Source organism: Bos grunniens, chromosome 8 (genome assembly GCF_055505025.1).
Source record: "Bos grunniens cultivar Pamir isolate PY7600 chromosome 8, Bosgru_T2T1.0, whole genome shotgun sequence".
Lineage (NCBI taxonomy): Eukaryota > Metazoa > Chordata > Mammalia > Artiodactyla > Bovidae > Bos > Bos grunniens.
Genome location: NC_141172.1, coordinates 2,502,886 through 3,524,818, shown reverse-complemented (window position 1 = coordinate 3,524,818; position 1,021,933 = coordinate 2,502,886). Strand labels below are relative to the sequence as shown.

At 39.2% G+C, this 1,021,933-nt stretch overlaps 1 protein-coding gene and 1 non-coding gene across 4 annotated transcripts; one reads left to right on the top strand and one right to left on the bottom strand.

Moving 5' to 3' along the window:
- Window positions 1-300,720: 300,720 nt before the first annotated feature.
- Window positions 300,721-788,588, bottom strand: LOC147366557 (polypeptide N-acetylgalactosaminyltransferase-like 6). 3 transcript variants are annotated; one of them, XM_086414644.1, is made up of 5 exons: window positions 788,254-788,588; window positions 595,606-595,714; window positions 481,297-481,435; window positions 448,418-448,584; window positions 300,721-300,919 (listed from the first exon to the last, which is right to left on the bottom strand). In XM_086414644.1, the coding sequence occupies exons 1-5, from the start codon at window positions 788,410-788,412 to the stop codon at window positions 300,813-300,815; spliced, it is 681 nt and encodes a 226-aa protein (XP_086270770.1). In that variant the 5' UTR covers window positions 788,413-788,588; the 3' UTR covers window positions 300,721-300,812. The 3 variants fall into 3 exon arrangements, with proteins under 3 accessions (XP_086270770.1, XP_086270773.1, XP_086270771.1); XM_086414647.1 differs by lacking the exon at window positions 300,721-300,919 and adding an exon at window positions 444,333-444,572; XM_086414645.1 differs by lacking the exon at window positions 300,721-300,919 and having other exon boundaries at window positions 448,368-448,584.
- A 14,629-nt stretch (window positions 788,589-803,217) lies between these two features.
- Window positions 803,218-803,325, top strand: LOC147366556 (U6 spliceosomal RNA). The gene has a single exon (XR_015132237.1). It is a non-coding gene; the product is annotated as a U6 spliceosomal RNA (small nuclear RNA).
- The last annotated feature ends 218,608 nt before the right edge of the window (window positions 803,326-1,021,933 follow it).

Here is a 1,021,933-nt window from a genome sequence, read left to right as displayed (position 1 = left end):
TCATTGTTAGATGATTACTACAATCAAAGAAATGAACACATCTATTACCTCATAATGGAGAAGGCAATGGCACCCCACTCCAGTACTCTTGCCTGGAAAACCCCATGGACGGAGGAGCCTGGTGGGCTGCAGTCCATGGGGTCGCTAAAAGTCGGGCACGACTGAGTGACTTCACTTTCACTTTTCATCTTCATGCCTTGGAGAAGGAAATAGCAACCCACTCCAGTGTTCTTGCCTGGAGAATCCCAGGAACGGGGGAGCCTGGTGGGCTGCCGTCTATGGGGTCACATAGAGTCAGACACGACTGAAGTGACTTAGCAGCAGCAGCAGCAGCAGCAGCAGCAGCAGCAGCAGCATTACCTCATAATCATTACAATTTTTTTTTTTTTTTGCGGTAAGAACATAAGATCTAGTCTCTTAGCAAATTTCAAATCTCTAAAACCAGGTTATTAACTATTCTGTGTTGGTGTTCTTATCTATACCAACTGGGACAGCTGTCAAAATTGAATAACACAACAGATAGCAACTATGCACAGGAGTTAATAAAGATGAAAATAGTAGATCCAGTAATAGAGTCAGGATAGTTAGTAGTTGCAACCAGATCATGGTAGAGAAAAATGACATATTCACAGAAACAGAATCTAGAAACATAAAGGCAAGAATACTGGAGTGGGTGAAAAGAATCAAAAGATATATAATCCATTATTACGTGTGAACTTTCCTCAAAATTCAGATTTTGTCCATAACTGGAGGTGGCACTAGTGCTAAAGAGCCCGCCTGCCGATGCAGTAAGAGATGCAGGGTTCAGTCCCTGGGTTGGGAAGCTCCCTTGGAGGAGAGCATGGCAACCCACTCCAGTATTCTTGTCTGGAGAATCTCGTGTTCAGAGGAGGTTGGCGGGCTACAGTCCATTGGGTCACAAAGAGTCATACACGACTGAAGCAACTTAGCAACAAAGCCTATATGTCCACAAAACCAACATTGTTTACTGTCTGTGCTTTTACTGAAACCATTTTCTAACTCCCTTTTGAGACTGAAAAACCACCTGTTTCTCCATGAGAGAATGTGCTCCCATTCAGTTCAGTTCATTCGCTCAGTCGTGTCCGACTCTTTGTGACCCCATGAATTGCAGCATGCCAGGCCTCGCTGTCCATCACCAACTCCCAGAGTTCACTCAAACTCATGTCCATCGAATCGGTGATGCTATCCAGTCATCTCATCCTCTGTCGTCCCCTTCTCCTCCTGTCCCCAATCCCACCCAGCATCAGGGTCTTTTCCAATGAATCAACTCTTCGCATCAGGTGGCCAAAATATTGGAGTTTCAGCTTCAGCATCAGTCCCTCCAATGAACACCCAGGACTGATCTCCTTTAGGATGGACTGGTTGGATCTCCTTGCAGTCCATGGGACTCTCAAGAGTCTTCTCCAACACCACAGTTCAAAAGCATCAATTCGTCGGCGCTTAGCTTTCTTCACAATACAACTTTCACATCCACACATGACCACTGGAAAAACCATTCGACCTAGAATTAAAGACCCCTCTCAGGAACGAACTCAGGGGACTTGAAAGTGATACCACAGAAGAGCACAGCAGGAAAGAGAAGAAGCCGAAACTAACAAAACACTGTAGAGCCACTATGTGCTCTGCTCTGCTCGGTCACTCACTGTGTCTGACTCTGTGTGACCCCGTGGACTGTAGCTCACCAGGCTCCTCTGTCCATGGGATTCTCCAGGCAAGAATACTGGAGTGGGTTGCCATGCCCTCCTCCAGGGGATCTTCTTGACCCAGGGATCGAACCCCAGTCTCCTCCATTGAAGGTGGATTCCTTACCATCTGAGCCATCAGAGGAAGCTCCTATGACTGTACCATTAACTCCTTAGAGACAGAACCAGGAGCTACTGTTTGCTGCCCTACTCTGCCCTTAAATTTGAGCATGATGGAGGCACAATAAATAGCTGTTAAAGTGAACTGCTTGAGTCATTCCTCCCCCTTTCCCCTCTTCCCTTTCTTGAAGGTGAAGATGTCCTCAAAAAAGTGGCAAGAGAAGTAAAGAGTGCTATTAAAAATCAAGGAGTGTTGAATTGGGTCAAAGGCCAACACAATCACAAGTCTCCACATGTTAAAATGTTATACAATTAACCCTAAATAACTCTCACTATGTGAAGAGCAATTAACACACATCGACTAGTCATTAAACATGGATGTAGAAAAATGTTCTCTTCTGAAGAGCTGATTAATTTCATGGAGCAGTAAACTTGGAGACTTTTTTTTTTTTTAGTTATTTGTTGGAAAAATCAGCTTTTTTTCAGAGATAGACACTTAATTAGCTAGAGCAAGTGATTATCTCCAAGAAAATAACAAGCTGATCCTGTGAGCCAAACCATTGCTTGCATAGGTTATATTTAGCACTTCAGGTGTTTAATTGAACTCTGAAGTAGAACCAGAATGGGACGGGTGTAACTGACTATGCCCATCATATTTGGCATAGTCAACAGCACCTTTTCAGCTCATCCTCTTAAACTCAAAACCATTAGCAGCTCCTCCCACCCCCAGCCCAGTTACCTAATATCTATTAACTTTGAAATTAAGGGTCACATTTGAGAGCCTATGTTTGATGCAAGTGGTTCTTTATGACTAAATTCTAAGCAGTTGCTCACATAGAAATCACTCAAGAGAAAACAGAAAGTGACCAAAGATATAAAAACACAATGCGTGTCAATGTGTGAAATGATGCTGGCAGCCGCCTCATTCTGTCAGTTCCAGGCTGAGGGGTGCCCATCAACTTTATGAGTCAGATGGAGAGCAGGGCCTGTTAGGATAACATATGAATAACCCATATTTTTAAGGACATTCTTTGTGTTTCACATAATAAAGCAGAACCAAGGAGAAAATTACTTGCTCAGTTTGCCTGAGACCAAAATACAGTACGAATCAGTTACCTGGGTGATGGGATGTCGGACCCAGAGAGTGGTACTCATCAGCCCTTTGAAGAGTCCAGTCACAGGTGGTTGAGTTTTCACATCCTTAGAGCAACAAATATTTATGGCCAAGACCATTTTGTGTTGCTTTGTGACTTTTTTTTTTTTTTTGACTAGGAATGTGGGAATGAGAAGTCATTTTTTCCTCTCTCAGAGACAGCAATATGTAATTTAAAATAAGACTGGCAAGGAATTAAAGTTGGCTATGTCCTTCTTCATCTCTCTCCACATTTTATAAATGTCCTTGTATATTTTTTTTGTTAATTACTTGATTAGGAAGTCTTTTCAAAAATCAAATACTTTACATGGCTAAGTAGTAAAATTTTAATTTAAAAGTATCAGACCATGACTTAATTTTAACTTAAAATGAGCCTCCTGGGCTAAGCAAGTTCTACTTTTTTTCTGGGTCACAAACTATCATATACTTTCCTATTTAAAAACATTACTTCAGGCCAATCTAAAATTTCTCTCTCTCTTTCTACTTCTTAGAGCTAAGTATCTAACTTGAGATTTTAAACTTCAGCTGCTATTAAGGAATCCGGTTTGAGGATGGACGGTCTTTCTTCTTTTGGGATGCACATGCCTCAGGGTTCAGAGGGAGAAAGCACTAAAAATTAAGAAAGTGGAGTTGGAGAATGTTCCCCCAGGGCTCAGTGATTCCTTACTCATATTTTTATCTGCCCGGTACTGAGCACAGTGCCTTCAATGTAATGAAAACTCAGGAAATATTTGTGGAATTAAAAAAAAAAAGGAATTTGAGCATGTGCCATATATTAGTTGGGTGGCCTTGGGCCACACACTTAACCTCTTGCACTTCAGTTCTGATTTTTTTTTTTTTTTTTAATCTGCAAAATGATGATCTTTGAATTACATGGGCTGTTAAATTCTGCCAAGTTTTAGCATTATATAATTCTGTAATAATTTAACTTGGCCATAACAAAAAAGAAATGACTGCTGAACTGGCAAAAAACACACAAAATCCTCAACTAAAAGGTTTCTTTTTAAAAATTATTCTAGAATGTAGTCTTTCCAAGAACCCACCTGCCAATGCAGGAAACGTGAGAGATGTGGGTTCGATCCCTGGGTTGGGAAGATCCCCTGGAGAAAAGAGTGGTGACCTACTCCAGTGTTCTTGCCTGGAGAATCTTATGGACAGAGGAGCCTGGCAGGCTACAGTCCCTAGAGACTCAAAGAGTTGGTCGTGCCTGAGCAACTTGGCATGCACACGGTCTCCCGAAGCATCAATACACAGCTGCCTGGCCCTTGGTGGACCATTTAAATGAGTGCTGTGTTCATTTACTCAGAAGAAAATTCATATAAAGCTGTATCTTGAGGTAGATTATCTTTGGTAACTCTCAAAATGAGTATTTTTATGAAATAGGAAAGTAGTATCTTGGTAAATGAGTATTACTGTGCAGGTCAGCCTTCAATAACAGCAAGAAATGAGCAGACCTTTATTTTTATGGTTGCTAAATCATGCTGAGCTAAATTCAACAGAAAATCAGGCAGCGGGAGGACCGATAGTGCTGAACCCTCAGTTAGTAGACCTAAACAGGATTGTATTCTAATTGTCCAAGGAGTTCTCAAAGGCAAGTCAAGCTTCTGTCAGCCAGCCCTCACACACTCAAGTTCCTGAAAGCAACTAAAAAGTAAAATATTTTCATTGTAATAAAGCTGTAACGTGCCCTGGTGTCTAAAATTGCTGCCCTTGTTCAGTCGCTAACTACTGTCCTGCTCTTTGCGACCTCATGGACTGCAGCAACCAGGCTCCTCTGTCCTCAACTATCTCCCAGACTTTACTCAAATTCATGTCCATTGAGTTGGTGATGCTATCTTAAATTACCTCCAGTCAATTAAAAAAACACCCATAATGATTTTTTTTTGCCTTCCTTGTGATCAGTTAAAGACATGAAATAAATCCTATGACATTTTACACTCACAAGGATATTTTGAGATTAATTAAAATGATATGAGTGAAGTATTATAAATTATGGAAATTATTATAAAATATTAGAATAAAAATTAAAACTAACATGTTACTTTTTTAGTTGTTTAGTATTCTCTGTCATACTATGCATGGTAGCAATATGACCTGTAATTCCTATGACAACCCAATGATAAGATAACTTTTCTCTCCATTTATTATAAAACTGAGTTTTTGTGAACTTTGTACACTCATAGTTACATAATCAGTAAGGCAATGCCAAAGAATGCTCAAACTACCGCAGAATTGCACTCATCTTACATGCTAATAAAGTAATGCTCAAAATTCTTCAAGCCAGGCTTCAACAGTATGTGAACCATGAACATTCCAGATGTTCAAGCTGGATTTAGAAAAGGCAGAGGAACCAGAGATCAAATTGCCAACATCCATTGGATCATTGAAAAACCAAGAGTTCTAGAAAAATATCTATTTCTGCTTTATTGACTATGCCAAAGCCTTTGATTCATGAGCCACAACAAACTCTGGAAAATTCTTAAAGAGATGGGAATACCAGACCACCTGACCTGCCTCTTGAGAAATCTGTATGCAGGTCAGGAAGCAACAGTTAGAACTGGACATGTAACAACAGACTGGTTCCAAATAGGAAAAGGAGTTCGTCAAGGCTGTATTATATTGTCATCCTGCTTATTTAACTTAATATGCAGAGTACATCATGAGAAATGCTGGGCTGGATGAAGCACAAGCTGGAATCAAGATTGTCAGGAGAATTTCAATGACCTCAGATATGCAGATGACACCACCCTTATGGCAGAAAGCGAAGAAGAACTAAAGAGCCTCTTGATGAAAGTTAAAGAGGAGAGTGAAAAAGTTAGCTTAAAACTCAACATTCAGAAAAGTAAGATCATGGCATCTGGTCCCATCACTTCATGACAAATAGATAGGGAAACAGTGGAAACAATGACAGACTTTATTTTCTGGGGCTCCAAAATCACTGCACATGGTGACTGCAGCCATGAAAAGTTACAACCAACCTGCTGCTGTTGCTACTGCTGCTAAGTCACTTCAGTCGTGTCCGACTCTGTGCGACCCCATAGACTGCAGCCCACCAGGCTTCCCCATCCCTGGGATTCTCCAGGCAAGAACATTGGAGTGGGTTGCCATTTCCTTCTGCAATGCATGAAAGTGAAAAGTGAACGTGAAATTGCTCAGTCGTGTTCGACTCTTCACGACCCCATGGACTGTAGCCTACCAAGCTCCTCTGTCCATGGGATTTTCTAGGCAAAAGTACTGGAGTGGGGTGCCATTGCCTTCTCTGATGACCAACCTAGATAGCATATTAAAAAGCAGAGACATTACTTTGCCAACAAAGGTCCGTCTAGTCAAGGCTATGGTTTTTCCAATGGTCATGCATGGATGTGAGAGTTGGACTATAAAGAAAGCTGATCACCAAAGAATTGATGCTTTTGTAATGTGGTGTTGGAGAAGACTCTTGAGAGTCCCTAGGACTGCATGGAGATCCAACCAATCCATCCTGAAAGAAATCAGTCCTGAATATTCCTTGGAAGGACTGATGCTGAAGCTGAAACTTCAATACTTTGGCCACCTGATGGGAAGAACTGACTCATTAGAAAAGACCCTGATGCTGGGAAAGATTGAAGACAGGAGGAGAAGGGGATGACAGAAGATGAGATGGTTGGATGGCATCAATGACTCAATGGACATGAGTTTGAGTAAACTCTGGGAGTTGGTGATGGACAGGGTGGCCAGGTGTGTTGCAGTCCATGGGGTTGCAAAGAGTTGGACATGACTGAATGACTGAATTGAACTGAACTGAAGTTCTAGAGTCATGATTTGAACTGGGTCTGTAGGACTCCAAAACTCAATACACAAGACAACTTTATTAAAATGAAAATGAACTCTTTGGACAATTAGAATACAGTCTTGTCCAGGTCTGCTCGTGAGAATTCAGACTTCCTGGACCTCTTCCAAAGCTCAAGCCAAGCAGCCAACATAAAATTTAGGGGAAATCTTTATTTTTCTTAATTATTTCATTAGAGAGTAACAGGAAAGTTAAACTCATCATCTTGCACCATGTGGGTGAAACAACAGAAGTTGAATGAACTAGAGGAAAGAAACCAGTTATCACCATTTGGAGCCTTGATCTCAGGAATCATGACCCTCACACATGTTTCTACACAGCCAGGTGTTCATGGTGTCAGATTCATACTCAATGGTGCAACACTCCAAATAACATATTTTTGATTTTTCACTCTCTAGTACTGACTGTATATTTTCTTCCATTAAAAATTATTTTTAATTGTAGGATGATTATTTTATTCTATTGTAATGGTTTTTGCCATACATCATCCTGAAAATGGTCATAGGTATACATATGTCCCCTTCCTTTTATATCCCTCTGCCACTCCTCTGGGTTGTCACAGAGCACCAGCTTTGGGTTCGCTGCATCAAATGATGGATTTTGAATATCTCAGAACATCTTAATGCTCAATATCCAATAATAGATCTAAAGTTATATGATAAAATTTATTCCTACCACCGTTCCCCCCCCCCCCGAATATTTTAGACTTTAATGCCACCACTTTCTGAGTCTGTGTTCTCAAATGCAGGACATCAGTCCAGTGTGGACTGAACTTCAGGCTTCCCAGCTGCCCTTGAACGTCATACCTGTGGCTCCACCCTGCAGACCCTCTCAGGTTGGAAACTGCAACCTGCAAGGTGTCCTGCACTCCCCTGGCTTATTTTTGTGCTGTGTGTGCTCAGGCACTTCAGTCGTGTCCAACTCTTTTGTGACCCCATGGAGTGTAGCCCACCAGACTGCTCTGTTCATGGGATTCTCCAGGAAATAATACTGGAGTGGGTTGCCATTCCCTCCTCCAGGGGATTTTCCCAACCCAGGGATCGAACCCAACTCTCTTTCATCTCCTGCATTGGTAGGTGGGTTCGTTTCCACTAGTGCCACCTGGGAAGCTTATTTTCGCTTCCCTTTGAATCGTGTGATGAATGTCTTGAAGTGGGGTCAGAGGGGAAGGCGGAGGCAGCCTTTGAGTGGGAAATTTTTCCTGTTGCTTTAGATGGGGCACTCTACTATCAGAAGAGAGAAAGGACACTTTTATGGCTGAGAGAGGCCAACAAACAGCAAAGCTAATTTGAAGCTGTGCAGCTGATTAGGAATGAAGTAAACCTAGCAGAAGATAAACCTATACTCTTTACCTTATGGACCAGGGTTCTGCCAGCCAAGGTGGGTGTGTCTGAAGTCTCCTTACAGTAATGATGAAAGGACTGCGGTTTTACTCTCAGCTTTTAAATGAAACCTCTCCATGGCCTAATCTCTGCCCGCCACTTGATCCTTCTCTTTTCAGGACCTTTGATGATGACACCCTCCAATTACATGGTTTCTATTGGTAGCATCCTCAGAAACCACTTGAGACTCCAGTGCTGGGAGTGTCTCTCATTAGACAGTTAGCTCAACAAAGAAGGTTTCTGTAACCTTTACCATTTAAAATGGAGCCCTGGGACTCTTGTGAACAGTCATATTCAATTCATTTTTCAAAATAGAATTCATTCAATTCCATTCCCTTCATGTTCCCGGTGGAGGATGTAGTACTGAGAAATGTATCAGTGGCAGTAATTCTCAGGGGCGGAATGGTTTGTCTCATATCTGCCCCCCTCCCCCACCACCCCCACCTCCCTTTGGTTTCTAGAGAGAGACTTAAACTTACACATGTGCCTTCACTCTCTAAATCCCATTTAAATGACCCAAAACACATGAGGGCAAAAATTGGGCAGGGAGAAAGTTTATCTCATCAATAGGTCCCAATCTTTGAGGGATTTTGGTTTCAGAAGAAGACATTGTGATTTCCTGGGGGAGGGGGATGTTGGGGAAGGGTCTACATCAGGTAATTCAGCACTGGCAAAGGGCTGGGGAGAGGGGCTTTCCTAAGAAGCTAGACACAGTGTTTCCTGAAATGGTCCTGCCTGCATGCGTGCATGCTCAGTCGTGTCCGACTCTTTGCGACCTGATGGACTGTGGCCTGCCAGGCTCCTCTGTCCATGGTTTTCTTCAGGCAAGAATACTGGAGTGTGTTGGCATTTCCTTCTCTAGGGGATCTTCCCAACCCAGGGATCCAACCTGGGTTACCTGCATTGTAGACAGATTCTTTACCATCTGTGCCACCAGGGAAGCCAATGCAATTTCTAAATTCTAATAATAAAGAAAATAAAATTCAAATGCTTTCAAATAAGGAGGGCTACCCCCACAGTCCATCCACATTGAAAAGTGTCTCTCATTAGACAGTTAGCTCAACAAAGAAGGTTTCTCTAAACTTGACCATTTAAAGTGGAGCCCTGGAACTCTTGTAGACAAGAGTGGATGGACTTGGGAGGGTACCCTGGGAGGGCTACCCCCCTAGTCTATCCACATTGAAAAGACAATCAACCAGATGTCAGATTTCTCATCCCTAAAACTAAATTCCAGAAAGAAATAGAATATTTATATGGTTTTCTGAGGCAAGTGAAGCATGACTCCATTTCAATATCTAAACAAACTCTCATGTGAATGCAAAGGAAGTTTAAACTTGGACATGGAAGAATTCAGAAACACATTATTCATTGTGTGTTTTTTTCCAAACAAAAAATTCTTGAGGAGGTATTGCAAACAACAAATGAATCAGAATAAAAGAGCTCAAGAAAAGAGGAAACAGTTGTGAGCGAGAAATGCATGACTTATTGTTAAGTCTAATCATGGCTGAGTTTGTACACACAAATTCCATATATTAAGAATGAGTTCAAAAAATGAGAGTTGGATTGGAAGACTCAATATAGTGAAAATGAGTATACTACCCAAAGCAATCTATAGATTCAATGCAATCCCTATCAAGCTACCAATGGTATTTTTCACAGAGCTAGAACAAATAATTTCACAATTTGTATGGAAATACAAAAAACCTCGAATAGCCAAAGCAATCTTGAAAAAGAAGAATGGAACTGGAGGAATCAACCTGCCTGACTTCAGGCCCTACTACAAAGCCACAGTCATCAAGACAGTATGGTACTTGCACAAAGACAGAAATATAGATCAATGGAACATAGAAAGCCCAGAGATAAACCCACACACCTATGGACACCTTATCTTTGACAAAGGAGGCAAGAATATACAATGGAGAAAAGACAATCTCTTTAACAAGTGGTGCTGGGAAAACTGGTCAACCACTTTTAAAAGAATGAAACTAGAACACTTTCTAACACCATACACAGAAATAAACTCAAAATGGATTAAAGATCTCAACATAAGACCAGAAACTATAAAACTCCTAGAGGAGAACATAGGCAAAACACTCTCCGACATAAATCACAGCAGGATCCTCTATGACCCACCTCCCAGAATATTGGAAATAAAAGCAAAAATAAACAAATGGGATCTAATTAAAATTAAAAGCTTCTGTACAACAAAAGATACTATAAGCAAGGTGAAAAGACAGCCTTCAGAATGGGAGAAAATAATAGCAAATGAAGCAACTGACAAACAACTAATCTCAAAAATATACAAGCAACTCCTGCAGCTCAATTCCAGAAAAATAAACGACCCAATCACAAAATGGGCCAAGGAACTAAATAGACATTTCTCCAAAGAAGACATATAGATGGCTAACAAACACATGAAAAGATGCTCAACATCACTCATTATCAGAGAAATGCAAATCAAAACCACAATGAGGTACCATTTTACGCCAGTCAGAGTGGCTGTGATCCAAAAGCCTCCAAGCAATAACTGCTGGAGAGGATGTGGAGAAAAGGGAACCCTCTTACACTGTTGGTGGGAATGCAAACTAGTACAGCCACTATGGAGAACAGTGTGGAGATTCCTTAAAAAACTGGAAATAGAACTGCCATACGAGCCAGCAATCCTACTGCTGGGCATACACACTGAGGAAACCAGAAGGGAAAGAGACATGTGTACCCCAATGTTCATCGCAGCACTGTTTATAATAGCCAGGACATGGAAGCAACCTAGATGTCCATCAGCAGATGAATGGATAAGAAAGCTGTGGTACATATACACAATGGAGTATTACTCAGCCATTAAAAAGAATGCATTTGAATCAGTTCTAATGAGGTGGATGAAACTGGAGCCTATTATAGAGAGTGAAGTAAGCCAGAAAGAAAAACACCAATACAGTATACTAACGCATATATATGGAATTTAGAAAGATGGTAACGATAACCCTGTATGCAAGACAGCAAAATAGACACAGATGTATAGAACAGTCTTTTGGACTCTGTGGGAAAGGGAGTGGGGGGATGATTTTGGAGAAAGGCATTAAAATATGTATAATATCATATAAGAAACAAATCGCCAGTCCAGTTTCGGTGCAGGATACAGGAAGCTTGGGGCTGGTGCACTGGGGTGACCCAGAGGGATGGTATGGGGAGGGAGGTGGGAGGGGGTTCAGGATTGGGAACACGTGTACACCCGTGGTGGATTCATGTTGATGTATGGCAAAACCAATACAATATTGTAAAGTAAAAAAATAAATAAATAAAATAAATAAATTAAAAAAATGAGAGTTGTAAAATAAAATTACTAAACCTTAGGGTATAAAATTATTAGTTGTTAAAATAAAAATCAACAAAACCTGAGTGTGTGGGAAGGGGGCAGTTGTTAAAAATTTGAGCTTAAATTATAGCCTGGGAGGTAAAAGGGAATACATGTGTGTGTAGATGTCAGTCGTGTACATCTGTTTGCAACCCCATGGACTGTAGCCCACTGAGTTCCTCTGTCCACAGGATTTCCCAGGCAAGAATGCTGGAGTGGGTTGCCATTCCCTTCTCCAGGGGATCTTTCGGACCCAGCAGTTGAGCCTGTGTCTCCTGTGTTGGCAGGTAGATTCTTTTCCACTATACCACTTGGGAAGCCCTATAAGGGTGTGGGTACTATTTAATTCTTTATGCTGATAGGTAAGTATATATATTCAAATGTTTGTTAAAAACACAAAGAAAGTCATTATATTTTTATATTTGTAAAGTAGAATACAAATAGAAACTGTAAAATCACATGAAAATAATGATATTCATTCATTCATTCATTCAGTAAATCGCTTTTGAGTACACTGAGTTCCACGTGCTGTGATTTATGGTGAGGAAGGTAGACATGCTCCCTGCCTTCAAAAAGGTTACCATCTAGCATGAGCAAAGGCGTGAGTTAATAGTTGATTTTGGTCATGCCAGGTTATCTCAGGAACTTAGCTTATCAGTCATGCAAGCTACATGTTTGCTTCAGGTACATTGACGTTTCTGATTTAGGTTTCCTATTGACTATGAAACCACAAGTATACTGACAACCATGACAGAAAAAGAATGGCAAACCATGTTTTGGTTCTCCAAGCTTCCACCCCAAAATGACCCGGGGCCTTCCTGGTCATGTTTCACTAGCCAGAGCATCACTTGCCCAGATCCAACTTCAGGGGGACAGGAGAGGACAGTCCTTCAAGATGCGAGGGAAAAGACTTGGAAATGTTTGCTTGTTAGCAATAGTGATGGCTGCATAGAACTAAATGCTGTTTACCTTTTTTTCTTTTTACTTTTTTCCTAAAGCTTTATTGAAGATTAATTTATATAACATAAAATTCATCAGTTTAAATGTGCTGTGTGATGTGTGTCTGTTTGCTTAGTCACTAAGTCGTCTCCAACTGTTTGCAACCCTATGGACTGTAGCTGGCCAGGCTCCTCTGTACATGGACTTCTCCAGGCAAGAATACTGGAGTGGGTTGCCATTTCCTCCTCCAGGGATCTTCTTGACTCAGGGATTGAACCCACATCTCATGTGTCTCCTGCATTGCAGGCAGATTCTTTACCCGCTGAACCATCAGAGAAGCTCATAAAATAAAATTCACCAATTTAAATGTGCCTTGTGATGAGCGTTGACAAATGCATACATCCATGTATCTACCACCACAATCAAAATATAGAACAGTTCCATCATTCAAAAAATTCTCTCAGGGCTCTTTATAGTCTCCACCCTTCCATAGAAATGCTCAGATTTCAGCTCCAATGTTCCATCCACAGTAAAACAATTTTTTTTGGTCCCTGAAGCCAGTCGTTTCTCAGTTTAACATGAATGTGAATCACCTGGAGGAGTTGCTAACAGGCAGGTTTGGGTGGGGCCAGAGATCCTTTTTTCCTAACTAGCTCCCAGGCTGTGTCAATGCTGCTGGTCTGCATGTCTCACTCTGCAGCCAGGTTTCAGAGGACTCAGTGCCTCTGTTCTACTCTGGCGAACAACCGGGTATCCTTTAGAGCACTGCTCTTAGTTTGTGTGTGTATGCCAGCTAAATTGCTTCCATGGGGTTTCCCAGGCCAGAATACTGGAGTGGACTGCCCTCCCTCTCTCCAGGAGATCTTCCCGACCCAGGGATTGAACCCGCGTCTTCTGTGTCTCCTACATTGGTCGGTGGGTTCTTCACCACTAGCGCCTCCTTGTAATTAAACCTTCATCCACATGATTATTTGAGCATACACTTCTCAGACTCTGAGTTCCACCACACCAGGGACTATGTATTATCTCCGTGTGATGAAGGTGTTTGATAAATATCAGCTGGACTTAAAAATGGCTGCTTTCTCAGATTTCTAGGGGTTGTTCCTCCTTCTAGGCAAGTCCCAGGAGCACAGGAACTTTGCTGGAGTTTGGCAGTTTTCAGCCCTGGAATCAGCATGCACTCTTTGGAAGGTGGTGTTGTCTGAATGTATACGTCTCCCCAAGTTCATATGTTGAAACAAAATGCCTTAATGTGATGCTGCGAGGAGGCGGGGCTTTGGGAGGGTCACAAGCATGGGGGTGGAGCCCTCGTCAGGGATTAACTCTTTCATAAAAGATACCGGAGAATGGCTCCCTCTTTTTTCCCTGTGCCGACGCAGCAAGAGGTTGGCCATTGGTGACCTAGAGGATCTTCACTCGCAACCCAACTGCTGATATAGCATCTCCGACATGCAGCCTTCAGGACTGTGAGTGATACATTGCTGTTCTTTATAAGCCACCCAGTCTGCGGGATTTTGTTAATAGTAACCTGAGCGGACTGGGCCGTTGCGGGGAGGTGGGACGCTTTGGGGAAGGGTCCTCCTCAGAGCTCTACCTGCAGGGTGGCTGTGTATTTGCATGTGTTTATAAGGACCGTTCCTTTTGGTGTGCTAACATGTCACAAACGTCAGCTAAGATATTTGGCGAAAGCAGTAATTGGTCTATGAGTGCAGCTGGGTTCCCATGTTTTATATTTCTAAGGCTCGCCTGGTCATTTCCAATGCTGTCAATTACTCACTGTATTAGGGGGAGTTCTGTCGGGAAATGGAGCTTACAGACTGTGAAGGCTTCCCTGGTGGCTCAGCTGGTAAAGAATTTGCCCACAGTGAGGGAGACCTGGGTTCGATCCCTGGGTTGGGAAGATCCCCTGGAGAAGGGAATGGCATCCCACTCCAGTATTCCTGCCTGGGAAATCCCATGGCCAGAGGAGCCTGGCGGGCTACAGTTCATGGAGTCGCAAAGAGTTGGACACGACTGAGCAACTTTCATTTTCACTTTTCACTTTCATGTGTGTGTAAGAGAGGGATTTATTTTAGGGCACTGGTTCATGAGTTTGTGGAAGCTTGGTAAATCCACAATCTGATGGCTGGGAGACTCAGCGAAGAGTTACAGATGGACTCCAGAGATGGCCAGTCAGCTGCGTGGGCTCATTCTTACTCAGGTAAGGTTGGTCTTTGTTCTAGAAGTTCAGCTAATTGGATGAGGTTCATCCATGTTACAAGGGCAATGTGCTTTACTCACAGTCCACCGATTTAAATGTTAACCACCTTTACAGAAACATCTAGAATAATGTTGGACTAAATATCTAGGCACCGTGCCCTGGCATCCTGAAGTTGACTCATAAAATTAGCCCTCTCCCTCACCTTTTGCATATTTAAGGATTCCAGTCTCCCTGGTAATAGTAACTACCTTCATAAACCAGTTTGGAAATCTCTAAATTAGGTCAGTTTAGTATTCACTTGCGTCTTGAGTTCATTTAGCACTGTTATTGGCACTTATTTCAAACAGCCAGCACCCCCGGCTCAGAGGGACGAGGATAAGCTAATTACCATCTTATTTTAAGTAGTATGCATATTTCTCCCTTCCTCTCATGTGCCTTTTAATTTTCTGCTGTAATTTATAGCATGCTAATGAGGGGTTCTGATGATAAATGTGAATGCCAAGAGTGCTCAAGGAGAAGGGGGCAGTTACTAGACCCGGAACTTTGGGTGCTGGTGGCTCCCTTCACAAGCCTCTGCAGGGTCCCTGTGCTCTCTCTGACTTGTGAATGACTAGTAGCTGCTGAAACTCAGGGTCTGTGAGTCAACCCTGCAGAGGGCAGGCTGCTGAGCAAAGTGTGAGGACGTTGGGATCACGGCGACCCTCACTTCTTCGGTGAGAGCACTGCACCTCTGGAGGTGAGATTCCTTCCTTGAGGTCCATGTCTCAGGTGACAGCTGTGAGGAGCGATGCTAAGGACCTTGGAAGGGCATGAAACCTCATGCCTTTGGCCTCTGGAGGGAGAGAAGCATATGCCTCCTTGTCTAAAGCTTTGGTTCTGTGATGTGATGGAAGTGTGGTCCAACATTAAACCTGGAAGATGTTCCCGAGGTCCTTCCTGTCATACGACATCCCAGGGCAAGAGGATGGCATCCGTGTCGGGGACCAAATGTGATGGAAGAGGAGAGGCAGGGGTGGTTTTCATAATGCTCAAAATCTGTAGTCTTGTGTAGTTGGAAACCTGCTTGGTGATTTTGGCTTGGTTCATGAAACAGGCGTTTAAACAAACAACATGTTTGATAGCAGCATATTGCTGCCTGTTCCTTAATATGTTGAAGGGAGGAAGAAAAGGAGGGCTGAGGCTCAAGGAACTGGGAACAGACTAGTCTGGGGGTGACTTCATGGGTCTTGTGTGAACATCAGTCAGGAAACAGGTAGAGAAGCAGAACTAATTGGAGAAATATAGATTTAGAGATGTGTTGCAAGGAATTGGCTTGTGCACTTGTTGGGGTTGGTGACAAGGGTCCAAAATCTGCAGGGCAGCCCTCAGGGAGGACAGGCTAAGGACTCCTGGAGGCGGGTGGACACTGTTGTCCAAGGGTGGACTTTCTTCTCCAGGGAAGTTTCCACTCTATTAAGGTCTTTAGACTGACTGACCCTGACCCACTCAGATTATCTGAGACAATCACCTGTACTCAATTAATATCACTTTGTTATGGACTAGGATCACTTCTACAAAACACCTTCACAGTGGCATCTTAGATTATAATGTATGGCCTGGAGTGACTGAGGACTGTTGTTGCCTAGCCAAGTCGACACTTCAAAAATAGTGTTAAAAAAAAGCTTGACATTTAAAGATGCAAAACTGAGATTTATGCTTCGGGTTTCTTCCTTTGTGAACTGAGAAAATTAGAGTGTCTGCTTCATAGGATTTGTATGTGGCTGGGATGTGATTCTGTTATCTAATACATCTATGCTGTTTACAATGTCACACAATAGCATTTTATGAATATTTGGAATTGTTATTTATTAAACACCTTCTGTTTCTCCCAGTCATCCTCCTCTTAATTATTGAATTGCATGGTCATGTCAAGTCTTCTAAACATGAGTTGTGTGGGTTTGTTTTTTAAGGTGAAAAGCAAGCAGAATTTAAATGACTTGTCACTGACATATCTGCTGTAGGTCATGTAACCAGGGCTAAAAGCCATGTTTGTTCTGTTCTGTTCTGGTGCTTTTTATAGCTGAGATGACTGTGTCACCGTCAGTGCATCTGCCATTTGCAATATGAGATTTGCCAGAACTTTTAAATCATCTTTATATAGACTCAAACCTATATGACAAAACCCAAAGGTTAGCTGGAGTCACCCTGTCCTTTTAGATTTCAGTGCAATTTGCTTCAAACTCCCATCCAAGTATGGTGGAAAACTGGGTGCCCTTCCTTTTTCATTGGGGATTCTCAAGAGGCGGTTCCTGGCTTTGATGTCCTTTTTCTTTTCCCAAGTTGGAAAGGCAGGCTCCTTCGCATGGTGCCCACCAGGACACTTCTGAGTTCAGCCAGCTTTGTGGAATGGTAGCACAGTGCTTTTCACCTATTCAGGTCACAGTTTCCCTTGATCTAGGGGTCCCCAACCTCCAGGATCTTATGAATGATGATCTGAGGTGGAGCTGATGTAATAATAGTAGAAATGTAAGGCATTTGAATCATCCCCAAACCAGCCCCCCATGCCCATCCACGGGAAAATTGTCTTTCATGGAACCAGTTCCTGGTGCCAAAAAGGTTGGGGACCCATGCAAATCTGCTCTTCCCTCAGACTTCATCAAATGTGGCTTTGACTTTCTTTCTTCCACCTCTGCTAGCCTCTCTCTTGCTCGGCCATGCCCTCATGCTCCAGTTAGTGCTTCTGCAGGCTCGTGACCCTGTCTTGGAGGGAGGTGACAGCTGGGTGCTGGGAGTTATCCAGTGGTTACCGACTCGAGTTCTTGCGATCCTTAGTAAGCTGGTAAGACCAGGTGAGAAATTCAGGCACTTCTTTGCTGGGACCCTTGCTCACTCCATTGGGGTCGGAGAGTGAGCTCCCTTGGGTGGGGTGAGCCTGGGGGTGGATCAGTGGTCTGACCAGAGGGGTGACTTAGGTGCTCTGCCCGCCCCCTTGGTGGTGCTGCACGCAGGGTGCTGTGTCACCCCTCAAAAGTGACATTTGGGGTTTTGGTCTCTTTATATCTCATTGTCCATAATTCATCCCCACTACACATCACACAGTTATTTTTAGTTCCTCTGTTGTTTCTTTGTATCTGTTGCTCAGGCAGATGCTTGTCCAGTTACAAGTATTGCAGCAGAGAGTCCCAGGTCCCACCCTGTGTCAGCTCCACCCTCTCCCTAACGTACAGTTCTCCCAAATTCCCCAATGCTGTATTTTCTAAGCAAAGCCAATTCTCTTCTTCAGTTCAGTTCAGTTCAGTTCAGTCGCTCAGTCGTGTCCATCTCTTTGTGACCCCATGAATCACAGCACGCCAGGCCTCCTTGTCCATCACCAACTCCCGGAGTTCACCCAGACTCACGTCCATCGAGTCAGTGATGCCATCCAGCCATCTCATCCTCTATTGTCCCCTTCTCCTCCTGACCCCAATCCCTCCCAGCATCAGAGTCTTTTCCAATGAGTCAACTCTTCGCATGAGGTGGCCAAAGTACTGGAGTTTCAGCTTTAGCATCATTCCTTCCAAAGAAATCCCAGGGCTGATCTCCTTCAGAATGGACTGATTGGATCTCCTTGCAGTCCAAGGGACTCTCAAGTGTCTTCTCCAACACCATACTTCAAAAGCATCAATTCTTCGGCGTTCAGCCTTCTTCACAGTCCAACTCTCACATCCATACATGACCACTGGAAAAACCATAACCTTGACTAGATGAACATTTGTTGGCAAAGTAATGTCTCTGCTTTTGAATATGCTATCTAGGTTGGTCATAACTTTCCTTCCAAGGAGTAAGTGTCTTTTAATTTCATGGCTGCAGTCACCATCTGCAGTGATTTTGGAGCCCAGAAAAATAAAGTCTGACACTGTTTCCACTGTTTCCCCATTTATTTCCCATGAAGTGATGGGACCTGAAACTTTAAAAAAAACTTCCTATTCTAATTATAACAAGCCCAAGAGATTTCACTTTCAGACAATACTCGTATTAAAGTATTTGGGGGGGGGGGATGATTTGGGAGAATGGTATTGAAACGTGTATAATATCATATAAGAAACAAATCGCCAGTCCAGGTTTGATGCAGGATACAGGATACATGGGCTGGTGCACTGGGATGACCCAGAGGGATGGGGAGGGAGGTGGTGGGGGTTCAGGATTGGGAACACGTGTACACCCATGGCAGATTCATGTTGATGTATGGCAAAGCCAATACAATATTGTAAAGTAATTAGCCTCTAATTAAAATAAATAAATTAAAAAAAATAAAGTATGGATGTTTTTACTATGCCTTTCAAAAGCAAAAAAGAAAAACCAACAACTCACAAAGATTGATGGGTTTAAAATAAAAACAAAACCTAACATCTATGGTTTTGACTTATTTGACTTCTTGCCTCTACCTTTCACTGACCTTTAGAAGATGGATTTCTTGTATGCTGTGTAACTGCCCTTCTGTGGAATCAACATTAATTATCAGGAGCCACAACCAGACCCCCTCAGGATGGGTTATCTGGGACCAAAGTGTAATGACCGACTCTGATCCTGGGTGGCACTGGTGCTAGGTATAAGTCAGCAGAGTAGGTTTTGTGTGTGTTTCAAGAAGCTTGAAGAAACAGAAAGGAAAGACTGGGTGGCCTGCCATTCATAATTAAAAACTCCATAGTAACATCAACCATTCTCATTTAACTCAATAACACTGTTTTATGGATCTGTCTGTGCTTATAACTAACTTGTGGAGCAAAGACATGCCTCCCCACTCACTACAGAGCACAGTGTACCCCTGCTCAAGTCTCAAAAGGAAAAAGAGCTGTGAACCTCCCCCATGTTATTTTTTAGAATTAAGAGTGGAACTTTGAGGAATGCTTAGGGCCTCAGGCTTGCACTTCAGATCTCTTATTTAAAAATAATTAATAGTCCATTGGTCACTAGTGGTCCATCTGGGCTAACCGGCATAGTGAAGTAGTAAGATACTTTGTGATAGAATTCCAGTTGAGCTATTCCAAATCCTGAAAGATGATGCTGTGAAAGTGCTGCACTCAATATGCCAGCACATTTGGAAAACTCAGCAGTGGCCACAGGACGGGAAAAGGTAAGTTTCATTCCAATCCCAAAGAAAGGTAATGCCAAAGAATGCTCAAACTACCGCACAATTGCACTCATCTCACACGCTAGTAAAGTAATACTCAAAATTCTCCAAGGCTTCAGCAATATGTGAACTGTGAACTTCCTGATGTTCAAGCTGGTTTTAGAAAAGGTAGAGGAACCAGAAATCAAATTGCCAACATCCGCTGGATCATGGAAAAAGCAAGAGAGTTCCAGAAAAACATCTATTTCTGCTTTATTGACTATGCCAAAGCCTTTGACTGTGTGGATCACAATAAACTGTGGAAAATTCTTCAAGAGATGGGAATACCAGACCACCTGATCTGCCTCTTGAGAAATTTGTATGCAGGTCAGGAAGCAACAGTTAGAACTGGACATGGAACAACAGACTGGTTCCAAATAGGAAAAGGAGTACGTCAAGGCTGTATATTGTCACCCTGCTTATTTAACTTCTGTGCAGAGTACATCATGAGAAACACTGGACTGGAAGAAACACAAGCTGGAATCAAGATTGCTGGGAGAAATATCAATAACCTCAGATATGCAGATGACACCACCCTTATGGCAGAAAGTGAAGAGGAACTCAAAAGCCTCTTGATGAAAGTGAAAGAGGAGAGTGAAAAAGTTGGCTTAAAGCTTAACATTCAGAAAACGAAGATCATGGCATCCGGTCCCATCACTTCATGGGAAATAGATGGGGAAACAGTGGAAACAGTGTCAGACTTTATTTTTCTGGGCTCCAAAATCACTGCAGATGGTGACTGCAGCCATGAAATTAAAAGACGCTTACTCCTTGGAAGGAAAGTTATGACCAACCTAGATAGCATATTGAAAAGCAGAGACATTACTTTGCCAACAAAGGTCCATCTAGTCAAGGCTACGGTTTTTCCAGTGGTCATGTATGGATGTGAGAGTTGGACTGTGAAGAAGGCTGAGTGCCAAAGTATTGATGCTTTTGAAGTGTGGTGTTGGAGAAGACTCTTGAGAGTCCCTTGGACTGCAAAGAGATCCAACCAGTCCTTTCTGAAGGAGATCAGCCCTGGGATTTCTTTGGAAGGAATGATGCTAAAGCTGAAACTCCAATACTTTGGCCACCTCATGCGAAGAGTTGACTCGTTGGAAAAGACTCTGATGCTGGGAGGGATTGGGGTCAGGAGGAGAAGGGGATGACAGAGGATGAGATGGCTGGATGGCATCACTGACTCGATGGACATTAGTCTGCGTAAACTCCGGGAGTTGGTGATGGACAAGGAGGCCTGGCGTGCTGTGATTCATGGGGTTGCAAAGAGTTGGACACGACTGAGTGACTGATCTGATCTGAAGATACTTTGTCTTCCTCTCAGAGACAGAGTGTCTGTTCATTGAACACAAGGTGCAGAGTAATGCTTACGAAGCTGGGAGGTGTGTCTAGGAAGGGGCTCCTCTGAATCTCCTCTGTCCTCTGAATCATTCATTCACTCCACTAGTGTCTTAAGTGTGGATATTATTTGCTCAGTTTCGTCAAGGAGAAGACCCAATGCACCTACATGGTGCATTTTTAATACTGTGTATCCTACCATCTAGTTTTGACTTCTTGTTCAGTTGCTAAGTCGCGTCCTATTCTTTGCAACCCTGTGGACTGCAGTACTCCGGGTTTCCCTGTCCTTCACTATCTCCCAGAGTTTGCTCAAACTCATGTCCATTGAGTTGGTGATACTATCTAACCATCTCATCTTCTGTTACCCCCTTCTCCTCCTGCCCTCAATCTTTCCCAGCATCAGGGTCTTTTCCAGTGAGTTGGCTTTTCCCATCAGTGGCCAAAGTATTGGAGCTTCAGCAACAATCCTTCCAATCAGTATTCAGGACTGATTTCCTTTAGGATTGACTGGTTTGATCTTCTAAGTGACTCTCAAGACTCTTCTCCAGCACCACAATTTGAAAGCATCAGTTAGTTTTTGACTAATGGCTAATGAATCCACAGTAAAATCAGCAAATGGTTACAGTTCTTTCTTTTTCTGACATTTTTTTCTTCCTCCTCCTTTTTCTCTTTGAGGAAAGGAGCTAATTGCAATTATTTCCTCTAGTGAAATTTGAAACCAGTTTCCCTACCCAGTGTTAGAAAAATGCAGATGCTGATACACTTTCAAAAGTTGTTTGATAAGAATAAAATGTTTAGAAAGTATATGCTGGAAAATGGGATTTCCAAGAATATATAGTTCTAAAAGTATGATGCAGAAGATTTGACACATGTTTGGAATATTATTTTTGAAGCTTCCTCTTTTTATAAGAGAGAAAGAAAATATATGTTAACGTGCTTTGGGGCAGAAGACATTAGATTTTGTAGTGTCAGTCTGTCTTGTAACCTTGAACAAGTTATGTACTCTAAGCCTGATCTATAAAAAGAAGATAATAAATATGCTTACTCAGAGGATGGATGTGAGGAGTAAGGATCAGTTAAAGCATTTATTATAATTTCTGATGGATAGTAGGCACTAAATAAATGCTCACTCCTAATAGGCTGATGAGAATAGCTCACAGTAGAAGGGTCATTGGATTTGATAGCTGTGAGAATGACCCAAATTAAGAAGTATAGACATGGGGATGTTAAGAAGTCATTGTCTTAAAAACACATACATACACCACAACCCTGAATTCTTCCATGGTAGTTGGAACTAAAGAGTTTTGTTTTTTTTTTTAAGCTAATAGGAAATGATTTCTGATGGTATTAAATAAAAGCAAATACAATGTTTTCTTCAAATTCCTATTGTTAAATAAAACCAAATAAAAACCTACAGTTTGCAATATATCTATTATAGAATGGTATTGATGGTCATAGCATTATGAAAATAATGCTCTTCAACGTAGGCTGCCCAAGTGTAAGGTCTGTCCCTTACTAGACATTTCACTTGGGAAAATTGCTTAAGCTCACAATATCTTATTGTATTCATCTATAAAATGGGTATAATTATAGAATGTAGTCTATGGAGACATTATGACAAATAGTTACAGACTCTGAAACATTTATAAATAAAACATTCAATATGTGTTTTAATAGGCACTATAATCCTATATTATTTGGCTTCAGTATCAGAAACAAGAGAAGGGAAAACTGTTGTGATTTTTATTCCCAACTTTGCTTCAGACCCTGCATGATTAAATGGTTTGCTTGTTTTCCTAAAGTCAGTGACAGCTCTGCTTGACATAGTCTGCTGATCAGCAGAGTCAGACAGTAGTGATAGCTCACATGAATGGGGGAGTTCAGCCTGCAGTTCAGAATATTTTAATGTCAGATTGCTCTTGTAGAATTTCTAAAATTTCTAAATGGCTGGCACTGAAGATTCTGCAAGGAAACTGATCAGAGAATTCAATATCAGTAAAAAAAATTTTATTTCAATGAAATTTGATCTAAATAAGAAAAAAAAAAATAGTCTAGTAAGATAATACCTAAAGTAGAAAGTTCAGTACTACAGCTCATGGGAAGAGTGAGCTGAAGTTCAGAATGATTTCACCATGAGAGAACTCTAGGAAGATTTATTTTTGATTTGTTTTCTGCAAGAAGATAATGGTTCAGCTGAAAACAAGAGCTTACCCCTCAAAATTAAACATAATTCTATCTATAGTAACCACCACAGAGCCACTGGGTAAATCAGAACAAAGCAGAGAGTCAGTTACCTGCACCTCCTCTTCTAAAAATGGGTATTTATTCTTGAATTGAATCATAGAAAAAGCAAGAGAATCCCAGAAAAACATCTATTTATGCTTCATTGACTACACGAAAGCCTTTGACAGTGTGGACCACAACAAACTGTGGAAAATTCTTCAAGAGATGGGAATACCAGGCCACCTCACCTGCCTCCTGAGAAATCTGTATGCAGGTCAAGAAGCAACATTTAGAACCAGACATGGCACAATGGACTGGTTCCAATTTGGGAAAGGACTACGTCAAGGCTGGATATTGTCACCCACTTATTTAACTTATATGCAGAGTACATCCTGAGAAATGCTGACTGGATGAACCACAAGCTGAAATAAAGATTGCTGGGTGGAATATCAGTAACCTCAGCTATAGGGATGGCACCACCCTTATGGTAGAAAGCAAAGAGGAACTAAAGAGCTTCTTGATGAACGTGAAAGAGGAAAGTGAACGTGAACTCAACATTCAGAAAACTAAGATCATGGCATCCGGTCCAATCACTTCATGGCAAATAAATGGGGAAACAATGGAAACAGAGACTTTATTTTTGGGGGCTCCAAAATCACTGCAGATGGTGACTGCAGCCATGAAATTAAAAGGCACTTGTTCCTTGGAAGAAAAGCTATGACCAATCTAGACATCATATTAAAAAGCAGAGACATTACTGACAAAGAACCATCTAGTCAAAGCTATGGTTTTTCCGTTAGCCAGGTATGCATGGAAGAGTTGGACAATAAAGAAATATGAATGCTAAAGAATTGATGCTTTTGAACCGTGGTGTTGGAGAAGACTGTTGAGAGTCCCTTGGACAGCAAGATCAAACCAGTCATTCCTAAAGGAAATCAGTCCTGAATATTCATGGGAATGACTGAAGCTGAAGCTGCAATACTTTGGCCACCTGATGTGAAGAACTGACTAATTGGAAAAGACCCTGATGCTGGGAAAGATTGAAGGCCAGAGAAGAAGGGGATGACAGAGAATGAGATGGTTGGATGGCATCACCGACTCAATGGACATGAGTTTGAACACACTCTGTGAGTTGGTGATGGACAGGGAAGCCTGGCGTGCTGCAGTCCATGGGGACTGTCCATCTACAAAGAGTTGGTCACGACTGAGCAACTGAATTGAACTGATGAGGACATGTTGAAATGAATGGAAATCTAAACCTTTATCTACCCTCATGAAAATCCATGCTCTGAAACAGAGGCCGATGTTTTTTAACTGAATGTAAGGAATTCTTCATCCTCTGGTGCACATCTGTGCCCACAGGTTCTCCTATAGCACTGTCACACTTGATCCTGGGGCTGTGAACCCAATGCCTCTCTTGGAACAGCTCTTTCTCACCCAAGGTCATTCACATATGCTGTCTTTCCCAGAAAGATTTCTCTTCCTTTAATTTCAAACAATTGTAACACGTCCTTCAAGTCTCAGCAAAAGAATCCCATTTCAACAGACACTTTTCTTAACCCAGCACCACAGTCTAGGATCCTCTGTTTTACTTTTAAACCATGCCTTCTTTTTTTGAGGAAACATTTTGGAATTGTGATTGACCTCCACACCTCTAAAAAGTTTGGGGATTGATGTTGACTGTTGTAAAATTCATATGATAGGTCACAGATGGAATCTGGAGACAGAAGGAAAAATAGTCCTGATTGTTAGCCTAAGGACCTTCCTTCAGCATAATGTAGGTGGCTTCTCCAGCAGTCCTGTGAAATACAGAGAAATGTTTTAACTTCTGTCTTTCCTAGATTCTAAGACTCAGTGTGGGAGGGTCTGTTTTAGAGTTGCTCTGGGTCTAGACAGAAGCTTTGCTCTTCAGGGAAGGATTTGCTTTGGTTTTGGGCTTCCCTGGTGGGCTACAGTCCATGGAGTCACAGAGAGTTGGACACCACTACACAGCAACAACTATGCACACAAACACCACATATATTAACAACAACAACAACAACAACAAAAATATATATATAGTAAAATTGAAACCCTTTTCTTTCTTCTTCATGAAAAAGTACCTATTCATATCACAGTTCACATTAGAATGCCATACTTGCTTCCATGCTAGAGTCTAACTACCTACATTTCTTCAGATGCAATCAGAACTTATTTGCTTAATGTAGCTCATCTCTTTATTTTATATTTTGATGATCATTTCTCATTTCTCTGCTTTCTTGTATTCTCTGGCAATCCTGCCATTCAAAGGCAATTCTCTACATTCTACTCTAAATGTCCATTGTTGTCTGTGACATTAGAAAGCATCTCTTTACATTCCCTCCACATTGTAGGCATCTATTCAGATTTATTTTTCTATAGCATCCTGAGCTTTTGAAGCTTATAATGATTGAACTGTATTTGTTCTGTTGAAATTTTTATTCTTGGAACTTTCTTTTTCCTGACGTATTCTTGTTTAATAGATGGAATGACCTCCTTGATTTTATTAAAGGCAATCAGAAATTCTGTTATAGTCTACTTCATTAAAAAAATATTACTTTGAGGAATTAGATTTTCTTCTAGGCCCTTGGATAGTTCTTTTAAGCTGTATGGTTTTGGGCTTTGCTTTTTCAGTAGTGACAATCTGGCTTCTTGCTGTTTATATATTCAGTTGATAACTTTAAAAAATTATCTTTATTGTGGTTTGTTATTGTTTAGTCCCTCAGTCATGTCCAACTCTTTCCTACCCCATGGACTTTGGCCTCCCAGGTTTTTCTGTCCATGGGATTTCCCAGGCAACAATACTGGAGTGGGTCACCATTCCCTTCTCCAGGGAAGCTTCCTGATCCAGGGATTGAACCTGGGTCTCCCGCATTGCAGGTGGATTCTTTACTGCTGGGCCACAAAGTCACACAATATAAAACATACTATTTTAGCCATATTTAACTGTACAGTTCAGTGGTGTTAAGTAAATTCACATTGTGCAAATGTCACCATCATCCATCTCCTGGACTTTTTACCTTCCTAAACTGTGACTCTGTCCCCATTAAACACCAACTCCCCATTCCCCCTCCCTACCACTCTACCAATGTACTTTCTGACTCTATGAATTTGACTATTCTAGATACCTCATACAAGTGGAAACAAACAGTATTTGTCTGCAACTAGGTGTACTGGAATTAATTTTTAAGGTTAACTTAATATATGTTTTTATAGATTGGACCCAGGAAAATACTCAATAGAGTAACTCAAGTGGTCTCTTTGAAAGCAGAATACTTTCCTGAGCACTGTCAGTGGGGACAGGTTTGGAGAGGGGAGCAGGGGTGTCCCCTTAACCCTGCTGGCCCTGATCTGAATATGAGTTGGGTGAACCCAAATGGGCTCAGAGATAAACATCAAGACAGAGCTTCGGTTTAGAGTATGAAAACTTTAAGTTTGAGACTTAATCATGGGAATCATGAGGTTTTTTTTTTTTTTTTTTTTGACTTTATATAATTTCTTTTTAAAGTCATTTTTATTGCAGTATAGTTGCTTTAAAATGTTGTTAGTTTCTGCTGTGCAGCAGAGTAAATGAGCTATCAGTTCAGTTCAGGCACTCAGTCATGTCTGACTCTTTGCGACCCCATGGACCACAGCACGCCAGGCTTCCCTGTCCATCACCAACTCCTGGAGATTACTCAGACTCATGTCCACCAAGTTGGTGATGCCATACAACTATCTCATTCTCTGTCATCCCCTTCTTCTCCCACCTTCAATCTTTCCCAGCATCAGGGTTTTTTCAAATAAGTCAGTTCTTCCCATCAGGTGACCAAAGTATAGGAGTTTCAGCTTCAACATCAGTCCTTCCAATGAATATTCAGGACTGATTTCCTTCAGGATGGACTGGTTGGATCTCCTTGCAGTCCAAGGGACTCTCAAGAGTCTTCTCCAACCACAGTTCAAAAGCATCAATTCTTCAGCACTCAGCTTTCTTTATATAGTCCAACTCTTACATCCATGCATGCCTACTGGAAAAACAATAGCTTTGACTAGATGGACCTTTGTTGGCAAAGTAATGTCTCTGCTTCTTAATATGCTGTCTAGTTTAGTCATAACTTTTCTTCCAAGGAGCAAGTGTCTTTTAATTTCATGGCTGTAGTCATCATTTGCAGTGATTTTGGAGCCCCCCAAAATAAAGTCTGTCACTGTTTCCATTGTTTCCTCATGTATTTGCCATGAAGGGATGGAACCAGATGCCATGATCTTAGTTTCCTAAATGTTGTTTTAAGCCAACTTTTTCACTCTCCTCTTGTATTCTCATCAAGAAACTCTTTAGTTTTTCTTTGCTTTCTGCCATAAGCGTGGTGTGATTTGCATATCTGAGGTTATTGATATTTCTTTCAGCAATTTTGATTCCAGCTCATGCTTCATCCAGTCCAGAATTTCTCATGATGTACTCTGTATATAAGTTAAATAAGCAGGGTGGAAATATACAGCCTTGATGTACTCCTTTCCCTATTTGGAACCAGTCTATTGTTCCATGTCTAGTTCTGACTGTTGCTTCTTGACCTGCATACACATTTCTCAGAAGGCAGGTGAGGTGGTCTGGTATTCCCATCTCTTTAAGAATTTTCCACAGTTTGCTGTGATCCACACAGTCAAAGGCTTTGGCATAGTCAATAAAACAGAAATAGATGTTTTTCTAGAACTCTCCTGCTTTTTTGATGATCCAATGGATGTTGGCAATTTGATCTCTGGTTCCTCTGCCTTTTCTAAATCTAGCTTGAACATCTGGAAGTTCACAGTTCACATATTGCTGAAGCCTGGCTTAGAGAATTTTGAGCATTACTTTACTAGCATGTGAGATGAGTGTAATTGTGTGGTAGTTTGCACATTCTTTGGCATTGCCTTTCTTTGGGATTGGAATGAAACTGACCTTTTCCAGTCCTGTGGGCACTGCTGAGTTTTCCAAATTTGCTGGCATATTGAGTGCATCACTTTCACAAGATCATATTTTAGGATTTGAAATAGCTCAACTAGCTTTGTTCATAGTGATGCTTCCTAAGGCTCACTTGACTTTGCATTCCAGGATGTCTGGCTCTAGGTGAGTGATCACACCATCGTGATTATCTGGGTCATGAAAATCTTTTTTGTACAGTTCTTCTGTGTCTTCTTGCAACCTCTTCTTAATATCTTCTGCTTCTGTTAGGTCCATACCATTTCTGTCCTTTATTGAGCCCATCTTTGCATGAAATATACCCTTGGTATCTCTGATTTTCTTGAAGAGATCTCTAGTCTTTCCTATTCTATTGTTTTCCTCTATTTCTTTGCATTTATCACTTAGGAAGGCTTTCTTATTTTTGGAACTCTGCATTCAAATGGGTGTATCTTTCCTTTTCTCCTTTTCTCAGCTATTTGTAAGGCCTCCTCAGACAGCCATTTTGCCTTTTTGCATTTCTTTTTCTTGGGGTTGGTCTTGATCACTGCCGCCTGTACAATGTCACACAGCAGGAATGCTCTACAAATGTCTTTACTTCTGTGGCAGGTCTCAGGCTAGACAGTAAGTTGTGTCGGCGTGCTTTGTACAGAACCTGACTGGTGCCTAGTAAAGCAGTTTACCTAAAAGCCTTTAATTTATAAAATAAAAATATATACAATATGGTCAAATATATGTTCATCCTGGCAATAGTATGTATGTGCATGCTCAGTTGCTCAGTCATGTCCGACTCTTTGTGACTCCATGGACTGTAGCTCTCTAGGCAAGAATGCTGGAGTGGGTAGCCATTTACTTCTCCAATAAGACCATCCTGTTTTGCCAAATAAATGTTTCATTTTGTTAACTTAAAAACATAGATTCTTAGCAATACATTTGAAATAACCACACATCTACTCTCAGTATTTAATTCATGTAGTGCAGTTATGACCAACCTAGATGGCATATTCAAAAGCAGAGACATTACTTTGCCAACGAAGGTCCATCTAGTCAAGGCTATGGTTTTTCCTGTGGTCATGTATGGATGTGAGAGTTGGACTGTGAAGAAAACTGAGCGCCGAAGAATTGATGATTTTGAACTATGGTGTTGGAGAAGACTCTTGAGAGTCCCTTGGACTGCAAGGAGATCCAACCAGTCCATTCTGAAGGAGATCAGCCCTGGGATTTCTTTGGAAGGAATGATGCTAAAGCTGAAACTCCAGTACTTTGGCCACCTCATGCGAAGAGTTGACTCATTGGACAAGACTCTGATGCTGGGAGGGATTGAGGGCAGGAGGAGAAGGGGACGACAGAGGGTGAGATGGCTGGATGGCATCACTGACTTGATGGACGTGAGTCTGGGTGAACTCCGGGAGTTGGTGATGGACAGGGAGGCCTGGTGTGCTGCGATTCATGGGGTTGCAAAGAGTCGGACACGACTGAGCGACTGAACTAAGTGCATATAATTATATAAATCACTTAATAGATAAAGCAATACTTTACAAGAACTGCATTGTTTCTAATTATCCAGGAAACAATTATAGGCATTCTTCAGACACATACAACGCTACAGTTTCTTTATCACCTCTGAGCCATTTGTGAATTTTTTAAACAAAGAACACATCATCACTGGATAATTAGTTAAGTCACTTTTTTTTATTAAGGCAGTTTTCTTTTTAAAATGAATTTTATGTTTGTTTCCTCAACCTAATCAGTTAGTTTAATGCTTTGAATGTTGTCTCTAAAGGTTTCATTTATGATTGCATTCAACCTGGGAGCTGGAAGGCTGCACACCCACCCATGACTACTATAATCCATGTGAAATTGCTTTACACTCTTCCCCCGGCCCTTTTTATAAAACACACTTCTTTAAGTGACACTTGAGCATCTCAAACTGCCATTCATTGAGGTTTTCTTCTCTGTTTGTTCAGAATAAACTAATTTGAGAATGTGACTTGTAACATAAACTTTGGATTTGAATACAAGTTAACACCTTCTGTCAAGTTTTCTGGGGCAAAAAGATGTAGCTCATATTAAAGCACAGGGTAAAAATAAACATTTGGTGCACCTGAAAAATGGGTGTCAAATTGCTCTTAGAAAATTGCCAATCACTCAATTAGAACTTGGAGCTGTAATTTCCATCTTCTTTGGCCGGCTAAGCTAAGTGCAGCCACAATGTGTAAATCTGATTTTCCAGGGATGAGGGGAAAAGTAAAGGCCAGGCCCCCAGTAAAGACAAAAAGTTAATGACCAGTGACTTGGAAAAGAATGACCTAATTCTGTTGGTTATTTACCAGAGGACATCTTGAAGTAGGCAAGAGGAAAGGGCAGAATTCAAATATCAGTGGAAGACAGCATGCATGTCAGCTGAGGAGGACAAGCATTTGTCTGTTCTGTATGCTTAGCTTGTAGCATCGTCCTCCACGATGATTCAGCATGTAGGTATAGTTTACTGAATGAACAGAGACACAGGATTCCAATAAGTTCACATTCTTTCAGAGTTAAAATGATTTTAATCCTAGCTTTAAGACTATTCTAATACTAATTGTAAAATTGTTTGGAATCCTCGTTTAAATCTTAGTCCTAGTTTTATGAGTCACACGACTTAGATGGGCTAAACTTTAATCTTTCCACGTATAAACTGAAAACTTTGACTTATATTCTTAGGATTTTGTGAAATAAAACACATAAATGACATATAACATTTTAAACTTATCCTCACTGATAAATGACAACTCATTTTCCAACTGAATTTCTGAAACTTGACTGATCAGTGTGATAGCCTCATGCTTCTTAATGTCAATTAGCAGCAACTAGGTCACTTAGAAAAGACCCTGATGCTGGGAAAGATTGAGGGCAGGAGGAGAAGGGGGCGACAGAGGATGAGATGATTGGATGGCATCACTGACTCAATGGACATGAGTTTGAGCAAGCTCCAGAAGTTAGTGATGGATAGGGAAGGCTGGCATGCTGCAGTCCATGGGGTCACAAAGAGTTGGACAGGATTTAGTGACTGAAGAGCAACAATGTGACTTAGTAACTCAGCTCCTAGAAGTCAGTGAGTCAGCCAGTTTGCCTGTAGTAACCCAGCTACACAGATGGCTATCAGTCCCTAGACACACCCACTTCCAGAAATTCACCAATCTCAGAGCAAGAACTTCCCCAACCCAGTAAGATAAGCTGTTTGCTCATAAACAGTCTCATAGTCTTTGCCTGACAAGAGGTGACCATAGCCTTTGTTTCAGATATTGAACAATGGGCATTTCCCTGACAAGTGTATGACATCTAGGGTACATTCAATAAATAATCCTGTTGCTGCTTCTGTGCATCAAGATTACTTTTCAGTAATCAGGGAAAAAACACTTCCTTGAAAAAAGGATCAGGAAGAAGTGATCTGGGTTTTTGTTTTTTTTTTTTCATGAGTCAGTTTGTGAAATCTTTGTTATATATCCTGGAACTGTGGTGGAAAAAGGGGTGCTCAGCATTATTATCATTGTTTAGTCACTGAATCTACAGTTAAAAGTCAGACAACTCTCCTGAGTTAATACACACAAGATGATGATGTCCGTGGTTCAGGCTACTGAAACGCATATATGGAACAATTTTTGTTGTGTTTGTTCAGTTGCTCAGTCGTGTGACCCCATGGACTATAGTTCTCCAGGCTCCTCTGTCCATGGGATTTCCCAGGCAAGTATATGGGAGTGGGTTGCCATTTCCTTCTCCAGGGGCTCTTCCTGACCCAGGAATGGAACTCACATCTCTTGCATTGGCAGGTGGATTCTCTACCAGTGAGCCACCAGGGAAGCCCACCAGCTTTATTAGCTTTTAGGCAATGCATTTGAAGTTATACAGCTAGAGGAACCATGAAGCTCTAGCAGACCAGACAGGTTTGCTGAGAAATCAGTTTGTAAAACAGGAGGAATGCTTCACTTCTGAAATATTAGAGTGAGGCTCAGCATGGAATGGAAGACCCACCACTTTTACCAGGGCATGGAGAGAAGTGTATACACGGAGTCTCCTCCCCTGCCCTAACCTCTCCCACCTGCCAGTGGTGATGTGAAGAGGATGAGTAGAAATTCAAGAAACCTTTGGCATGTGATGAAATTAATGAAGACTCCGAGTCATTTTGTAATCAGACCTGAGGTTTAGCTGTGATCCGTTTCTTTTATATTACATTTTAGGGAACATACTGCAAAGCCAGAGGGAATTTCTGATTCTGCTCTGCCACCTGAAGCCCCGCACCAGACATGATTCTTGTAAAACCTACCTGGCACTTTAGGTCTGGGTGGAAGTGGGTAAAACTGGGAATAATTGAAAATGATTAACCCTGAATACCCAGATGGCCCCTGAGAATACCTTGTGTTGTGATTAAACAAGGGTTAAGTCCAGCCAGAGATCCTGGAATGTGAAGCCAAGTGGGCCTTAGGAAGTATCACTATGAACAAAGCTAGTGGAGGTGATGGAATTCCAGTTGAGCTATTCCAAATCCTAAAAGATAATGCTGTGAAAGTGCTGCAGTCACTATGCCGCAAATTTGGAAAACTTAGCAGTGGCCACAGGACTGGAAAAGGTCAGTTTTCATTCCAATCTCAAAGAAACACAATGCCAAAGAATATTCAAACTACTGCACAATTGCACTCATCTCAAACATTAGCGAAGTAATGCTCAAAATTCTCCAAGCCAGGCTTCAACAGTACATGAACTGTGAACTTCCAGATGTTCAAGCTGGATTTAGAAAAGGCAGAGGAACCAGAGATCAAATTGCCAACATCCGCTGGATCATGGAAAAAGCAAGAGAGTTCCAGAAAAACATCTACTTCTGCTTTATTGAATATGTCAAAGCCTTTGACTGTGTGAATCGCAGCAAACTGTGGAAAATTCTTAAAGAGATGGGAATACCAGACCACTTCACCTGCCTCCTGAAAAATCTGTATGCAGGTCAGGAAGCAACAGTTAGAACTGGACATGGAACAACAGACTGGTTCCAAATCGAGAAAGAAGTACGTCAAGGCTGTATATTTTCACCCTGCTTATTTAACTAATATGCAGAGTACATCATGAGAAACACTGGGCCGGAAGAAGCTCAAGCTGCAATCAAGATTGCCGGGAGAAATATCAATAACCTCAGATATGCAGATGACACCACCCGTATGGCAGAAAGTGAAGAACAAAAGAGCCTCTTGATAATAGTGAAAGAGGAGAGTGAAAAGTTGGCTTAAAACTCAACATTCAGAAAACTAAGATCATGGCATCCAATCCCATCACTTCATGGGAAATAGATGGGGAAACAGTGGAAACAGTGACAGCCTTTATTTTGGAGGGCTCCAAAATCACTGCCGATGGTGACTGCAGCCATGAAATTAAAAGACACTTGCTCCTTGGAGGAAAAGTTACGACCCCTAGACAGCATGTTAAAATGTGGAGACATTACTTTGAGAACAAAGGTCCATCTAGTCAAGGCTATGGTTTTTCCAGTGGTCATGTATGGATGTGAGAGTTGGACTGTGAAGAAAGCTGAGCACCAAAGAATTGATGCTTTTGAACTGTGGTGTTGGAGAAGACTCTTGAGAGTCCCTTGGACTGCAAGGAGATCCAACCAGTCCATCCTAAAGGAAATAAGTCCTGAATATTCATTGGAAGGACTGATGCTGAAGCTGAAGTTCCAATGCTTTGGCCACCTGATGTGAAGAACTGACTCATTGGAAATGACCTAATGCTGGCAAAGATTGAAGGCAGGAAGACAAGGGGATGACAGAGGATGAGATGGTTGGATGGCATCACTGATTTGATGTACATGAGTTTGAGCAAGCTCTGGGAATTTGTGATGGACCGGGAAGCCTGGTGTGCTGCAGTCCATGGGGTTACATGGGGTCGCAAAGAGTAGGACACAACTGAGGAACTGAAGTGAACTGAAATTCCTCCTGACTTGGCCCCACCGGTGAAGCCTCTTCAGGGTGGGTTTAGAGCTCTGGTTTCATCCTTACATATCATTGTGCTAGTAAGAGATCACTCAAAATTCTGATTTTCATTGTCATCCTTACTCCCCAAGGGATAAGTTAACTTGAATTGATTTTGAATACTCATGAAGAGTAATTCTTCTTTGTAATTTTCTCATGTCAAGATTTGTATTTACTAGAAAGGTTCTTTTGTTGGAAGTCTAAAATGGCAATTTGAATTCCTAATTATTAATAGCATGTTGTGAAACAGTGATTGATTTAAGCTATCAACATAGTATTTCACAGCTTTATTTGTTGAAGAGCAATTTGTAGAATTTTTTCTTCTGAAAGACAGTTGTTCTGATATTTGAAAGTCTATGAAGACAGTTTATAAAAGAAATGACTTTATTACAAGCATGTTAGTATATGTATGGTAAAATCAACTAAAATATTCATTAAATATGCATAACATAAAATTAAACATAAAGAAAAATATGGTACTTTATAAAGAAAAAACAGAGCTGGATACAAGGACAATAAATAAAAATCAACTATTTCTATAAGTTAGCAACAAGTAGAAAAGAAAACAAACACCATTCACAATGTTGTTAAAATATAACTATTTAGGAATAAATACAAAAGTTATGATGTCCTCTATACTTGTTAACTACAAGACATTGCTGAGACAAAGTAAAGATATAAATATGTTTATAGTTTAGAGAGGACTACCAGTTATCCCCAAAGCTATCTATAGGTTTAATACAGTCAAAACCAAGCCTTTTAAAATTTTGCAGAATATGAAAAGGTGTTTTGAAAATTTATAATGATATACCTAGAGTGGCCATGACAGTCTTGAAAGATAAAAAATAAATTGGAGGGTTTAAATTGCAACATATAATGATGGTATAAATTTATAGATACTAAGACTTGTGGTACTGGAGCAGATAAATAGTATTCTACTGGAATGGCACTCGTGTAGCATGTTTGCCTTTTCTTCCTCCTTTCCTTCCTTCCTTCAAGTATAGTTGATTTCAGTATATTATCAGTTTCAGGTGTACAGCAATGTGATTTAGTTTATATACATATATAATATTCTTTTTCAGATTTTTTTTCCCATATCAGTTCAGCTCAGTTGCTCAGTTGTGTCTGACTCCTTGTGGCCCCATGATCTGCAGCATGTCAAGCTTCCCTGTCCATCACCAACTCCTGGAGTTTGCTCAAACTCATGTCCATCGAGTTGGTGATGCCATCCAATCATCTCATTCTCTGTCACCCCCTTCTCCTCCTCCCTTCAGTCTTTCCCAGCATCAGGACCTTTTCCAATAAGTCAGTTCTTTGCATCAGGTGGCCAAAGGATTGGATCTTCAGCTTTAGCATCAGTCCTTCCAGTGAGTATTCAGGACTGATTTCCTTTAGGATTAACTGGTTTGATCTCCTTGTTGTCCAAGGGACACTCAAGAGTCTTCTCCAACACCACAGTTCAAAAGCATCAGTTCTTTGGCATTCAGCTTTCTTTATAGTCCAACTCTCACATTCATACATGACTACTGGAAAACCCATAGCTTTGACTAGATGGACCTTTGTTGGCAAAGTAATAATATTGTATTACAACCTAAGTAGAGTTCCCTGTGCTATATACTAGGTCCTTGCTGATTATCTATATATATATATAATATCTCTCTATGTATATAGAGGGATGTGTGTGCATGCTCAGTCATGTCCAACTCTTTGTGACCCATGGACTGTAGCCTGCCAGGCTCTTATGTCCATGAAATTTTCCAGGCAAGAAAACTGGAGTGGTTTGCTATTTCCTACTCAGGTGATTTTTGGACCCAGGGATCAAACCCAGGTCTATTGCATCTCTTGCATTGGCAGGCAGATTGTTTACAATTGTTCCACTTATGAGGCAGCATTTTATATATAGTAGTGTGTATATGTTAATATCAAAGTCCTAATTTATCCTTCTCTACACTTTCTCCTTTGGTAACCATAAGTTTGTTTTCTATGTCTGTGGATCTATTACTCTTCTGTATATAAGTTCAGCTGTATCATTTTTAAGATTCCATGTATAAGGGATGCCATACAGTATTTGCCCTTCTCTGTCTGGCTTACCTCATTTAGTATGGTAATCTTTAGTTCCATTCATGTTGCTGCAAATGGAGGGCTGTGTAACCAGTTGTGTAACACATATGTACCACATCTTCATCATCCATTCCTGTGTTGATGGACATTTTAGGTTGTTTCCATGTCATAGCTGCTATAAATATTTCACTGTAAATAGTGAACATTGGAGTGCATTGTATCCTTTTGGACCGTGTTTTCCTCTGGATATATGCCCAGGAGTGGGATGGCTGAATCATATGGTAGCTCTACTTTTAGTTTCTTAAGGAGCCTTCTTACTGTTGTCCATAGGGGCTGTTACCAACTAATAGTCCCACCAACAGTGCAGGAGAGTTCCCTTCTCTCCACACCCTCTGTAGCATTTGTTATTTGTAGACATTTTAATGATCAGCATTCTGATCAGTGTGAGGTGATGACCTCATTGTGGTTTTGATTTGCAATTCTCTAATAATTAGTGATGTTGAGCATCTTTTCATGTGCTTTTGGCCCTGTGTATGTCTTCTTTAGAGAAATGTCTGTTTAGATCTTCTGCCCATTTTTTGATCAGACTGTTTTTTAGATTTTGAGTTATATGAGCTGTTGGTATATTTTGGAAATTTAGCCCTTGTCAGTTGCATCATTTGCAAAAATATTTTCTCCTATTTTGTAGTTTTTTTTTTGTTGTGTTTATGGCTTCCTTTGCTGTGCAAAACCTTTTACGTTCAATTAGATCCCATTCGTTTGTTTTTGTGTTTATTTCCATTACTTTAGGAAATGGTTGCAAAAGGATATTCCTGCAAGTTTTGTTTGAGTTTTCATTTTTAATGATTCAAATGAAGCCACAAACGAGCGTAATTTACATGTGTCCTCACTGTAGGCTGTCTTCTTATCCAGATATTCTGTGTACATGTGTTGTACCAATAAACTACTTTCACAGTTTTAATCCTGTATTATTTCCTTTACTTTTTTGTGCGTCAGTAGGGGAAAAATAAGCTGGAATCCCTCAAAAAAGTGGAATTGAACATATGGGACAGGTTAGAGTTAGAAAATACTCCCACTTATAGAGTCACAGCATTTTCAAAAACAGATGCTACTCTTTCTTTAAGAAAAGATAACCTTCTCAAAAAGTAACCCTGGGTCAATTAGGCATCTTTATAGAAAGAAATATGCCTGGATTTCTACTTTATATAATATGCAAATTATTTACAGATCATAATCCTACCTAAGTGTTAAAAGCAAAACAATACAGTTTGTATATGAAAACATAAGACAATATCTTCATGATCTTTGGGTAAAATTTTTTTCTTCAAAACAGTTTGGAGATATTTACAAAGATTGCATATCAGCATACCTTTCCATTCTAAACAGCAGGACCTTGTTTTGTATCTGCTCTAAATGTAATAGTCTGCATCTGCTGCTGCTCTGCTGCTGCAAAGTCGCTTCAGTTGTGGCCGACTCTGTGTGACCCCATAGACGGCAGCCCACCAGGCTCCCCCGTCCCTGGGATTCTCAAGGCAAGAACACTGGAGTGGGTTGCCATTTCCTTCTCCAGTGCATGAAAGTGAAAAGTGAAAGTGAAGTCGCTCAGTTGTGTTCGACTCTTAGCGACCCCATGGACTGCAGCCTTCCAGGCTCCTCCATCCATGGGATTTTCCAGGCAAGAGTACTGGAGTGGGGTGCCATTGCTTTCTACCAACCCTAAATTCCCAGTCCATTGTTCTCCCTCATCTCCTCCCACTCCTGGCAACCAAAAGTCTGTTCTCTGTGAGTCTGTTTGTTTTGTAAACAATTTTATTTGTGTGATATTTTAGATTCCACGTGTAAGTGGTATTTGTCTTTCTGGTTTACTGCACTTAGTATGATAATCTCTAAGTCCATCTATGTTGTTGCAAACGGCATTAGTTTGTTTTTTATGGCTAAATAATATTCCCTTGTATATACGTATCACATCTTCTTTATCCATGTCTCTGATGGACATTTAGGTTGTTTCCATGTGTTGGCTATTGTGAATAGTGCTGCTATGAAAACAGGGGTACATGTGTTTTTTTGAATTAGAGCTTTGTCTGGGTATACGGCCAAGAGTGGGATTGCTGGACCATATCGTAGTTCTATTTTTAGTTCTCTGAGGAACCTACATACTGTTTACCATAGTGGCTGCACCAACTTGCATACCTACCATCATTGTAGGAGGTGAGCAGCACACTTTACAACTAGGAAGATCACTTCAGGATTGGTGCTCAGGAGAAATGTTTACCAAATGATGTGTGCAGGAATGTTTACAGCAACACTGTCTTATTACAGTGTTAACCTAGAAAGAACCCAAATGTCCATCAACAATATGAAAATAAGTGGTGGTGTATCTATAGTGTGGGCTAGTGCAGATCAAAGAATGAATGAACTCTAATTATACGCGATAATATGAATAAATATTACAAAGAATAGTAAACAAATGTGCCAGACACTAAAGAGTACACACATGATTATATATATAAAACATACAAACACATGAAACTGGGATTGGAAGTCAGGATAGTGGTTATCTGTGGGGTTGGGGGAAGGAGTGGTTGGACAATGACTTTGGTGAAACCTCTGGTATGCTGGTCATATTCTGATTCTTGATCTGAGTCATAGTTTCATGAATATATTCATTTTGTGAAAAATTCATCAAACAGTAAATACATGATTTTCACTTTTATCTGTATGTATATATTCTTTAAAAGTTTACTTAAAGGCAATGTCTCCTAAATTACCATATTCTATTTAAATTCTTTTCAGATTTTAACATGATTAATGCAACAGATGTGCCCCTATAATTAATTAAATCATACTTGCAATCAAAGTTATTTGCTTATTGATTTATGTGATCATTTTCAAGATGCTTTATCTTCATTTGCCATTGACCTTCAATTGACAGAGACCTCAAACACTTCAGTTTGGGTGACTGTTCCTCCCCAATTCTGTATCATGAGGCTCCACATGAATATTATGTACTGCATCAGCAGTAATTTGTTTTTTTGAAAAGAATCTTTTAAAAATATTTTAAATAGCAAAATTTATCTATTGTATAAAGTTGGATTATTATATAACTATTAATTTTTTTTCCTAAGCAAGATGTATAGGATGATTCAGTGAAATTTTGCTGGTTGGAGTGGGCAACAGAAGTTATATAATTTGCCTTTGTATTAAGAAATAAATGACCTAAGGCTCAAGAAAATAAAATGCATGAAACTTGTTATTCATTTTCTCATATATTCATATATTTATTGAGCATCTATGTAGTCTTAGACACTTCCTTAGGCACTGGATATATTGATGAAGATGAATAAAATCCATGCACTATGGAACTGGAAAAGTGATTCCAGGCTTTTTGGAAGACAAGAATAAATATAATGAAATAAATTAGGTAGTGATAAATGGGAATCAGTGCCAGGAACAGTGGGAAAGTCCAGGTTGAAGGTGATGGGGTGGGGTTGGCAGAGCTCAGGGGCAGTATTTAATAGAATTGTCAGTAAAGGTCTCATTGGTGTGAGATATTAGTGAAGTCTGGAAGAAATGGATGAAACTAGCTATGCAGATATCTGAGAAAAGAGCTGTAGGGAGAAAGTAGCCAGCACAAAGGCACTAAACCAGAGCATGGCTGGGGTGTTTGAGAAATAGGGGGAGACCAGTTTGGCTGAAGTTGTATGAACCAGTATGAGAACAGAAGTTGGTCAGAGTTACCGGGCATGGAGTATAGCCCAGACCATGCAGGGCCTTGTAGTCCATTATAGGAACTTCTGCTTTTATTTGGAATGTGCAGCCATCGAAGGGTCTTGAGCAGACCCTAAGGCAGTCTGGCTTATGTCTGAAAAGAATCACTCTAACTTACATGATGATAACAGAAACTAAAGAGGCAAGTGCAGAGAGAGGGCACCTCTTAGGAAGGCACTGCAGGAATCCAGGCAGGGGGTGATGGGAGCTCAGTTCATGATGGTAGTTGTGAAGAGGAAGATAAAAGAGGTTGACAGAGGATGAGATGGTGGGATGGCATCACTGATATAATGGACATGAACTTGGGCAAACTCCGGGAGATGGTGAGGGACAGGGAAGCCTGATGTGCTACAGGCTATGGAGTCATAGAGTTGGATACGGTTTGGTGACTGAACAACAAAAAATGTTTTGAAACTAGAGTCACATGATTAGGAAGTGGGTGGAATGGAGGTGGGCTATTAAAGGGAGGGTCAAGACTGATAACAAGATGGTTGTGTGTGTGTGTTTATTTTTTTTAACCAGGGCAATAACAAGGTGGTAGAGTGGAGCAAATGAGACCTGACACGGAGCAGGTTGTGATGGCTGCCAGTGGAGCAGCTTTCAGACAGACTTTAGGGATTCTGTTTTGGACATGATGACTCTGAGCTGTTTCTAAGATACTCAAATAGTGCTGTCCTGACTATTGAATATATGAATCTGGACTTCAGGAGAGAAGCCTGGATCAGAGATAAAGATTTTGGAGTTACCATATCTTCTGAGCAGAATTGTGCCCTGCTCCCAATTTATATGTTGAAGCCCTAACTGCTAGTACTCAGAATTATGACTGCATTCCTAAGTGATGAATACCAAGAACGCTTTTTGTTCTAATGTTTGGTCTTCAGCCCTGTGCCTGATGCAAAGCTCCTAAGCCTCTTTTCGTATCCTAGGTGACAGTAGTGTCTTTTGTTTGAATGAGGTGACTTTGGGTGGGCTCCTGCATGGGGGCTGGTCCCCAGAAAGAACAAGATATGGTTAGAAGTTCTGAATTTTCAGCCCCTCCTCTTCATTCCCTGGAGAGGGGAGAGGGGCTATAAATGGAGTTAATAATGGATCATGCCTACTTGAGGATGCCCTGAAAAAATCCCAATAGTATGGGGTTCAGAGAGCTTCCAGGTCAGTGAATGTTTCTAGTACCAGGAGAGTGATGCACCCCAATTCCACAGGGACAGAAGCCCCCAACCTTGAAACCGTTCCAGACCTAGTCCTGTTGGTCTCTTCATCTGTGTTCTTTATCGTTTGTTCTTGTTTAGTCACGCAGTGGTGTCCGACTCAGCGACCCCATGGACTGTAACCCACCAGTCCTCTGTCCATGGGATTCTCCAGGTAAGAATACTGGAGTGGGTTGCCATTTCCTTCTCCAGGGGATCTTCCCAATCTAGGGATAGAACCCACATCTCCTGTACTAGCAACTTGATTCTTTTGCTGAGCCACCAGGGAAGGCCTTGTTCTTTATCATAGCCTTTGACGGACTGGTAAACTTAAATGTTTTCCTGAGTTCTGTGAGCCACTCTAGCAAATCATCAAAGCCGTTGGGGAGGAGGTCACTGGAACCTCCAGTTTGTAGCCAAGTCAGATGGAAGTAATGGGTAACCTGGAGACCTGAGACCCACCATTGGCATCGTCAGTGGAGGAGTCTTACAGGACTGAGTCCTTTCCCTGAGGGGTCTGTGCCATCTTTGTAGACAGTGTCAGGATGGAGTTAGATTGCAGTACACCCAGCTGGTGTCCCAACTTTCTTGATATGGAAAAACCTGCATGCGCACACACACTATCTGAAGCATTCTGAGTGTGGTAATAGTGTCAGTCAAGGAGACACAGAGGCAGAAGAACTGAGTTTTTGTTTTTTTTTTTTCCCCTGCACACAAACCTAAACAGTGCTACTTAAGGCCATGGAGAGATTACTTCTAGTGGATTCAGGAATGTGTGTAGAAATACAGCCAGATACAGAGCTTAAGATTTCTTTCTGCCTTTTTTAAAAACTTTTAATTTTGTATTGGAGTATAGCCAGTTAACAGCATTGTGTAGTTTCAGGTGGACAGCAGAGGGATTCAGCCATCTATACACATTATCCATTCTCCTCCACACTCCCCTCCCATCCAGGCTGCCACATAACATTGAGCAGTGCTATACAATAGTCCTTATTGGTTATCTGTTTTAAATATAGCAGTGTATACATGTCAGATTTCTGATGATACAGTAAGTCATGTTGCTTTTTAATCTGCCCTTGAGATGAATGTTCATGCAGTCTGCGAGGATGCCCAGTGGTGTTAAATGACTGTATTGTTTCATCACTTTGTAAAATTTATTGATATGTTTTTAATTTGACAGGCAGTCTTATTGAATACTTGGGAAAATTAAATACCCATGCTTTCATTTTAATAAACTATAAATTGCTTAGGGACCCCATGGACTGCAGCCTTCCAGGCTCCTCCATCCATGGGATTTTCCAGGCAAGAGTACTGGAGTGGGGTGCCATCGCCTTCTCCTAGAAATGCAATACCCCTATAGATAATGTCTTAAAGTAAATTTCTCATAGCATTTTATACTATTTACAAATATCTCAATTGTGTGATTCTTATTTGACATGATTCTATGATTCTATACAAAGTTTTGAATCCTTGATTACCAAAATTTACTAAGCTTAGGATGAAATAATAATAGCCTAGGAAGAGTTAATAATAGCATAATAAATATTTGTGAATACTTATATGAAAAAATTAGCCATTAATTAATGGAGAAAATAAATCTTTTCAAGAACATTTAAGACTATATATTCAGTTTTTTGGTGTTAGGATCCAATAATTTTTCGGAAATATATTCTACTAGTTCAAGTACCCCTGACAAATCTGAATCAAAGCATATTTATGTTACTACTTTCTTAACCATCTAATATCTGAAAGGTTTACCAGGGTTGGGAAAAGTTAAATATTAGGAAGAAGGGGAAAAAAGTCTTATGTTCTTCAATAAATGTCTTTCAGAATAAATAAAAGTCATCTTTTATCCCATACTCAAGAATCCTCTTACGTGAACACATTTTTTACCAGGAGCACTTGGCTAAGAAGTATGTTAGTTTCCTATTGCTGTGGTAACAAATTGCCATAAATTTATGTCTTAAAGCCATACAAACTTATTTTCTTACAGTTATGGAAGCTGGAGATCCAAAATGGGTTGGCAGGGCTGTGTCCCTTCTAGAGGCTGTATGGTGGAATTCATTCCCTTGCTTTTCCTACATTCTAGAGGCTGCCTGCTCTTGTCTTCTGGTTCCCCATCACTCTGACTTTTGCTTCCATCACCCCATTGCCTTCCCTGACCCTGACCTCTTCAGTTCAGTTCAGTTGCTCAGTCATACCCAACTCTTTGAGACCCCATGGACTGCAGCATGCCAGGCTTCCCTGTCCATCATCAGCTCCCAGAGTTTACTCAAACTCAAGCCCATGGAGTTGGTGATGCCACCCAACCATCTCATCCTCTGCCGTCCCCTTCTCCTCCTGCCATTAATCTTTCCCAGCATCAGGATCTTTTCCAATGAGTCAGTTCTTCACATCAGGTGGCAAAATATTGGAGTTTCAGCTTCAGCATCAGTCCTTCCAATGAATATTCAGGACTGATTTCCTTTAGGATTGACTGGTTGGATCTTCTTGCAGTCCAAGGGACTCTCAAAGAATCTTCCCTCTTATAAGGGCTCTTGTGATTGCCTGGAGCCTATCTGAGTAATCTAGGCTAATCTCATCTCAAGATCCTTAACAAAATCATCTTTATAAAGTCCCTTTGGGGGACTTCCTGGTGGTCCAGTGGTTAGGACTTCATCCTCCAATGCAGGGGGTGTGGGTTTGATCTCTGGTTGGGGAGCTAGGATCCCACATGCCTTGGAACCGAAAAAACAATAAAACCCATAAAAATAAAAGCAATATTGTAACAAATTCAATAAAGACTTCCAAACTGGTCCACAACAAAAAAATCTTGGAAAAAAAATTCCCTTTGCTTTCTAAGGCATATTCACAAATTCCCAAGAACTATGACATGGACATCTTTGGTGTCTGAGGCATTATCAGTCAGTACAAATTCTAACAAGTATCTGTTTTCAGTTGTTTACTGAATAAGATGGTGTGTAGTTATCAATGATTAAAACATTGTCATTGTTAAGCTTTCTCATTGATAGCAGACTTATCACTATCAATCACTTCCAATGATAGGATGATTTATGCAATAGTGAATTTGATGTTAATGTAGTATCATGAAGTTCTGCATAAGAGCAAGTGGTGGCTGATAAGTTAGTGACTCTATGATGCCTTAGTCCTTAGGGTCTCCATGCCAGGAAAAGGATTGAGTCCTGAGTGAACGTTGTATTGGGTGAAGACAGTACTTGAAAGGTGGGCTGAAAAATTCTTTTCGAAAAATGTGAAATTCATGTTTTTTACACCAATGCTGGTGTTAGAAGTATAGGTTCCTCAGATACACTATATGATTAGGGAGTAATTTTGTATGTTTATCGTATCTAATCATTTTACAGGGCATTTTATCAAGTGGAGGGACATTCAGGGAGGAGAGTGGCATAAAAATTAAGCAATCAAGTCATGTGAATAATCAGAGAACATTTTCACATATAGGAAATTACTGAATATGTGAGTGATTGAGGAAGAGTTTTCTTTTCAAACGTTGGGGTTGACCAACAAGTTCATTTGGGTACTTCATTTCAGTAACTTCTTATGGAAAAACATGAATGAACTTATTAGCCAACACAATATTTGAAAAGTTGAAGTTAAAGGGGGAAGACAGACAGCTAAATTGGTCAAAGTTAAGATGAGTAGATCTTGTCTTTATTAAACCCCAAACACTAAATCTCAAGATTTGTCTCAATTGATAGGATTTTGATTGTAGTAATAATCCTAACATTACATTTACATTCCAGAAATTTAAACTGAGACAGTTCAAAATACTTATTTGGAGTCCATCTTAAGTGACTAGGGGGATTCTCTAGTAGCTCAGCTGGTAAGGAATCTGCCTGCAATACAGGAGATCCCAGTTCGATTCCTGGAAGATACACAGGAAAAGGGATAGGCTACCCACTCCAGTATTCTTGGTATTCCCTGGTGGCTCAGCTGGTGAAGAATCCCACCTGCAGTGCGGGAGACCTGGGTTCAATACTTGGGTTGGGAAGGTCCCCTGGAGAAGGGAATGGCTATCCACTCCAGTATTCTGGCCTGGACACTTCCATGGACTATATGGTCCATGGGGTTGCAAAGAGTCGGACACAACTGAGTGACTTTCACTTTCACTTTAAGTGAATAGATCACAGTATATTTGAGAAATAATCCAAAAAAACTGATAGCTATAGCAACTGATCTAGATAACATCGATCGAGTTGAACACTTAACCCAAATATCCAAAAATATTTCTTTGAGATAAGCAGATAAATAATGTTCGAAATTTTTAAAAAAATCTTTTTTTTAGTACATTCTAATGTGTGGAATTGATTTATTAGTGCTTCATGATGATTGAGGCAGACATTTTACAATTCATGCAAAATTACAGTTTTGACTTCTAGGAGTTAGCATCCTAAAATAATGACATAGATGTTTATAATACTCTTGCTGCTGCTGCTGCTGCTAAGTCGCTTCAGTTGTGTCCGACTCTGTGCGACCCCATAGACAGCAGCCGATCAGGCTCCACTGTCCCTGGGATTTTCCAGGCAAGAACACTGGAGCGGGTTGTCATTTCCTTCTCCAATGCATGAGAGTGAAAAGTGAAAGTGAAGTGGCTCAGTCGTGTCCGACTCTTCGAGACCCCATGGACTGCAGCCTACCAGGCTCTTCTGTCCATGGGATTTTCCAGGCAAGAGTACTGGAGTGGGGTGCCATTGCCTTCTCTGATGATACTCTTAAAAGAAAGCAAATTGATATTGCTCATTAACTTTGTTAGCCATTTTTTAAAATGATGTTGATGGAGAAGGTAGCCCTTTGAATGCAATACATCTAGTGTCCAGAGATTTTCTTTCAGTGCCTTTTGTGATTTTGCAATAACCTCTGCTATTGCATACATTGTAATGTAGTGTGTTACAATGACTTCTCTAGATTTTAATATAGTCATTGTACTATGAACTCTTTATCCATGAAAGTGTTAGCCATTGGGTAATGTTCGAGTCTTTGTGACCGCATGGACTGTAGCCCGCCAGGTTCTTCTGTTCATGGAAGGGGAGTGGCATAACCAGACATTCTGGGTTTGCAAGTGAAAATGGAAATCTGGATTTTTTAAAATATAAAAAGTGGCCAATATTTAAAAATTGGAAATGTGTGGTCCATAAAAATATCTGTCTCTAAGTCATGTTTCACTTGCAGGCAGCCTGTCTTGTGTTAGGTCGTAAACCCTTTTCCTATGGGCAGGAAGGAAAATTTCCAGGTGAGAAGCATAAAGTGAAGCATAAAGTCTGTGTAATGATTTCCCAAGTCCAGAGAACAGATACCTTTTTTTTTTTTTTTTTGGACTGGAGGGATCCTGTTGCAAAGCACTGGAGGTGAATATAGGGTGTAGTTGGTAGTGAGATTGGGGAAGGCTAGGTTAGACAAGTTATCAGGTTTAAGACTCTTTTGCCTGAAGAGTGATCTGGAATTGAATGATTTAACACCCATGGAGGGTGGTGAAGCTGCTTGGCTTGACCAAGAAGAAAATGAGGACAACCAGAAAAGGAAAGAGGAATGCTAGCTTTCAATGGGAATAAAATGACAGGCAGGAGATGGCTTTGGATATGTTGGGGGTCAGGAAGGGACAGTCAAGGGCTCAGATCGTCTCCCCATTGTTCACTGGGAACTCTGCCGTTAGACTCCAGGAAAGACCTGGGCAGGCCTGCAGCTAACCTGTGATATGTTATAAAATCCACAACAGTGGTAGAGGTGAATTCTAGAGCAGTTCTCCTCAGAAAAAGTGGCACCATCTAAGTAGTAATTCTGTATGAGGAAAGAAACCCAAGAGTCACTGCTGGAACCAGTATAAAGTACTAAAAAAAAAAAAAAAATAGGGTCACAGGAAAATGTCAAAACCTTTTTACCAGAGAATCCACAAAAATGTACGGTGATGTACCAGCAAGAGGACTGAATGCCAGGTTGCTGATGACACTCTGGGCTTCCCCCATCCTCTTAACCAAGAACAGGATTGGCTGAGCCTGCAGATCTGGTAAGGTGATTCCAGGACTTTATACTGGATGGCTGCTCTGGGCTGGAAAATAAGCAGGCTAGTAAACACTCTCATCTCCTAGAAAATACCAGAGGGCAGCAGCCATGTATGTACACGGATGGTGACAACTGTTTGGGCCACCGTTTTCAGATCTCCAGCGTGGTTTGGTATGACTACTGGAGACACAGAACTTCACATTTGTGAGGCCAGTGGATGATGGTCAGTAGAGCTACAGGTTATTGAAATACCCTTTGTTCACATAAACTACAGTTGGGTCTCACTGTTAACAAATATGTTTATAGAATAGTATCTTTGACCAAACTTCTGACAGTGGGGTGCATTATTAAGTCTTCAATGTTTGCAACTGTATACCTATGTCACCTTGAGGACCCATAGAATACATTGATGGGAAAAATGATAAGCAAATTAATAAAGCTTTAATTCACAAAGACGAGAGGCTGTTGCAGTGAGGACTCCACTGTATGAACGCTGCTGCTGTTCCCTTGTTGAGGCACTTTTCCTGTGAGAATTTCCATTTCCTGCCCACAACTAGTTAGCAATATTGATGGCTCTTCACTGAGCTAATTAAGGAATAATCGGGAAAATGCATTTTTCCACAACTTTTTGCTCCTAACATGCTGAAAACCAAATTTTCCTGGAAATAACACACTATGTAATATTTCAGTCATTAAAAAATAATCTTCCAACTCATCCCACCTTCCCCTTCCCCCAGGTCCACCTGTCTGTTCTCTATGTGTCTCTATTCTTGCCCTAGAAATAGGTTCGTCTATAAAGCACAGGGAGCTCAGCTGAGGGCTCTGTGGTCACCTCGAGGGGTGGGAACGGGGGATGGGAGGGAGGGGATATATGTATACATGTTGTACAGCAGAAATGAACACAATACTACAAAAGCAACTATATTCCAATAAGTAAAGGTGCCACATGAGCATTTTTCTTCCTTAAGGTGGTGATGACCATGCTATATGAAAATAAACAACTTGAGGGTGTAGAACAGTTTTTAAAAACTCAGAATGCTTGGATAAACTTCACATGTCCTGATCTTAAAATACAGGAAAAATTTGAACAGAGAAAACTGCACAGAACTCTTCTTGCATTCATAATCATTCTTTATTTATCAAATAGGAAATGCTTAGTTAAATATAGGATAAATACTTAATGTAATACTTAAAAGCTAATTAAAAGGCAATTCCTAAGGTTGTATAGTAATAGAAAAAATACCCTAATAAAGAACATAGATAGGATAATAATTATAACTAAGTAACCCTAGGGAGACAGTGTACTCCAAAAGGCTATGAATGTTTATATCAGGGGAAGGTGATAATGAATCCTTCCTTTTCTTTTGCTTAATGATCAAAGGATCAATCCAAGAAGAAGATATAACAATTATAAATATATATGCATCCAACATGGGAGTGCCGCAATATGTAAGACAAATGCTAACAAGTATGAAAGGAGAAATTAACATTAACACAATAATAGTGGGAGACTTTAATACCCTACTCACACCTACGGATAGATCAACTAAACAGAAAATTAACAAGGAAACACAAACTTTAAACGATACAATAGACCAGTTAGACCTAATTGATATCTATAGGACATTTCATCCCAAAACAATGAATTTCACCTTTTTCTCAAGCACACATGGAACCTTCTCCAGGATAGATCACATCCTGGGCCATAAATCTAGCCTTGGTAAATTCAAAAAATAGAAATCATTCCAAGCATCTTTTCTGACCACAATGCAGTAAGATTAGATCTCAATTACAGGAGAAAAACTATTAAAAATTCCAACATATGAAGGCTGAACAACACGCTGCTGAATAACCAACAAATCACAGAAGAAATCAAAAAAGAAATCAAAATTTGCATAGAAACTAATGAAAATGAAAACACAACAACCCAAAACCTGTGGGACACTTTAAAAGCAATCCTAAGGGGAAAGTTCATAGCAATACAGGCATACCTCAAGAAACAAGGAAAAAGTCAAATAAATAACCTAACTCTACACCTAAAGCAACTAGAAAAGGAAGAAATGAAGAACCCCAGGGTTAGTAGAAGGAAAGAAATCTTAAAAATTAGGGCAGAAATAAATGCAGAAGAAACAAAAGAGACCATAGCAAAAATCAACAAAGCCAAAAGCTGGTTCTTTGAAAGGATAAATAAAATTGACAAACCATTAGCCAGACTCATCAAGAAACAAAGGGAGAAAAATCAAATCAATAAAATTAAAAATGAAAATGGAGAGATCACAACAGACAACACAAATACAAAGGATCATAAGAGACTACTATCAACAATTATATGCCAATAAAATGGACAACGTGGAAGAAATGGACAAATTCTTAGAAAAGTACAACTTTCCAAAACTGGACCAGGAAGAAATAGAAAATCTTAACAGATCCATCACAAGCACAGAAATTGAAACTGTAATCAAAAATCTTCCAGCAAACAAAAGCCCAGGTCCAGACGGCTTCACAGCTAAATTCTACCAAAACTTTAGAGAAGAGCTAACACCTATCCTACTCAAACTCTTCCAGAAAATTGCAGAGGAAGGTAAACTTCCAAACTCATTTTATGAGGCCACCATCACCCTAATACCAAAACCTGACAAAGATGCCACAAAAAAAGAAAACTACAGGCCAATATCATTGATGAACATAGATGCAAAAATCCTTAACAAAATACTAGCAATCAGAATCCAACAACACATTAAAAAGATCATACACCATGAACAAGTGGGCTTTATCCCAGGGATGCAAGGATTCTTCAATATCCGCAAATCAATCAATGTAATACACCACATTAACAAATTGAAAAATAAAAACCATATGATTATCTCAATAGATGCAGAGAAAGCCCTTGACAAAATTCAACATCCATTTATGATAAAAACTCTCCAGAAAGCAGGAATAGAAGGAACATACCTCAACATAATAAAAGCTATATATGACAAACCCACAGCAAACATTATCCTCAATGGTGAAAAATTGAAAGCATTTCCTCTAAAGTCAGGAACAAGACAAGGGTGCCCACTTTTACCATTACTATTCAACATAGTTTTGGAAGTTTTGGCCACAGCAATCAGAGCAGAAAAAGAAATAAAAGGAATCCAAATTGGAAAAGAAGAAGTAAAACTCTCACTATTTGCAGATGACATGATCCTCTACATAGAAAACCCTAAAGACTCCACCAGAAAATTACTAGAACTAATCAATGATTATAGTAAAGTTGCAGGATATAAAATCAACACACAGAAATCCCTTGCATTCCTATACACTAATAATGAGAACACAGAAAGAGAAATTAAGGAAACAATTCCATTCACCATTGCAACGGAAAGAATAAAATACTTAGGAATATATCTACCTAAAGAAACTAAAGACCTATATATAGAAAACTATAAAACACTGGTGAAAGAAATCAAAGAGGACACTAATAGATGGAGAAATATACCATGTTCATGGATTGGAAGAATCAATATAGTGAAAATGAGTATACTACCCAAAGCAATTTGTAGATTCAGTGCAATCCCTATCAAGCTACCAACGGTATTCTTCACAGAGCTAGAACAAATAATTCCACAATTTGTATGGAAATACAAAAATCCTCGAATAGCCAAAGCTATCTTGAGAAAGAAGAATGGAACTGGAGGAATCAACCTACCTGACTTCAGGCTCTATTACAAAGCCACAGTTATCAAGACAGTATGGTACTGGCACAAAGACAGAAATATTGATCAATGGAACAAAATGGAAAGCCCAGAGATAAATCCAAGCGCATATGGACACCTTATCTTTGACAAAGGAGGCAAGAATATACAATGGATTAAAGACAATCTCTTTAACAAGTGGTGCTGGGAAAACTGGTCAACCACTTGTAAAAGAATGAAACTAGAACACTTTCTAACACCATACACAGAAATAAACTCAAAATGGATTAAAGATCTAAATGTAAGACCAGAAACTATAAAACTCCTAGAGGAGAACATAGGCAAAACACTCTCCGACATACATCACAGCAGGATCCTCTATGACCCACCTCCCAGAATATTGGAAATAAAAGCAAAAATAAACAAATGGGACTTAATTAAACTTAAAAGCTTCTGCACATCAAAGGAAACTATCAGCAAGGTGAAAAAGCAGCCTTCAGAATGGGAGAAAATAATAGCAAATGAAGCAACTGACAAACAACTAATCTCAAAAATATACAAGCAACTCTTCCAGCTCAACTCCAGAAAAATAAATGACCCAATCAAAAAATGGGCCAAAGAACTAAATAGACATTTCTCCAAAGAAGACATACAGATGGCTAACAAACACATGAAAAGATGCTTAACATCACTCATTATCAGAGAAATGCAAATCAAAACCATTATGAGGTACCATTTAATGCCAGTCAGAATGGCTGCGATCCAAAAGTCTACAAGCAATAAATGCTGAAGAGGGTGTGGAGAAAAGGGAACCCTCTTACACTGTTGGTGGGAATGCAAACTAGTACAGCCACTATGGAGAACAGTGTGGAGATTCCTTAAAAAAACTGGAAATAGAACTGCCTTATGATCCAGCAATCCCACTGCTGGGCATACACGCTGAGGAAACCAGAAGGGAAAGAGACACGTGTACCCCAATGTTCATCGCAGCACTGTTTATAATAGCCAGGACATGGAAGCAACCTAGATGTCCATGAGCAGATGAATGGATAAGAAAGCTGTGGTACATATACATGATGGAGTATTACTCAACCATTAAAAAGGCTACATTTGAATCAGTTCTAATGAGATGGATGAAACTGGAGCCTATTATACAGAGTGCAGTAAGCCAGAAAGAAAAACACCAATACAGTATACTAATGCATATATATGGAATTTAGAAAGATGGTAACAATAACCCTGTGTACGAGACAGCAAAAGAGACACTGATGTATAGAACAGTCTTATGGACTCTGTGGGAGAGGGAGAGGGTGGGGAGATTTGGGAGAATGGCATTGAAACATGTATAATATCATGTATGAAACAAGTCGCCAGTCCGGGTTTGATGCACGGTACTGGATGCTTGGGGCTGGTGCACTGGGACGACCCAGAGGGAGGGTATGGGGAGGGAGGAGGGAGGAGGGTTCAGGATGGGGAACACAGGTATATCTGTGGCAGATTCATTTCGATATTTGCCAAAACTAATACAATGTTGTAAAGATTAAAAATAAAATAAAATTAAAAAAAAATAATGCTGATCACCCTTTGGATAATATGAAATTATTAAAAAACTGCTGTAGAAACTTCAGAAATTATATAAATTTATAAAGAAAAACATCACCTGAAAGTCATAGAAAACCATTTCTGTAATTTGATTCTCTTCTTTTTTTTAGTGCCCTACTATAGCATTTTTACATCACTGCTGCTGCCGCTTCTGCTGCTGCTACTAAGTCACTTCAGTCGTGTCTGACTCTGTGTGACCCCATAGATGGCAGCCCACCAGGCTCCCCCATCCCTGGGATTCTCCAGGCAAGAACACTGGAGTGGGTTGCCATTTCCTTCTCCAATGAATGAAAGTAAAAAGTGAAAGTGAAGTCAATCAGTCATGTCCGACCCTTAGCGACCCCATGGACTGCAGCCTACCAGGCTCCTCCGTCCATGGGATTCTCCAGGCAAGAGTACTGGAGTGGGGTGCCATTGCCTTCTCCGGGTTAATATCTAAATCCATTCAAATCCTGAATGTTAATGAATGTATAATTCCATCATAGAATGCCCTATATATCTGGATACTTAAAATATTCAAAACATTGACTTAGATTTATAGAAGTGAGTTAAGGATTTCGGTATGTTTCCTTATCATTGTGACTTTCAGAATTTTTCAGTTTTTTTTTGGAAAGATGTATTTGCTTCTCAAATGACCTCTGCTTTTCATATTTGGGTGCACATTTTATTTGCATGGTACAATAAGGAAAACAGATTCCACTGGAATCCAAGGAGGGAGACTTGAAATGAATAGTACTTATTTTGCTTCACAAAAATATCACCTACAGATGAGTTTTAGAAAAAAAAACTTTCCTGGAATTTTACTTCGGTGAAATGATTGACTAGATACAATTTTTTGTTAGCAAAACATTAGAACTATATCGTTCATAGAAGAAAAGGTAGTTAAACCATGATGTTGGTCCTTAGAAAAACATAAGGGCTGATATTAGTGTACATATATCACTGCTTGTGTACATTAGTGTATTGCATATAATATATGTATTATGCATACTGTGGATAGTATAAAGTATTGACATTAGTGTATATGTGAAAAATTTATCTTTTTAGATATCTTCAAAATATCAAAAAATTACTATACATTCAAACAGTCCAAACTCTTTTGCAGTCAGTACTTGTTATATGCTTAAAGAACTTTATTTTCTGTTGGTTAACATTTCATTTACATGATAACTCTATGCAAATATCAATTAAATTTTGCATACAGGTTTTATATATGTATTGCCTCTCTGTATGTTGCAATTAGGGCCTATTAGTTTTCCAAATAATTGTATTTTCTCTTGGTCAACTTTTTTACATATTCTATTCAAATATCAATTGTATTTTCTATTCCGTATATATACACAAATTTAGATAATCTTGTTTTGGTTTAATTAGATGAAGCCTTTCTTACTGAGTTGGAGCTATATTTTCAAAGTAGAGCTATATTAAAGCATAAATATTAATTAAAAAAATGTGGCAATTGGATGACTATCTTAAATACAAATAGCCATGAAGAGGATGTTTATTTCAGTGGCTCAGAGACCGAACTGTTGTAAAGCTGGGTTTTCCCCCAGTTTCTGTGGCAGTGTGATTGGCAGACGTGCAGATATAGCATCTGCTTGATGATACTGCCCCAGAGCGACTGATGGATGTAATTATGATTTCTAGATGGAAAAATGTTCTAGAGATTATCTGTTAGGGAAAGATAAAGTGTATATTGATATCCTTACCCGATACAACCTTGGTTTGAATTTTAGATTTCTTAGATACATTAAAATAAAATAAGATGGAAATAAGATTTCAAAATTCCCCAAGCAACTAAACCATTTAAACAAAACTAAATCTAGCTCATTTCATGAACATGAGTGAAACTTAGGTTATTTCTTATAAATATCTCTGATAGTTTTTTTTTTTTAAACTTATGTTCCTGAAATAATCACTTATCAATCTCCACCATCTGAAAGTCTGACTGTAATAATAAATCATTGTAAGGCTGGACAATTTCCTCATTTTCACATTATATGTCAGCCTGTGATGTCATGCCTCTGAGCTTCATGCCAGTTTTGGGATGTCATCTTTCTGTTCATGAACAATTTATTTCTCCCAGGGCAAACTATTCATATATCTGAACTTCTGTTTTGTTATATTTTCACTGGAAAACCCCGGTCTTACTTGGTTTGATTCTTTGGCCTCAGGTCCAAGACTTTTTTTTTTTAATTTATTTTGTTGAGTCCTTTTAGCTATTTAACTGTCAGACTTTCTCTATTTAAATGTCTGCAAACCTGCAGAAGACTGACAGTAAGTAAACTGAATTGAGAAAAAGAGAGGCTGTTTGCAGACTGAATAAAAAAGAGAAAAAGAAAAACAGCTTCCTATTTGGGAGAAAATTTCAGAGATAAAATACATTCTGCCTGAGGAGGATATCTCAATAATAGTGATGTTTTGAACCCTACATTCTCTAGCTAGCTGCAGAAAATCATGTGTAAAGACGAGATGGTCAGCAAAGGAGGTCTTTCAGCACATTGCTAAAAACAGTCCCTGAGGAGTATAATTTTAAATGATCCTCTAATGTGACAAGCACATTTTTTAATGATTTTCTCATTCTGAATCCATAAAACATAAGTCAGAGAGTGTCATAATAAATACAGGCTGAGCAAGAATTGATTTCCCAGGTGCACAGAATTTATTGAATAGGAAATGTTTTACATCAGTGTCAAAATCCCCACTGCTCCTGCTTCACTTATATCCACATCCACGGGGAATAAAAACATTCTTTTCATTGATATGATCATCCATCAAAGCATTGATGGTCTATCAGCAGCAAAGATTTTAATGGTAGAAAGCCCCAAGTTTAACACTGATAATTGCTGAATTTTCAATGTTGGACTTTTTAATCACAGACCAAAATGTAATTAGAAGCTTTAATCAGAAACAAAGGTAGTAAACCTTGATTGCCACACAGAGGCTATGGTCTCAAAATGTATTTTGCTGGAGTGCTTTTTTTTTTTTTTTTAAAGAAAAAAAAGTGCTATAATTTCTTTATGATGTCATTAGTTACTGCTGTACCATGAAGAGAATCAGTTAAATGTGTACATACATCCCCTCCCTCATGGGCCTCCCTTCTACCCCCCAACCCCACCTATTAAGAGTATTAATAACAAATAACAAATAACAAATAATCTCATATCTCAATTCAATTCATATGCTCACATCAAAGTCTGTGCTTTTAGAGCCACAAAACTAACAAGATTTATTAATGTTTAGTGATAAGCAATATTTGCCCATAAATTATAACTTTATTCTTTTAGGAATTTTAGAAATCCTTCAAATTATGACTTTTGTGGAAAAGTAAATCAGTTTGTTTTTTACCCTGTACTGAAAAACTTGCTTCTTATGGATCACTACAAGTTAACAGAACAAAACAAAACACACACTCCATTGCACACATAGCGATACTCACAGTGTTTCTGAACAGAAAGCAGTGATTGTGGAGGAGGGTAAGTGTCTGTGTGCAGGGGAGGGATTGGGTAGATGAGAAGGGTCACACTTCTCTTGGTGGGTCTAAGAATCTTTGTGGCATAAAGAAATGGAAGCAGTCTAAATGTTTGTCAACAGAGGAATGGATAAAGAAGATGTAGTCCATATATACAGTGGAATATAACCGAGTCATTACAAAGAATGAAATATGACATTTTAGCAATATGGATGGACCTAGAGATTGTCCTACTGCGTGAAGTAAGTCAGAGTAAGAGAGATATCCTATGTGGATTCTAAAAAGAAATGATACAGATGAACTTATTTACAACATAAATAGACTCACAGACTTAGAGAATGAACTTACAGTTGCCGGGGGGTGGGGGGAAAGGGATAGTTAGGGAATTTGGGATGGATGTGAACACACTGCTATATTTTAAATGGATAACCACAGCTACCTACTGCACAGTACAGGGAACTCTGCTCAATGTTATCTGATGGCCTGGATGGGAGGGGAGTTTGGGGAGAATGGATATATCTATATGTATAGCTGAGTCCCTTCCCTGTTCACATGAAACTTATCACATTGTTAATTGGCTATATGCCAATATACAATAAAAAGTTAAAAAAATCTTTGTGGCATATATTACGGTAGGGGGAAACACCTTCTGATGCTCTAGGTCAGTGACATTAGAAAACTGGACCAAATAAGTTTTTTTTTTTTTTTTAATTCAAGGATTTTTAAAAAGCATTTTATCCCTAAGAACTGGCAAGAATGGTTTTTATTCTCTGCTTAGGACATTTACTTGGTTATGGAATCTGTTTTCTTTTTTTTTTTCCTTTTATTTTTTAACTTTACAATATTGTATTGGTTTTGCCATATATCAACATGAATCTGCCACAGGTATACACGTGCTCCCCATCCTGAACCCTCCTCCCTCCTCCCTCCCCGTACCATCCCTCTGGGTCGTCCCAGTGCACCAGCCCCAAGCATCCAGTATCATGCATCGAACCTGGACTGGCAACTCGTTTCACATATGATATTATACATATTTCACTGCCATTCTCCCAACTCATCCCACCCTCTCCCTCTCCCACAGAGTCCAAAAGACTGTTCTATACATCAGTGTCTCTTTTGCTGTCTCATATTAAAGATTGAAAAGCTTCCAAAAGCCTCACTTTGGAAGCATTGTGTACAACAGAGAATGGTATTAACCATGAAGCATGGAGTACAGGTGTTCACACAGAGATGCTGACAGTATCCACGGTCAGGGCTGGACAGTGTTTGCCTTGCTAGCGGCTGTGCTGCTGCTGCTGCTGCTAAGTCGCTCAGTCGTGTCCGACTCTGTGCGACCACATAGATGGCAGCCCACCAGGCTCCCCCGTCCCTGGGATTCTCCAGGCAAGAACACTGGGGTGGATTACCATTTCCTCCTCCAATGCATGAAAGTGAAAAGTGAAAGTGAAGTCGCTCAGTCGTGTCCGACTCTTAGCAACCCCATGGACTGCAGCCTACCAGGCTCCTCCATCCATGGGATTTTCCAGGCAAGAGTACTGGAGTGGGGTGCCATTGCCAGCAGCTGTGGAGACCATCAGTTCCCCCACAAAGAGCACCAGTTTGGTTGAAGAAAGGTTCAGGGCAAAGAGTCAAGTTCTTGTGGTATGTTCTCAAACAGAAGAGATGGTTCGCATACACTATGCAGAACAGAGGAAGCACCCAAACTCAGTAACTGTAAATTATTTCCCTAAAGAGGTTAGAGTGTTTTCAAGTTTCCCTTGAAATGGTCAGCTATCTGAAGATAGTCTCTGGGTCTTGCTCACCACGTCGTGTTTGCGGTAGTCTAGTTAGCGTGCTTTCTGACTTGGAGCAGGTCCTGCACGATCATGTTGGAGTGAATACATGTGCAGTCCACAGCAATGTTAAAATTCATATGGGAAATGAAGGCTTGGATCTTGACCTGAGGCATCGCTGACAAGTCAGCATCAGTTCAAATGAGACTTGAGACTCACCTACGTGGAATCCAGACCTTTCACAGTAAATCATAATGCACTGCACTAGAAAACACAAGTGTACACACACTCACAGTGTAACTCCCTCAGTTGGCTTTATCGCTACCCCTGGTGGCTCAGTGGTAAGGAATACACTTGCTGTGCAGCAGACACAGGAGACACGGATTCGTTCCCTGGGTTGGAAAGATCCCCTGGAGAAGGAAATGACCATCCACTCCAATATTCTTGCCTGGAGAATCCCATGGACAGAGGTGCCTGGTGGTCTACAGTCCATGGGGTCACAAAGAGTGAGACATGGCTGAAGTGACTTAGCAACACTTGCAGTGTAATTTCATAGGTATTTACAGACAGACTCAGTATTATTGGATGCGGACAGGGGATGTCAGTGATGAATTAGAATATATTAAAAATACTATCATGCGATGTAATTGCTTTCATTTGCAGTGTAGTAGACATGTGCCTGTATCCTTGATGGAGGCCTTCCCTCCCTGAGAAAGAAATGACTCTTCATCTTCAAGGGATCAACTCTAGAGCCAATGCTTATACTATGTGGGTTTCAGCCTTGGTCAGTTGCTCTTTTAGGATTTGAAACTGGGACCCCCAGAAGTAATAAGCCTATACAGATTCCCCATCCACAGATTGTTCAAGAACTGGAGGAAAACATCTTTTGCCAGGTGGCTGGAAAGCAGAGAAAGCTGTTCTCAGCCAAGAAAACAAAGTAATTATGCCACAAGAGACAGAAATGTGAAATCAGGAGACTAGAAAAACAGAGGGTGCCTTTCCTTACAGCATCTGTGTAAAATTTCTCTACATTTGATCATGCATCTCCCTTGGCCCACTCAAGAAAAATTTCTGATAGTCTGTCCATCTGTTCATCTGTCTACATCTATGCTTTTGCTGCTTCCCAGGTGGCGCTGGTGGTAAAGAACCTGCCTGCCAATGTAGGACACGTGAGACTGGAGTTTGATCCCTGGGTTGGGAAGATCCCCTGAAGTAGGAAATGGCAACCCACTCCAGTATTCTTGTCTGGAGAATCGTGTGGACAAAGGAGCCTGGCGGGCTATAGTCCATGGGGTTGCAAAGAGTCAGACACGACTGAGCACACGTGCATGCTTAAGCTCAAAGACTATGTCCTTGTAAGCAAAGGGGTACTGGTTAACCAAATGACACATGCAGATTCTTAAAATAGGAATCATATTTCTGATGATATTGGCTAATTTCCATAAAGTATGGATTCCCCTGCAGGGCTACCTAGGAAATTTTGGAAACAGTATTTTAAATTTATAGAGTCTGTGATGAACTCTAATTATCTATAGTTATTTTGCTATAGATAGATGAAATAAAATACATGTGAAAATGTAATTGCTGAGTAAAATGTCTCATGAATAAGATTTGAGAAATAATGGTAAGGTCAGAATTATCTGGAGGATTGACAGTATTAAAGACTGGCTTAAACTGGACCTAGGTCCAATCTGAAATAATGAAAAAATATGCCTTCCAGACTCATATCCAGTTTGCACAGAATGCTAGAATAATTGAAAGGCTTTATGTGAGTGGACACCCCTGGAAAACACACTGTCTTCCAATTTGGTCCTGGTGGAAACCAGTTAGATTTACTGTGAGAAACTTGGAATGTTACTTAGGTTTTCCTATAGAAAAAGAAAAGAATTGAAGAGCTGAATACAATCATACCAAATAGACAGATTGCAAAGTATGACCTTAAGTTTGTTCTTTTTGATAATGACATTATTCTGCACCTTGTTGGATACCTTGAACATTAACATTCAAATCATTTAATCAGAACATAGCCATCCTGGCCTCCAGATGGTTTCCATTTTCTCTTATCTCTTCATCTTTCTTTTCCTCCTTCCCTTCTTCCCTCCTGTTATTCCTTCTTTTTTTCAATATAAGTTTTAATTTTTATGAAAACCACATACGTGTGGTTATACTCTGTGTACAGGTGTGCTGCAGTTCCTGAGATTGCAAAGAGTTGAACATGACTTAGCGACTGAACAGCAACAGGTAGCTTAAAGAGGAAATAGTGAGGCTTCCCCGATGGCTCAATGGGTAAACAACCCACCTGCCAATACAGGAGACACAACAGACTCGAATTTGATCCCTGGGTCGGGAAGATCCCCTGGAGGAGGAAATGGCAACCCACTCCAGTATTCTTGCCTGGAGAATTCCATGGACAGAGGATGCTGGCTGGCTATGGTCCATGGGTTTGCGAAGAGTCAGGCACAACTGAGGGACTAACACTTTATTCAAGAGCATAGGTACATTTTACTGTTCAGCCTAAAAAATCTTGTCAGTTGTCTACATCTTCTCCCCATCAAACCAATCTTGAAGAAACCTCTTACAGAGTCTGCAGAACTGCAGCATGTGAGCTGGTTCCTTTGGTACCCATCGCACCCTGTCCTCTGGGCATCTCCCTTCACTCTCACCCTGGGCATTTCTTTTGACTGTTTCCTCAGTGTGCTCTCCTATTCAGAGAGCTCATGCATTCCATTTTTCTGATTTATCTTCCTAGTTTCAGAGGGGCACGTTGTCCAGCAGCTTTCTGGAACAGTGTTTGTGAAAAATAGCTGAGAATTTGTGGATCTGAAAATGTCTTTATCTTACCCATACAGCTGACAGGTAATTGGCATAGAATTTTAAGTGGGAGATGACTCTTCTTTAGAATGATCTTGTAGTTCCCAATGTTGTTCTTGACAAATCTGGAAGTCTCTCCAAGTCCTTTGTATGTGATCCATTTACTTCCTTCAATGAAAGCTGATATAATTTTCTCTTTGGCTCTTCTGAAATGTTAAGATGATGTGTATTGGAGTGAGTCTGTGTCCATTTACTGTCTTGGGCATTTGATGGGTTCTTTTATTTGGAAAGTTTAGCTGTGGAAAATTCTAAATTACTGTGTACACAACTGTTTGCACCATCTCCTCTTTCTTGAGTCCCTATTATTGGAATGTCTGGAACTTTGGGCTATTCTCATTATGTTTTGTCCCCTTATTTTCTTTTTTCCTTCTTGCTCTTATTTTTGGGGATACTTTATATTTTTCCCCCCTAAAATTTCCATTGAGTTTCCCATTTTAAATATTACTTTTTAAATTTCTAGGATATCCTTTTTATTCTCTGGACATCTTTTTTTTTTTTTTTTTAATTGCTTTCACAGCCTCCCTTGATTTTTTTCTTTTTTAAAGTTTTGATTGGAGGATATTGTGTTGGCTTCTGCCATACAATGATGTGAATTAGCCACAAGTACACACATGTTCTGTCCCTCCTGAAACTCCCACAAACCCCTCCCGCATCCCATCCCAACCCTCTAGGTTGTCATTAGAGCTGAACTCCCTGTGCTATACAGCAACTTCCCATTAGCTACCTATTTTACACATTCTAGTATGTACAGGTCACTGCTACTCTCTCAGTTCATTCACCCTCTCTTTTCCCCACTGTGTCCAAAGTTTGTTCTCTTTGTCTCTATTCCTGCCCTGCATGTGGTTTCATCTATACAGTTTTTCTAGATTCCATATATATGTGTAATATACAAAACTTGCTTTTCTCTTTTTTACATACTTCACTCTGTATAACAGGTTATTGGTTCAGCCACCTTATCAGAACTGACTGAAATGTGTTCCTTTTTATGGGTGAGTAATATTCCAGTGTGTGTGTGTGTGTGTGTGTGTGTATACCACAAGTTCTTTTTCCATCTGCTGATGGACATCTAAAACTAACCAATCTAATCACATGGACCACAGCCTTGTCTAACTCAATGAAACTATAAGCCATGCCGTGTAGGGCCACCCAAGATGGACGGATCATGGTGGAGAGTTCTGACAAAATGTGGTCCACTGGAGAAGGGAATGGCAAACCACTTCAGTATTCTTGCCTTGAGAACCCCATGAACAGTATGAAAAGGCAAAAAGATAGGACACTGAAAGATGAACTCTCCAGGTCAGTTGGTGCCCAGTAGGCTACTGGAGATCAGTGGAGAAATAACTCCAGAAAGAATGACAAGATGGAGCCAAAGCAAAAAAAAAAAAAAAAAAACACCCAGTTGTTTATGTGACTGGTGATGGGAGCGAGGTCTGATGCTATAAAGAGCAATATTGCATAGGAAGCTGGAATGTTAGGTCCATGCATCAAGGTAAATTGGAAGTGGTCAAACAGGAGATGGCAAGAGTGAACATCAACATTTTAGGAATCAGCAAACTAAAATGGACTGGAATGGGTGAATTTAACTCAGATGACCAATATATATATTACTGTGGACAAGAATCCCTTAGAAGAAATGGAATAGCCATCATGATCAACAAGAGTCGGAAATGCAGTACTTGGATGCAATCTCAAAAATAACAGAATGATCTCTGTTCATTTCCAAGGCAAACCATTCAACATCATAGGAATCCAAGCCTATGCCCCAACTAGTAATGCTGAAGAAGCTGGAGTTGAACAGTTCTGTGAAGACCTACAAGATCTTTTAGAACTAACACCCCAAAAAGATGTCCTTTTCATTATAGGGGACTGGATGCAAAAGTAGGAAGTCAAGAAACACTTGGAGTAACAGGCAAATTTGGCCTTGGAGTACAGAATGATGCAGGGCAAAGAGTTTTGCCAAGAGAATGCACTAGTCATAGCAAACACCCTCTTCCAACAACACAAGAGAAGACTCTACACATGGACATCACCAGATAGTCAACACCGAAATCAGATTGATTATATTCTTTTGATTATATTGATTCTATTGATTATAATGATTCTATTGATTATATTCTGCAGCCAAAAATGGAGAAGCTCTATCCAGTCAGCAAAAACAAGACTTAAATTGAAGAAAGTAGGGAAAACCACTAGAATATATTCAGGCATTACCTAAATCAAATCCCTTATGATTATGCAGTGGGACTAAGAAATAGATTTAAGGGACTAGATGTGATAGAGTACCTGATGAACTATGGACAGAGGATCGTGACACTGTACAGGAGACAGGGATCAAAACCATCCCCAAGAAAAAGAAATGCAAAAAAGCAAAATGGCTGTCTGAGGAGGCCTTACAAATAGCTGTGAAAAGGGAAGTGAAAAGCAAAGGAGAAGGAAAGATATGCCCATTTGAATGCAGAGTTCCAAAGAATACCAAGGAGAGATAAAAGCCTTCCTTAGTGATCATTGCAAAGAAATAGAGGAAAACAATAGAATGGGAATGACTAGAGATCTCTTCAAGAAAATCAGAGATACCAAGGGAATATTTCATGCAAAAATGGGCACAATAAAGGACAGAAATGGTATGGACCTAACAGAAGCAGAAGATATTAAGAAGAGCTGGCAAGAATACACAGAAGAACTGTACAAAAAAGATCTTCATGACCTAGATATTCATGATGGTGTGATCACACACCTAGAGCCAGACTCCTGGAATGGAATGTCACGTGGGCCTTAGGAAGCATCACTATGAACATAGCTAGTGGAGGTGATGGAATTCCAGTTGAGCTACTTCAAATCCTAAAAGATGATGCTGTGAAAGTGCTGTACTCAATATGCCAGCAAATTTGGGAAACAACGGTGGCCAGAAGATAGGAAAAAGTCAGTTTTCATTCCAATCCCAAAGAAAGGCAATGCCAAAGAATGCTCAAACTCAAATGAGTGCACAATTGCACTCATCTCACACACACGCTAGCAAAGGAATAAAAATTCTCCAAGCCAGGCTCCAGCAATACGTGAACTGTGAACTACCAGATGTTCAAGCTGGTTTTAGAAAAGGCAGAGGAACCAGAGATCAAATTGCCAACATCCGCTGGATCATTGAAAAAGCAAGAGAGTTCCAGAAAAACATCTTTATTGACTGCTTTATTGACTAAGCCAAAGACTTTTACTGTGTGGATCACAGTAAACTGTGGAAAATTGAAGAGATGGGAATACCAGACCATCTGACCTGCCTCTTGAGTAATTGTATACAGGTCAGGAAGCAACAGTTAGAACTGGACATGGGACAACAGACTTGTTCCAAATAGGAAAAAGAATATGTCAAGGCTGTATATTGTCACCCTGCTTATTTAACTTATATGCAGAGTACATCATGAGAAACACTGGGCTGGATGAACCACAAGCTGGAATCAAGGTTGCCAGGAGGAATATCAATAACCTCAGATATGCAGATGACACCACCCTTATGGCAGAAAGTGAAGAACTAAAGAGCCTGTTGATGAAAGTGAAAGAGAAGAGTGAAAAAGTTGGCTTAAAGCTCAACATTCAGAAAACGAAGATTATGGCATCCTGTCCCATCCCTTCATGACAAGTACATGGGGAAACAGTGGAAACAGTGGCAGACTTTATTTTCTTGGGCTCCAAAATCACTACAGATGGTGACTGCAGCCATGAAATTAAAAGATGTGTGCTCTTTGGAAGGAAAGTTATGACCAACCTAGATAGCATATTGAAAAGCAGAGACATTACTTTGCCAACAAAGGTCCGTCTAGTCAAAGCTGTGGTTTTTCAGTTAGTCATGTATGGATGTGAGAGTTGGACCATAAAGGAAGCTGAGCACCAAAGAATTGATGCTTTTGAACTGTGGTGTTGGAGAAGACTCTTGAGAGTCCCTTGGACTGCAAGGAGATCTAACCAGTCCATCCTAAAGGAAATTAGTCCTGAATATTCATTGAAAAGACTGATGTTGAAGCTGGAACTGTAATACTTTGGCCACCTGATGCAAGGACCTGACTTATTTGAAAAGATCCTGATGCTAGGAAAGATTGAAGGTGGGAGGAGAAGGTGATGACAGAGAATGAGATGGTTGGATGGCATTATCATCTCAATGGACAAGAGTTTGAGTAAACTCCAGGAGTTGGTGATAATAGGGAGGCCTGGCATGCTGCAGTCCATGGGGTCACAAAGAGTTGGACACGACTGAGCAACTGAACTGACTGACTGATGAATTGACTGAATGATGACATTCTGTGTCCTGGCTATTGTAAATAGTACTGCTATGAACATTTGGGTACATGTGTGTTTTTCAATTATGGTTTTCTCATTGTAGATGCCCAGTAGTGGGATTGCTGGGTTATATGGTAGTTTTATTCCTAGTTGTGTTTTTTTTTTAAGTAGTCTGCATACTGTTCTCCATAATGGCTGTATCAATTTACATTCCCACTAACAGTGCAAGAATGTTCTCTTTTCTCCACATCCTCTACAGCATGTATTGTTTCTAGATTTTTTGATGATGATCATTCTGACTGATGTGAGGTGATAACCTCATTGTAGTTTTGATTTGCATTTCTCCTATAATGAATGAGGTTGAAGGTCTTTTCATGTGTTTGTTGACTATCTGTATGTTTTTGGAGAACTGTCTGCTTAGGTCTTCCACTCTTGATTGGGTTGTTTCTTTTTCTGGTATTGAGCTTGAGGTGCATAAGGTGCTTGTATATTTTGGAGATTAATCCTTTGTCAGTTGTTTCATTTGCAATTATTTTCTCCCATTGGGAGGGTTGTCTTTTCATCTTGTTTATATTTTCCTTTGCTATGCAAAAGCTTTTAAGTTTAATTAGATCCCACTTGTTTATTTTTGTTTTAATTTCTATTACTCTGGGAGGTGGGTGAAAGAGGATCTTGCTGTGACTTATGTCAAGGATTGTTATGCCTATATTTTCCTCTAAGAGTTTTATAGTTTCTGGCCTTATATTTAGGTATTTAATCCATTTTGAGTTTATCTTTGTGTGTGGTATTAGGAAGTGTTCTAATTTCATTCTTTATATGTTGACATCTTTTTTATGGCATGTGTTCTTGTTTATACAATATCTTTTCTTGCCTCTTCTTTGAAGATATGAGATTGTTTTTAGTTTTTTCCTCTGGATTCAGTCAGTTCAGTCACTCAGTTGGGTCCTCCTCTTTATGACCCCATGGACTGCAGCATGCCAGGCCTCCCTGTCCAACACCAACTCCCAGAGCTTGCTCAAACTCATGTCCATCAAGTAAATGATGTCATCCACCCATCTCATCCTCTGTTGTCCCCTTCTTCTCCTGCCTTCGATCTTTCCCAGCGTCAGAGTCTTTTCCAGTGAGTCAGTTCTTCACATCAGGTAGGCAAAGTATTGGAGCCTCAGCATCAGTCCTGCCAATGAATATTCAGGGTTGATTTCCTTTAGAATTGGCTGTTTTGATGTCCTTACATTCGAAGGGGCTCTCAAGAGTCTTCTCCAACACCACAGTTCAAAACATCAGTTTCTTTTCTAAAGAAAGCTGAGTGCTTTCTTTAGAAAAGATATTGTTTTAGTTTTCCTTTGATCTCTACATTTCATGCTAGAGACATCCTGTGAATTTCTGCCATTCCTACATGTCTGCTAATGTTAACAGAGGGTGAATGGAAGTTCTGAGCAAATGGGTGGAGCTTTTCAACTTTAAGCTTCACTGTAAGACATCTGTCTCACTTGTTTATGGGCTGAGATGGTGACACGAATGTGTTTAAGTTCTTTCCTGGATGTGCCGGGTTTTCAAAAAATGACTCATACTTCTTCTGTCAGAAGGACAATGGGCTGATGATCAGAGTTCTGGGAACCTCACAGATACGCCAGCTGAGGTTCTCAGCCTCCAGTAGGTGCACCTTTATCTTACATTTCTCTCTTCGGTACATTTCCCTGCCTTGAACTCTGCCTGATTCCCACCAATGCAGAGATCTTCTGTGGTCCTGTCATCAAGGAAAATAATATTTAGCCACAGTCATAGTTGAGAGCAGTAGAATGGAATGCAGGAGGGGCTCCAGGGAACTCGTTTTTTTGTTGTTGTTCAGTTGTTATGTCCAACTCTTTGCGACCCCATGGACTGCAGCACACCAGGCTTTGTTATCCTCAACTATCTCTTGGGAGTTTGCTCAAGTTCATGTCCATTGAGTGGGTGATTCCATCCTTATTTTATATTCTGCCTTATTTCAATCTCTGTCTCCTTTACCATCATCTTCAGAGAGAACTCCAAGTTTCTAATTTCTGAGACTTTTGAGCATTCTGAAGTAACATACCAGTTGCTTCTTGGCTTTCTCAACTGCTAGTTTACAATTTACTTTCCAGGGTCCCTAGGCTTCCCTGGTGGTTCAGATGGTAAAGAATCCACTTGCAATGCAAGAGACCTGAGCTCGATCCCTGGGTTGGGAAGATCCTCTGGAGAAGGGAATGGCAACCCACTCCAGTGTTCTTGCCTGAAGAATTCCATGGTCAGAGGAGCCCAGCAGGGTACAGTCCATGGGGTCACAAACAACTGAGCGACTAACACTTACTTTCCTTTTCTGGGGTCCAGATTCTGTTACCACTAACTTATCTGTTCCCAGATTCCACCCTTCGGTTGTTATTGTTGTTTCATAAGACTTTGTCAGCTCATGGCTAAAATATTTTTGTGTAGAGTTTATGTGAGGTATATAGACAACCAAGCAAAATGCACTGCCTGTATTTAGTTTGTCATATCTCCTTTTACTCCTCACTTCTTAAATCTTAAATATTTTTTGCCACACAGGACATATCTGGGTTTTGTGTTTTAACACAATCTGATGGTCTTTCTTCCTTGATAAGAATATCCAACCATTTACATTTAGTGTAATGATGGAATCTGTGTTCAGCACTTATTTTCTTAGTTTTGTTTGCTGGTTTGAATAGTTTACTGTTTATCCCACTTTCCTTTTTGTTAATAGTTGTGTGATTCCGGGAAAGATTGAAGGCAGGAGGAGAAGGGGACGATAGAGGATAAGATGGTTGGATGGCATCACCGACTCAATGGACATGAGTTTGAGCAAGCTCTGGGAGTTGATGATGGACAGGGAAGCCATCACCGCCAAGGGCCTCATTTTATTATTGTTGTTCAGTCGCTAAGTCATGTCCAACTCTTTGCGACCCCAGCACACCAGGCAGCTCTGCAGCACACCAGGCTTTGTTGTCCTCAACTATCTCCTGGGAGTTTGCTCAAATTAATGTCCATTATGTGCTGCAGTCCACGGGGTTGCAAAGAGTCAGACATGACTGAGCAACTGAACTGAACCATACTTTTTGATTACATTATCTCCTGATGATCTTTCCCTTCCCTACTCTGTTAAGCAGAATAATCTGTTGTCTGTGAGGGAGTTAACTCTTTGTCCCTGGTGGCTCAGATAGTAAAGAATTCACCTGCAATATGGGAGACCTGGGTTGGGAAGATCCCATGGAGAAGGGAACAGTTACCCACTCCTGTATTCTTGCTTGGAGAATTCCATGGATATGGTCACAAAGAGTTGGACATAACTGAAGCCACTGAGCACACACATTCTCTTTTGAGATAAAATTTGTGAATGTGAATGATATGGGCTTCTCTGGTGGCTCAGACAGTAAAGAATCTTCTTGCAACACAGGAGACCTGGGTTTGACTCCTGGGTCAGTAAGATCTCCTGGAGGAGGAAATGGCAACCCACTCCAGTATTCTTGCCTGGAGAATCCCATGGACAGAGGAACCTGGTGGGCTGTGGTCCATGGGATCGCATAGAGTCAGACATGACAGAAGTGACTTCACACCATGCATGTGAATGGTATACTTTCTGATGTATCTTGGTTATTCCAAATCACCTTTCATTTGTTTTCACAGGTGATGTTTATCTTGGTTTTAATACAGGAATCCCTGGTTTTAGGTTCTGATATTATTTTTTCTTTGTAACTTTTTTTTTCTTTATAGAAGTTTATAATATTCTACGTTTATTTTTAGAATAAGAGAATATTACTAAGATTTGCTTGGATCATTTCTTCTCTTGTCAATGTAATGGGAAACTCAGAAAAAACAGAGTTTACTCATTTTGTTCAAAGCCCACTGGTGCTGGTGGTAAAGAATCCACCTGCCAGTGCAGTAGATGCTGAAGTGTGTTCAATCCCTGGGTCAGGAAGATCCCCTGGAGGGAGGCGTGGCAACCCAGTCCAGAATTCTTGCCTGGACAATCCCATGGACAGAGAAGCCTGGCAGGCTACAGTCCATGGGGTCACACAAAGTTGGACACAGTTGTTCCCCTAACACTTTCACACTTTTATTCCAAAATATCTCCACTGAATATATAGCTACCATCTCAAACTCAAAATTTCTAAGAACTAGTAGGCTGATTTATTCTCTGATAAAAAGTACTCATTTCTATTTGAGACTAGTATTCGTTCTTTGGCTTTTCCCTATTTTCTTTTCCTCACATCTAATCAGACCCCTGGGGCCATCTTGACCTTCTTCCTCTCCTGCCTATTTCCTCTCATCCTTCTTCCTTCCCTCTTCTTCCACTTCAGTCACACTAGCTACAACCTTCAATATTTCTTGCTGAAATAGAGCTTTATAACAGTATCCTTGTTTTCATTTTTCCTTATTCTGTTCTTCCCTTTAATCTAGTTGCCATATTTCACCATTCACTTTAGCACGTTGAATAACTCATTATTGCCTACTGAGTTACACTAAATGTCATTGGTATAACCATGTATCTTCAGTATAACAGTCCCACAGCAATGCCTTCCCAAGTCTTGTCTTTCATATCTCCATTCCTCGGGCTCTGTGCTGCAGCCAAGTGGGATCTCTCAGGCTACTCCATACATGCCAAGGATTCACAAACTTTAGCTTGTCACCTCTGTACACAAATCTTGACTTTCAAAGGCCAGTTGTCTCTACTTATGTTTTGTAAATGACAATGTCTATACCAGTATTTTTTTCAGATTCCCCATATATGGGTTAATACATGAAGTTTGTTTTTCTCTTTCTGACTTACTTCACTCTGTATGACAGCTTCTAGGTCCATCCACATCTGTACAAATGACCCAATTTTGTTCCTTTTTATGGCTAGGTTAATACTGGATTGTGAGAACAAATGTCTGGATACCAAGGGGGAAAGTCAGGGAGATGGGCCAAGAGATTGGGACTGACTTGTATACACTGCTATATACAAAAGAGATAACTGATGAGAACCTATAGCACAGGGAACTCAGTGCTCTGTGTTGTGACTAAACACAATTTTTGGTCACAGTTCTGTGGTGACCACAATTTTGTGGTGACCAAAATTGGAAGGAAATACAGAAAAGAGGGGACGCATGTATGCTTGTAGCTGATTCACTTTTTTGCACAGTGGAAACTAGCACAACATTGTAAAGAAACTGTACTCCAATAAAAATTAAGAAAAAATAAGGCCAGTTTGCTCTCTTCTATGTTCTCCCAAGTTTGCAGCATAACATGGATTCTTAAGACAATTTTTAAAAGGAGATTTTGCCTTACACTGGACTGAAGAAAGCTGAGCACCAAAGACTTGATGCTTTAGAACTGTGGTGTTGGAGAAGACTCTTGAGAGTCTTCTGGAGCCTATCATACAGAGTGAAGTAAGCCAGAAAGAAAAACACCAATACAGTATACTAATGCATATATATGGAATTTAGAAAGATGGTAACAATAACCCTGTATACAAGACAGCAAAAGAGACACTGATGTATAGAACAGTCTTTTGGACTCTGTGGGAGAGGGAGGGTGGGATGATTTGGGAGAATGGCATTGAAACATGTATAATATTATATATGAAACAAGTCGCCAGTCCAGGTTCAATGTACGATACTGGATGCTTGGGGCTGGTGCACTGGGACGACCCAGAGGGAGGGTATGGGGAGGGAGGAGGGAGGAGGGGTCAGGATGGGGAACACATGTATACCTGTGGCTGATCATTTTGATGTATGGCAAAACCACTACAATATTGTAAAGTTAAAAAAAAAAGAAAAAAAAAATAAACTGATTACTTTTGGACACCCCCCCAAAAAAAAGACGACGACTTGAGAGTCTTGCGAGGAGATCCAATCAGTCCATCCTAAAGGAGATCAGTCCTGGGTGTTCATTGGAAGGACTGATGCTGAAGCTGAAACTCCAATACTTTGGCCACCTCATGCGAAGAGCTGACTCATTTGAAAAGACCCTGATGCTGGGAAAGATTGAGGGCAGGAGGAGAAGGGGACGACAGAGGATGAGATGGCTGGATGGCATCACCGACTCGATGGACATGAGTCTTGAGTGAACTCCAGGAGTTGGTGATGGATAGGGAGGCCTGGCGTGCTGTGATTCATGGGGTTGCAAAGGGTAGGACTGGACTGAGGGACTGAACTGACTGAGAGAAATAAATGTATCTATTTATATGTATCATCACAACTGATACATTGTATATTTGTCCAGTGTATCAGTCATTTATTTTTACCTCTGCTTAGTGAAACATGTCAGAGCTCTGTACACAGTAGGTAATTGATGAACACTTTGGGAAATGGGAAAGTGCTCAGCCTCATGTGGGAGAGAGGATTTTAAGTTAAATAAAGTTGGGACTTTGATTTCTCGACTTTCTTGAGCCTAAAGAACAGGGAGCCTGAGGTTTATAGCTTTTTCATTTTATTCTCTCCTTTAAGGAGATAGAAAAGATTTTTTTCTCTCAGAAACTGTAACACAGTCAAAAGTTCAGGGAACACTGCTGTAAAAGCAGTTACCTTCATGTGTTCACAGCCATTTCTCATTGTTTCATGACGGCTAGAGTCTGATGTATTGATTGGAGGCCAGAAGAAGTTTACACAGTTAACAGTGTACATGAGATTGCAGTGTGAAGCTTGTCACCACTTAGAGCAGGTTTCAGGTACCTCAGAAGCATCCATGGTTAGATCAAGTAGTACATGCTAGATAGATAATAGGCTGTGAGTAGACACCTGAGGTCCCAGGAAACATCCTTATAAACTAGAGCAAGCTATTGTACCCATTGGTGCCTCAGTTTCCTCACGTCTGAAATATAATAGGAACAAGGAAATATAACTCCAAGTATTACTATTAGAGTTAAATCAGAAAATATACACAAAAAGAGGATGGGTAGCATGATGGTCAACAACACTGATCTGGCAATCAGAATTAGGTTAGACTCTTTCATTTGTTAATAGAAGTGTAATTAGGAACACAGTTCCACCACCTTTCTGACCACCATTAGTCATACTGAACATTCATGGCATTTTGTACCTTATTCATAGCATCGATCAAATTCTAATTTCTTTTATATTTATTTGTACATTTATGTCCCCAATCAATTGTAATCTTTCCCTCCTTGAAGCTTTCTTTCAACACTTGGAGTGTTATTTGTGACATTTATTACATTCTAATTTCTTTTTCAGTTTTTTTACTACACACTTATTCATCTTCCTGGGTGGCTGGAATCTTGAAAGCAGGCTTTAAAAAACTTCATCTTTTATTCAGTACCTAATACAGTGTCTTCCAAATGGTCACTACCCAGAGAAGAATGGATAAATCAGGTCAAATTGTAATGAAGTGAACTTGGCAAAGTTAAGACCAGATGGATGCATGCGCTGGACAAGGCTTTGGGAGACCCAGGGGTCATTCTCTTCTGGTGTGTTACTGGGGGACGGAGCTGTCTTGGTGCCCATCTGCTCCTGATCTAGGGGGGCTGACTAAAAGAGTAGAAAGGAAGCACGCGAGAGAGAAAAGAGGTAACAAACTCAAAAGCGAAAGTGGACCAAGGCTGGATGAATGAGCCTGTATGTTTATTTTCTACATATTCTATGTTAAGGATAGAGAACTCAGAGATATTTTTAAAATTTTTATCTTATATTGGGGCATTTGTTGTTGTTGTTTAGTTGCTAAGTCATGTCAGACTCTTTGTGACCCCATAAACTGTCGCCACCAGGCCCCTCTGTCCATGGAATTCTCCAGGCAGGAATATTGCAGTGGGTTGGCATTCCATTCTCCAGGGGATTTTCCTAACCCAGGGACTGAACCTGGGTCTCCTGCATTGCAGGTGGACTTTTTACCACTGAGCCACCAGGGAAGCCCATATTGAGGTATAGTGGATTAATAAAGTTGTGATTGGGATATCGTTGATTGATAAAGTTGTGATAGGTTCAGGTGTATAGCAGAGTGATTCAGTTATGTGTGTGTGTGTGTGTACATATTCTTTTTCAAATTTTTTCCCATTTAGGTTATTACAGAGTACTAAGCAGAGTTACCTGTGCTATACAGTCATTCTTTGTTGGATATCCCATTTTAAATACCTCTATGTATACATGTCCATCCCAGACTCCTAATTTATCCCTCCCCCACCCTTTCCCTGGTAACCGTAAATTTATTCTCTGTGAGTTTGTTTCTGTTTTGTAAATAGGTTCATTTGTATTATTTTTTTTTAGATCCCACATACAAATGATACGATATTTGCCTTTCTCTGTCTGATTTACTTAGTGTGATAATCACTAGTTGCATCCATGTTGCTGCAAATGGCATTATTGCATTCTTTTAAACGGATGATCAATATCCCATTCTGTATATGTACCGTGTCTTCATCCATTCATCTGCCAATGGACATTTAGGTTACTTTAGTATCTTGGCTATTGTGAATAGTGCTGCTATGAACGTTGGGATGTGTATATCTTTTTGAATTATGGTCTTCTCCAGATATATGCCCAGGAGTAGGATCCCTGTATCACATGGAAGCTCCAATTTTAGCTTTTTAAGGACCCTTCATACTGTTCAAACAGATAGTTTTGCTGTCTTTGTTTAAGATGTTCCATGCTCTTATGTGAACAAAATTTTTAATAACAAAAAACAGTCAAATTGATGGATCACTTGTTTGAGGTTTCTCCAAAGTTGCCCAAATTGCAAAACTATTTAAAGAATTTATTATTTGGAAGTAAAGCAAAGTGAAATCTCGGTTTTCTCCCCTTCCTAAGTCTTCTCCATCTCTACCTTTCTGACGACAGTTTCTATTCTAGAGCTTGTTCAACAAAAAGAGTTGCATCCCTTGGTTCAGGAGCACCCTCTCCTGACAAGGGCTATCATGACAAGTGAGGTCAGTAGAGGGTTCTGCAGTTGATGTTCTGTCTCCACTGATAATCGACATGGAGCTGGATGGTGAGAAAGTCTTACAGGAAGTCTGCAAGGTCATCTGTTTTACACATGGTAATATACATGTTTCAGTGCTATTCTCTCAAATCATCCCACCCTCGCCTTCTCCCACTGAGTCCAAAAGTCTGTTCTTTACATTTGTGTCTCCTTTGCTGCCTTGCATGCAGGATTGTCATTACCGTCTTTCTAAATTCCATATATGTGTGTTAATATACAGTATTTGTCTTTTTCTGACTTCACTCTGTATAACAGGCTCCAGTTTCATCCACCTCATTAGGACTGACTCAATGTGTTCCTTTTAATAGCTGAGTATTCTGTTCTGTATATGTACCACAACTTCCTTATCCATTCAGTGTTGATGTATGGCAAAAACCATCACAATATTGTAATTATCCTCCAATTAAAATAAATTAAATTTTAAAAAGTCTACAAGGGGCCAGAGTTTGACTCAGGAACCTGAAGTAGAAGACTGAGCCTTCATCAAGGGAATAGTGTCTGTGGCCATGTCCTGGAACAGGTTCTGATATTTGCAGAGACTTCAGAGTTCACTCAATAAACAGGAAGAGTGTGAAATTCTCATTTAAAGGCCAGGAATAGGGAAAACTCTCATTCAACAAAATCTTCAATTAGCGACTTCACTTTCACTTTTCACTTTCATGCATTGGAGAAGGAAATGGCAGCCCACTCCAGTGTTCTTGCCTGGAGAATCCCAGGGACAGAGGAGCCTGGTGGGCTGCCGTCTATGGGGTCGCACAGAGTCGGACACGACTGAAGCGACTTAGCAGCAGCAGCAGCATATAACCACTGGAGAAAGTTAGGTGGAGAGAGAACTATTTTTAGCTTCTGTAACAATCTTTAATGTGATGTTAGGGACTTCCCTGGTGGCCCAGGATTTAGGCTTCACCTTCCAATGTAGGGATGCAGGTTTGATCCCCAGTCTGGGAACTAAGATCCCACATGCCTTGGGGCCAAAAAACCAAAACATAAAAACCAAAAGCAATACTGGGACAAATTCAATAGAGACTTTAAACATGGTCCACAGCAAAAATAAATAAATATTGATATTAAAGTTTGTATGATGAAAAGTCGCCAATATAATTCTGTCTTCCTGTGCTCACATGATATGAACTTTTGCCCTGTTAGCATAAACAGTATTTCCACATGCGTTCCCTACTAAATACAGCACTATAACCCTAGAAGTTATAATCTGAGCTATCATAAGCTACACAGAATGAAAAAACACAAACATTTAAAAACATTTTTTGGAGTGTTGTGCAGTGTGATTTATTTTAGAAATCACCATTTGAAAATATACTGTAGGTCTCCCCAAGTGTTTCAGTCCATTAGGCAAGATTTTTCATGTTAATGAATCATTGTCACCCTCGATTATTGTCATGGTCATCAAGTTATGTCAGACTCTTTTCAAGCCCATGGGTTGTAGCCCACCATGGGTTTTCCTCTGTCCATGGGTTTTCCCAGGCAAGAACACTGAACTGGGTTGCTGTTTCCTTCTTCAGAGGCTCTTTCTGACCCAGGGATTGGACCTGAGTTTCCCGCATTGGCACACTGGTTCCAGACCACTGAGCCACCTGGGAAGCTCAATGAATCACCCCCCATGGTTAAAAATAACACAAAACAAATCCTTTCGTACTAGAAGTTTTCTCCGTTTCTTCCTTTTCTTTAATCCTCTCTGTGCATTGCACATAAATTATTATATAGTTTTAGGTAATTTTAGCAAAATTTATATAAACCATGAACAATCCTAGTATTTTCTTTTCAGTAAGTGTGGACTAGAACATGAAGGATATCATAGTGCCTTTGAAAAAAATATACCCAGGGTAATGGCATGTTATTATGAAAGGAAAAGGTGACTTTGAAGAGGCCAGTGACATGTTTACAACTGCAGCCCAGAGGTGTCTCCTGGAAAGTAGAAATAATTGCCTACACATAGGAGAGAGTTTTCTTTGCTCTTTCAGTGGCATCATCATTTGACAAAAAGATTTCCTTTGACATGTGCACCTCATAGTTTGGATGCCTAAGAAAAAGATGAAGCTCACACAGGAATTTGTATCCAAAGTATATGTGTGTGTATAGACATTCCAGGAATGGTTATGTTATCTGACAGTCATTCAGACTTGCAACTTCACTTCAGAGCTCAACCAACCAGACAGTAGAAAACAAAGCTGACAGAAGATATCCAGAGCAGCCTCAAGAATGTCAGCCCTCAATAACCACAAAAATGAGATGAGGTTTTTTGAAATATGATAGTGTTGTATTAGCCTTAGACCTGAAACTTTACACACTTGAAAGCCTATGACAAAGTTCCCAGTCAGTGGTTCTTTCTGAAGATATGAACACACTGTTTGGGGAAAAACCCTCAATTTGATATTTTAGAAAGAATGATGGGATTGACAGAAATGAAAAGACATTTATTTATGCAAATAAGTGCCCAGATGAATAGCGAAGTAGGGCTTCCTAGGTGGTGCAGTGGTAAAGAATCTGCCTGCAATGCAGGAGATGCAGGAGATGTGGGTTTGATCCCTGGGTCGATAAGATCCCCTGGAGGAAGAAATGGCAACCCACTCCAGTACTCTTGCCCAGAGAATCCCGTGGACAGTGGAGCCTGGCCGGCTACAGTCCATGGGGTCACAAAAGAGTCAGACATGATTTAAATAAACAACAGCAGTTCTAGGACAGCATTACCTGTGAACACATGGAAGTTTCTACCCACGATTCACAGTGGACAGATGTGCTGTTTGTCAACCTGGCACCAAGGTGAGAGGATGTAGGACAGAATACTGCTTTCCTGTGGACTGGACCACTGAAGGGGAACTGCTGTTATAATTCAGCCCCAGTCTGCATTTATCTCTAAACCTCTTTTTAATCTCTAGTATCTTTAAACAATGTCTTGCTTTTCCTGACTTCTTACTTATAGCCTGAAGAGAGAGTAAGATTTACTAAGCCATTCAAAAATGAATCCATTGGTAATTTGGATATTATTCAAAAACAGATCAAAATGAACATTTTTTTAGGTGTAGAGCATGGGGAAAACCAATGAAATATACATGCAAATGATAGCAGTTATGAGGATCTTACATATAATTGTTTAAATCATACTCAGGTGTTCAGGAGGGCTTGTTCGCTGTGACTTTCACTGTCCCATAGAGGAAATTCAGAGGGGTTTCTTCTCTGCTAAATGTATTATCAAAGAAAACACTGAATGGTTCCAGGGCATTCACTAGACCATGTCACTGGGCGCTGGAACATGATTGAAAATAGGATAAATAGTTGTGATGAAGGTAAACTATGGTCAGTGGAACATGAGTAAGAACAGACAGTTGTCATGAAAGCAAACTATGCCTTGATTCCTTGCGTGTTTTCTTTAGAATCTCCTTTTTAAAGAAAATGTATATTTACTTTACTTACTTGGCAGCACCTGGTCTTGGTTGAAGCACGCAGGCTTGTTGATCTTTGCTGCAGCAGGCAGCATCGTTAGTTATCGTGAGAGCTCTTAGTGGTGGCATGTGGGATCTGGTTCCCTGACCAGGGATTGAACCTGGGCTCCTTGCATTGGGAGCAAGGGGTCTTAGACACTGGACCACCAGGGAAGTTCCTCTTCAGAATCTCTTTTCATCATCATCAAATATATAGCATCCCGACACTTTCCCTACCATCGCACTCGTGTTCAATCATGTTTAACCCTTTGCCACCCCATGGACCATAGCCTGCCAGGCTCCTCTGTTCATGGGATTCTCCAAACAAGAATAATGAAGTGAGTTGACATTTTCTTCTCCAGGGGATCTTCCTGACCCACGGATTGAGCCTGGGTCCTTGCATAGGCAGGCAGATTCTTTATCACTGAGCCACCTGGGAATCCCTTCCCTACCATATCATAGCAGAAAATGAGATGTCCCAGGCACTCAGCATTTATAGAGAAGTCTGCTGTTGGCTCATGTGACAGCCCAGGGACACTGCCTGTTCCAAACCCATCCTTTTGGCTACCGGGGACAATGGGATTCATTATATTAGTTTTACTTCTATATTTGTGACACTTGTAACCCCACCAGGGTGCCTGAAGGGTGCAGAAAGCCTGCCAATTGAATTCACTCAGAGGGTATATTAAGATTGGATGCAAATACCTCATAATAAAAAGGGTTTTTGTTTATCCATTTATTATTCTGTTTACCCATTTGCCTGGCTTCATTCTCTGTGTATATGCCTGACTTGGGGATCTTTGGAGAAAGAAGGGCAGATGTAAGACTTGGTTCCAGATGGAAAGATGAATAATTGATCTAGAGGTGCATGTGGGAACAACTTGTTCAGGCCATGTGCATCCCAGCCTTACGGTAGCAGTAGAGGGGTTGTTAGGCAAAAATGGAATTACTGACTTCTTATAGTATTTTGTACTTACTTGATCTCTTGTTTGCTGTTAAAAGATGTCTTCATATTTGTTTGATCATCTGAAGGTTATACCCACTTTGGGGGTTATATTTCAATTCAAGTTAAAACACATTTTTTCTTTTGCATATCTATTATGTCTGGGAGCCCAGACAGGATCTAGGGAAAGTCAAGGATGAGTAAATCAGTCACCTTTAAAGCTCACTATATAGTAGCCTCATTATCTGAGTTCTTTCATTCTTGAGATGCTGTTATAAATGTTATTACAAAAGACCTTATTGTTAAAAACGCATGCCAATTCTCTTTCTCCTGTCTCTTCATCAAGTACAGAATTCATACACACACAATCTGTACCCAAACAATATAATCACAGACACACACACACACATCTATCAGTTATTCCTATCATCCATGTTGTGGCTTTCCTGGTGGTTCAGACAGTAAAGAATCTACCTGCAATGCAGGAAACCTGGATTCAATCCCTGGGTCAGGAAGAGCCTCTGGAGAAGGGAATGACAGTGCACTCCAGTATTGCCTGGAGAATTCCACGGACAGAGGAGCCTGGCGGGTTACAGTCCTTGGGGTCACAAAGAGTCGAACATGACTGAGTGACTAACACATCATCCATGTAACTCCATATAATGGTGTAACTCTATGTATCTGTCTGTCTATCATCTATGTGCCTACTTACTGATTCAGGACAACCCAATCCAGCAGATAGCTATGTCTCAGTCTCACCAAAAGGAGGAAATATTTTACCTTCCCTTCTACTAAACAGCCAGGAACTTTGAGACTTGGAGGCCTCAGTTATTGTTTCCTGAGAGTGAATATTAAGAGGTCTCATCGGGGAGCACTGAGCTGAGCTTCCTGTGCTTCATAGCAGGTTCTAGACGGGTGGGATGGAAGGGATGGGAGGGAGGCCCATGAGGGAGGGGATGTATGTGCACTACAGCTGATTCACTTCATTGTACAGCAGGGACTAACACAATAGGGTAAAGCAATTATATTAAAAAAAAAAAAAAAGATGTCTCCTGATTGAAATACTAGAGTCTTGGAGAACAACTCTTCTTTCTTGCTGAGGAAAAAAAAAAGGATGTTATGGAAGGCTGGTGGGTTCCCTGAAACACTGGATCCTGTTCATGAAAAGAAACTTGCAAAGATTCAGGGTACTGAGGGATGTGGTGTCTGGTTGACAAGGGATGGACTCTGAGACCCTCCATCTGGGATGCCCTGGGAGCATCCTCAGTGACAAAGACTGGGTCAGAGGACATGGAAGTCATGATTGAGGGCTGCCCACCTTCAACTGAAACACTGGGATTTGTCAAGAACAAGTAAGGATGAGAAACGTGTTGTCCTGGAGACCAGATGTTTCCTGATCTTTCCAGTCTTTGTGCTTCTCCAGATCTTCTCATAGAACTCCAGGAGTGGTAGGGGAAGGAAGTTTTGCAAAAAGACAGAGACTGACAATTTTGCTGCTTGGGAATGGAACCAAATACAATTTTATTTGGGAAAATAAATGTGATTTTTCTCAGATCAAAGTCTCATGAAACAAATGTGTACCAATTAGGCAAACATAGATTCATATGTGATAGAAAGCTCTACATAGAATATCAGTGACACTTTGATAAATAGGCAGGAACAAATAAAAACAAATGGGTGTTATTAAAAAAAGAAAAGAAAAACTTGGTTACAACAGAAAGAAGGGTTGAGTGACAGATTAAATAAGGAACATTTTCTCAACTACCTGTAATTAACTGAAATTTCTTGTCCTCTAATGTAGGAGGCTCATGTCTGACTTTCCAAATCTTTATAAAAGGCCAAATATCGATGTTACCAGTTATGAGCAGAGGATGGTAGCAGAGTGCTCTTCTTAAAGTTTGATCCAGACACTGGATCAAAATTCAGGCACTTTATATTTTTAAGCTGTTTCTGATACATAAACTCATTTTTCATGACATATTTTAGGTCTTTATTTAAAGAAATGAAGATGAGTCTCCAGTGTCAGCCAGTGGTATTTGTTTTTATTTTTTGCTACTTTTGTTTTATTTTATTGAAGTATATAGCTGGCTTACAATGTTGTTAATTTCTGTTGTACAGCAAAGTGACCCAGTTTTATACACACACACACACACACACAGTTTTTAATATTCTTTTCCATTATGGTTTATCACAGGATATTGAAAATAGTTTCCCATGCTATGCGATAGGACCTCATTGTTTATTCATCCTGTATATAATAGCCAGTGATATTGTATGGCTGTATTAAAGGATCAGAAATTGTCTGATTTTACTCAATGCTCAGGCATTGCCTTACTTTTGGGAAACTGATTATTTTAGATCCTCATATCTTGTTAAAAAACCTGTGGCGTGAATCTGAGTGTGGGGGGTTAAACAGTTCTGCAGCGGAGGTTACAAGTCAGACTGACTTGTTATATAGCATATTTTCAGTCCTCCTTAAGGGATTAATAACTGTCAGTAGCCTTGGGAGAGTTGCAGACTGGATTTATAGCATTAGCATTCTCGCCATCCATCATAAAACTAATTGTAAAGAGCAGGGTGATAAATAGAATGAAGCTCGCTGCTTTCATTTGGAGGAGAACTTAATAGAAAGAGCATCTTCAGTTTATAAAATTAGCTTCATTGATATGGATGATACACTTAGGGGAGTAAGTGGGTGGTGGTTTAAAAAGATGCCACCTTCTCATGTTGGCAACTAAAACACATCTTTTCCTCAGAGTGTTGTCTCAGCTTTTTCTAGGTGGAAGCAAGGGGAGGGGAGCTGTTATAGAAAAGAGCAGAACTGTGTTACAGAAAAGAGCAAAAGAGGTGTTTTTAATGAAAGAGCTAAACATGAGAAGGTGTGTTGTGTAAAAAGAACAGAGGTGTGTCTCACCTTCTCTCTTGTGAAGGAAGAATGTGGGTCACTGTGAGAAGTGAGCCAAGCTTTGGAGTTATCTGTTTTCACGGGTGATCTCATTTCCTAGCAGCATGCGGTGAGGGGTCCTAGCTTGGCCCAGACCTGGCCAGTCCTGGCAGCTGAGCTGACACCCGGCCCAGCGGTCCTGGCCCAGTGACTGAAAGGCTTCCCAGGCCCTCCGGGCAGAATGCTCTGTGGCGTGGGCCAAAACGCTCCTGAGAAACTAACTGCTTTTCACTGCAGTTTTGAAAACACACGTTCCCTCCGGAATACCTTTTTAAAAATAAAATTCTGCTCATGGTTGACCTCACCTTTTTTTTTGTTGAACCAAACCCATTAATCAAACATATCCCAGAGGTGGCTAATGATCTTTCAGAATTCTAATAGAAGCAGAAAGTCAAGGACGGTACAAATTGATCCACATCATCTGCCTTGTTAGGTTGACAATGCAGGCAGCACTTCCTGCATCTTCTAAGAACAAGAGCCTACCTGATTAGCAGAGGTCTGATGTCTCAACAACCAGGGTTTTATGTACCTGTCTATGGTTCAATAAAATCAGCGCTGTATTTTGTAGAAAGTACTACGTGGTACGTCTTTCCTGAATGTTACTAAATTTTCCTTTCTAATATTTGAAAATGCTTCCCTGGTGGCTCAGATGGTAAAGAATCTGCCTGCAATTTGGGAGACCCAGGGTCTCGATCTCTGGGTTGGAAAATCCCCTGAAGAAGGGAATGGCTACCCACTCCAGTATTCTTGTCTGGGGAATCCCATGGACAGAGGAGCCTGGTGGGGCTACAGGCTATAGTCCATGGGGTTGCAAAGAGTTGGACGTGACTGAGCAGCTAACACACACATACATACATGTCAAACTATACAATACAACCTATTTGTATTGTTGTGAAAAATACATTGTTCTGCTAGACCTCAATGATTAAGAATTTGTGTCTCTTTACTGTATTGAACTTTTAATATGGTAGCTGTTAGCTGAAACACAGGAATAATGAGAAGTGATGGTTAATGGTCTGAACAGCTCTGATGAACCACAGTCTAAGTTCAAGCTTCATCCCTGGGTATTTGGAGCCTTAGAATTTAGCTCTTCAATAGATCCAAGAAAGATGAATATACTAAAATAGGCAGAGAAATTTTCTTCTACAGAAAATTGGATTCAGATCCTCTGTGATCTACTTATCATTGCTTTAAATAGTTAAAAAAGAATGTGAGGGGTGGGGAGAGGAGGGAGGGGAGAGAAGTGGAGAGAAGGAGATTCAAGGATCTTAAAAGGTGGGATATCTAGGTTTTTACTGAACATGGGAAATTTGTTTACAGTTCAGACTTAATCATAGGGAAGCACTAGGGATAAATCATATATTCTTGGCAGTTGTAATGAAATTCCTTTAGAGAGAGTCCAGCTTAGTTGAGAATAAACTCTGATAAAGTTGCTGCTTGGGACGAACTGGTGTTGGGAGGGATCCTAGTTTTCCCGCAGAAAGAGAAAAAAGTTACCCCGAGGAGTGGAGGAGAAGAGCAGTGGGGCCAAAGTGAACCTTGTTCCCGTTCAGGGCTTCCGTGCACTGTTTTTGGCGTGGTGTTTAAGTATTCTGAAAACATGATGCCCCAACCTCAAGAATGGTGTAATAATTACAAAGCCTATATTTTGTCAATAGTAAGTCTAGACTTTGGTTCTATGAGTAAGATCTCACTTCTGTGATCTGTTTTTTTTTTTTTTAAGTTAATTAATTTTTGGCTGTGCTGGGTGTTCATCGCCGTGCAGGCCTTTTCTCTAGTGTAGGGGCTACTTTGTGGGTGCCGTGTGAGGGCTTCTCATTGTGCTGGCTTCTCTTGTTGCAGAGCAGAGGCTCAGTAGTTGTGGTACCTGGGGCTTAGCTGCTCTGCGGCACGTGGTATCTTCCTGGACCAGGGATCGAACCCATGTCCCCTGCATTGACAGGCAGATTCTCTACCACTGAGCCACCAGAGGAACTCTCACTTTTGTGATTTTTTTTAAAGTATAAACCAAATCATGACTTAGGCGTTCCCTCAAAATTCTCTCCCAGGTTCTTCCATGACACCTAGAATAAAATCTGTCTCTTACGGTTTTCAAGGCCTTGGAGGACCTAGCTCTTGCCTGTTAAACACATCCAGTCATCCCTGCTTCCTGCTGTTCCCCCTTGCTCTCCTTTTGGATAAAACCCCCCTCTTTGCACAAGGCTTCCCTGGTGGCTCAGACGGTAAAGAAAATGCCTACAGTGCAGGAGACCCATGTTTGATCCCTGGGTCAGGAAAATCCCCTGGAGAAGCCAGTGGCAACCCATTCAGTATTCTTGCATGGAAAATTCTGTGGACAAAGGAGCCCAGTGGGCTACAGTCCGCACTAGACTCTGTATCCCCATGCCCCCCTCCCCAGCCCCCTACTCCCAGGCCCTGGCATCTACTACTATACTTTCTGACTCTGTGAACTTGACTATTCTAGGATCCTCACATAAGTGGAATCAAACAGTATTTGCACTAATGTATATTGGAATGCACTCTTAAGGTTAATGTATGCCCTACAGACAGACTGGACCTTTTTTCCCCTCGTTCTATATGGTAGGTTCTCATTCGTTCTCTATTTCATACATAGTAGTGTATATATGTCAGTCTCAATCTCACAATTCACCGCCCCCCATTCATTTTTCATTTTATTGTCTTTCCCCTCATTCTGTCTGTCTCTTGTCCTAGGAAATAAGCCTTATATACATAGGGGGCTTCTTCTGCCATCTATGTGGATTTCCCTGCCTGGCATAGCGTCTGGTACCCATGGAAGATGGATACCTGTGGACTAGCTCTACAAAGGCTCTATTCCATCCAGGAAGCACCAGGGGTGAGACTGCAGCATTGCCGTCGCTGTGGGGAGGGGACGTGCTGGGCACTGGAAGGCCAGGGAGCCTGGGACCGCCATCCTTCTTCTAGAGAAGCTCTGCCTGTTGTCATTTTACATATTAGCCTTCCTGATAATATTTCAACTAAGCAAAGTATTGTGAAGCTTAAAAAATGCTTAAAAGTCACTGAGAATAGATGAAGAATTCCCTTTTACCAATGCAGCCACTCTGGAGAACAGTATGAGATTTCTTTAAAAAGTAGGAACAAACTACCATGTGGCCCAGCAATCCCAGTACCCCGAGGAAATAATAACTCAAAAAGACACATATACCACAAAGTCCATGCGGCACTATTTACAATAGCCAAGACATGGAAGCAACCTAGATGTCCATCAACAAATGAATGGATAAAGAAGACGAGGAACACATGCACAGTGGAATATTACTCAGCCATAAAGAGGAGGAACGCATTCAAGTCAGTTCTGGTGAGGTGGATGAACCTAGAGCCTGTTATAGACACTGAAGTAAGTCAGAAAGAGAAAAACAAGTGTCCTATATTAATGCATATATTATATATGGAATCTAGGAAAATAGTACTGATGAACCTATTTGCAAGGCAGCAATAGACACTCAGACATGGAGAACAGGCTTATGAACACAGCAGGGGCAGGAGATGGTGGGACGAATTGAGAGAGTAACACTGAAATAAATACATTGCCATGTGTAAAATAGCTAATGAGAAGTTGCTATTTGTCACAGGGGACTCTGTGACAAACTAGAGGGGTGGGATGACGTGGGAGGGAGGGGACATGTGTATACCTACGGCTGACTCATGTTGATGTATGGTGGAAACCCATGCAACATTGTAGAGCAACTAACCTCCAATTGGGAAAAAAAAAAATAGTACCTACCTCACTCACACAAAAAAATTCCTGTTTGCATCTGATATGGTTTTAGTGACAACTATCATTTTATTATGAGTGTATCCTTAACTGAGGGAAAAATGAGGAAAAGGACAGCTAAATTTTAACACTGGAAAAACTCCTGTATGAAAGACTCCTTGTCGGTGGCCCCATTTAACCCCAGCCAGTTGTTTCTCATGAGGCTGAGGAGTGAGGTCATCCCTTCTCAGGGTCCTAAGTAGGTAGGGATGCCCAAAATGCTTTGCCAACATGCCTTAAGAGTAGCTTGCAGGAGGAATTTTGGGCAAGCTAGCTTTAACTGCGGAGAAGGCAATGGCACCCCACTCCAGTACTCTTGCCTGGAAAATCCCATGAATGGAGGAGCCTGGTGGGCTTCAGTCCATGGGGTTGCTAAGAGTCGGACACGACTGAGCGACTTCACTTTCACTTTTCACTTTCATGCACTGGAGAAGGAAATGGCAACCACTCCAGTGTTCTTGCCTGGAGAATCCCAGGGACAGCGGAGCCTGGTGGGCTGCTGTTTATGGAGTCACACAGGGTCGGACATGACCGAAGTCACTTAGCAGCAGCAGCAGCAGCAGCTTTAACTGACAGCGCTTCCTCTTGCCTTTATGTTAGCCTAGTGCACTGGTTTCCTGTGCTCAAACCATCCTTGCATTTTTGTTGTTGTTGCTGTAGACTTTATGCATGTGAAATCAGTGAAGGTTTTCTTAAATCACTGTTAATTGTGTCCGCTGCACCCTTATACAAATTCACACATGCACACGACCTCTATTTCCCTGAAGCATTGTAAGTTTGATCGCGTTTTTTCTGTTTACTGATAAACTAAAGCCCCAAGGAGTTGAGCGTTTTGGCTTCCCAGGTTGTGCTCGTGGTAAAGAACCCTCCTGCCAATGCAACAAACATAAGGGATTTGGGTTTGATCCCTGGGTGGGGAAGATCCCATGGAGAAGGAAATGGCAACACATTGCAGTATTCTTTACTGGAGAATCTCATGGACAGAGGATCCTGGTGGACTACAGTCCATGAGGTTGCAAAGAGCTGGACATGAGTGAAGTGACTTAGCACACTCGTGCCCACTCTCAACTTTCTCCATCTCTCCTGCTCTCTCCCCATGACATAACCATCACTGTGCATGCTAGGTCACTTCCATCGTGTCTAACTCTTTGCTACCTCATGGACCGTAGCTCACCAGGCTCCTCTGTTCATAGGATTTCACTGGCAAGAATACTGGAGTGGGTTGCCGTACCGTCCTCCAGGGGATCTTCCTGATCCAGGGATTGAAACTGTGTCTCTCTCTTAAGTCTCCTGCATTGGCAGGCAGGGTCTTTACCACACTGGTGAAAGCCTATTTTGTCCAAGGCATTTTACACACATTCTAGGGAAGGCAGAATCCTTATCCTCTCAAGTTTAAAAACATGAGATTGGAAATTAGAGAGAAGATGTTAATTGTCTGTGGGCAACCAGAGGCTCCATCTTCATCTCGGGCATACCTGCCAACATCGTGGGGAAACTGAAGATGATAAGGGACCTTAGGAGAGGTGAAGAGACGATAAAAGAATAGGTGCATGGATGGGACACTATTACACTGCAGTCGAGACTGAAGCCTTCCTGCTGCTTCCAAGAAGCCTGAAAACCAAGATGCAGACAGTTCGGCTTCGAGCTGGGCATGTCTTACTTGGCATTGCCTTGGTATCGGTTCTGCTCTGACAGAAAACGATGGGCTGCCAAAGTGTGCCAAGCTGTGTTGCAAGAAGAGGTTAAAACTGTTTGTGCTAAAACGGGCTATGGACAGTAGGCCTTCAGCTTGAAAAGAAAAGTAACTCCCCTGAAGGAGTGGACACTTCCTGGCAATTTTGTATGGAGATGGAGGAGGGAAAACCTCAATAGACATGATTTCGGAAGAGCTGTATCATCTATTCCTAAAGCCAGGATTAGATCATAATGTAGTCTCAAAATATAACAAAAAAAAACAAACACCCATTTTCCTCTTATTTTCTTCCTTTGTTCATTCATTCAGTCGCTAAGTTGTATCTGACTCTGTGACCCCATGGACAGTAGCCCACCAGGCTCCTCTGTCCATGGGCTTCTCCAGGCAAGAATACTGGAGTGGTTTGCTATTTCCTCCTCCAGTGGATCTTGCTGTCCCAGGGATCAAATCCAGGCTTCCTGCATTGGCATTCGGATTCTTTATTGTCTGAGCCACCAGAGAAGCCCTATATTCCTCCAGGTGATCACAAATGTGTCTGAGGCATCAGTGTCATTTGTAGGTTGGTGCTTCCCAAATCTGGGCCATGATTCCCTCCCTTAGCTATGACCCATGTATGACATCCAGGTATGTCCACCAGGGGAGCCACTGCTTCCTCAAACTGAAAGTATATACCAAATTGGTTCTCCCTAAGTGTTATCCTCCATGGCAACCTGCTCCACTATTCTTGCCTGTGGAGTATCTGTGGACAGAGGAGCCTGGGTCTATAGTCCATAGGGTCACAAAGAGTCGGATATGATAAAGTGACATAGCACACACGCACAGAATGTGTTCCTCCACTGACGTCTCCTAGAGGAATAAACAGCATCATGATCATGCTGATGTCCATGCTAATCTCCTCTTCCAAGCCCCCAAAGTGGCCAGTTCTATGGATGATAACCTTCTAATACTGGATTTCTGTGTCTAGTCAGCAGCACTGACAGTGAGCTAGACCCTGGCCATCTCTCACTTCCTTGACCGCTGCTATAGCCTCTCTCTCTCTTTTTTTTAAATCTAAGTTTTTATTTTATGTTGGAGTATAGCCAAACAATGTTATGATAGTTTTAGGTGAACAGGGAAGGGACTCAGCCATACATATACATGTATCCACTCTCCCCCAAATGCCCCCGTCCCATTTAGGCTGCCACATAACACCGAGAAGAGTTCTCTGTGCTAGACAGTAGGTCCCTGTTGCCTGTGCACACGTCCATTCCAAACTCCCTATCTCTTCTTTCCTGTGTCCACATTCTGGTCACTCTGACCCAGTATACTCTTACTAGCTATTGTTCTGAAATCTCTAAAACTATCATTTCTTACCTTAAACACACAGGCTATTTCCCCATCTTTCATAGGATCCTTTGTATACTCAAACTTTTATCATGAGTCACCAGGCCAGTCCCAGCCTGGCCTTTCCTGACTCGCTCCCAAGTCCTCTTTCCACTTCACAGCTGGTGTTTCAGCCACATTAAACTGTCAGTCTTATCCCGAACTCCCGCTCTCCCTTCGCCCTCTTCCTGCCCTTGCACTCGATGTTTGCTTTGCCAGGAATGTCCTGCCTTCTCCCTTCTATCTGGAGACCTCCTGGAAGTCCTCAACAGGAAGTTAAAGTTACTCCCCCAGGTCATTCAGATTTTGTAGTGCATTGTTATCTTTTGTTACAGCATCTACCTCCCGCCATTACTCTGATTCCTTGTCAAGGTAACATCCTTTTCTTCATTATCTCCCCAAAAAGACTGTCATTATGTGTAGAAAAGACAGATAATCCATAAATGTTTGTTGAGTATTGGTGTGGATAGATATGGGTGAAGCATGTTTAGGGAGATACAAGAACACAAACCTTCTTCTTCTATCTTCAATATTAAAATGGCTATCCAAAAATACGAACAACAACAAAAAAGAAAACATAATGTAAGCCTTCTTAAAGCTACACAGTAGTCATACTTTTCCAATAATTAAGTACCATATCATACAAATCTGTATTCCCGTTCACCCCCTATGGAAAGCGGAAAGGCCACTACCCAGGCTTGATCCACAGATACTCAAGGTACCATCAGGGACTTTGGTACAATCCATCCTGCCTATAACATGCTTTTATCCCATTTTTTTCAAATTTACTTTCTTTTTGAATGAAGTTGTGCTTTTATGGTTACAAAGTGTCTGATTTCTCACTGTCCAAATTTCCTGAAGAGAATTATTTGCAAACAAAAAGATGGGGTCTGTGGTCCTCCTACTGGGAGGACTTCAGAAAGAGCAAAGGTGTTTGCTTCTCAGAATCATTATTGGAGATGAATGTGTGGGGTCTAGAGCAAAAATGCTCTTTTAACTTAAAAATATCTTAGAAACTGCAGCTATTCACTCATATGGAGACTGAAGCTCTTGAGGGTGGTGATTTAGTTGCTAAGTTGTGTCTGACTCTTATGACCCCATGGACTGTAGGCTGCCAGGCTCCTTTGTCCGTGAGATTTTCTAGGCAAGAATACTGGAGTGGGCTGCCGTTCCCTTCTTCAGGGGATATTCTGACCCAGGGATCCAACTTGTGTCTTCCTGCATTGGAAGACAGATTCTTTATGACTGAGCCACCACAAAAGCCCAGTGAAGCTTCTCAGGACTCTCAAATTGTGAGTGTGTGTGCTAAGTCGATTCAGTCGTGTCCGACTCTTTTCGACCCCAGGCTTCTCTGTCCTTGAGATTCTCCAGCAAGAATACTGGAGTGGGTTGCCATTCCTTTCTCCAGGGGATCTTCCTGGCCCAGGGATTGAACTCATGTCCCTTATGTCTCCTGCATTGCAGGCAGGCAGGTTCTTTAACACTAGCACCAACTGGGAAGCTCTAAAGATGAGGGAAAGAGACCAAATTGTTAAGCTAGAGTTTACAGAAGATCAAGAAAATCTTCACCAGAAAATGATGAACTTGTCTGGAAAATTGTTCATATTTCAAAGGTTAAAGCTATGTAGCTGGTATTCAATCATATCTTAATTTTGTTCCCTTTAAATTTAAAATCAGCATATTACCATGCAATAAAGAAGTTCCAATTTCACGGGCCCTAAAGATCATTTTTACACAGGATATAATTTTTCTTTAAATATCTTCGGCAAATGAATGTATTTCTGCTTAAATTCTTCTGAGATAATGTCTTTTTTTTTTTTTTTTCCATTGACCTAAGTCTGTTTCCTTCTTGGGCAGCTCTAGTTAGTATTTTTAGTATTTAATTTTTTTAATACTAAGCCTAAATATTCCTGTTTAGTGGAGCTTTCCATGTGGCACAGTGTATATTTTTAAATATATATTATATATTTTTAATATATATTTAGTGTAGTAGATAGCATACGTATATCAATATATATGGGGCTTCCCCAGTGGCTAAGTGGTAAAGAATTCACCTGCAATGCAGAAGACAAAGGTTCAATCCTTGGGTCAGGAAGATTCCCTGGAGAAGGAAATGGCAACCCACTCCAGTATTCTTGCCTAAGAAATCCTATGGACTGAGGACCTTGGCGGGCTACAGTTCACGGGGTCGTAGAAGAATCAGACATAACTGAGCCAACTAAACAACAACAAAAATCAATATATATATACCCTTGAGCAACTTAAAGCGAGTCTGCTCTTTTTGCTTTAGCCCTTAGAATTTTGAAAGAAAGTTATCCTGTTTCCCATTCATCTTCTGTTCTCCAGTTTCCATACCTTTCATCCTATAGCAGCATGAAGAATGATAGAAATCTCATTATGGTAATCTTTCTTGACAGAGCATGATGTTGCTAATTCACCACGCGGCGGGACAAGAATTTGGCTTTTATATATAGTGCTAATGAGGCACTTATCTTGACCATCTACAAGGTCCGCTTATTCTTTCAAAGGGGGACCTATATTTATAAGATTTTCAGGGACCAGGTGATGCATTCTGTGGTTACAGAACAGAAAAACCAGTAAGTGCAAACAAGGTCTGCATCTTACTTTCCTTCCTGGTCCTGGTGAGTTCTGTAGGCAATCCAAGTCGTCACAGTGTGTTAACTAGAGAAAGGTGATGACAGAGAAATGCCATCAGAAGCCAAGCACCACTATATAGAAATCAGGTAAATGTGAAAAAGTATATCTTCATAGTAAACTGACAGAAAAGGTTTGGTGTGACTATGGTGTAGGAGGATAAAATCCTATAAATTCCATCTCCTTTAATATTGTTGCTATTCAGTCACTAAGTCATTGCTGACTCTTTTTGACCCCAGGAACTATATATAGCATGCCAGACTCCTCAGTTATATTATAAATTATATCATTATATTATGATGTAATTAATATTATTTGTCATTCTTCGTGTTAAGGTAAAATTTCCCTTCTGATAGTTTTAAGTTTGTTTACATTGTTGTTTGTTATTTTCCAGAGCTCTTTTTTTAATTGTTATGAAATATAGTTGATTTATAATCTTGTGTTAGTTTCAGTGAAGTGATTCAATAATACATGTGTTTTTTTTTGTATAAACATATATATTCTTCTTTATATTCTCTCCCATTATAGGTTATTAGAAGATATTGAGTTCCCTGTGGTATACAGTAGGTCCTTGTTGGTTATCTGTTTTAAATATACTGCTGCTGCTGCTGCTAAGTCGCTTCAGTCATGTCCGACTCTGTGCAACCCCATAGACCGCAGCCCGCCAGGCTCCCCCGTCCCTGGGATTCTCCAGGCAAGAACACTGGAGTGGCTTGCCATTTCCTTCTCCAATGCATGAAAGTATACTAGTGTGTATATTTTAATCCTAAACTTCTAATTTATCTCTCTCCTCTCCTCCCCTTCGGTAACCATGGTGTTTTCTACCTCTGTGAGTCTATTTCTGTTTTGTAAATAAGCACATTTGTTTTTTTTTTTTTTTTTTACATTTCACATATTAGAAATGTATTTCTCTTTGTCTTACTTTATTTAGTATGATCATCTCTAGGTCTATAAATGTTGCTGCAAATGGCAATATATTTCATTCTTTTATATGGCTGAGTAGTATCCCATTGTGTGTATCCCATATATACACACACGCACCACATCTCCTTTATCCATTCATCTGTCAGTTGACATTGAGGTTGCTTCTGTGTCTTGGCTATTGTAAATAGTGCTGCTATGAACACTGGGGTGCATGTACCTTTTTGAATTAGGTTTTCTCTGTATATATGTCCAGGAGTGGGGTTGCTCAATTATATGGTAACTCTATCTTTAGTTTTTCAAGGACCCTGCACACTGTTCTCCATAGTGGCTGTTACCAATTTACATTTCCATCAGCAGTGTAGGAGGATTTTCTTCTCTCCATACCCTCTCCAGCATTTATTGTTTGTAGGCTTTCAGAGATTTTCTTATCACTGGCAAATTGTCCAAAAGAAAGCAATTTGCTTTAACAGGGATTATTGCTGGTTTGGGCCATGTCTTTGTTAACAGCCTTAAGTATGCTTGGCCCACCTCTGGGTAGTTGTTCAGTTACCCCGTGCACTGCAGCACGCCAGGCTTCCCTGTCCTTCATCATCTCCTGGAGATTGCTCAAACTCATGCTCATTGAGTCAGTGATGCCATCCACCCGTCTCATTGTCTGTCGTCCTCTTCTCTTCCTCCCTTCAATCTTTCCCAGCATTAAGGCCTTTTCTAATGAGTTGGCTCTTAGCATCAGGTGGCCAAAGTAGTGGAGCTTCAGCATCAGTCCTTCCAATGAATATTCAGGGTTGATTTCCTTTAGGAATGACTGCTGTGGTCTCCTTGCAGTCCAAGGGACTGTCAAGCGTCTTCTCCAACACCACAGTTCAAAAGCATCAATTCTTTGGCACTCAGCCTTCTTTCTGGTCCAACTCTCACATCCATACATGACTACTGGAAAAATCATAATTTTGACTAGATGGACTTTTGTTGGCAAATTAATGTCTCTGCTTTTTAATATGCTGTCTAGGTTGGTCATAGCCTTTCTTCCAAGGAGCAAGCGTCTTTTAATTTCATGGCTGCAGTCACCATCTGCAGTGATTTTGGAGCCCCAAAAAATAAACTCTGTCACTGTTTCCATTGTTTCCCCATCTATTTGTCATGAAGTGATGGGACCAGATGCCATGATCTTAGATAAAATTCTAAGTCAATTTTACTGAAGACTAACTTATATACAGTAAATTACCCTCCACATGAAATGTGGGCTTGTATAATCACCATGGTTATATAGTTATACATGGTTGTACAGTCAAATGAAGACTGTAAAACACTTTCATCACTCTAACAAGAAGCCTCTTGTTCATAACAATCAACATCCTGATCCTTGGCTCAACAGTCATAGCCCTACAAAAAGTCTACAAAAGTCATAGGCCCTCGCCACCATTATCTACTTTCTGACACTATATATTAGGTCTGTTTATCTAGAGTTTTGTTTAAATGCAGTCAAACAATGTGTCTGATTTCCTTAGCATAATGGTTTAATAATTTTGATGTTTATCAACACAGTTCCATGTATCAGCAGTTTGTTTCTTTATATTACTGAGTTGTATTCTGTCCCATGAAAATACCACAGTTTATTTTTTCACATTTGAGTATTTGGATTGTTCTATTTGGGGCTATAATGGACAAAAGTACAGGAAACCATTGAGTCTTAGTATTTGTGTATATACATATTGCCATATCTCTTGGGTAAATATTTGTGAGTCTATTTGCTAAACCACAGAGTAAGTATATACAGTATTTAACTTTCTAGAAGAAACTGCCTAGGTTTTTCCCAAAGAGGGTGCAAAATTTTTATATTCCTATGGACAATGTGGAGAGTTGCAGTTGCTCCACATCTTTGCTAACACTGGCTACTGTGAGTCCTTTTAAATTAAGTCTTTCCAATATTGGAATGGCTACCCACTCCAATATTCTTGCCTGGAGAACCCCATGGATAGAGGAGCCCCGGCAGGATAAGTCCATAGGATTGCAAAGAGTTGGACACAACTGAGCATCTAATTGATGAATGTGTGCATATTGACATCTTCTTGTGGTATTAATACCTTTCCTCACTGACTCATAATGGAGGAGGGTATCTTGTCATATGCTTATTGGCCATTTGTATGTCTTCTTTGTGGAGCATCTGAACAAATCTTTGCCCCATACTTAGTTATTTTTCTCCTAATCTAAGAATTCTTTATATATTATGAATTCAAGGATTTAGTTGTGTATATTTTTTACTAATTTTTCCCAAGTGTGTCTCTCTTTCTTTTGAGAAAATTGTTTCTTTTCAAGAGCAGATTTAAATTTTTTTTAAAAAGGCATCATTAATATATTATGAAATATACTGTGTTAAACACTTTTATGTTTTTAAATGACTTAAACAATAGAATGGGAAAGACTAGAGATCTCTTCAAGAAAATTAGAGATATCTAGGGAACATTTTATGCAAAGATGCCCTCAATAAAGGACAGAGATGCTAGGGACCTAACAGAAACAGAAGATATTAAGAAGAGGTTGCAAGAATACATAGAAGAACTGTACAAAAAAGATCTTCACGACCCAGATAATCATGATGGTGTGATCACTCACCTAGAGCCAGACATCCTGGAATGGGAAGTCAAGTGGGCCTTAGGAAGAATCACTATGAACAAAGCTAGTGGAGGTGATGGAATTCCAGTTGAGCTATTTCACATCCTGAAAGATGATTCTGTAAAAGTGCTGCACTCAATATGCCAGCACATTTGGAAAACTCAGCAGTGGCCATAGGACTGGAAAAGGTCAGTTTCATTCCAATACCAAGGAAAGGCAATGCCAAAGAATGCTCAAATTACCCCACAATTGCACTCATCCCACACCCTAGCAAATGTAATGCTCAAAAATTCCAAGCCAGGCTTCAACAGTACGTGAACCATGAACTTCCAGATGTTCAAGCTGGATTTAGAAAAGGCAGAGGAACCAGAGATCAAATTGCTAACATTCGTTGGAATATCAAAAATGCAAGAGTTCAAGAAAATCATCTATTTCTGCTTTATTCACCATGCCAAAGTCTCTGTGTGGATCACAACAAATGGTGAAAAATTCTTCAAGAGATGGGATTACCAGACCATCTGACCTGCCTCTTGAGAAATCTGTATGCAGGTCAGGAAGCAACAGTTAGAAATGGACATGGAACAACAGACTGGTTCCAAATAGGGAAAGGATACGTCAAGGCTGTATATTGTCACCCTGCTTATTTAACTTATATGCAGTGTGGATCATTCAAATGCCAGACTGGATGAAGCACAAGCTGGAGTCAAGATTGCTGGGAGAAATATCAATAACCTCAGATATGCAGATGACACCACCCTTATGGCAGAAAGTGAAGAAGAACTAAAGATGAAAGTGATGAAAGTGAAAGAGGAGAGTGAAAAAGTTGGCTTAAAACTCAACATTCAGTAAACTAAGATCATGGCATCTGGTCCCATCACCTCATGGCATATGGATGGGGAAACAATGGAAACAGTGAGAAACTTTATTTTCTTGGGCTTCAAAATCACTGTAGATGGTGACTGCAGTCATGAAATTAAAAGAAGAAAAGGTATGACCAACCTAGACAGCATGTTAAAAAACAGAGACATTACTTTGCCAGCAAAGTCTGTCTAATCAAAGCTATGGTTTTTCCAGTAGTCATGTATGAATGTGAGAGTTGGACTATAAAGAAAGCTGAGCACCGAAGAATTGATGCTTTAAAACTGTGGTATTGGAGAACACTCTTGAGAGTCCCTTGGACCGCAAGGAGATCCAACCAGTCCATCCTAAAGGAGATCAGTCCTGGGTGTTCATTGGAAGGGACTGATGCTGAAGCTGAAACTGCAATTCTTTGGCCACCTGATGCGAAGAGCTGAGTTATTGGAAAAAACCCTGATGCTGGGAATGATTGAGGGTGGGGGCAGAACGGGATGATAGAAGATGAGATGGTTGGATAGTATCACTGACTGGATGGAGATGAGTTTGAGTAAACTCTGGGAATTTATGATGGACAGGCAAGCCTGGCATGCTGCAGTCCATGGGATGAGAAAGAGTTTGACATGACTGAGCAATTGAACTGAACTAAAGCTTTGTACAGTTCTTCTGTGTATTCTTGCCACCTCTTCTTAATATCTTCTGCTTCTGTTAGGTCCATACCATTTCTGTCCTTTATCAAGCCCATCTTTGCATGAAATGTTCCCTTGGTATCTCTAATTTGTTTCAAGAGATCTCTAGTCTTTCCCATTCTGTTGTTTTCCTCTATTTCTTTGCATTGATCGCTGAGGAAAGCTTTCTTATCTCTCCTTGCTATTCTTTTGAATTCTCCATTCAGATATTCACGATGGTGTGATCACTCACCTAGAGCCAGACATCCTGGAATGTGAAGTAAAGTGGGTCTTAGAAAGCATCACTACGAACAAAGCTAGCGGAGGTGATGAAATTCTAGTTGAGCTATTTCACATCCTAAAAGATAATGCTGAGAAAGGGCTTCACTCAATATGCCAGCAAATTTGGAAAACTCAGCAGTGGCCACAGGACTGGAAAAGGTCAGTCTTCATTCCAATCCCAAAGAAAGGTAATGCCAAAGAATGCTCAAACTACTGCACAATTGCACTCATCTCACTTGCTAGTAAAGTAATGCTCAAAATTATCCAAGCCAGGCTTCAGCAATACATGAACTATGAACTTACAGATGTTCAAGCGGGTTTTAGAAAAGGCAGAGGAACCAGAGATCAAATTGCCAACATCTGCTGGATCATCAAAAAAGCAAGAGAGTTCCAGAAAAACATCTATTTCTGTTTTATTGACTATGCCAAAGTCTTTGACCATTTGGATCACAATAAACTGTGGAAAATTCTTAAAGAGATGGGAATATCATACCACTTCACCTGCCTCCTGAGAAATCTGTATGCAGGTCAGGAAAACAGTTGGAACTGGACATGGAACAACAGACTGGTTCCAAATAGGAAAAGGAGTACGTCAAGGCTGTATATTGTCGCCCTGCTTATTTGACTTATATGCGGAGTACATCATGAGAAACGCTGGGCTGGAGGAAGCACAAACTGGTATCAAGATTGCTGGGAGAAATATCAATAACCTCAGATATGCAGATGACACCACCCTTATGGCAGAAAGTGAAGAGGAACTAAAAAGCCTCTGATGAAAGTGAAAGAGGAGAGTGAAAAAGTTGGCTTAAAGCTCAACATTCAGAAAACTAAGATCATGGCATCTGGTCCCATCACTTCATGGGAAATAGATGGGGAAACAGTGGAAACAGTGTCAGACTTTATTTTCTTTGGGCTCCAAAATCACTGCAGATGGTGACTGCAGCCATGAAATTAAAAGACGCTTACTCCTTGGAAGGAAAGTTATGACCAACCTAGATAGCATATTCAAAAGCAGAGACATTACTTTGCCAAGAAAGGTCCATCTACTCAAGGCTATGGTTTTTCCAGTGATCATGTATGGATGTGAGAGTTGGACTGTGAAGAAGGTTGAGCACCGAAGAATTGATGCTTTTGAACTGTGGTGTTGAGAAGACTCTTGAGAGTCCTTTGGACTGCAAGGAGATCCAACCAGTCCATTCTGAAGAACATCAGCCCTGGGATTTCTTTGTAAGTAATGATGCTAAAGCTGAAACTCCACTACTTTGGCCACCTCATGCAAAGAGTTGACTCATTGGAAAAGACTCTGATGCTGGGAGGGATTGGGGGCAGGAGGAGAAGGGGACGACGGAGGATGAGATGGTTGGATGGCATCACCGACTCGATGGTCGTGAGTTTGTGTGAACTCCAGGAGTTGGTGATGGAGAGGGAGGCCTGGCGTGCTGCGATTCATGGGGTTGCAGAGTCGGACACGACTTAGTGAGTGAACTGAACTGATTGGCCAAAAAGTTTGCCAGCTGAACAAAACTTTTGGCCAACACAATATATTCATGAGGAAAATTGGAGTGTTACTTACTTATAATGTTTTTGCCTAGTTTTAGAATCAAGGATAACGTTGGTCTTCTAAAATGAGTGGGAAGCAGTAAAATGTATAGCAACTATTGTAAAATGGGAGGGGCCTTATTTTAGGTGTACTGATACAAGACACTACTTCCAAATAAACTGTGATAAATCAAAGAGCTGTATTTAAAGTTTAAAACTATAAAAGTAAACAAAATTGAAGAGTTCATAAATCAATAGAAAAGACAATATGAAAACACTCAATCTGCAAGAAGTTAGGGAAAGAGAAGGGAATAAAGAACAGCTGGATCAAAGAGAGAATGTTAAGAGGGTAGTTTTAAACTAAACCAGACTGAATTTTATATTAAATGAAAATTGTCCAAATACTCCCATTAAAAGAGATTATCTGATTGGACACAAGAAAGAAAAAAAAAGCAACAAAAAAAAGTCTATAAGAATTGTACTTTAATGTAACAGATGCAAAAAGATTCGACATACAAAAAGCAAATCCTAAGAAAGCCAGAGTATTTATATTAATATCAAGCATAGTGGACTTTAGAATAAAAAATATCAGCTGACATAAATAAGAATATTTCATAATGATGAAAGGTCAATTAATCAAGGAGACATAACAATTCTAAATGTGTGTGTATGTAATAACACAACTTGAATACACATAAGAAAAATAAAACAACAGAAGCAAAAGAAAAAACTGGTAAATACACAGTTATAATTGAAGATGACATCCTCTTGTATCAGTCCTTCATAGAGAAATAGGCAAAAAATTTAATGATACAGAATATTTGAATAATAGCATCAACCTTCTTGATCTGTCTTAAAGTTGTTTTTTGCCAATTGCATCTTTCTGGTTTTAATCCTATTAACTAATGTTCTTCTTGACTATAAATCACAATTTACTGTATCTTCACATTTCTAATAATTTTTTAATTGGATGGATATTATGCTTTTCACATTGACAAGTATCTTAATTTTTTTGTCTTCCTTTACCAAGGAGCAGGTTTTGTTCTGGCAGATATTTAAGTCACTCGGGGACCATCTTGACATTTTCAAGGCTGATTTTTAAGCTTTAATATAGTCAGTTTGGAGTTGCCTTTGCAACTCCTTGACATGTCTGTCCTAATGCCTGCATTTTTAATGAGGTTTTATCCACTTCAGTTGGCCAAGTGCGAATATCTCTTATGCCTCTGCCATCTTGGCAATTGTTCCCCTGACTGAGCCCTAGAATTAATAGTTGCTGTTTGCTTAGAATTAAGTTGTTTTTAAATTTTCTATTGGAGTATCGTTCATTGACAATGTTGTGGTAGTTTCAGGTGTATACCAAAGTGATCCAGTTATACATATACATGTGTCTATTCTTTTTCAAAATTTCCCATTTAGGTTACTACAGAGCATTGAGCAGAGTTCCTGTGCTATGTAGTAGGTTCTTCTTGATTGTCCATTTTAAATACAGCAGTGTGTACATGTCAATTCCAAACTTCCATTCTATCCCTTCCGCCCACCTTCCCCCCTGGTAACCAGAAGTCCTTTGTGTAAGTCAGTGAATCTGTTTCTGTTTTGTAAATAATCATTTGTATCATTTTTTAAGATCCAACACATAAGCGATATCATATGGTATTTGTCTTTCTCTGTCTGACTTACTATGATAATCTCCAGGCCCATCTGTGTTGCTGCAAATGGCATTCTTTTTTATGACTGAGTAATATTCCATTGTATGTATATTCCAAATCTTCTCTATCCACTCATCTGTTCATGGTTATTTAGGTTGCTTCCTTGTCTTGGCTATTGTAAACAGTGCTGCCATGAACACTGGGGTGCATGTATTGTTTTGAACCACGATTTTCTCTGGATAAATGTCCAGGATTGGGATTGTAGAGTCATATGTTAGTTTTTTAATATATGTATATCAGCTGACTATTTGGCAAAATACTCACAAGAACCTCTATGCGGATTCTGGGGGGCTTTTCTCTGCACAGTTGTTTCTTTTTCTCCTTAGATATCAGTCACTTTGATCTCCTTTAACCCTGATCCATCTTCCTTCAGTCCAGCAAACCTGTACTGTATCAGGATCTCCCTTTCCTTCACTGTGGTTCTAAATGGGCTTCTAGGCAGAAAACAATGAGCTCACCCCATTAGTCCCTTTTTCAGGATCACAGCTCTGGGCTGCCTGTTTCCATTATTGAAACTCTTTCATGTATTTGTCCAGTTCTCTAGGTTTTATTTTTAAATGGCAGAAAGATAAAGCTAGTATTAGTTACTCTATCATGGCTATAAACCAAATGTATTTCAATAGGAAAACAACTTTTTAATGATATTTCCCATCATATACCACTTTGTTTTACTGGAAAAAAATAGGGTGGTCAAATTTTTAAAACATCTCTCCTAAGGCATTAGAGCCAGGAAAGAATTTAGAAATTTATCTCTTAACCATAAGAAAAAATTTAGACACTATATTTTAGAGCTGTTTTAAATAGGTTAACAGCATAATTAGCAGGAATATAGGTAGTTTTTCAATATATCCCTACCTGCACACATGCATAGCCTCTTCCATTATCAACCTCCCCACCAGACGGTATGTTTCTTAGAACTGATGAACCTACATGGACACACCATACTCTCCTGAAGTCTGCAGTTTGCTTTAGGGTTGACTCCTGGTGTTGAATAGTGCATGGGTTTAGATGAGTGTACAATGCAGGGATCCATCATTATAGTATCATACCATATATTTTTTGCTGCCCTGTAAGTCCTCTGTGCCCTGCCTATTCAACCCTTTTCTCACTGCTGGTAGCCACCTGATCTTTTTATTGTTTGCAGAATTTTGCCTTCCCTATTATGTCATATGGAGAAGGCAATGGCACCCCACTCCAGTACTCTTGCCTGGAAAATCCCATGGATGGAGGGGCCTGGTAGGCTGCAGACCATGGGGTCGCTAAGAGTCGGGCACGACTGAGCAGCTTCACTTTCACTTTTCATTTTCATGCATTGGAGAAGGCAATGGCAACCCACTCCAGTGTTCTTGCCTGGAGAATCCCAGGCATGGGGGAGCCTGGTGGGCTGCCGTCTATGGGGTCGCACAGAGTCGGACACGACTGAAGCAACCTAGCAGCAGCAGCAGCAGCAGCAGCAGGATGTCATATACTTGGAATCTTACATTATTTAGTATCTTCAGAGCTTTCACTTAGAAATATGTGTTTGTTTACTCCATGTGTTTTCATGGCTTGATAGTCTAATTCTTTTTAGCCCTAATGGGAATACTCCATTATTTGGATGTAAGGTTCCCTCGTGGCTCAGCAGTAAAGAATCCACCTGCAATGCAGGAGCCGCAGGAGATGTGGGTTCGATCCTTGGGTCAGAAAGACCCCCTGGAGGAGAAAATGGCAACCCACTCCAGTATTCTTGCTTGGGAAATTCCATGGACAGAGGAGCCTGGCAGGCTACGGTCCATGGGGTCACAGAGAGTCCGACACAGCTTAGCAAGTAAACAACAACAACAGTCTGGATGTAACACAGTTTATCTATTTGTTCACATACTGCAGGCCATTGTAGTTGCCTCCAGGCTTTGACCATTATGAAGAAAGCTGCTACAAACACAGATATTTGTGTGGACATAAGTTTTCAACTCGTTTGAGTAAATACCAGGGAGTAGGATTGCTGGGTAGTGCGGTAAGAGTGCGTTTAGTTTTTCTAAGAAACTGCCAACCATCTTCCAAAGTGGCTGCTCCTGTTTGTAGCCCCACCAGCAGTGAATGAGACTTCCTGTTGCTCCACAGTTTTGCCAGCATTTGGTGTGGTTAGCATTCTCAGAACTGTTCATTCTGATTGCAGTAGAGTGGTGTCTTACTATGTTTTACTTTGCATTTCCCTGATGACATATGACTGGAGCATCTTTTATGTGCTTATTTACCATCTGTATATCTTCGTTGGTTAAGTGTCTGTTAAGGGTGTTGCCTATTTTTTTTTTGTTTGTTTGTTTACACAGGTAGTTTGTTTTCTTACTATTGACTTTGAGTTCTTTGTATATTTCACCTAACAGTCTTTTATCCAATGTGTCTTTTTCCCTGTTGATTTTGTTGTTTTCAAATTTTGCCTTGTATTGTCCCAAACTTTTAATAGAAATTTCTTTCAGAAAAGGAAAAAGAGATTTCTTTTTAGAGACACTTTAATTAGCTGCTAAACTGGGTGAGAAGGAACACATCCATTATAGGCAGTGGCTAAATGGGGAAGTAATGTTTTCTAGCTTAGTGATGCCACGCTCAGATAAACCACACCTGCGCTTCTGAGAGGAGCAGAGTTAATGATCCTCCTTGCGGGCACCAGACACACTTGCCAGATGGTAGGGCTACAGTGAGCTTTACAGAAGAGAAATAGTGAAAATGCTAAGAAAGGAAAAACGTTCTCAAGAAGTCATAACTGTATCTTAAAATTTTTAAAGATCAGTATATGATTGGATTGGGCTTCCCCTTGTGGCTCAGCTGGTAAAGAATCTGCCTGCAATGCGGGAGACCTGGGTTCGATTCCTGCATCGGGAAGATACCCTGGAGAAGGGAAAGGCTACCTACTCCAGTATACTGGCCTGGAGAATTCCAGGAACTATATAGTCCATAGGTTGCAAAGACTCGAAACTTTCACTTTCATACAATTGGACTAATATTTAGATGATTAGTGGAGATAAATTGTTGTTCGTTAGTGATAGAATATGGAACAACAAGAGTTTTATTCTTAACTCAGCTGTACTCCAAATTTCTTTACCAAGTTAGGCCATCCAAACCATCTTGTCTAATTTTTCTTTTGCACATGAGAGTCCTTTTTTTTTAAGAACCCCCACGTGTTGAGAGTTTTACATTTTGTAAGGATGATTTGTTGTCGTTCAGTTGCTCATTCGTGTCCAACTCTTTGCGATCCCATGGACTGCAGAATGCCAGGATTCCCTGTCCTTCCTTCTCTCCCGGAGCTTGCTCAAACTCATATCCATTGGGTCGATGATGCCATCCAACCATCTCATCCTCTGTCACCCTCTTTTCCTCCTTCCCTCAATCTTTCCCAGCATCAGGGTCTTTTCCAATGAATCAGTTATTTGCATCAGGGGCCAAAGTATTGGAGCTTCAGCTTCAGCACCAGTCCTTCCCGTGAATGTTCAGGGTTGATTTCCTTTAGGATTGACTGGTTTGATGTTCTTGTGATGCACCAGTGATGTAACATGATACATGATGCCAAAATAAGGTTTCCATTGCACTGTATTAATTACATAAAATCTGCATTTATAAAGGAGCAGTACATAATTTGTTTGGTCTAGTAGCACAGAAACCACAGATCCACTGGAATTAACCGGCTTGCCAGAGATGGTGTGTTCATGAGCCCCATGTACTAAGGTTAATTGGGCCCATGGTTTTAAGAGAATTTCCAGGACTTCAAATTCAATACATACTTATTTTCTAAAATCGCCCATTCCCACTGCTGGGCATACACACTGAGGAAACCAGAAGGGAAAGAGACACGTGTACCCCAATGTTCATTGCAGCACTGTTTATAATAGCCAGGACATGGAAGCAACCTAGATGTCCATCAGCAGATGAATGGATAAGAAAGCTGTGGTACATATACACAATGAAGTATTACTCAGCCATTAAAAAGAATACATTTGAATCAGTTCTAATGAGGTGGATGAAACTGGAGCCTGTTATACAGAGTGAAGTAAGCCAGAAGGAAAAACACCAATACAGTATACTAATGCATATATATGGAATTTAGAAAGATGATAACAATAACCCGGTGTACGAGACAGCAAAAGAGACACTGATGTATGGAACAGTCTTATGGACTCTGTGGGGGAGGGAGAGGGTGGGAAGATTTGGGAGAATGGCATTGAAACATGTAAAATATCATGTATGAAACGAGATGCCAGTCCAGGTTCAATGCACAATACTGGATGCTTGGGGCTAGTGCACTGGGACGACCCAGAGGCATGGTATGGGGAGGGAGGAGGGAGGAGGGTTCAGGATGGGGAGCACATGTATACCTGTGATGGATTCATTTTGATATTTGGCAAAACAAATACAATTATGTAAAGTTTAAAAATAAAATAAAATAAAAAAATAAAATAAAATAAAATATCCATTATAAAAAAAAAAAAAAATAAAATCGCCCATTTAGGATGCACAGCAGTTGTTAGATGGCTACCTTTCGCAAATGTCATTCTGCATTACAAAAGAAAGGTGTGGTTTTTATTCTTCCTTACGATTCATGCTTCTCTGGTGGCTCAGATGGTAAAGCGTGTGCCTATGATGCAGGAGATCTGGGGTCAATCCCTGGGTGGGGAAGATCTCCTGGAGAAGGCAACGGCAACCCACTCCATTCTTGCCTGGAAAATCCCATGGATAGAGGAACCTGGTAGGCTACAGTCCATGGGGTTGCAAAGAGTCAGACACAACTGAGCGACTTCACTTTCACCAGTGCGTGCTAAGTCACTTCAGTCATGTCTGACTCTTTGCAACCCCATGGACTGTAGCCTGCCAGATTGTCCATGGGGATTCTCCAGGCAAGAATTCTAGAGTGGGTTGCCATGCTATCCTCCAGGGGATCTTCCCCACCCAGGGATCAAACCTGTGTCTCTTATGTCTCCTGCATTGGCAGGTGGATTCAGCTCAGCCTTAAAGAATCCATCTGCCAGTGTAGGAGACATGGGTTCAATCCCTGGGTGGGGAAGATCCCCTGGAGGGGGGAATGGCAATCCACTCCAGTATTCTAGCATGAAAAATCCATGGATGACTCAGTTCAACACAATGTTAGTTGAAAAACTTGAGTCTTACTGTGATACAACATTAAAAAAGGATCAATTTGAAATGTTGATAAAGTGAATAATGTTAATGACTGAGTAATATATTTTTGTTGCAGGTAGTAGGATAAACAATAGGCTTATAAGCAAAAAATTTATAAGGATATTGGAATCAAAAGCATAAGTAAGGAAGAAGAAAAAACTGTGAGATTTCTGATTGATTTTAAAAAAGAATTTGTCCAAGTATTTATTTTTTAAAAGGATGGTAGGTATCCAATTATTTAAAACTATTGAAACCCCTCCATGAAACTTAGAAATACTGGTGGCTCAGATGGTAAAGAATCTGCCTGCCATGCAGGAGACCCGGGTTTGATCCTTGGGTCAGGAAGATCCCACAGATAAGGAAATGCCAACCCACTCCAGTATGCTTGCCTGGGAAATCCCATGGACAGAGGAGCCTGGTGGGCTACAGTCCATGGCTTTGCAGAAGAGTCGGAAATGACTTAGTGACTAAAACTTGAAGGAATAAATGCTGAGTGCTGCAGGAGACAGAGCGTTTAGCTGTTGATTGTTCACTCTGTGTCTCTTACAAGTGAAAGGGCCAAACTAGCCTTGGGCTCTGCATGATGGGTTTCTGGCTACTTAGCGCGGTAATCAAGAGCCTGGCATGCACGGTGCAGCCCACAGCCTATTTCTCATGGCAGCTATCTTCCACATCCTCATTCTACTTTGCCGTTGGATGTGAGCCACTTGGAATTTGGAAAGCAAGAAATAATTATGAGTGTTACAGAGAGGTCACTTGTTTCAAACTTCTAAGGAAAAAAAAGAAGGGTGTGTCATTTGATTTTCCTCCCAACCCTGGGGTCGAATCCAGGTCTCCCACATTGCAAGCAGATTCTTTACCATCTGAGTCACCAGGGAAACCCAAGAAAGTGTTAGTTGTTCAGTTGTATCTGACTCTCTGCAATTCCATTGACCATAGCCTGCCAGGCTCCTCTGTCGATGGGATTTTCCAGGCAAGAATACTGGAGTGAGTAGCCATCCCTTCTTGAGGGGATCTTTCTGACCCAGGGATCGAACCCAGGTCTTATGCACAGCAAGCAGATTCTTTACCATCTGAGCCACCAGGGAAGCCCCAAGAAAAGTATAGAGATGTCACTTGTTTCAAACTTCTAGGGAAAAAAGACAGGTGTCTCAGCTGATGTTTCAAGGAAAAAAAAAACAGCCACAGTCGGTATGTCTGGACCACACATTTTAGAATTTTGCTGTTTTCAAATCTGTTTAGCTTAGCCAAAGCAGATGGTCTGTTTGTTTCAAAGAAGAAGCAGCTTTTCTATTGTTTAAATTATATATTGTGCAGCCAGAGATCATTTTTTCGTGCAATCAGGCCAGGGAATTTGCCTTCTGTTCCTAAATACCAAAGGTGGTGATGTCATGACAGATGTGATTATTTGACAATGGAAGAAAATGCTATGGAGACAGAACATTTGAAGCAGCAAAATTTTCTCCAACATTCACAACTGAAATGTGACCCAAATATCCTACCTTAAAATAAAATAAAGACAGCAGCATTCAAACTAGGACTCTGATTGCCTGGGGCTTTCGTAAGTTTTGTGGAGGAAGGGGACATGTTAATAGAACAGTAAAGAATGATCAGATGCTTTTTGTGTGGCTTAATTAGCGTCTCTGCACTGAAGCAGTCTTATTGATAGTCTAGTGTTCTCTGAATGTGTGCTGAAAGGCTTCAAAGCCCTGTCTCCATGCTATGTTTTCAACAAATTAAACTTGACTGAATGTGGATATCCCCTTGTTGTGAGGTCTCAGTGACTCAAATTGCGGGCACTGGTTTATTTAGATGATCAAATCCTTCCTGACCAGAATTTTACTTCATAGAAAACTTGAACTCTGGCCTGCACTGTAATTGCTACATAGTTTTCCCCCAAAGCAAGATAATGTAAGCTCTCTTCTACCTCTAGCAAAGCACAAATAACTATTATTGAATGGCACGGAAGATGCTGAGCCTGAAGTGTTTCCTAATGTATGTCTCCAGGGTTGGTAAGAAACAAAAAGAACAACTATATTAACTCCAGTATAGAGATAACAAGGATTTTGATTAGTAACAGGCTTCACTACAGTAACTTGGTATAATGTAATTTGTAGAATCGGATGACAAGCAATCATGTTACAATAAAGAAAACTGGATAAGAGTGTGCAGAGAACGGAGGCAGTGTCACACCCCAGCAGTGGCCCTGGTGACAAATTCATTACTTTTGAGATTCCTGCCCATGTGGATGGATGCTAATGGGGCAGTACCTTAGAACGTGAATAAAATCAGGCAATATTTGAGTAGCTAATAATCTCATTCATTTTGCTAAATGGTTAGCATTGACTTAAGCAATTAATTTTTGGAGTTTTCACACAAGGTTAAAAGAGGATAATTTTTGCAAATTATACATTTGCTCCAATTGCTGTTTTTCATTTTATGAAAGAGCAATGTCAGTACTGAAAAAATAAAACCCAATTCAGTGATAATTATGTAAATTTTGCCTCAAATAAAAGTACTCAACTGAAAAATAATTCTGTAGAAATTTGAATAACAATATGTTCTATATATGTTTACTTGTTATTCCCCAAACCTACACACACATAATGAGGTAGGTAGGTAGCTAGGTAGAAAGGTAGGTAGCTAGGTAGAAAGATGGATGGCATTTTGATGGGACATGGAAAAACTAATTTGCAGTCGATTCATCACTAAAGACATTTATGAACTCTGCTGTTACCTTCCTTTCATGCACTTTATTAGCCTAAATGTATACTTTAAATATGGGCTTCCCTGGTGTCTCAGAATCCACCTGTGATGCAGGAGATGTGGGTTCGATCCCTGGGTTGGGAAGCTCCCTGGAGGAGGAAATGGCAACCTGCTCCAGTATTCTTGCCTGGAGAACTGCATGGACAGAGGAGCCTGGTGGGTTACAGTCCATGGCGTTGCAAAGAGTCAGACATGGCTGAGCAACTAAACAGCAACAGCATGCTCTATATTTCTCTCTTAGCTAGGCTTTCTCTCTGTTGGTCTGGACCAGAGGAATGTCTAGATAGGGAGTATGTATACAGGGTTTTTTAAATGTGGTCTTTCACCAGATTGAATCATTGATTCCTATTCACAGGCCTTCGTATGTCAGTGGTATGAGGCCAGGGTCCCCAAGGACTTCAGGAGAAGTAGGTACGCTTAGTTTATAATGACTCATGTTTCTTAAAAGTCTCACTTAAAAAGGTATGAAAATGGGCATTTCTAACACTGTCCTGTGATTTCTCCATGGAATATTGTTTATCCCAAACCCACAAATAGTCAAAAAATGGTATTTCCCCAGTGATATGAAATATATATGTCTGCTTTGATTTATAATATAAATAAACTGGATTTATATCTGATTTTTAAAATCTGGATAAAATTAAAACATAATATGGATTTCCCAGGTAGTGCAGTGATAAAGAATCTGCCTGCCAGTGCAGGAGGCACAAGAGATGTGGGTTTAATCCCTGGGTCAGGAAGAGCCCCTGGAGGAGGAAATGTCAACCCACTCTGGTATCCTTGCCTGGGAAATCCCATGGACAGAGAAGCCTGGCCAGCTACTGTCTATGGGGTCACAAAGAGCTGGACGTGACTTAGCAACTAAATACAACAACAACAAAAAACCCACAAGAGGCTGTTTTTAAAAGTAATCATGTTTTGAGATCCTTTGGCAAATAAAATTATTCTTTAATATGTAAGAAGATATACTAAATTGAATAGGACTGTGGAAAAGAAAATTGAAATCTATAAAATTCTGAAATTTACATAGATAGTAAATATTTAGCATCAAAGTAGAACTAGGATTTAACACTTTACACTTGAAAAACTAGTTTTGAGCAAAAGTATTACAGTAAAGACTTTCTCAGACATTATGGAGGTCTTGCCATAAAAGTGATAAAGATGATGTACAAATATGTCATAGAAGAGTTACCATGAGTGGAGATAAAGAAATAGTCATTGATATAAGTTAAAATGTCTGACTCCTAACATTAAACACTTAAAGGTTTTTTTTTTTCTTTTAATGGAGTAAAATCTCGCTTTACCAAACACTTTCTGCTGCCATGCTGCTGCTAAGTTGCTTCAGTCATGTCCGACTCTGTGCGACCCCATAGACGGCAGCCCATCAGGCTCCCCCGTCCCTGGGATTCTCCAGGCAAGAACACTGGAGTGGATTGCCATTTCCTTCTCCAATGCATGAAAGTGAAAAGTGAAAATGAAGTCGCTCAGTCGTGCCCGACTCTTAGCAACCCCATGGACTGCAGCCTACCAGGCTCCTCCGTCCATGGGATTTTCCAGGCAAGAGTACTGGAGTGCGGTGCCATTGCCTTCTCCGTTCTGCTGCCATAGTAGGCAGGATATTCATCTACCTCAGAGTGGTGTCACTTCAGTTTCTCTTAAGAGCTGTTTCAAGGATGGTGAAATAATGCACGGGAGGCTTAGGGATCAGTGCGTCTGCCATTTGATAGAATGTATAAGTTATTATCTACCAGGAATCTCACATCATATTAACATTCACGTACATTATCTGATATGTTGCTTAGTTGTTCAGTCATGTCCGACTCTGCAATCCCATGGACTATCGCCCACCAGGCTCCTCTGTCCATGGGATTCTCCAGGCACAAATACTGGAGTGGGTAGCCATTCCCTTCTCCAGGGGATCTCCCCAACCCGGGGATTGAACCTGTGTCTCCCACATTGGCAGGTGGGTTCTTTACCACTAGTGCCACCTGGGAAGCCCAGATTGTAATGCAGAAGAGACCACAATTGAAGAAGGAGTGCCCTCCCTCCCAGAGAATGAAGGATTGTCTTGCAAAGGGTCTTGCTGCCCCTTCAGGGTGCAGGGTTTCCTAGGAATCTTTTGTCTAACAGACACCATTCCCAGCCCCCTTGCACCTATGGGACTACTATTCAACTGCAAAATAAAGAGTGAAGTGTCCTGAATCATTTCCAAGTCAAAGAGTTGAGAAGTGGTACACGATGGAGGTGATGGAGTCATGAGACGGAAGAGGCATTGGTTCCGACAAGCAAGTAACTTGCCACTGGGAAATGAATTTTCTGTCAATCAGGAAAACTGGTTTGGGACTTTATATGAATGAGAAATGAATGTCTATCAGATTGGCCATTATATACTTGGAGATTTAAGACAGTGGTCAATATCACTGTCATGCTAAGTATCATATCATTTTTCAAGAACCAAAAGGGGATTATTTAAACAAAGGGTATTCAGATTTGATGGTCTTACTCTATTGTTTTTATTGTGTTAGTTGCTCAGTCGTGTCTGACTCTTTGCGACCCCATGGACCATAGTCGGCCAGACTCCTCTGTTCATGGAATTCTCCAGGCAAGAATACTGGAGTGGGTAGCCATTCCCTTCTCCAGGGGATCTTCCTGACCCAGGAATTGAACCCATATCTCCCACATTGTAGGCACATTGTTTACTGTCCGAGCCCCCAGGGAAGCCCCTTGCTCTATTAGGTAGTGAAATAACAATGCTTAAGGGTTTCTGAGAAAAGCTACCAATCAGGGTGTATCTGGCTGAGTTTTAATGCTAGCAACCTTACAGTTTTCACTGACACTTTCTTGGGGGGGCTTCTCTTAGGTGTCCACAGCGAGCCATGATTATGAGGTCTTTGTGATGAATCTCTGCCACATGCTATTTTATTTTTGAAATAAAAAAATAATAGACAAAATTGGCTGTGACAGGAGAATCTTGGTGAGAACTAGAATAAGTCTACTCTAACTGAAGGCATAGCAGATTATCTGAAAATTTCATCATAACATTTATTTACAGACCTAGCAATTTTTAACTTTTGGATATTAATGTGTGTGCTAAATTGCTTCCGTTGTGTCTGATTCTGTGTGACCCCATGGACTGCAGCCCGCCAGGCTCCTCTGTCCATGGGATTCTCCAGGCAAGAACACTGGAGTGGGTTGCTGTGCCCTCCAGGGGATCTGCCCAACAAAGATCAAACCCATGTTTCTTATGTCTCCTGCACTGGCAGGCGGGTTCTTTACCACCAGGGCATACTTTATTAAAAACTGTATTATTGTGATTCTTTATGAAATCATGTACTGAGAACAGTGACTTCCTAAAAGTCAACTTTGATTTCTCAACGTTAAGCAACAATAACAAAGAATGAGGCTAAATCCTGGTTAAACCTATTACAGCAGAGGCGTACCTTCACAGTGGTCCTCCGTGAGCAGCAATAGAAATTACACTGCTTTTTCTGAAACACTGACTGACTGTTTAGCTGTTTCAAGAAGCCAAGACATCCTGGAATTGTTTCAGCTGTCAGTTTTCAAAATGCCTTGCTAATGTGAATCTCTCTTTCCACACATTCGTGAAGCATTTCATGACGCAGTCATAGCAAACAAGAGACCACAGATTTCCCCGTACACATATCATGCACTATTGGATCAAACATCATTTGTAATATTATTGGATTCCACAGGAGCTATTATGACTCCCTTTTGTCAGGAAAGCATTGAGTTTTCCCAAGCAGAAATAAGTCTTGCAGCTCTTCATTTGCATTTCAGAAACCTCATTTCCAGGCATTTACTCTTTGTAAGTAAACAGATGGATTTTAAATATTAAAAACCCATTTGGTATGACTGCAAACTTAACCGCCTACATTCCCCCCATTACAGAATCTTTGGGTGTGAAATTGAAAAGTAAATTATACTGTGTTCAGTCTGAACAGAGTTCATTGAGAGCTTTGTCTTTGTTAAATTGAGGGGGAGATTTATTTATGGACAGAGACCCCAAAAGGACCACCTTGCAGGCTAGATACTGACCCCAAATCACTAAGTGGTAACTGAAATTGATTTCAGAGAATGTAATTTGGGGACATCTGAGAATACCTTTTTTCCATGGGTCTGCTACAGGCATGGACATGATAAATGAGTGGCAAAAGCCACGTGGGTTTCCCTCTTGTGAGCGTCCCCAAAGGGGCATGTGGATCCACAGCCCATCTGCTAAGGTCTCCCCCTGCTGCCATTTCAGCAAAAGTTTGTTGAGAAGTTTTTGATGGGAAGTCAGCCAATTCTGATGGTTTATTGCCTTTTTAAAAGGCAGCACATGGGCACCTGGGTCATATTTTCCCCATTAACCAACTGTTAGGTCAGAAAATAGAGATGAGTGATTGGAGGTGGAGGCGAGTGAGCAACTGGAGTTGAGACAGGTTTAAACAAAACACCTGTTTTGTGCAAAGATGCATTACTAAGTAGCAAGAAGGACAGGTGCCATGGGCCTCCAGGTTCCCTTCCTCCAGTGCTCTTTGGCTTAGAAGGGCAGATCTGATTGCACTATTAGATGGCAGACATTTCATCTAGAGTTACACAGGGTAAAAAATGTGTCTGTTACACACATTCTCAGAAGCAGTAAATTTTGCAAAAGAGACAGTACAATTAGAGAAAGAGAGATCGTGGGCAGTGACGCACAGAAAGGCATTCAGAGTTAATAAAATGGGACAGGAAGCAATGTCACACTAAGACATGCATTTAAACTAATCTGCAAATTATCTGGAAACATAGTAAAGAGATATAGGAAAATATTCTGTTGCATACCACCAGAATTGAGTGGCATGCATTTAATTTTTCAGACTGCAGAGTTTAGATTCATGAATAAACTGCTGTTTTTTTCAGTGAGAGCCAAGTTTCTCTTTCTGGGAGGTAAACACGCAGACCATGACTACAGATTCATTGGTGGCTGGCTCAGTTATTTAACCTCTCTGAGCCTCTGCATCCTGGGTCTCAAATGATGCCTCTTTTCCCCTAAAAAAGATTGTGAGATTGTTGTAAATTATCTAAGAGGTTGATTGGGAACTCAATCAATGCCCAATTTACCTTTCCCTGTGAAGTGATCATATACCAATAAAATAGCCTTAAATTAAAAATAAAGCAGAAGCATTAAGTTCAAGTTTTTCAGTTTTTAAGAACTGGTAAAATTTATATACACACAGGTAAAAAAAATCTAAGGTGTATCCACTTTTGGGAGCTTAGAACTAGCTGCCGTCTATGGGGTCACACAGAGTCGGACACGACTGAAGCGACTTAGCAGCAGCAGTGTTGGTTTGACTAGCCTTGACAATTAGAAAGAAATGAAGAATTTTTCCCTGCTCAGTTTAGTATTACTCACTGGGTGCCTAAATGTAAGACAAACACAGGTGATTAAAGTTCCATGAAGATTTTTAAATAGGCCAGAAAGAAGGTATAACTTTCTAAATTAGATAAAATAGCCAAATGTCTAGACGGAATCTTTAACTCTTTTATTTACAAGTAATACATATTTCAAATCATGCCCATATTATATTCACTTAGAAATAATGCTTTTTCTAATATATCTGCATTTCAATACAAACTCCTGTCTACTTTCTAGATCACTCTCTTTGCTGTGATGAGAACTATAGAGTTACAATTTTCTAGAGCTGGTCATCAAACCTGTCTCAGTAGTTAGAGATACAGAACTTTTAGGTTCCCTGTATATCAGGGCTCCCCTGATGGCTCGGATGGTAAAGAATCTGCCTGCCAGTGCAGTAGACCTGACTTTGATCCCTGGGTCAGCAAGATCCCCTGGAGGAGGAAATGACAACCCACTCCAGTATTCTTGCCTGGAGAATCCAGGGACAGAGGAGCCTGGGGGGCTATAGTCCATGGGGTCACAGAGTCAGAAGTGACTTAGTGACATCCCTGAAAGTGTACTCCCACATATTTGGAGAGTAGTTTTTGCTGAACTTTTTGGTAGCATTCATTTATGACTTACGCATTGTAGCCACTTACTGTTTTGCTGTCTAGAGTGATCTCTGAGAAGATCATTATAAAGACACCCAACATGAAGGCAACCTTATAGTTTTCACTGACACTTTCTTGGGGGGGCTTCTCTTAGGTGTCCACAGCGAGCCATGATTATGAGGTCTTTGTGATGAATCTCTGCCACATGCTATTCTATTTTTGAAATAAAAAAATAATAGACAAAATTGGCTGTGACAGGAGAATCTTGGTGAGAACTAGAATAAGTCTACTCTAGTCTACCTTTTGGGAGCAGCAGGGGAGGGTACTACTATTTTGCATTTGGACACAGAGGGCAGCAAGGAACTTCTTAAAAAAAAAAAAAAACACCAATGTATCCTCCCCCCTGCATAAGCATTTTCACTATGCTGGGTTGCTTGGTCGGCCAAAGTCTATTAGTATCAACCCAATCTTTGGTTTCCTTGTCAATCAGTTATTCACCTAAATATCCAGTAAATACCTTTTGAGGACCTACTATATGGACCAACCAAACCTCAAGTAGTTCATGATCTACAAGGAAATGAGAATTGGGTAATTATAATTTCTTGGATAAATGCCATAGTCAAGCACGGGCTTAGTGATCAGTCTATGTGTGTGTGTGCATGTTCAGTCATGTCCAACTCTCTGTGACCCCGTGAACTGTTGCCTGCCAGGCTCCTCTCTCCATGGGATTCTTCAGGTAGGAATACTGGAGTGGATTGCCATTTCCTTCTCCAAGGAATCTTCCTGATCCAGGGATTGAACTCGAGTCTCTTACATTTCTTGCATTGGCAGGCAGATTCTTTACCAACTGCGCCACCTGGGAATGATGGCGATAGGTAATAAAATGCAGTTTTGTGTGTGTGGACTTGATGCATGTGCACACACATGCACACGTTCATACTCTTGCACACACATGAGAGTGGGTGGTGAGAGCAGTCATGTTTCACAGAAAGCTTCTTGGAGGAGGCATTGCTTGAACCAGGCCTGGGAAGATAAAGGGGAAACCATGAGCTGGAACAAAGTGGGTGTGGAAGGTCTGAGCAGGGTACATGTGCTACTGAGAGATGCCAACTCCTGTTACCATTGAATGTAGGGTGTGTTTGGGTGGTGATGACGTCAGGTGAGAAAAGTTGGTAGGACACCACTTGAAGAACACTTATGAGTCACAGGAATTCTGATTCTCTCCTAAACAGGGAGCCATCACTAATGGAATGTGGCAAGATCAGATAAGGTCTATGTTTAACAGAGATTGCTCAGCTATGTTGTGAAGGAAGGACAGGAAGGGGTGGAACTGGGATGAGGAGATCATGTCACAAGTCAGGGATGTATGTGCTGTGTCTTTGTTGTTTCTATAGCAACCTCAAAGCCAGCGGTCCTTTAACATTCATCTCCTAAGTAGCATTTGCACAGCTCAGGGCAAGGTCCAGATGCTCGAGCCTCCATCATCTCTGTTAGTGTTGTTATGAGAACATGAGACTTCACAGGTTTCTTTCAGATTTTTCACAGAACACAGATATTTCTGCACCTACACACATTCTGTTCTGCACCTGCACACATTCTTTTTTTTTTTTTTTTAATTTCTAAGCCTATAGATGTTACACTAATTTTTCACTTGAGAGAGATAACCTTGTAGCTTATTAAAATAAATTTCTCCACTATACATTACATTATACTATATTTATGTTACAATCTATGTTGCATGACAAACCTAGAGAGCCTGTTAAGAAACAGATACATCATTTTGCTGACAAGGGTCTGTATAGTGATAGCATGATGGTTTTTCTAGTCGTCATGTACAGATGTTAAGAGTTGTACTCTAAAGAAGGCTGAGCTCCAAAGAATTGATGCTTTTGAATTTTGGTGCTGGAGAAGACTCTTCAGAGTCCCTTTGACAGCAAGGAGATCAAATCAATCAATCCTAAAGGAAATCAACCCTGAATATTCATTGGAAGGACTGATGTTGAAGCTCCAATACTTTGGCCACCTGATGTGAAGAGCCAACTCATGGAAAAGACCCTGATGCTGGGAAATATTGAGGGCAGGAGGAGAAAAGGATGAGTTGTTTGGATGGCATCACCAACCCAATGGACATGAGTTTGAGCAAACTCCAGGAGATGATGAGGGACAGGGAAGCTTGGCATGCTGTAGTCCATGAGGTCGCAGAGAGTCAGACAGGACTTAGCAACTAAACAACAACAACAAAAATATCTTATATTGTAAAATGACCTTGTTAATTTCCATACAAAGTGTTGTGAGGTCTGCCTTCCAAATTTGAAGGTCAAATTTGCAGCAAGGAATCAAGAGATGTTTTTAGGCTGACATTTGATCTCCCCAGAGTGGACATCCATTCACAGGATAGGAGAGCAACTTAGCCTCCATGCTCAAGTACTGTCTGTTGTTAAGTTCATATAACATCCCTGCACAATAGCAAGTGCTTAAACACTCTTTTAAACAATCACTGTCTTAAAAGTGCATTCTTTTCTGATTTAAACAAGGATGCAGAATGAATTAAGCAGTTTGAAGTTTCTTTTGGACTAATCTCATTGGTTTAGTCACCATTCCTGACAGCTAAACTGTGTTCATGCCTTCCTCCCCACCACCCTCAATGTCTTCCTAGAGATTCTCCAAAATACCCTGCAACAACTTCAGCCTGAGCTCTTTCAATAACTATTCAGAGTTGATTTCCTTTAGGATTGACTGGTTTGATCTCCTTGCTGTCCAAGGGACTCTCAAGAGTTTTCTCTAGCACCGAAGTTTGAAAGCTCAATTAGCATCTCAGTGATAATTCCCACACTTATATTCCCAGCTCAAATTTACCTTCTGAGCTCCTGAATCGTAAATCCAGCTACAGATTCACTTGGATGATTTTCTGTTCCTCAATCTCATCTCATTCAAAAAGGAATTCATTATTTCTCCTCCGAAACCAGTGCCAGTTCAATGTTCCCTATTTTCATAAATAGCTCCCCTTAAATCTATTGCTAAAAACCTGAAATCTGGTAGTCTTTCTTGACAGCTCTGTCCATTTCATCACAGCAAATGAATCTCTTAATATTCCTTATCTGTCCCTTCTCTTCAAATGGAGTCACCACCCTGTAGGAGCACTTTTTAATTAGGCAGTTTCTATGTGATATTTTCCCACCTTTGTCTGTTTGGAATGAAAAATATTGCAGTCATAGCAGTAGACAAAGGATCATGTAGCCATCAAGTCTCTACATTGCTCCCCGCCCCCAAATGCACCCTGAAGAGACTCAGGATGAATAATAGGATGCTGTCCCAGAGAGCTGAGGTGTACTTCAAGGGAATGATTTCAGTCATCCTGACTCTTGTATCTTCCCATTAGTCGAAAATCACTAAATTTCTTAACTTGAGATGTCTGGTTTTCTTTAATTAATGGTAATCTGTTGATGTTATAATTACTTGATCTTTGTTGCAAAAACTCTTACATATCCTGGCTCCTCCCTTACCTCTTGGGAGCAGCACCTCAGACCTCTCTGAGATACTGTGTCTCAGGTTTATGCATGCTAAGTCACTCCAGTTGTGTCTAACTCTTTGTGACCCCATGGACTGTAGCCTGCCAGGCTCCTCTGTCCATGAGATTCTCCAGACAGCAATACTGGAGTGGGTATCCATTTCCTCTCCAGAGGACATTCCCAACCCATGGATCAAACCCATGTCTCTGCATCTCCTGCATTGGCAGGTAGATTCTTTAACACTGTGTCACCTGGCTAGCCCAGAACTTTGGAGAAATCTTCTCTAAATCTCCTCAACAAGCTAACGTTTTCTAGTGGTATTTCCACAGATCCTTCATATCAATTATTCATATTTTATTGCAATTATTTGTCTCTGTTCTCCTTTCACTCTATGTTTTAGCTTATCTCTCATTTCCTCCTATATCCTAGGTCCTTACACAGATTCAGGTCCTTCAACAAACATTTGCTAAACATGAATAAACAAATGTTATTAGTCATTAAAATTTTCTACAGTTGTTACAAGAGAGCATATAAGGAGAACAGTTTCTGTTAGAGACAATGGAAGTTTTTCAGAAAGAATGGACCCTAAAAACAGATGAAAATGAAATGTAATGTTTCAACACAATCTAAAAGGAGTTAAGAAAATGGTAGTATGGAAGAACAGCATAAATCACAATAATAAAGACCCACAGCTGAGATCATCAGACAAGAGGTAGATGTGGGAAGAGAGGTGGCAGAAAGGATTAGACTTGGAAAATCTCATTTCAGAAACAAAGACTAAATTTGCAAGAAAACAGATGGATGAAAAACTGGAAAGTTTGCTTTAAATTTTTCTGTGCTTCCATGCTGGATAATTTCTTCCACTCTGTCTTGTTCTTGGGTTGTTGATGAGGTTACCAGTTAAGGGTCCTAGAATTGAGCATCAGTTCAGTTCAGTCGTTCAGTCATGTCCAACTCTTTTTTGCAAGCCCATGAACCGCAGCATACCAGGCCTCCCTGTGCATCACCAACTCCTGGAGTCCACCCAAACCCATACCCATTGAGTCAGTGATGCCATCCAACCATCTCATCCTCTGTCATCCCCTTCTCCTCCTGCCCTCAATCTTTCCCGGCATCAGGGTCTTTTCCAATGAGTCAGCTCTTTGCATGAAGTGGCCAAAGTATTGGAGTTTCAGCCTCAACATCAGTCCTTCCAATGAACACCCAGGACTGATCTCCTTTAGGATGGACTGGTTGGATCTCCTTGCAGTCCAAGGGACTCTCAAGAGTCTTCTCCAACACCACAGTTTAAAAGCATCCATTCTTCAGCGCTCAGCCTTCTTTATGGTCCAACTCTTACATCCATACATGACCAGTGGGAAAACCATAGCTCTGTATTTGGACCTTTGTTGGCAAAGAGATGTCTCTGCTTTTTAATATGCTGTCGAGGTTTGTCATAGCTTTTCTTCCAAGGGGCAAGTGTCTTTTAATTTCATGGCTGCAGCCACCATCTGCAGTGATTTTGAAGCCCAAGAAAATAAAGTCTGTCACTGTTTTCATTGTTTCTCTGAATATTTAATTTGTTATATCATCAGAAATGTGGATAAAATCTTCAAGTTGAACAAAGTTTGAGTATATACTGAGGCTATATTATGTAAAATAACCTGGTGTGAAGTTCACACTCAACCTGCCTGATTTGCCTCTAAATCATGAAAAGTAGCAAAACTTCTTGATATCACTGCACAAACAGATTTCTGTCTCTACTGAGGAGTACATAATGTGTACACAATTGCACTCCTCTCACACACTAGTAAAGTAATGCTCAAAATTCTCCAAGCCAGGCTTCAGCAATACGTGAACCGTGAACTTCCTGATGTACAAGCTGGTTTTAGAAAAGGCATAAGAACAAGAGATCAAATTGCCAACATCTGCTGGATCATGGAAAAAGCAAGAGAGTTCCAGAAAAACATCTATTTCTGCTTTATTGGCTATGTCAAAGCCTTTGACTGTGTGGATAACAATAAACTGTGGAAAATTCTGAAAGAGACGGGAATACCAGACCACCTGACCTGCCTCTTGAGAAACCTATATGCAGGTCAGGATGCAACAGTTAGAACTGGACATGGAACAACAGACTGGTTCCAAATAGGAAAAGGAGTACGTCAAGGCTATATATTGTCATCCTGCTTATTTAACTTATATTCAGAGTACATCATGAGAAATGCTGGACTGGAAGAAGCACAAGCTGGAATCAAGATTGCTGGGAGAAATATCAATAACCTCAGATATGCAGATGACATCACCCTTATGGCAGAAAGTGAGGACCTAGAGAGCCTCTTGATGAAAGTGAAAGAGGAGAGTGAAAAAGTTGGCTTAAAGCTCAACATTCAGAAAACGAAGATCATGGCATCTGGTCCCATCACTTCATAGGAAATAGATGGGGAAACAGTGGTAACAGTGTCAGACTTTATTTTTTGGGGCTCCAAAATCACTGCAGATGGTGATTGCAGCCATGAAATTAAAAGATGCTTACTCCTTGGAAGGAAAGTTATGACCAACCTAGATAGCATATTGAAAAGCAGAGACATTACTTTGCCAACAAAGGTCCATCTAGTCAAGGCTATGGTTTTTCCAGTGATCATGTATGGATATGAGAGTTAGACTGTGAAGAAAGCTGAGCACTGAAGAACTGATGCTTTTGAACTGTGGTGTTGGAGAAGACTCTTGAGAGTCCCTTGGACTGCAAGGAGGTCCAACTAGTCCATCCTAAAGGAGATCAGTCCTGGGTGTTCATTGGAAGAACTGATGCTAAAGCTGAAACTCCCATCCTTTGGTCACCTCATGCGAAGAGTTGGCTCATTGGAAAAGACTCTGATGCTGGGAGGGATTGGGGGCAGGAGGAGAAGGAGACGACAGAGGATGAGATGGCTGGATGGCATCTCCGATTCAATGGACATGAGTTTGAGTGAACTCCGGGAGTTGGTGATGGACAGGGAGGCCTGGCGTGCTGTGATTCATGGGATCGCAAAGAGTCGGACACGACTGAGTGATTGAACTGAACTGAACTGAACATAATGTGAATGTGCTGAAGTTAAAATTTTCCCCACCAAGAAAAAGTTCACTTTCTAATCAGCATCTCTGTGAAAATGCTAGTTGTTAAGTTTTACAAAATCATATCCTCACATTCAAGTCAGTTGATTTTCTATAACTGGGTGTAAAATCAAGTCATCAGCAGTTTTCTGAAGAATGCTAAGGAACATGTGTATAACTTCCTTGTCATTCAAGGAGATACCTTTGATTACAGTGTTTCAAAACCTCAGTCATCATTTGCCTTAATTAAAACAGGCTCATGGAAGTTTGCATTTCTTTGTCACTAATATGTAATCACCATATCCATAAGGAGAATCAGAGGGACTAACCCAGTATAGATACTGGTTAAGTGAGAATGTAAAAATGTGCTGGTTTATAATAAAATTAATTTAAAATTTTGTGGAGAAAAATGATTCTTTAAGGATTTTGTGAAGTCATGGAGTGTCAGAGGAAATCTAGCCATCAGGTCATTCAATAAGTGAGCTCTTTGTCAGAGTAAATAATTAAACACATAGACATATTTCTTGTATAAAAACCACCCAAGTTACCCTTGCTATTGCAAACATGAAGGGATGAATTTGAGGCAGTATCTAGAGACATTTCTATTCTTTGGGCATGGTGGTGCTAGTGTTAAAAAACCTGCCTGCCAATGCAGGAGACTTAGGAGATGTGGGTTTGATCACTGGATATGAAAGATCCCCTGGAGGAGGGCATGGCAACCCATTTCAGTATTCTGGCCTGGAGAATCCCCATGGACAGAGGAGCCTGGTGGGGTACAGCCCATGGGATCACAGTCAGACAGGACTGAAGTGACTTTGCATGCATGCAAAAACTGAAACATAGTAGCAGTATTTAAACATATATTGGTGGTTCTAATACTATATCATATGCTGCTTTTGAGACCAGAAGCCTGGGCTGAAAAACATATATCTTGTGTTTTATTCTTATGTTATTTAATAGAAAAATGCCATGTCCAGAGCCGCCTGGTAAATCTGAAATCAAGTGTGGTGAAAAGACCCCATTATTTCAATAACTGGTAATTTAGCAACTGCACAAAAGGTTTTAGTTTTATAAGTGAACAGGCACTAGGAATAAAATCATGTTTAGCTTTTGTGAGAAATCACCATTTTTTTCCTTATAAAAGACACAATCAGCCATTCTATGACATCGGAATTTTTACGACGTATTGTATTGAGTGTGTGTGTGTATGTATGCGGTCAGTCACTCAGTTGTGTCTGATTCTTTACAACCCCATGGACTTGTAGCCCAGCAGGCTCCTCTGTTCATGGGATTCTCCAGGCAAGAATACTGGAGTGGGTTGCCTTTTCCTTATCCAGGGGAATCTTCCTGACCCAGGGATCAAACCTGTCTCCTGCATTGCGTAGGATTCTTTATTACTGAGCCACTGAGGAAGCCCCAGGATATGGAATGAGGGTGGACAGTGTTTTACAGTAGCATCACCTGTGTCAGTTTCAGTCTCTTCAGAAGAAAATGTGTTCAAAGGGATATTATCTAGGAGGATATACCTAGGATATGTATCTAGGATAATAGTATGTCTAGGATAATATTACCTATCATCTATCTTCTTTCTGTAGAAAGAAGAAAGCTCCATAAAATTAGAGGGCAATGCTTCTATCTTTGCCATGCTCTCGCTACGGCTTTCTTCCCCAGGAACTAAAAGAGCAGCATATTATTTGTAACATGGCAGACTCCTGTATCCTGTGTCAGTGGCTGTGATTATTTTGGGAGGAGGGGAGGGGTTTGTATGGATTGATTGATCTTGACTGACATTTTCTAATACCTGTGACTTTTTGTAATCCTTAGGATCTGAGCTCATGAGAGGAGACGGACTCCTGGTGCCTGGCATGGCTTAACTCACGGGTTCATCTCCTGAACTGAGACCACACGAAGGCAGAGGCAGCCTGCATTTGCTTGGGTCACGTGGCAAGCAGAAGTCTCCATTATGAAATGTCCTTGGTCATTCAGTCCCTAAGTTGTGTACCTGCGACCCCATGGACTGCAGTTAAATAAGCAGGGTGACAGTATACAGCCCTGACATACTTCTCTCCCAATTTTGGGGATCCATGTAAACAGCCACCAGGAGAAACCACCAAAGGAGGATAAAGTTAACCACAGACCACCACCAACCAAAGGAAAACCATGGTCCACATACTGGAAAACCAGAGAAAGGCATTCGAGATTACAAAATGAAACTCAAAAAGGATGAGGTCTTTGGGGACCTCTTCATTTGGGGGCTTCCCTGGTGGCTCAGACAGTAAAGAATCTGCCTGCAATGCAGGAGACCCAGGTTTGATTCCTGGCTCGGGAAGATCCCCTGGAGAAGGGAATGGCTTCCCACTCTTGCCTGGAGAATTCCATGGATGGAGGAACCTGGCGGGCTGCAGTCCATGAGATCACAAAGAGGCAGATATGACTGTGTGACTAACTTTCACTTTTCACTTTCATTTAAAGAGAACAGTTGTATATTTGGCAGTCATTGTGTGCAGATCAATTTTCTGAAAACAGAAGCAGATCAGTGTAAGATGGGTTGCTATTTCGAACGCAGGAGAGGAAACATACAAAGGGATCACTGAAATGCATAATTTCATGTCTTTTGGATTTTGAATCCCTGTCACTAAATTTCATGATCTCTTAACTTATTCTCAGAAACCTAGTTTTCAGAGTTGATTGTGGTGAAAGCCCACCCAAAATGACTTTCCTATGGAAACGGTTGTCTATTTCCTTGGGAAGAGAGATTAAAATATTCATTCAACAGTTGTTTTAGATGACCCAGGAAAATTAGACTTGTCCAAATCATCCAGCTGTTAGAAATGGCCTTTCTGGAGCCTGAGGAAATAGCCCTTCCTACTGGCCTTCTGTGGTCCTGGCGTTGTCTCCAGCCACTGACTGGACATACAGGCGGATTGACAGGCCATCGCCAGTGACAAGACTGTGATGCACGCTGTTCTCTGCTTTGCTCAGGTGTGCTCTCCAGCCCACTCTTTACCTGTGTGTCCCTGAGGCAAGGGTGCTCTGACCCGCCAAACCCATACTGACAACCAGCCACTTTAAATTCCATGTACGAAACTTCTGTTCTGTCACTGCATCTGTGGCTATCCTGAACTTTTCCTCAATCTCCTTGGACAACAATTTCTTCATGAAGCCTTTTTGTAGTAATACAATTTATAATAGAAACCATTTTAAAAATTGTATTGACATATACTTGATTTACAGTGTTGTGTTGATTTCTAACCTATAGCAAAATGATTCAGTTATACATATGGTTTCCCTTGTGGTTTATCATAAGATTTTAAATATAGTTCCCCTGTATATATGCACATAAACAACAGTAGGACCTTGTTTTTTATCCATCCTATATGTAATAACTTGCCTTTGCTAATCCCAAACTCCTAGTCCTCCCCTTGCACACCCTCTTCTCTCCCTTGGCACCACAATTCCCTTCTGTATCTGTGAGTCTGTTTTTGTTTGTTAGAAAATTCATTTGTCATATTTTAGATTCCACATATAAGTGATATCATATGATATCTATCTTTCTCTGACTTCATTCAGTATGATACTCTCTAGATGTATCCATGTTGCTGCAAATGGCATTATTTCATTTTTTTTCTATGGCTGAGTAATATTCCATTGTATATATGTACCACATCTTTGTCCAATCATCTGTCAATGGACATTTAGATGGTGTCCATGTCTTGGCTATTGTGAACAGTGTACTATTGAACATTGGGGTGCATGTAGCTTTCTTTTCTAATTAGAGTTTTGTCTGGATATATGCGCAGGAGAGGGATTGCTGGATTAGACACCAACTCTATTTTTAGTGTTTTGAGGACACGTCATACAGTTTAGACTCTATTTCCTAAGTCTAGAATGTATCGGGTATTTTATTCAGTGCTTCATGGTGTATTATTTCACCCCCTCAATGATTCGACGAAGCAGATGTTTTTACTCATATCTTACAGATAAGGTTAAAACTCAGAGAAGCTCGGTCACCTATGTGTAATCATTGTATGTACTCAGTTCAGTCATGTCTGACTCTTTGCGACCCCATGGACTGTAGTCTGCCAGGCTCCTCTGTTTATGGGATTCTCCAGGTAAGAATACTGGAGTGGGTTGCCATTTCCTCCTTCAGGGGATCTTCCTGACTCAGGAATCGAACCCAAGTCTCCTGCGTTGCAGGCAGATTCTTTACTGCTGAGCCAAAAGCATTATAGTAAGGCTCCAACAGTTTTAAGATAATAAGAAATGTCACAGAGGTCAACACGAATGACACAGTATAAAACTTTGTAAAGGGAGAGGACAGTCTGAACCAGACGTGTAAGTCCTAAAAAGGGAACCCTCAGGAGGCAACCTGAGTATCTTCCACAAACATCACCCTCCAGCCTTAGCAACAGCAACAGAAAGGAACACGTTTGTTCAGCTTGTCGGGAGAGGGTAAAGGCAATAGCAATAAACTGAACGTTTCATGGGAGACTTTCTCCAAAACGCTCTATGGACAAATAAAGTAACTGGAATAACCTCCCTCACTCCCCATCACCCAGTACCAGGAGCAAGTTAACCCACGCCATAAACTATAAAGATAGAGGTGAGTGCAGTATGTATTGGATGTCACTGAAGAAATTTGTATTTTAAAGTTCTGCTTGTTTCCACATTTATTTGGCTAGTGTATATCTTTTTGGTTTCTGAAATGTTAATGGCAAACTGAGTTTAAATTGCTAAACCAAAAAGCCAAGAGATACCCTGAAAAGACTACAGTTACATATACATAGAAATTCAGAGAATTGGAATCCTGCAAGAGAGCATGTTGTAATTTTAAAATCCTAGTGAGTATATATCTTAAAGTATTAGGTGTTTTTTTTTTTTTTTTTTTTTTTTTAATAATGTAGACCATGGAAAACTCAGCAGTGGCCACAGGACTGGAAAAGGTCAGTTTTCATTCCAATCCCAAAGAAAGGCAATGCCAAAGAATGCTCAAACTACCGCACAATTGCACTCATCTCACACACTAGTAAAGTAATGCTCAAAATTCTCCAAGCCAGGCTTCAGCAATACATGAACCGTGAACTTTCAGATGTTCAAGCTGGTTTTAGAAAAGGCAGAGGAACCAGAGATAAATTTGCCAACATTTGGTGGATCATTGAAAAAAACAAGAGAGTTCCAGAAAAACATCTATTTCTGCTTTATTCACCATGCCAAAGCCTTTGACTGTGTGGATAACAGTAAACTGTGGAAAATTCTGAAAGAGATGGGAATACCAGACCACCTGACCTGCCTCTTGAGAAACCTATATGCAGGTCAGGATGCAACAGTTAGAACTGGACATGAAACAACAGACTGGTTCCAAATAGGAAAAGGAGTACGTCAAGGCTGTATATTGTCACCCTGCTTATTTAACTTATATACAGAGTACATCATGAGAAACACTGGACTGGAAGAAACACAAGCTGGAATCAAGATTGCCGGGAGAAATATCAATAACATCAGATAAGCAGATGATACCACCCTTATGGCAGAAAGCAAAGAAGAACTAAAAAGCCTCTTGTTGAAAGTGAAAGAGGAAAGTGAAAAAGTTGGCTTAAAACTCAACATTCAGAAAACTAAGGTCATGGCATCTGGTCCCATCACTTCATGCCAAATGGATGGGGAAACAATGGAAACAGTGAGAAACTTTATTTTTGGGGGCTCCAAAATCACTGCAGATGGTGACTGCAGCCATGAAATTAAAAGACGCTTACTCCTTGGAAGGAAAGTTATGACCAACCCGAACAGCATATTCAAAAGCAGAGACATTACTCTGCCAACAAAGGTCCATCTCGTCAAGGCTATGGTTTTTCCCGTGGTCATGTATGGATGTGAGGGTTGGACTATAAAGAAAGCTGAGTGCTGAAGCATGGATGCTTTTGAACTGTGATGTTGGAGAAGACTCTTGAGAGTCCCTTGGACTGCAAGGAGATCCAACCAGTCCATCCTAAAGAGATCAGTCCTGGGTGTTCATTGGAAGGACTGATGATGAAGCTGAAGCTCCAGTACTTTGGCCACCTGATGTGAAGAGCTGACTCATTGGAGAAGACTCTAATGCTGGGAGGGATTGAGGGCAGGAGGAGAAGGGGACGACAGAGGATGAGATGGTTGGATGGCATCACCGACTCAATGGACATGGGTTTGGGTGGACTCCAGGAGTTGGTGATGGACAGGAAGGCCTGGCATGCTGTGGTTCATGGGGTCGCAAAGAGTCGGACATGACTGAGCGACTGAACTGAACTGAACTGAGGATCATAAGAGCACACAGCTATCATTAAAAAATGGAGAAAAATTAACAAAACGTCTGCCTAGTTCTTCTTTTCAAATCTTCTAAAACAGGAGTACTTAATTAAATGAGTAAACATGTTGTTGTTAAGTTGTTCAGTCACATCCCACTCTTTGGGACCCCATGGACTGCAGCACGCCAGGCTAGTTTGTCCTTCACTATCTCCCAAAGTTTGCTCAAAGTCATGTCCATTGAGTCTGTGATGCCATCCAGCCATCTCATCCTCTGTCGTCCTCTTCTGCTCCTGCCCCCAATCCCTTCCAGCATCGGGGTCTTTTCCAGTGAGGCAGCTCCTCGCATCAGGGGCCAGAGTAAATACATCAGCCTTGACTAGAACTACCAGTAGTGAGCTTCCCTGGTTGTTCAGTGGGAAAGAATCTGCCTACCAAAGCAGGAGACAGGATTCAACCCCTAGGTCGGGAAGATCCCCTGGAGGAGGATGTGGCAACCCACTCCAGTATTCTTGCCTCTGAAATCCATGGACAAAGGAACTTGGTGGGCTGCAGTCCATGGGGGTCACCGAAGAGTCAGACACAATGGAGCATGCACGCATGCACCAGTAATGGAAACCATATTTACTGATTCTCCGTGAGTATGTGTGTCTATTTAGTTTCATCATTTTAAAGCAGGCAGTCTAGTTGTACACTGTAGATTAATTGAACACTAATCAGAACAGACAAGCACTCTTTAACAAGAGTCTACAGAACTGGAAAGTTCTGTGTTTCCATAGATTAAGTCACAATGTCATTGATAATGATGTGTACTGTGAAGGAACCACTGCGTGGTTAAAAACCATTGTAAAAGTAGGTCAGCCTACAAAAGAACATCTTTCCCTCTACCCAAGACCTTGCTTAATTTAAGTGGGGTAACACACTCCTGACACCACAAAATTCAGTTCTGATGGTCACACATCATGTCAGGGTTCCTTGAATCTAGGTATCTGTTAGAAACAAAAACCCCTTCTCAACAGCGCATGGCACTGAGAATGGAGACCACAGATGCCAGTTTCAGGTTTGTGGGACCTGCCACCAGCAACTCTGCATCACCTTGAAACTCATTTTTGTAATTCTGATGAATTAAGTGACATAAAATGACATCCAAGCACTCACGGGAATAAATTGACAAAATGTGAAATGCTCAGTCCTTGTTTGGAGAAGCATTTTCTAAATGAGGTAGTGTCTTTAAGAGGTAGTGTGGTTAAAACAGGTTACTACTTTAAAAGTTGTAACAGAGGCACAGCTGGAAATTTGTGTCAGGAAACTATGTAATCAAAATCACAGATCGTGATTTGGCAACCGGGGCAATGCTTTGTTGTTGTTGTTGGTTAGTTGCTAAGTTGTTTCTGGCTCTTAAGACCCCATGGGCTGTAACCCACCAGGTTCCTCTATCCATGGGATTCTCTAAGCAAAGATACTGGTGTGAGTAGCCATTTCCTTCTCCAGGGTATCTTCCCGACCCAGGAATCGAACCCCAGTCTCCTACATTGGAAGGCAGATTCTTTGCCACTGAGCTACCAGGGCAATGCTACAGCCATCATATTAGAAAAGGCAACAATAAGCTGAGAAAGTGTTAGTTGCTCAGTCATGTCTGACTGTTTGTGACCCCACGAACTGTAGCCTGCCATGCTTCTCTGTCCATGGAATTCTCCAGGCAAGAATATTGGAGTGGGTTACCTTTTCCTTCTCCAAGGGGTCTTCCCAACCCAGGGATTGAACCTGAATCTTCCGCATTGACAGGCAGATTCTTTACCACTGAGCCACTTGGGAAGCCCCAGTAAGCTGAGGTTTTACTAACATTTTGAAACAGATCCAGATGTCATGGCAGTTTGGGAGTCTCTCATAGCAGCAGGGAGGCAGGAGGATTTTGTGGAAAGCTCAGTGTGTGGGTTTGGAGTCCAATTTCTTTTCAGATATCTCTGTCTTTGCTGGTCAGGTGAACAGGACAGTCTTCTTAAATTCTCTGGGCTGGTTTCCTTATTTATACAAGTAAGACTATCTCACAGGACCAGAAGGGACTGGTGATGGTTGATGTGAATTAGCTACATGAAAGTACATACCCCTCAAATTCCATAAGTAACAGATGGGCGTTTCACTATGATTGTGAAATATCTGACTTACAATAGAACAATAAAAATGAGGTGTTACTGCTACTACTATTGGTTGCCAGAAGCAAAACTCATTAAAAGTGGATAAGCTTGAATCTAAAAACAAGTAAAGGTGATGCTAAATTTAATGACAACTTCAAAAATATTTCTGGAGTTAATTAGTAATAGTATATGCTGCATGCTTAATAAATATTTCATGAATGAAGACTTGAATTGGCAAGGCTAGGAATCCGCTAAGGAGTTTTTCTTCCCCACGCCCGAGTCTGCACTTGTTATGAGTGAGGTGTGGGCGCACACAGTGGTGATGGCCCCCTGCCCCCAGTATCGTGTCCTCTCCATAGTGCAAGTCATCAGAAAAAAGAGGACTCTTTCCATGCAAAGTGTGTATGGTTATACACGTGTACACCTCTTCAGTAATCTGCAGTACTGAAAACACGTCCACACAAAAGTCTGTACACTCACACTGCTATATTTTGAATGGATAACCAACAAGGGCCACTGCAGAGCACAGGGACCTCTGTGGCAGCCTGGATGGGAGGGGGTTGAGCAGAGAATGGATGCATATGTATGGCTGAGTCCCTTGGCTGTTCACAGGAAACTATCACATCATTCTTTGGCTGTACTCTAGTATAAAATGGGCTTCCCTGACAGCTCAGTGAGTAAAGAATCCACCTGCAGTGCAGGAGACCCCAGTTTGATTCCTGGTTCAGGAAGATCCCCTGGAGAAGGGATAGGCTACCAACTCCAGTATTCTTGGGCTTCCCTTGTGGCTCAGCTGGTAACGAATCTGCCTGCAATGTGGGAGACCTGGGTTTGATTCCTGGGTTGGAAAGATCCCCTGGAGAAGGGGAAGGCTACCCACTCCAGTATTCTGGCCTGGGCAATTCCATGAACTGTATAGTCCATGGGGTCGCAAAGAGTGGAACATGACTGAGCAACTTTCACTTTCAGTATAAAATAAAAAGTTTTTAAAAATTTGTAAAGCTCTTATGTTTAAAAGAAAAAAATATAGTATTTTTTCATGTAAACACCAAGTAGTAGAAACAGAAATAGGAGATGCATAGTTCCGTATATTTTAGATAAAATGCAAAGAGGGTAGATGGATTCAGCTATTCTTTTCCCTGCTGTTCAATTATAATTTATATCTGTTGGATCTAACCTCATCACTGAAACATGAGTCTGTAAATCTGTTAAGCTACTTAGTTTCTTTTTGTTGAAAGCTGTTTCAGTTTTGATACTGCTATTTATTAGTTTTATTTCTCCTTTATAGCCATCATTCTCTCTTAATTTTATTTTTGCATATTGTTTATTAAAGGCTTTTCCTTTTGTCTGCTATAAATTTCCTAATAACTATCACAGCATTGTTGATTGGCTATATTCCAATATAAATTTTTAAAAAAATATTGAAAGAGGGAGCAATTATGATATTTTAAAAGTAAACTTATCTTTTTCCCCCAGAGCTACTTCTCGTTAGACATGTGAAATTGTATTGTGAGTGTGAGAGGTGGTATGGTGGTGGAAAGCATGGGAAGCCTACATTTCAGTAAAGGAGAGGCTGTGTCCTCTGCTCTGGTAGCTCAGTTTCAGGACCATCCTTGGAATGTGAGTATTCCTTAAACTAATCATGCCGGCTTACTTTCATAAGGTATTATTGGCTGCAATCCTGAAACTGAGGTTGTTTCAATAGTGCTGGATTATGCACTGAATAAAACATTTTACATTCTTGAAAATGTGACGTGTATCGTCCCAGTCCCCAGGCATTCTTGAGGACCATGGCTTATCCACATGTGAGTTTCCATCCTGAGAATAGCATGGAAACATATGCATTACCGTGTGTAAAACAGATAGCCAGTGAACTTTCTGCAAAGGTTCTGCACATACCTTTATCTGAGGCTGAGTCTCGGATAGGTCAACACTCAGAAGAGGACTCGATGGAGGCGAAGCCTAGAGGGAAGCTTAGCTAATGTTTCCTACAGATTACCATACCACTTAATTGTTTATTATAATAATTTAGTGAAATAATTCTTTTTTAAAGATTGTTTTTGATGGGGAATTTTTTTTAAGTCTCTGTTGAATTTGTTACAATATTGCTTCTATCATTTATGCTGGGGTTTTTTGGCCACAAGTCATACAGCATCTTTGCTCCCCTACCAGGGATCGAACTCCCATGCCCTGCTTTGAAGACAAAGCCTTAATCATCGGACTGCCAGGGAGGTGCCACAATGGCTTCAAGCCCTTAGCTATGAGACATTCAGCAATAGTTTTCTCAATAGTTGATAGAAATATGAATCTATGTCTTCAAAAACCTAATTGAATATTTATGAGAATCACTCACACAATGTTGATAAGTAGGGAATCCAAACTTTTCTTACATTCTAATGACCTTTACAAACTTTTGTGAGGAAAAAAGAATTTTGGCCAGTAGCAACACAATCCGAACATGGTTATTTTTGTTTATTTCACTGTGTCAACAGTAAAGCCTAGTAGTTTGATGAGTGTGCATTCATGCAGAAGAGGGAAAAGGCCACATTTGCATGGAAATTTAATTTATAATTGTTTTTATTTTTCATCAATGCTTAGTGAATTGCATCTAAAAGGAGACTTTTTTTTCCTTTTAAGGAGAATCAAATTTGACAAATAACCTATCTGGATAAACACTTCCAGTGATTTTTAATGGTAATTAAACTCTGCTCTATTGAGTGATATAATGGGGTAAAACGAAAACATCAGCTTCAACTTGAGTAGTTCTGGGATATTAGTAAGGAGAGGTAGAGAGACTTGTGTCATCGGACCTGGTTTACTCATTAACCAGAGTTAAGACGAAACCCAATTAGAAAGATTAAATTCAAGAAACTGAAGACTTAGTAATCAGGGAAAGAGCAACCAGTCCAACACACCTTGACTTTAGCAAGGTTTTGATAAAACTTAGACTAATACCTATGAATAAAGTGTGGTAACTTTTCTGTAACACCTTATGGAAAAACCTGAGTGAACTTTTTGGCCAATCCAAGAAAACAGCTCATGAGTTTTTCAGACAAACTATTAGGAAAACCTGGAACCGCAGCATGCATCACAGACCAGAAACAAGGAAATGAGGATAATTTGGAAAAGAGTAATTGGCTTGCCATGTTGCACCTTAGATTATACAGAGACAGAGGAGTTTAAGGGGTGACAGGAAAGGCTTTGAGAGTCACATGGAAGAGACTTTCTCAGACACTTTTACCTAGAGAGCTATGATGATCTTCAAGAGTGAGAGGAAGAATACACAGCAGAGATTTAGTCTTCAGGGTCTGAGGTCAGACTTGAATCTCAGGTACATGCACTTAATTATTAATACGGTCTGTCCCTGGTTAAGTTACAGAACTACTCTGAGTCCTAGTTCCTTATCTATAAAAGGGGATTGATAATCATTCTTTCCTGATTGTGTTTTAGAGTTCAGTACAGCAATCCACATAAAGCCCTTAGCATTCTGGCTGTGTAGAATGCTCGCCATCATTGACATTATTACCTTTTAGAAGCATCACATGGAGGGGATGTGGAGACTAGATGCCAGGAAGGCTATACTGTGGACAGAAATTGTGTCTGTGGGTCCATATTGAACAGAGAGCACAGACTGGCAGGGAGATGGGGCTGCAGAGAACAGAGGTGACGGATTTGGCGGCATCTAATGACTGGTTGCTGGGCTTCTCTGGTGGCTCAGACAGTAAAGAATCTGCCTGCTACTGCAGCAGATGCGGGTTTCATCCCTGGGTGGGAAAGATCCCCTGGAGGAGGAAATGGCAACTGACTCCAGTCTCCTTGCCTGGGAAATTCCACAGACAGAGGAGCCTGGTGGGATACAGTCCATGGGGTCACAGAGAGTCAGACACAGCTTAGTGACTGCGTAGCAAGAACATGATGACTGGTCAGCAAGGTACATACAGTGTTAGCCACGGTCACCATTCAGTCCAGGAGAGATAAGCGCAGGTCAGTCCAGAGATTCAGCCAGTGTTTGTGGAACAGGGCGAGAATCCATAGGAATTTTGACAGTCAGAGAGAAGAGCCAGTTCAAGGGGGTGGAGGTAGGATGCTGATGGATGAGCCATGTAGAGCAGAGAGAGGCCGTGAGAGAGCCAGGGACTGCAAACATGCCTGAGAAACTAATGCTGTCTGTGGGTGAATAAAAGGCCTGGCACGCTGCTTCCAAGAAACAGATGATGACAGTGTTTTATTAGAGGCCATAAAAACCTGTCCCATAATTTTTTTCACGTGGTCCTGAATTATTTAAAGGAGGCCTCCATAATATATAAAAGAAACATGATGGACGTTTTGTCTTCAGTCCAACAATAATAGTGGTTCTACCTTTCCCCCAACTATTTTGAGTTTCTTTTAAAAAAAACATTTGATTGGAGTGTAGTTGTTTTACAGTGTTGTGTTAGTTTCTGTTGCATACACATATACATATACACATGTTGTTGTTGTTCAGTCATGTCTGACTCTTTACGACTTGTGGACTCTAGCATGCCAGGCCTCCCTCTCCCTCACCGTCTCCCAGAGTTTGCCCAAGTTTATGTTCATTGCATCAGTGATGCCATCCAGTCATCTCATCCTCTGAAGCTCTCTTTTTATTCTTCCCTCAGTCTTTCCCAGCATCAGGAACTTTTCCCATGAGTCAGCTCTTAGCATCAGATGACCAAAATCCTGGAGCTTCAGCACCAGTCCTTCTGGTGAATATTCAGGGTTGATCTCCCTTAAGATTGACTGGTTTGGTCTCCTTGCAGTCCAAGGGACTTTCAGGAGTTTTGTCCAGCACCACAGTTCAAAGGCATCAATTCTTAGGTGCTCTGCCTTCTTTACAGTCCAGCTCTCACAACCACGCGTGACCACTGGGAAGACTGTAGCCTTCACTATACAGACCTTTTTTTTGGCAGAATAACGTCTCTGCTTTTCAACACACTGTCTCAGTTTGTCATCACTTTCCTGCCAAGAAGCAATCATCTTCTGATTTCATGGCTGCAGTCACCATCCACAGTGATTTTGGAGCCCAAGAAGAGGAAGTCTCTCACTACTTCCACCTTTCCCCCTTCTATTTGCCGTGCAGTAATGGGGCTGGATGCCATGATCTTAGTTTTTTCATTTTAGTATTTAGTCTTAAGCTGGCTCTTTCACTCTCCTCCTTCACCTTCATCAAGAGGCTCTTTTTTTCACTTTCTGCAGTTAGAGTGGTATCATCTGCATATCTGAGGTTGTTGATATTTCCTGCCTATCTTGATTCCAGCTTTTAACTCATCCAGCCTGGCATTTCTCATGATGTGCTCAGCATATAGGTTAAATAGACAGGATGACAGCAGACAGCCCTGTCCTACTCCTTTCTCAATCTTGAACCAATCAGTCATTCCCTACAGAGTTCTAACTGTTGCTTCTTGATCTACATACAGGTTTCTCAGGAGACAGGTAAGATGGTTTGGTAAACCCATTTCTCTAAGAGCTTTCCACAGCTTGTCATGATCCACACAGTCAAAGGTTTTAGCATAGTCAGTGAAACAGAGACAAATGTTTTTCTGAAATTCCCTTGCTTTTTCTATAATCCAGCAGATGTTGGCAAATATATACACATGTACATATATCCCCTCTGTTGGATTTCACTTGGGCTTCCCTGGTGGTTCAGTGGTAAAGAACCAGTCTATCAATGCAGGAAATGCAGGAGACACGGGTTTGGTCCCTGGGTCGGGAAGAGCCCCTGGAGGAGGAAATGGCAACCCACTCCAGTATTCTTGCCTGGAGAATCGAATGGACAGAGGAGCCTGGCCGACTACAGTCCATGGGTCACAAAGAATCAGGCATGACTGAGCACACACGCATGCACTTCCCATTTGGGCCACCACAGAGCACTGAATAGTGCTCCCCGTGCTGAATGGTGGGTTCTCATTAGCTAGCTGTTTTATATGCAATTGGGATTAGCATATGCTGAGTTTCTTGAATTCAGTGGAAGCCTTTTAAGCCCGAGGGATTGAAATACTAAGAAAATACTGCTCTTCTTGGCTCATTCCTCCCATCCTGCTTAACCCTGACTCTTCCTTCCATCAGGGGCATTTTTAAGACCTGGGCTGGCAACATCTGCTGGTTTTGGATCACCCACTTCCTTTTGGAAACCACAGCAGTCTCTTATCCTTTTTTAATTGTGTGGCATCAGTTGTAATACCTTCTCTTTCATTCCTAATTTTTTAAATAAGAATTCATTTTTAATTGATTGCTCTACAATATTGATTTGATTTCTGTCATATATCAACATGAATTAACCATAGGTGTACATATGCCCCTCCGTCTTGAATTTTCCTCCCATCTCCCAGCCATTCCCAACCCTCTCGGTTATTACAGAGCCCCAGTCATTTCTAACTTTATGTGAGTGTTCTTTCTTTTTGCCTTGTGCCAGATAAATGTTCGTCCATTTTGTTGATCACTTCAGAAGACAAACTCCTAGTTTTATTGGCTTTTTCTGTCCTTTTTCCTGGTCTCTATTTCATATTTCTGCTCTGATCTTTATTATTTCCATCTTCATGCTAAATTCCAGCTTGATGTGTTCCTTTCTAGTTCCTTGGGGTGAAACATTAACTTATGTGTCTGAGAACTTTCTTCTTTGTTACTGCATTTATTACTACAAATTTCCCCTCTTAGTAGTGCTTTTGCCATGTGTCATAAGTTTGGTTATGTTGTGTTTTTGTTTTCAACAAAGAAATTTTCTAATTTCCCCTTTTGGGAATGTTCTTTTGCCTATTGGTTGTTCAGGTATGGATTGTTTAGTTTCCACATATTTGTGAATTTATCAGTTTTTCTTCTTTTGTTGATTTAGTTTCATTCTGTTGTGATTAGAAAAGTCAGCTGGTATGATTTCAATATTCTTAAGTTTGTTGAAACTTGTAATTTATCCTGAAGAATGTCCTGTATGTACTGAAGAATGTATTCTGTTACCTTTGCATGGGATGTTCAGTAGATGTCTGTCAAGTACATTTTGTCTGTGATAATGAAAGTGAAAGCGCTAGTCACTTAATCATGTCTGACTCTTTGTGACCCCATGGACTGTAGCCCACCAGGTTCCTCTGTCCATGGGTTTCTGCAGGAAAGAACACTGGAGTGGGTTACCATGACTCCTCCAGGGGAGCTTCCCAACCCAGGGATCGAACCCTCGCCTCCTGCATTGCCAGGCAGATTCTTTACCATCTGAGCCACCAGGGAGACCCACATTTGTCTACAGCATTGCTCAAAATAAATAAATAAACTGCGTGGGGCAGCAGGATGCTTCTGGAGGTGACGGATATGTTAATTATCTTGGCTATGGTGATAGTTGTACAGGTGATTACAAATGCCTACACTCATCAAATTGTATACTTTAAATATGTGCAGTTTCATGCACATCTGTTATACCTCACTACAGCTGTTTCATAGAAAAAGAAGGAGGAATTGGCAAGGACAAAAGTACCCCGCAACAGCTGATGCCAGGGGACCAGAATAATTACAGAGCTGCAGGCGATGGCCGTTTGCCACCATTCATGTGTAGGACTTCCTAGCAGGTGATGCCAGGGTGAAATATGCACAAAACATTTTCTTTGGTGGGGGGAGGGTGCCAAGGAATAGCAACTTTATTTGCAAATCCAGCAGACCGAAAAGATGGTGGACTTGTATCCCAGAAAACTATTTTTTTTTAACTTTTTATTCTGTATTGTGGTATCACTGATTAACAACTTTGTGATAGTTTCAGGTGAATAGCAAAGGGGCTCAGCCACACATATACATGGATCCATTCTCCCCCAAACTCCCCTCCCCTCCAGGCTGCCACATAACATTGAGCAGAGTTCCCTGTGCTGTACAGTAGGTCCTTGTTGGTTATCCATTTTAAATGTAGCAGTGTGTACATGTCCATCCCTAACTATCCCTTCCCACCATCCTTCCACCTGGCAACCATAAGTTCATTCTCTAAGTCTGTGAGTCTATTTCTGTTGTCCCTTGTGGTTCAGCTATTAAAGAATTCGCCTGCAGTGTGGGACACCTGGGTTTGATCCCTGGGTTGGGAAGGGAAAGGCTACCCACTCCAGTATTCTGTCCTAGAGAATTCCATGGACTGTTTGGGGTCGCAAAAGAGTCAGACATGACTGAGCGACTTTCACTTTCAAGTTTGATTAAGTAAAAATTATGGGGGAAAAAAATGACCGATAGTATAGATGTAAGTGTAGCTGGGGGTGTGAAGAGGGCAGAGCAGGTTCTTAGCTGAACCAGAAAATAAGGATGAGGGAGGAAAAATGAGCTGAGAGTACTTCCTCTTGGCCATACCTCCTTATGTTGCCAGGTTGCTGGGTTTAAGACCCTAATTTATTAGGTCGTCAGTATTTTCCTCCACATATTTGACTATGTTATGAATAGAAATTGTAAGCAATTTTATTTCAATTTTATTGTGGGACCTTCCCACCAACCTCTAGTCTGTTATTTTAAGCAGTTCCCTTTAGGATGAAAAAAACTCCCTGAAGCTTGTCTTTTCATCTACACAGATGACTTTCAAGGATGTTCTCAAATCCACCAAAGAAACTCCTGTCTGATTTAATTCAGAGAACCTTTGTTCTACACAATTGGCTTGTTTTGTTCTTTTGGTTACTAAGAATGATGGGATTGACTTGGTTTACTGTTTTAAGTCTTTACTGAATTTGTTACAATACTGCTTCTGTTTTAAGTTCTGTGTTTTTTTTTTTTTTTTGCTGCAAGTCATGGGGGAATTTTAGATCCCCAACCAGAGATCTATCAAATCTCCCGCTGCGTTGGAAGGTGAAGTCTTAACCACTGGACCACCAGGGAAGTCCCTGACTTTTTATTCTTTACAGTGCTGTCAAATGTCAAACTTACCAGAAGCAAAAACAAAGGTTGTCATGAGAGTATACTTGCCTCCACTTGGCCTAAATTTATTTTCATTCAACTTTTAATTTATACTAACCTGCTTATTAACTCCTGAGAAATCGGTATGCAGGTCAAGAAGCAACAGTTAGAACTGGACACGTAACAACAGACTGGTTCCAAATTGGGAAAGGAGTACGTCAAGGTTGTATATTGTCACCCTGATTATTTAACTAACATGCACAGTATATCATGAGAAATGCCAGGCTGGATGAAGCACAAGCTGGAATCAAGATTGCCAGAAGAAATATCAATAACCTCAGATATGCAGATGACACCACCCTTACGACAGAAAGCAAAGAAGAACTAAAGAGCCTCTTGATGAAAGTGAAAGAGGAGAGTGAAAAAGTTGGCTTAAAACTCAACATTCAGAAAACTAAGATCATGGCATCCAGTCCCATGACTTCATGGCAAATAGATGGGGAAACAATGGAAACAGTGACAGACTTTATTTTTTGGGGCTCCAAAATCACTGCAGATGGTGACTGCAGTCATGAAATTAAAAACACTTGCTCCTTGGAAGAAAAGCTATGACCAACCTAGACAACATATTAAAAAGCAGAGACATTACTTTGGCAAAAAGTAGTCATGTATGGATGTGAGAGTTGGACTATAAAGAAAGCTGAGTGCTGAAGAATGGATGCTTTTGAACTGTGCTGTTGGAGAAGACTCTTGAGAGTCCCTTGGACTGCAAGGAGATCCAACCAGTCCATCCTAAAGGAGATTGGTAGCTGAAGCTCCAATCCTTTGGCCACCTGATGTGAAGAACTGACTCATTGGAAAAGACCTTGATGCTGGGAAAGATTGAGGGCAGGAAGAGAAGGTGGTGACAGAGGGTAAGGTGGTTGGATGGCATCACCAACTCAATGGACATGAGTTTGAGCAAGCTTCTGGGAGTTGGTGATGGACAAGGAAGCCTGACATGCTGCAGTCCATGGGGTCGCAAAGAGTCGGACACGACGGAACGACTGAACTGAAGTGAACTGAACTTGCTTGTTTTGAACATCTTTCTAATTTGCTTTAATATCCATCTGGAAAATAGTGGGAGTAAAACTGAGTAAAACTTTTTTCCGGCTTTTTATTTTTTTAATTTATGTCTTGATTGGAAGATAATTGGTTTACAATGTTGTGTTGGTTTCTGCCATACAGCAACGTGAATCTCTCATAATTACACATATATCAGCTCCCTCTCTGTTGAGCTTCCCTCTCCCCTACCCGTCCCATCCCTCTAAATCATCACAGAGCACCAGGCCGGGCTCCTTGTGCTGTAGAGCAGCTTCCCACTAGGTGTCTGTTTTACCCGTGGTGGTGTGTATATGTCAGTGACTCTCTCAATTTGTCCCACCCTCTCCTTCCCCCACTGTGTCCCCATGTCCATTTTCTATGTCTGCATCTCCATTCCTTCCCTGCAGATAGAGTCATCAACACCATTTTTCTAGATTCCATATACATGTGTTAATGTACAATATTTGTTTTTCTGACATTATTCTCAATGGTGAAAAACTGACAGCATTTGCTCTAAGATCAGGAACAAGACGAGGGTGCCTACTCTCACCAAGGTTATTCAGTATAGTTTTGGAAGTCCTGGGCATGGCAATCCGAGTGAAACTTTAGGTAATAAATTCACTTAGTGTTCAGTTTCTGTATTTCTTTCTTGCTCAGTGGTCACATATATGAAATCTTTTTCCCACTGGATAGACTTTATAGATAAATGGGAAAGATGTGCTATATTAGCTATTTCTCTCTCCTTTTTTCCCCTCTGCACTGTCACTGAACCATGTATGGGTTAAAAACAACTGCTCAGAAATATATAGTATGTTTCCTTTGGGAATATCAAATTAATTCTGTAATTTAGTATTAATTACTTGTCTGTATTACCAACAGAAATCAGAACTCTCCATAAAGGAAAGAACCATGAGATTTTCTTAAAGAATGAAAATATAATGACTCTTTTAAAACTACAGGGTGATAGACAATGTGGTCTAACAATAGAAAATAAAACTTAATGAAGCAGAGTTAACCACAAGGGAATCTAAATATCATCAGAGAAAAACAAATAGATTATAGTATTAAGAACAAGATTATAATCACAAGACAAACACATTTGCAAATATTGAGGAAGTCCAAAATGAAGTAGATCTGTAGAGACTTTGTTCCTCTCTCATCATGTGAAATATATAGATGCTTTCCACTTCCAAGACAGCAAATGGTTAGGGACTGAGGTAAATTCAATCATGGAAGCATATTCGAAGGGATGAGCCTCTGTAAATATTTTCAATTTTATTCTGCTATCCTCATTTGCCAATGGCATAGCTAGAACTCTAAGTCATAAATTCAGAATTATATTTTCCTCAAAACATGAAAAATGGAGGTCTGACTGTTGTAGTAGTGATTGTTGACAACACACAGCCATGCCTTGAGATGAAAACTAATGCTTATTTTACTTTCTTTTCTTAACTTAGTTTCTTTTCTTTTCTTTTTTTGTTTCTGTATTGCTCCTTACCCTAACTCTGCCCCAGCCTTTTTGCTTTTCCTATATTAGACAACTTCCACCCTTGGGACACTTCCCTCTTCCTGGAAGGCTCTTCACCCCACCCCATCTCCTTGGCTTCTTCTCTTTCTACTTTCAAGTCGTTGCTCAGGTGACACCTTCCTGGTGAGACCTTTCCTGATGCATCGTTTTTTAAAAAATTAATTTATTTTTAATTGGAGGATAATTGCTTTACAATATTGTGTTGATTTCTGCCATACATCAACATGGTATACATACGTCCCCCCTTCACCTTGAATCCCCCTCCCACCCCTCTAGGTTTTCACAGAGCACAGGTTCCAGTTCCCTGAGTCATACAGAGAATGCCCACTGGCTCTCTCTTTTACATGTGGCGATGCATATGTTTCCATGCTCCTCTCTCGGTTCATCCCTCCCTCTCCTTCCCCACTGTGTCCACAAGTCTGTTTTCTATGTCTTCCTCTCCAATGCTGCCTGCAAATAAGTTCATCAGTAACATCTTTCTAGATTCTAAATACATAGTTTCAAAACTTCCTGGTGCATAAGATGCATTGAACACTATCAAATTTAAGTGTAGAAACTAAGAATGATAGTAAAAAATGATGATAAATAGTAGTAAAAAGAAATTTTAAAGACTTAATAAATAGCCAAAATATCTTACAGGCTATGTTAACTGTAATATTCTTCAAAATGGAAGAATCATAAATTAAATAAAAAACCTCAAGATTTTCTAAAGACGTATTTACCTTCTGACACTTTAACATAAATGATAATTAAGCCTTAAAAGCTTCTGTGGTAGACCAAGTCATTTCATATATTTCTTGGTGACCTTTTGTTACCCTGAAGAGTTTGATGTTCATCTTTTAGGCAGTAGCAGTGGTACATTATATTTTCCTTTCCGAAGGATCATGCTAGTCATTTCTCTGTTACCCTCAGCATTTGGTAAAGCAAGACATTTGTGAATTCACTCATCATGTTTGGTAGCCAGCCCCTCCTCTTTATCCACCACCAGCTGAGTTTAGATGCTAGTCATCACTTCTGGGTGATGGCGAGGATGTCCAGGAAGTATTACAGCATCCAGTCCTGCAGCATGAGAGTCTGTCTCCAGCTAAACCCCAGGATGACCTTTCTAAAATGAAAACACAGGACCTCCCTGATGACTCAGTGGTTCAGAATCTGCCTGCCAATGCAGGAGACACAGGTGTGATTCCTGGTCCTTGAAGATTCCACATGCCACAGAGCAACTAACCCTGTGAGTTCTAGAGCCCCCGAGCCACAACTCCGGAAGTCCACGCAGCCTGGAGCCCATGCTCCATGACAAGAGAAGCCCCCAAAATGAGAATCCCGAGCCCCGCAACTAGAGAAAGCTTGCACACAGCAATGAAGACCCAGCATAGCCAAAAATAAATAATTTGAAAAAATAAAGTGAAAACAAAATCTGGAACAGGCATTACCTAGAGGTAGAGCAGAGATAATGGGTCAGCCCACTCACTACCTGTAACCCACCATAACATCCTTCTCTGCATACTATAGCAGCTGGAGTTAAAACCCTGCATTAGTCAGACTGCTTCAGCTATAGAGTAGCATGCTTAGGGTAGATTTCTCCAATTAGATGTGCATAGTCAAGGCTTTGATTTGTGACTGAATTTGATGCGAAGAAGAAAAACTGCCTTTTTGTAAGATAAAGACGTGGATGATCTATCCAGATTAGCATGATGATGGAGCAGGGACACGCGCTGGTGAATTCCTGAATTGGCAGAGTATTTCTTGAGGAAGCAGAATTCTTGATCAAGGCAGACAGAATACTTTTCCAGAGTTGGTAGTTGTGGTGGAAAATTCTTGACTGCAGCTTTCTGATCATGACAGAGGCTTGAATTCTCTTAAGTTGGGAAATAATTCCTGGAATGTAACATCTAGCATGTTTCTTCATACTAACCCTATAATCTAAATAAATCCTTTTGAGCTTAAACTATCTAGAATGGATTATTCTGTCTTCAATAGAAACCCCAGACTTTGATGGACATAATCACAGTCTGAGGGTGGGCAATGCATCTGGAAAAAAAGTCTGAGATGAAGTATGTAACCTGGTTATGTTTCAGGGCAGCAAGTTTCATTATCTTTAGAAGTTGGGGCACTGGTATTCCATGTCTCACAGGACTAAATATTTACTAATTTTTTCAACTTGACATTATCTGTAATGAAATGTGTACTGAAAGGAAGTCTTGGCCAGAAAGAATGGCTATCAATGTAAACAGGATATAGGGCATAAGGTAGAGACATAGGAGATACAAGGCTGGCCAATTGTAACTACATTGGAGAATGTAAAGAAAAAGGTGACAGAATCCACATGTCATACAAACTCATCCAGAGAAACATGGATTTTCATGCCTACCCAGAAGGAGTAGCATATTATTTGTTCTAGCATAAGGATAGTGTAGTTGAAAACTAAAAGTGGAATCTTGGTGTATCTTTATTAAAATGCAGTGCCAGTTGAATGCACAGTCGTAATGTGCTTCTTATGTGAAAGTTAGAGTGTAGATTAGGAGAGCATATGGCCCTTGGTTTTGAAGTGGTGATGATTACACAGATGACAGCCCACTGAAGGCTGTCTCTGAAACTCCAAGAGACTGTCTCCAAGTGACAAAACTTTGAGCAGTGTATCCGATCATGTACTTTATGTGTTTGATGACACAGATGTGCACTGATCCGCACGTGGCAGCTAAATATTTGGTTGGTAGGTCATGGTCTTGCAGGCAACAAAAGGAGATTTGGGGAAATGTTACTTGGAGGTCTTTTTAGAATAGGCCAAGAGTGCAAGGTTGTTAGGAGCCTGAGTGCTTAGCAAAAGATTCTCTTTTACAAAAGATTTTAATAATCAGAAGCATCAAATGATGCCCTCTGTGGATGCCACTTCTTTCTGAAGTCGCCTCTGTGCTTGCTCAATGGCACACCAACAAGTTGACCGCCATGGTGGTAATGGAAATATAGAAAGACATAAGGGTGTGAAATGCCCTCTTGCTTGTGTTAGGGTATTTCTGGCTGCTGCTCTTCTGGCCATTCCTCTGTTGACTGCCCAAGCTGCACACACAGAAGCCTAGGCCAAACCCAAGTAGAATTCCATTCTTTGGTGGGAGGAAAAGCTCTCAGCTTAATGGGCACAGGACAATGCCGCTCAACTTGGTAGAGTCTGAAAGGGGCGGTGACTTGTCCTCACTGGCACAGGCACATATTTGAGGTGGGCTGGCCTTCCAGCTTGCCACTTTTCTTCAGAGCCTCTTCTTCAGCTTCCTACTCATGCCTGTGATAGCCACATATTATAGGAAAGTGAAAGGGAAGTCGCTCAGTCATTTCTGACTCTTTGCAACCCCATGGACTGTAGCCTATCAGCCTCTCCATCCATGGGATTTTCCAGGCAAGAGTGTTGGAGTGAACTGCCATTTCCTTCTCCAGGGGATCTTCCTGACCCAGGAAACGAACCTGGGTCTCCCACATTGCAGGCAGACGCTTTATCTTCTGAGCCATCAGGGAAGCCCGCATACTATAGGAACCTTACCAAAAACAGAAAGACATAGTTGTGTATATATATGTCCATCCCAATCTCCCAACTAATGAGACCCTGCTGTGTAGCACAGGGAACTCTACTCAGTGCCCTGTGGTGACCTAAGGGGAAGGATCAGATACATGATACCTCTTCTCTAAGGACGAGGATACATGGGACAGGGAGTTAAGGGGTTAGAGTAGGACTAACACTTCTCACTGTGACTAAGAATCATTATAGATGGGTAGTTGATTCCATGCTTTTGAATGGAATCTGCTATGAAATTGTCTGAGAATCACAGACTGACCATCTAATATCTGTGCAAGTTACTTAACATCTGTGTGTCTTAGTATCTAAGGGGATCATAATAGTACTGTGGGTTAAATAAATCAGCATGTGTCAGTCACGTTGGAGACTACCCAACTCTACCTGAACATTGCTGTTGTTCCGTTGCTAAGCTACGTCCGACTCTGCAACCCCATGGACTGCAGCACACCAGCCTCCTCTGTCCTCCACTGTCTCTCAGAGTTTGCTTAACCTCATGTCCATTGAGTTGATGATGCTATCTAATCATCTCACCCTCTACTGCCCACTTTTCCTCCTGCCCTCGATCTTTCCCAGTGTCAGGATCTTTTCCAATGAGGCAGGGGGAGGGGCAGGAAGGGAAATGTACAAGGGAGCTCCTATGGGTCATGCATGAGAGCTTCCCAGGAAAATTCAAAAGATCAGGGAATCAAGCTAATTGATGCTTTAGCACAATTAACATCATCAAGTGCCTTAGTTGAAGGTTGGGAGGGCAGAATATTTTGGTTTCATGTTAGTTTTCCTATTTAATTCTTATTAAAATTCCGAGAGGATAATTACTATCCTATTCCCTTTACAGATAAGGAAACTGAGGTTCATAACATGTGATTTTCTTAGGGTCACCAAGCTGTGAAATAGTCCAGTGGAAATCAGAATCACAGTTTGCTTGACCTCACTGCTAGGGAATGTTACCAATTCAGATAATTTAACACTTATACTTTGCATTAATATTCATGTTGGTAATGGAGCATTTGGGGCTATTCTACAGAGTTTACTAATTAAAATAATTCTCTAACACAGTGGCTCCCAAAGTTTGCCTCAGACTGAATTTTCTGGGTAGCTATAAAAAATAGTAATGCCTGAGTATCACCCCAAGAGATTTTTTTTTTTTTTTGGTGTGGTGTGCAGCCTGAATGGGCTTCCCAGGTGGCTCAGTGGCAAAGAACACGCCTGCCAATGCAGGAGATGCAGGTTTGATCCCTGGGTTGGGAAGATCCTCTCAAGAAGGGAATGGCAACCCACTCCAGTATTCTTGCCTGGAGAATCCCATGGACAGAGGAGCCTGGTTGGCTACAGTCCATGAGGTTTTAGAGTTGGACACGACTTGGTGACTAAGCGCACAGACACACAGCCTGAATACTGGAACTTTAAAAGTTTTTCCAGGTGATTCTAAAATGTGACAAGTTTTGAGATCCAATGAAATAGTGTGTTGATGGAGGGAATGGAATAGCTTTTCTTTTCAAAATACTTTTCTGACTGAGAATTATGGCCAGCCTGCCTAGAGAGATGGTCTATACTGGCTAGAAGAATGGGGGCAGAGAGGAGTCTAAATGAAATGACTACTCAATAATAATAATAATGACTACTCAATAACTGGTAAATGACTGGAAGAAATAATACTCAACACGTGGTAGGCATTGCATAAGACTTGTTGGTTGAGCAAATTAGTCCATGGTGCTAGAAGTCTTCAACTCGCCTCCCTTAATTGACAACAATGAATCCAGTTAAAGAACAGAGGGTAGGAATTAGGACCCCAGATTTAGGACCCAGGTTGCCAGGGTTCAGACCTGTCTCCTTCCACTTCTTAGCTCTGTGAACTTGGCATGTGTTTTCACCTCATCTGTAAAATAAAGGTAATACTAGTATTACCTTCTGATGAAGCAATCAAACATATTTACTTCATGAAGTTGTTGTGAAAATAAAAAGAGGTAAAGACTTGGAGATTGGGGAGGCAGCATAGAAGAGCTTATTTCATTTCAATTATTTACATGTGAAAATCGTGGCAACTTTCCCTCTATAAGGACTTAAAGTCTGTAAAAAATTTTAAATTTCCTATTTTATTTTTACTAGTCATTTTATCATCACTTGATTCTATCATGTGTATAATCCCATCTTTTAAAAAATCTTACAAAGTACATATGCATTTAGTAAACTTTTTGTCTACATCACCCACCCTGAAACCCTGAAATCTGAAATACTTAATGATTTAAGTATTTCATTAAATACTTTTAATGACAAATTTTATTATCCTGAAACATCAACAGATAAACTTCTGAACAAGATAGTTTTCCTACCTCATGGTCTAAATTATAACCTATCTTGCTTCCCACTGATGAAGTATCAAGAAATGGTCATGAATTTATTTAAGCAAAAAGTGTGAAAGTGCAAGCACATGCCAAAATCACTGTTATGGGCAAAAAATATAAAATAAATTTTAAAGAAAAAAAGCTGACAATTTCTATATTTTCTTTTATTACAGTAATTTTAACTGAGAAAAAGTAAAATCAAAAATGAAAAACCAAAGAGAATAATTAAAAATTAACTTATACTGCAGTTATCAAGGGATAGTCTCAGAGATTCTGTGAGAGAATTCTATATAAATATACAGGATGGCTCAATGTTGATTTAAGTTTATTTGCACTCGTTTTTCTCTTCAATTCCAGCTACCTGCAGATGCTACCAATCACAACTTTGGTTCTTTTAAACAAAGTGTTAGTGTCAGAAAGGAGTCTTGAGGATGTCACAGATGTACTGACTGAGTCTGAAATTTTGATGGCTGCATTTCTGTACGATTGCACCATGAAATTAAAAGACGCTTACTCCTTGGAAGGAAAGTTATGACCAACCTATATAGCATATTCAAAAGCAGAGACATTTCTTTGCCAACAAAGGTTCGTCTAGTCAAGGCTATGGTTTTTCCTGTGGTCATATATGGATGTGAGAGTTGGACTGTGAAGAAGGCTGAGCACCGAAGAATTGATGCTTTTGAACTGTGGTGTTGGAGAAGACTCTTGAGAGTCCCTTGGACTGCAAGGAGATCCAACCAGTCCATTCTGAAGATCAGCCCTGGGATTTCTTTGGAAGGAATGATGCTAAAGCTGAAACTCCAGTACTTTGGCCACCTCATGCGAAGAGTTGACTCATTGGAAAAGACCCTGATGCTAGGATTGGGGGCAGGAGGAGAAGGGGACGACAGAGGATGAGATGGCTGGATGGCATCACTGACTTGATGGACGTGGGTTTGGGTGAACTCTGGGAGTTGGTGATGGACAGGGAGGCCTGACGTGCTGTGATTCATGGGGTCACAAAGAGTCAGACACGACTGAGCCACTGAACTGAACTGAACTGAAGTATCCTAATAAAGTTTCTCTAAAATCAGGATGTGAGTTGAATGTTAATTGCAAGTTGGAAAATATACATTTACTGATTCTAGATAAGTATGGTATTCATAATCTTATCCTTTACTATATTTGAATATCAAAATTTACTTATGTGAATGAAGCAGAATGTACTTCTGAGTAATAAACTGGCATCAAGTACATAACATCTTACATGGGGCCATTTTAGGAACAGGTGATGAAAGAAAGAAATGGCTACCACTGTCATGACTGTATATTCCTTAAAAATCAGTGTGATTAGGTTTGGGTAGAATTTTAAAAATTTGATCACTTATAACAATTATTTTTATCCATTTTAAGAAAAATATCAAGCTTAGATATCTGAAAGCATTTCAATTAATTGGTACTGCTAGATTCAGTGACAAGAGTAAAGACCTATAACTTCCTAGAAAATGCAAAAATATTATTACTATTTTAAATCATATTTTCCTAGGCTCCAAACTCACTGCAGATGGTGATTGCTGCCATGAAATTAAAAGACACTTGCTCCTTGGGAAGAAAGCTATGATAAACCTAGACAGCATATTAAAAAGCAGAGACATCATTTTGCTGACCAAGGTCTATAGAGTATAAAAGCTATGGTTTTTCCAGTAGTCATGTGTGGATGTGAGAGTTGGACTATAAAGAAAGCTGAGCGCAGAAGAATTGATGCTTTCAAACTGTGGTGCTGGAAAAGACTTTTGAGAGTCCCTTGGGTGGCAAGGAGATCAGTCCTTAATATTCATTGGAAGGACTGATGCTGAAGCTGAAACTCTAATACTTTGGTCAGCTGATGAGAAGAACTGACTCATTGGAAAAGATCCTGATTCTGGGAAAGATTGAGGGCAGGAGGAGAAGGGGATGACACAGGACAAGATGATTGGATGGCATCACCGACTCAATGGATGTGAGTTTGAGCAAATCCTGGGAGATAGTAAAGGACAGGGGAGCCTGGTGTGCTGCAGTCCATGGGGTCGCCAAGAGTCAGACATGACTTAGGGACTGAACAACAACAAAGATTCTAAGGAACATTATTCATATTCACAGATTATGAGAATTTACGGTAATATTATAGAAATCATCATCCAGATTGTGATGTTCTCATGAGAAGAATGACAATTTAGCAGCACCCTAACTTTGAAAGACATTGGATTTTGGAACAGCAGCAGAGTTTATCTGCTCATTCATCCATTTGAAAATTTAGCCCAGTCAACCACATAAAAGTAAAAGGTCTCCACAGAACTATATAATTTCATCACCTGTGCCCTCAAACTGCTTTAAATTCACCATCATCTTCATCACCTTAATTATAATCTAAGGGAATTTATATAATTTGTTTAGCTCTACAATCTCACTCAGCAGGTAAAGAATCTGCCTGAAATGCAGGAGACACAGGAGATATAGGTTCAGTCCCTGGGTTGGGAAAATCTCCTGGAGGAGACAATGACAATCCAGTATTCCTGCCTGAAAAATCCAATGAACAGAGGTGCCTGATGGGCTACAGTCCATGGGGTCACAAAGAGTCAGACATGACTGAGTAACTAAGCAAGCATGATCTCAAGCCATTTAGGATTTCTCCATTGCAAAAGCATTGACCAGAGAAATAGTGTAAAAGGGTAGAATTTAGAAACATTTCCAAATCCCTCCCCAACTCTAAATATTATTATAGGAAACACAAATGTGTGTCATAGTTTTAATCAAATTCTCTTCTTGGCAACTGAGAGATGACATTACAACCTCTTTTCCATTTATTTTCATATTGAAGTCTAATTTGCATGCAGTGAAATCCCTGATTATGTTAATATGTAGAGAGATTAATGAGTTCTGACAAATATGTACCATCATTTAATATAAGATTTTCTTTCAAAAATTGTTTTCTTGACCTTTGGAATAATTCAGAATATATACATGACAAAAAGGCAAAGACTGCTTGGTTTCCATCATCGTTTAGTCCTTGCCTGTTACAGAACTCCATGTGAATGAGGTTTTGTTTAGCAAAGTGTTTGTAAGATCCGTCCATGTTATGCTGTGTTTCAGTCCTTTTACACGGTCTAGGTAGCACTGCGTTATGCAAACATACCGTGATTTCTTTATCCACTCTTCCACTTTTGATTACTTAGGTTGTGTCTAGTTTGGGTGGAGAAGGCAATGGCAACCCACTCGTGTTCTTGCCTGCAGAATCCCAGGGATGGGGGAGCCTGGTGGGCTGCACAGTCTATGGGGTCGCACAGAGTCGGACACGACTGAAGCGACTTAGCAGCAGCAGCAGTCTAGTTTGGGGTTTTTATAACTAAAGCTGCTAAAAGAGCATTCTAGTGCAAATCCCCCCCCCCCCCCATAGATATCTATCTTCATTTTGATAAATATCTAGAAGTGGATTTTCTGGGTCATAGGGTAGATACATGCTTAACACTTTTAAAAAACCTGCTAGGTTGGTTTTATTTTTTTCTTCAATGTAATTATACCATTTTATACTCCCACCAATAATAAGTGAGGAGTTCCATTGCTTCAAATCATTGTCAGCAATAAACACTGTAAGTTTTTGTAGTTTGGACTGTTCTGGTATGTGTGTGGTGGTATCTCATTATGGTTTTAATCTGCAATTTCCTGATGACTAGTGGTATTACATAAATTTTCTTGTTTTTAGATCCTCTATATACCTTTTTTGTGAAGTTTCTACTTGAGTCTTTAGTCCATTGTTCTTATTATTCTGTACAAGTCTTTTATCTTTTTATTATTGAGTTCACAGAATTCTTTATATACTCAGGATAACAATCTTTCATGAGATAGGGATGCTACAAACATTTTTCTCCTAGTCTGTGCTGTGCATTTCCATTTTGTTAATGGCACCTCTGGATGGACAGGCATTTGTAAAATTGGGATACAGTTGCCATACAATGTTGCATTAGTGTCTGTTGTACAGTAGAGTGAATCAGCTATGTGTATACATATATTCCAGGAAGCAACAGTTAGAACTGAACATGGAACAACAGATGGGTTACAAATAGGAAAAGGAGTACGTTAAGGCTGTATATTGTCACCCTGTTTATTTAACTTCTATGCAGAGAATATCATGAGAAACGCTGGACTGGAAGAAACACAAGCTGGAATCAAGATTGCCAGGAGAAATATCAATAACCTCAGATATGCAGATGACACCACCCTTGTGGCAGAAAGTGAAGAGGAACTCAGAAGTCTCTTGATAAAAGTGAAAGTGGAGAGTGAAAAAGTTGGCTTAAAGCTCAACATTCAGAAAACGAAGATCATGGCATCCGGTCCCATCACTTCATGGGAAATAGATGGGGAAACAGTGGAAACAGTGTCAGACTTTATTTTTTGGGGCTCCAAAATCACTGCAGATGGTGACTGCAGCCATGAAATTAAAAGACATTTACTCCTTGGAAGGAAAGTTATGACCAACCTAGATGGCATATTCAAAAGCAGAGACATTACTTTGCCAACAAAGGTTCGTCTAGTCAAGGCTATGGTTTTTCCTGTGGTTGTGTATGGATGTGAGAGTTGGACTGTGAAGAAGGCTGAGCACCGAAGAATTGATGCTTTTGAACTGTGGTGTTGGAGAAGACTCTTGAGAGTCCCTTGGACTGCAAGGAGATCCAACCAGTCCATTCTGAAGGAGATCAGTCCTGGGTCTTCTTTGGAAGGAATGATGCTAAAGCTGAAACTCCAGTACTTTGGCCACCTCATGGGAAGAGTTGACTCATTGGAAAAGACTCTGATGCTGGGAGGGATTGGAGGCAGGAGGAGAAGGGGATGACAGAGGATGAGATGGCTGGATGGCATCACTGACTCAATGGACATGAATCTGAGTGAACTCCGGGAGTCGGTGATGGACAGGGAGGCCTGGCGTGCTGCAATTCATGGGGTCGCAAAGAGTCAGATATGACTGAGCGACTGATCTGATCTGATCTGATCCCCTCCTCTTTGGCCCTCCCTCCCATCCCACTCTTCGAGGTCACCTCAGAGCTCTCTTTTTCTGAAGAGTCTTCTCCAGCACTACATTTAGAAAGGGTCTTCTCTCAAGAGTCTTCTCTAGCACCACAGGCTATCAGGCTATACTAATGCTAAAAAATGATGTTCATTTATTGAGTAAGTACAAAACAGAAGACGTTTTAGGAAACCTGTGGCAGTAGTTGACTTGATGGGCCAGTGCTCTTCTCCTGAGCTCTTGTGGAGGGTAGAGCTGCCAGATAAACATGCAGAATAGCCAGTTACATTTGAATTGCAGATATGCAAATAGATTTTTTTAGTATGTTTCATGAAATATTGGGAGTGTACTTATAATAAAAATTTGGCAAATTTGCCTTGGAGTACAGAATGAAGCAGGGCAAAGGCTAATAGACTTTTGCCAAGAGAATGCACTGGTCAAATCAAACACCCTCTTCCAACACCACGAGAAGACACTACACATGGACATCACCAGATGGCTAACACCAGTCAGACTGATTATATTCTCTGTAGTCAAAGATGGAGAAGCTCTACACAGTCAGCAAAAACAAGACCAGGAGCTAACTGGCTCAGATCATGAACTCCTTATTGCCAAATTCAGACTTAAATTGAAGAAAGTGGGGAAAATCACTAGACCATTCAGATATCACCTAAGTCAAATCCCTTATGATTATACAGTGGAAGTGAGAAATATATTTAAGGGACTAGATCTGACAAACAGAGTGCCTGAAGAACTATGGATGGAGGTTCATGACATTGTACAGGAGACAGGGATCAAGACCATCCCCAAGAAAAAGAAATGCAAAAAAGCAAAATGGCTGTCTGAGGAGGCCTTACAAAGAGCTGTGAAAAGAAGAGAAGCAAAAAGCAAAGGAGAAAAGGAAGAAAGAAAGAAAGAAAGTGAAGTCGCTCAATCGTGTCCAACTCTTTGCAACCCCATGGACACCAGGCTCCTCCATCCACGGGATTTTCTAGGCAAGAGTACTGAAGTGGGTTGCCATTTCCTTCTCCAGGGAACTTCCCGACCCAGGGATCAAACCCAGGTCTCCCACATTGTAGACAGACGCTTCACTGTCTGAGCCACCAGATGGAGACAGGGATCAAAACCATCCCCAAGAAAAAGAGATGCAAAAAAGCAAAATAGCTGCCTGAGGAGGCCTTACAAATAGCTGTGAAGAGAAGAGAAGCAAAAAGCAAAGGAGAAAAGAAAAGATATAGCCATTTGAATGCAGAGTTCCAAAGAATAGCAAGTAGAGATAAGAAAGCCTTCCTCAGTGATCATGCAAAGAAATAGAGGAAAATAATAGAATGGGAAAGACTAGATATCTCTTCATGAAAATTAGAGATACGAAGGGAACATTTCATGCAAAGATGGGCTCAATAAAGGACATAAATGGTATGGACCTAACAGAGGCAGAAGATATTAAGAAGAGGTGGCAAGAATACACAGAAGAACTGTACAAAAAACATCTTCATGACCCAGATAATCACAATGGTGTGATCACTCACCTAGAGTCAGACATCCTGGAATATAAAGCCAAGTGGGCCTTAGGAAGCATCACTACAAACAAAGCTAGTGGAGATGACGGAATTCCAGTTGAGCTATTTCAAATCCTGAAAGATGATGCTGTGAAAGTGCTGCACTCAATATGCCAGCAAATTTGGAAAACTCAGCAGTGGCCACAGGACTGGAAAATGTCAGTTTTCATTCAAATCCCAAAGAAAGGCAGTGCCAAAGAATCCTCAAACTACTGCACAATTGCACTCATCTCACATGCTAGCAAAGTAATGCTCAAAATTCTCCAAGCCAGGCTTCAGCAATATGTGTACCGTGAAATTCAAATGTTCCAGGTGGATCTAGAAAAGGCAGAGGAACCAGAGATCAAATCGCCAACTTCTGCTGGATCATCAAAAAAGCAAGAGAGTTCCAGAAAAATATCTATTTCTGTTTTATTGACTATGCCAAAGCCTTTGACGGCGTGGATCACAATAAACTGTGGAGAATTCTGAAAGAGATGAGAATACCAGGCCACCTGACCTGCCTCTTGAGAAACCTATATGCAGATCAGGAAGCAACAGTTAGAACTGGACAAGAAACAACAGACTGGTTCCAAATAGGAAATTGAGTATGCCAAGGCTGTATATTATCACCCTGCTTATTTAACTAATATGCAGAGTACATCATGAGAAATGCTGGGCTGGATAAAGCACAAGCTGGAATCAAGATTGCTGGGAGAAATATCAATAACCTCAGATAGGCAGATGACACCACCCTTAGGGCAGAAAGTGAGGACCTAGAGAGCCTCTTGATGAAAGTGAAAGAGGAGAGTGAAAAAGTTGGATTAAAACTCAACATTCAGAAAACTAAGATCATGGCATCCTGTCCCATCACTTCATGGGAAATAGATGGGGAAACAGTGGAAACAGTGTCAGACTTTGTTTTTTGGGGCTCCAAAATCACTGCAGATTGTGATTGCAGCCATGAAATTAAAAGACGCTTACTCGTAGAATTTTGGATCACAGCCATTCTGACTGGTGTGAAATGGTACCTCATAGTGGTTTTGATTTGCATTTCTCTGATAATGAGTGATGTTGACCATCTTTTCATGTGTTTGTTAGCCATCTGTATGTCTTCTTTGGAGAAATGTCTATTTATTTCTTTGGCCCATTTTTTGATTGGGTCATTTATTTTTCTGGAATTGAGCTGTAGGATTGCTTGTATAATTTTGAGATTAGTTGTTTGTTGGTTGCTTCATTTGCTATTATTTTCTTCCATTCTGAAGGCTGTCTTTTCACTTGTTTATAGTTTCCTTTGTTGTGCAGAAGCTTTTAAGCTTAATTAGGTCCCATTTGTAATAAATGCTGGAGAGGGTGTGAAGAAAAGGGAACCCTCTTACACTGTTGGTGGGAATGCAAACTAATACAGCCACTATGGAGAACATGTGGAGATTCCTTGAAAAACTGGAAATAGAATTTCCTTATGACCCAGCAATCCCATTGCTGGGCATACACACTGAGGAAACCAGAACTGAAAGATACACATGTACCCCAATGTTCATCACAGCACTGTTTATAATAGCCAGGACATGGAAGCAACCTAGATGTCCACGAGCAGATGTATGGATAAGAAAGCTGTGGTACATATACACAATGGAGTATTACTCAGCCATTAAAAAGAATACATTTGAATCAGTTCTAATGAGGTGGATGAAACTGGAGCCTATTATACAGAGTGAAGTAAACCAGAAAGAAAAACACCAATACAGTATACTAATGCATATATATGGAATTTAGAAAGATGGTAACAATAACCCTGTATGCAAGACAGCAAAAGAGACACTGATGTATGTATAGAACAGTCTTTTGGACTCTGTAGGAGAGGGAGAGGGTGGGGAGATTTGGGAGAATGGCATTGAAACATGTATAATATCACATATGAAATGAGTCGCCAGTCCAGGTTCGATGCACGATACTGGATGCTTGGGGCTGGTGCACTGGGACGACCCAGAGGGATGGTATGGGAAGGGAGGAGGGAGGAGGGTTCAGGATGGGGAGCATGTGTATACCTGTGGTGGATTCATGTTGATATATGGCAAAACCAATACAATATTGTAAAGTTAAATAATTAAAAAAAAAAAAGCATTAGAAAAAAAAAAAAAGACGCTTACTCCTTGGAAGGAAAGTTATGACCAACCTAGACAGCATATTCAAAAGCAGAGACATTACTTTGCCAACAAAGTTCCATGTAGTCAAAGCTATGGTTTTTCCAGTAGTCATGTGTGGATGTGAGAGTTGGACTATAAAGAAGGCTGGGCGCTGAAGAATTGATGCTTTTGAACTGTGGTGTTGGAGAAGACTCTTGAGAGTCCCTTGGACTGCAAAGAGATCCAACCAATCCATTGTGAAGGAAATCAGTCCTGAATATTCATTGGAAGGACTGATCCTGAAGCTGAAACTCCAGTACTTTGGCCACCCAATGCAAAGAACTGGCTCATTTGAAAAGACCCTGATGCTGGGAAAGATGAGGTCAGGAGGAGCAGGGGACAACAGAGGATGAGATGGTTGGATGGTATCACCTATTCAATGGTCATGAGCTTCGGTAGACTCCAGGAGTTGGTGATGGACAGGGAGGCCTGGCGTGCTACAGTCCATGGGGTCGCAAAACTTTGGAGACAACTGAGCGACTGATCTGACTGACTGACTTATACAAAAGTGTTACTCTGAAATTCCAATTTAACAGGATGTCTCTTATGTTTACCTGTCGAACTAGGCAACCTTAGTTAGAGGGATAGGTGTGTGTCTAGTACATGGGGAGAGAGCTTTTACTCTTTGACCTAAGACATCTGTATCTTTAGGGTGAGCGTATGTCCCCTCTGCTGAAAGGTGATCCTACCAAGGAGAATAACATTGTGTTCATTAAAATGTTTAAAGATGTTCTAAGGCTATTTTGCACTCAAGTCTCCTTGGAATGGTGAAGTGCCTTATTATACTACATTACTATTGTAAGCATCAAGAAGGGATGGAGTGCAAGATGAAAATAATGCAGTAGTCTATATTAAAGCACATTTAAGTTTAAAATCATGGGATGAAACTTAATTAAGTGCCAGAAGGTATATTAACATAAATGTTGAGTTTGCAAACTTAAATACACAAAAGTGAAAATGTCTAGACACTAAAAGTTCCCTGGCAACATTAACTCACCTACATCATGCACCGTGCATAATAAAATTAACATTTAGCAGCCAGAAATGTCGTTTAGAGCACAAAATATGTGCAATTCAAGATCATTAACATTTTCCATATTTTCATACTTATTTCAAAGGTTCACTATTCTCATTAAACTAATGTAGAAAAAATTACTCAGTCTCAGAGTTAAAAATCATTTTAAAACATATTTGTTTATTTCACAGTGTTTCATTAGAGTCCTAATCAACCTGGGTTGCATTCTGTTATAGCAACACAGGAAAAAATCATTTTTACATCAAGAAAATGTTAAGTATAGTATAAATCTTCAGTGTACATGTCTTTAAATTATTGCAAACTTGCTCTCACTATAGATGTTATTCTAAAAATATATCTGTATGTATTATTCTAGTATAATTCCTGGTATTTTAATAAAACCTGGGGATTGTTTATAGCATGGTGAACCTGCCAACTTATTTCATCTCCCTGCACCTCAAATTCTTCCTCTGTAGAAGCAATCTAATAATAGTACTTGGTTCATAGTGGTGCCATGACAATTAAATCAGTTACTATCTGTAAAATGATGGCAGTGAAGAATGGTACGTGGCTATTGTTGTTGTTTAGTTGCTAAGCAGTGTTGGACTCTTTTGGGACCATGTGATAACTACAGCCTGCCAGGCTCCTCTGTTCATGGGATTTCCCAGGCAATAATACTGGAGAGGGTTGCCATTTCCTTCTCCACGGGATCTTCCTGACCCAGGGATCAAACCTGTGTCTCCTGCATTGCCAGGTGAATTCTTTATAAAGAGCTAAAACATCATAGTGTTTATAAATAGCAAGATTCCAGATAAATAGGTACAAGGAGATTTTATATCACCATTCTTAGACTTCTACAGTAAAAATACTAAGACAACTGAAAGAATGTTAGTGAGTCTATAATATTTCAACATTTAAAGGCATCCTTTAAGCTTACAGTTTAGAGCAAAATAAATCTGTTGATTGTTCAGGCTAAAAAAAAAAATTCTCTAATGAGTGTTCTTGACTAGTAAAATATGAAAAAACTATTCAAATTTATTAGTAAAAATTGGGGGAAAAGCCATGAAAATTAGTTGTTTTTGCAGGTGTATGATAGAATATAAACTGAATCAGACTGGCAATAGCAAGTGCTGGTAAGAGTCTGCAGCCAAAGGAATCATCAAAGGTTGCTGGTATGAATGTCAATTGCTACAACCATTTGGAACAACTGTTTGGCAACTGTTGCCTCCTAAATTTGACACAGCTACATCCTGTAATTTTGCAATTCCAGAAATGCATGTACTTGTGCACCCAAAGAAATTACAGGGTGATCACAGCAGCAGTACTCAGCATAGCTAAGAACTGGAAACCACCCAAATTTCTGTCCACAGTAGAACTAATTGGACAAATTGTGGAATAGTCATACAATGAATTCCTGTAGAGAAATGAGAATTAAGGTGTGACAGCAGTGCTCACAACATGGATGATCTTCACGATGTTTAGCAAACTGTATAACAAAAGAGCATACATAGTGTGAATCCCATAATAAGAAGCTTAATATGGGGAAATTTAGTGTAGTGTGTTTTAAATGAAAATATTTCTTTTCCTGGATGTTGGTTACCACATGATGATTCATTGAGATGAAATCTTATCATTTGACCACTCTTCTGTATATATTACACTTCAGTTAAAATAATTTTTTAATTCAGAAAAGGATTTTAATTGGAGATGCAAAAAAGTACTGTGACCTCTATTGTTAATATGTCTAGTTCCCTGTGTTGTTGTTGTTTAGTCGCTAAGTAGTGTCTGACTCTTTGCAACCCCAAGAACTGCAGAACGCCAGGCTTCCCTGTACACCGCTATCTCCCAGAGATGCTCAAACTCATGTCCATTGAGTCAGGGACGCTATCTAACCATCTTACCTTTGTTGCCCCGCTCTCCAGTCCTACCCTCAGTCTTTGCCAGCATCAGGGTCATTTCCACAGTGTTGGCTCTTTTCATCAGGTGGCCAAAGTTGATTTCCTTTAGGACTGACTGGTTTAATCTCCTCTCCAAGGGAGTCTTAAGATTCCCCAGCACCATAGTTCAAAAGCATCAGTTCTTCAGTGCTCAACCTTCTTAATGATATAATTCTCACATCTGTACACAACTATTGGAAAAAGTATAGCTTTAACTCTATAGACCTTTGTCAGCAAAGTGATGTCTCTGCTTTTTAATATGCTGTCGAGGTATGTCATAGCTTTCCTTCCAAGGAGAAAGCATCATTTAATTTCATGGCTGCTGTCACTAGCCACAGTGATTTTGGAGCCCAAGAAAATAAAATCTGTCACTGTTTCCACTTTTTCCCCTTATATTTACCATGATATGATGGGACTGGATGCCATGATCTTAGTTTTTGAATGTTGTTTTAAGCTACCTTTTCCACTCTCCTTTTTCACTAGACCCCTATAGGATGCTTAAAAACAACAACAACAACATCCATTTAGGAAAGAACAAAATGATCCTAATTGACATCTTTGCCATACCAATTTGTCAAAATAATTCATTAGAAGTGGAAGAAAGATATGTAGTGCATTGATGAGAAATATAGGGTCTTCCCTGGTGGCTCAGAATCTGCCTGCAATGCAGGAGACCTGGGTTTGACCCCTGGGTTGGGAAGATCCCCTGGGGAAGGGAACGGCTACCCACTCCAGTATTCTTGCCTGTAGAATTCCATGGACAGACCATGGGTTTGCAATGAGTTGGACATGACTCAGCAACTACGAATGAGGTAAGTCTAATTTTTAAATACTTTCAGTTTTAGAATGATCCAAAGGTGAATCAGAATGGAGACTTGAAAACTGCAATTGGAAAGAGAGAAACTTGGGAATGGACCATTAGAGGTCATGACATTTAGAACAAGGGCAGGACAGACATAAGAAGCTGAGCTCAAGCTGCTCCTTTGGGAAACCAAGGCAACAGCAGAGCTTCTAAGGATATCTCAGAGCTGTGCTGCAATGTCTTCCATTCTAAGTGTATTTCATTTAATATTACACTGTATAGTCAGGAAAATATTGTTAATAGAAGCACATAACTTGTATTAGTGAAAATTTGGGCTTCTCGGGTGGCACTACTGGTAAAGCACCTGCCTACCAATGTAGAATTCATGGGTTAGATCTCTGAGTCAGGGAGATCTGGAGGAGAGCACGACAACCCACTCCAGTGTTCTTGCCTGGACAGAGGAGCCTGGTGAACTATATCCACGGGAGTTGCAAAGAGCTGGACATGACCTAGTGACTGAGCATGAACATCTTGATATATACACAACTGTTCAATAATTGTTAATGATAGAAAACGATGGAAAATACATGCTGACCTCAGCGAAGGCAGTCTACTCTTTTGAGAAATGTGCCGACAACACTTGGTTTGCACACTAAAACACACTTGTTTCATACGCTTTACTGGTGTTGTGTATTTAATCCAAGATAATAAAACCTTGAGGAAGGAAGTTTGTTAATGATGGAAGGAAGTTAATGATGCAACTTCACCCAGAAGTTACAGTGACATTTGCCTTACCGCTCATGTGATTGAGGGGAAAAGGATAGAGGGTTTTTTTGTTTTGTTTTGTTTTGTTTTTTACTTTAAAAATTGAGTCTTTAGATTAACTTGGACACCTAAGTTTTTCAGAAAGGGGTGCCTGATAGATTTAGAAATACATCTCATGAAATACTTCATACAAAAGAGAAGTTGATATATTTTGGTCCTACAAACTTATTTTATCATTCAATATTGATATTAAACAAACAAAACAATTACGAATTACGGGCTTCATTATTTCTAGTAAATGAAAACATCAGTGTCTTCTGGAATAAAGATTGTATGATAGAAAACCTTCAATATTAACTTCTCTTTTCTTGAATATTTAAAGGGCAATATTTCCTTGTTGTTGTTTAGTTGCTAAGTCCTGTCCAACTCTTTGCAACCCCATGAACTACAGCATGTCAGGCTTCTCTGTCCTTCACTCTCTCCCAGAATTTGCTCAATTTGCTCTTGTCCATTGAGTTGGTGATGCCATCCAACCATCTCATCCTCTATCGTCCCCTTCTCCTTCTGCCTTCAGTCTTTCTCAGTGTCAGGGTCTTTTCCAATGAGTCGGCTCTTTGCATTAGGTGACCAAAGTACTGGAGCTTCCACTTGAGCATCAGTCCTTCCCATGAAAATTCAGGGTTGATTTCCTTTAGGATGGACTGTTTTGATCTCCTTGCAGTCCAAGAGACTCTTAAAAGTCTTCTCCAGCACCACACTTTAAACGCATCAATTTTTGGTGCTCAGCCTTCTTTACAGTCCAACTCTCATATCTGTACATGAGTACTGAAAAAATCTTGGCTTTGACTCAATGGACTTTTATTTGTAAAGTGGTATCTCTGCTTTTTAATACACTGTCTAGGTCGGTCATAGCTTTTCTTCCAAGGAGCTAGCAATATTTCTAGGTTAACAGAAAAAAATACTTTTACTTTGTTAACCCCAAAAGCTATTGTCCTTTGAACACCAAGAATCTTGGGCTATAGACCTTAATTACTTAGCTCCAGAAATTCTAAACAAAACAGTTTCAGATACCAAAGGAGACTGAATCTCCAGCTCCAGACATTGCATTTTGTTAAAAATACATGAAATATGGAGCTGAGCATTGGTGACCAATTTCTTTAAATGAGCTGTGAACTGTACTGGAAAAAAAAAAGACACATATTTATTGAGTTCCCAAGCTAGATTATTCAATGGAGATTTATTCCTGCTAGAATATCATAATGGAAAATAGCCAGGCTAAATTAGGAAAATTCATGCTGCTGCACAACTCATTTATTCAATAATCATTTATCTCTTTAGAAAAAAGTATTTACATAGTGAGATAATTTGACTTAGGTTATAAGACTTCCTTCTTTCCATTTTCCTTTTTATTTATACACCTGATATACCAGCTTCTGTTATTTAAACTCTTATATATTTGAATTTCTCCTATCATTCCTGCATTAAATATTAGGTACAAAGCAATTCCACTGTTTACCCTATACATATCAGCCTCATTGACATCCTAGTAGAATCACTTGAAAATCCTCAAGCTATTGTAGCTTATTTGTGTATTAAGGTACACATAAAGTGCTGGAAGGAAGACCTGGTGCCCTGAGTTCAGCAGAAGATGGTTCCTGTTAATGCAGTTCTCCCAAACAGCATTCCCACCACTGAATTACTGCTCCCAAATGAGCCTGTCACTGGACCCTCTGGTGTCAACAAACATTGATTAAAAATGGAAACTCAGACTTATGATCATATCCTCCATGCTTTTTTTTTTAATTTGGCATTGAATTTTAAATCATATTTAAGTGAGGAAAATAAACATATTTGAAATATAAAGAGCACACAGTACTGAAAAAACCCTTGGTCTTAAAACTAATTTCAGGGTATAGGTTCCTTCCCAAAACAAAATAAATTAAAAAAAAATTAGACTCTGTATTATTTAAATAATCAAAAATTATACTTTTTTCAAGTCTGAGTTTTCTGGAGACTTAAAAAAATAAGAATATATTATATTGAATTGTATCAACCCATTAAATGAGGTGGGTCCAATTTGATTCTGATGAAAAACAAATAGAAATTAGATCTATTGTTAAAAAAATGAAAATCCAGGTGGATTTATGATCTCTAAAAAATTATAAAGAGTATTAGAAAAAATACAGGATAAAATAGTTTTATAATTTTGAGCAAAGTCTTCTTTAGCAAGAACCAAAATCCAGACACCACACATCCTTGCTACTCACCATATAGACTGTAGACCAGTGGTGTGCACATCTCCTGGGAGCTTATTAGAAATATAGAGTCTCAGGCTTCACCCCAGGACCTGTGCTTCAACTGAGCCCCCAAGTGATCTGTATGCACAGTACTCACTGCTTGTCAACTCAGTCTGTATATTGGCATCGCCTGGGGGACTGTGCTCCACGGTCACCCCAAACAAGTGAACTTGAACCTGTGCTTGGGGGGTAAGGGGCAGGCTGCAAGTCTCATTATGAAGGCTCCACCATGATCGTAATCTGTAGCATGAACTGAGAATCCCTGCTCTTGAGAAAAACATGAATAATGGACTCACTGATGCTTGAATAAACTTAAAAGGAGGAAGGAAGATGGTGACAAAATATTTGTAACGTATGTATAACAGAGCACTGATTTTCATAAAATGCAAAGGAATTCTTTAAATGAATGATGCAAAGGCTCATAGCCCAGTCAGCATAACTAGTCGCTGATCAGGTTCTGAGCCTTCACAGAGGAGTAAACACAAGTCCCTAACAAACTTCTAACAGATGTCAGCCTCCTTAGTCATGAGGAAGCTCTGACTTTATACAATAGTGATATCCTGTATTCTCCCAAACTGACGGGCTAAAATGGAAAGAATTGATGGCATCCTTTATTGCTTTCCAGGTGGCACTAGTGGTAAAGGATCCACCTGCCAATGCAGAAGACATGGGTTCAATTCCTGGGTCAGGAAGATCCCCTGGAGAAGGAAATGGCAACCTACTCCAGTATGCTTGCCTGGGAAATTCCATGGACAGAGGATCCTGCCAGAGTACAGTCCATGGGGTTGCAAAGAGTTGGACACAACTGAGCACACAGCACATCCTTTGTTGGGAAGGGGACAAGAAAGTGGGAACTCTCACAATACGGATGGGAAGAGAACCAGTATCTCCCTTTCAGAAGGCAAATGGACAAGACCTTCCCATATTTTAAGTGTTCAGATGATGAGTAACAACAATTACCTCTTGGGATCTTTACAACTCCAAATATTCATACAGTTGTATAATGTGTATCTGGGATGGAGGAAAAAAATTGAGGCAAACCCACATGTTCATCACTAATGTTAATTATGGCAAAACTGTACTATGGCCATCTGGATGTCTTCCTTGGAGAAATGTCTGTTTAGGTCTTCTACCATTTTTTTTTTTTTAATTGGGTTGTTTGCTTTTTTGATATTGAGCTGCATGAACTGCTTGTATATTTTGGAGATTAATCTGTCAGTTGCTTCGTTCTCAAATATTTTTTCCCACTCTGAGGGTTGTCTTTTCATCTTGTTTACAGTCTCCTTTGCTATGCAAAAGCTTTTAAGATTCACTAGGTCCTACTTCTTTATTTTTGTTTTCATTACTCTAGGAAGTGAGTCATGGAAGATAACTAGAGCCTACTATATAGCACAGGGAACTCTACTCCATGCTCTGTGGTGACCTACATGGGAGGGAAATCCAGAGGGGAGGGGATATATGCATACATATGGCTGATTCACTTTACCATCCAGCAGAAACTAGCACAGCATTGTAGAGCAACAATACCCCAAGGGCTGGGCAGTGGGGACTGTACTGTGGGAAACTCTTTAGTAATTAAGGGAATGTATAAGTCTAATGTTACTGACACAGAAAGATATTTATGACAAATCATTGAATTAAGAGAGCAATTTATAAATTTCACATTTCTCTTTTTATTTCACATTTCTCTTTTTCTTTCTGCATTCTGTTTACACATGGTATCCATAGATGGAAAGTCTGGCGGAATACTTACCAAATTGTTATTATCCATGTCTTCTGCAGTGGAAGGTGAAATGGTGGGCCAGGTACCCTCATTCCCAACATTTACACCACGGTCTGTCTGATTGCTAGCCTGCCTTTAATACCTCTGTACTTAAAAATACATCTACATTATTGCTTAGATAGTTGATTACTCAGAAGTAGCTTGTACACATGGCTGGAGAAGGTGATGCAGGAGACTGGGGTTTGATCCCTGGATCGGGAAAATCTGAGTGGCATGTCTAAGGTCAAAGAAGTGAAATTAAACCACAAAAAATACATGAGGTAGCAGATATTCTCATGGAGAGACTGAGGCCAGCAAGTTTAAGCTGCATCACAGCAGAGTGGGACTGGGGTTAGAGTGTTGGGGAGAGATAGGTGTGCAAAACTCATGTGAGTTACCCCCTACAGAGTACTCATCAGCCTTGAAACTAGTCATAATGCCCACTTTAATAATAGCATGAATTTTTAAGAATTATTCGGGGATCATATATGTTTTATTTTTTCCAATAATCTTGTTATTTTTTTTTTTTTTTTGATCACACCATGAGGCTTGTGGGATCTTAATTTCCTGACCAGGGATCGAACCCATGCCCCTCACCACATTGGAAGTCTGGAGTCTTAAACACTGGACCTTCAGGGAAGTCCAATAGTATAAATTTTAAAACATCAGTGATTTCCAGGGTGTGGGGTTGGGAGAAAGATCTGACCGCAAAGAGGCATGAAGAAAATTCTTTCCATGATAAGAATATTCTATATCTCAGTTTTGAGGGGGGGGGGGTGGTTACATGACTAAGCATTTGTCAAAATTCCTAGAGCTATACTATTTACAAAGAGGAAATTGAAATCAATGTACTTGGCTTTAGAAATAAAATACCGAGACAGCAAAAGAGACAGTGATGTATAGAACAATCTTATGGACTCTGTGGGAGAGGGAGAGGGTGGGAAGATTTGAGAGAATGGCATTGAAACATGTAAAATATCACGTATGAAACGAGATGCCAGTCCAGGTTCGATGCACGATACTGGATGCTTGGGGCTAGTGCACTGGGACGACCCAGAGGGATGGTATGGGGAGGGAGAAAGGAGGAGGGTTTAGGATCGGGAACACATGTATACCTGCGGTGGATTCATTTTGATATTTGGCAAAACTAAGACAATTATGTAAAGTTTAAAAATTAAATAAAATTAAAAATAATAAAAACAACAACAGCAACAACAAAACTTCTACCTCATAGTTCAATATCTACTTAGTAAGTTGATATAACCTGAAAGGATTGAATGTTAATATTTTATACTATAAAACTTATTTTAAAAACAGTATGCCTAAATTCAGGCTTCCCTCATAGCTCAGTTGGTAAAGAGTCTGCCTGTAATGCAGGAGACCCCGGTTTGATTCCTGAGTCAGGACGATCCCCTGGAGAAAGGCTCATTATTACATTATTAGTGAAATTCCCCAGTGATTAGAACTCTGTGCTTCCACTGCAGGGGGCATGGGTTTGATCTCTGGTTGGGAAACTAAGATCCTGCAAGCCATGTGGTATGGCAAAAAAACACAAACAGATGTAATAACATTATTGGGAAAAATACCAAAAATATATGTACATGAAGATACAGAGGTCTTTGGATTTTCTCATTATTGACAGATGTAACAGTTTTTTTGATACTAGTTCCTGGAGACACTTGGCAAACTAAGTCTCAATATAAACAGAAATATGAATAATAATATGTATTGTATTTTTAAAATATGTTCTTCTGTATTAGCAAGGCAGTGTGGACTTAGGAAAGGATGTTATAAATAGAAACGCAATCATTGAATTTTTACTTTGTTTAAATTTATAGAGACTGAAATTGCATTTTCCTGGATAACGGTGTCTCAAGGATCACTAAAATGTAATTTAAACTTCAGATGACACCAAAATTAAACCAGGTACCAGGTATTTTGGCTTAAAATCATTTGTGAACACTGACAGTGGGCATTCTTGTAAAAATCTTGTTAATATCACTGTCCTGACTTTCATTCTCTTAAATAAACAATTTGTCCATGAATAGCCCATTTTATTATGTAAATGTGCAGTGATTTCCATCAATAGACACAGGTCACCTCAAGTGCTAGAGGTCTCGTACTTGCAGATTTTATGTTTATCTTTTATGAAGTTTATTGCTAAACTCTAAGAGCTCTGGAAAAATTAAAATATTTCCCCAAGGAAGTTCTAAGGTCGGAGCATATTTCTGTTGCGCCTTTCTGGATGATGATGCATTCAAAACCAAAACCACCAGAAGTTGCTTATGGGGCTTCCAAAAGAATGATTCTTTAGGAGTGATTTGACTTGGGGTCCTCACATCCTCTGTGGATGAATACAGCAGCCATTTCCCCTGTGTTATCTAGGGCAGACAGACAAAGTCATTATTTCCAAGACAGCAGGACAAGCCCTATCCCAAGTGACTGTTAATCCCCTGTAACCTGCACTGCACAGGAGCTCTTTACTGCCAGAACATCAAGCCAACTTCAAGGGCAAGGGCACTTGAGAATGACAGATGAGCTTCTGGGAAGGCTGACTTAGCTCAGTGGGGAGCTGGCTTAAATACCAAGAGGCAACGCAGAAATACAGATTTCCCCAGATGAAAAGTGATTCTTCTATCTTCGTTGTGAAGGAGACAAAGAGCTATAGGGTCACAGACATTAGCACTAGAGATTTTTATAGCTCAGTTGAATAAAAAATGTCATAGAGAGATCAGATCACATTATTAGTTCTGGAGAAAGAAAAAAAGACGGAAAGTATAAGTGAGACTGCCTTCAGGATGAAATAAGAAGTGATACAAAGAGAGCTGAGTTACTCCTAAACTTTTCATGTGATGGTCGGGGAATAAACATAGAAACCAATGAATCAGTTCATATATATCAATGCATACATATGTATGTATGTATGTGTGTGTGTGTATATATATATATATAATCCCACTGACAGAACTTATAATTGAAAGGTACTCCTCAGATCTTTATTCTTTGATGAAGTACTTTTTATTGTTGTTGTTCTATCACTAAGTCATATCTGACTCTTTGTGACCCCACGGACTGCAGCATGCCAGGCTTCCCTGTCCCTCACTGTCTCCCGGAGCTTGCTCAAACTCACGTCCATATTACTTGTGTCACTGAGTTGGTGATACCATCCAACCATCTCATGCTCTGTTGCCCGCTTCTTCTGCCTTCAATCTTTCCCAGCATCCTGGTCTTTTCCGACGAGTTGGCTCTTTGTATCAGGTGGCCAAAGAATTGGAGCCTCAGCATCAGTCCTTCCAAAGAGCAGTCAGGGTTGATTTCCTTTAGGATAGACTGGTTTGATCTGCTTGCTGTCCAGGTCACTCTCAAGAGTCTTCTTCAGCATCACAGTTTGAAAGCATCAATTTTTTTGTGCTCAAGTCTTCTTTACAGACTGACTCTCAAATCCATACATGAGACTTATAGAGAAGAGCGTGAGGACTTGTATTTTGAAAAGCAAGCTGAGTTTGAGAAAAGTTTACTCATAATAAATGAACAGCCACAGGGAGGCATCTTTAGTCTGGCATAATGAAGAGAGAGCTGGCTCAGACAGCAGCTTCTGACAGGTCTGAACTGAAGTCCTGGTCTCAGTCCTGTCAATACTGGTACCAAGTCTGGGTTTGACTTGGGGGCTGTCATGAGGGTATGGTGGCCATGGACCCCCCCCCCCCACAAAGCTAGTATCTGAGCTGCTGCTTACACTCCCACCCATGAGAGGCAACTAAATCCAAATGGAACACATGTGACCAGGTTGGCAAGAGCTAAACCCCATCGACGTTCCCTAATGGATGGCTTTCCTATGGAAGTTGCCTTGGTTCCTAGATGAGTCAAGTGCATGCAGACAAGAAGCAGATTGCGGTTGCCAGGAGTCAGGGGTGCAGGACAGGGAGGTTCAGTTTTGAAAGATGAAAAGTATTTCTGGATGTGGTAATGGTTGCACAGCCGTGTGAGTGTATTTAATCCCAATGAATGGTACTTTTAAAAATGGTTAAGATGGTAAATGTTATGTTATGTGTATTTTACCACAATTTGAAAAAAAACTGCTGAAGTTGAGTTGAAAAGTCTATAAAGCCCTGTGATTTAAATGAAGACTCTTACTTTTTAAAAAATTTATAGAAGTATATTTTATGTTGAAGCTGAAACTCCAATATTTTGGCCACCTGATGTGAAGAGCTGACTTATTTGAAAAGACCCTGATGCTGGGAAATATTGAGGGCAGGAGAAGGGGACGACAGAAGATGAAATGGTTGGATGGCATCACCGACTCAATGGACATGGTTTGGGTGGACTGTGGGAGCTGGTGATGGACAGGGAGGCCTGGTGTGCTGCAGTTCATGGGGTTGCAAAGAATTGGTCATGACTGAGGGACTGAATTGAACTGAACTGATTATGTTATAGGCGTACAACAACGTGAATCACTATTTTCAAGGTCACACTCTATAGTTATAAAATATTGACTATAGTCCCTGTGTCATACAATATATCCTGGTAGCTTATTTTGTACACAGTAGTTTCTCTTAACCCCTGACCCCATGTTGCCCCTCGCCCTTCCCTGTCCCCACTGGTAACTACTGATTTGTTCTCTAGTAATCAGTAGTTTGTTTCTATATCTGTCAGTCTGTTTCTTTTTTGTTTTATTGACTCAGTTCAGTCACTCAGTCATGTCCAACTCTGTGTGACCCCATGGACTGCAGCATGCCAGGCCTCCCTGTCCATCACCAACTGCTGGAGCTTCCTCAAACTCATGTCCATCAAGTCAGCGATGCCATCCAACCATCTCATCCTCTGTCATCCCCTTCTCCTCCTCTGTCATCCCCTTCTCCTCCAGCCTTCAATCTTTCCCAGCATCAGGGTCTTGACTAGTTCGTTTAATGTTTTAGATTTCACATGTAGGTGATATCATACAGGATTTCCTTTCTCTTTTGGACTTACTCCATTAGCATAATATTCTCTAAGTCCATCCCTGATGTTGTAAAAGGCAAGATTTCATTCTTTTTTAAGGCTGAATAATATTCCACTGTATATATGTATCACGTCTTCTTAATCTATTCATCTGTTAATGGACACTTAGGTTGCTTCCGTATCTTGGCTATTGTAATTAATGCTGCTGTGAGCATTGAGGTGTATGTATCTTTCAGAATTAGCATTGTCATTTTTTTCAGATATATACCTAGGAGTGGAATTTTTGGGTCATATGGCAGTTCTATTTTTAGTTTTCTGAGAAACCTCCATACTGTCTCCACAGTGGCTGCAACAATTTACATTCCTACTAGCACTGTAGGAGGGTTCCCCTTTCTCCATGTCCTCGCCAACACTTGCTTTACTGTTCTTTTTGCTGATAACCATTCTTACAGATGTGAGGTGCTTTGTCATTGTGATTTAGATTTTCATTTCCCTAATGATTAAAAAAAAAAAAAAGCCATGCCATGTGGGGCCACCCAAGACGGACAGGTCATGGTGGAGAGGTCTGACAGAATGTGGTCCACTGGAGAAGGGAATGGCAAATCACTTCACTATTCTTGCCTTGAGAACCCCATGAACAGTATGAAAAGGCAAAATGATAGGATACTGAAAGGAACTCACCAGGTCAGTATATGATCAGTATGCTACAGGAGATCAGTGGAGAAATAACTCCAGAAAGAATGAAGGGATGGATCCAAACCAAAATCAATACCCAGTTGTGGATATGACTGGTGATAGAGGCAAGGTCCAATGCTGTAAAGAGCAATATTGCATAGGAACCTGGAATGTTAGGTCCATGAATCAAAGCAAATTGGAAGTGATAAAACAGGAGATGGCAAGAGTGAATGTCGACATTCTAGGAATCAGCGAACTAAAACGGACTGGAATGGGTGAATTTAACTCAGATGACCATTATATCTACTACTGTGGGCAGGAATCCCTAAGAAGAAATGGAGTAGCCATCATAGTCAACAAAAGAGTCCAAAATGCAGTACTTGGATGCAATCTAAAAAATGACTGAATGATCTCTGTTTGTTTCCAAGGCAAACCATTCAATATCACGGTGATCCAAGCCTACGTCCCAACCAGTAATGCTGAAGAAGCTGAAGTTGAATGGTTCTATGAAGACCTACAAGACCTTTTAGAACTAATACCCAAAAAAGATGTCCTTTTCATTATAGGGGACTGGAATGCAAAAGTAGGAAGTCAAGAAACACCTGGAATAACAGGCAAATTTGGCCTTGGAGTACACAATGAAGCAGAGCAAAGGCTAATAGAGTTTAGCCAAGAGAATGTACTGGTCATAGCAAGCACCCTCTTCCAACAACACAAGAGAAGACTCTACGCATGGACATCACCAGATGGTCAACACCGAAATCAGATTGATTATATTCTTTGCAGCCAAAGATGGAGAAGCTCTATACAGTCAGCAAAACAAGACCAGGAACTGACTGTGGCTCAGATCATGAACTCCTTATTACCAAATTCAGACTTAAATTGAAGAAAGTAGGGAAAACCACTAGACCATTCAGGTATGACCTAAATCAAATCCCTTATGATTATACAGTGGAAGTGAGAAATAGATTTAAGGGACTAGATCTGATAGATAGAGTGTCTGATGAACTATGGACTGAGGTTTGTGACATCATATAGGAGACAGGGATCAAGATCATCCACAAGAAAAAGAAATGCAAAAAAGCAACATGGTTGTCTGGGGAGGCCTTACAAAAAGCTGTGAAAAGAAGAGAAGCGAAAAGCAAAGGAGAAAAGGAAAGATATAAGCATCTGAATGCAGAGTTTCAAAGAATAGCAAGGAGAGATAAGAAAGCCTTCCTCAGCGATCAGTGCAAAGAAATAGAGGAGAACAACAGAATTGGAAAGACTGGAGATCTCTTCAAGAAAATTAGAGATACCAAGGGAACATTTCATGCAAAGATGAGCTCGATAAAGGACAGATATAGTATGGACCTAACAGAAGCAGAAGATATTAAGAAGAGGTGGCAAGAATACACAGAAGAACTATACAAAAAAGATCTTCATGACCCAGGTAATCATAATGGTGTGATCACTCACCTAGAGCCAGACATCCTGGAATGTGAAGTCAAGTGGGCTTTAGAAAGCATCACTACAAACAAAGCAAGTGGAGGTGATGGAATTCCAGTTGAGCTCTTTCAAATACGGAAAGATGATGCTGTCAAAGTGCTGCACTCAATATGCCAGCAAATTTGGAAAACTCAGCAGCGGCCACAAGACTGGAAAAGGTCAGTTTTCATTCCAATCCCAAAGAAATGCAATGCCAAAGAATGCTCAAACTACCACACAATTGTACTCATCTCACACACTAGTAAAGTAATGCTCAAAATTGTCCAAGCCAGGCTTCAGCAATACGTGAACCGCGAACTTCCAGATTTTCAGGCTGATATTAGAAAAGGCAGAGGAACCAGAGATCAAATTGCCAACATCCGCTGGATCATCAGAAAAGCAAGAGAGTTCCAGAAAAACATCTATTTCTGCTTTATTGACTATGCCAAAGCCTTGCCTGTGTGGATCACAATAAACTGTGGAGAATTCTGAAAGAGATGGGAATACCAGACCACTTGACCTGCCTCTTGAGAAACCTATTTGCAGGTCAGGAAGCAACAGTTAGAACTGGACATGGAACAACAGACTGGTTCCAAATAGGAAAAGGAGTACGTTAAGGCTGTATATTATCACCCTGCTTATTTAACTTACATGCAGAGTACATCATGAGAAACGCTGGGCTGGAAGAAACACAAGCTGGAATCAAGATTCCTGGGAGAAATATCAATAACCTCAGATATGCAGATGATACCACCCTTATGGCAGAAAATGAAGAGGAACTCAAAAACCTCTTGATGAAAGTGAAAGAGGAGAGTGAAAAAGTTGGCTTAAAGCTCAACACTCATAAAAGCAAGATCATGGCATCTGGTCCTATCACTTCATGGGAAATAGATGGGGAAACAGTGGAAACAGTGTCAGACTTAATTTTTTGGGGCTCCGAAATCACTGCACATGGTGATTGCAGCCATGAAATTAAAAGATGCTTACTCCTTGGAAGCAAAGTTACGACCAACTTAGATAGCATGTTAAAAGCAGAGATATTACTTTGCCAACAAAGGTCCGTCTATTCAAGGCTATGGTTTTTCCAGTGGTCATGTATGGATGTGAGAATTGGACTGTGAAGAAAGCTGAGCACTGAAAAATTGATGCTTTTGAACTGTGGTGTTGGAGAAGACTCTTGAGAGTCCCTTGGACTGCATGGAGATCCAATCAGTCCATCCTAAAGGAAACCAATCCATGGTGTTCTTTGGAAGGACTGATGCTGAGGCTGAAACTCCAATCCTTTGGCCACCTCATGCGAAGAGTTGACTCATTGGAAAAGACTCTGATGCTGGAGGGATTGGGGGCAGGAGGAGAAGGGGATGACAAGGATGAGATGGCTGGATGGCATCACTGACTTGATGCACATGAGTTTGGGTGAACTCCTGGAGTTGGTGATGGACAGGGAGGCCTGGCGTGCTGTGATTCATGGGGTCACAAAGAGTCAAACACGACTGAGTGACTGACCTAAACTGAATGATAAAAAAAGGAAGAAGTAAAAATGTCAACAATTTGCAGATGATATCATACTATATATAGAAAATCCTAAAAGTGCTACCAGAAAGCTACTAGAGCTCATCAGTGACTTCAGTAAAACCTCAGGATACAAAGTTAATATACAGAAATCTGTTGCACTTCTTATACATTAACAGCAAACTGTCTGAAAGAGAAATTAACACATTTTTGACTGGAGACATATTACAGCCAGTCACTACTTTCTGCAAAAATCCCCTGGTCAATAATGTGTTAAGGAAACAATCCCATTTTGCATTCCATCAAAAAAAGACCAGTATTCAGAAAACTATGAGATGCAGATGAAAGAAACTGAAGATGACACAAACAGATGGAAAGATACACCAGGTTATGGATAGGAAGAATTAATATTGTTAAAATGACCATATTATCCTAGGTAATCTATAGATTCAGTGCACTCCCTAGAAAATTTCACAAAATTGAAGCCTCCTACTTTTTTTTTTCTTTTTATATCAGTTTTTATTTGTTGCTATACAATGTTGTTAGTTTCTACTGTACAGAAAATGAATTAGCCATACATATCCATATATATCCCTTCATTTTCTGGACTTCTTTCCCATTCATGTCACCACAGTACATTAAGTAGGGTTTCCTGTGCAATATAGTAGATTCTCATTAGTTACCTATTTTATACATAGTATCCATGTGTCAATCCCAATCTTCCAATTCGTCCCAACCCCTGCTCCCTCTTGCTATCCATATATTTGTTCTCTACATCTGTGTTTCTATTTATGCTTTGCAAATAAGGTCACTTATACCATTTTTCTAGATTCCATATGTATGTTAATATGCAATATGTTTTTCTCTTCTGATTTACTTCACTCAGTATAACATTCTCTAGGTCCATCCATGTTGCTATAAATGGCATTATTTCATTCTTTTTAATGGATGAGGAATATTCCGTTATATAGATGTACCGTTTCTTTATCCATTCCTCTGTTGATGGGCACTTAGGTTGGTTCCATGTCTTGGCTATTGTAGACAGTGCTTCTATGAACATTGGGGTACATGTATCTTTTTGAATTATGGTTTTCTCAATTGGTGCTAGTGGTAAAGAAGCCACCTGCCAATGCAGGAGACATAAGAGATATGGGTTCAATCCCTGGGTAGCGGAGATCCCCTGGAGAAGGGAATGGCAACGTACTCCAGCCAGTATTCTTGCTTGGAAAATCCTATGGACAGAGGAGCCTGGCAGGTTATAATCCATAGTGTCACAAAGAGTCGGACACAACTGAAGCAACTTAGTATGTGTGCTGGGTATATACCCAGGAGAGGGATTGCTGGATCATATGAAGCCTCCTACTTTTAACACACTTTTAAGGAATTCATTTGTTCAAAACAAACCTTGTTGAACTTCACAAAATATGTGTGAAGGAAACAGGAAAGAAAGAGATCTGGCTGGGAGCTACCCCCAGAAAGCAGTTCTCACCCAGGTTGCTGTATTAGACGGATGCTGGAGGTCAGAGGCAGCAGCAATTATGGGCTCTGCAGTCATCTTTCAGGAGGAAGAAATCCTGTTGTTGTTTTATCAACATTGTTTCCTTCCAGCTAGCATAGATGTTGGAACATGGTCAGGTCTCAATAAAATTTTGCTATATGAATAAGTAGATTTGTCCTATGGTGGAACATGGCTCTGTTAAGGGCCTGCAATTTTCTAATCTAATCACGTTAGAAAGGACCTGTGTCCTGTGGAGATGTGGGACTAAATCGCTCTGTTTCTGTGAGACTCGTTTCATCATCCACAGAATGTCCACCCTCCACGACCACTCTCAAGGTTGTCACATTATATGTGTGTGTGTGGGTCTGTGTGTTTCTGGGCACATATAAAGATGCATTTAAGACATCTAGAAAACCCAGAAAACCTCTCCACAAAGGTGATGGTGGTGGTTTAGTCACTATGTTGTGTCCGACTCTTTGTGAGCCTGTGGACTGCAGCCCACCAGGCTCCTCTGTCCGTGGGATTCTCCAGACAAGAATACTGGAGTGGGTTGCCATTTCCTCCTCCAGGGGATCTTCCCAACCCAGGGATCGAACCCACATCTCAAACCCAAGTCTCTTTGATTTTAGGCAGATTCTTTATAGCTGAGCCTCCAGGTAATCCCTGGTTCCGTGTCCTTATGAATATACATTTGAAACATATACTTTAAATAATGTATTATAAGGACATTATGCCTCCTTAGGGCTTCCTGGTGGCTCAGATAGTAAAGAATCTGCCTGCAATGCAGGAGACCTGGGTTCCATCCCTGGGCCTCAATAGACATACACCTCATTTCACACATTATAGGTACTGAATACATAGTGAGTACTATTATTTCTTCCTGTTGCTATTGTAACAAGCTTATTTTAAACCAGTGTGATATAGATCTTGTCTCGTTCTTTTTGTTTATTGGAGTTTTTTTTTTTTTTTTTTTAATAATGTTGTGTTAGTTTCTGCTGTTCCGTGAAGCGAATCAGCTATATGTATACATACATATTGTCCTTCTTGGACCTCCGTTCCCTGCCCCCCAACCATTCCACCCCTCACATTCCACCCCTCACAGAAACCAAGCTGAGCTCCGTGCTATACAGCAAGTTTCCGGTAGCTATTTTGCACGTGGTAGTCTATATATGTTAATGCTCCGCTCCCAGTTTATCCCAGCCTCTCCTTTCCCAGCCTTTGTCCACAGGGCTGCTCTCTACCTCAGCATGTCTATTCCTGCCCTGCAAATAGGTTCATCTGTACAACTTACTTAGCTTGTTATGAAAAGGCTTGGTCCTTCTGCCACTCTTATGCAGTCTGCAGGTTTATCCCTGATCTATAAACAGTTTAGGGTCACAGCTCTAATGATAAACCTGCAGAGTGAATACAGGTCAACATGTACACCAATTCACTGATGTCTTCACTCGTCCACCTGCCACCCTTCTACCAAAGGCCCACTGTGTGCTGGCCTCCACGCTACGATCTAAGTGGTCCTGCTCTCCAGGTGTTTAACCTGAGGAAAGAAACACAAAGGCAGAAGACTGTGGTTAGAAGTTCAGGCTTTCATCTCTGGAATAAGGGAGGGGTCAGAGTTGTGGAGTCCTCCGATTCCAGGGTTGTCTGGGAGCTCAGTGCACAGGCTGCAGAGATCCATACAGGCTTCTTCAGCTGGCATATAGCGGAACTATGGGGGTTAACTGGGCAGATTTCTTTCCAAATGGAGAGCAGAGAGGCTGGGAGGTTATAACTTCTATCTTCTGGCACAAAGTTAGTAGCACTTTGGTTCACTTGCTTTCGCTCCTCCCACACATCATCCTGTTTCTCCTTCACAGCTCCCATGAGTAGTATGATAAATTACATAGTGATGTACAGAAGGGAACTTGGTAGCCTCAGGTACTGTGAACCTCCATGACATTGTCGTATTCCCTAACTGGGTCCTCATTACTTCCCCAGTTGTATACTTAGTAATGGCTGTGGTATCCATGTAACACTTATTTTTTCAAACTAAAATTATTATAAATTGCATTATCAATATTGAAGCATTTTAAAAACTATGTACTGTAGGAAGAAAGAATTCAAGATGGAAATGCAGGTTCAGCAAAGACATATCATACATACGTAAGTGGCAGACCATACAGGCACGCATAAATCTTGTCTCCCTCTGTGACTATACATTTACTGATAGAAGTGTTGGGGATAAATCTGGAGGACTTTTGCATGAGTATAATTCATGATTCAATGAACAAAAATCAAAATCTCAGGAATGCAAAACTTCAAGAATCCCTTGAGTAGTATGTAACAGATTTCTAGCTAGATTTCACAGGCCTCTGATTGTATGTGTTGAGGTTTTATTGCTTCACAGTACGATTCCACAGCTACGGCTTACCTCCTCACTGCACATTTGGTAGAGCCAAGATGTTTGAAGAATCATTAAGATCTGTGCATGTCAGAAAAGCAAAAATAACCTGATTTTATTGAAAGTAGGTCACATTTTAAAAAATAACAGAAGGATCTTCTGGGGAAAATATTTGCATTTTTCATAAATCCTCTTCTTAGATGAAGAGGGAGATAAAACATATGTATGGTAGGAGAAGGAGAGAATATAAGGTGAAAGTGTCAGCCACTCAGTTGTGTCTGACTCTTTGCCACCGTGTGGACTATAGCCCACCAGGCTCCTCTGTCCATGGGATTCTCCAGGCGAGAATACTGGAGTGGGTTGCCATTTCCTCCTCCAGGGGATCTTCCCAACCTGAAGATCAAACCCAGGTCTCCTGCATTGCAGGTAAATTATTTACCATTTGAGCCACCAGGCAAGTCCCAGAGAATGAAAACTACTCCTTTAAAAGGTATTCTGCTCACCCATCCAACTGTCCTCCCCCGAGGCACAGTCCCAGCTGTGTGGGATGACAAGTGAGTCTGAATGTGGACTGTGGCAGGTGGTATGGACTGTGTGGGGATATGAGGTGGTCAGAGAGGAAGAGAACACTGAAGACTAGTTGTGTCTGATTTTGCCAGGCTCCTCCGTCCATGGGGATTCTCCAGGAAAGAAGACTGGAGTGAGTTGCCATTTCCTACTCCAGGGGATCTTCCCAACCCAGGGATCAGACTGGCATCTCCTGCATGCAGGCAGATTCTGTACCACTAACATCACCTGGGAAGCCCCACACAGGGAGCCATCATGTGAAAACTTAACATAGTGATGATACTAATAACCTTGCATTAGGATTGAGATTGGATCAGGAAAACCAGAGAGGGCAAGAGGCAAGGAGAGAGAATGGATCTCAATCCAGTTCCAGAAAACCTTCCTCCTGAGTCCTGTGGAGGAAGAAACCAGCCTTGACTGTCAGGAGCCACGTGAAACAGCAGCTTCCAAGAGCTATTGGAGGGGATGGCAACATGGGCACAACTCCCTGGAGCTAGGAATGCCGTCTCCTGGAGGGGCGCGCCTGGCTGTACCCCTAGGTGGAGAGTCATGCCTGCTTGTATGTACTTCCACTTATGTATGTGTGACAGATCCCTAATGAACTTGCATTTCCGTCTTGAATTCTTTCTTTTTCCAGTGTATACATTTTAAAATGCTTCCATATTGGTAATATGATTTATAATAATTTTAGCTTTAAAAAATGTGTTAAGTGGATAGCACAGTCATTACCCTTACTCACCTGAATCTGTTTTTTGCATAAAAATAGGAATAGAAAATAACAAAAGGAAGGTGGTTTTATCATTTTCACAGGGTGGTGAGAATCCAAAAAAATGTATACATGCTAGCACTTTGTAACATGCAAAATTCTTTACAAGTGCAAAGTAATAGTATCATCTGGGCAATGTATTACCCTCACCTGCAGCCTCTCCCTTAATGTCTTTCTGACAGAATGGGGAAGCAGGCGGCACACTTCTGGATAGCTTCTCCGTTTCGAGTATTGGTGGTGTGGACAGTGTCAAGGAAAACAGAAAAATAAGAGGGTTAGTTCTACCCGTGAGAGATGAGGGAGGAGACCCTTGCCAACCCATCTCTCTGTCCCCTGCCTTTCCTAAGAGCATCTTCTCTGTCTCTTTGAAATGTGTCCAAATCTTTTCCAAAGCTAAATAAGCCTCTTGTCAGCTTCAAGACCCAGGAATGTCTTTATCAGGGATCTGAAAAATAGTTCTTGAAAATGCAATCATGGGAAGGATAAGGCCCTCAACATTCCAGATTCCTTGAAGGCAGAAGCCTAGCCTTGAAGAACAGCTAGCTCTGTAACTGCCTCCTGTAATAAAGAGGTGGAAAGGTGACTTTTCCTTTATATAAAGTCAAGTGGCTAACACCAGTGGTCACCCCATCTACCAAGCAGATTTAGAATGAGCTGTGTGTATGCCAAATAGTACTGTCATATCTTGAACGCTCATTACTGTCCATCCTGAGAACTTGATATAATGGATCACACCTGTTGACCACGTTGCTATTCCTTGATGGAGTTACATTCCAATAAACCCATCATGAACTGAATATCATAAATTAATATCATTAATTCTAAAATGCAATGAGTACACCTAACATACAGAACATCACAGCTTAGCCCAGCCTACCTTAAATGTGCTCAGAACATTTATGTTAGCCTCTAGCCATGCAAAATTAACTACCACAAAGCCTATTTTATCATGAAGTGTTGAATATCATCTGTAATTTATTGAATTTTGTACTGGAAGTGAGAAATAGAATGGTGGTAGGTGATTCAGCTGTTGACCCTCATGATTGTCGGGCTGTGGGAGCTGCCCAACATCACAAGAGTATTATACCCTGGATCACCAGCTGAGGAAAAGGGCAAAATCTAGAATTCACAGTATGGTTTCTAGTAAATGTGCAGTACTTTTACACGGTAAAGTCAAAAAACTGTAAGTGAAACCACTGAGTCCTGTACTGTCTGTGTAATAAAAGGGTGGGATTTCTGTCTTTGACTCTCCTTTGAGACTTGCCTTGGTGCCCATCACATTCTGATTTAATAGTTATCCAAGAGAAAAACTGTTTTGTTCCCTCCCACCTTTGTGGAGGAGGGTTCCCTGGTGCCTCAGGGATAAGGAATCCACCTGAAATCTAGGAGACATGGGTTCGAGGCACTAATCCCTGGGTCAGGAAGATCCCCTGGAGAAGGAAATGGCAACACACTCCAGTCTTCATGCCTGGAGAATCCCATGGACAGAGGAGCCCCGGGCTACAGTCCATGGGGTTGCACAGAGTCAGACACGACTTAGTGACTAAACCTCCACCATCTTTGTGGAGAGGTTTTCTGAGTTTAAAGGAGATTTTGTTTTTAATTCTCTTTCCCGGCAATAGCATAGTGTTTAATATCATGGAGTGGTACTGGGCTGCCTGGGTTGAGGGGCCTAGTATTTATTTTCGCCCCCAAATTCACAGTGCAGCATGTGGGATCTTAGTTCCCTGACCAGGGACCAAAGCCCTCTGCGTTGGAAGTAGAGTCTTAACCACTGGAGCACTGGGGAAGTCTCATATACTGGGTAGGTCTAAGTCATAGCTCTTGCCATGACTCGCTATATGATCATTGCCAAGTCACCTAACAGCTCTCTACCCAAGGTCGTGGATTTCTAAAATGAAGATACTGACATCCAGCTCACAGTGATAGCATAAGAATTATTAATAAATGGGATGATACCTATCAAGCATTTTAAACAGTACTTGGGACCATGGATAGAACGTATGGCTTAGTTATCAATGTATCTCCAATTATGGCACATGGTTTATTTAGTTATGACTGTGGTAGGCTAATTCAACTGTTTATGAAATTTCAGAATTTGAAAGGACATCAGGAATTGTCAGATCTAACTTCTTTCCTAATAGTGAAATTATTGGAAGAAGTTTGTGCGGTTGGGCTGAGCTGGGAATGATGCATCATCTTCTGACACCAGCCCAGGCCTGCCACCCTCCTTTTCTCTGGTGGTTTGTTGCAAGCTGACATAGGGTTGAAAACACTGAAGTAGAGAGGCTGATCTTTCCCTTCCACGTGTGCTCAGTTACTAAGTTTTGTCCGACTCTGTGCAACCCCATTGACTGTAGCCCGCCAGGCTTCTCTGTCCATGGCATTTCCCAGGCAAGAATACTGGAGTGGGTTACCATTTCCTCCTCCAGAGGATCTCCCCCACCTGGACATCACACCTATGTCTCTTGCCTCTTTTGCACTGGCAGGCAGATTCTTTAGCAGTAGTGCCAATATTTTTCCAGATTAGCAGAATTATGCTGAGTGAAGAGAAAAAGAATGTTGAAACATAAAAAAAAAATCCATCCCACTCACCCTTGCTTTTTTCCATGTCAACAGCAGTTGGTGGAAATTTAGTAGCAGATCTATATAAATCAATTGATTGCTAATAATAATGATCATATATATTGATAAGGGTGGTGGTGCAGTTGATGGGGATAAGTTGCAGTGATTAGAAAGTACTCCTGGAAAGAAAGACAAAGAATCATTTATGTACAGTTTTCCTAGTTTGGGAACCTTCACCAATATCCATTACAGATTATCTTTCTGACCCTGATGATATAGTTCTGGTGAATCTAAGGATCTCTGAATGAAGTCGTTTAGGTAATATTTCCCCTCTCCTTTGAGCTTTTTCAGGTACAAAAAAAATCTTCCCTGGATTACACCTTTAATTCTTTTTTTGAAAGTTGGACTAGAAATTGCTTTAAAAAATTATTTTAGTTTCTGCTGTACAACAATATGAATCAGCTGTGTGTATACATATATATATATATATATCCCCTGCCTCTTGTGTCTCCTTCCCACTCCCCCATCCCACCCCTCTGTGTCATCACAGAACACCAAGCTGAGCTCCCTGTGCTGTTCAGCACGTTCACACTAGCTCTCTGTTGTACACAATTAGTGTATATGTGTCGATGCTACTGTCTTTATTCGCCTCACTCTCTCCTTTCTCTACAGTGTCCACAAATCCATTCTCTACATCTGCATCTCTATTCTTGCCCTACAAAGAGGCTCATATGTACCGTTTTTCTAGATTCCACATATATGCATTAATATATATTTTTCTCTTTCTGATTTACTTCTCTCTGTGTGACAGACTCTAGGTCCATCCACGTCTATACAAGTAACCCATTTTCATCCCTTTTTGTGGTTGAGTAATATTCCATTTAAGCTGAAACTCCAATACTTTGGCCTCCTCATGGGAAGAGTTGACTAATCATTGGAAAAGACCCTGATGCTGGGAGGGATTGAGGGCAGGAGGAGAAGGGGACGACAGAGGATGAGATGGCTGGATGGCATCACCGACTCGATGGACGTGAGTTTGAGTGAACTCCAGGAGTTGGTGATAGACAGGGAGGCCTGGCTTACTGTGATTCATTGGGTCGCCAAGAGTCGGACACGACTGAGCGACTGATCTGATCTGATCTGAACATTAGGGTGCACGTGTCTGTTTGAATTATGGTTTTCTCAGGGTATATGCCTGTGTAATTCTGTTCCATCTTTGGGGCCTCTAAGACAGCTTTCATTGATTCCTTTTCACATAACAATACTTTTGGGTGTTTTTAACTTCTATGACTATTATTGTAATTTATATAGACATCATATATTGGAGAAGGAAATGGCAACCTACTCTAGTGTTCTTGCCTGGAGAATCCCGGGGACTGGGGAGCCTGGTGGGCTGCCGTTTCTGGGGTCGCACAGAGTTGGACACTACTGAAGCGACTTAGCAGCAGCAGCAGCAGCATCTTTATATGGTCCCCTACATCCCAAATTTCATAGTCCAGCTTGTGGAATGATAATTCTGACTTTCACTCTTAGAAGGGAAGTATAGTTCCATCTATACTTTGAGTTCTGGACCTTACTTTGACTCTTTGAAGTTTTATATGATATCTAGATCTATATCCATATCCATATGTACCTATATTACTCTCAGTAGAAACCGATGGCATTGAATATCTGTTCCTTAAATTATTCCACTGACACTTCAGAACCACCTTGAGGAGATGCTTTTCTCCATCTGGGCGTCTTCTGCTCACCATGGTTTGAAGTCTTGCTGTTTGTTCTGTTTCATTTTTCTTAGGTATCTAAATGTAGCCAGTGATATAATGTTAATCCTTTTTCCTTGAAGGTCTATGTCTTGCATGTTTGTTACCGTTTTCATCTCTACTGCTGCCCCTCATTCTGATGTGAGTAATCTGCATCTCCTGCAGAGTCTTCTCATTTATTTCCCTGACTTGGTCCTCCCCAGCCCTAAACTGGTCCATGAACCATTTACTGACCACTTATTCAATCCCTGGGTTGGGAAGACCCCCTGGAGAAGGAAATGGCAACCCACTCCAGTACTCTTGCCTGGATAACCCCATGAACATAGGAGCCTGGTGAGCTACAGTCCATGGGGTTGTAAAGTCAGACACAACTGAGGTTATTTAGCACAACACAGCATGTGTCAATGAGGCTTTCTAGAAAAAGTTGTATAAAATAATCAGTGGCCCCTTTTGCTTATATATAGCCCCTTTGGGGTCCTTGTCAAGGTCTTCTACTATCTTGGTTCCAATAGGTTTGTATGATCTGATTTCCATTATTTTCTGAAACACAGTAGCCTCAGTATATTCAGACTTTTTATTGTTGTTTCCTTTTCAGAACTCTCCAATACAGATTGTTCATGACTAATCTTACATCCTGTATAACAACAGCAAAACCCACACAAACACACTATCTGTTACTAGTACACTGAATTGTAACCCTGTTGATGAGTCAAAATCTCATAATTGTTCAGGGTTCAACCTGAGTGCCACCTCTCCCATGAAGCCTTCTGTGAGTGTTCCATGAGTGCTGAAACTGTTCAAGAACATTCTGTGAAGGAATTAGGGAGATATTTCTGTCTTAAAATTTTCCAGAATATGGTCTTTGCTGATTGATTCATATACAATAACACATTTTAAAAACCAAAGTACTGAAATATTTGTATCAAATATGTATTGTCTTCTCTAAAATCATTCAGGAAACTATATAATGATATGGCTATTGTTCAAATGCTTCCCTGGTGGCTAACTGGTAAAGAACCTGCCTACCAATACAAGAGATGCAGGTTCAGTCCTTGGGTTGAGAAGATCCCGTGAAGGAAATAGCAACGCACTCCAGTATTCTTGCCTGGGAAATCCCATGGACAGAGGAGCCTGGGGAACTATATAGTTCATGGAGTTGCAAAAAAGTTGGACACAACTGAGTGACTAAACAACAAAAACAAATTGTTCAAACACATATCATTTTAATATTGTGAGTGATAAAAATCATCTCTTGAGAATGGATAAGATCTTTGAGCACAATGACAGTAATTCATAGTTACATCTGTGGAACATAGGTGATTGGCTTGGCTGACACATTTCTGCAGGGTAAAACAAAGTGTCATGCTGAAGCAATGAGTTTATTTAGCTAATTTTTTGCAGAAATTTTAGACCAGCTCCAAAGCTGAATTCTGAGTGGCAGAGTCGCTGGAACGAATAAACTATTTCTATATGCCTAGTTAGAAGAGGATTCTTCCTCATCCCCGGGCTGGCAGTACCACTGTGCACTCCGTGGGTCACCCAGCAAGGCTGGGACTTTTAGATTCAGGTCCTGAGTAAAGCCTTTGGCAGAGGTCCCCATCCTGGGCATCATTCACCCACCGGCTTCTGGTGGGAGCCGAGGCAGGGCGAAGACTGGCTTGACTGGGTCGGGCCAGCCAGCCACTGTCCCCTGACAAGGGAGTCAGGTGGGAGGATGTGTCAGCCTGTGGGTGGCAAGCACCAGGTTGGGGGCCAGGGTCCCCAGGGCCTGCAAGGGTCTGTACCTGTTTAGAAAGTATACTGAGGCATGAGGGGTATAAACAGCCAGTAAAAAACTGCCATCACTGGTACCAGTGGAAGAAAGGAAAATGTTTATGTTTTAATTGAAAAAACAATTTTAGGAATCCCTTTTTCTTGTCTTTTGATGAAAGAGTCTTATATTTTTGTTTTGCACTGGGCAAGACAAGTGAGGTAACTGGTTCTGCTTTAATCATTACTGTTAAGTGGCTTTCCAGGAATTCACTAGTTTTTTTTTTGGTAGATTTTTACCCATTTGGACTAATCTCGTCGCTATTATATTTGGCTCTCAGTTAAGAACCTGATGACTGATGGTAATATATATTTTTTAAAAAGAGAGAAAAGAAAAAATACAAAAGCACATGAGAAACAAAACACAGCACTTAATGTGTGCGTTAGTTGCTCGGTCTTGTCTGACTCTTTGCGACCCCATGGACTGTAGCTCCCCAGGCTCCTCTGTCCATGGAATTCTCCAGGCAAGAAATACTGGAGTGGGTTGCCATTCCCTTCTCCAGGGATCTTCCCAACCCAGGGATTGAACCTGGGTCTTCTGCATTGCAGGCAGATTCTTTACTGTCTGGACCATGAAGCAACTGGTAGTATAGGGAAATATTTTGGGTATTCTGAGTACTTCAAGAGCAGTTGAAATGATCACTCTCAGAAAGTTTTGCTTAAACTGTGTTAGTTGTCAAGACTGTTTGAGGCTGACCTCTGAGAAAGCAACAAATAAACAGATTGCTTAGGAATCACAGACGTGTTTACATACACATTAGATAGAATGTTCCAATAGACAGAATAATCCTGAATTCTGAAAAAAAACTACATTGTAGAGATTCTAAGAATCCATTCATGCTAATAGTGTTAAAGAAGTCTATCATATTGACTAAGAAAGAAGCAGACAGATTCTCATAAGCTAAATTGCATACCAGCTGTCAAACTAAAGTAACATGTTAGCTCCAGTTTTCAAAGTCAGTTCTTTACTCATAGATAATTTTAGTGAATTAGGACAGGAATGTGAGTTTTTTTCTTTTTAAATTTATTAATTTTTAATTGAAGAATCATTAATTTACAGTAATTGTGTTGGTTTCTGCCAAACATCAACATGAATCAGCCATAGGTATACCAATGTCTTCTCCATCTTGAACCTCGCTCCCACCTTCCTCTTCATCCCACCCCCTAGGTTGTTCCAGAGCCCTAGTTTGAGTTCCCTGAGTCAGACAGCAAGTTCCATTGACTATCTATTTTACATATGGTAATGTATGTTTCCACGTTACTCTCTGCATACATCCCACCCTCTCCTTCCTCCCCCCACCCCATGTCCATAAGTCTTTTCTCTATGTCGTTGTCCCCATTGCTGCCCTGCAAATAATTTCATCAGTGCCATCCTTCTAGATTTCATATACTTATGCATATACAATTTTTGTTTTTCTCTTTCTGACATACTTCACTCTCTATAATAGGCTCTAATTTCATCCACATCATTAGAAGTGAATCACAAGCCTTCCTTTTTATGGCTGAGTAATATGCATTTGGAAAACTCAGCAGTGGCCATAGAACTGGAAAAGGTCAGTTTTCATTCCAATCCCAAAGAAAGGCAATGCCAAAGAATGCTCCAACTACCACACAATTGCACTCATCTCACATGCTAGTAAGGTAATGCTCAAAATTCTCCAAGCCAGGCTTCAACAAAAACCGTGAACTTCCAGATGTTCAAGCTGGGTTTAGAAAAGGCAGATGAACCAGAGATCAAATTGCCAACATCTGCTGGATCATCAAAAAAGCAAGAGAGTTCCAGAAAAACATCTGTTTCTGCTTTATCGACTATGCCAAAGCCTTTGACTGTGTGGATCACAATAAACTGTGGAAAATTCTTCAAGAGATGGGAATACTAACCACCTGACCTGCTTCCTGAAAAATCTGTATGCAGGTCAGGAAGCAACAGTTAGAACTGGACATGCAACAACAGACTGGTTCCAAATAGGAAAAGGAGTACATCAAGGCTGTATATTGTCACCCTGCTTATTTAACTTATATGCAGAGTACATCATAAGAAACACTGGGCTGGAAGAAGCACAAGCTGGAATCAAGATTGCTGGGAGAAATATCAATAACCTCAGATATCCAGATGACACCACCCTTATGACAGACTCTGAAGAAGAACTAAAGAGCCTCTTGATGAAAGTGAAAGAGTAGGGTGAAAAAGTTGGCTTAAAACTCAACATTCCAAAAACTAAGATCATGGCATCTGGTTCCTTCACTTCATGGCAAATAGAGGGGAAAACATTGGAAACAGTGAGACTTTGTTTTGGGGCTCCAAAATTACTGCAGATGGTGACTGCTGCCATGAAATTAAAAGACACTTGCTCCTTGGAAGAAAAGTTATGACCAATCTAGACAGTATGTCAAAAAGCAGAGACATTACTTTACCAACAAAGGTCTGTCTAGTTAAAGCTATGGTTTTTCCAGTAGTCATGTATGGATGTGAGAGTTGGACAGTAAAGAAAGCTGAGTGCCGAAGAATTGATGCTTTTGAACTGTGGTGTTGGAGAAGACTCTTGAGAGTCCCTAGGACAGCAAGAATATCAAACCAGTCCTGATTTTCTTTGAAAGGATTGACGCTGAAGCTGAAGCTCCAGTAATTTGACCAACTTATGGGAAGAACTGACTAATTGGAAAAGACCCTGATGCTGGGAAATATTGAAGGTGGGAGGAGAAGGGGACGGCAGAGAACGAGATGATTGATTGGATGGTATCACTGACTTGATGGACATGAGTTTAAGCAAGCTCTGGGAGTTGGTGATGGACAGGGAAGTCTGGTGTGCTGCAGTCCATGGGGTTGCAAAGAGTCAGACATGACTGAGCGACTGAACTGAATATTCCATTGTGTAAAAGTATCACAGTTTCTTTATCCATTCATCTAGGACATCTAGATGGACATCTAGGCTGTTTCCATGTCCTAGCTATTGTAATAATGCTGCCATTAACATTGGGGTACATGTGTCTTTTTCAATTTCAGTTTCCTCAGGGTATTTGCCTCACTGCTGGGATTGCTGGGTCACATGGTGGTTTGGGGCTTCCCTGGTGGCTCAGAGAGTCAAGAATCTGCCTGCAATGTGGAAGACCTGGGTTTGGAACATCCTCTGGTGAAGGGAATGGCAACCCACTCCAGTATTCTTGCCTGGAGAATTCCACGGACAGAGGAACCTGGAGGTCTATATAGTCCATGGGGCTGCAAAGAATCAGACATGACTGAGCGACTTTTACTCACTCACATGGTGGTTTTATTCCTAGTTTTTTAAAGCATCTCCACACTGTCTTCTATAGTGGTTGTATTGATTTACACAGGAATGTGATTTAATTGATCTGGTTATTTTTCCTTAGGCTTCCCAGGTGGCAGTGGTAAAGAATATGCCTGACAATGTTGGATATGTGGGTTCAATCCCTGGGTTGGGAAGATCCCCTGGAGTAGACAATGGCAACCCACTCCCATATTCTTCCCTGGGAAATCCTATGGACAGAGGAACCTAGCAGGCTACAGTCCATGGGGTAGTAGAAGAGGCAGACACGACTGAGTGACTGTGGACTCATGCACATCCTTGTCCTTAGGAAAGTTGACTCTGCAGAAAACGTGACATGACCAGAGTTTTAAGACTTGCAAACTTCCTCTAGCAGATAGGGTTCTCTGAAAATGTGCAACCCTCTGGCCAGAACAGAAAGAAATCACATAGCTCTTTCAGTTGTGAAGCAGCTAATGAAAGCTGGAAGAAGAGTCTGGTTTTTGATTCCATGCTGCACTTTTCAGTGCTGTGGAGAGAGCCCACACAGACGGCCATTAGCCTTTTCATTTACTCTTGCATGACCCTTTTTTTTTTTTTTGCTGGCTGCTACAGCTCCACTCTGCTCTGAAGAGTGCCTTCTCCACAGACAATTGCAGTAAGTGGTGTTCCTGAGAAACAGTTGGAACTCTCACTGAAATATAATGGAATTTCTAAAAACCTATCAAGGTCTCTCATGCCATTTCTGGGCTCTTCTAGTGTTTAAAGTCTATTGATGACCATTGGTATTCGTTTAAATACAGACTAGCCAAGTGGTTGATGCCCACAAACCAAGGGCTTCCTGTATCTAAAATTGTGATGAGGTTTTTTTTTTTTTGGTCATCATCAGACTTACATTCTGTTCCTCCTCATTTGTGCCACACAGCAGGTGTGATTACAGGTATTTAGATTTTCTAGGAAAATCGTTTACATTCAGAAAACTTTTATAAGTTCGCTAACATGTTATCTTTCCTTAAAGCAAGATACTTTCATGACATTAGAAAGGATGTTTTCATAAAATTGTCAATATTATTTCTATTTGTAGAGAGTAAATCTATACATTTTTTTCTTAAGTTCCCATTGTTTCATTTATACTTAAAGAAGGAAACATACCGTATATAATTGAGACACCGAGATTATTATCAACAACAGGAAGCTACGTGTGTGCTCAGTCATGTTCGACTCTTTGGGACCCCATGGACCATAGCCCGCCAGGCTCTTCTGTCCATGGGATTTCCCAGGCAAGAATACTGGAGTATGTTGCCATTTCCATCTCCAACTGGAAGCAATGGATGCTTTATAATAAAAAAAAAAATTTAAGGCCATCTTAAGCATTGAATCTTCTGATATCCATGAGGAAACACTAGTATTCTTATTTACAAAAAACTGTGATTCAGAAAAATAAAGGCCATCTGTCATAGAACACAGGGATAGGAAGTAGTAGGTAGAATGTAACACTTTAGTTTGTCTTATTAAAAGCCAAGAATTGATGACTTAGAAACATAGTTATAGATTAGCAGCATTAATTACATAATAAAGGTAAGACGACATCTACATGCTAGAGGCAGAATCAAAATACAGAATGAAATAAGTCAGAAGAGAAAAAGAAGAAAACTGTACATGCTTGTATGTATGTGGAATCTAGAAACATGGCACAGAGGAACCTATTTGCAGGGCAGGAGTAGAGACACAGATGTAGAGAATTGACGTGGGTATACAGAGGGGAAGGGGAGGCTGAAACCAACTGGGAGAGCAGCATTGACACGAAGAGACTACCTAATGTGTAAAGCAGCTAGCTAGTGGGACGCTGCTGTGCAGTCCAGGAAGCACAACTCAGTCCTGGGGGGAAGAAGTGTCAAGATGGAGGGGATATATTCATGGTTTTGGTTGGTGATTTAGTTGCTAAGTTGTGTCTGACTCTTATGACCCCGTGGACTGTAGCCTGCCAGACTCCTCTGTCCATGGGATTTCCCAGGCAAGAATACTGGAGCAGCTTGCCATTTCCTTCTCCAGGGGATCTTCCTGAACCAGGGGTTGAACCTGTGTCTCGTTCCTGCTTTGCAAGTGGTTTCTTTTCCACTGAGCCACCTGGGAAGCCCAGATATATGTATCCATATAGCTGATTCACATATTATACAGCAGGAACTAACACAACAACATTGTAAAACAACTATACTTTAAAAAGAAAAGAATGGTCTTGGACCAGAGAGGATAGGCAGATGAATTTTCCCTTAATACATAAAGTGAATATTTGGTCAAGATAGAGAAGCATTTTGTGTAGGTGACCTGCAAAGGGCTGAGGCTCTGAAGATTAATTCTGGGAGGAGGCATATCTTGGACTGGGCGCCTTTGCCTGGGGGGTTGTTTTGATTCTGTGATATCAGTTAGGACAGGATGGACATGGTGGTCGAGTGTGGGGTGAGCTCTGGGCTAACGGAATTGTTTTAGGTGGGAAATCCACACTTCGCTCCAGCGTCTCTAGTCCAGTGACCTGGCATATGGAGGGAGTTGGGGTTTCCAGTCCTGTATGTGTGCTGCCTCTTTCTCTGGACACGCAGGACCAAAGACAAAGAAATCCTTCAATTTCTTGTGAGAGCAATATATATTTTAGAAACCTAATTATTAGAGGGTACATTTTGCAAGAAGAAAAGTGCTGTCAAAACATTCTGTGATATCACACATACACACACATCTCTTTTATTTAAAAACTAACTGGTAAGCATCACACAGAATGAAAACAACAATGTCATCAACAGGTCTTACATTACTGATCATTATTTAACAGTATCATGGTCTAAGTCATATGGAGAGTAACTTAATAGTTATCAAACAGTCAACAGAGAAAATGTTATTTAAAATGTCTAAACTAAACCACTGTGAAAGTGAAAGTGAAGTCGCTCAGTCGTGTCCGACTCTTTGCGACCTCATGGACCGTAGCCTACCAGGCTCCGTGGTCCATGGGATTTTCCAGGCTAGAATACTGGAGTGGGCTGCCATTTCCTTCTCCAGGGGATCTTCCCAACCCAGGGACTGAACCCGGGTCTTCTGCATTGCAGACAGACGCTTTACCGTCTGAGCCACTGTAATATACCACATATATTTTTAAAATTAATTAATTTATTTTAACTGGGGAGGCTAACTACTTTACAATTTTGTGGTGGTCTTTGCCATACATTGACATGAATCAGCCATGGGTGTACATGTGTCCCCCCATCCTGAACCCCTCTCCAACCTCCCTCCCTACCCCATCCCTCTGAGTTGTCCTAGAGCACCAGCTCTGAGTGCCCTGCTTCATGCAACCTAGATGTCCATCAGCAGACAAATGGATAAGGAGGTTGTGTACCACATATATTTCAATGAAATATACCAGGTATATTCAAAATCGCTCAGTTTAGAAATGCTATCGTTTAGATTAGTGATGTACTCAGCTGCTAAGTTGTCTGACTTTTTGTGACCCCATGCACTGTAACCCGCCAAGCTCCTCTATGGGATTTTCCAGACTAGAATACTAGAGTAGGTTGCCATTTCCTTCTCCATAGATTACTGATATCTCCAGCTAAATATGTATTTTTTTTTCCCATTTCCTCACTCAGTGTTGGGCATGCAGTAGACGCTTAACCAGTACTCAAGTCAACAGGTATTACTTATCTACATTACTATCTGAATGTCATACGAATGAAAGGCCATTAGACTTAAAATTTAAAATGTGGGTTAAAATCCTGTCTCTGCTGTTTGTTAGATATGAGCCTTTGGATAAACACTTAAAAATCTCTGAGGCACGATTTCCTTACCTTCAACATGAGGATAAAAGAATATTTAGGGTGCAGGGTTCTTGTGATGATTAGATATTACTTCTCTTAAGTATGTGAAGGTGCCCAGTATCGTAAAGGAGTCAGAATAGGATTTCTGTAAATCTTTATTAAGAACACAGTAAAACAGAAAGCATAAAAGGCTTAAATTTCAAAAACATTTTCAATTCTGTACACATATCACTTTCTAAAACATGACAGTTTTTCAGCAAATTCTTAAAAAGAAAAAAAAAGTGGATTGGCGGAATGTTTGTTTGGGTTTTTGGCCAACCCCATACGACATGGTAACCTTTTCTTTGTGGTGAGCTTGATATAATTTGTATTGTGTCACCTTTTGTCCTTCCTCACATGCTGTTACCAATGACTAAAAGCTGAATCCTGGAAATGAGAGCAAACCTAAATTCAGCTTCCACAAAGTGTTGGTCTATGAGTCAAAAATCAGAAAATGGTTTTGTTCTTTTTGAACTTTGAAATTAAAAGATTTCTAGTAAAGAAGGACCAGAGCTCTGAATCTTATAGCTGATTGAACACTTTGTACTTTCACAATTAGGTACTATCTATAAATTATTTCAATACCACGTGCCTGTTTGGTTTAAATGAACATTGACGATTAAAATCATATACAATTATATCAGAGAAATGTAAATTTAGTAACTGAATAGAAATTTGAGTTTTCTTTTAATTAACTAGAAATCTATGAACATTTAGTACCAGGCTAAACTGCTGATGACAGAAATAGCAATCCCACTGCTAATAGGCTGATATATCCAATTTGTGGAAAATAATAAAGTTATTGTCTAAGGCTCCTTGAAAAAGCCTGAAACTTGTTCAAACACAGTGGACATTTATAAGAAAAATAGGAGAAAGGTAGCAAACCTCTGTTTTGGATTTGCCCTAGAATTATAACTTATTAAATCAGATACAGAAATGAATTGGTTTTAAATGCCCAAGATTAAAGTGTTGCAATGGACTCTTAAAGGCAAGAAGGCTATAAAAGCAACTCACAATGTGATTGTATGAAAAGCAGTGTCGTGCATTGAGAGGAGAACATTGCACGGGCTTCCCACGCCCTGAGAAGCTGTGCTTGTGTTGTGGTTGTTTAGTCACTAAGTTGTGTCTGACTCTGTGGCCCTACGGACTGTGGCCCTATGGACTGTAACCCTCCAGGCCCCTTCTGTCCATGGATTTCCTAGGCAAGAATACCAGGGTGGGTTGCATTTCCATCTCTGGGGGATCTTTCTGGACCAGGGATCGAATCCACATCTCCAGCATTGGCATCTGGATTCTTTACCAATGAGCTATCTGGGAAGCCTGAGAACATGCACAGGCTACTTAATAGATGACACAGAATCACCATGGTCCTCATTCACTTGGCTAGCAAATCTGCCATCATCTCCTAGGACGTATCTACATATCTGTTATGGTCAACTGTCTTTCAGTCTTTACCAGGTCAATTATGCAAACATAATTTATAAGAATTGTAAGCAGATCAGTCAATATGCTAGTGGCAATCAACATATTCCCTCTAACCCAGGGTCAGCGCCCACAATCAGTTCCCTCCCACCCTGGACCCTTGCATCAATAGAAGGAAAATGTTCTCTGTAGGATCAGAATTCTAAATAAGATGTGTCTCCATCAAAAAGTACTTTACATGCACAAGTATCCCCACTAAGATCTTATTATGATTCTTCCTTTTACCTCACATACAAAGAAATTACTTTAAAATTACCTAATTTGCCTTGCATGTCACTCTTACACTGCTGTAATTCAGACTTGTGGTTATTTCTGTCTATAATTACACAGCAGCAAAAGGAAGGGTTAGACATCCATCATAACCCTTGTGAAATCATGAACATAAGACAATGGAAGCTTCCTGTAGTGACTGCATGCATCCGGGTGCCATCACTGACAAAATAATGCAGTGTTGGCTCTGGATTCTAGTGACGTTTTACTATAAAGTGAAGCCAGATCTCTCTCCTTGTCAGGCCAGCTTACCAAAGTGCTGGCTCATGCATAGGGCAAGGTAGGGGTGGAAGGATTCTGGTTGAGTGGAAGGATGGGGCTGAGAAGGGAGAAAGTGAGAAGTGGTGAGGGACCTAACTTCCTTGAATATATGCTGTGCTGTGCCTAGTTGCTCAGCCACGTCCTACTCTTTGCCACCCCATGGACTGTAGCCCAATAGGCTCCTCTGTCCATGGGATTCTCCAGGCAAGAATACTGGAGTGGGTTGTTATGCCCTCCTCCAGGGGATCTTCTCAACCCAGGATTGAACCCAGGTCTCCCACATTGCAGGCAGATTCTTTACTTTTGAGCCACAAGGGAAGCCCATAATAAAGACAGATAAATACAGAGCAAAGCATGCAGAAACAGGATTCTGGATAAAAACCCTTACAAGAAATTCTGCTTAACTTCTACACAGGCCACAGCCTTCACTTCTCCACATGTTGGCATGGGGTTGGGTTAAAATCTTCTCCTTTTAGATTCCTTTAAAACCTGGAAATAAAAATGCCATGTGTGACCTAGCAATCCCACTACTGGGAATTGACCCTGAGAAATCCATAATTGAAAAAGCTGCATGCACCCCAGTGGTCATTGCAGCACTATTTAAAATGGCCAGGACATGGACACAACCTATATTCTACGACAGATGAATGGATGAAGACGATGTGGTGCATATATATGACATATATACACATATACAATTAGCCATAAAAAAGGAAAAAATTCTGAGTCAGTTGAACTCAGGTTGATGAACCTAGAGCCTGTTATATGAGTGAAGCAAGTCTGAAAAAGAAAATCAAATATCATGTATTAATGCATATATATATATATATGTATAGAATCTGGAAAAATGGAGATGCAGACATAGAGAATGGACTTTTTGACACAGCAGGGGGAAAAGAGCGTGAGACAAATTGAGAGAGTAATATTGACATATGTGCACAGTGGTGGTGGTGGTTTAGTAGCTAAGTTATGTCTGACTCTTGCGACCCTATGAACTATAAAGCCTGCCAGGCTCTTCTCCGTCCATGGGATTCTCCAAGCAAGAATACTGGAGTGGGTTGCCATGCACTACCATGTGTAAAATAGCTAGCTAGCAGGAAGACGCTGTATAGCACATGGAGCTCAGCTTGCTTCTCTGCGATGAAATGGACAGGGGGTGGTGGGAGGGCCGGGCTCAAGAGGGAGGTGATACATGTATGCATATGGCTGGATCACGTTGTTGTCTAGCAGAAACCAACACAGCATTGTAAAGCAACTATCCTCCAATTAAAATTTTAAAAAGAAAAGGTTTCTGTTGAAAAACCAAAGACTTATTTAAAACAAGTTAAAGCAAACCTTGCTAACAGGTTCACATAGTATTTTCATGTGAATGTATACAGTATGTATGTGTATTAGTCCTTCAGCATGTCTGACTCTTTGTGACCCAATGGACTGTAGCCCGCCAGGCTCCTCTATCCATGGGATTCTCCAGGTAAGAATACTGTGTGTAACTATTCCCTTCTCCAGGGGATATTCCTGACCCAGTGGTCAAACTCAGGTCTCCTGCACTGCAGGCAGATTCTTTACCATCTGAGCCTCCAGAGAAGCCTGTAAATATGTAGATGGTCTTATCTAAATAGATGTGGAGGACTTAAGCCATCATAGTTAAAAGGGAGGAGCCAGGGTGGACTGCCAGAGCTTGTCCCAGCTCCACCACTTACTTATGTTGTGACCTTCAGGATACTCTTAAAATTGTCTGATTCTCAATTGCCTCTGTTGGGCTTCAATTATGAGATGGGACTATTAAAACATCTTTGCTTATAGAGTTACAGTGAAGCGGTACAAGAAGCCCCAATAATGAGTAATATTGAACCTGTCAATGACTGTGCTGAGTTCAGCAGGATTTTACTTAGGAAAAAAGTAATAAATAAATAAAAACTAAATATGACATATCTTACAACATAAATTTTTACATACATAAAAGATATAAATGTGTATTTGGTATTTATTGAAGATAATATTACAACTTACTGTTAAAAATAATGAGTTATTGATGAGTTAGTTTCTGCCAAGCAGAGAATTCTTACTAAACTGCACACAACATAGCATCAAGGTAATAATACTTCTGTTCAGTACTGCAACAAATTTAAGAAAAAGAAATGCATAAGAACGTGAAAGGAACAACTAAGACATTATTTGCGAAATTGATAGATGGCTTGCTATGTAATCAGAAAATCCTAAACAATCCAAACCTGAACTATTATAATTCTTAGAAGTAAAATGCTGGATGCAAGCTCAATATATAAAAATCAATTGTTTGTATTCCAGAGACTAGTAATTTAAAAATTAAAAAAGTTTCCAAGCCCACTATCCATAATAGCATCAAGTCTAGCAAAATTTTACAAATAAAGAAGACATAAACAAAATGAATGCTGTGCTTACAGATCAGGAGATTCAATACTATAAAGATGTCAAGTTTCTCCAAATAGGTTTTGGGGCTTGAAAAGGTGCTCTTAAAATATTTGTGTGGACACATAAATGGTCCTTCCTCAGTGATCAATGCAAAGAAATAGAGGAAAACAATAGAATGGGAAAGACTAGAGATCTCTTCAAGAAAATCAGAGATACCAAGGGAACATTTCATGCAAAGATGGGTTCAATAAAGGACAGAAATGGTATAGACCTAACAGAAGCAGAAGATACTAAGATGAGGTGGCAAGAATACACAGAAGAACTGTATAAAAAATATTTTAATGACCCAGATAGCCATGATTGTGTATTACTCACTTAGAGCCAGACATCCAGGAATGGGAAGTCAAGTGGGCCTAAGGAAGCATCACTATGAACAAAGAGTGTGGAGGTGATGGAATTCCAGTTGAGCTATTTCAAATCCTAAAAGATGATACTGTGAAAGTGCTGCATTCAATATGCCAGCAAATTTGGAAAACTCAGCAGTGGCCACAGGACTGGAAAAGGTCAGTGTTCATTCCAACCCCAAAGAAAGGCAGTGCCAAAGAATACTCAAACTACCACACAATTGCATTCATCTCACATACTAGCAAAGTAATGCTCAAAATCCTCCAAGCCAGGCTTCAACAGTACATGAACCAAGAACTTCTAGATGATCAAGCTGGATTTATAAAAGGCAGAGCAACCAGAGATCAAATTGCCAACATCCACTGGATCATAGAGAAAGCAAGAGAGTTCAGAAAAACATCTAAGTTTGCTTCACTGACTATACTAAAGCCTTTGACTGTGTTGATCACAACAAACTGTGGTATATTCTTAGAGACAGGAATACCAGACCACCTTACCTAATTCTCTCCTGAAAAATTTATATGCAGGTCAAGAAACAACAGTTAGAACTGGACATGGAATAACAGACTTGTTTCAAATTGTGAAAGGAGTATATCAAGGCTGTATATTGTCACCCTGCTTATTTAACTTATATGCAGAGTACACCATGGGAAATGCTGGTCTGGATGAAACACAAGCTGGAATCAAGATTGCTGGGAGAAATATCAATAACCTCAGATATGCAGATGACACCACCATTATGGCAGAAAGTGAAGAAGAACTAAAGGGCCTCTTGATGAAAGTGAAAGAGAAGAGTGAAAAAGTTGGCTTAAAGTTCAACATTCAGAAAACTAGGATCATGGCATCTGGTCCCATCACTTCATGGCAAATAGATGGATTAACAATGGAAACAGTGACAGAGTTTATTTTTTGGGGCTCCGAAATCACTGCTGATGGTGACTGCAGCCATGAAATGAAAAGAAGCTTGCTCCTTGGGAGAAAAGCTATGATCAACCTAGATAGCATATTCAAAAGCATAGACATTACTTAACTATAAAACTCCTAGAGGAGAACATAGGCAAAACACTCTCCGACATACATCACAGCAGGATCCTCTATGACCCACCTCCCAGAATATTGGAAATAAAAGCAAAAATAAACAAATGGGACCTAATTAAACTTAAAAGCTTCTGCACAACAAAGGAAACTATCAGCAAGGTGAAAAGGCAGCCTTCAGAATGGGAGAAAACAATAGCAAATGAAGCAACTGACAAACAACTAATCTCAAAAATATACAAGCAACTCCTATAGCTCAACTCCAGAAAAATAAATGACCCAATCAAAAAATGGGCCAAAGAACTAAATAGACATTTCTCCAAAGAAGACATACAGATGGCTAACAAACACATGAAAAGATGCTCAACATCACTCATTATCAGAGAAATGCAAATCAAAACCACTATGAGGTACCATTTCACGCCAGTCAGAATGGCTGTGATCCAAAAGTCTACAAGCAATAAATGCTGGAGAGGGTGTGGAGAAAAGGGAACCCTCTTACACTGTTGGTGGGAATGCAAACTAGTACAGCCACTATGGAGAACAGTGTGGAGATTCCTTAAAAAACTGGAAATAGAACTGCCTTATGATCCAGCAATCCCACTGCTGGGCATACACACTGAGGAAACCAGAAGGGAAAGAGACACGTGTACCCCAATGTTCATCGCAGCACTGTTTATAGTAGCCAGGACATGGAAGCAAGCTAGATGTCCATGAGCAGATGAATGGATAAGAAAGCAGTGGTACATATACACAATGGAGTATTACTCAGCCATTAAAAAGAATTCATTTGAATCAGTTCTAATGAGGTGGATGAAACTGGAGCCTATTATGCAGAGTGAAGTAAGCCAGAAAGAAAAACACCAATACAGTATACTAACGCATATATATGGAATTTAGAAAGATGGTAACAATAACCCTGTGTACGAGACAGCAAAAGAGACACTGATGTATAGATCAGTCTTATGGACTCTGTGGGAGAGGGAGAGGGTGGGGAGATTTGGGAGAATGGCATTGAAACATGTATAATATCATGTATGAAACGAGTCACCAGTCCAGGTTCGATGCACGATACTGGATCCTTGGGGCTGGTGCACTGGGATGACCCAGAGGGAGGGTATGAGGAGGGAGGAGGGAGGAAGGTTCAGGATGGGGAACACAGGTATACCTGTGGCGGATTCATTTCGATATTTGGCAAAACTAATACAATATTGTAAAGTTTAAAAATAAAATAAAATTAAAAAAAATAAGCTACAAAACAAACAAAACAAAAGCAGAGACATTACTTTGCCAACAAAGGTCCATCTAGTCAAGGCTATGGTTTTTCCAGTAGTCATGTATGGATGTGAGAGTTGGACTATAAAGAAAGCTGAGCACCGAAGAATTGATGCTTTTGAACTGTGGTGCTGGAGAAGACTCTTGAGAGTCCCTCGGACTGCGAGGAAATCAACCAGTCCATCCTAAAGGAGATCAGTCCTGGGTGTTCACTGGAAGGACTGATGATGAAGCTGAAGCTCCAATACTTCGGCCACCTGATATGAAGAACTGAGTCACTGGAAATAGTATGGTATAGTCACTGGAGTATACAGTCCATGGAATTCTCTAGGCCAGAATACTAGAGTGGTAGACTTTCCCTTCTCCAGGGATCTTCCCAATCCAGGAATCGAACCCCGGTCTCCACATTGCAGGTGGATTCTTTACCAGCTGAGCATAAGGGAAGCCCAAGAATACTGGAGTGGGTAGCCTATCCCTTCTCCAGAAGATCTTCCCTACCCAGGAATAGAACCAGGGTCTCCTGCACTGCAGGCAGATTCTTTACCAACTGAGCTATCAGGGAAAGTGTCATAGTAGCACTATTTACAATATTCCCAAACTGGGAAATCTAATAATCTCTATAAATTGAAGGAAGAACAAGTGCACTGTGTGATATTCATTCAATGAAATGCTACCCAGTAATAAATGAGTAAAATACAGCTATTCACAAGCAATATGTTGAGCAAAACTTTTCCAATAGGGTAGTACAGTTACTGTGTAACTTCATTTATATAAAGTCTAAAAAAAGGCAAAACTAAATGATAGATTTGAGGCATGTTAACTTATGTGGTAAAATGATAAATAAAACTAAGGATTTACTTGCCATAGGACTCAGATTGCTTTGAGCAGAGTGAGTGGCAGTGACTTGTGTGGTCAGAAGTAGGTGTTCAAAGTGGTGCCCTGGTGCTGCTTCTTGCCCTGGGTGGTGTTCCCCTAAGAATTCTTTTTATGATAAATTATGGAATGGAATATTTTGGCCACCTGCTGTGAAGAGCTGTCTCCATGGCAAAGACCCTGATGATGGGAAAGGCTGAGGGCAGGAGGAAAAAGAGGCAACAGAGGAGGAGATGATTGGATAGCATCACGGACTCAATGGATGTGAGTCTGGGCAAACTCCACAAAATAGTGGAGGACACAGGAGCCTGGCGTGCTGCAGTCCATGGAGTGGCAGAGTCAGACAGGACTTAGTGACTAAACAAGTGTATTTGCACATCATTCTGAATGTATATTATATATATTTTTAAATTTTTATTGGAATATAGTTAATTAACAATCTTAGTTTAAAGTGTAAACCAAAGTAGATCAGCTATATATACACATATATCTACTCTTTTTAAAGATTCTTTTCCTATATAGGTCATGAATGCATATTATATTTTGCAGTACTAAGAATCTTAAAGAAAATGATGTAAAGATGAGTTGGAGAATGTGCAGAGATACCAAGAAAGGGCTGTGCTATGGGCACGACTGTGTCCTTCCTGGATTTATACATTGACATCCTAACTTCCTAATCCCTAATGTCAGGGTATTTGCAGATGGAGACTTTGGGAGGTCATTAGGTTTAGATAGGGTCCTGAGGGTGGGGACCTCATGGCAGGATTATTGCCTTCATGAGACGAGACACCAGAGGGTTTGGTGCTGCCCCTCTCTGCCATCTGAGGACACAGTGAGGAAGCACCATCTCTAAGCCAGGAAAAGAGAAATCCCAGAGACTGAGCCCTCCCAGAACCCTGACCTCGGACTGTCCTGTCTCTGGACTGTGAGAAACCAAGGTCTGTCGTTTGAACCACCTGCATTGTCTTATGGCAGCCCCAGCCGCCTAGTACAGACTGTGAGAAGATAACTGCAATACTCAGGCCATATGACAGCCTCAAGTCTAGAAGAGAAAAAGAATGTTTACAAAACCAGTAAGAAAAAGATGAACGATGCCATCAAATGATGGAGTGAAGGCACTTCACAAAAGAGAGTATATCAATGGCCAATGAAAATGTAAAGTTGTACTTAAACGGATTAGTCATCAGGAATATAAATTAAAACACACTACCACGTGTGAAATGAATGGCTAGTGGGGAGCTGCTGTGTAGCACAGGGAGCCCCGCTCAGCGCTCCGTGATGACCTAGAGGGTGGGATGGGGGTGGGTGAGAGGGAGGCTCAAGAGGGAGGGGATACATGTATGGTGGTGGGGGTGTAGTCGCTAAGTCGTGTCCGACTCTTGCGACCCCATGCACTGTAGTCCACCAGGCTCCTCTGTCCCTGGGATTTCCCAGGCAAGAACACTAGAGTGGGTTGCCATGTCCTTCTCCAGCGGATCTTTCCAACCCAGGGATTGAACCCATGTCTCCTGCATTGAAGGAGGATTCTTTACCTCTGAGCCACCAGGGAAGCCTGGACACATGTATACATACAGCCGATTCACTTCAGTGTACAGCAGAAAGGAACACAGCATTGTACAGCAATGATACTCCAATAAAAAATGCCATGTTATAGCTCTGTACTTCTATTAGGAGGCCTAATTAAAAAAAAGTACTGCAAGGACTGGAAACAGTAGGACACTAATAAACTATGAGTGTGCTTGGAAATTGTTTCAAACACTTTTTAAAATTGATTTGACATTATGTTCCTATCTTATATTCTATGTTATGGCCCAGCAATTCCAATGTTAGATAGGTATTCGACAAACATGTATTAACCTATGAACGAGAGACAGGCACAAGGTTATTTTCAACAGCATTATTTATAATAATCTCCAAGCAGGAACCACATACAGACGCATCACTAGTCACAGTCCCGACCCATACCATGTGTGGGGTCCAGGGCCAGAGTACAAGCAGAGATGTGATGCACTCCGTGTCTAAGAAGTTAAAAGCTAAAAATTTTAAAAGCTAAAATCAAGATACCAAGTGGTGTTAGTTTTTATTGCTGTGGAACAAATTACCACAAAGTTAGTGGCTTAAAAACTAGTTCAGAGTGTTGCAATCAGAAGTCTGGATTGATATGCATGGACTCAGTCTCACTGGCCTGATACCAACTGTTGCTGGGGTCATGTTTCTTTTAAGGGAATCAGGGTTGTGCAAACTCACTGGTCATTAGCATAATTTGTTTCCTTGAGGATGCAGGACTGAGGTCCTGTGTCCTGCTGATTGTCAGCCTGGGCTGTTCTCAGCCCCCAGAGGTGGGTCACCACGTGTCCTGCTCCTTCAAGCCTGCATCGTGTTTCAGGTCCTTCTTGTATTCTGAATCTCTGACTTCTTTTTCTGCAACCAGCCAGAGAAAACTCTCTGCTTATGTGATGGGCAGGCCCACCTCGTTAACCTCCTCCTCATAAGGTGAACTGTGTGCTGTGTAACAAAAATGAGTTTAGGCAGTAAAATCCACATCGACAGCCCCAGGGTTACACAGTGAGTGTACACCAGAGGCGAGGGAAGGATGGGGCATCTGATCCTGCACACGACAGTCTGTCCTTCGGCCCCCAAAGATTCATGTACCTTCCAAATGTAAAATGTAATCATCACCTCCCCAGAATCCCCAAATTTTCATCAAGTTGCTGTATCCATTTGAATCCAAAATCTCATCAGTGTAATAGTCTAAAATCTCATTATCTAAATCATCTAAACCAGGTATGGATGAAGCTCCTGGGTATAGTCTGTTGAATTAAGGATCACTCCTGGGATACACTTACTCTTCCTCTTTAGACCATAAAGTGAAATAGATAACCTACATTCCTCCCGTACTCAGCATGCAATGATGAGATAGGAGTAGTTAAAACGGAATGAAAAAGCAAAAAGTAAAAGGAATTCATTGGTCCAAGGCATTTTGTTTTTGAGATGTATTAAATTGTTTTGACTGTGCTGGGTCTTCACTGCTGCGCGGGGGCTCCTCTCTAGTTGTGGTGTGCAGGCTTCTCCTTGCAGGGGCCTCTCTTCTTGCAGGGCACAGACTCCAGTTGCATGAGCTTTAGCAGCTCCAACAGGTGGGCTACAGAGCATGTTGCTTGGTGTCATGCAGGATCTTCCAGACCAGGATTGAACCAGTGTCCCCTGAATTGCAAGGTGGATTCTTAACCCCTGGACCCCCAGGAAAGCTTCTCAAGGCTGTTGTCAAATGCAGCCTGCTCACCTCTAGCCCTTGTCCTTTGATTAGGTGTCAAGGTCTGCTAATTCTGTGTCTCTCAGCTCTGTTGTCTCATTCTTGGCTGCTGATTCTTCCATCTGAGTAGTTCTTCTGTTTCCATAACACTCAGCACATGTTTGCTGCTGAGCAGTTTACTTCACCTGCTAGTATTATCTGTATCCTTTTCAGCCCACGTCTGTCAGTATTTATGCTGACATAATATTCTCCAGAACTATATAAACCTTGCATGGATTTCGCTGGTTTTCATTCTGTTAAGCAAAGATATCTCCACAGCTATTTTAAAGATAATTCATTCTTTATCTTTGGCTTCTGCTGAGATGTCTGAAGAGCAAAGCCCTTGTTTCCTAAGAAGTAGCTCTCTAGGTTCTGTGTCTCCAGTTCTGTGAGACACACCCTTAACTCTAGAGACAACAGTACATAGGATTGAATACCCTGATCTTTGATTTTTCTCAAGTTTTACCAGAAGGTCATATAGTCATGGAGAATTCCATGGACTCTATCCATGGGGTTGCAAAGAGCTGGACATGACTGAGCAACTTTCACTTTCATACAGTCATAGTCTTGGCTTTTTCTCTGTGCATGCTCTCTGAATCAATCTCATCGTTTCTGTCTGTTTTCCTTTTGAATAATATATATTCCCTCACATCACTAACTATACCTATGCCATTAACTGTACATGTATCCTCAGTCACTCAGTTGTGTCTGCCTCTTTTGGGACCCCATGGACTGTAGCCCACCAGGCTCCTCTGTCCATGGGATTCTCCAGGTAAGAATACTGGTGTGGGTTGCCATTTCCTCCTCCAGGGGATCTTCCTGACCCAGGGATCCAACCCACATCTACTAAACTGGCAGATGGATTTTTTACCGTTGCTCAACCTGGGAAGCCAGCAGTTAACTGTGCTGCCCTATGCTAAAACCTGATTATGGGAGTAAAATCCATCACGTCCATGAGGATTACACCAGGCAAGGACACCAGGGTGTGATGGGAAGTAATGGAGTCACCTTAGAGTTCCGCCTCCCAGGTATAGTGTTCAGAAACAGATCCCGTCCTTGCCCTGCTGCCCTCGAGTCTCTGAAGCCTCAGGACGGTCTGAGCAGGTGCTGTTCCTGCTCAGGAATGGGGAGTGCTGCTGGGCAGTAGATGCCAAAACACACCTTGTACACTCAGTAAAATAGTGTTTAGCTTCCCTGATGGCTCAGATAGAAAAGAATCTGCCTGCAATGTAAGAGACCCTGGGCTCGATCCCTGGGTTGGGAAGATCCCCTGGAGGAGGGTATCACAACCCACTCCAGTACTCTTGCCTGGAGAATCCCATGGACAGAGGAGCCTGGTGAGCCACAGTCCATAGGGCCGCAGAGTGTCAGCATTAATTCTGAGCATTAATTCCGATTGAGCACTGAATCTGATTCTGATTCTGATGTCTGTGTGTGTGCTAAGTTGCTTCAGTCATGTCCGACTCTTTGTGACCCTGTGGATTGTAACCCACCAGTCAGGCTCCGGTGGTCGCCCAGTAGGTGGTGGTCTAATATCTAAGTGATAAAATTGCAAATAAAAGCAAGAATTTATTATCATGAATTCCAGATAGCAGTTACCTGATGAAATGGGTAGAGAAGTATTCCTTCTTAGAAGCAGTCAAGAGAGGGATTGAGAATGCTGTAATGTTCTTTGTTTTCTTTTTTAAAAAAGTGTGTTTCTCCTAGGTTATGAACTTACAGAGAGGGGAGAGAGTGAGAAGGAGGGAGAGGGATAGAGAGAGTGTGTGTATGTGTGTCTGTATGTTATATGTGTATGTGTGTGTATGTCCATGCGCACGTGATTTTTTTCCCTATTTTTTTGGTTGCACCATGAGGCTGAGTGAATTTAGTTCCCTGACCAGGGACTGAACCTGGGCCCTCAGCACTGAGAGCTCTGAGTGCTTACCACTGGACAACTAGGGAAGTCCCTTTAGTATTTAACTTCTTGACCTAGGCAGTAGTTATATAAGCATTAGGTATACAATAAGTATTTGCTGCTGCTGCTGCTGCTGCTAAGTTGCTTCAGTCGTGTCTGACTCTGTGCGACCTCATAGATGGCAGCCCACTAGGCTCCCCTGTCCCTGGGATTCTCCAGGCAAGAACACTGGAGTGGCTTGCCATTTCCTTCTCCAATGCATGAAAGTGAAAAGTGAAAGTGAAGTTGCTCAGTCGTGTCCAACTCTTCCTGACCCCTTGGACTGCAGCCTAAGTTATTTAGCTGGACACAAAACAAAACTTCTATACTGTTCTGTACCCATGTGTCATAGTAAGAAAGGTTAAGTCATATAATTGGAGAAGGAAATGGTAACCCCCTCCAGTATGCTTGTTTGGAGAATCCCGTGGACAGAGGAGCCTGGCAGGCCACGCTCCATGGCGTTGCAGAAGAGTATGACACGACTTAACGACTAAAAAAATCATATAATGAATTTAAAAAATACATTGTAAATGACAAATGATTTGGTAATGAATCACACCGAATTAAAACTCTCATTCTCATAATTAGGTTGATTATAGTCAAACAAACTGTATCCCTGTGACTGGAGGAAAAAGATAAACCTCTAAAGAGAATAATAAGTTACAAATTAAGAGAATGCAAGTTTTAAGGTATTCTGATAAAATTATGCTTGTGTCTTTTAATAATGACTTTTTCATGAAAAAGTAATTCAAATGCAATTTCGTTAGTGTTTCTGTAAAAATCTTTCTCTGTAGAAGTATATTTGTTATGGTTTTAATCATCTTTTTTTGATACATTTAATCAACATTTCATTTGTGACACAGAGAACTGTTTTTTTTTTTTCCCCCTGAAAAGTCTGTTTATTTTAAAAAGAAGAATTCCCTGTGTTGGGTCTAACTGCATATTTGAATTATCTGATTTAACATAACATGTACAGCTGAGTCTCAGGGACACTTCATTTAAGTCCTTTTGGGGAAGTCCCATAGAAATGAAATGCCAGTTTTAAAATTCTGTTACACCCCACATGGTATAATTGTCCTCCTATAAATGCTAATGAGTACGATCACATAGAGAGGACTTCATTGAAATTTTTTATCTTCTACTACACTGACTGTGCCTTATAATTTAATTTCACTTTATTTCAGTCCCAGATAAAATGAAGAATTCTATTGTCTGCTTCGCTGCCATTTCTCTTGATATTTCAAATATATTTAATTATACAAGGTCACATCTGAAGAGATAAAACTCTGGAGAGCATGCAAATGAACTGTCCTCTATGGGATCACTTATGAATTCTTTATGACCCTAGAATTACATGATGTGTTATTATCCTAAAGTGACACAGGATGTCTTACTTCTTGTCTTGCCCATTCTTGAAATAAAACTGGAGTATTAAAGAAAACTAATGACTCTGAGAATTGGCTACTCCGGAGGGTACAGTTTTTCGTTACTCATGCTTTGTAAGTGACAGGGCGCAGCAGGAAAGCAGTGAGAATATGCTGGTTACAATGGAGACTAGATTTATGGGTTTTCTTTTATGACAGGGTATTAAAGACTATGGCAGATTGTAGCAGCTGTTTGCAACGTGTGAGAGATGCCCAAGATCTGTTTATGAAAAATGTTTCCTACTGTTTTTTTTTAACCTTCTCAACATTTTTAAAAATTATTTTTTTATTGGAGTATAGTTTCTTTGCAATGCTGTGTTAGTTTCTATTGTATAGGAAAATGAATCAGCTCTACATATACACACATCCCCACCCTTTTGGACTTCTTCCCATTCAGGTCACCACAGAGCACTGAGTAGAGTGCCCTGTGCTATACAGTAGGTTCTCATTAATCATCTATTTTATACACAGTATCAATGGTGTATATATATTTCAATCCCAATCTTCCCATTCTTCCCACCCTCCCATCACCAACTATTACTGAGAAAACTTTATGGATCATTCAAGTGCTGAGAGGCTCTTTGCAGATGGTCTTTGAAAACTGCAACAATGCCATATACAACATAGCTCTTTCAGAGCTTAGTATTCACATCGTAAATACTGAATGATGAATAAAATGTGCCATCTCTTTATGCTTTGGTCTATGCCATACATTTGGTATATGCTTTACATTCTTATTCCATGTATTACAATCAATATTTCTCTATTCTTAGCAAACAGCTTCCTTGAAACTATATGGACTTTGAGAAAAATTACAGTCTTGCAAATGAAGGCAACACCTTTTCAGTTTTCTTTTTCTCTATACTCCTACAGCTTTCAGTTTTTTATGCTTGTTTGGGAAAGAAATTAATTTTCAGCTAATAACTTCTTAATGGAACTTTCACTCAAAATGAATGTTTGAAAATAACACTTTGCTGCTTCGGTGTGTTTGTGCGGGTGTGTTTGTAAATATAGGTAAATAGAACATCTGTAAAATATCTCTATTGGACAGCAAGTTAGACTATTTCACAATAAAGGAAGTAATTGGATCTATAATATGACCAAATATAGGAATACCTTAGTTGAATTTACACATTAGAGTACTGAACATTCATTCACCAAACTACTACTGCTTCCTAAGAAAAAGTTTAATTTTGAAATCAATATGAAACTCTGACTATGCAGAGTTGGCAGTTTTGTTTTTTACAAAACTAAAAGTACTCTTGACCTATGTTGTAGCAATCATTCTCTCTGATATTTACTCAGAGTGGAAAATGCATGTCCACATAAAAACCTGCACACAGATATTTGTAGCAGCTTTATTCATAATTGCCAAAACTTGGAAGTAGCCAAGATGTCCTTTAGTAAGTAAGTGGTACATCCAGACATTGGAATATTATTCAGAGCTAAAAAGAAATGAGCTATAAAACCATGGAAATACATGGAGGAAACTTAAATGCATATGACTAGGTGAAAGAAGGGAATCTGAAAGTGTATATACCAAATGATTCCAACTATAGGACATTCTGTAAAAGGCAAGTCAGGGGGACAGTAAAAAGATTAGGGGTTGAGGGATCTTTGAGTGATGATCATGTGCCACTTTGGTTCATCAGTTGTAACAAATGTATTATCTGGTAGAGAATGTTGATTGTAGGAGATGCTACTGATATATACGGGGTAGAGGACCCACGGAAAATCTGCACCTTTCCCTCAATTATGCTGTGAGCCTAAAATTGTTCTAGGTACATAATGACTTAACAACAACAGCAAACCCCCTGCATTTAGGGTAGGATAAAGGTAAGTTTTCATTCCAATCCCAAAGAAAGGCAATGCCAAAGAACGCTCAAACTACCACACAATTGCACTCATCTCACACGCTAGCAAAGTAATGCTCAAAATTCTCCAAGCCAGGCTTCAGCAATACCTGAACCATGAACTTCCAGATGTTCAAGTTGGTTTTAGAAAAGGCAGAGGAACCAGAGACCAAATTGCCAACATCCACTGGATCATCGAAAAAGCAAGAGAGTTCCAGAAAAACATCTATTTCTGTTTTATTGACTATGCCAAAGCCTTTGACTATGTGGATCACAATAAACTGTGGAAAATTCTGAAAGAGATGGGCGTACCAGATCATCTGACCTGCCTCTTGAGAAACCTATATGCAGGTCAGGAATCAGCAGTCAGAACTGGACATGCAACAACAGACTGGTTCCAAATAGGAAAAGAGTACATCAAGGCTGTATATTGTTACCCTGCTTATTTAACTTATATGCAGAGTACATCATAAGAAACACTGGGCTGGAAGAAGCACAAGCTGGAATCAAGATTGCTGGGAGAAATATCAATAACCTCAGATATGCAGATGACACCACCCTTATAGTAGAGAGTGAAGAGGAACTAAAAAGCCTCTTGATGAAAGTGAAAGAGGAAAGTGAAAAAGTTGGCTTAAAGCTCAACATTCAGAAAACTAAGATCATGGCATCTGGTCCCATCACTTCATGGGAAATAGATGGGGAAACAGTGGAAACACTGTCAGACTTTATTTTTTGGGGCTCGAAAATCACTGCAGATGGTGATTGCAGCCATGAAATTAAAAGACGCTTACTCCTTGGAAGGAAAGTTATGACCAATCTAGATAGCATATTCTTTTTTTTTTTTTTTTTAATTTTCTTTTCGGAGACCAGAGAACAACTGACACACAACAAATACACCCTGGAACCAGGAGACGACTCACCTCCTGGACGGTACGGGAAGGCCTTGGGACAAAAACCTCCGTCTCCTAGATAGCATATTCAAAAGCAGAGATATTACTTTGCCAACAAAGGTCCATCTAGTCAAGGCTACGGTTTTTCCAGTGGTCATGTATGCATGTGAGAGTTGGACTGTGAAGAAATCTGAGCACCGAAGAATTGATGTTTTTGAAGTGTGGTGTTGGAGAAGACTCTTGAGAGTCCCTTGGACTGCAAGGAGATCCAACCAGTCCATCCTAAAGGAGATCAGTCCTGGGTATTCATTGGAAGGACAGATGCTGAGGCTGAAACTCCCATACTTTGCCACCTCATTTGAAGAGCTGAGTCATTGGAAAAGACCCTGATGCTGGGGGAGATTGGGAGCAGGAGAAGGGGACAGCAGAGGATGAGATGGGATGGCATTGCCAACTCGATGGACATGAGTTTGGGTAAACTCTGGGAGTTGGTGATGGACAGGGAGGCCTAGCGTGCTGTGGTTCAAGGGGTCACAAAGAGTGGGCCACAACTGAGTGACTGAACTGAACTGAACTGAATGTTCACAAAAGGGGTTTCCTGGTGGCTCAGATGGTAAAGAATCCTTCTACAGTGCAGGAGACTCAAGTTCAACCTGTGGATCAGGAAGATCCCCCAGAGGTGGGCATGTCAGCCCACTCCAGTATTCTTGCCTGGAGAATTCCATGGACAGAGGAGCTTGGCGAGGTACAGTCCATGGAGTCACAAAGAGTTGGACATGACTGAGTGACTAAGCACTCATGCAGTGTTCACAGAATGCAGTTTATTTTATATTGGTGGTGGTGGTTTAGTTACTAATTCACATCTGACTCTTGCGACCTCATGGACTGTAGCCCACCAGGCTCCTCTATCTATGGGATTTCCCAGGCAAGCATACTTGAGTGGGTTGCCAATTCCTTCTCCAGGGGATCTTCCCGACCCAGGGGTCAAACCAGGGTCTCCTACACTGGCAGGCGATCTCCTGCATTGCAGGCAGATTCTTTACTGACTAAAAATATCCGGAAAGGCCATAGTTGATATTAAATGGATGTAAGTAATAATTCACTTTATTGGTATTCAGAGTAATTTCCATGAACAATAGTCCAGAGAGGACTGTGTATAAAAAGAAAAAAAAAACAGAATTAAAATGAAAAAAATTGCTCTCTCCATATGTCCATTTTAATTATTTCAGAAATGCAGTGTACAATACAACTAAGAATGTAGCATGGCCATGTGAAGAAAGGAAACAATATTAAGAGATCTGTGTGCTGGTCCTTGCTGTGACATTGAGACACTGACATTGACTTCTTGTACTATTAGATTATTCATCACAAATGAGAATGACACAGCCTGCATTGTTTTTGTAGAGTTTATGTGAGATGATGTTTTTTATATCATTTTAGATTAATAATACTCCATGCATAAAACATTACTATTAATAGACACACATCATTAATTTTATTGTATTTTGCTTTATGATGCTTTTCAGATTTTCCATTTTCTAAATTTTTTAAAATATAAATTTATTTATTTTAATTGGAGGTTAATTACTTTACAATATTGTATTGCTTTGGCCATACATGAACATGAATCCGCCATGGGTATACACGTGTCCCCATCCTGAACCCCCTCCCACCTCCCTCCCCGACCATCGGGTTTGTGGCAACCGTGCATGGAGGAAGTCTATTGTTGCCATTTTCCCAGTAGCATTGGTTTACTTTGTGCCACATTTTGCTAGTTCCTGGAATATTTCAAACCCTCTGCCAGCAAAAAGATTAGTTTGCTGAAGGCTCAGATGGTGGTTAGCAGTGAAATACTTTTTGATTAAGGTGCAGGCTATTTAAAAATACATAATGCTATTGCACACTTACTAGACAATAGGGTAAATGTAACTTTTATATGCACTAGGAAACCAACACCTTTGCAACTGGCTTTATTGCAGTGGTCTGGAATTGAACCTGCAGTCTCTTTGAGGTCTTCCAGTAACAGGTCACTTTAAAAGTGAAATATTTCTCTAAAGGGTTATAACTTAAGTCTTTATGAGTTCACACTGTAATTATCAGCTAATCTTTTCACTGAAAAGTTTGGTTCAAGGAGAAGGCTTACCCTTGATGTTCTTGTGATAACATCATAATTTAGGAGGACTATTAGAGTGAAGTTTCTATTTTCTAGCTGTGACATTTCCTAAAGTTCTTAAATTTATTACTTTGCTTGACAGGTCATCAAGTACTGAACCATATAAAAATCACTTTACCAAACAGGAGGGGAAAAAAAGCGGCGGGAAAAAGCAGTGGGGACATTTGACAATCTAAGACTGGCAAGGAACCCAAGTCAAATTAAGTCTATTTTACCCAGTGCTTCTTTAAAAATTAGTTTAAATATAGCCATAATTATTCAAGTTAAATGAAATACAGATCAAGACAGAGAGCTAACATATCTTTTTAAATGGAAGAGACCATGCAATTCATAGAAAAAGGTTGGGGAGAGAAAGAAAGGACAAAGAAAACATTCATTTTTCATTAATGGCTAATGCATTCACTGGTGAGATGCCACAAGTACTGTTAGTAATACATTTTCCTCACTGACCTTCAAGAAGTTTGGTCAGCTACTAGTTAGGGAAAGTAGTTACGCACGACTTTGTTCTGAGCTATGTTGCTCCTTGTTTTTGGTAGAACCTATGTTATTTCTGCTTATTTGCCACTGCTATAAGGAAAGTGGCCTTTTTCAAAAAATGTTTTTCTTCGGAGGAGTCAGTAAAGTGTGTGTGTCTGTGTATGTGTACATGTCCTAAAATACATGATTGAAACATCACGTTGTGAGAGGCCCTGGTACTTGCTCATATATTTCACCGTAACCGACCCTGAGCTTCAGGTGGGACTGTAGGTTCTCTGGGCTTCCCAGGTGGCTCAGACGGTGAAGAATCTGCCTGCCAATGCATGAGACATGGGATCAATCCCTGGGCTGGGAAGATCCCCTGGAGAAGGAAATGTCAATCCACTGCAGTATTCCTGCCTGGAGAATCCCTGGACTGAGGCGTCTGGCGGACAGTCCATGGGGTCACAGAGAGTCGGACACGGCTGAGTGACTGAACAACAACGAGGTAGGCTCTTCGCCACGGACTGTGAAGGCCATTGTCTGCTTTGCTCTCCACCACTCTTCCAGGACCATAAAAGTGCTCAGTATGCACTGTGTGCTCAATAAATATTTGCTGTTTGTGTGAACAAATGAGGGTCATTATTGTAAGAGTTAAAAAAATAACCGTGGATCGAGTAGCAAGTGCGTAATTACTGACATGGTCCTGGAAGAAGTAATGAAAATTAAACCCAGAATTAAAATAGACATGAGAAGGAAAGGATGTATGTGTGAGCTGTTCATTTTGTAAAAGCAACACTACCTGGAAAACATTTCTGTGTGGGGCTGAAGACTGTAACATGCATTTAGACACGTGTTAATCAGGATGGCCTAGAAGCCCCATTGTCCTAAAGAACCTCGGAGAAGCAGTCTTTATGTTCAATAAATAATTAGTTGGTCACTGGTGGTCTGCATGGCCTTTCCTAACATCTTAAATTTGCAGACAGGAAAATAGACACTGGAGACTATGACATTTTTTTGCTACACGCAATCTTACTTCTAAGATAATGCAATAAGCAGAGCAGAATGAATGTACATTAGTTACTTCATCTCCTGTTATATTATCCTCTCATACAGTGACTTTATTTTTATATGGATTTTTAAATCACTTTCAGAAGACTTCAGCAATTGTTTAGGTAATCATTTTAAAAGTTGACCTATGAGAAGTTCTAATGAGTTATAAATTTAAAAATGTGTTTCATGGATAAATATCTGACCTGAAAAATCTGAGACTGAAAAATCAAGGATGTCCTGAGGAAGACCTGAATTATTGTAATTAACAGAGAAGAGGATGGAGAGCAAGAGAGCAAGTAAGCTTTGGACTCTCCAGAAATGACACATAATCTGTATTATGTTGTACTTCCTCAGATTTTCAGAAAATCAGGAAAATCTTGCATTTTGTCAGTACAGGTTAGAAAACGATATATGCTGTTTTCCTAAAACACAGGAGATGCTTAAGAATTCATTAAATCAGGCCCACACATATCTCCTTTAAGGCCAAATTATTTACCCAGGAACTTTTGCTTCAACTTATTCACTTTGACTTGCTAGTTTTTATGTATTGCTGAAATGTTTCTGTAAGAATTAAGAAAGAAAATAGATTAAATAGTGATCGAGTTCTTTCTGTTTCTTACCAGTTTCCCTGAGATTTTATGATCCTATGGGTTAGAAATTATTAATAAATCTCCAGGATCACTTGGTGACTCAAATTTTATTATTTAAAAAAATCAATATTCATACATAGTCTTATAAAGATTTTATGAGTATATCAGGGAAGAATATTTGACATTGAAACTATTCTGGAAAACTCAACAAATGTGGATGCCTCTAGGAATCACCTATAGGATTTATGACTATAGTGGGTAAAGAATCCACTTGCAATGCAGGAAACACAGGTTCAGTTCCTGGGTTGGGAAGATCCTCTGGAGAGGAAATGGCAACCCACTCCAGTATTCTTGCTTGGGAAATTCCATGGACAGAGAAGCCTGGCGGGCTACTGTCCAAAGAGTCACAAAGAGTTGAACACAACTGAATGACTAAGCATGCATGCCTGTGTGTGTGCACGCGCACACACACACACACACGCAGCCTTTCACTTTAACCTTGGCATACATTTAGATCAATAGGAAGACTAAAATGGTTGTGAAAGTAGGGATTTAGATAAGTTGTGGATTTACCTTTTTTACGTTTTCCTTTATCTGCTGCAGCCTGGAAATTGATTTTGTTATTAAAAAAAATTGATATTAAAAAACCCTTTATAATCCATTTGCCCTCAGAAATTTCTAATCTCAGTAGCAAATATTAAAAACAAGTTGTTTTGGCACAGCAGTCACTTCAGCTATGATGGAGAGCTGATGCATTCTGCTTGAGTCACCCACACGATTGCCCATGCTCTGACTCTGAAAAGAATACATATATTCTACAAACTAAATGGCAGGGGATTTTTCTTTTTAAATCCCAGGTTGAGCAGGTGGTAAAATATCTATGGACAGTGAAAGCCATTAATAGAGAATAAATGAGAACCCCATGAACTCATTTTACAATGACTTGCCCAGTTGTACCAGTTTCTAATGGGTTAAAAAAGGAATAGCATTAACCTTCATATTCCTGCAGACACAGCCTCTATATAAGTCTATTCATAGGTGACTGGTGAATCTTAAAAGATCAAAATATTAACCAAAATTTTATTGTTGAAGTCATGATTGGCACGTGTGATGCTTCTAGTGTGAAAGCAAAGGTTAAACGACCCTTTCTTTCTTTTTCTTTAAAGTTTATCGAGGCATAGCTGATTTATAATGTTGTGTTTCGTTTCTTCTGTACAGCAAAGTGAGTCAGTTACACAGAAAGCAAACATTCTTTTTTAAGATTCATCTCCACTATGGTTTGTCACAGGATATCGCATGTAGTTCCCTGTGCTGTGCATGAGGACCTTCTTCTTATCCACTCTCTGTATAGTAGTTTGCCTCTGCTAATCCCAAACTCCCAATCCATCCCTCCCCCACCCTCCACCCCTTGGCACCAACACATCTGTTCATCGGTGAGTCTGTTTTAGTTTCCTTAATAGTTTCATTTGTGGCATATTTTAGAGTCCACGTGTAAGTGATATCATATAGCATTTGTCTCTTTCTGACTTCTCTTAGTATGATAATCTCTGGATCCATCCATGTTACTGCAAATGGCATTCTTTCATGCTTTTTGGTGACTGAGTAATATTCCATTGTACCTGTGCACCACAACTTCTGTATCCATTCATCTGTCAGTGGACATTTAGGTCGCTTCCATGTCTTGGCTATTGTAAACAGTGATGTTACGAAGAGAGGGGTGCATGTATCTTTTATAATTATATAAACTCCTATTTCTTATCAGCCACTGTATGGACAGCTGAAATGAGATGTGGGTTGTATGACCCTAATGTAACTTTCTTTGACGATTTCAGCTTAGGTAAAATATACATAACATTCAGTGAACCATCTTAGACATTTTAAGTGTACAGTTCTTTAGTGATGAGTATACTTGTGTTGCAGTACAACCAATCTTTAGAACTTTTTCATCTTGGAAAATGAGGCCTATACCCTTCAAATAGCAACCCACCACTCCCCATCTTCACCCCTGACAATCATCATTTGTCTATGAATTTAACTATCCTTTACCTCCTATGAGGAGAACCATATATGTCCTTCTGTGACTGGCTTATGTCACTTAGCATAATATCCTCAAGGTTCATCCACACTGCATTGCATATCCGAATCCTCTCCCTTTTAAAGGCTGGATTTTAAAGGCTCCACTGTCTTTACAGACCATATTTTGTTTATCCAGTCCTCTGTCAGTGATCACTTGTGCTGCTTCCAACTCGGCTACTGTGATAAATGTTGCCATGAGCATGGGTGTACAAATCTCTTTGAAACCTTGCTTTTAATTCTTTGGGCTACGTACTCAGAAGTGGAATTGTTTGATTATATAGCAATTCTGTTTTTAAATTTTTGAGGAACCACCATACTGTTCCCTTATGTAATTCTCCATATGTAATTTTTATATCTTTTGAGTGAGAACGAAGTGTAGAAAAATCTGCATAAGGAATGCAGAATCCTTCTAAGATATTTGTAGGGAAGCATTGTATAAAACAGGACTTTGGGAGTAATTTCCAACATGTGTTGTTTTTAAGTCACTCAGTCATGTCCAACTCTGCAACCCCATAGTACAGCACGATAGGCTTCCCTGTCCTTCACCATCTCCTGGAGTTTGCTCAACTCATGTCTATTGAGTTGGTGATGCCATCCAACCATTTCAGCCTCTGTCACCCCTTTCTCCTCCTGCCTTCAATCTTTCCCAGCGTCAGGGTCTTTTCCAGTGAGTCAGCTTTTTGCATCAGGTGGCCAAAGTATTGGAGCATCAGCTTCAGTATCAGTTCTTCCAATGAATATTCAGGGTTGATTTCCTTTAGGATTGACTGGCTTGTAGTCCAAGGAACTCTCAAGGGTCTTATCCAACACCACAGTTCAAAAGCATCAGTTCTTCATCTCTCAGTATTATGGTCCAGCTCTCACATCTGTACATGACTACTGGAAAAAAACATAGCTTCAACTATATGGATCTTTGTCCAACATGTCAGGAGCCATGAAAATTGAAACCCAATGGGAATTTCTAAGTAAATGTTGCATTTAGCTTAAATGGGGAGCTGGTTATCCATACATCTGTGCTTCCAAGAAGGGCCCCTGGGAATTCTGATTCAGTAGGTCTAGTTGGGATTCAGGAATGTGTTTTTAACAAATATTCATGTAACTTGGATGCTGCCTAGACACTAAATAGCTATGTACACAACTAATAATTAGACAGTGACTTTCACATTTGTCAGGTTAAAATTTTAGTAAAAATCTATTATCTGCTATGAGAACAATGTGTCAAAGTAATGGGTACATTGAAGTGATTAAAGCAAACATTACATTTCTCTGCATGCATATCACAATGTTAGTGGACAAGAGAATATAATACAAAAAAATATATGTATGTGTATTTCCATGTATTATCACAAATTGAGAGCTAGGAGCTCATTAGCTCCCCCAGTGGTCGGTGAGGGTAGTGCATGGAGGCACGTTTTTGACCAGGGAGACCAGCTGTAGTGGCTACTGTGCTGTCATCCAAAGCCGACTATTGTTAAAACCAGAAGCAACTGAGTTTTTTTGAGCTGACAAGATAACGCTTTTCTCCCTCACTATAAATGAAGGCTGTGAGCAAAGTTTGGTTTAACTTGAAAGACAATTAGAGCTTCGTATGTCTACATCTTGGGCTTCCTATGTGGCACTAGTGGTAAACAACCTGCCTGCCAGTGCGGGAGACGTAAGAGCCGTGGGTTGGACCCCTGGGTGGGGAAGATCCCCTAGAGGAGGGAATGGCAACCCACTCCAGTATTCTTGCCTGGTAATCCCATGGACAGGGGAGCCTGGTGGGCTGCAGTCCATGGGGTCTCAAAGAGCTGGACATGACTGAAGGTACTTAGCACGCAGGACACATATCTACATCTATCGTTGTTTAAGAGTCATCTCTCCAACTCATTCAATATTAATGAGAAATGCTGCTGTATGTCTATTCCATCAACATTTCTTCGCAAAGGATTTTTCTATACTATTCCTTCCATTTTATTTTTTTCTTAAGCATTTCTCCACTAGCAGAAATTATGCTTGTGGCCTGGGGTGATTTTGAAAATACACAAGCAAGGACCCCAGCCCAGCTCATATTGGTGTGTACTGGCTATGAGTCAGCCCTGATTGCTCCTCATTTTGCTGAAAAGAGCATCTTGGAGACCACCAGTGACCAACTAATTATTTATTGAACATAAAGACTGCTTCTCTGAGGTTCTTAGGACAGTGGGGCTTCTAGGCCATCCTGATTAACACGTGTCTAAATGCATATTACAGTCTTCAGCCCCACACAGAAATGTTTTCCGGGTAGTGTTGCTCTTACAAAATGAACAGCTCACACATACATCCTTTCCTTCCCATGTCTATTTTAGTTCTGGGTTTAATTTTTATTACTTCTTCCAGGACCATGTCAGTAATTACGCACTTGCTACTCTATCCATGGTTGTTTTTTTAACTCTTACAATAATGCCCCTCATTTGTTCACTCAAACAGCAAATATTTATTGAGCACACAGTGCATACTGAGCACTTTTCTGGTGCTGGAGGAGTGGTGGGGAACACGACAGACAATGGCCTTGCTTTACAAAACCTGCAGTTTAGTAAGATGTCTTATCATTTAACCAACAAACTAAAAAATACAATTATGATAGGCAGGCAGAAAGTTAAAACAGTGGAGTGAAAGTGATGTCATAACTGGGTAGCTGAGCAGCAAAGTTGTCTAGTGGGATGTGATCATTAATGAGGACTTAAAAACTATTCACAACCTAAAAATTGAGAGTACGATTTTATTCAGTGGGAATTTTTAGAACTTCAAGTCAGGGAGGCAGCATTTCAAGTAACCCTGAGAGAACTGCTCCAATGTGGTGGGGAGGAGCCACACCATATAGGAGTTTTGCAACAAAGGGCAGGTGGTCATAACATCAAAAGATAATTATTAATTAAAAAAACACAGATATCCCAAGTTAAGGAATTTAGCGCTTTTCTGTGTATGGGAAGATGCAAGAACCTGGGCTCACTGAAGTCATTCCTTTCACATGCACCTCAGCTGTCTGGGGCCAGTGTGCCCTGTTTTCACCCCTGAGTTCCTCAGGGCTCACAGTGAGGAGTGGCTGCAGTCTGATGGCCAATATAGGGCAGGTATTCTTCCCTTCCTGAGCTCCCTCAGGGGTCACCAGCTCACCATCCATGGTGGCTGCGGTCACTGATGACTGTGACAACCTTTGTCTACTGATATGGCAGGAAATATTCCATTTCTCCATTTCTCATTAAGCTGAGAGCTGAGAGAATGGCCTTATCTTGCTCTCCAGGAAGAATGTCCCTTGGAGAGGAGACCATTTATGCAGTGGCCCCAGAGAAGAACAAGCTGGGTTCATGTGAGGACCCAGAAGACCCCTGACTGATGGTGAGGAGGGTAGAAGCAGATGAGATCAGAGCAGGAGAAGGAGCTGGATAATGCAGTGCTTAGGGGATGGGGCAAGGGCTTGGGTTTTCAGTGCATTTTGAAGTTAAGAGGTGACTTTAATCAGGGAAATGCATAGAAAAAAATCTTATTGGATGCTTCTTGCTGCTGCGTGGATAACTGACTGCATGCCAAATTGCTTCAGTTGTGTCCAACTCTTTATGACCCCATGGAACATAGTCCACTGAGCTCCTCTGTACATTCTTCAGGCAAGAATACTGGAGCTGGTTGCCATTCCCTTCTCCAGGGGATCTTCCCAACTCATGGATCAAACCCACCTCTCTTACATCTCCAGCATTTGCAAGAAGGGTCTTTACCACAAGCATCACCAGATGAGCAAAAGGGGAAGCAGAGTTTGGCCAGGATTCTGTCCGTCATCCAGGGTACAGATATGATTGGCATGGTGACAGTGATGGGGTTCATGGGTGAGCATTTAGGGTGTTTCAGATGTAGAGTCAGCAAGACTTGCTGATAAAGTAGTTTTAAGCAGAGCTCTGGAACTGTCTTCCCTGCTGCAGTTGTGTTTTGTTGCCGAGTCCCTCCATTGTCTGGCTCAGCCATTTGTGTGAACCTGAACTTGAGTACAGACTTCAACGTGCCTAGCCTTTCAGACAGCACTGGCTCACCTCGTTTCCTGTACAGCTGCTTTTCTCAGAATCTGAGCTCTTTCAGGCCAGGCACACAGTTTGTCCCTGTATTCACACTGTGTAGAAAACACCCAGGACAGATGGTGATTCTAATTCTGGATTAGAGAGCTTCCCTAGTGGCTGAGATGGTTAAGAATTCACCTGCAATGCAGGAGACTGGGGTTTGATTGCTGGGTCGGGAAGATACCATGGAGAAGGGCATGGCAACCCACTCCAGTATTCCTGCCTGGAGAATCCCATGGACACAGGAGCCTGGTGGGCCTCAGTCCAGTTCAGTCCAGTTCATTTTAGTTTCTCAGTTGTGTCTGACTGTTTGCAATGCCATGGACTGCAGCACGCCAGGCCTCCCTGTCCAACACCAACCACCGGAGTTTACTCAAACTCATGTCTATTGAGTCAGTGATGCCATCCAACCATTGCATCCTCTGTTGACTTCTCCTCCGGCCTTCAATCTTTCCCAGCATCAGGGCCTTTTCAAATGAGCCAGTTCATCTCATCAGGTGGCCAAATATTAGAGTTTCAGCTTCAGCATCAGTCCTTCCAATGAATATTCAGGACTGATTTCTTTTAGGATGGACTGGTTGGATCTCTTTGCAATCCAGGGAGCTCTCAAGAGTCTTCTCCAACACCACAGTTCAAAAGCATCAATTCTTCAGCATTCAGCTTTCTTTATAGTCCAACTCTCACATTTATACATGACTACTAGAAAAACCATAGCTTTGATTAGATGGACCTTTGTCAGCAAAGTCTTTGCTTTTTAATATACTGTCTAGGTTGGTCATAACTTTTCTTCTGAGGAGCAAGCATCTTATAATTTTATGACTGCATTCACCATCTGCAGTGATTTTGGAGCCCCCAAAATAAAGTCTATCACTGTTTCCCCATCTATTTCCCATGAAGTGATGGGACCAGATGCCATGATCTTAAGTTTTCTGAATGTTGAGTTTTAAGCCAACTTTTTCACCCTACTCTTTCACTTTCATCAAGAGGCTCTTTAGTTCTTCTTCATTGTCTGCCATAAGGGTGGTGTCATCTGCATATCTGAGGCTATTGAGATTTCTCCCAGCAATCTTGATTCCAGGTTATGCTTCTTCCAGCCCAGCATTTCTCAATATGTACTCTGCATATAAGTTAAGTAAGCAGGGTGACAACATACAGCCTTGATGTACTCCTTTCCCAATTTGGAACCAGTCTGTTGTTTCATGTCCAGTTCTAACTTTTGCTTCCTGACATGCATGTAGGTTTCTCAAGAGGCAGGTCAAGTGATCTGGTAGGCCCATCTCTTTCAGAATTTTCCACAGTTTATTGTGATCCACACAAAGACTTTGACATAGTCAATAAAGCAGAAATAGATGTTTTTTGGAACTCTCTTGCTTTTTTCAATGATCCAACGGATGTTGGCAATTTGATCTCTGGTTCCTCTGCCTTTTGTAAATCTAGCTTGAGCATCTGGAAGTTCATGGCTCATGTACTGTTGAAGCCTGACTTGGAGAATTTTGAGCATTACTTTACTAGTGTGTGAGATGAGTGCAATTGTGTGGTAGTTTGAGCATTCTTTGACATTGCCTTTCTTTGGGATTGGAATGAACACTGACCTTTTCCAGTCCTGTGGCCACTGCTGGGTTTTCCAAATTTGCTGGCATCTTGAGTGCAGCACTTTCACAGCATCATCTTTTAGAATTTGAAAGAGCTCAACTGGAATTCCATCATCTCTTCTAGCTTTGTTCGTAGTGATGCTTCCTATGGCCCTCTTGACTTTGCATTCCAGGATGTCTGTCTCCAGGTGAGTGATCATATGGGTTGCAAAGAGTTGGACACGAGTGAGCAAGTAACACTTTCACTTCACTTTCAAACAGCAGAGGGAGAATAAAGTTGACCAGGGAGCAGAGTACTTGAAAGATTCCATGCCCTGCTCTGGGGGAATAATTTCAGTGTCTGAGGAAAATAATTTTACACCCAGGAGCATTTTAAATGTGGAGTGGCACTAGCTAAAATAATTCCACCCTAGGCCGTGGTGGAATTTGATGGAGTCATACTAATTCTAAAGGTATATGCCTCCTCCTAGAGAAAAAAAGTGAATCTTTGCAAGTGTTTTCTTGAAGTAATGACACCTGGGGTGGCCACTCTGTCTGAATATTGAAAGTCCTAATCATTACCTGTCTGTACATTATTGTGAATTCACAACACAAAGCATTGGAGTGGTCACTTCTTAATTGTCTGCTGTAACCAGCTCATGGTAACAGAATTATTTTTCAAGCTCCTCAAACATTTGAGATATGGGAAATAAGTTATTAACCCAAAATGCACAGTTTGAAAATGATGTTATAATCATTTAGAAAAAAAATTTCATCTTTCTTGTCTTTCCCCAAACCCATATTACCAGCATTGTCCTCAGACAAAAATTCATGCCTGTTCTCATTTAGCAAGATAGGTTAAAAAAGAAAAAAAAAGAATGTAAATGAAAGAATAGAAGCATAAATTCAATTATTAAACTTAACTGTACATCCAGGTGTCATGTCCAAAGTTTCCCTATTCTCTGTGGGGATATACACATTTACAAGCTGCGAGAAAGGAGATAAAATACTATTTAGTAGGTGTGACTTGAATTGTGTGTGTCAAGCTCAGAGTAGAGTGCTGTGTGTTGTAATTTTAAGGGCAAATACATGTGGAAAGTAAGGGACAAGACTTCCCTCCACTTCCTTTTCTTAGAGCATATACTTTAGAAAACTTGTAAATCCTTTCTCTGCCTTTCTGAAATGTATGCACATCTTTTTAAAAATGAAAGGAACCTGTTGTCAACATGATGACCTGATGTCTTTCTCAAGAAAGCCTGGAGAGCCATCTCTGAAAGGTACACCTCATGGCTGACAACGGCCCATCTCCCAGGTATGTGGGAGGATATGAGCTTATGTTTGAACATGCCTTTCTCCAAACTCCCTTCCACAAAGTATGTTCTACAGGTCGAACACTTTGTGCTGCTACTCCAAGGAAAAGTGTGATTAAGTTTTAACTATGTAGGACCTGGATTAGTTGAGCAATGAGCTGATGAGCAGGATATGTTAGAACAACAGAATTCGATCTGCTTGAAAATTAAGGTCTGCATTACTTATCTCTCTGAGTAGATCAGTACCAAGGGATGAGCAAGTTTTATAATTGCAATTCTTTTGCTTTTCTTACTTCATCTTAATTATAATGTTGCATGTTTCTTTTATTTAATATAGCCTTTATTATGCCCCTTTATTTTCCCTTTTGAATTCTGTGCAATTTAAGTTTAAGAACCTCAGTTCGGTGACAGAAAGTGAAGATATTAGTCGCTTAGTCGTGTCCGATTTTTCAACACCATGGACTGTAGCCTGCCAGATTCCTCTGTCCACGGGATTCTCCAGGCAAGAATACTGGAGTGGGTTGCTGCTTCCTCCTTCAGGGTATCTTCCCAACACAGGGATTGAACCCCAGCTCTCCTGCATTGCAGGAGCCGCCAGCAAAGTACTTCAAAAAGAATACAATAGATGAGATTTTGCAAGATTTGTGTCTGCACTTGGACTCTATTGCCCTTAAACCAGTTTCCCCTTTGACAACAGAATTTTCAATGGACATCACTTGCACACTCTGGGGCAGTCTTTCTTGCCTCAAGCACTTTGTTAAAACTGCCTCTTAATGCTGGTAGTTTTCTGTTCAGAATACCATTTTGGTGGTGTTATAGCTACAGATACAGATAAAGTGTGCCTGTATATAGATAGTTGAATTCACTTCTGGGACAATTTGAGACTTCTGAGAATTCCACAATAGTGCATAATGTCCTTAAAGTATCTGTGTTGATTCTACACATTAAAAATTGTATAATGTGCTGATCAGAAACATGGATTTCTCACATAATGTATACAGTAAGAGCATATGCAGAGATGCGTAGCTTGTAATCTTGGGCTTACAGAAGCCTAATTGGAAATTTGGATTCATTCTGAAAAAAGACTTGATGGTCTATGTATCTGTCAGTAGTGCTGAACAATGATATCTCATGGTCTTCTATAAGCATGCTATATTCTCTAGGTATATCTTACATGGGGTGCCAAAACTGATGCTGAAATCTCAGTTTCTCTGTGCACCATTGCCAAATTGAATCTCAGAGACAGAATTTTGGATGAAGTAGGAAAAAAATAGCTTTATTGCTTTGCCATGCCTAGGCGGAAACAGTGGGTTCCTGCCTTGAAAAACTGTGTGTCCCCACCCTGGAGGATTTGATGAGGAGTTTTATAAAAATGCTTCACAAGGGTGGACTTGATGACAAGGTTAGGGAATCTCCAAGGCTTAATGTGGTCTCCTAATCTTGAGATTCTCTGGTCCCTTTAATCTCGCCTCAGGTGGTTTCTTGGCCCTTGTTTAAGCAACTGTTTGCATCTGCCTTTGGGGACTTAGGGAAGGTCATGGAGGCTAGGGTCTTGCCTACAAAAAAGGAGGAAAAGGGGGCATCGCTCAATTTCAATTTCATTTTTATGATTCATTTTAAGTTATCTATGTAAATTTCAAATGTGGAAAAAAAAAATCACCACCTTCATTCCCACCAACATCATTTTCATACCCCCTACCACCATTTTCTGTACTGCTTATTTGACTCAAACACAGTGAGCTCTGTTGCAGGGGAATGGCTATCTATATTATTTTCTTTTAATTACACCCTGTGATGTTTTATAGCATACTAGGATGGAGAAGGAAATGGCAACCCACTCCAGTGTTCTTGCCTGGAGAATCCCAGGGACAGGGGAGCCTCGTGGGCTACTGTCTATGGGGTCGCAGAGAGTCAGACATGACTGAAGCGACTTAGCAGCAGCAGCAGCAGGATGGTGTTTCGGAGAAGGCAATGACACCTCACTCCAGTACCCTTGCCTGGAGAATCCAGGTGGAGGATAGAGGAGCCTGGTAGGCTGCGGTCCACTGGGTCACTAGAAGTCGGACACGACTGAGCGACTTTGCTTTCACTTTTCACTTTCATGCATTGGAGAAGGAAATGGCAACCCACTCCAGTGTTCTTGCCTGGAGAATCCCTGGTGGGCTGCCGTCCATGGGGTCGCATAGAGTCGGACACGACTGAAGTGACTTAGCAGCACCAGCAGGATGGTGTTTGCTTTATCCTTTATCAATTTTTAAGAACTCATGGTCCTATATTGTTAATGTTGTTCGAATATTATTTAAGGAGGAACATTTTATGGTCATTCAATTGCTTGGAAAAAATTAAGAAGGCACCAAAATCAGGATGAGTGAATTCAAGTAAATAGGTGTAAGTGTTATGATGAACTATGTGGATTCTCTTGCTATAATTAGACTATTTGAGCAGTGTGTGGGCCACGTCCCTTTTAAATATTTAATAGGATATTTTACTTCCATTTTGTTGTTGTTCAGTCCCTAAGTCCTGTCCAACTCTTTGCAACCCCATGGACTTCAGCATGCCAGGCTTCCATGTCCTTTACTATCTCGTGGAGTCTGCTCTAATTTATGTCCATTGAGTCAGTGATGCTATCTAACCGTTTCATCTTCTGTCATCCCCTTCTCCTTTGCCCTCAATCTTTCCCAGCATCAGGGTCTTTTCCAATGAATTAGCTTTTTGCATCAGGTGGCCAAAGTATTGGAGCTTCAGCTTGAGCATGTCCTTCCAATGAATATTTAGGGTTGATTTCCTTCAGAATTAACTGGTTGATCTCTTTATAGTCCAAAGGACTCTCAAGAATCTTCTCTCACATCACAATTCAAAAGCATCAGTTCTTCAGCACTCAGCCTTCTTTATGGTCCAAATCTCACATCCATACATGACCACTGGAAAAACCATAGCTTTGATTATACAGACCTTTGTCAGCAAAGTGATGTCTCTGCTTTTTAATATGCTGTCTAGGTTTGTCATAGCTTTTCTTCCAAGGAGCAAGTGTCTTTTAATTTCATGGCTTCAGTCCATCTGCAGTGATTTTTGAGCACAAGAAAATAAAGTCTGTCACTGTTTCCACTTTTTCTCTATTTGCCATGAAATAATGGGACCAGAAGCTAGCTTTTTCACTCTACTCTCTCACTTTCATCAAGAGGCTCTTTAGTTCCTCTTTACTTTCTGCCATTAGAGTGGTGTCATCTGCATATCTGAGGTTGTTGCTATTTCTCCCAGCAATCTTAATTCCAGTTTGTGATTCACCCAGCCTGGCATTTCACATGATGTACTCCAGAAGTTAAATAATCAAGGTGACAGTACACAGCTTTGTCATATTCCTTGCTCAGGTTTTAACTCGTCCATTGTTTAATGTCTGGTTGTAACTGTTGATTCTTGACCAGCATACAGGTTTCTCAGGAGACAGGTAAGGTGGTCTGGTATTCTCATCTCTAAGAGTTTTCCACAGTTTGTTGTGATTCACTTTTGTTTCCATACATTTTCCTTAAAGGCTAATGGCCAATTACTTTTTCTTGAGGTTAAACTAGGAAATAAATAAGAACGAAATAGCCATTCTTGGGAAAGAGTTGTATTAAGTTTTGATGACCTCTTCCCAAACAAGTTAAAGTAATGCCACATCATGACAATGTGTTTAAGGAGTTTTGACTTTTAATGTCATAGTCTCTTATCTTTGTGATCCAAGCAGCCTTTTTTGTGTCTTGATTCCATTTGTATACCTGGAAATTTTAAGCATTTAAAACAGTGGTCCCCAATCTTTTTGGTACTAGGGCTCAGTTTCCTAGAAGACTATGGAGGGCATGGAGGGTGGTTTCAGATGATTCAAACACATTACATGTATTGTGGACTTTATTTCTGTTATTATTATTATTATATCAGTTCTATCTTGGGGCATCAGGGATTAGATCCCAGAGGTTGGGCATCCCCTAAAAGATTAACTAGGATTTCTGTAATATTTAGTTCATTATATTACCTCATAAATATTTATAAGCTTTCCATGAAATGCACACCTCTAAGAGGATGGATCTTGGGTCTCTACTGAAAGAGCAGAGAGACCCTGCTTGTCCTGACCCCCTGAAGACTCTCACTGTGCTCTGGGGAAAGCAGAGTTTGTACCATACTGTGTACAAACTGTAGAGAAGGCAATGGCACCCCACTCCAATACTCTTGCCTGGCAAATCCCATGGACAGAGGAGCCTGGTAGGCTGCAGTCCATGGGGTCGCTAGGAGTCGGACACGACTGAGTGACTTCACTTTGACTTTTCACTTTCATGCATTGGAGGAGGAAATGGCAACCCACTCCAGTGTTCTTGCCTGGAGAATCCCAGGGACGGGGGAGCCTGGTGGGCTGCCGTCTATGGGGTCGCACAGAGTCAGACATGACTGAAGCGACTTAGCAGCAGCAGCATGTACAAACTATGGAAAGTTTGTACCATAGGAGGCCAACAATCAACATGAAAACACATTGAGTTCTTCTGAATACAGTGTAAGTGCTCAAGAGCTGTTTTTGTCTTCATGACACATTGTTTCTCCTCATTAAACCATGTTGCTTTCTGGAAAAGTCACCATGTCTAAACTGAGCACTTCCCATTCTTCAGTTCACATAGCTTAGTCCACGGTCATGGCGCTTCAGGGTAGAGAGTTTGTCTTGCACTAAAACTCAGCTTCTTCAAGGCGTACTTCCAATTTTCATTATCCCTTAAATGAAGAGTGAACCAGATGAAGGAAAGTGTCCTTAAACATGATTCTAAGTTATGATTTGAGAAACAACTAATTTTACTCAATGTCTATTTTAATTACCACTTGATGTTGGCGTAAACCAACCAAACTAAAACTCAAATCATAAAGAGATGCCTCATGAAAACTGTCAGAGCACTGGAATAATTTACCTGTCTGTTTTCTATCCCAGTAGTTCCTGAATCTATAAGGCAAACATAAAATAATACTGAGTTTTTTAAAGGCACATCTGAATGAAGTAGATTTAGTAATAGGCGAGTTGGAGTTGTGAGAAGTTTCGGATTGAGTTTAACACAGTAGCCCACGTTACACAAGACTGACATAAAGCTGTAATTTATGATACAAATATTTTAACAAGTCACTAGCGTAAATAACCCACTCCAGTACTCTTGCCTGGAAAATCCAATGGGCGGAGGAGCCTGGTAGGCTGCAGTCCACGGGGTCGCTAAGAGCTGGACATGACTTGACTTTCACTTTTCACTTTCATGCATTGGAGAAGGAAATGGCAACCCACTCCAGTGTTCTTGCCTGGAGAATCCCAGGGACGGGGGAGCCTGGTGGGTTGCTGTCTATGGGGTTGCAGAGTCGGACATGACTGAAGTGACTTAGCAGCAGCAGCAGCATAAATAACAGGAAGGAGTATGTACATGCTCTGTTTATAAGGTATTCATTATGGTATATTGTGTAGCTGACTTACATAACACACGTGTTTATCCATTATGTGTATAAAATACATTTTAACTAATAAGACTCTTTAATAAGAAGTGGGTGGCTTATTAGTCATTTGGAAATTAGAAATTTTTATATTATTTACTGTTTTTAAGATGCTAATTCTCTGACTGGTGCTTCTTTTAAAACTACAATTGTATCTGTGTCCAGATATGTCATTATATTAAGATAATGTGGTAAGACAGCTCTGGCAGTTACAGCTACTGTAGTGCATGCATGCATGCTCAGTCGCTTCAGTCATGTCTTATATTAATGTGTTTTGGGATAATAGTTAAATTAAGAATTAAGGCAAATTAAAACTTTATTAGTTACATCTGGTTTTGCTTATTTAAGTAAATTATGGCTATGAGGTCTGTGGACGGAGAACAAGTGCCAACACATTATGCCTTCAGCTTTGCTCTTCTTGTTCAAGGTTTCATTGGCTACTCAGTGTCTTTTGTGGCTAGCTCCATATAAATCTTAGGATTTTTTTTTTCTATTTTTGTGTGAAAATTGGCACTGGAATTTTGATAGGTATTGCCTTGACTCTATAGATGGCTTTGCGAAATATAGACAGTTTTTAAAAAAATTTATTTGCTTTTAATGGAAGGATAATTGCTTTGCAATATTGCTTTGGTTTCTGCCACGTATTAACATGAATTAGCCATAGGTCGGAGAAGGCAACGGCACCCCACTCCAGTACTCTTGCCTAGAAAATCCCGTGGATGGAGGAGCCTGGTGGGCTGCAGTCCATGGGGTAGTGAAGAGTCGGACACGACTCAGCGACTTCCCTTTCACTTTTCACTTTCATGCATTGGAGAAGGAAATGGCAACCCACTCCAGTGTTCTTGCCTAGAGAATCCTGGGGATGGGGGAGCCTGGTGGGCTGCCATCTATGGGGTCGCACAGAGTTGGACACAACTGAAGTGAGTTAGCAGCAGTAGCAGCAGCAGTACATATGTTGCCTCCCTCTTAAACCTCTCCCAGCCCTCTAATTTTTGAGTTCCTTGAGTCATACAGCAAATTCCCACTGGCTGTCTGTTTTATATATGGTAGTGCATATGCTTCATGCTACACTCTCTGTTCATCTAACCCTCACCTTCCCCCACCACTCGTGTCCACAAATTGTTCTCTATGTCTCATCTCCATTGCTGCCCTGAAAATAGGTTCATTAGCAGATTCCATATATATGCGTTAATGTACAACATTTGTTTTTCTCTTTCTGAGTAACTTCCCTCTGTATAATAGGCTCTAGGTTCATCCACCTCATTAGAACTGACACAAACGCATTCCTTTTTATGGCTGAATAGTCTTGTGTATACTTAGATTGTGTATATGTACCACGATTTTTGTATCCATTCATCTGTCGACGGACGTCTAGGTTGCTTCTGTGTCCTAGCTATTGTAAATACTGCTGGATTGAATGTTTGCGGTGCTAGTGTCTTTTCTCAGTTTTGGTTTCCACAGGGTGTATGCCTAGAAGTGGGATTGCTAGGTTGTATGGTACTTTTATATGGAAAACAGGATGAAGATTCCTTAAAAAACTGGACATTTTAACACTATTAATTCTTACAAGCCAAGAACAAAAGCTCTCTCTCCATTGGTTTCCCTTTTCCTCCATTTCTTCCATTAATGTCTTTCTCAATATCTCTGCCTCTCAGACAGACCAGCAACCTTGGCATCGCCTGAAAGCTGCTTAGAAGGTCAGACTCACAGGTTCTTCTCCAGATCCACCAGATCAGAATTTGCCTTTTAATAAGATGCCCCTGGATTATTAGTCTGTCTGCACATTAATATTTGAAACACAGAGGATTCAAGGTGTTTGCCCACCATCTGCCTCCGATTTCAGGATCTGAAGCTCTGTTTTATCTTCCAAGAGAGGAAATGATAGAGAGCTAGATGACCCGCACAGGAGACCATGTTCCCTAGAGGCCCTGTCGAGGGTGAGGGGCCTGAGGTTACGGGGACCCAAAGATGTGGTGGCAGAGGGAGAGGGCCTGAGAGAGGGTTTGGAGACCTCACATACGTGGACAGTTCTGTTCACTGAGCTGGACAGTCTCTTGTTAACCAGCTGATGGTAACCGTTTCTAATGTTGATTTTTCTTTTGCGCTTCAACCATAATGGGTACAGAGCTGGATAAACAATTTGTCTGTACAAAGTTTCATCCAAACCACCATCCTGCCTCTTGACCAGTGACCTTACAACTATTCTTTTTTACTTTATTAATTTCATTTTTATTTTATATAGGATTTTTGTCAAACTTAATCAGTTTTAAATGATTAACTCATAATTACCATCTGAAAACAAAATTCCCTTTCAACTAATGGTTCTCATTCTACCTACAGTTCAACTTTCCTTTTTGTCTACAGTATAGCCATATTTCATTTTACAGGATCTGAAATAAACAATTAAGACAAACTAGTTTCCAGTCTGCTCTCAAATGATGCCTATAAAGGGTAGATCAAGTTTTTAAGTTTACATAAAACCATACTAAACCAATTTATCATTAAAAAATACAAGTCTTCATAACCTGTTCATTCCATTCTATTTAGACAGCAACACTAACAAAATTCTTAATGCACCCCCCACCACCTGTAAGTCTTTCCCTCTGCTATCATTTTGACACTGAAAAAAGAATTATAAAAATGTAGCATCATAATTATATTCCTAATTAGAATCAGTATGTCTATTTCTGTATCTTTAACACTTAGTATCACTTAAGTTGGGCTTCCCTGTGGCTCAGATGGTAACACATTTGCCTGCAATGAGGGACACCTGGGTTTGATCCCTGGGTTGGGAAGATCCCCTGGAGGAGGGCATGGCAACCTACCTCAGTATTCTTGTCTGGAAAATCCCTGTGGATGGAGGAGCCTGTCGGGCTACAGTCCATGGGATCGCAAAGTGTTGGACACAACTGAAGTTACTTAGCATAGCACATCACTGAAGTTATTTTCCTTTGGTTAAAAAATCGCTCAAGTAGAAAAGTGGTCTCATTCATATTAAGATGGTTTACACAAAACTGTAAAATGTGTATAATAAACTGTCTTTTGGAAACTAGATTTGTCCTTTGATTTCTCCATATTTGTAGAAGGAGTCTGTACTTCTTTTTTTTTTCTAATTTTATTTTATTTTTAAACTTTACATAATTGTATTAGTTTTGCCAAATATCAAAATGAATCCGCCACAGGTATACATGTGTTCCCCATCCCGAACCCTCCTCCCTCCTCCCTCCCCATACCATCCCCCTGGGCCGTCCCAGTGCACCAGCCCCAAGCATCCAGCATCGTGCATCGAACCTGGACTGGCAACTAGTTTCCTACATGATATTTTACATGTTTAATTGCCATTCTCCCAAATCTTCCCACCCTCTCCCTCTCCCACAGAGTCCATAAGACTGTTCTATACATCAGTGTCTCTTTTGCTGTCTCGTACACCGGGTTATTGTTACCATCTTTCTAAATTCCATATATATGCGTTAGTATACTGTATTTATGTTTTTCCTTCTGGCTTACTTCACTGTGTATAATAGGCTCCAGTTTCATCCACCTCATTAGAACTGATTCAAATGTATTCTTTTTAATGGCTGAGTAATACTCCATTGTGTATATGTACCACAGCTTACTTATCCATTCATCTGCTGATGGGCATCTAGGTTGCTTCCATGTCTTGGCTATTATAAACAGTGCTGTGATGAACATTGGGGTACACGTGTCTCTTTCCCTTCTGGTTTCCTCAGTGTGTATGCCCAGCAGTGGGGTTGCTGGATCATAAGGCAGTTCTATTTCCAGTTTTTTAAGGAATCTCCACACTGTTCTGCATAGTGGCTGTACTACTTTGCATCCCCACCAACAGTGTAAGAGGGTTCCCTTTTCTCCACACCCTCTCCAGCATTTATTATTTGTAGACTTTTGGATCGCAGCCATTCTGACTGGTGTGAAATGGTACCTCATAGTGGTTTTGATTTGCATTTCTCTGATAATGAGTGATGTTGAGCATCTTTTCATGTGTTTGTTAGCCATCTGTATGTCTTCTTTGGAGAAATGTCTATTTAGTTCTTTGGCCCATTTTTTGATTGGGTCATTTATTTTTCTGGAGTTGAGCTGGAGGAGTTGCTTGTATATTTTTGAGATTAGTTGTTTGTCGGTTGCTTCATTTGCTATTATTTTCTCCCATTCTGAAGGCTGTCTTTTCACCTTGCTAATAGTTTCCTTTGATGTGAAGAAGCTTTTAAGGTTAATTAGGTCCCATTTGTTTATTTTTGCTTTTATTTCCAATATTCTGGGAGGTGGGTCATAGAGGATCCTGCTGTGATGTATGTCAGAGAGTGTTTTGCCTATGTTCTCCTCTAGGAGTTTTATAGTTTCTGGTCTTACGTTGAGATCTTTAATCCATTTTGAGTTTATTTTTGTGTATGGTGTTAGAAAGTGGTCCAGTTTCATTCTTTTACAAGTGGTTGACCAGTTTTCCCAGCACCACTTGTTAAAGAGATTGTCTTTAATCCATTGTATATTCTTGCCTCCTTTGTCAAAGATAAGGTGTCCATATGTGCGTGGATTTATCTCTGGGCTTTCTATTTTATTCCATTGATCAATATTTCTGTCTTTGTGCCAGTACCATACTGTCTTGATAACTGTGGCTTTGTAGTAGAGCCTGAAGTCAGGTAGGTTGATTCCTCCAGTTCCATTCTTCTTTCTCAAGATCGCTTTGGCTATTCGAGGTTTTTTGTATTTCCATACAAATTGTGAAATTATTTGTTCTAGCTCTGTGAAGAATACCGTTGGTAGCTTGATAGGGATTGCATTGAATCTATAAATTGCTTTGGGTAGTATACTCATTTTCACTATATTGATTCTTCCAATCCATGAACATGGTATATTTCTCCATCTATTAGTGTCCTCTTTGATTTCTTTCACCAGTGTTTTATAGTTTTCTATATATAGGTCTTTAGTTTCTTTAGGTAGATATATTCCTAAGTATTTTATTCTTTCTGTTGCAATGGTGAATGGAATTGTTTCCTTAATTTCTCTTTCTGTTTTCTCATTATTAGTGTATAGGAATGCAAAGGATTTCTGTGTGTTGATTTTATATCCTGCAACTTTACTATAGTCATTGATTATTTCTAGTAATTTTCTGGTGGAATCTTTAGGGTTTTCTATGTAGAGGATCATGTCATCTGCAAATAGTGAGAGTTTTACTTCTTCTTTTCCAATACTTGAGGAGATAATAGTGGAAAACTTCCCTAAAATGGGGAAGGAAATAATCACCAAAGTACAAGAAACCCAGAGAGTCCCAAACAGGATAAACCCAAGGAGAAACACCCCAAGACACATATTAATCAAATTAACAAAGATCAAACACAAAGAACAAATATTAAAAGCAGCAAGGGAAAAACAACAAATAACACACAAGGGAATTCCCATAAGGATAACAGCTGATCTTTCAATAGAAACTCTTCAAGCCAGGAGGGAATGGCAAGACATACTTAAAATGATGAAAGAAAATAACCTACAGCCCAGATTATTGTACCCAGCAAGGATCTCATTCAAGTATGAAGGAGAAATCAAAAGCTTTTCAGACAAGCAAAAGCTGAGAGAATTCTGCACCACCAAACCAGCTCTCCAACAAATACTAAAGGATATTCTCTAGACAGGAAACACAGAAAGGGTGTATAAACTCGAACCCAAAACAACTAAGTAAATGGCAACGGGATCATACTTATCAGTAATTACCTTAAACGTAAATGGGTTGAATGCCCCAACCAAAAGACAAAGACTGGCTGAATGGATACAAAAACAAGACCCCTACATATGTTGTCTATAAGAGACCCACCTTAAAACAGGGGACACATACAGACTGAAAGTGAAGGGCTGGAAAAAGATTTTCCATGCAAATAGGGACCAAAAGAAAGCAGGAGTAGCAATACTCATATCAGATAAAATAGACTTTAAAACAAAGGCTGTGAAGAGAGACAAAGAAGGTCACTACATAATGATCAAAGGATCAATCCAAGAAGAAGGTATAACAATTATAAATATATATGCACCCAACACGGGAGCACCACAGTACGTAAGACAAATGCTAACAAGTATGAAAGGAGAAATTAACAATAACACAATAATAGTGGGAGACTTTAATACCCCACTTACACCTATGGATAGATCAACTAAACAGAAAATTAACAAGGAAACACAAACTTTAAACGATACAATAGACCAGTTAGACCTAATTGATATCTATAGGACATTTCATCCCAAAACAATGAATTTCACCTTTTTCTCAAGCGCACATGGAACCTTCTCCAGGATAGATCACATCCTGGGCCATAAAGCTAGCCTTGGTAAATTCAAAAAAATAGAAATCATTCCAAGCATTTTTTCTGACCACAATGCAGTAAGATTAGATCTCAATTACAGGAGAAAAACTATTAAAAATTCCAACATATGGAGGCTGAACAACACACTGCTGAATAACCAACAAATCACAGAAGAAATCAAAAAAGAAATCAAAATTTGCATAGAAACGAATGAAAATGAAAACACAACAACCCAAAACCTGTGGGACACGGTAAAAGCAGTCCTAAGGGGAAAGTTCATAGCAATACAGGCACACCTCAAGAAACAAGAAAAAAGTCAAATAAATAACCTAACTCTACACCTAAAGCAACTAGAAAAGGAAGAAATGAAGAACCCCAGGGTTAGTAGTAGGAAAGAAATCTTAAAAATTAGAGCAGAAATAAATGCAAAAGAAACAAAAGAGACCATAGCAAAAATCAACAAAACCAAAAGCTGGTTCTTTGAAAGGATAAATAAAATTGACAAACCATTAGCCAGACTGATCAAGAAACAAAGGGAGAAAAATCAAATCAACAAAATTAGAAACGAAAATGGAGAGATCACAACAGACAACACAGAAATACAAAGGATCATAAGAGACTACTATCAACAATTATATGCCAATAAAATGGACAACGTGGAAGAAATGGACAAATTCTTAGAAAAGTACAACTTTCCAAAACTGGACCAGGAAGAAATAGAAAATCTTAACAGACCCATCACAAGCATGGAAATTGAAACTGAGTCTGTACTTCTTACTGCAAGGCAGTCTCTATTATGTCTTCTCTTTGACGTGTCCTCCATGTGAACAGCATGTGTTTGGAGCATTAGTTTGATTATTATGTTTATTTTCATTTTAATAAATGTGGCTAACTTTTTAAAAAAAATAAACTAAGGCACTGTCCTTCAGTCTTCGGTATAAAATGTACTCTTAATATGTTAAACTCATGAGAATTATGACCTTGGTGCATCACCATTTGTGTGGTAGGGTTAGTAGTTGTAACTCTTGGTTGCTAAATTGAGATGTCCTTATTTAAGCAACCATTCTTTGAGTCTCTTTCTTCTTCATAGTTTTGCCTGTTATCTTACCTCTGCCCATGTTTTAGCCTTTTCTCATATATTTCTAGATAGATGGATAGATCTTATATAGATCTATCTATCCATCTATCTAGATATATATATACAGTCCATTGGGTCACAAAGAGTTGGACATGACTGAAGCAACTTAATAACACACACACACACATATATATAGAAGTATAGTTGACTTACAATACTGTCTTAATTTCTGGTATACAGCAAGGTGACTCAGTCATACATATATATATTCTTTTACATCCTCTTTTCAATTGTGACTTATCACAGGATAGTGAATATAGTTCCCTGTGCTAGACAGTAGGACCTTGCCATTTATCCATCCTATCAGAGCCTTTTCTTGGTTTCTGGTTCTTATTCTAGGGCATGTAAGCATGCTTAACATGTTCTTCTGTAAACATCTGTTAGGCCTCAGCTTTGATGCCTCCACTTCCATTATCTGGGTTTCCTTGGATTTGTCTGTCTTCTTTGGTTTTCAGTCCCCAGCTGCATAACTCCCAGGACCCTCTGTGAGTGGTGCTGGGTGAGGTGTAAGGAGAGGGTTCTGAGAAAAGACTTTGTTATTTGGCTAAATGTTATGTGGTCAAAAGAAAATGTCATTTAGAGTATAGAAAACAAACTTTCATTTGTATCCTGACCCCTGAGACTTATATCTTGGTATCTGGTTTGATTTACTTAAATCTCAGCTTTTACTCCTATATAATGAAGCTGTAAATACTTTCATGAATATTATAGAACTTAAAAAGGTAATATATTTCAGAGCTTTGAGTAGTGCTGGAAAAAAAGAGAAGATGGTCAACAAATTTTATTTTCACCTTCCAGTTTTTGTACAAGTGGTAGTGCTTTGCTCTATACAAAGTAGAGGGTTTGATTCTATGGGATAAGTGGTGATGGTTTAGTAGCCAAGTTGTGTCTGACTCTTTTGTGACTCCCATGGACTGTAGCCCACCAGGCTCCTCTGTCCATAAGATTTCTCAGGCAAGAATACTGGAGTTGGTTGGCATTCCCTTCTCCAGGGAATCTTCCTGATCCAGGAACAAAACACACGTCTCCTGCATTGCAAGCAGTTTCTTTACTGACTGAGCCACAAGGTAAGATATTTTAACTATTTTCCCTGTGAAAAAGCTATGCTAGGAATACATAGCTTCCTGCATACATACAGAATATGAAAGTTAAAAATACAGAAAAAACTAAACTTTAACAAGGAAGAATTTCAGAATAAGGGAGAGATTTGAAGTGATCCAAACAGTAAGCTGAATCTTCAAAAGGTGAGTGAGAACTTGTCAGAAGGACTGAGGTTAAATGAGGAGGTTGCAAGAGAAGATGGCTTTGCCCTAAGAAAGAGCATTCTAACTGAGGATTCATTGACCTGCAGGCTATTAAGAGCCATAGCACAGGTTCTAAGATTAAGCTAAAAACTGTATTTCTAGCAATACTTTCAGGAAAATTTCTAAACAGAGGGTATGGACCAAAATGCACCACAGAACCCACTGTCTATTGAGTGAAACTTGCTGATAAGCACCCATGAGAAAGAGTTGTGGATCTGTTTCAGAAAGTTTTCTCTGAGGTCAGATTTTTTTTCTCTGAGTTAAGGTTGTGAATAATTTCTAGCCATACACCACATTTTTCTCACTTAAGGGTGGTACCATATAAGTGTTGGGATAATTGGTCATATCAGTTTAGGAACAGAATCTATAATCTCTGCGAAGGAAAACCCAGTTGTGCAATGCAACTGTCCTTTCAAATGAAAGTACTTTCCTCTTTGTAGACACAACCTTTCTCTGACACAAAAACTAATATCTTTTACTCAGTTTCCTTAGTCAAGCTTCCAAAGTAGTACCTTTGTTGAGTTTTTGAGATACTTTCTATTGAGGAGAGTAATCCATTGTATCTTTCAAAGTATCCTTTACATTTGAGTTAGTAGGAAACAGAAAATATTTCTTGCAAATATATCTAAGTTTCAATCATTTAAGACCTATTGAGAAATCTTAATATATATAGAAATTGACCAGACTCTAAACCAAAGAAATAAAATCAAATAATCATTAGCTCTGAGTATATATGACATTCTCTAAATAATAAGTTTGACATTCTTTTAAATATTATATATAAAATGTTCTGACATTGATTACCTCTTACTAGTAAACATGAATTAAAATCAAATATAAATGCCTGCAAGTTGTGACAGACTTTATTTCTTTGGGCTCTAAAATCACTGCAGATGGTGACTGCTGCCATGAAATTAAAAGACGCTTGCTCCTTGGAAGGAAAGTTATGACCAACCTAGACAGCATGTTAAAAAGCAGAGCCATTAATTTGCCTACGGAGGGCCATCTAGTCAAAGCTATGATTTTTCAAGTAGTCATGTATGGATGTGAGAGTTGGACTATAAAGAAAGTTGAGCAGTGAAGAATTGATGCTTTTGAACTGTGGTGTTGGAGAAGACTCTTGAGAGTAAGACTCTTGGATTACAAGGGGATCCAACCAGTCCATCCTAAAGGAAATCAGTCCTGAATATTCATTGGCAGGACTGATGCTGAAGCTGAAACTCCAATACTTTGACCACCTGATGTGAAGAACTGACTCATTTGGAAAGACCCTGATGCTGGGAAAGATTGAAGGTAGGAGGAAAAGGGGATGACAGAGGATGAGATGTTTGGATGGCATCAGCAACTCAATGGATGTTGGTGATGGACAGGGAGGCCTGGTGTGCTGCAGTCCATGGAGTTGCAAAGAGTTGGACACAACTGAGCAACTGAACTGAACCTAAGAATTCACATTTAAAGTTATAATATTTCAAAACAAAATGCATGGTGATGTTTGGCAATGTAAAAACAATAAACTGGACAAAAAGGGATCATCTCCAGATTAGGGAAGTGAGAGAGATGTTAAAACCCATGTCTGTTCTCTACACCTGAATCTCTATTCCTGCCCTGGTTGGGGAAGGCAAGGTGAGATGAATTGGAAGATTGGGATTGACATATATAGATTACCATGTGTAAGATGGGCTTCCCTGGTGGATCAGATAGTAAAGAATCTGCCTGTGATATGGTTTCATCCCTGGGTCAAGAAGATCCCCTGGAGAAAGGAATGGCTACCCACTCTAGTATTCTTGTCTGGAGAATCCCATGGACAGAGGAGCCTGCCAGCCTCTAGTCCATCGGGCCCAGACAGACAGATACAACTTAGCGACTAAATGACAATTCCAAACACTGCCCTGTTATTCATGGGTCCCATCATATGCGTAGCTGTTTTCACCCAGGGATGGTGAATAGGGTAGCCAATGTTCCTGATGCTTCAGTTAAGAAAGAGATGCCTCATCCAGTGCCTACAACAGGAAGCTGGCTGTTCTGTGTGGCGCTATGACTGGCAAAGTCCAGGAGATTAATTTGTTGTATCCAGCAGCCCACATCTTAAACACATTTCTGTGGCTCGTCATTCAGAAGATGGCCTTGCTGAGACTTCACTGGACAGTAACCTGGCCTTTGGGGTCTTCATTCTGTCATCTTGAATCAGTTTACACAGTCTTTGCTGTTTTACTATAGTGGAGCTTACTTACACTCTAAACTAGACTGATTTCTAAGATTAAGAACAAGAGAAAAAAAATTTCAGGAAATGAAGCTCCATAGATTCCACTGTTCCCTATATTTTCTATCAGAGGATACTAAGAAAAGTTCGCATATTATGGATGTTCCCTTTTCAGTTCAGTTCAGTCACTCAGTCGTGTCAGACTCTTTGCGACCCCATGAACTGCAGCACACCAGGCCTCCCTGTCCATCACCAACTCCTAGAGTTTACCCAAACCCATGTCCAGTGAGTCAATGATGCCATGCAACCATCTCATCCTCTGTCATCCCCTTCTCCTTTGCCCTCAATCTTTCACAGCATCAGGATCTTTTCCAATGAGTCAACTCTTCGCATCAGGTGGCCAAAGTATTGGAGTTTCAGCTTCAGCATCAGTCCTTCCAATGAACACCCAGGACTGATCTCCTTTAGGATGGACTGGTTGCATCTCCTTGCAGTCCAAGGGACTCTCAAGAGTCTTCTCCAACACCACAGTTCAAAAGCATCAATTCTTTGGTGCTCAGCTTTCTTTGTAGTCCAACTCTCACACCCATACGTGACTACTGGAAAAACCATAGCCTTGACTAGATGGACTTTTGTTGGCAAAGTAATGTCTCTGCTTTTTAATATGTTCTCTAGGTTGGTCATAACTTTCCTTCCAAGGAGCAAGCATCTTTTAATTTCATGGCTGCAATCACCATCCACAGTGATTTTGGAGCCCAGAAAAATAAAGTCAGCCACTGTTAGCCTTTAGCCTTTCTAAATAAAAAATTATTCTGAAGTTCTGGGAAGTCTAAGAGCCATCAGAGCTGGCATGATTCATCATGGAGGGGGGAGGGTATACCTGGCAGCTGCATAGAAGTGGGACTATTTCTGACCCTTTGTCGTCTCTTACTTGGGATGGAAATGGTTAGGAATGACATCATCTAGTTATAATCCTATTAGCTTATCAATGCCAGGAAATCTGACCTCACTTGATAGATTCACTTTCCTTCTTTCTTTTTATAGTTGATTGATAATGTGTTAATTTCAGGTATATAGCAAAGTATATATACCTGTATATACACATATACACAGACACACATATAATTTAACACATAAATATATAACTGAATATATATGTATAACTTAATATGTATGTATATAAAAATAAATTACTTTTCTTTATTTCTGAAATTAACACATTGTTAATATATAAATTCTTTTCAGATTCTTTCCCATTATAGTTTGTCACAGATATCGAATATAGTTCCTTGTGCTACACAGCAGGACCTCGTTGTTTATTTCTTTTATATATAGCAGTTCAATTCAGTTCAGTCGCTCAGTCGTGTCCGACTCTTTGCGACCCCATGAATCGCAGCATGCCAGGCCTCCCTGTCCATCACCAACCCCCGGAGTTCACCTAGACTCATGTCCATCGAGTCAGTGATGCCATCCAGCCATCTCATCTTCTGTCGTCCCTTTCTCCTCCTGCCCCCAATCCCTCCCAGCATCAGAGTCTTTTCTAATGAGTCAACTCTTCGCATGAGGTGGCCAAAGTACTGGAGTTTCAGCTTTAGCATCATATATAGCAGTATGTATATGTTAATCCCAAGCTCCTAATTTATCCCTCTCCCCCATCTTTTCACTTTGGTAACCATAAGTTTGCTTTCTATGTCTGTAAGTCTATTTCTGTTTTGTAAATAATTTCATTTGTATCATGTTATAGATTCCACTTGTAAGTGGTATCATATGGTGCATGTCTTTCTCTGACTTAGTGTGATAATCTCTGGGTCCATGCTTGTTGCAACAAATAGCATTATTTCCTTCTTTTTTTATGGCTGAGTAATATTTCATTGTTATATATGTACCACATTATCTTTATTTATTCATCTGTCAGTGAACATTTGGGTTGTTTCTATGTCTTGGCTATTGTAAACTGTGCTACTATGAACACTGGAGTCCATGTATATTTTTCAATTATGTTTTTCTCCAGATATTTTCCCTGGAGTGGAACTGCAGGATCATACACTAGTTCTATTTTTAATTTTCAGAGAAACCTCCATACTGTTTTCCATAGTGGCTACACTAATTTATTGTACCAGACCTTCTTAATGAGAAAATAATTGCAGACTTTCTCTTCTTTCCTTAACTCTCTAGTACTTGCCCACTTAACCCTCCACCCATCAACTTACATTTTTCATTAAAAAAAAAAAAAAAATTGGCATAAGAGGACCATGCCATCTTCCCACTACTAGTTCCACAGCCTGAGTCATGGGTATACCAGGTATTATTTCTCATAAAGACAGGAGGCCAGGGGACTGGCCTCCATCCCCCCATTTCTTCTCAGGATGCTCCCCCTTGTTCCTTTTGGAGGAAGGCCCTGTAGTATTGCTCTTCTGCAACCAATATCTCTTCCTCTCCAAGTCATTGCATCTGTATCCTAAACATGTCTTGCTGCTGCTGCTAAGTCGCTTCAGTCGTATCTGACTCTGTGCGACCCCATAGACGGAAGCCCACCAGGCTCCCCAGTCCCTGGGACTCTCCAGGCAAGAACACTGGAGTGGGTTGCCATTTCCTTCTCCAATGCATGAAAGTGAAACGTGAAAGTGAAGTCGCTCAGTCATGTCTGACTCTTGGCGACCCCATGGACTGCATCCTACCAGGCTCCTCCTTCCATGGGCTTCTCCAGGCGAGAGTACTGGAGTGGGGTTCCATTGCCTTCTTGGATATTTATAGATATAGCCAATTTACTTTGTTGTACAGGGGAAATTAACACAGTGTTGTAAAGCAGCTACACTCCACTTTAAACAATAGGTTTTGAGAGGCAGGGTTTCAGTAATTGTCTGTGCTCAGGTGTCTATGAAGCAAGCTTTTTAAGTGGCTGTGGTGCATGGCTTTGTCAGGTATCCTAAAAGTCTTGGATTACACTAAAAAAGTTATTTATGGAATTAGTTAATACATAATAAGCAGTGTCCAGTTTCAAATGAATTATGGTATAGAGAAAATTTAAAATGCTGGAGACAAATAGCATGCCATCTTGTGCTACACTATCTTGTTTTTAAGGCTATTCCCTTCAGCAGTCTCCCACTCTCTATGGTGACAGTTTAAAAGGTACCTTAGAACATTGACTTCAATTACTCAATTTTCCCTCTGTGTACTCTTCTTCACAACAGCTGACTTTATCTTCTTTACAGAGAAAATAAAGCCTCAACATTCCATCACACTATTCCCCCACAAGAAAGTGCTCAAATCTCAGACAGCTTTCATCATGTTTCTCCCCCTACCTAAAGCCAGTCTCCTGCCTGTGCTCTGAGACAGGCCTCCTCTTGCTGCCTCCCTCATCCCCACTCCCATCTATGTCTTCAGCTTGGCTTTTCTGTTCAGCCCTCCCAGGAGCACTTCCGGCTGCTCTGGTCTCTCCAGTCTCTGAAACAAGGACTCAAAACCTCCCCCTGACCTTGTGATCTCCTCTAGTTATCTCATACATCCCCCTTTCACAGAAAACACCTCAGAGAAGCCATTCATTTATTTTCCTCACTTTCTATTGAGAATTCAACCCATCACAGGGTAGATTCTGCATTCATCACCTCATTGAATCTGCATCCAGGTCATTAAGTCCAGTGAATGCATTTCAGGGGCTATGGGTAGGTGTCTTGGGAGCGGTTTACCATTAGCTGGCCATTCTTCTGAAAATAGTTTTCTCTTGACTTTTGTGAATTCTCACACACTTAGTTTTTATCTTTCCTGTTGTCATTCCTTTTTTATTTTCTTTGCCTGCTTTTTCTGCATCATAACCACCCTGAAATGTTGTTTTGTCTCCAAGTTTTGCATAGGTCATCTCCTTTCAAATACTCCTGCAAAATGATCTCCCCCATCCTCAAAGTTTTAATAAACAATGGTATGTTAACTCAAACATTGTTACTGCTGCTAAATCACTTCAGTCCTGTCCGACTCTGTGCGACCCCATAGACGGCAGCCCACCAGGCTCCCCCATCCCTGGGTTTGTTGCTACATTCAATCTAATTCTCCTTAGTGATTGTCAGCATTGTGCAAGATTCTATTTAAGTAATTAAAGTTGATGGTTTCCATCCACTTGAAATGGAAAAACTGCTCTTCAAACTAGTTTCACTAACAATCCATAATCTTGGAAAATGGCATAACTATTTGCTCAGTATCTTCTTTGAAAATCCAAGTCTCTGATTTCTCTTTCCATATTTGTCCCAGCCAATCAGTTTCAAGTTCCAATCAATCAGTCCTACCTCCAAAATATTATGTCTGTCTGTTTTCTCCTGCTCCATGGTTACTGTCTAGTCCAAGATATTTTCAGTGCTTTCCTTAGTTATTAAGCAGTCTTCTAAAGACCATCCTACTTTCATTTTTTGCTTAAATAAAATTGTCATTCTAATGCCAAAATCATTCAACTGTCAATGAAACTTCAATGGCTTCCAATGTTCCAGGAGGTAATAATTTCAAATGTTACATGGATTATAAAGCTTGGGTGATCTGACCCTGCTTAGCTATACAGCATCATGCATGCCTTCAAACCATTCAACAAACCTTATTCTCTACTATCGTCATGGTGAAAACTACACTCTATTCTTCTGGGCAATCTCTTGACTCAAGCAGTTTCATCACACAAGCCATCCCCTTGCCTGGTACGCCTCTCGTCTCACACATTTCCTGATGGAATGTCTGCTTCAGACACGGGACATTGTGTCTTTGTCACTGTGTCACCATCACTTTGCACATGCATAGCACACAATTACCAAACAATAAGATTCGGTGAGTCTATAGAGCTGCTTCCCCTCCACCATGACTTCTATTGTGTTAAGGAGGATTGTGTGTGTGCTCAGCCCAGTCTGACTCTTTGTGACCCCATGGACTGTAGCCTGCCAGGCTCCTCTGTCCATAGGATCCTCCAGGCAAGAATACTGGAGTGGGTTGCCATTTCCTTCTCCAGGGATTAAGTAGGATTAGATCGCAAATATTCTGTATGGAACACTTCATCTGACCCACGTAATATGTAAGTATTTTATACATTACTTGATCATTATTTAACTTGATCATTTAAACAACTCTAGTATTATAACTTTCATTTTAGAATTAGGGAAATCAATCACAGACCACCTGAATAATTTTTCCCACAGCTGCACAGTTGATGCAGATCAGAAATGACACAAAGTTTTTCACCTGAAAGGCTGAATTCTGAAAAATCCCACTATACTATAAACATAAATTATAATTTTTTGAATTTGAAATGCAAAATTTCTTGCTAGTATCCTTTCAATTATATTGGGAAATTCATTGAAGTTTCTTTAAATTGTCAAAAATTTTTTTTTTACACAAAAGTGACATTTAAGACCATTGTGTATATCAAAATTCATCTCTCTTTCCACTTGGCTGCAGCCAAAATAACATACGGTGAAAAACTATTTCTGAGGTTGATAGAAGCCTGTTAGCTACAACCTCTGCTTTCATTTTCTGTCCTTCAAAAAAAATCTCCTTGGTATTATTGATTGCTTTTATAAGTCAATAGTAGAATTGTGCACTCAGATATAATATTTATAAAAGTCAAATCACATTAATATACTTTACATATGAGAGTTCCATCTAAAATTCATTTGATTATTCTAGGGGAGCCTGACTTTAAAACATTCATTTCATAAAAGGATTTTGCTGGTTAAGAAAAGAAAATGTTAAAAACATAACCACCATGATTGAATACATTATGTAAGCAAAGCTAGAATGTTAACTTTGTCAATGAATAGACTGTGTTTCTGCATTATTAGCACCATGCCTGAGATGTTATAAGCACTCAGTCAGTATTTGCGGAATAAAGAAAATAATGAAATTTTGGTCTTTTAGAATAAAATAAACTCTCTTTCCTCAAATATGAGTAGGATGCTCTAATGACAAAGGTTCTAACATCGGAACACTTAAAACATTGGAACACTACCCTGGCACATAGATCTTCATTTTTAATTTTCCATATTTCTTTTGAGAGACACCAGTGCCATCATCATGTTACTTCTGCATGTTGACACAGAACATTTCTCTTAATAATTAGTAATTGCATTCCTATTTCAACTGTCTTAAAAGTCTTTAAAGTAGAGGATGCATGCATGCATACTAAGTCGCTTCAGCCATGTCTGACTCTTTGTGACCCCATGGAGTGTAGCCCACCAGGCTTCTCTGTCCATAGGATTCTCCAGGCCAGAATACTGGAGTGGGTTGCCATTCCCTTCTCCAGCAATTGAACCTGGGTCTTTTATGTCTCCTGCATTGGTACGCAGGTTCTTTACCACTAGCGCCACCTAAGGATATCTATCTATCTATATGTACATATATATATTTTAAAAATTCAAACTTTTTTTCCCCCTATCATCCAAGCTCCAGGTTGAGTTATCTCTAACTGGGCAGAAATCTTCTTTGGACTCACTGGTCTCACATCTATGACTGGGAATCAACTATCACAATAAGCATCATACTCATGAGAGCAGTCAGAGATGCTCTCCTTCTGGGCTGCCTCCAGGATTCTCATTTCTTGTCTCATATACTTTTGTAATTCAGATCATCAACACCAATGGGGAATAATAACCCATCAGGAGGATTTGCCATATCTACACAGAGGAGCATAGATTCAGGTAACAGGTGGGAACAGGAAAACAATCACCTCAGTGCCACACAGCTAATATCAGGCAGGAAGAAGACATTGCACAACAAAATGTTTTGTGTGCATTCCTGTTGAAATTGCTGGTCTTTCCACCTTGAGAAGATTGACACTGTAATTCCCAAGTTTTAAGAACTCATCTGTAAAAGTGAGTTCTACGAATTTAATTTTGCATTGGAAGTGCTCACTGTGGTTACAATTAGTGTTTTATTTTAGTTCTTTTTGCAAGAGGCACATTTTACTTATCTTCCTAACACTCTCCCTGGGAATTATTGTGGAAGTCTTTTGAATGTGATACCTTTTTCTGAATCTTATTTCTTTAGTGATACACACTGAAATATTTACAGAGAAGATTATATGCTGTCCGGGATATGTTTAAAAATAATATGGGGGGAGAAGTGGATAAGAATATAGATGAGACTTTGAGCTAATAATGGTTGAAGCTGAGAGTGATGGGTGTACAGGGATTCTTGCTACTTTTGCACATGTTTAAATTTTCCACCACAGAGGAGCTAATGCTGGAAAGCTCTCTCATTAAGTATCAACAGGCTTTTCTTCTGTTTCAACATTGATCTCAACATTTCTAACTACCTTTAAGAAGGTATTATATAAAAACACATATATCTAATTCTTGAGAGTTGGTATAGAACCCAGACATACAAATCTAGAGGGTCTGTATTAGTCTTGGACACTAGCGTATGTGTGTGCTAAGTTATTTCAGCCATGTCCGACTCTATGTGACCACATGGACTTTAGACTGCCAGGCTCCTCTGTTCATGGGATTCTTCAGGCAATAATACTGAGTGGGTTGCTATATACTCCTTCAGGGGATCTTCCCAACCCAGGGATTGAACCTGTGGCTCCTGCCTTGGCAGGTGGATTGTTTACCTCTGACCCACTGAACGAAGCTCCCTGAGCTCTAGACTTTACTTCAAGTGATTGTCCTTAGAATCTACAATCAGCCATTCATAACGTAATTATTTTTATTTTACTGCATCAGCATCTGTCTCCTTCCTTTTTTGCTTGACTCATTAAATAAATCATTATAAAATAAGGGCTAAATGGAAATAGACCATTCATACAGTCTATCTGTGTAGCATAAATTGAAGGCAACCAGGCCTTTAATGATTTAATTAATCATATGTGAATGGTAATTCTTATGAAATAATGTTAGAATCAAACCCCATACCCACCAGAGACACTCAGAGGACTCAAACAAACCTTGTGTGCACCAGGACCCAGAGACCCCACAGAGATTGAGACAAACTGTGTTTGAGTGTCTCCTACAGAGGTACAGGTCAAGAGTGGACTGCTGCAGGGGCTCTGGGTGCAGCAGACCTGGGTATGGCATAAGCCCTCTTGGAGAAGGTCACCATTAACCCCACCATAGAGCTGCCAGAACTTACACAGGACTGGAAACAGACTCTTTGAGGGCACAAACAAAACCTTGTGTGTACCAGGACCCAGGAGAAAGGAGCAGTGATCCCACAACAAACTGACCCAGACTTGGCCATGAGTGTCCAGGAGTCTCTGGTGGAGACATGGGTCGGCAGTGGCCTGCTACAGGGTTGGGAACACTATGTGCAGCAGTGCATGCATGGGACATTTTGAAGGAGGTCACCTTTATCTTCATTACCTCCACCATCGTTTGGCCTCAGGTCAAATAACAAGGAGGGAACACAGCCCCAACCATCAACAGAAAATTGGATTAAAGATTTACTGAGCATGGCCCTGCCCATCAGAACAAGACCCAGTTTCCTGCTCAGTAGGTCTCTCCCATCAGGAAGCTTCCATAAGCCTCTTATCCTTCTCCATCAGAAGGCAGACAGAATGAAAACCACAATCACAGAAAACTAACCAATCTGATCACATGGACCACAGCCTTGTCTAGCGCAATGAAACTAGGAGCCATGCCATGTAGGGCCACCCAAGATGGACATATCACAGTGGAGAGTTTTGACAAAACGTGGTATACTGGAGAAGGGAATGACAAACTACTTCAGTATTCTTGTCTTGAGAACCCCAGGAACAGTTCAGTTCAGTCACCCAGTTGTGTTCAACTCTTTGCAACCCCATGAATCACAGAACGCCAGGCCTCTCTGTCCATCACCAACTCCCAGAGTTCACTCAGACTCACATCCATCGAGTCAGTAATGCCATCCAGCCACCTCATCCTCTGTCATCCCCTTTTCCTCCTGCCCCCAATCCCTCCCAGCATCAGAGTCTTTTCCAATGAGTCAACTCTTCACATGAGGTGGCCAAAGTACTGGAGTTTCAGCTTTAGCATCATTCCTTCCAAAGAAATCCCAGGCCTGATCTCCTTCAGAATGGATTGGTTGGATCTCCTTGCAGTCCAAGGGACTCTCAAAAGTCTTCTCCAACACCACAGTTCAAAAGCATCAATTCTTCAGCACTCAGCTTTCTTCACAGTCCAACTCAAACATCCATACATGACCACAGGAAAAACCATAGCCTTGACTAGATGGACCTTTGTTGGCAAAGTAATGTATCTGCTTTTCAATATGCTATCTAGGTTGGTCATAACTTTTCTTCCAAGGAGTAAGCGTTCTTTTAATTTCATGGTTGCAGTCACCATCTGCAGTGATTTTGGAGTCCCCAAAAATAAAGTCTGACACTGTTTCCCCATCAATTTCCCATGAAGTGATGGGACCAGATGCCATGATCTTCATTTCTGAATGTTGAGCTTTAAGCCAACTCTTTCACTCTCCACTTTCACTTTCATCAAGAGGCTTTTTAGTTCACCTCACTTCACTTCAGGAACAGTATGAGAAGGCAAAAAGATAGGACACTGAAAGATGAACTCCCCAGGTCAGTAGGTGCCCAATATGCTATGAGAGATCAGTGGAGAAATAACTCCAGAAAGAATGAAGAGATGGAGCAAAAGCAGAAAACAACATTCAGTTGTGAATGTGAGTGATGATAGAAGCAAGGTCCGATGCTGTAAAAAGCAACTACTGCATAGGCAAATTGGTAGTGGTCAAACAGGAAATGGCAAGAGTGAACACTGACATTTTAGGAATCAGCAAACTAAAATGGACTGGAATGGGTTCATTTAACTCAGGTGACCATTATATCTATACTGTGGGCAAGAATCCCTTAGAAGAAATGGAGTAGCCATCACAGTCAACAATAGAGTCCAAAATGCAGTACTTGAAAGCACTCTCAAAAATAACAGAATGATCTCTGTTCACATCCAAGGCAAACCATTCAACATCACAGTAATCCCAGTCTATGCCCCGACAAGTAATGCAGAAGAACCAGAAGTTGAATGGTTCTGTGAAGACGTACAAGACCTTCTGGAACTAACATGCAAAAAAAAGATATCCTTAAAAAAAATATATATATATATCCTTTTCATTATAGGGGACTGGAATGCAAAAATAGGAAGTCAAGAAACATCTGGAGTAACAGGCAAATTTGACCTTGGTACAGAGGGTACAGAATGAATCAGGGCAAAGGCTAATAGAGTTTTGCTAAAAGAACACACTGGTCATAGCAAACACCCTCTTCCAACAATACAAGAGAAGACTCTGCACATGTCAACACCAAAATCAGATTGATTATATTCTTTGCAGCCAAAGATAGAGAAGCTCTATACAGTCAGCAAAAGCAAGACTGGGAGCTGACTGTGGCCCAGATCATGAACTCCTCATTGCAAAATTCAGACTTAAATTGAAGAAAGTAGGGAAAACCACTAGACCATTCAGGTAAGACCTAAATTGCATACAGTGGAAGTCACAAATAGACTCAAGTGATTAGATCTGATAGAATGCCTAAGAACTATTGACAGAGTTTCGTGACATTGTACAGGAGGCAGTGATCAAGATCACCCCTAGAAAAAGAAATGCAAAAAGGCAAAATGGTTGTCTGATGAGGCCTTACAAATAGCTGTGAAAAGAAGAAAAGCAAAAGGCAAAGGAGAGGACGAAAGATATATCTATTTGAATGCAGAGTTGAAAAGAATAGCAAGGAGAGATAAGAAAGCCTTCCTCAGTGATATATGCAAAGAAAAAGAGAAAAACAATAGAATGGGAAAGACTAGTGATCTCTTCAAGAAAATTAGAGATACCAAGGGAATATTTCATGCAAAGATGGGAACAATAAAAGACAGAAATGGTATGGACCTAAGAGAAGCAGAAGATATTAAGAAGAGATGGCAAGACTACACAGAAGAACTATACAAAAAAGATCTTCACGACCCAGATAACCACGATGGTGTGATCACTCACCGAGAGCCAGACATCCTGGAATGTGAAGTTAAGTGGGCCTTAGGAAGCATTACTACGAACAAAACTGGTGGAAGTGATGAAATTCCAGTTGAGCTATTTCAAATCCTAAAGGATGATGCTGTGAAAGTGCTGCACTCAATATGCCAGCAAATTTGGAAAACTCAGCAGTGGCCATGGGACTGGAAAGGGTCAGTTTTCATTCTAATCCCATAGAAAGGCAATGCCAAAGAATGCTCAAACTACCGCACAACTGCAGTCATCTCAAACACTAGCAAAGAAATGCTCAAAATTCTCTAAGCCCGTCTTCAGCAATATGTGAACCGTGGATTTCCAGATGTTCAAGCTGGTTTTAGAAAAGGCAGAGGAACGAGAGATCAAATTTCCAATGTCTGTTGGATCATCAAAAAAGCAAGAGAGTTCCAGAAAAACATCTACTTTTGCTTTAGTGACTATGCAAAAGCCTTTGACTGTGTGGCTCACAATAAACCGTAGAAAATTCTGAAAGAGATGGGAATACCAGACCACCTCACCTGCCTCCTGAGAAATCTGTATACAGGTCAAGAAGCAACAGTAAGAACTGGACATGGAACAACAGACTGGTTCCAAATTGGGAAAGAAGTGAAGGTTGTATATTGTCACCCTGCTTATTTAACTTATATGCAGAGTGCATCATGAGAAATGCTGGACTGGATGAAGCACACGATGGAATATAGATTGCTGGAAGAAATATTAATAACCTCAGATATGCAGATGACACCACCCTTATGGCAGAAAGTGAAGAGGAACTAAAAAGCCTCTTGATGAAAGTGAAAGAGGAGAGTGAAAAAGTTGGCTTAAAACTCAACATTCAGAAAACTAAGATCATGGCATCTTGTCCCATCACTTCATGGCAAATATAAGGGGAAACAGTGGAAATAGTGACTGACTTTATTTTCTTGGGCTCGAAAATCACTGCAGATGGTGACTGCAGCCATGAAATTAAAAGACACTTCTTCCTTGAAGGAAAAGTTATGACCAACCTAGATAACATATTAAAAAGTAGAAACATTACTTTGCCAACAAAGTTCTGTCTTGTCAAAACTATGGTTTTTCTAGTAGTTGTATGGATGTGCGAGTTGGACTATAAAGAAAGCTGAGCACCAAAGAATTGATGCTTTTGAATTGTGGTGTTGGAGAAGACTCTTGAGAGTCCCTTGGACTGCAAGGAGATCAAACCTGTCCATCCTAAAGGAGATCATCCCTGAATATTCATTGGAAGGACTGATGCTGAAGCCGAAACTCCAATACTTAAGCACCTGATGCAAAGAACTGACTCATTTGAAAAGACCCTGATGCTGGGAAAGATTGCGGGCAGGAGGAAAAGAGGGATGACAGAGTTGAATTGTGATCACCAACTCAATGGACATAAGTTTGAGTAAGGTCTGGTGGTTGGTGATGGACAGGGAAGCCTGGCATACTGCTGTCCATGGCATCACAAAGAGTTGGATACAACTAGGCCACTGAATTGAATATTATAGTATTATTAGAAGAGTACTAAATTACTCTCAGAGAAGGCAATGGCACCCCACTCCAGCACTCTTGCCTGGAAAATCCCATGGATGGAGGAGCCTGGTGGGCTGCAGTCCATGGGGTCGCTAAGAGTCAGACGCGACTGAGCGACTTCACATTCACTTTTCACTTTCATGCACTGGAGAAGGAAATGGCAACCCACTCCAGTGTTCTTGCCTGGAAAATCCCAGGGATGGGGGAGCCTTGTGGGCTGCAGTCTATGGGGTCGCACAGAGTCGGACACTACTGAAGTGACTTAGCAGCAGCAGCAGCAAACTACTCTAAGAATTGAGAGATTTGAGTTCAACTGTTTCCACATTAATATTAACATTTTTTCCCTTCTGACTTCTCACATATCAAACACAATTCCAGTAGCTTAGCTGATCTCACATGTATGTTTTTTATGAAGTTTCAGGCTAGTTGGGGCCCATAGCAGCCCTTGTCATACTCACAACTCTATTTCTAGCTCCTATGAGAGTGCCCGGCATCTGAGAAACTTGAGTGCTTCATAAATATTATGAATGAATGAGATACTAAATTCTTAGAAGATACTCTTCAGGCATCTTATTAGCTTTGTTGTATAATCTTATCCTTTTAGAAAACCCATAAAAAGTAGATTTTTTTTTAATGGAGTAAATATACTCCAATTGAAGTACATACATAGTTGCTTTACAATGTTGTGTTAGTTTCTGCTGTTGACAAGGGAGCTGATCAAACATACATATGCACAACCCCTCCTTCGTGGACCTCCCTCCCCACTCGCACACCTTTAGGTCATCACAGAGCACCAGGCTGAGCTCCCTGTGCTGTACAGCACTTTCCCAGTAGGTATTTACACAGGGTGGTGTATATATTCAATCCCAGTTTCCCAATTCACCCCACCCTCCCTGGGTTTGCACATCCATTTTCTATGTCTACACCTCTGTTCCTACCCTGCTATTAATAATAGGTTCATCTGTACCATTTTTCTAGATTCCATATATACACATTGATGTATGGTATTTGTTTTCTCTTTCTGACTGACTTCACTCTGTATGACAGACTCTATTCTGTCTACCTACGAGACTCACCAAAGATGCTGAACTTCTCAGACTCGACACAGAATCTCAGGTTCTGTGCACTAGTTTTCTTAACCAGTAAAAGAACCATAAGAATTGTTTTTATAAACAGCACAGAGAATTGTTGTTAAAATTAAATGAGACAATGTATTTGAATATCTCATTGTAAACTAGGAGCGACAATTCTCCATGCACACAGTAGGCGTATCTGTTAGTTCTAATTATTATACACTGTACGTGATGCCTGCAACAAGGAAGATGAGAATGAACCCCTGAATCCATGCCACCTCTGTAGGTAGGTGTTCCCAGGAAATTCAGTAGGCCCATCAGGCCTCCAGAATATACTGTGAAGGGTGTAAGGTACCCTATATAATACTCTAGGATACTTTCAGGCTTTCAAATGCTGCACATTTCTTCCATTAATTTCGTATTACAATTCTTACATAAACCAGTTTTTCAGGTTTGAACTCAGAGTTCAGTTTTCCTTTCCATTCTTTCTACTCCAGACTCATGATGTTGTCCACCCTTCCCCATTACATCTCTGTTTTGCTAGTAGCTCAGATGGTAAAGCATCCGCCTGCCATGCAGGAGACCTGGGCTCCACCCCTGGGGCGGGAAGATCCCCTGGAGAAGGAAATGGCAGCCCACTCCAGCATTCTTGTCTGGAGAATCCCATGGGCTCCTCTCTACAGTCTATAGGGTTGCAAAGACTTGGACACAACTGAGTGATTAACACACACACGCACACAGAGTGCAACCTTACAACCAGTAAGATATGCAAACACAGAAGACTTGAGTTCCAATTTCGAACTCCAATAGGCTATTTCTCCCAGAGGCTGCTTCAGTCTTTCTCAGTGGGAAGGCAGAGAGCTTATGTATTATTCATCCATTTAAAACCCTGTGGCAAGCCCCCTATGGAGAGCGTTCAGTAATTGGTCTCCAGATGCTGCTGGTAGGAAGCACTCTAAAAGTCCTTAAACATCCCAGGAACCAGTTTTTCAGGTTTGAACTCAGATTTCAGTTTTCCTTTCCATTCTTTCTATTCCAGACTCATGATGTTGTCCACCCTGCCCCATTACATCTCTGCTTTGCTGGGTGCGGGTATCAGAAGCAGCAGCAGCTTGCATACCTATACGTTCATCCCTTTCCTTGGGTATGTCATTATTTTGCATCTACTGTAAAGCATGGTTAAATATATATGCAAATGACTAAAATAGCATCCTGCAAAATTGCTAAGTGCTATATTACTTAATGTAAGTACAGTATGACCAATTGTTCCAACCACAAAATCAGTGGACATTAGCAATAAAATGGTCAATGGTTTTAATTTTTTTTCTGCAAAACATAATCCTGGTTGAGCAAGTACTTAAAGAATATAGGGAAGTTACTCAACACTGAAATAGATACTCACTGTTTCATCACATATTATACTTTAGAGACATAATGCTAGGAATTTTACTGAAATGAACAAAGATGTACAAGTTAATATATAATGAAAGTAGTATTTTTGAAAGTCCTTACTGATAAAATAATTCCTGATTCTGGATAAAATGAAACATGGATATGTCTCTTTATTTTGCAAACTCCTATTCATTGCTCTGTCTGTATATGCACATACATACACATTGATGACTATGCAGGTTTACGGATCCGTATATACGTGTGTGTCCATAAATCTGGGGCTTCCCAGGTGGCACTACTGGTAAATAACCTACCTACAAATGCAGGAGACATAAGATACATGGGTGTGATCCCTGAGTTGAGAAGACCCCCTGGAGGAGGGCATGGCAACCCACTCCAGTATTCTTGCCTGGAGAAGTCCCATGAACAGAGGAGCCTGGCAGGCTACAGTCCTTAGGGTCACAAAGAGTCAGACATGACTGAACACATAGCTATCAATACCTACGTTTAAGTGAAGTAAATACACTTACTTCCCTGAAATTCTCCAGTCTGTTTTCCTCAGGTTATGTTTAATACTTATTCTTTCTCTAGGTGTTTGCTAATGCTGTTTATATCTGTTGTGTTGTGAGTATATTCATATATACATACACATATTACAAAAACACAATGGTAATTTCTAATGGGCATCAGGAATATTTAGAAGTGCCATCTTGGTGGACTGTGTCCTAAACTTACAATCTTGCCTCTTTCCTTTTATCCACAGAGAACTCCATGTCTCCATTAAGACACCTTCAGAAGACATAAGATGCAATCCCTTGGCTTCTCAAGTATGGAATGCTTACTCACTGTGCTGGCTCTAAAATACATCTGTAAATTCTTTGACACCATTTTTCTTCAAGGGGTGGGGTTTATGTCCCCTGTCTTGAATCCAAGCCAGGCTGGGACTGCTTAGGAGATGGCATAATAGAAGAAATGCTAATAAAATAAAGGACATGCACCTTCTTTTTGGTATTTTTGGGACACTTGCCTTTTGATTTCTGAGATGCCAGATGAGATGCCTGATTAGCCTGAGCTTGCCAGGTCCTGAAGTTAGGTCCCAGATATAAGCTATACTTATGTGTCCTCAGATGTTTGAACAAAGATGCTGTCAAAGGCATTCAGTCCCCAGGCATGTAGTCACCTTCCACCACCAACTTCCCAAGCAAGTCCCCAGCCATCATGTAGCAGAAAAAAGCCATCCATCCTGACCTGTCAGAATCCCTGATCACAAAACACACAGGCAAAATAAGTTTTGGAGAGACTCATTTTGCTTTAGTAGTCATTAGAACACGGAGTAGTCTTTGTTTTAATGAATCTTATCTCTTCTAAGTCTGGGACAAGAGCAAATGAGTGTGACTATTCCTGTGATGTGCTGGTGTGAAGGTCTATTGAGGACAGCCCTAGACACTTGCATTCTTTGGGGCTCCCTCTGTGGTCTGAGGTTCCAAGTGTGCATTTTCATGATAACCTTGAAGACACAGTGATAGTTTGTATCATTATTCAAAAAAGTAAATAAAGATTAGCATTTGGGAATAAGCAGGCAAAGATGATGCCACTTGGCAGCCTTTCTCTGTCTGTTCTGTATTGTATTCTTCTAATGATTCTATAGTAAAACTTAATTCTGCTGAACTCTGGGATGAGGATGTTCCAACTATGTAGGGCTGAGACATGAACACCCTCCAGGTAACTGTTGCCTTACAGATAGTTATTGTATTTTTCACATATGATTCTTTGCTTCAATTATCTAATATATGTCTAATACTAAAGTGACCTCTTACGTATCAGGAAATGAGCTATCGAAAAGTGAGTCATCTGCATAGAGAACAAATATTTGGATACCAAGGTAGAGGTGAATTGGAAGAGTGGGACTGACATATATACACTATTGGTACTATGTGCTGAATAGATAACTAATGGGTGAACCTACGGTACAGCACAGGGAACTCTACTTAATGCTCTGTGGAGACCTAAATGGGAAGGAACTCCAAAAAAGAGGGGATATATGTATACGTAGAGCTGATTCATTTTGCTGTACAATAGAAACTAACACAACATTGTAAAACAATTACCCTCCAATAAAAAGTAATTTAAAAAGCATAAAGAGGCATTCCCTAATGTTTTACCTTCTACAATGTTCTTTGGTATTTATTCTCAAGTTTTATTTCTGAAGCTTCCCTGGTTGCTCATATGGTAAAGCGTCTGCCTGCAATGTGGGAGAGCCAATCCCTGGGTTGGGAAGATCCCCTGGAGAAGGAAATGGCAACCCACTCCAATACCCTTGCCTGGAAAATCCCATGGAGTGAGGAGCCTGGTAGGCTACAGTCCATGGGGTCACAAAGAGTCAGACACAACTGAACGACTTCGCTTTCTTTCTTTTTTATTTCATCTGCTACTATACTATCTGAACTACCAGATAGAATAATTCAGGTGAAGAATCTGCCTGCAATGCAGGAAACCCATGTTCAATCCCTGGGTCAGAAAGACCCCATGGAGAAGGGGATGGCAAACCCCTGAAGTATTCTTACCTGGAGAATTCTGTGGTCAAAGGAACCTGGCCAGCTACAGTCCATGCGATCACAAAAAGTCGGACCAGACTGAGCCACTAACATTTTCACTTTTCACTTTCATTATAGCTATTATAGCTATTTATTCCTGAACTTTTATTTGAAAAATATATACTCACTCCAGACTCAGCTCCTCAAGTATACAACTGGACTTGGTCTGATCATTAATACAGGTGCCAGCCTTGCATTAAATTAGAAATGTATACATAATATTAAACAAATTCATCTTATTTATAGAAATAAGTGATTTACACAGCTTGCCAGGCTCAGAAAAATTGACATTGGAACATACAGCTTTAGACAGCTTGAAACATGTCTTTTCTACTCTGGTGGGAGTAGTCTGTTTATCCACAAGCATCTTGAATGTACTGCAAGAAAGTTTGGTCTATTTTGCTAAATGTCCTGCAAATGGTTTTGAGAGGAAAACTTGGGGCATCTTTTTGTTATGCATAAGCGCGTCTCAGCAGGTCCTCAGCAAGAAAGCAGAAGGCTACTATTAAAGGAAAAATTGTGCATGACAGAGGAAATATGGGGAGGATACATAAGCTATTTTGAATACAAAATCAGTCTAGCAGACAGAAAAAGTGATGAGGGCTTGTCTACCATGTCATCACAGCAGTGATCTGGGCTGAGACAAGAGCCATCTAACAGTCTCTTGTAGCAAAAGAGTCATGTCAGCAAGACTGGCATCGTGAACATTTTTATGCCCTGCCCTAGCCTTCTTCTCTAGATAGCATAATTGGAAGAGGTTTTAAAGAACTTGGAAATTTGATGTTGAGTGATACCAGTGTAACTTTCCCATTTCGTATTTATATCCAAGCATATCTTACCCAGTTTTTTCTCATGTGTCAACAATCTAAGAAGCTTAACAAATTAACTGAGGGCCAACCAGAGACTCTGACAGTTCTTCCTGCTCATTCACACTCCTTCATCCTGGCTTTCTTTTTTTTCCTTCTTACATAAATCATTTCCTCATACACCCCTAAGTCTGCACAAATATAACAAAGTGAATCTACATATAAGCCATACTTTCCCTTGCTACTAGGATCTTTGTCTTTATTTCCTATAAATCAAAGTGAAAAGACAGAAAGAAAAAAAACTGAGGTATTCAGTCTCCTCTACTAAAATCTCCAGAGTACACAACATAACTTTATCACTTACTCTGAGCAGCTAGGATGCTTCCTGGTACTTAATACTTGCCATAAAGCAGTTGGTTAAAAATTGAAACAGAATTTCTGGTTTCCAGAACAACTATGATTAACTTGCAAAGGGCTTTAGTTGATAAAGTAGACCATGTGCAAAAACAGATGGGCCATGTGAGCAAAGATAATGGAATGCTAAGAAAGAATAAAAAAGAAATGCTAAGAATTAAAACACTTTAACAGATACAAAGAATGCTTTTGATGGGCTTTTTAGTAGACTAGATACAGTTGAGGAAAGAATCTCTGAACTTAAGGATATATCAATAGAGCCTCACAAAACTGAAAAGCTAAGAGAACAAAAGCTTGAAAGAAAACAATATCCAACTATGAGACAACTCTAAAAGGTATAATATGTTCATATGGGAATAGAAGAAATAGAAGAAGTATAAAAAGGAACAGAAGAAATCTTTGAAACAAGAAAGACTGAAAAGTTTACCCCAATTAATAGTGTGTGTGTATATGCTCAATTTTGTCCAACTCTTTGAGACTCCATTACTGTAGCTTGCCACCAGCCTCGTCTGTCCATGGCATTTCCCAGGCAAGAATATTGGAGGGGATTGCCGTTTACTTCTACAGTGGATCTTGCAAATCCAAGGATCAAACCTGTGTCTCTGTGTCTCTTGAGTCAGACACCAAACCACAGATCCGGGAGGCACAGAGAATACCAAGAATATAAAGGCCAACAATATTTACCTAGGCATTTAATTTTCAAAGTACAGAAAACCAAAGACAGAATATTCTGAAAGAAGCCAGAGGGAGAAAAATACATTACTTAGAGTCAAAGGTAAAACTTACATCTGACTCCTCCTTAGAAACTCAATGGTCTTCCCTGGTGGCTCTGTGATAAAGAATCTGCCTGCAATATGGGTGACCAGGGTTTGGTCCCTGGGTCGGGAAGATTCCCTGGAGAAGGGAATGGCAACCCACTCCAGTATTCTTGCCTGGAGAATCCCATGTTCAGAGGAACCCAGGTTACATTTTATGGGGTCATGAAGAGTCGGACATGACTGAGCAACTAACACTTTCACTAGAAAATAAACAAGTGAAAAGAGAGTGCAGTGGCATATTTAATTTGTTGTGAGGAAAAACCACACCAAACCAGAAATCTGTAAAATTACCCTTCAAAAATGAAGAATAAATAGTAAAGTTTCTTAAAAATTGAGGAGCTGGGTTGCCAGTAGACCTGCCTTGTGACATATGTCAAAAAGAGATTAAAGAAAGTGAAAGTGTTAAACACTCAGTGTCTGACTCTGTGTGGACCCCAGGGACTGGGACCTGCCAGGCTCCTCTGTCCATGGGGTTCTCCAGACAAGAATACTAGAGTGGGTTGCCATTGCCTTTTCCAGGGGATCTTCCCAACTCAAGGATTAAACCCAGGTCTCCTACACTGCAGGTGGATTCTTTACCACTGAGCCACCTGGGAAGCCCCTAATGTGAGCACCTTGGTGGCATGAGACACTCCCTTGGTCTCTCCTCTCCCATCCATCTACAACCAACAGAACAGCCACAGCTTGACAGAGGTGCCTCTGTGCAATGCACCCGGACACCAGAGATTGCACACATCTATAGGTGTAAATGTGGGGGGACTGGAACCCCTAGAGGAGTCAGAGCTGGGGGAACAGTGGGGGCAGGGCCTGTGATGCCAGAGCTGCTGAGCCACAGCCCCAGAGAACCCAGGAGCATCAGGGGACTCTGCCCACATGGCTCAGGTCCCCTGGCTGCCACAGTGACCACAGTCACTAGTGGCGGCCACAGATCTTGTGGCCCCAGCCCGTCAGATTCCTCTGTCCATGGGACTTCCTAGGCAAGAACATTGGAGTGAGTTGCTATTCCCTTCTCCAGGGGACCTTCCTGACCCAGGGATTGAACCGGGTCTCCTGCATTGTAGGCAGATTCTTTACCATCTGAGTCACAGGGAAGCCCTCTAGCTACAGAGGTGCCCACAACTCCAGCTTCCTGCCCTCAATGGCAGTGACTACAAATATGATGCTCTCAGATATGGCAGAGGCACCTGGGATCCTGGCCCCCCTTCAACCTTCTCCTCCATCAGCTGCTGTGGACACTGAGAACCAGGAGACCCCAGACGCAGCAGAACTGCCCACAAGCCAGGTGCCCCAGGTGGCAATGCCAGCAACAGCAAGGCACCAGCTATCCCAAGAGGCACAGGCGATGGAAACAAGGGCACAGGGCACCATCTCTCACAGAGATGGTAGAGGGTAGCAAGTATAGACTCGAATATAACCATAGGTAACTCACGTAGTAGATTTCCTGGTTGCTCAAATGGTAAAGGTAAGGAATCTGGCTGCAATGAAGGAGACCTGGGTTTGATTCCTGAGTCTGGATGATCCCCTGGAGGAGGGCATGGCAACCCACTCCAGTATTCCTGTGTGGAGAATCACATCGACATAGGAGTCTGGTGGGCCACAGTCTATCAGTTGCAGAGTCAGACACAACTGAGCAACTAACACTTTGGGGCTTCCTAGGTGGCACCAGTGATAAAGAACCCATCTGCCAATGCAGGGGACATAAGAGCATGGGTCAATCCCTGGATTGGGAAGATTCCCCTGGAGGAGGGCATGGCAACCCACTCCAATATTCTTGCCTGGAGAATCCCATGGACAGAGGCACTTGGCAGGCTACCGTCCATAGGTCACAAAGAATCAGACATGACTGAAGGGACTTAGCATGCATGCAACTTACATAAGTGCAAACAAAAGCTTGTTCCATAGTGCCCCACCATCCCAAAGGAAAACAAAAGAATCACCTTTAATTACTAGCCTGTTGAATCATTAAAATTGAGTAGGTAAAAAAAGCTTCACCTAAAGAGGAAAGATATTTGCTACTTCACATGTTCTGGCAAAGGAATAACTCATCAAATACTATTTAGAAAACATGGTAACACAGATTAACAAAATGACAGTTCTCCATAAACCAAACTTACAGTCACAGAATACTGCAATCAATCGAACTGATAGAGAATTCAAAATAGCTGTCATGAAGAAACTCATGACCTGTACAGAAACACAGGAAGGAAGTTCAGTGAGCTCAGAACTGAAAATAAGAGAAATATTTTACCAAGGAGACTGGAAATCTGAAAAAGAAACTAATTCTGGAGCTGAAGAACTCAATAAATGGGATAAGGACCACAACAGGGAGAGCACTGGACTCAGAGCAGACCATGTGGAAGAGAGAATTAGTGAGCCTTAAGATAGAAATCTAGAAATGATATGTTAAAATGAGGAAATTCTATGAGCTATTGGACTCTTTTAGGAAGGGCAATGTTTAGGTAATGGGAATATCGGAGAAGGAACAGAGAAGGGAACAAGAAGTTTATTGAAATAAACAGTAGTTAAGAAATTCCCAAACATGAGGAAGGAACTAGATATTCATGAAGCTAAAGAATACTAAATGTGGTGGTGTTGTTCAGTCGCTAAGTGTGTCCGACTCTTTGTGACCCCATGGGCTGTAGCATGCAAAGCTTCCCTGTCCTCCACTATCTCCCAGAATTTGCTCAATACTTCATTACAAAAGGATGTAACACAAAAAGATGCTCTCCAAGACAAATGCAAAAAGATGTTCTGTAAGACACTGTATATTAAAACTGTTAAAGGCAGCCAGGAAAAAACGGGTGGTAACCCATAAAGTTACCTTCATTAGACTCTTGCGAGATGGTTCAGCAGAAACTAAAGCCAGGAGATAGTGGAATGACATGATCAAAATAGTAAAAGATAACAACTGTCAAGCAAGAATACTTTATACAGAAAAGTTCTCATTCACACATGAAAGATAAATAAAGGCTTTCTCAGACAAAGAGAAACTGAGCAAATTCTAGGCCAATCAACTCTAGGCTTGTCTTACAAGAAATGTTAAAACGATGTTTTCCACCTGAAATGAAAAGACCTAAGTACACAAAACTCTGGGTAAGGTGATAAATGGGCATATAGAATCAGAACAATCCAACTCTGTATCAGAATAAATTGTTAACCAACTATAGACTAAAGGTTAAAGGAATTAAAGCAGTAAAAATAACTATAGGTACTTCAGTTTAGTAAGGAAACAACAAAAGGGATAATTTGAGAAAACAAAAGTCAAAAGGGGAAGAGAAAAAACAGAATCCATATAGGTAAATGAAGATAAAATAGTCATTTTTCTGCTGTTAGCATTAGCATCTTATTTATGAGACATTTTATACAAACCTCATGGTAACCACAAATCTAGAGCATAGACCCAAAACATAAAGAGGAGACTGAAAAAAAAAATCATAAAAACCCAAAACTAAAATGGTAGATAGAAATACAAGGAAATGAAAATAGACATATACAGTAACCAGAAAACAAAAGATAAAAAGACAGTATAGGATCCTCATTTATTAGTGATCACCCTAAATGCAAACAGAATGAATAAACCAAAAGACAGAATAGCTGGATGGATTAAAAAACAAACCTAACTATATGTTGCCTACTGCTGCTGCTGCTGCTGCTAAGTCGCTTCAGTCGTGTCCGACTCTGTGCGACCCCATAGATGGCAGCCCACCCGGCTCCCCCATCCCTGGGATTCTCCAAGCAAGAACACTGGAGTGGGTTGCCATTTTCTTCTCCAATGCATGAAAGTGAAAAGTGAAAGTGAAGTTGCTCAGTCGTGCCCAACTCTTAGCGACCCCATGGACCTCAGCCCACCAGGCTCATCCATCCATGGGATTTTCCAGGCAAGAGCACTCGAGTGGGTTGCCATTGCCTTCTCCATATGTTGCCTACAGGAGACTCATTACAGCTCTAGAGACAAACATAGGCTCAAAGTGAAGGAGTAGAGGACGATTCTCCAACCAAATAGCAGTCAGAAGAAAGTGGAAATATATGTACTCATCAGACAAAGTAGACTTCAAGCTAAAAAAGGTGACAAAAGAGAAAGATTGACAGTATATAGTGTTAAAGGGGTTAATTCATCAAGAAGACATAGCAGTTATTAATATATAGCACCTAACAGAGGAGAACCAAAATATAGAAAGTAATCATTAGCAGTCCTAAAGGGAGAAATTTGATAACAACACCTTACTAGCAGGGAATGTTAATACTCTACTTATGTCCTTATGTCAATGGATAGATCTTCTAGACAGAAAGTCAATGAGGAAACAGTGTACTTAAATGAAACATTAGACAAGATGGACAGAATAGATTTATACAGAATATTCCATCCAGATGAAGCAGAATACAAATTCTTCTCAAGTGCACATGAAACTTTCTCAAGGACAGATCATATGTTGGGACACAAAATAAGTCTCAATTAAATTTTACAAGACTGGAATCATATGAAGTATCATTTACAATCACGATGATATGAAACTGGAAATCAGCTACAAGTTAAAAGCTGGGAAAATCACAGATAGATGGTGACTAAACAACATGCTATTGAAAAAGTACTGGGCGATGGGAAAATGCCTTAAGACATGACAGTGAAACACACTGAGATCTGTGGAAGGCAGCAAAAGCAGTACTATAGGGAAGTTCCCAGAAGCACAGGCTCACCTCAAGAACAAGAAAAAGTCTCAAATGACCAACTTAACCCTGCACCAAAAAGAACTAGGAGAAGAACAAATAAAGCCTAAAGCCAGTGCTGCTGCTGCTGCTAAGTCACTTCAGTCATGTCCGACTCTGTGCGACCCCATAGACGGCAGCCCACCTGGCTCTTCTGTCCCTGGGATTCTCCAGGCAAGAACACTGGAGTGGGTTGCCATTTCCTTCTCCAATGCATGAAGGCCAGTAGAAGGAGGGAAATAATTAAGAACGTAATGTAAATAAATGAAATAGAGACTTAAAGACAATAGGAAAAATCAAAATAAGGACTGGTTCTTTGGAAAGATAAAACTGGTAAGACATTAGTAGATTCACCGAGGGAAAAAAAATGAGTGCTCAGATAAATAAGTCAGAAATGAAAGAGAAGAAATTACAACCAATCACAGAAACACAAAGAAGGTTATAAGAGAATACTATGGATAGCTATGTGTCAACAGAATACATAACCTAGAAGAGATGCATAAATTCTTACAATCATAAAACATTCCAAGACTGAATTATACAGATAGTGAAGGACAGAGGAGGCTGGTGTGCTGCAGTCCACAGGGTTGCAAAGAGTCAACATGACTTAGTGACTAAACAACAACAAAAAGACTGAATTATGAATAGAGAATCTGCATAGACTGATCACAATAAAGGAAGTTGAACCAGTAAACAAAACCTTCCCACCAAATAATACTCTAAGACCATATGGCGTCATGGGTGAATTCTACCAGACATTCAAAGGCGATGTAAAACATGCTTTACACAGTCTTCCAAAAAAAATTGAAGAGGAGGGGGAAACACTTCCTCACTCATTCTACGAGGCCAATGTTACTCTGATATCAAAACCAGACTGGGACAATACACACACACACACTTACTGGACAGTATCTTTATGGACATAGATGCCAGAATCCTTGTTAAAATATTATTAACAGCAAACTAAATACAACTACATTTAAAAAATCATATACCAAGATCAAGTGGGATTTATTTCAGGAATTCAAGATAGATATTCAATATCTGCAAGTAAATCAACATGATACATAATATTAAGAAAATGAAAGATAAAATCATAACATCATCTCAATATCTGCAGAAAATCATTTGACAAGATTCAACCCCATTTATGATAAAAACACAATAAAATGGATATAGAAGGAATGTACCTTAACATAGTAAAGGCCACACATGACAAATCCTCAGATAGTATCACACTCAGTGGTGAAAACCTGAAAGCTATCCTCGAAGACAGGGACAAGATAAAGATGCCAACTCTTGCCGCTTCTATTCAGCATGGTATTGGAATGCCTAGTTACAGCAATCAGATAAGAAAGAAATATAAAGTATAAAGACATCCACATTAGAAGGGAAGTAAAACTGTCACTTTTGCAGGTAACATGATTTTCTATATAGAAAATCCTAAAGACTTCACCAAAAAACCCTTTAGAACTAATAAACTAAATAATTAGAATAAATAAACACAATAAATTTGCAGAACACAATCATATATAAAACTTGGTTGCATTTCTATACACTAACAATGAACTAGTAAGAGAAATTTTAAAAAAGTCCCTTTTACAATTGCAAAAACAAAAAACAAAAAAACCTAAGAATAAACATAGCCAAGGAAGTAAAAGAAAAGAACGCTAAAAAAAGCATGACATTTTTGAAAGAAACTGAAGATGAAACAAAGAAATGGAAAGATATTTCATGTTACTGGATTAGAAGAATTAATATTGTTAAAATGTCTATATTATCAAAACAAGTTAAATCAATGCAATTCCTATCAAAATACCAATGGTATTTTTTCACAGAAATAGAACAAAAGCTTCCTTAAATTTATATAGAACCATAAAAGATCCCAATTATCTCCAGCCATCCTGAGAATAAAGAACAAAACTGGCATTATCAAACTCCCATATTTCAAAGTATTCTAATTATACTACAGAGTTTTAGTAAAGCAGCATGGTATTGGCAGAAAAAGACACAGATAATTGGAAGAGAATTGAGAGCCTAGAAATAAACCCACACACAGGGGCTATTCATTTATGACAAAGGAGCAAAGAACATGTGATGGAGAAAGGATAGTCTCTTCAATAAATGATTCTGGGAAAACTCAACAGCCACACGAAAGAAACTATATATAGTTTATATATATATGTATATGTAAACATAATACATATATGTATAGATATATATGCACATATATACATTATATGTATATATCAAGAAATGACGAATGTGGAAAACAGGGCATAGTCTTCCACTGTTGGTGGAAATGTAAATTGGTGCACATTAGGGTACACAAAATTTAAGACTAGAACTGCCATATGGTCTAGCTATGCCACTTTTGCGTAATTATCAAAAGAACACAAAAACACTAATTCAAAAAGATATATGAACTGGTATGCTCATCACAGCAGTGGTAGAGAAATAATGAAGGCGGAATAATGAAGTGAATTAGTTATACACATGCATGAGGCATGCACACACATACAAATTATTAGTCAGTCATAAAAAAAGATGAAATCTTACCACCTTTGAAAACATGGATGGACCTTGAGGGTATGATAGTAAGTGAAATAAGTTAAACAGAAAAAAAAATGTGATTTCACTCATATGTGAACTATTAAAAAGATAACAAAACAAATGAACATCCCAGACCAAACCAAAAAGAAAGCACGTAATACCACATAACACAGAGAACAGAGTAGTGGTTACCAGAAGGGGAGAGCTGGGGAAGAGCAGATTAGTAAAAGTAGTCAACTGCATGATGATGGTAGAAAGTAAGCTTCTGATGGTGTACACACTGCAGTGTTTACAGAAGTCAGTGTGCGATGGACACATGAAACGGAAGTTATAAATCAGGGTTACCTCAATAAAAAATACATACAGAGAAAAATGCTTTAGAGGATTCTTCAGAGAATATAATATAGAAGTTTGGATCTACATAAAGAAAGGAAGGAGGAATAAGTGAAGCTAAAATAAAAACTTTTACATTATCTTATTAATTGATTTAACAGATAACTACTTAAAGTAATAACAGTGTCATATATTTGATTGTTTATGCTTATGTATTATATAAAAGTACTTGTGTGTATGTATTCAGTTCAGTTCAGTCGCTCAGTCGTGTCCGACTCTTTGCGACCCCATGAATCGCAGCACGCCATGCCTCCCTGTCCATCACCAACTCCCGGAGTTCACTCAGACTCATGTCCATCAAGTCAGTGATGCCATCCAGCCATCTCATCCTCTGTCGTCCCCTTCTCCTCCTGCCCCCCATCCCTCCCAGCATCATATATATACATATGCTTATGTATATAAGTGAATGAATGACATTAGTAATACAAAGGACAATAGGGAGGAATTAAGATTATTTTCTTTTTATAAGGTACTCACACAACCCCTGAAGTAGTATAGTGTTATTTGAAATTGAACTTCATTTAACTGTAAATGAATATCGGGAACTCTAGGGCAAACATGAACAAAAGTTACAAAAAAACACAAAAAAGACTAAAGTGCTAGGACAGGAATGAACATGGATGCATATAAAATGCTTAATTAAAATAACAGAAGTCCAAAAGAGAAGAAGAGAAAAACAGGGAAAAAGAGCAAGGTCAATAAATAGAAGACAGTAATAAATATGCTAAATGTTTACTCAACTATATTAGTAATTACTCTGAATGTCAATGATCTAAATGCTTCAATTAGAAGACAGAGATTGTCAGAGCGAATCAAGAAAAACGAACAATTATATGTGGACTAAAAAACAAACACACTTTAAATGTAAAGACACACATAGATAAGAAGTAAATGGATGGAGAACATGTACCATACTAACACTTGCCATAAAAGCAGCAAGAGCTGTATTGATTTCAGAAAGAGCAGGCTTCAAAGTAGGTAAAGTTATCAGAGAAGAGAAAAGCTTTGTGTAATGATAAAGGCGTCAAGTATCCAAGGAGTCAAGATCTCAACTGCGTCTGTGCCTAAAAAGTGTCTGTTTGAGGCAAATGTAAAAGAACTTCAGCAAGAAATATGATTCCACTGGGGTCATTGAAGATGTCAGCACCCCTCCATCAGAAAACAGAAATTCCAGCAGCAGAATTTCAATAAGAACATAGTTAACTCAACAGCACCATCAGTCATCTGGGTATGATTGCCATCTCTAGACTGCTTCATCCAACCACAGCAGAACACACATGGAACATTCACTAAGATAGAACATATTCTGGGTTATAAAACACACTTTAACAGGTTTAAAACAATAGAGATTATTTAATGTCTCCTGTCAGACCATAGTGGAATGAAACTACAGAGTCATTAACAGAAAGATACCTGAGAAATCCCCAAATGGAAAAGATTAGGCAACATGCTCCTAAATAACACATCAGTCCAAAAAGAAATCCCAAGAGAAATTAAAAGATATTTTGAACTAACTCAAAATGAAAATGTAACTTATGAAAATTCGTGGGATGCAGCAAAAGCAGTGCTTGTTGGGAAATTTACAGCATTGAAAGCATGTATCAGAAAAGAAAAAAAAAATAATTACAAATCAATCATTTATGTATTCACCTTAGGAAACTGGAAAAATAAGAGTCAATTAAATCCAGAGTAATCAGAGGAAAAGAAACAATAATTAGAGTAGAAAAAAAGACAAATTACTAATATTAGAAATGAAAGAAGGGACATTTTCAAGCAACTGTATCTCACACATTTGTTAATGTAGATGAAAGGACCATTTCCTTGAAAGTCATAATTTTCCAAAACTTAAAGAAGAAGAAATAGACAATAGGCTTATCTTCATTAAATAAATTGAATAAATAATGCCCTTCCAAAGAAGAATGTACCAGGTCCATATGGGTTCACTATGAATTCTATAAAACATTTAAGGGAGAAATTTTAACATTTCTCCATAATCTCAGAGGCTAGAAACAGCTGTAATAATTCCTTATATTCCCAGAATATCAAAACTAGACAAAGATGTTACAAGAAAACTAGAGATCAATATATCTTTCATATATATCAATGAAGAATCTTCAACAAAATATTAGCAAATAAAATCAAATAATGTATAAAAAGAATTATACCCTATGACCATGTGGGATTTGTTCCAGGTATGCAAGACTTTAGTTTCAACATTTGAAAATAAATTAATGTAATCCATTACATGATCAAACTAAAATAGAAAAATCACATGATCATATGAATAGCTGCAGAAAAAAATACAAGACAAAATCCAATACCCGTTTATGATAAAAACTCTTAGTATACTAGGACTCGAGGGAAAATGTCTTCAACTTGATAAAGAATATTTGTAATAAACCTACAGCTAATATAGTACTTAATTGTGTAAAACTAAAATCTTTCCTACTAAGATCACATAAAAGGCAAAGATGTCCCCTTTCACCACTCCTTTTCAATATCCTACTGGAAGTTCTAGATAATGCAATAAGACTAAAAAAAGAGGAAATATTGGGAAGGAAAAGAATCATGGTTTTGTTCACAAGTAAAATGATAATTGTCCACATAGAAAATATGAAAGAGTTAACAAAAGAACCCCAGGAACTGATAAGCAATTACAGGAAGGTTGCAGAATATGTTAATATACAAAAGTCAATCATTTTCCTACATACCTGAAATGAACGCATGGAATTTGAACTTAAAAACACAGTACTTGTTATATTAGCATCATCCAAAACATTAGGTATAAATTTAATAAAATGTAGAAATCTACATGAGATAAGCTATGAAATTGATGAATGAAATCAAAGGTGAACTAAATAAACGGAGACATTCCATGTTCATAGACAGGACGTGTCCAAGTGTTGAGATGACAGTTCTTCCCAAGATTATCTATAGATTCACTTAAGTATCAATAAAAATTCCAGCTAATTATTTTGTTGGTATCAACAAAATGATTTTAAAGTTTACCTAGAGGGGCAAAAGATCCAAAGTAGCTAGCTCAATATTAAATAAGAATAAAGTTGTAGAACGGACACAATCTGACTTCAAGGCTTACCATAAAGCTATAGTAATTAAATCAGTATGGTATTGGTGAAAGAATAGACAAATAGGTCAATAGAATAGAAAGCCCCAAAATAGACTCCCATAAATGTAGTCAACTAATCTTGATGAAGAAGCAAAAATAATGCAGTGGACAAAGACAGTCTTTTCAGGTGCTGGAACAACTAGACAACCACATACAGAAGAAATGAATCCAGACAGATACCTTGCATCCTTCACAAAAATTAACTCAAAATGCATCATAGACCTAGATGTAAAAAGTAAAACTAAAAAACTCATAGATTATAATATCACAGAAAACCTAAATGATCTGGTGTGTTAACAACTTATTAGACACAAGACCAAAGGCACGATCCTGTAGAGAAATAATTGATAAGCTAGATGTCATTAACAGAGAAGGCAATGGCAACCTCTCCAGTACTCTTGCCTGGAAAATCCCATGGACGGAGGAGCCTGGTAGGCTGCAGTCCATGGGGTTGCAAAGAGTTGGACACGACTGAAGCGACTTAGCAGGAGCAGCAGATGTCATTAAAAGTAAAATCTCTTATATTTTAATGACACTATTGAGAGAATGAGAAGACAAGACATAGGCTTGGAGACAATATTTGCAAAAGACATATGTTATAAAAGACTATTATCTGAAGTATACGAAGAATGCTTAAAATTTGAGAGTAAGAAAATAAACAACCCAATTTAAAAAATGATGTAAAGGCATGAACTGACACTTCAGCAAAGAAGATAGAGATGGGAAATAAGAATATGAAAAGAAGCTCCACATCATATATCATCAGAGAAATGCAAACTTAGAAAAAAATGGGATACCACTACATACTATCAGAATCAAGTTCAGAATACTAACCAAATTTCAAAATACTGATAACACCAAATGCTTGTGAGGATGTGAAACAACTGGAATTATCATACGGTGCAGGTGGAAATGCTAATGCTACAGATACTAGGAAGACAGTTTGATAGTTTCTTAAATAATTAAACATACTCTTACCATAAAACCCAGTAATCCTACTTCTCTTTGGTATTTACCCAAAGGAGCTGAAAACTTATGTCCATGCTGCACAAAGATGTCTATAGAAGCTTTATTCCTAATTGTCAAAACTTGAAAGCAACCAAGATGTCCTTCAATAGGGAGATATTGTAATATACCCAGAAATGGAATATTATACAGCACTTCTGTCAAGCCATGAAATGACATAGAGGAAGCTTCAGTGCATATTACTCAGTGAAAGTAGCCAATATTAATAGGTTATATACTATATGATTCCAACTATATGACATTCTTTTTTTTTAAATTTTATTTTATTTTTAAACTTTACATAATTGTATTAGTTTTGCCAAATATCAAAATGAATCCACCACAGGTATACATGTATTCCCCATCCTGAACCCTCCTCCCTCCTCCCTCCCCATACCATCCCTCTGGGTTGTCCCAGTGCACTAGCCCCAAGCATCCAGTATCGTGCATCGAATCTGGACTGGCATCTCGTTTCCTGAAGAGGTAAAACTATGTAGGCAGTAAAAAGACCAGTGGTGGCCAGGGGCTGGTATGAGGGTGTGAGGTGGGAAGGGATGAATTAGCAGAACACAGAATTTTTAGGGTGGTCAAATTATGCCATAATGATTATATGTCACTATGTTGTTATTTAGTCTTACTAAGTTGTGTTCGACCCTTGGCTCCTCTGTCCACAGGATTTCCCGGGCAAGAATACTGGAGCCGGTTGCCATGTCTTCCTCCAGGGGATCTTCTTGGATCAGTGATCAAACCTATGTCACTTGCATTGGCAGGCAGATTCTTTACCACTGTGCCAAAGAATTGATGCTTTTGAATTGTGGTGTTGGAGAAGACTCTTGAGAGCCCCTTGGACTGCAAGGAGATCCAACCAGTCCATCCTAAAGGAAATCTTTCCTGAATATTCATTGGAAGGACTGATGCTGAAGCTGAAACTCTGATGCTTTGGCCACCTGATGTGAAGAGCTGACTATTGGAAAAGACCCTGATGCTGGGAAAGACTGAAAGCAGGAGGAGAAGGGAATGACAGAGGATGAGATGCTTAAATGGCATCACCAACTCGATGGACTTGAGTTTGAAGTTTGAGCAAGTTCTGGGAGTTGGTGATGGACAGGGAGGCCTGGCATGCTGCAGTCCATGGGGTTGCAAAGAGTCAGACATGACTGAGCGACTGAACTGGCTGGCTGACCAGGAGAAGGCTGTATGTCACTATACATTTGTCCAAACCCAAAGAATACACAAAGCAAGAGTGAACCCTAAGTTAACATATGGACTCTGGGTGATTACACCATGTGCATGTAGGTTCATCAACTGTGACAAATGTACCACTGCCTGCAGATGTTGAAATGGAAGAGGCTGTGCACTGGGGGAGTAGGGATATGTGGGAAATCTATGTATGTTCCTTTCGATTAATTTTGCTTCAAACCTTAAACTACTCTAAAAAATAAAGTCAATTTAAAATGGAAATAACTTTAATCAATGATAAATACAAGATAGAGCATTACTGGGCCTTCCATGGATCATCTTCCATGCTTCTATGACATGGATAATTCCCATTATAATCCCCTTGTTGCAAAATAGACAGTGTACAGCAGTGCTTCAGTGAGCACTCCTTTACTGCTCAGAAACACTACTTTTGCTGCATAAAAACTTCAGAAGCAATTCTGACATGAAAGTAAATTGTAGCATATACAGTTTAAAGGTATAAAGGAAAGAGAATGCTTGTACTTAACAATGATGACCCAGCACACAGTCATTTTTTCAGGTCTCTTCCTGCAGTACCTATCTTAACTTGAATGTCAATTCATTTATAGCAGGAGGAGATGGTTATAAGAAGGTTGGGGCATAAATTTTTACACATATATTGTGTACTTAATATTTGATCAATTAATTAAAATCTAATTTGCAATGGAGTTGTCATTCCCATGATAAATCTGAATACATGAGTATCTCTAACACTTTCTTGATCAAAGATATGTTACACTGAGAGCACACACATATGTACATGTGTAGAAATGTAGAAAACAGACATTTCCTGAAACAACACTTCTGGTATGTGTTTTTTCCCCCTATCTTATTATTATATTTAAAAAATACTGATTCTGAATCAAAAGGTTGAGTTTTGGTTTCTCACTCATAATCTGAAAAACACTATTCTAGATAAATGGCAGCCCATTTCAGTATTCTTGTCTGGGAAATGCCATGGACAGAGAAAGTCTGGTGGGCTACAGCCTATGAGCTTGCAAACAAGAGTGGGATATGGCTTAGTGACTAAACGACAACAAGTACTGCACAATATTGTCATTGGTACTAGGACAGTTATTTGGAAAACTATCTGTCCTCATAAATAAAAACACTGATGCAATAGAATCAATTCCATAATATGTCTTTCCTAATTATACCATTTTCACATTAAAAATGCAGATCCTTTTAAAAATAACACCTCTTAATTTTAAAGATAAATTCATTAATAAAATATAACTCTGAAAACCGCATATATACCAACAAAATTTTTAAAATTTATTTTATTAAAGTATAGTTGATTTACAATGTTAATTTCTACTCTACAGCAAAGTGATTCAGTTATATATATATATATATATATATATATACACACATATATACACATTATTTTTCATATTCTTTTCCATTATGGTTTATTATAAGTATTGAATATAGTTCCCTGTGCTATACAGTAAGACCTTGTTGTTTATCCATCCTATATATAATAATTTGCCTGTGCTAATTCCAAACTCCCAATCCATTTCTTTCCCACCCCACCATCCCCCCCTTTTTAAATTTTATTTATTTAATTGAAGTCACTTCACAACACTGTGGTGGCCCCTACCACACACTGACATGAATCAGCCACAGGTGCACATGTGCCCCCTATCCTGAACCCCCTTCCTACCTCCCCACCCCATCCCTCTGTGTTGTCCCAGAGCACTGGCTTTGAGTGCCCTGCTTCATGCATTGAACTTGCACTGGTCATCTATTTTACATATGGTAATATACATGTTTCAATGCTATTCTCTTATATCATCCCACCCTCGCCTTCTCCCACATAGTCCAATAGTCTGTTCTTTACATCTGTGTCTCTTTTGCTGTCTTGCATATAGGATCATTGTTACCATCTTTCTAAATTCCATATATATGCATTAATATACTGTATTGGTGTTTCTCTTTCCGACTTACTTCACTCTGTATAATAGACTCCAGTTTCATCCACTTTGTTAGAACTGACTCAAATACATTCTTTTATATAGCTGAGTAATATTCCATTGTGTATATGTAGCACAACGTCCTTATCCATTCATCTGCCGATAGACATCTAGGTTGCTTCCATGTCCTAGCTATTGTAAACAGTGCTGCAATGAACATTTAGGTACATATGCCTCTTTCAATTTTTGTTTCCTTGGTGTGTATGCCCAGGAGTGGGATTGCTGGGTCGTACGCCAGTTCTATTTCAGTTTTTTAAGGACTCTCCACACTCTTCTCCATAGTGGCTGTACCAGTTTGCATTCCCACCAACAGTGTAAGAGGGTTCCCTTTTCCCATACCCTCTCCAGCATTTATTGTTTGTAGACTTTTTGATGGCAACCATTCTGACCAGTATGAGATGATACCTCATTGTGGTTTTGATTTGCAGTTCTCTAATAATGAGTGATTACCAACAATTTTTACTTGACACAAGTACATATAAAAATTTTGCTGTGAAGCAAAATTATACTTTTCCTCCAAAACAGGGTTATATTGAGTTAAATTTATAATTCTGTCCCTAGCTAAAAATGTCCTCAGATTAACACGTTGAGTTTCTGTTTTATTCTGGGGAAACTGAGCTAATTCCTGACATTTTTCTAAAGAGATAACAAATGTAATCACTAAGAACTCTTTAGAGAAAGCTTTACTAGAAATAATTATTTCTTAGTAGTCATGTACAGATCTAAGAGTTAGACATTAAAAAGACTGAGGCCTGAAGAATTGATACCTTGGAACTGTGGTGCTGGAGAAGACTCTTGAGAATCCTGTGGATAGCAAGAAAATGAAACCAGTCAATCCTAAAGAAAATCAGTCCTGCATATTTATTGGAAGGACTGATGCTGAAGCTGAAGGCCGAATACTTTGGCTACCCAATGTGAAGAGCTGACTCATTGGAAAAGATGCTAATGCTGGGAAAGACTGAAGGTAGGAGGATTAGGGGATGACAGAGGATGAGTTGGTTGTATGGCATCACTGACTCAATGGACATGAGTTTGAGCAAGCTCCGGGAGTTGGTGATGGACAGGGAGGCCTGGCGTGCCGTGGTCCATGGGGTGGCCAGGAGTAAGACATGACTGAGTGACTGAACTGAACTGAACTGAAAATCTCAAAGTGTTAGTCACTTAGTCATGTCCAACTCTTTGCGACCCCATGGACTGCACCCTGCTAGGCTCCTCTGTCCATGGGATTTTCCAGGCAAGAATATTGGAATGGGTTGCCATTTCTTTCTCCAGAGTATCTTTCTGACCCAGAGATCAGATCTGGGTCTCCTGCTTGGCAGACAGATTCTTTACCCTCTGAGCCACCAGGCCTGCTCTAGCCATCTTTATATTTTATGTACATATTAAAAAATAATGTAACCATACCATTTTAACAATGTGATATAATCCAGGTATTTTATCAGTTGGAACAAACATTCTGCCTTGTTAATCTAGTTGCACAGTGATTGTTTTTTTTTCTGTTTCTTTCTGATGGAAAATCCAAGAACACATTTTCTGCTTCGGTAATCATCTCAAGCATCTCTCTAGTTTTTGCCTTTGTTCATGCTCAGTCGCTCAGTCGTGTATTACTCTTTGCAACCCCAGAGACTGTAGCCTGCCAGGCTCCTCTGTCAAAGGGATTTCCCAGGCAAGAATACTAGAATGAGTTGTCATTTCCTTCTCCAGGATATCTTCTCGACCCAGTGACCAGACCTGAGTCTCCTGCTTGGCAGGTAGGTTCTTACCACTGAGCCACTATTTTTCACATTTATAGGGCCAAATTCACTGTGGATTGTCAGAGCTTCATGAGACACAGGACACATGGTATTCTGGTTGGTCATATAATGGTGACAAGGTTGGTTATAGGGTGACAGAGGAACTCAGTCCAATAATGTATTTCAGAAGCAGTGTATTATGCAGACAACACTTCTCTCAAGCATGGACAGTATCAAACCTGAGACTGTCAATCGTATATGTCTATCACATTATATACTGAATCCCCAATTTATCCATGTGTCACACAGGTACTGTCTAAGGACCTACCACTTCTGCAAACTTGCTGTATTTTTTGGCATTACAATTATAGTATTAATTCATTAAATATAATCAGTGTAGTGTCTGAGTTCAAGTAAACTTTGCCAAAGGCAAACTGGCATGAAAATATTTTCTTATTCACCACTCTCCACAGAATAAATCTAAGGGTCAACTGCACACATTATCCAAAGGCTATTAACCAATCAACTAAACTTCAATTAAAAAAAGAAACTGATGTGAATGAATCCTTTGATAGAAACATGATGCTATTTCCCTGAGTAGAGCCATCTCAACTTGGGTCTTCTCTGATGGCTGATCGTATTCTAAACATATACAGACTCTGAACCAACTGTGGCACAAGAAAGTCTACTCAATGCTCTATGGTGACCTAAATGGGAAGGAAATCCAAAAAGGAGGGGATATCTGTATATGTATAGCTGATTCACTTTGCTATACAATTAAAACTAACAGAACATTGTAAAGCAGATAAACTCCAAAAACAATTTCTTAAAAATACATAGTACTGTGAAAAAACAAAAACCAAAAATTGGGAATGTACTTTCAATGTATAATTCACATGTACTTCAAAGAATGACTGGATAAACAACCTGTGATACATTTATACAATGGAATTTTAACTGACCATAAAAAGACTGATTTATCTATCTATCTATCTATATATGTAAAAACTAGGATGGCTCTTTAGAGCATTATGAAAAAAATGAAACTGTTATCCACACAGCACACAGTAGTGTCTGACTCTTTACAACCCCGTGGACTATAGACCACCAGGCTCCTCTGTCCATGAAATTCTCCAGGCAAGAATACTGCAGTGGATAGTCATTCCCTTCTTCAGGGAATTTTCCTGACCCAGGGATTGAACCCAGGTCTCCTGCATTGCAGGCTTAGAAGGTAAAGATTCTTTACCTTCTAAGCCACCAGGAAAAGCCCAAGGGCCTTATGCTAAGTAAAAAATAAAACCCAATCTCAAAGGAATTAAAAAAAAAAAACAACTTCTATCTAATCTAAAATTCTAAGTCCAGGGTTCAGTGAAATTCAGGCAAATTCCCATGAACCAATTTGCTAAGGAGAATATATAAATATATTCCTGTCTCTACCTTGAAAATGTGGAAAAAGCAAACTTCACACACCATACTTTATAACCCTCTGGAAAAATTCCTGCCTGATTGCCTTTCTGGATGCCCAATACTGCACCTGTCAACTGCAATCTGATTTTTTTTCTTTTTATTTTTTTGCTGCCAAGCCTGTCTCTGTCTGAATCACTATCCCTGAGAAATCAAAACCCCTGAGAATAAAGATTGAAGGGAATCATGAGATATGTCCAGTTATCTGAACACATCTTAAGTAATTTACCATGAGCCATCATATATAAGGGAAAGTTTTTTTTTTTTTCCTCAGAGACGAGACAACCATGACTGGAAAGTGGCTTGGTCATCATCTTGGTTCCTAAAATGAAAACACCATCTGAAAATACATTAAGGACAAATAAGCAATTTTGTAGATGTGCAGATGGATGTGACACAGTCTTTCTATTAATAAATCACAACATTTCATGGCTTTCATTTAACCATTCCTTTTTTTGCCCTTCACTGACTCCAGAATGAAGGCGATCAATAAATAAGATTACACTCAGCACCTCATACAGTTTTTATTTACCAGTCGGGGGCACCGCCATCCAGTTATGGTGTGAGATTGGCTGAACATTTATTACCATTTTTTTCCCCCAAATTATTCAGATGAAATTTTTGGAAGTTCGTTTGGTAGAAGCAATCAGCACTGCGTGGATGTAAATTGGTTTTGAGCTAGACAATGCAATGCAGTGCTCGAGATACAGTGTCCAAAACAAAATAGCTATGTTTTAATTTTTGATTTAATGATAGACCAATGACCTAAGGGAGAAAAATTCATTCATTTCATGAGAATTCAGAGAACACTATAAAACAAGAATGATTCATGAAAAAAGTCCACAATTGCCACAATCTTTTTCTAATAATTATTTTCATCCAGGTGACAGAAATACTGGTAAGTATAAAGTGTTGTGGAAATTCCAATATTTCCTATCCGACTCTTTACTCTTATATCTGAAGCCAACAACAAAAATAACAAAAGTCTCAATGTCAGAATTAATGTCCAGTAATGTACATATCACTGATTTTAGTTCATTCTGTACATTTAGTGTATGCCAAGATTTTGGCCATGAAATTTAAAAGATGCTTGCTACTGGGAAGAAAAGTTATGACCAACCTAGACAGCATATTAAAAAGCAGAGACATTACTTTTCCAACAAAGGTCCATCTAGTCAAAGCTATGGGTTTTCCAGTAGTCATGTGTGGATGTGAGAGTTGGACTATAAAGAAGGCTGAGCGCGAAAGAATTGATGCCTTTGAACTGTGGTGTTGGAGAAGACTCTTGAGAGTTCCTTGGACTGCAAGGAGATCCAACCAGTCCATCCTGAAGGAAATCAGTCCTGAATATTCTTTGGAAGGACTGATGTTGAAGCTGAAACTCTGATACTTTGGCCACCTGATGCAAAGAATTGACTGATTTGAAAAGACCCTGATGCTGGGACAGATTGAGGGCAGGAGGAGAAGGGGACAGCAGAGGATGAGATGGCTGGATGGCATCACTGATTCAATGGACATGAATTTGAGTAAACTCTGGGAGTTGGTGATGGACAGGGAGGCCTGGCATGCTGCAGTCCATGGGGTTGCAAAGAGTTGGACAGGACTGAGCAACTGAACTGAACTGAACTGAAGGATCTTGGCATAAGGCAGATAATATCAAGGGCAAAACAGTCTAGGGACACTGTCCTTGAAGAGCTTTTATTTTTATCATCATTATTATTGGTTGCTTGGCATGTGGGGTTTTTGTTCCCTGACTAGGGATCAAAACCATACTCCTTGCAGTGGAAGTGAGGGGTCTTAACCACTGGATCACCAGGGAAGTCCCAAAGAGCTTACATTTTAGTACAAAAATAGTGGGGGTGGGGATAGAACCCCACTATTCATCAGAAAACCTGATGAAATTGTGGAGTACATTATACTGCTATATAAAAAATGAAGCATGAGGCAGGAAATCAAGAGTTGGGGGCTATGATTGTTGAGGCAGCTCCTAAATGCAGCAGGGTGGCCAGAGGAGACTTTGTTGAGTAAGTGAGATCTGAGTGATGGTTCCAGGAGTATGTGGGGAGAGGCAAGCAGATACCTGAGGAAAGAGCTGGAAGAGAGTATGGTTGATTCATTCAAAGACAGCCATTAAGCTAGTGTGCAGGTGCAGAGCTCATGGAGGATGGAGGGGATGCCAGCAGATGAGCTCAAAGAAGAAATATCTCCAGGCCATTGTGAGGATTCCAGCTTTTGCTCTGAGTAAAATGGAAACCACTGCACAGCTCTGTACAGACCAGTGACACGATCTGACCTTCTGACTTACACACAAGGATTAACCTGGCTGCTCTATTGCAAATAGACACTAGCAAAACAGCCATAGAAGCAGTTGCTGAATGGATCCAGAGTTCAGGAGAGAAGTTGAGAATGGATGTCTCTATCAGGGAGTCACCAGCATGATGAGAGATGCTGAATGTGCTCAGAAAGGGAGTCTTTCAAACAGAAGGGGAGAAAAAGCCCAAGTTTAAGTCCTGAAGCACTTACCTCCACATGAAGAACAAGGGGGAGAATAGGAAATAGCAAAAGACCAAGAAGCAACTAATGACATAAAAGGAAAACTAAGACTGTTGGATATTCTGGAAACTCTGTGAAGAAAGTATACCTTGGAGGAGAAACTTGTTGATTGCATACATCATGACTGTGAAAGTTGCTTGTGAAGGTTGCTTAAGAAAGATGAGTAATAAGAAGTGACCAAATTAAAGTTACTGTTTTTACAATAGGCATGCACATGTATAGATGTGAGAGTTGGGCCATAAAGAAGGTTGAGCACCAAAGGATTGATGCTTTCAAATTGTGGTGCTGGAGAAGACTCTTGGAAGTCCCTTGGACTGCAAGGAGATCCAGCCACTTAATCTGAAAGGAAATAGTCCTGAATATTCCCTGGAAGGACTGATGCTAAAGCTCCAATACTTTGGCCACCTGATGCAAAGAGCTGACTCATTGGAAAATACCCTGATGCTGGGATAGATTGAGGCAGGAGGAGAAGGGGATGGCAGAAAATGAGAGAGTTAGGTAGCATCACTGACTCAATGGACATGAATCTGAGCAAACTCTGGGAGATAGTGAAGGACAGGGGAGCTTGGCATGCTGCAGTCCAGGGGTCACAGAGACAGATGACACTTAGTGACTGAACAATGACAACAAATTGGCTTGAGTACCATGGAGGTCATGGGTGGTCTTGATGGAGAAGTTTCAGGGGGGTGGTGAGATAGCAGTACTTTGAAGAGTGTGAAATAAAATTAACATTTTATGGCAAGACAAGAAACATTTAAAGAGAAAAAAATTCTCTGCCCTTTGTTTTTCTCTCTCCCCTCTACTGTGCATCAAATATCTACATTATGCATCAACCAAACCTCCCCCATTGGCAGAAACACCTGCTCAGCCATAAAGAGCAGCATTCTAGCATCAGAAAGACAGCTCCCTAAAGACAGCATTCCTTCCTGATCCCTTAAGGTGTCACATGGTGCTTACATCTGGATTATGTAAACTGTCAATAATACATCATTGAATGTACAGCCCCGTGTCTCAAAAAGTTTATATAACTGTGCTTTGACTTCCAACAGGAGGCCTAGTTCTTGGAGCTTTCTGGTTTGCTGTTCTTGGGTTTTAATCCTCAAATTTGTCTTGAAAAAATTTTCCATTTCTTCCCCAAATGAACTATTGATAAGTTTTCATCAACAGGAGATAGCAGTAGAAGAAGAATTAGTTGTAAAACCACAGAAATATATTATCTCACAGTTCTGAAGTCTAGAAGTCTAAACCCAAGGTGTTGGACAGGAACCTTCCCGGCCTCTTCCAGCTCCTGGGAGCCACAGGCCTTCCTGGGTTTATGTCAGCGTGAATCTAACCTCCACCTCTGTCTGTGCATGGCCATCTTCCCTCTTTGTCTGCGTCAAAGCTTCCTTTAACATATAAGGACACTAGTCATCTTACAATAAAGAAAAATGGTATAGTTGGATTTATTTGCAAAACAGAAATAGAGACACAGATGTAGAGAATGAATGTATGGACACCAAGTGGGGGAAGTGGGAGTGGGGTGAATTGGGAGACTGGGATTGACACGTACACTCTATTGATGCAATGTATAAAATAGAGCACCAGTGAAAACCTACTGTAGAGCACAAGGAACTCTACTTAACTCTCTGTGGTGACCTAAATGGGAAGGGAATCCAAAAAAGAGGGGATATATGTATATGTATGGCTGACTCACCTTGCTGTACAACAGAAACTGACACAATATTCCAAAGCAACTATGCCCCAATAAACATTAATTTAAAAAAGATCAACCGTACACCAGTATCAGCTCATCTTGCTATGCGTGTGCTAAGTCACTTCAGTTGTGTCTGACTCTTTGCAACCTCACAGACCATAGTCCACCAGGGTCCTCTGTCCATGGGATTTCCCAGGCAGGAATACTGGAGTGGGTTGCCATTTCCTTCTCCAGGGGATCTTCTTAACCCAGGGATAGAACCCAGGTCTCCTGCATTGCAGGTGGATTCTTTACCACTGAGCCACCTGGAAAGCCCAATCACTCACTAAAATAAGGGATTATTGTTATTATACTTCTCACTGCCTCCTTTTCTGTGGCTCTCTGAATTTGTAATACCACACATAGCACAGAGATACATGATAACATTATAATAGATCAACAGACTAAATTATGAATTATCATATACACAATCCTCTATCCCTCTCAACTTTCATGCAGTTTGCTTACTTACAGTTTATGACTAATATTGTGATTTATAATAAGATATATGTATACTCTTTTTGAGGCTTCCTAGGTGGTTCAGCGGTATAGAATCCTCCTGCCAACAAAAAAAGATGAGGGTTTGATCCCTGGGTCAGGAAGAGCCCCTGGAGTAGTAAATGACAACCCACTCCATTATTCTTGCCTGGAGAAGCCCATGGACAGAGGAACCTGGTAAATAGCATCAGAGCTGAATTTAATTGTAGGACAGATAATTGGTGTGTAAACACTGCTTGGCATATAAACACTCCACGCCTTGTAAATGGAGGCAGAGTCTGAATAAGCAATTGTAGACAAATCTACCAGATGCAGGTTTTAGACCAGGAGTCTTCATGACTTAGACTTCCAGTTGGTGCTACTGGTAAAGAACCCTCCGACCAATGCAGGAGACCTAAGAGATACGGGTTTGATCCCTGGGTTGAGAAGATTCACTGGAGAAGGTCATGGCAACCCACTCCAGTATTCTTGCCTGGAGAATCCCATGGACAGAAGAGCCTGGCAGGCTACTGGCTACCGTCCATGGAGTTGTGAAGAGTCGGACACAACTGATGCAAATTAGCATGCATGCTTCATGACCTATACCTTTGAATTTTTAAAGCCTACTAAAAAGTTAGATGGACCAGCCCTGAATTTTTTCACCTCTCCTTGTCCATTTCCCTAGGACTATGACTGTTACATTGTGGGGTATAAGGAAGATGGAAGAAGAAAAATTAGGATTTTTGACTGACTAAATGAATAACATGGAAATTAAGCGAGCCAAGTGAAAATTAGGCAATTTTCATCACTTTTGAAATCAGCAGGAATGCACTTAAAGACGTACCATAATAAAACTCTTAAAAATACTTGGATTCTGAGCATGGTAAACAAAACTTCATCTTGATATATCAAGTTAATTCTTCTTGAATCACTGTTAGTTTAATTTTTAGCATTTCAATGCATATTTGAGATAATAGAGAAGAGAAATGGTTTAGACATTGGAGGCATTCAACTGTGACTCTAAGGTATAATTTGCAGATATTCACATGGTTTTTAGATAAAGATCTGTCATAAAGAACAAAAAGGAAAAGAGAGAACCATTACTAAAAAGAACTGTAGAAACACACAAGGGAGATAAAACATTTAAAGAGAAAGTCATGTGACACAGGGGAACATTTTAATTACAGTGGCATCAATAAACTCTGCATAACCTTGCAGGGAAAATATTACAACATGAACAGACCAAGTAGGAAGAAATTAAATCTCTAGGAGAGAGCAGAAAGGCTATCTTTTCTAAGGCTACTGCTTTGCAGCACAGATGAAAGCCTCTATTTGAATTTCAATAAAGTAGTTCCGGGAACCCTACTTGGTGCTCTGTGGTGACCTAAATGGGAAGAAAATCCAAAAGGCGGGATGTATGAGTATGTACAGCTGATTCACGTTGCTGCCCTGCAGAAACTAAGACAACATTGTAAACCAACTACGCTCCAATAAGGGCTTCCAGGTGGCTCATGGGTAAAGAATCTGCCTGCCAATGCAGGAGATGCAGGTTTGACGCCGGGGTAGAAAATATTCTCTGGAGAAAGGCAAGGCAACCCACTCCAGAATTCTTGCTTAGGGAATTCCATGGAGAGAGGAGTCTGAGGGACTACAGTCCATGGCATCTCAAACAGTCAGACACGACTGGGTGACTAAACAACAAGCACACACTAGCTATAGGCGAGCTCTGGAGCCTGGTTTTGAGTACCTGTGTGTGTGCTATTGGGAGGGTAACAGGCAGGAAGGCCAGGGGTCTCCAAGTGGAGGAAATAGGAGGCAAGTGTCAGACATTTGTACCTCTCTCTTAAGTGGCAGGAGGAAACAAGTGTTAGATTTTTCCCCCTTCTCTATATAAATTTAAAAGGAGGTTTCTCTTAAAATTCTGTGCTGCCATGATGACACCTAGCTCCACCTAAACTTAACTTTTCTCCAACCTTGAGCTAACCATTGCGTTTTTTTTTTTTTTTTTATGGAAATGATTATCTTAAGCAATGTTAATGATCTATGTATTTACGCTAGACTATATCTTCAAGTCAGTTTTACCTAAGACTCAGAACCAACTTGACAAACCAGTATGTTTTACTCATGCAAATATTCTCTTAAGCTATGTTAGTGAGACTGTCTTTGCTTGGAAACATGCCTTTTTTCAAGATTCATGTCAATTGTTTTATGGCCCAGGACAACTCACCATGTGCTAATGTTATCTCAAAATGCATGTTGTGGGTGAGGAGCCTGGTACCAGTCTCTGAGTTTTGAGACATTTCCTTTCTCCAATTAGCAGACTGCTAGTAGCTCTATAACATCTGGCTAAAGACTAGCAGGGGGGCACTTTTTCTGCCCCCTTCTGATGCTTATGTCAGAAGCTTTCTCTATCTCTTTTATACTTTAATAAAACTTTATTACACAAAAGTTCAGAGTGATCAAGCCTTGTCCTCTCCTGCAGAGGCCAAGAATCTTGGCATCTTTCGTGGTTCAGCAACAACCTTTCATGTTGGGGGTTCATCCGGGATTCTTCAGGACAAGGTAAGGATGCTTGGAGCTCTAGTTCTTTGTCCTCCTAGCAAGCATATTTTCTGCTGTACTTTACTAACTATACTGTGTGCTTCTGTGAATGAATGACACGACCTGCGTGAAACAAGTGAGGAGCCCTGCTCTGCGGTTCCATGGTAACCTCATATGGCTTATGGCTGAAACCTGTCCAGGAATTATGCTGACCTGCCAAGCCCAAGAGACACCCAACATCCCTGCGAAGGGAGCAGCCAGAGATGGACAAAGCGTGTGGAGCAATCTCTCCTTTCTTGGTCAAACTTTCCTGTCTCTTTGACCATTTCATAACTTCTTGGGAATTAAAACTGCTAACCTAATCTGTTGAATTATAGACTTTCAAGGGACTTGTGATCTATGCTGTTACTGTGTACTGTTACTTAGGTCCCAAACTTGGATTAGTAGTCAGGAAGTGCCTAACCTGGCTAGGAGTCGAAAGTTTGGAAGCTAGATGGAGCTCTAGATCCAAGAGCATCTCTCAGGTTAAAGGTTACTCAGGAAGTACAGTGGGCTTCTCCCTTTGGTAATGCTAGCTCTTAGTGGACCAGAGGAGGCTCTCCAATGGCTTTTGTCCCAATTCCTTAGATATTCTTTCTGTAGAATCTGTGAGAATGAACTGGAAGGACTGGCCCTAATAACTAGAGGACAAAAATCACTTTTTCCTCACTGGCCAGCCCTTCACCATCTCTTTTACTGTCTCTGATACTTGTGTGGTGACACTTGGAAGGAACATCTTAGTTTTATGTTTGTACTGGTCTTATTGTGGTCAGGAATATACTCAGGATCATGCACAGGCACTCAGGAGATGAATGTTTCTCCCAGCAGTCTTAGCTTGGGAGGCATTCTGGAAGGTTACTCTGATTACACCCCAGGTGGCATCAGAAGCAAGCAAGGTTTTAATGGTGAGGAACTGGACATCAGTCTGGGATGCCATCAGGTCTACCCCTGGTACATCTTCACCCTGCCTCAGTGGCAGAGCTGGGAGGGACGAGTATGGTATCTGTCAGTAAGGGACAGACTAAGGCCGACCAGGGAAGGAAAGCTTTGGTGTAAAGTGTGTCTACACCCCCATCTAGGGCAGGGAGGGATGCTTCTAGTAGAAAGAGGGCACTGGTCGCTTTTTTTCCTCTCTTACAGATGGGAGCTAACAATTCTAGCCTCACTCCTTTGAACTGTATCCTGAAAAACTGGGATAGATTTGATCCCCAGAGCTTAAAGAAGACATGTCTGATTTTCCTCTGTGATCCTGCATGGCCACGGTATCCACTGGAGGACGGAAAACGGTGGCCGGTTGGAGGGTCTCTTAATTATAATACTGTTTTACAATTAGACCTGTCCTGTAGAAAACAAGGGAAATGGGTAGAAGTAGCATACATGTTGCCCTTTTTCTCTCTGTGAGACACGCTAGACTTATGTCCTAAGGGTATAGATTTGGGTGTGAAACCTTCAGCTCCCACCATTCTCCTACTTTGCCCCCATACTTGGGGCTCCAAACTGAGCAAACTAAAAGTCAGGGAACTCCCCCAGGAAGGGTTGTCTCAGTCTCAGTAGATTTTCAAACAGTCCCAATTGTGGTCGAGATGATTATATATATATATATATATATATATTAGAATACCTTAAAACAGTATTATAATTAAGAAATATGTATATATATAGAAGCCTTTATGGGACTAACTTTACTTTATGACCTTATTTGGAGAGATGTATGTCCTGGGACAAATGCTAACTCCTGACTGGAGAACTCGAGTTTTGGGGAAAGTGGTTACCTATAGAAATGAATGGCTTGGTAAGGAATCAGTAGAGAAGAGAGAGGATGAGATAACTGCCCTCCCCACTGGGAATCAGGCAGTCCCAACTATAGAACCAGATTGGGACTATAACACGGCTAAAGGAAGATGGGATCAGAGTCATTTTGTCAGATGTATTCTTGAAGGACTCAGGCAAGTGTGTGCTAAGACTTTAAACTATGCCAAATCCGTAAACATAGAACAGGAAGAGAAGGAAACTCCTGGTAAATTCTTAGATAGACTGAGAGAAGCCCTTTGCAGATTCACTGAGATTGATCCTGAAAGTGAAGAGGGAAGAGTGATCTCAAAAGATAGATTTCTAACTCAGTCAGCTCCAGATATCAGCTGTAAGCTATTAAAACAGGCATATGGACCAAATCAGACTTTAAATAATCTGTTGCAACTGGCTCAAACAGTCTATTATGGGAGACAATATGAGGAAAAGAAAGACAACGGAACAGGCAGAAGCCCTTGTAATGGCTGTCAGAACCATTCTTAAACAGCCTGAGAAAAATGCCCAGAGGGACCCAAGTGAAAAGAGATGGGCTTGCTATTACTGTGGAAAGGAGGGGCACCTCAAGCTGGATTGCCCTCAGGAATCTAAGCTGCCCCCAGCTCTGTGTCTGGTCTGCAAGGGACCACACTGGAGGAGAGACTGCTCCCAGAGGCATAGGTTTCAGAAGTTGGACTCTCAAGACAATCAGGACTGAAGGTGCCCAGGGGTCCCCACACAAGCTCCCATCCTAATTACATCTGAGGAACCCCGGGCATTAATAACTGTGAGAGGTGGGGGGGAATCAATTGATTTCCTTCTGGACACTGAGGCAACTTACTCTGTGCTTACTGAAGCCCCACTTTCTTCCTGATCTGCTTCCATAATGTGACTGTCTGGATGAGCCAAATGTTATTATTTCAGTCATCCTCTAAGCTACAACTGGGACTCTGTGCTATTTTCACATGAGCTTCTGATTGTGCCAGAGTCTCCCTCACCCCTTTTGGGGAGGGATATACTGAGCAAGGCCCATGGCTCTGTTTTCATGAATATGGAGCCCTCCTTTTATCTCCCTTTAATTGAACAAAATATAAATCCTAGAGTATGGGCTGATGGAAAATCTGTGGGTCGAACACAGATGCTATTCCTGTAGTTGTTAAGCTCAAAGACCCACATGTATTTCCACAAAAAAGCAGTATTCTCTGAAACCTGAGATTAAGGAAGGGTTGGAACCCATCATTGTGAATTCAAAGGAGCAGGGGCTATTAATTCCCTGTAACAGTCCATGCAAGACTCCTATTTTGGGTATAAAGAAATCAAATGGTAAATGGAGACTAGTCCAAGATTTACGTATAATAAATGAGGTGGTAGTTCCTTTACACCCCGTGGTGCCTAATCCTTGTACTCTACTGTCTGAAATTCTCGAATGAGCCAAATATTTTTCAGTTTGCTTTCTAGAATTAAACCTATGTTAAATCATCCTCTACCTATGATTTGAAGACAATTGAGAGGATTTTTTGGAATCACAGGCTACTGCCTCATTTGGATTCTGGGTTATGGGGAACTTGCCCAGCCTTTATATAAACTTATAAGTGAAATTCAGCAGGCCTAAACCGACAAGCTGGTTTGGTCTCCAGATACTCAAAAAGCTTTTAAGGCTCTTCAGACTGTTCTCCTGCAAGCTCCTGCTTTGAGCTTGCCCACAGGGTCAGAATGTAATTTGTTTGTCACTGAAAGAAAAGGTATGGCCTTGGGAGTTTTGACACAACCCCGAGGGCCTCACCAGCAGCCTATAGGAGTGGAATGTTAAACTCTAAGGTTAATATTTGGATGACAGACAGTAGGCTTCTTAAATATCAGTCATTGTTGTTAAAAGGACCAGTAACTAAGCTTAAAGTTTGTGGAAACTTAAATCCTGCCACTTTCCTTCCTGAGAAGGAAAATGAAACACCTGATCACGATTGTTCCCAATTTCAGACTTTAAACTATGCAGGTCAGGGAGATCTGATGGATACCCCCTTAGACAATCCTGACATGGAAATATTTACAAATGGCAGTTCTTTTGTTTGAGATGGGAATCATAAAGCAGGTTATGCCATGGTGACGGCTGAACAGATTTTAGAAGCAAAATCTCTCCCCCAGTGAACAAGTGCTCAACTAGCAGAGCTTGTGGCTCTGACCTGAGCTCTAGAATTAAGCAAAGGGCAGCGAGTAAATATCTACACTGATTCTAAGTATGCTTATTTGACTTTACATGCTCGTGCTGCAATATGGAAAGAAAGTTTAAAATGGCAACTGGAGAACCTATTAAGCATTTCAGAGAGACTGAGAGACTTTTAACTGCTGTGTATTGTCCTAAAGAAATAGCTATTATGCATTGCAAAGGGCACAGCAGGGATGGGAGTAAAGTAGCTGAAGGTAATCAGCTGGCTGACTGTCAAGCCAGAAAAGCGGCACTTTAGGAAACCCTTTCACTGCAGACGCCTTTGATCTGGACAGGTCCTGTGGAACAGGAAAAACCACAATATAACTGAGGACGAATTAGAAAGATATGAGAAAAGAGGAACAAAGATTACTGAAAAAGCATGGTTACAGTCCGAGAATGGACGATTCCTGAAAATGCTCAGTGGAAAATTCTTAAGTGTTTACACCAGAGCTTTCATTTAGGTGTTGAGAGTACTTACCAGATGGCTTCTCACTTGTTTGACGGTAAAAATGTAATGAAAACTTTAAAGAACATTATCACAAGATGTGAGGTTTGTCAGAAAAATAACCCAAAGACAGAAAAGCCAGCAAAATCTGTATTACAATGAAGTGGAAAATATCCTGGAGAGGATGGGAAAATTGATTTTACTCATATGCCAAAAGCTAATGGGTATTCTTGCTTACAAGTTTGTGTGGATACTTTTACTGGATGGATTGAGGCTTTTCCCTGTCGTAGTGAGCAGACTAAGGAGGTTATAAGAATTTTAATCCATGAAATTATTCCCAGGGTTGGGCTGCCATGGAGCCTTCAGAATGACAATGGGTCAGCCTTTAAACCTGCTGTAACTCAGTGGGTGTCAAAAGCTGTAGGAATAGAATATCACTTACATTGTTCCTGGAGACCCCAAGCTAATGACATCATCAAAAGACATCTGCACAAATTAACTCAAGAGATGCAGGACAATTGGATTAAAGTTCTACCCATAGCTTTAATGAGGTCTTGAACTGCCCCCAGAAAGGAGGGATTATCCCCCTTTGAATGTTTTTATGGGAGGCCTTTCTTACACACAGACATTGTTATAGACATTGTTACAGATATTCCCTGAAGCCTTGGAATTAACTAATTATGTAACTCGACTTTCAACTTTTCAAAAGGTACATTAATTTGCCCAAGGTCAGAAACAAGGTTAATTGGGCAAATGGGAGGTGACTCCTGACCCAGCCTCTGAGTCAAGCAAGCATCTATTTGAGCCAGGAACTGAGGTCCTGATAAAAACATTGGGATCTGGGGGCCACCTCCCTGGGAAGGCCCTTACCAGGTTATTCTTTCTTCTCCCACAGCTGTCAAAGTGCCAGGAATTGATTCGTGGTTACATCACACTTGAGTTGAGAGGGGCACCCTGACCAGAACTTAGTGAAATCATTTTATGTCTTTACTTTCTGTGCTCTGACTTTGTACTTTCCAGATGGGCCTGATAATCTATGTAAGCCTGCTTGTGTTGACTCCAAAAATCTTGAGTCTGCCATTTGATCCTCAAGACAATGCCTTCCTGTCCTGGGATCACTCCTACACTGCATTCCATAATCTGTCTAACTGCTGGGTCTGTGGAGCCCTCCCCTCTTCATCAGTGGAGGGCTTCCCATGGTGGACATCTCCACTTCAAGGAAAAGACTTTCTCCAAGTCTGTGAATACCTTCAACAATAGCAATTATAAGTGATGCCTCTTCATAATCTGATGACATCTAACAGTCCTAAAATGGACTGGTGCAACACTTGTACCTTAACTATGGACATAATGTGACTTTTAACTTTGCTGATTGTTCTGTTTCTGCTATTTGCTCCCTGCATCTGTAACTGTGTAACTGGATTTGTTTCTAGTTGCATGAAGGCTTTAAGTTACAATTCGTTGCTCAAACTCCTGTGACTGCAACAGCTTCCTCTAACTACACTTGGGGCCCCTGGATCGGAGACCCTCAATATGAGGGTTAGGAGAGTATGTTGCCTGACCAATTCAATGCCCTGTATCAGCTTGGAAGCGGTTACAGAATGAGAACGATGCCCCTTTCCCTAGGCAACATAATTCTCCTGAAAGAAAAGCAGGGAATGAGAGGGTAACTGGCAGGAAGGCCAGGGGTCTCCAAATGGAGGAAATAGGAGTCAAGTGTCAGATATTTGTATCTCTCTCTTAAGTGGCAGGAGGAAACAAGTGTTAGATTTTTTCCCCTTCTCTATGTTCTTGCCTGGAGAATCCCAGGGATGGGGGACCCTGGTGGGCTGCCGTCTATGGGGTCGCACAGGGTTGGACACGACTGAAGCGATTTAGCAGCAGCAGCAGCAGCATACAAATTTAAAAGGAGGTATCTCTTAAAATTCTGTGTTGCCATGATGACACCTAGCTCTACCTAAACTTTTCTCAAACCTTGAGCTAACCATTGCGTTTTTCTTATGGAAATGATTGTCTTAAGCCATGTTAATGAACTATATATTTAGCCTAGACTATGTCGTCAAGTCAGTTCCGCCTAAGACTCAGAACCAACTTGACAAGCCAGTATGTTTTACTCATGCAAATATTCTCTTAAGCTATAATAATGAGACTATGTCTTTGCCTGGAAACATGCCTTTTTTCAAGATTCATGTCAATAGTTTTATGGCCCAGGACAGCTCACCTTGTCCAATGTTATCTCAAAATGCATGCTGTGGGCGAAGGGCCTGGTGCCAGTCTCTGAGTTTTGAGACATTTCCTTTCTCCAATTAGCAGCCTGCTAGTACCTCTATGCACCCCACTCCAGTACTCTTGCCTGGAAAATCCCATGGACGGAGGAGCCTGGTAGGCTGCAGTCCATGGTGTCATGAAGAGTTGGACACGACTGAGCGACTTCTCTTTCACTTTTCACTTTCATGCATTGGAGAAGGAAATGGCAACTCACTTCAGTGTTCTTGCCTGGGGAATCTCAGGGATGGCAGAGCTTGGTGGGCTGCCGTCTATGGGGTCACACAGAGTCAGACACAACTGAAGCGACTTAGCAGCAGCAGCAGCAGCTCTATAACATCCAGCTAAAGATTGGCAGGGGGGCCCCCTTCTGATGCTTATGTCAGAAGCGCTCTCTATCTCTTTTATATTTTAATAAAATTTTACTACACAAAAGTTCTGAGTGATCAAGCCTCGTCACTGGCCCCGGATGGAATTCCTCTCCTCTGGAGGCCAAGAATTTGAGCATCTTTCACAGATTAGCAACAACCTTTCACTATGTCACTTCAGTTGTGTCTGATTCTTTGTGACCTCATGTAGCCTTTCAGGCTCCCTCCATATATTGGACACTCCTCTGAGTACTTTTCTGAATATTGTGTACTCTGAATACTGTATCCTTTTCTGAATACTGGAGTGGGTTGCTGTGCCTTCCTCCAGGAGATCTTCCCGACCCAGGGATTGAACCCACCTCCTTTAAGTCTCCTGCACTGGCATGTGGATCTTCACCACTGAGCCACCTGGTTTTGAGTACAAGCATCACTGAATCTCTGGGCCTCATTTTCCTCTTCTGGGATATGAGGACAGTGATGCCCCCTCTCTTGCAAGGTTAGCATGAGGATGGAATTAGGCATATTTAGCATATTTCCATTTAAGGGCTTCCCTGGTGGCTCATTAGTAAAGAATGTGCCTGCCAATGTAGGAGATGTAGGTTCAGTTTCTGTGTGGAGAATATCCCCTGGAGAAGGGAATGGCAACCGACTCCAGTATTCTTGCCTGGAGAATTCCAAGGACAGAGGAGCCTGGCAAGCTACAGTTCATGGGGTTGCAAAGAGTCAGACACGACTGACTGTGCACAGCATAGCATACTGCCCATCACCTAGTGAATGTTGAATAAATGGTAGCTCTTTTGTGTGTGTCCTGGGCACTGTGCCATGCCTGGACCTCTGTGGTGCTGCATGGCTTCACAGTGCTTTAAATAGAGAAGCAATCTTTCTTGTCCTCATGACTGCCTGCCATTTTTGAAAAGCAGGCACCTTTCTCTAGCATTTTACAGCTGTGCTACGTGTCTTAAAGGTGGGCTTTGAAAAGCCTGACAGTGATTGTCAAGCCAGCTCTTTTCATTCTCCAGCAGGTGCCCAGGTAGCTTGGGGTCAAACACCTGCCATTCATCATCCTCCAGTGAAATTTAAAATCAAGGATTGCTTTTTCTTATTGTGAAAAAAGAATATGGAGAAGAAAGAATGATAAGTGATTTAAACATAGGCAAACATTAGAGAATCACCAATTATTTTCAATGTGTGCTTCAAAATAGGAGCAACTTGTTTCTGACTGTCACTATTTGAGGGTGCATATGGGCTGAAATACAAATATCTCTTTACTTGAACATTGGCGGTGCTTGTTAAGGCAGCAAATCTCCCTGACTTCCAACGTGGTCTACTTTTGGATCCAGGCATCTTTTCTATCTCTTTTCAACATGTGCCTCCCAATTAAATCGGAGAAAGTGATGGTACCCCACTCCAGTACTCTTGCTTGGAAAGTCCCATGGATGGAGGAGCCTGGTAGGTTGCAGTCCATGGGGTCACGAAGAGTCGGACACACTGAGTGACTTCACTTTCACTTTTCACTTTCATGCATTGGAGAAGGAAATGGCAACTACTCCAGTGTTCTTGCCTGGAGAATTCCAGGGACGGGGTGCCTGGCGGGTTGCCATCTATGGGGTCGCACGGAGTGGGGACACGACTGAAGCGACTTAGCAGCAGCAGCAGCAGCAGTCTTTATAGTCTTTTCCTTTCATCTTCTCAAGACCGCTCCCCTCCCATCTCCAAGTGGGTCCTTTGTCAGGAGAGGGTCAGAGGTGAACAGTACTGACCAGCAGAGTTTACAGAATTTACAGGCTGACCTATAAATTCCCTGCCATTCTGAGGCTGAAGTCTCAGAGGAAGAAAGTCATTTCATAAGTACTTTCTAAAATGAGCAGCCTTGTCTTTGCCAGGAATCCCCACTGGGTCTTCTCTCCCATCAGCAGGAGACTAACGTGGTGTCGCTTTTCTGCACACAGACGGCTTAATAAAACACAAGCCTGTGTCCCACAACAAGGGAAGCCAGCACAAGAAGTCTGTGCACATAACTACAGAGAGGAGACCCCAATCGCACGAATAAAAGAAAGCCCTTCAGCAGCAACAAAGACCTAGCACAGTTAAATAATAGCATAAACTAAAAAAAATAATCAAAAATACTTAAAAAGATGATATAATAATACTATTTACAAAGTACATGTTTAAAAACATACTTAATACTTTCTGATGTGAAAGTAAAAGTGAAAGTGTTAGTTGCTGAGTCATATCTGACTCATTGTGACCCCATGCACTGTAGCCTGCCAAGCTCCTTTGTCTATAGAAGTCTCTAGGCCAGAATACTGGAGTGGGTTGCCATTTTCTGCAGGGGATCTTCCCGACCTAGGGACTGAACCCAGGTCTCCCTCACCGCAGGCAGATTCTTTACCATCTGAGCCACCAGGGTGGACAAACAAAACATAGCCCTACTAGATGCCTCTTTATCTTCCATCACTCAGAATTCCCAGCAGTGTATAAAACAATAGAACTTTGGAAGGGTGTTTCACTGTTGGTGAAAACACAGGAACATGGAGTTCAGCAATTAATCTTGGATCACAGTATTAGAAAATGTAAAAGGCTGCTGTTTCTTAAATAGTGTTCAGAAAGTATAATGTGATTGTGAAAGACTGGTTTCCCAGATGGCATCGATTCTTTTTCCAAATTCACATTTGAAAGCCATGGATACAAGGAGGGGTAGGGTTGATTTCCCCACTCCCCTTGGACGCGCTTTGGTCAACAGAACATGGTACAAGTGACCTGTGTCACTCGCAGGTCCCTAGGAGTACGTGCATACTTCTCCATGCTTTCTTTTTATTTTTTAAAGTTTTACTGGAGTGTAGTTGCTTTAGAATATTATGTTAGGTTCTGCTGTACAGCAAAGTGAATCAGCTATGCATTTCCATATATCCCCACTTTTTTGGGATTTCCCTCCCATTTAGGTGACCACATAGCATTGAATAGATTCCCTTGTGCTATATTGTAGGTTCTTATTAATTTTCTATTTTATACATAGTATCAAAAATATGGGGATTATATATGTCAGTCCCAATGCCCCAATTCACTCCACCCTGTCTTTTCCCCCTTGGTGTCCATAATCTCCAAAATATAAAAACAACTCATGCAATTCAATGTCAAAAAAATAAACAACACAATAAAAAAATAAGCAGAAGACCTAGAGAGACATTTCTCTGAAGAAGACACGCAAATGGCCAAGAAGCATATGAAAAGGTGCTCAACATCACTATTAGAGAAATGCAAATCAATACTTCAGGGAGTTGTCTCCTCATACCCATCATCAAAAAATCTACAAACAATAAATGCTGGAGAGGGTGTGGAGAAAAGGAAACTCTCCCACACTATTGGTGGGAATGTAAATTGGTACAGTGTTTATGGAGAATAGTATGGAGATGTGAAACTATACTGAAATCAATTATACCATTACTAAGGCACACTAGTGCAATCTCCAAAAAAACATAAGTGCAAATTTCACAAGATTCAAGACTTTCTGCTGGAGGTTTATAAACACACTGAGCTGGGAAAAAGAAAAGACACAAGATAAATCAATGCACAGTTAAAACACTGGCTATCTAAAGGCTCACAGGAAAATGTGAAGGGAACATTGTCTTAGGCAATGCTCGGTTCATATCCTACTGGTTTTGTTAACATAGTGAAAACAATGCATAGTCCAATCTGAGCTCCGAGTAGGTAAAAGAATCTTGAATTTTCTTCAGATGTACCAGCTGATGGATCAGTGACGTGTGTCCATGTGTGTGTGCATGCGCGCGGGCATGCACATGTGCACTCAGTCATGTCTGACACTCTGTGGCCCCATGAACCATAGCCCGTCAGTCCATGGAATTCTTCAGGCAAGCATATTGGAGTGGGTCACCCTCTCCTTGTCCAGGGGATCTTCCTGACCCAGGGGTTGAACTCACGTCCTTTGTGTCTCCTGCATTGGCAGATGGATTTTTTTACCACTGTGCCACCTGGGAAGTCCAATATTTATGTGTACAGGCTTAATTTAGTAGCTGTTTTTCAACTCTGAAGCAAATGTGAAATGGAAAACAAAAGGCCAATGCTTTTACAAAGCACCTACATTTATTTGTAATCTTTGTAGTCAATAAACCTCAGGTAACAGTGTACTATATTTGCCAACTCCAGCCTAGCTGCAAATCATGAGATATAAGACTATAAATAAAGAAAGTAAATAAAGATATTCCATTCATTAGGTATTGACTTTTCCAGAAATCACTTTACCACTAATATAACAGCTGTTTTTAAGTAACTGCTACTGCTGCTGCTAAGTCGCTTCAGTCGTGTCCGACTCTGTGCGACCCCATAGACAGCAGCCCATCAGGCTCCCCCATCCCTGGGATTCTCCAGGCAAGAACACTGGAGTGGGTTGTCATTTCCTTCTCCAATGCATAAAAGTGAAAAGTGAAAGTGAGGTCGCTCAGTCGTGTCCGACTCTTTGCAACCCCATGGACTGCAGCCTACCAGGCTCCTCTGTCCATGGGATTTGCCAGGCAAGAGTACTGGAGTGGGGTGCCATTGCCTTCTAGCGGAAGTTAATAGAATCATGTTGAAGTGAAGTGAAAGTCGTTCAGTTTTGTCTGACTTTTTGTGACCCCATGGATTATAACAGTCCATGGAATTCTCCAGGCCAGAATACTGGAATGTGTAGCCTTTCCCTTCTCCAGGGGATCTTCTCAACTCAAGGACTGAACCCAGGTCTCCCGCATTGCAGGCAGATTCTTACCAGCTAAGCCACAAGGGAAGCCCAAGTATACTGGAGTGGGTAGCCTATCCCTTCTCCAGGGTATCTTCCTGACCCAGTAATTGAACCAGGGTCTCCTGCATGGCAGGTGGATTCTTTATCAACTGAACTGTCAGGGAAGCTGGTACTTATGATACTCAAAAGAATCACATCACTTTAATATATTTTCAAACATAAATTCTACATTTATATGCAGAATTTAATTTAATTTATATGTAGCCTTTAATATATATATATATATATTTTTTTTTTAACCTCAAAATAAGTGTCTGTTGGTATGCTGTGTTCTGGTTTTGTTTCAGCTATGAAATTAGTCTGTGGCATCTTTTGTGAGATTATCCTAAACTAGTAAAGGAAAAGCAGTAGTTTCACTGTTCATTCAAAATCTTACTAACAATTATGAAAGCTGTGTTTTTTGCTGTAATCTTGTGGTGAAAAAAACATTCAATGATTATATGTTTGTTACAGAAGTATGTCAAGAAATGAAGAGGACACTAGGAACACAGAACCATTTTGAAAAAGATTGATTTGTAAGAGGGCAAACAAAACTACACAAATGTAAAAGGTATAATTTTGAGAAAAAACAGCAAAGTATTTACAAAATTATGCTAAAAACTATGATATGTAACTAGTGCAATTTACTTGATATTTGTTTATACTGAAGGTTGTTAATAAACTATGTACTTACTATGGTTTCCTTAAACTAAGGATAAAAATGTATATACCACCCAGGTATATTCACTAGAGGTCAAGAACACACCTGCCAATGCAGAAGACATAAGAAGTTCAGGTTTGATCCCTGGGTCAGGAAGATCCCTTGGAGGAGGGCACTGCAACCCACTCTGCTATTCTCATCTAGAGAATCCCATGGACAGACGAGCCTGGTAGGCTACAAGCCATAGCTTTGCAGAATTGGACACGACCGAAGTGACTTAGCACACAAAAATTATTTTATATGCGGAATTTTAAGTTTTAATTAGAAATATATATTGGAACCTTGGAGGATGTTATTTAGTTGCTCAGTCCTGTCTGACTCTTTGTGACCCCATGGACTGTAGCCCACCAGGCTCCTCTGTGCATGGGATTCTCCAGACAAGAATACTGGAGTGGTTTGGCATGCCCTCCTCCAGGAGATCTTCCTTACACATAATAAATGCTGAATGCTAACCACCACTACTACTATTATTATGATGATGATGATGATCTTTGGTCTATGACCCCTGATTTTCCTATCCGTGATGATCCCCAGGCTTGGAAAAGCAGCTTTCCATCTCTTTAGAAGAGGATGATGTGCACGTATACTCAGCACTCCATAATCCCTTAGCCATGCAGTAGCCCTTAAGAGTAACCATATTAAATAGACATTTCTCCAAAGAAGATACACAGATGGCCAACAAACACATGAAAAGATGCTCAACATCACTAATCATTAGAGAAATGCAAATCAAAACTACAATGAGTTGTCACCTCACACCGATTAGAATGGCCATCATCAAAAAATCTACAAACAATAAATACTGGGGTGAGTGTGGAGAAATTGTTTCTGGGAATGGAAATTGGTACAACCACTATGGAGAACACTATGGCGGTTCCTTAAAAGCCCCCACAGAACTACCCCATCAGTCAGTCAGTTCATTCGCTCAGTTGTGTCCGACTCTTTGCGACCCCATGAATTGCAGCATGCCAGGCCTCCCTGTCCATCACCAACTCCCAGAGTTCACTCAGACTCACATCCGTTGAATCAGTGATGCCATCCAGCGATCTCATCCTCTATCGTCCCCTTGTCCTCCTGCCCCCAATCCCTCCCAGCATCAGAGTCTTTTCCAATGAGTCAACTCTTCGCATGAGGTGGCCAAAGTACTGGAGTTTCAGCTTTAGCATCATTCCTTCCAAAGAAATCCCAGGGCTGAGCTCCTTCAGAATGGACTGGTTGGATCTCCTTGCAGTCCAAGGGACTCTCAAGAGTCTTCTCCAACACCACAGTTCAAAAGCATCAGTTCTTCGGCACTCAGCCTTCTTCACAGTCCAACTCTCACATCCATACATGACCACTGGAAAAACCATAGCCTTGACTAGACGGACTTTGTTGGCAAAGTAATGTCTCTGATTTCAATATGCTATCTACTCCCTATAGAACTACCATATGATCTGACAATCCCTTTCTTGGGCATGTATCCTGAGAAAACCATATTATTTCAAAAAGACACATATACCCCAATGTTCATTGCAGTACTATTTACAATAGCTGGACATGGAAGCAATCTAAATGTCCATCAACAAATGAATGGATAAAGAAACAGTGGTACATATATACAATGGACTATTACTCAGCCATAAAAAAGCAATGAAATTGGGTAATTTGTAGAGATGTGGATGGACCTAGAGTTTATCATACAGAGTGAAATAAGTTAGAAGGAGAAAGACAAATATTGTATGTTGATGTGATATGATATATATATATGTGTGTGTGTGTGTGTGTGTGTATGTATGCATGTATGTATCTATCTATCTATCTCATAGGGGGCTTCCCTGGTGGCTCAGATAGTAAAGAATCTGTCTATAATGCCGGAGACCTGGGTTTGAACCCTGGGTTGGGAAGATCCCCTGGAGGAGGGTATGGCAACGCACTCCAGTATTCTTGCTTGGAGAATTCCATGAACAGAGGAGCCTGGCGGGCTACAGTCCATGGGGTCGCAAAGAGTCAGACATGACTGAGCAACCAAGCACGTCACAGCATATATATCATATATCAAATATATATATAATCTAGAAAAATGGTACAAATGAACCATTTCATTTGTAGGGCAGGGCAGGAATAGAGATGCAGACATAGAGATAGCAAATACAGACATGCTGAGGGGAATGAAAGGGTTTGATGACCTAGAGGGGTGGAATGGGGAGTGGGTGGGAGGGAGTTAAGGTGGGGGATATACATATATATATATAGCAGATTCACTTCATTGTGCAGCAGAAACCAACACAACATCTTAAAGCGATTATGCTCCAATAAAATATAAAATGTACTAATTGTACATGAACATGCAGCTTCAATGTGGTACAAATTTGCTCTAAAACTAATATGCTGTTGATAATAAACAGTAAACATTTAACTAAGAAAAAAAAGTATTATTTACAGATCAGTGATGGTTGGGAGCTAATGTTATATAATACATAAATGTAAAAAATGAAAGAGTATGATAAGATTTATCAGAGCATCATCATGTAACAGCTGTGAAATGATTATCCACAGATTGCTTATATATTAAAATGTTATCTCTTAGGGGAAACCTTTCCCAATATTGTTGACTAAATTTCTTCTGGTTAAACATTCTAATAGCAGCCTTTAATTCTCCTCATAGCCCTTGTCACACTGTGATTAGAAAGTCATAATGCTATTGAGTGTGTGTGTGTGTTAGTTGCTCAGTCATGTCTGATTCTTTGTGACCCGTCTGCCTATGGGATTCTCCAGGCAGGAATATTGGAGTGGTTTGCCATGCCTTCCCTCCAGGGGATCTTCCTAACCCAGAGGTCTAACCCAGGTCTCCTGTTTTGCAGGCAGATTTTTTACCACGAGCCACCAGAGGGAAATTTTTTGAGATCAGGGACACGTCTTCTGCCATGTCCCCACAATCTAGTACAATACATGTTTGAAGCAGGGGGACACATGAAAAGACCAGTAACATCGGACACTACATTTGCAAAGCACAACTGATTTCTTGCTTTTATTCAAAGTACATAATTCACTTTTTTCTTATGCTACCTACATAGCAGCTTGTTGTTGTCATTTGTTGTATAGTCACTAGTTGTGTCCAACTCTTTGTGACCCCATGGACTGTAGCCCACCAGGTTCCTCTGTCCCTGGGATTCTCCAGGCAGAGTACTGGAGTGGGTAGCCATTCCCTTCTTCAGGGGATCTTCCCACAGTCAGTTTAGGCATCACAATTATAACAACCCTGGCACCTCCTCTTTAAGATGCTGCCTACAAGTCTTCCTTCAGGTTTTTCTCAGGATTTAATTTTCATCTCTCTTTCTATGTAATGTTGATTTTTAGACTGTAGTCTTGTGCTATCTTGGGAAGAGGTCCCCACCCCCATTTTATTTTTTCTCCCTCCTGCTCTAGAAACAGCAAGAAAATGCATTTTACACTCTTTTCCTACTTCAATCAGTAATTGAAGTTACAGTCTTTTCAGCTCCTGTGTTTTTTGACACAGCTCTCACTATCTATCTCTCTGAACAGAAGGTACAAAACAAACTGTAAGGAAAATAATTGAAACAGAACTACATCAGAGTTCAGATGTCATAAGGTGATGTATTAGGATAGTTAGCATAACAAAGTTGGTGTGTATGGTTAGCCCTAATATTTTGTAAACTTTGACAAAGACAAGATTACTCACTCTTCTCAAAGGTGTCCTGTTACCCCCATCCCTCACCAGAACATTTTCCTTATTTAAGGTGCTTTCCTTTTCCGGCTTGCCTGGTCGCTCAGTCTGTAAAGAATTTGCCTGCAATGTAGGAGACCCTGCTATGTAGGTTTGATCCCTGGGTTGGGAAGATCCCCTGGAGAAGAAAATGACAACCCACTCCAGTATTCTTGCCTGGCAAATCGCATGGACAGAGGAGCCTGACAGGCTATAGTCCAGGAGGTCATGAGTCAAATATGCCACACCTTTTCTGGAATAATCTTTCTCTAAATTTCTCCTTCTTGAAATCTCATCTACTATTTAAGGGTGGAAGCAGTTATACACCACTTTACCTTTTCTTTCCCCTTCACATTTTAAATGCAATTCCACCCAGTCAACTGGTCAACAAGGATTTCCTGAACAACTGGTTTTGGGGTACTGTGCACAGTTTTAGTGATAACATAATGAGCAAAATAGAGTCTGGTACCCATGAAGCCATGAGCCCCGAGGTTACATGATACATTAAATGTTATATTATCTCCAATAAGCAGCTCTGTTGGTGGCCCCACACAGATAAAATCATTTGTCTGGCACACTAGCTAAAGAGCAAAAGATATACTGAAGATGAAAAAGCAACATAGCTAATTAAATCTGGAGAGCTTGGCTACTCAATAGAAGAAAATGTCCCTGGAGAGAGTACCTTGCCCCAGTAGGTGGACGGTGGTCTAGTACCAGTCCTTTGGGCTTGGAGTTAAGCTTCACCTGCCTCCCTTGGAACAGAGCCCCAGAGCCTGGCAAGTAAGCCAGGTAGTCAGTCTGACCTTCCTGGGGAAGAAAATGACAGCTCACTCCAGTGTTCTTGCCTGAGAAATCTCAGAGAGAGAGGAGCCTGGCAGGCTACAGTCCATGGGGACACGAAAGAGACAGACACAAGAAGTGTTGAAACAAGCCAGCCTAAACAAGAAGTCAGGAAATCAGCTTTGCACCAAAATAGCTTCAAGGAGAGTCAGTTGCACATTTACAGTTAAAATAATCAAAAATAAATAAAACAATCACTATTTCAAGCACAGTTCTTCTTTAATGAAAGCTTTAGTCTTTCTCATTCATTTTTGTAAAAAATTCTGTCTTATTTCTCTCTAATTTTATATTCCTTTATTAGGTCAATTAGCATTCACAGGAAGTGGTGAAGTGATAGTACTAACAGGTCCATATCGCACACTGCACATTCCATAATCACCTGATTTCTTAGGAGAATCTAGCTGCCAACACATTTCTTAGTATTCTTTTTCTTCTAGAAATTTTGGACTTATTAGTAAAGACAATAGATTTTATAAATTTACCTATAAAAAGCCTTAGAGGGGATATTTGTACTAACCCTTCAAGAATTATTACACATCAATAGCTACATTGTATGTAAGACAAATCATTTCCTTCATCATTTCAGTTTAGTTCAGTTGCTCAGTTGTATCCAACTCTTTGCAATCCCAAGGACTGCATCATGCCAGGCTTCCCCCATCCTCTGTCACCCCCTTCTCCTCCTACCCTCAATTTTTTCTAGCATCAGGGTCTTTTCCAGTGAGTCAGGCCTTTCCATCAGGTGGTCAAAGTATTGGAGCTTAGCTTCAGCATCACAGTTCAGACTTACATCTTAGAGTCTGAAGCATGAGGTTCAGAGAGGGCGGAAGCAGCATGCTGGGGCAGAGCTGGGAGGAGCACCCAGATATTCAGTTGGCTCCTGGTCTTTTCTGTTTCCCTTTTGCTGCTATTTTTTTGTGTTTTTAAATGTGTTTCACCTTCACATTAAAAAAAAATGCCTTTCCTTATGACCTATATGTATAGGTGAGATGGTTGTATGGCATCACTGACTCAATGGGCATGAGTTTGAACAAACTCCAGGAGACGGTGAAGGACAGGGAAACTCGGTGTGCTGCAGTCTATAGGGTCTCAAAAACTTGGACGCGACTGAACAATGATAGCATTACCTATATGTATAACTTTATCTTTTCTAAAGACAGGTTTTCACCACCCACCTCATAGCTTCCTTAGTGTAGCTGCTATGACAATGAATTTTAATTATATTTGTGGATCCAAGGACAGTTCTGTCAGCAAAGTACACACTCATGGGTCATGTTTGCAGAGTTTGTTCTGAAGGACTCAATCCAAAAGGCTTGAGCTTGTATTTTTTTTTCCAGGGTTATTAAAATTTGTTGAACAAATTTTAAACCTTGGATGTCATATGTTATCAGAACATAGACGTCTATCTTACTCTATAGCATTTTTGCTTTAATTGTTTAAATTATGGTAAATACATATAAGATAAAAGTAAGGGATACCTATAGTCTAAAACTCAAAAAGTGAATGGATCACAAGCTTAAAATCCTCTAAATCTTCTTTGAGCTCTGGTCCAGGCTTCCCTGGTGGCTCCATGGTAAAAAAATCCACTTCCAATGTGAGAGAGCGGGGTTCAATTCCTGGGTTGGAAAGATCCCTGGAGGAGGAAACGGCAACACATTCAGTATTCCTGCTGGGTAATCCCAAGGACAGAGGAGTCTGGCAGGCTATAGTCCATGGGGTCACAAAGAGTTAGACATGACTAGTGACTGAGCATGCAGGCAAGCACACACGTACATGTACTTTACATTTCCACTTGTGTGTCTGAAAAGCTCCTTAAACTTCACCAGACTCATTATCTTACCTCCAAAGCTTCTCCTCTTCCAGTGTTTCCCATTTCAATGAACCGTGCAAGCATCCATCAGGTTGTTCAACTATTTCCCAACTCTGTTACCTTCTTCCTGTTTCTACCCACTGCTCCCCTAGTCCAAGCTACCATCAATCATATCTTTCTGGGGTGACTAAGAACCCCTCCTAATTGCTCCTCCTTTATGTATGCATATGTTTTTAAGTTGATTGCTGGTGACTTTTTTCAAGGTAGATGAAAACATTGTTAACATATAAATGATATACATATATCATGCATCTATGCCTTGATCTGTGATCCAGATGTTACGATGCTATGCTCTCCTCCCTTTGACTGCCCCCCTCCCTCACCCATACAATGCTGACTGAGTCCCAATCCACCTGTACCTTACAGGCTAAGGAAGTCAGATCCCCAGCTGCCTCCTCCTCACTGCCCTTCTCCTGGAGCCAGTCCTCCCCACATCTCCTCCATCTTTAGACTCTCTGCCCAGGACTCACACTATGTAACACTTTCTGTCCAATCAGAGATCTAAAGGTCTTGCCTATAAAGATTACATCAGTCCCTGTGGCCTGCTTATAAGAGCCAGGAACTAGGATAAATAATTTAATATATGACCATTTGTTTTGGATTAGTAACTGCTCTGGGAAACCCTTAGTTCAATTCTTCCCTTCATCTTCCAGGAACATTCAAAATCCCATTTGGAAGAAACAAGTGGAATTAGCAAATCTTGTGTATTATATCAGTTTAAGAGCTCTGTGTCTATTTCTCAGAAGATAATATTTAAATAATACATGAAATGAAACATGCAAGCTGGCTAAATCACCATGATAAATCTTTCTAGAAATCAACGCTTGATTGCCAATTTAATATTGCCAATATGAAAGTGTGATCTGACTCTAGAATCTGCAGCAGATTCATTGGGTGCTTACTCTATGCCAAGCAGAGCGAAGGTGCTAGGAATTCTGTGGGAGACAGAGTCCCTAACATCAGAATGCACATTATCACAGGGAAAGAAAGACTATAAGTGCTAAATAAATATACAGCATAATTTCAGGTACTAATAAGAGCTATATACAAGAGGAAAAAAGACTAAAAGGAAAGAGAATAAGTAGAGTCTAGTATTCTAGTTAGGAAAAACCTCTGAGAGAAGATAATATTTGGTTGGGAGTAGTCCGGTACTCTGCCCTGGAAAATCTCATGGGCGGAGGAACCTGGTAGGCTGCAGTCCATAGGGTCGCTAAGAGTTGGAAATGACTGAGTGACTTCACTTTCACTTTTCACTTTCATGCGTTGGAGCAGAAAATGGCAACCCACTCCAGTGTTCTTGCCTGGAGAATCCCAGGGATGGGGGAGCCTGGTGGGCTTCTGTCTATGGGGTCGCACAGAGTCGGACATGACTGAAGTGACTTAGGAGCAGCAGCAGCAGCAGAACCATAATAGGGTTTCCCTGGTGGCTCAGTGGTAAGGAATCCACCTGCCAATGCAGAAGATGTGGGTTCAATCCTGGGTTGGGAAGATCACCCTGGAGAAGGAAATGGCAACCCACTCTAGTATTCTTGTATAGGAGATGCCTTGGACAGAGGAGCCTGGCAGGCTACAGTCCATGGAGTCGCAAAAGAGTCAGACTCGACTGAGTGAACAATAGCAACAGAATCACAAAAAGGAGGCTGCTGCTGCTGCTGCTGCTGCTAAGTTGCTTCAGTCGTGTCCGACTTTGTGCGACCCCACAGAGGGCAGCCCACCAAGCTTCCCCGTCCCTGGGATTCTCCAGGCAAGAACACTGGAGTGGGTTGCCATTTCCTCTTCCAATACATGAAAGTGAAAAGTGAAAGTGAAGACGCTCAGTTGTGTCCTACTCTTTGCGACCCCATGGACTGCAATCTACGAGGCTCCTCCGTCCATGGGATTTTCCAGGCAAGCGTACTGGAGTAGGGTGCCATTGCCTTCTCCGCAAAAAGGAGGCAGTCTGGCAATTTCTCAGGAAAGAATGTTCCAGGCAAAATGACTAGAAAATTTAATGTCATAGTCAAGAATGAGCATTGTTCATCCAAAAGATGAAAAGATACCTACATGGCTGGCACTGTTTCCAATGATAGAGATATGGAAAGAGAGTGCAGAGGAAGACAGGGAACACAAAGCAATGGTCACTCACCTGCACTTTCATTTCATCACAATGGGAAGCCACGGGAGTCAAAAGTGGAAATAACATGACCTTATATATGAGGAAAAGGCAATGGCACCCCACTCCAGTACTCTTGCCTGGAAAATCCTATGGACAGAGGAGCCTGGTGGGCTGCAGTCCATGGGGTCGCCAAGAGTCGGACACGACTGAGTGACTTCACTTTCACTTTTCACTTTCATGCATTGGAGATGGAAATGGCAATCCACTCCAGTGTTCTTGCCTGGAGAATCCCAGGGACGGTGAAGCCTGGTGGGCTGCCATCTATGGGGTCGCACAGAGTCGGACACGACTGACGTGACTTAGCAGCATATATGATGAGACACATCTCTTGGCTCCTATATGCAGGACTGAAATGGACAGAGCCTAAAGCAGAGGAAAGGAGTTAAAGTGCAATGTTCTTATAATAACTCGTGAAAGATGGATCCTATTAGGGGAGATGGTGAAAACTGTGGGAGTTAACTGATGGACTACGAAAAATGGAAGCGAAAGAGTGAGACTGAGGATCATTGATCTCAGCAATCAATGGAGGTGGTTCTACCTAATACACTAAGGAAGACTTAGGGCATAGGGGAAAGCATATTAGGCTTCGACACCCAATTGGAGATGCTGATCAGGGCTGAGAGGGCTCTGGGCTGAAGAGTTTAGTACAGGAGTCATCCATGTATGCATAGTATTTAAAAGACATGGGTAGGGATGATGGCTTCCCCAGTGGCTCAGTGGGTAAAGAATCTGGCTGCAATGAAGGATACTCAGTTTCGATCCCTGGGTCAGAAAGATCTCCTGCAGGAGGGCATGCAACTCACTCCAGTATTCTTGCCTAGAGGATCCTATGGGCAGAGGAGCCTGGTGAGCTACAGTCCAAAGGGTTGCAAAGAATCAGACACAGCTGAACACAGCACATAGGGATGAGGTTTACCAAGAAGGAAGCTTAAGTCAAAAATAAAAGAGAATAGAGGGGAAAATATTTGCTCGTGGCAACATTTAGAAGTCAAGTAGGATGGAAGCAAGGAAAAAGGATGAAGAATTGTCACTTAGGGAGAAGGAAAACCAAGAGATTAGAGATTTATGAACCTAGTGGTGTGAATGTTTCTGACATTAAGTTGGTATTCAACCAGGTCAGTTAGTGTTGGAGTTCAAGGATGATGAGGATGGAAAACTGCCCATTGACACTGGCAAAATGTGAGATGTAAGTAATCTTCAAGGAGGTATTCCACTGGGCTGGTGAGAATGGGAACTTGCTTGGAGGTAAAGAGATGTCAGTAGCTAGTACTGATGACTTTTTAAAAGGAAATTTTGCTGTGAAAATGAGCTCTACATGTTCAATACAGTGGTATTTGTAGCAGCATCAAAGTGTTTTAAAATTAGATGGTATTAAGACATGTTTAGGATACAGATGCAATGACTGGTAGAGGAAGAGATACTGGTTGCAGAAAAGCAATACTACAGGACCTTCTTCCAAAAGGAATAAGGGGGAGCATCCTGAGAAGAAATGGGGGTATGGAGGCCAGTCCACTCTCCTGTCTCTATGAGAAAAACCAGTATACCCATGAATGTGAAGCTCAGGCTGTGGAACTAATAGTGCGAAGATGGCATGGTCCTCTTATGATGAGTTTTTTTTATTTTTCTTTCTTTTTTTTTTTATGAAAAGTAAGTTGATGGGTGGAGGACTCAGTTGCCAAGTACTAGAGATTTAAGGAAAGGAGAGAAAGTCTGAGATTATCTTCTCATTAAGAGGCTCTGGTGCAATAAAATTAGTATAGCCACTTTGAAAAACAGTAGGAAGTTTCCTTTAAAAATTAAAAATAGAACTGTAATATGATCCAGAAAGTCCACTCCTGGAAAAATCTATGGAGAAAAAAACCATAATTCAAAAATATACATGCGCCCCAATGTTCACAGCAGCACTATTTACAACAGTCAAGACAAGTAAGCAACCTAAATGTTCATTGACACATAAGTGGATAAAGACGATGTGGTGCAGATATACAATGAAATATTACTCAACCATGGAAAAGAATAAAATAATGCAAATCTGTAGCAACAAGGATGGACCTAGATGTTATCATACTGAGTGAAGTTAGACAAACATCGTCTTATACCACTTACAGGTGGAATCTAAAAAATGATACAAATGAAATTATTTACGAAAGAGAAATAGACTTACAGACATAGAAAATGAACTGATGGTTACAATAGTGAAAAGGTGGGGATGAGGGATATGTTAGAAGTTTGGGATTAATATATCAGATCAGATCAGATCAGATCAGTCGCTCACTCGTGTTCGACTCTTTGCGACCCCATGAATCGCAGCACGCCAGGCCTCCCTGTCCATCACCAACTCCCGGAGTTCACCCAGACTCACGTCCATCGAGTCAGTGATGCCATCCAGCCACCTCATCCTCTGTTGTCCCCTTCTCCTCCTGCCCCCAATCCCTCCCTGCATTAGAGTCTTTTCCAATGAGTCAACTCTTCGCATGAGGTGGCCAAAGTAGTGGAGTTTCAGCTTTAGCATCATTTCTTCCAAAGAAATCCCAGGGCTGATCTCCTTCAGAATGGACTGGTTGGATCTCCTTGAAGTCCAAGGGACTCTCAAGAGTCTTCTCCAACACCACAGTTCAAAAGCATCAATTCTTCGATGCTCAGCCTTCTTCACAGTCCAACTCTCACATCCATACGTGACCACTGGAAAAACCATAGCCTTGACTAGACAAACGTTTGTAGGCAAAGTAATGTCTCTGCTTTTGAATATGCTATCTAGGTTGGTCATAACCTTCCTTCCAAGGAGTAAGCGTCTTTTAATTTCATGGCTGCAGTCACCATCTGTAGTGATTTTGGAGCCCAGAAAAATAAAGTCTGACACTGTTTCTACTGTTTCCCCATCTATTTCCCATGAAGTGGTGGGACCGGATGCCATGATCTTCGTTTTCTGAATGTTGAACTTTAAGCCAACTTTTTCACTCTCCACTTTCACTTTCATCAAGAGGCTTTTGAGTTCCTCTTCACTTTCTGCCATAAGGGTAGTATCATCTGCATATCTGAGGTTATTGATATTTCTCCCTGCAATCTTGATTCCAGTTTGTGTTTCTTCCAGTCCAGCGTTTCTCATGATGTACTCTGCATATAAGTTAAATAAACAGGGTGACAATATATAGCCTTGAGGAACTCCTTTTCCTATTTGGAACCAGTCTGTTGTTCCATGTCCAGTTCTAACTGTTGCTTCCTGATCTGCATACAGATTTCTCAAGAGGCAGATCAGGTTGTCTGCTATTCCCATCTCTTTCAGAATTTTCCACAGTTTATCGTGATCCATACAGTTAAAGGCTTTGGCATAGTCGATAAAGCAGAAATAGATGTTTTTCTGGAACTCTCTTGCTTTTTCTATGATCCAGCGGATGTTGGCAATTTGATCTCTGGTTCCTCTGCCTTTTCTAAAACCAGCTTGAACATCAGGAAGTTCACGGTTCACATATTGCTGAAGCCTGGCTTGGAGAATTTTGAGCATTACTTTACTAGCGCGTGAGATGAGTACAATTGTGCAGTAGTTTGAGCATTCTTTGGCATTGCCTTTCTTTGGGATTGGAATGAAAACTGATCTTTTCCAGTCCTGTGGCCTGCTGAGTTTTCCAAATTTGCTGGCATATTGAGTGCAGCACTTTCACAGCATCATCTTTCAGGATTTGGAATAGCTCAACTGGAATTCCATCACCTCCACTAGCTTTGTTCGTAGTGATGGTTTCTAAGGCCCACTTGACTTCACATTCCAGGATGTCTGGCTCTAGGTCAGTGATCACACCATTGTGATTATCTGGGTCGTGAAGATATTTTTTGTACAGTTCTTCTGTGTATTCTTGCCATCTCTTCTTAATATCTTCTGCTTCTGTTAGGTCCATACCATTTCTGTCCTTTATCAAGCTCATCTTTTCATGAAATGTTCCTTTGGTATCTCTGATTTTCTTGAAGAGATCCCTAATCTTTCCCATTCTCTTTTTTTCCTGTATTTCTTTGCATAGTAGCAGTTGTAGGGTTAGTCGCTCAGTCACGTCAGACTCTTTGAGACACCATACTGCTATATATAAAAGAGCTAAACAACAAGGTCCTACTGTGTAGCATAAGGAACTATATTCAATATCTTGTAACTAACAATAATGGGGAATAACCTGAAAATAATTTATATATTAATAATGTGTTCATTACAGGTATACAGAAATGTGATTCAGTTTTTATTGTTTAGTTGCTGAGTCATGTCTGACTCTTTGCAACCCCATGGACTGTAGCATGCCAGGCTTCCCTGTCCTTCACTGTCTCCTGGAGCTTGCTCAAACTCATGTCCATTGAGTCAGTGATGCCATCTAACCATCTCACCCTCTGTCGTCCCCTTCTTCTCCTGCCTTCAATCTTTCCCAACATCAGGGTCTTTTCAAATGAGTCAGCTCTTCGCATCAGGTGGCCAAAGATTGGAGCTTCAACCTCAGCATCAGTCTTTCCAATAAATATTCAGGACAGATTTCCTTTAGGATTGGCTGGTTGGATCTCTTTAGAGTCCAAGGGACTTTCAAGAGTCTTCTCCAACAGCACAGTTCAAAAGCATCAATTTTTTGGCACTCAGCTTTCTTTATAGTCCAACCCTCACATCCATACATGACTACTGGAAAAAACATAGCTTTGACTAGATGGGCCTTTGTTGGCAAAGTGTTGTCTCTGCTTTTTAATATGCTGTCTAGGCTGGTCATAGCTTTTCTTCCAAAAAGCAAATGTCATTTAATTTCATGGCTACAGTCATCATCTACAGTGATTTTGGAGCCCAAGAAAATAGAATCTGTCACTGCTTCCATTGTTTCCCCATGTATTTGCCATGAAGTGATGGGACCAGATGCCATGATCTTAGTTTTCTGAATTTTAAGCCAGTTTTATGAATTTTAATTTGAGTTTTAAGCCAGCTTTCTCACTCTCCTCTTTCACTTTCATCAAGAGACTCTTTAGTTCCTCTTCACTTTCTGCCATAAGGGTGGTGTCATCTGCATATCTGAGGTTATCAATATTTCTCCCCACAATCTTGATTCCAGCTTGTGCTTCATCGAGCCCAGCATTTCACATGATGCATTCTGCATATAAGTTAAATAAACAGGGTGACAATATACAGCCTTGACGTACTCCTTTTCCCAATTTGGAACCAGTCTGTTGTTCCATGTCTGGTTCTAACTGTTGCTTTTTGATCTGCATACAGATTTATCATGAGGCAGGTAAGGTAGTCTAGTTTCCTATCTCTTTAAGAATTTTCCACAGTTTTTGTGATCCACACAGCCAAAGTTTGTTTATTTGGCATAGTCAATAAAGAGAAGTATATGTTTTTCTGGAATTCTCTTGCTTTCCAGAAAGTATATTCATATATTAAATTATATATATATATATAATTATACATTTATATGTTAAATTATATATATATATGTTTGTGTGTATTAATATACACATGTATATGAATAGCTTTGCTATACACCTGTAATTAACAACATTATCAATCAACTATAAAAAGAGGGAAAGTGAATTTAAGTAAGATTTAAGTCAGATTTCCTATCATTGATAAGTTAATAGGATCATAACTAGATGATGTCATTTCTAATCATTTCTGAGCCAAGTAAGTAATAGAATTTGAACTTCTGGAAGACAACATATTCCTAAGTTGAAGCCTGTACTTAAAAGAAATAAAATGCATTCCTTTCTAAACATTTGAAGTATTTATTTAACCCTAGTTCTGGTAATAAAATAATCTATGGACTTTACATGAAGTCTGGGCTCTGACTCACACCAACCAATATATAGTTTCCTTGGTCTTTATCAGGAAAAAATCTATAAAATTATTGATAGCAAGGCTTTTTGAACTCAAGACATCATGATGTATAAGACCATTTTCACTGAACTCTTGACCCTGGCCATAAATGCATGAGTATCTCCATTTACTTCATAAAGTGATCATATTACACCTTTGAAAGATATTTATTAAGATAAGTGGGCTTCCTCTCTGCTAGTGTTAAGCCAGGTACATCCACACTGAGTTTTTTATACAATTGCTCCTTCACTCCTTCTGGCTCTACAGGGAAATGTAAAATTTGGACCTACAAGAGATGCCCAATACGCTGGCTACTTAAGAAAGTGAATTAGATGTAATTATGTGCGCATCGCCTTTAAAATTGCAAAGCTACAGAGCTGAAGAGTGACACTTGATTCAGGTCTCCCTTTCAGGGCAGGATGTGAGTGGATAATTGACACTTGAAACAGTAATTCTGCAGAGGCAGAAGAGGGGCCACTGCTGGCAGGCAGGGCTGAAAAACGTTTCTGTCAAACAGTGTCTCAAGTGTGGTGTCTTCTGGAAAGCCTGCTCCTGCTCTTTGAACCACGCATTTGACTTCTGTCCTAGCTTCCTTTCCAGCCCACTATTTACAGCACATTCAGCATCATGTTGGCCGTATCTAAGCATAATCCTTTCTCTTCCTTCAAATCATAAGATCCTTCAAGGGTAAGACTTAGTCTCACTCTTTGTGTTTCCAGAACCTGATGCAGGCAACAACCCATAGTCTGTATTCAGAAAGTGTGGTGGTGGATTAGTCACTAAGTCGTGTCTGACTCTGCGACCCCATAGACTGTAGCCTGCCAGCCTGCTCTGTCCACGGGGTTTCCCAGGCAAGCATACTGGAGTGGGTTGCCATTCCCTTCTCCAGGGCATCTTTCTGATTCAGGGATTGGCCCTGGGTCTCCTGCATTGCATGTGGATTCTTTACCACTGAGTACCTGGGAAGCCCATATCCAGTAAGTGTGGGAGGAGTGAATTCAAAACTTCCCCTGTGGGCAAAATGGTGTTGTTGAATAAAACAGCAGGAAAGCTGGAGATTGCCATCACCCAGGAGCCAGTTAGAATAATCCTGACCTGCACAGGGTACTGGGCACAGCTGTAAGACAGTAGGCTTCTTCTGGAAGAGAAAAGACTTCTCCCCAGGCTGGGTCTTGACACTTCCCAAAGGGTTATAAGATGCTTGTCCTGTATGGCAAAGAGCAAGACTATCGCATGCGTGTGTGCTCAGCCACTCAGTTGTGTCCTACTCTTTTGTGACCTCAGAGATTGTAGCCCATCAGTCTCTTCTGTCTATCGGATTTCCCCGGCAAGGATACTGGAGTGGGTTGACATTTCCTCTTTCAGGGGATCTTTAAGACTACTACACAGCCATCAATTCTCCCCAGTCTGCAACAGTGAAGCTCCACAGTTTTCATGATAAACTTAGTGGGGTCCACAAAGCCTGTCCCTCCATTTCCAGCTTGACATCCCCCCAGCCCTCTGTTACATGAAGTCCTCCACTAAGTACAGCACTACTGCATTTGCCCAACATACTAGAACATATAGAATAGTAATAATACACCAAGTATTACTAAAACACTAATCACCCCCAAAGTTAGAGTTATACGTCTCTTTCTAAGCAACTGTTGTAACACTCACTTTATTAGTAACCAACATTCTAAAGGCATTAATCTGTGTTTAAATTGACCCTAAACTCTTTAATGAAGAGACAGGAAAGAACAGAGAGATGTTCACAGCTTATGGGCTTTCCTGGTGGCTCAGTGCAGGTGACACAGGTTCGATCCTTGATCCAGGAAGATCCCAGATGCTGCAGAGCTTCTAAGCCTGTGTACAACAACTATCAAGGCTATGCTCTAAAGCCTGTAAGCCAGAGCTACCGAAGCCATGTGCCCTAGAGTCCCTGCTCTGCTACAGGGGAAACCACTGCAATGTGAAGCCTGTGTAGCATAACTAGAGAGGAAACCCCACTCTCTGCAACAAGAGAAAGCCCATGCACAGCAACAAAGACCCAATGCAAACAAAAATGAAATATTTTTTTAATGTGTAGCTTTCATCGTGGTATGCCTTCTGTTTATTAACTTTGTACAAAATTGAGAAAGTAATGGCTATGTCTTTGGGATAGTTTGGAATAAAGTGAAATCATGTATGTCAAATGCACTTAAGTATGGATTGATTTCTGGTACACAAGAATTCAAAATTTTCATGTACCTTTACTCCTATTATTTTGGTTTTTATTATGATAGAAGGTACCCTACTATCCACCTCATGTGAAGAGTTGACTCATTGGAAAAGACTCTGATGCTGGGAGGGATTGGGGGCAAGAGGAGAAGGGGATGGCAGAGGATGAGATGGCTGGATGGCATCCTGACTCGATGGACGTGAGTCTGAGTGAACTCCGGGAGTTGGTGATGGACAGGGAAGCCTGGTGTGCTGCAATTCATGAGGTCGCAAAGAGTCGGACATGACTGAGCGACTGAACTGATACTACAGTTTTAACTTAATGTCTTCTACATTGAAGTTGAGTGTGGGGATACCATCTTATTCCCTTTTATATGCCAATTCTGAGTTTGCTTGACACGTGACAGACACTCTGCTTTTGCAGATTTAATAAACACATTAAGATAGCAGCACGATATGTGCATTTAGCCTTCTTCATCTCTTTTGCTAATATATGTTTTCATACCTTGAGTGGCAGAAAACCATTCATCATCTTCTCTACGTATAACAAAGGAGAAAGAAAATATACACTTGCTTTAAATAACTTACAGTTCACTAAGAAAAGTATAACAAGCTAGATATCCTTAGCTCCTGATGAAATTATAAAATCAGGAGAGAAGAAAGCAGAAATATCTAAGGAAACTCCTGAACAACTAGTGTTTTAGGAAAGAAAAAATACTTATATTCATAAGGTCATCTTTCTAGATAGACAAAATTCCCATGGAAGAACAAAACAAGCCAGATTTTAAGTTTGATGTATTAATTGATCTTTTTTTCCTAAAAAGATGGCTTATACTAACAATTGTGTGAATGTCTGTCTGTGGATGGTTTCTTAAAAAAAAATATTTTATTTATCTTGTCTGGCAAGAATGAAACATGAAATGGTTGAATGTGTTTAGGTTTAGAACATACTAATTAGAATAAGGACTTCCTTGGTAGCTCAGCTGGTAGAGAATCTTCCTGCAATGCAGGAGACCCCAGTTCAGTTCCTGGGGGAAGATCCTCCAGAGAAAAGATAGGCTACCCACTCCAGTATTCTTGGGCTTCCCTAGTGGCTCAGCTGGTAAAGAATCCACCGGCAATGTGAGAGACCTGGGTTTCATCCCTGGGTTGGGAAGATCCCCTGGAGAAGGGAAAGGCTACCTACTCCTGTTTGTATACATGATGTGATAAATTTTTGTTTTCAACTGCTGTTTGTCCTGCTCTCTCTCTCTCTTTTTTTTTTTCCAATTCTGCATCGCTAAACTTAAAAGTCACGGCCAGATAAACACTCTTTAGAAACAGAAACTGTCTTTTCATGGGTATCTTTAGGCACCAATGAGTCAATTAAGTGAGGTTCAGCTATGGATGTTGCTGCTTCAGTGAAGAGGAAGCAGTGAAAAGAAGGTCCTAGCTTTTCCTATCTCAGGTAAGACAAACGTTTCTATGAGAGGACGAGGCTGAGGCTTCTCTGGTTTGTATCCTGCTCATTCGTGTGATATTCCGACAGAATTGACTTGCTGACTTCTCCTCCAATTGGCAGCCTAATGGCAGGGTTATAGCCATGCCTCAGTTCTCAACCACATCTATCTTGTGGCCACACTCCAGGACAGGAAGAGCATCCTGGCTTTGGACCAAACATGAAGTCTAACAAGATAAGTTTTTCATACCCTTAGTTCATTTTCATTCTAAAACTCTTCTAATAAACATGTTCAGGATTTAAGTACATGGAAGCTATTAAAGACTCACTTTGCTGATGTGACTGAATTTGGGAGGACTAGGGTGAAGTGTTTTCTCTGCCTCATTTCTCTAACTAGCTGAAAAACTCCATGGAAAAATAGCTGCTCATATGACTATTTTCTTTCTCCCACATTTTCAACAAGATTTTTCTAGAATGGTTTGTCTTCTAGGACATAAAACTCATAGGATGGTACAGCAACTTTTCAAGGACTTGTATGCAGGTCAGGAAGCAACAGTTAGAACTGGACATGGAACAACAGACTGGTTCCAAATAGGAAAAGGAGTATGTCAAGGCTGTATATTGTCACCCTGCTTATTTAACTTATATGCAGAGTACATCATGAGAAACGCTGGACTTGAAGAAGCAAAAGCTGGAATCAAGATTGCATGGAGAAATATCAATAACCTCAGATATGCAGATGACACCACCCTTATGGCAGAAAGTGAAGAGGAACTAAAAAGCCTCTTGATGAAGGTGAAAGATGAGAGTGAAAAAGTTGGCTTAAAACTCAACATTGAGAAAACGAAGATCATGGCATCTGGTCCCACCACTTCATGGGAAATAGATGGGGAAACAGTGAAAACAGTGTCAGACTTTATTTTCTTGGGCTCCAAAATCACTGCAGATGGTGACTACAGCCATGAAATTAAAAGATGCTTACTCTTTGGAAGGAAAGTTATGACCAACCTAGACAGCATATTGAAAGGCAAAGACATTACTTTGCCAACAAAGGTCTGTCTAGTCAAGGCTATGGTTTTTCCAGTGGTCATGTATGGATGTGAGAGTTGGACTGTGAAGAAAGCTGAGTGCCGAAGAATTGATGCCTTTAAACTGTGGTGTTGGAGAAAACTCTTGAGAGTCCCTTGGACTGCAAGGAGATCCAACCAGTCCATTCTCAAGGAGCTCAGCCCTGGGATTTCTTTGGAAGGAATGATGCTAAAGCTGAAACTCCAGTACTTTGGCCACCTCATGGGAAGAGTTGACTCATTGGAAAAGACTCTAATGCTGGGAGGGATTGGGGGCAGGAGTAGAAGGGGACGGCTGCCAGGGACCAGCCCCGGCTGATCCAGGGTATTCGAAGGAGAGACGGCGTAGGCGAAGATCAGGAAACAATTGCTTAATTAAATGTTAATTAAGGATATAAAGAGTAATAGAATGAGGATAGCTCAGTAAAATTCAGTGAAGAAAAGAGGCTGAAATAAGGATAGCTCAGTGAGGAAATTCAGTGGAGAAAAGAGGCTGAATAATTCAGCCAGAAGGTAAGAGAAAGAACGACATGGTGAGACCAAGTTTCAGTGAACAAGGCCCGCACTTTATTTCCCAAAGTAGTTTTTATACCTTAAGTTATGCATAGAGGATAATGGGGGAAGGGGTAGAGTCAGGCAGCAAGCCAGGCTTTCTTCCTGCAAACTTATCATATGCAAAAGCTTAGGTGATTTGCATCATCTTCTGGCCCAGAGGCCTGTTAACATTTTAAGACTCTTCAGAAAACTTATTTTTCTCTAAAGGTGATAAGTCAAGCGCCACCCTCCAAAAGCATTAGATAAAGTTGCATTCCTACAGAGCAAAGGTGTGGTGGGCTATAACAAGAAAAAGAATTAACTCAACGGTCCCAGGTTACAAACATTAAAGCTACTACTTACACCCATTATATTAATCAATACACTGCCAGGGACACAGCAGGTAAGGGATATGGAAACTTAGCAGCAAACATTGGCCCAACAAGTGAAAATCCCTTCACCAATACAATTTCTAATCAATCTTTTAACTACTCAACAGAATCTGTGTTTAGACAGTTTAGAACATCTCCTGCCTCTCACAGTTGGGAGGCTCTGAACAATCACATGTGGCCGGAAAAACCTATTCAGGCAGGCTAGAGGATTTCCAAAGGAGTTTGTAGGTTAAACACTGTCACACCCAGGAATTATTAACTGGAGCTGTAAGCTAACTCTTTTTCAGAGAGGTAGTGGGGGACAGCCCCCCGTAAAGTCAGAGGTGTAGGTGAAAGCACAAAGCAGAAAGTAGGCAGACTCTGGTTTTGGGGGTATATGCTCGAGAATTTCCAGGGGGACTCCTGAAGCTCGATCCCGCCTTTGCGTATGCCGAGCCTCCTTCCTCATGACCTTTGTCATGGGCGGAGTTCCTCACGCTGGCTACCGGCAGTGATAGAATTCCAGTTGAGCTATTCCAGATCCTGAAAGATGATGCTGTGGAAAGTGCTGCACTCAATATGCAATATGCACTCAATATGCAATATGCCGGCTCCCGGCATCTCCCCCTTTTTTATTTCTTAAAACAGCCAGATGCAGCTCAGTCGCGAGCTTTTGAATGTTCTGCCAAAGAATCCTGACAATACAAGGAAGAATGATTATGAGAAGCAAAATTAGAACTAAAGATATTAGACAGAATGTTTTTTTCCAGAAATAAAGTTAGAGAAGGTGTGAAATAAGTCATTAGCTGCTCCAGCGGTAGTAAAATCCAGTCGAGAGTGTTCCAGGGTCTGTATTTGATTATGAAGTTTCCCTAAGTCCAGGCCAATGTCAGAGCTGTTCCAAACACCTGAAATATGATTTGTAATTTTTTTTTCATTTATAATCTGCCTCGTTTACTTTTAAAGATATCACGCATATCCATCGGTAATCAGCGTGGCATGACAGAGCCATTTTCACTTTTAAAGCCTGTAACTCAGTCCCAATATGCATTATTGCCTCTTCTAAGGCGTCTACTCTCATCTCCAATTTTCTATCTATAACTTCCTGTGTTGCTAGACTTAAAGAGACATTTTTAGACATAGCATCAACATATTGGGCAGTATGCACTTGTTGAGATGGCTGGATGGCATCACTGACTTGATGGACATGAGTCTGAGTTAACTCCTGGAGTTGGTGATGGACAGGAAGGCCTGGCGTGCTGCGGTTCAAGGGGTCACAAAGAGTCGGACGTGAATGAGTGACTGAATTGAACTGAACTGACTGCTCTAGTAACATTCTTGTATGTGTTAGTTGCTTAATCGTGTCTGAATCTATGCATTTCCATGGACTGTAGCCCACCAGGCTCCTCTGTTCATGGGATTCTCCAGGCAAGAATGATGGATTGGGTTACCATTCCCTTCTCCAGAGACTCTTCTCAACCCAGGGATTGAATTCGGGTTTCCCACATTGCAGGCAGATTCTTTAGTGTCTGAGCTACCAGGGAAGGTCACCAGAGAAGTAACATTCTTAGTCTTTTCAAGAAATAGCCGGATCCCAGGCATAAATATATCTGTATTTTATACTATGTGAGTTCAAATTTGCAAGCCAAATGGTGTTAAGGAGATTTCTTAGTTTCAAAAAAAGCTTTCCAGCTCAGAAACAACCAATTTACACCAAGTCCTTTGCACTTCTTCAAGCTGCTAGACAGTGTGTCAGGGTCATAGCCTGGTCTTACCGTAGATAATTACTGGCAGTTGCAGAGTTGGAAATGGCAACCCACTCCAGTATTCTTGCCTGGGAAATCCCATGGACAGAAGAGCCTGGTGGGCTACAGTCCATGGGGTCACAAAGTGTCAGACACGGCTGAGCACGCACACACACACACACACACACACACACACACACAGTGTTGAAAAAGATGGAATCATGAAGTTGTAAAACAACTACAGCACTTTTCATACTTGTGTCAACATTTGAGTTGACAATAGTGTTTTCTCCATTTTGCCTTCTCAGCGAGGGTACCATTAGATCACTTACAGAATAATATATGGTTTAAGCTGAGAAATCATAACCCCAAACAACAATCATCCAGAATTTCACAAATAGCATCTAAGAATTCAGATCTAGTTTGCTCATCTCAGACTTCAATGTACAGAAAACAGTTCCTTCATGTCTCTCTCTTCCTTGCCATCTCCATGACCACTTCTTTACTTAGTGATTGTCTCTTACTCTTTCTCTCCTGGACTGGGCCAACCTTCTAACTGGTATCATCTCTCTAAAACCTGTGCTCTACAAAGCTACCCAAGTGATCTATCTATTCCAATTTTATTAAAGACTTAAATTGAGGACCTGAAACTATAAAACTTCTAGAATAAAACATGGAGGGTAAGTTCTTTGACGTTAGACTTTGCAATGATTTTTTTTTTTTTTAATTTGACACCAACAGCAAAGGCAACAAAAGCAAAAACAAGTAGGAATACATCAAACTAAAAAAGCTACTTAAGAATTTATTTACAGGGCAGCAATGCAGAAGCAGACACAGAGAGCAGATTTATGGACATGGGGAGAGGGGAGGAGAAGGTAGAAAGACTAACATGGAAACTTACATTACCATATGTAAAATAGATACCCAACAGGAATTTGCTGCATGGCTCAGGAAACTCAAACAAAGGCTCTGTATCAACCTAGAGGGGTGGAATGGGGAGGGGGATGGGAGGGAGTTTCAGAAAGGAGGGGATATGTGTATACCTATGGCAGATCCAAAGCAAAGAAATAGAGGAAAACAACAGAATGGGAAAGACTAGGGATCTCTTCAAGAAAATCAGAGATACCAAAGGAATATTTCATGCAAAGATAAGCTCGATAAAGGACAGAAATGGTATGGACCTAAGAGAAGCAGAAGATAAGAAGAGATGGCAAGAATACACAGAAGAACTGTACAAAAAAGATCTTCATGACCCAGATAATCACGATGGTGTGATCACTGACCTAGAGCCAGACATCCTGGAATGTGAAGTCAAGTGGGCCTTAGAAAGCATCACTACGAACAAAACTAGTGGAGGTGATAGAATTCCAGTTGAGCTATTCCAAATCCTGAAAGATGATTCTGTGAAAGTGCTGCACTCAATATGCCAGCAAATTTGGAAAACTCAGCAGGCCACAGGACTGGAAAAGGTCAGTTTGCATTCCAATCCCAAAGAAAGGCAATGCCAAAGAATGCTCAAACTACCGACAATTGCACTCATCTCACACGCTAGTAAAGTAATGCTCAAAAGTCTCCAAGCCAGGCTTCAGCAATATGTGAACCGTGAACTTCCTGATGTTCAAGCTGGCTTTAGAAAAGGCAAAGGAACCAGAGATCAAATTGCCAACATCCGCTGGATCATGGAAAAAGCAAGAGAGTTCCAGAAAAACATCTATTTTTGCTTTATTGACTATGCCAAAGCCTTTGACTGTGTGGATCACAATAAACTGTGGAAAATTCTGAAAGAGATGGGAATAGCAGACCACCTGATCTGTCTCTTGAGAAATTTGTATGCAGATCAGGAAGCAACAGTTAGAACTGGACATGGAACAACAGACTGGTTCCAAACAGGAAAAGGAGTCCGTCAAGGCTGTATATTGTCACCCTGTTTATTTAACTTATATGCAGAGTACATCATGAGAAACGCTGGACTGGAAGAAACACAAGCTGGAATCAAGATTGCCGGGAGAAATATCAATAACCTCAGACATGCAGATGACACCACCCTTATGGCAGAAAGTGAAGAGGAACTCAAAAGCCTCTTGAAAGTGAAAGTGGAGAGTGAAAAAGTTGGCTTAAAGCTCAACATTCAGAAAACGAAGATCATGGCATCCGGTCCCATCACTTCATGGGAAATAGATGGGGAAACAGTGGAAACAGTGTCAGACTTTATTTTTCTGGGCTCCAAAATCACTACAGATGATGACTGCAGCCATGAAATTAAAAGACGCTTACTCCTTGGAAGGAAAGTTACGACCAACCTAGATAGCATATTGAAAAGCAGAGACATTACTTTGCTAACAAAGGTTCGTCTAGTCAAGGCTATGGTTTTTCCTGTGGTCATGTATGGTTGTGAGAGTTGGACTGTGAAGAAGGCTGAGCACCGAAAAATTGATGCTTTTGAACTGTGGTGTTGGAGAAGACTCTTGAGAGTCCCTTTTACTGCAAGGAGATCCAACCAGTCCATTCTGAAGGAGATCAGCCCTGGGATTTCTTTGGAAGGAATGATGCTAAAGCTGAAACTCCAGTACTTTGGCTACCTCATGTGAAGAGTTGACTCATTGGAAAAGACTCTGATGCTGGGAGGCATTGGGGGCAGAAGGAGAAAGGGACGACAGAGGATGAGATGGCTGGATGACATCACTGACTCAATGGACGTGAGTCTGGGTGAACTCCAGGAGTTGGTGACGGACAGGGAGGCCTGGCATCCTGCGATTCATGGGGTCGCAAAGAGTCAGACATGACTGAGCGACTGATCTGATCTGATGGCAGATTCATGTTGAGATGTGACAGAAAAGAACAAAATTCTGTAAAGCAATTATCCTTCAATAAAATAAATAAATAAAGCTACTGCATAGCAAGGAAACCATCAACAAAACAAAAAGACAATCTATGGAGTGGAAGAAATACTTGTATATCTGACAAGGGGTTAATATCCATAATATATATTAAAAACGTGGGCAGAACTGAATGGACATTTTTTTCAGAGAAGACATACAAATAGCCAATAGGTACATGAAAATGTGTTCAACATCACTAATCATCAGGGAAATGCAAATCAAACCATGATGAGATAGCACCTCATACCTGTTAGAGTAAGTTCAGTTCAGTCGCTCAGTCACGTCTGACTCTTTGCGACCCCATGAACCACAGCACGCCAGGCCTCCCTGTCCATCACCAACTCCCAGAGTTCACCCGGACTCACGTCCATCGAGTCAGTGATGCCATCCAGCCATCTCATCCTCTGTCGTCCCCTTCTCCTCCTGTCCCCAATCCCTCCCAGCATCAGAGTCTTTTCCAATGAGTCAGATCTTCGTGTGAGGTGGCCAAAGTACTGGAGTTTCAGCTTTAGCATCATTCCTTCCAAAGAAATCCCAGGGCTGATCTCCTTCAGAATGGACTGGTTGGATCTCCTTGCAGTCCAAGGGACTCTCAAGAGTCTTCTCCAACACCACAGTTCAAAAGCATCAATTCTTCGGTGCTCAGCCTTCTTCACAGTCCAACTCTCACATCCATATATAACCACAGGAAAAACCATAGCCTTGACTAGACGGGCCTTTGTTGGCAAAGCAATGTCTCTGCTTTTGAATATGCTATCTAGATTGGTCATACTTTCTTTCCAAGGAGTAAGCGTCTTTTATTTTCATGGCTGCAGTCACCATCTGCAGTGATTTTGGAGCCATGTTAGATTAGCCATCATCAAAAAGAGAAATGTGCTGATGAACGCATGTACACTTTTGGTGGCAGTGTAAATTGGTACAACCACAATGGAAAACAATATGTATGTTCCTCAACAAATAGAACTACAGCATAATCCACCAATTCCAATTCTGGGTTTATATATCCAAAGGAAATGAAGACAGGACCTAAAAGAAATACTTGTACTCCCATGCTCACTGAAGTGTTTTTCACAATAGCCAAGATATGGAAAACAATGAACATGTCCATCAAAGGATGAATGGATAAAGAAAATGTGGCATATATAAATAGCCCTTCTTTACACACACAAAGAAACTACAAAATTCACTGGCATTTGTGGAAACACGGACAGACCATGAGGACATTATGTAAGTGAAATAAGCTAGACAGAGAGAGAGAATCACTCCATGGTATCACTTCTGTATTTAATTTACTAATATATATGGATCATTCCTGGTGATTTTTTTCCTGTTTCGTATTTCACAATGTTTAACTTTTCTACAATACTTTGAATGTAGTACTACTTCACAATCAGGATAAGAAAGTCCAACACATATTATGTTTTAGAAGTATGTCAGAAACCTGCAGTCATCCATAAGGACTCAAACTTTGCCTCAAACAGAAGCTAGCCCTTTCTATGATTATAGGAGGTGCTCTAAATCATGCACTGTCAGGAAACAATACTTGACAAGGCTCCTCTATGTCAGCCTCTGCATTTCTTTAACATTACTGGTTGTTTTTCACATTAAAAACCCCATTACTGGCATATACCTTGAGGAAACCATAATTCAAAAAAACAAAACAAAACAAAACAAAACAAAAACCACACACATGCACTCCAAAGTTCACTGAAGCACTATGTGTAATAGTTAGGACATAGAGACCACCTAAATGTCTATCAACAGAGATGAACGGAAAAAGAAGATGTAGTATATATATATATATATATACACACACACTCACACACACACACACACACACACACACAATGGAGTATTACTCAGCCATAAAAAGAAATAAAATTGGGTCATTTGTAGAGATGTGGATGGACCTAGAGTCTGTCATACAGAATGAAGAAAGAGAAAAACAGATGTCATATATTAACACATATATATGGAATCTAGAAGAATGGTACAACTTATTTGCAGGGCAGCAGTAGAGACACAAACATAGAGAACATGGGGTCTAGGGGGAGGAGAGGGTGGGATGACCTGCGAGACTAGCAGTGACACATATACGCTATCATGTGTGAAACAGATAGCTAATGGGAACCTGCTGTGTAGCACAGGGAGCTCAGCTCGGTGCTCAGTGGTGACCTAGAGGGGTGGGATGGGAGGTCCAAGAGGGAGGGGACGCATGTATATATACATATATCCAATTTATATTGTTGCACAGCAACTAACACAACATTGTAAAATAATTCTACTCCAATAAAAAAATAGGTTACTTCGAAATTCCCTGCCATTGATTGAAAGAACAATTTTGATGCTTCTTAATGGCAGAGACCATGTCATGTTGATATTTATATCACAAGCACCCAACATAATACTTAAATTATAGAAGAGTCCTGAAATCTATCTAGACTACATGGATGAGTTGATATTCTGGCTATGTTCTCACTCTAAAGCTGGTGGGATATCTAATGTGGGGTGACACAACTAAATTGTGGTATTAAATACTGAGACGGATTATTTTCAACTTTATGCTGAGTTGCTAAAGATCACAGAGTACAAGGAATCTTTTAAATAAATGCTTATTGAGCACTGTTGGGTTATTAAAGTACTACAAACTGATTCTAAACCCATTCAGAAACATGTACTAGCTAAAATACCCCTGATAAGTTTGGCTGTAGAGGACAAGTCTATGCTAGCTGTGCAGGATATTAAAATATATTTTAAGTTTATATTAATTAAAACAATGTTATTCAGTGATAAGACAACAGACTCTGTATGATTTCAATACCTCTAGACCATGAAATTTTGCACCTTGTTTTATGTTCTTGGATATGTTCCAGTGTCTCCTAGTTTATAGTCTATGGGAACCTGAATAGAATTTGTATCCTACTGTTTTGTGAAAATTGTATAAACTTTAATTATGTTGAATTGGTTCATGGTGCTTTTCAGGTCTACTATATTCTTCTTTTCTGTATATTTATTCTATTAGTTTTTGAGAGTTTGATATTGAAACTCCAACTCAGAATCAATCTATTTAAGTTTGGATGGCATCAACAACTCAATGGACATGAGTCTGAGTAAACTCCGGAAGATAGTGAAGGACAGGGAAGCTTGGCATGCTACAATCTATGGGGTCGCAAAGAGTCAGACATGACTTAGTGAACAATATCGACTTAATAAAAATGATTGTAATATATAGTGGAACTCTATGTTCTGTATTTTCCAAGTCACCTGTAACTGTGTTATCTAACTTTCATAATTAAAAAAAAGAGATACAAACAAGTGCTACTGATTCAAGGATGCAAACCAGTTCAGCCATTAACCTGCACACATGGGGATTACTGTATGGCAGTATTTACAGTAAGTGAAGAAAAGATGAATAACTGATACTGCCCTAGCTCAGTAGCCATTGGAAGCAAAAATAAACTTGGATCCAAACATCCCACTGTATATAAACCTAAATTAGAAGATATTTTCATTGTTAACAAGCCATAAAATATGAGAAGAAAACTTGGAAACAATTTTAGATCTTAGGATGAGAAGTCATTTCTAAACAGGACTTGAGATAACCAAACTGTGACCTATATTGATAAATGAAACTAAAAATATAAAAATTCATGCATTGACATCATTCAAATGACAAACTGATATGGGATCTTTTAATTTGTAGCATACAAGGGCCTAATTTTAATACAAAAGCCCATGTAAATCAGTAGGAAAGAGATTAATAACAACATTTTTAAATGAATCAGGATATGAATACCTAATGAGTCATGTAAAATTAATATAATTGGCTCCTAAACAATATGCTCATCAAGCTTAATATTAAGGGAAACATAAACCCAAACAACTTGGTACCTTTAAAAAATCTGTCTTGGTAAACATCTTATCCTGATAGCATATTTACTGAGGAGTTGTGAGATACAGCACTACCTCTTCTTGTGCTGAGGGCTTCAAACACTGATTTTCCTGATGCTAAGGATATAGTATTAAAAAATTCCACAAAATCCATATTTTTGGAGCGTAACATCTAAAGGATCAGACAGACCACAAAAAGGTCAGTAAGTCTGATATACTGTATATTTGATAGTCCAAAAGGGCATATTGATTTCTAAGAGGAGGCTGTTACATTTTTAAACAGGTGATAAGACAGGTCTCAATGAGTGTTAACATTTAATAAAAGCACTAAAGAGACAGGGAGAAAGCCACGTGGATAACAGAAGAGGGTTCAAGGCAGAGGAAACAGTAAGTGCAGGTGCTCTGAGAAGTTTATCTGACATATAAAGGGAATATCAGAGAAGATGGTGTAGCTACTGTTGAGTAAATAACTACACAGTAGATCATTATGAGATACGGTCATTGAGACACCAGGAGTAGATAATGTTGCAAATCATTTCAATGACTTTACAACTATGAAAAGACATATAGGGTATGGAGAAATGGCTTACTTTAAAAAGTATCACTTTGGCCATAAAGGGTCCAAGACAAAGCAGCGAGGGTCAGTTAGTGAGCTACAATAAAGATAATGTGAGAGAGGACACAGCTTAGTCCATGGAGATGTGGAGGAGGTGGAGAGTCATGTTCCAATCTCAGATATTTGCTGTTGTTGTTCAGTTGCTATATAGTGTCCAACTCTTTGTGACCCCAGGGACTGCAGCACACCAGGCTCCTCTGTCCTCCACTGTCTCCGGGAGTTTGTTCAAATTCATGTCCATTGAGTTGCTGATGCTATCTAACCATCTCATCCTCTGACGCTCCCTTCTCCTTTTGCCTTCAATCTTCCCCAGCATCAGGGTCTTTTCCAATGAATCAGTTCTTTACATCAGGTGGTCAAAGGATTGGAGCTTCAGCTTCAGCATCAGTCCTTCCAGTGAATATTCAGGGTTGTTTTCCCTTAGGATGGACTGATTTGATCTTGCACTTCAAACGACTCTTAAGAGTCTTCTCCAGCACCACAATTCAAAAGCATCAACTTCTTTGGCACTCAGCCGTTCTTATGGTCCAATTCTCACATCCATACATGACTACTGGAGAAACCATAGCTTTGACTATATGGACCTTTGTTGGAAAAATTATGTCTCTGCTTTTTAATACACTGTGTAGTTTTTTTCATATCTTTCCTTCAAATAAGAAAAATTTATTTTGTTTTTCTGTTTGTTTTAAATATTTTTTATTTTTGATGTGCACCATTTTTAAAGTTTTTATTGAACTCATTACAGTATTGCTTCTATTTTATGTTTATTTATTTATTGACTTTGACCATGAGGCATATGGGATCTTATCTCCCTGACCAAGGATTGAACCCCCACCCCCTGCATTCGAAGGTAAAATCTCAACCACTGGCCCAAGAGGAAAGCCCCTCAGATATATTTTGATAGTGAAGCTGGAAGAATTCCTGAGAAATCAAAAGTGGAATTAAAAATAATACAGATACCTCATCAAATAATATCTACAGAAGGCAAATATGTATACGAAAAGATGCTTCATAGCATATTTTGTTGGAAGATTTGCAAATTAAAACAAGATACAGCTATATTTCTATTTCTGCTTTATTTAATATGTCAAAGCCTTTGACTGTATGGATCACAATAAACTATGGGAAATTCTTAAAGCGATGGGAATAGCAGATCACCCAACCTGCATCTTGAGAAACCTGTATGCAGGTCAGGAAGCAACAGTTAGAACTGGACATGGAACAATAGACTGGTTCCAAATAGGAAAAGGAGTATGTCAAGGCTGTATATTGTTACCCTGTTTATTTAACTTATATGCAGAGTACATCAGAGAAATCCTGGACTGGAAGAAGCACAAGCTGGAATAAAGCTTGCCGGGAGAAATATCAATAACCTCAGATATGCAGATGATACCACCCTTATGGCAGAAAGTGAAGAGGAACTAAAGAGCCTCTTGATGAAGGTGAAAGAGGAGAGTGAAAAAGTTGGCTTACAGCTCAACATTCAGAAAACAAAGATCATGGCATCTGGTTCCATCACGTCATGGCAAATAGATGGGGAAACAGTGCCTGACTTTATTTTTTAGGGCTCCAAAATGACTGCAGATGGTGATCACAGCCATGAAATTAAAAGACGCTTACTCCTTGGAAGGAAAGTTATGACCAACCTAGATAACATATTAAAAAGCAGAGACATTACTTTGTCAACAAATGTCTGTCTAGTCAAGGCTATGTTTTTTCCAGTAGTCATGTATGGATGTGAGAGTTGAGTACATTAATTTAAGAAAGTTGAGCGCCAAAGAATTGATGCTTTTGAACTATGGTGATGGAGAAGACTCTTGAGAGTCCCTTGGACGGCAAGGGGGTCCAACCAGTCCATCCTAAAGGAATTCGGTCCTAGGTGTTCATTGGAAGGACTGATGTTGAAGCTAAAACTCCAATGCTTTGGGTACCTGATGTGAAGAATTGACTCATTTGAAAAGACCCTGATTCTGGGAAAGATTGAAGGTGGGAGGAGAAGGGGACAACAGAGGATGAGATGGCTGGATGGCATTACTGACTCAATGGACATGAGTTTTGGTAAACTCCGGGAGTTAGTGATGGACAGGGAGGCCTGGCGTGCTACAGCTCATGGGGTCGCAAAGAGTCGGACGCGGCTGAGTGACTGAACTGAACTGCACTGAACAGCTATATACTTATTATTAGAATGGCCAAAATAATGACAACACCAAATGCTGACAAAGATAAGGAGGAACAAGAACTCTTCTTCACTGCTGATGGGAAACAAAATGGAACAGCCAGCTTAGAAGACAGTTTCTTACAAAACTAAATATGGTTAAACCTTATGATCCAACAATTATGTTCCTTGGTGTTTACACAAAGGAATTAAAAACTTAAATCCACACAAAAACCTGCACATGGATATCTTTACCCCTTTTAAATTGCCAAAACATGGAAACAACCTAGATGCCATTCAGTAGGATATAAAATATGATACATCTAAACAATGGAATGTTATTCAGTGGTAAAAAGAAATGAGCTATCACACCATGAGGAGACATGGAGGAAATTCAAATATTTATAACTAAGTGAATGATGCCAGCCTTAGAAGTTTCACTACTGTAATGATTTCAACTCCATGACATATGGAAAAGGTAAAACTATAGACACAGTAAAATGATCAGTGATTGATAAGGTTTATTGAGGAGGAAGGAATGAATTGGCAGAGCATGAGGATTTTGGGGGCATTTTAATATTTCTGTATGATAGTATAATGATGAATGTGTGTCACTATACATTTATCCAAACCCACAGAATTCACAACACTAAGAGCGAACCATAAAGTAAACCATGGACTTGGGGTGAAAATGACATGTCAGTGCAGGTTCATTGATTGAAAAATGATACTGTCTTATGCAAGATGCTCGTAGTGGAGGAAACCATGGGTGTTTGGAGGCAGGGAGTATTATGAGACCTCTGTACTTCTCAACTTTTGTGTGAAATTAAAACTACTCTCTAATTTAAAAAATTATTTTAAAAGTGGAAGGGAGAAGTTAGAGATGAAATTACATTTTTTCAACTCAGTATTCAACCACCGGACACGTGGAGATTTACTATAATAGACTTGGAGAAGCAACAGGCAACCCACTCTAGTATTCTTGCCTGGAAAATCAAGAATACTAAATCAAGAAATGGATATTAAAGCCTGGTGGGCTACAGCCCATGGGGTTGCAAAGAGTCGTATATGACTTAGTAACTAAATAGTAACAACAACTGAAGTAGACAAGGCTGTGGAAGAATGGAGATTTTTTTTCCTGATCTGTGTATTTGTTTTGTTTGGATTGGTTTAATTTGGTTTGGAAAAGGGAAGAGCAGAATTCTGGAATTTGCATATATTAAACTTTAGATTCACATTAGAAATCCAAGTAGAGATGTAGTCAATTGGAAATATAATTCTGAAGTCCAAAAGACTGCTCAGGACTGGATGTGAAAGCTTGAAATCACTGAATATATGTCTCATTCGAAGCCACGAACTGGATGTGATCAATAAGGGCATAAGTATAAATAAGAGGACAGCCAACAACTGAGCATTGGAAAACACTGAAAGGAAAAATTTAGAGAGGCAGGAGAACCAGAAAAAGGAGAGTGAGTGGTAAAGCCAGTGAATTACCAGGAATGCAAACACAGTATGTGTCTACAATCAACTGAAAATCATGTTTTCAGGATGATGGAATAATGTGTGCCCAGAGGTGCTGTGAGGTCAGACAATGATGAGAACAGGGTGGTGGGCACTGGATGAATCACATGGGGGTCACTGTTGACCTCAACAAGAAAAATCCTTGTGGAGTGGAGCAAAAATCTGATGAGGGCAGGTTGAGAAATATGGAAGAGAAAATTTAACAAATTTTACTGTGAAGCACTATGGCACTGAGCTCAGTTGTGTCCAACTTTCTGTGGCCCCATGGATTGTAGCCCTCCATTCTCCTCTGTCCATGGCATTCCCCAGGCAAGAGTACTGGACTAGGCCATTTCCCACTCTAGGGGATCTCCCAACCCACGTCTCTTGTGTCTCCTGTATTGGCAGGTGGATTCTTTATCAATACTGCTACATGGGAAATCTTTCACTGTTCAGGGGAGAGAGTACTTGATGGCAACTGGGTGGAGAAAGGTGATCAAGAGGGGGTTTTGTAAAATGGGGATTATAAAAGCATGCTGTCATAGTGATGGGGCAATCCGGTTGGGAGGGATTTATCATAAAAAGAATGAGGACAGATTTGCAGATTCAATGTCCCTGAGAGGTCACAGGGAAGGGCTTGGCCTCAGTCAGGAGCAGGAATAACCAACAACAGTCATAGAGGAGAAGGTGGAGAATGTGGGCAAAGATGTAGATGGGTGTGTAGACAGGAAAGCATGCAGAAATTGTTTTCTGGTTCCCCTAATTTTCTCAGCGAGTAAGAAGCAAAGATATAGCCTGAGAGTGAGCTAGTGGGGAAAGCAGAGCTGCAGGGGAGGAGAGGATGAGGGATAAAGTAGTGGCGAAGGAAATGAGAGAGTGATTGCTCTATGCCAGGGGTAACTTATGCTCCATTTGAACTCAGCGATCATGAATTTAAAATAAGACCTGTCAACAAGGTCAGGAGGTTTTCCTTGCTACTTTTAGCTGCACTGACAAAGATGCAGAGTGAGCAAAAGCTGGATTTAAGAAGTGCTGGGGTTTTGTAAAGTGAATATATTATTAATTGAGAGAAGTGGTTAAGTCTGTATAGAAATGAAAATACACAATGAGGGGCCAAAGAAATGAAGTAGGGGGACACAGTAGTGGTGATGTGACTGGGGCCAGTGTTTACGAAAATGTATTAGAAGCAATACACTCTTGGCTTTAATGAGGACCACATATTATTGAAATTAGGGTATTACATGAGGTGAGCTGGAGAGTAGGGGTTGATGGTTGCAAATGACGTTATTTGAAGTTTGCAGTTACAGATAATGATAAGGTGTATACCGAGAGCATGGCTGGAAGAGTGTCTGAGTGGGAATGGAGGTCAAGTTTGCCTGGAGAACAGAAATCAGAAAACTAGAGAACAGGACATTTAAGGAAGTTTAAAAGATCATCCTTACAGATATCAAAATTACTAGAAAATCTGGAAGACGTATTACTAAAGACACATCAGTGAATCACAAGCTAAAATGTCTCAGTAAAGAAACAAGTGATTTCAGGGCCAAAGAAGACTACACTAAGTAGGGACAGTGGGAGCAGCTCCTTGGGAATGCAACATTCAATGCTAAGGACTTCCGTGGACCATGGAGAGAGAAGTATCTAGAAGCAGGGTCTTTTGAAGATGGTGGTTCAGGTGTTTTTTACACAAAGATTGGTGGGGTTGCTGGGAGGGAAGTGGAACAGTGAAAGAAGGAAGTCCTACAAGATATCTCAGAATCCTAAAGCCTGGAAATGACAAAATCCTGGAAAAATTCATACAAGGGTCTGTGTGATTTAGTATGATGATCACATACTAGCCAGAGAAGCCAACCTTTTGAAGACTAGCTTTTAGTAGCAGAAAAATGTGATATGACTACTGAAAATGAGAAGACATCTGGTTCCCTGGGACTGAGGAAGTCAACTGAAGTCTTTGGCTAATGGGGCAAGAGGACAGATTTTGTTTGGGAAGTATAGTAAAGATGATCTCCCCCCCCACACCCCCGCCCTTTTCCCCTTTTCTTTACCTTTCCACTTGCCTTGGAATATCCTTTGGGCTGAGAGGGAAATCCCACCCTAGTTCAGTCTTACCACTTCCTGGGATCTTACACCACTGACCTTCACAATTACACAGTTTCACATATTCATGTCACATTACTGCCAAGATTTGAGTGCTGCGTCCTCCTCAATTTAAAGCAAGTGATGAACCATTGTGCATGTTTCAGAACTCAGCTTGCCTTTCTTTGTTCAGTTGTAAGCACCGTGCTGTAATGGCCTCGAGCAAACTTAAAAAGGCCTTACATGAATGAGACCAGGCACAAATGAAGATAAACTGTGACATCACTGGTATCAAAGATTAGCACAGTTAGTAATGGTTACTCAGGGGAAGGAGGTGCACATTGACTGGAACGTCATAAATGAAATATCTGGGCTGCTGGAACTGCTTTTTTTTGATTTTGGTTGTGGTTTCACGAGGGCATGGATCTTCCCTGATGGCTCAGTGGGTGAAGAATCCGCTTAAAATTCAGGAGACACAGGAGAGGTATGTTTGATTCCTGGGTCAAGAAGATCCTCTGTACTAGGAACTGGCAACCTGCTATAGTATTCATGCCTGGAGAATCCCACAGACAGAGGAGCCTGGCGGGCTACAGTCTGTAGAGATGCAAAGAGTCGGACATGACTAAGTGACTCATTTTTTTAGCCACAAGTGTATACATATGCAGAGTCATAAATCTCTTGCAAATTAGATTAGTGTAGCTTTTTTGTATGTGTGTTTTTGGCTACACTGTCTTTTCACTGTGGCATGCAGAATCTTCAGTGTGACATGTGGGATGAACTCTTAGTTGGAGCATGGGAATCTTAGTTCCCTGACCAGGGACGGAACCCAGGCCCCCGGGATTGGGAACGCAGACTCTTAGCCACTGACCACTAGGGAAGTCCCTAGATTGGTTGGGTTTATTGTTTCAAAATAAATTACTGAAAATAATTGTAGGTAGCTGAAAAAGATACCTGGGAAGCAGTGCAGTAGGGCAGTTGAATGACAAATAGATCTCATAAAATGTACCTTCTTCCCGTCACCCCCGCATGAGACACATAAGTGCCAATGGAAAGAGAAAAGGAGGAGCCTGGGGACAACAAGCTGAACATTGATTATTGGGAGGCATACTAACAACTCTTCAAATACTTCAACAGCAGTACCAACATACCTGCCATGAGGAGGAGAGAGGAAGCCTGTTTTCCTTACAGTCTCTGGAATGCAGTGAGACCAGTGTGAGGAATCCAGAAGAAAACAGTTTCACCTCTTATAAGGAAGGCTGTCATAAAAAATATTAACTGTCCATGGATAAAGTGATTTCTCATTTGGGTATTGATATTTTTTACTTTAAAATAAAATAAAGGATTAAAATCCATTTTAATAGAAGGATAATTGCTTTACAGTATTGTGTTGGTTTCTGACAAATATAACCATGAATCAGCCATGGGTATACATATGTCCCCTCCCTCTTGAGCCTCCCTCTCACCTCCCTCTCCACTGTACCCCCTCTAGGTTGCTACAGAGCCCCAGTTTGGGTTCCCTGAGTTACACGGCAAATTCCCATTGGCTATCTATTTTACATATGGTAGTGTATATTTCTTACTGATTTTCTCCAAATAATCTTCAGAATTCTGAGTTAATGAGTGATGGGGATTCCTGTGACTGAAGCCGGGTCTGGAGATGTGTCAGCCTTCCCATCTCCAAATGAGTCCTGGGGGACCACTTTGATCTGCTGGGCAACTCTCTACTATAAAGTTGCAAGAGCCATTCAAACATCTGATTATACTTGAACTAGATGGTTCTTAAGATCAATCGTATCTTCTATTCTACTGAGCATAAAGCTTGAAGATGAAAACCTTTTGATTGTTGAAAGCATGGTGATTGCAATGTTCCTCATTTTCTGGTGTATATGTATTCTGTATGGTATTAAAAGATGCTATAGCATTCTAGTTCAGGATGTTTGCCTTGAATGGAATGGGCAGTTTAGAATTATATATACAGCTTGAGATCTTCTAGTAACTATAGAGACATAACAGAAAGAGATGATCATGTACCTCCCTGGATAACTAAACTCCTGGCAGATTAATAAAATGCCTATGCAGAGGAAGACTGACAGGGTCACAACCCCACTGCCACAGTTAAACAGCCTGGTACCGTGGCATTGAACTCAAGGCTTTTTTTTTTTTCCTCCACACAAACCAAAAGGAGACCTTCATGTCAAATGTGAAATGATGGAAAGATAATCCTCAAGTCAAATGTCAAGTTTAGATGAAAACTTTGGTGCAACTACAATATACTTTTATAACAGTTCTTCAGACTCTGAAAGCACTTTTTGAAAGCTCATACTACTTTCATTTATAGCTCTCTTGAAAAAAGAATGGAATAGCGTATTTGCTGGCTGTATCTTTAGATGATTTTCTGTCTAGATTAAAAGCCACTAGTGACATCACATATAAAATATTTAATATAGTGCATGGCAATGCAAATAATAATTATGAATGTTATGCATTCTTGGGTCTATGCTAGGTTCTGGGGAAAATCCTTTCCTAAATCATATTATACTTCAGGAGTGAGACAGACCCATTAGCATCACGATGGAAAGTGATGGAGTTATAATGACCTTGTTCAGTTTCATGGCTTCCATTACCTGCTTTTGGCTGATGGTCCTACTTTCTCTCTATTATAACTCTCACTCATGAATGCCTCACAAATTGCACTGCAGAACCGCAAGTATTAAAAAGTTCTATCTGGATTTTCAGCAGCATCTTCAAGATAGCATTTCTGGCCCAAGCGCACACTTTCTTTCCCCATCTGCTCTTCAGGAAATTTGCTGATTCATTGCTTGTATTAGTTTTTAGTTGATAAATGATACTAGTGGACACCCAAGTCATTCTCTGGGCAATAGAGAACCACCCAAGAGTTTTGAGCAGGGAGTTAATTTGAAATTAGGGTATAGATGGAATTTAAGGTTTTAGAGAGATATATTGGAGGTGGAGAACAATCAGGAGCTTTTATAATAAATAATGCAATTTCAGTAAATATCAGGGAACAAGAAGAATTCTCTGAGCAAGGATTGAAGTAGTTAATTAATTGTTACTCTCTTTGTATGAAGGAACAAATGTACAAAATAAATATTATATTTATAAAGGATATTTGTAAATAGGTGCTGTGCTATGCTAAGTTGCTTCAGTCTTGTTTGACTCTTTGTGACCCTATGGACTGTGGTCCACAGGCTCCTTTGTCCATGGGATTCTCCAGGCAAGAATACTGAAGTGGGTTGCCATGCCCTCCTCCAGGGGATCTTCCTGACCCAGCAATTGAACCCGTGTCTCTTACATCTCCTACACTGTCAGGCAGGCTCTTTATGTCTAAATCCCTTTGTAAAACTAGACCTTGCACGTAGAACTTTGTTATAACAAACAATGCTTAAAAGATGAACAGAACAAAAAATAATTTGGAAGAAAAATATAAATGTGAAAACAAAGATCAGGGGAGATGAGAACACAGAAATGAGATGAAATATGCAGAGAACAGTGAAATTCAAGGCACTCAACCATTGGCTCAACTTGTCTGTGGTCGTAAGTTTGCTCTGTTATTTCAGAAAAATTTTCTTGCCAATAAATAATTCTTTTTTCTTTGTGATTGCAACTACTATCACTTGTTTCTGGGTTTTTCCTTTCTCTTCTGCTACTTTAGGTATTTGCTGAAACAGGAAAGCAAATTGTTCTCAATGTAATTGAAATAGGCAGGGGAAAAGAAAGAATGAAATCTGTTGCCCATCAAAAAGATGTTAGGAAATCCTTAGATTTGTTTTATATGTCATTTAGTCTTTTAAGAGTTCTCTTAATGTTTTATTATGTATTATTAATTATAATAAATAATGATTTATTTATTATTATTTCCTTTATTTAATAATTCACATCTAAATGGAATAGTCAGTAACTTAACTCTTGTGCAGACACTTTCAGCTTAAAGGGAGAAGGGTAATGTACCACTATCTTTCACTTTTAGAGACATCTTTTTGGTGGTAGATAACTATTGTGACCTTATCACTTTTTGACCAGATTCAAACACTTTTGAGAGTGTTAGTCGCTTAATCGTGTCCAAATCTTTGCAACCCCATGGACTATAGCCTGCCAGGATCTTCTGTCCGTGGGATTTCCCAGGTAAGAATACTGGAGTGGGTTGCCATTTCCTTCTCCTTGAGAGTATAAAAACATGCATTTTAATTATTTCAGACAACAAGCTAAACCAGATCTCTCTAGGCAAACAGGAACCTATCACCTATAATTAATACATTCCCAGGCTACTATTATTTTTATCACAAAATAATAAAGGACATAGAAGAGGGCAGCAGAGGATGAGATAGTTAGATCGCATCACTGACTCAATGGACATTAATTTTAGCAAATTCTGGGAGATGGTGAGGAACAGGGAAGCCTGCTATGCTAGAATCCATGGGGTCGCCAAGAGTCAGACATGACTAAGTGACTGAACGACAACAAATGGAAGAATATAAGAAAGTCTGATGAAATATGTAGTCAGTTTTTCGCATATATTATTATAAGCGATAATTATTAAGAGTTGAATGATAATATGATAAACCTGTCTGTTCTTAATTTCCGATGACTCAAGGATTCCTTTTGAGGTGTGGTAGAGGTAGATATGAGTGCCTGGTTCAGTTGTGCTGAGCTGGGAAATGAAAGTGAAAGTATTCCCAGTCATGTCAGACCCTGCAACTCCATGGACTGTAGCCCTCCAGGCTCCTCTGTCCATGCGGTTCTCCAGGCAAGAATACTGGAGTGGGTTGCCGTTCCCTCCTCCAGGGGATCTTCCCAACCCAGAAATCGAACCTGGGTCTCCTGCATTGCAGGCAGATTCTTTACTGGCTGAGCCACCAGGGAAGCTTCTCTGCAGCTTCTTAAAGAACTCATGTGCTGCCCCCACCCAAGGCACACTGTTGCCGGATAGGATAACCAGGCTGCTGTCCTGTGGAGTCATCAACAGTGTCCTGTGCTCCTTACAAGAAAAGGAGCAGTGCCTGAAAGTTCCCTCTGCTTCAACTGTACAGAGTCAATAGGACTTTAAACTCCCAAGGGAATAAACACTAAACTGCCATATTAAAGTGACTGCATAATATTGGTTTTTCCTTTTTAAAAAGCTCATTAGGCATTTATGAGCATTTGCTAGTACTTTTACTTGTTTGTACTTGTACTATATATTTTTGCAATGTCAGTTACATGGTGAAATTATTCCTGAAACCAATAATAAAATCTGTTTAGTTGGAGAGTTATTTTTTTAAAAAGTAGTAGTCAAATTCTAAATACAAGCCAATGAATATTTTTTATCTGAATTTCTAAAGTAATCTTAATTCCCTTAGCACCAATATTATATACAGTACTTGTACATATTTGTATATATGTATATATACTTACATGCTAATATAATTTTCCTAATTAGGAAATTTATATACCCATTTTGTGATACCATCAAGAAAATTATTAAACATAGATTATCAAAAGCAGAAAATAATTGCATAAATAAGTCAATTATTTTGATTAGATTGTCAGCATCTTCAATTAAAAATTCCAGAAAATTCTTCATGACACTACATCTAATATTAGTAACATTTCTGATTGGAATGCATCATAAATAGTGGTTCTGTTCATCAGTCATTGGTATAATTAAGCTACATATATTCATTAAATGTGGATCCAATAGCAGTTGTGGTATACAGGAATATATAAAGTGGGACTACAAAGCATCCTGGCTCTTACTGATTTTATTTTATTTTATCAACCCTGTGATCTAAACTTCAAAATACAGGTAAAAATAAAAGTAAAATGCAACAACTTCTTCTACAAATATATATATATATTTTTTTTTCTTCATGGTACCAGAATGCTTCTCCATAATGTTATTTAATTAAGTCTGTTTTGTGGAAGAAGCATAAGATAACAGTAATTTAACATTAATAAGGTAAATTGTAGTAACAGAGGTCTAGTTTTAATGCTATTCTCTGTTTCATCTCAAACATTATTCACTCTACTATTAACTAGTTTTAGCATTATTAAATTAACATTACCAGTAGTTTTAACACTACTAAAACTTAGAGATACTGGTGTGTGTTGACATTCACATGTCATAATATATAAAAAGTATGAACTGATTAATTTCCTCATTTGAGTCTGATCATTATAGTAACTCAGATTCCAGTTGAAATTATCTTTTTCTTCTTTGAAATTCAGAAATAAAACTTTGATAATTTGGTTTTATAGTCTTGACCCTTCGTCAGGTCATATTTCATCAGGTCAGTTTTTACAGCTGATGCTTTGTGTTAATCAAACAGCACAGAGCACCTCTCTCTCCCTTTCGTCTTTCCTTCATCCCTCCCTCCTCTCCCACTGTTTCTCTCTCTCCCCCTCTATTCTCCCTGCCTCTTCCTACCACCCCCCTTCTCTATCTTACTGTAGCATCTTTAACGCTTGGACATTTCCCATGTCAAATCCATGAAATTCCTTTCTCATTTCCCATTTCTAAGAACTAGTTTCATAAAAGGCTAATTTTACAACTAGCTACCTTTAACACTTTTTCCGCTCTTACTCACAGCCCATTTTTTTCTCAAATTAATTATATTCCTAAATCTATAAAATAAAAATCTCATGTCTATCAGGTTTTCCACCAACATCTTGCTTATTTTTTAAAAATGTTTCAAGTAGTTACGTGAATGGTATGGGTTTCTATAATAGGCAAATGCATGATACTCTTCTCACACATCTGTAGTTATTTATGGATAATATATTATTTAATCATACATTTAAAAACACAGTCTTTTCATCAAGTATACTTGCTCCTAATTTTCTTATATTACAGTATATTATGTAGATATACTGTTATAAAATTTTACAAATGTCATAGAGAATGTCTTCTTTCTGTCTCCTCCTTAATTAAGCCAAGTTAAAAATTTATACCTTAGCATGGGTGCTCAGATGTGTCTGACTTCTTGTGACCCCATGGGCTATAGCCCACCAGCCTCTTCTGTCCATGGGATTCTCCAGTCAAGAATACTGATGTGGGCTGCCATTTCCTCCTCCAGGGGGTCTTCCCAACCTGGGGATCAAACCCAGGTCTCTTGCATTGGCAGCTGGATTCTTTACCACTGAGCCACCTGGGAAGCCCTTATCGTGGGTGCTGGGATAAAATTCTAAATTAAGCCGACTTGATTGAGGCTACTTGTTCAAGAGATTCTGATATGAACACCACATGCAGGAACAAGAAAATCCTGGAATTTATATAAGATGTCAAGTATTGGATCTGAGAGAGGGTCTGTAACACACGTGCTTCAGTTTTCAGCTACTGCTGAGTGTGTGATTTGGGGGGATTTGAACTAGGTTCTAAGCCTTCAGCACCTTCCCTACATCTCCATTTCAGTCCTTCAAACCAAAACAAGGCATTTTTTGAAGAGCTTGCATCACAGAAAACATGTGGTAGGATACATGGAGGAAAAATGATACATGACAAATTTTGAAAAAGATAAAATGGCAAATGCATTTTTCAGGACTGGTGGAACAAATCATCTCCTAAGAGAACAGGAGAATATGCTGGGTTAGCACTTACTTGCCCTTTCTTTTTATTTTTTAATTTTATTTTATTTTTAAACTTTACAATATTGTATTGGTTTTGCCAAATATCAAAATGAATCCGCCACAGGTCTACATGTATTCCCCATCTTGAATTCTCCTCCCTCCTCCCTCCCCATACCATCCCTCTGGGTCGTCCCAGTGCACCAGACCCAAGCATCCAGTATCGTGCATTGAACCTGGACTGGTGACTCGTTCCATATATGATATTATACGCATTTCAATGCCATTCTCCCAAATCATCCCACCCTCTCCCTCTCCCACAGAGTCCAAAAGACTGTTCTACTCATCAGCGTCTCTTTTGCTGTCTCGTACACAGGGTTATTGTTACCATCTTTTTAAATTCCATATATATATGCATTAGTATACTGTATTGGTGGTTTTCTTTCTGGCTTAATTCACTCTGTATAATAGGCTCCAGTTTCATCCACCTCATTGTGTATATGTCCACAGCTTTCTTATCCATTCATCTGTTGATGGACATCTAGGTTGCTTCCATGTCCTGGCTATTATAAACAGTGCTGCGATGAACATTGGGGTACACGTGTCTCTTTCCCTTCTGGTTTCCTCAGTATGTATGCCCAGCAGTGGGATTGCTGGATCATAAGGCAGTTCTATTTCCAGTTTTTTAAGGAGTCTCCACACTGTTCTCCATAGTGACTGTACTAGTTTGCATTCCCACCAACAGTGTACGAGGGTTCCCTTTTCTCCACACCCTCTCCAGCATTTATTGCTTGTAGACTTTTGGATCACAGCCATTCTGACTGGCGTGAAATGGTACCTCATAGTGGTTTTGATTTGCATTTCTCTGATAATGAGTGATGCTGAGCATCTTTTCATGTGTTTGTTAGCCATCTGTATGTCTTCTTTGGAGAAATGTCTATTTAGTTCTTTGGCCCATTTTTTGATTGGGTCATTTATTTTTCTGGAGTTGAGCTGTAGGAGTTGCTTGTATTTTTTTGAGATTAGTTGCTTGTCAGTTGCTTCATTTGCTATTATTTTCTCCCATTCTGAAGGCTGTCTTTTCACCTTGCTAATAGTTTCCTTTGATGTGCAGAAGCTTTTAAAGTTAATTAGGTCCCATTTGTTTATTTTTGCTTTTATTTCCAATATTCTGGGAGGTGGGTCATAGAGGATCCTGCTGTGATGTATGTCAGAGAGTGTTTTGCCTATGGTGTCCTCTAGGAGTTTTATAGTTTCTGGTCTTACGTTTAGATCTTTAATCAATTTTGAGTTTATTTTGCGTTAGAAAGTGCTCTAGTTTCATTCTTTTAAAGTGGTTGACCAGATTTCCCAGCACCACTTGTTAAAGAGATTGTCTTTAATCCATTGTATATTCTTGCCTCCTTTGTCAAAGATAAGGTGTCCATATGTGTGTGGATTTATCTCTGGGCTTTCTATTTTGTTCCATTGATCTATATTTCTGTCTTTGTGCCAGTACCATACTGTCTTGATGACTGTGGCTTTGTAGTAGAGCCTGAAGTCAGGTAGGTTGATTCTTCCAGTTCCATTCTTCTTTCTCAAGATAGCTTTGGCTATTCGAGGTTTTTTGTATTTCCATACAAATTGTGAAATTATTTGTTCTAGCTCTGTGAAGAATACCATTGGTAGCTTGATAGGATTGCATTGAATCTATAAATTGCTTTGCATAGTATATTCATTTTCACTATATTGATTCTTCCAATCCATGAACATGGTATATTTCTCCATCTATTAGTGTCCTCTTTGATTTCTTTCACAAGTGTTTTATAGTTTTCTATATATAGGTCTTTAGTTTCTTTAGGTAGATATATTCCTAAGTATTTTATTCTTTTCACTGCAATGGTGAATGGAATTGTTTCCTTAATTTCTCTTTCTGTTTTCTCATTATTAGTATATAGGAATGCAAGGGATTTCTGTGTGTTGATTTTATATCCTGCAACTTTACTATAATCATTGATTAGTTCTAGTAATTTTCTGGTGGAGTCTTTAGGGTTTTCTATGTAGAGGATCATGTCATCTGCAAACAGTCAGAGTTTTACTTCTTCTTTTCCAAATTGGATTCCTTTTATTTCTTTTTCTGCTCTGATTGCTGTGGCCAAAACTTCCAAAACTACATTAAATAGTAATGGTGAAAGTGGGCACCCTTGTCTTGTTCCTGACTTTAGGGGAAATGCTTTCAATTTTTCACCATTGAGGATAATGTTTGCTGTGGGTTTGTCATATATAGCTTTAATTATGTTGAGGTATGTTCCTTCTATTCCTGCTTTCTGGGGAGTTTTTATCATAAATGGATATTGAATTTTGTCAAAGGCTTTCTCTGTATCTATTGAGATAATCATATGGTTTTTATTTTTCAATTTTTTAATGTGGTGTATTACATTGACTGATTTGCGGATATTGAAGAATCCTTGCATCCCTGGGATAAAGCCCACTTGGTCATGGTGTATGATCTTTTTAATGTGTTGTTGGATTCTGATTGCTAGAATTTTGTTAAGGATTTTTGCATCTATGTTCATCATGATATTGGGCTGTAGTTTTCTTTTTTTGTGGGATCTTTGTCAGGTTTTGGTATTAGGGTGATGGTGGCCTCATAGAATGAGTTTGGAAGTTTACCTTCCTCTGCAATTTTCTGGAAGAGTTTGAGCAGGATAGGTGTTAGCTCTTCTCTAAATTTTTGGTAGAATTCAGCTGTGAAGCCGTCTGGACCTGGGCTTTTGTTTGCTAGAAGATTTCTGATTACAGTTTCAATTTCTGTGCTTCTGATGGGTCTGTTAAGATTTTCTATTTCTTCCTGGTCCAGTTTTGGAAAGTTGTACTTTTCTAAGAATTTGTCCATTTCTTCCACGTTGTCCATTTTATTGGCATATAATTGTTGATAGTAGTCTCTTATGATCCTTTGTATTTCTGTGTTGTCTGTTGTGATCTCTCCATTTTCATTTCTAATTTTATTGATTTGATTTTTCTCCCTTTGTTTCTTGATGAGTCTGGCTAATGGTTTGTCAATTTTATTTATCCTTTCAAAGAACCAGCTTTTGGCTTTGTTGATTTTTGCTATGGTCTCTTTTGTTTCTTTTGCATTTATTTCTGCTCTAATTTTTAAGATTTATTTCCTTCTACTGACCCTGGGGTTCTTCATTTCTTCCTTTTCTAGTTGCTTTAGGTGTAGAGTTAGGTTATTTATTTGACTTTTTTCTTGTTTCTTGAGGTATGCCTGTATTGCTATCAACTTTCCTCTTAGGACTGCTTTTACAGTGTCCCACAGGTTTTGGGTTGTTGTCTTTTCATTTTCATTCATTCCTATGCAAATTTTGATTTCTTTTTTGATTTCTTCTGTGATTTGTTGGTTATTCAGCCGCGTGTTGTTCAGCCTCCATATGTTGGAATTTTTAATAGTTTTTCTTCTGTAATTGAGATCTAATCTTAGTGCATTGTGGTCAGAAAAGATGCTTGGAATGATTTCTATTGTTTTGAATTTACCAAGGCTAGATTTTTGGCCCAGGAAGTGATCTATCCTGGAGAAGGTTCCATGTGCGCTTGAGAAAAAGGTGAAATTCATTGTTTGGGGATGAAATGTCCTATAGATATCAATTAGGTCTAACTGGTCTATCGTTTAAAGTTTGTGTTTCCTTGTTAATTTTCTGTTTAGTTGATCTATCCATAGGTGTGAGTGGGGTATTAAAGTCTCCCACTATGATTGTGTTATTGTTAATTTCTCCTTTCATACTTGTTAGCATTTGTCTTACATATTGCAGTGCTCCCGTGTAGGGTGCATATATATTTATAATTGTTATATCTTCTTCTTGGATTGATCCTTTGATCATTATGTAGTGACCTTCTTTGTCTCTTTTCACAGCCTTTGTTTTAAAGTCTAATTTATCTGATACGAGTATTGCTACTCCTGCTTCCTTTTGGTCCCTATTTGCATGGAAAATCTTTTTCCAGCCCTTCACTTTCAGTCTGTATGTGTCCCCTGTTTTGAGGTGGGTCTCTTGTACACAACATATGTAGGGGTCTTATTTTTGTATCCATTCAGCCAGTCTTTGTCTTTTGCTTGGGGCATTCAACCCATTTACGTTTAAGGTAATTACTGATAAGTATGATCCCGTTGCCATTTACTTTATTGTCTTGGGTTTGAATTTATACACCATTTTTGTGTTTCCTGTCTAGAGAATATCCTTTAGTATTTGTTGGAGAGCTGGTTTGGTGGTGCTGAATTTCTCAGCTTTTGTTTGTCTGTAAAGCTTTTGATTTCTCCTTCATATTTGAATGAGATCCTTGCTGGGGACAATAATCTGGGCTGTAGGTTATTTTCTTTCATCACTTTGAGTATGTCTTGCCATTCCCTCCTGGCTTTAAGAGTTTCTATTGAAGGATCAGCTGTTATCCTTATGGGGATTCCCTTGTGTGTTATTTGTTGTTTTTCCCTTGGTGCTTTTAATATTTGTTCTTTGTGTTTGATCTTTGTTAATTTGATTAATATGTGTCTTGGGGTGTTTCGCCTTGGGTTTATCCTGTTTGGGACTCTCTGGGTTTCTTGGACTTGGGTGATTATTTCCTTCCCCATTTTAGGGAAGTTTTCAACTATTATCTCCTCAAGTATTTTCTCATGGTCCTTCTTTTTCTCTTCTTCTTCTGAGACCCCTATGATTCGAATGTTGTAGTGTTTAATATTGTCCTGGAGGTCTCTGAGATTGTCATTTCTTTTAATTCGTTTTTTTTTTTCCCTCTCTGATTCATTTATTTCTACCATTCTATCTTCTAATTCACTAATCCTATCTTCTGCCTCTGTTATTCTACTATTTGTTGCCTCCAGAGTGATTTTGATTTCATTTATTGCATTATTCATTATATATTGACTCTTTTTTATTTCTTCTAGGTCCTTGTTAAACCTTTCTTGCATCTTCTCAATCCTTGTCTCCAGGCTATTTATCTGTGATTCCATTTTGATTTCAAGATTTTGGAACAATTTCACTATCATTATTTGGAATTCTTTATCAGGTAGATTCCCTATCTCTTCCTCTTTTGTTTGGTTTGGTGGGCATTTATCCTGTTCCTTTATCTGCTGGGTATTCCTCTGTCTCTTCATCTTGTTTAAATTGATGAGTTTGGGGTGTCCTTTCTGTATTCTGGCAGTTTGTAGAGTTCTCTTTATTATGGCGTTTCCTCGCTGTTTGTGGGTTTGTATAGATGGCTTGTCAAGGTTTCTTGGTTAGGGAAGCTTGTGTTGGTGTTCTGGTGGGTGGAGCTGGATTTCTTCTCTTTGGAGTGCAATGAAGTGTCCCATAGTGAGTTATGAGATGTCTATGTTTTGGGGTGACTTTGGGCAGCCTGGATCTTGGAGCTCAGGGATGTGTTCCTGTGTTGCTGGAGAATTTGCTTGGTATGTCTTGTCCTGGAACTTTTTGGCTCTTGTGTGGTGCTTGGTTTCAGTGTATGTATGGAGGCGTTTGATGAGCTCCTGTCAATTAATGATCCCTGGAGTCAGGAGTTCCCTGGAGTCAGGGTTTGGACTTAAGCCTCCTGCTTCCAGTTATTGGTCTTATTTTTACAGTAGTTTCAAAACTTCTCCTTCTATACAGCACCATTGATAAAACATCTACATTAAAGATGAAAAGTTTCTCCACTGTGAGGGTCACCCAGAGAGGTTCACAGCATTACATGGAGAAAAGAAGAGGGAGGAGGGAGTTAGAGGTGACTCGAATGAGATGAGGTGGTATCAATAGAGGAGAGAGTGGGCTAGCCAGTAATCTCTTCCTTATATGCACTCCACAACTGGACCACTCAGAGATGTTCACAGAGTTATACAGAGAAGAGAAGAAGGAAGAAGGAAACAGAGGTGGCTAGGAGGATGAAAGGGGGAAATGAAAAGGAGGGAGACAGATCCAGCCAGTAATCAGTTCCCTAAGTGTTCTCCACCGTCTGGAACACACAGAAATTCACAGAGTTGGGTAGAGTAGAGAGGGGTTAGGGAGGAGACACAGGCGACCCTGTGGAGAAAAAGGAGAGTCCAAAGGGAGAGAGAGCAGTCAAGCCAGTAATCTCGCTCCCTAGTGAAAAATGGGTACTGAAGATTGGGTTCTTAAAGGTACAAAATTGGTAACAAATACATAAAAGCAAAAATTAAAAATCTAGAGTAGAGTTTGGAATTTCAAAAATATAATGTTTAAGAAAAGAAGAAGGAAAAGAAAGAGAGAAACAAACAAACAAAACCAAAAAAAGTTGCAAAAATTATAAAGAAAATATAGGTACAAAATTGATAACAAATACCAAAAAGCAAAAGTTAAACATCTAGAGTAGAGTTTGGAAATTCAAATGGAATGTTAAAAAAAAAAAAAGAAAAAGAAAGAGAGAAAAAACAAACAAACAAAAATAAACAAAGTCACAAAAATTATAAAGAAAATATAGGTACAAAATTGATAACAAATACCAAAAAGCATAAATTAAAAATCTAGAGTAGTTTGGAATTTCAGATATACAATGTTATATAAAAGAATAAGAGAAAGAAAGAGGAAAAAAAAAAAAGTAGCAAAAAGTATAAAAAAAAATACAGGTACAAAATTGATAACAAATACCAAAAAGCTAAAATTAAAAATCTAGAGTAGAGATTGGAATTTCAAAAATACAGTGTTAAAGAAAAGAAGGAAAAAAAAAAAAACAAGGTAACAAAAATTATAAAAATATATATATGAATTTTGCTTAAAAAAATTAGGGTCTTCTTTTTTTTTCTTTTTGCAAAGTAATAGTAGGTTATAAAAGTGGAAATTAAAGGAATAATAGAGGACTTAAAATTTTTTTCAAAAATTAAAAAAAAAAGAAAGAAAGAATGATCATAAAAATAGTAAAAATATATCTAGGACTTTCTCTGGTTTTGTTGTGAGTATTGTGGGGTCAGTTCATTTTTGGCTAGTTCCTTGGTCCGACTTATATTTCTCAAGATCTATAGGCCCCTTCCTATGTAGTCGGTACTAACCACAGGGTTTAATCTATTGCCTGTAGCTTCCAAGGCGGTTCCCTCTGTTATAGCTTCTTCTGTTTGCTGGACTCTTCAGTGTCTGGTTTCTGCCCTGACACAAAGGGGACGGTGGAGGACACTTTTTTTTTTTTTAGGCTCACTTGTTCAGTCGCGCTGTGGGGAGGGAGGGAGGGACACTGCAAACAAGTAACACTGGCGTGTGCTCCCAGTGCCTCAGCCACACTGGGCCTGCCCCCACTCACGGCGCGTGTAGCCTCCCTGCCCACACTGCTCAGGCTCTAGGTTGCTCCACCGGGAACCATCCATGGCCGGCCCTGGGCTGCATGCACCTCCCAGGTCTAAGCCGCTCAGGTTCAGGCACTCGGGTACTCCTCAGAGGCGCAGACTCAGTTGGGCCTGCGTTTTGTGCCCTTCCCAGGTCCGAGCAGCTCAGGTGATGAGGTGTTTGGCGAGCACGATTGCTGCGACTTATCTCCTTCCTGCCGCTGGGTTATCTAGGTGTACAACCGGTGCACCTTCTCAGGTGGATGTTGACCGTCCAGACCCCCAAGAAGTTTTAGTTAGCAAAAAAGCCTGCTTACAGTTTTATAGATAATGTCTCTCTGGGGCTGCGATTGCCCCCTTCCGGCTCTGGCTGCCTGTCACCAGAGGGGGATGGTCTGTAGCCGGCTATCTCTGTTCAGTCCTTTGTTCCGTGCGTGGGCCTGGCGGTGTCTTAGGTTAGGGCTGGCTTTTCGCATGGTAGATATCCCAGTCTGATTTGCTAGCCCAAATTATTTTGCTCAGATAGCGCTTGGGGTATTCAGGCCAGTTCCTTACTCTAAGCGATGCAGCCCATGCAGCGCCTCCCTGTCCAGCCCCCACTTGCTAATGGCGGATGCAGGTGTCTGCGCTGCTTCTCCGCTGGGGGAGTTACCATAGGGCTCGCAATCTGCAGGTTTTAATTGTTTATTTATTTTTCCTCCCTGTTATGTTGCCCTCTGTGCTTCCAAGGCTCGGCACAGATTTGGCAGTGAGAAGGTTTCCTGGTGTTTGGAAACTTCTCTCTTTTTAAGACTCCCTTCCCGGGACGGAACACCGTCCCTCCCTCTTTTGTCTCTTTTTTTGTCTTTTATATTTTTTCCTACCTCCTTTCGAAGACTTGGGTTGCTTTTCTGGGTGCCTGATGTCCTCCGCCAGCATTCAGAAGTTGTTTTGTGGAATTTACTTGGCATTTAAATGTTCTTTTGATGAATTTGTGGGGGAGAAAGTGTTCTCCCCATTCTACTCCTCTGCCATCTTAGCTCCTCCCCACTTACTTGCCCTTAAATGGGACATATTTGTGGACCAATTGCAATGCACTTATATTTGGGTGCTATTTTATTAGGGAGTTTGTAATATTAATAAATTACATATTATTTTATTTCTATTCTGTATTTTAATCTCTCTCAAAGAAGAATTTATAGGCTACCTAAGCAAATGGTCATTGATCCCCTGTTTTTTTTTTTAACCTTTTTGTGTTTTTTATACACATCTATATATACCAGTTTAAACACTCTGCTACTCATTTTCACAAAGAGATCTATCCACTGTATACGTATTTATTCCTTCTTATTTTTCCCCTAAAAGCTGTTCAGGAAAGTTATTCTTAACAAGATGTAAAAACATAGATGTTTCATATTGTGACATTTCAAAAAGTACCTAATACCAATGATCCATTGTAACCAAAATCACCATCATATAATAAATGATGAAGTAATTCACCCTAAAGCCATTTTCTGAGGGACTTACTTGACTTAAAGAAGCCTTTGACAAATCTTGACAACAAATTGATTGATAGCCAGGTGAGGTGGATTCTGGCTTCCACTTTCTTGAGGAAGACCTTCACTCTGCTCTTTTCAAAAGGACCAAACTTTACTGGTAGATAATAAATGCATTTTTCACACAAAACATTCATAATAATCATGGCATGTTATCTTTTCCCAAGAGTATCTGTTAAGGTGAAATTCTTCCCTTTAATTTCAAATACAGACATGATATTTTAATACTAAGTAAAATGGACAGTGCTGTCAAAGGAGATGAGGAGAAAAACAATATTCAGCTGTGTCCAACTCTTTGCACCCTATGGACTGTAACCTGCAAAGCTCCTTTATCCATGGGATTCTCCAGGCAAGAATACTCCTCCAGTGGATCTTCCTGACCCAGGGATCGAATGCTTGTCTCATGTCTCCTGCGTTGCAGGTGGATTCTTTACCGCTAGGGTAAAATGGCATGCAACTAGGGTAAAATTGTCACAGCATGCGTGTAATGATAGAGACTGTGAAGTATACTGTTACAATTCATTCTGAGACTTTACCCTAAACAAATCTCTCTTTTAAAATAGGTCATTAACCCCTGTTCAGCATCAAGGCATGTGAAAGCTTCATCATTTGTGCTTTGGATTCCATGACACTTTTTAAACATTGTTGAACATCACTTATGTTTTTAATACAGAGAAGTCTATTGTAATCATGTGTTTGACAAGTAAAAGTCTGTGTTTCTTCTTTAGTATGTTTCCCTTTTCTCTCTCTCTTGGAAACTTTGTATTTTATGAAGTTTAAAAAGAGAACTAGTTGAGAATGACTTATTTCAAGCTATGAAATGGATTCATGTTGATGTACGGCAAAAACAATACAACATTGTAAAGTAATTAACCTCCAATTAAAATAAATAAATTTATATTAAAATACTATGAAATGAGATACTATGAAATGTCAGTTAATTCTAATTAACTGAATTAGATTCAGTTAATTTAGGCATTATTACATACAATCAGTTATACATAAAATACAGTATTTTGATACACATTATTTAGCCAACAGAATTCCCCAGTCTTCCATACTTAGGAACTGGCTAAGGAATATCTCTGTGCTGGCCCAATGTGACTTTCTCTTCTGTTGTCAGGTTCTGCTGATCTTCCTCTGGGTGCTCTATGCTTTCCTCTCTTTTGCCTACTTGCATTGGAAAGTTGTTTCCATTTTCTGATGCTTTGCTACTGTTTGTAGCGAAACATTGTCTTTGTATCAGCAATAGATGAATGTTGAATATATGGCTGGATCCTACCTTTAGTTCAGTTCAGATCAGTCGTTCAGTCGAGTTCAGTGGTTCAGTCGTGTCCGACTCTTTGTGACCTCATGAATCACAGCACGCCAGGCCTCCCTGTCCATCACCAACTCCCGGAGTTTACTCAAAATCATATCCATCGAGTCGGTGATGCCATCCAGCCATCTCATCCTCTGTCGTCCCCTTCTCCTCCTGCCCCAATCCCTCCCAGCATCAGAATCTTTTCCAATGAGTCAACTCTTTGCATGAGGTGGCCAAAGTACTAGAGTTTCAGCTTTAGCATCGTTCCTTCCAAAGAACACCCAGGACTGATCTCCTTCAGGATGGACTGGTTGAATCTCCTTGCAGTCCAAGGGACTTTCAGGAGTCTTCTCCAACACCACAGTTCAAAAGCTTCAATTCTTTGGTGCTCAGCTTTCTTCACAGTCCAACTCTCACATCCATCCATGACCACTGGAAAAACCATAGCCTTGACTAGAGGGACCTTTGTTGGCAAAGTAATGTCTCTGCTTTTCAATATGCTATCTAGGTTGTTCATAACTTTCCTTCCAAGGAATAAGTGTCTTTTAACTTCATGGCTGCAATCAGATCCTACCTTAGCTATGTTCTTAAGAAAGCTTTTTTTTTTCTTTTTTCCATCTGTACTTTGTACATGGTAGTCACTTGCCGTGACTATAAACTTATTTTTTCTATTTGCATGGATCTGAAGTTCTGTTCCATGTCACTCTTGCTAGGATGCCTCTGTGTGTTCTGCCTCTCTAGTTTTCATATTTCACTGTCCCTTCAAATCATGGCACAGACGTGAGATTTTTAACTATTGTTTTCCTGGGGATACTCTTCAGAGCCTGAATGCAAGCTGAAAGCCAGTCTCCTTTGTGGCTGCCATGAGCCCTGTGTGACATAAGGGGAAACACTTGACAAGGCAGTGTAAGCATCAACACTTTTGGCATTTTTTGAAAATTGGGGTATAGTTGCTTTATGATGTTGTATTGGTATCTGCTCTACACCACTGTGAATCAGCTATGTGTACACATCTGTCCCCTCCCTCGTACCTCCATTCACTCCCCGCCATCCTACCCCTTTCCCTTCTAGGTCACCACAGAGCACCAAGCTGAGCTCCCTGTGCAATACAGCAGGTTCCCACTAGCTCTCTCTTATACACATGGTTGTTATACTTGTCAATCCATCTCCCAGTTCATCCCATCTTCCCTTTCCCCGCACCATGTCCACACATCTGTTCTTCCCCTCTGAGTCTCTATTCCTGTCCTGCAAATAGGCTCATCAGTACCATCTTTATAGATTCCACACATATACATTAACAAATGATATTTGTTTTTTCTCTTTCTGACTTAGCTCACTCAGTATGAGAGTCTCTAGGTCCAACCATGTCTCTACATATACACAGTGGAATATTACTCAGTCATTAAAAGGAATGATGTTGGGTCATTTGTTTTAGCATCTTAAACACACTCTGCTCTGGACTACAGTTTCACTAATGTTACCTAATATTAAGATTTTAACAATTAGCTGTGGTATTATTGTCCTCATTTAGTAGTTAAAGAAAGTATGTCTCAGAGAAGCCGTGTCACATTTCCAGCACAGTTACAAAGCTCCCGTGTACAAGATACTAAGACAGAGATGAGTAAGACAGGATCCCACCCCACAGGGAATGGTCTTTAAGTTCAGTTCCTGCTTCTTTCTATTGTATTAGAATGCTGTAAAAGGAAGAGACAAAGTAGTTTATTCTACAGTGTTTCTTTAAAACATTTAACACATATCACACCAGTCCATCCTAAAGGAGACCAGTCCTGGGTGTTCATTGTAAGGACTCATGCTGAGGCTGAAATTCCAATACTTTGGCCACCTTGTGCAAAGAGTTGACTCATTGGAAAAGACCGTGATGCTGGGATGGATGGGGGGCAGGAGGAGAAGGGGACGACAGGATGAGATGGCTGGATGGCATCACCGACTCGATGCACATGAGTCTGGGTGAACTCCAGGAGTTGGTGATGGACAGGGAGACCTGGCGTGTTGCAATTCATGGGGTTGCAAAGAGTCGGACATGACTGAGTAACTGAACTGAACTGAACTGTGTGATAAACAAAATTCTCATGCATCTTTTAATGTCAATTAAAATCCAAAATAAATCAATTAAAAGCCAATCAGGGTAAGAATAAGAAAAATATCACTTTTGTTTCAAAGTATTACTTTGTTTTCAAATTATGTATTTTTGGGAGTCTGCACATTCTTTTTTAATTAACAATTTTTCTGCTTCAGAGTGTTTTCAGATTGTCATCTAACACATATATAAAATCATTTTATGACCAAGATCACTTCTTTTAGTAGAATTGCATTATCTTCAATATTATTGACATTAAATATGCATAATTTAATGTTACTAGAAGCTACTTAACTGATTGACTACTTAATGAGCTCTTTGATCCGAGTTGAAAACAAATCCCTACATTTATTTCCATTGATAATTTCCATGTCTCTTCATCCCATGAACTTCAAAGGTATTTGCTCTTATTTTGACAAGGTATATCCTGAGATAGACAGAGCCTCAGTTGTACTTATTCAAATTATATATAAAATCTGGAGTGACCCAAAAGGCTTGTGACAATTTTATTTGTGTGTGTGTGTGTATTTGTGTGTGTGTGTGTTCTCTTTCTCAGTGTGTACCATTAGGAAGAATGAACTCATTCAATAATTCAATGTAATTTCACTCCATTAAGTACAAAAGCTAATGATGATTCACCACCCATGTTATACTCAACCTATTCGGGTGGCTATAACAAAAATCCTGTGCATACTGAATAATTTATAAGCAGACACATTTTTTTTTTTTTTCTCACACTTCTGGAGCCTGGGAAGTCCAAGATCAAGGCAGCACAGATTTGGTGTCTGGCGAGAACTGCTTCCTAGACCAGTTATCTTTTTCTGTATAACCCCACAGGACTGAAGGAGGAAGGGAGCCCTCTGGGTCACCTTAAGGGCACTAATATCATCCATGAGGGCTTCCCAGGTAGTGCTAGTGGTAAATAATCTGCCTGTCAATGTAGAAGACACAGGTTCGATCCCTGGGCCAGGAAGATCCCCTGGAGAAGGAAATGGCTACCCACTCCAGTATTGTTGCCTGGACAATTCCATGGACAGAGGAGCCTGGTGGGCTACAGTCCATAGGGTTGCAAAAAGTTAGACATGACTGAATTGACTTAGCACACTTGGCACACTTAGAAAATATAGTTGATTTACATTGTTGCATTAATTTCTGCTGTATACAAAGTGATTCATATACATATATATATATATATGAATATATTGCTTTTTCATATTCTTTTCTATTATGGTTTATCACAGAATATTGAATATAGTTCCCTGTGCTACACAGCAGAACATTTTGAAGTTCCGACTACCTGTTTCTTGCTACAAAAACTCCTATATATCCTGGCTCCTCCCTTACCTCTTTGGACCAGTCCCTCAGAGAGATATGAGAGTCTGCCTCCTGTGCTTAAGTCCCCAGGAATCCCACTAAATAAAACATAAATCTCAACTTTCAGACTGCGTATTTATTTTTCAGTTGTCAGCACTAGGTAATGCCCTAAGCAATCAGTACACATGAGTGAATAAGCCAGAGATGTCTACCTTTACAGAGCTTATATTTTAGTGGGGGAGAAAGGAGATAAAAGCATAACAAACAACTAAATATGTGACATATAAGGCAGTGAAGATGCTAAAATAAACAGAGGGTGATGGTATAGCTCAGGATACAAATTTAAATGAATGGTCAGAATCAATGGCTGAGAGGGGTAAACAGTCATTACAGGGACATCCATGGGAAGAGCATTTCAGAAGGGACCCCATGTTGCTGACAAGGCAGGGGTGTTGGGGGGCATTACAAGAGATATGGTCAAGGAGTGAACAAGAAGAGGCTGTGTGGACCACCAAGGGACCTTTGCTGCTACTGCTACTGCTAAGCTGCTTCGATCCTGTCCGACTCTGTGCGACCCCATAGAGGGCAGCCCACCAGGCTCCCCCATTCCTGGGATTCTCCAGGCAAGAACACTTTTGCCATTTTTTGTTCTTTGAGAAATGGGGAGTCATTGTAGGGTTTGAAGTGAAAGAATGCTATGATGTAACATATCTTATGGATCTGTTTTGTCCACTAGAACGGACTGGAGCAGTGGAAGCATTCAAGTTCCGAGACCAGATAAAACGATCTATAATAATCCAGGGAGAGAATGATAGTGTGGACTACAGTTTTGGATTATGAAGGTAGAAACAAATGGATCTCTGGAAAACTTAGATATGGAATATATAAAAGAGAGGAGAGGAAGACAGGTTCAAGGATTTTTACATGACTACTCCCTATGGGAAGAGGGAGCAGCTGTGAACCAAGATGGGAAATGCTGTGGCTGAGTAGTTTCAGGGGGGAAAATCCGGAATTCAGCCTTGGGCATGTTGAGTTGAAAGCCCATTAAATATATAATCAGAGATGATACACTAGTTATTGGAAACATAAGTTTGGATTTTGGGAGAAGATTGGAGCTAGAGATAAAAGTTAGGAATCTGTCATTCAGTTGGCACTTAAAGGCAACAGACTGAATTAGATCACTAAGGGAGTGCAGATGAAGATTAGAAGACCAAGAACAAAATCTAATGATCAAAAAATCTCAGAGAGTAGGATAACCCAGAAAGGGAATATAGAATGAAAAACTCAGGAACACGGGGCATTTTTGCAACTGGAAGGAAGTGTGTTAGTCAAAGGATGTTGACAGATCAACTAAATTGCAGACTGAGCATTATTTTAGGATTTAGCAAAATGAGGTCACTGATACCCTTGTCGAGAGCAGATGAAAAGGCAGTGACAGTGAAGAGGACAGAAGGAGAGGTAATGGAGGCAGAGGATTAAGACAACTTGTTGCACAGAGTTGATGCAAAAGGTAGCAAAGAATGAGGCGGGGAAATTAATGATCATCCTATTAGTTTATCATGATAGCAAAGGAAGGGCTATTTTAGAAATACTTTAGAAGTACAAAGTATTTGCACAAAATGCACAAACTACAAACATAGTATTTCACGAATTTAAATAGTGAATGACCTTTCGTTCTCAGTAGCCACTGGCTAACAGGAAGCTGTGAAAGGAGGGAACGTTTGAAGTCATCTAATTTTTTTGAATTAAAAACACACTTTTTCAAAGCTAGAAAAAGGTTCAGAAACAGCCCTTTTTTTCTTTTTACTCTATTATCTCTGCCTTTGAAATAACAACAAAGAATGGATTTACAGCATGACAATAGTTTTATACATGTCTAGGGGCAAAAATCCAGGAACAGCAGGGGGCAATATAATTCTCTCTTATTTGGAGATTAAATGTCAGGAACAGAAACCAGTACCTCATTATTTCAACAGATTTTTATTGCTAATCCTTCATGGAGAAATAGTGAAAACATCCCCAAGAATTAAAAAAAAATTCCCTTATGGAGACCTAAAATTTTATATATGTATAATATACACAACTTAAAAAAGAAGTTATTTTAAACTATCCTCCAAAATATTTAAATTCATGCATGCTATATGTTTATATCTATATAAATTTATATCTGTAAATTACTTTTACCTATTTTGGTAGCCCTTTTCTACATCTCATTTTTTCTCTTTTAGCTATTAAAATATTTATATGATATTTCTAGAAATCATATAATTTTATCTATGTGATTAATTACCCATATATTGTAACATATACTGTAACACAATTTAAAGGCCAGAGTTTATAGCCATTAATGATTGAGCAACTTCATGCCAGGAACCATTTTAATTTATATCAATTATCTATTAATTTCATTCATTCTTCATAAAAACTTCCTGGGTGGAAACTCATTATTTTTATTTTAGAAATGAGAAACCAAATTTAGAGGGATAAGTAACTCAGTTGGGGTTATACAGCATCACTCATTCTTTCAATAAATAGGTTTAGAGATACACTTGTCATTTTAAAGACCAACAAAACTTTATTACAATGTTTATATGATATTAAATTATATCATTGCCTGGGCTCATATTCCCTAAGGAGTAGTTACATTTTAATCACAAATATTTACACATAAAATACTCATTGTATAATTGATCTATGCAATGGCTATCTTACACATTCATATCAGTTAGTTCTTCCCATATAAAAATATTTCAAAATTCTTGCTAGAAATGTTTACTATTCTCCTCTTCCAATCTGGGCCATTTGGGATATAGTATCTATGGAACATTTGAAGCCTCTGTGGTGCTAAGGCTCATGGCAAATGTCCCCAGAAAGGAGGCAAGGCTGGTTCAATTTCCTCCAACTTTGCTTTGCAACCTATTATTGCCTATGTATCACTGTGTGGTTACATTTATACTAAATAACTTCAAACGTGCATGCCTGTGTGGTGCTTCTGCAGAATATACTGTACTGTGAGCTGCAAGCAAACATTAGGAGTTACTGCTTCTATTACATGTTTTTTTTTTTTTTTTTTTTTTAATGGAGTTGCACAGAATGTATGATGGTTCTGCACTGTGAATCATTTTTTCTCAGTTGTTCTCCAAAGTAGAAGGTGAATCTTCTTGTCAACCTAGGCTTAAATGACTCTCCTATTACAACATTCATGCATCTGTTTTTTGCTGTTGTTGTTGTTTTCCCCCAGAAAAAGCACTTCACTCATCACAAAGCGCCTGGACAGTGAAAACCCAATAAAGACAGAAAAGTACACAGTCCCAGCCTATTGCCTAGTAAAACAGAGAACCTACTTGTAACAGGTCACTGCAGAGAACTAGAGGCGTGTGGCACTAGTGGAGTCTGCGTGCTAATGCAGGAAAAGCAAGAGACGTGGGTTTGATTCCTGAGTCAGGAGGATACTCTAGAGGAGGGCATGGCAACCCACTCCGGGATCCTTGCCTGGAGAATCCCATGGACTGAGGAGCCTGGAGGGCTACAGTCCATGGGGTCGCAAAGAGTCAGACATGACTGAAGCAACTTAGCATAGAGATGTGTAAATTAATATATAAAGGAAAAATATCTAGAGTTTAGGCCTTAATTAAGGACATATTACAATTCACATCTCTATTTTTCACACAAAATTATAAATTTCTTAAGAGCAAAGCCATTGTCTTATTGTTAGCAATGGCTGGAATCAAATAGAAGCAGAATAAAAGTTTTCTTAAAGATATTTTTGAATTTTTATGCCATGAGGACATAAAATCCAGAGGTAACAAAAACATGCACAACAAGTAAGCAAATAAACCTTGACTCCAGAAACAGATATCTCAGTTTGCGGTCTCAGTCTAGACAACCATTTGCCATTTAGCCGTAATGCTAAGACATCACCTTTGAGAAAGAGCTAGAAACACAAAACCTCCTTCATGCCCTTTGTATTAGGCAGTATAATGATGTCTATTAGAATACATCTACTTCTCACACCTGAATGAATTTTAGCTATACTCTGAATTCTTTTTTGTGGGCTTCATAACACCTCAAGAGTCACTTCAAATTTTTTATACACAGTGACTTAAATGTATGAAACTTTTTCATTATTATATTAAATGTTGCAAAGACATTATCAAATACACATTGTTGGGATTTTCCTGGTCGATAAGTGGCTAAGACTCTGTGCTCCCAATGCAGGGGACCCAGGTTTAATCCCTGATCAGCCAACTAGATCCCCCAAGCCACAACTAAGAGTTTGCACGCCACAACTAAAGATGCCATATGCCACAGTGAAGATCGAAGATTCCATATAAGACAACCGAGGCGTGGCACAGTCAAATGAAAACACATACTGTCTTAGCCAGAGGGGTGGAACACGGAGTTTAAGAAGGAAGGGGCATGTACATACCTAGAGCTGATTCATGTTGAGATATGGCAGAAACCAACACAATACTGTAAAATAATTCTCCTTCCACTAAAAATAAATATGTTTTAAAAAGAAAAAATACATATTGTCCTTAAGAACTTTTGGCTCTTGAGTCTCCAATAAATCATAAGTAAGTAACTTAACCATATTTAATTGAACAATTCCTATGTGCCATGCACTTCAGCTCATCGATTCCCACACATGATCACATTTCATTCTCAAGACAAAATTATGACCTAAATGCTATTGTCATCAAGTTAGGCAGCCAGAAAGAGTTGGGCCCAGGAATGGGGCCCGAGCTTGTCTGACCTCAAAGTCTGGTCCTCAGTCATTGGATATCAGATAAAATATTAGGGTGACGTTTTGGAAGAAATGTTCACTGTACATGGAATTCATGTCCTTGAATAACCACAAGTTATAAGATACACACACAGATGCAAAAGTACACATTTACATGTATATACACACCACCCTCAACATCCCTCCAACATTAGGAACAAAATCCTCAAGGCAGAAAAGGACAGTTGATTCCGCAGTAAAACCCATGATATGAGAACACCCACGATATGGGAACAAACTGAATAACAACAAAAATTTCCCACTGATGATTCATCTTGTAAAAATTTGCCACTTGTCTATTTTGATTATCTTTTCAATAATTAGACAGGATCCTATCATAGACAGGTCACCCTAAATTAAAAATGAGCTTGATTCTAGACAGTGATGATGGGAATTCGAAATCTTTGTGTGATACAATTCTAATGTTGACATAGTTTTCCTCTTTTTTCAGTTCAGTTCAGTTCCTCAGTTGTGTCTGACTCTGTGACCCCATGGACTGCAGCACGCCGGGCTTCCCTGTCCATTGCCAGCTCCTGGAGCTCCTTTGTCACATGGATGTATTTCTTTAGTCCATATATCAAGGTTTAATGGAGATATAATATTCATGGATTATTGTATTGGATGTTATGCCAGTCAGCTATTGCCACAATCACAGAAACCACTCCAAAGTGCTGAGAATACAACAGCAAGAATTTATCCTCTTGGTTACAGTCCGCAAGTTGACTGCAGTTTGAATGATCCAGGCTGGACTAGGCCTTCTTTGCCTCGGGCTGTGAGTTGCCTGGGCTGGGCCCCCGGGTGTAGGATGGATTCTGATCTGCTCCATCTGTGGAGCATTTTCTACTCCAGGGCATAATCCTGGCCCAGGGACTGAACCTGCATTTCTTGTGTCTCCTGCATTGGTAGGCAAATTCTTTGCCACTAGCACCACCTGGGAAGCTCCAATATATGAAATGCAACATTTATTTCAATTCAAGACGGTGGAAACTTTGTGGTAGGGTCATAGCTATTGTTGTCTGTTTGCCTCTGGCCACTAAACTGATAAAGATGACTGTAAACTATACAACTATTGGATGAGGGAGATCAACAATGCTCATTCAACTTCAAACTGCTGGCTACATCTGAAATTGCAGAGCTACTTATAAAGTAGCAACAACAGCAACAAACATAAGGCAGCCCCAAAAAACTCGAATAACTTCTTACTCCTGCCTCAGTCTTCCCTACAGCATCAGTGAGAAACTTTCTCTTCATGGGTCAAATGCATAGACATGGTTTTTATCACTGCCGTAGCATTATATAGAACAAGAAAAGGAATGGCTAACAACCAATAGAAAAAAAAACTGTAAGTTTCCATTTGGTGTTTTCTTCCCAAGGATGGCGAACTGCATACAGAAATCTAGGGACAACCGTCAAGTACCAGACAAACTCTTGAAGATTGAAAAATTATGGTTCAAAGTGTGTATGGGGAGGGATGAATTGGGAGATTGGGAATGATGTATATATACTACTGATACTAGGTATAAAATAGATAACTAATGAGAATGACTAGCTCAGGGAACTCTACTCAGTGTTCTGTGGTGACCTAAATGGGAAGGAAATCCAAAAAGAGGGAATATATGTATGCATAATACAGCAGAAACTTACACAACATTGTAAAGCAAGTATATGCCAATAAAAATTAAGAAGCGTGCACACACACACACACATACACACACACAGAACATAGTTGAACTGTATAAACTGAACTCAAACGTCTCTGACAGCACATCTCTGATAGATACGATGTTACTGTAATATGTGGAATGGTCCTATTGCTGTATTTCATGCAGCACAGTCATGACATCATCCTCAGTGATGATCATTCTCTAAGGAAGTCACATTGGCAGCATAGATGAAGAGAGGAATGTGTTAGCCCTTAAGTAAAATGGGTAAGAAACACACACATAATTTATGGGGGATCCTTGCAGGCTCAAAGAATCTGCCTGCAATGTACAAGACCCGGGTTTGACCCCTGGGTTGGGAAGATCCCCTGAAGAAGGGAATGGAAACCCACTCGAGTATTCTTGCCTGGAGAATTCCATGAACAGAGGAACCTGGTGGGCAGCAGAGCATGGGGTCACAGAGAGTCAGACATGACTGAGCAGCTAACACTATGCATTCATTATTCATTATTCTAGTCTAGTACAAAACAATCCATACGGCTATCTTTGGTTTACTCCCAAGCTTGCTTCCTACCCCGTGTCTTTTCCCATGAGCTTGTAAATGGTTCATGTCTGGATTCAATTTTCAGTTTGAAGGCTACCAATGACAGTTAATAGAAAAATATGACTATTTTCAAAAATAAGAAACTGGGCTTTGAAAATATTTTCAGCTAATTTTATGACTAAAATATCTATAAATTATTTTCTTTAAATGAATTTTTGGGAGAACACAGCTTTTTAGGAAATCATAGCCTCCAATGTGAGCCTAAAGTTTACACATATTATTAAAATGAAACTGAGCTTAATAAAACTTGTCTAAGGGGGCTTTAAAAATGTGAAGCTTTTTTATGCCTGGGTATGGGATATAATTATTTCTAATTTGATTTATCAAGATATTTTTATATCTCTGCTCAATTGGAAACTATTCTTTAGCTCCTTGTGTACAAAAAAAGTGATGCTACAATTGATTGCCATTTTATTACTTGCAGTTGTTCAGTCGTTAAGTCCTGTCTGATTCTTTGCAACCCCATGGACTGCAGCACGCCAGTCTCCTCTGTTCTCCACTATCTCCCAGAGTTCGCTCAAATTAATGTTCACCGAGTTGGTGATGCCATCTAACCATCTCATCCTCTGCCACTCCCTTCTTTTATTGACTTCAGTCTTCCCCATCATCGGGGTCTTTTCCAATGAGTCAGCTCTTTGCATCATGTGGCCAAAGTATTGGAGCTTTAGGTTCAGCTTCAGTCCTTTCAGTGAATATTCAGGGTTGATTTTCTTTAGGATTGAATGGCTTGCTCTCCTTGGTGTCCAGGGGACTCTCAAAAATCTTCTCCAGCACCACAACTTGAAAGCATCAATTTTTCAATGCTCATTCTTCTTTATGGTCCAACCTCATAAATAAAGCTTATATTTTAATTAATTCTGTCTTTTTATATGGATCTTTAAAGCTGATTTACCTCATTGTTTGGAGCAAAGCAAACATCCATTCAATACTGACTAATCTAGAATCCTGGCTAGTAATTGTGAAAAAACATATTTTGGGGATCGTTTAGCCCAGAATATCAATTTACAGATGAGGAAACTGAGACGAAAAACAGTAATCAACCTACCTAAGGAGCAGATACATGTTAGAAAAATCCAACACACAAACCCAGATTTTCAGACTTTAAATTTACCATTTTTTAACCTTAGTAAAACAATTAACTGTCAGTTTCTGCTTCACAGAAATTTTGCAAAATGTAATTTCTATTATATAATGGAAATATACTGTCATTATTCAATACATAACCTTGAAACTTGAATTATATGTAAACATTAAAGTTAAATGCAAAGAACTGACTCATTGGAAAAGACCCTGATGCTGCGAAAGATTGAAGGCAGGAGGAGAAGGGGATGACAGAGGATGAGATGGTTGGATGGCATCACCGACTCAATGCACATGAGTTTGAGTAAACTCCAGGAGATGGTGAAGGACAGGGAGGCCTGGTGTGCTACAGACCACGGGGTCATAAAGAGTCAGACATATCTTAGCTGCTGTACAACTTTAAATGACAAAATTAAATGACATCATTTAAACATTTATTCAGGTAGAACTAAAGCACCATGGTTTAGAAGATTCCCAGAAATCTCTTTCGACTGACATCCTGATTCTACTGCTTGAATTAAGAAAGGTATACAAATGGACTTTCTTATCTCATTGGAGTAACATGATCTAAATGGTCAAAGCAATTCTAGATCTTAGAAACAGTAGTGCAGGATAAAAATGGGGGGAGATAATACAGAGAAGATGTAAGAGCCAGTCATATTTTGAAAGTCTAGGCAGTTCTTGAAGTTCTGTATGAGCAGTATGTCTATAATCCAAAAAGGCCGTCTGAATGACAGAGATTAGTCATATGGACAGAGACCACAGACCTCCAAAGAAGAAGCATCATCTATCTTAACAAGGATAGTAGATTGGAATCAATAAAATTTCTTTATATTTGGGAAAAAAAGCTTTATATAAAGGGACCTGGCAACAAACTGAAATCTTATGTCTAATGTTGCGTATATTTTTTCTTAGGAAATGAGGGCCTCGGAAATCTTTCATTGAATAGTCAAGTGGGTCTTTGAAACAGACAAACAGAACTGCTATGTTAGAAAAGTATTATTTGATTAAGAAAGGAGATTATTTCACAGAAAGGTAACAGAAGAAGAATCACATATGATCAGAAATGACCAAGATTTTAGGTAATATTTCCTAGTTTTCTCACTGTGTTCTATACTTCACATAGAAAGCCAATTATGATAAAAGTTAGATTTACACAATGTTTTCCTATTGATTGATTACCTGGGGCTATTTTTACTCATGAAATTACAATCAGTGGCTGTAAACAATTCTAGGCTTATAAACCATGGACTGAGACCTTTCTAAGGAAATACACAACAGAAGCTTATGAATTTTATGAAACAATTATCCAGTTACCACGGAAGCCTTTAGCCTCAGTGAAATAAGACAATAAGAAAGAGAAATTAAATGTGAAAGGAGACTCCTTTCTAAATTAAATGTTTCATGTCTCCGGAGGCATCAGCTGCTCTCAGACCACATTTACATGACTATAATGATCTCTGCTTTTTAAGGTTTACTTCTTTAATCAAAATTTTCATTAGAGGGAAGATGTTCATTCACAGTTAAATCTCATTATGTGATTTTTTACATATTTAAGTCCAGCATTAACTAAAATTCTCTTCATTCAGATGAGGGCTTTCCAGTGACTCAGTGGTAAAGAATCCATCTGCAATAAAGAAGACACCTGTTCGATCCTTGGGTCTGGAAGAGCCCCTGCAGGGGGAAATGGCAACCCCCTCCAGTATTCTTGCCTGGGAAATCCCATGGACAGCAGAGCTGATGGACTACAATCCATGGGGTTGCAAAAGAGTCAGACACAACACACTAACTAAACAATAGCAGCAATCACTTAGACCAGTAAAAATTATTTAAAAAAAAAAAAAAAAAAACTGAACTGTGGTTGGCACATATATATGTCCTAGATTTTGGTTATTATTATTAAAAAAATTGAATACTTTCACTTAATTTACACAAATATGTATTCTTAGGGGCTTCCCAAATAGCTCAGTTGGTAAAGAATCTGCCTGCAATGCAGGAGACCCCAGTTTGATTCCTCAGTTGGGAAGATTCACTGGAGAAGGGATAAGCTACCCCATCCAGTATTCTTGGGTTTCCCTTGTGGCTTGGCTGGTAAAGAATCCACCTGCAATGCAGGAGACCTGGGTTTGATCCCTGGGTCGGGAAGATCCTATGGAGAAGGGAAAGGCTACCCCCTCCAGTATTTTGGCCTGGAGAATTCCATGGACTGTATGGTCCATGGGGTTGCAAAGAGTCAGACATGACTGAGCGAATGTCACATTCTTAGTTCATGAGGAGTGTAAAACTGAATACAATAAGGATCACTGTGTTGGTGTAGCTCTAAAATACCCTCTTAACTGAAAAAATACTTTACTACACTATTTTTTTTCTTTTTTTATTATTGTTTAGTCAACTCTTTGTGACCCCATGGGCTGTAGCCTTCCAGGCTCCTCTGTCCATGGTATTTTCCAGGATTTTATATATATATAGGTGAGAAAGAGATACATATATCTAGATGTCAACCATAATTTTTTGAATAGTTAGACCCCATGTGAATCTATTTTGAGGACTGCTACTACTTTTGGACAATTCTGAAATGCAACTGTCTTTTCCTCACCTCAGACTGAAGCTAGAGGTGTTAGAAGAATCCCCATTAATTAAGCCATTTCTCCTCTTTTCCCTGATGTTTTGTTATCCTAGACTCAAAACATCTGAAAATCTTCTAAAGCAAAAATTGTTCCATCTTTTACAGAATTTTTTTCCTGTATTTTTGCAGAGTCTCATACAGATGATGATGCAGAGGAATGTGGCAAAGACAAAAATGCTTATAAAATAATACATGAGGGTCCCTTTCTTTAGAGCAGTACTTTGGCTTAGGTTTGGGCCCCATAGTCAGTTTGGGGCAATGAGCGGGAACATTTAATCCAGGAGTCATGTGGTGGCAAGAGATGATGACACCACCATCAGAGTGCTCTCTGAGGATTACATGGAATAGAACACGCCACTGGGCTGTGCTGGGCAGGCCCCATCAGAGGAAGTAAAATTTCTGTTGTGATACGCTACTGAGACTTTGGTTCTAAAATTAGAGCTTTTATTAGGCTCTAATTTTTTTAGAACCTAATAAAATTCCTCAAAAGCATTGCATGGCTTTAGCAATTGGACCACGGGCTGTGAATAAATTGCTTTTGAATTCTAGAAAACTGGTGAGCCATGTGATCCCATGGCAACATATTTGGTCCAAATGTTGTCTGTAATAACTCTGAAGGTGGAATCTTCAATTCTGGGGGAGGAGGATGAAAAGAGAACTTCAGTAGTGTGTGTATATATATATATATATATATATATATATATATATATATATAAGGTGTAACTGAACGTGTTTGGCAAGGTATTACAAGAAAGAATTGGATAGTCATCAAGCCTCAATGAAAGGAAACTGAGAGATCAGAAATTTGGGAACTTTCAAAATTAGAAAAGATAAGTTGTAAAAAACAGAAAAAACATCTATTTCTGCTTTATTGCCTATGCCAAAGCCTTTGACTGTGTGGATCCCAATAAACTGTGGAAAATTCTGAAAGAGATGGGAATATCACACCATCTGACCTGCCTTTTGAGAAATCTGTATGCAGGTCAGGAAACAACAGTTAGAACTGGACATGGAACAACAGAATGGTTCCAAATAGGAAGAGGAGTATGTCAAGGCTATATATTGCCACCCTGCTTATTTAACTTACATGCAGAGTACATCATGAGAAACACTGGGCTAGAGGAAGCACAAGCTGGAGTCAAGATCACCGGGAGAAATATCAATAATCTCAGATATGCAGATGACACTACCTTTATGGCAGAGAATGAAGAGGAACTAAAGAGCCTCTTGGTGAAAGTGAAAAGGGAGAGTGAAAAAGTTAGCTTAAAGCTCAACATTCAGAAAACTGAGATCATGGCATCCGGTCCCATTACTTCATGGCAAATAGATGGGGAAACAGTGACAGACTTTACTTTCTTGGGCTCCAAAATCACTGCAGATGGTGATTGCAGCCATGAAATTAAAAGATGCTTACTCCTTGCAAGAAAAGTTATGGACAACCTAGACAGCATATTAAAAAGCAGAGACGTTACTTTGCCAACAAAGGTCCATGTAGTCAAGGCTATGGTTTTTCCAGTAGTCATGTATGGATGTGAGAGTTGGACTATAAAGAAGGCTGAGTTCCGAAGAATTGATGCTTTTGAGCTATGGTGTTGGAGAAGACTCTTGAGAGTCCCTTGGACTGAAAGGAGATCCAACCAGTCAATCATAAAGGAAATCAGTCCTGAATATTCATTGGAAGGACTGATGTTGAAGCTGAAACTCCAATACTTTGATCACATGATGTAAAGAACTGACTCATTAGAAAAGACCCTGATGCTGGGAAAGATTGAAAGCAGGAGGAGAAGAGGATGACAGAGGATAAGATGGTTGGATAGCATCACTGACTCAATGGACATGAGTTTGAGTAAACTCCAGGAGTTGGTGATGGACAGGGAGGCCTGGTGTGCTGCAGTCCATGGGGTTGCAAAGAATCAGACATGACTGAGCAACTGAACTGACTGAAGTTTTAAAAGACTTCAATCAGCAAAGGTCCAATAATACCTTTACATTGATTAAAACATCTCAAGCTAAAGGCCAGTTTTAATGCTATGGGACACAATTAAAAAAACATTCTCTATTGATTAAAAAGCACCTCAGGGTGAAATCAGATTATGGCTAATGTATTCCTACCTAATAGCATAAGTGAGAAAGTTAGATATGGAGTAAAAGAGAAATCTGACCACTTTTAGGCAACTTTTAGATCCGGGTGTAGTTATTGGCAATTGGATGTGTCTGAATTAAAATGAATCCAAAGCCTACTGAGTATGTGATCAGTTTGTTTTCAAATAAGCCAAAAAAGCATGTCAAGAAAGATTCAGATTACCCCTAACCTCCCATGTGCCAAGTCAGTGCTGAGAACACAACCAACCTCCTCTGAGATCAAGGAGCATCTAAAATATGATGACCCATGTGAAGGCAGAGGCCAGGAAGAATAATGGGCATCAAACTTCATCCTAGAGAGTGAAGTCGATGATCAGAAATCCAAATTTCTTGTCACTACAAGGTAGGGGATTTTCACTATATCTAGTCAGAATTCCAGTGTTTTCACAGACCAGGGACTAACATATTTCTCATTATTCCCCACTCTTTCTTTTATTGCAGCATAGATGGTTCTTAATATTGTAGTTTCGGATGTACAGTAAAGATATTACTTTTATATATGCATGCATATTAAACATATAAATATTGCACTTACACACACATAAATATTTATATAATATATATTTGTATAATGTATATATTTTTCATATTTTTTTCTTTATAGTTTATTCTAAGATATTGAATATAGTTTCCAGTACTACAGGGTCTAATTTATCCTCACCTCCACTTTTTACCTTTGGTTACCATAAGGTTTTTTTCTATGTCTGTGAGTCTATGTTTATTTATAAATAAGTTCATTTGTATCACATATTAGATTCAACCTGTAAGTGATATAACATGGTATTTGTCCTTCTCTCTCTGACTTACTTCACTTAAGGATGATAATCTCTAAGTCTATCCATATTGTGGCAATGGCATTAATTGATTCTTTCTATGGTTTAGTCGGAGAAGGCGATGGCACCCCACTCCAGTACTTTTGCTTGGAAAATCCCAGGGACGGGGGAGCCTGGTGGGCTGCCGTCTCTGGGTCGCACAGAGTCGGACATGACTGAAGCGACTTAGCAGCAGCAGCAGCAGCAGCAGCATGGTTTAATAATATACCATCATGTGTATGTACCACATCTTTATCCACTCATCTGTTGATGAACATTTTTTTTTTCTCAAAATGAATTTCATAGAAGTTAAAATTAGAGAATTATAGGCAAAAAAAAAAAAAACACATAAAGGTGAACTTCAGTGAACAAATATCTATAGACATATGAGCCTCTTGACCATGGAAAAGCATTCATTTGACCCTGACATTTGAGATTTTTAATTGAACAGCTGCTCTAACACATACAGAAAATCTACACACTACCAATATTTTCACATATATTTACTTTTGAACAGCATAACATTAATGCCCACTTAATTTGTATGTTGGAGAAGGCAATGACACCCCACTCCAGTACTCTTGCCTGGAAAACCCCATGGACGGAGGAGCCTGGTAGGCTGCAGTCCATGGGGTCGCTAAGAGTTAGACACGACTGAACAACTTCACTTTCACTTTTCACTTTCATGCATTGGAGAAGGAAATGGCAACCCACTCCAGTGTTCTTGCCTGGAGAATCCCAGGGACGGGGGAGCCTAGTGGGCTGCCATCTATGGGGTCGCACAGAGTCGGACACAACTGAAGCGACTTAGCAGCAGCAGCATCAATCTGTATGTATCCCACATAAATGCGCACACACACACACACACACACACACACACACACACCCGGTGTGGCATGTGTGGGCAGGCAATGGCAACCAACTCCAGTATTCCTTCCGAGAGAATTTCGTGGACAGAGGAGCCTGGTGGGTTTCAGCAGTTCATGGGACTGCAAAGAGTTGGACACGACTGAGTGACTAATATACACCCATATATATATGCAATGTGTGTATTATATACAATGTGTTTATTATGTTATCAAAACTTCCCTGCCATGCAATTGCTTGTAGTTCATGTTTATCCTTTTCATGATCATAAACCTTGGAAAGGATATTGTCCATTTCCATTAATCCTTCTTTTTCTCTCTTAGAGTACTAAGAATTGGAAAAGATAGAGTGACTTCTTCACTGAAAAACAAACACACTCACACAAACACACACTATTCAGTACTGGAAATGAGATAGGGTAACTGAATGAATCTTAACTAGGAAGGAGAATAATGACCAAGACATGGAAGTAACCCAAATGTCTAAACAAAAGGAGATATTAAAGTCACTACAAGGTGATTGTAAGCTGGGCTAGGTGTGTGCCTATTTCTACGGGACCTTCTTTGGGGAGATACTACATGCTTTCCCTGTGTGAGAGAACAGGAGTAAGTGGGAGTGAAATATATAATAGAGTAGCCTAGGGCAGAGATACAAGTTCTCACCAAGTATTCAGTAGGATTTCCTACAGTTTCCAGTTTAACATGAGGGTAGGTTTGGGCTTCCCAGCTGGTGCTAGTGGTAAAGAATCTGCCTGCCAATGCAGGAGATATAAGAGACGTGGGCTCAATCCCTGGGTCACGAAGATCCTTTGGAGAAGGAAATGGCAACCCACTCCAGTATTCTTTCCTGGAAAATCCCATGGATAGAGGAGCCTGGTGGGCTATAGTCCATGGGGTGGCAAAGAGTCAGACATGACTGAAGCAACTTAGCACACAGGGCAGAAACAAAAGTGCTCACCAGATATTCTATGGGTTTTCCTTCAGTTTTCAGTTTAACATGAGAGTAGGTTTGGCCAATGGGTTATGGGTGGAGACAAAACCTATCAATTTAAGACCCTGATAAGTATAATGTAAGAGAAAACATCCTCTCTATTCATCTCTTCTGAATTCTTACTTCATAGAGATACTCTGTGGTGTCTTGGAATACAAATTTAGTGATGGGAGTAGGTATTCTTTCTATTCCATGCTCCCTTTCTGCAGTTATACATCAGCCCCTCTTTTTGTGCTGGCAAAGAAGATGGATCTCAGGGTACGTTTGAGGAAGTCACATATGAAAACTTTCATGGAGTTAAGCAAATAAGGCAATGTTTTCCTCCTTTTTGGTTATGGGATTCAATTTTCTGTATTTTCCAATTTTCATAAAGCTACCCCATTTTCCAATAGTTTAGCATCTTTCCTACCGCTGACAATAAACCTACAAATCAATCTTGCAGATGAAACCCAATAGAAACCTAAACCAAATTACACTTCCTTCTATATCAAAAGAAAATCTACATTGAATATTTAACATCCCTCTGGCAACGTCTTTCATTATATGAAATATATTATGTTTTGGGCTTCCCTGGTGGTCTAGTGGTTAAGAATCCACCTTGCAATGCCGGGGACACAAGTTTGATCCCTGGTCCAGGAAGATCCCACATGCCACAGAGCAACTAAGCCTGTACACCACTACCGAGCTTGTGCTCTGGAGCCTGCAAGCCTCAGCGACTGCAGTCTGTGCACCTAGAGCCCATGTTCCACAATAAGAGAAGCCAGGGCAATGAGAAGTCTGTGCACTGCAGCTAGAGGGTAGTCCCCAGTCTCTGCAACTAGAGAAAGCCCTTGCAGCACTGAAGACCTAGCACAATCAAAAGAATAAAAGTATTTTTTTTAAAGAAACTTTTTAGGTTTAGAGGTATAATTGTTTTATACTTATTTCAAATATGCATTTATACACACCTATAAATTAGAAATCTATGCAATATAGAACATACTGGAGTGTGTTGTCATTTCCTACTCCAGGGGATCTTCCTGACTCAGGGATCGAACCTGGGTCTCCTGCATTGCAGGCAGATTCTTCATCATCTGAGCCATCAGGGAAGCCCAGAAAATACACTGACACATTTTAGATTATGGCAATTCTGAGTGCAAAGTAGGAAAGACAGCATCACTCCTATTCTTATCAATGAGAAAGTTAAAGTCAAGAGCCAGGAAAGACAAAGGCATTAAGTATTCCATGTATTAGGATCACTAGTTTGGGGACTTTGATCTCAGTGGATTAAAAAATCTGCCTGCAATGCGGGAGGCCTGGTTTCGATCCCTGGGTTGGGAAGATCCCCTGGAGGACGGCATGGCCATCCCCTCCAGTATTCTTGTCTGGAGAATCCCATGGAGAGAGGAGCCTGGAGGGCTACAATCCATGAGGTCACAAGGAGTCAGACATGACTGAGTGACTAAGCAAACCGCAGAATTCTATCACTCTGGTTTACTTTAACAAAATTTTACTTAGCAGAAATTTAGATGCATTTTGAGAAAAAATGGGAATGAGAAATAATAAATACTTAAAAATAACCTGAAAATGAACTAATATGTTTGAAATATACAGGGCTTTTCTGTGATTCACTGTCTAAATAAACAGGTTCATTAGGTTCCTTCACAGCTCAGGAAATTATAGAGATGAAGCCTCCATCTTTTGCGCAGGAGGTGAAAAAAAGTCCTACTTTTTATATTGTTAGACACTTGGGGAAACATTAGAAAATAAAGATAAATGGATAGGGGGTCTTAAAAAAATGCCCGTGAAATTTTTCTGATATGTCAGGCAAACCAAATGCAATTGAATGTGTGTAATTTATCGAGCACTTTGGAAATACAGAGCAGTTTTCCTTTTGGAGTAATCTATATAATCTCTATAAGGCATAGGAATGTAATTCCAGCTTTACAGATAGAAAGAGAAACTAATGCAAAGAAGATAAATTACTCCCTTTAATGTCAGGGAGAGTTACTGGCGTGCACATTTTCGGTCAGAGTAAAAGCCCTAATTCCTACCCCTAATCTCAATTCATGCAGCCGCATAGAAATACACTTGGCTTTAAAACAGCCCCTTTTGCATCTCTTTTCATTTTTTTTCTGAAAATCTACAGGGGAATATCTGTTATCACGGCATATACTTATGAACAATTGCTTTCAAGTATTACACATTCCTAGACACAATTTTTATGTTAAGTTAGAATTGCCTCCAGGGAAATGTTATCATTTGGTTGCCAGGGTGTAAATGCAATTCAAAAGCAAGATTATGTGATCCAAGGTGCTGCTCCATATGTTCTGGAGAGTCTATACATAGTAGCCCAGCCTGTATTTTTTTCCACCCCTTTTTTCAGCAGAACAGCCTGTTCTTTGGGGCAGCATCAACCTTGACCCAGGCGATGAACTCTGTGGAAGGCAGTCGGGATTTCCCATGCTGTGCTCTGCCAGCCTGTGTGTGTATTTGAGGTGCTCAGTTGCTTCTGACTCTTTGTGACCCCATGGACTGTAGCCCACCAGGATCCTCTGTCTATGGGATTCTCCAAGCAAGAGTACTGGAGTGGTAGCCATTCCCTTCTCTAGGGTATTTTCCTGATCTGGGGTGATCTTCCTGACCCATGTCTCCTGCACTACAGGCAGATTCTTTACCTTGAGCCACCAGGGAAGCCCTGTAAAGTTATAGAATAGTTGATTTAGAGAGTTCACAAGCAAAAGAGAATTTTCTGCCAAATAGTGAAGAACTAGATTGGTGTAATATGGACTTGTATTATTATTATTCATTTTATATTGTGTCCCATATATGACTTCATTTGGGAAAAGGAAAATTTAGGTACTGTTTTCAAACTATGCTGTAGAAAACTACCACAAAGCTCCCTAACCAACAATATATGAATGTCTAGAATTGTATAATCATAGTCTTAGATTTTACTATATCATGATTTCATAATATTGTTATTCTTACAGTAATTTAAGATATAGCACATTCTGAATCATTTTAGTGATGTCTTTACAACAGACTATACTATAGAGCCTGTGTTTGCATTATATTCCTTTATATAATTAAGGGGCATCTAGTAATGCTTTAGAATGATATCATTTAACATTGATGTGTTAGCAAACGTGTCTGGTTACCTTCATCAACGCATCTTAATGACAAAATGGCTCATTTCACAGCTTTGCTCACATATAATTTAACTTCTTATAATGAAAAAGCTCTTTTTGGAAACTGTTTCTTCAATTAAAAGATAATTTCATGAAAATAGCTACACAGCCTATGGAATGTGGCCCTGAGGAAATGATAAAAATCTGTTTGTGACATGTTTCAGATTACTCAGATGCTGTCTTAGTATATAGATGGATAGATGGGCAGGCAGGCAGACAGATCCTTCCCTTCCACTGAACTGATGCAAGTAAATGAAACTCTAGCAAGGTAAACAAAGCGAAGGTCAGTAACTATAGAGAACACCACATTATCCTACATCCTTGTTTCTGAACAGGCTTTTTCCTCTGCTTGTTTTCACCTCTGTGCACAGCACAAAAGTCAGCCCACTCTTTCTCACTTGTTCTGCAGTCAAAATACTTATTGGGAAAATCAGTGGCCTCCTATGACCCTAGATCTCAGTTGGGATTGCTAGATCTACACACAGGTGGGATTTTGTGGGTGAGACTGAGGCTTCCCAGGCCTGAAACTCCCATAGGTATATGATTTCCAGAAAACAGATTCAATTCTGTCTACCTCCTGTAAGTACATGACTTCTGGAAAACAGATTCAGTGCTGTCTACCCATATGAGAAGAGAGGGGAAGAGAAGGCTATTTTCTAGGTCACATGTTACAAAACAAAACAAAAAAAAAACCTCCTTTCTTCCTTTGCTCCAGCACATATAATTGTCTTCTATTGTTATTATTTAGTCGTTAAGTTGCGTCGGACTCTTTGCAACCCTAATAATTGTACTCTGTCCATGGGATTCTCCAGGCAAGAATACTAGTGTGGGTTGCCATTTGCTCCTCCAGGGGGTCTTCTCAACCCGGGTATCGAACTCACAACTCCTGCATCTCCTGCACTGGCAGGTGGGTTTTACCACTGAGCCACCTGGGAAGCCCATCTGCCCTGATCTTTTAATCTAAAATATATTTCAAGTTCTCCATTCTCTGGTTGCTTGTTCTTCTTTTTTGTTAGTATCAAGATGCCAAATGCTGTATTTTCCTTATTGAACTTGTTTACTTTCTATTCCTCCTTCAAATAGAAGCTGCAGGAGGGTGGGTTTGGGATTACTTTTTCACAACTGTATATCCAGAAAGCAGCTGGCACACAGGAGGCCTTCTATAAGTACATGCTGAGTGAACAGATGACACTGTTTCTCCAAGCTTCTCAGTTTGGGTCCCCTAGAACCTGGTATGTCCCAGGTAGAATGAAGGTGAGATGAGTTTTTGACCTTCCTCTCCCCAGGGAAGTCAGAGTCTTTACCAAGGAGATCAAACCAGTCAATCCTAAAGGAAATCAGTCCTGAATATTAATTGGAAGGAATGATGTTGAACCTCCAGTACTTTGGTCACCTGATGTGAAGAGTCGATTCATTGGAAAACACCTTGATGCTGGGAAAGATTGAAGGCAGGAGGAGAAAGGGGTGGCAGAGGATGAGATAGTGGGATGGCATTACTGGCTCAAAGGACATGAATCTAAGCAAACTCTGGGAAATGCGGAAGGACAAGGAAGCCTGGTGTGCTGCAGTTCATGGGGTCGCAAAGAGTTGGATGCGACTTAATGACTGAACAACAACTCTGTATTTCAATGTGGTGAACATTTTTCTTTCAATATGTGCTATAATGTGAAAAACATTAGAAAGGATTGATAAACTCCACCAACATCTAATTTTTAACTTCTGTTTTTATTCAGAACATATAAAAGAATTTCACTGAAAACCTTTTTTAGGTGGGGGAATATATCACAATTATTATTACCCAAAGGAAAATAAATGACTCATTTGGAGTTTATTCTGAAAGCCCCAACCAGATTCCAAATGAATACTAATGTGGTAATTGTATTACCAGCTTCCTCTGGTATTCATAAACTACTCCAAGTCTGCATTAGTGGTTTATGACATCAGCAAAAGCAGCTAATTTAATCATGCTTTTTTTTCCCTCCAGTAAAGAGGCATGTATCATGCTCCATAATAAGAGCATTTCCCATCGGGCCTGCATAAATCTTCACTGATCTCTTACGACGTTAAAATTCCTACGATCCTAATGTAATGACTTCATCCGCAGATACTCATCACGTTTGCTAACTAAACATATTCATAGACACTTATGAAAGATAAGTCGCTAAAATTCAGAAAATAATTAAAATAGGCTTTCCTTTAATTTCAGTCTGGCAGAATTCATTTAATCAGGAGTTACTTTGTATCTGTTCACAATCTGTGACCTTTCAACCCCCAGGGTCTCTTCTGATGTAGTTCTTTGCTCTTTTCATTCATTTTTGTTCTTGTTAAGTGGCTAAGTCATTTCAAACTCTTTGCAACACCACAAACTGCAGTACCACCAGGCTTCTCTGTCCTTCACGATCTCCTGGAATTTTCTCAAACTCATGTCCATTGAGTTGGTAATGCCACTCAACCATCTCATCCTCTGCTGCCCGCTTCTCTTCCTGCCCTCAATCCTTCCCAGAATCGGGGTCTTTTCCATCAGGTGGCCAAAGTATTGGAGCTTCAGCACCAGTCCTTCCAATGAATATTTAGGGTTGATTTCCTTTAGGATCGACTGGTTTGATCTCCTTGCTGTCCAAGGAACTCTCCAGAGTCTTCTCCAGTACCACAGTTCAAAAGCATCAATTCTTCACCATTCAGGGATGGCTGCTGTGATATTATATTACAATAAAGATATTTTATTTCCTATAGACTTTGTCAGTTTGAGGGTGGGAAGGAAAATCACTGTGTCACATCATTAAGGCATCCAAAAAATAAAGTGAGACATAAAAGGGCCAATAAAAAAATACAGTTAACTGATGATGCTTTAATTTCCATACATTCAAAAATGAACTTAACAAAGCAACAGTGCATTGGTACATGTTTTTTTTGCTGCTGCTGTTGTTGGTAGTGGTGTCGTTTTTGAGATCGCCAAAGTTAAATTTCTAATAACTTCTGTTTGGAAAACTATTTCATCTGGGCTTCCCAGGTGGCTCAGTCATAAAAAATCCACCTGCAAATCCAGGAGACACGGGTTCAGTTCCTGATTCAGGAAGATCTCACATGCTGCGGAGCAACTAAGCCCGTGTGCCACAACTACTGAGCCTGTGCTACAGAGCCTGGGAGCCAAAACAACCAAAGCCTGTGTGCCCTAGAGCCCATGCTCTGCAACAAGAGAGCCCCCTTCAACGAGAAGCCTGCACGCTGCAACCAGAGAAAAGCCCACACGGCAGTGAAGAGCCAGTACAGACAACAAGTGAAGAAATACAATTAAAGAAAAAACATGTTTTAAAAAAATCGGAGACAATAGGAGTTGATTCATTTAGACTTGAAACAACTTAGGTAATTAGTGAGTCATTTGCTGTGTAACACTGATATCACAATCGAAATCTCTAGGCCATAAAATGCTATTGTGTAGCCTTCTTTACCTAGAGAGTTGTAATATTTTGAGACTTTGTTTTAGAGCAACAGCCAAGATAATATGCCTGCTCTATTTCCTAAATTTATTTCTATTCAGGTGTTGCATTAAGGAGATTGATTATTAAACAAATGTAAATGTATTTAACCCTATAGAACTTTACTCTTAAAAATGGTTAAGATGGTAACTTTTATACTTTACCACAGTTGAAAAAATAAAATTATTTTTTATAGTAAAAAATATAAGCATTATATTATATATTAGTTCTCTCCATGTGTGCATGCTAAGTTGCTTCGGTCATGTCTGACTCTGTGTGACTCCATAGACTGTAGCTGGCCAGGCTCCTCTATTTACGGGATTGCCCAGGCAAGAATAGTGGAGTGCCTTGCCATTCTCTTCTCCAGGGGATCTTCCCAACTCAGGGATCCTGCACTGAAGGTGGATTCTTTACTACTGAGCCACCAGGGAAGCCCATCAAACAATTTCAGTTCAGTTTAGTCACTCAGTCGTATCTGACTCTTTAGGACCCCATGAATCACAGCACACCAGGCATCCCTGTCCATCACCAACTCCCAGAGTTCACTCAGACTCACGTCCATCGAGTCAGTGATGCCATCCAGGCATCTCATCCTCTGTCATCCCACCATCTCATCCTCTGTCATCCTCTTCTCCTCCTGCCCCCAATCCCTCCCAGCAACAGAGTCTTTTCCAATGAGTCAACACTTCTCATGAGGTGGTCAAAGTACTAGAGTTTCAGCTTTAGCATCATTCCTTCCAAAGAAATCCCAGGGCTGATCTCCTTCAGAATGGACTGGTTGGATCTCCTTGCAGTCCAAGGGACTCCCAAGAGTCTTCTCCAACACCACAGTTCAAAAGCATCAATTCTTCAGCACTCAGCCTTCTTCACAGTCCAAATCTCACATCCATACATGACCACAGGAAAAACCATAGCCTTGACTAGACAGACTTTTGTTGGCAAACTAATGTCTCTGCTTTTGAATATGCTATCTAGGTTGGTCATAACTTTTCTTTCAAGGAGTAAGCGTCTTTTAATTTCATGGCTGCAGTCACCATCTGCAGTGATTTTGGAGCCCCAAAAATAAAGTCTGACACTGTTTCCACTGTTTCCCCATCTATTTCCCATGAAGTGATGGGATAGGATGCCATGATCTTCGTTTTCTGAATGTTGAGCTTTAAGCCAACTTTTTCACTCTCCGCTTTCACTTTCAACAAGAGGCTTTTTAGTTCCTCTTCACTTTATGCCAGCAAATTTGGAAAACTCAGCAGTGGCCACAGGACTGGAAAAGGTCAGTTTTCATTCCAATCCCAAAGAAAGGCAATGCCAAAGAATGCTCAAACTACCGCACAATTGCACTCATCTCACATGCTAGTAAAGTAATGCTCAAAATTCTCCAAGCCAGGCTTCAGCAATACGTGAACCATGAACTTCCAGATGTTCAAGCTGGTTTTAGAAAAGGCAGAGGAACCAGAGATCAAATGGCCAACATCCGCTGGATCATCAAAAAAGCAAGAGAGTTCCAGAAAAACATCTATTTCTGTTTTATTGACTATGCCAAAGCCTTTGACTGTGTGGATCACAATAAACTGTGGAAATTCTTCAAGAGATGGGAATACCAGACCACCTGACCTGCCTCTTGAGAAATCTGTATGCATGTCAGGAAGCAACAGTTCAAACTGGACATGGAACAACAGACTGGTTCCAAATAGGAAAAGGAGTATGTCAAGGCTGTATATTGTCTCTCTGCTTATTTAACTTATATGCAGAGTACAATATGAGAAACACTGGACTGGAAGAAACACAAGCTGGAATCAAGATTGCTGGGAGAAATATCAAACAATTTACCTGTATTCAAAAAAGTTAATATCATCTTTAAAAATTTACAAATTCCAACACATTCAGAAAATGTGTATTGGAATATGGAACACACCCTCAAATAAAATATTTCTCCTTTGTATTTTACAGTAAATTTGCCGACTGCAGCCTACCAGGCTCCTCCGTCCATGGGATTTTCTGGGCAAGAGTACTGGAGTGAGGTGCCATTGCCTTCTCTGAAAGTATTGTCCATAGTAGGATATAATCAGAGAACTTCTCAATTTTGATATTCGAAGAGTCAGTGTTACCTAAATTCAGAATTGCATGCTTGTAACTGTAGGTACATTGATACTGGATACCAACTCATATGCATTAATAATACTAAGCAAAACAGAATAAAAAATAAATAACCTATAAAATGCTATTGTTGTTTAGTGTAAATTGCATACAAGTGTGTCCAGAAAAAGCAATTAGACATTTGACAATCAAGTCTAAAATTTATTACTATTTATTCTAAGTTCTTTGAGGCATATATTGATAACAATGACAGTAAATCTGTTACTAAACTTTGTGTAACTGTTGACACTTGTAGCTAGTAGAAGCCTGCATAGTAACCACATGTTAATCAGTGTATCTCACTAGTATCTAAACTGCCAGGCTACAACAAACATTGGCTTAGTCTTCAGTTGAAAGGCTTTCTGGGAAAAATTATTGAGATCTGATCATCACATGTATTAAAAGTATTTATGACCACTGTTAGTTTCATGTATTATTTTTCAACTAGACATATCAGGATTTAGAAGCTCCTTCTTGTAAGACACTATTTTAGAACTGAAAATATGCAATGTCTTTTATTCATACTAGCCAAAAGGTAACTGGTGTCTAATGTTCGCTGTTATAAATGCAATGGCTGGTCCCTAAAGATTGTCACTGGCAAAGATAAACTTCTGGATTAGGGAAATGTTTGATGTGGACCTTTAAATAAAAAATAACCTAACAGTGTTGAGACAACAAAGTGGTAGCTGTGAACAAGAGGACCACCTGAACAAAGGTTTCCATCATGCCATTCTATCCACAGTTTCCACTAAAGTAGTATAGAGAAATAGATCCTCATCTATGGTACTAATACCATCCATTTAATTCAACACAAGATTAGTCAGTCAGTTCAGTCGCTCAGTCGTATCCCACTCTTTGCAATCCCATGAATCGTGGCATGCCAGGCCTCCCTGTCCATCACCAACTCCCAGAGTCCACCCAGACCCATGTCCATTGAGTCGGTGATGCCATCCAGCCATCTCATCCTCTGTCGTCCCCTTCTCCTTCTGCCCCCAATCCCTCCCAGCATCAGGGTCTTTTCCAATGAGTCAACTCTTCCCATCAGGTGGCCAAAGTATTAGAGTTTCAGCTTTAGCATCAATCCTTCCAATGAACACCCAGGACTGATCTCCTTTAGGATGGATTGGTTGGATCTCCTTGCAGTCCAAGGGACTCTCAAGAATCTTCTCCAACACTGTAGCTCAAAAGCATCAATTTTTCAGCACTCAGCTTTCTTTATAGTCTAACTCTCACATCCATACATGACTACTGGAGAAACCATAGCCTCGACTAGACAGACCTTTGTTGGCAAAGCTATGTCTCTGCTTTTTAATATGCTATCTAGGGTGATTATAACTTTCCTTCCAAGTAGTAAGCGTCTTTTAATGTCATGGCTGCAATCACCATCTGCAGTGATTTTGGAGCCTTAAAAAATAAAGTCAGCCACTGTTTCCACTGTTTCCCCATCTATTTGCCATGACGTGATGGGACCAGATTCTATGATCTTAGTTTTCTGAATGTTGAGCTTTAAGCTAACTTTTTCTCTCTCCTTTTCACCTTCATCAAGAGGCTCTTTAGTTCTTCTCACTTTCTGCCATAAGGGTGGTATCATCTGCATATCTGAGGTTATTGATATTTCTCCCAGAAATCTTGATTCCAGCTTGTGCTTCTTCCAGCCCAGCGTTTCTCATGGTATACTCTGCATATAAGTTAAATAAGCAGGGTGACAATATACAGCCTTGATGTACTTCTTTTCCTATTTGGACCCAGTCTGTTGTGCCATGTCCAGTTCTAATTGTTGCTTCCTGACCTGCATATAGGTTTCTCAAGAGGCAGGTCAGGTGGTCTGGTATTCCCATCTCTTGAAGAATTTTCCACAGTTTGTTGTGACCCACACAGTCAAAGGCTTCGGCATAGTCAATAAAGCAGAAATAGATATTTTTCTGGAACTCTCTTGCTTTTTTGATGATCCAGCGGATGTTGGCAATTTGATCTCTGGTTCCTCTGCCTTTTCTAAAACCAGCTTGAACATCTGGAAGTTCACAGTTCACGTAGTGCTGAAGCCTGGCTTGGAGAATTTTAAGAATTACTTTACTAGCATGTGAGATGAGTGCAATTGTGCAGTAGTTTGAGCATTCTTTGGCATTGCCTTTCTTTGGGATTGGAATGAAAACTGACCTTTTCCAGTCCTGTGGCCACGGCCAAATTTTCCAAATTTGTTGGCATATTGAGTGCAGCACTTTCACAGTGTCATCTTTCAGGATTTGGAATAGCTCAACTGGAATTCCATCACCTCCACAAGCCTTGTTTGTAGTGATGCTTCCTAAGACCCACTTGACTTCACATTCCAGGATGTCTGGCTCTTGAATAGCTGGGTCGTGAAGATCTTTTTTGTACAGTTCTTCTGTGTATTCTTGCCACCTCTTCTTAATATCATCTGCTTTTGTTAGGTCCATACCATTTCTGTCCTTTATTGAGCCCATCTTTGCATGACATATTTTCTTGGTATCTCTAATTTTCTTGAAGAGATCTCTAGTCTTTCCCATTCTGTTGTTTTCCTCTATTTCTTGGCATTGATCACTGATGAAGGCTTTCTTATCCCCCTTTGCTATTCGTTGGAACTCTACATTCAAATGGGTATATCTTTACTTTTCTCCTTTGCTTTTCCCTTCCCTTCTTTTCACAGCTATTTGTAAGGCCTCCTCAGACAGCCATTTTGCTTTGTTGCATTTCTTTTTCTTGGGGATGGTCTTGATTCCTGCCTCCTGTACAATGTCACAAGATTAGTGCTTGCCTCAAATATTTTAGGGGCTTCCCTGGTGTCTCAGTGGTAAAGATTCCACCTGCCAAGGCAGGAGGCATCATTCCATTTCTGGGTCGGGAAGATCTTCTGGAGAAGGAAATCCAACCCACTCCAGTATTCTTGCCTGGGAAATTCCATGGACAGAGGAGCCTGGAGGGCTACAGTCCATGGAGTCACAAAGAGTCAGAAGACTGACTTAGCAACTAAACAACAATAAATATTTATGGTGTCATGGTAGACCATATAGATGCAATCTGTTAAAGTTAGAAGGAAATCAGAGGCTAAATAATATGTGTATGGAAAATAATATGGGTGTATGCACATATGTGCATATATGAGTGGAGATACTTTTGTCTTGAATATATAATGTATATATTTTATGCAATTAATATATATCAATCACACACATAAAATATATAGTAAAATGTATCTATTTGCATACACACATACATATATTTTTAATTTATTTGGCTAATATACTTGTTTTGACTGTACTGTAATATAATATATGCTCAGTCATGTCTGGCTCTTTGCAACACCATGGACTGTAGCCCACCAGGCTCCTTTGTCTATGAGATTCTCCAGGCAAGAATACTGGTGTGGGCTGCCATTTCCTCCTCCAGAGGATCTTCCTGACCCAGGGTTTGAACCTGAGTCTCCTGCACTGACAGGCAAATGCTTTTTCACTGAGCCACCAGGGAAGCCCCTTTTGACTGGGACACCTTCAAATCTTAAACACAGTCCTTTTTCATTTCTCATGTCTGTACTATGTTATATGCTGTATCTCTATCTGTGTGGGAATAAATCCCATGGACAAAGCAGCCTGGAGGGCTACAATCCATGGGGTCACAAAGAGTCAGACACGACTGATAACTGAGCACACATGCATCAGTGTAGAGAGGACAAGTGTAACATCATTCTTATTTTTTTTTCAAATATTAAAAATGTTTTGTTGACATAGATCATTTTTAAAGTCTTTATTGAATTTGTTGCAATATTGCTTCTGTTTTATGTTTTTGTTTTTTGGTCACGAGGCATATGGGATCTTGTCTTCCTGATCAGGGATCAAACCTGCATCCCCTGCACTGGAAGGCAAAGTCTTAACCACTGGATCACTAGGACAGTTGCCCATTCCTAATTTAGACAGACAGTTCATATAGGAGACAAATGGTAGCATTCAAGTGGATTCTAAATAACAGTTTTTGTCCTAATGGAATACATTTTCACTATTCACACATAATAATATATATTCAAGGTTCAGTAAAAATAAGGGATGCCAAAAAACATTTTCAAGGTGGCATTTTACCTAAATTTCCAAATGCTGCAACAAGCAAGAAGAAAAACTGGCTACGATTTATATATTAGCAGCAAGGAAGAGAATTTCCTAAATTGGTTTCCTATATGTTTTCCACAATTTCAATAAGCCTTTAAAAACATCTAGCAAAATAATACACTGAAAAATCACTGTACATAGAATAAAGACTTGAGTTTACATAGTAATCTTGAAAAAAATCACATTTTAGTCTACCTGCTGCTTATAAATTATAGGGTAGCAGAGTTATCTTGTAGAGTTTGGCTAAACAGGCCTGTTTCTCTTTATTGAAGCTAATTCTACATATAACAAAATGTAGTATGTGTTTTAATGATGGAATGGTTACTTTAGACTCTTAATAAAGTCAAATATAATTATTCAATACATAATGTCAATGAACTTTGTGTCTAAATCACATAGAGTAAATATTCATTTTATGTTTTGATGTGTAGATATAATTCCAAAATAAATTCATAAAACGTAATATGACCTATCTTTTTCCCCAATACAAGGCTCCATATCTTACAAAGAGCTATTCAAATAGATGCTAAAAATTCAAACCTGTGAAGTGTTGTTATTTATAAGATGACAGAAATGCCAATGCAAGAAATGCTACATTTGCACAGAGTCGACATGAATATGTCTGTGGCACTGTACCACAGAATGTCCCATGTACCTGAAGAATTTTTCCATCTCCATGAATTTTTTATCACTTAGTTGAACTTAATTCACTGTCATGACTTTCAAATAAATGTTGCTATCCATGTGGACCGAAGCACTAATCACTGGTCTACTGTTAAACACTTGGTTTACCTACTCATACCCTAAATTGAATTATTTCATCTTATAAAGTTCATATTCAATAATATGATAAATAGTCATGCCCATGAAAATTAAAAGGTTGATTAGAAGCACGAGGACAGGTACATCAGTACCATCCTTCTAGATTCCATGCTGCTAAGTCACTTCAGTTGTGTCTGACTCTGCGACCCCATAGACGGCAGCCCACCAGGCTCCCCCGTCCCTGGGATTCTCCAGGCAAGAACACTGGAGTGGGTTGCCATTTCCTTCTCCAATGCATGAAAGTGAAAAGTGAAAGTGAAGTCGCTCAGTCGTGTGCGACTCTTCGCAACCCCATGGACTGCAGCCTACCCGGCTTCTCCGTCCATGGGATTTTCCAGGCAAGAGTACTGGAGTGGGGTGCCATTGCCTTCTCCATTAGATTCCATATATGTGTGTTAATATGTGATATTTGTTTTTCTCTTTCTGACTTACTTCACTCTATGTAACAGACTCTAGGTTCATCCAATTCACTAGGACTAACTCAAATGCATTCTTTTTAATGGCTGAGTAGTATTCCAGACATAGAGAACAGATTTATTGACAAGGGTAGGGAGAAGAGGGAGAGGGTGAAATGAATATAGTAGCATGGAAGGATATTCACTGACATATAAAAACAGATAGTGATAGGAATTAGCTCTATGACTCAAGGAACTCAAACTGGGGCTATAATACTCTAGAGGGGTGGGAATGAGCATGAGGTGGGAGGAAGATTCAAGAGGGAGGGGACATATGTATACCTATGGTTAATTCATGTTGATGTATTACAGAAATCAAGCCAATACTGTAAAGCAATCACCAATCAATTAAAAATAAATATTAAAAAAAGAAGCACAAGGACAGAGTAATAACAAAGTGTGACTGTAAGTAGAACAGGGCCTGTGCTATGCTGTGCTGTACTTAGTTGTGTCCGACTCTTTAAGACCCCATGGACTGTAGTCCGCCAGGCTCCCTGTCCATGGGGATTCTCCAGGCAAGAATACTGGGGTGGGTATTCATGCCATCCTCCAGGGGGTCTTACCAACCCAGGAATAGAACTGGGGTCTCCTTCATTGCAGGTGGATTCTTCACCAGCTGAGCTACCAGGGAAGCCCAGAAGAGAGCCTCAGTTCAGTTCAGTTGAGTTGCTCAGTCATGTTCAATTCTTTGCGACCCCATGGACTGCAGCACGCCAGGCCTCCCTGTCAGTCACCAACACTCGGAGTTTATTCAAACTCATATCCACTGAGTTAGTGATGCCATCCAACCATCTCATCCTCTGTCATTCACTTCTCCTCCCACCTTCAATCTTTCCCAGCATAAGGGTCTTTTCAAATGAGTCAACTATTCCTATCAGGTTTCAGAGTCAACATCAGTTCTCCCAATGAATATTCAGGACTGATTTCCTTTAGGATGCACTGGTTGGATCTCCTTGCAGTCCAAGGTATTCTCAAGAGTCTTCTCCAACACCACAGTTCAAAAGCATCAATTCTTCAGCGCTCAGCTTTCTTTATAGTCCAACTCTCACATCCATACAGACTACTGGAAAAACCATAGCCTTGACTAGATGGACCTTTGTTGGCAAAGCTATGTCTTTGCTTTTTAATATGCTGTCTAGGTTAGTCATAACTTTCCTTCCAAGGAGTAAGCATCTTTTAATTTCATGGCTGCAATCATCATCTGCAGTGATTTTGGAGCCCTAAAAAATAAAGTCAGCCACTGTTTCCACTGTTTCCTCATCTATTTCCCATGAAGTGATGGGATCGGATGCCATGATCCTAGTTTTCTGAATGTTGAGCTTTAAGCTAACTTTTTCACTTTCTGCTTTCACTTTCATCAAGAGGCTCTTTAGTTCTTCTTCACTTTCTGCCATAAGGGTTGTGTCATCTGCATATCTGAGGTTACTGATATTTTTCCCAGCAATCTTGATTACAGCTTGTCCTTCCTCCAGCCCAGCATTTCTCATGATTTACTCTGCATATAAGTGAAACAAGCAGGATGACAATATACAGCCTTGACATACTCCTTTTCCTATTTGGAACCAGTTTGTTGTTCCATGTCCAGTTCTGACTGCTGATTCTTGACCCACAGACAGGTTTCTCAAGAGGCAGGTAAGGTGGTATGGTATTCCCATCTTTTCAGAATTTTCCAGTTTATTGTGGTCCACACAGTCAAAGGCTTTGGCATAGTCAATAAAGCAGAAATATATGTTTTTCTGGAACTCTCTTGCTTTTTTGATGATCCAGCAGATGTTGGCATTTTGACCTCCAGTTCATCTGCCTTTTTAAAACCAGCTTGCACATCTGGAAGTTCATGGTTCATATATTGTTGAAGCCTGGCTTGGAGAATTTTGAGCATTACTTTACTAGCAGCTGTGCAATAGTTTGAGTATCCTTTGGAATTGTCTTTCTTAGGGCCTGGAATGAAAATTGACCTTTTCCAGTCCTGTGGCCACTGCTGAGTTTTCCAAATTTGCTGGCATATTGAGTGCAGCACTATCACAGTATCATCTTTTAGGATTTGAAATAGCTCAACTGGAATTCCATCACCTCCACTAGCTTTGTTCGTAGTGATGGTTTCTAAGGCCCACTTGACTTCACATTCCAGGATGTCTGGCTCTAGGTGAGTGATCAAACCACTGTGATTATCTGGGTCATGAGGATTTTTTTGTACAGTTCTTCTGTATATTCTTGTCTCCTCTTCTTAATATCCTCTGCTTCTGTTAGGTTCATACTATTTCTGTCCTTTATTGAATGGAATACTGAATGGCAAACCACTTCATTATTCTTGCCTTGATAACCCCAAGAACAGTATGAAAGGCAAAAAGATAAGACACTGAAAGATGAACTCCCCAGGTCAGTAGGTGCCAAATACGCTACTGGAGATTAGTGGCGAAATAACTCAAGAAAAAATGAAAAGAAGGAGTCAAAGCAAAAACAACACCCAGTTGTGGATGTGACTGTTGACAGAAGCAAGGTCCAATGCTGTAAAGAGCAATATTGCATAGAAATCTGGAATGTTAGGTCCATGAATCAAGGCAAACTGGAAGTGGTCAAACAGGAGATGGCAAGAGTGAATGTCGACATTTTATGAATCAGCAAACTAAAACGGACTGGAATGGGTAAATTAAACTCAGATGACAATTATATCTACTACTGTAGGCAAGAATCCCTTGGAAGAAATGGAGTAGCCATCATAGTCAATAAAAGAGTCTGAAATGCAGTACTTGGATGCAATCTCAAAAATGACAGAATGATCTCTGTTCGTTTCCATGGCAAACCATTCAATATCATGGTGATCCAGATTATGCCCCCACCAGTAATGCTAAAGAAGCTGAAGTTGATGGTTCTATGAAGACTTACAAGATCTTCTAGAACTAACACCCAAAAAAGACATCCTGTTCATTATAGGGGACTGGAGTGCAAAAGTAGGAAGTCAAGAAACATCTGGATTAACAGGAAAATTTGGCCTTGGAGTACAGAATGAAGCAGGGCAAAGGCTAATAGAGTTTTACCAAGAGAATGCAATGGTCATAGCAAACACCCTCTTCCAACAACCCAAGGGAAGACTCTACATATGGACATCACCAGATGGTCAACACCGAAATCAGATTGATTATATTCTTTGCAGCCATAGAGAAACTCTATACAGTCAGCAAAAGCAACACCGGGAACTGACTGTGGCTCAGATAATGAACTCCTCATTGCCAAATTCAGACTTAAATTGAAGAAAGTAGGGAAAACCACTAGACCATTCAGGTGTGACCTAAATCAAATCCCTTATGATTATACAGTAGAAGTGAGAAATAGATTTAAGGGCCTAGATCTGATAGATAGAGTGCCTGATGAACTATGGATGGAGGTTCATGACATTGTACAGGAGACAGGGATCAAGACCATCCCCCCAAAAAAGAAATGCAAAAAAGCAAAATGGCTGTCTGAGGAGGCCTTACAAATAGCTGTGAAAAGAAGAGAAGCAAAAAGCAAAGGAGAAAAGGAAAGATAAACCCATCTGAATGCAGAGTTCCAAAGAATAGCAAGGAGAGATAAGAAAGACTTCCTCAGTGATCAGTGCAAAGAAATAGAGGAAAACAATAGAATGGGAAAGTCTCTTCAAGAAAATTAGAGATACCAAGGGAATATTTCATGCAAAGAATAGAGCCTACAACTGTATAATTAAATCATGTGCATTTCAGAAGACCCTGAAGGAGGTCAAGCCAGTCAATCTTAAAGGAAGTGAACCCTGAATATTCACTGGAAGGACTGATGCTGAAACTGAATGTGAAGAGAGAACTCATTGGAAAAGACCCTGATGCTGGGAAAGATTGAGGCCAGGAGGAGGAGAGGGCAGCAACAGAGAATGAGAGGGTTTGATGGCATCAGCACTCAATGCACATGAGAGTGAGCAAGCTCTGGGAGACAGTGAAAGGGAAGACAGGGGTGCTGCAATCCAAGGGGTCACAGTCAGACATGACTTAGTGACTGAACAACAACAGAAGACCCTGAGAAGTCTTGAAAACTCCACACACTTTGCTGTAATGGCCATGTAATGCTAAAAATTTAAACACATAAATCTTAAGTAGAATTGACCTATTTAAAGAGGCTTTCCAGAAAGACAGTGATAAATATCAGAGTATCCCATAATTACCATTGGGAGGGGATAGAGGACAAAATAAATTGGGGAGTTTACCTAAACTAATAGACATGTGCGTACAGACTAGGTCACTTCATTCATGTCCAACTCTTGGCAACCCCATGGACTGTAGCCTACCAGTCTCCCTTTTTCATAGGATCTCCCAGGCAAAAATACTGGAGTGGGTTGCCATGCCCTCCACCAGGGGATCTTCCAGACCCAGAGGTCAGGGATCAAACCCAAGTCTCTGTGGGTCCTCCATTGAGGATGGATTTTTTTTATAGCTGAGCCACCAGGGAAGCCTGCCATAGACACAAAAGGTACTAATATTTGGATCTCATAAACTCTGGGAAAAGAAGGAATTTTTACAGTTCAAATGATCTAATTTTTTTTTAAATATTATTTTTTATATGCAATTTGAAAAGTATTGATCTTTAAGGTGGCCACAAAGTAAGGTGTAAAATTGGATAAGGGCCATACTATTGGGCAATCTGACATTAGTTTTAACTAAGAGTAGTGAACCAGCCATCAGAACATGAATATCCTCTGTTTTGCTCTGCTATTAAAGAGTGACAAGTATTTGAATATCTCATTTTTCCTACTTGTACCTCAGTTTCTTCACCTATAAAACTTTCTGAGGTTTCTAAGCTATACATTTCAAATCAAATGATAAAGTTTCTATGCTTTGGACTTAAGGAATCAGGAATAAGTATCTGATATTTTACTCCATTTTTAATGTTTTCTCTTGAAGACAATGTGTTTTGTTATGCTAATGAAATAAAGCAGTTAGTTCCCAGGTGGGAAATTGTGTATGACTTATTTGTATATGTAACGATCACTTGTGAATATGTTTTACTTAAAATTTCCAGTTAGTATGCATACACATTTTTGAAAACAGTTTATCTTCTAAAATCTATTTTTGACTTGATCATTTTAGTTCTTTAAAAATATGTATTCTTTTTAAGGTACTGATATCCCTGAGCCTACAATTAAACTTCTCATTTACTTCTGATTGCCTTTATTAGGAAAGAGAATAGAGGTGTTTGGAGATCAGAGACTAGATCTAGATTTGTTGTGTGTGTATTAGTTGCTCAATTATGTTCTACTCTTTGAAACTCCATGGACATAACTTACCAGGCTCCTCTGTCTATGGAATTCTCCAGGCAAAAATACTAGTGTTGGTTGCCATGCCATCCTTCAGGGGATCTTCCTGACCCAAGGATCAAACCAGCATCTCTGGCAACTCCTGCACTGGTAGGCAGATTCTTTCCCAACTGTACCACCTTGGAAGCCCCAGATTTATTGAAGACACAGCAACTTAAAATCCAGGAACACCAATTTAGAAAGTGAAATATGTGATATTTGAAAGTGCTTAGAGAATTAACGAGTGTAACTTGTTAGCTGTAGACACAGTACTACCAATATCTCTGGGAGGGGCCTTTCTCCATCAGACTAAAAATTTATGAAGCAAAGTACTTAACTTTTAGCAATTCTAGAAAAGTCTGCACCTTTAAGCTCTATTTTAGGACAAGCACAGAGAAGTAAAACTCTGTGATAATCAGTGAAATCAATAAAATGAAATGATGAGGGGATGAAGGTGTTCTGGGCTACAGAAAAGACATGATGGTCATCACATGACCAACTCATACTCAACTGGGCAAGTTAACTTAATAAAATCCAGCTGCATGGGATAGGGGCCACTTCAAAACACAAGGGATGGGTATTGCTATCTGAAATAGAAGGAAAAACCCTGTCCAGACACAAGGATTCAAGGCAACACCAAGCTCTCTGTAGTTACTGAACTTTGCTTTGTTAACCTTGCAAGAGTTTAATTTACTTGCATCACTTCAACATAAGGGAAGGATATAAACGCTTCTCAGGTGTCTCAAGTGGTAAAGAATCCACCTGCCAATGCAGGAGATACAGGTTCAGTCTCTGGGCCGGGAAGATCCTCTGGAGGAGGAAATGGCAACCCACTCCAGTTTTCTTGCCTGGGAAATCCCCATGGACAGAGGAGCCTGGTGAGCTACAGTCCATGGAGTCGCCAGTCAGGCATGACTGCGTGACTGAGAACATGCGTGAGCATGCTTAGTTGGTCAGTTGTGTCTGACTCTGTGACCCTGGGCTGTATCCTGCCAGGCTCCTCTGTCCATGGCGGTTCTCCAGGTAAGAATACTGGAAAGGGTTGCCATGCCCACCTCCAGATAAATATATATGTGTATATATATGTGTGTGTGTGTGTGTGTGTGTGTGTGTGTGTAAGTATATATACATATATTTTCCCCCCTTTCTCATTTTATATATTTCTAAAGTCAGAGATTTCATTTGGATGCTGAATGTCAGAATTCAGTTGTCCTGTAAGGCTTAGCATCTAACGGCCCCTTGTCAAATGAGGTTTCCAGGGCACACCTGGTATAATGAAGCCTAACAAGGCTTTCCAAACCATTTTGCTTTGCTCTAAAAATGTCTTTGAATTCTTTTTAAAAATTTGCCCAAATCGAAATCAAACACCATTTTCTTAGTAATTACACATCGAAGGATGTAATCACTGCAGCCTTCTGAAACAGCGACCAGAAGCCTGGTTTTGGGCACTTTTCCACAGTTGCTTTTGTTAATGTGCTAATGAGCCATTGTGACAATGGCGCCAACCCAGCATTTGCACTTACAATAAATTTACTGCAAGAACACTGCTGTTTGTAATTAGCTCTTCATTACACAATCAGGCTGATTTAGAGAAATTCTCATATGATTTGCTCAGCAAATGAAGCAATATAATTACACCTCACTTCAAATCAACAAATTATACCGCTATTTGCAATTGGCTATATTATGTACTATTAGTGCCTGGGCAATTGTAGGCCTGTTGCTTCTCTTAACACTTGAAAGTAAGCCTAATTAGAGCCCTGCTTATTTCTGTAAATGTGAGGTTGGCTACATAATGGTCACAATTTTTATAATTAAAGAGGAAACCCAAGATTGATGTTCAGAATATTTCAGATTAAGTTCAAGCCTTGGCCATTGAAGGCTCTTATGATAGAAATCAGAAACTGAAAATATAACAGGATGGAATGAAACTTTTGAAACCAAATTATTTCCTATACAGAGCACATGAGAAGTGAGGAAGATTTAAACTGGGTGAAAGCACAGTAAGTGCTATCCATCCAGTCGTGTAGTTCTTAACTGCAGATATGTATTCTTGATGTGCTCAGTCCCTCAGTTGTGTCCGGCTATTTGCAACCCCATGCACTGTAGCCTGGCAGGCTTCTCTGTCCGTGGGATTTTCCAGTCAAGAACAGAGGCGTGGGTTGCAAATTCCATCTCCAAGTGTTGATATGAATCAGCTATTATAATGGCTCCCGTTAGTGCCGTTTTCTCATTGGGTTTCTACTGTACTCATTAGTCGTTGTAACCAGTGAAGAGGGGAGTAGTAAGAGTTTTAAAGAAGGTTGACAGATTTAGTAAATAAAAACACAGTGGAGTGGGGTGGGAGGGAGGCTCAAGAAGGAGGGGATATATATATTCATATAGCTGATTCATGTGCCCATTGCATGCAAAGATGGGCTCAATAAAGGACAGAAATGGTACGGACTTAACAGAAGCAGAAGGTATTAAGAAGAGATGGCAAGAATACACAGAAGAACTGTATAAAAAAGATCTTCATGACTCAAATAACCACAATGGTGTGATCACTCAATTAGAGCCAGATATCCTGGAATGGGAAGTTAAGGGGGCCTTAGGAAGCATCAGGATGAACAAAGCTAGTGGAGGTGATGGAATTCCCAGTTGAGCTATTTCAAATCCTAAAAAATGATGCTATGAAAGTGCTGCACTCAACATGCCAGCAAATTTGGAAAACTCAGCAATGGCCACAGGACTGGAAAAGGTCAGTTTTCATTTCAATCCCAAAGAAAGGCAATGCCAAAGAATATTCAAACTATTGCACAAAATTGCAATCATCTCACACGCTAGCAACGAAATGCTCAAAATTCTCCAGGCGAGGCTTCAACAGTATGTGAACTGGGAACTTCCAGATGTTCAAGCTGGATTTAGAAAAGGCAGAGGAACCAGAGATTGAATTGCCAACACCTGTTGGATTATTGAAACTGCAAGAGAGTTCCAGAAAAACATCTACTTCTGCTTTACTGACTACACCAAAGCCTTTGACTTTAAGAATGACAGCAAACTGTGGAAAATTCTTCAGGAGATGGGACTACCATACCACCTTACCTGCCTCCTGAGAAATCTGTATGTAGGTCAAGAAGAAACAGTTTTGAACCAGATTAGAACAATGGACAGATTCCAAATTGGTAAAGGAGTATGTGAAGGCTTTATATTGTTACCCTGCTTATTTAACTTCTATGCAGAGTACATCAGGTGAAATACCAGGCTGGATGAAGTAAAGCTGGAAAGATCACAGGGAGATATAACCTCAGATATGTAGATGATAACACCCTATGGCAGAAATTGAAGAGGAACTAAAGAGCCTCTTGATGAAAGTGACAGAAGAGAGTAAAAAGCTGGCTTAAAACTCAACATTCAAAAAATGGAGATTATGGAATCTGGTCCCACCACTTCATGGCAAATAAATGAGGAAACAATGGAAACTGTGACAGACTTTATTTTCTTAGGCTCCAAAATCACTGCAGATGGTGACTACAGCCATGAACATTTTTCGTTTTGTATATTTTATGTATTTATTTATATTTAATTAATTAATTAATTTTAATTGGTGGCTAATTACTTTACAATATTGTAGTGGTTTTTGCCATACATTCACATGAATCGGCCATGGGTGTACATGTGTTCCCTGTCCTGAACCCCCCTCCCACCTCCCTCTCTATCCCATTCCTCAGGGTCATCCCAGTGTACCAGCCCTGAGCACCCTGTCTCATGGATCGAACCTGGACTGGCGATCTGTTTCACATATGATAATATACATGTTTCAGTGCTATTCTCTCAAATCATCCCACCCTCGCCTTCTCCCACAGAGTCCAAACGACTGTTCTATATATTTGTGTCTCTTTTGCTGTCTCACATATAGGGGTATCGTTACCATTTTTAGAAAGATGATAACAATAACCCTGTGTACGAGACAGCAAAAGAGACACTATGTATAGAACAGTCTTATGGACTCTGTGGGAGAGGGAGAGGGTGGGAAGATTTGGGAGAATGGCATTGAAACATGTAAAATATCATGTATGAAATGAGTCGCCAGTCCAGGTTCAATGCACGATACTGGATGCTTGGGGCTAGTGCACTGGGACGACCCAGAGGGATGGTATGGGGAGGGAGGAGGGAGGAGGGTTCAGGATGGGGAACACATGTATACCTGTGGCGGATTCATTTTGATATTTGGCAAAGCTAATACAATTATGTAAAGTTTAAAAATAAAATAAAATTAAAAAAAAAATAAATTCTCTATATATATGCGTTAGTACACTGTATTGGTTTTTTGCAGCCATGAAATTAAAAGACACTTTCTCCTTAGTGAAAAAGCTATGACCAACCTAGATAGCATATTAAACAGCAGAGACATTACTTTGCTGACAAAGGTCTATATAGTCAAAGGTATGTTTTTTCCAGTAGTCATGTATGGATATGAGAGTTGGACCATAAAGAAAGCTGAGTGCTGATGAATTGATGCTTTTGAACTGTGGTCTTGAAGACTCTTGAGAGTCCCTTGGACTGCAAGGGGATCAAACCAGTCAATTGTAAAGGAAATCAGTCCTGAATATTCATTGGAAGGACTGATGCTGAAGCTGAAACTCCAATATCTTGGCCACCTGATGTGAATAACTTACTCATTGAAAAGACCCTGATTCTGGGAAAGGTTGAAGGCAGGAGGAGAAGGGGACAACAGAGGATGAGATGGTTGGATGGCATCACCAACTCAATGGACATGGGTTTGAGCAAGCTCTGTGAGCTGGTGATGGACAGGGAATCCTGGCATGTTGCAGTCCATTGGGTTGCAAAGAGTCTGGCATGACTGAGTGACTGAATTGAAGTGATAGCTGTATCACTTTGTTGTATAGCAGAAATTGATGCAACATTGTAACGAAACTATACTTCAAAAAAAATTAATACCCTACAATAAGTGATAATGGAAAAGAATATTTAAAAAGAATGTATGTGTATGCTGCACTTAGTCGTGTCTGACTCTTTGTGACCTTATGAACTGTTGCCCACCAGGCTCCTCTGTTCCTGGGAATTCACCAGGCAACAATACTGGAGTGGTTTACCATGCCTACGGAAGCCCAAAAATACTGAACCTGTCCCTTCTCTGGGGGATCTTCCCAACCCAGTACTCGAACCAGGGTCTCCTGCATTGCAGGTGGATTCTTTACCAGCTGAGCTACCAGAGAAGCCCAAAAGAATGTATGTATGTATGTTGTGTATATGTATGTGTATATACATATATATGTATAATTTAATCACTTTGCTGTATAATAGGAATTGATAACACTGTAAATGAACCCTACAGTAAAAATATATGAGGAGAAAATATAACCATACAGAACTATATACAATAACTATCCAAAATAGTTAATTCTCCAAAAGATAATGTACCAAGATAATTATTGTCAATGAGTCAGTAAGGTTTGGTGAGTACCTCTCCACTGTTTATACTTTTTTAAATGAAAGACATCACTTCATTTCTACTTTCCCAATATTTGCCATTTAAAGAAGAGTTTCAGCAACAGTTAATGAATAAATTAATAAATGAAAGAAGATTTCTTGATTAAACTTTTTTTTAATAGAGTCTTCTACAATATACTTAATTCCCATTCCAAGGGCCATTGCCTCAGAAATCCAATGTAGAGTCCTCTTTCTATCAATGTATGTAACTCTTCAAAGTGTGTGTGTGTGTGTGTGTGTGCGCGCATGCAAGCATGCCCTTTAATTATGTTATTATAATTAATTGAAAGACATCACTTCATTTATATTTTCCCAATATTTGCCATTTAAAGAAGAGTATCAGCAACAGTTAATGAAGAAATCAATAAACGAAATTTGGGCCATTGCCTTAGAAATCCAATGTAGAGTATGTATTCTATCAAGGTATGCATCTCGTCAAGGAGTGTGTGTGTGTGTGTGTGCCCTTAAATTATTTATGTTTTTATCTACTTTAAGGGATGGTGTGGTGTATATTATACACCTTCATAATATTTAGTTTTATTGTATTTTCATGAAATCTAGCAGTTTTATGATACTTTTGGTGAAAGTTAAGAAAAGAGATCTATATCTTTGTCAAGTCTGAAACTATTCTATTTTGAAATGCTATTTGGTGAAGCAGTTCATGAAAGATTTAAAGCTCCTTAAATGTACTCAGTAAGATTCGTTCATGATACAAATGACCAAATACATCTGTCTTCTCTTCTCCCCACTGCCTAGACGGTCCCTCATGCCCAAAGGGAGCAACTGTAGATAAGATTAATGGTTGACAAGGCCCCCTGCCAAAGTTTCAGAATCAGAGGTTAGTTGAGCTGGGATGGGAGGCCCCATTCTGTTGGTTTCTGATGCCCTCGGCATTGAGGTGAGGAGGAAATTTGGAGGTCCAATCTGATCATAAGCCCACTGCTAGGTTGACTCTGAGATGGTTCTCTGATTGGACGCTGTGAAATGAACAATGCCATGCCTGTGAACCCTACAGACACAAGCTTTATCATTCGTATTTTTAAGAGTGTTGCAGTGTCTCATTCCTTTTTACAAATTATTGTATGACAATGACAAGTGAAGATGCTTTTGGCTTCCCTGGTGGCTCATTCTTTCAGTGGTAAAGAATCCGCCTGCCATGCCAGAGACTTGGGTCTGATCCCTGGGCTGGGAAGATCCCCTGGAGAAGGAAATGGTGACCCAGTCTAGCATTCTTGCCTGGAGAATCCCATGGACAGAGGAGCCTGGCAGGTTACAGTTCATGGGGTCCCAAAGGAGTTGGAAGTGACTAGGCAACTAAAAACCAACAGTGAAGATCCTTTATACCACTAGACCCTAGACAGTTAATTCCAAAAGAGCAGTTGTCTGAGCTTTAGTGTTGCAGAATTCAGCTAAAGTTTGAATTATAATGACCTGACATATTTTCTGAGATCCACTAACTTGAGGTTATTCATTTTTGTACCTACTAAAAATCATGTCTTTAAATTTATTCCTCTCTTCCCTCAACTTCTGCATTTAAGAAGAGGATCAACAACAATGATTAATTAGTCAACATCTTCTAATAATTTGTAAAAAAGGAATGAAATTGTGTAATACTCTTCAAAATAAGAATTACAAAGTTAAAGCTGCTTATTGAAATATCATCAGAGCAAACCGAATGGCCAAGTAGCTCAGTGTTAGTAAGTGTGTTCCTCCTGCTTTGTAAAAGATTTTTTGTTAATTTGTATTCTTACAATGCCAAGGAGGAGTGACGTTTCTTTTCATCAGGTTAGTCAAGAAATCTTTTTTATATAATTAAAAAAGAACTGTCTTGTTGAAATCCTTCTTATCTCTATTTTACTGAAGAGGTTCAGTAATATTTGGACAAAATAGGATATTTGTCTTTAAAAATTGTATTCTCTACTTCCCAACAAAGGCAGCTTTGGATTTTAAATTATGCTTTGATTGTATTTTGATAGTGGAAATTATGTTACTGAAAGGTAGCTTTGCCGTTGACCTCATGGAGAGATTTTCTGTGTTATCTTTTAAAATGACATGTTTATAAATCATTCTGTAGTGAGCAAGGAGACTACCCATTGGACATAGATGCAATTTCTAGAATATAAGGGGAAATCATTTTAGTAATCACAGGGGTAACATCACAGAATTAAGTTTATTGTATTAAGCCAGGCAAACATCACAGAACAAAGCCTGAGACTCCTTAAATAGAGCAGAGAAAAAAAGTGATTCTTTCTGCAGATACACAGATGGCAATGAAATGGTATATTTTATGAAAAAAAAAAATTCATGTGAAGTAAAAGTATCATGAATAAGATTTTTATTAATCCAGATAAGAAGTATGGTGAACAGAGATTTTGATATTTGGAAATTCTTTCTTCGGGGAGGGTGGTCCCCTGTCTATAATAAGAGTTAATCTCTTTTCCATTTCCCTAGATGCCAGGGAAAGCCTACTGCTAATATTCAATAGCTTAAAAGTGCTTCACTATAATTTATCTTCACAACTAAATAAAAATTCTAACTATATATCATCATGTCGATTTCCGTGGGTCTGTTTCTATGGCTATGCTTCATACTTACACTGTAATTTAGTACAGCCATAAATGTAGTAAAACAACCTGCATGAAAGCACAGTTTATATGTCAAACTGTGTTAAAGGAGTGTATATACTTCATTAACCAGGTCATCGTTTTATGAAGAGACAAGGAAAAATAAAACTGACTTTAAAGTTATTTTCAAAAAGGACAGAAAGTACAAAACAGAAATTAGTTCTTTTTCTACCTCAGAAGCACTTGCACTGAAATTTTATATACTGAGAAACATGCTTGAGGAGAATAAAACGTGCTTCAGGCTTGCTCAGACTCATGTCCATCGAGTTGGTGATGCCATCTAAACATCTCATCCTCTGCTCGCCCCTTCTCCTGCTGCCTTCGATCTTGCCAGCATCAGGGTCTTTTCTAATGACTCAGTTCTTCACAATAGATGGTCAAAGTACTGGAGCTTCAGTCCTTCCAATGAATATTCAGAACTGATTTACTTTACAATTGACTAGTTTGATCTCCTTACAGTCCAAGGGACTCTCAAGAGTCTTCGACACCCAGATCAAAAGCATCAATTCTGCAGTATTCAGCTTTCATTATGGTTCAGCTCTCACATCCATACATGACTACTGGTAGAACGATAGCTTCGACTAGATGGAAGCAAGAGTCTTTTCATTTCATGGACGTAGTCACCATCTGCAGTGATTTTGAAGCCCAAGAAAATGAAGTGCACTTTATGGCACCGTTCTGCCATAAGGGTGGTGTCATCTGCATATCTGAGGTTATTGATATTTCTCCTAGTAATCTTGATTCCCGCTTGTGCTTCTTCCAGCCCAGCATTTCTCATGATGTACTCTGCATAGAAGTTAAATAAGCAGGGTGACAATATACAGCCTTGACGTACTGTTTTCCTATTTGGAACCAGTCTGTTGTTCCATGTTCAGTTCTAACTGTTGCTTCCTGACCTGCATACAGATTTCTCAAGAGGCAGGTCAGGTGGTCTGGTATTCTAATCTCTTTCAGAATTTTCCACAGTTTATTGTGATCCACACAGTCAAAGGCTTTGGCGTAGTCAGTAAAGCAGAAATAGATGTTTTTCTGGAACTCTCTTGCTTTTTCAATGATCCAGAGGATGTTGGCCATTTGATCTCTGGTTCCTCTGCCTTTTCTAAAACCAGCTTGAACATCTGGAAGTTCATGATTCACATATTGCTGAAGCCTGGCTTGGAGAATTTTGAGTATTACTTTACTAGTGTGTGAGATGAGTGTAATTGTGCAGTAGTTTGAGCATTCTTTGCCATTGTTTTTCTTAGGTACTGGAATGAAAACTGACCTTTTCCAGTTCTGTGGCCACTGCTGAGTTTTCCAAATTTGCTGACATATCGAGTGCAGCACTTTCACAGCGTCATCTTTGAGGATTTGAAATAGCTCAACTGGAATTCCATCACCTTCACTAGCTTTGTTTGTAGTGATGCTTTCTAAGGCCCACGTGACTTCACATTCCAGGACGTCTGGCTCTAGGTGAGTTATCACACCGTCATGGTTATCTGGGTCATCAAGATCTTTTCTGTACAGTTCTTCTATGTGTTCTTGCCACCTCTTCTTAATATCTTCTGCTTCTGTTAGGTCCATACCATCTCTGTCCTTTATTGAGCCCATTTTTGCATGAAATGTTCTCTTGGTATCTATAATTTTCTTGAAGAGATCTCTAGTCTTTCCCATTCTGTTGTTTTCCTCTACTTCTTTGCACTGATCACTGAGGAAGGCTTTCTTATCTCTCCTTGCTATTCTTTGGAACTCTGTGTTCAAATGGGTATATCTTTGCTTTTCTCCTTTGCTTTTTGCTTCTCTTCTTTTTACAACTATTTGTAAGGCCTCCTCAGACATCATTTTGCTTTCTAGCATTTCTTTTTCTTGGGGATGGTCTTGATTCCTATCTCCTGTACAATGTCACGAACCTCTGTTCATAGCTCATCAGACACTCTCTATATCAATTTAGTCCCTTAAATCTATTTCTCACTTCCAAGGTAGAATCATAAGGGATTTGATTTAGGTCGTACCTGAATGTTCCAGTGGTTTTCCCTACTTTCTTCAATTTAAGTCTGAATTTGGCAATAAAGAGTTCATAATCTGAGCCACAGTCAGCTCCCAGTCTTGCTTTTGCTGACTGTATAGAGCTTTTCTATTTTGGGCTGCAAAGAATATAATCAATCTGATTTCAGTGTTGACCATCTGGTGATGTCCACCTGTAGAGTCTTCTCTTGTGTTGTTGGAAGAGGGTGTTTGCTCTGACCAGTGTTCATATGGGTCAGCAGTGGGCTGCCATGGGGACAGGGGCTCTGGGTGCAGCAGACCTGGGTATGGCATAAGCCCTATTGGAGGAGGTCACCATTAACCCCACCATAGAGCTGCCAGAACTCACACAGGACTGGGGAATAGACTCTTGGAGAGCACAAACAGAACCTTGTGCACTAGGACCCAGGAAAAAGGAGCTGTGACCTGACAAGTGACTGACCCAGACTTTCCTGTGAGTGTCCAGGAGTCTCCAGTGGAGGTGTGGGTCAGTGGTGGCCTGCTGCAGGGTTGGGGGCACTGAGTGTAGCAGTACATGCATGGGATCTTTTGAAGGAGGTCATCATTATCTTCATTACTTCCACCATAGTTTGGCCCCAGGTAAATAGCAGGGAGGGAACACAGCTCCACCCATCAATAAAAAATTGTTTTAAAGATTTACTGAGCATATCCCTGCCCATCAGAACAAGACCCACTTCCCCCTCAGTCAGTCTCTCCCATCAGGAAGCTTCCATAAGCCTCTTATCTTTCTCCATCAGAGGGCAGACAGACTGAAAACCACAATCACAGAAAACTAACCAATCTAATCACATGGACCATGGCCTTATCTAATTCAATGAAACTATGAGCCATGCCGTGTAGGGCCACCCAAGACAGACGGGTCACGGTGGAGAGTTCTGATAAACTGTGGTCCACTGGAGTAGGGAATGGCAAACCAGTATTCTTGCCTTGAGACCCCACGAACAGTATGAAAAGGCAAAAAGATGGGACACTGAAAGATGAACTCCCCAGGTTGACAGGTGCCCGATATGCTACTGGAGATCAGTGGAGAAATAACTCAAGAAAGAATGAAGGGATGGAGTCAAAGCAAAAACAACAGCCAGTTGTGAATGAGACTGGTGATGGAAGGTCCAATGCTGTAAAGAGCAATATTGCATAGGAACCTGGAATGTTAGGTCCATGAATCAAAGCAAATTGGAAGTGATCAAACAGGAGATGGCAGGAGTGAATATCGACATTCTAGGAATCAGCCAACTAAAGTGTACCAGAATGGGTGAATTTAACTTAGATGACCACTATATCTACTACTGTGGGCAAGAATCCCTTAGAAGAAATGGAGTAGTCATCATAGTCAACAAGAGAGTCCAAAATGCAGTACTTGGATGCAATCTCAAAAATGACAGAATGATCTCTGTTCATTTCCAAGGCAAACCATTCAATATCACAGTAATCTAAGTCTATGCCCCAACCAGTGATGCTGAAGAAGCTGAAGTTGAATGGTTCTATGAAGATCTACAAGATCTTTTAGAATTAACACCCCGAAAATTACCAGGGAAGCCCTTAAGTATCTATGTGAAGATTTAATACATTCTTGGTCAAGATGAATAAAATATGCCTTCATTTAAGTACCAAGCCTTGATTTTTCAACTATTGTCTAGGCTATTTTACTAGTGATGAGAAATTCATTGATTTAGTTAAAAGTTTAACTTTTCTCCATAGTAAGTAGCAATAGCATATGGCTACAGTGGGGAGACATACCTGGGACCACTTCTATTTGAAGTAGAAACAGATCACAGATAATATTTAACAATTTTTAAGAAAGATGCATTTATTTAAATACATATATTTATTTATTTAAATAGATACATTTTTGGATGTAGTATGGGGTTCTGAAATTGATTTATTGGGTCTCTAAGTTGCTAATATGAGTGCACACTACTCACTGGATTCTGCAAAATTTATGAAATTAAGAGAAGAAAATAAAATCCCAGATGATTAATGAAGATTCAGCTTGTACTAAAAGCACACATCACACAAATCAAGATGTTCCCTCTTTTCTCTGTGCACTTGCAATTTTTTTTTAGTAAAAATGTATGGATTAAAACAGAAATTTGGGGAAAATAGCCAGAAATAAAAACCCATGTAATCCTTTGACAGAATTAAGAGCTATTAACTTTTTGCAATATATATACTTGTATACCTCATCGGAGAAGGCAATGGCACCCCACTCCAGTACTCTTGCTTGGAAAATCCCATGGATGGAGAAACCTGGTGGGCTGCAGTCCATGGGGTCACGAAGAGTCGGACACGACTGAGCAACTTCACTTTCACTTTTCACTTTCATGCATTGGAGAAGGAAATGGCAACCCATTCCAGTGTTCTTGCCTGGAGAATCCCAGGGACGGGGGAGCTTGGTGGGCTGCCGTCTATGGGGTCGCACAGAGTCGGACGTGACTGAAGCGACTTAGCAGCAGGGGCGGCATGTTAAAATGGTACAGATAGAATTTACTCTTGTAAATTCTAGTTTGCCTTGATTCATGGACCTAACATTCCAGGTTCCTATGCAATATTACTCTTTACAGCATTGGACCTTCCATCACCAGTCTCATCCACAACTGGCTGTTGTTTTTGCTTTGACTCCAGAGTCGGACATGACTGAAGTGAATTAGCAGCAGCAGCATACTTCTTTATATATATGTGTGAATTGTATTTATAAATTATATTAATAAATACCTATACATGTATATATACATGAACAATAATTTATTGTGCATACATATAATCTATACATGTGTATGTATATATATGTATATATACATATTATGTATGCATATAAGTATATATACATAATATGCATGTATATCTATATATGCATATATATGCCTATATATATACATAAACAATAAATATTTATTATTTATGTATGGTGGTGGTGGTGGTGGTTTAGTCGCTAAGTTGTGTCTGACTCTTATGACTCCATGGACTGTAGCCTGCCAGGCTCCTCTTTCCATGGGGATTCTCTAGGCAAGAATACTAGAGTGGGTTGCCATTTCCTTCTCCAGGGGATCTTCCCGACCCAGCAATCGAACCCAGGTCTCCTGCATTGTCAGGCAGATTCTTTACCAACTGAGCTACAAGGGAAGCCCCTTGTTTATGTATATATACATATAAATTTATGTAAAATAAATATGTATTGATATTTCTATACGTGTGTATGCATATATACACATCTACAATAAAGAATTATATATACATGTGCTGCTGCTGCTAAGTTGCTTCAGTCATGTCCAACTCTGTGTGACCCCATAGATGGCAGCCCACCAGGCTCCCCACCCCACCGTCCCTGGGATTTTCCAGGCAAGAACACTGGAGCGGTTGCCATTTCCTTCTCCAATGCATGAAAGTGAAAAGTGAAAGTGAAGTCGCTCAGTCGTGTCTGACTCTTAGTGACCCCATGGACTGCAGCCTACCAGGCTTCTCTGTGCATGGGATTTTTCCAGGCAAGAGTACTGGAGTAGGGTGCCATTGCCTTCTCCGATATATACATGTACAGATATTTAAATATATCTCTATATATATATGCTTATGTACATTATACATGTATAATGATATGTATATCATTAATACAATTCCCTTGTTTAATTTGTGATGATATAAGTAATTATTCTATATTACCTCCACATATTCCAGGGACAAAGGAGCCTGGTGGGCTGCCATCTATTGGGTCGCACAGAGCCAGACACGACTGAAATGACTTAGCAGCAGCAGCACCAGAAAACAATATCTACTTCACATGATCTACTACTCAGCAGACAGATTTAAACATATGTTGAAGGCATTCAAAAGGTAGTAGTTATATATATGTGTATGTTTTGTATGTAAATATATATACATATGTATGTAACACATTTTTTATATATTAATTTGTATACGATTTTTCAAAAAAGCATGGAAAAAAGCATCACAAGATAATTAAAAAACTGGATTTTCTTTTGCTAAGTTTAGAACTGATTACTTTGAATAGATGGAATATTACCATCTTTTCAGTATTTGTGTGCTGTGCTCAAAGTTGCTTCAGTCATGTCTGACTCTGTGACCCTAAGCACTGTATGCCATATGTATGGACCCATATAGGCTGCATGCCAGGCTCCTCTTCCATGGGATACTCCAGGTAAGAATACTGGAGTGGGTTGAGATGCCCTCCTTCAGGGGATCTTCCCAACCCAGGAATTGAACTCATGTCTCTTATGTCTCCTGCATTGGCAGGAAGGTTCTTTACCCACTAGTGCCACCTGGAAAGATTTTCAGTATTTAAAGTTTCTAAATAGCTCTCCCATTATTAGTGTATAGGGATGCAAGGGATTTCTGTGTGTTGATTTTATATCCTGCAACTTCACTATAGTCATTGATTAGTTCTAGTAATTTTCTGGTGGAGTCTTTAGGGTTTTCTATGTAGAGGATCATGTCATCTGCAAACAGTGAGAGTTTTACTTCTTCTTTTCCAATTTGGATTCCTTTTATTTCTTTTTCTGCTCTGATTGCTGTGGCCAAAACTTCCAAAACTATGTTGAATAGTAATGGTGAAAGTGGGCACCCTTGTCTTGTTCCTGACTTTAGAGGAAATGCTTTCAATTTTTCACCATTGAGGATAATGTTTGCTGTGGGTTTGTCATATATAGCTTTTATTATGTTGAGGTATGTTCCTTCTATTCCTGCTTTCTGGAGAGTTTTTATCATAAATGGGTGTTGGATTTTGTCAAAGGCTTTCTCTGCATCTATTGAGATAATCATATGGTTTTTATTTTTCAATTTGTTAATGTGGTGTATTACATTGATTGATTTGCAGATATTGAAGAATCCTTGCATCCCTGGGATAAAGCCCACTTGGTCATGGTGTATGATCTTTTTAATGTGTTGTTGGATTCTGATTGCTAGAATTTTGTTAAGGATTTTTGCATCTATGTTCATCAGTTCAGTTCATTCATATGCAAAAAGCAAAAAGAAGAAGAAGAAGAAGAAACGTTGACAGGGCAATGATAAAAATCCCTCAAAAACATTTATGAAATCAAGCCTAGGAACACAAATTAATATTAACTATATTTCTATGCCATTGAGGATAATCCTAGAAAATTATCTTTATGGATTTAATACATTTTTTCAACTGATGTACTGACCCCTAGTTTTTGGAATTTCCAGTTGTTTCCAATTATCACTATCATAGAAAACACACACACACACACACATATATATAATTATTTACTTGATCACAGCAAGGAATACAATCTCTTTGCCTTCCTACCTTAAGTTTCTTTCTTTATATCAAAACACAATTTAAGTAATAAACAGATAACTAAAGGTTAATCTCATCTGGAGAGGACAGTGCCAGGATCTAATGTATCAAATCTAGTAACACTCCCCCACACCTGAATGGGATCACAATCAATGCCTCATCTGCCATTTCTCCCACAAATGCCATTTAAATATTTATTAATTTTATTCATAAAAGATTAGTACCCCTGAAGTCTCATTATTTGACAGCTCACTTTCCCACCAGTCTTCAGAATCCCTTCTTAAGCTGACACTGACTAATAACTTTCAATAAGTATTAACTCTGGCCATGCTGGCACTCTCATCTCAGACTTCCAGCAAAAGAACTGTGAGAAATGAATTTCTACTGTTGCTAAGCCACCCAGCTTATGGTATATCTGTTACAGCAGCCCAAGTGGACTAGGGTAACATGTAAATAGAAAGACTTCTGAAGAGTTTATATTAACTATATCAAACTTATGAAATGCAATATTTTTTAATGATCACACGTCTGTAGAATTTCTCTCACAGGGACACTTATATACATCTATGTACATTCCCATCTTGAGAGTCCTTTGGACTATAATGAGATCAATCCAGTCCATCCTAAAGGAAATGAGTCCCGAAGATTCATTGGAAGGACTAATGCTGAAGCTGAAGCTCCAATACTTTGGCCACCTGATGCGATGAACTGACTCATTGGAAAAGACCCTGATGCTGGGAAAGACTGAAGGTGGGAGGAGAAGGGGATGGCAGAGGATGAGATGGTTGGATGGCATCACCGACTTAATGGATATGAATTTGGGCAAACTCCAGGAAATAGTGGAGAACAGAGGAACCTGGCTTGCTGCAGTTCATGGGGCTGCAAAGAGTGGAACACAACTTAGCAATTGAAAAACACTCCCATCATTTGTTAATTCCATCTCAAATGTTACATCTTTATGCTTACCAAAGTTTTCTTACTTCAACTGTTAGTAATTATATAGTAAGTATCATGGCAGAAAAAAAAATCAGCCTTAAAATATGATGTTGAAAGATCGATTATTTTTAAATGTTAATTTAAATGTTATTATTTTTAAATTAATAAAGAACACTTTTAATTTCCAAATGAAGAATCTTTTGTTACTAATTCAGAAAGTAAGTGGACAAAATGGACTGAATTACATCTTTAACTACTGCATTAAATAAAAGGCTCAAGATTAAAATTTTTAATTAGAATTAAAAATAAAGCAGCATTTGTGCAATTCTGTGAATACTTTCTATTTTTTCATTCAATTCACAACAATGTATTCCTACTGAAAATCCTCACACTTCCTAGATGTTGGGACTACACTTTTGTTGAGCCAGAGTCAAAGGATCCAGGTGAGTAGTTTTATTGAGAATTAATCTTAAGAAAGGAGAAAAGCCACTGGGTTTGGGCACTGGGTAGGAATCATCTCTTGTTTTCAGGAAACCCTTACCTAATTTGAGGTACCATAAAAACTACTGGAGGGCACAGGTATTCTCTGGGTTTACTGGTCAAGAAAAAGGTTGGGAGCCCATGCATTTATGACGTATAAAAGATATACTGCTTCTGCTGCTAAGTTTCTTCAATCATATCCAACTCTTTGTGACCCCATGGACTGTAGCCCACTAGGCTCCTCTGCCAATGGAATTCTCCAGGCGAGAATACTGGAGTGGGTTGCCATGTCCTTCTCCAGGGGATCTTCCCGACCCAGGGGTTGAAACCACGTCTCTTGTGTCTCCTGTATTGGCAGGTGGGTTCTTTACCACCAGCAACACCTGGGAGGCCCCATTAAATGCCATGACCCTCACATTAGCCTATGTGAGTAAAAGAAACAACAATTTTCATAGTTATAATTCACTTTCATTAAACTGCTTGAAAATAATTTTCAACAAAAAGGAAAAAGCACAGGATTTTTTTTTTTTTTTTTTAGTGGCAACTAAATTATGGAACTAATGTAAAATTGTGGCAAGGAGACATCTTTATAGAGTTCTGAAAATCAGATAACCTGTATATTGATTTTTATTGTAGTAACAATGACCAACCAACAACCTTCACCTCCTAAATCTGACTCTATTTTTCACTGAATTTTTATGTGTAGTTTCTCTACTGAAAAGATTTCATAATGAAAAAAACTAGAATAAAGTATACATACTTATCAAATTTTTTATACCTACCATGTGGGACACTGAATTTACAACTACAGTAGAAATTGAAGTCTAAAGATAATATGAAGTTCTCTTAATTTTTTGAGTTCTCAGCAGAGACCTGAATAAATTGGCATTAGTATATAAACAGAATAACTAAGGATATCCCAGGAGTGAAAATTAAATACCCAAGAAAGTAAATACAATCAAATCAGTCAGGCAATCATCACCCTTCACTGAATGCAGCAGGATCACTGATGGGGTTATCATGGAGAAATCTCATCTGCCTATTAATCTATTAATCCATAGATCACCTTTGTACCACCCAAATATTTTGGCATTACATATAGCCATATAAGGACTTTTGCCTATCAAACATTTTCAGTTAAGAAAAAGTAGGATTTCTTTTCAGAAGACTCTATATTTCATCATCCAATATATCTTTAATGAACAATGATGCTCCTTGAAAGTAGAAGTGAGGTTATTCATCTGCTGCTCCGGTTGTTAGAAGCTCACAGGTACCTGTTTTTTTTTTAAGGGAAAACTTGTCCTGGCAATAACAATGCCTGGGTCCCAGGGAAGCCTTAGATGTCAACCAGAAGGATGAGGATAGGCTGTCTCTGAAGAACTGAGGGACTGATACTTGGAGGAGTGATGTCATCCAGCTCTTCAAAGTGCTTCTCCTGTTATTCTTCTCAAGTTTTTTCTCTTAGGAACCAGATATTTAACATGCTGTATGACAAAATCATGTTGCCTCTTCTGAGATTGTGGCACAAATACTTATCCTCATTTGATACAAGAGTAAACAGAAGTAGAGAGAATTGTATGTGTTTTCCCAAAGCCAATAAGCCACCAGCAGAGATTCAAATCCACACAATCTGGCACTAGAGCCGGAGATCTTTACAGCATATAATTTTGTTCCTATAAGAGCTGGAGACACAGGTGTTTCACAGAAATCCTTTCATTATCCAGGTAAGTTTCTGTCCCCAAAAACCTTTCATCTGGAGCAACATTTTCTTCCTTTAATAACTGAGTATTTCTAAGGACATTTGTTTCTACCTCTTCCCTAAGAGAAACTGAGGATCTGAAATTATGGATATTTTAAATTATTGAATTGTCTTCATAGCATGACTAAAATAGCCAGTGAAATTCTGATACAAAATTCTTTGTGAAAAAAAGCATTTTAATTCTTTAAGATAAAATATCTGTTGATTACTGTTAATCAAAACTATGCTTTTTTCAGTAGTCATGCATGGATGTGAGAGTTGGATCATAAAGAAAGCTGAGTGCCAAAGAATTGATGCTTTTGAACTGTGGTGCTGGAGAAGACTCTTGAGGGTCTCTTGGACAGCAAGCAAATCAAACAAGTCAATCCTAAAAGAAATCAGTCCTGAATACTCATGGGAAGGACTGATACTGAAGCTGAAGCTTCAATACTTTGGCAACCTATGCGAAAGCTGACTCATTGGAAAAGATGCTGATACTGGGAAAGACTGAGGGCAGGAGGAGAAGGAGGTGGCAGAGGATGAAAAAGTTAGACAACATCACCAACTCAAAGAATATGAGCAAACTCCAGGAGACAGTGAAGGACAAGGAAGCCTGGCTTGCTGCAGTGCAGAGGGTGGCAAAGAGTCAGACATGACTTAATGACTGAACAGTCACAACAGTGTTAGTTTTTGCCATTAGTATGTTCTTTTGATCAACATTGAAAATCAATTGGCAAGGGAGTTCATTTAAGTTCCTTTGAGACTTTGCTGGTAAGGTTCTGGAAACATTGCATATTTCATCTACTAGTAATGTATGCACCACTTGATGACTCAGGATTAAGTCTTTCTGACATTTCCTTAGGGTTGACAATCTAGAACTAACACATCATGGGTAGTTTGAGAGTAAGTATTTGCAAATTACGTTTGTCAGAAATTATTCCCGTCATGTGCCAGCAGTTCTATAGTGGTCCAAAGCTACACCAACGTTGAATGTATTAAAATTTGAGGACTGTGATGGTTTTTTTAACCTAGCCTATAAGTTACATATTTTAAAATAACATGCATAATAATTTAATGGGTTTAAGATGTTTAAGAAATATTGACTTGTGATACAGTTAACCATTCTTCCTCTCTATTTTGCAAGTAAAATATTTTACCTTATTCTGTGTATTTTAGGTTTCAACTTATACTTGTTTAAGATGGCCAAGATTTCTGGTTGGCATACCCTGTTTATAATCAGAGCTCTTAGGAGCCTCAGAGTAAAACCTTTTTGTATTTCCCACTTCTCTGTAATAATTCAACACTGCTAATTACCCTTTCTGCTTTATGTCTCCCACTTGAATAAAGTATTACATTTGAAGTCTTCAAGTCATAATTAGTTATATTTATTCTTTTCCCTAAATAATACTGCTTTTGTTCTGGTTACTAACATCTAAAAAGTCTACAGTTGCACTGCATTTCACGTGAACATCTGAGAGTATGTTAAAACCATTATATGGAAATCAGGATATTACAAAGTTGGCAAAATAAACTTTCAAGATATTAGACTGCAGTCCCTAAAAATATTTCATGCTATTTTCTCCTGGTTAAAGGACATGGTAACCTTTATTTTGCTAAAGTAAATTTAACTAGCAAGGGATAATAAAATCTAGACAACAAAGAATGTTTTGATCAGCCATTACTAGAATTCAGCCACAGTACATGTGTTAGGAAATATATCATTAGCTCGTTCTAAGCAGTCTGTCATACATTGTGAATCTGTCACTAAATTGAACTTAAATAGTGAAATAGGAGCATAAGAAGCAGTAATTGTTTAAGAAAAACAAAACTATAAAGCGGTATTTTTTAAAATGTGTGAACTAAAGCTATATTCTTTCCTTTTTTCTTTTGGTAATACCTTAGTTTCTATTGCCCCCCCAAATGCTCCACTCAATTAAATTTATATATTATTATGATAAACTATTGCTGGATGGCATCACTGACTCAATGGACGTGAGTCTGAGTGAACTCCAGGAGTTGGTGATGGACAGGGAGGCCTGGCGTGCTGCGATTCATGGGGTTACAGAGTTGGACATGACTGAGCGACTGAACTGAACTGAACTGATAAGGTATATAAATAACCATAGAGGTACAATTTCACTTTGTTAAATCCTATTATTCAAGCCAACAGTCATTTCAACCCTTTTGCTACTTTTTAATAAGTATACCTTTTGAAATAAAGTTGCAGACTGCCATACAGGATTCAGTAATTTCAGCTACCCACTTCCTACCTCAGAAGTAGCCAATAGGCTGAGTCCAGATGTCAACATTAACTTATATCCTATATATATCTATTCATTTTAACTGTGGCTGTTACAGAAGCAAAATCTCTTATTGGTCTTTGACTTTGATTATAGTTAATATTCAATTTGTAATGTTTTAATAGATATGCATACTCTTCATTTTTATAATACAGCTTGAGAGAATCTACCTATTAGTTTTTTAGAAATAGATTGTTTTGATAAAATGCATCATGGCAATACATTTTTTTTTACTATTTTATTGATTTATATTATATCTTTTTCATCTCTTTTGTTCTGTTGCCATTTTTAAACATTTTGAGTTGGACACGGCTAACCAATTTGATCCAAATTGAGAAAGTTTAAACATTTTTTCTTAGCAATTTTTATTATTAATAGACTCATGAGGATATTTAAAGATATTAAAATGCCAATAAATGAGGTGCAAATATCTTACTCCATATGACCCTAAAGGACTTTATATGAACACAAAATAGGTTATAAGTCATGGATCCTTAAATTGTCTAATATAATCATACATTTCTGAAATTTGAATTTGGAGGATGATTAACCACAATCTTTGAATCATTAGAGATTAGGATAATCAACAAAATATCATCCACACAAAAACACATGCAAATGTTCACAAGCTTTCTGGTTGCTTACTTTTTATTTTATTTATTTATTTATTTTTATTTTAAATTTTATTTTATTTTTAAACTTTACAAAATTGTATTAGTTTTGCCAAATATCAAAATGAATCCACCACAGGTATACATGTGTTCCCCATCCTGAACCCTCCTCCCTCCTCCCTCCCCATATCATCCCTCTGGGTCGTTCCAGTGCACTAGCCCCAAGCATCCAGTATTGTGCATCGAACCTGGACTGGCATCTCATTTCTTACATGATATTTTACATGTTTCAATGTCATTCTCCCAAATCTTCCCACCGTCTCCCTCTCCCACAGAGTCCATAAGACTGTTCTATACATCAGTGTCTCTTTTGCTGTCTCGTATACAGGGTTATTGTTACCATCTTTCTAAATTCCATATATATGCATTAGTATACTGTATTGGTGTTTTTCTTTCTGGCTTACTTCACTCTGTATAATAGGCTCCAGTTTCATCCACCTCATTAGAACTGATTCAAATGTATTTTTTTAATGGCTGAGTAATACTCCACTTTGTATATGTACCACAGCTTTCTTATCCATTCATCTGATGATGGACATCTAGGTTGCTTCCTTGTCCTGGCTATTATAAACAGTGCTGCGATGAACATTGGGGTACACGTGTCTCTTTCCCTTCTGGTTTCCTCAGTGTGTATGCCCAGCAGTGGGATTGCTGGATCATAAGGCAGTTCTATTTCCAGTTTTTTAAGGAATCTCCACACTGTTCTCCACAGTGACTGTACTAGTTTGCATTCCCACCAACAGTGTAAGAGGGTTCCCTTTTCTCCACACCCTCTCCAGCATTTATTGCTTGTAGACTTTTGGATCGTAGCCATTCTGACTGGCGTGAAATGGTACCTCATGGTGGTTTTGATTTGCATTTTTCTGATAATCAGTGATGTTGAGCATCTTTTCATGTGTTTGTTAGCCATCTGTATGTCTTCTTTGGAGAAATGTCTATTTAGTTCTTTGGCCCATTTTTTGATTGGGTCATTTATTTTTCTGGAGTTGAGCTGTAGGAGTTGCTTGTATATTTTTGAGATTAGTTGTTTGTCAGTTGCTTCATTTGCTATTATTTTCTCCCATTCTGAAGGCTGTCTTTTCACCTTGCTAATAGTTTCCTTTGATGTGCAGAAGCTTTTAAGTTTAATTAGGTCCCATTTGTTTATTTTTGCTTTTATTTCCAATATTCTGGGAGGTGGGTCATAAAGGATCCTGCTGTGATTTATGTCAGAGAGTGTTTTGCCTATGTTCTCCTCTAGCAGTTTTATAGTTTCTGGTCTTACTTGTAGATCTTTAATCCATTTTGAGTTTGTTTTTGTGTATGGTGTTAGAAAGTGTTCTAGTTTCATTCTTTTACAAGTGGTTGACCAGATTTCCCAGCACCACTTGTTAAAGAGATTGTCTTTAATCCATTGTATATTCTTGCCTCCTTTGTCAAAGATAAGGTGTCCATATGTGCGTGGATTTATCTCTGGGCTTTCTATTTTGTTCCATTGATCTATATTTCTGTCTTTGTGCCAGTACCATACTGTCTTGATGACTGTGGCTTTGTAGTAGAGCCTGAAGTCAGGTAGGTTGATTCCTCCAGTTCCATTCTTCTTTCTCAAGATCGCTTTGGCTATTCGAGGTTTTTTTGTATTTCCATACAAATTGGGAAATTATTTGTTCTAGCTCTGTGAAGAATACCGTTGGTAGCTTGATAGGGATTGCATTGAATCTATAAATTGCTTTGGGTAGTATACTCATTTTCACTATATTGATTCTTCCAATCCATGAACATGGTATATTTCTCTATTAGTGTCCTCTTTGATTTCTTTCACCAGTGTTTTATAGTTTTATATATATAGGTCTTTAGTTTCTTTAGGTAGATATATTCCTAAGTATTTTATTCTTTTCGTTGCAATGGTCAATGGAATTGTTTCCGTAATTTCTCTTTCAGTTTTCTCATTATTAGTGTATAGGAATGCAAGGGATTTCTGTGTGTTGATTTTATATTCAGCACCACCAAACCAGCTCTCCAACAAATACTAAAGGATATTCTCTAGACAGGAAACACAAAAACGGTGTATAAATTCAAACCCAAAACAATAAAGTAAATGGCAACGGGATCATACTTATCAATAATTACCTTAAACGTAAAAGGGTTGCATGCCCCAACCAAAAGACAAAGACTGGCTGAATGGATACAAAAACAAGACCCCTACATATGCTGTCTACAAGAGACTCACCTCAAAACAGGGGACACATACAGACTGAAAGTGAAGGGCTGGAAAAAGATTTTCCATGCAAATAGGGACCAAAAGAAAGCAGGAGTAGCAATACTCATATCAGATAAAATAGACTTTAAAACAAAGGCTGTATACCTGTGGTGGATTCATTTTGATATTCGGCAAAACTAATACAATTATGTAAAGTTTAAAAATAAAATAAAATAAAAAATAAATAAAACAAAGGCTGTGAATGGTCACTACATAATGGTCAAAGGATCAATCCAAGAAGAAGATATAACAATTATAAATATATATGCACCCTACACGGGAGCACAGCAGTACATAAGACAAATGCTAACAAGTATGAAAGGGGAAATTAACAATAACACAATAATAGTGGGAGACTTTAATACCCCACCCACACCTATGGATAGATCAACTAAACAGAAAATTAACAAGGAAACACAAACTTTAAATGATACAATAGACCAGTTAGACCTAATTGATATCTATAGGACATTTCATCCCAAAACAATGAATTTCACCTTTTTCTCAAGTGCACATGGAACCTTCTCCAGGATAGATCATATCCTGGGCCATAAATCTAGCCTTGGTAAATTCAAAAAAATAGAAATCATTCCAAGCATCTTTTCTGACCACAATGCAGTAAGATTAGATCTCAATTACAGGAGAAAAACTATTTAAAATTCCAACATATGGAGGCTGAAAAACACGCTGCTGAATAACCAACAAATCACAGAAGAAATCAAAAAAGAAATCAAAATTTGCATAGAAACAAGTGAAAATGAAAACACAACAACCCAAAACTTGCGGGACACTGTAAAAGCAGTCCTAAGGGGAAAATTCATAGCAATACAGGCATACCTCAAGAAACAAGAAAAAAGTCAAATAAATAACCTAACTGTATACCTGAAGCAACTAGAAAAGGAAGAAATGAAGAACCCCAGGGTTAGTAGAAGGAAAGAAATCTTAAAAATTAGGGCAGATGGTAACAATAACCCGGTGTACGAGACAGCAAAAGAGACACTGATGTATAGAACAGTCTTATGGACTCTGTGGGAGAGGGAGAGGGAGAGGGTGGGAAGATTTGGGAGAATGACATTGAAACATGTAAAATATCATGTAAGAAACGAGTTGTCAGTCCAGGTTCGATGCACGATACCAGATGCTTGGGGCTAATGCACTGGGACGACCCAGTGGGATGGTATGGGGAGGGAGGAGGGAGGAGGGTTCAGGATGGGGAACACATGTATACCTGTGGCGGATTCATTTTGATATTTGGCAAAACTAATACAATTATGTAAAGTTTAAAAATAAAATCAATCAATGCAAAAAAAAAAAAAATAAAAAAAAATAAAAAAACTCTATGTACTATTCAAAAAAAAAAATAAAATTAGGGCAGAAATAAATGCAAAAGAAACAAAAGAGACCATAGCAAAAATCAACAAAGCCAAAAGCTGGTTCTTTGAAAGGATAAATAAAATTGACAAACCATTAGCCAGACTCATCAAGAAACAAAGGGAGAAAAATCAAATCAATAAAATTAGAAATGAAAATGGAGAGATCACAACAGACAACACAGAAATACAAAGGATCATAAGAGACTACTATCAACAATTATATGCCAATAAAATGGACAACGTGGAAGAAATGGACAAATGCTTAGAAAAGTACAACTTTCCAAAACTGGACCAGGAAGAAATAGAAAATCTTAACAGACCCATCACAAGCACGGAAATTGAAATTGTAATCAGAAATCTTCCAGCAAACAAAAGCCCAGGTCCAGACGGCTTCACAGCTGAATTCTACCAAAAATTTAGAGAAGAGCTAATACCTATCCTGCTCAAACTCTTCCAGAAAATTGCAGAGGAAAGTAAACTTCCAAACTCATTCTATGAGGCCACTATCACCCTAATACCAAAACCTGACAAAGATCCCACAAAAATAGAAAACTACAGGCCAATATCACTGATGAACATAGATGCAAAAATCCTAAACAAAATTCTAGCAATCAGAATCCAACAACACATTAAAAAGATCATACACCATGACCAAGTGGGCTTTATCCCAGGGATGCAAGGATTCTTCAATATCCGCAAATCAATTAATGTAATACACCACATTAACAAATTGAAAAACAAAAACCATACGATTATCTCAATAGATGCAGAGAAAGCCTTTGACAAAATTCAACACCCATTAATGTAAAAACTCTCCAGAAAGCAGGAATAGAAGGAACATACCTCAACATAATAAAAGCTATATATGACAAACCCACAGCAAATATTATCCTCAATGGTGAAAAATTGAAAGCATTTCCTCTAAAGTCAGGAACAAGACAAGGGTGCCCACTTTCACCATTACTATTCAACATAGTTTTGGAAGTTTTGGCCACAGCAATCAGAGCAGAAAAAGAAATAAAAGGAATCCAAATTGGAAAAGAAGAAGTAAAACTCTCACTGTTTGCAGATGACATGATCCTCTACATAGAAAACCCTAAAGACTCCACCAGAAAATTACTAGAACTAATCAATGGTTGCTTATTTTTAATAGCACTCCAGTGTTCTTGCCTGGAGAATCCTAGGGACGGAGGAGCCTGGTGGGCTGACGTCTATGGGGTCGCACAGAGTCGGACATGACTGAAGCGACTTAGCAGCAGCAGTAGCAATAGAGGTAATGATGTAATTTTTGCATGATGTGCCACTTAAGTGTGATACAACTGATTTTTCCCCCTTAAGCAGGAAAGTAAAACTAGTGTTTGCAAAATTAATTAGATGTTCCATATGAGATGCAAGTGATTTCTTTGTAGATTATTTTAGTCAAAATAATGGTCTTATTACTAGAACAAAAGCACCTCTTCTAATAGGCTGAATATGAATTTCATAAAGCACTCTAATGGGGACAGTATACACTAATAAAGCAAATTGGAGTCAGGCTGAAGCAGATAAAATGTTAACACCAAACCTCAGTAAAATAAACTAGTTTCTATTTGCCTTCTGCATATTTAATGACTTTTACAAGCTGAAGTAAATACTTCATACAGAAGTCATGCTTATTTAATATTTTCCATAAACCTTTCCTACCAGTTTTCTTTATTCTTTCACAAAAAGTTTTCTGTAGATCATATAAAATTCTGTGGAAAATTCTGAAAGAGATGGGACTACCTGACCACCTGACCTGCCTCTTGAGAAATCTATATGCAGGTCAGAAAGCAACAGTTGGAACTGGACATGGAACAACAGACTGGTTCCAAATAGGAAAAGGAGTAGGTTAAGGCTGTATATTTTTACCCTGCTTATTTAACTTATATGCAGAGTACATCATGAGAAATACTGGGCTGGAAGAAGCAGAAGCTGGAATCAAGATTGCCAGGAGAAATATCAATAACCTCAGATATACAGATGACACCACCATTATGGCAGAAAGTGAAGAGGAACTAAAAAGCTTCTTGATGAAAGTGAAAGAGGAGAGTGAAAAAGTTGGCTTAAAGCTCAACATTCAGAAAACAAAGATCATGGCATCTGGTCCTATCACTTCATGGGAAATAGATCGGGAAACAGTGGAAACAGTGTCAGACTTTAATTCTTTGGGCTCTAAAATCACTGCAGGTGGTGACTGCAGCCATGAAATTAAAAGATGCTTGCTCCTTGGAAGGAAAGTTATGACCAACGTAGATAGCATATTGAAAAGCAGAGACATTACTTTGCCAACAAAGGTCCCTCTAGTCAAGGCTGTGGTTTTTCCACTGGTCTTGTGTGGATGTGAGAGTTGGACTGTGAACAAAGCTGAGCACCAAAGAATTGATGCTTGTGAACTGTGGTGTTGGAGAAGACTCTTGAGAGTCCCTTGGACTGCAAGGAGATCCACCCAGTCCATCCTAAAGGAGATCAGTCCTGGGTGTTCATTGGAAGGACTGATGCTAAAGCTGAAACTTCAATACTCATTGGAAAAGGCCCTGATGCTGGGAGGGATTGGGGGCTGGAGGAGAAGGGGATGATAGAGAGTGAGATGGCTGGATGGCATCACTGACTCAGTGGACATGGGTCTGGGTGGACTCCTTGAGTTGGTGATGGACAGGGAGGCCTGGCATGCTGTGATTCATGGGGTCGCGAAGAGTCGGACATGACTGAGCAACTGAACTGAACTGAACTGAAGTGAGTATCTCTGAAATGAAAACAAGAAATGAGTCAAATATTCAAGGATCCAACACATTATATCCTGTTACTTCAAAGTGACTAATGTGGTTGTGTTTCTAAAACAAAGGAACAAATAGCAACAATGGCACACTAATATAACACTCCATCTTCATAAAATTCTTCCACTGCACTCAAGAATCTTAGAATCAAGTGGCTGAAGTCATGAGCTCTAGAGCAAGTAAAACTGAGGTTTAATACTCACCTGTAATGTTAAAGTGGATAGGATTCCTTTACATGTTGAATGGTGTTAGCAGATCAACACTGAGATTTGCTGGGAGCAGTAAAAAGAAAGCACATTAAAATGGTGGTTACTGTGGTTTTGTTTGACATGTAAAGGAATGACTACACTCCATGATAGATGGTGTGACTGCTTTAAAGCAGGTACTTTTGTATTAGAGCTTCCAAACTGTAATGAAAATGTGTTTGCAAGGACAAGGAGAATGTTTGTGCTAAAAATATAAGTTTGAAAAACAAACAGAAATAGAAATGGGGAGAAATGTTGGAGGATGACAAAACAGTATGAAAAAAGGAAAGGGGTTGGTTGTTTAGTCCCTAAGTCCTGGCTGACTCTTCTGCGACCCCATGGACTGTAGCTCACCAGGCTCCCCTGTCCATGGGGTTTCCCAGGCATGGGTGGGATGCCATTTCCTTCTTCAGGGTATCTTTCTGACCCAGGGATTGAACCTGAGTCTCCTGCACTGGCAAGAGGATTCTTTACCATCAAGCTACAGGGAAAGTCCTCTAAGGAAAAGGGTAAGAAAATGAAGAATGGAGTAATAATGGGAGAGCATTTTAGTTTACATCAACAAAGGAAATGTAAGCTTGGGAGACTAGGGGGAGAGAAAGAGATATGGTCTTAGAATATTGAAGAAATAATGATCAAGATGTTCCAAAGGGATGAAAAACATCAATCAACATATACAAGAAGCTAAGTAAACTAAATAAGATAAACTCAAAGAGAGCCACAGGTAGACATATCATAGTCAAACTACTGAAAGACAAAAAGAGGATACTGGACACAGCAAGAAAAACAATGACTCGTTGGATACAGGCGTCTTCAATAAGCTGGTGATTTTTCAGAAAACATGGAATTCAGAACATGGAGGGATGCCATATTCAAAATGCTGAAAGAAAACTTGTTAGGAAGTTTATAATCAGAAAATCTACTTTTCGAAAATGAAGGAGAGGACTTATTTCCCTGGTGGTCCAACGGTTGAGAATCCACCTGCCAATGCAGGGGATACAGGTTTGGTCCCTGATCCAGAAAGATTCCACATGCCACAGGGCAACTAAGGCATGCATTACTACTACCGTGCCCGTGTGCCACAGCTACTGGAGCCTGCATGCCTAAAGCCTGTGCCACGAGGGAAGCCACTGCAATGAGCAGCCTGCAAACCACACTGGAGAGGTGCCCTGCTTGCTGCAACTAGAGAAAGTCCACACGCAGCAATGAAGACCCAGCAAAGTCAGAAATAAATACACTCTTTAAAAATGGAGAAATTGAGATGTTCTCAGATAAACAAAATTAGAGAATTCATTGCTGGCACACCTGCCTTCTAGGAAAGTCTAAATGAAATAGTTCTGGTTGAAAGGAAAGGACAATACACATAAAACATAGATTCACATGAAGAAATAAGCCTACTATTAAAGATAATTACATAGGTAAAAGCAAAAATAACATAAAGTTTTGTAACTCTTATTTTCCTATCTGACTTAAAAGGCACTGAATAAAACTGTAATTGTAAAACAGCACTGATCAACTTACAACTTATAAAAACTATAATTTGTGTGAAACAAAAATACAAAGCAGAGGTAGCAAGAACAAAGATATAGTAAATTTTTTGTTTACTATTGAAATTAACTTGATGTGAATGTAAGTGAGATTGGAAATTGCTTTCAGTTCACTGTAACTGTGAGGATAACCACTAGGAAAAAAATACATTTGTATATGTGTATAAACAGATCATGAAAGTATTCAATTAGTACACTAAAAATTATATATATTGATATAATTCAAAAGAAGGCAATAGTGGAAGAAAAGAGGGGCAAAAAGGCAAAACATTTTTGAAAAATACCACACGACAAATTCCAGCTTATCAGTAAAGACATTAAATGTACATTGACTGAATCCTCCAATCAAATGCCAGAAATAACAATGGCTTTAAAAAACAGCCAACAATATGCTAAAATTACACACTGAAAATCCAAAGGCACAGTACGTTCAAAGCATAAGGATGGAAAAAGACATATTGTTTAATCAGTGAACAAAAGAGAGCCAGCCAGTAGTATTTTAATACCAAAACCAAAGGCATCATAAGAAAAGTATGGACTGACATCTCTTATAGACGCAAAATTCTCAACAAAGTACTAACAAACCAAATCCAGCAATATGTAAGTTGGACTGTATAACACTGCTGCTGCTAAGTCACTTCAGTCATGTCGGACTCTGTGCGACCCCACCAGGCTCCTCCGTCCCTGGGATTCCACTACCAAGTGTTTATTATCTAAGGAATGCAGGGTTGGCTTAACCGTCAAAAATCAACTAGATTCATGCATATATCAATAAAAGACAAAAGCCACATGACCTTTTAAACACATGTAGAGACAGCATTTGATAAATACATCATCCTTTCATAGCAAAGGCTTTCTAGACATAAGGATTAAAAGAAAATGTCCTCAATTTGATGAAGGGCATCTACCACAGCTTAAGAAACTTAGACATATAAGGAATAAAGACTACATTCTTTCCATCTTAGATGAGGACAAGGTAAGGATGTATATATTGCTTTTTACTGAACTTTATACTGGAGACAATCAGGTAAGGAAAGCAAGTAAAAGGTATTCAGATTGGCAAGGAAGAGGTAAATTAATCTCTAATTGTAGATGACATATTCCTATATACAGAAAATCTTATGAAACTCACATAAAATTACAACTAATAATCAATTTCATATTTTCACCCCCACTTCTGGCAACCACCAATCTGTTCTCTGTAGTTACAGGCTTGGTTAGTTTGTATGCTTATTTGTTTATCTATATATGATTATACAAATATGAAAAATCATATAACATTTTCCCTTTATCATCATTCTATTTTACTTATCATAATGCCATTGTGGTGCATCTATATTGTGGCAAATGGTAAAGTTTCATTCTTCCTAATGGATAAATCATATTTCATTGTGTATGTGTATACCATAATTTCTTTATCTGTTTATTTATTGGTGTACAGTGTAGGTTGTTCCCATATCTTGGCTAATGCTACAGTGAACATGGATGCATATCATTTTTTCAAGTTGCTGCAATTTTTTCTGATAAATACCCAAAAGAAAATAGGAGTACTACTGCTGGATGATATAGAACTTCTGTTTGCAGTTTTTTTGAGGAACTTCCATACTGTTTTCCATAGTGGCTGCACCAATTCACATTCCCACCAACAGTGTACAAGGGCTCCCTTTTCTCCACATCCTTGCCAACATTTGCTATTTGTAGACCTTTTGATGATAGTCAGTTTAATAGATATGAGGTGATATCTCACTGTGGTTTTGATTTTCATTTTCCTGATAACTAATGAAATAGAACATCTTTTCATGTACCTATTAGCCATCCGTATGGTCTACTTTGTAGAAATGCCTATTCAGTTCCTCTCCTCAGTTTTAAACGGAATTTTTTTTTTTTTTTTGCCATTAATTTGTATGAGTTCTTTGCTTGTCTTGGATATGTATGTCTAGTCAGTTTCAGCAAGGTTGAAGAATACAAAATCAACATATAAAATCAATTGTACTTTTATATATCAGCAATAAACTGTGAAAATGAAATTAAGAAAACAACTCCATTTATAATAGCATCAAAAATAAAACAAGTAGAAATAAATTTAATAATACTTCAAGGCTTGTACAATGAAAATTATAAAACATTAGTGAATAAACTACAGAAAGCCTAAATAAACAGAAAGATATTCATGTTCATGGAGTAGAGCACTTACTGCTTTTCAGATGGTAATATCCTCTAAATTTGACCTATGGGTTCAATAATCTTAATTTTAAAAACTCAGCTGCATTCTTTTAGAAATGGAAAAGCTGATCCTAGAAGACATATGCTGCTAAGTCACTTCAGTTGTGTCCGACTCTGTGCGACCCTATAGAGGGCAGCCCACCAGGTTTCCCCGTCCCTGGGATTCTCCAGGCAAGAACACTGGAGTGGGTTGCCATTTCCTTCTCCAATGCATGAAAGTGAAAAGTGAAAGGCTCCTCTGTCCATGGAATTTTCCAGGCAAGAGTACTGGAGTGTGGTGCCATTGCCTTCTCTGAAAGACATATGAGAATGTTATAGATCCAGAAGAGCAAAAATATTTAAAAAGAAAATCAAAGCTGGAAGACACATTTCCTGATTTCAGAATTTACTACAAAATTACATTAATCAATATGCTGTATACTGCATGCTGCTTCTGCTGCTAAGTTGCTTCAGTCGTGTCTGACTCTGTGTGACCCCATAGACAGCAGCCCACCAGGCTCCTCTGTCCGTGGGATTCTCCAGGCAAGAATACTGGAGTGGGTTGTCATTTCCTCCTTCAATGCATGCCTGCATGCTAAGTCGCTTCAGTTGTGTCCAACTCTGTGCCACCCCATGGACAGCAGCCCACCAGGCTCCTATGTCCACAGGATTCTCCAGGCAAGAATACTGGAGTGGGTTGCCATAACGATGAACAAATAGATAAATGGAATAGAACTGGGAGTCTGGAAACGCTCTTATAATTTTTGGTTATTTGATTTCAGATATGGATACCTAAAATCATCTATATGGCGCTAGTGGTAAAGAACCCGCTTGCCAGTTCAGGAGACTCCAGTTTGCTCCCTGGGTTGGGAAGGTCCCCTAAAGGATGAAACAGTAACACACTCTAGTATTCTTGCCTGGAGAGTCCCATGGACAGAGGAGCCTGGAGGGCTAAAGTCCATTGGGGTCGCAGAGTCGGACATGACTGAAGCCACTTAGCACACACACATATGGATGCTTAGATAATGGCATGAGGACAAAAATAGTCTTCTTAACAGCTTGTTCTGGGACAAGTGGGATATTCATTTGGAAAGAATAAATCTGGACCCCTTCCTTACACAGTATGCCAAAATTAGCACAAAAGGGATCAAAACAAAGGTAAAAGCTAAAAACATAGAAATTTAGAAGAGAGAAGCTCTGAGAAGTTTTCTAATCTTCCATTAGGCAGTATAGTTTGATGTGACACCAAAAGCACTAGAGACGATAAAGAAAAGGAGAAAAAAATATATCTGACTTCATTAAAATTAGAAACTTCTGTGTTTCAAAGGAATATCAAGAAAATGAAAAGGTAGTCCACACAAAGGGAGCATATACATGTAAATTATATATTTGATATCACACTTGTATTCAGAATATGGTAAAATCACTATATTTCAACAATGAAAACATCAAATTTAAAAAAAAGCCAGCATGGGATTTAAGTTTATATTTATTCAAAAAGGACAGACAAAATGCAAACAAACACATTCACTATTCACTGTGAAAGTCATTCAGTCATGCCTGACTCTGTGATCCCATGGACTGTAGCCCACCAGGCTATGTCCATAGAATTGTCTAGGCAAGAATACTGGAGTGGGTTCTCATGCCCTCCTACAGGGGATCTTCCCAACCCAGGGGTTGAACCCAGGTCGCCGTCATTGGAGGTGAATTCTTTACCATCTGAGCCACAAGGGAAGCCTCATTATTTACTGCTAAGTCACTTCAGTCGTGTCCGACTCTGTGCGACCCCACAGACGACAGCCCACCAGGCTCCGCCATCCCTAGGATTCTCCAGGCAAGAACACTGGAGTGGGTTGCCATTTCCTTCTCCAATGCATGAAAGTCAAAAGTGAAAGTGAAGTCGCTCAGTCGCGTTCGACCCTCAGCGACCCCATGGACTGTAGCCCACCAGGATCCTCGGTCCATGGGATTTTCCAGGCAAGAGTACTGGAGTACGGTGCAACTGCCTTCTATTATTTACTGGTGCTGCTGCTAAGTCACTTCAGTGGTGTCCGACTCTGTGTGACGCCATGGACGGCAGCCTACCAGGCTCGGTGTCCCTGGTTCTCCAGGCGAGAACACTGGAGTGGGTTGCCATTTCCGCCTCCAATGCATGAAAGTGAAAAGCGAAAGTGAAGTCGCTCAGTCATGTCTGACTCTCAGCGACCCCATGGACTGCAGCCTACCAGGCTCCTCCATCCACGGGATTTTCCAGGCAAGAGTACTGGACTGGGGTGCCATTGCCTTCGCCATTATTTACTAGGGAAATCCAAATCAAAACCTCAATAAGACACCACTTCTTATGCAATAGAATGACTAAAATGTAAAAAAAAAAGACAATAACAAGTGAGGGTAAGAATGTGGAGAAATGGGAATCCTCAAAAATTACTTATAGATTATAAAATTACACAGCCGTTTTGCAGAGTAGTTTGGTAATTCCTCCAAATGTTAGACGCATATATAGCCCAGCAATTGGACTCCTAGATATATACTTAATAGTAATGAAAACATGCTGATCCTGATAATAACTTGTACATGAATGTTCACAGCTGCATTATTGATAAAAATTGATCAATTGATGAATATACTGTGATGTATTCCTAATGTGAAATGTTATTAATTATAAAAAATACATGCTACGACATGAATGAAACTATAAATGTTATAAAAAAAAGAAAGAATTCAGCCACAAAACCCATGTATTATTATCTCATTTTATTTATATAAAATGTCCAGGATAAGCAAATACAGAGACAGAAGGCTCTGATAAGCTGAGATTTATCTAGTCAATGGGATTTACCAGTGGTGTGATTATTACAAATGAAAAGCTTTTCCTAAAGAGACAAAAGGTAGATTAATGGTTACCAGGATTTGAGGGGAGGTAGGAATGGAGAATGACTGTTAATGGATACAGGGTTTGGGGGGAGATGTTGATGAAGATACTCTGAAAATTGAATAGTGATGATGGTTATACAACTTTAAACATCATAAGAAAAAATAAAGAAACACCAAAGAAAGGCAATGCTAAAGAATGCTCAAACTACCGCACAATTACACTCATCTCACATGCTAGTAAAGTAATGCTCAAAATTCTCCAAGCCAGGCTTCAGCAATATGTGAACTGTGAAGTTCCTGATGTTCAAGCTGGTTTTAGAAAAGGCAGAGGAACCAGAGACCAAATTGCCAACATCTGCTGGATCATGGAAAAAGCAAGAGAGTTCCAGAAAAACATCTATTTCTGCTTTATTGACTATGCCAAAGCCTTTGACTGTGTGGATCACAATAAACTGTGGAAAAGTCTGAAAGAGATGGGAATACCAGACCACCTGATCTGCCTCTTGAGAAATTTGTATGCAGGTCAGGAAGCAACAGTTAGAACTGGACATGGAACAACAGACTGGTTCCAAATAGGAAAAGGAGTTCATCAAGGCTGTATATTGTCATCCTGTTTATTTAACTTATATGCAGAGTACATCATGAGAAACTCTGGACTGGAAGAAACACAAGCTGGAATCAAGATTGCCAGGAAAAATATCAATAACCTCAGATATGTGGATGACATCACCCTTATGGCAGAAAGTGAAGAGGAACTCAAAAGCCTCTTGATGAAAGTGAAAATGGAGAGTGAAAAAGTTGCCTTAAAGCTCAACATTCAGAAAACGAAGATCATGGCATCCGGTCCCATCACTTCATGGGAAATAGATGGGGAAACAGTGGAAACAGTGTCAGACTTTATTTTGGGGGGCTCCAAAATCACTGCAGATGGTGACTGCAGCCATGAAATTAAAAGATGCTTACTCCTTGGAAGGAAAGTTATGACCAACCTAGATAGCATATTCAAAAGCAGAGATGTTACTTTGCCAACAAAGGTTCGTCTAGTTAAGGCTATGGTTTTTCCAGTGGTCATGTATGGATGTGAGAGTTGGACTGTGAAGAAGGCTGAGCACCGAAGAATTGATGCTTTTGAACTGTGGTGTTGGAGAAGACTCTTGAGAGTCCCTTGGACTGCAAGGAGATCCAACCAGTCCCTTCTGAAGGAGATCAGCCCTGGGATTTCTTTGGAAGGAATGATGCTAAAGCTGAAACTCCAGTACTTTGGCCACCTCATGTGAAGAGTTGACTCATTGGAAAAGACTCTGATGCTGGGAGGGATTGGGGGCAGGAGGAGAAGGGGATGACAGAGGATGAGATGGCTGGATGGCATCACTGACTCGATGGATGTGAGTCTCAGTGAACTCCAGGAGTTGGTGATGGACAGGGAGGCCTGGCGTGCTGTGATTCATGGGGTCTCAAAGAGTCAGACACGACTGAGCGACTGATCTGATCTGATCTGATCTGAACTTGTGTATTTTAGTATGGTCAATTTTATGGTATATGAATTATGTATCAATAAAGCATTCTTTAAAAAAGGAAATAATTTTAAAGGAAAGAAACAGTTATCTTTTTTCCAAAGAGCACATCTTCTTTGTCCAAAATTCTTAGAAAAAGTGAAAAAAAAAGATAAAAATAAAGAGTAATATCCATGGGGAACTTTGAGGTTTATCAAATTCCATTTACATTACTGTTTACATTAGAATGTCTTCAGCAAATTATGTGAATTCATAAAGTTTCCTTAACAGAGGGTAGTTAAGTTAAATCTATAGTTCAAAGTATGACAGGAACATAAGCTATTAATGTTCAGATTTGTCAGATTATCTCTTCACCTTAACTGTTACAAAGGTGAATTTATTTTCATATACATAAAAACTTTATTCTCATTAACATCTACTGCAAAAAGGAAAAAGAATAAACAATTTGACAAGTTGAAAATCAACAAAAAAAACAAAATTGCTTTAGGATGAGATGTACTAAATGTCTTCATTGTGGGAAAAAAAAAACAACAAAAAAAGACCAGCCCAAACACTGGAATGTAACCATTTTAGACTGTCACTTAGTTTTCTTTCATTGTAAATTACATGGAATATATTTTACAGATTCCAATTGCATTTTTAAAACTTTAAGAGAATAGCTTTACTTTGTTCTGAAATCTCAATAAAATAACTTATGTTAATGGATGCATATTGGAGAGTGTCAATGTTCCTATTTTTTCCCTATTAAACTAAATGCACATCTTTGGCCACTAAAAAGGAAAAAAAAATGTATAAACTACAAGTAAAATTCTAACAAAATAATATCCATCTTATACTGACTCGTTCCAGTGCTGAACACTGAAAGGGTTTAGAAAAAATCATCAAAAAGACCAACATAAAATATTTAATAAATGATCTTTTATAATCGACTTGATGTAAGTAAAGGATAAACATCAACTTTATCTAGTTTATAAATGCACAGTCTCTCAAGGAGATATATTTTTTAAAATGTCATGGAAAATACATATGCTTTAGAAATCAATATGTAGGTATTGTGAGTTTTTCAATTATTATATTAATTATTGTTAATTAGTATATCACGATTATTATCATGATATTATATCACAATTATTATAAATCATTATAGAATATCACAATTATTATTTTCTTCAATAATTATATTAATTGCTAATAATTCAATAATTTATTACCAAGCATTAGGCCCTTATAACCAAAGACAAACTTCTAGAGTAGAAATTATAAATTATAAGAGTTTTTCTTCATTTGAATAAAAAGTTACAAAAAGCAACCCAACCAAATATTCTTGTAATTTATTTCAAAGAGATTTCATTTAAATTTCCACAAGTCACTGGTATTTCCACTCAGTTCAATTTGGTCATTCAGTTGTGTTCAGCTCTTGCAACCCATGGACCCCAAGCATGCCAGGCTTCCCTGTCCATCACCAACTCACAGAGCTTACTCAAGCTCATGTCCATCGAGTCGGTGATGCCATCTAACCATCTTATTCTCTGTCATCCCCTTCTCTTCCCACCTTCAATCTTACCCAGCATCAGAGTCTTTTCAAATGAGTTAGTTCTTCACATCAGGTGGCCAAAGCATTGGAGTTTCAGCTTCAGCAGTCCTTCCAATGAATGTTCAGGACTGATTTCCTTTATGATTGACTGGTTTGATCTCCTTGTAGTCTAAGGGACTCTCAAGAGTCTTCTCCAACACCATAGTTCAAAAGCATCAATTCTCTGGTGCTCAGTTTTCTTTATGGTCCAACTCTCACATCCATACATGACTACTGGAAAAACCATAGCTTTGACTAGACAAATGTCTTTGCTTTTTAGTATGCTGTCTACGTTGGTCATAACTTTTCTTCCAAGGAGCAAGTGTCTTTTATTTTTTTATTATTTTTTTTAAATTTAAATTTATTTATTTCAATTGGAGGCTAATTACTTTACAATATTGTATTGGTTTTTTAATGTCATGGCTGCAGTCACCATATGCATTGATTTTGGAGCCTCCCAAAATAAAGTCTGTCACTGTTTCCATTGTTTCTCCATCTATTTGCCATGAAGTAATGAGACCGGATGCCATGATCTTAGGTTTTTGAATGTTGAGTTTTAAGCCAGCTTTTTCACTCTCTTCTTTCACTTTTATCAAGAGGCTTTTTAGTTTTTCTTTGCTTTCTGCCATAAGGGTATTTCAATTACTGCCTGTTAATTTGTATATAATATATTTAATATAAATGCATGATCGTGCTATTTAATTCATTAATTGACATTAATCTTGTGTCAAATATTTGCAAACTAAACAGGCCATCTTTCCTCGTCTCAGCACCCTGGAGTGCTGGCTGCATTCTTATACTCATTTGTGAGGAAAATAAAATAGGGGCTCAGTCCGGTTCTCTTTTTGACTCTAGTTTGCAGCTTCTAAACATTAGTATCTACTCCCTGGAACTGTGCTCCAGCTCTGGAACTGCCAAGTGTTTCTTTCCTGCAACAAGAATTATTTAAGAACCATAACTGCAGTATTAGAACTTTACATCAGAGTATATAGCACCATATACAGTTGGGAACCTCCCCTGGAGAAAGAAATGGAAACCACTCCAGTATTCTTGCCTAGAGAATCCCATGGACAGAGGAGCCTGGTGGGCTACTGTCCATGGGGTCACAAAGAGTCAGGCACACTGAAGGACTGAGCATGCACACACATGTGTGCACACGCACACACATACATGCATTTCTGTGTTACTGAGTCATGAATTCGTGTCTGACTCTTTGTGACCTCATGGACTGCAGCACTCCAGGCATCCGTGTCCCTTACTATTGCCCTAAGTTTGCTCAAACTCATGTCTGCTGAGTGGGTGATGCCATCCAACAATCTCATCCTCTGTCATTCCCCTTCTCCTCCTGCCCTCAATCTTTCCTAAAATCAGAGTCTTTTCCAATGGGTTGCCTCTTTACAGAAGGTGGCCAAAGTATTGGAGCTTCAGCATTAGTCCTTCTAGTGACTATTCAGGGTTGATTTCCTTTAGGATGGACTGATTTGTTCTTGCTTGCACACACTTATGTGGCCCTTTTGGTGAAGGGTGACTGAAAAAGTAGTTCACAACACTTACAACATCTCTGCTCTTCTATAAGAACCTGGTTATCATAATTATAAACCTTTTTGTAGACCTATTTAAAAAATTTATTGCAAGATATTTGCTTTACAATAATGTAAAGTAGTACTTGCATACGATATAAGATATTTAATAATTCCTGATGTAGTGCAAAACCAATGCAAGCCTTCCTGATAATTTTATACCCCTCCTATTTACAGACATTATTTTGCTGGTATTCTCCCTCGCTTATTTAACTTCTATGCAGAGTACATCATGAGAAATGCTGGACTGGAAGAAACACAAGCTGGAATCAAGATTGCCAGGAGAAATATCAATAACCTCAGATATGCAGATAACACCACCCTTATGGCAGAAAGTGAAGAGGAACTAAAAAGCCTCTTGATGAAACTGAAAGAGGAAAGTGAAAATGTTGGCTTAAAGCTCAACATTCAGAAAACGAAGATCATGGCATTTGGTCCCATCACTTCATGGGAAATAGATGGGGAAACAGTGACAGACTTTATTTTTTTGGGCTCCAAAATCACTGCAGATGGTGACTGCAGCCATGAAATTAAAAGACGCTTACTCCTTGGAAGGAAAGTTATGACCAAACTAGATAGCATATTCAAATGCACAGACATTATTTTGCCAAAAAACGTCCATCTAGGCAAGGCTATGGTTTTTCCAGTGGTCATGTGTGGATGCGAGAGTTGGACTATGAAGAAAGCTGAACACCAAAGAATTGATGCTTTTGAACTGTGGTGTTGGAGAAGACTCTTGAGAGTCCCTTGGACTGCTAGGAGATCCAACCAGTCCACTCTAAAGGAGATCAGTCCTGGGTGTTCTTTGGAAGGAATGATGCTAAAGCTGAAACTCCAGTACTTTGCACCTCATGTGAAGAGTTGACTCATTGGAAAAGACTCTGATGCTGGGTGGGATTGGGGGCAGGAGGAAAAGGGGATGACAGAGGATGAGATGGCTGGATGGATCACCAACTTGATGGACGTGAGTTCGAGTGAACTCCAGGAGTTGGTGATGGACAGGGAGGCCTGGCATGCTGTGATTCATGGGGTCACAAAGAGTCACACATGACTGAGTGACTGAACTGACTGAACTGATTCTCCCCTGCAAAAAAATTTTTAAAATAAAAATAAAATAATTTTCTTCAGATATATTTTTGCTATCATTTTATGTCCTCAGCTAATATAAAAAAATAAACTAGAACCTTTATTAATTAATGGAACAGTGATGGTGTTGACAAAAAGTGTTAAAAGCCTGAAATTTTATAAATTTAAATTTTAACCTTCTCATGTATTCATGAGACATATACATATTCATGTCTTAGAAGGTGAAATGAAATTTCTTTGGAAGAAAATATGTATAACTATACATGTATTTACATAGTATAACTATACTATATAAGATTTACATAGTATTCTATACTATTCATTCAGGAGATTTTCTTCTGTCCATTTGTAGAAGTACAAAATGAGAAACCTATCTGCATTAACATGTCCATTAAAATCAAAGGTTTAGCACAGCCCTTACTCTCATTTCTTGCATATAAGTCAGGACATTGAAATAACTTCTTAAAAACTATCAGTGAATGAGATGAACAAAGTTTTATTCTCATTGGAGCACTATTCTTTCACACAGTTTAACACAGTTTCCCACTGGAGATCTGATGCAAACATACAAAGGAGAACAAGCTTACACTGATATGAATATCATCTCAAGAAAACTTGCTCTTATGGGGGAGATTCATTATCTGGTAATTGTATCAGGGTCTAACCAATGCCTGAGGTGTACAACTTCTACTTCGTTCTGTCTCAATAAATCCTCAGGTGCACCCACACAGATGAAAATACTCCCCCACCAGAAGCCCTTTTTAAGCTTGCAGTCTGGTCAGCCTGGTGAGAAAATCGCCAGCATATCTGTTGGCCAACAAACAGAAAGCAATCCCAGAGCTGTCCACATGAACAGAATTGTGCTCCCTGCCTCTGTTCTCTCTCTCCCAATGAAATCGATCCATAAAAACGGCACGCTGCAACTCACGGGGTGTTAATTTTAAAGCCTATACCTCAGAAACTCATGGGGTGTTAGTTTTAAAGCCCAAACCTCAGAAAATTCTAATTCGTCAGTTGAGACTACTTCCTGTACCAAATGGACACCTGAAAACTTTATGTCTCTTCTATTCATCAATCAGCTAACATCTGAAGCTGGGGAGGAGTTAATATGTTTTTTTAATCCTAAGCAAAGAAGAAAAAGGGCTTCCCAAGTGGCGCTGGTGGTAAAGAACCTGCCTTCGGGACTTAAGAAGGGCATGGCAACTCACTCCAGGATTCTTGCCTGGAGAATCCCATGGAGAGAACAACTTGGCGGGATATAATTGATAGGGCCACAAAGAGTCAGGCATGGCTGACTAAGCACAGCACAACACAGTGAACAAAACAGTAAGACACCAATTAGATTTGAAATTTTTACCTGAAATTCAAATTTAAACAGCAAACAGTTTTTATTTTGTCAGCCAAAATAAAAACATGAATTAGAAACACTATCTAAAAACACTACCTAAAAACACTTATTAGAAAACAATATATATGTACTTTCTATATGACCTTTAGTAAATAGAGACAATAAAAAGTGGATGACAAATTAGAAAACTTTCCATAAACCATGTTGCTGCGGCTGCTGCTAAGTCGCTTCAGTTGTGTCTGACTCTGTGCGATCCCATAGATGGCAGCCCACCAGGCCCCGCCGTCCCTGGGATTCTCCAGGCAAGAACACTGGAGTGGGTTGCCATTTCCTCCTCCGATGCATGAAAGTGAAAAGTGAAAGTGAAGTCCCTCAGTTGTGTCCGACTCTCAGCAACGCCATGGATTGCAGCCTACCAGGCTCCTCTGTCCATGGGGTTTTCCAGGCAAGAGTACTGGAGTGGGGTGCTATTGCCTTCTCCCTCCATAAACCATAGCCATCGCCAAAACACACGCTATCAAATTCTCTGTCTCCTACCCTCCACCAGCCAGTGTTAAGTTGAAACAAATACAGATGAATTGCTGCTTTTTCTGCAGTGACATAAGGCTTATTCTAGATTTTGACAGGGCCTGCATAGAACAGAACTCTTAATGGAAGCTGAAATTGTCTTCAATTATACCCAGTGTCTAAAGGTGGGTCAGCCTGGCTTTTTAAGCTCTTAAAATATCTCTGATTTCTGTCAGGGTTACCAAATTAATAGGACTCCATGAACTTTTGTCCTTACTTAAACGTTAAAACTTAGAAGAAAGAACTACATACTGTATGACTTTTTAAAAAGATTTCACATGTTAGGTTTCCAGATGAATTCTGAAGTTTATGCCTAAGAAGGAATTTGAAGAAAATCAAGACGAGGGTAGAAATTGAAGCTCACTGCAACCATGAGGGTTGAGGATGTTATGGTTTTACTTCTAAAATGAAGGGGGACTTTTTCATCCATGATATGTTCATTTGTTTGGCAAATGTTAATTAAGAATCCTCTCTTCTGTATTTCAGCCATTGGGGATGTAGTGTGATGAACCTGAATCTGCCCTCAGAGCTGACTCTCTAATGTGAGGACAGAGACCATAAGCATTCTAATTGTTCTTCACAACTTTAAAATGTCATATAGGACACGTTATAACTTGTAGCACTATGTCTATGGGATTTCCCGGATAAGAATACCAGAATGGGTTGCATTTCCTTCTCCAGGGAATCTTCCCAACCCAGGGATTGAACCTGAGTCTCCTGTATGACAGGCAGATTCTTTACCACTAAGCCACCAGGGAAGCTCAAAATAATTAATACCATATCTTAAATTACTTACAAACTCTCTAAAATGAGAATAACTTCATAAGTCATGAGCTTGTTACTTTTGGAGATAACTGTTGGAAGGAAGCATTTTGTCACCAGAAGCTCCATTATCTTTAACAGATATTGCTATATGAAGTGGCAAAGTCTTCTATTTTGTGGACTCTCAATCATTTTAATTAGCTAAAGGGGGTGAAGACATAAATTCTACTAATAGCTGAACCTATTTTTCATATGTTTACTTTTGAAGACAAGAATGGTTTCTTTTCCCAGGGATAAGCGTATGAATGAATACACAGGCTAGTCCAATCCATAATACTTTTATGACTATGGGCTAGACTCAGACATTAAAAAAATAAACATGATAATCCCCTTCTTCAAGGAGCTCACCAGTTTGTAGTGGGGAAAGACAGAAATGCTCATCCAAATAATGTGGAAATTGATATTAATGGAGAAAATTACAACAGTAAAGAGGAATATTCCTTAACGGGAGGTGCCAACACCGTTATGGGCTTCTCTGTGCCGTGCACTAAGTATTTTAGATATATTCGCTTTAATTCTTAAGACTTCTCAATGAGATGGGTACTACTAACTTCATTTTACTACTAGGAAAATTGAGTCACAGGATTTTGAAGTTGTTGATTATTTTAAAGTAATCCTTTCTAGGCCTCTCAAATAGTAATGTTACAGTGAAAAGGAAAAAGAGGAAGGAGTTTTATTTCCCTTTCCTGAGAATAAATAAGATAGAACAGTGAGCAGGCCTAAACATTCACAGTTTTTACTTTAACACTTCCTCATCTGTCATCTGTAACTAGGTTTGCTTTTCTGCCCCCTAACTCTGCATAAGCTACATTTTGCAATTATTATCCTTTGAAAGTGTTAGTCACATTTGACTCTTTGTGACCCCATGGACTGTAGCCCACCAGGCTTCTCTGTCCATGGGATTCTCCAAGCAAGAATACTGGAGTGGGTTGCCATTTCCTCCTCCAGAGGATCTTCCCAACCCAGGAATAAGACCCTGGTCTGTATTGCAGGCAGATTCTTTACTGTTTGAGTCACCTGGGAAGCCTAGGTGACTTCAACTCTATGCTAATTACATCCTGGATCTAGTGCTCACCTTTATAGCACTCTCTCTGCAAACCATCTCTTGCATTTTTCTCTTTTTACATATCAGAAAGAAAGGGCAGGGCCACTGGACTGTTGGACTCAATTCCTGGGTTACTGACATCAGTCTACGGCTGTTCTTGAAACAACGCAAGAGAAAGAAGAATACAGGATTCTTACACCTTTGTTCCTCATCACCTACTCCTGACTGGGAGCCCTCATCTTATATAAGCCTCTAGGCTCCTCATGGGGTAGGGAGGGGACAGTTCTTGAGGCATGAGCTGACTATGTTCCCCCCTCCACCAGCTGGGAATTAAAGCCACCTTTCTGTTTCCTCCAAATTTTTCTCCATGTTTTTTATTCAGCTTCGGTGGGCAGAGAAAGCCAAGATTTTGGCCAACAACAGTAAGTGGCCCACCCTGACATGGGAGGGCTTCAAGGCAAGTGGGCTGAAGGTGTAATATTAGTCTTAAAGGATTAGTCAAAATAGGGGTGCAGAAGCAAGGGACGTTTTATGGAGATACATTTAAGGTCAAGAAAGTAGGACTGAAAACATGTCAGAGGTGACTTATCTACACTATGTAGAAGGAAAACCTGCCATTTTGGTTTTTCAATGGAAACAACTGGAAGATAGAATTCAGAGAAGGTGAGTAGAGAAGTCAAGAACACAGAATCTCTTGAAAAAGAGTGGACTCCAAGGGGCAGGCTAGGGTGGGGTCCACAGAAAGCAAAGGAGAGTTTTTTTTAAAAAAGTGATTGGCAACGTTTTGGTGGTAATAAAAGTCATTTTGATAATGAGTGATGGATTTCAGTGGGACAAACCTGGAGACAGAACAAGTCAGAAGGTGCACTGCAGTAAGTTAATTATAGCTACTTTGAGTGGATTTTTTTTTTTTTTTTTCTGGTTGTGCTTGAGGTTTGAGGGATCTCAGTTCTCCAGTCAGGGATTGAATCCAGACCATGACAGTGAAAGCTCAGACTCCTAACTACAATGCAACCAAGAGTGTAAGGAGTGTAAGGAGACCAAACTAGTCCAACCTAAAGGAAATCAACCCTGAGTATTCATTGGAAGGACTGATTCTGAAGATGAAGCTCCAATACTTTTGGCCACCTGATGTGAAGAGCCGACTCACTGGAAAAGATCCTGATGTTGAGAAAGACTGAGGGCGGGAGGAGAAGGGGGCAACAGGGAATGAGATGGTTGGATGGCATCACTGACTCGGTGGGCATGAGTCTGTGCAAACTCCAGGAGATAGTGAAGGACAGGGAAGCCTGGTGTGCTGCAGTTCATGGGTTGCAAAGAGTCAGACACAAGTGTATAGCAACAAAAATTTGAACTAAACTACTCCATTTCCTAGATTTATATAATCAGAATAAATAATTAAATTCTAAAATAACTAATCTACTTTAATTATCCAAACCTCATATGAGGAGCTCCTTGGACTCTGTATTACTCAGAATTACAATTTTCAATGGTACTATTCAGCTTCAGAGTCATCCTGATGAAAACACAGTGATCCCAGAAACCCCTAAAGGTAGTGTGTTTGTCCTTTGTTGAAGTTTAGGTAATTTTTCCACCAACTTGTTGCCACTATTCTAAGTTTATAGCTTTAAAGAAAAGAAATAATTACCTGTTTAAATATATTTTAATCATCTCTGAAGCAAAGATATTAATTCTGTACCCAAAACTGTTGGAGATAGAATCGGTAGCCATCTAGTTCAATTTCAACATTTATAGAAAAGACAATAACAGCCTAAATTATTAAGTGCCTAGTTATACCCACCAAAGTTATACTTGCTTTATATGCAGAAACTCTACCTCCCAATGAGTACATGACAAGTGAGATAAATAGCTTGTTTATGGTGACAACATCAGTAAAAGTAAAGCCACAATTCATACCTACAACCATGCCCAAAGCACCTACTTAACCACCCCTCTCATGACAGAGAAGGGAAGGAGGAGATGCTGGCTGATGTGACTAGTTTGTTATTAGAGTGGAGCACAGCCCAGGGCCCTTCCTTAGACACTGCGCCCCATTTTCTGCCCCTTCTGACTCACTGTCTATAAAATGAGAGAATTAACCTCATTTTCTGACACTGAAAATGAATAGAAGATGTTGATATTATTCACCATGCAATGTCTTGGCAACAGCTTAACCTAGGGTCCACTTTAGACCAAGTGTAGAACCATAATCCTGAGAAGGCACTGGTACCCTACTCCAGTACTCTTGTCTGGAAAATCCTATGGACGGAGGAGCCTGGTAGGCTGCAGTCCATGGGGTCACAAAGAGTTGAACATGAATGAGCAACTTCACTTTCACTTTTCACTTTCATGCATTGGAGAAGGAAATGGCAACCCACTCAAGTGTTCTTGCCTGGAGAATCCCAGGGATGGAGGAGCCTGGTAGGCTGCAGTCTATGGGGTCGCACAGAGTCGGACATGACTGAAGTGACTTAGCAACAGCAGCCGCAGCACCATAATCTGTAAGCATCTCCCTAACACCAGAAGGAATGAAGCCCAGCACTGATGTGAGAGCATGGATAACTTGGATTTCAGCTCCCTTACAGCTTTTCTCTGATCCTAAAAGGGACAGGCGCTTAAAGTACTTGAACAGATCAATCACTGTATCTGTTACCAGTGATGTCCTGTAATTAACATCTCTCACCAGGGAAGAGCCTTGACCAGGCCAGATCATCTCAGAAGCTCAACCTACCTGTACCCAAAACTGTTGGAGATAGAACAGTTACATATACTATATATAACAGTTATATAGTAAATTTATATATAAATATAAATATATATATTTATATATAAAATAAATATTTTTATTTTATTTATTTTTATATTTATTAAATATAAATAAATATAAATATTTATATATTATATATATTTTATATAAAGCTATATAAAATATATAATATATTATATATGTTTACTATATATAAAGTTATATATAGAATATATAACAGTTATATAGTAAATTTGCATTTACTATAAAATATTAACTATTCTGTAGTACAGACTTGGTGTTTCCCCTAAAATTAGCAACATAACCCTTTTTTAATTCTGAAAGAGGTAAAAACAAATTTTAGAGATGATAGGTAAAGAGTCCAAAATTGTGGTTAAAAATCTGCAGCTAAAAGGGAGACAAAGAAATTAAAAAGCCCACGAAAAACAGAACAAAAGGAAAATCTGCAGCCTGGAGCTTTGGGGGGAAAACATGCCCAGCAAGCCACTTTCCTAACTGGTCTTGCATACACACGCTCTTTGACACGGGGCAAAACAAACTGGACTCCCAGGACCGCTTGGGGGAGGGAACAGGGATATAAAAAGAAAGACCTTAAAGGGGGGACCACTCCTATGGCGTTGGTCCGCTCTCACATCTGGGGAGTGTGTTTTTTCATGTCACTTGTTTAATAAATCCTGCCTGAGTGAGATTTCTGCTCTGTCGGATTTTTTTAATATATATTTATTTTTAATTGGTTGATGATTGGTTTACAATATTGGTTTGATTTCTGTCCTACATCAACATGAATTGACCATAGGTATACATATGTCCCCTCCCTCTTGAATCTCCCTTGTTTTGTTTATTATGACAAGACAAAGACAGAGGAAGAGGACCATGCCCGACATAGAAATTAAGCAGTCAGCATTCCTAAAACTTGAAACATATGTTTGCCATGCTATATTCATTTTCTTAATGATGTTACACACTGCCCTTAATGATCAGGTGTCTAAATATGAAACCATGGAGTCGGTTCATTCCTTTCAAAGATACGGAGAGACAGAGTAAGGCAATTAGGGAAGCTGAAAATATTGAATGCAGCCTTCTATTCAGGGCTTGAAAGAAACTGCCTCTGGCCTACAGAAGAGTTCACTCTGTGATACCCGGGTTTGATCTGAATAATTACACACAGCAGATGTGCCTTTGGGTCAACAGTCTGATACGAAGGAATCACATCTTCATTGAAAGTATTCATGGCTATTCTCTTTCAAGTTCTACCAATGAGTAATACTTTACGATTTTTACCACGAGCAGTGCAATCACAGACAGTTCTGAAGTAGGTTATAAGGTCAAGTGCAATAGTCCTTTTGATTTCAGACCCCAAGTTTTCCTAACTGGAGTCTTCTTCATGGTTCCTCCATGCTGGATGATACAATTTTTGGAATCATTCATCAGTTCCCTGATCTCTAGTCAATGTGGCCTTATTTGATTAACTATACTTTCTGTTCAGTTCAGTTTAGTTCAGTAGCTCAGTTGTGTCCAACTCTTTGCAACCCCATGGACTGCAGCATGCCAGGCTTCCCTGTCCATCACCAACTCCCAGAGCTTGCTCAAACTCATGTCCATTGAGTCAGTGATGCCATCCAACCATCTCATCCTCTGTTGTCCCCTTCTCCTCCCCCCTTCAAACTATACTCTACACTATTGAAATCATCATGTCACTGCAGATGAGTATGTAGTTTCCAGATTACCAGATGGTTAAACTCAAGGTTGTCATCATTAAGGGCACCTTATTTATCAGTCCTACTTGCTTGCCAGGTACGAGAAAGCGTTTCTGCAGAAAGAAAGTGTGTGGCTAAGAAAACGTCACTGATGAGCTTTCAGTGTTTCCCATTGGTTGACTGATTGCTACTAACAAGTTACAGATATTTAAATGAAGGAAGGTCTGGTTTTTACCTCCCGGAATCTTTGCCCATCAGAATGACTTCTCTTTTTGATTCATAATTCTTATGCAATGAGGGACTGATTGCAATTTACAAGATGATCATGTCACCTATGGTCTTAGGTAGGATGCCAGGACTGCCAAGCTGTCTGGGTCTCTTTAGGGCTTCATACTGAGGTATAGCGACCTCAAGTAAAGGAAAACATAAAGACTATGGCCAGCAAAAATGACAGTTTCAGGGATTCCAGGGAGCTTAGCATACCACCAACACTTATCTTATTAGGGCATCTCCTATTCAGCCTTCTCCTCCTGCCTTCAATCTTTCCCAGCATCAGGGTCTTTTCCAATGAGTCAGTTCTTTGCATCAGGTGGCCAAAGTATTGGAGCTTCAGCTTCAGTATTAGTCCTTCCAATGAACATTCAGGACTGATTTCCTTTAGAATGGACTGCAGTATCTCCTTGCAGTTCAGGGGACTCTGAAGAGTCTTCTCCAGCTTTTAAGTAATACTACTGCTTAGCAGTGTTACTTAAAAAGCATGGCTGCAATTCCTTTAAAAAAAACACTTTTCCAAAATATCATAAACAAGTGCACTGAACTTTGGAACCTGAAACGTGCCTTTTTACAGATATAAACTCTACATTTATCAGACTCCAGTCTCGGGAAGTTATTTCCTTCATCATCATTTCATGAAGATTTTTCACGGTTAAAAGATAAATTTTGTAATTTCTCCAAGCTCATGGCAATCACTTAGACCTTCAAGCTTGAACTTATTTGAAGCAGTCATGGATTTTCCTGCTCTCTTCCTCTCTATAGCAAGTGACTTATTTTTCCAAACCTTTCAGATTAGAGATAATTTTTTTTTTTGAAAGGGAAAAAATAGTGAAATCATAGCTTGATGTTTCTATAATCTAGGGGTACATCAATCCTTTCTAAGATCCCTAGACCTGAAGTGGCAGAGCTGAGACTGGGATTCAAGACTCTTCACACATAGGCTGTTATCTGCTTGCTATATTTCTATCTGCCCCAATGACTCCATGATTTTATAATCCTCAACACTGTAAAATAAATAGATAGCTTTTCTCCACAGAACCTTTCATTTATTTTCTAAGTGTTTCAAGTGAACAAAACTAAAAGAAAAAAAAGTGCCCAATCTGAAAGAAATCAATTGCTTAAATGTTATTTCAAATTTGTGGTCTATCTCCATTAGGTTGGCGGTAGCCTTAATCTATCCTGCGTGCTTGTGCTCAGTGGCTTCAGTCATGTCTGACTCTTTACAACCCTATGGACTGTAGCCTGCCAGGCTCCTATGTCCCCAGGCAAGAACACTGCAGAGGGTTGCCATGCCCTCTTCCAAGGGGATCTTCCCAATCCAGAGATCTAACCCCTGTCTCTTATGACTCCTGAACTGGCAAGAAAATTCTTTACCACTAATGCCACGTGGGAAGCCCAATTTATCCTGTAGAAATATGCAAAGTCAAAATGATAAGCTACAGAGTTCAAGTTTATTCAAGGTGTAAAATTAAGCTTTCCTGGGTCACTGTCCCACTACAATGTAGGGGTCAGAGTTTTCTGGGCTATGAGGCAGCCACTAGGTTTTCAAGTGGCTTGTGGATACATATTCCACACAGAGCTTTAGGAGATAAAACAGAAAAAATGAAAAAAAAAAAAAAGGATGTTTTCATTAGTATTCAATCCCATACTAGATATTTGCTCAGGCATCCCCACCCCCCACGCCCCCCCACCCACCCCTGCCGCCCCACCCCCACCCCCAACAGCTTCTCAGTCCCAGAAAGACTCTCACTTTCTGGAATATTTTACACCAGTGTGCCCCTCCCTACCCTGCAGCAATCTCAAGAGTGTTCTAGTTTCTGTGAAGTGAGGCAGACTAAATTCGCAACAATATATCCAGAGTGAAGGCAGACTTAAACGATCTACAAGGACCAGCCTAGAGCCCATTTACTTACCTCAATAAATTCTACTATGAATCATCCTGAGAAGAAATATTAAGCATATCTATGTTTTAAGACCTATGTTATCACTTTTTGACCCTCTCAGTGTTAGAAACATTCTTTTCTCCAGGAGGAAAGACCTGATTGGCCCTCCTGCAAGGCTATAAGGCCATTTGGACACTGGGATTTGTGCATTTGAGTCATCATTTTTCTCAAAAATTCTCCATTCTACTGTGTGTGTGTACACAGTGAAATGGTTTTTATCATGATCCTGAACCTAAGGTGAAAATGTGTAATAAATTAGATTCAATTATCTACAGTGTCTATGTAACTGTAGCACAGCTTTATCAAATTACAGGTACTTATCAGAATGATTCTAGTTTCTCAGAATTAGACATATGAGAAAACTGCAGAGGAGAGGAATCCAGGCTCCCTAAGCGGAAACATTATCCATTTGAGGTTAATGTAACATTTATGTCTGCATATAAAGTTGCCCTCATGTGTGACCTAGGATGTCACCTCCCTGAGTCTCCACTTACTCATCTATAAAACTTAGATGTATAAAATTTTGTAAAGTTTTAGACAAAAGTACCAGATCCCCTGCCATTTCTTTCATCTCAAAGATCCTACCTGCAGTCTGAAATTAAAAGACACTTGCTCCTTGGAAGAAAAGCTATGACAAACCTAGACAGTGTATTAAAAAGCAGAGACATCACTTTCCCAACAACCATCTTAGTCAGAGCTATGCTTTCTCCAGTAGTCATGTACAGATGAGAGAGCTGGACCATAAAGAAGGCTGAGCACTGAAGAATTGATGCTTTCAAACCGTGGTGCTGGAGAGGACTCTAGAGAGTCCCTTGGACAGCAAGGAGATCAAATCAGTCAATCCAAAAAGAAACAAACTGAATGGTCATTGGAAGGACTGAGGCTGAAGTTGAAGCAACAATATTTTGGCCACCTAATTCAAAGACTCACTGTAAAAGACTCTTCCATAAAAGACTCACCAATTCACTGTAAAAGATTCTTGAGTGCAGGAGGAGAAGGGGGCGACAGAGGTTGAGATGGTTGGATAGCATCACCGACTCAATGGAGATGAATTTGAGCAAATTCTGGGAGATGGTGAAGGACAGGGAAGCCTGGTGTGCTACACTCCATTGGGTTGCAAACAGTCAGACACGAATGAGTGAATGAACAATAGCAACACTACGGAATTGTTCCTTAGTGGATGTAAATGATTTAATTTTTGTTAGAGAATTTTGATAAAATGTGTTTCATATATATTGATGCATTTGATGTCTAAAACTTGCCACCTCATCAAAAACCTTGAGTGATGAGAGACTGATAATTCTCTAAGGAACTGTTATAAGTCAAGATAAAGAAGGCATTATTTTCAGTTTTTTTGCACTGTGTCAATGCACTGAGCTTTTCTTTTTTAATCAAGAGCAGAGGGATATTGAGATATCAAAAAAGAACTGTTTTAAATACCAATTTTTTTTTTTTTTATTAAAGCTCACTAGCTGAGGTTTGCTGACAAGGGGAATAATCATACAATATAAGCTTTTATTTCATCAGAGAAAGTCATGCCTACCCAAGACCTGAAGCCCAGGATCCAGAAAATGGTTTCAAATGAGTAACAACCCTACTCAAAACAGCTGTCTGCGAGGAAAATAAATGGGATTTAATCTGCCATAAAATGGATTGTGCAATTTATTTTTTCTTGAGGAAATCATGCCTTGTGACATCAGTGAGCTGTAACAGTTTTGCTTTGAAAAGAAGCATCCTATTCTTTGCCAAACCTATATTAATTCACCCACATGGAGTTTTCATCCAGAAAAAGCAACTGGAAAGCTAGAGGGGCTTACCCACACCCACCGCCTGAGGGTGGGAATTGCCCTTTTCTGTCTTTAAAAGTCCTGATTTAAAACATGAGCCCTAAATAATTATTCAGTTCAGAGAGAGGTTTTAAGATGGTTCCCTATGAAAGTTGAAATACATTAAATTATATATTAATGTTCTACAAAAAATGACAATGTTCAATTAATTGACAATGATTTACAAAGTTATGTATTAATGTTCTAGAAAAGATGACATTAATGTTCTATAATGACAATCTCATACACCTTAAACTAACATTAAAAAGATAATAAAACTATGAAAGAGCAAATGCTAGTTATAAAAGTGACAATTAGATGAGATGTATCATTATTTTAAATAAAAATAATTTTAAATGCTTAAAGCCAATGAATAGAGGAAATACAAATACTTATAAATCTCAAATGGACTAAATTTTCTGTATAGCATTTTTAAAGATCTCACAGGAGTTACATTATTTTTAATTTATTTCATTTAATTAAATACACAGAATATTTTAAGTGATAAAGAAAAAGAAAGCAATAATAAAATTTTTCAACTGTGAAATATGCTTTAATATTTAGTACCTAACTACAGCCTAACTAGCCAATCAAACTTAAGTGTGCCTCTTCATTCTATTACATGTTTTCCAAAATACTTATTTTTGGTGCCCAAAATTCATCTAGAACTGGTCCATTCTGACACTCTAGTCTCAAATTCTACATTAGAACATTTAAAAAACAGTTTTTAATTAACACTACATAAAATGCCTATTAGTATGAAAGTCTCAGCAAATTTATTTTTATTCAGTTAAATATGTTTTACTCGAAGTGAACTGAAATAAATTTCATCAAATTTGATATATTATGAGTTTATTTAGAAGACAGACAAATGTAATCCCCAAAGTTCTGAACCTTCTCACTTCAGTTCAGTTGCTCAGTTGAGTCTGACTCTTTGTGACCCCAGGAACCGCAGCACGCCAGGCCTCCTTGTCCATCACCAACTCCCAGAGTCCACCCAAACCCATGTCCATTGAGTCGGTGATGCCATCCAACCATCTCAGCCTCTGTTGTCCCCTTCTCCTTCTGCCCTTAATCTTTCCCAGCATCAGGGTCTTTTCAAATGAGTCGGCTCTTCACATCAGGTGGCCAAAGTATTGGCGTTTCAGATTCAACGTCAGTCCTTCCAATGAACACCCAGGACTGATCTCCTTTAGGATGGACTAGTTGGATCTCCTTGCAGTCCAAGGGACTCTCAAGAGTCTTCTCCAACACCACAGTTCAAAAGCATCAATCCTTTGGTGCTCAGCTTTCTTTGTAGTCCAATGCAAACATCCATACATGACCACAGGAAAAACCATAGCCTTGACTAGATGGACCTTTGTTGGCAAAGTAATGTCTCTGCTTTTTAATATGCTATCTAGGTTGGCCATAACTTTCCTTCCAAGAAGTAAGCATCTTTTAATTTCATGGTTGCAGTCACCATCTGCAGTGATTTTGGAGCCCAGAAAAATTAAGTCTGTCACTGATTCCACTGTTTCCCCATCTATTTGCCATGAAGGGATGGGACTGGATGCCATGATCTTAATGAATGGTGAGCTTTAACCAACTTTTTCACTCTCTTCTTTCACTTTCATCAAAAGGCTCTTTAGTTCTTCTTCACTTTCTGCCATAAGGGTTGTGTCATCTGCATATCTGAGATTATTGATATTTCTCCTGGCAATCTTGATTCCAGCTTGTGCTTCATCCAGCCCAGCGTTTCTCATGATGTACTCTGCATAGACGTTAAATAAGCAGAGTGAGAATATACAGCCTTGACGTACTCCTTTTCCTATTTGGACCCAGTCTGTTGTTCCATGTTCAAACTGTTGCTTTCTGACCTGCATCTAGGTTTCTCAAGAGGCAGGTCAGGTGGTGTGGTATTCCCATCTCTTTCAGAATTCAAAGTTTGTTGTGATCCACACAATCAAAGGCTTTAGTATAGTCAATAAAGCAGAAATAGATGTTTTTTCCTGAAACTTTCTTGCTTTTTTGATGATCCAGCAGATGTTTGCAATTTGATCTCTGGTTCCTCTGCCTTTTCTAAAACCAGCTTGAATCTTCTAGTGCCAGTCATATAAAGACTAATTCATGAACCAATTCATCAAGAATAACACACATGCCTTTATAGTATCCTCATCTGCAAAATAAGTACCTACTTAAAATAATTTGTCTCTACCTGAATAAAGAAAGCATTCCAATGGTCATCATGAGGGTCGTGATCCTCATGAGCATTTGTAACCCTCAGGAAAAATCCCCAAAGCTGGAGGTGTTATTTACTTGCTCAACCGAAGAAAAGAGAGCAACAAGATGCTAGTCTGAATTTTACAATAAAGATGGGGCTCAGCAAGGACACATACCTCTTATTAATGTGTCAGATATGTCCTTAGTTTACATAGGCATTTATATCATGTGAGACTGTATTTTAATTTAAAGGAAAGAGAAAGAGAGAGACTTGCTCCTTGGAAGGAAAGCTATGACAAACCTAGATATCATATTAAAAAGCAGAGGCATCACTTGGCCATTCTTGTAGTCAAAGCTATGATTTCTCCAGGAGTCATGTATGGATGTGAGAGCTGGGTCATAAAGAAGGCTATGTGCCAAAGAATTGATGTTTTTTAATTGTGGTGTTGGAGAAGTCTCTCAAGAGTCTCTTGGACTGCAAGGAGATAAAACCAGTCAATCCTAAAAGAAATCAACTCTGAATATTCATTGGAAGAACTGATGCTGAAGCTTCAAATACTTTGGTCACCTGATGTGAAGAGCTAACTCATTGGAAAAGACCCTGATACTGGGAAAGACTGAGAGCAGGAGGAGAAGGGGGTGACAGAGGATGAGATGGTTGCATGGCATCACCCACTCAATGCACATGAGTTCGAGCAAACTCTGGGAGATACTGAAGGATAGGGAAGCCTGGCATGCTGCAGTCCATGTAGTCACAGAGAGGCAGACATGACTCAACAACTGAACAACAAACAGGATGAGAAATCCTACAAGTACTTTGTCTTCCAAGACAGATTATATTAAAGCATATTCTGCCCTTGATGAGTAGGACTCTTATTTTATGAATACAAATAGACTTTTTATGACTTGATTTTGTGTTTTAGAATTTACAAAACACACCCCTTAGACCCTGATGTGGGGAAACATTGAAGGCAGGAGGAGAAGGGTATAACAGAGGATAAGATGGTTGGATGACATTATGGACTCAATGGATATTAGTTTGAGCAAATTCCAGGAGACAGAGAAGGACAGAGGAGCCTGGCATGCTGTAGTCCATGGGGTCACAAAGAGTTGGACACAACTTAGTGAATAGGACAACTCTTTAGAAATTGCCATGCTGGTTTTCCTCTGATACTGATAACATGCAACTGTTTTACATTCATATTCATGCCCCAGAAAACAGTACCTCTCTATACTCTGGACACACTTTCAATGATAAATGCTAAATAACCACTAAAACAGAACTGTCATTATATAGCATGATATGCAAATATCAGAAATCAATATTCTTTCTTTCAATTCTATAGCAGATGATAAAAAATTTCTAAATAGAAAAGAATGCAATTGAATTTTATAACATTTTCTCAGTTCCTGCTACTTATTAGCTTTTAATATTATATTTTGACTTTAAAATGCAATTACCTTTCAACTTAAAATCTGAATAATAAATCGAAACAATTTCAAGATTCATTTACTGTGACCGGCGCTCAATAAATCTGAGACATAAAAATGGCTTGTCTTGCAGTCTCATAGACTATCTGACAGAAAACCAGCACACATGCATTTTTGTTGACTGTCATCTCTGAATGTTTATATGCGCTTAATGTTAGTGTCTTATTATGTAAAATAGAAGTGCATTACCATATTTCATCTATTTACAGTCTTCTCATGCCGATGATATCTTTCAACTTTGCATAGTTGTAAAACTTGTGCCTACTGATTTGTCTGATTATGGCAACTTCCCTTAATGGTATAACAGGAGAGTATTTGAGTAAAATAGAATCTGAAATTCAAGAATTCAAGACTTGTCAATACCATTTGTAAAATGACTTAAATATTTTCAGTATTTTAAAGATTTATAGACACTTTTATCTATGTGAAGAATCTAAGATTTTGATGGTAATAGGGACCTTAAAGAAACTGCATGTGTGTGTATATATGGCTATACACATACATATGGTATTTGAATTTGACAAGAAAATTTTTAAATGGCTTCAAAGCAAAATAGACCTGCAAAATATTGGAAGGCATATTTGTATAACAAAGAATGAACTTTGGCTGGGGAGGAACAACAGCAGTAACCTGACATTCAATATAAAATTGTTGTAAAATGAGTCCATAAGAAGGCAGAGGAAATGTCTGCAGATTTGTGAAAATTTCAACATTTTTTCAAATAAATGTACTCACAAATGTTCCATCAAATAATGTAGAGGTAATACTATAGAATTCCCATCCCAAATGTCCCGTTATAAATTTATAAATCCACCATCAATTAAATGCTAAATAATAAGAACAAATAGAAAAATGTATGTCATAATAGTATGGATAAGAAACAGGTTTTTTAAGTTATTTATGCAGCTATATTACTCACTGAAGCGTTAGTCCCAGTTCTGAGACACATGACCAATATTCTGAAACCTTGATTTTCACAACAGGGACATGTAGATTTTGTTGGAATGAAGATTCTGGTATGTCTGGGTGGAGCCTGGGGGTCTGCCAGGATGACAAGTGTCAGTCTCAGTTCTGAGACACGTGACCGTTATTCTGAAACCTTGATTTTCACAACAGTGACATGTAGATTTTATTGGAATGAAGATTCTGATATGTCTGGGTGGAGCCTGGGAGTCTTCCAGGCTGACAAGTCTCAATGTGATCCTGATGTTGCGGGTCCAAGGACCACACTTTTTGAGGAGTGAGGACCTATGCTTTCTGGGGAAGAGTAAACTGGATTTCATTAAGGTTGCTAATTTTGCTAAGATAGGAAGGATGGTTTCAAGCTTCTGCTTTTCTTTCTAACTAGAATATGGAGAATGACAGGTGTTTGTGAATCTCAAACACTGAGTTCCCTTCTTTTTCTGTCCAGGAAGTTTGAAACAAGCAGGCACCAGAGTGTCTGTGAGTGTGTGCGTGCACGCGCACACGCGTGTATGCGCACACGTGTGCGTAACTATGTATGTATGTCTGTGCACAATATCCAGGCACAGCAGCGCCCCACCTCTGCCCACCCCCGTGTTAAGGGAAGTATGTCAGCAACTCTCCTGCGAGTTCCCTTGGTTTGAACTTGAATTCATCTAAGCGCACCAAGTTCAGAGAATTGTCAGGTTCAAATATGCCCCGTCTCTGAGGCTAAGCTGCAGCTTAGTTCACACATTTCAACATTTTCCATGTAGATGCCGCAAAGGTTGCCTGGAATTTGGAGATAAGCCTAGGATTAGTCCTGCTTTAAAGTCATCATGAAGCCTTGTTAGAGGCCTCAAGTTAAGTTGTTAAATGTATTTCTGAGAGCTTACTAGAAAAAAAAAAAAAAAAATGCTAACTTTGGTGAGCTTCAGACAGCAAAAACTGTGTTGGCTTTGAAATTTTACCTGCAGGCCTACACCTTCCTGTTTTTATAAACAGCAGGCTTACATTCTGAGGCTAAAACAATACTCTGTTTACCAAGCCCACAGCAGAAAATATCTAAACCAAGAAGTGCTCACATGTTCCTTTTTTTTTTTTTTTTTTAAAGCATTTTGATAACTAAGTCAACTGGATAAATCCAAGCTGATTTTTAAAAATCACTTTGCAATATTTATAACAATTCTATAATTTGAAAATACTTTATCATTTTTCTCTATTGCTATGAAACCAGTTTTAAAGAATTCACAATCAGAATGATTCTGGAACTATAAATTCCAAGGGATATTACAGTCATGCTATTAACATGGCTACCATGTTGGCTCTGTTTTTTCAAATGTAGCTGTTCTATTGACCTGGAAGACATAAAATAGAAAGCAGTAATGTTTGATTAAGTCTTACCAAAATATTATCACCCATAGCTAAAGGACATTAGAGAATCAGAAGAGCTGTAGGGCAAAGGTGTTAAAATGCATACTAAACAAACCTGGAGCTAGAATGTATTTCTGAAAATAAACATGAAGTGTAATGTTTCAGAAATAATTTCTTGAAGGAGAACAAAACATCCCCTATATTTTCTTGTGCTTTATAATTTGTCTAGAATACTTGATTTTTAAAGAATTGATGGGGAAAAAAACCTTCTGATTTCTGAGTTATACCAAAAAAATCATAAAGTATAATAGCTTTTAAAAATATGGATATAAATCGTATCTAACTAATAAACAGGGAAAACTTCTTTGTCTTTGAGGCCCTGTAAATATGAGATGGCTGGGGATATTTTCCTCCTCTTCTAATAGTAAAAAAAGTCCTGAATGAGTTTTGATGAACATTAAGGTCACAGACATAATTTAGGAAGATAATATGCTCTATTTATCCTCTTTGTGTTGAAATTCTAAAATTTATATTTTTTTCTTCAATATGTGTAAAACTACCTGCTTATTGGTAAAACTTTTTTTTTTAATGTTAATGCAGTACTAATTTTTCTACCATGTTATAAATGACTACAGTTTGCCTTCATATGCCTTCTATGAAGGTAGGACTCTGATTGCACCTGGGGATGGTGGGGGGACAGATAGATGTGTGGGTGGACGGATGGACAGACAGACAGAATGATTGATTGATTCAATCTCGGAAAAATGACTTGATTAAATTGAGAGGATCGCCTCACAAAAGTATGGAGAATGTTGATGCTGTTTTTCAGGACAGTATTTGTTGAGGAGTAGCCAGAAACTGAAAACAGTTGCTGTCCTATGGAGCACAGTTCCTTTATCAGCCAAGGAGGTCTCCATCACAGTCTCCCTGAATAGCTTAGATAACTAAGTGTCATTTATCCACATTTGTTAAAGAAATTTGAGACACCAAGAGGTTCATTTACCCCAAATCATACAGTTCATTGTCAGCATGAGGATTCTAACCTGTGTTTATTATGTTGATTTTCTAGATTTCTCACAATTCAGAAAGTGACAGTGATGCTTTTAAACACCAATATTTTATCAGATGAGATTCTGTAATGGGAAACAAAAATTTGAAAGGAAGGTTTCTCCTATTGCATACACCAGGGATGGCCACAAACCCTAACATTCTACCAGATGGGATTCTGTAATCTGAAACAACAATTTGAAAGGAAGGTCTGTCCTATTTCATAACCTTTAGAATTATGATATAATATAAAATATTTTTAAGGTATTTTTATCATGTCTTTCAAAGTTTACTCCTACACATATCATCAGACTTGTGAAATGAAAAGCAATATTTCCTAAAACTTCCCCTTTTGAAAGTTTAATGATTATAAAATAATACTTTCCACTTGATCACTCCCAGAAATAGAATAACTAAAGGAAAGATGTACGAAAGCATTAAAATAGTTGTTAGGGGAAGCACACTGACTGAAACCTCCAGGCACCACAGTAACCATTTACATGAGTTATTTTACAATAGGAGGTCTTGGTAAGGAACATGGAACTAAAAAGCCACCACCAACCAGAAGAGTTAGGGAAAGGTTAAAGAGAGACCCCGCATGTCTGACCACCTCCCAGAATCCTTCTTGCTGGCATCCATCTTGGCCGAACAACGCATTGCACCACTGGGAAGGACTCTGAGTCAGAATGATTGGCTAAAGACAACCTGGAAACTAATCCCATCACCATAAAGCCCAAGGCTGCAAGCCATGTGACAGAGCTGTTCTATTTAAGCTATTGCTTCCCCTCACACACCCCCTAGCCCCTGGGCGCCCTTTCCCAATAAAATCTCTTGCTTTACCAGCACATGTGTTCCTCGGACTATTTATTTCCGAGTGTTAGACAAGAGCCCAGTTTCAGACCCTGGAAGGGGTCCCCCTTTCTGCAACATAATGATTCTCCTTAAAAATGTCTGCTAGGAAAGTCAAAATCACCACCATACTCCCAGCTAATACTATTTGTGTTGTTTCACTTCATGAAAAGCAATGACATTGACCATTCTGAACACACTTCCTTTCCAGGAACATGCTATGTAGAAGGGATTGTCCATTAGAGTCGCTACTACACAGAGATTCAAAAATCAAGACCACTCTTTTCTCCCTCTTCAAGGAGGGAGAAAGCACCTTTCTCTTTGGAAAGCACCTTTGAGAAATATTCAACAAAAAAATTCTCTGCAAACCACGATCTACTGCTAGTGAGTGTCTCCTCTCTATTACCCTCAGGTCAAAATTCTGTTTTTGGACACACTTTACCAAGACAAAGCTAATTATGTAGAAAATTCTCTACAGATACACTATCTTATTTCTCTTGGTACCAGTCAACCAAAAAATACCATTTATTTGGTGATGTACCTACCATCCCAGATCTTTACTCCCTTTTTCATTCTTTTATTTAAAAGCAAAGTTTTAGCTTTAACACATGAAATGTGCATTTTTACCCTGAGGTAATAATGACCACTTTGAAACAAGTAGCCTCAATTAAAATAAAAAAAAGAATCTTCTGTGTTATTTAAATTAATTTTAATGAGTGCATTTAATTTTAAGTACTTCTTAGATACTTATTTAACACATATTTACCTAAGAAATGCAAGGCAAAAGGTACTTTGAAATCAACCTGAATTACCAAGTTGGTAGTTTAGTATTTAACAGAACAACAGACAACTTTCTTTTGTCACATAAACTTCAACACATACAAATAGACCACGAATCCTGAATCAGTATTTGAAGTGAATCATTGCAGACAAAAATATTACAGAAACCTCAAAGCTAACACACCAAGTGGTTTTACTTTTATAGAATTTTTAAGTACTATGAAGAATAGTTTTCTGTGTGCAAATGAAATTTCCCAAACTGCAATGAATTCATAGAAACTCAAGATGCATTCTCTTGTAAGACGTAGGAAAAATAAACTTGTTTACTGCCATTCTTAAACACACACAGTATAGTTAAACCAAACTCCTTCATACAAAGAAACAGAAGGTAGATGAATATCTTTAGGAAAAGTTTCTGCCTATCAGCCAAGATAGAAAGATTTTACTTATCCTGTAATATTAACAATTCCTGTATTTAAAGCAAATATGATTTATCAAATCCTAAACTCAAGAAACTTTCTATAATCATATTCCCCTGACTTACGAACCAAATTGTGTTCATCAGAATAGTAAAAAACAGTAAAATGATGCTAAATTTTCTAATACTCTGCACTCCGGGCCTTTATGCTGTTATTGTTCAGATACAATAAAATAGCTAAAATCGCCAAGTCAAAATATTTCTTTGTGTTACTTACCATTTCCAGTATTTATGAAATAACAGAAGCACAGCCTGGAGAAACCATCTTGCTAGTAAACAACAGAGCAGATCTTTTTCAGAAATGGAAACAGGTTTTACGGTTCTACTGGAATATATCACCATTCATATGTACTCACCATATTTCACAGTGTTTTTTTCTAAAGCTGAAGATAGAACTTAAGATATTCTGCCAACACCTATCTAATTCACAACAGAAATGCAATGTAAATTTCTTACAGATACCCCAAATGATGCCAATAACTTATCCATTTCATTTTGCATTTGGCCAACATTTTACAAAATCACAACAGCACAGCATAGACAAAACTTCATAATCACCTTTCAGATAGAATCAGCAAGAAGCCATTGTAATAATCCTCTGCCTTATTTTAAAAGCCTGTAACAATTATGCAGGTGATAACAGAATCACATAAAATGGTATCAATAGTGACTTACCTCTATCACTGAAGTCATCAACCAGGATGATTTCTGCGATCAGACTCTCTGGGGTTCGGTTGATGATGCTGTGTATGGTCCGGAGGAGGGAAGTCCAGCCTTCGTTATGGAATGGGATAATGATGCTGGTGTTCGGCAGCCTTTCCAGGTACATCTTGTGCTTACAGCTGGAGTTGAAAGAGGAGGGCAAGGCTATGTTAGATGCAAAAAGGTAGTACATTTTATATTGTCATTGACTCACTGTGTTATCAGACAACAGTGAAAATTAGACTTTGCCCTGGTGTGCTGCGATTCATGGGGTCACAAAGAGTCGGACAAGACTGAGCAACTGATCTGATCTGATCTGAACGATTTCCCAGCCATAGCTTCTACATCATTATAGCTACTCTACCCATTTTGGGGATTTATTAATGATTCCCTTTCACATCCACTCTCTTTTTTGTTTTTCTGAATGTGTCAATTTCACATTTATTCAGTTACAGATAATGTGTCTTGACTCAACAAGGTTAAATAATAAGAAGCTCTGTTGGACTATAAAACCAGATGAATAGTTTATTCCAGTGATTCCGAGTTGATTTTGCCGTAATTTCCTCAGCCCTCCTTTGTATATTGACTTCATATGTGCTTTTCTATACCAGTGGCTCAAAAAGAAGGTAAGAATTGCACTGAAATGTCATGGTCTTCTTAATATATATTTTCTCTATTGCAATCTAATAGTAATGAGGACAAATTTTATGTATTAACATCATTTCCATTGAGGAAGTGGTTAATGTTTGGGTGGATTTCTGGGAAGTTTTGGAAGTTTAACTTCTGTAATATTTATGCCCAAATAATCAGTTAAAGTTGGGTTATGTCTCCATGGCTGGCAGTGTTTAAGGCTCTAGGGGAGAAAAGAAACTTAAAGTGAAAGAAGTGAAAATTTAATCTTAAATAATCACATACTGATGCAACCTCATGGTGAGATTCAAATCATGACACTATGACCTTCCTTATGAGAACTATACAGATCTCATATTTCTGTTATCACTGTGAAGTAATCTGAGATGCCAAATAGGAAGTAGGTCTTAACTCTGGGCATAGTTGCAAGCAATTTAGTATATGTCATGGCTATGCTTTCAATATTCTTGATTTATTTAAGTAATTTATAAATAGGGCAGAAAACTGGGTCTCAAATCTCATTTAATTTTTAGTTTAGCATTGGTCATATTTGCCCAAGCTTTATGAAGGATAATGAATTCACTTGTTGGTGAAACATTTGAGTTACTTTAAAAATAATACAGAGTGAAATTTTAATCAATTATCAAAATTCAGTGATTTTCCTTATATGGACTACCTGAAGACAAAAGGGAGAGCAAAAATCTGGAAACAGACACAGTTTCTGCTTAAAAGCAAGAACATCTAATAATTTGTCTTTTGCCAGAAATGGCTACTGTTTAATTTACGAGAAAACAAAGCAAAGTATAAATTTTGAAGCATGCATAGATTCTACCAGTATGCATAGAAACATACCAGAATATTCAAGACATTACCTACAATATGTTTTTAGTCAATTACTTCAATACTTTATTTTACTATGATCTCACTAGGATAACTTAAATATCACTGTGGATATAAAATAGATCTTGTCTTACAGCTTCAGATAATAGAATATTAGTATAATGTAATTATGGAGAAGGCAATGGCACCCCACTCCAGTACTCTTGCCTGGAAAAACCATGGACGGAGAAACCTGGTGGGCTGCAGTCCATGGGGTTGCTAAGACTCGGACACGACTGAGCGATTTCACTTTCACTTTTCACTTTCATGCATTGGAGAAGGAAATGGCAATCCACTCCAGTGTTCTTGCCTGGAGAATCCCAGGGACAGGGGAGTCTGGTGGGCTGCCATCTATGAGGTCATACAGAGTTGGACACGACTGAAGTGACACAGCAGCAGGATGCAATTAAAGAAAAAAATTAATTATCCTGGAAGTTATAATAAAATGACATATTTTAGACAAATAATTTAAATATAAAATGTAGACATTTCTTTCTATTTTGTCACTTTATTATTACTTTATTTGATCTCAGATTTTTTAAATTGTAAAAATATTTATAAAAATGGTAGATTTCGATGTTTTCAAATACAATTGAGAGAACTAGGAAAAAAACCATCAAATTGATACCATGAAATGGGCATAAAAGCCCTATAAAAGACATGCTCTTTAAAGAACCAGGGCTTCCCTGGTGGCTCAGTGGTAAAGAATCCGCCTGCAATGCAGGAGACCCATGTTTGATCTCTGGGTCAGGAAGATACCCTGGAGGAGGGAATGGCAATCCATTTCAGTATTCTGACCAGGAGAACTCTATGGATAGAGAAGCCTGGCAGGTTAAAGTTCATGGGGTCACAGTCAAACAGGACTGAGTGACTTTCACAAAGGAACATATTCCTTTAGGGATAACACAAAATTATTTTAAAGAGCAATATATGAAACATATGTGTCAGTGATTTCCAAGAGCATAGTGAGATGGGTGCTTTCACATATAATGAACAAAGATGGAAAAGAGTGCTAAAGGAATTCAGTGCATCTTGTCATAATTACAGAGTTACCCATTCAACAAAGCCAGAGACCTGAGACAAAGGTGTTTTCCTATATCAACATTCAGTTCAGTTCAGTTCAGTCACTCAGTCATGCCCGACTCTTTGTGACCCCATGGACTGCAGGATGCCAGGCTCCCCTGTCCATCACCAACTCCGGGAGCTCACTCAAAATCATGTCCATTAAGTCAGTGATGCCATCCAACCATCTCATACTCTGTCATCCCCTTCTCCTCCTGCCTTCAATCTTGCCCAGTATCAGGGTCTTTTCCAGTCAGTCAGTACTTCACATCAGGTGGCCAACGAATTGGAGCTCCATTTGAATACAGAGTTCCAAAGATTAGCAAGGAGAGATAAAAAACCTTCCTCTGCAATCAATGCAAAGAAATAGAAGAAAACAATAGAATGGGGAAGACAAGAGATCTCTTCAAGAAAATTAGAGATGCCAAGGGAACATTTCATGCAAAGATGGGCTCAATAAAGGACAGAAATGGTAGGGACCTAACAGAAGCAGAAGATATTAAGAAGAGGTGGCAAGAATACACAGAAGAACTGTACAAAAAAGATCTTCACGACCCAGATAATCATGATGGTGTGATCACTCACACTCACCTAGAGCCAGGCATCCTGGAATGTGAAGTCAAGTGGGCCTTAGGAAACATCACTATGAACAAAGCTAGTGGAGGTGATGGAATTCCAGTTGAGCTATTTCAAATCCTGAAAGATGATGCTGTGAAAGTGCTGCACTCAATATGCCAGCAAATTTGGAAAACTCAGCAGTGGCCACAGGCCTGGGAAAGGTCAGTTTTCATTCCAATCCCAAAGAAAAGCAATGCCAAAGAATGCTCAAACTATTGCACAATTGCACTCGTCTCACACGCTAGTAAAGTAATGCTCAAAATTCTCCAAGCCAGGCTTCAGCAATACATGAACCATGAACTTCCATATGTTCAAGCTGGTTTTAGAAAAGGCAGAGGAACCAGAGATCAAATGGCCAACATCCTCTGGATCATTGAAAAAGCAAGAGAGTTCCAGAAAAACATCTATTTCTGCTTTATTGACTATTCCAAAGCCTTTGATTGTGTGGATCACAATAAACTGCAAAAATTTTGAAAGAGATGGAAATACCAGACCACCTGACCTGTCTCTTGAGAAATCTGTATGCAGGTCAGGATGCAACAGTTAGAGCTGGACATGGAACAACAGACTGGTTCCAAATAGGAAAAGAAGTATGTCAAGGCTGTATATTGTCACCCTGCTTATTTAACTTATATGCAGAGTACATCATGAGAAACGCTGGGCTGGAAGAAGCACAAGCTGGAATCAAGATTGCCAGAAGAAATATCAGTAACCACAAATATGCAGATGACACCACCCTTATGGTAGAAAGTTAAGAAGAACTAAAGAGCCTCTTGATGAAAGTGAAAGAGGAGAGTGAAAAAGTTGGCTTAAAGCTCAACATTCAGAAAATGAAGATCATGGCATCCAGTCCCATCACTTCATGCAAATAAATTGGGAAACAGTGGAAACAGTGGCTGAATTTATTTTTCTGGGCTCCAAAATCACTGCAGATGGTGACTGCAGCCATGAAATTAAAAGACGCTTACTCCTTGGAAGGAAAGTTATGACCAACTTAGACAGCATGTTAAAAAGCAGAGACATTACTTTGTCAACAAACGTCCATATAGTCAAGGCTATTGTTTTTCCAGTAGTCATGTATGGATGTGACAGTTGGACTGTGAAGAAAGCTGAACACCAAAGAATTGATGCTTTTGAACTGTGGTGTTGGAGAAGACTCTTGAGAGTCTCTTGGACTTCAAGGAGATCCAACCTGTCCATCTTAAAGGAGATCAGTCCTGGGTGTTCATTGGAAGGACTGATGTTTAAGCTGAAACTCCAATACTTTTGCCACCTGATGTGAAAAGCTGACTCATTTGAAAAGACCCTTATGTTGGGAAAGATTGAGGGCAGGAGGAGAAGGGGACAAAAGAGGATGAGATGGTTGGATGGCGTCACTGACTCAATGGACATGGGTTTGGGTGGACTCCAGGAGTTGGTGATAAATAGGGAGGCCTAGCGTGCTGTGGTTCATGGGGTCACAAAGAGTCAGACACGACTGAGTGACTGAACTCAACCGAACTGAACTTCAGTATCAGTCCTTCCAATGAATATTCAGGATTGATTTATTTTACGATTGATTGGTTGGATCTCCTTGCAGTCCAAGGGACTCTCCCAAGTCTTATCCAACACCTCAGTTCAAGAGCATCAACTCTTTGGCGCTCACCTTTTTTTATGGTCCAACTGTCATATGCATACATGACTACTGGAAAAACCATAGCTTTAACTATACAGGACTTTGTTGGTAAAGTAATGTCTCTGTTTTTTTTTTTTTAATATGCTGTCTATGTTGGTCATAGCTTTTCTTCCAAGGAGCAAGTGTCTTTAATTTCATGGCTCCAATCACCATCTGCTGTGATTTTGGAGCCCCAGAAAATAAAATCTGTCACTGTTTCCATTGTCTCCCTATCTATTTGCCATGAAGTGATGGGATGGGATGCCATGATCTTAGTTTTTTGAATGTTGATTTTGTATTATCCTGAATATTGATATTCAGGATATCAATATATAAAAACATCAAATATCAATATATCAAAATATCAAAACATCATACCTAACAATGCTCTGGGAATGTAACTGATATTCCCAAGAGGAAAATTATTCTTTTAACATTTAGAGGAGATATTGTACACATTGCTTGCTTGTTTTTTAAATAAAAACTGTATTCAGACCAATACACTATAGCAGGGTTCCCAACCCCTGGGCCATGGATCAGTTCATGTTAGGAACCAGGCTGCACAGCAGGAGATGAGCAGTAGGCAAGTGAAGCTTCTTTTGTATTTATGGCTTCTCCCTAATGTTTGCATGACCTTCTGAGCTCTACCTCCTCTCAGATCAGCAGTGGCATTAGGTTCTCATAGGAGCATGGACCCTACTATTCCTGAATCATCCCAAAACTATCTCCCTGATCTCATCCATGGAAAAATTGTCTTCCACGAGACTAATCTCTGGTGTCAAAAAGGTTGGGGACCGCAAAGCAATCAATAGGCTTTGGGATTTAAATATATGTTTAACAGCTATATATAATCCATTAAGAAAAATAGGCAGACTTGTGAGGATGGAAGACTGATCATGGGCAAAAAAAGCCTTTGCTCATAAAAATATTTTAAGTAATTTCTATATAAGGGATGTGAAAATATCTTTCTGTTCATTTGTGTGTTCAGTTCACAGTGATTTGCTATTGGCTTACTCTTAGCCAGGATGCAAAGTGGAGATAAAGAATGAATCGCAGTTTCTGACTTTAAGATATTTATGTTATAATAGGAGATACAGATTGGTAAAGGGCAAAGATTTAAAGGGGAATTGATATGCAGACGTTTCAAGCATTTGAGAGTGGGGCCCCTAAATCAATTCATAAAGTAACTTCAATGCAAGTGAGAGTTAAAAGGGGCCTGCAAAAGACCAACTTGAGATATATTTAGGAAAATAATTGACATGACTTAGTAACTGTCTAGGAGAAACAGTTATGGAGGACCCCCACGTTTTGGACATAGGCAACTGATGTATGAAATACAGATGGAGGTAAGAACACAGTGCGTGAGGGACATTTGAGGGCTCCAAGATTTGAGGGTAAAGATGAATTCAATTTTGACCACATGAACTCTGAAGTGTCTAAATGATATCGAGTTGAACATGAAAACAGATCCTTTGCTCCCTGTCCTGCTTGCTCATTTCTGTTCTCTTCCAGCCTTTAAAGACCCTAATTCTTTCAATTCTAGTATATGAGAGACAGCAAAAGAGACACAGATGTAAAGAACAGACTGTTGGGCTCTGTGGGAGAAGGCGAGGGTGGGATGATTTGAGAGAATAGCATTGAAACATGTATATTATCCTATGTGAAATAGAACGTCAGTCCAGGTTCAATGTGAGACAGGGTGCTCAGGGCTGGTGCACTGGGATGACCCTGAGGGATGGGATGGGGAGGGAGGTGGGAGGGAGGGTCAGGATGGGGAACACATGTACATCCAGGGCTGATTCATGTCAATGTATGGCAAAGATCACCACAATATTGTAAAATAACTAGCCTCCAATTAAAATAATTAAAAAAGACCCTAATTCTAGGAACGAGATTAACTCAGCAACTCAACCTAACTCCTGACTTACGCTCTCCTGAATGCACACTATGCCTTGTCTAACCTGCTGATTCTTTTCCTAGAGAAAAAGAGGTAAGGATGAAGAATAAACTAGCTAAAAAATGACTAGCTCTCTACCCCAGCAGCCCCTTTAGCAACCCAGCAGGCAGATCACGCAGGCAAGATAACATCAGAAGAGATGTTCACGCAATGGAGAATGATCAGAACCCAACATCCTGCTCTGATAAATTCACTGAGATTCTTCCCCATTTCCCCCTTTAAAACTGGTCGTGGCCAAGCAGAATCTTCAGAGTTGGTCTCTGGACAAATCCACCTTCTCCTCAGATTGTTGGCTTTTCTGATTAAAGCATATTTCCTGTCTATTCACACTTGCCTCTCAAATGACCGGCTTTTGAGCAACTGAACCTGAGTTCAGTAACAAACACAGGAGTGATATATGACATACACAATTAGCTGTCTATGTATGTACATGTGTGTGTATGTGTATCTATCCATCATCTATGTGTCTGCTACCTATCATCTATATATTATATAACTATTTATCATCTATCATCCATGCATCTATCCATCTATCCATCCATCCATTCATCTATCATCCCTCTATCTATCCGTTTATCTAACATCCATCCATCTATCTATCCATCTATTTATCATCTATCTATCTATAGTTCAAATAAAGATCTGATTTACTGGAAGCACAAGTTGATGAGTAACAGCTCCAGGACTAATGCCAGAGCATCAACACTGTCTCTATAGCATCACCATCCTAGAACTTGCCAAGTTGGCCTTACCATAAGTACCAGCAGACAGTCAACCGAGTGCTTTCTCTCATCTCTGATAAAAGGCAAATCAAAAGTTCAGAGGCAAATTGGTTCCCCAGTCAATGAAGCTGGGGAAAAAGCAGGTCTCTAATGAAGCATCTCTGAGGTGTTTTCTGTATCATTGCCATGGTTTTCCAGCAAGATGGAGCCTCAGGTGCCCACAGGGATAAGCATCAGGATGGGGATCTTTGACTGGCTGATTTCCCTTCCCTGTCTTACCTCTTCACCCTCCTTGCCCAGGTATACTCTGTGATTGTCTCTTTAAAACTACTGCAGTCAAATTGTGTCTGAGAGTCTACTTTAGGGGAAACCAAGCTGAAACAATCAGCCTGCCAATGCAGGAGACACAGAAGACTTGGGGTTGATCCCTGGGTCAGGAACATCCCCTGGAGGAGGAAATGGAAACTCACTCTAGTATTCTTGTCTGGAGAATTCCATGGACAGAGGAGCCTGGCAGGCTACAGTCCATGGGGTCACAAAGAGTTGGACATGACTGAGCATACACCCACATTACATTAAAAATAGCCTTAATCTAATAAGTAGACTATTAGTAACAAAGTTACCTTCTTTACATAGATGCCTGTAATTTTTTTCAATGAGACTAAACTCACTCATTATAAGTATTCCTCAAATATTGAAAAATCACATTTTATACATTAGAGTATTGAGGTTTAAATGTGGCTTTGCCACTTGTGTGAAAATGGGTCAGTTATTTAACTTCTATAAGACTAGTTTTCTCATGTGTAACAATATAGAAGCCAAAAATGATAATTTATTCATAATTTGTGAAAGAGAATTAAATTAGATAATCCATACAAAGCACTCAGTACAGTATTATATTTGATTATAGCTTTTTAAAATTACATGTTGCTGTTATTGTTGCTTTAAATTTTTTTTTTTTTGATGAGGAATTGAATTTGTTCTCATATTGCTTCTTTTTCGTGTTTTGGTTGTTTGGCCATGAGGAATGTGGGATCTTAGTTCCCGGCCAGATATCGAACCCACATCCCCTACATCGGAAGGTGAAGTCTCAACCACTGGATCATCAGGAAAGTCTGTCGTTGCCTTAACAGTTGTCATTTTACTGTCAAGTCCTCTGTGAAAGATGCTAGGAAACAAGGAGAGACACGAACTGCGTGAGAGGAAGTGAGAGACACATGATACAAAGATGAATAAATTACAGTTTCCTCCCTTAAGGATTCACAGACCAGTGGACAGATACATTAAATGATTAGACTCAAATGAGACAAGGGGCATAATAGACGGCACAGAGGCACTGAAGAGCCCGCAGGAAGTATGACCAACTTTATCTGAAAGAACTAGGGATGTCTTTATAGATGAGTCTGTATGTGGAAAACAAGTCATGGAGGATCTTGAAAGTGATTCTAAGAAATCTGGACATTAGCCTACAGTCAATATGAAGTATTTCTCATACTGTTAATGATGGGGAAGACAGGATAATATTTATAATTCCTCTGACATCTGGGTAAATGATGCATTGAGACAGCAAAGATGAAAGGAAGAAAGTTTAGAGATTGAAATAGCTTGGGCAAAAATAATGAGGGTGCTGATCTGATTTTTACTCTAAGGAAAGCCAGCCTGTTTGTGGTGGTGCCTGAACTGATTAAATTATATTTAGTCATCCCAGCATTTAAGCTGCTCCAAAGGAAATTGAATTCACTCTCAAAGTCAGCCATTGTATTGGCCAAGCTATTGTTCAGATCACCACTTCTCATTATTACTAGAAATATTGAAGCATATCCAGAATTTTATTAAGAATCTGCAACCTGTGTATTTTAGATTTAACTTCAAGTCAAGCTGGGAATGGGAATTTTGTGAAATAAGAAGACAATGTGGTAATATGGAACTGTGTTGAAGAAATAAGTAAAATGAAGTCAGACACAATTTATATGTTTATGGATAGGTAGCAAATTTATGAAAAGAAAATAGGGATAGTTTAAAACTGTTGTATTAAGTGTATAGGACTACGGGTGAAAATGCATGCTGTTATTGCATTTCATAGTATGTATTATTTTAAAATAAGCCTTTTCATAAAATTAACTTGGAGAGTAATAATGGTTCAGAAATGAGGACATCTCTTCAAGCAATACTTTATCTAAGTGAATGGAAAAACAAATCTTTAAATTTAAATGTACCAAAGAGACAAAAGAAATAAATTCTTAAGCTACTTGTGAGAAACAACAAATCTTAAAGGCATTTAAAAAAGTTGATTAAAAACCAGTCGGTAAACATCCTGCTAAACCATTCACAACAATGAAAATAAAACTGAATAGAATATTTCTCACACTCTTCTGTTTCCACAAACAGAGCATATATGTTTTCTGAAATTCACTATTGACATTTAATAACAGGGTGATTTAAAGATATATTTAGTTTAACAATATTCTTTATTATAAACATACTTAACCACCATTCTTTTACAATTACATTAATTTATCTTTGCAATTTCACTGGTTTCACAAAAGGTGGTTCTTTCACAAATAGGAATAAGCCAATTAAAAAAAAATTAGAGATATGTGATTTAAGTACCTGACTTATTTGTGATTTTTTTTTTTGTCTGAAAGAGATATTTTACTGTTCATTCAACAATATAAACCTTTATACTTTGTTTAGGTAAACTTGCATTTAAGATTCTCAAAGCCTTCATATTTTCCTTACCATCATCTAAACACACTTTCTCATGCCTAAGGCTGATTACATAATATTTTGGAGATGCCATTCTATCACTGGCTTTTTAAGACATCTTTATATTAATCCAATCCATTAAATTATATAAATACTGTAATATTTTAAAGTGAGGTAGGCAATTACTGCATTAGATCAAAAATTTTTGTGAGATATGTAATCTATTATCCACAAATACTTCTGGAAGTAAGCCATTTAATAATATGTATAAAGAAATACCTATGACAAAAATTTATGACAAATTATCATTTGAATACAGACTCTAAGAAGGCCTGGACCACTGAACCCCTGGGCTGTCTGAACCACTAGATTACACTAGTAGGGGAAGGAAAGAAGTAGACGTTGTGCCCCTATATCTAATATTTCTTTATTAGTTTTGTATATTTTAATAAAAACAGAGAGCTTTGCAACTTCCAGCTAATATTATTTCTGGCTAAGATTATCACTGGGATTTCTCCTTTTAACCAAGATGGGGTAACATGGTGGGGGGTGGGGGGCTTCCCAGATGGCTCAGTGGTAAAGAATCCACCTGACAACGCAGGAGACACAGGAGACCAGGGTTTCATCCATGAGTCTGGAAGATCCCCTGGAAGAGGAAATGGCAACCCACTCCAGTATTGCTGCTTGGGAAATTCCACGTACAAAGGAAACCTGGTGGGCTACAGTCCATGGGGTCATAAACAGCTGGAAATGACTGAGTACAAGCACAGTGGAGTAACATAGCATACCTATTCTTCCACTTGACCACCTGAACAACCATATGAAAATATGAAACAATGGTTTTCAAGACATGGGCAAAAAAATATAGAAATTATTCAGAGAGGAAGCAAACATGTCCCTCTGCTTATACACCAGAGTGAAATTCTAGGCAATGCTGAAGTTAGGAGAAACTCAGGTATACCCAGGTGATTTCCTTAAATGGTAGAGATGAAGCCAACAATCTAGAGTTATCAAAGTATGTAAGAGTTCGCAGGAAAGAACGGTATAGAAAGAAAACCTAGGCAGTCTACAGTGTTCCCTTGAATCTTCAGCAGAGAAGAAGATTCTTCACTGGTCACGTATGGATGAGAGAGTTGGACTGTGAAGAAGGCTGAGCACCGAAGAATTGATGCTTTTGAACTGTGGTGTTGGAGAAGACTTTTGAGAGTCCCTTGGACTGCATGGAGATCCAACCAGTCCATTCTGAAGGAGATCAGCCCTGGGATTTCTTTGGAAGGAATGATGCTAAAGCTGAAACTCCAGTACTTTGGCCACTTCATGCGAAGAGTGGACTCATTGGAAAAGACTCTGATGCTGGGAGGGATTAGGGGCAGGAGGAGAAGGGGACGACAGAGGATGAGATGGCTGGATGGCATCACTGACTCGATGGATGTGAGTCTGAGTGAACTCTGGGAGTTGGTGATGGACAGGGAGGCCTGGCATGCTGCAATTCATAGGGTCTCAAAGAGTCAGACATGACTGAGTGACTGAACTGAACTGACTGATACTAATAAGTTTCATTATCATTCCATTTGAAATACTTTTTAATTTCTATGATTCTACATTTGACCTGTGGGTTATTCATAAATGTATTATTTGATTTCTAAATATTTGCAACTCTTCTGCATATATTATTTTTTATTGTTTTTAATTTAGTTTGATGTGAGGACATTCAGGATTAATTCAATCTATTGAAATTTATTAAGAGTTGTTTATGCATAGATGTAGATCTAGTTGGATAAACATTCCATGTGCAACTGAAAAAAAATTATTATACAATTATTGAATATTGGATTCAAAAAATGTAAGTAAATTAAGTCAGTTAATTGATTTTATACAAACACACATATCTCTCAAGTGAAACATGTAACACTTGGGACATTTTTCATGTAATGCTAAATGTGCTATTAGTAATGATAGTAATAAAGAGGCAAGCAGTTATACTTAGGGTTTCCTTTAGGGCCCACATTCTATATGGTTAAGATTTTATTCTGTTTTGTAACGGTAGTGAAAATTCTCTGAAATGGAAATAAAGAGTGTGTCTACCCAGTTGTAGTCAGTTTCACTAGGATCAGTCGATTTCACTACTTCTATGTGAGAGGGAAACCACTGCATAATGCTGCAGATTGTTTGACCTCATGCATTAATGCGTACATGCTCTGTCATGTCCCGCTCTTTGCTAACACATGGACTGTAGCCCATCAGGCTCCTCTGCCCATGGGCTTCTCCAGGCAAGAATACTGGAGTGGGTAGCCACTTCAAATGCAATTTTGTTGTGTTGTAGGTTTTTTGTACCGTTAGACCATCTTTGGATATATATATACAAATGCCAGTTTTCAGCACCTTGGACACACCCTGAATTAAAAAATTCATTACCTCACTCTATCAAAAACCTGTAAAATGTCTTTACTGATAGATGACAATTCAGACAATTTTGTGAAGTCTGTTTTAAACAGATTTCCTAAACAAGATGATCAAAATAGCTAAGTGTATCGTTGCTAGTAAACTACAATTTTTTTTTTTAAATTTTATCAAAGGAACCATTCATGTTCAGAAAGGAGAGAGAGCCTCTTTATTTTCTTTGAGCTTTTTGCCACTGTATAATTTCTTGCAAAGCCATTTTGGTTCAGCTAAATTTCTCTCATCCTCATTCTCAATTGCTACAGAATAAAATGTCAACTGGCATCTGGCTACTGACAAGCAGACCATATAGCATATTTGTATAAGTCATTTTCAAGCAACCAATTTACATAGTAATTGTTTTAATGTCAGCTTATTCAATTTTCAATGGCTGGCTTTAGTCACACTGTTTTTCTTTTCTAATCTTGCCATGCCAGTTGGGTTTGATAAAGCAGTGATAACTGGTAATTTATTTGCCTTTGGCAGGCCTGGAAAATTAGATTGGATTGTTGAATATATGTGTATTTGAAGGTACAGGAGGGTAATCACTGTTTATTAATTTATTTGGGAACTTTTAAAAAATTTATTTTTTCATTGAAGGATAATTGCATTACAGAATTTTGTTGTTTTCTGTCAAACATCAACATGAATCAGCCATAAGGAACTTATTTTACAAATTAATAATTTATATGGTACTATGATTACTACTTTAATATAATATGATGTCTTATGTCTGTACTAAGGAATAAAAAGAGTTTGTTCATGTAGCCGTGTGTTTACTGTAGCTCTGAGGCAGAAACATAATGACCACAGAAGGGAGAGCGACAGTGGAGGGCAGAGAGGGGCAGAAACCAACAGGGAGTCTGGTAAGTATTTTAGACAGAAGGGAGGATTAATGATCAGCCCTGGTTTTCAAGGCTCACTCTGTTGAATGTATTGGACAGGAACAATAGAGAGTGTGTGAGGTCTAGATATGAGGTTATCCTAGGATTTCACTTCTGAGATGAGGGGCTTCCCTGGTGGTCCAGTGGTCAAGACTTGGCCTTCCAATGCAAGGAGTGAAGGTTTGATCCCTGGCCAGGGAACTAAGATCCCACAGCAAAAAATCAAAACATAAAACATAAGCAATATTGTAACAAATTCAGTAAAGACTTTAAAAATGGTCTCTACTTAAAAAAAAAAAAAAAAAAAGGAGAGAGATAGATATGATGGTGGATGTAGCTGAGTCCCAGGGAAGGGATGCCTTCTAGACTTTGGCTCTGTATTTTAGAGATGGAATTAACAGGCTTTGGTGGATGAGGTTGGCAAAGAGAGTAAATAAAATAATGAAACTGAGGGCCAGTACAGAGCATCATTGAGCTGTAACATCCAGTCATCATGGAGCATCAGTGAACTGTAACAGCTAGTCATCAGATAATGAGGATTTGTTTGCAGAAGAGACAGAAAGGCACTGGGAGGAAATGTCACCATGTTTCCTTTCTAAGAAACAGACACAAAAACACTGAAAAATGCGAGGAGGGCCCAACTGTCAAACTGCGCTGGAATGTTTCACAAGACAAAGTGTAAAAATATTGGGTTTTGGCAACATGGAAGGCAATAGTGACTTTGGCAAGAAAAATGTGGGTGGGATTCTAGTGTCTGGAGTCAAATTAAGACTCCGAAGAGTGGGTGGAAGCTGAGGAAATCAATCTATTAGAAGCTGGGGTGGACTGCTGGAGGGAAATACTAGTTAAAGTGATTTTACAGATATGGAAGTAGAGATGTTTTTATCATATGATTAAACTTAAGCCAGAATAATGGACAAAATATTTTTAAACATTAAAACTAAACTCTTCCCTTCCGCATAGAATAAAAGCAATTCTTTCCACAGTAGGAGTTCCAGAGTTTTAAAGGAATTTTATCAGAAAACAAATGTTTATATTACTGAAAGAGTTAAACTTCACACATACACACATACAATTGGTACTTATCACAACACACCGGTTATAGAACATTAGGGATAAAGACTTATTACACTGATTCAGATGATAAGGTCTAATGGAGTAATCAGTTGCTTGATTTGGTAAAAACTACTCCAGTGTTCTTGCCTGGAGAGTCCCAGGGACAGGGAGCCTGGTGGGCTGCCGTTTATGGGGTCGCACAGAGTCGGACACGACTAAAGCGACTTAGCATAGCATAGCATACGAGTAAAGTCACTCCAGTACTCTTGCCTGGAAAATCCCATGGATGGAGGAGCCTCGTAGGCTGCAGTCATGGGGCCGCTAAGAGTCTGACATGACTGAGCAACTTCACTTTCACTTTTCACTTTCATGCATTGGAGAAGCAAATGGCAACCCACTCCAGTGTTCTTGCCTGGAGAATACCAGGGATGGGGCAGCCTGGTGGGCTGCCGTCTATGGGGTCTCACAGAGTCGGACACGACTGAAGCACCTTAGCAGCAGCAGGAGTAAAGTACTGGAGAAGGAAATGGCAACCCACTCCAGTGTTCTTGCCTGGAGAATCCCAGGGACGGGGAAGCCTGGTGGGCTGCTCTCTGTGGGGTCGCACAGAGTCAGACACGACTGAAGCGACTTAGCAGCAGGAGCAGGAGTAAATTACATTATTTGACTAGGAGAAAACTGAAGTGATTTATTATTTTTTTCAAAGAGCTTTACTGAGATATATTTCACATAACATCCAATTCATTTGTTGCATCAGGTCAAGTGTACAATTCATGGATTTTTACTTTATTTACAGATATGTGTAACCATTATCACAACAGATTTTAGAATATATTCATCAACTTGAAAACAAGTCTCATGGAAGTTCCTTAAAAAAATAAAAACAAAAATACTGTTTAATTCAGTGATTCTATTACTGGGCATATACCCCGAGAAAACCATAATTCAAAAAGACACATGTAGCCCACTGTTCACAGCTGCATTATTTACAATAGCCAGGACATAGAAGCAACCTAAATGGCCAACCACAGATGAATAGATAAAGAAGATGTGCTACATGTATACAATGGAATGTTAGCAAAAGGAATAAAATTAGGTCATTTGTAGAGATGCGAATGGACCTAGAATCTGTCATGCAGAGTGAAGTAAGTAAAAAAATAAAAGAGAAAAAGATCATTAACACACATATATATAGACTCTTGAAAAATGGGACAGATAAACCTATTTCTAGGACAGGAATGGAGAGGCAAATGTAGAAAATGTATCTAATGGACTTGTGGACACTGTGGCAGAAGGGGCAGGTGGAATGAATTGGGAGAGTAGGATTGTCATACAGACACTACGATGAGTAAAACAGATGGCTACTGGGAAGCTTCTGTAGAGCACAGGGAGCTCCGCTCAGTGCTCTGTGATGACAGAGGGCTGGGATGGTGGGAGGGTACCGGGGAGGTCCAAGGGGGAGGGGACACATGTATACTTAAAGCTGATTCACTTCATTGTACAGCAGAAACTCATACAACATTGTAAAGCAATTATACTCCAATTAAAAAAAAAATCTCATAGCCTTAGTTATAACTACCCTGATTTTTGTCCACTCATAGCCCTAGAGAACCACTATTTACACATTCTGTTTCTCAGATTTTTCTATTGTGGACATTCATGCAGACAGAAGCATATATTATATGGATTTTTTTTCACTTAGCATACTGTTTTCAAGGTTAACCAAGTGAAGTAAAGTCGCTCAGTCATGTCCGACTCTTTGTGACCCCATGGACTGTAGTCACCCAGACTCCTCTGTCCATGGGATTCTCCAGAATACTGGAGTGGGTTGCCATTTCCTTCTCCAGGAGATCTTCCCGTCCCAGGGATTTAACCCAGGTCTCCTGCATTGCAGGCAGACACTTTACCATCTGAGCCACCAGGGAAGTCCAAAGATGTAGCATTTATAAGTATTCTGTTCCTTTTTATGACTGAATCATCTTCCACGATACCACTTCAGTTCAGTTCAGTTCAATTCAGTTGCTCAGTCATGTCCAGCTCTTTGCAACCCCATGGACTGCAGCACTGTGCAGCTTCCCTGTCCATTACCAACTCCTGGAGCTTGTTCACACTCATATCCATCGAGTCAGTGATGCCACCCAACCATCTCATCCTCTGTTGTCCTCTTTTCCTCCTTCAATCTTGTCCTCTTTTCCTCCTGCCTTCAATCATTGGTCTTTTCCAATGATTCAGTTCTTCCCATCTGGTGGCCAAAGAATTGGAGCTTCAGCTTTAGCATCAGTCCTTTCAATGAATATTCAGGACTGATTTCATTTAGGATGGACTCGTGCATCTCCTTGTAATCCAAGGGACTCTCAAAAGTCTTCTCCAGCACCACAGTTCGAAAGCATCAATTCTTCGGCCATGGGGTCCCAAAGAGTTGTACATGACAGAGATGCCATGATCTTAGTTTTTCTGAATGTTAAGTTTTAAGCCAACTTTTTTCACTCTCCTCTTTCACTTTCATCAAGAGACTCTTTAGTTATTCTTTGCTTTCTGCCACAAGGGTGATGTCATCTTCGTATCGAGGTTACTACTGATAGCCTCTCCCTTCTCCAAAGGATCTTCATAACCCAGGGATCGAAAACAGGTCTCCTCCATTACAGGCAGATTCTTTACCAGCTGAGCCACAAGGAAAGCCCATGATATGACTTACAATGTTTTACTTAACCAGTGACTTACTGATAAACAGCTGGGTTGTTGCCACCTTTTGACTATTATGAATAATGCTCCTATAAACATTCATATGTGACTTCTGTGTAGACATGTTTTCATTTCCCTTTGGTGTATTCTTGATGGTAGAATTTCTGGGTCATATGGTAACTGTGCTTAATTGTTAGAGGAACTGCAAGCATATTTTCTAATGCACTCACACTACTTTACATTCCCACTGTTAGCGTACAAGGGTCCTACTTTCTCCACATCATCACCAACATTTATTATTTGACTTCTTAGGTGGCGCTAGTGGTAAAGAATCTGCCTGCCATTGCAGGAAACACAAAAGACTCGGGTTTGATCCCTGGGTCAAGAAGATTCTCTGGAGGAGGAAATGGCAACCCATACCACTCTTCTTGCCTGGAGAATCCCATGGACAGAGAGCCTGGAGGCTAGTCTATGTGGTCACAGAGTGTCGCACATGACACTGAGCAACAAGCACACACAGTGGCTGTGAAGTAGTAACTCATTTTTGTTTGGATACGTATTTCCCAGATGACTGGGCTTCCCTGTGGCTCAGACAATAAAGAATCCACCTGCAGTGCAGGAGACCTGGGTTCGATCCCTGGGTTGGGAAGATCCCCTGGAGAAGGGAATGACAACACACTTCAGTACTCTTGCCTGGAGAGTTCCAAGGACACAGGAGCCTGAGGGTTACAGTCCATGGGGTCACAAAGAGTTGGACACAACTGATCGACTAACACTTTCTTCTTTTTTTTCCTAGATGACTAAAGGCATTGAGCATTTTTCATGGATGTATTGGCTGTTTCCATATCTTCCATGAAGAAATGAGTATTCAGATCATATGCCTATAGTTTAACTGGGTCATTGGTCTTTTTATTATTAAATTATAAGTTTTTATATATTCTAGATACAAATTTCTTATCAGACACACAATTTGCAAATATTTCTCCACTACTGTGGGTTGTCATTTTGCATTCTTGATGGTGTCCTTTAAAGCATAAAAGTTTGATGCATTAATTTTGACAAAGGTCAATTTATCTATTTCTTTTGTTCCTTATGCTTTTGGCATGATGCACAAGAACATGCTCAGTCATTCAGCTGTGTCAGACTCTTTGCAACCCCATGGTCTGTAGCCCACCAGCACAGGCAAGAATACTGGAGAGGAGTGCTATTTCCTCCTCCTGGGGATCTTCCTGACCCTGAGATTGAACCCCTCTCTTGTGTCTCCTGCATTGCAGGTGGATTCTTTACCCTAATCTGAGCCATCAGAAAAGCCTTTATCAAATCATAGGTCATGATGATTTACTTCTGTGTTTTCTTCTGAGGTCATTGATACGTTTTATGCTCACCTTCTGTGGTAGTTGGTAAAGAATCTGCCTGCAAAGAGGGAGACCTGGGTTCGTTCCCTGGATTGTAAAGATCCCTGGAGAAGGGAAAGGCTACCACTCCAGTATTCTGGCCTGGAGAATTCCATGGACTATATAGTCCATGGGATCACAAAGAGTAGGACAGGACTGAGTGATTTTCACTTTCACTTTCTTTTTTTTGTGGTCTGAGTTAAGGGTCCAACATCTTTCTTTTACATGTGGTCTCCTGGTTGTCCAAGTACCATTTGTTTAGAAGATTATTTGTTCCACATTGAACGGTTTTGGCACCCTTGTCAAAAAATCAATTTGTCCAGGACATATGGAACTATTTCTGGACTCTCAATTATACTCTATTCATCTATATATCTATCCACATACTACACTGTATTGATTACTGTTGACATGCAATAAATTTGAAATCAGGAATTGTGTGTTATCCCATTTGTTTGCTGTTCTTCAGGATTGTCCTGGCTATGCTGGGTCCCTTGCAATTTCACATGAATTTTAGAATCAGCTTGTCAACTTCTAAAGAGAAGTCATCTGGGATTTGTATGAGAATTTCTCTCAATCTATAGCTCAGCTTTGAGTGTCCTGCTGAGTTAATATTAACTCTTCTGATTCACAAATATGGGATGCTTCTTCATCTCTTCCCTTTCATTCCACAATGTTTTGTAGTTTTCAAAGTATACGTTTCACATCTCGTTGTTCAGTTAATTCCTAAATATTTTATTCATTTTGATTTTATGGGGAATTGCTTTCTTTAAAGCTATGATCAGATTATTCACTGCAAGTGTATAAAAATAAAATGATTTTCATATATTGGTGTTATACCTGAGTACCTTGCTGACATTGCTTATTTGTTCTCTTAGCTTTCTCAGTGGATTCCCTATGGTTTTCTATATAACATTATGTCATCTGCCAATAGAGAAGTTGTAACTCTTCTTTTCTAATTTGGATCACTTTCCCTCTTTTTCTTGCCCAACTGTCTCAACTATAATCTATAGTACAGTGTTAAGTAGAAGCAGTGAGCCCAAATATTCATTTCACCTCATCATCTCAGGAGCAATGTATCCAGTCTTTCATCACTAACACTGATGCTGGCTTTTTAAAAATGGCCGATTATTCTACATTTCTTAAATAAATAAGCTGAATTATTAATCACTACCTCTTATCTCATTAAGTGAGATAAGAGTGATTAAGTGAGTGGAAATATAATAGTGTTAGTCACCCAGTCATGTCTGACTCTTTGCAACCCCCATGGACTGTAGCCCACAAGGACCCTCTGTCTATGGAATTCTCCAGGCAACAATACTGGAATGGGTTGTCATTTCCTTCTCCAGAAGATCTTCCTTACCCAGGGATTGAACCTGGGTCTCCAGAACTACAGGCATATTCTTTACTGTCTGAGGCACCAGGGAAGCCTGGAAACATAATAAAGAGGGAACAAATTTAGAATTCCTATAGTAAGATTAATCTTACTAAATCAGATCAGATCAGATCAGATCAGTCGCTCAGTCGTGTCCGACTCTTTGCGACCCCATGAATCGCAGCACACCAGGCCTCCCTGCCCATCACCAACTCCCGGAGTTCACTCAGACTCACGTCCATCGAGTCAGTGATGCCATCCAGCCATCTCATCCTCTGTCATCCCCTTCTCCTCTTGCCCCCAATCCCTCCCAGCATCAGAGTCTTTTCCAGTGAGTCAACTCTTTGCATGAGGTGGCCAAAGTACTGGAGTTTCAGCTTTAGCATCATGGCTTCCAAAGAAATCCCAGGGCTGATCTCCTTCAGAATGGACTGGTTGGATCTCCTTGCAGTCTAAGGGACTCACAAGAGTCTTCTCCAACACCACAGTTCAAAAGCATCAATTCTTCGGTGCTCAGCCTTCTTCACAGTCCAACTCTCACATCCATACATGACCACAGGAAAAACCATAGCCTTGACTAGACAAACCTTTGTTGGCAAAGTAATGTCTTTGCTTTTGAATATGCTATCTAGGTTGGTCATAACTTTCCTTCCAAAGAATAAGCGTCTTTTAATTTCATGGCTGCAGTCACCATCTGCAGTGATCTTACTGAAAAGAATGCATCATTACATCAAATTTCCATTTTTCTTAAAGGAATTAAAATTGAGAATCTATTTCTGCTTCACAAACTTCTGCCAACTTTTTAATCATCTTTATCATGGTTTAAGATAGCAAAGGACATACTTTGAAACTTAACAGATGTGATTCTGACGATGGCTTATTTTTTGTTTTGTTTTTCTGGATTTTCTCTGGATTTTTTTCTGTATTTATTCAATACCTAACAAATAATTAATATTTGTCATGTGATCAACATTACATTATGGGCTGATGATAGAAGAAAATCAAAGTTTTATTGTCAGGGAGCCATTGTTCCAGTGGAAGGCACTGTCCAAAATTTCCAATTCAAAATACAGTGTTAGTTACTCAGTTGTGTCTGACTCTTTGTGACCCTGTGGATTGTAACTTACCAGGCTTTTCTATCCATGGGATTTCCCAGGCAAGAATACTGGAGTGGGTTGCCATTTTCTTCTCCAGAGGATCTTTCTGACCCAGGGATTGAACCCAGGTCTCTTGCATTGCAAGCATATTCTTTACCATTGGAGCCACCAGGGAAGCCCCATAATACAATAGAATAAGTCTAAATACTGTGTATGTGCAATGTCCTATGAGAGTAACTAAAATCATCTGGCAAGCTGGTATCAAAGTAAATGAGATTAATTTTTCAAAAGAGAGCATTTTAAAATAAATAAATTGTATTAATTTGAAAGACTGTAAAAAAATTAGAGATAACTTTGAAATATACAATAGTTGCTAATCAAGAAATGAGAGCACTTCCTTTGATGGCTCAGCTGGTAGAGTGGAGGATTGTAGTATATCCCAGTATAGTCATCCTTAGGTCACTGGTTTGATACTGGGTTGGAGGAAGAGTTAATGTTTTACTAACACAACATTGCCAATCAATTATACTCCAATAAAAATTATTTTAAAAAGCTTTTCATATGGAAAAAGGAAATGAGTGTACTTCAAGCATCTGTGACTTTAGAGTTTCACACTGAAGTTTCTATATGAATATCTTAATTTGTAAGTATATAACACAAGCAAGTAGGCATGGGATATCTACATAGACTCTGTTCTGCATGTTTTTTTTTTCTTTTATTTATCTTAACATCATTATCAAACAGTAGACCAATACGGAAGTTATCATTATAAAAAACAGCTTTAGGCCTTTGCCTGTCATCATTTTAATAATTCTGATATTAACCATGTCTATGATGTAAGACAGGTTTCCCTGGTGGCTCAGTGGTAAAGGATCTGCCTGTCAAGCAGGATATGCCAGATACTCAGGTCTGATCCCTGCATTGGGAAGACCTCTGGGAGAAGGGAATAGGTATACCCTCCAGTATTCTTGCCTAGGAAATCCCATGAACAAGGAGCCTGGTGGGCTACAGTCCAGGGGGTCACAGAGAGTTGGATACAACTTAGCCAGTAAGCAACAACACATGATATGACACCATTTCTTTTGTTCAGTTATGGGAAAATCCCCATATCTAAACACTGTAACTCTTTCATCATTCAAATGCTGAAAAACAATAATCTCCTAAGACTGACTCCAAGATCAACTCTGATCTAGTTTGATGTCAAACTTCCAAAAATTAGTTGCACTTCTGTGAGTTCAATATTTTCTACTTTCCCAGTGAAAATTTAAAATTTGGATGACTTTATAGTCACACTAATCTGAAATACTGACTTTGTTACCAAGGTCACACATAACAGAAATAACTGCCTGAGTTTGAAGCACATTAGTATTTCCTAGTGATGTATTCACCACCACCGGTTCTAGAGACTGACTTTAGCAGTAGTGCCATGAAAGTTTGCAGTGATGACTGCATAGTGAAAACCCAGCAGTTTAACATTTATCTAAGTATGATTTTTCTGTATCACTGATATGGTAATGCAATCTCATATTTAGCTATTAGTCTTTTTAGTAAATGTGTTCCATTTGGAGCCTTATATATTGACACTTGAGGGTAACAAAATTACATACAATTAGAATTAAAAATACATATAATATAATCCTATGAATGTCTTCCCCAATGGCTCAGGTGGTAAAGGCTCTGCCTGCAATGTGGGATTTTGGGGAGATCCCCTGGAGAAGGGAATGGTAATCCACTCCAGTATTCTTGACTGGAAAATCCCATGGACAGAGGAGCCTGGCAGCTGCAATTCATGGGGTCGCAAAAAGTCAGACATGACTGAGAGACTAACACAATCCTATGAATATATATATATATTTATGACTGAAATAAAGGTCCCATAAATGACAGTAATGACCAATCATGAATTTGTACTTGATTTTCTAGTTTCTTTCTATAATTTAAAAAGCAATTACAGATTCATATTGATGTATGGCAGAAGCCAACACAATATTGTAAAACAATTAACCTCCAATTAAAAATAAATAAAAGTAAAAAGCAATTATGGGGACTTCCCTGGTAGTCCAGCGATTAAGACTTTGCATTCCAGTGCAGGGGGTATGGGTTTGATCCCTGGTTGGGGATCTTAAGTTCCCACATGCCTGTGGCCAAAAAATCAAAAACATAAAATCAAAGCAATATTGTAATATATTCAATAAAGATATAAAAAAATAGTTTGCATAAGAAAAAAACCTTTAATAAAAAAAGCAATTACATTTTGGTTGGGTCTTAATAAACTAATATATTGCAACTCATTGTAATTTCAACTTTTATATTTTTACCATAATTTGAAGCAGAATAACACAGTAATAAGCAACTAGGTTTTAGAGTTTGAGAACTCCGGTTTGGAGTCAAACGTACAATTGTGAGCAATGTTTACATTGAAAACGTTACAAGACATATTTAGGTCATGTCTAGAAGTTTTTGTGTGTGTGCACAACTTTCCCAAGGCCAGTCTTTCAGACCCCATGCCCTGTGTTCTCCTCTTTCCTCCTTTCAAAGCATCTGCTTTATGAGCTGTCATTCACTCCAAAGATTAAATGTCTGACAACTCTTCAACTGTTCTCTCTCCCTGGAGGATTTCACTTCAATACTAGAACATTGTCAGTTACACTGATAAAAACTCTCCCATGTCTTTCAGGCTTTATTCAGTGGGAGAGATCCTTGTGTACATTTTCACTGTATTCTATCAAGGCTTTTCTTTCATGACCCTTAGAAACATACTAATGTGCTAATAGCTACGCTAGTTTGCATGAGGCCTCTATCAAAATTTACAATTAAAATAAAAGTCTCTCAGTTGTGTACATCTCTTTGCAACGCCATGGACTGCAGCCCTTCAGGCTCCCCTGTCCATGGGATTTCCCAGGCAAGAATACTAGAGTGCCATTTCCTTCTCCAGGGGATCTTACAAGATCAGGGATCGGAATCACATCTCCTGCATTGGCAGGCAGGTTCTTTAGCATGGAGTCACCAGAGAAGTCCAACAGAAATTAATTTTTTAAAAGTGAAGTGCAATAAAACAAAACCGAATGACCGTTTTGAAAGGTTATTTCCTATCTGTTGATCCTGGTCATTCCTTTCTCAATATAAATTGTTCTTTTTTTTTTTTTTTTTTTCTTTTTCCAATCATGTTTTGACACATCCTAGGCTAGAGTAGCATTTGACTCAAAGGACACATTTCCTGCCTCTCTGGTGACAGCACTTTCACGTGATTGGAGGGCACAAGTCTTTTAGCGAAACTTGCTTCAGAATTCACTTGTCAACTTGTTGAAAGAAAACAATCAACTTCAGGAAAAAACCATAATGAAAACATGAAAAGAAGCCAGTGCCTTCTCAAATTTTCTTTTGAATGTGAATGTTCAGAGTAGCTTTATTTATCGTAGCTCCAAACTGGAAGCAAACCAAATGTCCGTGGACTGGTGACTAGATAACAATCCATATGACAGGATTTTACTCAGTAATAAAGGGACAAACTACTGATATGTGCAACAACAGGGATTAATCTCAAAGACACTGTGCTAAATGAAAGATGCCAGACACAAAAAGCTACATGTTGCATGATTCTATTTGTAGAATATTCTAGAAAAGGCAAAAATTTAGGGACAGAAGTCAGATGACTGCTGGTTGAGGGATAGAAGAAGGGGAGATTTCTTGCAAAGGGGACATGGGGAACTTTGGGGGTGAATGAAATGTTTGATGTCTCAATTTTAGTGATGGTTACCCGGTTCTACATATTTGTCAACAACTCCCCAACTTTTAAGTAGCCTTGAATCTATGAAATTTTAAGAAAATCCTTGCACACTGTTATACGGTTAACCTCAAACATCTCTGTGAATAAATTCTAGCATTCAATAGCTCAGAGTTACAGCAGCCAAATCATATTTTTCTATTTCATGTGAAATTAAATATCATTCTATCACTTTCACTGCACTGTAGTTAAAATAAACTGGACACACATAATTATTTTTCCTAATAAACTCAAGAAGACTCTTGAGAGTCCCTTGGACTGCAAAGAGATCAAACTAGTCAATCCTAAAGGAAGTCAACCCTGAATATTCATTGGAAGGACTGATGTTGAAACTGAAGCTCCAATATATTGGCCACCTGATGTGAAGACCCTGCTCATTTTAACAGACCTTGATGCTGGGAAAGATTGAGGGCAGGAGGAGAAGAGGACCATAGAGGATGAGATGGTTGGATGGCATCACCGACTCAAAGGACGTGAGTCTGAGCAAACTCTGAGAGTTAGTGAAGGACAGGGAAGCCTGGCATGCTGCAGTCCATGGGGTTGCAAAGAGTCAGAATAGTGACTAAATAGCAAGAAAATAAACTCAAAGTTGACTCACAAAATTTAATTATATTTACAATTTATATTTTCAAATTGTAATTCACTTGATCTCTTTATATTTTATCTCCTCATGATATGAATGGAAAAGGAAAGGAATCAGAGGGATAACCATCAGAAGAAAAAGAAATAACTGAATGGATCACAGTAAACCTGGCACCAATTTTAAATATCTTAAATACTCAGAGAAAAAAAGCTAGCACCCTGTTAGTAAACTGGATATGTAGAAATTCAAAATGACCATTGCTTGGTTCAGCACACAGTCCAAGTCAAGATACTTAACTCTTCAGTCATTATTATGCAATATAAATTACTCAAAATATGTATATATACAGAATCAACCTTTCTTCTTGTATACAAAGTATTGATCAACACTCTGCCCAGGTCATCCAGGGGAGGGGGAGGTTGTTTCCTTCCATAAATGGTCCCAGCTGTTAGAGAAGTACCCTGCCTCTCTCCATCCTCCCACACATCCCCTCTAGGAGAAAGAAAGTCACAAGATTGCTGAATTAGTTATGAATCTTATGCTTGGCTCAGCTTCTGCTTCAGTTTTCTGCATGGGAACCCACTGTGGTGCACAGATCAGACATCTCTTTCTGCTCCTGAGGCCCTAAGCTCTACAGCTGTCATCTGTGCTCAGTCGTGTTCGACTCTGTGCGACCCCATGGACCGTAGTCCACCAGGCTCCTCTGTCCAGGGGATTATTCAGGCAAGAATACTGGAGTGGGTTGCCATGACCTCCTTCAGGGGAATCTTCCTGACCCAGGGGTCAAACCCAGGTCTCTTGCACTGCAGGCAGATTCTTTACCACTGAGCCACCAGGGAAACTCACAATTGTCCTGGGATTGTCAACAATGTCAGTGACTGGAAGGCTGAATGCACGTCCTTCTGGAATTTGGTATTAGGAACTGCACTTGTCCCAGGTCTAAACCACACCCACCAATAAATCCGGTCAGTAATAAAGATAACAGTTTACTTGCAAACCACTTCTGGGACAGTCTCTCCACTGGTTCTGAAATTATACAGGGAACACAGTTAGGATAGGAAGCCTGATACAAACGCAACACTGCTGAAAGCAATCACACTATGATACCATGACAAGAAGTGTTAAAAATTCCTCTAAGTTTTCTCAAGAGATGCGATCTCTCAGAATTTTCTCCTCAAATCCAGTATCTTGCTTGTTATCAAAGGCATGAAGCCAAAACCTCCTTATCTTGACATATAGGTTAAAGGAAAAGGAAAGACACAATTCAGAGTAGAACTATATGCATGTGTGTATGCTCAGTCTCTCAGTTGTGTCTGACTCTTTGCAACCCCATGGAGCCTGCCAGGCTCCTCTGTCTATGCGATTTTCCAGGCGAGAATACTGGAGTGGGTTGCCCTGCCCTCTTCCAGGGGATCTTCCTGACCTATGGGTCAAATCCATGTCTCCTGCATTGGCAGGTCAATTATTTACTGCTAAGCCATCTGGGAAGCCTCAAAGTAGAACTACTTTAATTCAAAATATCTCACCTACTCAGGCACATTATAAGTACACTATAATTAATGTGGATGCATGTGGAATGTGTATCATGATATTTTCATCACAGCAAGAAATGAAACCTTACATAAATGATGTGTTTACCTGAATTCTCTGCAAAGCTGACCTCAACTCTCCTATTATACCTCCTAACTCGATATGTGTTCTCTGGTGGCTCAGATGGTAAAGCATCTGCCTGCAACGCAGGAGACCTGAGTTCGATCCCTGGGTCAGGAAGACTCCTGGAGAAATGGCAACCCACCCCAGAATTCTTGCCTGGGAAATCCCATGGACAGAGTAGCCTGGTGGGCTACAGTACATGGGGTCACAAGGAGTCAGGCATGACGGAGCAACTAACACACTATGTATCCTAATCTAATGTACTTCCTCTTCCCTCACGTGTAATTTCTTGTTACATACGTTAATTTTAGCATGGTATGGAAGACTTGTGGTAACTGCTAACACATGCATTCATATCCAGGGAGTAATATTTGCTTAAATATTCTTCAATTTTATCTTGCTAACAATTAACTCATGTATACGTTTATCAGTTTCTTTTCTATGCAGGCCATCCTTCCATGATTGCCTTTTTCCTTATTTTATATGTACTGTGTACTGTAAATGTATGTTTTAGAGTCAAAATAAGATGTTCTATATCATGTAAAGTTGTGACATTCAAATGGGTTACTGAATAAAAAGGAAATGCACAATCAAAATATAAGTGGCAATATGGTTGCCAGGGGGCAAGGATCAGGAGAAGGGATAGTCAGGGAATTTGGGATGGACATGGACACATTGCTATATTTGAAACGGATAACCAACAAGGACCTACTGTATCACATGGAACTCTGCTCAATGTTATGTGGCAATCTAGGTGGGAGAGGCATTTGCGGGGAATGGTTACACGCATATGGCCCTCCACTATGCACCTGAAAATGTTAAACATTTGTTAATCTGCTATACTCTAATATATAGCAGATTATGCTGCTGCTAAGTCGCTTCAGTCGTGTCAGACTCTGTGCGACCCCATAGACAGCAGCCCACCAGGCTCCTCTGTCCATGGGATACTCCAGGCAAGAACACTGGAGTGGGTTGCCATTTCCTCCTCCAGTGCATGAAAGTGAAAAGTCAAAGTGAAGTCGCTCAGTTGTGTCCGACTCCTAGCGACCCCATGGACTGCAGCCCACCAGGCTCCTCTGTCCATGGGATTTTCCAAGCAAGAGTACTGGGGTGGGTTGCCATTTCCTCCTCCAATGCATAAAAGTGAAAAGTCAAAGTGAAGTTGCTCAGTCATGTCCAACTCCTAGCGACCCCATGGACTGCAGCCCACCAGGCTCCTCTGTCCATGGGATTTTCCAAGCAAGAGTACTGGGGTGGGGTGCCATTGCCTTCTCCAATAGCATATTATAGTGCTATATTATAGAGGTGGAGAAAAACTAAAGTCTGTAAAATGAAGCCAGGCCAGCCAGTGACTGCCATATGCCATGCAGAAGCTCTCATTGTAAAGTTCTTATGGACATTGCATTAGGTACAGTGGGAAGATGCTCTAATGACAGGGGAAACTCAGGTTTCTCTCAGATTGATCCCAAGTACAGATGAAGAAGCAACAGTTAGAACCAGACATGGGGAAAACAGACTGGTTTTAAATTCGAAAAGGAGTACAACAAGGCTGTATATTGTCACCCTGCTTATTTAATATATGCAGAGTACATCATGTGAAATGCCAGGCTGGATGAAGCACAAGATGGAATCAAGATTGCTGGGAGAAATATCAATAACCTCATGTATGGAGATAACATGACCCTTTTGGTAGAAACCAAAGAGGAACTAAAGAGTCTCTTGATGGAGATGAAAGAGGAGAGTGAAAAAGCTGGCTTAACATTCAAATAATGAAGATAATGGCATCTGGTCCCATCACTTCATGGCAAATATATGGGGAAACAATGGAAACAGTGACAGGCTTTATTTTTTGGGGCTCCAAATTCACTGCAGATGGTGACTGCAGCCATGAAATTAAAAGATGCTTGCTTCTCGGAAGAAAAGCTATAACAAACCTAGCTGCTGCTGCTGCTGCTAAGTCACTTCAGTCATGTTTGACTCTGTGCGACCCGTGAGATGACAGCCCACCAGGCTCCCATGTCCCTGGGATTCTCCAGGCAGGAACACTGTAGTGAGTTGCCATTTCCTTCTCCAATGCATGAAAGTGAAAAGTGAAAGTGAAGTCGCTCAGTCGTGTCTGACTCTTAGCAACCCCATGGACTGCAGCCTACCAGGCTCTTCTATCCATGGAGAGCGTATTAAAAAGCAGAGACATTACTTTGCCAACAAAGGTCCATCTAGTCAAAGCTATGGTGTTTCCAGTAGTCATGCATGGATGTGAGAGTTGGATTATAAAGAAAGCTGAGTGTCAAAGAATTGATGCTTTTGAACTGTGGTGAGGGAGAAGCTCTTGAGAGTCCCTTGGACTGCAAGGAGATCCAACCAGTCCATCCTAAAGGAAATCAATCCTGAATATTCACTGGGAGGACTGATGCTGAAGCTGAAGCTCCAATACTTTGGCCATTTGATGCAAAGAACTGACTCACTGGAAAAGACTCTGATGCTGAAAAAGATTGAAGGCAGGAGGAGAAGGGGAGGACAGAGGATGAGATGGTTGGATGGCATCACTGACTCGATGGACATGAGTTTGAGCAAGCTCCAGGAGTTGGTGATAGACAGGGAAGCCTGGCATGCTGCAGTCCATGGGGTTGCAAAGAGTCAGACATGACTGAGTGACTGAACTAAACTGATTACTGGAGTAGTGAAACAATGATGCCAAAGAATATGTTCAGTTTTATGCTAGTGAAGAAGTAAATAACAGGACAAATAAAAGTGCTGTCCGGATTGGGATTTCTGTTATAATCCATGTTCTAAATAGTTCTAGTCTTCACAGTAGACTAGATTTGTGCACTACGCATGTCGCAACACCTAGAATTATGAAACTTTTTGAGAACATGAGCAGGAATAGAGCACAAGCAAATAGACAGAGAGTGATCTATAGTGTAGAACAGTGGATTTAGAACCACAATGATCTGTTTTGGAATGAAGATCTAGTTCAACAAAATTGCAAGACAATATTCCCTGATATTTTGCATTGCAAAATCCTAAGACACACAAAAAATAAACTCTGAGTAGTTGGATAAACTCAGCCAGTAGTTGGAATTGGTTGACTGCAAATGCAGTTTCTTAGACCTGTTACATTTGACTAGATAAGTCATACAGATTCTGCATTCTCTTCCATAGATTCTGTTCATATAAACAAAATACGGTCCATAACCTATAGCTTTGTTAAATTGAAAACACTGGAATCTGTGTCCAGCTGCTTTCCCATTTTCAAGGATAGAGTTGCGTCATATGCTCTTGTAGTTATCTGTGCCTATATTTTGAGAAGCATAGCCAAGGTCAAAAGCACAGGACTTTAAACAGTAGGATCCCTGTAAGACTTTGTTTGGTTTCCAGATTCCAGCAGGTGGTACCTTGACAAAACCAGAGGCGGCATCTCACCTCCCCTCCCGCCTAGGTGAGAGCCATGCACAGGACTGAGCAAGGAGATGAGCTCTCCTGTATCTCACTCTTAACGTTTGCCTGGCATGCTTCTGCAATCTTCTGTTAAGATAGTTTGTTTTCCCTTTTTGTTATTATTTTACTAGATTACTGTCCTATTAGACATTCAAGCCTCAGGAAATAAGAATACCATCACATACCATGTTTTAGCGACATTCTTCATCCCTAACACTTAAAAAATACCTTCCAATACTGTAAACATAGTAGTTCTGATAAAATTTTCAAAATGTCTTGTTTTCCATTTTTCCATTTTCTTTTCCATTATTGCCTAGGAATGTCTCTTCTCAAAAGGTAGTAGTTACCCTAAAAATACACTCTATGCAAAGAATGAGAATATCAACCTTCTTTTGACTTCAATGATTTCCTACACTGTTTCCATCTGCAAATCTTTCCACTTGCATAAACATAAAAAGATTGGAAGTGTGGGGGCGGGGGAGGAGGTGGATGGAAATTATGCTCTGAGGATATTATGCCAACAATGCAATTTAATGCATCTTTGATGGTGGGCAATTAGGTATTAAAATTTCTCATAACTAGAAACATTCTTGGTCAGTAGAAATTACCATAGATAATTTCAGGTGACAAGGGAATAATTTTGCTAGATAGAAGGCCTAGACAGTACAGAAAGCATTCAGTTTAGGGGAAAATTAATTTTTTCTTCACATGAATCCTTTGGTTAACCATATTAGAAAATGCAATTTCACATAAAACTGAAGGAGAAAACTGTTAAGTTTTTATATTTTAAAATAAAATCAATAAAGACAGAATATAGCAAAGCAACTAACAAACAGTTGTCCAAACCAGAATTCACTGATTTTTTGTTCCTAAAGGGCTAACTGCTTTTGCACACAGCTTTATTTAACGTACATTATTGGTTTAATTTAGAGTCCTAGTCTTAAGGATGCCCTTAATCTTCTCTGATTTTTTTTTCTTTCACACCAGTGTTTCTAAAGGAGAACAAAATGCTGAGGTCAATATATTAGTTGGATAGATTTATCAAGTATGCAGGACAACACCACTGCTCCAAATTCTGATCACAGTCATGTTCTTGGCATACTTTGGGCATTGCATATGCTAAACAAGAAAATTGTAACAGACTAGAAAAAAGGTACTCTAAGCAAGGTCAGGATTAGCCAAGGGTGGACAGAGAGAAGGCTTTCCTCCAACTGTAGGTAATAGTCTCCTTGTTTCCACTGAGACTCTAATATTTAGCTTCAATTCAGTAAAAGCTGAATGCACTGTCAACTGACAAGCCACAAGCAATTCCTAAGTGACGGGAGTAACCAACCATTCCCTCGAGATGATGGATGTGTTCACTTCAGGCATTTTCTATAGAAAATGTAACGATAATGCACTGATAACGGCTGACATGAGAAGGCAGTCAGTCCAAGGCATGCACCAGTAGGCAATTCTAACAGCGCTAATCACTAAGGAAAATGTACACATCATACCCTATGTGATCAAAGGCAAAGGGACAGATGTCATCTGAGAGCATTTCAATGTAAACGGAGATCATACCACCAACTCAATAATGAAAATGGGTATTAAGCTTCTGAGCATCAAGAGTTGATCTTTTGGAATTTTAGAGGCTGTTTCAGGTTAAATAAAAAATACCTAAGATTATGTTGGTTGTTTTATATATAGTAATGAATATAGCACCAACTCCTAATTTATCTCTCCACACCCTTTCCCCTTTGGTAACTATAAGTTTCATTAAGAAAAAGCATCTGAAAAATAGTATACAGATAAAAAATGTATATATATAGATGTATAGCAAAGTAATTTGTCATATACATATATGCTATCCATCTGAAGCTATACGTGTAAATATAGACCATTTGTTGTTCAGTCGCTGAGTAATGTCTGACTCTTTTTGGACTCCATGGACTACAGCACATTAGGCTTCCCTGTCATTCACTGTCTCCTGGAGTTTGCTCAAATTCAATTCCATTGAGTCGATGATGCCACAGCAAATTAATTCAGTCACTGAAGCTAACACAACATTGTAAGTTATCTATACCTCAATAAAACCCCCCAAACCCAAAAGTATATATAAAATAATGGAATATAAATGGCTTCTATAAAATTAATAGGTAAAGTTTTTAATTGTATAACTCACGATTATATACACAAAACATAATGAATCAAAAGAGACAAGGGACACCACCCTGCACATGGGCAAGTGGACACTCACTTGGCGTGCCGGATGTCTGGCAGGGACCTCTCTAGAGCAATGTTGTTGCTGACAAAAATATTGAAACCATTTTCCCTGTAAGCTGAGTCGTCGTGGTCCTCCTCAGTGAGGGGGTAAGGTTTTCCGTGTTCACCTTTCCCTATCAGGAGAAAAGAAAAAGGGATAAGTGTCTGCCTAAAAACCATTTCCACTTCTAGAGCAGATAATAGGATGTGAATGTGTTTCTTTAGTCTCTCTTGTTATTATGCTCCAGAGAACGCTCCAGCAGCAAGATTTTATCAAATCATTATTTTATTTCATTTAGAGAAATGAAACATACTCATAATAAAAATAAGCAACACAGAAGTACAATCTCACCTCTCAGCGAAAACCACAGCTAAGAGCTTAAACATTTCTATGAAGACATATATACTGATAATATACATACTGCCTTATAATTTGATTTTATCAAACATAATTGAATTTTTTTTCTTTTAAATTTTATTTTTAAACTTTACATAATTGTATTAGTTTTGCCAAATATCAAAATGAATCCGCCACAGGCATACATGTGTTCCCCATCCTGAATCCTCCTCCCTCCTCCCTCCCCACACCATCCCTCTGGGTCGAATTTAAAAAAAGGCAATACTTCATTTACTTCTGATGGTTGACATTAGTCCATAGCCTTCCAATTTATAGTATTTGGTCAAAATATATTTCTAGGTTATTTTCAACTTTCTATATTGTTGCTGCTGCTAAGTCGCTTCAGTCGTGTCGGATTCTGTGCAGCCCCATAGATGGCAGCCCACCAGACTCCACCATCCCTGGGATTCTCCAGGCAAGAATACTGGAGTGGATGACCCAGAGGGATGGTACAGGGAGGGAGGTGGGAGGGGGGTTCAGGATGAGGAACACGTGTACACCCATGGTGGATTCATATGGATGTATGGTAAAACCAATACAATATTGTGAAGTAATTAGCCTCCAATTAAAATAAATAAATTTAAATTAAAAAAAAAAAAAGAATACTGGAGTGGGTTGCCATTTCCTTCTCCAATGCATGAAAGTGAAAAGTGAAAATGAAGTTGCTCAGTCATGTCCGACTCTTAGCAACCCCATGGACTGCAGCCTACCAGGCTCCTCTGGCCATGGGATTCTCCAGGCAAGAGTACTGGAGTGGGTTGCCAGTGCCTTCTCCATTCTATATTGTAAACAATCTTAATAAACATATTTGCTTGCTTAAGATTCCTAGGTATGTATACTTGGAAGAGGGAGGATAATTCTTGCAAATAAAGTTTCCAGAATATCTTTAGAGTTAGTAGATAGTTTTCTAACATCCCCAGAAGCATTACAGAATATTTTGAAATTTGCTGGTAAAAATACAGATTATTCAAACTTTAATTTCCCTTCTCTTGAGTAATAACAAAATTAATTTATATATATTTATCATCTGTATTTCTTACATTTTAAAACAGATTTTCAGAGATTTTTACAAGACAATCTGCATTTAAGAGCAATTTACATATTATGTTTGCTAAAGCTTTTTTAAGAACCCATGTTGTAAATATTTTCTAGGTTTATTTCATTTAAATCTAAGGCTTCTGTTTTCTGGTTCAGCCTGGAAGGAGCTTGGAAAGTTCCTTTCTGTACTAACAGCAGATAAAAAGCTGAACAGACTCAACAACACTTTATGGATGCAGAAGAGAGGAGTAGACACAGGAGAGGAGAGACAGATGGGGAAGCAGGAGCCCAGGCTTACCAGAGCAAGACTCATAAGCAGAAATGCCAGGAACCAGTTGTCCAGGGTAAGAAATCTGAACTGTAATTGACAAATTGCTGGAGACTCAGAGCAGGCAAGCCTGAGAGGTAAAAGGTCTCCGAGGATTCAGTCATAGAGAGGCTCCAATTTTATTGTGACATTTATCTCCAGGAGCTCAACAAAGCTCCCAGAGTAGATACCAGAGAAAAATTCTCTTGTGTTCTTGGCAGGAGGAAGATAGAAGAAACCATTTTGAAATATACCTGGTTCTTCCCATCAACAAGGCCTGCCCTCTGGGGAACCTAGTTAACAGAGCTCACCTGCTCAGGTGTATCCTGCTGAGCATAACGGACCTAAGAGAAGGAAACTCCTGACTTGAGCCATGGTAACCATCCTGCCCAACCAAAGTGGGGAGGAAAATCCTGAATGCCCTCCCACACACCTCTACATCACATCATGAAAGGCGTGTTTACAGCAGTTTCTTTTACCAAGTACATCATGTCCAGCTTTCACGGAAAACGAAAAATCACAGGGGATGTCAAAAAGGCAAAAAAAAAAGTCACAATATGAAGAAAGTAAGCATCAGAATTGAGCTTCTCGAGGTAAGAATACTGAAATGGTTTGACATTCCCTATTCCAGTGGACCATGTTTCATCAGAGATAAAAATAGTCAATCCTAAAGGAAAGAACCCTGAATATTCATTGGAAGGACTGATGCTGAAGCTGAAGCTCCAATACTTTGGCCATCTGATGGGAAGAGATAAATCATTAGAAAAGATACTGATGCTAGGAAAGATTGTAGGCAGGAGGAGGAGGCAGTGGAGGATGAGATGGTTGGATGGCATCACTGACTCAATGGATATGAATTTGAGCAAACTCTGGGAGACAGTGGAGGACATGGAAGCCTGGAGTGCTGTGCAGTCCATGGGGTTGCAAAGAGCTGGATATGACTCAGTGATTGAACAACAAGCATCAGAATGAGACACAGCAAGAATTGTGGAATGATCAGGCCAGGAGTTGAAAACAACTATGATTAATATGCTAAGGATCTAATGGACAAAGTAGACAGCATGCAAGAACAGATGGGCCATATAAACAGAGAGCTAAGAATTCTATGAAAGAACAAAATATAGACGCTAGTGATAAAAAAAGAAAAAACTTAACAGAAATTAAGAATGCTTTTGATGGATTCCTCGTAGATGAGTACAGCTGAGGAAAGATCCTTTGAGCCAGAGGATTTAACAATAGAAACATCAAAATCCAAAGAGTGAACAGAACAAAAACTTGAGGAATAGAATATCCAAATACTGTGGTATTACTACAGAAGGTGTAACATAAACCCAATGGGAGGGCTTCCCAGGTGGCTCAGTGGTAAAGAGCACACCTGCTCATGCAGGAGACATGGGAGATGCAGGTTTGATCCCTGGGTGAGCAAGATTCCTTGGAGGAAGAAATGACAACCCACTCCATTATTCTTGCCTGGAGAATCCCATGGACAGAGGAACCTGGCAGGCTACAGCACAGAAAATTGATACCTGATAATATCTGAAAAGACAATGACAGAGAATTTCCCCAAATGAATGTCAGACTCCAAACCACAAATCCCTGAAGATCAGGGTACACCTTACAGGCCAACTACCAAAACACTACACTGAAGCATATTATTTTCAAAATGAAGAAAATCAAAGGTAAAGAAAAAAATTTGAAAGAAAACAAGAGGAACAGTTTTGTAACCTATAGAGGAACAAAAATAAAATTTTATCCAACTTCTCTCCAGAAGCCACAGAAGCGAGAAGAGAGTGGAGTGAAATATTATATTGACAATTAAAGAACTGAGCAAAAAAAAAAAAAAAAAAACCTACCCACCTAGAACTCCATCTTCTGTGAAACCACCCTTCAAAAGTGAAGGAGAAATAAAGGCCATCTCAGACAAGCAAAAATGGAAGGAATTTGTTTCTATTAGACCTGCCTTGTGAGAAACATTAAAAAGTTCCATAAGGAGAAGGACAATGATATAGGTTATAAATGTGGATCTACATAAAACAAGAGCATTGAAGAAAGAATAAAGGAAGGTAAAATAAAAAATAAAGCCTTTTAATTTTTCTTATTCTTAATAGAAGTTTGTTCAAAGTAGAATATTAACAATGTAATAGATTATATATGTTTATATATTATATTATTTCTGTGTTCATTATATAGACACACATATGCTTATGAAAAGTGGAACAGAGGATAGCAATGATACAAGACATAGAAGGAAGGAATTAAAAATTAGGATCATTTTATGATTTTAAGGCATAACACTCCAGTTAAAATGCTGTAGTTTTATTTATAAGTGGAGTTGCATTAGCTGTAAATGTCCTGCAAACTCTAGGGCAATCACTAAAAAAAGTTACAAAGAAGCACAGCCGTCTGAGTCCATGTTATCTCAATTTTAAATTGATAGAGAAACAAGAAACTGTCAAGTGAGTTAACAACATTGTACTTTCTGTATATGAAATTGATATTTAAATAACACTTTTCTCCATTGATGTTTTTAAACAATGTTCAGCTCAGTTCAGTTAAGTCACTCAGTTGTGTCTGACTTTTCGCGACCCCAAGGACTGCAGCACACTAGGCCTCCCTGTCCATCACCAACTCCCAGAGTTTACTCAAACTCATGTCCACTGAGTCGGTGATGCCATCCAACCATCTCATCCTCTGTCATCCCCTTTTCCTCCTGCCTTCAACCTTTCTCAGCATCCAGGTCTTTTCAAATGAGTCAGTTCTTCACATCAGGTGGCCAAAGTATTAGAGTTTCAGCTTCATCATCAGTCTTCCCAATGAATATTCAGGACTGGTTTCCTTTAGGATGGACTGATTGGATCTCCTTGCTGTCCAAGGGACTCTCAAGAGTCCTCCAACACCACAGTTCAGAAGTAAGTAGCTGGAATATACCAGTATCAATATGTTCTTGTGATCACTTCAGCCCAAGAAAGCTGTGTAGTGTTTTAAAAATTGTAAAAATTATTGTGATGATTCATTTAGCAAAAAGAGTTGGACAGAAGTCTTTTCCTATGTATCAAAACTTGTTTATAACTTTGTCATCTATGTGCCTAGAAAAAAAGTAAATAAATTTCTTTAGTTGAAAAAAAAAGAAGCATAACTGGTATACTAAGAAGTGGAGAAAAATGGTATCATATAAAATGCTCAGTTCAAAGCACAAAAGACAGAGAAGTATAAGACAAACAAGGAACAAGGATGACAAACAGAAAACAGCAATGAATAAGGTAGAGATTAGTGAAAACTATATCAGTAATCACTGTGAATGTCAATGGCTTAATGCATCAATTACAAAGGATTATCCGAGTGGATCAAGATAAATCTAAGATTTTTTTCCATCCAGATTATTTTAATTTTTTTACATTGTTTCTTATTTACACATTACATTTATAGATAAATCAGGTCCTACTGTACTATTATTTTAAAAATTCATTCATGAATTCAGTTTTACTAACATTTTGTTTTGTTTTATTCATTAAAATTTTTGAACCATCTGGAACTTGTTCTGGTATGAGATGTGAGGAAAACATCACTTTATCATTAAACAAATGGCTAGGTGTTATAGGATTGACATTTAATGAATAATTTGTCATTTTCTTTCTTGCTTTAAAATGCCACATATAAAAGTAAAAATAGAATTGCCATGCTGCTGCTGCCACTAAGTTGCTTCAGTCGTGTACAGCTCTGTGCAACCCCATAGACGGCAGCCCACCAGGCTCCACTGTCCTTGGGATTCTCCAGGCAAGAACACTGGAGTGGGTTGCCATTTCCTTCTCCAATGCATGAAAGTGAAAAGTGAAAGTGAAGTCACTTAGTCGGACTCTTAGTGACCCCACGGACTGCAGCCTAACAGGTTCCTCCATCCATGGGATTTTCCAGGCAAGAGTACTGGAGTGGGTTGCCATTGCCTTCTCCAGAATTGCCATATGACCTAGCAATCCCACTTCTGGCCATAGATCTGAAAAGAGAAAAACTCTAATTTGAAAAGATAGGCTTCCCAATGTTCATATCAACACTATTTAAAATAGTCAAGATATGGAAAGAACCTAAATGCCCATTGACAGATGAATGGATAAAGATGTATGTAGTACACACATACAATGGGATAATACTCACCCAGAAAAAAGAACAAGATAGTGCCATTTACAGAGACACTGATGGGCCTAGAGACTGTCATACAGAGTGAAGTCAGAAAGACCAAAAAAAAAAAAAAAATTGTCTATTAACACATATATGTGGAATCTAGAAAATGATGGTACAAATGATGCTATTTGCAAAGCAGAAATAAAGATACTGATGTAGAGAAGAAATACATGGACAGTGAGAGGGAAAGGGTGAGTGGGGTGAGTTGGGAGATTGGGATTGACATATATACACTATTGATACTGTGTATAAAATAGATAACTAATGAGAACCTACTGTGTATATAGCACAGGAAACTAGGTGCTCTGTGGTGACCTGAATGGGAAGCACAAAAGGAAGGGGGGAATACATGTTTACAAACAGCTGATTCATTCTGCTGTACAGTGGAAAATAAGACAATATTATAAAGCAACTAAACTCCAATAAAAATTCATTAAAAAATCTATATAATCAAGCCTTTGATAAAATTAAATTTTTTGGAGAGGTTTTTCATAATCAATACATCTTAAACCATCATACACAGCACTCCACACCCTCTCTAGATCCCAAATCTGCTTTTATATATATATAAGCTACATATAGCTTGCTATTCTACATTTATGTTTTTGCCTGTTAATCAGCAATCTTCCAATTGGGATAGAAGCTTCATGCAAGTAGGGCCTTTCTTTTGTGTCCCCAAATATCCCCAGGACCTGGAAGAGTGCCTGCCACATAGCAGATAACCTAATAAACATTTTTGAGCCTTATACAGATAAGGAAGTGATAAAATTTGGGTTCATTGAACGTGAAAGTATAAGTGTTTGTCACTCAGTCATATCTGACTCTTTTTGACCCCATGGACTGTACAGCCTACCAGGCTCCCCCATGCATGGGATTTCCCAGGCAAGAATACTAGAGTGGATTGCCATTTCCTCCTCCAGGGGATCTTCCCGACCCAGGGATTGAACCCGCGTCTCCTGCATTGCAGGCAGATTCTTTACCATCTGAGCCACCAGGGAAGAAATAAAGATACTTATGTATTTATTCAAAACCACATATTAAGCAACTTCTCTGAGACAGGGGCTGGGGATTAAATGATGAACATCAGAGTTATTACCTATGATATCATGTTTAACAGAAACATTTTAAAAAAGCAGATCATTGTGGTTAAAAAAGAAGGGTGATCGTCCATGAGTTCCTGGAGGGATGGACAATGTCTTGCTATCTATGAGTCTATAAGTCTTAGTACAGTACTGATCACGTGGCTTGCCCCACAGCATTTCTGTGAGATGAATACATGGGGAGATGAATGAATGCACTTAATTAATTAATGCATGAGGAATGTCTCTCAGTGATATGGGACCTCTCGGTAGAGGTAAGGAAGGCAAAAGGTAAACAGGCAGAAGTGTCACAGGCGTGGTTCAGAGACCTGAGAGTGTAAAGTGTGACTAGGAAATCCAGCTAAGGTTTGTTATGGCCGGAGTTGGAGGCTTGGGTGGAAAGGTGGTGAATTGTTGGTTCTCAATTATTCTGAAAGTGATAAAAGTCCTAATTAGAGTGCAATAAATCAATAATCCATACTAGAATCTCTAGGGTGACAGTTAAAAACCTCGTAGGAATGCACAACACAAAACCTAACCAAGGAAAAACATGAAATAATAAAATGGACTATTTAGGTGACAAAAGATTCCAGAACTTACTCATCTTACAACTCACAGTTTGTATTGTTTGACCAATATCTCCCCACTTCCCTCAACTCTAGCCAGTCATTATCACCACTTCATTTTTTCTCTATGGACTAAGGATTTTTACATTCATATGTAAAGTGATATCACTGAGCATTTGTCTTCTCTGCCAACTTATTTTGATTACCATTTACAACAGGTTATTCTTCACCTATCAGAAAGAAGGAAATCCTTCTATTTGAGACAATGTGAATAGACCTTGAGGGCATTACATTAAAATGAAAAGGAAAACTCCAGACCTACATGGATTCCCCGATGAATTTATTTTTCCAAACGTCAAAGTGAAAAATAGTGCCATCTTTACAGGAATATTTTTAGAAAAGAGAGACTCTAAAATATCTTTTTAGAGTATCAGCATAAGCCTGATATCAAAACCAGGTAAGAGTATTATAGGAAAGGAAAATATCAGATCTATGTCTCTCAGGAATATAGATGAAAAAAAAAAAACTTAACAAAAGATTAGCAAAATGAATCTACCAATATTTTAAAAGACAGCTTATAATGACCAACTGGGATTTATTCCAGCAATACAATGTTGACTTAACATTCAAATTCATCAATATAAATCACATTGAGGAATAGGTCATATTATTTCAGTATTTAAAAAAAATCATTTGATAAAACTCAACACTAATGGAAATTTCCAGTAATCTAGGAACAGAAGGGGACTTTAAATATGTAACAAAGGGTAACCACAAGAACAATGTGGCAAATATCATACATTATTGGTGAAGCAGAACACTTTCCACACCGAAGCTGAAAACAGGAAAATGTCAAGTGTTTTTACCTCAACTCAATCTGCAATCTTGATCCTATCTACCTGGGGCAATCAAGAGAAATGTCTTTAAGAAGAAATAAGAGCTGTAAATACTGTAAAGGAAGAATAAAGACTAATTCACTTTAAATGACATGAATGTATACTGAAAAAAGAGACAACACTGGAAAGCTATGAAAACTGATGTAACTTGGTCAGTGTTTACTGACGAAGGCCAATATAGAACCAACTCTTAATGCACTAACAACAAAGTTGAAATACACTTTTTAAAATAACATGAAAATACCAATTACCTAGGAATAAACCTAACAAAACATGCACAAGGTTGCTCCCCATACTGACAATATAGGAAACACCGCTGAAAGAAGTTAATGAATAACTAAATAATTGGAGTAACAGAGCATGATCTTGGATTGGAAGAGGTATCTTTAAGTGGTCATTTCTCAAGGAACTGATCACTAGTCTATAAAGTAATCCAAGTTAAAATCTTGGGAGTGCTTGCTTCCTTACTGGTGGCAATGTTATTGTGTGTGTAATTGGGATGTTTTATGTAGTGAGATGAGCTGAGTTAAACGTGTATTTGGAAATGCAAAATAGCTAGAACACTTACCGCAATGTTAAAGGAGTACACAGCTGGGGAAAACTAAAACTATACACATTGGGTTACAGAATAAAACTGACTTGGTTACCTAAAAACTTATATTAATAATAACCATTCATTGTTGGTAATAACATTACATCTCCATTGTCTGATTATGGAAACTTCATTTTTAAAAAGAATACTTGCCAGAGATATGGGTATTTTTTATATTAAAAACCTTACCTGTATTTTGATTTAGGCTATAGGGAGTTAAGTAGCAAGAAGTATTTACATTCATTCTGAGCACAGATCTTTAAAGTGGAGCTGAAATGTCTATTTAGTTCTTTGGCCCATTTTTTGATTGGGTCATTTATTTTTCTGGAGTTGAGCTGTAGGAGTTGCTTGTATATTTTTGAGATTAGTTGTTTGTGAGTTGCTTCATTTGCTATTATTTTCTCCCATTCTGAAGGCTGTCTTTTCACCTTGCTGATAGTTTCCTTTGATGTGCAAAAGCTTTTAAGGTTAATTAGGTCCCATTTGTTTATTTTTGCTTTTATTTCCAATATTCTGGGAGATGGGTCATAGAGGATCCTGCTGTGATGTATGTCAGAGAGTGTTTTGCCTATGTTCTCCTCTAGGAGAAATAGACATTTCTCCAAAGAAGACATACAGATGGCTAACAAACACATGAAAAGATGCTCAACATCACTCATTATCAGAGAAATGCAAATCAAAACCACTATGAGGTACCATTTCACACCAGTCAGAATGGCTGCGATCCAAAAGTCTACAAATAATAAATGCTGGAGGGGGTGTGAAGAAAAGGGAACCCTCTTACACTGTAGGTGGAAATGCAAACTAGTACAGCCACTATGGAGAACAGTGTGGAGATTCCTTAAAAAACTGGAAATAGAACTGCCTTATGATCCAGCAATCCCACTGCTGGGCATACACACTGAGGAAACCAGAAGGGAAAGAGACACGTGTACCCCAATGTTCATCGCAGCACTGTTTATAATAGCCAGGACATGGAAGCAACCTCGATGTCCATCAGCAGATGAATGGATAAGAAAGCAGTGGTACATATACACAATGGAGTATTACTCAGCCATTAAAAAGAATACATTTGAATCAGTTCTCATGAGGTGGATGAAACTGGAGCCTATTATACAGAGTGAAGTAAGCCAGAAGGAAAAACATAAATACAGTATACTAACGTATATATATGGAATTTAGAAAGATGGTAACAATAACCCTGTGTACGAGACAGCAAAAGAGACACTGATGTATAGAACAGTCTTATGGACTCTGTGGGAGAGGGAGAGGGTGGGAAGATTTTGGAGAATGGCATTGAAACATGTAAAATATCATGTATGGAACGAGATGCCAGTCTAGGTTCGATGCGTGATACTGGATGCTTGGGGCTAGTGCACTGGGATGACCCAGAGGGATGCTATGGAGAGGGAGGAGGGAGGAGGGTTTAGGATGGGGAACACATGTATACCTGTGGTGGATTCATTTTGATATTTGGCAAAACTAATACAATTATGTAAAGTTTAAAAATAAAATAAAATTTAAAATAAAAGAAAAAAAATAAATTATTATAAAGAGAAAAAAAAATAAAGTGGAGCTGATATAAATCTATATACATGAATTGATGTCGTTGATAAGGATTTGCTCTGAAAGAAATTAAGAATTGCTTATGTCTAAAATGCTTCCCATGTTTTTCAGTGGTAAAGAATCCGCCTGCCAATTCAGGAGATGTGGGTTTGATCCCTGGGTTAGTAAGATCCCTGGAGAAGGAAATGGCAACCCACTCCAGTATTCTTGCCTGGAGAATCCCATGGACAGAGTATCCTGGTGGGCTACAGTCCATGGGGTCACAAGGAGTTGGACACAACTTAGCAACTAAACAACAAAATGTCTAAAAGAGACACATTTATAAGGAAATCTTAGTGTTCTATCATTTTTCAGCTTTAATATGATCTTGGGGAGAGGCTGTATTTCCTAATTATGTAGTTATTCTTTGAATTATCATAAAAAGCTTCATTGTCTTCAGACAACACAGGAGAAATTATGTTAAGAAATATTTTGCCTCAACATCCCAACCATTTAAAAGCTTATTTAACTTAATTCATCACTGGTGCACACTGGTTTTACCTACACAGTTACAAATATAAAATTTTCTTAATCCTTAAGGTCTAATGATAAACAGGACTAAGTTTTGTTCAGAAAGTATGTGTAACATATACAATAAGATTTCTACATCTTATCTCTCCTTCAATCCTCACTCCTCTAAGGGGAAGTGCTTGATTTAATTCCTATGCAGTGAATTCCCCAGAAAGTGACAACTTTTTATTTTTAAATGGAACATTACTGTCAAAAGCATCTGACTTGGCCTGTTAGCATTCTTCTTTGTATAATTTTCACAGACTGTCAGAGTTCCATGGCTTGAACATCTTTTATCTCTTCTAAAAGAGTAAGGCAACATGATCACATTGCACCCCCATGTCATCTGAAGTATACAGAGAAGAAGTTGAGATCAAACCCATTAAAGAGTGGAAAAAATGCAAAGAAAATAACGAAACTGCTGGTAAAAAGGTAAATTAGAATCAAAGCAGCAAGAGAAAGGAAGATTAGCAAAGAAAACATAACTGAAGCTAAGAGGTGGGGGGGTATATTCTTATTAATAAATGTATTCCTTGTAATAAATAAAGGTCAGATCAATAAAGTAATAGTTAACTTTATCATCTGTTAATAGTAACATTGTGTAGAGCCTAAGGACATAACTGAAACTACATTATACTACATAATAAGGAAAATATAGAGGCTGTGATTCTAAATAAATTCAAAAATTATTTTAGTTAAATATTCACAAGAAAAATAAAGAGAATTCCAGAAAACATCTATTTCTGCTTCATTGACTATACTAAAGCCTTTGACTGTGTGGATCACAACAAACTGGAAAATTCTTAAAAGAGATCAGAATACCAGACCATCTGACTTGACTATGGCAAAACCTGTATGCAGGTCTAGAAGCAACAGTTAGAACCAGACATGGGACAATGAACTGGTTCCAAATTGGGAAAGGAGTACATCAAGGCTGTATATTTTCACAACCTTATTTAACTTCTATGCAGTTTAACATCATGTGAAATGCTGGGCTGGATGAAGCATAAGCTGGAATCAATCAAAGAGGACACTAACAGATGGAGAAATATACCATGTTCATGGATTGGAAGAATCAATATAGTGAAAATGAGTATACTACCCAAAGCATTTTATAGATTCAACGCAATCCCTATCAAGCTACCAACAGTATTCTTCACAGAGCTAGAACAAATAATTTCACAATTTGTATGGAAAAACAAAAAACCTCGAATAGCCAAAGCTATCTTGAGAAAGAAGAATGGAACTGGAGGAATCAACCTACCTGACTTCAGGCTCTACTACAAAGCCACAGTTATCAAGACAGTATGGTACTGGCACAAAGACAGAAATATAGATCAATGGAATAAAATAGAAAGCCCAGAGATAAATCCATGCACATATGGACACCTTATCTTTGACAAAGGAGGCAAGAATATACAATGGATTAAAGACAATCTCTTTAACAAGTGGTGCTGGGAAAACTGGTCAACCACTTGTAAAAGAATGAAACTAGACCACTTTCTAACACCATACACAAAAATAAACTCAAAATGGATTAAAGATCTAAACGTAAGACCAGAAACTATAAAACTCCTAGAGGAGAACATAGGCAAAACACTCTCTGACATACATCACAGCAGGTTCCTCTATGACCCACCTCCCAGAATATTGGAAATAAAATCAAAAATAAACAAATGGGACCTAATTAACCTTAAAAGCTTCTGCACATCAAAGGAAACTATTAGCAAGGTGAAAAGGCAGCCTTCAGAATGGGAGAAAATAATAGCAAATGAAGCAACTGACAAACAACTAATCTCAAAAATATACAAGCAACTCCTACAGCTCAACTCCAGAAAAATAAACGACCCAATCAAAAAATGGGCCAAAGAACTAAATAGACATTTCTCCAAAGAAGACATACAGATGGCTAACAAACACATGAAAAGATGCTCAACATCACTCATTATCAGAGAAATGCAAATCAAAACCACTATGAGGTACCATTTCACACCAGTCAGAATGGCTGCGATCCAAAAGTCTACAAGTAATAAATGCTGGAGAGGGTGTGGAGAAAAGGGAACCCTCTTACACTGTTGGTGGGAATGCAAACTAGTACAGCCACTATGGAGAACAGTGTGGAGAGTCCTTAAAAAACTGGAAATAGAACTGCCTTATGACTCAGCAATCCCACTGCTGGGCATACACACTGAGGAAACCAGAAGGGAAAGAGACACGTGTACCCCAATGTTCATCGCAGCGCTGTTTATAATAGCCAGGACATGGAAGCAACCTAGATGTCCATCATCAGATGAATGGATAAGAAAGCTGTGGTACATATACACAATGGAGTATTACTCAGCCATTAAAAAGAATACATTTGAATCAGTTCTAATGAGGTGGATGAAACTGGAGCCTATTATACAGAGTGAAGTAAGCCAGAAGGAAAAACGTAAATACAGTATACTAACGCATATATATGGAATTTAGAAAGATGGTAACAATAACCCAGTGTACGAGACAGCAAAAGAGACACTGATGTATAGAACAGTCTTATGGACTCTGTGGGAGAGGGAGAGGGTGGGAAGATTTGGGAGAATGACATTGAAACATGTAAAATATCATGTAAGAAACGAGTTGCCAGTCCAGGTTCGATACACGATACTGGATGCTTGGGGCTAGTGCACTGGGACGACCCAGAGGGATGGTATGGGGAGGGAGGAGTGAGGAGGGTTCAGGATGGGGAACACATGTATACCTGTGGTGGATTCATTTTGATATTTGGCAAAACTAATGCAATTATGTAAAGTTTAAAAATAAAATAAAATTAAAAAGAAAAAAAGAAAAGAAAACGCTGAAAAAAAAAAAAAAAAGCTGGAGTCAAGACTGCCAAGAGCAATAATCAATATCGTCAGATATGCAGATGACACCACCATCATGGCAGAAAGTTAAGAGAAACTGAAGAGCCTATTGATTAAAGTGAAAGAGGAGAGTGAAAAGCTGACTTAAAGCTGAACATTCAAAAAACGAGGATCATGGCATCTGGTCCCATCACTTCATGGCAAATAGATGGGGAAACAATGGAAATAGTGACGGGCTTTCTTTTCTTGGGCTCCAAATTCACTGCAGATGGTGACTGCAGCCATGAAAGTAAAAGACACTTGCTCCTTGGAAGAAAATCTATGACCAACCTAGACAGCTTATTAAAAAGCAGAGACATTACTTTGCCAATAATGGTCTGTGTAGTCAAAGCTATGGCTTTCCCAGTAGTCATGTATGGATGTGAGAGATGGACCATAAAGAAGGTTGAGCACTAAAGAACTGATGCTTTTGAACTTTGGTGTTGGAGAAGACTTTTGAGAGTCCCTTGGACTACAAGGAGATCAAACCAATCAATCCTAAAGGTAATCAATCCTGAATATTCATTGGAAGTATTGATGCTGAAGCTGAAACTCCAATATTCTGGCCACGTGATGCAAAGAGCTGACTCATTAGAAAAGACCCCGATGCTGGGAAAGAATAAATGTTGGAGAAGAAGGGGAAGACAGAGGATGAGATGGTTGGATGGCATCACTGACTCAATGGACATGAGTTCAAGCAAGCTCCAGGAGATGGTTAAGGACAGGGAAGCCGGTGTGCTGCAGTCCATGGGGGTCACAAATAGTTGGGCACGACTGAGTGACTGAATAACAATTAACAAGGAACCTGAAATGATCTCAGCTTTCACACTGAGTGATAAGTATAGATATATGTCACATTGAAAATAGTTTCTTCATAAAAACAACATATTAATTTTGATTATTAATGGCAACACATACCTTCTAGAGCATACGCTATTTATGATAAACTTGAATGAGGCTGAAGAACCAGTAAAATCTTGTTCAGCAGATTATTAAGGAAGCTGGATGCATGAGAAGAGATGAAGGGATGAAAATGATGACATGTGCTATTGTCATCAAACATAAAAACAGCATGAATATCACATCCTCAGTCTGGCCTGGGTGGTTGGGGGAGTGGTGAAGAGATAACTTTGGTTATCAAATGGACAAAAGAAGGCGATTTCTGAAACTCCACATTAAGGACTATATGTTAACATACATGTCTTGATTTCAAGACGAGTGGATTTACATTTCTATGGAACCAAAATAGACTTCCAAAAAGCTCACTAAAGTATAAATGATTCTTTCTCCCATTCCTGTAGTGATGGAGTGAAAAATTATCTGTGATCCATGTTTCATAAACTTTTCATTGTTCCAACAAATGTGGCGTAAAGAAGGCATAGACACCTGAAATATGCAAACAACAATGCTAGTAATATTGTTGAGTGAAGAGATTTTAATGGAATGTTAAACTGCTTAGATTTACAGTAAAGTCTTAAAGACTAAGTTCACATCATTAATATCAGAAATGTCTATATTGTAAGTAACCAGATAGCCTTCCCATCTTTATACTAAAATTTTCTACTGTTATTCATATATATTTTATTATACTTTCTTCATTTAACTAGGAACTGATTAATTACATCTAGGTGACTATATATATATATATATATATTACTATAAAAGGAATAAACTATTCTCATCCTGTGGATACATTTCCTGAAATGTTCAGTTCTAATTCCATGCCTCACTTGAGCAATTTTTCTTATCTGATTGAATCATTCTGGAAATGATAACTCAAGATTGGTTGTCAAGAAATCTTTGATGTTTTGAATTGGTCATACAATTTCTTAAAATTATTTTTCTCTTCTGTTCTTTCTTTTTCATTTGTGCCTCTAGTTAGGGAGATTTTGTCAATTTATCTTTGAAATTCTGTACTGAATTTTTCATATCTGTTTGTATATTTTTTTATTTTCAACAACTTCATTTTCTTTACTGAATGTTCCTTCAAAAACAGTGATCTTCTATTATGAAGGCAGCATAATCTCTGGTTTATCTACAGATATTGTGTCAGCTATGGTTTATTCAAGGAAGTAGAACTTGCAAGATTATCTATCATCTATAAATCACCAATTTATCTAAAGGAATAGAGTATTTACAGAGAAATACTTACAAATCAGAGGAATAGTCAAAAGCTGGAAAAACTTCCTCTTGAAGATGGTAAAATATGGCATGATAACAAAACTCTCCCTCCCTTTTACTCAAAGATATTAAAATGCTTTAAAATCATACAGATATTCATCACCAGCAATGACACAAAGAAATTGAGGGAAGGAGGCAAGGGGTGGGGAGAAAACCAAAAAGCTCATCTCAGGGCAAATGTAAACACACCCCTCAGCTTTAAGTGCATCATTTGTTATCAGGACGACACCAATTAAAAACAATGACGTGCTATCCCATGCCTATTAGAATCACCAAACTAAAAGGAATAGCCATACCAAGTTTAGGCAAGAATACAGAAGCACTGGAATCATTATATGTTTGCTGCTGGAATAGAAAATTGTAAAAAACACTTTGGTAAACAATTTGAAAGTTTTTTAAAACTTTGCATACATACATAATACATGATCTAGGCACGCCATTCTTAGGCGTTTACACAAGAAAAAAGTGAGCATATGTCCGCTTAGACCTGTGCATGACTGCTCATAATACTTTTAGTTACAATAGCTCCAAACTGGAAACAACAAATAGTCCATGGAAAGGGAGACGGATAAACACACTGCAGTGTGTCCAGACACTAGAGAGTGAGTGTGTGTGTGTGTGTGTGTGTGTGTGTGTGCAAGCACTCATTCACTAAATCGTGTCTGACTCTTTGTGACCCCTTTGACTGTAGCCTGCCAGGCTCCTCTGTCCATGGGATTCTCCAGGGAAGAATACTGGAGAGGGTTGCCATTTCCTTCTCCAGGGATCTTCCTGACTCAGGGACCAAACCTGTGTCTCCTGCATTGGCAGGCACATTCTTTACCACTGAGCAACCTGGGAAGCCCATAAATACTGGGATACTACTTCATAATAAAAAGAGTGGAAGTTTTATGTGCATATGATGACCCTAAAACCAATAGCACCGAGTGACAGAAATCAGATGAAATAACGTGTATACTATCAATATATTATTTTACTCATATAAATTTCTAGAAAATTCAAACTAACCTATAGTGACAAAAAGCATATGAAAGATGGGATTACGGGTTGGCTAGAAGGAAAGGAGAAGGGATTACCAAGGGCTGTATTAAACTTTTGGTAATATATCTTCACTTTCTTGATTGTGATTATAGCTCTGCAGGGGTATGGTATACACTTAAAATTTGTGTATGCCAGCAAAAAAGAAAAGAAAGAAAAGAAAGAAAGAAGGAAAGAAAGAAAGAAAGAAAGTGAAGTAGCTCAGTTGTGTCCGACTCTTGCGACCCCGTGGACTGTAGCCTATCAGGATTCTCTGTCCATGGGATTTTCCAGGCAAGAATACTGGAGTGAGTTGCCATTTCCTTCTCCAGGGGATTGTCCCAACTCAGGGATCACCTGGGTCTCCCACAATGCACACAGACGCTTTACCATCTGACCCACCAGGGAAGTTGGCTAGCAAAGGAAATTATAAATAAGGTGAAAAGACAACCCTCAGATGGGAGAAAATAATAGCAAATCAAACAACTGACAAAGGATTAATCTCCAATATATATAAGCAACTCATTCTCTTCAATAGTAGAAAAATTAAAAACCCAATCAAAAAGTGGGCAGAAGACCTAAACCGACTTTTTCTCAAAAGAAGACTTTCAGATGGCTAATATACACATAAAATGATGTTCAACCTCGCTCATTATTAGAGAAATGCAAACCAAAACTACAATGAAGTATCAACTCTTAGTGGTCAGAATGCCACCATCAAATGTGTACATGCAATATATGCTGGAGAGAATGTGGAGAAAAGGGAACCCTCTTGTACTGTTGGTGGGAATGTAAATTGATACAGCCACTATGGAGAATAGTATGGGGATTTCTTAAAAACTAGGAATAAAACTATCATTTGACACAACACTCCCACTACTGGGCATATACCCTGAGGAAATCATAATTGAAAAGGACACATGTACTCCAATGTTCATTGCAGAGCTATTTACAATAGCTAGAATATGGAAGCAACCTAGATGTCCACTAACTGATGAATGGATAGGAAGTTGTGGTATATATATACAATGGAGTATTATTTAGACATAAAGGAACACATTGGACTCAGTTCTAATAAGGTGGATGAACTTAGAGCCTATGATACAGAGTGAAGTAAGTCAGAAAGAGGAAATGAAACATATATTAACATATATATATGGTTTCTAGAAAGATGGTACCGATGAACCTATATGCAGGGCCGCAGTGGATACACAGATATATAGAGAACAGACTTGAAGACACAGTGCGAGAAGGAGACGGTGGGACAAATAGACAGCAGCATGGAAACATACACATTACCATATGTAAAATTAGATAGCCAGTGTAAATTTGCTAAATGATGTAGAGAGCTCAAATCCAGTGTTCTGTGACAGCCTAGAGGGGAAGGATGGGGTGTGAAGTGGAAGGTTGGTTCAAGAAGGGGGCAACATATGCATATCTATGGCTCATTCATGTTGATGTGTGGCAGAAACCAACATAATATTGTAAAGCAATTATACTCCAATTAAAAATAAATAAATGTAAATAAAATTATATCTAAAGATCTCCAAAAAAATATATGCAGTCTTTTGTATTTCCACGGCATCATAAAATGGTTAAAATTAAATGTGGATACAATGATTATTAAAATGAAGATTAACTTGTATTCTTCTGTGTTTGACCTATTTCCAATGTCCTGCTTATAGAAAGCAGCACTGCTAGTTCTTTTACTTGAATTGACGGATGGTTAGCTTCTATATTGTAAGTATAATACTAATATTTTTTCACGGATTTATTAGGTTTAGATTTTATGTATCAATTATCTGCTGCATTAATTGGGAATTTAACATGAAGTTAAAGCAAATTGATCCCAAAGCAGAGATGAACATTGGGTCCCTAGACCTTCAGTGTCAAGAGTCTTCTTTCCCAAATAAGGTAGATAAAATCAGTAAGGATAATCCATTATAAAGAGTCAAATGGAGAAATGAAATCTAGGACAGGAACGCAATGCTCTCCTGTACGATTTAGATGAGAAGGCAATGAATTCTTATCTAATAATAATAATAACAAAAATGATGAGTGGTAAGATGACTCTCTCCTAACCACAGAGGTGATAACTGAAAGGTCCGTCTGAAGAAGCAGTCAAGTCTCTTGACAAATGTAGGTCCAGCATCATTGAAAGGAGTGACTCTCGTATCTTTCGGGAGAGTTGGTGAACCACATCCACATCCTTACCTGGCAACTGAGTTTAATTGCGCAGAGTTGCGGGGGGCGGGGTCTGACCTTACGGCTCTCAGTTCTACCTCACTTAATAACTCACTGCCAGTGAGCTGTCTTTGTCACTGTTTCTGAGAGTGATTTTTGCCAGGTTTGTGCCAGTCCTTAGAGGCTGTAGCTTCTCAGGTCATTTTAAAGGACAATCAGTTTTGAGGATGTCAAAAAATAGGTTTTGGAGATGCCATTCAGTCCCATAATTATCACATATTTTTTTTTTTTAAAACAATTACTGTCGACTAAGAAAAAAATGTAGTTTGAGAAAAAAATACCTTTTTTGTAATGTCAGTTAGGAAGTTAAATTATGATAATTATAACACAGAATAAGAAAATAATAATTAAAACATTATGATATTTTCAAATGTGAGGAGGAAATGATCCTTCAAGGGGAAACTCATTCGAGAAGGTCACTTGTAGTGTAGTGAGGAGACAACTTAAGAATTATGATGAAGAGGAGTTGATCACTACTCCACTGCATGATGGGAGAACGAGGGCATCAAAGGACACAGCGGAACTCAGAGGACGGAAATCTTAGCTCGTATTCACAACACATCTCATTCTTTTATCAACCTAATTTTCATTGAACAGTTTAAACTGATGGCCGAAAGGAGAAGCATCAAAAACACTGAAACGAAGCACATACGGAAGGCTTATTTTCTTTTTCAGAGCAAGTTATACATGGCCATGTTTTTTTGGTTTTATCATTAATTTTTTATTTCTTTATTAAAAAAAATAGAGCTTCCCTGGTGGCTCAGTGGTAAAGAATCCACCTGCTAATGCAGGAGACACAGGTTTAATTCTGGATCGAGAAGATCCCATGTGCCGCAGGGCATCTAGGCCTGGCACCACAAATATTGAAGCTGTGCCCTAGAGCCCGGGAGCCACAACCACTGAAGCCCTTGCACTCTAGAGCTTGTGTTCCAAACAAGAGAAGCCCCCACACTGAGAAGCCAAGGTACTGCAGCTACACTCCACTCTCCCCTCCTAGAGAAAAGCCCATGCAGCAGTAAAGACCCAGCACAGCCAAAAATAAGTAAATAAAATTATTAAACAACTTTTCATTAATTTTAATAGAGTTTAATTACTCTACAATGTGGTGTTAGTTTCTACTGCACAGCAAAGTGAATCCGTTATACAGGTATCCTCTCTTTTTCAGATTTTCTTCCCATTTAGGTCACCACAGAATACTGAGTAGAGTTCCCTGAGATATACAGTAGTTTCTCTTCAGTTATCAATTTTATATTGATATATAGTAGTGTATGTATGTCAATCCCAATCACTCAATTCATACCACAGCATATCCCCCAATATTTTACAAAAAATAAAATTTAAACATTCATGAAGGGCAATCACAGGGCCAGTACAAAATAGCTACAGTTTCTGCCTGGCAGAAGTGTTAAACTTCTGCAGTTATCTGTCTCTCAGATGGTGAACAGAAGAGAGAAAAGAAGAATATGCAAATAGGATTTGAAATTACCTTTTAATTCCTGCTGGTACAATCTCTGGATTATTATAACTTGACCCATTAGGTTAGGATAACTAGTATCCGTTGTATGAGTTCTAGGTCTCATTCAGCTAATCCTTGAAATTACAATTTGCTCTCAAAAAACACATGCCTCTGAGAATGTTCTGACCAGAAGTTTTCATAAATTAATTCATTAAAAAAAACAATGATTACAAACCTGTTACATGCTGGGAGCTGTAATAGGATGCGGAAAATAGATCTAAAAACACAGATGGTTCTAGCCCTCATGGAAACTGTAAAACCAAGACATGTGGTGCTGGTGGTAAAGAATTTGCCAATGCAGGAGACATAAGAGACATGGGCCAATTCTTGTGTCTGGAAGATCCTCTGGAGGAGGGCATGGCAACCACTCCAGTATCCTTGCTTGGAGAATCCCATGGACAGAGGAGCCTCTTGGGTTACAGTCCATTGGGTTGCAAAGAGTTGGACATGACTGAGTGACTGAGCATACACACACATGCCTCTGTGTGTGTGTGTGTGTGTGTGTATGTGTGTATAAAGCAAACACTTTTCTGTATACCTGAAACTAACATGATGTTGTAAATCAACTATCTTTCAAAAAAATTGTTAAAAAAAAATTACGCCATCTGGCAGTAAGCTTAGCTTAGTGTACTGTGGACCTAGAGGGGTGGGGTTGGGGGGTGGGAGGGAGTGGATATATGTATACTTACAACTGATTCACTTTGCTATACAACAGAAACTAACACAACATTGTCAAGAAACTCTCTATGCCAATAATAAATCTGCATGTAAAAAAAAGAATATGTATTCTGAAGTAAAAGAGTGGAACAAGAAAACAGGATGTGAAAGCTGGACCATAAAAAAAGCTAAGTGCCTAAGAATTGATGTTTCGAACGGTGGGGCTAGAGAAGACTCCTAAGAGTCCCTTAGACTGCAAAGAAACCAAACCAGTCAATCCTAAAGGAAATCAACCCTGGATATTCATTGGAAGGACTGATGTTGAAGCTGAACCTCAAATACTTTGATCACCTGATGCGAAGAGCCACCTTATTGGAAAAGACCCTGATGCTGGGAAAGCCCGAGGGCAGGAGGAGTAGGGGGTGGCAGAGGATGAGATGGTTGGATGGTATCATTGACTCAGTGAACATGAGTGAGTCTGAACAAACACTAGGAGATTGTGAAGGACAAAGGAGCCTGGAGTGCTGCAGTCCACAGGGTCACAAAGAGTTAGATATGACTTAGCAACTGAATAAAAACATAGAGTTACCCAGTCTACAAAGTCCCACCATTAACCTTCGTGATTTCATCTTATACACAGAAAGCTCATCAAATGTACTGGTCTCTCTAAATGACCTCCTCTTCTATCTCAGTCATCAGTTCATGGTCACATGTTGGCTTTGTCATGACCCCAAATAGATCCACCACTAAGACCACCAGAAAAATCATCTTATCCTTCTGGTTTGCTCATTTACTTATTCCTCTTACACGTGTCCTTGTTCCTCATTAAGACCCTCACTCCACTGATATTCTTTTTTCTATTCATCATTTGGACTAATATTTCTCCAAACTATTCTCTAATAGCCAAACATCAGTTCAGTTCAGTCGCTCAGTTGTGTCTGACTCTTTGTGACCCATGAATTGCAGCACGCCAGGGCTCATTGTCCATCACCAACTCCCGGAGTTTATCCAAACTCATGTCCATCGAGTCAGTGACGCCATCCAGCCATCTCATCCTCTGTCGTCCGATTCTCCTCCTGCTCCCAATCCCTCCCACCATCAGAGTCTTTTCCAATGAGTCAACCCTTCACATGAGGTGGCCAAAGTATTGGAGTTTCAGCTTTAGCATCAGTCCATCCAATGAACACCCAGGACTGATCTCCTTGAGGATGGACTGGTTGGATCTCCTTGCAGTCCAAGGGACTCTCAAGAGTCTTCTCTAACACCACGGTTCAAATGCATCAATTATTCAGTGCTCAGCTTTCTTTATAGTCTAACTCTCACATCCATACATGACCACTGGAAAAACCATAGCCTTGACTAGACGGACCTTTGTTGGCAAAGTAATGTTTCCGCTTTTGAATATGCTATCTAGATTGGTCATAACTTTCCTTCCAAGGAGTAAGTGTCTTTTAATTTCATGACCGCAGTCACCATCTGCAGTGATTTTGGAGCCCAAAAAAATAAAATCTGACATTGTTTCCACTGTTTCCCCATCTATTTCCCATGAAGTGATGGGACCTTAGGAAGCATCACTATGAACAAAGCTAGTGGAGGTGATGGAATTTCAGTTGAGCTATTTCAAATCCTGAAAGATGATGCTGTGAAAGTGCTACACTCAATATGCCAGAAAATTTGGAAAACTCAGCAGTGGCCACAGGACTGGAAAAGATCAGTTTTCATTCCAATCCCAAAGAAAGGTAATGCCAAGGAATGTTCAAATTATTGCACAATTGCATTCATCTCACATGCTAGTAAAGTAATGCTCAAAATTCTCCAAGCCAAGATTCAGCAATACATGAACTGTGAACTTCCAGATGTTCAAGCTGATTTTGGAAAGAAATCAAATTGCCAACATCCTCTGGATCATTGAAAAAGCAAGAGAGTTCCAGAAAAACATCTATTTCTGCTTTATTGACTATGCCAAAGCTTTGTACTGTGCAAATCACAATAAACTGTGGAAAATTCTGAAAGAGATGGGAATACCAGACCATCTGATCTGGCTCTTGAGAAACCTATACACAAGTCAGGAAGCAACAGTTAGAACTGGACATGGAACACAGACTGGTTCCAAATAGGAAAAGGAGTATGTGAAGGCTGTATATTGTCACCCTGCTTATTTAACTTATATGCAGAGTACATCATGAGAAACGCTGGGCTGGAGGAAGCACAAGCTGGAATCAAGGTTGCCAGGAGAAATATCAATAACCTCAGATATGTAGATGACACCACCTTTATGGCAGAAAGTGAAGGGGAACTAAAGAGCCTCTTGATGAAAATGAAAGAGGAGAGTTAAAAAGTTGGCTTAAAGCTCAACATTCTGAAAACTAAAATCATAGCCAAACATAGATGGGTCCATTTATCTGTTTTCTTTTTTCTCTCTATCCTGACTGCTTATCAATGCTGGGAAAATCACATCTTAGTTCCTCTCCCAGGGTCATAAGTGCAAAGCTGAGATTCATTCTTGATCCTTCTTTTTCTTCATATTCCACCTATAATTTACAAGCTACTTTCATTGACCCTATTTCCATCCTAAAACCCAGAACTGTTGCTATATCTTCAACATGCTGTATTATTGTTCAGAAATAGCTGATGGCCCTAACATGTGTAAGATTAAATTTCTTATTAATGATAGGCTTGCTGATGTGACATACCTGAGCCAAAACAACCAGAAAAACAAGGGATAGGCGTATGACAAGCGAAATGGCATATCATATTTTTGAAGAGTCCTAAAGATCCAGTGCAGAATTTACTCTTTTCTGTTTTTTCGTGTCCACAGTAATCAAGACAGAAGCAGAAAAAAACTCTCCTCAAAGTTGGTATAGAGGGAATATATTTCAACAAAGTAAAGGTTATTTATGACAAAATCACAGCTGACATCATACTCAATGGTGAGAAGACAAAAGTCTTTCCTCTCACATGAGGAAGAAGCCAAGAACACTCACTCTCACCACTTCTGTTTAACATAGTATTGGAAGTCCCAACCATAGCAATTAGTGGCTCGGTGGTAAAGAATCTGCCTGCCAATGCAGGAGACATGGTTTTGATCCCTGGGTTGAGAAGATTCCCTGGAGAAGGAAATGGCAGCCAGCTCCAGCATTGTTGACTGGGAAATCTCATGGACAGAGGAGCCTGGTGTGCTATAGTTCATGGGGTCACAAAAGAGTCAGGCACAACTTATTGATTAAACAGCACCAACAAACCATAGCAATCAGACAAGCAGAAGAAGTAAAAGGCATCCAAACTTAAGGGAAGAAATAAAATTGTCACTACGCACAGATGATATGATAATATATTTAAAAACCCTAAATTCTCTACCAGACAACTATTAGAAACAACAAATGATTTTGATAAAGTTGCTTGATGCAACATTAACATGCAGAAGTCTGTTGCTTTTCTACACACTTACAATGACTTATCAGAAAAAGAAAGCAAAAAAAAAAAAAAAGAACAAACCCAAACTGTTCAAAATCACATCAAAAAGTATAAAATAATAGAGGTAAACTTAACCAAGGGGGTGAAATACCTATACTCTTTTAAAATTTAGAAAACATTGATGAAGGAAATTTAAGATGATACAAAGAAATAGACATATACCCTGTGTTCTTGGATTGGAAGAATTAATATTGTTAAAATGTTCCTACTGTCCAAGTGAATCTACAAATTTAATGCATTCCCTATCAAAATACCTATGTCAATTTTCACATTTTCATAGAACAAATAATCCTAAAATTTATAGGGAACCACAAAAGACACCAAATTACCACAGCAATCTTGGGAAAGAACAGAACTGGAGGAATCACACTTCATGATTTCCAACTACACTACAAAGCTACAGTAATCAAAACAGCATGCTACTGAAACCAAAATAGACACCCAGATCAGTGGAACTCAATAGAGAGACAGAAAAGAAGCCCACACACTTATGGTCAATTAATATGCAACAAACTAGGCCACAATATACAATGGAAAAAAGACTGTCTCTTCAATAATTGGTGCTGGGAAAAGCAGACAGCTACAAATCAGTTTTCTTTCCAATCCCAAAGAAAGGCAATGGCAAAGAAAGTTCAAACTACCACACAACTGCACTCATTTCACATGGTAGCAAGTAATGCTCAAAATTCTTCAAGTGAAGCTTCAACAGTACATGAACTGATAAATCCCAGGTGTTCAAACTGGATTTAAAAAAGGCAGAGGAACCAGAGATGAAATTGCCAACAACCATTGGATCATAGAAAAAGCAAAAGAATTTCAGAAAAAAAACTTCTGCTTCATTGACTATACTAAAGCCTTTGACTGAGTGGATCATAACAAACTGTGGAACATTTTTAAAGAGATGGGAATACCTGACCTCCTTTCCTGGCTCCTAACCAACACATAAGCAGATCTAGAAGGAACAGTTAGAACTGGACTTGAACAACAGATTGGTTCCAAATAGGGAAAGGAGTACGTCAAAGCTGTATATTATCACCCTGCTCCTTTAACTTATATGCAGAGCACATCATGCAAAATTCTGGGCTGGACGAAGAACAAGCTGGAATCAAGATTGCACGGAGAAATATCAATAACTTCAGATATGTAGATGACACCACCGTCATGGCAGAAAATGAAGAGGAACTAAAGAGCTTCTTGATGAAAGCAAAAGAGGAGATTGAAAAAAGTTGGCTTAAAACTCAACATTCAGAAAACTAAGATCATGGTATCCATTCCCATCATTTCATGGCAAATAGATGGGGAAACAATGGAAATAGTGACAGACTTTATGTCCCTGGGTTCCAAAATCACTACAGATGGTAACTGCAGCCATGAAATTAGAAGACGATTGCCCTTTGGAAAAAAGGTATGACCAAAGTTATGCTAGACAGCATATTAAAAAGCACAGACATTACTTTGCCAAGAAAGATCCATGTAATCCAAACTATGTTTTTTTTCCAGTATTTATGTATGGTTGTGAGAATTGGACCATAAAGAAGGCTGAGCACTAAGAATAGATGCTTTTGAACTATTGTGTTGGAGAAGACTCTTGAGAGTCCCCTGGACTGCAAAGAGATCAGAGCAATCAATCTTAAAGGAAATCAGTCCTGAATATTCACTGGAAGGACTGATGCTGAATCTGAAGCTCCAATACTTATGGCCACCTGATGGAAAGAGCTGACTGTTTAGAAAAGACCCAGATGCTGGAAAGATTGAAGGCAAGAGGAAAAGGCAACGACAGAGGTGAGATGGTGGGATGACATCACCCACTCAATAGACATGACTTTGAGCAATCTCCGATGGTGAAGGACAAGAAGCCTGGGGTGCTGCAGTCCATGGGACCACAAAGAATAGGGCACGACTGAGTGACTGAACAACAACAACATGTAAAGGAAGGAAATTAGAATAGTTCCTGACATCAGTTATAAAAATAAGGGCGGAATGTATGAAAGGCCTGAGACCATAGCACCTCTAGAAGAGGGCATAGAGGACTTACTGCATAAACTGTAGCAGTGTTGTGTTTGACCTGTCTCCTGTGGCAAAGGAGCAGAAGTGAGAATAGAGAAGTAGGGCCTGAGTTACCGTAAACGCTTCTGCACAGCACATTGCAAATGATGTAACTTATAAAAGGTTAATACCTGAGATATAATTGAACTATATATATAGTTCAATATAAAAAACTATAAAGAACTCATACAAGTCAATATAAAAGCTGGCTAAAAAGGGACATGAGCCCTGAATAGACATTGTTCCTAAAAAGATATGTAGATGGCCAACAGGAAAAGATGCTCAACAATGCTAATCATTCAAGAAATGCAAATCCAAACAACAACAAGATATCACTCTCACACTTGTCTGAGTGGCTACCATCAAAAGGAACAAAGATAATAAATACTGATAGGATGTGGGGAGGAGGGAACCCTTGTATACTGTTGGTGGGAATGTAAATTGGTGCATCTACTGTGGAAAACAGGACAGAAGTTCCACGAAATACTAAAAATAAAACTACAGCATGGTTCAGCAATTCTACTGCTGGGTATATATCTGAAGAAATTTTTAAAAACCCCACTAATTTGAAAACATACATGTACCCCAATGTTCATAGCAGCACTATTTACCACAGCCAAAATATGGAAGCAACCTAAGTGTCCACCAACAGATGAATGCACAGGAAAGTGCAATCAATTGATAGAGAGACAGAAAATAGAATATTCCCCAGTCCCCCAAAAAATAATGAAATTCTTCTATTTGCAGCAACACAGACTGACACTGGAAGTATTATGCTTGGTGAAGTAAGTCACGTATATGAAATAAGTTGCTTCAGTCATGTCTGACTCTGTGTGACCCCACAAACTGTAGCCCACCAAGCTCCTCTGTCCATGGGATTCTCCAGGCAGGAATACTGGAATGGATTACCATGCCCTCCTTGGGGGGATCTTCCTGATCCAGGAATCAAACCCATGTGTCTTACATGTCCTGCACTGGCAGGCGGCTTCTTTACCACTAGCACTGCCTGGGAAGCCCAGTGAAACTCAAAGACAAATATGCTATGCTATCACTTATATATGGAATGTAAATAATGAAACGAACTAGTTTAATATAACAAAAAATATAAGAACCAATGGTACAGCACAGGGAACTGTATTCAATATCATGTAATAACTTATAACGGAAGAGAATCTGAAAAAAATACACACATATAAAACAACAGCAATGTTGTGCATTTGAAACTTATACGATATTGTAAATGAACTATACTTCAATAAAAAATTTTTAATGACAATAATGCACCAGATAGTATCCCCTCCAAAACAAAAAAGGAAAGAGATTGACAAATAAAGAGAAGAAACTAATGGTTACCAGCGAGGAGAAAGAAGCGGAGGGGACAAGATAGGTGTATGGGATTAAAAGATTATACTACTATGTATAAAGTAGATCTAAGTAGCAAAGTTATACTGTACAGTACAGAAATGCATCCATTATTTAGTAATAATTTTAAATGGAATAGAACTTATATTGAATATATATTATATATATAATTTATGTTGAATCACTTTGCTGTATACCAGAAACTGATGTAAGATGTATAAACAATTATAATTCAATAAAACAAAGGAAATATCCTTAACAAATAGAAGGTACTAGTTGCTTCAGTCATGTCTGACTCTATGCGACTCCATAGACGGCAGCCCACCAGGCTCCCTCGTCCCTATATACAGTATATATATAATATATAGTATTATATATAGTATATATTATATATATTTATTTTTAAAGATTTACTGAGGCTATGAAGGAGCCAAGAAAATAAAAACTAACATTACATTTTAATTCAGAAACTAATTTATTTCAGTTATATAGTGGCCTAAAAATCAATATTTTCTCACATTTTCATCACTATAAATTGTAAAAACGAAATGCACCCATTCTCTTGAAGGTGATTAAGGATCTGAAATATTGTAATCAAATTTGTAACAGGTGAAAAGCTAGTGTTCCTTCTGTGATAATTAATGTGGAAGCTGCTATCTAGATTATTTACATACAATACTTTGCCACTAATCATAATGCATTCCTATTAGAAGTATGGCATTATTTTCATTTTTTCTGTGTTCATTGTTAATTACTAATTGCATTACATTGATCTTCTATGTTACCATTTCTATTTGCACATAAAAATAGAATGTAAAAAATACTTTTTAAAAAGCACAATACATTGCTTTGGTTTGGTCTCTATTTTTGTTTAAATGACTAATGCTATATCCTTTTGTTTAGAAAAATAAGATAGTACTTAACAGTGTACACTTCCCAGACAGACTATGAAGACAATTATTTTCAGAAAAGACAGAGTAATATAAAGGTCACCTCAATAATTAACAACCATTTTTCTGATACTGCTTAACTTCTAAGAACTTGGCACATTTGATCTAAAATGTATTAATGCACCAATTTTTTCTTAAACTATTCAGTTAATGCACAAAATAACTGTCAAGGCAAAGTACAACCTTTATTACCGATTTTATATAGCTCTGATTTGTTTTTCTATCCTTACCTTTCCTCTACAATAACCTTCCTCATGAGATGACAATTTAGAAAATCCCCTAATTTAGAAAAATCCCCTGTGTCTTGTCCCTGTGTTCTTGTAGAGAAGAGTGGAAAAATGGAATCCACATTTCTATTCTAAACTCTCAACGGTCTTAAATTACAGGAATATGTTGGATTATCTACCTATACACAATTCGTTCTCTTTGCCTCATCAAACCATATCCCAACTCTGAATGAAGGGGTTCAGAAAGGTGGACTAAAGTGGAACAAAAGTTAATGTGGTCAAACTGAATAAGGAGACAAAAATCAAAGCTAAACGGTGCATTAAGGGAGGAGGGTTCAGGATGGGGAGCATGTGATTTTTTTTTAAAAAATAAAATTAAAAAAAAAAAAAAGAAAAAAAAAAAAAGAAAAAAAAAAAATTTCTTTCTATATTAATAAATGACCAGCCACTTCACACCTCTACAAATTAGAAGACATCTTTAGTTCTCCTGGTTCTTCAAAGCCACTGGCCCCCAAATCACCCCTCATTAATTTGGTGATACCTCCAAAAAATGTTTTGAACCCATCTGCTTCTTTCCACAGAATATTTTCACCTGAACCCTCTTAGTTGCAGATTGCTAACACAATCTTACTGATATTTTTTGCTTTCATTTTTGCTCCATTTGAGTCATTCCATGTATATAACAAAATAGTTAAGTGAAATATAATTTGTGTAATTACTTATTAATATGTTTGCTTAGAGTCTCACAATAGGAAGCCATTGCACTTAAATCTTCATCACTACTATGTCCTACTAGGCTCTGGTTAGCTGGGCATCTGTGCATTTTCTGAACTCATCCACACCAGTCTCTCTTCACCTCAGACACCCTACCTACACTGGATTCCCCTTTGTTTCTTAAGCAAGCTAAGCTTTTGTTCCAGTTTATAAAATAGCACTAAATAGTTTTCTGAAATCGTTGTAGCAAATTACTTGCAAGCAGTAGCGACTGGTAGTCTGGGGAGTGTAGAAGAGTTGTTCCAACTGTCAACATTTTTTAGTCATTTTGGTGAGTGGATAGTAGCATCTTATTGTGGTCTTAGCTTGCATTGTCCAGATATATGGTGAAGTATATCAATGTTTTACATGCATGTAGAATATTTGAATACATCCCTGGTGAGGGTCTTGCTCAAATCTCTTGCTCATTGTCTCTTAGGTTATCTATATTTAAATTTCTTTGCAGGAATATAATGTTATATATACATCATAAATTCAGTTCAGCTCATTTACTCAGTTGTGTCCGACTATTTGCGACCCCATGGATTGCAGCACGCCAGGCTTCCCTGTCCATCACCAACTCCTGAAGCTTTCTCAAACTCATGCCCATTAAGTTGGTGATGCCCCAGTCATCTCATCCTCTGTCATCCCCTTCTCCTCCCGCCTTCAATCTTTCCCAGCATCAGGGTCTTTTTTAGTGAGTTGGTTCTTCACATTAGGTGGCCAAAGTACTGGAGTTTCAGCTTCATCATCAGTCCTTCCAATGAATATTCAGGACTGATTTCCTTTAGGATGGACTGGTTGGATCTCCTTGCAGTCCAAGGGACTCTCAAGAGTCTTCTCCAACACCACAGCTCAAAAGCATCAATTCTTCAGGGCTCAGCTTTCTTTATAGTCCAACTCTCACATCCATACATGACTACTGGAGAAACCATAGCTTTGACTAGACGGAACATTTTTGGCAAAGTAATGTCTGTGCTTTTTAATATGCTGTCTAGGTTGATCATAGGTTTCTTTCCAAGGAGCAAGTGTCTTTTAATTTCATGGCTGCAGTCACCATCTGCAGTGATTTTGGAGCCCAAGAAAAATAAAATCTCTCACTGTTTCCATTGTTTCCATATCTGTTTGCCATGAAATGATGGAACTGGATGCCATGATCTTAATTTTTGAATGTTGAGTTTTTTTCCCTGAATATATATATATATATATTTATTATATATGCTATAAGTAATACATATATAATATAAACATTAAAAGTGAATCACCTTGCTGTATAGCTGAAACTAATACAATATTTTATTTTATTTTTTTTTCTGAAAAAAATTTTTTTTTAATTTTATTTTTAAACTTTACAATATTATATTAGTTTTGCCAAATATCGAAATGAATCCGCCACAGGTATACCTGTGTTCCCCATCCTGAACCCTCCTCCCTCCTCCCTCCCCATACCCTCCCTCTGGGTCGTCCCAGTGCACCAGCCCCAAGCATCCAGTATCGTGCATCGAACCTGGACTGGCGACTCATTTCATACATGATATTATACATGTTACACTGCTATTCTCCCAAATCTCGCCCCCCTCCCTCTCCCACAGAGTTCATAAGACTGATACATCAGTATTATGAATGTTGAGTTTTAAGCCAACTTTTCACTCTCCTCTTTCACTTTCAAGAGGTTCTCTAGTTCTTTTTTGCTTTCTGCCATAGTATGGCTTCATCTGCATATATGAGGTTATTGATATTTCTCCTGGCAATCTTGATTCCAATTTGTGCTTTATCCAGCCTGGCATTTCACATGTTGTACTCTGCATATAGGTTAAATAAGCAGGGTGATACAGCCTTGATGTACTCCTTTCCCTATTTGGAACCAGTCTGTTGTTCCATGCCAGTTCTAACTGTTGCTTCTTGACCTGCATACAGGTTTCTCAAAAGGCAGGTCAGGTGGTCTGGTATTCCCTTCTCTTGAAGAATTTTCCACAGTTTGTTGTGATTCACTTAGTCAATGGCTTTGGCATAGTCAATAAGGCAGAAGTAGATTTTTTTTGGAACTCTCGCTTTTTCTACGATCCAACAGATTCTGGCAATTTGATCTCTGGTTCTTCTGTCTTTTCTACATCCAGCTTGAACACCTGGAAGTTCATGGTTGATTCACGTACTGTTGAAGCCTGGCTTGGAGAATTTTGAGCATTACTCTGTTAGCACGTGAGATGAGTGCAATTTGAGGTAGTTTGAAGATTTGTTGGCATTGCTTTTCTTTGGGATTGGAATGAAAACTGACTCTCTCTCTCTCTCTCTATATATATATATATATACATATATACATATATCTATATATATGATGGTGAATATATATACACGGGGCTTCCCTGGTGCCTCAGAGGATAAAGTGTCTGCCTGAAATGCATTAGACCTGGGTTTGATCCCTGGGTTGGGAAGATCCCCTGGAGAAGGAAATGGGAACCCACTCCAATATTCTTGCCTGGAGAATCCCATGGACAGAGGAGCCTGGCAGGCTACAGCCCACGGGGTCGCAAAGAGTTGGACATGACTGAGCGACTTCACTCACTCACTCACTCATATATATATACATACACACAGATACCCACATGTGATACTTTTATTGAAAAAGTGTAATATTATTGGAAGAAAAGTTATGACCAACCTAGATAGCATATTCAAAACAGAGACATTACTTTGCCAACAAAGGTCCGTCTAGTCAAGGCTATGGTTTTTCCAGTGGTCGTGTATGGATGTGAGAGTCAGACTGTGAAGAAAACTGAGCACCGAAGAATTGATGCTTTTGAACTGTGGTGTTGGAGAAGACTCTTGAGAGTCTCTTGGACTGCAAGGAGATCCAACCAGTCCATTCTGAAGGAGATCAGCCCTGGGATTTCTTTGGAAGGAATGATGCTAAAGCTGAAACTCCAGTACTTTGGCCACCTCATGTGAAGAGTTGACTCATTGGAAAAGACTCTGATGCTGGGAGGGATTGGGGGCAGGAGGAGAAGGGGACGACAGAGGATGAGATGGCTGGATGGCATCACTGACTTAATGGATGTGAGTCTGAGTGAACTCCGGGAGTTGGTGATGGACAGGGAGGCCTGGCGTGCTGCGATTCATGGGGTCGCAAAGAGTCGGACACGACTGAGTGACTGAACTGAACTGAATATTATTGAAATTAATTCCAGGTAAATCATATATATATATATATATAATATAAATTATATTTGCCTGGAATTGATTTCAATATTATTACACTTTTTAAGTAAAATTTTCACCTGTGGGTATATGCATGCATGTGTGTGTGTAGAAGTCTTGAAAATTTTGTGTTAGATTTATTTATTTTTTTACATTTTGGATGCTATTGTCAATAAATTTTAATTTTAATATTTTTACAAAAGGAAATATTTTTGTACACTTCATAATGCCATCCTGCCGTAAAGCATGGATTAAGCACAATTGGTCTTTATAGAACACATGTTCATCTTCAGAGCTGCCTGGAGCATGATGGTGAACTCTGTAACACTGGTCGGTTGTATAGGATGTATTAACCAGAGATGATTGACACTTTATACCCATGGCTCTGTCTGGTTGTGAGACCAGGACATATAGGCCAGTTAGCAGCAGCAGCAGCATTGTTTAGTAACAATAGTTAGATTTACCATTTGCTCCTGGTTTGGGAGAATCTTGGGTGTGGTTTTGCAGGTCAGACTGGTTTTATAGTGGGGTGGGTTTACTTGGCCTCCTATCAGAGACCCACCACTGGTTGCAGGTTGGGCACTGTGTTGGCATCGTCCCACACCCCATTGAAAAGGAGAGGAAGGGCCTGTAGCCCAGTGGTGCTCTGGGCCTCAGACAAAATTGTGTCCCATATGACTTGGTGGAGACAGGACATGAAGGCCTATACTTGAAATCTCTGGACTTTTTGTGATGATAAAGTGACCCCTATGACTTCTTTTAACCATCAAGCATGATAATTACTATGCAATTAACATACTTGCTTAACTAACTTGACATTTTAATCATTTATGTGTCAATTCTTTGTACACAGTTTTTATTGTCAGCAAATGATTATACTTTCATGTTTTCCTTTTCAAATTTCATATACTTTAGTTTTCATGCTTTATTATATGGCCTGTGATGTCCAGTTAAATGTTGAATAGAGTGGTGACAGCAGGTATTCTTACCTTGTGTATAATTTCAGAGGACAAATGTCTATAATTTAGCAATAAAGTATGGTTGCTATAAGTTTTGTGAAGATCTTTTATCAGATGGAGAAATTTCTGTTCTTATTTTGCTATTTTTAAAAATCACAAATGGATATACAACTATAATAGATGTTTATTCTCTGTTATTGACATAATCATTTCTCTCTTCTGTTAATGAGGTAAATTAGATTAAAAGAGCTTTATATTCCTGAAATAAACACAAATTTGTTGAAATTATAGTTCTTTTTATGTATTGCTGGATTTGGCTTGTTAGAATTTTATTGGAATGCTACATCGACATTTATGAGTAAGATTGGCTTACAAATTGGCTTAAAAATTTCCACAATAAATAGAAGCCCGTAATAAAATCATGGCCCCAATTCTGGGCTGGTTATGAGCTATCTTCCAAAGACATTGGCCCTGTAATTCCTTACTGCCTCTCACAGCTCTCTTAAGCCTTCAAAAACACCGTCTTTGGTATTTTGCAGGTTTTGTATGTGCTCTTAGTTGACTATTCTGCCTGATATATGTAGTCCTTTGTTACTAAAAGCAGACGTTCTTCCTTTAATATTTTACATTGTTTTATATTTTTTTTCACAGAATTCTTATATGTTATCTTATTGTCATGTCTATATTTAAACAAAATATTTGTATTACTATTGTTCTAGAGTCTCACCATTTTATTTACTAAAAGTATTTAATCTTTTACTTTTTTTCTGGCCAATTTTCTGAGGTCTCTTGCTAATTTTAACAATACTTTAGTTAAATTTCATGAATAATTTTGTTTGTGTCTCAAATATATGTCTATGATTTTTTGAAATGCTTTACTAAACCTGCAAGAAAATTCTGAACAAGGTAAATGGAAAAGCTAAACGGCACCACCCATGTTTTGATTCTGCTTTTAATGGAAGTGCTTCCAAAGTTTTACCATTAATTAGAATTTTGCTTCTTGATTTATGATAGATATTGTATAATGATATGAATGTATCTTATAAACTAGCTAGTTTTTTTTTTCTTAAAAAATTAGGTGAGCAATTCCTTATATTTTATTTTGTTTTCTATGGCATGCCTTCTTAGCACCAATGGAGATTATTATATAGATTTTCTCATTCAACAGATTTTATATGCATATACAAAATCAAGTTGTGTTCTGATAAAGTCAAGCAAGAATGAAGGAAAAATGTCATCTATCTATTTTATTTAAGCATTTGAAATCTGTATCAAGGACTAAATAATTTGAAATTCAAGGGCTACCTTAAAACTTATCTCTATTTGCTTCAAATTTAAAATCATTAAATTATGTGCCTATTATAAGGTTATATTTTTGCATTCTGTAAATGTGATATAACAGAAAGAAAAATCTTGGGTATTACATTATTAAAATATCTGTCAAGCCAAAATCTGTGTTTAAAAAATAATTTTAAAGAAAGAGGTATACTTTAGAAGTTGTTTAATTGAAGTTATTGTGCTACAGGTAAATAAAAGTTCCTACAATGGATTTAAGTGATAAAATAACACAATTTAGTGTCATCACAAATTCTTATCTATTCAAGAAAATAAAAATTCCCTACATAAAGAATGTGTTTAGTCCTTAATGCTTTATCTAGCATCTAGAGAAAAGACAAATAATCCTCATAATATGTGTATCTTTAATGGACTAATATTGATCATAGACTATTTCAATATAGTGATATAAACAAATACACTTTAAATTCAGATAAATGGTGTTAAATAATATCTTTTAAAAGTTGATACCTGGTATCAAATAAAATAATCCTTCTAAGCCAAGAACTATGGGTGGGTCACAGGTGCACATGTCACTCCTCTAGGACCAAAGATCTAGTAACTAAGAAATACTTCTCTTCCCCATCAAATATTAACTCTATAAGAAAAAGAAACAAGATTCAATGCACATGTGCATTTAAAAAAGTACAGAAATGGAGATCCCAAAAGTCATGTCTATAGAGGCTGGCAAATCCCACTGAGCCTCACTATGAATGCCCCCTATATTATGCACTTTCTGTTTTACATTTCTGTTGCAAACCAAACAACGCCCCCTGAGCTCAGCTAATGCCAGACAGAACAAGCTGGAGCCAATATATCAATGCTCAGATTCTTACAGGGTGTCTCTCTTCCCAGTTAACCAAATGTTTCAGACTATTTTACCTTTGCATAATAAATAGTGTCTCAGGCCTGCTGCCTGTAACAAATTCTCAGCACCCACTCCCTACAGCTAAGCTAAAGCTTCTCCCATCTCCTGTTTTTTAAACTAAAAAAACAATTTTGGGTGAGGTGTATAGTAGTCATATACCAGTACTTGTTCACAATTCTACAGGAAGAGAGAAATCACTTTAGGAGTTTTGCTGCTACTGCTGCTGCTAAGTTGCTTCAGTCGTGTCCGACTCTGTGCGACCCCATAGACGGCAGCCCACCAGGCTCCCCCGTCCCTGGGATTCTCCAAGCAAGAACACTGGAGTGGGGTGCCATTGACTTCTCCAATGCATAAAAGTGAAAAGTGAAAGTGAAGTCGCTCAGTCGTGTCCGACTCTTAGCGACCCTATGGACTGCAGCCTACCAGGCTCCTCCTTCCATGGGATTTTCCAGGCAAGAGTACTGGAGTGGGGTGCCATTTCCTTCTCCTTATGAGTTTTAGGCAAAAGTAATACTTAACAGAGCCTATCAATTGTGTATCAAGCCTCTGGAAATAATGAAAACTCATAAAAGCACCATTGATCATCTGCTTCCAGCAGCATTTGCACCTATAAATGGCAGGAGAATGCCTAGAAGGTGTTATAAAAAGCCACATCTGCTGGCTAATGTTGGGGCGATACTATGCCTCTGCTTGTCTTCTGCCTTCTGGGTCTGACGCAAACCCTCTCATTTGGTGGAAAGGGAAGCAGATCTCTGTAGGCAAGTGTGTTTGAAAAATGTAGATTTAGTTTCCAACATAGGAAAGAGCTAAGAGCAGCAATGGGGTTAGGAAATGACAACCCACTCCAGTATTCTTGCCTGGGAAAGCCCATGGACAGAGAAGCCTGGTGGGCTATGAAGCATGGGGCTGAAAAGAGTGGGGCAAACTTAGTGACTAAACCACAAGAAGGAGCATCAGTGGGGTGAATTTCCAATAGAAGGTAAAAGGCACATGTTTAAGCAGGAGGGATTGGAATAACTTTGGACTTCTTAAACGTAACACTGGAGGTAAACAATAATACTTAGTATGACAAGAACTAACACACATGGAAGATTCTATGTATTTCAAGTACAGTTCTATGCATATTCTAACTTAGTGAACCACGTATCCTCTTCAGAATTATTCTGCATTGAAAAAAACTGATTGTGGAAAAATACACATAACATAAATTTACCATCTTGACTATTCTTAAGTGTACAGTTCAGTAATGTTAATTATATTGTTGTACAAACAATCTCCAGAACTTCTTATCTTGCAAAATGAACACTATATACTCATTTGAAACTTCCCACTTTTACCTTTTTCAAGCCTCTGGCAGCCAACATTCTTTCTGTTTGAATGATTTGACTGTTCTTTGTTGTTTTTTAGTTGCTCAGTTGTGTTTAACTCTCTGCAAACCCAAGGACTTTTTGAGCCCTTCAGACTCCTCTGTCCATGGGATTTCCCAGGCAAGAATACTGGAGTGGGTTGCCATTCCCTTCTCCAGGGGATCTTCTTGACCCAGAGATTGAACCTGTGCCTCCTGCATTGGCAGATGGGTTCTTTACCACTGAGCCACCTGGGAAACTTTGACCATTTTAGATACCTCAAGAAAGTAGAATAACATAGAATTTGGCTTTTTGTGACTGGCCTATTTCACTTAGTGTGGCCTCCCTGGTGGCTCAGAGGGTAAAGCATCTGCCTGCAATACAGGAGACCTGGGTTTCATTCCTGAGTTGGGAAGATCCCCTGGAGAAGGAAATGGCAACCCACTCCAGTATTCTTGCCTGGAGAATCCCATAGATGGAGGAGCCTGGTAGGCTACAGTCCATGGGGTTGCAAAGAGTTGGACACAACTGAGCAAGTTCACTTTATTTCCTTTAGCATAGTGTCCTCACAGAGAAGGCAATGGCACCCCACTCCAGTACTCTTGCCTGGAAAATCCCATGGATGGAGGAGCCTGGAAGGCTGCAGTCCATGGGGTCACTGAGGGTCAGACAAGACTGAGCGACTTCACTTTCACTTTTTATTTTCCTGCATTGGAGAAGGAAATGGCAACCCACTCCAGCGTTCTTGCCTGGAGAATCCCAGGGACAGGGGAGCCTGGTGGGCTGCTGTCTATGGGGTCGCAAAGAGTCAAACAAGACTGAAGTGACTTAGCAGTAGCAGCAGCAGTGTCCTCAAGGTGCATCTGTGTTGGTACAAGATCACATCCCATAATGTGACAAGATTCCATTCTTTTTTAAGACTGAGTGATACTCCATTATACATACATCCCACAATTTCTTCATCCATCTGTTTGTCAAAGGGTGGTACCTCCACCTCTTGGCTATTGTGAAAAATGCTGTTATTGACATGAGTGTACAAACATTTCTTTGAGAGCTCGCTTCCAGTTCTTTTGGATACAGTCTAGAGGTGGAATTGCTGGGTCATGTGGTAATTCTGTTTTTGTTTATCTGATGCACAGAAGTTTTTAATTTGATGTAAACCAATGAATTGACCTTTACTTTTGTTGCTTGAGATTTTGTTGTCATATCCAAGAATTACGGTCAAACTCAAAGTTATGAAACTTTTCCAATAGATTTTCTTTTATCAGTTTAATAGCTTTAAATCTTACATTTCAGGCTTTGATACAATTTGAGCCAATTTTCATTTATGGTATAAAGTAAGGGTCCAATGTTATTCTTTGGCATGTGGATGTCTAGTTTCTCCAAAACCATTTGTTGTAAAGACTGCCCATCCTCTATTGAAAAGTCTTGGCACCCTGTCAAAATCATTTGACTGCATCTGCAAGGATTTATTTCTGGGGTCTCTTTTCTATTTCATTGACTTATATGTCTTTCTTTGCATTATTCACATTCTATTTTGATTACTATAGCTTGGTAATAAGCTTTGAAGTCAGCAAAAGTGAGACTTCCAAATTCATTCTTCTTTTCAGAACCATTTGGCTGCTCCAGGTCAGACTTTTTAAACACAGAATTCTACTATCAATCAATCAAAAGTAAGCATAGAACAAAGGCATTTTTTGATGAAATTTCAAAAATGTACTTCTCATGTTCTCATTCTCAAGAAGTTACCGGAAGAGTTAACTAACCAAAATTAGAGGGAGAACACAAAGGATAAGACAGAATTCAGCAAACAATGGATCTAACAGAGGATAGAGGCCAAAGAGAATTCCCAATGATGATGATGAGGGGGAGATCCGGGATGATAGAGCAGGTTTAGAGAATAATCAGATCACTATGGGAGACAATGTCAGGAAGCTCCAGTAAGGAAAAATAATAGAACAAATAGAATTTCAGATAAAGCTAGACATGTAGTAATTGTTTTGATGGGCAATATAAAGTTATTAAAAAGGGGATGTGAAAACTTAGTCAGAAATCCAAAGACACCTATACAAATGAAAAAACAAAAGAGCCCCTTGCTAGGTCTAGGTCAAACAAAAAATGCCAAAAGAGGAGAAATATGATCTTATTAGACCATTTGGCTCAACTTAAACAGTTTAAATAATTATAATAATGAAAAAAATTATTTAAAAAGCTATAAAATGTGAAGATGGAAAGATTACACATAAGAGAAAAAATTCTCACCTGAAACAATATGAAGTTAATGGATGATAATATAAATCAGTGAATCAAAAGATAGCAATATTCACTGGTTATTTTAAAAAATGCAGTGGATGAAACTGGAGCCGATTATACAGAGTGAAGTAAGCCAGAAAGAAAAACACCAATACAGTATACTAACACATATATATGGAATTTAGAAAGATGGTAATGATAACCCTGTATGCGAAATAGCAAAAGAGACACAGACGTATAGAACAGTCTTTTGGACTCTGTGGGAGAGGGAGGTGGGAGGGATGATTTGGGAGAATGGCATTGAAACATGTATAATATCATAGAAGAAATGAATCACCAGTCCAGGTTTGATGCAGGATACAGGATGCTTGGGGCTGGTGCACTGGGATGACCCAGAGGGATGGTATGGGGAGGGAGGTGGGACGGGGGTTCAGGATGGGGAACATGTGTACACCCGTGGCGGATTCATGTTGATGTATGGCAAAACAAATACAATCCTGTAATTAGCCTCTAATTAAAATAAATAAATTTAAATTAAAAAAATACAGAACTATTGCAGCATAAAAAGATAGAGAATGTTAACTCTGGAAGACTGAGAAAGGGAGAAAGTGGTATTGAATTCTGTTTTAATATTACACATGTATTATCAATTTAGTATTTTAATTAGGCACATGTATCCCATTTGCAATTAGAAAAGCTTAAAATATTATAGATTTGCATTTCTGCATTTAGATGAGTCAAAAATTAACTGATAAAAGCAGCATGTGAAAGTCAGGTTTAACAAATGCACAACATTCAATGGCAGGATTCCATCCACTTTCAGAATATAAGAAACAAACCAGACACCATGTTGCGTTTATTCTAGGCAGGTGCAGCCACACAGAGTAAACATTAACATGTGACAGAGTGGGAAATTATGCAAAAGAGACTTGGAAAAATTAGTCGCTGGTCATCTTACTGCTGGTGCTAAGTTGCTTCAGTCATGTCTGATTCTGTGCGACCCCATAGACAACAGCCCACCAGGCTCCCCCGTCCCTGGGATTTTCCAGGCAAGAGTACTGGAGTGGGGTGCCAGTGCCTTCTCCGTGTGTAGTCGCTAGTTGTGTCCAGCTCTTTGTGACCCCATGGACTGTAGCCCACCAGGTTCCTCTGTCCCTGGGATTCTCCAGGCAAGAACACTGGAGTGGGTTGCCATTTCCTTCTCCAATGCATGAAAGTGAAAAGTGAAAGTGAAGTTGCTCAGTCATGTCTGACTCTTCACGACCCCATGGACTGCAGCCTACCAGGCTCCTCTGTCCATGGAATTTTCCAGGCAAGAGTAGTGGTGCCATTGCCTTCTTCAGGTCATCTTACTAGAGGATAAAAAATTCTCAATTTTGACATTCCATTTCCCTCATTAGGCTGAATTATGTGAAAACAAGTGGTCTGACTTGTTGGTGCTAGATTATCCCATTGTTTATATGTTTTTCATCTATTTGTTGTTATCATTTTCTCTCACATTCAGGAAAAAAAAATTGTGTAAAACCATTCTTGGAGCTGCCAAATATTACTAAGATTGAAGCTGCTTCCATAGCAACAGACCCATTATCAAGACAGCTCCTGGGCATGTCGGACAGAGCTTCAATCCATTCAGTGGAATCCTGCAGGCAGGATTTCACACAAACTTCCATGGTTGCAGATTATCTCTGCTCTTTTTGTCACATTTTACTTTCAGTCCTCATGATTTATGAACCATGTTCTTCTTCCATCATTTATATTCCTTACTGAGAATAATATTTGTCCATTTTTAGTTAATGTAAATGTTATGAAATTAATTCAATCAATCAATGTGGTCAAAATAAAATTTACAAAAACCCACATTTATCCATCCTTTCACGTCCATTGTTGTTTGGTCATCTTAAAGGTCTTACTAATGTTCTTTTTTTGCCTGGTTGCTCTATCTAAGAATGCTTATTTTGATTTCTAAATTCATATTAAGGAAAAAGGAATTTTAAATGGAGAAAATGGTTAAGCTAAAAAGTCTAAGAATCCATCAAATTCTTTTTTGTTTGTTTGTTTGTTTTTTTATTTTTAAACTTTACAAAATTGTATTAGTTTTGCCAAATATCAAAAGGAATCCACCACAGGTATACATGTGTTCCCCATCCTGAACCCTCCTCCCTCCTCCCTCCCCATACCATCCCTCTGGGTCGTCCCAGTGCACTAGCCCCAAGCATCCAGTATCATGCATTGAACCTGGACTGGCAACTCATTTCAAAGTTGTGGGTGGATGGGGAATCTCAACTCCTTCCACATGAAACAAATAATAGCCATAAATTATTGAACACTATGTGCATTAAGCTATTACATAAGTTATTTTTAAATATTAACAATAATACAAACGAGTCCATTTTTAAGATAAAGTTAAATTTAGAAGAGAAACATGCTCAAGTTCAGCTATTAGTGATGGCAATGGAATTTAAACCTCATGACCTACCAACTACATAGGCACAGGCTTAGTCTTAACCTTTACATTACAAGCTTCCCTTGTCACACTGATTTGAACTCAAGAAACAATCATTACTGGCATAACAACTATAAGCAAAAGTGGAATGAAGCTGGGTCATCTGTAGAGACATGGGTGGATTTAGAGCCTGTTATACAGAATGAAGTAAGTCAGAAAGAGAGAGAGAAAAAATAAAACACTGTATATTGACACACATATGTAGAATCTGGGCTTCTTCCCCTGGTGTTCAGATGGTGAAGAATCTGCCTGCTGTGCAGGAGATCGGGTTTGATTCCTGGGTTGGGAAGATCTCCTAGAGAAGGGCATGGCAACCCACTCCAATATTCTTGCCTGGAGAATTCCACGGACAGAGGAGCCTGGCAGGCTCCACGAGGTCACAAAGAGTCAGATATGACTGAGCTAATAACGTTTTACCATCTGAGATGGTGTAGAAGAAAGAAGATATTAATATTAATATGCTGATCTAGTGATGTTTTGCAATACATACATGTAAACGTTCAGTATGAATTTTAGAACACAACTATAACATGGAAGAGAAAATGTATATATTAAATAAATCTTGCCTAAGTGCCTAATATGTTTCAAGAAATCTGTCTAGAAGTTGAATATATATCAATAATATATGTGACATAAAATCCCTGCCCTGTGAGGAATATGCTCTGTTCAGTTCAGTCCAGTTGCTCAGTCGTGTCCGACTTTTTGTGACCCCATGAATCGCAGCACACCAGGCCTCCCTGCCCATCACCAACTCCCGGAGTTCACTCAAACTCACGTCCATCGAGTCAGTGATGACATCCAGCCATCTCATCCTCTGTCGTCCCCTTCTCCTACTGCTCCCAATCCCTCCCAGCATCAGAGTCTTTTCCAATGAGTCAACTCTTTGCATGAGGTGGCCAAAGTACTGGAGTTTCAGCTTTAGTATCATTCCCTCCAAAGAAATCCCAGGGCTGATCTCCTTCAAAATGGACTGGTTGGATCTCCTTGCAGTCCAAGGGACTCTCAAGAGTCTTCTCCAACACCACAGTTCAAAAGCATCAATTCTTCAGTGCTCAGTCTTCTTCACAGTCCAACTCTCACATCCATACATGACCATTGGAAAAACCATAGCTTTGACTAGACGGACCTTAGTTGCCAAAGTAACGTCTCTGCTTTTGAATATGCTATCTAAGTTGGTCATAACTCTTCTTCTCAGGAGTAAACGTCTTTTAATTTTATGGCTGCAGTCACTATCTGTGGGCAGGAATCTCTCAGAAGAAATGGAGTAGCCATCATGGTCAACAAAAGAGTCCAAAATGCAGTACTTGGATGCAATCTCAAAAACGACAGAATGATCTCTGTTCGTTTCCAAGGCAAACCATTTAATATCACAGTAATCCAAGTCTATGCCCCAACCAGTAACACTGAAGAAGCTGAAGTTGAACAGTTCTATGAAGACCTACAAGACCTTTTAGAACTAACACCCAAAAAAAGATGTCCTTTTCATTATAGGGGACTGGAATGCAAAAGTAGGAAGTCAAGAAACACTTGGAGTAACAGGCAAATTTGGCCTTGGAATATGGAATGAAGCAGGGCAAAGACTTATAGAGTTTTGCCAAGAAAATGCACTGGTCATAGCAAACATCCTCTTCCAACAACACAAGAGAAGACTCTACACATGGATATCACCAGATGGTCAACACCGAAATCAGATTGATTATATTATTTGCAGCCAAAGATGGAGAAGCTCTATACAGTCAGCAAAAACAAGACCAGGAGCTGACTGTGGCTCAGATCATGAACTCCTTATTACCAAATTCAGACTTAAATTGAAGAAAGTAGGGAAAACCACTAGACCATTCAGGTATGACCTAAATCAAATCCCTTATGATTATACAGTAGAAGTGAGAAATAGATTTAAGGGCCTAGATCTGATAGATAGAGTGCCTGATGAACTATGGATGGAGGTTCATGACATTGTACAGGAGACGGGGATCAAGACCATCCCCATGGAAAAGAAATGCAAAAAAGCAAAATGGCTGTCTGGGGAGGCCTTACAAATAGCTGTGAACATATACTCTGTTAGGGCTTAGTTAATATATTTAGACAATATATTCTGTTTATTTATCCAATAAACAAGTGATGAAACGTAGCAGATGGTTACAAGTGCCATGAAGAAAAGTAAAATAGGAGAAGAGATAAAGAATGTGAATTCATTTCCATTTCTTTTAGGATCATCAAGAAAGACCTTACTGAGAAAATAACCTTTTGAATGAAGACCTCAACTATAAAGGTGTGAGCCACTGGGGAATGAACAAGCTAAGCAGAAAAATCATTCAGTGGAAAGACTCTGAAAGTTGGCATATCTGGTGTATCCATGTAAAGTTAAGGAGAGCATCATTATGGGGTAAAGTGAAAAAATGAGAGAGTGACAGAGGAAATGGTTAATATTCTAACAAAGGAGAAAAACCATAAACAGAAAGTCCTGGAAGGAATCTTTATATTGCTATAGTGAGTTAGGAACTCATCAAAAGGTTTTGGGTAAAGTAATAATACCATCTAATTTTTTTCCCCCTAACAGGGCAACTCTGGATGATGTTTTGAGGATAGACTATAGGGGAAACAAGCAAAGGGGAAAACTGGATAAGAAGCTATTATAATAAACAAGATAAAAGAAGATGCTTGCTCCAGAGAGGGTGTTTGTAAAGAAGATGGTGACAGATGGTTGGATTCTGGATATATTTTAAAGGTTGAATTAAGAGAATATACTGTGTTCTGTCACTAAGTCATGCCCAATTCTTTGCAACCCCAAGGACTGACACACACAAGGCTCCTCTGTTCTTCACTGTCTCCTGGGCTTTGCTGAAATTCATGTCCATTGAGTCATGAGGCTATCTTACCATCTCATCCTCTGTCACCTCCTTTTCCTTTTGTCTTCAATCTTTTCCAGCATCAGGGTCTTTTCCAATGAATTGGCTCTTTGCATCAGTTGGCCAAAGTATAACAGCTTCAGCGTCAGTCCCTCCAGTGAATATTCAGGTTTGATTCCTTCAGGATTGAGTGTTTTGATCTCCTTGCAGTCCAGGGAACTCCCAAGAGTTTTCGCTAGCACCACAGTTTGAAAACATCAAAAGAGAATGTACTATATTTATATGATATAAGAAGAAAGGAATCATGGGTGAGTTCAAGGATTATTTTGTTTTGCTGCCTGTTTTTCCTTGACATTTGGAAATATGATATTATTGATTGTATTACTGAAGACAATGCAGTAAAAACAAATTTGGTGTGAGGGTTATGGTGAAATTCAGCAGCTCAGTTTTAAACCATCTAAGTAGAGGTCCCTTATTTAGTGCCCAATGTGATGTCCAATCAATAGTTAAATATATAATCTGAAGTCGAAGGGGAAGGTCCTAACAATACGAATAAGGCAGTCATCAGTATATAGATGTCATTTAAAGTCAGCAGACTAGATGACTAGAATACCAAAGTTAATTACAAAGAAAGGACAAGAAGTCTATGGATTGCTTGCCAAATTTTAAGGATAAAAGATGAAAACAAAACTGCAAAGGTCCTGAGAATTAGTCAAGAAGACTTGATGTCTGCCCTGTATGAATCCAATTTTTAAAAATATCTAAAGGAGAAGCAATCAAAATGGCTCAGTGTTGCTGATATGTCAATATGAGTGTCAGCCACAGGTATGAACAATTTGGAGGCCATTGCCAAATTTGGTAAGAGATGGTTTGAAACAGTAGTAAAGATAAAACTTCTGGTTGGCTCATGAGAAAATGTAAAGATAGAAGACAAATAAAGCAAATATAAATAATCCTTTAAAGTGTATTTTCTAAAAAGGACAATAGAAAATTAGTGTAGTGCAATTCTAAAGACACATGAACCCCAGTGTTCATTGTATCACTGTTTGTACAGCCAGGACATGGAAGATGTCTCTGGATGTTCACTGGCATACGAATGGATAAAGAAGTTGTGGTACACATATACAAAGGAATATTGATCAGCCATGAAAAGGAAAGTTTGAGTCAGTTCCAAGTGAGATGGATGAACCTAGAGCCTCGTATACAGAGTGAAGTCAGAAAGAGAGAAACAAATATTGTATATTAACATACATATATATATATATATTCTAAAAAAAATGATAGTGGTAAACCTATTTGCAGTGCAGGAATAGAAACAGAGACACAGAGAATAGAGAACAGGCTTTTGGACACAGCAGGGGAAGGAGAATTCAGAGAGCAGCACTGAAACATAAACCTTACCATATGAAAAAGGGATAGCCAGTGGTAATTTACTCTATGATGCAGGGGGCTCAAATCCAGCGCTTTATGACAGTCTAGAGGGGTGGGATGGGGTGAGAGGTGGGAGGAAAGTTTAAGAGGGAGGGCACATGTGTATCCCTATGGCTGATTCATGTTGATGTATGGCAAACAACTCACATTACATTGTAAAGCAATTTTTTTCCAATTAAAAATAAACACATTTTAAAAAATCTATCTTTGAAAAACAAAAGACAAATAGTGTAGTATTCTGGGAAGGTAGCGTACAGGGAAAGAAGAGATAGAGTGCTTATAGGCTGAGGGGAATGATAAGAGAGGTACAAATCGGAAATGTGGGAGAAAAGAGGGGAGACTTGCTAGAGAGATGTCTTTCAGGAGATGAGAAAGTATGGGGCTTAAGGAATAATTAGCATGGCTGTTCTTCCACTAGAACATAGACAGTTCACTCATGGTAATTGGACAAAACCAGAACAAATGGACAAGTAACATGCATAGATACAGGTGGTTGAGCATCTGAAGTTAAGAGCAGATGTGTTAGAGGTTGGGTGTCTGAGGAGATGGAAACTGGAGGATGTTTTCTCTGTTTCCTGAGTGATGTGTATAACAAGGACATTTATCATTTGAGATTTTGAAGTTTTGAGAAACTTCAAACTTTTACTGTTTTGAAAATAATAAAAGATGTGAAGAATTCTTTTAGGAGAATGGTAAAATAATAAAGCACATGAAGTACACTATAAAAGTTAATAAAGCACATGGCAAAAATTGAAAGGGAGACCAGTTGGAATGACTGTAAGTTTTCCTCTACCCATATTTAAACACACAGTTGTAGCACCATTTAGGAAAATGATGGATGTAAACATGGTTGGTATTTTGCTAGTTAGTATAACAAAGAGAAAGACAAGAAATGAATTAAAGGTATAATCAATTTAAATTGTGATTACAGTTAAAGAAGATAAAAGTGATTAATTTGGTTATGAGATAGTGTCAACATGACAGCTATAAATGATTGGTATTTCAAATGATAATTGGAATAAGAATAGTATATATATTAAGTAAAACAGACAGAAGATGCTAGTCAATCAATGATATGCTTTAAGTTGGAATTCTGGGGGAATTGAAGCCTTGATAAGGGTCCCAGAGTTAAATGAAAGTGATAGCTGCTCAGTTGTGTCCAGCTGTTTGCAATCCCATGGACTATAGCCCACCAGGACCCTCTATCCATGAGATTATCCAGGCAGGAATACTGGAGTGGGTTGCCATGGCCTTCTCCAGGGGATCTTCTTGACCCAGGGATCGAACACACATGTCCTGCACTGCAGGCAGATTCTTTACTGCCTGAGCTACCAGGGACACCCAAGAGGTAAGGTGGAGCTCAAGTATGTTAATGGAGAAGTAGTCAAGAAACTGAAAGGCTAGCATGTTTGGAAGAGTCATCTACAGAAACAGTAAATCCAGCAAGAATTATGATGCTTGTGGATGGAGAGAATGATACCATATTCAGAAATAAAATCTTTAAAGCAAAAAAAGGGGGTGACCCAGGGTTTCTTAGATAGGGAACGGATAGTAGTTGTTATTGACTGATGACATGAATTTAATGATTTTTAGGGTAGAGAAATGGAGAATGATCTAGGTTTAGCACTGAAAAGCAAGAAATAGACTTATGCTGCCTCCTTCATACTCTGAGAGGTGTGGAAGGATAGCACCTATAACTTGAGAGGCAGTCAGGAGGTACTCTTCTCAGAGAACCAGATTTTAGTTAGAGCAAGAATATAAGGGGGATGTTTCCATAAGGGGTGAAGAGATAGAGGAGATTCCATTGCTGACTGATCATGTATTTCAAAGTAAAAGGATTGGGGAAATTGGAGATTGGTGGGTGATGGATAGGAGAATAGAGACAAATAGTGATAGACAGTCAAAGCTATGGTTTTTCCAGTAGCCATGTATGGATGTGAGAGACAGACCATAAAGAAGGCTGAGCACCAAAGAATTGATGCTTTTAAACTGTGGTGTTGGATAAGACTCTTGAGAGTCACTTGGACTGCAAAGAGATCAATCCAGTCAATCCTAAAGGAAATCAACTCTGAAAGTCATTGGAAGGACTGATATTGAAGCTCCAATACTTTGGCCATCTGATGCAAAGAGCCAACTCATTGGAAAAGACCCTGATGCTGGGAAAGAGTGAGGGTAGGAGGAGAAGCGGGCGGCAGAGGATCAGATGTTTAGATAGCATCACTGACTCAATGGAGATGGATTTGAGCAAACTCTGGGAGATAATTAAGGACAGAAGAGCCTGGTGTGGTATAGTTCTTGGAGTCGCAAAGAGTCAGACATGGCTTAGGAACTGAACAACAACAAGATAGACAGATAAAGATTAGATAGGTAGGTAGATAAACATATACATATATATCTAGACCTATACACTAGCTGGGAAGATTGATAGAAAGGTAGACAGACAGGTAAACAGAGATAGGAACTTGGGGTTAAAATGTAGAATCTGGCTAACTGATCATCTGGAAATCCTGTGGTAACTGAAGTAAACAAGGGATTAATGCAGATGGAGCGCAGGGACACCCCATGACTCCAGTTCATAAAAGAGAAAAGGGTTAAAAAGATGGAAATATTTAAAGCTGTGTGAGTGGGCAACATCCATAAAGTAATGAATATACTGCTTAAAGAAAAGATGGCTAAGCAGTGTCAACACTTAAAAAGTAGCCAAAGAGGTGTTGAAAGGAAGACAGAGAATGTGAACAGAGGTTGGAGAAAACCCAGGACTGTCAGACAACTGTAGAGAAAGAGAGAATTTCAAGAAACCACTGTGGTTTGTGGTCAAATGCATTAAATCTTGTTGAACTCAAGTAAGATGTAGATGAAAATTGTCCAGTACATTCATAAAAAATCTATAATATATTTAGTAAAACTCTACATTTATATTTAGTAAAAATCTATACTATATTTATTAAAAACACTAGAGTATATTTAGTAAAAAATCATGAAAAATCTATTGCTATATGTAAAGCTATGTTTGAAATACATTTTACTGTTGAAATTGAATAATCCCTGAGTTGCCTGGTATCAGCTGAAATATCCAATCTCTATATAAAAGGACTGCATAGACTCTGAAAAAAAAAACTATTTTGTTTTAAAATCAATATAAGCTATGACACATGAAGATATCTATCTTCTCATTCGTCAGTTCCTAAGGGAAATATCCGGTTGTGTTATTGAAAAGGAAAGTTAAAGTAACGGTCGTATCCCCACCACTGTCCTTAGTTATGGTCAGCGTCTCTCCATAACTGAACACTGGGGCTGGTGGCGTCACGTCTCTTGTTTATAAAACAAATACTGTTTGATTCCACTTATATGAGCTACCTGAATGCCAGTCTAGTGGCTCAGTCAATAAAGAATCCGCCTGAAATGCAGGAAACCTGGGTTCAATTCTTGGGTCAGGAAGATCCCCTGGGGAGGGAAATGGCAACCCACTTCAGTATTCTTGCTTCGTAAACCCCATGGACAGAGGAACCTGACAGGCTACATACAGTCCATGGGTTCACAAGAGTCAGATACAACTTAGCGACTAAACCACCACCCCGATTTGAGATACCTACAATAGTCAAATTCAGTGTCAGAAAGCTCATTGGTAGATTCCAGGGCGTGGGGGTGGGGGCTTAGTGTTCAACATGGACAGAATTGTTTTAGGAGGGGGAAAAACCTGGGAGATGGATGATGGTGAGAGTTGCACAACAATATGAATGTACTTAGCGCAGGTGAACTGTACAGTTAAGTACCGTTAAAATACTATGTTTTATATTATGTGACTTTTACCACAATAAGAAACCTTTAACAAACAAACAACCCTCCCTCCCAAAACCATAACAAAACAAAACTGAAGTTCCTGTACGTTCAGGGGTTAGTAACCTGATACGGGCTTCCTTGGTCTCTCAGCTGCAGTACAGGAGACCCTGTTTTGACTCCTGGGTCAGGAAGATCCCCTGCAGGAGGGCATGGCAACCCACTCCAGTATTCTTGCCTGGAGAATCCCGTGGACAGAGGAGCCTGGTGGCAGAAGTCCATCGGGTCACAAAAAGTCGGACATGACTGAGCGACTAAGCACAGCACAGTAGTAACCTGATAGTGTATATTTTACAAATGCATGACACTGCATGTAGTCTGAGTTTCAAAATAGTTTACTTTACTCAGATACAAAGAAAGCCAGAGTTCAGCAGTCACTGGGATTGACTCAGGTCCCTGAGAAGCTATCACAAGCTCAGTCATACCAAAGCTGCTCACTGTCCTACTGTTCTCTTCTTTTCCCATGCTGGTCACCTCATGCTGACAGAACGACTGCCACAGCCTCAGCAAACATGTTTGCATTCACACAAGTAAAAGGGACAAAATTCTGTTCCTTCTCCTGAGAAGAAAATGTTTTCCTTGAAGCCTCCAGATGGCTTACCATTTTGTTCACTGGCCAGATCTGAACCCCATGGATAAGCCCAGCTATGAGGGACTGTTAGGAAAAGATTATCATACTTTCAGAGGCTCCATAATAGGGTGTGAAGAGGGATGAGAAGTTTAGGGATAACTAATCGCATTAAGCCAACCAACAGTATGTAACAAGGTGAATAACAATTGGAAGCAAAACTAAAATCTGTTTCCTGATTTTCATTTAATGTCATTCAAAATTGTCAGATGATTACATTTCTTTTGTCCCTGCATGTACAACCCAGTACCTATTTTTGTAACTTCTAAAGGGAGAGAATAAGGAACGCAGAACATAGAGTCTACTAGTATAAGTAAACTCCTTGGTTTAGCTAAACTACTCCAGGAAAATGTCATAAGGAGACCTTTGCCCCATCTTCTAAGAAGAGATGATTCCATCAGTACTTTAATTAACTTATGGGAAAATATTACTCTATTCCTAAGTAGTTTTTTTTTTTTTTTTTTTAGTTTATATTGGAATATAGTTGATTGACAATGTTATGTTAGTTTCAGCAAAGTGACTCAGTTATATATATATATATATATTCTTTTTCAAATTCCTTTCCCTTTTAGGTTGCTATAGAATATTGAGTAGAGTTTCCTGAGCTATACAGTAGGTCTTGTTGTTTGTCAATTTTATTTTATTTATTTTATTTTTTTTAACAGATATGGATACAGAAATAAGCTTTATTCTATTTTTTGCAGTCAAAGGTTTTGACTTTTAAGACTATCACATGCACTATAGCTAACAAGTACTTTTTTTCAAACTCAAAGTCAAGAATTTAAAAATTTTTTCTTCTCCTCATTTATCGCTTTACTGAAGCAATGTGTCATGCCCATGGTCTAATTTTATTTATTTATTTATTTTTATATAAATTTATTTAGTTTAATTGGAGGCTAATTATTTATAATATTGTGTTGGTTTTGCCATACATTGACCTGAGTCTGCCACGGGTGTACATGTGTTCCCCATCTTGAATCCCCCTCACACCTCCCTCCCCATACCATCACTCTGGCACATCCCAGTGCACCAGCCCTGAGCATCCTGTATCATGCATCGAACCTGGACTGGCGATTTGTTTCACATATGGTAATATACATGTTTCAATGCCATTCTGCCATATCATCCCACCCTCGCCCTCTCCCACAGAGTCCAGAAGACTGTTGTACACATCTGTGTCTCTTTTGCTGTCTCGCTTACAGGGTTATAGTTATCATCTTTCTAAATTCCATATATATGCATTAGTATACGGTATTGGTGTTTTTCTTTCTGGCTTACTTCACTTTGTATAATAGGCTCCAGTTTCATCCACTTCATTAGAACTAATTCAAATGTGTCCTTTTTAATGGCTGAGTAATACTCCATTGTGTATATGTACCACTGCGTTCTTATCCATCCGTCTGCCAATGGACATCTAGGTTGCTTCCATGTCCTGGCAATTATAAACAGTGCTGTGATAAACATTGGGGTACACGTGTCTCTTTCAATTCTGGTTTCCTCGGTGTGTATGCCCAACAGTGGGATTGCTGGGTCGTATGGCAGTTCTATTTCCAGTTTTTTAAGGAATCTCCATACTGTTCTCCATAGTGGCTGTACTAGTTTGCATTCCCACCAACAGTGTAGGAGGATTCCCTTTTCTCCACACCCTCTCCAGCATTTATTACTTGTAGACTTTTGGATCACAGCCATTCTGACTGGCATGAGATGGTACCTCATTGTGATTTTGATTTGCATTTCTCTGATAATGAGTGATGTTGAGCATCTTTTCATGTGTTTGTTAGACATCTGTCTTCTTTGGAGAAATGTCTATTTAGTTCTTTGGCCCATTTTTTGATTGGGTCGTTTACTTTTCAGGAATTGAGCTGCAGGAGTTGCTTGTATAGTTTTGAGATTAATTCTTTGTCAGTTGCTTCATCTCCTATTATTTTCTCCCATTCTGAAGGCTGTCTTTTCACCTTGCTTATAGTTTCCTTTGTTGTGCAGAAGCTTTTAATTTTAACTAGGTCCCATTTGTTTATTTTTGCTTTTATTTCCAATATTCTGGGAGGTGGGTCATAAAGGATCCTGCTGTGATTTATGTCAGAGAGTGTTTTGCCTATGTTCTCCTCTAGGAGTTTTATAGTTTCTGGTCTTACTTGTAGATCTTTAATCCATTTTGAGTTTGTTTTTGTGTATGGTGTTAGAAAGTGTTCTAGTTTCATTCTTTTACAAGTGGTTGACCAGTTTTCCCAGCACCACTTGTTAAAGAGATTGTCCTTTCTCCATTGTATATTCTTGCCTCCTTTGTCAAAGATAAGGTGTCCATAGGTGCATGGATTTGTCTCTGGGCTTTCTATTTTGTTGCATTGATCTATATTCCTGTCTTTGTGCCGGTACTATACTGTCTTGATGACTGTGGCTTTGTAGTAGAACCTGAAGTCAGGCAGGTTGATTCCTTCAGTTCCATTCTTCTTTCTCAAGACTGCTTTGGTTATTCGAGGTTTTTTGTATTTCCATACAAATTGTGAAATTATTTGTTCTAGCTCCATGAAAAATACCATGGGTAGCTTGATAGGGATTGAATTGAATCTATAGATTGCTTTGGGTAGTATACTCATTTTCACTGTATTGACTTGTCCAATTCATGAACATGGTATATTTTTCCATCTATCAGTGTGTCTTTGATTTTTTTCACCAGTGTTTTATAGTTTTCTGTATATAGGTTTTTTGTTTCTTTAGGTAGCTATATTCCTAAGTATTTTATTCTTTTCATTGCAATGGTGAATGGAATTGTTTCCTTAATTACTCTTTCTATTTGCTCATTATTAGAGTATAGGAATGCAAGGGATTTCTGTGTGTTGATTTTATATCCTGCAACTTTACTATATTCATTGATTAGCTCTAGTAATTTTCTGGTAGAGTCTTTAGGGTTTTCTATGTAGAGGATCATGTCTTCTACAAACAGTCAGAGTTTTACTTCTTTTGCATTTTGGATTCCTTTTATTTCTTTTTCTGCTCTGATTGCTGTGGCCAAAACTTCCAAAACTATGTTGAATAGTAATGGTGAAAGTGAGCACCCTTGTCTTGTTCTGACTTTAGGGGAAATGCTTTCAATTTTTCACCATTAAAGATAATGTTTGCTGTGGGTTTGTCATATACAGCTTTTATTATGTTGAGTTATGTTCCTTCTATTCCTGCTTTCTGGAGGGTTTTTTTTTTTTATCATAAATGGGTATTGAATTTTGTCAAAGGCTTTCTCTGCATCTATTGAGATAATCATATAGCTTTTATTTTTCAATTTGTTAATGTGGTGTATTACATTGATTGATTTGTGGATATTGAAGAATCCTAGCATCCCTGGGATAAAGCCAACTTGGTCATGATGTATGATCTTTTTAATGTGTTGTTGGATTCTGATTGCTAGTATTTTGTTAAGAATTTTTGCATCTATGTTAATCAGTGATATTGGCCTGTAGTTTTCTTTTTCTGTGGCAGCTTTGTCAGGTTTTGGTATTAGGGTAATGGTAGCCTCATAGAATGAGTTCGGAAGATTACCTTCCTCTGCAATTTTCTGGAAGAGTTTGAGTAGGATAGGTGTTAGCTCTTCTCTAAATTTTTGGTAGAATTTAGCTGTGAAGCCATCTGGACCTGGGCTTTTGTTTGCTGGAAGATTTTTGACTACAGTTTCAATTTCTGTGCTTGTGATGGGTCTGTTAAGATTTTCTACTTCTTCCTGGTTCAGTTTTGGAAAGTTGTACTTTTATAAGAATTTGTCTATTTCTTCCAAGTTGTCCATTTTATTGGCATATATTGCCGATAGTAGTCTTCTATGATCCTTTGTATTTCTGTGTTGTCTGTTGTGATCTCTCCATTTTCATTTCTAATGTTATTGATTTGATTTTTCTCCCTTTGTTTCTTGATGAGTCTGGCTAATGATTTGTCAATTTTATTTATCCTCTCAAAGAACCAGCTTTTGGCTTTGTTGATTTTTGCTATGGTCTCTTGTTTCTTTTGCGTTTATTTCTGCCCTAATTTTTAAGATTTATTTCCTTCTACTAACCCTGGGGTTCTTCATTTCTTCCTTTTCTAGTTGCTTTAGGTGTAGAGTTAGGTTATTTATTTGACTTTTTTCTTGTTTCTTGAGGTATGCCTGTATTGCTATGAACCTTCCCCTTAGCACTGCTTTTACAGTGTCCCACAGGTTTTGGGTTGTTGTGTTTTCATTTGTTTCTATGCATATTTTGATTTCTTTTTTGATTTATTCTGTGATTTGTTGGTTATTCAGATGTGTGTTGTTTAGCCTCCATATGTTGGAATTTTTAATAGTTTTTCTCCTATAATTGAAATCTAATCTTACTACATTGTGGTCAGAAAATATGCTTGGAATGATTTCAATTTTTTGAATTTACCAAGGCTAGATTTATGGCCCAGGATGTGATCTATCCTGGAGAAGGTTCCGCGTGTGCTTGAGAAAAAGGTGAAATTCATTGTTTTGGGATGAAATGTCCTATAGATATCAACTAGGTCTAACTGGTCTATTGTATCATTTAAAGTTTGTGTTTCCTTGTTAATTTTCTGTTTAGTTGATCTATCCATAGGTGTGAGTGGGGTATTAAAGTCTCCCACTATTATTGTGTTATTGTTAATTTCCCCTTTCATACTTGTTAGCATTTGTCTTACATATTGTGGTGTTCCCGTGTTGGGTACATATATACATACAATTGTTAAATCTTCTTCTTGGATTGATCCTTTGATCATTATGTAGTTTCCTTCTTGTCTCTTTTCACAGCCTTTGTTTTGAAGTCTTTTTTATCTGATATGAGTATTGCTACTCCTGCTTTCTTTTGGTCTCTATTTGCGTGGAATATCTTTTTCCAGCCCTTGAGTTTCAGTCTGTATGTGTCCCTTGTTTTGAGGTTGGTCTCTTGTAAATAATATATATAGGGGTCTTGTTTTTGTATCCATTCAGCCACTCTTTGTCTTTTGGTTGGGGCATTCAACCTATTTACATTTAAGGTAATTATTGATAAGTATGATCCCATTGCCATTTACTTTATTGTTTTGGGTTAGAGTTTATACACCCTTTCTGTGTTTCCTGTCTAGAGAAGATCCTTTAGCATTTGTTGGAGAGCTGGTTTGGTGGTGCTGAATTCTCTCAGCTTTTGCTTGTCTGGAAAGCTTTTGATTTCTCCTTCATATTTGAATGAGATCCTTGCTGGGTACAGTAATCTGGGCTCTAGGTTATTTTCTTTCATCACTGTAAGTATGTCCTGACATTCCCTCCTGGCCTGAAGAGTTTCTATTGAAAGATCAGCTGTTAATCTTATGGGAATTCCCTCGTGTGTTATTTGCTGTTTTCCCCTTGCTGCTTTTAATATTTGTTCTTTGTGTTTGATCTTTGTTAATTTGATTAATATGTGTCTTGGGGTGTTTTGCCTTGGGTTTATCCTGTTTGGGACTCTCTGGGTTTCTTGGGCTTTGGTGATTATTTCCTCCTCCATTTTAGGGAAGTTTTCAACTATTATCTCCTCAAGTATTTTCTCATGGTCTTTCTTCTTGTCTTCTTCTTCTGGGACTCCTATGATTTGAATATTGGTACATTTAACATTGTCCCAGAGGCTGAGATTTTCCTCATTTCTTTTAATTTCTTTTTCTTTTTTCCTCTCTGTTTCATTTATTTCTACCATTCTATCTTCTATCTCACTTATCCTATCTTCTGCCTCCATTACTCTACTATTAGTTCCCTCCAGAGTGTTTTTTATCTCATTTATTGCATTATTCATTATATATCGACTCTTTTTTATTTCTTCTAGGTCCTTGTTAAACCTTTCTTGCATCTTCTCAATCCTTGTCTCCAGACTATTTATCTGTAACTCCATTTTGTTTTCAAGATTTTGGATCGTTTTCACTATCATTATTCGGAATTCTTTATCAGGTAGATTCCCTGTCTCTTCCTCTTTTGTTTGGTTTGGTGGGCATTTATCCTGTTCCTTTACCTGCTGGGTATTTGTCTGCCTCTTCATCTTGTTTATATTGCTGTGTTTGGGGTGGCCTTTCCATATTCTGGCAATTTGTGGAGTTCTCTTATTGTGGATTTTCCTCACTGTGGGTGGGGTTGGACAGGGGGCTTGTCAAGGTTTCCTGGTTAGGGAAGCTTGTGTCAGTGTTCTGGTGTGTGGAGCTGGATTTCTTCTCTCTGGAGTGCAATGAAGTGTCCAGTAATGTGTTATGAGATGCCAGTGGGTTTGGAGTGACTTTGGGCAGCCTGTGTATTGAAGCTCAGGGCTATGTTCCTGTGTTGCTGGAGAATTTGCTTGGTATATCTTGCTCTGGAACTTGCTAGCCCTTGGGTGGTGCTTGGTTTCAGTGTAGCTATGGAGGCATTTGATGAGCTCCTATCAATCAATGTTCCCTGGAGTCAGGAGTTCTCTGTTGTTCTCAGGAATTGCACTTAAGCCTCCTGCCTCTGGTTTTCAGTCTTATTCTTACAGTAGCCTCAAGACTTCTCCATCTATACAGCACCGATGATAAACATCTAGGTTAACCATGAAAAGTTTATCCAGAGTGAGGGACACTTGGAGAGGTACACAGAGTTACATAGAAAAGAGAAGAGGGAGGAGGGAGATAGAGGTGACTAGGAGGAGAAGAGGGGGAATCAAAAGGGGAGAGAGCAAGCTAGCCAGTAATCACTTCCCTGTGTGCTCTCCACAGTCTGGATCCCTCAGAGATGTTCATGAAGTTACACAGAGAAGAGAAGAGGGAGGAAGGAGATAGAGGTGGCCCAGAGGATAAAAGGGGGAATCAAAAGTAGAGAGATCCAGCCAGTAATCAGTTCCCTAAGTGTTCTCCACAGCCTGGAACACACAAAGAGATTTACAGAGTTGGGTAGAGAAGAGAAGGGGGAGGGAGGAGATAGAGGTTACCTGGTGGAGAAAAAGGAGAGTCCAAAGCGGGAGAGAGCAGGAAAGCCAGTAATCTCGCTCCCATGTAAAAATGGATACTGAAGATTGGGTTCTTAAAGGTACAAAATTGATAACAAATACCAAAAAGCAAAGATTAAAAATCTAGAGTAGAGGTTGAATTCTCAAATACAATATTAAGGAAAAAAAAAAAACAAATTCACAAAAATTATAAAATATATATATATGAAGTTTGCTTTAAAAAATAGGATCTTTTTTTTTTGCAAAGTAATAGTAGGTTATAAAAATGAAAATTAAAGGAGTAATAGAGGATTTAAAAATGTAAAAAAATAAAAAATTTAAAGAATGATAGTAGTAAGAATATATCTAGGACTGTCTCTGGTGATGTTGTGGACAGTGTGGGGTCAATTCATTTTCAGATAGTTCCTTGATCTGTCTCAAGATCTATGGGCCCCTTCCTATGTAATCAGTTTTAATCTATTGCACCTCTCACTTCCAAAGTGGTTCCCTCTGTTTTAGCTTCTTCTGTTTGCTGGTCTCTTCATTGTCTAATTTCCTCCCTGACCCAAGGGGGCGGTGGTGGACACTTTTTTAGGCTCACTTGTTCAGTCGTGCTGTGGGGAGGGAGGAACACTGCAAACAAATATCACTGGCATCTGTGTGGAGTGCTCCCAGTGTCTCGGCCTCACTGGGTTTGCCCCCGCTCACGGCGTGTGTGCTTTCCCAGTCTACACTGCTCAGTCTCTAGGTTGCTCTGGCGGGAACTCTCTGAGGCCGACCCTGGGTTGCATCCACTTCCCAGGTCTAAGCCACTCAGGTTCAGGTACTAGGGTACTCCTCAAAGGTGCAGACTCGGTTGGGCCTGGGTTTTGTGCCCTTCCCAGTCTGAGCTGCTCAGGTGACCAGGTGTTTGGTGAGTGAGGTAGTTGCAACTTATTGCCTCCCCCATCCCTGCCACTCAATTTTCTGGGTGTACAACCGGTGGACCTTCTCAGGCAGATATAGACCGGCCTGAATCCCAAGAAGTCTTGGTTAGCAACGAAGCCTGCTTGCAGTTTGGTAGATGATGCCTCTCTGGGGCCGCAATTGCCCCCTTCCAGCTCTGGCTGCCCTCGCCTGCCTGTCTGTGGTGGGGGATGGGCCAGCTAGCTCTGGTCAGTTCTTTGTTCTGTGAGCGGGCCTGGTGGTGTTTTAGTTTAGGGCTTTTTGCTGGGTAGCTATCCCAGGGTTTGGTTTGCTATCTCAAGTTAGTTCCCTCAGATTGCCCTTGGGGCATTCAGGCCTGGTCCTTACTCTAAGCAATGCAGCCCACGCCACCCTGCCCAGCCCCTGCTTGCTAGTGGCGGATGCAGGCATCTGCGCTGCTTCTCTGCTGGGAGTTATTGTTGGGCACATAATCTGTGGGTTTTAATCATTTATATATTTTTCCTCCCAGTTGTGTTGCCCTCTGAGGTTTCAAGGCTCACCACAGACTCGCCAGTGAGAGTGTTTCCTGGTGTTTGGAAACCTCTCTTTTTTAAGACTCCCTTCCTGGGATGGATCTCTGTCCCTACCTCTTTTGTCTCTTTATCTTTTATATTTTTTCCTACCTCCTTTTGAAGACAATGGGCTGGTTTTCTGGGTGCCTGATGTCTTCTGCTGGCATTTAGAAATTGTTTTGTGGAATTTCCTCAGCATTCAAATGTTCTTTTAATGTATTTGTGGGGGAGAAAGTGGTCTCCCCATCCTATTCCTCCACTATCCTAGGACAGCCCCTATCTATTTTAAATATAGTAGTTTGTATATGTAAAGTTCAAAGAGCTAATTCAATCAGTACTTTAATTAACTTATGGGCAAATACTACTATACCCCTCAAATAGTCTTGACTTTACTATGCTGTTTTCATAAATGTAAAAGGTTCACTTTTTAAAAAATTATTTCTAGTGCTAAAATTTAATGAAAACTTTTTAAGGATTGAAAAGGCTAGTAGTTATCATTTCTAAACTTTTGATCTGACATAAAAATGTAGGATAGTAAGACTTCTGACCTGGAAACGTAATTTGTTTTTATTCTTGAGTAAAGAATCATGAAATGAAATCCAGAAATTCTTAAGAAATAGTCTGTGGCAAATGAAACTCAACAAAGGTCTATGAAGCTATAGATGCTCCATATTTACTTTTTAAATTTCAATCTTCTGAACAAAACCATCTCAGTCACATATTCATGTTTTGACCTTTTTAGGTCACTGGGTCATTCAGCCTTCTATGAGGGCTGGAGAAGACAGATGAAGATAGGGTGAAAGAGGAGAACAAACACCCACTAGTTATTTTTGTTGAACATACACTGAGGTGAGGAACGCAGGCTTTGGGCTGAACAAACACACCGAGCCTGTCTGACTCATTATGTTTGCTGTGGGCAACTGCTTAAATTTTCTGAGTTTTTACTTAAAAGAAAAGATGTCAGATGGATATAAAATACCTCCCTTAGAAACCTGCTGTAACATGTACCATTACACTTGGCATAAAAAAAAATCTCAAGACAGAGGCTCTTCTAGGTCTACAAAGCCTGATCACAAATCCGAACCACTTGGGGGTCACAGTTCAGTTTGGACTTTTTATTTCTTCAGATTTTAGAACTAAAGCTCAGTGCAGCATACTGAGAACTAAGTCAAATCCTCTGGGTGATCAGAGGCATAATCAAACCCCTAATGGGACATTTTAACACGTTTATAATGAAACATAGAAGTGGCTTTCCTGGTAGCTCAGTGGTAAAGAATCTTCCTGCCAATGCAGGAGATGCAGGTCCAATCCCTGGGTCGGGAAGATGCCCTGGAGAAGGAAATGGAAACCCACTCTAGTATTCTTGTCTGGGAAATTCCATAGACAGAGGAGCCTGGCTGGCTAAAGTCCTTGGGGTTGCAAAGAGAAATGATTAAGTGACTGAACAACAACAACAATGAAACATAAAGAGAGAGATACATAAAACTATAAACAGATGCATAAATAACCAGGTTAGTAGAAAACTTATGCTTTTCATGCCGTTTCAGATTTCAGAATTGTGGATGACAGAGGAGGCTCGTGTGTTAGAATCATCTATAGTCTCTTTACAATTCTCATAGTTTCCATAAGGTAACCATTCAAAAGCAAATCACACACATAGATTGATGGAGAAAGGCCATCAATGTCTCCTTAACGCCTGTAAGCACTCCAGCTACCCACCAGTCCCATGAGTCCCTCCAACTTCTCTTCCCTCTAAGACTAAACCCAGCAGTCTGCACAGGGCTTCACACCTCTGGCAACTCTGCTACTCTTGCTCTGAAATTTGTTCCGTTTCTCCTCCCAGCCTCACCCTCTTCCCCAGGTCACTCTACTTCTCTGTGGACATGCTCTCATTCGTTTCTTCCAGGCTGGTCTGATCTCCCTTCCCTGTTTCTCTTTCACGTTTCCATTGCATCAACGGCACCAGTGTCCTCATGCTTGCTTATTACCATAGGATCATTTTCCCTGGGGAAACTCACATTTTCCTTTCCCATCACTTGTTCCCATCATGAACTGTTAATAGCACAGAAATACTCTGTATCTGTTCATGTACTGAAGGCATCTTTAGGTATAAGATGACTTAGGTCTTTTGCCCACGCTATCAAGAACCAGTTGTGTGGACTTAGAGATAGCACTGTGCCCACTGAGAACATGTGACAGGTACAGTATTCTGTGCACAAGTCACAGGCTTTTATAGCTATAGTTTATGCAGAAAACTGTGCATGTATTAATACTTATCAAGCATATATTAGATTTTTAACACATACTTGTTGAAATGAATGAATACTTCATTTTTGTCACAGTAAGATGAAAAATGTGCTTACAATACACATTTTCCTTTTGTATGTATAGGCTGTTAATCATATAATATACACTTGAAGTTGAGAAATATTAGTTTTAATAATTTCTTAGTGATGATCTATGTAATTTTAAAGGAATTTAAAAAAGAAAGTGAAGTCCTTAATCTATAATCCTGAAACGTATATTAATCCTTAACAAGTATATGCAACAAATAAGTCATCTCCGCCTTATTTTAATCTACAAATGCTTCTCTCTTTTTCTCTTTTTTCTTCTCTCCTCACTCTCTAACCCTTCCACCTTTCCCCCCTTCATATGGTAGAAGTGTATATAAAAATTCAGCCAGGGAAAAAGATAAATAATACACTTTTAAAATGTACTTTTGATATTTCTCATATGTATTGACATTCTCTATTCTTTTTTTAAGACACGTTTTTTCCTTTGGGGTATTTCCTTTTGAGCAAAGCATTTTCCTTTAGAACTCGTTCTTTATATATTTGTATATATGTTGCATATTTGTATATTTGCTTATATACATGCATACATATATTTTAATATATACACACATAAGTGATTTGCATCTCTCATTGTGTGTGTTAATTAGGTATGCAGATGTGTGTGTGTATGTGTGTATATATATATATATATATATATATATAGGATGTACATTTCTTGGGTTTACATGTATTCCTATAACTATAGAACTTAATACATTTAATCATGATCAATGCTTGCTAATCCACTGTGTATCACAACAATTGTTGACAAGGCAATGTCTATATTACATAATTATATGTTTATGAAATAGCAACACATTCCAACAAGTAAAATTCTAACATGACTCTTCTTTATATTTTTTTATCTGCATTTCATGAGGTGGTGGGATAGAACTGGAGATGATTTCGTGTGTATGTTAACCAAGTTTCACCCAGGAGATGGAATTCTTTTCTTAAAATGCTTAAGACTGCTTGTGGATCTATATGACACCTATATTAGTAGTCTAAAAGTGAAATATTAAAAAGAGTACATTTTGCCTCAATAAAATCTCAATATATCTCTAAAAAACATCTCAATTAAACCTCAATACCAAGAAAACTCAATATGTCAGCAAATTTGGAAAACTCAGCAATGGGCACAGGACTGGAAAAGTTCAGTTTTCATTCCAATTCCAAAGAAACACAATGTCAAAGAATGTTCAAACTACCACACAATTGTGCTCATTTCATATGCTAGTAAGGTTATGCTCAAAATCTTTCCAACTAGGCTTCAGCAGTACATGAACTGAGAATATCCAGATGTACAAACTGGGTATAGGAAAGGCAGAGGGACCAGAAATCAAACTGCCAACCTCTGTTGGATCATAGAAAAAGTAAGAGAATTCCAGAAAAACATCTACTTCTGCTCCATTGACTATGCTAAAATTTTGACTGTGTCAAACACAACAAACTGTAGAAAATTCATAAAAAGATAGGAATACCAGACCACCTTATCTGCCTTCTGAGAAACCTGTATGCAAGTCAAGAAGCAACAGTTAAAACCAAACATGGAACAACAGACTGGTTCAAAACTGGGAAAGGAATATGTCAAGGCTGTATATTGTCATTCTGCTTATTTAACTTATATACAGAGTAAATCATGCAAAATGATGGGCTGGATGAATCACAAGCTGGAATCAAGATGGACTGAAAAAGTATCAACAACTTCAAATATGCAAATGATACTAACACAATGGCAGAAAGCAAAGAGAAGATAGAGAGCCTGAGGCTGAGTGTAAAAGAGGAGAGGAAAGCTGGCTTAAAACTCAACATTCAAAATAGTAAGGTCACAACACATGGTCTCATCCCTTCATGGCAAATAGATGGGGAAACAGTGGAAACAGTGACAGACTTTATTTTCTTGGGCTCCAAAATCACTGCAAATGGTGACTACAGCCATTATTTCAAAAGAAGCTTACCCCTTAGAAGAAAAGCTGTGACAAATCTAGACAGTGTATTAAAAAGCAGAGACATCACTTTGCCAACAAAGGTATATACAGTCAAAGCTATGGTTTTTCCAGCAGTCATATGTGGATGTGAGAGTTGAACCATTAAAAAAAGCTGAGTGCTGAAGAATAGATGTTTCTGAATTGTTTTGTTGAGGAAGACTCTTTAGATTTCCTTGGACGCCAAAGAGATCAAACCAGTCAATATCCTAAAGGAAATCAACACTGAATGTTCATTGGAAGGACTGATGCTGAAGCTCCAATACTTTGGCCACCTGATTCAAAGAGGCAATTCATTGGAAAAGACCCTGATGCTGGGAAAGGTTGAAGGCAAGAGGAGAAGAGGGTGACAGAGGATGAAATTGTGGGATGGCATCATCAATTCAATGGACACGAGTTTGAACAAACTCCGGGAGATAGTGAAGGACAGGGAAGCCTGGTGTGATGCGGTCCATGGGGTCACAAACAGTGGGACATGACTTAGCCACTGAATAACAACAACAACCAGGTAAACAATTCTTTGAATAGAACAACAGTTTAAATTTTCTGTAGTGTTAGATTACTTTGGAGGGAATAAGGAAAGTAATGACCATTCTGCTTTTATTGCAATGCTATAGATTTTTGCTTCTTTAAATAACAAGAGGAAGACATACACACCACTATGGTCTGAATCATTGGAGAAGGAAATGGCAACCCACTCCAGCATTCTTGCCTGGAGAATCCCAGGGACAGAGGAGCCTGGTACGCTGCCGTCTGTGGGGTCACACAGAGTTGGACACGACTGAAGTGACTTAGCAGCACCATGGTCTGAATGTTCATGTCCCCCCAAATCCATACTTTGAAGCCCTCTCCCAAGATGATGGCATTAGGAAGTGAGGCCTTTGGGAGTGACGAGTTCTTGAAGGCAAAGTCCATATTAATGGGATTGAAGCTAAAATGAAGGTCCCTTAGTCACGTCTGGCTCTTTGTGACCCCATGGACTATACCGTCTATGGAATTCTCCAGGCTAGAACACTGGAATAGGTGGAATTCCCCAGGCTAGAATACTGGAGTGGGTAGCCTTTCCCATCTCCAGGGGATCTTCCTAACCCAGGGACTGAACCTAGGTCTCCCGAGTTGCAGGCAGATTCTTTACCAGCTGAGCCACAAGGGAAGCCTTATATAAGGAAACCCCTGAGTGTACCCTTGTTCCTCTGCCATGGTATGTTACAGAGAAAACATGGCAGCCCATGAATCAGGAAGTGAGCTCTCAACCACACACAGAATTTTCCAGCTCCTTTCTCCTGGACTCTTTAGCCTCTAGAACTCTGAAAAATAAATTTCTATTGTTTGTAAGTCATCCACAATTTCCTGTTGCAGAAGCCCAATGAAGTAGGATATACAGATATAGAGAAAGACATAGATATAAGCCATGTCCTTTAAAATGTATTTTTGATATTTCTCATATATAGGGACTGTCTATTCTTTTGGGTAAATATATGCCCATATATCTGTCTTTGTCTATATCTATATGTGAATTGCTCACTCATTAATTAGATGAAATAATGCCATTTGCAGCAGCATGTATGGTCCCAGAGATTGTCCTTCTCAGTGAAGTAAGTCAGTCAGAAAAAGTGAAATATAATATCACTTATATGGGGAATTAAAAAAAAAAAAGGTACAAATGAACTTATTTACAAAACAGAAACAAAGTCACAGACTTAGAAAAAGAACTTATGGTTGCTGGGGGTATGGATGGGGGAAAGTATAGTTAGGGAGTTTGGGATGGACACGTCCACATTGCTAGATTTAAAATGGATAACCAACAAGGACCTACTATATATCACAGGGAATTTTGCTCAGTATTTTGTAAAAACCTAAATAGGAAAATAATTTGATAAAGAATAGATACATGTATATGTATAACTCAATCACTTTGATGTATACCTAAAACTAACGCAACTTTTTTCAATCAACTATATCCCAATATAAAATAAAAGGTTTAAAAATGACAGAGATATAAATAGAGATATAGGATAGGCTTTACAGTTGTTTTTTTTTTTTTTTTTTTTTTATCCAGCCTTAACATGATACCATGAGACATAGGCGTAGTTGATCCTCGTCCTGTTCTCATAACTCTGAGTCAAGGAAGTGCTTGGCCCAGGCTGTGTCAGCTCAGAGTACAAGTGATGTCAGCTCAGAGCAGCTATAAGTGATCCAGGAAGACTGCTGACAGGCCAGCACTTGCTGTATGGTAGGATATGGCTGTCATGTATGTTAAATAACTCCTAGACTGATAGTGTGTGCCTGGCTCAGGTGTGGAGATCTGCATCACCCATGTGCACTGGCCCAAGGGTAAAGCTGCTTCAGCCCTGTGACTCTACGATGGGGCTAGATGAGAACAGGTGGCTCAGTGGCAAAGAACCCGCCCGCCAATGCAAGAGATGAAAGAGACATGGGTTCGATCCCTGGGTCGGGAAGATCCCCTGGGAAAGGAAATGGCAGCCCACTCCAGTGCTTTTGCCTGGAGAATCCCATGGACAACCGAGCCTGGCAGGCTATAGTCCATGGGATCCAAAGAGTCAGACGTGACTGAGAGAGTAAACAACAAAATCAGTGGGAGCTGGTGTTTATAGGGAAATTCTGGACAACTTATTCTAAATGGTCAGAGTTCAGATTTGGTTCTGAATCAGTAGGCAATGAAGAGCAACCACCAGTTCTTGCCTGAGTGAAGGAATATGTGACTAGAATAGATGCTTTGACATGCCACGTGGATCCTCCTTCAGCAAAGAAAGACTTACTTCCGCAAACTGCAGAAAGTGGTGACTTTAGACAGAATTCAGCTCCCCCCTGGAGTTGGGAACTACTGTGCTGAAGGGGAATGTCTTGTCCAGGCCAGATGTTCTTCCTGACACAACTTGCCTCCAACTCCTGGTCCGTCTGTGGTGCCACACCAAAGCATGGTCCCAGCTTCACTGGGTTTGACCAAGACCACATACCTGGGTAAACTCGTGCTCTTTTCAGTCTTGTTTCTTTTCTTTTCTTTTTTTTTTCATCCCAAGAATGTTCTCTAATAAACCTCTAACACACCAAATCTTTGTCTCAGACTTTGCTTCCCAGAAAATCTAAGATGTGACAGCTTCCAAAGGGTTACACAGGACAGAAAGTGGAATCAGAAGTATTTAGCAATAACATAGCAGCTTTACTGTGGGGAATCATTTAAAGATTAAAGAGCAAATCCTTATAACCCAAAAAATTTTTCACATGGGATTCACCGAGGCATAAAACTGTAGTATTATGTACCTAGATACTAGAGCTGTGATATTTTCCTAAATTCATGAGTGAATTATCAGTTGTTTATATGATCCCTAAAGACAGAGAAACCGCTTGTGCTGGTGTCAAAGTGATTAACTGGGTGCCAGAAGAGAAAAGGACAAAAATGAAATGGGTAACAGTTTGGTTTTTTGAATCCCTCATTATGCTGAGTTGAATGGCTTTGTTTGGCAAATGGCTCTTTAAAAGCTAATTTTATTCATCTAGTAATGTCTAGAGGAAATTTGGGTGGGGTGGGGGAGGTAAGGGGGTGGGAGAGAACTCTTAAAGACTTCTGGGAATCAGACTATCAGTAGGAGATAGAAAATCAGTATTCCTTTGGATCAATTCCTTTCTGGACCAAAGGCAGAAATACAAGTGCTAAGTAGCTGTTTTGAATGTCTCAAGATGTAAGAAAAACCTGGGAGGAACCCAGCAAGGGATGGGATTTTTTTTTTTGCCCCTTTGTTTCTTAACCTTGTTGACAATATCTCATTTGGAGATAGTTTTTTTCCTAGTTCCCTTGGTGCTATGGAAACCGTTACATCAATAGATGCTTCCATGATTCTCTGAGAAAATATAAATTTAATCTTCCTTTGAGTTCCTCCCTAGTCCTAAAATGACCATTAAAATTGACAGCTGAGCCCTAACACTGATGACACATGCTCTTGGATCAGACCTTCCTACCACTGCCCGTCCTCACTCACCCTGGGCATTCTCATGACAGACTTTTCTTACCTTGTTCCCTTTCCCTGAAATGTCCTCCTGAACTTCACTTCCCTTTTCATGACTGTATACAAATGCTGCTTTCTAGAAGAATGATTTGTTGATCTCATTAAATTCCCTTTGAAATATATATGTAGCTTTCCTATGACACTGGTAACATCAATAATATTAAATCAAAGTGCCTTTTTGAAGGCAGGGCAGGGTCCATTTCTCAACTACATTGGAATTTTTATACATTATACAACCCAGAATATAAAAAAGTGAAAGTTTTAGCTGCTCAGTCATGTCTGACTCTTTGCAGTCCCATGAATTGTAGCCCGTCAGGCTCCTCTATCCATGGGATTCTCTAGGCAAGAGTATGTTGCCCAGGAGAATGAACATGCCCAGGGTTAGTTAGGACTGGCACCCATACTGGAGTGGGTTACCATTCCCTTCTCCAGGGGAATCTTCCCAACCCAAGGACTGAATCTCGGTCTCCTGCATTGCAGGCAGATTCTTTACCATCCAAGCCACCAGGAAAGCCCATGAAAAAAAAAATGTTTATTAAGTAAAAAATTGAATGAAGACCATGTCCTATTTTTTCAAAGTGTTATATAAGGACCTGCTTTATTGGAATTAAGTGGAACACTGTTAAAGTACAAAACTGTGTCCACTTTGTATTCATTCAGCCAAAATATCTCAAACTTAACTTGAGGAAGGTGTGTTTTAACAAATACCTCAGGCAACACAGTTTAAACTTTGGAAACTTCTGACTCTACTGGAGAGAGATGGAGAGATACAGAATCAGAGGGGTGAGTGGGGGAGAGACTAGGATCTTAGACTGTCTTCATTCTAATAGGATTTAGATTACTAAAATAACTATAGAAGGTGAAAGTAAGATAGAACTTAAAAATTACCTTCTAGACTGAAATAGCTAAGTAATCTTAAAAAGTAACTCTGGCAAAAGAGATAAACAATAAATCATGTTTATATTTATTGTGATAATAGTTTTGCATGTTTTAGAGGACAGGCATTGATAAAAGGCACAGCAGGACTTAATGTATATTAGTGTATTTTATGGAGAAGGCAATGGCACCCCACTCCAGTACTCTTGCCTGGAAAATCCCATGGACAGAGGAGCCTGGTAGGCTGCAGACCATGGGGTCGTGAAGAGTCGGACACGACTGAGCAACTTCACTTTCACTTTACCCTTTCATGCACTGGAGAAGGAAATGGCAACCCACTCCAGTGTTCTTGCCTGGAGAATCCCAGGGACGGGGGAGCCTGGTGGGCCACCGTCTATGGGGTCGCACAGAGTCGGACACGACTGAGGCAACTTAGCAGCAGCAGCAGCAGCTGTTTGCTCAGCTGCTAGAGAATCTACCTGCAATGCAGGAGACCCCAGTTTGATTTCATATGCTAGCAAAGTAATGGTCAAAACTCTCCAAGCTAGGCTTGAACAGTACGTGAACAGGGAACTTCCAGATGTTCAAGCTGGATTTAGAAAAGGCAGAGGAACCAGAGGTCAAATTGCTAACATCCACTGGATCAAAGAAAAAGCAAGAAAATTCCAAGAAAACATCTACTACTGCTTCATTAACTATGCTAAAGCCTTTGACTTTGTGGATCACAACAAACTGTGGAGAATTCTTAAAGAGATGGGAATACCAAACCACTTGAACTGCCTCTTGAGAAACCTGTATGCAGGTCAGGAAGCAACAGTTAGAACTGGACATGGAAAAACAGACTGGTTCCAAATTGGGAAAGGAGTACATATATTGTCACCCTGCTTATTTACCTTATATGCAGAGTACATCATGAGAAATGCTGGGCTGGAGGAAGCACAAGCTGGAATCAAGATTGCTGGGAGAAATATCAATAACCTCAGATATGCAGATCACACCATCCTTATGGCAGAAAGGGAAGAACTAAAGAGTCTCTTGATGAATGTGAAAGAGGAAAGTAAAAAAGTTGGCTTAAAGCTCAACATTCAGAAAATGAAAATCATGGCATCTGGTCTCATTACTTCATGGCAAATAGATGGGGAAACAATGGAAACAGTGACAGACTTGATTTTCTTGGGCTCCAAAATCACTGCAGATGGTGAGTGCAGCCATGAAATTAAAAGACACTGCTCCATGGATGAAACACTATGACAAACATAGACTACATTTTTATAAGAGACATTACTTTGCCAACCAAGGTCTGTCCAATCAAAGCTTTGATTTTCCCAGTAATCATGTATGGATGTAAGAGTTGGACCATAAAGAAGGCTGAGTGCCAAAGAATTGATGTTTTTGAGCTGCGGTGTTGGAGAAGACTCTTGAAAGTCCTTTGGACTGCAAGGAGATCAAACCAGCCAATTCTAAAGGAAATCATTGGAAAGACTGGCACTGAAGCTGAATCTCCAATACTTTGGCCACCTCATGTGAAGAGCTGACTCATTAGAAAAGGCCTTGATGCTGGGGAAGATTGAAGGATGGAGGAGAAGCGGACGACAGAGGATGAGATGGTTGGATGGCACCACCAACTCAATGGACATGAGTTTGAGCAAGCTCTGAAAGATGGTGAAAAACAGGGAAGCCTGGTGTACTGCAGTCCATGGGGTCACAAACAGTTGGACACTACTAAGCAACTGAACAACAAAAACCGGTTCAACTCCTGCGTCAGGAAGATCCCCTGGAGGAGGGCATGACAGCCCACTTCAGGATTCTTGAGCTTCCCTGGTGGCTCAGATGGTAAAGAATCTGCCTGCAATGCGGGAGACCCAGGTACGATCCCTGGGTTGGGAAGATCCCCTGGAGAAGGGCATGGCAACCCACTCCAGTATTCTTGCCTGGAGAATCCCCATGGACAGACTAGCCTGTGAGCTACAGTCCATGTGGTCACAAAGAGTTGGACACAACTGAGCAACTCACACTTTCACTTAACAGTTGTAATGATTTATAGCTATTTTGCTTAGGAATACTCTAATAAAAATAATTCACCTACCTGTAAATATTCTCTACTCTGTAGTCAATCATTTACGGGCTGAAATAGAAGGAGAATCAACTGACTGTGTAAAGGGCACCTTCAGCTGCTTTTAAGAAGCAGACCTGAGAGAATATTAGAGCCACTGTGAGTGTGACTTAAGGACTGACTTTGTCTGGCCCATAGTCCACAAGCTTTGTAAAGAGCAGTTAAGCTAGCTGCCTTCATAGCCTTCCTCCAACTGCAAGTAGCCTCCCAGCCCTGCTGGTCAGGGGTCAGGCTGGGACACCACGGGGGCCCCACCTCTTCCCTGCTCCCCTCGAGCTTCCTGCTTCTCTGCTCACAGCCCCATCAGTGCTCTGCTGTTTTTAATCCAACCACATAGCAAAATTCTCTGAGGAACATTGAAAATCCTCTTGATGCTTGGGTTCCACTCTCAGAAATTCTGCTGGCATTGTCTAGAGCAGAAGTTATCCACTGTTGTTCGTTGCTATTTTTAACTTCTCCCAAATAGTCCTGAAGGGATTGTTGAGAAATGATTGAGAAATATAAGCAGAAGAAAAATTTTAAGATGGGGAGGAATACCCAAGACTATATAGGTTTACCTTGCTTTACAAGTAAAATTTTTTTCTTGTATTTCAGGCTCCAAGTCACAATAGTGTCTACTGTACTTTATTATTCTCTTGTCTGGAGAAGAAGAGATAGACATGACAAGTTTTGATTGACCTATAAAATATTTATTATTTATAATAAATATTTATCACATATTATTTATAAATTCTAAAAGAAGGAAAACTTTCCTATTTTACTCTAAAAAATTTTATCTGCTTTACAATGGGTATGAAAACTCTATGGTTGTATCTATTGATCAAAGTTGGGGGAAAATATGGAGGATCTTCATTTGGAAAAAATTCCACAGGTTCTAAATTTATACAGTTTCTGATTTGTGACAATAGGAACTTTCTGTTTTAGATCAGTTGAGTGTGGCAAGGTGAGTTATTAAAGTTTCTGAAAGCAGTTAGTGTCTTATACATAGTAAGCCTTGAATGTATATTTTTCTTGACTTGGTACATAACAAACCCATTTGAATGCTTATTCCATTTGTTCCATTTCCATATTTGCCAGGTAGATTTGAGAAGTAGCATCTCACTTTGGAATGACTGTCAGAAGCACCCCCCGCCCCCATCCTGTGAATTGGTTATCAGGCCAAAAGGAAACAACAGATAGAGTACTGCTAGTCAGGTTCCTCAGCTGCTGTGCAACCTTATTTTTGTAACAGCTATCTTGTTTGCTCACCTGTTTTATTGATGATAACCAATTCCAGACTTGCTGTTCCTTGCAATCCAGTTTATGCAGCCATCCCCTTCTCACTTATTGATAATACAGGAGCAGCTGAAGAACCTCTTGAGACCAGAAATACACTAAGGGTCTCTGTGTATGTATGCTTAACAAGAAACAGTAAACAGGAATTGTCACTAAAAACAGGTGGCTTCCCCGGTGGCTCGGTGATAAAGAAGCTAGCTGCCAATGCTGAAGATTTGGGTTTGAGCCCTGGTCAGAAAGATCCCCTGGAGAAGGAAATGGCAACCCACTCCAGTATTTTCTATCCATGGAAAATCCCATGGATAGAAGAGCCTGGTGGGCTATAGTGCATGGGTTCTCAAAGAGTTGGACACACTGAGTAACTAAACAGACAAACAATAATAGAAATAGCATCGCTTTTTGGTGTGACTGTTTCGGCATTGTAACTACATGAGTTGTAGCCTTCTTTTCTGTTTTTTTTTTTTTTTTTTTGCATTATATAAATCTAATGACAGAGCCAAGAACAATATGCAGATTTTTCAGAAAAAAAGTGTGTACCTGGGATAAACCTCATATATAGGTGTATTATTTGTATTATGATCATAACATGGGATATATAAAGGGATTTTACCCTGTGTAAGTGATGAGGAACCATATGGTTGGCTAGTTAACATGAAATAATTCTATTAAAATAGATCTATAAATGTTGGGTATACTGTATAAACAGGTTTAAAATGTGCAGCAGAGGTTTATTGTTATAAAAATTCTTAGGAACAAAAAAGAGGGCAGTGAGCAGCAGACTGAAAGCTTCTACCATGGTCAGTCTGTAGGTGGGGAGGTGAGACGTGGATGATTTGAAGTGTGGATGAGCCCTTGGGCTCAAGAAGGTGACAGGAGTGGAAATAAGCCTCCAGCATGAAGTTTAAGCTCATGTACAGCCAAAGGCTCTGAAAAAGAGAGAAGAGGAGGAAAAGGCTTCCCAAATCACAAAAGAAGGGCAAGGATGTTATTTGGTCTTAGTCTTGACATGGCTGCAGAAAAGAACTGTCTTCCCTGAGATTCCAAATCCTCCGGCTTTCTCTCTCTCTTACTTGGATGCACATTCCTATTTCCTACATGCACTGAGAAATACAAGCCAAGAAATTAACAAGAGAAGTCTGGGTCCATTGCTTTGCCTTGGGTACCCTGCATTACTGAAAGTAAAATTGGTCTGCAGGGACAGTTTCTCAGCCTGTTTCATAGGATTCCCACAGATAAAACTCCACCAAACAAGAGGTCACAACGCAAAATTACAAAGCACAGGAACATATTATTTCACCAAGTAGAGGCTGTGCACACACATGGGGACACACACAGACAGATTCCAAAGAAATTCAGTTAACAGAATAATTTTGTGAAGATTGACAAACTTAAAAAATTAAAATTATTAGAGTCACTGAATTAAGGAATTTAAATGTGAGAAAAAGAAGCATTATGTATAAATATGAATAATATTTGCAAAAATAAAACTTCTAGAAATATAAATTCTTGTTGAAATTTGAATTTAACTAGATGAATTAAAAAGCAGATTTAAAATAGTTTGTAATTCTATTTATAAGACCAAATATATACGAACAAGAATTCTAGAAGAAGGAAGAGAATGGAAAATGTTTGAAGTGATGATAAATGAGGTGTTCAAAAACTGATAAAAATATAATTTTTAGATCAGGAATATAAAATTCAAGAAGAATAGAAAAACCTGTATTCATACCTAGATATATCTGTGCGGATCTCTGTAATTCAAAGAGAAAGTCTAACAACCCATCAAAGAACAATACTTGGGTTGAAGGCAGACTTTCTAACAGCAACAATATATGAAGAAGGCAAATTTTACTCTGGGCATCACAAATAATTCTAGGCATAGTGTCAAGTAAGTCTTCTGAATAAAAATGTCCTAAGTGGCTACAAATTAAGTCAAGAAGAGATATTAAAAATACATTTAGCCCAGTATATTCCTGAGCAAAGAGGGTGCATTAATTTGGAGATAAAATGAATCCAACGTTTTAACTCTAAATCTTCTCGAAGGGAGAAAATGCCTTATTCACAAACTAAGCTGAGAGTGTTGCACACAGCCTGGGACCTGGGCAGGTGATCAGCGAATATTCATTGAATAAATGAATATATAAATGGATGATTTATAAACTAGGTAAATATATTTCATGTTAGGAAATCAACAGTACATATATAATAATAGGGAAGAGGTTCCAGTTCACACTGTATTATGTATAAGTTAGTACATAGTAATGCTTAGAGAAGAAGGCTTTCTGCTGAACTATATATTTTAGGCTGAACAGAGGACAGGAAGGCAATATTAATAATTTCCTGTTTTAGTATTTTTCTTTTTCATACTCCTATGCTTAACCTCAAACATCTTACAAATGAACACTCTTAAGTAGCAAGTACTTCTGCTATAAAGCCAAACAGACCTTACCCAAAACTTCTGTTTTGTACAAAATACTCAATAAAAGAAGAGAGAAAAGCAGTGTTGCACAGACCACTCCAAACCTGTGGAATTTTGTAACCAGGAAACTAATAAAAGAATAATACTCCTAATAAAAATACTGTCACAATTACATCTCTCATAATTTTGCACCCAGAGGAAGTCAGTCCATGGTCAACTTGGGACTCATGCTTCTTTCTTCAAGATATATATTCTTAGAGGCAGCCACTATAATAAAACACTGATTTCATGAAAACTGAAAATGTTCATTTGAGCATGGACTTTTTTCATCAATGGTTTTTGAAGTTCAGAGGAATAGACAGTAAACATATACAGCTGCTTCACCTGTATTCTCTCAGAGAGTGAAGTGAGGGACAATTCTAGCAATCCTGTAAACAAGCTACTCCTTGAAATACAGGAGGATAATTCTGTACGATTTGTTGTTTTTCAGTCCCTAAGTCATGTTCAACTCTTTGCGACCCCATGAAGCACGCCAGGCTTCCCTGTCCTTTACTGTCTCCCAGAGTTTGCTCAGATTAATGTTCAATGAGTTGATTATCTAGGATATTATTTTTCAATTAAAGACTTCATATATTGGCCTAGCTTTCTCTTTAATTTTGGGAAGACTTGCCCAGATCAATTAAAATATTAATCCCCTGGTGTCTGAGGAGAAGAGACTGAACTGACACTTCTACATCATGTTGACATCATTTTCCTATTTGCCAACTGCAGGCAAGCTGATTTGTGTTCAGAGAAACAGAACTGGAACGTTTTACAGCACAGCAGAACAGAGCAAGCTTGAGAATGTTTTTCAACCTTAGCATGTAAACAGCTATTTTTCCCCCCTGGCCAATACAGAGGTGAATGAAGCACACAGGCACTGTTTTCACAGAGCTTACTTCTATCAACTGTATGAAGGGAGAAGCAGTCAATCAATCCATCTAATCAATCTGTTCACTAATGGCTACTAGAAAGGTATCATGCTAAGTTGTTTCAATCATGTCCAACTCTTTTGCGGCCCGGTGGGCTCCTCTGTCCATGGGATTTTCCAGGCAAGAATACTGGAGTGGGTTGCCATGCCCTCCTCCAGGGGATCTTCTCCACCCAGGGATTTAACCCAGGTCTCTTATGTCTCCTGCATTGCCAAGCAGATTCTTCAACATTAGTGCCACCTGGGAAGTACAGAAAGTTTTATCAGATGACAACAAGTATCCTGCAGAGAACTAATGTGATCATGACATTTCAGCTACAAACTGAATGACAAATTGGGTCCAGATTGGGAGACTGAGGCGAAATAGCCTAGATGGAGAAAACAACTCATGAAAGATCCAAAGCTGGGAAAGAACATGGGGAGGCTGAAAAAAACCAAAGTCTATGTAGTCAGAATTTAGCAGCATGGGGAAAGGGAACAGTAACACAGGAAATCAGGGAGGTGGTGGGAACCAATGTTTTTAGGGCTTTTCAAGCAGGTTAAGAAGTTTGGGTTTGATACATACTTATACCAACGACATGCTAATTGGAAGGATTTAAGTGTGACAATTTAAATTGATGTACAATTTAAAAATAGTTCTCTGGTTACTGTGGGGATGATGGATTGTAGAGGCAAGGTGAACTATAAGAGATCCAACAGGAAGCTATTTTAAAAGATGAACAGTGAGGGAGGTTTGGACCAGTGGAGATGGAGGGAAATGGAGAGTTACATGAGTAGCTAAAGGTAGAGATGAGAGTCATTACTGATGAATCTGCAGGAGAAAAACAGAGAAGAATGAAATGAAGAGCAATTCTTAATCATGTGGTGGTTCTACGTCTAGTTTCTGAAGGAACTTCCACACTGTTTTCCATAGTGGTTGCACCAATTGACATTCCCGCCAACAATGTAGGAGGTTCCCTTTTCTCCACGTTGTCACTGTTCGCTATTTGTGGTGTTTTGGATGACGGCCATTCTGACAGGTGTGAGGTGACATCTCCAGGTGGTCCTGATGTGTGTTTCTCTGAAAACTATTGATATGGATCATCTTCTCATGTGCCTGTTGACCATTTGTATGTCATCTATGGAAAAATGTCTATTCAATACTTTGATCATTTTTACAAAATCAAATTGTTTGACTTTTTTGGGGTGTTGAGTTGTATGAGCTATTCGTGTATTGTAGAAACTAATCCCTTATCCATCATATAATTTGCAAAGTTTTTCTCTCATTCAGTAGGTTGTGTTTTTGTTTTGTCAATGTTGCTTTTGCTATGCAAAATGTTGCTACAATTTATGTCAAAGAGTGTTCTGTCTATGCTTTCTTTTAGGAATTTTATGGTTTCCATTCTTGCATTTAGATGTGTATTCTATTTTTGTACATGATGTGAGAAAACATTCTATTTCATCCTTATACATGTGGCTGTTAAGTTTTCCCATCACTGATTATTGAAGAATTATCTTTTCTCTATTGTATATTCTTGTCTCCTTTGTTATAGATCAATTGACCATAAGTGTGTGGGTTTATTTCTAGACTTTCTATCCTGTTCCATTGATCAGTGCATTTGCTATTGTGTCAGTACCATGCTGTTTCAATTTCTGTAGCTTTGCAGTATAGGCTGAAGTCAGATAGCAAGATTCCTCCAGCTCTGCTTTTCTTTTTCATCATTGTTTTGGCTACTCGAGGTCTTTTGTGCTTCCATACAAAGTTTAAAAATATCTGTTCTATGTCTGTTTAAAATGCTTGTGTATATATCCAAAGAAAGATAAACACTAATTTGCAAAGGTATACAAACACAAATGTTCACAGCAGCGTTACTTACAATAGCCAAGTAACAGAAGCAACCTTAGTGTCCATCAACAGGTGAATGGATAAAAAAGATGAAGTATATATATGTGTGTGTGTGTGTGTGTGTGTGCTCAGTCGCATTTGACTCTCTGTGATGCCATGGATGTAGCCCACCAGCCTCCTCTGTCCATGGAATTTTCCAGGCAAGAATACTGGAGTGTGTTTCCATTTCCTGCTCCAGGGGATCTTCCTGTGTCAGGGATCAAACCCACATCTCTTGCATCTCCTGTGATGGCAGGTAAATTTTTTACCTACTGGCCACCTGGGAAGCCCCTGTTGTGTATGCATGTATGTGTGGATACATATGGATACAGATATACACAATAGAATATTACTCAGGCCTAAAAAATAATGAAATAATGCCATTTGTAACAACTTGGATGGGCCCAGGAGGTATTATGTTTAGTGAAGTAAGTCAGAAGGAGAGAAAATATTCTGTTATCACTTATATGTAAAACTAGTGAATATAACAAACAAACAAAACCAGCCTCACAAATGTAGAGGACAAACTAATGGCTACCAGTGGGAAGAGGCAGTGGGGGAGCATAAAGTAGTGCAGTGAATGAAAAGGTATGAGCCATTATGTATAAAATAATCTGCTGCTGGTACTGCTAAGTCACTTCAGTCGTGTCTGATTCTGTGCGACCCCATAGACAGCAGCCCACCAGGCTTCCCCGTCCCTGGGATTCTCCTGGCAAGAACACTGGAGTGGGTTGCCATTTCCTTCTCCAATGCATGAAAGTGAAAAGTGAAAGTCAAGTCCCTCAGTCATGTCCGACTCTTAGCGACCCCATGGACTGCAGCCTACCAGGTTCCTCTGTCCATGGGATTTTCCAGGCAAGAGTACTGGAGTGGGGTGCCATTGCCTTCTCCGATAAAATAACCTACAGGATATAATGTACCACACAGGGATATAGCCTATATTGTACAATAATATACATGGAGCATAATCTATAAAAATTTTGAATCACAATGTTGTACAACTGCTAGTAATATCATATTGCAAATCAACTATACATTGATAAAAATATTAAACACAGAATTTAATCAAAATATGAATATAGCAGCTTAGTATGGTGATAGTTACTTCTCTAACAAAATATTTTGGTTAAATTTGTTTAACAAAAAGATATAAATGTAATAATATTTCCTATATTAATTACCTATATCCACAATTTCAATGAATAATGTTGTACAGCTTTTGTAATTCTTCCTTATTGTGTATTTGATCTGGTTATCGAAATATGACTTTATGTATATTGAGTCTAAGACTAAATGGTTCCTCTTTCCAATAAAAAACCCATATACAATGTTTTATGTCATATCTCAATAAAGATAGGGAAAAAGAAAAATGAAGAGTTACTCTTGGATATAGGCTTAAAAACTCAGGGAGATGAAGGTGCTTCTTTTAATTTGAAGCACACTTCAATTATATTATAGTAGTTTCAATTGTACAGCATAGTGATTCAGCATTCTTACAGATTATACTCCATTATAAGTTATTATTTATTGGATAACGACTATAATTCCCCATGCTCTACAATGTGTCCTGGTTGCTTTTCTATGAGATAGCAGTGCTTTTGAGGCACAACTTTTGAAGTGGGAGACTTGCATTTGTGAAGTAATATTTAGTAAAAGGGGCAAATTTTTCACAGTATATTAAGTTAAAACATTTTGTAAATCAATATGTACCTTATAATCTCAATGGTGTTCTAAAAATATTCCACATATATGCATTTGCATAGCACTGGAAGAATTTGTCCTAAAAATATCTACATTAACATAATGACTATGAATAGCAGCTGCTGAAATATTGGTTAAATAAATGAATATTGTTTATTTGCACTTAACCCATTTTAATTGCCTACCTGATTTCCCATTTGCTTCATTTTCTTTTTCATTTAAAAGACATATTTAGTGTATATCTAATTTTCACTACAAAGCTAACCTTAGCCATTGCAGAATATCTGGAAAAATATCAAAGCACAAAATATAAAATAAAAATTACCCATCATCTCATGATCACCCAGAAGTACTCATGTATTCATGTACATGCATAAGCATGCATTTATTTAGAGTATAAATGAGATCATGACATGTGCCAAGTTTGTAGGAAGAAAGAGAAAGATAAAAGAAAAGAGGCATTAGTTACTAGAGTTGTTTAACAGTAACTAGTTTCTAGGATGTAATAAAGACTCAAATTGTGTTCTATTTGGAAGTCAAGGGCATGAATTCTCACTGTTATAAATAGCATATATATTTGAAAGTATTTACTTTCTATTTCTAACCTATTAGCAAATCACTATTATCTTCAGTTCTTCCATCTAACTCTTTCAATAGGCTGCATTAATAATTTTCCATTTACTGTACTACAGGGATTTAAAAAGTAAGAGTCAATGAAACAATCTTCATGCACCAACAAATCAAACTGTGATAACATTAGTGATTTGAAGCAATGGGGGCTGTAAAGTCAGCAAGGAGGAAATTAATCTGTACTCTAAACACATCTATCATGGATAGCATAATTGTATATTTGCAGAAACTTTATGATTCAAATATGAACTGGGGAAAATGGACTTACACTCTCTTGTGACATTAAACAATTTTTAAAATATAAAATTATGTCTTAAGGACATAAGACCCTGTAGTACAGCACAGCTCTTTGGAGATGTCTTATATAAACAAATTAAGCAAATTTGTTTAAATAAATAAGCAAATTACACAATTTCTTTAGTGTATGATTTTCTCCCATTTTAGTCATAATTTAATAAATTATTAAATGACTGAAAAATTCTCCAAACTGATCAAGGATAGAGACATATAAACAAAAGACATATTTTTATAAATAAAAATCCCATATACACAGGGGGAAAGTTCAAAGTGGAAACTGATATAAGAAAATATCTCAATTGATGAAAATTAAGCCACTTGAACCATTTAGGACAAGTCAGACATATAAAGTTGCTGATGTTTATCTTTTGTTGGATACTAGAGAACACTAAAATACATAATTGTCTCTTTATACATGAATTGTTAACAGTAGAATAAATGGGTTTTAATCTTTCCACCATGATCACTCCAATTCTGACTTGTTATTCTTCTAAAAGAAGGAACAAAATATTGTTCATGTGAAACATTATATGTTGTGGGAGAGGTTTTAGTGTATGATTAAAAGCACAACTTCTAGATTTCATGCACATGTAAACTTCTACAGTATACTAACGCATATATGTGGAATTTATAAAGATGGTAACAATAACCCTGTATGTGAGACAGCAAAAGAGACACAGATGTATAGAACAGTCCTTTAGACTCGGTGGGAGAGGGAGAGAGTGGGATGATTGGGGAGAATGGCATTGAAACATGTATAATATCATATATGAAATGAATCGCCAGTCCAGGTTTGATGCATGATACAGGATGTTTGGGGCTGGTGCACTGGGATGACCCTGAGGGATGGTATGGGGAGGGAGGTGGGGGGCGGGGGGCTTCAGGATGGGGAGCACATGTACACCCATGGCAGATTCATGTTGATGTATGGCAAAACCAATACAATATTGTAAAGTAATTAGCCTCCAATTAAAATAAATGAATTATATTAAAAAAAAAAAAAGAAGAAATTGAAGTCACTCAGTTGTGTCTGACTCTTTTTGACCCCATGGACTGGAGCCCTCCAGGCTCTTCTATCCATGAAATTTTCCAGGCAAGTGTACTGGAGTGGGTTGCCATTTCCTTCCCCAGGGGATTTTCTCAACCCAGGGATTGAACCCAGGTCTCCAACATTGCAGGCAGATGCTTTACCATCTGAGCCACCAAACTTCCAAAGGCTGAGCAGAAAAAAGTTATCTGTAGTAGGACAGAGCTGGTCCCATCAATTCACAGCAAATAGATGATGAAACAATGTGGAGTGACAGATTTCATTTGCTTGGGCTCCAAAATCACTGTAGACAGTGACAGTAGCTGTGAAATTAAAAGACCCTTGCTTCTTGGAAGAAAAGCTATGACAAATCTATATAGCCTATTAAAAAGCACAGACATCACTTTGCCAACAAAGGTCTGTATAGTCAAAGCTATAATTTTTTCCCAATAGTCATGTATGGATGTGAGAGTTGGGCTATGAAGAAAGCTGAGCACTGAAGAATTGATGCTTTTGAACTGTGGTGTTGGAGAAAACTCTTGAGAATCCCTTGGACAGCAAGGAGATCAAACCAGTCAATCCCAAAAGAAATCAACCCTGGTTATGCACTGGAAGGATTGATGATGAAGCTACAGTCCTTTGGCCACCTGGTGGGAAGAGCCAATCACTGCAAAGACCCTGATGCTGGGAAAGATTGAAGGCAGGAGAAGGGGACGACAGAGGATGAGATGGTTGAACGGCATCACTGGCTTGATGGACACAAGTTTCAGTAAGCTCTAGAAGATGGTGAAGGACAAAGGAGCCTGGTGTGCTGCAGTCCATGGGGTTGCAAAGAGTTGGACATGATTGAGCAACTGAACTACAACAACAAGCAGGACAGAGCAAGAAAAGATAAGCAGACAAGCAAAACTACCTTTGTATGATCAGAATTTCAAACGCTGAGGGGGTCAAAAGACAGTCTCAGTCTTTGCTAATATCTAATGTATCACACACAATGTTTTTGTATTTATGTTGAATTGCCAGATTCATATTCTTTATTCTTTTTTTTTCTCTACTGTAAAATGTGTTAAGTTTGGCATTTCTCTTTCTTGACATTGTTTTAAATGGAAATGAAACAGGTGCCTTATGAAGAACTGGTATGCCTTTCTGTGGGAATACAGCTAAGATCCTGTATAAATTAATAGATACTATTTTCAGCAGAATGCTGATTTCTTACCATAATAAGTCTCAGAACATCACCAGTAGTAAATAAGGTTCTCTGTTTAACATGTGTCTTGCAATGGTATCATAGCAAGATTATCATAAGAATGTGTAAAAGCTTTAGGAAGGTAAAGCAGACTCAGCTCTATTGGAAACTGTCCACCAGGGTTTTGCCTTTTCATACTGTGATGCTTTTCATATTGATGCTTTTGAACTGTGGTTCTGGAGAAAACTCTTGAGAGTCCCTCAGACAGCAAGGAGATCAACCAGTCAATCCTAAAGGAAATCAACCTTGGGTGTTCCTTCAAAGGACAGATGCTGAAGCTGAAGCTCCAATGCTTTAGCCACCTGATGAGAAGAGCTAACTGACTGAAAAAGACCCTCACGCTGGGAAAGATAGAAGGAAGGGAGAAAAAGGTGCGACAGAAGATGAGATGGTTGGATAACATCACTGAGTCAATGGACGTGAGTTTGAGCAAACTCTGGGAGATAGTGAAGGACAGGGAAGCCTGCCTTGCTGCAGTCCAATGGGCTGCAAAGAGCTGGACTTAGTGACTGAACAACAACAATCAGTGTTTTGATTCTGGGCTCATGAACATAGACTCATTTCAATATGCCAAGTTTTCTTCATCAATAATATCTTCATCCTAATGCTTTGCAGAAATCCTCTCTACTTGCTCCCAAATCAAACACACTCAAAGAAAGCCAGAAAATAATATACGTTCAGTGAGATGTATTTCACTGATAACTGTGCTTTTTGAAAATGTCATAGTTGATTGTATTACACTCCCATATTCTTTCTCAGAGAGACTGAACTGATGTGAACATCTATGATGATCACATATGACCTCGCAGTAACACACAAGCTTGCAGAATGACACGCAATGTCTCACATTGGAAATGCCAGCCACTGCAGGATGGTATTTAGTATGAGGTTAGCTGTCTCTGAAACAGTAGTGTGGTTTGCGCATTACTGTCAGTTTCCCTTTTCTTAATCTTCTAGGATATTCATCTGCTTCCTACTGGTCCTGACACTCATGACAACCTACTACAATATTTCAAACAGGCTTCTCCGTTTTTGCTTAGATTTTTTTCCCCTCCATCTCCAGTCTAGTGATGTCTTTCTTCTCCTAGCCATCTTTCAAAACCAAACTAATTTCCATCTCTCTCTCTGATGCATTGACCAGCCTATTCCACTCTGGTTGCTTCATTTTTCAAAGTTCCATGACCCACTCTGTAGGGTCCACATTGTGTAGCATCATTTTTAATTTAAAATATAAGATACAGTACCTTTATTCTGATCATGTAAATAAAATGATGCTTGTCATTTTATTAGCAATCTGTCTTTATCATCCCATTTTGTAAACTTTCATGTTGATATAAAACATAAACATGAAATTTAATGAGAAAATGGCTGCTTCTATAGACAAAAAATGATTGAATATCATCAGTTTACAATAGTTTTGACACTCAGAATGGGAGAAAATATTTGCAAATGAAGCCACTTATTAGGATTAATCTCAAAATGTACAAACAGTTCATGGAGCTCAGTATAGAAAGAAAACATCAAAAAAATGGGTGATAGATCTAAATACACATTTCTCCAAAAAAGACATACAGTTGGCCAAGAGGCACTTGAAAAGATGCTCAACATCACTATTTCTTAGAGAAATACAAACCAAAACTATAATGAGGTATCATCTCACACAGGTCAGAATGGCCATTAACAAAAAAATCTATAAACAAAGAGGGTGTGGAGAAAAGGGAACTCTCTCACACTGTTGGTGACAAGATGGGTAGGTGCAGCTATAGGAAGATCAGTGTGGAGATTGCTTAAAAAACTACAAATAGAACTGTCATATCACTGAGCAATCCAACTCCTGGGAATATGCCTCGAAAAAACCATAATTCAAAAAGATACATGCATCCCAACGTTTATTGCAGCACAATTTACAATAACCAGGACATTGAAACAACCTAAATGTCCACTGACAGAGGAACAGATAAAGAAGCTGTGGTACATATATGCAATGGAATATTACTCAGTCACAAAAAGAAATAAAATTGGCTCATTTGCAGAGACGTGGAAGAAAGTAGAGACTGTCAATATAGAGTGAAGTAAGTCAGAAAGAGAAAAAGAAATTAGTGTATACTAACACATAGATGTGGAATCTAGAAAAAAGGTATAGATTAACCTATTTGCAAAGCAGAAATAGAGACACAGATGTAGAAAACAAAAGCATGGACACCAAGGGAGGAATCTACGGGTAGGATGAATTGGGAGGCTGAGACTAACACATATACACTGTTATATATAAAATAGATAGCTAATGAGAACCTAACAGAAGCAGAAGATAGCTAATGAGAACCTAACAGAGGCAAGAATACACAGAAAAACTATACATAAAAGATCTTCATGACTCTGATAACCACGATGGTCTGATCACTCACCTAGAACCAGACATCCTGGAATGTGGAGTCAAGTGGTCCTTAGGAAGCATTACTATGAAAAAAGCTAGTGGAGGTAATGGAATTCCAGTTGAGCTATTTCACAGAAGAATTGATGCTTTTGAACTGTGGTGTTGGAGAAGACTCTTGAGAGTCCCTTGGAATGCAAAGAGATCCAACCAGTCCATCCTAAAGGAGATCAGTCCTGAGTGTTCATTGGAAGGACTGATGTTGAAGCTGAAACTCCAATACTTTGGCCACCTGATGCGAAGAGCCGACTCATTGGAAAAGACTGATGCTGGGAAAGATTGAAGGCAGGAGGAGAAGGGGACAACAGAGGATGAGATGGTTGGATGGCATCACCGACTCAATGGACATGAGTCTGGGTGAACTCCGGGAGTTGGTGATGGACAGGGAGGCCCGACATGCTGTGGTTCATGAGCATAGAGTGGTGAACTCTTTGTGGGTCACAAAGAGTTGGACATGACTGAGTGACTGAACTGAACTATTTCAAATCTGAAAAGAGGATGCTGTCCTGCACTCAATACACCAGCAAATTTGGGAAACTCATCAGTGGCCACAGGACTGGAAAAGGTCAGTTTTCATTCCAATCCCAAAGAAAGACAATGCCAAAGAATGCTCAAACTACCACACAATTGCACTCATCTCACATGCTAGCAAAGTAATGCTCAAAATTCTCCAAGCCAGGCTTCAAGAGAACATGAACTGTGAACTTCCAGATGTTCAAGCTGGTTTTAGAAAAGGCAGAGGTACCAGATATCAAATTACCAACATCCTTTGGATCATCAAAAAAGCAAGAGAGTTCCAGAAGAACATATGCGTTATTTACTATGCCAAAGCCTTTGACTGTGTGGATCACAACAAACTGTGGAAAATTCTTAAAGAGATGGGAATACCAGATCACCTCACCTGCCTCCTGAGAAATCTGTATGCAGTTCAAGAAGCAACAGTTAGAACTAGACATGGAACAACAGACTGGTTCCAAATAGGGAAAGGAATACGTCAAGGCTGTATATTGTCACCCTGCTTATATAATTTATATGCAGAGTACATCATAAGAAATGCTGGACTGGATGAAGCACAGGATGGAATCAAAATTGCCAGGAGAAATATCAATAATCTCAGATAGGCAGATGACACCACACTTATGGCAGAAAGTGAAGAACTAAATAGCCTCTTGATGAAAGTGAAAGAGGAGGCTGAAAAAATTGGTTTAAAACTCAACATTCCAAAAGCTAAGATCATGGCATCTGGTCCTATCACTTCATGGCAAATTGATGGGGAAACAGTGGAAACAGTGACAGACTTTATTATTTTGGGCTCCAAAATCATTGCAGATGGTAACTGTAGCCATGAAATTAAAAGACACTTGCTCCTTGGAAGAAAAGCTATGACCAACCTAGACAGCATATTAAAAAGCAGAGACATTATTTTACACACAAATGGCCATCTGGTCAAGGCTATGGTTTTTCCAGTAGTCATGTATGATTTGAGAGTTGGACTATAAAGAAAGCTGAGCGCTGAAGAATTGATGCTTTTGAACTGTGGTGTTTGGGAAGACTCTTGAGAGTCATTTGGACAACAAGGAAATCCAACCAGTCAATCCTAAAGGAAATCAGTCCTATATGTTAATTGGAAGGACTGATGCCAAAGCAGAAACTCCAATACTTTGGCCAACTGATGAGAAGAACTGACTCATTTGAAAAGACCCTGATGCTTGGAAATATTGAAGGTGGGAGAAGGGGCCAGAAGAGGATGAGATGGTTGGATGGCATCACCGACTCAATGGACATGAGTTTGAGTGAACTCCGGGAGTTGGTGATGGACAGGGAGGCCTGGTTTGCTGTAGTTCTTGGGGTCACATAGAGTCAGACACGACTGAGTGACTGAATTGAACTGAACTGAATGAGAACCTACTGTATAGCCTAGGGAACTCTACTCAGTGCTCTGTGGTGATCTAAATGGGAAGGAAATCCAGAGAAGAGGGGTATTTGTATACATAGGCTTTCCTCGTGGCTGGGAGAGTAAAGAATCTGCCAGCAATGTAGGAAACCCTAGTTGAATCCCTGGGATGGGAAGATACCCTGGAGGATGAAATGGCAGCCCACTCCAATATTCTTTCCTGGAGAATCCCATGGACAGAGAAGCCTGGTGGGCTACAGTAATGGGCTGCAGAGTTGGACATGACTGAGTCACTAAGTACACAGTACACATATGTGTGTACACACACACACACACATAGTAGATTTACTTTGCTATGCAGTAGAAATGAACAACATTGTACTATACTCCTGTAAACTTTTAAAAATGGCTTCAAAACAATATTTAGTGTGATTTTCTCTTTCATGGGTACATGATGCCTGCCCTTCAGTTTATTATTTAGTAGTTTTCTCCTTAATTTCCGAAGACTAATGTGTTCATGGCACTCTGATCACATGTCTGCATCTCTGGCACTATGTGAAAACAAGATACCCAATATTCCTCCCCTCCCCACAAGGCACTGGTTCTAATAAGTTGTAGCCTTTGGACATCCTTTCCTCCCTTGGAGGTCATATTTTCCTCAAATCAGCTTTAGAACATATTACTCTAACAATTTCTCCATCCTTAGTAAGACGGCATGCTATTTGAAACTTTTCATATTATTAGTTTTTTTTTTTTTTCTTGAATAAGTCACTTTTAAAAAGTACATATTTGGACAAAATAAAGCTTTTCTAGTCTTCCCTTTATCTATATCTTCTTATATCTTATGTCTACTATACATGCCCCACAAAATTTTATTTAATTTTTTCCTATTCTGAAGATTTTATTCTCATTTGTTTCTTGATTAGAATTCTTCTATATTATTTTATTCAGAAGGAGTATGTAGGTAATACACTTTCTCAATCTTGTACATATTGAATGGTGAATTATATATCTATTTATATTTATATCTATCTAATTAGATATATCTATATATCCCTTCTCTTCTAATTTCTGGAGTTGCAGATAAAGATGTAAGCCAGACTACTTTTCTCCTTTGTATGTAACTTCTTATTTCTGCCAAGAGACTTGAGAAAGGTTATCTTTTCTCTTAAATTCTGAAATTCTACTAATGTCTATTTAGGTATATCTTTTTTTCATCAAGGTTTCCTGTCATGCTTTTAAATTTTGGACTGAAATGTTTGAGAAACATAATATTTGCTTTAAATATTTAATCATTGTTTCTTGCATTTATTGGTTTAAATCTACACATCTCTTGACAATTTTAATCTTTCTGACCATAATTTCTGTCTTGTTTTGATAGATTTCTGTCTTTTTATTTTCACTTTTAAATTATGAGTGTATGATAACACATTTACAGGAGACTTGAAAAATACAGAATACTATAGACTACAATTATTTTTAAGTAGATAAATAAAAAATTTTAGTTGGACTTTCAATATCAAATTCTCAGAAATTAACAGAATGAATAGACAGAAAAGTAGAAGGATATAGTACACCTGAAACTTGAACTAATTCAACATAATTAAGATTTATACCATTTGCACACCAACAGCAGGATACAAATTCTATTCAAGTCCCCAAACACTGTAAGTCTGGAGATACTGGAACATATCCAAGGTCCTAAAGCAAGGTGCAAAAATTTTATGGCCAAAACATATTGAAATCATACAGAATCTTTGCTCTTATCACTCTGGGATTAGGTTGGAAATCAATATCAAAAGATATTTGAAAATAACCCACATATTTTCAAGTGTAATGTGACATTTACCAAGAGAGATATTTGACGTAGCCACTGAAAGCCTCAATAAAGTTAGAAGACTGAAAAGAACACAGACAGTTATTGAAAAGAACACAGACAGTTATTGCAAAGAAGAAAGCATCCTCCAAAGAAGACATACAGATGGCCAACAAACACATGAAGATGCTCAGTCTTGCTCACATTAGAGAAATGCAAATTTAAACTACCATGAGATACTACCTCACACCAGTCAGAAGGGCCATCATCAAAAAATCTACAAACAAAAATTGCTGGAGAGGGTTGTGGAGAAAATGGAACCCTCTTGCACTGTTGGTGGGAATGTAAACTGATACAGCCATTATGGAGAACAGTGTGGAGATTCCTTAAAAAACTAGGAATAAAAATACCATATGACCCAGTATTCCCACTACTGGGCATATACCCAAGAAAATCAGAATTGGAAAAGATACATGTACACCTATGTTCATTTCAGCACTATTTACAATATCTAGGACATGGAAGCAACCTCAATGTCCATTGACAAATGAATGGATAAAGAAGCTGAGGTACATATATATACATGTATATATATGTATATACAGAATATTACTTGGTCATAAAAGGAACACATTTGAATCAGTTCTAATGACATACGTGAAACTAGAGGCTATCATACAGAGTGAAATAAGTCAGAAAGAGAAAAACAAACATTGTATATTAACGCGTATATATGGAATCTAGAAAGATGGAACTGATGAACCTATTTGCAGGACAACAGTGATGAGGCAGACATAGAGAACAGACTTATGGACATGAGGGTGGGTAGAGGAAGGAGAGGGTGGGACACACGGAGACAGCAACATGGAAACATATATACTCCATATATAAAGTAGATAGCCAACAGGGATTTGCCGTATGACTTGGGGAACTAAAACCGAGGCCCTGTAACAGCCTAGAAGGGTGGGATGGGGTCGGAGGTGGGAGGGAGGTTCAAGAGGGAGGAGACATATGTATATCTATGGTTGATTCATGTTGATGTATGTCAGAAAACAAAACAATATTGTAAAACAGTTATCCTTCAATTAAAAATAAATTAAAAAGACATTAAGCAAAAAATGTGAGAAATCAATATCAAAATGAGAAATATCAGATACTTTGAAAAAACATTAATTTGGAAATTAAATTTCCACTTTTAAATGATGGGTGTACCTAAAAAACCATAGCAAGGAAAATTAGAAAATATTTGTAACAACATAAAAATGAAAAGAAAATCTATCAGAATTTGTTGCATGCAGTTGAATCTGCCCAATGCAGTTAAACATACTGTGGAATCTTGAACAAGGTATGAAAACCAATAATGGACTGTAGCATAAAATTTTGTGAAATTTGATCAAAATCTGTACTTTGGTTAATAACACTGTTGATGGCATCACTGATTCAATGAATATGAGTTTTGGTAAATGCCAGGAGATAGTAAAGGACAGGGAAGCCTGGCGTGCTGCAGTTCATGGGACTGCAAAGAGTCAGACACAACTTAACAACTGAACAACAACAACATACCTCAATGTTAAAGAAAGAAAAGAAAAATACCCCCAGACTCAAAATCTATTCCTTTTATACTTGTATTAAATGTTTTAAGTGGAAATTTCCATTTTTAGTTCTAGACAGCCCTAGGCATGGTTTGGCTGTCCTCTTTCAAAGCTTTATTGGTACTGTTGCTGCTGGTTTTCAGGCTGCCTTCTGTCCCTTCCTGACTCTCTCTTTGATTAGATTTCAACTCTTCTGTTGAAGGATCCTCTTGTGTTCTTTCTTCTGGCCGTTGGCCCCCTTAGCTGACTATTATGCTCCACTTTTCTCTTGGTTTTCCTGTCTCTTGGAATCCATGTTCACCTGTTCTATCTTGGTGGCCATAGTAGAACTGAAAGGTCTTAGTTGCTCAGCCATGTCTGACTCTGTGACCCCAGGGACCTAGCCCAGCAGGATCCTCTGTCTGTGGAATTTTCAGATAAGAACAGATAAGAACACTGGAGTGGGTAGCCATTCCCTTCTCCAGGAGATATTTGCAAATCAGGGATCAAACCCTGGTTTCCTGCATTGCAGGCAGATTCTTTACCATCTGAGCCACCAGGGAAGCCCAACTAGAATTGGTAGGAGGTCATTAAATTACAAGTCCATATGGGTGGAACAAGCAGTAGAAGACAACTAAGATGCAAAAGAGAGAGCTGTTTGCTAGGCTGGGAGAAAGAGCACTTCTAATTGGCTGATCCATGCATACATGCAAATCTGCTGGGAAGCTGCTAGTCCTTCTGTGTAACATGCTCAATTTCCCTGTTCCTAAAGTCCAGGGAGATGTTTGTGAGAACATTTTCTGCTTTTAGCACTTTCACATTTATTATTAAAATAAATTTCCCTTAGCTGACTGAGGTAACCTGTGTGTCCATTCCAAGATGATGGAATTCAGACATTACTTTAAGAAATACTTAAGGGACCTCTACAGAGTGCAAAAACTTATGGAAAATGTGCATTTCATTAAAAAAAAAAAGTATTGCATTGCTGTTGAATATATTTTGTTCATTGTTAAAAAATGAGTGCAAGTCTCTTTCACAAAAAAGGTAGTATTGCTTTTTGAGTACTTAAAAAGTTGCTTTTTCCATATGACTGTTTATGACTTTGAAAAATAATTGCCCAAGCATTTGTTAGTTTGCTAATACTTTTACAAAATTGTAATATTGATTAAAATAATTAAAATACAATTTATAATGCTTTAGATTGCTGATTAGGAGTTTATGAATGCCTGCTTCTTTTAGCACAAGAGTATATAGAACATAGAAATAACAAAGAATCATCTGACCTACATTTATATATATATATATATATATATATATATATATATATATATATATATATATATATCTATCTATCTACCTAGTAGGGTGTGACGGGGGACCCCAGCTAGAGTCTGCTTGTAGCTACCCTTAGGACTTACTATATCTGGTGAGCCAGCCTAGAGGGAACACAGCCCCACCCATCAACAGAAAATTGGATTAAAGATTCACTGAGCATGGACCCACCCATCAGAACAAGACTTATATTACCAGCCAATTATTGGACAGCCAATTCCTTCCATCAGGAAGCTTCCACCAGCCTCTTATCCTTATTTATCAGAGGGCAGGCAGAATGAAAACCACAATCACAGGAAACTAACCAATCTGATCACATGGACCACAGCCTTGTCCAGCTCAATGAAACTATGAGCCATGCCATGTAGGGCCACCCATTCTGCTGTATGCTACAACAGAAAAGTGGAGAAATAGCTCCAGAAAGAATGAAGAGCCTGAAATGTCCAGTTGATGATGTTACTGGTGATGAAAGTAAAGTCTAATGCTATTAAGAACAATATTGCTTAGGAACCTGGAATGTTAGGTCCATGAATCAAGGTAAATTGGGAGTGGTCAAACGAGAGATGGCAAGAGAGAACACTGACATTTTAGGAATTAGTGAACTAAAATGGACTGGAATGGGTGAATTTAACTCAGATGACCATTATATCTACTACTCTGGACAAGAATCCCTTAGAAGAAATGAAGCAGCCCTCATTAAAAAAAAAAAAAAAAAGAGTCTGAAATGCAGTACTTGGGTACAATCTCAAAAATGATAGAATAATCTCTGTTCATTTCTAAGGCAAACGATTCAATATCATAGTAATCCAAGTCTATGCCCCAACCACTAATGCCGAAGAAGCTGAAGTTAAACAGTTCTATAAGAAATGTCTACAAGAACTTCTAGAACTAATGACAAAAAAAAAAAAAAAAAAAAGATGTCCTTTTCATCATAGGGGACTGAAATGCAAAAGGAGGAAGCCAAGAGATACCTGGAGTAACAGACAAATTTGGCTTTAGAGTACAAAAGGAAGCAGAGCAAAGGCTAACAAGAGTTTTCCCAAGATAAAGAATTGGTCATAGCAAACACCCTCTTCCAACAACACAAGAGAAGACTGTACACATGGACATCACCGGATGGTCAGATTGATTATAGTCTTTGCAGCCAAAGATGGAGAAGCTCTATTCAGTCAGCAAAAACAAGACTGGGAGCTGACTGTGGCTCAGATCATGAAATCTTTATTGCAAAATTCAGACTTAAATTGAAGAAAGTAGGGAAAACCACTAGATCATTCAGCTATGACCTAAATCAAATCCCTTATGATTATACAGTGGAAATGACAAATAGATTCAAGGGATTAGATCTGATAGACAGAGTGCCTGAAGAATTATGGACAGAGGTTCCTAACATTGTATAGTAGGTGGTGACCAAAACCATCCCAAGAAGAAGAAATGCAAAAAGGCAAAATGATTTTCTGAGGAGGCCTTACAAATAGCTGAGAAAAGAAGACAAGCAAAAGGCAAAGGAGAAAAGGAAAGATATACCCATCTGAATGCAGAGTTCCAAAGAATAGCAAGGAGAGATAAGAAAGCCTTCCTCAGTGATCCATGCAAGGAAATAGATGAGAAGAAGAGAATGGGAAAGACTAGAGATCTCTTCAAGAAAATTAGAGATACCAAGGGAATATTTCATGAAAAGATAGGCACAATAAAGGACAGAAATGGTATGGACCTAACAGATGCAGAAGATATTAACAAGAGGAGGCAAGAATACACAGAAGAACTATACAAAAAAATATCTCAGTGACCCAGATAACCATGATGGTGTGATCACTCACCTAGAGCCAGACATCCTGGAGTGCAAAGTCAAAGGAATTGGAGGTGATAGAATTCCAGCTGAGTTATTTCAAATCCTAAAAGATGATGCTGTGAAAGTACTACACCCAATATGCTAACCACTTTGGAAAACTCAGCAGTGACCACAGGGATGGAAAAAGGCAGTCTTCATTCCAATCCCAAGGAAGGAAAATGCCAAAGAATGTTCAAACTACTGCACAATTGCACTCATCTCACATGCTAGCAAAGTAATGCTCAAAATTCCCCAGACATGCCTCAATAGTACATGAGCCAAAAACTTTCAGATATTCAAGCTGGATTTAGGAAAAGCAGACAAATTGGACATCAAATTGTCAATATCCATTGGATCAAAGAAAAAGCAAGCGAATTCCACAGAAACATCTACTTCTGCTTTATTGACTATGCTAAAACCTTTGACTGTGTGGATAAACAGACTGTGAAAAATTATTTAAGATATAGGAATACCAGACCACCTTACCTGCTTCTTGAGAAATCTATATGCAGGTCAAGAAGCAACAGTTAGAACTGGACATGGAATAACAGATTGGTTCCAAATTGGGAAAGGAGCATGTCAAGGCTGGGTATTGTCACTCTGTCTATTTAACTTATATGCAGAGTACATCATGCAAAATGCCAAGCTGGATAAAGCACAAGAATCTAGATTGCTGGGAGAAATATAAATAATCTCAGATATGTAGATGACACCATCCTCATGGCAGAAAGTAAAGAGGTACTAAAGAGCCTCTTGATGAAAATGAAAGAGGAGAGTGAAAAAGCTGTCTTGAAACTCAACACTGCAAAAATGAAAATCAATGCATCTGGTACCATCACTTCATGGCAAATAGATGGGGAGATAATGGAAAGAGTTGACAGATTTTATATTCTTGGGCTCTGAAATCACTGCAGATGGTGACTGCAGCCATGAAATTAAAAGACACTAGCTCCTTTGGAAGAAAAATTATGACCAACCAAGATAGCATATAAAAAGCAGAAACATTACTTAGCTGACAAAGATGTATATAGTCAAAGGTATGGTTTTTCCAGTAGTCATGTATGGATGTGAGGGTTGGACAATAAATAAAGCTGAGCACCAAAAAGTGATGCATTTGAACTGTGGTGTTGGACAAGACTGTCCAGAGTCCCTTGGACTGCAAGGTGATTAAACCCATCAATCCTATAGGAAATCAGTCTGAATATTCATTGGAAGGACTAATGATGAAGCTGAAGCTTCAATACTTTGACCACATGATATGAAGACCTGACTCACTGGAAAAGACCCTGATGCTGGGACAGACTGGAGGCAGGAGGAGAAGGGGATGACAGAGGATGAGATGGTTGGTTGGCATCACCTACTGAATGGGCATGAGTTTGAGCAAGCTCTGGGAGTTGGTGATGGACAGGGAAGTCTGGTGTGTGGCAGTCCATGGGGTCGCAAAGAGTCAGATACAACTGAGTGACTGAACTAAACTGAAAGATGTCTGTTGGCTTAATATTATTTTCTTAAGGGTTTTCATAGATGGGCATTGTTCCCATGCCAGCAGTGGACTGGAGGAAACAAGTGTCTAGAACAGCCAGTTGGTGTCTAACTGATATTGGTTTCTGATAGGACTTCAGAAACTTAGAGCTGAGTTCTTTAGACACAAGGACTGGTTGAAGGAGCTGTTTTTTGTGAGGTTCTCTGGAGAGAGTTCAGGTTCAAGTGACTAATGACAAAGTGCACGCCAATAGCTGTCTGTTGTAGGTGCAGCGGCCAGATTCAGAGAATGAGGGCATCAGGATTTGGAGGACATATAAACCTCAAGGATTCCAGACACATGGGAGGGTTCACAGAGAGGAGATCTGGGGTTCTGAGCATAGTTGGAGGACTGAGTCATCAGAGAAACTAAGTTATCACCATGAACCTGGGAGCCACTGGAAACACAGGTGGATGAGCACAGGGCAATTTAGGGCACAGGTGTTATAAAGGGCAGGAGTCCAAGAGGAAAGTCAAAGAGACTTTGAGAGATTCTCATAAAGAGATGAGAATAAGCAGCAGATAAAAGAGAGCAGTCCCCAGAATTCCCTGGAGTTATGGCATTGATTTGAACATATATGTGTGTATGCATATATAACCACTTGATATAACATACATGCACATGTATAAAATCATACATGTATATCTAAAAAATCATTCTTCTAAATTTTTCCTTATTTTGAAATAATATTAATATTTACTATCCCTACTTTATAGGATTTTTGTGAGAAACACTGAGGCAATGTGCAAAAAAAAAATCACTGTATACAAGTTAAGGAACTGTAAAAACAGAGAAGATTAAATAATAAAATGTCATATAAAGTAAATAATAATATAGAAATAATATAGAAAAAAAGGCTAGATCTTTGTCATAATATTAACTGGCTTTCCAAATTTAGATAATAATTTTAATGACTTTTCTGTTTATAAAATTCTTGTGATGCATATATCAGAGGCTTATAAAATATCTCATTAAGTTACATAAAATATTTCTAAATTGTAATACACAAAGGATAAGAATTAAATATCAATCCAATACTTTAGGCTTCCCTGGTGGCTCAGAGAGTAAAGAATCTGTCTGAAGTGCTGGAGACCTGGGTTCAATCCCTGGGTCAGGAAGACCCCATAGAGAAGGGAATGGCAACTCACTCCAATACTCTTGCTTGGAGAATTCCATGGACAGAGGAACCTGGTGGGCTCGGCCCATAATTTATTCATAAAATATCTGCTAAAACTTCAAAAGTTTTTCCTTAATGCTTCTTGTACCTCAAAACAATATAAAATTATTTTGTGCATGAGTGGAATCTCTACTAATAAATACATCTCAGTTAATATGCACTGAGTGAGTGAGTGAAAGTTGCTCAGTCATGTCTCACTGTTTGTGACTCCATGGACAGTATTCCATCAAATTCTTTAGACCAGAATACTGGAGTGGTTAGCTTTCCCTTCTCCAGGGGATCTTCTCAACTCAGGGATTGAATCCAGGTCTCCCACACTGCAGGTGGATTCTTTATCAGCTGAGCCACAAGGGAAGCCCAAGAACACTGGAGTGGGTAGCCTATATCTTCTCCAGGGGATCTTCCTGACCCAGGAATCAAATTAGGGTCTCCTGCATTGCAGGCGGATTCTTTACCAACTGAGCTATCAGGGAAGCCCTAATATGCATTACCAAATTCTATTAGACAGTTAATCTAGGTCAGTGTCTATTAGATTAATCTATCCATTGTAGTCCAATAATGTATTTGGATGCCTAAGGCTCAGTTGGTCACCAAGGAAATTCAAATTATTATTAAATGCCTGATAATACTAATTCTGCAGTGCTTTCTTAGTCACTTCACATCAGTAAACCAAACACTGTATTAAATTAAATCCCTTGACCATCAAATCCTATTTTTCCATTATTTTATGATATCTGTGCTGTGCTTAGTTGCTCAGTCTTGTCTGACTCTGTGACCTCATAGACTGCAGCACACCAGGCATCCCTCTCCTTTACTATCTCCTGAAGTTTGCTCAAATTCATGTCCATTTACTCAATGATGCCATCCAACCATCTAATCTCTGTCTCCCCCTTCTCCTTGCCCTCAATCTTTCCCAGCATCAAGGTCTTTTCTAATGAATTGGCCCTTCACAGCTGGCCAAACTATTGACACTTCCCTGTATGTATGTATGTATATATATATATATATATATATATATATATGTCCTCTGTATATAGTATAGACACACTACTACATATAAAATAGATAACTAACAAGGACCTGCTTATAGGACATGGAACTATGCTCAATATTTTGTCATAACATATATGGGATAATAATCTGAAATATATACATACATAACATATATATGTAAATTTGCCATACACCAGATACTAATGCAACATTATAGAGTCTATTATACAGAGTGGTAAGCCAGAAAGAAAAATACCAATACAGTATACTAATGCGTATATATGGAATTTAGAAAGATGGTAATAATAATCCTGTATACGAGACAGCAAAAGAGACACTGATTTATAGAACTGTCTTTTGGACTCTGTGGGAGAGGGAGAGAGTGGGATGATTTGGGAGAATGGCATTGAAACACATATAATATCATATATGAAACAAGTCGCCAGTCCAGGTTCAATGCACGATACTCGATGCTTGGGGCTGGTGCACTGGGATGACCCAGAGGGATGGTACGGGGAGGGAGGGGGGAGGAGGGTTCAGGATGGGGAGCATGTGTATACCTGTGGTGGATTCATGTTGATGTGTGGCAGAACAAATACAATATTGTAAAGTTAAAAATACAATAAAAAATAAAATAAAAATGCTAGATCTGAGCTTCTAGTATTCCTGAGGACCACTTACGCCATGTTTCTGGACTAGGAAGTGTTGTAAGGCACGGGTGATTTCATCTGGCATGCATGAAGGCTTCTCCAAAACCTCTGCTACTCACTCAAAGAGCATCAAATCAAACTAGGGTCTCTGGTTCTGAACTACTGTATGGAAGTCTTGTTTGGGTCTCTCCCATTGGCATTCTCCTTCTCCATTCCTTTATATATTTCCTCTATAGCCCTTGGTATATAAAGGAGCTGGGGTGGCCCAGAACTCATTACTGATCAACTTATGGCAGGTCCTGGATATGAATTTTGGAGGGTGTTCAAATTATCACTGAATCTCTATGCCTTGTACCCAAAATACAAAGCCTTAATGACAGAGAAGGCAATGGCACCCCACTCCAGTACTCTTGCCTGGAAAATCCCATGAACAGAAGAGCCTGGAAGGCTGCAGTCCATGGAGTCGCTGAGGGTCGGACACGACTGAGCGACTTCACTTTCACTTTTCACTTTCATGCATTGGAGAAGGAAAGGGCAACCCACTCCAGTGTTCTTGCCTGGAGAATCACAGGGACGGGAGAGCCAGGTAGGCTTCCATCTATGGGGTCACACAGAGTCAGATACGACTGAAGTGACTTAGCAGCAGTGGCAGCAATGACTATTTGAGAGCAAAGGAATGAACGATTTCCTTCAAGTCATGGGAAACTCAGTTATCATAGCATTGGTGTTTTTGTTTAGTCTCTAAGTCATGTCTGATTCTGGGAGACCCCATGGACTGTATAACCCACCAGACTCCTCTGTCCATGGGATTTCCCAGGCAACAATAGTGAAGTGAGTTGCCATTTCCTATACCAGGGGGTCTTCCTGACCTAGGGACTGAACCTGCATCTCTTGCATTGGCAGGCAGAGTCTTTACCTCAGCGCCACCTGGGAAGGTCCCCAGTATTTTCTTCCAAAAGAAGGTAGTTTCATCTCCACAGAAATACTCATGTGCAGTGCAGCCACCTTCATGAATTATCTTAGCTGGATCTCATGGGTAACTTGCTGTAGCTTCTATATCAGCAATTGCTGTTTCACCTCGCACTTTTATATTATGGAGATGGCTTCTTTCCTTCAGCCTGATGACCCAGTCACTTTTCTTTAAACTTTTTCTTCTACAGTTTCCTCACCTTTCTCAGCTCTCAGAATTGAGGGCTTCCCAGATGGTGCTAGTGGTAAAGAACACACTTGCCAATGTAGGAGACATACGAGACAAGAGTTTGATCTCTGAGTCGAGAAGTTCCCCTGGAGGAGGGCATAGCAGCCCACTTCAGTATTCTTGCCTGGAGAATCCCATTGAGAGTGGAGCCTCAGATCAGATCAGATAAGATCAGTCACTCAGTCATGTCCGACTTTTTGTGACCCCATGAATCGCAGCACACCAGGCCTCCCTGTCCATCACCAACTCCCAGAGTTCACTCAGACTCACATCCATCGAGTCAGTGATGCCATCCAGCCATCTCATCCTCTGTCGTCCCCTTCTCCTCCTGCCCCCAATCCCTCCCAGCATCAGAGTCTTTTCCAAAGAGTCAACTCTTTGCATGAGGTGGCCAAAGTACTGGAATTTCAGCTTTAGCATCATTCCTTCCAAAGAAATCCCAGGGCTGATCTCCTTCAGAATGAACTGGTTGAATCTCCTTGCAGTCCAAGGGACTCCCAAGAGTCTTCTCCAACACCACAGCTCAAAAGCATCAATTCTTCGGTGCTCAGCCTTCTTCACAGTCCAACTCTCACATCCATACATGACCACAGGAAAAACCATAGCCTTGACTGGACGAACCTTTGTTGGCAAAGTAATCTCTCTGCTTTTGAATATGAGGTTGGTCATAACTTTCCTTCCAAGGAGTAAGCGTCTTTTAATTTCATGGCTGCAATCACCATCTGCAGTGATTTTGGAGCCCCCAAAAATAAAGTCTGACACTGTTTCCCCATCTATTTCCCATGAAGTGGTGGGACCGGATGCCATGATCTTCATTTTCTGAATGTTGAGCTTTAAGCCAACTTTTTCACTCTCCTCTTTCACTTTCATCAAGAGGCTTTTGAGTTCCTCTTCACTTTCTGCCATAAGGGTGGTGTCATCTGCATATCTGAGGTTATTGATATTTCTCCTGGCAATCTTGATTCCAGTTTGTGTTTCTTCCAGTCCAGCATTTCTCATGATGTACTCTGCATATAAGTTAAATAAGCAGGGTGACAATATACAGCCTTGACGTACTCCTTTTCCTATTTGGAACCAGTCTGTGTTCCATGTCTAGTTCTAACTGTTGCTTCCTGACCTGCATAGAAATTTCTCAAGAGGCAGGTCAGGTGGTCTGGTATTCCCATCTCTTTCAGAATTTTCCACAGTTTATTGTGATCCACACAGTCAAAGGCTTTGGCATAGTCAATAAAGCAGAAATAGATGTTTTTCTGGAATTCTTTTGCTTTTTCTATGATCCAGCGAATGTCGGCAATTTGATCTCTGGTTCCTCTGCCTTTTCTAAAACCAGCTTGAACATCAGGAAGTTCATGTTTCACATATTGCTGAAGCCTCGCTTGGAGAATTTTGAGCATTACTTTACTAGCATGTGAGATGAGTGCAATTGTGTGGTAGTTTGAGCATTCTTTGGCATTGCCTTTCTTTGGGATTGGAATGAAAACTGACCTTTTCCAGTCCTGTGGAAAGTTTTCCAAATTTGCTGGCATATTGAGTGCAGCACTTTCACAGCATCATCTTTCAGGATTTGGAATAGCTCAACTGCAATTCCATCACCTCCACTAGCTTTGTTCATAGTGATGCTTTCTAAGGCCCACTTGACTTCACATACCAGGATGTCTGTCTCTAGGTCAGTGATCACACCATCGTGATTATCTGGGTCATGAAGATCTTTTTTGTACAGTTCTTCTGTGTATTCTTGCCATCTCTTCTTAATATCTTCTGCTTCTGTTAGGTCCATACCATTTCTGTCCTTTATCAAGCTCATCTTTGCATGAAATGTTCTTTTGGTATCTCTGATTTTCTTGAAGAGATCCCTAGTCTTTCCCATTCTGTTGTTTTCCTCTGTTTCTTTGCATTGATTGCTGAAGAAGGCTTTCTTATATCTTCTTGCTGTTCTTTGGAACTCTGCATTCAGATGTTTATATCTTTCCTTTTCTCCTTTGCTTTTTGGTTCTCTTCTTTTCACAGCTATTTGTAAGGCCTCCCCAGACAACCATTTTGCTTTTTTGCATTTCTTTTCTATGGGAATGGTCTTGGTCCTAGTGGGCTACAATCCATAGGGTCACAAAGAGTTGGACACTACTGAAGTGACTAAACACACAACCATAGAACTGAAGAGACTTGTAAACTTGCTCTGGATTATGCCTTGGTTTAAGGGAATGTTGAGACTGGTTTGATCTTTTATCCTGGCCACTACACCTTTGTTCATATGAGCAGTAAGGCTGTTTGATTTTCTTATCATTCATGTGCTTATAGTGGCAGCAAATTTAATTTTGATTAGGAAGTTTTCCTTTGCACTTACACTTGGTTCACTGTTTGGCATAAGAGATTTAGCTTTTGGCCTGTCTCAGCTTTTGACCTGCCTTCCTCACTAAGCTTCAACCTGTCTAGCTTTTGACTTAAATTGAGAGACATGGAACTCCTCCCTTTACTTGAGCACCTGGAGGCCATGTGGGATTATTAATAGGCCTAATTTCAATATATTGTTGTGTCTCAGGGAATAGGGAGACCTGAGGAAGGGAGAAAGATGGAGTGGGTAGCCATGGAGCTGTCAGAACACATGGCATTTAGCAAGTCCCCTGTATTCTGTGAGTGTGGTCCATGGTGCCTCCCAACATTTATAATAGGAACTTCAGAGATCCCTGAGCAAAGATCACCTTAACAAGTGTAATAATAATAGAAATGTTTACAACATTGTGAGCAAATGTGTTGGAGAAATGGTGCTAATAGACTTACTGAAAGCAGGGTTGTCACAAACCTTCAGTTTGCCAAAAAAAAAAAAAAAAAAAAGTAATATCTGCCAAGTACAATAAAATGAAGAACAATAAAACGAGGTCTGCCTATATACAGATATCCATATATTGAATATATACTACAGCCCAGATAGTTTACTTATTTAACTTAATTAACACTTAAAATGACTCTGAAACAAGCATCATCATTAAACCACAGCTTAATTAAACCACTAATGAGAAAAAAAGGCTAATTAAGCCCATATACACTTGCTTATGGAAGTTGATATTTCAACTTTTGCAACATATGCTTAAACTGAATTTTTGTTTTAAAGTTAACTTTTTCTTTTTTAAAAAACATGAACTGAGTTCAGTTTAACAAATTTTCTGAGATGTGTCTATATTCCTATTTTCATATTGTGATACTGAAGGGAATTCTCCCTTGGTAACTGTCACTTACCTCAGTTTCAGCTAAATTTCATTCTATTATTAGCCCCATAAAGAATACATCTCAACAGAATGCTCACTGTCTTTTCAGTTCCAGTTTATGTTTTCATTATTATAGAATGAGTGTCAAAGGAAATATTTCATTAAAAGTTAATTTTAATCTAATGAATAATAATGTTGTTTTGGTAATATTCCCAAATTTTACCACCTTCCAACAAACTTCATTATGAAATTTATTGAGAACACATCGTAGATGTATAAATTAGACTAAACTGTTAACAATAAATGATGTTCACTGTAGTAACAAAAAAAGGCCAGATACTACTTTTAAGAGACACAAATGCTATTACTTATATATGGAATCTAAAAAAAAAAAAAAAAGCTGTTGTTTAGTCACTAAGTCTTTTCTGACCCTTTGTGGCTCCATGGATTGTCCATCGCATTTTCCAGGCAAGAATACTGGAGTGGGTTTCCATTTCCTCCTCCAGGGCATCTCCCAAACCCAGGGATTGAACCCGTGTCTCCTGCATTGGATTCTTTTACAATTGAGCTACCTGGGGAACACTGCCCCTCCCCCACCAAACAGTACAAATGAACTTATTTACAAAACAGAAACAGAGTCACAGATGCAGAAAACAAACCTATGGTTACCAAGGGAGAGAGGGTGGGAGGAATACACTGGGAGGTTGGGACTGACATATACACTCTCATATATAAAATAGTAACTAATCAAGGACCTGCTATATAGTACAGGAAACAAAAAATGAGACATGAGGCATCCATAAAAGATGGCCAGGAGCCACTGTAGTTATGGCACAGTGACCTTTTTTTTTTTTTTCCCTGAAAGCAAAGCACTTATGGTCTCTCCAGATGGAGCACATTTTTGTTTTTCATTCTGTGCAGCTGGCAATCTCATTCAATTAAGTAGAATAAAGACATTTAAGAGCAAAATGGGTCCCTGATCAGCACTAAAGGGAGCTCTTGTTTAAAGGAACTTAGGAAAACCCACTGTGAATCATTTTAAACCATGGTGCTTCCTTACCTCTCAAATAGTTTTAGTTCAGGCTTTTCAGAGGTCTTGTGATGGAAACTCACCATCATTAGTATGACCTCTGTCCATGGAATTTTCCAGGCAAGAATACCGGAGGGGATTTCCAATTCCTACTCCAGAGATAGAAGGATAACTGCTGTAAAAATTAAGTAGGGTCAAAAGATGGACCGTGAATGAAATGGACTCTGTCTCTACACGATGATATGGTGATTGGGGCAGGCACATAGAAACAGCTGATATATGGTCTGAGACCTTACGGAAGGGGGAGGGGCAGTGACAATACAGACCACAGCATTTGGTCCACACAGCGGGAACAACAAGCGAAAAGTTCCTGGAACATATTTATCATTCTTGAGGGAAAGCAGAGGACAACGTGGCCAGTGGAGACACTACACACCAAACAGTAGATGAGGAGATGAGAGCCGCTGGTCAGGGGTGGATCCTGTGCGTGCTCAGTCACGCTCAAGTCATGGTGACCCCTCAAACTGTAGCCCACGAGGCTCCTCTGTCTGTGGATTTCCCAGGCAAGAATACTGGATTGGGTTGCTATTTCCTGACCCAGGGGATCTTCCCGATCCAGGGGTTGAACCCACTTCTACATGGGCAGGCGGGTTGTTTCTCCACTGAGGCCCTGGGGAAGCCTGGGAGTGGATAGTGCTGCAGTTCATATTCACAGAAAGGACTTGCAGTACATTTTGGATTTGATCACTGGGTTTGTATGCTTTGGAGCAGAGGAGTGAAATGATCTGGTTATGTGTTTTTAGAAGATGACTCTAGCTGCAATTTGAAGCACTGACCATGGCGTAGGGATATCAGTGAGGAGATGACTGAAAAAGTTTAGGCACGAGAGATTAACGGTCAGTATTTAAACAGCCGTGGTGTCGATAACCATGTCATGTCATGGCTCTGTGACAACCACGGGGTCATGGCTGGAGTGAAAGCACCTGCAACTATCCTCATGCCACAGAAATGCTACTAGAATTCATTTTTGTCTATTTTTTTTTCTTCCATAGTTTGGAATAGTATTTGAAATATAGTGACATCCATATTTTAAGTATTTGTCAAATAAGTGAATCAACAATTGAATAAATGACAAGACAGAGAAAATCTTCACTGGTAAAACCTGTTATTATGACTAACTACACAAATGGAAATAATGAGAACTTAGATATAATTCCAGAGGATACCTAATCCACATAGTGGAATGCATGGTTGTGATTATATGAGAATATAAACTATTTCAGAGAAAGAGAGCCCCTACAAAGATTGAAAACAGATTTCCTCCTGTTGAATTCACATATATTGACATTCAAAAATCTAGTGATAAACACAGTGAAATCTGAGCTATAATAAAAATAATGGACTTTTACATTTCAAAACTAAAAATAGATACTCTCTAGAAATACAGATCATGGGCCATATGAAGGATTTCATAAACCACACCAAGATGTATGCACTTACATACACACCCCTGCATCACTCTGGATGGCTGACTTAAAAAGCATGTTTTACCACTTAAACAGCAGTGGTAGGAGAAATAAGGAATATCACATAATTAAAAACAGCTGCCTACACTAATTGAATTTTCTTCTGGACATCCAGCAGAAATTATGAGATTCATCATTCAGAGGAATGCCATAGGCAGAGTTTGTCTTTATATCAGAAATATGTCACATTTTTCAATTTATACATGGAATGATGTCAGCTGAGTACCTCTTTAGTAGCATATCTTTAGCTGCTATTAATATAATGATTACACCAAGCTTAATTGATATTGAACCATTGACCCATCAATTCAGACACTATCTCTTATATTTCAAAACAGTCTGTATTTCAGTTCATTTCATTCAATTGTTATAATAATTTGAATGATGGTTCAAAAAGCATGTTTATCCATTTTGTGATATAATAAAACTCAAAAGGATAGCTAAGTTGCTAGGAAATAAAATCAAATGTCACTAAATTCTAAAATGATATGAAACTAAATAAAATATAATGGGATCATATATAAGATATACGAGCACAATCAATAATGCCTAAAATATGACTTTGATCATAGGAAATAATGAGAAAGAGAATTCAGAAAAATTAATTAGATGAAAGCACAAGTGTATCTGGTTTCAGGATATGACTTTATTTTTGAAAATTTGGTTTACTTCATCTAGGAAGCTTGCCTGAACCTGAAATGGTATTTTGGACATTATTCTTCTATAGGTAATTTGGTTTGGTTAATGCTACTTCCCAAAACAAATACTATGAAATAATAGAAACTCTAAAAAACATTAATTAGAATTCTTCTAACAAATTAAAAGAAATTCTTATAATTTACTATAACTCTAAGGATACAGATGTACCAAAAAATAACTAAGTTACACTTAATGTTTGGAAATCATTTAATTTCTCCTTATATATGTACATTTTTAATATAATAACTTTCCATTTCCTCAACCCAAAGACATCTACAGATTCAGTTGTAATCACTATCAAATTATCAAGGGCATTTTTTTTCACAGACGTATTAACAAAAAATTTCACAATTTGTATGGAAACACAAATGACTCTAAATAATGAAAGCAATCTTGAGAAAGAAGAACAGAGCTGGAGGAATCAGCCCTCTTGAACTTAGACTTTACTACAAAGCTATAGTCAACAAAACAGTATGGCACTGGCACAAAAACAGGAATATAGATCTATAGAATAGGATAGAGTCCAGAGATAAACCCATGCAACTCTGGCTACCTAACCTATGAGAAAGGAGGCAGGAATATACAATGGAGAAAAGAGAGCCTCTTTAATAAGTGATGCTGGGAAAACTAGACAGCTACATAGAAAAGACTGAAAGAACACACCCTAACATCATACACAAAAATAAACTTAAAATGAATTGAATACCTAAATGTAAGGCTGAATACTGACTAAAGAAATTAAAAACAAACAAACAAATGGGACCTGATTAAACTTACAAGCTTTTGCACAACAAAGGAAACCGTAAACAAAATGAAAGGACAACCCTCAGAATGGAAGGAAATATTTTTCAATAAATTGACTAACAGAGGACTAATCTCAAAACTATACAAACAGCTCATACAACTCAATATAAAAAACAAACCAAACAACACAATAAAAAACCAGGCAGAACATCTAAAGAGCCATTTCTCCAAAGAAAATACATAGGTGGTCAAGAGGCACATGAAAATATACTCAGCATCACTAATTATTAAGAAATGCAAATCAAAACTACAATGAGGTATCTCCTCACATTGGTCAGAATAGCCATCTCAAATAATCTATTGATACAAACAATAAAGGCTGCAGAGAGTGTAGAGGAAAGGAAATCCTCCTACACTGTTGAAAGGAATTTAAATTGGTATAGCCACTATGGAGGTGTTATTTAATAAGTAAAAATAGAGCTACCAAATTATCCAACAATCCCACTTCTGTATCTGGAGAAAACCATAATTCAAAAGTATGCATGCACCCTGATATTCACTGCAGCAGTATTTACAACAGCCAGGACCTGGAAGCAACCTAAATGTCAATCAACAGAATGGATAAAGAAGATATGGTACATATATACAATGGAATATCACTGAGCCATAGAAAAGGAATGAAATAGAGCAATCTACAGAGACATGGATGGACCTAGAGACTGCCATACAGAATGAAGTAAGTCAGAGAAAAACAAATTTTGCTGATATGTGGAATCTAGAAAAATGGGATAGGTGAACTTTTTCTAAGCAGAAATAGTCACAGATATAGAGAACAAACTTATGCTTGCCAGGGGAGAAAGGGAGGGGGATGAATTCGGAGACTGAGATCGACACAAATATAGTATTGATGCTATTAATATGTATAAAATAGATAAATAATGAGAACCTATTATATAGCACGTGAAACTCTACCCCTTGCTCTGTGGTGACCTAAATGGGGAGGAAATTAAAAAAAAAAAAGAGGGGGTATATGAATACTGATGACTGGTTCACTTTGCTGTACAGCAGAAACACAACATTGCAAAGCAACTATACTCCAAAAAAAATTAATTTAATAAGAAGAAAACTCCATTTTCTCAAAGGTGGGAGAAAGCATTTTCACCATTTCCTTATAACTCAGCTACTACTTTACCTTCTAAATTCCACCTACTTTTATAGAAATTAGTACTTAAAATACCTGTTATTAAAAAATTATCAAATATGCCACAAAGATACAATTGCCAAAACAAAACAAAACATAAACCAACAACATCAGTCAAAACCCTAACAAAAATATCTGCAAAAAGCAGGTGGTGCTAGTGGTAAAGAGTCTGCCATCAATGCAGGAGATGCAAGTTCAATCCCTAGGACAGGAAGATCCCCTGGAGGAGGAAGTGGCAACCCACTCCAGTGTTCTTGCCTGGAGAATCCAATGGACAGAGGAGCCTGAAGGGCTACAGTCCAGGGTTGCACAGAGCGGGACACGACTGAGCTACTGAGCGCAACTGAGCACACACCCAGCACTTTATGAATATATTTTAATAAAGATCGCTGAGGTCCCACCAGGAAGCAGCTTATGGGTGTTTGTATTTTTAAGGTAATTTCAGTGTTTATTAAATAGGACATACATTTGAAAATATAACTAAAATGTAGCATAATTAAAACATAATAAATATAAAACATTAAACCACAGATCAATGTAATGTACTTAAAGTGTGTTTGGAGGGAAATTTTAGAGTCCTAAATTCTTATTCTACAATAGAAGAAGGCTGAAATTAAGGAGATAAGAATCTAACTTTTTAATATGGAAAAATGTAGTAAAAGTCAAATGAAAGAAGAAATACCAATATGACTATAAATTAATGAAAAACATACCATAGATAAGATGAAAATATTGTTATTTCATTATTCATGATTAATAAATCAACAATTTCTTAGTGTAACAGATAAAGAAAAACTGACAGAAAAACAAATAAATGCTATTTCAAAGTAAAAGCACCATGAATTGAAGTACAACAGACATTATAAAATCTCTAAGGGAATGTTATGAATAAATGTGTCAATAAATATGAAAATTTTAACCCCACTGTGAAAAATCTTTTCTCCAAGAAAAGTCCACGTTCAAATAATCTTCACCCACAAGACTATCATAACTATAAATAAATAATTCTAACATATGACAATAAACTAAAAAGTTTAGTGAAATGAGAATCATTACTCAAGTCATTTTACAAAGTTATCATTACATTGTTACCGAAACTTGACAAGGATTCTATGAGAAAGAAAAATTCATGGCCAATATTCACTCAGAAATAGACATACAAAATCACTAAAATATTAGCAAACAAAATCTAGTAATACATAAAAAGACAGATTTAGTCCATAAATTCAAAGTTTGCTATCACAAATCAATAGAAAGAAATCAATAGATAAGCAACTCCTGCAGCTCAATTCCAGAAAAATAAATGACCCAATAAAAAAATGGGCCAAAGAACTAAATAGACATTTCTCCAAAGAAGACATACAGATGGCTAACAAACACATGAAAAGATGCTCAACATCACTCATTACCAGAGAAATGCAAATCAAAACCACAATGAGGTACCATTTCATGCCAGTCAGAATGGCTGTGATCCAAAAGTCTACAAGCAATAAATGCTGGAGAGGATGTGGAGAAAAGGGAACCCTCTTACACTGTTGGTGGGAATGCAAACTAGTACAGCCACTATGGAGAACAGTGTGGAGATTCCTTAAAAAACTGGAAATAGAACTGCCATACGGCCCAGCAATCCCACTGCTGGGCATACACACTGAGGAAACCAGAATTGAAAGAGACATGTGTACCCCAGTGTTCATCGCAGCACTGCTTATAATAGCCAGGACATGGAAGCAACCTAGATGTCCATCAGCAGATGAATGGATAAGAAAGCTGTGGTACATATACACAATGGAGTATTACTCAGCCTTTGAAAAGAATACATTTGAATCAGTTCTCATGAGGTGGATGAAACTGGAGCCTATTATACAGAGTGAAGTAAGCCAGAAAGAAAAACACCAATACAGTATACTAGCGCATATATATGGAATTTAGAAAGATGGTAATGACAACCCTGTATGTGAGACAGCAAAAGAGACACAGATATATAGTACAGTCTTTTGGACTGTGTGGAAAAGGGAGGGGGGGATGATTTGGGAGAATGGCATTGAAACATGTATAATATCATATATGAAATGAATCGCCAGTCCAGGTTCAATACAGGAGGCTTGGGGCTGGTGCACTGGGACGATCTGGAGGGATGGTATTGGGGAGGGAGGTGGGAGGGGGGTTCAGGATGGGGAACACGTGTACACCCGTGACAGATGCATGTTGATGTATGGCAAAACCAATATAATATTGTAAAGTAAAAAAAAAAAACAAAGGAGAAAATGCATTTTAATCCAATAGATACAACCAAACAAAACATTTTGATTAAAATCAACATTCATTAAGATGTAAAAAAGTAAAAGTCTCAGAAAGCCATACCCAGATGACTTAGTTAACAGGGTATGGTACATTTTCATCAAGTAGATAAAATCCTAACACAAGTATCTAATTTGCTATTGTCAGAATCATAAGTCAAAACTAGGTATCAATATCCATTAGACAATATGATACTTGAGCTTCTGGCAAATGCAGAAACAGTAAAAATAACTAAAATTATGAGGTACAGGATGGAAAAACATTTTGCACACTGTCACTATGTACAGGCATTATGAATATCTACACTGAGAATCCAAAATCACTTATTGGTAAATGATTATAACCCACAGAAGAGTTTAGAAAGTTTTCTAAAATGAGTCCATATTAAAAAATAATTAAACTTTCTCTACATCAGCAACAAATAGTTCAGAATCTTGATAAGATTAATATCATGCTCAACACCCATATAATGTTAATTTTCTAGGAAAACCACTGAAAATGTCTGACAATCAAATTATAAACATACCCATAAAGATGACAAGCACCAAGAAATATAAACCACAGAATGAATAATTTAATATTGAAAATTGCAAATTATTCCCTAATTTATCAATATACTTAACACAGTTGTAAACTTCCAAAATTTTGTGTATATCTGTGTATGTGTACATATAGTCTGAGAAGCTGAATAAAATTTTAAAGAAATTTTAAAGTAAAATTTGAAAGAAAAGTTTTATGTTAAGAATGGCAACACATTCTCAAGGAAGAAAAGAAAGCAGGATGAACTTTGTCAGATTTCAACAACTGCTATAAAGATATAGTATTCAGCTTTGGCCACCTGATGCAAAGAGCTGACTCTTTAGAAAAGACCCTAATTCTGGGAAAGAGTGAAGGCAGAAGGAAAAATGGATGATAGAGGATGAGATGGTTGGATGGCATCACTGACTCAATGGACATGGGTCTGAGCAAGCGCTGGGAGTTGGTGATGGACAGGGAAGCCTGGTGTACTGCAGTCCATGGGGTGGCAGAGTTGGACACGACTAAGCGACTGAACAGACATAACAGATTCATACATGAAACATTATGTTATTAGTTTAAAGATTTTTACTCATGGGACAGAATTGAGAAGCCAGAAAGATAACACACAAATATGGAATGTTTTAATAACAGAGTCAACACTTATGGTCTATGTGGAGAAAAATACATTTTCTAGGAAATGGTGTTGTTGATTGGATAGCTAACTAGGCAAAACTAAATAAATATTGGGTCCCTACCTCACATGATATAAAAATGAAGATGAGCTGCATTTCAGACCATGTAAAAGGTAAAATTCTCAAGCTTAAAAAGACAGTATGGAACATCAATTAAACCTATCCTTTACAAATGATTTGCAAATTTGTCAACAACAAAATTAAGAACTCCTATTCATTAAACAATATAGACAGACATTAAAAAAATTTTACAATTCTGGGATAAGATATTTTCACCATATAAAACCAGGAAAAGATATTATTCCAAATAAGATTACTCTGTGGATCAATAAGAAAAAATAAATTAAAAAATTGGAAATAGGAAGGAATAGGAATTTTACCCAAAAGTAGGCATATACGGTTCATAAGCATAAATAAGAGATCAACTACATTAAAATTAGTAAAATGCAAATTCATGTGACAGTGAGTACCTATTTCATACCACCACGACAGAAGAAATGAAAAATCAGGCAACATTAAGTGTTGACAGGATGCAGAGCAATGGGAATTCCATCCATTACTGGAGTAAAATAGGTATATCAACTTTGGGAAACAGTTTGTCATGTACTACATAGTAAAATTGAAATGTGTATTCCTTGGACATGCAATTCTACTATTAAATATGTACCCTAAGAAAATATTGCCTTTATCCCATAACCATGAGCAAGGATACTTAGAGCACATAACCAAAACTCAAGAACTCTCAAAATGTTTACAAAGTGGAAACTGTTGTAGAAAATGAAACAGCAGTAATAATGAATCAACTAGAATTGCACACATGCAGAAGGATGGGTCTCAGAAACAATTCTGAATGAAAGAAGAAAATCATACACTATGCTTCAATTTTTAAAGTCCAAACACAGGCAGAATGTAACAGCATTAGTTTAGATGTAAGAAATTATAGAGGAAAGTAAGTGGGAACATGGATTTCAAGGTTTGGAGGAGACAGAATAGCACTGATAATCATATTACTTGGCCTGTTTATTAAGGACGGAGGTGTTGATTTTGACTTTGTACTGGCATGTATGTCTGTGTGTGCACACTCCTTTTATTTATATTTTACAATATTTAAAAAATGAATTACAGTCTATTGTGCTTTTCATATATCCTCCAGTGACTCATACACATACTACTACTTAAGAGCTTTTTAATTGCACAAGACATGTCTACTTTAGGAAACTTGCTGTAGTACCAATTTTCTTTACAGGTCAATTTCCTTTGCCCCACTAAGGATGTAACAATTAAAGGTATGTTTTCCAGTAGGCAGAAAGGGTAATATTATACAGAAATAAATGTGAAGTATTCCATTTTGTATCCAAAATATATTGGCACAAGCATAAGACAGGCACACCAAATCAAGTGAAAATAATTTAGATGGACTATTACAGTTATCATTGGTAGAGTTTATAACATGTATAAATAATAGGCCAATTATTTAAATATAAATATATAATCTACAGTCGTAATAGCAATTCAGCAAAGTAAAATATCAGAAAGACAAACTGACTTGCCACTTATGCAAAAAAAAGCTAGAATAAGAGCCAGATGTGTCTCTCTCTCATACGTGTCCTGTCATGACTTCATTTTGCCCAGATTTTGTTACTAGGTGTCTGATAGCAGGGTGTAATGGAGCATAAGAAGACCTGACTTAATCGTGCTCTGCATCTGGTTAGCCATTTGACTTTGGATAATATTTCATGAGCTCTTAAGAACTCAGTTCTTTTTCTTTCCTTTTCTCTTTTAAAGAATTGGAGATTACAATACTTATCAGAGTCACTCTGAAGTTTAAACAAAATACGTATGTAAAGCACCCAGCACAAAACATCTATTCAGTACCTTTTAAGTTGATGAGGATAACGATGATGAATTTCCTGTTAAATTATGGGATCAGCTCTCCAGTGGTTAAAAAGAGGAACAGAGGGCTGGCTGAAGGGAGGGCTGATCAAGCAAACAGAGGGAGAAGATGAGAGAACTAGGAAAGTGAGAATACTGCTAAAGAGCTCACTTTCATGACCCTGCGTAGAGTCTTGGCCAAACAAGGCTGGAGGGATGATGTAATCTGGAAGAGGCTGATGCTCTGAACACAGGGAATGTTCTTGGGGCAAGCAGGGGTTAGGCGACATTCTTACTAAGAGAAAAGGAACGAAAGAAGAAACTGGAAGACTCTCATTAGGTCAGGCACCCCTGACCCAGAGCTAAGAACATTTGCAGCCCTGAAGAGCCTCATGACCATGTGAATGCCCTCACCTTTGTCTTCCTGGCTGGAAAGTTCTGAGGAAGATTGGCCAGAAGAATCTCAGCCTGCAGCTTCGCAGGGTTCTGCTAATCATCTGACCTGGGATGCATAGTTTCACTGCTAGGCAGATGCTTTTAGCAAACCACAGCTTCTCTATTCCTGTGATATCTTCACCATGACAAAGAAAAGACCAGCAAACAACAATGCAGCAACAGAGCTCCTTATTTTGAATAGTACAATATGGACTTCTATCATGTTATTATCCCTGGGTTACTACTCGTGCACCCTTCCGAATTCTTGTTGGCAACAACCTAAGTTCTTATAGAAGGACTTCCTTTTACCCTTTGCTTTTTCTAAGATGTAAAATGCTTCTTCTATCACTACCTCAAGACTATAACTGTGCTCTGTGTAGATGAACCTACTGAATTCCACTGAACCGCCTGTTAGCTTGCCCAAATATCATCAACCTCAGGTCCTTGGCTCCTCTGATCCACCTGCCAGTGTTTAGAACTGTGGTCTTCCTTTCATCCTTGGCCCAGCCAGTTAGATACACCACAGTCCCAATGAGTGAACTGAGCTCGAGATATGTGTGTGCCAAGTTAAGACTTCAGCAAGTCTTAACTTGCTGAAGATACCCTCAGCAATGATTGAAAAACATGCAGAAGTATACAACATGACAGATTTCTAAAACTCAAATAACCTCTTGTTCATCTCCTATTGTAAATGCAATTCTTCTTTTTTTCCTCTCTGAAATTTGAAATTGTTTTGGTTCTGCCCATCATTGACCACCAACGGTGCCATGAAACCTACCTTCCTGTGCTCAGAAGGAAGGCTAATGAGAGATGCTGTAAGTGACAAAGCAAAGCAGCACTTGGCTTACACTGAACTCCATACCTGAGCGCATAGCCTCTTTCTGCATGCTGCCATAGTCATGCCAGTCCTTTCTTCTCAAACCATCTGTCCATGCATAGAACTGCCCATCTCCCAGGCCCAGTGGGAATGTCTGTGGAAAAGGAAAGTATTCAGAGCATAAAAAGGAGGTAGTTCCTTCTGTATGGCTGGTAAATACAGCCAGATGCATGATAGGCAATCAAAAATACTCCAATAACTGATTCTCCCCATCTACTGAAAAGAAAAGCATTGCTAGTGACCTGATGGACACACATTTTAAAACCTTTTTTCTGTTTTTAAAATAAGAGCCTGTGTCACACACAACACCTACATTTCCAATTTTATTTTATCCAAAGCCTTTCATAATTTAGTGCACCACTTCATCTAAGCATAAATGCTTAGCCATTTTTACTTGCCCAAAGTGTAGATGGCAGTAGGGCTATTGATTTTGTATTAAAACAAAATACTTTTTTGTGTGATTTGTACAATTTCCACTCATTTTGATCAAGTACATCCTAATGGCCTGGTGACAGTATTAGCAAGCATCTGTTGAATGCTCACTGTGTACCAGGTACTAAGACACTCTATGTATAGAAGATCCTTCAGTCTTTACAAGAGTCTTGACTTTTACAAGAGTCTAAGACTTCATTCTTTATAAGAGTCTTTTGACTCCATGTATCTGCCACTTAAAAGTATTAATAGAATAACTTGAATGAACTACAGTGGCCAAGCCACGACTTGGGCCAGTTCTATTAAGACCAAAATTGGGGTGCTAAGGACTATGGCAATGGCACCCCACTTCAGTACTTTTGCCTGGAAAATCCCATGGACAGAGGAGCCTGGTAGGCTGCAGTCCATGGGGTTGCTAAAAGTCAGACACGACTGAGTGACTTCACTTTCACTTTTCACTTTCCTGCATTGGAGAAGGAACTGGCAACCCACTCCAGTGTTCTTGCCTGGAGAATCCCAGGGATAGGGGAGCCTGGTGGGCTGCCATCTATGGGGTCGCACAGAGTCAGACACGACTGAAGTGACTTAGCAGCAGCAGCAGCAGCAGCAGCAAGGACTATGAAATACTGCCTCCCATCAAGAATTCTGTTAAAATATGGTGTGTGGTTATGCTTACAGTTGAAATGATCACCAAATCAACAGTGTAGTCACAACATGCTCTATGCTTTGGTGAAACTCAGTGTGTTCTAATGTCACCTTAACTATTATTTTTGTGTACCTGGCTGAAGCTGCTTCTTTCTTTATGGTGCTTATTTTGGTAATAAATAAAATGTTTGGGATGAAGCTTATCCTCACAATCTCAAAAGTCAAGATAATATAAAATAAATGATTTCATATTCACACATCATTTTCATTTAGTTCATTTTTGGAAATAATACATCAACAGAAAAAATAAAAGAACACTTTTGAAGTTTCAATTTAGGTAAAACAAAAGATGAATAGTTTCAGTGAGGGAAGTTTACCCTAAGAGCCTTTGCAAATAAAAGGTCTTACTTCTTTGTCTGAAACAGGACAACTATTGTACTTATGAAAAAGTATCCACCTTCAGTCCATCTTTATGGTTTATAAAGCTTCCACTAGTTTGAAAAGAATAAAAATGGATCTTAATATTTTTTAAAAAATGGTAGTTAAATCAGAGGACAGACTTTCCAGATCAGGTGACTATTATCTAAATATATTTTAAAAAATGTTCATTATAGTGGTAAGTTCAGGAAAACAACAACAGGGGAATTAACACACAAGGATGATGGTGAGTTTAAAAAATTTATTAAGAATAAATTTTGAAAGGAGGATGACAAGAAAGAAAAGATGGAAAATAAACAGGAATATAATAAAAATAAAAGAAATTGGAATAAAACAATTTTGAGGTTTAATACCAATATAAAAAAAAAAGCTTCGTGCATTTTTTTCTGATTGATATTTATTTTATAATTGGAATACAGCTCTAGGCAAGAGAAGATTTGGATCAAGATTATTCTCAAAATAGTAAAAATGTGCTTCCAGCAAGAGCTCCTGTGATCCAAACCACTGGTTCATGAAGTCCTCTAGGCTGGGGTCTGATCAAGAAGGACTTTCATTACATCCTCCAATGACTAAATAAAGATGACACAGCAGCAGACTCATTGATGTGAAGATATAGTGCTGTCTGGGCGATACCTTCTGTGAGGCAGAGATGGTGCCCAAGGCCATCCTGTTGGGGAGGATGGTTCTTCTCATTAGAGACACTGAGGTTTTCGGGCATCTTTCAAGGATTCCTGGCCTGAAATGTGGGCCTCTGTGTGAGCTATGATGTCCTGAAGGCCACTATCGTAGTTCAGTGCCTAAGCTGTGTCCGACTCTTTGCAGGACCCCAGGCTTCCCTGTTCTTCACTATCTCTCAGACTTTGCTCAAACTCATGTCCATTGAGTTGATGAGGCCATCCAACCATCTCATCCTCTGTCACAGACCAATGGGAGGAACAAAGATGGCAGCTGAGCAGTGGTTCCAGTGGGAAACAGAGCATGTCTTCCCAGCATTTTGGAAAGCAAGGGGGTCAGTTTTAGGACCTTGACCTAGTTGTGCACAACACGTATGTTGCTCTGGGCACACAACAGTGTCATGTGACAGGAGGTGGACTAGGGGCTAGAGATACCCGACAATGGCCTCACCTTCTCCCCTTGCTCAACAATGCACCCAATTCCAGGTATGATGCATCTCCACAGACCCACTAAGCAGCAGGACAATGGGTCCCAGTGGACACTGAGTGGTTCCCCCTCAGGCAGGGGTGTCAGGTAATGCCCCCATCCCTATAGGATGTCCTAGGTCAAATCTCAGAGCTGTACCTGTCCCCGGTGTCATGGGGCTTGGTGTTCTCAGCCCACAGCACACTGATCCCCAGTGAGCATTGGGGGTGGCTGTATCCCTTCACTCTGTACCTTTACAGTGCCGGGTGCCTCTGCAGGGGTCCCTGGTCTGGCATACGGCACAACAGGCTCCATTGCTCAAATGTCTTAAAACCTAGCTGGTACCTCAGTCTCCCCAGCCATGTTGTTTCACTTGTTAGTAATTTAACCCACGGCTTTAGTATTCCATTTGTTTCTTTCTACAAATCCTGCTACTTGTAGATTACAGGAAAGATGGAACCTCCATCTGACACTGAGCTATTTTGCCCTATCTTGTGCATCATGACTTTTGAACATGTCTCCTTGTCCACCATCATCTGACATCATCTGGCTTTTTACCCAGCCACATGGGGCTGTTTAAAGCACCTGAGGCAGGGCATATAATACCTATTACGCACAGTTCTTGAATGGTTTCTCCTATTTCCTTAGGCCTCCAGGGAATTCATTTTGTTTGACAATTACCATTCTGAAAGGAGTACATGAAGGTTTATTTCATATGCAGAATACATCATGTGAAATGCAAGGCTCGATGAAGCACAAGCTGGAATCAAGATAGCTGGGGAGAAATATCAATAACCTCAAATATGCAGATGATACAACCCTTATGGCAGAAAGTGAAGAAGAACTAAAGAGCCTCTTGTTGAAAGTGAAAGAGGAGAGTGAAAATGTTGACTTAAAACTCAACATTCAGAAAACTAAGATTTTGGCATCCAGTCTCATCACATCATGTCAAACAGATGGGAAATTACGTAAAACTTTTTTGGGGGGCTCTAAAATCACTGCAGATGGTGACTGCAGCCATGAAATTAAAAGATGCTTGCTTCTCAGAAGAAAAGCTATGACAAACATAGCATATTAAAAAGCAGAGACATCACTTTACCAACAAAGGTCTGTTTAATCAAAGCTATGGTTTTACCAGTAGTCATGTATGGATGTGAGACTTGGATTATAAAGAAAGCTGATGGCTGAAGAATTGATGCTTTTCAACTGTAGTGTTGGAGAACACTCTTGAGAGTCTCTTGGGCTGCAAGGAGATCCAACCAGTCCATCCTAAAGGAGATGAGTCCTGGACGTTCATTGAAAGGACTGATGCTAAAGCGAAAACTCCAATATTTTGGCCACCTGATTGAATGAGCTGACTCATTTGAAAAGACCCTGATACTGGGAAAAATTGAAGGCAGGGGGAGAAGGGAGTGGCAGAGGATGAGATGGTTGGGTGGAATCACTGACTCAATGGACACAAGTCTGAGCAAACATGGGGAAATAGTGAAGGACAGGGAAGCCTGGCATGCTGCAGTGTCCAGAGTCAGACATGACTTAGTGACTGACCAACAAATCCATATGACTAGGAAGAAACACAATGATCACATTAGGAAAATCAGCCATGAATCTTGGCAATTTTTTTTTTCTTTTTTTCCTCTCACCTCTTGTAAGGGAAACAGAAGCAAAACAAAAAAAATTAAATGCCCCTAATTAAAAGCTTTTGCCCAAACAAAGAGCCATCAACACAACAAAAAGGCAAACCATGGAATAGGAGATGATATTTGCAAAGTATATGACTGAGAAGGGGTTAATAACCAAAGCATGTAAACAGCTCATGTGACTCCACTTCCAAAAAAAAAAAAAAAAATCTGATCAAAAAATGGGCAGAAGACCTGAAAAAAAGTTTTTCAAATTTATAAAGGAGAGATACAGATGGCTAACGTGGAAAGGTGCTTAAACCTGTTATTAATAATTATCAAAGAAACGCAAATCAAAATCACAATGAGATATCATCAAACACCTGTTATGCTGGTGATTATCAAAAAGAATAAATCTGTTGTCTAGGAAGTAGAGAAAAGGGAAAGCTCATACAGTGTTGGTGGGATTGTAAATTGGTGCAGCCACTATGGAGAACAGATGGGGGATTTTACAAAATTAAAACCGGAACTACCATATAATTCAACAATCCAGTCCTGGGTATATTTTTGAGGAAAACGAAAATAGAAATTCAAAAAGGTATATGCACTCCCATACTCATAGCAGTATTATTTACAGTAGCCAGGACATGGGAGCATCATAAGCATTTATCAACAGATTAATGGATAAAGAAGATGTGGTATGTATAATATATATAATAGATTATTTTTCAGCCATAAAAAGAATGAAATTTTGCCATTTTCAACAACATGGATGGACTTGGAGGGTATTATGGTTAGTGAAATAAGTCAGAGAAATAAAATAATGTATGATGTTACTTATATGTGAAATCTGGGAAATAAATGAAAAAAACAGAAACAGACTCATAGATACAGAGAAAAAAATGTAGTGGTTGCTACTGGGAAGAGGGGTGGAGGGGCAAGATAGGGGCAGAGGATTAATAGGTGCAGAATAGTAGGTAAAAGCTAAGATACAAGAATGTGGTGTGCAGCACGGTGGATATTGCCAACATTTTATAAAAACTTTAACTTGAGTATAATCTACAAAAATCACTGTGTTGTTCACTTAAAACTAACATAACATTGTACATCAACTCTAGTTAAAACTTAAAAAAATGCAAGACTCACTCAAAAAACATGTGTCACGATGTACAGTAGACCCTTTTAATTAGTTTATCTTTTTGATGGCTAATGATCAAAATAGAGATTAGATGTGTTTACATTCTTTTCACCTACCAGAAAGGTAGGTACGTGTGTGTGCATGCTTGCTCAGCTGTGTCTGACTCTTTTGTGACCCCATAGACTGTAACCCACTGGGCTTCTCTGTCCGTTAGATTTCCCAGGCAAGAATACTGGAGTAGGTTGCCATTTCTTCCTCCAGGGGATCTCCCCAACCCAAGGATCAAACCCGTGTCTCCTGCATTGGCAGGTGGACTCTTTACTGCCGAGCCACCTGGAAAGCACAGAGAGGTAGATGAATAAACCTAAATCAGTCCCAGCCCATTTGAATAGAACCATCTTAGTTCTGAAAGCTTGCAAGTCTAAGTGTTAGTTGCTCAGTCAAGTGATGTTCAACTCTTTTTGCCACCCCATGGACTGTAGCCCACCAGGCTCCTCTGTCCATGAAATTCTCCAGGCAAGGATACTAGAATGGGTAGACATTACCTTCTCCAGGGGATCTTTCTGACCCAAGGATCAAACCCGGGTCTCTGCCATTGCAGGCAGATTCTTTACCATCTGAGCCAAATCTTGACCGTCAATAAATGACTTTACTGAATTCTGGCCTTTCCTTCCATGAGAGGCATATCCAAGGCTAGGTTCATTTGCTCCTCTCCTGATATGGCAACCCACTCCACTGTTGTTGCCTGGAAGATCTCAGGGAACGGAGGAGCCTGGTGGGCTATGTTCCATGGGGCCACAGAGAGCCAGACATGGCTGAGGAACTAAGTGCACACACACACACACACACACACACACGCACGCATGCACACACGACATATGGAAGAACTCTGGATCTGGGGTCAGAAGACATAAATTAAGGTTTCAAACCATATGAAAAAAAATGTACATTTTCTCTAGGCCCCTCAGCTAATTCATATCAGAAATTAAAGTAATAAAAATAATACCCGACTTATCCACTTGACAAGAACTTTCGAGTAGTAAAAGTTATATATATATATATATATATATATATATATATATATATATATATATATAAAGTGATATATATATAAATGTGAGTTCTTTTCACAGTCTTTCCTATTTTTATAGATGTTTGAGTTATTCCCATTGCCCTTGAAAAGTTACAACATAGTTGAAGACACAAAACTTATATACAGTAAGCAAATGATGAAGTATGTGGTCCAAAGTATACTACAGTAAGTGTTAATAGAATATGGTGATGGGTGTGAATTCTTACATTGGATGTCATTAAGATTCTTTTTTTTTTAATTTAATTTTATTTTTAAACTTTACAATATTGTATTGGTTTTGCCAAATATCGAAATGAATCCACCACAGGTATACATGTGTTCCCCATCCTGAACCCTCCTCCCTCCTCCCTCCCCATACCATCCCTCTGGGTCATCCCAGTGCACCAGCCCCAAGCATCCAGTATTGTGCATCGAACCTGGACTGGCAACTTGTTCCATATATGATATTATACGTATTTCAATGCCATTCTCCCAAATCATCCCACCCTCTCCCTCTCCCACAGAGTCCATAAGACTGTTCTATACATCAGTGTCTCTTTTGCTGTCTCATACACAGGGTTATTGTTACCAACTTTCTAAATTCCATATATATGTGTTAGTATACTGTATTGGTGTTTTTCTTTCTGGCTTACTTCACTCTGTATAATAGGCTCCAGTTTCATCCACCTCATTAGAACTGATTCAAATGTATTTTTTTTAATGGCTGAGTAATACTCCATTGTGTATATGTACCACAGCTTTCTTATCCATTCATCTGTTGATGGACATCTAGGTTGCTTCCATGTCCTGGCTATTATAAACAGTGCTGCGATGAACATTGGGGTACACGTGTCTCTTTCAATTCTGGTTGCCTCAGTATGTATGCCCAGCAGTGGAATTGCTGGATCATAAGGCAGTTCTATTTCCAGTTTTTTAAGGAATCTTCACACTGTTCTCCATAGTGGCTGTACTAGTTTGCATTCTCACCAACAGTGTAAGAGGGTTCCCTTTTCCCCACACCCTCTCCAGCATTTATTGCTTGTAGACTTTTAGATCGTAGCCATTCTGACTGGCGTGAAATGGTACCTCATAGTGGTTTTGATTTGCATTTCTCTGATAATGAGTGATGTTGAGCATATTTTCATGTGTTTGTTAGCCATCTGTATGTCTTCTTTGGAGAAATGTCTATTTAGCTCTTTGGCCCATTTTTTGATTGGGTCATTTATTTTTCTGGAATTGAGCTGTAGGAGTTGCTTGTATATTTTTGAGATTAGTTGTTTGTCAGTTGCTTCATTTGCTATTATTTTCTCCCATTCTGAAGGCTGTCTTTTCACCTTGCTTATAGTTTCCTCTGTTGTGCAGAAGGTTTTAAGTTTAATTAGGTCCCATTTGTTTATTTTTGCTTTTATTTCCAATATTCTGGGAGGTGGGTCATAGAGGATCCTGCTGTGATGTATGTCAGAGAGTGTTTTGCCTATGTTCTCCTCTAGGAGTTTTATAGTTTCTGGTCTTACATTTAGATCTTTAATTCATTTTGAGTTTAATTTTGTGTATGGTGTTTGAAAGTGCTCTAGTTTCATTCTTTTACAAGTGGTTGACCAGTTTTCCCAGCACCACTTGTTAAAGAGATTGTCTTTAATCCATTGTATATTCTTGCCTCCTTTGTCAAAGATAAGGTGTCCATATGTGCATGGATTTATCTCTGGGCTTTCTATTTTGTTCCATTTATCTATATTTCTGTCTTTGTGCCAGTACCATACTGTCTTGATAACTGTGGCTTTGTAGTAGAGCCTGAAGTCAGGTAGGTTGATTCCTCTAGTTCCATTCTTCTTTCTCAAGATAGCTTTTGCTAATAGAGGTTTTTTGTATTTCCATACAAATTGTGAAATTATTTGTTCTAGCTCTGTGAAGAATACCGTTGTACTTTATAGGGATTGCATTGAATCTATAGATTGCTTTGGGTAGTACACTCATTTTCACTATATTGATTCTTCCAATCCATGAACATGGTATATTTCTCCATCTATTAGTGTCCTCTTTGATTTCTTTCACCAGTGTTTTATAGTTTTCTATATATAGGTCTTTAGTTTCTTTAGGTAAATATATTCCTAAGTGTTTTATTCTTTCCGTTGCAATAGTGAATGGAATTGTTTCCTTAATTTCTCTTTCTGTTTTCTCCTTATTAGTATATAGGAATGCAAGGGATTTCTGTGTGTTGATTTTATATCCTGCAACTTTACTATAACCATTGATTAGTTCTAGTGATTTTCTGGTGGAGTCTTTAGGGTTTTCTATGTAGAGGATCATGTCATCTGCAAACAGTCAGAGTTTTACTTCTTCTTTTCCAATTTGGATTCCTTTTATTTTTTTTTCTGCTCTGATTGCTGTGGCCAAAACTTCCAAAACTATGTTGAATAGTAATGGTGAAAGTGGGCACCCTTGCCTTGTTCCTGACTTTAGAGGAAATGCTTTCAGTTTTTCACCATTGAGGATAATGTTTGCTGTGGGTTTGTCATATATAGCTTTTATTATGTTGAGGTATGTTCCTGCTATTCCTGCTTTCTGGAGAGTTTTTATCATAAATGGATGTTGAATTTTGTCAAAGGCTTTCTCTGCATCTATTGAGATAATCATATGGGTTTTATTTTTCAATTTGTTAATGTGGTGTATTACATTGATTGATTTGCAGATATTGAAGAATCCTTGCATCCCTGGGATAAAGCCCACTTGGTCATGGTGTATGATCTTTTTAATGTGTTGTTGGAGTATGATCGCTAAAATTTTGTTAAGGATTTTTGCATCTATGTTCATCAGTGATATTGGGCTGTAGTTTTCTTTTTTGTGTGGCATCTTTGTCAGGTTTTGGTATTAGGGTGATGGTGGCCTCATAGAATGAGTTTGGAAGTTTACCTTCCTCTGCAATTTTCTGGAAGAGTTTGAGTAGGATAGGTATTAGCTCTTCTCTAAATTTTTGGTAGAATTCAGCTGTGAAGCCGTCTGGACCTGGGCTTTTGTTTGCTGGAAGATTTTTGACTACAGTTTCAATTTCCGTGCTTGTCATGGGTCTGTTAAGCTTTTCTATTTCTTCCTGGTCCAGTTTTGGAAAGTTGTACTTTTCTAAGAATTTGTCCATTTCTTCCACGTTGTCCATTTTATTGGCATATAATTGTTGATAGTAGTCTCTTATGATCCTTTGTATTTCTGTGTTGTCTGTTGTGATCTCTCCATTTTCATTTCTAATTTTATTGATTTGATGTTTTCTCCCTTTGTTTCTTGATGAGTCTGACTAATGTTTTGTCAATTTTATTTATCCTTTCAAAGAACCAGTTTTTGGCTTTGTTGATTTTTGCTATGGTCTCTTTTGTTTCTTTTGCATTTATTTCTGCTCTAATTTTTAAGATTTCTTTCCTTCTACTAACCCTGGGGTTCTTCATTTCTTCCTTTTCTAGTTGCTTTAGGTGTAGAGTTAGGTTATTTATTTGACTTTTTTCTTGTTTCTTGAGGTATGCCTGCCTGTATTGCTATGAACTTTCCCCTTAGGACTGCTTTTACAGTGTCCCACAGGTTTTGGGTTGTTGTGTTTTCATTTTCATTCATTTCTATGCAAATTTTGATTTCTTTTTTGATTTCTTCCGTGATTTGTTGGTTATTCAGCAGCGTGTTGTTCAGCCTCCATATGTTGGAATTTTTAATAGTTTTTCTCCTGTAATTGAGATGTAATCTTACTGCATTGTGGTCAGAAAAGATGCTTGGAATGACTTCAATTATTTTTTAATTTATCAAGGCTAGATTTATGGCCCAGGATGTGATCTGTATGTGCACTTGAGAAAAAGGTGAAATTCATTGTTTTGGGATGAAATGTCCTATAGATATCAATTAGGTCTGACTGGTCTATTGTGTCATTTAAAGTTTGTGTTTCCTTGTTAATTTTCTGTTTAGTTGATCTATCCATAGGTGTGAGTGGGGTATTAAAGTCTCCCACTATTATTGTGTTATTGTTAATTTCTCCTTTCATACTTGTTAGCATTTGTCTTACATATCGCGGTGCGCCCATGTGGGGTGCATATATATTCATAATTGTTATATCTTCTTCTTGGATTGATCCTTTGTTTCTTTTCACAGCCTTTGTTTTAAAGTCTATTTTATCTGATATGTGTATTGCTACTCCTGCTTTCTTTTGGTCCCTATTTGCATGGAAAATCTTTTTCCAGCCCTTCACTTTCAGTCTGTATACGTCCCCTGTTTTGAGGTGGGTCTCTTGTAGACAGCATATGTAGGGGTCTTGTTTTTGTATCCATTCAGCCAGTCTTTGTCTTTTGGTTGGGGCATTCAACCCATTTACATTTAAGGTAATTGTTGATAAGTATGATCCCGTTGCCATTTACTTTATTGTTTTGGGTTCAAATTTATACACCGTTTTTGTGCTTCCTGTCTAGAGAATATCCTTTCGTATTTGTTGGAGAGCTGGTTTGGTGGTGCTGAATTCTCTCAGCTTTTGCTTGTCTGAAAAGCTTTTGATTTCTCCTTCATATTTGAATGAGATCCTTGCTGGGTACAGTAATCTGGGCTGTAGCTTATTTTCTTTCATCACTTTAAGTATGTCTTGCCATTCCCTCCTGGCTTGAAGAGTTTCTATTGAAAGATCAGCTGTTATCCTTATGGGAATTCCCTTGTGTGTTATTTGTTGTTTTCCCCTTGCTGCTTTTAATATTTGTTCTTTGTGTTTGACCTTTGTTAATTTGATTAATGTGTGTCTTGGTGTGTTTTGCCTTGGGTTTATCCTGTTTGGGACTCTCTGAGTTTCTTGGACTTGGGTGATTATTTCCTTCCCCATTTTAGGGAAGTTTTCAAATATTATCTCCTCAGGTATTATCTCATGGTCTTTCTTTTTGTCTTCTTCTTCTGGGACCCCTATGATTTGAATGTTGTAGCATTTAATATTGTCCTGGAGGTCTCTTAGATTGTCCTCATTTCTTTTAATTCATTTTTCTTTTTTCCTCTCTGATTCATTTATTTCTACCATTCTATCTTCTAATTCACTAATCCTATCTTCTGCCTCTGTTATTCTACTATTTGTTGCCTCCAGAGTGGTTTTGATTTCATTTATTGCATTATTCATTATATATTGACTCTTTTTTATTCCTTCTAGGTCCTTGTTAAACATTTCTTGCATCTTCTCAATCCTTGTCTCCAAGCTATTTATCTGTGATTCCATTTTGATTTCAAGATTTTGAATCAATTTCACTATCATTATTCGGAATTTTTTATCAGGTAAATTCCCTATCTCTTCCTCTTTTGTTTGGCTTGGTGGGCATTTATCCTGTTCCTTTATCTGCTGGGTATTCCTCTGTCTCTTCATCTTGTTTAAATTGCTGAGTTTGGGGTGTCCTTTCTGTATTCTGGCAGTTTGTGGAGTTCTCTTTATTGTGGCGTTTCCTCACTGTGTGTGGGTTTGTACAGGTGGCTTGTCAAGGTTTCTTGGTTAGGGAAGCTTGTGTCGGTGTTCTGTTGAGTGCAGCTGGATTTCTTCTCTCTTGAGTGCAATGAAGTGTCCAATAATGAGTTATGAGATGTCTCTGATTTTGGGGTGACTTTGGGCAGCCTGTATCTTGGAGCTCAGGGCTGTGTTCCTGTGTTGCTGGAGAATTTGCTTGGTATATCTTGCCCTGGAACTTGTTGGCCCTTGTGTGGTGCTTGGTTTCAGTGTATGTATGGAAGCATTTGATGAGCTCCTGTCAATTAATGATCCCTGGAGTCAGGAGTTCCCTGGAGTCAGGGTTTGGACTTAAGCCTCCTGCTTCCAGTTATTGGTCTACTTTTTACAGTAGTTTCAACAATTTTCCTTCTATACAGCACCATTGATAAAACATCTACATTAAAGATGAAAAGTTTCTCTGCCATGAGGGTCACCCAGAGAGGTTCACAGTGTTACATGGAGAAGAGAAGAGGGAGAAGGGAGTTAGAGGTGACCTGAATGAGATGAGGTGGAATCAATAGAGGAGAGTGGGCTAGCCAGTAATCACTTCGTTATGTGCACTCCACAACTGGACCGCTAAGAGATGTTCACGGAGTTATACAGAGAAGAGAAGAAGGAGTAAATTGACAGAGGTGGCCAGGAGGATAAAAGGGGGAAATGAAAAGGAGGGAAGCAGAACCAGCCAGTAATCAGTTCCCTAAGTGTTCTCCACTGTCTGGAACACACAGAAATTCACAGAGTTGGGTAGAGTAGAGAGGGGTTAGGGAGGAGACACAGGCGACCCGGTGGAGAAAAAGGAGAGTTCAAAGGGAGAGACAGCAGTCAAGCCAGTAATCTCGCTCCCTAGCGAAAAATGGGTACTGAAGATTGGGTTCTTAACGGTACAAAATTGGTAACAAATACATAAAAGCAAAAATTAAAAATCTAGAGTAGAGTTTGGAATTTCAAAAATACAATGTTAAAGAAAAGAAGAAGGAAAATAAAGAGAGAAAAAAAAGACAAACAAAAACAAAGTCACAAAAATTATAAAGAAAATATAGGTACAAAATTGATAGCAAATACCAAAAAGCAAAAGTTAAACATCTAGAGTAGAGATTGGAATTTCAAAAATACAATGTTAAAAAAAAAGAAGAAGAAAAAGAAAGAGAAAAAAAACAAAAACAAAGTCGCAAAAATTATAAAGAAAATATAGGTACAAAATTGATAACAAATACCAAAAAGCATAAATTAAAAATCTAGAGTAGAGTTTGGAATTTCAGATATACAGTGTTATATAAAAGAAGAAGAGATAGAAAGAGAGAGAGAAAAAAAATTCACAAAAATTATTAAAAAAAATATAGGTACAAAATTGATAACAAATACCAAAAAGCTAAAATTAAAAGTCTAGAGTAGAGATTGGAATTTCAAAAATACAATGTTAAAGAAAAGAAGAAGAGAAAAAAAAAAACAAGGTCACAAAAATTATAAAAAATATATATATGAAGTTTGCTTAAAAAAATAGGGTCTTTTTTTTTTTGCAAAGTAATAGTAGGTTATAAAAGTGAAAATTAAAGGAATAATAGAGGACTTAAAATTTTTTTAAAAAATTTAAAAAAAAGAAAAAATGATCGTAAAAATATATATAGGACTTTCTCTGGTTTTGTTGTGATTTTTGTGGGGTCAGTTCATTTTTGGCTAGTTCCTTGGTCCGACATATTTCTCAAGATCTATAGGCCCCTTTCTATGTAGTCAATACTAACCACAAGGTTTAATCTATTGCCTGTAGCTTCCAAGGCGGTTCCCTCTGTTATAGCTTCTTCTGTTTGCTGGTCTCTTCAGTGTCTGGTTTCTGCCCTGACACAAAGGGGCTGGTGGTGGACACTTTTGTTTTTTTTTCTTTTAGGCTCACTTGTTCAGTCGCGCTCTGGGGAGGGGGGGATGCTGCAAACAAATAACACTGGCATGTGCTCGCAGTTCCTCAGCCACACTGGGTCTGCCCCCGCTCACGACGCGTGTAGCCTCCCTGCCCACACTGCTCAGGCTCTAGGTTGCTCCACCGGGAACCATCCGTGGCCGGCCCTGGGCTGCTTGCACCTCCCCGGTCCAAGCCACTCAGGTTCAGGCACTCGGGTAGTCCTTAGAGGCGCAGACTTGGTTGGGCCTGTGTTTTGTGCCCTTCCCAGGTCCGAGCAGCTCAGGTGATGAGGTGTTTGGTGGGCATGATTGCTGCGACTTATGCTCGGTTATCTAGGTGTACAACCGGCACACCTTCTCAGGCGGATGTTGACAGTCCAGACCCCCAAGAAGTTTTAAATAGCAAAAAAGCCTGCTTACAGTTTTATAGATAATGTCTCTCGGGGCTGCAATTGACCCCATCCGGCTCTGGCTGCCTGTCACCGAAGGGGGATGGTCTGCAGCCGGCTATCTCTGTTCAGTCCTTTGTTCCCTACGAGGGCCTGGCAGTGTCTTAGGTTAGGGCTGGCTTTTCGCGTGGTAGATATCCCACAGTCTGGTTTGCTAGCCCAAATTATTTCACTCAGATAGCGCTTGGGGTATTCAGGCCAGTTCCTTACTCTAAGCGATGCAGTCTGCACCGCGCCTCCCTGCCCAGCCCCCGCTTGCTAATGGCAGATGCAGGCGTCTGTGCTGCTTCTCCACTGGGGGAGTTACTGTAGGGCTTGCAATCTGCAGGTTTTAATTGTTTATTTATTTTTCCTCCCTGTTATATTGCCCTCTGTGCTTCCAAGGCTCGGCACAGATTCGGCAGTGAGAACGTTTCCTGGTGTTTGGAAACTTCTCTCTTTTTAAGACTCCCTTCCCGGGATGGAACTCCGTCCCTCCCTCTTTTGTCTCTTTTTTTGTCTTTTATATTTTTTCCTACCTCATTTCAAGGACTTGGGTTGCTTTTCTGGGTGCCTGATGTCCTCTGCCGGCATTCAGAAGTTGTTTTGTGGAATTTACTTGGCATTTAAATGTTCTTTTGATGAATTTGTGGGGGAGAAAGTGTTCTCCCTGTCCTACTCCTCTGCCATCTTAGCTCCTCCTCATCATTAAGTTTCTTATATATTATTGCTATCAGAGAAATGCTCTAAGCAATCACATATAGAAAAATAATACAATGACAGAAATAGTAATATAATGAGTAACATGGCTGAAAAAAAAGACATAACTGACATTTATTCTTGTAAAAATCTATCCTCATAAAAGTAGGAGGTGAACTCAAGTTCAGAGACGTTAGGGTCACATAATAAAGTCCTCCAGAACTCATAAATAATAAGTGGCAAACTAGAATTTGAACCACACGCATCAGCTTTTAAATCTTACAGATTACTGAAAATACACTAGCATGGATATTTCTCATGATTCCCTCATTATCCACTTATTCAGTCATTTTAAAATATTAGGATACAAATAAAAGGATGAAATTAAAATACCTCCTCACACCATACAAAAATGAACAGAAATGTAGGTATATATCTAAATGTAAGACCTGAAATCTTAAGAGAACACAGGTAGTATATTCCTTAACATAAATTATATAAATATTTTCCAGATATGTCCTCCAAAACAAAGGAAATAAAGCAAAATTAAACAAACTGAACCTAATTAAACTTAAAAGCTTGTTCACAGCAAAGGAAACCATTGGCAGAATGAAAGACAAACTATGGAATTGGAGAAAATATATGATCAACAGGGGTTAATATTCAAACTATATAAATGGCACGTGCAATTCAATATATTTTAAAAAATCAAGAAATGGAAAGAGAAGACTTCTTTCCAAAGAAGACATACAGATGACCAACAGGCACATGAAAACATGCTCAATACTGATAATTTTAGTAGAACTGCAAATCAAAACCATAATGAGATCATCTTATACCTGTCAGAATGGCTATCATCAAAATATATACAAATAACAAATGGCAAAGATGTGGGGGGAAACGAATTGTTGTTCACTGTTTGTACAACGTAAACTGGTGCAGCCATTGTGGAAAACAATACGGAGGTTTCTCAAAATAAACTAAATCTAGAATGACTATACGATCCAGCAATCCTACTCCTGGGTGTACAACTGGAAATAAAAACAGAAGCACATCATTGGAAAAGATACAAGGAAACAATGTTCATAGCAGCATTGCTTACAGTTGCCAAGATATGGAAACAAACCAAGTGTCCTTCAACAGATAAATGGAAGAAGATGTGGAACATGTATACAGTGGAATACTAGTCAGTCATAAAAAGAACGAAGTTCTGCCATTTGCAGCAATATATATGGACCTAAAGAATATTACGCTTAGTGCAGTAAGTCAGATACAGAACGACAAACACTGTATGATATCCCTTATATGTAGAATTTAAAAAATAATACAAACAAATATGGGCTTCCCTGGTGGCTCAGATGGTAAAGAATCCACCTGCAGTGAAGAAGACCTGGGTTCAATCCCCAGGTCAAGAAGACCCCCTGGAGAAGGGAATGGCAACCCATTCCAGTATCCTTGCCTAGAGAATCCCAGGTCATAGGAGTCTGGCAGGCTACAGTCCATGAGGTCACAAAGAGTCAGACATGACTGAGCCACTAACACTTTCACAAACAAATGTATATGCAAAACAGAAACAGATCCAGAGACACTGAAAACAAACTCGTGGTTACCAGTAGGGAGAGGGAAGGATAGAAGGGTAAATTAGGAGTATGGAATTAAGAGGTAAAAACTACTGGGTATGAAATAGATAAGGAACATTGATATACTTTACAAACAGGGAATTATACTCATTATTGTCTAATAATTTTTAATTGAGTATAATAAGTAAAAATATTGAATCACAATGCTGTATACCTGAAAATAATATAATATTGTAAACCAACTACATACCAATCAAAAGGTTAGGAAATAAAACTAGAGAGACAGGTAAAGTCAAAGATTTTCATAGACAGAACTTTAGACTCAATGTACTGGGCATTAAAGAGTCATTAATGACTCTCAAACTGAAGAGCAAAATAATATCATGTGAGGCAGAAGTTACTTCTGTTCTAATATCCTCTTCCTTTCTAGGTTTCAACCCAACTCCAGAGCATGCAAGGAGCCTACAGTAACCTACAGAGAAGGTTCTCCATGTTTGCATACCCACAAAACAGACTGATAAGTTAATGTCAGGATACAAAATAATTTCCTTGGTGGACAGAACTATCTTCTTCTTTCCATTCTGTTTAAATTCTCAGATGTGACACTGTTAACATAATTCCAAGAAGTGAACAGAATTAAATAAGCCTGAGTGAGTGTTGCCTCCCGGAACCCCCAGTCCATCCTCTAGACTGTGTAAACATGGTTTGGGAAGCAAAGCTAGGGTTGCAGATGTATGAAGCGGGGAGGAGGGTACACTGAGGAGGGCCCCTCTTACTTTTATATCTTAAAATCTGCATCACAATATCAAATACTTTGATTTCAAAATGTTAAACAAATTCAAGTACTTATAAAACTGGGTGACATTCACCATTCCTAAACTCAATATGCCAGCAAATATGGAAAACTCAGCAGTGGCCACAGGACTGGAAAAGATCAGTTTTCATTCTGATCCCAAAGAAAGGCAATGCCAAAGAATGCTCAAACTACCTCACAATTGCACTCATTTCACACACTACTAAAGTAATGCTCAAAATTCTCCAAGCCAGGCTTCAGTAATACATGAACCGTGAACTTGCAGATGTTCAGGCTAGTTTTAGAAAAGGCAGAGGGACCAGAGATCAAATTGCTAACATCCACTGGATCATTGAAAAAAAGAGTTCCAGAAAAACATCAATTTCTGTTTTACTGACTATTCCAAAGCCTTTGACTGTGTGGACCACAACAAACTCTGGAAAATTCTGAGAGAGATGGGAATACCAGACCATTTGATCTGCCTCCTGAGGAATCTGTATGCAGGTCAGGAAGCAACAGTTACAACTGGACATGGAACAACAGACTGGCTTCAAATAGGAAAAGGAGTATATCAAGGCTGTATATTGTCACCCTGCTTATTTAACTTATAAATAGAGTACATCTGGAAAAGGAAATGGCAACCCACTCCAGTGTTCTTGGCTGGAGAATCCCAGGGATGGGGGAGCCTGGTGGCTGCCATCTATGTGGTCACACAGAATTGGACACGACTGAAGTGACTTAGCAGCAGCAGCAGCAGCAGTAGAGTACATCATGAAAAATGCTGGGCTGGAAGAAGCACAAGCTGGAATCAAGATTGCCGGGAGAAATATCAATAACCTCAGATATGCAGATGACACCACCCTTATGGCAGAAAGTGAAGAAGAACTGAAGAGCCTCTTGATGAAAGTGAAAGAGGAGAGTGTAAAACTCAACATTCAGAAAACTAAGATCATGGCACCTGGTCCCATCACTTCCTGGCAAATAGATGGGGAAACAGTGGAAACAGTGACAGAGTTTATTTTTCTGGGCTCCAAAATCACTGCATATGGTGATTGCAGCCATGAAACTAAAAGACACTTACTCCTTGGAAGGAAAGCTATGACCAACCTAGACAGCATATTTAAAAGCAGGGACATTACTTTGTCAACAAAGTACAAAGGTCCATGTAGTCAAGGCTATGGTTTATCCAGAGACATGTATGGATGTGAGAGTTGGACTATAAAGAAAGCTGAGGGCTGAAGAATTGATGCTTTTGAATTGTGGTGTTGGAGGAGACTCTTGACAGTCCCTTGGATCACAAGGAGATCCAACCAGTCCATCTTAAAGGAGATCAGTCCTGGGTGTTCATTGGAAGGACTGATGTTGAAACTGAAACTCCAATACTTTGGCCACCTGATGTGAAGAGCTGACTCATTGGAAAAGACCCTGATGCTGGAAAGACCGAGGGCAGGAGGAGAAGGGGATGACAGAAGATGAGATGGTTGGATGGCATCACCAACTCAATGGACATGGGTTTGGGTAAACTCCAGGAGTTGGTGATGGACAGGGAGGCGTGGCATGTTGTGGTTCATGGGGTCACAGTTGGATGTGACTGAGCGACTGGACTGAACTGAACTGAACCCAGTGGCCAGGTGTACACCATACTGTTAATCAAGACCTCACTCAGCCTCACTCACAAACTGACAGCAGTGTCTTTTATTTGGTTTAAATCTGACTGAGATTACCAGCACCCTGAACAGATACATGTATCCTGTGTATCCACATTGGTACCTCAATACCTGGGAGCACAGAATGATTTTTTCACGCATTATTTTAATGAAACTACCTCTACAAGGTGGCTGTGTAGGTAACTAAACAGTGTTTTGGATTTTATGTTGAGCACTAAAAAGACAAAACAACATGCTCAGGATCCAAGATAGTTTTTTTTCCCTGATGACCCGCAGTTACACTGACCACACATCTTGCAGGATGATGTTTTGTAATATTGAAATAATTAATTTTATTATGCATATTTCTGGGTGGAATCTATTTGCAAAAAAAAAGAATGCTATCATACTCATGCTTTAATCATACCAACATCTTATTTAGATGCCTATATTTGTGTAATATAGAGTGAATTTATTAGTCTCTCAGTTGTGTCTGACTCTTTGTGACCCCATGGACTATAGCACCCAGGCCCCTCTGTCCATGGAATTCTTCAGGCAAGAACACTGGAGTGTGTTGTCATTCTCTTCTCCAGGGGATCTTCCCGACCAGGGATCAAAACCAGGTCTCCTGCACTGCATGGGGATTCTTTACTGTCTGAGCCACCAGGGAAGCCCTCATGTAATATAAGAAACACACAATCTAAGACTTCTACTAACAGCTCTTGCTTCTGGCTCTGATCTCTCTGAAACTATGATTTTTAATCTTAAGGCAATCATTTTAGAAGTTTTATATGAAGATCACAATAATTTACTGTGCTACACATGGTGTCCACATGACTCTGATCCAAGTCCTTTTTGTAATACCTCATTGTTTTGTTTTTAATTTAATTTTTAATTGGAGTAAAATTGCTTTACAATGTTGTGTTTGTTTTTGCCATACAACAATGCAAATCAGTCATATATATATATATATATATATATATATATATATATATATGACTTCTCTGTGTCATCACAAAGCATCAGGCTGGGTCCTTGGGCTATTTATTTCACACATGGACATATATATATAAAGTCAATGCTGCTTTCTCAATTCATCCCACCCTCCTTCCCCTACTGTGTCCACAAGGCTGTCCTCCACATCTGTGTCTCCATTCCTTCCCTGCAAATAGGTTCATCTGTATAATTTTTCTAGATTCCATATATATGTGCCAATTTCACAATTTGTATGGAAACACAAAAGACACAAAATAGCCAAAGCAATCTTGAGAAAGAAAAACAAAGCTAGAGGAACCAACTTTCCTGACTTCAGACTATACTAGAAAGCTACAGTCATCAAGACAGTAAGGAACAGACACAGAAATAGAAATAAAGACCAATGGAACAAGACAGAAACCCTGGAGATAACCAAGCACATATGGGTACCTAATCTTTGACAAAGGAGGCAAGAACATACAATGGAGAAAAGACAGCCTCTTCAATGAATGGTACTGGGAAAACTGGATGTAAAAACATGTTTAACAAAAAGGGGGAGCCTGAAACTATTTCTTAATGAATCTTTTATTCTTTGATTATTGGAAAGATTTAAACGTTTGTTTACACACAGATCATATGACTCTCATTGTATGAATTATTGGGATATTAGTGAAGAATTTTTGAAGATACCTCCCTGTTTAGATCAAATGCATGTCCAGGTAGCAGAAATATATAAAAAAAAAGGCTGTTTAATTCCTTTTCTATATTCTTAACTTCTATATTTCATTAATATTATAGCAAGAATTAATTGTCAGTAAACAAAACTTTGGTTAGTAAGTAACCAGAGAGATTAGTAGTAAACTGTTCACCTTGGAGTAAAGGACAACATCATGAAGAGAGAATTTTTAGTTAAAGAGGGCTTCCCTGATGCCTCAGACAGTAAAGAATCTGCCTGCAATGTAGGAGACTAGGGTTCTATCCTTGGGTTGGGACGATGCCCTGGAATAGGAAATGGCAGCTCACTCCAGTGTTCTTGTGTGGAGAATCCCAGGGACAGAGGAGCCTGGAGGGGTACAGTCCACAGGGTCACAAACAGTCAGACAGGACTGAGCACCTAACACCTTAGTTAAAGAAAATTGACTGAAGTGCCTAATAAAAGCTGCCCTGATATTAAATAGGGTGAGGAGCTCAGGAGTCATCATAATCCAGCTGGCAGGCCCTATCTCCGTTTAATCATATGATGCAGGAGAGTTGTGTTACTGACCCTAAAAATTACTCTAATATTTACTTTTTGCATCACAACAGAAACATGTCAAGTCAGCAGGAAAGCCCTCCACATCCTGATTTCTATGCAGCAGTATATCTCAGCAAAATATTCAACAGATCAGCATTTTACAAAAATGACAAATTTTCTGAGATTTACTCCTATCTCAGAGTATTCTCTTTGTGATTCCTAAGGGGGAAGATAAAAACAATAAAGATAACAGTACAGAAGTAGATGGCATTTCTGAGAAAATTGAAAAGCAAAGAAAGATCATGTTGAAAAAACAAAATCTGATTAACCTTCAAGAATCACCTGATCCCCAGGTGATGGAGAATCTATACACTTGAAGTTTTCTGGGTGTATTAAGCCAGAGTCATGACCCCTGAATTTTTCTTCAGAAGGTCACCATAGGGTGCCTCTGGAATTCCACCCTATCAACTCATCAAGGGAAAACAAAAACAGAAATACAGGGCATCCTCAGCTGTTCTCCAGAATCAACAGTATTTTAAAATGTGACTCTATTTTTGTACTAATCTGAACTCACCGTGCTATGTCTAAAGGAAAAAAATATGACACAGAAGCATGAAATGAAGATGAGAGAGGAAGAGCAAATGTCTTTTGCCATGGTGTGACACTGACACACACACACAAAAAAATCAAATAGAGTGTCAGGACTTGTTTCCAAGTTGTAAGTGACCCAGACACTTTTATATATCCATTAATGGAATCAATGGTCACCCAGTCATGTCCCAACTCATTTTAACCCCATGGACTACAGTGCACCAGGCTCCTCTCTGTCCATGGGATTCTCCAGGCAAGAATACTGGAGTGGGTAGCCATTCCCTTCTCCTGGGGATCTTCCCGACCCAGGGATCGAATCTTGCAGGCAGATTCTTTACCATCTGAGCCACCAGGGAAGCTCCGCAAAATATATAGGAAACCAGTGAACTAAATTATATTACCTTCAATGAAATCTTTTACACTTTACTAATTTATATATTGTGGGAAAAGATTGGGCAGAGATGAGTTTGGGACACACTGAATTTAAGGTACCTAAAACGTAGAAGAAGGATCCGTAGTAGGTAAGTGGATTCACCGGTTGAATGAAAAATATTTTCCACTGGAAAATTGCACTTTAAAAAGTTATTTACACAATATATTTTATCTGACTACACAGACTTGTTCTTATGTGGATGAAACAAAAATCCTTTCAGGCGTGTTAATGCCTCTGAATATCTAAACTAGGCAGCTTTTAATAGTATTGATTATGGAGCATAAATATAATTTGTCTACAGTGTTTAAGGGGAGGAGGGTAATCTCCACTTTAAACACCAAGCGATAACATGTTAAGACCTGACAAGTGAAAGAGAAAGCACTTAAAATTTAAATCTTAAAAGGGTTCTGGACCATGACTTTCACAGCTAATTATTTCAAATATCAGCAAAGAAGTTTCCGAGCTCTTAATTTAGACTCTCTTGTTCAACAAATTGTAGACATGAAAGACAATAGATCATTGTGTTTTCCTGGTAACTACTCTGCACCATGCAAATAATTCACTTATGGGAAAGCAACTTTGATTATTATAATTATAGCTTACAGTCAAAAAAATTTTTTTAATTAGAACTAAATGCAAAATGTTTAATTAGAACTAAATGTCCTATTTTATAGAACACAGATATGAGATTGAACAGCATATTATTAAGTGTTGAAAATATTTATTATGTTTGGCCATGAAACAAAATAAATGAAGATCTGTGGAATATTTATGATTTCTAGGTTTAAGAGTGTCAATTGCACAACTGTGCAACTTATTCTACTTTGTGTCCTTTGGTATCTTGAAAAGTATCAATGAAGGAGATACTTCATGTCAATAAGTATAGATGTCAAGAAGAAAAAATAAAATAAAATATTTCATTTTTATAATCAGACATGGATAATTTGCTTCAACTGGAGCCTATTATACAGAGTGAAGTAAGCCAGAAAGAAAAACACCAATACAGTATACTAACGCATATATATGGAATTTAGAAAGATGGTAACAATAACCCTGTATATGAGACAGCAAAAGAGACACTGATGTATAGAAGAGTCTTTTGGACTCTGTGGGAGAGGGAGAGGGTGAGATGATTTAGGAGAATGGCATTGAAACATGTATAATATCATATATGAAACGAGTCGCCAGTCCAGGTTCGATGCATGATACTGGATGCTTGGGGCTGGTGCACTGGGACGACCCAGAGGGAGGGTATGGGGAGGGAGGAGGGAGGAGGGTTCAGGATGGGGAACACATGTATGCCTGTGGCGGATTCGTTTTGATATATGGCAGAACCAATACAATATTGTAAAGTTTAAAAGTAAAATAAAATTTAAAAAAAAAGAAAAAAAAGAAAGATAAAATAATTGGTGACTAAAAGCACAGATTTCAATGCCTCACTTTATCTATAAAATGGGAATAAAACATTTTTCTTACATAGTTGTAAAATGAAGATAAGGTTAATACATTGAAACATCCATTATAATACTCAGCACACAGTAAATATATAACAACATACACTTTCCTATATTAAATTATGAGAATTTAATTATATTTTCAATCTGATATAACCTAACAATCATAAGCTTTTAAGTTAATATTTTGGCAAAGATAATAAAGTATTACAGAATAACTACTTATGTGAAAATTAGTAACCTATGTAACTAAGAAATAGAGGAAAACAGTAGAATGAGAAAGTCTAGAGATCTCATCAAGAAAATTAGAGATACCAAGGGAACATTTCATGCAAAGATGGGCACAATAAAGGAAAGAAATGGTATGGACCGAACAAAAGCAGAAGATATTAAGAAGAGGTGGCAAGAATACACAGAAGAACTGTACAAAAAATATCTTCATGACCCAGATAATCACAATGGTGTGCTCACTCACGTAGAGCCAGACATCCTGGAATGAGAAGTCAAGTGGGCCTTAGAAAGCATCACTACGAACAAAGCTAGTGGAGGTGATGGAATTCCAGTTGAGCTCTTTCAAATCCTGAAAGATGATGCTGTGAAAGTGCTGCCCTCAATATGCCAGCAAATTTGGAAAACTCAGTAGTGGCCAAAGAACTGGAAAAGTCAACTTTTCATTCCAATCCCAAAGAAAGGCAATGCCAAAGACTGCTCAAAATACTGCACAATCACACTCATCTCACATGCTAGCAAAGTAATTCTCAAAATTCTCCCAGCCAGGCTTCAACAGTACATGAACCATGAACTTTCAGATGTTCAAAGTGCATTTAGAAAAGGCAGAGAAACCAGAAATCAAATTGCCAAAGTCCACTGGATCATAAAAAAAATCAAGAGAGTTCCAGAAAAATATCTACTTCTGCTTTATTGACTATGCCAAAACCTTTGACTGTGTGGACCACAACAAACTCTGGAAAACTCTGAAAGAGATGGGAATACCAGATCACCTGACCTGCCTCTGTATGCAGGTCAGGAAACAACAGTTAGAGTTGGACATGGAACAACTGACTGGTTCCAAATTGGGAAAGGAGTGCATCAAGGCTGTATATTGTCACCTTGCTTATTTAATTTATATGCAGAGTACATCATAAGAAGTGCAGGGCTGGATGAAGTACAAGCTGGAATCAAGATTTTGGGGAGAAATATCTATAACCTCAGATATGCAGATGACACCACTCTTATGGCAGAAAGCAAAGAAGAACTATAGAGCCTCTTGATGAAAGTTAAAGAGGAAAGTGAAAAACTTGGCTTAAAGCTCAACATTCAGAAAACTAAGATCATGGCATCCGGTCTCACTACCTCATGGCAAATAGATGGGGAAACAGTGGAAACAGTCACAGACTTTATTTTGGGGGGCTCCAAAATCACTGCAGATGGTGATTACAGCCATAAATTTAAAAGACACTTGCTCCTTGGAAGAAAAGCTATGACCAACCTAGACAGCATATTAGAAAGCAGAGACATTACTTCACCCACAAAGGGTCATCTGGTCAAAGCTATGGTTTTTCTAGTAGCCATGTATGGATGTGAGAGTTGGACTATAATGAAAGCTGAGCACCAAATAATTGATGCTTTTGAACTGTGCTGTTAGAGAAGACTCTTGAGAGTCCCTTGGACTGCAAGGACATCCAACTAGTCCATCCTAAAAGAAATGATTCCTGAATATTCATTGGAAGGACTGATGCTAAAGCTGAAACTCCAATACTTGGCCACCTGATGCCACCTTTTCATTTGAAAAGACCCTGATGCTGCGAAGACTGAAGGCAGGAGGAGAAGGGTATGACAGAGGACAAGATGGTTGGATGGCATCACCAACTCAATGGACATGAGTTTGAGTGAACTCTGGGAGTTGGTAATGGACAGGAAGGCCTGTCGTGCTGCAATCCATGAGGTTGCAAAGAGTTGGACATGACTGAGCGGCTGAACTGAACTGTACTGATGTAGCTAAGAAAGAAAGATCATGTAATTTAAAGTCTTGAACACTCTGGTCTTTATAAATGCTAAGAACATTAAGATCTTGAAAGTTTTTCTAACAGCATTAACTAATCTTGAAATAAGTTGTAAAAGTATACCAGACTGGATTTCTGGTTTCAGCTCCAGCTTGTAAAGACTTCGAAAGTTGTCACTCTTGTCTTTACTACAGGAATAAAGCTAAACAAACTGAAAAATCTGCTACATTTTTTAGTACCCAGAAATCCAGAGAAAGAGGCAAATCCAGAGTTGGAGTTCAAATCTCTCTACTTGGATCAGATGCTTCAGGAGTCATATGAGGTAATCATTAAATCATAATTTTGAGAAACTGATGGACGCTAAGAGAGCACTAGCATGGGAATTAAAAGAGCTTTCCCGGTGGCGCTAGTGATAAAGAACCCGCCTGCCAATGCAGGAGACACCAGAGACATGGGTTCTATCCCTGGTTCGGGAAAATCCCCTGGAAGAAGGAATGGCAACCCACTCCAGTATTCTTGCCTGGGAAATCCCATGGGCACAGGAACCCGGTAGGCTACAGTCCTCGGGGTAACAAAGAATCAGAAATGACTGAGCAACTAAGTATATATTCATGACTGATCAGATCATTGGCCTTTGTGAACTCCAGCCGCTTTCCTCTCCCACAAAATCAGAGGTTGGACTGAAAGTTCTAACCTTCTGTTCATAGATGGTTTCCCTGGCAACCAGCCCCTGTCTTTAGGGGATCTCCAAAAATCACGTTATTACTTTAAACTCAGTTGTAGATGAAAGGGGCTGGTTAAAAATAATGACACTCATTTCACGTTTATGGCTCTGAAGCATCTCAAGAACTGAGGACAAAAGACCCAATACTGTAACAAAAGATGCTCCTACTGCTCTTATCACTCAGAAAGTTCTGAGGATTTGGGAGCTATGAGCTTAGAAACATAGATGTAGACCAAATACATATGTTAAATATATTTTGGCCAGCTGAGTCACCAAGTGTATATTCCATATAAATCACAATATCACAAGGGTGTTAGTAACACCTTACTTAGAGCAAAGAACAGAGAACTTTTAGAGGACTCCTTGCCAGAAACCATGAAAGCAAGAGGGTGAAGTAAAATATTAAAATTACTGAAAGGAAAAAACGAAACAAAATACAATCATAGAATTCAATATCCAAATAAATTGATTTTCAGAAATGAAGAAGAAATAATGAGTTTTTCAGACAAACAAAAGCTGAGGGAATTTATTGCCAGCAGACTTCCCTGATAAAAAATGTTAAAAAAAAGTTCTTCAGGTAGAAGAAAAATGATACAGTTTAGAAACTCAGATGTACATAAAGAAAAGAAGAGCATCAAAGCAGGAATTAATGAGGGTAAAACATATCTTATTTTGCTTATTCTTAGTTGATTTAAAATATAATGGTTTGTTTAAAATAATAATAGCATTGAATTTGGGAATAGAGCACATGGATAAGTGATGCAAATGACAGCAATATGATAAGGGGATGGAGGGGAAGCACAGGGGATAATCAATTATAAGGATTCTGCATGCATACAAGGCAGTACCCTGTTATTTAGCATAGATTAATCAGAAATGAATAAGGAGGTGTGGCAGTGGACCGGAACAACCTGACCCGCCTTCTCCCCCAACCCCTTTCATGGAATTACAACTGCTTACAGAGCCGGGTGCTTCCCAGGTGGTGCTAGTGGTAAAGTATCTGCCTCCAATGCAAGAGATGTGGGTTCAGTGCCTGGGTCAGGAAGATCCCCTGGAGAATGAAATGGCAACCCAGCCCAGTATTCCTGCCTAGAGAATCCCATGGACAGAGGAGCCTGGCAGGGTGCAGTCCATGGGGTCGCACAGAGTCAGACACAACTGAAGCCACTTAGCACACGCACACAGAGCTAGCATCTATGAGAGTAAGCTGAAGACCAGGAGAACAAGCTTTCCAAAACCAAAGATGTGAGAAGTAACCTGTTTGCATGGAAGGAATGGAGACTCGGACGCAGAGAACAGACTTATCAACGCGATGGTGGAGGGATGGCGGGGAAGGAGAGGGTGATACAAATGGAGAGAGTAACATGGAAACATACATTACCACATATAAAGCTGATAGCTAATCGGAATTTGCTGTGTGAGTCAGGGAGCTTAAACGGGGGCTCTGTGACAAATAGAGGGGTGGGATGGGGTGGGGGGTGGGAGTTGGGAGGGAGATTCAAGAGGGAGGGGACATATGTGTACCTATGGCTGATATATGTTGATGTATGGCAGAAACCAATACAATATTGTAGAGCAGTTACCCTTCACTTAAAAATAAATTAAAACAAAGAAGGAACCACAACAAGATGGGTAGGAGGAGCAGAGAACTATATAGCCAGGACTCACACCCCATGGTCAGGGACCCACAAATGGGGGGCTATAACAGTTGTAGCTGTTCTCCCAAAGGTGGGGGGGGGTGTCCAAGCCTTCCTCAGGAAACAAGAAAAATCTCTAATAAACAGTCTAACATTACATCTAAAGAAACTAGAGAATGAAGAACAAGATTGCTTATATTTAGTAGAAGGAAATAAATAAAGATCAGAGTGGAGATAAAGGAAATAGAGACTGAAAAGTTCAGTGAAACTAACAGCTGGTTCTTTGAAAAGATAAACAAAATCGATAAACCTTTAGCCAGACTCATCCAGCAAAAAAGAGAGAGGATCCAAATAAATTAAATCAGGAAGGACAGAGAAGTTACAGTGGATACCACAGAAATACAAGGCATCATATAAAATTACTATGCCAATTATACAGTCGTAAAGTGGAGAACCAGAAGAAAGAGATAGAGACCATTATTAATAGTCTTTATATAATATTTATTTTTATTTATATAATAGTTTTTATATTATATATAATAATATATATATAATATATATAATAACTTTATATAATAGTTATTATATCAATTATAATAACATTTTATGGTTACAGATGGGTACTAGATTTATCATGAAGATCATTTCATAACATCTAAATATAAAATCACTAAGTAACACACCTGAAACTAACATAATACAGGGATTAAGCTGCACTGCAATAAAAATTTAAGAACACAAACTTTGGGACAACAAAAAAATGTAAAACAGAAGAGTTAATATCAAGATAGAAGATAAGTGGAATCACATAAAATAACCAATTAGAACTATGGAATGGAGAAAGAAGGAAAAAAGAAAAAAACTACTGCAACATATAGAAAACAGCTAAAAATGGTAAATATATCAATAATCAGTTCAAACAAATATAAATGGTCTGGAGAGAGATTGTGAGATTGGAAAATCTAATTCTGCTATAAACCTACCCTAAAAAAATAAAGCCTATGAATGAATGAATGAATAAGCAATCAACCAATCAATTAAACAAACAAAAATCAACAACAAATATCCACAGCGATGGAGATCCACAAAAGGGACACAAAAATCAACTGAAATAACTAACAAATAGCCAAAATTGGAACAATTTGGACAAACAATAAGACAAAATTAGATTATAACACAATATATTAAGTAAATATTCATGAGACCTACTGATATATGTAAATGATTAAGTACATAAAGTAGGAAGAGACAAATATTCCATGTAGAAGAATTCCAATTAATTTGTGTAGATAGTCCATCCTCGAGTGGGTGAAGCATAATTCTCCTTTCCTTAAGTGTTGGCCTAGTGACTTTATTTTGAAGTGTACAGCATTAGGGGAGTTGGGACCAGAGATTAAAAAAAAAAAAAAGCAACTGATAAACATGATATCAGAAAGATGGTCAAGGTCAACATCAATACTGCTAAGTCATCAGACTGTTAAGTCATTGAAGGATTATGTGTCCTTAATATGATGTCATAAAAATAGCACTTTACCTCAGTGGTCTTCCTTCCAAAAACCCACAACCCCAATCTCATCATGAGAAAAATGGCAAAGTCCAAATGAAGGGCTTTATACTTAAGCAGTACTCAAAATGGTCAAGGTCATCAATAACATGGATAGTGCATGAAACTCATAGCCCAGAAGAGCCTAATGAAATGTGATGTGGTCCTTGAGAGTACAGGCTGGGATCAAAAAAAAAAAAAAAAAAATCAGGCAAAAGTTACAGAAGTATTAACAGTGTGGGCTTCAGTTAACAATGATATATCAACATTCTTCAATAATGGTGATACATGAATCCTGATGATGTAAGATGTTAATGACAGCAGAAACCCTGCTCTGGGTTTATGAGAAATCTCTGGACTCTCTTTGCACTATTTCTGCAAATTAAAAGTGTGATTAAAAACAGCATTCCCTTAAAAATGACCATTAGTCTCTTCAGCAATAATTTTGATATTTTAACAATGTTTATACTTTTATATTATTAAATAGATCCATATGCTGAAGTGCATGCATGTCTTTTCAATTCACAGACTGATGTAAACATTTCTTGCTCTTTACTGTGATGTATATTGGCATACTTAATAACAGATAAAAAAATGGGGAAAGACAGCATTGCATTTCTCTGTGTTGTACCAGTTCACATTTAGCTGATGATAAACTATTCATTTTAATTATTTGTAATTACTTACTTGTCCTGATGTCATTTAAAATTCTAATGCATCCAAGTGCCATTTTGTCAGCTTGTCTGGGACACAGAAATCCATTCAGAAAAATGAATTTGTGGAAGGGCAAATATAAATTTGAATGAAATGAAAATTAAAGCAGCAAGCTCTAGCCTCTATTTATTAAGCCTATGAATGAATAAATGAAGCAGTATTACTAATATAATTCCATATTTTGATCCTTTGTTATTACTTCTGCTTGGAAAAAAAGAGACCAAATCATGTTTATTTCACTGAGTTATAATTCTAGCCATCTGTTAAAAGACTGGAGGTTGATGTCAGTTTGTCTTTTTATCCTTGTGTATATGTACTTGTTATAAATCAATGAAGTGTAGCATTAAATTGAATGAAATTTGTTATTGCTTTAAAAATATTTGAACTTCTAGAACTACTCCATTTTGGGGGACCAATGAGCCTGGACCCGCCTTCCTTAAAAAGATAGTCAAAGGGCTTCCCTGGTGGCTGAGTGGTAAAGAATCCACCTGCCAATGCAGGAGACAAGAGTTCAGTCCCTGGTCTGGAAAATACCACAGGCTTCAGAGCAACTAAGCCCATGAGCCACAACTATTGAGCCTGTACCACAACTCCAGAACCTGGGAGCTGCAACTACAGAGACTACATACCCTGAAGTCTGTGCTCCACCACAAGAAAAATCACTGCAACGAGAAGTTCATGCATGGCAACTAGAGAGGAGCCCCAGCTCACAGCAACTAGAGAAAAGTCCACAAAGCAACAGAGACCCAGAACAGCCAAAAATAGTAAGTAAAGGTGGAATGCATCATTTTTCAAATAGAGTCTCCAAAATTATGTCACACTAATTCTTTGGAAGGAATGATGCTAAAGCTGGAACTCCAGTACTTTGGCCACCTCATGCGAAGAGTTGACTCATTGGAAAAGACTCTGATGCTGGGAGGGACTGGGGGCAAGAGGAGAAGGGGACAACAGAGGATGAGATGGCTGGATGGCATCACCGACTCGATGGACATGAGTTGGAGTGAACTCCGGGAGTTGGTGATGGACAGGGAGGCCTGGCGTGCTGTGATTCATGGGGTCCCAAAGAGTTGGACATGACTGAGCGACTGAACTGAACTGAACTGAATGCTTTGATAGTCTGCATACCAACCTTATGGCAGAAAGTGAAGAGGAACTAAAGAACCTCTTGATGAAAGTTAAAGAGGAGAGTGAAAAAGCTGGCTTAAAACTCAACATTCAAAAAACGAAGATTGTGGCATCCAGTCCCATCACTTCATGGCAAATAGATGGGGAAGCAATAGAAAGAAACAGCAACAGACTATTTTCATGGGCTCCAGAATCACTGCAGATGGTGACTGCACCCATGAAATTAAAAGACACTTACTCCTCGGAAGAAAAGCTATGACCAACCAAGACAGCATATTAAAAAAAGCAGAGATGTTACTTTGCCGACAAAGGTCCATCTAGTCAAAGCTTTGGTTTTTCCAGTAGTCATGTATGGATGTGAGAGTTGGGCTATAAAGAATTCTGAGTGCTGAAGAACCGATACTTTTGAACTGTGGTGTTGAAGAAGACTCTTGAGAGTCCCTTGGACTGCAAGGAAATCAAATCTGTCAATCCTAAAGGAAATCATTCCTGAATATTCCTTGGAAGGACTGATGCTGAAGCTGAAACTCCAATACTCTGGCCACCTGATGTGAAGAGCTGACTCACTGGAAAAGACCCTGATGCTGGGAAAGATTGAGGGAAGGAGGAGAAGGGGATGACAGAGGATGAGATGGTTGGATGGCATCACTGACTTGATGGACATGAGTTTGAGCAAGCTCTGGGAGTTGGTGATGGACAGGGAAGACTGGTGTGCTGCAGTCCATGGAGTCACAAAGAGTCAGACACGACTGAGTGACTGAAATGAACTGAACTGAACTGATGCTTTGGGAGTCATTAAATAAACCAGTCTCTCAGTGGGCTTATGGACCTTTACACGCTGAGCAGAGCTTGCAATGGAGAATTTCCAGAATGCTGAAACATCTTAGGGTTAATCTTTTTGAGAAATTACTTGGATCAGAATCTACCCATGTAGTTTTGAAACATGCAAGACTATGAGGCTGTTTGTGAGTTCTGAAATATATAATTGTGTAAGCAAATGAAATCAATTTAAAAACTTGAGCAAATATTTTCCTTTGTAACTTGATGGCCTTGTAACATAATTTTCCTAGCATGGATGGTAGAAACAAGATAAAAAATAAAGAGAACGTGAGAATTTCTGTAGTCTAATCTTTTTTATGCATTTTGAGCAATTATTTATGCATGAAAAGTCATCACTTTTTGCATCTTACAGGGGAATCTTCCCACCCAGCGATTGAACCCAGGTCTCCTGCATTCCAGGCAGATTCTTTACCATCTGAGCAACCAGGGAAGCCCTCTGTAAGTTTTACCTAAAGCTAAAAGGAATTGATCCTTTCCTCTACAAAAAAAAAATCTCCAATTATTTGAAGACTGTGGGTCCTCAGTTTTCTCATTGAAAACGTGGTCACCAGAGATTATATCATCTCCTCAGCCTCCCCTTATTAACAACCATCCTTATTTGTGACGTCCAGGTAGCCTTTGACCAAAACAGGAAAATGGAATTTACCTTTTTCTAGACTCAGTATTTCTAGCAAAGCAGTCATCAAACAGCCATGAACCCTGTTTTGCTTTTAAATATATAATTCTGTTTCGTGGCATTACAGACAAAATAATTCACAAAGCCTCCCAGCCTTGTGAAGTATAAACAGCGTAGCATCAACATTCTTATTAATGTTCCTTAGAAAAATTCCAAATGTTGCGAATGTGAGAAGACCCTTCAGCAGATTTGTACTGTTGAAATTCAGTTATGCCTTGTTTAATCACTCTTTTGTAATGTTTCCAGGTTCATAGTAAAACAATCACATTTTATTTAGTGATGCTTTAGGAATTCAGTACTGTTCACTTCTCACTTTCAAGCATTGGAGAAGGAAATGGCAACCCACTCCAGTGTTCTTGCCTGGAGAATCCCAGGGACAGGGGAGCCTGGTGGGCTACTCTCTATGGAGTCGCACAGAGTCGGACACGACTGAAGCGACTTAGCAGCAGCAGCAGCAGTAATATATTAATTGTATATGGATGCTTTGCATTCCAAGAATTCATGTTCTGCTATATAATTTCACATTTGGAGTAATAATTGAATCATTAAATTAATTTAAAATAGAAAGCACACAAAGAAATACTTTTTAACAAGCTGGGGGAAAAAGAGACAGCATCATTTTCAGGTTAGAGGTCCTGATGACAATCCACCTTCCAGTACATATAGGTCAGGGGCCCTGCATGGGGAGTCTCTTGAGTGATCTCCCAATGACATCATGAGGAGCCCACAAAAAGCTAAAGTGTCATATTCACCTAGTTACCCCTCCAATGAATACCTGGTTTCTCATCCTGTCTTCTTTTACTCACTTAAGCAGAGATTAGCGCCTTTAATAGTCAGAGAAAACCCATAATAAGCACAGAGAGTATGCAGGGAAAATTCTATAAATAGTATAGAATGAACAAATATTCTAAAAGAATATTCCCTAGACTCTTATAATATTCCACTAGTTTGAACAGAAAACACTAGCTTAGGAAGCCTCAAAAGAAATCAAGCATGTCATGCCCTTACTGTGTGCCTGGCTCTACTGTAAGGCTATGTCTTGATTAGTTTATTTAGTCTTTAGAAATTCTGTTAGAAAATAATTACTGCCCTTTCTTATTATTTGGGGAAACCAAGGCACAGAGGATTTCAGTAAGTGTTCAAGGTTATACAGCTGGTAACAGGCAGAGTCAAAGTTTCATGACTTTAGTCTGGATCTGTTGTTTTTCAGTTGCTCAGTCATGTCCCACTCTTTGCAACCCCATGGACTGTAGCCCACCAGGCTCCTCTGTCCATGGGATTCTTCAGGCAAGAATACTGGAGCGGGCTTCTATTTCTTCCTCCAGGGGATCTTCCTGATCCTGAATCGAACCCAGGTCTCTTGTATTGAAGGCAAATTCTTTACCACTGAGCCACCAGGGAAGCCCAGTCTAGGTCCAGAACCTGGTTTTAAGGACTAAACAAATTGGTTTTTTGGAAAGAGGCATTATCTCTGGCCAGTGGTTTATTTAGGAAAAGGAAGCAAACACTTAACCTCTTCAAAAAAGTTTGCCTGAATTGTGATTCAAGCTTAACATTTCCAAACAGACCTCTGGATATTTCCTCTGCTTGCTAGAATCTGTTTCCTCTTGCTCTTTTAGTAAAGGACAGGCCATTTGTACGGACGCCTCACTGTCTCTCTGGATAAGGACAAAGTAATCCATCCCTGATTCCCTGTGTTATCATTTGTCCATTTCACATGAAGACTCAAAGCAGGCTTTGCCAAATCTAATTCTAATCAAGCACTTTCTACTTAAAACCATCAAGGGAATCAATTCCTTAGGCTTATAATGAAGCCCAGAGTGCACACAACACTTAGGAGACCCTGTCAGGACTGGCTTTGCCCATCGCCGGGCCCTGAATTCCTGAGACTCTGCCTCTGAGCACCCCATGTTGTGTCTGCTCTGTTCCACATCCTATTCCACAGACATGCACAGCTTCTCCCCATCTGTGGAACCTTTGCATCTGCAATTCCCTCTGCCTGGAATGTTCCTTTCCCAACTGTTCATATGACTGCCTCTTTCTCCTCATCAGGTCTCAACTAAAATGCCATGGACTCAAAAATGCCTCCCTACCCCAAATCTTGGGGCTTCCCTGATAACTCAGCTGGTAAAGAATCCACCTGCAATGCAGTAGACCCCGGTTTGATTCCTGAATTGGGAAGATCCTCTGGAAGAGGGCATGGCAACCCACTCTAGTATTCCTGTCTGGAGAATCCCCATGGACAGAGGAACCTGGCAGGCTACAGTCCATGGGATCACAAAGAGTCAGACACAACTGAGCAACTAAGCAACAGCATAGCACCCCAAACTTAGCAAAGTATCCGCTGTCTGTCACTACATCACATCACTCTGTTTTAGTTCCTGTCAACAGTCACAAACTGAAATAGCATTTCTTGTTGGTGTTAACAGTGCCAGTACAAGCTGCTAAAGCAGTTTAAAAAACCCACACATGCATCCATGCTCCAAGGCTCGCTGAGCACATTCATTTTCAGGGAACAGGGCTTACTACCAAGCACGTCAGACATCTGGGAGCACCGATTCTGCATTTTCCTCTTTGTCCCCCTTCAATGCATCCTGTGACTCCTGCTATGTCCCTGCACCCCCACAATTTGGACAGTTTTTTTTTTTTTTTTTCTTCTCCAGGTCATCATAGTTGACAAGCTGAACAAATTCATCTGTCCTTGTCAGGGGTAGAAGTATGTCAATGAGTTTGAACAGGCAGAATTAGGGTCTATTTTTGTTGAGACCCGGCTGAACAGCAAAGTTTGCTTAAGCGTTCTCTCATTAGGAATTTTAGTTCATTTTTTTCGCTTTATGTAATAAATCTCTGTATGCCTTCCCTCCTCCTACAAACAGCAGTTATAGCCATATGTATGTAGGTGGGAAACAAAAAATGCATTTTCACCTGTCATCATTTTAATCCATAGATGGTGGAGTTGGTGGAGGTGCAAGGCAGACAGGTCTCAAGCTGCTGAGTACTCCTGAGGCTGCGACATGCAGACAGCTCTGGAACCAAGACTGCTGAGGAGATAATAAAGTCCACAGAGGTAGGCTCACCTCTCTGACCACTTGCTTCAGCCCTCTGGAGGGCCCTTATGGACTTGGGACCAGAGATGGAAGCAGAAAGAGATAAGAAACAAAGGAGGAGAGTCTTACTCTGTCAGAAGGGTCCCAGGACCTAGCTGCAAAGTCCTCAGTCTAACAATGAATGAATGGGTCAGCAGGACACTCATCCAAGAGTGGGGTCAGTCCAGACCAACTTTCAAGTCACCCGGGACATTAAAAGGCCATGAGTATCCTCTGACTCACTTCACTCTCTATGATGGTCTCTAAGTTCATCCCTGTCTCAGCAAAAGGCACCATTTCATTCCTTTTTATGGCTGAGTAATATTCCACTGCATATATGCACCACATCTTCTTTATCCATTCATCTGATGATAGATATTTAGGTTGTTATGTCCTAGCTATTGTAAATACTGCTGCAGTGAACATCAGGGAGCAAGTATCTTTTGGAATTATCGTTTTCTTCAGGTATATGCTCATGAGTGCGATTGCTGGGTCATAAGGGAGAATGAAGTTAAGTCAGAAAGAGAAAAACAAATATTATATAACATTGCTTATATGGGAAATATAGACAAATGGTATAGATGAATATATTTGCAAAAGAGAAACAGACATAGATGAGGTGAGAAAATGTGTGGAAACAAAGAGGGGAAGGGAGGAGTTGGGATGAATTGGAAGACTGGGATTGACATATCTGTGTATCCATATAAAATACATAACTAACAAGAACTTACTGTATAACACAGGGAACTCTATTCAGTGCTCTGTGGTGACCTAAATGGGAAGGAAGTCTAAAAAAGAGGGGGCCTATGTATATGTATAACTGATTTATTTGCTATATAGCAGAAACTAACACAATATTATAAAACAGCTATACTGCCATAAATATTAATTAAAAACAATCTATCTTGGGAAAGAGACAATATTTTAAAATGCCATAATTAAGCTGATTCCCTGTGCTATGCACTAGGTCCTTGTTGGTTACTTATTTTAAATGTAGCAATGTGTACATGTCCATATCCTATAATAACCAGAATGGGGAAATAACTTGAAAAATAATAGATACATGTGTATATATAATTAAATCACTGCCCTGTCCACCTGAAAACCAACACAACACTATTATTAATCAACTACACTCCAATATAAAATAAAAAGCTTTTAAAAAGGCTACAATTATCCCCCACATATGGGCTCTGGCACAAGTCTTAGCTTATACAAAATTCACCTGTATTTTCATATTCTTAAATATTATATATGGAGAAGGCAATGACACCCCACTCCAGTACTCTTGCCTGGAAAATCCCATGGATGGAGGAGCCTGGTAGGCTGCAGTCCATGGGGTCACACAGAGTCAGACATGACTGAGTGACTTCACTTTCACTTTTCACTTTCATGCATTGGATAAGGAAATGGCCACCCACTCCAGTGTTCTTACCTGGAGAATCCCAGGGACGGGGGAGCCTGGTGGGCTGCCATCTATGGGGTTGCACAGAGTCAGACACGACTGAAGCAACTTAGCAGCAGCATATACCATATCACTAGCTAAAACCTTCATCTGGAAGCTTCTTAATACTATATCTGCTATTATGTCATCTTTCATGATCATTTTTGCATGTCCTTGATTTTTCATTGACCTTTTTTTGTGCATTTATGTATTCCACATATTGAACACCTAGACTGTGTTATGCTTAAATGTTTTACTAAAGGTGCAAGAATGAACATAATCTGTCAGCCTGAGGAGCTCAAGACCGGTGCTGGAGAAGGCTGCTAAGCCATCAGTGCAGCTCATCTGGGTCCTTCATTTGCCTGATGTGTGAATTTAAAATATATCTTAATTTCTAGAAAAACAAAAATCAGCACTTCCTTCAAAAGTGAATACAGGTCATAAACCTCAGAATTAGTAGGATTTGCAACTTCTTCAAGAGAAATTTCAAAATTTTTTATCTCGCCTTATACTGAAAACTTTATTTAGAGTCCCTTGGAGAACAAGGAGATCAAACCAGTCAATCCTAAAGGAAATCAACCCTGAATACATGTTGGCAGGACTGATGCTGAAGCTCTAATTCTTTGGCCACCTGAAGCAAAGAGCTGACTGATAAGACAAGACTCTGATGCTGGGAAAGGTTAAAGGAAGAAGGAGAAGGGGACAGTAGAGCATGAGATGGTTGGATGGCATCACCGACGTGATGGACATGAGTTTGAGCAAACTGAGAGATGGGGATGGACTGGGAAGCCTGGTGTGCTGCAGACCATGGGGTCACAAAGAGTCAGACAGGACTGAGCAACTGAACGACAGCAACTGTGACAACACGGGACGGTTATGCTGAAGCACTGTTTGATCACCCTTCTTTCAAGCGGAGCAGTTGCTGAACTTGGTGTTTAGTGGGTTAATAAAGGGGCGCTGTGATTTGTACATCACATGCTTAACCTTTAAAAATACTTTTCTAACTCTATTTCAATATCTTTGCTTTTTTGTAATTTATTTTATGCTATGCATTTTTAAGTGCTCTAAAAGACCCATGAGATTTAGCAGAGAGTTATGCCTCAGTCTAAGAACTCCTGGTCTAAAGTGACAATATAACTGATCACTCTAACAAGGACACAGCTTAAAATGAGAGGATGATGATGATTTTGACCTTAATAACAAATAATAATTCATATATATATTGATCGTGGTTTAGTCACTAAGTTGTGTCTGAATCTTTGTGACCTGCCAGGCTCCTCTGTCCATGGAATTCTCCAGGCAAGTATACTAGAATGGGTTGCCACTCCCTTTTGCAGGGCATCTTCCTGACCCAGGGATTGAACGTGGGTCTCCTGCACTACAGGCAGATTCTTTACCAACTGAGCCACCAGGGTTGGAATAGTGAGACTATTAGGACACTTAGAATTTACGTATCTTAATTTCAAAATAAGTGATAACGGTAACAATAAAAGACATTGTTACAAATCAACAGACAAGAACTGCCAGAAACAGTCACATGTTGAAGGAGAAAGACCACACTGTAGTCTCTGCAAGTAGCCCTCCTTTGTCCCTCCCCATGTACCAGGCAGCATGGACCAATGTGGTCACACTGGCTGTTTAATTACAGACCAGAAGATCATATCTTTATCAGACACTACACATGACAGCAAAAGCCATCCTTCAGCTATGACAATGGTGCAATTAAAAAAAAGATTATCACATATTATCATTGTTGTTCAGTTGCTAAGTTGTGTCTGCTGCTGCTGCTGCTGCTGAGTCGCTTCAGTCGTGTCTGACTCTGTGCGACCCCATAGACGGCAGCCCACCAAGCTCCCCCATCCCTGGGATTCTCCAGGCAAGAATACTGGAGTGGGTGGCCATTTCCTTCTCCAATGCATGAAAGTGAAAAGTGAAAGTGAAGTCGCTCAGTCGTGTCTGACTCTTCTCGACCCCATGGACTGCAGCCTACCAGCCTCCTCCATCCATGGGATTTTCCAGGCAAGAGTACTGGAGTGGGGTGCCATTGCCTTCTCCTAAGTTGTGTCTAGCTCTTTGCAACCCTATGGACTGCAGCACTCCAGGCTTCCCTGCCCTTCACTATCTCTGGGAGCTTGCTGAAACTCATGTCCATTGAGTCAGTGATACCATCCAACTGTCTCATCCTCTTGCTCCCTTTTCCTCCTGCCCTCAATTTTTCTCAGCATCAGGCTCTTTTCCAATGAGTTGGCTCTTTGCATGAGGTGGCCATACTACATATCTTCTGTATTTTTGTTCTTGCCTTCATAGGTTTATAGTTCAAGGCAAATATCTCCTAATTTATAAAGAAAATGACCCCAGCACAACCATTTCTAAACTTTAATTATATAAAGTTTTAAACAATTCTTAATAAATAATGAACATACCACAGAATCTTCACATTAGTTTCTAAAAAAAACCCATGTGAAGGTGCTAAGCAGCTAAAAACCTTTCACAATAAAGTGAAAAGACAGCACACTTCAAGTCACATGGGTCTGGGGGTTGAATGCTAATGATACCACGTATCAGCTTTAAGGTGTTGGGAAAATGACATTATATATTTGACCTTATCCCTCCCTATCTACTTCAGTTTAAAAATGGAGAAACTGTTGGAGGGATTAAAGGGAATAATGTAGAATAACTCCTTAGAGTTCTGTCCAAGTTCTATAAGAATGATATAATACAGTAAGCGTCTATAATAACTTTTTAATTTCCCTAATACTTTTAAAAACACCATTGTCTCCTAGTTTTTCACGCTCAAATTCTTAGAAGTGCCTTTCTTTTCTTTATCTCCGCCACTAAATTTATCAAGTCCTCTTTTCTCTTTCTTGGCAAAACTTAAGATTTTCCCCTCTCTTTGCATTTCTCTGAAGACTGCTCAAATACCAGTGCTCACATGCCCATAAATCATTGCAAACCATTCCCAATTTATCTGCTCCATAACAACATCCCTACAGAGCTACATATTCATACTCTGGTTTCATTATGTTATTTTTCAAAAGTATTTCCCTTATTCTTTACCATGAAATTAATGTTATTCAATGTGACCTCCAGATCTCATAACCAACTTTACTCGTTTCTCATTTAGTCAAGCTCATCCATTTTGGTAGTGACAAGCTACATTGCCAGACTCTGCACAGGACATTTTTTCTGTTCCTACACCCTGTTATTTGTATTTTAATTGAACTTGAACATACTGTTTTCCTCTCGGCTGCATTTTGACTTTGCTATCTATCAAAGCTTTAATTAAAGCTTTTATCAAGTGGCCTTATTCAAATCACTTTCAAGAAAAACCATCAGTTCTTATAAAAATAAATTTTCACAAAATATGTGTGTGTGGTTGGTGATGTTACGTAATAATATTTGTGACATATGCATCAAGAAAATGGGTTGAACTGGCCAGGCAAGCACCCTTAGATTCTTTGATATGGAGGATTTGCAGTTAAAGGGCATTACCACTAGGTGGTAATCAGACTACACTGATTTCAAGAGTATATTCTCTAGATAATTATTTAGGGATAATGTACCACATGGAGCTTTTTTTAAAACTTTCTACCCCAAATAATATTTATCTATCATCTATGTTTAAATTAGATTAATATATAAATCATACATATCTAAGTACTATAACTATAAATGCACATATAACTGGATATTATAAAATATATGAAATTATTAGGCCAATATTTCAATGCTAATATGTTTAGTATATTCTTTTAAAAGTATAAATGTACAATAAATATGTTGAAATACTCCTACTTTTAATCCATTTATATATTTACCTACCCAACTACCCAAAAACAAATATAATTCAAAGGACATTTAAGAACCACTGCACTAATGTCTGGTTCATAGAAGATTAGAAATGATTTGCCTTTTCTCAGAATGCAACCTCAAATTGACAGGCTCATAATACCTACAGACCCAGGAAAGTCCATTAGGTTCCAAAGATTGACAAATTTTTAACCATCAGTCTTGATTTTTAACTATCAGTCTTGATGATTAAAATTTTTAACCATCAGGTACTGTCAGCAAAAGAAAGTTATGACCAACCTAGACAGCATATTAAAAAGCAGAGACATTACTTTGCCAACAAAGGTCTATCTAGTCAAGGCTATGGTTTTTCCAGTGGTCATGTATGGATGTGAGAGTTGGACTATAAAGAAAGCTAAGCGCCAGATAATTGATGGTTTTGAAGTGTGGTGTTGGAGAAGACTCTTGAGAGACCCTTGGACTGCCAGGAGATCCAACCAGTCCATCCTAAAGAAGATCAGTCCTGGGTATTCATTGGAAGGACTGATGGTGAAGCTGAAACTCCAATACTTTGGCCACCTGATGAGAATAGCTGACTCATTGGAAAAGACCCTGATGCTGGGAAAGATTGAGGGCAGGAGGAGAAGGGGACAACAGAGGATGAGATGGCTAGATGGCATCACTGATTCGATGGACATGGGTTTGGATGGACTCCGAGAGCTGATGATGCACAGGGAGGCCTGGTGTGCTGTGGTCCATGGGGTCGCAAAGAGTTGGACACGACTGAGTGACTGAACTGAACTGAACTGAAGCAAAACATCAAAGTGTTAATTAAGTGAGCAAGATACTGACATCACACCAAAGAAGGTGTTTGTCACTGCTGCCTCACACTCAGCCTCAGGGTTAAAACCAAATGGAGGTGTTCTCCCACATGACTGGTGACAGTTGTTTTTTTTTTTTTTTTTCCTAGACAGAGGCGCACAGCACCAAAGAGCAATTTTGGTTCCATCATATCCACTACTCTTCCTCACCGTACCCCCACCCTGCCTATTTCATAGCGTCACCTCTCTTTCTAGCCTAGGTTGATTGGCATCAAGAGAGAATTGGCCACACACATCTGCCCTTGCAGGAGAATGCTGGCTGACCATCAGTCAGAAAACCAAGCTGAAATACTAACATCTTACCACTGCCTTTTGATGCTAAGTTACTGCTAAGTCACTTCAGTCATGTCCGACTCTGTGCGACTCCATAGACGGCAGCCCACCAGGCTCCCCTCTCCCTGGGATTCTCCAAGCAAGAACACTGGAGTGGGTTGCCATTTCCTTCTCTGATGCATGAAACTGAAAAGTGAAAGTGAAGTCGCTCAGTCGTGTCCGACTCTTGGCGACCCCCTGGACTGCAGCCTACCAGGCTCCTCTGTCCATGGGATTTTCAAGGCACGAGTACTGGAGTGGGTTACCATTGCCTTTTGATGACTGGCCATATAATTGGAATAATCCACGTCATAGTTTCTTTTCACTGTAGTTTTCATTTCATTCACATTATTTCATTGCTCAATTAGTTTTCAAATTCCACAGCAGGTATTCCAGCCCAGAGATCAACTAGCTGGGTGTTCCTCTCTGTCTTGTTTAATAACAAGCTTATCACTAGAGACCTTTACAAGCTCCGATTGATTATTCTCAAAAACTATATTTTTATAATTATATTTATTTTTAATTGGTTGATGATTACTTTACAATATTGGTTTGATTTCTGCCATACATCAACAGGAATTAACCATAGGTGTACATATATCCTCTCCCTCTTGAACTCTTCTCAAAAAGTTTTTTAAAAATGGAGCAAGCCATTAGAAGATAATTTGTCTACCTGATTTAAAAAAAAATTATATATATATGTATGTATTTTGGAGCTTCCCTGGTGGCTCGGATGGTAAAGAATGTGGGAGGCCTGGGTTTGATACCCAGGTTGGGAAGATCCACTGGAGGAGGGCATGGCAACCCACTCCAGTATTCCTGCTGGGAGAATCCCACGGACGGAGGAGCCTGGTGGGCTACAGTCCATGGGTCACAAAGACTCAGACACGACTGAGTGACTAAGCACACACACACATATATATCTTAGTTTCTCATATTCTTTCAACAGTAACAGAATTTTTTTCCCATGTTATCTGATTTTGGCCTTTTTATATGGTTCATGGGGTTCTTATGGCTAGAATACTGGAGTGGTTTGCTATTTCCCCTTCCAGTCTTTTTCTGGGGGGATTAATATAACTAGACTTAAAGCAGAAAAATTTGCCTTTCTCTTTCAAAAAGTATGCTATTGACTACCATCAAACAAGTTGCTTCCTATTGGTAAAGACAAAATAATTATCAGTTTCTAAGTACACACCATGTATCCAGCATTGCGTCAAACCCTGTACATACTTTTTGTTTGTTTTTCTTTTTTTCATTTTATACCACATCGGGCAGTTTGTGGGATCTTAGTTCCCCACCCAGGGATCGAACCTCTGCCCCTTGCAGTGGAAGAGCGAAGTCCTAACCACTGGGCCACCAGGGAAGTCCCTGTACATGTTGTATTTAATACAACAGCACTCTGGAGTCAGAATTGAAATCAACAGATTGCTGACTTTTTAAAAGCGGATCTCACTCCAGAGTGTGTTTCTGATCCTACTGTTAATATCATTCTCCTCTAACGGAGAAGGCAATGGCACCCCACTCCGGTATTTTGCCTGGAAAATCCCATGGACAGAGGAGCCTGGTGGGCTGCAGTCCATGGGGTCGCTAAGAGTCGGACACGACTGATCGACTTCACTTTCACTTTTCACTTTCATGCATTGGAGAAGGAAATGGCAACCCACTCCAGTGTTCTTGCCTGGAGAATCCCAGGGACAGGGGAGCCTGGTGGGCTGCCGTCTATGGGGTCGCACAGAGTCAGATAAGACTAAAGAGATTTAGCAGCAGCCTCTAAATAAAAGAAAAACTCAAGAAAAATCACTTAAATTCAGTGGCAGACTGGCAAAACCAAACGATTAATAAGTTAGAGGCTATCCTGCATTTACTTTTGTATTTATGTGTCTATTCAGATATGAGAGTTCTCTGAAATAAAATGCAGCTCGATAAAATTGTTATCTAATGCATGATTTCCAGTCACTGTGGTGCCATCTGCACTGTGCACACTTTCGGGTGGCATGAGATGATGAGGAACATCTAATTATACAGTGGATTACACAGGCAACTATAAAACATTTTCATTTACCATGTGTTTCTTCCATTCCACAACTTGTTCTTCATATTGCTGACATGTGCATTCATGGAAAGTTCCAAACATCAAAAAAAAAATTATCAGTTGTGATTTACAAATATAATACTGTAGTTGGCCAGGCTCCTCTGTCCATAGGATTCTCCAGGCAAGAATACAGAAGTGGTTTGCTAGTTCGTCCTCCAAGGGATCTTCCCAGCCCAGGGATCGAACCTGGGTTTCCTGCATTGCAGCCAGACTTTTTTACCATCTGTGCTACCAGGGAAGCCCATAAATGAGTCAAGGTTATCATATTCCCTTAAATGCAAGGGAAATCAAGGTGCAATCATAAACAGCAGTTCTAAACTTTAAAGATAACTTAACTGGAGCCTTTTAACAACATGAGCCAAGAATTCAAGTTTTGGGGAGAGTTTTGTTCATGGCAACAGATATTAGCAAAACATCAATATAATTGAATATAATTCCAGCAGACATTCAATTAAGCTCCTACTGCTCTAGAATATATTGAATTGACAGTTTCATCTAAATTACTGATATTTTTGGAGGCATTAACTATGTGGGTAAATAGCTGGTGATTACATTTCCCCAAATCCTTTACTGCCAGTTGGACTTTCAGAGTTAGTTAACTTCTCAGGATTTTTGATTCCTCATATGTAAAAATCGGAGGATTTAGACTGGCATTTTTGAAGATCTTTTTAGAGTCCTGAAAATCTATCATCTTCTGAGTTATTGGAAGCGGAAACGGTCTGGGGCCTGAAGTCAATTGCCTTAAAAAATAAAGAGTCTTTCCAGAGTATGTCAACACAGCCTAAAAACACTATTTTATAGTATATTCAGTGCACAGTGGTGACTTGAGAGAGAAGGAAGTCAAACAGGGTGGGGATATACATTTATGTATAACTGATTCACTTTGCTGTATAGTAGAAACTAATACAACATCATAAAGCAACTATTTACCCATAAAATTAATTTTAAAAATACTGTTTTATTTCAGAATACTTTTGGACTTTCCTATTATTCAAAACAAGCAAACAAATAAACCAAAAACTCTTTCCTTCAAAGTAAATATCACCTATTTACCAAGAGTTTTTTTTTTTTTTTAATTAAAGTCAGGATCAACCCTGTTTTGTCTTAAACTTATATTTCCTCACTTGTTAATTTTCTTTAAATACAAGGTATTCTACAGATGCTCTACTTGGTGTCCATGTTGTGCTAATCCTAAACACTAAGGCATACTCCACTTATTGAGAGATCACTACTTCCTAAGGAGTCAGAATTCTTCTCAACTAATCACAGCACAGGTCAAATGATGAGAGAATCACCCAATACAGGAGGACAAACACATGAAGGAAAGCTGTTCTGGCTGAAAATGAACAGGAAAAGAGTTCCCAAGGAGATCATATCATATCTCCTAAGTCTGGGGAATAAGAATTGCTAAAATTTACCAAGATTATCTCTGTGCCAAGTATTACACTGAGCGTTTTGGGGTACTATATTATATCCATTAATTCCTATAAAATCATGTAGATTAAATCCTTATTTACCTATCTGATCATGAAGAAGCAGGAAAGATATCTTTGTTATAAACTGTATTTATAACACAGTTTAATTAATGGTATGATTTGGAACCAAAGAAAGGTAGAGTGCTTTCAATAGAAAAATAATGGGGATTTCTTGAAGGAAGTGGTACACAGGGACCAGAAAGGTGACCAGGTGTTGGCTACTGGAAAAGGAAAGAGAAAGAGTAGAAATTCCAAAGTGGGAAAAACTGCCACACATTTTAGGAATCTAGGTAGTGCAGTATGGATGGTACATGTATTAAACTAATACGGTATGCCCTGGGAATGAAGCTGGAAGAGCAACTAAGCCATGGGTTTTATTTATTTATTTATTTATTTTTTATTTATTTACTTTACAATATTGTATTGGTTTTGCCACACATTGACATGAATCCGCTATGGGTGTACATGTGTTCCTCATCCTGAACCCCAGTCCCACGTCTTTCCTCATCCCATCCCTCTGGGTCATCCTAGTATACCAGCCCCGAGCCATGGGTTTTAAAACATCTTATAAGGGTTTCCCAGAGAAGGCAATGTCAACCCACTCTGTACTCTTGCCTGGCAAATCCCATGGACAGAGGAGCCTGGTAGGCTGCAGCCCATGGGGTCACTAGGAGTTGGACACGACTGAGTGACTTCACTTTCACTTTTCACTTTCATGCATTGGAGAAAGAAATGGCAACCCACTCCAGTGTTCTTGCTTGGAGAATCCCAGGGACGGGGGAGCCTGGTGGGCTGCCATCTATGGGGTCGCACAGAGTCAGACATGACTGAAGCAACTTAGCAGTAGCAGCATAAGGTCTTCCCAGGTGGCTCTAGTGGTAAAGAATCCACCTGTCAATGCAGAAGACATAAGAGATGAAGGTTCGATCCCTAGGTCGAGAAGATCTGGGGAGTAGGAAGTGGCAACCCATTCCAGTATTCTTGCCTGGAAAATTCCATGGGCAGAAGAGCCTGGCTGTCTAAAGTCCTTGGGACTGCAAAGAGTCAGACATCAGTACATAAGAGTGAGTACATAAGAAGAATGACTATATGTTGCCTTGGTTTGCCCAAAGCAGTCCTAACATAACTGTTAATATCACCTTTGTCCCAACATAATTACTTCATAGCATCCTTTTTAACTTGCACAATTTTCCTAACTGGACAATAAATTCTATATATAGAAGGTTCTACCTTTACACAAGTTCAATGGGGGATGATATACAGTTTATAAAAAGAGAATTGGCACAATCAGACTCAATCCTTAGAAAAGTTACTATCTACACAACAGAGAATAGTCTAGAGACAATATAAATGGCAGAGATGGCTATCTCACACACCTGCAAAGCTCTATCCTCATCTCTATGATGTAGAGAGTTGTCACAAAACAGCTGTCCAGTTAAGGACCAAGTTCCAAAACTAGCTATGCAACCTCTTCCTTCTTCCTTCAGTTGCTGGGGCCTTACATCAGTGTCCAGCACAACTTTCAAAACTGCTTTAAAGATACATTTTCTCATCTTGGGTTACTGAATGAGTGCATGAAAAAAAGGTCATAAACACATCACTTCCCACTGGACTTTACATGAGCAGACTGGACTTCAGATGAGCAAATAAAACAAACTTTTTTGTTAGGCCTGAAGATGTAAGAATTTATATGCTGCTTTCTTTAGACACTCAGTTGTGTTCCACTCTTTGTGACCCTATGGACTGGCTTCTCTGTCCATGGGATTCTCCAGGCAAGAATACTATAGTGGTTTGCCATTTTCCTCTCCAGGGAATCTTCCTCACCCAGGGAATGAACCCACATCTCTTATGTCTTCTGCATTTGCAGACAGATTCCTTACTATTAGCACCACCTGGGAAGTTGTGTAATAGCAAATAGTGTTACACCAATATAGTAAGATTCATGCCATATCAATCATTCATAAGGCTATTACAACCTGATATTACCAGAACACTGTTAATCAGCTATACCCCAACACAAAATAAAAAGTTCAAGAAAAATAAGACTGTTGCAATAATCCAGATAAGAAAGAATGCTGACATTATAACCAAGGATGAAGGAAGTGAAGTGTTATAGTCAAGGCAGGTATCAAGTTTGCCCCTGAGGTTTTTCAGTTTGCAAATCTGAATAAATTGTCATCAAACTTACTAATTTTAGAGAACGGAAGAAGATAATGATTTGGGAAAAGGAAAAATACTGAGTTCAGCTTCTACTGCATTTCACAGACTACCTGACTGATAACAGGTTCAGTGTGTATTTTCATCATTGACACATTGCCCAAAGTTAGTGATTTTTTCCCCTGCCAGTTTTTTAAGTGAATGTTGTAAGGCCCCCTGAGTTTTCTTTTCCTGACCCTTGCATCAGTCATTACTTAGTTCTCATACACACTGCCTATGTGTACGTATTTTTATAACAATGTGGTTTACAAATAGGCCCTTGAAGGCTCACCTTGCTTCATAGATTGTGAAGGTGATTTTGCCACATAAAAATCTGGGTTCACAGGAATAAGGGCTTCCCTAGTAGCTCAGTTCTTAAAGAATTTGCCTGCAATGTAGGAGACCTGGGTTCGATCCCTGGGTCAGGAAGATCCCCTGGAGAAAGAAATGGCAACCCACTCCAGTATTCTTGCCTGGAGAATCCTATGGACAGAGGAGCCTGGGGGGCTAGAGTCTAAGAGGTTGCAAGAGTTGGACACAACCGAGTGACTAAACCACCACCACAGGAATTCAGTGATCAATTGGTTAGATTTAGTTAGATAAGGAAAATACAGTACAACAGACTTGAGTGTAGGCTTGCGCCCTTAGCATAATTTTAAAAGCCATTTGTTTTCCATGGTGCCATGTGCAGAGTGGTCTAGGTATAACAGAAGGAATTGAAATTTCAGAGCTTAGGAGTTGGGAGGTTTGAATTTGAATTTCACCTTGGCCTCTTACCAGCTATACGATGATGGCAAAGCACTGGAGTCTGTTTTTAAGTTCCTTATCTATATAATCCTAGAGGAGGAAATATCAACCTGTTTCAGTATTCTTGCTGGGAAAATTCCATGGACAGAGGAGTGTGGTGGGCTACAGTCTATGGGGTCACAAAGTCAGACACGACTGAGCACATATCTATATAATAGGGATTTTTGATGTTATAGTTTTGTATGTAACCCTGTAGAATTCTTAGAACTATATCCAGCATACAGCTTTAATAAATGTTAGATAATGTCATTTCCTTTTCATTTGGCGACTCAATTATTAAGAATGTTCTATTTTCTGATTTGGATACTATGCCATTATTTTGATTAAATAAATATTTCAGGCTTTGGAGACATAATTAAATTAAAATCAATTATTTGTTTGTATAATTCTGGATCATAGTCTATTTCTTTCTTCAATTTAAAAATATGAAGTACTTTTTCAAGTAATTTAAAGTCTCTACCTGCACTCAGGAGGTCTGTTCTTTCTCAGTAATCTGGTTTAAAGTATATGGTAATGTAACTTTATATTATAATAAATGCTACTTGACTCCATTGCCTGGAGGTCAATTAAATTATATGTTTTAGCTCTTACCTCCAAAAGCAGTATTAGATCCATTAGCACAAATGATGTAGATTGTAAGAAGCATTACAGTGATCTCACTTCAAGGATATGGTTGCAGAATTCCCTGGTTGTCCAGTGGTTAGGACTCTGTGTTGTCACTACCATAGGCCTGGGGTTCAATCTCTGATCAGGGAACTAAGATCTGGCAAGTTGTGCAGTGAGGTTAAAAAAAAAAAAAAAATAGAAAAGTATGTGATTGATGACTAGTGGTCCTTCCAAAACTTCACTGAAGTTTGGTTTAGTTAACTAGCGGGATCTCAAACATATCCAAAGTCAAGCATAATCAAGGAAGATTAATGGATGACCTCTCTTAAATTACTCGTTGGTCAGTTCCCAGTATTTTGGTTGGAAATGTGTTTTCTCTCCCCAGTGCATGCACACTCAGTCGCTCAGTAATGTCCGACTCTATGACCCTATAGACCATAGCCCACCAGACTCCCCTGTTCATAGGATTTTTCAGGCAAGAATACAGAAGTGGGTTGTCATGCCCTCCTCCAGGAATCCTTCCAAACCAGGGATTGAACCTACATCTCCTGCATTGGCAGGCAGATTCCTTACCACTGGGCCACCTGCATCTCCTTTGCAGCCAAACAGGGAGTTGCTCTATACAGTCAGCAAAAGCAAGAATGGAAGCTGACTGTGGCTCAGATCATGAACTTCTTATTGCAAAATTCAGACTTAAATTGAAGAAAGTAGGGAAAACCACTAGACCATTCAGGTATGACCTAAACCAAATCCCTTATTAATCAATGGAAGTGACAAATACATTAAAGGGATTAGATCTGATAGACAGAGGGCCTGAAGAACTATGGATGAAGATTTGTAACATTGTACCAGATGCTGTGATCAAAACCATCCACAGCAAGAAGAAATGAAAAAAAGGCAAAATGGTTGTCTGAGAAGGCCTTAAAATAGCTGAGAAAAGAAGACAAGCAAAAGGCAAAGGAGAAAAGGAAAGAAATATCCATCTGAATTCAGAGTTCCAAAGAATAGCAAGGAGGGATAAGACAGCCTTCCTAAGTGATAAACGCAGAGAAATGGAGGAAAACAATGGGCCCGGAAAGACTAGAGATCTCTTCAAGAAAATTATAGATACCAAGGGAATATTTCTTACAAAGATGGGCACAATAAAGGACAGAAACAGTACGGATCTAATAGAAGCAGAAGATATTAACAAGAGGTGGCAAGAACACACAAAAGAACTAAACAAAAAAGATCTTCATGACACAGATAACCACAATGGTGTGATCACTCACCTAGAGCCAGACATCCTGGAATGCAAAGTCAAGTGGGCCTTAGGAAGTGTTACTACAAACAAAGCTAGTGGTGGTGATGGAAATCCAGTTGAGCTATTTCAAATCCTAAAAGATGATGCTGTGAAAGTGCTGCCCTCAGTATGCAAGCAAATTTGGAAAACTCAGCAGTGGCCACAGGACTGGAAAAGATCAGTTTCCCATCCAATCCCAAAGAAAGGCAATGTCAAAGGATGACCAAAGTACCTCACAACTGTATGCCTCTCACACACTAGCAAAGTAATTCTCAAAATTCTTCAAGCCAGGCTTCAACAGTACACGAACCAAGAAATTCCAGATGTTCATGCTGGATTTAGAAAAGGCAGAGGAACCAGAGATCAAATTGCCAACATCTGTTGGATCATGGAAAAAGCAAGAGAGTTCCAGAAAAACACCAACTTCCACTTCACTGACTACGCTAAAGCATTTGACTGTGTGGATCACAATAAACTGGAAAATTCTTCAAGAGATGGGAATACCAGACCACCTGACCTGCCTCTTGAGAAATCTGTATGCAGATCAAGAAGCAACCATTAGAACCAGACATAGAACAACAGACTGGTTCCAAATTAGGAAAGGAATATGTCAAGGCTATATATTGTCACTCTGCTTATTTACCTTATATTCAGAGTACATCATGTGAAATGCTCGGCTAGATGAAGCACAAGCTGGAATCAAGATTGCCAGGAGAAATATCAATAACCACAGATATGCAGATGAGACCACCCTTATGGGAGAAAGTGAAGAAGAACTAAATAACCTCTTGATGAAAGTGAATGAGGACAGTGAAAAAGCTGGCTTAAAACTCAACATTCCTGGGGAACACATGTATACCTGTGGCGGATTCATTTTGATATTTGGCAAAACTAATACAATTATGTAAAGTTTAAAACTAAAATAAAATTAAAAAACAACAACAACAAAAATCAACATTCCAAAAACTAAGATCATGGCCTCTGGTTCCTTCACTTCATGGCAAATAGATGAGGAAACAATGGAAACTGTCACAGACTTTCTTTTCTTGGGCTCCAAAATCACTGTAGATAGTTACTGCAGCCATGAAATGGAAAGATGCTTGCTCCTTGGAAGAAAAGCTATGACCAACCTAGACAGCATATTAAAAAGCAGAGACATTACTTTGCTGACAAAGGTCCATATAGTCCAAGCTATGGTTTTTCTAGTAGTCATGTATGGATGTGAGAGTTGGACCATAAAGAAAGCTGAGGACCGAAGAATTGATGCTTTTGAACTGTGGTGTTGGAGAAGACCCTTAAGAGTCCCTCGAACTGCAAGGAGATTGAACCAGTCAATCCTAAAGGGAATCATTCCTGAATATTCATTGGAAGGGCTGATGCTGAAGCTGAAGCTCTAATACTTTGGCCACCTGATGTGAAGAGCTGACTGGTAAGAAAAGACCCTGATGGTGGGTAAGATTGAATGCAGGAGGACAAGGGGATGACAGAGGATGAGATGGTTACATGGCATCACCGACTCAATGGACATGAGTTTGAGCACTCTCTGGGTGTTGGTTATGAACAGGGAAGCCTGACCTGCTGCATTCCGTTGGGTTGCAAAGCGTCTGACATGACTGAGTGACGGAAGTGAACTGGACTACCTGGGAAGCCCTCCATCCCCAGTAATGTACATTTAATGTCCATCCCCAATTTAATGGTGTTTTGGGGACTGTGTTTTATTTCACCATACTCGCCATCCAATCTTCAACACAGAGTAAATTATGTGAGCTCCACTAACATTTCTTAAATGAATTAATGGATGAATTGTTATAGGCACTAAAGCAAAAGATGAGGAATTAAATGTGCCTTTTTAGCTTTTTTCCCTAAGAAATGTGGCAATAATGGGAAAAATAGGGAAATGAAGGTAGAAGAGAAGTTTATGGTGCTGAGTTTTTTCGAGATAAGTGAGATTCAGCATGTTTTAATGCTGAGAAAGAGGCCTGAAAGAACATTGTAACACACACACACACACACGACTCTATTTTCGGAAATAATGTCAAACATAATCTCCAAGCCCTTTTCTTACTTGTACCCTTTGAAAACAGTGGTTTTATTATCATTGTTGAGTTGACTATAAAGGATCCCAAACTCAACATGCAGATCACCTTTTTGCAGTGTGCTGTGTTTCTCAACTTTTCAATATAATGGTTTGTTGATCTTGAGAGAATAGTTTGAAAAATCACACAAGCTGTTGGAATATTTGCATAGTGATTCTCTGCTGAATAGCAGCTTGGGCTTTCCATTTCCATCTGCTTCAACTTACTAAGTGCAAGAGGTATTATTATTACGATCATCATTATTATTATCATTGAATTATCTGAATTCCAAATGAGGAAACAGACAAACCACATAGCATCTTTAGTGGCATAAAAATAACTTTTGCTCAAAGGGAATTTTTGTTGTCTATAATAAAGTCTTTTGAATTTAATTCCCTTCTCCATTTGAAAAGGGCAAGTTTATCCAAGTGTAAATAATATGCTCATGTCTGTGACAAATGAAACCATTAAAAACAATAAATTAGTCTGCAAAGCTTTCAGCATGTATAATTCTTAACATTTTGCCCTTCAGTCTCCTTGAACAATGAAGGTAACCCCCTCTCTGCTTCTAATCACCATTTATTTCTAAGAATAGGAATACTTCACTGATCTGAAATTCTCCCATTTGCTATAGAGCTAGGAACCAAGAGAGAAGTAACCTGGGTTTCTGAAAATTGGAAGCAGATAAAATGCAAGCAACTTGCCTCTTAGATACACAGTGCTTTGTAGTCTGTATATTCTCAAATGACCTACTAATATTTCTTGGCACAATCAATGCTTATCAAACACCAGCCTTTAATGCAACCCCACAGAGATCTCAGAGCATTGTTGGCTTATTGAGGACTTAGATTTAGTTCAAGGATGTTCTCCTGTGCAGCCTTGCCTCCTCTATGATGAAAGTATCCATAAAGGTTCCATCTTATACTACAGTCTTTCATAATGTATAGTGCATGAATGAGGTTCTGTTCCAAAATGGATAAAGTTATAAAGCATCCCAAATGGGTAACATTTCAAAATGGGTAAAGATATAAAGCATTTTTAAATGAGGAAATGCTCAGCCATGCTGAAAATATGGTTCACAAGAATTTGATGTGAGCTTTGGCACTAATACTGCCAACTGGAATTTCTCTGCATTTGTGTCAAACTTTTGCTGAGATGTCAGGGTAGGACAACAAAGGTCCCTTTAGTCAAAGCTACATTTTTTCCAGTAGTCATGCACGATGTGAGAGTTGGACCAAAAAGAAGGCTGAGCACCGAAAAATTGATGCCTTTGAATTGTGCTGATGGAAAAGACTCTTGAGAGTCCCTTGAACTAAAAGGAGATCAAATCAATCAATCCTAAAGGAAATCAATCATGAATATTAATTGAAAGGAATGATGCTGAAGCTAAAACTTCAATACTTTGACCACCTGATGTAAAGAGCCAACTCTTTGGAAAAGACCTTGATGCTGGGAAAGATTGAAGGCAGGAGGAGAAGGGGACAACAGAGGATGAGATGGTTGGATGGCATCACTGACTCAATTGACATGAGTCTGAGCAAACTAGGGGAGATAGTGAAGGACAGGGAAGCCTGTGTGCTATAGTCCATGCAGCAGCAAACAGACCAAACAACAACAACAGTGTAGACCCATGAAGACTGGAATGTGTTGTTTAAGAGCACAGGGCCTTCTGACTTTTCCAGTGTGTGTACTGGAGGTGCCCTGTGCCTGGTGGCACTCACAGCAGTCCAGAGATTCACTGACTATGTTTCCTAAAGGACTTGTGGATAGCAGACACTTTTCCCTTAGACCATCCTACTTCTGCTGGGATGCTCAGCCCACCTCCCTCCACCTGAGGGGGTCTTCTTGACCCTCCGGCGGTCTGTTTAGCTATGATTTTCTCAGAGAAGACTCCCTGGATTTATATCCTGAATTAGACTTGTCACACCCTGTACTCTGCCTTCAGGTCAATTATAGCATCTATATTTGTGAGCATCATTAGATGCAAACCCATGTTTGGGGTCTCTCTCATCTCCCCTTCAACTCCAAGAAGACCCTGTTTTAATCCACACTGAAGATTCTGCTTATGGCCTGAGAGTTACTCATCATGCAGTCCCTGAATAAATAAACAATCGAACATGAGGAAAGATGCATTTACGCTGGACATTTCTGTGCAGGATGGAAAATAGAGTGAGCCTGCCCTTGACAAGTATTTCCCTTTCCTTATATTATTTTGGAAAGTGTTATGAAACTTCCTTTCTTCTTCTCTCAGGGCTCACGAACAGTTCTTGAATATGAGGCTTCTGATTGCATTGATTACTGGAATGTGTGTGCCTTACTTTTTTACAGCTGCAGCTCCAGGCACAAAGTAGGCTCATGCAAATGCTTTCTAAGTGAACCCTCAGTGGTTTAAGTCGTGTCGAATGGATTCAGTCACTTATCTCATTTATCATGCAGAAAAAATAAAGCTTGTTTTCATCAGCCCGTCTCTACAATGGCTTTGAGGAAAAGAATACAGAATCAAACACTGCATTCTAAAAATGGCAGGGAAGCAAAAGTACTTCAAGTACCTTATCTTGCTGACAATAAAAATATGAGCTAAATGTTGGGGAAAAGAAATGCAAGAATAAGTAAGCAAACTGGACAAATACAAATGTTTAACAGTCAGAAGAGTACTTTAAATGTGAAATTAAATATGCTATGCTAAGTCACTTCAGTTGTGTCTGACTCTGTGCGACCCCATAGATGGCAGCCCACCAGCCTCCCCCATCCCTGGGATTCTCCAGGCAAGAACACTGGAGTGGGTTGACATTTCCTTCTCCAATGCATGAAAGTGAAAAGTGAAATCGAAGTCACTCAGTCCTCTCCTACTCTTAGCGACCCTGTGGATTGCAGCCTAACAGGATCCTCCATCCAGGGGATTTTCCAAGCAAGAGTACTGGAGTGGGGTGCCATTGCCTTCTCCGATATATGTAATCCTCTGGACTTCCGTGGTGGCCCAGTGGTTAAGACTCTGTGTTCTCAATGCAGGGGGTCCAGGTTCCATCCCTGGTGGGGGAATTAAAATCCCACATGCCATGGGGAGCAGCAAAAAAAAAAAAAAAAAGTGAGATTTGCCATCCAAGTTAAATAAATAGCTGTAAAGTGTTTAATAATTCATTATTTTTATTAATGTCACATAATTATCAAAGGCCATCAGTGATATCCATTATCCTCAGTGAATATGTCAAAAATGAACTTCTGGCCCTGAAACTGTGCCTGAACAAGACAGATAAAGGTTATTTTCTTCATTTGAAATTGCCACTGTCAAGGTTAAGGAGGCCAGATACTGCAAGCCTTTGATAGCAACTGTTTTGTCAGAAGCAGAATTTTTATGAGACAACGTTTTGAATGTCCTTAAATCAAGAATTTAAATCTTTTCAAATATAATTGGTGTGTATTGGAAAGTATATCATTAATACAAATGAAGTTGAGTCATTTTGATTACTTATCTTGAAAGAGTATTTAGTTTTTATTAAAAAAGAAATAAAAGCTCATTTGAAGCAATAGTTCTTTAGTGGAAGAGACTAAGTGTGGACCTAGAGGATGAAGTTTCAATATAATTTTGAAATATATGTCTTATCACTCAGATTAAAAAATGGACACTCTACAGCAGGATTTCTAACATTTAAATATACTGAAATCTCTTGTTTCATATTGTATCATTTTTTTTTTCCTTCAGTACCATGATACAAACATAGGACTTTATAAATATCTTAAAGTGTTTATGTTTTGCTGAAAGGTTGTAAACTCAAACAGTATTAGAGTTCTGGAATCAGTATCAGCATTTTACATGATAAAAGTCATAACTATCAGATAGATTGGATTTTTTAAAAAAATATTACGTATGTGTTAAAACAAGTTACATGTGTACGTTACTGAATATTCTACTAAGTGGTAATGTGCCAATGCTGTGTGCTGTGCTTAGTTGCTCAGTCTTGTCTGACTTTTAGAGACCCTATGAACTGTAGCCTGCCAGGTTTCTCTGTCCTTGGGATTCTCCAGGCAAGAGTACTGGAGTGGCTTGCCATGCCCTCCTCCAGGGGATCTTCCTAACCCAGGGATTGAACCCAGGTCTCCTGCATTGGCAGGTGGATTCTTTATCAGCTGAACTATCAGGGAAGCCCCAGTGTGCCAATATTTTCAAGTGAAATTGAAAGTCGCCCAGTCGTGTCCGACTCTTTGTGACCCCATAGACTATACAGTCCATGGAATTGTCCAGGCCAGAACACTGGAGTGGGTAGCCTTTTCCTTCCACAGCGGACCTTCCCAACCCAGGGTTGAACCGGGGTCTCCTGAATTGCAGGTGGATTCTTTACCAACTGAGCTCTCAGGGAAGCCTGCCAATATTTTAAAGTAATTATCAAATGTCTACTTTTTTTTTTTTTACTGAGCAATGTTTTACACAACATAAAATCAACCATTTTAAAGTAAACAATTCAGTGGCATTCAGTGCATTTGCAAGGCCTTACACTCATCCCCTCTATCTACTTCCTTTCATACTCTGAAAGGAAACCTAGACACATGGAGAATTACTCCTTAGGCTCCCAGGCCCCAGGCATCAACCATCTGAATTCTATTTTACTGGATTTATCTATCTGAATATTTTATATAAGTAGAATCATATAATATGTGACCTCTAATACTTGGCTTCTTTTTTTTTAAGATTTTTTTTTAACGTGGGACATTTTAAAAATCATTATTGAATTGTTACAATATTGCTTCTGTTTTACATTTTAATCTTTTGACTGAGAGGCATGTGTGATCTTAGCTCCCCGACCAGGGATCAAACCCATACCCTCTGCACTGGAAAGCGAAGTATTAGCCATTAGCCCACCAGGGAAGTCCCTTGGCTTCTTTCACTTGGCATAGCGTCCTAGATTTTATCCACCTCATAGCACTTGTCAGTACCTCATTCCTCTTTAGGGCTGAATACTATCCCACTGCATGCATATATCACAATGTTTATTCATTCGATGGTGGCCACTTGGGCTGATTCCACATTTGGCCTATTGTGATTCATGCTGCTTTGAACATGAGTGTGTTTGAATTTGAGAATCAATTTCCCGCCCTTTTGGGCATATACGTAAGAGTGGGATTGCTGGGTCATATGGTAATCTGAAGTTAACTGTTTGAGGAAGAGTTGAACTCTTTTCTACAATGACTGAAACATAACACATCCCCATCAGAAGTGTACAAGAGTTCCAAATTCTCCACAGCTTTGCAAACACTTGTAATTTTCCTTTACAAAAAGAAACAACACTATATTTACCTTTGTGAAGTGGCACCTCATTAAGATTTTGATTGGCATTTCTCTAATGACTAATGATATTGAGCATCTTTCCAGATCTGTTTTGGAGAATTTTGCTAATTTTTAAGTGTTAAAATTTTTCAGTATAGGATACTGTTGCATTTGTATAAGGCAGTGATTTTAACTCTCCAATAGGTCTTCACTTTTAACGTCTTAAGCCATTCAAAATGGGCTTCCCACATGACTCAGCAGGTTAAGAATATTCCTGCAATGGGGGAGACCTGGGTTCGATCCCTGAGTCAGAAAGATGGCCTGGAGGAGGGCATGGCAATCCATTCTAGTATTCTTGCCTGGACAATCTCATTGACAGAGGAGCCTGGCGGACTACAGTCCATGGAGTTGCAGAGTCAGATATGACTGAAGTGACTGAGCACATATGCACACACAAGCACACACACCATTCAGAAAACATTCTAAGGTAAACAAATGGAAAGTTTTGCATCTTCATCCCACCTTATTAAAGATTCAGACTGAGTTCTTTTCTTTTTTCAGGGAAATCACAATGTTTGTCAGCACTACTTAACATGAGCTCAGCTGAGATATTTCTGTAACTCTGTGGTCAGCATGTTAATGGTTTCCTCCAATGCTATATTACTTTACTCAAGTAAGAAATTTATACATCAAGTGCCATATTAACTTTCAACACTCTCAGGAAATCCCCTGGTGTTAAATTCATGTCAGTTGATAGTGAAAACAGAAATGGAGGATATGATTTAGCAATGACTGTAATTGTCACTAAAGTCGTGAAGTTCATTTCTTTTTTAAGTAGACATCTTTAAAATTTACTTTTGAAAAAAGCACAAAAGTCCTCTAAACTTTCACTTTATCACTATAATTCCAGTTGCAAAAAGGATTTCTCAAAAAGGAGAGACAGTATCTCACTGTAGCCAATTTTGAGAGCTGAAGGGAACTTCTTCTTTCCTGTCACTAAAAAAAAAAAAAAAAAAAAAATCTCAAAAAATAATGAAGAATTAACTGACAAAAAGAGATTCACAAAACATGTGATGTACATGTTATAAATTAAAATAAGAGGACTAAGGATTTGGGCATAATAATCAGCATATTTCCTAAAATACGTGTAACTAATTTTGGCTTTGAATATGCAGGGGGTCAATTCTTTTTGGAGTTTTGTCCCTCCAGCCATATTACTGTCATAGTAAGAAACTCCTAATTCCCATGTTTTTTCTGATGCAAAGATCTTTCTGGATTCTGGAGAGACTTGGTGTGGAACTTGTGCCTGATATTTTATCTGAGTCTCCAAGTTCTATTCCATTCTTCTTTCATCCACTGAATAATAGCTGTCATCTGAGGATTGTCCTCTGCTTAGGGCATGGGGCTGCTGCTTCTAGTTGCATCCCATTCTTATTGCTGGCAATTGGTTTGTGAATCACTCGCAACCCCATTTTATCTCATAGGAGGAGAAACTTGCTGGAGATGTTTTGGGAAACTGAGAAGAACCGTGTGAGATTTTACTGGACGTATAGGCTGGAAGTTCAGTTCAGTTCAGTTGCTCAGTTGTGTCCGACTCTTTGCGACCCCATGAATCGCAGCACGCCAGGCCTCCCTGTCCATCACCAACTCTCGGAGTTCACTCAGACTCACGTCCATCGAGTCAGTGATGCCATCCAGCCATCTCATCCTCTGTCGTCCCCTTCTCCTCCTGCCCCCAATCCCTCCCAGCATCAGAGTCTTTTCCAATGAGTCAACTCTTTGCATGAGGTGGCCAAAGTACTGGAGTTTCAGCTTTAGCATCGTTCCTTCCAAAGAAATCCCAGGGCTGATCTCCTTCAGAATGGACTGGTTGGATCTCCTTGCAGTCCAAGGGACTCTCAAGAGTCTTCTCCAACACCACAGTTCAAAAGCATCAATTCTTTGGCGCTCAGCTTTCTTCACAGTCCAACTCTCACATCCATACATGACCACAGGAAAAACCATAGCCTTGACTAGACGGACCTTTTTTGGCAAAGTAATGTCTCTGCTTTTGAATATGCTATCTAGGTTGGTCATAACTTTTCTTCCAAGGAGTAAATGTCTTTTACTTTCATGGCTGCAGTCACCATCTGCAGTGATTTTGGAGCCCCCAAAAATAAAGTCTGACACTGTTTCCACTGTTTCCCCATCTATTTCCCGTGAAGTGATGGGACCAGATGCCATGATCTTTGTTTTCTGAATGTTGAGCTTTAAGCCAACTTTTTCACTCTCCACTTTCACTTTCATCAAGAGGCTTTTTAGTTCCTCTTCACTTTCTGCCATCAAGGTGGAAGTTAGCTTCTCACAATTATTTAACACATTGCCAGAAAACATGAGGAGCCTTAACTCAAAGGCAAAGACATTTATTACTGATAGCAGTGGGAGATTCATGCTCCTATCTGTGCTTCTTACACCCTGAATCCCCTGGGGAGATATGGAGGTGGGCTCCGGTGAATGCTACACACTGTGGCTCTGTGTCACAGCTGAGAAAGGCAGATCTTAGGAAATCCCTAATCTTATACAAGGACCACTAGCAACCTAGCACGACCTTTGCCCTGAGGGAAATAGTACTACTACCCTTGTCAGGAGACACATCATCCCTCTGCTCAGAGAAAGCCATGGTCTGTACCCTCCAAGACTGTTTGCCACTCCAACAACATTGAAAAGTAATCTTCAACAACAATAATGAAAATGATTGTTTAATGCCTTTTCTCAGAAAAAAATGTATCAATACAAAAACATAAGAGACTCAGGGATAGCTTTCAACTGATATCTACTGGTGGGCTTCCCAAGTGGCATGGAGGTAAAGAATCTGCCTACAATGCACGAGGTGCAGGAGACATGTTCCATCCCTGGGTGGAGAAGATTCCCAAGAGAAGGACATGGCAATCCAGTCCAGTATTCTTGCCTGGGACAAGAGGCATGGACAGGTTCCTCTTCCCATGGACAGAGGAACCTGGCAGGTTACAGTCCATGGGGTCATGAAGAGGCAGACACGACTCAAGTGAGTGAGCACCCATATTAAGTGAGAGGTACGGGCCATCTCACACGCCATGGGAGGTAATCCAGTACCTATGTAGCCCCAGAGGATCCCAGAAGCTGTCTTATGACAGTAAAAGAAAGGAGAATGAGATGGATGCTGCCAACCACAGCATCACAGCACAGGAAGACAGAAGGGGCTGGAGTCCTCACTTCCCTTGTTGAACTAGTGAACCCATCAATCTCAAGGCCCATATTTGGACTATTATGTTAATGATAAATCACATATTATTTAAGCTCTTTCATCAGTCATATCAAAAAGCATCCTCACTGAGTGATTCTCAGTGAAACTGACTCTCTGTTGCCTCACTGCATCTTTTCTATTGTTATCCCTATGCCCACAAATAAGACTTTAGCAATGATTCTGTAAAAAGATGGAGATATGATGGCACTAAATTATTGTTCACAACTTTGCACGCATCTTACTGTCACTTAAAATCTGGGGGGGAAAGAGGTAGATAAAATAGAAAACACAATCTGGACTTTCTGAAGCTGGCCTGGTTTGTTTGATAAATATTGATTAATTGAAAAAGAATTTTTAGAACTTCCTGATAAAGGTATTTTTGTTGTCCCAAAACAAACTAAAACAAATGTATATTAAATGCAAACTTATGAACCTAGATAACAACTTCCCAAAGGCCTTAAGAATATTTTCTTTGAATTACACACAGTCCTATTTCATCTACTTACAGAAAATACAGAAGAATGAAGATAATAGCATAATTAGTTTTATAAATGAATGATGAATCTATATCTGTGAAACTATGATACACGAATTTGTAGTTTATCAGAATATAATTTTTTGTCTTTAAATGAAAGAAAATTTCAGAAGTATATTTATACAAATAATCAAATGTCATATGTTTGAAGGACTTGCTCTGACAATTTACTCACCAGGAAATAGGTTGATCTTGTCTCCTGGGTAGATATGCTAATAGAGGACAGACCATTCTGTCTGGGCAACCAGTCCTGTTCAGAACTCTAGCTATCTTCTCACTGAGAGAAATTTAAGTACTATATTTCGCTAATATTTACCAGTCCTCTTATGGATGAATTAAAATTGAATCTCTGGATTTATGTATCTGAGGAAGACCACACTCTGAACCCACCAAGTTACTCAATCATGGTTTCTCCAGTAGTCATGTACAGATATGAGAGTTGGATCATAAAGACTCCTGAGCACCAAAGAATTGATGCTTTCAATTATAGTGCTGAAGAAGACTCTTGAGAGTCCCTTGGACTGCAAGGAGATCCACCCAGTCCATTGTAAAGGAGATCAGTCCTGGGTGTTCATTGGAACCCCAGGACTGATGTTGAAGCTGAAACTCCAATACTTTGGCCACCTGGTGAAAAGAGCTGACTCATTGAAAAAGACCCTGATGCTGGGAAAGAATGAGGGCAGGAGGAGAAGGGGACAACAGAGGATGAGATGGTTGGATGGCTTACCAACTCAATGGACATGAGTTTGAGCAAACTGGGAGATAATGAAGGACAGGAGCCTGGCATGCTATAGTCCATGGGGTTGCATACAATCAGACATGACTGATTGACTGAACAACAATAACATGTGACTTAACCAGCTCACATACTTCTTTACTAGACTGTTTTCTAACACATGGTACCTAGAGTCCTTTCAGCTCAAGTAATTCTGAGTCTGTGTGATGCAGTGATTCCCAGGACATGACTAAAGAAAATATAACTAAAAGATCAAGTATTTATTGAATGCCTAAGATGCATGTGCCGGGTGCTGTTCAAGTAACTAGTATCTTTAATCCTTAGAGCACTTTTGTGAAGTTGAGTCCTGCTTTTCTCATGATTGATGAAGAAACCCAGGCTGGAAGCCAAATGCCACACAGCTAATAAGCCACAGTGCTAGGTTAAGCTTTTTGACCTGAAGTCCATTCACTTTCCATTATAGCAACTAATACCTCAATAGAAATCAATTCTTTTTTTTTTTTTTTTTTTAAGGCAGCAACCAGTTCCATTTAGTACTAATGGTGCCATTTATATCATTTATGACATGTTCATGACGATCCAAAGGGCAGCCCTGAAGGTCTCCCAAATGAATTATGAAACATCATTTTCTTCTTGAATGCTATGCAGCCTACTTAGTACATACATATAGAGACAGATTAGATACAGATAGATACACAGGTAGATAGATAGATATAGATATATAAACATGATCTCTGAGTCAGGAAGATCCCCTGGAGGAGGAAATGTTAACTCACTCCAGTATTATTGCCTGGGAAATCCCAGGGACAGGGGAGCCTGGCAGGCTACAGTTCATGGGGTCCCAAAGAGTCAGACATGACTGAGCAACTGAGCACCACTACCACCGCACATGTATGTACACATGTATGTTTGGGCTCTACATAAACATATTTATATCTAGGTGAGAATATAAAATTGCATACATTTGTACTTTTGTCTATTCAGTGGAGCCAGTAGGCAAAATTTTCTTGTTGTTTAGTAGCTAAATTGTGTCCAACTCTTTGCAACCCCATGGACTGCAGCTTGCCAGGCTCCTCTGTTCATGGGATTCTCCAGGCAAGAATACTGGAGTGAGTTGCCATTTCCTTCTCCAGGGGATCTTCCTAACCCAGAGATTGAACCCACATCTCCTACGTAGGTAAGCAGATTCTTTACCACTGAGTCACCAGGGAAGCCCCAATAGGCAAAATAGTTGAATAGCAATCAAATGTGTCATTCAACTAAGAAATACAAGAAAACATTCTTATTCTTTTCAAATTCTATACTTCCTGTGGGCAAGTAGAGACATAGAAGCAACTATGCATTTGTGGGGGGTGGGGCAAGATATTTATGTGAATATCTTTATAAATTCTTATAAACTTCTCTAAAAGCATTTACTTAATGCCAGTGATGCATCTGTCAGGCACTGCTCAAATAACTATCATCTTTAATCCTTATAGCAACTTTGTAAGTTAAGTCATTGCTTTTCTCATTAGAGATGAGGAAACTCAGTCTCAGAGACAAATGCCACACAGCTAACAAGTCACATTGCCATGTCTGTTTAACACTGACATCACTTCTACCTGGAGAAAGTTCCTCCCCATTTTCCAAGGAAGATTCTAAAAATGTTCCAGTATGGTTTTCTTTCCCTTATCATTACTGAAGTATTTTTTATATACTAATATTCACTTCAACAACTGATTTTTTTTTTCTGTTTTTCATTTCAGGTAGTATATTTGCTTGAGAATTATCAAAGCAATAGATGTAATTTCCTATTAGATAAAAGCCAGTGTTCAACCCCTATGTGTAGCCTGATTCTCAGTCTTTATGAACTGTCTGTATATGGATTGAGTGAAAGTATTAATCGCTCAGTTGTGCCTGACTCTGAGAACATGGACTCTAGCCTAGAGGAACCATGCTCCTCTATCCATGAGGTTCTCCAGGCAATAATACTGGAATGGGTTGCCATTTCCTTCTCTAGGGGATCTTTCTGACCCAGGGATTGAACCTGAATCTCCTGCATTGCAGGTAGATTCTTTACCATATGAACCACCAGAGACACCATTAGGGATTACTCCTCTCCCTTTATCTTAGGGATTATTCCTGAGCAATAGAGGTGGAAAAATAGAAACTGAATTCCAACTTAGGATCCTTTGTGGATCCTAGAAGTTGCTAAGTGAGAATATACAAGGTTTAATTCAAGACTTCTAGTTGGAGATCAGAAGTCCTGTGAAGTTATTCTGTGAAATGGCACATCAATAGCTCACCAAGAAGGTGTTAAGAAAAAAAAAAATTCACAAGAAACTTATGATTAATAAGCTATATGAAGAGAGCCGATGGTAAAAGGAAGGAGAGGTCTAACTTATTGCCATAAAAATGACTCTATTCTTTTATAACATTTAATTTTTTATTTTTTAACTAATCTGCCTATCATGTTAACAGACTATAAATATTGTTTTCATTCCTCATCATCCAATAAATATGCTGACTACCATCTTGTTCATCCTTTCCATTTTGTTCCATACTGGATTAATTGATTTAAGAGTTTCATAGCTGTGAGTTTTAAAACAAAAGTTAATTCATCATGTATTCATATTGATTTCTACATCATCTGTAATTATTCAGCTATGTGGAGTTTTTTCTTACCTCAACTTTTTTATCCTAAAGTATATGTGTGAGAGAAACAGAAAGTGAGACAGGAAAAAGAGCATAAAAAAGTTTTAAAAATATATATATATAATGTATTCCAAGGTTACAGTTAGAATAGAATGTTAAAAAAATACAAACAAGAGGTAGAAAATTAAGAATACCCATGTACAGTCTATGCTGCTGCTGCTGCTGCTGTCACTTCAGTTGTGTCCGACTCTATTGGACCCCATAGACAGCAGCCCACCAGGCTCTGCCATCCCTGGGATTCTCTAGGCAAGAACACTGGAGTGGGTTGCCACTTCCTTCTCCAATGCATGAAAGTGAAAAGTGAAAAGTGAAGTCGCTCAGTCGTGTCCGACTCTTCACGACCCCATGGACTACAGCCCACTAGGCTCCTCCATCCATGGGATTTTTGAGGCAAGAGTACTGGAGTGCATTGCTATTGCCTTCTCCATGTATAGTCTATAGCCACTGAAAAAATCCTTTGAAAGATGTTTGAATGAGTCTTTCTACCTACAACACAGGGTCACAATTCTTAGCACCAGGTAATGTCCTCACAACTAAACACAAATTCTTCTCTACAATCACCCCATGGTCCAGCCAAAAAGAAAGACTAAAGCTAAATGTTTAAAATGTTGACTCCCCATTCATTCTGTCCCTCTGGTCTCTTTCCATATGACCACAGGACAAACACCACACATGTGCCTACTGAAAAGCCAGATCCTCTGTGAAATCATTGGTTTATCCCATTCCCATTCTTTGTATATCACTTTGTATCTGGATGCTAGTTTTTCACTCCCTTTGGCAGTATGTATCCTTCTGCACAGGCTTCCCTGCTGGCTCAGATGGTAAAGAATCTGCCTGCTAATGTAGGAGACCCAGGTTAGATACCTGGGTCAGGAACATCCCCTGGAGAAGGGAATGACAATATCTTCAGTGTTCTTGCCTGGAGAATCCCATGGATAGAGGAGCCTGGTGGGCAACAGTCCACGGGGTTGCAAAGAGTCAGACATGACTGAATGACACATACACACATACACATATGCACACACCCTCCTGCACTGTATGTCTGTGTCCGTATGTTTTTCTCTTTCAGATGAAAAAGTGCAAGAATTCTGTCTGAGAGCCCTCATCAGTACATCACAGGCAATTAGAGACCCACATAGTTTAGGAAACTTAGTTGCTTTATGGTTACAAAATGCATGTAAACTTCTTCAAATAAGATACAAGGTAATAACATGATGAGTGATGATATCTTTTTTGCTTTCACTCAGGGCTACCCCGCCAATGAAGTTATTTCCCCATTTCTGTAGTTGATAATTGGGATATATGTTATTCTATATTTTCATATCAACTACCTTTGGAAAGTGAAGGAAGGTCAAAGCACATGGTACCTGGTGAAGCCATTATCATTATTTTCATACAAAATTATTTGTACAACTTTTAAAACAGCAACTAAAAAAAAACAATCCATTCTTCACTAAGATTGGCCCATTTCAGTAAATAATACCATGACTCATAAATTGTTCAAGTAGGAAAATTGGGAGTATACACTTATTCTTCTCCCCTCTGTGCCTCACGGCATCTTCACAAAAACTTCACAACCACTTGTGATATTTCTACTTCCAAATACATCTCCAGTCCATCCACTTTCCTCCTGCTCTACCATGGCAATCAGAGTTCACGCTGCCATTATTTCTTGATGGGTTACTAAGCAGCCTCTTAAGTGGCTTCTCCATTGTCAGCCCTGAAAACATGTAATCTGGTTGTCATATGTCAGCAAGAGTGACATTTTTAAAGAAAAAAGAGTTGTGCTATTTCCTTGCTAAAAATCCTTCAATAACTTGCACTTGAAATAAAACCCAAGCACCACACCTGGACCATCTTCCCAAATAACCAACTCTGCACCTTGTTCACTTTTCTCTGACCAGCCAGGAAATCTTCAATTGCTAGGGTAGATCCAACTGTTCTTTCCCTATTTCTCCTCCTGCCTCAAATACTTTTTTGATGTCTTTTCCCCATTACTTTCGAAAAGATCTACTATAAAAGGGCCACATTCAAGCCACTTCTTTCAATTGAGAAAGTATTTAAATTCTTGACTTCTTCATCAAATAATCATGGAGTTCCCTGCTTAGAAAATATCTCCATTTTCAACTAGCCAACAGAGACAGTCAATGCTTCTCTGGTTCATTATTCTTCCAGTATATTACAATCTGTATTGATTCACTCTGGAGTGTTTCATGGCTATTATTATTATTATTATTATTTTTAACTCAGATGTTTCTGTCAGTAATATGCAGGGACAGATTAGCTCATGGAGAATGATGGTGAGCAAAATGATGTACTGAAATCTTATGTACCCACCTCGCCAGCTCAACATGCCACATCCTCCCAGAGGAAGGGTCACCTCATATAAACTCAGAGGAAGGCCCCCAGACCAGCAGTAAGGAGGCTATTTCTCTTTAAGTGGATATATGCCATCCTATGGGACTCACTTTAAAAATCTGCTTTTCAATGAGTTCTTAGCAGTTAGTGGTTTCATACTTACAATTTGGGGTATCATTTTGGATTTACTAAATATGCAATATTTTCTACCTCAAGTATTATGCCTTTAAAAATCAGCTAACAGGACAAAAATCTGGTCATGAAAAGCTATTATGATTTGGGCAAAGGATAAACAGAAACCTTCCTGTGCTCTCTGAGAACCTAACAACAGTTAACTTTCTAGCATTTTACACTCAAGAAACCAAAAAAAAGGACTATCAAATATGTGAATAGGCAATATTTCTTATTGCTAAATAATTTTTTAAAAGGCCATTAGTGATCTTCAGGATCTTTGTGACCCCAGTCCATGGGGCCACAAAGAGTCGGACATGACTGAGCCACTGAACAGCAACAATGAATGATTTGGATGCTTAAACACAGTGGCAATAGCCTATGATCCCTTAGGTCAATGACTTTTGATCAGTGATGAGTATACATCTTGAAAAACAAAAGCAATAAAATTTAACATTATCTTGGGGGAAAATAAACACACCAAGAGTGAACGCTGATGTCCACTGTGCACTCTGGGGGTTCTAGTGTGTCAGTGTAGAGTTCTCGACAACAACACACGTTCCACTCATACGTCCTCAGGGGCTTGGCACGTATGGGGAAACCACATCTTCCTTTCAATTCTGCTATGAACCTAACACTGCTCTAAACAAATAAAAATTTAAAAAAAAAATGGAAAGACTTAAGTTGGTGAGCTGCTTTGGGTTTAGGGGCCATTAAGGATAGACAGAGTGCTGGGCTTGTCTGAGCCTGGTTACCCTACAACCCTTCACATCGTTTGATGGACACTGAAAAGTAGATGAATCTGTTTACTGTTGCTGCCGTGACACAGTCTCACAGACCTGGTGGTTTACACAACAGATACGTACTTTGTCACAGTTCTGGAGGCTAGAAGTCTGAGATCAAGGTGTTGATAGGGTTGTTCTGGTGTGTGTATTTTCTGAGATCTGTCTCCTTGGCTTAGACATGACCACCTTATCATCTTTTCCTGTCTCTTTACATGGTTTTCCCTCTGGGCATGTCTGTGTCCTAATTTTCTCTTCTTGTGAGTGTACCAGCCCGTCCACATGCATTTATTTTACCTTATTACCTTCTTAAAGGCCTTATCTTCAAATATAGTCACATTCTGAGGTCCTAGAGTGTAGGGCTTTGACTTATGAATTTTGAAGGCACAAATTAAGTCCATGTCATTGGTCCACAGACCAGCGCAGACACCAGCTTTTCTGAGACACGAGGCTTCTAAGGCAGGGGGCCCAGCATCACCCAAAGTGGAGGTGAAGCCTGAGCTGTGTTCCCTGGAGGCTGCAAGGATTTTTGACAACAGGAATAGCTCACCAGCCCCCAGTCAGGAACTTTGGTTCCAGAATCGACTTGGAGTTGATTGGTGGTTGGCAGATACTGCCAGGGATGTATTTTCCACTGGGACCATGATATTCTTCAGGTCACTAAGATAAATTAAGTCACCTATACTCATACATTAGCTTTTCTGAAAATATTCTCCTTATGAAATGTAAAATTATATTTTTCTTTTATGATAATAATTTATAATTCTTGCAATAATCACTGAAAAGATTACACAAAATAAGTACAATTTATGTCACTAATATCTTTTCATAGGTTCTTAAGGCAGAATGAAAAAAATCACTAATTTGAACACAGACTAGCCTACACCTTGGAAATTAAAGGTTACACATCTTCGGTGAGGTTATACCACTAAAGAATCTAAAGTTCTGAAATTAATTTTGATCTTACTGCAACAGCATGTTTTGACTGTGAGTTTTTGCTGCTGTTGTGGTTGTTTCATTTAATCATTTATCTTTGCCACACAGACACCAAATTAATGGCTCTACATCATGGCAAATAATCAGAGAGGAACTTGTCATCTAATGCATTTTGGTAATGTTTCTAATGTATAATGTTACTAAGGTTTTTGGTTTAATATCTTATTTGGTGAAAAGAAAAAGGTAAAGGAATTTCGAGAATAAAGGAATGGATAAATGCATGTACTCATGTGCCCCACTGTTTATAGGAGCACTCTTCACAATAGCCAAGACAAGGAAGCAACCTAAGTGCCCAATAACAGAGGAATGGATAAAGAAGATGTGGTATGTATATGGATATGCTATATACCCACAATGGTATATTACACAGCCATAAAAAAGAATGAAATAATGACATTTACAGCAACATGGATGGACCTAGAAATTGTCATAATAAGTAAGTCAAACAAAAATCAAATATCACATAATATCACTTACATGTGGAACCTAAGAAAAAAGATACAAAGGAACTGATTTACAAAACAGAAACAGACTTACAGACTTAGAAATAAACCTGATAGTTACCAAAGGAGAAATGTGGGGGATGGGGATAAATTAGGAGTTTGGGATTAATATATACACATGAATATATATAAAATATATAATATGACTATATGTATATGTATACATAACCAACAAGGACCTACTATTTAAAACAAGGAATTCTACTCAATAGCCTAAATGGGAAAAGAATCTGAAATATATATGTATATATCCCTTTGCTATATACCTGAAACTAATACAACATTTTATTTATTTTTTTAAATTTTATTTTATTTTTAAACTTTACAAATTGTATTAGTTTTGCCAAATATCAAAATGAATCCACCACAGGTATACCTGTGTTCCCCATCCTGAGCCCTCCTCCCTCCTCCCTCCCCATACCATCCCTCTGGGTCATCCCAGTGCACTAGCCCCAAGCATCCAGTATAGTGCATTGAACTTAGACTGGCAACTCGTTTCATACATGATATTATACATGTTTCAATGCCATTCTCCCAAATCTTCCCACCCTCTCCCTCTCCCACAGAGTCCATAAGACTGTTCTATGCATCAGTGTCTCTTTTGCTGTCTCATACACAGGGTTACTGTTAGCATCTTTCTAAATTCCATATATATGCGTTAGTATACTGTATTGGTGTTTTTCCTTCTGGCTTACTTCACTCTGTATAATAGGCTCCAGTTTCATCCACCTTATTAGAACTGATTCAAATGTATTCTTTTCAATGGCTGAGTAATACTCCATTGTGTATATGTATCACAGCTTTCTTATCCATTCATCTGATGATGGACATCTAGGTTGCTTCCATGTCCTGGCTATTATAAACAGTGCTGTGATGAACATTGGGGTACACATGTCTCTTTCCCTTCTGGTTTCCTCAGTGTGTATGCCCAGCAGTGGGATTGCTGAGTCATAAGGCAGTTCTATTTCCAGTTTTTTAAGGAATCTCCACACTGTTCTCCATAGTGGCTGTACTAGTTTGCATTCCCACCAACAGTGTAAGAGGGTTCCCTTTTCTCCACACCCTCTCCAGCATTTATTGCTTGTAGACTTTTGGATTGCAGCCATTCTGACTGGTGTGATATGGTACCTCATAGTGGTTTTGATTTGCATTTCTCTGATAATGAGTGATGTTGAGCATCTTTTCATGTGTTTGTTAGCCATCTGTATGTCTTCTTTGGAGAAATGTCTATTTAGTTCTTTGGCCCATTTTTTGATTGGGTCATTTATTTTTCTGGAGTTGAGCTGTAGGAGTTGCTTGTATATTTTTGAGATTAGTTGTTTGTCAGTTGCTTCATTTGCTATTATTTTCTCCCATTCTGAAGGCTGCCTTTTCACCTTGCTTATAGTTTCCTTTGATGTGCAGAAGCTTGTAAGTTTAATTAGGTCCCATTTGTTTATTTTTGTTTTTATTTCCAATATTCTGGGAGGTGGGTCATAGAGGATCCTGCTGTGATGTATGTCAGAGAGTGTTTTGCCTATGTTCTCCTCTAGGATTTTTATAGTTTCTGGTCTTACATTTAGATCTTTAATCCATTTTGAGTTTATTTTTGTGTATGGTGTTAGAAAGTGTTCTAGTTTCATTCTTTTACAAGTGGTGGACCAGATTTCCCAGCACCACTTGTTAAGGAGATTGTCTTTAATCCATTGTATATTCTTGCCTCCTTTGTCAAAGATAAGGTGTCCATATGTGTGTGGATTTATCTCTGGGCTTTCTATTTTGTTCCATTGATCTATACTTCTGTCTTTGTGCCAGTACCATACTGTCTTGATAACTGTGGCTTTGTAGTAGATCCTGAAGTCAGGTAGGTTGATTCCTCCAGTTCCATTCTTCTTTCTTTCTCAAGATAGCTTTGGCTATTCAAGGTTTTTTGTATTTCCATACAAATTGTGAAATTATTTGTTCTAGCTCTGTGAAGAATACCGTTGGTAGCTTGATAGGGATTGCATTGAATCTATAAATTGCTTTGGGTAGTATACTCATTTTCACTATATTGATTCTTCCAATCCATGAACATGGTATATTTCTTCATCTATTAGTGTCCTCTTTGATTTTTTTCATCAGTGTTTTATAGTTTTCTACGTATCGGTCTTTAGTTTCTCTAGGTAGATATATTCCTAAGTATTTTATTCTTTCCATTGCAATGGTGAATGGAATTGTTTCCTTAATTTCTCTTTCTGTTTTCTCATTATTAGTGTATAGGAATGCAAGGGATTTCTGTGTGTTGATTTTATATCCTGCAACTTTACTACAATCATTGATTAGTTCTAGTAATTTTCTGGTGGAATCTTTAGGGTTTTCTATGTAGAGGAAATTAAATGTACTCTATATAAAATTTAGAAAAGGGAAAGGTGAAGTGATTTCATAATCACCATGCACACACAGAATATAGCAGACCTGACAGCCAGCCGGACCTCATTTTCAATGTAGTCACGTTGGGAAGTCAGAGGGATGGCGTGTAGATGTAGAGGTGGGAGCCCTGCAGATGATGGCGGCAGAGATGGACTGCATGAAGTCCTATCCCCTTTTCTCACACCTAGTGATGTCATTTTGGCTAAGGTCCTTGCTAAATCTAAGTCAGTTTCGCTTTCTGTCAAACCAAGACAATGGCTACAAAGAGTTGTGACAAGCAAATAATGTGATGCCTACAAAGCACCTCCCTGGACTACTTCAGTAACAGTTATCATCACTACTTCTGAAACCAAACCTCCAAGAGGCTGTGATCATTACCAGAGAGAGGGCTGAAATATCAGACTGCACCTCCTATTAAAAGGGCTGATTCTGAGACCCAGTTTCATGGTGAGCGGGGGGAGTGATTCCCCACATCATGAAAGACAAGTCTCCAAACATCAGCTGCACTCCTCCAATTCAAGTCTGTTCTGACACTGTCTACCTGAGAGAACCTCAGCTCCCACAGGAGAAGAGTACAAGACTGTCCCAAACTCAGAGGCCAATCCCGAGGCCCGGTGGCCACCTGGGCTCCTAACTCCCTGGCTACATACTAGAGAAACCCTCCTTGGACTTCAGACATCAGGTGCAGGTTCAGGTTGTCACCTGTACTCAGAGGAATTGGCTACAAATCGGAAGACCCCACAATCCCCTCCTTGGGGTTAACTAATTTGCCAGATCAGTGCACAGGGCTCAGAGAAACATTTTACTTGCTTTGTTGTTCAGTCGCTAAGTTGTGTCTGACTCTTTGAGACCCCATGAACTGCAGCACACCAGGCTTCCCTGTTCTTCACTATTTCCTGGAGCTTGCTCAAACTCATTTCCATTGAGTCAGTGATGCCATGCAACCATCTCATCCTTTGTCTCCTCCTTCTGCCTTCAATCTTTCCCAACATCGGAGTCTTTTCCAGTAAGTCGGCTCTTCACATCAGGTGGCCAAAGTATTGGAGCTTGAGCTTCAGCATCAGCCCTTCTGAGAGATTTCCAGCCATCTGCAACCAGCACCCCCAGCTTTAGCTGTGTTCAGAATGTCACCTTGTTAACAGGAACTCAGCTGTGGTGGGAAGGAGCTCATTATGAATAACAAGACACTCATTTCAGGAACTGAGGACAAGAGAACAAATATTATAACAAAAGATGCTCTCATTAAGTCTCATCCTTCAGGAAATTCCAAGGGTTTTGGGAACTGTGAACTAGGAACCACAGAAGATCAAATACATCTGAGAAACATATTTTGGTCATCTGAAGATCAAACATGTATTTCATATAAATCACAATATCATATCTTTGTTTTGGCCTCTCCTGGTTTCTCCTTTACAATTGTACTTTCCACCTTCAACTCTTACCCACAGCACTATAAATAAAATCTTAGTGCTATTTGGTGACAGAGTTTTCATACAAGTTGTATTTATAATAACAAAATTAATCTCTGACTAATTTCTGCTTAGGTTTCTGTCTATAACGAAATTCTACCTACCAAAGAGTTAAAAAAAAAAAAAAAGGGTGAAACCTGAGGCTCTGTTCTATCTTTCAGATACAAAGTATTCAAAACACAGGAGTAATAATTATTGCAATATGTCAAAGAAAGTGCATCACTGTATTTTTACATAGTTAGAACATCTTATCCAAACTGCCTATCTTCTATCATTAATTATGGAACTCTAGCAATGAAAAAGACCTTTGATGTTGTCCAAAGCAACTTCTCAGGTATGGCAGGAATCTCATTACACAGTCCAAATAGGTGAGGCCTTTAGTTGAATATCCCCAGTAACTATCCTCTTATCTCCTGACTTTAGACTGGGGTTTCCTAACGAGGAGTATGTTCTCTTTTATGGAAAATCCAGGTTGCTTGTACCTTTGAATCCAATCTCCTTTTTTCACTTCTTTTAGTCCTATGAAGTGAAAGTGAAAGTGATGTCACTCAGTCGTGTCCGACTCTTTGAGATCCCATGGCCTGTAATCTACCAGGCTTCTCTGTCCATGGGATTTTCCAGGCAAATGTACTGGAGTGGGTTGCCATTTCCTTCTCCAGGGGATCTTCCTGACCCAGGGATCAAACCCAGGTCTCCTGCATTGCAGGCAGATGCTTTACCCTCTGAGCCACCAGGGAAGCCCCTTTTAGTTCTATAGGACAAGTCAATTACTTCTCACTGACTGCCCTTCCAAGCCCTTAGGCCCAAGCCAAGGCTAGGAATAAACTGCCTAGATAAACATTGACAACATTCCCAACTACGAAATGTCTTTCAACAGAATAAAATGTTCACTAATTTCTGAAATTTATACCCGAAATATTGCAAGCCAAATTGCTATCCTCAAAAAATATCTCAAAAGAAATTATGTTTTATAGTGTTGCAGATTATATTAGCATCTTCTCATACAAAGATACAGTTTGACAGCATTTACAGTATTAGAAGCATCAAAAAGTTACACAACATAGAAAACATTATTGTAAAGCTTAATTAAGTTTTCTATTATCATATCTGATAAAGCATCCTTTTTATGTGTTGCACTATAAGTGACAGAACTTTCATGGTCAGTGTGAAAGTAGGAGTCATCCTCATCTTCTTGAGCATCACCATTACCATCAGCAGCACCATCATGACCATCACCATCATTAACATCCCCTGCACATGGTTGTCAGCTCCACAGGACATACATCAATCAGCATATGGAGGGAAGAGCTAAGATACTCAAGGAAACTTTAGCAAGACCATCTTGGTATTTGAAACTTTGGGATTTTTCTATGTCATCAAATGGAACCTAGAATCTTTTCATGGATTCCACCAAAAAAAAAAAAAAAAAATAAGGCACAGTGACTTTAAATTAATTAAGATTGATTTATATACTTCAGATGTTTTCCAGAAAACTGCTAATAGAATTCTTACCAAATTTGATAAAAATGTATTTCAGGAAGTAAAATGAAGTTTTTATTGGAAGCATACCAGTAAAACACAGAATCATTGAATTTGGTCTCAAAAATGTTTCTTGTTTATTTCACACATGTCATGACAGCAATGTGAAAAATTGACTAAAAATATGGATATTCTTTGCTCCATTTAAAGGCCATGTATATTCACAAATAGGATGCTATTACATCTGGTTAAATCTTTTATCACCAAATTAAATCCTTTATAAGTTATATTTTTAAAGTTTTTTTTAATATATTAAGTATTTTTTTTTTTTTTTGCAGTGATTCATCAAAATTATCTCTTTGCTCTAATCAGGAAAATAACATCTCTTGAGGAGTTTTAAGAAGGCTTAGTTTGGCTGGAATATGCTATGCATGATACTACATTCTTGCCAACAGTTATCCCATTTTCTAAAATGTTGCTCATAACTTTGGACACTCAGAAATCTTATGGGCTTGTTTTAGTCTCACTTAAGACACTGAAACTAATGGGTTTCTGTCTCTAAAAGCAGTGGTTCTTAATCAAGTCTGCACAAAGTATCAACTAAGACTCTTTTCTTTCCAATACCACTGCACTGCTCTCCTAAATTCTGATTTCATTCATCTGGAGGGTGACAGGCACTGGGAGTTTTTAAACGCTTCTCACATAACATATAGTCAGGTAATACACTGTCACAATTGAGAACAAATGTGACCCTTTGAAAGTGAATTTCAGAGACAAGAATGCTGAATCACTACAAGATGAAATATCTGTCCTTGGGACACAAACTATCTATTTGTCAAGCCACGTCCAGCAGCCGGCAATACTGATTGCTTCCTTCCACAATGGTGTTAGACATTGTTGAAACAAACATGGAAACCAATGGAACAATAAACCACAGTAGAACCACGAATATCATTAAATTGAGGTAATTCATCTTGTGTTAGAATATAAGGAATAAAAACTTTATGCAGATAGTGTGCAAATCCAGAATAAAATAATTCACCAACTAGGGGATGGAGTGAAAGATATCAACAGAATTAATTTGTAAAACCTCACAGATAAAAATCAATGCTTGTTTTGCAGGAAAGTGGAGATATACTGAGAAGAAACTGGTTATTCTCCCCAAGATAGATGTACATTCTTGATTCAGGTCAAATGAGTTGGCCTTTCCTTTTTATTCATCCTCATGCTTTTACTGACTAGGTTTCTGTTGCTACATTTATTTGATAGAATCATAATATTTACTATTGTCATATATAACTTTTCAGCATTTTAACCTTTTATCACAATTTTCTCATCTCATCATTAAGCCAGTGGGGTGCATAGTATTTACGTTTACATGGAAAGTATATCTTGGATCTTCTGTGATGACTAGACACTGTTTAATTTTGTTTGTTTAATTTCACTTATTTTTTAAATTTGAGGCAAATTGCTTTGCAATATTGTGCTGGTTTTTGCCATACATCATCAAGAATCAGTCACAGGTATACATATGCCCCCTCCCTCAGGAACCTCCCTCCCACCTCCCACCCCATCCCACCCCTCTAGGCAGTCACAGAGTGCTGGGTTGAGCTCCCTGGGTCACATGGCAAATTCCCACTGGCTATCTATTTTACATGTATGGATGTGAGAGTTGGACTGTGAAGAAGGCTGAGTGCCGAAGAATTGATGCTTTTGGACTGTGGTGTTGGAGAAGACTCTTGAGAGTCCCTTGGACTGCAAGGAGATCCAACCAGTCCATTCTGAAGGAGATCAGCCCTGGGATTTCTTTGGAAGGAATGATGCTAAAGCTGAAACACCAGTACTTTAGCCACCTCATGTGAAGCGTTAACTCATTGGAAAAGACTCTGATGCTGGGAGGGATTGGAGGCAGGAGGAGAAGGGGACGACAGAGGATGAGATGGCTGGATGGCATCACTGACTCGATGGATGTGAGTCTGAGTGAACTCCGGGAGTTGGTGATGGACAGGGAGGCCTGGCGTGCTGCAATTCATGGGGTCGCAAAGAGTCAGACACGACTGAGTGACTGATCTGATCTGATCTGATCTGATCTATTTTACACCTGGTAATGTATATGTTTGCATGCTATTCTCTCAATTCATCCCACCCTTTCCCTTCCACACTGTGTCCACAAGTCTGTCTGCATCTCCATTGCTGCTCTGCAAACAGGCTCATCAGTACCATCTTTCTAGATTCCATATACATGTGTTAATATACAGTACTTGTTTTCCTCTTTCTGACTTACTTTACTCTGTATAATAGACTCTAGGCTCATCCACCTCATTAGGACTGACTCAAAGGTGTATATAATGTATTGTTTTCATACAGTGCTATTTTATTTGTATATATATTATATTTTTATTTCTTTTTTTCTGAAGCTTCACCTTATACTTAGGTCTCACGTATCTCCTTGCAGATGTGGCAGCTTCTTTCTAAAATTCAACACAGACCATTTTTATGAAGCATCACTTGTTCATTAGCAATAAGAAAATTAGTAGAATATGTCTGTATGGACACTATTTTGTTTTAACCCAATGATTATTTTCTTAAGGCTTTCATAAAAATGTCCAATTGTCAGAGAGATGATGTTTCAGCTTTGTTTATTCTTTTATGCCCATGAATATTTAAAGTTTGTTGTTTTTTTTTTTTTTGCCTATGAACGTAATGATTAATACCCTTGGCATATACCCAGGCCATAGAGTTCCAATTTCAATTCATAATGCACTCATCATAAAATTGTTAAACAAGCTGCAATTCTGTACTTAAATTATTTTTTGTAAAGGAAATAGATTTGCATTTTTATCTTATCATGTGGGTCATTCTCTCATTCTCAAAATTACAGAGTGAATGTCTTCATCTCCCAAAGACATTGGGAAGTCTTTTGAGAATTAGCTATGATACAGTGAGAAAAAAAACAGGACTTGGAAGCAAAAAATTTTGCCTCCTCTTCTATTTTTTTTTCATTTTAATATGACCTAAATGGTGATAGACAATTTTCTACCTCTCTGAGCTTCAGCTTCGCATGCCTTAAGTTATAGGAGCTATTCTCCTTGGCCATATGTCTATCATTTCATATTATCTCATTTGATTGCTAGAGTGGTTAATTGAAAGAATGTATATGAAATATATTGTGACCATTAAAAATCAATACAAATGAACCATAAAATAAGACACAACCCATCAAGAGGTAAGCAGACAGGGCTTGCCTGGTGGCTCAGTGGTAAAGAATCTGCTGGACAACGCAGGAGACACAAGTTCAATCCCTGATTCTGGAAGATCCCACATGCCACGGAGCAACTAAGCCTGTGTACCACAACTCTTAGCCTGGAATCTAGAGCCTGGGAGCTGCAACTGCAGAGCCCATGTGCCCCAGCTACTGAAGGCTGTGTGTTCTTGAGCCCCTGCTCTGCAGCAAGAGAAGCCGCCTCAATGAGAAGCCTGTACAGCAACTGATGAGCAGGCCACGCAGCAGTGAGACCCAGTACAGTGAAAAATTAATTAATTCATTTCATTACTTACAAAAAGAAATAAACACATATATATGTATATATGTACATACAACTTAGAACACAAGATATCATACCTTAAAAAACTAGGATGTTTGGGACTACATTTTGAAAAATGACAACAAATCGTCCCCATTTGCCTTAATCTTCTTGAAATTCTGCTGTTCAGCCAGAGTGACAGACTCTAAGCTGGGGACAAAGGTGAGCATGAGAGTACCAATGAGTTCCCTCACAGAAGCACAAGATAACCCTCATTCCCTGCTGACCTACATATATTAGAGCATATATATTTTCACCTTTTCTTGGAAATGTCTTCTGGAAGAGCCTAACTACTAACAGCAGCTAATATTTGCATAACACTTGGCAGTTTACAGAACACTTACACAGTAATTATCAGAAGAATGAAAACTCAATCATTTGGAAACCTATAAATATTCACAGCAATTTCTTCATGTGCTTGAACAGAGTCTAATTTTGGGGACATGCCACTGAAAATAGACATACTAACTCATCTATTTTACAAGGTACTGAGGATCAAATAAAGAAAGAATTATTATTGCTAATGGGGAATGTGCACGCATACTTGGTTGCTCAGTTTCCTGTCTGACTCTTTGTGACCCCATGACTATAGCCCACCAGGTTCCTCTGTCCATGAGATTTCCCAGGCGAGAATACTGGAGTGAGTTGCCCTTTCCTTCTCCAGGGGATCTTCCCGACCCAGGAATCAAACCCAGGTTTCCTGGATTGCAGGCGTATTCTTTACTGTCTGAGCTACCAATTAATGTTCCAAATCTATATTTAGTTCTGATTTGAATAGTATACTCTAAAAATTAAATAATAAACTAGAAACACTTTATTTGCAAACCATAGTTTTCAATTTCAGAAGTCTTAAATGTTTTTACTTTCTGGTTTATTAACACTTTATACAATCCATAAAGTATACCATAATGATGAAAATCTTAGTTCATTTTAAATCATTTTAACTATTATTTATTGACTATTTTAACTGAGATGTAGTTTTAGAAGTATATTGATTAAATTGTAATGAAGAGACACTTTTGGAAATGGGAAAAACTAAATATGCACATTATCCACATAACTTTGTTTTTATCATTCACTGCATCTCATAGCTCTGGGTGACCTGATTCCTAGTTTGAGACAGAAATTTAAAAGCAATGAGCATAAATAAAAATATCCTTTAATTTCTAAAGGGGAATTACCTAGTCCATTTGAAAAGTTCAGTCAGTCAGTTCAATCGCTCAGTTGTGTCTGACTCTTTGCGACCCCATGAACCATAGCACGCCAGGCCTTCCTGTCCGTCAACAACTCCCAGAGTCCACCCAAACCCATGTCCATTGAGTCCTTGAGTCACTAATGCCATCCAACCATCTCATCTTCTGTTGTCCCCTTTTCCTCCTACCCTCAGTCTTTCCCAGCATCAGGGTCTTTTCCAGTGAGTCAGCTCTTCACATCAGGTGGCCAAAGTACTGGAGTTTCAGCTTCAACATCAGTCCTTCCAATGAACACCCAGGACTGATCTCCTTTAAGATGGACTGGTTGGACCTCCGTACTCCTTACATAAAAGTTTATCTTGTTTTATGCCCCCAAATTCTTAGCTCAGCCTTCACTGAAACTGGATCCTGTCATAAACTTCCATGTCTTAAGTTTCTTGATACTAAAAATACTACTGTTAAACTCTCTAAGTAATTTCGGTAATTGAATTTTCCCTAATATTTAATATGAATAGATCAAGCATACAGGTGGGATTTTTGGAAATGGGAAAAAGATTCTCTCCTACATTTTCTAATTTGTACTCTTCATATTTTTCTAAGTGTGTGTGTGTACACCTTTGCCATTAATCAAAGATCGGGTAATTTCTGAAAATGAACAATTTTCACTGAGGCTTACATTTCTGAATTTACAGCTCCAGATGGCTCTCCACAGATGCTTCTTAACCTGGATGATTCTGCTTGATTGGTTTACAAAGTTTGATGTAAAAAAAAATAACCCTTCCTTTCAGAATTACACTGAATTATTCAGACAATAATGTACATATTATATTATGTACATATAATACATAAAAGTTCATATTTCTCATAAATTTATAGACAACTAATATGTTAACCAAAATGATGAAAACTAGAAGGCAATGGCACCCCACTCTAGTACTTTTGCCTGGAAAACCCCATTGACAGAGGAGCCTGGAAGGCTGCAGTCCATGGGGTCGCTGAGGGTTGGACACGACTGAGCAACTTCACTTTCACTTTTCACTTTCATGCACTGGAGAAGGAAATGGCACCCCACTCCAGTGTTCTTGCTTGGAGAATCCCAGGGATAGGGGAGCCTGGTGGGGTGCCGTCTATGGGGTTGCACAGAGTCGGACACGACTGAAGTGACTTAGCAGCAGCAGTAAAACAAATAACTTTTAAATTAATTTGAATAAATCCACCATTTCCAGAAATAGGGAATGCATTTGAGGCTTTTAAGTAGCATTTCCTTATTTTATTAAAACCTCATGTTACATGCTGCTGCTGCTAAGTCACTTCAGTCGTGTCCGACTCTGTGCAACCTCATAGACGGCAGCCCACCTGGCTCCCCCCGTCCCTGGGATTCTCCAGGCAAGAACACTGGAGTGGGTTGCCATTTCCTTCTCCAATGCATGAAAGTGAAAGTGAAGTTGCTCAGTCGTGTCTGACTCTTAGCGACCCCATGGACTGCAGCCCACCAGGCTCCTCCATCCATGGGATTTTCCAGGCAAGAGTACTGGAGTGGGGTGCCATCGCCTTCTCCATCATGTTACATAGTTTACATTTATATACATTTATGTTGTATGTAATGGTAAAATGAAGGCAAACTTTGATTAACCAAGTCATCTATGTTTAAATAATATATCATAAGGGTAGTAGGAAGAAATGCATATATGTGTATAACTGAGTGATTTTGCTTACATCAGGGACTAATACAAAATTACAGATCAACTATACTTCAATATTTTACTAGTGTGTGAGATGAGTGCAATTGTGCGGTAGTTTGATTATTCTTTGGCATTGCCTTTCTTTGGGATTGGAATGAAAACTGACCTTTTCCAGTCCTGTGGCCACTGCTGAGTTTTCCAAATTTGCTGGCATATTGAGGGCAGCACTTTCACAGCATCATCTTTCAGGATTTGGAATAGCTCAACTGGAATTCCATCACCTGCACTAGCTTTGTTCGTAGTAATGCTTTCTAAGGCCCACTTGACTTCACATTCCAGGAGTCTGGCTCTAGGTGAGTGATCACACCATCATGATTATCTGGGTCATGAATATCTTTTTTGTGCAGTTCTTCTGTGTATTCTTGCCACCTCTTCTTAGTATCTTCTGCTTCTGTTAGGTCCATACCGTTTCTGTCCTATATCAAGCCCATCTTTGCATGAAATGTTCCCTTGGTATCTCTAATTTTCTTGAAGAGATCTCTAGTCTTTCCCACTCTGTTGTTTTCCTCTATTTCCTTGCACTGATCACTGAGGAAGGCTTTCTTATCTCTCCTTGCTATTCTTTGGAACTCTGCATTCAGATGCATATATCTTTCCTTTTCTCCTTTGCTTTTCACTTCTGTTTTTTTCACAGCTATTTGTAAGGCCTCCTCAGACAGCCACTTTGCTTTTTAGCATTTCCTTTTCTTGGGGATGGTCTTGATCCCTGTCTCCTGTACAATGTCACGAACCTCCATCCATAATTCATCAGGCACTCTGTCTATCAGATCTAGTCCCTTAAATCTATTTCTCACTTCCACTGTATAATCATAAGGGATTTGATTTAGGTCATACCTGAATGGTCTAGTGGTTTTCCCTGCTTTCTTCAATTTAAGTCTGAATTTGGCAATAAGGAGTTCATGATCTGAGCCACAGTCAGCTCCCAGTCTGCTCAAAATTCTCCAAGCCAGGCTTCAGCAATACATTAACTGTAAACTTCCAGATGTTCAAGCTGGTTTTAGAAAAGGCAGAGGAACCAGAGATCAAAATACCAACATCTGCTGGATTGTGGAAAAAGCAAGAGAGTTCCAGAAAAACATCTATTTCTGCTTTATTGACTATGCCAAAGCCTTTGACTGTGTGGATCACAATCAACTGTGGAAAATTCTGAAAGAGATGGGAATACCATACAACCTGACCTGCCACTTGAGAAACCTATATGCAGGTCAGGAAGCAACAGTTAGAACTGGACATGGAACAACAGACTGGTTCCAAATAGGAAAAGAAGTACGTCAAGGCTGTATATTCTCTTCCTGCTTATTTAACTTCTATGCAGAGTACATCATGAGAAACACTGGGCTGGAAGAAGCACAAGCTGGAATCAAGATTGCCAGGAGAAATATCAATAATCTCAGGTATGCAGACGACACCACCCTTACTGCAGAAAGTGAAGAGGAACTAAAAAGCCTCTTGATGAAGGTGAAAGAGGAGAGTGAACAGGTCGGCTTAAAGCTCAACATTTGGAAAACGAAGATCATGGCATCTGGTCCCATCACTTCATGGGAAATAGATGGGGAAACAGTGTCAGACTTTATTTTTGGGGGCTTGAAAATCACTGCAGATGGTGACTGCAGCCATGAAAGTAAAAGACGCTGACTCCTTGGAAGGAAAGTTATGACCAACCGAGATAGCACATTCAAAAGCAGAGAGATTACTTTGCCAACAAAGGTCCGTCTAGTCAAGGCTATGGTTTTTCCAGTGGTCATGTATGGGTGTGAAAATTGGACTGTGAAGAAAGCTGAGCACCGAAGAATTGATGCTTTTGAAGTGTTGTGTTGGAGAAGACTCTTGAGAGTCCCTTGGACTGCAAGGAGATCCAACCAGTCAATCCTAAAGGAGATCAGTCCTAGTGTTCATTGGAAGGACTGATGTTGAAGCTGAAATGCCAGTACTTTGGCCACCTCATGTGAAGAGTTGGGAGAAGGCAATGGCACCCCACTCTAGTACTCCTGCCTGGAAAATCCCATGGACAGAGGAGCCTGGAAGGCTGCAGTCCACGAGGTCGCTGAGGATCGGACAGGACTAAGCGACTTCACTTTCACTTTTCACTTTCATGCATTGGAGAATGAAATGGCAATCAACTCCAGTGTTCTTGCCTGGAGAATCCCAGGGATAGGGGAGCCTGGTGGTCTGCCATCTATGGGGTCACACAGTCGGACATGACTGAAGTGACTTAGCAGCAGCAGCAGTGAAGAGTGGACTCATTGGAAAAGACCCTGATGCTGGGAGGGATTGCAGTCAGGAGGAGAAGGGGATGACAGAGGATGAGATGGCTCGATTGCATCACCAACTTGATGGACATGAGTTTAGGTAAACTCCGGGAGTTGGTGATGGACAGGGAGGCCTGGCGTGCTGCGGTTCATGGGGTCACAAAGAGTCGGACATGACAGTAACTGAACTTAATACTGAACTGATACTTCAATTAAAATGTTTAAAAATATGTTCTCTAATATAGAATTTTATCCACAACCAGCAGAATTAAAAGTGGTCACAATTATTCAGCTTGATCTAACATTTCTTTTTGATGCCTTAATATTACTGGTTCTTTTTGAAGGATATATCAGAAGCATAAGAAATCAGTGAACTGGGTTACTTGTTAGCCATTGCTTTTTAATATATTCAATGAAAAGAAAAAAAAAAAAAAACAGCCAAAAAGTTTCTCAAAATAAGAATATACTCTGTGATAGTACCTATAGCAGCGAGATCTTTCCAAATATATTCCCTTTTCTGCTGATCTTTTTAGAAACTTGAACATTTTTTTTTTTCTTCTGTAGCTCTTTTCCTTTTATTCTCTCCCATCCAGTGAATGACCATGTTTGGAGGTTTCTCAATGACACTCTTTTACCAATGGCACCTCATGATTTCATGAGTAAGTCAGTAAATAAATAACTTCTTTTTTTTTTTTAACATTTCTTTGAGAAACTTACCCTGAAGCTATGTTACTTTGACCCTTCCTACAATACTCTGGAAGTTTCTGGCATCTTGCAAAGACAAGCCATTCTGTTGCCACCCCTGTTATTGCTAACTCTACAGAAAATGCTGATGTCCCTGTGGGCAATTGGTCTAACCCCTTGGTTCCTCAGTTTTGTCCTCTCCCTCTATCATATAATCTTCCCCTTCATCCTATCCACACACACCCAGAGTGCTAAATCACAGGGAGAGACTCAAATTTAGTCTCGGCCCTCTCATCATATGATATCAGGACAGTACAAATTATCTTTGTTTAAGATGTTTTATGTGGACCTTTAAAAAATGTTATTGACTTTGTTAAAATATTGTTTCTGCTTTATGTTTTACTTTTTTTTTTTTTTTTTTGGCCACAAGGCATGTGGGATTTTAGTTCCCTGACAAGAGTTTGAACTTGTGCCCCCTGTGAAGCCTTAACCACTGGTGAGGCAGGGAAGTCCCTGGTAGTCATTTTAAAATCCAAAGGTAATTAGGGTTAAAAATGTGTCCATATTTTCTTCCAATATATTTACTTGTACATGTCCCCTGAGATTCTTCTCTCTAGTGCTGGTAAACCAACTTTGAGTTCCAGTGGGTTCTATGACTCATTTTCCTTTAGTCACTTCCCTATACTTTTCACTCCTTGGATGAGTCAAGGGTTTTATAGAATTGACAGATATTCACAAACCATTTCCTTTTCTTGAGACACATTTGCCTCATTCTTCACCCACTTTGTCATAACAAGGAAACACACAAATTTAAACATAACACATGGTCATTATTGAATATCCTTCCAGGTCACTTGTTAAGGGATCACACTCATCTAATCTTCTGATTGAAGATCTCCAGCTTCTGGGGGCACCCACCTCCCCTGTCAGTGTCACTCACCTTTTCCTTTCAACACCTAGTAGAAAACTTTCTTTGACTTTTGAGGACCTCTGATTGAACCCCCTACTCTTATTCTCATTGGATGACTTTGCTTTTTTCCATCAACAAAGACCTCTTTTATGGTTGCACTAATAAGTTCTTACTGCAAAATGCTGCACATAACCACCTTCTCTTTCACTCTTCTGTTGAAATCCTCTTTATGACAAAAGTCTGATTTTCCACTTAGTTTCCAGATCTTCCCTTGCCAAAGGATTCAGGGATGTCCCTCTACTGACAACTCAATCTTTCCCCTGAATTTTAACTTATCTTCTTATGGATCTTCTCCGTCAACATACAAATATACATTAGGCTCTCTCTATCTCTGCTTCTCTCTTGCTCTCTTCTCTCTCCCTTTCCATATATATATATATATGGAGATATATATATATATATATATATATATATATATATATATATATATATATATATACCTTGTACATATAACAACTGTAATACCAGAAAGATCTCTTCAGGAAAATTAGAGATACCAAGGGAACATTTCATGCAAAGATGGGCTCAATAAAGGACAGAAATGGTCTGGACCTAACAGAAGCAGAAGATACTAAGAAGAGGTGGCAAGAATATACAGAACTGTACAAAAAAGATCTTCATGACCCATATAATCATGATGGTGTGATCATTCATCTAGAGCCAGATATCCTGAAATATGAAGTCAAGTGGGCCATAGGAAGCATCACTACAAACAAAGCTAGTGGAGGTGATGGAATTCCAGCTGAGCTATTTCAAATCCTAAAAGGTGATGCTGTGAAAGTGCTGCCCTCAATACGCCAGCAAATTTGGAAAAAAACAGCAATGACCACAGGACTGGAAAAAGTCAGTTTTCATTCCAGTCTCAAAGAAAGGCAATGCCAAAGAATGCTCAAACTACTGCACAATTGCACTCATCTAATACACTAGCAAAGTAATGCTCAAAATTCTTAAAGCCAGGCTTCAACAGTACGTGATCTGTGAGCTGCCAGATGTTCAAGCTGTATTTAGAAAAGGCAGAGGAACCAGAGATCAAATTGCCAACATCTGGTGGATCATCAGAAAAAAGCAAGAAAGTTCCAGAAGAACATCTATTTCTGCTTTATTGACTATGCCAAAGCCTTTGACTGTGTGGATCACAATAAACTGGTAAATTCTGAAAGAGATGGGAATACCAGACCACCTGACCTGCCTCCTGAGATATCTGTATGCAGGTCACGAAGCAACAGTTAGAACTGAACATGGAGCAACAGACTGGTTCCAAATTGGGAAAGGAGTATGTCAAGGCTGTATTTTGTCACTCTGCTTATTTAACTTATATGCAGAATGCATCATGCAAAATATTGGCCTGGATGAAGCCCAAGCTAGAATCAAGATTGCTGGGAGAAATATCAATAACCTCTGATATGCATGTGACACCATCCTTATGGCAGAAAGTGAAGAAGAATAAAGAGCCTCTTGATGAATCTGAAAGAGAAGAGTGAAAAAGGTAACTTAAAACTCAACATTCAGAAAACTAAGATCATGGCATCTTGGTCCCATCACTTCATGGCAAATAGATGGGGAAACAGTGGCTGACTTTATTTTTTGCGGGGGAGGGGGCTCCAAAATCACTGCTGATTGTGACTGCAGCCATGAAAATAAAAGATGCTTGCTCCTTCAGAGAAAAGTTATGACCAACATAGACAGCATATTAAAAAAGCAGAGACATTACTTTGCCAACAAATGTCCATCTAGTCAAATATATGGTTTTTCCAGTAGTCATATATAGATGTGAGAGTTGGACTATAAAGAAAGCTGAGCATGAAAGAATTGATGCTTTTGAACTGTGGTGTTGGAGAAGATTCTTGAGAGTCCCTTGGACTGAAGGAGATTCAACCAGTCCATTCTCAATCCTGAATATTCATTGGAAGGACTGATGCTGCAGTTGAAACTCCAATACTTTGGCCACCTGATGCGAAGAACTGACTCATTGGAAAAGATTCTGATGCTGGGGAAGATTGAAGGCAGGAGGAGAAGGGGACAACAGAGCATTAGATGGTTGGATGGCATCACTGACTCAATGGATGTGAATTTGAGTAAATCCCGTGTGTTGGTGATGGACAAGGAGGCCTGGCGTGCTGGAGCCCATGGGGTCGCAAAGAGTTGGATATGACTGAGCGATTGAACTGAACTGAATGGAAAGATAATTTATTAAAGGCTAATTGTTAAGTTTTCTGTATATTAAAAATTGATTTGCATACAACAGTATCTGAAACAATAACACTAATAAGGGAATTAAAGTCATGAAGTTGGAGAATATGCTTTAAAATATATCTGATAAAGGACTTGTATCTATATACGTACATACATATATGTGTGTGTACACATATATGTATATATGGGTGTTGCATTCTCTTTAGTCTTTCTAATCCTCTTTGGTCTCCCCTCATGCCTCAGTGGTAAAGAATCTGCCTACAATGCATGAAACTCGGGTTTTATTTTTTGATAGAGAAGATTCCCTAGAGAAGGAAATGACAACCCTCTCCAATATTCTTGCCTGGAAAATCCCAGGGATAGAGGAGCTTGTGGTCTACAGTTCATGAGGTCTCAAAAGAGTCGGACACAACTTAACAACTAAACAGTCCTCTTTAAAGCCACATTTCTCACAGCAAATGTTGCTTTCAACTCCCTTTCTCTGTTCATTCTTCCCAATGTAATAAAATATTTCTTGCTCAGGTCACCCATGACCTAAACTTAGTAAATCCAATGGGCATTTATTTATGTGACACCTATATTCAATATAGATGATGAGCTGAAGCTCATTTACACTCCTTTGTCTCTGTGGTGTTATGCACTCCTGGATTTTCTCAGTTCTCTTAGATGAAGTATTGATTTGGTTAAAAAGTTCACTGGGGTTATTCCATACAATCTGACAGAAAAACCGGAACAAGCTTTTTGGCTAGCCCATTACTTTTCAGGCTCTATCTTTTGACTCTTCTACTTTAAATTCATTTTGGAGGTCAGCTCATCAATGTCCATGGCTTGAAATTTCACCTAGGTATTAGCAAAATTCACTGGCATATCTCTAGTAGAATACTTCTCTTAAGGGCCAGTCCCATGTATATAAGTGCCTACCTGAAAGATCTTTGAGCACACTTTACAAACATCTCCATGAGAAGACATGATATTCAAATCCATCTCTCTTCCAGTGATCTCTCCAGCCTTAACTGGTAATTCATATGGCTGCTCATGGGCTTCCTGGGTGGTGATAGTGGTAAAGAACTCACTTGGCAGTGCAGGAGACATAAGAGACAGGGGTTCAATTCCTGGTTTGGGAAAATCCCCTGGAGGAGAGCATGGCAACTCACTCCAGTATTCTTGCTTGGAGAATCCCATGGAAAGAGGATCCTGGCAGGCTATGGTCCATATGGTTTTACAGATTCGAACAGGACTGAAGCAACTTAGCATGCACATGTGTATGAGCTTCTTAAGTGGCTCAGTGGTGAAGAATTCGGCTGCCAACACAGGAGACATGGTTCCATCTCTGTGTTGGGAAGATCCCCTGAGGAAGGAATTGGAAACCCACTCCAGTATTCTTGCCTGAAAAATCCCATGGAGAGAGGAGCCTGTCAGGCTACAGGCTATCAGACCTGCAAAGAGTTGGACATGACTGAAGTGACTTAGCACATGGCTGCTAATAACTCACGCTGGAGCTTGAACTTTCATCTCTCCAAGGTCAACGGTTGGCATTTCTAAAATCAATCCATCACCCAGGCCAGCCTCTAAAACTAAGCAGCATTATGTCCATGCTCGAGACCTGTTAGACTACTGCAAAAATCCCTTTATTCTTTCCCTTTATTTCCCTACTCCAAGCCACTTTCCGCATGAAATCCAGGGTGATTTTATTTCAACACATATACGATCACATTCTTTCCTCTTTTAACATCCTTCAGAGTCTGGCCACTAAATTTATAATATAGCCTAAAATTCTGAACAAGCACTCAAATATTCCGCATGATCTTTGCTTAAAAAAACTCCTGCCTTGTTCATTATGCTCCAGGAACAGAAGCTCCTTTTCAGCTCCAGAAATACAAGCAAGCTTTTGTTCCCACCTGAATGTCATAACAGAATATTTCCTCTCCCTGGATCATTGTCCTCCCCACATTTCACTGCTCACCTATGACTCATACTTCAGATCTCAGCTTAAACATCACTTCCACAGAGAAGACTACTTTGATGTCTCAATAGAAATTAAGCTTCTCCAGTCATCTTCTCAGATTGTTATTTCTTTTCAAAGCATCTAATGCACCTTTTAAATTGCATATTCATTTGTGTGATTATTTATTAAGTGTCTTTTCTTTTCACACCAGCACTTCTTCTCAGGACCTAGGTGATATATTTTCTTCATCCTAGAACACCCAGTTCCTAGGTGAAGTAGGTGGTAGGACCTTACAGCAGTGTATAGGTTGTTCAGAGCACACGGGCACTAGTGCCTGGGGTGAGTGATGGTTAATTCTAGCCTGTGCACTGCTTGCTCCCACTGTTCCTGGGGCAGGACAAGGACATCCTGGAAGTATGTCTTCTGCTAGCTTTGCACACAGGTCCACGAGGAGAGGAACCTGGTGGGTTACAGTCCATATTATTGCAAACAGGCACATCTGAGTGACTAATTCGAACATGCACACCATAAAGATGAGGGCTGGCCCTTGTAGGTACTCAATAACTGGGGGCTGAAATAAAGAATTAGCTTTTAGGGCAACTTTTAAAAATGCTTTCTAACATGAATCAGATTAGGATAACTTTTTGATTTTTATTGCTCCAATTATTAGCTGAATATGAATGAGCAAAGGATTTTAGTTGCATTCATGCTAATTCACTGATGTGCCTGAAAGTTTTTCTTCTTAACTGAAGGAGTGTTAATAACCATATTCAAAGCTAGATTCTCTTTCTGACTTACAGAACATTCTGTCTCATTGCATTTGCAGAGAAACAACTCCCATTAAAAAATGTTCATAGAGTAATTAACTGCCCATTTGACATATTATGCCATCTACTCAAGTTACCAACTTGGCACAAAATGGATTTCATAAATTCTATTATGTAAATAGACTCTGTTTAACTTTGTCCCTTGGTCTGGGCATTTGTCTCATAAAATTCTGTTCATGATGATGAAAATAAGAGAAAGTGAATGTATCAGTTATCATAAATTAAAAATACAATGGGCTGCCCTTGTAGCTCAATGATAAAAAACCCACCTGCCAATGCAGGAGATACAGGTTTGATTCCTGGGTTGGGAAGAGAATCCCCTGGAGAAGAGAATGGCTCCCCACTCCAGTATTCTTGCCTGGAAAATCCCATGGACAGAGAAGCCTGGTGGGCTACAGTCCATGGGGTCACAAAGAGTGGACATGACTTAGTGACTAAACAATAAAAATACAACTCAAAATCATCAAATTGGGAGTGCTATCATATTTAAATAAAGAGACAGTAATACATCCTCACTATAGCATAGAACTATGGCATTCGTTTTGTGAAAAAGTCACTGAAAGTTTGTTAGCTTTTTAAAAAATGTGAATAATGTCTGAGTATGTTGGGGGAAAAGATATATCACAGGAAAGTATTCCCCTGAGAGGATGATGCTTGATTACCTTTAAAAAATGCAGTTTCTATTTTATTAATAGAATTTGCTTTCTTTTAGGATCTCAATAAATTATAATTTATTATAAAATAAACCTACATCCTATTTTCATAGGAAACAACACCTTTTATGACGGTTTCAATACTCGCTTGTGCGATTTCTACACAGAAATGGCTACTAGATTTAATAACCTGTCTGTGGCATTGTTTTAAAATATATATACAATGGGATCTGAGATTCAACAACTGGCTTATACTAACTAAGTGGCTCAGATGTTAAGAATTTGCCTGCAATGCAGGAGATACAAGTTTAATCCTTGGTTCGGGAGGAGGAAATGACAACCTACTCCATTGTAATTGCCTGATAAATTCCATGGACAGAGAAGCCTGGTGGGCTACTGTCCATGGGGTAGCAAAGAGTCAGACAGGACTGAGCAGCTAACACTTTCACTTTCAAAGCTCCACCACAACCAACCAACTATGAAAACACATGTCAAGGCTTTAAGGAAACCAAGGAATCTCTTTTCCCATTGAAACCTTGTGTCTTTTGCTTTTACAGTTTCTGCCTGGTTTTTGTGTTTTCTTCTTTAAGAATATTCTTAAAAGGAAAAACAGAAACTGTTTTGTAATACAAAAGCATGCCCATTAGGGTAGTCTGGGGTGGTGTGAGTGAGGGGACGAGACCTCTATTTTTATGATCATAAACTGATAGGAAGTGTCAACTACAAATTGACACTTGCCCAAAGCATGCCAGTGGCCGAAGAACAAGGGCATTTACCGTCTGCCTCTGTGGCGATTGATCCCTGTGCTGCTGCAGCTGTTGGCCTTCAACACCCCTGAGGGAATTCAGGGTGGAGAGGGAGGCACTCTGTGTTCCAGGGAATCTGGTAGATATTTTCAGGAACTGATTTCATGATTCCAATCCTTGCATCTCCTTGTATCTAGAAAAGCACTAAATCCCTTCATGATGACATCAATTACTCATACTAGCAGAAAACCTCTTATAAAGTAAGCACTTGATTGCATTGAATTCCCCCTTCACCAAAATCTTATATATCGACCTTGCCCCATTACCTGTTCAGAGCAGTCTCTCAGAGCTATCTGAGGTGCTGTCTCCTAGGCTGCAGTCCTCATTTCATCCCAAATAAAACTTAACTTGAAACTCTCATGCTGTGCATCTGTTTTAGTCAACAGAAGTGTTGCCACATAGAGATATCAAAATGCTAGATAGCTGTATGTTTTAGCAACAGATTTGTAATTGCCTAGAGAAACGAACCCAGAGAAGTCCATCTGCTGGTGCTACTGCCTCTAACAGCAGAATTACCCACCTAAGGTGAGTCAGATATGGACAACAGCATCACAGATCAATTTTCAATGGACTTCAATTTCCCCTGGATGAACATAAGGTGGCCACAAATGGCTGAAGTCACTCCACCATCTGTTCCTGGTGAAAGTTTGCTGTTCCCTGTGATTGAAATGCAACAGGAATCATTTACAAGCAAAAGGCCACACTGCAAAGGTTACAGCATGCCTGATTAACTTTCTGTACCTGAGGAGGGGTGCTAGCAAACACGGCTTTTGATCTGGCAGCATGTTGATAAAAAATCCAATCATACAAAACACTATAAATCATAGGACATGCCTTTGGCAGAGGCTGAAAATGTTATAAGGATGAGGAGGGTTCAGGATGGGAAACACATGTATACCTGTGGCAGATTCATTTCGATATTTGGCAAAACTAATACAATATTGTAAAGTTTAAAAATAAAATAAAATAAAAAAATAAAACTATATTTAACAAATGAAAAAAAATTTAAAAAAAAAGGATGATTTCAATTTAGAAAATCACAGAGGTCAGTTCTTTCAAATGATAAAATTTAGGCTCATCAACACACACAAAAATAATCTATCCTACTTTATAAACATTGCTCATAGTACCAGATGTACTTTGAAAAAACAATTATTTTTATAACGGCACTTACCAACTACAGGAATAGACAGTGTCTTCAACTGACTCCAAGTTACACAAGGAAAACAAGTGTCTTGGGGTAAACTCACTTCTCTAACCTCATATTCACAAATAGTTTACAGTGAAAGTCACTATAATGTTCATACCGTGACATGTGCTAACAAATACTTAACTATTAATATAAACTGCTTCCCAAATTGAGGAAGGAGATTTAGGAAATCTTAAATGAAAGAAAAGGTACAGAAAAGAAAACACACATATAGAAAAGCAGGAAGGAAGTAGGGATCATAGATCCAAATTTTGTTCTATTAATGCAATGTCATTAATAGAAGCTCTTCAGTTTCTAGTTACTGCTGAATCTTAGGTCATCTATGTTACATCTTATTCTTAGACTTGATGCATCACATCACCTACAGAGAAGCAGCAAAGATAATGCTTTATAATCTCTTTCTACACTTTCAAACTGAAATTTAGTTGTGAATACATTTAAAAGGTACTGCTGACTTAGCTCTTAGGACTTCTGGAATCAGAATCTATCAAGCCACTGGCATTAGAATTTGGCTTCCAGTTGCTTTAGTATGTTGGCACTTTAGCTGACAACTAGGTTCTTAATTCCTTAAAGGAATGAATGACATTTAATGTTTGCCTTTTCCTAGAATGCCTCTTCTAATAGTGTACATAAAATAAGGTTTCAGGAAAGGTTTGCTGGTTGATTTACTGAAAAAGAAAACTTCTGTTCATATAGATGAGGTATGTTGGGTTGTGAAGAAACACAAAATACCTAAGTTGGGACTTAGTATTATTGTTGTTGCTGTTCAGTTGCTAAGTCATATCTGACTTTTTGCAACCTCACGGGCTGTAGCATGACAGGCTCATCTGTGCTCCACTATCTTCTATAGTTTGATAAAATTTATGTCCATTGAGTCAGTGATGCTATCTAACCATCTCATCCTCTACCACCCCCTTCTCCTCCTGCCTTGAGTCTTTCCCAGCATCAGGGTCTTTTCCAATGAGTCAACTCTTCACATCAGGTGGCCAAAGTATTTGAGCTTCAGCTTCAGCATTAGTCCTTCCAATGAATATTCAGGGTTGATTTCCTTTAGGGTTGACTGGTGTGATCTCCTTGCAGTCCAAGGGATTCTCATGAGTCTTCTCCAGCACTACAGTTTCAAAGTATCAATTCTTTGGTGCTCAGCCTTCTTTATGGTCCAACTTTCACGTTCATACATGACTAATGGAAATACCATAGCTAAGTATTATAGGAAACACTAGAACTTGTCCAGTCCCAGATACTGACCTACATCTTGAAGTCCACTGGAAGAGCTTCCATGCCCTCTTTTCTAAGTATGGCCATTCCAACCCAGATCACACTCAGCGACTCAGGGAGGAGTGATGGTTTCCTCTTACTTCCCTTTCCTTTTCTCTTTCTCTTTCCCCACCTTACCTGTCTTTTCTTTTGTACTTCATTTCAATCATAACGTTAAGGTTTCTTACCTCTCCCACTTGATTATATTTTCCTAAAAGCAGCAAATGATTGCATACATCTCATTTTCACATGGGGTTATATAGAGATGACAAGAATAATAATTATTATCATATACATACACACACCTATATGTATGTATGTATATATATATATGAACAGATATTTAAAGTCAACTTAAGAATCTCCATGTGTGAAAGGATATGTATTTCATATAAGGGTTCCACAGTTTTCTAGTGAAAACACAATACAGAGTTAAATCAGAATCAAATAAAAAATGCTTAAATACTTAAACATTTAAAATAATAATTTTTAAAGATATTTTTTTGAAATCACAAAACATTAACTTTCGAAAACTACATGCTTACTTGTCTACTTGGGCTTGTTTTGAAAACTTATTAGATAGGAGCAAAGGGAAAATGGACAGAGAGGGAGATTAAAAACAGAGTTATAGTCATAATTTTATTTACATTTTATAGTAGAAAATTTGACAGAAATAAGTGAATAATAAAATGTCTCAATAATCTAAACTATCTGATTTAACTGGCCATTATCTTGGTCTAGCAGAATTAAGTAACAAATAAAGATAATTATTTAATATTCTAAAGATGACAACAAACTAAAAAGTCAGTTCTCCAAATAGTACTAACACTGGTCAATATTTAATGCAAATAGCTTGTATTTTTTTTAGCAGTGGTCATTAAAATCTAATGGAAATACATTACAGACTTAGGTGATTATATATTCAAAATCATATCAAATATTTACCGATTGATGGATAGAAATAAACAGTAAAAATTTCCTCTTCCTCAAAATGTTCCAGCACTGGATCTTTGCCCTAGACCTTTCAAGATGTACACTATTTCATTTCATGATGAGTGCCTGATGAACAGTACCAGCATAACCCTGTCCTCTGGGTTTGTTTTACAGGTGGAAGATGCTTGTCCATTTTCAGCACAGAGTACATGAGAGAGAGCATACTCCTTTCATGTTCTGTTGCTTCAAGACACAATGAAGTAAAAGTTCCCTTTAGAGAAACAAAACACCCCACATAAAAGCAAGCTAGTGGAGAGAACAAGATGGCAGGGGAGTAGGTGGACATGGAGTACAGCTCTCTCCACGGATGCATCAGGAATACACCTTCAGACACAGAAGTGCATGCAGAACACCAGCTGCGAGTGGACAGGAGTACCTGACCAGTGGAAAAGAATATATAGAACCACACAAAACTTGGTAGGATGAAGGAACTAGGGGGAAAAACAGCAGTGTTAGTAGGACAGGACCTGCCCTTGGTGGGCAGGGAGCTGAAGCAGGAGTCCGATCCCCACATCAGGGCAATTGTCTGTCAGAGGAGAAACATTTAAGGCTGAGAGTGAAACAGCTGGTCTGTGGCAGCCTAAATGGAATGAGAATCAGACAGTCCTTGCTGCAGCCATACATACCCTAGACAGGGTCACAGGTCCCCTGGAAGGCATAGTGACTGGGAGCTGGAGTTTAGGAATTGTGGAGCAATCCCAGGGCAAGGGCTGCTGTTGACTGTGGAGAGACAGATTGAAGGGTTGTGAGGGAGGAGATTCTGGGTGGAAATGCCTGTGGAGGAAAGCCAGGCAGCCATGGAAGCAAGGTGATACTGCTGAGTCCTGCATAGGGGGTGGAGCCATCACCATAGCCTCTCTATCTCCACACACCAGCCTTGGCAGCTGAACAATAGAGAGGCTGGCCAATCAAATGCCTGATGCACTGAACCACAGAGTAGGATCCCACCCAGGGTGCCTCGCTAAGTGCCTAATGTGCAGATCTACAGAGTAGGACCCCAGCCAGGGAGCCCCCTCTATGAGCCTGATGCACCAAACAACAGAGAAGGACCCCAGGCAAGGGAGCCCTCTAAGTGCCTGAATAGGCAGAACTGTGGAGAAAGACTGGCCAAAGAGACCTTCTGATCCGCACCTACAGAGTCTTGAAAAAAGACTCTGATAGGGCCATAACTCCTGCAGCAGAGGCAGTCCATGTCCCTGCACATTTTGTGCCACCAAGGTCTCCATAACCCAAGCAGTTGTGCCATGTTCATGCTCAACCCTCACTGGGGCAGAGTTGCCATGGGCAAAAAAATGTCTTGCGTCTATGCACGGAGGGTCACTTCGGTTGTGTCCCACTCTTTGTGATGCTGTGAACTGTGGGCTGCCAGGCTTCTCTATCAGGGGGCGTTCTGCAGACAAGAATACTGGAGTATATTGGCCAATATTGGTTTCCATACCCTTCTGCTGCTGCTAAGTCACTTCAGTCGTGTCCAACTCTGTGTGACCCCACAGATGGCAGCCCACCAGGCTTCCCCGTTCTTGGGATTCTCCAGGCAAGAACACTGGAGTGGGTTGCCATTTTCTTCTCCAATGAATGAAAGTGAAAAGTAAAAGTGAAGTTGCTCAGTCGTGTCTGACTCTTCGCGATCCCATGGACTACAGCCCACCAGGCTCCTTCGTCCATGGGATTTTCCAGGCAAGAGTACTGGAGTGGCCATACCCTTCTAGAGCACTATATTTCCTGCTGCCCTAGCCACCAACTCCCCTGCGTACCTGGTGCTATCAGATCTCCTGCAACCCAAACAGTGGCACCACCTTCACACCTGGACTAGGACAGACCCACGTCCTCCAGGGCAGCCTCAGGAGCATACCCCAGTGGACGACCCAAGTACAGAGGTGGAAATAAAACCACAATTAAAACCCAGGGGCAGCGTAGCTAAGTAAGAAGACCCAAATCCTTCCTATCAACTGTACAAGTGCAGATTAAATCCATGTGATCAACTAGGCAGACTCTGTGTCTATCAAATACATAAAAGGACACTGAGAGTTTGCACAGAAGAAAACAGACTAATTCTGATAGCTGTGGACACTGGAGTCAAGAATACACAGGAGCAGGACTAGATTAGAATCAGAGCTGCCCCCACAGCAGGTCCAGAGACCAGTAAAGTGTTAGAGGGCATCCTAGGGAGGTGAGGTGGACTGTACCTCCCAGTGAGGGAAAGGATGCTGACAGCAGTGACTCAAGTAAAACATTTATTATTCTTATGTTTTGACTTGTTCTGTAGATTCTTTTGGATTTTTCTTTTCCTTTTTCTTTTCCTTCACCCCACCCCCATTGCAGTTGTCGATTTTATTGGCACTATGAAATCTAATAAAGCTTTTGAGTTTTTCTTTCTTTCTTTTTTTTTCTCAGTCACAATTTTTATTGTTGTTATAAACCTCTGCATCTACATTAGGCTTTTGCAGTTCTGTGGAGTTTTCTTTCTTTTTTTCCCCCCCTCTTTTATTTAATTTGAACTTTAATTGTTTTAAGCCTATTATTATTTTTCTACATTTATTCCTTTATTTGCTTTTCCCACTGTTATTTCCCCTTGACTGTTAATCTTTAATGTATATAAATCTTCTTTATCTACCTCTATTTAACTTTGCATGTCTACTCTTTCTTTCTTTTCTGTCTTTCCTTTCCCCTCAACATATTTATTAGTTTTGTTTTAATTGCTTTATTCCCCACTTGGCACCTTGCTTTAGTGTTGTTTTCCAGTTTGTGTTTTAGTTAGTTTTGTTCTTAAATGGGAGATATAATTTTTGGCTTACTTTGTTCACTGGGTCAATCTATTGTACTTTCATTTTGTTGGACTACTTTGATTTTGCTTATGGGTGTATATGTATATGTGTATCACTGACTCAATGGACATGAGTTTGGGTAAACTCCGGGAGTTGATGATGGACAGGTAGGCCTGGTGTGCTGCAGTCCATGGGGTAACAAAGAGTCAGACACGACTGAGTGACTGAACTGAACTGATATTCCACTATTTTAATTACTATTTGCCTGATTTTGTAACTACCATTTGTCTGAGGTTCATATTTGATTTCTCATTTTTGGGTTTTGTTTTAATCTCACTTAAAGCCATAACTAACCACTTGTGGAACCTTCATTCCTAACTAGAGATCAAACCCTGAGCTTTTGGAGTGGGAGCACTGACTCAAGACCCTAGACTACCAGAGAACTAACCCTAGGGATTATCAAATAGTGAGAACTCACACAAAGGGAACCATTTGAATACAAGACCAGCATCACCCAACCACCAGTAGCACCCTGTGCAGGACACCTCATCTAAACAACAAACAAAAATACAAACCCAACCATCAGCAGACAGATTACTACCTCACTCAGCCTTGCCCATCAGAGGAAAAACAAACAAACAAAAAAACTCAGCACAAATCTCACCCTATATGAAGCTTATACAAACCACTGGACCAACCTTAGGAGGGCAGAAACCAAAAGGAAGAAAAAATTCAAGTCTTGGAGCCTGGGAAACAAACACAATAAGTTTTTAAAAAATATGAAAGGCAGAGAAATACTACACAAATTAAGGAACAAACTAGAAACACAGAAGTCCAAATAAATGAAGAGGAAATAGGCAAACTACCTGAAAAAGAATTCAGAATAATGATAGTAAAAACAATCAAAAACCTTGAAAACAGAATGGAGAAAATGCAAGAATCAATTAACAAAGATCTTGAAGAATTAAAGAATAAACATACAGAGACAAACAGCACAATTACTGAAATTAAAAATACTCTAGAAGGAATCAATAGCAGAATATCGAAAGTAGAACAAATCAATAAGCTGGAAGATAAAATGGTGGAAATAATTTTTGAATAGCAGAATAAAATTTTTAAAAAGAATGAAAAGAACTGAGGATCATCTCAGAGACACCTGGGACAATATCAAATGCATCAACATTCAGATTATAGGGGTCACAGAAGAAGAAGAGATAAATAAAGGGTATAATAAGACTTTTGAAGAGATTATAGTTGAAAATTTCCCCAACATGGAAAAGAAAATAGTCAATCAAGTCCAAGAGGCTCAAAGAGTACCATCCAGGATAAACCCAAGGAGAAACACACCAAGACACATACTAATTAACCTAACAAAGACTAAACATAAAGAAAGAATAATAAAAGCAGCAAGGGAAAAGCAACAAGTAACATACAAGGGAAATCCCATACATTTAACACCTGATCTTTCAGCAGAAACTCTGAAGGCCAGAAGGGAATGGCAGGATATATTTAAAGTAATTAAAGGGAAAAATCTACAACCAAGATTACTGTACCTGGAAAGAATATCATTCAAAATTGATGGAGAAATAAAAAGCTTTTCAGACAAGCAAAATTTAAGAGAAATCAGTGCCACCAAACCAGCTTTACAACAAACGTTAAAGGGACTTATATTGTCAAGAAATACAAGAGAAGAAAAAGATCTACAAAATCAACCACAAACAATTAGAAAATGGCAATAGGAACATATATATTAATAATTACTTTAAATGTAAATGGATTAAATGCTCTAACCAAAAGTCAGACTGGTTTAAAGGATACAAAAACAAGACCCCTCTATATATGCTGTTTACAATAAACCCACTTCAGACCTAAAGACATATATAGATTGAAAGTGAGAGGATGGAAAAATATATTCCATGCAAATGGGAGCAAAAGAAAGCTGGAGTAGCAGTCCTCAAACCAGACAAAATGGAGCTTAAAATAAAGAAGACTGCAAGAGGTAAGGAAGGAACTACATAATGATCAAGGGATCAGTCCAAGAGGAAGACATAACAATTGTAAATATCTATGAACCCAACATAGGAGCACCTCAATACATAAGACAAACACTAACAGACATAAAAGGAGAATTTGACAGTAACACAATAATAGTAGGAGACTTTTTACACCCCTACTTTTAACACCCCACTCACACGAATGGACAGATCATCAAAACAGAAAATTAATAACTAAACACAAGTCTTAAATGATACTTAGATGAGATTGATCTCATTGATATCTTCAGGACATTCCATCCAAATGCAGAAGAATACACCTTCTCAAGTGCACATGGAACATTCTCCAGGTTAGACCACAACTTGGATCACAAATCAAACCTCAGTAAATTTAAGAAAATTGAAATTGTATCAAGCATCTTCTCTGACTACAACATTATGAGACTGGATATCAATTACCAAAAAAAAAAAACAAACTGAAAGAAACACAAACACATGGAGATTAAACAATACGTTTCTAAATAACCAACAGGTTATTGAAGAAATTAAAAGGGAAATTAAAGAATTTGTAGAAACAAATGACAATGAAAATGTGACAACTCAAAACCTATGGGATGCAGCGAAAGCAGTTCTAAGAGGGAAGTTTATAGCAATACAATCTTACCTCAAGACACAAGAAAAACATCGAATAGACAACCTAACCTTACATCTAAAGCAACTGGAAAAAGAAAACAAACAAAAAAACCCCACCAAAATTAGTAGAAGAAAATAAATCATAAAGATCAGAGCAGAAATAAATGAAAAAAAGAGAAAGAAACAATAGTAAAGATTAATAAAACTAAAAGCTAGTTCTTTGAGAACATAAACAAAACTGAAAAACCTGGAAGAAATGGACAGATTCTTAGAAAAGTTCAATCTTCTAAGACTGAACCAGGAAAAAATATAAATTATGAATAGCCCAATTACAAGCACTGAAATTGAAGTTGTGATAAAAAATCTCCCCAAAAACAAAAGCCCAGGACCAGATGACTTCATAGGAGAATTCTATCAAACATTTAGAGAAGAGTTAATGCCTATCCTTCTAAAATACTTTCAAAAAATTTCAGAGGAAGCAACACTTTCAAACTCATTCTACGAGCCCACCATCACCCTGATACCAAGACCAAACAAAGACAACACAAAAAAAGAAAACTACAAGCCAATATTACTGATGTACATAGATGTAAAAATACTCAACAAAATTTTAGCAAACAGAATTCAGCAACACATCAAAAAGATTTTACACCATGAGCTGCTGCTGCTAAGTCACTTTAGTCATGTCTGACTCTGTGCGACCCCATGGACTGCAGCCTACCAGGTTCCTCCATCCATGGGATTTTCCAGGCAAGAGTACTGGAGTGGGTTTCCATTGCCTTCTCCTACACCATGAGCAAGTTGGGTTTATTCCAGGGATGCATGGATTCTTCAATATACAGAAATCAATCAATGTGATACACCATATTAACAAATTGAAAGATAAAAACCATATGATCATCTCAATAGATGCAGAAAAAGCCTTTGACAAAATTTAGCACCCATTTATGATTAAAACTCTTGAAAAAAATGGGCACAGAAGGAACCTACCTCAACATAGTAAAGGCCATGTATGATAAGCCTAGAGCAAACATTATTATTAATATTGAAAATCTGAAAGCATTCTCCCTAAGATGAGGAACAAGACAAAGGTGTGCACTTTCACCACTATTATTCAACGTAGTTCTGGAAGTCCTAGCTACAGCAATCAGAGAAGAAAAAGAAATGAAATCCAGATTGGAAAAGAAGTAAAGCTCTTATTGTTTGCAAATAACATAATACTGTACATAGAAAACCCTAAAGATAGTATCAGAAAATCACTAGAGCTACTAAAGTTAAACAGTGAATTCAGCAAAGTTGCAGGATACATAATGAATACACAGAAATCACTTTCATTTCTATATATTAACAGTGAAAAATCAGAAGGAGAAATTAAGGAATCAATCCCATTCACCACTGCAACAAAAAGAATAAACTTACTAAGGAGACAAGAGAACTGTATACAGAAAATTATAAGACACTGATGAAAGAAATCAAAGGCATAAACAGGTGGAGAGAGATTTCATGTTCCTGGGTAGGAAGAATCAATATTGTGAAAATTACTATACTACCAAACACAATTTACAGATTCAATGCAATCCCTATCAAATTACCAATGGAATTTTTCACAGAACTAGTATAAAAAATTTCACAATTCATATGGAAATGCAAAAGACCCAAATAGCCAAAGCAATCTTGAGAAAGAATGGAACTGGAGGAATCAACCTTCCTGACTTCAGATTATACTACAAAGCTACAGTCATCAAGACAGTATGGTACTGGTACAAAAGCAGAAATATAGACTAATGGAACAAGATAGAAAGCCCACAAATAAACCCACACATCTATGGGTACCTTAATCTGACAAAAGAGGCAAGAATATACAATGGGGCAAAGACAGCCTCTTCAATAAACACTGCTGGGAAAACTGGACAGCTACATGTAAAAGAATGAAATTAGCACACTTCCTAAAACTATAGACAAAGATAAACTCAAAATATATTAAAGACCTAAACGTAAGACCAGAAACTATAAAACTCTTAGAGGAAAACCTAGGCAGAACATTTGACATAAATCAAAGCAAGATCCTCTATGACCCACCTCCTAGAATAATGGAAATAAAAACAAAAATAAACAAGCGGGACCTGATTAAATTTAAAAGCTTTTGCTTAACAAAGGAAACTATAAGCAAGTTGAAAAAACAACCCTCAAAATGGGAGGAAGTAATAGCAAATGAAACAACTGACAAAGGATTAATTTCCAAAATATACAAGCAGCTCATAGAATTCAATACCAGAAAAACAAACAACCCAATCAAAAAGTGGGAAAAAAGACCTAAACAGACATTTCTCAAAAGAAGACATATAGATGGCTAACAAAGGGATGAAAAGATGCTCATCATGCTCATTATTAAAGAAATGCAAATCAAAACTACAATGAAATATCACCTTACACCAGTCAGAATGGCCATCATCAAAAAGTATAGAAACAAAAATTGCTGGAGAGAGTGTGGATAAAAGGGAACTCTCTTGAGCTGTTGGTGGGAATGTAAATTGATTCAGTCACTGTGGAAGATGATATGGAGATTCCTTATAAGAGTAGGAATAAAACCACCGTATGACACAGCAATCCCATTCCTAGTCATATACCCTGAGGAAACCAAAGTTGAAAAACAAACATGTATCTCATTGTTCACTGAAGCACTATTTACAATAGCTAGAACATGGAATCAATGTAGATGTCCATCAATAGATGAATGGATAAAGAAGTTGTGGTACATATACACAATGGACTATTAGCCATAAAAAGGAATGTATTTGAGTCAGTTCTAATGAGGTGGATGAACCTAGAGCCTATTATACTGAGTGAAGTAAGTCAGAAAGAGAAAGATAAATATTGTATTCTAACACATACATATGGAATCTAGAAAAATGGGACTGAAAAATTTATTTGCAGGGCAGCAATGGAGAAACAGACATAGAGAATAGACTTATGGTCATGGGGAGAAGGGAGGAGAGGGTGAGATGTATGGAGAGAGTATAACATGGAAACTTACAGTACCATATGTAAAATAGATAGCCAATGGGAATTTGCTGTATGTCTCAGGAAATTCAAACAGGGGCTCTGTATCAAGCTAGAGGGGTGGGACTGGGAGGGAGGTTCAAAAGGGAAGGCATATATGGCTGATTCACGTTGAGGTTTGACAGAAAACAACAAAATTATGTAAAGCAAGTATCCTTCAATTAAAAAATAAAATTTTTAAAAAGCAAGTTATCATGCAAAAGACAGTAATAAAACTCAGCCAGAGTTAATCCCTTTTATAGCATTTCCTTGTGGCAATGGAAAATAAATAAATATCTTGATCTCAGTGACTTTTCATGTAAAGTATGATTTTTATTTTAACATACACATGAAGCAGAGAATAGTCACTTCTTTTTTTAAAAAATTAATTTATTTATTTTAACTGGAGAAGAAATCACAACAGACAACACAGAATTACAAAGGATCATAAGAGACTACTATCAGCAACTATATGCCAATAAAATAGAAAACTTGGAAGAAATGGATGAATTCTTAAAAAAGTATAACTTTCTAAAAGTGAACCGGGAAGAAATAGAAAATCTTTTTTTTTTTTTTTTGTCTTTTCTTTTTTTTTTTTTTTTGTCTTTTCCCCATCCTGAACCCTCCTCCCTCCCCCCTCCCCATAAGAAATAGAAAATCTTAACAAACTCATCACAAGTACAGAAATTGAAACTGTAATCAGAAATCTTCCAACAAACAAAAGCCCAGGACCAGATGGCTCCACAGCTGAATTCTACAAAAAATTTAGAGAAGAGCTAATACCTATCCTACTCAAACTCTTCCAGAAAATTGCAGAGGAAGGTAAACTTCCAAACTCATTCTATGAGGCTACTGCTACTGCTAAGTCACTTTAGTCATGTCTGACTCTGTGCAACCCCATAGACAGCAGCCCACCAGGCTCGCTCGTCCCTGGGATTCTCCAGGCAAGAACACTGGAGTGGGCTGCCGTTTCCATCTCCAATGCATGAAAGTGAAAAGTGAAAGTGAAGTTGCTCAGTCGTGTCTGACTCTTAGCGACCCCATGAACTGTAGCCCATCAGGCTCCTCCATCCATGGGATTTTCAAGGCAAGAGTACTGGAGTGGGGTGCCATTGCCTTCTATGAGGCTACCATCACCCTAATACCAAAACCAGACAAAGATGCCACAAAAAAAGAAAACTACAGGCTAATATCACTGATGAATATAGATGCAAAAATACTCAACAAAATTTTAGCAAACAGAATCCAACAACATATTAAAAAGATCATACATCATGACCAAATGGGTTTTATCACAGGGATGCAAGGATTCTTTAATATTCACAAATCAATCAATGTGATACACCACATTAACAAATTGAAAGATTAAAAACCATATGATAATCTCAATAGATGCAGTGAAAGCCTATGTCAAAATTCAATATCCACTTATGATTAAAAATCCTCCAGAAATTAGCCATAAAAGGAAAATACCTCAACATTATAAAAGCGATATATGATAAACCCACAGCAAACATTATCCTCAATGGCAAAAAATTGAAAGCATTTCCTCTAAAGTCAGGAACAAGACAAGAGTGCCCAATCTCACCACTACTATTCAACATAGTTTTGGAAGTTTTAGCCACAGCAATCAGAGAAGAAAAAGAAATGAAAGGAATCTAGATTGGAAAAGAAGTAAAGCTCTCACTGTGCATTCTGAAGGAGATCAGCCCTGGGATTTCTTTGGAAGGAATGATGCTAAAGCTGAAACTCCAGTACTTTGGCCATCTCATGCAAAGAGTTGATTCATGCTGGGAGGGATTGGGGGCAGGAGGAAAAGGGTCTGACAGAGGATGAGATGGCTGAATGGCAGCACTGACTCGATGGACATGAGTCTGAGTGAACTCCTGGAGTTGGTGATGGACAGGAAGGCCTGGCATGCTGTGATTTATGGGGTTTCAAAGAGTCGGACATGACTGAGCAACTGAAATGAACGGAACTGAACTGATCCTCTACATAGAAAACCCTAAAGACACTACCAGAAAATTACTAGAGCTAATCAATAAATACAGTAAAGTTTCAGGATATAAAATTAACACATAGAAATCCCTTGTATTCCTATACACTAACAATGAGAAAACAGAAAAAGAAATTAAGGAAACAATTCCATTCACCATTGTAACAAAAAGAATAAAATACTTAGGAATAAATCTACCTGAAGAAACAAAAGACCTATATATAGAAAACTATAAAACACTGATGAAAGAAATCAAAGAGGACACAAATAGATGGAGAAATATACCGTGTTCATGGATCAGAAGAATCAATATAGTGAAAATGAGTATACTACCCAAAGCAATCTATAGATTCAATGCAATCCCTATCAAGCTACCACTGGTATTTTTCCGAGAACTAGAACAAATAATTTCACAATTTGTATGGAAATACAAAAAACCTCAAATAGTCACTTCTTAATGGTAAGAAAGTACTATGAAAATGAAAATGAGGTGGGGGGAGGGGGGGGGACAAACCAACAACCCTAATTGCTTAGTGCCTGGTAATAAAGTGGGCTTCACAGATGGTGCTAGTGATAAAGAATCCATCTGCCAATACGAGGAGATGCAAGAGATGCAGCTTTGATCCCTGGGTCTGGAAGAACCTCTGGAGAAGGAAATGGCAACCCATTCCAATATTCTTGCCTGGAAAATCCCATGGACAGTAACCCGTCAGGCTTCAATGTGAAGAGTAAGACATGACTGAGCACAGATAATAAATAATCTCAGGCTAGGTTAAGTCTCCTTCAGAAAGTCCATTTAAATTTAGTTTGTATTGCTTCCTTGAAGGGTCAGGAGGCCTGTTGGCGGAGGATTGATTGCTGAGTCTGCAGGCATTGTTAGATGATTACATATAATTCCTAGGTCATGTAGTATTGTCAGGAGCTTTCTTGTCAGCATTTGCTACATCTGAATCCAGGTACTGTGAAAGTGGGACCACATGCTTTAGAGTCTTTAGGAATATTAAATTCACAAATATATCAATCTCTACTGTCTTTGAGAACAATATCTAACAAAACAGTGAGGAACCAGCATAGCAATTAATGTGAAATTCAGAGTAAACATCTCACTATGCATTAAAGAAAAGTTTTTATGCCAATAATTTTAAAATTTGTATTTTAATAATGGCTGCCCTTCAGTGGAAGAAAACTACCTTATTTTTTGGTAACTGAATTAAAAAAAAAAACTCAAGAAGCTCTAAATATTGACTGAAAGATATCAGAAAAGCATAAATAGATATCTGCAATGTAAATTTAAATAAAAATTACTAACACATAGACCAGAAATGGTAACCCACTGTAGTATTCTTGCCTGGAGAATCCCAGGGACGGGGCAGCCTGGTGGGCTGCCATCTATGGGGTCGCACAGAGTTGGACACGACTGAAGTGACTTAGCAGCAGCAGCAGCAGCAGGCCATTGGTTGAACAATAGAACTGACTTTTTATTTGTGAGTGCAATTTTGATTCACTTTCAATTATTTTCTTTGAATACAGTGATACAATACCACAATTGGTGCAAATATTTATAAGAGGTCTTATAAGTAATATGGTAAAATAGTGAGGTATTTTATGATTAGTTTACCTTCTTCTTTCCCAAACCTCTAAAAATATCAAAGTTTTTCAAAGTATTAAAATAAAGCTTCCAACAGTGACATCAATTTTCAGCACGGTGTTTGAGGGCTGGGATTGGTAAGAAGGATGTGAGCTACAGTTATAAACTAATGACATTACTTTTCACATACAACTTTGTATCCTTTGTGGTTAGATGGTTCTGTTTCAAAATACTTTGTTCATTACAATGTTTCCATTCATTTACACATCCTAGTTATTATTATTTTACTGCTTCTGCATCCTGTGCTTACTACTCAGTTGGGTCTGATTCTTTGCAACCCTATGGACTGTAGCCAGTCAGGCTCCTCTGTCCATGGGATTTCCCAGGCAAGAATACTAAAATGGGTTGCTATTTCCTTATTCAGGGGATTTTCCTGATCCAGGGATTAAACCTGCATCTTCTGTGTCTCCTGCATCATTTCTCCAATATACTTTATTATATAAAATACTTTCTACAACTTTTCTATTGAACTATTTTTCCTTAGCTATCCATTCCTGTGTAAACAAAGGTAGATTTAAAATCTTTAATGCAAATATGACAAATATTATCTTGTTCATCAACGTGGATATCTTCCAGGTTGTCATTCATGTGTGTGAGCACAGCAGCCATAAATTCACTACAGAGGACACACAAAAACTGTTCTGTAAATGCACAGGAACCAGATGTCTGTGATTTTATTATGTTAACACTAAATAAAAGTCTTTGACTTGTATTTCCTGTTCAACAAATACATGCATTAATTATACTTCAATTTAAAAGTTAGGAAATGTCTTGTAAGCCTAAGAGGCAGCCTCAAGCCCTCCACAGTGACATGTTCTCTGGACGTTGCTCCCAAATGCAGTGAGACCAGCCCACAGGGCAACCCCACTGGGAGCTTCTTAGAGGCACAGAATCGCAGGGTCTGCCCAGGCCCATTGAAACTAATTCTGCTTCTATACAATATATTCTGACTGCTTATCTATTCTACACAGAGCACTTTGTATCTATTAATCCCATACCCTTAATTTTGTTTCTTATCTCTTCCCTCTTCCCTTTAGTAACTGCAAGTTTGGTATCTAAAAAATAATACAAATGGGAAATTATAATCATTACCTTGTAATAATTTATAATGGAGTATAATCTACAAAATAGAGTCACCATGCTGCACATCTCTTCACACACACACACAAATAAGATTTAAGCACACCTCCCCCACCCCCTGAAAATTTAAAAAAAAAAAAAAAAAACCTCACCTCTAACAAGATCTAAAATGTTATTTGTAGGGACTTTAGACTTTGACAACATTGCCCTAGAAATATAAGCCAGAGTTTATAAATTTAGGAAAATATTTTTTCAAACTGTTTAATTTCTTCAGATCAAGATTTGTTTCACTTTTCCTTACTTCTGAAACTGTTCACAAACTCCTGAAACGTTCCCCATGATGCTGATAGCTAATCATACAGGACATACAATGATGAAAACTCTTATGTATAAATCTATGCAAACATTTTGTTTTCATCTTGGACAAACTGTTAGAAAATATTTCTCATGGTCTACGACATGCATTGCAAACCTAGTGCCTAAAAACTGTTTAAAAAATAACAATTCATTAAGATATGAGATTTCCCATTGTCCATATAGCACAGAGGATGATCTTTTTAAAACTTTAGGGAAAAAACTGTGTATTACAATTTAAAGTTGTTGTTCTTTACTAGTGAGTTTAAGCTTTTTAAGGCAAACATTAGCAACTAACACTCTCCCTTTGGGATTTGCCTCTTTATTTTTCTTAGCCATTCCCAACTATATATATTTTTTTCTTTGTATGTGTTTTCAGTCAGTATCATCCATATATTCAGGATGCTAACTGGATGCCAAAATCTTGTCTGTCACTGTCACCAAAAATTCATGCTCATTTGAGAGACTTCTCTCTGATAACAATTACTGTACTCTTTAGGTGGTTTGCAAAGTTAAATATCAGGTTCAATCACAAAACCAGTAATTGACTGAGAAAAACTTAAGTACAAATATGGAATCTGAATTAATCTTTTTTTTTTTAATTAATCTTATACTACTGCTGAATACACACAAAAACTGTAAGTTCTTCTATGAACATATTTTTTTTTTCTTATTATACAACCTGGTTCTACATTGGACTCTAGGAAGTTATTTTAAAATTATTGGGTAAATAAGCAAAATATTCAGAATAGTAATTACAATATTGATGCAGAAGAACAAACCTGGAAGATCAATACTACCCAACTTCAGTAACGACTATAAAGCTAATATCATACAAATTGTGTGTTACTGATGAAGGAGAAACAAACAGATCAGTGGAACAGAATAGAAAACTTGGAAAGAGACCCACACAAATACAAATAACTGATCTTTAGTAAAAGAGAAAGAACAATATAATGGAGCATAGATAGTCTTTTTAACAAATACAAATGGTGCTGCAATTGGACATCTATATGCAAAAAAAAAAAAAAAAAGTCTTTCTTTCCAAAAATCAAATAAAAATAGATCACAGATCTAAGAATAAAATGAAAAATTATAAAACTCCTAGAAGATAAAATAGGAGAGAGACTATGGTAAACCAATATGACATTCATTTCATTCACTCTGCTGCTGCTGCTAAGTCACTTCAGTCGTGTCCGACTCTGTGCCACCCCATAGACGGCAGCCCACCAGGCTCCCCCGTCCCTGGGATTCTCCAGGCAAGAACACTGGAGTGGGTTGCCATTTCCTTCTCCAATGCATGAAAGTGAAAAGCGAAAGTGAAGTCGCTCAGTCATGTCCGACTCTTTGCGACCCCATGGACTGAAGCCTACCAGGCTCCTCTGCCTATGGGATTTTCCAGGCAAGAGTACTGGAGTGGGGTGCCATTGCCTTCTCCATTCATTCACTCAGCACTGTCCAATTATTTATGACCCCATGGACTGCGATGCTGGGAGCCAGCGTGAGGAACTCCGCCCGTGGCAAAGGTCATGAGGAAGGAGGCTTGGATACGCAAAGGCGGGATCAAGCCTCAGGAGTCCCCCTGGAAATTCTCGAGCATCTACCCCCAAAACCAGAGTCTGCCTACTTTACTGCTTTGTGCTCTCACCTACACCTCTGACTTTACGGGGGGCTGTCCTCCCCCCCCACCTCTCTCTGAAAAAGAGTTAACTTACAGCTCCAGTTAATAAAGTTCCTGGGTGTGATAAGAGTGTTTTAACCTACAAACTCCTCTGAAGGGTATTCCGGCCACATGTGATTGTTCACAGCCTCCCAACCATGAGAGACATGAGATGTTCTAAACTGTCTAAATACAGATTCCTTTGAGCAGTTAAAAGATTGATTAGAAATTGTATTGATGAAGGGTTTTTCACTTGTTGGGCCAATGTTTGCTGCTAAGTTTCCATATCCCTTACCTACTGTGTCTCTGGCAGTGTATTGATTAATATAATTGGTGTAAGTAGTAGCTTTAATGTTTGTAACCTTGGACCCTTGAGTTAATTCTTTTTCTTGTTATTGCCCACCACACCTTTGCCCTATAGGAATGCAACTTCATCTAATGCTTTTGGAGGTTGAAAAATAAGTTTTCTGAAGAAAGGATCTTAAAATGTTAACAGGCCTCCTGGCCAGAAGATGATGTAAATCACCTAAACTTTTGCATATGATAAGTTTGCAGGAAAAAAGCCTGCCTTCGATTAGGATCAAGGACTGCTGTCCTTGCATGACTCTACCCCTTCCCCCATTATCCTCTATGCACAACTTAAGGTATAAAAACTACTTTGGAAAATAAAGTGTGGGCCTTGTTCACCGAAACTTGGTCTCCCCATGTCGTTCTTTCTCTCATCTTCTGGCTGAACTGGGGCGTGGAGGCTCGTCAAGCCTACTAATTTTGCCTGGGCTTCTAAGATCTGACCGGGGAGGCCTTAGTGTCTCCGCTCCTTCGGGAGAATGGGAGGACGCCTGCGGCCTACGTAGGTGACGTAAATTCCTTATTTTGGAATTTTATTAGCTTTCCATGTAAACCAAGTTATTCAGCCTCTTTTCTCCACTGAATTTCCTCACTGAGCTATCCTTATTTAACCACTCTTTATATCCTTAATTAACATTTAATTAAGCAATTGTTTCCTGATCCTCGCCAACGCTGTCCCTGCTTCGAATTCCCTGGTCCACCGGGGCTGGACCCTGGCACTGCAGCATGCTTGCCAGGCTTCGCTGTCCATCACCAACTCCCAGAGCTCGGTCAAATTCATGTTCATTGAGATGGCAATGCCATCCAACCCTCTCATCCTCTGTTGTCCCCTTCTCCTCCCATCTTCGATCTTTCCCAGCATCAGGGTCTTTTTCAAATGAGTCAGTTCTTAGCATGAGGGGACCAAAGTATTGGAGCTTCAGCTTCAATATCAGTCCTTCTAATGAATATTCAGGACTGATTTCCTTTAGGATGGACTGGTTGGATCTTCTTGAAATCCAAGGGACTCTCAAGAGTCTTCTCCAACACCACAGTTCAAAAGCATCAATTCTTCAGTGATCAGTTTTCTTTATGGCCAAACTCACATCCAGACATGACTACTAGAAAAACTATAACTTTGACTAGATGGACCTTTGTTGGCAGAGTAATGTCTCTGCTTTTTAATATGCTGTCTAGGATGGTCATAGCTTTTCTTCCAAGGAACAAGCGTCTTTTAATTTCATGGCTGTAGTCACTGTCTGAAGTGATTTTGGAGCCCAAGAGAATAAACAGTCTCTCACTGTTTCCATTGTTCCCCCATCTACTTGCCATGAGGTGAAGGGACCAGATGCCTTGATCCTAGTTTTCTGAATGTTGAGTTTTAAGCCAGTTTTTTTCATTCTCCTCTTGCACTTTCATCAAGAGGCTCTTTAGTTCTTCTTCACTTTCTGCCATAAGGGTGGTCTCATCTGCACTGATATTTCTCCTGGAAATCTTGATTCCAGCTTGTGCTTAATCTAGCCTGGCATTTTGCATGATGTACTATGCATAGACATTAAATAAGCAGGGTGACAACATACAGCCTTGAAGTACTCCTTTCCCAATTTGGAACCAGTTTGTTGTTCCATCTCTGGTTCTAACTGTTGCTTCTTGTCCTTGATACAGATTTCTCAGGAGGCAGGTCAAGTGGTCTGGTACTCCCATCTCTTAAAGAATTTTCCACATTTTGTTGTGATTCAGTCAAAGGCTTTGGTGTAGTCAATAAAGCAAAAATAGATATTTTTCTGGAATTCTCTTGCTTTTTCTATGATACAACAGATGCTGGCAATTTGATCTTTGCTTCCTCTGTCTTTTCTAAATCCAGCTTCACCATCTGGAACTTCTCAGTTCACATACTGTTGAAGCCTCATGTATGACATTGAATAAGCCTCGTATATGACATTGAATAAGGCAATGATTTGGTGTTAGCTATAACACCAAAGATACCAGTCATTTAAACAAATCATTTATAAGCTAGAATTTGTTAAAATTTCAAAGTCTTCTGCTTTGAGAAGGAGAATGTTGAGTGTCATGAGAATGAGAAGACAGGTCACAGTGGGAGAGAAAATCTTTACAAAAGACATCTGGTGAAGGACTATTATCCAAAATACACAAATAATTCTTTGTGAGTATGTAGGGCAACAGGCACTCTCATTTGTTGCTAGTGGGAGATGCAAAAATATTACAGCCACTTTGGAAGACAGTTTGGTGGATTCTTATAAAACTAAATATACTCATTGTAAGATCCAGCTCCTTTGTATTTATAAAAACCAGTTAAAAACTTAAGTCCATATAAAAACTTACCTATGATCTCTAACACCTTTATTTGTAAATTTTAAGCAACCAAGATGTCCTTCAGTAGGTAAGCAGATAAATAAATGGTGTCGCATCCAGATAATAGAATATGACTCAGCAATTAAGTGAAATGGGATATTACATTATAAAAAGGCATGAAGGAAGCTAAGTGCATATTATTAAGTGAAGGAGGTTAGTCTGAAGAGGTGGCATGATTTCAACTGTATGACATTCTGTGCTCAGTTGCTCAGTAGTATCTGACTCTTTGCAACTCCATGGACTGTAGCCCACCAGGCTCCTTTGTCCATGAGGCTTCCCAGGCAAGAATACTGGAATCAGTTGCCATTTGCTTCTCTAAGAGATCTTCCCAATCCAGGCATTGAACCTGAATCTCTTGTGTATCCTGTATTGGCAGGTAGATTCTTTATCACTAGTGCAACCTAGGAACCTCAGGCATTCTAGAAAAAACAAAACTATGGCGATAGCTTCAAAAAAAATCAGTGATTGCTCAGAGTTGAGGGAAGGCAAGGATGTGAATAGGCAGAGCGCAGAGGACTTTTAGAGGAATGAAAATACTCTGTATGGTGTTATAATGATGCATACATGTCACAGAACACACAACATCCAGAGTGAACTGTAATGTAAACTGTGTACTCTGGGTGACAACGATGTGTCAACACAGCGTCATCAATGGTAAGCATGTGCCTTCTGGTGGGGATGTTGATAATGGGGGAGGCTATGAATGTGGGGGTGGGGAGCATGTGGGGAATCCTTGTATCTTCTCCTCAATTTTGCTGTGAACTCAAAATTACTTTAAAAATGTAAAATTCTTACAGGGCAGCAAAGGAGACACAGACATAAATAACAGATTTTGGTCACGATGGGAGAGGAAGAGGGTGGTATGATTTCAGAGAGTAGCATTGAAACATACACTACTATATGTAGACAGTGAGTGGGAGTTTGCTATAGATGCAGGGAACCCAAAGTTGGTGCTTTCTGATAACCTAGAAGCATGGGATAGCATGGGAGATGGGAGGGAGGCTTCAGAGGGAGGGGACTTATGTATACCTATGGCTAATTCATGTTGATGTATGACAGAAACCAGCACAACACTGTAAAGTGATTATCTAATTAAAAAGTTAAAAAAAAAAAAAAAAACAAGTCTTCATAAAAAATTATTTGGCAAGCAGGGTTAAAAATACTTCCACTGTCTTCCCAGCATGATGTATCTTGTATCTTGATATGTTGTATACCTTCATGGCACTCCCATCTCTGGTGTCCATGGACCAAGCTCATTGTGTTCCACTCTGCCCTTTTACTAATTTGTTTAAGCCATCTATCTATTATTTCTTTTTTTCTGGAGGCATAAATATTTATTACTTGCAGCAAGGAAGGAGAACATTTGCTTTCCCAAAGCAGTGTTATTTATCTCTTAGCCTAATTCTTAAAATGAACCAAAGGGTTCATTGTGTTCACTGTTATTTCCTTTGCCTGGGATGTGTTTGTTTCACTCTCTAATGAATAAAGTGGACTTGGCTTAAAAAATACACTTTCTCAAAGGGGCTTTCTCTGCCCCAGCCCCAAACCTAATGGGTCCCTCCCCCTGCATTCCTTTCAGAACCCAAGTTTTTCTATCATACTGCTGCTGAGGGTTTCTGCTGACACCATGACACCATGGTGATAGCTTTGTAAGTCAATCTCTGGGTAACCCATCTCTGTTTAAAAAAACTATCCCTAAGAAAATATCGTATCAATGGCACATTTGTTCCAAAGTCAGAACTTCATAAAAACCATTACATCTATAGCAGTTGTTGTACATGTAGGTTGACACCACTTGTCTTCAAGATCTGTGTCTACTTATTCACACAAAGATTGAGGAAACACCTTCCAGGGAGCATCTAAGATTGGAAGTGGTGGTCTGAAGCATGTCTGGGTGACTTGGGTCAAAGCTAGGACTTGGCTGTAAAAGTAGCTTTAAAATTACACAACACAGAAGTGCAGAGATAAAGGACAGCAACACAAAAGGGAAGGTGTCCAAAAAGCATGCTGGATGGTCTGTGAGTGCAAGGACTTGCCCCTGAGGGAGCTGCAGGGAGGGGGAGGAAAGAAAGACCTCCAGAGAGGGAGAAGCTGCGCCTCACCCATCCTAGCTGCAATACATTAAAATATGGACAGTAGTCCATCCTTGGGGAACCACTTTCACTGCATTCATTTCTAACCACCCACAGATTGTAGGTGCAGGTGATGCAAGGGTTCCATCGATACACTTAGAATATTTAAGGAGAAAAGATAAACAGATATATACTTTCATGTGTGTTTATGTGTTTTGTTAGTAATTTCTTTAACTATACTTCAGTTAATTCAAATAGATGCATGCACGCCTATGTTCATAGCAGCACTATTTACAATAGCCAAGACATGGAAGCACCCTAAACGTCTATCTACAGAGAAATAGGTAAAGAAGATGGAGTACTTATATACAATGGAATACTACTCAGCCATAAAAATAATGAAATAATGCCATTTGCAGCAATATGCATGAAACTAAAATTATCATATGAAGTGAAGTGAGTCAGACAAAGATAGACATCATATGATGTCACTTGTACGTGGAATCTTAACAAAAATAAAGGTACAAATGAACTTATATACGAAACAGAAATAGGGACTTTCCTGGTGGTGTAGTAGATAAGAATCTATCAGCCAATGCAGTGGACATGGGCTCAATCCCTGGTCCAGGAAGACCTCACAGGCCATAGAGCAACTAAGCCCATGTACCACAGTTACTGAACCCACATGATGCAACCACTGAAGCCCACACACCTAGAACCTGCGCTCTGCAACAAAAGAAGCCACTGCAGTGAGAAGCATGTGAACTTCAACTAGAGCATTCCTGCTCACCACAACTAGAGAAAGTGTGCATTAGGTGACTAAGGCCCAGCACAGCCAAAATAAAAGCAAACCAGAAACAGATCCAGACATAGAAAACAAACAGGGTTACCAAAGAGTAAAGGTGGGGGACAAATTAGCAGGTTGGCATAAATATATACACACTGCTATATGTAGAATAGATAACCAGCAGGGACCTACTGTTTCACAGGATACTCTGCTCAATGTTTTATACTAGCATACAAGGGGAAAGAATCTGAGAAAGAATATATATATATATATACACACACTATATATATATAGCATATATATATGTATAGTATACATGTGTGTGCATATATATGTATATATACACATTCAGTATAGTTCAGTTAACTCGCTCAGTCATGTCTGACTCTTTGTGACCCCACAGACTGTAGCACGCCAGGCCTCCCTGTCCATCACCAACTCCTGGACTTTACTCAAACTCATGTCCATTGAGTCAACGATGCCATCCAACCATCTTGTCCTTTGTCATCTCCTTCTCCTCCCACCTTCAATCTTTCCCAGCATCAGGGTCTTTTCAAATGAGTAAGTTCTTTGTATCAGTTGGCCAAAGTATTGGAGTTTCAGTTTCAGCATCAGTCTTTCCAATGAATATTCAAGACTGATTTCCTTTAGGATGGACTGGTTGGATCTCCTTGCAATCCAGGGGACTCTCAAGAGTCTTCTCCAACACCACAGTTCAAAAGCATCAATTCTTCGGTGCTCAGCTTTCTTTACAGTCCAGCTTTCACATCCATACATGACTACTGGAAAAACTATAGCTTTGACAAGACAGACGTTTGCTGGCAAAGTAATGTCTCTGATTTAGGAACCAAGATATTGCTCTGATTTTTAATGTGCTGTCTAGGTTGATCATAGCTTTTCTTCCAAGGAACAAGTATCTTTTAATTTCATGGCTGCAGTCACCATCCGCAGTGATTTTGGAGCCCCAAAAATAAAGTCTGTCACTGTTTCCACTGTTTCCCTATCTATTTGCCATGAAGTGATGGGACTGGATGCCATGATCTTAGTTTTCTGAATGTTTAGTTTTAAGCCAACTTTTTCACTCTCCTCTTTAGTTTCATCAAGAGGCTCTTTAGCTCTTCTTCACTTTCTGCCTTAAGGATGGTGTCATCTGCATATCTGAGGTTATTAATATTTCTCCCAGTAATCTTGATTCCAGCTTGTGCTTCATCCAGTCCATTCTTGCCTTGAGAACCCCATATATACACATACACATGCATATATAACTGAATTACTCTGCTGTACACCAGAAACTAACTGTGTACATTATAAATTATAATTATATATACATTATCAATTATACTTCATTATATATACATACATGTGTGTGTGTATTAATGCATGCATGTGTGCTAAGTCACCTCATTTACGTCTAACTCTTTGCAACCCCATGGACTGCAGCCCACCAGGCTCCTCTGTCCATGGGATTCTCCAGGCAAGAATACTGGAGTGGGTTTCTGTGCCCTTCTCCATGTGATCTTCTTGACCCAGGGATTGAACCCATGTTAACTTATGTCTCCTGCCTTCGCAGGCAGGTTCTTTCCAGCGTCACCTGGAAAGCCCCATGTGTATGTATATACATGTGTGTGTGTGTGTCCATGTGTACGCAGACACACACACAGATCTCACAATAACAAAGATCTATCTTTGGAGTCCAGGCAGTTAAAAACGTAGAACCGCATGGCTGGTGCTTTTCACTTACCAACCAGCACCATAGCAGGTGCAGGAGCTGTATGGAAGAACAATGTATACTGTGGGTGGGGAGCTGACATCCAGCGGGTGAGGCTTGACTGTAGAGAAAGCACTGGGCCATGAGCCATCATGGATGGCGACATTCTCAGGAGTGTACACAGAAACATTCTATACCCTCTAGCAGGTGTGCATTATGCCCTTATGGGCAGGTGGTATACAGTGGTTATAAGAGACCATGAGAAAGTGTCAGCACAGTCCCTCGATGGGACAGACCAATCACAGAAACCAAAGTAGTCAGCAGGGCCTCGTTTCTGTGTGAGAATAGTTCTGTGAAATGCAAGACTGCTCTGTGTTGGCACAAAAGGCATTTAGGTCGTGACAGTCTATAGTTTTAGACACTTAGAATTAGTGAGAAGGACAAGGATAGATCGTTTAAGACAGGTGAGATAGAACATGTACAGGAAGTTTGCCTACAGCCACTAAAAGAGTGTTAGTAGTTGTCAGACTAGATAATAAGGCTTGTAAAACTCTTAGGAACCAAGATATTGCTCTAAGGAACGTCTGACTTATGCTCTCTTGTATTCAACACCTTTCTCAGATTGCCAGACAACTTGTCTGACTAAACTGAAGTTGTTAAATGGTGGTTAACAATAAGGTTTTGGTGTCCATTAATTGCTTCACCAGACTTTAAAAAAAATGTTTTATTGGGGGTATAGTTGCTTTATAATGTTAGTTTCTGCTTCATTAGATTTCTAAGTCATATGGTAAGATACTCTGAGTAATATCATCCATCAATTTGAATTCTGTTTTGAAAACAGATGGAACAACAACAGAAAACATAATAATGGATCTTGGAATATCAAACCACAAGTGCCTGTGAAAAGGAACAAGCAGAGATTATTTGCCTACATGCCAGAAAATTAAGAAACTCCTCAATAGCCAAATTGAGTATATTACGCTCTGGGAATGACATATGAATTTAATCATAATAATAATAAAATTAGTTTCAAAAATGATGTCAGTGTAGACTTCCCTGCTGGTACAGTGGATGAGAATTCTGCCAGTGCAGGGGCAAGGGTTCCCTCTCAGGTCCGGGAAAATCCCACGTGCCATAGAGCAACCACACCTGCATGCCACAACTACTGAGCCTGTGCACACAAGCGCCTGCACACTGCCACTGTGGATCCCATGCTGAAGCACAACTGCTGAAGCCTGCATGGCTGCAGAGAGCCTATTCTCCAGAACAAGAGAAGACACTGCAATGAGAAGCCTGGCACAATGATGAAGAGTAGTCACCACTCACCGCCAACTAGAGAAAACTCATGCAGCAGTGAAGAACCAGTGCAGCCAAAAATGTAAATGAGTAAACAAAGAAAACGATGTCAGCTTGTTTTACACTGTAATAATATTATTTTCAAAATGTGGTCTGGGATTATTTGAGTTATGTATGCGTGTGTTCGTCTAGTCAAGGCTATGGTTTTTCCTGTGGTCATGTATGGATGTGAGAGTTGGACTATGAAGAAGGCTGAGAGCCGAAGACTTGATGCTTTTGAACTGTGGTGTTGGAGAAGACTCTTGAGAGTCCCTTGGACTGCAAGGAGACCCAATCAGTCCATTCTGAAGGAGATCAGCCCTGGGATTTCTTTGGAAGGAATGATGCTAAAGCTGAAATGCCAGTACTTTGGCCACCTCATGCAAAGAGTTGACTCATTGGAAAAGACTCTGATGCTGGGAGGGATTGGGGGCAGGAGGAGAAGGGGATGACAGAGGATGAGATGGCTGGATGGCATCACTGACTCGATGGACGTGAGTCTCAGTGAACTCCGGAAGTTGGTGATGGACAGGAAGGCCTGGCATGCTGCGATTCATGGGGTCGAAAAGAGTCGGACATGACTGAGCGACTGATCTGATCTGATGTGTGTGTTAGTCTTTCAGTCATGTCTGAGTCTTTGTGACCCCATAAACTGTAGCCCACTAGGCTCCTCTGTCCATGGAACTCTCCAGGCAAGAATACTGGAGTGGGTTGCCATTTCCTTCTCCAGGGGATCTTCCTGATCCAGGGATCGAACTCGGGTCTCCTACATTGGAAGCAGATGCTTTACTGTCTGTGCCACCAGGAGTTATAATATATTATAGTTTAAAGAAAGGAAGTTATACCTTGAAGTAATGCTGTGTTCATCATGGAAAACATAATCATATACACACAAACAAAATTAGCTCATTATCTGTATAACTAAGCAAGATCAAAATTCAGCCTTCAGCCAGTAGATGGAGGAGTTGATCTTGGAGTAGGTTTATAGTGCTATTAAAAGTCAGTTTTGTAAGTTCCAGAAGCATAGAGTAAGGCTGCTGCTGATTCAGATATCTGGGGGTTGTTTTCACGGTTATTTTCTGACCATTCTGCAAAAACAGCTCCTCTAGTTACTCTCTGGCATCACCCAGGGGATTGGTATTGTTTCTTAGAGGTCTACCCTGCACAATCCTTATGTGCTATCTTTATAGGCACATTTTTTTAAACTGTCTGTTCTATTTTCAAACAAGCTGGGAATTTTCCTTTTCTTCATAAATTATTGCTGGATGTTTGTAAAGCACATCTTTTTAGGAACTACAAAATGTTTAAGTAAATGCACTGAATGATAGAATCAGCATGTATTTTAGGGAGGATAGAAATAGAAGTTGCTTGTAGGGTTAATTAGGTTTCTGAAATAGGCAACATACATGACTTCAGAAATCATATACAGTCATGTACACCAGGTATGGGCTCATAAATAAACACATCAATTGAACAAATTATCTTGAATGAGTTTCACAATCAAACTCATAAACATTTGTTCAGCACATTGGCAGATATTCTAAAACTTAAAAGATATGTCTCTGCAATTTAATATGCTGTCTAGGTTGTTCATAGCTTTTCTTCTAAGGAGCAAGTGCCTTTTAATTTCATGGCTGCAGTCACCATCTGCAGTGATTTTGAAGCCAAAGAAAATAACGTCTGTCACTCTTTCCATTGTTTCCCCATCTATTTGCCATGAAGTGATGGGACTGTATGCCACACATATTAAAACCTAAATGTTTCCTAAGACCTAAGGTGGGTAAAGAAATGCCTCATAGAATATTAGAGTTCCATTTAATACAGATTGGAAATTACACACCTAGTTTTTAGGGTGAGAAGGAATTTCACTCTGTATAATCTACAGAGTAGGTAACTATAAACATATAGGCATTTATTAAACAACTTAGGAAGTTGGGTCGCTTGTAGAAATGTGAATGAACCTAGAGTTTATCATACAGAGTAAAGTCAAAAAGATGAAAAGCAAATATTAATACATGTATGTGGAATCTAGAAAAATAGTAGAGATGAACGTACTTGCAGGGCAGGAATAAAGACCAATACAGAGAACGGATGTGTGGACACAGGGGTTGGAAGAATGAGGGTGGGATGAATTGGGAGATTGGGGTTGACACATATACAATACAGGGTGTAAAACAGATAACTAGTGGGAACCTGCTTTATTACACAGGGAGCTCTGCCTAGGGCTCTGTGATGACCTAGATGGGTGGGATCAGGGGTGGGAGGGAGGTTCAAGAGGGTAGGGTTATGGGTATACACATCACTGATTGACTCTGTTGAAGATCAGAAACTAACATAACATTGCAAAGCAATTATACATGAATATATACTATAAAAACCGTTCAGGGCTTGTCTAAGGTGGGGAACAATAGTACAAAGGAAAGAACGTTATGTTAAGAATTTTAAAAAGATAAAATTCTAGTCCTGACTTTTTCACTAGAGCCATTGAGCAGATTATTTATCTTCACAGAACTTCACCATATCCATCTACTCAAGAAGATGCTGCTGCTGCTGCTGCTGCTGCTGCTGCTGCTAAGTCACTTCAGTCATGTCCGACTCTGTGCGACCCCATAGACGGCAGCCCACCAGGCTCCCCTGTCCCTGGGGAAAGAACACTGGAGTGGGTTGCCATTTCCTTCTCCAATGCATGAAAGTGAAAAGTGAAAGGGAAGTTGCTCAGTCGTGTCCGACTCTTAGTGACCCCATGGACTGCAGCCCAACAGGCTCCTCCGCCCATGGGATTTTCCAGGCAAGAGTACTGGAGTGGGGTACCATTGCCTTCTCCAATGCATGAAAATGAAAAGTGAAAGGGAAGTTGCTCAGTCGTGTCCGACTCTTGGCGACCCCATGGACTGCAGCCCAACAGGCTCCTCCACCCGTGGGATTTTCCAGGCAAGAGTACTGGAGTGGGGTGCCATTGCCTTATCTGCAAGAAGATGCTAGAGCAAGGTAACCGCTGGTTCCCTTTCATGTGATTATTTTGTCAGATAAATATATCAGACTGGGAAAGCATTTTATGCTTTCCTAAATTTTTAGAAACAAGTTTAATTTCTTATGATTTTAAAGCTTTTAGATTAAAATAGAGACAACGTAGTCTGGACTCTTACATTATGAATCTGTGCTCAGAGCATTGAGTCACACAGCCAAGTATTCAGTTACATAATAGCTGAGATTAAATTGGAAGATAGAGTTAGTACATTTGTTGTTGTTGTTCCATCTATAAATCTGTGTCTGATTCTTTGTGACCCCATGGACTGTAGCCCGCTGGGCTCCTCTGTCCATGGGATTCTCCAGGCAAGAATCCTGGAGTGGGTTGCCATTCCTTCTCCACAGGATCTTCCTGACCCAGGGATTAAAACCAAGTCTCCTGCATTGGCAGGTACATTCTTTGCCACTGAGCCACCTGGGAAGCCATCCGGGGAAGCCCCACAGTTAGCACATTATCAGTGTGCAAATCTGACAGAATACCACCTCAGGGGTCATTAAACCAGATGCATTATCATTTAATTTACGCCATTTAAACATTTCAGTAAATTTTAAATTGACAGAAGCCTTCTAGCAAGAAACTTGCTTTAGAAATCTCATAATACAAGCAATGATGAACAACAACAAGATTCTCTGAATGACTGTGAAGAGTGGACCTCCTGTTATTCGAAGGAGAAACCCTTCATCTACTGGCCTGTGTTCTCCTACAGACCTGGGAGAAAGCCTAGCCACCCCAGTGTCCTGAAGAACCACATGTATCCAGATTAAAAACAAGCTAATGGTGAAAAGCTGGGGGTCAGCCAGAGTGCTGTTTAGTGCCACAAGCCAGGGAACTGGATAAAATTTAATGAAAAAACAAATAGTCATGACCGATAAAATCATAAGTCCTCTAAATGGCAAAGTAGAAATTACTACTTTGGCCACCTGATGAAAAGAGCCAACTCACTAGAAAAGACCCTGATGCTAGGAAAGAATGAGGGCAAGAGGAGAAGGGGGTAATAGAGAATGAAGTGGTTGGATGGCATCACTGACTCAATGGACATGAGTCTGAGCAAACTCCAGGAGATAGTGAAGGACAGGGAAGCCTGGTGTGTCCAAGGGGTCACAAAGAGTCAGACATGACTTAGTAACTGAACCACAACAACTGAACAACAGCAGGTATATTAGGGACTTCCCCGGTGATCCAGTGGTTAAGACCACCTTCTAATGCAAGGGGTGTGGGTTGGATTAGCTCCTGGTCAGGGAGCTACAATTCCACATGCCCTGTGGCCAAAAAACTAAACATAAAACAGAATCAATATTGTAAAAAATCTGATAAAAACTTTAAAAATGGTCCACATCAAAAAATATATTTAAAAAAATATAATACCATAGGTATAAATTCCCAACCTGAGGCAAATGGTAGACTCAAGGAAAACTACTTATATGGAAGATAATTTAAATGATACACCAATTAAGGAAATGAATCACTGTGAAGAAAACATGTTGTTAAGTCTACATAGACGTTAAAAACAAAAATAAAATGAGTTCACGGTGAGATAAACAAAGGGGGACTAAACTAATATATCAGGCCATCATGAATGAGGTCACAAGGAAATGGTGATAGTCAAAAAGCCTAAGGTTTTGCACTGTTTGGAGACAGGCAGAAATGTTGATAATTTTAGACTTAGGAGAAGGAAATGGCAACCCACTCCAGTATTCTTGCCTGGAGATTCCCATGGACAGAGGAGCCAACAGTTTATGGGCACACGAGTTGGACACGACTTAGTGACTAAAATACTACCACTATACAGTGTAACATTATAATAGTAAATGTCATCAAAATAGAGTATTCAACTTCTAAATTCGGATGTGCAAAATGGTAAAAAGAAAATACAAAACCAGAACAGGCATAGATGGGGTGAAGTCTAATGGGGAAACTGATGAATTCAAAAGACAAAAAAAAAATTAAAAATTCAAATATTATTTTAAAGTACATATATTTAATTAGGAGAAACATTTAAAAGTAGAATTTCGTTTTAAAAGAAATAGACTGATTAACAAATAGATTTCTTATCTAAACATAAAACCTGTTTAGAGGAGCTATAATCAATTTAAAAGTGCTCCAAAAAAAGTGAAAGGGAAGGAAAGAAAAATAATTTGCCAGGAAAATACTAACACCCAGTAACCAACTATTTCAGTAGATATAGGGCACTAACTAAAAGCATCCTAAACAAAGATTTGGTTTTATTTTCCTGCTATTTCTCTTGTATTCAACATTAAGTATACAGTCAATAAATATTTGTTGATTAAATCAATGACACATTGTATTGGATGCCCATATACCTAATTCAGAAAAGTAATTGTGTCTGAGAAGTTAGCAGAAACAGACAACAGATGAAAAAGAAAACTCTCCATAATATTTAATGACTTTCATATTAATAAATATAAATATCCTTTATCTTATATATCCCATTTTTTGGTCTATTCAAATGACTGTTCTCAAGGGTAGTCAGGAATGTGAATTCCCGGTTACCTCCTTTACTGTGTTTCTTTAAATCTTTAGAATTAAAATTCTAGCAATGTAAGCCAAACAAGTTTTGCAAAAGTATTGCTCATTTGCATGAGTGATGAAAGAAAAGTTTGGGAAATCATGTCCCTGAAAATCATTCTCCAGACAAGCTATCTTCAAGGGAGTTTTAATTCAGGGATAGTTTAGAATCAACTGTGTGATTCAGATTCAAATTGAACATAAAAGGAATTAAAATTTATGTTCAATGGGCCAGTGACCACAGAACTGAGCTAGAAAAGCGGATGAAACATTTGACGTTTTATAATTAGACTCTGGTTGTAACATGCTGATTGCAATCAAGTGCAATACTGTGGAAGAAGCGGTGACTTTCATGTTTATTAAATTCTTTATCCTATACAACGACATGCATGTAGACTTCTGCAAGATGGGAAAGTCTGAACGCTTAGAATTTGCCCAGAACTTCAAATTATGCAGCATGAACTATATTCAATGAGATCACAAGCTAACATTGTTCTGGGTCATAGAGATTTCAGATTTTGCACCTCTGTGTTTAATCGAAATGACCTTGCTCTTTGTAGGACACATAAAAAAATTATTCCTTACCACACTGTTTTTTGTATAACTTAGCATATGAAAAGTAAAAACAACGATATACTGGGGACTACAGAAAACATACTTCATTCTGGTTTTTTCTGAGGAATAAATTGAGGAAGTATGTCATCGGAAATCACAAATAAAATAATATTTATCTTCAGTTACTCTGACTTTTGGCAAATTGATGGAGTTGTATTTTTAACAACTTTACTTTGTTTCCTCTCCTTATATCAGGTATGTATGTGTCTTAATTTGTGTGCGTATATGTATGTGTGTATATGTGTGTACATGTATATGTATGTATATGTGTGTATTTGTGTGCATGTGTGTAGGTGGGTCTGGGTGCTCATGTGTGTATATGTACATGTTTGTGTCCATTCATGTGCATACATGTATGTGTATTTTGTATGTATAGGCACACATGTACCTATGTGTATATGTATTTTGTGTATATACACACACATGTATATGTACACACAATATGTGTATATGTACATGTTTATATGTATATGTGTGTGTGAAAGTATTTGTGTGTGTATGTATGTGTGTATATTTGTGTGCATATTTGCTTTTTCCAAACTGATTATGTGTTATATATTTATTTATTTATTTATTTTTTGATTATGTGTTATATATTTAAAAATCAACTTTATTAGACTATGAATCAAGGGTATGTTTCTCAGTGAATTTGCACTAATACCATCAGGCAAGTGAGGGGCTGGCCCACAGGACCTATATCACATTGTACAATAAGTGTTATTTTTGAATTTTTTCTGTCTTTCCTACCAGATTGAGAGATACTTGAAAGAAATAGGTTGTGCATAATTTATTTCTGTTTTCCAGCAGCTAATTAGTGCTTGCTTCAAATTGATGGAAAAGTCCAAGAGGCAGAAAGTGTGTTTTCACTGACACATAAGCACTCACCACCCTGAAACATGAGAAATGCTTTCCTTCTCTCAGTGGTATTTCTACCAAGATCCTGTCTCAGCAGGATGTTGTCAAAGTAACACTCTCTGAGATCATTTTTCTCTGATTCCCTAAAGCTAATTTAATTTACATAAAGTGCAAAGATTAATCAAATTAAAGCTACAGATACATTCATACTAAATGGTACATAATCGACACAGAAGCCAGAAGCCCTTTATCCTTTCATAACTTTAAAAGGAGGTGGCTACATCCATTTTACACAGTTCATGAAGACACAGAATATTTAAAAGTCACTTTTCACTGTTAGCCCTTTGCTTCTTAATATTGGTTGTCCATGATCCTTGATAGAAAACAAAATATCTACTCTACATCCCCTATCAAATTAACATCTGTCCATTCAGATTTTTACCCCGATGGTCTTTGCTCTTAATTCAATCTCCTGCTTTTATACATTAAACTTTCAGTCTACTGAATGAATGCAAAATTTGAGGGCAGGCTCTGGACACAGCATAAGATTGAGTGAAACTAGCGCAGCAGTTGAGAGCATGAATCTTGGACTTCAATCTATACCTCCCACTTATTGTAATCTTGAGAAAACTATTTAACTTTTCTTAGGTTCACTTTCTTATCTGTGCAAGAAGAAAACAGTGACACCTATGTTACAGGATTGCATGAAGGTTAAGTGAGTTGATATTTATGAAGTCCTTAGAATAATGACAGGAAATGCCATATACATGTTTGTCAGTTAAACAAGACTTTCTGTAGACTGATAGTCTTCCTAGTATTACCTAAAGATTAGTTTAATAGTAGACTGACACATATCACATTTCTGGGTGCCTTAAAAACTACCACACATCTGTTCCCTAGAGTACTCTGTTTTGTAAATTCATTTTGGCTGAATGTAGCCTGAAGGTAGAATTTGACCTTGTTCAGGACCTCTTTTCATGCAACGAGCAGCTGTTGAAAGACTAGATCTACTTAAGTGTGGAGATATTAAGGGATGAAGACACTGAATGACTTCTCTAGGATTACTTCTATTGTGACTTTAATTATTACAGGCTTGCTGGGATTGTGAGAGTAGAAATCCGTGCTATACACTTTTAGAAAACACACAATGGCACTAACACCCTATTTTCTGAGTTTATAGGTGAGTATAGATATTCTCCAAGTTGGATAGAAAGTACAAATATCAATAATAGTAACAATAATAAAATACTCATGGGTTGGTCTCCAGTACTCTTGCCTGGAGAACCCCATGGACAGAGCGAGCCTGGTAGGCTGCAGTCCATGGGGTCCCTAAGAGTCAGAGACAACTGAGTGACTTCACTTTTCACTTTCATGCATTGGAGAGAAGGAAATGGCAACCCACTCCAGTGTTCTTGCCTGGAGAATCCCAGGGATGGAGGAGCCTGATGGGCTGCCGTCTATGGGGTCGCACAGAGTCGGACACGACTGAAGCAACTTAGCAGCAGCAGCATAACGTCTTACCCAAATGAACTTTTTGGACCAACCCAATACTGAAGCAATACTGATAAGACTTGCTGAACATGTAATTTATTTTAATACACTAAGTACATTTTCAGAAAATTCAATGTAAAAGACCACCATGTCATAATAAAGAAATGCAATGTTTCTCAGGAATCAAAATAAAAACAAAATGGCTTACAAACTGGAATGGTTTTTTACAAAATGGGTGAAAACTCACTTTCAGAAAGAACAATGAAGTTGGTTCTCATGATGGGGAGGCAACAATATTAATTTTAAAAGATCAGAGCTAGATCTTACGAAGGGATAGAGTTATCAAAATTCTCAGATTTTCCTGGAAGGTATAATACACCCCTCCTGGGTCCATGAGAAGAAAGAAGTGTGTCAGATTGCTCAATTCCAAGTTTATACCCTTGACAATCTCACATGTGAACAAGTCTACAAAAGAGAGGGTTTAATCCTGGGGTTGTAATTATATTAACTACATATAACGATTCTGGGTTAGGTAGCAGTATTTTTTCTTCTTCACCATGAGGTATCATTCTATCTCTGCCCTGACTGATTTAAGCTCTGCCTTTTTTTTTTTAAAGGTCTTTTGAAATTCTGTGATTCTATACACACCCAGGTATTTACCAAATTATTTTAAGAGATTTGCAATCTAAAGTTAAATGCATTTGTTTGCAATTCTGCTTTTCCACCTAATCAATAAAAGGTTAAGTATTTCAAGTACTTCTTTCTTTTAAAAGGTAAACACTTAAAATTGTTGTAGGACATAAGCAGTAAACAAGTGTAAAATTCAAATACCACAGCCTACGTGATCCTAGAAAGCCCCAATGTGACTTTCAAAACTCATGACATGCCTTTCCTCACTGCCCAAGAAGTTACAATCACACTGACCTTTTTCAATTCCTAGATCATATCAGTCTTTCTGGATGGCTCAGTGGGTAAAGAATCTGCCTGCAATGCAAGAGACACAGATACAGGTTCGATCCCTGGGTCTGGAAGATCCCCTGGAGGAGGAAGTAGCAACCATTCCAGTATTCTTGCCTGGAAAATCCCATGGACAGAGGAGCCTGGTGGGCTACAGTTCAAGGGTCACAAAGAGTCAGACACGACTGAAGTGGCTTAGCACAGAACAAATCCAATTAGTTCTCAGTAAGTGACACTTAAATTTTCTGTTCTCTCTATTATGTTCTCCTTATAATTTTTGTTGATAGTATTTATCATTCATTTAGTAGAGAAAGAACTAATCTCTAAAGTTTCCTCATGATAAATAATTGGAGACAAAGTGGAAATTAAATAAGAAAAAAAGATAGCAGATACTTTAAAATATAGAATTTCAATCTAAGTTAATTAATAGTTGAACAACAAATGTGACTCTGATATACTGGTCAAAAAAAAAAAAATGGAATTTAAGGAAACCCTAGACTAATGAGCTTCAGTAAAATGAAACACAAACCAAATGGATGCAAAAGGGAGTAATATTGAAACACAACACTGAAAATATCAAGTATAATAAAGGCAATCAGACTCACTTGAGTATTCCTGTGGGTATACGTAATTCACAATAATCTGTATAGCAAACCATTACGCTTCATTTTACAAATCAAATATGAAGAGAGCTGAACTGGAAAAGTCGTAACTTTGTCAGCCAATCATAATTCAGGGCATTTGGGAGATTGCAGAATGGTTTGTGCTGCTACAGCAGATATTTCCCAATGCTTTTGGAGCCTATTTCATCAGCATAATATTGGGAACTATGTAATCATCTTTATCAGGACTCTGCAGCAGCTTGCGTGCTCACGGCAACAGCCCGAATCACTGTAAGCTGGCTTTCTCCCAGTTGTCAGCGCTTTCAGCCGTCACTCCTCCATGCAAAATGCAGCTGGTTTACTGCTTGGAAAACAACTCAGCCTTCACACAGTCACTGGTTTCCTATTTTAAGGCATCACCATTTCAGAGCCCAGATTCTTTTCTAACTTGCTTCTGCCTCTTTGCTGTTGCGATGGGGCAAAGTTATAACCATCCCAAATAAGGAGTAGATTCCCATTCAGCTGGGGTGTGGGGTAGGTTTGAAAATCAGAGAAAGAGCTCAAATACTAAAACCACAATAAACCCTTTGTGCTTTGTGACCTATCCTTCATCTGTTTACCTGTAGTGGAATTTTTTGTGTTTGTTTTTCCAACTCTGCAAATTTCTCCCCACCATGGAAATAATATTTCTTGCAATCTGTATACCCTCTCCATTTAGATCCATTAAATTCTTCTGATTTCTTCCCTAAATATAGGTTATGGTACAGCTCAGGCAAAAACCTCTGTAAATGAACCTTCAGTCACTCTTTGTGTGACCGAGGAGAGGAAGTTCAATCCCTGGGTCTGGAAGATCCCCTAGAGGAGGAAATGGCAACCCACTCTAATATTCTTGCCTGGAGAATCCCATGGACAGAGGAGCCTAGTGGGCTACAATCCATATTTGCTCAGGCAAAAACCTCTGTAAATTAAACTTCAGTAACTCTTTGTGTTGTCCAAGGAGAGGAGAAGAAGTAATTTCAATTATACATACCTTTGTGAGACTAAATTGATAGGGAATATTACTGATAGCATCCTTAAATAAAATTTCCCCTAAATTTATTTAGATTCTAAAGCATACTATATAGGTTCAAAATAGAATTTAAAAATACTAAAATGCTTTTCTTTTCCCAGAGTCAGAATCTTCTTTTTACATAGTTACAAAGAAGAAAATATACTTGTCACCAACTCTCTAGGTTGTGTAAGAGGTAATTATTCCTGATATGTATCAATAATAAAATATATTAACATTCATTAATAATGTATATGAGCTAATTGTTTGCTGTTTAGTTGCTAAATTGTGACTTACTCTTTTGCAACCCCATGGACTGTAGCCCACCAGACTCCTCTGTCTGGATTCTCCAGGCAAGAAAACTGAAATTGGTTGCCATTTCCTCCTCCAGGGGATCTTCCAGACCCAGGAACTGAACCCAGGTCTCCTGAACTGGCATGCAGGTTCTTTACCACTGAGCCACCTGGGAAGCCCTATGATTTTTCACCTTTTGCTAACACATCTATTGAATTCCACATGCACTAAGTAAAGGGGAAGTTAGACAATTCTAGACAGAAAATAAAGGCAATTCCTTGACTAATAAGGAGAGTTAGAATAAAGTAAGCTATTTTTTTCAAGACCTGATTATTTACATTTAATTGCTTTGGGGTTTTGTTTTCTACTACAGTGATCCCTAAACTTTTTGCCACCAGGCACCAGTTTCACAGAAGACACCTTTTCCATGGATGTGGGGGAGAGGAGGGATGTACCAGCAGAAATGCCAGCAATGGGGGTGGCTGTAAATGCGGACGAAGCTTAACTTGTTTGCTGGCCACTCGCCTCCTGCTGTGTGAACCTGTTCCTAACGGGATATGGACTAGTATGAGTCCGCAGCCCAGGTGTTGAGGACCACTGGTCTAGTATATTAAAAACTGTAGTTTATCCCTATATGTTTTCATAATTGATGTTTTAGCAGATATTTTATTGAGTGAAAATGACTAAAATATGATGAAAATGATTTCAATCATTTCTCAATTATTTACCTTATATTGTCTATATATAAAAAACATGCATAAGTATATGCATGTATATAAAAACAAACAAAATTAACTAAATAGATGGGAGTATTACTCTAAAATCTGATAGAAAGATTCTAGAAACATCACATTTTGGAACAAACACATTTTAAATAGCTTTCTGACTTTCAGACCACTTTCCAGGTCAGAAGAAAAACAAATATTCAGATACAAGTATGTGGAATTGGAGATCACTGAGATTATTGTCTTTTGTTTTCAGCAACACCATTGGGAATCATAATTCCTTTACCAGGGAGTGAATGCATATCCTCTGTATTGAAAAGCAGTCCTAACCATGGGACTGCAGGAGGAGTCTATAAAGAAAAGTTTGTATTTTTGCATATCTGACCAGTCTAGTGCCCAGGAAAGTTTTTTAAAAAATTGAACAGAGAAACATATTCAACACATGGCTTATATATAAAACTAAAGGAAGAAAAAGGAGAAATCATCTACATTTTTTGTCTTTTTCTAAATGGAAAGGATTTTTCAGTGTAACCTAGACTTGAACCAATTATACAAAGCCCCATATCTACTCTGACTTATCAAGTATTTTCAGATTATCCAATTAAAAGCAATATTGAATCCACAGACTTCAATGATAGATGAGATTTGTTTTAATTACAAAAGGATGAAACTATGAAATTTATCTCCACTTGCAGTGTTTAATGAAATATCCTTTCTTGAAACTTCTTCAGGGCTCTAGATAAATGCATTAGGAACTTAAGTTCAGTTGCTCAGTAATAGCCAACTCTTTGCAGCCCCATGGACTGCAGCACGCCAGGCTTCCCTGTCCATCACCAACTCCTGGAGCTTGCTCAAACTCACGCCCATTGAGGCGATGATGCCATCCAACCATCTCATCCTCTGCTGTCCCCTTCTCCTCTTGCCTTCAATCTTTCCCAGTATCAGGGTCTTTTCTTTTTTTGATGTTTTTATTTATTTTTTTTTTAATTTTATTTTATTTTTAAACTTTACATAATTGTATTCTAATGAGTCAGTTCTTTGCATCAAGTGGCCAAAGTATTGGAACTTCAGCTTCAGCATCAGTCTTTCCAATGAATATTCAGGACTGATTTCCTTTAGGATTGACTGTTTAATCTCCTTGCTGTCCAAGGGGCTCTCAAGAATCTTCTCCAGCACCACAGTTTGAAAGCTTCAAATCTTCAGCACTCAGCTTTCTTTTAGGAACTTAAATTCTTTCTTAATTGAAGCAGGATAACACTTGGGAGATCCTCAACCCAAACCCTGGTGGCTCAGACAGTGAAGAATCTGCTTGCAAAACAAGAGACCCAGGTTCAATCCCTGGGTCAGGAAGATCCCCTTGAGAAGGGAGTGGATACCCATTCTAGTATTCTTGCCTGGAAAATTCCATGGACAGAGGAGCCTGTTGGGCGACAGCCCACAGGATTGCAAAGAGTCAGAAACGACTGAGTTACTAACCCACTAACACAACTTTTGGAAAAAAACAAAAGTAATGACTTAAGCATATACTAATTAGAGTTTTCAACAATTCTCTCTCTCTCTCTCTCTCAGGCACATGCATAAACATGCCCAGATTCAAACTAGCATTCTTCTCATACTCAGAGCAATTGTGTTTTAGATGTGAGACAAAGAAAGAATACAACAGGAAGTATTTCTTTTTAACTCACAGATTTCATGAAAGACAATTTTCAATATTTCCTTTTAAACATAAAAGTTTATTTAAAAATATGTATGTATATATGCATTTGTTAATTCTATAGAATATTTGTGGGCTTTCCTGGTGGCTCAGTGGTAGAGAGCCAGCCAATGCAGGAGACCTGGATTAAATCCCTGGGTTGAGAAGATTCCCTGGAGAAGGAAATGGCAACCCACTGTAGCATACTTATCTGGGAAATCCCATGGACAGAGGAGCCTGACGGGCTACAGTCCATGGTGTCACAAAGAGTCAGACATGACATAGCAACTAAACAATCAAAACACAGACTGTTCATCCAACAATACAAAAAAGTAAACTGTCATGATCATTTTTCATTTGACAATTTTCTAGATATCTAATTATTTAATTATCTCTTCACTTGTGCTGACTTTTATGTGGTCCCATTACTGCAAATGCAGACAAACCCTTACTAGTCAAACCACTGGCTTTCAGACCTACAACAATTATTTATTACCCCTCTTTATACACAAAATCTCAATATATTTGATGCTAACCCAAAAGTTTGGGGTACAATCTACAAAGCCCTGTAGATTGACTTTCAGGCTGTTCAAGTCACACCCCAATTTATCTTTCTAGTCTTAACAACAACAATAAAATCTTGTTTTTGCATAATTATTATATGTACATGAGCCCTTTCCCATAATTTTTCAAAGATCCAATACAGGAGATACTGTTAATAACTCTATTTCAGATATAAGGACACTGAAACCTAGAAAGGGGTGATAGAGGATGAGATGGTGGGATGGCATCACTGACTCAATGGACATAAGTTTGAGCGGGCTCCGGGAGTTGGTGATGGACAGGGAAACCTGGTGTGCTACAGTCCACGGGCCACAAAGAGTTGGACACAACTAAATGACTAAACAACAACGTCTAAAAGTTAGATCCATCTTACGAGGTCACAAAATAATAGAGACGATTAGAAACCAGGTTGTCTGACTCTAGAAGTTTTTCTTTTTTTAATGAAATTACCTAATTGAGAAGGGCAGTAGAGTCCATCTCCTGAAAAGATAATGTTTTTATCTTCTTCTCATACATTTCCCATACCGTTCATAACATACCATATCTTATTCATTGATGGTATCAATCTCTCACAAAGATTTTGCCAATGGAGGTTCAATCCCCTTTTCCTGAACCTTTGTGAAAATGTGATCCTCAAGCTCTGGGCTTTGTACTTCTCAGGGAATAAAAAAGATGATTCATCGGAAAAGAGAATAAGACATTTAAAAGTCCCTTTCATCATTTTAAATTTGTTGGATTCATTGTGATATTTGGCAAAACTAATACAATTATGTAAAGTTTAAAAATAAAATAAAATTAGAAAAAAAAAAACAAATATCATTAGTCCAAGACTCTATGGATATGCTATGTAAATCCAAACTGATATATTGAAAGGCATGGTTCAGTGTATTAGTAGTATACTGTGTACTTGATCAAAAAGCTTGCAGACCACTGACCGATATCACTGACTTAAATTTTCTCTCATACTGACTTACTGTGTTTTTACTACTTTGTTATATGTTATCTCTCTATGCAAATGATTTGCTCTTTGAAGAAAGAAATTACATTTTAAATTGCTTTTTAAATTACTAATATCATTAGAATGACCTCCTGTATGTGACCCCATAGTCACAGAAAACCTTGATGATTGCAGAATCTATGCCAGAAAAAATTTACATACCTATGACTGAGAAATAATTGCAAAAGCCAATGAAAACACTGAAGAATTCCAGCTATAAATTGGTAAGAATTTGCTGACTTCAATTAGTAGAGGAGAATTTATTGATTTGATATATGGTAGCTCTTTTTTTTTAAAAAAAAATGCAGGCTATCTTTTATAGCTTCTGGATGTGCTATCAGTGTCTTGAGAGTGAATCTAATCCAGCACCCAGAGCTGGAGACTCTGAATTTTAAAGATCCTTAGTGTTCTGTACAATTTATTTATTTGATTTTCAAGAATACAGAATTGCCTGGAATTCTGTTAATCAGAAAACTAAGTTGCTGAAAAGAACTACTAATATATTAAAACAATTGTTTTGTTTAGTCACTAAGTCATGGCCAGCTCTTTGCAACCCCATGGACTGCAGCACACCAGGCTTCCCTTTTCCTCACTGTCTCATGGACTTTGCTCAAACTCATGTCCATTGAGTCAGTGATGCCATTCAACCATCTCATCTTCTGTCACCCCCTTTTCTTCCTGTCCTGAGTCTTTCCCAGTTTTTAGGGTATTTTCCAATGAGTTGGCTCTTTGCATCAGGTGGCCACAGTATTGGAGCTTCAGCTTTAGCAGCAGTCCTTCCAAAGAATATTCAGGGTTGATTTCCTTTAGGATTGATTTCTTTTGATTATTTTATTATTGATTATTAAAACAATAAGTACACTTAAAAATATTTGCTATTTTAACTGTTCTAAATGCTCATCTATATCTGTATTTTCTCCTCAGAATGCCTAGTACTTAGGGGATACTGGAGAAGCAGGGGTTGTAAATTGGAGTCTGTGGAGGGCATGTCAAGGATGACTTCACTCTGCAGTGGAGGCCTGGCCACAACCTGGACTACACTTTCCGAGATCCTTTGTGGTGGAGCGTGGCCTTGTGACCCGGTTCTGAACAGGGATGTGAGATGTGAGCTAGCATGCCGTTTGTGTTACTTTTCTCCTTCCTTTTACCACATGGACGAGACTCTCCAATGCCTAAAAAAGGGATAATCCCCTCGAAGGAAGAATTCTTGTCCTATTTTAGGCTTTGGTAAGTGCTGGGTAGGAATACTTTTGTGTATTCTTATAAGTAGGAACTTATAAGACCGATGAATCATCTGTGCCAACGGAAAGGGGTGAATGAAAGTATAAAGTTCTGATAAAAGATTGATTTAAGTAATAAAGAGATTAGGAAGTAAGACTTATTGATAACTGAAGGAATTTTGTATTAATAAAATACTGGCATTTATTGAGTGCCTGCTGCTGCTGCTGCTAAGTCGCTTCAGTCGTGTCCGACTCTGTGTGACCCCATAGATGGCAGCCCACCAGACTTCCCTGTCCCTGGGATTCTCCAGGCAAGAACACTAGAGTGGGTTGCCATTTCCTTCTCCAATGCATGAAAGTGAAAAGTGAAAGTGAAGTCACTTACTTGTGTCTGACTCTAGCGACCCCAAGGACTTCAGCCTTCCAGGCTCCCCCATTCATGGGATTTTCCAGGCAAGAGTACTGGAGTAGGGTGCCATTGCTTTCTCCGATTGAGTGCCTACAATTTGTCAAATAGGATCCCCTGGAGGAGAAAATGGCAACTTATTCCAGTATTCTTGCCTGGGAAATCCCATGGATAGAGGAGCCTGGTGGGCTACACTCTGGGAGTTACAAAAAAACCAGACATGACTGAACATGCACATACGTGAGTATGAGCAAACTCCGGGAGATGGTGAAGGACAGAGGAGCCTGGTTTGCTGCAGTCCATGGGGTCACAAAGAGTCAGACATGACTTAGCCACTGAAAAATAACAACAACTATTTGCATTCAAGGCAAAAGCTAGAAAATTTGAAAGCTGTGGAGGAAACACACATACCTGAAGTGGCAGTGTTGGTTCTGCAACTGATGTCATGAGCCCTAACGATACCTTGGGCTGTTGTTCTGAGGTTTGATGAGAAGTAGTCAATGGCAAATATATGGGGAAACAGTGGAAACAGTGGCTAACTTTATTTTTGGGGGCTCCAAAATCACTTCAGATGGTGATTGCAGCCATGACATTAAAAGATGCTTACTCCTTAGAAGGAAAGTTATGACCAACCTAGGCAGCATATTGAAAAGCAGAGACATTACTTTGACAATAAAGCTCTGTCTAGTGAAGGCTATGGTTTTTCCAGTAGTCATGTATGGATGTGAGAGTTGGACTATAAAGAAAGCTGAGCATTGAAGAATTGATGCTTTTGAACTGTAGTATAGGAGAATACTCTTGAAAGTCCCTTGGACTGTAAGGAGATCCAACCAGTCCATCCTAAAGGTGATCAGTCCTAGGTGTTCACTGGAAGGACTGATGTTGAAGCTGAAACTCCAATACTTTGGCCACCTGATAGGAAGAGCTGACTCATTTAAAAAGACCCTGATGCTAGGAAAGATTGAGGGCAGGAGGATAAGGGGATGACAGAGGATGAGATGGTTGGATGACATCACGGACTCAATGGACATGAGTTTGGGTAAGCTCCGGGAGTTGGTGATGTTCAGGGAGGCCAGGCATGCTGCGGTTCATGTGGTCACAAGGAGTCAGACACGACTGAGCGACTGAAATGAACTGAACTGACAGTCAGGTGCGAAGAGACTTTTAATGTGGTTGTACTATCCCAGAGACACAGGAAGCATTAGGTAGTTAATGTATATATATATGCCTGCATGCTAAGTCACTTCAGTTTCAGTCATGTCTGACTCTTTGCAACCCCATGGACTGCAGCCCACCAGGCTCCTCCATCCATGGGATTTTCCAGGCAAGAGTAGTGGAGTGCCATTGACTTCTCCAAATGTATATATATGCCTGCATGCTAAGTCACTTCAGTTTCAGTCATATCTGACTCTTTGCAATGCCATGGACTACAGCCTGCCAGGCTCCTCTGTCCATGGGATTCTCCAGGTAAGAATATTGGAGTGGGTTGCCATGAACTCCACCAGGGGATCTTCCTGACACACGGATCAAACTCAGGTCCCTTGTATCTCCTGCATTGGCAGGCAGGTTCTTTACCACTAGTGCCATTTGGCAGGCCCCCCACACACACTCCCACACACACACCCACACACACCCACACACACCCCCCCACACACACCCCCCACACACCCACACACACACACACACACCCACACACATACCCCACACACACCCACACACACACTTCATGTTATATCAAGTCTCTGTAAAATGTATTTTGTATCAGTGTATCTCAAATTTGAATAAATATTTACCTCACCTTGCTTTGCAAAACAGAATAATATACTAGACATATACTGTAATGTTCTCAAAAAAATATTCTGCTGTGATATGGAACTATGTTAGGAAAGGCACAATGGAGTAGTAGAAGGAGCTATTTTAAATACAATGAATCATAAGTAAATACTAGTTCTTTTACTTTATGTATAGTACTCATATTTCTGGTTAAGCAGTTAAATAATTGACTATACCAGGCACAATTTTTCACATAAGGAAGATTCCTGTTGGTTTTGAAATGATACCACAGTCCTTAGTCACATTTTTTTTCAAAAATTAAATCTTCTTTGACAAAAATTTCAAAGACTATTTTTTTTTCCTATAATGTAATATACCATTTGATAAAATAAACAAAAATTGAATCATCTCAAGAAAACATAGTTTCAACTTAAAATATTAAATAAAGCTAACCCATGGAAGGGAATCAATAAGATAATATATAGATATACAAAGATAGTGTCAGAATATTAATTTATGCTACATTTATGCCAAACATATAATAAAACATCTCTTTATGGAGCCAATGCTTTAAATAGTTTTCTAAATTTATATTATCTTTCTCTTTGGGAAGGATCTGTTTTAGACAAACAGAACTAACTACATTTATTTCATATTTTCTATTTCTCTTTTTAAAATTGCCATGTCTTTGATGTTAATAATGGTGTGTGATTAAGTTTATTTTAAAAACCTCCATTTTCTAAGAATATATAGCATATTTACAAATATATTTGAAATTCATAGGCTCAAAAAAGTTTCTTACTTCTGTATATTGACTTTTACAATATTTTCTAAATTACTTTTTATTAATCAAAAAGTTCACAGTAGAGAGGGAATGTTTTACAATTAGAAACCAATGCATCATAGATCTTGCTTCTATATGTAATTTATTTTTATATATTTACCAATTACAATTATTTTCAGTTATAAATCATATCGATGATACCATTATCAAAAAGAGAAATGTTCTTAGTTACCTTCCTAAAAATTTACTGGAAAACTAAGAAATATTCTTGGCCTAAATTATGAAATAATTAGGTATGAAATAATTGGCCTCTGGTAAAGGAATTACGATTCCCAATGGTGCTGCCAAAAAACAAAAGACAATAATCTCAGTGATCTCCAATTCCACATGCTGCTGCTGCTGCTAAGTCGCTTCAGTCGTGTCCGACTCTGTGCGACCCCATAGTTGGCAGCCCACCAGGCTCCCCCGTCCCTGGGATTCTCCAGGCAAGAATACTGGAGTGGGTTGCCACTTCCTTCTCCAATGCATGAAAGTGAAAAGTGAAAGTGAAGTCACTCAGTCATTTCCCACTCTTAGCGACCCCATGGACTGCGGCCCATCAGGCTCCTCCGTCCATGGGATTTTCCAGGCAAGAGTGCTGGAGTGGGGTGCCATTGCCTTCTCCAATTCCACATATTTGTATCTGAATATTTGTTTTTCTTCTGACCTGGAAAGTGGTCTGAAAGTCAGAAAGCTATTTAAAATGTGTTTGTTCCAAAATGTGATGTTTCTGGAATCTTTCTATCAGGTTTTAGAGTAATACTCTCATCTATTTAAAAGTTTATTTTGTTTATTTTTATATACATGCATAGACTTATGCATGTTTTTTTATATAGAGACAATATAAGGTAAATGATTGAGAAATGATTAAAATCAGTTTCATCATATTTTAGTCATTTTCCTTTTCTAAAATATTTGCTAAAACATCAATTATGAAAAGATATAGGGACAAACTAGTTTTTAATATACTAGACCAGTGGTCCTCAACACCTGGGCTGTGGACTGGTGTTAAAACTATCAACAATTCCAAATTTATAAGTCATAGTTGAAATAATATGATATGTCACTATCTGGCACTGTTTTTAGTTGATGTATTTTACTTTTTTCCCCCCTTTCTACCCAGTGTAGTAAATGTGGATATTAGCATTAACTGTCGTGCCTTCTGAACTCAAGCAGCAATGTCACTTATCATCAGCTATTATCACTTTGAAGATAGGTTCTTTACAATTCCCACTATTCTTTCCTGATGAGAATGTATTAAATGTCTGTTGGCTGATACAATGTTTATTCTTTAATTTTGCTTTCATATTTTCCATATTTTAACTTGGCTCAACTTCAATCTAAGTATCATCCTCAGACTTATCTTCCTTTCATGAATTCTCTCCTAAGCAAAAATTTAAAGGCTGTTTACATCTGTTGATTTTTCATTTCTGATAACATTATTTTTTTACTTACCAGATCTAATGATGATGTATGATTTTATTTTGTTTATAAGTCTACAACTGGACGAAATGAGGATGTAGGACAGATAAGTATGTTCTGAGCAAAGAAACAAGAGAAAACTTCAGAAAAAGAACCAAACAAAATGAAGATAAGCAATCTACCTGATAGAGAGTTCAAGTTAATGGTCATAAACATGCTAATCAAACACAGAGAATAATGGATGAGCCTAGTGAGAACTTCAAGAAAGTTTAAAAAAATACATTATGATAAATCAGAGCTGAAGAATATGATAACTGAAATGAAAAATGCACTAGAGAGAACTGGGCATCAGCAGATTGGACAACACAAAAGAATGAACCAGCTGAACAGAAAGATAATTGAAAAGAAAAATAAGGATAGTTTAGGAACTTCTGGAACAACATCAAGGAGTTCCTTAAGAAGAAGAGACAGAAAGAGGCAGAGAATTTATTTGACGAAATAAGAGCTAAAAAATTTCCTAAAGTGTAAATATATACGTATCCAACACGCATGCGCCTAAATACATAAAGCAAATGTTAACAGACATAAAGGAGGAAACCGACAGTAACTCAATAACAGTAGAAGAATTTAACAACCCACTACATCAATTGACATGATCCAGATAGAAAATTAATATGGAAACATTGGTCTTAAAAGATTTATTAAAACAGATCGACTTAACAGATTTATACAAAATACTCCATCTCAAAACTGCAGAATACCCAATGTTTTCAAGTGCACAGGAATATTCTTCATGATAAGTTACATGCTAGGTCACAAAAAAAAAGAAAGAAACTCTTAATAAGTTAAAGAAGATTGAATTGTGTCTTTTCTGACCACAACTGTATAGACTAGGTATCAACCAAAAGAAAAAAAAATTTAAAAATCCAGAAATCTGGAAATCAATATGTTCTTAAATAACCTGGGATTCTCCAGGCAAGAATAAGGGAGTGGGTTGGCATTCCATTCTCCAGGGGATCTTACCAACCTAGGAATTAAACCCTTGTCTCCAGCATTGGCAGGAGGATTCTTTACCATCTGAGCCATCAGGGAAGCCCATCTAAGAGATTACTACAAACAATTATTCACTCATAAAATGGACAACATTGAAGAAATGGCTAAAACTCTTTGAAATGTACAATTTCCCAAAACTGAATCAGGAAGAAATATAAAACAAGAAATGGCCCATTATTAGTAATGAAATTGAATCAGTAAACAAAAAGTCCCAACAAACAGTAGTCTAAGAACTAAACAGTTTCACAGGTGAATTCTACCAAACATTCAGAAAAGAGTTAAAACTGACAATTTTCAACAATTCCAACAAATTGAAATGGCAAGGAACATTTCCAAATTCATTCTATAAAGCCAACCTTTATACCAAAACTAGACAAAGACACTGTTAGTGGGGGGAGGGGAAAATTACAGGCCAATATCCACAATAAATTGGGCTTCCCTAGTGGCTCAAATGGTAAAGAACCTGTACACAATGAGGGAGACTCAGGTTCAATTTCTGGGTCAGGAAGACCCCTAGAGAAGGGAATAGCTACTTACTCTATTATTCTTGCCTGGAGAATCCCATGGACAGTGGAGCCCAGTGGGCTACAGTCCATAGGTCCCAAAGAGTCAGACATGACTGAAAGACTAACATTTGCACTTTACATCCATGATACAAATAAATGTAGAAATCTTTGATAAAATAAAAGCACACCAAATAAAACATTACATAAAAGGATCGCAGGCCATTATGAAATTGGCTTATCTCAGGGATGCAAGGATGATTCAATATCTACAAATCAATCAATGTACAACCACATTAAAAAAACAAAGATAAAACCATATAATTATTTTAGTAGAAAAATCCAGTTCTTTTTGACAAAATTCAACATCAACTCATGACAGAAACTCTCAACACAATGGGTATAGTGGGAGCATATCTCAATGTAATAAAAGTCATATGTTGCAAACCCATAGCTAACACTATTCTAAATGGTTAAAAGTTGACAGCATTTCCTCTTCGACCACAAACAAGACAAGGACATCCACTCTTATCACTTTTATCCAACATAGTATTAGAAGTTCTATTCTCAGCAATTAGACAAAAAAGAAAAAATCCAAATTAGAGAGAAGTAAAGTTGTCACTGTTTGCAGATTACATGATATTACATTCAGAAACCCTAAAGATGTCACCATAAACCTACTAAAACTCATAAGTGAATTCAGTAAAGTTAAAAAATTGCTATACAGAAATTTGTTGCATTCTTATATACTGAAAAAAAATCTATATGAAAGAGAATTAAGAATACAATCTCATTTAAAATTACATAAAAATAAAATACCTTGGAATAAATTAAATGTATTTAATTTAAATTAATAAAAGCATAGGTGAAAGAACTGCATCCATGGATTTGAAGAATTAATATGGTTATAATGCCATATTAGGAATAAATTAAATGTATTTAAATTAAATAAAAGTATAGGTGAAATATATGTGCTCATGGATTTGAAGAATTATTATATTGCTAAAATGTCAATACTATCCAAGGCAATCTACAGATTCAACACAATCCCTACCCCCCAAAATAAAACAAAACAGTATTTTTCACAGAATTAGAGTAATAATCCCAGAATTTGTATGGAACCACAAAAGACACTGAATAGTCAAAGCAATCTTGAGAAAGAACCACAAAGCTGGAGGCATCATTTGCCCTGATTTCAAACTATCCTACAAAGCTACAGTAATCAATATAGTATGGTCCAGTCACAAAAACAGGCAGAGATATCAATGGAACAAAATAGAGAGCTCAGAAAAGAACACATGCTTATGTGATCAATTAGTCTATGATAAATTAGGCCAGAGTATAAAATGAGAAAAAAGAGCCTCTTTAATAAATGGTGTTGAGAAAATGAATAGCTACATGCAAAGGAATGAAATGGGATCAATTTTTTTTTTTTTTTTTACACCAACACAAAAATAAGTTCAAGATGGGTTAAAAAGTTAAATGTAAATCCTTAAACCATAAAATTCCAAGGGGGGAAAAAAAGGCAGTAAGCTCTTGATGCCATTTATTGGATCTGTCTCCCCAGGCAAAGGAAATGAAAGCTAAGATAAACCAATAGGACTGCACCCAGCTTAAAAGATTTGCACAGATAAGGAAAGTGAAAAGTGAAAAAGTGTTAGTTGCTCAGTCGTGTCTGACTCTTGGGACCCCATGGATTGTAGCCCACCAGACTCCTTTGTCCATGGGATTTTCAGGCATGAATACTGGAGTGGGATGGCATTTCCTACTCTAATTCCTACTCCTAATTTGATCTCGACCCAGGGATCGAACCAACATCTCCTGCGTCTCCTGCATTGCAGGCAGATCCTTTATGATCTGAGCCAGCAGGGCAGCTCAAAAGAAACCATGAATAAAACAAACAGGCAACCTACTAAATGGGGGGAAATGTTTGCAAATGATATGTCTTCTAAGGGGCTAATAACCAAAATATACAAAGAATTCATACAACTTAACATGACAAAAGATGAATAACCTGATTTAAAAATGGGCAGATGATCTGAATAGGCACTTTCAAAAGAAGACACAGGATGGGGAACAGACAGGTGGAAAGATGCTCAGCATCACTAATTATCAGGGAAATGCAAGTCAAAACCATAACAAGATATCACCTCACGTCTGTCAGAATGGCCACTATCCAAATGACAAGAAATCACAAGTGTTAGCAAAAATGTGAATAGAACACTCATGTTTTGGGGGAGGATTGTAATTTGATGCAGACTCTATGGAAAATAGTATGAAGATTCCTCAAAAATTAAAAATCCGAACTGGTTCAGTGATTCCACTTCTCAAATTAACCCAAAGAAAACAAAAACAGTAATTCCAAAAGAGATGCACACTCCCGTGCTTACTGCAGCATTATTTGCAATAGGCAAAATATAGGAGCAATCTAAGTGTCTATCAGTAGACAAAGGGATAAAAAAGATGTGGGATATATATAATGAAATATTCAGTTCAGTTCAGTCGCTCAGTCGTGTCCAACTCTTTGCGACCCCATGAATCAGAGCATGCCAGGCCTTCCTGTCCATCACCAACTCCCGAAGCTCACTCAGACTCACGTCCATCAAGACAGTGATGCCATCCAGCCATCTCATCCTCTGTCATCCCCTTCTCCTCCTGCCCCCCAATCCCTCCCAGCATCAGAGTCTTTTCCAATGAGTCAACTCTTTGCATGAGGTAGCCAAAGTACTGGAGTTTCAGCTTTAGCATCATTCCTTCCAAAGAAATCCCAGGGCTGATCTCCTTCAGAATGGACGGGTTGGATTTCCTTGCAGTCCAAGGGACTCTCAAGAGTCTTCTCTAACACCATAGTTCAAAAGCATCAAATCTTTGGCACTCAGCCTTCTTCACAGTCCAACTCTCACATCCATACATAACCACAGGAAAAACCATAGCCTTGACTAGACAGACCTTTGTTGGCAAAGTAATGTCTCTGCTTTTGAATACGCTCTCTAGGTTGGTCAAAACTTTCCTTCCAAGGAGTAAGCGTCTTTTAATTTCATGGCTGCAGTCACCATCTGCAGTGATTTTGGAGCCCACAAAAATAAAGTCTGACACTGTTTCCACTGTTTCCCCATCTATATTTCCCATGAAGTGATGGGACTGGATGCCATGATCTTCGTTTTCTGAATGTTGAGCTTTAAGCCAACTTTTTCACTCTCCACCTTCACTTCCATCAAGAGCCTTTTTAGTTCCTCTTCACTTTCTGCCATAAGGGTGGTGTCATCTGCATATCCGGAGAAGGCAATGGCAGCCCACTCCAGTGCTCTTGCCTGGCAAATCCCATGGACTGAGGAGCCTGGTAGGCTGCAGTCCATTGGGTCGCTAAGAGTTGGACACAACTGAACGACTTCACTTTTACTTTTCACTTTCATGCATTGGAGAAGGAAATGGCAACCCACTCCAGTGTTCTTGCCTGGAGAATCCCAAGAACAGCGGAGCCTGGTGGGCTACCGTCTATGGGGTCGCACAGAGTCAGACACGACTGAAGCGACTTAGCAGCAGCAGCAGCAGCATCTGCATATCTGAGGTTATTGGTATTTCTCCCAGCAATCTTGATTCCAGCTTGTGTTTCTTCCAGCCCAGCATTTCTCATGATGTACTCTGCATATAAGTTAAATAATCAGGGTGACAATATACAGCCTTGACATGCTCCTTTTCCTATTTGGAACCAGTTTGTTTTTCCATGTCCAGTTCTAACTGTTGCTTCCTGACCTGCATACAAATTTCTCAAGAGGCAGGTCAGGTGGTCTGGTATTCCCATCTCTTTCAGAATTTTCCATAGTTTATTGTGATCCACACAGTCAAAGGCTTTGGCATAGTCAATAAAGCAGAAATTAATCAGCCATAAAAAGAATATAATCATTCCATTTGCAACCACATGGTTGGATCTAGAAGGTATTCAGCTAAGTGAATAAAATCAGACAGTTATGGACACATACCACATGATTTTACTTACAGTTATCACAAAACACAAAACATACAAGCAAAGAGAAACAGCATCAAAAATACAGAGGTCAAACTTGTGGTTTACAGAGGGTAGAAGAACAGGAGGTTTGGGCAAAATATGGTAGATGAACAGGAGGGTTGGGCAAAATAGGTAAAGAAAATTAAAAGGTACAAACTTCCAGTTATAAAATAAATAAGGGATAGGATTGTAATGTACAGCATAAGGAATATTGTCAATAAAGCTGCAGTAAATTTGTATGAGGACAGATGGTAGCTAGATACATTATGGTGATCATATTATAATATATTTAAATGTTGAATCACTATGTTGTACTCCTAGAATTAACATAATATTATGTCAACTATACTTCAATGAAAACAAAAACAAAAAAGTACTAAATTAAATCTTTTCAAATAACAGAATTATTTGCTCAGATAAAAAATATGTATACTTTGTATTGACTGGATTTTGTTGCTCCATTCTGTAAAGAGGAGGATCCATTCAGACAGATGGGTCGAGGTAAAGGATATTTTTGCACCAAATGAGCATTTTATTCCAGTTTTCACTTCATCTCTTTGAAGCCTCTTATGATTCTTTTTTTATTCCCAAGAGCTGACACAGGAAGACAGGTCTGGGACATTTCCACATGGGAAATCTTTTATCTCCAGAAACATTAGGATTGAACTGAGGGTCAAAATACTGAAGGGTGAGAGAGATTATTATTCCCCCTGTAATAATATTCCAGTGGGAATTATTCCCACTACCCCTTGATCTTCTTTGTCTAAAGCTATCAACCATCATAATCAGAGGGCTGGAGTAAAATGTCAGCTCTTGTGAAAAGGTGCTAATATGCCCAATGGTCCATGATGTAATATCCATCTTAGACCTACCTACAGCTGAGGCAGAGGAGGCTCTAGCTCAGCTAGGCTCATCCCTACCTATTGGGCACTATTTGGTCAGGTATGGGCAAGAAAGGAACCAGTCTGTTTGAGGATCCTGAAAAGGTGCTGACCTTGGCCAGGAAGCCTTTGGGATCTTGTTCCCTGTCCATCCATCTCTTTCTTCCAGAAACACAATTCACCTTTTGTTACTCCATTATGGCCTTTGTGTGCTAGGCTAAATACTGGATCTCAAAGATGATCTTGTCCTAGTCCCCAGAACCTATAAATATGTTACTTTATAGAGAAAAAATAACAGATGCAATCAAGTCCAAGATCTTGAGATGAGGAGATAATATTGGGCCCAATGGAATTACAAGGGTCCTTAGAAGGGCGTTCCTGGTAGCTCAGATATTAAAGAATCCACCTGCAATGCAGAGAGACCTGGGATGGGAAGATTCCCCGGAGAAGGGAGTGGCAACCCACTTCAGTATTGCTGCCTGGGAAATCACATGCACAGAGGAGCCTGGTGGGCTACAGTCCGTCGGGTTGCAAAGAGTTGGACAAGACTGAATGATTAATACTTTCACTTTCCCTTTATAAGAGAAAGGGGGATGAGGGTTGAAGGATAAAAGGTGATATGAGGCAGGGTCCTTATTCAAGGAATGAGGTAGCCTGTAGTACTGGGAAAAGAAAGGTGATTCTCTCTCAGAGCCTCAGTAGGAGCAGGTCCTATGAGGTACATGGTTTTAATCCCATAAGACACTTTTCAGAACTTTGACCTTCAGAACTAAGATAACAAACTTGTGCTCTTTAAGCTACTAAGTGTGTGGTGATTCATTACAGCAACAATAGGGAACTGATGTATTTTAAAATGCTTTTGAAAACTGTGAAACAAGAATATTTAAAATAGACCCTTTTATCACTTATATCATCAAGATTCTGTTGATGTAGGAGATTCTTATGCACATGAAGTCTGAGAAGCCCTATTCTAGATCAGGCTACAGGGATTTTGTAAATAAAGCTTTATTGAGACACAGCCACATCCTTTCATTTACATATCATCCATGAAGGTTTTTGTTGTTAATACAATGACAGACTTGTGTAGATGTGTGAGAGACTTTATGGATTCTCTGACCCTGTGTGGCGAAAGTTTGCTAACTTCTGATTAAGACCAAGTACAATCTAAAATTGGGTTGTAAATGAATAACTATGTGGTTTTTCAGGATGATATAACAAATGGCCAAAAAAAAAAAAATGGTTATAACTACCACATCAGCCAACTACTTGTTTTTGAATATGTCCTTTTCTCCCACATTTCCAAATGTGCTGGAAACTCATGCCATGAAAATCCAGTGGAATTCAGAATTAGAACTTGATAATAACCCAATAATGAGTCCATTTAGCTTTCTAAAATGTGTTAAAATAAAATAGAATTTCTGTTTCTATGATTAGCACACTGAAATAAATCTGAAATGAAATGTTAAAATGAGATAAGCCTTTCTAATGGAGAAAAATACAGCTTTTACAGCTTAAACTGATATGAACCTCAAATGCACAATAAAAAATGACCTCATATATTATTTTAGCCCTTTTAAGAATACATTTCAAATTACATTTTCTCCAGCATTATCAAGAAGTACAATAGTTTAATACTGAAATCAATATTTGCATACTATTTACACAACCCATATTCTGCTTTCATATCACAGTTTTTATTAAGGCCATGTCCCTAGCATGGAAATAACTTTATTGTGACCATGATTTGATGGGATCATAACAAAAAAGGTATTTTATCTATGTATCTCACACGCATAGGAAATTGCCGTTGAAGTAAAAGTCAAAGAGTTTAGAGTAAAGCTAGAAACATTGCCTGTTTCTCATTTCAGAAGTAGGTTCAGTTCAGAAAAGGTTAAAAAAAAATCACTGCTTATTGGAGATTTACAATCAAGAAAAACAACTTTTCTCTACCATCACTGCCACTTCTCCTAAAATACTTTCTAAAGCTAGTCTTATCTTTGATTTAATTTCCTTCTTAGATTTCCTACAATAATCTAAGTGTTCATCTTTGTGGTTATTATGATGCCTTATTTCAATCTTATAGAAGTTTTGATGACAGTGTCCTAAACCCTTGGGGAAAGCACTTTATCAGGCATATCTTTAGCATATATTATGAAAAATTTCAAAAATATATACAAAAGATTAAAACAGTAAAATGAACCTCCATGTATATCCATAGCCCAAGTTTAACTGTTATCAACATTCCTCATCCAAGGATCATCTACATTTTCATCCCAAATTACTACTATAACTACTCTGTTGACAGTATTCTCTTTCTTTAGGTAAGAATAACATATTTTAATGCATTTTAGCTTTTTTTAATATTAAGAAAGAAAAACTTTGGCTTAGATGGTAAAGAATGTGCCTGCAATGCACAAGATTGGGTTGGACCCTGGGATGGGAAGATCACCTGGAGAAGGGACTTGTGGCTACTCACCCCAGTATTTTTGCCTAGAGAATTTCATGGACAGAGGAGCCTGGTGGGCTACAGTCCATGGAGTCACAAAGAGTCTGACATGACTGAGCAACTAACACTTTCGCTTTTCACACATCCTCCTCTGTTATAACAGAAAAATCTTTAAAATTTTGTTGTTGTTGTTGTAGTTAAGAAGTGGAAAGACACCATGATGTTAAAGAAGAATTTACGAAACAATAATTAGTTTAATATTTCTAGGATGAGCCCCGAGTTCATTAGGCATTGATTTGAAAAGCAGTCAAGGGTAAGACGGTGGTAGACATTGAATGCTAAGTTAAATCAGGAATTTATCTGGTGCATAATCAGGAGAGTGAGGACCAAGTGAGGTAATATTTAATATATATACAGCTTGTACAATAGTGCCTTTCACACACTAAAGTCTCAGTATATGCTAGCTCTCATTGTTTTATTATTGGTAATAGAAAAGTGTAGTAGAAACAGACTAAAACGACTCAGTTACAATATAACTTCAGGCAATATGCTATTACCTTGGGCACAATACTGTTGATCTACTTTTCTGTTAGTCTTCTGTTGGAAGAGAAAAGAGACTGAAAGTCAGAGGACTGTAGGTCAGATGCCTGTTTACCTATTTGGAGTCGGGTCTAGGGGAAGTTTGGAAAAACATTGCTGAGATAGTTTATTACACTGCTTTTTATTCTCTGAAGTTTGCTTTAAAATTAAAAGTTGACTTGAATTTTTATTAGTTTATAATAACAGATTGCTTATAGTACATTAATATAGAAAATTTCTCTAGAACCAATACGTGATATTAGAAGTTATACCCACACACACATACATCTACGCTACTTTAAAATAATACAAACAGAATAATCCTCTGGAAAAATAATTAGATAAATTTAATTATCTTTAAAATAATTTGATATTGAGTTGATGTAACTAAAAAAGTTAAAGCATTATTTTTACATTATGTTGCTATAGTTCTCCCTGTTTAAGTCATTTTAGAAAAATGTATATTTGCTTAATCAGTAATAACAAAAATTAAAGTAAGAAAATTCCATTATATTCTCTAGATATTTTCTCTTTTGACTTCATTTAGATTAAAACAGAAAAACTGTAACACATTTGAGTTAAAAGATGAAGTTGTTTTGCCTATGTTCTCCTCTAGGAGTTTTATAGTTTCTGGTCTTACGTTTAGATCTTTAATCCATTTTGAGTTTATTTTTGTGTATGGTGTTAGAAAGTGGTCCAGTTTCATTCTTTTACAAGTGGTTGACCAGATTTCCCAGCACCACTTGTTAAAGAGATTGTCTTTAATCCATTGTATATTCTTGCCTCCTTTGTCGAAGATAAGGTGTCCATATGTACGTGGATTTATCTCTGGGTTTATAATAGCCAAGACATGGAAGCAACCTAGATGTCCATCAGCAGATGAATGGATAAGAAAGCTGTGGTACATATACACAATGGAGTATTACTCAGCCATTAAAAAGAATACATTTGAATCAGTTCTAATGAGGTGGATGAAACTGGAGCCTATTATACAGAGTGAAGTAAGCCAGAAGGAAAAACATAAATACAGTATTCTAACGCATATATATGGAATTTAGAAAGATGGTAACAATAACCCGGTGTATGAGACAGCAAAAGAGACACTGATGTATAGAACAGTCTTATGGACTCTGCGGGAGAGGGAGAGGGTGGGAAGATTTGGGAGAATGGCAATGAAACATGTAAAATATCATGTAGGAAACGAGTTGCCAGTCCAGGTTCGATGCATGATGCTGGATGCTTGGGGCTGGTGCACTGGGACGGCCCAGAGGGATGGTATGGGGAGGGAGGAGGGAGGAGGGTTCGGGATGGGGAACACATGTATACCTGTGGCGGATTCATTTTGATATTTGGCAAAACTAATACAATTATGTAAAGTTTAAAAAATAAAATAAAATTGGAAGAATAAAAAAAAATAAAAAAAAAAAAGATGAAGTTGTGGGGACTTCCCCGGTGGTCCAATGGTTAAGACTTCACCTCCCAAAGATGCGGGTGAGGGTTTGACCCCTGGTCAGGGAGCAAAGATCACACATGAATGTGGTCAAGAAACAAAAGCATAAAAGAGAAGGAGTGTTGTAACAAATTCAGTAAAGACATTAAAAGAGTTCACACCAAAAAGTCCTTTAAAAAAATGAAGTTGCTCTTTGAAATAGCATTTAACTGGGAAATATTTTCCAAATAAATTTGTCTGCTGATTTGGAACTGATCTGGAACCTTGCTTTTTTAACGTTTCTCCTTATCCTCACCATTCTCAGCTCTCAAATAAATAACATATGAGGAATAAAAATGTGAGCTTCCCAGGTGCCTTAGTGGTAAAGAATCCACCTGCCAATGCAGGAGACATGGGTCTGGTCCTGGGTCAGGAGGATCCCCTGGAGGAGGAAATGGCAACCCACTTCAGTATTCTTTCCTGGGAAATCTCATGGACAGAGGACGGTGGTGGGCTACAATTCATGGGCTTGCAAAGAATCGGACATGACTGAGAGACTGAGCACGTGCATGCCACAGAAATGTAGTATAAAATCTCTCAACATGAGATGCTGGTATTACTCAACCAGCTCTAAAATAAACAGCTGAAGGAGGGCATAAGTAGGATGAACAGCCACCAAAATTCCCCAAAAGTTGGCACACATACTTGGAAACTTGCCCTAGCCACAGATAAAATGAGGCTCAGCAGGAACCTATAGATCCCTGAGGGGATGATGGCTTTGGAAATGTCCTATTTGCAGAAAATCCCTGAGGTCTCTTTTTTAGCCAACCATAGTCATGAGTTCGCTTGACCCCAGGCTCTAGCAGAGCTAACGCACATCAGATACTGCTGAGACCACCAGGAGAAGCCATGTGTCTGTGACACTGAAAGGAAACCAGGGCCACGGCAATGGCCACAGGATGGCTTTGTTCCCATGACTGGCAATGTCTGTATGAACTCTGTGTGCCTGTGTATGTGTGGGTGTGCTCAGCTGTGTCCGGCACTTTATGACGCAAGGACTGTAGCACACCAGGCTCCTCTGTCCATGTGATTTTCCAACCAAGATTACTGGAGTGGGTTGCCAGAAGCTTGTTCCAGGGGGAAGTTAAGAGGTTCTGTGGTAAAGAATCCATCTGCCTGACAATGCAGGAGACACAGTAGACTCGGGGTCAATCCCTGGGTTGGGAAGATCCCCTGGAGGAGAACATGGCAACCCACTTCAGGATTCTTGCCTGGAGAATGCCATGGACAGAGGAGCCTGGTGGGCTAGAGTCCATGGGGTTGCAAAAGAGTTGGATATGACTAAGCAACTAAATAACAACAACCACCTATTGCACTGGCATATCTTTCTAATTTCCAGCCAAGACGGTTTTAATTTTTGCAGCTTTATAAATTAATGTCTTTTTTAGACACTTGACACATACTCCACTTGTGCGTGGACTGCAGAATAGGGCGATGCTGCTTTTCTTGGTCTAGATAATATATTTCAACACTTGTTTGTCTTAGTGTTGCCTTGACATAACAGTCATTTAAAATCCCCAGCTTTTCACACATGGACTGTAGCTGTGCCAGGTTTCCTTAAGTTGTGAGATTAAAAAGACAAATATTGCAGGACAGTATGTTCCCTGATACTAAATTACCTCCTCTTGATTCTGGATGATGACTTGATGCTTTAATGTTGAAGTAAGTCCAGTGCATTGACTATTTTCTTCTGTTTTGTCTCACTTAAAAATTAAATTAATGTGCTTTTGAATGATAGTAAAATTATAAGATAACAATGAAATAGAACATATAAAACCCAAGGAAGAGGCATCCTTATGGCAGTATAGGTTAGCATTTATATTCCTCTTAGATCAGCCTATTAAAATTAGAACTTTCAACTATTTTTCAGTCAATTTATACTCATGGATATATAATTTATATCTTCTATTCAATTTTATCTGTAAGAGTCAGAAACTTAGAGGTTTAGATAAAATCATATATATTCTTTGATACTGCTTTCATCTATTCAAGATAATCTATCATGAAAACAAAATGAAATTAATTCAGTATTAACAGTCTTCATGAGACATTCTTATTCCTACCATTTTGTAGTTTTTTAGTATTCAAACTACTTTTACTTAATAACAATCTTAAAACTTTCTAAAATATTACTTCAGGTTTCTGTTCTAGCATCCATTTGTCTTTCCTACAATCTTGAAACTGCCACATAAATTCATTTTATTTCCATTATTATTTTAAGGTTAATATTAACAGTTCTGTTCTTATATACCAAGCCAATTTTTGGTGTCCTGAAACGGAAATTATGCCAACTTGGAACATTACTTCTATTTAATGTCATCATTAGTTTCTTCTTTTTTTAAAAAAAGCTCACAATATATTGATTAATTTAAAAAACCCTAATACTTATTGACTATCTATTATGTATTCAGTAGTGTTTTAAGTACTTAAGTGCTTTCATCTTAAAAAAAAAAAAAAACTGAAGAAAAAGGATTCTGTAATTTAGTCAAGATCACCTAATAACTGGTGGAGTGAAGACATATATTCAGGCATTTTGCCATATAGCCCATGTCCTAAAGCCCTATACTGAACGCTTTCTTATAAGCACAAAATCAGTCCTGTAATCACATTCTGTTTTATCAGTTTTTACCAGATGTTCAGTTACATTTGTCTTGATTAATTTATATTCGGTAAAAAATAATTTCATTTAAAAATGGTTTTGTCATGTTTACATTTGACTCACTGTACAATATAGCAACTGTTCTTAATGGATAAAGAAGATGTGGTACATATATTCAATGGAATATTGCTCAGCCTAAAAAAAGAATGAAATTGGGTCATTTGTAGAGATGTAGATAGATTTAGAGTCTGTTATTCAGAGTGAAGTAAATCAGAAAAAGAAAAAATATTGTGTATTAATGCCTCTATATGCAGTGTAAAAATATGGTGCAAAATGATCATTAGTTTCTTACTATTGGCTCAGCCAACTGGTACTTAGGACTCAAGCTACACATCACTAACTGAGTCCAAGAAAGTGAAGATTAGGAGGCAAGTTTTGCTTCCTCTCTGTAGTCTACCAATTTTTACCACTTTCATTAACCTATTCTCTATGTACTTGGAACTGAAAATAGTCTTTAATTTCTTTTGATTACTTTTGGCATTTTAAAGAAATATCAGTTCTGTACCTTTCTAATGTTCCTCTAAAAGATTTTCCTCAGAATGTTTAATCACCCTTTGTAACATTATTACATTAACAGCTGTTATCAGAACACTGCTTAGAAAGAGAACTATAATTTTTGAGGAGAAAACACTGTAATAAAGCCTTGAGTATTGATTGTGAGGCAGCGAGGATCCTAATCTTTTGCAGAAATTTTCTCTCTAACATTTGGTGATAACTCTAGGTTAATTCCCAAACATGAAAAACAAAATGATAGTTTAATAAAGTATCAAACCAGTCCATCCTAAAGGAAATCAGTCCTGAATATTCATTGGAAGGACTGATGCTGAACCTGAAGCTCAATACTTTGGCCACCTAATGTGAAGAACTGACTCATTGGAAAAGACCCTGATACTGAGAAAGACTGAAGGCAGAAGGAGAAGGAGATGACAGAGGATGAGATGGTTGGTTGGCATCACTGACTCAATGGACATGAGTTTGAGTAAACTCTGGGAGTTGGTGATGGACAGGGAGGCCTGGCGTGCTGTGGTCCATGGGGTCGCAAAGAGTCAGACCCCACTCAGAGACTGAACTGAACTGAAGGATCTTCAAGAAGAGTTCACAATATAATCTCACCACAAAGCACAGAAGTTTTCAGCAGTCCCTCGACTCATATGCCATAAAACTGAGAAGTCTAAAGAAAGTTTATCTAAATTTCCAACTGACAGATCTCATCTAAGTTATATATTGGTTATATAATTAAAAAAAACAACCATGTACAAAAATCTTGAGGAATTATGCTCATTGTTTCTTTAAGTCACTTAGAAAGTATCTAAACATTAGTTCCTCATCTCTTCTTTTTAAACAAATGCCACTAATCATGCTTCAATTATACATCTCTGGGTCTTCACAAGGATGAAGTGTTCCTTGTTCTGACATTTTTCTTCTGATACTCAAAAGCTCTGGGTGTTTGTAGTTTCAAAAACTGTGTCTCAGTAATTAGGAGAGTGAATAGTTCTCATTTTATAGTTTAAAAAATAAAAATAAAAAAGTTAGCCACTTGACAAAAGAAAAATATAAACAAGTAGCTTAACTGTTCAGCAAACAGGTACTTGTGGTCACAGAAAGCTGTGTGCTAGAACACTTTAAAAAGAGGATCCTAGAAGGGTCCTACCTGTTCAGTCAATCTACTTGTCTGAAGTGAGCCCTGAATGTCATATCATTTTATCAAGAGTTTATATATAAATGTGTGGACCATTATGTATTTGTAAGAGGTTTTATAGGGCAAATTGTTACAGCGTAACCTGTAACTATCTCTTTGACTTCTATTGAAATATCTAATTCAAACAGTATTCACAGTTCTGGGGAAAACATGTCAAAATGTTTAAGAAAAAAAAATACAACATTTCTGAAATCAAATTCACATATACATCTTAACATTTTATATGGTCTCTGTACTGCCTGTATACAAATATGTAGAAATACAATGTTTGATTTTCAAAACTGTTAATAGTATAGTTTCCATTTGCAACAAAATGTGTCTGTACCATACTGTGTGTGGTGCTCAGTTGCTTCAGTCATGTCCAGCTCTGTGCAACCCCATGGACTGCAACCCACAAGACTCCCCTGTCCATGGAATTTCCCAGGCAAGAATACTAGAGTGGGTTGCCATTTCCTACTCCAAGAGGTCTTCCCAACATCGAGCATGCAGCGTCTTCTGAGTCTTCTGCACTGCAGGCGGATTCTAGTAAAGAAAGCTGACCCACCGAGGAAGCCTGCTGCTTCCACACCAAGTAACACCAGTTAAGATAAATGACATTCATGGATAGGTAGCTAACATTTTCAGAACAAATTGGGCAGCTGACAAATATTCACTTTCCAGACCTCAGGATGTAGTTAATATCAGTGATCTCAGGATGGTCTAAGAAAACAATTACTAAAACTGACAGAATCCAACTATCAGATCCAAACATTTGCTGTGCCTCTCTTCAAAAGAACTATTGGGTGATTCTTCTTTTAAATCAATGTTTGCAAATTTTGTCAACTTTTCTGAATTTGACTGCTGAATAGACTCAAGCACTTTTTCAATAAATAATATATTTTTCCTAAAGTAGATTTAAATGTAAATGAACAAAAATACCCCAGTCCAAGATTAAAAAAAAAAAAAGCATGATTTGAATCAAATCCATATATTCTTTAGTGCCCTGCATGTGTTATATATATATATATATATATATATATATATTTCAGATTGCTTGTTTTTATTCATAGACTTTATTTCACTGAATTCTGGCAATAATGAGTCTGCTGTTTATTAATAAATATTTTTCATTAAAAAAAGATAAATGACATTTATGGATAGGTTTCAGTTCAGTTTAGTCACTCAGTCATGTCTGACTCTTTGCGACCCCATGGACTGCAGCAAGCCAGGCCTCCCTGTCCATCACCAACTCCCGGAGTTTACCCAAACTCATGTCCATTGAGTCGGTGATGGTTTACAGACAACAAAAATAATCTTGGATATTTTGTGCTGTGCTGGGCTTAGTCGCTTTAGTTGTGTCCAACTCTTTGTGACCCCCTGGACTGTAGCCCACCAGGCTCCTCTGACCATGGAGATCTTCCAGGCAAGAATACTGGAGTGGGTTGTCATTCCCTCTTCCAGGGGATCTTCCCAACCCAGCGTTGAAACCCAGGTCTCCTGCATTGCAGGTGGATCCTTTCCTGTCTGAGCCACTAGGTAAGCACAAGGTTACTGGAGTGGTCATCCTAACCCTTCTCCAGGGGAACTTCCTGACCCAGGAGTTGAACTGGGGTCTCCTGCATTGCAGGAAGATTCTTTACCAGCCGAGATTCCAGGGAAGCCCCTTGAATGTTTTGAAATGATGCAATTCAAGAAAGGAAATTACCTAAGAATAAATGTCACATCCAAAGCAAAAGTAAGTACCAACAATTATTAAGTAATAGGTTTAACAAGATAAAGTAAAATCTTACATATATAATGCTGCAATATAAATCCACCAAGTAAGAAAAATCAGATCAGAAAGTGAAACTACTGAGAAAAACGAAAACATAACTACACACCGGATGTGTGCAAAGCAGGTATGTTGACACACAAGTGAAACAAAACATTCTTAAAAAGGCAAGACCTTTAACATAACTCATTGATATATATTCTAGGTGAGGAATGAGTCAAAATAAAGAATTCAAGATTGTAAAAATTAATGGTGTTGAAGATAGACAGCAGAGGCCCTAAAAATATAAAATCAACTTCCAAACTATCTCACTGTAGCTATAGAAATTCAATTTCAAAAATGATTATAATATAAAAAATTAAAAAATTGGTTTTTTTGCTCTATTCACTAGTTTTTGTATATTTTAGTATACACATATAAGTGATATCATATAGTATTTTCCTTTCTCTGTTTGACTTACTTCACTTAATATGATAATCTGGGCTTCCCTGGTGGCTCAGTTGGTAAAGAATTCGCTTGCAATGCAAGAGACACCAGTTCAATTCCTGGGTTGGGAAGATCCCATGGAGAATGGATAGGCTACCCACTCCAGTGTTCTTGGGCTTCCCTGGTGGCTCAGAGTTAAAGAATCTACCTGTAATGTGGGAGACCTAGGTTCAGTTCCTGGGTTGGGAACATTCCCTGGAGGAGGGCATGGCAATCCACTCTATTATTTTTGCCTGGAAATCGCCACAGAGGAGCCTGGTGGGCTACAGTCCATGGAGTTGCAAAGAGTCGGACACACCTGAGCAACTCAGCACAGAACAGCATGATAACCTCGAGGTCTATCCATATTGCTGCAAATGGCATTTTTCATTCTCTGTATGGTTGACTAATATCCATTGTATATGTGTACCACATCTTTTCATCTGTCAATGGACACTTGGAGTACTCTCATGTTATTTTTTACAAATAATGCTGCTATGACCATTAGGTTGCATGAATCTTTTTGTATTACATATTTTCTTACTCTCATGTGTTCTATTATCTTCTTCTTAATCTAGTATTAGATGCATGTTTAGAACTTCTCTTTCATTTCCCTTTATTTTTAACTTGTAACTCATATCTTTCCTATGTTTATTCTGTATTTCCCTAAATTGGCCTTCCAATTCCTTATTTCATCCTCTGTTTCCAGTCTAATGTTGAACACAGGTTCTTTTTTTAACTTGAAAGACTCAGACATAAAGATTATTGAGATTCTACCATTTAGAGCTGCATGAACAGTAAATATAAAAAAGGCCATAGTCACCTGGGTTGATTTTTTGTAAGAGACAACTGAAGGGTTTGCCCTTTTTGCCAATCATGCTGCTTTCTATCTCTTACTACCATATGACTAAATCCCTATTTAATGCACTACTTTGCTCCCTAGACTCCAATGTAATACACTCTTGTTTCCTTCTGGATTTTCAATTCCATTATTTCTGATTCACCTCTTCAACGTTCACAAGCATTTTTTTGTCCTTTAATTTAGGGAGGGACTTCCCAGGTGACACTAGTGGTAAAGAATCTGTCTGCCAATGCAGGAGACAGAAAGAGACACAGGATTGATCCCCGGATCAGGAAGATCCCCCGGAGGAGGGCATGGCAACCCACTCCAGTATTCTTGCCTGGAGAATCCCATGGACAGAGGAGCCTGTTGGGCTACAGTCCATGGGGTCGCAGAGCATTAAACACAACTGGGCAACTGAGTGCAGCACAATACAGGGCTGTGTTTCTTGCACTGACTACCAGGTAATTCTTTTCTCTGGTCTGGTTAATCCTCACACGAAGGTACTGAGTCATAAACATTCTCAGGAACTTTTTTCACCAATGGCCCTGGTTGAATGTATAAAAACCTGTCCTAGTTCCTAGATGTTTCTAGCCCTGACAAATCTGCTTTTGGATAGCTAGAATATGGAAGCTCATAAGAGGATTGAGTTAAACTGGCTTGGTTAGGAGGTCAGCCCAGGATAACTCTGCACTCCTTCTCCTCTTGTACAGAGAGTAAAAAGGTGATATCAACCCCACAGATACCTCACAGACTCTATGCCTACAGAAAGGACAGGAATCCTGCTGGTGCTCAAGGTGGGGACTGAACTCTACATGATTTTTCTCTGGCTGGCTGCAAGTAAGAGAGGAGTTGTCAACAGGCACACAATGGGTATATTCCAAATTACTGGAGAAGACTGCAGAGCAAGGGCTGCTGTAAATGGAAAATAGACAACAAGTAAACAGAGATCCCCTGGCAACTATAAAGTATATATTACTCCATGAAAGGTAATAGTAACTATAACAAACTTATGATATATGAACACCTTGAGACTCATGTGATGAGGACACTATCTTCCTAAAAATGTGCACAAAATAATGCAAATCAGCTTTTAGATGAACAGGATATATAATTTCTGCCTCAGAAGGTGACAGCTTCTTTCTGAGGAATCCAACTTCTGGTTATAAACTAGTGTGTGACATTTCAGGTCTGCTGAAAGGCAATTACAAAAGCTCTACTTGAGGGAGAGCTGTGCTGCCCACAGCAGACGCCGACACAGCCAGCATCTGCACGGTCTATGAGGAGCTGCTCTCAAAGACTTGGGGAGCCCTGGCCAGCCACATTCTTAGATACATCCTTAGTCTGGGGCCCCAAATCCCACATCAGAGGCCCTGCACAGATGTCTTCTTCAGGTACCTCTGCTGAGCCTTTCTTACTAAGAGGAGGGAGAGGAAGAAACCTTCAACACACTGTCCCCATCCTGACCCAGTGTTTGATATTTCCCATTCATAGCCTGTCCCTCCCACTCCTTGTGGTCCCTAGGTCCATTAAACCCCTGGAGGCTTTTGTCTTGGGGGGAGTTCTTATGATTATGTGAGATGAGCCACCCCCACCCATTTCTGTGGTGGCGGCCCACCTGATCCTTGACCAAAACATCCTTCAGTGGAAGGAAAATTGAACTGGAAGAGTAGGTGGTTTCTCCAGTTTTCACCTTTTGAATGTACTATCATGGAAGAAGTGACCAAGAGCTTCATTGTTTTCAGTCTGGCTCTTAATCCTTTGAGGGACTATTTCCACACCTGGTCATTTAGCTCTGTCTATAGTGTCTGACACTGCTCTGGTGCTGATGCTCAGACTTTTTATCAAGTTTAGAGGTGATGCTCAACTGTTCGTTTAGTTGCTCTCAGTAAAACTTTTGACACCATCTTTGTTTGCTGTTGTTCAGCTGCCGGGTTCTGCCTGACTCTTTGCAATCCCATAGACTGTAACACACACCAGGCTTCCCTGTACCTCACCATCTCCCGGACTTTGCCCAAGTTCATGTCCATTGAATCAGTGATGCCATGTAATCATCTCATCCTCTGTCACCCTCTTCTCCTCCTGCCTTCAATCTTTCGCAGCATCAGGGTCTTTTCCAATGAGTCAGCTGTTTGATACAAACATCATTCTTACTGGACCCAAAATGTTATGGAAACCCACATTCTTCAGAATTAAGATGGACCGTCAGAATAACTTCAGTCAAGACTCTCCACTCTTGCTTTGAGACCAACTAAATAACTCTTCGTTCATTGGGTTGGCCAAAAGCTTCATTCTGTGTTTTCCATATGGTGTTATGAGCAAACTTTTGGGCCAACTTAATATTTGCACTGTTCTCATGCTTAAAGTCAGATCAACTGAATTTTTCATGTCTGGACTATAGTTATGATTAAAATAGTTGTCTGGGTATAAAACAAGAGACTTAATGAGCATCTGTGGCTTTGAGATTCTGCTAATGAAACCATATTCTAGTTTGCTGGGTTTAATAAATTACATTAGAGTGTATTCAGTAAATCCCCACTGGGATCCATTTTCTCCAAGACCATCTAGAAGCTTTTCCTTAATTATTTTTAAAACCACTGCTGACAGCTAAAACTCTCAAAAAGATGTTCTATTAATAGTTTTCAGAGCCAGGATTTTTTTTTTAACATCTGAAAGCAGATATGTTTACTTTAATTAAACAACAAGAACTGTGTACTTTGTAATGGTTCTCCCTTTACCATGACTTCTAGGAAACTCAGACAAGGATTTATTCAATAGTGTCTATTCTTTTTAATACGATTTTCCATTTTAAACATGTTTTTAATTACTCATGTCTTCTTTCAACTCAATTTAAAATATTTTAAAAATTAAGTGAGAGATTAAAAAGCAATCAATCAATGAAGACAACAAATGATATTTAATCAACAGTCAATGAATACTTGTGATTTGGTTTTGGAACAGAAAAGGTATTCAAAGAACCACTGCAAATTAAAACAATGTCTGTATTTAAAAATTGCCAAAATGACTATAAAGATAAGAGAAAATTGGTTTTAATGGACATCTTCTTTGATGAAACTCAAAGGCCATGTCCACTGTTGACTGTAGATAATTGGAGGTGATTTTGGAAAAAATATGGCAGATGTTACTGGTGAGCATTTATTTTCTACACTTCATTATAAATCTCTCTCTGGTCAGCTGTGTGTGTGTGCGTGGTAAGTCGCTTCAGTCGTGTCTGACTCTTTGCAACCCCATGGAGTGTAGCCCACCAGTCTCCTCTGTCCATGGGGATTCCCCAAGGCAAGAATATTGGAGTGGGGGGCCATGCCTTCCTCCAGGGGATATTCCGAGCCCAGGGATCAAACCTGGGTCTCCTGCACTGCAAGAGGATTCTTTACTATATGAACTACCGGGAAAGCCCTCTCTAGTCATTTCAGTCAGTTAGTCAGTTCAGTCACTCAGTCTGACTCTTTGTGACCCCATGAACTGCAGCATGCCAGGCCTCCCTGTCCATCACCAACTCCTGGAGTTCACTCAAATCATGTCCATCGAGTCCGTGATGCCATCCAGCCATCTCATCCTCTGTCTTCCCCTTCTCCTCCTTCCCCCAATCCCTCCCAGCATCAGAGTCTTTTCCAATGAGTCAGCTCTTCGCATGAGGTGGCCAAAGTATTGGAGTTTCAGCTTTAGCATCATTCCTTACAAAGAACACCCAGGACTGATCTCCTTCAGAATGGACTGGTTGGATCTCCTTGCAGTCCAAGGGACTCTCAAGAGTCTTCTCCAACACCACAGTTCAAAAGCATCAATTCTTCAGCATTCAGCTTTCTTCACAGTTCAACTCTCACATCCATACATGACCACTAGAAAAACCATAGCCTTGACTAGATGGGCCTTTGTTGGCAAAGTAATGTCTTTGCTTTTCAATATGCTATCTAGGTTGGTCATAACTTTCCTTCCAAGGAGTAAGCGTCTTTCAATTTCATGGCTGCAGTCACCATCTGTAGTGATTTTGGAGCCCCCAAAAATAAAGTCTGACACTGTTTCTGCTGTTTCCCCATCTATTTCCCATGAAGTGATGGGACCAGATGCCATGATCTTCGTTTTCTGAATGTTGAGCTTTAAGCCAACTTTTTCACTCTCGTCTTTCACTTTCATCAAGAGGCTTTTTAGTCCCTCTTCACTTTCTGCCATAAGGGTGGTTTCATCTACATATCTGAGGTTATTGATATTTCTCCTGGCAATCTTGATTCCAGCTTGTGCTTCTTCCAGCCCAGGGTTTCTCATCATCTAGTCAGTTAGAAGCATCCAAATCTCCTGGATGATAATCAGGGTATTAGAGCAGGAACACAAAGAAAGGACAGGTGAGTTCTAGTTTTATACTGCCAATAAGGTTTGCTAACAAAAAATAGCTCGTGGTCAAGGCTGGACTTATGGTGTACCCCACAGCTGTGATATGAAAGAGCACAGAGAGAGCCAAAATAACCCAGTCAGGAATCTTGGAGTCTGGATGAAGGTCACCTAGGTTAGACCTGTGGGGCAGGGAAATGCAGTGTTTCTGTGGAGCAGGAGCCAAGACAAGAAGAGGAGGGGTTTGATAAGAAGCACCAATCTAGGAGCGTGTGTGGTCACTCCAGATCCCATAGTATTAATCTAGGAAGGCAGGCCAGGATGCAGACACCAATTTCTCTCTCTCTCAGAAGTACATCAATCTGCTCTGACTGAGATGCTGGTTCAGGTCTTTGCAGCCAAAGCTGGCTGCTCATCTCCCATGGATGGTCTAGTTTAAGAACACCTTTGTTTGCCCTGAGATTTAAATGAGTGCATTTCACTGCCTGAATTTCCACCCACCTACTCCCCTTTATAAGCCAAAATTCTTAGAAGTTCAAGAAAAGAGAATGGGTCTTGGGCTTAAGAATATTATGTGGTCATATGGAAGGGAAAACTTGCTTCTTGCAATTTGGGATGATTGGAAAGAATAAGACTCACATCTGCATGTGAAGTTTAACCTTCCCAACCTGTTTTATCATTTATAACAGAGATAATAATGCCAAGATTATTGGGAGTGTTCCAGCTATGTAAATCACAGCAGACATTCCATTAACTCTAGCTAATAATAGTTTTTGATTACTAGAACTAGGCCTATGGCTTTACCATTTCATTGTGGCATGATGATGATATTTTTAACTTTAAACTATCTATTATTTTAAAATAGTTATCTAAATTATTGCATTTTCATATGTTCTCTATCTCCTACCTTCAATTTTCTTTTTACCTTTATTTTTCTGGCTATTGCTTTCATCATGGAAAATACTGAGGTCAGAGATTGAAAGGCTTATCTTCGAAAGATGAGACACAAATGCATTTGTGTTCTTGCTGGAAACTAAACAAATTGTAATTGGTTTCATTGAAAATCCAGTATGATAAGAAAGTCTTCATTATAACAGGCTGAATATATACAAGTAAAACATGTCCCTTCTGATAACAATCTGCACTTCATATATTTTTTAAAAATACGTATTTTAGTCTATTCTTTCTTGACATTCCCAAATTAAATGACAAATGATACAATCATTGTGCCAGTTAAACCTCTAAAAGGTTTATTAATAAAGAATGAAAAGTGATCTAAGTCTGAAAGAGTTGTTATTCTAGAGAATCGTTAATCTTACTCATACAAAAAATAACCTAAAGTCAAATTACATCTTTGAAAAAGCTGTCTTAAATGAGGTAATATAAGGAATATTTTTATAGTGACATCATTGTAACATGAATATCATTGGAAGGACTGATGCTGAATCTGAAGTTCCAATACTTTGGCCACCTGATCTGAAGAGCTGACTCATTGGAAAAGACCCTGATGCTGGGAAAGATTGAAGGTGGGAGGAGAAGGGAGTGGCAGAGATGAGATGGTTGGATGGTATCTCTGACTCAGTGGACATGAATTTGAGCAATTCTGGGAGATAGTGGAGGATAGAGGAGCCTGGTGTGCTGCAGTTCATGAAGTTGAAAAGAGTCAAACGTGACTTAGCCACTGAACAATAATGACACCAAATATTGCAGCAAATATATAAAATTAAGTGGGTATCTTTTAAAACTAAAATATAGATTCAACTTATCAAGGTAGTATGATGTTTAAAAATGAGTCCTGGAAATAAACCATGAGATTTCTTGTCTCTATTGCACCATTTGTCGGTTTTGTGTATTTAAAAATGTTGCTTTTCATCTTGTCTCAGTTTCTATATCTGAACATGGCAATAGTAGTGCCCACATCAGGTGCTGTGTGAAGAAAGTTCTTGACAACAGTAAATGGATCAATAAATATTGGATCTCACTTTCTACCTGTGTATTTGTTTTCTCATGCAACAAACATTTATTGAGCATCTACTATGTGATAGAAACTCAGTTTAGCAGTGAGGAAATGAGGCAGAGATATTTCTACCCCAGGGAACTTACATTCAAATGAGAACTTCAGTTCAGTTCAGTTGCTCAGTCGTGTCTGACTCTGTGACCGCATGGACTGCAGCACGCCAGGCCTCCCTGCACATCACCAGCTCCCAGAGTTACTCAAACTCATGTCTATTGAGTCACTGATGTCATCCAACCATCTCATCCTCTGTCGTCCCCTCCTACTCCTGCCTTCAATCTTTCCTAGCATCAGGGTCTTTTCCAATGAGTCAGTTCTTTGCATTAGGTGGCCAAAGTACTGGAGTTCCAGCTTCAGCATCAATCCTTCCAATGAATATGCAGGACTAATTTCCTTTAGGATGGACTGGTTGGATCTCCTTGCAGTCCAAGGGACTCAAGAGTTTTCTCCAACACCACAGTTCAAAAGCATCAATTCTTCAGCACTCAGCTTTCTCTATAGTCCAACTCTCACATCCATACATGGCTATTGGAAAAACCATAGCTTTGACTAGACGGACTTCGTTGGCAAAATCTGTTTTTTAATGTGCTGTGTATGTTGGTCATAACTTTTCTTCCAAGGAGCAAGCATCTTCTAATTCCATGGCTGCAGTCACCATCTGCAGTGATTTTGGAGCCCCAAAAAATAAAGTCTGTCGCTGTTTTCCCATCTATTTGCAATAAAGTAATGGGGCCAGATGCCATGATCTTAGTTTTCTGAATGTTAAGTTTTAAGCCAACTTCTTCACTCTCCTCTTTCATTTTCATCAAAAGACTCTTTAGTTCTTCTTCATTTTCTGCCATAAGTGTGGTGTCATTGGCATACCTGAAGTTATTGATATTTTTCCTGGAAATCTTTATTCCAGCTTGTGCTTCCTCCAGTCCAGCATTTCATATGATGTACTCTGCATATAAGTTAAATAAATAGGGTGACAATATACAGCCTTGATGTACTTCTTTCCCAATTTGGAACCAATCTGTTGTTCCGTGTCCAGTTCTAACTGTTGCTTCTTGACCTATATACAGATTTCTCAGGAAGCAGTTTAGATGGTCTGATAGTCCCATCCTTTCCTAAGAATTTTTCACAATTTATTATGATCCACAAAGTTAAAGGCTTTGGCATAGTCAATAAAGCAGGAATAGATGTTTTTTGGAATTCTTTGCTTTTTTGATGATCCAATGGATGTTGACAATTTGATCTCTGGTTCCTCTACCTTTTCTAAATCCAGCATGAACATTTGCAAGTTCAAATGGGAACTTACATTCTATAATAATATTGCTATTGTTGAGGGCCAGGTATGTATCAAGTGCTATACTGATACCTTGTGTACAGTATCATATCAAATTCATATCAATGTTGGTGATAAAATAAATTCATAGCAGGAAATAATCATTTTCATCAATGTAGTTGCATGGTTAAGAGCCAAGTTAACAAATACAATTCTTGGTTCTTGTTGTTTTTTAAATATACTAGCTTAGAAATAAATGATGAAAAATTAGTGGGTATTCTGAGGTTGACTTTGTTAATGTATACTTCTTTTGTCTGGTTCCTATGTTATTGAATGAAGACAAGAATGCTTATAATATAAATTGAATCTTCCAGAAGTAGTGATAGTATTTGCAAAAGTTAACACTGCTTTTGCATTAAAAAAATGAAGTATAGTCAATGTAAAATATTATATACATTACAAGGGTAAAATACAGTGATTCCAAATTCTTAAAAGATTATACTCATTGTATATTACTATTATAAAATATTGGTAGGTTCTCTGTGTTGTAAAGTACATCCTTGCATTTATTTTATATTAATACACAGCAGTTTATACCTCTTAATCCCCTGAATCTATGATGGCTCTCCCCCTCCTCTCTCCCCACTGGTTATCATGAGTTTGTTTTCTATAAGCCTGATTCTTTTTTTGTTCTATTCACTAGTTTTTGTTGGTAGTTTTTATATTCCATATATAAATGACATCATATAGCATTGGTCTTTTACTGTCTGACTTATTTCACTTAGCATAATAGCCTCTAAGTTCATCCATGTTGTTGCAAATGGCAACAATTTCAGTATTTCCTAAGGCTGAATAGTATTTCACTGTGTGTGTCCATGTTTATGTATCACATCTTCTTTATGCACTCATCTGTTGATGGACACTTAGGTTGCTTCCATATCTTGGCTAATGTAAATAATACTGCTATGAACACTTGGGTGCTTATATCTTTCCAAATTAATGTTTTTGTCTTTTCAGACATATACCCAGGAGTGGGATTGCTGGGTTATATGATAGTATGTTTAGATTTTTAGAAATTGCCATACTGCTTTCCACATTATCTGCACCAATTTACGTTCCTACCAACAGTGGACTAGGGTTCCATTTTCTCCATATCCTAATATTTGTTTTTTGTAGTCTTTTTGACGACAGCCATTCTGACAAGTGTGAGTTGATATCTCATTGTATTTTTTTATTACTGGCATAAAAACAGATGTATAGATTAATTAAACAGAATAGAGTCCATAAATAAACCAATACAATCATGGTCAATTAACCGATGATAAAGGGAGCAAGAATATATGGTGTAGAAAACAGCATGTTCAATAAGTGCTGCTGGGGAAACTGGACAGATACAAGAAAAGAAAGAGTAGAGGATTCTCTAACAACGTATACAAAAATTAACCTAAAATGGGTTAAAGACTTAAATGTAAGACTGGATATTATAAAAATCTTAGATGAAAATAGACAAAGGACACTCTTTTTATAGCATTTCTTTTGGATCAGTGTAGTTGCATGGTAAAGAGTCAAGTTAACAAATGCAATTCTTGGTTCTAGTGTAAACTATTTTTCAAAAATATTGACTATGTAATAAATAATAATTTAAAATGATAGAGCTTCTGAGGCTGAGTGTGTTAAAGTATATCTCTTTTGTCTTGTTCTAATGTTTGACATGCTGTTGCTGCTGTTAAGTCATGTCAGTCATGTCTGACTCTGTGCAACCCCATAGACAGCAGCTCACCAGGCTCCGCTGTCCCTGGGATTCTCCAGGCAAGAACCCTGGAATGGGTTGCCATTTCCTTCTCTGAATGCTTGACATAAATTATGTCAATTTTTGGTATATACTTTTCCCTAATGCAAAGGAAATAAAAGCAAAAATTCAAAAAAATAGGACCTAATTACACTTAAAGTCTTTTGCACAGCAAAGGAAACCTTAAATAAAGCAAAAAAACAATTTACTAAATGGGAGAAATTATTCGTAAATGACATGACCAATAAAGGATTAACATCCAACATATATGAAGAACTCATACAACTCAACGTCAAACAACTTGATTAAAAAATGGGCAGATGAACTGAATATTTTTCCAAAAAGGAAATAAAGATGGCCAACAGGCACATGAAAAGATACTCTACATCACTTATCATCAGGGAAATGCAAATCAAAATAAGTTAAAACCTTTATGTGATCCCTGGTTATAGTGACTAATTTATATCATGAAGATGAGGCCAATGGTGCAGAGAGCAACCAGGAATAATCATGGGTTCCTACAAGGACCAAAGTTAAAATTTGCAATATTTAAGCATCATGTTCTAAAGAACTTAGGTATTAACCCTAAATCAATTAGAGAGCCTAATTCCTAGGTCCATTCAGCATGCAATGGACATTCATTTTCCCTTCATCAAGAATATGGAGATTCCTGCTCAATGCTATATGGCAGTCTGGATGGGAGGGGGACATGGAGGAAAATGGACATACGGATATGTATGGCTGAGCTCCTTTGATGTTCACCTGAGACTATCAGAACACTGTTGGTTGGCTGTATCCCAATACAAAAATAAAAAGTTGTAAAAAACAAAAGCTTGATTACATTTCCAGATTTTGTGTTATTCATCAGTTTTGAAAATGTTGTGTTTTCCTGTCATTTATTATCTCATTATAAATAAATAATCACTTTAATTCTTAAAAAAAAAAAAAAAAAAGAATATGGAGTTTCCAAAACTAGATAAAAGCAGTGTTAGAGGAAAGCAGAAGGAAACTGAATGAAGGGTAAACATACAAAGGATCCTTTCACTTTAGGAATCTGAGACTTTAGTTCCCTCTCCCTGGGTAAAAGAAATCCAGTTTGTTCCTTCAATTCCTCTGATCTCTGTTAGACCATCAAGTCATCAGAGACCTCTTCCTACCCATATTATGCAGCTTCCACCCAAAACAGCATTCCCCTTTGTCCTCATATTTAACTGTTATGGGGGCTTCCCTGGTGGCTCAGACAGTAAAGAATTACCCTGCAATTCAGGAGACCCAGGGTTGATCCGTGGGTCCGGAAGATCCCCTAGAGAAGGGAATGGCAACCCACTACATATTCTTGCCTGGAGTATTCCATGGACAGTGGAGCTTGTCAAGCTACAGTCCATGGGTTCACAAAGACTCAGACATGATTGAGCAACTAACACTTGACTGTTATAAGTTCTTCCCAACTTGTATCAACAACTGGCTTGTTGATTTATTCTCTGTCTCTCCATCCCTCTCTAAACAAGCTCTCTTTTTGCCAGGAACATCTCTCTGTTGTTCAATGTTCTGTTGCCTATCAAGGAAAGTGCTCAAGAGACTGTAGTTACTCAATAAATATTCATTGTATGAACAAAATAATGATTGGGAATATTCTACATTGGTCTTTTGGGATTTTGATGAATATCTGTCTGCATCCTTCCAAGCCCAGGAGGATGAGACAGACACCTAAGTGAACACAGAGAAAGAATTCTCCTTTTGGAGGTGCTGGAGTGTCTACAACTGGTCGCCCTGGGCAACTGGGGAGGTCTCTCTCTCCATACACTCAGCAGGAGATTAAGAGCAGACATCTGCACTTGTGTATATTCACCAGTTCCTACCAATATGATGCTTTAGTCTTAGATATACACTCAGTTACTGTGTGGTCAAGATCTACTGGCACATGGCCTTGCTTCTGGTTTCCTGTGACTGGCTGAGCATAAGTGTGATTTTATTCCCTAATGATGCCCCTTTGAATGACAGTTAAAAAAAGTTCTAACTATAATAATTTCACATCAAAGAAGAAAACATAGTAGGGTGGGCTAAGTCTGGGGGCAGGTTGGTCATATCAATTAGGAATGCATTTGGCAGGCTTCTCATGTGGTTCAGTGGTAAAGAATCCACCTGCTAAAGCAGGAGATATGAAATTATTTTGTGAGCTTGTGGACTGTAGCCTGCCAGGCTCCTCTGATTTCCCAGGCAAGAATACTGGAGTGGGTTGCCATTTCCTGCTCCAGGGGATCTTCCCAACACAGGGATCAAACCCATATCTCTTGCACTGGCAGTGGAATTCTACCCTCAGTTCAGTTCAGATCAGTTGCTCAGTCATGTCTGACTCTTTGCTACCCATGGACGGCAGCATGCCAGGCTTCCCTGTCCATCATCGACTCCCAAAGCTTGCTCAAACTAATGTCCATCAAGTCTGTGATGCCATCCAACCATCTCATCCTCTGTCATCCTCTTCTACTGCCCTCAATCTTTCCCAGCATCAGAGGCTTTTCCAATGAGTCAGTTCTTTGCATCAGGAGGCCAAAATATTGGGGTTTTAGCTTCAGCATTCGGAGAAGGCAATGGCACCCCACTCCAGTACTCTTGTCTGGAAAATCCCATGGACGGAGGAGCCTGGTAGGCTGCAGTCCATGGGGCCGCTAAGAGTCGGACACAACTGAGCAACTTCATTTTCACTTTTAACTTTCATGCATTGGAGAAGGAAATGGCAACCCACTCCAGTGTTCTTGCCTGGAGAATCCCAGGGACAGGGCAGCCTGGTGGGCTGCTGTCTATGGAGTCACACAGAGTCGGACATGACTGAAGCCACTTAGCAGCAGCAGCAGCAACAGCTTCAGCGTTAGTCCTTCCAGTGAGTATTCAGGACTCATTTCCTTTAGAATTGACTGGCTGGATCTCCTTGTAGTCCAAGAGGCTCTCAAAAGTCATCTCCAACACCACAGTTCAAAAGCATCAATTCTTCAGTGCTCAGCTTTCTTGATAGGAAGTCTATATAGGATTTCTTTATATAGGAATTCATATATAGGATTTTATTTATATATAGGAATTTCTAATAGGAATTTATATAGGAATTCTACCCTAGACAAGGCTATAGTGAACATAAAGAGTTGATTTTTCCAGTATTTCTCCCCGAGGACTCCAAACACAGACACAACAGGAACAAAACCTGGAAGGGTAAAACAGGATTGAAAACACAAAGTTTATCTTACAGAACCTCTATGGAGAACTTTACCAGTGGAACCACTCCCTGATCCATGTAGTTCTTTCTAAACTCTTTTTCCGAGTGACTGGGAACATGGCATTTACACACAAGAAAAAGCACAGTGTTTCTCTAAAAATGTTCAGTGATCTGCCTGCAAATAGTAGGGCTTTCACCTTTGATATTGGCATCAAGTTATCATCCTTTACAAACTGGCATTTGGTGGGAGATGATCCTAGCCTACTTTCTACCCACATACTAAAGTCAAGTTCAGAAGTCCACAGAAAGCTATCATTTTATGGATTGATTTTGGGGATATCAACCTTAATTCACACTAGCAGAGAATATTCATGTCAGTTACATATGCTAAATGACTTGATTCTTCAGTCTGAAATATGAATGGCTAAACATGACCATGAAGCATTTTTGGAACATTAAGAATACAGGAGAAAATGTGTATGATGAATAAACGAAAAAGTTAACAATGGAAAATGGATCATAATTTGAGGAACATCTTAAGTTATGGATGAGATGTCAAACAGCATTGGGGCATTCAATACAGCAAGGAATCCTCACTTTATTAATATTTACAAAGTTTCCTTTTGGCCTATTATTTTAAGTTAAATAGGTAACCAAATGCGTGAGATTATTAAAAATTTAGAAATGGATAGGAAAGGGGAAGAGGATGGTGGGAATGGTATAGAAGTAGTGAGAGGTAATTGGTCCCTAGTTTTTATGGTGAGATGTCAACAAGGATGTAAACTCGAGAAAGATGTATTATTTAAGGTGGAGAAAACTCTCCAAAGAACTGAAAATACAAAAGAAAAGAAAAAGACCAAACATAGTTAATTCCACGGAGTATGATTGGATTGGATTGTGACTAGTTTATTTTTATTCTCAACTCTGGTGTTTTTAGGTTAGAGTCTGAAGAAAGATCATTTTACAGTAAAAAAATAATTAAAACTATTTTATACTCAAATACAGAGCTTATATATTCAAATCTATCCAACAAGGATGGCTTTAAAGTGAACGAGTTAGTCACTCAGTTGTGTCTGACTCTTTATGACCCCATGGACTGTAGCCCCCAGGCTTCTCTGTCCATGGGGTTCTCCAGGCAGGAATACAGGAGTGGGTTGCCATGCCCTGCTTCAGGGGATCTTCCCAAGCCAGGGATGGAACCTCAGTCTCCTGCATTGAAGGTGGATTCTTTACTGTCTGAGCCACCAGGAAACCCAATGATGGCTTGCATTGGGATAAAACTGAAAATAGTAAACAATTCTTGAAAACAGTTATCTTTTGAACAGAGGGAAGTTAGCCTTAGTGAAATGACTAGAAAGTAAATGCTTCACACACAGTGTTTCTCTTAACATATTAAATATGAATATATTGCAAATAGATCTTCAAGTATAATTATATTACTCATGAACAATAACAAGGTGTTAATTTCCCCCAGATTAATTATAACTAATGAGCACACCTAATCAGAAAGATTAATGTTATTATCTCTATTACTGGACCTTCCTAAATCCCTCAAGACAATTCATTCAGGCAATGATGCCAGCGGAGATAATGTTAATGCATTTCTCCATCAAAATGATAGAATTCTGGTTGATATAAACAAAGAAACACTCTTTGTGAGGACTAACAGGCAGAGGATAACAGAGGGTGGGTGCAGGGGCTTCAGCGCTGGCGGAGTTTGCATTACATTAGTCTAAAGGGATGAGTTGGGGGCTGCACAAGGCAAAGCCTACTCCAGACACTTGAGTGTGAGCCCAGTGGAGCTAGGAAGTCATGGAATCAAAACTGTGACAAAGCACAGAATTAAGGAATTAGAAAGTAGAAAGTGACTCTTAAAGGTGTTCCTGACTGTCCTAGAAGGATCTGAAGGCTACTCAAAAGATGACACTTTTTTGTTCAAAATATTCAATATTGTAAAAAAGGCTTACAATAGATTTAAAAATACAGATATCAAAATTATTTTAATATATATTTAATTTTATTTTTTTGGAAAATACTTTTAAAAATGATTTTATTTATTTTAATTGGAGGCTAATTACTTTACAATATTGTGGTGGTTTTTGTCATGCATCAACATGAATCAGGCATGGGTGTACATGTGTCCTCCTATCCTGAACAACCCCCCACACATATCACTCCGCACCCCATCACTCTGGGTTGTCCCAGAGCACTGACTTCAAGTGCTCTGCTTCATGAATCGAATTTGTACTGGTCATCTATTTTACACAGGGTCATATACATCAGTTCAGTTCAGTCACTCAGTCGTGTCTGACTCTTTGTGACCCCATGAATTGCAGCACACCAGGCCTCCCTGTCCATCACCAACTCCTGGAGGGTCATATACATGTTTCAGGGGTATTCTCTCAAATCATCCCACCCTTGGAAAATACTTTTAAATTAAACTATTATTAATAATATATGACTATTAAACAAGCACCTATTTAATTCCTAATGCATTACTCCATTAGTGATCCTTTCATTATAAATGCATGCTACATCATTTCAGTCATGTCTGACTCTCTGTGACCCCATGGACTGTAGCCCATCAGGTTCCTCTGTCCATGGGATTCTCCAGGCAAAAATACTGGAGTGGGTTGCCATGCCCTTCTCCAGGGGATCTTCCTGACCCAGGGATTGATCCTGAGTCTTTTAAATCTCCTGCACTGGCAGGCGGATTCTTTACCACTACTGCCAGCTGTAAAGACCTTCATTATATACACATACCTACATGCATACATATATGAGCTTTTCTGGTAGCTCAGCGGGTAATGAATCTGCTTGCAATGCAGGAGACCCTGGTTCAATTCCTGGGTTGGGAAGTTTCCCTGGAGAAGGGATAGGCTACCCACTCCAGTATTCTTGCCTGGACAATCCCCATGGACAGGGGACCCTGATGGGCTACAGTCTATAGGGTCGCAAAGAGTCAGACATTACTGAGCGACTAAGCCCAGCACAGCACATAAACACACACACACACACACACACACACACATATATATATATATATATAATTTTAATTAGGTATAATTGGCATGTAAATGTTGTGCACATTTAATGTATATAACTCAATAAGTTAGAGAATAAGTATACACTTATGAAATCATTATCACTATTAAGGTAATAGACATACCCATCATCTCTCAATTTTCCCTCTCACCTCATTATTATTATTATTTAGTGTATGGTAGGAACATTTAGAAGATCTACCTTCTTACAAAATCTTAGGTGTACAATATAGTATTGTTAGCTACAAGTGCTATGTGGTAATCTCTAGAAACTATTTACTTTATGCCAGTGTGGTGTTGCACCCTTTGACCATCACTTCCCATTCTTCCATCCCCCAGCCCCTGGCACTCACTCTTCTACTCTCTGCTTCTATAAGTGTGACTATTTTAGGTTCCACATACAAGTGAGATGATACAGTGTTTGTATTTCTGTGTCTGGCTTATTTAGTTTAGCATAATGTCCTCCAGGTCCGTCCATTTTTTGCAAATGGTGGGATCTTCTTTATTAAAGCTAATATTCCATTGCATACACACACACACACACACCCCACATCTTCTCTGTCCATCCATCTGCTGACACACACCTAGGTTGCTTCCACACGTTGGCTACTGTGAACAATGTTGCTATGTACATTCAGGAGCATGTATCCCAGTTCCTTCCATTACACATTTTTCATCACATCATGTAATTCTGGCATTCTGGTATGAATTCTTGACTATTTACACTGCTCCAAAATGTTTTGGGGTGATTACACTGCCTCTGTATCTTTTCCTTAAAAAATCAATAAACCCTATCAGTTTATCTCTTTCTTGCATGTACTCCTCAAATATTCTTTTGTTCAAGAGCTCTAATAACTAATGAATGCTTTCAACATATCTGAGTATCAAAATTAAGTATTCCTACAATTTTTACTGAGTCACACTTTGCATTTTTCACAGACTACTATTCAGTTTGTAGTTTTACCTATGTATATGTATTGATTTTCTTACAATCTCGTCCATTGAAATTCTAGACAAAAAAAATATACTGTAATCTTTTCTGAAGACACCATCTCATACTTCATAGCTTAGAAAACTGTTCCCCCTGAAATTTTGTTGAGATTTAAGTGACTGATTCTCAAATTATAGGTTGAATTTTCAGGAAGGGTTCAGCTAAATTATTTTACATGAGAATGGATCTTAAATACTTCATGACAATGCTTTCTGGCTATGCTTACTTATCCTCATTCTCATATTTTAGCGAATGCAGAGTTTACATGCCAATCACCAACTGTATATACTTGATTATCCATGTGAAATTGTATTAAGAGTTATTGATGAAGAAAAGCAACATTTGATAGGCCAAACAGACTGATCCAATCAGGGCTCAGTTTGCAAGTGAAAAGTCTAGACACAGTATGGGCTAAACTCTTTTGGGCATTCTATTTAATAAAAACAAAACAAAAAATAAAAGCCATGGTAAGGTCATTTCAAAATTAGAAAGATTCATAGACTTGGAATGATTGGGACTTTGGAGCCAACATATTGCAAACCTGCATGTTGGTTTGCAAACTAGACACCTAGATGGCACAAAAGCAAATGGTGATACTTTGCAAATTGGAGAAAACCCAGGAGAGAGTTCCAGCTGGGATTCAGAAGTTGTAATCCAGGTACAACCTCCCCATCCTAGGGATCCATCTGATTTATGGTCCTGCAATATCTGGCTACTGGATCTGTGCAGATACAATCGTCTGGAAGGAGCCAATAGAAATACTAAAACCCTGGTTGCTGGACTGCTGCACTCAATGCTCATCAGATGCCCCTGCTTCATTCCTTTTTTGAAAAATACTTGCTACTCCTAATCTGTTTCTAGACAAAATGTAGTCATATCTATGATTTAGGGAAATGAAATAACTGGAGCCCAGCAGTTCCCAATAACTTTCCAGGTGTTCAAAGAAGCGTTAGTCGCTCAGTCGTGTCTGACTCTTTGCGATCCCATGGACTATAGTCCTCAAGTCTCCTCTGTCTGTGGGATCCTCCAGGCAAGAATACTGGAGTGGGTTGCCATTTCCTTATCCAGCGATCTTCCCAACCCAGGGATCGAACCCAGGTCTTTCACATTGCAGGCTGACTCTTTACCATCTGAGTGACCAAACAATCAGAAAGAGGCAACACAGCAATGATGACAGAAGACACTCTTTACATATATGAAAGGCTGGAGCAAGTCAGCCGTTTCAGATAGAGACTAGGTTTATGGATGGATAACATCTCCTTGCGGTTACAGTTCTTTTTAAATTGCAGAGTAATGTTTCATTGTTAATTCTATTATATATTCTCAGTCTCTTGTGGATAGATTGAGACTGTTTCTATTTTGTTTGCTATTACTAACAATTCTGCAACGCATATAATACATCTTCCTAGTCAGATGTATAAGAATGCTTGTAGGAAAGGTATCCCTACTATGTTCACAGCATGGGCCACATAAAACGTGTTAACCTCTGTACCGTGCAATGCTGTAAGCACGTGAAACTCCTCCTGACTGAAGGGGACTGGTCTAAGCTGAGAGTAACACCTCCACACTACAGTCTATTCACAGAAGAGCACAGATCTGGTTAATGGCACAACAAGAACTTGCACTATAATACAGTGATTTCCCCCTCTTCTTTTATATTACTCAGTTTCTATCTAACAGCAAAAAGAAATGGTAGAATTAAAATTTTTTTCTCCTATGATCATGAGTTCCCAGTGTATCAGTACTCTCAGCATTTCTTCCATTCATTTCCTTTTCCATTTTATTATATCTTATCATCATCTCAACCTAGTGTGATCTTGTCCCCACACTTACATTTAAGTAACTTCTCTGTAAATAGTTAATTTCAACATCCTCAACCTCCTCTATTAGACAACCCCCTAGAGAGTTATTCCGTTCTCATTTTGTTTGATTTTCTAAGGTACCTGGCATAAATCTGCAATCTTCAAACTTCCTCTTGTTTTCCCACCTCCGTCTCTGCTAGTGTTCTTTATACCTGTGGTTACTCATTGATTCCTTTTACTGGCCGCTGTTTGTCATCCCTGCTTCAGTGGTGGACTTCCACGGGTTCTACACTCAGCCCATATTCACAGTCTGTATCTCTCCTTTTCAGCCCCATAGCGGTCTTCCTTCCTCATTAATATTAAATGAGTGTCTACAATGTATGAGGCACACTTTGAGTTGTTAGCAACGGGACAACGATGCAGTCACTGAACAATGTCTGCCCTACTACAGTTTCTGCTGGACTTCTCAAGTGGCTCAGTGCCCCGCCAGTGCAGGAGACACAGGAAACGTGACTTCACTCCCTGAGCTGGGAGATTCCCTGGGGAAGGAAATGGTGACCCACTCGAGTAAGAAATCCCATGGACAGAGGAGCCTGGAGGGGCCCATGGGGTCACAAAGAGTCAGATACAACTTGGCGACTGCGTAGGTAAAAGAATGAAAATATGTGTTAAAAGGACCTATTTGGCTTGTTGTTGAGAACTGGTTTGGGGGAAGGGGTAAGACTGGGCACTGAGGGAACTTAGAGAGATATTGAAATTATTCAAATGAAGTACAAAGATATTTTGGGCCAGAGAGTTTTCTGTGGAAGATGATGAAAACATTCTCATTCTGAATACATTTTGATGATACAGCCAATGGGATTTACCCCCAAATTGTTTGTGAGGCATGGGATAAAGCTGTGATTTATAAGAATGAATTAAGGGTCTTGCCCTTCCAAAACGTTGGGAGATAGAATGGAGAAGATCCAGAAGGAGCAAGCCATGGGGAAATAGTTCATTTCTAAACATTACATTTAAAAGGGAAAAGGGAGAACACAGAGAAAGACCAAGGGTCATGAGATGGAATTGTGCAAATAAAAAAAATCCATCTACCTCATTTGAAGTAACATTTTTAAAAAAACACCATCATCACTCAGCTGTCTCCTGGCCTCATCTTCCATCCCATCCTCAACCAAAGCCAGTCCAGATTCCTCCAAATTCATCTCTCCCTGCTGTGCAACTCGCTGAAATCTCATGTGACTTCTATCGTATCAACCAGAGTAAGATAGTTTCTGCATTTTTTCTACTTAAATATGTTAGTCGCTCAGTGATGTCTGACTCTTTGTAACCCATGAACTGTGTGTAGCCCACCAGAACACTGAATACAGAATACATGAATACTGGAGTGGGTTGCCATTTTCTTCTCCAGAGGATCTTACCGACCCATGGATAGAACCAATGTCTCCTGCCCTGGCAGGTGGGTTCTTTACTGTCTGAGCCACCGGAATGATGAGCTGACTCTTGTAGCATGCTTTTCCCATGGCTTCATTTGTAACATTCTTTTCCTGTGGCTTCACTGATACAATCTCCCTTGGTCTCCTTCTCCTCTTACATTCTGATGCCCACCCTCTCTCTCCTTGGCAGGAACACCTTCCTCTGCTCAGTTATCAAAGTTCAGTCTGTGCCCCTGTCTGTCTTATTTTTCCTCTCTCCCTCGGTGATCTCTACAACCACAGGAGCATGAGTCACTGCACAGATTTCACCCTTCGTCCAGTCAAGTCTGCTGTGTTTTAGCTGCTGACCTGATGTCTCCTTTGGACATCTGAAAAGCACCTAAGTTCAACTTGTTTTAACCAAGTAGACTTCCTTTCCCAGATTTCTGCCTAATAATCAGCTTTATGGTTGTAGAGGAATGCTTGAAAAACTTAACAATGATTCTTTCTGTTCTCTCTATATATACAATCCCTCATTAGTCTGAGGACTTTACTTTGAAAATAGCCCTTGAATTGGTCTGCTTCTCTCCATCCAACCTCACCTTGTCTAACCTCCCATCACCTCCTGCTAGCCCCCTGTGGTCCCTGCTCTCCTGCCTGTCCTGCCTGCATCAGTACCATCATCTCCTCCATTCATCCTGCATCACACTTTCCTACTCTGAGCATTTCAGCAGCACTTTTACTATTGACAGAATTTTACATGTATTTGTGTGATTATTTGATTAGTGTATGTTTCTACAAAGACTATTTTCTTTATTCACTTATGTTTTTCTTAACTTTTTTTATTTTTAGGATTTGTAATAACACCTACTATTCATTTGGAATCTTACATGTTTATGCTTTTCACTTGCAATTTCAAAATGCAGGTTTCAAACTCTTAGAATATTTAAATGAGGTAGAATTTTCCTTCACTTGTGACAGATTAAGAAACTAAGATTCAAATGGATGCTATTCTCAAGGTCATATAATTTCTACCTGATAAAGTCAAGACACCAACCCAGGTCTTTCTGATTTCCTAGCCTCTGTTTATGTTATTAAACCGGGTGTTTTTCAACTTGAAAAGTCATGTAGATATTTAATGAATAACAAAAGCATGGGTATCCAATAAGTTGGATCAAGTCCATGGTCAGTTCAGGAACCTCTCCTGGATAGATAAAGTGAGAGGAAGCCTGCTGGATGCTACCTTAGTGAGAAACACATTTGTGCCCAGGTGTATCCTGATAATAATAAACACACTTTACCATCCTTGCTGGTCAACTGTTCTAGCAAAAATATGGATCATGACACAGCAGCAAAATAACCTGAAAAGGTAATATATGTCAAATGTAGGTAGAACTAATGTATTAAAATTTTAACATAATTATCAACATAAAATTGTATACCATATGAACTTTTGGACTTCATAATATGTAAAATGAAGAGAGAACATGGTGTACCAGACAACACCAGGATGGAGCAGGATCTTGGTTGGTAAATGATTTGGAAAAAGACCGGAAAGAAGTAGAGGAAGCAGGTCCCGGCAAAATATCAAGGATGCAATCCCAATGGCAGTATCTCAAGCATTTTTTAAAGATATAGACGCAGATGCAGAGAACGGACATATGGACACAGAGTGGGAAGGGGAGGGTGGGCATTAACATATATACACTAGCATGTGTACAATAGATAGCCAACAGGAAGCTGCTGCATAGCACAGGGAGCTCAGCTCAGCGCTAATCTAGAGGGGTGGGATGGGGGCGAGAAGGGAGGCTCAAGAAGGAGGGGATATATGTATGCGTGAGTGCTGAGTTGCTTCAGTCATGTCCTACTCTTTGGGACCCCAAGGACTGTAACCCGCCAGGCTCTTCTATCCATGGGATTCTCCAGGCAAGAATACTGGAGTGAGTTGCCATGCCCTTCTCCAGGGGATCTTCCTGCCTCAGGGATCGAACCTGTGACTCACGTCTCCTGCGTTGGCAGATGGGTCCTTTACCACTAGTGCTACCTGGGAAGCCCGTGATATATGTATACTTAGGGCTGATTCACACTGTTTTACAGCAGAAGCTAACACACCATTGTAAAGCAGTTATACGCCAATTAAAAAAAAGATAGTTTTTGTATAATCTTATTTACAAGAAAAAGGGACTTTCTAAATCTTTTTTTTTTTTTTTTTTTCCCTCACATTTCCAGTATCCATTTATGTTTGTGTATTTCACGGAGACTTCACTGCAGCTAAATCAACATATCTAGATTTTATAATTTTCCAAAAAATTGTATTCCCCTTTTATTTTAAAGTACTTAAAATTTTCTTAATTTTGTTTTGTGCTTTCCTTTCTCTTTCTCCATTAATGAGTGAACAATGTGACAGGGGGCGGGGATGGGGGAGAGCGAAACTGCTCACAAGTATAGAGGGAAAATCATCATGTAAGGAACTCTGATATGAATTTCTGTACCACTGGTAGCTGAGCCCTCAGTTCCCTGATTTTGGAGTTGAAGTTGTCCCTTATGGCTTTAGTTTATTTCTCAACACAGAAACTATGCTATCTGAATGTGTCTAATAAAGGAACAGCGCTTACAACAATGGCATGCTTATAAGGAGGGAGAATGACAGAAACAAACCAAAGTCAGCACTTTGCACAGAGGGAGGCGCGATTATTATTTAGAAAAGACACGTGGAGGCGACAAGGGCATCAGTGGGCCTCAGAGGTCGCTGGTGCCCAAACACAGCCCTGGAGACATCATCAACCTATTTGAAGTTCACATTTCTTTCAGTCATTTTGGAATTAGTGCAAACACCAGTTGCAACCTGTTTCTTGCCTCTCCTGAGTATAAACTGAAGGTAAAGATGAAGAATAACTCTCCACAACACATCTACTTGAAGGCTCTGGTCTTCCTCCCCCACATCTGCCCCCTTCTAAACATCTACTATTTCTCTACTTACTTTTGCCCAGATATATTCATGCATTTGAGTGCTATATGTTATCTGAACACAGGTCATTCAAAATATCCTCCAGAGAATTGTTTTAAGTAGATGATGTGAATATACGTTTTGATCATGGCTGGCACCAGATTAGAGTACTGATGGCATCAGGAGATGCTTAAGAGAGGCAGCATGCGGTGAGCACTTGGCTTGGTGGATTATCCGTGTATTATCAGAGAAAGAGTGTACAGCAAAGCTAATGTGGAAGTATTTGACTTGTGTAGGGATTCCACTGGAACTTACATTTATTTTCTCTTAAATGGAATAATTCATGCACTGTGCAAAATGTCCTCTTGACCTGACTGTTTTATCATTGAATCCAAATAAATCAGTTTAATACATTAGAAAAATAAGAATCTGATTCAATTTTATGATCTATCCACTCATAAAGTACATGCAGTGTATGAAATGTATATTATTATTTAAATGTACAAACACACATACATTATATGTTTATAAATTTACAAATTTTCAAAAGTATGTGCTCAGTCATGTCTGACTCTACTACCCCATGGACTGTAGCCCACCAGGCTCCTCTGTCCATGAAATTTTCCGGGCAGGAATATTGGAGTGGGTTGCCAACTCTTTCTCCAGGGGAACTTCCTGACCCAGGGATTGAACCCATGTCTCTTATGTCGCCTGCATTGGCAAGCGGGTTCTTTACGACTAGCCACTAGTGCCAGTTGGGAAGCACATTAGCACTTAATTGTAAAGAATAATTTATGTAATAGTCATATAAGTTATATATGTGTTTGTATGTTTACACATACACATATGTAAGCCTAGTAGATAAAAAATGTGGCATTTCAAGGTTACAGATAAGTCTTATGTGAAAACTTATGTTGGGATTACTGGTGAGTTATTAAGAAAACTTATACCTAAACTGAAAAAAAAAAAAAAAAACCTGTGTTTACACAGATATTTTAGCATAAAAATTAAATGAAAATATAAATGGTACATACATTATATAAATAATCTATATCACGTAGCAAAGTCATTTCTAAGCATGAAGGTAAAATCATAAAGAGAAAAAATGTTGGATTTAACTACACAAACATTAAGATTTTTCTTAGGGAAACTTTTTCTAAATTTTCTTAAAATCATAAAGTATAAAAAAATAAAATCAGGCAAAAAAGTGTGTCTGATTTATGATAGTAGGTAAATATCCATATTATATTAAAATTATAATATAAAGAATAACTATCACAGTCGAAAAATGAAAAATTCATATTTAAAAGCCATTGAACATACAAAAAAGGGAATGGATAGAAGTTATTTTTCAAATAAAAAGATGAACTAGTGAAAACAAAGAACTACCAAGTTTTCACTTTTTTGAGTGAAAAAATTTTACTCACAATGATAATATGCATTAATAAGAAGTGGAAATGTAAGTGAGTCAACATTTTTGTAGACAACTAATATGTGTAAATATTTGCAATATTCATACATTATGTCTTATCAATAAATCAAAAGTAGAGGAAGAAGCTGAGGAAATAATATCAATTAATAAAGACATACATAAAAGCACTGCTTATAATAATAAAGTTTGTTAAGTAATCTATATAATTTATAATGAATCTTAGCGAAATGAACATGAAATGCCATAATATAGGCTATTGAGTAGTTAGGAAAATAATGTTCTACATCTATCTACTCATCATATATCTACATACAAACAGAGACATATATATTTTGTGGGTCTAATGACTGGAAGAATATCTATGACATATTGCTCAGTAAAAAAGTCAGAGTACAAACCTAACTCACAGAGGAATCTCATTGTAGGGACATAATTAGATACAGATGGTCAGTCATATCAATTGTTACACAGATATGGATGTAGATACAGGCAGAGACAAGGATGAAGATGTAAAATATATATGTACAGTTAAATATCTGTGTGCAAGTGTATGTGTGCACATACATTTTCAGATGAAAACTCTCAAATCAGTAATAATGTTGAAAGCGCAATTTGAGCATGCTTGCCTCCTGTTCAATGAGTCTGTTGCAATTTATCTTCTCAATGAATACCTTAATATATAAAACCTCAATTTACTTTATAATATTTTTAACTTAGATTTTTTTTCCTATGAAAGCATTCTAAAGACACAGCTAAAAATATACATAAAACTGGAAATTTTCAAGTCCAATTACCTATAAAAAATATAATAAGCATTTTTTCCCCTCAAAGACAGCAAAATAGCCTTAAATCAACACAGACCCTACCAACAAGGTTCTGAATCTAAATGACTAATTCAAAGCAGATCTGCTACTCCGAGCAACTTGAAGCAGCCTATTCATCTGCCTTTTAATACTTAAGATATTTCTATGTATAGAGTGGACTTCCCTGATGGCTCAGCTGGTAAAGGACCTACCTGACACTGCTGGAGACATGGATTCAACCCCTGGGTCAGGAGGATCCACTGGCGAAGGAAATGGCAGAAACGGCAACCCACTCCAGTATTCTGGCCTGGGAAATCCCTGGCGGGCTGTAGTCCATGAGGTCACCAAGAGTTGGACATGACTGACGCACACATTATGCATATTGTGAGCACTTAATCAAGTCTGGCTGGATTTAATTTACGAGTTACCAATGTACATGTCGTATCACTAAATTAAATGCTGGCCTCATATTTCATTTTTTGTAATCCCTTAATATTATCATATGTAAAACTTGACATTTTCACAAATGACAGAGATACCACGTGAGGGTATTTTAGAAGATACCTTAAAAATCTTTTTAGGAGATTCAGTTAAATGGGACAGAAATGAATGATGGGGAAAATATGCATGGAAAATGTAGAGCAATACTATGAATAGTTTGTGGGCTGGTTTATATGAAACAAGCTGTCTCATTTGTCTTGCAATTACTTTTGGTGATGCTATGGATATGGTTATTTCCTGCTGTAGTAAATTCTCCCCAAATTTTTAATGTGATATTTTGCTTGTCTTAATAAATTCATATCTTTCCTTTGTCTCACTTGTAGTTTCGTGAACACTATCCAGTGTACCTATTACCACTATAAAATTGAAAGAATGTTATTATCACATTTGTGTTATGAAGGTTGGCATTTGAAATGCTAGCAAGAGTGTGACATCCTTACACTCCTGTTGCTCCAGATACAGAAGCTGGGCTATTTTCTAATTATGCAGATTGTGTTCTGCGAAAAGAGATGCTGAATAGACAAGCAGCAATAAAGTGGCATCAGCTATCAATGTTTAATATGTGGCTCATTTTGCAAATGGAAGCCACCAGAGAAACATAAATTCTTAATGATGAAGACTTCTTGGGCATCTCAGTCAAGTCCCTAACGGTGGTGCTATTAGGGGAAAAACACACAACCTGGCACATGTCGCCTACAGAGTCTGATTTTCACCCAGTGGAATTTTTCTTCTGCCAAACATGCCCCTCTGGGAAAGAGTGAGACAATTAATTAAGCCAAAGGCAAATGATCTGTATAAACAGACCAAAGAGCTTTACATAACATACCATAATTGAAGTATCTTAGAAATGTAAGCGCACACAGTGTATTTCTAAAGTATACATCACTCACTGTGTTAAAGAATACTGCAAGCATGATGAGCTTACTCAGTCTTGTCTTCCATCTTGTTCTGTGTGATTCCCCACTGGCCCAGCAGAGCACTCCTGTGTTTCCTTTGGCTCTGCCTCTCCTTGTCTGTCTCGCCCTCCCTCTCTGACTCTCATCTCTGGCAGTGTATTAGAGCACAAGGGAGATAAAAGTGTCATTTTGGCTTTTGTGGAAGCTACTGGCAAACTTTATCTGAACATCTTCCTTTCTTAAGAGACAAGTTAAGCTTGGAAAGTGTTTTTTTTTTTTTTTAAGGGAAATACAAATGACTTGTTTAAGAAAGCATATTCCATAGCACTCAAGTAAAGAGGAAAAATCAGAATGTAGATGGATGAGTAGCTCTTCAATTATTTGAAATGTTTACTTAAAGGTCATAGTAAGAGATAAGCAAAAAGAGAATGAATACAAGGTTTTCTCTAAACATGAACATCTTGGAAATCAAATGTGGTATTTTAAAATTAATGTTGTGCAAGGGGCATGGGGGAGGGATGGGTTGGGAGTTTAGGACTAGCATATACACACACTACTATGTTTTGATACAAAATGGATAAATAGTAAGGTCCTTCTACATAGCATAGCGAACTACAGTCAACATCCTGTGATAAGCCATAAAAAAGTCATAATACTCCGAAGATGCAAAAGCTAATTGAAATTCTTAAAGTAAGTGACAGTAAAAAATAGAAAACATGCAAGACTGTCTGTCTATCATATCAACATCATTATTTTATGTGAAAAACTGTTACTTGCTCAATCATGTCCAACCCTTTGTGACCCCATGGGCTATATCCTGCCAGGCTCCTCTGTCCATGGGATTCTCCAGGCAAGAATACTGGAATGAGTTGCCATTTCCTCCACCAGGAGATCTTCCCAACCCAGGGACTGAATCCACGTCTCCTGCTTGGCAGGTGGATTCTTTACCACTGAGCCACCAGGGAAACTTCATCATTTTATACTATGAACAAAATGTTTTAACAGTACAGTTGACCCTAGGTGTCTACTGGGCTTTGGTTCCAGGACCACCCAAGGACACCAAAATCCAAGAATATCCAGTCCCTTATATCAACATACAATTGTGTAGTATTTTCATATAAGCTATACACTTCTCCAGGGTACTTTTCATCATCTCTAGATGACTTAAAGCAACTAATGCAATGTAAATGTTATGTAAGTAGTTGTAAATAGAATGCAAACACTATGTAAATATTTGTTGGCTATGGCAAATTGAAGTTTTGCTTCTTGCAACTTTTGGGATTTATTTTCTTGAACTTTTATTGAATCTGTGCATGCAGAACCACCTATACAGAGGCTGACTGTCGTGCACTATTAGATAATAACTGTTACAGATGACCACCAAAGAACTGATGCTTTCAAAATGCAGTGCTGGAGAAGGAGAGTCCCTTGGACAGCAAGCAGAACAAAACTAGTCAGTCATAGAGGAACTCAACCCCTAATATTCATTGGAAGGACTGATGCTGAAGTTCCAATACTTTCGCCATCTGATGCGAAGACCTGACTCATGGAAAAGACTCTGATGCTGGGAAAGATTGAGGGCAGGAGAAGAAGGAGGTAACAGAGGATAAGATGGTTGGATGGCATCACCAACTCAATGGACATCAATTTGAGCTATCCTTGGGGGATGGTGAAGGATAGGGAAGCCTTGTGTGCTGCAGTCCAAGGGGGTTGCAAAGACTCAGACACAACTTAGCAACTGAATGACAACAACATTAAAGATGAAAAAGAAAGTTCTCAAAGATGACAAGGCAGATTTAAGGAGTCGGTTTTGATGCAAAAGAAAACCCTCCCCTTACCCTTCCAGCTGAGAACGAGCCTCCTGAGTGAATCTAATCTTAAGAAATAGCTCCTCCCTTTGTGCAGCTGACACAACTACTCTTAAGTCTTTGCAATCTGAAAAAAATTAAATAAAAAATTATTTGCTTAATTTAAGCCATGTTTTCTGTGCTGCCTTGAGCACTTTATAGCACAAGGAGGAACAATGTCTGTTTTTTCAGGGCATTCTCCTTATGGCATTGCCTGGGTGCATGACTTGAGTTTCCTAACCCTGATATCATGGTTATATGACTGCCTGTAACTAATCATTTCATAAAAACCAGCAACCTTCCTAGCTTTTAAAGTGTGAACATGACAATGTTCACAATTTAAAGCAGTGTGCCTGCACACTAAGACCCTACAGTTGTGTCTGACTCTTAGCAGCCCTATGGACTATAGCCTCCCAGGATCCTCTGTCCATGGGATTCTCCAGGCAAGAATAATGGAGTGGGTTGCCATGCCCTCCTCTAGGAGATCTTCCTGACACAGGGATCAAACCTAGGTTTCTTATATTGCAGGAAAATTCTTTACCTTTGAGCCACCAAGGAAGCCTGATTTAAAGCAGACCCATCAACAGAGACAAATATAGAGAGTAGAAATCCGCTTGTGACATGTTGACATGAGCTGTCACTGAACTGGCTCAAACTAATGAGCCAAATGTTTTCTTTGTTTGGGATTGATTCCCCTCCTCTACATGAGGTTTTATGCTCTTTACTGGTTGATGGAATCTCCTTTTGTGGAGATCTTACATATTTGTTTGCAATAGTCAATAACACCTGAAATTTTTCAATGGTAAATTGGGATGGAGACTGTAGGATTAACAATCCTTTTTTTTTAAATTAATTTATACACACATACACATATATATGTCAAGATCAATGCTCTTCCAATTATACCAAAATTGAAACATATTAACATTAACACGAGGACTGATTCGTTGGCAACTTCTCCAACCAACCAGTCTCCACCCGTCTCCAGCTGTTAACATCTGATTGGAGAGCTCGTCCCTCATCAGATTTTGACACCTCTTTTAAAGCGCTTTGTAAGGACTTCCCAGGTAGCTCAGTGGTAAAGAACCCACCTGCAATTGCAGGAGACACAAGAGGCACCAATTCAACCCCTGGGTTCAGAAGATCCCCAGGAGAAGGAAACGGCAACTCACTCCAGTATTCTTGCCTGGAGAATTCCATGGACAGAGGAGCCTGGTGGGCTACAGTCCATGGGTCACAAAGAGTTGGACACCACTGAGCACACATGCAGTAGCTGCTGAACAATCTTACTATATTATTAAAGCCCTTTGTAATTTAGATCCAGGCTGCTTCTCACCCATTTCCAGCCCTGGTGCTGAGCTCCACCTCAGGCGATGGATTATCTGTATTTGCATTTTAGTTCCTTAATTAATTACTGCTGCTTCTGAATGGCTAACCCTTGGCAGAATAATCAAAATTCCTCTACGTCTGTTTATTTCCCCAGGTGAAACTCTAGAGGGACAGAAGAAGCCAAGGTTATCTCTCTTCTCCCAATGACCCACAAATGTTTTACAGGCAATCAACATCATAGTGGCCAGCTGTTATCTCCAGAGGGCAGCCTAACTTTCTATATCTTAAAGAAATCTGAATACTGCTTCTCTTTCACCTTTTTTTCTTTGCATTCTCCCAACAATAGTTTCTCTTGATAAACCAACAAATATTTGTTCAGTCTTTGCACTGAGTCTGGTACTGTTCTCAGTTCAGTGATTATGTCAAGTGAATCAAAAATGGAATTCATTGTCACAAAGAACTTAGTGACAACACTGTTTCAAGGACTCAGTGCTACAATGACAACGTAACAGGAGGGTGTGCTAGAGAAAGTCTGTGAATCTCTTAAAGGGAGGGAAGCCCTCTTGGAAGAAATGATATTTGATTGCCGGCTTCAAGACAATTAGTAAAAAGCTTAGTGGAAACCTTGGGAAAGAGGGAATCAAGCAGAGGGTATCAAGCAGAAGGAACAGCAGGTAGCATGTTGCTGAGACACAAATTCTTAGTTGCATTAGAGAATCATATCTAGTGAAACAAAGGATAGAGGAGGACCTACGATGTCTAAGAGGCAGGAATGAGATCATATAGGGCTTCACAGGCCAGAGAAAAATCCTATTTTGCCATGTGAACTGGGAAGTAGAGGAGTGATTAGATTTTTTTTTTTTAATTTAATTTTATTTTTAAACTTTACATAATTGTATTAGTTTTGCCAAATATCAAATGAATCCACCACAGGTATACATGTGTTCCCCATCCTGAACCCTCCTCCCTCCTCCCTCCCCACACCATCCCTCTGGGTCGTCCCAGTGCACTAGCCCCAAGCATCCAGTATCGTGCATCAAACCTGGACTGGCATCTCGTTTCATACATGATATTTTACATGATCAGATTTTATATAAGGAAGAAAGCTTTAGTAAAATCCTCCGTGCTGTGAAAACAAATCAACTATAAAAAGCATGTCTATGTATGGTTGAGTCACTTAAACTGGTCATGTGAAAATATCATTAATCAGCTATACCGTTAAAGCAAAATAAAAAGTTTAAAAACAAACAAACAAACAAAAAACATTAAAAAAAAAAAAAAAAAAAAAAACCAACCATACGGGGAAAGACTGGAGAAAAGCAAATCAGTTAGGAAGCTGTGGTGGTGGTAAGTTGCTTCAGTCATGTCCAACTGTTTGCAACCCTACAGACTGTAGCCTGTCAGGCTCCTCTGTCCATGGGATTCTCCAGGCAAGAATACTGGAGTGGGTTTTCATTTCCTCCTCCACAGTTAGGAAGCCACTGGTAGCCAAGGAATTATGGTGGCTTGGACCAAGATATAACTGGCAGAAATGCTGAGACATGTCTGGATGTGGAGCATGTGCTGGAGATAAAGCTGACATTTTCTGATGGATTGGACATGGACTTCAAAAGAGGAATCAAGGGTTCTAGGCATCAGCTTGAATGACTGAGGGAATGGGTGTCACTCACTAGGGTCTTGCTGGGCACTCAGCTATGTCCCCTCCACCCAAACTTTATATGTTGAAACTCTAACTTGAAGGTTTGGAGAGGAGGACATTTGGGGGTTTGTTTGGTCCAGGTGGCGACATAAGGGTGAGATCCTCATAATATTGTAGGGATTGCATTCATGCTAAGTTGCTCAACCGTGTCTCTTTATGACTCCATGAACTGTGGCCCACCAGGCTCCTCTATCCATGGGACTTCCCAGGTAAGAATACTGGACTGGTGGAGTGGATTTCCATTTCCTCCTCCAGAGGATCTTCCTGACCCAGGGATTAAACCTGTATCTCTTACGTCTCCTGCATTGCAGGTGGAATGGATTCTTTGCCACTGAGCCACCTGGGAAGCCCCATTGAAGAATTACTGGGTTGGGAAGATTCCCCTGGAGAAGGGAATGGCTACCCACTCCAGCATTATAACCTGGAGAATTCCGTGGACTGAATAGTCCATGGGGTTTCAAAGAGTCAGACAGGACTGAGTGATTTTCACTTCATTTTTTTTTCCACAATAAGAGGAAGGTACAGTGAGTGCTCCTCTCCATACCCTGATCCAGGAACAGCCATATGGGCACTGGGCACAAAGCTGGCCGTCTGCAAGCTAGGAAGAAGGCTCCTGCCTGAACTGGCCCTTGCTGGGACCCTCACCTCAGAATCCCAGCCTCTGAACTGTCAGAAGACAAATTTCTGTTGTTTAAGCCACGGTCTATGGTGTTAAGGCAGCCCGTGTTAAGATGGATGAGTAGGAAGTAGGGGTGTACAGTGCTTATGGTGTGGAACTGAATAGTTTTATGCTGTCCTAGAAGTCCGAGATGCTTTCCAGACATTCTAGTGGAGATGACAAGGATTCAGTTATGTTTTACATTTCTGGAGTTCAGGACACCCATTATTTGAGGACATGGTTTTCAGGGTCCTCAGTGTACAGGATACATGATAGTTCTGAAACTAGAGGCATTACTAAGGAAAAAACTTAGAGGAAAGAAAAGAAAATATGATGACCAAATCCTTCATCCCCACAAAATGTATTCATTAGAAGATAGATGAAGAGAGAGAACTGAGTAAAATTAACCAGTCAGATAGTAATGGATCCAGTCAAGTGTGGTGTTACATAAGTCCAGGGGGAAAACTACTTTTAAGTATGGAGGACCAGTGGGATTCCTCATTCTGTCACAGTGGTGACTTCAGATTCCTTGAGCAAACCATCTGCTATAACACTGGCTTAAAAAAAAAATAGCCCTAGATATGTGGGATGGGGGTGAGGTGGGAGGCTCAGGAGGGAGAGGATATACGCATACCTATAGCTGATGACATTGCAGTACAGCAGAACTAACAACATTGTAAAGCAACCGTGCAGTAAGTTTCAAAAAACCCACAAAGGAGCTAACTTACAGATAAGATCCCAAGTGCACAAAAGGACAATGACCAGACTACTATACATAAAAGTAAACTTCGATCCACAACCAGAAAAACCCTGCCCTGGAAATCCCTTTTCTACCAGACTTCGATCAGACTTGAAGGACGTCAGACCATCATGTCCAATAACAATCCAGAAAGCCAACTAACATCTTCTGTAACAATCAGCCCCTCATGACCAGGAGTTGATGAATAGATGACGGACCCCATTTCTGTTTCTGCTTCTAATGTAGGACCGACCAGAGAAAGCCAGATACACACCCTCATCAATAAGACACCATGCCCTGCTTCAACAGTTTGCCTGCTTTCAGCATCTCTGGGCCAATGCCCTCCATCCAGGACACACCGAAGCCCCCCGTCTTCTAAAGCTTGCCCTCTCCTCTCCTCCGCCTGCCTTGGTGTCTCTGCTGTGACACAAGTCATAGCAGACTCCCTGTAACTTTAGCAAACTCAGAATAAATGGCTTTGCTTTTTCTCACTTGGCTGCTCTTCATTTATTTCCATACAGAAAAATGCTACCTTAAACTCATTGACCAGCTGGCCAGAAACAAGGAAAAAACAAACCAACAAAATACTGGTAAGGTTAGCTGGATGCTGAATGAGCTTTATCCACAGAGAAAATGGACCATAGCGACTGACCTTGAGCTTTACTTCTTTGTGACATCATGTAGTAGAAGATGTAATAAGAAAGTTTCAGGTGGCAGAGAAATCCTAACACGACAATATTTTAATAAAAACAGTGCTCTCTCCATCATTGACATGAGATGGAATTTAAAACTTACCTCTCCCTTGCAGCAAAGGTGCATTAAGGTGTCCTTAATGGTGGTGAGGTCCAGTTGAAAGGCGCTGGGGGTCAGAGTTTTCCTGGAGTGCATGTCAAATTGAGTAGCTGAGCAAGGTGCCAGGCCTCTGACCCAGCCTCCTTCTCCCCCACTCCTCATCTGTGGCACCTGGGTGAGTGGACCTTACCAAGCCCACCTGTGGCTCATTATCGTTAAGCCTTGATAGTTTGGAGCCTTTTTTTTTTTTAAATAAACACCACATTATTTGCCCTAATTAAACAGGCTGCACTCATTCTATCAGATCTCTGTTGTTTTTAATGCAACTCTTTCAAAGTGAACAAAACAATCTCAGTTTCTACAATTCTGGGATCAATGCAACTACCTGAGCATCTTGTATATGGCTCTTCTCATATATTTGGATACATGTAATAACATTTTATAGTCACCAAGATGAAGGGAATATCAAACTTATTTTCCCATTGAATGGTTTTGCAAAAATATTATCCCGGAGCTGGTGTTTTGACTAATATAAACACTAGTCAAACTGGTGTTTGACTAAAACACATTTTGTCTTTCTAGAGTTCAGGCAATGAATAAAGATCTCATTTACTATGGAATCATCTTCTACTCTTTAGTTCTTTTTTTATAATTCTATTTATTTTTGGCTATGATGAGTCTTGCCTGCTGTGCAGGTTTTCCTTTCATTGCAGCGAGTGAGGGAATTCTCTGTTTCAGCGCAAGGGCTTCTCACTGTGGTGGCTTCTCTTGCACAGAGCGCAGGCTCAGGAGTTGCCCTGGGCTTAGCGGTTCCTTAGTATGTGGGGTCTTCTTGGATCAGGGATCTAATTCTTCTTGGATCAGGGGTCTTCTTCATTGGCAGGTGGACTCAGTACCACTGAGCCACCAAGAAATCCCTCTTTAGTTATTTCGTAAACCCTGTTTTTTTTTTTTTTCATATTTCTTTCTTCTTGTTTTTAAACTCGTCCTAATTTCCAGTCAATTTCGATCAAGTAGCCCCAAAGTCCCAAATTCAAGTAAGTAACTGTGGATAATAGTTTGACCTGAAAATACAGTTGTTTAGTCACCTTTTGTTTCAGCCACAGAGCCTCCTTTCTGCAGATTCACAGAATATACATGGACTATTCTAGAGTCAGGCTGTACACTTGGTATTTCCACATCCATGAATGCTCCTGGCTGGCAGGCCCTGTACCTAGCATCTTCCTTTGTCCCCAGACCACCTTATCTGAGATGCTGGAGAAGCAACCCATTGAGAATATAATCTCCATTTACCCTCTGTTATTACCTTCTTGAGTGAGTATTCAGTCGCTCAGTTTTGTCTGACTCTTTGTGACCCCAGGGACTGTAGTCCACCAGGCTCCTCTGCCAGTGGGATTCTCCAGGCAAGAATATTAGAGTGGGTTGCCATTTCCTTCTCCAGGGCATTCTCCCAACCCAGGAAACAAACCCCCATCTCCTGCATCAGCAGGTGGATTCTTTACCACTGAGCCACCAAGGAAGCCCATTACCTTCTTGCTGCTGCTGCTGCTAAGAAGCTTCAGTCGTGTCCGACTCTGTGTGACCCCAGAGACGGCAACCCACCAGGCTCCCCCATCCCTGGGATTCTCCAGGCAAGAACACTGGAATGGGTTGCCATCTCCTTCTCCAATGCATGAAAGTGAAAGTGAAGTCGCTCAGTCGTGTCCAACTCTTAGTGACCCCATGGACTGCAGCCTACCAGGCTCCTCCATCCATGGGATTTTCCAGGCAAGAGTACTGGAGTGGGGTGCCATTGCCTTCTCCGCATTACCTCCTTATCCAGTTGATTTTTCTTCAAAAGGCTTTACATTACATTATAGATATAGATATAGATATAGATATGTATATATATTCTTCTTCCTCCCCTTTTCCCTACATACAAGAAAAATTCAGAAAGCAAGTCTGTTTTCTGCTCTTTTCATGTTATGTTCCAGCACCCAGCACCATACCTGGTACAAAGTAGGCTTTCAACTAATATTTGTGGAATGACTAAATCAGTCAAGGCAAATATCAAATCTCCAGTGAGGGATTCTGTGGGTGAGATGTCCTAGTTACAGCCCCATTTATGGCTTATGGGTCTCGCTGAAGGTACACATTTGTTGGCAGATAATATTCTATGGGGAGTTTGTGACCAATACATATCTGTACACTGCATATATTTATGATTAATCTGTTAATTTTGGAGAATCTCTTTTATGCTGAATAGTGGCTGAATGAATCTGAGCATCATTATTAACTATAATTTTAAGAATTCTTTTTCCAAGCTGATGGAATGTAGCTGATTTTAATCATCTCTCTTGACCTAGATTACAAACTATACTGAAAATATGCATATTCAGGCTATAAGCCCAACTATCACTAATATATCAGGGAAAGTTTCTCCTCACATTTAAGCATCTTCTTCAGACTCCACCATGAAAGAATAATTTCTGCACAATCTCTTGAGGGATCCATGAGCCCGTCTGTATTTGCTGTGTGAATAAAAACCTGTTTGTGGCAAGCACACCAGACCTGACATTTGTGCAAGAGACAAGCGAGCCTTCATCATCTCCGGCTGGTAATGTCAGGTGGGTGGACGGTGGAAGCCAGAGCAGGGACGCACCTGAAGGGACGTTTGTATGGCTTACTGGAGGATGCTCCTTCCAAAATATCCATGGTAGAGAATAAGTTGAGGGATTCCCTGGTGGTTCAGTGGTAAAGAATCCACCTGTAATGCAGGAGATGTTGGTTCAATCCCTGCATCGGGAAGATCCCCAGGAGAAGGAAATGGCAACCCACTGCAGTATTCTTGCCTGGAGAATCCTATGGACAGAGGAGCCTGGCAGGATACAGTCCATGGGGTCGCAAAGAGTTGGACCTAAACAACAGCAACAACATGTTCTACAAGGCATTTGGACACAGAATTTGAGAGGGAGGTCTGAGATAACCTTAGAGATTAGGAGGCAGATCATGTAGTAAAGTATTGTGTTTAGAAGTCACTCTGCAACCAAGAGACTGTTTGGAATCTATGGGGCTGGGAAGTTGCCATAGTTAGTTAAGGAGCTTTTATACATAGAATGGATAAACAACAAGGTACTACTATATAGCACAGATAACTACATCCACTATCCTGCAATAGACCATAATGGAAAACAATATAAAAAGAGAATGTGTGTGTGTGTAACTGAAGCAGCTTGCTGTTCAGCAGAAATTAATGCAACATTCTAAACCAACTATATATACCTCAGCTAAAAAAGAAACTATGAGAGAAGGCTGAATGATAGAGCTGGAGTGGGTGACACAAATATGTAAAATCTGTAAAAAATCTGTAAAAGATGGACATTAAACATGATTCCTGTGTTTCTGGAGTGAACACCTTTGGTAGGGACAAGGTAGGAATAGGGTGAACATCAAGACATTAGCTTTAGACACTTTAAATTTAGGCATTGGGTTAAGTTTTAACCCGAATGACACATGCAAGTGCAGATGTGGTCAAGGAAACCATTGGATACACGTGTCTGGAGCTCTGCTGAGAGATCTGAGCTACACATGCAAACTGGGCAGTCATCCTAAACAGAAGGAATTTGCAGACACAAAATAAAAAAGAATCACTTAGATGAGTTAACAGAGAGAGAAAGGGAGCAGGAAGAAGTAAACTAAAGGAAGGAGAAGAGATGAGAGAAGTGGGTCATGGAGAGTCTGAGGCACCTCTACATGGGGAAGTCTGATGAAGAAGGTGACACAAGGAAGGGGTCTTGAAGGTAGAACTTGTGTCTGCTGGCCCTGAATGCTTGTTTTATTCTGCCTTTTAAAGTAGGAGATCCTAGAGATGGGCATGTCCAAGATGTAGTCTCTGATTGATGAAGTGGGGGAGAAGGGAACTAATTAAAAGAGGAAGGTCCTTCAGAATACAAAGTGGGTTAAGGATCATGGTCCAGAGGAGAGATTATCTACTACCATGTGTTAAACAGATAACTAGTGGAAAGCTGCTGTATAGCACAGGGAGCTCAGCTCAGTGCTCTGTGGTGACCTAGAGGGGTAGGTTTGGGGTTTCATGGGAAAGAGGCTCAAGAGAGAGGGAATATATGTATACATATGACTGATTCACATTGTTACACATGGTAGAAAAACAATATTATAAAGCAATTTCACTCCAATAAAAAATTAAAACAAATTTAAAGGTAAATCATGCGACTTCCCTGGTGGCTCAGATGGTAAAAATGTCTGCCTGCAATGCAGGAGACCTGGGTTCAATCCCTGGGTTGGGAAGATCCCCTGGAGAAGGAAATGGCAACCCACTCCAGTCTCTTGCCTGGAAAATCCCTTGGACGGAGCCTGGTAGGCTACAGCCCATGGGGTCGTGAAGAGTAGGACACGACTGGGCGACTTCACTATTACTAAAGGTAAATCATAATGGAAAAGAAAAAAAAAATCTGGGACGTTTCATCCCTGTAATAAGGAGAAACGCAGGGATACAGGCACATGCTAATTTGCCTGGGTAGATCTGGTAGAAAGAAGGCCAAGGAATTTTCATCCAATTCTCTTTTCTTTGTGAAGTATGAGGCAGCTCATTAGCTGAGAATGCAATGCCATGTGGAAGGATGCGTTAGTACTTAGGAGACCATACAAGCGTTTACAAGAAAGAAAAAGCAGTGAGTCATTTGTAAAGAAACCAAGCAGCAATGTGCAGAAGGGTCACTGGGCAGTGGGCAGGGCCCAGGGGCCATGTTTTGTTGACATGGTCAATGCAGCCTCTCTGGGCAGCGGATGAGGTCAACCACGGATGATTCCAGAGAACTCAGGCTCTGCCAATCCACAGAGGGAACAAAGGGATCCACTCACTTATCACTAAAATTCAGAACAGCTCCAAACAGCCCTGGAGCTGAGCAGAAGCTCCCCCATAGTAGCAATTTCTTAAAAAAAAAAAAAAAAAGTCTAGATCAGACCCAGTCACAATATTAAATAAAGATGTGGTCTACAGTCCCAAAAGCAAAGAAACAGCAAGCTAGCTGCTTTGGGGTTTATCTTACACTGAAGTGAAGCAAGTCATTGGAATAGTTGAAAATCAAAAACATTCATCTTCTTAACATTTCCATAAGTAAAAGTGTTTTATAACAGTGATTCTTAAAGTCTACAAATGACTTCTTCACCTAAGGCAAAGATCTCAAAGGTGATCAGATTGCTTTTTCCTTTTCTATTGCTATCACAGGCTATGTAGTGGGAAGAGATTGAGCATGAATTCAGGAGAAACTGGGTTCAAGCAAAAGCAATGTTGTAGGATCCTTAATAGAAGGGTTACCCATACTACCCTGGCCACCTGTGGTTCTCTGCATACATTTAGGGGGAAGAATACCTGCATGATGGTATAAGAGAGTTTTTTTTTTTTTTTTAACAATGTGTTTTTATATAATGAACACAGTATTTGTCATTTGACAGCCATACCCTCTCCAGGCTTACCATTCACTTTACAACAAAATTATCAATAAAGGATATTTCTTCATGCACATTGTAGGAGTATATACATTGTAACCAACACTCCAGAAGTCAACATATATGTACATTATTTACATATTAACTATTTACCGTAAATAGAAATGTTTTCTAAGAAAAAATAAAACGAGAAATCACAATGTGTGGTTTCTGGTCTACAACAGACCTAACTTCTCAGCAAAGCACATCTATGTAGATATATGCATTTTAGCTTGAAAAATATGCATTACTTTATATGCAGCATTAAATGCTGCTTCATCTATAAATAGCTCCTATCTGGACTTCATTTGGTACCACATTAAACTGCTCAAGGATGCTGTGATCCTGAGGACACCTGCCCGTCTGGGCCCAGGGTTGTCCACTTAAACACCACGTGTCAGTGGGGGCGAGTGGGGCTGTGGAAGCCATGCCTCCCACCCAGCAGACCTTCCCTGCCTCCAGCACTCTGTCGCTGGAGGGAAGCTCTTTGGCCAGAGTTGGGACAAGGCGAGTAATTCAAGCACTGAGTGCAGACGGGAGGGTGGCAGGGGGGCGAACAGGATCACACTGAGATCCAGGTAACCAGGCCCGCCAGCCACAGACCTGTCCCCGCACAGCCCTGACCCAGCGGGGCTTCTGGACCAGGTCATCTGAGGGCTTAGTGGAGGAGGACACCTTAAGCCTGTCAGGTTAATACTGTCACAACAAAACCTGGAATTCCATGACTTCACGTAACACTTCTAGGGCAAGTGACAGATCCTGAGCACCATGGCCTTCTGCATCATTCCGGGCAAATAGCCGTCCGGTGAGGCTCCTTCACAAGTGGTCAGAGAAAACTTCTTACAGAAGTTTCCTGCTCACTTCTCTCAACCCCACTCTGATGCAAACCCAAAAGACAGAAAGTCCTGTATCCCCAGGCTCCTACCTGGATCAAACAAAGGGGAGAGAGATCGGTTGTCCCACGCGAAATACTGATAGAGCCGGTGCCTCAGGCAGCCCAGGAGCATGGCTGGCCTGAGGGGAGGGCGCTGCCGGTTGTTGTCAGCAGTGTTTGGTCGGCAGCAGCATCTTTTCATGGAAGACTGGAGCCAGAGTTGCATATATGCCAGTCAGGAGTTTTCAGGAATGCTGACTTGCCTTTCTCAGAACTAGAGGTTTGAATCTGAGGTATCGGTACAGTAGCAAAGCCTAAATGCTTGGGAATGAACCAAAACAGTCAGTTTGATGCCTGGTGGAGGGTCCTGGGCGTGGCCCCCTTTGCAGTCTAGTGTGACTTTAAGCTGCACGAGGCTGGGAGCCAACAGCCATTCAGTCTCAGCATCAAGGCAACTCCCAGGAAACGTTTTCTCTATTTCACCTCTCCATGCATAGGCTGAGGTGGTCTTTCTTGAACTTGGCTTTTGCACAGGAGAGGTGATGACCTCTCAGGTGTACAGACTGAACAAGGTGGGTGTCTTCGCAGTGGGGCAGGGAAAGAGGTCCCCCAGGGAAGGGACCCTCCACCGGAACAGCCCATGTGGGCGAGGGGGTCCTACATATAATGTGCAGGGGTCCTTGTGGTGGAAATGAAACTTAAAAGGCATGTCACTGGCCTGGCCCTGAATGCCCCACCTGTGCACCCTTGGGCCATCTATGCGGCATGATGGGCCCAGCTCCTCACCGCATGCTTGAGCATCTCTCCTTCAGCCAGCAGCACCTGACAACCTCCTGGTCAGGGATCTTCTCCAGTCTGACCACCAGTGCATATTTGGGGTTTTAAACTATTTACAGAAAAGCCTAAGTGCTATACACCTTCATCCCCCAGCCTGCTCTTCCCCTTCCTGTAATAGATCAAATCTCTCAAAACACGGCGGAAGATTATCTCTAGTTCCTTATATGTCTACACATTACATTAACATATCTGATCGTTATAAGTATTCGTTTGGCCAACAGGCCTTAAGTAGTGAAGACAGGGGTCACAGCTGGCCTGAACCATGTGTCTGGTTGGACCACGTGACACTGCTGTTTGTGGGTATCAGAAACGGGTCAAATGTGAGCAGTTTCATGTGGTTCAATACATACACTGTCCGTCCTGGGATTCAGCAGTTACAGGATAAACACCCCAAACCAAAGTTTATGATTTGTGTCTTTAGAAAAGTTATCTGTGGGGCCACGAAGACTGAGCTGGATGACTCACAAGACTGGACCCCTGGAGCCCTACCCTGCCCAGTGCGTGTCCTCAAGGACACGGGCATCTCCCTCCACCAGGGGGCACCCTCGGGTTCCCCTTGAGCACGGCACCCAACTCCCCAGTTGCTGCATATGTGTGTATATGTAACTTGTTCTCAGTGCACAGTATATACATGTGTCCAGAAGTTAAATTTATAGCTGCCATTCTAAAAATACTACTGTTAGAAAGTATCTTTCATTATAATTTCAGAATATAAAAAGGCGTATAAAAGCTATAATCCTATATATCTGAGAAAAAAACTCAATAAAAAAGTGGTAGCTTTTCCTTTCTGTAAAGGGCCTGGCATATTATTACACACAGCATAAGCACTGAATACATTGTGACTACCCCACTACAGTGACTGTCATACAATGTGACAGCACCACAACTGTTATATTTACTACTACTCGAGGTACTGTAACCAATTAAGAGTCTAAAATACCAAACTTATGGCAGAAAGAACTTTTTGCAAGCAATGTGTATGGCTGCTGCTACTGCTGCTAAGTCGCTTCAGTCGTGTCCAACTCTGTGCGACCCCACAGACGGCAGCCCACCAGGCTCCCCTGTCCCTGGGACTCTCCAGGCAAGAACACTGGAGTGGGTTGCCATTTCCTTCTCCAATGCATGAATGTGAAAAGTGAAAGTGAAATCGCTCAGTCGTGTCTGACCCTCAGCGACCCTATGGACTGCAGCCTTCCAGGCTTCTCCGTCCATGGGATTTTCCAGGCAGGAGTACTGGAGTGGGGTGCCATTGCCTTCTCCGAATGTGTATGGCTAGAACATTAATATTTATAAAAATGATACACATGCATGTAGCCACATGCACAGGCCTTACATACACACATGCATACACATGCACTCACACATAGCCCAAATATACTATTAACACAAATGAAATTCATCACACACTGCAAAATACTATATTATGTTAACATATAATACAGTCTGCACTGTGTAACAAAAAGACAAAAATAATGTTGTCACTTATTCTTGTCTTATTATTCCTCTGATACGAGAAAGGCAAGATTGCTTCCACAAAAATAGCTCCATACCATGCTTAGGAGCTACATACTTTTTAAAAAGTAGTAAATTTCCCCAAGATGTAGGGTAACAGTATATTCTCAGTTGAATAATTTTTATAGATTTTGATATTATTAGTATTTATTTTTGAAATACTTTTGAGAAATGTGTCCAGGAAAAAAGTCTTTGGTTTATGAAAATAAACGTTAAAAATGGAAATTACTTTTAGCTGGAGCTCAAATGGAGAAATTTCTGAAAAGAGAAGCAGTGTGTCTTTTTAAATTTTACAAGTTATTGCAATCTTCATTCCAGATCACAGATTGCCATTTATCCTGTGGTATGTCAGCCAAATTTGACAGGAAAGCTTTCTATGCTCTACTTTTCAATATGGATTGATATTACTGTCATATGGAAAGTTTAAACTTGCAAATTAATATGTTTTTTGATGGAAATGTTTAGGGAGATTTGGAGAGAGATAAGCAGAGACATCACTTTGCTAACAATTGTCTCTCTCCACTTTGAACCATCTGACACATTCTAGTGGACAGAAATGCTCTTGGACATTAAAAACATATTAAACAGTAACAACACCCATTTTTCATGCCCCAAAAGTATAAAGCAAGGAAGGTTAATATACAGACCATTGAAATTATTTCCACTGCTATGACCTAAAATACACATTAGAAAACCAATATGTCTCAAAGTTTTCAAATATCTGACCTCAAGCTTTTCTTAATCAGTCATTAACTATAATGGTTTAGGTCAAAGCTGGTTCAGACATGAAGGCACAAGTCACCAACAGCCCAAAATCATAATGTTGACATGGTTATCTCTCTCTTCAAACAAGCAAGGGGAAGAAAAAAATCCGATGGAGGGCAATGCAGTTTGCATAAGATGTTCTTGAATGATTTGACTGCAATGCCTACAAAATTTAGTATGGCTAGTATTTGGATTGACAGTTAATGTTTAGCCTGTGATATTACCAGAGATCCTGGAATAGGTTTAAATCAGGAACATGTGTTTCAAAAAGGGAGTGTGTTCTTTTGGAAAGGATGCAACTTGATGCAAATTACTGGGTAGAGAAAATGAACTAGTAAAGTAGGAAAAGAATTTGGAAGTTGTACTGCTCATTGCATGTGGATATACAATGTAACACTTCAGGCAAAAGGCGAACAGGGACCCATAGACATTAAAGAACAGAGCTTATTTTTTCAGAGAAGTATTACTGCATGCAAGTCTCAGCCACATACTCAAAAATGTTTTGTGATATCGAAGACAGTCCAAATAAAGACAATAAAAATGATATAAAGTACAGGAAAACCGATCTCTAAGCAAGGCTAACAAAAATACACTTGTTCACCCCTGCGGGAACACAGAGGGGCAATGGCCCTGAAAAGAACACGCTAACATAGGGCTTTAAATAGTCATTCTGGGTCAATCAACGACATCTATAATGACAAAGAAACAAGAGTCTTGTTTAATTGCAATGCAGAGGTTTTCAACGTGCTTTCTTCAGAAGCATACACATTTAAAAAACAAAACCAACTAAACAGAAAAGAAAATGTGCAGCATATAAGAAAAAGCTGGAAGCAACTCAGTTTTAGGGAGAAAAAATCTACAATGTTTCACTTTAAATTGGGACATTGTTCAGTTAGGAAAAAAAAAATCATTTATGGTTTCCTTTAATTTCAGGAGGTTGATGGACATGTGTCTGACTCTTTGACCCCATGGACTGTAGCCCTCCAGGCTCCTCTGTCCATGTGATTCTCCAGGCAACAATACTGGAGTGGGTTGCCAGTTTCCTCCTCCAGGGGATCTTCCTGACCCAGGGATTGAACATTTGTCTCCCACAGCTCCTACATTGGCAGGCGGATTCTTTACCACTCACACCACCTGAGCGCCACCTTGGAAGCCCATACTATATTAAAGTAAATTAACAAATTATATTCAGAGGCTGCTCCTTCCTCCATGCCCCCTCCAACCACCACACCCAAGAAAATTGGAAAACTCATTTAGGAGGTGTTTGTCCTGTTATAACCCACAAGCACTCAGCGGTCTGGTCCGCCCCTCACAAAGCTGGCACTAAGACAGATAAAAGGTCTTCAGAGCAGTGGGAAGCAGATGAAATTCTGGCTGGTGAGGAACGACTTAACTTACTCTGGTGCCAATAACTGTTAGGCAGTAATTTGGTTCCACATCGTTCCTAGTAATCGAATGCACTTTACAGAGCACCCTACCAGAACCCACACAAATGGGAAGGGGGGCGGAAATAACTTTTATTCAACTTATTAAATTTCACATTACTTCTCCCTGGTAGCAAAGGCAGCAGAAAGGAGATGAAGTGATGAGCTGTGATTGTGGGCCGGGCAGGGTTCTCCAGGGCTCTGTGCTGGTGGGAGTTGTCGGGAAACTAAGCAACCCAGCCCAGGTTTGTACTTTTTGGACTCTCTCTTCACATCACCAACCTCCTCCCGAGATCTAGAACACAGAGCCAAGTGATTTCAGTCATAGGAAAAATGTGGCCCTCTACTAGAACCACGCTATTAAAATGAGTGACATGGACCATAAAGAAGGCTGAGCACCAAAGAACTGATGCTTTTGAATTGCGGTGCTGGAGAAGACTCTTAAGAGTCTCAAGGCAGTAAATCCTAAAGGAAATCAACCATAAATATTTATTGGAAGGACTGATGCTGAAACTGAAGCTCCAATACTTGGCCACCTGATACGAAGAGCTGACTCATTGGAAAAGACTCTGATGCTGGGAAGGATTGAAGGCAGGAGGAGAAGAGGGTGACGGAGGATGAGATGGTTGAATGGCATCACTGACCCAACGCACATGAGTTTGAGCAAGCTCCGGGGGATGGTGAAGGACAGGGAAGCCTGGCATGCTACAGTCCATGGGGTCACAAAGAGCTGGACATAAATGAGTGACTGAATAACAACAAATGCTTTGTTGAAGTGTATTTTTGAATCCTGACTTTATGTAGACACAATAGGTTATTTATTGCTTTGAAAATGTGTTGATAGCCTTTGATTCATGGCCAGACTTCTTTCATGATATTTCTTTTCTTTTCAGAGACAAGACTTTCTACCAAGGGAGGAAATAAGTGTGTGAGTCTAGAGGCATGACAGGGAGGAGATAGTGCTATCAGAAATGACAGCCATATAAAAATAAAAATATGACTAAAATTTAACCTATTTTTAACAAAAGAACCTTTATTCTCTAAACCAGGCAGGACCCTATAAGACTTTCCCAGAATAGTTCATGTGTTCATGCTAAGTTGCTTCAGTCGTGTGGGACTCCTTGTGATCCCAGGGACTGTAGCCTGCCAGGCTCCTCTGTCCATGGGATTCTCCAGGCAAGAATACTGGAGTGGGTTACCATTTCCTCCTTCACCGGATCTTCCTGACCCAGGGATCAAACCTGTCCCTTGAATCTCCTGCATTGGCAGGTGGATTCTTTGACATCAGCACCACCTGGGAGGCCCTTCCCAGGACAGACCCCTCCCTTATCCACGGCCTGCCTTCTGTCTTTAGAAAAACTTTAGTCAAAGAATAAATTAAATCAGAGAAGTAAGAAAATGCAGAGAAACGTAAAAAAAAAAAAAAAAAAAAAAAACTAACAAACAAGACAAAATAATAATACTTTAACCAGTAAACAAAGTTAAGAAACTTTAGTTCAGGAATTCCCTTGGTGGTCCAGCAGTTAAGACTTGATGCTTTTAATGCTGGAGACCCAATACATGGTCTGAGGACTAAGATCCCACAAGCTGGGAGGAAAAAAAAAGCAACCTTTAGTTCTTCCTCAAAGACTACTGGGGCTTCCCCAGTGGCTCAGATGGTAAAACATCTGCCTGCAGTGCAGGAGACTGGGGTTCTATCCATAGGTCAAATAGATCCCCTGGAGGAGGGCATGGCAACCCACTGCAGTATTCTTGCCTGGAGAGTCCCATGGACAGAGGAGCCGGGCAGGCTACAGTCAATGGAGTTACAAAGAGTTGGATAAGACTGAGCGACTAACAGTTTCACTTTCAAGGACTACAGATAATATTCTGAGCATGTGCTTTGAGCTGTTTTGCAGATACTGAAACCCCCACCAGGGGGAAGAAGTTAAATGTCTGATGCCCATAAGCATGAAGACCCCAGGCTAGTTAGAACTAGAAGGTTGACGATACTGCCTCCTAATTACCTCACCACCAGGCAATCAGAAGGTCTACGAGCTGATGACGCCCTGCTCCTTGAACATCACAAGGCTCCTCACTACCCCTTCCTGGGTGGTTAGCCTGCTGTGGCCCCCTTGGCCTGGCAAAGTAATAAAGCTATTTTGTTCTACTTCACCCAAAACTCTGTCTCCCAGATTTAAATCAGCATGGGTGTACAGAGGCCAAATTTTGGCAACAGTTGGTGAATCAGAATTTTGTAATAAAATAGAGGATAGGTTTATGGAGAGACAGATCAGAGTCTGATTCATGTTTGGGCCATTTATAAGTATGTGATATTAAGTAAATTGTTAAATTTCTTCTTTTTCACCTATAAAATTGGGATAAAAATATTAACTTCAGAAATTGATGAATATTCCATAACAGGCTTGGCATGTGGTAGGTTCTGAAGAAATGGTGCCTTTTATTCATATTATGATTATTATTTACAATTAAGCCTGTTCAAGGTAAATTAGGTTGCAATCAGGAAATCTGCAAATTTCGGTGTTTAGTGATTTCGAGGTGTTATCTCCTAAAGAAATCTAATGTAAAACCATAGCATTGGGCCTTTCCTGGGGGTCCAATGGTCGAGACTTCATCTTCCAGTTCAGGGGGTCCAGGTTCAATGCTTAATCATGGAACTAATATCATACGTGCGTCATGGCCAAAAGACCAGAACACAAGTTCAATAAAGATTTTAAAAATTGTCCCCATCAAAAAACGTTAGGTGCTCCCTTTGGCTAATACTAAAATTCCAATCCCAAAGAAAGGCAATGCCAAAGAATGCTCAAACTACCGCACAATTGCACTCACTCATCTCACACACTAGTAAAGTAATGCTCAAAATTCTCCAAGTCAGGCTTCAGCAATACGTGAACCATGAGCCTCCAGATGTTCAAGCTGGTTTTAGAAAAGGCAGAGGAATCAGAGGTCAAATTGCCAACATCCCCTGGATCCTGGAAAAAGCAAGAGAGTTCCAGAAAAGCATCTATTTCTGCTTTATTGACTATGCCAAAGCCTTTAACTGTATGGATCACAATAAACTGTAAAAATGAGAATACCAGACCACCCAACCTACCTCCTGAGAAACCTATATGCAGGTCAGGAAGCAACAGTTAGAACTGAACATGGAACAACAGCCTGGTTTCAACACGAAAATGAGTATGTCAAGGCTGTATATTGTCACCCTGCTTATTTAACTTATATGCAGAGTACATCATGAGAAACACTGGGCTGGAGGAAATACAAGCTGGAATCAAGATTGCTGGGTGAAATATCAATAACCTCAGATAAGCAGATGACACCACCCTTATGGCAGAAAGTGAGGAGGAACTAAAGAGCCTCTTGATGAAAGTGAAAGAGGAGAGTGAAAAATTTTGCTTTAGCTCAACATTCAGAAAACTAAGATCGTGGCATCCAGTCCCATCACTTCACGGGAAATAGATGGGGAAACAGTGGAAACAGTGTCAGACTTTATTTTTCTGGGCTCCAAAATCACTGCAGATCATGATTGCAGCCATAAAATTAAAAGACGCTTACTCCTTGGGAGGAAAATTATAACCAACCTAGACAGCATATTAAAAAGCAGAGACATTACTTTGCCAACAAAGGTCTGTCTAGTCAAGGCAATGGTTTTTCCAGTGGTCATATATGGATGTGAGAGTTGAACTGTAAAGAAAGCTGAGCGCTGAAGTATTGATGTTTTGGAACTGTGGTGTTTGAGAAGACTCTTGAGAGTCCCTTGGATCACAAAGAGATCCAACCAGTCCATCCTAAAGGAGATCAGTCCTGGGTTTTCATTGGAAGAACTGATTTTGAAGCTGAAACTCCAATACTTTGGCAATCTGATGTGAAGAGCTGACTCATTGGAAAAGACCCTGATGCTGGGAAAGATTGAGGGCAGGAGGAGAAGGGGACGACAGAGGATGAGATGGTTGGATGGCATCACTGACTCTATGGACATGGGTTTGGGTGGACTCCAGGAGTTGGTGATGGATAGGGAGGCCTGAAGTACTGAGGTTCATGGGGTCACAAAGAGTCGGACACTACTGAGTGACTGAACTAAATTGAACTGATACTAAAATTGGAATGATACAGAGAAGATTAGTCTGGCCCTTGCACAAGGATGGCATGCAAATTCACGAAGTGCTCCTTACTGTTCAGGATGGGGGAACACATGGGCACCTATGGCTGATTAATGTTGATGTATGGCAAAAAACCCCACAATATTGTAAAGTAATTAGCCTCCAATTAAAATAAATAAATTGATTTAAAATGTCATGTATGAAATGAGATGCCAGTCCAGGTTCAATGCACGATGCTGGATGCTTGGGGCTGGTGCACTGGGACGACCCAGAGGGATGGTATGGGGAGGGAGGAGGGAGGAGGGTTCAGGATGGGGAACACATGTATAATTTTTTTAAATTAAAATTGAAAAAAAAAATAAAGAGTCTTAAAACAAAATAAACCATAGCATAGGTTTGTTAGAGAGTTTAGCCTTTTATGCAACATTTAAACAAAAGAAAACCTCCACAATTGACCCAGGGTAGTAAGAGGAAAGTGAAATTCTAACTTAATTAAAAATTAAATATCTAATAAAAACACACTTTTGGACTTTCTGTGAAGATATGTTCACCTTCTATCAAGATTTGCAGCCTGCCAAGCAGCCTTCTACAGATTGCATGATCAAAACAAATGATTCTCTTTTATTTGACAAATAGAGGACATTGAGGGAATGGACAGGACTAAGCCTCATCTTTAAACAGGAAGGATGCTTGTAGCTCACCTCCCATGCAGATTCAAGGCCAGTGGGTCTCACCATGGGACCCAGGGCCTCCCCTGAACCAGTGTTTCCCCTGCCTGATGTTTAAAAAATAAAATGTTTAAATCTGCTTAGACTAAAAGGGAAAAGAAAGATAAAGCAGACAGCAGAACATGGTCTGATAATTTCTATTTTGGGAAGCATTGACATTATTAATAGTATTAATATTACAAATCATTTCTCAAAGAAATGAAGGTTTTCTTTTTTTCCTACTTGTATGAATTTGTGAGTAAATAACTGATTTCAAACAGTTCTGGGTTTCAGTGGATCACTGTTTCCAGCATATTCGTATACAGTGTGTGCCCCTCATGGCTAATAGAGTAGAGTCATTACTTCCCCCCCCAGAATTCATACCAAATGCTTCTAGTGAAGAAGATGCATAGCACTTAGCATCCGTCTTTCTCCTCAGATCCCAAGTTTCACAGTACTAGTTTTTATTCACATAATAGAACAAGTTCTGCAAAAATTAACCTGAAGACCTTGAAAAGCGTTGTAAATAAGTCTGCTCTCTTGTATGTATCAGTAACTCATCCGAGAATTCTGCAGACTAAATGTCATTTCTACGTGCAATTCAACAAAACAGGACAATGAGCAGTGTGAAGGGTGAGGTCTCAATGCCCAACTCAAATCGTGGACTGTGCATTTGGAGGCCCTGACATACACAAGAAACTCTATTGATGCTCTATTTAAATCTGTTTCTATGTCTATCCTCAAAACATACCAGCCTTCTGATTCCAAAATACATAACTTTCATGTATTTCTTTTAAAAATCTTTTGTCTCTCTGCCGCTGCTGCTGCTGCTAAGTTGCTTCAGTTGTGTCCGACTCTGTGCGACCCCATAGACGGCAGCCCACCAGGCTCCCCCGTCCCTGGGATTCTCCAGGCAAGAACACTGGAGTGGGTTGCCATTTCCTTCTCCAATGCATGAAAGTGAAAAGTGAAAGTGAAGTCGCTCAGTCGTGTCGACTCTTAGTGACCCCATGGACTGTAGCCCACCAGGCTCCTCCGTCCATGGAATTTTCAAGGCAAGAGTACTAGAGAAATGTAATTCTCAAAGTCTTCATGAATGTTCAAATAACATTCAAATAATAAAATGATAAAAATAATAATAAAATTCAAATAATATAGAGTAGCCTGGAGAAGGACAAATCAAAGGTGAAACATGCTTGAATTTTTTTAAGTTATAATAGGGAATAAATAATAATAGGGAAAAAAGAAGTATAAGATAATGCATACACATGTTCTTAGCATATTTCATTCACAAATATGCGTTTATGAATTAATATTTATATATAAGAAGAAGGGAAGACAAAGGATGAGATGGTTGGATGGCATCACCAACTCAATGGACTTGAGTTTGAGCAAACTCTGGGAGATAGTGAAGGACAAGGAAGCCTGGTGTGCTACAGTCCATGGAGTCACAAAGAGTCGGACACCACTTAGTGACTTAACAACAAATACATATATCTATATATGTATTTATCTGCACAGGAATAATGAAATGTATTTTGCATTTATAGACTAGTTTCTGTCTTAAGTGTTTAATCATCTTCATTCCTTGAGGCTCATCCATGTTTTACTAATTCAGGTTTGTATGGTCTTCTTTGAGCACAAAGAAACACCTATTTTTTTTTTTTTTTTCTGGAGAATTACCTCAATCTCCTTAGAAAAAAACATACATTTATTTTATTTGGAACTGAGATTTTACAAATTCAACAGCACAGCTCTATACCCAGCAACTTTTTCCAAGACCAAACAGTTCCCAAGTTCTCTCACCTGTCCTGTTAGGAGTATTCTCCTTCCTCCAGGACTCCTGGGTGCCTAGCCCCCTCCCTATTTCCATCAGACATGCTCTCGTCTGCTTTTCCACCCTGGGGAGATCACATAACAGAATGACCAGAACATAGACCATGTCAGTGGCAGTTAAGGCCACTCAGACTACTTCCTGGTGGTCTGCCTTTTGCCTAGGTGTCAAATAAGCGTCACAGTAGGAGTAAAAATCATACCACATACACAACCTAAATGTAGTCTGAAACATGTCATTTGTAACACAGTCATATTTTATTTTTCAAAAATTTAGGATCATGACTTTTTTTTTTCAATTTCTGGAAATCATTTTGGCTGTTTTAAATCTCTTTAAAACTCCTCATTTACACTTTAAATTGTTCAGTTTTGTTCTAGTTCTGCTCTCATTTGTGTGTCCATATTCCAAGTGTTCAAGTGATTCAAAACCTAGTTCTTCTAAGTCACATGTCTGTGTGCTACTGTGCCCTCAGTCAGTCAGTCATGTCTGACTCTTTGTGACCCTATGGACTGTAGCCTACCAGGCTCCTCCATCCATGGGATTCTTCAGGCAAGAATACTGAAGTGGCTTCATTGCCATTTCCTTCTCTGGGGGATCTCCCCACCCAGGGATCAAACCCACCTTTCCTGTGTCTCCTGCACTGCATGCAGATTATTAACCACTGAGCCACTATGCACCCCCTTAAAGCCATAAGACCCTTCTAAAGAGACAGTTATCTTTCTCTGTGTCAGCGAGTGTAATATCCCTTCCACCCATCCGGGTTACCTTGTGAGGTCAAGCACTATGAGTAGATGACCGTCACTGGCTGAGAGGAAGCTGGCGTTTTCCTCGGTGACCCTCTGTCACTGGAGTGGGAAATTAGGGGCCCTCTACAGGGCATGTCCCAAATGGTCTCTGTTTCTGGAAGCCAGCAGAAGAGGTGGGTTTCCTCCACAACTGCCCCTCCTCTTCATCTTGAACCAGGGGGACAGCCAGCTTCCCACACTAAGTAAGCTGGAGCACTGTCCCCTCATGGCACAGGATCCTGTCTCCATGGACAACTGGTCTCCCTTCATGGCAACCCAGAAATCTGTTCACCTTACATTTTCCTAGATGGAGACAGCTCTTTTCAAGACTCAGATTCTAGATCCTCTCTTAATTGCAAGAAAGATGCACCTCCTCTAGGAGGATTCTGCTGTAGCCGAAGTTTGTACATATTTCAATAAAAGATTGTTCAGTCTGGTGGCTGAGACATGAAAATCGAGGATTAGAAAGGACAAAGAACCAGAAACAAATGTTCAACACCATCTTCTAAATGTCCTCTTTTCCAAACTTAAAAACTTGAAAGAAATCTGAAAGGAGGGAGAGATATGAGATTTCCATGGAATCATTAAACAATAGTAATGCAACTACTTGATCCAAGAAATAATAAGTAATTTCAAATAAACAGGATGACAGTGAGATAGCACTAATTATGGGAAAAGAAGTAAAGCTCTTGCTGTTGGTAAATTATATAAAACAACCTTGAAGAATAAACCAGAAAAGGGGATTAGGATGAATAATATTAGATAAAATGTGTGTACACATGCCCATTCATCCATTCATGCACGCATACACAAACAGACACACACATTACACATTCACACACACATACTCCACAGAACAATATCCATGTATAAGGAAAAAAAAATCAACCTGAAAATAAAATACAACCAAGATAACTGCAAAACTTCACTGAAATAAATAAAAGAAAACTTAACAAAAGAACACACATATTTGGTAGCTGGGTGGGAAATCAATTTTTCTCAAAATTGATCTATGTATTTAATTCAATCTCAATAAATTATTCAACATTACTTTATGTTCAGAAGACATGGGTGTTAAGGTGTGAGTAAAAAAAAAATATTTTTTAAAAAGAGATGTGAAAGTGTTGCTCAGTCGTGTCTGACTCTTTGCAACCCAATGGACCATAGCCCACCAAGCTCCTCTGTTCCTAGGATACTTCAGGCAACAATACTGGAGTGGGTTGCCATTCCCTTATCCAGGGGATCTTCCTGACCCAGGGACTCCTGGGTCCCTGCATTGGAGACTGGAGAACCCAAGTCTCCTGCATTGCAGTCAGATTCTTTACCATCTGAGCCACAAGGGAAGTAGTTAGAGAAAATATATAAGGTCAGATATTATAGCAAGGAGTACTACCACATTAATGAAATCAGGTTGGTTCTAATGCTGGACTAAAAACTTAGATGGGAAAAAAGTTACTTGAGAAGGGAGCAGTGTCCATATATGCATGTGGTACCCACATAATGCAAGATCTAACACAGATCCTCAATCAGTGGAAGGATTTTGGCACAAAGAGCTCAATTAACATTCTCATCTCATGTCATTCTAGATGGAGACAAAGTTGATTAAAAATACAATTAATAATACAATTAATATTTTAAAGTTAGTAAAGTAATAGAAGTTAGACAAAAGTTTACCTGATTTTTCAAATTAAATATTTTTAAAAAACAAGGGCTGAAAGAAAAATTGTAAAGAAGAAAAAATTTCACTTTAATTATTTTCATTGAAAAATCATAAAACAAAAATGCTATCAACTTGGGAGAAAACTTGCAACAAGGCAAAAATCATAATATAATCAATATAATATAGTATTATAATGATTTTTTATGCATGTTGATAAGAAAAATGCAGAAATAGTAAATCAAGTAAAGTATTTTAACAAACAAATCACTGAAGATAAAACATGTCAAATAAATGTGTCAAAACTGTTTATTTATAATATGATAACTATGCTTTAAAAACAACTTCTATAACCTGTTTTGCTTGCTTAATTACTACAGCTTTTAAAAACTGATAATATTTAGTTCCAGCAGTGTTACAAGTTGCTATGGGAAATGAATATTGATATAAACTTTTTGGAAAATATTTTGTAATATATTGGGTCTTAAGTATGTTCATAAACTCTGATCTGAATACTTAGACTTCCCATATGTACTCTAAGAAATGATCTACAATTGGGAAACACACATTTATGGCAAGTATTTCAATAGGAAGCTATTTCTATAGGTAAGAGCATAAATAGTTAACAAATTTAATACTGTAACTGATTATGATTCTTGCATTTTTGGAGTACCCTCCAACTATTTAAATAATATATACAAGGCTTTTCCAGAAAAGAAAATTATGCTTTTGGCAAATGGTAAATGATTTTTGCATAATTCAATATAGTACATAAAATATAAGTTCAAGTATATAAACAACAGACGGAGAAAAATGTTGTGAAAATGACTAAGGTTCACACTGTCTGCCTTTGAATGGAAGAATTTTAAGTTAATCTTTTTCATTATCAATGAAAGTTTTTTTTTAATTTATTTTGTTTATAGTCATCTTAACTCAGCAATGTGTCTACTGGACTGAGAGTTGTATTTCCCCACTATTCCATTAGGGAGTACACTCTTGGTTGCTATGTATTTAATTGCAATACACTAACACTTTTTTTTGTTAGAGTCATTGCTGTATTGAAGCACACTGCACATATTTTCCCAAAGTTGATTACCTCAGGATGGATGAGAATTCCATTTCAGATTCTCTTATGTTAAATCTCGGAGAAGGCAATGGCACCCCACTCCAGTACTCTTGCTTGGAAAATCCCGTGGACGGAGGAGCCTGTTAGGCTGCAGTCCATGGGGTCACTAAGAGTCAGACACGACTGAGCGACTTCACTTTCACTTTTCACTTTCATGCATTGGAGAAGGAAATGGCAGCCCACTCCAGTGTTCTTGCCTGGAGAATCCCAGGGACGGGGGAGCCTGGTGGGCTGCCGTCTATGGGGTCGCACAGAGTCGGACACGACTGAAGTGACTTAGCATAGCATTAGCATATGTTAAATCTATATCTCTGGGTCTGTCTGGAGAGCCAGCAGACCCCAGTCACTTAGAAGCTGGCTGTCTTCAGCTTGTGAGCAGTATGACTGTGTCCACCCTCAGTGGAGGGGCTGTCCAGTCATACCTGCCCTAGAAGAGTGAGGGAGAGGCAGTTCAGGAGAAGCACCTTGTCCCATTCGCCACGTCTAGTTGACTCGATGGACTCGGGGTTTGCTCTGCCCATCTTGGACTTGGGGCTGTGTTGGAAGAAAAGTTTGCAGCTGATTTCTAGCACAAACCAGTCTCCAATGGTGAGGTTTTTCAGATATCTGACAAGCTATTTCAAAACTTTATTTTTCCCTGCTATCTTTTTTTGTTAAGAAGCTTCAGTTACCTCAATAACATTCTTGGAATCTAAAAAGATGGTACTGATGAACAAATTTGCAGGCAGCAGTGGAGATGCAGACATACAGAACAGACTTGTGGACACCGTGGGGGAAGGAGAGGGGGGCGGGAAGGAGAGGGGGAGATGAATGGAGAGAGTGGCATTGAAAGATATGCATCACCACATGTAAAATAGAGAGCCAGTGGGCATTTGCTATATGGCTCAGAGAGCTCATATCCAGTGCTGTGTGATAACCTAGAGAAGTGGGATGGTGGCAGGTGGGAGGTGGGAGGTGGGAGGGAGGTTCAAGAGGAAGGAAACATATGTATGCCTATGGCTGATTCATGGTGATGTATGGCAGAAACCAACACAATATTGTACAGCAATTATCCTCCAATTAAAAAAACAAACAAACAAACTCAAAGTGGAAAAAAAGAACATTGTTGGGGAGAAGGGTAAGCAACAGTGATGTCTTAGGACAGCTGTCAGTTCTAGAGTATAATATTCCTTCAACAGGACCAAAACTCCACTCTCCTCTGAATAGACCCGGCTGGAAACAGGTCTTCTCCATTCTCCCCATGCCTGTAGCTTAGCGTGGACGGGGTTTGCCCTGAGAGCAGGTAGAAGGAAAGCAGGGGCCATTTTCTCCTCATTTTGTTTCTCAGAGAGGCCCATAAGAGGGGTTATGGATTGCTGATCCAGTAGATAAGAAAGGGATATTTTGTTTTCCGTTTGCATGGAGGTCCAGGATAACACAGTTGGTAAAGAAACTGCCTGCAATGCAGGATATCCCTGTTCCATTCCCAGGTTGGGAAGATCTGCTGGAGAAGGGATAGGCTACCCTACCCTACCCAACCCACTCCAGTATTCTTGGGCTTCCATTGTGGCTCAGCTGGTAAATAATCTACCTGCAATGTGGGAGACCTGGATTCCATCCCTGGGTTGGGAAGATCCCCTGGAGAAGGGAAAGGCTACCCTCTTCAGTATTCTGACCTGGAGAATTCCATGAACTGTATAGTCTACGGGGTACTAAAGAGTTGGACATGATTGAGCGACTTTCACTCACTCATTCCACGCCTACAGTTCCAATTATCTAGACCCATACAGAGGAATGGGTTTCTGGAGGAATACGGAGGAATAATTTTCCTGGTGACTCCTACGGTAAAGTGTCTCCCTGCAACGTGTGAGACCTGGGTTCGATCCCTGGGTCGGGAAGATACCCTGGAGAAGGAAATGGCAACCCACTCCAGTACTTTTGCCTGGACAGTTGCATGGACAGAGGAGCCTGGTAGGCTACAGTCCATGGGATCGCAAAGAGTTAACAGACTGAGCTACTTCACTTACTTACTTATACAGAGGAAAGATGACAAGCAGGTCTTGGCATTCCCTTGAAAGTGAAAGTGTTAGTCATTCAGTCATGTCCGACTCTTTTGTGACCTCATAGACTGTAGCCTGCCAGGTTCCTCTGTCCATGGGATTTCTCAGGCAAGAACACTGGAGTGGGTTGTCATTCCCTTCTCTGGAGGATTTTCCCAATCCAGGAATCAAACCCCTGTCTCCTGCATTGCAGGCAGATTCTTTACTGTCTGCCACCAGGGAAGACCAGGAATTCCCTTGGTCCCTGTTATAAAGCCAAATTAATTCTGTAAGGGTTTGTTGTAAGTCCTCTTCAACTAGGAGTTGAAAGAATTCATTCTCCTATGAATGCTGAAGAGTACAATGCCCTATGTTATAATGTTTGAAGCCAATAACAGAAGTAAGAAGGGCCTTGGATCATTAAAAGAAAGAAAAATAGAAGGAAGGGAGGAAGAAAGTTACACTACTTGCTTTAAAATTCAGACCAATATGAATATATCACAAATTATTATTTTAGTATTTAGTTTTTTTTTACCATTTTGTCTGGTTAATTTTGCATGTTTAATTTATCTAAAACAAATAGGTTAAAAAGTAGAAAGTGCCACTTAAATTACCTTTCTTTGAACATAAACTCTCTACTCCTTTGTTTAAAATTCTATTATAAAAACAGGTGTTTAACTAGAATTATTCTAATCTCTTAAGTTATTTCAATACACTGAAGTTACCAGCATCAAATATTAACTATGCTCTACATGGAAAATATAAAATATATCTGTCAGATTTATCATGAAGTAGCTCTGAATATGTTACATGCCAGCAATAAAAAGAAATTTTTACTAAACTCAGGAAGTCAAAGTTTAACTATTTATAAAAATATATGATTTATTTTTCCTCAGCTTTTACAATAGCCTTAGAACTTTATTATTAATTTGGATTTTTTGTATAGAGGTACCCATTTTTTATATAGACATATATTTATTTCTAAATCTCATTCTTTGTGATCACATTCACCTTTAATTGGCTCATGGATACATTTTATTTACTTTGAAAGGACTTCAAATGTAAAACTGAAATAAAACATTGACTCTGTTCTAGGGTATCTATTGCCATGGAAAATGACCTTTGCATGTGCTTGAGCTCAGGGACACACACATACACACACACACGAGTCCATTAATTTACTCTGGCTGAAGCACCTGGCATGTTTCATCAGCAGCCACAGAATTCTCTCCCAATTGTTAAGGGGCTGTTTCTATATTAATGCAATGTTTGGCTGGCAGTGGGGTAAACACTGAGGGCCTTCGAGGTCCCTTGTGTCAAGAACACACATCTCTGTCTTTTTCTGCCGTGGCCTAGAAAAGACTTTCTTCCAGGCATAGCTCAGCGCTGCCCACACCACAGGCACTGGAGAAAGCAGCTTTCAAGAGGAAGGATGCCTACAGTCTGGCCTTGTTTCACCTTGGGCCCATGCCCACGTGTCTGATGTCTGTGTGTTTAAGTCGACTACAATGACTCCTGGTAGCTGGTCTGCTGATTCCCTGTATTAATGTTTTAAAACGCACCCTATTTGGTTTCTGAAAGGTCTTCCCAAAGCTTTTCACATAAAACAGGGTTTGGAAAATGTCAAATGCCCATCATGAAGATTTGGTTTCCAGATTCAAATTCTAGGTGTGAATGTATTTAGGCTGGTCATGAAAATTGTAGACTTGAGTTCATTATCTTCAAAAGCAGCTTGACTTTACCTTTTATTTTTTTATCCTATTCATGTGTCCTTGTATCGAGAATCATGAGTCCCAAAGGTCCTTTAAGAAATGCTGTGAGGCTGTTTCCACTGTGTATTCTGGTACCCCATTCCCCTCTCTGAATATTCAGGCAGCAGCAATAACTTGATACAAGTTTCATTTTTAAGGGAAAGGGTAGGTATAGCTTGGGCTTCCCAGGTGGCACTACTGATAAAGAGCCCACCTGCCAATACAGGAGACACAAGAGAGGCAGGTTCAATCCCTGGGTCAGGAAGATCCCCTGGAAGAGAACGTGGAGACACACTCCAGTATTCTTGCCTGGAGAATACCACGGACAGAGGAGCCTGGCGGGCTATAGTCCACGGGGTCACAAAGAGTGGGACATGACTGAAGTGACTTAGCATGCATGCAGGTATAGCCTGGATTATTAACAAAGTGACACACGAATTTGAGTATGTACAGTGTGAGTGTGTGTGTGTGTGTGTGTGTGTGTGTGTTAGCAGAGACAACTGCATGGTAAAACATTTTGGAAAAAAAAAAAAAAAAGATTTTCTGAAAACACTAAGTTTGCTTTTAAACTTGAAGGGATAAAGAGCTACAAGAAGCCCACAGAACAGATTCTAAACCCAAAGTGCAGAACAACTCCCTTGCCTCTCCCGGGTAAAAGTGACCACAGAGATGATGGCAGAGTTTGAGATCCTGGTGTCTTAAGCCTTCAGCAAGCCTGCCTAGAGACAGCCACCCTTTCTCATCCCATCATCATTGCTGTTGTGTGCTTTTTGTGGGGCATCTGGTAAACCAGCTCACCACTGTGAATTTTTCCACCTGGCACTAGCCCCTCAGGTCAACCAGCTCTCTCTCTGAGCTTCTGCTCCCCACTGGCTGGTGAGCAGGTTGGGGTGGACATCATATGTGAAACACTGGGCTCCTATCAGGCATGTTAAGATGTTCATTAGCCTTTAAGGATGTGCTCAATGCCCATCTGTAAAGAAGCTCAATGTCCCCTGAGCTCTTTCCAAAGAAGTGAGGCATGGTCCTGTATTCTGTCCAGTTAGGGGTTCTAACCAAACTAAACAATACAAAAACCTGCAATATTGGCTCAATCTCTATGACTGGGGCCTCAGGTCAGAGTTAGGGACCACTGAAGCAGTACTTCTCAAACAATACATGATCTCTCAGTTTTTGTTTGTTTTTTGAAGTCCAAGCTGATACAGACAGATGTGCTTATACAGCAAAAATGAGATATTAGTGATATAAAATAAAAAGCTGTTTACATCTCATGGATGCTTGCAGAAGCGTCAGGTCACCATAGTAACCTATGCTACAAGGTTGGTAGAGGAGATGCTGGCAGTGTGTGCCCAAACATCCTGGAGTTGCACAGAGCCTGAGATGCTGACTTCTGCCTTCACCCTTTGCCCAAGGTCTTTTTCTGCTTCATCAGCTCCTGGGGTGTCAGAAATGGAAGCTGCCTTTGCCTTTGCCAGGTAATCTCAACACAAGGTAGATGATAGTAAATGCATTGTAAATCCTCCCTGCCTTACAACCAGGAGAAAGCATCTCAGGTAGACCGCTACAATCCCCAGAGTTGCCCCTCTTGCACTGTCAGTGGGAATGAAAATAGGTGCAGCTACTATGGAGAATAGTATGGAGTTTCCTTAAAAAACTAAAAATAGAGTTTTTAATACCATATAATCCAGCAGTCTCACTCCTGGGCATGTATCCAGAGAAAACTATAACTGGAAAAAATATGTGCACCCAGTGTTCATAGCAGCACTATTCACAATAGCCAAGATATGGGAGCAACCTAGGTATCCATCAACAGATGAATGGATAAAGAAGATGTGGTACATATAAACGAAATATTTTTCAGTCACTAAGTCATATCTGACTCTTTGCAACCCCATGGACTGTAGCACACCAGGATTCCGTCTTTCACTATTTCCTCGAGTTTGCTCAAAGTCATGTCCATTGAATTGGTGATGTCATTCAACCATCTCAACCTCTGTTTCCCCCTTCTCCCCCTGCCCTCAATCTCTGCCAGCATCAGGGTACTTTCTACTGAGTCAGCGCTTCACATCAGGTGGCCACAGTGTTTTACTCAACCATAAAAAAGAATAGAAGAGTGCCATTATAGCAACATGGATGAACCGCAAGATTATCATCAGTTCAGTAATTAAGAAAGAGAAAGGCAAGCACCAGATGACATCACTTACCTGAGGAATCTAAAATACGACACAAATGAACTTATCTACAAAACCGAAGGCAACGGCACCCCACTCCAGTACTCTCGCCTGGAAAATCCCATGGACGGAGGAGCCTGGTGGGCTGCAGTCCATGGGGTCGCTAGGAGTCGGACACGACTGAGCGACTTCCCTTTCACTTTTCACTTTCATGCATTGGAGAAGTCAATGGCACCCCACTCCAGTACTCTCGCCTGGAAAATCCGGTGGATGGAGGAGCCTCGTGGGCTGCAGTCCATGGGGTCGCTAGGAGTCGGACACGACTGAGCGACTTCACTTTCACTTTTCACTTTCATGCATTGGAGAAGGGAATGGCAGCCCACTCCAGTGTTCTTGCCTGGAGAATCCCAGGGACGGCGGAGCCTGGCGGGCTGCGGTCTATGGGGTCGCACAGAGTCGGACACGACTGAAGCGACTTAGCAGCAGCACAAAACCGAAACAGACTCACAGACACAGAGAACAGACTTGCGGCTGCCAAGACGGGAAGGCAAGAGAGAAGGATTGGGACCAGCGGATGAAGGCTGGTATATACAGGGTGGATAAACAAGAGGCTCCTACTATATCGCACAGGGAACTACATTCAGTATCCTGTAATAAACGATAAGGGAAAAGAGTATGAAAAAGAATATATGTATATGTATATCCAAATTACTTTGCTGTACACCAGAAACTAATACAACATTTTAAATCAACTCTATATTGACTTAAGAAAAAAAAAAAAAAAAAAAGCTGAAACAAATGCCCAGGCTTCCTCAAGCAGAAATAAACTCATGGCAGGTGTCAGTGGCCTGGCTTAATACTCTTGTTTTTTACTTGCGGTCTTTCTTTTCCTGCCTTACTTCTTCATGGTTCTCCTGCTATTACCTAGGTTCCTTTTCCAAATAAATTATTCATGTTTGTATCCTCCCTTCAGGGACTGATGCTCAGGAAACAAAACCTAAGACAACAAGGCTAAATGTCAGTGTTCCATGGAGAGGCATAAAGGTAAGAATGGAGAGAAATCTACAAATGTAGACTGAGAACTGACCCAATAGATCCTGCATTTTTAATTGAAAATATCTGCTATCTTGATTTAAAAGATTATATTTCTCCACTGTTGAAAGGAAAGGTGGTTTTGAGAAACTGAGAAAAATAAAATCCCATCTTTCCATCCATGAGTTGCAATGTAGGGCATGCATCTATAGACCATTCTATGATTGTATGGTTTGTTACTGATAAATTAAGCTTCGTATTTAATAATTTAAATATGAATATCCAAGAGAGACAAATGAAAAAGAAAATGGGAAGGAACTGACAATTGCCTTTTGTTTCTCTGACAAAGGATAGTCTAGTAGCACAAGGGCAGGGCCTTCATGGAGCTAAGAAATGGGAAAACTTCCCTTCTGTTTTGCCCTTTGCTTGCTTGTCTCCCTGCTATACAGTGTATGCAGAGAAAGAATTCAATAAAGGGGAAAAAGTTAACTGAACATTTTATGAATCCTTTGTTAAAAAAGGATAAAATAAAATCTGGTTTTGCAAAGCCCCAGTATTTTAAAATCAAATTTGGCCCCAAAAGAAATACATAGTGTATAGTTATGCATATACGTCAAAATCACCCAAAAGTACTTTAGCGTTTACAGAAAGGTAGAAGAGATGAGCTCCAAAATAATCACTGCAAAGCCTACGATGCCTTTTTTTGTCCACAAGGAACACTCCCATCTCTTTAAAATAAAATTATGCTACTGGCAGAGCGGGTGCCATGTCAGTGGAAACAACTCTATCAGGCTTCCTAATATAAACGATAATTCTAGGCTTTATAGCTTGGGTCTTTCAAAGTAAAGTATGTTGGGCAGAGACTAAGCATACAAATTGCCAGCCAAAATACATTAAATCTGGTCGAGCTGTCCTTTTTTGGAGAATGCAAATTGGAGCTTTCTGCTCTGCATGCTGTTAGCACTTGGCATGGACCTGCGAAAATGCCTTCTGGAATTGTGACCAAAAAAACAAAGTTTTAAGTGGCAAATTTGGAAACAGATTGGTTACTACTTCAGAATGTACACATTATAAGTAGGTACCCTTAGGAAGGATTTTTAGTTCATGAAAGAATATTTTATTTACCACCGCATGACACCTATTACACATGGACTCCAGCCTTACGGGAGGAGGTCCTTTGAGGGTGTTTTTCTAATGAAAGCATATGAAAGAATCACTGACTCATGATTGCTGTCTCCTGGAGTGACTGGGGGGAAATGACTTATTTACCAGATGGCTCTTATACCTGAACTAAGCGGGACCCTGGGAGCCTCCTGGGCAATGGAAGCCTTTCTATGTCCCCTGTTTCTTTCTTTCTTTTTCTGAATTTACTTTTTTAGTAATTTTTATTGGAGTATTGTTGCTTTACAGTGCTGTATTAGTTTCTGCTGTAAAGCAAAGTGAATCAGTCTCATGCATATACATATATATATATATATATTTATATCATGCATATGTCATAAATATGCAGGAGACTGCATGAGTCTCATGCATATATGTATGTATATATGTATATATATATGTGTATATATATATATGTATGAGACTGATTCACTTTGCTTTACAGCAGAAACTAATAAACTCTCTCTCTCTATGTGTGTGTGTGTGTATTTGTATGTATATATCTCCTCTTTTAAAATTTCCTTCCCATTTAGGTCACCACAGAGCACTGAGTAGAGTTCCCTGTGCTGTGTAGTAGAATCCCATTTGTTATCTATTTTGTACATAGTAGTGTATGTATATCAATCTCAGTCTCCCAATTCATCCACTCCCTCCCTCTTCAGTATCCATACATTTATTCTCTAAGTCTATGTCTCTTTCTGCTTTGCAAATAAGTTCATCTGTATAATTTTTCTAGATTTCACACATAAGCAATACTATATGATATTTGTTTTTCTCTTTCTGACTTACTTCCCTCTCCAGAAATCTCACTACTGGGCAAATACATTTCAAAAACATACATGAATCCCAGTGCTTGTTTTGCTTCAGAGATCCAGGAATAGAATAAACAACTCATGCTGAAAGAGTTCTGAATGTGTTACCAAATTTATGTTGTGTCTTCGATTTTCTTCTACCTGCAAATCCTTTTTCAAAGGCTCGCAGAAGCCAATTGCCTCCTTTCTCTTTCTTTTGCACTGTAGCATCCTGATGGAAGGGCTTCCCGGGTGGCTTGGTGGTAAAGAATCCACCTGCCAAGGCGGGAGACAGATGTAGGAGACTCAGGTTCGATCCCTAGGTTGGGAAGATCTCCTGGAAAAGGAAATGGCAACCCACTCCACTATTCTTGCCTGGAAAATTCCATGAACAAAGGAGGCTGGTGGGATACAGTCACAAAGAATTAGACACGACTTAGGAGCTGAGCACACATGTGCGTAACATGATGGGATATTAAAGTAACAGGATGTTATTCGAATGCAGTGGTCAATGGGCCCAAGTACAATGGCCAGTTGTTAACTCAGATTCTTCAGAACTGCATTAAGACTTGTGGGTCACTCATCCTTCCACAATATTTACTGAATTTCTTCTGTGTGCCAGGCCCTGTGGAAATAAAAGAAAGACTAACAAGGTCCCTGCCTTTGTGGATTGGAGAAGGCAGTGGCACCCTACTCTAGTACTCTTGCTTGGAAAATCCCATGGACAGAGGAGCCTGGTAGGCTGCAGTCCACGGGGTCACTAAGAGTCGGACACGACTGACCGACTTTACTTTCAAATTTCACTTTCATGTATTGGAGAAGGAAATGGCAACCCACTCCAGTGTTCTTGCCTGGAGAATCCCAGGGATGGGGAAGCCTGGTGGGCTGCAGTCTATGGGGTCACACAGAGTCAGACACGACTGAAGCGACTTAGCAACAGCAGCAGCCTTTGTGGAGCTGATACAAGGAGTATATAATTTAATTAGTAACACTCCTGTTGTGTTGTCAGACATTTCAGAGACCCGAAGAACAATTTTGGAGAATACAAATTAGTAAACTCAAGTGGAAAAATGTTTTGCTCATCCTTGCCTCACTTTAAAATGTTATTTTAATGGAACATATATGTAATGTAATTTAGAAAAATAAACATTTCACCTGTTTTTATACAATTTACTATCTGTAGAAAAATGTTTTTCTAAGTTGACTATGGGTCCTTCACTGGTTGGTTTTTGTTGATGAGCATATTTCCTCCAATAAAAAACTACCTTTACTTTGTCCTTCTCTTAACATCGTATTTGAGAACTTCATGATAAATCTGCTTTTCCACTAGCTAATAATGATGTCAGCAGCTAAAGATCAATAAACATGAAAAGTAATGACCTCTAACAATTTACTTTTATTAGATTTGCAGAGAGTTTTGATATCATTCACGCCGCAACTCAGTCTCCAATTTTATTTCATTTCACTTTTTCTAAGACTACCTTGTTTTTTCTCAGGTAGAAAAGAAAGAGGAAAGTGAGACAAAATTCAGGCAATGCATCATTTTGACACATCTGTTTTTTGGTCAGTGGCATGCAGTGTGCTATTTCTGATATAATAAATGTTTACAGTGCTTCTGGTTTAATGAATGCCCTGGGCCCTGGGACTTGTCTGTGTATTTCCTTGGCATATTTCTTGAGTGAGAAAGAGACGGTGTTGTCTGTTTAAACTAATAGAAAGGAAAGCTGAATGGAAGAATTAGATTCAGGAGCAGTTTCTTGAATACATCTCTTCCAGAAAATCGATACCGAACCACAGGGAGCGTGGCCATGCAGGATGGCAGCGGCGGGGTCCATCAATTAATGCAAAAGAAGAGAGCAGGAGAATTTGAAGGCAAAGAGTTTTCATTTGGAGTTAGTTATGGTCACTGCATCAATAACCAATATTTTCCTCTTTTAGTTTGCAAGAAACAAATAAGCATTTCCTCAAAGAGAATCTGATAACACAGCCTCTTATCCTCTACCGACCCCATGAAATGGGGCTCAGAAAAATGGCAAGATTGGCGAAATAAATGTATAGCAAAAAAAACCAAAACAAAACAAAAAACAAACAGAGGATGAGGAACCAGAGTGACATTCTTTATTTTTTAAGAATTTAAAAAAATGAACTATGAATCCAGAGAGTGTCTCTCTCTCCGGCTAATTCCATTGTGAGTAGACTGCAGGCACACTTTTCTCTGAAACTCTTTCTTCCATGTTCTGTGTGCACTTAGGGAGGCTGTGATCTGTTGAGACAGATGGCATGCCTGGGTCCTGAGTTCCACATAAGTGTTCCTCCCTTATTTTAATATCCATGAGCAGTGAAAATAGGAGTTTTCTGTAACACACTAAGAAAAAAAAGCGATGGAATCTGAGTGAAAAGACCATGGATGCAGCCAATCCTGCAAACCACTGATCCCTTAATATCTTCCAGGCTGAATCCCCATACAGCCAGCACTTGCTGCTGTGGTTGTTCGGTGACTGAGTCATGTCCAACTGTTTGTGACCCCATGGACTGCAGCACATGAGGCTTCCCTATCCTTGACTATGTCGAGGAGTTTGCTCAAACTCGTGTTCATTGAGTTGGTGATGCCATCCAACCATCTCATTCTCTACCACCGCTTTTTCTTCCTACCTTCAACCTTTCCTAGCATTAAGGTCTTTTCTAATTTGTCAGCCTTTTGCATCAGGTGGCCAAAGTATTGGAGCCTCAGCATCACACCAGTGCTTCCAATGAATATTCAGGGTTGATTTCTGCTAGGATTGATGAGCTTGATCTCCTTGCAGCCCAAGGGACTCTCAGGAGTCTTCTCCAGCATCGCAATTTGAAAGCATCAATTCTTCAGTGCTCAGCCTTTTTTATGAAACATATAGCATCTCACAAAATCCAGTAACTAATTCTCCATAAAAATTCTGAACAATCTGTATGTGTTTCATAGATGGGAGAATACTTTATCAAGTCCAAATTGTACCTTAAACTGAAAGTAAATTTCATCATTAAAATGAAGAGTCATTCTTATTACACAAGACAAGGACATCACTAGACCATTCAGGTATGACCTAAATCAAATCCCTTATGATTATACAGTGGAAGTGAGAAATAGATTTAAGGGCCTAGATCTGATAGATAGAGTGCCTGGTGAGCTACGGACAGAGGTTCGTGACATTGTACAGGAGATAGGGATCAAGACCATCCCCATGGAAAAGAAATGCAAAAAAACAAAATGGCCATCTGGGGAGGCCTTACAAATAGCTGTGAAAAGAAGAGAAGTGAAAAGCAAAGGAGAAAATGAAAGATATAAGCATCTGAATGCAGAGTTCCAAAGAATAGCAAGGACAGAAAAGAAAGCCTTCCTCAGCAATAAATGCAAAGAAATAAAGGAAAACAACAGAATGGGAAAGACTAGAGATCTCTTCAAGAAAATTAGAGATACCAAGGGAACATTTCATGGAAAGATGGGCTCGATAAAGGACAGGAATGGTATGGACCTAACAGAAGCAGAAGATATTAAGAAGAGGTGGCAAGAATATACAGAAGAACTGTACAAAAAAGATCTTTACGACCAAGATAATCACAATGATGAGATCACTCACCTAGAGCCAGACATCCTGGAATGTGAAGTCAAGTGGGCCTTAGGAAGCATCACTATGAACAAAGTTAGTGGAGGTGATGGAATTCCAGTTGAGCTATTTCAAATCCTGAAAGATGATGTTGTGAAAGTGCTGCACTCAATATGCCAGCAAATTTGGAAAACTCCACAATGACCACAGGACTGGAAAAGGTCAGTTTTCATTCCAATCCCAAAGAAAGGCAATGCCAAAGAATGCTCAAACTAGAGTACAATTGCACTCATCTCACAAGCTAGTAAATTAATGCTGAAAATTCTCCAAGCCAGGCTTCAGCAATACATGAACCTTGAACTTCCAGATGTTCAAGCTGGTTTTAGAAAAGGCAGAGGAACCAGAGATCAAATTACCAACATCTGCTGGATCTTGGAAAAGCAAGAGAGTTCCAGAAAAACATCTATTTCTGCTTTATTGACTATGCCAAAGCCTTTGACTGTGTGGATCACAATAAACTGTGGAAAATTCTGAAAGAGATGGGAATACCAGACCACCTGACCTGCTTCTTGAGAAATCTGTATGCAGGTCAGGAAGCAACAGTTAGAACTGGACATGGAACAAGAGACTGGTTCCAAATAGGAAAAGGAGTACGTCAAGGCTGTATATTGTCACCCTGCTTATTTAACTTCTATGCAGAGTACATCATGAGATATGGTGGGTGGAAGAAGCACAAGCTGGAATCAAGATTACTGGGAGAAATATCAATAACCTCAGATATGCAGATGGCACCACCCTTATGGCAGAAAGTGAAGAGGAACTAAAAAGCTTCTTGGTGACAGTGAAAGAAGAGAGTGAAAAAGTTGGCTTAAAGCTCAGCATTCAGAAAACTAAGATCATGGCATCTGGTCCCAACACTTCATGGGACATAGATGGGGAAACAGTGGAAACAGTGTCAGACTTTATTTTGGGGGGCTCTAAAATCAATCACTGCAGATGGTGATTGCAGCCATGAAATTAAAAGATGCTTACTCCTTGGAAGGAAAGTTATGACCAACCTAGATAGCATACTAAAAAGCAGAGACGTTACTTTACCAACAAAGTCCTGTCTAGTCAAGGCTATGGTTTTTCCAGTGGTCATGTACGGATGTGAGAGTTGGACTGTGAAGAAAGCTGAGCGCCGAAGAATTGATGCTTTTGAACTGTGTTGTTGGAGAAGACTCTTGAGAGTCCCTTGGATTGCAAGTAGATCTAACCAGTCCATCCTAAGGGAGATCAGTCTTGGGTGTTCATTGGAAGGACTGATGCTGAAGCTGAAACTCCAATACTTTGGCCACCTCATGTGAAGAGTTGACTCATTGGAAATGACTCTGATGGTGGGAGGGATTGCAGGCAGGAGGAGAAGGGGACAACAGAGGATGAGATGGTTGGATGGCATCACTGACTCAATGGACATGAGTTTGAGTAAACTCTGGGAGTTGGTGATAGACAGGAGGCCTGGTGTGCTGTGATTCATGGGGTCGCAAAGAGTCTGACACAACTGAGTGATTGAACTGAACTGACTGAAGGACATCACATTAAAGCCACAACTATGTATTCTTTGCAAAATCTTCTCTGAAATTCAAACATTGCCCAATCCCTCTTTTTTGAAACATTTTCTCAGAATTTCAGGACCTCTAACCTTGTCAAATATTTTCTAATCACACACTGAAAGTATTTGTAAATCATTGAAAACAACATATAATGTGAGGGTCAAATGTAGTTTGACTAGTGTATATCAAAACAATATAAAAATTAGATAGGGAAAAACAGTCACATTTCAGAGACAATTGCTGATAGGAGAGTTTAATTAGATGGATCTAGTCAAAGCTATGGTTTTTCCAGTAGCCATATATGGATGTGATAGTTGGACTATAAAGAAAGCTGAGCACCAAAGAATTGATGCTCTTAAACGGAGGTGTTGGAGAAGACTCTTGAGAATCCCTTTGACAGCAAGGAGATCTAGCCTGTCAATCCTAAACGAAATCAGTCCTGAATGTTCATTGGAAGGACTGATGTTGAAGCTGAAACTCCAATACTTTGGCTACCTGATGGGAAGAACTGACTCATTTGAAAAGACTCTGATGCTGGGAAAGATTGAAGGCAAGAGGAGAAGGGGTCGACAGAGGATGAGATGGTTGGATGGCATCACTGACTCAATGGACATGAGTTTGGGTGGACTCTGGGAGTTGGTATGGACAGGAAGTCCTGGTGTGCTGCAGTCCATGGGGTTGCAAAGACTTGGACACGACTGAGCAACTGACGTGAACTGAGGAGAGTTTAAAGGGTAGCTCTGTTCCACAAAGGGAATTTAAAAATTTTGATCAATAAACATTGATGTGTACCTGCTGGGTGATATTATGTAGAAGGAATACTTTTATCGATCTTGGCACTCTATGTGAAAGAAACTTATCTAATTCCTCAGTTCGAATAGAGTTTTCAAAGTCAGGCAAACAAATTTTGTTAGATATGGCTTATTATTTGAAGTTATCAGCATTTCAAAGGCAAGTATCTGAGTTCGGAATTTTTTAAACATTAGTACAAAGGATTAATAAATTTAAAGGCTCTACAGAATCAATTATCTTAAAAAAAGCCAAAATTAATATCATCTCTCTCATTATTATTATACAATTTTAATACTTCTTAGAAATTATAGGCATAAAATTAGAAGAAAATTCCTTAGAGTATTTTAACAATAAAATATTTATAATACTTTGGGTTTTAAAGAGTAATTAATTTAATGATGCAAAGCAAAAGATATGAGGTTTTCAAAAGCAATTTCAAAATAAATGACATGGTGTTCTTGTAATTTTCTACTTAAGGTTTTTAAGTCTTCTGTTAAGTTTTGTCTATGTCAAAGTCATACATTTGAGAATAAAATTTACATTGTCAGGGTAATTGGGATTTTCATTGTCTTAATGATTTTCCCTACATGTTTAAATTGCTAATAACAAAAATAAAATATGCGATGGTACAAATACTTCAGTTAGACATTAAAGGGACACAAGTTATTTTAATGAGCAACACATACTAATCATTATTACACAAACATTTTTATACATTGCTTTACATTAACAGGAGATAGCCAACTGGAATTGGACAAGAATGTGATTATAATACTGCCGAATGTTAGATTTGGGAAAAGCTTAAAATTGATCTACCCTTATCTCCTAATTTTATGAATGAAGACACCCAGTGTTTTGATTAAGATCCTTGTGATTAAGATCCTTGTGGAAAGTTGGTCTTGCATCTTCATTCTTGAGCCCACTTATACTGTTTCATAATACTTAGAATGTTTGTTTTTAATTGTTTTAGCCATTCTCTTTAAAACTTGCCCCCATATCTATAAAGAGTAGTGACATTTAACCTGTTTTATATGCAATGAAGTCATATAATTAAAGCTATACACAAAAATAAAGACAACACAAAATAAAATGAAAACCTCCTTATAATCAAAGTTGAAGACATTTTTGCATTTAAAACATCTTCATTAATGATCTGTGAGACTCCTTCATACAAAGAACAGGTACAAGACTCTTTGTCTTATTGTGTTACTCATAACAACACTTCTCCTGGAACATTGCCAGGAATATTTCAGTTCAATTCAGTTCAGTTGCTCAGTCATATCCAACTCTTTGTGACACCATGGACTGCAGCACACCAGGACTCCCTGTCCATCACCAACTCTCTGAATTTACTCAAACTCACGTCCATTGAGACGGTGATGACATCCACCTATCTCATCCTCTGTCATCCCCTTCTCCTCCTGCCTTCAATCTTTTCAGCATCAGGGTCTTTTCCAATGAGTTGGTTCTTTGCATTAGGTGGCCAAAATATTGGAGTTTCCGCTTCAGCATCAGTCCTTCCAATGAATATGCAGGGCTGATTTCCTTTGGGATAGACTAGTTGGATCTCCTTGATGTCCAAGGGACTCTCAAGAGTCTTCTCCAACACCACAGTTCAAAAGCATCAATTCTTCAGCACTCAGCTTCCTTTATAGTCCAACTCTCACATCCATACATGACTACTGGAAAAATCATAGCCTTGACTAGACGAACATTTGTTGGCAAAGTAACGTCTCTGCTTTTTAATATGCTGTCTATGTCAGTCATAAATTTTCTTCCAAGGAGCAAGTGTCTTTTATTTTCATGGCCGCAGTCACCATTTGCAGTGAATTTGGAGCCCCAGAAAATAAAGTCTGTGACTGTTTCCACTGTTTCCCCATCTATTTGCCGTGAAGTGATGGGACCAGATGCCATGATCTTAGTTTTCTGAATGTTGAATTTTAAGCAGACTTTTTCACCCTCTTTATTCAGTTTCATCAAAAGGCTCTTTAGTTGTTCTTCACTGTCTGCCATAAGGGTGGTGTCATCTGCGTATCTGAGGTTATTGATATTTCTCCCAGCAATCCTGTTTCAGCTTGTACTTCAACCAGACCAGCATTTCACATGATGTACTCGGCATATATGGTAAATAAGCAGAGTGACAATATACAGTCTTGACGTACTCCTTTTCCGATTTGGAACCAGTCTGTTGTTCCATGTCCAGTTGTAACTGATGCTTCTTGACCTGCATATAGATTTCTCAGGGGTCAGGTGGTCTGGTATTCTCATCTCTTGAAGAATTTTCCACAGTTTATTGTGATCCACACAGTCAAAGGCTTTGGTGTAGTCAATAAAGCAGAAGTAGATTTTTCTCTGGAACTTTCTATGATCCAATGGATGTAGGCAATTTGATCTCCAGTTCCTCTGACTTTTCTAAATACAGCTTGAACACCTGGAAGTTCACGGTTAGTGTACTGTTGAAGCCTGTCCTGGAGAATTTTGAGCATTACTTTACTAGCTTGTGAGATGAGTGCAATTGTGCAGTAGTTTGAGCATTCTTTGCCATTGCTTTTCTTTGGGACTGCAATGAAAAAAAGTTTGCTTAAAGCTCAACATGCAGAAAACCAAGATCATGGCATCTGGTCCTATCACTTCATGGCCAATAAATGGGGAAACATTGGAAACAGTGGCTGACTTTATTTTTGTGGGCTCCAAAAGCACTGCAGACGGTGACTGCAGCCATGAAATTAAAAGACCCTTGCTCCTTGGAAAAATAGCTATGACCAACCTAGACAGCATATTACAAAGCAGAGACATTACTTTGCTGACAAAGGTTCGTCTAGTCAAGGCTATGGTTTTTCCAGTAGTCATGTATGGATGTGAGTGTTGGACTATAAAGAAAGCTGAGCACTGAAGAATTAATGCTTTTGAACTGTGGTGTTGGAGAAGACTCTTGAGAGTACCTTGGACTGCAAGGAGATCCAACCAGTCCATTCTAAAGGAGATTACTTCTGGGTGTTCATTGGAAGGACTCATGCTGAAGCTGAAACTCCAATACTTTGGCCACCTGATGGGAAGAGCTGACTTATTTGAAAAGACCCTGATGCTCAGAAAGATTGAGGGCAGGAGGAGAAGGGGAAGACAGAGGATGAGACTGTTGCATGGCATCACCGACTCAATGGACATGATTTTGGCTAAGCTCCAGGAGTTGGTGATGGACAGGGAGGCCTGGCGTGCTGTGGGCCGTGGGGTCACAAAGAGTTGGACACGACTGAGTGACTGAACTGAACTTCACTAACCCTCCAAAATAGTTTATCAGATTTCTGTCATTCATAACCACCTGAGAGCTTCCGAAGAGCAATGCAAGACATCAACCATGTTACATACTTAACAAGGCCATTGAAACTAACCATTCTCTTACCAGGTTTTCTGAATGCTTTTATGGCTAGAAGAATGGCTAGAGGTGAAAATAGCCACAAGCATACTATAGAACTCCTAAAACCTGGAATTTAACAAGTAATTAGATGGGCCTTTTGTTAAGTTAATAAGGTGACTCTGGACCAAACCTAAGGGTGGGGATTGGTTGCTAAGACAACAAACTATCTCTTTGAAGGGGTAGACTTTCAACCCAATCTCTGACCTCTAGGAGGAAGGAAAGGGTGAAAGTTAAATCAATGTCCAGTGGCCAATGATTTTATCACCTGCACATCTTTATTGAGGTCTCCATAAACACCTCAAAGAATTGGGTTCAGAAAGCTTAAGACTTGGAGATTTGGGGAAGGAATGGCAATCTGAGACCAACGGAAGCTCCAACTCCCTTCTCACGTATATAAGTAATGTAGGGTCTTTTCTACCAAAGAGGAAGATATAAGAAATAAATGATCCATATTCCCTTTTTTAGCATAGTTAAATAGAAGGAAATGTATTTTTATATATATATATTATGCTGCTGCTGCTGCTGCTAAGTCGCTTTAGTCGTGTCCGACTCTGTGAGACCCCCATAGACGGCAGCCCACCAGGCTCCCCCATCCCTGGGATTCTCCAGGCAAGAACACTGGAGTGGGTTGCCATTTCCTTCTCCAATGCATGAAAGTGAAAAGTGAAAGTGAAAGTGAAGTCACTCAGTCGTGTCCGACTCTTAGCGACCCCATGGACTGCAGCCCACCAGGCTCCTCCGTCCATGGGATTTTTCAGGCAAGAGTACTGGAGTGGGATGCCATTGCCTTCTCTGTTATATATATACACACACACACACACACACATACATACACACATGTACCTGGCTTTCAAATAAGGTTCCAAAAGACGGTGGCTCATTGCCAGTCCTTTGCTCTCTCCCCTTTCTGGTTCCCCTTCCTCATAAGTACAATTTGGCAGGCTAATTCTGCAGGCTTTACTGTGGACATGCGCAGAGAACTAAAGGGGGTGGGGAAAACAGTCAATATGAATACTCCACTCAGGAGCTTACAGAAAGTATTTCTCATGGCCCCCATCAACCAATAAAAACTTAGGCGACCTTCAAGTAAGATTGTGACTCTGGGTCCACAGCCTATAAGGAGCCAGAGGAGGGAACCTTAGTCTTAGGGATACAAACCCTAGCAGATTTCCCAATGGCACCCCACTCCAGTACTCTTGCCTAGAAAATCCCATGGACGGAGGAGCCTGGTGGGCTGCAGTCCATGGGGTCACTAGGAGTCGGACACGACTGAGTGACTTCACTTTTCACTTTCATGCATCAGAGGAGGAAATGGCAACCGACTTCAGAATTCTTGCCTGGAGAATCCCAGGGATGGGGGAGCCTGGTGGGCTGCCTTCTATGGGTCGCACAGAGTCGGACACGACTGAAGCGACTTAGCAGCAGCAGCAGTGCTTGCTCCCAGACCTTTGTAGCTCTCCATTCAGCAGAAGTAAAGACTGGCTTGCTGAGCCACTTTGGATGTCTGTTCTATTCCCACAACACCATTTTGAGACCATTTCTAACATATCTTCCTCTGTGCATCTTTTGTAACTGGCTGTACCTGAAGCATATCCTTTTATAAAAAATAAAGTAATCTAGTAATTAAACTAATTTAATGAGTTCTGTGAATTGCTCTAGCAAGTTAATTGAACCCTAGAAACACGTTGAAGCGACTTAGCAGCAGCACAAGAAACACGTTTTGGGAACTTCTGCTTTGTAGCCCGGAGAAGGCAATGGCAACCCACTCCAGTACTCTTACCTGGAAAATCCCATGGATGGAGGAGCCTCGTAGGCTGCAGTCCATGGGGTCGCTAAGAGTCCGAAACGACTGAGCGGCTTCACTTTCACTTTTCACTTTCATGCATTGGAGAAGGAAATGGCAACCCACTCCAGTGTTCTTGCCTTAAGAATCCCAGGAACGGCTAAGCCTGGTGGGCTGCCGTCTATGGCCATTGCACAGGGTTGGACACGACCGAAGGGACTTAGCAGTAGCAGCAGCTTTGTAGCCAGTTTGTTAGAAATACTAGTAACCACCTGGGCTCATCTACTGGCCTCTGAAGGAGGTGGGGGTTGTCTCTTAGGACTGACTTCTTAGCCTGTGGGATCTGATATCTCTCTAGATAGTAAGAATAGAATTGAATTTTAGGACACCTGGCTGGTGAATTGTTTGATGGTAGGGATGAAAACCCTAACCCTATCCCCCACACAAAATTGTAATTTGGTGGGTATAACATGAAATAATACACACACACACACAGCTATGGACATATTCTTATAGCACATTCTACTGGAAAATAGAATCCTTTAATAAGATCCTCTAATCAAGTCTGGCCTTAGAAATACTGCCTGTTTTAATCATATCCTAGCAGTTTTTCTCTCCTTGCATTACTGGTTTCTGCTTCTGGCCCTTTCCCTACAGCAGCCTCCAACAATACAATTGGCAATAATGATAATACCATGAAAAAGGAATCCACTATAAGTGTGTGGGTTTCATGGAAAAGATAATGCTTAAAGAGACCAATGCTAAGAGATTTTAATTTAACCTGTGTGTGTCAGAGAACATTCTCCTGGGAAAGAGATGTTTCTACAAGAACCTGTGTAACTGCTAGTGAACTCTGAGTGTACACAGAAAGGGACAGGCTGGGTGATCCCCTGGAATGAGAAAGGATGTGGAGTGTTTTAAAGGGAGACCAAAACCTTTTGTGGCTGAAGGATAATGATCAACAGTGATGGGTGCTCATCATCCATCTGGAAAGGCAGCCATGGTCAGATACTGGAGAATTCTGTAGACCAGGCTGAGGGTTCTGAAATTTTTCCTATTGATTTCATTTGAAAAATATTAAGCAAGGCAGTAATTATCATTTTTTTATTTCAAAAAGATGACTCTGATGTAGCAGAATGAATGTTTGAAACACCCATTGATGGATGAACAAATGACAAACATTGATGCAGTGAACAAAAAATGCAAGAAGGAAGCTGGATCCAACTAGAATAACAGAGAGGGGTGAGGATGAATTAAGAAGCTGGTGGTAGCAGAAATGAAACAACAGGGGAGGGGACAGGACACACATTTTAAAGGGATAATACAGCCCAAGAACATGACATAAACTGATTAGAACAAATAGGTCCAAGATGGTGGATGAGTCAACTTCCACTGGAACTCAAGCCTCACCATTCACTCACTGTAACTCATCAGCCAGCTAAATGACATACCCACAAGCACCATGGCAACTCTGAGGCCAACCCTCAAAGACCAGTAAGTGGGCAGCATTCCAATTTCTGGAAATCTCTGCCCCTTCCCCAAAACAGTTGGAATAATTCTTCTACTCATTAGCCTATGAAATTTTCCAGCCCATAAAAGCTAACCACACCACATTTAGAGGCTGCTCTCTCCTTCTGAGATGGCCCACACTTGGTCTGTGTTTCTCTCTAGATTAATCCAGGGCTTACTTATCACTTGGCCTTTCACTGAATTCTTTCTGGGCTGAGACACAAAGAACCTGATTCTCAGTCAGTTTAGGCACCAAGTGAGTGATTCTCATTAAAAGACTGTGGGTTCAAGTCTCAGTCTGGATTTTGGGTGGGTTCGAGTCCCAGCCACACAGATTCAAGCCCCAATCTGAGGTACATGGTTTCAGAAGCAGGAGAGAAGTAAAAAAGTTGACTTATTTTGTATGTAGAAGGAGTAAATTTTTAGATAATGAAATAGGAGACAAAAAGATGACTCTAAGATCTTTGCTTGTGGAAATAATTAGATGAAGCATTGTTTACCAAGGTAGGGAACACAAGAAGGGGGAGTATATTTGAAAGGCAATAGGAAACTATTGAATATATGAGTTTGAAGTGCTACAACAAACTTAAGAATGAATGAAGACTTCGAGCTCAATGTCTGACTCTTTGTTACCCAATAGACCACAGCTGACCAGGGTCCTCTGCCCATGGGATTTCCTAGGTAAGAATACTGGAGTGGGTTGCCATTTCCTACTCCAGGGGGTCTATCAAGCCCAGGAATCAAACCTTTGTCTCCTGCATTGGCAGGTGGATTCTTTGCTAACTGCACCACCTGGAAATCTCTCAAGAGAAGATGTTCAGAAGAAATTAGATAGATATTCACATCAGTGATTCATAAGAGAAGCTTGGGCTGCAAATAAAAGTCACAGAACCAAAGGCTAACTATTTTATGTGCCATATACTCTTTATAAATATTAGGACTATTGTCTCAAGAATAATGATACGCCAGACACTGATGGCAAAAGCTCTGTGTACACCAGTGCTAAACTGAATCTTGAAGACAGAATTTTGGTGAATCAAGAAAGCCAGGAGAAGTAGCAACAACTTCAGATATGTAGATGATACCATTCTAAAAGCAGAAAGTGAAGAGGAACTAAGGGGCCTCTTGATGAGGGTGAAAGAGGAGAATGAAAAAACTGGCTTAAAACTCAGCATTCAAAAACTAAGGTCATGGCATCTAGTCCCATCACATCATGGCAAACAGGAGGCGGGAAAGTGGAAGCAATGACAGATTTTATTTTATTGGGCTCCAAAATCACTTTGGACAGTGACTATAGCCATGAAGCTTAAAGACACTTGCTTCTTAGAAGGAAAACTATGATCAATCTAGACAGCATATTAAAAAGCAGATACATCACTTTGCCTACAAAGGTCCCTATAGCCAAAGCTATGGCTTTTCTGGTAGTCATGTATAGATGTGAGAGTTGGACCATAAAGAAGGCTGGGCACTGAAGAATTAGTGTTTTCAAACTGTGATGTTGGGGAAGACTGTTTGAGAGACCCTCCGATAGCAAGGAGATCAAACCAGTCAGTTCTAAAGAAAATCAACCCTGAATATTCATTGGAAGGACTGATCTGAAACTGAATTTCCAATACTTTGGCCACCTGATGCAAGGAGCCAACTCATTGGTAAAGACCCTGATGCTGGGAAAGATTGAGGGCAAGAGAAAGGGACAATGGAGGACAGATGATTAAATGGCATCACTGGCTCAATGGACAAGTGTTTGAGCAAACTCTGAGAGATGGTGAAGGACAGAGAACCCTAGCATGCTGCAGTCCATGGGGATCGCAAAGAGTCAGATGTGACTGAGCAGCTGAACAATAACTGAAAAGGATAGCCTTATTGCTTTGCCAGTCAAAGTGGGGACACAGCACGCTCTTGACTGGAAAAATTTGTGCCCCAATTTGGGAGGATTTGATGAAGCATTTTCTAGCAGTAGTTCCAGGTTGCTGACAAGAGTAGGGCGTATGCATGCTGTCAGGTGGTGGGTCTCCTAACCTCGATGAATTTCCCAGGTCCCTTTAATATTGTCTCAGATGGTTTCTTGGCTGCTACTCTGTTGATGAGCAACTGCTCAAACCTGCCCTTTGGGACTGAGGGAAGGACACGGAGGCTGGAGTCCTGCCTTTAAGAAAGAGGGGATAAAAAAGGCGTCCATGCCCAGAAGCCCTACAGGGTCCTCCTCGGTTTCAAAACTACCATTTTCTTTATTACAATGCAAGCTTTAAATAGTTTAAGTAGATTTCCCAACATCATATATTAAAGTTTAAGAATCTCCAAAAATTATAACTTCAGATGTCCATTGCTGCAAAGCAAGCTACTCAAAATATTTAGTGGCTTGAGGATAGTCTTATTATTATTATATTTCATTATTTGGAAATCAAGATTTGGGCAGAACACACTGGAGAAAACTTATCTTTGTCTAAAATTTCCAGTGCATCAGTTCGGATGAGTTGAAAGCCTAGGGATTAGAGCAGCTGGGAGAGATGGCCGAGAACCTCTTACTCTCTCCACGTGGTCTTTCCAAGTGGCTTTTCCAACAGTCCAGCCTTGGCTTTTTACAGTATGAGAGCTTCAGGACAGTTAAATTTCTTACCTGCAGCACGGGGCTCTAGAAGCAGCATGCCTCAATTGCTAGTCTTTGAAACTGCAGGGGCTTTGAAACCCTGTGGGACTCCTGTGGACAAAATCTTTCTGTGTCCCTCATTTTTTTTTTTTTTTTTTTATTATACGCAATAGGCTTCATTCAGTTCCCATGACCTTCTCTGAGGTCCAAAGGCCAGAATCAGACACTTGCTAATAAGGAAAGAGAGGAGATGTAGAGACAAGGGAGGAGCAGCCAGTTAACAATACTGCAGCTCTAGGGCTGAGTCCTGGCCCTCCCTCAAGGCATACACAGAACAATACCAAAAATATTGAGCTGTTTTGTAGACACTCAGACCCTCACCAGGTGGGGGAAGTTAAGGTTTGGTGCCAACAGGAACATAGATCACAGACTGGTTGGAACCAGAAGGTTTATGATGCTCACTCCCACTCACCTCACCAGCAACAATCAGAAGTACATCCATGAGCTGATCATGCCCTTTTCTTTTAGCCATTACTAGAACTCCTCACTGTCCTCTCCAGATCAGGGCACACATTCTTGAGGGCATTAGCCCACTGTGGCCCCCTTTGCCTGGCAAAACAATAAAGCTCTTCTTTTCTACTTCACCTCAAGCTCTTTCTCTAAGATTTGACTCAGCAGCAGAACAGAGAGGCCAAGCTTTCTGTAACAGTTTCTCGATACTATTATCCATTGCTACAAAGTACACCTGTGGCAAGTACGGAGGTTTAAAGATGATCAGGAAATATTTGTTCAGTACCACCTCATACCCATCAGAACAGCCATCATTACAAAGTTTACAAATAACAAGTGCTGGAGAGGGTGTAGAGAAGAAGGGAACCCTCTTACACTACTGCTAGGAGTGTAAATTGGGATAGCCACTATGGAAAACAGGGTGGACGTTCCTCAAGAAGCTAAAAATAGAGTTACCATATGATCCAGCAATCCCACTCCTGGGCATTTACCTAAGTGAAACCAAAATTCTTATACATGCACCCCAATGTGTTACTGAGTCCAAGCTCGCTCTGCTTGCCACATGACAGGAAAATGAATCAGAGACAAGGTGTTGAGGCAAGGAATAAAACTTAATTCAGAGATCCAGCTGACTAATAAGATGGCAGACTAGTGTCTCAAAGTAACCATATTGTCAGGTATGGATGCCAGGTTCTTTTATAGAACAGAGATGGGGGAGGTGAGGAAATGAAGTAAAAAGGCCATTAATCTTACAAATATCTCCTAGAATGCCAAGCCCTAAGCAGAGGATGTGTTAATTTCTTCCTTCCTGCTGTCTACAGCTGGGCAGGGTTCTGAACAGAGGCACTTTAGTTTAACAGTCAGGCAGAGGGGTAGGATTCTGAGGAAGGCTATTATATATGATTATAATAACAAAAGAGCAAGTTGAAGAAATAATTCTAACATAGAGTAAGAATTGGCTTTTTCCTGCAGCAAATGTTCACAGCAGCACTATTCACAGTATGCAAGACATGGAAACAAGCTCAATGTCCATCGGCAGAGGGATGGGTAAAGAAGATGCGGTGTATATATACACAATGGAGTATGACTCAGCCATAAAAAAGGAACAAAATTATGTCCTTGCAGCAACATGGATGCAACTAGAAATTATCAAAGCTATGGTTTTTCCAGTAGTCATGTTTGGATGTAAGAGTTGGACCATAAAGAAGGCCGAACACTGAAGAATCAATGTATTTGACCTGTGGTGTTGGAGAAGACTCTTGAGAGTCCCTTGGTCTGCAAGGAGATCAAACCAGTCAATCCTACAGGATATCAACCCTAAACATTCATTGGAAGGACTGATGCTGAAGCTGAAGCTCCAACACTTTGGCCACCTGATGAGAAGAGCTGACTCATTGGAAATGACCCAGATGCTAGGAAAGATAAAAGGCAGGAGGAGAAGAGGAAGACAGAGGATGAGATGGTTAGATGGCATCACTGAGTAAATGGACATGAGTTTGAGCAATCTCTGGGAGTTGGTGATGGACAGGGAAGCCTGGCATGATACAGCCCATGGGGTCACAAAGAGTCAAACGTGACTAAACAACAACAACAACAGAGATTATCACACTGTATGATGTAAGTCAGAAAGAGAAAGACAAGGACCATATGATGTCACTTATACAGGAATCTAAAGTATGACACAAGTGAACGTGTCTGAAAGACAGAAACTGAACCCCAGACATAGAGAACAGGCTTGTGGGTACCAAGGGGAGGCGGTAGGGAGACGGATGGACTGTTTATTTGTCATTGACAGATACACGCTATTACACAGAGAATGGATAAACAACATCTTCCTGCATAGTACAGGGAATGATATCCAGTCTCCAGGGCTAAATTATAATGGAAAAAATATTTCAAAAAGAATGTATATATATGTATAAACCAGAGTCACTTTTCTATACAACAGAGATTGGCACAACACTGTAAATCAACCATACTTCAATTAAACAAAAATAGTGCTCAGTGAGATAATTCTAAATCAGGGATTATGCTTTTGTTAACCAGAAAATAAAAACGCCCTTTGACTCATTTTAGATGCTCCATCATTCTAGATCCAGGGATTAATACAGTTAGGGTGCCAACCCAGGATAGTATGTCTGGAATTCCTCTAGTACTAGATTAGAAACGTCCCTGACTTACTCAAGCAGAGGCTGTCAATGAAAGGTCTTTCTGGTTCTGCTTGAAACTTCTCATTGAGACCATGTCCTCATGCAAATATTCTCACTGATTGAATGCATTAGAGTGACATGTAGAGATTTTCATTAATTTAACTGATACCTCATTACCACTGAATGTTAGGAAACTCAACAGTAAGATGACTTCAAAACAAAGGTCAACTTTTGCCTTTGGCAAAGGGCAAACTTCATACAGAGTAGCACCATCCTAAATTAACTATTTTCCCTCAAACTGTGATTGACAATGTTCTGATTCATATGGATGAATAAACTGAAATTGAAAATGTTCCCAACTCAAGCAATCACCAACATTATGTAAAACAATGAAATGGTTTGATTAGCAATCAGAAATAGCAAACAGTTAGGTATTTGGGCTTTAATTGTTCTTTTCTTCCTCAGAACTTTAAGAATGGCATTTTGTACTGTTGATTTAAGTGCTTTATAAATGATTTTACAAAGAATAAATAGCAATGTTGAATCAGCAATATGGTATGTAATCTTACTCAGCCAATTAAGGAAAGATGATATTATAGATACTGAAATATAACTGATTCATACTGAATTACAGAATACAGTTGCAAGCCAACAGTAGACAACTTAAAAAGGCAATTAGTAGTTTAGTGACTCTAAAGTGTTAAATAACTATCATCAAGTGGAGAAAGTACTGCAGGGTGGAAAGCACAGTTGGAATCCAGTTTCTTGTCATGTTATCTGGGCAGGTCACTCAGCCTCTCTGGGCCCCAGCTTTGACCGTTCTAAATTAAAGATGTGCTGACAATGTGCTCAGCTGCTCAGTCATGTCTGACTCTGTGGACCGATGGACTGTAATACACCAGGCTCCTCTGTCCTTGGGATTCTCCAGGCAAGAATACTGGAGTGGATTGCCATTTCCCCATGCAGAGGATTTTCCCTACCCAGGGATCGAACCTGCGTCTCCTGTGTCTCTTGCATTGGCAAGCAGATTCTTTACCACTGAGCCACTTGAGAAACCCCGTATTAAAGATATTGTCACTCATATTTATGAGTTACTGTGAGGAATAACCAAAACTATATATTCAAATAGTATTACAGTATTGACAGCTGGTTATTATTTTCACAATGAATAATAATTATTGATGTCATAGTACCATCTAAGTTGATAATAAAAATAATTTTCCTCACTTAAATATTTATTTTGAAGTATGTGAAAGACAGTGTAAGACTGTCATGTGATCAAAACCAAAAAATATATATATTCAGCATGGTAAAGCAAAATCTGAGGAAATGAAATGAAAAATTGTTCAGTCGCAAAGTCATGTCTGACTTAGAGACATGACCCCACAGACTGCAGCATGCCATGCTCCTTAGTCCTCCACTATCTCCCAGAGTTTGCTCAAACTCACGTCCATGGAGTCAGTGATGCCATGCAACCATCTCATCCTCTGTTACCCCTGTCTCCTCTTGAAAAATATAAAAATCAAAATCCCTGGCAAGTTGCAAAAGAGTACAACTGAGAAAAAAATGAGAACAAATATACAGATGGCAATCTGATAAAAATTTTTTGCAAGGAGATGCCTTTGATGTTAATGTAAAACATTTTCTAGGTATTTAAATTGTTTATTACTGATGTTATATAACATATGTCTTTCGTATGCAAAATTCTGTATATGCACTGATTTTTAATGTTCTATTTTTCACTCTGCATTTCATTTTCTCTTCCAACACGTTGTTACTACAAAACCAGATATCCTAGGAATCTTGACAGATACTGTGTATGTGTGTTTCTGTTACAGTGTTTCCCTCATTATAATAGCTGAACTATTTCATAGATATATGTTATCCAAAAGACTGATACTTCTTGTTGGCTCATGTAATCATGGCTCATGAATAGTTTTATCATTTAAAATCTAAGTCAAGAATTGTTGTGTCACCCTGAAGTTTTCCTTCTAACCATAAGAATAAAAACTTAAATTAACTTCATCTCAATTACATTAGTTTGAATTGTGTTCAGTTGCTTTAGTCATTTCTGACTCTTTGTGACCCCATGGACCATAGCCCACCAGGCTCCTCTGACCATGGGATTGTCCAGGCAAGAATACTGGAGTGGGTTTTCATTTCCTCCTCCAGGGGATTTTCTTGATCCAGGGATCAAACCTGTGTATCTTGCATCTCTTGCATTGCAGGAGGATTCTCTTTCACTGAGCTCCCGGGGAAGCCAGTTTGGAATAAAGAATGTTAAAATTAGAGACACCCAAGTCATTTTCATAGAACGAATTGGCCTAAACTTCATGTCCTGATATAGACCACCAATTCCATATTTACTTTAATGAAACAATTTCAGTCCCACCTGCTTCAGCATATTTTCCACTCTTCTTTCTTCTGCATTTTTGTCTGAAAGTCTCCAGGGGCTGCTTTCACTTGTATTTCCTGAAATATTTTCTCAGCTGTACTCTGTTTTGTAGACTCTGCCTGTCTTGACAGCTTCCTCATGATTCACTATTCCTGCTGGAGAAGCTGAGTGGTGGGCTTCTCCCCATTATTGATAGAGACAGATAAGGGACAAAATAGGTGATTAAATATGTAACCCCACTAGGGGACGGTAAGTAGAAAAATATGGGAAACACATAAGTTAATGAATACTGGAGAAAGCAGGTTTGCTTAACCATAAAACCCAGCAGACTTGCATGCATGTTAAAGTAGCTTCAGTTGTGAGTAACTCTTTGTGACCGCATGGACTATAGCCCACCAGGCTCCTCTGTCCATAGGATTTTTCAGGCAAGAATACTGCAATGGATTGCCATTTAGTTCTCCAGGGATTGTCTCCATCTAGGGATTGAACATGCGTCTCCTGCATTGGTAGGTGGATTCTGGACCACTGAGCTACCAGGGAAGTCCATACATATACATATATAGCATGTACATACATATATATTATGTGTGTATATATATACATATGTATATGTATGTGTGTGTATATATATATACATATATACAAACATATATATATATATATATATGTATCTTCCCAGGTGGCTAAAGTCATAACTTTTCTTCCAAGGAGTAAGTGTCTTTTAATTTCATGGCTGCAATCACTATATACAATGATTTTGGAGCATATATATATATATATATATATATAGCTTCCCAGGTGGCTAAAGGGGTAAAGAATCCTGCCTGTCAGTGCAGGAGATGCATGAGACATGGGTTCAATCCTGGGTTGGGAAGATTCCCTGGAGAAGGAAATGGTAACCCACTCTAGCATTTTTGCCTGGAAAATTCCACTGGCAGAGGAGCCTGGTGGGCTACAGTCCATGGGATGCAAAGAGTCAGACACAAATGAGCACACACACAAGACAACTATACACACACACACACACACACACACACATATATATATATATGTGAATCACAGTGCTGTATACCATAAACTAAAATAAGATTGTGAATCAACTACACTTCAATTAAAAATAAATAAAAAAAAATTTGCAGTTTAAGCCCAACTAGAAAAACTGCCAGCAAAAACAAAAATCAACACTCTTGAAGAATATAACAAGGATGTCTTACAAAACAGCTTTCCCAGTGGAACTCCATGATACCAGGAAAAGAGGCCTGTCATGAAGGCAAAGAGAAAACATCTCAGCAGAGGAGCACCTCGTGCCTCTCAGGCCACGGCAGCATCAGTATTTCCTGGTCAGCCATCTCCTCTGCAGCTTAATTCTGTGTTCCATATACATTTCATAGCAGAATTAGCACTTTCTGTTTCTTACTGCACTTTCATCTTTCTTGACCAATTCCCTTTTGATTATCCATGTCTGTAAAACCTCACATGGATTTATGCCTGGGAGTCGATTAGGAAACACAACAGGGTCCGCTGGGTGTATGAGCTGCATGGAGATGCACCATGAACAGCCACCAAGAGATCTCAAAGAAGCGATGCGTGCAGTTGCTGATCATGGTGAGCATCTATTATCTATAGAACAAATGGTGGACTCAAGCACTACCAGCAAAGTCTGTATTCATAGTTAATATGTGGCAGTCACAATGGTGTGATGGGGAGGGCCGGTATATTATTTAAGTGAACTGTGGTAATTGACACTCATGTTACAGAGTCCATGTAACTCATAGCTTCTCAAGAATTATGCAAAGCAATGGCTGCTTGTATATATTAAACTGGCAAATAGAAGCTATAAATGCTGTTTAGCAAACTGACCTGGTGCTGGAGAAAAAGATATTTCACTGAGAAGAAAGCAAGGACTTAAAACTCTGACTAATACCAATATGAAAGATCATATAGAGATAAGTCTAACTGAGACTAGAAATAAAAAGCCAGGAAAAGTATGAGGATGTATCTATATATATATATATATATATATATATATATATATATAAGAGAAGATCTGAGAAAGACTGTCTGTAGAATTTTATTTAAAAAGCAATAAAGTCATAGATGCCTTTGATGATCACTTTCAGAGACTGAAACTCATTTGGAGAATTGAGTAGGAGATAATGATAGGGGTGGAGCTGTGTAGCTCAGGGTTTCAAGATGATTAGAGTTTTTTTTTTTTTTTTTTCCAACATAGTCTATTCCATTCTAAATGATTCGAGGATTTGAAAATCTAGCAGATAAAAAAGAGAACTACAAGCCTTCTGATTGTGAGGCAGTGAAATGAGGCCGCATTCAGAGCATAGGTAGAGCTGTGAAGTTTTTACAGCAGAACATTAGGGAAGAGGAAGATGTGGATACAGTTGTTATATCTTCATGGGAGCTTGTTTTGAGTTATAGCCTGACTGTTGCCAGTTCTCCATGAAGTAGGTATGGGCATCTGTAGAAACTGATGAGAAGGAAGAGGATCAGATATCTTTGGAAACAATGCCTAAATTGACACCACCGAGAACGAGAGAAGGTGCCACTTAGGGAAATGGATGAGGATTGCTGTAGAGATGGCAGGTTCAGTAGAATTTCTGTTCCAACGTCAGTTTTTTTTTTTTTAAATCATCCTAAGCAGCTCAATACATTGGCCACCTGATGCAAAGAGCCTACTCATTGGAAAAGACCATGATGCTAGGAAAGATTGAGTGCAGGAAGAGAAGGGGGCAACAGAGCATGAAATGGTTGGAAAGCATCACTGACTAAATGGGCATGATTTTGAGCAAACTTCAGGAGATAGTGAAAGACAGGGAAGTCTGGTGTGCTGCAGTCCACGGGGTTGCAAAGAGTTGGACACGACTTAGAAACTGAAGAACAACAAAGCAACCCATGTATATACACAGAGAAGAGAAGCTCTTACATGGATTCCTGTTCAGTCACAGTACATATACTCAAAGGTGAATAAGATGGTCTGGGATCTGGGATCCACTTTCTCAACAACTACTTCAAAATGAGTATTTCAGGAACTGTATGTTTTTATGCATATTGATTCAATCAGCGAATGCTATTAGGTAATATGCCACTCTCCAAATGCACTATTAGAACAAGCCATCATTCCATTGATTGCCTTTGCTGTTTTTGCTGCCTGTTTGACTATATAGAACTTAGAGAACAAGAAGAAAAATGAATTAAAAGAGAGACTGAATTTCAAGAATTCATATTCACATTATCCTTAGAATAACTTTCAGCAATGACAGGTTAAAATAAAAAAAAAGAGATTATTTCAAGCCTAAAATTCAATGAAGTAAAGATGTTAATCAGTAAGAATACCCAAATGTGAAAAAAGAATTGAAACAATGCCAGGGTAGGCCTGAGAGCTGAGTGCTCACTGTAGTTTATGTTCTGACAGTTTAGGTTTTGTCGGGGCAAAGACTCTCAGAACTGACTCTACTACTTACTAGCAGTGAAATATGGGACAAGTTATTCAATCTGTATTATCTGCAGAAAACATTAGCAATAGCACCTAAATTAAACCAATGTGTGTGTGTGTGTGTGTATACACATATACATTTATTTATAAAGGCATGTTCAGTTGCTTCAGTCATGTCCAACTCTTTGCAACCCCATGGACTGTAGCCTGCTAGGTTCTGTCCATGTGGATTCTCCAGGCAAGAATACTGGAGTGGGTTGCCATGCCCTTCTCCAGGGGATCTTCCTGACCCAGGGATCAACCCTGTGTCTCTTATGTCTCCTGCATTTATATATAAGGCCAAGCACTCTTGGAATGTAGTGCGTATTCAATAACTATTAGATATTATTATCAATCCAAAGGTGACTTATGCTATTAGTTCTCCTAATTCATAAGATTTATGAAAGAATACAATGAAATAACAGACAAACTAAGTCTTATAAAGATTGTGTTTCTTTATAATTTATTCAGTGTATTAGTAACCCTGACATTTTGTGAAAATTTCACAGGCCTTTTAAGATTAAGGTCAATGAACACTGGTTCACAGGTACATTTTCATTTTATTTTTACTGTGTGGAAAACTAACAAAACCAAGAACTAGAATGTAAATGCTTAGGGCTAAAGAGAGATGTTATGATCCGCCCCCCCAACCTGAGGTACTTAATGTATTATTGAATTATACAGAGAAAAATACATATAAGTACTCTACACAGATGGGTGTGATCTACGCTGTGAAGATTTGTAGTCTACAGGATTTTTAGCATACTTACTGAGCTATGTCCTTTCAAAACACCTCCATTATTATATGTCTGGAGTTAACAAAATTTTCTGGAATACTAAGTATATATCCAAATAAGACTTAAAACCATCCTACCTTTTTATAAGGAATTTGTCTATATCATTTTCATAAAATATAGCTATTACCGAATACCTCTCAAATAGGATGCATATGTGAATGACTACATGATTTTATGTGTGTGCTGGAAGTCACAAGTCAGATTCTTTCCTGATGAAGCCATTTCTCCAGTTGACAAGTGTCAAAGCCATCTCAAAAACCCATGAATATTAAAGCACTGTTCACAGGCAAATTTGGCATTTTGAAGTCAAGCAAATAGAACTCATGAAATATGAAAGGAGTGCTCCATGTAGCTTTGTAGAAAATGTTGCCATTAAGATGAAGGATGAGGAAATTCACACCTTCCTTTGCTGGGCGTGCTCAACTGTATTTTCAACCAATTGTATTATGTGCTTTGATGGTGTTACTTTGGATTATATCCTCCTCTTACACAGTTTTAGGTGCTTCACAAATGGCGTTAATGGTAAAGAATCCACCTACCAATACAGGAGACATGAGATGTGGGTTCAAGCCCTGGGTCAGATTCTTTACCTTCTGAGCCACCAGATAATTAAGTATGCATAATTAAGTTATGGTTAGATTCTCAGTCTGTTTTTAATGTAATCTTGCATACACCATTTCTCAAAAGAGATTTAATACCTTCAGCTTTCGTGTAAATCCATGAGTCTAGGAACTCATATTGGTTTGGTGAATGTGAAGGCTTTAAAATAACTGAATATATCCTATCACAGAGTCTGACTCTTGAAAGAAAAGCTCAATATACAATCAAAGTGCACCAGCTGTGTATTTCCCATTCTGTGTTGAGATTGCATGCTTCTTTTCATTTCTGAACTTCACACACATACACAAAACAGAAAATTTCCCTTAAGGAAGAATGGGTACCAAAATCTGTTCTTGAATGGTGGTTTATTTGCCTTCTCCTATGATCCATGGTTTTTCCAGTGGTCATGTATGGTTGTGAGAGTTGGACTATGAAGGCTGAGTACTGAAGAATTGATGCTTTTGAACTGTGGTGTTGGAGAAGACTCTTGAGAGTCCCTTGGACTGCAAGGAGATCCAACCAGTCCATTCTGAAGGAGATCAGCCCTGGGATTTCTTTGGAAGCAATGATGTTAAAGCTGAAACTTCAGTACTTTGGCCACCTCATGTGAAGAGTTGACTCATTGGAAAAGACTCTGATGGTGGGAGGGATTGGGGGCAGGAGGAGAAGGGGACGACAGAGGATGAGATGGCTGGATGTCATCACTGACTCGATGGACGTGAGTCTGAGTGAACTCCGGGAGTTGGTGATGGACAGGGAGGCCTGGCGATTCATGGGGTCGCAAAGAGTTGGACACGACTGAGCGACTGAACTGAACTGATGATCCATGAGTATGTGTGCTCAGTTGTGTCAGACTTTGCAACCTCATAGACTATAGCCTGCCAGGCTCCTCTGTCCATGGATTCCCCAGGCAAGAATATTGGGGTGGGTTGCCATTCCCTTCTCCAAGGGATCTTCCTGACCCAGGGATCAAACCCAAGTCTTCTGCATCTCCTGCATTGATAGGAGGATTCTTTACCACTGAGCCACCTGGGAAGCCCTATGATCCTAGGAAAACATTTAAAGGAAATCAAGGTCTTGGCCAGTTCCCCAAGGTATCTTAGCAGAGGACAAGTGCTATAGGGTGATGACCTCTCAGGCTCCCAGGTGATCAGCTGAGGACACAGTCACAGATGTGGCATTATGTAATGTGTTGTATAAGTCTGATATTGCTGTTGCTAAGTCGCTTCAATCATGTCTGACTCTGTGTGACCCCATAGACGGCAGCCCATGAGGCTCCCCCATCCCTGGGATTCTCCAGGCAAGAACACTGGAGTGGGTTGCCATTTCCTTCTCCAATGCATGAAAATGAAAAGTGAAAGTAAAGTCGCTCAGTCGTATCTGACTCTTAGCGACCCCATGGACTACGGCCTACCAGGCCCTCCGTCCATGGGACTACCCTGTGACATATATAAGGAGATTAGATGCTCTGGAACAATTTTTTTAGAAAGAACTCTGTCCTGACCGGGCATTAAAGCATTTTCCTTGGGCTCTGACAACATATTGGAAATACTGCTTCAGGCAGCAGGATTCAGGTCATGTTGGAAAAACAGTCTTGGATTGTCCAGCTGATAATCTAGTACATTTACAGTTTTTCATGGAATTGGCAGACCTAAACCAGTAGTGGTAAAATCAGGAAGTTCTTAAAATGTAGGCAGAACCAAGTGGGAGTCTCTCAATGGCTTATCAGTTCTTCCCTGGTGGCTCTGTGGTAAAGAAGCTGCCTGAAATGCAGGAGACATAAGAGATGAAAGTTTGATCCCTGGGTTGAGAAGATTCCCTGGAGAAGGGCATGACAATCCACCCCAGTATTCTTGCCTGAAGAATCGCATGGATTCTAGAGTCCAGGGATTGTAGCCCATTGGGTCCCAAAGAGTCAGATACGAGGAACACTTTCAGTTCACTTTTCTATGATTTCTTAGATGCTCCTAATTTGATTAGCAGGTGACTTGCTCTGAATTGGGAATCCTGACATTTTCCTTTTTTGGCTTAAGGGATAAATAAGCCACAGAAATTCAAAATTATAACTTCTACTCTGATCTTTATATGAAAGACAGTAGCCAAGTGATGCTCAATGGTCCCCTATAAATTAGGGAAAAGTATTGATATTTATAGAATGTCCGGCTGCCATTACAGTGTACAAGCATTTTAGTCAGTGTACTTTCAAAACTCACATATAATGGGTGTAACTTCTAGAAACTGATAGGTACTCTCAAAAATTACCATTGTCTGGCATACTTATATGAGTGTAATAAAGTTGACTTTACTTCTAAAAAATTCAAAATAAATCATAATGGAGGGATAGTCATTTTACAGATTATAAGAGTATACAAAAAAGGAGACGGAAGCAACTCTTGTACTAGTTAGAGAGAAGCTAATTTATAATAGCCACCTTACGGGAGGTCCACATGTTAGTTGTTAGTCAGTAGTAGGCAAGCATTTGCATTTGTATACAGTGTTGATGTGCTATAATAATAAAGTACCTTTCTAATTTCTTTGATAAACTTCTCAGATATTTTTTAACTAGAGGACAATTCAAGCTCTGAAGAAAATGAGGGTGATTCAATGGTAACGGTAACTAAAGCCCACTGCAATATGTTATATAATATACAAAAAATCCCCTTCTGCCAGAAGTACTCATTGGTTTTTCACCACTTAACACCATGCATACTATAATTTAATCTATTTTTCAAATACAAAACTTCCAAAAGTTTTGAATGGAGCAGGAAACACGAATGGCTTTGTTGTTATTCAGTCATTAAGTCATGTCCAGTTCTATGAGACCCCATGGACTGCAGCACACCAGGCTTCCCTGTCCTTCCCTCTCTCCCAGAGTTTACTCCATTCATGTCTATTGAGACTGTGATGCCATCCAACCATCTCATCCTCTGTTGCCCCTTCCTCCTCCAGGCTTTACTCTTTCCCAGCATCAGGGTCTTTCTATGAGTCAGCACTTTGCAGCAGGTGACCTAGGTATTAGAGCTTCAGCTTCAGAATCAGTCCTTCTAATGAATATTCAGGGTTGATTTCCTTTAGGATTGACTTGTTTGATCTTCTTGAAGTCCAAGGGATTCTCAAGAGCCTTTTCCACCACCACAATTCGAAAGCATTAATTCTTTCTTCCACTCAGCATCAACTCTCACATCCACACATGACTACTGAAAAACCATAGCTTTAACTATATGGAATAAATTCCCAATTTATTATAAATCACATCATAGATTTAATACATTGGTACACTGACAATTATAGCACCTATTTTGTCTCTTTAAAACTACAAATGAAATGCTCTTATTTTAATTTCAAATTTTAGTCATAAATTGACTTTCCTTCTGGCTGTTTCTGCTTCAGCTAATATAATGTATAAAACTGTATAAACCCAAAGGTTTCTTCTACATTCATTATCAAAGTTCATTTGTAAAAACTAAGGTTTTATCCTTCATTCAGCCTTGTCTGTTTTCTGTTTTCTAAATATTTTGTTCATTCACTGGCTTTTGTGACAGTAATATCTTTTTTTGTGTGAGTGATTTCGTGTGAGGAAGGGGGCAAGGCTGACATGGACACTTCATTGGAAGAAGACGGGGCTTCTAATAGCACTGAACCATGGAAGCATAACCTTGAATGATTTAGTTCAGTATTTTGGCATCAAGAAGCTCTAATTCCATTTTCAGATAAAATAAGTCTTAAGTTATTATATCCAATATAAACATCCATCTGTGGGGCTTTCCATATAAATTATTACTCTGAAAAGAACCAAAATTAAGACTTCAGCTTGCTCAAGTAAAATCTCATTTCCTTGAAGTACAAGAGGAGCTGTATTTCAAGGAAACAGCATTCATCCTCACAGAGAGGGAGAGGATTTGAAAGCCTGGAACCCGGCCACCCAGCCGAGGGCAGAAATTGCTGATATGAACACAGTATTAAAGAAAGGCTGGCGTTCTCACAGAAATAATACTTTTTTAATACTTTCCTGCCACTCACTAAAGATAACCTTTGACTAACTTCATATGTTAGATTTTTATCTTTTTTGCCACAATGCTGTGACAAAGACTTTCATTAATTTTAGGCAGCACATTCAGAAAATTCTTCATATGGTATACTTCTGCTTGGGAAGAAAGTTGCTCAGTCACGTCTGACTATTGTGACCCCCACCAGGCTCCTCTGTTGATAGGATTTTCCAGGTAAGAATACTGGAGTGGGTTGCCATTTCCTCCTCCAGGGGATCTTCCCAGTCCAGGGATCGAACCCATGTCTCCTGCATAACAGGCAGATTCTTTACTGTCTGAGCCACCAGGGAAGTGTTATCAACAATAAACTTTTTTAAGAACACGTTTCACTTTTTTTCCACTAAAATCTGACCATGTTGTTCTCCTTTGGAGTTTGATTTTAATGTCTCCCTGTGAGTATTTTTTTTAAAGTCTTTATTGAATTTATTCCAATATTACTTCTGTCTTATATTTTGAGTTTTTGGCTGCAAGGTATGTGGGATCTTAGTTTCTGGACCAGAGATGGAGACTGCACCCCCTGCATTTGAAGGCGAAGTCTTAACTGCTGGACTGCCAGGGAAGTCCCATCCCGTAAGCATATTTAAAGGCTGGAGGGATCTGTTCAGAGACCATACTGGTCTTGGGCAAGGAAGGAGTGGACAAGTCCATCACTTCTGTTTGGCATTTCTCAGATGTGTCAGACACAGAGGAGTATGTGCAGATCCCCTCCAGTCAGAGTCCTCCCCTGGTCATGGGGAATCATGGCTGGAATCTTAAGAAGACTCAGAGGCACAGAGGTGAATCGGGCATTTCTCTGATCTTGTTCATGATCAGAGCACTTGCCTCATCAGGTGTGGCAGCAGACGTAGATTTGAGACAGCCCTGGTGGGTCTTCTCACAAAATTGTTTTAACCAAACAATGGTCTGCTTGGCATTTGTAGGACACTTTCAGACAGCCAGTGCTTATTTTACTTAAACTTATTTATGTAAGCTTTATTTCCAGGCAGTATAAATGTGCCTGGGCGTCCCTGCTGGCTCAGTGGTAAAGAACCCACCTGCCAATGCAGGAGACATGGGTTCAAGCCCTGAATCCAAAAGATTCCCTGGAGAAGGAAATGTCAATCACTCCAGTATTCTACCCTGGAGAATTCCATGGTCAGGGGAGCCTGCTGGGTTACAGTCCATGGGTTGCAAAGAACTGGTCTCAACTGAGTAAACACACACACATATAAAAGTACATATTTAGAGATATACATAGACATATATATGCATACATGCACACATATATGCATATATTCTTTCTCCATTATTTTAACTTCCTTACAGTATTTCTTTAATCCCAGCCTAGAAAGATACTAGGTACAGTCATATGGCCCCTGACTGCTTGATGATGTCAAGGAATACATAAAGAAATACTGTATTTATTTTCCAGACCAGCGTTATTGCATTTTTTCTAAATTTGATTGGAGGAAGATAAGGCAATAGCTGTATCTTCTAAAACTGACCTAATTTCAAGCATCAGATTTTATCAGTTCTTCCCTGACCACTGGGAGGAAACTTATACACTCACTATGTATTTGCTGAGGATGGTTCTTAATATTGTCCACTTTATTATCTTAAAAAAGATAAAAAAAGAGTGTATTACTATCTTAAAAAAAAGAGTGTATTACTTTTTTATTATCTTAAGATGTTTTTACACAGCAAAGGGTTTCACATTTTGCACTGCCAAAGTTCATTGCTATTCATCATTAATTTGTGACATAAGAATTGACATTTATTTTCTCTTTTCATTTTTACTAGACCGTAGCTTCTATGTTGTAGTTCTACTCTGCATCAGCAGTAAGTGAATTATTTAAATTAAAAAAAATACTTGTTTTTTCAAACCAGAAAATAATTTAATTATGCTAAAATTTAAATAACAATATTTCAGCTTATTTACCCATTTTGAGTTATATAGATATCAGTACCCTCTGCTGTTGGCATAAAATATTCAAATAAATACTGCAATGTCATTGTGCAGTCTCTCAGTTGTGCCCGACTCTTTGTGACCCCATGGATTGCAGCACACTGGGCTGCAGTGCTCCAGGCTGCCCTGTCCTTCACCATCTCCTGGAGTTTGTTCAAACAAATGTCCACTGAGTCAGTGATGCCATCCAACCATCTCATCCTCTGTTGTCCCCTTCTCCTCCTGCCTTCAATCTTTCCCAGCATCAGGGTCTTTTCCAATAGTTGGCTCTTCGCATCAGTTGGCCAAAGTACTGGAGTTTCAGCTTCAGCATCAGTCCTTCCAATGAATATTCAGGGTTGATTTCCTTTAGGATTGACTGGTCATATATCCTTGTTATCCAAGGGGTTCTCAAGAGTCTTTTCCAGCACCACAATTCAAAGGCATCAGTGCTTCAGCACTCAGCTTTCTTTAGGTTAAATTTAAATGTAAAAACATAAAATGCATATACTATTTTATTATTTTGGTAAGACTATATTTCATTTTAACTATCATTTTGAAACACGATAACAGCTTGTAAGATATCAGAGTCACATTTTAGTACACATATTAGGCACACGCTTCATTTCTAGCATTGTGTGTATACACACTATTGATCTATTTGGTGTCAATGAATTGACTCAACTTGAATGACTGTTTATAGACTCATGTAACATCTACTTCTGCTTCATTGACTACATTAAAGCTTTTCACTGTGTAGATCAGAACTGTGGAAAATTTTTAAAGAGATGGGAATACCAGACCACCTTACCTGCCTTCTGAGAAATTTGTAAATTTCTTTACATGACTACTGGAAAAATCGTGGTTGTGGTTACATGACCTTTGTAGGCAAAGTAATGTCTCTGCTTTTTAATACTCTCTATAGGTATGTCATTACTTTTCTTCCAGGAGCAAGCATCTTTTAATTTCATGACTGCATTCACTGTGTGTTGTGATTTTGGAGCCCAAGGAAATAAAGTCTGTCACTGTTTCCATCGTTTCCCCATCCATTTGCCATGAAGTGATGGGACCAGATGCCATGATCTTCACTTTTTGAATGCTGAGCTTTAGGGCAGCTTTTCCACTCTTCTCTTTCACCTTCATCAAGAGGCTCTTTAATTCCTTTTCTCTTTCTGCCATAAGAGTGGTGTTATCTGCATATCTGAGGTTATTGATATGTCTCCCGGCAATCTCGATTCCAGCTTGGGCTTCATCCAGCCTTGCATTTTGCATGATGTACTCTGCATATAAGTTAAATAAACAAGGTGTCAATATACAGCCATGTAACCCTTTCCCAATTTGTAACCAGTCAGTTGTTCCATGTCCAGTTCTAACTGTTGCTTGTTGTCCTGCGTACAGATTTCTCAGAAGGCAGGTAAGGTGGTCTGGTATTCCCATCTCTTTAAGAATTGTCCACAGTTCTGATCTACACAATGAAAGGCTTTAGTGTAGTCAATGAAGCAGAGATAGATGTTACATGAGTCTATAAACAGTCATTCAAATTGAGTCAATTCATTGACACCAAATAGATCAATAGTGTGTATACAAGCAATGCTAGAAATTAAGCATGTATGTAATATGTGTACTAAAATGTGACTCTGATATCTTACAAGCTGTTATCATGTTTTAAAATGATAGTTAAAATGAAATATAGTCCTACCAAAATAATAAAATACTATATACATTTTATGTTTTTACATTTAAATTTAACCTAAAATGTCCTCAGTTGAACTGAACACATTTTAACTGATTGATTAGCTGCAGTGGCTAATTTGCATTTGCTTATTGTATTGAACACTACAGATATAGATCATTTGAACCTATGTCTTTCAGAGTTGCAACCAGTAAATTTTTTCCACTATATTTTGCTTAATAGCTGTCAAAAGGAGATCCAGACATTATTGGTGGGAGCGAAGTAAGAGATGGAAGGTAGACTTATAGTATACATTTCAAAGGAAATTATATACAGTATTTGTTCTTTGGAAGGTATAATAAAAGATGAACTTAATAATCATAAAATCTCAGAACTTACGAATCCCAGTATGAAGGGCTTAATGTAACAAGTGTGATCTTGTCCCCAGTAGATAAGTTTGATATGGGATTCTATTCAGTGAGTGAGCAAATAACACAGCTCATGTGCACTTCATTTAAAGACATACTCTAGAAAATGCATTATGTGATGTCTCATCATTTTGAATATTTGCCCAATTGAGGGCTGAGACACTGTCTTTTCTATTCTCTGTTTTAATCTTAGCCAAATTTAAACCTAATGGTGTGCTCACACCTTCTGCTTGATTCTGAAACTTGGGCTCTTGACCTCCATGGATTATAGTTCCTAGTCAATATTCTGCTCCAAAAGAAAGGATTTAGTTAACAGGAGGCTAAATATTTGTTTCTTTATCTTACTGAATTTCTCCTGTGAATTTTAAATGTCTTCCTGAAACTTCTGTAAACAGTCTGAAAAATTAAAACACAAGAAAAGCCTGCTCACTTATGTAGAATAATTCTATTGTGGTTCTGCATAAATCAAGGTTCCATAGCTCAATAAAAAGGTAATACACTGAACCAATATTTAGCAGGCAAGTTATTAAATTGTTAGTGCTTTACTAGTATATTGATTTCCAGCTGACAGGAAATGAAAACAGAAAACTGTAAACTTTATGTTAAAAATAGGTCTTAAAAAACCCTCCTGTGCTGGTGGGTCTCAATCATTTCTATGGGTTTTTATGATAAAATAGCTTATAATAAATATTTTCATGTTCCTCTATCTTTTAATATTTCGCTTTGAAAAGCCAGGAATGGCTTCAGGCATTCACCCCCCATGATTAATGTCAGAAGCGGTGGCCTTTGTGTTACAATGTGGTATAGCTACTAGAAGTTTTCAAGGTCACTATTTCCTTCTGAAAAGTTCAAAGTAAGTTAAATATTCATAAAAATGACCTGATTTTTATGAGAGGTGCCACACTTGTTGTTTTATGACAGCCCATTTTCATGCAAAGAAATGTTCCCTCTAAATACTTGACAACCTATTCAACTAGGGATGGCATTGGAAAGCTTTTTATGATCGAGGAAAATAAGACAGATATTCGTGAGGAGTTCTTTATTATGGAAACTTTATTTCCTTTGCTAACATAATCTGCAAGAGTCAGAAGTCTCTTAACCTATCTAAATGACGAGCTATTGGTATCTGATATGGTAATAAAATCAAGCCTTAAAACACTGAGGGTCACAGGAATCGAATCCTTTCACTACCATGCCAGTTTAATGCATCACATGTATTGGAAAGATTTCTCTCAGATGGAGAACATTTTGTTTTTAGACATAACTCACTTAGCAGCAGTTTGGAATGGCAGGGGGAGGCAGTTGGCAGGGGGAAATTCCACCACAACAAAAAACCTTAGTTTAGACAGAAAAGAAGGACAAAAAGAAGGAAGGGAGGAAAGGTGGGAAGGAGAAAGGAAATGGAGGGAAGAAGGCAACCAGCACCTCTGTGGCTTTCCTCATGGTCTGCACACTGATGTTCCCCATTCCTTTACTTGGTCCTCTGTACTTCTGATCAACTTCCAAATATTTCAACACTATATTATCCTTTCCAACAATCACAGCTCACTACACAATGTTGTGGTTAAAAAGACATCCTAAATAACATAACAGAAAATAACTGATACTAATTATGTAGAATTTGATTTAAGTTTACTTAATGCAAATAGAATTTTGTTTAAAAGTTATATAAGCCATGATTTTTTTTTCTTGTTGTCTTATACTAAAATTTAAGAAGTGTTTTACCTGTGTATCTAATTCCTCTTTAATTGACAGTATCTCCTTTACTGGGCTTCCCTGGTGGCTCAGCAGTAAAGAATTCACCTGCAAACGCACGAGACGCAGGTTTGATCCCTGGGACAGGAAGATCCTCCAGAGAAGGAAATGGAAACCCACTCCAGTATTCTTGCCCGAGAGATCCCACAGACGGGGAAGCCTGGGGGACAGCAGTCCATGGGGTCATAAAAGAGTCAGACACAACAACAACAATCTCCTTTGAAAGTGAAAGTCGCTCAGTGGTTTCTGAGTGACCTCATGGACTATACAATCCGTGGAATTCTCCAGGCCAGAATACTGGAATGGATAGCCTATCCCTTCTCCAGGGGATCTTCCCAACCCAGGGATCGAACCCAGGTGTCCAACATTGCAGGTGGATTACTTACCAGTTGAGCCACAAGAGAAGATCAAGAGTACTGGAGTAGATTCTTTACCAACTAAGGTATCAGGGAAGCCCACAATCTTCTTTAACAGGCAAAATTTTCAGTTTCTATATCATATAATCTTCCTTCTACTTTTGTCAAACTATTATTAATTTCCTTGAAGAATCACTTAAATGCAAGTGAAAAATTTATTAGCTAAATAAAGCCTAGAGACAATCCTTTTAATATAGTAATCATTTTTCTAATTCAATAGAAATATGTGCATATACTGAACAATTCAAGGATGAGGAAGATGAACAAACCATATCCCTTGCCTTCAAGGAATATACAAGCTTGGTTTGTATACATGTAAACAGTGATGGACTTCTCTGGTGGTCAACTGCCTGCAATGTGCGAAACACGGGTTCAATCCTTTGGTTAAGAAGATCCCCTAGAGAAGGAAATGGAAAACCAATCCAGTATTCTTTCCTGGAGAACCCCATGGACAGAGGAGCCTGGTGGGCTATAGTCCATAGGGTCTCAAAGAGTCAGACATGACTGAGCAAGGAAGACACAGACAGTGATAGGATAAGAAAGTATCTTGTCACGGCTACTATAAATTACAACAAAGATTAAGTGGAAGCACGCAGGGAAAACAGAACAAAAGTCATTGTAGGGTGAAATAAAGAATTCATGTGTATGTTGGTATTTACTGCTGCTGCTGCTGCTGCTGCTAAGTCACTTCAGTTGTGTCCGACCCTGTGCAACCCCATAGACGGCAGCCCACCAGGCTCCCCCATCCCTGGGATTCTCCAGGCAAGAACACTGGAGTGGGTTGCCATTTCCTTCTCTAAGCTGACTGGAATAAGATATTTAGAAATAATGGGTGTGCTTAGTGGCTAAGTCATGTCTCACTCTTTGCAACCCCATGGACTGCAGCCCACCAGGCTCCTCTGTCCATGGAATTTTCAGGCAAGAATACTGGAGTGGGCTGCCATTTCTTCCTCCAGGGGACCTTCCTGACCCAGGGATCGAATCCTCCTGTTCTATGTCTCCTGCATTGCAGGTTTATTCTTTACCCACTGAGTCACTGGGGCAACTTCATAACAATGGGTAAGTCATGGGTAAGTATTAGGCATATTAGGATTGCGTTCAGACCAGTACTTTCATTACAATATTTATGGGTGGATTATACTAGTAAAAGACTAAAAGAGTTTTTTAGAAAGACAAATACCTTGGAATTTGGATCACCATTCTAAGAGATTCAACTTTTTGTTTTAAGCAATTGAAAGTCACCTAATATTTTGGGTAGAGAGTGCTGTAAGTATATTTGCATTATCATATCAACATTACACAGGTTTATATATTTCTGCAAAGGAGATAGAGTAGGACTATATAATAACTTATCAAAATGTAAAGAATGGCCACAACTATATTTACAACATGTATTTACTATATCATATATCTCATAGACTCAACACTACTCATATCAAGCACATGTATAATATTACCTGCCAAAAATACATTGATTGCTGAGGGGGCTAATTTTTAAAACCCAAAACAGGATCATAATAAAGAGAAGAAAAATGTACTGAATGAGTGGGGCATCAAAATAATAATCATGAAAGAACTGAAATAGGAAAGATAGTCTTATTTTTTTCATTTATAATAAACATCATTCAAAGTTGGGGAAATCAGTTTGGATTTTTTAGTTCTTTTTTGGGGGGGTTAAAAAAAAGATGCCCAATATGTGAAAAATGCTTATTTTTTTCCCTTTTAATCCTTGATAATTGAATTGGATAGTAATTATGGAGAAAGTAAATATAAGTCTTTGTAAAAAGAGTTTTAACTATGTATAATAGAAGCATTTTCTTATGAGAGCCTATAATGACAAAGTACAACAATTAACCAAAATATTAATATGCATCAAAATAATATACCAGAAGCTATGAATAATAATAAAAACATTTTCTTTCTTTCTGTTTTATTTTCCATATTTACTATACCCAGTCTATGCTGATACACAAGGTTAGAGAGAGGGAAAGTAAACTACTATTTATTAAGTACCTTTAGGTCATATTGTCTAAACTGACCATTACATTAAGTACTTCTAGTATAACAACAAGCAGGCTAGATACAGTCCTTATTTCATGGAGCTCACAGTCTAGTAGAGAAGACAGAAATTATGTAAGTAATTATAACAAAGTGTGGAATATATCTTTGCAGTCCATGGGGTTGCAAAGAGTAGGACATGACTGGGTGACTGAAAAACATGAACTCTATCTTAAGGATGTTATGGGAGCAGAGAGTCCTAAGCTAGATAAGGGTTCAAGAATCCTGAAGGAAGAGATATTTAAACTGAGACATGAGATACGAGTAGATGTTAAGTCTGGCAAAGGGACACAGGATGAAGAGGATGAACAAGCCCATGTACTTGGAGAACAGAGTTCATGAGAAACTGTGATGGCAATCAAGGCTAAAGAGGAACGATGGGAAAATCCAGGGATGTCATGTCTGTCCTGTCAAAGGTTCTGGGCATTGACAAAGACTCTGAACATCAGTTTAAAATTAGCCTCCAATTAAAATAAATAAATTTAAGTTAAAAAAAATTAAACCAAAAAAAAATAAAAATAAAATATTGACTCTAGGTATCATGTGGAAATGAATTGAGTGAGGTTAAAAATGAAAGATGAGAGACAGGTTTAGGGGTTGTAGGACAAACTACCTCAAAAATGAGATTATCTAAGGATGTTGGTAGTAGGATCAAAGTAAATTGAGTAGATAAGACTCCAAAGTAAGATAATTATTTTTTATTGATTAGATGTAGGAAGTGAAAAAAATAAAAGGAGTAAACCATGGTTCTCAAGTTTTGGACTTGATAAACTAGTTGTCTGTTAATAATACATACTGGGATGTGAAAGAATGGCCGAGAACTAGGTTTGAAGCTTCAGTGAGAAAATGAGAGATGAGTTTGTTTCATGTATACTGAGTTAGTTGTGACAATGAACATTTATCACAGAGTTTTCACAAGCCAATTGTATACAGGAGTCTGCTGCTCTAGAGAGAATGAGGCAGGAAATAAAAATTTATAGTTGTCATAATATAGATGGTTATTGCAGCCAGTGGGTTAGATAAAATTTCTAAGGAAAGTGTGTAGGCAGAGTAGTAGAGAGATCTAAAAATATAGTCTTGTTTTGGAGCATCTACATTTGAGACCTGGCTAGAGGGGAAAAAAAAAATAGGCAGAAACTGATAGGACTGAAATAAGGAAACATGATTTTAAAGAAAACAAGAGAAGAAAAATATCCTTTAGGAGAAAATGGCTACTATAGGCAAATGCTATCAGGAGATGAAACAAATTAAAAATTGAAATATACATGCTATCAGGAGATGAAACAAATTAAAAATTGAAATATACATTATAACTAGATATGACAAATATACTGGAAACAGCAGTTTGGAGGCAGGAAAAAAAAAAAACACTAGAACAGCTTCAAAAGCTGCTGATGAGTCAGGAAGTGAACTGAAAACATGGTGGTAAAACAGAAAATAGCTTTTTCGGGTTTTGGAAACTGTTTTCTGATTGACTGCCTAGCCTGTTGGTTATTTGGTTGGTTTTGAAGTTGGAAGAGAGTTAACTGAATTTCATTACTCTTTTGGTCTTTGAGAATGTATTGTTATGAGTGAGCCAGAGCTATGCGATAAAAATTATCTTAAATAGGTCTTCCCTGCTGGTCCAGTGGTAAAGAATCCACCTGCCAATGCAGGAGACATGGGTTCTATCCCTGGTCCAGGAAGGTCCCACATGCCAGGGAGTAACTAAGCTGAATCACAACTATAGAGCCTGTGCTCTAGAGTCTGGGAACTGCATCTACCGAGCCCATGAGCCCTAGAGCCCATCATTGGCAACAACAGAAGCCACTGCAATGAGAAGTCCACACGCTGCAATAAGAAGCCCGTGCACTGCAATGAAGAATGACTCCTGCTCGCCATAATAGAGAAAAGCCCTCATAGCAATGGAGACCCTGCACAGCAGGGTCTAAATAAATTAGCCTTAAATAAAATAAGGGACATCTCTTCAATTGCACTAGAAGAGACAGATAGCTGGACGAAAGGAGGGCTGAAAAGGGTGTAGGTTGTTGTATTTGATAGTGGGCAGCTGAAGGACTTCACAGTAAAGATTACTTTTTTCTCTATAATGTAACAAAATATCTAAAGTCAGGGAGTAAAACATCAAGGGAAATCAATAGTTAGAAAAGTTTAGATTTGGAGCAGAATGAAGGAAAGTGGGTCAGTTCGGTGGCTCATTGGATTTCTGGCCATTGCTAATAAACCTAAGTGAGATTTCTGGTTACACACTGACAGCACCATCAGGCTGTCTGTTTTTCCCAGAGGAACTGAGCCAGCTGTGGTGGAGGTTGTAGTCACTAAGTCATGTCCAACCCTTGTGACCCCATGGGCTGCCAGGCTTCTCTGTCCATGGGGTTCTCCAGATAGGAATACTGGAGTGGGTTACCATTTCCTTCTCCAGGGGATCTCCCCAACCCAGGGATGGAACCCGGGTCTCCTGCAGCTAGGCACAAAGGGGGACCAGGGGATACTTTTGGATTCACCAAGGAATGGAGTTGTTTTTGCTTTTTCCCTTCCAAACAAGGCTTTAGAAATACAATCAAAATTGATGGTGAAAGATATTGGCAAAATATCAGAATATACGATGAGTCATAAATTCTAAAGTGAATAGGGGTGAAAATGGAAACAGATGAGATCAAAGATAGGGAACTATAGAAACATAGTAGAAACCCGCAGACATCATTTTGCTGACAAAGGTCCGTCTAATTAAAGCTATGGTTTTCCAGCAGTTATGTGTGGATGTGAGAGTTGAACCTAAGAAGATTGAGCACCAAAGAATTGATGCCTTCGAACTGTGGTGTTGGAGAAGACTGTTGAGAGTCCCTTGGACAGCAAGGAGATCAAACCAGTCAATCCTAAAGGAAATCAATCTTGAATATTCATTGGAAGGACTGATGCTGAAGTTCCAATACTTTGGCCACCTGTTGCAAAGAGTCAACTCATTGTAAAGAAGATTGAAGGCAGGAGAAGAAGATGACAGGATGAGATGATTTGATGGCACCTCCAAATTAGAGGACATGAATTTGAGAAAATTCTGGGAGATAATGAAGGACAGGGAAGCCCAGCATGCTGCAGACCAAGCAGTTGCAGAGTCAGACATGACTTAGCAGCTGAACAACAATAGCAAAGGAGGGTTCAGAGGTCAAAGAAGACAAATAATTCACAGGAGGACGTCACTGAAACAGACACATGGACGGTTGGATCAGAAAGTGGACTGACCACATCTGTGATTGCCAGTGGCCTGTTGGGAAGAAGACAGGAACTGATCCTCCAAGTGCTTGTCTGATGTGGTAGGCAGGAATATTCACTGGAAATGAATGCAAAGATCTTGGACTGCAATTTATTCAAAATGTCAGTGGAGAGAAAGGCTCTAGTGTACAAGCTACTGGGGAGAACTGGCTTGAAATGCTATGAGAGATTGTCTAAGAGAAATGATATAAATGGCATCCCATTAGAATGGGAAGAATCTCTTTAGTTTAAAAACTAAAACAAAGAAGATGTGAGGAAAGGCGCTTAGAGGAACGGTGATCCAATCACTGCAGCATGGAATTAGTAAGCCACAGACCTGCACCAGCCTCTGTCAAAGGCTCAGTACTAGAGAGTAAGTGGCCCCAACATGGCACATACCAACCTCAGGAGAGAGCTAGTTCTCAGTGGCTTCACACATGTATCGGGAAATTTCACCAAAGAAATTGAAAGGTTAGAAATGTTCGTCTGTCACATTGGAGTGCATATTTCTTTTTGGATTGTGGTTTTCTCTGGCTATATGTCCAGGAGAAGGATTGCAGACTCATACAGCAGCTCTATTTTTAGTTTAAGGATCCTCCATACTGTTCTCCATAGTGGCTGCACCAATTTACATTCCCATCAGTAAGTAGTGTAGGAGGATTCCCTTTACACCTTCTTCAGCATTTATCATTTGTAGACTTCTTGATGATGGTCATTCTGATTGGTGTGAAGTGACAATTCATTGTGCTTTTGTCTTCATTTCTCTAATAATTAATGATGTTGAGTATCTTTTCATGTGCCTGTTGGCCATCTGTATGTCTTCTTCTGAGAAATGTCTATATAGATCTTTGAAAAGATACATGCACCTCAGTTTTCATAGCAACATTATTTACAAAAGCCAAGACTTGGAACCAACCTAAATGTCCATCAACAGATGAATGGATAGAGAAGATGTGGTATATTTATACAATGGAGAATTGTATTACTCAGCCATAAAAAAAATGAAATAATGTCATTTGCAGTAACAAGGATGGATCTTGAGATTCATCTACTTAATGGATCTGAGATCCATCCATTTCATACAAAGTGAAGTAATTTGCACAAAGAAATGCAAACATATGATATCACTTATACATGGAATCTAAAAAAAATTGATAAAAATGCATTTATATACAAAATAGAAACAGACCCACAGACATGGAAAACAAACTTATGGTTACCACAGAGAAAAAAGTTGGGCAGGGGGAACACATGTATGCCTGTGGCGGATTCATTTTGATATTTGGCAAAACTAATACAATTATGTAAAGTTTAAAAATAAAATAAAATTAAAAAAAAAAAAGGAATTTGGATTAACTTGTACACACTACTATATAAAAGAGAGAACCAAAAAAAGACCTACTGTGTAGCACAGGGAATTATACTCAATATTTTTAATGACCTACAAGAAAAAATAATTTGAAAAAAATAGATATTTTGTGTGTGTAACTTAATTACTTTGCCATACGCCTGAAACTAAGAGAAGATTGAAAATCAACCATACTTCAATAAAAATTAAGAAATTGTTTATCACAAAATAGGAATTCTTAAGGGTACAAGTAGGTGGTGTTAAGACAGAAAGTTAAAGGTGTGAGATGGCCAAAGAAGAGAGGGAGGTTCATCCTGGAAAGAGTGCTATGTGACATGGTGGTCTGGACAATAGGTCCTGGAATATGGGGTGTACTCAAAAATTCAGCCAGAGTGAAGAAAGAGCTCCCAGGTAATGGTAGGTGACAGGCTGTTGTTTGTCTCATGTGTGGTTACATGCAGGTGGCCACACATGTGCTGTCATTATATCTTGTGTTTGCAGCAGTGTCTGCATGGGAGGCTTTCTGAGTGTCAGAAGGCAGTGGCCTTTATGTCCATAAATGGGTACCATTTTACAACTTACAGGCTGGAGCCCATAGTATTGATGGAACTTGGAGAAAATAACCTGGCTGCAGATGATGCTCTTCTTACCTTTATCACCCACCTGCCAGGACATATCAGTAAACACAGGTTAAAGATAAAAAGCCCTTCCAATTTTTTGCTAAGTTACTTAGCAAGGCCTCAAGTCACACTTAAATGAGCGTATAACTTCCTTCCTCCCTCCTCGACTGCTCTGCAGAGAATTCATTTATCCTGTAAAGTAGAATATCAGTTTATCTCTCTCCTTGAGGGTTTCTCTGTTCCCAAAGTAATTTTTTTTCTTACATTTTTGGATTGGTTTTCTTCTACTTTTATTGCAGATTTTTATTTCTTTTATTCTTTATGATGAATTTACATTCTTAATTCTAATAAAGACACCATGAATTACAGGAAATACCTTTGATTTTTGTGACAAATATTTTCAGGCATTTTATTCATCATACGGAATTGTATTCATTGGAAGGACTGATGCTGAAGCTGAAACTGCAATACTTTGGCCACCTGATGTGTAGAACTGACTCATTGAAAAAGATCCTGATGCTGGGAAAGATTGAAGGCAGAAGGAGAAGGGGACAACAGAGGATGAGATGGTTAGATGGCATCACTGACTCGATGGACATGAGTTTGAGCAAGCTCTGGGAGTTGGTGTTGGCCAGGGAAGCCTGGTGGGCTGCAGTCCAGGTCACAAAGAGTGGGACATAACTGAGCAACTGAACTGAACTGAATACATATAGAAATGATTTTATCACATGTCAGGTGTCCCAGATATCAAGAGTGGTATGAATTGAAAGCCAAAGTGCCCTAAAGTCTATGTCCAATAGAGGATCGTAGGTTTGAGCTGTCAAATTGGTCCTGTCTTCAGTATAATGCATATTCTCAAAGATTATTGAAATAAGAAGCAAGCTAGCCTTTTCAACGGTTTTTGTATTTGAAAGATATAGAAAGCATGTAAATAAGAATATCCCAGACTTCCAGAACACATCTACACTCCCTTACAAAGCCCCTGCCCTCATGCTATCTATGACTAAACCTTGATTCTTACAAGCTAGTATTGAAAGAAGTCCAAAATCTAGACTGAAAATCATTGCTTCCTCCACACACCTCAGTTTCCAGACTGACCCTTGGGTTTTCCTTTCCAGGGAGCTCATCACTCTGCATCAGCTGGGAGTCGGAAAGCTCTGGGGCTGTCCTGAATACTCATTTCAGGCATGTGTGACCTTTTCCAGCTCAAAAAGAATCTTTCTATTTCTAGCTCTCTTATCTCCAGTCTGGAGATGACAGCAGTAAATATCCCATATATTTATTGGGTGGCTCAAAACACAGCTGGCACCCCTATATGGGGGACACCATGAAAAAGTCCCAGCAGATGTCGGGAACCATGCCTCCTACTCGGTCTATACATACTGTTTTCCCCTATACATGCATATCTGTGATAAAGTTTGATTATTAAGTTAGACATGGTAAGGGACTTCCCTGGTGGCTCAGACTGTAAAGAATCTGCCTGCAATGCAGAAGACTCAAGTTCAATCCCTGAGTTGGGAAGATTCCCCAGAGGAAGAAATGGCAACCCACTCCAGTGTTCCTGCCTGGAAAACCCCATGGACAGAGGAGCCTGGTAGATTACAGTCCATGGGGTATCAAGGAGTCAGACTCAGTAAAGAGACATGACTTAGTGAATAACACTTTCACTTTCCTTAGGCACACTAAGAGAATAAAAACAGTAACCAATAATAAAGGAAAACAATTATAATAAATTATTTAATAAAAGTTATGTGAGCACTGCACAAATATAATTCCTTTTCTGCCTTAACTAAGAATCTATGACTGTAACTTCTGCAGTTTGAGATGTGACAACAAAACTAGGACAATGCTTTTTTCTTCTGCACAGTTTCACAGATAGAAGATTCGTTGGGTTTAAAGATGAAGTTAGTAACCTCAGCATGGCGTGTGTGCTCAGTTTTTTCAGACTCTTTGAGATCCCAAGGACTATAGCCCACCAGGCTACTCTGTCCATGGGATTCTCCAGGCAAGAATACTGGAGTGGATTGCCATCCCCTTCTCCAGGGGATCTTCCCAACCCGAGGATCAGACTTCATACTCCAGCATCTCCTGCACTGGCAGGCAGATTCTTTACCACTGAGTTACTAGGGAAGCTCTTAGCATACAGATGGCTTTTTTTTTTTTGAGACCTTGCACGTAAAAGAAACATTTTTATGGCTTCTCTTTGGCATATTCAAATTTTCAGCATTACTGTTCTTGAGCTTTGAGGCCATTTTAAAGAAAAGTAAGGGTCACCTGAACACTAGTGCTGTGATACTGAGACAGTGAATACAATATCCTGATGGTACTAAGTGACTAAGAGGCAGGACATGATGGACAAGGGGATAAATTCAGGTCCCAGTTCTTGGCAGGATGCAAGGAGATGGGGAGAGACTACATCACAGTGCTCAGACGGTGGGCAAAGTAAACTTATAAGTTACTTCTTTCTGGAATGTTCCACTTACTATTTTCTAATTGCAGTTGACCATCGTAACTGAAACCACAGGAGGTGAAAGGACTGTGCCTTATTGTGCTACATATTCAATAGATATTTGAGTTCTGACCAGGTATTAGGCTGTGGCTTGCGATTTCTCTATTATCCAAATTTCCACGCCTTTGGTTACAACCTGGAGAATAATTCTCATCTTAGAGCCATCACAAATCCTAGTTCTCTCTGAAGAACTATAATATTTGTCAAATTGTCTCTGAACCCCAATAAGGTGTTGTGTCAATAGTTCCCATTCAGCATCTGTCTAGCTTTGTCAACCACCTTTCAACATGCATGAATCTCATTGCCTCAGTTATGGTATTGATGAGCAGAAGGCAATGACCCCGCTTCCCTTTCTGTGTATTCCATGCTCTTAGCAGGTACTAGTAAGGGCTTGCTGGAAAATAGACCAGTTAATTTGGAAGATCTCCCTGAAAGAAAAGATTTTTTTTTTTTTTTTAGTATTTTGGAAATGTTATCTTTACCATGATCTTTTATTCTTATGTATGAATTAGATATATAACAGAATTTGAACAAGATATATAACAGAATTTGGATCAGTGAATTAAGATGCAAATGAATTTATTTACAAAACAGAAATAGACATATATATCAAAAACATTTAGAGGAAACATGGGTAGGAGGGATAAATCAGGAGCTTGAGATGAACTGCTACTGCTAAGTCACTTCAGTCATGTCCGACTCTGCACGACCCCATAGACAGCAGCCCACCAGGTTCCACCATCCCTGGGATTCTCCAGGCAAGACACTGGAGTGGGTTGCCATTTCCTTCTCCAATGCATAAGATAGATAACCAGCAAGAATGCACTGTATAGTACAGGGAGCTCTACTCAATACCAGGCTCCTCTGTCCATGGGGATTCTCCACTCCAAGAATTCTGGACTCGGTTGCCATGCCCTTCTCCATGGGATCTTCCCAACCCAGGGATTGAACCCAGGTCTCCTGACTTGCTGGTGGATACTTTACCATCTGAGCTACCAGGAAAGCCCAAATATATGTATGAAGTGAAATGAAAGTCATTCAGTCCTGTTTGACTCTTTGCGACCCCATGGACTATACAGTCCATGGAATTCTCCAGGCCAGAATACCGGAGTGGGTAGCCCTTCCCTTCTCCAGGGGATCTTCCCAACCCAGGAATTGATTCCAGGGTTCCAGCATTGCAGGTGGATTCTTTACCATTTGAAGAAATAAGAGAAGGAAGAAAATAAACACATTGATTGATGTCTCTTTTTAAACTCCAACTAAGAAAAGGGTGAAATAAGAAGGACCTTAAAAATCACCTCTGTTTGTCCTTTTACTTATTATTATTATTTTTTTAAGGGAGTTGTTTCCTTTTTTTAATTTTACTTCAGGACGATAGGTGGCCCACTGCCACTTAAATGCTGAGATTCATTACCTGGGCATCTTTTTTCTTTTTCTTTTTTTTCCCTCAGGACAGTATTTTGACCTCAGTTTCTCTACCTCTCTGTGGGATTCATTCATTATCCCAAATAGAAATTTAAAGGAAAGATTCTAAAAAAGACATGGCCAGTTCACATAAAGTTGTTAATTCTGAGAAATTATATACATTAAAGAGTTGTAATTCTAGTGGAAAACTAAACAACACAAAAAACCATAATTATCATTAAGAACTCTAAAATATGTATAGAGCTATTTTAACTAGCTCTAATTTCCAATAAATTTCTAAGATGATTAAATCTTTTTAAATTCCATGGCCCAGGCTTAGTGTCTTTCCTATGGAAACATCGCCTGATGATTAATTCACTCAAACGCTCCTACTCCATCTCTAGTCATTGTAGAGTGGAGGTATTCAGAGTTCCGACCTAACACATCTTTCCTCTATCTTGTTCAAGAAACCGTGTCTATAGCTAGTTAGTGTCCCGGTAGTCTTCAGGGTCAGGGAAAAAAACTAAGCTTAATGAGCACTCTTCTTAGAAAATACAGCACTGCACACTTGCGGCACTCATCACCTCGCTTTAGTTGTCTCCAATGGCAGCTGCTGCTTTTATTACCATATAAAATATCTGACTGCTTTTGTAATAAAGAAGCTAAACATCCCATTGCTCTCTTCCTAGGCAAAGGGAGCCATAAAAGTGCCATGAGTGAACTCGATCCTTTCTAGTTAATAAAATACGCCATGGAGGAAGGGAGAGAATCAGTGTCGATTGGCCCTGCGAGTCGCCTAAGAAACCAGGAGCCTTGTATTGTGTCTCTAACTGTTTCATTGTTCTGTCTAGAACAGAGAGGATCTGCCCCCAGCTCCCGCTTCCACATGGCAAGATGCTTCTGGTTCTTCATCACGTGCTTGGGAGATGTCCACATTGGCTGGTGAAGCCTCAGGCTGAAGGACATCCTGAACTGGGAAGCATCTGAGGGAAGACTGTTTGTTGTTCAGTCGCTAAGCTGTGTCCCTCTTTTTGAACCCCATGAACCACAGCATGCCAGGTTTCCCTGTCCTTCTTATCATTTTGTAAGTGCCTATTTTGATGTCTGGGTTTCCCTGATAGCTCAGTGGTAAAGAATCCGCTTGCAGTGTAGGAGATGTGGGTTCAATCTCTGGGTCAGGAGGATTCCCCTGGAGAAAAAAATGGCAACCTACTCTACTATTCTGCCTGAACAATCCCGTGGACAGAGAATCTGGCGGGCTACAGTCCATGGGGTGGCAAAGAATTGGACACAACTGAGCATGTGCTGGGAGCGGTGGTGGGATCAGGAAGTGGATTTGCTGTCTGGAGAATCAAAGAAAGAAACTCACCAAGACTGGGAAAATAAAGCACATATTCACCTTCACCAGGTTTACAATGGATTGTGATGAAGCAAAAAGTAGTAATTTTAATGAAAGCAGAAATGTAAAACAGGTTAATACTGCAGAAAACCACATGAGCTCAGTCATCATCTATTTGGAATCTATGATAATTTATATGAGACTTAAAGAATAGTTTCTTTGGACTCCTTTATAGAAATGGGTTTGCTAAGTAAATGAGAAGGATTTGGATATTTAACAGACAGTAAGCCTCACGTATCTAAAAGTGTCAATTTCCACAAAACTATTTTTATTGCCAGAAAAAGATTCAGACAATGCAAGATTAAAAAATCTCTGTTACTTAAATTAGATGCCAGGACTTAGAGATATCTGTGTGGCCCAGGGCAGGGTGGAGCAACACCCTACAAGCCATGTGAGTTAGAGTAAAATAATGAAAAGAGCATGCACTCTGGATTCAAACCTCCTGGCCAGTCTCACCAACAGGTGCACCCTCACCAACAGGGATGGACAGTGTCCTAAATCACTCCATCCGTAAGGCAGGGATAATACAGAATATATTTCATTCATTTAAATGAATGAAATTAAAGAAAAGAGGAAATTGATATATGTAACAGTTTTCTAAGTACTTGGTGTATAAGTGTGTGTGTGTATATATATATATATATATATATAGAATAGTTAGTGTATTCCAGATATTTATTTAAAGATCAGAATAGAACAAAGCACATGTTTATGTGTATCTATATTTAAATATGTATGTATATACATGTGTATATATATACACATGCATATATGTGTGAAATTGATTCAGTCCGACTCTGCACCCCATGGACTGTAGCCAGCCAGTCTCCTCTGTCCATGGATTCTCCAGGCAAGAATACTGGAGTGGGTTGCCATTTCCTTCTCCAGGAAATCTTCTCCACCCAGGGACTGAACCCAAGTTTCCTGTGTCTCCTGCATTGGTAGGCAGGTTCTTTACCACTAGTGCCACCTGGGAAGCTTGGGCTAAGATCTTTACATTAATGTCTGGAATTCAGTAATACTCTAGTATGTTTTCTATATATGTAAGTAATTATGTTCATTAGGGCACAAGAATCATGCTATTTGAGGGTATCAGTCTATCTTTTGTGTCCTTTCATATGTGGTATCCAACATCTTTTGTATTTCAAGAGAAGCTAAGGATGAGCTAAAGCCATGCGCTCCCTAATGCAAATGAACTAAGGAAAAGCAGGTAAAAATGGTAGGGTTCAGCAGACACAGAAAATGGTAAGATTGCAGTCATCAAAACTTTAAAGAAGAGGTGTAAGCCTAATGAACCCATCAAATTGTGAGCATTTGCAAAATTTACTATTACTCGTGAAAAGAGAAATGCCAGAAATGTGCTCAATATTTCCTCCCTTCCCTCCTTCCTTCTTCTCTTCCTTCCCTACCTCTATCCTTCCCTCCCTTTCTTCCACCCTCCCTTCTTTCTTGGTAGATCAGTTCGGTTCAGCTCAGTCGCTCTGTTGTGTCCGACTCTTTGTGACCCCATGAATCGCAGCACGCCAGGCCTCCCCGTCCATCACCAACTCCCAGAGTTCACTCAGACTCACGTCCATCGAGTCAGTGATGCCATCCAGCCATCTCATCCTCTGTTGTCCCCTTCTACTCCTGCCTCCAATCCCTCCCAGCATCAGAGTCTTTTCCAATGAGTCAACTCTTCACATGAGGTGGCCAAAGTACTGGAGTTTCAGCTTTAGCATCATTGCTTCCAAAGAAATCCCAGAGCTGATCTCCTTCAGAATGGACTGGTTGGATCTCCTTGCAGTCCAAGGGATTCTAAAGAGTCTTCTCCAACACCACAGTTCAAAGCAACAATTCGGTGCTCAGCTTTCTTCACAGTCCAACTCTCACATCCATACATGACCACTGGAAAAACCATAGCCTTGACTAGATGGACCTTTTTTGGCAAAGTAATGCCTCTGCTTTTCAATATGCTATCTAGGTTCGTCATAACTTTCCTTCCAAGGAGTAAGCGTCTTTTAATTTCAGGGCTGCAGTCACCATCTGCAGTGATTTTGGAGCCCCCAAAAATAAAGTCTGACACTGTTTCCACTGTTTCCCCATCTATTTCCCATGAAGTGGTGGGACCAGATGCCATGATCTTCATTTTCTGAATGCTGAGCTTTAAGCCAACTATTTCACTCTCCACTTTCACTTTCACCAAGAGGCTCTTTAGTTCCTCTTCACTTTCTGCCATAAGGGTGGTGTCATCTGCATATCTGAGGTTATTGATATTTCTCCCAGTAATCTTGATTCCAGCTTGTGCTTCCTCCAGCCCAGCGTTTCTCATGATGTACTCTGCATAGAAGTTAAATAAGCAGGGTGACAATATACAGCCTTGACGTACTCCTTTTCCTATTTGGAACTAGTCTTTTGTTGCATGCCCAGTTCTAACTGTTGCTTCCTGACCAGCATACAAATTTCTCAAGAGGCAGGTCGGTGGTCTGGTATTCCCATCTCTTGAAGAATTTTCCACAGCTTATTGTGAGCCACACAGTCAAAGGCTTTGGCATCGTCAATAAAGCAGAAATAGATGTTTTTCTGGAACTCTCTTGCTTTTTCCAAGATCCAGCAGATGTTGGCAATTTGATCTCTGGTTCCTCTGCCTTTTCTAAAACCATCTGGACATCTGGAAGTTCACAGTTCACGTACTGCTGAAGCCTGGCTTGGAGAATTTTGAGCATTACTTTACAAGTGTGTGAGATGAGTGCAATTGTGCGGTAGTTTGAGCATTCTTTGGCATTGCCTTTCTTTGGGATTGGAATGAAAACTGACCATTTCCAATCCTGTGGCCATTGCTGAATTTTCCAAAATTGCTGGCATACTGAGTGCAGCACTTTCACAGAATCATCTTTCAGGATTTGAAATAGCTCAACTGGAATTCCATCACCTCCACTAGCTTTGTTTGTAGTGATGCTTTCTAAGGCCCACTTGACTTCACATTCCAGGATGTCTGGCTCTAGGTAAGTGATCACACCATCATGATTATCTTGGTCATGAAATCTTTTTTGTACAGTTCTGTGTATTCTTGACACCTCTTCTTAATATCTTCTGCTTCTGTTAGGTCCATACCATTTCTGTCCTTTACTGAACCCATCTTTGCATGAAATGTTCCCTTGGTATCTCTAATTTTCTTGAAGAGATCTGTAGTCTTTCCCATTCTATTGTTTTCCTCTATTTCTTTGCATTGATCGCTGAGGAAGGCTTTCTTATCTCCTCTTGCTATTCTTTGGAACTCTGCATTCAGATGCTTGTATCTTTCCTTTTCTCATTTGCTTTTCACTTCTCTTCTTTTTACAGCTATTTGTAAGACCTCCCCAGACAGCCATTTTGCTTTTTTGCATTTCTTTTCCATGGGGATGGTCTTGATCCCTGTCTCCTGTACAATGTCACGAACTTCAGTCCATAGTTCATCAGGCACTCTATCTATCAGATCAAGGCCCTTAAATCTATTTCTCACTTCCACTGTATAATCATAAGGGATTTGATTTAGGTCATACCTGAACAGTCTAGTGGTTTTCCCTACTTTCTTCAATTTAAATCTGAATTTGGCAATAAGGAGTTCATGATCTGAGCCACAGTCAGCCCTTGGTCTTGTTTTTGTTGACTGTATAGAGCTTCTCCATCTTTGGCTGCATAGAATATAAACAATATGATTTCAGTGTTGACCATCTGGTGATGTCCATGTATAGAGTCTTCTCTTGTGTTGTTGGATGAGGGTGTTTGCTATGACCAGTGCATTTTCTTGGCAAAACTCTATTAGTCTTTGCCCTGCTTCATTCCGTATACCAAGGCCAAATTTGCCTGTTACTCCAGGTGTTTCTTGACTTCCTACTTTTGCATTCCAGTCCCCTATAATGAAAAAGACATCTTTTTAGGGTGTTAGTTCTAAAAGGTCTTGTAGGTCTTCATAGAACCATTCAACTTCAGCTTCTTCAGCGTTACTGGTTGGGGCATAGACTTGGATTACTGTGATATTGAATGGTTCACCTTGGAAATGAACAGAGATCATTCTGTTGTTTTTGAGATTGCATCCAAGTACTGCATTTTGGACTCTCTTGTTGACCATGATGGCTACTCCATTTCTTCTGAGGGATTCCTGCCCACAGTAGTAGATATAATGGTCATCTGAGTTAAATTCACCCACTCCAGTACATTTTAGTTTGCTGATTCCTAGAACGTCGATGTTCACTCTTGCCCATCTCCTGTTTGACCACTTCCAATTTGCCTTGATTCATGGACCTGACATTCCAGGTTCCTATTCAATATTGCTTTTTACAGCATTGGACCTTGCTTCTATTACCAGTCACATCCACAACTGGGTATTGTTTTTGCTTTGGCTCCTTCCCTTCATTCTTTGTGGAGTTATTGCTCCACTGATCTCCAGTAGCATATTGGGCACCTACCAACCTGGGAGTTCCTCTTTCAGTATCCTATCATTTTGCCTTGGTAGATAGATAAAGCCTATTATGATCTTAATCTTTGTAACTCTTTTGTTCATTTTTAAAATCCAGCCTCCTCCCATACCACCCATCAGACACACAGAGATCACTAGAGGATGGATGTAGATTGGCAGGGTTGCAGCTGGAGCTGAGACTGGGCTGAGGATCCAGAAAGCATCCCAAGACTGGTGAAGGGATGGACAGGAATTTCTGGATGGCTTGAGCTTGAGAAACAAGAAAATACCAGGAAAGAGGACTGGGAGAGATACTTGCATGTGTTCACAGGAAGAAAAGTCTCCAGGAAAAACAAAACAAAACACACTTTTGAATATGATTATTAGTTTGCTCTTGGTTGTTGTTCAATCGCTGTTGTGTCCGACTCTTTGAGACCCCATGAACTGCAGCACGCCAGGCTTCCCTGTCCTCCAGTATCTCCCAAAGTTTGCTCAAACTCATGTCCACTGAGTCAGTGATGCTCTCTAACAGCCTCATCCTCTGCTGGCCTCTTCTCCTTTTGCCTTCAATCTTTCCAAGCATCAGGGTCTTTTCCAATGAGTTAGCTCTTCATGTCAAGTGGCCAAAGTACTGGAGCTTCAGCTTCAGCATCAGTCCTTCCAATGAACACTCAGGGTTGATTTCCTTTAGGATTGATTGGTTTGATCTCCTTGCATTCCAAGGGACTCTCAAGACCTTCTCCAGCACCACAATTCAAAAGCATCACTTCATCAGTGCTTATCCTTCTTTGTGGTCCAACTCTCACATCTGTACTTGACTACTGTAAAAACCATAGCTTTGACTAGATGGGCATTTGTTGGCAAGGTGATGTCTCTGCTTTTTAATATGCTATGTCTGTCTTAGCTTTCCTTCTAAGGACCAGACATCATTTAATTTCATGGCTGCAGTCACCATCCACAGTGATTTTGGAGCCCAAGACAATAAAATCTGTTACTGCTTCCACTTTTTCTCCATCTATTTGCCATGAAGTGATGGGACCAGATGTAATGATCTTTGTTTCTTGAATGCTGAGTTTCAAGTCAGCTTTTTCTCTCTCCTCTTTAACCCTCATCAAGAGGCTCTTTAGTTCCTCTTCATTTTCTGTCATTAGAGTAGTATCATCTGCATATCTGAAGTTGTTGATATTTCCCATAGCAATCTTGATTCTAGCTTGTGTGTCATCCAACCTGGCATTTTACAAGATGTACTCTGCATGTATGTGAAATAAGCAGGGTGACAATATACAGCGTTGTCATATTCTTTTCACAATTTTCAAACAGTCCATTGTTCCATGTCTGCTTCTAACTGCTGTTCTTGACTCCCATACAGGTTTCTCAGGTGGTCTGGTATTCCCATCTCTTTAAGAATTTTCTATGTTTATTGTGATCCACACAGTCAAAGACTTTCACACAGTCAACGAAGCAGACATAGATGTTTTTCTGGAATTCCCTTACTTTTTCCATGAGCTAATGAATGCTGATAATTTGATCTCTGCTTCCTCAACTTATTTGAAACTCAGCTTGTATATCTGCAGGTTTTCAGTTCATATAATACCGAAGCCTAGCTTGAAGGATTTTGAGCATAACCTTGTTAGCATGTGAAATAAGCACAATTGCATGGTAGCTTGAACATTCTTTAGCACTGCCCTTTTTGGGGACTGGAATGAAAACTGACCTCTTCCAGTCCTGTGCCACTGCTGAGCTTTCCAAATTTGCTGACATATTGAGTGCAGCTCTTTAACAGCATCATCTTTTAGGATTTGAAATAGCTCAGCTGGAATTCCATCATCTCTACTAGCTTTGTTAGTAGTAATGCTTCTTAAGGTCCACTTGACTTTGCGCTCCAGGATGTCTGGCTTGACCTAGTGGTTATCTGGGTCATTAAGACCATTTTTTGTATAGTTCTGTGTAGTCTTGACACCTCTTCTTAATCTCTTCTACTTGTGTTAGGTTCTTACCATTTCTGCCCTTTATCATGCCCATTCTTGTATGAAATATTCCCTTGGTGTCTCCAATTTTCTTTAAGAGATCTCTAGTTTTTCCCATTCTACTGTTTTCCTCTATTTCTTTGCATTGTTCACTTAAGAAGGCTTTCTTATCTCTCCTTGTTATTCTATGAAACTCTACATTCACTTGGGTATATCTTTCTCTTTCTCCCTTGCCTTTCACTTTTCTTCTTTCCTCAGCTATTTGTAAAGACGCCTCAAACAAATTTCATGACTACATGGGAAAATGTGATTACAAAATTCTAGGGAGAGCAGAATAAAAGAAGTCTCAGTTCAGGTATTAGAAAATGGCAGGAGTCCAGTGCTCTAAGCATTTGAAAAGCAGATAATAAAAGGAACACAGAGTTTACTATTTGACCTATTTTATTTAAAGTTTCTGTCTCTGAACTGGGGTTTCCCAGGCGGCTTCACCTGCCTGCCAACGCAGAAGGTGCAGGACATGGATTCTATCCCTGGGTTGGGAAGATCCCCTGGAGAAGGAAATGGCAACCCACTCCAGTATTCTTGCCTGGAAATTCCCAAGGACAGAGGAACCTAGTGGATTATTGTCCATGGGGTTGCAAAGACTTAGCGACTGAGCAAAGCAAAAAAGAAAAAAAAAAAAGAAAGAAAGAAAGAGAAAGCATCTCTGAACCATCTAAAAAGAGAGTGATATTTATTTTAAGGACAGAGAAGGGGAGTTATCCTAAAATAATCCAAAAAAATGCCAGATTTTGGCAGATGGACCATGTATTGATTCTGAAGATTTAACAGCCCATATTTAAATGCCTGCTGCTGCTGCTAAGTCGTTTCAGTCGTGTCCAACTCTGTATGACCCCATAGATGGCAGCCCACCAGGCTCCCCCATCCCTGGGATTCTCCAGGCAAGAACCCTGGAGTGCGTTGCCATTTCCTTCTCCAATGCATGAAAGTGAAAAGTGAAAGTGAAGTCGCTCAGTCGTGTCTGACTCTTCACGACCCCATGGACTGCAGCCTACCAGACTCCTCCGTCCTAGAATAGAATTTTTATAAGGTTATTGTTTCATTAAAATTGTATTTGAATAATTAGTCTTCTAAACTCTAAATGAGAAACTAAAATGATCTTATGTAAACAAAATGACTGAGGGCACTGGATGATTTTTAATCAGATTGTTAATTGACTTTCTCTTTAATTTTTTTGAATAATCAGTTATAATACATTCAATTGCAACGGATGTTAATTCCTGCTCTGATTTGGTTCCCTGCTTTAAAGTTCATGCTGTTTTACTCTATTTTCCTATTTACTGTCATCACTGCTGGTAGTTTTTATAACACTATACCATTCAGTTTTCTTAATCTTGAGTTGATTCATCTGAACTAAATACATTTTTCCATGTGTCAGTTACACTTGATTATCTTATTGAAATTCACATAGCTTTTAACAGCTAATTTAACAAATTTCACAAATGCATTAAATATTTTTTATTATTCTTGTTAGGAAAGAAAAACAGATGCTGAATGAATATTATAGGAATACTATTATGCAATTCATAATATAGTTGACATCAATGAAGTAATTACATGTTTGCAGGCTTTCTCTGTGTGTGCTCTTATCTTCAGCCAAACAGACACAAAATATGACTGTGTTTGAGTTAGTGAAACTAACCACAGGGGAAGTTTATTTATCTTCTGTCACTGGAAAATGAGAAGTTTACCTTAATAAAGTTTTTGCACATAGGTGGCTTTTCCAGAAAACTGAATTTTATGCCTTTACATACTAACTTTAAAGTTTATAACTGGTTTTATGGATATTTAAACAACATGTTTCATGTACTTTTTTGCTTTTTTAAACAGGGAAACTGAGCATGATTTAAATTTTACTTGACAGCTGTAGGTCAAAAAAAGGATTTTATCCTCCTGCAATTAAAGGACCTAAGAGGCTAGAAAGTCTTAGATTGTTCAAATGATGATGAACTTGGCCGTAAATCGGAGGAACTTATAAGCAGTAATCACATCATGGTTAAAGAACTGGACAGTTCAATATTTTCCTCATGGGCTTTAGTTGTTAATTCAATTGTTGCAGTTTTGATGGAGGAAGTCAGTAAAACCCAAAGCACTTTAAAGGAATGTGCATTTACACGTAGGAAAAATATTTCTTATCTAACCTAACATAGTGAAGACTTACACAATCCAGGCCAGAGCAAGAGTTGTCAGAAATACTCAGGCAGGTTTGCATTCAGGTAAATAATCCTTTATAAAAGCTCTCATACTTCGTGGATTAGAGAAAGAAGAGACACAGTGTGACTAACACAAATTGCGATATTGAACTCAAATTGTTGCAGGAAGCTTCTGCATCCTTCAGCAACTGTGGCCAGAGAGACTGAATTTTCTGTAATTACAATATGTGCGTGCTAAGTCACTTCAGTCATGTCTGACTCTTTGCGACCCTATGGACTGGAGCCCACCAGGCTCCTCTGTCCAAGGGATTCTCCAGGCAGGAATACTGGAGTAGGTTGCCATGCCCACCTCCAGGGGATCTTCCCCACCCAGGGATTGAATCCTTGTCTCCTATGCTTTTTGCACTTGCAGGCGGTTTCTTTATCGCTAACATGACCTGGGAAGCCCAATTACAATGTAAGATTTGATAACTAGAGAGTTAATGATGATTGAAAAAGAAATTCAATGTATTTCAGAGATGTGAGTCCTGTGCCAGACAGAACCAAGATAGTGGAAGAAAAGGACTGACCAGATCGATGATGACACTTCAACAGTCCTTTGTGTAAAAAGTTTTTCACTAAATCCCCGGGAAAGAGGGATTCAATTCTTTCTTGCCTGAGTCACCAGGGAAGATATAACATATTAGAAAATGCTACATCATTCATTCTGAACTTTAGTTGATCTCAACTTATTCATTTCCTTTTTAAAATAGTTCTAGTTAAAAGTGTCCCTAGAATGATTTTAAAAACAACTCTTTCTTAAAGTATTTCTAAAGGAAAAACTCCACCTGCAATACTAAATTAAAAGTACAATCTGTGATTGGCATAAATATTTTATAACACATTAATTTTAAGACTGATGTCAATCTCTTAAGTGAAGACATTTATTTTCTTCTTCAACTTTCTTTATTATCTTCAATCTGCAGCAGCCTTTAGGAATCTCTTTGCTTCATCAAACCCCTATTTCTTTCCAAATCCCATCTTAAAGGTGATCATTTCTCCTCATCCTTTTTGTTACTTCCATGGCTAAATGCCTAACAAGACTCTGAAATATCTGTCTTACTGCAGTCTATGCCCAAAGCAGAAGTATCATATAACAAGGCGCATTGTTCTATGAAAAACAAAATTATGAGAAAATGCAAAAATAAATCTTATTACAAATTTAAATTCAGTTCAGTCGCTCAGTCATGTCTGACTCTTTGCGACCCCATGAATCACAGCACGCCAGGCCTCCCTGTCCATCACCAACTCCCAGAGTTCACTCAGACGCATGTCCATCGAGTTAGTGATGCCATCCAGCCATCTTATCCTATGTTGTCTCCTTCTCCTCCTGCCCCCAATCCCTCCCAGCATCATAGACATTTCCAATGAGTCAACTCTTCACATGAGGTGGCCAAAGTACTGGAGTTTCAACTTTAGCATCATTCCTTCCAAAGAAATCCCATGGCTGATCTCCTTCAGAATGGACGGATTGGATCTCCCTGCAGTCCAAGGGACTCTCAAGACTCTTCTCCAACACCACAGTTCAAAAGCACCAATTCTTTGGCTCTCAGCTTTCTTCACAGTCCAACTCTCACATTCATACATGACTACTGAAAAAACCATAGCCTTAACTAGACAGACCTTTGTTGGCAAAGTAATGTCTCTGCTTTTCAATATGCTATCTAGGTTGATCATAACTTTCCTTTCAAGGAGTAAGCATCTTTTAATTTCATGGCTGCAGTCACCATCTGCAGTGATTTTGGAGCCCAAAAAAATAGTCTGACACTGTTTCCACTGTTTCCCCATCTATTTCCCATGAAGTGATGGGACCAGATGCCATGATCTTCGTTTTCTGAATGTTGAGCTTTAAGCCAACTATTTCACTCTCCACTTTCACTTTCATCAAGAGGCTCTTTAGTTCCTCTTCACTTTCTGCCATAAGGGTGGTGTCATCTGCATATCTGAGGTTATTGATATTTTTCCCGGCAATCTTGATTCCAGCTTGTGTTTCTTCCCATCCAGCGTTTCTCATGATCAAGGTCAGGAGGGGTGGCTGTGAGGAGATACCCCTTGTCCAAGGTAAGGAGCAGCTGCTGCACTTTGCTGGAGCAGCTGTGAAGACATACCCCAAGTCCAAGGAAAGAGAAACCCAAGTAAGACAGTAGGTGTTGCAAGAGGGCATCAGAGGACAGACACACTGAAACCATAATTACAGAAAACTAGTTAATCTAATCACACTAGGACCACAGCCTTGTCTAACTCAATGAAAAAATTTAAATTAGTTGTCTAGAAATGAATTAAATCCAAGGTTTCAAATTTCTTCTTCTTTTTTAATCATGTTTGTCATTTTGAATAAGCAAATACTAAGTGAATTTGATAAAGAAGTTTAACTTGAAAAAAATCCTTGGAGAAAGAAGTTGTTTTTTAAAAAGGTAATGTCTCTGTTAATGATTTCATAGTAATTTATTGTTGGACAATAGAATTTCAAATCATAGCTACACAAATGCTTGGCAATATGTTATTACTTCAAAAGTTTTAACTAGGTATTTCTGCTCTAATATTCTTTTAGGACATAAAATTAGAGCATATTGTATAGATTAATTTGGATGCAGCTATTTCCCCTGTTTAATTTTCTCATCCACGTTCTTGTTGCTGTTCAGTTGCTAAGTCATGTCTGACTCTTTGTGACCCCATGGACTGCAGCACATCAGGCTTCTCTGTCCATCACCAACTCCTGGAGCTTATGTAAACTCATGTCCATCAAGTTGGTGATGCCATCCAATCATCTCATCCTCTGCCAGACCCTTATCCTCCCGCCTTCAATTTTTCCCAGCATGAGGGACTTTTGTAATGAGTCAGTTCACATCAGAGGGCCAAAGTATTGGAGTTTCAGCTTCAGCATCAGTGCTTCCAATGAATATTCAGGACTGATTTCCTTTAGGATGGACAGGTTGGATCTCTGCAGTCTAGGGAACTCTCAAGAGTCTTCTCCAACACCACAGTTCAAAAGCATCAATTCTTTAGCTCTCAGCTTCTTTATAGTCCAATTCTCACATCTGTACAGGACTACTGGAAAAACTATAGCTTTGACTGACAGACATTTGTTGGCAAAGTAATGTCTCTGCTTTTTAATATGCAGTCTAGGTTTGTCATAGTTTTTCTTCCAAGGAGCAAAAGTTTTTTAATTTCATGGCTGCAGTCACCAACTGCAGTGATTTTGGAGCCCCAAAATATAAAGTCTGTCACTGTTAACATTGTTTCCCCATTTATTTGCCATGAAGTGACGGGACCAGATACCATGATCTTCGTTTTCTGAAAGTTGATTTTTAAACCAACCTTTTCACTCTCCTCTTTCAGTTTCATCAAGAGGCTCTTTAGTTTCTCTTCCCTTTCTGTCATAAGGGTGGTGTCATCTGCATATCTGAGGTTATTGATATTTCTCCCAGGTATCTTGATTCCAGCTTGTGCTTCATCCAGACCAGCGTTTCTCATGATGTACTCTGCATATAAGTTAAATAAACAGGGTGACAATATACAGCCTTGACATTCTCCTTTCTCGATTTGCAACCAGTCTGTTTTTACATGTCCAGTTCTAACTGTTGCTTCTTGACCTGTATACAGGTTTCTCAGGAGACAGATCAGGTGGCCTGATATTCCCATTTCTTTAAGAATTTTCCACAATTTGTTGTGATTCACACAGTCAAAGGTTTTGACTTAGTCAATAAATCAGGGGTGGATGTTTTTCTTGAACTCTCTTTCTTTTTCGATGACCCAACGGATGTTGGCAATTTGATCTCTGGTTCCTCTGCCTTTTCTAAATACAGCTTGAACATCTGAAAGATCATGGTTCACATATTGTTGAAGCCTGGCTTTGAGAATTTTGAGTACCTCTTTGCTAGCCTGTGAGATGAGTGCAATTGTGTGGTAGTTTGAGCATTCTTTGGCATTGCCTTTCTTTAGGATTGGAATGAAAACTGACCTTTTCCAGTCCTGTGGCTGCTGGTGAGTTTTCCAGATTTGCTGGCACATTGACTGCAGCACTTTTACAGCATCATCTTTTAGGATTTGAAATAGCTCAACTGGAATTCCATCACTTCCACCAGCTTTGTTCATAGTGATGCTTTGTAAGGCACACTTGACTTCCCATTCCAGGATGTCTGGCTCTAGGTAAGTGATCACACCATTGTGATAATTTGGGTCATGAAGATGATCTTTTTTATATAGTTCTTCTGTGTATTGTTGCCACCTCTTCTTAGTATTTTCTGCTTCTGTTAGGTCCATATCATTTCTGTCTTTTATTGTGCCCATATTTACATGAAATGTCCCCTTGGTATCTCTAATTTTTCTGAAGGGATCTCTAGTCTTTCCCATTCTATTGTTTTCCTCTATTTCTTTGCATTGATCATGGAGGAAGGTTTTCTTATCTCTCCTTGCTATTCTTTTGGGTATATCTTTCATTTTCTCCTTTGCCTTTCAAATATTTTCTTTTCTCAGCTATTTGTAAGGCCTCCTGAGACAACCATTTTGCCTTTTTGCATTTCTTTTTCTTGGGGATGGTCTTAATCACTGACCCCCGTACGATGTCAGGAATCTCTGTCCATAGTTCATTAGGCACTCTATCTATCAGATCTAATCCCTTGAATCTATTTCTCACTTCCACTGTATAATTGTAAGGGATTTGATTTAGGTCATATCTGAATGGTCTAGTGGTTTTCCCTACTTTCTTCAATTTAAGTCTGAATTTGGCAATGAGTTCGTGATCTGAGCCACAGTCAGCTCCCAGTCTTGTTTGTGCTGATTGTGTAGAACTTCTCCATCTTTGGCTGCAAAGAATATAATCAATCTGATTTTGGTATTGACCATTTGTGATGTCCATGTGTAGAGTCTTCCCTTGTGTTGTTGGAAGAGGGTGTTTTCTATGACCAGTGCGTTCTCTTGGCAAAAATCTGTTACCCTTTGACCTGCTTCATTTTGTACTCCAAAACCAAATTTTCCTGTTACTTCAGATATCTCTTAACTTCCTACTTTTGCATTCCAGAATTAAATGGACATCATTTTGTGGTGTTGATTCTAGATGGTCTCGTAGGTCTTCATAGAACCGTTGAACTTCAGCTTTTTCACCATTACTGTTTGGGGCATAGACTTGGATTACTGTGATTTTGTATGGCTTGCCTTGGAAATGAACAGAGATCATTCTGTTGTTTTTGAGATTGCACCCAAGAACTGCATTTTGGACTCTTTTGTTGACTATGATGGCTACTCCATTTCTTCTAAGGGATTCTTTTTCACAGTAGTAGATATAATGGTCATCTGAGTTAGATTCATTCCTAAAATGTTGGTGTTCACATTTGCTATCTCCTGTTTGACTGCTTCCAATTTGCCTTGATTCATGGACCTAACAGTCCAGGTTCCTATGCAATATTGCTCTTTATAGCATTGGACTTTATTTCCATCACCAATCACATCCACAACTGGGTGTTGTTTTTGCTTTGGCTCCATTTCTTCATTCTTTCTGGATTTATTTCTCCACTGATCTCCAGTAGAATACTGGGCACCTACTGACTTGAGGAGTTCATCTTTCAGCGTCTTATATTTTTGCCTTTTCATACTGTCCATTGGTTTCTCAAGGTTCTGAAGTGGTTTGCCAATCCCTTCTCCAGTGGACCACATTTTGTCATAACTCTCCACTATGACATCTTAGGTGGCCCTACATGGCATGGCTCATAGTTTCATCGAGTTAGACAAGGCTGTGGTCCATGTAATCAGATTGGTTAGTTTTCTGTGATTGTGTTTTTCATTCTGTCTCCCCTCTGATGGAGGATAAAAGGCTTATGGAAGCTTCCTGATGGGAGAGATTGACTAAGGGGAAAACTAGGTCTTGTTCTGATGGGTGGGGCCATGCTCAGTAAATCTCTAATCCAATTTTCTATTGATGGGCATGGCTGTGTTCCCTCCTGTTTTTTGACCTGAAGCCAAACTATGGTGGAGATAATGAAAATAAGGTCAACTTCTTTCAGAAGTTCCCATGCAGGCACTGCTGCACTGGTGCCCCCACCATTCAGCAGGCCACCACCAACCCATGCCTCCACCAAAGACTTCTGGACACTCACGGACAAGTCTGTGTCAGTCTCTTGTGGGGTCACTGCTCCTTTCTCCTCGGTCCTGGTGTGCACAAGGTTTTGTTTATGCCCTCTAAGAGTCTGTTTCCCCAGTCCTGTGTGAGTTCTGGCAGCTCTATGGTGAGCTTAATGGCAACCTCCTCCAAGAGGGCTTATGCCATACCCAGGTCTACTGCACCCAGAGCCCCTGCCCCTGCAGCAGTCCACTGCTGACCTGTACCTCCACAGGAGATCATGTTCTTATGTCTGTTCAATTTAAAAATTTTTCCAGTATATATTTGCTTTACTAACATAAGTAACTAGAACTATTAAGCAGAGTAAATAATGAAACAGAAAGTGTCTCATCCAGTGACCCCAGGGTGGGTGGGTGATGCAGGAGATACAATTTGAAAAGACCCAGGAAGGGATCAACAGAGCAGTTTAGAAACTGATGACTAACAAATTCCTAGCATTCCCATAATTTTAATAGTATCTACCAGAATCTCATCCAAAATGTAGCCACTGATTTTTATCTCTGCTGCTGATGCACCTCCCCTCTTTCTTCTGAAGAGTTCAGTGTAAATTTCTTCCTTTACTATCATCCATCAGAAAAGGAAAACAAACAAAAGATAAATTTATCAAAAATAATCTATGAATGTGAATTATTAATCCTAACAACCATTAGTAATTTGGAACTAGAGGTTTAAATTGACACCAAAGAATACATAATTGTAAAGCAGATGATGATCACAGATAAAATCAGAGTTTGTAATTTGTCTACTTCAGACTCTTACAAGTAACTAGGCTTGGAATTAGTTTTATCCTATTAGTCCTAGAAAGGTATAAGAGATAACAATTTATTAAAACTTCACTTGTATCTTCTGCTCACATGTAATAATTACACTCAAAGGTCACAGATTGACCAAAGATAATTCTGTAAATTCAGTTCTTGAGTCATCACTTTCAGAAGTGCTTCTTTACATTGCTTTGGTTTGTATAATTGTTTCAATGCTCATATTTATGACACTGAAATAAATAGGCTACTGTCCGACTCTTTGCAACCCCGTGGACTTTAGCCCACCAGGCTCCTCTGTCCATGGGATTTTCCAGGCAAGAATACTGGAGTGGGTTGCCATTTCCTTCTCCAAAGAAATAAATAGCCATAACAAAATGAGGGGAATTGCACAAATCCTGTAAGTCCAGAAATGGAGAGAGAGCTGATGGCATATGATTGAGGATATAAACTGAGGACACATGTAACTATTTTAGAACTGAATTCCTCTCTCAAAAGGAGATAAAGCAGAAGTAACCAACTGTAAAATCTTGAAGAATTTATCCGACATAGAAAATTGGATTACAGATTGCGTGAATATTATTTTGGTGACACTGATAGCTTTTGACTGTACAAGGGCTTAAGAAATAAAACTGTCCTTGAATAAAACCCAGAGAATATTAAAAATGTATGAATACTACTATTAGAGAATATAATGACGAGGAAGATGAAGAGGGATGCCATTGTGACTTAGGGCAATACTTGAAATGGACAAAATTATACAATACAATTTATCAAAGAATCAAAAGCATCATTCTATTATAACTGTACTTTGAAGTTTATTTAAAATAATTGTGCAATATTCCTATTTCTTAAAGATCCTAGAAATCTACATAAAAAATGTCCTGAAGAAATAAAACCTTGATGGATGTAAGTAAAGATTCAATTATGCTAACAATTTCAAATATAAATATTAGCCAAGAGAGCTTTCAAAAAAATATGGAAAAGTAAAATATTGTGTATATCCTTTACTCAAACAATGATACATAGGTCCTAGGTCCTAGGAATGAGGTGAAAGTTGTTACAAGTCACCAGGAAGTCAAACATTGTGGAACAAGCCACAAGGAAAACATAGAAGACAGAGGAGGAAGATAACCCTGTCATCACCCTGACTTCTTGTCCCTTTTCTATTTCTCTTGCCCAGGAAAACAACTGATAGAGTTGCCAACATGGTACAGACTTCAAGACATTTTTAATTCTGTTACTTTTAGTGAGAGTTGGATCATAAAGAAGGCTGAGTACTGAAGACTTGATGCTTTAAAACTGTGATGCTGGAGAAGACTCTTAAGAGTCCCTTGGACAGCAAGGAAATCAAACCAGTCATTCCGAAAATAAATCAACCCTGGACATTCATTGGAAGGATTGATGCTGAAGCTGAAACTGCAATACTTTGGCTATGTGATGTGAAGAACCGACTCATTGGAAAAGCCCCTGATGTTGGGAAAAGACTGAGGGCATGAAGATAAGGGGCTGACAGAGGATGAGATGGCTGGATGGCATCACTAACTCAAAGGACATGAGTTTGAGCAAACTCTGGGAGGTACTGAAGGACAGAGAAGCCTGGTGTGCTGCTTCGATGTCCATGGCATCGCAAAGAGTCGGACTTAGTGATTGAACAACAGCAGCTAGTCTACTAGTCTATCCTGACCTTCAATTGACTCCCTCACTTCCTAGTTTACAGTTTATGAGATGGAATCTGTGACGTTTGCCACTAGATTTCCCACTGGAGAACAACCCACTCTCCTTGTCTCCTGTCACATGCTCCGTGGCAGCTCTGTGTCTCAGATCACACATGATGTCAATCAAAGCATGAGATTTCCTCAGAAGCTATTTCTGGGATGGGCAATGACTCAGTCAGGATCAATGAGACTTTCTCTGAGACTCCAGGGGAGGAGAGAATTGTCATGTCTTTTGACTGTACTTGAACCCAAGAATAGGTAGGCACTCAGACAAAACTGACACCTTATGGCAAAATTGATTAGTGAAATATAAATCTTAATAAAACTCAAATATAATAAGCATCCCAAATCTCTAATTACCCTTAATAACCCCCCCAATCCTCTTGATAATGGAATATGGTCTATTTGTTAAAATGTGCAGGGTAGTTTATGATTGAAATTTTCTTTGTGCAGTTCTACAAACAGAACTCTGCCCCAGAAAGAGAGTGAAGATTGTCCCCTGGAGAAAGAGTCAAAGACCCAAAAAGCAAGCATTGTCCTGAGTCAGTCCTAGTCCACTGAAACGGAATTTCTTGTCCTCATCCCTCTCTTGCATTTCTTCTCTGGACCCATCTCCTTTTATTCTATCATAGAAGTAACCTGATTATCTGAGAAGGGATTTACCAGAACCGAATACCAGGTGGTAATGTTAGTATTTGTAGTCTTCCCTTAGTTCTCCTGATATCTGACTTGAATTGTCCCTTACAAGGTACTGAGAGTAGTACCAGTAATACTTAAATAATTTTACTGATTCTTTAATAAAATTTTTTGAAGTAGAGTTGATTTATAATGTTGTGCTAGGTTCAGCAAACTAACTGTGGTGTTAGTATAGCAAAGTGATTCAACTATACATATTATATATATATATATATATATATATATATATATTCTTTTTTACTGTATTTTTCAGTACAGGTTATTTCAAGATATGGAGTGGAGTTCCCTGTGCTATACAGTAGGATCTTGTTATTTATCTATTTTATATATAATAGTGTGAATATGCTAACTCCAAACTACTAATTTATCCTTCCTGCCTACCTCCAGGTTTAAATCACTTTCAGATGCAACTTCTTCCATTTAACACTGAAACTATCCTAATTGGGTATTTTTTGAGTTATCACTAACTTTTATTTTCTTGTGGGTTTCAGCTTGGTGTCTCAGTGGTAAAGAATCTGTCTGCCAATGCAGGTGACTCAGTATTGATCCCTGGGTCAGGAAGATCTCCTGGAGGAGGAAAGTATTCTTTCCTAGGCAAGAATAGTCTAGTATTTTTGCTTAGGAAATCCCATGGACAGAGGAGTCTGGTGGACTACATTCTGTGGGGTTGCAAAGAGTTGGACATGACTGAGTGACTAAACAATAGCAACAATAAACTTTTGTCCTCTTAATGTCAAGCACCTATATGCATAAAATAATATGTTTTTGGAAAAATTTCAGGGCTTTTGGTTCCCTTTAGTTGTGCAGATTTGCTACAGTATCAAAGAATTATATGAACTACAATTATAACTATATAATATTACAACTACTGCTATTATTAGTACCACTACTACCATTTCTATTCCTGATCAGAATAATGGGATGCAATAGACCAGTAAAGCTTGCCAGATATGCTCTTGGAATGATCTTTGCCTCCCAACCAGCTCCAACCTTCTGGAAGCCAAATAGAGATATACAGCTAATTCTGGATAGTTCTCAGCCACAGGGAGGCATGCCACTTTCACAATGCGATAGTGACACTTTCCTGCTGAGTTTTCCAGCTTCTCTGACCACACCACACAGAAGAGAAAACCAGGAGTTCTAGGACACACGGCCATGAGGTGGTAGTTGCTCCACCATCAGGATCTCCTACTGACTGTACAAAATAGAGACCCTTTCCAATGTATTTCATATATGTTTAAAGAAAAATCACTGGGTATTTGTGTGTTTTTTTTCTTTTTTCTTTTTTTCTTCCTCTAACATAGACTAGGTTGCAGTAGAGAGCAGTTGTCACTGCTCTCTCTCCACGTCCTCTCATTGCCGCCTGGAGTTCATCTGCAGACAGTGCTTCAGCACACAGACAGTTTCCCACATTGCTCTGCATTCATGTGCTCTGAGGCCGCAGGGCATTGGAGGTGGTGGTGCTTGGTCCACACTACAAATCTGTTACTGAAAGGTATGCGTGGGGATCAGGCTGCTCGCCGCTCCAAGGCCAATAAGCAGGCCAGGCTTGGTGGAAAGGAAAGTCTGCTTAATTTCAGGAACTGGCAACTGGTGTGTGAGGGTGGCGGACATCTGTCCAAAGGCTGACTCCGTTCCCCTTCCCCTGAACAAGCAGAGGGTTAAGAGCATTTATAGACAGAGTCATGGGGGGCTACATGCAGAAACAGCACAGTCATCTCTAATAATCAGTTAATCTTTAGTTCCAGAGTCCATTTATTCCCATTTCTTTGTGGTCAGTTCTCAGAATTGGGGCAACTTATGTCCTGGGTATAGCCTGGTCATCATGTAGTTAACATCAGAAGACCTGAGATGGGATTTACAGTCCTCAGAGAGTGTCACCAGGACTGATGACAGTTATCCACAGCAGTACCCCTACCCCACACACTAACATACTCTTTATCAGTTTTCCCTTCTCTCCTGTATTAAGTCCCCACTCATTCACCAAGCTTCCTGGGAATCATGTCCTAAATAAAGTACATCTGGACAAATGTAGTAGACAGATGGTCAAATAATTATGGAAAGATGTTCAACATCATTCATTATTAGAGAAATCCAAGTAAAAACTACTTAATGAGGCATCACCTCACACTGGTCAGAATGGCTCTCACCAAAAAATCTACAAACAGTAAATGTTGGAGATAATGTGAAGAGAAAAGAACCCTCTTGCACTGTTCAGTTCAGTCACTCAGTCACGTCTGACTCTTTGCGACCCATGGACTGCAGCATGCCAGGCCTCCCTGTCCATCACCAACTCCCAGAGTTTATTCAAACTCACATCCATTGAATTTGTGATGCCATCCAATGATCTCATCCTCTGCCATCCCCTTCTCCTTCCACCTTCTATCTTTCCCAGCATCAGGGTCTTTTCCAAGGAGTCAATTCTTTGCATCAGTTAGCCAAATTATTGGAGTTTCAGCTTCAGCATCTGTGCTTCCAATGAATATACAGGACTAATTTCCTTTAGGATGGACTGGTTGGATTTCCTTGCAGTCCAAGGGACTCTCAAGAGTCTTTTCCAACACCACTTGTACTGTTAGTGGGAATATAAATTGATACAGCTGCTACAGAGAATAGTATGGAAATTGCTTTAAAAAAAACTAGGAATAAATCTATTATATGACCCAGCAATCCCACTACTGGGCATATACTCTGAGAAAACTACAATGATAAAAGACACATATACCCCAATGTTCACTGAAGCATTATTACAGTAGCTAGGGTATGAAAATAACCTAGATGTTCATCAACATGTGGTGCCTATATACAATGGAACATTACTCAGCATTAAAAAGGAATGAATTTGAGTCAGTGGTAGTGGTGTAGATGAATCTAAAACCTGTTGTACAGAGTGAACTAAGTCAGAAAAACATATGTATGGAATTTAGAAAAATGTTACTGATGACTCTATTTGCAGGGAAGAAGTGGAGATAGAGACGTAGAGAATGAACTTGTGGACACAGCTGGGGAGACAGAAGGTGGGATGAACTGAGAAAGTAACACTGACATATATACACTATGCTGTGTAAAATAGATAACTAGTTAGAAGCTGCTGTATAACACAGGGAGTCCAGCCCAGCACTCTGTGGTGACTTAGAGGAGTGGGTTGGGGAGAGGGATGGAGGAGAGGGAGGCTAAAGAGGCTATATATAAATGACTTATTCACATTGTTATATGACAAAAACCAACACAACATTTTCCCTTAAATTAAAAGATAAATTTAAAAAATCTGCACTGGAAAAAGAACAGAAATCTTTTTATCAAGATTTTCTTTTGAGAAAACCCTAACAAAGAGCCACTTTGATTAACAGGGACAGTGCTGACACTCCAAGAAAAAGAAAAGTGTCTGTCATTCAGTTCCAGGCTTCCCCCGTGGTGCTAGTGGTAAAGAACGTGCCTGCCAATGCAGGGGTTGAGAAGATCCTCTGGATAAGTGCCTGGTGACCCACTCTGGTATTCTTGCCTGGAGGATCCCATGGACAGATGAGCCTGATGGACTACAGTCCTTATGGTCACAAAGAGTCAGACACGGCTGAATGACTTCGCATGCACACATTCATTTTCTGATTAAGAGTACAATTCTAATACCATATCTGGTTCTTTTATATTAATATATTAAAGCAGTATGTCTATTAACACATATTACCCACTTTTTGTGAATAAAAACACTTTCCTTAGTGGGACTTTAATGTACTAATTTTATTATAAGTTTAAATATACTGCACAGCCATTTGGATAGAAGAGGTGGAAATCTCTTTGAAGGACTATTTGAGAACCCTTGAAACCATGAACATAAAGAGACTTCAGATTCACTCACAAGTCTATGATGTGGTCACATACACTGAGGAAATGTCAGTACTCCCTGGGGAATTGGAAAAATTAAGATTTTTTTGGGGTCAAGAGCATTTAAGCTCTGAAGGAAGGTCAAAGGGGATATTGGTGCTGTATCTTGAAGTCCAGATAAGTTGACAAGATAAGGAAGCACACTGCTTATCTATGAGGTCGCAACTCACCACGGGATTTGCACAACCCAGGGCAGCAGCAAGGTGACAGAATAGACAAGTGAGGGAAAATGAAGGCTCTATTCTTAAAACAAAGCCTTGGGAGTTAGACCTTCAGGGATCTGCCAAAGTTGGTGCCAGCAAGACTGTGGTGGGGGTGTATGGTGAAGAGACTAGGACTATAAGAGAACTTGGGAGTCATGGAACCCAGGTTTCAGAAAGGTTCAGGTTGGAGGAGAGAGGTGGGTGGCGAGTTCCATAGGAGAAGATAAAGGTCAAAAAGGTTTGGATATTGGATGTTGACCAAGGCTATACAGAAAGGAGATGCAGACTCATGGTCCTAGGAATGGCTTCCAGGATGGCAACACTTGCAATCACAAACAAGAACAAGAACCAAACCAAAAAAAAAAAAAAAAAAATGATGGATCCTCCAACTCTCCCTAAATATTTCTCTGGGTCAGCAGGGGTAGGAGGAGGCACAGGAGAGTTGAAGGTCTAAACATCCAGGAGTCTCCTGGAGGAGGGCTGCACCTCAGGTGCAGGGGAGCACCAGGGGAGCCAGAAGCCACTTTAAAGGGGTACAGGGGTGGGTGAAAGCAGGGCGTGATTTTTGTTTTACCCAGATCTAATGGGAGGCTTTTGCTGAATCTGATCCTTTGTGTAATCAATGTTCATTCTTTGGGGAAATTCAGTTGATCTGTGAACATCAAGACTCTGATCAAGAAGAGCTCATTTTCCATATTACCAGACCTACTAGGCCATATTTGTTAAGTAATATTTAACTACACACACACACACACACACACGCACACATACATTGATGGGGTGCTCTGGGGGCTCAGTTGTAAAGAATCTGCCTGCCAAATGCAGGAGATGTACATTCAGTCTCTGGGTCCGGAAGATCCCCTGGAGGAGGAAATGGCAACTCACTCCAGTATTCTTGCCTGGAAAATCCCATGGACAGAGAAGACTGGCAGGCTACAGTCCATGCAGTTGCAAAAGTGTTGGACATTACTGAGTGACTAAATAACAACAACAAAATATAAATACACACACACACACATAAATAAGAGCTCAACAAAATTGATCTTCCATCGTATAACTCTACAAGAAATATATTTAAGATTCTAGGAGTTCAGGTTAAATCATGAAATACTGGAATATCTTCCTGGTTTCTGGTTTCTTCCCAAGGTCATAAACACTCAGAATTAATCACCCATACTGTGTATACTGATGCATAGGGGAAGGACCATCAGAATGCAAATAATTTCCCCCAAAGAAGATTTTTGTTTGTTTCTCACCATATTCCATAAACAGGCAGATCTTATAAAAAATACAAATTTATTGCATATTAAGAATTTTAATTTTAAGGTATAGTAGTAATTGAAGACTTTTGAAGATATGTTCAAAGGCAAAATTAGTAGCTATAACTTCTGCTTTGAAGTACAAAAACATTTGCAAACGAATAAACAGTTCATAGCACAATAAAAGAGGACCAAAACACTGTTTCTAAACAATTTTCAGGTTTTCTGAGAATCTGTCATGTTTTTATCAAACATATAAGACCCCCTAAACTGAAAATAAAGCTAATACAAATGTCATTAGGAATGGAAGTCAATAGTTCTTGATTTGTAACAGTCAGAGAAGATGAATGTTTTAGATAATTTCAAGATACAGGAAATGAAATTAAACTATCATTGCTCTCGGTTAAAGTGCAACACTATGCCCAATAAATAAACACCCCATGTCCAGGAAACCAATATTAAACCAACTTATTTTCTTACAGTTTAAAGACATTATCATTACTGGACCATAACCTAATATAGATGGCAAAAGAAATATTCAACGCCTGTCTCTTCCACCTCTCTAGAAATAGCACACATTTGCAGAAAACTGTTTGTTGTTCTCTGTGCAAAACATTACTCATTTGAATTTGTTTGTGCTCAAATTTAACCTGTGAGTTGTGTTACCTTTTCACAGGCAGTTACAGATGTCATTACGGTGCCATTTCCAGATCTATTCTACTGTCCACCACAGCATTTCTACCAATCTGGGTGGCTGACCACGATTGAAACTTAAAGGAGATCAGTCATGAGTACTGCATGCCTTTTCCCAGTAAATAATGCAAGAATCTAGTTAAGTTTACTGATAGACATAAGGGTTGCTTCAGGAATGGAAATAGGAGCTAAGTTGGTGGCTCAGGCAGTAAGGAATCTGCCTGCAGTACAGGAGACCCATGTTGGATCCCTGGGTCAGGAAGATCCCCTGGAGGAGGGCTTGGTAACCTTCTCCAGTATTCTTTATCCCCTGGAGAATCCCATGTAGAGGAGTCTAGCAGGCTGCAGTCCATGGGGACACAAAGAGTTGGACATGACTGAATAATTAACATCAACACTTACAAGGGTTGCTTCAGGAATGGAAATAGGTCCTAAGTAGAAATAAAATCCTGAGATGTTTCCTAAGGGTTTTGGGGACTGATTCCCTTATGTTTAAGAGTAAACCATGGGAAGTACAATTTTCTCCCCCTTTGGATATTATGCCTTGAAGCTGTGTGGCTTGGTCCTAGGAACCAGTCCTAAAACAGAAAGCTGGATTCAGATGAGACAGAATCCTAGAGGAGTGTAAATCAGAAAGAAACTTGGGATCCAAGCCAGGGGCACTGGGTTAAGCCCATCCTGAAACCTCCCCAACCTCCTCCTACAGGTTGTCAATCTGTATATAGTTTGCTTTCAAAAGATTTCTGTTTCACTTTGGGTTTGTTTTTTCTTACCTGAGGTTAAAAGTACCTTAGCAGATTTAGAAGTTTTGATTGCATGAACTTGTATTACCTTCAAAAATCCATTAACAAAATGATACTTCAGTAACAAGTAACTTAAAGTGGAGAAGGGTAATTTTATTACCAGACAGGGGCTCTCCCAAGTTCATATGTTGAAGCCCTAACCACTAATCTTGAAGAGTATGAATGTATGTGCAGACAGGACCTTTAAAGTGGTAAATTAAAATGAAGTCTCTAGTGCTGAGCCCAAGACAATATGCTTAGTGTCTTTATAAGTGAAGGAAATTAGGACACACAGAGACACAGGGACCTGTGTGCACAGAAGATGACAATGTGAAGAAGCAGCAGGAGGGTGGATATTGCCCAGTCCAGGGGACAGATTTCAGATAAATCTGCCAGCATCTTGATCTTTGACTCCCCAAGCACCCACATTGTGTGAGCTGATTCTTTGACATAAATCTATTTCACTCTATCTGTCTATTGTCTATCTATCTATCATCTATCTGTCATTTATTTGTCATCATCATCTTTATCATGTTCATTGATTAATCTACCTATATCTATCATCATATTGACCAAAAGTTCTGTTTACCTATTCACACATACATATACATATTGAAATATGTCCTGTTGATTTTGTTGTTGTTGTTTAGTTGCTAACTCATGTCTGACTCTTCAGCAACTCCAGGGACTATCTCCAGCCAGGCTCCTCTGTCCATGGAATTTTCCAGGCAAGAATACTGGAGTGGGTTGCCATTTCCTTCTCCTAGGGATCTTACCAACCCAGGGATCAAACTCTCATCTCTGGGAAGCCCTCTTCTGGAGATATATAATAATTCAAACATCACATAGATATGATAAGGGCCACTGATTTTGCTTTGTATTCCTTGGGAGATAATGTAGGATGGAAATACAGTCTTGGCTTTTTCTCACCCCAAGTCTGTCCTGTGATTAAGCCTCAGAGCTCAGAGAAATGGCCATAATCTGTCTCTGTCTCTTTCTTATGCTCCTGTCTTCAAGTGTTGATTTGGACTAATAATTTCATTCCTCGCAAGAGAAAATCTAGTCTTTTTCATAGAATAACTTTGGTGAGTATATAGTTGCTGTGTTTAACCAGGTGTGCAGATTTGATTCCATACAAAGGTGTGATCACAGACTTGGAGCTAGCAGGCTGCCTCCTGACTCAGGTTCACAAAGTTATGATTTGTTCTGTGTGGCTGCAGTTTCTGTGAGGATCACTTGCACACATGTGCCAATATGCTTTCCAAAGCACGCACTTCAATGAGTCAGAGGAGAGCCACTCAGGTGTCTCATAGTAGCAGAGATGATCCAGTGTCATCTGCAGAGAAACACGACTCCTGTCTGCTGCCCTCCCCTACCTCCACCCATGGACAGCCAGGGGCCCCTGTTATCTTCTTCTAGGAGCAAGAAGGGACACTTGCAACTCTTGTCTCTCCAGAAGACACTTTTCTAAATGCAGGTGTAGGTCTGTACACCGCACTCGTCATCATCTGAGAGAAACAAGTTGAGATGTTCAATACCTGTAATACTATTGCTGCTGCTGCTGCTGCTAAGTCGCTTCAGTCGTGTCTGACTCTGTGCGATCCCATAGACGGCAGACTACCAGGCTCCCCTGTCCCTGGGATTTTCCAGGCAAAAACACTGGAGTGGGTTGCCATTTCCTTCTCCAATGCATGAAAGTGAAAAGTCAAAGTAAAGTCGCTCAGTCGTGTCTGACTCTTAGTGACCCCATGGACTGCAGCCTACCGGGCTCCTCAGCTCATGGGATTTTCCAGGCAAGAGTACTGGAGTGGGGTGCCATTAACAAATATAATAATAATAATAATAAACAGTAACACTGTTAGCAGTACTAACAGCAACAACAATGGCTCAATATTATTCTCTCACACTCATACCTAGAGCCTTGTGCTTAATTATAATTTTAAGACTTCAACTAGGAAACTATTATAAACATGTCACAACTATTAAGAAAACTAAGCAGTAGTTAAGGCACTGATATAATGCAAGCCCTAAATATACTAGGAATCTGGCTTACAAACTAATGGCCCACGAAACAGCACATCAATGCAAAGCAAAGTAGTTCAAGGACAAACATAATTGTTTGGCTCCTGTTTAAAGATCTGAAAATGCATCCACTGCTTGGGAAATGCATATTAGATAATAATTTACGTGTCTAGAAACTGCTTCCACTTTACAGAATTTTCCACATGCCAAGCAAACCATAACATGAAATGACAAATATCTATATTCCTCCTAATAAAGACGCACATCAGTATTGCAGAGAAGCACCCATTTACTCTAAAAAGTACCAAGTCAAGTCTAAAATTTTTTGTTTATGTGAGAAAGCTGGGTTGGGGAGCAGCAGGAAGGAGCTTGTTGAGGGCCATTTAAGGGAACCAGATAAACTGAATCTTAATAGAAAATGAAGATGTCATGCCCCAAATGCAGGACTATGTGAACCTTTTCTCTGTACAATGGTCATATGTGCTATTTTACCAATTCCCTTTCACATTACTCAGGGTATTTGAAAATATATATAATATAGTGTATAGTACATGACATATAACTTTTCTAAACTATCACACTACTTGAAATGAATTACATTGTTATAGCCCCTTTTCTTCTGATTGTAAGAATAAAAGAATGTTATTAAATATGTGGCAGCTAAGATGCTGCACAGTTAAATAAATAAATGTTTTTTTAATTCAAACATTTAAAATAAATAATAAATTGAAATTCTTTCATAATCACAACTGCCAAAGGAAACTGCTCTAATTTTTTTTATTCTACTATTTCTCTATGCATATTTATATATTCTTTCTGAAACTGGGAGAAAATGCACATTTTTGTCTTCCACTGACTTCTGCTGGTGTATATAAGATATCTTTCTACAACAGAACACTTAAAAATATGTTGCACATTATTATTATTATATTGCAGCAATACAAAATGGAGAGTTCCAGAGAAAAACAAGAAGAGATAAGAAGGCCTTCTTAAATGAAAAAATGCAAAGAAATTGGACAAAAAATAGAATGGAAAAGACTAGGGATCTCTTTAAGAAAATTGAACCATGAAGGAAACATTTCATGCAAGGCTGGGGACAATAAAGGATAGAAAAGTTAGGGATCTAACAGAAGCAGAAGAGATTAAGAAGAGGTTGTGATAATACACAGAAGAACTATACAAAAAAGATCTTAATGACAGGGATAACCACGATGGTATGGTCACTCACCTAGTCAGACATCCTGAAGTGTGAAGTCAAGTGGACTTTAGGAAGCATTACTACAAAAAAAGCTAGTGGAGGTGATGGAATTCCAGCTGAGCTATTTCAAATCCTAAAAGATGATGCTGTTAAAGACCACCTCACCTGTCTTCTAAGAAGCCTGTATGCAGGTCATGTAGGAACAGTTAGAACCGGACATGGAACAACTGACTGGTTCAAAATGGGGAAAGAAGAATAACAAAGCTGTATATTGTCATTCTGCTTATTTAAATTATATGCAGAGTACATCATGGGAAATGCTGGGCTGGATGAATCACAAGCTGGAATCAAGACTGATGGAAGAAATATCAGCAACCTCAGATATGCAGACAATACCATTTTTATGGCAGAAAGCCAAGAGGAACTGAAGAGCCTCTTGATGAAGGTGAGAGAGGAAAGTGAAAAAGCTGGCTTAAAACTCAACATTCAAAAAACATGTCATGACATATGGTCATAACACTTTATGTCAAATAGAAAGGGAAACATTGGAATCAGTGACAGATTTTATTTTCTGGGGCTCCAAAATCACCGTGGAAGGTGACTGCAGCCATGAAATGAAGAGACATCTGTTTCTTGGAAGGAAAGCTAAGACAAGCCTAGATAGTGTATTAAAAAGCAGAGACATCACTTTGCCGACAGAGGTCCATATAGTCAAAGCTATGTTTTTACAGTAGTCAGGTATGAATGTGACAGTTGGACCACAAAGCAGGCTGAACACCAAAAGAATTGATGCTTTCAAACTGTGGTGTTGGAGAAGACTCTTGAGAGTTCTTTGGACTGCAAAGAGATTAAACAATCAATTCTAAAGGAAATCAGTCCTGAATATTCATTGGAAGGCCTGATGCTGAAGCTGAAGCTGCAGTACTTTGGCCACCTGATTCGAAGAGCTGACTCACTGGGAAAGACTCTGATGCTTGGAAAGATTGAATACTATGGTAGGTTTAATCCTGAATAGAACCAAGAGTTGGAATGGGAGATGTTATTTCTTTTGAACTCTCCTATGGATTGAATAGAAGATGAAATGTGTATTGTTCCTCCATTTTTCTCAGATTTAAAAATTGATGATGATTAATGCATTGTACTTAAGGACTAAACAACCCTCAGCACAAATCCATTACAGAGGGAGAGGAGAAAGGGCTCTCTTAACATAGGCTAACTATGTCACCTCAAATGACAATTCAGTATTCTGTGTTGAGGCGGGGAAGGACTGGACACAAACAAAAATATTCTATTTCTCTTTTAATGACATTTTAGAAGGAATGCAGAATAGAAACTGCAAATGTGTCAGAAGGATACAATTGATAATGAAGAAGTGGCTGTGAGTAACTTAGCACAGGCTTGGAAATAAAAAGGCAAGTCAGAAAGCAGCTGAAAATTCAAGTAACTGAGTGCCTAGAGATGTAATGTTAGCTATTGGTCACCCATCATTTTCTAAAGACAATTTGTTCCTAAAAAGACAGATACTCAACAACATAGTTTATCAGGAAAGGTCAGTCACATTTGCATAAACAAATTTCAACTCATGCCCAGTGAAATCTTAAGCTCTTAAATGATTTACTTCCTGTTTTATAAAATAGTAAATAATTTTCTCAAAAATACATGGTAAGTTTCTTTAAGGAAATGTTATATTCTGCAAGTTTCTTTTTTTTTTTTTCTGGGGAAAAATAGTTGTCTTTTAAAAATTCATGTTAGTAGCTTCTCAGAAGCACACATCTGCATTACAAACTGAATAAAAATTCCCTTTCTTCCTTTAACAGCTGTGAATTGTACCAGTTACGGGGTAGAATAAGAGATTCTTCTAAAAGGAGCAAATATATTTGCTATTACCTATCTTGTGCTGGTCCTCTAAGAAGTTGATTGAGTTGGGACTTTAAAAGAAAATGAATTTCATTTATATAAATGTACAGTATATGGATAACATGAATATAATTAACTGAATAGCCTCCATAATTTGGGACTGAATCAATCTTAATACACGCCAAGTCCAAAAAAATCTTCTCAGCATTAGGAAACATGATTTAGAATGAATAAAGAGAAAAAAAGGCTACATGATGGATCAGGTTCTTCTTTTGTTAGCAAGTCGAATTGAAGCCTTTTAGGATTATTTCAGGAACATGCATACCGACTGAAATAGCATAAATTTAATTGGCAGCCAATTCAGTGCTTTCCATTAGATAGATATCCAAGCCATGAATTGCAATGAGAAATAAATTTGTTTCAGAGCCAGTAATATCTGATCTAAAATGCTATCATGGGAAAAGTATAATTTCTGCCCACAAAAGAGAAACCCTTTGTCACAATTGTTTTATTCATACTTCCTCAACTACCAAAAGAGATAGCCTTGTACAAGTTGATAAGAAATGTTTATTTTTACAGATAGTTTTTGCCTTCGCCAATTACACAATTATTTACTGAAGATTGTACGGCTATTTTCTTGGTTTTAAAAATTCTTTATTCCCCCAAATATTGACTAAAAATAAAACCTATAGTAGAAAATTTTGTTTAAATGTGAAATACCAATGGAAAAATAAGAGCCCAAATCCTTCTGGCCCAGAGACAGATTACAAATTACTAGTAACAGGAGCTCCAGTGATTCAATCATTATCAGTTCAGTTCAGTAGCTCTGTCGTATCTGACTCTTTGCAACCCCATAGACTGTGGTATGCCAGGCCTCCTTGTCTCTCAACATCTCCCAGAGTATACTCAAACTCATGTCCATTGAGTTGGTGATGCCATCCAACCATCTCATCCTCTGTTCCCTTCTCCTCCTGCCTTCAATCTTTCCCAGCATCAGGGTCTTTTCAAATGAGTCAACTCTTTGCATCAGGTGGCCAAAGTATTGGAGTTTCAGCTTCAATATCAGTCCTTCCAATAAACACTCAGAACTGATCTCCTTTAGGATGGACTGGTTGGATCTCCTTGCAGTCCAAGGGACTCTCAGGAGTCTTCTCCAACACCACAGTTCAAAAGCATCAATTCTTCAGCACTCAGCTTTCTTTATAGTCCAACTCTCATATCCATACATGACTACTGGAAAAACCATAGCCTTGACTAGACAGACCTTTGTTGGTAAAGCAATGTCTCTGCTTTTTAATATGCAGTCTACGTTGGTCCTAAATTTCCTTCCAAGGAATAAGTGTCTTTTAATTTCATGGCTGCAGCCACCATCTGCAGTGAACTTGAAGCCCCCCAAAAGAAATTCTGCCACTGTTTCCACTGTTTTCCCATCTATTTGCCACGAAGTGATGGGACCGGATGCCATGATCTTAGTTTTCTGAATGTTGAGCTTTAAGCCAAAATTTTTACTCTCCTCTTTCACTTTCATAAAGAGGCTCTTTAGTTCTTAACTTTCTGCCATAAGGGTGCTGTCATATGCATATATGAGGGTATTGATATTTCTCCCAGAAATCTTGATTCCAGCTTGTGCTTCATCCAGTCTAGTGTTTCTCATGATGTACTCTGCATATAAGTTAAATAAGCAGGGTCACAGTATACAGCCTTGATGTACTGCTTTCCAGATTTTGAAATAGTCTGTTGTTCCATGTCCAGCTCTAACTGTTGCTTCCTGACCTACATATAGGTTTCTCAGGAGGCAGGTCAGGTGGTCTGGTATTCCTATCTCTTTCAGAACTTTCCACAGTTTATTGTGATCCATACAGTCAAATGCTTTGGCATAGTCAATAAAGCAGAAATAGATGTTTTTCTGGAACTCTCTTGGTTTTTTGATGATCCAACAGATGTTGGCAATTTGATCTCTGGTTCCTCTGCCTTTTCTAAAACCAGCTTGAACATCTGGAAGTTCATGGTTCATGTACTGTTGAAACCTAGCTTGGAGAATTTTGAGTATTACTCTTCTAGCGTGTGAGATGAAAGCAATTGTGCAGTAGTTTGAACATTCTTTGACATTGCCTTTATTTGGGACTGGAATGAAAACTGACCTTTTCCAGTCCTTGGCCACTGCTGAGTTTTCCACACTTGCTGGCACATTGAATGCAGCGCTTTCACAGCATCATCTTTTAGAATTTGAAATAGCTCAACTGGAATTCCATCACTTCCACCAGCTTTGTTCATAGTGATGCTTTCTAAGGCCCACTTGACTTCACATTCCAGGATGTCTGGCTCTAGGTGAGCTAAACATTATCACGTGGTACTTATACAAGTTCTTAGGTACCTATATCCAGTCTCTTCACACACATGCCTTATCTATCCTTTGGTTCCCATCTGGGCTTTTAAATGAAAATTCATTGACATAAGAGCTTCTTTTTACACCAATACTCAAATCACTTAATTAGGGAAGATTTACGGAAGTCTTGCTGTTTGACAGTTTGAGCTACTCTTTTACTGTTTCTCCAGTTTCTCCCAAAAAGTTCTGTGTACTTACTCTGTTTATGACATTTAAAATCAAACTGAAAATATCACACACACACAAAAAATCTTGATAAGATTTTGACTGGAACTGTATCGAATAATGAAATTTGGAGATATTTTGGAACTAAGTTAGGGAAGAAATTGTGGGGAATTAATATTTTCAGTTAAATGTCTTCCCATTCATACTTCACCTTTAGTTGGGTCTTCTTTAAAAACCTTCAGGTACCCACACAGTCTTACATATCTTTTCTTAAAATTTATATTTGCTTTATCATGTTCAGTAGCTATCACTGGTCAGGTTTAGAGACTTGTCTTCTACTTTTAATTTCTCAAGTTTGTGTAACACTGAATGCTTTACAAAATATATATTGTGTCTCTTTTTATGTTACCTCTTCAAACTATACTTCTTGATTTTTTAGTATGTATGGTGATTACATTAAACCTTTCTACCTAGAACTTTTATACTCCTGTTCATATTTAAGGTAAGTTCTCTTTTCTTTTCTTTTTTTAACCTTTATACTACACTTGTATGATGGAGAAGGAAATGGCAACCCACTCCAGTATTCTTGCCTGGGAAATCCCACTGGCAGAGGAACCTGATGGGCTACAGTCTATGGGGTCGCAAAGAGTTGAACACAACTGAGCACAGCACACTTGTATGATATAAGATTCAGGATTAAATGAAACACAATGAAAGTGCCAGTTGCTCACTTGTGTCTGATTCTTTGTTATCCCACCAGGCTCCCCTGCCCATGGAATTCTCCAGGCAAGAGTACTGGAGTGGGTTGCCATTCACTTCTCCAGGGGAGCTTCCTGACCCAGGGATCGAACCCTGGTCCCCTCATTGCAGGCAGATTCTTTAATGTCAGAGCCACCAATAAGGGCAGCTTTCTGTCCTCAGATGGACAGAGATTGCTTCTACATGAGTTACCCTTGAATACTAATTTCTAGGTATCTGAATCTTTCTATTTCCCGGAATCCAGGAGGCTCACACTTTCAATTCTCTTTGTTGAGTTGTACTTTTATCCAATTTCTGATCCTTGGGTATGCCTATCTTATTTTTGTCTGTGCTGTGTCTTCTTACTTGTCACTGAGATATGTTTTGAAAGGGTTGGAGGGTGAAGCAGTTAACCTTTAAGTATGAATTTATAATACTTTCTCAACCAAAATCTTTAAGATTTCAAAGTGGAAAAAATGAAAGTAAATCATTTAATATACTTTAAATCATTTGATACACTTTATACATTAAAAATATTAATAACCATTTGAAAAAATCACCACTGTTTATGTGAGTGGTGGTAGCATGGTATTACTGACCTGGGTACAAATCAGATATTGTGCCATTTGAATCCTATATAAACGTGATCTTCTTATAGTTGTGTCCATTTCATAGTTGAGGAAACGCAGGCAAAGCAGGCTTAAAGGACATGCGTGATATCAAAAATTGGAAAGCAACAGAGCAGAAGTCTTTAAATCTACTTAATTCTAAAACTGACACATTTTATATTATCTGACACCACCTCCCTAAGTGTTAAGTGGGCTTCCCTGGTGGCTCAGAGGGTAAAGAATCTGCCTGTGATGAGGAAGACCCAGATTAGATCCCTGGGTCAGGAAGATCCCCTGGAGAAGGAAATGGCAACCCACTCCAGTATTCTTGCTTGGAGAATCCCATGGACAGAGGAGCCTGGTGGGCTACAGTCCATGGGGTCGCAAAGAGTCGGACACGACTGAGTAACTACACTTAAGTGTTAAGTAAAAATTAAAAGATGTACTTTATAAATATATTTCAATGAAAGATATTTTTATTTTGCTTTCATATATATTTCCAGGTGTTTTTAATGAGCCAAGAAACAGTCCACTCTTTTGCAACATGAAATAGCTGGGACATACTTTTAGTTTTCTTTAAATGTCTATCTGCATTACAGAAGTCATGATTATTAAATCAATTTCCAATTAAATTTATTCTTCATTGTCAGGTTGACTTTGGAGACTTTAAAATTTCTTTTTCGATTTTGTTTTATTTTGGCTTCTTGGCTTGAAAGGACACGAAAAAAAATTGTAATTAAGTTTTTGGAGTTTGGCTAAAACTCAGCAGTGAACCCATCTGTGACAGAAACTAACTAAATGCTCATGAAATGCATTTCCGCATGTTGGATGCACAACTGAAGTACTATCAATAGCCCCTCAGAGACGTGACCCTGAGTTGTACTTGGAATCGAAGTTGAGCAGATGGGTTACTACGGTGACAGTGTAGCAGGGAAGTGCCTGCCCACCCACTTGCTCTTCCTGCCCATGACAGCTTAATGACATTGGAGCCACAGATGAATGAATGGTGCCTGAAACTCTGAGCAAGTCATTGGAGGGGAGCCACAAAAGAGACTCACTTCCCCCAGAATGCTGCTCAGCTTAATTAGATGGAAGCAAACTTTCCTTACAGAGATTTTTAGGGATGCTGTAGCAGCGAATATTAATAATTAGCATACAGGATTAATTACACACCTAGCATCTTTCAAAAGTGTAAAAAAATACATTATTTTTCAATATTTTTGTTACTTATCTACTTAAGTCTTAATTCACTTTTTTTTCTATGAAAATTAATAACTTCTTACAGATCCTCTCAATTTTTTGTGACAGATTTGTTCCTATAATATAGATTATAAACTCTAAGACATATATTCAAAACATAAAGCAATAGACTTATCTGTCTTGTGAATACAGATTTTTTAAAAAAAAATTTGTATTAGAATCCAGCAGTGTATAATAAGACCTATATTCAATGGTCAAGCTGAATTTATTCCAGAAAACTGATAGTTTAATATCAAAATTTAGCAACAGGCAATAGATTCATTGACTAAATCCAACATTTTAATCAATGTACTTCCACTGCCATTTGAAGTAAAGAAACCACCCCCCACACACACACTTTCTCTTTCTGAATGCCCACTGCCATGATTGACACCTCTCTTAACAGGGAAAAGAAATGGGAGATTGGGATTGACATGCACACACTCCTGATACCATGTGTAACACCGATAATTAACGGGAAACACTGGGAACTCAGTGCTCTGTGGTGACCTAAAAGGGAAGGAAGTCCGAAAGACAGGTGACGTGTGTACGTATACATATACACAGCAAAAACGAACACAGCATTGTAAAGTGACCATTTGTTATTGCTGGTTAGTCACTCAGTCATCTGACTCTGCGACCCCACGGACTGCAGCACGCTAGGCTTCCCTGTCCATCATCATCTCCTGGAGCTTGCTCAAGCTCATGTCCGTTGAGTCAGTGATGCCACCCAACCATCTCATCCTCTGTTGTCTCCTTCTCCTCCTGCCTTTAGACTTTCCCAGCATCAGGATCTTTTCTAGTAAGTCTCTTCACATCAGGTGGCAAAAAGTATTAAAGCTTCAGCTTCAGCATCAGTCTTTCCAATCTGTATTCAGGATTTATTTCCTTTAGGACTGACTAGTTTGATCTTCTTGCAGTCCAAGGGACTCTCAAGAGTCTTCTCCAACACCACAGTTCAAAAGTGTCAGTTCTTCATTGCTCAGCTTTATTTATGGTCCAAATCTCACATCTGTACATGACTACTGAAAAACCATAACTTTGTTTTGGTTGGCAAAGCAATGTCTCTGCTTTTTAATATGCTATCTTGGTTGGTCATAGCTTTTATTCCAAGGAGCAATTGTCATAATTTTATGGGGGCAGTCAACATCTGCAGTGATTTTGGAGCCCAAGAAAACGAAGTCTGCCACTGTTTCCACTGTTTCCCCACCTCTTTGCCATTAAGTGATGGGACCAGATGCCATGTTCTTAGTTTTTTGAATCTTGAGTTTTAAGCCAGATTTTCACTCTTCTCTTTCACTTTCATCAAGAGGCTCTTTAGTTCCTCTTCGCTTTCTGCTGTAAGGGTGGTGTCATCTGCATATCTGAGGTTATTGATATTTCTCCTGGCAATCTTGATTCCAGCTTGTGCTTCATTCAGCCCAGAATTTTGCATGATGTGCTCTGCATATAAGTTAAACAAGCAGGGTGAAAATATACAGCCTTGACATACTCCTTTCCCAATTTGGAACCAGTCCATTGTTCCATGGCTGATTCTAACTGTTGCTTGTTGACCTGCATACAGGTTTCTCAGGAGGCAGGTAAGGTGGTCTGGCATTCCCATCTCTTTCAGAATTTTCCATAATTTGTTGTGATTCACACAGTCAAAGGCTTTAGTGCAGTCAATGAACAGTATGAAAAGTGACTATACTCCAATAAAATTAATAAAAAACAGATAATTATCACCTAAAAAAAAAAAGATGCAATTGGCCTTTGCTCTCTCACCATCGCATCTGTTTTCTTAGTTTCTAGCTGTGGTTTTGAACAATTTAAGAAGATGGGAGAGAAGCGTTGTAAGGTAACAGAGTACTTCTGACTTGGTTGGGTAGAGTTCATACTTTTTAGGAGATGGTTAAAAGTTATCTTGCTCTATAAAGATTTTGTTTGTGTGTGTGTGTATCTTTTTTAGACATTTTTGTTCTTGGAAACCTTTCACTTTCAACTTCCGTATTATAGGTGACACATTCCTTTGCCTAAGCCTTTGACTCATGTTCCATCCACAGCACATGTGCTGTCGAGGTCTGTCCTAAATGACCCACATTCACTTCATAGAAAATAGCTGTACATTTCTTGCCCCTAAAAACCCCTAAAAATGCAGAGGTATTCTGATACAGCTGCCCTAACTTGCAGTTTGGGATGTTTGAGAAATGTTGCATGTTAAGTCTTTGTCTTGTAAACATTACCGATGTCTGTTAGCATAAGAAAAGTGTTAAGTAGACCCATCATGTGTATTTAATTCTTAAAGCCTATACGGATGTATTTCTGCATGGGAACCATTGCATGCGTATCCTTACTGATGTCCTGTAACATTCTATGCTGTAGCACTGTGCTCTTCAACCTATCACTCTCTTGCAATTAGCTTGAGCCGGGTTAGTTCATGAGGTGACTTGTTTTAGTGAAAGGGCTCTGAGCATTTGTAATATGAGTCACCTTTGAGTAAATTTCTCTTCCTCTCTTAGACACTGGGATGATGTGTTAGAAAGGGTGGAGTTCAAGAGAGCAACATTTGGATCTTTGAGCCGTTCCTTGGAAGTGATTTCGTGTGAATGAGAAATTAGTTTTTATTTACAAAGAAACAAGTTTGGACTCCAGCAAAATCTAGCCTTACCTGATCAATACATAAATGTTTAGAAAAAATATATAGGTTTAGAAATTTTGACTTCACTGCATAGCCTCTACCCTTTATTTTTCATATTTTCTATGAGTAACTATATAATGATGCCAATTCTCTATTAATATCTATAAGTTCATTTTATAAATGTTTGCTAAAATTTGATTTTTGTATATACCCATTCCAGTATTCTCCTGCCTGGGAAATTCCAAGGACAGAGGAGCCTTGTTCCCAGGACAATCCATGGGGTCACAAAGAGTCAGACACAACTGAGCATGCATGCAGCAGAAGCATCCAGATAATTATTATTTAGTGGCAGAACCTTATGAGAGGCATAGTGTAGCATAATTTTTAGGAGGACACCTTTTAGTGTTGTAAGCCCTGGGTGTTAAGCCTAGTGCCAACACCTACTATCAATAGTAATGTGACTTGAAGGAAAGTACTCACTTAGCCTCACTGTCCCCATGGAGACACTAACAGAGCCTATAACACAGGCATATAGAGAATAGTAAATGGAATAATGTGAGCACAATGCCCTGTGACCCACAATTCGATTGTTACAGGGAGAATCAGGGGCTGCTGTTGGGATGTCCTCTGCAGTGTCATTTCTATAGAATATACATGAGCTAACTAGTCGCTAAGAAAATGTCAGTGGGAATAATGGACTTGAGTGGTACTGTGAAGCCTACAAAGCAAGACACATAGCAACCTTGTGAGAAGAGGTCATTAGTAAAAACTGTCAAGTGTTATCAAGGAAGCATCATTTAGGAAGTCAATACTAACACCCTGATGTTTTGTAGAATCGTGTTGCTACTATAGTGGATGAGTGAAAGATGGTTGCAAATATGTCACATTTCATTCTTTCCTTTGGATGTGACAAAATTTATGTATCTCTAAGATACAGATCAAATAAAGCATTTTACTAATTATATTACTTAAATATATGATTAAATCATTATTTCCTACAATCGGGTAATAATGACTCTTTTATAAAGTGAAAAAAGATGCAAGTGTTAGTCATTCAATCGTGTCTCACTCTTTGCCACCTCATGGACTGTAGCCTGCCAGGCTCCTCTCTCCATGGAATTTTGGAATGGGTAGCCATTTCCTTCTCCAAGTGATTTTCCCAGTCCAGGGATCGAATTCAGGTCTCCTGAATTACAGGCAGATTCTTTACTGTCTGAGCCACCAGCACAAAACCTAAAGACTTGCTTATAATTTATTGTTTAAACTTTTTTTTAAATCAAAAATCAAATTCAGAAATAATCAGCATGTGTACAAGAGAAGGGCAAATTAGTCTTTCTATATATCTTATTTATAAATAACCTTATTATTACCTGGCAATGTATTTTTCACTTTTGTGTTTATGCTGCTGTGAATTAGGGGGAATGTGAAAAAAGACCAGTTGTAGAAATGCGGTAATTAAGGCTTGAGCAGACAGCAGCATGAATAAGGGTCTCAAACAAAATGCACATAATAAATAGTTGCCTTCAGCTGTGTGGCAGACCTAGTTTCATTGGTAATGGTGTTTGGGACTAGCTCAATACCTAATAATGAACAAACAAAAAAGTTTAAATAAACTGAGAAATTTGCAAACCACCAGTACTTTCTGCAAGTCAAAACTTCACAGGTATTGGAGCCTATTAGGAAGCATGGTATAATTAAAATAGAAAGAACAAGATTACAACAACAAAATATCTAATTTCAATAGTGTCTTTTTTTTTTTTCAATAGTGTCTTTTTAAAATCTAAAACAGAATCTGCTGATCAATATATTGTCAATTCACGGTAAGACCCTTGGGCTCTCATTTCAATTCAATAAATGAGTTAATATTTATGAAACATTTAAAATAGAACCTGGTATATCGTAAGCTATATATACATGTTCTCTAAAATACTACTACTACTAATAATTTATAATATAATACTACATAGTTTATAAGTAAAATTATTTGTTATCTTTAATAACCAGACAAAGCAACAACATTAGAAAATGTTAACACTGTTTCCCCTTAGGCTTTTTCATGTGTTGAATTGTGTCCCCACTTTAAATATGTTCAGGCACTTCCCTGGGGATCCAGTGGTTAAGAATCCATCTTGCAATGCAAGGGCCTCAGATTTGATCCCTGGTAGGTGAACTAAGACCCCACACGCCATGGAGCAACTAAGTCCACGTGCCACAACCAGAGTCTGTGCACCCAATGAAGACCCCAAATGCCCAACTGAGACCTGTTGCAGCCAAAGAAACAAATATTAACATAGTACATTGGAGTTCTAACCCTGGTGCCTGTGAATGCAAGCTTACTTAGAAACAGAACCTTTACACATAAATTAGGCTAAGATGAGGTCATTCTGGAGTACAACAGGCCTTGACGCCACATGACCGGTGTCCTTGTAAGAAGAGAAAAATGTGCACAGACAGACACAGGATTGATGGCCATGTAGAGATGGAGCGGAAACGAGATTTGCTCCCATGAACAAAGGAAGCTGAAGGTTAAAGCCAAATGAAGGGTCTTCCCTTAGAGTTCTGGCCCTGCCTGCATTGTGTTTTTAGGTCCTTGGTTTCCAGAACTCTGAGAGAATACATTTCAGTTGTCAAGACTTCCAGTTCACAGTACTTTGTTATAGCTGCCCTAGGAGACTAACAAACATCCCTTCTTTTTTTTTTTTAATTTAAATTTATTTATTGTCCTTTCTTTATTCCCCCAAAGGAAGACACATAGAGAAATACTGAAAAGCTAAAGCTAAAGCTCCAATACTTTGGCCACCTGATGCAAAGAGCCAAGTCACTGGAAAAGATTCCAATGTTGGGAAAGACTGAGGAGAAGAGGAGAAGAGAGTGACAGAGGATGAGATGCTTGGATGGCATCATCAACTCAATGAACAGGAGTCTGAGCAAACTCTGGGATATGGTGAAGGACAGGGAAGCCTGGTGTGCTGCAGTCCATGGAGTCACAAAGAGTCAGACATGACTTAGCAACTAAACAATAACAAAAGGCCAAGCAGTACAAAAAGCACTATAAAGTTACAAATTTGAAAACACTAAATCTTACACTACTCCCACATACAACTGCCTTTCTCCTGCTGAAAATATAAAATAGGCTAGCCTCATCTGTGTTTGGTGGTGAAAATAGAATATTGCTTAATATTTATATAAATTTTGTTTACATTTTTGTTAGCTTATAGTATTTCATTCCATTAATATATACAATGTTCAATTATTTCAATAACAGTTCCCTTCAAAGAAGAGGAAAATTCAATTATGTTATTTTTCTGTTGTGTTATTCAGAGAAATTCTAGCCTCCAGAGAGCCCTTGTAGAATCTATTTCACAAAAATAGGGTTCATAACTGCTGTATGAAAAAAACAAAGATCTAAAATGACATGATTTTGAGTGTTTCTAGAACAGTCTATAATAATATCCAGCCAAAGTCAAAGATCTTTTTTGATAAATGTCACACACCCCTTGAAAATATGTACACTATTTTCAAATACATTTTGACATTGATTTCTAACATAATTCCACAGTGATAAGAGAACGGGCTCTCTATGATTTTAATACCTTTAAACCATGAAAATTTATAACCTTGTTTTATGTCCCTGTATGTATTCCAATGTCTTCTAGTTTATAGTCTATGGGAACTTGAATAGAATTTGCATCCTGCTGTTGTTTGAAAATTGCATAAGTCTTAATTATTCTGAATTGGTTCAAGGTGCTTTTCAGGTCTGCTATATCTTTTCTCTGTATAGCCGTTCTATCAATTTTTGAGACATTGATATTGAAACTGCAACTAAAAATCTTAATTTGTGTATTTAAAAATAATTGTAATATATAGTGAAATTATATGCAACTTTGTATATAAAATATCAGTAACCTCATATATGTAGGTGACATCAACCTAATGATAGAAATCAAAGAGGAACTAAATAGCCTTTTGATGAAGGTAAAAGAGGGAGTGAGAAAGCTGACTTAAAACTCAACATTCAAAAAACTAAGACTGTGGCATCTGGTCCCATCAATTCATGGAAAATGGGGAAAATATAGAAGCAGTGACAGACTTTATTTTTTTGGACTCCAAAGTCACTGAAGATGGTGACTGCAGCCATGAAATTAAAAGACTTGCTCTTTTAATTTCAATTAAAAGAAGAAAAACTATGACAAACCTAGACAGCATATTAAAAAGCAGAGACATCATTTTGCCAACAATGGTTCATCCAGTCAAAGCTATGGTTTTCCCAGTAGTCATGTACAGATATGAGTTGGACCATAAAGAAGGCTGAGCACTGAAGAATTGATGCTAATGAACTGTGGTGTTGGAGAAGACTCTTGAGACAGTCCCTTGGAGAGCAAGGAGATCAAACCAGTCAATCCTAAAGGAAATAAATCTTGAATACAGATTGGAAGGACCGAAGCTGAAGCTCCAATAGTTTGGCCACCTGATGCTAAGAGCCAACTCATTGGAGAAAACCATGATGCTGGGAATGATTGAGGGCAGGAGGAGAAGGGAGTGACAAGGATGAGATGGAAGGATGGCATCACTAATTCAATGGACATGAGTTTGAGCAAACTCCAGAAGATAGTGCAGGACAGGGAAGCCTGGCATGCTGCAGTGTACGGGTTTGCAAAGAGTTGGACACGACTGAGCAACTGAACAACAACAACAATATGTAACTTTGTTCTGTATTTTCCAAGTCTACTGTAAATATATTATCATACTTCCACAATTTAAAAAAGAGAAAGGCAGAAAGAAAAACACACCAATACAGTATACTGACGCATATATATGGAATTTAGAAAGATGGTAATGATAACCCTATATGCGAGACAGCAAAAGAGACACAGATGTACAGAACAGTCTTTTGGACTCAGTGGGAGAAGGCGAGGGTGGGATGATCTGAGAGAATAGCATTGAAACATGTATATTATCATATGTGAAACAGATCACCAGTCCAGGTTCGATGCATGAGACAGGGTGCTCAGGGCTGGTGCACTGGGATGACCCTGAGGGATGGAATGGGGAGGGAGGTGGGAGGGGGGGTTCAGGATGGGGAACACCTGTACAGCCATGGCTGATTTATGTCAATGTATGGCAAAAACCACTACAATAATGAAAATAAAAGTAGAAAAGAAAAAGGAAAAAAATAATATCCAGCCAAATATTCTTAATTTTACATATAATAATTTTGCAGTTATGAAAATTTTCATTTGGATTTATATCCAATGCAAGTTCAAACCCAAGTAGACCCAAATTGAACCCATTAAACATTTGTCATCTTTGTCATCTACTGTGTTGCTCTTTAAAATTTTGTTTGAAATACAGTTTTAAAAAAATATAGCAAAACCTGCTGCTTATATAATTAGGCAAAATTTGCAGTTGTACAACTTCATATTTGGTTGATTCTTGAACTATGTCTGTTTGAATTGGCCCTGTATGCTTATACATGGATATTTGTTTCAATAAATTTACAAAATACACATGAACATGGCATACAAGACTTTAAGTGAATACTTAAGTATTTAAGTGAATAACCTATCCTTATACAGGCATAGGTGAGTGATTATTAATATAAAATTAATAATGTGTTAGTTTTCTTACTATTTTTTTATAGCTTTGCCTTCAAAGAATTACATTACCGAACTGTATGTCTTTCACTTTTATAAACAGAGAAAGTGCCCATCAGTTTATCATCACAGGAGAGTTTTTTTTTTAATGTAACAATGTTTCAACATCATATTATGAATATGACTGTTATAATGTAGCTCATAAAAAATTTATTGGCCAATCATTCTTTAGTGTATAGGCTAGGCTACCATCATTCAGCTGTATTAGTTATACTAGGGGACTATGAAGCAATCCTATTACTGCTTCTTTCTTATCAATGCACAAATCACTACAGCTGTAAATTAAATAACTTTTTTCACATCATCTTTTCATTTGTGATATCTCATTTTAGTAATATGTAAATCATTTACAATGTTTTCTATTATATAAGACAATATTTTGAGAGGGTAGCCTTGACATATATACACTGCCATGTGTAAGATGGAGAGCTAGCGGGAAGCTGTTGTATAGCTCCGGGAGCTCAGCTTGGTGCTCTGTGATGACCTAGAGGGGTGGGAGGGCAGTGGGGTGGGAGGGAGGCCCCAGAAGGAGGAGATATGTGTAAATGTATAGCCGATTCACCTTGCTGTACAGCAGAAACTAACACAACATTGCGAAGCTATTATACTCAAATTAAAAAAATAAATTTAAAAATGGCAAAAAAATGACAATATTAATAGTAGTTACTGATTCAACTTATAAATGCAGAGAATGCAAATTGAGAGTATCAATAAATACAGCACATTACTATAAATGAACTTTCACTTCCTTATGATTTTTTAAGCAACGGTTTTCTTTCTCTAACTGTATTCTAGGAATAGTCATACATATAACCAATAAAATATTTGTTAATCAATTGTTTATGTTATCAGTAAGGTTTCCGGTCAACAGAAGGCTATTAGTAGTTAGGTTTTGGGGGAGTCAAAGTTAACACGCATATTTTTGACCTCACAGAGGGTGATGACCCCTACAATGTTCAAGGGTCAACTGTGCATCAAATGTGCCTCATGAACTTTCCTCTGGGTAAACAAACAAACAGCAAGTCTAATTGTCTAAAACACAACTCATCAGAAAGTAACAAACACAGTGCTTAGCTAAAAGGGTCAGTAACAGTACTTACAAGTTAAAGGAATGAAATAACAAAACCTAATCATATAGATACTGTATGTTAAATTGTTATATCTTCTGAAGAAGGCAGGATAAAATATATTAATCATTTAAAAGATGATTTTACACACGTGTATGCCACAAAACCACATATGGTGGAGGCATGACTGATTTCTGCCTGGCATGTGTCTAGACTGAATTACAAGTCAATGAGCCCTCTTGGACCTGGAACGGTGACTGCAGCCACGTAATTAAAAGATGTTTGCTCCTTGGAAGAAACACTATGACAAACCAAGACAGAATATTAAAAAGCAGAGGCACTACTTTGTCGACAAAGGTCTGTATAGTCAAAGCTATGGTTTTTCTAATAGTCATCTACAGATTTGAGAGTTGGACCATAAGGAAGGCTGAGTGCCAAAGAACTGATGCTTTCAAATTGTAGTGATGGAGAAGACTCTTGAGAGTCCCTTGGATAGCAAGGAAATCAAACCAGTCAATCCTAAAAGAAATCAATCCTGAATATTCATTGGAAGGATGAATGAACGCTGATGCTAAAGCTCCAATACTTTGGCCACTGGATGCATAGAGCCGACTCATTGGAGAAGACCCTGATGCTGGGAAAGACCGGCTGGCAGAGGATGAGTTGGTTACGAGCATCATCAGCTCAGTGCACAGGAGTTTGAGAAACCTCTGGGTGACAGTGGAGGACAGGGAAACTTAGCTTGCTGCAGTCTGTGGGGTCACCAAAAGTCAGACAGGACTTTGTGACTGAACAACAACAACATATGAATAGTCTCAAACAATGAGACATTAACAAAGATGACATAAGCAGAGGCTTACAAAGTACTCAAACCACAGAACTTGAGGCTGGGAACCCTCCTACCCCCAGGCAAACATGCCCGGCTTCCTCCCAAAGAATGCAGGATCATGTGGAGAAAAGTCCAAGTCCTCCAGCAGAGATCTCAGCCATGGGAATCAGCCCACCCTGGTATTCCACCTGAACCATCCCAGACCAAGGACAGCAATACCACCAAAAACAGCCAACCTACAAGACTCTGAAACATAACACGTATGTTGTTTAAGTCAATGAAGTTTTGAAGGAGGTTATTATGGCTAAGCGCACTTTGAGTGCCAGTTTTAGATAAATGTTTTCTTTAAAAAGCACACCAAATCAAGAGAAAAGACACAAAATAAGTATTTCAGCATAGAATTACAACAGCAACTGCTCTTCAACAATTATGTACAAATAAGTTGGTAAGACAATTCCCATGCCCTGTATGCTGCTGCTGCTGCTGCTGCTGCTGCTGCTAAGTCGCTTCAGTCGTGTCCGACTCTGTGCGACCCCATAGACCGCAGCCCACCAGGCTCCCCTGTCCCTGGGATTCTCCAGGCAAGAATACTGGAGTGGGTTGCCATTTCCTTCTCCAATGCATGAAGGTGAAAAGTGAAAGTGAAGTTGCTTAGTCCTATCGGACTCTGAGCGACCCCATGGACTGCAGCCTACTGGGCTCCTCTGTCCATCAGATTTTCCAGGCAAGAGTACTGGAGTGGGGTGCCATTGCCTTTTCCGTGCCCTGTATGAACTAGCCTTAATTGTTGTTGCTGTTCAGTTGCTAAGTCATGTCTGAGTCTTTGTGACCCCAGGGACTGTAGAATGCCAGGCTCCTCTGTCCTCCACTATCCTCTGGAGTTGGCTCAAATTCATGTCCATGAGTCAGTGATGCTCTCCAGTTATTTCATCCTCATTTTCATCTTTCCCAGGATAGGGGTCTTTTCCAAAGGTCATTAATTAATTACTAAGTACTTAGCAGAGGACACATGCAATGTTCTATGGACACATGGTGATATAATGTTTGCCACAAGCCAGGTAGAATCAAACCCAGCTTCTTTGCTATCATGTCCTGGTGTGTAACAGTGTCCATCAGTGCAGGCTCTGGGGTGTGCACCCCAGAAGAACAGCAGGAGTACAGCTGCTCTGGGACAGGCTGTGTCCTGGGACCTGGGGCCCTCTGCTGCAGCGCTTGTACCTCGATAAACCTTGAGTGGCAAAATACAAAGAACTATAAGTGACGAAAAATAACCATGTGCATAAAAAGTTGGAGCAAATTATGGACAATGAGATATAAAAAGACCAAAAAGCCCAACTGCCACTTCTGAAGAGCCAGGAGAAAAGCAGGGGACTGTGGATGGCCCCTGCACAAAACACCGCCAAGAGGGTGGGCGAATCTCCTAAGCCACCCCTCTGGCTGGGCATGTGAAGAACAAGCTCGCCCACTCTTGGGGGCAAGCATAGGAAGCTGCTGCTTCTTCTCACTCCCTCCTGCTGCAGAAGTGGGCCCCAATAAAGCCTTGCCTGCATTTTTTGTCTGGCCTCTGATCAATTTATATTGATTGGGGAAGGCCAAGAACCTTGGTCAATATCATAAACAGTGTAGCAGAGCAATTAAGAAAGTGACTCTCAACCTGAGTGTGGAAGTTTGTGAAGAAAATGGTGGGATGAAGCAGGAGGAACATCGTGTGGAGTATTTTTTAGGGAGAGGAACATCCCAGTGAGGGGGGGTGGGGGGTTTAGATGTGGTAACTGAAAGAAGTCTGCGGTGAGCCCTGACATCAGAGACTGACAGAGAACAGTGGGAAGGCAGAGGCCGGAACAACAAAGCAGTTTCTGATAATCTCAGAACTCCTAAACCACACGGAGTGCTTCTCTGGTGCCTCAGTGGTGCAGAAGACATAAGAGATGTGGGATCAAGGAAATGTCAACCCACTCCAGTCTTCTTGCCTGGAGAATCCCATGGACAGAGGAGCCTGGAGGCTACAGTCTATGGGCTCACAAAAGAGTCAGACACGACTGAGCACACAGAGCACACACAAGCCGCAGGGAGATGGCAGACTGCATCATAAACACCAGGTGTGCTGCAGGGGTTTCAACAGCATTCCCGAGTTCTCATCCTCTGGGACTTCATGGACCCTCCGTGGAAATAGGGTCTTCGTGGATGCAGTCAAGATCAAGAAAGAGATGAGAGCACACCAGATCCGGGGCATGAATGCTTGCATGCTAAGTCACTTAAGTCGTGTCCAACTCTTTGTGACCCCATGGACTGAAGCCTGCCAGGCTCCTCTGTCCATGGAATTTTCCAGCCAAGAATACAGGAGTGGGTTGCTATGCCCTCCTCCAGGGGATCTTCTTGACACAGGGGTTGAACCCACATCTCTTATGTCTCCTGCATTGGCAGGTGGCTTCTTTAATGCTAGCTGGATCTGGTGGGTGACCCTAAACCTAGTCAAAGTGTCCTTATAAGGGAGAAAAGAATACAAAGAAACACAGAGGAGAAGGCAGTGTAAAAAGGGAGGCAGAGATTGAAGCGATGTGTCTATAAGCCAAAGACCACCAAGGATGTCAGGATGTCACAAAAACTAGGAGAAGACAGAGGACAGTTTCTCCCTAAGAGGCTCCAGCAGGAACTGGTCCTGCCAAACCCTCAGTTTTGGATTTTTGGCATCCAGAACTAGGAGAGAATTCACTGCCGTTGCTTTAAATCACCAAGTCTGTGATGCTTTCAGTGGAGTCTTATCTCCAGACCTCAGACAGGGAGCCTAGAATCGAGGTTGTCTCTGGAACTGACTGAGCCCCATTGTGTGTAGCCCGTCTGTGCGAGTTTTCAGTCGTGTCCAACTTGTTGTGATCCCATGGACTGTAGCCCTCCAGGCTCCTGCGTCCATGGATTTCCCAGGAAAGAATACTGGGGTAGGTTGCCATTTCCTCCTCCAGGGAATCTTTATGACTCAGGGATTGAATCCACATCTCCTGCATTGGCAGGCAGATTCTTTACCACTGCTGCTACTAAGTTGCTTCAGTCGTGTCCGACTCTGTGCAACCCCATAGATGGCAGCCCACCAGGCTCCCTTGTCACTGGGATTCTCCAGGCAAGAACACTGGAGTGGGTTGCCATTTCCTTCTCCAATGCATGAAAGTGAAAAGTGAAAGGGAAGTCGCTCAGTCGTGTTTGACTCTTCGCGACCCCATGGACTGCAGCCCACCAGGCTCCTCCGTCCATGGGATTTTCCAGGCAAGAGTGCTGAAGTGGGGTGCCATTGCAAAAGCCCTCTGATCCTTACTGGCTAGCTTCCTGACCTCTATTTAGCAAAAATGCCCCACCCTAGTACTCACCCTATAGTACTCTAACCAATCACCTAAAGCCATGCTTCCAGCAGGAATTTGTCTCGAGAATATAAACAAATTGGCTACTAACCCGTGCAAAGTGTTTTCTCTCCCTTGAGCAGGAGACACTGTTAGAAGAGCTGGCCTGCTCTTCTAACAGTGTCTCCAGCTCTAATAAAATCTATTCTCCTCTCATCCTGTCTCATGTCTGGAAACTCTTTTCCAACCGGAGCTTGGACTGCCTTGACACGTTCTAGAAAATTAATGCAGATAAACACTTCAATATTCTGAAATGTGGAGGAGTTCTGTCATTATAAATATTCCCCCGGTTAGATGGGTGAGAGTGGAAATTTGAGGAGAACACAATAGAAGAAACTGCTATACTATAACCAGTAATAAAGATTATAGGCAGAAGCAGAGTAAGAAAATGAGGCAGTGCTACTCCTCTGGGAAGAAACTGGAAATGTGTGGAGACACTTCTTGTTGTCATAGCGATTAGGGGATATGCTAGATGTTCACTGCCTAGGGCTCTGGATGCTAATGGTCTCCAAAATGTTGAGAGAGTCTGTACAACAAACAACCTCACCTATAATCCCAACAGCACCTACAATGAGAAACAGTGGGAAAAAAGGAAAGCAAAAGGTCAAATATTGTATATTTACTGAGAATAGTTAAGGGTCTTATTTAGCACCTAGTGGCACACTAGTAAAGAGTATGCCTACCAATGTGGGAGATGTAAGAGATGAGGGTTTGATCCCTGGGTGGGGAAGATCCCTTAGAAAAGGAAATGGCAACCCACTCCAGTACTCTTGCCTGGGAAATCACACAGAGAGAGGAGCCTGGTGGTCTACAGTCCATGGGGTCGCAAAAGAGTCAGACACAACCGAGTGACTGAACACACACAAACATTATGCTTTTAAGCTATGCTCTTGCTACTTTTAGTTAGAAAAAAAATGAATTTTAGATGCTATGAGAAAGAAATAGCACATAAGATTTTTTTCATATTTAAATGATATTTTGTTTTCATATTATGAAATAAATGCAATGAATTTGTGAATAGAGGCATACAAGTGTTGTCAAATAGCAATAAATTAGTGTCTAACCAAGAATAAATTAGATGAGAAGTGAACGGGATAATAATTAGACAATAAGCATTTCAAGAAACTGTGATTTTGTTTCAACATATTTTCCATAGGGATGACATTTTAAGTAGAAGAAATACATCTGGGTGGGGGGGGGACATAAGAGGGGAGAAAATAACTGCAAGCAGATTCAGAAAGCTGTCATTCTGGATGTTAAGGGCCAATGACTTAAGACTCAGTTGGGAAAATGGATGATATATAAGCTGAAAGATTAAAGATTCTTTTTAAAGGAAGGCCAAGATGTGTCGGAGAAGGCAATGGCAACCCACTCCAGTACTCTTGCCTGGAAAATGCCATGGACAGAGGAGCCTGGTGGGCTGCAGTCCATGGGGTCGCTAAGAGTCGGACATGACTGAGTGACTTCACTTTCACTTTTCACTTTCATGCATTGCAGAAGGAAATGGAAACCCACTCCAGTGTTCTTGCCTGGAGAATCCCAAGGACAGAGGAGCCAGGGGGCTGCTGGCTATGGTGTCGCACAGAGTAGGATATGACTGAAGCGACTTAGCAGCAGCAGCATCAAGATGTGTCATTTACTGCAAAGCCCAAACAAGGAACAAGTACACCTGCTGACATTGAACAAACATTCAATGTGCTCAAGAGCACATACTTGTTTATAATCTAGTAGCTTTTTATCAAACTGAAAACACATTGTACAATGAGACACTAGTTATCTGATATTTTCTAATGCTTGAAACAGTAATGAGAAAATAAAGGTGGGCAGGTAGTGGTTATTGTTTTATTATACTTAAAGCTTTCAGTGCAATTGGTTGTTTCTCATATTCTGAGCTTGTTTTTCAACTTCTACTAGCAGGTTATTGCTAAAACATCTATTTTCTTTGAGGTATTTACAATATCTTAGGATACTATAAGTTTTAAAATTTCTTAAGAAGTTTCAAGAGTATTTTTTCAAGGTTGCTTTTTTGCGAAAAAGATTATAGTAGTCCTGATCAATAAAGAACATTAGAACCATTTTTATTTGGCTTTAGATGCTTTTGAACTGTGGTGGTGTAGAAGACTCTTGAGAGTTCCTTGGACTGCAAGAAGATCAAACCAGTCCATCCTAAAGGAATTCAACCCTGACTTCATTTAAAGGACTGATGCTAAAGCTGAAGCTCTCATACTTCAGCCACTTGATGAAAAAGGCCAACTCACTGAAAAAGACTCTGATGCTGGGAAAGAATGAGGACAAATGGAGAATGAGGTGGCAGAGGATGAGATGATCAGATATCATCACTGACGCAATGGATATGAGTTTGAGCAAACTCCGGGAGATAGTGAAGGACAGGTAAGACTGCAGTGCCACAGTCCATGGGATTGCAATGATACCACTTAGTGAAAAAAGAACAACATACATATATAAATTCTATCATTAATTTTGTTGTTTAATCCATTAGTCTCATATGTATTCTTATGATGGATTCATGTACAGAAGAAACCACAAGTACTGTAAATCAATTATCTTCACGTTAAAAATAAATTAAAATACTAAGAAGAAAGAAAAAAAAATGCTCTCATGCTTAAAAATAAAACTGATAGTGAATTTTCACTTCCTTTCCCTGAGTTTATATCTGCAATATCTTCCTTTATTTATTTCAGGCAAATACAACCTTATTATTATTTTTTTTTAATGGGAAAGTTAGATAAGATTCAAACAGTACTGTGTCTTTGGCTTTTCTCTTGAACATCAGGATCTTTTTAACTGATTCTCGATTCTAAACTCTACTTCTCACTTTATATCCACTACTAGGTCAGGAAGATACTGCCTGGCAACATGCACTTTATTTATTTTGGATGCTAATGAAAAAATGCAAGGTTATCTTCTCCACTTCATTCAGATCAATTTCAGTCAACAGATACTTACTGAAGAGCTTTTATTAAAGGTGCCTGAATGGATATACGAAAAAAAAAAGAGAAAAGCAGATCTTTTCTCTAGAAGAGATCACATTCAATGTGGATGTTACTGTTGCAGGTAGAGCTCCCTGGGAAGCAGACTGTGACACAGAAATTTGTGTGCAGGAAGCTTCTTAATGGGGAAGAGAAAACATGGCAAGATTGTGCACCAGTCACCAGAAAACATCACCCAAACCTGTGGGGATGTGTGCAGCTGGAATAGCTTTCAATTAAAGAGATGGGAATACCAGACCACCTGACCTGCCTCTTGAGAAATCTGTATGCAGGTCAGGAAGCAACAGTTAGAACTGGACATGGAACAACAGACTGGTTCGAAATTGGGAAAGGAGTACGTCAAGACTGTATATTGTCACCCTGCTTATTTAACTTAAATGCAGAGTATATAGAAATGCTGGGCTGGAGGAAGCACAAGCTGGAATCAAGATTGCTGGGAGAAACATCAATAACCTCACATATGCAGATGACATTACCCTTACAGCAGACAGTGAAGAATTAAAGAGCCTCTTGATGAAAGTGAAAGAGGAGAGTAGAAAAGTTGGCTTAAAGCTCAGCATTCAGAAAACTAAGATCGTGGCATCCAGTCCCATCACTTCGTGGCAAATAGATGGGGAAACAGTGGAAATAGTGGCTGACTTTGTTTTTCTGGGCTACAAAATCACTGCAGATGGTGACTGCAGCCATGAAATTAAAAGACACTTACTCCTTGGAAGGAAAGTTATGAGAAACCTAGACAGCATATTAAAAGGCAGAGACATTACTTTGCTGACAAAGGCCCACATAGTCAAGGCTATGGTTTTTCCAGTAGTCATGTATGGATGTGAGAGTTGGACTATAAAGAAAGCTGAGCGCCGAAGAATTGATGCTTTTGAACTGTGGTATTGGAGAAGACTCTTGAGAGTTCCTTGGACTGTAAGGAAATCCAACAAGTCCATCCTAAAGGAAATCAGTCCTGAGTATTCCCTGGAAGGACTCATGCCGATGCTTAAACTCCAATACTTTGGCTACCTGATGCGAAGAGCTGACTCATTTGAAAAGACCCTGATGCTGGGAAAGATTGAGAGCAGGAGGAGAAGAGGATGATGGGGGATAAGATGGTTGGATGGCATCACCGACTCAATGGACATGGGTTTGGGTGGACTCTGGGAGTTGGTGATGGAGAAGGAGGCCTGGAATGCTGCGTCTAATGGGGTCGCCAAAAGTCAGATATGATTGAGCGACTGAACTGAACTGAGTCCCAGTTTTGAGTTGAGACTTAGTACCTCTTCATCTGGCTTCCCAGGTGAAGAATCTGGGAATTCTTCTCTTGCAAAGCAGAAGATGCAGGTTAGATCCCTGGTTTGGGAAGATCCTCTGGAGAAGGGAATGGGAATCCACTCCAATTTTCTTGCCTGAAGAATCCCATGGACAGGAGAGCCTGGCGGGCTACAGTCCATGAGGTTGCAAAGAGTCCGACTTGACTGAAGTCATGAGCATGCATGCGCCTCTTCACTGGTTAGTCACCTGACATCAGTTGCCTCTGGGAAGGAGGCAGGATCTTGACCAAGGAAGCTTTGAGTGCTCCAGGACAACTGCCAGACAGGAACAGGCTGAGGGTGCCCATTGACACCACCTCCAAATGGTGTGAGGGTTTAAATCTCTCCTTTGGAAGAAGGAGATGGGTGGCACCACAGGGCTGCTACTACACTAACTGCTCACCTTCCTGAAAGTCAGTGTGTTCTTAAAAAATAACAGAGATGAGGGGACAGATAATATGGTCTGATGATAGGAAGTAACAGATGAAAGTCATGGAGGTGGGAAGATGAACTTGTTCAGAGGTTAAAATGGATAACCAGCAAGGACCTACTGTACAACACAGGGAACTCTGCTCAGTGTCATCTGGCAGCCTGGGTGGGAAGGGAGTTTGGGGGAGAAGGGATACAGGTGTATGTGTAGCTGAGTCTTTTTGCTGTCCACCTGAAACTATCACAATACTGTTAATTGGCTACACTCCCATATAAAACAAAAACATTTTAAAGAAACACAACTATTTATATTAACTCATGTGTATGGAATGTAGAAAGATGGTACTGATGAAGCTCTTTGTCAGGCAGCAATGGAGATGCAGACATAGAGAGCAACTTGTGGACACAGTGTGGGAAAGAGAGGATGGGATGAATCGGGAGAGTAGCATGGAAACATATTCATTACTATGTGGAATATAGAGAGCCAGTGGGAATGTGCTCTGTGACACAGGGAGCTCAAACCCAGCGCTCTGTGACAGCCTAGAGGGGTGGGATGGGGTGGGAGGTGGGAGGGAGGGAGGTTCAAGAGGGAAGGGCTATGTATACCTCTGGCTGATTTATTTGATGTATGGCACAAATGAGCATAATATTGTAAAGCAATAATCCTCCCATAAAATTTTTTTAAAAAATTAAAATAAAAAAAGGTGAGTTGGAACCACATAACAAAAAACTTTTAATTTCTTGATGAGAATTTATACTGCATCAGACACAAAGGAAAATTGGAACCCTACAAGCTCAGATTTATGTTCCTTGGAGATACTCTTAATCATTGGAAAGCACTGGAGTTTTTGGATAGAAATATGATCAAATGGGACAGGAGCCTGATAAAGGTGAGTCCGCTAGACCTATACAGAATGAACTGCAGGAATGGAAAGATGATGATGTCCAGATCTCTGAAGGGTCTGAGATTTTACTCTACTTGCAAACGTACTTGCTGTTTGTCAGCCAGTTTCTCACACACAAGCAGAGGACATGAGACTCCTGGCCAGGTGAAAAAAAAAAAAAAAAAAAACTCTTGTTAACAGAAATTGCAATAGCCAGTATTGTTTATGTCTGTTCCCTGAGCCCTGATTACCAATGGGCCCCGAGAAAAGGGCCAAGTGGATGCCAGAATGTAAATTGACTTACATCACAAGAGAGGACATCTAAGGCTAGGAAACCTGACCTTCCTATAATGGGCAGAGTCTGCCTGCTTCATCTTGGAGGAGGATATTACCTTTATTTTACTGGAACATGGCATCCACAATATCTCTATCTTATCAGGCTGTTTGCTATAAAACATCTTTGGAAGGATGTCTGGAAAAGGGCATATGACTCCTCTGCTCTTAAGATGTGCAGAAATACAAGAAATCCACAGAGAATGTCCTCCTCCTAACAGAAAAATACAGTTGAAAGCAGATTTTTATGTCCTCCTGTCAATATGAGGATTATTAAGTGTCACTGGTGTTGAAGTTGGCTCATTGAGATGGAAAGAGATTCTGTTCACGTAAGAAATGATTTACAGTTATTTACAGCTCGGCTGACACTTCCCCTTAGGATTAACTGAAGTGATATCTTTATACTTTATATAGACAAGCAAATAATTTGTTTAAAATATCTACACTATAAAGTTAACTGTGTGTATGTATACAAAAACAAGTTACTCCATTCACATCTTTTTTTTTTCCCTCTTCAGCCTATTTTCCGATTGCGATGAAGCAAATTGTCACTATTTAAATCACTACATAAACTTTTCTTTAAACTCTGGAAGCAGAAATGAGAAAGATTCAGACCTTTTCCATAATATCAGTATAAATATACAGATGATATATGGATGTGAGAGTTGGACTGTGAAGACAGTCCATTCTGAAGGAGAGCAGCCCTGAGTGTTCTTTGGAAGGAATGATGCTAAAGCTGAAACTCCAGTACTTTGGCCACCTGATGTGAAGAGTTGACTCATTGGAAAAGACTCTGATGCTGGGAGGGATTGGGGGCAGGAGGAGAAGGGGACGAGAGAGGATGAGATGGCTGGATGGCATCACTGACTCGATGGATGAGTCTGAGTGAACTCTGGGAGTTGGTGATGGACAGGGAGGCCTGGCGTGCTGCGATTCATGGGGTCACAAAGAGTAGGACACGACTGAGCGACTGAACTGAACTGAACTGAACTGATGTAAAGTACCAATGTACTGAAAAAAGTACAGAACAGAAAACCCTATGATCTGGTTCTCTTATCAGCTACATTATTTATTACCACTTTTGGACATACCAGACACTCATATCATGATAAAATGAGAATTCTACTCTTTCATTTCTGTCATCTGTCTCCCAAATTTAATACACTATGGGCCTATGAATAAAAGTCATACACACCCTTGACTATATTTCCCCATTTTTCCCTTCTTGATAATTTCTCTACTGAAAATAGGAGGGACAAAAGTCACTAGATTAACCCTGCCATTTTAATGTCCTTATACCCTGGGTGTATCCAGCACTATAAACTCCTTGGGTCCCATAACAGAGATAATCTGTTATTTAACTTCTGAGTGAGGTTCTAAAAATCCTGTTGGTATGGAACATTGCCTTTTTCCATTTTAGAATATGGAAAAGCAGTCACTTTTCTGACTTACCAGTTTCTACTGTAGGTTTTGTTTTTAAACAGAAGCAGGTCCCTAAAATTTGCTCATTGAAAAGCTATTTATTTCTCCCTATATTGCCCCATTTTTAAAAACATTGCAAAACTTGATTCTAATTTAGTTTCCTTGCAGTTATAGGCACTGTTGTAACGAATAACCAATTTCAAAAATAGAGAGTGCACATCAGAAGGTCACATCAACTGAAGAAAGACACCTACAGAAAATCTGGTGTTACAAGTTTCTTTATATATGAAGTAATAAGCAGAGGGTACAGAATCTGCTCACAATGCAGGAGACCCAGATTCGATTCTGGGTTGGGAAGATCCGCTGGAGAAGGGAATGGCTATCATTCCGGTATTCTTGCCTGGAGAATTCCATGGATAGAGGAACCCTGTGCGCTGCAGTCCTTGGGGTCTGAAAGGGTTGGCCATGACTGAGCAACTAACTTACACTTCACGATAAGCCCTCATGTTTTCAGTGGAAAGTAAGAAGGGTAAGAAGGAAGAGAAGAAGGAAGAAAATAGACAAAGGTGAAATAGGAAGGACTTCAAAAACAACCTTTTTTTTTTTAATGTTGATTTTTTTTTCTAAGGGAGTTGTTTTTGTTTTTTAATTTCACTCTTTCACTTCAGGACGTGGCATTCATTACCTGGGGCATATTCTTCTTACTGTTTTTTTTTTTTTTTTTTTTCAGAATAATATCTTAATGTTAGATTGTCTACTGCTCTGTGGGATTCATTCATTATCCTAAATAGAAATTTAAAGAAAAAATTCCAAAAAAAAGACACCACCAGTTCACACAAAACTGTTAATTCTGGGAAATTACATACATCAAAGAACTATAATTCTAATGGAAAACTAAACAACACAAAAACTATAATCATCTTTAAGAACTCTATACTACATATAGAGTTATTTTAGCTGGCTCTAATTTCTGATAAATTTCTAAGATGATGGAACCTTTTTCAATTCCATGGCCCAGGCTTAGTGTCTTACCTGTGGGAACAGTGCTAATGATTAATTCACTCAAATGTTTGTGCACACAAGGGGCAGCAATTTCACATTATAATTTTGTAAAAAAAAAGTTCTTGCATATCACACTCCAATTTTCTAAAAATTACACAGCTTATGAAAGATGGTAGAATGTGAAATTCTGTCCAATTGGTTATAGTTAATATTCCATTAATCATAAAGTTCGATCTTGAAATTCTTCATTACTCCACATAAAATATTTTCTATTTATTAAGTTGGAAAAAAACCTCATGTACAGCTAAATTGTTGTATATTTCCTAGGCTAAGGTATATTTCACAATATTCATCCTTCCAAATTTATTTTGGAAGCAATGGATGAAATACAAGGTTACAGGTTTTCCTAATGACAAAACAAAAAGAAAATTTATATAAAACATTTGTTAGTATTTCATTAAGTTAGTACATTATCCAGTTACAAAAATGCTCAAGATAATGAATTTTCTCTCAAATGCTGAATAGAATTTAAAATATGTATTTTTGAAATAAAGAAATACAGACAATGGGAAACAGCTGCTGTGGAAAACTGAAATGTCTTAGAAGATCATGTTTTCCCCCTTGCTCCTAGAATGTACTTTTCTACCAAAAAAGTAGTAGGTTAATTGCACCTATGTGATCAATAGTAGTTCAAATGGGAGTAAGGCGGATATAACGTTTGAATGCATCAATATTATTCTTTAAAAGAACTTTTCATAAAAGACTATATTCTGCAGTTAAGGGACTACAAAATCAAATGCAAACCCAAGTTTTAAAATGTTTTATTTAGCTATTGGCAGAGAACCGTAATCACTGAAACTATACAAAATTGATCTGTCCAGTAATATTGTAGAGCTGCCATTATTTTCAATGTGTTCTTATGTGCTGATATATATATATATATATATATATATGTATATATATACATATATATATATATTTAGCCCTGTTTTTTATGTTAAAAATTATTTATTGATGCAGGTTACAAAAACCAAGATAATATTTGCCATGTATAAAAACTTAATTTCAGTGCATGTTCTGCTTGGTCTGAAAGAATTAACTTGGTTTTCATAGAACAATCATCCAAGGCTTTAATAGAAATAACATCTCCCCTGTGTTTAACTGCTTATACATTTCATCATAGTTTTAACAACATTATCTTATTTTATTCTCATATTCAGCCTTTGATATTTGTGGATTTTGCACAAAGACTATATGGTCAAATCAGACATGCAAATCGGAGATATTAGGCAGTTTACAGACTTTAGTAATGACTCCAAGAATGCCAGTAATCACCAGGTACAGATAAAACAAGGAGCAGGGCAGAGGGATCAGCATTCTCTACACACTTATTCTTGCAGTCCTAGGATGTGTGCTGGTCCCAATTAATACCTTTTTTTAAGAGAGGTACTCTTGCCTGGAAAATCCCATGGACAGAGGAGCCTGGCAGGCTGCAGTCTATGGGGTCGCAAAGAGTCAGACACAACTGAGCGACTTCACTTTCACTTTTCACTTTCATGCATTGGAGAAGGAAATGGCAACCCACTCCAGTGTTCTTGCCTGGAGGATCCCAGGGACGGGGGAGCCTGGTGGGCAGCCGTCTATGGGGTCACACAGAGTCGGACATGACTGAAGTGACTTAGCAGCAGTAGCAGCACAGATCATATTATTTACACAGAAAGTGTAAATACATTGATCATAAAAATCAATGTTTTATAATCAGATAATTTTGTTGTCATTGTTTACATGATCGTCTGTCAAATATACTTGGTTTGGTTAAGTGTTAGTCATTCAGTCATGTCTAGCTCTTTGCAACCCCATGGACTGCAGCTCACCAGGCTCCTCTGTCCATGGGATTCTCCAAGCAAGAACACTGGAGTGGGTTGCCATTCCCTTCTCCAGGGGATCTTCCTGACCCAGGTATAGAACCTGGGTCTCCTGCATTAGCAGGTGGATTCTTTACCATCTGAGCTTCCAGGGATCTTCCATTAACAGTCTAATTCTTTGAAATTCATCCAGCTAAAAGCATAGGATCCCAGGGACAGGGGAGCTTGGTGGGCTGCCATCTATGGGGTCGCACAGAGTCGGACATGACTGAAGCAACTTAGCAGCAGCAGCAGTAGCAGCTTGTTTACGAGGATGTTTGAACTGGACACTACTTCCTTTCCCAAGGGCATTCCCACCTCCAAAGGAGAGAGTAAATTGCAGATGCAGACCTACTGTTTAACCTTTGACTTTCCAGGGGTCATAAAGTGACCTGAAACTCAGCTGATGAAGACAACAACTAAGGCAGGCAGATTTTAGATAATTTTGCATAATTTACATGTGAAATCTAAAACAGCATAACTCAGAGAGACAGAAAATATAAAGGTAGATACCAGGGGCTAGGGGGAGGGGGCCAATGAGGAAATATTGATCAATGGATGGGAAGATTCAGCTGTGCAAGATGATTGAGTTCTGGACATTTAAGTTACAACACTGCAACCATAGTTAACAAAGTCAAAATTTGCTGAGATCTTAAAGGTTCTCACAAAACACACACACACACAGACACACAATAAAACAGTAACTATGTAAGGTGATGAACATTAATCAACCTGCTTGTGGTAAATACTTCACCCCATATAAGTATATCAGACCATCAAGTTGTACAGACTAAATATAAGCACAATATCAAATTTCAATCTACTTCAATAAAACTGAGGGAAAAAGATCAAATTTATGAATTATAATTCCTATCTAACTTTAATATAAATGCAGAGATATCTGACAACCAGGCAATATTTTTTGGTTAGACTGGCAGAAACTAGACAAGCAAACATGTATTTACTTGAGATGACACTCCCCTCATATTTCTATTTCTTCCTTTTTTATAGTTGTCACCAGCAAGGTTGGCTGTCAATAAATTTTAGCTACTAAAAACAGAGCATACACAGTTTTGGGGACTGAGGTGAGTGATGTATCCTTGGGTTTCCTTCCAGGATGGAGAATGTAAGCTTTATACACATGCCCACTCTTTTGACCAAAATTGCTTTCGGGAAAACCAATCTTGTAAAAGCAATGGTGTATTTTGATATTCATTCATTTATTAACTCACCAGTTGCTTATTGAGTTCCTACATGTCTGTCATGACTCTAGATCCTGGGGCCACAAGGATTAAGGGGTGGATCTCATCTATGTGTGGGCTTCTCAGGTGGCTCAGTGGTAAAGAACCTGCCTGCCAATGCAGGTGATGCAGGAGACTCAGGTTCGATCCCTGAGTCAGGAAGATCCCCTTGAGGAGGAAATGGCAACCCACTCCAGTATTCTTGCCTGGGAAATCCCATGGACAGAGGAGCCTGGTGGGCTACAGTCCATGGGGCTCACAAAGAGTTGGACATGTGAGCATGCATGTATGTTCATCTAGTTTGTAAAGTCCTTGTCTACTTTGAGAAGTCTTTCCTCCAGAAAATCAATTCAGGCATAGACCTGAAAGATGAACAGGAATTATAATACATACACGATAAAGTAGGAGAAAGAGCAGTCCAGGCAGTGGCTCCATCAGGTGCAATGACCTTGAGTTAAGAGGCAGGAGGGAGATGGCTGCTAAGTTCAGGGACCTAGGAAGAGCCAGAATGACAAAAGCAGAATGAGTGCTGACGAGACAGGTGAGGGTTGAGGCTTAAAAGTCTGTAAGTGCTACATCCTGGAAGCCCTTAAAGCCATGATGAGGGTTTGGGATTTTGTCCTAACATCAATATAAAATATTAGAAAGTTTTAAACGTGAGATCTAAGCAGACAGATGGTGCTTCATGTAAATAGATTGCAGGCTATCAAGGAGAATTCTTGCAAATGTTTCCATGTAAAAGATTAGAACTGATTTATAAGGAGACACAGGAAATGATTCAAGATTTACTTGAAAGATATACCTGGGATAGAATCTGATGACTGACGGGTTGTGAAGGATGTGAGAGAAGATGTCAGAGATGATGACAGCTTTTAGTTGCAACACAGAAACCTAATCTAGCTGATTTTAGAAGAAAATGCAGTATAAATTGTGTGGGAAGCTAACAGAATCAGGGAGAGATCTGAGAACACAACTCAGCATTACCCTGATAAAAATAACATCCCAGATCCGAACTATATTCCTGAAGAATACTTGGCAGTGGACTTGGGATGCAGCCACGACAACACAACTCCAGTTGCTAGTGAACACATGTGCTCCTCCAACATCCATCAATTTCGATGCTTCTTTGTCAAAACTCAGTGTGGATCCAAGACTAAATTATGTGCATACAGGTTAGCTGCAAGGGAGGCTAAGGAAGTGAATATGTGCTTTTGTTAAATTCAGAGAAAGGTGGAACTTCCCACAAAGGAGAAACACTTCCCAAACATTGAAAGTTGTTAAAATGCCAAAAGGGCACCCATTGCTACCAAAACCACTGCAGTGAGCAATATCAGCAGAGATGGACTATGTGGATTAACAATGATGTTCTCAACTATGACAGAAAAATTTCCAAAATTTGGAGACAAAGGGGAAATCTTCACACAGGAGAGAAAAGATATTACCTTTATTAGTGCAGCAATAACTAAGATTTGATGTCTCATAAAAATGATGGACATCAGAAGGAGATGGAATGACATTTAATGTTGAGAGAAAACAACTGCCAACTAAGCTTCTATATCCACATAAAGAACGTTCAAATTTTGAAAGATATTAAGAGGATTCTATATATGACTATAAATTTGACAAACATAGGGATTAAGTAGAAAAACCTGTAAAAAAAAAAAAACCCACTTAACCAAACTGAAAGCAGAAGTGTTAGAAACCTGAATAATTTTATACCTGTTAAAATATTTGTTCTATTATTGTACGCATTCACAAACACGCACGCACACACACACACACACACTCCCTTCAAAACCAAATATTTTTTGTGGTTAATTCCTCCAAATATTTAAGAAAAAAACATCTTAGTCTTTCAGAAAATATGATAAAAGAGAACATGTTATAACATTTTAAGAAGCCATGATAACTTCAGTATTAAATCTTGACAAACACATTAAAAGAGAAAGTACATATCAATCTCTATCATGAACATAAATGCAAAAATCCAATCAGAGTAATACCATCCATCAAAACTATGGCTGCATAAATCAAAGAATACTTACTGACCAGTAGAATGTATCATCAGAAGGCAATGCTGACTGATCATTCAAAAATTAAGCAATATAGAAACCACCTTAACATAAAGAAGGAGAAAGACATATGATCACATTGTTAGATGCCAAAAAAGTTATTGACAAAATAGAATATGTCTTAATGATTAAAAATTACTAATAGAATAAAATTAGTAATAAGAACTAAGAACAGAAGGGCTTTTCCTCAGTGTGATAAAGCCTGTTTATGAAAAACAATATGGCAGAACCAATACAATATTGTAAAGTTTAAAAATAAAATTAAATTAAAAAAAAAAAGACAAGCAATAGGGAAGAATCAATGAACCTAAAAAAAAAATAAATAAATAAATAAAAAATTAATCCCCCTGAGATCAGTAATGAGACTAGTATACCCACTGTCACCACTTCTACTAAACTTGTACCAAAGGTTCACACCAATGCAGTAAGGCAAGGAAAAAAATGAAAACATATAGCTGATTCACTCTGATGTACAGCAGAAACCAACATGACACTATAAAACAACTATACTTCAATAAAATTTATTAATTGAAATATATATGTGTGTGTATATATATATATATACACACACATATAATTTTCAAAATATATATCAGTTCATGTAACTGGGAAATCTATCAAGTTTATGATCATATAAATTTATCTACCCTTCTAGAAAGAAGCGGTTACCCTTTGAAAGGGAGATGTTGTCTGGAAGAAGAGTGATCAGTAAATGCTGGTGGGTATTGAGGACAGAATGTTTCCTGATTTGGATGTTCTTTTTAAAATTTTTTTAGCTTTTTTTTTTTTTTTTTCAGGTGTGGGATCTTATTTCTCCAACACCTATGCCCTCTCCAGTGGAAACACAGAATCCTAACCACTGGACAACCAGAGAAGTCCCAGGACTCTGAATAGTCTTTAAATTGTGAAAATTTAGTATCTGAACTGTTAAAATATTGGCTCTTTTTTGTATATTCTGTGTATTTTTAATAAAAACTGAAAAAAGATGATTATTGTTCCCTTTACATTTTTAGATTCTTAAATAATCATTTATTTTCAAAAGACTGCCTATGCAATATATAATCAGATCAGTCGCTTAGTCGTGTCTGACTCTTTGCGACCCCATGAATTGCAGCACGCCAGGCCTTCTTGTCCATCAACAACTCCCGGAGTTCACTCAGACCCACGTCCATCGAGTCAGTGATGCTATCCAGCCATCTCATCCTCTGTCGTCCCCTTCTCCTCCTGCCCCCAATCCCTCCCTCCCAGCATCAGAGTCTTTTCCAATCAGTCAATGCTTCGCATCAGGTGGCCCAAGTACTGGAGTTTCAGCTTTAGCATCGTTCCTTCCAAAGAAATCCCAGGGCTGATCTCCTTCAGAATGGACTGGTTGGATCTCCTTGCAGTCCAAGGGACTCTCAAGAGTCTTCTCCAACACCACAGTTCAAAAGCATCAATTCTTCGGCACTCAGCCTTCTTCACAGTTCAACTCTCACATCCACACATGACCACAGGAAAAACCATAGCCTTGACTAGACGAACCTTTGTTGGCAGAGTAATGTCTCTGCTTTTGAATATGCCATCTAGGTTGGTCATAACTTTCCTTCCAAGGAGTGAGCATCTTTTAATTTCATGGCTGCAGTCACCATCTGTAGTGATTTTGGAGCCCAGAAAAATAAAATCTGACACCGTTTCCACTGTTTCCCCATCTATTTCCCATGAAGTGGTGGGACCGGATGCCATGATCTTCGTTTTCTGAATGTTGAGCTTTAAGCCAAAGTAGAAATAAAACAAAATAGATGCATACCAAGCTTCAGTTTGGGGATTAAACACTGAGGATGGATAATTACGAGGAACCTCTTTGTCCCTCCACCATCCATCCTCATTCCTCTAGTCTCCCTGAGGGCACAGTTTGGGGCCTTTTGTGTTATCCATTCTGTTGCTTATAAACATTATTTCACTTCATCTCCCTGTCTCTGTCTCCCTGTTATTGCTTAATTCAGCATATTTAAGCCTTTGTATAAATGAAAACCTCTGTTTCATTCTTAAGTAGTTTGTAGTAGCTGTTTCACCTGGTTTAGTGCACTAAAAGTCATTTATTTTTTACCGACAGTCCATTGTAAGACTAGATATCACAATTTATGACCTAGTTTCTTATAAGAAGACACCAGGACCATTCTTTTCTTATACATTGCAAAAGAAAAGTGCTTCTACAAAATTTGTGCACTTTCCTCTTTTACGGTACAAGAGTTGTTCTAGGGACATGCATCCTGAAGATCACAACTGTTCACTGGCACAACATTAACTCGGTGAGTCGTGAACAGAATTGAAAACATAATTCAGTAAAACAGAAAATGACAGAGTGCCATTCATGGAGGAAGGCTATATACTTTTTCATTAACACTTCATTATTGTTAGTGTGAACATTTTAGACTAATAGAGCTTGAAAACTACTGCTCACATTATGTTTATGAGTGGATTTTGTGGTCCATAAGATTTGCACATCATCTACAAGATAGTGGATATTTTGTTGCACATAGTTATACCAATTCACATAGACACTGGAGACCCCTTATGTCATAAAACTTTTTTAATTTTTCCAACTTAATGGTAGTTAAAATGTATTTATTTCACCTCAAAATTTGTCATGAGATTGTATCTTTTCATGTTTATTTTCCCTTTGTTTCTTTTTCTTAGAAATAATTCCTCATGCCTCTCATTCTACTGTCTGTTGTATTGTCTATTTCTCAATGATCTGTAGAAGCTTTTGAAAAGTATATTTTTGATAAGAATTCATTAGTTCCCTGTGCTGAAAATACATTCTCAGAGTTTTTGGCTTGCGCTTTCCCTTCATATGTTGTACTTTTTGATGTGATACTTAATTTTAATACATGACTGCACATTTCATATCTAATAAATTCCTTCCAAAACCAAGGTAAATTTCTCCCAGAGATTGAACATTTCATCTTTAAGCCTATAATTTGCTTGAAATGACTTTAATATATGCTGTAAGGAAAAGATATATTTCCATATGGATAACCAAAAACTCAGGGTGCTTTATTTCATGGTTCAAACTTTTTCTCACATATTTGCAATGCCAACTCTGGTAAATGAATTTTCAACACATAAGAGTGTGTTTCTTAGTTGATTATTTTGCTCTTTTGATCTGTTTTTCTATTCTGAAGCCAATAGCCTGTGGGCAGAAAGATTATATTTTCATAATAAGTCAATATCTATTAGTCAAGCCATTTCCCTCATTTTTCTTTTTTCTTTTTCTTTTTTCCTTTTTCTGTGTCTTGACCCTTCTTGGCCCTTTGTTCTTACACGCGTGCACACACACACACACACACACACACACACATCCCAACACAGAATTTGAATTATTCAGTTACTTAGTTCAGTTCAGTCACTCAGTCATGTCCGACTCTTTGCGACCCCATGAATCGCAGCACGCCAGGCCTCCCTGTCCATACCAACTCCTGGAGTTCACTCAAACTCATGTCCATTGAGTCGGTGATGCCATCCAGCCATCTCATCCTCTGTCGTTCCCTTCTCCTCCTGCCCCCAATCCCTCCCAGCATCAGAGTCTTTTCCAATGAGTCAACTCTTCGCATGAGGTGGCCAAAGTACTGGAGTTTCAAATTTAGCATCATTCCTTCTAAAGATCACCCAGGGCTGATCTCCTTTAGAATCGACTGATTGGTTCTCTTAGCAGTCCAAGGGACTCTCAAGAGTCTTCTCCAACACTATAGTTCAAAAGCATCAATTCTTTAGTGCTCAGCTTTCTTCACAGTCCAACTCTCACATCCATGCTTTACTCAGTCATGCCCAATTCTTTGAAATCCCATGAACTGTAGCACGCCAGGCTTCCCTCTCTTTCACTATCTCCTGGAGTTTGCTCAATCTCATGTCTATTGAATTGGTGATGTCGTCGAACAATTTCATCCTCTGTCGCCCCCTTCTGCTCTTGCCCTCAATCTTTTCCAACATTAGGGTCTTTTCCAATGAGTTGGCTCTTTATATCAGGTGACCAAAGTATTGGAGCTTCAGCATCAGCATCATTCGTTCCAGTGAATATTCAGGGTTGATGTCCTTTAGGATGGACTGGTTGTATTTCCTTGCTGTCTACAGGACTTTCAAGAGTTTTCTCCATCACCACAATACAAAAGCATCAACTCAGCCTTCTTTATGGTCTAACTCTCACATCTGTACATAATGAATGCAAAAACCATAGATTTGACTATCTGGACAGTTGTCAGCAAAATGATGTCTCTGCTTTTAAATATGCTGTCTAGGTTAGTCAGAGTTTTTCTTCCAAGGAGCAAGCGTCTTTCAATTTCATGGCTGCAGTCATCATCTGCAGTGATTTTGGAGCCCAAGAAAACAAAATATGTCACTGTTTCCCAATTGTTTTTCCCATCTATTTTCCATGAAGTGATGGGACCGAGACCAGATGCCATTATCTGAGTTTTTTTAATGTTGAGTTTTAAGTGAAATTTCTCTTAGAATGATATTAAGTTTATAGATCAATGATTGGGGGAGCTGAACAATCTGAGCCTCTCTGTCAATGACTTTACTTTAGATCTTTCTTTACCTTTTCTCATTATCTTTCAGTAAGGTACCATAGTTTTCAACATAATGGCCTTGTACATCTTTGAATAACTTGGTTCATAGCTATGTTTATTTTCATTGTAAATGCTAAATTCCTCCCCCCTAAATATTTTCTAGTGCTGTGATTTAAATATACCTAACTTACTACAAATCTTACAAATTCTTCTATTTCATATCCCAAATTTGTTTCTTTTATACTATTATATCATCAATGAATAATGTCAGTAGGTTTCCTTTTCTTCTTCATGATTTATATATTTATGCATTGTTAACTTTAATTAGACAGTATGACCTAAAATACAGGATTTTTTTTAAATGTGGCTATATCATACATGGTGATTATAAAATGTTTATTTTTTTAAAATTTTATTTTATTTTTAAACTTTACAATATTGTATTAGTTTTCCCAAATATCAAAAAGAATCCACCACAGGTATACCTGTGTTCCCCATCCTGAACCCTCCTCCCTCCTCCCTCCCCATACCCTTCCTCTGGGTCGTCCCTGTGCACCAGCCCCAAGCATCCAGTATCGTGCATTGAACCTGGACTGGCGACTCGTTTCATACATGATATTATACATGTTTCAATGCCATTCTCCCAAATCTCCCCACCCTCTCCCTCTCCCACAGAGTCCATAAGACTGATCTATACATCAGTGTCTCTTTTGCTGTGTCGTACACAGGGTTATTGTTACCATCTTTCTAAATTCCATATACATGCGTTAGTATACTGTATTGGTGTTTTTCTTTCTGGCTTACTTCACTCTGTATAATAGGTTCCAGTTTCATCCACCTCATTAGAACTGATTCAAATGTATTCTTTTTAATGGCTGAGTAATACTCCATTGTGTATCTGTACCACAACTTTCTTATCCATTCATCTGCTGATGGGCATCTAGGTTGCTTCCATGTCCTGGCTATTATATTCACTGTAAAATTAGTTAAACTACCTTCTCAGGCTTAAGAAAGTTGTCTAATAAATTTAGTTTGCTAAAATGTTATTATGATATGAGCTTTGAAATTTATTGTGATTTTATTAGTTATTATAACCAATAAATGATCATGTATTTTTAATGTTTCTATCTGAATTTATGGAGAAGGCAATGGCACCCCACTCCAGTACTCTTGCCTGGAAAATCCCATGGATGGAGGAGCCTGGTAGGCTGCAGTCCATGGGGTTGCTAAGGGTCGGACACAACTGAGCGACTTCACTTTCACTTTTCTCTTTCATGCTCTGGAGAAGGAAATGGCGACCCACTCCAGTGTTCTTGCCTGGAGAATCCCAGGGACGACGGAGCCTGGTGGGCTGCCGTCTACGGGGTCGCACAGAGTCAGATACGACAGAAGTGACTTAGCATAGCATAGCATAGCATCTGAATTTATTAATTGACTTTCAGATGTTAAATTTAACATCTCTGGTATGTGTTATAAGGTGCTATAGTTTTACACTTTTCTGGATTTATAAACATCAACAAATATGGTCTTATTCCTTCATTTCATTTAGTGACTGAGATTGGTTCATAATTTTCTTTTTGCATGTTTCACCTATCTCATATCAGTATGAGACTAACTGTACTAGCACAATTGTTAAATAATTTGGAGAATATTAGCTAAAAAATTTTGGAGAATGTTCCTCATTTTTTCTATTATTAAGAAAAAATTGGCCAAGAATTTGCTTGATTAATGGAATTTATAAAATAGCATTTGTGGAAAATTTGGGGCTTACAGTTCCATTTATTTAGGCCATGGGGCAATTCCAATTTTCAACCTCTATTTAGTTCATTTTAGGAAGTGATACATTCAAAGAACTCTGTCCTGGTTAACTGTCTTCAAATTTGTCAGCATTTGGGTGTTCAAATATTATTTTGCCTGCATTAATATTTCTGCACAGCTGTACCAGCCCAAGTCTTGTCCCCATTGCAACACTTCCACTTGATCAGTTTCCTAAAATTCTAAAAATTGTTTGTTTTAGTTCAAAGAGCAGGTCATTTGTTGTTATTTATTATGATTCTCTATCTCATAAATTGCCAATATTATATTTATCACTTTTCCTCAAATTCTTTCATTTTACTTTAAAATCTTAGATTTTTTTTTTTTTTGACAGGTAATAGAACACACTTTATTCATAAATAAGTCTCCATGGAGTTAAAAGCAGGGGTAGTGTCTTTTTGAAGAAAAAAAAAAAAGATAAGAAGGCAACATGCCATTTGATTTAAAATAAAAAATTAGCTTTTTGAAACAGACAATTGGGTATCATTCAGTTCCATGCCAGCTCCTCTGATTTCTATAAAACAACACACTAAATCTTCAGTCCTAAACAGTCATTTCAGAAGTTGCCTTTGAACATAGATCTTATTTCTTCTCTTCTAGTAAGTTACATCATTTGGCACACAGAGAGAATATAGTATTCAGATCGTTCTGTGACTGCATTATGTAAGAAACTTCCATGTCTTCAGAGCTGGTTTCATCATCTCCACTTTCAGTTTCATTTGACAAACGGTACATGCATGCTTGTTTTGTGACGACACACGACACGGGCATTTCAGCTGTGTCTCCGGAGTTACTTGACATATACTTGATTTTAGTCTGAAGCAGAAGAGTCTCCTGGAAAGTCTGACCAATCCCCAGCACAAGTCCATGTCAAAGAGAAAAGGACTAAGAGTCCTCTTAATCCTGAGGAAGGCTTCATTGGCTGAGATTGGAAACGAAATCCCACTTCTAATTTGTGTATGTAGCACTTGAGCACATTTCTCATTAATGTCTTAATTCTATAAGCATTTAAGCCTATAAACTAATCTCATCTATTACTATCAGGTTATCCTTAAAGTTTAGGTATATTTTTAAAACTCCTATCCTAAGTTTAATGTTTAACACAATTCTTTATTGTACCCTATAATAATTCAAAAGTGTCTTAAAATTTTTCAAAATATTTTTTCAACAGCGCTCCCACAGATTTACACTTTAGTTCCAGTTTCAGAACAGAATGTGTTCTGAAAGATAGAATTCACTTGAACACTTGAATTTGGTGTTCAGAGCTTAGCACAGAAACAATTTTTTAAAACATTTATGTGTGTTTGAGTATATGGCACATTATCTGGTTTTGTTGTGTATGATCTGTATGTATGTCTACCATATCAATGTGTTTAATTTTTGTGTCTCATATATTTACTAGTGCTTTTTTTTTTTTTTTTGGTCTAAATTGGAGAGTTATTTGCTAAAATCTCCCATTTAGTTGTTATATTTATCAATTTCTGCTTATAGTTAAGTCAATGTCAACATAACTAGAAGCATCTCCCTATAGTGCATATTGTATAACATATAACATAATAACACATATACAGTCCTGGTTAATTTAAAGATATATTCTTATGGAGTAGACTTTATTATTTTTAGTAATGCTTTTTGTCTTGGATAAGGAAATGGCAACCCACTCCAGTAATCTTGCCTGGAGAATTCCAGACAGAGGAGCCTGGCAGGCTACAGTCCATGGGGCTGCAAAGAGTCAGGCATGACTGAGCAATGATCACTTTTTGTCTTAATGTCTGTTTGTCATTTATTAATGTTTACAGCAACATTTTCCGTTGTTATTTAATAGCTCTTTTTCTTCCTTCTTCTTTCACACTTTTATTTCCAATGTGTTAGGGCATCCCTCATAAACAGCATATATTTTTATTACCTTTTTACACCTAAGTTGACACTCTGACTCTAAAAGTAGAGCATTATTCCTGCTACACTTATGAGGTAACCTGATATTTCTGACTACATTGCTATAACTGTATTTTATGCTTTCCATTTATCCTGTTTTTAGTAGGTTTATTTCTTTTTTTTTTTTTTTTCTTGTTTCTTTTTGTTTTTCTTGCCTTTTGGAATTTTCTTCATGAGATAAAAAAATCTCATTTATTCCTTCCACTGGTTTGAAACTGCATACACTCTTTCCATCATTGAATATATTAGAAATATTAACACACACCATCATCATACCAGGTCAAAAATAATGAACGTATCATCTCCTTAGTTTGACCATCCCGCCCTTTGTGTTCCACATCTCAGTTTTAGTAGTCTCACCAAGTACCTACTACTGCTGATCTCTACAACTGATATTTTCTTTTTCTTTTTTTACCAATTTCTTCGCTCACTAATTCTCCTTATGATTCAGAACTTTCTTTTCTGATTTCCATAAGTACAGTCTTCATAAACCTTAACAGTGAAATTTTCTTGCTTCTGAGATTTTGTGTGTTTGAAAATGACTGCCATTTGCTAATTTTGATTTGAAGTACAAACGTTGAATTGTTTACTTCAGGCATTTTGACAAGTACACATTCTAAATGAATGGTTATTCATAAAGTGCTGCGGAAGACAAAATTCTATAAAGTCCTTGGCTTCCCATTTTTAGTGTGAAATCATTTTTCTGTGTAATTGGTTTCCTTGCACATAATAAGTATTTTCTTTCCAGCTGTTCTTCAGGTCTACAGTATTTTGCCCTGTCACCCTGATGGTTCCAGTGGATTTCATTCCATTTTTCCAGCCTCAAGTTTATTCTGAACCTGTGTATGTTTGCTTTCATCACTTCTCTCTTTTCATATTGCCTCTCCTTGACCCTCCTTTTTGATTTTTTTTTTCTTCTTACACCTTGACTTCCTAGCTTGTCTTTTAGCCTCTTTTGTGGCGTTCTACTTCTTTATTCTTTCACACTTCTTCATGTAATTTCTTCAGATTTCTGTTTCATTCCATTCCACCTTTTTTTTAACTGTTTCACATTCACTACTTATTTAACCCATTTATTGTTATTTATTATTTGACCTCTTGGGTTGCCATTCACAAAAAAAATTACTTCTCTTGCTCTGATGCCTTTTTTTATTCCATCAGTGTATTAAATTACTTATTTTATAATTTTTATGCGACTATTCCAATACCCTCAAGGAGAACAAATCAGTCAGTCCTAACAGAAATCAACCCTGAATATTTATTGGAAGGACTGATGCTGAAGCTGAAGCTCCAATACTTTGGCCACCTTATGTGAAGAGTTGACTGATTAGAGAAAACCCTGATGGGTTTTTGAAGGTGAAAAGAGAAGGGGGCAGCAGAGATGAGATGGCTGGATAGCATCACTGACCCAGTGGACATAGTTTGAATAAACTCTGGGACATAGTGGAAGACAGGGGAGCCTGGAGTGCTGCAGTTTATGGGATTGCAAAGAGTCAGACATGACTTAGCAACTGAATAACAACAACAACAAATTCCAATATCTGATTTTTTTCCCCCAAATCTCAATCTAACTTCTCCCCCTCACCCCCCTGTCCTGCACCATGCTTTTCATTCTCATGAATTTTAGGATTTTTTTTCCATTGCTAATCATATGCAAGATGTTTACCCAAGGCCTGAGTTGAAGCTGCTTTGCTTTGTTTGCTTTTTCTTTCTTTTTTTTTTTCTTCCCTGGCTCTGAAAACCAAGAACACTAAAATGTAAATTTCTAGATCAAATGCTTTTGAAGCAACAGCCAAGGAAAGAACCAGCACAATTCCTGTTATTTCTCTGCAAGATTTGCTGCTCCTCACTTTATCTCAAAGGTGGACTGGGTAAATATATGCAATGGAATATTACTCAGTCACAAAAGGGAATGCATCTGAATCAATTCTAGGGAAGTAGATGAACCTAAAGCCTATTATTCAACTGGAGCAAGTCAGAAAGAGAAAAAAAATATCATATATAATAGACTTGTGGACACAGTGGGGAAAGGAGAGGAGGGACAAGTTGATAAAGTAACACTGAAACATATACATTGCCACATGTAAAATAGATAGCCAGTAGGAAATCTCTGTATGACCTAGGGAGCTCAAACGTGTGCTCTGTGATAACCTAGAGAGGTGGGATGGAAAGGGAGGTGGGAGGGAGGTTCAAGGGGAAGGAGGGGGGCGTATGTATACCTATGGCTGATTCATGTTGATGTATGGCAGAAACCAACATAACACTATAAAGCAATTATCCCCCAATTCAAAGTTTTAAAAAAGGTGAGCTGGGGCTGGGGCCCTTAGTGGCAAGTCTCATGACCATGTTGGACAGAGCCTGGCCTCTGTGCCCCACTGTCCCTTGCCATCCCCAAGTTAGGGAGCAGCAGACAAACCCAGGTCTGTCTGTGTTCACGGGGTTGCCTTTCTGGATGCTTGCTCTCACTTTCTTTGTAAATTTTGAAGACAACTTTTTAAATACTGCCTTGCCAGCTAAGACATATACTACCAACAAATATTTTAGTGTTTATATTTATTTTAAAATAAATGGCTTTCTACTCTGACATACTCTTGGAAAAACTACTTCCTATATTGTTGTGAAATTGAGTTTCTTCTCAAACATGGCATATGCCAAATGCAAAGAAAGCATTTGCTGGATGGAGATCATTTGTTAAAATAAACTGTACAGAGATACTACGTACTTTCCAGAAAATGTGTTGACATGCCATATCACTAGTTCAAAAATAACCAAAGGGAAACAATTGCTCATGGAAGAGAAAATACTTAGAATTCTGAAGGTGAGAGAGGAAAGTATAATGTCATTAATTTACTACCACATTAGCGTAAATAGCATAAATTGATGAGCAAATTATTACCATTTAATGCATTTTATATTCTATAGGTATGAGACTGACAAATATATATAATAGACAATATTATATAATATACAGCATTATATATATATATATATATATTCATTGAAAATGTTACTTTACTATAGGGGATAAAGTATATTTACACAGTGCTAAAACACACACACTGGAGAAAAAGAAACCCTCCTACACTGTTGGCGGAAATGTAAATTGGTGCAGTTACTATGGAGAACAGTATGGAGTTCCTCAGAAAACTAAAAATAAGTTACCATATGATCCCACTCCCAGGCATATACCCAGAGAAGAACACAGTTTGAAAAGATGTATGCTTGCAGATGTCCATAGCAGCACTGCTCTCTAATAGTCAAGACTTTGAATCAGTTCTAATGAGATGCATGAAACTGGAACCTATTATACACAGTGAAGTAAGCCAGAAAGAAAAACACCAATACAGTATACTAACGCATATATATGGAATTTAGAAAGATGGTAACAATAACCTGGTGTACGAGACAGCAAAAGAGACACTGATGTATCAATCAGTCTTATGGACTCTGTGGGAGAGGGAGAGGGTGGGGAGATTTGGGAGAATGGCATTGAAACATGTATAATATCATGTATGAAACGAGTCACCAGTCCAGGTTCAATGCACGATACTGGATGCTTGGGGCTGGTGCACTGGGATGACCCAGAGGGAGGGAATGGGGAGGGAGGAGGGAGAAAGGTTCAGGATGGGGAACACAGGTATACCTGTGGCGGATTCATTTTGATATTTGGGAAAACTAATACAATATTGTAAAGTTAAAAAAAAAAAAAAAAAGACATGGAGGACATGGAAGTGGCCCACTCCAGCGTTCTCCCCCAGAGACTCCCAGGGACGGGAGAGCCCGGGGGGCTGCCATCCATGGGGTCGCACAGAATTGGACACGACTGAGTGACTTCACTTTCACTTTTCACTTTCATGCATTGGAGAAGGACATGGAAACCTACTCCAGTGTTCTTTCCTGGAGACTCCCAGGGACGGGAGAGCCTGGTGGGCTGCGGTCTATGGGGTCGCACAGAGTCCGACACGACTGAAGCGATTAGCAGCAGCAGGAAGTGGCCTATGTGTCTATCAACAGATGTGTGTGTATGTGTGTTTGTGTATGGAATATATAATATATATAATGGAATATTGTATGTATGTATATATAATAGAATATTACCCAGTCAAAAGGTAGAATGAAATAATATCATTTGCAGCAACAGAGATTATTATACTAAGTGAAGTAAGCCAGACAAAGGCAAATGTATCATAACACTTACATGTACAATCTAAATATATATATATATATATACACAAATAAACTTATTTTAAAAGGAAAAATAGACTCAAAGACATAGAAAACAAATTTATGGTTACCAAAGTGGAGATGGGGAGAGGAATAACTTAGAAATTTGGGATTAACATATACACACTATTATGTATAAATGAGATAATCAACAAGGACCCATTGCATAGCACAGGGAATTCTACTCAATATTCTACAATAACCTATGTGGGAAAAGAATCTGAAAAAAGATACATGTATATGTATTTATTTATACAGGTATAAATTAATCACTTTATACCTGAAGTTAACACAACACTGTAAATCAACTATATTTCAATAAAAATATTAAAAAATCAAATCCACACATAGCAACACATATTCCAAAACCTCAAATAATTTAACAAAAAAATTGTACAAAGTTGTACCATTGGCAAATGTACCCCAGCTGTATTCACTCATATGGTATGAAATTATACTCAGGGCCACAGCCACTAGCAAACCTAAATTACTTTATATGTTACTTCTTAAAGTTCAGATTTGAAGTTTCCCATCTTGTCAGAGGGCTTCCCTGGTGGTTCAGATAGTAAAAAATCTGCCTGCAATGTGGGAGATCCAGGTTCCATCCAGAGTCAGGAAGATCCCCAGAAGAAGGGCATGGCAACCCACTCCAGTGTTCTTGCCTGGAGAATGCCATGGGCAGAGGAGCCTGGCGGGCTACAGTCCATGGGTTTGCAGAGTCAGACACGACTGAGCAACTGAGCACGCCTGCACCATGGGTTCACAGCCAGAGTGGTTTTCTTCTGATTTGACAGCTTCAGGATAAACTAATAGACTGCCATTTATTGTTGTTTTTTCCCTGAAGTTTCATTTTCTTTTACAGATTCTCTTTCCAAATCCTTTACAAATGAAACAAGTAACTAAAATGTTATGTCTTTGCTGCTGATGTGTACATACTACATAATATTATTTATTCTCCTCTGTGTCTGAGTACCCAAATCAAGCCTACAGCTTCAGTGAAATGGGTAGAAAAGGATGCCATGTAAAAATAAATAATATGGAATTATGATTCCCCAAGAGAGAATGAGTAGGAACTCTCTGAGTTTTATGGAATGTCTACTGTATAACACAATAATAGCGTTATATATAGAAAGATGAATAAGATACACCAAAATATTTGGATCTGCCATGCCCACCTGCTGGGGTAGAAGTGTTAGAAAATTCTGCCCATAAGGTGCTTAAGCAAAATGATGCTCAGGTTACAAAAGCAGCATCTGGATAGTGCTGTCAAAAGCACCTGGGCATTTTTCTTTGTGGGCACTTGTATTGTTTTTTATTGTCCCAATTATTTAACTTTTATTTCCCAAATTTTTAAATAAGAAAATAACATAAATGTCTTTGCAACTCTCAGTGCCATTCTGCTTTTATAAATAGACACTGTATGAGTAGAGTAAGGATTCTGACTTCTAATGATTGAAGCAAACAGGCCAGCTTTTAGGTCAGCTGTGAAATATTCTGAAATTCTATCTGAACAATGTTTTGCATTGACATTAACCAACTTTTTAATTCTGTTTTTAAGCTACCCAGATACAACATAATGTCTTTCTATTATTAGGTTAGTGCAAGAAAGAAATTTTTCAAAGTTTATCTTCAATAAAGCTCTTTACAAGTATAATGCAACATTTATTAATATGCCTTTATTTTCAGCACAATGCCCAATCACCTGTTATCAGCTCAAGATTTATCCCAAGTGCATTAGATTGTTACTATAATGAGAGGAAGACGTTTTACACATGTAAACCTCACAAAACAGCATCTTTAAATATGGAAGCAAACAAATCTAGAAATGACAAATCAGACTCAATAACAAATGTGGATTATTTTTTGTTTCCAGTGTACCTTTCATTCTGCTTATAATGGCATATTTAGATATTATGAGCTTTTCCAAAAATCTAGGAACATTGTATATATGCCATGCTGTTATTCTAAGAATTTTAAGAACAGAGAAATTTTCAAGAGAGAAAGAAACTATATCTGTTGTATATGCCAATAAAATGCTAACATCAGTATCTATATACTTTAGAGAGACTGCATAAAAATGAATACATGAACCAATAGACATTAATTTTCAACCTCAATTTCATTTACAACTTGGGAGCCATATCAAATTTGTGTATTTCAAAATATTCTTCACTGCACTATCGTTTCTTTTTTGATTTCTTCTAGAAACTGTTAATCTTCTTCTCTTATACCTTTAAATCTTTTGAGGAAAAAATAAGAATTCAAAAGAGATCAGGATATCCCCACCAGCTGCTCCTATTGGACCATAGGAATGCTCTGAAACACACCCGAGAGTCATCCTCAATGCAAATTCTTAGCCATTATATTACTAGCATCTGCTTCAGTGCTGGTTTTTGATAGAAATTTTATCATCTACATATCAACACACTAAGTGCTGGGAGAGTTGGTTGTAAAGGAGAACTTTTATGTTCTTTAAATATTCTGTTCAAATCAACACTTAGGGCTTCAGCTAGTGATCAAAAGTTAACAGTCTGAGTGAGAGTTCTCAGACCAGCTTGCCTGTCAAGAGGCATTTAACCACATGTTGCTTTTGATTCAGAAAATACTGTCCTGACTCTCATATTCTCTAACTCCTTTTATACTTCTAATTGAAAGGGAACTTTGAAAAGGCTGCAAAGAGAAGAAAAAGAAAACATTCTAAGGGAATATATACCCAGGGACTTAACCATTATCATTTTTTCATCAATTAGCTTCAACAAAAGACAACTTTTTCATCCTGTTCATAGGGTTCTGAAAGCAAGAATACTGGACTGGTTTGCCATTCCCTCCTCCAGTGGATCATGTTTTGTCAGAACTCTCCACTATGACATGTCCATCTTGGGTGGCCCTTCATGGCATGGTTCAGAGCTTCATTCAGTTACACAAGCCCTTTCACTATGACAAAGCTGTAATCGCTTTGCTGACAAAGGTCCTTATAGTCAAAGTTATGGTTTTTCCAGTGGTCATGTACAGATGTGAGAGTTGTGCCATAAAGAAGACTGAGTGCCAAAGAATTGGTGCTTTAGAAATGTGGTTCTGGAGAAGATGGTTGAGAGTCCCTTGGACTGCAAGGAGATCAAGCCAGTCGATCCTAAAGGAAATCAACCCTGAATATTCACTGAAAGGACTCATGCTGAAGCTGAAGCTTCAACATTTGGCTACCTGATGAGAAGAGCCAACTCATTGGAAAAGACAGGGATGATGCTGGGAAAGATTGAAGGCAGGAGGAGCAGGGGATGACAGAGGATGAGATGGTTGGTTGGCATCACCAACTCAATGGACATGAGTTTGAGCAAGCTCCGGGAGATAGCGGAGAACAGAGGAGCCTGGTGTGCTGTAGTCCATGGGGTTGCAAAGAGAGAGACATGACTTAGTGACTGAGAAACAACAAAAGGACAATTATTAGGCATAGGTGAGATTATAATTTTCTGAATATCCTTTTACAATAGACTGCAAAATTTTGTTTGAAGGTTAAAAATGACAACTTGAATCTTAGTGAAAACAACTGATAAAGAATAGCTAGAAACTTCTATGATAATTCATTTTCCTTCTCACATCCAATAGGAAACTTAAATATAGGTCTTCTTCCTGTCTAAGAAAGATTAGAAATCTATTTTCTGACTTACATGTAATCAATAAATACATTTAAAATCAGCTTAATGTAACAAACGTATGACCAAGACATACGATTAAAGAATAATAAACTTTTTTTCTGAAAATACCATTAGAAATCACCTTATCAAGTACTCTTATTTTATTGTGATGAATGCAAAGACTCCTAACAAGTGTATTTCTGGAGAAAAACAGTCAAGAACTTTGAATTTTGTATCTCTGACAAAGGTCTTTCCCTCATCAAATTGTTTAGCAAAGTATCCTAATATAGCAGGAAGCTAACTTTGTATTATTGCTTTTTTATAATTCTAACACAGTATTGCATCTGAATACTTTTCCTAAAAATTCAGAAAGCTAGAATTAACAATGAGACATAATTATAAATCATAAATACCTGTGGATATCTTCCACATTATGAACCAAAGTCTATGTGTCCTTGAAGAAATGCTTTATTTTGTGTTTGGATATAATAAAATACTTTTCATAATTAAAAGGCAGCATGGATGGGAGGGGAGTTTGAGGGAGAATGGATCCATGTATGTGTATGGCTGAGTCCCTTTGCTGTTCACCTGAAACTATCACAACATTATTAATTGGCTGTATTCCAATACAAAATTTAAAATGTTGAATAAAAAGATACTTATTTGTACTTATCTTTTGACTGTCAGTATCATTGCTTACAAATTACGCATGGACACCAGAAAGTATTTTCATTTTACTAGTGAGTCCTCTTAAAATTCATTCTAGGTGAATGTTTATACATGATTATAAAATTTCTGGGAAGATTATGTTCAACTATGCAGTTAGAGAAGAAAGCTGATTCATTTTACAGATTCTTATATAGAAGAGAAAAATTTACTATGTTTTTCGATTTCAGTTCAGTTCAGTTCAGTCGCTTAGTCATGTCCAACTCTTTGTAACCTCATGAACCACGGCACACCAGGCCTCCCCGTCCGTCACCAACTCCTAGAGTCTACCCAAACCCATGTCCATCGAGTCAGTGATGCCATCCAACCACCTCATCCTCTGTCATCCCTTTCTTCTCCTGCCTTCAATCTTTTCCAGCATCAGGGTCTTTTCCAAAGAGTCAGCTCTTTGCATCAGGTGGCCAAAGTATTGGAGTTTCAGCTTCAACATCAGTCCTTTCAATGAACACCCAGGACTGATTTCCTTTAGGATGGACTGATTGGTTCTCCTAGCAGTCCAAGGGACTTTCAAGAGTCTTCTCCAACACTACAGTTCAAAAGCATCAATTCTTCAGTGCTCAGCTTTCTTTATTTAGTGATTATAAAAACAACATTGTGTTAGAGAAACACTTTTTATGAACAGTTGCTAGCCTCTTAACTATAAGGTTGTCAAAAAAAATAGTCTCTTTTAAAAATGTCTACTTGTAGAAAAAGACTGCCAAGAAATCCTTAGGAGAAAATAAGGTTGTATCCATGGATTTGAACTTGAAGTAAAATACTGACTCAGAAGTTAGTCTCTTGTCTCTCAACACTTGGTTTCTTTTTCTGAGAAAGCAGAAGGAGTGTAATAGATTGAGAGCAAGAAGAACAGGGAATTCAGATAAAATCAAGAGTCATTCCAGAGGATTTCCAAAAGTTCCATTTATAATTATAATCACCTTGGGGAGAGAAAGTTGAGACCTAGTTGCTCTAATATATGCATGCATGGTTTGCACACTTTAAGTGAAAAGAACAGATTGGGAAAGGATTATGTACTCAGTGGTGTCTGACTCTTTGCAACCCCATGGACTGTAGCCCACCACACTCGTCTGTCCATGGGATTCTACCTGCAAGAATATTGGAATGGGTTGTCATTTCCTCCTCCAGGAATCTTCCTGACCCAGGGCTCAAACCCATAACTCTTGCATCTCCTGCATTGGCAGGCAGATTCTTTACCACTAGCATCACCTGGGAAGCTCTGAAAAGAACAGAGAGACACAGCCATTTATCAAAAAATTCTGAGTGCAGTAAGACAATTATAATTTCTAGTGTTGTTCAATTTCAGCTTAATTTCTAGCATCGTTGTTAAATTTAATTTTAATTTCTAGTGTTGGTGCTGTTGTATTAATATTATAGACAATTTCATCAGATAAGTAAAACTCCATTTCTGACTTAGGAATCTTAGAAGTTGATAAAGTCATGTTGAGTCAGGTTCCATTTTGGTCCAGCAGTCCTACTGGGAAGATACCAGTGAGGGCTGCCCCAGTCTCACCTATCAGAGAAGGGAAGCCCACAACCCAAGGCACTGGGAAGATACCAGTGAGGGCTGCCCCAGTCTCACCTATCAGAGAAGGGAAGCCCACAACCCAAGGCACTGGGAAGATACCAGTGAGGGCTGCCCCAGTCTCACCTATCAGAGAAGGGAAGCCCACAACCCAAGGCACTGGGAAGATACCAGTGAGGGCTGCCCCAGTCTCACCTATCAGTGAAGGGAAGCCCACAACCCACGGCACTGGGAAGATACCAGTGAGGGCTGCCCCAGTCTCACCTATCAGAGAAGGGAAGCCCACAACCCAAGCCTTGAAGACTTGAGTGGCTGCCCCATGGGTGGTACGCCCTGCTTTGTTGTTGTTCTTGAGAATAATTCAACTATATTTTTCAAGCATTCAGAAGGTATATTAGGGAATATTGTAGAAACTAAGCAACTGTTTAATGAAGTTAATGTCACTGCTTTTTGTGTGTGTGTGTTTGTTTGCCTCTTCCATATTTTTGAAAAAGAGCACCAGATGATGAAACTGTCTTCCCTCCTTGGCAGCAAGTATGGAACAAATAACAGGATGTATGACTGACAGTTCTAATTATTTTTCTGGATACTGCACACCCTTATACAAGTCTCTGCTCTCATAACCTAAGTGTTTAGTGTTTCTTCAGTCACAGTGGCTATTGGTTTTGACTGCTGGACCATATTCTGCACTGAGTAGCAGATCTACAGCTTACTCTGTCCTTAGAATCCTGAGCTAAGTCAAGGGCAAAGGTCTGGAGACTTCCTCTAAGCACCCACCATGATAGACCCTTGTGGCCACTGATTGTTTTATCAACAAGTGTAAGATTCTATATCCAGTCTGGGGGATAGGTCTTGAGATGACTGCATGCAGAAAACCTACTCAAGTGTCTCAGATAGCTGGAACACAGGTTTTCAGATGCAGCCTAGATAGTTCTTGGGGGAAAAAAAATTAAGTGAAAACAAACACTGAAATTTTATCCTCATTCCACTAATAGTAAACAGAGGCTTCCCAGGTGTATCAGTGGAAAACAATCAGCCTGCCAATGCAAGAGACATGGGTTTAATCACTGGGTTAGGAAGATATCCTGGAGAACGAAATGGCAACTCACTCTGGTATTCTTGCCTGGGAAATCTCATGGACAAGGGTTCATGGGGTCACAAAGAGTCAGACACAGTGGAGCAACTGGGCATGCATGCACAATAAAGTGGATAAGCACATCTAGGAACAAAATTTTTGAGAGGATACCTTATGTTTTTCAAGGAAGGCATGCTGGCCTACAAATTCTATTTGTCATCATTTTCATATCAGAATGAAGCAGAATAATAACAATTCAAACAAAGCCTATCATGCAAAATGTATTTTTAAGACCAAGAGAAAATACAGATTATTAGGTTAATGAGAAAAATGGAAAAATGCAAAATATCATGACCTATGGCATACAGCATACCATTCACATTTCTGACAGCAAGGCTTGCTATTATGCATATATATTATACCTCCCCATCTCATTTTTTCTCTTAACAGCTTTACAAGTTATTTAAAATTTTCAACTACATTGCTATATGTGTGTTAGCATTGCTATAGCATATTTCCTCAAAAAAACTGAAAATAGAGTTGCTGCATGATACAGCAATCTCCCTCCTGGTTATATAGCCAGCAAAAACTATAATTTGAAGGGATACATGTGACCCTATGGTCATTGCAGCATTATTAACAATAGCCAAGACATGGAAGCAAATTAAGTGTCCATTAACAGATGCATGGATAAAGAAGTTGTGGTATAAATATATATATGAAACACACAATGGAATATTATTTAGCCATTAAAAATTATGAAATAATGCCATTTGCAGCAACATGGATTGACCTAGAGATTATCATACTGAGTGAAGTAAGTCAGAAATAGACAAATTCCATGTGATATCACTTTTATGTGGAACCATTCTAAAGGAGATCAGCCCTGGGATTTCTTTGGAAGGAATGATGCTAAAGCTGAAACTCCAGTACTTTGGCCACCTCATGCGAAGAGTTGACTCATTGGAAAAGACCCTGATGCTGGGAGGGATTGGGGGCAGGAGAATGGGACGACAGAGGATGAGATGGCTGGATGGCATCACTGACTCAATGGACGTGAGTCTGAGTGAACTCCGGGAGTTGGTGATGGACAGGGAGGCCTGGCGTGCTGCGATTCATGGGGTAGCAAAGAGTTGGACGCGACTGAGCAACTGATCTGATATAATCTAAGATATGACACAAATGAACATATCTATGAAATAGAAACATATTCACAGACATAGAGAACAGATTTGTGGCTGTTTCGGTTGGGATTAGCAGATGCAAACTATTTTATATATAGGATAGATAAACAAAAATGTCCTACTGTGTAGCACAGGGAACTGCATTCAGTATCCTGTGATAAACCATAATGGAAAAGAATATGAAAAATAATATATATATATATATAGAGAGAGAGAGAGAGAGAGAAAGAGAGAGCAAGCTATATAACTGAATCACTTTGCTGTACAGCAAAAATTAACACATTTAAATCAACTATATTTCCATATATATTTTCACAGAGCTAGAAGAAATAATTTCACAATTTTAATGGAAATACAAGAAACCTTGAATATCCAAAGCAATCTTGAGAAGGAAGAATGGAACTGGAGGATCAACCTGCCTGGCTTCAGGCTCTACTACAAAGCCACAGTCATCAAGACAGTATGATACTGGCACAAAGACAGAAATATAGATCAATGGAACAAAATAGAAAGCCAGAGATAAATCCATGCACCTATGGACACCTTATCTTTGACAAAGGAAGCAAGAATATACAATGGATTAAAGACAATCTCTTTTACAAGTGGTGCTGGGATAACTGGTCAACCACTTGTAAAAGAATGAAACTAGAGCACTTTCTAACACCATACACAAAAATAAACTCAAAATGGATTAAAGATCTAAATGTAAGACCAGAAACTATAAATCTCCTAGAGGAGAACATAGGCAAAACACTCTCCGACATACATCACAGCAGGATCCTCTATGACCCGCCTCCCAGAATACTGGAAATAAAAGCAAAAATAAACAAATGGGACATAATTAAACTTAAAAGCTTCTGCACAACAAAGGAAACTATAAGCAAGGTGAAAAGACAACCTTCAGAATGGGAGAAAATAACAGCAAATAAAGCAACTGACAAACAAGTAATCTCAAAAGTATACAAGCAACTCCTACAGCTCAATTCCAGAAAAATAAACGACCCAATCAAAAAATGGGCCAAAGAACTAAATAGACATTTCTCCAAAGAAGACATACAGATGGCTAACAAACACATGAAATGATGCTCAACATCACTCATTATCAGAGAAATGCAAATCAAAACCACCATGAGGTACCATTTCATGCCAGTCAGAATGGCTGCGATCCAAAAGTCTACAAGCAATAAATGCTGGAGAGGGTGTGGAGAAAAGGGAACCCTCTTACACTGTTGGTGGGAATGCAAACTAGTACAGCCACTATGGAGAACAGTGTGGAGATTCCTTAAAAAACTGGAAATAGAACTGCCTTATGATCCAGCAATCCCACTGCTGGGCATACACACTGAGGAAACCAGAAGGGAAAGAGACATGTATACCCCAATGTTCATCGCAGCACTGTTTATAATAGCCAGGACATGGAAGCAGCCTAGATGCCCATAAGCAGATGAATGAATAATAAAGCTGTGGCACATATACACAATGGAGTATTACTCAGCCATTAAAAAGAATACATTTGAATCAGTTCTAATGAGGTGGATGAAACTTGAGCCTATTATACAGAGTGAAGTAAGCCAGAAAGAAAAACACCAATACAGTACACTAACGCATATATATGAAATTTAGAAAGATGGTAATGATAACCCTGTATGCAAGACAGCAAAAGAGACACAGATGTATAAAGCAGTATGTTGGACTCCGTGGGAGAAGGAGAGGGAGAGGGAGAGGGTGGGATGATTTGGGAGAATGGCATTGAAACATGTGTAATATCATACAAGAAAGTAATCGCCAGTCCAGGTTTGATGCAGAATACAGGATGCTTGGGGTTGCTGCACTGGGATGACCCAGAGGGATGGTACAGGGAGGGAGGTGGGAGGGGGGGTTCAGGATGGGGAGCACATGTACAGCTGGGGAAGACTGATGTTGATGTATGGCAAAACCAATACAATATTGTAAAGTAATTAGCCTTCAATTAAAATAAATAAATTCAAAATTTAAAAAATAAATCAACTATACTTCAATAAAATTTTAAAAATGCTAAAGCATAAATTGATAAATAAAATGACACCAAAGAGTTCACATATTCCCTTAATAGCTTTGAGCATGACAGTTAACTACATAAATATAGTCCTTGGGTAACTCTATGTTTAAATCTATAATAATTTTATTTTCATATCTGGATTCAATAAATGTCTCTCTTTCTATCTTCTTTTTCTTCCCTGATTGATTCTCCTTCCTTCTAAAATGTTTACAAAATACTGTATTTATAAAAGTTGCAGAATTTTTAAATGACTTTCTCAAAAACTCTAAAATTATACACAGTTTTTTATGGATTTTGGCTTAGAATGGTTGCCAGTTGGGAGAAAAAGAAATCTGTCAGCTTGAAGCAAGAATGCCAATAAATACTTTCTAGAGAGTGAAGAGCCATAAAAGCAGATAGAAAGGCTGTTGAACTGGGTTTTTTCCTCAAAGATAGGATGAGCTGCCAAGCTACAGTAGAAGTAGCCTAGCAATCTGAAGGATCAATGGAGTAAAGAACTTGCACAAAAATGTCATGGAGACTCTAATACAGGTGATGGTATGGCTGGCACTCACCCAAAAGTGAAAATATGAAGACTGCTTGGCTAAAAGTGCTTCCCTACTGTCAAAGACACAGAAAGGATGTTTTGTCCTATAAGTTGGCATCTTACAGAAAATTAACACCCACTGGGCATAAAGGGGTCTTCCCAGGGGGCTCAGTGGTAAAGAATCTGCCTGCAATGCAGGAGATGGGTGTTCAATCCCTGAGTCAGGAGGATCCCCTGGAGGAGAAAATGGTAACCCACATCAGTATTCTTGCCTGGAGAATCCCATGGACAGAGGAGACTGGTGGGCTACAGTCCATGGGGTTGCAAGTGTCAGACACAACTTAACCACCATCATCACAGTTTTAAGAACTACCTTAAATGAACTTCTTTTACTTTCGCTTTCCTAGAGGGCATACTTTGAACTATTTCTTAGTTTTATTTCATAATTAACAATGAGGCATGTTACTCAAACACACTGTATGTGACTAGTCATGTGCTTTCCATGACAATTTTTCATCTATGCTCATAACAAATATATCAGCCCTTTTTTAAAAAGAGAAAGCAACAACAATTTGAAGAGACACAGGCTGGAGTCAAGATTGCCGGGAGAAATATCAATAACCTCAGATATGCAGATGACACCACCCTTATGGCAGAAAGTGAAGAGGAACTAAAAAGCCTCTTGATGAAAGTGAAAGTGGAGAGTGAAAAAGTTGGCTTAAAGCTCAACATTCAGAAAACGAAGATCATGGCATCTGGTCCCATCACTTCAAGGGAAATAGATGAGGAAAGAGTGGAAACAGTATCAGACTTTATTTTTCTGGGATCCAAAATCACTACAGATGGTGACTGCAGCCATGAAATTAAAAGACGCTTACTCCTTGGAAGGAAAGTTATGACCAACTTGGAGGAATCAACCTACCTGACTTCAGGCTCTACTACAAAGCCACAGTCATCAAGACAGTATGGTACTGGCACAAAGACAGAAATATAGATCAATGGAACAAAATAGAAAGCTCAGAGATAAATCCACGCACATATGGACACCTTATCTTTGACAAAGGAGGCAAGAATATACAATGGATTAAAGACAATCTCTTTTACAAGTGGTGCTGGGAAAACTGGTCAACCACTTGTAAAAGAATGAAACTAGAGCACTTTCTAACACCATACACAAAAAATAAACTCAAAATGATTAAATATCTAAACATAAGACCAGAAACTATAAAACTCCTAGAGGAGAACATAGGCAAAACACTCTCCGACATACATCACAGCAGGATCCTCTATGACCCGCCTCCCAGAATACTGGAAATAAAAGCAAAAATAAACAAATGGGACCTAATTAAACTTAAAAGCTTCTGCACAACAAAGGAAACTATAAGCAAGGTGAAAAGACAGCCTTCAGAATGGGAGAAAATAATAGCAAATGAAGCAACTGACAAACTCAAAAATATACAAGCAACTCCTACAGCTCAACTCCAGAAAAATAAACGACCCAATCAAAAAATGGGCCAAAGAACTAAATAGACATTTCTCCAAAGAAGACATACAGATGGCTAACAAACACATGAAATGATGCTCAACATCACTCATTATCAGAGAAATGCAAATCAGAACCACTATGAGGTACCATTTCACGCCAGTCAGAATGGCTGTGATCCAAAAGTCTACAAGCAATAAATGCTGGAGAGGGTGTGGAGAAAAGGGAACCCTCTTACACTGTTGGTGGGAATGCAAACTAGTACAGCCACTATGGAGAACAGTGTGGAGATTCCTTAAGAAACCGGAAATAGAACTGCCTTATGATCCATTAATCCCACTGCTGGGCATACACACTGAGGAAACCAGAATTGAAAGAGACACGTGTACCCCAATGTTCATCGCAGCACTGTTTATAATAGCCAGGACATGGAAGCAACCTAGATGTCCATCAGCAGATGAATGTATAATAAAGCTGTGGTACATATACACAATGGAGTATTACTCAGCCATTAAAAAGAATACATTTGAATCAGTTCTAATGAGGTGGATGAAACTGGAGCCTATTATACAGAGTGAAGTAAGCCAGAAAGAAAAACACCAATACAGTATACTAATGCATATGTATGGAATTTAGAAAGATGGTAACAATAACCCTGTATACGAGACAGCAAAAGCGACACTGATTTGGACTCTGTGGGAGAGGGAGAGGGTGGGATGATTTGGGAGAATCGCATTAAAACATGTATAATATCATATATGAAACGAGTCGCCAGTCCGGGTTCGATGCACGATACTGGATGCTTGGGGCTGGTGCACTGGGACGACCCAGAGGGATGGTATGGGGAGGGAGGAGGGAGGAGGGAGGAGGGAGGAGGGTTCAGGATGGGGAACACATGTATACCTGTGGTGGATTCATTTCAATATTTGGCAAAATCAATAGAATATTGTAAAGTTTAAAAATAAAATAAAAAAATAAGTAGAGACATTACTTTGCCAACAAAGGTTCATCTAGTCAAGGCTATGGTTTTTCCTGTGGTCATGTATAGATGTGAGAGTTGGGCTGTGATGTGAGAAGAAGGCTGAGCACTGAAGAATTGATGCTTTTGAACTGTGGTGTTGGAGAAGACTCTTGAGAGTCCCTTGGACTGCAAGGACATCCAACCAGTCCATTCTGAAGATCAGCCCTGGGATTTCTTTGGAAGAAATGATGCTAAAGCTGAAACTCCAGTACTTTGGCCACCTCATGTGAAGAGTTGACCCATTGGAAAAGACTCTGATGCTGGGAGGGATTGGGGTCAAGAGGAGAAGGGGATGACAGAGGATGAGATGGCTGGATGGCATCACTGACTCGATGGACTTGAGTCTGAGTGAACTCCGAGAGTTGGTGATGGACAGGGAGGCCTGGTGTGCTGCAATTCATGGGGTTGCAAAGAGTCAGACATGACTGAGCGACTGATCTGATCTGATCTGATCTAATGACTTGTCTGAGAACACACAGAACGGATAAGAGAATATCCAGAACACATATGTATGGTTGTATAACTGTGAAGGTCATGGTTTCCATGTTAGAAGTCTCCTTAGACTTTATATGTGTCACCATATTTGTCCTAATACTAGTAAATACATCATTCACATCTATTCAATGTTTAATGCATGTAAATTTGTATTCCATTTAGATTCTACACTCCTCACTGAGACTGGTCTAAGAACTCCTTATCTATACTGTATACACAATCTTGGTTTGATCTTGATAAACAATGTGAAGTTTCATTAAATATGCATATTTTGTTAATGACGCAGTGATCTGAAGTGAAGTGAAAGTCGCTCAGTTGGGTCTGACTCTTTGTGACCCAATGGACTATGCAGTCCATGAAGCAGAACTTTCTTTTAAAAAGAAAAAAGCAATCATTCTAAATCTATACAGTATATCATCTATCCATTTTCCTCTTTCATCTTCATATTTCATGCTGAAGTAATTAAGTGCAGTTTTTTATCTTGGGCCTTACAAAAGGATGGCAACCCACTCCAGTGTTCTTGCCTGGAGAATCCCAGGGACGGGGGAGCCTGGTGGGCTGCCGTCTATGGGGTCGCACAGAGTCGGACACGACTGAAGTGACTTAACTTTACCTTTTACAAAAGGAAAAGCTGTATTATAATCCATTTATGAGACTGAAAACTGACTGTGCATATGTTTCACAGGATTCATTCAGGAGCAATCTAACAATTTTCTAAATATAATGATATTTAGATAAACAATCAAAATCACCATGTTGGGATTGTGTCTGACTCGTTGCAATCCCATGGACTGCAGCATGGCAGACTTCCCTGTCCTTCACTATCTCCTGGAGTTTGCTCATACTCATGTCCATTGAGTTGGTGATGCTCACTATGAATGCATGTATTTTCCTGGTATACATGACAAAAAACAACAAAACTGGATATGGTACTCCTCTGGTACACAAGAATAGCAGATATGTTTTTCTTATTTTGGAAAGAAAATCACTGATGGTTACATCTAAAAAAATCAATACATCAATTAGCCTTTTGGCAAAATCATCAATGCAATAATCAATAGATAATGCCAATAATAACACCAACTTATTATTGGCACCTGCACTTGGTTATTAGTGAATTTTAAGCATTAAACAAGTCCACTAGCCACCCTAGAACTTCTTCGGTTCACCTGGAACTATGAGATTGCATTGAATTATTATTAATCTTTTTATGTCTCAACATCTGATTCCCTGAGTGAAGGCAAAGGAAAAAAGCTAATCGTTTATGGTAGAATTAACAGGTGGTACAGTGGTAAAGAATCTGCCTGCCAGTGTAGCAGATGCAAGAGACCTGAGTTCGATCCCTGCACTGGGAAGATCTCCTGGAAAAGGAAATGTCAACCTGGTCCAGTAGTCTTGCCTGGAGAATCCCAGGGACAGAGAAGCCTGGATGTCTACAGTTCATGGGGTTACAATGAATGGGACGCAACTGAGCATGCACGCACACACACAAAACAGATTACTAAATTAGGCTGGAATTGACTTGTGTATGCATTTATCAGTAATTATAAGGAGATCAGTTCTGGGTGTTCATTGGAGGGACTGATCTTGAAGCTGAAACTCCAATACTTTGGTCACCTGATGCGAAGAGCTGACTCATTTGCAAAGACCCTGATGCTGGGAAAGATTGCGGGCAGGAGGAAAAGGGGATGACAGAGGATGAGATGGTTGGATGGCATCATCGACTCAATGGACATGGGTTTAGGTGGACTCTGGGAGTTGGTGATGGACAGGGAGGCCTGGCGTGCTGCAGTTCATGGGGTGGCAAAGAGTCGGACACGACTGAACGACTGAACTGAACTGAACTGAACTGATATGGGAATATGACTAGGAAATTGAGATGAATATGAAGGAACCCCTCCCTAAAGTGAAATACAAGCCTTCTGTGAGATAATTTATTTACCTTTGTAAATCAGTCAACTTTCTTGATGAATACAAAGCTGTGAAATTTTGATTAAAATGTCACCAATTCACACTTCATTTGCTAATCTGCAGTCTACATATCCAGGAGACATACATGTTTCAAGGCATTATATCTTTCATTTCTTCCTCCACTTTCATTAGAAAGGATGATAGCCCAGCTTCCCCAAATAGGAAAGTCTACCACTCCCTTCCCTGTGATGGGCGTGATAATATTTGTGTTATTCACTTCTTTCCATTTTTTAGTTCCCAAAACTAAGCAATGGTCTTAAGAGAAAGAGGTGTCTTATCTTCCGCTAGTCATAAATCCTGTTCTCACTTTTGAAATCAAGTTATAATGCAACACACAGGTTGTATTTATTCAACATTACCTTTAATTCACACCTCCACTGACGACTCTTTCTGCAAATTCCAACAATATCCTTAAAGTATCTTAAACGATAAAAATCTGAACTGGTGCTTTCTTGACATTTCAAGCAAGCAGTACTATACTGTAATTTCTGGGGTGGTGGGCACTGCACATTCCAGTCAACCAGGTGGGATAAGTAGCATTTGAAATATAGGAGAAAAGCTGAATCAAGTGTCAGCTTTGCCTCCAAAGGCAAAAGGCAGAGCACACAGGAACTCTAAATTCAGAGATATGGCAGGCGAGGAATCTGAGATGCTTTACATTGGACATTGCCTTGGACAGGAAACTGAATTCTGACAAAGCAAGCATCAGAAGAGACCTAGACAATGGTGACTTTCTAAAGCACGGGCTGCTAGTATTTATTGAAAGTAACTGTGCAAACTTCAAAAACACAGAAGCAGAAACAACAATGGCCACAACAACAAAAAACCATTACTCATCTGTGATTTCTTTTGAAGCCTCCATGTAAACGGTGAGCTCTCTTCTGGAAATAATAACTAGGTCTGCAGACACATGGCAGAGCAGGAGAGAAAAAGGCAGGTATCTGAAATGAAACCTGCCAGGACTGTCCATGAAAACGTATCTCTTTCAATGACTGAGACGTACTGTTGTTTAATTATCACTGTCTTTCACCATTAAAGAAGTAGATGCAGTAATCTCCTGTTTAATCAGAGAATAAAGGAAAACCCCAAATTTGGGACCCTTTCTAATAGCTTTTGGACAGAAGAGAATTCCATTTACTTTCCTACATTTTATCTGCATGCATATTTATTCTTTTTTTTTCCTGGAGGATTTTTTTTTTAATTTTCATTACAGTATAGTTGTTTTACAATGATGTGTTATTTTCTGCTGTACAGCAAAATCAACCAGCTATATGTATATCCCCTCTTTTTCAGATTTCATTCCCAGTTAGGTCACCGCAGAGCATTGAATAGAGTTCCCTGTGCTATACAGTAGGTTCTCGTTAGTTATCTATTTTATGCATAGTATCAGTAGCACATATATGGATACCAAGGGGGAAAGGGAGGTGGGATGAACTGCTACAATTATTCTTCACTGGACCAAATTTTCCTGAAAAAGTTTTTGATCAGAAGCTATGACACTACCTCACCTGAGAGCTGACTGCAAGTTTATTTGACTTGGTAAAGTAACGGATGCAACTGAATAAGAGAACCAAGTTGTTTTTTGTTTTTTTTTTCTTTTTTTCCCTAGGAAACTCCAAATTTCACAGTAAGGGCCTAGGTATGTAAGGGAAGGAATAATTATTGTATACACACACAAAAACTAGACTTCTATAATTAATTGCACACCCTTCTTGGTGAAAGCTAGATAATTTTGCAGAAATCAATTGCTTTATGGAGTAGGTCCTTGCTGAGAGCTTTTGAGTTATTAAGTACACATTTTTAATAATTAAGAAGCTCTGTTACAGAGAATTACTAAATTTGGATTAATGAGTGAGCAGGAAATTTCTGAGATTCAAGTCTAAAATGTTCTGAAAAATAGCAATTGTGATTCTTATAGAAATTCAATGGCATTTTATGATATTCATTTTTAGCACTGAATTGCTTTCCCTAAAGCTGAATTTTTACCCTAGAAATTTAGTGAAATTTTAATAATTCAACAAATGCTCTTTGAGGTAAGGTTTCCCAATGCTCTTCTTAGGTGTGACTCTGGAATATATTGGAGAAGGGGAAATTCTCCCTCCTAGCAGGATGTGAAGTTGAATTTTCACTCCATAGCTAAGAAAGTGAGTCTAGAAGCTGCTGTTGGTTGTTTGATAGTCTCATCATGTGGTTCTATGGTGAAGTACGGTTCTGCGGGTCAACTGGAAGGTGTCCCTGGGCATTGCCAGAGATGTGGTCTCAGTCCTGGGGTGACGTCTACTCCATGATGCTATCACAGGGGCTGCTACTATTTTCCTCAGTCTTGTTAGCAAATTAGAAGCTCAATATTTACTTTCCTTCTTCTTCTTCTTCTTCTTTTTTTTTAATATTGAAACAAAATTGCTTTACAATGATGTGTTAGTTTCTGTTGTAGGAGGAAGTGAATCAGCTATCTGTATACACAAAGCCCCTCCCCCCTGGGCCTCCCCCTACCTCCTCCTCACCACCCCTCTAGGTCATCACACATCACACAGCACTGAGCTGAGGTCCCTGTGCTGTGCAGCCGCTCCCACTGGCTGCCTATTTCACATGAGGTAGTGCATATATGTCAAGGCTATTAGCTCAACTCATCCCCCCAATCCCTTCCCCAGCTATGTCAATAAGTCTCATCTCTATGTCTGCATCTCTATTCCTGCCCTACAAATAGGCTCATCCGTACCATTTTTCTAGATTCCACATATATATGATACTTGTTTTTGTCTTTCTGATCTACTTCACTCTGTATGACAGGTTCCAGGTTCATCCACATCACTACAACTGACTTTCTGTTCATCACGGGAATATGCTTTCTTCTCCAGCACAAAAGTGAAACAACGCTAGATCAATGAAAGCTGTTTCTGCAGATGAATTTATTACATATATGCCCCACTTGGATATCTTTTGGTTTTTCATCATTATGACAAATTTTTAAATATTTCTGTCACTTTTATATAATTGTTCTCGGCTTCCAAGAATTTCAGTTCCTAACAGCTCTTTTATGGAAAGAATGGAATTGTTAACTTGCGGGCATAAATGAATGTTTCACGTAGTGATTTATTACTACACCCTGAGAATATTTTCTGGAGACAAATTGTATTAAAAGCCCTATAGAATTTTTTTTTTTTCTTCTAGCATAAAAGGAAATGATCCACATCTGAAAATATGTTTTGCCTCACAAAAGTCTGGCTCCTACAAATTTTGCATTTTTTTAAATTACAATAACCTGAAAGGAAAAATAAATCAACTGTTGAAGCAAAAAATCCCCAAAATTCAGCATCTAGGACACCTCCAATTAAGTCAGTGAACCAATGCTTTCCATTTTGAACAGATGTTCCTCCCCTTTTCCAAGTACTGAACAGGTTTTCATACCTACTTGGTCTATTTTTATTATACTTGGCTTGTCTTCAAATTCTATTAAATGACAGCCTTTAAATGAAAAAGGGCATTTGATTTTGCCAACACCATGGGCCACATAAGTTCACACATCCCCATGTTCATCAAAAATCAAGTTCCTTCCTAATCTAGGGGACCAGTATTTGAACCTGGAGATCATAAATAAGTTTTATCTGACTTTTCTAAGTAATTATGCTAAATTAAGCACAGATAGAATCATCCCTAAGAATTATTATTATCCTTCATTTACTCTGTGAAATGAAGCCCACCTTTGTCATGAATATTATCATTGTTTTACTTTTGAGTAGGCTTCCCAGGGGGCTCAGTGGTAAAGAATTCACCTGCCAATTCAGGAGCCACAGGAGACATATGTTCAATCCCTGGGTCAGGAAGATCCCCTGAAGAAGGAAACAGCAACCCACTCCAGTATTCTAGCCAGGATAATCTCAGAGGAGCTTGGCAGGCTACAGTTCATGTGGTTGCAAAGAGTCAGACACGACCAAGTATGCATGCACTTTGACTGCTGCTGCTGCTAAGTCACTTCAGTCGTGTCCGACTCTGTGCGACCCCATATACGGCAGCCCATCAGGCTCCCCCATCCCTGGGATTCTCCAGGCAAGAACACTGGAGTGGGTTGCCATTTCCTTCTCCAATGCATGAAAGTGAAAAGTGAAAGTGAAGTCGCTCAGTCGTGTCTGACCCTTAGCGACCCCATGGACTGCAGCCTACCAGGCTCCTCCATCCATGGGATTTTCCAGGCAAGAGTACTGGAGTGGGGTGCCATCGCCTTCTCTGATGCACTTTGACTAGATGTTGGTTAAAAAAAAAAAAACAAAAAAACTCACTTTTCACTTACCAAAACAATAAAGCGGCAAAATATCAATCACAAAATTTATCTACCTTCCTGCCGAGGAATTTTTAAGCTACTTCTTGCCTGGAGAATCCCAGGGACAGAGGAGCCTGTTGGGCTGCCGTCTATGGGGTCACACAGAGTCGGACACAACTGACGCGACTTAGCAGCAGAAGTATTCTTGCCTGGAGAATCCCATGGACGGAGGAGCCTAGTGGGCTGCTGTCCATAGGGTCGCACAGAGTTGGACAAGACTGATGTGACTTAGCATGCATATATGCATTGGAGAAGGAAATGGCAACCCACTCCAGTGTTCTTGCCTGGAGAATCCCAGGGATGGAGGAGCCTGGTGGGCTGCTGTCTATGGGGTCGCACAGAGTCGGACATGACTGAAGCGACTTAGCAGCAGCAGCAGGACGTATGTCTTATGAAGATATGCTTATTCAGGATTCTACGAACATTTATCTTCAAAATATTGATGCCTGAGATGGTATCATCAAAAGTAAAGGTGTTTTATCATTCACCCTTGTAAGATTAGTTTTATAATTTCATTTGATATCTCACTGAGGATTCCATTGAAAGTGAAAAGTGTTAGTCATTAAGTGGTGTCTGTCTGACTCTCCACAACCACAGGGACTCCAACCCACCAGCTCCTCTCTCCATGGGATTTTCCAGGCAAGAATACTGGACTGGGTTGCTATTTCCTCCTCCATGGGATCTTCCCAACCCAGGGATCAAATCTGTGTCTCCTGCATTGCAGAATGATTCTTTACCACTGCTCCCTTGGGAAGCCCTTGGTTTCACCAAAAAGGACAGCGTAAATTAGTTTTGACTCCTCTGTGAATGTGCATTCACTGTTCTGGTTTATTTTAGAATTATTTTCTAAATGTTCTTTAAATATTTACATAAGAATTTAGGCATTTCAATGACAAACCACAGATCAGAGCACCCATCTTGTTTTACTTATAGGTTCAAGAAACTGAAGTTGCACCATCTCTTGATAGATATTCAGGTCTGAATATCCCAGGAGGTGTCCACCACCTTCAGAGTATTGAAAAATCCACCAAACTGTTTTTTTTTTTTTTTTAAGTTTTTATTTTTTTATTTTTTAACTTTATAATATTGTATTGGTTTTGCCATATATCAACATGAATCTGCCACAGGTATACATGTGCTCCCCATCCTGAACCCTTCTCCCTCCTCCCTCCCCATACCATCCCTCTGGGTTGTCACAGTGCACCAGCCCCAAGCATCCAGTATCGTGCATCGAACCTGGACTGGCAACTCGTTTCATATATGATGTTATACATGTTTCAATGCCATTCTCCCAAATCTTCCCACCCTCTCCCTCTCCCACAGAGTCCAAAAGACTCTTCTATACATCAGTGTTTCTTTTGCTGTCTCGTATACAGGGTTATTGTTACCATCTTTCTAAATTCCATATATATGCGTTAGTATACTGTATTTATGTTTTTCTTTCTGGCTTACTTCACTCTGTATAATAGGCTCCAGTTTCATCCACCTCATTAGAACTGATTCAAATGTATTCTTTTTAATGGCTGAGTAATACTCCATTGTGTATATGTGCCACAGCTTTCTTATCCATTCATCTGCTGATGGACATCTAGGTTGCTTCCATGTCCTGGCTATTATAAACAGTGCTGTGATGAGCATTGGGGTACATGTGTCTCTTTCAATTCTGGTTTCCTCAGTGTGTATGCCCAGCAGTGGGATTGCTAAAGAAGAGATCCCTGTGACCCCATGGAGACTTAGCAGGTTCTAATCTGGGCTGTAGCCTAGAAATACGAATTTTAATAAGTTCCCTGGTAATTATGAAATTTGAAAAGCCCTACTTTACTATTTTTTCTTTAAAATTATTTTAATTATATTTAAAAACATAGTGTACATTTCATTCACTAACATCACAAAAATCCCCTATTTACTATTTCTTGACTACTGGCTGCCAGTTGTTTTTTTTTTTTTTTTCCCTTTCAATTATTGTTTGAATTCTAGAGTGAAATAAAGTGCACTATTTATTGCTACCCTCACTTGGGGATTTAACATTTTAAAGACTTGCATATATCAAATACATTTGCACACATCAAATGCTTTATTTTTCTTCTCTTTGTTCTTTTGGTTTATGCTTTTCTATTTTATTCTTAACAAAGGCAAGTCTTCCACTACGCCCCAGACTTTAGTGGTAGAAAAAATAACAAAGGAAATATCCCCAAGCCATATAATAAAAATCTGGATATGCAGGATAGGTGTGTGCTTTTGGGGGAGGAGAGATGTTAAGTGTGTTAAAAATCACATGACAGAATGCAACTAAATCTTTCAAATATCATTGGCTATTTAATCTGGAGTTAGTGAAAACTGTTTCTAAAACCATGAATACTGCCAAGAAACAGGAAGAAGAGAGCAAAGAGTAAATCTGTTTGTTATTTATGAATCATGTAGCTGACACTGGCTGATGCAGAGGCAGTATCTGTGAGTGGAGAAGACATTATCTGTTAAATAACCAATGTAATGTTTGCATTTTATCTCCAGTTATAATCATTTGTCAACTCTCCCAGGTGTGTAAGCTGATACAGTGATACAATGTAAGTTGTATTATTTCTAGAAACTAGTATAAAATAACAGTCTAAATTAACCCCTAATAAACTCAGTATCTAGCAAAGTTCCTATCATATTGTTTCCATTCTATCAATATTTTAAATGGGTTAATAACTATAAATTTAATTATTCTTGCTGTTGTTTAGTCACTAAGTCATGTCTGACTCTTTCTCATCCCATGGACTTCAGCACGCCAGGCTTCCCTGTCCTTCACTATCTCCCAGAGTTTGCTCAAACTCATGTCCATTGAGTCAGTGGTTCCATCCAACCATCTCATCCTCTGTCACCCCTTCTCCTCCTGCCCTTAATCTTTTACAGCATAGAGTCTTTTGCAGTGAGTCAGCTCATCGCATCAGGTGGTCAAAGTATTGGAGCTTCAGCTTCAACATCAGTCCTTCCAATGAATATTCAGGGTTCATTTCCTTTAGGATAGACTGGTTTGGTCTCCTTGCCGTCTGAGGGACTCTCAAGCATTTTCTTTATAATACTTCCTATTTGCAGAAATGACTAATTTTAATCTTTACTTCTTACAGCAGTAGAAGCAATGATAGAACCTAAAACAATAAATATTTGTTTGTATTTCCCTTATGAAAGCTAATAATGATAATCTGTTTATTTTAGGAATCAGAAACTAAATGTTGTGACAGCATCCAGGGTCTTCCTAAAAAGCTAAAATTATATACTTATAGAAAAATAGAAGTATTCATATGTATCCAAAAATACAAATGAAGCATTAGTCACTCGTCATGTCTGACTCTTTTGTGACCCCATGGACTGTGGCCCACCAGGCTCCTCTGCCCATTGGATTCTCCAGCAAGAATACTGGAGTGGATTGCCATTCTCTTTGCAGGGGGTTTTCCTGGCCCAGGGATCGAACCTAGGTCTCCAGCATTGCAGGCAAATTTTTTATCATCTGAGCTAGCAGGGAAGCCCCAGTTCAAAATTGCTAAGGATTTTTCCCTCTGTACTTAATGCAATTTTCCCACCTTTGTCACTCATATTTATACTTATAAACATATTCTTCTTAATGATTTAATTGGCATATACATCTCAAGGGGAATCTTGCTAAAATGCAGGTTCTAATTCCTAGGCCTATGAAAGAATTTGAGATTCTGAGTTTCTAGCAAACTAACAGATGAGACTGATGCTGCCGATCGGCCAACTACATTTTGAGTAGCAAGGCTTTAATAAGCCTGGAAAAGGTATTGAATATGGACACTGAAAATGTGGATGCAACTGAATATCTCAAGTTGTCTTGAGACAGGCTGCCCCCCAGGACCTGGGATCCTTTGCTGCAGTGGTTGCACCTGGGCAAATGTCTCCTTGAGCAACAAAATACAAAGAAACTATTAGGGGCTTAAAAAAATTGCATGTATGTGAGGCTGGAGGCAATTATGGACAAGATACAGAAATGACCAAAAAGCCCAACTGCCACTTCTGATGAGCTGCTCATGCCCCCTGCACTCAACACAATCAAAGGAGGGATGGGGGGCAAACCACCTAAGACCCTTTCTCACCCCTGGACCAACCCTGACTCTCACCCCATGTAACGAACCAGTTCTCCCAGGATCAAGCAGCTAGCAACAAAATCTGATCCTTGCTTTCACTCCCCTCTGCTGCAGCCGTGAAAGCGTTAGTCGCTCAACCATGTCTGACTCTTTGGGACCTCATGAACTGTAGCATACCAGGTTGCTCTGTTCATGGGCTTCTCCAGACAAGAATACTGGAGTGGGTTGCCATGCCTTTCTCTAGGGGATTTTTCCAACCCAAGGATTGAACCCGAGCCTTCTGCATTGGCAGGCAGATTATTTACCATCTGAGCCACTAGGGAAGCAGGGGCCCCCATAAAGCCTTGCCTGAATTTCTTGTTTGGCCTCTGGTCAATTTCTATTGACTAAGGAGGCCAAGAACTTTGGTCAGTAACAGTCTAATACTGTGTATTCATTAGTCTGGACATCTGTGTGCTCTGCTATATTACAGGGGGTTAGGGGTGTTACCAAGGGTTTTTTCAGTTTTCATGTTGCTGTGTATCTCTTTCTACTCTATTCCCCAAATACCATATCATTTGCTTTTGTCTTATTTTCCTGACTCATTTATAAAGTAACATGCACCAAAGAAAGATGCCTGTGAAACTGTGCCAAGAACTCTGGAAGGGCTTTACTCCTTCCAGAGGAGCAAAAGTTCTTTGCTCACTCCTTTAAGAGTTTTGCAGAGATGCCTGCTGTCTAGACAAGCCACCTCAGCAACCATCTGCTTGCAACCTGGCTTCAAATGACTCCGGTCTTAGAGAGGCATGCAGCAGGCCCGCCAGACCCCAGCATCCTTGTGCAGCTGTTCACGGTTGATAAAGAACAGGGTTGATAATCATTACCTCTCTCTCCTTTTCACAACACCGGGTTTCCAACCACCACAGTTCGCCTTTCAGCTGTTAACTATGAAAAAAGGGCACATGCCATGTTACATATGATGACTTCATTTGCAAAGCTCCAAAATTGTTTTAGTCACCTTGAGAAAACAGTGGTGACTTGAAAGAACAGAACATAAAGGCCAGTAAAGACACTATATTAGGATTTACCAACATGATTCCTGGGTGGCTCAGTGGTTAAATAACCCACATGCCAATGTAGGAGAGGTGGGTTTGATTCTTGGGTTGGGAAGATCCCCTAAAGGAAGAAATGGCAACTCACTGCAGTATTCTTGCCTGGAGAATCCCAGGGACAGAGGAGCCTGGTGGGCCAAGTCTATGAGGTTGCAAAGAGTCAGACACGACTGAGTGACTAAACAACAACACCCACACAATCTATATAAGGAAGCAGCAGGAACTTTCACACACACAGTCATACCTTCCCTAAATATTATTTAAAGTCATCCAGACAAAAGTATCTTTTTGTACTGAAGTACCCTCTGTGACCTAGTTCTAGGTTGTGTTTTCCTGCAACAAGTTTGCTAAGTGAAAAACAAAGCTCTGTGATGTATTATTTTGAGCAAACGATCAACAAAATAATTCTCTTCAGATGCAACAAGATGCCTTGCAATCAAATGCATTCCATGATCAAAAGTTTTGCCAGTGATAATGTTGCATTTAACAATAGTAGAGTTGGTGAGTTTTAGAATTACAACACGAATAGGCTTGCCTAAAATGGAGTTTTTGTACAAAAGTTTCATTAACTAAAAAACATACAAATGTGAATTAAATATTTTGGTTTCACTCACTGTGTTCTTTTTTCAGCTTCATTCAGTAAGAGGATATACATTTTTAAAAACCTTTCATTTTATAGTCAGGTATGGGGAGACCCGGAGAAGGCAATGGCACCCCACTCCAGTACTTTTGCCTGGAAAATCCCACGGACAGAGGAGCCTGGTAGGCTGCAATCCATGGGGTCGCTAAGAGTCAGACACGACTGAGTGACTTCGCTTTCACTTTTCACTTTCATGCATTGGAGAAGGAAATGGCAACCCACTCCAGTGTTCTTGCCTGGAGAATCCCAGGGACGGGAAGCCTGGTGGGCTGCTGTCTATGGGGTCGCACAGAGTCGGACACGACTGAAGTGACTTAGCATAGCATAGCATGGGGATACCTCCAGTCCTTTTGCCTGGAAAATCCCATGGACGGAGGAGCCTGGTGGGCTGCAGTCCATGGGGTCATGAGGAGTCAGACATGACTGAGCAACTTCACTTTCACGTTTCACTTTCATGCACTGGAGAAGGAAATGGCAACCCACTCCAATGTTCTTGCCTGGGGAATCCCACAGTCGGGGGAGCCTGGTGGGCTGCCATCTATGGGGTCACACAGAGTCGGACACAACTGAAGCGACTTAGCAGCAGCAGCAGCAGCAGTATGGGGAGACAGGTTCAGTCCCTGGGTTGGGAAGATCTCCTGCAGGAGGACATGACAACTCACTCCAAGCATTCTTGCCTGGAGAATCTCCAAAGGCAGAGGAGCCTGGTATGCTACTCTGGGGTCACAAAGATTTGGACACAACTGAGCGACTAGGCACAGAGTCAATTAACAATGTTGGGATAGTTTCAGGTGGACAGGAAAGGGACTCAGTCATACATATACATGTATCCATTCTCCCCCAAACTTCCCACCCATCTAGGCTGCCATATAACACTGAGTAGAGTTCCCTGTGCTCTATAGTAGGTCCTTGTTTGTTATCCATTTTAAATACAGCAGCACATACACGTCCATAACAAACTCTCTAACTATCCCCACTGAACATATAGGATTGACAATATATCATGCAGGGCAAAAAAGGTAAAAGAATGGATAAAACAAATTCTCTTCATTCTCCCCCATATGCCATTCTATTATGACCAGTTAAGATTCACATTTGAGGAACCTCAAACAAAATACCAAAATCCCTTGACTATTATTTCTCATATAAGACAATGATGAGTGTAAGCCTTAATCCTAATACAAATGTACACATTTGAAATTTCAGTCATTAACAGTTGTACCTGTGTTAAGTCACTTTGGTCGTGTCTGACTCTTTGTGACTCCATGGACTGGAGCCCACCAGGCTTCTCTGTACAAGGGATACTCCAGGCAAGAATACTGAAGTGGATTGCCATGCCCTCCTCCAGGGGATCTTCCCAATCAGTGGGTTGAACCCATGTCTCTTATATTTCCTACATTGGCAGGCAGGTTCTTTACAATAAGTGCCACATGGTTGGTATTTCTAAATATTTTTTAAAATCATCATTAGATGAAAAGTAAAGAGGAGAGTGATTACCACTTGAGATAGCTTTAACTTTATCTGGAAATCCAAATTATCAGTAAACCCAGATTAGGTTTTCAGCAAGGATGAGCTAGGGTACTTTCCTCAGTTTAGTTCAGTAGCTCAGTTGTGCCTGACTCTTTGTGACCCCATGGACTGCAGCACACCAGGCCTCTCTGTCCATCACCTACTCCCAGAGTCTACTCAAACACATGTCCATTGGGTTGGTGATGCCATGCAACAGTCTCATCCTCTGTTGTCCCCTTCTCCTCCCACTTTCAATCTTTTCCAGTATCAGGGTCTTTTCAACTGAGTCAGTTCTTCATGTCAGGTGGCCAAAGTATTGGAGTTTCAGCTTCAACATCAGTCCTTCCAATGAACACCCAGGACTGATCTCCTTTAGGATGGACTGGTTGGATCTCCTTGTAGTCCAAGGGACTCTCAAGAGTCTTCTGCAACACCACAGTTCAAAAGCAACAGTTCTTCAGCACTCAGCTTTCTTTATAGTCCAACTCCCACATCCATACCTGACTCCTGGAAAAACCATAGCCTTGACTAGATAGACCTTTGTTGGCAAAGTAACATCTCTGGTTTTTAATATGCTGTCTAGGTTGGTCATAACTTTTCTTCCGAGGTACAAGCATCTTTTAATTTCATGGCTGCAGTCACCATCTGCAGTGATTTGGAGCACCCCCAAAATAAAGTTTCTCACTGTTTTCCCATCTATTTTCCATGAAGTGATGGGACCAGATGCCACGATCTTAGTTTTCTGAATGTTGAGCTTTAAGCCAATTTACCTCCCTACATGAAAGCAATCAAGAATAGCCACCACAACTCTGCTGTGCTAAGCCTATATTAAGAATAAAAGATGGCAGGATGACCAGTCACGGGGACACTGCAAGATGGAGGTGAATAACCACCTGCAGACATGTCTGAAGAACTTTTCTTGTGAACACAATCTCCTGGCAATTCAGACAAAATGACATTGCTGAGGAGTCCTGGGAAGAAAGCAGTCAGCAGGCACTCTGTGATATGTGCTTCTCAAAAGACTTTTCCACTAAAGACACAAGCAAAAGCATTCCCAGAAAAATACTGACAAGCATTGAGGCAACATCTTTCACTGACCAAACCAAAAGCTGGCATCAGACAAAGTTTTGCATTTAACCATGCATTGACTGTGGGATTCTATTTTTGGTGTGAAAAGGATCTTATTCATACGCAAGATATGTCAAAGTTATGCATAAAATTATTTATAAATGGAAAGAATCAGATCCAGGAAAGTTTGTGCTACAGACTTTTCTAAAGAAGGCAGACTGATTAACATTTCAAATCTGTTAATGTTTCAAGTTTTTCATATTTCATAAAGTGCTTGTATGTATTTACATCATTGGTGGTGCATATCAGCTCATATGGATACAGTGTATGCATGCATAATTTATAGGTAAGAAAAATGAGGCTAAAAACACATGACCATAACTTACTCTCAGATCATCTGCTTCCACCATATCATACTGACTCTGAATATAGTGATGAGAGGGGAGATATTTGCCTACAATTTAGTGTGAGTAGCAGGAGGAAGAGAACAAATGTGAAAATAATATAGATGTTTCATGTGAGATAAACTGTCTCCACCACAGTTCTGGATTTAAGAACCTCAAATGTATGCTTGTGGGGAACAGTAGGAATTAAAGCCAAACCAACAACGTATAATATTCCCCTGTCCAAGGAAGCAAATGGAAAAGATACAGTTTAAATGAATAGACATTAAATACCCAACAATAGCCAAGAAAATCTCTAACAGTAGAATAACATTTAAAGAGGCCTCATATGAGAGAATTCCTTGTTATAAACTTAAGAGAGCATGGCATTTACTCGACTGAACAGAATGGACATACCAGGTACTTTTCTATTTCATGGAGAAGTCTGCATTAGTAGATGAGTTGTTCTGAAATTGTTGACTATTCCTTATGATAAAAAAGATGATTCCTTACCATTCAACAGAATAAACAGTTACATATTAGTTAAACCAAAACTAAATCTGCAAAAAAAATATTGGTAAAGCATTTTAACATCAATAAAGGAAACCCTTAAGGGGGGGGGAAGACTTTATAAGAATATTAAATGAAAAGGCTCAAAAAGGAGTAACTACTGTATAAAACCTATGGCCAACAAAGGTTTATGTCCAGAAAATAAAAACAACTCTCAGAAAGCAGAAAGAAATCACATCTCAACAGATATATAAGGAAATAAGAGATTCGCAGAATAAAAAAATCAAAGCGTCAAGAAGCCAAAAGAGGTTTGTTATTACAAGTCATCTTGTAAGAATAAATTATAATGAGATGCTACTTGATATCCCTAACACAGTCAAATTTTTGTAAGTTTGATAATAAAAAGCATGTTACAATAACAAGTGAAGAAGGAACTCATTTATATTCATGGAGTTTAGGTAAAGTGTTACAAATTTCTGGAAAACTTGAAAACATGCATATCCCATGAACTAGAAATTCCACAACTAGGAGTGTAACTCCAAAATCTGTAACATATGGACACAAAGAGACATGTACAAAGACATATTAGAAAACTAGTTGGAGAAGGCAATGGCACCCCACTCCCGTACTCTTGCCTGGAAAATCCCATGGATGGGGGAGCCTGGTAGGCTGCAGTTCATGGGGTCGCTAAGAGTTGGACACGACTGAGTGACTTCACTTTCACTTTTGACTTTCTTGCACTGGAGAAGGAAATGGCAACCCACTCCAGTGTTCTTGCCTTGAGAATCCCAAGGACTGGGGAGCCTGGTGGGCTGCCGTCTATGGGGTCGCACAGAGTTGGACACGACTGAAGCGACTTAGCAGCAGCAGCAGTAGGAAAAAAAGCTTGTTTTCTATAGAAAATGTGTTTTCTAAAGAATAAATAAATGCATAATATACACACAATGGCATTGTAAAACAAGACGCAAATTTTGTTATATATATTTTGTTATATATATATATATGTGTGTGTATACACACACACACACACACATATATATATACACACACACACACATATATATATCCATGTGAAAGTGAAAGTCACTCAGTTGTATCTGACTCTTTGCAATCCCATAGACTATATAGTCCATGGGATTCTCCAGGCCAGAATACTGGAGTGGGTAGCTTATCCCTTCTCCAGGGGAATCTTCCTGACCCAGGAATCGAACTGGGGTCTCTTGCACTGCAGGCAAATTCTTTGCCAGCTGAGCTACTAGGGAAACCCATATATGCATGTATGGATATAAAATTAAGTAAAGCTGCATTACAAAAATTACATTGTAAAATAACTAGGACATCATCATACTGTTTATCATTTTAAAACAGAAAATTTAGTCATTACAGTGATCAAATAAGTGCATGGCTTATAAAAATATAAAAGTAATTAGATATGACATACAGCAATTTAAACCTAAAAGTTAACTCTAGGGATCAAGCAATGGAAGAGAGATGACAGTGTTGAGATGAGTATGTTTTATTCCTTTCAATAAAGGAATAATGTGAAGTAAATCAAACATAATGTGAACATCTGTTTAATCTCAGTTATGGACACATGTGTCAGTGATGTTATCTTTGCAAAATTTTAGATGTTTCATAATTACACATTTTAAAGTGTATGTTAAAGAAAGTATCTGAGAACATAAACATAGGAAGTCTACATATAAGAACTACAACCAAAGTACTTTAATACTGCTGTGCATCTGACTAGTCATTACAGTCACTTCTCTAGAGGAAATATTTCTTTCTAAGTGAAAGTAGCCAAGAATTTTTCCAGTTAGTCATCTATATCAATGCAGAGAAACTGCAAGATGCTTCTTCCACACTAATTTTTTAAACATATGTTTTCCATGTTAACAACTGAAGTTCCAAATTAAGCAAGCAGCCACAGAAGAAATTTTCCCCAACCCTAACCAGAAGGTGACTTCCCTCGTGGCTCAGTGGTAAAAAACACGCTTGTCAATGCCGGAGATGCAGGTTTGATCCCTGGACTGGGAAGATCCCCTGGAGAAGGAAATGGCAACCTACTCCACTATTCTTGTCTGGGAAATCCCATGGACAGAGGAGCCTGGCAGGCTACAGTCCATGGAGTTCCGAAGAGTTGGACATGACTGAGTGACCAAACAACAACAACACATCAGAGCAGGCAACACTAAAACAAAGCCACAGTGCATACAAGCATACATCGTCTGAAAGAAAACAAAATAGAATGACAGTTAAGTATTCCTACCTCAAACCAGTCAGTATTAAAGGAAATCCACCCTGAATGTTCACTAGAAGGACTGATGCTGAACCTGAAGCTCCAATACTTCAGCCATCCGATATGAAGAGCCAACTCATTGGAAAAGACCCTGATGCTAGGAAAGATTGAGTGCAGGATGAGAAGGGGATGACAGAAGATGAAATGGCCACACAGCATCACTGACTCAATGGCTGTGAACTTGGGCAAACTCCGGGAGATGTTGAGGGACAGGGAGGTCTGGCATGTTGCAGTCCATGGGATTGCAGAGTCATACACAACTTGGCAACTGAACAACAACAGCCTCAGGAGGTCTCTTCAGTTCTCCCCACTCCCAAGTTAGGAAGAAGGAGAGAAGCCTTTCTCAGCTGGTTTGCCCTGGGTCTACATGCAGTGGGTCCCACATTCTGATTCTGGGTCCCTGTTTCCTAAAGCTTATCCTAGTCTGTTCCCACTTCTATTTCCTCCGTACATCTGTGCTTAGTCACACAATCATGTCCCACTCTTTGCGATCCCATGAACTCATGGGATTTCCCAGGCAAGAATACTGGAGTGGTTTGCCATTTCCTCCTCCAGGGGATCTTTCTGACCCAGAGACCGAACCTGTGTCTTCTGCATCTTCTGCATGGGCAGGTACATTCTTTTACTGCTGAAAGACCTGGGAAGTCCCTAAATGCAATCACCTGTGGAAGGAGGCTCAAGAGGGAGGAGACATAAGTATACCTATGGGTGATTCATGTTGATATAGTGCAGAAATCAGCACAATATTGTCAAGGAATTATTGCCCAATTAAAAATAAATACATTTAAATTTTTTAAAAGAGATGAGCATACAGGGTTTAGAACACAGAGCCATATGGAAGAGAGACAGATAGGAAAGAAGAGGTGTCAAGGTGACCTTGGAGGCAGAGGCTGGAGAGATGTGGCCACACACAAGGAACCCCTGGAGTCACCAGAAGCTGGAAGAAGCAAGGAGTGAGTTCATCACCAGAGTCTTCAGATTGACAGACACCTGCTAACCACCCTGATTTCAGACTTCTGGCCTCCAGTACTGTGAGAAAATAGTTGGGCTGCTTTAAGACACCTAATGTGTGGTGATTTGTTACAGCAGACACAAGACACTGATAGATTGTGCTGACCCAAAACAGTGGAGTCCTTGGGGTCAGGCCCCACTCTGCCTCAAACTGTTACAGTAAGCACTGAGGTTGGCATTTATCTAGATTCAAGTCTCTTAAAGCCAACAGAATACCCTCCCCACAGCACACATTGTATTGTACTTTCCCAGGACTCGGAGTTGAAAGAAAGACAGCAGATACATGAATTATTACAGTGTGATGTGACTTGTGAGCAAACATCTGCACATGATACCCATCACCATGCCCCACACATCCTGATTTTGCTGTTCTTCCTGCGTGTACCAGGTACACCCACCTCAACACTTTGCAGTTATCATGCAGCTGGTTTCCTTGTCCCCCAATATTTCTGCAAAGATATAACTTCGTCAGCCAATCTTGGGGCTTCCCAAGCAGCTCAGTGGTAAAGAATTCACCTGCCAATGCAGGAGGTACAAGAGATGAGGGTTTGATCCCTAGGTCAGGGATGTTTCCCTCGAGAAGGAAATGGCAGCCCACTCCAGTATTCTTGCCTGGAGAATCTCATGGACAGAGAAGCCTAGCAGGCTACAGTCCACAGGATCACGAAAAGTGGGACATGAGTAACTGAGCATAAACAACCAATCTTTCCTGGATCACCTTAGGTGAAAGTGCACTGTCCCTCACTGGCCCGTTGGAAATTTTTATCTTCCCTGCCTGCTTCTTCATTATTATTTTTTTCCCATAAAATTCAACACCATATAACAACTATGTATATTCCCCAGGGTCAAGGAAAGGAATGCCTGTTTCATAAACAGCTACCTCCCTAGCATCTACAATCATCTCTGGCACACAGATATTCAATAAATAAGAGTTATTTTCAACTACTACTTCTGTTGTGTTTATTTTTAAAATCCTAGTTCAATGAACTCCTTCAAGCATTGAACAGATTTATATCATCTTATAGTAATATCCCATTGCTGAGACTGGATACATTAGATAATGCCTACCTAAAATGAATTTGAATAAGATAGATCTTAAATTATCTTTATTTGGGAAACTTTAATATTAGCAAAAATAAGAAAGTGATAAAAATACAGTTTTGTCCTGGTAGCTGAAGGCAGAAAAGTGACAAACAACTGGCGATTTATAACTTCTAGCTGGTCTTTTAAAAATGTCAGGGTCCACAGATGCACAGCTCAGCCATTATGATATTAAAGTGAACAGCATTTCTAATGGTCTGCAACGCCTGAGCAGGAGTGCTGCACTACCTTGCTGCCATCCTTCAGAGCTGCAAGGGGACTTTCACTGCAGCCAGTAGCCAGGAAAAATGACTACTGTGAAGCACTCACTATCCATAGATGTGAGATACACACTACACACACATATCCCAACACACACACACACACAGCTACATACACACACACCTGTACAGACATACACATACCCAATTCACACAACTACACACACACAGGTACACACAACACACACAACTACACACAACACACACAACTACACACACACACACCCCTACAGACACACATACACACAACTACACACACATACCAAACACAGAACTACACACATGAACACACCTACAGACAGACACACAACTACACACACCCCTATACAGATACATACAACTACACACACACCAACACACACACACACAACTACACACATACACACACACACTCCTGCTTCAAAGACTGTTTTTATCACCAACATTTTGAACCTTTTGTTACTCCATATCTACACGGACTGATTCTGAAGCTGAAGCTCCAATACTCAGAACACCTGATGCAAAGAGCCAACTCACTGGAAATGACCCTGATGCTGGGAAAGATTGAAGGCAAGAGGAGAAAGAGGTGGTAGAGGATGAGATGGTTGGATGGCATCACTGACTCAATGGACATGAGTTTCGGCAAACTCAGGAAAATAGTGAAGTTCAGGGAAGCCTGGCGTGCTGCAGTTCACAGGGTTGCAAACAGTTGGACACAACTTAGTGACTGAACAACAGCAACCGTATGTTAATTGGCCTATATTCTATCTATTTGGGAGAAGGCAATGGCACCCCACTCCAGTACTCTTGCCTGGAGAATTCCATGGATGGAGGAGCCTGGAAGGCTGCAGTCCATGGGGTCACTGAGGGTTGGACATGACTGAGCACCTTCACTTTCACTTTTCACTTTTCACTTTCCTGCATTGGAGAAGGAAATGGCAACCCACTCCAGTGTTCTTGCCTGGAGAATCCCAGGGATGGGGAGCCTGGTGGGCTGCCGTCTATGGGGTTGCGCAGAGTCGGACACGACTGAAGTGACTTAGCAGCTTAGCAGCATCCTATCTATTTTCCATTTTTTCTCTATAAATATTGTTTATATGCATGTATACTTCTCTATGCTTTTCATGCTACTTGGTCTTAAAGATTTTTAAACAAAATTAACACCTGAGTCATGAAATAAGTAATTTGAGATTCTAGAGTAAATAAACATTATTATATGCTTTGAGAAGACAAACAATAATTTTTAAAAATGATCTTCATAAGTCATTTATTTTATTCAACATAATACCAGTATGCTTAATAATTAACATTTAAAAAGAGGTCTATATTAAATAGTAATATGCAATATTATCATCAGGTAATAAAAATAAATGTCAAGTGAGGAAAATAAACAGTAAAGTCACACAGTCAATGCTCAAACAAGTGAATTCTATTTAATTCTGTGTCCCTTGTTGTCTGGTCCTGAACATAGCAGGAGGAGGTAGACTTGGTCCCTTAAAAAATTCTGGAGTGATCTGAGAATTCAGAGGGAAAATCACAATTAATAATTAAGCATATCACTCACTAATGCATCAGTCTAAAAGAAGCAATGCAGAAAAAGACAGTAAATGTCTCTTTTTCATGAATCCCTCATTCAACATATTTAGTGATTAACAATCTTATTAGATTTAGTTTCTGTAACCTGGGTTCCAGCCCTGGGTCAGGAAGATCCCCTGAAGAACAGAATGGCAACCCACTCCAGTATTCTTGCCAGGAGAATCCCCATGGACAGAGAAGCCTGCTGGGCTACAGTTTAAGGGATGCAAAGAGTTGGATAAGACGGAAGTGACTAACACTACTACTACTACTACTAACCTGAATTTTTTTTTGTAATTAATTTATTCATTTTACTCTACAATATTGTATTGGTTTTTGCCATACATTGACTTGAATCTGCCATCAGTGTACATGTGTTCCCCATCCGGAACCCCCTCTCCCACCTACCTCCCCATCCCATTCCTCTGGGTCATCCCAGTGCACCAGCTCCAAGCATCCTATATCATGCATCAAACCTGGACTGGTGATTCATTTTACATATGATAATTTACATGTTTCAATGTCATTCTCTCAAACCATCCCACCTTCGCACTAACCTGAATTTTTAAAAGGTGAAATGCATTGCTTTCAAGTTTTAGTAGCTTGAGTTTATAATACAGTATGGGTTACTTTTACAAACTTGCAAGAGAATTAGTAAAAGTTAATAGCCAAACAGGATGTCTATGACAAAATATTGTAGGACAATAACTTTTCAAAAAGTCAGCTCTAACTGAATGTAATGTGCCCACTGTTATTATTAGGTAGTAGCAGTAAGGGAAGGGTAGCATATTAACTTAATTGTTTAAGAATAGTGATTTCTTTAACTAATTATAATGAGTCAGGACCTGGCCTAACAACACATGACAAAGGAAAACGTGTGTGGATAAATATGGTGCATCTAATTAATTTTCACATAATACACACTCATTATATACACACAAACATGCATAATATGCTGTAAAACTATAATTCATGTCACTGCCAAATTAATGACATGGGTAGCAAATGTTATAGTATTAAAATAAATATAAAAATAAAAAAAAACTTTGGAAAACTACACAATTGTGTAGAATTTTAATCTAGTTTTTCTAATGAAGGAAAACAAACATAGCAGTGATTTTTCCTTTTGATGTTTCCCTTGTGTCTTTAAAATAAATACCAAGTTTAGAAACATCAAAGAGATTTATATTTTAAGGTAGGAGTAATGGGCCAGTAAACTGTGGAAAATTCTTCAAGAGATGGGAATACCAGACCACCTCACCTGCCTCTTGAGAAACCTGTATGCAGGTCAGGAAGCAACAGTTAGAACTGGACATGGAACAAGAGACTGGTTCCAAGTACATCAAGGCTGTATATTATCACCAAGCTTATTTAACTTATATGCAGAGTACATCATAAGAAATGCTGGGCTGGATGAAGCACAAGCTGGAATCAAGATTGCAGGGAGAAATATCAATAACATCAGATATGCAGATGACACCACCCTTATGGCAGAAAGTGAAGAAAAACTAAAGAGCCTCCTGATGAAAGTGAAAGAGGAGAGTGAAAAAGTTGGCTTAAAGCTCAACATTCAGAAAACTAAGATCATGGCATCTGTTATCATTTCTTCATGACAAATAGATGGAGAAACCTTGGAAATAGTGGCAGACTTTATTTTTTGGGGGGGCTCCAAAATCACTGCAGAAGGTGACTGCAGCCATGAAAAGATGCTTACTCTTTGGAAGAAAAGTTATTACCAACCTAGACAGCATATTAAAAAGCAGAGACAATACTTTACCAACAATGGTCTGTCTAGTCAAGGCTATGGTTTTTCCAGTAGTCATGTATGGATGTGAGAGTTGGACTACAAAAGTGCTGAGTGCCAAAGAATTGATGCTTTTGAACTGTGGTGTTGGAGGAGACTCTTGAGAGTCCCTTGGACTGCAAGGAGATCCAACCAGTCCATCCTAAAGGACATCAGTTCTGAATGTTCATTGGAAGAACTGATGTTGAAGCTGGAAACCCCAATACTGTGGCCACCTGACATGAAGAGCTAACTCATTTGAAAAAACCCTGATACTGGGAAAGATTCAATGTGGGAGGAGAAGGACACAACAGAGGATAAGATGGTTGGATGGCATCACTGATTCAATGGACATGTGTTTGAGTAGATTCCGGGAGTTGGTGATGGACAGGGAGGCCTGTTGTGCTGCAGTCCATGGGGTCGCAAAGAGTCAGACACGACTCTGAACAGGCCAGTAGAGTTTTTGTTTTTGTTATTAGTAAAATTTTTCAGTAGGTAAATTAGTAAAAGCAGTTAAAATATTGCAGAAAACAACTGTCAAGTGGCATTTTAAAGCTCCCAGGAAATTGAAAGAATGTGTCAACTTAAGAAAATTAAACATTTGAGAAATAATTGGCAATGCAGAATCATTTTAGGAATAACTGGCCATCAGCTGATGATATCACTGCCTCAAATTGTCCAGGCTGCAAGGTGCTTCAGCTTTTCCCTGGAACACAATTAAGTATATGATATTTTATTAACCTAAAAGCATGAAAGAGAAGGGTTCAGGATTCCCAGACTCTTTGTTAATTTTAAAATGAAAAAAATATGAGTCTGTTTCAGGCAGAAAAATAATTAGTAGAGGTGACAAAAAGAGATGATTAGAAATATTTTAGAAGATAAAAGAAATAAGTAGTAGCTGACTTAATCTCTAATCCTAACGTTTGTTTATTTGTATTACTAGACCCACATTAAACATTAGCACTCTCCAGGCTGATGAATGGCCCTCAGAAAATGTGGAACTCATCTAATTCACAGTTTCATTGGTGTCAATATTCTCTTAAAAGGCCTCTTTACAAAATCTTAATTATACCTAGAAATTCCATTTAAGAGCTTAGATTAGCAGACTGTTTAAATCAGTAGGGAGTCACCAGCATAGTTCTCCTTCTTTAACTGTTTTCGGTTAGCTTCTAGGACTATACAAGCTGGTGGGTGGGAGAGATATACAGGGGTGTCTAGAACAAGAGAGAAGCATATATGCTCATCATTGTTACAGTATCTATAGAAACTGCAACTATGTCATCCCCATAATCTCTCTTAGAAATTTGCTTCTGAGGAGGGGACCATGATAGATTCAGTTCTTGGTATTTGGCCCAGAAATGCAAATCACAAAAATGCAAAGACCCCAAAGGCACTTTGAAATTTTCTGGGTAGAAATTTCATTGCTCTAACTGCTGTCACCTCCCACAGTAAAACCCGCCTGCCAATGGAGGAGACTGCCTGCAAGGCAAGAGACCTGGTTTCCACCCTGGGATGGGAAGTTGCCCTGGAGAAGGAAATGGCAACCCACTCCAGTATTCTTGCCTGGAGAATCCCATGGACAGAGGAGCCTGGTGGGCTATAGTCCATAAGGTCACAAAGAATTGGGCACTACTGAGTGAATGAGCACACATGCACACACACACACATACACACACACACATACAAAACTAACATACCTAACATGACACAGACCAATTTTTTTTAATGAGTAACTGAATTGCTAATCCTAAACAAATTATGATTTCCTGTGATGAAAAGAAATCCACAAAACTGTTTCCCCTAAAGAAATGTTCAAGTTAAAAGTTTGGAAACAAAAAACCTCCAAAATACATATGCACAAGTGCTGGAAAGATTAACTTTCTCACAACTTTGACTTGAGGCCTCAGTTCTGGGTCTAAAATATTCAAAGGAATCAGGACTACAGAACATAGCAAAGATTTAATAAGATAAAAGTCAGGGTACAAGTCAAGCTCACGCCTTAAAACAGCTATATCCTTGACACTTTCATCATTCAGGTAGAATGATTGATTTCAATGCATTTCCAACAGTTTAGATGAAAGAACCTATAGGCCTTTGAAGTTGCTATTCTGCACAAATAGCATTTCTGAAAATAAAGCTGAGAGAGCTTCTTGCCTAAGTCACAGGAGTATTATCATAGTACAAAAAATATGACAGTTGAAATAAAGAAAATAAACACAACTATTGTAATTAGAGCTTTTATTTCAGTATCTCCACTGATAACCTTTTGCAAGATATTTTAGACTACTAAATTAATTACTTTACTCATCTATAATCAATAATTGATTCTTATTAAAAAACAAAATGATCTCGATTGTGAAAAACAAATGCAAAATTCTTAGGCTATTTCCTGTTAATGCATTTTAAATGTGTTTTTAATTCATTAATTTTTTTCATGAGGCAATTATTTATTACAGCAAAATACTTGGAAATGAACTAAATGCCTATCCTGAGAAACTGGGTTAAATAAATGGTCATACATTTACATAATGAAGTATATGTATCTGTAAAAAGAAAAGAGGAGGCAACTTATGAATTGAAAAGAAGTGATCTTCAGGATATGTGTCTTTAAGTGGAAATGAGCAATGTAAAAAACCTTGTCAAGCCACTGATACAACCCCACTCACAGCGAGGAAACTCCATAATAAAGAGAACTCCACAAACTGCCAGAAAACAGAAAGGCCACCCCAAACTCAGCAATATAAACACGATGAAGAGACAGAGGAATACTCAGCAGGTAAAGGAACAGGATAAATGCATACCAAACCAAACAAAAGAGGAAGAGATAGGGAATCTACCTGATAAAGAATTCTGAAAAATGATAGTGAATATGATCCAAAATCTTGAAAAAAATAGAATCACAGATAAATAGCCTGGAGACAAGGATTGAAAAGATGCAAGAAAGGTTTAACAAGGCCCTAGAAGAAATAAAAAAGAGTCAATATATAATGAATAATGCAATAAATGAGATCAAAAACACTCTGGAGGCAACAAGTAGTAGAATAACGGAGGCAGAAGATAGGATTAGTGAAATAGAAGATAGAATGGTAGAAATAAATGAATCAGAGAGGAAAAAATAAAAACGAATTAAAAGAAATGAGGACAATCTCAGAGACCTCCAGGACAATATTAAATGCTTAATCATAGGAGTCCCAGGAGAAGAAGACAAGAAGACCATGAGAAAATACTTGAGGAGATAATAGTTGAAAACTTCCCTAAAATGGGGAAGGAAATAATCACCCAAGTCCAAGAAACCCAGAGAGTCCCAAACAGGATAAACCCAAGGCAAAACACCCCAAGACACATATTAATCAAATTAACAAAGATCAAACACAAAGAACAAATATTAAAAGCAGCAAGGGAAAAACAACAAATAACACACTAGGGGATTCCCATAAGGATAACAGCTGATCTTTCAATAGAAACTCTTCAGGCCAGGAGGGACTGGCAGGACATACTTAAAGTGATAAAAGAAAATAACCTACAGCCCAGATTACTGTACTCAGCAAGGATCTCATTCAAATATGAAGGAGAAATCAAAAGCTTTACAGGCAAGCAAAAGCTGAGCGAATTCAGCACCACCAAACCAGCTCTCCAACAAATGCTAAAGGATCTTCTCTAGACAGGAAACACAGAAAGGGTGTATAAACTCAAACCTAAAACAATAAAGTAAATGGCAATGGGATTATACTTATCAATAATTACCTTAAACGTAAATGGGTTGAATGCCTGAACCAGAAGACAAAGACTGGCTGAATGGATACAAAAACAAGACCCCTATATATGTTGTCGACAAGAAACCCACCTCCAAACAAGGGATACATACAGACTGAAAGTGAAGGGCTGGAAAAAGATATTCTATGCAAATAGAGAACAAAGGAAAGCAGGAGTAGCAATAATCATATCAGATAAAATAGACTTTAAAACAAAGGCTGTGAAAAGAAACAAAGAAGGACACTACACAATGATCAAAGGATCAATCCAGGAAGAAGATATAACAATTATAAATACATATGCACCCAACATAGGAGCAACACAATATGTAAAACAAATGCTAACAAGTATGAAAGGGGAAATTAACAATAACACAATGATAGTGGGAGACTTTAATACCTCACTCACATCTATGGGTAGATCAACTAAACAGAAAATTAACAAAGAAACACAAACTTTAAATGATACAATAGACCAGTTAGACCTAATTGATATCTATAGGACATTTCACCCCAAAACAATGAATTTTACCTTTTTCTCAAGCGCACATGGAACCTTCTCCAGGATAGATCACATCCTGGGCCATAAATCTAGCCTTGGTAAATTCAAAAATATTAAAATCATTCCAAGCATCTTTTCCGACCACAATGCAGTAAGATTAGATCTCAATTACAGGTGAAAAACTATTAAAAATTCCAACATATGGAGGCTGAACAACACGCTGCTGAATAACCAACAAATCACAGAAGAAATCAAAAAAGAAATTAAAATATGCATAGAAACGAATGAAAATGAAAACAAAACAACCCAAAACCTATGGGACACTGTAAAAGCAGTGCTAAGGGGAAAGTTCATAGCAATATAGCCATACCTCAAGAAACAAGAAAAAAGTCAAATAAATAACCTAACTCTACACCTAAAGCAACTAGAAAAGGAAGAAATGAAGAACCCCAGGGTTAGCAGAAGGAAAGAAATCTTAAAAATTAGGGCAGAAATAAATGCAAAAGAAACAAAGGAGACCATAGCAAAAATCAACAAAGCCAAAAGCTGGTTCTTTGAAAGGATAAATAAAATTGACAAACCATTAGCCAGACTCATCAAGAAACAAAGGGAGAAAAATCAAATCAATAAAATTAGAAATGAAAATGGAGAGATCACAACAGACAACACACAAATACAAAGGATCATGAGACTACTATCAGCAATTATATGCCAATAAAATGGACAACGTGGAAGAAATGGACAAATTCTTAGAAAAGTACAATTTTCCAAAACTGAACCAGGAAGAAACAGAAAATCTTAACAGACCCATTACAAGCATGGAAATTGAAACTGTAATCAGAAATCTTCCAGCAAACAAAAGCCCAGGTCCAGATGGCTTCACAGCTGAATTCTACCAAAAATTTAGAGAAGAGCTAACACCTATCCTACTCAAACTCTTCCAGAAAATTGCAGAGGAAGGTAAACTTCCAAACTCATTCTATGAGACCACCATCACCCTAATACCAAAACCTGACAAAATGCCATAAAAAAGAAAACTACAGGCCAATATCACTGATGAAAATAGATGCAAAAATCCTTAACAAAATTCTAGTAATCAGATTCCAACAACACATTAAAAAGATCATACACCATGACCAAGTGGGCTTTATCCCAGGGATGCAAGGATTCTTCGATATCCGCAAATCAATCAATGTAATACACCACATTAACAAATGGAAAAATAAAAGCCATATGATTATTTCAATAGATGAAGAAAGAGCCTTCGACAAATTTCAACATCCATTTATGATAAAAAAAAAAAAAAAAACTCTCCAGAAAGCAGGAATAGAAGGACTATACCTCAACATAATAAAAGCTATATATGACAAAGTCACAGCAAACATTATCCTCAATGGTGAAAAATTGAAAGCATTTCCCCTAAAGTCAGGAACAAGACAAGGGTGCCCACTTTCACCATTACTATTCAACGTAGTTTTGGAAGTTTTGGCCACAGCAATCAGAGCAGAAAAATAAAAGGAATCCATATTGTAAAAGAAGAAATAAAACTCTCACTGCAGATGACATGATCCTCTACATAGAAAACCCTGAAGACTCCACCAGAAAATTACTAGAACCAATCAATGAATATAGTAAAGTTGCAGGATATAAAATCAACACACAGAAATCCCTTGCATTCCTATACACTAATAATGAGAAAATAGAAAGAGAAATTAAGGAAACAATCCCATTCACCATTGCAACAAAAAGAATAAAATACTTAGGAATATATCTACCTAAAGAAACTAAAGACCTATATATAGAAAACTATAAAACACTGGTGAAAGAAATTGAAGAGGACACTAATAGATGGAGAAATATACCATGTTCATGGATCGGAAGAATCAATATAGTGAAAATGAGTATACTACCCAAAGCAATCTATAGATTCAATGCAATCCCTATCAAGCTACCAATGGTATTTTTCACAGAGCTAGAATCAATCATTTCACAATTTGTATGGAAATACAAAAAACCTCAAATACCCAAAGCAATCTTGAGAAAGAAGAATGGAACTGGAGGAATCAACCTACCTGACTTCAAGCTCTACTACAAAGCCACAGTCATCAAGACAGTATGGTACTGGCACAAAGACAGAAATATAGATCAATGGAACAAAATAGAAAGCCCAGAGATAAATCCACGCACCTATGGACACCTTATCTTTGACAAAGGAGGCAAGAATATACAATGGAGAAAAGACAATCTCTTTAACAAGTGGTGCTGGGAAAACTGGTCAACCACTTGTAAAAGAATGAAACTAGAACAGTTTCTAACACAAAAATAAACTCAAAATGGATTAAAGATCTAAACATTAGACCAGAAACTATAAAACTCTTAGAGGAGAATATAGGCAAAACACTCATCAACATAAATCACAGCAGGATCCTTTATGACTCACCTCCCAGAATATTGGAAATAAAATCAAAAATAAACAAATGACATCTAATTAAAATTAAAAGCTTCTGCACAACAAAAGAAACTATAAGCAAGGTGAAAAGACAGCCTTCAGAATGGGAGAAAATAATAGCAAATGAAGCAACTGACAAACATGTAATCTCAAAAATATACAAGCAACTCCTGCAGTTCAATTTCAGAAAAATAAATGACCCAATCAAAAAATGGGCCAAAGAACTAAATAGACATTTCTCCAAAGAAGACATACAGATGGCTAACAAACACATGAAAAGATGCTCAACATCACTCATTATCAGAGAAATGCAAATCAAAACCACAATGAGGTACCATTTCACGCCAGTCAGAATGTCTGCGATCCAAAATTCTACAAGCAATAAATGCTGGAGAGGATGTGGAGAAAAGGGAACCCTCTTACACTGTTGGTGAGAATGCAAACTAGTACAGCCACTATGTAGAACAGTGTGGAGATTCCTTAAAAAACTGGAAATAGAACTGCCTTATGATCCAGCAATCCCATTGCTGGACATAAACACCGAGGAAACCAGAATTGAAAGAGACACGCGTACCCCAGTGTTTATCGCAGCACTGTTTATAATAGCCAGGACATGGAAGCAACCTAGATGTCCATCAGCAGATGAATGGATAAGAAAGGTGTGGTACATATACACAATGGAGTATTACTCAGCCATTAAAAAGAATACATGTGAATCAGTTCTAATGAGGTGGTTGAAACTGGAACCTATTATACAGAGTGAAGCAAGCCAGAAAGAAAAATACCAATACAGTATACTAACACATATATATGGAATTTAGAAAGATGGTAACAATAACCCTGTTTGTGAGACAGCAAAAGAGACACAGATGTATAGAACAGTCTTTTGGACTCTGTGGGTGGGGGAGGATGATTTGGGAGAATGGCATTGAAATATGTATAATATCATATAAGAAATGGATTGCCAGTCCAGATTCGATGCATGATACAGGATGCTTGGGGCTGGTGTTCTGGAATGTCCCAGAGGGATGGTATGGGGAGGGATGTGGGAGGGGGGTCAGGATTGGGAACACATGTACACCCGTGGCAGATTCATGCTGATGTATGGCAAAACCAATATAATATTGTATAGTAATTAGCCTCTAATTAAAATAAATATATTTAAATAAAAAATAAAAAGAAGCAATATAAAAATTATAGTATTCACTTTTTAGTAAAAAAAATAAGAGAATAAGAAAATATGTGTATATTATTTTTGCAAAAAGAAATACTAGAAGGATATTTAAGCCAGAAACTAATGAAATATGTGTGTGTTCAGTCATGTCTGACTCTGTGAATTCTTAGACTGTAGCTCAGCAGGCTCCTCTGTCCATGGGATTTTCCAGGGAAGAATACTTGAGTGGGTTGCCATTCCCTTCTCCAGGGGATCATCCCAACCCAGGGATTGATCCTGCTTCTCCTGCATTGGCAGGTGGATCTTTACCACTAGCACCACCTGATTACCTAATTAATAACCCAGAAGGGCTGAGTGTTCTCACTCATAGGTACCAGAGTGGGGGAAGGAATGGGACATCTCTGAGCATATCCTGTTATTAATATATATTACTTTCTCTTCTGATTCTATGTTTACAAATTCAAACAATCAAAACATACTAACAAAGATAGGAAGAAAGATAAAATTTAACAGATAATTTACCTTTTCTTTATATCAATTAGATATCAGTTTATAGTCATTTAAAGAGAGAGAAATCTTTGTTTACATATCTGTTTTTTCCCTGTAATTCACCATTTCATTCACCGGTTGTAATATATACCTCTGGTTTCAGGAACCAAGGAGTTTATAGATATAAACAGTTTGTAAATGTTCAGAAGTGCAATTACCTTGGGAAACAGCAGAATCTGGGACTCTCAGCACCCATTTTAATTACCTTTGGTAAAGGATCCTTTCTGGTCTCCGGAATTTCAGTGATGAAAAAAATCAACTTCTTGCTTTGTACTAAACTAGCAAAGGATAAAATACCGTATGTAAATGCCTATTGTTTTGAGAACGCTCTATTTATTTTCACTAAGTCTTGTGGCACAGGGGCAAAAATACTGAAGTAATATATCTAGGAAAAGAAAGTGTAATGAAGAAACATCTTCTTCCATAGACTGTTGATAGCCCTTGGGCATTAGACGAGTCATCCAGCTTTCACTGCAATGTTCACTTACAAATTAAGATGAAAGATAAACAACAGAAAACATGTTTAGAATCACCATCCTCATCTTTAGTAGTCTCAAGACCTTGTGTGCAGAGATGGGCAGCACTTTCTTGCATTCCACTCTACCTTCATGCACAGGTAGAACCAGTGTAAACCATTTAAAGAAGGCATCTCTTAGGCCACCCAAAGAGATTAACGATAAACTCTTATGTATCCTTGTACACTTTTATTTATGAGTCTAATTAGAAATTCTAGTAATGCCAAGCAGGAGTAAAGCTAGAGTCTCATGCTCCAAACCTCTAAAGTCACAGAAAATGATGTTTTGCCAGGCTGGGCTCCCTGTGTTATACAGCAGCTTCTCACCACCATCCATCTTACACAAGACAGTGTGTATATGTCAATATTACTTTATCCACTGATGCTCTGGGGTGACCTAGAGGGGTGGGATGGGGGAGCGGAGGGAGGCTCCTGAGGGAGGGCATATACCTATAATTATGGCTAACTTGTTATACGGTGGAAACCAACACAATATCATAAAACAAATTTCTTCAATTGAAAATTAAATTTAAAAACAAACAAAAAAATGATGTGGCATTATATAATTACAGTAATGAGTAAGGAAACAGATGAAAATAAATTGTGAAAAATTCATTTTAAAACAACTGAATTATAAATACCCCCATGTTAATTTTTTTAGGTCTTTTAAAAACAGTATTGATAGTCTATCAATGTTCCTTTGGCAAAAAGTAACTTACATACTTGGAGGAGGGCATGGCAACCCACTCGTGTTTTTGCCCGGAGAATCGCACAGACAGAGGAGCCTGGCGGGCTACAGTCCATGGGGTCTCAATGAGTCAGACAACTGAAACAACTTAGCATGCATGCGTGTATATATATATATATATATATATATATATATGTATATATATATATATAAAATGACAGAATAAATAATGCAGGCATATAAACATCCATTGCACAAAAGTATTAAATATATTCAGATTACAGGCTTAAAAGAAAAGATGTTATCAGATTATGTAAAAATACTCTATAAAGTCTTTAGTAAAAATATATTGACTGGATCTCTACAAGTTTTTGTCGTGAATTTCATTTTTCTAGAAGTTAGTGTATTAAATCTTATTTCATTCTTGAATATGCAAATTTCCTTTTCTACTATCAAATATGTTTTCAATATCTTTCAGTTTACCTTGTAAATGTTATTAAAGCAGGGTTTTTTCCTTTTTTCTGTGTTATTTGCCACTGTTCATTCCACCCAATGGGACTCCCCCTGTGGCTCCACGGTAAACAATTCACTGGCAATGTATGTGACACAGGAGACTCAGGTTTGATCCCTGTGTTGGCAAGATTCCCTGGAGGAGGGCATGGCATCCCACTCCAGTATTCCTGCCTGGGAAATGCCACAGACAGAGGAGTCTGGTGGGCTACAGTCCATGGTGCCGCAGAGTTGGACACAGCTGAGCCGCTGAGCAGCACCACACCACCATTCCACCCAGTACATAGAATATAATTCTCCCCCACCCCCAAGAGGTAGACATTTCATATGAAATTAGCAGATACTTTCAAACAGAATTTTTAATGCAATAATCATCTGTGTGTGACCTGAGAATATAGTGTTTGGTGTTTTTACCATCTCTCTCTCTCTCTATGTCACATTTAAAATCTTCTGGTCATTGTGGTTTTTTTTTTTGCTAGTATTTGGCTTCTTTTATTTTTATTCACTTTTCACTTTATATATGTTTAAATACTTTATAAGAATAGCAAGGCAAATAAACCAGAGTTTAAAACTTTTAATCACTGTACTCACTTTAAGGGTTTCAGCTAATATGTATTTTTACAGTTAAGTTTTCATCTGTTTAAAAAAAGAAGAAAAGAGCTGAGCCATTTAATTAGCAACATAATTCCTGATTATTGTGTTAAAAAGAAACTGCTGAAGAAGAGGACATGTCATAAAATTAGCTTTTTTTAATGTGCTAAATCCATACTTTTTCAAAGCTATTGTAATAGTCCATATTTAATTAGCTGAATCATATAAACTGGAAATGTAAAGTTTTTAATACCACTTAAAGGTCTCTGAAAATATACTACTTCAATAATAATCATGTATGTAGAAAGTAAAGTTCATCTCTGACTTTTGACAGAGTATAAATATTTCTCCCATTATTTTTATATTGTAATGTTTTCACTTTTTTTGGCTTTATTTTCATTTTTAAGAACCAATATAGAATTATATTTCAAACAGTCTGCTTTGGATATTTCTAAAGAATCAATTATGGGAATTAAAATGGTTCAGTGTGGTTATTGCTGCTAATTAAATGACCACTAATTAGTTCTATGTCTAAATACATCTTTATAGCTTATTTTATACATAGCAGTTTGTACCTGTTAATCCAGTACCCCTGCCTTGACTGGCCCTTCCCTTTTGCTACTGGTAACCACTAATTTGTTCCCTGCATCTGTGAGCTTGCTTCCTTTTTGTTACATACACTAGTTTGTTGTATCTTTTCGACTCCAAGTTTAAGTGATATCACACAGTTTTTGTCTTTATCTGACTTGTTTCAATAAGCATAATATCCTCCATGTCCATTCATGTTGTTGCAAATGGCATGAGTTCATTTTTTCATGGTTGAGTAATGTTCCATGTGTGTATCTCTATATATACATGTGTGTGTCTGTGTATATATATATACATATATATATGGCATCTTATTTATTCATTCAACTATTTTAGACACTTATGCTGCTTTTATATCTTGACTATAATAAATAATGTTGATATGAACACTGCAGTGTATGTTTTTTCAAATTTAATAATACAAATATAAAATGTAGAAATAAGACCTTAATTTTGTACATAATTTTTCACTCTTTGCATGCTTCAACTATATGTAATTCATTCAAAAGACACTAAATGGTGAATAGAGTAAAAATGAACATATAGAGACATTTGGGGGTTTGTTGCATTTTCTTTCACTTTTCTAATATCATAGATGCCTCATATATAACTTGAATCTTTATAATTTAATTTTGAAAGATGCTCAGTGCTAATCATGTGTTCATGTTAGTGCTTTGATGATTAAAAGGAGGACATAATTCCAATTTTTAAAACCCGTAAATGGACACTGAGAGAGTAAATATAAATTACTTGTATAGCTATGCTTTTTATTTTGTCTGTTTTTAAATATTACCAATTATTTTCTTTTCACTCATTCATTTCCAGTGTACTTTACTGTTACATGAAAGACTTCCTCCTTGCATAAAACCTACTTGCAAGACAAACTGAAAAATCCACGCAAATAGGTTAAAAGTGAACACTACTTAGAACACTAAAAAGAAGAAGATGGACATAGTAAAGGAAGAGAAGGACGAGAAGGAAGAGAAGTGATATAAAAAAAGGGATTTTTTTTTCATTGACCGAGATGAGGAAATCAGTGACTATAAATTTAGAAGCTAGTCAATTATTCTAGGAAAGAAATATGTTATACCAAAAGACAAAGAACTTGTGATCTACTATAAAGTTTCTAGAAGACATTTATCCATGCATTTATATTTCTTGGATTTCTATTGATATGTTAAAAATCCACTATAATTACAGTCAGTACTCCAAAGCTCAAATTTATTGTTGATATTCCAAAATTATAACTAAATAGACAAAACAGTCAAACTCTTCGTCTTCAATAGTTTAACTGATGCTTTGATCTGTACCAAACAAATATGCTGCATCAGGACTGAGTACTTACAAGATGATAATCTGGCTGGCAATTAAATCCACATTCTAAAGATTTAGCAAACAGAAAAATATTTTAATAAAATGAAAGTGAAACAGCTGCTCAGTCCTGTCTGACTCTTGGCAAATCCATGAACTGTAGCCCACCAGGCACCTCTGTCCAAGAGATTCTCCAGGCAAGAATACTGGGTTGGTTTGCAGTTCCCTTCTCCATGGGATCTCCTCAATCCAAGCATTCAACCCGGGTCTCCTGCATTGCAGGCAGATTCTGTACCACCTAAACCGCTAGGAAAGCCCTTTAATAAAATAAATAATGTAAATGTATACATATTAAGAATCTTTTAAAGATTTCTGTTTCTAATTATTCACTTTCCCACTTTTTCCCATTCTAAAATGTCTAATGCAGAATTTAATGTTCAATATTTATAAAATAATAATGGCAACCTTTTTATTCATGAGATTTTCTTTCTGTCTTCAGTTACACTGGGCCTCTGTGATAGGCAAAATGCCTAATAATAGTTTATTTACTTTGTCCTATAATCTCATGTGCAAAAGCTTAGCAAGTAAACTCATCATATTTACTTTTTGGATTAGATGAAGTCATGAAAACACAAGTAAGGTGATCTTTCACAGATCACATTTCAAGGTGAAAGCCTGCATAAATTAATGGAATATTTTATCATGAGATCCTACTGCTGATTTTCTATCTTCTTTAAAACTGGGTTATCTACTAGTCAAGAAAGATACAGTAGTTTGAGTGACTGATTTCTATCCATTATAAACATGCTCAAAACATGATCATGTAAGAGAACAGACTGTGTACAATTTCAATCCCTTTAGAAAATTTTTCTTCTTGCTTTATGTTTCTGGATATGTTCCAGTGTTTCCAGATTTTTAGTCTATGGGAACTTGAATAAAATTTTTATTCTGCTGTTTGTGAAAATTATATACATCTTAATTATGTTGAACTGGGTTCATAGTGCTTTTCAGGTCTACTATCCTACTTTTCTGTCTATTCATTCTACTAATTTTTGAGAGGTTGATATTGAAACTTCAACTAAAAATCTTATTTACTTCAAAACAATGATAATATATTATGGAACTATATGTAACCCTGTTCTGCAGTTTCCAAGTTTCCTGTGAATGCATTACAATACTTTCATAATTTAAAAAAGAAAAAAAAATATGATCCTACCCATGATGAGTGCATAAAATAATTCTAGACTTTGGGTAACAGTTTGGTTCTTAGTTATCACCTCTCATTCTCCAGGTGAAAACAGTCTCTATGAGTTCTTGGGTATTACTACTCCAGTTAGAATAATATAAGGTTCCTTTTGATCATATTAGACTCCATGCTCACGTTTGACTGCATGAACTTTAATGGTTGTAATACAGAAAGGACATAACAGAGTTCACCTTCATGAATACTCTCTCTTCCCCACTCTGGGAAAATTCATAATTCAGAACAAAAACAGTAACCATATATCCCTTGATGATAGGGTGCCAGAAACAATTATTTCAAAATTATCCTATCTAATCAATGTTAGGCATGATTTCCTATCTGTATTCTTCTAAAATAATCTCTGTGGGCATCATAGGTTAGCCACGGCTCTCTCACTCAGCACTACGGAGTGATAGTTCTGCAAACACCACATGCTGAGCACAAAGCTAACATTTAACTCACTTGCTGTAATAGCAATTGCCAGCTTGTCTCTTTCATCTTTCTCTGCACATCATCCATCCTGATTCCTTTGTCTCCTTGAAACACCATGTTTAATTCCCTTTGCTTTCAGCCTCAAGCTCCTTGATGAAGTTACTGCGTATTCTCATGTGAGTGTGCTCAGTTGCTCAGTCGTGTTCGACTCTTTGTGACCCCATGGACTGTATCCCATCAAACTCCTCTGTCCATGGGATTTAATGGCAAAAATACTGGAGTGGGTTACCATTTACTTCTTCTCACCAGCCATCAAATCACTATTGTTGCTCCTTGTCTGATTCACATAATGAACCTGGAAGATGATGAAACCCAGCATTTACCATTCTTCTTGGATTTTATTGCACTTCCCAATGCATGGACACCTGAACTCCTCAGAGTTTCTGCTTATTCTGTGACCACGTGTTCTCCCTTCTCCCTTTGTGCTCCTCTCCTGAATAAGAAAGGACTCTGCTAGCACTGCATTTAGCATTGTTACCTCAAACAATTTCTCCCTTCTAAAGGCGTCAACTAAATTCTTGACTATGAAAACTAGATCTGCAGCCAGGACCTCTCTGGCTTGAGTTACTTACATCTTGTTGCCTGTGTCACACCATCCCTTTGAGGTTCAGCCCATATCTTTGAAATTCAATAAAATTACACTGGTCACATTCTGATGTAACTCTAAACATTTTATAACAATGCAGTCAGAGTTCTATCACCATTATGAACTTGTTGTATAAGCATGTTCTCATTATAATCTTTTATTTCAAAAAGTCTAGTTATTTACTAGAATTCTTTTTTCTCAGAGTGATTAGTTTGTTGAAGCTTACAAACTTTGTGTGCTGCTGCTGCTGCTAAGTCATTTCAGTCGTGTCCGACTCTGTGTGACCCCATAGACAGCAGCCCACCAGGCTTCCCCGTCCCTGGGATTCTCCAGGCAAGAACACTGGAGTGGGTTGCCATTTCCTTCTCCAATGCATGAAAGTGAAAAGTGAAAAGGAAGTTGCTCAGTCGTGTCCGACTCTTCGCTACCTCATGGACTGAAGCCTTTGTGTAGGACGGTATTATTTTTAATGGAAAACATGATTTCTGTAATGTCAATTTTTTATTCTTCACTAGTTCGTAGATGTCTTGAATGATATCTGAGTTGGATTTCATAACTTACTGAACTTAAATAAAATCTAGTTTAGCATATCTAAGTCAAGGAACACCAGTTCACTGCCATTTGGTCAGGTTTGTATCTCCAGAGATCTGAAGGGGCTCACCTATTCTCAGCTCCCCCCACTTCAGAACCTAACAGAATACAGAAGGGATGTCCATGATCTGGTCCTGGGACGTCTCCCACTCTCCTCTACTTTCAGAGAATCATTGCCCTGATTATACAGGAGGAGTATCAGGAGAAGAAGAAGGAACACTGGTTCTTTAACTGGCTTCAGGTGAGGTACTCTTTCTACTGGTTCCCAGTGCTCTGCATCCAGCTTCTCAGAGGATGCATTCTCTCCTGTGGTGGGCATCCCATTCTTTGTTGTGAAGAAGCCCTAAAAGACCCCCCTAATGCATTTTCCTCAGCTCTGTTTCCTCCCCTCTGTTCCTGCAGCCCACAGTCTCTTGTCTGTGGGATTTCATTCCACATCTCTCCTTCCCAATCTTCCTAAAAAGTCTGGGGCAAGAGTGGGACTTTGCTAGTTTAATCAGCACCCACACCGTCTCCTTTTAGTAGGTTCAATACCATCGGTAATTTTCCAAATCTTTGTTTTTCTCTTGGCCCAACTTTAAGCCATGGTTACCTATCTCAGTGCAATTCAGCATGTTTTAACAATAAACTTCTCTTCCTCTTTTTCAGTCTTCCTGCTCTGAAATCCTGTTTCATTAATTCATTCTCCTTGTTTTTGTAGTCCATTTTTTTTTTTACCACTGCCTCCTTAATCAAGTCTGCATTTATTGAAACATATTTACATCTGCTAATCATTAGTCCTTTTGTGGATCAGACAATTTATGAAATTCTTAGGGGATGATCTTCCTCTATTTTGAAAATTACACTTTTTAAAATTTCTAAAGTCAGTTTCAGTTATTTTATTCATTACTTACCCAAGCATATATTTACCTTAAATAATAACCTAATTATTTTCATACATATTTAACCAGATAATGAAGCTCTCAAAAAAAGGAATTCTTTTTAGAGCTTTAAAATATCACTAAACATGAAACTTGGGGGAGGGGGCTTGTTTTAAATAAGTGACAGTTTTAATACAGATTACATATTCACAAAATAATGTCTGAACACTGACAATGCTTTTCAAATGAACCGTAGAAGATGAATCTTATTTCTTTTTATTAGAGAAATTTAGGTTGCCAATGTAACATAATATGAATAAGTATTCTGTCAGAGGATGAAATAATAATTTTATTCAGTAATTACTATTATAGTGATACTATATTCCATAGCCCTCTTTTAGCCTAATAAGATTATAGGAATATCTGATATATTCAGAGTAAAAGTCTAAAAAATTAAACGTCCATACCTAATTGTCCATACCACAAGAGCAGGCTCTGACTTATCAAATGATGAAAACATAAAAAGAAGGTGATAAGGAAAGGTATTCTTTTGTAATCCAGTATGATAAAGTAAATTGCTAAAGCAATTATATGAAAAATAAATTAATTCAAAATAATTATCTTAATAAAGACGATTCAAGAAATGGAACAATTTGTATCATGAATTTTATTTTTGTAATGACTTCTTTTTGGGTCTTGAATCTAAAGAGATCCAACTATTAGCAGATGTCATTTAATAACAGAGTTCTCAAATTTAAATTCTTAGCATTTGGCTTTTCCTCTTCAATCTGTGTATATTACACACAAATATGTGACTTAATTACATGAATACAGATTGATGTGCTAGTTTCTAAATCATACATTTCAGGAATACTGTGTTTGAGCTCATTTCCTGAAAGTGGGATTTGCAATATAAATTTTGCCATGTATTTTCATATCCATAATACTAGACTGTGATACATCAAATAAAGGATTTTCCTGCTGCTAGGAAAATGGCAAGAGTCCTGATATTTCCACTTTTATTAGTTTTCTAATTTTATTTCCAGACCCAGAGCTCATTTAATGGAAAGTTGGGTTTCTCGTTCACTGATACAGGGAAAAGCTCTGTTAAATACACAGAGTCATAACATACTCAAATATTAAAATACTTTGAACAAGGACAGAAATATATTTTCATGCCTTGTGTTGTTAGGAGTAACAAACTTAGGAGGCTTTTGCCAAAATCTGTGGGGTAGCACAAACAGTAACTTTTCACTGCAAATTGTATTTGAATTTAGTTTTGGAACATTTCTAATCTGCTGAAAGTATGCTTCATGTCAAAAATTTTTTAAAGATTTTATGTGTTTTGAATTCAATTCCCTCTCCCAACATCCAATTCCAGGCAGTCATTGACTTGATTTCTAGACCTATAATTTTGCCTTTCTAGAACTGCATATAAGTAGAATCATACTGGGCTCTTTACACAGGATAATGCTTTTGAGATTGCTGAAAGTTCTTTATGCAACTAACTTTGTTCCTTGTTATTACTGATGATTATTTCATAATATAACAAAAATTTGCTTGCTTGCTCAGTTGTGTAAGACTCTTTGAGACCCTTTGGACTGTACTCTACCAGGCTCTTCGGTCCAAGGGATTCTCCAGGCAAAGATGCTGCAGTGGGTTGCCATTTCTACTTCAGGGGATCTTCTTGATCCAAGGATTAAACCCTTGTCACCTGAGTGCCCAGCATACAGGAGGATTCTTTACCTCCTGAGCCATTGGGGGAAGCCCATAACAAACTTTGCTCTTATTTAATAGTTAATGGATATTTATGTTTAGAGCTGTTGCGCTGTGCTGTGCTGTGCTGTGCTGTGCATTGCTAAGTCGCTTCACCTGTGGCCAACTCTCTGTGACCCTATGGACCGTAGCCTGCCAGGTTCCTCTGTCTACGGGATTTTCCAGGCGTGAATATTGATTGGAGTAGGTTCCCATGCCCTCCTCCAGAGGATCTTCTCCACTCAGGGATTGAACTGTGTCTTTTTTATATCTCCTGCATTGGCAGGCTGTTTCTTTACCACTAGTGCCCCCTGGGAAGCCCTTCAGTTCAGTTCAGTCGCTCAGTCGTGTCCGACTCTTTGCGACCCCATGAATTGCAGCACGCCAGGCCTCCCTGTCCATCACCAACTCCCGTCTTTTTTATACTCCTGCATTGGCAGGCTGTTTCTTTACCACTAGTGCCCCCTGGGAAGCCCTTAGTTCAGTTCAGTTCAGTCTCTCAGTCATATCCTACACTTTGTGACCCCAGGGACTTCAGCATGCCAGGCTTCCCTGTCCATCACCAACTCCTGAAGCCTACTCAAACTCATGTCCATCCAGTCGGTGATGCCATCCAAACATCTCATCCTCTGTTGACCCCTTCTCCTCCCACCCTCAATCTTTCCCAGCATCAGGGTCTTTTCAAATGAATCAGTTCTTTGCATCACATGGCCAAAGTATTAGAGTTTCAGCTTCAGCATCAGTCCTTCCAATGAACATTCAGGACTGATTTCCTTTAGAATTGACTGGTTTGATCTCCTTGCAGTCCAAGGGACTCTCAAGAGTCTTCTCCAACATCACAGTTCAAAAGCATCAATCCTTTGGCACTCAGCCTTCTTTATGGTCCAACTCTCACATCCATACATGACTACTGGAAAAACCGTAGCTTTGACTAGATGGACCTTTGTCACCAAAGTAATGTCTATGATTTTTAATATGCTATCTAGTTTGGTCATAGCTTTTTTTCCAAGGAGCAAGTGTCTTTTAATTTCATGGCAGCAATCACCATCTGCAGTGGTTTTGGAGTGGACAAAAACAAAGTTTCTCACTGTTTCCATTGCTCCCCATCTATGTGTCATGAAGTGATGGAACCAGATGCCATGATCTTAGTTTTCTGAGTGTTGAGCTAACAATTTCACCTTCCTCTTTTAATTTCATCAAGAGGCTTTTTAGTTCTTCTTTGCTTTCTGCCATAAGGGTGATGTCATCTACCTATCTGAGGTTACTGATATTTCTCCCAGCAATCTTGACTCCAACTTGTGCTTTGTCCAGCCAGGCTTTTTGTATGATATACTCTCCATAGTTAAATAAGCTAACTGTTTAATATAGTTAAATAAGCAGGTTGACAAAATACAATCTTGATGTACTCCTTTCCTGATTTGGAACCAGTCTGTTGTTTCATGTCAGGTTCTAACTGTTGCTTCTTGGCCTGTATGCAGATTTCTCAAGAGGCAGGTCAGGAGGCAGGTCAGGTGGTCTGGTATTTCCATCTCTTTCAGAATTTTCCACAGTTAATTGTGACCCACACAGTCAAAGGCTTTGGTATAGTCGATAAAGCAGAAGTAGATATTTTTCTGGAACTCTCTTGCTTTTTCAATGATCCAACGGATGTTGGCATTTGATCTCTGGTTCCTCTGCCTTTTCTAAATCCAGCTTGAACATCTGGAAGTTCACAGATCGCGTACTTTTGAAGACTGGATTAGAAAATTTTGAGCATTACTTTGCTAATGTGTGAGATTGTGTGGTAACTTGAACATTCTTTGGTGTTGCATTTCTTTGGGATTGGAAATGAAAACTGACTTTTTCCAGTCCCGTGGCCACTGCTGAGTTTTCCAAATTTGCTGGCATATTGAGTGCAGCACTTTCACAGCGTCATCTTTCAGGATTTGAAATAGCTCAACAGAATTCTATCACCTCCACTAGCTTTGTTTGTAGTGATGTTTCCTAAGGCCCACTTGACTTCACATTCCAGGATGTCTGGCTCTAGGTGAGTAATCACACCATCGTGGTTATCTGGTCCAAGAAAGATGATGAAAATCTTTTTTGTACAGTTCTTCTGTGCATTACTGCCACCTCTTCTTCATATCTTCTGCTTCTGTTAGGTCCATACAATTTCTTTCCATCATTGTGCCCATCTTTACATGTAATATTCCCTTGGTATCACTAATTTTCTTGAAGAGATCTCTAGTATTTCCCATTCTATTGTTTTCCTCTATTTCTTTGCACTGATCTCTTAGGAAGGCTTTCTTTTTTTTAAATTTTTTTCACTGTTATTTTATTTTATTTATATTTCAATATAAATTTATTTATATTAATTGGAGGCTAATTACCTTACAATATTGTATTGGTTTTGCCATACATCAACATGAATATGCCATGGGTGTACATGTGTTCACCATCCTGAACCCCCCTCCCACCTCCCTTCCCTATTCTTTGGAACTCTGCATTCAAATGGGTATATCTTTCCTTTTCTCCTTTGCCTTTAGCTTCTCCTCTTTTCTCAGCTATTTGTAAGGCCTCCTCAGACAACCATCTTGCCTTTTTGCATTTCTTTTTCTTGGGGATGATCTTGATCCCTGCCTCCTGTACATTGTCATGAATCTCTGTCCATAGTTCATCAGGCACTCTATCAAATCCAATCCTTTGAATCTATTTGTCACTTCTCCTGTATAATCATAAGAGATTTGATTTAGGTTTTATCTGAATGGTCTAGTGGTTTTCCCTACTTTCTTCAATTTAAGTCTGAATTTTGCAATAAGGAGTTCATGATCAGAGCCACAGTCAGCTCCTGTTCTTGTTTTTGCTCACTGTACATGTAGAGTCTTCTCCTGTGTTGTTGAAAGAGGGTATTTGCTATGACCAGTGCAATCTCTTGGTAAAATTCTGTTAGCCTTTGCCCTGCTTCATTTTGTACTCCAAGGCCAAATTTGCCTGTTATTCCAGGTATCTCTTCCTACTTTCACATTCCAGTCCCCTAAAATGAAAAGGACATATATAGAAGGTCTTATAGGTCTTTCTAAACCATTTAACTTCAGCTTCTTCATCATGACTGGTTGGAGCATAGACTTGGATTACTCTGAGATTGAATTGTTTGCCTTGGAAATGATCAGAGATCATTCTGTCATTTTTGAGATTGCACCCAAGTACTGCATTTTGAACTCTTTTGTTGACTATGATGGCCACTCCATTTCTTCTAAGGGATTCTTGCTCACAGTAGTAGATATAGTGGTCAACTGAGTTTAATTCACCAACTCCAATTCATTTTAGTTCACTGATTCCTAAAATGTCAATGTTCACTCTTGCCATCTTCTGTTTGACCACTTCCAATTTACCTTGATTCATGGGCCTAACATTCGAGGTTCCTATGCAATATTGAAAGTTGCTAATCATTATGAATAATGATGCTAGGGACACTCAGATACTCTTTCTGTAGTCAGATGTTTCATTTATCTTGGGCAAATACCTAGAATGGGGCTGCTGAATCATATGGCAAGTATATATTTAACCACTAATTTTCCATGTGCACTGTATATCTTTGCATTTCTGTCAGCAGTGTATTTTTCCTCCACATTTCCTCCACATCCATGTCATCAACACTTAATAAAGTAAATCTTTTTACTTTTATCAATTTTAGTAGATATGTCACTGTGATTTAAAATTCACATCTCTGATGAAAGTTATGGTGAGCAGCTTTTCATGTGCTTATTTATGAAGTACCTGTTCAAAATTCTTCCTAATTCTTAATTACATCTTGACTACAAATTTTGGAAAAAAATATGTTTTAGATATATAGTTAATATATTATTACTAGTCTATGACTTGCTTTTGCATTTTTAAAAACTTAATTATTAAACAGCAATAGTTTTAATTGTGGCATTGTTCTTTTAATTATTGCTTTGCTTTTATGTTGTGTGTGTGTGTGCATGTGTGTGTGTGTATTCTGTTCAAGGAAATCTTGCCCTACCAAATGTCACAAAGATTTTCTACTATGTCTTCTTAAAGTTGAATAGTTTCAGGTCTTTGATCCTATAGTCTATTTCAAGTTGACTCATATGTATGAGTAAGATAAAGATGAGGTTCATTATTTTGCATATAAATATTAATTTTCTATCTCTGTTTATTGAAAAGTCTGTCTATTCCATACTGAATTGATTGGCATCTTTCATGACAGTTAATGGCCCTTAGAAATCTTGTAAATATCTTTGTATTTCTCAGAGCAGAAATGTCCTGCTCTCCATTTCCTGGTGTCTGCTTTTTATCTTTCATGTTTTCCTTCTACTTACGTTGTGTTGCATTTACCATTCTTTTTCTGATTTCTTAAGATTAAAATTTGGATCTGTACTTTTTAATTAGGATCTTCAGTTAATTTATATCTAATATAATTTTGATGTGGTTGGATCTGGGTCTAATTTATACTACTTGTTTAAATTTGTCTCCATTTTTTATTTTTGTTTTTCCCTTCTTGACTACTTTTTATTTGTATAAATCTTAGAATTGAATTTTAATTGTTCTATTGGTCATTTTTCTTTTTATACTGACTTTCAATTTACACTTCTCTATGTTAATTTCCTATCAGTTGTTCTAGACATTATAGTATAAATTCCTAATTTTCACAATCTACTTAGAATTAAATCACTATCACTTCATATAATATTTGAAGTGAATTTTTAAATTTGGCTCTATCTAAGTCAACTTACCCTTCACCATCCTTGGTGCTAGTGTTTCTGCATGCATTACATACATGTGTATTATAAATTCTCATAAGACAATGGTTATACTTTTGCTTAAAATACTCAGATACATTGTACAGAAATTAAGAAGGAAATAATAAAATAAAGAAATTAAAGTAGATGTTTATAATAATCCAGATATTTACTATGTAAGTACTCTTCATTCGTTTCTGAGGGTCAAATGTCTTTAACTATAGAATTCTAACATCTATGTCTGCTTTATTGACTATACCAAAGCCTTTGACTGTGTGGATCACAATAAACTGTGGAAAATTCTGAAAGAGATGGGAATACCAGATCACCTGACCTGCCTCCTGAGAAACCTATATGCAGGTCAGGAAGCAACAGTTAGAACTGGACATGGAACAATAGACTGGTTCCAAATAGGAAAAGGAGTATGTCAAGGCTGTATATTGTCACCCTGTTTGTTTACCTTATATGCAGAGTACATCATGAAAAACGCTGGGCTGGAAGAAACACAAGCTGGAATCAGATTGCTGGGAGAAATATCAATAACCTCAGATATGCAGATGACACCACCCTTATGGCAGAAAGTGAAGAGGAACTCAAAAGGCTCTTGATGAAAGTGAAAGAGGAGAGTGAAAAAGTTAGCTTAAAGCTCAACATTCAGAAAACGAAGATCATGGCATCTGGTCCCATCACTTCATGGGAAATAGATGGGGAAACAGTGGAAACAGTGTCAGACTTTATTTTTTTGGGCTCCAAAATCACTGCAGATGCTGACTGCAGCCATGAAATTAAAAGACGCTTACTTCTTGGAAGGAAAGTTATGACCAACCTAGATAGCATATTGAAAAGCAGAGATATTACTTTGCCAACAGAGGTCCTTCTAGTCAAGGCTATGGTTTTTCCAGTAGTCATGTATGGATGTGAGAGTTGGACTCCGAAGAAAGCTGATTGCCAAAGAATTGATGCTTTTGAACTGTAGTGTTGGAGAAGACTCTTGAGAGTCCCTTGGACTGCAAGGAGATCCAACCAGTCCATCCTAAAGGAGACCAGTCCTGGGTGTTCATTGGAAGGACTGATGCTGAGGCTGAAACTCCAATACTTTGGCCACCTCCTGCAAAGAGTTGACTCATTGGAAAATACCCTGATGCTGGGAGGGATTGGGCGCAGAAGGAGAAGGGGACGACAGAGCATGAGATGGCTGGATGGCATCACCGACTCAATGGACATGTGTTTGAGTGAACTCCGGGAGTTGGTGATGACAGGGAGGTCTGGCGTGCTGTGATTCATGGGGTTGCAAAGAGTCAGACACGACTGAGTGACTGAACTGAACTGAACTAATGTTTACTCAGGTTGAACATCCTATATCTACAAATATATATGCTTCTTCAAGTTTTATAAAATTTTAACCAAATGTCATTAAGTATTTTTCTGCCTTTTTTGCTGGACATTCGATCAATCATACCTATGTTAGGCCATTTGATACCATCTAAGAACTACCATAGGATCTGTTCATTTAGTTTCAAGATATTTTTCTCTCTTCTTCAGCTTGGATAATTTTTCTCAATCCATTCTCAAGTTTACTGAATCTTTCCTTTCTTGTCTCCATTCTGATAGTAAACCTATCCCATTATCTTTCTTAAGATGGAATCCCATTATCTTTTTTAAAATGGAATCACTATTCCATTTTTAAAAATCTAGACTCGTTTTCTTTTTTTTTTTTTTTTTAGGAATAACAAGGGCAAGTTCTATTTTTATTGTTATCAAGCTCATTGCAAACATTTCACTGTCTAGAGAAGATTTATTGTGTTCAGTGATTTTCCATAAGTCCCTGTTTTCTGTGGTGCAGTGCATTTGTTTTCTTTTATTTATTTTCCTATACATTACGTCTTTGTTGATTATCCGTTTTGAATATGGCAGTATGTAAACGACCTTCCCAAACTCCCTAACTATCCTTTAGGGATGGTCTCATTTGCTTTCTTTTTTTTTTTTTGAGAACATGATCCATGCTCCTGGTTCTCTCTAAGTCAGGTTATACTGCGTTTTTAAATTGAGATCATGTATGTTAAGCTGTGGAGACCCAAGGCTGCCTTTCTAATGAAAGCTTTGTTGTCTGCTTTAGTCACAAATCACAAACTCTTTCTTGGACAGCAACCCCAATTCATCTGAGATCTTTGAGTCTGGTCTACAAATACAAGATTCAGGGGTCTGTTGGAGATATAAAATGAAATTTGGGGATATCTTCTCTAGATATTTTTCTTCATAGAAGTCTTCTTTTTTTTTAAACAGAAACTACAGATTTTTTTGATTCAGAATTCTGGTTTTCTGGTCAGAAAACCAATAACTTTTCCTCTACAAGGGATTCTGCCACTCTCCGGGTAGAAAGAGTGAAAAAATAATATAATCTGTACTTTTTGAACATGGGAAACTCAGAATTTGCCCTATTCTCTGCATTTTTCACTAGCTGCTTTGAGCTAATATGCCCAGACTGTACCTGTAAAGGGATCCAGTTAGTGCTAACTCAGCCATTACCAGAATCTCCAAATTCATCACTTTTTTAGAGCAACAAAAATTAAGTTTGATATGACCAAGCTTTGTCTAAGCAGCCACCAGACTTTCAGTCTTTCAGGGCACTTGTTCCTCTACAACATACATGTTTTCCCCATTCATAATGCTGTGCTGTCTAGAATATTCATTCTACTCCCATGTCTTATATCATTGATGGTTTATATACCTTATTCTTAACTTTTAAGCAGTCCTACTACTGGAAATATACCCTGAGAAAACCATAATGCCAAAAGACACATGTACCCCAATATTAACTGCAGCACTACTTACCATAGCCAGGACATGGAGGTAACCTAACTGTTCATTGACAGATGAATGGATAAAGCAGATACGGTACCTACACACAATAGAATATTACTCAGCCATAAAAGGAACAACATCGAGTCAGTTATAGTGATGTGGATGAACTTAGAGCCTGTCACACGAGTGAACTAAGTCAGGAAGAGAAAAACAAATACTGTGTAATGATGCATATATATGGAATCTAGAAAGATGGTACTGAAGAACCTATTTGCAGAGCACAAATAGAGATGCAGAAGTAGAGAATCAACATGTGGACACAGTAGGGGAAGGAAATGTGGGATAAATCGGGAGAGTATCATTGATATATGTACACTACCAGGTGTAAAATAGATAGTTGGTGGGAAGCTACTGTATAGAACAGGGAGCTCAGCTCAGTGTTCTGTGATGACCTAGAGGGATGATATTGGGGATGAGTGGGAGGAGGGGCTCAAGAGGGAGGGGATATGTATACATAGAGCTGATTTATATTGCTGTACAGCAAAAACTGAGCTTCCCCGATGGCTCAGTGGTAAAGAATCCACCTGCACTGCAAGAGATTCAGGTTGAATCCCTGGGTCAGGAAGATCCCCTGGAGGAGGGCATGGTATTCCACCCCAGGATTCTTGTCTGGAGAATCCCATGGACAGAAGAGTCTGGTGGGCTACAGACAATAGGGTCGAGAAGAGTTGGACATGACTGAAGCGACTTAGCACACACAGCAAATCTAACACAACATTGCAAACAATTATATTCCAATTAAAAAAAAATAAAAACTTCCATGAAAAAATATAGTCTTTTTCAGGCTCACATTAAATAAACAGAAAAATCACTTGTAACTCTTTTAGGTCAAGATCTAATAACACTGTGTCCCCTGGCATTAACTTGGATAGGATTTTTTTTTTTTTTTACTTTACAATATTGTACTGGTTTTGCCATATATCAACATGAAACTGCCACAGGTGTACACATGTTCCCAATCCTGAACGCCCCTCCCACCTCCCTCCCCATACCATCCTCTGTATTTAATTTAATGTATGCACTTAAAAGTTATAATCCAGTACCAACTTTGTTACCTGAATCATCAAGTTTTGATTTTTATCATACTTAAAAGAAAGATTTGGGTTTGAGGATCTCTATAGTTCCTTGGTTACTTCTTCATTTTAATTTCAAACTCTACCATAATAAGAATAAAGTATCTTCTTTGCCCGTCAAAACTAGCCTTGTATGATTACAAAAAGGGCTGCTTTTCCATTTCTCTGCATGTTACAAAAGTCAATTATTAATCATAATATTTGAAGCCTGAACCCACGATCTCTCACCTCTTCACACTTGGGGGACAAGCCCCTTCTTGACTGAGACCTCCTCCTCACGAGCTGCTGATCAGTTTCTCTGGAGTACCACTAAATCAAGTGGCAGCCCATGGCAGTGTAAATCACAGTCTAATTTAGTCGCTCATTTCTGAAGACTGCTAAACTGACAAACAGAAATCTCAGATCCTGTTTTCAGGACCCACTTGTAGGAGAACAAAGAGAAAGACTGTGTTTGTGATCCATGGCTTCGCAATCCACAGCCCTCTCCCTTTCTGTGCAAAGTGTTTGGGGCTGACTCTAACCCAGAGAACTTCACCGTCATTGTCTTTTCCCAAATTGCTATTTAGAAAGTTTCCGACACACACTTGCCTCATGTTGATGATGCTTGCGATTCCCCTTGGGTGAAATAATCTGATGTAGTGTTAAGCCTGTCACTAAGGATTATTCATGTATAATTTATAGTCACAATTAAAAAGCATTTTTAACTGTCGCAACACAGTATCAACTAAAGTGGCCTTAGGAAGAAAAGAGATTTTTCTAAGTAGCTATTTGAACATATGCATTTCTTAAATATTTCAAAATCTGCATATTCTCAGTTTTAGAGTCCTTGTATTTTAGTTGCTAAGTCCTGTCTGACTCTTTGCCACCCCATGGACTGTAGCTGCCAGGCTCCTTGGTCCGTGGAATTTCCCAGGCAAGAATACTGGAGTGGGTTGCCATTTCCTTCTCCAGGGGAACTTCCCAGCACAGCGATTGAACTGGAATCTCTTATATCTCCTCACTGGCAAACAGATTCTTTACCACTAGCACCACCTGGGAAGCCCTGATTGAATTAAGGCTTCACAATCATCATGACTCAATGTCTTCTCCTTTTAAAGTGGAATAATGTTCAACGTACATAACTGTTCTGAGGCTCTAATAGGCCAGCTTTCTCAAGCAGATAGTACATTAGCTAGCATGTTATAATACCTGATGTGTTAGTACTGCTTCAGCTGAAATTCCTGTCCTCTGTGGACGTGGATAAATGTTCCAAGCAGTGGGACTGTTCCCATGCTTCTGATAGTAGTTCTCAGATGCCCGAGGTCTTTCAAAGAAACTTGAGGCTAAAGAATCCTGATCCAAGACTCCACAACCCCAATCCTAGATAAAACACTGAAATTCATTAAAAAATTAAGGTATAAACAGATGAAAGAAAAAAAAAGGAGTTCAGTTCTAATGTTAATTAATATTAAAGCAAATAAAAGTATGATGATCAGCAAGTAAAAGCAAATGATCAGTCGACGGGTATTTAGGTTGCTTCCATGTACTAGCTATTGTAAAAACTGCTGCAATGAACACTGGGGTGCATGTGTGTCTTTCAATCACGGCTTTCTTAGGGTATGTGCCCAGTAGTGGGGTTGCTACCGCTCTCCAGTAGTGGGTATTTGTTGCAGTAGTGGATGATACAGTAGTTCAGTTCCTAGTTTGCCTTGGTTTTCAAAAGAACACATTTGAGTCAGTCCTAATGAGGTAGATGAACCTATTATACAGAGTGAAGTCAGTCAGAAAGAGAAAGACAAATATCGTATATTAACATATGCATATGGAATATAGAAAGATGGGACTGATGAACCTATCTACAGGGCAATACAGACATATGGAGATCCAGACACAGAACAAACTTGTGGACACAGTGGGGGAAGGAAAGGGTGGGACTAATTGAGAGAATAGCACAGAAACATATGCATTAGTCCATTCAGTCTTCCAGTCCTGTCCAACTCTTTGGGAGCCCATGGACTGTAGCACACCAGGCCTCCCTGTCCATCACCAACTCCAAGAGTTTACTCAAACTCATGTACATTGAGTTGGTGATGACATCCAACCATCTTATCCTCTGTCATCCCCTTCTCTTCCCGCCTTCAGTCAAATGAATCAGTTCTTCACATCAGGTGGTCAAAGTATTGGAGTTTCAGCTTCAACATCAGTCCTTCCAATGAATATTCGTGACTGATTTCCTTTAGGATGGACTGGTTGGATCTCCTTGCAGTGCAAGGGACCTTCAAGAGTCTCCTCCAACACCACAGTTCAAAAGCATAAATTCTTCAGTGCTCAGCTTTCTTTATAGTCCAACTCTCACATCCATACATGACTACTGAAAAAATGATACCCTTGACTAGACAAACCTTTGTTGGCAAAGTATTGTCTCTGCTTTTTAATATGCTATCCAGTTTGGCCAAAAGTTTTCTTCCAAGGAGTACGCGTCTTTTAATTTCATGGCTGCAGTCACCATCTGCAGTTGGAGTCCAAAAAGATAAATTCTGCCACTGTTTCCCCATCTATTTGCCATGAAGTGATGGGACTGGATGCCATGATCTTAGTTTTCTGAATGCTGAGTTTTTAGCCAACTTTTTCACTCTCCTCTTTTACTTTCATCAAGAGGCTTTTTAGTTCTTCTTCCCTTTCTGCCATAAGGTTGGTGTCATCTGCATATCTGAGGGTATTGATATTTCTCCTGGCAATCTTGATCCCAGTTTGTGCTTCATCCAGTCCAGCGTTTCACATGATGTACTCTGCATATAAGGTAAATAAGCAGGGTGACAATATACAGCCTTGATATACTCCTTTTCCTATTTGGAACCAGTCTGTTGTTCCATGTCCAGTTGTAACTGTTGCTTCCTGACCTGCATACAGGTTTCTCAAGAGGCAGGTCAGGTGGTCTGGTATTCCCATTTCTTTCAGAATTTACCACAGTTTGTGGTGATCCACACAGTCAAAGGCTTTGGCATAGTCAATAAAGCAGAAGTAGATGCTTTTCTGGAACTCTCTTGCTTTTTCAGTGATCCAATGGATGTTGGCAATTTGATCTCTGGTTCCTCTGTCTTTTCTAAAACCAGCTTGAACATCTGGAAGCTCATGGTTCACTTCAAGTATTGTTAAAGCCTGGCTTGAAGAATTTTGAGCATTACTTGACTAGCATGTAAGATGTAACATATACATTACCATGTTTAAAATTGGTACCCAGGGAAATTTTTCTGTGTGACACAGCAAGCACAACTGAGTGCTCCATGACAACCTAGAGGGTGGGATGGGGAGGGACCTGGGAGGGAGGCTCAGAAGGGAGGGGACATGTGTATACCTGTGGCTGATTCATGTTGATGTATGGCAGTAACCAATACCATATTGTAAAGCAATTCTCTTCCAATAAAGAAAATATTTAAAAAGTAATATCATAGGAAATTTGAAGAACACACATTATCACCTTTAAAATCTAAGATACTGAGAAGTAACTGGGGATGGTCTGGATGAGTAAGGAAGAGAGAAATCACAAGCAGGGCTGGATCTTTCCGTGAGAAACAGTGTCAGCCAGAGGGCACCAGCAGAGGGTAGGAGCAATAGACACTAGCAAACACACAATGACTGGCACCATGCATTTAACTACACACATTTATTGAATGGGGCTTCCCAGGTGGCACTAGTGGTAAAGAAATCACCTGCCAATTAAGGAGACATAAGAGACATGGTTCAATCCCTGGGTTGGGAAGACCCCCTGTAGGAGGGCATGGACACCCACTCCAGTATTCTTGCCTGGAGAGTCCCATGTACACAGGAGCCTTGGAATATCTACTTGTCAGGCAGGCTCACTGACTCCTCAGGGAAAAAGATGGATGATGCTCAATCCTTGTTTCAGATGAGCTTGTGTGGGGCCCCTTTCCAGGGACAGACATGCATGATCCCCAGCCAGAGTGGGTCAGATCCTAAACACCACTGGTATGCAAGGTGACCCTCCATCAGCTGACAGCTGAGGCTATATTGACAAATACTAATTACAATTCCACTTTTTTTTTTTTAATTTAGGTGGCTGTATTTTGTGTATGGCTGACTATTTTTACTTTGTAGTAAAACATCCTGCTGCTGATTTGTGACAATGTTTGCAGGATGATGAATTTGTCCCAACGCTCAGCAGAGTTTCCGATTAGAGATTTGTCTAAGGTGTTGGGTTAAGCAAAAATAGATGTAAAATTATGATGTTTTACATCACCAAGATTTCTAACAATAGAAGTATATGAATGTTTGGTTTTGTTCTTACATAAATAATCTATCTCCCCAGAACTATCGTGACTTCTGTGTATTGCAAAGTTCTCTGAGAGTGGAAATTAGTTGTTGAAGCCAGTATTTCTAACCACTGACTGTGTGAGCATGCAGGCATGCTCAGTTGTGTCCAACCTTTTGCAACCCCATGGACTGTAGCTCACTAGGCTCCTCTGTCCACAGGATTCTCCAGGCAAGAGTACTTCAGAGAGTTCCCATTTCCTTCTCCAAAGGATCTTCCTGACCCAGGGGTCAAACCCCTGTCTCTGGTGTCTCCTGCCCCGGCAGGCAGATTGTTTACCACTAGCACCACCTGGGAAGCCAGAACATTGACCAGTACACATCTGAAGTCATGACCTAACGACTCTGAGAATCTACTGAAGCACACTGATGTACACTAGAGTATGGGAAAGAAATGGTGACGAGACCAGGACCTGATTGTCTAGAAAGATGCAGTCTTAACTATATAACCTATCACTAAACATCCACCCTTGAGGAGGTCAGGAAAAATGAAAACGGTGTATGTTTGCCATCTCCATGTTATAGGGTCTGTAAATTTATCCATATATGGATATTCAATGAATATTAATAGATAATACTGTAAGTAAAATTTCTCTAATTTTAGAATTAGATGGTAATATTTTAATGTACCTCATAAAGCATGGTAGATTAAGTGAAACACTTGTTTTTTTTCTGTCATATCACTGTTACATTCTGTTTGGGAGGAAATATTTCAATATCAGTCAACCTCAATCTATCTATAAAATCAAGATAATAATATCTACCTCATTTATCCATTGTTTTCATTCATTGATCAAACGCTTCCTATAACTATCATCCTTTGCCTAGGTTTCTGGAAATAGAGCAAAGCAAAGGACAAGACAAGACACCTCATGGGAAACACAGTAAAGTCAGGGTTGTAAGGATGAAAAGATGTAACTAATGGAGAATGCTTACTGTATAGAGAGCTTTCAATAGAAGTTACTTTGCGATTAGTTTTTACGGATACAGTTATTGGGGCTTCCCAGGTGGCTCAGTGGGTACAGAATCTGCTTACAATGCAGGTGACATGGGTTTGATCCCTGGGTTGGGAAGATCCTCTGGATGAAGGCATGGTGATCCACTCCACTCCTGGAGAATCCCATGGACAGAGAAGCCTGGAGGGCTACCGTCCATAGGATCACAGAGAGTCAGAGACATGCATGCATACATGATATAGTTACTACTGTCATCATGAAGAGGAAAGGATGAGAAAAAGCATGATAACCTGTCACAGTTTATTAGAAGAATTCTGGTGCTCATGTGGAAGAGCTAGTTACTTTTCCTTTCGATTTCTCTTATAATGATAACTCCTACATCACTATCAAAAGAAAAGTGTCCTATAAAAAATGTGTCACCTCTTAGAATAATCTCGGTATGCAATTTTGAGAAGCTGCCACTGAGTCTTCCCTATCCTTGGCCCATCTTTCTCCTGCCTCTGCATCTGAAGGGCATGGCCGTCTATGGCAGGGCTGCAAGATTAGTCAAACAAAAGTATAAAACACACAGTTAAATTCCAGATAGACAACAAATACTATTTAGAATGTCCCAAACATTGCACTGAACTTGCTTATACTAAAAATTATTTGTTGTTTATCTGAAGTTCAAATTTAACCTGGAAACCCCAACCTATAGATACCAATAGATAATTAAAAGGTACTCTCAGGGAAATTCTGTGACCTTATTAAACATTTCTCAGGTTTGCCCAGTGTCAAAATATTAAGTCCAGCATAAAATGGACACAGAAATCCTAGTCATACTTCTCAACTGATAGGTGAAACCCTTTAAATTATGCCGTAATATGACACTGACATACGTCACTGGAATTTTTTTTTCCTAAGTGATTTAGACAATTATAAGCAGTGAAACTATAATTTATTTTAACATTTGTTTTCTTTTAAAATTAAATTTTATTGGAGTATAGTTGCTCCACAACTATATATGTATGGCTGAGTCATTTTCCTGCACTGTGGTGACTAACCCAACACTGTGGGTCACTGGAATATTTTTGAATGACACTAACACAGAAACAATGATTCTTCTAACCTCACTGCCTCTCCTTTCTGCTTGTTTTTCCAAAGCTATGTGCAGAAATTAATACAACCACGTGAAAAATCATAAAACTGCTTGGTCAAACACTTTTGTCAAAAGTCGTTAAGGGTGAGTAACCTCTGTGGGAGTCAAAGGTGGCAAAGAGACTGAAGAGCCCAGGCTCTACTTGCCCAGGGCAGCCTCCTTGGCTACCTCTACAAACTAGACACCTCCAGGGATCAGAATGAAGTGCTTTTACATCCAGGGCCAGAGGAAAATTTCTGTGCCAACTCCACAATGCCTTCACTTTCCAAAGCAAGAAAAATAAATTAGGTCAGAAGCATCATAAATATTTGACTAAAATGTTCCTGTAACATGGGAATTGAGGACAGAGTGCTTTGTTTTAAAGCCACAAACGACATTTTGCTGATAGTCGACAACAGAGGATAAAATAAATGTCAGGTAGGGGACATGGTTTAGGAAACAGGAGGAACTGTCTGGAAGGACCTGGAAGAACAGACCTATAATGTGAATTTTATAGTAACTAGGTCAACATGTCCAAGCTAGGCTTCAACAGTACATGAACCAAGAACTTCCAGGTGTTCAAACTAGATTGAAAGACAGAGGAACCAGAGACCAAATTGCTAACATCTATTGCTCCATAGAAAAAGCAATAGAATTCCAGAAAAACATCTACTTCTGCTTCATTGACTATGCTAAAGCCTTTGACTGTGTGGATCACAACAGACTGTGGAAAATTCCTCAAGAGATGGGAATACCAGATCACCTGACCTGCCTCCTGAGATACCTGTATGCAGGTCAGGAAGCAACAGTTAGAACCGGACATGGAAGAATGGACTGGTTGCAAATTGGGAAAGGACTATATCAAGGTTGTATATTGTCACCTTGCTTATTTAACTTATATGCAGAGTACATTATGCAAAATGCCTGGCTGGATGAAGCACAAGCTGGTATCAAGATTGCAGGGAGAAATATAAAAAACCTCAGATATGCCAGATGAAACTACCCACATGGCAGAAAGTGAAGAAGAGCTAAAGAGCCTCTTGATGAAGGTGAAAGAGGAGAGTGAAAAATCTGGCTCAAAATTCAACATTCAAACAACTAAGATCATGGCATCTGGTCCTATCATTTCATGGCAAATAGATGGGGAAACAATGGAAACAGTAAAATACTTTATTTTCTTAGGCTCCAGAATTACTACAGATGGTGACTGCAGGCATGAAATTAAAAGATGCTTGCCCCTTGGAAGAAAAGCTATGACCAACCTAGACAGCATATTAAAAAGCAGAGACATTACTTTGCTGACAAAGTCTGCCTAGTCAAAGCTATGGTTTTTCCAGTAGTCATGTATGGATATGAGAGTTGGACCATAATGAAAGCTGAGAGCCAAAGAATTGATGCTTTTGAACTGTGGTTTTGGAGAAGACTCCTGAGAGTCCCTTGGACTGCAAAGAGATTAAACCAGTCAATCCTAAAGGAAATCAGTTCTGAATATTCATTGGAAGGACTGATGCTGAAGCTCCAATACTTTGGTGAACTTCTGAGAAGAACTGACTCATTGGAAAAGACCCTGATTCTGGGAAAGACTGAAGGCAGGAGGAGAAGGGGACAATAGAGGATGAGATGGTTGGATGGCATCACTGACTCAATGGACATGAGTTTGAGTAAGGTCCGGGTATTGGTGACGGAGAGGGAAGCCTGGCGTGCTGCAGTGCATGGGGTTGCAAAGAGTCAGACTCAAATGAGCAACTGAACTGAACAGAAAGATAATTTATTAAAGGCTAATTACTAAGTTTTCCATATATTAAAAATTTGTTTTGCATAAGGGTCTCATAGAGTCAGGCAGGACTGAGTGACTGAACCAAACTGAGGTCAACATCAAGTTATTTAGCAGCAAAGAAAGAACAATAGGAAGGGATGAGGCTAGTAGCAAAAATAGAAAGTTTTTTTTTTTTTTTTCTATTTCTGGTATGCTGCAATTCATGGGGTTGCAAAGAGTCGGACACAACTTAGTGAGTGAACAACAAAACCAATCAATTATATTAGTAGTGCCTGGGAATCATTTTTGACTTCAATCCTTAATCTTTCTTTAGCATTAGGCATCACTTCATTTAACAGTGAGCCTGAATATACATTGTCTTTTTCAATATTTAAATCTAATAACAAAAGATGTTATAAGTAATAATAAGTACCTTAAAAAGTACCTGCTAGAAGTAACTACTCAAGCCAAAGAATGCTTCCTATCATAAAATAATTATTTAAAATTTTAATATTGACATCAGGGTATCCTATGGCAATTTCTCCTGGGTTATTTGCTTTTATCAATCATTATATCTCATGTCATCCTAGAAGAGATACAACTTTATTTCCATAATACAGACATGAAAATGGACATGTAGACTGTACAAGTCATTTGCCTAAAGCTTCAGGAACAAAAGTATGTAATAATCACAGTGTTCACATCACTGTGTAATTGATCACATCAAGTGATTTGAATATCAAAATACTATTCTTCAGGGTTAAAAATAAAGAAAGAAAATAATATTTTGATTTACCTCCAGAGATGTCATATTTAAAGAGAAGAGAATTAGAACAATGAAATGCATGATCTTGTGAAAATCACCTGACTTTATAGGTTCTGAAAATTATGATATACAGATAAAGGCTAGAAAAACACGTCTAAACTACTATCCCCGACTGTCTCTAGGGAAGAACAAGCATTCAGCGCTGGCCAAGGGGAAGACGAACTCGGACGCTTTAACTCTTGCTTAAGAATAGTTCTGCCAAAACTAATACAATATTGTAAAGTTTAAAAATAAAATAAAATAAAAAAAAAAGAATAGTTCTGCCTTTCTACACTTTTAAAAGTAACAATCATACATTACTTTTGAATTAATTTTAAATGAAGCAAAGTCTTTCCCCTGGACTTTTCCGCTGGCATTAACAGTTGGGTGCTATATGCTAGTTGTCAAAATATTGGAAAGGATTTAGTACATTTATTCTTCTGCATTGCCAAGTGTGGTAGAATATTTGCAAAACATACCGTATGTGAGTAACAGAAAATGACTTGACTTTTCCATCACACCTGTTCGCTGCAACTGCTTTGCTACAAGCATTCATGAGGACAACTTATTTGAAGTCATTATTGGCAACACAAGTGGGATTTTTTTCTACCTTGTTAATGTGTCAACATTTTATCGATTCTAGAAGCAAGTCTGTCATCTTTCAAATTCATTGTTATTCACTTTTTTTTCTCAGCAATTTAGACACCCAAATATAGTGACAGCCAAACCTATTATAATAAAGCAATATCAGAGTACTGTGATTCCGTCTGATGGGCATCCAGACTTAGTAACTTAGTAACCTAATACTCCAAAAATAAATTTCATTCAATGGAATGATTTTCTTATAGATTCAGTCTAGAGTGATTTGATATCATCATCTGCATGAAAATCCTTGCAGTATTTTGCTAGTCTTCTGAACGTATAAAGCATCCATAAATATACAATTTCCTAGAAAATAATGACATAAATACAAAGATGGAAAATTGATTATTCTACACCTTGGTTGATAAGAAACCAGAGCAATGCTTACCACAACCTATCTGTCAGGTAAGATATCTTTTATTTATTTTAAATTAATTTCATGCTCCTATTTTCCTGGTTTCAAATTATTTTACTGCATACAGTAAATGTCTTTTGCTTTTTTAGCTATAAAAAATTTACACTTCTTATGATGTAAAGTCTATATTTTTTTCCATCATTTTACTTAGGTTACTTTTTAATTGAGTCATCAATTGACATCTATTAAAATTTAACAACTGCTAAAGTCTAAAGACCTCATTAGAATACTCTCTCTCTCTGTTTTTCAGATCACATGAAGTACTTACATCAGGGAGAAATTCTTTGTTTTATACTTCAGATGTGTATCTATTTACTGGCAAAGAACTACACAGTAAATCATAGTATTTGGTCTAAAGACTTAAGTCCAGCCCTGGAATACTTTAAATGAAGCCCTAATCAAAGGAAAAGAAAATATCTCTGGCCATTTTCATAGACATGCATGCACTTCGTTTGTAGAGATTCAGTTCCTATTTACAAATGTCGTGTGTATTGGTGAGGACCTGGGATCCAAGTTTTCCTCTTTCAAAGGAAGTGCTGGATCTTTTTTGTTGCTGTTATTGTTCAGTCTTTAAGTCGTGTCCAACTCTTTGTGACTCCATAGACTGCAGCTCGCCAGGCTTCCCTGTCCTTCACTATTTCCCAGACTGTGCTAAACCTCATGTCACTGAGTCAGTGATACCATTCAACCATCTCATCCTCTGTCAGCCCTTGTCCTCCTGCCCTCAATCTTTCCAAGCACTAGCATCTTTTTCAAAGAGTTGACTCTCCACATCAGGTGGCCAGAATATTAGAGCTTCAGCATCAGTCCTTCCAATGAATATTCAGGATTGATTTCCTTTAGGATTGAATGGATTGATCTTGCTGTCCAAGGAACTACCAAGAGTCTTCTCCAGCACTACACTTTGAAAGCATCAATTCTTAGGCTCTCAGATTTCTTTATGGTCCAACTCTCACATCCATACATGACTACTGGAAAAACCATAGCTTTGGCTATAGAGACCTTTGTTGGATTTCTTTAGGAACTTGTGTAAATCCACTTTTCTTAGCTGTGTTTAGATTTCAGTGGGTCTGATTGGGTTAGATCAACAGTCCCTCTTCATCCTCCTATATCACATGAATCCTCATTGATAGACCCAAGATGGGGATCATCAACCCAGTGACTTTTGAGTGCTGACATTTTTGCCAAGTTCTCAAGAGAGAGCTGAGCTGAGAAGTCTCTTTCGTCTTCTGGATTAGGGTAAAAACTGCTGCAACCAGTTTTATGACAACAAAGGGTCCCACATAACTACGGAGAGAGAGGATGAAAACCCCATTTTTTTAGGATATGAGCCAGGGGATCAAGCCTCACCTGGAGCTACGAATGTCATTGGACTTCAAATTTATGTAATTCGGTAATTCCCCATCACAGTACTTTTTCTCCCCCCCCCACCCCCCGCCACTGCCCTGGAATTTTTTTTTTTTTTTTTTGCATTGATTGATTTTATTTTTAAACTTTACATAATTGTATTAGTTTTGCCAAATATCAAAATGAATCCACCACAGGTATACATGTGCTCCCCATCCTGAACCCTCCTCCCTCCTCCCTCCCCATACCATCCCTCTGGGTCGTCCCAGTGCACTAGCCCCAAGCATCCAGTATCATGCATCGAACCTGGACTGGCAACTCGTTTCTTACATGATATTTTACATGTTTCAATGCCATTCTCCCAGATCCTCCCACCCTCTCCCTCTCCCACAGAGTCCATAAGACTGTTCTATACATCAGTGTCTCTTTTGCTGTCTCGTACACCGGGTTATTGTTACCATCTTTCTAAATTCCATATATATGCGTTAGTATACTGTATTGGTGTTTTTCCTTCTGGCTTACTTCACTCTGTATAATAGGCTCCAGTTTCATCCACCTCATTAGAACTGATTCAAATGTATTCTTTTTAATGGCTGAGTAATACTCCATTGTGTATATGTGCCACTGCTTTATTATCCATTCATCTGCTGATGGACATCTAGGTTGGTTCCATGTCCTGGCTATTATAAACAGTGCTGCAATAAACACTGGGGTACATGTGTCTCTTTCCCTTCTGGTTTCCTCAGTGTGTATGCCCAGCAGTGGGATTGCTGGATCATAAGGCAGTTCTATTTCCAGTTTTTTAAGGAATCTCCACACTGTTCTCCATAGTGGCTGTACTAGTTTGCATTCCCACCAACAGTGTAAGAGTGTTCCCTTTCCTCCACACCCTCTCCAACATTTATTATTTGTAGACTTTTGGATCGCAGCCATTCTGACTGGCGTGAAATGGTACCTCATAGTGGTTTTGATTTGCATTTCTCTGATAATGAGTGATGTTGAGCATCTTTTCATGTGTTTGTTAGCCATCTGTATGTCTTCTTTGGAGAAATGTCTATTTAGTTCTTTGGCCCATTTTTTGATTGGGCCATTTATTTTTCTGGAGTTGAGCTATAGGAGTTGCTTGTATCTTATACTTTGTTTAACTTTGAAGTCTACTTTGAGCAAAAGCAAAGAATCGATGCTTTAGAATTGTGATGCTGGAGAAGATTCTTGATAGTGCCTTGGACTGCATGGAGACCAGATCAGTCAATATTAAAGAAAATCAACTCTGAATATTCATTGGAAGGACTGATGCTGAAGTCCTGATACTTTGGTCACCTTATGCAAAGAGCCAATTTATTGGAAAAGACCCTATTTCTGGGAAAGATTGTGGGCAGGATTAGAAGGGGGTGACAGAGGATGAGACGGTTGGATGGAATCACCTACTCAATGGACATGACTTTGAGCAAACTCTGGGAGAAGGGAAGCCTGGCATGCTGCAGTTCCTGGGGTCACAAAGAGTCTGACTTGCCTGAGGGACTAAACAGCACCAACAACATATTCTCTGATATCATCAGATACATTCTGCCTTTACTGTCACTTACAATGCACAGGGGAGGGTCATGGCCTCTGCATTTTCTCAGATTGCTTCTAGGACATCCCATACAACTTTACTAAAGTAGCTTCTCTGAAAATATCAGTCTGTTGATATTTTCCAACAATCCTTGTGATGAATTAATGGAACATCTGCTTATGCCATCACATTCATGTACAACTAGGGTCTCTGCCTTCTTCACCCAAACAACTTCTGCTTTCATCCTTCTAGACCTCAGAAACTGCATAAACATGACCTGCCATGTAGCCTAAACTTTGGTGTCCATGTCACTCTATCTTATAAACGTGACATATTTCCAAAATATAAAAATGCCCAAATAATGTATGTGTTATTGCAAGAAAGCAGAGTCTTCTACCATTAATAATTTTTCTCTATCACAGACAACCTCAAGTGTTTTTTGTTGTCTGCAAACTCTGGTAAATTTGTACACTTACATGCACTGATTTTTATATAATCAATACAAAGTTTGAGAAAATTATACATTTCCCAAGTCCTTTATTTATAATTAGTTTCATATGATGCCAGTCTGAAAATGAAAGGTAAATTAGCTAGTTTGTCATTATGCTGTCAAACCTGACTGATTGGCTGTTTTGATGTAATGGTTGCACAGTTATCAACGTGTAATTTACCATGACCTAGACTCTTTAGACAGAGAAGGCAATGGCATCCCACCCCAGAACTCTTGCCTGGAAAATCCCACGGATGGAGGAGCCTGGTAGGCTGCAGGCCATGGGGTCGCGAAGAGTCGGACATGACTGAGCGACTTCACTTTCACTTTTCACTTTCATGCATTGGAGAAGGAAATGGCAACCCGCTCCAGTGTTCTTACCTGGAGAATCCCAGGGACGGGGGAGCCTGGTGGGCTGCCGTCTATGGGGTTGCACAGAGTCGGACACCACTGAAGTGACTTAGCAGCAGCAGCAGCAGCAGAATCTTTAGAAAATGCTTTTTGTTTGAATTTACCTTTTAAAAATTATTTTGCTCATTATAAATAGAAATATTCAATTTATTTGTTTTGATTTTTCTTTAAGTTTCTTATTTTCCACCTTAAAATGTCTAGATAATAATTAGACATTTGGTAATTAAGGAAAATCATGAAGACTTTCTGTAGTCTTTCAAAGTGTTTAAAAACATATTTAAAAGGATAACTACAATTAAAAGATTAATGATAATGAGATAGTTAAAAGATAAAAGTGAAAGTGAAGTCACTCAGTCGTGTCTGACTGTTTGCAACCCCATGGACTGTAGCCCACCAGGCTCCTCCGTCCATGGGATTCTCCAAGCAAGAATACCAGAGCGGGTTGCCATTCCCTCCTCCAGGGGATCTTCCCAACCTAGGGATCAAACCCAGGTCTCCCACATTATAGGCAGATGCTTTAACCTCAGCCACCAGGGAAGCCCTAAAAGATAAAAGGATATCTCCAAATATTTTGGTTCTGACAGCCTATTATTCAACTTGTTCACATGTCTTGACTACTGTCGATCTGTAGTAATAAGTTCATTTTCACAGAAGTGAGGCTGAAATCCACAGAGATGTCACCAACATTCCAAAAATTTTCAAAGACCACTCAGAAGCATATAAGGCAATATCAAAGCCATAAATAAAAATGTAAAGGTAGCTACAATTTCCATCTGGGAAACAAATGAAAGAACAAAACTCCCTGAAAAATATCCATGAGACCCTTAGCTTCATGAACATTTGCAGCCAAAGAAGGGTCTCCAAAATGAATATACATAAACATAAATATCATTTAATAAATGGCTCAGTGGGTGAAGAGTCCACCTGCCATGCAGTGGACACAAGAGACATGGGTTCAGTCCATGGGTTGGGAAGATCCCCTGGAGGAGAAAATAGCAACCCACTCCAGTATTCTTGCCTGAAAATCCCATGGACAGAAGAGCCTGGTGGGCTACAGTCCATTGCGCCGCAAAGAGTCAGACACGACTGAGTGACTAAGAACACAAACAAAAATATCAATTCCATAGGAAAAAATGTTTCCATTTTTAGGTATTTCTTTGTAAGAAATTCATGTCAAAAAAGTGGGACAGGGAAAGTAAGGGGCCAGTTAAAGCATATGACGTGATGCTAACATAAGAAAACAAGGAAAAAGCACAGAGGTAAGCATAGTATTGTTTTTATTCGGCATGGTATTCTGTTTTATGATGTGTTTTCAAACAGAGTTTAAAATTTGCAGCTCAGTTCAACACAAATCTGTTGAGCTTTATAATGTATTTGAAGTAATATTTAAACAGACATTTAAAATTTTGAATTAGATGTTTTTAAATTTGTGCAGAGTAATTTTGCACTGTAACATAATTCCCTCTTCCCTGTCTACCATTCTAAATATGTTCATTATTTTTTTTTAACATAGAGAAAAGAAGTAAGGTGAGTGATCACAGCTGAGACAGTGCTCAGGGTCAGATATGCATTCCCAGGCTTCAGTTAGGATAACCTATAGTGAGCCATACAGTCATGGATACAGGACCTCAAATGGAAATGGATATTTTTAAACTAAATAACACATTCTCCAACAGACAAATTCTTCCATTTATAAATACATGTAGTGGGTTTTGACCATTATAAACTGTTTTCCTAACTATCCCAGATGACTGCAAAGGTTTTTATTGTCTACTACTGTGTATATAAATTATACCTTCAATTAACATACTTTATCTGCACCACTTACATACTGTATAACCTTGAACATGCCACGTAACTTCTCTGCACCTTATTTCCTCTTCTCTAAAATAAGAATAATAGCAATCTCTAATAGTATTTACAGCATCAGATTGTTTCTGAAGATCAAATGAACTAGTGCAAGGTAAAGAACTTAGGAGAATTCCTGCAAAAGAGTTAGTGATAAATACGAACTTTAGATCTTTATTCTTATTAAAGAATTTTGAGTGAGAGAGTAAAATGAAGCAGAAATGGGAGACTAGAAATAAGCCCCTACATATATGCTTAAACTAATACATGACAAAGGAATTTTAAACAGTCAGTAAGAAAGGATAGTCTTCAGTTGATATATGGCAAAACCAATACAATATTGTAAAGTAATTAGCCTCCAATTAAAATAAATAAATTTATATTAAAAAAGAAAAAAATAATACTGGGAAAACTCAGTAACTACATGCACAAGAAAGAAGTGAGATTCCCTACCAAAACACTGTTAATCAGCTATACCTCAATAAAGTACATAAAAAGATGCTCCACATCTCTAGTCATCAGAGAAATGTAAATCAAAACCACAACAAGACATCCCCTTACATTTGTTGGGATTGCTGATATCAACAAGACATGAGATAACAAGTGTTGGCAAGGATGTAGAGAAAAGAAACTCTGTGCACTGTTGGTGGGAGTATAAATTGGAGCCACAGTGAAACACAGTGTGGAGGTTTCTCAACAAATTAAAAATAGAACTACTGTATGATCCAGCAAGCCCGCTTCTGGATGTATATCCAAATAAAATAAAATTGGGATCTTGAAGAGATGTCTGCACCCCTATGCTCATCACTGCATTCTTTGCAATAGCTGAGATGTGGAGACAGGTCTTCCCAGGTGGCACAAGTGGTAAAGAACTTGCCTGCCAATGCAGGAGACATAAGGGACGCGGGTACGGTCCTTGGGTCAGGAAGATGCCCTGGAGGAGAAAATGGAACCCCACTCCAGTATTCTTTCCTGGAAAACTGTATGAACAGAGAGAGGAGCCTGGCAGGTTCCAGTCCATATGGTTACAAAGAATCTGACACTAAATAAGAGACTTACCATGCACACAGAAAGATATGGACACAGCCTAATTTTTCATCAATGGATGAATGGATAAAAAGATGTGTGTGTGTGTGTGTGTGTGTGTGTGTGTATAATGGAATATTATTTGGCCACGAGAAAGAAAGGACACCCTACCATTTACAGCAACAGAGGTGTAACTTGAGGGTGTTATGCTAA

Bases quoted from the DNA above. Each gene is read 5' to 3' on its own strand.
- LOC147366557 (XM_086414644.1), bottom strand. From the start codon at position 788,412: ATGAGGAGTGGGGGAGAAGGAGGCTGGGTCAGAGGCCTGGCACCTTGC. The intron at 595,715-788,253 runs GTAAGTTTTAAA...CCTTTTCCACAG, and splicing joins ACCTTTGCTGCAAGGGAGAG to ACATTCCCACTGGGCCTGGG. The intron at 300,920-448,417 runs GTAAGTCACTAT...TTCCTCCTCCAG, and splicing joins TGATGACTTCAGTGATAGAG to GGATCTTTCCAACCCAGGAA.